We start from the raw sequence: 935,000 nt of genomic DNA, 5'->3' as shown, positions 1-935,000 counted from the left end.
GAGCCCCATGTAAAATTGCCAAGTTTGGAGACCCCTGTTCTAGTCCATCCCCATCAAGGTCAAGGACCTCCAGTATTTGGTTTCTCACATTGGCCAACTTGATGGCTCTGAAGTTTGTCGGAATAGAACTGGAAGGGACCTTGGAGGTCTTGTAGTCCAAACCCCTGCCCAAACATTAGATCCTATTCCAGGAGTGCCCCCCACACATGCCCCCCCCAGCACATGCGCGCACAGCCTCCCTGCACACATCCCGCCCCAATACATATACACATGCCCCCCACACGTGCCCCCCCACGTGTGCGCGGATAGCCCCACGCATGTGCACACAGCCCCTCCACACCCCGTGCATGTGCACGCACCCCCTGCGCATGTGTGACAGAGACCCAAAGACCAGTTGGCCGGTAGGAGGCGCGCACACATGCACGGCGGAGCTGAACTGGGGCAACGGCTCGCGTGCCCAAAGTGAGGGTGCTGCGTGTCACCTCTGGCACGCGTGCCACAGGTACGCCATCACGGGATTCGTCTCTTAAGAAGCCTGCTGTCTAGTCTCTCCTTAAGAACCTCCAGAATCCAACATGGGATTTGTTTTACAAATGGCTGGATAGTAGAGGTAGAAACTAGGAGCGGGAAAAGTATTATTATATAAGCAAAATGATCCAGACAATTACGCTGTTCAGTAAGCACATGTGTATGTAATGTAAAAATGTATAAAAATGAAAATGCATTTTTTTAAAAAAACAGAACCTCCAGTGATGAAGCACCCACAACCCAGAGGTGGGCTTCAGCAGGTTCTGACCAGTTCTGGAGAACCGGTAGTGGAAATTTTGAGTAGTTCAGAGAACTGGTAGTAAAAACTCTGACTGGCCCCGCCCCCATCAATTCTATGCCTCTCAAATCCCAGCTGATTGGGAGGAAATGGGGATTTTGCATTAACCTTCCCCGGGATTGGGGAGGGAATGTAGATTTTACAGTATCCTCCCACTGCCACGCCCACCAAGCCACGCCCACCAAGCCATGTCACGCCCACCAAGCCACGCCCACAAAACCGGTAGTAAAAAAACTTGAAACCCACCACTGCCACAACCTCTGAGGGCAAGCTGTTCCACTGTCATAAATTTGGGTGTGACTTATGTTACAAACCGCCTTGCTTAGCAACATAAATTCTGGCCCCCATTGTGGTCATAATTCAAGGACTACCTGTAATACATTGCTGTTTTTAGGGACTGATGGGCGATGGGACATGGAAAGTTCTAGAAGCTGCTGCTGCTGCAAATTGGTCATTTCATTCCACCATGTATGTTACACTCCTCACACATTTCCAAAGTCTTAGCAAACATTTCCTTTAGTTTATAAAATGCCGTATAAGTGTTTGGCTTTTTTAAAGCAATTGCATTAAGAATAAGCAGAAAGCTTCAAAATTACTTGGTCAGAGGCAGATCATATGGTCAAGGTTTGGAACAATGTGACTGCTTTTAAAAAGTATTATTTCAGCTGGAAAAATGTTTTTCTATGAAATGCTTTCTGCGGATTATAGAGAGGAACATCTTTTGCCAGACATATGAAAGGTCTTTTGTAGAACACATTTGCTTAAAAGTTGTCCATCTTGTTTATTATTATTATTATTATTATTATTATTATTATTATTATTATTATTATTATTATTATTATTATTATTATTTATTGGTTAATCTTTAGTGAGATTCACAGCCTTTGAGGCTGGTTAATAGCTCAGCAGCTCGAGTCCTAACCAAGGACCTAGGAACTGTTAAGGTATCGTCGGAGGATGTAAGCTGTTCCGAGTAAGGTGGTTTTTCGTAGAGTCAAAATGTTCAAGTCCGGCAAATTTAGAATTTCGAAATAGCGGGGTAGCCCTTTGGGTATTGCTCCAAGGGCTCCAATTACAATCGGGACAACACACGATTTCTTTTTCCACAGTCGCTCAACTTCAATTTGCAAGTCCCGGTACTCTGTGATTTTTTCTTGCTGCTTATCTTCAATTCGTGCATCACCAGGTATTGCAATGTCAATGAACCATACTTTTTTCTTTTCAACTATTGTTATGTCAGGTGTGTTGTGGACCAAGTGCCTGTCAGTCTGAATCCTAAAGTCCCACAAGATCTTGAGTTTCTCATTCTCTAAAACTTTCTCAACCTGATGTTCCCAGTGGTTTTTGCTGTACTCAAATCCAAACTTCTGGCACAATTTCCAGTGAATGATCTTAGCAACGCGGTCATGGCGTTGTAGATAGTCAGATTATTATTATTATTATTATTATTATTATTATTATTATTATTATTATTATTATTATTATTATTATTAAACAGTATACACAGCAAACAAGATGACCATGCTGGATTTAGTATCCCAAATCACTAGTCGAACACTTCCCAAGCATTTAGGACTGCCTATATTATAATAATAATAATAATAATAATAATAATAATAATAATAATAATAATAATAATAATAATAATAATAATAATAATAATAATAATAATTTATTATTATTATTATTATTATTATTTAGAAAATTGTCCTTTTTTTGTTGCTGTTGCTAGTTTTTGTGGCAGAAAACTTAGAATAAGTTGCCGAAATAATTTATCTTGGGAAAGTATAGTAGTTGGTGAGGTATTTTTTTTATCCAACATGAAGGCAAGGAAATTTGGGGAGCCTACCTAAGAATAACTGCCCAAGGAACTGAGATCCTTGGTGAAATGAGGTCATACAGCCATAACTGATAAAATAAATTTATATATATATATATTTTCATGTGACATAGCAGGCTTGAAATGAACCAGCAATTGAGGGCAAAGCTGTTAATGATTAAGGAAATATTGTGTTGCAACAGACAGTCTCGAGATAGGAGAGTTGGAAGCAGCGTTTCTCAACTTTAGCAACTCGAAGAAATGTGGACTCCCAAACTTCCCCCGCCAATTATATGGGGAAAGATGTTTCTTCTCATCAAAACAAAGAGACAAAGGTTTCCACCCAATCAAGGGAATGGGGATTTTCCTTCCCCTGGAGTGGGGAGGGAATGCAGATTTTGCAGTATCCTTCCCCTGGAGTGGGGTGGGAATGGAGATTTTGCAGTATCAGTCCCCTGGAGTGGGGTGGGAATGGAGATTTTACAGTATCATTCCCCTGGAGTGGGGAGGGAATGGGGATTTTGCAGTATCCTTCCCCTGGAGTGGGGAGGGAATGGGGATTTTGCAGTACCATTCCCCTGGAGTGGGGAGGGAATGGAAATGTTGCAGTATCCTTCCCCTGCCACACCCACCAAGCCACACAACACCCACCAAACCACGCCCACAGAACCGGTAGTAAAAAAATTTGGATTTCACCACTGGTGTGCGCCCTATACCATTCCAAACAACCGGCTATCCAATCTCTTCTTAAAAACTTCCAGCGATGGTGCACCCACAACCTTGGAGACTCTTTGGTGTTCTCCTACAATCTGGGCCTCTGGAAATATTTTTGAAATCCCATTAATTTTGGTTGCCGGCAGCGTGGGACGAGAACTGTTGGTTAAATCATCTGCAGAGGCCCAGCTCCTGGAGATGAGAATGCCGCTAACCGGCATTCTGGTTAACTTCTTGAGAGAACATTTTGTTTTCATGTAGATTTTGGTTTTGAGTTCCCCCCCCCTTCTCTCTCTCGACTTCAGTTTCAGTTTCTCTCTACTGTTGTTGTTTTTAAGATTAAAAACAGAAAGCAGTTGGTGTTTATTGTGGTGGCTCGGAAGCCTTTCTGAGCGTCTTGTAAGAAAAGTAACCAAGTAAAATTAGAATATCTTCCCTGGTATTAACATTTGAGCTTTTCTACCGTCCGTAGCAAATACTGTGGTTTGTTTGCAAAGCTTCAGCAAAAAATCTGAGCCTCCAGAAGGCTTCTGTAATTCTTAAGGATTATGCATCTACACCCAATTGTGGATTATGCAGAATTGCACACTAAACTGGCAAAAGCCTTGATAGTACAGTGGTCTACGCACCCTGTTATTAACACAGCTGCCTGCAATTTACTGCTGGTTCGAATCTCTCCAAGGCTCAAGGTTGACTCAGCCTTCCATCCTTTCTAAGGTAGGTTAAATGAGGACCCAGTTTGTGGGGGCAATAAGCTGACTTTGTATAAATATACAAAAGTATGAAGGCTATTGCTTAGTGCATTGTAAGCTGCCCTGAGTCTCCGGAGAAAGGCGGCATATAAATCAAAATTTAAAAAAATAAAATAAAAAAAATAAAATAAAAAAAAAGTTGTATGCATTTTTTTTCTGCCACTTCACCGCCTTTGAAGCTACAGTTGCCAACATTTAGTTGGGGATATTCGGGAACTTCAACCTGGCCATTTTGACAAATGGTGTGTTTTGTTTGAAAATCAAGTATATATGATGGAGGTCCATTTCCTCTATTCTTGCCAAAGTTTAACCAGCAACAACAGGATTTTAATCAGGGATGTGGAGCCTTACGGTATCTCCTCTGCATTTGCCAGGTGTTTTTTTTTTTTTAAAGTGTTGTAGCAATATTTTTGTAACACTGATGACACCTCGCTGTAAAGAAAAGGGTGTGTGATTCTTGAAGGATGAGTTACGTGCCGAAATCCATGCATTTCAAAATCAGAAAATTTGGTTCTCAGTTCTCACTTTGTCACTACCTTCTTCTGGAATGCTTTTTTGACTTCTGGGACCTGGGACCTGGGATGTCCTGATGGCCTCCCATCCCAGGACACACATATAAAACAGAGAGATTATCTTTCTGTCTGTCTATCCTTCCATCCGTCCGATAGACTTGTGTATAGATACAGTATATGCGTATATAGAACAGTATGTGTGTATACAGTATAAAGGTAAAGGTTCCCTTCGCATATATGTGCTAGTCGTTCCTGACTCTAGGGGGCGGTGCTCATCTCTGTTTCAAAGCTGAAGAGCCAGCGCTGTCCGAAGACGTCTCCATGGTCATGTGGCCGGCATGACTAAACGCCAAAGGCGCATGGAACGCTGTTACCTTCCCACCAAAGGTGGTCCCTGTTTTCCTACTTGCATTTTTTATGTGCTTTCGAACTGCTAGGTTGGCAGACGCTGGGACAAGGAACGGGAGCTCATCCAGTTATGCGGCACTAGGGATTCAAACTGCTGAACTGCCGACCTTTCGATTGACAAGCTCAGTGTCTTAGCCACTGAGCCACCACTTCACTATCGTATACAGTATATGTGTGTACATATAGAAACACAAACACACAAAATGTATCGATATATGTCTATCAAGAGATATGGAATGTGTTTATCTGATATTTGTGTTATATACAGAGTATGTATATAGGAGAGAGAAATAGAACATATGATACACATGTATATTTGTGGGTATATACACACAAATATCAACAACCTCAGATATGCAAATGATACCACTCTAATGGCAGAAATGAAGAGGAACTAAAGAGCCTCTTGATGCGGGTAAAGAAGGAGAGTGCAAAAGTTGGCTTAAAACTCAACATTAAGAAAACTAAAACTAAGAAAACTAAGATCATGGCCTCCGGCCCTCTCAATTCCTGGCAAATAGATGGGGAAGAAATGGAGATAGTGACAGATTTTATTTTCCTGGGCTCCAAGATCACCGCAGATGGGGACTGCAGCCAAGACAGTAAAAGACGCTTGCTCCTGGGGAGGAAAGCTATGGCAAATCTAGACAGCATACTAAAAAGCAGAGACATCACCCTGCCAACAAAAGTGTGTATAGTCAAGGCTACGATTTTCCCAGTTGCAATTTATGGCTGTGAAAGTTGGACCATAAGGAAGGCTGAGCGCCAAAGAATTGAGGTCTTTGAACTCTGGTGCTGGAGAAGACTCCTGCGAGTCCCTTGGACTGCAAGGCGATCCAACCGGTCAGTCCTAGAGGAGATCAACCCTGGCTGCTCTTTAGAAGGCCAGATCCTGAAGATGAAACTCAAATACTTTGGCCACCTAATGAGAAGGAAGGACTCCCTGGAGAAGAGCCTAATGCTGGGAACGATTGATGTCGAAAGAAGAAGGGGACGGCAGAGATTGAGGTGGCTGGATGGAGTCACTGAAGCAGTCAGCGTGAGCTTAAATGGACTCCAGAGGATGGTAGAGGACAGGAAGGCCTGGAGGAACATTGTCCATGAGGTTGCGATGGGTCGGACACGACTTCGCAACTAACAACAATATATGTGTGCGACGATTATCCTATACCTATCTTATCTGCACTACTATTAATCTCCTCATTGTTCCCATCACCCATGTCCTTCCACTTATGACTGTAACTTTGTTGCTTGTATCCTTACGATTTATATTTCCTCATATGATTCGATTGCTTATTTGTTCCCTATGACGATCATTAAGTGTTGTACCTTATGATTCTCGACGGACGTATCTTTTCTTTTTATGTACACTGAGAGCATATGCACCAAAGACAAATCCATTCACACTTGGCCAATAAAGAATTCTGTTCTGTTCTGTTCTGTTCTGTTCTGTTCTGTTCTGTTCTGTTCTATTCTATTCTATTCTATTCTATTCTATTCTATTCTATTCTATTCTATTCTATTCTATTCTATTCTATTCTATTCTCTCTCCTCTCCTCTCCTCTCTTCTATCCATCCATCCTATCTATCCATCTATCCTACCCATGTATCCATTCTTAAAAAATCTCGCCCATGTTTTAGTTTCTGAGCCTTAAGGGAACCTTCCCCTTTCATTTCCAGCCAGTCGATAACGATGGGCGTCAGCCTTCCTGTATCCGGAGGGCGCTAAAATCTTGGGGAATGCCGCCAGTCCGGAAAAACTGCCGTTGCCTCGTTTCTTGCTTCTTTCGGGGGATAAAAAAGTCTCTTTTCACGCCCCACCGACCTTCGCCTGGCTCCCCTCCTTCGCCGTCTCCCCGAGAGTCAAGCGAGCGCCTTCCCGCACGGGCTTCCTTTTAAGCGGAGTTGGGTGGGGGGGCTTGGAGAGGAGGGAGGAGCGGCGCGCGGGTGGTCCAGCCTGTCCGGCGGGGCAGAGGCGGCTGGGCGGAGGGGGGGGCGTGGCCTAGGGAACGCCCCTTCAGAGGGGAGAGGGCGTGGCTGGCCGGACCCTGCCTATAAATACTCCTCCCGCGGCGCCGGACTGAGGAGAGGCGTGCGGGGTCGCGTGGGTGCAGGTGGTCCGTGGCGCTTCGTGAAGCGTCCGTTGGTCGAGGACGGTTTTTTTCTTTTGAGGAGGCGGTGAGGGGGTCTCGGTCCGTGCTTCAAAGCGCCCCTCTTGTCTTTTTTTTCCTCTCTCCTTCCCGGCTCGGTGAGGGTCTCGGCTCGGGGCAGCGTCTTGAAAGGGCTCCCGCCCGTCCAGGTGAGAGAGTTGGTCGCGCTTTTTTACGCCCGCTCCGTCGGTCGTTGAGCGAGCGGCTGCTCCCGTCGTCCGCGAACGGCTGGTGGGGAAAGCTATGGGGAGAGGGGAAAAAAACAAAACTGGGGGCGGTCGGGCTGGGTAGGGAGGATGGGAAAGGGAGTCGAGCGCTGGGTTTGCCGAGTCGACCTCGCCGGGTTGTTGTGAGTGTGTGTGTGTGGAGGGGGAGAGGACCAAATAGAGTGAGAGGGGGGAGATACGAGGCCAAACAAACCTGATTCGTCCCCCCTCCCTCCCAGTCTGCCCCATTCTTTCAAAAGGAGAAGTTTTGAAAAACTTTGGAAAAGTTTTGCCCCCCACCCAAAAAAACCCCTCATCTACTCCCTCCTCCCCATCGGACTTGAGCTTCTGACCCCCCCTCCAAAAAAAATGATGATTTTCTTTTGCAGTTGGGCATCCTATCTTATTTTCATCTCTCTCTCTCTCTCCCCCCCCCATCATTCTTCTGCCAATGGACACCCCGAGTTGCTTTGCCTGCCTTCCTTGCTTAGTGGTTTATTGGAAATTTGGCCTTATAGGAAGAAATGGACAATTCAGGCTTTCTTTTTAAAAAAGAAAAGAAAAGTAGAGTGGGGGGAGAGCCTTCTCTTGTCAGCTAGGTTTTGAGGACCACAAATTTCCTAGGGTGAATTATGGGGGACCCCAGATGAGCCTCCTTGTTTTGTTAGGTGAGCAGAGTTTATGCCAAGAATGGATTCTCTGTTCCTAATGTCCTGTTCTTGGGTGGCTGGAGAGGCAAAATTGCCTGTGTTGCTTTCAAAAGTTATTCTAAGTCTTGCTTTTTTTTCCCCTTGTCCAGAGTTGCAAAATGTTCAAGCGAATTCACCTGTTTCTGAAGCAATACTGACTCTTTTTATTTTGGATTGCCTGATTTTTGAGATGGTGGGAGTTTAAGATCAGTGTTTCTCAGCCTTTGGGGCAAACTTAAGATGTGGTTAAGACTCCTTAATTCTGGGAGTTGAATCCATACATCCAGGTTGAGAGTCACTGATTTAAGTGAGTCTTGTTTTAACTTTGAAAAGTGCAGCTGGGCTGACTTATATATTGATCTGTTCGCTGTTGAAGGACAGCATAGGAGATGAGTAGCAACAGAAATGAATATTTGTAGCTCAGGATTGAACTGGGGGGTCCTCGGTGCTCTCTGTGCTTGGTTGTTTTCCTGCAGACATTTCATTACCCAACTAAATAACATTCTCAGTGCTAGAAGGGAGTGGAGTTTGCTCTCTTTACATATACATTTAGAGAGCAAACTCCACTTCCCTTCTAGCACTGATGATGTTACTTAGTTGGGAAATGAGATGTTTGCAAGAAAATAACCAAGCCCAGCAGAGCACCAAGAACCCCACAAGTTGATTTTCTTAAAAATCAAAGTAAAAATTCCCTGAACTAGAGTTAAAACGACTTTTAAGTTTTCTTGTATTTGGCCATCTTTATCTGTTTAATAGGGTAGAACACAAGGAGGGAAGGCTGAAAATATTCCCACGACACACTAAACTTGAATTAGTAAAATGTAGTGATAGGTTTACATAGCATTACTATACACCATCTGTTTGCTGCCTTAAAACTGTGGGCCTGTTCACACAAAGCATTAAGTCAATGGCTGAGCCTCAAACCTACCCAGCACTGTTCCAGTTTAGCATCTTGTATAAAAAGAAAATTTAAAAGTCGGTAAGATTCTATTGCCTTCCAAACACCAGCATGCAAATATCAGGTTTCCCTTTAGTTTTATTCATTTTCAGTCTGCAGTTTTCTTGGCAACAAATAGGAAGTGATTTGCTGTTATTTTCTTCCAGTGCTTTTCATCTTCCCCATATAGCCTGTATCTCTGGCATTTCCTGGTGGTGCCCCATCCAACTTACAACTCTCTGGATCCTATTAACTTTTCCAAGATCAGCTAAGACTGTGTGCACTGTGGGGACCGTAATAAGCAGAGTTCTTTAACATGGTAGAATTTTAAAAATGCACATTTGGGAGGAATAAACTGTTAAACTGTTAGGCTTTGCAGAGGTTTTACATGGACTGAAATTCATTGCATCAGCTGAATAAGGTTTGAAGACAAAGAAGAGCAGATACAAGTGTGAATCTCATAGTCTGGAAGATGATTTTAAATAGCCTGGAACGCTTGTAAAAATCGGATCAGAAAGCTTTTCTTTCCAACTGTTTTTTTGTTTTTGTTTTGTCAGAGGACACTGTTTTAATTGCAGCTGAATGATTCCTCTGGGATCTTGCTATAGCTAGAGGGTGTAGTTGGATTTTTCAAACTGGTGTGGTCACAATTTATTTGCTTGAGTTGCCAGGAGGTAGCTGCTGCTTAGATAATACTGGCGAAGGGTCATCAGATGAAAAGATAGTCTTCGACTTACGACCACAATTGAGCCCAAAATTTATTTCTTAAGTAAGAAATTTGGTAAGTAGGTTTTGCCTCATTGGTTAAGGGGAATCACTGTTAAATGAGTAACCTGGTTGTTAAATGAATCTGGTTTTCCCCATTGACTTTGCTGGTCAGAGGGTCACAAATGGTGATCGTGTGACTCAGGGACGCTGCAACTATCATAAATATGAGTCAGTTGTCAAGCATCCAAGTGTAAATCACGTGACTGGGGATCCTGCAATGGTCACATGCCTGAAAAAATGGTCCCGAGTCACTTTTTTTCAGTGCTGTTGAAACTTTAAATGGTTACTAAGTCAACTGTTGTAAGTCAAGGACTACCTGTATAGGGTGACTATGACTGGGAGGGAAGTTAGGCTGTATATCAGCAGGGCTTCTCAAGACTAAGCATGTGAGAACTTTCAACTGCATAAATTTAAGCTGCCTAGAAACCCTCCCACAATGTGTGGTCACCACATTATAAAAATGATGTTGAGGCTCCAGAAAAAGTGCAGAGAAGAGCAACCAAGATGATTAGGGGACTGGAGGCCAAAACATACGATGAACGGTTGCAGGAACTGGGCATGGCTAGTCTAGTGAAGAGAAGGACCAGGGAAGACATGATAGCCGTCTTCCAATACTTGAGTGGCGGCCACAGAGAGGAGGGTGTCAAGCTGTTTTCCAAGGCACCTGAAGGCCAAACAAGGAATAATGGATGGAAACTGATCAAGGAGAGATTCAACCTGGAAATAAAATTTCTGGCAGAGCAATCAATCAATGGAACAGAAGTTGCCTTCGGAAGTTGTGGGAGCTTCATCACTGGAGGCTTTCAAGAAGAGACTGGACTGGCATCTGTCAGAAATGGTGTAGGGTCTCCTGCTTGGGTGGGGGGCAGGATTTGAAGCTCCCTTCCAACTCTGTTAATCTGTTAATGTGGACATGGTGATCATGATGGCTCAGGGATTCTTGGAGTTAAAGGACTTTCTTCTGGAAGGTGCCCAGCTGCATTTGCAGTTCCAGGTGCAGCACTAATCCCTCCTGCCCTTATAGGTGGCACCGGATTCTTTTGGGGTAGCATGCTCTTAATATGTGAAGAAGAGTTTGCTTTCAGGTTTGGTGAATCCTTCAAGGGAGAATTCCTGGAGGTCCATAGATCCGTGTCCCTCAATCTTATAAGAAGAGGGTCCTGCAAAGCTTCTCACTGATTTTCTGACTTGGGAAGGATGGCCAGAAGAGAGTCAAAGTTCACCATTCCCACTTGGACAGCAAAAGCTCTCGATATTCCCTTTGCCCTTCTTGGATAAACAGTGAAACAGCTGGAATCCTCTCGCAAGTTGGGCTGGCCTTGGAAGAGGGCTAGATCTCGGTGGGAGGTTCTTCCTGTGCTTGCAACAAGTTGTGGCAAACGGCTGTTCCTTGGCCCCGTCGTTGCTTTTGTGATGAGCTGCCTTAGGAATTGTGCCCAGATCACTTCTTGTTAAAACAAAAGAAACAAGTGCGCGTTAATTCCATTTCTGGAATTTGTTGAATTATCAGTGTGTGTTGCCCTGCTCTGTAAAAATCAGCGTTGGGAACAAAAATATTCTTCTACCTACCAAATGATAGAAGAAGTCTTTCTATGTGCTTTTCGTATCCTATTACTCTCAGTCCTCAAATCCCATAGATCCTAGTTACTGCACCCTGTGGACTTGAGTGTTGTAGTTCTTACAATTGTTTTTTGCAAGTCAAACGTCTAGACTACCCGTATCTAGAACAGCTCTGAGTAGCTTCCTAAAATTAAAACACAGTAATATACCAAAACTAACACACCAAATAGCACAACACACAACTGGTGTATGGAGAGAGAGACCACAAAAAAGCTCCAAACTATATACTATGCCCACTATAAAAGGGGACCTGGCCCAGGCTCGGGTAAAGAACCAGATTTTCAAAGATCACCAGAAGGTAGATAAGATGGAGCCATCTTGATTTCCAAGGGGGCTGTTGCAAGGCAATCTCCTGGGTCTCATAAGGTGGCTTTGGTTAATTGGTGGGACCCAGAATAAATCCCAGCAAAGTACCTGAAGGCAGGACAAGAAGCCATTGATGGAAACTAATCAAGGAGAGAAGCAACCTAGAACTAAGGAGACATTTCCTGACAGAACAATTAAGCCGTGGAAAGACTTACCTCCAGAAGTTGTGGATGCTTCAACACTGGAAGTTTTTCAGAAGAGATTTGTCTGAAATAGTTCAAGATTTCCTGCCTGACCAGAGGATTGGACTAGAAGACCTCCAAGATCCCTTCCAACTCTGTCGTTCTGTTAAGTGCAGCATGTTGAAGCGAATTGGGCGGGCAGATATTATGGGAGATAGGTAGTCTTCAACTATCTACACCCCCTGCCATGGAGGCCTTCATAAGTGACAGCCAGCATCTTGAATTGCACCCAGAAACCAACATCTGTCTTTGCATAAATGTATCTTCGATGACATTTCATTGGATCAGGCCACTTTTATGTTTTGCTTATCCTTTGTCGAAGGAGAAGAAATTCCAAAAGGGAAATTTTTGGGGGGAGGGCAGAATTCCGTGAGTGATAGATGGCTTGGTCCTCTTGAAAATTATGTCTTTAGGTTGAGGCAATCTAAGATTGAGAAGCAAAGGCTGGCCGGCAAACATACATGGTTTGATAACTTTTCCTTTTGTTCGACTAGCAGACTAATTAAGCATTCTTTTTCCAATTTATTTAAGTTGGGCTGTTCATACCCATAAATGAAAAGAAAGCCAAACTGTGAAGAAGACATTTTAGGTGGAGTAAAATAGAAACAGTTCAATGAGTATTCTTTGGAATAGCGTTGAATTCCTTAGGAGCTTCGTATGAGCAGGGATGACTTCGGGGATGCTTTACATGTAACTCGAACAAACATGAACGTGGCATCGGAGGTGGGGGATGGGGTATTAAGTCAACACAGAGGAACTTTTGATGGGACCTCCTCATCCTCGCCACAAAACGGCCTTTCCAGAGGTGTTACAGATTCAGTTCCCATAAATCTTGGTCAGAAAGGGGAGTCTCAGCATTGTAGCAAAGGATTCTGGGAATTAGGAGAGTGCAGACTGAGAAGGAGTTTGTTTTCCTGAAACAACAACTAAACTTGCCCTTTGTGATTTCAGAAAGTCGCATTTATTCATTTTATTCTACCTATAGGGGGCCCTCATTTCACCAGAGTGACTCTGGAATTGCCACAGCATATAAAAACAAGTTACCAAAACAGCAAAGACAACTTGGTAGTACAATGGTATAAAGCACCCTGTTATTAAGACCAGCTGCCTGCAATTACTGCAGGTTCGAATCCCGCCAGGCTCAAGGTTGACTCAGCCTTCCATCCTTTCTAAGGTAGGTGAAATGAGGACCCAGTTTGTGGCGGCAATAAGCTGACTTTGTATAAATATACAAAAGTATGAAGGCTATCGCTTAACGCATTGTAAGCCGCCCTGAGTCTCCGTAGAAGGGCGGCATATAAATCAAATTTTAAAAAAAAATTTATAAAAATATCCCAGATGAAAAATCAATCTTCAGGAAACTCAGAACCACGACCACAAAATCATTTAACAATGATAGTATAGGCAGATACACAAACATAGTTACACAATAGCCACTCACAGTAGCCTCTTGCATCAACAGACCTCGTGTGGTTTCTTTTATGATTATTGCTTCGTTTCATTTAAAACAAAGGTGTGTTTTCAGAAGAGGTATTAATCTGCGAATATACAGTCATCCAGTTCTAACTATAAATCTGTGCTGTTTTGAGATCAAGGTGATCGATGCTCACTCAGAAGCATCTCCGCAAAGTTTATTGAGTGCTAGAAGCTGGGTTTATTTGCAGGATCAATTGCTCTTCTAAAGCAGGGGTCTCCAACAGGTGGTATTCAGCCGGTTCGAACTGGTTCGCCTGAACCGGTAGCGTAAATCGCTGATGGGCCTGCCCACCTGCCCTGGCTCTATGCTGTCCTATTTAGGCATGTTTTTGAGGCCAGGCGCATGCGTGGAAGGCAGGCGTGCATGTGAACCAGGCACTCGTGTGCATGAAGCAAGCATACATGCGTGGCGAACCGGTAGCAACATAATGTGCAACCCACTGATGGTCTCCAACCATGGCAACTTTAAGACTTGTGGACTTCAACTCCCAGAGTTCCTCAGCCAGCTTTGCTGTCTTGAAGTCCACAGTTTTGCTGGCTGAGGAACTCTGGGAGTTGAAGTTCACAAGTCTTAAAGTTGCCACGGTTGGCAACCCCCTGTTCTAATGCATGACAATTCAGTTCCTTTGTTCTTCATTAGGGCAATGGAGGCAATAGGTTTGTGTTATCTTGGGCATGGAAGTGCCTACTTGGGTGTGGGACTGAGCATTAAAAGGAGCATAGGTGTGAAATCAAGATAAATGCCATTTGGAAAAGGAGTGAAAAAAACCCCGCCAAGACATTTGTGATGAACATGGCTGACTATTGCTCCACACTGTTTATCCTTAACTCCTGCCAGAATAAGAAATAGCCAGCTGATTTGGGCCATTTGGGCAGAGATGAACCGTTGTCACACAAAGAATAAACTGTTATGAAACGTTACGCATTCATTCAAGTCGAAGTTTTCCTGGGTGCTTTGGAAATTCAACAGATAAAAGGACCTCTGTGCATACGAAGGAACAAGGGATGGCAGATTATCTGTGACAACACGGGTATTGTTTTCCCTGAAAAATAACAAAGGAGCATTCTTCCATCTCTGGGCAGATCCTATCAGAGAAAGCTAAGATCTGGGTTGCACAAGGGTGAAAACTCAGGGCCGTGTTTCGATTGGCAGATATCGCCGAGCCTCTGCCCTTATCTGTAGCTGCAGATACTACCAGCTTAATTGTCTTACTAGGGAATTTTTGCTGACATCAGTGTCTTTTTTTTTTTATGTGATGGATGGGAAGAAACATATTCCTGGGAGAATAAAATATATCCCTGGAAATGGATGGCACTGTTTTTTCTTAACTTCTTAGGCAGAATAACATGCCCTGCTTGATTCCCTGCCTACAGTAGTTATGCAAATGTGTCAGGTCCCTTTAGAATCAGAATTGTAAATCTGATTCTACAGATTTACAATTTACAATTGTAAATGTAAATTCTGTAAATTGTAAACGGGGTTTTGTATTGATAAAAGAGAATATTTGTAACTCAGGTTCTTGGTGCTTTCAGAGCTTGGGGATTTTCTTGCAGACGTTTCATTACCCGATTAAGTGCTAGCCTAGCCTAGCCCTGATGACGCTACCTAGTTTGGTAATGAAATGTCTGCAAGTAAACCACCAAGCTCAGCACCAAGGAACCTGCCATACTTCATGTTGGGTTTTAATTTGGTAGCCTGTCACTCTGCATGCTCAATCCTTCTGGGTCAGGATCATGTTGTGATCAACTTTAATAAGGAAGTAATAGCATAAGTTTAATGCCGTAAGGAAGTTCAACAGTACTGAATTGGGCATTTAAAAAGGTCCTATTAGGATGGATCCGTGTGTGTGTGTGTGTGTGTGTGTGTTTGTGCAAGTGTCCCAGCCCATGCAGCCACTTGCTTCTTTTAACAACCTGTTCCCTGATTGGCTACTTTGCCAATTGTAAAGCAGTTTTGTACAACGCTTTGCTTGAGTTATCCTGAATCTGACCCTTTTGAAAATTTTCGGGAATGTTTAGCATCTGCAGTTTATGTTGTCTCAGCATTTCAGCCTCAGGCCTTCCTGGTGCCTTCTTATACCATTCCTTGCGGATGAATGCCAACTGTCCGGAGGGCACCCAAGAGACGTTTGTCATGTGTTCTTGTGTAATTTTTAATCGTGGTTGAAGAGCAACGAATGGTTTTTTAATTACAATTAACCTCATGCTGCAGATCTTACCTAACTCTTGCAACTTCAACTTTGGCCCGCCTGTGAAGAATTTAATCAGGTGGCCTCCTAGGCTGGAACAGGCACAAGCAAGGTTAAAGGATTTTGATTAATTTTGGGTTTGTTGAGTGAGAAAGTTGTGATGAAGTTTGGATGCACGCCATGGCTACACTTGAGGTAATAAAAGAATGCATGAGGTTTATAGAATCAGATGTACAGATGTGGCATCCTATCAGAAAATTCATACTTTGGACATATGTCCAAAGTTGTGTCTTTGCACAACTTCATATTCCATAAATGAAGCTACCTTATTTTGGTAGCTTGAATTTTTTTCATGCAATTTTTTTCTAGTGGTTAGATTCCTGTGTAATATATCAAAAATAGAATTTAAACAAAGCAAAGCAAGAAATTTTCCTGCTGATTTCTGTGCTTTTACTTATCAAAATGGTTCTGCCCCAACTATTTTATCATACCTCACACAGCACAATTACTTGCGCAGTATTCCAATTGTATTGGAATTGAATTCCCAAACTATCTCCATGATGGCTGGGAATTCTGATCCTACTTGTCTAAAAGTTTCCAGTTGGGAAAGGCTTAATTCATGATCATATCCACTATAAAGATAGGAAACAGGTGGCAGTTTAATTTCATGTTGGGAATGTGAAGGATTGTGTCATGGCAGAGATACATATAACAGAATTAAAATCATCCCAGTGTTAACAGCAACAGAGGGAGGTTCTGCTCTGGGTGTTTTGGGCCAGTGTTCATTGAACTAAAATCTGGGTTAATCTGATTTGCAAATCAATGACTGGAAATAACATTCACTGTAGGACTCGGAGCTGGGACCCTTATCTTCCTTTCAGAAGCGTGGAATGCAGGATAAAACTATTTGCAATCTGCAGATTTGTTAATTATGTGGGCACATGGTGGCTTTTGCAGACATTAGATCTCTCCTAGGTTGGATGAGATCAGGTTTCTGACCCCAATCGTTGAGCAAATATCACCAACAGAAAGTCCTGTGCTGTACTTCTGTGGCTGAGATCAAGGACATTTAGTTTCAAACCATGGCTTGATGTATTGCCCTGATTTGAGAGTCTACGTAGAGAAATCTTGCTTCATAACTTCTTAAGAAACCATTTTGTATCTGATTTTTTAGATGGTCCATCTTGACTTCCTCGAAGAAGCGGGGTAGAAAGATAGATTTCACAAGCCTTAACGTCTACTCATCTACGCCAGTTAAATATAATGTAGACTAGTGTTTCTCAACTTTGACAGAATGTTAGCTGGAGAATTCTGGAGGTTGAAGTCCACGCATCTCAAAGTTGCTGAGGTTGGGACACACTGCTTGGTGACCATGGTTTGAGAACTGGAATTTGCCTATTCTAAATTTGATTGTACTCTCTCAAGGCGAAGAGATAACATAGTTTGACAGTGCTTTTAAAGCTGCTGATTTCAATGTCCCAGCTTATTTAGCGGGCCTCAGGAGAGACAATCAACATGATCTGGCTTTATTTCACTCTATCCTGTTTCCCTGAAAATAAGACATCCCCTGATAATAAGCCCAATTGGGCTTTTGAGCACATGTGCTAAAATAAGCCCCCCCCCCGAAATATTTAAACGCATGTGCAGCTGGTCCCCGCTATTTCCTCTGGTTAGGGTTAGGGAGGCAGAGCTGGAAATCAGGTAAGACGGCAAGAGAAGCCCCGTCTTGCTCCACGCACCCCAAAATAATAAGACCTCCCTGAAAATAAGACCAAGCGCTTATTTTGGGGTTCACAAAAATATAAGACAGGGTCCTATTTTCAGGGAAACACGGTAGTTAAAAAGGCCACCTTGCCCAGATGACCATGTGACAAGCAAAGTCCTTAATTTTAACAGGGCTTTTGAACTTTACCCAGAGAAGAAAAATTTGCTGATCAATTTCACCCACAGCCAGAATTGTTTGGTGCAGTGGGTGCGTTCAGGCTCATTAAACGTTTGCAGCCTGCATCTAGGTCATGTTTACAAAGGTTAGAAAGTGATATTTGCTCATGTTGGCCCAAGGAGAGGTTGCACTGAGATACTCCTGCTGCTATGAGAATATTCGCTGCTTTTCAGCAGAGCAATGTGAAGTCTTTTTTAAAGTGGTTGGGTTTTAGAGGAAACGCCGAGAGACTGCTAAAACGAACTCTCCTGGATTAATTCAGAAAGAAAATAGCTTGTAAATATCAATGATCTGACCAAGTGCAGTACTGTAGGAAGTTTTGAAAACTCACGTTTTGAAAAAAAAAGGAGGGATTGTAGGAAGTTAGCACTCATCCCTCTCCTAGAAGAATGAAATATTTTAGGAAATATTAAAAAGGCAGAATATTATATTTCTCTGGATGAGAAATGGAGAAACATGTTTTAAAGACAAAGCAGCTTCCTGCCTCCTCCCCCCACCCTTTGTCAATGGGTCAGAGGCAGAAACTCAATCCCCCCCCTGCCACCTTTGTCAATGGACCATCATCTGCAACACAGTAGGACCCATCTAGCAACAGAAACTCACCACATGGCACCTGGGAAGATTACATCAGCCAGCAAGGCTAGTTAAGACCCCCACCCTCTGGGAGTCTGACAACCAATCAGGATACTCTTCCTATGCCCCAGGAAGTTCAGGGCTCAGAGAGGGCATAAAACCAAGGTACTCTCAGCATCTCGCCCCTTTTCTGTTCAGGAACTTAAACCATCTTTCCAAGCAGTCTCCATGTTTCCAGTGTCTTTTTCCCCACTTGGAGCTGAACCCAGAAGGACATTTCTTCCAACAGTAGTAAAGCCCTTTTGCATGTGGAGAAAGAGGCTGGTTGCTGCAGAATTTGCTGTGCATTGAGGTTGGGAAACGGAAACCAGCTGTAGCTAAATTTGACCAAAGTCTTCAGACTTATTTCTAATCCGGCGTCTTCTGCTCCGCTTCAAATTTATTCCATTTTGTAATGATCGCTAGGTCTGCCTTCTGACAGTCAAGCTGGTCAAGACGATTGGCAAAAATAAAAATAAAATAAAATGGATAAATACAGTATCAGCAGCCCAGAATGTTCAGAGCATGTAACATTTCAAACTCTTTGATTGTTCCCAAAGTCTTAAACTTCTGTTTACTAAATGTTGCTGGTTTTTTTCAGTTCCTTGATAAGACTTTCAATCATTAAACGACTTCCTGAAAGCCAGACGCATAACACACCCCCTGAAAAACCATAAAGCTACCAAATATTTGCCATTATCTTTGGAGGCGAGAGTTTAACCCCCACCTACCCCAAGAGGGTAAACTAAGAAAAATCTTTCAATGCATTTGAAAAAATTATTAAAAGAGTTAAAAACTTTCTGAAAATAGATCCCATCAGAGATGAATGGACAAGTGGAACAGACTTGTTTCAGATGCAGAAATCAACACTGAAAAACAATGGACTTTTGTTTATTTCCCTAGAAGCATCATCAGCACAGAGCTTGATAATTAGCCGTTTTGGGCAATTCCAAAAATTTAGCATGTACAAAGTGTTATTTATTAGGTATATGGGTATAGGTAGGACTGGTTTTTTTGCATTCCTCTGTCTTCCCTCACCCTCATAAAGGGACACAGTCCTAGAGAAATATTATTTAACTGCAGGAAAAATCAATAGATTTGCAATGTGGTGTGTTAATCTGGAGGCAGATTTTTTTTTAAAAAAAGAAGAAATCAGATGTTTGGGAAGATGTTTTATTTAGCATGCTATGGACGGGGTTTTTTTTTTTAGTCCAGTGCTGCCTTGGGCTCCAAAACATTATATTGCAAGCAGCAGTCCTCAGGGAAACTGTAAATTGCACACTTCCTGCTTTCTTTGGTAGCGTTCCTTCCCTCAAACAGTTATGGTGGGTAGCATAAAGGGAACAAGTTAGGGCATTAGTTTTTTTCTTTCTTTTCAACCCTCCGAGTTGATTCAAGGAAACACAAGTTTATTGTTAGAGGTTAGACTTAAACCTCTGAATAGACATGATCCTTGGTTCCATTTGTTGAGAAAGGCATAGTTTTATTAGAAATCAAGTGCATTGCATTGCAGTAGTTCAGGGGTGTCAAACTCAATTTCATTGAGGGTTGCATCAGGGATGTGTTTGACTTTGGGGGGGGGCAGGGTGTGTGTGTGGCCACGGTGGGCTAGGCCAACTCGACGTCACTCATGTCGGGGGCGCCTGTGACGGCCTGGGTGCTCTGCCAGCGAAAGCAGGCTCCCGAGCTCCGTTTTCAGCTGCGACGACCTCCTGCAACCCTGTGCCAGCAAAAATGGAGCTCCATTTTCGCTGGCAGAGGCACCGCAGGCCAGATCTAACCACCCCGCGGGCCAAATCCGGCCCGTGGTCCTTGAGCTTGATACCACTGCAGTAGTGCATAGCCAGAACTGAGAATCATGCGCCAAAAGTTCCAAGTTCAACTTTTTCCTCCCTGAACTGCCTCCCATCGCTGACCACCCCATGACCAATCAGGTTCAAGCAAGATGTTTTCAAAATGGTCACTTCAAGCGTAGGTTGGTATGCAGCTGCCGCCTTCTCCCAGCCAGGTGAGCTTGAAGCAGCATCTCAGGGAGATACAGCAGTTACTTTTGCTTTCCCCCTCCCATCCCCCTCCCCAGAGTCTATGGCAGACTGTCACCACGAAGCACAAGCAAGTGTGAGGTGATAGCCAACGTTTTATTTTATTTTACTTTACAAGTGATCTTCCGTTGCTTTAATCAAAATCAAATCCAAGCAGGTCACAGAAATGATTTCCAATCGTATATGCAACATAGAGAATATTAATAAGCAACATCCTTAGAAAGCATCTTACATAACAACTGTTCCAATAACTAAATTTTGACTGATCTTCTAAACTGACTGAATCAACCGAATCTTATTGTTAGAAGAAATATCCTTCTGGGTTCAGCTCCAAGTGGGGGAAAAGGCACTGGAAACATGGAGACTGCTTGGAAAAATGGTTTAATGGTAGACAGGATCACATGGTTTGAGTTCCTGAACAGAAAAGGGGTGAGATACGGCGAGATCAGGGCATTAAAATCTACTCCCTAAATTTGAGCAAGCTATGAGCCATGGCTTGGGGGGGGGCACGTAACTCCTAATAGTTTATGTATCTTGTGAATCTTGGTTTTTTTAGAGCCAACACAGGGAACTTGATAAATTGGTCTCTTTGATTTTTAACATTTGAAGTTAAGTCTTCTGTCGTCTTTGCTTATTATACAATGCTGACATTTATAAAGCTGGCTGCCCCTCGTGCAGACAATAAACAGGTCTAAAAATGGTGTCTTAGCTTTGCTCTAACGAAAGGGGTGGACACTGTTTAAACTTTCTCGAGCCAGAATTACCCAGGCCTCCCTCTGCTCTTCTGAGTAAATTGATCTGCAACGCCTAGCATCTCCTGTAGCAAAAGGGATAGCAAAGTGTGCTTAATTAGTTTTGGCTCTATCATTGTGAGGAGTATTGAAGGCCAACATAGCTCCACAGTAGACAAGATCTGGATTGTACAGGTAGTCCTCGATTTACGACCTCAATTGAGCCCAAATGTTCTGCCGTTAAGTGAGACACTTCTTAAGTGAATTTCACACCCCCCCCCCAATTTTATGACTTTTCTTGCCTCAGCTGTTAAGTGAATCACTGCAGTTGATAAGTTAGTAACCCGGTTGTTAAGCGAATCTGGCTCCCCCGTTGACTCTGCTTGTCAGAAGGTTGTGAAAGGGGGCTCACATGACCTCGGGACACAGCAACGGTCGTAAGGATGAGTCAGCTGCCAAGCCTCTGAGCCATGGGGATGTTTCAGAGGTCGCGACTGTGAAAAACGGTCGTAAGCAGTGGTGGGGTTCAGCCAGTTCGCACCACTTTGGGAGAACCAATTGTTAACTTTCTGAGCAGTTTGGTGAACGGGTTGTTGGAAGAAATCATTAGGGCAGAGAACTGCTTGTTAAATTATTTGAATCCCACCACTGGTCATAAGTCACTTTTTTCAGTGCCGTCATAACTTGGAACGGTTACTGAATGAACTGCTGCAGGTCGAGCACTACCTGTATTCATCAACTCTGTGACACAAAAATGAGGTAGCCCCTTCTTGACTCAGGTTTTAAGGGGATTTAACAGTAGAAAATGAATGTCTACCTCGGTGTTTCCCAACTTTGACAACTTTTAAGATGTGTGGACTTCAATTCCCAGAATGCTGGCTGGGGAATTCTGGGAGTTGAAGTCCACACATCTTAAAGTTGCCAGATTGGACAAATGCCACTCTACTATTTTGTCCACATTTCTCATTTTGAAAGCAACCAGGAACTAGGCGCATTAAACCAGGGTGGATTTGATTTAAATCGAGTTGATTTAAATCACAATTTAAATCATGATTTAAATCACTAGTAAAACGGCTTGATTTAAAACAACTCGATTTAAATCATAATTTTTAAAGAGCAACTGTCATCTCTGCTACTCCTTTGACCCACTGTTGACTCACCGATAGTCCCAGTGTTGCAGAATATACAGCTTCATGCTACATAACTAAGCTCCATTTCATGCTGAATAAACTAAATTATTTATGTATCCTAAATAGAAAACTATCTTACGATAGATTTTTACCCCAAAAGTTTTTTATTAAAATAAATTCGATTTAAATCAAAAAAATCCGATTTAAATCAAAAAAATCGGATTTAAATTAAAAAAAATCTGATTTTTTTTTTAAAAAAAATATCATTGATTTTTATCCACCCTGCATTAAACACACTTTTTGCCGCTCCCTGCAACCCCTTTGAAGTTGCACAGGAAACCCACACAGAAGGATGCCCTACAGGTCAGGAGGGGGTGACCTCGCTTGCCGAGACCTTTGCTTCAGCCTTGCCGTTCTCCTTGCCCTGCTGGAAAACAATTGCGGCGTAATTAATGTCCATTCTTCCTAACCAGCGTGACAGAGTCAAGCGTTAATCCTTAACGAAACAGGGCAGGAATTGGCACTTAATGAGATTGAAGCCGAGGGAAGCTTGCTAAGGCTGTGGGAACAGGTGATTAGGCTACGAGACATTGTGGCCCCTGTGAGTTGGCTGAAGGGAGAGGAAAATGGGTCTCAAATAAATGTTTTTCACATTGTGATATTTTGGACAAAGGAGAGCTGCTCAGGCTGTATCGACTGATCTTTAAAAAAACAAATTTAACGTTGGATGGGAGACCACCAGGCCATGACAGAGTTGGAAACTTTAAAAAAAAAAAAAATACAGGTAGACCTTGACTTATGACCACAATGGAGCCTCAAATTCCTTCGTGGCTAAGTGAGACAGTTGTTAAGCGAGTTTTGCCCCATTTTACAACCTTTCTTGCCACAGTTGTTAAACAGAACACAGTTGTTTAAGTGAATCTGGCTTCCCTATTGACTTTGCTCGTCAGAAGGTCGCAAAAGGGAATCACATAACTCTGGGACACTGCAACCGTCATAAATATGAGTCAGTTGCCAAGCGTTTGAATTTGAATCGCGTGACCACGGGGATGCTGCTACGGTCGTAAGTGGGGAAAACGGTCGTAAGTCCCCGTTATGTGACTTATTTTTTCAATACAGTTGTAATTTTGAACGATGAAACTGTTGTAACTTGAGGACTCCCTGTATAAAAGGAAAGCATTAACGGGTCACTTCTACACTGTTGACAAAACGTTATCTATTGTTGATCTGTCAAGGGTATTTTTACATCCTATCCCACCCCAGTTAAGTCATGTTTCTACAAATTTGTGTTGGGCACTGTTTACATTTTACACATTAGGGGAGGATGAGTCATTTTGGCCACGGTTCCAATGTGGTTGGCATACATGTGGGAAAAGTCAGGATTTTTTTAATTTTCTTTTTTTATAGCGGGAAGTTTGTTTTGCTTTACAAAACAAAGAACGTTGCGTGTTCTTTACTGGGCCTTTTGTTGTAAAATGGTGGGAAATTGTGCAGCAGTTGTGTTCGGAGGCCAAAGGCTGAAGCTGAAAGCCACGTGTAGCCCTTGGCTACTCCTGAATGCTGTATTGCAAACAACAAGCTTTGCACCTGTGAGGAAAAAAAGATCTGCATGCCAGGGTAATTCAAGTGATTTGTTTCCTGGGGTTAGAAAAGGCGAGATCATCTCCTGATCCCTGGATGGATCCAGAATAGAATGGAATGGGAATAGGAATAAGAATAGAATTTTATTATCGACTCTAGGGGGCGGTGCTCATCTCTGTTTCAAAGCTGAAGAGCCAGCACTGTCCGAAGACGTCTGCGTGGTCATGTGGCCGGCATGATTAAACGCCAAAGGCGCACGGAACGCTGTTACCTTCCCACCAAAGGTGGTCCCTGTTTTCCTACTTGCATTTTTTACATGCTTTCGAACTGCTAGGTTGGCAGAAGCTGGGACAAGGAACGGGAGCTCAATCCCGTTATGCGGCACTAAGGATTCGAACCGCTGAACTGCCAACCTTTCGATCGGCATGCTCAGCATCTTAGCCACTGAGCCACCATGTCCCTAAATTAAATTAAATTAAATTAAATTAAATTAAATTAAATTATCGCTTTAAATGTACACTAATCAACATACATTGAAATGAAATGTTGCATTCAGCTCTCAAAAGATAACCATTATGCATATACACACATATACACACATATATGACATAGAGAGATATCACATATATATGGCGGGGGGGGAGAGTATTGAATTGCTTAAGAAATGGATCACTTTGAGCCTACCCAGCTGGGCCTATTCTCTTGGCCCTCTGCGACGTATCATTTGTTTTGGCCAAAAAATTTAATAATTTTAATGGATTTTTAATGTTTGTATTATCTGTATTTTATCTTGGCTGTTCACCGCCCTGAGTCCTTCGGGAGAAGGGCGGTATAGAAATTTGATAGATAGATATAGATAGATAGATAGATAGATAGATAGATAGATAGATAGATAGATAGATAGATAGATAGATAGATCAATCACCTTTGCTCAGGAATTAAATAAGCAAACCTTACTTGCTTATTTAATTCCATTCCCCAAATGTTTTGGGGTAGTTCTCTCACGATGCAGCTGCAATCTGTAAAGCCACCCTCAAAATATGGGACATTGGTGTGAGCGAAGGTCCATCTGCCTGGGCTGACTAGCCAGATTCATGCAGGATAGCAAATCATCTTTTGCTTAAGCAAGGTTTGTTAATCAAGCCACCACTGATTAGATTCATGCACTGTTGTCAGCAGTCAACATACCACTGGGGCTTGTGCACACAGAACCAGAATCAAGAAGCCACAATTCTCTTCGTGGAAAACCCGAATCCTGTCTTGATGTGCAAAGCGTGTGTTTACGTGATAGCTGTGGGCTATTCATCTTAACATTGAACGTTCGGTGTGGAAAGCTTCTTAAGTGAACAGGTCTGCCACATAATTCTGAGTGTGCACCTACCGGTATTATCCAGCAATGCGCACATCCACTCTGTTAGCTGGGATTCTGGAGGAAGGGAGTGGTGGGGAACCTCCTGCATCCTGCAGATGCTGAGACTTGGATATTCAGCCTCCAAATCTGCAGGTCAGGTTATATGGAGGCCAGAGGGAATGGCCACGAAGGCAGGAAGAAGAGCCATTACTTAAAGCAGATAAGTCAGATAAGAGAGGCTTGAGCCCAATCCAAGAAAGTAACTTGAGAAAACATCTCGGACAAGGCCCTCCCTCATTCACACAAAGATAAAGAAAGGAAGCACATTCGGAATAACAGAGGTGGAAGGGACCTTGGAGGTCTTCTAGTCCAACTCCCTGCTTAGGCAGGGGACCCTAAACCATTTCAGATAATCACTGTACAATCTCTTCTTTAAAACCACCCGTGATGGAGCACCCACAACTTGTGGAGGCAAGCTGTTCCACTGGTTGACTATTGATTGATTGATTGATTGGATTTATATGCTGCCCTTCTCCGGAGACTCAGGGTGGCTTACAATGCGTTAAGCAATAGCCTTCATACTTTTTGTATATACCTGCTTAGTAGGGCTCTCGGCCCCCCCAAGCGGTGTTCCTTTTTATACAGAGTCAGCTTATTGCCCCCACAAACCGGGTCCTCATTTTACCTACCTAAGAAGGATGGAAGGCTGAGTCAACCTTGAGCCTGGGGAGATTCGAACTTGCGGTAATTGCAGGCAGCTGGTGCTACTTAACAGCACTTTAGTCTGCTGCGCCACCAAGGCTCTGTTCTCGCCGGCAGGAAATTTCTCCCTAGTTCTAGGTTGCTTTTCTCCTTGATGAGTTTCCATCCATGGTTTGCAAGCTTCAGCTGCTATATTTGTTTCAGTAAAAGGATTCCTGACATATATGGCATGGATTTGCCCTTCGTAGCTGCCAGATTGGCAGCTATGGTTTTTCATGCTTTCTGGAGAGTCATCCCCAATTGAAAGGGCTGAACTGAGCTAGAGATGCGCCCGTCTCCTTGAGATGCAGAAGGTAGCAAATGACTTTCCCCAAATCGACGCACTCCAAAGGTTGTGTCTGCGTGCACGCACAAACGATGGGTGTGCAGTTTCTCTTTTCAGTCAGAAAGGGGAGCTTAGTGTTAAAATATCTGGCAGCCACCTCATGAGAACAGGCTGCGCATGAAATATTTTCTTTTTTTAAAACAACAACAACACACCTATTTCTTATTTTATGAGGTATTTTGATGTGGGGGTAGGAGTCTTTATCTTGCGTACGTGCTCTCCGTATTAGTCACAAGCTGGATTTACAAGGCATGCATGTGATTTTATATTGCCGGAAACCGCCGTAAGGGAACTCTGTCCTTGGCTCCTTTGAAGGTGCCTGAGCTCTGGATCGTTTCTCGGTGTGCTCTGGACTCCCTCTGGAGGCAAGAGATAAGTCGGCAGACGAGAGAGCGGTCCATGCGGTCAATTCTTCAATTTTTTGGGGGGGGGGGAGTCCTTTATGATGAGACGGAGGTTTTTAAGAAGAGACTGGCTATCCCAGGGGTCCCCAAACTTGGCAGCTTTAAGACTTGTGGACTTCAACTCCCAGAATTCTCCAGCTGGCTGGAGAATTCTGGGAGTTGAAGTCCACAAGTCTTAAAGCTGCCAAGTTTGGGGACCCCTGGGATAACCATTTGTCTGAAATGGTGTCAGGTTTCCTGCTTGAGGCAGAGGGTTGAGCTAGAAGACCTCCAAGGTCCCTTCCAACTCTTGTTATGACCAGGGTTTCATATTTTTTTTTTCCCCTTCAAGAAGGAAGGAAATAATCGATAGAAAGATTAGAGGTTTATAGATGTTAGGCATGTTTTTTCTGCTGTTTAAACAATAATATGAGGATCACCTAAGTTTGGTAATATTGTATTGTAATTTGGATTAATATGAATGGTGCCCAGAATCAACACTGCCCACATACAATATGGATGTATATTTTTTTTAAAAAAAGAAAGGAAGAAAGAAAGAAAAGGAAAAAAAGGAAGGCAGGCAGGCTAGATAGCTTGGCTAAGTTATTTAATTTGTTTTAATTAATTAAATTAATTAATTCAATTAAATTATTTAATTCGTTTTAGTTATTTTAAATTTTGTATCTATATGTTTTATTCTATGGCTGTTCACCGCCATGAGTCCTTCGGGAGTAGGGCGGTATACAAATTCAATAAAAGAAAGAAAGTTTAACAGAGCTTTTTTTTTGTCAAAGAAGAAACCCTTATCAATATTTCTAAGCATGCTTAATTGACGGGATCCTGTTTTGGATGCCTGAATCCAAACCGACCTCCGGATGGAAAGGCCTCCTTGTCTGTTTGAAGGACAGCTAATGAGAGACCTTGTCAGTGACCCCAAGCTGGCTGTGTGGCTGGAACTTTATTATGTGTTTTTGCAAGTCGACAGACTTGTTCTGCGAGGCTTCCGGACCCCCTGCTGTAAAACAGTAGGAGTATAGTCCTCCCCTGGTTTTGTTCGTTAATTTTATGTGATTTACTTGAAAGGAAGGGATTGACACCTTCAGCGCACGGTGTTAGACCAAGGAGTTCTTCTAATACTCGGTCCTCATCCGGTTTCTCTTAATTTGGGGAAGTGAAATCAAAACTCCGGCATGACTTGGCTTTATGGTTTGAGTAATGTCCCTTGATAACGGTAATCTCAATCTTCTGTCCTCTTAGAATAATGTCCACCGGGGAAAACTGTAGATAGCCTGGAGATCATGAGTATAACCTTGGGTGACCACCAAATTCCTTCCTCTCTACCTTTGTTTTATTTTAGATTATTTAAATTCAAACAAATCCAGAGGAGGCCTCTCCTGCTGTGATACAGCCTCACTGATTGTGTTTGTTGACAAGGACGTTTCTAAGGCTTAACAGAAGGCAGCCCTGGCATTTTTAGAAGCCAAAATGTTGGGTTTTCTCTACTCAGGGCCTTGTTCAGAACTGTGTCCCAAGATTTCTAGAGGAGAGGAAGTAAACACCATGATAAAATGGACTGAAATATGCAGGAGGGTGGACAGGCTATCCAGCCATTGGCCTTCTATATGTGTTTTGTGTCTGGTTAAGTCACTTCTGACCATCACACTCTGAAAACACCAGCATATAATCTGAAAATGTCAAATATTCCCATGGATTCCTCAAAGTTACCCACCTAGACCATGCCTTCAATATAACTTCTACAGAAGGTCTGGTTTCCGGTCACTAAGAAGGTCCTGTTACAGTCACTCAATTGCAACTAACTGCTGAGTTGCAGAATTGGTGCAGTTTAATTATCTGTACCTTGAACGTAAATTAGAATTGTTGATTATTTTACCCGTTAGGTTCTCGGCTCAGTTCCATCTACTTTTTGGTCATCCACCAATTATCACAGGCCCTTGGTAGAATAATGAGAGTCAACCCTGTCCTAAGATATATCGCTTAATTTTATCTATAATGCTGCTGTCTAATTCTAACCACAGAGATAAGTGCTGTGATTACGTAAATCTTATGATTTGATTCAGAAGTTAACCAAATTCAACCATTGGGAAAGTCTTTTTCTGCATCACAGAAATCCCTTGTTTAACATAGTGAGGGAAATTCGAACCTATGTGGCTTTTCGAATACAGTCACAGATGATCTATTTATTCTCATTATCTATATTATTATGTTGACTGTGGTTATTTTAAATGCTTTTTGCTGATAGTTCCCCATCCTTTATCTTGCCAGTGACCCTGTCAATTGGTTGCTCTGCCCTGTGACTCTTTTTGGCTGATTTTTGAAACAGAAAAGAAATGCGTGTTGTCTAACCACCCCAGCTTTTATCAGCTTGTACGAAGGGAATATCAGCAAGGCTGGCAGGAAACACACCGAGCCTCCTTCATCTGGTTATTTAGTCTCTCCTGCTTTACTCCATCTAACTAAGTGAATGGATTTGCAGTGTTGAAAAGCCACCCGGCAGTGGGTCATTGTTCCACATCTGAAACCCTGCTGATTTTGCAAAAGTGAGAGAGAGGCAATGGTCAGCTCTGACCGCTGAGTGTTCAGTCAAGAGAATTCTGGAAGGCAGGTCTTCTGCTGCCTGAAACATCTCCTAGCATCATTGGTCCATGTTCTGTGGGGGGGGCCTGTTGGGCACCTCTGCAGAGGTCTATTCAGCTTTACGCTTTTGGCTTGGAAAAATCTCAGTGTTGCAGAAACACAGATATCTGTGAGGTGCTTGGTGGTTTTCTAGCAGAAGTTACCCAGTTGGTTAATGAAATGTGTGCAAGAAAACCACCAAGCTCAGAGAGCACCAAGGACCCCACAGTTCAACCTGGAGCTTCAAATATTCTCTTCTTTTAGGCAATGTGTGTGTAGTACATTCTGGACATAAGGAACATTGAACATTTCTGCATTTTCTTAGGTACCAACTGCTGACAATGTTGTCAGGCGGTCCGGATTGCCGTGTTGCAGAGAAGAAACCTTTAGTAGACAAAGAAGAGGTAAGTTGTGCTCCCTGAGCCTGGTTGTTTTCTTGCAGATGTTTCATTGCCCAACTAGGTAACATCATCAGTGCTAGAAGGCAGCGGGGTTTGCTTGTCAGCTTAAGAGAGAAATTTGCATAACTGCACCAGAAAGACTGCCAAATCTTCCAGACTCTCAAATCACAGATCCTGTTCAGCAGTGCAGTAGTGACAACATTTATGGGATAATCTTCCCCAGTACTCACTCGGCAGTGATTTTCATGTCTGTCTACTACCATGTAAACTTTTTTTTTTAAAAAAAGTTATTCATATCAAAGTACCCAATTTGGGAGTTGTGAAATAGTATGGACAGAGAGAAAGTGGCTAATTTGGAACTACCTGGGGTTTTTGGCACTTTACCATTTATAAGATGCTGCTGGCTCCCCAAAATGTTGCTATTAAGTGAAAAGTATAGATTAACGGTGAGCGAATGGGTCACCAGAACTGTCTGCAGGACTTCCTGTGATGAAAGAGCTGAAAAGCCATGGAACAACTTCCTGCCATTTTGAGAGACATAAAGTGATGTAAATCCTAAAATGAGTTTAACTAAGCCTCTATTTTGGAGATGGGGTAGGGGTGGAGAATTTTATTTATATATATATATAAACCCCACAGCTGTGGACCTCACCAACTTTGCATCATTGCTCTTACCCCTGCGTTACGAATAAATAGGTTTTACCCCCAAGAATTGCTCCTTGTGATTCAGCACACGATCAATTTCTCCAGGGAGATGCCAGCTGCCATTTACGGTGCTTTAAACACACACAGAGTGGTCATTTATGTAAACCAAATTTAGTGACGGTTTGAGTAAAATCAATTTTATTGTGGGGAGGCATCACACGGGCCACCAATAAGCTGGGACGCCATGATTTCTTCCTCCTGCTAGTCCCAGTCAGGGGGATGAATGTCTCTGAGGATCTGCAAATGATAAGAATCGTAAGGTTTCCACTTATGGGAGGAATGATGGAGTTAATAGCATCTGTAGGCCACGGTGGCGCAATGGTTAGAGTGCAGTACTGCAGGCTACTTTTACTGACTGCTGGCAGGCTGCAATTTGGCAGTTCGAATCTCAGCAGGCTCCAGGTTGACTCAGCCTTCCATCCTTCCCAGGTGGGTAAAATGAGGACCCAGATTGTTGGGGGTGATAGGCTGACTCTGTAAACTGCTTAGAGAGGGTTGTAAAGCACTGTAAAGCGGTATATAAGTCTACGTGTTGTTACTAGGCTCTGGCCTTATTTACCAGTGCAGTCCTGATCTTATTTCTGGATTGGATCCAGGCTGTTTTTATTTAGGGTCACTCAGTGGTCTTTCCAATGACCCCTGTAACTTCTGCCCCATTGGTTTGGCGAGATCCTCTCTAAACATGACAACATTGAAGAAGTTCTATTTCATTTAACTTACATAAAGGGGGCAAAGTTAATAAGAAATCTCCACAGCATTTAATTCAGAAATGAAACCTTTGGCACTTTCAAACTTGTAACCCTCTTGTAACTTCTTTTTTCTAGGCCATCACTCGTCTCCTGCCTGACATCGAAGTTGACATTCACGTAAGTATGGTAGAACAGACTTTTTACCTCAATTAAATATTGCCATAGGCATCTAAGGAGATACAGTCGATTCTCTTTAGGTGGTCCATGGAGACAGCCAATCGCTATAATATAAGCTATAACATGAATGTTTCACAGACGCACTTAGAGAAAAAGGGTTCTTGGGAAAGCAAATTTCTGATGAAAGCTGGCAGATGAACAAGTTGCCAAGTTTGACGTATGTAGTTTCAAATCAGTGGTGGGTTTCAAATTTTTTTTACTACCGGTTCTGTGGGTGTGGCTTGGTAGGCGTGGCATGGCTTGGTGGGTGTGGCAGGGGAAGGATATTGTAAAATCTCCATTCCCTCCCCAATCCAGGGGAAGGTTATTGCAAAATCCCCATTTCCTCCCGATCAGCTGGGACTTGGGACTTGAGAGGCAGAGAATAGATGTGGGCGGGGCCAGTCAGAATTTTTGCTACCGGTTCTCCGAACTACTCAAAATTTCCGCTACTGGTTCTCCAGAACTGGTCAGAACCTGCTGAAACCCACCTCTGTTTCAAATGTTTGTGTTTACTCTGCTGTTTTCCGAAGCCTTCAAATCCTCAGGGATAACTGTCCCACGAAAGAGTGATTGATTTATGTTCCGTGTATATCAGCCAGGGGTCTGATCAGAAAGGAATCTTAATGAAATAATCCATGCTGGAAATGTTTGGGGTTTTTTTTTGCTCAGCATGTAAGCATCTCTGGATTAATTTAAACCAGGGGTGGCTGATTGGGGAATTCTGGGAGTTGAAGTCCACAAGTCTTAAAATGGCCAAGGTTGGAGGCCCCCTGATTTAAACCAAAGGTTGAAGAAGGATTTCTGAATCACTATGAAAGGCTGGCTTTGTAATGTCCTCCACTTCACCAATACCACAAGGACAGAGAAGCTGTTTGCCAGGGTGCTTGCAAAATGCAAGATCTCCCTTTGAGCTAGGTTGGGTGTCAGCAACCTGCGGCTCTGCAGCCGCATGTGGCTCTTTGGGCCCTCTGCTGTGGCTTTCTGTCGGATGATCCCACCACTGGCTGGCCTTCCCCTCCCCTCCCAGTCACTCCTCGCCTGACCTGAGAAGGTAAGGGCAACGGTGGGGGATGGAGAAGCGGCCAGGGTAGAGACAGAGATACAGAGAGAGTGGGAGGGAGGGAGGAAGGGAGGGGGAAGAGAGAGATGTCAAAAGGGCTTTGTGGTTCCCAGTGTTTTTTAATAACCGGTTCACTGCCATAATGACCAGCTGGGTAGGCGTGGCTAGGGGGGGGGTCATGTGACTGGTAGAAATGAGTGATGTCATTGGCCACACCCACCCAGGTTTTGTGGCTCCCAGTGTTTTCTTTTCTGTGGAAAATGGATCCAAATGGCTCTTTGAGTGTTCAAGGTTGCAGACCCCTGAGCTAGGTGGAGGGGATGATCTAATGGCAAAGGATGCTAAAGCTATTCTCAGTTAAGCACTGGTTCTGTTAACCAGGTCCTGGGAAAGGAGGAAGCCCAGAAAATGGGATTCAGAGGTAATCCCACTTCCATCAAGGCTAACGAACACTGGTTTCCTATGGCTGTTAACTATTCAACTTGCTTGGATGTCCCATCCAGATCGCAATAGCAATAAGACTGACATACCACCCCGTAGCGTCAAGGTTCCAAGTAATATACCCATAGCAAACAGAACTCTGAGGCAGATAGACTCCTGAAAGAACAGTTTTATTAGATATATATTGGCTTGGACTGGTGAAAACCAACTCTAAAGGTTCCTGTGGATTTCACCTAATTAAAAGTAAAGTTTCCCCCCCTTTCCCAAACAAATCAGTCACAAGGTACTGTCCGGTTGCTTGGAAACTTCCCTCCTCCTCCTCTCTTCAGCTACCTGTGGGAATGTCCTTGGTTCCCAGGGGAAACTATTTCGTTTTGGCTACAAAATCCCAACTATCTCTATTCCCTCCCCCCAGCCCTCATCACCATTGTGGCACCCCTGAAGCCTCCAAGATGGCCTCAGTCAGGACAGCTTCAGAGTTGACACATAGTGTGTCACAGCCCTCTGTGCACGATTAACAGTGTCAGCATTATTTGAATATTGCCCCCAACCATCTGGGTCTTCATTTTACTGACCTCGGAAGGATGGGAAGCTGAGTCGACCTCCAGCCTTATCAGGATCGCACTCCAGGCTGCGGGCAGAGTTAGCCTGCACTACTGCATTCTAACCACTGTGCCACCAGGGCTCCTAGGTTTTTCCAGGTCCAGACGGTAGGAGAAGCACTCATCAACACATTGTGGTGTGGTGAGGGACCCAGTCCCTCTCTTTCTCCAGAATTGTAGCAATTAGGATAACAAACCATGCCCTTCCTGAGCTCCAAGCAGATTATTATTAGTTTTTCTTTGCGCCCCGAGAGAGAAACATCTGCCGCTAACCTGGGTTCGAACTCTCAACCATCCGAGCGGGAGGCGAGCGTCTTCACCACTAGGCCACCACGCCGATCTGAATTTGCAATAAGAACCTCAAAATGTAGCCCAGCTGCCTGGGTGGACACACAGCTTTCACGGAGCCGACATAGAAACGCCTCTCTCTTAAGGCAGAGGATTGACAGCACAGCTGTTCACTGCTGGATTCCAGGAAGGGGTGACCTCTTTTCTTGGACTGTATCTCCCATGGCCACGTGCAGCAGGAGAGCCTACTCTGCAGCGTTCTGCAAGGCGCCAGATGGCAGGTTGATCTTCAGCCTCCTATCGGATTAGCGCGCGTACCTGGGATATTTTTTATTGCCGAGGCGAGGGTTGCAAGGCCAGGGTTGTCAGCAAAGCGCCTCTTAGCGATAAAACTTGATGTTCATTAGGATGAGACGCCATCTGTTTTCTTGGGGGAAGCCTACTGCAATCACAACAGATTTCACCCAGAGATGACCGTTTGGCCAGCGTGGAGACAGCTGACAGGCGGAGTCGTGTGCCGAAGGGCTTAGAGCAAGGATTGAAGGGCACATCAATGTAGACCATGTATTAAATTTGATCCTAATCCTTGTCCAGTAGTGATAATCTCCCAAAGCCCAAACTTCTATGCAGCCTGAAAGTTTACTGGTCGGTCTCGTAGAGAATAACCTGTCTGTTTGGGGAAGGTAGTTTTTTTTTTATGGGCTGTTGGTATTAAAACCTGGAAGGAGAAGGTTATATCTGCGTCCTTTCCCCAAGGGAGCGTCCTCTATCAGGGACCACAGAAAAGGACTTTCTTAGTCGCCATCCCTCCTATGGGAGTTCAGATGAGCCTTTCCTCTCCTGAGTTTCGTCAGGACAGCTAGATCTTTTCCAGCATGCCTTCCGGGCCTTTGAATTCTCCAGCAGTTTTATGGAAGAGGTCCTTAGAAGTACCTTTTAATAGATATTTCAATTTCAAGTCAAACCAGGGCTGGAAGGAACCTTGGAGGTCTTCTAGTCCAACCCCCACTGGTCAAGCAGGAGACTCTGTACCATTTCAGACAAGTGGCTGTCCAGTCTCTTCTTAAAAACCTCCAGTGATGGAGCACCCACAACTTCTGGAGGCAAGACGTTCCATTGGTTAATTGTCCTCACTGTTAGGAAGCTTCTCCTTAATTCCAGGTTGCTTCTCTCCTTGATTGGTTTCCACCCATTGTTTCTTGTCCTGCCGTCTGGTGCTTTGGAAAATAAGTTGATTCTCCTCTTCTTTGTGGCAGCCCCTCAAATATTGGAATACTGCTATCATGTCACCCCTAGTCCTTCTTTTCTCTAGACTAACCATATCTAGTTCCGGCAGCTGTTCTTTATATGTATTAATCTCCAGGCCTTTAATCATCCTAGTTGCTCTTCTCTGCCTTGGTAGTACAGTGGTCTAAGGCACCCTGTTATTAAGCTGGTTATTAAGAGCAGCTGCCTGCAATTACTGCAGGTTCAAATCTCGCCAAGGCTCAAGGTTGACTCAGCCTTCCATCCTTTCTAAGGTAGGTAAATTGAGGATCCAGTTTGTGGGGGCAATAAGCTGACTTTGTATAAATATACAAAAGTATGAAGGCTATTGCTTAACGCACTGTAAGCCGCCCTGAGTCTCCGGAGAAGGGCGGCATATAAATCAAATTAATAATAATAATAATAATAATAATAGTAATAGTAATAGTAATAGTAATAGTAAAAAGTAATGGGTGGAAGCTTGTTAAAAAGAGAAGCAACCTAGAACTAAGGAGAAATTTTCGGACAGTGAGAACAATTAGCCAGTGGAACGGTTTGCCTCCAGAAGTTTTGGGTGTCCCTTCACTGGAGGCTTTGAAGAAGAGCCTGGACAGCCATTTGTCTGGAATGGCATAGGATCTCCTGCTCAAGCAGAGGGTGGACTAGAAGACCTCCAAGGTCCCTTTCAACCCTGGTATTCTACGTAGTCTTCTATTGGTGTCCTTTCCTGAGGAAATAAACAGTATGAAGTTGTTTAAAGCTTTTATCATTGCATTTGTACAGGAGGTACTTCATTATTTTGCTTAAGCTACTATGTGTTTTTAGCGTAAATTTGATTTACTTTCTTATTTATTTAACACGTTTATATGACTGCCCATCTCGCAAGAAGAGATTCTGGCAGCGTATGACAATCAGTAAAACAATAATTATAAAACCGTCGTTGTAAAAATATTAAATCTTCCATCTTAATATTAAATATTAAAATCCTAATAAAAGCACTGCAAAAATATATATAAAGTGCCCTGCTGTACTTGTAAGACAGGGACTTGTCTGGACAGTGATTATTATCCTTTGCAACCTGCAGGTGCACACAATATTTGCTGGATGGCAGGACCCAGATTCCTGGTGCTAAGCCGCCTTTAAATCTGATTTAAGGATGATGTCGCACAATAGTTTCCTCACTTGGGATTCAGGGCTTAGGCAGGGCAGTCGCTTGGCTATAAAAACCAGTTGCTGCCCAGATCCCAAACAAAAGCTGATATTTATTTTTCTCGTTGGACTCGTTGTGATTAACTTCAAACTGTACTTTCTAAAAATGGTGCTCAATGTGGAAGACACTGCCTATTTGTTGCGTAATGCTGTAAGTATTTTGGGAAGGAAAGGGAATATAGGAAAACCAGAAACAACAACCCCCCCAAAAAATATTATTACTATTGTTTTAGATTTTTAAGTTGGGGGTAAATTTTGGAAGCTTAATTTTTTCTTTGATTGCTGATGACAATATACATTTAATGACCGACAGGAAACATTTATGACAGACTTTTGGCATGAAAGAGAGAAAAATGAATGACGTGGCTTTGATGATTAGAAAAAAAAATGACTATTAGGGAAAAAATGAGCTTCTTTGTAATCATGGAGTAAGAGATAACTTTGTAATCATACAATAGTTGTATTTGCTGCAAAAGAAATTAGAAACTGCTTCTTTTTATTTCCTTTTATCCTTTTTTTCTGCACATTTGTTTTTTTCCCAACCTTTCTCTTTTGTTGTCTCCTGAATTAGTTCATGTAAGTTTTTATGTTCTCTTTAAAACTTTTAATTACATACACACGTACACACACACTAAACAATTGTGACCCGTTGTTCCTATATATTCTCTAATTCTATAGTACTGAAGCAACTCTAGCAAGTTTTTTATTATTATTACATTAATTTTAAAAGTTAAACAATGGACGTTGCTCAACGTCTAGCTCTAACAAGTTTAACAGCCAGAGCTCATGTGGCTAATCGTATGAATTCTGCAAGGAATCAAAATAATGGGCAAATATTTCCATTGTTTTTTAACCCTCTGCATTTCTTCAGGGTGTGATACTGATAACATCCCTGCGCTGATCAAATGTACTGAACCCACTTTTGCTGAACCCCAGTTATTGGCTCACATGCCTTCATTCAGACGTCTTAACAATTTCAGCCTGACGATATGACCAAAAGTGAATATTATGGAACACGTAGTCCCTAACATCTGGCAAAGATTGGGTTGTTGTGTCTCCCCGATGTTTTCTAGATGGTGGGAAAGAGAGAATCGGGTGATTTTCTCTGATAGAAGTTGGCAATCGTATGAAGTCATACAGTAGGCTTGCAGAGAATAGTAGTAGTAAAGGAGACTATTTGTAGGAAATGAGGGATCTGTGGTACTCTCTGAGCTTGGTTATTTTCTTGCAGAATCTCAAACTGGGAGTTGAATTGATTATTATTTCTCCAAGGGGTCCTTGGTGCTCTCTGAGCTTGGTTGTTTTCTTGTAGACATTTGATGACCCAAACTAGGTAACATCTTCAGTGCTAGAAGGTACCTACTCCCTTCTAACACTGATGATATTCCCTAGTTGGGTCATGAAATGTCTGCAAGAAAACAACCAAGCTCAGAGAGCACCCAAGGACCCCTTGGAGAAATAATAATCAACTCAACTCCCAGTTTGATCCTCTCTTTAACGTTGACTCCTCTTTGTTCTGATGGGAACTCCAAATAGCTCATTACTAAGGACTTCTTTTGCCCTTGTAGGTACAAATGGATAATTTGTCACTGAGGACTTGAATGATGCACTGGCAGACGTGGTGAATAGAATCCAGCAGAGCTACTTAAAGTAGCTTTGACTGGTGCTGCCAGGTGTTGGATGTTAAATACTTGGTGGGATTCAGAAGCCTTTTTGTTGAGGTGCAGATGGCTAATGCTGCCTTCTCCCCACAGGAACAAGACATTGAGACTGTCCATGGGTCAGTCCATGTCACCATGTGTGGGACACCCCGGGGGAACAGACCTGCTATTCTAACATACCATGATATTGGGTTGAATCGTAAGTATGACTTGCCCATTCTCATAACCATCTGGCAGTGGAGAACTTCTTCTTTCTGGCTTAGTTACTCTGTTTTGTATCTTGTGATCTAATCAGTGGTGGGTTTCAAAAAATTTTTTTTACTACCGGTTCTGTGGGCGTGGCTTGGTGGGCGTGGCAGGGGAAGGATACTGTAAAATCTCCATTCCCTCCCCAATCCAGGGGAAGGATACTGCAAAATCCCCATTTCTTCCCGATCAGCTGGGACTCGGGAGGCAGAGAATAAATGGGGGGCGGGGCCAGTCAGAATTTTTACTACCGGTTCTCTGAACTACTCAGAATTTCCGCTACCGGTTCTCCAGAACTGGTCGGAACCTGCTGAAGCCCACCTCTGCATTGAGGCCACCAAGTCTGGTTTATGCCATAATTCTTCAATTTCGATTGAATGGGTGAAATCTAAAATTTTTCCCTACCGGTTCTGTGGGCGTGGCTTGGTGGGCATGGCAGGGGAAGGATACTGCAAAATCTCCATTCCCACCACGCTCCAGCGGAAGGATATTGCAAAATCTCCATTCCCTCACCACTCTGGGGCCAGCCAGAGGTGGAATTTGCCGGTTCTCTGAACTACTCAAAATTTCTGCTACTGGTTCTCCAGAACCTGTTAGAACCTGCTGAAACCCACCTCTGGATCTAATGTAGTTTTTCCGAATAAGGTATCCATCCTGTGTGATGGGACTGCAATTCCCAGGATTCTCACCCAGCTTCCAAGCTGCCCTGGGAATTCTGGGAGATGCAGTCCTGACATGCCCGAAGAAGAAATATTTAGAACGGCTGGTGTTAATGCAAGTGTTTAATGCAGCGTTGGCTGAGTTCACATACGATGCGCAACTATTTCTTGTTTCAATTGGCTTTTGAAGAAGCTACAGTGGCATGGCAAAAAAAAAAAAAAAAAAGTCCCAGGGTTTGAAAATCAATACACTCACCACATTATGGCTTGGCACAACACAGTAGGCATACCCATTCAACAAATACTTTTATATGTTTGTGAGCTGCTGGATAATTCATGAAGGGGGAAATTCCTTGGTTAAATCAGAACGATTGGGAATTGGTCATGCTAAATGTGTGGGACTTAAATTTTGGGAATCCTTCATCAAATCTTCGGTATAACAAAGTCCACTTTAGCTGCGGCTACGCAATAGCTGAGGACTTAAGTGTTGTCTTTACATACGAAACTGCATTTTTTTAAATAGCAAAATAGGTCTGTCAAAAAGACCACAGGAAAATGGTTTTGAGATTTTTTTTTCTTTCATCCAGCAACGGTCTCTTCAACTAGAAATGAACATTGTGCAAACTGCAGGCCCAAATGGATGAAAAAGTGATGAATTTATTTATTTAATTATTTAATTAATTAATTAATTAGATTTTTATACCGCCCTTCTCCCACAGGACTCAGGGCAGTGAACAGCCAAGAATAAAAACATCACATACAAAATTTAAAATTTTAAAAAGAATTAAACAAAATTTTGGCCCAAAAGTTTAAAACACCCCAACTAAAATCCATTTACAATTAAAAATATCTAAAGGGGGGGGGGGGTTAAGCCAGCCCAGCTTGATGAAATAAGAAAGTTTTAAGGGCACGGCGAAAAGCACGGAGATCTGGGATCCTACGTATGCTTGACTCTGTATACTCCAAGTCAATGCTTGACTTGGAGTAGCCCACATATTCACAAGCTGAAGAAAAGCTCCTTTTCAGATCTGCGTTGCGACAAAATGCAGAGAAATAAAGCAGGCGTCTGTGCGGCTCGCTCTCCTGAGAAACTGCTTTTCTTAAAACGTCCATCAAGCCAGGGCTGACTTTTTCTAGAATTGCAAACATCTCTATTTTCATAATGTGCGTAGATGGTGACAAGCTGACTTACCATGCCTGGCCGTTTCCCCATGCGATAAAGTTGCTAGGGCTCTGTTGTGCCATTAGTCGCTCTTGAGAAAGTCTTTTCCCAAGTTTTGCCTGTTTAATGACGTTGCAACTTCTCCTTTGCTTCCTTCCAAAGACAAGACGTGCTTCAACCCCCTCTTCAATTACGAGGACATGCAGGAAATTACACAACATTTTGCAGTCTGCCACGTGGATGCCCCCGGACAGCAAGACGGAGCGCCTTCCTTCCCGCCTGGGTTAGTGGCTCCTACTAACTCTGTGGATTTTAATATAGAGGTTTTAGCCCAGTGGTGAAATCCATTTTTTTTACTACTGGTTCTGTGGACGTGGCTTGGTGGGTGTGGTGTGGCTTGGTGGGCGTGGCTTGTGGGTGTGGCAGGGGAAGGATATTGCAAAATCTCCATTCCCACCCCACTCCAAGGGAAGGATATTGCAAAATCTCCATTCCCACCCCATTCTGGGGCCAGCCAGAGGTGGTATTTGCTAGTTCTCCGAACTGCTCAAAATTTCCGCTACTGGTTCTCCAGAACCTGCTGGATTTCACCCTTGTTTTAGCCTCAGTTCCAAAGCGATTCATGTGGGAAAGGGGAGAAATTCTGCTGGCCAGGTTTTTTTCTTGTTGTTTCTGAAGCATATTTTTAATTTCCTAATCCAATTTATTTCTTCTTCGGGAAAATAGATATTGATTTACAAATGGTGCAACTAAGCTTGTAGTATAAGTAGTTCTTGATTTACAACCATTTGTTAGGGGACCATTTTAAATTAAAACAGCAGTAAAAAAATAACTTATAACTAGTTTTCACACTTAGGAGCGTTGCAGCATCCCCATGGTCACATAATTTACATTCAGATGCTTGACAACTGACTCCCATGTATGATTGGGAGTAATTCACTTAATAAATGTGGTGAGAAAAGTCTTAAAATTCACTTTACAAATTTCTCACTTAGCAACATAGATTTTGGGCTCAATTGTCATAAATCGAGGGCTACCTGTAGTGTGTGTGTGTGTGTGTGTGTATGTATGTATGTAGGCATGCCATTGTCAGGGTTCCAGGTAACGCCCCCAACGAAAGAAGACTCCGAGGCTAGAAGTTCCTCAAAGTTCCATTTTATTAGCGATGTCATATTGGCGCATCTGGGAAAACCCGAATCTGAAAGCTTCCAGGTTTTCCCCACCCAAAGGAAAGTCCAAGTCCCTTCCCACTGCATCCACATGTCCATCACATGGTGCAATCAATGCACTGTCCCAACTGGAGATGCCTCCCAGCCACACCACTCCAGGTGCAGGGCAAGATGTCCTTGACTCTCTGAGAAAGGAATGTTATTATGACTATATATTACCCATGGTCCATACAATCCCCCCTCCCAGTTTCCCACCGCACTAAATGTGGCAGGCCTGAAGTTCCAATGCAAAGATGGCTTCCAGGCCTGTGGGATTTGTAGTGTGCCATGATTCCCTCACCCCAGTTATCTTTCCTCAAGGCTAAGCAAACCCTAGTTCTTCAAACTCTCTTTATTGATATGAATTTATACTGCTTGGTTTGTTCTTGATGCCCTCCTTTCTCCAAATCCTCCTTAAGTGAGGAGTCAGGTCTGAGGTGATCAACCCAGAATGAAGTAGAACAACTACTTGCCATGTTTTGGAAAACGAGTTACATCTTTCTAACATTTGTTTTATAGGTACATGTATCCTTCCATGGATCAGCTGTCTGACATGCTTCCTGGAGTTCTAAAACAATTTGGGTGAGTAAAATAGAATACCTCAAGTTTTTCCAATCAAGCTTCAGAGAAACCATTTTCCTATTCAGCATCCCCCAAACAGAAAATGGTCACATATCTGTCTTGTTCTCTCTGGTGGTTATTAGAACTGAAGAGGTTTTAGAATCCATTGTACTTTGGAGCAGAAGGGGTTGAAGGACTCCGCATCTCTCTCATTGGGCTGGTTAATTGGAAAAAGAAAACTTTCACATCTGATGGCCGTAGTAGCAGTAGATGGAATAGAATAGAATAGAATAACAGAGTTGGAAGGGACCTTGGAGGTCTTCTAGTCCAACCCCCTGCTTAGGCAGGAAACTCTACACTACTTCAGACAAATGGTTATCCAACATCTTCTTAAAAACTTCCAGTGTTGGAGCATTCACAACTTCTGGAGGCAAGTTGTTCCACTGATTAATTGTTCTAACTGTCAGGAAATTTCTCCTTAGTTCTAAGTTGCTTCTCTCCTTGATTAGTTCCCACCCATTGCTTCTTGTCCTGCCCTCAGGTGCTTTGGAGAATAGCTTGACTCCCTCTTCTTTGTGGCAACCCCTGAGATATTGGAACATTGCTATCATGTCTCCTCTAGTCCATCTTTTCATTAAACTAGACATACCCAGTTCCTGCAACCGTTCTTCATATGTTTTATGTTTAGATGGGTGGAACGTTCTTTTAAAAGCAGATTGCTCTGCCACCATCCCCAAAATATATTTTATTCTGATACAATTCCACTGGCAGAGAAATAGTTAAATTCACTCCCTCTGAATTGTGTGTGGTTGGTTTCTGAATTAAAAGTGTTGACTGGTTATTAAGCAATATGTTTAATTTAAAATTTCAATATAAGGAAAACTCAGTTTTATTTCACTGTTTGCTGTACTGCTCAGCAGCCTTCTCTCTGCATCTAGTTGAATGGTGCAGAATCTGTTCTTTTATGAAGAAGCCTAAAACTCGCAGAGCTAATCTTTAAACTAGTCGATATGATTAGAGCAAATATTTGTGCACGGGAGCTAAGACTAAACTATTTACCCTGACATATCTAGAGCACAAGGTCAAATCTTAAATCTTCATGCCATCTTTAAGGGCTTGTGCTGTGACAATTTTTGTTTGCTTTTTTGTGGAGGGAATGGAAATAGTTGGGATGGAGATACCTTGTCCAAATGACCTCCATTCTGTTCTCAATGGACATGGAACAATATGCTGAATGCATGTTGAATATGAAATAGAATATCCAGAACTGGAAGGCATTAGAAACCAATACATGACTTCACCTTCCTTTTTTTAATATATATATAAAATTTTGTTTCTAACTTGTTGGGTTTTGTTTTTTTGTTTTTTTAGATTGAAAAGTGTGATCGGAATGGGGACTGGAGCTGGGGCCTACATTTTGACCCGATTTGCTGTAAGTTGGGAATAGGGGTCGTTTGCTTCGCTTCTTAGTTGCACATTTTGTAAAACTATTATAAACTTGAGTACTACACTGTTTCCAGCTTCACATCTTCTGATCTGCTTAAACTTAACTTGATAGCAGACATCCAGTATCAAAGAAACAAAAATCAAAATGTGACGTAACTTCTTCCTCACCAAATAATGGCTGAGATTTGAGCAGCCAAAATACAGAGTGGAGATATTTCACAATATTTCTGTAGGAGATGACCAGGGCTAAGCCTGAGGAAGGGGTCAAATGTGTCATTGGTCTCGAGTCCCTTCACGCCCACGAGAGATCTAAACTCAGCCCACCTTGAATTCCATTGACTCTTTCCTTCCTCCAATTTGCTTTGACTGTTAGTAGTTCAGAGCTACTAAGATACAGATCTTTAGCATACAATAAACCAGCATATTCATCTGAACTGCCTAGACTCCTGATTTTCCTGCACTTGACAATTTCTCATATATTCCCAACCGCAACAGAAGAATCCAATTTGTCATCATTCAGGTGACAATACTGCTCTGACATGCATGATTCCTGAAGCAGACCTTCTGCACATGGCATGGTTTTTCCCCTGGAAGACAGTAAAATTAATTTTAATTTAAATAAAATGGTCACTGGGTGTGAGTTGGGCAGCCATATCTATTTAGTAAATAAATGTCTACTTCCAACAGATCTTCAGAATGATGATATGGGAAGGGTTGTTTTTCTTTTCCCAAATGATGGGAAAAGTCCTCAAACCCCCCCCCCCAATTTTTACCTCAGACCCCCCCATCATATCTGGTTGTTTGCTCATAATTGCCTCTTCAATCTGCAGCTTAACTACCCTGATATGGTGGAAGGACTCGTTCTTATCAACGTCAATCCATGCGCCGAAGGGTGGATGGACTGGGCCGCAACCAAGGTAAAGACGTCATTTGTGTAAACTTACCTTAAAACAGATCAAGATGTGCTTAAAACCGCAGGGATTACAGATATAAACTTTGGATTTATTTGGGACTTAGAAGCTAAGCTATTGTTGTTTTTTAATGTTTCTTCATTCTTTGAAGCTATAGAGTGAGGGAACTCATAAAATATAAGAGTTCAGTGTATCCTTTCAGGACTATATACATTTAATGGCAGAAGAAAACACACTTCTTGACTTACGACCACAGTTGAGCCCAAAATTACTGTTGTTAAGTGAGACATTAGTTAAGTGAGCTTTGCCCCATTTTACGACTTTTCTTGACACCGTTGTTAAGTGAATCACTGCAGTGGATAAGTTAAGTTGGATAAAAAAAGATGGCCTCCAAGGGCTGACATTAATAACCTGGTTGTTAAGTGAATCTGGTTTCCCTACTGACTTCGTTTGTCAGAAGGTCGCAAAAGGGGATCACATGACCCTGGAAACCCAGCAACGGTCATAAATATGAACCAATTGCCAAGCATCTGAATTTTGATCCTGGAGATGCTGCATACATCGTTAACTATGAAAAAAACGGTCATAAGTGACATTTTTCAGTACCATTGTAACTAAACGGTCACTAAACGGAACTGTTGTAAGTCAAGGGCTACCTGTATATAATTGAATGTCAGTGCGTTAACATGACTGAGTTAATGGTACATGATCCCTGGAGTATTTGAATTATCCTAAAATGTACTTCTTCGTTTGTTTGTTTTTAAATGTCTAGATTTCTGGATGGGCTCATGCTTTACCAGACATGGTCATTTCACATCTTTTTGGCAAGGTAAGCCTCCTTCTTAAATAATCATATTAAAATGTACAGCTCAACCTTCATCTTACTCGGGATTCGAAGGATTGATTGTAGCCAAGGGATGCCATCTGTACCAGCGGTCACCAACTGGTAGTCCGTGGACCACTGGTGGTCTGCAAGAAAATTTTGGTGGTCCGCAGAAAAATTATTTGCATTTTTTATTTTGCACTAAATCAGGGGTCCTCAAACTACAGCCCCTGGGACAGATACGTGCAATGAACGCTTGTGTTGCTGCAGAGAGTCTCCCCCTCTGGGGTCTTCCTGTGTGGGTTGGAGGGGGGCAGAAATTCTGACTTGGGGTCTGCTTCAGCCTCCTGGTGTGGGGCTTTGGGCAAAGGCTAGAAGGAAGTGCCACTGGTGGCAAAGAGCTGGAGGGCCTTGTTCCAGTGGGACTGCATCATGGCCTGGAACTGACTGACCATCTCAGCCCGCTGAGCCTCCAGGCGCTGGTACCTGGCCTTGCACTCCCACAGGTCTTCCCTCTGCGTGGAAAGCCTATGCTCGTAGTCCTCAGTGAGGTGCTTCTGCTGAGCCTCCTTCTCGGCCAGATCTAATTTGAACTGAGCTGTTTTGCCAACTCTTTCTCGTGGTGGCTGCTTAGCTCCAACAACTGCTTCCTGTTGGGGCCCTAAAGAGCCCGGGCAGGCAGGCGAGGAGTGGCTGGGAGGGGAGGGGCGAGTACAGGCCGGCGAGGCACCCCTCAACGCAAGTGACATTGAGTTGGCCACGCCCACCCAGTCACATGCCCATCTAGCCACACCCACCCAGCTGGTCATTAGGCAGATATTAGTTGTCCGTGGGATTTAAAATTATGAATTTAGTGGTCCCTGAGGTCTGAAAGGTTGGTGACCCCTGATCTATACAATTGAACAACTATTTTACATTTTCCTGTTATTTTTTTTTTTAATCCTGCTTGATTAGGCCCAATCTCTTTAAAAGTTAGGATAGTTACGTGTTGGGATTGTTCTCATGTTTTGAACATTTGTATATTCACAAACGGGCCATCCTAAAGTTACAATTACTGATAGTATAACAGAATAACGGAGTTGGAAGGGTCCTTGGAGACCACCTAGTCCAACCCCCTGCTGAAGCAGGAACCCCATACCATTTCAGACAAATGGTAGATACGATAAATGATAAAAGAGAATATTTGCAGCTCAAATATTCTGTGGGGTCCTGGATGCTCTCTGAACTTAGTTGTTTGCTTCCAGCATTTCATTACCCAACTAGCTAACATCATCAGTGCTAGAAGGGAGCAGAGTTTGCTCTTTGTTTGCCATGCCAGTATTGGTGGGAGTGTGCATTGTAGTTCCTCAATTAGGCTCTTGTTGCAAGTTCATCTCTAACCTTGTACACATGCTTACGTGACCTTGTAATATGACATAGTTCACACTTTCCATTCATGAACAAATCGGCAAGCGCTCTTATTTAAGCTTGCAAAAACATCCTGCTAAGTCATTGTTGCTCTTTCCAGATGTTCTCCCTCTTCCTGGTCTTAACTGATATTTGATGAGAATGTTTCTTAAAATCTAGGATGAGATTCACAGCAGCCACGACTTGATCCATACTTACCGCCAGCACATCATCAATGACATGAACCAAAACAATCTCCATCTGTTTGTCAACTCTTACAACAGGTAATACGCCACTGAACTTTTCAGAACACATAGGAAAATATTCGTTGCTGCTATTCAGGGGGAGAATCAGTAACAGGATCTGAGATTGTTTTGGAGATCTTGCTACCCAGCTCTGATGAGAAGCTTAACTTCTAAGCTTGGGATTCCCGCTGACATTTAAATTTGTCAATGAAAACTCCTTGAAGGAAGGATTCCAGAGAGAGGGACAAAGAGAGAGCATATTCAGACTTAAGAACGATACATCTGATGATATTTGTTCTCTTCTGTTGAGTGGTCTGGGCATTGTGTTTTTAATCTTTTGGAACAACACTGAATTTAGGTAGTACTTGACCTACAACCACAACTGAGCACCAAAGTTTTTGTTGCTAACTGAGACATCTGTTAAGTGAGTTTTGCCACATTTTATGAACTTTCTTGCCACAGTTGTTAAATGAATCAGTTGTTAAGTTAGTAACATGTTTGTTAAGTGAATCTGGTTTCTCCGTTGAGTTTGCTTGTCGGAAGGTCACAATGACCCCGGGACATGGCAACCGTCATAAATACGAAACAGTTGCCAACTATGTGAATTTTTATCATGTGACCACGGGGATGCTGCAACAGTCACAAGTATGAAAAACAGCCATAAGTCCCTTTTTTCAATGCCATTGTAATTTCAAATGGCACTAAACTAACTGATCCTGGGTAGAGGCAGATATTTCTCTCTCTGGGCACACTGAAAATATATCTCTGCTGAACAAAACTCTGCATTGGTGACAGGAAGAGCATCCGGCCATTAAACACTCTGCTAGCTCCTTTCAGTTGCCCAGACTCCACCCCCGCAAGGGATTATGGGGTCGTTAAATAAAGATAATGACTAAAATGAAGTGCTGTAAGTCAAGAACTACCTGTACTCAGAATTTAATTGAAAGCAGGAACGCCAGATTAGCAGTCCCTCTCGACTTGTTTAGTTGGGAGTACACATTAGTCACAATTCTCATATTGATAGCTTCTTCCTACCTTTTATGGGGAAATGGGCTTTAAAAGTTGCATAACTTCTCACAATTGTTTCCTGTTTGTTTTGCAGCCGAAGAGATCTAGACATTGAGCGTCCAGTTCCAGGAGTAAACGTGGTTACTCTACAGTAAGTGTTTGTCACAACCAGCCTTTTAATGTTGGGTTCAAAAAAAGGGGACATAGCATTTTCTTGGCCTTCTTTCTGGAAATGGTAAAAATCCTGGTGATAACAACACATTGCAAAACGCACAAAGGGGATTCTGGCTCACTAAAACATGGTTTAACAACCCTAGCTAATGTAGGCTTGATCAGAAGCTGATGGTTGATCTTCCCAGCTGATAAGGCCAATGATAAGAACATGTACTAGCAATAGCATTTAGACTTATATACCGCTTTACAGTGCTTTACAGCCCTCTCTAAGCGGTTTACAGAGTCAGCATCTTGCCCCCAACAATCTGGGTCCTCCGTTTACCCACCTCAGAAGGATGGAAGGCGGAGTCAACCTTGAGCCTGGTGAGATTCAAACTGCCAAATTGTGGGCAGCCTGCAGTCAGCAGAAGTAGCTTGCAGTACCGCATTCTAACCACTGTGCCACCGTGGCTCATAGTGGAGTCTACAATGTGGAAAGATTGCCTGATTCCTTATTGGGGTCAGCCTGCAGTCTGCATTGTGGCCTTACTGAAGCTTTGATGAAGATTATAACCCTCAGTCTCAGTTTCTACTTTGGAGCGTACAAATTTAAGAAATGAATAGTGGTCTACCTTATCACAAGGTGCTCTTGCGCCAGTCACTGTCTCTCAGCCCTAGGAAGGAAGGTTGGTTTGCAATGGCAAATCATTCCTGAAAAACTTTGCCCAGAAAACTGCAGGGACTGGTCCAAGCAATCACCAGGAATTAACACTGACTCTAATCATCATCATCTTCATCCCTTGCGAGGTGGAGTCTGGGCAACTGAATGGAGCTAGCAGAGTGTTTTAATGGCCGGATGCCCTTCCTGTCGCCAATGCGGAGTTTTGTTCAGCAGATATATTCTCAGTGTGCCCAGGGAGAAAAATCTCTGCCTCTACCTAGGATCGAACTTACAGCCTCCTGATTGTGAGGCGAGAGCTCCACCTCTAGGCCACTGTAAGGCACCCGAAAAAACAAAAACAATAAATGGTAGAAGCCAAGAATGAGTGATAGCAGAAGAAAACTCATTCTTAAATAGAAATGAGAGCAAGGGAGCTCAACCACGCGGTCCCTGAGACTAAATTAGTTTTCCAACCATACATCCAATTTTGCTATGGTGCAAATGAAAAGATTCAGCCTGTCATGGCAGCAACAAAGGAGGAAGGCAATAAGAACTGTTCCAATGATCCAAGCATTCATTTTATATTGTTATTTATTTATATCATTTGAGCGAAAAAGTGCAGGCGTTGAAGCCAGCACAATCATCGCTTTTGCAATCCCCTTTTATGTATTTGGGGGATAGAAAAAAAAAATCGAGCATTACTCATATTATCCTAAACAAACTTTGATCCTACTTATGATGACCATAATAATTTGGCTGTATTTAGGTTTTTACGAAATTACGAAAGGGTTCCTTTTTCTCAACAAGGCAACACCTTGAGTTTGATTTGGCCGAACAACAATATCGATCTTTCTCTGATACGGTTTAAAGAAGTGCAAAGCCACTGACCCTTACTTCAATGGTTTGCTTTCAGGTGCCCTTCACTGTTGGTGGTTGGTGACAGCTCTCCTGCGGTTGACGCTGTGGTAAGTACATAATAGCAAAGGCAGGAAATTACATTCATATGTATGTACGTACCATTTCCCCCCGAAAATAAGACCCTGTTTTTCAGGGATGTCTTATTATTTTGGGGCGCGTGGAGCAAGACGGGGCTCCTCTTGCCGTCTTACCTGATTTCCAGCTCTGTCTCCCTAACCAGAGGAAATGGCGGGAACCGGCTGTGCATGAGTTTAAATATTTTCAGGGAGGGCTTATTTTCGGGGGGGGGCTTATTTTAGCACATGCGCTCAGGAGCCTGAGTGGTGTAGGAGGCTAATGCCTCCTACTAAGGCAGCATTTAACATCCAGCTGCCTGCAATTACTGCGAGTTCAATTCTCACCAGGCTCAAGGTCGACTCAGCCTTCCATCCTTTCTAAGGTGGGTAAAATGAGGACCTGGTTTGTGGGAGCAATAAGCTGACTTTGTATAAAATATACAAAAGTATGACGGCTATTGCTTAATGCATTGTAAGCCGCCCTGAGTCTCCGGAGAAGGGCGGCATATAAAAATAAATAAATTTTAAAAAGCCCGATTGGGCTTATTATCAGGGGATGTCTTATTTTAGGGGAAACAGGTTACCTACATACATACATACCTGTGTTTCCCCGAAAATAAGAACCTGTCTTCTTATTATTTTTTTTGCCACCAAAAAAGGCGCCAGGTCTTATTTTCAGGGGGAGATGTCATCCATCCTTTTCGCTGTCAGAGGCCTTCAGGAACTTCTTCTGCAGCCGGCAAGGCTTTCCTGAAGGTCTCTGCAGTCAATAACAAAGCTCCGGATTTTTCCTGAGCTCTGTTATCAGCTGCAGAGGCCTTCAGGAAAGCCTTTCCATCTGCAGAAGAAATGGGCCGGCAAGGCAAGTGTCGGGATGTGCGAGGCTTGCCTGCAACTGTCCGAAGGTAACTAGTAGAGCAACTCCACCCTCCCATCCCCACCCTAGCTTAATTTTTACCTGTGCACCCTGGGGTGGGTGGAGTCTTAATTAGGGCTTATTTTGGGGATATGGCTTAATATCAGGCGTACATGTAAAAACCAAGCTAGGACTTATTTTTGGTAGGTTGTATTTTCGGGGAAATAGTACATACATACATACATACATACCTCCGGTTTTCTTCTGAGCAGGCAACCTCATTCAGTATTTCTCTTTAAGGATCACGACCTGTTTATTTTAACTTCTGCCCTCCAGGATTTGAAATAATGTCCCTAACAGTCCATTGAAGTTACTTGAAAATTGGAGGGGAAATTAAGTTTGGGAAATGGGAGTTTATCTAGGACTGATAGCCCAAGCCTAATATTGCATCAGTTCCTAAGGCTTACATATAAATTATGAAATAGAGCTCTCCTGGATTCAAGATAGTTCGGTCCTGTGAGTTTATTGCCATTGCATCTTTCTAAGTTTCTGAGATAAGCTGGTACCTTGGAAATAATCCCAACCATTGTATGCCTGACCCGTTTGGGTCAAATCAGATAAGATTGAAGAGTAATGATTTAGTTGAAGTTACTCATTAAGCTTCATAGTTAAGTGAGGGAGTGAACAGGTTTGTCTGTTCCTGGACTAAGTTTGAGCTGTGAGAAGTGAGAACTTCTTACAACACTGTTGGGGATATTGTGATGAAGTAGCCAAAGCATGGGAAGCGGTGGTGAAATTCAAAAATTTTTACTACCGGTTCTGAGAGTGTGGCTTGGTGGGCGTGGCTTACTGGGCATGGCAGAGGAAGGATACTGCAAAATCCCCATTCCCTCCCCATTCCTGCGGGAAGGATATTGCAAAATCTCCATTCCCACTCCACTCCAGGGGAAGGATACTGCAAAATTCCCACCCTACTCCTGGGGGAAGGATATTGCAAAATCCCCATTCCCACCCCACTCTGGGGCCAGCCAGAGGTGGCATTCTCCATACTACTCAAAATTTCCGCTACCGGTTCTCCAGAACCTGTCAGAACCTGCTGGATTTCATCCCTGATTGGAAGGGATATGCAAGAAACAGATCTCAGAGACAAGCTATGTGTGAAGTATTTATGTCGTTTCAAATGGAGGACTCAAAAAAAATAAATAAATAGATCCAGTTCATTACCAGAATCACTAAACACTTAAATCACAGCCTTCTCTTCTTGCATCACATTTTCAGTGAAAAATTACTTACTAGGCAATTTAGTTCTTACAGGAATTAAAAGCAGTACCTATAATCAACAACGAGAGTTTCTCCCGCAATCTAAATAATAGCGTAGGTGTGGAAGCTGGTCATTTGGATATCAATTCCAGCCGTCTGTTCAAGCAGGAATCAAAATGAAAGCATCCTGACAGCTGTTGGGAGACAAGGAGAGGGATTAAATTCCTTCCGTAGTTGACCGTCTTGAAACCTGAGGTAGATAGATAACTTGTGGTCTTCAGGCTACATGGAATTCAAGGCATAATTTCAGGTCCTGTTTTTGAATATCAGCAAAGGGGGAATGAATGGGTGCTGCTGCCAACTTTGAACTTTTGCATCCCCAAGATAGATTTGTGAAAAACAGGAAAACAGGTTTTCCCTTCCTGCCTGTTAAGGAGCAGTGAGGGCATCAGAAAAAAATAATGGAATGTCAAGCGATGCTTTTTAGCACCCAGAATTTCACTAGCGACTTCCTGAAATCCTCCACAGGTAGTTCCTGACTTACGACCATAATAGAGATCGGAAAATTCATTGTTAAGTGGTGCGGTCATTAAGTGAGACCCCACAGGATCGCTCATTGCTACCTCTTTCTGGCTTCCCCATTGATTTTGCTTGTTTGGAAGCTGGCTGAGGCGGCCACAAATGGTTACCACGTGACCTCAGGCCATTGCAACTGTGGTAAATATGTGTTAGTTGCCAAGCACCCAAAATCATAATTGTCACTGTGGGGGCAACTGCAGTAGTCATCGATGTGAGGACTGGTTGTAAGTCACTTTTTCCAACACCGTTGTAACATCAAAAGACCCCAAAAGAATGGCTGTAAGTTGGAGTCTACTTGTAATGGAATCCCTTCATGAGGTGAAGATAAGTATGGGACTTCTCCTTAAAGCAAGTAGGCCTGGACGCTCTAAAAACTGCATAAAATGGGCTTTTCTTGAAAATGTGATGTGAAAGCTCAGCTTTTCTCTCCTTCTGTCTCTTCCCTTTCCTCACAGGTGGACTGCAATGCGAAGCTTGACCCAACAAAGACCACACTTTTAAAGGTAACCACCTCTGGCCCAAAGCAGAGCTCTTGGGATTGATGTAGAGTAGAGGTCTTCAAACTTGGCAGCTTTAAGACTTGTGGACTTCAACTCCAGAATTCTGGGAGTTGAAGTCCACAAGTCTTAAGGCTGCCAAATTTGGGGACCCCTGATATAGAGAGTTCTGATTTTTGTGAAAAGGACTATTTATTTGTTTGTTTGTTTGTTTGTTTATTTATTTATTTATTTATTTATTTATTTATTTATTTATTTAATTGTTTATTTAATTGTTTAATTTGTCGAACATCTACTAGATAACAGGTATTAGTATAAACAGACATGAACTTAGGAATGAGTACAAGTAAATGGGGACAGTAGGACTGGGATGGTAGGCACGATGGTGCGCTTATGCACGCCCCCCCTTACGGACCTCTTAGGAATGGGGTGAGGTCTACGGTAGACAATTTAAGGTTAAAGTTATGGGGGTTCGGGGAAGTAACCACAGAGTCAGGTAGTGCATTCCAGGTTCTGTTACTGAAGTCGTATTTCCTGCAATCGAGTTTGGATCAGTTTACCTTGAGTTTGTATTTATTGTTTGCCCGTGTATTATTGCAGTTGAAGCTGAAGTAGTCATTGACAGGTAGGACGTTGTAGCGGACAATTTTGTGTACTACACTTAGGTCAGACCGTAGGCGGCGTAGTTCTAGGTTTTCCAATCCCAAAATTTCAAGCCTGGTTGCATAAGGTATTCTGTTGTGAACAGAGGAGTGGAGTACTAGAGACTAGAGGAAGGGTGTCCAACCTTGGCCACTTCAAGACCTGTGGATGTCAACTCTCAGAATTCATGGCTGGCTGGAGAATTCTGGGAGTTGAAGTGGCCAAGGTTGGACACCCCTGGACTACAGAGTGTTTTGATACAGGTGTTAGTAGTTAAAGCAGTGCAACTGGCTGAGAGATACACTACACTAAGCAAATAGTAGTGAAATCGAAGAGAGAGGTAGGAAGCTGAAGGCTTAGAAGTGTGGAAGTCACTCTTCCTTCTTGACTGATAAAAATCACCGGCCTATATTTTTGCACAAGCATTAGGGCTCTTAAATGTAATTAGGGGTCAGTAGATAATACTACTATGTTTAGAAATTCATCCCATAATAGATTTTAATCCTGCTCGGAGGGACGTGTGCAGCCTCACGTGGTAAACCTGCATCATTTCATTGACCCAGGTCAAGCTTAATACAGTAAACACTTAAGAAGCTTCTAGGGTTGAGAAGTTTCTTCAGGCATTATGAGCGCTGCCAGATTTTTCTGGAACTCAAAGCCTTTGTTCACATCCCTCGTTCTATATTTAGTCTTTGAGGGGTGTGTGTCATTTCATACTGGTGATGAAGGGGTGCCGTTTGGAGCAGAATTATAATTTTTTCCTATATTCCTGATCTGGCAAGGTGGACAGAACAATGATCAATTGGACGGAAAATTCTTTCAAATTTTTCCCACCCATGCAAATGTCTGTGGAGATTCTCAGTCATCCAGGTCATGGTTGTCCCAAAGGGGCTTTTTCAAGAGGCCACTAGACTTCCTTGGTTTTTCTTTGAAGACAGAGCTGAAGAAGCTTCTTGGATGAGAAGCGAAACGTCTTCAAAGAAAAAAACCAGAAAGTCCAGTGGCCTCTCGAAAAAGCACCTTTGAGACACCCATGCAAATGGTGGAAAGAGAATTCTTTCTGTCTAGTTTGGAAGTTGGGCCATGAGTCAAAACAGGCCGATGGATTCAAAGGATGGTAGAACCTGAGTTTTCAGTTCTGTTTTGGACATTTGATGACAGCCGAGTCAACAATTGGTTGTCCTGAATTTTCCCTCAAACCGTAGAGACACCTCAAAGGTCGTAATTCCGAACAAGAATTGCATTTCGAATCCAGTTATTAATTTAGTTAGTGTATGCCTTTTCAGCTAGTAACTTGCCTTCTCACAAAGAGATGGTGACTAAATCAAAAAGAGAAAAGGGATATTCATTCAGCAAAATTGTGGTAGACAGTAGCCTTCCTAATTTAGTGTCCACCAGTACAGATGTATTTGCTTGTGAATTCCCAAGCAGCTGAGTAGAATTCTGTGAGTTGAACATATCAACATATCTGAAGGACTGATGTGAAGGATCAACTTCTGGACATTATGAGCTAGTGGTCACCATGAAGAAAAAATGGATTTTTTAAGACTTCCTAACTTTCACTACTAATTATTCCATTTAGAAAATAAGCATCTTCTCTACCCTTTTATCAACAGACATTAGGAAATCTGCAGCTGAAATGGAATATTACTTTAAAAACCTCCTTTAAAATCCTTCTGAACACACTTCTAAGTGAGCATTATATCCAGAAATCTTTTTTATTTTTGCTTCTCACAGTCCAGTGATAAAATCCATTCTTCCCGTGTATATGATTGTAGAATCAAGCTTTGAATTGTGAGTCAGGGCAAGTAAGGTGGTATTGTTGAGAGAGTAGGGTTTTTTTTTCTTTTAAATTAAAACATTATTATTTTTTTCTTTTGCAGATGGCTGACTGTGGTGGCCTTCCTCAAGTTTCCCAGGTGAGAATTGATTTTGGGCAACAATAGATAATGAGTACTGAGGAGAATTTCACAAGATTTTGGTTTATTGCAAACCGGATCCATTTATTTATATTTACCATCTATGATGGAAAGCAAAACTCCCTCGGTAGAATTGAGAGCCATTTTGGGGTAGGGGTTACGAGACCTAGTTAGAAAGCAGGAGGCTGAATTCAAGTCCTGCCATAGCCATGAAAGCTGCCTGGGTGACTTTGGGCCAGTCACTTTCTTCTCAGTCCAACTTACCTCACAGAGTTGTTGTGAGGAAAATTAGAAGGCTACGTTGGATATATTTATTGCCTTGAGATATTTGTAAAAATAATAACGGTTGGAAGTAAATAAATAGCCAACTAACTAACCAGACTCAGTAATGTGTAACCGTACCAAGGTGACTTCATCACAGGTTTTAGTGTTGAGTTGCAGCGATATCTAAGATGGCAGTTCTTCCACAGCTCTAAACGTATTCAGTGGATCTGAGATCTTCTGTTTTGACTGCTCTTTGTCCAACCTCCTTTTTTTTTTTGGAAATATTTAATAACAGGTAATTATTACATTCACATGCTATGTTTCCTTTTTACAGCCTGCCAAGCTTGCTGAAGCTTTCAAATACTTCATCCAGGGAATGGGATACAGTAAGTAGTTGTTGTCTTTTAAAAAAAAGAAATTGGCCAAAGTTTCTGTAGCAGGTATGTGTCTGTGTGGCTGAAATTGCATTCAGTTGCTTTTGTTCTAGAAATCCCGATAGATCTGACTGATAGTCTGCTTTGGTCATTGTTGTCTCTGGAGGTTTTGTGAGGGTTTTTTTTCCTCATGTCTTCTTTCTAATTATTTGCTTAATCGCAAAACACTTTTGATAGGTAGATTTTTGTCTTGGGGTTTCTCTTGTGGTTGTTGGGTAGAAAAACTGCATCAGAGGGCACACAAATAAATCCTATTCTTTGGAGCCTTGGCTGTGGTCTCCAGAGCCTCTCCATATATAATTTTTAATGCGATAAACGTTAACCATTATAAACAAGGGAAATAATTCTGTTAACTATATACGTGTAGCTGAAGGAGTGGCAGAACTGGGGGCACAAAGGTGCTTTTTCAGGAGGCAACTGGACTTGTTTTTTCTTTGAAGACATTTCTTTTCTCATTGAAGTAGCTGCTTCAGCTCTGACAGGATAGTGGGGAATGGAATGTTTTCTATTCCTTGCAGACAGCTGGTCATTTGCATCCTTTTAGAGGGTCGTTGAAACCACTTGGAGGTTTATCAGTATCTTCAGGATCACTGAAACCATTAACATTACTCAGGTGACCCTGAGGACACAGATAAACCTCCAGGTGCTTCAGTGACCCTCTAAAAGGATGCAAATGACCAGCTGTCTACAAGGAATAGAAATCCTTCCATTCCCCACTATCCAGTCAGAGCTGAAGAAGCTTCTTTTTTTTTTTTTTTTTTAATTTGATTTATATGCCGCCCTTCTCCGAAGACTCAGGGCGGCTTACAATGTGCTCAGCAATAGCCTTCATCCTTTTGTATATTTATACAAAGTCAGCTTATTGCCCCCACAAACTGGGTCCTCATTTCACCTACCTTAGAAAGGATGGAAGGCTGAGTCAACCTTGAGCCTTGGCGAGATTCGAACCCTGCAGTAATTGGAGGCAGCTGGTCTTAATAAGCTTAATAACAGGGTGCCTTAAACCCCTGTAGTACCAAGGCTCTTGGATGAGAAGCGAAACATCTTCAAAAGAAAAACAAGAAAACAAGAAAAAACAAGAAAGTCCAGTTGCCTCCTGAAAAAAGCACCTTTGGGACAACCATGATCTGAATGACTGAATGACTGAGAATCTCCACAGACTTTTAACTGGGGGTGGAGTTAAAAGAGAGATCAGTCTAGAACTTCTATGTAGCCACAAGCAAACTAAGTCCAATCCCCCCCCTTCAATTTTTTTGATCTCTATCTAATTCCAAGCAAGTACTAACCATTAGCTGAGAAGATTCCTGTCCATGAGTAGTAATAAATCAGATTAATTGGACCTTCACATGTGGACCTGACTTGACCTTTGATGCCTCACAATAAGATCAGTTATTCCGCGGCCTAATTTGGTTCTTGGATCAAAAAACCCCACATACAACGCGTACACACAGACACGTACCCCTTTCTCCATTTTTAAATAATGGTCCTTGCAAATTAGTGTACCTCTCGTAACCGCGAGTTTTCCCTTGACAGTGCCTTCCGCAAGCATGACCAGACTAATGAGGTCCCGCACGGCTTCCGGTTCCAGCGTCACATCCATGGAAGGGAACAGGAGCAGATCCCACACCGGGGAAGGTTCCCGAAGTCGGTCTCACACAGGCGAAGGGAACAGGAGCAGAGCCCAAACTGGGGAGGGTTCCCGGAATCGTGCCGCCGCAGACATCGAGCTGAGTTCTAATTCTGCCAAGACCACTGGACAGTCGAGCCCCAAGTCAATGGAAGTGTCCTGTTAAACGATGCCGCCCTAGTCCAAACCAAGATCAAGCAGCAGCCTGAGGCTGCACATTGCAGTAATTAACCTAAGGGGTTCCCCATAACAAATGGATCTCTCTACCCCTCCCTTCCCCAAATCCATAGGGACCAATAAAACAAACAAATATCTCAGATGCTCTCTTTCCCTAATCAAATGGCTGATCTTTCCAGCTACTCCTAGATGGCTTTAACACTCATCGAGTTATTGATCTAATATATTTCTTTTTTAAGATCCAAGACTGCAACCTATACCAATTGCTTTTTTCGGAAAGCAATTGCCTGAAGCTCGTGGGTTATCTCTGGCTCTCCTTTTACCCAGTTCTAAAAACTAAACAGTATTTTTTTTTTCCTCCCCCAATCTGATTTTAAGGCTTCATTGTGGAAGAGGAGATGGGGAAAAGAAAGAAAAGAAAACAGTGGGAGATTTTTTAAACTCTTCAGGCCTCCACTCTGACCCATACATTCCTCAACTGGCCTCACGGATAGCACCCAAGCTCTCCATTTGCCACACCACAACATTAAAAAGGGGGGTAATTTGATACAACTTGGAGGCAAAACCCCACTGATGAAATCTCTTTCAGGCAGACCTGAGAACTTAGCTGTGGCCCTTTCATGCTGCTTAATCAGACTAGAGTTAAGGGTTCGGGATTCTTAGAAACGCACTACATTTGATCTTAAATTTTGCATTTCGATGGGTGGCCTTTAAGAAGCCGCAGCAATAGATAGTAAAGCTGATCCCTTTACTGTAATGAAACCACCTACCCACTCGCCTCCCCAATATTTTGCTTCCAAAAAATTTTGGGGCAGAAGAAAGAAGCATCTCCTCCTTAGATTGACTCTAGCAGAAAATTAAGACAGTGGAAATCGTGTGTAGTGATTTACCGAGAACTATAAATGTTTGCAAAACGTTGGAGGAAAGAGGCAAGGCTGTAATAGAGATTTAGTTTGATGATTGTAAAAGTAGATTATATTGATTCTACAATTGAAAAGCTACTTTGCCGATATGTCTGCAGCGCTTAACAGGGTGGGAAGCTATGAGCGAGACAGCTCAATAGGTTTCCAGCATAGATGAGAATTCTAGTTTTTATAGGAACATAATTATATCTATTTTTCCACTGGCTTGATCTGTTTGCTACTTCACAAAACTTAATATAGCTAATGAATTTTGGATATTGAGCATATTTGCATCATTTAGCATCTTCAGAGCTGAATATCTGAGGTAGTTCACGAGAACTGATTTCTTTTACCCGAGGTTAATTACCTGGGTTTGCTCTTCTTTTTTTTCTTTTTTCTTTTTTTCTTCTTCAAATGACAACTTCAAAGTTTCCTGGAAAGTTTATAATGAGGAATAGCAGATTGTAATAGAGAAGCTTGACTTGCCTATTTGGGGGGGAAAGTTTATTAATGAATTATTTGTATTTATTTCAAACAAAATAAATTTGTAACTTTGCAGTGTTTGGGTCTTTTTCTGTGTCCAGAAAGGAGGAAGGAGGAGGAAGAATAATTATTTTTATTAAGAATAACTGAATGAGCAGAACTTTTTAAAAAAAAAACTTTAAAAGCCTTTCTTTCTTTCTTTCTTTCTTTCTTTCTTTCTTTCTTTCTTTCTTTCTTTCTTTCTTTCTTTCTTTCTTTCTTTCTTTCTTTCTTTCTTTCTTTCTTTCTTTCTCCTTTCTCCCTCTCTTTCTGTCTGTCTTTCTCCTTTCTCCCTCTCTGTCTGTCTGTCTATCTTTCTCTCTCTCTCTCTCTCTCTCTCCCCCCCCCCCTTAGGTGCTAGGAAAGGTGTGTCACGATTACAACTAAGCTAGTTTCCAACCGATATCCTCGCAAATCTGGAGGATGACAGCTTACTGAAGGGCATCTAATTAGGCCTGTTACGAAAGGATTAAAAAGGAGCTTAGGTACCTATAAATTGGCATTTGAACAACTTGGGAAATGTGAAACTGAAGCATCAATTGGTGACTTGCCAATTCCGAGCACCTGAGGTTAGTGGCGTTGAAGATATGGTCACCCTGTCCACTGATTGGTCTTCGCCACTCGAAAACACGGCCCTTCTGGGGGGAAAACAGAAGGCATTCGTGGTTGACTTTAAAGGCATCTACAACAATCTACAAACTCCTGGGCTGCACATTGGAACTGGTCCATGGCCTGTTGCGAACCAGGCCACACAGCTGCGGGCGACCGAGTGAGCGAAACTTCATCTGCACATCTGATCTAGGTTGCGTGTGAAACTATCCTCTTCCCCCCACCCCCCCACCCTGGTCTGCAGAAAAATTGCCTTCCACGAAACGTCTCTGGTGCAAAAAAAAAAAAGTCGGGGAAACCGGTCTCCCAGAATTCCCAAGCCAGCCTTGCCTTCTTCAAGTGGAAAAAGACCGTTTCTTAGCTATTCAGCAAGGGTGTCAAACTCGATTTCATTGAGGGCTACATCAGGGTTGTGTTTGATCTTGGAGGGGGCATGGCCCGGGCGGGGGGGCCATGGCCAGCTTGATGTCACTCATGTCGGGGGCTCCTGTGGTGGCCTGAGTGCTCTGTAGCAAAAATGGGCTCCCGAGCTCCGTTTTCGGCTGCAACAATCTGAAACCCTCCGCCAAAGAAAACGGAGTCTCGTTTTCACTGGCAGAAGGTTGCAGGAGGCCGTTGCAGCCAAAAACGGAGCTCAGGAGCCCATTTTCGCTGGTGGAGGCACCGCAGGCCAGTCCTTTGCTGTTTCTAGGGTGGCCCCATGAGCCAGATCTAAGCACCCCGTGGGCTGGATCTGGCCACCGGGCCTTGAGTTTAGCACCCCTGCTGTTCAGGGAAGTAATGTCCTAGCTTCGGGTGATATGCTTCAGGATCGAGCTGGATCACCCGGTCTGGTAGCGATCTTGGCCGTTGGTTCGGCGATTTGGTAGCGATGGCGGAGCAAAGCTCCACCCACCTGCCCAGGAAGTAATGTTTTTTTTACCTTATGTGCATGCACGTGATGCGTGCGTGCATGCGCAAATGAAGCAAGCAAGTGCGCTGCGCATGTGCTTCCAAACCGGTAAGGAAGGTAAGTAGATTTCACCCCTGCCTAGCATCGCTCCCTCCTTTATGCACAGCTGAGAAATGCAAATTGCAGTTTTTCAGGGATAGAAAGATCCCTTGTTTTCCTCCTGTCGTTTCTCACATGTCTCAGCCCACAGCTAGTTAGCCCAAACACAACAGGCTGGTAACTTTCCATGAGCTTATTTTACAAATTGAAGTGCCGCTATGAACTAAAGTATCTCAACCAGGTAGGAGAAGGGAAAGGAAAAACGGGTTCAAAAATTTTAAGTATCCCATTAGTTTCTTTGCAAATGCTCAACGGCGGCTTTCTTTATTACAACTTTGCCTGATAGATTGGAAAGCTGATTTTTAAAACTGTGATGTCTCTTTCACGCAGCTGTAGATAACATGCAAAGACAGCCTGCTTTCCAACAATTCTTTCCCAGCGTCACTTCTAAAATCCACAGATTGAGCCAAAGGCAGCTTTAAACTACCATGACGAAATATGTGTGTGTGTGTGTGTGTGTGTGTGTGTAGGTCTTTGGTTATTCAGGTTTTCTCCCGCGTAGAATTGGAAGTGTCTTGGCGACGTTTCAACGAAGTCTCATTCGTCATCTTCAGGCTGGTGTTTTCGGCTTCGTGCTTCTAGGAGCAATGTGTGATCGCAGCTGTTTCTTCCTTTTAACTGCCAGTCTGAAGATAACAAATGAGACTTCGTCGAAACGTCGCCAAGACACTTCCAATTCTATGCGGGAGAAAACCCGAATAACCAAAGACCTATATACAAACACCTGCGAAAACCTCAGAAAACATATATATCTATATATCTGTATCTATATCTATCTATCTATCTATCTATCTATCTATCTGTCTGTCTGTCTGTCTGTCTGTCTGTCTGTCTGTCTGTCTGTCTGTCTGTGTGTGTGTGTGTGTGTGTGTGTGTGTGTGTGTGTTTTTCCTCTAGCCAGGTTTTTCCTACATAACCAAGGTTTTTCTGCAGCCCTAGCTCAGTGGAATCACATCCACTCGATTCTGGGCTTTTTTCTTTCTGGCAGCCAGCAAGTTCTAGCTGCCAGGTGAGAGACTTATATAGATCTATTTCTGGCTTGTTAGCCATCATCAGTAAGCCACACCCACATCTCATGTATCCTCCCTGTAAAGGTACAATATCTATTTTCTTACTTCTTCGTAGGATTTATGTGTGTTTTTCCTCTAGCCAGGTTTTTCCTACGTATGTGTGTGTGTGTATGTGTGTGCATACACACACACACACACACACACACACACACACCCCGTTTCCCTGAAAATAAGACCCAACTGGAAAATAAGGCCTTGCATGATTTTTCAGGATGCTCGTAATATAAGCTTGACCCCCCCAAAATAAGCTCCAGTTAAGATCATCAGCAGATGGTTTAGTACTGTATTTTCCCCCAAAATAAGACATACCCGGGAAATAAGCCATAATGCATCTTTTGGAGCAAAAATTAATATAAGACCTGGTCTTATCTTGGGGAAAACATGGTATGTATATCTTACAACAAGCCTGCTGGGAGCATCCTTACCTGCCCCAGCTGAAACAGTTGCTACGACAGCAAAAAGCCGACCTTTTATTATTAATTTTTAACCCTCTGTAAAATCAGAGTAGTAATACATTGTAGGTCACACCATCTAGTTTTTCCCTCTTGTTGTTCTCCTCTCCCTCCCTCTCTCCCTTCCGTCAACTCCTGTCAAGTTAATTAGCAATTTCGGAGTAATCATGATAATGAGCTAAGTCAGCAAAGATGTCATTGGGGTTATGGCAACTCAGGTTGCAGAAACAGGCATTAATCCACATGATTTTCCTGGAAAAGTCGGTCCCATCCGGACATTGAAAGTTGACTTCGATGGTCTTCGATTTGTAGGGGCTACAGCAACGGTCATCCAGACAAAGGCCGCAGTACTTGGGCCTGTAGCGGACCTTAGTTGCGCATCCAGAGAGCGTATAGTTCATAGGCTCCTCTCCTCTGTACACCGTTAAGCATTTCTTTCCAGGCTGTAAGAAAGGAAGGAAGAGAATTAATCATGGATGGTGCAAATTCAATCAAGTTGATCAAAATGGACGTCCTTTCAAGCTTTTTCTAAAAGGAAAAGACAACATAAAGACAGTCTTTGATTTACGGCCACAATTCAGCCCAAAATTTATGTTGCAGGAACTGGGTATGTCTAGTTTAATGAAAAGAAGGACTAGGGGAGACATGATAGCAGTCTTCCAATATCCCAGGGATTCCCACAAAGAAGAGGGAGTCAAGCTATTCTCCAAAGCACCAGAATTCAAGACAAGGAACAATGGATGGAAACTAGGCAAGGAGAGAAGCAACCTTGAACCAAGGAGAAATTTTCTGACAGTGAGAACAATTAATCAATGGAACAACTTGTCTCCAGAAGCTCCAACACTGGAGGTTTTTAAGAATAGAATAGAATAGAATTTTTTATTGGCCAAGTGTGATTGGACACCCAAGGAATTTGTCTTGGTTCAGACGCTCTCAGTGTACGTAAAAGAAAAGAATCATAAGGTACAACACTTAATGATAGTCATAGGGTACAAATAAGCAATCAGGAAACAATATCAATATAAATCGTAAGGATACAAGCAACAAAGTTACAGTCATACAGTCATAAGTGGGAGGAGATGGGTGATGGGAAGAAATTGATAAGGAGAAATTGAATAACCATTTGAGGTTGACTCAGCCTTCCATCCTTCTGAGGTCCATAAAATGAAGACCCAGATGGTTGGGGGGCAATATGTTGACTCTCTTAAACCACTCAGAGAGCTCTGTAAAGCAGCAGCCCCAAACCTTTTGGGCACCAAGGACCGGTTGTATGGGGAGAGGTTTTTCCGTGGACCGGAGCAGCGAGTGGTTTTGAGTGCTGCCTGCATCCCAGGTGGGACTTTCTTTGCGTGGCCTGGTTTCTGGCAGACCAGAAATGACTGGATCCCTGCTGTTTAATCTCTATGGGGCAGTAATATAAATCTTATTGGGCTGAAATGGTATAGGGCAAGGGTGTCATCACACCCTTGTGTTTGACCTTGGGGTGTGTGGCCAGGGGGCGTGGCCAACTGAATGCCACTCATGGAGCGGCTCCTGTGATGGTCTGAGCATTCTGCTGGTGAAAATGGACTCCTGAGCTCCGTTTTTGGCTGCGACAGCCTCCTGCAACCCTCTGCTGTGCGTGGCCCTCCCGAGCTCTGTTATCACTGGCAGAAGATTGCAGGAGGCCGTCGCAGCCGAAAACGGAACTCAGGAGCCCGTTTTCACTGGCAGAGGCACCGTGGGCCAGATCTAAGCATCCCGCAGGCCAGATCTGGTATAGGGTTTCCTGCTTGAGCAAGGTGTTGGACTAGAAGATCTCCAAGATCCCTTCAGATTCTGTTATTCTGTTATTCCTCCACTTTTCCCATGGGGGGGCGGGGTCCAACCCTGATCAAACTCCCACTGGAGCCCTGACCTCCCCTCTCCAAAAGTTGCATGCGATTCCTCCAACTGACCTAGTCTTACATAGTAGATACCTTAATGTGCTTGGTGAGGTCCACCTCGCATGGACGTAGATCACAGAGACGGCTCTCTTTCATAAACCGGCACTGGGCATTATCGTTTGAGATCCTTGTGGAAATGCCCATTCCACAACTCTTGGAACAAGGGCTCCAGGAAGACGTTTGCAGGATACAGTTCTTCTGCCACGTTTCAATTTCTCCTCCATAAACTGACAAGCAAAGGCACGGATGAAGTTAGTTGAAGTTTTGTTACCAGCCTTATGAAGAGAATGTCTATGGAGATCCTCAGTCATCCAGGGCAGGGGTGGGTTCCACTTATCTTTATTACCGATTCGCAGTGAGATCACGCACGCGCAATCACCAATGATGACATTGTTCCGGATGGGTGGAGCCTCCCGCCAGTTTTACTACCGGTTCTATAGAACCGGACAGAACCGGGAGCAACCCACCACTGATCCAGGGCATGGTTGTCCCCAAGGTGTTTTTTTCAAAAGGCAACTGGATTTTCTTTGTTTGCTTGAAGAACGTTCTGCTTCTCATCGAAGAACTGGAAAAACTTCTTGGATGAGAAGCGAGACATCTTCAAGCAAGGAAAAGCAAAGGAAGTCCAGTTGCCTTTTGAAAAAAAGGACCTTTGGGTCTTATGAAGAGACTTGACACGTGGGAACACCCTTTTTTTCTATAAGCCTTCAAGACACTTCAGACTGGTGGTCTGCTTGGATAGGCCCATGCAGCCATCTTGGCAACCTTTCTCAGAAGGGATTTGCCATAGAGTTCTTCCTGCAGCTGGGAAAGAGCGACTAGGGCAGTGGTGGGTTGCTCCCGGTTCGCACCGGTTCGCAAGAACCAGTAGTAAAAATTTGTAGTAGTTCGGAGAACCGGTAATAACATTGGCTGGCCACGCCCCCGAACCGGTCCCCGGCCCGGTTGCTGCTCGCTTACCCCGCCCACCTCATCAGAGGCTTTTTTTTTTTTACTTTTAAAAGCATTTTTTCTACAACCTCTTCAGCTGAAGAGGTTGTAAGGGGGGGGGAATGCCTTTAAAAGCCTCTGGCGATCCCAGCTGACTTGCCTGATCGTCAGAGGCTTCTAAAAGCATTTTTTTTCTGCAACCTCTTAAGGTTGTAGAAAAAATGCTTTTAAAAGTAAAAAAAAAAAAAAAGTTGGCCATGCCCACCCAGTCACATGGTTTTGTTACTCGCGCCCTGATTAACAACATACAGTTGTGAAATTCACGTGCCAGGCTTTGTCCAAACAAAGAAACCTTACCAAGGCTTAATGCGGTCATCTGGTTCACCAAAGGTGCTACCACAATGGCTGACTTCTCACAACGTGATGAATTACAACCCACCCATTCTCACTTTTTATCTAGCCTAAAATTCAATATTTTGTGACAGTGGTTCTCAACATGAAGAGGGGTGGACTTCACCAGGGGTGGGCTTCAAAAAATTTAGCAAGGGGTTCTCTGCCTGGTTGCTGGGTGGGCATGGCCATGGTGGGCGTGGCCTAGTCGGCCTCCTGCACCTTGGCGAGGAGGGCAGCGTTTTTGCTTTCCTTGAGCCTCCAGGAGGGCGAAAACGGCCTCCCCAGGTTCCGGAGGCCCTCTGGAAGGCAGAAATGGGCCCGTTTCCGGCCTTCCTGAACTTCCGGTAGGCCCATTTTTCACTCTCCCGGAGCCTCTGTGCGCACCCTGCACTTACCTGCATGCAAAACGGGCCACGTGGGGACTCCGGGGAGGGGCAGTGTGGGCGGGGAGGGGCAGTGTGGGCGGGGCCAGCCAGGAGTGGGATTTGGGGATTCTCTGAACTGCATAGAATCTTAGCTAGAGGTTCTCCCAAACCTTGGCAAACCCCCAATAGCCCACCCCTGCTCTTCACGTTGCCATGGTCAAGAAACACAGTTTCATGGAGTTTAATCCAAACATTCAAGCCAGTTTCTTGTCCTTGTTGCTTGGCTTCTCTTACCCCACCTTACCTGCTGAAGAGATATGGCGTGGAGATGTCTTCCTGGTTTTCTTTGAATAGTCACAGGCCCATTCTTCACAGCATTCGCCCTTGACCTTAATCTGCTTCGGGTTTGGGCACCAAACGAGGGGTGGCTTGGAGTCAGTACACAGAGGGATACAACCCACGGCCCCGTTGATGCAGGTGCAGTTATATTTGCAATTCGGCTGGAAGCTTTCCCCATTTCTGTACCTGATTCCATTGAGAAGGCAGCCCACGCCGCCCATTTCTACAAGGACAACAAGGAGCATCGGCAAAAGGTTGGTGAGAAGAATACATTGGCTTCCTTGGAAAGACACTGTCTAATAATGCTTCATGCTTTAGCTATTAATATTAATGTGAATAAAATAGGAATCATACAGAGTCAGATACATGAGCTCTAAAGGACCCTCTCTATTCACATTATTATAAGGGAAAAACGTGCTTAGCTACATGAACTCTTAAGAGACCCTCTCTATTCACATTATTATAAGAGAGAAAAGTGCTTGTTTGGAGATTACATTAAAAGCAGCTATACCCCATTAAGTGGTAATATAGGCCTAGCTGTCACGGAAGGACAGCCATATGGAAAACATTTGAGAGGCATCACTGTCAAAGACAAGGACATATATATTACAAAGAGTTACTTAATCCAATAAATTTAACCAAGCACAGCAATAAATCTCCCATTAGCAACTACAGCACTTAAATAATGGTTTACTAATGGTTTAGTAATTAGGAAGTGTGTCAATTATCATATAACAAGTGTATGTTAACCATATATGGAAAATGCATGATCTCATGTTAACCATATATGGAAAACGGTATGAGCTCACCGAATCCTTTGTCTTAGAAATGTATAAAACCAGAGTTCTTTCCTTGTTCAAAGTTTCAGGTACAAATCTAGCTCTGAACCTTGCGCAATAAAAACTGTCTCTGGCTGACCCAGGAATGTTGTTTGGTCTCATCATTCCATAACAATATATTTCTTTCATAAGAACCATCTTCTTCTTCTTTGTCGTTTAATCACCCCTTAATCCTTTGCGGGCAGTGGTGAAATGTAAAATTTGTTACTACCAGTTCTGTGGGCATGGCTTGGGGGGTGTGTGTTAATGTGACTGGGTGGGCGTGGCCAACTTTTTTTTTTTTTACTTTTAAAAGCATTTTTTCTACAACCTTAAGAGGTTGCAGAAAAAAATGCTTTTAGAAGCCTCTGACGATCAGGCAACTCAGCTGGGATCGCCAGAAGCTTTTAAAGGCATTTTTTTTCCCTACAACTTCTTCGGCCAAAGAGGTTGCAGAAAAAAATGCTTTTAGAAGCCTCTGACAATCCCAGCTGAGCCGCACGATCATCAACGGCTTTTTTTTTACTTTGAAAAGCGTTTTTTTCGGCCGAAGAGGTTGTAGAAAAAATGCTTTTAAAAGTAAAAAAAAAAAAAGCCTCTGATGATTGCACGGCTCAGCTCGGGGGGGGGCATATATATACATATATATATGTATAGGCTGATGAAGGGAGGAGAACCTGGGGCTCAGTGGTTAATACAACTCCCTAACATGCAGGCAGCCCAGGTTCGAATCCAAGTAAGGGTAAGGCTGGCTGATGACAGCTAAGAAGCTTGAAATAGATCTATACCAGTCTCCCTTTATTTCTTTATCAGTAAAATATATTTGGTGTATATATATATATATATATATATATATATGTTCTCATTGTGCTCCACCTCCAGGCCACCGCACCACTCTCATTCATGGTCACCATGATGAAGCATAATGTATTATCGAAGTAAACATAATTCAGATGCAATTTGGGCCTGGCACATAGCATGGGGCACAACACTTGCATGTGAATCTGGGAAAAGCTGCAGCTGGTTTAAAAAGTTGCATTAAAACAGCCCTGCTTTCATGGTTTGGTTCATTAAAGCAGCTGCATCTTTGCGCAGGCTCCTGAAAAAGGCTGAATTAAGATGTGGTCATTTTAATGAATGGCAGTGAGATGCTTTATCCATGGGAGGACTATAATATTATTTATTTAGTAAATTTATAGGCCACCCTAGTCAGCTTACAAAGTGAGCTTCCCAATCCTTTACATCCTCTGTACAGCCCTAATATTATTGGTTCTCTTTAAAGTGGAAGGAGTTTTAGGTATGTTCACCACTTTCAGTTACTTATAACTTTATAATTTATAATACTTAATAAAGGCAAGATAAAAATCAAATAAATAACAAAAATAAAGCTACCTATAGGCTTAAAAATATGAGTTTTTTTTTTTAAAAAAAGATGGCAATGATAGAAAAGCCAATACATAAATTGCGAATAACAAGATAAATAGATAACAACAAAATCCCCTTTGCTAAACTGGGTGTGGGCGTGGCCAGCGCATGATGCATCTGTCCTGTGTGCCGCGAGTTTGACAGCCCTATTCTAGAGTCTCAGCATATTTTTTTGTGTCATGGTGAGCAGAACTGAATAGAATAAAATAACAGAGTTGGAAGGGACCTTGTAGGTCATCTAGTCCACCCCCACTGCTCAAGTAGGAGACCCTATGCCCTTGCTCAATGGTGGGTTTCAAAAAATTTTACTAATGGTTCTGTGGGCGTGGCTTGGTGGGCGTGGCAGGGGAAGGATACTGTAAAATCTCCATTCCCGCCCCACTCCAGGGGAAGGTTACTGTAAAATCCCCATTTCCTCCCGATCAGCTGGGACTCGGGAGGCAGCAAATAGATGGGGGAGGGCCTAGTCGGAGGTGGTATTTACCGGTTCTCCGAACTACTCAAAATTTCCGCTACCGGTTCTCCAGAATTGGTCAGAACCTGCTGAAACCCACCTCTGCCCTTGCTGACAGATGGCTCTCCTGCTTGAGCAGAGGAGTGGACTAGATTAACTATTGATTATTAAATTAATTATTAAATTTAAATAAACTGGACACCCAATTGCACCAGTGTAGTATAAATCGGTGCTAATACTTCGTGTGATCTTGATACTACTCCCTTTGCTGATGTACTGTAGCTTAGGAGTTTGGAAGAACAAAGCCAGAGCAGAAAAGGAGGAGATAGGTGAGCGATTGCACACAGTCATTCCCCAAAAGGAGTAACAGAACTGGATTAGTATGTGAGCCAACACTTTGCCTTTTCAAAACAAAAAGAAAAAAGATATGTACTTCACTTACGTGCACACACTCCTATTTCGTACCTAGGTGCGTCTCTGCTGTAGTCGCAGTACAGCCCCCTGTGAGTATCACAAATGTCCAACTCGGTGCACTTCTCCCCAGTTTGCTTGGCACACATCTTACAACACTCACATCCATCTGTGAGCAAACTGACCCCTGAGGGACACAGAGGTGTCGTCGTCGGACATTCGCATGGCCATTTACAGTACTGTGTCCGTGTGTAGACTTCGGTCACTGAAGAGATGACAGGTGGTGATGTGGTAGTAACAGTGGTGATGGCATTCTGGGGAAAGACCTATGCAACGAAGAGACAAAGACACACATCTTAAAGTTGCCAGGTTGAGAATGATTGAAAAACACTGAACTCTCAGGCCCCAAAAGCCAAGAATGACACATGAGGTTATTTCTGAGGAGTTGTTCACCTTCAAACAGAATCTTGCCAGATTAAAGCATTTATCTATATAACTATTAGATCTATTCTGTGAACTGCCGCCTCTTTGTCCTCTGGGAAAAACGCAGGGGTGAAATCCAGCAGGTTCTGACAGGTTCTGGAGAACCGGTAGCGGAAATTTTGCGTAGTTCGGAGAACCGGCAAATACCACCTCTGGCTGGTCCCAGAGTGGGGTGGGAATGGGGTTTTTGCAGTATCCTTCCCCTGCCATGTCCACCAAGCCACGCCCACAGAACCGGTAGTAAAAAAAATTGGATTTCACCACTGGAAAAATGTCCCTCCGTCCTACACTTCCAGATTATGTTCTACCATATCTTCAGGGTGTAAAAAAAAGATAGCATAAATCCATGAAGGATCAGGTACCTAAATTGCAACATAGGTTAGTTAAAGACCTTCAGTGCTGAAGATGTTACTCTAGTTGGATAATTAAACTTCCTTCCTTCCTTCCTTCCTTCCTTCCTTCCTTCCTTCCTTCCTTCCTTCCTTCCTTCCTTCCTTCCTTCCCAATATTGGTTGGGCAATGAAACAACCAAGGATAGTTATTTCATATATATTTTCATACACAGGTCAGCCCTAGGCTACAAACTTTCTTCTATTACAGTGATGGCTAACCAATGCCCAAACCCCCAAAATGCACACCCCTGCACGCCCCCCACGCATGCCACACCCTGCGCATGTGTGTGCGCCCCACATGCACCCTGCCCCCCGCGCATGCACGGCAGAGACCCCATGACCAGCTGGCTGGCGGGAGGTGTGAGCGCATGCGCGGCGGAGCTGAACTGGGTCAACAGCTCGTGTGCCCACAGAGAGGGCGCTACGCATGCCATAGGTTTGCCATCATGGTTCTAGTAGATCTTTTTTTTTGACAAGCAAAACATCTAAAAAGGGGGCAGGTTTTCCATCATCTAACTGCAACCCAAAAGCTTGAACCGGAGGAGAATAATTCTTCACTGAATTCATTCGAGCCTGTAGTACAGTGGACTAAAGCACTGTTATTAACAGATTAACATCTGCTTGCAATAACTGCAAGTTCGAATCTCGCCAAGGCTCAAGGTTGACTCAGCCTTCCATCCTTTCTAAGGTAGGTGAAATGAGGACCCAGTTTGTGGGGGCAATAAGCTGACTTTGTATATATATACAAAAGTATGAAAGCTATTGCTTAACGCATTGTAAGCCGCCCTGAGTCTCCGGAGAAGGGCGGCATATAAATCAAATTAAAAAAAAAAAAAAACTAAGATGATGAAAGGCCTGGAGACAAAAACAAATAAAGAACAGCTGCAGGAATGGGGTTTGCCTAGTCTAGAGAAAAGAAGGACTGGGGGGAGGCACAATGACAGAATTCCTGTATTTGAGGGGCTGCCACAAAGAAGAGAGAGTCAACTTATTTTCCAAAGCATCAGAAGGCAAGACAAGAAACAACGGATGGAAACCAATCAAGGAGAAAAGCAACTTGGAATTGAGGAGAAACTTCCTAACAGTGAGGACAATTAACCAGTGGAACAGCTTGCCACCAGAAGTTGTGGGTGCTTCACCACTGGAGGTTTTTAAGAAGAGGCTGGATAGCCACTTGTCTGAAATGATACAGGGTTTTCTGCTTCTGGATTAGAAGACCTCCAAGGTCCCTCCCAGCTCCATTCTGGTTGATTGCATGATTGTGGCAATCCAAACAATATCAGGTTTTACAAACAGAACATCCGATTTTCGCCGCAATGATCCAAAAGGTGATTTACAATAATACGCCCATTGAAACATTCATGAAATTTTAGCCCAGCCTTAATATACAAGAACTTTTGCTGCTTTGAGTTAAAATGTTCTTTCTTGAAGGCCCTACAGAAGAGACCTAGAGTCTGTCCCTTTCTCATTTTCTCCTTTTTTGAAAGGGGCGGAAAACTTGCTTTTTCTTCCTCAAAATATCCTGGCTAACAATGCCGTAATTACTTTACCGGTTTCCATTTCAAGCAGGAACGGAAGTTAATTGGTTTGCTTTCAAATGGCATAGAAAAGAAGTTTTCTTCTTCTCTTTTAGGAGGCCAAAGTTCCTATTGCCTGCGCAGGTCAATTCCTTTTGTTCGTGGCATTTAAAACCAATTTGCCATAGTTCTTGGATTTTATCAAAGCTATGAAGGCCCAAAGTGAAGCTAAGGTCAAGCAAAAAAAAAAAAAAAAAATCACCACCGTCCAATTCAATTCCATTTCTTTTGATCAGTCCTCTATTTTGGGCTAATCATTACCTTTTCTTTTGGCTTGAATAAAAGCAAGATGGCTGACCTTTCCTTCAAGAGGATTCGGGTAATTTGAGGATAAAACATTAGATAATATGCTGAAGCGCTGGATTACAAAGAAAGACAGCAATTTGCCCCAAACAGACTCTGTAGTCTTAACATTTCTTCTTTCCGGAGCAGAGACATACAGTAATGGCCAAAATTGTTGAAACCTTTTGGGGAAAGTGTATTTTCTAAAACTAGTTAATAACACTAAGGCAGAACGTAAAGTGAAATTTGGTTATAAGAGTGAAATAATACGGGGTCAGCCTAGAGCAGTGATGGCTAACCTTTTTGCCATCACGTGCCAAAAGTGGGAGGAGTGCAGGGGGGGTCGTGTGCGTGCGTGCCCACACCCATAATTCTATGTGCTCTGGCCCCGGTATGTGACCCCCCGTGCTCCCCCCACTTTTGGCACATGATGGCACAGTGGGCCCGGTAGGCCCATTTTTCGCCTTCCCCAGGCTCCAGAGGCTTTCTAGGAGCCTGGGGAGGGTGAAAACAGCCTTCCCTACCCCAGGGCCCTCCAGAGGCCAGAAACAGACTGTTTCCCAATTTCTGGTGGGCCCAGAAGACCTGAAAATCAGCTGGCAAGCACATGCATGCCCACTGAAGCTGAGCTTGCGTGCCCACCGATATGACTCCGTGTGCCACCTGTGGCACGCGTGCCATAGGTTTGCCATCACGGGCCTAGAGGATCTCTGAAGGACCCCTGTGACTTGAGAAAGTTGCAGAGTTCAAAAAGTTAAACCGCAGAATTAACACGCTTTCTACAGTTGGAGAGTTCAAGAAGTCAAACCACAGAGGTACTATGTTAAAATGCAGAACAAACCCACATGGAGCTTCCTGCCTAAAGCAATAGGGGACGGGGGCTAACTAAAGAGGCAGATCTAAGACACTTCCTATTTTTTGTTCTATAAAGATACGTGTCTTAAAAGAAGGACTTTTGTTCAGTGTTAAGTTGGGTGAATGAGGACGCAGCAAGCCAGGCAGTGAGTGACAACAGCTCTGTTTATTAGGCTGAGAACCCAGCAACTGACCTAGAGAAACAGCTCCCTTTATATACCTTGCAGCTGTGGTGGTCAGCCAATCAGCTGAGGGTCAGTTAATTCAAACTTCCCGCCAAACAAACCTATTTACATAACATTCAGGATGTAAATAGAATGCATGTCTGAACCTTTTGGCCAAAATAAAAAAGCTATTTCTGATCTCGAAATTCATCTCTGTTGTTTTTCTGCAACAACACCACTTTTTTTTTTGCAGTAGTACCATAAAATTAGATATCACTGAAAAGATAATTTAATCAAGAATGTAATGCAATAACTTTTATGAAGGATTTGCTATTAGAACAGCAGTTACAGTATAAAGAAGAAAAGTGAAACACGTAGAAAAAACGAGATATACAAAAATTATCACCATGTCAGTTAATACTTAGTTGGGTAACCTTTAGCATGAATTACGACCTTACAACATCTTCCCGTGGAGTGAACCAAGTCTTTTAGTTCTGCAGCTGTTATAATGTGAAACCAAGATTGAATGATTGCTATTAACTGGGTTTTATTGCTGGGTCGCTTCTGACGAACAAGTTTCTTTAGTCGGCTCCCTAGATTTTCAATTGGGTTAAGGACTGGGCTATTCCCAGACCATTCCAGCAGCGGAATAGGATTATCTTGAAACTCCCCCCCCAAAAAGTGGTGTTATTAGCCATCAAACCTCAAAAATACACTTTTCCCAAAAGTCTTCCCCACTTTTGGCCACTACTGTATGTGGAACAGTTTATTTGTGTGTGTGTGTGTGTGTGTGTGTGTGTGTGTGTGAGAGAGAGAGAGAGAGAGAGAGAGAGAGAGAGAGAGAGAGAGAGAGAGAGAGAGAGAGAAGGCAAAATGGCAGTTTTGGATACACTGTCACGATCGCCATCTTTGACAGAGTGTTGGTGAGCCATAGCTATTTCTGAGATCCAATGTTTCTCTCAAAATCATGAACGCAGTGTCATGCCATCACAATATCAACTCTATCCTGACTTCACATGTCTGTGAAACATCATAAGAGTCAGTCTGGTCTAGTGGTTAAGGCTCCAGGCTAGAAACCAGGAGGTTGTGAGTTCTAGTCCCAGTCCCCCTCTTAGGCACGAAAGCCAGATGGGTGGTTTTGAGCCCATTACTCTCACTAAACCCAATATACCTCACAGGGTATATTCACTCACATATACCTCACATAGGAGAGGGAAGAAGTATTATATGTTCACGACCTTGAATTACTTATAAAGTAATAAAGGTGGAATAAAAATCTAATAAAATAAAAATAATACATGTACAAAAGGAATATAAAAAATTGGTGCAATCTTGCTGTCATTTCCTACTCCTGACCCTTTCACCCTCCTTTCGCCCTTCTTTCCCCTTCCTTCCTCTTCTCCTTCTTTCCTTCCTCTTCTCCTTTTCCTTTTTCTTCTCCTTTCCCCTTCCTTCCTTCCTTTTCTCCTTCTCCTTCTCTTCTCCTTTCCTCCTTTCGCCCTTCCTTCCTTCCCCTTCCCCTTCTCCCTCTTCCCTCCTTCCCCTTCTCCTTCTCTTCTCCTTCTCCTCCTTCTCTTCTCTTTTCCTTTCATCCTTTCATCCTTTCCTCCTTCCCCTTCTCCTCCTTCCCCTTCTCTTCTCCTTTCCTTTCCTCCTTTCCCCCCTTTCCTCCTTTCGTCCTTTCCTCCTTCCCCCCTTCCTTCCTTCCGTCCTTGCAGTTAAGTGTGAACTAAAATTTAAAAAAGAAAGCTAAAAGGAAATATTGTACATGCTTTTCACCTTCCTAAGCCGCCACCTAGTGGGCTAAAAGTTGAGTGCCGTTTTCATTTCAGTTGCAGTCCTCTTTTTGAATACAGGGAATCAAAGTCGTCATAGGAATGGAAAATTACTCTGCATAATTTCCTAATCAAAGTCATAATATCGATGGAAGATTGCTCTGCATAATTTCCAGTTTAATTGGCACCCACCAGAGTCCCTTGCCCAGATTAGAGCACCCAATCGCATCCTTCCGATGATCCTAGAGCAAATGTAGCTTGCTTTTTATTGATTAAACATCAGGAAACCTTTTAAAAAGTTAACTAGCAAAATGAGAACAAAGAAGGCAAAAGGAGAGAGAGAAAGACGGAGACATAGGCAGACAGACAGGAGAGAAAGCAAGGAGAGAAAGCAGAGGGGGGACAGGCAGACAGAGACAGAGAGAAAGGAGAGAGAGAAAGGAAGAGAGAGAAGAGAGAGACAGACAGACAGAGACAGAGAGAGGAGAGAGAGAAAGGAAGAGAGAGAAGAGAGACAGACAAAGACAGAGAAAGAGAGAGGTGAGAGAGAAAGGAAGAGAGAGAGACAAACAGAAAAAGAGAAAGAGGAGAGAGAGAGAAAGGAAGAGAGAGAAGAGAGAGAGACAGACAGAGACAGAGAGAGGAGAGAGAGAAAGGAGAGAGAGGTGGAGAAAGAAAGAGACAGACAGACAGAGAAAGAGAGAGAGGTGAGAGAGAAAGGAGAGAGGGGGAGAAAGAAAGAGACAGATAGAAGAGAGAGAGAGAGGAGAGAGAAAATAGACAGACAGACAAAGACAGAGAGAGGAGAGAGAGGAAGGAGAGAGAGGGGTGGGGGGGCGCAAGGATTTTTGCTGTTGGTTCTTCAAACCATCCACCACTATCGCTATCGATGCGAATCCGGTCCGAACCGGGAGCATTTCACCCCTGGAACAGTGTTTCTCAGTTTAGTGACACTGAGATGTGTGGACTCCAAATCCCAGAATTCCCTAGCCAAAGTGCTGGCTGGGGTATTTTGGGAGTTGACACCCACACTTCTTAAAGCTGCCAAGGTTGAAAAACAATGGAAAGAGTGTTTCCATTGACATAAGTTTCAATGCCATTTGTTCCTGAAATGAGAATTTTGGTGTTGTCTGTTGGATGATCCACAGATTTTCTTCTTGGCTATCCACTGTATTCTCGGGAGTCTTCTCCAACGTCAAAGTTCAAAAGCATCAATACTTTTCCTATCCTGTTTCTTCAAAGTCTAATGTTCACTTCCACAAATTGTTGCACATGATTTGCACCATCGTTGTAGATCTGGTGTTCAATTATCAACATCTGGAAGTTACAGGCTCCTGATTTCTCGGTTAAAGTGGTCATGAGTGCATTTTTGGGATACCAGATTAGGGACAGGTCATAATTAAAGAGAGAATCAACCTAGTGCTAAGGAGAAATTTCCTGACAATTAGAACAATTAATCAGTGGAACAACTTGCCTCCAGAAGTTGTAGATGCTCCAACACTGGAGGTTTTTAAGAAGAAATTGGACAACCATTTGTCTGAAATGATATAGGGTTTCCTGCCTAAGCAGGGGGTTGGACTAGAAGACCTCCAAGGTCCCTTCCAACTCTGTTATTATGTTATCCTAAGAAAATCTATCTTTGTGGTCACTAGAAGTCAAAAACAACTCGAGGTTAGATTAATGTCATGTTTGACATAATCAAATCTAATCAAACTTCTGATGTCAATAAATAAGCAAATCATATTATAATCTGTCGATATCTTCATTGAGAATGTATATAGAGCTTCATTTATTGTCCTCAACATTTGTACATCATTTCATTTTGCTACTTAGACTCAGATAAGGATGCTAACCGTCTCTGAGGAACTTAGAATAGAATGGAATAGAATAACAGAGTTGGAAGGGACCTTGGAGGTCTTCTAGTCCAACCCCCTGCTTAGGCAGGAAACCCTACACCACTTCAGACAAATGGTTATCTAACTTCTTCTTAAAAACTTCCAGTGTTGGAGCATTCAAAACTTCTGGAGGCAAGTTGTTCCACTGATTAATTGTTCTAACTGTCAGGAAGTTTCTCCTTAGTTCTAAATTGCTTCTCTCCTTGATTAGTTCCCATCCATTGCTTCTTGTCCTGCCCTCAGGTGCTTTGGAGAATAGCTTGACTCCCTCTTCTTTGGGGCAGCTCCTGAGATATTGGAAGACTGCTATCATGTCTCCCCTAGTCCTTCTTTTCATTAAACTAGACATACCCAGTTCCTACAACCATTCTTCATATTTTTTAGCCTCCAGTCCCCTAATCATCTTTGTTGCTCTTCTCTGCACTCTTTCTAGAGTCTCTACATCTTTTTTAGCTCATTTAGACTTCTCAGCCAACTTCCTGAATAGTGGATCGTGCCAAAATGAATTAGAATTAAAATCCTGACAGTTAGAACAATTAATCAATGGACCAGTTTTCCTCCGGAAGTTGAGGATGCTCCAATACTGGAGGTTTTTAAGACGTGATTGGACAACCATTTGTCTGAAATGGTTTAGATCTCCTGCTTGAGTAGGGGTTGGACTAGAAGACCTCTAAGGTTCCTTCCAACTCTGTTATTCTGCTAGAATACATTTCAAAGAAGGATGTGTGAGAAGATAGACTAAGGGTTTATCACCAGTTGAATTTCACAATTAAAATCCAGTTACTGGTAACACAGCCTCTCCACTTATTTGTAATCTAACATCAAAACATCAGGGGGCAGCATTGAAACAAGAATCAAACCAAGTTTACTTGTGAGATCCAAGAGGCTCTGATTTAAGTATGTACCCTTGACCTTTTATCTTGAAATCAGAGTGTGCAAAGATCTCAAAAGTACATTTTCGCTGTACACTTTCTCCAGTCCCCACAGTTATAATGCAATAGCTATATTGTAAACATTACAGCGTAGAAAAATATAAAATTGTGAAGGCTTAGTCTATGGAGATTCTCAGTCATCCAGGTCATGGTTGTCCCAAAGGTGCTTTTTCAAGAGGCAATTGGACTTGCTGGTTTTACTTTGAAGAGTGGGGAGGGAATGGAGATTTTTCAGTATCCTTCCCCTGCCATGCCCACCAAGCCACGGCCACCAAGCCATGCCCACCAAGCCACGCCCACAGAACTGGTAGTAAAACAAATTGAATTCCACCACTGGATACTTTCCTAGGGAGCATTTTTCCCCTGGTCCTCCAAGGTTATTCTCACCTATCTCTTACACCCCAGTCTGTAAAAGGAAGCAAAAATCCAAGCCAACACCAGCTGTATCCATTTCCATTTGGCAACATCATCCTGCTTAATGTAACTTCTGTTATCCCCGAAATACTTGCTAGGATGAACATGCTGACTATATCAGTATTACTGTCCTGGAACAGTTCAAAACCACCTAACACCCTAAGCCTTCATATCCCAAAGGAGTTTTTTTTCAAGAGGCAACTGGACTTTTGGATTTTCTTTGAAGACCTTTCGATTCTCATCCAAGAAGCTTCTTCAGCTCTGACTGGATGGTGTGGTATGGAAGGGTTTATAGTCCTTGCAGACAGCTGGTCATTTGCATTCTTTCCATAAACTTCATAACTTCATAAACGCATGGCACAACAAGAGGAAAATGAACCCATCAGGACAAGATTCAGCAATCCGTCTGCATTTAAAAGATACAGGCCACTCTTTTGAAGACAGCCAAGTCCACATTTTGGACAAGGAGGACCACTAGTTTGAAAGAGAGATCAAAGAGGCCATCTATGTCAAAATTGAACAGGCCTCAGCAGAGGGCGAGGGATATGACATCATCTATCTCCAGTCTACAACACAGTCCTTTCAACAGTTCCAAGAAGGCTCCACACCAATTTTCCCCACTCAGGTGACCCTGAGGACACAGATAAACCTCCAGGTAGCCTCAACGGCTCTCTAAAACAGGAGTCAGCAACCTTAAACACTCAAAAGAGCCATTTGGATCCATTTCCCACAGAAAAGAAAACACCGGGAGCCACAAAAACCTTTCGACATCTAAAATGAAGATAACACTGCATATATCGTTTTTTACCTTTATTCTCTGTATAAAAAAAAAACTACAGTGTGTTGCATTTATGAAATCAATGAACTGCTACAGAGATAAACACATTTTTATTTTCTGCAAAAACATTTTGAACTCCGGAAATGGATACAGCTGGCGTTGGCTTGGATTTTTGCTTCCTTTTACAGACTGGGGTGTAAGAGATAGGTGAGAATAACCTTGGAGGACCAGGGGAAAAATGCTCCCTAGGGAAGTGTCCAGTGGTGGAATTCATTTTTTTTTTACTACCAGTTCTGTGGGCGTGGCTTGGTGGGCATGGCTTCGTGGCCGTGGCTTGGTGGGCATGGCAGGGGAAGGATATTGCAAAATCTCCATTCCCTCCCCACTCTGGGGCCAGCCAGAGGTTGTATTTGCCAGTTCTCTGAACTGCTCAAAATTTCCGCTACTGGTTCTCCAGAACCTGTCAGAACCTGAATTTCACCCCTGGAACTGTCAGCTAAGAGGCAGCATATTCCATGGCAGAGCAAGAGACTCAGAAGGGAAACTTATTATTTTTTTAAACAGATTGTTAATCTGTTGGAAGGGACCTTGTAAGTCATCTAGTCCAACCCCCCACCCAAGCAGGAGACCCTACACTATTTCTGACAGATGGCTGTCCGGTCTCTTCTTGAAAGCCTCCAGTGATGAAGCTCCCACAACGTCTGAAGGCAATTTCTGTTCCATGGGTTGATTGTTCTCACTCCTGAACTTCTCAAAAGAAAAAAGAGGGAGTTTTGTCCATCAGACTTGCAAAAATTCTATTAACTTTACTTTACACTAAAGTAAATGTGCTCCTGTGGTGCTCCTTGGCAAATGCTAGATAAACTCAAGAAGAAATTGAACAACTATTTGACATGATATAGGATCTCCTGCCTTGAGCTCGGGGTTGGACTAGAAGACCTCCAAAGTCCCTTCCAACTTTGTTATTCTGATATTTTTTGGGGGGGGAGGGGGAGGGAAACTTTTCTTTTTTTAAGAGTCAGTTTGGTGTAGTAATTAATTACTAAAGTTAGTAATTTCTAACTGTCATGCCTTAATCATGAAAGACAGATGGGTGACTTGGAGCCAATCACAAGGAGACTGTGAGTTTTAGTTTCCCCTTAGGCATAAAAGCTGGCTGGGTGTCTTTGGGCCAATCAACAGGAGATGGTGAGTTCTAATCCTGCTTTAGGCATGAAAGACAACTGGATGACTTTGAGACAATCACTAGGAGACAGTGAGTTCTAATCCTGCTTTAGACACAAAGCCAGTGGGGTGATCTCAGACTAGTCACTCTTTTCCATCCCTAGGAAGCAGGCATGGACAAACCACTTCTGAAAAACCTTGCCATGGGACTTGTCCAGAGAATCTCAGAATTGGTCATGATGGTCTTCTCAGGCTCACAAGGAATGGCACAAAATGGAACATCAGACGTTGACTGTGGTCTGACTCCCTGCCTCATTGGTTTGGTGAGTTCAAACATCTCCCACACCCAGCCTAATTCTCTGTCCCTACAGAGACATGTATTTAATCACAATGTCTTCATTTGCATTGTTCTCATTCCTGATTACTCACCCCACCACAGTCTGAGTCTTAAGATCTGAGGGTGTGTTTTTTTGTTTTTCTTTGAAGTCTCTGTCTGGTGAAGATCGCTGTTTGAAATCCTGTCAGGGTTGAGGATGTGAAACTAGACTTGGTTAAGGCCTTTGTTTGCCCCACAATACTTTAGAAGTGCCTGTCCCAAAGGTTTTGGGAACCTTTTGTCAGGTTCGCCTGATCCGCCAGTTACGGCCCTTTCTTGATCGGGATTCCTTGTGCACAGTCACTCACGCCCTCTTCACCTCTCGCCTGGACTACTGTAACGCTCTCTACATGGGGCTCCCCTTGAAGAGCACCCGGAGGCTCCAACTGGTCCAGAATGCGGCCGCGCGGGTAGTTACGGGAGCTGCATGGCACTCCCACATAACACCTCTCCTGCGTGAGCTGCACTGGCTCCCAGTGGTCTTCCGGGTGCGCTTCAAGGTTTTGGTTACCACCTTTAAAGCGCTCCATGGCACAGGACCTACTTATCTTCAAGACCGCCTGCTGCTACCGACGTCCTCCCATCGACCTGTGCGCTCCCACAGAGAGGGCCTCCTCGGGGTGCCATCAGCCAAACAATGTAGGCTGGTGACCCCCAGGGGGAGGGCCTTCTCTGTGGGGGCACCCACCCTCTGGAATCAGCTGCCCCCAGAGATAAGGAGAATCCAAGAACTCGGTGCCTTCCACTGCGCCCTTAAAACTTTCTTTTTCCAGCAAGCCGGGCTTGTTTTTTTCCTCAAAGATGTTTCACTTCTCATCCAAGAAGTTTCTTCAGTTCTGATGGAATGGTGGAGGATGGAAGAATTCCTCAGAGTCACAGTGGGGACAATTAACTGGTGGAACAGCTTGCCTTCAGAACTTGTGGATGCTCCATTGCTGGAGGTTTTTAAGAGAAGACTGGACTGCTACCTATCTGTAATGGTATAGGGCAGTGATGGCTAACCTTTTTGCCATCGCGTGCCAGGAAGGGGGGCGGGGGAGGTTCGCGTGCGTGTGTGCCCACACCCATAATTCTATGTGCCCTGCCCCGCGCATGCGCACGCGATCCCCGCTCCTGGCAAGTGATGGCCCAGTAGGCTTGTTTTTCTTTCTCACCTGGCTCCAGATCCTCTCTATGCATCTGGGGAGGGCAAAAACAGTCTTCCCCACCCCTTCGGAGGTCCTCCGGAGGCCCGAAAGAGCCCGTTTTCCAACTTTCGGTTAGGCAGGAAGTGACTTTTTTGCTGTCCCCAGCCTCCAGAGTCTTCTAGAGAGGCTGAGAGCTGAGCCGGCGTGCCAGGCGACATGGTTCCGCATGCCACAGGTTCGCCATCATGGGTATAGGGTCTCTTGCTTGAGCAGGGGGTTGGACTAGAAGACCTCCAAGGTCCCTTCCTGCTCTATTCTGGTTGATTGCATCATTGTGGCAATCCAAACAATGTCAAGTTTTACAAACAGAACATCCGATTTTTGCCACAATGATCCAACCAACTTGAATATTTTAACCCCATAAACGCCTGTATGGTGTCATAGAACTTTATAGACTATTTATATAATGTATATATTATATGCTATTTATATAATTAAGTTATAATTAAGAGATTGGATAACCATTTGTCTGAAATGGTATAAGGTTTCCTGTCTGAGCAGAGGGTTCCAACTCCAACTCAGAGGGTTCTCTATTCTCTATTCTGATTGATTGCATTCTGTTCTGATTCTGAATATTAGTGTTTATTATTATAAAATAAACTTTGTTTATTGTTATTATTTCTGATAGTAACAGAAATAAGTGGGCTTTTATTTTTGTAAACAGACTAAAAATTGCTGTAACTTGGAGCCTTACGATTTATATTGATATTGTTTCCTGATTGCTTATTTGTTCCCTATGACTTTCATTAAGTGTTGTACCTTATGATTCTTGATGAATGTATCTTTTCTTTTATGTATCCTGAGAGCGTATGCACCAAGACAAATTCCTTGTGTGTCCAATCACACTTGGCCAATAAAGAATTCTATTCTATTCTATTCTATTCTATTCTATTCTATTCTATTCTATTCTATTCTATTCTATTCTATTCTATTCTATTCTATTCTATTCCATTCCATTCCATTCCATTCCATTCTAAAAGATGATAATTCATGGATTCCATATAGATAAAAGCTAGGCGTGTAACTTTACAAGAGAGTAAAAATTTTGTATATTAGCTCATCATTGCAGTGATGAAAGATAGAAACCCCTTCCTCAGTATTGCCTTGTTGCCCTTTTCTCTTCCCTTCTACTTTTCTCTTTCTGCGCTTTTCTTTTTCCCTTTTTCCCTTTTTAGTTTGTATTCTTTTTTACCAGGCTTATTAAGAACTTTAATATTTTTTTTTTTAAATGGAAGTCTTCTCAATTCTGGCAGAAGAGACAGCTGCAGCTTAATAACAGGGTTTTACATTTACAAGCTCACATGTTCCACCCAACAAATCTCAGAGAACTGTTTTGGGAGGGGAGAAAAAAAGTCTGAATGTTTAACCAAATAACAAAATAATAGAATAACAGAGTTGGAAGGGACCTTAGAGGTCTTCTAGTCCAACCCCCTACTCAGGCAGGAAACATTAGACCATTTCAGACAAATGGTTGTCCATTCTCTTCTTAAAAACTTCCGGTGTTGGAGCATTCATAGCTTCTGGAGGCAAGTTGTTCCAATGATTAATTGTTCTCACTGTCAGAAAATTTCTCCTTAGTTCTAAGTTGCTTCTCTCCTTGATTAGTTTCCACCCATTGCTTCTTGTCCTGCCTTCGGGTGCTTTGGAGAATAGCTTGACTCCCTCTTCTTTGTGGCAGCCCCTGAGATATTGGAACACTGCTATCATGTCACCCCTAGTCCTTCTTTTCATCAGACTAGACATACTCAGTTCCTGCAACCATTCTTCATACGTTTTATCCTCCAGCCCCCTAATCATCTTTCTTGCTCTTCTCTGCACCCTTTCTAGAGCCTCCACATCTTTTTTTATACTAGAGAGAGGGACTTTTTAATGCAAGTTTTTGTTTTGACTCAGCCATGCCATTTCCTCCTTCCTCTTTGCCATCTCCATCATCATCAACAAAACAATTACAACATACCGGCAATCCTCAACTTCCTTATCACAATTGGGAATGGAATTTCCACTATAAATTGTTGCCGTCATAAGTGGAATCATCCTGTGCTCAGACCCAATTTTACCACCATTTTTACAATGGTCCTAAAGTCATCGCAGTCATTAAGCAAATCACACCGTTATTAAATGAATCCAGCTTTCTCAATGGTTACTTTTGGCCACCCCTGCACCGCCAAGAATCGTGGCGGCTCAGTGGTTAGAATGCAGTATTGCAGGCTCAACTCTGCCCACGGATAGCAGTTCGATCCTGACGGGCTCAAGGTTGACTCAGCTTTCCATCCTTCCAAGGTCGATAAAATGAGGATCCAGATTGTTGGAGGCAATATGCTGACTCTTTTGGATGAACTCTGTAAACTGCTTAAAGAGGGTTGTAAAGCACTATGAAGTGGTCAGGAAACAACAACAGTAACAGAGTAGGAAGGGACCTTGGCGGTCATCTAGTCCAACCCCCTGCTCACATAGGAGACCTGTACTAGGGATTCGAACCGCCGAACTGCCAACCTTTCTGATCGACAAGCTCAGTGTCTTAGCCACTGAGCCACCTAGTCAGGCTAATATATGTCTAAGTATATAAGGTATATAAGACTAAGTGCTGGAAAATGGCAAAAAAACCCCTCACAAATCACAATCGTGTGATTGCAGGATGACCCACTGCAACTGGTCATAAGTGTGAGTTGGTGTCAAAGGACCTGAATTGTGAATGTGTAAGCAGGAGGTTGATGCCACAATTTGTGACAGTTGTAGGTGCAAATACGGGTTGGAAGTGACATTTTCTGAGGCATTTATAACTTTGAACTGTCCTTAAGAGCCCTGGTGGAGCAGTGGTCAGAATGCAGTATTGCAGGCTGACTCTGCTCACTGCCAAGAGTTCAATCCTGACCGGTTTAAGGTTGACTCAGCCTTCCATCCTTCGGAAGTCCGTAAAATGAGGACCCAGATTGTCGGGGGCAACAGGCTGACTCTGTAAACCGCTTAGAGAGGGCGGCAAAGCACTGTGAAGCGGTATATAAATCTAAGTGCTATTGCTATTGCTATTAAATGAACGGTTGTGAGTCCGTTCAGGTTGTAAGGACTACCTGTTTAGGCTCATGCACAATTGGGTGTGGGTGCTCAAAACTGCACTTAACCCTTAAAATCTTTAGGTGAAAGATCTGGGGCCTTGGTTCATTTATGTTTCAGCTTGATTTTATTGCATATTTTCGGTTGGAATTGTTTGGTTTGCTTAAATCACTGGGGTCCTGCAGGCTGGGAGCCATTTCATCTGGGAATTTTGTTTTTATTTTTGCAAGAATCAGCTTGCTCGCTGGGTTGACTAAACCGTAAATTGTATCAAATCATAAATCTCGGGTATGAAATCACGTCCCATATTTTAGCCTGGCTGGAATTCTGAACTTGTTTCTCATCCTAGCTTCTTAGAACATATTGCTTTTAATGCTCTTTTTTCCGCTGTTTTGTGGCTGTTCTAATCATTTAACTTGTGTGTGTGTGTGAGAGAGAGAGATTTTTTTAAAAAAAAATATGTTGTAAGCCAAAAAAGCCAACACGGTTCTAGGCTGCATAAACAGAGGGATAGAATCAAGATCATGTGAAGTGTTAATACCACTTTGCAATGCCTTGGTAAGGCCACACTTGAAATACTGCATCCAGTTTTGGTTACCACGATGTAAAAAAAGATGTTGAGACTCTAGAAAGAGTGCAGAGAAGAGCAACCAGGATGATTAGGGGACTGGAGGCTAAAGCATATGAAGAACGGTTGCAGGAATTGGTATATCTAGTTTAAAGAAAAGAAGGACTAGGGGAGACATGATAGCAGTGTTCCAGTATCTCAGGGGTTGCCACAAAGAAGAGGGAGTCAAGCTATTCTCCAAAGCACCCGAAGGCAGGACAAGAAGCAATGGGTGGAAACTAATCAAGGAGAGAAGCAACCTAGAACTAAGGAGAAATTTCCTGACAGTTAGAACAATTCATCAGTAGAACAACTTGCCTCCAGAAGTTGTGAATGCTCCAACACTGGGAGTTTTTAAGAAGAGGTTGGATAACCATTTGCCTGAAGTGGTATAAGGTTTCCTGCCTGAGTAGGGGGTTGGACTAGAAGACCTCCAAGGTCCCTTCCAACTCTGTTATTCTATTCTATCATGTCACCCAGTTAAAGTTACAGAACTGAGAGTTTTAGCACTATGTAGACGTTCAAGTGGCTTTCTCTAGCCCAGAACATGGACTATTCTTTTGTTCAAATTAGATGTGATTTCATTTGGAGAAATGGCTTGCAAAAAATTGAAATGGATATAAATGAGCCTTGATTGGATTCACAGCATCGTGCCATTCTGGAAAGTCAATTTCTCTTGTTTCAAAGCAAAAAAAAAAAATTTTCTGAAATGTTTAGCTTCAAATGCCAGTTCATATTGCTGAATAGAGCTGAGTCAATCTGAATCATCGATTTGATCTGGAAATGGACATTCAACAATCTGAGGATTGAGTGAATGAGTCGATGGAATTTACAGGTTCGATCTATAATCAAATGTATCCCTAAACTGAATTTTTTTTTACAACCGTAGCCCATATAAAAAGAATAGGGCAGATATAAAGGTTTGGGAGAGGGGTTGTTTATTTGTTTTTCCAGATAGGGGCTACTCCTAATAATTTTTTGGGAGGGTTGATTATTGCAAAGTAGGCAGGGCAACATTATATACAGTGGTGGGATTCAAATAATTTAACAACCAGTTCTCTGCCCTAATGATTTCTTCCAACAACCAGTTCACCAAACTGCTCAGAAAGTTAACAACCGGTTCTCCCGAAGTGGTGCGAACCGGCTGAATCCCACCACTGATTATGTATATGAAGAAGTATAACTCCATTTGTCTAAACTCTCATGGCTAAGGCGGGACTAGAAATCAGCGTCTCCTGGTGATTGGCCCAAAGTCAACCAGCCAGATTGCATGCTTAGGGGTTACTAGAACTCATCATCTCCTGGTGATTGGCCCAAAATCATACAACCAGCTTGTATGCTTAAAACGGGACTAGAACTCACCATCTCCTAGCTTCCAGCCTGGTGCCTTAACCACTAAAACGAACTGGCTCCAAAGATCTTCCATGTAATGGTTGGAGACATTAAGCCATCTTAGAAACGTTGCTCAGTGTTGTTTATTTATTTATTTTTATTTTATTTTTCAATTTATATACCGCCCTTCTCCCTAAGGACTCAGGACGGTGCACAGCCAGAATTAAGAACATGAACTACAAATATTAAGAACAATTAATATATATATAAATTTGGCCCAAAAATTTAAAAATCACAAACCAATTAAAACATTTTAAAAAATTTAAAAATTTCTTCTTAAGACAGCCTGGCTTGCTGGAAAAAGTGGGTTTTAAGGGCACGGCGGAAGGCACTGAGGTCTTGGATTCTCCTTATCTCTGGGGGCAACTGATTCCAGAGGGTAGGTGCCCTCACAGAGAAGGCCCTCCCCCTGGGGGTCACCAGCCTACATTGTTTGGTCTGTACAACCAACAGAGTTTACACACCTTTGTGCCTACATCTATACAGATAGGAGCCTGTGTCCTACAGATCTTCAGACTTTATAGGGAGTCTCTAGGAGATGGACACCATCCACTCCACACAACCACAAGAGTAGGATCGGGATCGCATGTTATCATCTATGTAAGATTACTTCTCCATCAGTTCAGGGGAAGTAGGAAAGTCTGTGAGAGAAGAATGTCTCTCCAGCTGGATGTCTGCGGAGCTTCTAGGTCAGAGGTGGGCAACTATGGCCCTTTTATGACTTGTGGACTTCAATTCCCAGAATTCCTGAGCTAACATGGCTGGCTCAGGAATTCTGGGAGTTGAAGTCCACAAGTCATAAAAGGGCCATAGTTGCCCACTCCTGTTCTAGGTCATCCAGGTCACGGTTCTGGCCATCTACATTAAGATTGAACAACCCTCTCTCAACAGAGGGGAAGGGATACGACATTACCTATCTCCTGTTTACAACACAGTCCTTTCAACAGTTCCAACAAGGTTCCATATCCATTTGCACTATTCAGATGATTCTGTGGGCACAGATAAACCTCCAACTGTCCTCAACGACTCTCAGAGAGAGTGCTAACGACCAGATGACTGCAAAGAATACTTAAATCCTTCCATCCTCCACCATTTAGTCAGAACTGAAGAAGCTTCTTGGATGAGAAGTGAAACAGCTTCAAGGAAAAATCAGAAAGTCTGGTTGCCTTTTTGAAAAACCACCTTTGGGATATCCAGCTGGATGAATTCACCCAAAGGCAACTTGAGCTGGGGGCAGGGATACGAGAGCACTTTTCAAGTATTTTGAATGGAGAAAATTGGAGATTTGTTCTTTAACATTCCATAGTGCTGAATATGGAATATAGAGCCAAGTGACTGGAAAGTATGTTTTAGTTAAAAATTAGGAAAAGTTTCCTGAAAGGAAGAACAATTCAATAGTAGAGATAATGTAAAAGGAAAGAGGTAGACATGGTCCCAGCTATCTGTCTGTCTGTCTGTCTGTCTGTCTCTATCTATCTATCTATCTCTATCTATCTATCTATCTATCTATCTATCTATCTATCTATCTATCTATCTATCTATCTATCTATCTCTATATCTATCAATCATCTATCATCTATCATATCTATCATATCTATCTCTATATCTATATCTATCTATCATCTATCATATCTATCTATCTCTATATCTATCTATCATCTATCATCTATCATATCTATCTATCTATCTATCTCTATATCTATCTATAATCTATCTATTTATCATATCTATCTATCTATCTCTATATCTATCATCTATCATCATCTATCATCTATCATCTATCATATCTATCTATTTATCTATCTATCTCTATCTCTATCTATCATCTATCATATCTATCTCTATATCTATCATCTCTCTCTCTCTCTCTCTCTCTCTCTCTCTCTCTCTCTCTCTCTCTCTCTCTCTCTCTCTATATATATATATATATATATATATATATATATATATATATATATATATATATATAATCTATCATCTCTCTCTATCATCTATCATATCTCTCTATCTCTCTATCTATCTATCTCTATCTCTACCTATCTTCTATCATCTACCTATCTCTATATCTATCTATAATCTATCTATCTATCATCTATCATATCTATCTACCTATCTCTCTCTATATATATCATCTATCGTCATCTATCATCTATCATATCTATCTATTTATCTTTCTATCTCTATATCTATCATCTATCATATCTATCTATCTATCTATATCTATATCTATCTATCTTTATATCTATCTGTCATCTCTCTCTCTCTCTCTCTCTCTCTCATTTATATATATATATATATATATATATATATATATATATATATATATATGTTTATGTAAGTTTTCACGGGTATATATGTGTGTACAGTTAATATCTCGGGTTTCTTCCCGTATAATTGTAAACATATACCTAAAAGGGTAGTAGAGACGTTTCGACGAAATCACATTCGTCATCTTCTGGCTGAAGTTCTCGGTTTGGTGCTTATGGGCAAACTGTGTGATCGTAACTGACATTTTTCTAATCATCTATCATCTATCATCTCTCTCTCTCTCTCTATCATCTATCATATCTCTCTCTCTCTCTCTCTCTCTCTATCTATCTATCTATCTATCTATCTATCTCTATCTCTACCTATCTATCATCTATCATCTATCATCTATCTATCTCTATCTATCTATCTATCTATCTATCTATCTATCTATCTATCTATCTATCTATCTATCTATCTATCATCTCTATCATTTATCTCTCAGGGATGCTGTAGTCTAGATTTCTGCAGTGAGCAGAGGATTGGACATGATAATCTCAAAGGCTCTTTCCAGCTTTATAATTCTGTTCATGCAATGAGCTTATCCAGGGTACTGAGTAACTCATTCTCAAGACTTGCAGGAATCTTTGGACTATCATTAATCAAATGGACCGGATTTGTACCACAAGTTAAAGCAGGTGCACCTGCTTTAACTTGTGATGAAGACAATCAAACCCAAAAGACCAGGAGAATCACAGTGTCACATGCATTTGCCGAACATGAGCACAATTGTGCATTTCTCCCTTGATCATGGAAGGTCCACCTTCACCCTTGAGTGGAAGAGGAATTGATCTTCCTAACAGGAGGTGCAAGTCAATTGTGCCACTTTTCTAGAAGCACTTTGCAGAAAGTCCAAAGTGGTCATAAAAATCACAGACCAAGTTATAATCAGAGAGTGCAAACATAGAGAAAGCCCTGTGGAGGCCCATTTTAAACATACAAATCATTGGTTTGCTAAGGAATTCAAAGCAAAACAATTATAGCCATGCAGACAAGAGGCGAAGAGAATTCAGGCATTTTATCTCTCTAATATATGTTTTTCTTATGCCATCAACCCGGTGATTTTACTCTGTGTGAGTGCAAGGATGAGGAGAACAGGCCAATGGTTGAGGCTATAAGCCGGAAAAACAGATCCCAGCCCTTGAAAAAAACATAGAAGCAGGGTGGATAACTTTGAGTAGGTCATTCTCTCTCTCTCTCTCTCTCTCTCTCTCTCAAATGTAAAAAGTGGAAAAGCATCAATATACCAAACTGCACTGGGCCACCACGGTCGTAATAGCATGTGGAAATAACCTCGTGCGACAGGAGAAAGAGTTGCAGAATAGACAACCTTCAGAGAAAAGGTATCTCAGCCCACAGAAGGAAAAGGGGTGAGGGGAGCATCTTAGAATTGACCCTCCCTAATTTTCAGCGGTTTGAATCCCTGGTGCCGCGTAATGGGGTGAGCTCCCATTACTTGTCCCAGCTTCTGCCAACCTAGCAGTTTGAAAGCAAGTAAAAAATGCAAGTAGAAAAACAGGGACCACCTTTAGTGGGAAGGTAACAGTGTTCTGTGCACCGTTGGCATTTAGTCATGCCGGCCACATGACCACGGAGATGTCTTCGGACAGCACTGGCTCTTCGGCTTTGAAACGGAGATGAGCACCACCCCCTAGAGGCAGGAACGACTGGCACATATGTGCAAGGGGAACCTTTACCTTTACCTAATTTTCTGGAAGGGGTGCAATGACTCAGCCATTAAAGACATGGAGCTTATCAGCTGGAAAGCTGACAGCCCGGGGTTTGAGACCAAGCACCACGCAACAGAGTGAACTCCTAGTTCTTGTCCCAGCTCCTGTCCACCTAGCAGTTCGAAAACATGTAAATGAGAGTAGATGAATAGGTACCACTTTGGCAAGAACAGCGTTCCATGAACCTCTGGCATATAGCCATGCTGGCCACATGACCATGGAAGATGTCTCCGGACAATGCTAGCTCCCTTGGCCAAGAAATGGAGATGAGTACCATCCCTAGAGCTGGACACAACTGGACAGGGAAACCTTCACCTTTAATTTTCTGGAAAGTGAAGGTGAGGATGGGGAGAAATGCTTTCAGACTTGCAAGATGCTATTACTGTAACTTTATCATAAAGAGAGAGCTAGCACTCATGCTTGGTACATCTTGTCTGGTCCGACAAGTAGATCAGAATCATGAATTAATCCTGCAGTGAATTAATTCGGACTGATTCTATCTTCTTTCCTTCCTTCCTTCCTTCCTTCCTTCCTTCCTTCCTTCCTTCCTTCCTTCCTTCCTTCCTTCCTTCCTTCCTTCCTTCCTTCCTTCCTTCCTTCCTTCCTTCCTTCCTGATTTTATAATTTGAACCTTCCATGTAGGCTGATCTGTATGAATGGTTGATAGCCATCTAGAAAACTCAAGGTAAACCGCTCCAAACTCGATTGCAGAAAATATGACTTCAGCAACAGAGTGGTCAATGCCTGGAATGCACTACCTGACTCTGTAGTTTCTTCCCCAAACCCCCAAAACTTTAACCTTAGACTGTCTACTGTTGACCTCACCCCATTCCTACAAGGTCTGTAAGGGGCGTGCATAAGTGCACCAGCGTGCCTACCATCCCTGTCTTAATATTCCTTTTTACTCTTACTCTTTTCATGTATTCAAATTATGTTTATACTTTTACCTGTTAACTTATATATGCTTGACAAATAAACTTATGATTATGATATCCAAAGATTCAGGATACTGCAGTTAATAAATCTCATCTCTCTACCTACTCAGCTTCTGAACAAAACAACCTCTGATTTAAAAGCCTCAGCACTGAAACCTCTGCTTAATTTTTCTTAACATTTATCTCCTTTATGCAAGCTTTTCAACCAGTGTTGCGTTCTGGAACTCTGCTGGGATTAGCCTATAGGAAATCAGGAAGTCCATGCATTTTATGGGAAATGCAGTCCTCCTTTGGGGCACTGTCTGGTAAATCCTTTGCCTCAGTCCTGCTATCTTTGCAGCAATCTTATTCTCCCAAGCCTGCATTTTCCAAGGTGCCTCATCCTGAGAATTACTGCCGCCTGTGGCATCTTCTAAGTTACTGATTCATTATTATTATTATTATTATTATTATTATTATTATTATTATTATTATTATTATTATTATTATTTAATCTTTAGTGAGATTCACAGCCTTTGAGGCTGGTTAATAGCTCAGCAGCTCGAGTCCTAACCAAGGACCTAGGAACTGTTAAGGTATCGTCGGAGGATGTAAGCTGTTCCGAGTAAGGTGGTTTTTTGTAGAGTCAAAATGTTCAAGTCCGCCAAATTTAGAATTTCTAAATAGCGGGGTAGCCCTTTGGGTATTGCTCCAAGGGCTCCAATTACAATCGGGACAACACACGATTTCTTTTTCCACAGTCGCTCAACTTCAATTTGTAAGTCCCGGTACTTTGTGATTTTTTCTTGCTCCTATCTTCAATCCGTGCATCACCAGGTATTGCAATGTCAATGAACCACACTTTTTTCTTTTCAACTATTGTTATGTCAGGTGTGTTGTGGACCAAGTGCCTGTCAGTCTGAATCCTAAAGTCCCACAAGATCTTGAGTTTTCATTCTCTAAAACTTTCTCAACCTGATGTTCCCAGTGGTTTTTGCTGTACTCAAATCCAAACTTCTGGCACAATTTCCATTATTATTATTCCAATTATTATTTTTATTTTTATTTTTCTTATTATTATTATTATTATTATTATTATTATTATTATTATTATTATTATTATTATTATTTGAATTTGTATACCGCCCTTCTCCCAAAAGGGACTCAGGGCGGTGGACAGCCAAAATTAAAATACATACAATACAAAAGTTAAGATAGCTAAAATAAATTAAATCAATCGGCCTCCCAATTTAAAACCCCAAGTCTATAAAATTTAAAAATTCCCATTAAAAAACCATATAGGCTAGGCCGACTTGCTGGAATAAATAAATCTTCAGGGCCTTACGGAAAATGCGGAGGTCTGGGATCAGTCGTATTCCAGGAGGTAGCTCATTCCACAGGGCGGGTGCCCCCACAGAGAAGGCTCTCCCCCTGGGGGCCACTAGCCGACATTGCTTGACCGACAGCACCCTAAGGAGGCCCTCTCTGTGAGAGCGTATTGGCCAGAGGGAGGTTATCGGTAGCAGCAGGCGGTCTCGTAGATACCCTGGCCCTAAGCCATGGAGCACTTTAAAGGTGAGAACCAACACCTTAAAGCGCACCCGGAAGACCACAGGGAGCCAGTGCAGCTCGCGCAATCATAGAATACCATTACTTCCCTCTTCTTTGAGATACTGATCTATCTCTCTGTAAATATCTCCTCTTGTCCTTCTCTTCCTTGGTTCCCCCCCTCCCCAGCCAAGTAGTCCCACATTTATTTTCAAGATCAGAAGCTCTACCTAGGGTAATCAAGACGGAGTGGTTCCTTGTGTCTAGACTCATTCTGTTCTCCAGGTTCTTGCCCCCCAACCCATCCAGCCCCTTACTCAAATCTACTGTTGCCCAACTGGGTGAAAGAATCGGATCACTTCCATATGGACATTGTACTTCAAGGTCTCCCTCACTTCTCCAGCCTTCATCTGATCATCTTCTCAGTAGTCAGAATAACAGAGTTGGAAGGGACCTTGGAGGTCTTCTAGTCCAACCTCCTCCTCAAGTGGGAGACCCTGTATCATTTCAGACAAATGGTTGTCCGATCTCTTCTTAAAAATCCTTCCGTGATGAAGCACCCACAACTTCTTGAAGGCAAGTCATTCCACTGGTTCTTTGTTCTCATTCTCATTGTCAGAAAAATTCTCCTTAGTTCTACATTAGTTCTCTTCTTGATTAGTTTCCATCCTGTTTTGCCTCCTGCCTTCAAGTGCTTTGGAGAATAGGTTGAAAAAATAATTACTACCAACCTGCTTTCCATTGAGGACCTGTATACTGCATGAGTCAAAAAGAGGGCTGTGAAAATATTTACAGACCCCTCACATCCTGGACATAAACTGTTTCAACTCCTACCCTCAAAACGACACTATAGAGCACTACACACCAGAACAACTAGACACAAGAACAGTTTTTTCCCAAACGCCATCACTCTGCTAAACAAATAATTCCCTCAACACTGTCAAACTATTCACATTAGGCTGCATTACTATTAATCTTCTCACTGTTCCTATCACCCATCTTCTCCCACTTATGATTGTATGACTGTAACCTTGTTGCTGGTATCCTTAAGATTTATATTGACTGTTTCCTTATGTGATTTGATTGTTTATTTGTTCCCTATGACTATCATTAAGTGTTGTACCTTATGATTCTTGACGAATGCATCTTTTCTTTTATGTACCCTGAGAGCGTATGCACCAAAGACAAATTCCTTGTGTGTCCAATCACACTTGGCCAATAAAGAATTCTATTCTATTCTATTCTATTCTATTCTATTCTATTCTATTCTATTCTATTCTATTCTATTCTATTCTATTCTATTCTATTCTATTCTATTCTATCCCTTCTTCTTTGTGGAAGCCCCTCAAATATTGGAACATTGCTATTATCTCCTCCTAGTCCTTCCTTTCACTAGACAAGACATACCCAATTCCTGCAACCGTTCTTCATACATTTTAGCCTCCAGCGCTGTCATCATCTTTGTTGCTCTTCTCTGCGCTCTTTCCAGAGTCCCCACATCTTTTTTTATACTGTGGTAGTAACCAAAACTGGATGCAATATTCCACTCTGTGTCTTACCAAGGCATTATAAAGCGGTAATGTCTTTCCCTTCTTTGTAACTTCCCTCAGTCTTGCAGTTAGTAGCTAAGTGCCTGGAGAGAGTTCCTTTTTTCTTTTTAACCCTCCCCTCTTCAATCTTTCATAATGAGCTTTCTCCTGAGTTGCCAAGTCAAACCAGGGTGGGGTACTTACCTGCAAAATGCTGCTGGTTACTAGAAGCCAAGGCAGAAGCCACCTCATCACTGGAAGCCAGGGTGAAAGACATGGATTGAACCCAGCTCTTTGACGAAGACAACATCCAACTCCCTTCGCGGAGTCCGCTACCAGCCGCTGAGTTGACAGGAGATGGGAGTCGATTCTCCTTGACTCTGGGGAAGCTTTATTAAAGACAGATCTGACGTCAGGTTGGACGGCTGCATATTTTCTTCGGGAATAACTTTTCCTGCCTCCTTTTTTTCCTTCCCTCCCCCTCTCTCTCTCCCTTTCATTTGGGTGACTCATCCCCACCTCCAGCTTTCTCACTGTGTTGCCTTCTGCCAGGAATTTCTTAAAGGAAAATTCACCACATATCATCAGCACAAGACGCTGTAATTTTAACACCCCACTCCTGCTGCTTAGGGTTCGCCTATAATTATATTTATTTATGACTTTGCTCCTGAAAACTAGGTGGGCTGGGATGGGAGGGAAATGAAAGAATTTTCTCAGGAAGGGGTGAGTGCAAAACTAAAGGGATCATCTTTTCCAAGGTGGGCCCCCAGAGGAACAGATCCCGGTCCTTCTCTTGCCAGAATGTCTAAATATCTGACTTAAAATTGGTTTAAAGGCGAGTCCAGCTTCCCTGTGTCTTCAAGCAATGTTTTTGGCATGATACATGTGGTTTGCCACCGCCTTTTTCTGCAATGTTTTTTTTCAAAGACTTCCGATAAAACTTGTATGTACACATCAAAATACATTAAAAAAACAACAATGGAGTTTTGATTGCATCATCAACCCCCTTCTTGAAATGTTTTATTATATCTTATGGATATCCTTCACTTAGAACAGTGTTTCTCAACCTTGGAAGCTTGAAGATGGGTGGACTTCAACTCCCAGAATCCCCCAGCCAGTGCTGCTGGCTGGGGGATTCTGGGAGTTGAAGTCTACCCATCTTCAAGCTTCCAAGGTTGAGAAACACTGACTTAGAACATAGAATCATAGGGTTAGAATGGACCTTAGAGATCTTCTAGTCCAAGCCTTTGCTCATGGCAGGAGACCTTATACCATCCTGGTCAAATGGTTTTCCTATCTATTTTTGAAAACCTCCAGTGATGGAGCATTCACAACTTCTGAAGGCAAGCTGATTAATTGTTCTCACTGTTAGGAAATTTCTCCTTAGTTCTAGGTAGCTTCTCTCCTTGATTAGTTTTGATCCATTGTTTCTTGTCTTTCCTTCTGGTGCGTTGGAGAATAGGTTGACTCCCTCTTGTATGTTGGATATTGGAACATTGTGATCGTGTCTCCCCTAGTCCTTTCTTTCCCACTAGACTAGACCAACCCAATTCCTGTAACCGTTCTTGATATGTCTTAGCCTCCAGCCCACGAATCATCTTTGTTGCTCTTTGTTGCACTCTTTCCAGAGTCTTTACATCTTTTTTATAATATGGTGACCAAAACTGGATGTGATATTCTAAGTGTGGTCTTACTAAGGCTTTAAAAAAAATTATTTTTATTTTTTAATTTGATTTATATGCCGCCCTTCTCTGGAGACTCAGGGCGGCTTACAATGCGTTAAGCAATAGCCTTCATATTTTTGTATATTTATACAAAGTCATCTTATTGCCCCCACAAACTGGGTCCTCATTTAACCTACCTTAGAAAAGATGGAAGGCTGAGTCAACCTTGAGCCTAGTGAGATTCAAACTTACAGTAATTGCAGACAGCTGGTGTTAATCACAATGCTTAATCACAAAATACTTCACGTGATCTTGATTCTACCCTCTGTTAATGCAGTTTAGGATTGCATTGGCTTTTTTGACTGCTGCCTCACACCGCTGGCTCATACTTAAGTGATTGTCCACTAGGACTCCAAGATCCCTCTCACCGTTACTGCTATCGAGCCAGGTTTCACCTCCTCTGTACCTGTACATTTGATTGGTGTGTAAGTGTAAAATCTTGCTTTCATCCAGACTGAATGTTATTTTGTTAGATCGGGCCCATTGTTCAAGTCTGTCGAGATCCCCCTGAATCTTGAGCCTATCTTCCTTGCATGACAAATCCTGCAATTCTAAGCAAGTACTTTGATCCCTACAATACTTGTTGAGTTTGTGCAGGTGGAAAGTGTCTCTTTGTACTTATGACGTCTCCAATGACACAATCCAGATAGAAGTCATTCTCCCTTGAGAAAAGAAAGCCACAGCCTCAACTTGAAGCTGATGTGCTTCAAGAAACCAGGTATCTGTGAGTTCTAGTCCCATTTTAGGCATGAAAGCCAGCTGGGTGACTTTGGTCCAATCATCAGGAGATTTGTGAGTTCTAGTCCCATCCTAGGTATGAAAACTGGCAGGGTGACTTTGGACCAATCATCAGGAGACTGTGAGTTATAGTCCCACTCTTGCCATGTAAGCAGAGTAGGTGACTTTGGCCTAGTGACATTCCCTCTCTCTCTCTCTCTCTCTCTCTCTCTCTCTCTCTCTCTCTCTCTCTCTCTCTCTCTCTCTCCCTCCCTCCCTCCCTCCCTCCCTCCCTCCCTCCCCCCCCCCTCTCTCTCTCTCTCTCTGTTGTTATTGTTGTGGGGAAAATAGGAAGAGGAAGATATGTTGGAAGTGTTCATTAATTTGAGTTATTTGTAAAAATAATAATAGGAGGATATTACAAGAAAGAAGAAAGAGAGGGCAGGAGAGAGGAGAAAGAAAGAGAAAGAGAGAGAGAGAGAGAGAGAGAGAGAGAGAGAGAAGGAAGGAAGGAAGGAAGGAAGGAAGGAAGGAAGGAAGGAAGGAAGGAAGGAAGGAAGGAAGAAAAAAGAAAGAGAGAGAAAGAAAAAAAGAGAGAGAGAGAAGGAAGGAAAGAAGGAAAGAAGAGAGGGAGAGAGAGAGAGAGAGAGAGAGAGAGAGAAAGAAAAAGAAAGAAAGAAAGAAAGAAAGAAAGAAAGAAAGAAAGAAAGAAAGAAAGAAAAGTATTTCATATCTCAAAATTGCCAAGGTTAGAAGATCTACTGTTTTAAGTAATGAGGCAAATGAGTAAACCTTTTCATACCCAGAAAGCAAATCAGTTAAGGACAAAAAAAATCTCTTTTTATTCATCATCAACTCTGTGGAGAAACGATTTTTAAAAGACAATAAATTGAACCTGCCAATGTAAGCAATGTAATACTCAAACATTGTAAGAAGAAAGCAATTTTAGTCTACGTGGGTGCAAAAAACCCCCCCACAAAAAAACAACAACCAAGAGCTCATGAAAACTAAGGCCTTCTAATAAAACACTGCGTGTCTTTTAGCCAAGTTGTTTGGCTAAAATGACAGGAAGATTACGGAGGTCCCTCCACCCCAAATAATTAACCATTTATCTTTCAAATAGAAGGATTGACATAGATTCACTGAGAATGTAGTAATGAGACAGACAAGATTTTTTCTGTTTATTTTTCTTGGAGTAGAGGGAGCATTTTAAAGTTAGGATCACATTCTTTTTCAGAAAATACCACATATTTTAAGTGTATTTTTATTTTTTTATTATACTTAAGGACAGTGTGTCCTCAATGGGCTGGGATAAACAATTTCTTTCTAGATGCTTATGGAGCTAGGAGAAACTTGCTATAAAGTTTTAATTCTAGAGTTTGATGGCTGTCTGGTGACATTTAAAACGGGGTAGTGTAGCAATTCACATAGCATTGTTTGTTTGTGATAGTGAAGAGATAGTGGAGTGGAATGCCTTGCCTTCAGAAGTTGTAGGCGCTTCATCACTGGGTTTTTTTTTAAAGGAGAGATTAGACCAGAGGTCTTCAAACTTGGCAGCTTTAAGACTTGCGGACTTCAACTCCCAGAATTCTCCAGCCAGCTATGCTGGCTGGAGGATTCTGGGAGTTGAAATCCGCAAGTCTTAAAGCTGCCAAGTTTGAGGACCCCTGGACTAGACAGTCACTTGTCCAAAATGGTATAGGATCTCCTGCTTGAGCAAGGGGCTGGACTAGAAGACCGCCAAGGTCCCTTCCAGCTCTATTCTGATTTTGGATTCTAATAGCTCAGCTTTTTAGTCTCAGCAATGTATTCCCTTGGATAGAATAGACCAGGAATTTATAGACCTTTGTAATGATAGTACTTAGGTGATCTTATCTTAGAAAGGAAGCTAAGCAGTCATAGCCTTGGTTGGTATTTGGATGGGAGACTTCCAATGAGTATCCATACAGTTACAAGGTCTATGGGGCACAATGGCTTAGCGGTTAAAGACTCTCATCTTGTCAGCAGGAGAGCTGACAGTCCAGGTTCGAGACCCAAGCACCATGCGACAGGGTGAGTTCCTGTCCTTGCCCAGCTCCTGCCCACCTAGCAATTCCAAAGCATGCAAATGCGAGTAGATAAATAGGTACCACTTTGGCGGGAAGATAACAACATTCCATGCACCTCGGCATATAGTCGTGCTGGCCACATGACTACGGAAAATTTGTCTTTGGACAACGCTGACTCCCTCAGCTAAGAAACAGAGATGAGCATTGTGCCCTAGTGCTGGACACGATTGACAGGGAAATGTTTACCTTTACCTTTACAAATTTTTACCTTATAGTATTGTGCCTCCTTGTTTTACTGTAAGTGTTGTTTTTCCCAAACTTCTCTCCGTTTACCTACATATTCCTTTCTCTTTCCCTTCCAGCTTATTCTCTATTCTATTCTATTCTATTCTATTCTATTCTATTCTATTCTATTCTATTCTATTCTATTCTATTCTATTCTATTCTATCCTATCCTATCCTATCCTATCCTATCCTATCCTATCCTATCCTATCCTATCCTTCTAGTCAACAGAAGCCATTAACTTCCTTTTCTTTCTTACTGTAGCTACATAAGAAAGAATAGATCTGGACAATCAATTTTAGTTTGATCAATGATCAGAAAATTAAACAAAAACAATTACAAAGAAGAATGTCCAGATTTGCATTGTCTTTTGCTTTGTTTTTATTGTGTTCACACAACATTTAGTCACCATACAGGGGATTGTTTCATTCCTGAGAAAAGGCTGTGCATTTGATAATCTACCCGTCTTCAAATTCAAATTCAAATCTTTATTGTCAGAGTACAACATGTGTACAATGAGATTGGCTGAGCCTCCCTTCGTGAACCCCCCCCCAACACAATACAACTTACAGCGAAAGACAAAAAGAAAATCCCTAGCCCAGTGAATCCTACACATCAGTCCTGATGTGTCCATCTTAATATGCTATTCCTGGTCTACTGTTTTAAATTGGTTTTAAATTGGTTTTAGTCTGTTTTAGTCTGTTTTAATGTGTATTTATTGGGATTGTTTCGCTGATGTGAGCCGCCCTGAGTCCTTTGGAGAGAGGGCAGCATATAAATCCAATAAATAATAATAATAATAATAATAATAATAATAATAATAATAATAATAATAATAATAACAACAACAACAACAACAACAATAATAACAATAATAAATAATGTGATTTTTTGTATACATACAGAGAAAGAAGCACTCTTGTAATCTTTGACTTTTAGGCTTGCTGTCAAACATCAACCATAATACTAATGACTGTTTTGAACAATATGCAGGTTGTATTACACGAATGGCTATTTTATATGTGAAATTATGACTGAAATATTTCTGCACCTATATTGATTCATATTGTCAGGAAGTTTCTCCTTAGTTTTAGGTTGTTTCTCTCTTTGTTCAGTTTCCATCCATTGCTTCTTGTTTTGCCTTCTGGTGCTTTGGAAAATACATTGCCCCCACTTCTTTCTGGCAGCCCCTTAAAAGCCTGTTGCCTATCACACTCTTGGGCAAAGCATGTGAGCCGTTTCCTCCTTTCAGTGGTCCATGAAAGTGCATCTATAGTATGTAGATAATAAAGCTGAAAAAAGGTGAACAACATTTTTGCAGTACTATAGATACATTGAGGCTGGGTGTGACAAGGAATGGCTGGGAGAGGAGGGGCCAGGCGAGGCACCCCTTGACGTGAGTGACATTGAGTTGGCCACGCCTAGCCAGTCACATGACCATCAATCCGTGCCCACAAAATAAGCCACGCCCACAGAACCAGTAGTAAAAAATTTTAGAACCCACCCCTGAATTGCCCCATATGACCTTATTGCATGTCATGCTGTTCCCGCAAGTCAATCGGGCTATGTTGTTGTAGAGTTATTTTTCATTCAGGAGTCAACCCACAGATAAAAACTGTTCTTCAGCCTGTTTGCACGGCTGGCTATGCTTCTATATCGCCTTTCAGATGGTAGGAGAATAAAGAAGGGTTGACCAGGGTGTGAGTTGTCCCTGTTGTGGTTCGCCAGCAGCCTGCGGAGCTGGCAGCGGAGTCAGACAGTGAGGAGGCTGAGGAAGAACAGGGGCCAGTCCTGGAATCAGGGAAAGGCCCAGATGAGGGTTCTGCGTCAGAGGCAGAGATGGGGCCAGGACCGTCTGGGAGTGATGTGCGGACTCTGGAGCCTCCAGAGGCTGACAGTAGAGAGGCAGAGGAACAGGAGAAGCTTGTTCCTAGTGCATATATGAGAAGAGCTGCCAGGAGGCAGGAGCAGCTAAAGCAAAAAGGACGACTCGGGAGTAAGGCCAAGAGATGATTAGCTCCTCCCATAAAGCTTAAAAGACCAGCAACGGCTCTTGGGCTCTTTCTCAGAAAACAACGTTGAAAGATTTGTTTCTTGTCTTGCTGCATTTATTTCTTGTCGGCGTCTTCTGCTTCTGAACTTTTGCCAAGAAAAGCCTTTGGCAGGTTGCCTAATTAGACCAAGGTTGGTGATAAGGCTGAAGAATTTGTGTTATGAAGAATTTGTTTTGAATTAGTTTGGACTACACTGAGAATGAGTTAATTCTCAGCTGTTCTAATAAAGTCTGTTTGTTTTGAACTGATTGTGTCTGATAATACCTACTTGGGCCTGGGTCACAATAGTTCCTGAGGATTTTCCTCACTCTTCTAAGGCAGCAAGCCCTAGCGATGTCGTCTAGTGGTATCAGGGGACAGCCCACAATGTTTCGTGCTGTGCTTATCACCCTCTGTAATATCTTTCTATCAGAGGCTGTCAAACCGGCATACCACACCGTAATGCAATGAGTGAGGACGCTTTCTATTGTGGACCAGTAAAAGGAGGCCATCAGTACCGATGCCGAAAGAATAAAATATAGCTCTTCTGAATATTCCTATAAAAGTCCCAATAATGTGAGGGTTCCCTTTTGGTCTCCCCAAAGAAGTTTGGCTAATAGAATTTTAAAATCATTTGTCTTGCAAAAAAAAAAAAAGCAGAGGGAAGAAGGACACACGCTTAACTCTGAAAAATGCTTCTCTCCGCCTAAGGAGGTTTAAATATTTTGCTACTTCCCCAATATCCTTTCCTAGCAAAGTTCAGTTCCTTTGAGTCAATCGGTTGAATTCAGTCTGATGTTCCATATCATTTAATCCTTCAGAGAATGTTTGTTTGGCCTGTTCTCATCCGAAAGTCATGAGAAAATGTTGCTGATGCTGGGATATTTTTTTTCTCTACTGCAGCATTTTACGTTGAAGAGTAATTGTCAAGAAAAGCTAGAGAGAATCATCCCTCTGGGGAGGACTCGATCTTCAGCCAGTAGCTAACCATCAATCATACCAACCATCACCCATATCTCAGCTGAAATCCATGCCCTAACAGCAAAGCTCCCTAAGACTGTGGAGCTAGCAAATTTTCTCATAGCAAAATTACACTATCCCTTCCATAAGGTAAAGGTAAAGGCTCCCCTCTTTCACATATGTCCTAGTCATTTCTGACTCTAGGGGGCAGTGCTCATCTCCGTTTCAAAGCTGAAGAGCCAGTGCTGTCCGAAGACATCTCTGTGGTCATGTGGCCAGCATGACTCAACACCAAAGGCGCACGGAACGCTATTACCTTCCCACCAAAGGTGGTCCCTATTTTTCTACTTGCATTTTTTACGTGCTTTCAAACTGCTAGGCTGGCAGAAGCCAGGACAAGTAACGGGAACTCACCCCGTTATGCAGCACTAGGGATTCGAACCGCTGAACTGCCAACCTTTCAATCGACAAGCTCAGCATCTTAGCCACTGAGCCACTGCGTCCCTATCCTTCCATAGATATGAGTAAAATATATAAGGAAATGGGAAAATTTTCAGATGGAGGGGTACACTTTGCCAGAAGTGAGTGGGGGGCAATGTGCTTCAAAAAGAAGAAAGAGCCAAGTAGGAAAATGGGGGAGAAGATTTTAAAAAGGGAGAGGGTCAGGGAACAAAAGAAAAACAATGTCAAAAATAAAAAATCCAAACATATAAGCCCACATTTCAATTAAAAATTGCTATATCCAGAGAGAGAGAGAGAGAGAGAGAGAGAGAGAGAGAGAGAGAGAGAGAGAGAGAGAGAGAGAGAGAGAGAGAGAGAGAGAGAGAGAGAGAGAGAGAGAGACAAATAGACAGACAGAAAATAGCATTTGGGTTTAAGGGTTAATAATACATTAATGGAACCCCAGTACAGGAGGCAAAATGTCACTTAATTCCAGTAGCCAAGTACACTCCCCTCCTCAATTTTGTAGATGCAACTACAATTGGCCTCATGGAACTCCATAAAAGCTTGCAATCCAGTACTCATAGATTGTCTTCTCCTTAGATAAATCCATGAGACAATAATTCCTTCCATTTCTGGAGAAGGAAGAGTGAGTTTTGCAGATGATCTAGTACTAGTCTGCTCAAGAATGTCACACAAAAAAGAACCACTTGTTTTGTTTTTTCAGAGAGAGAGAGGGAAGGAGGGGAGAGAGAGAGAGAGAGAGAGAGGAGAAGGAAAAAAAGAAAGAGAAGTAAAGTATGGGGCTGAAGTTTGTCTTCCCTGATGGAAAACCAGTGCATTAAAGGTAAGAGCTTCTGCAACTCAAAACATAATTTTGGTCTTGTCAGTGAGGTTCTCTTGGCAACAGTACGGAAATAGTTTGTTGAAGAAAAAGCAAGCTGCAGAAGTGAATGCTTTGGTTCTTTCCAAATTTCATAGCCACTTTTAAAAAGACTGGAGAAAGAATTGCTTGAAACATGATATGCAAGAAACACATAAAAACTCAATAATCACCAATATTGTGCTTCTGAGACTGCCATCCTCCCTTTTCCTACTACATTTTTGCCACTATTTTCACCATCTTTTTAGGACTTCATTTTCCACCATCTTTCGAGTTCTACATTTTTCACCATCTTTTAAAGACACTAGATTTTCACCATCTTTTGAAGACACTAGATTTTCACCATCTTTTGAAGACTCTACATTTTCTACCATCTTTTGAAGACTCTACATTTTCTACCATCTTTTGAAGTCACTAGATTTTCACCATCTTTTGAAGACTCTACATTTTCTACCATCTTTTAAAGTCATTAGATTTTCACCATCTTTTGAAGACTCTCCATTTTTCACCATCTTTTGAGGACTCTACATTTTCCACCATCTTTTAAAGACACTAGATTTTCACCATCTTTTGAAGACTCTCCATTTTCACCATCTTTTGAGGACTCTCCATTTTTCACCATTTTTTGAGGACTCTCCATTTTTCACCATCTTTTGAAGACACTAGATTTTCACCATCTTTTGAAGACTCTCCATTTTCTACCATCTTGAAGTCACTAGATTTTCACCATCTTTTGAAGACTCTCCATTTTTCACCATCTTTTGAAGTCACTAGATTTTCACCATCTTTTGAAGACTCCATTTTTCACCATCTTTTGAGGACTCTACATTTTCCACCATCTTTTAAAGTCACTAGATTTTCACCATCTTTTGAAGACACTAGATTTTCACCATCTTTTGAAGACTCTCCATTTTTCACCATCTTTTGAAGACACTAGATTTTCACCATCTTTTGAAGACTCTCCATTTTTCACCATCTTTTGAGGACTCTACATTTTCCACCATCTTTTAAAGACACTAGATTTTCACCATCTTTTGAAGACACTAGATTTTCACCATCTTTTGAAGACACTAGATTTTCACCATCTTTTGAAGACTCCATTTTCACCATCTTTTGAAGACACTAGATTTTCACCATCTTTTGAGGACTCTACATTTTCCACCATCTTTTGAAGACTCTCCATTTTTCACCATCTTTTGAGGACTGTACGTTTTCCACCATCTTTTGAGGACTCTAGATTTTCCACCATCTTTTGAGGACTCTAGATTTTCCACCATCTTTTGAGGCCTCTCCATTTTCCACCATCTTTTGAGGACTCTCCATTTTCCAATATCTTTTGAGGACCCTCCATTTTCCAACATCTTTTGAGAACCAACTGTTGGAGAATTCTTGATGAAACTCTAACAAGAGCACTTAAGAAATTTGTATCAGCTGTCTAAACTGTGGGGTTGTCCTGAGGTTGTGTAGGATTATAACAAACTGGATTTCATTTACTCCTTTCCTCAACCTCATCCCTGGATGCTATCCAGGAGTTGCAGCCAATAAATACTTTGCTTACAATCTTACATTGTTCTTCACAAGATATAAACAAGTTGCTTCATTGTTCCTATGTTGTGACACATTTGTGTATCTTTTAGGAATCTGCCTTGAACTCCATTGACCAAGGAAATCTACTGTTCTTATGGTTCCAAAGACTTAGCCTGATAGGTCTATAGAAAAACACTTGATATTTTCCTTTTTTAAAAAATTTGATTTATATGCCGCCCTTCTCCGGAGACTCAGGGCGGCTTACAATGTGTTAAGCAATAGCCTTCATACTTTTGTATATTTTATACAAAGTCAGCTTATTGCCCCCACAAACTGGGTCCTCAATTTACCTACCTTAGAAAGGATGGAAGGCTGAGTCAACCTTGAGCCTGGTGAGATTTGAACTTGCAGTAATTGCAGGCAGCAGATGTAAGTGGATGTTAATAACAGTGCTTTAGTCTGCTGAGTCACCAGAGCTCCTCTCTTAGCCAAGGTGTCTCTTAGTTTCGGGTGAAAATGCATTTTGTTCATGTTACTTCAATCCTTCCAATTTCCAAATCTATCATCAGTAATAGAATAGAATAGAATAGAATAGAATAGAATAGAATAGAATAGAATAGAATAGAATAGAATAGAATAGAATAGAATAGAATAGAATAGAATAGAATATATTTTTTTATTGGCCAAGTGTGACACACAAGGAATTTGTCTTGGTGCATATGCTCTCAGTGTACATGAAAGAAAAGAAACGTTCGTCAAGAATCATAAGGTACAACACTTAATGATAGTCATAGGGTACAAATAAGCAATCAGGAAACAATATCAATATCAATCGTAAGGATACAAGCAAGAAGGTTACAGTCATACAGTCATAAGTGGAAGGAAATGGGTGGTGGGAATGATGAGAAGATTAATAGTAGTGCAGACTTAGTAAATAGTTTGACAGTGTTGAGGGAATTATTTGTTTAGCAGAGTGATGGCATTTGGTAAAAAACTGTTCTTGTGTCCATTTGTTCTGGTGTGCAGTGCTCTATAGTGTCATTTTGAGGGTAGGAGTTGAAACAGTTTATGTCCAGGATGTGAGGGGTCTGTAAATATTTTCACAGCCCTCTTTTTGACTCATGCAGTGTAGAGTAATAGCACAATAGATATATGTTTAGAGTCCTTGATGCTGTTTGTACTTTCTCTCTGTAAAATTTAAAATACGCTTCTATTCCGAAACAGAATAGACAGATTTAACCATAGTTTGAATTGGGAAACTGTGACCCTTTTAGACCAAGCCAAGTCCAAAACTGCTAGAGAATTTTTAGAAGCTTGGGACTTCTGACAAATTAACCAACAATAGACACATAGACATAAACAATATTTATATACTGTGCAAAAGAGACAATTAGCAAGCCAAAAAAGAGGAACCAAAACACCAAAACACCTCCCCACCAGCGATCACCCTCCCCAGATGAACATAGATTGACTCTCAGATTAATATCAGACCAACAACCAAGAAGTAAACAATACCCCAATCAAGGATCTGCCGAAACAAGCTAACAGTAAACAGCCCAACCAAAAAACCCCAAGACCACTCTCACCAACACTGACAGGGAAAGCCACTAGAGTATAACCTGAGAGCAAATCCCACTCCCTCCTAACACTGATAATGTTACCTAGTTGGGTAATGAAACGTCTGCAAGGAAACAACCAAGCACAGAGAGAGCACCAAGTCTGACTAAGTGGCTCAGCAGTCTGACTAGGTGGCTCAGTGGCTAAGACATTGAGCTTCCCGATCAGAAAGGTTGGCAGTTCGGCAGTTCAAATCCCTAGTACAACTCCTGCGTGAGTAGGGGGTTGGACTAGATGACCTCCAAGGTCCCTTCTAACACTGTTACTGTTACTGAGATCCAAGGTCTCCTTGCTTCTGTTTTATTCTTCACATTTTCCATTCGTATATTCCTTGTGAACTCTGTGAATTTTGCAGTTTTGTCTGTGGTGCTCGGATTCAGTCAGATGGAAATCGTTAACATTCTTCTTCTCGCTATTAAATTAACAATTAGCACCAGATGATCTCCCCAATCTTTTGTAACTTAATTGTTTTTCAAAACCATCTTACCAGCTTTGGGGAGGCTTGATCTGTGGTATTATCTCACATATTTACAAGGGGCCACACACAATCTTCAGGACAAATTTTATACATTCAGTGCTTCTGCCCTTCCTTAGACAACAAGGGTGTGCAGGTTCTTTTTTTAAAGCTGAGATGAGGTTTCAATCAGCCTTGGAACTGGGTGTTGATGATCACACTAAAACTGCAGTGGGAGGCAGAGGACAAAAATAAAATTTGATTTCACTCCATTAATCTTTAAACCTTAATTAAAATTAGGATTAAGATGCCATAATTGAATAATACAATAGATTACAATATTCTCCAATAAATGCTCTCCTAACTTCACCAAAAGGGACGTGGTGGCTCAGTGGCTAAGACACTGAGCTTGTCAATCGAAAGGTCGGCAGTTCAGCGGTTTGAATCCCTAATGCCGCGTAACGGGATGAGTTCCTGTTACTTGTCCCGGCTTCTGCCAACCTAGCAGTTCGAAAGCAGGTAAAAAATACAAGTAGAAAAACAGGGACCACCTTTGGTGGGAAGGTAACAGTGTTTTGTGCGCCTTTAGTGTTGAGTCATGCCAGCCACATGACCACGGAGACTTCTTCGGACAGCGCTGGCTCTTCGGCTTGGAAACAGAGATGAGCACCGCCCCCTAGAGTCGGGAACGACTAGCACATATGTGCGAGGGGAACCTTTACCTTTTTAACTTCACCAAACCTTGGATCCATCTCCTTTAAAAGTCCTGACGATCCTGGAAGCCTCCTTCATCAAGATGGAGAGCAGCAACTCTCTGCACCTACCTAACCTCAAACTCTTCTCTAATCTTACTTGAGATTTCTTGCAACTGACTGACCATTTGAGGTTGAAGACAAATATATATGTTCTAGGACGGTGATGGTGAACCTATGGCATGCGTGCCAGAAGTGGTGCACAGAGCCATCTCTCCGGGCAAACGAGCCATCGCCCGTTGCTCGTTTGGGCCCGTTGGGTTCCAGTGCGCAGCCAGCTGGTCTTCACGCACACAGGAGTGCCAGAAATCAGAAGAGTAGCCGCCCAGGGCACATGCGTGTGCTGGGAAGATCATCTTCCAGTTTTTGGTATATGCATGTGCACTGGCTACCTGGTGTTTGTGAGCACATGTGCGCCAAAAACCGGAAGATCAGGTGGCTGGTGCGCATGCACACACCAGAAACTGGAAGATCATCTTCCCGGCACGTGCATGCGCACTGGGCAGCTGCTCTTCCGGTTTCCAGCATGCATGGGCAGACCCCCATTTTGGCACTTGGTGCCAAAAAGAGGTGACTGACTGCCTCTGTGAAAGGAATCTTTTTGGGCAGTGTTATCTATACCCGTGGGATGCCTGAATGCCAGTAGGCAATCGGAGGACGCTCGTTTCTTGTCCCTACACAGTTTATTCGCTCAGGGGAATCGAGCCGCTGAGCTGCCGACCTCAGCGGAGTGCAGGCTCAGCGTCTTACCACGTGAGCCACCGTGGCCCCATGTTCTAGGACTGTGATGGCGAACCTATGGCATGCATGCCACAGGTGGCATGCAGAGCTTTCTCTGCAGGTATGAGAGCTGTCGCCCCAGCTCAGCTCTGCCACGCATGAGTGGGTGCCTCCCGCTGGCCAGGTGGTTTTCAGGTCTCTGATGTGCATGCGGGGCGTGGGGCACATGCGGGAGATCCACACACATGTGGGACATTGGTGCACATGGGAGGCAAGTGCTCGTGTGATGGGGTCGCGCGCACATGGATGGGGGTGGGGAACATGCAGGGGTCACGCTTGCAAAAGCGGAGTGCACGTGGGGGTCACACATGCATGCACAAGGGGAAAGGTGCACATGGGGGGGTCAGGTGCACATTGCATTCCGTGCCAAAAAGCTTAGCCATCATTGTTCTAGGGTAATGTTGCAGGATCCAGGCTAAGTCGGTTACCAGGTCCAAAGATTTATTCTTCCAATCTTTCGGGCTTGCGCTGGAGAGGTTCTTCAGGGAACTTCTCTCTGTCCCCAGAATATGTATTATGACTAAGGTGACCAGACGTCCCGCTTTTGGCGGGACAGTCCCGCTTTTGAGCAATTTGTCCCACGTCCCGCGGCGTTTTAAAAAGTCCCGATTTTTCATTCTGCCTCCTGAGTCCCGGCTGCCTCCTGAATCCCCGCTGATGGCTAGAGGGAAAAAAAACTCTTTAAACTCTTGCCGCGGGGCTTCAAAGGGCCGACCTACAGCTGATCAGTGTTAAAAAAAAATGAATAGACCCATGCCTGCAAAAATAGAAAAAACAGCCCCTGTTAACAGCTTCCACTAGGTTAATTAGCTGCAAAAAGCTGCAAAAAGTTCCTGGAGCAGATTTTTTTCCCCCTAGTTATACTGAAAACAAAGGCGAAAGCGAAAGTAAAGCTGCAACGTGACAAAATGAGGCAGAGAGAGATTTCTTTCTTTTTCTTTTTCTTTTTCCTCACCAAAAAAGGTAGGTACAAAACTGCAAACAATGGGAAATTTTGGGCAAAAGAGGAGAGTTCAAGATTTTAAAACACAAAAGAAAAAAAGCTCTATTTAACTAGGGAATTGTAATAATTGAGATACTATTAATAATTGTATGTTGTGTTGAAAGCAGAAATGGTTAAGTTGTGGTTTGGAGGAATATATGGGGGAAATTATTTGGTTTATTATTATTGGTAAATATAATTAATTGATTTGTAAGAAATTGGATTGCATGGAAATAATTGGAATATTCATGTTCATATTGATTAATATACAAAAAAATAGTTATATAACTAATTGATTTATATTAAAATGTTGAATTTGTATTAAACAACTGTATTACATAATTACATAATTAACCAATGTGAGGATGGATATAAAAATAGATGACAATGGGAAGGGGTATAATATAGAATAGAAGGGAAAAATTGAATTTGATTAAGATTAGAGATGAGGATGAAGGGTAATATTGTTTTTTTAAAAAAATAGATGAGGAATAAATATGGCAAAAAGGAAATATAGAAATTGTAAATTTAATTGAAATGACTAAACGCTGTTTAAATTTGTGAACCAGCCAAATATTCTGTTCAAAGAAAATACATTGTATGTTTGTATGTGTGTTTCTAATTATTGCTATTTATTCATATTTGTTCTCTTTTATTCTTTAAAGTTTAACAATTCATTCTTAATCTTAATATCTTTATATTTGCTTGGGGTTGGCTTTCTTCCCTTTCATCTTTTTTATTGTACAGCAATCTTTCTCCTCAAACCTACCACCACTCTCTTTTCTTTCCTTCTTACTTTCTCTTCCCCCCACCCTCTTTTTCTCCTCCCTACTTCCTCTTCCTTTCTCCTTCTCCTCCTCTCTTCCTCCCTCTCTTACCCTCACTCCTACTTTAATTTCCCTTCCCTTCCTTCATCCCTCTCTATTACTGTATCCTTTTATGCATATGGACTACTCAGAGGGCTGAAAAAGTTATTTTTGACTGGTCCTCACACTTTTGACCAGTCCTCGAATTTATGACTGTCCTCACATTTTACATTTTTGCCCTATCTTGTCATCATGGTGAAGAGAAGCAGTTGTGAAATGAGTGACATGGTTGTTAAGAATGCTGCATGGGCATAAATATGAGGATGGTCATAAGTGTGAGGACCAGTCAAAAGTGCGAGGACCTGTCAGAAATGACTTTTTTCAGCCCTCTGGTTAGTCCTTTTGTGCATATGGACTACTCAGAGGGCTGAAAAAGTTATTTTTGACTGGTCCTCACACTTTTGACCAGTCCTCGAACTTACGACTGTCCTCACATTTTACGTTTTTGCCCTATCTTGTCACCATGGTTAAGAGAAGCAGTTGTGAAATGAGTGACATGGTTGTTAAGAATGCTGCATGGGCATAAATATGAGGATGGTCATAAGTGTGAGGACCAGTCAAAAGTGCGAGGACCTGTCAGAAATGACTTTTTTCAGCCCTCTGGTTAGTCCTTTTGTGCATATGGACTACTCAGAGGGCTGAAAAAGTTATTTTTGACTGGTCCTCACACTTTTGACCAGTCCTCGAACTTACGACTGTCCTCACATTTTACGTTTTTGCCCTATCTTGTCACCATGGTTAAGAGAAGCAGTTGTGAAATGAGTGACATGGTTGTTAAGAATGCTGCATGGGCATAAATATGAGGATGGTCATAAGTGTGAGGACCAGTCAAAAGTGCGAGGACCTGTCAGAAATGACTTTTTTCAGCCCTCTGGTTAGTCCTTTTGTGCATATGGACTACTCAGAGGGCTGAAAAAGTTATTTTTGACTGGTCCTCACACTTTTGACCAGTCCTCGAACTTACGACTGTCCTCACATTTTACGTTTTTGCCCTATCTTGTCACCATGGTTAAGAGAAGCAGTTGTGAAATGAGTGACATGGTTGTTAAGAATGCTGCACAGGCATAAATATGAGGATGGTCATAAGTGTGAGGACCAGTCAAAAGTGCGAGGACCTGTCAGAAATGACTTTTTTCAGCCCTCTGGTTAGTCCTTTTGTGCATATGGACTACTCAGAGGGCTGAAAAAGTTATTTTTGACTGGTCCTCACACTTTTGACCAGTCCTCGAACTTACGACTGTCCTCACATTTTACGTTTTTGCCCTATCTTGTCACCATGGTGAAGAGAAGCAGTTGTGAAATGAGTGACATGGTTGTTAAGAATGCTGCACGGGCATAAATATGAGGATGGTCATAAGTGTGAGGACCAGTCAAAAGTGCGAGGACCTGTCAGAAATGACTTTTTTCAGCCCTCTGGTTAGTCCTTTTGTGCATATGGACTACTCAGAGGGCTGAAAAAGTTATTTTTGACTGGTCCTCACACTTTTGACCAGTCCTCGAACTTACGACTGTCCTCACATTTTACGTTTTTGCCCTATCTTGTCACCATGGTTAAGAGAAGCAGTTGTGAAATGAGTGACATGGTTGTTAAGAATACTGCGCGGGCATAAATGTGAGGATGGTCATAAGTGTGAGGACCAGTCAAAAGTGTGAGGACCTGTCAGAAATGACTTTTCAGCCCTCTGAGTAGTCCCTATACACATAGCCATGGCCACCCGGTCACATGACCAGCTAGCCACGCCCACCCAGTCACATGGCCTCCAAGCCACGCCCACACAATAAGTCACGCCCACAATGGTGTCCTTCTTACCAATGTTAAAATTTGTTCACCTTACCCTATACACATAGCTATGGCCACCCGGTCACATGACCAGCTAGCCACGCCCACAAAATAAGCCACACCCACAATGTCCCTCTTTACCAATGTTAAAATCTGGTCACCTTAATTATGACCAGTGGTGGGATTCAGCTGGTTCGGGCCGGTTCGGGTAAGCCGGTAGTTAAATTGCTGGCTGGCCCCTCCCCTTCCCATCCCACCCCTTCCAGGAGTCCCCATGCACCCCATTTTGGCTCCCAGATAAGTGCAGGGAGGCCTCCTAGGCCCAAAACAGGAGTCGGAGGGGGCAGCACGGGCCCCCTGTGGCCCATTTTCTCTCCCAGGAGGTTGCAGGGAGGCCACCTAGGCCCAAAACGGGGCGTGTGGGTTGGCACTTCCCCACCATGGCCCATTTTTGATCTCGGAAGCTTCAGAGAGGCCTACTAGGCCCAAAACAGGGCACAAGGGTGTGTAGCACGGCCCTACCATGGCCCATTTTTGCTCTCAGGAGGTTGCAGGGAGGCCTACTAGGCCCAAAACAGGGTGCAGGAGATGGCATGTCCTCCCCGCAATCCATTTTTGCTCCCAGAGGGGTGCAGGAGGCCAAGTGCTGCCTGTCACACTCCCTGGCCACGCCCACCATGGCCCCGCCCACCCATCCAGTCATTAGGGCAGAGAACTGGTTGTTAAATTATTTGAATTCCACCACTGATTATGACGTATGAATATAACATATTCTGGAGAGAGAGAAAGTCCCTGAAGAACTTCTCAAGCAGGAACCCCAAAGCTCAGAAGAATCAACCTTTAGTCCCAGGGACTGACTCAGATTGGATCCTGTCCCATCTTCTCGTCAGTTTACTTTTGTCTGGATGACAAACATCTGCTCTCCACTGGCAGGGTTTTTATTTGTGTTTCGGTTGTAGTAGGAGATAGAAGTCTTTAGCTGAATGTGCTATAAACAATAAACTTCGGATTGTTAGAAAAATCATGGAATGGAGTCAATCAATGGTCTTTGATGAGAGATATTCCAGATTTCAGTTCTATACAGGTAGTCCTCAAGATACGATCACAATTGAGCCCAAAATTTCCATTACTAAGGCCGTTGTTAAGTGAGTTATGTCCTAACGTATGACCTTTTGCCACAGTTGTTAAGTGAATCATGCGGTGCTTAAGAACGTCTGGCTTCCCCCATTGTCTTTGCTTGTTGGAAGGTAGATGGGAAAGTTACAAATGGTTGTTAAGGTTGAAAGTTACTGTCATAAGTACATGCCAGTTGCCAAGTGCCCAAATTTTGATCACATGATCATGGGGAATACTTCAATGGTCATAAGTGTGAAAAGTGGTCATAAGTCACTTTTTCCAGTGGCACTGTAACTTCAAATGGTCACTGACAAATGGTTGTAAGTTGAGGCTTATCTGAATTCTCCCAAAGTCAAAATAAATGATGGTTATAAGCCTGGGAAATAAGCATGAAGGTCTCTTCACATGGGATCTGCACACACATACACATTAGAAGCAGCCTTATCCTTGTATGATCAAGTGATGTTGGCTAGGTTTGGGAGGTAGATTTGTTGGAAGAAATGTCCATCCGGGTTCAGTTCCAAGTGGGGGAAAAGATACTGGAAACATGGAGGCTGTTTTTGGAAAGATGGTTTTTAATGGTGGACAGGATCACATGCCTTGATGATCTTGGGTGAAGAAGAAAAAGGGCAGAGATGCCGAGAGTGCCTCAGTTTTATGCCCTCTCCGGGCTTTTGAATTTGAGCTTGTATTCTGATTGGTTGTCAGACTCCCATGGGGCCATGCAGGGACAACTCTGTAGGCTGTCCTGAGTCCCAGGCTTGGTTGGGTCTTGCTGGGTGATGCAATCTCTCCAGGTGAGTGTTGTGACCTAGGCTTCCTGAGTCATTAAAACACACAAGTAGTCCCAAAAACCTCTTTTATTGTAACAGCTGCGAATTACGTTCATTCACAGCTGAGTCCCAATTAGTTGCAAAAAGTCCTTCGGGAGAAGTCCTTTGGGATAATCACCAACCTTTATCTCCCTTGACACTCTGCCAAAGACCTACTTGGCAAAGCCACACAGATTCCAGAATCAAACAGACATGCCCACTGGGAATAGAATTAACAACGTTGCTTTCCTGCAAAGTGCCCACATGCCTTTGCTGCTCTTTTAAGCCCTATGAGAGGGGCCAATCAACTCCAGGCCTTACTCCTGAGTCGTCCCTTTTGTTTTAACTGTTCGTGTCTTCTGGCAGCTCTGCGCATGTGCGCACTAGGAACAGGCTCCTCCTGTTCCTCTGCCTCTCTGCTGGCTAACTCTGGAGGCTCTGGAGTCCACGCATCACTTACAGATGGCCCTGGCTCCATTTCTGCCTCCCACGCAGAGCCCTCGTCCGGGCCTTCCCCAGACTTCAGGACTGGCCCATGTTCCTCCCCAGTCTCCTCACTGTCCGACTCCGCTGCCAGCTCCACAGGCTGCTGGCGGATCACAACAGTGAGTGAGTCTGTTTTTAGATGGGTAGAGTGCTAATCCTAGCATGTCCTGAAGGCCATGTCTTAATCCCATCACCCTGGAGCTGAAGTGGGGGGCAAGGAGCTGCAGGAAGCTGCTTTTTCTTTAAAAACACGTTTCTCCTTTTCTCATCCACATAAACATAGCATTCTGCCTTTTTAATATTTCCTAAAATATTTCATTCTTCTAGGAGAGGGGTCAGTGCTAACTTCCTTCACATTCATCCACTCGTTCCTTCATTCCTGTCTTGGCAGCAGCAGCGTATGTGAAATCTTAAATGAGCTGTTTTTTTAGTTTCACTAGGAGTAGCTCTGCAGAGCTTGTGGGTGGTTCAAAACATTGCCTCTCCTGTCTTCCCTCTCTGTTCAGCTGCCATGAGGTTCTTCTCAGCATCAGGGGTGACAGAGAGAGAACATAAAGGCAGGCCACCATCCAGCTGTGACATTTCGGGTGGACATTCCACAGAACAATCCATGAATCTAGCTCTACAACAGGAAGAGAGTGCAGGCTGGTGACCCTCAGGGGGAGGGCCTTCTCTGTGGGGGCACCTACCCTCTGGAATCAGCTGCCCCCAGAGATAAGGAGAATCTGAGACCTCAGTGCCTTCCGTCGTGCCCTTAAAACCCATTTTTTCAAGCAAGCCAGGCTGGCTTAAGAAGAATTTTTTAAATGTTTTAATTGGTAGTGAGTTTTAATTGGGCCAAATTTATATATCTTTTAATTGTTTTTTTTAAATATTTGTACTGCATGTTTTTTAATTCTGGCTGTACACCGCCCTGAGTCCTCAGGGAGAAGGGCGGTATAGAAATTCAATAATAAATAAATAAATAAATAAATAAATAAATAAATAAATAAATAAATAAATAAATAAATAAATAAATAAATAAATAAGAGAGAAGCTCTTATGGGCCAAGAGCAGGGGTGAAATCCAGCAGGTTCTGACAGGTTCTGGAGAACCGGTAGCAGAAATTTTCAGTAGTTCAGAGAACCGGCAAATACCACCTCTGGCTGGCCCCAGAGTGGGGTGGGAATGGAGATTTTGCAATATCCTTCCCCCAGGAGTAGGGAGGGAATGGGGATTTTGCAATATCCTTCCCCCAGGAGTGGGGAGGGAGTGGGGATTTTGCAGTATCCTTCCCCCAGGAGTGGGGTGGGAATGGAGATTTTGCAATATCCTTCCCCCAGGAGTGAGGAGGGAATGGGGATTTTGCAATATCCTTCCCCCAGGAGTGAGGAGGGAATGGAGATTTTGCAATATCCTTCCCCCGGGAGTGGAGAGGGAATGGAGATTTGCAGTATCCTTCCCCCAGGAGTGGGGAGGGAATGGAGATTTTGCAATATCCTTCCCCCAGGAGTGGGGAGGGAATGGGGATTTTGCAGTATCCTTCCCCTGCCACCCCCACCAAGCCACACCATGCCCACCAAGCAATGCCCAGAGAACCGATAGTAAAAATTTTTGAATTTCACCACTGGCTGAGAGCTTCAGAGGACAACGATAGCAAGGCCACCGTGGAGGTCCCACTGTGTCCCATCTTTGGGTCTTATTCTCCAATGGAACAGAACAGTTTGTTTCGGTGGGAAAGTAAATTAGATGAGCTCAGGAACTTGGAGACAGAATGTACTTATTTTGTTTTCCATTCCTACAGCTAAGTTGAAAAACTGCCCCGTCAAACGCTGGCAGCGGGCTAGGAAGGAGAGGGAAGTGGAAACAGACTGAAAGTTGCATGCCAATGGCAAAGATTCCTCTGTGTGTCTGTGTGTATTTGGGGTGTGTGTGTGCATGTGTGTGTTGCATCTTATCCCCAGTGTTATCAGGGTTCCAAGTAACACCCCCAACGAAAGAAGACTCCAAGGCCAGCAATTCCTCAAAGCTCCACTTTATTAGAGATGTCATATTGGCACATCTGGGAAAACCTGAATCTGAGCGTTCAAAAGAAAGTCAAAGATCCAGCCCTTACACCAGTGGTGAAATCCAATTTTTTTTATTACCGGTTCTGTGGGCGTGGCTTGGTGGGCGTGGTGTGGCTTGGTGGGTGTGGCTTGGTGGGCATGGCAGGGAAAAGATACTGCAAAATCTCCATTCCTTCCCAATTCCTGGGGCCAGCCAGAGGTGGTATTTGCCAGTTGTCCAAACTGCTCAAAATTCCAGCTACCTGTTCGCCAGAACCTGCTGGATTTCACCCCTGCCCTGCACCCACAATCAATTCACCATCCCAACTGGAGGCAGCCCTCAGTTGCTCCCATCCAGATGCAAGCTGGACGTCCTTGACTCCCAGAGAAAAGAATGTTGTTATGGCTATACAGTATATTTCCACCGACTCCTCCTTGTAGTTCCCCCCCTCCCGTTTTCCCAGGCTCTAAATGTGGCAGCTCTGAAGCTCCAAAGAAAAAGATGGCTTCCAGGGCTGATACAGTGAGGAATACAATTCTAGTAACAAGTAGTTCAACAATTGTACCAATATGTACCCAATTGCTTGGACAGCAAAGGTGACTAAGAAGCAAATATTGGAGTGTATAACACCAAACATGTCACTGGAAGGCAAAAAAACCCCAACAAAATCACAAAATTGTATCTCACTTATTTTGGCCATACAGGTAGTCCTCGACTTACGACCCCAATTGAGTCCCAAATTTCTGTTGTTGAGACATTTGTTAAGTGAGTTTTGCCCCCTTTGACGATTTTTCTCACCACATTCATTAATCACTGCAGTTGTTGAATTCGTAACATGGTTGTTAAGTGAATCTGGCTTTCCATTGACTTTGCTTGTCAGAAGGTCGCAAAAAGGGATAATCTGAACCTGGGGACACAACAAAGGTCATAAATAGGAACCAGTTGCCAAGCATCTCAATTTTCACCCCATGATCACGGGGATGTGTAAAGGTCGTAACCATGAAAAATGGTCATAAATCACATTTTTCAGTGGCATTGTAACTTTGGTCATTTAACGAACTGTTGTAAGTCGAGGACTACTTGCATTTTGTGGGGGAATTCACTGGAGAAAACATTGGGAAGAGTTATCAGTAAAAGGGAACTTTAAGACACTTTGACTTCAACTCCCAGAATTTTTCATCCAGGATGAAAAAAAAAGTGAAAAAAGTAATAGAAAAAAGTAACTTCGTTTTTCACACTTACGACCATTCAGATGCTTGGCAACTGACTCAGATTTATGATGGTTGATTGTCCCGGGGTTTAGTGATCATCATTTGCAACCTTCTGACAAACAAAGTCCATAGGGAAGCCCAGATTCACTTAACAACCACGTTACTAACTTAACAATGGCAGGATTCGCTTAACAACCATGGCAACAAAGATGGGACGAAACTCACTGAACAAATGTCTCATTTAGCGACAGAAATTTTGGGCACAGTTGTGGTTGTAAGTCAAGTATTACCTGTACAGTCAAAACTTCATTTGCTGGAGCTTCCAAATCGTCTAGAACTTCCTATCAGCTGAAGTTCCCTATTTGCTTGGGATTTTTAAAAACGCTCTTATTCTTCTGCAAACTTAAATATTGTTCGCACCCTTGTGCTTCTCAGCAGCCCCATTTTGGCCTCCGTTCTGCACGCTTCGCTATCAGAGGAAGTGATAAATGTCTGGAAGACATTAATCTTTTCTGGCCACGGGCTCTGTGCAGATTGTACAAATGAAATCCACAGCCTTCGCAAACAGTGAAATGCTTGACGTTCCCTTGGAATTCCCTCTTGCATCTGTTGGTTCAAGCTTGTTATCCTGGGAACCATAGAAAAGAGGTTTACTCTGTTATTTACATGTCAGCCTTTCGAATCCCAGAAATGGATGTCGTTTTCTTGGACCTTGATTTAGATCGCCTTGAACCTAGTTTTCTTTTCTAAGGTGTTGATTATACCACCTTTTTGATGTCATCTGAAAATCTGAGGACCATCCATTCTGTTTTTTTTCCCCCACCTGAAATGACTTCTGTCTGCTTAAAATAAAATAAGTGTCATTTCAGCTTGTTACAAAAAAAAAACCCCAGTCTCTTGGCTCCATCATTAAAGGTGAAAATAGAACGGAATGGAATGGAATGGAATGGCAGGGAAGAGAAGAGAAGAGAAGAGAAGAGAAGAGAAGAGAAGAGAAGAGAAGAGAAGAGAAGAGAAGAGAAGAGAAGAGAAGAGAAGAGAAGAGAAGAGAGAAGGGAAGGGAAGGGAAGGGAAAGGAGGGCAGGGGAGGGAAGAGGAGAGGAGGGGAGAAAGAAAAGAAAGAGAGAAGGAAAGAAAAAGATGAAAAGAAAGAGAGAGAGGAAGGAAGGAAGGAAGACGGGAGGGAGGGAATGAGGAAAGGAAAAAAGAAAGAAGAAAGAAAGAAAGAGGGAGGGAAGGAAGGAAGGAAGGAAGAAGGGAGGGAGGTAGGGAATGAGGAAAGGAAGGAAGAGAAGGAAGAAGGGAGGGAGGGAATGAATGAAGAAAGAAAGAAAGAAAGAAAGAAAGAAAGAAAGAGGGAGGGAAGGAAGGAAGGAAGGGAAGGAAGAAAAGAAGAAAGGAAGGAAAAGGAAAGGGAAAAGGAAAAGAAAGAAAAAGAAAGAAAAAGAAAAAGAAAAAAAGAAAAAGAATTCAAGTCACTTTTCAACTGCAAACAAAATATTTCCTGGAAATGTACTTATGTAACTTGGATCTCTTTATTTCTGCTGCTATACGAGAATTTCCGTTCATAAACTCCTGAAATCCGCTGCCAAGAGGCAGAACAACAATTTTAGGATAGGCATGAAGGAGACATTTCCAAAATTGGCCGGTGGAAATGGGTCTGCAACATTGGAATCCAAATCTCATATTTTAAACAACTCCAGTTTGCAATCTAGGTATTCACCCTCTTGGTGACACTTTGAAATGCAATATATCAATGCAATGCAAAAAATAAAAATGAAAATGAAAAATCAACGATAAATAAAGCGTTTTTTTTTAAAAAAAAACTCCCTCCCTATCCTTAAAATCTAAAGAGAAAGCACAGTCTTCATGGCTTCAAGGGCAAAGATGGGGAGAAATATTCTTCCAAGAGAAAAGAGAGAAAAATAAAAATCTGACCAGTTCCACTAATGGATAAATATACAATCGAAGCTCATCAAGACCATCAAATAGTATCTTATGAAGGTCACGCTTCATAATGAAATCTAATTATTAAAAGCTTCGCTGCCAGTTCTTGGGGAGCTGAACAGCCTGGACATCAGGGGTGGGTTCTAAATTATTTTACTACCCGTTCTGTGGGCGTGGCTTATTTTGTGGACATGCCTTGATGGTCATGTGACAGTGAGCGTGGCTTGATGGTCATGTGACTGGGTATGTGTGGCCAATTCAATGTCACATCAAGGGGTGCCTCGCCTGGCCCCTCCCCTCCCAGCATTCCTTATCACCCCCAGCCTCAACGTATCTATAGTGCTGTAAAAATGTTGTTCACCTTTTTTCAACTTTATTATCTACATACTATAGATGCACTTTCATGGACCACTGAAAGGAGGAAATGGCTCACATGCTTTGCCCAAGAGTGTGATAGGCAACAGGCTTTTAAGGGGCTGCCAGAAAGAAGGGGGGGCAATGTATTTTCCAAAGCACCAGAAGGCAAAAACAAGAAGCAATGGATGGAAACTGAACAAAGAGAGAAGCAACCTAAAACTAAGGAGAAACTTCCGGAGTGTGAACCAATATAGGTGCAGAATTTTTTTTATTTATTTTTTTTGGTTTTAAAAACAAACTTTATTAGATTTTAAAAAAATAAAATTGTATAAAACATTCACAACCTTAAAATACAGTCAACAATATCAACAAACAACAAATAAAGTATATATAATGTATATAAGTACACATATATAGAAAAACTTATTTTCCCTTTTTTTTCCTTTAATGACGGTGTATAATTATTACTTTTAATTTCTTACTAAATTTTGACTTTACCTTATTTTCCATTGGTTTATCCACTCATACCAACTGTCCCATATCTTAAAATATTGAGAGTCTTCCTTAACTTTCAATTTCAACGTTAGTCTATCCATTTCAGGTGCAGAAATATTTCAGTACTAATTTCACATATAAAATAGCCATTTGTGTAATCCAAGCTGCATATTGTTCAAAACAGTCATTAGTACTATGGCTGATGTTTGACAGCAAGCCTAAAAGTCAAAGATTACAAGAGTGCTTCTTTCTCTGTATGTATACAAAACATCACATCCCAGGAATAGCATATTAAGATGGACTTATGTATATATTTCTGTTTATATTTTACACTCTGATTGCCTAATGGAATTTTTTGCAGCCACTCCAGCAACATGGCAACGAGGTGCCATTATTGTGCATTCACAGTCATGCTGACTTTGTAACCGATTAATTGTGTCTCTCTTACGCAGTGGTGGGATTCTCTGCCCTAATGATTTCTTCCAACAACCAGTTCACCAAACTGCTCAGAAAGTTAACAACCGGTTCTCCCGAAGTGGTGCGAACTGGCTGAATCCCACCACTGCTCTTACGGCTTGTTTGCACAACCCTCTCAATTCCGGGAAGGTGTCGATGCAGCAGGTGAGAATCAATCCTCCATGGTTGGACTTTCACGTTGGATTTGAACCCACACAATATTCTATGAGAAGAATCAAAGAACAACCCTTGTTCATAATCAGTGTCCATTTCTAGGGCATTTGAGGGATTAGATTGTTACATATTATTAACGGTGTGCCAGCACTGCACTTTATAAAATGAAAGTTTGCTCTCCTCACATCCCAGCAGCAATTCATGTTCTGACCTAGGCTTCCCGAGAGCGTGAAGCAGACTCCTTGTCTCGACAAAAAACCCTTTTTATTAAGTTACTGTGAATTCCTCTCATTCACATCTAGCAAAGTCTTTCAAGGGAGAATTTACAGTCACAGACCTTATCTAGCTTGGAGAGCTGCCAGGCCGATATCTTCAAAACTTGGCAAGAAGTCACGAACCAATTAAGCGAACTAATTGTCTCCTGCAAACTCCACTCCCCTTTTGCTCCTCTTTATTCCCTATGGGAGGAGCCATTCACCGTCCACCTGTGGCTTTACTCCTGAGTCGGCCCTTGTTCCTTAGCTGTTCCCGTCTCCTGGCAGCTCTGCACATGCGCACACTGGGAACAGGATCCAGCTGTTGTTCTTTCTCACTGATGTCCGACTCCGAAGGCAGCTGACAACTGTCAGACGGCCCTGGCCCTCTCTCTGCCTCTGACACAGAGCCCTCATCAGAGCCTTCCTCAGACTGCAGGACTGGCCCATGTTCCTCCCCAATCTCCTCATTGTCTGAGTCTGCCATCAGCTCCGCTGGCCGCTGGCGGGCCACAACAATTCAATTCAGATGGGACTCTGTAAGTCTGGTGTAACTGAGTTCATCAATGGTCCTGGAACTCAGTTCAGATGGGTGAATAGATGAACAGAATACAGAATAACACAGCTGGCAGGGACCTTTGGAGGTCTTCTAATCCAGTCCCCTGTTCAATAGCAATAAGCAGTAGCACTTAGATTTATATACTGCTTCATAATGCTATTTGCAGAATATGGCATGTGTAGGCACATGTCATTTGCAATGTTTATTCTGGTGAACATGCAATTCCTCTGGGAGACAATTTTAATTAACTGTGTTTACAGACTTTCTTCTTTGATACGTTGATTAAGTGAGGGTAACTTATTTGGGGGTTCAAGGAAATTTGAGTAAAAGATTTTCACTGGTTTGCCATTTTTACTTGATTAACTTAGTTTTAGCTTAACTGTTAATTATCTAGTGGATAATTAACTCATTCCATTGTGGATTCTGTTAATGTTTAAGGGAAGATAGAAACAGTATAAGGAATAAAATATATTCTGATATAAAACATGAGAAGGAATAGGACATGGCTTTGAGGTTCTTGCAAGCTACATATACGAATTATGTAGATACTTCACTTTGGTGTGTGTGAATGGGGCTCTAATTAATTTATGGATCCATTCTGCTTTCCACTGAAATATGGACATTTGGATTGGACTTAGATGATGTTCTAGCACTTTTTCAGAGGACTTTCTTCATCGGATCTTACTCCATCTAGCAGCCAGATTCTACTACAAAAACCATAGGGGAATTTGAATTGGCAACTTAATTTTGGAGGAGGAGAAGGTTGAGGAGTCCAGTTTTCCAAGTCGCAATACACTTTTTGGAACGTTTACGAAATAGCCTCAATAAAATAGTTTTGGCTTGGAGATGCAATCCTGGATGACTTGTCTACACAATGAATAAAACATGCTAAGTGAAGAAAACTCGTCTCCCGCTCACAAGTTAGCAAAGCAGAAGAGATATTTTTATTAGAAAACCAGGAAGGAAAAACAAGGAGGTTGCAGCCAGACTAAAAGCTACTTAAATTACTTTTTACAAGTAAGTCCTTGACTTATGATACAATTCAGCCCAAAATTTCTGTTGCTAAACTAGATGGTTGTTAAGTGAGTTTTGTCTCATTTTACGACCTTTCTTGCCACAGTGGTTAAGCGAATCACTGGAATTGTTAAATTAGTAGCACGGTTGTTAAGTGAATTTGGCTTTCCCATTGACTTTGCTTGTCAGAAGCTCGCAAAAGGGGATCACTTGAGCCTGGAACACTGAAAAGGTCATAAATATGAGTCAGTTGCCAAGGGGCCGAATTCTGATCATGTGACGCTGCAGTGATTGTAAGTGTGATAAATAATCATAAGTCACTTTTTTCAATGCTGTTGTAATTTCAGAGGGCCACTAAATGATCATATGATCAAAATTTGGACCAGGAGTGAAATCCAGCAGGTTCTGGAGAACTGGTAGCGGAAATTTTGAGTAGTTTGAAGAACTGGCAAATACCATCTCTGGCTGGCCCCAGAGTGGGGTGGGAATGAGGATTTTGCAATATCCTTCCCCTGGAGTGGGGAGGGAATGGGGATTTTGCAGTATCCTTCCCCTGGAGTGGGGTGGGAATCGGGATTTTGCAGTATCCTTCCCCTGGAGTGGGGTGGGAATCGGGATTTTGCAGTATTCTTCCCCTGGAGTGGGGAGGGAATGGAGATTTTGCAGTATCCTTCCCCTGCCATGCCCACCAAGCCACCCCATGCCCACCAAGCCACGCTCGTAGAACCAGTAGTAAAAAAATTTGAACTTCACCACTGATTTGGGCACTTGGTAACTGGCATGTATTATGATGGTTACGGTGTCCTGGGATCATGTGATCGCCTTTTGTGATCTTCTGGCAAGCGAAGTCAACGGGGAAGCCAGATTCACTTAACAACCGGGTTGTTAACTTAACCACTGCAGTGATTCAATGAACAACTCTGGTTGGAAAAGGACGTAAGCTAATTTGGGGCTGCCTGTAATAAGAGATGACACAATTCTGGTTTTTGTATGCAACTGAGAGCAAAAGATATTACAAACATTCTACAGTTTGTTCTTTACTGAAAGACTCTGGCTACTGGACAAGAGTATGGAAAGTTTTAAGCTTTCCTGGAAGTTTTATCATAGAGGGTCAAAGAGTTCCAGAGAGTACCAAAGATTCCACAACAAACAATTTTGGAAAGTCAAAAGACAAGAACTCTACCACACAGCCTTGATGTTATGGGGTCCTTGCTGCTCTCTGAGTTTGGGGGGTTTTTTTGGTAGACATTTCTTTGCCAAACTAGGTAACATCATCAGTGCTAGGAGACAGTGGGGCAAACCACTAGTATATAAAATTAGAGCAAACCCTACATTAAATCAGTGGTGGGATTCAAATAATTTAACAACTGGTTCTCTGCTCTGGCTGGGTGGGCGTGGCCATGATGGGCATAGCCAAGAGGTGTGACAGGCAGCAATCAGCCTCCTGCACCCCCTTGGGAGCAAAAATGGGCCGCGGGGAGGATGTGCCGCACCCCCCCACGCCCCGTTTTGGGCCTAGGAGGCCTCCCTGCAGTTATCTGGGAGCCAAAATGGGGCACGTGGGGACTCCTGGAAGGGCAGGACAGGAATGGGTGGGGCCAGCAGCAATTTAACTACCGGTTCTCCCGAATCGGCCTGAACCAGCTGAATCCCACCACTGCATTAAGTGAAAGTATTCTGAACTCTGATTTCCCTCTTATTTTTAAGGTCATCAAAAGTATATCCACCTCTTCCAAGAAACTCTGGTGGATGATACCACTATTTCCATCTCAATATTGTTAAGCCTACTTTCTTCAACTTGGTCATCTCCAAATGTGATGGAGTGCAGCTGTCGCAATCCCTGGCACGTATAGAATTGGTCGCAATAATTTTAAGGAGAAGGTTTAAACTTCAGCTTGAAGGTTTGGGAATCAGTCTTCTGACTTTCATTCATTTCTCCCAGCATGTGGTGTAGGTCATCTACGGCACTTCTTCTTCATGCCAGAACTATCTAAATGTTGAGCCAGAGATCTTTGAAAGATCTCTGTGGATCAGTGGTGGGTTGCCCCCGGTTCGGACTGGTTCGCAAGAACCGGTAGTAAAATCGGCTGGAGGTCCCACCCACCACCCCAGATGTCATCATCGGTGATCTGCGTATGCACAGAAGCTTCTGCACATGCGTAGAAGCAAGGCGCGCACATGAGTGAAGCAAGGGCGCGCAGTATATTTCCCCTGGAGTAGGTTGGGAATGGAGATTTTGCAGTATCCTTCCCCTGCCACGCCCACCAAGCCATACCACGCCCATCAAGCCATGCCCACAGAACCGGTAGTAAAAAAAAATGGATTTCACCACTGCTTCACGGTGGTAATGTTTGTAGGGCTAAGTAATAAAATATTGGCTCAATTTCTATGCAAGACTCTATTTAACATAGTATCTAAAATCTGTCCTTTGTTTTCCTGGTATTTCTCTTTTTTTGGAGAAAAGGCTTCGGTTTTTCTTCCTCATTTTCAGCATGCTTTTTCTTTCAAATTCCTCAGGATTATTTTTAACACATTTATCACTGCCAAAAGTGGGGGGGGGTTCGTTTTTGCTTCCTCTCTACCAGTTCCTTTAGCTGCTCTATATCAGAACTGGAAAAGTTTCACTGGAAAAGTTCCATCTTAATGTTTTTCATCCCAAGAGGAAATATTAGATGAGGTTTCTCCAATGAAACCTTTTCAGAGATTAAAAGAAAGACAAGCTATCACTGAAGAGACAGTTGTAGAATGAGACAATAGAAGAGAAGAGAAAATATAGAATGGAATGGAATGGAATGGAATGGAATGGAATGGAATTAGGATAGAACAGAACAGAACAGAACAGAACAGAACAGTGGTGGGTTCCTCCCGGTTCGGCCTGGTTCTGCTGAGCCGGTAGTGGTGATGATATGATGTCACCGAACCGGTTCTGCCCCCCGGCCTCCCACCTCCTCCTGCATTATTCTTACCTTTTATTTGGCCCTACCCCCAATCTATTGCTGCCTCCTGAGTCCCAGCTGATGGGCTATAAGGAAAAACTGTTTAAACTCTTGCCGGGGGCTTCAAAGGGCTGCCCTACAGCTGATCAGTGGTAAAAGGCAGTTTGGTGCCTCCAAAAATAAATGAGTAGACCGGTGCCTGCAAAAATAAATGGGTAGACCAGTGCCTGCAACAATACATGAGTAGACCAGTGCCTGCAAAAATAAATGGGTAGATCGGTACAGCTCTGCAAGCAGTTAAAAGCCTGGTAGACCAGTACCTCTGCTAAATCCTAAAGAATTGTCACATGACCATCAAGCCAAGCCCACAAAATAAGCCACACCCACAGAACCAGTAGTAAAACATTTTAGAACCCACCCCCTGGAATAGACGTTGGAAGGAACCTTGGAGGTCTTCTAGTCCAGCCCCCTGGTCAAGCAGGAGAACCTATACCAGTGATGGTGAACCCTTTTGGCACCAAGTGCCGAAAAGGGAGCGCATGCACAAGCCCACTTGTCAGTGCCACAACGAGGAAGAGGAGCTGCCCAGGGGGCATTCCCGCACCGGATAAGGTACTTCCGGTTTCCAGAACTGCTGCACGCCTAAAGGCCAGCTGATTGTCGAGTGTGCACGTGCACCAGAAACCAGGAAGAAGAATGAGCAACATCGCACGTAATATGGCTCTGTGTGCCACTTTGGGCATGCATGCCATGGGTTCTCCATCACAGACCTATACAATTTCAGGCAATTTGTAAGCACAAATGAACTGCTCACCGTGGAAAATTTCAGTTACTTCTCATTTTCCCCCTCTTTTCTTTTAAATCCAGTGGTCTTCCGGGTGCGCTTCAAGGTGTTGGTTACCACCTTTAAAGCGCTCCATGGCATCGGACTTGGGTATTTGCGGAACCGCCTTCTGCCGCCGATAGCCTCCCACCGACCAGTACGCTCCCACAGAGAGGGACTCCTCAGGGTGCCGTCAGCCAGGCAATGTCGGCTGGCGACCCCCAGGGGGAGGGCCTTCTCTGTGGCAGCTCCTGCCCTCTGGAACGATTTGCCCCCGGAGATACGAAGGATATCGGATCTCCAGGTCTTTCGCCGTGCCCTAAAAACGTTTCTTTTTTATCAAGCAGGGCTGGCGTGAAAACCCCCCCCCCCATCTTTTAGTCTTTTTTATTTTTTTAGCTTTTGTCAATGGATTTTAATTCGAATTGTTTTAAATTGGGCCTAAGTATGTAATTCTTTTAATAATTTTAAATTTTGTATTGGTATGTGTTTTAGTTCTGGCTGTGCACCGCCCTGAGTCCACTAGGAGAAGGGCGGTATACAAATTGAATAAAATAAATAAATAAATGGAGTGGGAATGTTTAAAAAAAAGGGGGGGCAGATGAATTTTTCAGCCAGTTTTCTTTATCTACGAAAATATTTCAGTGTTTCCAAAAGCTGGCTTGAGGCCAATACTGAAGTCAGGAAACATGAATTTAATTGGTGCAATGCTTTAAGTAACCTCAATCCCTTCTCAAAACGGGGTGGGGGGAATAAATGTTTGCAACAACAGTTCTTTTCTGGGTTAGCACGATCATAATTTCATTTGGATGAAAAATGTCTCCTCTGTGTTTAAAAAAGAAATAAACAGACTGCTTTTTTCCCCAGATTATTCATAGTACAGACTCTTCTGATCCCTGCAGACGTGGCTTCCCCAAATATTCATTGAGGTTGTTGTGTGCATTGCTGGGAAAATATAAATATTGCAGGGACAACTGGCATCACAAAAAATGTATCTACAGTGTAGTTAAATTGTTCTAGTAAAGAGCCTGTAGTACAGTGGACTAAAGCACTGTTATTAACATCTGTTGCTTACAATTACTGCAAGTTCAAGCCTCACCAGGCTCAAGGTTGACTCAGCCTTCCATCCTTTCAAAGGTAGGTAAAATGAGGACCCAGATTGTGGGGGCAATAAGGTGACTTTGTATAAATATACAAAAGTATGAAGGCTATTGCTTAATGCATTGTAAGCCGCCCTGAGTCTCCAGAGAAGGGCGGCATATAAATTAAAGCAAAAATAAAAAATAAAAAATGGCACTTCTAAAGCAAAAGTTGCCAACTTCACATCGATTTAATAAAAATAGAATAAAACATGTAGCAAACTTTTTTTTTAACTGTACTAACTGCAAAGTTTTCCTGTTTGGGATTTTGCAAATGTAAACCGTTCACTCAAAGCAAATTGTCACATGAAAGAAAACAAACCTGAAACTTATAGCCTTTTATTAATAGGCTAGAGTAGGGGGTCTACTCAAGGTCCAGGGGCTAGATTTGGCCTGCAGGATCCCTAGAAACAGTGAGGGACCAGCCCGCGGTGCCTCTGCCAGTGAAAACAGAGCTCGGGAGGGCCGCCACACGCGGCCCTCCCGAGCTCCGTTTTCACTGGCAGAGGGTTGCAGGAGGCCGTAGGAGTCGAAAACGCAGCCCAGGAGCCCGTTTTCGCTGGCAGAGCGCTTGGGCCACCATAGGTGTCCCCAACATGAGTGACATCAAGCTGGCCACACCCACCCTGGCCACGCCCCCCAGCCCCCCCCCCGAGGTCAAACACAACCCTGTTGTGGCCCTCAATGAAATCGAGTTTCACACCCCTGGTGTGAATTAGAGTGTGAATTCTAATCACACATAGGCACGAAAGCCAATTGGATGACTTTGGGCCAATCACCAGGAAACTGTGAGTTCTAGTTCTGTCTTAAGAATGAAAGGCAGCTGGGTTACTTTGGGCCAATCACCAGGAGGTTGTGAATTCTAGATCCGCTTTAGGCATGAAATCTGACTGGATGACTTTAGACCAATTACCAGGAGAGTGTGAGTTGTAGTCCTGCCTTAACCATGAAAGACGGCTGGATGACTTTAGACTGGTAACTCTCTCTCAGGCCAACTCTCAGGATTGGTATTGTGGAGAAAATAGGAGGAAGAAGGAGCATTAAGTATGCTTTACCACCTTTTACTTATCAAGTATTAAAAGCAGGATAAAAATCAAATCAATAAATAAATAAACTGCCAATGCTATAATTCCCAGCAGTTGGTACAAATCAGTCTTGGGCAATGCTAGCAAGCAGAAAAATTAGATGAGCAATTTTTCTGAGTTTTTTTAAAAGAAACTTGGAATTTTAATAATATCTTCTCGCAGTGATGAAATTCAAATTTTTTTACTACCGGTTCTGTGGGCATGGCTTGGTGGGCATGGTGTGGCTTGGTGGGCGTGGCTTGGTGGGCATGGCAGGGGAAGGATACTGCAAAATCCCCATTCCCTCCTCACTCCTGGGGGAAGGATATTGCAAGATCTCCATTCCCACCGCACTCTGGGACCAGCCAGAGGTGGTATTTGCCGGTTCTCTGAACTACTCAAAATTTCCGCTACCGGTTCTCCAGAACCTGTCAGAACCTGCTGGATTTCACCCCCGTCTTCCGGGTGCTCTCAGAATGCAAGGTAGTCTTCTCTGTATTTCTCTCCTACAAGAAGCTCCATGCCACCCCAATATATTTGTCCTTTCTTCAAACAAGGAACTTGTGGACAGCTTTTTTTTTCTTTTTCTTTTTTCTAAGAAAATCTGGGTTCCGTTGACATTTCTTGGGAAATCAACATGAAGTGAGAAGCTAATGCTCTGCAGTGTGTCAACTTCCTATCTGTCGCAATCAAAATGTTCCTTTCAAACACACAAAAAAAATGTCAAATGGAACAGGAAGCCAGGCAAATATCCAAAGGGACATTTGAAGACCCAAAAAGACTCTCTGGCACTGTGTTGAAGGCTACTGGCGAAAACAAACACCGTTGATTTGAAGACATACCATTTTAATAACTAAAAGGCACCAAGCTGATTTACCAATCTTTTCCAAAATTTATTCGGTAATTTGCATACAAGTCAATGCATCAAAATTCATTGTTTCATCCCCTAAACTGTTTATCCCCTGTTTATAGTACTTTAAGTTTTGCTTGGCTTGCAAGGCAACCTTCGAATCTAGCATACTATTACTAATAATCACCTATTACAGAGATGCCACTGCAACATAGCAAAGCCAGTTCTTCCCTCAGATGCATAGAATATTCTGATTTCATCACTTCAGTGTAAAATAGAGCGAAATGGTCTGCTCTATTTGCTGTAGGCTGCCTTATCTTCCAGCAACTTCATTGTGGTGGTCTTAGAGATGGGCGTCACAGCCAGTCCTTTCGTGGGTCTACTCGGGGCAGGTTGCTCTCTTTGACCTGAAAATGTAACAAAGAAGTTGCATCATCATCATCACAAAGAAAAACTCATGCCAGTGAACCAACAGGATCAATTGTTATAGTTTGTGGCACAGGAAACAGATGTCTAGATTTGATTTGCAATTTTTGTCAACCTCCAAGTCCTTTCCAAACACTTACATACATAAATACATATGAGTATCATTGTTATTTTGTAAGACACCAACTTCTATATTGACTTTGGGCAGCTTACAACTAAAAATCTATCAGACAGACAGACAGACAGACAGACAGACAGACTTGATAGATTGACTGTCTATCTGTCTGTCTATCTACCTATCTAATATCTATCTTCTATTTATCTATCATCCATCTCTATCATCTAGTTGTAACTATTATCTATCTTCTTTCTATATCTATCTAACAATCTATCAATTTATCTATCTATCATCTATATCTATCATCTATCTCTATCTATCTAGTATCTATTATTTATTTATTCATTTATTTATTCATTTATTTATTTATTTATTTATTTCGTCAAGCATGTATTTTATGACAGATACAAGTGTAAGCATAATGATAAATACATGAAAAGGATACAAATAAAAGAAAACATTTTGACAGGGACGGTAGGCATGCTGGTGAGCTTATGCACGCCCCTAACAGACCTCTTAGGAATGGGACGAGGTCAACAGTAGACAGTCTAAGGTTAAAGTTTTGGGGGTTTGGGGAAGAAACCACAGAGTCAGGTAGTGCATTCCAGGCATTGACCACTCTGTTGCTGAAGTCGTATTTTCTGCAGTCTAATTTGGATCGATTTACCATGAGTTTGTATCTATTGTGTGCTCTTGTATTATTTTGGCTGAAGCTGAAGTATTCATTGGCTGGTAGGACATTGTAGCAGATGATTTTATGTACTATGCTTAGGTGAGACCGAAGATGACGAAGTTCTAAGTTGTCTAAGCCCAAAATTTCAAGTCTGGTGGCATAAGGTATTTTGTTGCATAAGGTATTTTGTTGATAGATAGATATTATCTATCTATCATCTACCTATCATCCATCCATCTATCTATCTATCTATCTATCTATCTATCTATCTATCTATCTATCATCTATCTATCTATCATCATTGATCTATTTCTCTTTGTCATCTATCTGTGGCCTTTATAAAAAGATACCAGCATTCAAATTGTACTTGAAAGCCAACTGGTATCCAGTAGAGCTTGCAAAATAGAACAATCACATGTATGTAATACTGCGCCCGATCACTCCCTGTCTTGCTGCATTCTAGACCAGCTGTAGATTCTAAATCAGGGGTGCCTAAAGCATGGCTGGCTGGGGAATTCTGGGAGTTGAAGCTCCCAGAGGTTTAAGCACAGGTCTTAAAGCTGCCAAAGTTGGATATGTCTGCTCTAGATAGTCTTCAAAGACCGCCCAAAGTAGATGCTATGTTGATATTATTTTGTCATTGTACTATAAATATTATTTCTCAAATTGATATGCTGCCCATCTTACAGTACACAGCAACATTGAGTTTACAAATTATTCTTGCATTGTCTTAATCGTTTTGCTTGGAGCGCATGGTGCTTAGAGTCAATTTGCAAACGAAGGAGTGTATAAGCAAGCCCTAAGTACATAAGTGAGGTCAATACGATGGACTTACAACTTGTCACACTTTTTACAGTTTTGATGTAATCCCAAAAGGAGCATTCGGATTTTTTCAGTCCTTTATAATTCGGTAAAGATGCAGTAAACTCTTTATAATTGTCTCCACCCACGTGTGCACGAAACAAAGGCCAAGGCAAGAGTCCTTCTAGCCTCTTTCTTGAAAACTCGTAAGGGCTATTTGGATTTCTGCAGAAAAGAACAAATATAAGTCACCAGATTGCAACACAAACAACTCATGAAAACTACCTGAAATTGCAAGGGTTAAAAGATATATATACATATTTTTTCTTTGTACACAGGTAGTCCTTGTTTGATGACCTTAATGGAGCCTGCCCATTAGGGTCATAAGTCTTGATGGTCATAAAGCAGGTCATCCATGTGACCGACCTGATATGATGAGCTTTCTTTTTTCTGTGGTTGTTAAGTAAATTCCATGGTCATTAAATGAGCCAATGGATTACTTTGCATCTCCATTGACACTTGAAGTGGTAAAAGAGGAAGCGAGGAAGAAAGAAGAAGGAAGAAAGAAGGGAGGAGGAGGAAGGAGAAGGAAGAAGGAAAAAAGAGAAGAAGGACAAGGAGGAGGAGGATTAGGAGGAGGAGGAGGAGGAGGCATGAATGAATTTCCAAGGTCATCTCATTGGCTTTTGTAGAACATGAGATCACATAAATATTAATATGATAAATAAATGCCTATGTGCTTCTGACAAAGGGACTTTACTATCGTTTTTCCATCCTTGCAGTAATGCCTGGAGTTGGGTCATCATGATGTCCTTTTTCCAGTTGGAGAACATAGAAGGACACAGCTAATTGTCATGATGACATTGTCAGCCATGGCTTTGATGTCTCAAAGACCAAGACTCCCAAATTACAGTAGTATAGAGAGATTCAGAGTGCTTCCTGATTGTATCAGCGCGGTCTAAATCACGCACAGCCAAATTATATCACATTAGCTGAACCACCATCAGCTGCTCTCATTCATATATTGCTCATGATGTTTTAGTTCCAGTTAACATGGGCATAGCACTAAGCCAGAAACAGATGTTTGCTTCCTCTTTTCCAGCAAAAACCGTCCCATAGTGGTCAATGGGTTCGTTTAACAACTGTGGTGTTTGCTTAACAAGCATGGCATTTGCTTTACAATCATTCACTTAACAACCATTACAAAGAAGGATACAAAGAAGTTTTACAGCCATCATGATTTACAATCAAAATCTACAATACGGTCATAACTTGAGGACTACCTGCACGTACCATAGAGTTGCATTCAAAAGCAGAGTTCAAACTGCTTTAACAATAGAAAGGTCATCCTTCAACTTTCAGTGATCAAAGCTCTTAGCACTTACCTAGATTTTATAAAGTTGGACATAAACATACTTAACACATACCCAGATTTTATAAAGTTGGACATAAAAACTCTTAGCACCTACCCAGATTTTATAAAGTTGGACTTAAACATGCTTAGCACCTACACAGATTTTATCAAGTTGGACATAAAAGGCTTAGCACCTACACAGATTTTATAAAGTTGGACATAAACATGCTTAGCACCTACCCAGATTTTATAAAGTTGGACATAAACATGCTTAGCACCTACCCAGATTTTATAAAATTGGACATAAACATGCTTAGCACATACCCAGATTTTATAAAGTTGGACATAAAAAAGCTTAGCACCTACCCAGATTTTATAAAATTGGACAGGTACTGCATAATGACTAAGGAGAGAGTCTTCTCTTCCTGCGTATATCGGTTTTTATACTGAGGATAAAAAGGTAGGCCAAATGCAAGCTGTACATCAGGAATGTATTCCAGGCTTGAGCTGAAAAAAGAAAGCAAGAGAGTGAGCAAAAATACTGTAATTTTACTTAATTTACTAAATAGCACTTCCATTAAAAAAAAAAGGGGGGGTGACAGATATCTCACAGATTTTGTTTATTTAGTTATCATATTTATGATATGAGCATTTGTAGTGTCCCATGATACATTTGTTAATCTTCAAAATAAACTACAAGACTCTGAATCAAACAAACATAAATATTTCCCTGGGGATGAACAAACAGATATTGGAGGTGCTAAATGCTCAATCACAAATCATCATGATATAGTTTAGATGTAACACTATGCAATAAACCAAGATTTACAGTTCACCATAGTTACACTTTCACACTGGCTGATGTTTATTATATTTATGTTTGTGAATAGTTGGAACTCTTAACAAAATTCATTATATACTTTTTAATCTCTTACAGACCACGGATCTTAAAACTTTTTCGCCCTGAAAGTTGGCATACAGATGTTTTAAAACAGTGGTTCTCAACCTGTGGGTCGGGACCCCTTTGGGGGTCGAACGACCCTTTCACAGGGGTCGCCTAAGACCATCGAAAAACATATTTTCAATGGTCTTAGGAACAATTTTATGGTTGGGGGGTCACCACAACATGAGGAACTGTATTAAAGGGTCACGGCATTAGGAAGGTTGAGAACCACTGTTTTAAAAAATGATTTTTTTTAGTCAAATGCATCATGGTTGTATAACCCATAAACTTTCCTCCTTTTTCCACAGCACATTTCCAAAACCTCATTGTTTAACATTGAATGATCTCATTAGAAGACATTCATCTTCTGCCTATTTAGCTGCCCTTGTGAATAGTTTGGTTTTAGCTATTCAAAAAAGAAAGAAAAATACATTGGGAAGCAATAGAATTGGATGTAAATTATCTCACGGGTCAAAAGCAGCAAGCCCTAAGTTTTGATTTACAACCATAATTTTGTGTGCGTCTGCATATGTGTTTGAGTCAGGGTGAGGTCTCTTCTGTAGAAATAAAAACAAGAAGCTCCTATAATTCATTTCTAATTCAAGAATGACTAGAAATGCAGTTAAAAATAGAAGCGGGGATCTGGCATACACCTCATCTTTTTTTTGCCTAATTCCTTGAAAATGTCTATTTCTGCCTGTTTTCAAGATCACAGATGTGCTGAGTTAAAATGACGTGTGAATGGCTGAAGAGGATTTAACTTTAAAAACAATGCTCGAAAGTTGAACAGGCCTTGAATCAGAAATGTCCACCGAGTATGGTACAAAAAAATAAAAAAAATCAAAATGGCGTCCACAATGGAGTGAGCAAAGCTCCATCGTCTATGGAGATTCTTAAGTCATCCAGGTCATGGTTGTCCCAAAGGTGCTTTTTCAAGAGGCCACTGGACTTTCTGGTTTTTCTTTGAAGATGTTTCGCTTCTCATCCAAGAACTGAAGAAGCTTCTTGGATGAGAAGTGAAATGTCTTCAAAGAAAAACCAGAAAGTCCAGTGGCCTTTTGAAAAAGCACCTTTAGGACAAAGCTCTATCGGTTTTTATGCTTAAGGTAAAGGTAAAGGTTTCCCTCGCACATATGTGCTAGTTGTTTCCGCCTCTAGGGGGCGGTGCTTATCTCCATTTCAAAGCCAAAGAGCCAGCGCTGTCTGAAGATGTCTCCGTGGTCATGTGGCCGGCATGACTAAACGCCAAAGGTGCACGGAACGCTGTTACCTTCCCACCAAAGGTGGTCCCTATTTTTCTACTTGCATTTTTTACGTGCTTTTGAACTGCTAGATTGGCAGAAGCTGGGACAAGTACGCAGCACTAGGGATTCGAACCGCTGAACTGCCGACCTTTTGATTGACAAGCTCAGCGTCTTAGCCACTGAGCCACACATATAAAAAGACAGTGGAACCTCAACTACACCTCCATGGTTATGTCTTCTTCTTCGGACCATACCATGTGGACATCCCTGAGCCGAATTAATGAAGTACAAACATGTGAAAAGATAAGAAAGTTCTTAGAAGAAATTTCTAAAATGCTTTCAGAGAAAATGGGAAAAATTCAATTCAAAGTCCACTCCCCCACTCCAAAAAACCTATTGTTCTTTTCTTCTTAAAAAAAGAATATACAGGAGAAAAAGCAGGTTTCAGGAGAAAATGGGAGAGCCCTTAGCTTATTTATTTTATTTATTTTGTCATTCATCCATCCACTAATTCAAACATTTATATAGCCGCCCATCTTATAACCAACTCTGGGCAGCTCCCAATTAAACTATACGATTATACTTTCCACCCTTGGAAAGTGGAAAAGGTGCTCTGTCTGCCAAGTATGATGAGAACCAGGTTTATTTCCAAAACCATGCGGATGGCTGACAATAATCCTGGCTAATGTGAGGGAGGCCTTAATCATGAGGAGAACGTCTCTTCGATTTGCAAACATTTCTTTCGTGACCGAAGTTACAATAGCATTGAAAATTGTGATTTATGACTGTTTTTCACACTTATGACCGCTGCAGCGTCCCCAGGGTCATGTGATCAAAATTCAAATGCTGGCAACTGGCATGTACTTATGACGGGGTGGTGTCCTGGGGTGGGGAGGTGTCAAGTGATCGCTTTTTGTGACCTTCTGACAAGCGAAGTCCATGAGGAAGCCAGATTTACTTCACAACCGGGTTACTAACCTAACAATTGTGGTGATTCACTTAACAACTGTGGCAAGAAAGGTCGTAAAGTGGGGCAAAATTGACTTAATAACATCTTTCTTGCTTAGCCACAGAAATTTTGGGGTCAATTGTGGCCGTAAATCGAGAACTACTTTTAAAGACAACACTCTTTATTAGGTGGCAAGCTTCCAACTAAACTAATTTAGCATTAGACTTCCAGAAAAGGGGAAAAAGCACATTGTGAAATAAAATCAACGGTTTGGCATTCAAGATCAAGATGGCGAACTTAGGGATCGTTCTGAGGGACGGTGCTAAAAAGGGAATGGAGACCTATATGAAGCATTCAAATCACAGGCTACCCAATCCTGGTTTTTTATGGCGTTCAGCTCTCTGTATCACCCCTTTTAGTACGGCTGTGAGGAGATTGAATGTAGATTCAGTGAGGTTGGACTAGATGACCGACAAGGTCCCTTCCAACTCTGTTATTCTATTCTATTTAAACGTAGGAGAAACTGTGTCAAAACTATGAAATCCTGCCTCCTTTTCACATTTATTGCATGTGAATGAACAAGGAGTGGTGATTTTGACAGGGATATAGCCCTTTCCATCTTGACTTTTTTAACCGGTCTTGGGTGGCCCTGATTGGATACATCCAATACAGGTAGTCCCCGACTTACAACAGTTCATTTAGTGATCATTCGAAGTTACGACGGCACTGAAAAAAGTGACTTATGAACATTTTTCATATTTATGACATTTGCAGTATCCTGGGGTCATGTGGTCCCTTTCTGTGACTTTCTGACAAGCAAAGTCAATGGGGAAACTAGATTCACTTAATAACCGTGTTACTAATTTAAGAACTGCAATGATTCACTTAACAAATGTGGTTAGAAAAGTTGTAAAATGGGGCAAAACACAGTTAATCAAATTTCTCACTTAACAACACAAATTTTGGGCTCAGTTGTGGTCGTAAGTTGAGGACTACCTGTACTGCAGGCTAACTCACTGCTCACTAACTTTGGACACAGTAAGGGACTGTGGTTACAGGTAGTTCTCGACTTACGATGTGGAATTATGGTTGTAAATCATGCCAGTTGTTAAGCAGGTCACCAAGTGACAGCCCCCAACCTTTTTGCCCCAGTTGTTACACATATCACTTCAGTCATTAAATGAATCGCAGTCGTTAAGTGAATCCAGCTTCCCCCATTGATTTTGCTGGTTGGAAACCATCTGGGAAAGTCATAAATCATATGACTCAGGGAGGCTGCAACTGTCAGAATGCTGGCTGCCAAGAGTCCACATTTTGATCATGTGTCCACAGAGATACCCTGATGGTCATAAGTGTGAGAACCGGTCATAAGTCACTTTTTCCAGTACTGTTGTGACTTTGAATGATTGCCTAACAAAGGGGTGTTAGTCATTTTCCAGATAAATTTGCTTTACCGCTTTATCTGCTGCCGAATCGTGATGCAATGTTAAATCCACCGTTTTGCAATTCTTTGCTACTTCCTTATGAATTTTCACACTGTTGCAACATATCTGCAAATATTAAAATTATATCGGGTAAAGCCTAACGGGATAATTCTGTCTATTATCTTCAAATCACTGGATGCATAATGAGCGAACTGCATCTCAGAAGTCTTAAATTTGAGACTTAAATCATTAAAAAAGAATGTTTGGACAAGAGGTGAGTCAATATTTGTGTTTGTACAAAAATTAACAAAAGGCCACATCAAATAGAAATGTGAAAGGCTCGATGTAAACAGAAATTTGACTAAATCAGACACTGTGCCAGATTCAAAAGGAAGTTAACTGCCTTCAATGTGATTTCCATTTGCTCACCAAGAAACGCTTACAAACCCGAGATTTTTCACATTTGTTGCAAAATCAGCACAGATGTCGCTAAATAAACATTGTACGCGCGCATATTCCTAAATTGAGATTTAAACTTCGCTGGAGCTGTTTCAGTTTTTATTTCGTTACTCCAGATTTTAGTCCCTCACTCTATCCAAAACCTCTTATGAAAATAAAGGAATCCTGGGTTTTTGTACAGTTTTCCTAATGACCATTGGCTAGTTAGACTAGGAACCGAAGTCAAGAAATTGTGGAAACAAAAGCTTAGATTAAGTTCTCACTGCTGTCAAGGCTGGTGGTCCACAGAGATCTAGTTAATTTATTCACGTGCAGCTCAGTTTTAGCAATATAAATGTGATAGCTGGCTAGACAGGGAAGTCAAAAATGCATCTCAAAAGAAAGGTAGTGATGATTTAATTTGATAACGCAGGAAGTCCTAGATCAGTGATGGCTAACCTTTTTGCCGTTGTGTGCCAAAAGCGTGGGGAGCGTGGGGGGGTTTGTGCAAATGCGTGCCAACACCCATAATTCAATGTGCCCTGCCCCCCAGCGCATGCGACCCCACACGCTCCCCCTGCTTTTGGCACATGATAGCACGATGGGCCAGGTAGGCCTGTTTTTTGACCTCCCCAGGCTCCAGAGGCTTTCTAGGATCCTGGGAAGGGCAAAAAGGGCCGACCTCAACCTCCTGGAGGCCCTCCGGAGGCCGGAAACAGCCCGTTTCCCGACTTCTGGTAAACCCGGATGGCCCAAAAATCAGCTGGCTGGCGCACTCTGGTTTCTCTTCAGATCGTATAAATCTTTCGCCTTTTACTTTTTTGGGAGTTTCAAGATAACCATATTCCACTGCTGGAATGGTCTGGGAATAGCCCAGGCCTTAACTCAATTGAAAATCTATGGAGCTGACTAAAGAAACTTGTTCATCAGAAGTGACCCAGCAATAAAACCCAGTTAATAGAAGCAATCATTCAATCTTGGTTTCACATTATAACAGCTGCAGAACTAAAAGACTTGGTTCACTCCATGGGAAGACGTCGTAAGGCTGTAATTCATGCTCATTTTTTTCTATGGTGAGAATTTTTGTATATCTCATTTTTTTCTATGTGTTTCACTAACCTTCTTTATACTATAACTGCTATTCTAATAACAAATCCTTCATAAAAGTTATTGCATTACAATCTTGATTAAATTATCTTTCCATTGATATACAATTTTATGGTACTACTGCAAAAAAGAGTGATGTTATTAGCTAGTTTTAGAAAATACACTTTTCCCAAAAGGTTTCCACAATTTTGGCTACTGCTGTACTTTTACTCTTATCTAAATCATTTTACGAATAAGATAGGTCAAAAGATTATCCTTACCTGCTCAAGGAATTGCTGTCTGGCACGTGATACATGAAAATATTCCCTCTCTCGTTATTAGCCCATTCCTTTGCCATATCTATAGTTGGGCAAATGATGAAGTGGTCTCTAAAAACAGTAAAGAAAGCATCCTTACAATCTGGAAACAATTAACTTTCAAACAAATATTTCTTAAGTCCCTGCTTTTCTGCTATAACTCCATATCCACACACTCAGGATTAATTAAAAATAAGAAGACTCAAATCCTCCAAAATTATCCATTACGTAAGATGGTAATGTAACCAAGAGAAGAGGACAAAAAAGCATAAAAGTCCTTAAATTTGAGTTAAATATTATAGATTTCCAAAATGGAAATTACAGTTTGGATGAGTGACTTAACACAAATAACTTATGTGCACAACTGAGAGTGAAATTTCTATTGTTAAGTCAATGTGGTCATAAGTCAAGTTGGATCCAATTTCATGGCCATTTTTATGATGGTCATTGAGTAAATGCTGAAGTTCTAAGTGTGAAACCATGCTTCTTGCTGAAAAGCAGCAAAAAAATCCCACACCAGGGGTCTCCAACCTTGGCGACTTTAAGACTTGTGGACTTCAACTCTCAGAATTCCACAGCCAGCTTTGCTTGAAGACTTGAAGTCCACAAGTTTTAAAGTCGCCAAGGTTGGAGACCCCTGCCCCACACCACCTTGCAAATTGCAATCATGACTGCAAGACACTGCAACAGGTCATCAATGGTTTCCCAGTTTCCCAGCGTCTAAATTGCAATCATTTGGCCATGGGGGTACCACAACGGTCATTAGTACAAGGACCGGACTATATTCAGCACAATTGTAACCTTTGCTAAATAAATGGTCATATGTCAAGGATCACTTGACAAGGTTTAATGGTCCTGGGATAAATAAGCAATGGTGACTTAGGAAATTTAAATATTCAAAGCTGCATGTCTGGAGAAAGGTTCGAACAGTCTTTCGTGCCATGCTGGCCTAAACGTTTTAAAGTCCCCCAAACTGCTATGATGAAGCAAATCTGTTCTGCCCCAGCTACGGACCCCAAAGAACACAGCGTACACAAAGTCTGTACAAACTTTAGTTTACTAAATTAAGTAAGGTTTTTTTTTTCCAAACCAAGAATCCAAAGAATAAATAATCTTAACCTTACTATGGTTGACAGAAAGCCCAGAAGCAATTTGCAAAGAACGAAGATCAAGGCCCGAAGGAGAGTGAACGAAGTTGTTCCCTGCAAATTGGTTCAGTCAGCATTCTTCCTTAAATAGGCTAGGGGAGTGGCCAATTAGCCCCAAGCCTTACTCTCAAGGAGACCTCCTCCTGAGGAGCCACTCCTGCCTTTTGGCAGCTCTGCACGCCCGTGCATCGAGAAGAGGCTCCTCCTCTTTGTCCTTTTCACTTAAGGGAGCTTCTGAAGGCCCTGGCTGAATCCCCGTCTCTGGCACCACATCTTCTCCAGCCTCCTCATTGTCCGACTCGAGTGCCAGCTGCACAGGCTGCTGGTGCAGCACCACACCAGCCTCCTCGCTGTCCGAATCAGCCACCAGCCGCACAGGCTACGTACGGGCCACAACAAAAACTGATGCAGGTGGGAGATTTTGCAGTAACCTTCTCCTGGAGTGGGGTAGGAATGGAGATTTTACAGTATCTTTACCCAGCCATGCCCACCAAGCCATGCCACACCCACCAAGCCACACCCACAGAACCGGTAGTAAAAATGTTTGAAACCCACCACTGGGCTGGCCCCACCCCTCTATGCCCCGCCCCTTCCAGGAGTCCCCATTTTGGCTCCCAGGTAGGTGTAGGGAGGCCTACTAGGCCCAAAATGGGGCATGGGGAGGCACGGCGGGCCACCCTACGGCCCGTTTTTGCTCCCAGGTCTCTGTAGGGTGGCCTACTAAGCCCAAAACTGGGCGCACAGGGTGTGGTGCAGCCTTGCCCCCCCCCCCGGACCATTTTTACTCCTAGGAGGCTGCAAGAGGCCAAATGATGCCTGCCACACTCCCTGGCCATGCCCACCCAGCCAGTCATTAGGGCAGAGAACCGGTTGTTGAATTATTTGAATCCCACCACTGGTTAAAGGATCTGCACTCCAACTTCTGCTGATGTTCCCCCTTTATAAAGTTGGGAGAAAGTACTCTAAAACACACGTGCACACACCCTGCTTTTCTTAAGAAGTTTTTTTTGACTGCCCCCAAAAAAGAAAATCCTCGTTTGCTGGCGGCCACAAATCCACAGTTGATTGATCCCGCTCTGATATTTAGCGGTGGCACAAAGTAAACGCTCATGTTACAAACAGATGTTCTCTGTGCTTCTGATGGTTCAGTTTGTTAAAGCCGAAGGTGAGTGAAGATGTAAAAAATAGCTTTGAAGTCCTGCTTCTAACGCTTACGAGTTCTGAGCTGTCCTGCATGCCAAGTGCATAAGAGAAAAACAAAGCCGCCATTTTGCTTTAGAAATTGAAATACAGATAAACATTCTCAGTGTAGAAAGTTAGCAGCCATTTCAATATTTTGGGAAATATTAAAAAGGCAGAATATTATATTTTCTATCTTACTTTTTTCTTTTTTAAAATCATTTTCTTATACTGAAAATTTCTGTTTTTTTTAAAAAGCCATATGAGTTATAGATGTTCCATTAGGAATACAATATAAAAGAACACATCAAAATAATTGTATAAACTTTTCTCTTTTCCCAAGTTTTAGCCCTTTTTTAAAGCCTGCAGTTGATTGCTTATAATTCCAGTTTCAGTCATCTTTCTGCCTTTAGCAAACTTAAGGCTCTGTTTAAACATAGCTTGTTTCTAAAATGCTGATCTGTTGGAGGTGGGACAGGAGTTATTTGTAAAAATAATAAAGGCGGAATATAAATAAATAAAACTAATTAATTAAAGTATTGGAATGGCTGAAGGGGAACCCTAAAATAACACATGCAGTATCCTGAGGAACAGATGGAAGTTGGTTTCTTATTTTTAGTCCAATGTGGTAAAGCTGCCAAATTTAAAACTCTTAAGAAATGACATATGAGGAGCCAAAAAACCCCCCCCCGAAAGCAATACCCTTCAACTGCAAAAGACCGTATTTGAGGGTTACAACTTTCCAACTCAAAATTTCTTTCTTGAATGTGCTGGAAAGTCTGCAGCCCGTAATTTAAAACTGAACTCAACTTGATACTCTTTTCTGTCCATGTACACCTCTGCAGGGTGCATCGAAGTTAGCATCTCGTGCTCGATGCGCCACGAAGCTCATGTTTATCCTGACATCCATGTGCGCTAAGCCACAATTTTGATAAACACGTGTGTCAAAGCATTGGGAAGTACAATATGTGTGCCTTGGATGGCTGGGTGCGGGGAGCTGGTGTTTTTTTCCAGCAGAAAAAGTGCATTTATTATGATTTTTTTTTAAAAAAACAACTACTGGAGATGTGATTTAATATTTAGATATTTAAAGGGAACTCATTTTGAGTACTTCCAACCCACACAGTGCCACAACATGCATTAGAATTGACTTTATTTTTATTGATTATTTGACTGATTAATTGATTGGTTGATTGATTGATTGATTGATTACATTTTAACCTGTCTTTATTACTTCATAGATTAACTCAAGGTGATGCATATAAATAATATTCCTTCCTCCTTCTATTTTCCCACAACAACTACTCTGTGAAGGTGGGTTGGACTGAGATAGAGTGACTGGCACAAAGTCACCCAGCCAGCTTTCATGCCTAAGGCAGGATTAGAACTCACAGTCTCTTGGCAATTAGCTCAAAGTCACCCAGCTGGTTTTCATGCCTAAGGTGCAGTGGTGGGTTGCTCCCGGTTCGCACTGGTTCTATAGAACCGGTAGTAAAACCGGCAGGAGGCTCCGCCCACCGATCCCAACATCATCAAAACACTTCTGCGCATGTTGCGAACCGGTAGTAAAGGTAAGTAGAACCCATCCCTGCTAAAGTGGGACTAGAATTCACCATCTCCTAGTTTCTAAGCCAGACCCATACCTAAGGCAGGACTAGAACTCACAGTCTCCTGGTGATTGGCTCAAAGTTGGTTTTCATGACTATGGCGCAACTAGAATTTACCATCTCCTGGTTTCTAAGCCAGCATCTTAACCAGGTATGGGATCCTACTGGTTGAACAACCGGTTCGCTGCACGTGCGCAATTTCCATAACATTGAACTTACACATTGCAAAGGAAAGGAGCAAGGAAAACAGCTGAGGAGGGCCGATTCAATTTGCCGCCCCTGATCAGCTGGGCTTCAGAAGCAGAAAAAAAGGTCAGTATAATCCGGGAGTGGGTGGGCAGGCGGCCCCACTTTCACAGCAACAGAGAACCGGTTTGCTCTTGGTGGGAAGTGGGAACTGACGGTCCGAACTGGTAGAATCCCACCATTGATGTTAACCATTATACTAAAGATATGGGGACTGTATTCTAGAAGTCACAATTGCTAGCCAGAATAGTGAAGCACAATAACCCTTCACAATAACCCTTGTTTAGACAGATAGATATACATCTACATCTACATCTACATCTACATCTACATCTACAAATACATCAGAGGTGGGTTTCAGCAGGTTCTGACCAGTTCTGGAGAACCGGTAGCAGAAATTTTGAGTAGTTCGGAGAACTGGTAGTAAAAATTCTGACTGGCCCCGCCCCCATCTATTCTCTGCTTCCCAAGTCCCAGCTGATTGGGAAGAAATGGGGATTTTGCAGTAATCTTCGCCTGGAGTGGGGTGGGAATGGGAATTTTACAGTATCTTTCCCCTGACACGCCCACTAAGCCACACCCACAGAACCGGTAGTAAAGAAAATTGAAACCCGCAACTGATATACATACATACATACATACATACATACATACATACACACATATCTCTTCTACAGAGCAATGGCTTGTTCTAAGAAATCATCCTTTGCTTGTCCTTCCATTCCTTTTTTTCCCCCATGCCTTCCTTCCATGATTTCTCTCCAACCTTAACGAAAAAAAGGGAGAAACTTACCGAGTGGCATTTTCTAATGCCCTGGAGAAGGAAGCATACTCAGTGGATGAATGTTCTAGGGAATAAAACCAGGTAGCTGCATCCTGAATGAGAAGGTTGGACTCTTCACCACCCAAAGAGTTTTGGAGGGCCTGATAAAAAGCGGTTTTGCTATTGGCCCGGCCTTGTCTTTCTTCAAAACGCTAATTAGAGAGGAAAAGAGCATGCAGAAGAATTCAGAAAGCCACTTCACACTCAAAAATGGTGGTTGGCATTTAACAAAAATGTATACAGTACAGTTAAGCAATTACATGTTCATCATTGGTGCACAACGGGGGGGGGTTCTGCCCTCCCTGGGCTCCAGAGGCTTTCCTCGAGCCTCCGGGAGGGTGAAAACGGCCTCCCCAAGCTCCGGAGGCCCTCTGGAGCCTGGAAACAGCACTTCCCAAACTTTCAGTAGGCCTGTTTTTTGCCCTCCCTCGAGCCTCACCGCACATCCTGCATCCAAAATGGGCTGCATGGGGACTCCTGGGAGGGGAGGGGAGGGGTGGGCGGGGCCAGCCAGGAGTGGAATTTGGCGGTTCTCCGAACTGCACAGAATCTTAGCTAGAGGTTCTCCTGAACTTCTGCGAAGCAACCCAGCAACCCACCCCCTGACTACAGGTGCTCAGAATCCAATAAGATGTCTCAAGGCTGAGATCCTGAAAAGATCCTGATCTAGCACAGAAACTCAGGTCAGACTCTCTAGGAATCACACCTGGTGTGTGAATCATTATCCAGCCAGCAACAAAGAATGTTTCAGTTTACCAATTTTACTCTCAGTGGAAGCCAAAACTATTTTAAGGGGATTTTCCCTGTCCATTTAAGGAAATATTTTTGAAATATATATATATGTATGGATGTATTTGTATGTACACCTACACACACACATCCCACACAGACCCCCCCTTCTCTTTTTAAAGACTATATTGCTTCCAACCTGCAGATTATTTTTCCACCCCTGCATTGGCTACAGAACAATTTCCTGAAAAACTGGGAATCTAAGAATTCCTCATGGACCCTGCTGCTGATGGTTATTGGTTTAAAAACACGGTTTCAATAATCCTTTTTTCCAAATCGTTTCAGAGTTGACATCTAATATATTTTTAAAAATTTCTTAGTGTTGGCCTAACTCAGTTTTTTTTTAAGGTTCTGGTTTTTACACTAAAAATGATTATGGACACGTAAGCCCATAACTGCCAGATCTCTTGAGGTCAATTTGTACTTTGATTGAACTCTATAGGTTTATGATGAACTATTAATACTGGTAGTCCTTGACTTACAACAAAAGCTCCATTTTCACTGGCAGAGGGTTGCAGGCAGCCATCCAAGGCAAAAATGGAGATTCGGAGTCCATTTTCACTGGCAGAGGCACCATGGCAGTGGTGGGTTGCCCCCAGTTTGCACCGGTTCTATAGAACCGATAATAAAACCGATGGGAGGCTCCGCCCACTGACCCCGACGTCATCTGAACGCTTCTGTGCATGTGCAGAAGAGTGTGCACGCGCGCAAGCGAGCCCTGTTGCAAACCGGTAGTAAAGGTAAGTAGAAACCACCCCTGCACCACGGGTCAGTCCTTTGCTGTTTCCAGGACGACCCCGCAGGCCAGATCTAAGCACCCCACTTTGAATTTGACATCCCTGCAAATAAGGCATGAAAAATTTCTCTCTTCTTGTGCCTGTGGATGAAGATAGTCTCTTTGAAAGATGTCCAACTGCTATTGTTCACGGTTCTTTGGGCAAAAGGAGCTGCTGAAAGAAGTTAGAAAGTGACGGTGTACAAAATTGAGATGGTCCTTCTCGTTCGGTTTCCGGAAGTATATAATAGCATGTTAAAAGGAATGATGAAAAGACGGAGATCAGCAGAGAGAGCATTCCAGACAAAGGAAAGGAAAAGATCAAATCAGATCACTTGGGACTTAGAAATGAAAAGACCAGACTAAAAGGAAAATAAGTTTCGATTTATCGGGTGGAGGTAATCTACTTAATACTATTTCACTCTTGGATTCTTTAGTGTATTCACAGACATTTGGATCCTGGTTATCTTAATTTGAAAAACATGGACTCTTTCTAACTGACTGCTGTTGTTGTTTAGTCACTAAGTTGTGTTGACTCTTCGGGTCCACATGGACCATGGCATGCCAGAATTTCCCATCCAGGGTTGATATTCACTTACTTTCCCTACCGGTTCGCAAATGTGAGTGTGCACACGCTCATTTCGATTGCACGCACCCCGACCACGCATGCGCCTGTCCTTCCATGCATGTGCTTTGCTGGCGCGTATGCCTTCCGCGCATGTGCCTGGCCTCAAAAACATGCCTAAATAGGATGGCATAGAGCCCACCCACGATTTCCGCTACCGGTTTTGCCAAACCGATCCAAACCAGCTGAATACCACCTCTGTTCCTGTCCTCCACTGTCTCCTGGAGTTTGCCCAACTTCATGTTCATTGTCTCAATGACACTATCTAACCATCTCATCCTCTGCCGTCCCCTTCTCCTTTTGCCTCCCATCTTTCCCAACACCAGTGTCTTCTCCACTGAGTCCTCTCTTCTCATTTGGTGGCCAAAATATTTGAGCTTCAGCTTCAGCATCTGTCCTTCCAAAGAGCAGGGTTGATTTCCTTTAGGATTTGTGTGACTATATACATGTTGTGATCCGCCAGCAGCCTGCAGAGCTGGCAGCTAAGTTGGACAGCGAGGAGGCTGAGGAAGAACATGGGCCAGCCTTGGAGGCTGGGGAAGGCCCGGATGAGGGCTCTACGTCGGAGGCAGAGATGGGGCCAGGGCCATCGGGGTGTGATGTGCAGACTCCGGAGCCTCCAGAGGCTGACAGCAGAATGGCAGAGGAACAGGAGGAGCCTGTTTCTAGCGCACGCATGAGAATAGCTGCCAAAAGGGAAGAGCAGCTGAGGCAAAGGGGGCGACTCAGGAGTAAGGCCAAGAGATGATTGGCCCTTCCCATAAGGCTTAAAAGACCAGCAACAGCTCTTGGGCTCTTGTCGGAAAACAACATTGATAGATTTGTTTCTTGTCTTGCTGCATTGATTTCTTGTCGGCGTCTTCTGCTTCTGAACTTTTGCCAAGAAAAGCCTTTGGCAGGTTGCCTAATTAGACCAAGGTTGGTGATAAGGCTGAAGAATTGTGTTATGAAGAATTAGTTTTGAATTAGTTTGGACTACGCTGAGAATGAGTTAATTCTCAGCTGTTCTAATAAAGTCTGTTTGTTTTCGAACTGATTGCGTCTGATAATACCTACTTGGGCCTGGGTCACAACAATACAGCAAATCGAAGTTTCTCTGATTTAAGGGTCTGTGTTTCTGCTATTAGTTCTGATGCGTTGATTCGTACCACCACAACTATCTTGTCCCTTCCAGAGATCTTGGAATCATGCAGACTTCTGAGAATTGTGCTGTCAACATATATGTTGCAGAATGGTGCAGCAGGCTGTCCAAATGAAGTCAGAGCTACTGATACGAACTTGTAGTTTTATATAAATAAATATATTTGACATCCATATTTGCGGGAAGACATGATAATCAGGAACACAGGAACATCATGAGGTAAAATTAAACAGCATACAGAACACCCAGAAGGGGAAAAAAAGGCGGGGGAAAGGGGAAACTCCCCCTTTATACTTACAGCAACCAATCAGAGCACAGATTGCCTCATGCATGAGTCAGCACTCTCTCTAAGTAATCAACTACAACTATGTGTTGTGGTCCATTGTATGCTTTACTCTTCCGACTACTCAGTTTAATATCCTAACAATATGGTAGCTTCTACCGATAGTCCTCGACTTTACGACTGCAATTGGTCGTAAACAAAATTATTTGTTTGTTTGTTCAATTTCTATAGCTGCCCATCTCAGTCAATGACTCTGAGTGACTTACAATTCAGAATTTAACAAATGCTTCACTTAGCAACAGAAATTTTGGGCCTGGCATTTCTGCTTACCTTAATCGCCTTTGCACGACTGATCAGCCCATCCTGTTGTGAACTTCCAATGAGTAGGTCCAACTTTGAAAGTCGAGAACGTTGCAAAGCAGCCGGAAAAGGTTCTTGCACGTAAGATCCATCAACAACTGGACCCCAATACTGGAATGGCCCACTTATGGCAAGGAGCTACACAAAGAACCACAAAAAGGTTAGCATAGGAGTGGAAAAAACGTGGAGTAAACCCTATTAATGCCAGAATGGAGTAAGAAGTGGGGCAGAAAGCATCAATGGCCAATGGTAATTGAGAAGAAAGAAAACACCATTATAATCTTACTAGTAACTTTTACTAGAGGCAGACTAGGGAACTGCTTGTGCAAATCAGAATTGTGTATTAATAGTTTATGGCTAGTTGCACCTACAACAGTTCAAAAACAGCTGAACCTACAAGTTCCTTTGTCCTTCAGTGCCTGTGTATAGGCCTGGAAAAATCATTCAGTACCTCCAGAAAGTAGTTTTTGATAAAAAGATTGGCTACCCTTCATTCTCAGTTGCTGTTCATAGGTGTTTCTCACGAGGGAGGGAGGGAGGGAGGGAGGGAGGGAGAGAGAGAGAGAGAGAGAGAGAGAGAGAGAGAGAGAGAGAGAGAGAGAGAGAGAGACTCCTTATCAGCTATTATCATAACATTTTTGATCGTTTGTATCTTTCTGATCCATCTTCAGCGGCATAAATATTATATAATTGGATTCTTCGGACCTGAACTTCTATAACAAACAACAATCCTAAGGACTAAAGAGACATCACAGCTGCTCCTTCCTTCTTTAGAAAAGCACTCCCATCGTCTCTAAACCAATGTTTGCCAATCTTGGCAACTTTAAGATGTATGAACTTCAGTTCCCAGAATTCTCCAGCCAGCCGTGCTCAAGAGATATTTATACCAAAGTACATACGTGGACGAGCTTAATAAATTGCAACCTGAACTGTTTTCTTTTTCAGGAAGGAAGAAGAAAAAGAAGAAAGGAAGGAAGGAAGGAAGGAAGGAAGGAAGGAAGGAAGGAAGAGGAGGAGGGAGGGAGGGAGGAGGGAAGAAGGAGGGGGAGGGAAGGAAGGAAGGAAGGAGGGAGGGAGGGAGGGAGGAAGGAAGGAAGAAAGGAAGGAAGGAAGGAAGGAAGGAAGGAAGGAAGGAAGGAAGGAAGGAAGGAAGGAAGGAAGGAAGGAAGGAAGGAAAAATAATTTCACATTCCTTTCCTTTACCTATTTAGACCTTTCTCTAACATTCAACCAGAAGCTGCTTCCTATAACTCAAGACCCATTATCCGGTGCCCTGCGTCTGTTCCAGTGGCGGGTTGCTTCCGGTTCTGTCCGGTTCTTTAGAACCGGTAATAAAAGCGGCAGGAGGCTCCGCCCACCCACCCAAACGTCATAATTGACGATCTGCACATGCACAGAAGCGCAAGCGCACGAGCGAAGCAAACCAGTAGTAAAGATAAGTAGAACCCACCCTGGTCTGTTCAAAGGGGCTCAAGGGAGCTCTTATGACAACAAGGAGTGACACACGGCCCTTTTGGCATGTGCACAGTGGCGCATATATGAAAGAAATAATTCTATTCCTTTTCTCATTTTCTCCTGGAGGCAGTTGAAATAACTTTGTCAAAAATATGAATTGCTTGCTTGCAGAGGGCCTGTGGACCTACAGGCCTTGCAGGTCTCAGATTCATTTCCCATTTTCATTTGCTGGTGGGGCTGAGGTTGCACATACTTAAAGCAACGGACAGTTCACAACTAATTCATCAAATGTACAGTGCTGGTTTTATTTTTTATTTTTTTTTGTTCTACTTCCTTCCGAGCCAAGAGAGACATTCCTCTTTCGAGAAGACATTCATCCCAATATGATGTGGTAATTTGGTTCAATTATGAAAATAACTGAAATCAGGAGATAAAATTGAAATGTAAAAAAGTGCGATGGGGATTTTGAAATAATATGTTGTAAATGATGAAATAAAATAATTGATTGAGGCTATAATAAGAAATTAGGAATTAAGAGCAGATAGTGATATTGTTTATTATGTATCAAGAAGACATTAAGATAAGATCTGGAAGGTCAATTAAGTTAAAGGGTTTCAATGTATGAATTGAATAAGATGAAGTACATTGTTTATAGCTAAAAAATGTAATGGGGATTTTGAGAAATATGTTTTATAAATGGAGAAATACAATAATGAATTGAAGCAATGTTAAGAAATTGAAGGGCGGGTGGTGATATTGTTTATATGTTATGTATTAAGAAGAGATTAAGATAAAATTAAAAAAGTAGGGAAAAAATATGATAGCAGAAATTGAAATATGTACATTGTATTTGGAAAAAACAAAAAAGAAGATTGGAATAGAATATACAAAATCAATATATGTTATAAATTTTATAAAATGTGACCCGGTCAATACTCTGTTCATAAAATATGTATATAAAAGAAAAAAATAATAAAACTTGCTTTTTTAAAAAAAAAGAGAGAGAAGACATTCATCCCACATACCAGAGGGACTTTTTTTTCCTCCACTGCTAGATTGGCACACCCATGCATTTAAACGGTGCACCCCAAAATAATGAACGCACCTTGGTTTGTGCGTCGTTAAGTGTTTTGGCAGGCAACTGGCGAAGGCACGAGACAATGTCAGGATTGCTGGTGGATAGGCAGCCCACTTCGCGAGCCAAAACGGCAGCTTGGGATTCTGCTTTCTTTTTGCTGAGCGTTATCGCTGGAGAGAAAGCCGATCCGCCCTAAGAAAAGAAAAAGGGAGAATTAAGTTGACAGTGGAGCTGTGTGTATAACCTGAATGCCTGCTTTTAAAAGGGACATCAAAAAACCTAGAAAGGAAGAAAAAAAAACACTCAAAAGGAATCCAGCAATTTCATTTCATTTCAACCACAGGCCAGAAGCATTAAAACATATAGTCAGGTCCAGAAATATTGGGACATCGACACAATTCTAACATCTTTGGCTCTATACACCACCACAATGGAGTTGGAATGAAACAAACACAATGTGCATTAACTGCAGACTGTCAGCTTTAATTTGAGGGTATGTACATCCAGTGAATGGTGTAGGATTTACAGCAGTTTGGATCCACCCAAATCGGATCGCCCGATCTGGTAGCAATAGCGGTGGGCGGTTCGGAGAACTGGTAGCGAAAATCCCTGCCTCCCCCCCTCCAATGCCCAACTGAGCCGCACGATCAGCAGAGGCTTTTTTTTTATTTTTAAAAGCATTTTTTCTACAACCTCTTCGGTCAAAAAAATGCTTTTAAAAGTAAAAAAAAAGCCTCTGATGATTGCGTGGCTCAGCTGGGATCAGAGGCTTTTAAAAGCATTTTTTTACAACCTCTTCGGCTGAAGAGGTTGTAGAAAAAATGCTTTTAAAAGTTAAAAAAAAAAGTTGGCCACGCCCACTCAGTCACATTACCCCCCCCAACCAAGCCACGCCCACAAAACCGGTAGTAACAAATTTTACATTTCACCACTGACTAGGGGAGACATGATAGCAGTGTTTCAATATCTCAGGGGCTGCCACAAAGAAGAGGAAGTCAAGCTATTCTCCAAAGCACCTGAGGGCAGAACAAGAAGAAATGGGTGGAAACCACTGGTGGAATTCAAAAATTTTTACTACCAGTTCTGTGGGCATGGCTTGGTGGGCGTGGCAGGGTAAGGATATTGCAAAAGCTCCATTCCCACCCCACTCCAGGAGAAGGATACTGCAAAATCCCCATTCCCACCCGATTCTGGGGCCAGCCAGAAGTGGTATTTGCCGGTTCTCTAAACTACACAAAATTTCCGCTACCAGTTCTCCAGAACCTATCAGAACCTGCTGGATTTCACCCCTGGTGGAAACTAATCAAGGAAAGAAGCAACTTAGAACTAAGGAGAAATGTCCTGACAGTTAGAACAATTAATCAATGGAACAACTTGCCTCCAGAAGTTGTAAATGCTCCAACACCGGAGGTTTTTAAGAAGATATTGCATAACCATTTGTCTGAAGTGGTGTAGGGTTTCCTGCCTAAGCAGGGGGTTGGACTAGAAGACCTCCAAGGTCCCTTCCAACTCTGTTATTTTGTTAGACATATACCAAAAATGCATTATTTTAGCAATTTCCACGAAGGGGATAACATGCCCTCAGATTGATAGAAGAGAAGCCAGTTGGGAAGGTTACAATTTTTTAAAAAATTGTCAAGAAAGCCAACTGGGTCAACAATTGGAAAGAGTCACTCATTTCATCTGGATTAGTCCTGAGTTAGGTTGTTTCTTTTTTTTCAGATGATAATTAGAACTGCATAAAAAACAATGGCTACCAGTATACAGGACCTGTATACTGCACGAGTCAAAAAGAGGGCTGTGAAAATATTTACAGACCCCTCGCATCCTGGACATAAACTGTTTCAACTCCTACCCTCAAAACGACGCTATAGAGCATTGCACACCAGAACAATTAGACCCAAGAACAGGTTTTTCCCGAACGCCATCACTCTGCTAAACAAATAATTCCCTCAACACTGTCAAACTATTCACTAAGTCTGCATTACTATTAATCTTCTCATCGTTCCCATCACCCATCTCCTTCCACTTATGACCGTATGACTGTAATTTTGTTGCTTGTATCCTTACAATTTATATTGATGTTGTTTCCTGATTGCTTATTTGTACCCTATGACTATCATTAAGTGTTGTACCTTATGATTCTTGACGAATGTATCTTTTATTTTATATACACTGAGAGCATATGCACCAAGACAAATTCCTTGAGTGTCCAATCACACTTGGCCAATAAAGAATTCTATTCTATTCTATTCTATCATGTTTTGATTGCATTGTCCACAATGATAGTATTTGCAAATCAATAGAAGACTCTCCTGTTGTCTTGCATTTTGCTTCTCCTTTTCTTTGTGTTCTTATCTTACTTCCCCATTTCGGCAGCTAGAATCTTCTAAATTTCATAAGAAAGATATATTCGCCTTAAATAAAGAGTGCGTAATTAATTTTAAAGGAACTTCTGTTTGCATGAAAGAAAAGGAAATATAATCAGATATATATGAGCTTTAGAACAGCAAGGCTAAATTAGCAAAAATCTAGTTGCAGAAATGATTAAATCAAAGTTTGGAACAAGGTTACTGAAAACTTGTTTTTTTAAAAAAAAAAATCACTCCCTTTCCATCCATCCCACTCCCACCCACCCTTAATTCATGCACGGAAATATGACTGACTACATGGAAAATATCTTTTTCATTGACACCTGGCATAAATATTTACTGTTCATAACACAGTTATTGTTCCATGCCATCTGGAGACATAAATGTATGTTCAGAAACTGTTTTGTCTCAGGATTTGCTCAACAACTCTTCAATTTAACAAATGCAGCTCTGGAAAAAAAATACTTTGATAAGTACAATTTTGGAAAGCAAATTTGAAGGTTAAACTGAACCTGGTGCAGCTGATTCCTGAGTAGGCATCAACATTTAATACGGGTTGTCCTTGGCTTATAACAGTTCATTTGAAGTTACAACAGCACTGAAAAAAGTGACTTATGACCAGTTTTTACCCTTATGACCATTGCAGCATCCCCATGGTCACATGATCAAAATTCAGATGCTTGGCTAGTACTGACTCATATTTATGACGATTGCATAATAAGTGTCCCTAGATTGTTTGATCACATTTTGCGACCTTCTGGCAAGCAAAGTCAATGGGGAAGTCAGATTCACTTAACAACCATGTTACTATCTTAACAACTGCAGGGATTCACTTAATAGTTGTGGCAAGAAAGTTTGTAAAATGGGGCAAAACTCACTTAACAACTTTCTCGCTTAGTAACAGAAATTGTTATATGTTGAGGACTACCTGCCCAGAATATTGGTCTTCCATCTACTAAAGTAAAGTAGATAGCTCTCCTTGCCCCATAACAAAATCAGAATTTCTGCTTCAGGGCTCCAAGTGCTAAAAGTAGACAGACACACTGATTTTTTTCTAGCAGCAAATTTTTAAGGTCCTTGATATTATAAATATTCTGCTGGTTTCTATATTGCTTCCTCCAACTGGTTGGTTGTTGTGGCCCGCCAGCGGCCAGCGGATCTGGCAGCAGATTCGGACAGTGAGGAGGTTGGGGAGGAACATGGGCCAGTCCTGGAGTCTGGGGAAGGCTCTGATGAGGGCTCTGCTTCGGAGGCAGAGAGGAGGCCAGGGCCGTATACCAGTTACCAGCTGCCTTTGGAGTCAGACATCAGTGGGGCAGACAAACAGCTGGAGCCTGTTCCCAGTGTGTGCATGCACAGAGTTGCCAGATGCAGGGAGCAGCTAAAGAACAAGGGTCGACTTGGGAGTAAGGCCACAGGTGGACGATGAAGGGCCCCTCCCAGAGGGAATAAAAGAGGAGCGAAAGGGGAGTGGAGTTTGCAGGAGACAATTACTTCATTCCTGCATTCTTGCCAAGTATTGCGGCGTCTGAAAGATATCGGCCTGGCCACTGTCCAAGCCTGATAAAGGTCGGTAATTGTGAACTATCTTGAAAGACTGTGGGAGAGAAAAGACTTTTCTGGAGAGGAATTCACTATAGATTAAATAAAAGGGGTTTATCGGGACGAGGACTTGGCTTCATGCTGCTGGGGAAGCCTAGGTCAGAACAAGTCTCACGGTTTGCATTTAAAAGAATGTGATACATAGAGCAAACTTCTGAGTAATAAGAAATCTGGGGACAGGTCTAGTTCCTATACAAAGAGGTTGTGTAGACTAATGTAGTCTGAGATCGGATTGGACCAAACAGACTTGGGCTGACCTGAAGAAGGAAATGTACAGCATTAGCGGTTCAAACAATTTCTGTTCCTCCTATAGAAGAACAGAAGCGAGCTCTTCAAATATTCATTGTGCTACAACATTTCCACCCAGTAAGTTGAGTCGGTTCTTTTCAGATCCAATTCCCAGCCTGAAGAGGTTTTTTGCTTACAGATACCGTAGTCCTCGACTTACAACCATTCCTTTAGTGACTGTTCAGAGTGACAGCAACACTGAAAAAAGGGGTGTCAAGCAGAAAGCGCGCTTATGCTGTTCCAAGTATTATCGCTTCTCTGCTTGCCAACAGACCAGGGGGAGGGAAGGGTGAGATTGGAATGTGAACTCCAGACTTCGAGGAGGAGAGGCGTGAGACCCAAGGTCACATCTGCAGGTGTTAGCCAAACCCAGAGACACTTTCTCATAACAAGACAACAACACTTAATTGGACAATGTCAACTGCACTATGAAGGGGAGGGGGAAAATTCATATTGAACTATTTGGGTTTGTGGGGAATTAGGTAGAGCTGGTTTTGTCTTCAACAGTGCCGAAATGACACACTCAATAAAGTTTTGCACTGAGATGTTGGGAGGTCTCAAGCATGCTTGTTTTGTTTGGGATCGTCAGTCGGGACGTTGACAAGTGACTTACAACTGCTTCTTTCACTTAAGACAATCCCAGCATCCCTACGATCACATGACCAAAATCTGGGCAACTGGAATGTACTTACGATGGTTGCAACATCTCAAGGTCATGTGACCATTTGCAACTTTTCCAATTAGTTTCCAACAAGTTAAATCAAGCTGCATTTGCATTAAAACCGTGTGATTCGCTTAAGAACTGCAGTGATTCGCTTAACAACCAGGACAAAAAAAAGGTTGTAGAAAGCTAGCATCCACTCCTCTCCTAGACGAATGAAACATTTTGAGAAATATTAAAAAGGCAGAATATTATATTTCTCCAGATGATACGTTTTTAGAGGGAGAAAGCAGCTCCCACCTTTTCTTAATAGCCCACAGCAGATGTCAGCATTTAAGAGATAGATAGCTCTATTCTTAAGCAAATACCCTCACCCAAGATACAACAAAGGTAGGATTAGCCCTCAGCCACAATAGGAATTGCCCAACGTCCCTTCATTGCATCAGCAGTCCAAACTTCAACCAAACGTAGCTCAGTCAAACACCTAGGATTTGTACTTTGCCTATAGAGCCAGCTATGACCCCTACATAACCAGTACATGGCCCCATTGGAGTCTGACAATAGCCAATAGAATACATGTTCTTGCACAGGAACAGGAAGCTCAAGTGCAAAGCCCAAGAGAAGGTATAAATACCCCCCACTCTCAACTCCATATGGTCAGCTGCACCAGAATTACAAACATGTGGTTCTGCTTCATCAATAAATGGACCCTCTTTTCAATCACTGAAGAAAGTGACTTATGACCATCTTTCACACTTGTTTGTTTGTTTTGTTTGTTTGTTTTATTAAATTTATATACCGCCCTACTCCCGAAGGACTCAGGGCGGTGAACAGGCACAAAATAAAATACATAGATACAAAAGTTAGAAACATAATTAAAACCAGATTAAATAATTTAGCCCGAGACAATTAAAAATCCCAATAATTTAAAACAGATTAAAATTTCGATTTAAAAGAATTTTAAAACAGGGGAGAAAATTAGGCCAGGCCGGCTTGCTGGAATAGGAGGGTCTTAAGAGCACAGCGGAAAGTGCGCAGATCCGGGATCCTCCGTATCTCTGGGGAGAGCTCGTTCCAGATAGTGAGTGCCCCCACAGAGAAGGCCCTCCTGGGGGCCGCCAGTCGACATTGTTTGGCTGACGGCACCTGGAGGAGCCCCTCTCTATGAGAGCGTACCAGCCGGTAGGAGGCTGTTTGTGGTAGTAGATGGTCCCGTAAATAACCAGATCCTAAGCCATGGAGCGCTCTAAAGGTGGTGACCAAAACCTTGAAGCGCACCCGGAAGACCACCGGGAGCCAATGCAGCTCGCACAGGAGGTGTCACACGGGAGCGCCATGTTGCTCCCATAACCACCCGTGCGGCCGCACTCTGCGCCAGTTGGAGCCTCCGGGTGCTCCTCAAGGGGAGCCCCATGTAGAGAGCGTTACAATAGTCCAGATGAGAGGTGACGAGGGCATGAGTGACTGATTCCAGAAAGGAACGCAACTGGCGAATCAGGCAAACCTGATGAAAAATCCTCCCGGTCATGGCCGTCAAGGGCTCTTCTAAAGACAGCCGTGAATCCAGGAGGACACCCAAGTTGCGAGCCCTCTCCGTGGGGGCCAGCAATTCGCCCCCAATAGTCAGCGATGGCATCAACTGACTATATCGGGACATCGGAAACCACAGCCACTCGGTCTTGGATGGGTTGAGCCTGAGCTTGTTCCTCCCCATCCAGATCCGCATGGCCTCCAGACGCCGGGACATCACTTCAAGGGCATCATTGGGGTGGTCCGGGGTGGAGATGTACACACTTATGACCATTGGAGCATCCCTCGTGGTGACGTGATTTACATCTGGATGCTTGATGGCTGACTCACATTTATGACATCCCGGGATCACGTGATCTCCTTTTGCGACCTTCTGACGAGCAAAATCAATGGGGAAACCAGATTCACTTAACAACTGTGTTGCTAATTTAACAACAGCAGTGACTCCCTTAACAAACGTGGCAAGAACCGTAGTAAAATTAGGGCAAAACTGACATAACAAATTTCTCACTCGCCAACATAAATTTTGGGCTCAGTTGTGGTCATAAGTTGAGGACTAGCTGTATAAGCATGATCAGATGCTTATTATCTTTCTAGAAAGATCTTGAAGAGGTGGGTTTTTGATTTGAGAAATTTGAAAACTAGCAGGAGCTCAATTTTTCTACTGTTTGTTTGTTCATTTGTTTATATCCTGCCTTTGTTGTTTTTATAAAATAAGGCAGCGAAGATATCCAACATAACCTTCCTTCTCCTATTTTATGCTGCTGTAAATCTATTAGGAGTGGAATATTCCAAATTCTCTAGAGACTGAACCCATATTGGGTGCCTACTATATCCCTACTTTCAAGTAAATCTTTTGAACTGAGACAATATCAGCCATCTTCTACAGAATAGGGTAAGGAACCTGATTTCTTCCAAATATTTCAGGATACATCCCTCACGGTTTTTAAAACCTTTTGCCTACATCTTGTTCAGAATACAGAGAGTCCAAAGTGCCTTATTCATACAGGTAGTCCTCGACTTACAACCACAATAGAGCCCAAATTTTCTGTTGCTAAATGAGGCAAGTAAACTGTCCCATTTTATGGCCTTTCTTTCCACAGTTGCTAAGGGAATCCTTGCAGCTGTTAAGTTAGAATAGAATAGAATAGAATAGAGTAGAGTAGAGTAGAGTAGAGTAGAGTAGAGTAGAGTAGAGTAGAATAGAATAGAATAGAATAGAATAGAATAGAATAGAATAGAATAGAATAAATAGAATAGAATAGAATAGAATAGAATAGAATAGAATAGAATAGAATAGAATAACAGAGTTGGAAGGGACCTTGGAGGTCTTCTAGTCCAACCTCCTGCTTAGGTAGGACACCCTATACCACTTCAGACAAATGGTTATCCAACCTCTTCTTAAAAACTTCCAGTGTTGGAGCATTCACAACTTCTGGAGGCAAGTTGTTCCAAGTTAGTAACACTTGGAAGTTAGTAACACTTCCAAGTTAGTAACACCGTTAAGTAAATCTGGCTTCCATATTGGTTTTGCTTGTCAGAAAGTCACAAAAAGTGATCATGTGACCCCGAGACAATGCAACCATCATAAATATGAGTCAGTTGCCAAAGGTCTGAATTTTGATCATGTGACCATGGAGAATGCCGCAACGGTTGTAAGCATGAAAAACGATCATAAGACACTTTTTTTCAGTGCCGTCGTCACTTCAAGCAGTCACTAAATGAATACAGGACTTCCTGTATTTTAAAATTGAGAATAGATTGGGGGAAGATACCTCATCATGACCTTTGAAAAGTTGACGTGCTGTTCTGTGACTTCTTCTTCAACCTAACACATGAAGGAGGATCATTCTTATGTTTCTAAAAATGTATTGTTCAATAGAAAGGAAGTTCTACCAGATGCTGCCCTGATGTTCACCCCTTACTTGTAGACATGATCTCCGCACTCTTGAGTTTTTAAGTTATGCAATTGTAGGCGCAGGTTTAGGAATCAATGTTGAAGGAGTTATGGAAGGGTAGAACTCATACAGCTTCCCTGTCATCTTATCTGCAGTTCCCCTGTCTTACTTGACGTCATGTTTCTTCCATTACATTCACTTCCATCATTTTAATCACTTGCATAACTGAGAAATTTCCTTACAATCTTCCAGAAGAGGTGACAAACCAGACAAAGATTTACGATAAAAAGTCTTAAATGTTGGATGCCATAAGTTAAAAAATATCTACTTCTGAGTTAAATACCAGCTTAGTTAGTCGGTTCTTCTATCACCTGGACAGCCAGATGTTGCAACAATCACCTTTCCTTCTACCCATCCTTACTCCTGCCACACATGGGCAAAATGCCACATCAGCTGGTAGATACATTCTCTACATTCTCCCAGTTCCTACAACCTGGTGGTGGGGTCACTCCATTCCACCCCAAATCCAACCAATTTCGAATGCCAGAAGCACAATACTTTTTCTTCTTGCATGGGTCTGCAATAGGAAAAATGCAGAAGGACAGGAAATGCTTGTTTGTTTATTCATGTCAGAAGCATCTCCATTAAAATAAGGTATCAATAAAAGAGAATATTTGTAGCTCAGGGTTGAATTGAGGGGTTCTTGATGATCTCTGTGCTAGTAAGGAATCCTGTTTGCTTTCAGTATCATATACCTTATTGCAGGGGTGAAATGCTACCAGTTTAGCCCGGTTCGCCCAAACAGGTAGTAAAAAAATGCTTTAAAAAAGTTTTTAAAAGGTTGCGTGGCACAGCTGATTGTCACAGCTGATCGTTGGAACCTTTTAAAAAAAATTTAAAGCATTTTTTTACTCTTGATTCGGGTGAATAAGTAGTAAAAAAATGCTTTAAAAAAGTTTTAAAAAGGTTCTGACGATTGCGGGCACAGCTGATTAATTATATAATTAATTACTTATAAATTAACCAGATCAGCAAAATATAAAGAAAATCAATATAAAATGTTTTACCGTTGGTACTTGGCACTCTCTAGACTGGCAAAAATATATCCAAATTTAAACCCCAATTGTTGGAAAGGTGGACAAAAGCAAGGTACCTTCTTACACACATGGTGGTTATGCTCCGAAACAAAAAAATATTGGATGAAAATACATAGTTGGATACAGGAAGTAACAGGCTTCCAGATAGAATTATACACCAGAATTGTTTCTTCTAGGAATAATGAAAAATAAATATGAAAAAACAACAACATATATTATTCTACATATGACAACGGCGGCAAGATTGGCATTTGAGCAATGTTGGAGAAGTTCAAACATACCCTCCAAATATTTAATAATTAGAAAGATATTAGATTGCGCCGAGACAGCTAAAATGACATTGGAACTGAAAACACTGATGGATTCGAACTTTTACGTAATATGGGAGAAATGGTATAATTGGATTGAAGATAGAAAAAAAGGGAAATAACAGATAGTAGATTTTGTAAAATTATATAGAGTATAGGAGAACATTAGTGTGATGATATGTAAATGGTCACAGTCATGCACAAGAGTTGAATAAGAATTGTTTAATTGTTAAAACCCAATAAAAAAATAAAATTTTTAAAAAATTATTATTATTATTATTTTTGGTCAGCAATTAACTGGGAAGTTTGCAAATTGCAACTGAGTGGCTGCAGGGAGCTGCAACTGGTTGCAAACATCAACTGGTTGCTGAGTGCCCAGATTGCAATCATGTGACTACAAGGGTGTGCAACCATTGTAAATGTGGTCACCAGAGCATCTTCCAGCTGAGTGATTCTTTTTAAAACCGAGATAGGAAGACTGAAGCAAGACACGCTGATATTTTCCAAAGTGCCTTGGAGAAAGTCACACAGAAGCTTAGGAATGTACTCTTACACCAGGCTACAGGACATGGAATAATGGGCTTCTATAACATAAAGACAGATTCTGAATGAATATGAGGAGGGGGAAAAAATCTAATACTGTAATAAGAGCAGTGTAACAGACTCCGGATACCAAGGGAAGTGATGACTTTCTTCATTGTTTATATTCAGATGGCTCCCAGGTCAGTGGTAGAATTCAAATTTTTTTAGTACCGGTTCTGTGGGCATGGTTTGTTGGGCATGTCAGGGGAAGGATACTGCAAAACCTCCATTCCCACCCCAATCCAGGAGAAGAATACTGCAAAATCCCCATTCCCTCCCCATTTCTGGGGGAAGGATATTGCAAAATCTCCATTCCCACCCCACTCTGGGGCCAGCCAGAGGTAGTATTTGTCTGTTCTCCGAACTACTCGAAATTTCTGCTACCGGTTCTCCAGAACCTGTCAGAACCTGCTGAATAGCACCCCTGTCCCAGATGCTTTAATTTAAATCTGGTACTGAGCAAAGAGTTGAACCTGGTGCCCTAAATAGCAAATTCTATCTCTATGAATCGATGGGGAAGGACCCAAACATCAGAATAACAGTCTTGGAAGGGACCTTGGAGGTCTTCTAGTCCAACTCCCTGCTCAAGTAAGAGACCCTATTCCATTTCAAACAAATGGCTGTCCAATGTCTTCCTAAAAACCTCCATTAATGGAGCATCCACAACTTCTGGAGGCAAGTCCTTTCCACTGACTGATCGATTGTTCTAATTGTCAGGAAATTTCTCCTTAGTTCTAGGTTGGTTCTCTCTTTGGTTAGTTTCCATCCATTGCTTCTTGTTCTGCCCTCAGGTGCTTTGGAAAATAGGTTAAGCTCTTCTTCCTTGTGGCAACACCTCAAATATTGAAAGACTGCTTACATGTCACCCACTAGTTCTTTTCACCAGACTAGACATACCCAATTTCTACAACTATTTTTCATATGTTTTAGCCTCCAGATCATTAATCCTCCACGGGGCTCTTTTAGAACAGAGAAATATTAATTCATGAACAGATTAAACACACACACACAAAGACACACACACAAAATTATCCATCCACCCACCCCCTCCAATTTCTTTGAGGAGGGGGTCCTGTAACATGCTTTCCTGTCATATAATTAGGCAACTTCCCATACAGGAACTACAATTCCCATTATTTCCAATCAGCTACCTTCTGATCATGCTGACTGGAAGATGACCCCACTAAATTGAGCAAGTTCTCTAAGATTTCTCATAATTTCTAAACTTCTTGTACAGGATTTCAAAAGAACAGATAATTACCAACCCTGGAACAGCAGAAGAAGACTTTCTACTGAGGAGAGTTCTAGGACAAAGAGTGCATTACAAGCCACCTTGGATCTTCTAAAACGGAAGTTAACCTCTACCATTAAAACCAGTTTTAATCTCAGTTGTCCATGTCTGCTTGACTTCTTCTGCCGAGACTTTTGGGTCCAACTGCTTGTCCCCTATGGCGACTTGAATCTGCTAATCACTCAACAGTCTGATGTTACAGGCCACATGGAGCTACCAAGTGGAAACCAAACAACTTTATAAATACATCAGCAACATAAACAAGAGATGATCATCTGTGGTTCATTCTATAGGAAGTGCAAACTCTGCTTTTCTCACTGCCACATCTGCCATTCACCACACAGTCGCCCATAACTACGTGAAAAGACCTCATCAACAGTTCTGCCCTCCTCTGAAACCAACTCCTCTTTAGCCAATCCTCCTCCGTTGCAAGCAACAGGAACCACATCTTTTGCAAGTATGCTGAAGCCTTCCTTATTTCTAAAAGGAAGTGTGTGGTTTGTTTAACCAGTGCTGTGCTACAAGATAGGCTGAACTTCCCCAAAGTCTTATTTTTGGGGTCAGCGGCTGTCAGCTCTGAAGCTGCAGTTCCTTCTGAGTAGGCTTTTCACACTGTGGGACAGCTGTGTCCCAGTGGTAAAGAGAGACAGAATAAAAAAAAATTGAAAGGAGGACACAATGGTTGATACCTGAAGACAAGGTAAGGATCCATCTCACCCATTTTCAGATAGAAAGATTCCCCCCCCCCTTTGCTCATAACACAAAGATCTCTGACTTAAGTCCAAAGACGTTGGAAAAGATCTATCTCTAAAAAGAGTTCAGGGTTTAAGTAATCGTTTCGCATTTTGCAAATGTTTTTGTATCTGGGGTACTTCGGTAGATGGTACCTATTCATCAAAAGCAACCAGAGATGTGGGAATGTGGGGGTTTTTTCCCCATCCAAACAGGTTTCACAGACAAAGAGAACATAATTCTGTTCCATCTCCATCATTCCTTCAAGTTCTCACTTGTTCCCTGGTTAAAGGAAAAAGGATTGCAACACTTGTTGTTAGTTGCGAAGTCATGTCCGACCCATTGCGACCCCATGGACAACGTTCCTCCAGGCCCTCCTGTCCTCTACCATCCCCTGGAATCCATTTAAGCTCACACCGACTGCTTCAGTGACTCCATCCAGCCACCTCGTTCTCTGTCATCCCCTTCTTTTGCCCTCAATCTTTCCCAGCATTAGGCTCTTCTCCAGTGAGTCCTTCCTTCTCATTAGGTGGCCAAAGTATTTGAGTTTCATCTTCAGGATCTGGCCTTCTAAAGAGCAGTCAGGGTTGATCTCCTCTAGGACTGACTGGTTTGATCACCTTGCAGTCCAAGGGACTCGCAGGAGTCTTCTCCAGCACCATAGTTCAAAGGATTGCAACACTAGAGAGCAGAAAAGATGCAGTCTCCAGATACTTGCCTACATCGACACATCGACTACGGGAAGGCCACAGAAGCTTCTTGGACCCACCTGTTCCTCTTCTGACTGCTAGGATCTGTTTACCCACCCTCCTTGAACAAACAGGCAGTACCCACAGAGGAGAAATCAGGCACAAAATTGTCACCTTGGTTGGTGTTCTCCCATTGGGAGATGATTAGATTGGATGCAGAAGACAAGTGCTCTGTAGTTGTGGAAGATCCTCTGAGAGGAAACTTCTCTTGGGGGCATTGTCTTTTTAGACAAAAGTCAACAAAGAAGTAGTGGTAGAAAGAGTAAAGAGAAAATGGACTTGGTTGGAGGAAGGAAGACTGTGTTGAATAACAGAATAACAGAATTGGAAGGGACCTTGGAGGTCTTCTAGTCTAGCCCCCTGCTCAAGCAGGAAACCCTATAACATTTCAGACAAATGGTTGTCCAATCTCTTCTTAAAAACCTCCAGTATTGGAGTACCCACAACTTCTGAAACCAAGGCAACTTTCAACGGTCGACCCAAATATGCTGTTGATAGTTGACCTCTACGTTGATTGAGAGACATCTTGGTCAAGTGGTCAAGGCATCAGGTTAGAAATCAGGAAATTGTGCCTTCTAGTTCTGCCATAGGCATAAAAGTCGGCTGGGTGACCTTGGGCCAGCCACTTTCCCTCAGCCCTAGGAAAGAGGCAATGGCAAACCACTTCTGAAACTTGGCCAAGAAACTGCAAGGAATTGTTTGGGAAGTCACCAGAGTTCACCAGTGACTTGAAGAAAATCCTCCAAAAGAAATGTTTATTAGGTTTGGACTGGGTGGAAAATCTCATGCATAATTTGTCCCTAACTGAGGGCAGAAAATGTTGGGGGTGGAACGGCAGTATTTTAGAGGCAGAAAGCAAGACAAACACCACCCACACCCACTTCGTATCACCCTTTATCAATTTTTAAAATTCTCGTGGGGAAAAAAAAACCTGCTTCTCAGAAGCAAAATTGGGCTGAAGTTGGCAGACATCCCAAAACCTCCAAATTCTCTTTTTGAATTGCCTTCCACAATTGTCTTCAAAACAATTGTGGGAATTTGCTGACATTGTGGGGGGAACGGAGCTCAAATGAATTACCGATCTGATGTTAGAATTGACTCATATGTAGTTTAACACCTATCGGTGTGAAGGAGCCGGAAAAACACACCCAAATAGAAAAGTGAGTGTGTTCATTTCCGTTTCTGAACTAAATTAAGAAACGCTTCAATACATCTGTTAAACCAAATAAACGCACACCTCTCTTAGCAAAGCTGTATCCATCCAGGATTCCAGACCGAAAGACTATAGAGACAATTTCACTTCACAGTCTTGACTTTTAGAGATTTTCTTTTTTTTCTCTCTCCCTCCTATTTCCCCAAGAAAAGGAGGTCAATATTAAACCTTATTTCTTTCTTTACCGCACCACAATTTGGATTAACTCTGCACTGGGTTTTAAAAGAAATATTAAATTGGGAGAGAAGAAGATGGAGAAGACAAACTAAACAAGTGTATTCCTTCGGAAATACAGCTGTTCTTGGGACCACTTTGTGATTTTTTTAAATATCTGGAATTCGAGAAACAGGTCTAATTTGGGTTGAAAACTCCTGCCGGATTCTACGCACTTGATCTATTTCATGGATTTCTCAGAGATCATAGAATCCTAGAGCTGGAAGAAGGCTGTTCCGGATCGAGAGAACGGAGTAGGGAAACAACAAAGGCCATTTGGATGATCACGTTCAATTCCCTGCTTAGTACAGAACTTCATCTCCAATAAATATTTATCAAGTCCTGGCTCAAAAAACAGCAAAGGTGACTTCACCTATTCCTTAAATGGTTGATTTAACCACCTGCTCTTATTTCGATTTTCCCCTTTATCGTTTCATCAAAATTCTTCCTGTATCAAGACCAATATTTCATCCCCTTCAAACTGGGAAAATAGAGCATAGACGTTGAATTTTTTTTCAGGTATCCCTCAATACATATCTCTTCTGGGTGTATTATGGTTGTGAGAAGTTGGAGGGCTCTTGTTCAAAATAGAATTTTTACAAAAGTTGGCATGTGAGAATGCATTCATCATTATTCAGGTTGTTGTAATATCACAGCTGAGAGCCAGTTGGTTGTAATGATTAAGGCATCAGGCTAGAAATGGAAATAGAAATTGCTTAACACATTGTAAGCCGCCCTGAGTCTCCGGAGAAGGGCGGCATATAAATCAAATTAAAAAAAAAAAAATGGGAGACATTGGGTTCTATTTTCACTTTGGACAGAAGGTTAGGTGGGTGGCCTTGTGCCAGTCAATCTCTCTTAGTCCTAGGAAGAAACCAATGGCAAACTATTTCTGAAAACCCTTGCAAAGAAAACGGCAAACAGCCTCCGACAACTGGATGTGATTGAACAGAAGAAAGAAAGAAAGATTACAATTGTTTTGTAACCTTGAACCCTCCAGTGTATAGAATAGAATAACAGAGTCAGAAGGGACCTTGGAGGTCTTCTAGTCCAACCCCCTGTAGATAAATATTGGACCACAAGTTCTCATCAAGCTTTCTCTCTATCCTGCAAAATAATAAATACCTTATTCATAAGCCAAGTTTGAAAAAAAATCTTTTAAAAAAAACCTGATGTGATTTTATACAACATTTCATTGTTGCCACCATTGTGATAATTTGACAAAAGTCATGAGAATTTCAACATAGGCATCTTTACGCAAAGTGACACATATTGTACATTCTTATATATACTTTTCTCATCCTTCCAGAAGTTGCTATTTTTGTATTGACAAGAGAACATTTGGGCTTGAACTTTTCCTACTTGTGTTCCCTAGTTCTGAAAAACAAAAAAATCACTTGGAAGGAAGAGAAAAACAATGGGGAATGCTATCAAAATACTGAAAACGACACCTGAAGTGAAGAATACACCTTGGCAATCAGGTAGGTGTTGGTTTGTTTGTTTTTAACTATGATTCAGGAGGACATAGGAAAGGAAGAATAAGTACAGAAATGGAATGATAACTAGAAACGTATTCCTGTAGACCACTAGTCCACAACGTCCCATGACATCATAGTTGGCCATCGATGCTTGGTAGCCCACCAAATGTTGGGGTCTCAGTGGCCGAACGTTGGCCTCTGCCCCCGGGTCCCCTTCAGCTGGTGTTTCAGACTCCTGCGTGATAGACAGTTGAAATAGAAAGCTGTTGTTTTAATTCTGCACAATTCCCTTTTGCGCAGTTCTCTTTTTCTACCAAACAAGCCGACGTTTTATGTTGACTTGCTCGGATGAAGGTTCTTCTGAGAAATGGCTTCCTTTTTTTTTAATTGGGGAAGAAGGAGAAAGCACCAAGGCTCTGTCTTCTTCTTCCAGTTTGAACTGGTTTCATGCCATATTCCCCCAGTCTGCCTATCATTCTTTTGACTTGTATCTACCAGGCTTAACTTTTAACCTACAGCCAACCTCGCTTCTGATACAATTTCTCTCTATATCTCTGGCCCACCAGATCCCAACTGTTAACCCAAGTACAGGTTGTTGTTGTTCTTAGTTGCAAAGTCATGTCCAACCCATCAAGACCCCATGGACAACATTCCTCCAGGCCTTCCTTTCCTCTACCATCCTCTAGAGTCCATTTAAGCTCCTGCCTACTGCTTCAATGACTCCATCCAGCCACCTCATTCTCTGTTGTCCCATTCTTCTTTCGCCCTCAATCTTTCCCAGCATTAGGCTCTTCTCCAGTGAGTCCTTCCTTCTCATTAGGTGGCCAAAGTATTTGAGTTTCATCTTCAGGATCTGGCCTTCTAAAGAGCAGTCAGGGTTGATCTCCTCTAGGACTGACCGGTTGGATCGCCTTGCAGTCCAAGGGACTCGCAGGAGTCTTCTCCAGCACCAGAGTTCAAAGGCCTCAATTCTTTGGCGCTCAGCCTTTCTTATGGTCCAACTTCCACAGCCATACTTTGCAACTGGGAAAACCATAGCCTTGATTATATGCACTTTTGTTGACAGGGTGATGTCTCTGCTTTTTAGAATGCTAAGTACAGGTAGACCTCAACTTATAACCATTTGTTTAGTGACCATTTGATGTTACAACAGCACTGAAAAAAAGTGATTTATGACCATTTTTCACACTTACGACCCCACGGTCTCGTGATCAAAATTCGGATGCTTTGCGACTGATTCATATTTATGACCGTTGCAGTGCCTTGGGGTCATGTGATCACCTTTTGCGACCTTCTGACAAGCAAAGTCCATGGGGAAGCCAGATTCACTTAATTAGTAACATAACCGTGTTACTTACTTAACAACTGCAGTCATTCACTTAATAACTGGGACAAGACAGGTTGTAAAAAACTCATTTTACGACTGTCTCAGCAACAAAAATTTATGGCTGAATTGTGGCCATAATTCAAGGACTACCTGTATTTTCTTTTTCACAACTATGCCTAAAAATTTCCCCCTGAATTTGATGCACCCTCTCTTGTTTCAATTCTCTTACTAGAATTCAAGTTTAGTTCAACTGCACCTTGGTGATAACCTATTTAGCAACTTCAGTGGTTCTTTGTTTAAATATCTCATTTTTATACTTCATTTGGTTGTATTTTATTGCTTTCTTTCACCAAAAAGTATTGCTGGTTATGTTAAGCCTTTAGTCGAATGGAAGGGAAGAATATCAAAATGAAAGAACGGAAAGATTAAGGAATAACAAGATGCTGTTTTGGAAGGTTGTTTTTATTTTTTGACTCAAATGATGAGTCAAAAATGAGGTCAAGCTAAAAGATGACCCAATTTAACTTTCCAGTTCTTTTAATTCATATCTCTTTGTGGGAATATTTCCTTGAATGGGCACTCCATTACTGAATGTTTTTAAGAAGAGTCTATACAGTCACTTATCTGAAATAGCATAGGTTCTCCTGCTTGATCAGAGGGCTGGACTAGAAGACCTCCAAGGTCCCTTCCAGCTCATTCATTCTAGTCTATTATAAATGTAAGCATATTTGAAAGCAGTTTTCAAATATAAACTTGTGCACTTTCAACTACAGGTCGTCCTCAACTTTACGACCACAACTGAGCCCAAAATTTAAGTTGCTAAGTGAGAAATTTGTTAAGTGAGTTTTGCCCCATTTGATGACTTTTCTCGCCACATTTGTTAAGTGAATCATTGCCGTTCTTAAATTGGTAATAGGGTTGTTAAGTGAATCTGGTTTCCCCATTCACTTTGCTTGTAAGGAGGTCACAAAAAGGGATCACATGACTCCGGGACACGTCAACCGTCATAAATGTGAGTCAGTTGTCAAGCATCCAAATGTAAATCACATGACCATGGGGATATTGCAATGGTCGTAAGTGTGAAAAAATGGTCATAAGTCATTTTTTTCAGCGCCGTTGTAACTTTGAATGGTCACTAAATGAATTGCTGTAAGTTGAGGACTAGCTGTACTGCACATATTTATGTACAGGTTCTCCCTAAATTAAGGATTTGGTATTCGGTTTTTAAATTGTACTTAAAATGTACAAAAATGCAGTTTTCAGCAAATAACTCTTTCGGTTTGCATGAAGAAGTTGAACATTTCTTGGAATGAATTATGGGGCTTTGTACTTACTTTCCCCTCCTCGCTCATTTTCCACTAGTTAAAACTACATCAACTTTGTATCTTGACTGCAGCTATTTATCAGTCCATCATTTTATGTTCTAACATTAAAGACTTTTTTAAAAAAAAAAAAAAAATCAACACTGAAGTCTGTTGATGCTTGATAAGACTATTACAGATTGTTATTTTAAAATAGGTCTTCAGTCAAAAGAACAAAGGTTTTTTTTAAAAAAATTATAATGAGAGGACGAGATCCAGTTTGTATTAGCTTTCTTGGCTATGCAACTCTTTAAGGCCAGATTGATCCTTCCTGTCCTTCTTCTAACATCTCCATAAACATTTAATCCATCTAACAACCTGTTGTAGCTATTTCAGTTATAGATTGATTTACGAGATTCTACTTGTACAATAGTGAGAGGAAAAAGTGCTGTCTTTTTCCGCAAGTTTTAATTATTCATGGACCTAACTTATTTTTTGTAGGAAAAGGACAGGAAGAGCCTAAGGAGGGAGTCAAGAGAGGAATTACTGTAGTTTTTCGGACTATAAGATGCTCCGGACTATAAGACACACCTAGCTTTTGGGGAGGAAAACAAGAAAAAAAAAATCTGCCTCTGCCTCCTAGCAATTTGCCTCCTTGCAGCAAACAGCAAACAGCCTGGTCAGCTTCAGCACAGCCTGATTTAGCACCAGCAGCTGATTGGCAGTTGGATCTGCCTCCCAGAATACCACCTATCAGCTGTTCCAGGCTGAGGGGATTGCCACCTCCCATCGCCACCATCACTGCCCATCATCATTGCTGCCTATTACCAACTCCATGTACCCCATTTTCAGCCTACACACATCCCATTTTTGGCCTCTGCATGCCCCATTTTCAGCCTCCACGCATCACATTTTTGGCCCTTTCCAGGTGGCGGGTATAGGTGGCAGAGGCGGTGATCTCTGCTTCCTGGAATGGGCCAAAAACGGGGCACACGGAGGTGGTGATAGGTGGCAGCAGTGATGGGCAGCAAAGGGTGGGGGCTGGCAGGTAGGCGGGGCTTCAGCAACATTCACCGTATAAGACGCACAGACATTTCCACCCACTTTTGGGGAGGGGAAGTGCGTCTTATACACCGAAAAATATGGTAGCCCGGAGTCATTATGTTCCCATAAGCTATCTAAGTCCAACCTCTCTTGAATTCAGTAGACTCCTATCTAGTATCAATTTAGTGCTGTCCGTTAGTAGACTAGATTCTTGTGTATAGGCTTCAGCAATAAATCAGTTTAACTGGACCTTAGCCTGTGGCCCCGATTCTTCGTGCCTGACATTTTTCTTGATTAAAATGTCAATGCCAACTTTCTTTCAACGTGTAGCACTGTGGGAAGGCCTCCCTCGCCAGAATAAAATATTCTACAGAATGTTAAAAGAGGCCAAATAGAATATTTCCCCTCAGGGAGAAAAGGAGAAAAAAAATCTCCTTAACAAAGGCAGAAAGCAGCCTCCAATCTTTCTGCTATAGGAAAACAGCCTCAAGCAGAAGTCTGAAGAAGCTAGTCTTTGTGAATGGATATTTTGTAAAGCCGGGCCACTCTTTTCATAAACAAAGGGAATCTGAATAAGCAACAAAATAGGCAAGCAGCCGAAACTGTCAAGATTAACTCAGACAAACAAAACACCCAGGATTTGCATTTGCCCTTTTGCCTGTAGAGCCAGCCATGACCCCTACATGACCCCATAGTAATCTGGCAACAGCCATTGAAAGATTAAAGGACATGAACAAGCATCTCAATCGCAATTGTATAAAAGCCCATCTACTCTCAACCCCAATTTGTCAGCCATCTCAGAAACACGCTGCTGTCCCTGTTATTTCTGGCTACCAAATAAATGAAGACCTCCTTTCCAACTACAGCTGCCTTCAGTTCATTTCTCCTGCATCTTTCTTCCAGCTTGAACTAAGAACTGAACCAGATTTTACTTCCAACAGCACCTTTCAAATTGCTTCTTCTGCCTTTTTAACACTTATCAATTTTCTTGTTTCAATCAAGGACAAAGATGTTAATAGCCAATTCAGTTCTCTGATAAATGACTCCTGTGTATATGCATAACTGATCAATTGGGAGTCTTCAACACATCCTGAAGTTGGGTCACTACAAATACTATTTATGGGGGATACATTAGTGGGTAAGACTGCCTAGAGTTGAACAAAGACAGAGCAATTTTAGCCATTGCAAAGAACCAAACACTTATTCCTTTAGACTATTTCCTGCAATGAGGTGGGAGAAATGAGTGTAACTGTGTTGAACTATAAATTAAGGCAGGTTATATTGGGGTAGGGGCATATTTTTCTAGAACTCCAGGAGACAGTCAAATGTCCCCAAATAATCTACAAGCAGGAGATTTTGCTTGCCAAGATCTATAGAATAGAATAGAGTAGAGTAGAGTAGAGTAGAGTAGAGTAGAGTAGAGTAGAGTAGAGTAGAGTAGAGTAGAGTAGAGTAGAGTAGAGTAGAGTAGAGTAGAGTAGAGTAGAAGAGTTGGAAGGGACCTTGGAGGTCTTCTAGTCCAACCCCCTGCTTAGGCAGGAAACCCTACACCACTTCAGACAAATGGTTATCCAACATCTTCTTAAAAACTTCCAGTGTTGGAGCATCCAAAACTTCTGGAAGCAAGTTGTACCACTGATTAATTGTTCTAACTGTCAGGAAATTTCTCCTTGGTTCTAAGTTGCTTCTCTCCTTGATTAGTTTCCACCCATTGCTTCTTGTCCTGCCCTCAGGTGCTTTGGACAATAGTTTGACTCCCTCTCCTTTGTGGCAGCCCCTGAGATATTAGAACACTGCTATCATGTCTCCCCTAGTCCTTCTTTTCATTAAACTAGACATACCCAGTTCCTGCAACTGTTCTTCATATGTTTTAGCCTCCAGTCCCCTAATCATCTTTGTTGCTCTTCTCTGCACTCTTTCTAGAGTCTCCACATCTTTTTTACATCGTGCTGACCAAAACTAAATGCAGTATTCTAGGTGTGGTCTTACCAAAGCATTATAAAGTGGTATTAACACTTCACGTCTTACATCTTATGATCCTTGTGAGACAGGACAGTGTGCGGAGGACTTGTATCCCCATCTGGTCTGCTACAGGCTAGGCTGAGAGCTCCTTCCAGCCCTTCTCAGATTTTTCAGCAAGGACACCAAGCATGAAATTCAAAGATCTCTTAGCAAAGCAAATCTCAATTCTTTTCTTACCTTATCTTTACAAAGGAAGTCAATTCTATTTATTCCTCTATAAGATTGGTTCTCCCTTTCTCTCTCTCTCTCTCTCTCTCTCTCCTCCCTCCCTCCCTCCCTCCCTTCCTTTTTTCTTTTCTTTTCTTTCTTGTCAAACCAGAGGTCCTTGACTTAGCATTTTCCCATTCAGGATCTTGATTTTTATGCCTTTTTATAAGATTTTCTTATATGCTTTTTTTTTCTTATATAGTTTTCTGCCTTCTACTTTTTAATTTCCCGTGGCACTATTTTTAAATCTAAATTTAATCTTACACCCTTAGCAAGACAACAATATGCTGTTTAAGCAATGTAATAAAATCAGTTTACTATCTCTGATTGTAAACGTACAGCTCAAGACAACATTCTCTACAAACACAGTCTCTTTTAATGCAACTTAATGACATTTACTATTTTAAGTAGCTGCAATGGAATGACACAAATTAACAGAATGAATACTAATTGCCGGGAGATCACAGTACAAGAGGACAATTCCCACCAATCTACCCTTGTGAGGTTTTTGCATGCATCTGGGCGGCCACCACAATTCACAAACTTTAACTAGATGCCTTCTCTAACATCTGGCACCTCAGGGACTTTAGAGTTTTATTTTGTAGAGTGTGTTAATCAGACTCAAGCAACTATACCTTACATTGTATTAACTGATTGACTGATTGATTGATTCTGCAGGTCAGCGAAGTGACTTTCTTGTTGTACTCTATGACTATCCCACGCAGGATGTAAGCCAGCCTGTATTTCAAGTTGGGGAGAAACTACGTGTGATATCAGAGTAAGTATGCAAATTTTTTTAGGTTATAAAAGTTGTGGCTATGGAGATTCTTAGTCATCCAGGTCATGGTAGTCCCAAAGGTACTTTTTCAAGAGGCAATTGGACTTTCTGGTTTTTCTTTGAAGGTATTTCACTTCTCCTCCAAGAAGCTTCTTGGATAAGAAGCGAAATGACTTCAAAGAAAAACCAGAAAATCCTATTGCCTCTTGAAAAAGCACCTTTGGGATTATAAAAGTTGTGTTTTCATTTGTATTTTCTTATATGGTCTGGCTACGTTGTGTTAATGTTATATATATTTTAGAGCAGATGTTATCTTTGGAGAAATAGATTTCTAACTGTTTAAAATTTTCTTCCATCCATTCCCACCAAAAACAGGTGGGAAAAGTCCTCCCTCCCTCAATTGCAATAAAGGTTAAGAATTCTGTAAATTCAATTTTAATATTCTCCCATATCATTTTAATATTGTTAAAAGTAAATTTTACTCCACTTTTGTTATTTGATTAATAATATGAATGGCTGTTTTTCTGAACTCAAGAATTACAGCATCATAATTTCTCCTATAATTTGGTATGAGAGATGGGGGGCAAGCAGTAATTTTTGTTGTGAGAAGTTATTGCAAAAGTATTTCCCTACTTTATCCCTGACTGATTTTATTTATTGGTTTGTTTGTTTTGTCGTGTTTATCTAATGTGTATTGGAGGTGGAGACCCTTTGAGAGTTGTATGCAACAAAAATTTCATTTTAATGGGATCTTGACAGACTTGAACATTGGGCGCTATCTAACAAAATGAAATTCAATGGTGAAAAAAGCAAGGTTCTACATTTAGGCAAGAAAAACAAAATGCACAGGTACGGTATATGTGGTACCTTGCTCAATAGTAGTAACTGTGAGAGGGATCTTGGAGTCCTAGTGGACAACCATTTAAATATGAGCCAGCAGTGTGCAGCAGCTGCCAAAAAAGCCAACACAGTTCTAGGCTGCATAAACAGAGGGATAGAATCAAGATCATGTGAAGTGTTAATACCACTTTATAAGGCCTTGGTAAGGCCACACTTGGAATATTGCATCCAGTTTTGGTTGCCATGATGTAAAAAAGATGTTGAGACTCTAGAAAGAGTGCAGAGAAGAGCAACAAAGAGGATTAGGGGACTGGAGGCTAAAACATATGAAGAACAGTTGCAGGAACTGGGTATGTCTAGTTTAATGAAAAGAAGGACTAGGGGAAACATGATAGCAGTGTTCCAATATCTCAGGGGCTGCCACAAAGGAGAGGGAGTCAAACTATTCTCCAAAGCACTTGAGGGCAGGATAAAGCAATGGGTGGAAACTAGTCAAGGAGAGAAGCAATTTAGGACTAAGGAGAAATTTCCTGACAGTTAGAACAATTAATCAGTGGAGCAACTTGCCTCCAGAAGTTGTGGATGCTCCAACACTGGAAGTTTTTAAGAAGATGTTGGATAACCATTTGTCTGAAGTTTCCTGCCTAAGCAGGGAGTTGGACTAGAAGACCTCCAAGGTCCCTTCCAACTTATGTATGCCGATTGGTGTCTATTTAAAGTGGCAATAAAGTTATTCTAAGTTCTAAGTGATTGGTGAAAGAAATGGACAAATTAGGCAAGCATTCACAACTAATTATAGCTTCTTACAATCACGTGACTATGATCTCCAATGTTTTTTGCCAGTTTATAGCAAAAAAAAAAAAAAAAGCTCATTCAGGAGAATGGATTCAGACTTATGATTGCATGTTTCATTTAACAACCCCTGTAAAAATCGTCATAAAATCCAGTCTGGTCCTGCGGGTGCCTCAATTTATTGTCATGTCTTACAACTAAAATTCCAGCCCAATTGTAGTTTTAATTCGAAGATTACCTGTATGGGCCACAGAACAACCTGAAGAATACACCTGAAGCAAGAAGAAAACAGAAAAGTAGGCCCAAATAATCCCTAGGTGTGTGTGTTTTTTTTAAGGAATTAAATCATACATTGATGGAAAAACCATATAGATTCTCTAGTTTTTAAATTACAGAAGGAAATTTTTGCCTGACATCACAAATGACAGTCAATACGGGTTATATTTCCAACTAATGTTCCTCCACTTTCCTTCTACCTTAAGAAACAAAACAAAACCACAAAGATAAAAGAGTCAGCTTTTTGTGTGTGCAAATAGGAAACAGCCCATCGTCGCCCTTGTGTAAATTGCCAAGAAAGTAGTTATTTGCCTCCACTCGGGTGTTTCAAAACCAGGCGACCGGAGACGTACCGATGGTGGACAGTTTTAAACCGGGCCAAAAATAAACATATATTTTTTTCTTGCAATGTATTTTCATGTACCAGTCAAGCCTTTGAGCTCACAACTGACAAGTGTGACAGTCGAGACTGGATGGAACTTTCCTCTTCCTGTTATGACACTGCTGGGCACACAAACAAATGTCACGAGAGCTTTCAGAATATGCAAAGAGTTGTGGGTCCCGTTAATTGTAGGGCACCTACAAGGCAAATAGTTGTTTCCTATGAGGAAATCATACAGAAATAGGGTCCATTGACTTTTAAGTGCCTGCTCTTAAAATTCCATGATGGCATTACGGGTCAAAACATTCAAACTAATACATACAAAGCCCACGCTTTTGGGATTTGCTAAAATTAGCGTGTTCCTTCCGTGAATACCTTTCTTTAAATCTGAACCTAAACATGATATGTGTCGAGCCTGAATTATGGGTTTCATCACTTGGAAACCTGACAATACGTATACATCCTTTCTGAGGTAAAGTGGATTGCTTTCAGAAAGGCATGGAAATCATATTAAGCACAATTTATTGAATGTTTCCAACTTATCTGACATTTCGGTTTAGACCCTTTCACCAATTTGTGAAAGGGATATTTATAGTCCTGAGATATTTATAGTCCTCTACTTACGACAATTCACTTAGTGACCGTTCGAACTTACCACATCACTGAAAATAAGCGACTTATGACTCTTTTTCACACAACCGTTGTAGCATCCCCAACATGATTGACATTCGGATGCTTGACAAGTGACTCACATTTATGATGGTCTCGGCATCCCGGAGTCATGTGATCTCATTTTGTGACCTTCTGAAGAGCAAAGTCAATGAGGAAACTAGATCCACTTAACAACCATGTTACTAATTTAACAGCTGCAGTGATCCGCTTAACCAACGTGGCAAGTAAAATGGGGCAGAACTCACTGAACAAATTTCTCACTTAATAACATCAATGTTGGGCTCAATTGTGGTCGTAAATTGAGGTCTACCTGTAAAGCATAGAAAAACTAACAAAAGCTCCTTGATTTTATCTCATAAATACTATGAGATAATAGGTCCGTCTTGGTCATTTTAAGGTAACTGGGCAAGTTTTCCAGAAAAAGAAAAAGAAAAAAACAATCAAATTGCAGGATATATTCTACTTCTATCTTCTGGGACTGGAAGTCCTTCAAAATCTTTTCTAATGCTATGAGAGCACGAAGGCCCCCCACACTTCAACCCTGAGCTGCAAATATTCTGTATTATTGAGACCAATTCTAATTCTAGACTGTTTTCACCATGCCTTTGACAGCAGCTTTCTCTTTTCACTTTTGCAGTGAGGGTGTCTGGTGGAAAGCTTGTTCCATGACTACAGGAAAAGAAAATTATATTCCGGAAAATTGTGTTGCCAGAGTTTACCACGGGTAAGGAATTTCCTTGTGCATATCTATGCTTACACGGGCACGCTGTTGAAAATGCCCATTTCTATACTCAGAGTTATGTGACATGTTCATCAATTACATTTTCCACTCTCTAATAACTAGCGATCAGCAACTGGCGGGGAAATCCAGATGTGTACAAATTAGAATATTTCCCGAGACACCTTACTTAGACTTCCTGAGCCCGTTGTGTACTTTGCTGAGCAAAATTGTCTTCTCTTTTCCCCCTGTGACCTATTTCTCTTTCGCTTTTCCTGCAGCTGGTTATTTGAAGGCATCGGCAGAGAAAAAGCTGAAGAACTACTGCTCCTCCCGAATAACAAAATTGGCTCTTTCATGATTAGAAAAAGCGAGACCACAAATGGTAAGCAAAAGCTGGTTAAGTAACCCTGGTCTATTTTCTCATAAACCAAGAGGAGAATGAGTGACTCTTTCTATCCTCTTGGGCTGCTATCCTGGTCACTGGCTAGACTGCTAGAGTAAATAGTGTTGTGGTCTGCCATCAGCCAATGGATCTGGCAACAGATTCGGACAGTGAGGAGGTTGGGGAGGAACATGGGCCGGTCCTGGAGTCTGGGGAAGGCTCTGATGAGGGCTCTGTGTCGGAGGCAGAGAGGGGGCCAGGGTCGTATGCCAGTTATCAGCTGCCTTCAGAGTCAGACATCAGTGGGGCAGAAGAATAGCTGGAGCCTGTTCCCAGTATGTGCATGTGCAGAGTTGCCAGACGAAGGGAACAGCTAAAGAACAAGGGTCGACTTGGAAGTAAGGCCACAGTTGGACGATGAAGGGCCCCTCCCAGAGGGAATAAAAGAGGAGCGAAAGGGGAGTGGAGTTTGCAGGAGACAATTAGTTCATTCCTGCATTCTTGCTAAGTATTGTGATGTCTGAAAGATATCGGCCTGGCCACTCTCCAAGCCTGATAAAGGTCTATCTTGAAAGACTGTGGGAGAGGAAAGACTTTGCTGGAGAGGAATTCACTGTAAATTAAATAAAAGGGGTTTATCGGGACGAGGACTTGGCTTCGTGCTTCTGGGGAAGCCTAGGTCAGAACAGATAGGAACGGAGTTCAGCATCTAAAGGTGTTTCTTTACCTTGGGAAGTTGAAAATGCACGGACTTCAACTCCCAGAATTCCCCAGCCAGCCTTGCTGAAAGTTAAAAGTTCACATATCTTCAAGCTGCCAAGTCTGAGAAATCTTCCCCTAGAGCAGTGGTGAAATCCAAATTTTTTTACTACCGGTTCTGTGGGCGTGGCTTGGTGGGTGTGGCAGGGGAAGGATACTGCAAAATCTCCATTCCCACCTCACTCCAGGGAGAAAGTTATTGCAAAATCTTCATTCTCACCCCATTCTGGGGCCAGCCAGAGGTAGTATTTGCCAGTTCTCCGAACTGCTCAAAATTTCTGCTACCGGTTCTCCAGAACTTGTTAAAACCTGCCAGATTTCACTCCTGCTCTAGAGTATAAATGGTATAGACAAATTCCTGGGACAAGGTCCACAAGATTCAGTGGAATTATCTCCTGTGTAAACCCGTAGAGGATTGCACTGGTCATTTCATTTTAACAAGTACAGCAGTTTGTAAATAATCTCATACAGCAATGTTCTCCAAAGTGATACTCCTTCAGATCTTCAACTTCCAAAAGTTCTAATCAATATTAAAAGTTTAGTGCTGGTCCAGCTGTTCAATCAGAATAGAGATGGAAGGAGCAGCATCGTTCAACTAAATTAAAGCAAATTCCTCCCAACACAAATTCCTCAGTCCTATCGCAAACCTTGATCCAATTAGGCAAACTGACAAAGGCCTTTCTTGGCAAACGTTCAGAAATCCCAGATACAAAAATAAATACAAGACGTAGACGAAGAAGAAGATGAAGCTAACAACGTTGTTTTCCGGCAAAGCCCAAACGCTTTGAAAATGATGTTAAGAAGGATTGAGTCTGGTGAGGAATTCTGGGAGTTGAGAAACACTGATCTAAATGGGGACTCTTATTATAGCAATTTTTCTTTCCCTCCAGGTTTTTATTCGCTGTCAGTCCGGCACGCAAATGTGAAACATTACAGGATATTCCGCTTGCCAAACAATTGGTATTATATCTCCCCTCGGCAAACGTTTCAGTGTCTCGAGGACCTCGTAAACCATTATTCTGGTAAGAGAAAGCCCCAATCGCCTTCTTTTCCAAGATCAGAAATACAACTTGTCAATTTATCCTGGCTAGGATTTATACTTTCTGTCCATGCAATGTTCAGTCATACTTAGGGTGTAGAAATGATTCACCTGTCCCCCTAAAGTCAGTCTAATGTGCTTGTATCAAACAAACAAACAAAAAAATCCAAAAATGTTGCAGACAATATGGGGAAGTGAGATCCTTGGTGCTCTCTGAGCTTGGTTGTTTTCTTGCATTACCCAGCTAGGTAACATCATCAGTGCTAGAAGGGAATGGGGTTTGCTCTCTGTTTAAATACAAGCAAACCCTACTCACTTCTAGCACTGATATTTAAAAATAAAATCTTGCTTTACTTTAATGTCACTTCCATGCTTTGTCCTAAGTCATGGATTAAGAATAAGGCTGATGATTGAAGCTTACAAAACATGTTATGCCTAATATCATGGCTTGAGCAAGAGCCTTGGTAGTACAGTGGTCTAAGGCACACTGTTATTAAGACCAGCTGTCTGCAATTACTGCAGGTTCGAATCTCGCCAAGGCTTAAGGTTGACTCAGCCTTCCATCCTTTCTAAGGTAGGTAAATTGAGGACCCAGTTGTGGGGGCAATAAACTGAGTTTGTATAAATATACAAAAGTATGAAGGCTATTGCTTAGCGCATTGTAAGCCGCCCTGAGTCTCCAGAGAAGGGCGGCATATAAATCAATTTTTTTTTAAAAAAATGGCTTAACTTGTTGGCCCGGTTCATAGAACATTCTAAGGCAGTAACATGATTCCCACATTATGTTCAGCCCCAAACTACCCATCATCTGGTTAGTAAGTCTAGTGTGCTGTGTGAAGCCAACCACTATGTCAAAAGAGCAATAGCCCTTAGACTTATAGACCGCTTCATGGTGCTTTACAGTCCTCTCTAAGTAGTTTACAGAGTCAGCCTATTGTCCCCAACAATCTGGATCCTCATTTTACCAACCTCAGAAGGATAGAAGTCAACCTTGAGCTGGTCAAGATCGAACTTCTGGCAGGGATCAGTGAGTTAGCCTGCAGTACAGGAAAGTTCTCAACTTACAACCACAATTGAGCCTAACATTTATGTTGCCAAGTGAGAAATGGGAGTTTTGTCCCATTTTACAAACTTTTCTTGACATGTTGGTTAAGTGAATCACTGCAGTTGTTAAGTTAGTAGCACGGTTGTTAAGTGAATCTGGTTTCCTCATTGACTTTGCTGGTCAGAAGATTGCAAAACTTGATCGCGTGGAACCCAGGACATTGCAAGTGTTATAACTATGAACCAGTAAATCGCGTGACCATGGGAATGTTGCAACGGTCGTAAGTGTGAAAAATGGTCATAAGTCATTTTTTTTCAATGCCGTTGTAACTTTGAATGGTCACTAAATGAACTGTTGTAAGTCAAGTAGTACCTGTACTGCACTCTAACCATTGTGCTACTATGGCTCGTTGTGGCTTTTAAACTATATTATAGTTTAAGGCAGTGCCTGCGTGTTGTGGCCCGTCAGCGGCCTGTGCAGCTAATAGCTGATTCAGACAGCAAGGAGGCTGGTGTGGTGCTGTGCCAGCATCCTGTGCAGCTGGCACTCGAGTCAGACAATGAGGAGGCTGGAGAAGATGTGGTGCCAGAGGCGGGGATTCAGCCAGGGCCTTCAGAACCTCCAGATGCTCCCATAAGTGAAGAGGAAGAAGAGGAGGAGCCTCTTCTCGATGCACGGGCGCGCAGAGCTGCCAAAAGGCAGGAGTGGCTCCTCAGGAGGAGGTCTTCTCGAGAGTAAGGCTTGGGGCTAATTGGCCACTCCCTTAGCCTATTTAAGGAAGGACGATGACTGAGGCAATTTGCAGGGAACAACTTTGTTTACTCTCCTTTGTGTCTTGATCTTAGTTCTCTTATCAGTTTCCTGCAAATTGCTTCTGGGCTTTCTGCCAACCATAGTAAGATTACGATTATTTATTCTTGTAGGCTATTAAGAAAGTTAATTAACAGCCTTTATTTGAAAAAGACTGATTTAATTTAGTAAACTAAGGTTTGTACAGACTTTGTGTGTGCTGCGTTCTTTGGGGTCCGTAGCTGGAGCAGAACATTGCGTAATATTTGTGCATGGCTACCAGGGGCAACATTTCAATGGAGCAGTGCAGTTTCAGCTCAATACATTGTAGTCCCTGACTTACCACAATTCGTTTAACCACAGTTCAAAGCTACAACAGCCTCGGAAAAAAATTACTTACAAACTGTAAAGCGGAAAAGCATTTCCACTGATATGTTTTCTGAACACATATTAAGACTGTGCTGTGGCAGCCATTTAGTTATTCTTAATCAAATGCATATAGATGTCTATCTCTCCAGAGGCTACTCTGCATGTTGCCCAGCAACATGCCCAGACAAAACAATTGATATAAAAAAAATAGATAAAAAATTTAAAAAGCCACAGTAATAAAAATCACAGAAAGTACGAAGAGGCCATCATTTTGCCTGCATTGTCCTTATGATCTGAGATTATTGATGATAGTTTTAGCCTTCTAACTGCAAGAGGGATCTTGGAGTCCTGTCATCCTGACAGTTAGAACAATTAACCAGTGGAAGAACTTGCCTCCAGAAGTTGCGAATGCTCCAACACTGGAAGTTTTTAAGATGTTGGATAACTATTTGTCTGAAGTAGTGTGGGGTTTCCAGCCTAAGCAGGGGGTTGGACTAGAAGACCTCCAAGGTCCCTTCCAACTCTGTTATTCTATTTCTATTCTAAGTCCTAGTGGACAATCTCTTAAATATCAGCCAGCAGTGTGCAGCAACAGCCAAAAACGCCAACGCAATCCTAGGCTGCATTAATAGTGGGATAGAATCAAGATCACATGAAATTCTAATACAGCTTTACAAAGCCTTAGTAAGACCACATCTGGATCCAGTATACTGCATCCAGTTCTGGTCACCACAACACACACATACACACATGCACAAAAACCCTCTGGAAAGAGTGCAGAGAAGAGCAACAAGAATGATTTAGGGGGCTGGAGGCTAAAATGTACAAAGAACAGTTTACAGGAACAGGACAGAGGTGGGTTTCAGCAGGTTCTGACCAGTTCTGGAGAACCGGTAGTGGAAATTTTGAGTAGTTTGGAGAACCGGTGGTAAAAATTCTGACTGGTCCCACCCCCATCTATTCTCTGCCTTCCAAGTCACAGCTGATCGGGAGGAAATGGGGATTTTGCAATAACCTTCCCCTGGAGTGGGGAGGGAATGGAGATTTTACAGTATCCTTCCCCTGGAGTGGGGTGGGAATGGAGATTTTACAGTATCCTTCCCCTGCCATGCCAACCAAGCCATGCCATGCCATGTCCACCAAGCCACACCCACAGAACTGGTAGTAAAAACTTTTGAAACCTACCACTGGAACAGGGTATGTCTGGTCTAATGAAAAGGAGACTTGGGAGAACATGATAGCAATGTTCCAATATTTGAGGGGCTCCTACAAAGATGAAGGGGGTCAAACTATTTTCCAAAGCACCAAAAAGCAAGACAAGAAACAATGGATGGAAACTAACCAAGGAGAGAAGCAACCTAGGAGAAATTTCCTAACGGTGAGAGCAATCAGCTAATGGAACAGCTTGTCTTCCAACGTTGTGGGTACTCCATCACTTTCAAAAAGAGACTGGACAATCATTTGTCTGAAATGATATAGGCAGTGGTGGGATTCAAATAATTTAACAACCGGTTCTCTGCCCTAATTATTTCTTCCAACAACCAGTTCACCAAACTGCTCAGAAAGTTAACAACCGGTTCTCCCGAAGTGGTGCGAACCGGCTGAATCCCACCACTGTATATAGGGTCTCCTGTTCGAGCATTAGAAGACCTCCGAAGTCCTTTCCAACTGTATTACTCTATGTTCTAATTAATGTGAATATCTCATGCATTTTCAATGGTGTGAAACCACAACTTCCCTAACAACAACCAAGCCACTTCTCACAAACCATGCTAGCTAAAGATTCACATCCAGAAAGAGAAACCATGGTTTTAAAAACCCAGTGATAGATAAATATCGGTACTCCAGGTTTATATTTTAAACCACTTCAGTGGATTAGAAACACTAGTTGTCCAGTGATGTCATGCTAATCTCTTTCTCCATCACACATCTCAAAACGTTTTGGTGGTTTTTTTTTTTAAAAAAAACCATTTAAAATAGAGGATGTGAAAGTGGAAGTCATATGATAACCGACAACTAATTTTAGCCTCAACCTGTTTTGCACAGCTAGCTTTTTTTCCATGCTCACCCTAACAAACTCATTACTTAAACGGAGTTGATTCAAATGTGCACATGAAACTGTCATTTGGAAATTGTTTGAAGCTTTGGGTTTTTTTTTAAAAAAATAAAATAAAAAAACCTCAATGGAAACCATTTCCTCCTATTTGCAAGTGGGCTTAAAATAAAATGACATTAGGGAAAAGGAGGAAAAAAAACAAAAACCAGTCATCCTTTCGCATTGGAGGAGCTGCTAAAACTATAGCAGTTAATATTCAAGGTTGCAGAGAATTTCACTGTGCACTTTAAATAGTCCAGAGGTTTTCCTGCAAACCCATTAGAAAAGAATGCCCAGGTCTAAAGCACATACGTTCCTTTTTTGCATCTGCTTATTGTCTGTTTTATTTCCTACATCTGCTTTTATTTTATAGGCACCTTCTGCTATTTCAGGGGTGGATTTGACTTTAAACACAAAGAGTTTAAAATCTACTCCTTCAATCAGAATAGAGCTGGAAGGGATCTTGGAGGGCTTCTGGTCCAACCCCCTACTCTATAGGGGGAGACCCTATAGCATTTCAGATAGGTGGCTGTCCAGGTTTCTTAAAAACCTCCAGGGATGAATCACCCACAACTTCTGGAGGCAGGTGTTCCACTGGTTAATTATCCTCACTGTTAGGAAGTTTCTCCTTAATTCCAGGTTGCTTCTCTCCTTGATTAGTTTCCATCCATTGCTTCTTGTCCTGCCTTCTGGTGCTTTGGAGAATAGCTTGGCTCCCTCTTCTTTGGGGCAGCCCCTCAAATACTGGAATACTGCTATCATCTCACCCCTGGTCCTTCTTTTCTCTAGACTGGCCAAACGCAGTTCCTTCAACCGTTCTTCATGTGTTTTAGTCTCCAGGCTTTGGATCTTAAGGACTTTTCCTTAAAATATTCAGATGTGTACAGTGGTGCTCCATCTACCCATTAAATAAAAGACGTATGCTCATATTGTTTTGCTTCCGAATTCAACATATAAAAGTCCCAAAGCGTAAGAGACATAGAGGGTTTTTTTTGCTTTAATTCATTCCCTGTCTTTCATAGGACAGATGCTCCTTATTACTTCTAGTTTTAGAATGGACCACTGCTCTGGTCCCAGGAGGTAACAACACACAAGGAGCCAGGGTGGCGCAGTGGTTAGAATGCAGTATCGCCGGCTAATTCAGCTCACTGCCAGGAGTTCGATCCTCACCGGCTCAAAGCTGACTCAGCCTTCCATCCTTCCAAGATCAATAAAATGAGGACCCATTGTTGGGAGCAATATGCTGACTCTGTAAAACCGCTTAGAGCCGTGATGGCGAACCTATGGCATGCGTGCCACAGGTGGCACACGGAGCCATATCGGTGGGCATGTGAGCATTGCCCTAGCTCAGCTGCAGTGTGCATGCACGGGCTGGTCAGCTGATTTTTGGGCCTTCCGGGCCCATCGAAGTTGGGAAATAGGCTGTTTCCGGCCTCTGGAGGGCCTCCGGTGGTGTGTGAGGAAGGCCCATTTTTCGCTCTCCCCAGGCTCCAGAAGCTTTCTAGGAGCCTGGGGAGGGTGAAAACGGCCTTCCCCACCCGCCCGGAGGCCGGAAATGGCCCAAGCCGCATTGAATTATGGGTGTGGGCACGCACGCATATGACTCCTCCCACACTCTCCCCGCTTTTGGCACACAACGACAAAAAGGTTAGCCATCACTGACTTAAAGAGTGCTCTAAAGCACTATGAAGTGGTATATTAGCTTAAGTGCTATTGCTACTGCTAACTGACTTTGGTTAATCTGAAAAAGAAAAAAAAACTAAGCAGGACTGAACCTAGATAATACTTGGTGGAGAGATATTCAGGGAAAGCCAAGGCTGCAGGCTAGATTGGGAAGTTAAAAAAAAAAACCTCACTCCGAAAGAAGGAAGGAAATAATTTCCACAACGCTGACAAGATAACTGCACTGATGCGTTGATGCAATTCCAGGAATTGACTTTAATTTGCAGAATATCCTGCAAGTGCAAGACTAGAACTGCTTGCTAGAGTGCTTGCAGCATTTTTAAAAGACAGTTATATATGTCAGGACGGGGCATGATGGCTCAGTGGTTAAAGACGCTGAGCTTGTCAGCAGGAAAGCTGACAGCCCTTGTTCCAAGACCTGAGCACCGCGCGATGGGGTGAGTTCCTATTACTTGCCTCAGCTCCTCCCCATCTAGCAGTTTGAAAGCATGCAACTGTGAGTAGATAAATAGGTACCACTTCGGTGGGAAGGTAACAGTGTTCCGTGGGCCTCGCTGCCTAGTCACGCTGGAGATATATATATATACACACACATACAGTAGTGGCCAAAATTGTGGAAACCTTTTGGGAAAAGTGTATTTTCTAAAACTAGCTAATAACACCACTTTGTTTTGGAGTAGTACCATAAAATTATATATCAATGGAAAGATAATTTAATCAAGAATGTAATGCAATAACTTTTATGAAGGATTTGCTATTAGAACAGCAGTTACAGTATAAAGAAGGAAAGTGAAACACATAGAAAAAACGTGATATACAAAAATTATCACCATAGAAAAATGAGATATACAGAAATTATCACCATGTCAGTTAATACTTAATTGGGTCACCTTCAGCATGAATTATGGCCTTACAACGTCTTCCCATGGAGTGAACCAAGTCTTTTAGTTCTGCAGCTGTTCTAATGTGAAACCAAGATTGAAGGATTGCTTCTATTAACTGGGTTTTATTGCTGGGTCGCTTCTGACTAACAATAGTTGGCTCCATAGATTTTCAATTGGGTTAAGGTCTGGGCTATTCCCAGGTCATTCCAGCGGTGGAATATGATTATCTTGAAACTCCCAAAAATAAAAAGTGTTATTATTAGCCATCAAAACTCAAAAATACACTTTTCCCAAAAGATTTCCACAATTTTGGCCACTACTGTACATACATACCTACCTACCTACCTACATACATACATACATACATACATACATACATACATACATTTCTGGAATTTATAGTATTGTACAGTCACTTGGAACATCAATGTATCAATGAATAGCCTAAAATTGCATGCATTTTGTCTTTGTTTCAATCTGCAGAGGTGGCCGATGGCCTGTGCTGTGTCCTCACAACTCCTTGCCTCACCCAACACACCGCCATCCACGAAGTAAGGACTCAAGAGCCCCCCGTGGTGATGCGCAACAAAACCTTCAGGTGGAATCATATGCAAAGGTACTCCTTGTTTAAGATAAGACTCTTGAAACAGATTCTATTCCAAACTGGAAGTAAAACAAAAGTCTGAGAAGGAACAGCCCTAAATTCTCAATTTTGCAATGGAAATAAATCATTAAATACAGGTAGACCTTGATTTACAATATCATCTGGCACCGATATTTTTGTCTCTAAGCAGAACAGCTGTTACATTACTTTTGCCCTCCATTTTACGACCTTTCTTGCCACTGTTATTAAGTGAATCACTGCGCTTGTTAAGGTAGTAACACGGCAGGGGTGGGTTCTAAATTTTTTTACTACCGGTTCTGTGGGTGTGGTTTATTTTGTGGGTGTGGCTTGGAGGTCATGTGACTAGGTGGGCGTGGCTAGCTGGTCAGAGTCATTTCTGGAAGGTCCTCACACTTACGACCAGTCCTCACACTTACGACCCGACTCATTTGTTTGCTTTTAACACTGATCAGCTGTAGGGCGGGTTTTAATTTTGGGTTTTAAAATTTGGCCAAAACTATTTAATGATTTTAATTAATTTTAACCATGACCTGTATATTTATGTTTTAATTCTGGCTGTACACCAGTGGTGGGTTCCTCCCAGTTCGGTCCGGTTCGGCCGAGCCGGTAGCGGTGACAATATGATGTCACCGAACTGGTTCTCTCCCCCCCCGCCCTCCCCCCCACCCACGTTATTCTTACCTTTTATTTGGTCCCACCCCCAATCTATTGCTGCCTCCTGAGTCCCAGCTGATGACTAGAGGGAAAAAAAACTGTTTAAACTCTTGTCGCAGGGCTTCAAAGGGCCGTCCTACAGCTGATCAGGGTTAAAAGCAAACAAATGAGTCGGGTCGTAAGTGCGAGGACTGGTCGTAAGTGCGAGGACCTTCCAGAAATGACTCTGACCAGCTAGCCACGCCCACCTAGTCACATGACCTCCAAGCCATACCCACAAAATAAGCCACGCCCACAGAACCGGTAGTAAAAAAATTTAGAACCCACCCCTGCTGTACACCGCCCCGAGTCCTTTGGGAGAAGGACGGTATATAAATAAAATTATTATTATTATTATTAAGAAGCTGGGTTAGCAAACCCGCATTCGAGACCCAAGTGCTGCTCTAGGGCGGGGTTGAGCTCCCTCCTTTGGTCCAGCTCCTGCCGGGGACATGAAGGAAGCCCCTAACTGGGCTTCCCCTCCTCCAGCAACAGTGATACGTGCACTGGATAAGGTACTTCTGGTTTCCGGTGCATGCATGCGCCCCGGCCAGCAAGTCTTCCAGTTACTGCCGCACATGTGCACACGCCAATCAGCTGGCCGGTGTGCATGCTCATGCCAGAAAACGGAAGATCAGCTTTTCCGGTTTCCAGCACTGCTGCACACAAAAAGGCCAGCTGATCGTTGCATGCACATGCGTGCCAGAAACCTGGAAGAGGAACGGGCAACGCCACACGTGCCAAGCAACATGGCTCCATGTGCCACTTTGGGCACACGTGCCATAGGTTCGCCATCACGGGGCTAATCCTTTCAATGTGTGATTCTACCTATAGGCATAGACAGCTTCCCATTCAAAGGATCCTTAAGCAGTGAATATAAAATCCATAATGGGCAGCTGTGGAATTTGCTTCTTCTTCTTCTTCTTCTTTTTTTTTTTTTGACCCATTTATTCCTCTGAGATCATGGAGAGGTAAAAAGGATTGCTCACCCCAAAGCAATGAAAAGAAAATAGGGAATCAATTTGTAAAACAGAGCAAAGTATATTTGGAGGAAACAAGCAGTAGCAGACGACTGTTTTAACTCAAAGGCGTATAAAATCTACCCGCCATTCTCCTACTGTTTTCTACCGATCTAGGGACGCATTATATAAAACAGCTAAACTACTAGTGAAATACTGCTATTCTATACCCAACATGAAAGCATGGGGTTCTTGGTGCTCTCTGAGCATGAATATTTTCTTGCAGACATTTCATTACCCAACTAGGTACCATCATCAGGACTACAAAGGAATGGAATTTGCTCTCTATACAAGTATAGACAAGTGGCTATATACAAGTGGCTTGCCCTGTATAGGGAGCAGAAGTGGGTGTCTCATAATTTTACCACCGGTTCGCCACGCATCGAAAATGTGAGCACGCACGGCTTAAATGCATGCACACAGCTTAGAAAACATGGCTAAATAGGACGGGGCAGGTGGGCAGACCCACAGGATGCCACTACCTGTTCGCTTGAACCAGTCCGAACCGGCTGAATACTGATTGGGAGGGAGTGTTATTGTTCACCCTTTGAGTAAGCTGTTGTTTACTGAGTTGACACTTTGATTGGGGTCTTGTTCATTGTTTAACTACAAGGGCAAGTCGCTTGTATATAAAACAGAGAGCAAACCCCACTTCCTTCTAATACTGATGAAATTACCTCGTTGGGTAATGAAACGTCGGCAAGAAAACAACCGAGTTCAGAGAGTGCAAAGGACCCCACCGTTCAGTCCCGAGCTACAGATATTCTCTTCTATAACCATGGAAGTTTTTCAGCCACTTTCCTTTTCTCCCAAGGTCCAGGGAGTGTGACGGTGACATTGCAGAAATGCTCAGATTGGAAGATTCTGGCCTCAGCTACGGTCTCCGAAACAGCATCGCCTCTTACCTTGCCCTAACTATGGACGACAATTCTTCTTTTGTGAGAAAGAAAGCCAAAAAGACTCAGTCTATGATCTATCAGCGCAACCACCAATCCCAACCTGGTTTCCTGTATCATGAGGATTGAATCTGAGAAAACCCAACTTGGGAGTTACTGAGACGGATGTGAATTAGCACTTTGAGTAGGATGTTGCTGCACTCTGGGAAATCTCATCAACATCATTTCTAGATAACGAAGATCTGATCGCCAATCTCACAGATGCCCTAAATATACCCATATTTATATTTATTTATACAGAGGGGGTCCCTTGTAAAATATTGGACTTTATTCATGTATGATCCTTTGACAGAGCTGAAAACTATGCACATGTGTGTATCTTTATGTATATACATCTCTCGTGATATTAAAATATTTTAAACAATTCAACACCTGCTTTACACTCACCTGGAGTCTTCTTTTTCATGTACGGTTGTTGTTCAGTGGCTAAGTCATGTCCAATCCTCTGTGACCCCATGGACCACCACACTTGAGGCTCCCTTGTCCTCCACTGTCTCCCACAAGTTTGCCCAAATTCATGTTCATTGCATCGGTGACACTATCTAACCATCTCATCCTCTGCTTCCCACTTCTCCTTTTGCCTTCAGTCTTTCCCAACATCAGGGTCTCTTCCAATGAATGATTTTTTTTTCTCATTAGGTGGCCAAAGTTTTTGAGCTTTAGCACCTGTCCTTATGTTGGAATTCATTGTTGGAATGTATTTTTATGCAACAACTACAGTAGTATTCAGCCAGTAAATGGCAGTGTTTACAAGTTTGGAACTTTGGTATATACTCTATGCTCTTTTGTTCTAAGTAGAGTTTCCTGTTACAGAGAAACAGGTGAGGAGTAAAGCACATGGTGACTGTGCTCTTTGTTTGCACTGTGGTGCTACATATAAACAGAATCTCTAACACCTTACTCATCTGAAAATAAATAGGACTTACCATCAGTAGCGCCCTCTTGAAGAGGATTGGATTCGAAGTTTTCTTAAGGAGGTGAATGCTGATAATATCCGCTCCCCTGTCAGGTGCTCCAATTGTTATCTGTCCCGCGTCTCCCCCAAACCTTGCAATGTTCCTCCTTATCCATTGTAGAGCCATGTCTTGATCCAAAAGCCCCCAATTTCCACTTGCAACACTGGAACCTACACAAATAAATAATCAAAGGGAGGGTTGCACATTGGCACAAGGAATCAAAACAACATACAGCATTTCAAACATCTGGAAAGAAAGAATGTCCCTTAGAAGATCAAGACTTTCTAGGAAGATAATTAGTTGAAAGAAGACTCTCTTAGCTCCTGCCCTGTCTTTAGATATTTCTAAGCCTGCATGTTTTGGACAACTAATGATCATAATGTATGATGCATGGAATAATATTTTGAAGTTATGCAAAGGCCAACTGCAACTGAACATTAGAAAATGCTTTTTAAAGGCAGGAAGGAACGGTGTGCCAAATATGGACTTGAATAGCTAACCTAATCTTGAGCAGCAACAGATTTTTTTGCCAACAATGACTAGATAGAACATTTTTTGCTACAGTCATTAGAACAGATGTAGCACAATCATTATCATGCAGTAAAAAGCATTTTTCACTTTCTGAGACGCTGCTAACAGGCAATGTGGATCAAGGATTCCAACAGAAGAAAATGCTCAGGATTGAATTGTGGGGTCCTTGGTGCTCTCTGAGCTTAGTTTTCTTGCAGACATTTCATTACCAAACTAGGTGATATCATCAATGCTAGTAGGGTTTACTCCCATTATCCGCTATCTACTAGCACTGAAGGTGCTACCTAGTTTAGTAATGAAACAACTGCAAGAAACCCAGCAAACTCACAGAGCACTAAGGACCCTATTGAAGTTGGACAATTTATGGTCTGTAGGCCCCATGATCTCCATTACCATGTTTATGACCTCCACGTCTTCTCTCAAATTCATATTATCTCAAGTGGCTGACAAACCATTCATATATCGTAGGTTCATTTTTCATTTGGGGGAGAGAGGATTAAAATGCATTGCATTAAGCCATTGCAAATACTGCCAGGTTGAACCTTCAAAACTTATCAGGGTACAACCTGGTTAATACTGTAATTGAAGACCACCAGAACATCACAGGGTTATAGGCTAAGGCAGGAATTTGGGGGGGAAATCCCAGAAGAAGGGAATTATAATCTACTTCCATAATACTGTCGAGAAGTCAACATGGCCATATTTGTAGCTACCAGGAAATCAAACTTGACTCAACAGGGTCTTTCTTATTATTTAAGGATTAATGACCCATATTTTAATGAAAAGACACTCCACCCATTCTAAAAATAAAGAAGAACCTGGTTATCTTCCACCATTATTGGAGACATCACCGTATAACCTTTGACGTTAATTTCTATATATGTCTATATAGGGTTTGTCTCCAGAAGCTGTAGATCAGTGATGGGATTCAAATCATTTAACAACCGGTTCTCTGCCCTCATGACCGGCTGGGTGGGCGTGGCCATGGTGGGTGTGGCCAAGGGGTGTGACAGGCAGCACTCGGCCTCCTGAACCCCCCTGGGAACAAAAATGGGCTGTGGGGGGGAGACGCGCTGCCCCCCCCCATGTCCCATTTTGGCCTTAGGAGGTCTCCCTGAAGCCTCCTGGGAGCAAAAATTGGCTGCGGGGGGGCACACCATTTTGGGCCTAATAGGCCTTCCTGCACTTACCTGGGAGCCAAAATGGGGCACGTGTTTTCTTTTAACACTGATCAGCTGTAGGGCGGCACTTTGAAGCCCCGCGGCAAGAGTTTAAACAGTTTTTTTCCCCTCTAGCCGATCAGCTGGGACTCAGGAGGCAGCAACAGATTGGGGGTGGGGTCAATTAAAAGGTAAGAATAATGCAGGGGGGAGGGGTTGGGGGGCAGGGGGGCAGAACTGGTTCGGTGACATCATATCGTCACCGCTACCAGCTCAGCGGAACCGGGAGGAACCCACCACTGCTGTAGATGCTCTAACACTGGAGATTTTTAGTAGAAGAGATTGGACAACCATTTGTCTGAAATGGTAATAGGGTCTCCTGCCTGAGCAGGGGGTTGGACTAGAAGACCTCCAAGGTCCCTTCCAACTCCTTTAATCTGCTATCATTCTGTTTCTCCTCACGTTATTCTTATATTGAGTGACCCTACGCACGGTCACTCAAGCGCTCGTCACCTCCCGCCTGGAGTACCGCAATGCTCTCCACATGGGGCTCCCCTTGGGGTGCACCTGGAGGCTCCAACTGGTCCAGAATGCGGCCGCGCGGGGGATTATGGGAGTGACGGGGCACTCCCATGTGACACCTCTCCTGCGCGAGCTACACTGGCTCCCAGTGGTCTTCCAGGCGTGCTTCAAGGTGTTGGTGACCACCTTTAAAGCGCTCCATGGCTTAGGGCCTGGATATTTATGAGGCCGCCTTCTGCCACCAATTGCCTCCCACCGGCCAGTACGCTCGCACAGAGAGGGCCTCCTCAGGGTGCCGTCAGCCAGTCAACGTTGGCTGGCGACCCCCAGGGGGAGAGCCTTCTCTGTGGCGGCACCCGCCCTCTGGAATGACCTACCCCCAGAGATACACACGATACTGGACCTCCGGGCTTTTCGTTGGGCCCTTAAAACTCACTTACTTCATCTAGCTGGGCTGGCTTGACCCCATCCTTTGGTTTTAATTTGAAATTAATTTTAACTGGATTGTTTTAAATTGTGGGCCAACATTATTTAATACCTTTTAAATTGTTTTAATTTTTGTATGCTGTGTTTCTACTTTGGCTGTCCACCGCCCTGTGTCCTGCTGGAGAAGGACGGTATAAAAATCAAATAAATAAATAAATAAATAAATAAATAAATAAATAAATATTAAACTTATTAAACCTATTGGCCCATGTCCTTTAACAAAAGAGTATGGTTAAGAAAGAAGAATTCATAAGAAATTCCTGTGAAAGCCACCAAAAGGAAGAATAAAAAAAAATAATAATGGTGACACCTCATCATCCGAGTAAGTGGATGTATCCTAGCCTATCAAGTTCACAGAGATTAAGATCTGGGTTTACCACTGAACTGAAGTTTTGAAACAGCTCTGAATAAGAATTTAGGGCATTCTATAAAATGAGCACATGTGCTGAACTCAGCAGGGAAGAAAAAGCAGTGAAAGAAGAAAAGGAACGGAAGCACAGTACGTTGCTGCCACATTTTCTTTCCACTGAGGCTAGTGGAAAGACTTGTGAAAATGCAGGCGTGATTTAGCACTTTTTTCTCTTTGAAACAAACAAACAAAAAAATACTGCTTTTCTGATAAGTGGGTCAGAGTCGGGAGCCAACAGGATGGGGGTATTTGCCAGGACCTCAGCAATTGGCTTGATACCATGAAGAGATAACAGATTGATAATCTGTTAGAAGGGACCTGGTAGGTCATCTAGTCCAACTCCCCTCCCAAGCAGGAGACCCTACACCATTTCTGACAAATGGCAGTCCAATGTCTTCTTGAAAGCCTCCAGTGATGAAGCTCCCACAACTTCTGAAGGCAACTCCTGTCCCATGGGTTGATTGTTCTCACTGTCAAAAAATTCTCCTTATTTCCAGGTTGAATCTCTCCTTGTTCAGTTTCCATCCATTATTCCTTGTCTGGCCTTCGGGTGCCTTGGAAAATAGCTTGACCCCTTCCTTTCTGTGGCAGCCCCTCAAATATTGGAACACTGCTATCATCTCTCCCCTGGTCCTTCTCTTCAGTAGACTAGCCATGCTCAGTTCCTACAACCGTTTTTATACGTTTTAGCCTCCAGTCCCCTAATCATCCTGGTTGCTCTTTTCTGAACTTTTTCTAGAGTCTCGACATCTTTTTTATATGGTAATGACCAAAACTGGATGCAGTATTCTAGGTGTGGTCTTACTAAGGCTTTATAGAGTGGTATTAGTACCTCGCGTGATCTTAATTGTATCCCTCTGTTAATGCAATTTAGGTTTGCATTGGCTGTTTTGGTCGTTACAGCATAATGCTGGCTTATATTTAACTGGTTGTCCACTAAGAGTGTTTGGGCACTTGGTGCCAAAAAGGTTTGCCATCACTAAACTAAGCCTTCCCTAGTTCCCAGAAAGATAAAATGAGGGAGAGAGAACATATCCCCAAATCATCCATCTGATACTTGCTTCTTTTTTTTAAACATAACATTTCCAATCTGTCAAAAAATTCTTTTGTCAGTTTTTATCTGACGAAGCTGGTCAGTTTCCCCATTTCTGCAAACTCAATTAACTTTTTAATCCAATCTTCCGCTGGAGCTATGTCATTGCTTTTCCAATTTTATGCAAACAATAATCTCATTGCAGTTTCGAATAAGGTATTGAATTCCATATTTCTTTCCTAATTCCATTTCCATAAGACCCAGCTGGAATAATTCTGGTTTCATCATTAAAAAATAATAATAATAACCTCCTATTTTCAAACTGAGATACAACTTACCAGTGCTTAAAAAGCCAAAAACTCCTACACGGTAATTTGCAGTGATGACAATGAGATTTCCAACTCCAGCTAAGTAGGATCCATCAAGGGCTGCCTTTTCGCCTTGGTCATCAGCATTTATGCTGTTGTGGAAGAAAACCAGCACTGGTAGATTCCCTCCCTGCCACAATAAATGATAGGTTTGTTGTTATTGTTGTTAATTGAAATATATTATAGCTGCTGCCCTCTCCCACACACTCTAAGCTGCCACAAATACAAATTGATAAAAAGCAGTTTAAAACATACAGTCCCATAGACAGCTCAGAGTAAAAACAACTAAATATTAAAATTAATTAACAATTAAAACAATTAAAGAAAGCTGTCAATTGAAAAGTAAGGTCAGCCATAAATAATATTCATTAATGTTGCCCTTATCTTAGCATTGCTAACTTGTCATACTCATTGCTGCCAGAGTTGACCAGGGCCAAAAATATCTACTGTGGGGGAGTTCTAATTTTAACTGAAAATAGCAGAGGTTCCTACTTTTCTAACCGTGATCTAATATACTTTATAAGTCATGAGTAATTAATGATAATTTGGGAAAGTGAAATTTCTAAGACAGTCTTGAACCTCCACACTCATGGAGATCTTTCACCCCAAATGATTGATACCCCCCATATTGTATCATTTCAGTAAAGAGAATGCTGAAATCTTGCAAGAAGTATTATACAAGACATGGGATCCTTCCTTCCTTCCTTCCTTCCTTCCTTCCTTCCTTCCTTCCTTCCTTCCTTCCTTCCTTCCTTCCTTCCTTCCTTTCTTTCTTTCTTTTCCTTCCTTCCTTCCTTTTCTTTCTTTCTTTCTTTCCTTTCTTGTTCCCTCTTTTCTCTTTCCACCCAGAGCATCACATTCAACACTGCATGGTGAATAAAAAAATGGCTGATCCATAGACTTCACTGAATTCTGAAAGGATTACTGGAGAAAGATGCAAGATTTTGGTATGAGATGAATCTCCTAGGGAGGCATACTCATTTGCATTTGTGTGAAATTTAAACATATCCTGGTTGTCTCCACAAATGAAGAATTTCCATTTGCAGTCACGTAATTATGCTCTAGTAAAGTTGGTTCACTTGGGACGCGGTGGCTCAGTGGCTAAGACGCTGAGCTTGTCAATCGAAAGGTCGGCAGTTCAGCGGTTCGAATCCCTAGTGCCGCGTAATGGGGTGAGCTCCTGTTACTTGTCCCAGCTTCTGCCAACCTAGCAGTTCGAAAGCACGTAAAAAAAAAAATGCAAGTAGAAAAATAGGGACCACCTTTAGTGGGAAGGTAACAGCGTTCTGTGCGCTTTTGGCATTGAGTCATGCCGGCCACATGACCATGGAGACGTCTTCGGACAGCGCTGGCTCTTCGGCTTTGAAACAGAGATGAGCACTGCCCCCTAGAGTTGGGAACGACTAGCACATATGTGTGAGGGGAACCTTTACCTTTACTAAAGTTGGTTAAAATCTGAACGTGTTTCCAGAGCTCAATTTGTTGCCATAGACTAACACAGCTCTTCCCCCTCTATCGTTTCAAAACAATGTTTCTCACCAAAACTTCCTCATCTGGTTAAATTGGAGAAAAAGCACAACAGACAGTTAACACTTCCCCTCTTTCTTTTCTCCGCAACCACTTCAGGGTTCAGAATTGAATCCCTTGAACGCCTGATTATGAACAACAGGAAAAGCAGAAAAACTGAGCAGGGCCTTCAGCGCTTTTTGAAGGCGTATGAAGGGACGGTAGAGAGAACAGAGGCATGAATGTAGCACCTGTCTGTGGCTTCTTACACCAAACCTATCTTTTCCTGAGATCATGGGATACCTGACATGGGGCAATCATATAATGCTGGGGAAAGATGCAGCTGCCTTAAAGAGTCACAGATAGGTATAGTACTCCTGTAGGTTCTGAATCTCCTTTCAGTTTTCAAATCAAAAGGGCTACATCCAGTGGCAGAATTGCTCCACTGCGTTGAAAATCTAAAGTGTTTCCAATAAGTCAGGGCCATCTTTCATTCCATCTATGCTGTTGTGGTCTGCCGGTGGCCTGCAGAGCTGGCAGCAGAGTCGGACAGTGAGGAGGCTGGGGAGGACCATGGGCCAGTCCTGGAGTCTGAGGAAAGCTCGGACGAGGGCTCTGCATCGGAGGCAGAGAGTCAGACATCAGCAAGGCAGAGGAACAGGGGGAGCCTGTTCCCAGGACACGCATGCGCAGAGCTGCCAGAAGGCAAGAACAGTTAAAACAAAAGGGACGACTCGGGAGTAGGGCTTGGAGATGATTGGCCCCTCCCATAAGACATAAAGGAGGAGCAAAGGGACATGAGCCTTTGCAGAAAGCAACTTTGTTTGTTCTGGTTGGTGTAAATTCTGAAGCTCCGTGTTGACTCTGTGTTCCGTGTGGCCTTGCAAAGTTAATTATCAATTAGGCCTTGGCAGCGTGTCAAGGGAGATAAAGGTGGGTGTTTATCAGCTTTATCCTGAAGAACTGTGGCAGACTTCTGTTGGACTCTTTACAACTATTTGGAACTCATCTATGAATGAACAGATTGAGAATGAACAGGCTCTGAATGAGCAGAATTCATAGCCGTTGAAATAAAAAGAGGGTTTTTGGGACTCATTGTGTGCTTTTACTGTTTCAGGAGGCCTAGGTCAGAAGATATGCATAGGAATATCCTAATATCAGTTTCCATTCAGCTGAAGTGCCGTTCAAAGTGTTCGAAGTTTGAGGAACATGAGATCATTGAGTCTGAAGCCACTTCATCACCCTCCGATTTTCTTCCTGCTCCCAAATTCTCAGAACTCCTTTGAAAAGAAACTATTCTATTTTCTTATAATGATACATAAGTCATGTATAGTTGCCTCCTTTGATTGTTTGTAGGAGGACAAAATGCAGAGCTGGGAGAGGCAGAGTTAAGTGCATTATCAGCCTAGAGTCATTACATTGCCACAAACATCTAAGTTCAACTCCTCCTGAATTCTGTTGACCCTTATCTGGCACCAATTTAGTTTTGAACTTTAGATGGTTTAGGTTTTTGTGTACAGTGTTGAGCAATAAATTTTTGAACTGCAACTTAACGATGGTCCTGATCCTTTGCAGTGACATTTTTTAACCTCCTGGTGCAATTTACACCTCTTTGTTTTTCTATATTTTTCTGGTGGTCTTCCAACCTAATATTATTTATGTTAAGTTATTGTTTATGATAGCATTTATGTGCAAAGGGAACTTCGATGAAACCATTGTGGTGGCCATCTTGACATTTTGACCACACCGTGTGGAGAACCCCTGTCTCCAAGATATTAACCAGTCTAAAAGAGCTTCATAATGTGACACATAAACTTCTACACAATCAAAATCCCTAATGTTCAAGGCTCCTAATTTCACTAGCTGCTCACCCCAAAACTTCCTTTGTCTAAAAATGACCGTGACATTCCATGAGTATCTAAGCATAGATCCAAAATGATCCCATCGTCAATGGGTTTAGCAACCTCATCTCATGCCTCTTTCCTCAGAGTAGATTCCTGGAATGAGGGAATGGTCAGAGAAGACTAAGGTAGTGCGTTAATTCAGTACTTACATTGTTTTGTGGGACAAAGATGTTCAAAAACAAGCAATCTTCACTGACCAAAGAAAGGCTATCATCTCCTGGTTGCCAGCAGCTAGCTCTAAAGATATAATAAAGTACGTTATGATTTGTTTAAAGTTCTAGTGATCACAAGGACACAAAGGAATAAGATTGTGAATGTCATGCAAGATCAGTTTTACATTTAGAACAACTTTAAGATGTATCATGTAGAACAACTTTAGGAAGTATAGACTTCATACTATAGATAAAGATGTAAGTTTAAGATACAGATATTTAGAAGTAGAATTTGTGTAAAGAGGTTAAATAGGCTAGAGATACCGATGCAGAAAAGTTGTTATTAGTATTGAAATTTTGATATGTTTGTTTTTGGTTGTTTATATTTTTTGGGTTTTTTTGTGCGTGTGTGTGTTTTTCTTGCTTTTTTTGTGTATTATGTTTCTTTTTGTACTGTGTATTTTAATCTTTGGAAATTTAATAAATATTATTAAAAAAAAAAAGAACTGTAGAAGAGAACTCCCAATCAGAGTACCTTCCAAATGCATGACTTTAATTCCCAGAATTCCCTAGTCAGTGTAGTCAATGCTGAGAATTCTGGGAACAGACATCCATTCCTTTGGAGAGCATGCTAATCGGAGATAGTTGAACTCCAATTTTTTTTAACCATACATCCAAACAGGTATATGGTGGGCTGCATTTTCTAGATCTACCAGTACACATCCCAAAAATGTCATAATAACAGAACCAAACCCGTAGACATTTAGACAGCAGATCTGGACTTCGATTGCAGTACTGTAATTGTGGGGACATGTAGAGATTTTGTGTAGATGGATACATTCTAGACAACTCTTCAAATATTTGAAATCTGTGGTCCCAAATCCCAGGCTAGAACATAGCAACTCTACAAAACGAATGTTTTAAATACTTCTGATTAGTATAGATTAATCTAGATTTTTTAGCTTTTAGTAAAGTTTAAAAAAGGATAACAATTACATGCATTATCTGTTTATCTTCATCTCTATCTTCCTTCCCTCTCTTTTGTTATGCTTAATTTCTAAATATCATAAAAAAGGGGGATATTTTCCCCTTTACTGCTACTGTATAAATCAGGGGTCTCCAACCTTGGCAACTTGAAGACTTGTGGTCGTCAACTCTCAGAATTCTGGGAGTTGAAATCCACAAGTCTTCAAGTTGCCAAGGTTGGAGACCCCTGGTATAAATAACAATAATGCGTCTGTCTGTGGACTCTATTGTTTGCCACTCTCAAATTATTTCCTTATCCTGTACTTAATATGTTTATTTTAAATCATAAGTCCACAGGCTGAAGCATTATTAACAAAGCATAATATAATTAAACAGTGAAAGCATTATTAATTTAGTAAAGACATAACAAAGAATTAAGTGCGGCAGATTATAGCAATATTACAAGGAGGTCTTTCAGTATCTTTTTAAAATTTGATTTCTTGCACGAACAACTCCCGAATTAACAGTTTCAAACAGCTTTTCATCAAGAAGGAATGCTTATAATTTATATCTAATCAAGGGCTGATCTCTTAAAACTCCTGCACCATTAAAAAAAAAAGACACCTGTCAGTTCACATCTCACTTCTAAAGACCCTAACGATACACTCTTTTTTTCTGAAGCAAAGAAATGCAATAAAGAACGACAATGTGGCTCAAGACAACATACATCAGTGTTGTGGGTCTTAACTGCATGGCCCTGTGCACCTGGATGAGCAAGATATGGCCTCTCTTGTGGTAAACTGTTAAGCACAATCTGGTTGAGTTAACGCAACCCACACAACTCAGGTGCCCAAGAAATTAGGTCACCCAAAATGAGAGTTCCCTCAACCATCCAATCATACAAGGCAAGACCAAATGGAAAAAAAATAAAATAAAGCTGAATGGAAGCTCCTGGGGTAATATTCACCTCTTGGTTTTTCTCTATTTTTCTGGTAGTCTCCCAACCTAATATTATTTATGTTAGGTTATCGTTTACATTGTTATTTATGTTTGGGTTATATATTTATTTACTCTTTTGTGGTAAAATTGTAAGCAGAATCTGGTTGAGTTAACACAACCCACACAACTCAGGTGCCCAAGAAATTAGGTCACCCAAAATGAGAGTTCCCTCAACCATCCAATCATACAAGGCAAGACCAAATGGAAAGAAAATTATAAAAAAAATATTACTGCTATTTTTGTGAACATTTTAACGTCAAGCTTGAGAATTTGGTACAATTGTTTTCCTCCTATGGAAATTCCAACACAGGCTGAACCATCTATGTAAGCTTTCCTTCTGCATTGGACCAAATAACGATTATAGGTCGTTCTTGACACATGACAACAATTGGAATCAGAATTTCCACTGCTAAGCAAGCGACTGTACTTTTTGGAGTATAAGACACACTCCCCCCCCCAAAAAAAGAGGGTGGAAATGTTGGTACATCTTATACACCGAATGCAGCCATTTTTGGCCTCCCGAAACCCCGCCCCATGTGTCCCATTTTCGCCAAAAACAGGCCCGTTTTTCACAAAAAAGGGGATGTTCAGAGGGTTTGGGTGGCCTGCAGAGTGCTCCTAGGGACTGGGAAGGCCAAAAACGTGATGTGTGTGGGGGTTTCGAAGGCCAAAAACGGACCCGTTTTTCATGAAAACGGGCCCGTCTTTTGCAAAAATGAGCATGCAGAGGGTTTGGGAGGCCTGGAGAGTGCTCCTGGGGGATGGGGAGGGCAAAAGCGTGATGGGGGGGGGTTGGGAGGCCTGCAGAGTGCTCCTGGGGGCTGGGGAGGGCAAAACCCAGACACGCAGAGGGCAAAAACTTTTTTTTTCTTGTTTTCCTCTTCGAAATCTTGGTGCGTCTTATACGCCTGTGCTTCTTATAGTCCGAAAAATACGGTAGTTGTTAAATGAGTCATGCAATTTTGATGATCTTTCTTTGCCATGGCTGTTAAGTAAAACAGTGCAGTCATTAGTTAAATCATGTGGCCATTAAACAAATTCGGCTCTCCCCATTGGCTTTGCTTGTCCAAAGCCAGCTTGGAAAGTCACAAATGACTGACCACATGACCCTGGGATGCTGCAACCATCATAAATACATTCTGGTTACCGAGCACCCAAATTTGGATCATATAACTTAACAACTGCGGCGATTCACTTAATAACTGTGGCAGGAAAAGGTCGTAAAACGGGGCAAAATTCACTTGCCAAATGTCTCGCTTAGCAACAAAAAGTTTGGGCTCAATTGTGGCCAATTACGATATCTAAGAAAGTGAGTCTTGGCTGTTCAGGTGCTCTTGGTGTCAGGCCTGGAAGCCATCTTTTGCATTGGGCCTTTAGGCCTGCCACATTTACTACTGTGGGAAACTGGGAGGGGGGATTGTATGAAGCATGGGTGATATGTAGGCAAAATAACATTCCTTTCTCAGAGAGTCAAGGACATCTTGCCCTGTACCTGGAGAGGTGTGACTGGGAGACATCTCCAGTTGGGACAGTGCTTTGATTGGACCATGTGATGGATTTATGGATGCTGGGCAGGGACTTGGACTTTCCTTTGGTGGGGAAAACCTGGAAGCTTTCAGATTCAGGTTTTCCCAGATGTGCCAATATGACATCTCTAATAAAATGGAACTTTGAGGAACTTCAAGCCTCGGAGTTTTCTTTTGTTGGGGGTGTTACTTGGAACCCTGACACTTGGTCATCTCACCGGGTTGTGGTTGCATTCCAGAAGTCTGTCCAGGTGAAAGGCTGTGGAGGATGGAACCGATTCTCTCCCACCGGAGGTGCTGCATATGGAATCCCAAGGAACCGTCCAATGCTCTTCCATTCAGAGCCAACTTGAATTACTTGAGAACTGCCCAACATGGTCCCTTGTGATGGGATGAATACTGATGGCTCATTGTTTCTTTCAGCAGTGGGTAGGATCATATCTGCACAGAGATGGGGGGAAAAAAACCTCTTTGAGAAGAAGCTTTAAGCCTAATGATGCACATTTCAATCTGGGGACTGTATGTTAGAACTGTTGTGGCCCGCCAGCGGCCAGCAGAGCTGGTGGCAGACTCAGACAGTGAGGAGATTGGGGAGGAACATGGGCCAGTCCTGAAGTCTGGGGAAGGCTCTGATGAGTGCTCTGCACCGGAGGCAGAGATGGGATGAGGACTGTCTGACAGTTGTCAGCTGCCTTTGGAGTCGGACATCGGTGGGGCAAAAGAAGTCAAGAACATCTTGCCTTGCACCTGGATGGCTGGAACTGGGAGGCATCTCCAGTTGGGACGGTGCTTTGATTGGACCATGTGATGGACATGTGGGTGCTGGGCAGGGACTTGGACTTTCTTTTGGGTGGGGAAAACCTGGAAACTTTCAGATTCGGGTTTTCCCAGATGTGCCAATATGACATCTCTAATGTAATGGAACTTTGAGGAACTTCAAGCCTCGGAGTCTTCTTTCATTGGGGGTGTTACTTGGATCCCTGACACACAGCTTCTTTCAGTTGTTGGATGTTCATCTTTTCTACCAGTTTTGATGGGATCAAGACAGTGTGTTCTTTGCTTGCCCTTCTTCTTGATCCACTAACCATTCCTTCTTCAGCTCTGACTGGATGGTGGGGAATGGAAGGATTTATACTCCTTGCAGACAGCTGGTCATTTGCATTCTTTTAGAGAGTCATTGAGGCCACCCAGAGGTTTATCTGTGTCTTCAGGGTCACCTGAGTAGTGGAAATGGGTATGGAGCCTTCTTGGAACTGTTGAAAGGATTGTGTTGTAGACTGAAGATAGATGATGTTGTATCCCACCCCCCTCTGTTGAGAGATGGCTGTTCAGTTTTGACTTGGATGGCCTCTTTGATCTCTCTTTCAAACCAGTGGTCCTCCCTCTCCAAAATGTGGACTTTGCTGCCTTCAAAAGAGTAGCCTCGTCTTTCAAATGCAGATGCTGAATCTTGTCCTGATGGGTTTGTTCTCCTTACTTGCTAAAAGGATGCAAATGACCAGCTGTCTGCAAGGAGTATAAATCCTTCCATTCCCCACCATCCAGTCAGAGCTGAAGAAGCTTCTTGGATGAGAAGTGAAACACCTCCAAAGAAAAGTCAGAAAGTCCAGTTGCCTCTTGATAAAAAAGCACTTTTGGGACAATCATGACCTGGATGACTGAGAACCTCCATAGACTGTCACTTGGCACTGCAACATCTAATCCACGGGTGAAATGCTCCCGGTTCGGACCAGAACTCCTGATCCGGTAGCGATGGAGGCGGGTGGTTCGGAGAACCGGTAGTAAAAATTCCTGCGCCCCCCATGCCCAGCTGAGCCGCACAATTATCAGAGACTTTCTCTTTTAATTTTTAAAAGCATTTTTTCTACTACCTCTTTGGCCGAAAAAATGCTTTTAAAATTTTTTAAAAAAAGCCTCTGATGATCGTGCGGCTCAGCTGGGATCAAAGGCTTTTAAAAGAAAAAAACCCTTTTTTTCTTTTAAATGCCTCTGACGATCCAAGCTGAGTTGCCTGATCGGCAGACACTTTTTTTTTTTAAATGCCTCTAACGATCAGGCAACTCAGCTTGGATCGTCAGAGGCATTTAAAAGAAAAAAAGTCTCTGCCGATCAGGCAACTCAGCTTGGATCGTCAGTGGCATTTACAAGAAAAAAGTCTCTGTTAATCAGGCAACTCAGCTAGGATCGTCAGAGCCTTTTGAAAGCATTTTTTTACAACCTCTTCGCCCAAGAGGTTGAAGAAAAAATGGTTTTAAAAGTTAAAAAAACAATTGGCCACTCCCACCCAGTCACATTAACCCCCCCCACCAAGCCACGCCCACAGAACCGGTAGTAACAAATTTTAGATTTCACCACTGATCTAATCCCAACGGCTGTCTTCTGATCCTTGTCTACTACCTTGATGTCTGATTGCTTGGCCAACACCTGCCTGACTTTCTGCCTGGACCTGGAAATCCCATAGGGTCTTAGCCATCTTATGTTCTGCTACCTTATATGGAATCTCCCATCTGGAGTTGGTTGGGTCTATCCCTATGCAGATGCTCCTGACAGGACATCATCTACTTCAGAGGTGTCAAACTCGATTTCATTGAGAGCCACATCAGGGTTGTGTTTGACCTCAGGGAACCGGGGTGGGTGTGGTCAGGGTGGACAGGGCCAGCTCGACGTCACTTATGTCAGGGGCCCCTGTGGTGGCCTGAGCACTCTGCCAGTGAAAACAGGCTCCCAAGCTCCACCTTTGACTGCAACGGCCTCCTGCAACCCTCTCCAAGCGAAAACGGAGCTTGCGAGGGTCACACATAGATCTTGGAGCTTGCGAGGGTCACTCACTGGCAGAGGCACTCGGACCGATCCTTTGCTGTTTCCAGGGGGGGTCCCGCGGACCAGATCTAAGCACCCTGAAGGACAGATCTGGCCTCTGGGCCTTGAGTTTGACACCCCTGATCTACTTGGTTGCATGCTCAGTTCCTGCCTTCATCTGTGGTTTACATCTATGCCTTTGATTGTGGGCAGCATTATACTGTATTCACTCTTAGTCTTCTACTCTTAACCAAACTTGGCATTGTTCAACGGCTGTAAGATCTATTGCTGTGCTGGTTTATTTTCACTGTGGTCTCCTAGTTTTGTGTTTCAGGGAAAGCAAAGATTAGCACACCAAGTCTCCTTAACCTTTTGCTACGTACGCACCTTGCTTTCGATAGATGTAAGTAGCTGGCTCCTTGAGCAAAATACGACAGCGGTGGCCTTGTAGACTCAGGCTACAACTCTGTGTTTCTGGATAGAACATGCATCGTGCTGCTGATGGCAACATTTCAAGGGTGGCCACTAGGCACAGGTTGTCCTTTGAACAAACTGTAAAGAAAGAAATGACCAACTGTGAATTTCACAGGCAGATAATATCTCAGGGGCTGCCACAGACAAGAGGGAGTCAAGCTATTCTCCAAAGCCCCTGAGGGCAGAACAAGAAGCAATGCGTGGAAATAATCAAGGAGAGAAGCAACTTAGAACTAAGGAGAAATTTCCTGACAGTTAGAACAATTAATCAGTGGAACAACTGGCCTCCAGAAGTTGTGAATGCTCCAACACTGGAAGTTTTAAAGAAGATGTTGGATAATCATTTGTCTGAAGTGGTGTAGGGTTTCCTGTCTAAGCAGGGGGTTGGACTAGAAGACCTCCAAGGTCTCTTCCAACTCTGTTATTATATATTATATATAAAACAAAGAGCAGGTGAAAACTGATATTTTGGAGATCGAAATGGGGAACATAATCCATAATGGACCCAACAAGCTTGGGCAATTCCCAGGCGGCTACAGTGATGATATTTAGAAGGCCACCTCAGGAGGTGGTTTAAGGTTCATCAAAAGAAACAAATAGAATCTATTTACTGTCCAAGAGAGCAGGGGTCTCCAACCTTGGCAACTTTACGACTTGTGGACTTCAACTCCCATGTGCTGGCTGAGGAATTCTGGGAGTTGAAGTCTACAAGTCATAAAGTTGCCAAGGTTGGAGACCCCTGCAGTAGAGTAATGAAAGCCCCAATTTCTTTGCAGTTGCTTTCAGCCGTGTTACACTGGACACTCCGTATCCTAGGACTTCCATAAATATCATATGAAAAGAAGGGACAGTTATTACAAAAGATACAGCTTTGTATATGATAACGTAGGATACATTTTTTTCCAACTTGATGCACTCCAGATATAAAAAGACTGGGAATTCTAAGAGCTGCAGTCTGGACATGCACAGATACAGGAAAAATCGCTGCAGGATATACATCTTAGTACTAATTATTATGAATGGTTAATTGTGAAGTTAAGCCTGTTTCTAAAGGAATCAAGCAGTTTCTCTTTATGTTGTGACCACCTAGCTGAGTGAACGGAGGAGGAGGAGGAGATACAGGTGGAGGAGGAGGAGGAGGAGGAGGAGGGGTGGGCTGCTATGGGTTCACCCGGGTTCGGGAGAACCCATAGCTAACATTATGGCCGTTTTGGAGAACCTCCAAATCCCACCCCTGGCTGCTCCCACCCACCCTACCCCACCCCTCCTACCCCTGCTCCACCCCTCCCAGGAGTCTGCTCATGGCTCATTTTGGATGCGAGGTAAGTGCAGGGCCTACATGGAGGCTCAGGGAGGGGGAAGAACGGGCCTCCCGGAAGTTCCGGAAGGCTGGAAACGGGCCCGTTTCCGGCCTCCAGAGGGCCTCCAGAGCCCAGGGGAAGCAGTTTTCACCCTTCCGGAAGCTCGAGGAAACCCCTTCCCCCTGCCATGGGGCAGGAGGCTGACTAGACCACACCCACCATGGCCACGCCCACCCAGCAACCCAGCAGAGAACCCGTTGCTGAAATTTTTGAAGCCCGCCCATCCCTGAGGAGGAGGAGGATTTTCCAGATGAATTTCATATCATCTGTTTTATAAATGTTACAAGTTACAATATGTACTGTATATGTAATTTTGTCTTCGATTAAGAGAAACTTGTATGTTTTTCTTATATTTCTTTTAAATGTTTTTTTAAGAACGAATAAAGTTTGTTTTAAAATTTTAAAAAAAATAAAAAAAATAAATGTTACAAGTCTTACCCCCACACCAAAAGGCAGGAAATAGGATCAAGCTATGAGCCTGCTTTTGAGTTGTTAACATCTGAGATAAGCTCAAAACAGAAATAGTGCCTTTGGATTAGTCCAGCCCTGAAAAGCTGAATCTAGAAGTTCTAGATGTTCTAATGTCTGCTCTTGGCCATAGAGATGCCATCCTATAGACAGCAGTTTTCATTAGATAGAAAGAATCTATTTCATTCCTGCCCAGAAAATTTCAAAAATAATCAGGGCTTCCAGACACAGCTAAATAATTTTTTTTTGTTTTTTTTTGTTTTCTTTTCTTTTGCTGATTCGCTTTTAAAGTTGGGAAAAACTTCAAAAAGGCATCTAATGTGAAATATAAGCCATGGGATTCAGCCTCCAGTTTCTAATGGCTTTCTTAGAAGTTAGTAATTAAAACGATCTCAGTAACTCCCTTTAAGTCTGTCCTGATTCAACCCTACTTCTATTTCCACATTATTTCCACACTTTGTTTAAAAAAACGGCACACTAATTCCAGTTAGTCAATTAGCAATGTAATTAATACAACTTGCATTTAAGAAGTCTGAGAGGCAGTTTGCTGTAGCAATGAAGATAGCAAAGTAGAAACCAGGGATTCTAGTTCTACCTTTGGCAACTGAGTGACCATGGGCCAGTCATTTTCTCTCAACCCAGCAAAGAAGGCAATGGCAAACCATGTTTGAAATCTGAGGGAAGAAGGAAGGGAAGGAAGGAAGCAAGGAAAAAGGAGGAAGGAAGGAAGGAAGGAAGGAAGGAAGGAAGGAAGGAAGGAAGGAAGGAAGGAAGGAAAAAGGAGGAACGAAAGAAGGAAGGAAGGAAGGAAGGAAGGAAGGAAGGAAGGAAGGAAGGAAGGAAGGAAGGAAGGAAGGAGCATCATTTTTGGAAAACAGGCCATCTTACCTGAGAGACAAAAATCTCGGATGGCAGCAAACTCACTGGAAGGATCTCTGCTGACCTGGATGACATCAAATTTAGAAATGGAAGGATCAATAATAGTGGAGGTCGTGTCCAAACGCTGCCATTTGTCCAAGGTCACTAAAAAAAACAAAATGGGGAAATTCAACAGCAGAAGTCTTTAGAACCATAATTTATATTTGTTGGAATACAAAATGAAATAAAGGATCAGAGGAGCCAAATAATCAGCGTGAGTCACAACAAAGTAAAATCATAGGATTCTGCTGTCAAGAAATATGTGTGAATATTCTACTGAAGGTTACATTTATAGTTATAATTAATTACCATCTCTCTAATGGTCTGTAATCTCCCTGGGTTATCATCCTTTTATTCAATCGTCTGTGTCGAAATGGGGCAAAAATTCACTTAACAACTGTCTTGTTTAGCAACGGAAATGTTGAGCTCTGTTGTGGTCATACGTCAAGGAGCAACTGTCATCTGGTCCCCAAGAAATGAGACTTCTGCCTTTGAGAAATGGTTAGAGACTTTCTCATTCTGCTAGAAATAGTTTAGAACCGTGATGGAGAACCTATGGCAAGCATGCCACAGGTGGCACACGGAGCCATCTCTGCGGGCACGCGAGCTGTTGCCCTAGATTGCCTTCACTGCGCATGTGCGCGTGCTGGCCACCTGATTTTCGGCTGGGCATGCCCACGCCACCCCTCCCCTCCCAGGAATCTCCACATGGCCCGTTTTGGATGCCAGGTAAGTACAGGGCTCATGTGGAGGCTCTGGGAGGGCGAAAAATGGGCCTTCTAGAAGTCCAGAAATGGGCTGTGTTTGCTTTCCCCAGCCTCCAGGAAAGCCTCTGGAGCCTGGGGAGGGTGAAAAACGGGCCTATAGGGCCTACCAGAAGTCCAGAAATGGGCCATTTCTGGCCTCTGGAGGCTTCAGGGAGGCCTGCTAGGCCCAAAACAGGGCACGGGAGAGGGGCACGCGCATGTGCAGGGGGCGGGGCATCACAGGGTGGGGCACGCGGGGGGGGCATTACATTATGGGTGGTGGGCATGCGCACACACGACCCTCCCCCCCATATTCTCCCAGCTTTTGGCACACGATGGCAAAAAGGTTTGCCATCACTGCCCATCCAATCTCTTTGAACTTCAGATTTGGTAGAACATTTTTTTTAAGGCTGCTGCTTCCTGCTATAGGCATGATTTCAAAGAAAGTAAATCATGGCTAACATCAGCTCCAATCTACTGTCTTCTCCGGAATGTACAAAAATTGAACAAACCCCTTGGTTTTATTTCTCATTGCATATTTGTTTTTCAAAAGCCACACTTTTTAATAGTTGGATTTAAAAACAAAAACAGAAGAGGGATTTTACAGACTCTCAGTGGGGGTTTTTGCCATAAAAAAAACAACCACCGAAGTGGAGCCTTTCCAGGGATAGGAATTTAAGAAAAGCAGTTTAAACAATAATTACACATCAATTTTCCGCAGTCTGAGTTGCCAGTTCCAACAGAGTAGAAGCTATTTGTCTAGCTCCAGACCCAAATCTGAAAATGACTACTTATGCTCTTAAAAAGAAAAAGAGAAAAGAAAAGACAGATAACTTTTGTTTTGGATCCAATGTAAGCCGAAGATGTCTGGACTATCTTGCTGATTTTAAAGGATATTTGGTTTGGGATAATAGATCACTCACAGACCCTTGTGCTGACACCATCAGCATACAAGGATTATTTCCTTATTTATTTAAATAAAGGATATTCTTATTCTTATTTATCCTTATTTATTGAAAGAGTTATAAATCCTTCATAATTTAAAGATTTATAAATCCTTAGTAAGGCCACACCTGGAATACTGCATCCAGTTTTGGTCACCACACACTACTACAAAAAGACTTTGGAAATAGTGCAAAGAGCAACTAAGACAGGGGTGAAATCCAGCAGGTTCTGATAGATTCTGGAGAACCGGTAACGGAAATTTTTGAGCAGTTCGGAGAACCAGCAAATACCACCTCTGGCTGGCCCCAGTGGGGTGGGAATGGAGATGTTGCAATATCCTTCTCCCAGGAGTGGGGAGGGAATGGGGATTTTGCAGTATCCTTCCCCTGGAGTGGGGTGGGAATGGAGATTTTGCAGTATCTTTCCCCTGGAGTGGGGTGGGAATGGAGATTTTGCAGTATCCTTCCCCTGCCATGTCCACAAGCCATGCCCACCAAGCCACACCCACAGAACCAGTATAAGGTTCCCTGCTTGAGCAGGGGGTTGGACTAGAAGATCTCCAAGATCCCCAGCTCTATTCTGAGTGATTGATATTTGAGCAAGTTTTGAAACTTTGTCTTCTGTTACATCGCTTCTTCAGTTTAACAATCTCTGTAGTAAAGGTAGTCCTTGACTTACAATCACAATTGAGACCAGAATTCCCATTGCTAAGCAAGCAATTCACAAGTTAAGTGAATTGTGCAGGACCTTATGACAACAACTTTGGTCACAGTTGTTAAGTGAATCTTCTACATTGTAATTAGCAACAAGAAAGCAATAAGAAAAGCACTGTTTTATTGGAGACAGAAACACAAGTTTTAAATTTCCTTCTGTCTGGGCTGCAGTTCAAGGAAACTGCTCTCCTGTGGCTTTCTTTCCACAGAAAAGGTTTTATTTACTTATTTTTAATTAACCATTCATCTCCTGAATTCATTTGTGAATAAAATGTTCCGTTCCGTTTGAAGCCAAAAACATAGTGCAAACTCTTAAGCAAACACAATGCAGTTTAGAAAACTACAGGTAATCCTTGATTTATGACCACAATTGAGCCCCAGTTTTCCATTGTTAAGCAAGGCAGCCATTAAGTGAGTTTTTCGTCCTTTTTGTCACAGTCATTAAACAAACCGCTGCAGCGGTTAAGTGAATCATGTAGTCATTAAGCAAATTTGGCTCCCCTCATGGATTTTGCACGTTGGAAGTTGGCTGGGAAGGTCACAAATGATGATCACATGACCCAGGACAGTGCAACAGTCATAAGTACACGCCAGTTTCCAAACACCTGAATTTTGATCATGTGACCATGGGGATGCTGCAATGGTCATAAGTGTGAAAACCAACCATAAGTACACTTTTTTCAGTGCCACTGTAACATCAAACCATTACTAAACAAGTGGTTGTAAGTCAAGGACCATCTGTATAGAAAATAATCCATCCCCCTCCTCAAATAATCCCATAAAATTCTGACTCTGTCCAAATACATGTCTCAGGATTGCCGAGTTTGCATTGCGCTCCTAAAAGAGGCAAGTGACTTCACCTATAATAATGTTAGCATTTCGTAAAAATGCATAGTTCGTATCTTTTATGCAAAGATGATACAACGTGCATATTGTATGTTGTCGTTGTGGCTTATGGAAGAGACTTACGGCTCCTCCTAGAGCAGGGCTCGGCAACTTTAAACACTTAAAGAGCCACAAAAGTCCTAACCAGAAGCCCCCCAGTTCAATTCTGGAGTCGACTGGAAGTCCAGTTCCCCCACCATAGAGTCTCCTTCTAGTGCAGCATCCTTTTTCCTCTACCTGTCCTAACCAAAAGCCCTATCAATTGTGGAGCCGACCGGAAAACCTTGCCGTAGAGTCTCCTCCTGGCACACCATGCTTCCCCCCCTCCCACCAACCGGAAGCTCCTTTCAAAATTGTGGCGCCAACCGGCAATAGGGAGCCACAGTAGAGGGATGAAAGAGCCACATGCGGCTCCAGAGCCACGAGTTACCAACCCCTGTCCTAGAACAACCTTTAGATTTCCTGGTTCTCAAATCAATGATTCTTCTAGCCACAAAATTGTCGCACACCATGATCTAAAGTTGGTTCTCCACCTTTGTATAAAATGTTGAGTTTTATACAGCAACTAAGCAACTCTTGGATCATTTTCACCTGGTAGAGAAGTTCCCGTCTTCCAGCCAGACCACACTTGGGGTCACCCCAGTGTCACTTGGGTCAATTTTTTTTTCATTGCATAATTATAACCCTCTGCATCCAAATACTCCTGAATCTTTTATTGTTAAATTACAGGATCTCTAGGGGTGAGTTTAGCTTTCCAGATGTTTTTGGTTTTTTTTTTACTAAGGACAGGAAGGAGAGAAGGATGGGTGTTGGGAAAATGAGAAGAACGTCTACTATAGCCATTTGACAAGTGAGATTCACTCGAAATAAGCTAAAACCTAGCCTAATGCAAAGCGAAAGACAACCTGGATTATAGCCCTGACTTCTGTTACTGCCCCTTGATTCTGAAAGAAACACTGTAGGTTTGTGCTCGTGTGCACACACACAACACAGGAAATGCCAAGCTCACCAAAGCTGTCAGGCAGGTAAGCAAATGAAATAAAAATTGGAAGTCTGAGTCAGAATAGTAAGGAATGGATTTACTTCTTTGATGCTGTGGATTATAATCTGCAAAGATCGTACCAGACTGTTTTGCATTGCTGAGTATGGTTTAACTTTTATCTCAATTGCAGAAATAAGATACTATAAACTAAACCACGTATATGCAAAGTGTCCCAGCTCCATTATAACATTCTGTTCTTCTACATAGTTTAAATCAGGAGTGAAATGCTACTGGTTTGGACCGGTTCAGGCGAACCAGTAGTAAAAAAAATGCTACCGGTTCGGGCGAACAGGTATTTCCGACGATCAGCTGGGTGACGATCAGCTGTGACACACAATTTATATTAGCTAGAATCATCAGGTTTCCTGCTTTCTAGCTAATCTAAATCACGTGGCACAGCGGATTCCTCCCCCCTCCCTCACTGTTCTACTTACCTTTGCAGACTCGGAAGGCTTCAACATGTTCCCTTTTTTAGCACAGCATGAACACGCCTCAGGCACACATGTGCGCAAAGCGCGCGCTTGGTAACAGACTCACAGAACCAGTAGCAGACTTCAGAGGATTTCACCGCTGGTTTAAATATTTAATTCTTACACATACTCGTAGTCCTTGACTTACAGCAACAATTGGGACGGGAACTTCCATCAATAAGCAAAGCGGTTTTTCAATGAATCACTTAAATTTTATGACCTTTTTTTTTTTTTTTTTGGTGCAGCCATTAAGTGAATCATAGAGTTGTTAGGCAAATCTGGATTCCCCCATTGACGTTGCTTGTCAGAAGCCAGCTGTGAAAGTCACAACTGGCAATCAGATGACCCTGGGACACTGCAACTGTCATAAGTACATGCCAGTTGCCAAGCTTCTCAATTTTGATCACGTGATCACGGAAACACTGCAATGGTCATAAACACAAGGACGGTTGTAAGCAGTGGTGGGATTCAAATAATTTAATAACCGGTTCTCTGCCCTAATGATTTCTTCCAACAACCAGTTCACCAAACTGCTCAGAAAGTTAACAACCGGTTCTCCCGAAGTGGTGCGAACTGGCTGAATCCCACCACTGGTTGTAAATTACTTTTTATAGCACTGTTGTAACTTTGAATGGTCATTAAACAAGTGGTCATAAGTCAACAATTACCTATACCTAAACTAGACCTCTGGGTAACTAGGTAGATCTTTGTGATCCCACTGTGAACAGTGATATATCTCCCTTGGTGTCTATCGTATTGCCCTAGATTTTCCATTTTAAAAAATGAAAAGCTAACATGCTACAAAATGCATAGTATCTGAAGGACTAACTTCGGACACTATATTTACTCTTTGTAATTCTTCCAAGCCACAGGCATCTTAAACAACCTAAAAGTGCTGGGTAGGTGGCTGGGACTCAGTGCTTTTTTAAAGGTCCATCTGTACGCAAAAAAGACACAGTGAAGTTGGGATGGTGGACAGAATTCTGAGGAATTAAAGGGAAAAGTAGAAAGCAACATCCCGATTTTCCTTCTGGTAAATGAAAACTCGAGAGAGGTTTCCAAATTTCTCAAAGACGTCTACTAAGCCAAAATGATGGGAGGTCCCCAAATAGAATTTTGGGGAACTTAAATGGATCAGAAATCAATGTTCTGGCCCATCGCCTGATGGAGATAGGAATATCAGCCCGGCATCTTCTAGCTGGGCCATCACTAAACTTCTAATGTTGACTAGAATTTTTGGAAGTTGAAGATCTGAAGGACTATAGAGAATCTCAGTCATCCAGGTTGTGGTTGTCCCAAAGGTGCTTTTTCAGGAGGCAACTGGACTTTCTTGTTTTTTCTTTGAAGACGTTTTGCTTCTCATTCAAGAAGCTTCTTCAGCTCTGACTGGATGGTGAGGAATGGAAGGATTTGCAAGGAATATAAAATCCTTCCATTCCCGACCATCCATCCAGAGCTGAAGAAGCTTCTTGAATGAGAAGTGAAACGTCTTCAAAGAAAAAACAAGAAAGCCCAATTGCCTCCTATTTTTTTTTTTTTTTAATTTGATTTATATGCCGCCCTTCTCCGGAGACTCAGGGCGGCTTACAATGTGTTAAGCATTGTAAGCATTGTTAAAGCACCCTTGGGACAAGATCTGAAGGAGTATCACTTTGGAGAATGCTGCTGTGCAAGATGATTTGCAAACAGCTTTACCTGTCAAGATGAGATGTCTGATGCAATGCTCTATGGCCATGATGATGAACCTATGGCACACGGAGCCATATTGGTGGGCATGCAAGCTCAGCTCTGTTTTCAGGCCTTCTGGGCCCACCAGAAGTAGGAAAACAGGCTGTTTCCAGCCTCCGGAGTGCCTTGGGTGGATGGGGAAGGCCGTTTTCGCCCTCCACAGGCTCCTAGAAAGGCTCTGGAGCCTGGGGAGAGCAAAAAACGGGCCTTCCGGTCCCACCAGAAGTTGGCAAACAGGCCGTTTCGGCCTCCCCAGGCTCCTAGAAAGGCTCTGGAGCCTGGGGAGGGTGAAAAACGGGCCCATTGTGCCATCACATGCCAAAAGCAGGGGGAGTGCGGGGGGGTCATGCATGCATGCGTGGGAGGGCGGGGCACATAAAATTATGGGTGTGGGCACACAAGTGCGCAACACCACCACCCCCGCACTACCCCGCTTTTGGCACGCGATGGCAAAAAGGTTAGCCATCACTGCTCTATGGGCTTACACAGAAGATTATTCCACTGAATTTTGTGGACTTTTGATCCAGGAATTCATTTCTGAAATTTACATTCTAGGTCCGTGATGGCGAACCTATGGCACAGGTGCCACAGGTGGCATGCGGAGCCATATTGGTGGGCACGCGAGTGTTGCCCTAGCTCAGCTCCAGCACGCATGCGCGCACCAGCCAACTGATTTTCAGGCCTTCCGGTCCCACCGGAAGTCGGGAAACTGGCTGTTTCTGGCCTCCAGGAAGGCCTCCGGGGGGATGGGGAAGCCTCTGGAGCCTGGGGAGGGGGAAAAACGGGCCTACTGGGCCCACCATGCCATCGCGTGCCAAAAGCAGGGGGAAGTGTGGAGGGGTCACGTGCACATGCGGAGGAGGGCGGGATGCATTGAATTATGGATGTGGGCACACGCACCTGCGACCTCCCACACTCCCCCCGCTTTTGGCACGTGACGGCAAAAAGGTTAGCCATCACTGTTCTAGGTAGTGTTTCTCAACCTTGGCAAGTTGAAGATCATGTGGACCAGAGGTAGTATTCAGCCAGTTTGGACCGGTTCACCCGAACCGGTAGCGGTGATCACGAGTGATCCTGCCCACCCACTCCGGTGCTATGCCTTCCTATTTAGACACGTTTTTGAGGCCGGGTGCATGCACGGAAGGTGCGTGCATGAAGCGAGTATGCACACTGCGAACCGGTGGTAACAATATCTGAAACCCACCACTGATGCGGACTTCAACTCCCAGAACCTTCAAGCTGCCAAGGTTGAGAAACACTGCTACAGGGACAATGAACTGAACCATGGGTGGGTTTCAAAAATTTTAGCAAATGGTTCTCTGCCCAGTTGCTGGGTGGGCATGGCCATGGTAGGCGTGGCCTACCAATACAAAATTTAAAGTCAATTAAAAGAATTATACAGCTTTGGCCCACAATTTAAAACAATCCAATTAAAACCCAATTTACACTTAAAAAGCTAAAAAGCTAAAAAGAGGTAAAAAGGTGGGGGGGGTTCAAGCCAGCCCTGCTTGATGGAAAAGAAAAGTTTTTAGGGCACGGCGAAAGGCCCGGAGATCTGGTATCCTTCGTATCTCCGAGACAAATCGTTCCAGAGGGCAGGTGCTGCCACAGAGAAGGCCCTCCCCCTGGGGGTCGCCAGCCGACATTGCCTGGCTGACGGCACCCTAAGGAGTCCCTCTCTGTGGGAGCGTACTGGTCGGTGGGAGGCTATCGGCGGCAGAAGGCGGTCTTGCAAATACCCAGGTCCGATGCCATGGAGCGCTTTAAAGGTGGTGACCAACACCTTGATGCGCACCCGGAAGACCACTGGAAGCCAATGCAGCTCACGCAGGAGAGGTGTCACATGGGAGCGCCCTCTTGCTCCCATAATCCCCCACGCGGCCGCATTCTGCACCAGTTGGAGCCTCCGGGTGCTCCTCAAGGGGAGCCCCATGTAGAGAGCATTGCAGTAGTCCAGGTGGGAAGTGACGAGCGCCTGAGTGACTGTGCGTAAGGAGTCCCGATCTGGAAAGGGTCGCAACTGGCGAATCAGGCGGACCTGATGAAAATATCAACTGCTTTTCCATTTCATCTGGCATTGCCATGCAGGACAGAGTTGAGATTGCTATTGTTCATCACATTTTCAAAAAAGGAGAAAAAAAAATAAAGAAAAGAAGGCTTTTTTTTTTTTTTTTGTCTATTTCATCCAAAGCAACTAGCTTTCAGAGATCGAACTGCAGGAGCACCATAGCAAAGGATTTTCTCTGAAGAAATCCTAGCAGATCGTATTTATTTTCCTGAACCTGTTACACACAAGTACATCTGCCAGTCTTGCTGGAGACGTGAGACTACTGTACGACAATATGTACCACTTTCCTGAAATCTTTGGCGGGTAATAACTATAATCAGACCGTGGCACTTTCCTCTACCCACCAAGCTATCATTTGAAAGAAAGAAGAAACCAGCCAACGTTGAAAATCAAAGCACACCAGATGTTTATCTGGATGTTAAAATAGGGAGCTTCTAAATAGGGCAAAGCCTTCCCCTTCCAAATCAGCAGTTTCAAACCACAGCAATCCCATAATAAGTTTCCATTGCTCCACATTCCAGGGTCCATTTGAGATTGTAGTCCTGAGTAACTTCCGCTGAATGAGCTTGAAAGATGCAATTGTTGCTCATTGGAAAGTTTTCCCAGTTGACTCAAAGGTGCTTTTTCAAGAGGCAACTGGACTTTCTTGTTTGTTTGGGTTGTTGTTTTTTTTTGAAGCGGTTTCACTTCTCATCCAAGAAGCTTCTTCAACTCTGGCTAGATGGTGGGGAATGGAAGGATTTATACTCCTTGCAGACAGCTGGTCATTTGCATCCTTTTAGAGAGTCATTGAGGCCACCTGGAGGTTTATCTGTGTCCTCAGGGTCACCTGAGTAGTGAAACTAAGTAGTTTCAACAGTTCCAAGAAGGTTCCACACCCATTTGCACTACTCAGGTGACCCTGAGGACACAGATACACCTCCAGGTGGCCTCAATGACTCTCTGAAAGGATGCAAATGACCAGCTGTCTGCAAGGAGTATAAATCCTTTCATTCCCCACCATCCAGTCAGAGCTGAAGAAGCTTCTTGGATGAGAAGAGAAACCTCTTCAAAGAAAAACCAGGAAGTCTAGTTGCTTCTTGAAAAAAAAAACACCTTTGGGACACCCATGGCCTGGATGACTGAGAATCTCCACAGACATTTTCCTAGTTGAATTTCCAAGTTGCAGAGGAGAAGAGCTGTGTTAGATCTACAGGAAGTCCTGGACTTAGGATCATTCATTGAGGACCATTCGAAGTTACATCAGTGCTGATAAAAGTTAGTTATGATCACTCCTTCCACTTACAATCGTCAATTAGAGGATCATGATTCTGGTGCTTAGCAACTGGCATGTATTTATGATGGTGGCATGTGACTACCTGCAATCACCATTTGATCCCCATTTGATCACATGTGATCACCATTTGTGACTTTCCCAGCAGGCTTCCAACAAACAAAGTCAAAGGGGAAGACCAGTTTTCCTTAATGACTGGATGGCTCAGGTTAACAACTGCAGTGATTTGCTTAATGAACAGGCTGAAAGAGGTCATAAAATCTGGTGCGACTCACTTAATGACATTAAATAGCTGTGGACTTTCATACTCATACTACCATATGTGATGGACATACCCCCAAAAATTGGATGAAAATACATACATGGTTAGAGAAAATGATAAAACAACATATAGACCTAAAATATTTTTGTTAGATATACTGCCAGAAAAATATGATAAAGGGTATGTATATTTAATATTACATTTTTGACACCAGCAAAAATTGTATTTGCACAACATTGGAAAAATGAGGAAACTCCTGCAGAGGAAAATATAATTAGAAAAATACCCTGTTTCCCCCAAAATAAGACATCCCCTGATAATAAGACCAATCAGGCTTTTTGAGCACATGGCAATAAGGCCAAGTGCTTATTTCAGGGTTCAAAAAAATATAAGACAGGGTCTTATTTTTGGGGAAACACGGTATTAGACTTTGCGGAAATGGATAGGCTAACATTAAAGATAAAGGACAAAGAAGATACAGAATACTTTAATATTAATAACGTGGGATTTGTTTTACCAATGGTTAGATAACGAAGGTAGAAATTACAAATTGGAAGAATATCATTATGTATAAGTAAAGAATGTTATTACTGTTATTACTATATGCTGTGTTTCCCCGAAAATAAGACCCTGTCTTATATTTTTTTTTGAACCCTGAAATAGTGCTTGGCTTTATTTTCAGGGATGTCTTATTATTTTGGGGCGTGTGGAGCAAGACGGGACTCCTCTTGCCATCTTACCTGATTTCAGCTCTATCTCCCTAACCCTAACCAGAGGAAATGGCGGGGACCAGCTGCGCATGTGTTTAAATATTTTCAGGGAGGGCTTATTTTCGGGGGGGGCTTATTTTAGCGCATGCCCTCAGAAGACCAATTGGGCTTATTATCAGGGGATGTCTTATTTTAGGGGAAACAGGGTATTTGTAAATTGACTCAGACAATACACTGCTTATTAAGCACTTATGTATGTTAAAGAAAAATGTATAAATTAAAAACTAAAAAAAAAAGCTGTGGAAGTTCAAATCCCAATTGCAGTCATAAGTCAAAGACCTTCTCCTAGTTCTCAGGAACCTGAAATTCAATTATCTCCCATTGACTCAAGATCTGTTTTCCTTACCGTTTTCTTGATTTTCTGGTAAAGGAACGGGTGGACACACGCGGGGCACAATCGCTATGAGGAGAAGAAGAAAAAAGAGACCACTTTCATTAACAGAAACAAGGATTCACGGAACACTTAAAAGAACAGAGCATGGTTAGAAAAGCAAAAACAAGATGGCAGCCACGATGGTGTGATGGAACCTCTGCCTATTGTTGTTTTTTTAAAAAATATGTGTAACAAACACACCCTGTGGAGATCTCAAGAAAGCCTTGTTATCTTGCCATAGGATATAAAGAAGGTGTCAAGTGAAGACTATCCGGCCATGAATGGTGTGAATGAGTTTTTAATGTTTTTAATTTTTAAATGTTTTTTATAATGATTTTTTAAAATGTATTGTGAGCCGCCCTGAGTCTTCGGAAAGGGGCGGCATATAAATTGAATTAATTAAATTAAATTAAATTAAATTAAATTAAATTAAATTAAATTAAATTAAATTAAATTAAATTAAATTAAATTAAATTAAATTAAATTAAATTAAATTAAATTAAATTAAATTAAGAAAATTAGGAAAAAGGCAGTTTGTTTAGTGACCGTTCAAAGTTACAACAGCACTGAAAAAAAGTGGCTTATGACCGCTTTTCATGCAACTGTTGCAGCATTCCCATGGTCACGTGATCAAAATTCAGATGCTTAGCCACTGACTCATATTTATGACGGTTCCAGAGTCAGGGTGATTACTTTTTGCCACTTTCGGACAAGCAACGTCAATGAGGAAACCAGATTCACTTAACAACCGTGCTACTAACTTAACAACGGCAGGGATTCACGTAACAAACTGTGGCGAGAAAGGTCGTGAAATGAGGCAAAGCTCGCTTAACAAATGTGTCACTTAGCGACATAAATTTTGGGCTCAGTTGTGGTTGTTAAGTCGAGGACCCCCTGTAGAATGACTTCTCTTGCTTTAGAATAGGGGTCCCCAAACTTGGCAGCTTTAAGACTTGTGGACTTCAACTCCCAGAATTCTCCAGCATAGCATAGCTGGCTGGAGAATTCTGGGAGTTGAAGTCCACAAGCCTTAAAGCTGCCAAGTTTGAAGACCTCTGCTTTAGAAGATACTCTACCCCTTGGTAGTTCAGAAAGATCCTATCCTTTGCAGATAGGATTTGATAATAGCTTGCTACTTAAGCAGAACAAATGGCCAATGGTGGGCTGCTGGCGGTTCGCATGGGTGCAGGAGAACCTCTAGCTAAAATTCTGTGCAGTTCGGAAAACCCCCAAATCCCACTCCTTGCTGGCCCCTCCCATCCCGCCCCTCCCCCCCAGGGGTCCCCACACGGCTCATTTTGGATGCAGGTAAGTGCAGGGTGCACACAGAGGCTCGGAGAGGGTGAAAAATGGGCCTACCAGAAGTTCGGGAAGGCCGGAAATGGGGCCATTCCAGCCTCCAGAGGGCCTCCGGAGCCTGGGGAGGCCATTTTCACTCTCCCGGAGACTTGAGGAATACCTCTGGAGCCAGGGAGGGCAAAAATGCCCCTGCCCCGCCGTGGTGCAGGAGGCCAAATAGGCCACGCCCACCATAGCCACGCCCACCCACCAACCAGCAGAGAACCCCTTGCTAAAAATTTTGAAGCCCATCCCTGCTTATTGCTCAACACAACTTACCAATTCCAAGAAGATGAAGAAACTATAAACATTATTTTGATTAAAATACTGATGCCTGTTGAAAAAAAAAGCCATCTGCAGGCTGAATTCACACTCCCTGGGCAAGAGTTCAGAAGGGTTCAGATGCAAAATGTAAAACTTCTTTCTGTTCCAGATTGGCTGTGCCTTTTGGGACTGTAAGTATTTACTGTCTCTGCTTAAATAATCGGTTGCATATGTACCCAACGCAGTATGGAATACTTTCCCGCAGGCTCAAGCAGCAACTAACCTGCTATTAAGCAGGATTAGATTTTCTAGTACAATTTTTTAAAAAATAAGAAAACCTCGTAGATTTTCTGATACCATTAAAAAGCAAAGTTGGAGCTATGTATACGTGTCTTATTATGCAGCTACATACTATATGTAGGAACGTATGCTATACGGAAGTGTAATTCAGATTTTTTTTGGCTTACATGCCATCAAAAATGGCAATCTGTCTAGGATCACATCTGGCAATCTGTTCAAAACACACATTGCAGGAAAGATGAAACATCTGGAAGGAATTTATCTTACATCTGGACCCTCTACCTATTTTGGCTAGAGTTCTTATTTCTCGTTCTCCTTTTTTTGGGGGGTGGGGGTCCTTAAAGTAAGGAAGCGTGTGGGAAAGATGTGGAGGATTTTCCAAGCAGGATAAATAAGAATATGTGGCTTTCATTACCCTTGAATCCTAAAAACAAGAAAAGCAGAACTCTGGCAAGTGTTTTCTGGCAAATGTCTTAAGGATGGGTGGATTGCAAATTTCTGCCATCTCCTCCATAAAGTTTCCCTATCCAGCAGTGGTGGGAAAATAAAAATAATTTAACAACCGGTTCTCAGCCCTAATGACCAGCTGGGTGGGTGTGGCCACAGTGGGCGTGGCCAGTGGGTGTGACAGGCAGCACTCGGCTTCCTGCACTCCCTTGGGAGTAAAAATGGGCCGCAGGGGGGATGCACCGCTCCCCCCATGCCCCGTTTTGGGCCTAGTAGGCCTCCCTGCAGCCTCCTGGGAACGAAAATGGGCCGTAGGGGGGCCACGCCACCCCCTGCCCCGTTTTGGGCCTAGGAGGCTTCCCTGAAGTCTCCAGGGAGCGAAAATGGACCGGGGGGGGCACCGCCCCCCATACCCCGTATTGGATCTAGAAGTCCTCCCTGAAGCCTCCTGGGAGTGAAAACGGACTGTGGGGGAGGCATGCCACACACACACACACACACACACACACACACACACACACACATACCCTGCCCTGTTTTGGGCCTAGTAGGCCTCCCTGCATTTACCTGAGAGCCAAAATGGGGTGCAAGGGGACTCCTGGAAGGGGTGGGATGGGGAGGGGCCAGCCAGCAATTTAACTACTGGTTCGCCCGAACCGGCCTGAACTGGCTGAATCCCACCACTGCTGTCTAGTCTTATCCAACTCAAGGGCCAGTGTTCATCTCTGTTTCTTAGCTGAGGGAGTTAGCATTGTCTGAAGATACTTCCATGGTCCTCTGACCAGCATGACTACACATCTAGGCACACAGAAGGCTGTTACCTCCCTACTGAAGGGGTACCTATTTTTCTACTCGCATTTGCATGCTTTCAAACTGCTAGGTGACAGGACATGAGGCAAGAATGGGAGCTCACCCCATTGCATTGCGCTCGGGTCTCAAACCCGAGTTGTTAGCTTTCCATGTCTTTAACAGCTGAGCCAACAGCAGCTCCATCTTCTCCGTACTCTTCAGCTAGCAATTGAAAGAGATCTATGCATGGGGAGATCCTGACAGAAGATGATGAATGGACATGAACATGTCTATGTACATGGATAGTCTTCCGGGTATGACATATGGACGTGAATGTGTACATTCTCAGTTTAATCCAACATGGTTATTTACTTTATTTTATTCTATTTACTTGTTAAGTTCATTTGCCCTCTGCATTGCCCTGGGGTTATTGTAGGCGGCTTGCAATAATAAAAAGGAAGAAAAATGGCATGAGTGTAAACAGAAGAGAAGTAAAATAATAGAGCAATCAAATAAACAATAACAAAGGAATGCAGCAAGAATAAATAAAGCCCTGGAGGTGCAGTGGTTAGAATGCAGTATTGCAGGCTAACTCTGCCCACAGTCTGGAGTTCGATCCTGATGGGCTCAAACTTGACCCATCCTTCCATCCTTCTGAGGTTGGTAAAATCAAGAATCAGATTGTTGGGGGAAGTATTCCAGTATTTCAGAGGTTACCATAAAGGGGAGGGGGTCAACCTACTGTATTTACCAAAGCACCAGAGGGCAGAACAAGAAACAATGGATGGAAACCAATCAAGGAGAGATTTGGTACTCACAGGATTTCTGATACCAGCCGAAGGGATGCACCTTGGCCTCAGTTTCCAGAGACGTACAAGGAGAAATCTGCCAATCACTTCTTAATTCGTCACTGCAGGTTTGAATTCCCAAACTGCTCAGAGTCAAACACAAGATCTTGCTGTCTGAAATGGGAAAAATAGTGATGGTTGTCATTATTTTTCTATAAATTTCTATAGATGATTGGCATTTTTAAATAATCCAATATAAACACATTGAAAGAAATAAAAACATTCTAGTTGATAGAGAGATGGCTTGCTGTCGTAAAATTAGCAGCGTAACCTGGCAGTCAGAAAAAAAAATGGCAACACATTTGGAACAACCAACATGTTTTAGCAAAAATGTCATAAAGTCGAATCATGTATTCTTCCTTCTTAATTTTTAAGCCCCTTATTTCCTGATCTTCCCTAATTTTCATTATAAGAGTTTCAAGTGATAAAATAAATAGAAGAGAAAGGGGACACCCTTGCCTAACCCCTTTTGTAATATCAATTTTTTCTGTCAATCCCTCATTTATTAACTGTATCTGGTTGACTTGAAAATGACTTGATGGCACTTGATGGCCATGAACCAATGACTTTGTCAACCTGACCTGCTTTTACTTCCTTATGGCCAGTTTCACAAATGCATACAGGTACTCTTTGACTTGGGCCGCGGTGGCTCAGTGGCTAAGATGCTGAGCTTGTGAGTGTTTAAGGTTGCCGATCCCTGCCCTAGCCCTAACTTCTACTCTCACCACAAGACACCCCCCCACCTAATATTTACAAATAACTGAACTGCTGAGATTCTTTTGGGATTCCAGGATTCCCTGTAGGATGTATTATTCACATTGTCCAGCCAAATACAGGTAGTCCTCAATTTACAATGGTTCATTTAGTGACCGTTCAAAGTTACCATGGCACTGGGAAAAAAGTGACTGATGACCATCTTTCACACAGACCAGAAGCCCCCCATTCAATTCTGGAGCCGACCGGAAGTCCATTTACCCCACCATAGAGTCTCCTCCTAGCGCAACGTCCTTTTTCCTCTACCTGTCCTAACCAAAAGCCCTATAAATTGTGGAGCCAACCGGTGACAGGGATCCCCAGGATGGAAGAGCCACATGCGGCTCCAGAGCCACGGGTTGCTGACTCCTGAGTTAGGGTAACTTTGAATGGCCACTAAATGAACGGTTGTAAATCAAGGACTACTGTATACATTCGTTCTCTCTTCAGGTCCAAAGTGCAGTTCTGATCAGAAAGAAATAGCCTGATCCTCTGTCTTCTACTTGCCTTTTCCAAAAAACTTAAATTAATCAGCAACAGAAGCAGCAAAGTAGGATGTAAGTTGCTGGCTACAGAACCAGCCCTTTCCGTTGAAACTTCTACGGTGCCTGATTTTTGGCTGCAGGTTCTTAGAAAAATAAATCCACTTTCCCCATTTCCTCCCTTATCCAGAATCATTAGAGGGTACATGGCTCAAACCAGCACGCAGGAGTCTGTTTACACACTGAGAACCACAATGAAATAGGTTCCAGATTACCTAGGGGAAAAGACCAGAAAAAAAAAATATCTGCAAGGCTTATAATGAATGAATTTTTTTTTAAAAAAAATACCCGTGTCTTGGGAAGCATTTAGAAGTCCAAAACCCGAGCAGCAAGGATCAGTGTCGCAAAGCCGTTCACAGTCAAAAAATCTGAATGGGGAAAAAAGAAAGAAAGAAAGAAAGACAGAATGTGAAAAACAAAAGAAAATGAACACGTTTCGCATCTTAATTCCTGAGAAATCAACAGGAAGCTTCTATACTTCATCAAGAGAGACAAATCGTTTTTGGAACTCAGCATTCTGAGTGAAACTTGCATTCCAAACCAGAAGCAAATAACAAGAATATCAATTTATCAATCCCACTGGGATTTTTTTAAAAAAAAACAATCTGTAAAGCAGAAGTTAATGATTTTTTAAGATATCGGAGAGAGCAGATGTCTACAGTAAAATTTAAATGAACAACTGGGACCCAGCAATGTCACAGAGGGATTTTATTATCTTGCTCAAAGTGCATTGTATATATGATTATAACGTGGTAAGGTAAGAGGCATGGTGGCTCAATGGCTTAATGATCCTGGAGATGGTCTCTGATCCAGCGGTTCGAGTCCTAGCACTGCATGGTGGGGCAAGTTCCCGTCACTCACTTCAGCTGCTGTCCACCTATCCATTCAAAAGCATATTCTATGCGAGTAGATAAATAGGTACCACTTTGGTGGGGAGACGAGCGGATGCTCTGTGCAGGCTGTCAGGTTCCTGATGGTTCTGAACCTTCCTAACTGCGGCCCCTGTTTGCGAGGTGGCTCCAGGGAGGGAGGAGGCCTTGAATAACACTACAGAAACAACCACTCATCTTTCTTTCTGGTATTAATGAGCTTACCCACCTGTGGTGCACCTTGAGAAGTGTGGGTGCGTTTCCTACAACAGAACTGGTATCTTGGCAGCCAAACTAGTACTCTGCAATAGCACTGTGGTCTCCTGGCTAATGTAACAATGCCATAAGCTAATAATAATAATAATAATACCTGTTCAAGGTGTACCCAAAATGAGAACATCTCACTTTCATGAGCCGCAGTGACACAGTGGTTAGAGTGCATTATTGCAGGGCTACTTCTGCTGCCTGCCGGCTGACTGCAATTTAGTAGTTCAAATCTCACCAGGCTCAAGGTTGACTCATCCTTCCATCCTTCTGAGGTGGGTAAAAGGAGGACCCAGATTGTTGGGGGCAATAGGCTGACTCTGTAAACCACTTAGAGGAGGCTGTGAAGCACTGTGAAGCGGTATATAAGTCTAAGTGCTATTGCTATCTCCTTGGATGATATAGGTAGTAGCAGTGGTGAAATCCAATTTTTTTTTACTACCGGTTCTGTGGGTGTGACTTGGTGAACGTGGCTTGGTGGGCATGGCAGGGGAAGGATACTGCAAAATCTCCATTCCCACCCCACTCCAGGGGAAGGATACTGCAAAATCCCCATTCCCTCCCCACTCCAGGGGAATGATATTGCAAAATCCCCATTCCCTCCCCACTCCTAGGGGAAGGATATTGCAAAAACTCCATTCCCTCCCCACTCTGGGGCCAGCCAGAGGTGGTATTTGCTGGTTTATTTATTTATTTTTATTTTATATTGGATTTCTATACCGCCCTTCTCCCTAAGGACTCAGGGCGGTGTACAGCCAGATTAAAAAACATGCAGAACAAATATTAAAAACAATTAAAAGATATATAAATTTGGCCCAATTAAAACTCATTTACCAATTAAAAACGTTTAAAACATTTAAAAACAGTTAAAAATTTCATCTTAAGCCAGCCCGGCTTGTTTAAATAAATGGGTTTTAAGGGCACGGCGGAAGGCACCGAGGTCTTGGATTCTCCTTATCTCTGGGGGCAGCTGATTCCAGAGGGTGGGTGCCCCCACAGAGAAGGCTCTCCCCCTGGGGGTCACCAGCCTACATTGTCTGGCTGATGGCACCCCGAGGAGGCCCTCTCTGTGGGAGCGCACGGGTCGATGGGAGGTCGTTGGTAGCAGCAGGCGGTCTCGAAGATAGCTAGGCCCTATGCCATGGAGCGCTTTAAAGGTGATAACCAACACCTTGAAGCGCACCCGGAAGACAACTGGGAGCCAGTGCAGCTAGTAGTTCTCCAAACTACTCAAAATTTCCGCTACTGGTTCTCCAGAACCTGTCAGAACCTGCTGGATTTCACCCCTGGATAGTAGGTGGGAAAACAGACAGACAGAAGTGGAAGAGGCAACCTAGCTCAAATTCTATAAAATACCATATGACTGTCTCAAAATCTTAGATTTTCTCAAAATGTTTCAGACTTTGCAAGCAGAACCCAAAATAAAAAAGATTGCTAATCACTGTGATGGAGTACACACATTTCACAATATTTATCCAACAGGCCTTTGAGTCATCTCCTGACAGTTTTGTGGCTAATACTATTTTCAGTATTTATCGCTAAACCATTACGCAACTTTCCCAAAGTCTTTCAGTCCTTCTATTTATTTATTTATTTATTTATTTTAAATGTATTTTATGAAACTGAAATGTCTTCCGTTCAATTCCTGGTTTATCCAGCTGTAGTAAAAATGTGGCTGGGGAATTCTGGGAGTTGAAGTCCGATCATCTTAAAGTTGCAAGGGTTGAGAAACATTGGCGTGTGGACTTGATCGGGGCTCTCCAAACTTGGCAGCTTTAAGACTCGTGGACTTCAGCTCCGAGAATTCCACTGCTGTAAGTCTTACAGTTGCCAAGTTTGGAGACCCCTTGATCAAAGGTTGTAGCCTTTTAAAGTTGTTGAAAAAAGGGGGGAAAGGCCATGCCAGTGGTGGGTTGCTACCAGTTCTCCCCGGTTCTTGCAAACCGGTAATGGAAATTTTGAGTAGTTCGGAGAACCGGTAAATACCACCTCTGCCTGGCCCCGTCCCCAATCTATTCACTGCCTCCCGAGTCCCATCTGATTGGCTACAAGGAAAAAATCAGGGCTCACTTGACAAAGAAGACACTTTAGATTTAAATTGAGAAGCCAAGAAGTCTTCCAATTGATCGGCTAGAACCGATTCGCTCCTTGTAAACCGCTTGGTGGTGGTAGATTGGCAATTTATTTATTATTATTTATTTATTATAGTTCTATACCGCCTTTCTCCCGTAGGACTCAAGGCGGTGTACAGTCAAGAAAAATATAGATACACAAACATCATAAAATTGCTAATTAAAATTATTATTATAACATAGTTTGGCCCAATTAAATAGAACCTAAAATTAGATAACATTTTTAAAACATTCACATGTTCCTGTGAATTGAGGCCAAGCTGCCTGAAAGTGGTTTCCGATGCTCTCGGTGGTGGCAGAGCGGCAAAAAACTGTTTAAACTCTTGCCGCGGTGCTTCAAAGGGCCGCCCTATATCTGATCAGCGGTAAAAGGCAGTGTGGTGGTAGACCAGTATGTTCCAAAAACAAATAGGTAGACCGGTGCGCTCCAAAAACAAATGAGTAGACCTGTTAGCAGTTAAAAGCCTGGTAGACTGGTACCTCTGCTAAATCCTAAAGAATTGTTTGTCACATGACCATCAAATCACACCCACAAAATAAGCCACGCCCACAGAACCGGTAGTAAAAAAAATTTAGAACCCACCCCTGGGCCATACATGCAACACAACGGGAAGAAAACCTACCCCTTTGATACCGTTTTCCTAGACATATCCATCTTGTTTCTTACAGAGATTCCTGATATTTTACGGAACGGTAGACGGGTGTAAAAATTCTTGACGCTCCCTTCAAGAGATGCTGCAAAATCAACCATAAAAAAAAAAAAAAAAAAGAATCAGGAGTTTTCATCCCAAGATTTAATCCCCAAGCAATCCAGTTCTTACAATCAAGAAATCTCTCCCTCATTCCTTCCCTGTTATATAGGGAATAAGAAGGAGTTAGCAGGCCCATTAGCTCACCTCTCTTCTGATATAAAAATTGGGGCTTTTGAGGTAACACAATCTTGCAGTTGTTGGGGACATTGTTAATGGAAGTGTTGCAGACTTGGGCTGCTGGATAGAGGGTGCAAGGAAAGAAGGCTGTGTCTGGGTTATTCGGGATATCGGCCAGTAGACAAAACTCATCCTCTCTACAACCTGGAATAGAGGACAAAAAATTCATGGTTACCATTTTTATAATAGGTAGTCCTCAACTACCTTATGACCCAGTGGTCGGTTTCACTTACTGTTCTGCCCCAGCTACGGACCCCAAAGAACGCAGCACACACAAACTTTATTTAGTTTATTAAATAAACCAGATTTTTACAACGGCTGTTAATTAACTGCATTAACAGCCGCCAAGAATTCAAAGAATAATACTGAAAGCTTACTATGGTTGGCAGAATGCCCAGAAGCAATTTGCAGGAAGCTGATAAGATAAACAAGACAAGACACAAAGCTATGTGAACTAAGTTGTTCCCTACAAATTGCTTCAGTCGCCGTTCCTCCTTAAATAGGCTAAGGGAGTGGCCAATTAGCCCCAAGCCTCCTCCTGAGGAGCTACTCCTGCCTTTTGGCAGCTCTGTGTGCCCGTGCATCGAGAAGAGGCTCCTCCTCTTCATCCTCTTCACTTAAAGGAGCTTCTGGAGGTTCTGAAAGCCCTGGCTGAATCCCCGCCTCTGGCACCACATCTTCTCCAGCCTCCTCATTGTCTGACTCGAGTGCCAGCTGCACAGGCTGCTGGCGCAGCACCACACCAGCCTCCTCACTGTCGGAATCAGTACTAGCTGCACTGGCCGCTGACGGGCCACAACACTTACCTTTGCTACCGGTTCGTGTGTGTGCCACTTCTGCGCATGCGCAGAGTGTATTTGATAATGTCCGGGCGGGTAGGTGGAGCCTCCCGCTGCTGCCGCTACTGGTTCACGTGAACCTGTAGCAACCCACCACTGTTAGGACCACAATTGAGCCCAACATTTATGTTGCTAAGTGAGAAATGTGCCCCGTTGTACGACTTTTCTTGCCACATTTGTTAAGTGAATCTAGTTTCCCCATTGACCCGGTTGTTAAATGAATCTGTCTTCCCCATTGGTTGCAAAAGGTGATCACATGACCCAGGGACACCGCAACCGTCATAAATGTGAGTCAGTTGTCAAGCATCCAAATGTAAATCAGGTGACCAGGGGGATGCTGCAACAGTCAGAAGCCTGAAAAATGGTCATAAATCACTTTTTTCAGTGCCGTTATAACTTCGAACGGTCACTAAGTTGAACTGTTGTCAGTTGAGGGCTACCTGTAATTCCTCCCTTGTTACGAATAAATAATTGCAACCCAGCCATTTTCAAATGGCCTACCTAATTTATATATTTAAATTATATTTATAGACTCTATGTATGGTCCTGATTTTTTTGCAACTGTCCTAGTTTGTTGGATTGAAAAAAATGGAACAAAAATGTTTATTTACACACACACACACACACACACACACACACATATGACCACACATAGAGTTCCAGTTCAAATGATTTATTGTTCACGCCTCTTCACAAGAGTCTAGTCTCCTAACTGTTAGCACTAAATTGGCACCAGACAAGAGTCAACAGAGTTTAAGTGGGGGTTGAACATTTGTGGGAATGTAAGAATTCTAGGCTGATTACTTGCTTAACTCCATCCCCAGCCTCTGCCTGCTCTTCTGCAAGCTTTTGCTGACTGATTAAGCAGTTCCTAAAGTTTTCTTCTAAAACTTGGGATGATGAATTCTTACATTCTAATATGGTAGAACAATGATGGCTAACCTTTTTGCCATCGTGTGCCAAAAGCGGGGGAAATGTGGGGCGGGTCGCACACACATGTGCCCACACCCATAATTCTATGCACCCTGCCCCCCGCACATGGGTGCACGATCCCCCCATGCTCTCCCTGCTTTTGGCACGCGATGGCACGTTGGGCCCAGTAGGCCCGTTTTTTGCTCTCCCCAGGCTCCAGAGCCTCTCTAGAAGCCTGGGGAGGGCGAAAACGGGCTTCCCTACCCCACCCCGGAGGCCCTCCAGAGGCCGAAAACAGCCTGTTTCCCTACTTCTAGTGGGTGGAAAAGGCCCGAAAATCAACTGGCCAGCACACATATGTGCGCCGAAGCTGAGCTCGTGTGCCCACCGATATGGCCCTGCGTGCCACCTGTAGGTTTACCATCACGGTGGTAGAAGAATAGCCTTCTAAAAGATTACCTTCTAAAGGATTTTTTGCCACAATAGCTAAAAATTCTGGGAATTATAAGCCCAACAGATTTAGAAAACTTCAGATTGATGAAAGCTTTTACAGGTAGTTCTCAATTTAACAACCATTCATTTAGCAACGGTTCCAATGACAATGACACTGAAAAAAGTGAATTACAACCAGTCCTTGCGCTTACAATTATTGCAGCATTCCCCTTGGTCACATGATCAAAATTTGGGCTCTCGGAAACCGGCATGCATTTACAATCGTTTGCAACTTCCCCAGCCAGCTTTCAACAAGCAAAGTCAACGGGGGGAAACCAGATTCATTTAACGACCACATGAAACACCTAACAACTGCAGTGGTTCACTTCGTGATCATGGCCAAAAAGGTCGTTCGGATTGGGTGTGACTCGTTTAATGACCGCATCACTTCGCAATGGAAGTTTCAGTCCTAATTGTGGTCATAAGTCAAGGACTACCTATATAGAGGTTTACACCAATCTTCTAAGGAACTTCCTTTATTTCCAGAGTCTCTTGAAAAAAAAACTTACAAGGAATTATTTTGTGTCCTAAAATCCTAAAACAAATATTCTTTTCCCAGGCATTAATCATGGAAGTTTCCTCCTCCAGCTTTGCATGACTAAAACCATGTTGAAAGAAGCAGATGTTACAAAACTCAACCTTTTTAGAAGGTTCCCCAGAAAATTTGGAATTTTTGTTTGTGGTCAGAGATGATGGGAACGACAGAATAAAATATCTGGGAAACATCAAGATAAGAAGGCGGACACTGTTCTCAGTCATGGAATTCCCCATATGTTATCATAATACAGGAATTAATCTATCCTTGTCACACAATGCTATATTTTATCTCTATTCTATATTTCTATAGAAATAGGGAACACCAGGGGTGAAATGTAAAATGTGTTACTACCAGTTCTGTGGGCGTGGCTTGGTGGGGGGGGGTAATGTGACTGGGTGGGCATGGCCAACTTTATTTTTTTAAACTTTTCAAAGCATTTTTTCTAATGCTTTGAAAAGCCTCTGGCGATCAGGCAACTCAGCTGGGATCATCAGAGAGGCATTTTAAAAAATGCTTTGAAAAGTCTCTTTTCAAAGCATTTTTTTACCACCTCTTCGGCCAAGAGGTTGCAGAAAAAAATGCTTTGAAAAGCCTCTGAGGATCCCAGCTGAGCCACGCGATCATCAGAGGCTTTTTTCTTTTTACTTTTAAAAGCATTTTTTCGTCGGAAGAGGTTGTAGAAAAAATGCTTTGAAAAGTAAAAAAAAAAAAAAAGCCTCTGATGATCGTGCGACTCAGCTGAGCATGGTGGGGGGCCACAGAGATTTTTGCTACCAGTTCTCCGAACCACCCGCCGCCATCGCTACCGGATCGGGCGATCCAGTCCGAACCGGGAGCATTCCACCCCTGGGGAAGACCATTTATTCTCAAAGTCTCAGCCAGCTATCAGTTTTTTAGTTTAGTTTAGTTTAGTTTAGTTTAGTTTAGTTTAGTTTAGTTTAGTTTAGTTTAGTTTAGTTTAGTTTAGTTTAGTTTGCTTTGCTTTTTGCTTTGCTTTGCTCTCATTGCACCTCGTACAACAAAATTAAATGCCATCTTCAGTGTACATTATAACTATAAAAATAAAACACAAGAACCCATCCTTCGCATTCTACACAATTGAATTGAAAACACAATATTGCATTAATATTGTGCTATACAGTAGAATTCAATATAGTTACTGCCCTGGGATAGAAGCTGTTTTTCAGCCTATTTGTCCTTGTTTTTATTGTCCTGTACAGTCTGCCAGATGGTAATAGTTTAAAAAAAAAGGGTGCTCAGGATGAGATGGATCTTTAAGAATGTTTTGAACTTTCTTAAGGCAGTGGGAGCTATAAAGCTCTTCCAAGGAACGGGAGAGGGCAACCAGTGATCCTCTGGGCAATGACGTCAACCCTCTGGAGTCCTGTCCTGTCTGCCACTGTGCAATTGGCAAACCATACACAGATGCAGTAAGTTAAAATATTCTCACATCAACTTTAGGGTCAACTTTTTTTAAAATTAGCTTTTGGGTTTTTATTCTCTCTTGATATGCTTGGAGAACATGGTAAACATTCTAAAAAGATTACACCATGTCCAGGACCTTGATTAATTAGTAGTATGACCATTTCCCCAGAACTTAAAGTTTCTTACGTGTGAGACACCAGAGAACAGCCTCTTCAGTTGAGTAGCTCTGTTTGAAAAGCCAGTATTTTTGGGATGGCAGAGAACGATTCGGTTCGGTCAATATTTGGTCGCTTTCCACTATAGAAAAGAGTTCCTTGGTAGAAGCTAATGAACACAAAGCGATGAGAACACACATGAGGTTTTAATACATGGTAGTGAAAACAACCCCGCCCTATTCTAAGTAGCCCCTCCATGTTTCTGTTCCAATAAATAATATACAATAAATCAGAAACTTTCTCAAAAAGACACAACGGTTCACACAAAACCTTGGGAGCCCAACTGTGATAGCTTAGTGGTGCATCAACTAAAAGAGTAATCTTTGTGTAACCAGCTAGAGATAAAAATTGTGTCTTAAGAGTTCTTTCACGTTTATAGGGAAAAGAACAGATTTTAGAATGGGATGGGATGGGATGGGGATGGGGATGGGGATAGGGATAGGGATAGGGATAGGGATAGGATAGGATAGGATAGGATAGGATAGGATAGGATAGGATAGGATAGGATAGGAATAGGAATAGGAATAGGAATAGGAATAGGAATAGAATAGAATAGAATAGAATAGAATAGAATAGAATAGAATAGAATAGAATAGAATAGAATAGAATAGAATAGAATAGAATAGAATAGAACAGAACAGAACAGAACAGAATTCTTTATTGGCCAAGTGTGATTGGACTCTCAATGTACATAAAAGATATAAGTGATAAATCATGATCATAGTCATCATAAACATTTTATGATGGATTTATGATTTATTATGAACTTGGAATATGACAAGGTTCCTTTATGGAGGACAGCCCAATGTTTGACAGTTAAATTTCAACATTTTCTTTAAAAGAAAACATTAAAATGCATCAGAGGAACAGAGAAGAAAACCAAGCCAAACACTACCAATGTTCATCATTGGCTTTCTTCTAAACTGGCATCCTCTACGCGGGTTGCATCTACAAATCCCCACATCCCAAGTTCAGACTTCCCTTGGATAGTATAAACGTTGTAATCTGAACACATTTAGAGAAGAACAGATTGAGGAGAGCAGTTCTTTTATTGTGAAAAGTCTACTTCTACAAATTTAGATGCCTGGCCCATACCTACCTGACAGAAGAGACTTAGACTGTGGTGGAACAAGAATAGCATCACACATGGTAGATCCAATGCGGGTCATCATGTCAGAATCTAGAGGCAATCAAGCAAAAACCAGCTAAAGGTAAAGGTTTTTCTTATCCAGTCATGTCTGACTCTAGTAGGTGTTGCTTGTCTCCATTTCTTAGCTGACGGATCCAGAGTTGTCTGAACAATTTCCATGGTCATGTTGTGGCTCCGTTACCTGAGCCTGTGTTATCGGAGGGAGAAGGCTCCGAACATGAAGGAGAGGAGTTGGCCAGGCCTCCCTCTCCAGGACCCTCCTCTCTGGCAATGCCTCAGGTGTCTCCTGAAGAAGAGATTGGCCAGGAGCCAGGTATCTCCTCGCAGTCGGACAGTGACGGAGATAAGTCTTGGCTGGATCCACGCCAGTGTCAGAAAGACAGGCGCGTGCAGCAGAAAAGGAGGCGTGCCAGAGATTAGGCTGAGTCACTGGACCACACTCCACAGGGGATAAAAGGGGGTGAGGTGGCCATTCAGACTCTGTGACAGACAAAACAAATTACTAGCGAGTCACATTGTATCTTTGAAACAATGTTATCTGCCTTGGATTTAATACGGACTGGACTTGACAATTCTTGAACTGTGTGTATCTTGTTTGGGTTTATCTGTCGGAGGAACACCCCCTTCCTCTGAGTGGCAAGCAGCTACTGGGTTGCTGCCAAGCCTCTTATCGAAAGAATTTGTTGTCTGCCAGTTTTATTTAACCCCTGACTATCTGTTTGTGTGCATGTGTGAGATGGGGACAGAATAGGTCAAGTGGCCAGCATGACTATACACTGAGGCGCATAGAACTCTGTTACTATCCCACCAAAGTGGTACCTATTAATCTACTTGCATTTGCATGCTTGCAAACTGCTAGGTGGGCAGGAGCTGAGGCAAGTAACGGGGGCTCACCCCATCACACTGTGTTTAGGTCTCAAACCCAGCCTGACAAGCTGACAAGCTCAGCATCTTTAACCACTGAGCCTTTGTGTCCCCTAAGCAGAAACTAAGCCATATTTTAATACTGTTATTCTCTTGGACAGGAAGGCAATTAAAAGCCGAGTTACCGTAGACCTGAAATGCTCAGGAGCTACCAATGGAGAGGGGGGGGGAGGGAATTATAATCTGAGAGGAGATTGAAAATGAAACACCCTAACCTGGAATATGACATGTTTCCTATATGGAGGACAGCCCAATCTTTGAAAGCATGACAGCGTAGTCTGATTTTAAGAAGGGTTGCCTTGTCAAGTCCAGTTTAAACTTAAATTAACATTAATTTTAAGTCTTCAAGGTTCTCTTTAATGGGGATATTTTTGAGCCATAGGGATGCCAGGTACAGGTCTTAGTCTACAGTCTTTCATATAAGCAATAACATCAGTTGGATTTCTATTTAAATTAGAAGGATTCTGTCTAACAGCTGTCCATACGTCTACTTCAGCTGAGTGTTGAAGCCGTATGGAGACAGACAAACAGACAGACAGACAGAAAGACAGACAGACAGACAGACAGACATATAGATTAGGGAGGGAGGGAGAGAGAGAGGAGGAGCAGTAGGCAGGCAGGCAAACAAGGCTATGCACCTGACTGCAATTCCAAGCTGAAGGAAGTTTCCAAATCAGATTGGAACATCTAAACAAGGAGATGCCTGCAAAATAATTCAAGTGTTTTACAACTTTTATGCATGCATCAAATAGGCTTATTTGTTTATTAAATGTATCTACCGCCCATCTTGCCATCTGCCAGCTCTAGGCGGATCACAACCAAGTAAAAACAACAGGGTAAAACATTAAGAAGCACAAATATCCACATGAAAAAAATAACAAAGATAACGAGGAAGGGAGAAGGCTACGAATAAAATGGCATCTAAAAAAACCTAAATCAGCAAGCCTCAACTCCTCATGAATACATGAATATGTCCTTACAGTTTTATTGACTTGGACGGTTTAAAGCTGCCACAATAAATGATAGGTTTGTTGTTATTGTTGTTAATTGAAATATATTATAGCTGCTGCCCTCTCCCACACACTCTTAAGTCAGAGGTCTTCAAACTTGGCAGCTTTAAGACTTGTGGACTTCAACTCCCAGAATTTTCCAGCCAGCAAAGCTGTAAGTTTGCAGCTCCAAGTTTAGAGACCCCTGTTTTAAAGTAACAAACGGAAGATTTCCTGGTTTGTTACCCATAAAAATAATAATGAAATCTAGCTCTATCTAGCCTTCTTGGATAAGCCAAATGTAACTAGGTGCTGCCACCTAGCTGGCCATCTGCATATGAATGTGCATTTGTGTGCATGTATACATTTATGCATGCGTACATTTATTTGTACATGTGTGTAATAAAATTATACAATTATATAATAGGCCCATCTGAATATTCCGCCCATAAAAGACATAACTGACCCCCATTCTACTGAGACACATATCTGAACATCTTCCTTCTACCTTTTGACACCTGGCAAATCACCCCCAAATCTCCTACCTTTCCAGAAATAAACGCGCTGGAAGCCGATGAAGAATTTTTCTATGTCTTCTGCAAGCTCAGAAGCTAAAAAAGAAAAAAGAAAGAAAGAAAACACATAATTTGCTTTCCTTTTCCAAGGAGTCGCCATTGGCATCCATTCTGAGCATCAGAGGGCAGAATAAAAAATAAATAACGCAGCAAATCTGCTGATTTTGAAATACGGATTAAAGACTCAAGTTTTGGATCTAGAATGGGGAACCATACTTGCCTACATATTCCTGCCAGCCATGTAGAGTTTTATAGGTCACAACCAACACCTTGAATTGGACCTGGAAGCAAACTGGCACCCAATGCAGCTCCCAGAGCAAAGGTGTTACATGCACCATCCTTGGAGTATCCAAGATTGCTCGCACAGCTGCAGTCTGTATCAACTGAAGCTTCCAGAAACGTTTTAAGGGTAACCCCGCGTAGAGTGTGTTGCAAATCCAAATAGGAGATGATCAGGGCTTGAGTGACATATACTTATTCATGTATAGACTGGGTGAAACCAGGCTTAATAGCAGTGACTGTGAGAGGGATCTTGGAGTCTTACTGGACAACCAGCTAAATATGAGTCAACAGTGTGCAGCAACAGCCAAAAGAGCCAATGCAATCCTAAACTGCATTAACAGAGGGATATAATCAAAATCAAATGAGGTACTAATACCACTCTATAAAGCCTTAGTAAGACCACACCTAGAACACTGCATTTAGTTTTGGTCATCACACTATAAAAAAGATATTGAGACTCTAGAAAGACTACAGAGGAGAGCAACCAAGAGGATTAGGGAAGCTAAAACATATGAAGGACGGTTGCAGGAACTGGGCATGGCTAGTCTAGTGAAGAGAAGGACCAGGGAAAACATGATAGCAGTCTTCCAATATTTGAGGGGTTTCCACAGAGAGGAGGGGGTCAAGCTATTTTCCAAAACACCCAAAGGCCAGACAAGGAGCAATGGATGGAAATTGAACAAGGAGAGATTCAACCTGGAAATAAGGAGAAATTTTCTGACAGTGAGAACAATCAACCAATGGAATAGAAGTTGCCTTCAGAAGTTGTGGGAGCTTCATCACTGGAAGCTTTCAAGAAGAGACTGGACCGCCATTTGTCAGAAATGGTGTAGGACCTCCTGATTGGGTGGGGCATTGGACTAGATGACCTACAAGGTCCCTTCCAACTCTGTTAATCTGTTAATTACACTATCTAGTTAAATGGTTGCCCAATCTATTAATTTACTCACTTACCTCCAGCAAGCACTTGGTCTCCAATTCTGACTGTGTATTGGCTCTTCCCTTCACTGTACTTTGCACGTTGACATATGTCACCTTGCTGACGGGTTGAGCTTCCATCCCAGTCATTAAGGTTGCAGATCAAAGCACCTGGAGAACTCAGCAGGCTACAAGCAATACTGCCTGGATGCAAGGAAGAAAAATTTACAGGGTTCAGTTCTATTTACTTTGTTTCTGAATCTAATAATAGTTTGATCTTGGCAGTGAAAATTTGGAGAAGTGTTCAATTAACCTTCTCAGTAATTCTGCTAAGAAGGGGGAAAGTCTTGCTTTTCCCGTTCATAGGAAGTATAAAAGAACTCATTCCATTCAATTCATCTTGGAAATTCAAGAAGCTCGAGAAGACACGGGGCCACCCTAATTCTTCAGGAATATCCTCTGTATCATGGATTAGATCTACAATTTCAGCATGGTCCAAGGGAAGCCAGAGACTGAAATATTGTGCAGTTACATGGTCATTCCAAGGAGTGTCAAAAAAAAAAAAAAATACCCGAAAGATATGTACCTCACATTCCAGTGATTCTCACTCCCTTTGTACATTTCAGTCCAATTCTGACATAATCATAAATGGTCTGGAAAACTTGTCTATGGGTAAATGGAGCAAAGTATGGTCCATTCATCCCTTATCTGAACTTCTGAATTTGATTCTGAAATTGTGTATCAGTATGTATTTTTAATTAGGGCATTTGAAGGATTCTTGACTGTAAGGGTATTTTATTTTTCAACATTTTCTTGCTTTGTTCAACTTACATCGTGCCTTTTCTATAATGGAATCAAGGCAGCCAGCTTGGTCCTTCTTCCACCACATTTCAACCTCACAACAACACTGAGAAATTCAGATTGACGTAAGATCACCTAGTTGCAGGGCTGGGCTTCAAAAATTTTAGCAAGGGGTTCTCTCCCCAGTTGCTGAGTGGGCGTGGCCATGGTGGGCGTGGCCTTGTCGGCCTCCTGCACCATTGGGGGGGCATTTTTGCCCTCCCTGGGCTCCAGAGGCTTTTCTTGAGCCTCCGGGAGGGCGAAAACAGTATCAAACCTCTTACCTGCATCCAAAACAGGCCGTGTGGGGACTCCTGGGACGGGAGGGGAGGGGCGTGGTGGGCGGGGCCAGCCAGGAGTGGGATTTGGGGGTTCTCCAAACTGCACAGAATCTTTGCTAGAGGTTTTCCCGAACCCCTGCGAATTCCCAGCAACCCACACCAGCCTAATTGGCTTCACAGTTGTGAGGATTTAGATTTGTTTCTCCCCAATCCTAGTTTGGCTAGAACAGTGGTCTGGAGCCCGATGTCGCTCTTTCACCCCTCTGCTGTGGGTCCCTATCACTCAAAATATGCGTCACAACCGCCAATGTGCGCGCACACTTTATTGAGCTTTTCAACCCCTGGTAGGCCAACTATGGATAAATCCAAGAAAAGAAAGTTTCAGAAGAAAACAGAACGTTTAATTCAACTATATATACTAGTTTTGTGGCCACTCAAGAAATAGTCAGGCACGGGAAGGGTTTTGTGGCTCCCGGTGTTTTCTTTTCTGTGGGAAATGAGTCCAAATAGCTCTTTGAGTGTTTAAGGTTGTGGATCCCTGGGCTAGAAAGACATTTTCAAAGTCACTGACATGTTTATAAACATTTAAAAGAACAACAAGAACAAACTCCAATGGAGGAAGAAATGGCAATTCTTCCATTTTCTTTTCAATTGCTCTCACATTCCAGAAAGTTTGCACACTACTTCCTGAATTATAAACTGTAACATCTGCAAGCTTAACCATTATCACTGACTGATAAAATGTCATCACAAGTTACCCTGTCTTGAAATTAATCACATAGAACTTTATCACTTATGTTGTTGTTAAGATAAACAAAACTTGATTTCTACTCCAGTGGCAGAACTCCTAAGCACATAGTGTAAAAGAAATTATGACCTTCTCATCCCCAGCTGTAGCCTAAACAATTACCTCCATCAAGTATGAGCTGGCTTAGGATAAAGCCATCACAGCAAGCATCTTGGTGGCAAGCTTGGCGGCAGAAGAGATTAACATCTGTCAAAGATGTAGCAGATGCTGATACAACCGAAATGCTGTACACGCCAGAAACAACATCCTGGAAATCAGTCTTCTCAAATGTCTTGACTCCCACTGTCGTGAATTCTTGTCCTGGAAACAAAGGGGCAACTGTTTCTAATAGCCTACTCCCTTCGTTGGAACGACTTTGTGAGAATGTCCACAACACACTGTCAAAATTCCAAAAATCCTATCTTTTTTTTTTAAAAAAAGTTACTTGCTCCTGCCTTGAAGTGAGGTAGAACTTTTTAAACTGCTCTCTGTTGTACACGTAGTCCAGAGTTGGGATCATAGAAACACCCAGGAGCATAGAAGAGTTCAGAGGCAGATGCATAAATAAATGTCTTAAACGTATTTATTCATATAATAAATCATATTAACTATGTACAACAGAGATCAAGTCTCATGAGGAACAAACATGAAAAGAGAGAGAGAGAGAGAGAGAGAGCAAGGTGGAAAAGGTTGGAGGGGGTTTTATACTCAGGGTAAGCCCCTCCTTTCCACATAGGGGTGGAGACACTCTCTGCCTCCACTAGTGTCTATATGACACATGTGCTAATGGCTTGCAAATACTTGACAGGGTTTCAACAGGTTCTAACCAGTTCTGGAGAACCGGTAGCGGAAATTTTGAGTAGTTTGGCAAACCGGTAGTAAAAATTCTGACTGGCCCCGCCCCCATCTATTCTCTGCCTCCCAAGTCCCAGCTGATCGGGAGGAAATGGGGATTTTGCAGTATCCTTCCCCCGGAGTGGGGTGGGATACTTCTCCTGCCACGCTCACTAAGCCATGCCCACTAAGCCACGCCCACCAAGCCAGGCCCACAGACCCGGTAGTAAAAAAATTTGAAACCCACCACTGACATAGTCCTCAGATTATGACCGTCATGGAGCCTGCCCATCGTGGTCACAACTTCTGATTATTGTTAAGTGCAAGGACAGGGTTTTTTTTTTTGAGGTCATCGTAACTTTGAATCATTGTCAAATGAATGGTTACAAGCTGAGGACTACTTATACTGATATTGTTACTTGTATTGATCCGTAGGCTTCTGTGCTTCAAGGAATTCATTTTTTAACCATCGATCTGTTTTCACAAACTTACTGACCGGCAGCAAACATAGGGAGGCAGCGAGGCTGGTGGTAACCAGCGACCGGCCAGTTTAGGAAGATCTGTCCTGACCCATCTCCCCAAACACGACAAACCCTCTGAAGTGAACCCAAAGATTCCTTTAATTAGGAGTGCCGACAGTCCCGGCAAAAAGTTTCTCTCTCAATGCAGGCTAACAAGTCTGTCCGGCAGGGAGATAAATAGTTTTCTGCCACATCTATTCATCTCCGTCCTCTGCCTTTTATTCCCAGAGCTAGGGTGGGGCTTCGCTAGCAGCAGTGGCTTTTCTGTCCCAAGGATCGGCCCATAGATTTCCACTGCTCTCCTCTCCTCTGCCTTCTGCGCATCTGCGCGTCAGGCACTGGACCCAGCTGTTCCTCCTCTTCCTCATCAGCCACCTCCAGACCTGGGGGCTGTTGATCAGTGTGAAATCTAATTTTTTTTTAACTACCGGTTCTGTGGGCATGGCTTGGTCGGCATGGTGTGGCTTGGTGGGCATGGCTTGGTAGGCATGGCTTGGTAGGCATGGCAGGGGAAGGATACTGCAAAATCTCCATTCCCACCCCATTCCAGGGAAAGGATACTGCAAAATCCCCATTCCCTCCCCACTCCTGGGGGAAGGATACTGCAGAATCTCCATTCCCACCCCACTCTGGGGCCAGCCAGAGGTGGTATTTGCCGGTTCTCTGAACTAGTCAAAATTTCCGCTACCGGTTCTCCAAACTGCTTAAAATTTCTGCTACCGGTTCTCCAGAACCTGTCAGAACCTGCTGGATTTCACCCTTGCTGTTGACTCTCCATCTGAGGGCTGATGGACGGCCCAGGCTCCACCTCTGTCTCTCTCTCTCTGCCAGCTTCATTCCCTCTTCCCTCTCAGAGCTCTCAGGTTGCCTTGCTGCTGACCCTGACTCCCACACCTCCTCCTCCTCTGATTCGGCTGCTGGAGGGACCAGCGGCTGATGGGCCACAAGAAGATCATTTAACACAGGGTTCCCCAGCCTATGGGCCTCCATCCACTAGTGGACCAGGCCACGGAAACAGCTGGAGAGCAATGCGAGCAAGTGCATCCTCACTTGTACAAGAAGTGAGCGAGCACGTGTGCACATGCTCCCTTTAAGTGAGTGGAAGGGACACGTGCATGCCACTCGTGCAAATGAAGCTGTGCACGCCCGCTTGCTGGCCCCTTGCATGGAACCATCCCCTCTCTCCCCCCCCCCAGTCCGCAAAGCCGAAAATAGTGGGAAACTCCGATCTAGTGGATGTCCAAACCCACACCAACGTCTTCTGAACCTCAACTTGAGCATCACAGCTCTAAAACATTAAATTGTTGGTGGTCAACTCTCTTGCACAGACCCTGAGAGTAATTAAAGCTCTTCTGTACATACCTTTCTTCAGGTACACGCTCAACGAATCTTCCTTCTCTGGGCTTCTCACTTTAATTAGGCAGCTGAGACTGGCAATGCTGGTGGCGAGAGAATTCTCCCAGGCACCTTGAACCTAAGATAAAGAAATATTCAGAGAAAGCTAATTGGTAGTCGATGATATGGGCTGCAGGATTGCAGAGAAGAGCAACAAATATGATCCTTGGGGTTTTAATTTGAAATTGGTTTTAACTGGGTTGTTTTAAATTGAGGGCCAAAATCATTTAATGTCTTTTAAACTGCTTTTAAATTTTATATGTTGTGTTTTACCGTGGCTGTTCACCGCCCTGAGTCCTGCTGGAGAAGGGCGGTATACAAATTAAATAAATAAATGAATAAATAAATTAATAATAATAATAATAATAATAATAATAATAATAATAATAATAATAATAATAATAATAATAATAATAATAATAATCTGTACTCGGAACAGCTTACATCCTCCGACGATACCTTAACAGTTCCTAGGTCCTTGGTTAGGACTCAAGCTGCTGAGCTGTTAACCAGCCTCAAAGGATGTGAATCTCACTAAAGATTAACCAATAATAATAATGATGATGATGATGATGATGATGATGATGATGATGATGATGATGATGATGATAAAGGGTCTGGAGGCTAAATCATGTGATTAATGGTTGAGGGAGTTAGGCAGTGGTGAAAATCCATTTTTTTTTTACTACCGGTTCTGTGGGTGTGGCTTGGTGGGCGTGGTGTGGTGTGGTCTGGCTTAGTGGGTGGGGCTTGGTGGACAGGGCAGGGGAAGGATACTGCAAAATCTCCATTCCCACCTCACTCCAGGGGAAGGATACTGCAAAATCCCCATTCCCACCCCACTCTGGGGCCAGCCAGAGATGGTATTTGCCGGTTCTTCGAACTACTCAAAATTTCCGCTACCGGTTCTCTGAACTGCTCAAAATTTCCGCTACCAGTTCTCCAGAACCTGTCAGAACCTGCTGGATTTCACCCCTGGAGTTAGGTTATGTCTAGCCTATGGAAGAGAAGGAGTAGAAGGGACATGGTAACTGTCTTCCATTACTGGAGGGGCTGTCACAGGGAAGAAGGGATTGACTTCTTCTCCAAAGCATCAGAGGGCAGGACAAGAAGCAATGGGTGAAACCTTGTTAAAGAGACATCCAACCTAGAAGTAAGGAGAAATGTTCTGACAGAACAATTAACCAGTGGAACAGTTTGCCTTCAGAAGCTGTGGTTGCTTCATCACTGGAGGTTTTTAAGAAGAGACTGGACAGCCACCTGTCTGGAATAGTATAGGGCCGCGATGGCGAACCTATGGCACGCGAGCATTGTGGGCACGTGAGCATTGGCCAGCTCCAGTGTGCATGCATGTGCCAGCCAGCTGATTTTTGGGTCTTCTGGACCCACTGAAAGTCGGGAAATGGGCTGTTTCCGGCTTCTGGAGGGCCTCCAGAGGCTCGAAACGGTTCATTTCCCGACTTCCGGTGGGCCCAGAAGGCCCATTTTTCACCCTCCCAAGGCTCTAGAGGCTTTCTAGTAGCCTGGGGAGGGTGAAAAACGGGCCTTCTGGGCCCACTGGAAGTCAGGAAATGGGCTGTTTCTGGCCTCTGGAGGGCCTCTGGGGGGGTGGAGGGTGGCGAAGGCCGTTTTCTCCCTCCCCAGGCTCCTAGAAAGCTTCTGGAGCCCGGGGAGGGAGAAAAAGGGGCCTATCGGGCCCATCGGGCCATCACATGCCAAAAGTGGGGGAGCACGGGGGGGTTGCATGCGCATGCATAGGGCGCATTGAATTATGGGTTTAGGCACGCGCATGCGCAACCCCCCCACACTCCACCCGCTTTTGGCACGCGATGGCAAAAAGGTTAACCATCACTGGTATAGAGGGTTGGACTAGAAGACCCCCAAGGTCCCTTCCAATGTTATTTTCTATGTTTTATACAACCAGGCAAAGTTAACACCCCTCTTGTCTACTTGTCTCAAATTGTGTAGGGTGGGGCGTTGGACTGGAAAACCTCCGAGGTTCCTTCCAGCTCTATTCCGATTGAAGAGCTGGGCCAGAACTAAACTTCTATTAGAATGTTTGGAAGTTGAAGATCTGAAGGAGTCTGACTTTGGAGAACACTGCTGTGTGAGATTATTTACAAACAGCTGTACTTGTCAAGATGAGATGTCCAGTGCAATCCTCTATGGGTTTACACCAGTGGTGGGTTCCTCCCGGTTCGGCCCGGTTTGAATGAGCCGGTAGCGGTGACAATACAATGTCACCGAACCGGTTCTGGGGCCCCCCTGCCCCTCTGTCCCCGCGTTATTCTTACCTTTTATTTGGCCTCACCCCCAATCTATTGCTGCCTCCTGAGTCCCAGCTATCGGCTAGAGGGGAAAAAACTGTTTAAACTCTTGCCGCGGGGCTTCAAAGGGCTGCCCTACAGCTGATCAGTGTTAAAAGAAAACAAATGAGTAGACTGGTGCCTGCAAAAATAAATGGGTAGACCAGTGCCTGCAAAAATACATGAGTGCCTGCAAAAATAAATGGGTAGACCAGTGCCTGCAAAAATACATGAGTAGACCAGTGCCTGCAAAAATAAATGGGTAGACCGGTACAGCTCTGCACCAAGCAGTTAAAAGCCTGGTAGACCAGTACCTCTGCTAAATCCTAAATAATTGTCACATGACCACTAAGCCACACCCACAAAATAAGCCACGCCCACAGAACCGGTAGTAAAAAAAATTAGAACCCACCCCTGGTTTGCACAGAAGATAATTCCACTGAATTGCTCCATCACTGGAGGTTTTCAAAAATAGACTGGACAACCATTTGATCAGGATGATATAAGGTCTCTGCTTTGAGCAGGGGGCTGGCGAAGAAGACCTCCGAGGTCCCGTCCAGCCTTATGATTCTATGTTTTACACAGTGGTGAAATCTGGCTGGATCTATCCGGCTCGCACGAACTGGTAGGGCTGGCGGCGGGAGGCTCCACCCACCCACTGGGATATCATTACATCCATTTTTGACCCTGAACGTTCTGTGCATGCGCAGAAGAGGTGCACACACACTCACATTTCTGAACCGGTAGCGAAGGTAACTGCATTTCACCACTGATTCTACATTACAGTGTCATACTTGTAATGTACATGAGTGGTGCGGTAGCTTAGAGTGGAGCTCTCGTCTCACAATCAGGAGGCTATGAGTTCGATCCTAGGTAGAGGCAGATATTTCTCTGTCTGGGCACACTGGGAATATATCTGCTGAACAAAGCTCCATATTGGTGACAGGAAGGGCCTCCGGCCAGTAAACACTCAGCTCCATTCAATTGCCCAGACTCCACCCCAATGCAAGGGATTATGGGGTCGTTAAAAGAAGATGATACTTGTAATGTACATGGAATAAAATCCACTCCCATGGCAGGGTTAAGATTAAGCCCTTGATCTTAAAACACCTTCTTAATGCTACCATTTTTCAGCTTTCAAGCCCTTAACGGAGCCCCATTTGTTGGATCTCAAAGCACACTTAAAGGGAGAAGGTATCACTTTTAGCTCCCTATCTTATCATCAGAAAACAAATGTACGTAGTTACCAGTCCAGAAGTAGAGCAGTTATAATTGCTCTCCCGAGCACTGTACAGCTCGCACAACGTTTCCGAGCCCACGGTTGATATGGTGAGAAATCCACAGGACTCATCCTCTTCACACTCTGTAAACATCAAAAGATGTGTCACGTGAGCTCTGGAATTAATACCACTTTCTTTGCTTGAGCAACGAATGCAACCAGCAGCAGATACACTGGTCTTATTTTAGATAAGCTCCTCTATCCAATTGGACAGCATTTGACTTTGTATATTGAGCTTCTACAACCTAGGACAAGTATCAATTTATACTCTGAAGGTATATCATAAACATCGAAGGAAATAACATTCTGCTAGAGAGAAGTTTCCTGAGGATGGGCTCCAGCACGATCCGAAAGCTCAGAAGACAAACTTTCTAGTCTCTGTGAACGACCCAGATTTGATCCTTCAACATTATCCAAGGATACCTATATTTCCCTTCATTCATTGAAGGAAATACATAGCTGCCCTGAATAGCAACTGCTGATATCAATAGAAGAGAAGATTTGTAGCTCAGGGCTGAACGGTGAAGTCCTTGTGTCAGATTTGGGTTAATGTCAGGGTTCCAAGTAACACCCCCAACGAAAGAAAACTCCGAGGCTTGAAGTTCCTCAAAGTTCCATTGTATTAGAGATGTCATATTGGCACATCTGGGAAAACCCGAATCTGAAAGCTTCCAGGTTTTTCCCACCCAAAGGAAAATCCAAGTCCCTGCCCGGCACCCACATGTCCATCACATGGTCCAATCAAAGCACCGTCCCAACTGGAGATGCCTCCCAGTTCCAGCCCTCCAGGTGCAGGGCAAGATGTCCTTGACTCTCTGAGAAAGGAATGTTATTTTGCCTACATATCACCCTGGCTCCGTACAAAGCCTCCTCCCAGTTTCCCACAGTAGTAAATGTGGCAGGCCTGAAGATCCAACGAAAAAAATGGCTTCCAGGCCTGACACATTGATGCTCTCTGAGAGCAAACTCCACTTCCTTCTAGAACTGATGATGTTACCTAGCAAGGTAATGAAACGTCTGCAAGAAAACAACCATGCTCACAGAGCCCCAAGGATCTCACAACGACAGATAGCTACAGTATGATTGTATGATTTTTAACTCAAATGACTCTGTTTCCAGTCTACCTTGCTAAGAAGACTTTTAGGTTTGGAAAAGGGAAGCCTTAGAAACATTCTGACCTGCAATGCACTGCTGGAGGGTTTTCATAGGCGTTCCTTGGAGTGTTTTAGTTCCAGTTGGTTCCGATTTTTCTTTGGTAAAGATAAGATTGGAAGCAGGAACTTTCTCAAAACGTCCGAGGACTGAAATGAAACAGAGGGTTGGAATCAGGGGTGAAATGCTCCCGGTTCAGACTGGTTTGGCCGAACCGGTAGGGATGCTGGTGGGTGGTTCAGAGAACTGGTAGCAATGCCGGTCGGTGGTTCGGAGAACCAGTAGCGATGCTGATCGGTGGTTCGGAGAACCGGTAGCGATGCCAGTCGGTGGTTCGGAGAACCGGTAGCGATGCCAGTCGGTGGTTCGGAGAACGGGTAGCGATGCCAGTTGGTGGTTCAGAGAACTAGTAGCGATGGCGGTGTGAGGCTCCGCCCACCCACCCGGTTGTCATTACTTCCTGGTTTTAACCAGGAAATAACCTGTTTTTTACCCTCTGCGCATGCGCTGGCAGAGAACCTAGCTTTCCATTTTTTTTCCTTACCAAGTTTTTCATTCATTTGGATGAATGAGATTGTCTTAGAATTTGATTTCCAAGAAGGAAGAGCCATTTTAATGACATTCCACTGGGAAGAGTGTGGTGGAGCAAATCATTGGGACTATCCTCTCGTGCATCATACAATGCAGGTAAGGTAGTCCTCGACTTACAACCACAATTGAGCCCAAAATGTCTGTTGCTAAGTGAAACATGTGTTAAGTGAATTTTGCCCCGTTTTACGACCTTTCCTGCCACGGTTGTTAAGTGAATCACTGCAGTTGTTAAGTTAGTAACACGGTTGTTAAGTGAATCCGGCTTCCCCATTCACTTTGCTTGTCAGAAGGTCGCAGAAGCAGATCACACGACCTCTCCCAAAGCACTGAAACCATCATAAATATGAGTCAGTTGCCAAGCGTCTGAATTATGATGAGGTGGTCATGGGGATGCTGCAACGGTCATAAGTGGCCGAATGCGGCCACGCGGGTAATTACGGGAGCGACTCGACGCTCCCATGTAACACCGCTCCTGCGCGAGCTGCACTGGCTCCCGGTGGTCTTCCAGGTGCAATTCAAGGTGTTGGTTGCCACCTTTAAAGCGCTCCATGGCTTGGGACCTGGCTATTTACGAGACCGCCTTCTGCCACCGATAACCTCCCATCGACCGGTACGCTCCCACAGAGAGGGGCTCCTCCGGGTGCCGTCGGCTAGGCAATGTCGGCTGACGACCCCCAGGGGGAGAGCATTCTCTGTGGGGGCTCCTACCCTCTGGAATGAGCTGCCCCCGGAGATTTGTAGGATTCACGGCCTTCGTACCTTTCGTCGCGCCCTAAAAACATTATTATTCCAACAAGCAGGGCTGGCCTAAATAATAATAACATTTTACTATTTTAATGGGTTGTTTTATTAGAGTTTTTTGGCCAATTTATTTAATTGTTTTAAATTGCTTTAAATTTTTATATTGTCATAGTTTTATTTTTGGCTGTACACCGCCCTGAGTCCTTCGGGAGAAGGGCGGTATAGAAATTCATTTAAAAAAAAAAAGTGTGAAAAAAGGTTGCAAGTCACTTTTTTCAGGGCTGTTTGTAACTTCAAATGGTCACTAAATGAACTGTTGTAAGTCGAGGTCTACCTGTAATTTATCTAGCAGAATTGTTTGTAAAGGATCCCTGGCTTCTCCCATTTCCATGAAATTGCTTTTTCAGTCTTGCAAGAATGATGTTAGCTCTTCGAGATACAAGGCTACAAATTCCTTTCGCTTGGGGAAAAATAGACAAATAGAAATGCTGCCCTCGTCTCCCTTCCCTTACACTCACATTTACATGCACAAACACACACACATACATCAGTGGTGGAATGTAAAATTTGTTACTACTGGTTCTGTGGGCATGGCTTGGTGGGGGGGGTAATGTGACTGAGTGGGAGTGGCCAACTTTTTTTTTTTTTTAACTTTTAAAACCATTTTTTTTACAACCTCTTCGGCTGAAGAGGTTGTAAAAATTTATTTAATTATTTATTTTATTAAATTTTTATACCGCCCCCTCTCCCGAAGGACTCGGGGTGGTGAACAGCCAAAATTAAAAATACACAATATAAATATTAAAATACATTAAAACGAAATTAAATTATCTTTGGCTTCTCCAATTTAAAACCCCTTGCCCATAAAATTCCCCAATTAAAAGATTTTTAACCCAGCCCGGCTTGCTGAAATAAAAAAGTCTTCAGGGCCCGGCGGAAGGTCCGGAGGTCCGGGATTAGTCGTATCCCTGGGGGTAGCTCATTCCAGAGGGATGAGCTTGTAAAATAATGCTTGTAAATGCCTCTGATGATCCCAGCTGAGTTGCCTGATCGCCAGAGGCTTTTAAAAGCATTTCTTTTTACAACCTCTTCGGCCGAAGAGGTTGTAGAAAAACTGCTTTTAAAAGCCTCTGATGATCCCAGCTGAGCCACACGATCCTCAGAGGCTTTTTTTTTTTCTTTTAAAAGTACTTTTTCAGCCGAAGAGGTTGTAGAAAAAATGCTTTTAAAATGCTTTTTAAAAGCCTCTGAGGATTGCGTGGCTCAGCTGGGCATGTGGGGGGCAGGGATTTTTGCTACCGTTTCTCCGAACCACCCGCAGCCATCGCTACCGGATCGGGAGATCTGGTCCGAACCGGGAGTATTTCACCCCTGACACACATATACAGAATAACATATGGAGGACTTCAAGTGATGCAAACCAGAAGCAAAAGTTTTTACTACTCTAAACCTCAGCACCACTAGAAGGTCAATTAAGAATAAAAACTAGGGATGACGATGCTAATTAGGATTACTATTATTAACAACTGAAGGCTGTTATTATGGTAACCGCTATTATTTTGAAAACAGGTTTATCTTTTCCCTGGGACACATGATATCTTAATGAATAAGGCACCTCAAGTACAGTTGTGTAGCCTGCACACCAGCCAACCCTCCCCACGGAATGTGTCTCCTCTTACAACCTCTCTGAAATGAATGCTTCGGGATCAGATTAAGGGACCACAAGTGCCAATTTCATCCCCAAGGATTATGGAGAGAAGAATGAAACAATGTCCAATTATTTCTTGCTAAAACAATTAAGGCCTGTTACAGCTGGCTGGGCCCAAAAGGAGTATTGAGTTTTCCAAATCTTATAGACCTAATTAGAAAGAAGGGAAGGGAAGAAGGAAAACACATTCATGGATGCATTTTGTTATAGTTGTCTATGGAGATTCTCAATCATCTAGATCAGGGGTCTCCAACCTTGGCAACTTGAAGACTTGTGGACTTCAACTCCCAGAATTCTTCAGCCAGAAAAGTCCACAAGTCTTCAAGTTGTCAAGGTTGGAGACCCCTGATCCAGATCATGGTTGTCCCAAAGGTGCTTCTCCAAAAGGCAACTGGATGTCTAGGTTTTTTTCCTTGAAAACATTTTGCTTCTCATTTTCAAATGAAAAAAAAAACTGGTCAAGAAAGTCTGGTTTATAGGTGGCATCTCCCACCCACAAGACTAGCAAGAATAAGTAAAAAATACTCTCCAATGTGTTGAAAATGTGAGGTGATCCCAGGAACCTTCTACCATATGTGGTGAGAATGCCCAAAGGCCAAAAATTTTTGGCATCAAATAAGGTGTTGTCTAGAAAAGATTCTAATATTAAAAATAGAGGTTAAACCGGAATTCTTCCTATTAGGTATTATAGAAGGCAAATATAACAAGAACACAACCTACCTACATATTAACAGCAGCTATAATAGTCTTTGCCCAAAAACGGAAGAGTAAAGAAATCCCCTCGGAAGAAGAAGTGCTAATCAAAATCCTCAATTGTGCAGAAATGGACAGACTTACCTTGGAGCTCAAGGATAAAAATGAATCAGCGTACTATGAAACCTGGACTAAATTTATGAATGGTTGGACAGGAGGAAGAATGCTAAGATGAAGGTGTAGTGAATGTCTAGAAATGAGTATGTCAATGTATGTTAAACTTGCAGGTGAGATATGATTATATTGAGTATGGACGTAGCTGTTTAGGAGGAATTAATTTATATACTTGTGATCTGTCCCCGTCTCCACACACACACAAACACAGCCAGCCGAGGGTTAAGAAAGTACTTGGCACGCACACAGGTCGTTATCTCAAACTTGGCAACAATATAAGCACCGTCTGCCAAGAGCTTTGCTTCAACAGATAACATAAAATTACATACGCAGTGTAAATAGTCCAGCAAAACAATATCCCTTCGGCAGCTTCAGGCATTGTTCAAGTGACTAGCCAGAGTTAGTTTTTGTTCATCACAGAGTTTTACTAGCCACCACCCTCTCTTATATAGTCTCTGGGGTGTGGTCCAGTGACTCAGTTATAATCCCTCTCACGCCTCCTTAACTGCTGCAACCGTTTATCACGCCTTCGTTGGCGTGCATCCAGGAACGACGGCTCTCCTTCCTCGCTCTCATCAGAGACACCTGGCTCCTGGCTAATCTCCCATTCCTCGGCCGGCACCTGAGACAGTGCCAGAGGGGAGGGGCCTGGAGAGGGAGGCCTGGCCGACTCCTCTCCCTCATGTTCGGAGCCTTCTTCCTCCGATGAGATAGGCTCAGAGGGCGGGGCCACAACAACTTGACATGCAAGAAGTAATGTACATTTGTACAAAGATAAAAGAGTATGTTATGTATTAGCTTAAATTTGACGATAATGGTTAAAACCAGAGACGTTAAACCATGTCCATTATTTTTTTAATTTGAATTACTAATAAAAAAACTTTTTAAAAAAAGAAAGAAAGAAAGAAAGTCCAGTTGCCTTCTGGAGAAGCACCATTGGGTTATGTCGAAGTTCTATGTCCATGGAGAACTTCTATGTCTACTCACCCGAACACTGGGGCTCTGTCAAAGGACCATCTGTCTCTGTCCAGTCTAATCTCTTTCCATTGCTGTCAACACAAAATGACTTTTGGGTGGAAGGATCTTGGTAAGAAGGTCTATACCGGCCATTTTCATCACACCTTTCAGCTTGTTCATTCCTCTGGCAATCAGTCATACCTTGGATGGGCACAGAATCAAAAAAAAAATTAAAAAATTGGTGGGAAAGAATTCCATTTGATAGAAGAGAATATTTGCAGCTCAGGGTTGAACAGTGGACTCATTGGTGCTTGCTGAGCTTGGTTGTTTGCTTGTAGGCATTTCATTACCAAACTAGGTAACATCATCTGTGCTAATGATAATGTTACCTAGTTTGGTAATGAAACGAACGCAAGAAAACAACCATGTTCCGAGACCATTAAGGACTCCAGAATTCCATTTGTTCGTGATTCTCCAGCCAAAGACCTTTCTGAATGAATCAGACCAGTGGTGGGTTGCCCCCCCCCCCGGTTTGCACCGGTTCTATAGAACTGGTAGTAAAACCGGCGGGAGGCTCTACCCACCGACCCCGACATCATCAGAACACTTCTGCACATGCGCAGAAGAGCGCGCATGGGCCCCGTTGCAAACCGGTAGTAAAGGTAAGTAGAACCCACCCCTGAATCAGACCTTAAGTTGGAATTTCTGTCGCCTATTTTTCAATGAATGTTTCCTTCATGGTGTGAATTCTGTACAAAACTATCATGTGGATTTTTAGCTTTGGCTTCGCATAACGTGCAAATATTATGTTGCAACTATTGTATCTTATTCAACAGGCCATGGTTAAGGGAAACAATGCAAACCCAGATACAACCCAGTATTCTACCATCTTGCTCTCCCAGTATTTGTTGACCCAGCCATATCCAAAACAAATGGTATGAACATTGTATAGGATACCATATTCTAACCTATAATGTTGCTTGCTTTGCTTCAGTATGTTGTGTAAGCCCACCCATTCTGCTTCTTAAACCAGGATTTACGACAGTGTTACATAAGAACTCAGATAACTATAGTTCATTTCACCAACCTAGATAATTGTGATTTATCCAATAACCAGTCCTTGGTTTAGGGCTGTGATGGCGAGCCTATGGCACCATATTGGTGGGCACGGAAGCTGAGCTCTGGTGCGCATGTGTGTGCTGCCCAGCTGATTTTCAGGCCTTTTGAACCCACCAGAAGTTGGGAAACACGCTGTTTCTGGCCTCTGGAGGGTCTCCGGGCGGGGGGGATGAGGAAGGCCTGTTTTTCTCTCTCCCCAGGTTCCAGAGGCTTTCTAGGAGCCTGGGGAGGGTGAAAATGGCTCCCCCCACCCCGGAGGCCCTCCAGAGGCCAGAAACGCCATGTTTCCTGACTTCCGGTAGGATCGGAAGGCCTGTTTTTCGCTCTCCCCAGAGAGAAGAAATCCGGAAGTCCGATAGCCCACCATGCCATTGCGTGACAAAAGCAGGGAGAACGCAGGGGGGTCACACGCACATGTGCAGGGAGCAGGGCACATAGAACTATGGGTGTGGGCACACATGCGCATGACACCCCCCCCAGCGCTCCCCCCTCGTTTGGCACTCAATGGCAAAAAGGTTAGCTATCACTAGTTTAGGATAATGTATGAAACTACATGATTGGATAAGGATAATCTTTCTTTACTTTATTAAACTACTGGAAACCAGTATATAGAACATAAAATAATTGTGAAGTTTCCGAAAGATGCCCTAATTAATTCATGAGCCATGAGCCAAACTTCAAAAGAAATACAGTCATTTATTAGGAGCACCATTTCGGCAATATTCGGATGCAGTTAGAACTAATCCCACGTAGATTTACATTTCCCTATGACCCTGTCTCTCCCCTCCTCTCTGGCCATGTCATAAATCACATTCTCCAATTAACCACTTTGGCTGGCTGTGAAATCCAACACCCTCCTTCTGATTGTGGTCAGGAAGAATGTATGGAATGCACTTCAGTTAGGGAAATCAATCAGCTCTATCAGTTCTCCCTCCCTCCTGCTCATGGCAACTTGAAAGCTTTGCAAGTTGACAATAATAGGGTTGGAAGGGACCTTGGAGGTCTTCTAGTCCAACTTCCTGCTCGAGCAGGAGACCCTGTATCATCTGGACAAACAATCATCCAGTCTTTTTTCTGAAAACCTCCAGTTTTGTGGGAGCACCCACAACAACATTTTCAACATCAAACAAAATACATCATGCATTTTTCTAAGACTCTTACAGTGATCGGCTCTGAAAGCTCCAGGAGAAATGGTCAACGTCCCAAGAGGACATTTTACACAGAAGTCACTTCCTGCTTGGTCTTGATAGAATCCAGAAGGGCATGGAATGCACCGCTCGTTCTGAAAAGAGGAACCTGGGGGACAGACAGCTGCAAATGGAGAAAAAGGTTTATTATTCTATGGAATAATAATTCATTCAGAATTCAAATTCATTTTGAATTCTTCCAGGAGAGAGCTCCTTGAGCAGTCAAAAGTCCTCTTTTCAAAGCAGAAAGATATTTATACCATATAACTGTCCCCAGTGTGAGCTTTGGAAGCCATATTAACACCAGAAGCTTCCACGCGGCCACCTTCTTGTGCTTGGGAAAATAGGAGGCGGGATTTAGTGGAGTGATAGTAGTTAGACATAATAGCATTCTCCTCTTCGGTCAAGGTCATGATGCTCCTGCATTTGAAGGAGAAGTGTTTGCAGTGGTGGGTTGCCCCCCGGTTCGCACCGGTTCTATAGAACCGGTAGTAAAACCGGCGGGAGGCTCCGCCCACCAACCCCAACGTCATCAAAACACTTCTGCGCATGCGCAGAAGAGCGCTCGCTCGGCCCCGCTGCGAACCGGTAGTAAAGGTAAGTAGAACCCACCCCTGAGTAGTTGCAGTGGTGGCTCAAGTTGGGACAGATGGTGATTGGGCCATGTGATGGACTGATGGGTGCAGGGGTTGGATTTGGGGTTTTGATTTACTGAGGGAAAACCCGGAATTCTCAGATTCGGGTTTTCCCAGATGTGCCAATGTACCTACTCTAATAAATGGAAGTTTTGAGATAATGCCTGTCTCGGAGTTTTGGAATTTTGTTCTGGAATGTTGACACCCAGACTCCGAAGGGATTAACTATAGCATGCTGCAATGTACTTCCCACAGCAGTCTTGAAGGGCTGATATTAAAAAATTCTATATGAGCTGAGACTATACCTTTGTGAACAAGGGGCTATCAAAACTACAGGCCACATTCTAATATACTGCACCTTCTAAAACAGGGGTGTCAAACTCAATTTCATTGAGGGCTGCATCAGGATTGTCTTTGACTTCGGGGGGCCCTGGGGGCATGGCCAGGGCGGGCGTGGCCAGCTCGATGTCACTTGTGTCAGGGGTGCCTTTTACTTTACTTTACTTTATTTTGAATTTATATACCGCCCTACTCCCGAAGGACTCAGGGCGGTGAACAGCCAAAAGATAAAACACACATAATACAAAATTTAAAAACAATATAAAAGCACATTAAATAATTTGGCCCAAACAATTTAAAACACCCCTATTGTTTTAAAACAAATTTAAAATTAACAATTTAAAAGGAGGTTAGGCCAAGCCCGCCTGATGGAATAAAAAGTTCTTCACAGCACGGCGGAAGGAGCGCAGATCCGGGATCCTCCGTATCTCCGGGGGGAGCTCGTTCCAGATGGCAGGTGCCCCCACAGAGAAGGCTCTCCCCCTGGGGGCTGCCAGTCGACACTGTTTGGCCGACGGCACCCTGAGGAGCCCCTCTCTATGGGAGCGTACTGGCCGGTGAGAGGCTACTGGTGGCAGAAGGCGGTCTCGTAAGTACCCAGGTCCTAAGCCATGGAGCGCTCTAAAGGTGGTAACCAAAACCTTGAAGCGCACCCAGAAGACCACCGGGAGCCAGTGCAGCTCGCGCAGGAGAGGTGTTACATGGGAACGCCACATCGCTCCCATAACCACCTGCGCGGCCGCATTCTGGACCAGTTGGAGCCTCCGGGTGCTCCTCAAGGGGAGCCCCATGTAGAGAGCATTACAGTGGGCCTGTGGTGGCTCGACTGCTCTGCCAGAGAAAACGGACTCCAGAGGTCCGTTTTTGGCTGCGACCGCCTCCTGCAACCCTCTGCCAGTGAAAATGGAGCTTGGGAGGGTTGGTCCTTCACTGTTTCCAGCATGTTTCCCCATGGGCCAGATCTAAGCACCTTGTGAGCCGGATCTGGCCTGTGGACCTTGAGTTTAACACCCATGTTCTAAAAGGACTCATGGACCCATCCCATAACCCCTCACCTAATAAAATATCTGGAAAACGCAGATCTTTTTTTATTGTATAATTGCTGTTATTGGATCAGTCTGATGTAATCTCCTTGAATATAACTACATTTTGTTATACCGCCTGCAAAATTAGGCAGACTTTGACTGCCCAATGACAATCCACCACTAATTGGATCATTAAATATTATCTTGCATTTTATTTTATTTTTTTCTAATGCTTCTTATTTCTAATGCTGGTCTGTGACTGTAATAAAATTACTATTTCCAGAAAAGAGAGAGAAAGAGAAGAGATGTGCACATATATTTATCCAAACGATGGAACTAAGTTGTTACTTCAAATTATCTCTAGGTCAAAATACTGAAAAGTAAGCTTTCCATTTCTGCCAGCTAGCACATTTAACCAGTTTTTTTTTCCATGTCAAAGATTAACTAAATGTGTTATTAATAATAGTAATGTATGTATAGAGTGGGGATAAATCATTTCAACCCATTATATTTTCTTAAATTGTTCCGTGAAGCAAGAATATATTGTGCTTTTCAGCAAAAATCTGAAATAGACTTATCTCTTCACCCAATGAAAATGACTGCATACTATGGTAGACACTTTATATTTGCTTGGCCTTTTACAAATATCTAAATGAAGATTCTTCCTCTATTTATAAGCCATCTGGGGTCACCTATGTGTGAGCTGAGCAGCTATATAAATTTGTTTAATAAAATAAAAACCGATAAAATAATTTATTCTTGTCTTAAGGGAGACTTTCAGTAAGACTAAGCTAAAACCAAACCCTTTCTCTTTCCGAGTAACAAATTAAAAGCAAGCAAGTGTCACTACCCAAATGATAGTTAGGCTCAAAAGACCAGGCCCATAAAGAAAGGTCTAATTAAACTGATTCATTGCTAAACAGCCTATGCACAGGAATCTTCTCAACCAGCTAGGTTAACACCTGCTTAGAATTAGATAAGGCTCAATGGATTTCAAGGGACGTTGAACTAATTACTTGTTCTGCCACTCCTTATCCTACATTGATACATACCACATCCTTGAGAATTTGGTATCTCTTCTCCAGTAGTTAAGACTTTCTGGAAACCATTCTTGCACCCCAAGGAAACTTCAGGAGACATGCCAGAATTTCCTCTTCCAGGAAAACGGATGGAAGTGTCTGCTTGGAATTGCTTGTTGTCCAAGTGGAGGACAAAGCCACCACTCTTGATCAGCTCTTCAAAATGCCCAAGGAGATTCTCACCAACCATGGCTTTCTCTATCAGGAAATGATAGAAATCAGGGAACTAAGTAAAAGAATTTCAGTGGGAAAACGTGTCACAAGTAAATGCCTTATTCTTCAATAGGGAAACTGTATATACTCGGGGTATTAGGGGTTAATTTATTCTTCTTCTCCTAATGTATTCATATGTAACCACTCCCATTCTTCACTCCGCCTTGTGAATATAAAAGGAGTTGTATGCACCTCATCCTTGCTTCTATCTGCGATTACTCAGTGAATATAGAATGCCTACTGTAAATAAACAGTGTTATATTTGAATACTTTATTCTTAAATCATTTATTGAGTCTGATCCTTTAAATTACGCAACAAAACGCTTACAGATACATCCTGTGGGCACCTTCCATTGAAATGAGTGGATAATTCAAAGAGAAGAGACCCCCTTCTAAGGACTTATTACTTTGATGATTAGACTTGGATAGTTCAAAGCGAAGAGACCCACCCTAAGGACTTATTACTTTGATGATTAGACTTATTCAAGGTGGTATAAGACATTCCATTTGGCAGCATACCCAACAGAAAGATCTTCTGGTCATCCATGAATAAACCAAGAAGATTAATATTAGACCAACAACCAAGAAGTCAATAATACCCCAATCAAGGAACCACCAACTCAGACAAACAAACTAGCAGTAAACAAGAGCCCAATCAACAAACCACCAAGACCTCTCCCACCAACACTGACAAGGCAAGCCACCAATATGGAAGCAAACTCCATTCCCATCTAGCACTGATCATGCTATCTAGTTGGGTAATGAAACATCTGCAAGAAAACAGCCAAGCTCAGAGGACACCCAGCACCTCACAAATCAGAAGACCTGGAAGTCGCTGTGCCAAAGTGTCCGGAAGACGGAATTTGGTGGTTCCAGGAAAGTCCTCAGATCAGATGAACCCACCACAGAATCCTACCACAGTTCTTTCTACAGTTATTGAATAGATCTTAATTATTTCTTGGGTGGTCCAGAATTTTCCAAGGCCAAAAAAAAAAAAAAAAAAAAAGTTCATTTAGGCCTAAACTCATCTTATCCTTTGATGGTTACAAGTATTTCAGACATATGAGGAAGCAGAGAGCGTTCCTCCATTTAATCCATCCCAGATGCAAGGGATATAAATACAAATAGCTTTCAGAACTGGTGCCCACATAACCATTCTCCTCACAGACAGCTTCTGGAGGTGGTTACGATTTGGCCTTTCTTAAGGTAATGACAGATCGATACAGTCAGAGTTTAGGAATTCCAAACTGGAAAATGGAAGGGTTCAAGAATGTTGCGGCTGAATTATTAATCCATTAACGGTAACTGCAACCTAACCTAAATTTTACATGGTAACATTAATACCAAGGAAATCCAAGCTTAATATTCATGGTATGTGTTGGGGCTGGGGTGTTATTCATTTTTATTTATTTTTTTGAAGGAGCTTTTAAAAGCTGGGGGAAAATAACCGAATTTGCAGGATTGAAACAGAAAACCAAGCAATAGTTCCTTCCTTCCTTCCTTCCTTCCTTCCTTCCTTCCTTCATTCCTTCCTTCCTTCCTTCCCTCCCTCCCTCCTTCCTTCCTTCCCTCCTTCCTCCCTTCCCTTCCCTTCCCTTCCCTTCCCCTCTCTCTCCCTCTTTCCTTCTCCCCTTCCCTTTCCCTTCCTCTTTCCCTCTCCCTCTCACCTTCCCTTCCTTTCTCTTCTTTTCTCTTCCTTTCCTTTCCCTTCCCTTCCTCTTTTTTCTTCTGTGACAAATATATTTAAGTAGGATTCCAATACAAAGCACAGTTAAAGCACAGTTTCTTGTGGTGATGGTAGAGTTCTGTGAACTTTCAAGGAGTTAAAACAAACTATTTTTTAAAAAAAAAATCAATAATTTATGGCAGGCTTTTTTATTAGATCTCCAATACGCTGACATATTTGAAGAGGATGAGGGCCAATAATATTTTAGTCAAAACAGCCACATTACACTAGAAATAATAAACTAACCAATGTCATATAAATCGGGAAGTGCAATAGCTGGCACATTTTTGAGCATAGCTTGCCATGTGACATTCACTCCCAGACGGTCAGCAGCTGCACACTCAACCAGGACAGCAGAATCTCCACAGACTGGAACAGACACCAAGTTCTCCAAAGTATTGACCTTAAAAAGAAAGATCAGATTCTGTTGTTGGTGGTGGTAATGGTGGTAGTAAGAATTCAGTCAGAACTCTTGTTTAAGGATTTCCTTAAACAAACATTCTATTCTATTCTATTCTATTCTGTTCTGTTCTGTTCTGTTCTGTTCTGTTCTGTTCTGTTCTGTTCTGTTCTGTTCTATTCCATTCCATTCCATTCCATTCCATTCCGTTCTCTACATTCTATTCTATTCTCTACATTCTATTCTATTCTATTCTATTCTTTTTTTAAAAAAAAATATTTTTTATTAAACAGTTTGTCTTTAAAAACAACAGAAAAAACAATCACACACATATAAAAACAAAACATGTCAAAACATAACGTATTGAACATTACATAACATTAATGGTAATTTTACAGCATTTCGTATCAACTTACGTATTTTGCTTTTGTAGTTCTCTATTCTATCATTTCTATTTACTACTCAATAGTATAATCATTGCATTACTCCAACATATATATATATATATATATATATATATATATATATATATATACACACACACACACATTATAATATTCATTTTTCTTATCTACACATTTATATTCGTTTATATTTACCTCTCTTTATTTAACATTGTTCAGTTACTTTAATTTAAGTTTCATCAATATTAAGTTAAACATTTCTTGTTCTGATTTCTATTTTTGAGCCAACTGTACATTTTATTCCATATTTCATAATAGTCCGAATCCTCTCTCTTTCAACTCCATAGTCATTTTAATCCATCTCTGCACATTCTAGAATTTTCCTAATTATAGTTTCGTCTGACGGTATATTTTTTTGTTTCCAATTTTTTGCGAATGTGATTCTTGCTGTGGTAAATATGTGCAATATAATGTATTGAAGGTTTTTATTCATTTTTGGGTCCAGTATTCTATTCTATTCTATTCTATTCTATTCTATTCTATTCTATTCTATTCTATTCTATTCTATTCTATTCTATTCTATTCTATTCTATTCCATTCCATTCCATTCCATTCCATTCCATTCCATTCCATTCCATCCTATCCTCTATTCTATTTTCTATTCTACTCTATCCTTTATATCCTGCCTTCTCCCCATAACAACAACCCTGTGAGGTAGGTTGGGTCGAGAGAGAATAATTGGCCGAAAGTCACCCAGCCAGTTTTCATTCCTAAAGCAGGACTAGAACTCACAGTCTCCTGGTGATTGGCCCAAAGTCAGTCAGCTGGCTTTCATGGCTAAGGTGGGACTAGAACTCACAGTCTCCTGAGGATTGGCCCCAAGTCATCCAGCTGGCTTTCATGGCTAAGGTGGGATTAGAACTCCCAGTCTCCTGGTGATTGGCTCAAAGTCATTCAGCTGGCTTTCACACCTAAGGCGGGACTAGAACTCACAAATTCCTGGTAATTGGTCCAAAGTCACCCAGTCAGCTTTCATCTCAAGGCAGGATGAGAATTCACAGCCTCCTGGTTTCTAGCCTGATATCTTAGCTACCAGACCAAACTAATTTTTAATAATATAATTGTCTTGGATACAGAGGATGAGCTTAGCCCAACTATTAATGAATGATTTCTGAATCAGCTCAGTTTAATACTATGATATAGGGGCCATGGTGGCTCATGAGGTTAGGATGCTGAGTCAGAAGACCATTGAGAGGTTGACAGCTCAGCTATTCTTAATCTATAAGCACCAGCTATGTGATGGAATGAGTTCCCATCAATTTCCTGCCCATCTAGCAGTTCGAAAGCATGAAAATGCAAGTAGATAAATAGGTACCACTTTGGTGGGAAAATACTGAGAACGTGAAGGGAGTCCCTTCAAGCATTCCCTGGGCAACAGTGATACCAGCTAATCCTTTCAATCCAGAAGCACCTTGGTAAGTGCTTCTGACATGGATATAATACACGAAGTTCTTGACTTACAACAGTTCATTTAGTGACCATTCAAAGTTACAACGGCACTGAAAAATGTATCTTATGACCATTTTTCACGCTTACGACCTTTGCAGAATCCCCACAATCACATGATCAAAATCCAGATGCTTGGCAACTGATTCATATTCATGACCTTTGCTGTATCCTGTGTCATGTGATCATCATTTGCGACCTTCACACAAGCAAAGTCAATGGGGAAGCCAGATTCACTTAACAACCATGTTACTAACTTAGCAACTGCAGTGATTCACTTAACAACTGTGGCAAGAAAACAGGGCAAAACTCACTTAATGAACGTCTCACTTAACAAGCTTCTTGTTGGATGAGAAGCGAAACATCTTCAGAGACAAACCAGAAAGTCCAGTTGCCTCTTGAAAAAAGCACCGTGACCTGGATGACTGAGAATCTCCATAGACCAGCAGTTGGTTGCTACCGGTTAACACCGGATCAGGTGAACCAGTAGTAGCGGCAGCGGGAGGCTCTGCCCACCCTCCCGGATGCTTCTGCACATGCGCAGAAGCACTGCCCGCGCATGAACTGGTAGCAACGGGATTTGGAACCCTGTTCTGTCCCCGTACCCCACACGCACTCCCACAGATGGCCTGGAGTTAATAAGCCACACGACAAAACTCTTTGAAGATAAAGCTGGCAGCAACCCAGTGGCTAGCTGCCAATTCAGACTTTACTCACACAAAACAAAGATTAGACTGCAAGCATTCCGATAAAACAGGCAGAGTGTCAACAATACAAGGATTCATCCAAATGCAGTCCGATAAAGCAGGCAAAGTCCAGTAATGCAGAGATCATGGAGTATTTCCAGTTTTTGCTCGTCACAAACTGAACCGGACACCACACCCACATTTATATCCTGTGGGGTGTGGTCCAGTGACTCAGCTAATCTCTGGCACGCCTTCCCCTCTGCTGTGCACGCTTCTCCCTGCACCTCTGTCGAGGGTCCAGCCAGCACTTATCTTCCTCGTCGCTGTCCACCTGTGGCTGCAGGGACGTGCTTGGCTCTGAGCCTATCGTTTGGCCCTCGGTGTCCTCTGGAGGCATTTCCAGAGAGGAGGGTCCTGGAGAGGGAGGCCTTGCCAACTCCTCTCCCTCACTCTCAGAGTCTGCATCTGTCGATAGCCCAGGCTCAGGCAACGGAGCCACAACAAACCCAACCCTCCCATAGGCGCGTCACTCAACAGAAAATTTGGGCTCAATTGCAGTCGTTAGTCAAGGACTACCTATAGCGGTAATACCATGATAGAGTCAGAGATCAGTGTATTCCTATGGGTTGGCCAAATCATACCCATGGATGGCCTTGCACAATCCACAATTGTTCTACCCCAGCTCCGGATTCCCAAGGATTGTGACACACACCAACGGTCCTTATCAAAGTTATAATGTACCAAGAATAAACAAAGTCCGGCAAAGGTTAGCAACTAGCCTAGAAAACAAAATACGATAAGACACTCACTCTCCAAAATGTTCTGTAATGATTACATGTTATTTCCAGCAAGAAATTACTAACCACGTGCGACTTAAATAAGCTAAGGGAGTGGCCAATTATCCTCAAACCTTGCTCTCGAGGAGACCTCCTCCTCCTGAGTAGCCACTCCTGCCTTTTGGTAGCCCTGCGTGCTCAAGCATTGAGGAGAGGCTCCTCCACTTCGCTCTCTCCACTTGAAGGAGCCTCTGGAGGTTCTGAAGGCCCTGGCTGAGTCTCTGCCTCTGGCACCACATCCTCTTCAGCCTCCTTGCTGTCCGACGCGAGCGCTGGCTGTGCAGGCTGCTGGCGCGACCCTACACCAGCCTCCTCGTCGTAGGGATCAGCCACAATCCGCACAGGCCGCTGGCGGGCCACAACAACAATAGAGCTGTTTCATTCACTTTCGCATAGATTCACCATTAAAATACCTGGATATGGCAAAAGCCACGAGACTTCAGCTCATCCAGAATGAAGACCTGGAATGTCTCCAGCAACCCGGAATAGTCAGGGCTGCAGGTCTTCTTGGGAGGCAAGATGAGCTGAAACTGGGTTTGAATCTGGACACTCTGGAATGGCTGCAGTCCTAAACATAAAGCAAACAAAGTCACAGTTAGACCAAGGATCCAACAACATTAAACCCTTTCAGATGCCTTCCTCCTTATTTTCTTCACATACATTTCACATTCATTGCTTTTTGTCCTGCCCTCAGGTGCTTTGGAGAATACTTTGAGTCCCTCTTCTTTGTGGGAACCCCTGAGATATTGGAAGATGCTATCATGTCACCCCTAATCCTTCTTTTTATCAGACTAGACAAATTATTATTTGTCTAGTTTATTTATTATTATTGTTGTTGTTGTTGTTATTGTTGTTGTTGTTGTTGTTGTTGTTGTTATTATTATTATTATTATTATTATTAGAGCCTGGTGGTGCAGTAGACTAATAGCGTGTTATCCAGCTGCCTGCAATTACTGCTAGTTCGAATCTCCCCAGGCTCAAGGTTGACTCAGCCTTCCATCCTTTATAAGGTAGGTAAATTGAGGACCCAGTTTGTGGGGGCAATAAGCTGATTTTGTATAAATATACAAAAGTATGAAGGCTATTGCTTAATGCATTGTAAGCCGCCCTGAGTTTCCGGAGAAGGGCAGCATATAAATCAAATTTTTTTAAAAAATATTATTATTTCCGCTACCGGTTCGAGCGAACTGGTCTGAATTGGCTGAATACCACCTCTGATGTAGTCATATAACCATGCAGGAATGATAGCTGTCAGCACTTTGGAACCAGGCCATAGGTAGCCCTGGAGAGTTCATTGTAACTTTGAAGGGCAACTAAGCCACCAGTTGTAAGTCAAGGACTTCCTGTATTTTGAATCAAAAAGGAGTTTGTACAGTACTACAGGGCTCTGTATACATTCTCCCCTGCTATACTCACTCTGACAAGCAAGAGAATGAGGTGGATTTGTAAGCCAGAGAAGATTTTGGATATCACACTGAAGAAGTTCTCCTTGAGAAAAGACATCCTGATAGCCCGGAGCGCAAATCACTTGACATTGCTGAATCTTCAAGTTTGCAGCGGTGATATTGCAAAAAACTCCACCGTGGGTCAGGTTAGAAGCGTTGTAAGACAGAGGACACCGTGGACCTGAAAGAACATGATGAACAAAGTCATTCCAAGAACACCCTTGGAATGGTGTGGGAATAAGGAATGGATTTCCAGAGGAAAAAATTGCAGGCTACAGGAACCAGGAGCACCACTCAGGTGGCCCTGAGGACACAGATAAACCTCCAAGTGGCCTCAATGACCCTCTAAAAAGGATGCAAATGACCAGCTGTCTGCAAGGAGTATAAATCCTTCCATTCTCCCACTATCCTGTCAGAGCTGAAGAAGCTTCTTGGATGAGAAGCGAAACGTCTTCAAAAGAAAAAAACAAGGAAGCCCAGTTTTTTCCTCCTGAAAAAAGCACCTTTGGGACAACCATGACCTGGGGGACTGAGAATCTCTACTGTTTTGCCCCAGCTATGGATCCCAAAGAACACAATACACACAAAGTTTGTACAAAGCTTAATTTACTAAAATAACTCAGTCTTTTTCAAAACAAAGGCTGTTAATAAACTTTCTTAACAGCCTACAAGAAACCAAAGATAAAGTAATCACAATCTTACTAAGGTTGGCAGAAAGCCCAGAAGCCATGTGCAGAGAATCCAGACGCGAAGTAGAATGAACTAAAGTTGTTCCCTACAACTTGCTTCAGTCGGCATTCCTCCTTAAATAGGCTAAGGGAGTGGCCAATTAGCCCCAAGCCTTACTCTCGAGGAGACCTCCTCCTGAGGAGCCACTTCTGCCTTTTGGCAGCTCTGCACGCCCATGCATTGAGAAGAGGCTCCTCCTCTTCATCCTCTTCACTTAAAGGAGCTTCTGGAGGTTCTGAAGGCCCTGGCTGAATCCCTGCCTCTGGCACCACATCTTCTCCAGCCTCCTCATTGTCTGACTCGGGTGCCAGCTGCACAGGCTGCTGGCGTAACACCACACCAGCCTCCTCACTGTCAGAATCAGCTACAATCCGCACAGGCCGCTGACCGGGCCACAACATCTACAGACAGATTTGTGTTTGTAGAAATCCTCTCCTACCAAACTGCCATCTAAACATTAAGATCCCCCTTGGTTCCCGAAGGGTTGCTTACGTTCACAGGCAGGCCTCTGGCCATTAATTCTTGTCCCTGGAGCCTCTTGTCCATTGTCAAAGACACACCAACAGCTTGCTTGGTCTTCACTGCATTGCGCCGGAGAGAAACCCTGACGGTTCTCGTCACACTCCGGGATGTAGCCTCTACCGATTTCCCGCACCAGAGCCTTTGACTTTACCAAATTGCAGTAGCTGGGGCCTTCCAAAGAAGAATTAGATGATGAAGGACAAGCATGGTATGAAGCAATAGCACTTAGACTTATATACCACTTTACAGTGCTTTTACAGCCCTCTCTAAGTGGTATACAGAGTCAGCCTATTGCCCCCAACAATCTGGCTCCTCATTTTACCCACCTCAGAAGGATGGAAGGCTGAGTCAACCTTGAGCCAGTCAGGATAGAACTGCTGGAAGTCAGCAGAATTAGCCTGCAATACTGCTTTCGAACCACTGCGCCACCACAAATTGCAACCATTTTTTACCGACTGAAGCATGTTATTCATTCAGGCCTTTAGCAAGGAAGAACAAAGACTTTTTGCTTCATTCTTGCCTGATCTGTCCTCCTAGCTGTCTTTTATATTACAGACAGTGGTGAGATTCAAATAATTTAACAACCGGTTCTCTGCCCTAATAACCGGCTGGGTGGGCATGGCCATGGTGGGCATGGCCAGTGGGTATGACAGGCAGCACACAGCCTCCTGCATTCCCCTGGGAGCGTGCTGCCCCCCCATGGCCCGTTTTGGGCCTAGTACGCCTCCCTGCAGCCTCATGGGAGCAAAAATGGGACTGGGGGGGGCGTGCCGCACCCCCCGCAACCTTTTTTGGGCCTAGTAGGCCTCTTTGCATGGGGGGAGGGGCCAGCCAGCAATTTAACAACCTGTTCACCTGAATCGCCCTGAACCGGCTGAATCCCACCACTGATTACAGATAGTCCTCAATTGAGCCCAATATTTCTGTTGTTAAGTAAAACATCTGCTAAGGCAGTTTTGCCCCATTTTATGACCTTTCTTGCCACAGTTATTAAGTGAACCACTGCACTTGATAAGTTAGTAGGCCGGTTGTTAAATGAACCTGACTTCTCCATGGACTTTGCTTGTGAGAAGGTCGCCAAAGGTGATCGATCACATGACTCCGGGACACAGCAACGGTCCTAAATCTGAACCAGTGACCAAGATTGATCACATGACTATGGGGATGGCTGCAAAGATTGCAACTGTGAAAAACGGCCATAAGTCACATGTTTCAGTGCCGTTGTAACTTTGAATGGTCACTAAACAAACTGGTTGTCAGTCAAGGACTGCCTGTATTAGGGCTGATTGCACAGTCTGCCAGATGTTTAGACTGAATTTGACATTTTTATCCATCTATAAGTCCTTCCCAAGAAACTGGGAAAGGCAGATGTTGTTATCTGATGGTATAAAAGCATCATCATGAGTTGAAGGCTGTTCCAAGTAAAACTACCTTTTGCAATTGACTGATGGTGAGTGGTCGGTGGTGCTCTCTGAGCCTGCTAGTTTTCTTGCAGATGTTTCATTATCCAACTAGGTAGCATCATCAGTGCTATCAGTCTAGCCCTGATGGTGTTATCTAATTTGAGTAATGAAATGTCTGCAAGAAAACAAGCAAGCTCCGAGAGGACCAAGGACCCCTCAATCCTCCTCTCTTCCTCCATTCTATAAACCCTACTCCCTTCTAGCACTGATGATGTGACCTAGTCTGGGTAATGAAACATTTGCAAGAAAACAAGCAAGCTCAGGGAGCACCAAGGACCTCTCATGTCAACCCTGAACTACAAATGTTCTCCTTTATTAGTGACTGATGGTGTGTTTGTCAGTGCTGAAGGCGTTGCTCTAGATCCGTGATGGCGAACTTATGGCACGCATGCCACAAGTGGCACATAGCACCCTCTTTCTAGGCATGCGAGGTGTCACCCCAGTTCAGCTCCGCCGCGCATGCACGCGCACCTCCTGCCAACCAGCAAGAGGCGTGCCTCCTCCCTAGACCAGGTGTCTCGATAGGAAAACACTTAATCTCTCCCCTGGCTCAAGCTGATGAAGGGAGGAGAACTTGTGGCTCAGAGGTTAATACAACTGCCTAACATGCAGGCAGCCCAAGTTCGAATCCGAGTAAGGGTATGGCTAGCTGATGAGAGCTAAATGGCTTGAAATAGATCTATACTAGTCTCCCTTTATTTCTTTATCAGGGAAATATAAATTTGGTATAAAATGGTTTGTTGTGAATGCGACTGCTTGAGGGCTCCTGGATTGGAGCTGAAAGGCAAAAGGGATGCAGTACGCTCCCTCCCACATGCCGGGGTAGACCAGGTGTCTCGATAGAAAAACACCTAATATATATGTGTGTGTTTGTGTGTTTGTGTGTGTGTGTGTATGTATGTATGTGTATATTAAGTGTTTTCCTATCAAAAAATATATACACTACTATATATATATACACACACACGACTATAACATATAAAGGTAAAGGTAAAGGTTCCCCTCACACATATGTGTTAGTCGTTCCTGACTCTAGGGAGCGGTGCTCATCTCTGTTTCAAAGCCAAGGAGCCAGCGGTGTCCGAAGACGTCTCTGTGGTCATGTGGCCGGCATGACTAAATGCCAGAGGTGCACGGAATGCTATTACCTTCCCACCAAAGGTGGTCCCTATTTTTCTACTTGCATTTTTTACATGCTTTTGAACTGCTAGATTGGCAGAAACTGGGACAAGTAAAGGGAGCTCACCCCATTACGCAGCACTAGGGATTCGAACCACTAAAGTGCCGACCTTTCGATTGACAAGCTCAGCGTCTTAGCCACTGAGCCACCCCATCCCTCTAAGTATAATATATACATAGGTTTAAAACTTAGGAACATTCAAATGTAATTTTTAATCATATTTTCCTAATGCTGATTACTTGGTATCCAGAAAATGGCATTTTCCTCTCACTAACATTATTGCTGCCATGAGAACACCCTGTCCTTGTCACCAAATAATCTCCTTCACTTTAGGATTAGCTAAAGGAGAACTTCTGCAGATTCCCTAAAGAGAATCAAATTAGAAAGCAATAGGAGACACTTACAAAGAATCTCGTCGTTAGAATCGATTTCGCTCTTTTGCATTATTTCTCCCGATATCGAGTTGACACACCAGGCCTGTGAATCCGATTTCTGAAAATTCACATACTCTCCATTCTAAAATAGAATGGAGATGAGAGAGGCATATAAGATAGATAGATAGATAGATAGATAGATAGATAGATAGATAGATAGATAGATAGATAGATAGATAGATAGATAGAAAATAGATAGATGGATGATAGATAGAAAATAGATAGATAGATAGATAATCAACTGCCCCCAGAGATAAGGAGAATCCAAGACCTTCGTGCCTTCCGCCGTTCCCTTAAAACTTTCCTTTTTCAACAAGCCGGGCTGGCCTAACAAATCCTTTTAAATGATTTTAAATGATTTTAAATTTGTTTGTCTTTTTAAATTGTGGGCCAAATTGAGATATTTTCTTTTAATCTGTTCTTAATCTATGTATTATGTATTTATGTGTTTTTACTTGGCTGTACACTGCCCTGAGTCCCTAGGGAGAAGGGCGGTATATAAATCTGAAGTAAAATAAAATAAAATAAAAAAAATAATGGTTATGTCCACAAGTTCTGTACAAGATTGTTGTTTTTAAAGGACCAGAATTCTAACAAAATTTAAAGGCTGGCTAATTCACACACAACACCTTTCATATTTTCTGCTATTTGATCTCATTATTATACTACTCATTCTAAAATGAGTAGCATAATAATGAGCAGCTGAGTGTGGTTGATCCCAAAGAAGGTAAAACAGCATTCAGTGTGATGACCATTTGTGAAGTAGGTCGGGAAGCCGAACAAAAAACCCATCTTCGAAGAGGGCCGTAGCAAAGTACACCTGTGTTGATGACAATAAATAGCACAATTGTGTCCGTGTAATCACCAAGAGTTGAATTCAGAGGAATCTTCATTTACATACTGCTTAACTGAGACATGGACAGTCTACAGATGGTGATCTACAGATGTTTGGCTCTTGAGCATTCCATTTGTACCTCAAGATCATTTCGTTGACATTTTGGATTCTTTTTCAAAGTCTGGGGAAATTTTAAGATGGGAATGGTTTCCCTATGGGAAGCTTCCTGCTCCCATTCCCACTTTTAAAAACCATCAAAAATCACCACCGCCAACAACAAACAAAGATTCCAGGTTTGCGTGGAGAGGTTGGGAATGAGAGCTATTGGTCCTGAGATTCTCATTACCCTTCCTATCCTTAAAACTCCCCGAAAGGCTAGTGAAAATAAATCCGTGTTGCCCTTTCCAAAATCACCAGAAGGCGATCTGTTGGTCCTGACCTGAATATGTCAGGAGACTGGCCTGGAGTCCTAACTCCTCACAACAGGGGTGAAATCTAAAATTGTTTGCTACCGGTTCTGTGGGCATGGCTTAATTAGTGGGCGGGGCTTGGTGGTAAGGTGACTGGGAGGGCGTGGCTTGTTGGTCAGGTGGGCGTGACCAAGTCAATGTCACTTCTTTGCCCTTTTTTAACCTACAAAACACAACACAACACTACTGGCTCACCCACAATGTAAAAGCAGCTGTGCCAGACCCAAAATGGCCCCTGCAACAAGCAGGAACCTCACACAGCCACAAAAAGCCCAAAAAAACAACTTTCACACTTTACACACACACAACACAACACAACACAACTGGCTCGCCCACAATATAAAAGCAGCTGTGCTAGACCCAAAATGGCCCCTGCAACAAGCAGGAACCTCACACAGCCACAAAAAGCCCAAAAAACCAACTTTCACACTTTACACACACACAATTCCACATACAGCTTTGTGAGATTTCTGTAGTTAGAGTGAAACACTACAGAAACACACTAAATCTCAGAAAGCTGCACAAATATTATTTTATTTTAATTTATTTTTATATAAAAGCAGCTAAATTTAAAACTTCCTAAACTTTAAATGGCTAGGTCTAAAAAAAGAACAACTAAAAAAAAACCCAATTAACTATTTTTTTAAAGCTCCCAAAGGGGGAAAAAACTTACCCAATAGAACAGGGGTCTCTAACCTTGGCAACTTTAAGACTTGTAGACTTCAATTCCCAGAATTTCTCAGCCAGCTTTGCTTTGCTGGCTGAGGAATTCTGGGAATTGAAGTCCACAACTCCCTGCCTGCTTGATTGCAGGCAGGGAGATTCAGTTGCTTGCTGATGCAATGGATTGCAGGGATCACAGCAAGGCATTGCGACCAGCAGCTAAGGTAAGCAGCTGAGGGGGGGGGAGGGAGGGATTTTTGCTACCGATTAGCAGGCAACTGAGCTGGGATCGTCAGAGCTTGGCTGGTCAGAGCCATTTAAAAGGAAAAAAAGGCTCTGATGATCACGCGGCTCAGCTGGGCATGGGGGGCGGGGGCAGGGATTTTTGCTACCGGTTCTCTGAACTGCCCGCCGCCATCGCTACCTACTCGCCCGAGCTGGTCTGAACCGGGAGCATTTCACCCCTGCCTCACAACCTCCCACCCTTGACTTGATAGATCTAAGAAAAGCTCTCAAAGATATCTAAAACCCTAAAAGTCCCTCTAGGCATTATGGAATGCATCAATCATCCTGCTTTCTGTAGATTTAGGAACTACAGAATCTAGCATGTCCTCATGCTAACCAAGTTAATTGGACGGAGAGGGAGACGGAGTCATGGAATTAGCCACATTTCACCCTGAATGGAAAGTTTACCCCTCTGTAGTCATGTTCAACTCTAGGAGGCTGTGCTCATCTCCATTTCCTACTTGAGGGAGCCTGAGGGGGGGAGGGGGAGGGATTCATGGTCATGGTTCAGCATGACTACACCTTGAGGGCACACAGAATGCTGTTACCTTTCCACAAAGTAATACCTATTTATCTACTCGCATTTGCGTGCTTTCAAACTGCTAGATGGGCAAGAGCTGCAGTAAGGGACCGGAGCTCACTCCATCATGCAGTACTCGATCTCGATCTGCCAGCCTTCTGGTCGATAAGCCCATCATCTTAACCGCTAGGCTACCATGGCCCCTTTCTCCCCCAGAAAAAAAAATACAAATATCCCAACCTTCAAAAAGGAAAAGTGTAATAATGTGATAATCAAAATACATTTTTCAGCTTTATACAACTTGCCTCCAGACAGGAAGGAGTAAACAGAGCTGCTGAAGTTGCGTTCTGTGTCAGTCCATTCATTTTCCAACTGGCAATCTGGCCATTCACTTGGGAACGTTGACATGATGTCTGACCTGCATTCAGATAATTTTTTTTCCAGAGTAATATGTATTCCAGCTAGCAAACAAGTCTTCAGACCTACTTATTTCTTCACCCCAATTAATTAAAGACAGTTGCAGAAACTGAGGAAACCAGATTTTTGAAGCCACCAAGTGTTCACTCCAGCCAAAAACATTAGTAGTTAAGACACAGCTGAAGAAATCCATTCCCAAAAGGGAAAACAGGAATAAAATACAAAAGGAATAAACAAGGGATTTAGAAATGCCATGGAAGCTATATTTTTCCAATCTATCACGAATTAATTGCGAAAGTCGTATATATTGTTTTAAAAGATGAAAGTTGTTACTAAGCTCAGCCAAGAAAGAATATTAATAGCCACGATCCAAATATAATAAATCACCAAACTGCAATCAGTTCTATTCATAATGCTAAAAATCTGTTGTGATTTAGACTTCTTGTATTTTCACTCATCTTTACTCTTAAAGAATCCATGTTAGAGATGTTGTATGGGATTATTTAAACAAATAGGGTATTTTTCAATATTACTCCTTTCTGTAAGGACCATATCATTCCAACTGACTGAAGCAACATGCTATCTCCACTTCAAGCAAAGCTGACTTTCGGTACCCTAAAACGATTACTATAATATTTTTATTAAAGAGTTGGACATCTCACCCTGCATTGACACTCCTACAATTTTATAAAGTTATGCTATTCTCCTGCCTATCTGTACTGCTTGTTAAGGGACAACAGCCCAGGGGTGAAATAAAGAATAAAAATAAATAATAAATAAATGCTCCCGGTTCGGACCGGATCGCCCGATCTGGCAGCGATCACAGCGGGTGGTTTGGAGAACCGATAGCAAAAATCCCTGCCCACCCCCCATGTCCAGCTGAGCCGCGCGATCATCAGAGGCTTTTTTTTTTACTTTTAAAGCATTTTAAAAGGTTTTTAAAAGGCTCTGACAATCCCAGCTGAGTTGCCTGATTGTCAGAGGCTTTTTTTTCTTTTAAAAGCAAAAAAAATTGCTTTTAAAGGAAAACAAAAGCCTCTGACGATCAGGCAACTCAGCTGGGATCGTCAGAGCCTTTTAAAAGCATTTTTTTTTCAGCCGAAGAGGTTGTAGAAAATATGCTTTTAAAAGTTTTTTAAAAAAAAGTTGGCCACGCCCACCCAGTCACATTACCTACCCACCCCCACCAAGCCACGCCCACAGAACCGGTAGTAACAAATTTTACATTTCACCCCTGCAACAGCCCAACTTTAAAGAATAAGACTTACACTGGGGCAGTTGTGTTGAACGTGTCACCAAGGAATTTGAAACATAACGTCCCACCTCGTCGACACACCAGCAGTGACCTGAGGCAAAGAAGAAAAATATGCGTTTTGGAACCACTTCGCAAAGAGATGTTCCTTGCAATGAATGCATAGAATTAGACAATAGTTCAGTAAAGAAGAAATCATTGTATTGAACAGGGGTGTCTAACTCGATTTCATTGAGGACCGCATCAGGGTTATGTTTGACCTCGGGGTGGGGGCATGGCCAGCTCACCGTCATTCATTTCAGGAGCTCTTGTGGTGGTCCAAATGCACTGTTAGCAAAAACGGAGCTCGGTTGAGCTCCATTTTCACTGGCAGAGGACTGCAGGAGGCCCTCACAGCTGAAAACGGAGCTGTAGGAGGCCTACCTGAGCTCTGTTTTGGCTGGCAGAGGCACTGCAGGCTGGTCCTTTGCTGTTTCCAAGGTGGCCCTGTGGGCCAGATCTAAGCACCCCGTGGCCCACAGGCCTTGAGTTTGACACCCCTGGAATTGAACATGCCCTGGCAATTTAGTTTGTCTGAACTGGCCACCACAGGACAAAAATCAGAGCAGACATAAATCTCTCTTGATCATTTCATCAAAGAAAGCAAATCCTGTGAAGACCACGTGGCTTTCCCAACTCTTGAAAGACTCACATTTCATGGTTATAGTGGTACTTTCCACCTCTTCAATTGGAAGAATGATCCAAGGATATATTTTATAAAGTCTGTGTGCTTGTGATGAAGTTTATTCACGGTTTTGCAAATTTGAGAGCTAAAATTTGGTGTGATGGATAAAAATGCTGAACTAGAAACTGGGAGATTGGGACTTCCAGTCTTTCCTTCGGCATGAAAGCTGACTGGGTGAGTTTGGGCCATTTTGGATTGTTTACAATAAAGGCAGAATATAAATATAGTATTTATTATTTATATACAAATGCATGCTAGGAAATAAAATAATGCAAGTAATTAGACTCATTTTTGCTATGTAACCTAGGAAGGAAGGGGAAGGAGAAGAAGTGGAGGAGAAGGAGGAGAAGATGGAGAAAGAGGAAGAAGAGGAACAGGAAAAAAAAGAAGAGGAGGAGGAGGAAAATGAGGAGGAGGAAGAAGGAAAAGAAGAGGAGGAAGAGAAGGAGGAAGAAGGAGGAGGGGAGGAGAAGGTAGAGGAAGATAAGGAGGAGGTAGAAGAAAGAGAAAGAGAGGAAGAGGAGGTGGAGGAAGGAGGAGAAGGAGGAGAGGAAGAGGAAAGAAAAAGAAAAGGAGGAGGAGGAAGAGGAAGAGGAAGGAGAGGAAGAAGAAGGAGAAGCAGAAGCAGAAGCAGGAGAAGGAGATTACTGCATGCAATTGCTAGTATCTACAGCCATGAAAGACCATCAATATTTACTGAGGCAAACTTCTTCCTAGATATTTCTCACCTGTGCTCTCATAGCACTGGACGGGCTCCCAGTTCCCTTGTCCATCACACTGGGGGATGTAAGGCTGAAATGCCAAGCGCCGAACCTCCCCAGCAGAGTCCGGGGATGCCAATAGACTCTTCCGATAAAATTGCAAAGCTACAACAAAGCAAATATGGCTTAAGCGATGAAGGCAACCACAGAGATGTAGAGAATAGAAAACATGGAAATCTTTTGCTACTGATTCGTAAGTATCTATTATGTGGATCATTCAAAAGTAAGACCTGATATAAAATAGATGTAAAGGGGCCCCACTTTCTCTTCTCCCTGCTCATCATTACTAACATCTCCAAGCCTCCTTATCCCTCTATTTCTACAATTTATGCAATCCCTGCTTTACCACTAGACTTCATGTGGTTTTCTCCCTACTTATATCATCTTTTCCCCAAGAAGAAAATATGAAAAAAGTACCATACTTGAATCTCTACTCTGTATTTTTGCTGAAGGGGATTGGGTTGAAAATAAACCTGCTAGCATTTGTTTTTGCTACAGCAGATTAAAACAAATGCCTCCTTAGAACATCTCCACTGTAACGGCTTTCTTTTATCCATTCCTGCTAAGAAATGCTCCTTTAGAGCCGGAATATCCAACCATGCAGTGGTGGAATCCAAATTTTTTTACTACCAGTTCTGTGGGCGTGGCTTGGTGGGTGTGGTGTGGCTTGGTGGGCGTGGCAAGGGAAGGATACTGCAAAATCTCGATTCCCACCCCACTCCAGGGGAAGGATACTGCAAAATCTCCATTCCCTCCCCACTCCAGGGGAAGGATATTGGAAAATCTCCATTCCCACCCCACTCCTGAGGGAAGGATGTTGCAAAAACTCCATTCCCACACCACTCTGGGGCCAGCCAGAGATGGTATTTGCCGGTTCTCCGAACTACTCAAAATTTCCGCTACCAGTTCACCAGAACCTGTCAGAACCTGCTGGATTTCACCCCTGCAACCATGGCAACTTAAAGACTTGTAGACTTCAACTCCCAGAATTCCCCAGCCAGCCATGGATGGAACTCCCAGCTTCTGGAAATTGAAGTCCACGAGTCTTGAAGTTGCCAAGGTTGGACAATCCTGCTTTAGAAGTTCACCTTGGAAGGCTGGACAGCCACACATGGAAATGCCACTGAGCTGATCCTGATTTTTGTTCATTATTTTTTTTTCTTTTGGAATAACGAAAGCTGCAGAATCCAAGGTGACTAAACATTTTCCGTCTAACAAATTTTAATACAAGGCTTAAGCTGTCGTCTGAAAGACGCTACCAGACTCCATCTGATCTGGTCGTTCCATCACTAGATTTTTTTAAGAAGAGTCTAGATCAGGGTGTCAAACTTAAGGCCTGGGGGCCGGATCTGACCTGCAGAGTGCTTAGATCTGGTTTACGGGGCCACCCTGGAAACAATGAAGGACCGGCCCATGGTGCCTCTGCCAGCAAAAATGGAGTTCGGAAGGACCACAGGCGGCCCTCCTGAGCTCCGTTTTTGCCTGCAACGGCCTCCTGCAACCCTCTGCCAGACAAAACCGAGCTCGGGAGGGCTGCACGCGGTTCTCCCATGCTCCATTTTCACTGGCAGAGCGCCCGGACCACCCCCAACACGAGTGACATTGAGCTGGCCACGTCAACCTGGCCATGCCCCCCATGCCCCCCCCCAAGGTTAAACACAACCCTGATGTGGCCCTCAATGAAATTGAGTTTGACACCACTGGCCTAGACGGTCACCTATCTGAAATGGTATAGGTTCTCCTGCTTGAGCAGAGGGCTGGACTAGAAGACCTCCAAGGTCCCTTCAAGCTCATTCAGTCTATTCTATCTCTGGTTACTGGAGATGAGGGTTTTTCAAATTTAGCAGCTCTAAGGTGGGTGGACTTCAACTTCCGGAATTATACTTCATCATTAAGTCTACACCTCTTAGAGTTGTTAAGGTTGAGAAACAATGCCATACACTAACATGGTTCTCCTCCCATAATATCTATTAAGAGAACCAAACAAAGCTGTCCACAGCGCAGTCAAGAAAGTTAAGATGGCGGCCGCAACCGTGTGATCGATACCCAGTTCTCCAATCATGTAGTTGTGATCCCCATCATGACTTTTTGATCCTCTTCCTGTAAAGCAGGTATCTCCAACCTTGGCAACTTTAAGACTTGTGGACTTCAACTCCCAGAATTCCTCAGCCAGCAAGGCTGAGGAATTCTGGGAGTTGAAGTCCACAAGTCTTAAAGTTGCCAAGATTGGAGACCCCTGCTGAAGACTCTCTCGCAAATCCTGCAATGCTAATTCTTCCTTCAGTGATTCAAAGTATACTGGATCATCAATGTTTGACGGTCCTCTAAAAAAAAAAAAAAATCATTTTTTAAAAAAAATAACATACTGGATTGTGCAGCCAACTGGATGGCATAATCGCTCCCTGCCAACAGTATTTCTGCAAAAGTGCTCTCCAGCTGAGAAAAATTACTCCAAAGCTCTCGGCCTCTCAACATGGATACTTGGCTCATTAAAAAGCTTTGTCCGAAAGGAAAATGAGAGCTGTTTGACTCCTGAATAAGTTGTTCCACCTTGTTAACGAATTCCGCAGCTTCTCGCTTTGCAGCTTCACAGGTTCCCAGACCTGCAAGAAGACAAAAAGTTTGCTCAGAGTAGGGTGAATCTGTCTAATGGGGGAGGGGGAGGAGGAGGAGGAAAAGGAGGAGGCGAGACAGGGAAGAGGAAGGAGAAAGAGAAGGAGAAGGCAAGGAAGAAGGGGGAAGGGAGGAGGAGGAGGCAAAAAAGGGCAAAACAGGGAACAGGAAAGAGGAAAAGGAGGAAGAGATGAAACAGGGAAGAGGAAAGGGAGAGGGAGGAGGAAGAGGAGACAGGGAAGAGGAAGGAGGAAGAGAAGGCAAGGGAGAAGGGGAAAGGGAAGACGAAGGAGGAGGGACAGGGAAGACGAAGGAAGAAAAGAAGGAAAAGGCAAGGAAGGAGGGGAAAGGGAAGAGGGAGGGGAGGAGGGGGAGGAGGAGAGACAGGGAAGAGGAAGGAGGAAAAGAAGGCAAGGGAGAAGGTAAAAGGGAAGAGAGAGGAGGAGGAGGAGGGAAAAGGGAAGGGGAAGGGGAAGGATTCAGATAAAAGAAGATGAAGATGATTTTTAGTTTGCCTGAGTTAAGCATATTAATTATGGGACATGATTGGAACATATAGAGACATAATTATTGTCTTCCCATCCAATTCTGATTTCCATTTATTTATTTATTTATTCATTCATTCATTCATTTAGCCTAGTACTGCAGCAAGCAAGGAATAAGAAACAGATTAAAACTCTCACTAATTTCAGTTCAGTTCAGCTTCAGTGTGATTATTTCCTAAAATATTTCATTCTTCTAGGAAAGGTGTGGGTGCTAACTTCCTACAATTTAATTTAAACAGAAATCTTGGTTTAGTTTAAACCTGATTTGTTCATTGGGTTACAATGGCCAGGCTCACACACAGAATGCTAAACCACCATCCATGGACTACAAACTGGGATTAGGCCTATACAAAATTGAAAACTAAAACCAAATGCACCAAGACAAATTCCTTCTGTGTCCAATCACACTTGGCCAATAAAGAATTCTAGTCTATTCTATTCTAAATGAATGTATGGCTTAGAGCAATGTTAATCACGTCATAAATGCTTCATTAGGCTCAGATTTTGCTCAATCCCATCAAGAAGAAGTCAAGCTATTCTCCCAGACACCTGGAGGCAGGGCAAGAAGCAACAGATGGAAACTAATCAAGGAGAGAAGCAACCTAGAACTAAGGGGAAATTTCCTGACATTTAGAACAATTAACCAGTGGAACGGCTTGCCTTCAGAAGTTGTGGGTGCTCCATCGTTGGAGGTTTTTAAGAAAGGTTTGGACAGCCATTTGACTGAAATGGTATAGGGCCATGATGGCGAACCTATGGCACTGGTGCCACAGTGGCACACGGAGCCATATCAGTGGGCACGTCAGCTCCGGCATGCATGTGTGCGCTGACCAGCTGATTTTCGAGCCTTCTGGGCCCACTGGAAGTCAGGAAACATGTTGTTTCCAGCCTCCAGAGGGCCTCTGGGGATGAGGAAGGCCATTTTTACCCTCCCCAGGTTCCTAGAAAGGCTCTGGAGCTTGGGGAGAGCAAAAAACGGCTCTACTGGGCCCACTGTGCCATCCTGTGCCAAAAGCAGGGGGAGCGCAGGGGAGGCCCGCATGCGTGGGGGGACGGGGCGCATAGAATTATGGGTGTGGGCACACATGCACATGACCCCCCCCCCCTGCGCTCTCCCCGCTTTTGGCACGTGATGGCAAAAAGGTTAGCCATCACTGGTATAGGGCCTCCTGCTTGGTGGAGGCCCTATTCCCGTGATGGCGAACCTATGGCACGTGTGCCACAGGTGGCACGCAGAGCCATATTAGTGGGCATACCAGCTCAGCTCTGGGGCATATGCGCACGCCGGCCAGCTGATTTTCAGGCCTTCTGGGCCCACCAGAAGTAGGGGAACAGGCTGTTCTCTGGAGGGCCTGGGGGCGGGGTGGGGAAGGCCTGTTTTTCTTTCTTACCTGGCTCCAGATCCTCTTTGTGTATCTGGGAAGGGCGAAAACAGCCTTTCCCACTCCCTTGGAGGCCCTACGGAGGCTGAAAGGGCCCATTTCCCGACTCCCGGTGGGACAGGAAGTGACTTTTTTCCTGTCCCCAGCCTCCAGAGACTCCTAGAGAGGCTCCTAGAGACTCCTAGAGAGGTTCTGGAGGCTGGGGACAGCAAAAAATGTCACTTCCTGTCCCACCGAGAGTAGGGAAATGGGCCCTTTCAGCCTCCGTAGGGCCTCCAAGGGAGTAGGAAAGGCTGTTTTCGCCCTTCCCAGATACACAGAGAGGATCTGAAACCAGGTAAGAAAGAAAAATGGGCCTACCAGGCCATCATGTGCCAGGAGCGGGGGGGGTGCGCACGCATGCACGTGGGCACATGCATGTGCGACCTTCCCCCGCCACCCCCCTCCTGGCATGCGATGGCAAAAAGGTTAGTCATCACTGCCCTATTCTTTCTATGATTCCATCAAGCCCCAAGAAATTCCAGAATGGTATAGGATCTCCTGCCATGGGCAGGGGGTTGATTAGGAGACCTCCATGGACCCTTTCAATTCAACCCTATTATTCTACGTTCTAATCTTTTATCACAGGAAGATCTGGTGAGTGGCCCAAGTTACTTACAAGTTGGAACTTGATTTACGCTGGCTTGGCTTCCTTGCATGCGTCCCTTTTCATCCACACACCAACAGTTGCGAAGATCGAAATGTCCCAAGGGGATACTAAAATCACTGTAGGATCCTGGATAATGATTAAGGAGACCTTGAAGAAGCTGCCAAAAGATGAATGGATCCAGTAAAACATTCTCAGAGGACTGCATTGTATTGCCCTCCAGCAGCTCTCGAGGAACAGCTTCAAAAGATGAGTATTTGGAGAATTCTGGGAAAATATTCTGGTGGCCCGCTGCATAGAGAATGTTGATGAAATCTTCAAAGCTTTGCTGAGATCTTGCCTTGTAGTCTAGGAGTACGTTAGCCAACTCAGCGATAGTAAGCACATTCTTATTATTGTTCTGAGTATTCCATCTTTGGTACCACTCAAAAGCTTGTTCAGGTGGGCCATTGCACTGGATTGGCCTCCATTGACCATCCAGACCGCACTGAGGTACATAAACACTGGACAATTGAGTCAGAGCGGTGGGATTCAAAAGAAACTGCTTAGCAGTTCTTAGAAAAGCTTGACCAGCTGCAAGATGGCAGTCACTTGGACCTAAGGAAGAATCAACTTGATCAATATGAAGTCAGTAGAACAGGTGCTTTAAGATTTTCACGCTACCACAAGAATAACTGAAATGGTTTAAAGCATTTTAATTCATCAAAATCAGGTCCATTACAGTCACAGACCAGAGACCAGGACAAATAAAAACACTCAATGAATATCCAGTTTAAAATCCTAGAATAAAATAATAAATAATGGATAAAATCTATATTAAAATCACAATTTGGCATCCAGTCAGTCAGTTACACACGGCCTACAGTAGTGGCCAAAATTGTGGAAACCTTTTGGGAAAAGTATATTTTTGAGGTTTGATGGCTAATAATTGAGGGTTTTAATTGGTTTTAATTGGGTTTTAATAATTTTTTTTAGATTTTGGTCTTTATTTTATATTGTGGCTTGTGTTTTATTGTTGTGAGCCGCCCTGAGTCCATTGTGAGATAGGGCGGCATATAAGCCGAAATAAATAAATAAATAAATAAATAAATAAATAAATAAATAAATAAATAAATAAATAAATAAATAAATAAATAAATAAATAAATAAATAAATAAATAAATAAAGCCAGTGTTTTTTGGAGTTTCAAGATAATCCTATTCCACTGTTGGAATGGCCTGGGAATAGCCCAGACCTTAAACCCAATTGAAAATCTATGGAGCCGACTAAAGAAACTTGTTAGTCAGAAGCGACCCAGCAATAAAACCCAGTTAATAGAAGCAATCATTCAATCTTGGTTTCACATGATAACAGCTGCAGAACTAAAAGACTTGGTTCACTCCATGGGAAGACGTTGTAAGGCCGTCATTCATGCTAAAGGTTACCCATCTAAGTATTAACTGACATGGTGATCATTTTTGTATATCTCATTTTTTCTATGGTGATCATTTTTGCATATCTCGTATTTTCTATGTGTTTCACTTTTCTTTCTTTATACTGTAACTGCTATTCTAATAGCAAATCCTTCATAAAAGCTATTGCATTACATTCTTGATTAAATTAACTTTCCATTGATATATAATTTTATGGTACTACTACTACAAAAAAGGGGTGTTATTAGCTAATTATAGACAATACACTTTTCCCAAAAGGTTTCCACAATTTTGGCCAATACTGTAATTATACTATAATAGCAATCCATGAACCGTGAGGCCTGTAGTCATTAAATACTAAAATGCAAAACAAAATAGTCATGCAAAAGACTTTGGTACAATAGTTGGGTAAAATAGCTAGGGTGGATTAATCACATGTTTCCAACAATTCCGCAGTGCTGCTGTACGGAATCTAGCTGCCTGTGCTGTAATCACAGTCTCTTTATCTTTAAAAGAGGGCTGCAAAAATATCTACAGACTTCTCATATCCTGAACATAAATTGTTTCAACTTCTACCCTCAAAATGATATTATAGGGCATCGCACACCAGAACAACTAGACACAAGAACAGTTTTTTCTCCCATGCCATCACTCTGTTAAACAACTAATTCACACAACGCTTTCAAACTATTTACTAAGACCGTACTACCATTATTCTTTTCATCCTTCCTATTACCTATCTCCTTTTCTACTTATGACTACAGTATAACTTGTTGCTTGTATCTTTATGATTTATTTTGTTTTATTTAGCTTCCTGGTATAATTTCTCTTGATTGCTTAAATCAACATAAAATAAAATAATAATGCATGTGAACATGTGAGACTTACATTGTATGGGGTCTCCAGAATTGATACTTATTCCTGGAACAGGTATGCCTTCTGAATTGACACAGAAACAGTTTTTTCCATGGCACTGGACTGGGAGGAATTTTCCTTCTTTGGTGCATGAAGGAACAAACATCTGAGATCCTGCAGGCTGGTCTCTTAATAAGAGTTGCAAACTGGCCCTTTGCTTTTCACACGTTGTAGGGCATCGTGGGTTTGTCCCTCGTACTCTGGATCCGGGGATTTCTTTCCCCCTTAAATCTATGCACCAACACTCCCCTCTCTTACACTGGATCTCCTTGTACTTCCCATCTTCTGTACAGTCTGGCACGAAAACATCATTGTCCTCTTCCATGCAGTCTCTTGCTTTCAACAGAATCTTCACTACATTTCCTAAATCTTTGGTGACACTCTCTGGGACAGAAATCACATGTTGCAGAAAAGCAAAAAACTCTGGGGCTTCAAGAAGGGAAGCAAGGAATTTGATGGCATTCTGATTGTCCTCTAAGTTGACCGTACGACCAAAGCTGTCAACAAGAGATTGGCTCAGATTAAACTTCTCCTGGGAGCTTCCCTGCAAAAGTTGACCAGCCAGTTCACTGAATCCACTTCTCATCCCAACCTGCTGGAAATACTTGTCCAAATTAAATTTGCTGTTTGGACCAAGAGCTCCTGTAAAGTTAAACTGGATCAGATTCTTCAAGAACATCCCACCAAAAAGGTTTTCTTGGAATCGCTTGGGGTTGTTGGTGAACCGTAGAGCGACCTGAGCAAGTTCTCGTGAAGGAAACATCCCACCAACCGCTTCGCCGAGGAGAGTTTCAAATGTGAAGAGCTGAGCGGCGCTGTTTTCCCCTGAGAGGGAAGACAGATCCGTGGAACCCACAACAAAGTCTCTGAATAAAAAGGGACAAAATCTTGAGGAGCGAGCTATCTTCCGTGGCTCTTGAGTAGCAGAAAACAAATTGTTATGACTGAAATGTCCAACGGGACCATAGAAAAGCCTGGACAGAGATACAAGTCTCTCAGAGACACAGGTGGGCTCCTTGTCTAGACAAAGGAAAAGATAACAGGAGGTTAATTATTATGAAGAACGCAATAAGAGGCCAAACACCAGGCACATACTATCATCTGTGGTGAACATGTGTGAAAACAAATAATTATTGGATAAAAATACATACATGGTTAGAAAAAATGTTAAAACTGTGTTTAGATTATGCCAAAAAATATTTCTGTTAGACATAGTACCAGAAAAATATAATAAGGGGAATTTGTACTTAATATATTGTATGTATGTTATTTTAATTTTCAGCTGTTCACCGCCCTGAGTCCCTTCGGGGAGAAGGGCGGCATATAAATTCAATAAATAATAATAATAATAATAATAATAATAATAATAATAATGATGATGATGATGATGATGATGCATGTTTTGATGGCAAGACAAATACAAGAATTGTATTTGCACAGTATTGGGAAAATGAGGAAACACCGAGAGAAGACGATGTAACTAAAAAAAATATTAGATTGCGCAGAAATGGATGGATTGACATTAAAGGTAAAAGAGAAGGAAGATACAGAATATTTTCAAATATGGGATTTGTTTTATAAATGGTTGGATAATAGAAGTAGAAATTAGGAGAGGGGAAAACATTATTATAAAAGTAATTGAGCTAGACAATGCACTGTTCACAAGGCACTTATGTATTTTAATTGAAAAATGTATAAATAAACTATATATAAAAAAGAAAACAATCAAAATTAAAGGAAGGTTTCGAAGGATCAAATAAAACATTACTGAGAAGAAAGTACATGGATTTTGGGGAGAAAAAAAAAAGAACGCAAGAAGAGACCTGAGACTGGTTCATGCCAAGGGTTCATCGAGACCGACATTGGTGCCACATAGTGTCCAAGAAGATTCCTCCAAAAAGTTCACTAGCATGAATGTCAGGCACAAAAAATCAGGACCATACAGTATGTTAAATACCAGCATAGAAGATTTATTTCAGCCTATATACAAGAACCTAGTCAACTAAGGCCCAATGTTAAATTGGCACCAGATAAGGGCCAATAGAATCCAAGGGAGGGCGGGGTTGGACTTAGACCATTTGTGGGACTGTAATGACTCTAGGCTGATGACTCGTTTAACTTAGCCCCCGCTCTATCTGCTCTTCTTGTACAATGAAACTTCTTTCAGTTGATGCTGCCCAACACCTGATATTTAAAGTAAATTACATGATAGCAATGTTCTAATATCTCAGGGGCTGCCACAAAGAAAAGGGAGTCAAGCTATTCTCCAAAGCACCTGAGGGCAGGACAAGAAGCAATGGGTGGAAACTAATCAAGGAGAGAAGCAACCTAGAACTAAGGAGAAACTTCCTGACAGTTAGAACAATTAATCGGTGGAACATCTTGCCTCCAGAAGTTGTAAATGCTCCAACACTGGAAGTTTTTAAGAAGATGTTGGATAACCATTTGTCTGAAGTGATGTAGGGTTTCCTGCCTAAGCAGGGGGTTGGACTAGAGGACCTCCAAGGTCCCTTCCAACTCTGTTATTCTATTCTATTCTATTCTATTCTATTCTATTCTATTCTATTCTATTCTATTCTATTCTATTCTATTCTATTCTTGATCAAGGAGCTAATGAGCCATTAAGATTAGCTTCCATTGATAACCTATCCTCCTTGAATATATTTTGTTTTCTTCAAAAACCATCTAAACTGGAGGAGCTCACCCAAAGATGGCTCAAAATTCCATAAATTAAATCTGCCTATTATTACATAGAACAGCTTTCCTTTCTTGGAATTTTGTTTCAATACTTTCATCAACCTAATGAGAAAAAGAGGGGGGGGGGGTTAAACCTTTACCTCCCTATATTTTAAAAACATAAGAATAATGTCAAGGTTCCAAGTAACACCCCCAATGAAAGAAAACTCCGAGGCTTGAGTTTCCTCAAAGTTCCATTTTATTAGAGATGTCATATCAGCACATCTGGGAAAACCCTAATCTGAAAGCTTCCAGGTTTTCCCCACCCAAAGGAAAGTCCAAATCCCTGCCTAGCACCCACAGGCCCATCACACGGGCCAATCAAAACACCATCCCAACTGGAGACACCTCTCAGTTCCAATTGTCCAGGTGCAGGGCAAGATGTCCTTGACTCTCTGAGAAAGGAATGTTATTTTGCCTATATATCACCCTGGCTCCGTACAAACCCCCCTCCCAGTTTCCCACAGTAATAAATGTGGCAGGCCTGAAGGTCCAATGAAAAAAATGGCTTCCAGGCCTGACAAATAATTCTGCTGGATCAGGCCAAGGTCTAGCATTTGTTTATCATTGTGATCGGTTAGATATTTCTGAGGAATTCATAAACGAGAAATTCACCGCTATTCCATTGCAACTGATGTTTGGCCGATTTTTGTCTACAGTCTTGAGATAACATTAAACTAGGAATGAAAATCCTTGATGAGCATGTTTCTGGCTTTACCTACCACAGATTGGTTGCTGTCCTCTCCTTCTTGTTCCAGAGATCTCCCGTCCTCTGCTGTCGACACACCAACATTCTCCATTCAGTTGACATTGTGTTGGCTTGTGGGCTCCATTGTTGTCACACAATGGTTTATAATCCTCCTCAAAACGAGTGGCGGCGAAATACTCTATTTCACACTTGGAGGGGCCTTCAAAAGAAAAGAACCACAAAGTATAACACAACCAGTTTTCATTCACATCAGAGGTGGGTTTCAGCAGGTTTTGACCAGTTCTGGAGAACTGGTAGCGGAAATTTTGGGTAGTTCGGAGAACCGGTAAATACCACCTCTGACTGGCCCCGTCCCCATCTATTCTCTGCCTCCCGAGTCCCAGCTGATCAGGAGGAAATGGGGATTTTGCAGTATCCTTCCCCCAGGAATGGGGAGGGCATGGAGATTTTACAGTATCCTTCCCCTGCCATGCCCACCAAGCCATACCATGCCCACCAAGCCACACCCACAAAACTGGTAGTAAAAATTCTGACTGGCTCCACCCCCATCTATTCTCTGCCTCCCGAGTCCCAGCTGATCAGGAGGAAATGGGGATTTTGCAGTAACCTTCCCCCAGAAGTGGGGAGGGAATGGAGATTTTACAGTATCCTTCCCCTGCCACGCCCACCAGAGCCACAGATCGTCTCTGTCGTGCTCAGTCGGAACCTTGACACGTACATCTGAATCTGCCAGTTGTTGCCAGTTGTACTCCCAGGAAACGTCTCTGTAGGATTCTATACATGCTACTTTCAGCAAAGGTGGGAACCGGTTCCAGCGATGCAAAAACTGTGTCGTACACATTTTCAAGCAACATTTCCAGACCTGGGAAAGAAAAGAACATTTTAGAAGAGCACCATCAACAGAAGCTTCCCCTTCTGCTACTCAAACCTCTTCTTTAAAAGATTTGTTTAGGATAAATGAAATGGGTCCTTGGACAGCGAAGGTGTTGTGGCTCCGTTACCTGAGCCTGTGTCATCGGCAGGAGAGGACTCCGAGAGTGAAGGAGAGGAGTTGGCAAGGCCACCCTCTCCAGGACCCTCCTCTCTGGTAATGCCTTTGGTGTCCGCCGAAGGTCAAGAGATAGGGCTGGGGCCAAGCACGTCCACGCAGCCACAGGTGGACAGTAATGAGGGCGCGCAACAGAAGAAGAGGCGTGCCAGAGATTAAGCTGAGTCACTGGACTACACCCCACAGGGTATAAAAGGGGGTGAGGTGGCCATTCAGACTCTGTGACGGACAAAACTAAGTACTATCGAGTCACATTGCATCTTTGGAAACAGCATTATCTGCCTTGGATTTAATTACGAACTGGACAATTCTTGAACTGTGTGTATCTTGTTTATGAGTAAAGTTCTTGGCAAGCAGCTACTGGGTTGCTGCCAAGCCTCTTATCGGAAGAATTGGTTGTCTGCCAGTTTATTTAACCCCCGGCTGTCTGTTTGTGTGCGTGTGTGAGACGGGGACAGAACAGAAGGTGACCAATCAGCAAGTACTGGAGGGCATAACAGCAGGTAGGACACTAGAAAGCAAAAATCACAGAACTGCATCTCATTTACTTTGGCTATATCAGGCGGGGTGGGTGGGTGGGGAAAGCAATTACCATATTTTTCGGAGTATAAAACGCACTTTACCCCCCCCCCCCAAGAGGGTGAAAATTTGGGTGCGCGTTATACACCGAGTGTAGCCCTGCCCACCCACCGACCCCCCGGGCAATGGGGCGCGCGGAGGCTGCAATAGGCTATGACAATCCCTGCAGCCTGAAACAGGTGATCTTTGGGACACCAATCCAACCGACAATCAGCTGCTTGTACTAATCAGGCTGTGCTGAAGCTGAAGTTGAAACGGGTTGTCTCCACCCCAGACCACCCCAACGATGCCCTTGATGTGATGTCTCACTGCCTGGAGGCCGTGCGGGTCTGGATGAGGAGGAACAGGCTCAGACTCAACCCTTCCAAGACTGAGTGGCTGTGGCTTCCGGCGTCCCGATATAGTCAGCAGGTGCCATCGCTGACTATTGGGGGTGAATCTTTGCCCCCCACAGAGAGGGCTCGCAATCTGGGTGTCCTCCTGGATGCACGGCTGTATTTAGAAGAGCATATGACGGCCGTGGCCAGGGGGACCTTTTATCAGGTTTGCCTGATTCGCCAGTTGCAGCCCTTTCTGGACCGGGACGCCTTGCGCACACCCCCTTGTCACCTCCCGGCTGGACTATTGTAATGCTCTCTACATGGGGATTCCCTTGAAGAGCACTCGGAGGCTCCAACTGGTCCAGAATGCGGTCGCGCGGGTGGTTATGGGCGCAACTCATTGTGCCCACATGACACCCCTCCTGCGTGAGCTGCACTGGCTCCCAGTGGTCTTCCGGGTGTGATTCAAGATGTGGGTCATCACCTTTAAAGCGCTCCATGGCATAGGACCCGGGTACCTTCAAGACTGACTTCTGCCACCAATAGCCTCCACCGGCCAGTCTGCTCCCACAGAGAGGGTCTCCTCAGGGTGCCATCTGCCAAGTTATGTCGGCTGGCGACACCCAGGGGGAGGGCCTTCTCTGTGGGAGCCCCAGCCCTGTGGAATGAACTGCCCCCGGAAGTGCATAAGATCTCCGACCTCCGGGTATTTCGCTGTGCACTCAAGACCCTGCTGTTCCACCAGGCCGGGCTATCAACATAATAATTTTAAATTGGGTGTTTTAAATTTCTGGGGTTTTAAATTGAGCCGAATTATTTAATAATTTTAAATTATTTTAATTGATGTTTGTCTTGTGCTTTTAATAGGCTGTAAACCGCCCTGAGTCCTTCGGGAGAAGGGCGGTATAGAAATAAAATTATTCTTATTCTTATTCTTTGCTGCAAGGAGGCAAATTGCTGGGAGGCAGAGGCAGATTTTTTTTTCTTGTTTTCCTCCCCCAAAAAGGTAGGTGCGTCTTATAGTCCGGAGCGTCTTATACTCCAAAAAATACGGTATGTTGGGAAGATTCCATTTTAAATCCTCACAGGCTTAAAAGATCAACTGGATAGAAGATCTAAACTTTTAAAAAATTAAATGTGACCGTGCTTATATTAAATGCATTTATACAAATTATGTCTTCTGACAGCAAAGGGGATTAACAAGCAAATACTAGAAGAGATCACACCAGTTATGTCACTGGAAGGAAAAAGTCACAAAGCAGGGCCTCATTTATTTTGGCCATGTCGTGCAGAGGAATTCTATGGAGAAAGCAATTATGCTGGGAAGAGTTAGTGGTAAAAGGAAATCGAGCCACCAAAAACATAGTGGCTGGACACCATCAAAGCTGACACAGTCCAGAGCATAGAACAACTCAAAGAATTAGTGCGAAGTTGTCTATGGAGATTCTCAGTCATCCAGTTCATGGTTGTGCCAGAGGTGCTTTTTCAAGAGGCAACTGGACTTCCTTGGTTTTTCTTGGAAGTTGTTTCGCTTCAGCTCTGCTGAAGAAGCTTCTTGGGTGAAAAGTGAAACGTCTTCAAAGAAAAGCCAGAAAGTCCAGGGGCCTCTTGAAAAAGCACCCTTGGGATAGTGCAAGGTTGGAAGATTTGGAGACATCTTGTCCATAGAATTACCGGCTCAAGGTTGACTCAGCCTTCCATCTTTCCGAGGTCGATAAAATGGGGACCAAGGTTGTTGGAGGCAACAGGCTGACTCTGTAAACCACTCAGAGAGTGCTGTAAAACACTATGAAGTGGCATATAAGTCTAAATGCTATTGCTATTAATGTATTGGCTCACAAAAATGCTTTCCTTGGATACACAAGAAAGATACGTATCGGAATGGAGAAGATGGATTGATTATATTCAAAATAAGTATCAGACAAGAAAATATCAAATAGCTTATGAATGAATGTTAAGTATTAGAAGTATTATGTTATCTATAGTGGAGTTAAGGTTTCAGGGTGGGTGTTAGTAGTCTGAGGATAAGTAGTTTAATCTAGTTTATGATTGTTAAATGAAATACCTTGTATTTTGCTCTGGGAAGTCTGGGGGGGAGGGTGGGATGAGGAGAGGGAAAGAGTGGGGGGAATATGGGGGGGGGAGAAAATTCTTTTTTTTTTCTGTAAAACTTTTCAATAAAAAAAATGCTTTCCTTGGCACAATCAACACCTAGAATTCTGTCCTGACCTAGGCTTCCTGAGAAAGCATAAATCACAATTTTAGTCCCAAAAAAACTCTTTTATTGAGACGGCTGTGAATTATGGTCATTCACAGCCCGTAATGATTCACAAACAGTCTGTGAAGATTCTGACAGATGTCTGCTTGAGATGACACAGACTTTCAATAATGTTGATAGGCACCCACCGTTATCTCCCTTGAAACACTGCCAGAGACCTAATTGTCTATTAGTTTTGCAAGGCTAAACGGAGCACAGAGTCAAACGGACTTCTCAGAGCTTGAATTGACTATATGAACTAATTGCTTCCTGCAAAGGCTCACATCCGTTTGCTCCTCTTTTATGTCTTATGTCCAAGCCTTACTTTTTTTTTTCTTAATTGTTCTTGCCTTCTGGCAGTTCTGCTCATGCGCGCACTGGAACAGGCTCACACTGTTCTTCTGCCTCACTGATGTCAGATTCCGGAGGCTCGGGAGGCAGCACATAACTACCAGATTGCCCTGGCCCCCTCTCTGCCTCCGATGCAGAGCCCTCGTCCAAGCCTTCCCCAGACTCCAGGACTGGCCCATGTTCCTCCCCAACCTCCTCACTGTCCGACTCTGCTGCCAGCTCTGCAGGCTGCTGGTGGACCACAACAAATTCAATGACATCAAGATGGAGCTCAACCCAAATGGGTTGTCTATCCTCAAGTCCAATTTCCTACTGATGGAAAGCACCTCCATTTTGTTCAGATTTAAGTTTCGCTTGTCCTGTTTCATCCCATCTTGGAAGAGGGTCATGGCTTGGATGGTCTTGGATCTCTTCTTGTTCCAAGACAGATTTACCTTTTGCTAGGCAAAAGGGGTTCACCTGCTAAGTTGTCACTTTTAGGAGACTCCTGCAGGACAGGTAGACTCACCTGTATCTTCTAGTTCTCTCCCAAGGCTGTCAGCACAGTAACAGTATCCGTTGATTTCAGGGAACAAACTTCTGAAGGAACTAAACGTTAAGAATGCTTTGGGGAACCTGAAAGAGAAATCCAGCTGTTAGAAAATTCAATATAGATTTGAGATGTTCCATGATGTAGCAAGGAACATTATGACCACTCCTTTGATATATGATTAGCATATTATTGTTTATATTCTCATGAACACCCCAGAGAATGATCCTTTCAAGAAACAGCTTTTCATGCTTCAGAAAGTAACCTGTAACTGTAGGTTCTTTGTTTTACTCATAGATTGTCTTCAACTTATTTTTTGAGGGATTGGGAAGTGGAAGGGGTCATAATATGGGCCTTAGATCATTATCCTTTCCTATTAAATATGGGGAAAATATCAGCTTTGAATCAGGGTATTTCACTTGACTTGAAACTACAGTATGTTTCGTGAGCCGCAGTGGCGCAATGGTTAGAGTGCAGTACTGCAGGCTACTTCTGCTGATCACCGGCTGCCAGCAGTTTGGCAGATCGAATCTCACCGGCTCAAGGTTGACTCAGCCTTCCATCCTTCCGAGGTGGGTAAAATGAGGACCCAGATTGTTGGGGGCGATATGCTGACTCTGTAAACCACTTAGGGCTGCAAAGCACTGTGAAGCGGTATACAAGTCTAAGTGCTATAAGTGCTATTGCTATATTCAGCTCTCCATCCAAATGTATCACCATTGATAGTCCAGATTACCTCCACCCATGGTGCTTTTACTAGGGCTATGAATGTCTTCCTATCTTCCTCAATGGCAGGACTAGGCACTAAGCATTGCAAAAAGTTTTTCCCACCTGTTGAAATGATAGATGAGATCAAAGACCATCCTATCGGTTGTGTTGACAAACTTGCATTGGACAGGCAGGAATTCTCCATCCGTTGAACACTGGGGAGGGCTCTTTTCCCCAACGCCATGCAGAATGCGGCGGTCTCGAATCTCACACCGGCCGGGACCTGACAAGCAAAAATAAATGGCATTGATTCTGGCTTTTTTGTTTAAGAATACTAGTTATCGCAACTTCTTCAAAGAACTTTCAGAAGAGATTTTCCCCCATCCCATACTCAGTCTCATCTCCTTACCAAGCAGGTCAATTTTTTCCCATCTATTTCTCCCTCTGCTTCTCTAACTCTGTCCTACTGTCCCCATTGATTTGTACTCATTTCCTGTGTTCATGTCCATATTTATACTTAGACCTCTTATCTCGTACATGTTTGACAAACTAAATAAAGAAAATAAAATATAAATAAATAAAATAAAATAACTTGGAGAAGAGAAAGGATGACTGACAGGTTAAAAAGATAATGATGGGAAGGAAGGAAGGAAGGAAGGAAGGAAGGAAGGAAGGAAGGAAGGAAGGAAGGAAGAAAGGAAGAAAGGAGGGAGAAGGAGAATAAGGGAGGAAAGGAGGAAGGGAAGGGAAGATGAGAGAAGGAAGGAAGGAGGGAGGGAAGGAGAAGGCGAATAAGGGAGGAAAGGAGGAAGGGAAGGGAAGATGAGGGAAGGAAGGAAGGAAGGAAGGAAGGAAGGAAGGAAGGAGGGAGAAGGAAAATAAGGGAGGAAAGGAGGAAGGGAAGGGAAGATGAGGGAAGGAAGGAAGGAGGGAGGGAGGGAGAAGGAGAATAAGGGAGGAAAAGAGGAAAGGAAGGGAAGATGAGGGAAGGAAGGAAGGAAGGAGGGAGGGAAGGAGAAGGAGAATAAGGGAGGAAAGGAGGAAGGGAAGGGAAGATGAGGGAAGGAAGGAAGGAAGGAAGGAAGGAAGGAAGGAAGGAAGGAAGGAAGGAAGGAAGGAAGGAAGGAAAAACAGACACTGGGACTTGAAATAATAAAACTGTATTTTGTATTTTGCTCTTCAGCTCTTCAACTATTTTTGCAGAACATTTAACCAATTTTCTGCATTGTGCAATACTTCAAAGCAAGAATTCCCTGAAATTATTATTATTATTATTATTATTATTATTATTTATTAGATTTCTATACCGCCCTACTCCCGAAGGACTCAGGGCGGTGCACAGCCAAACAATAAAAACACATACAATACAAAATTTAAAAAATAGAATAAAATCAAATTAAATAATTTTGGCCCCGACAAATTTAAAACCCCAAACTTTTAAAACCAATTTAAAATTGAATATATAAATACTAAAAAATATTTAAAATTTTAAAAATCTTTTATAAAAGAGGGGGAAAATTAGGCCAGGCCGGCCTGGTGAAATAGTAAGGTCTTTAAGGCGCGGCGGAAGGTGCGCAGATCCGGGATCCTCCGTATCTCTGGGGGGAGCTCGTTCCAGATAGTAGGTGCCCCCACAGAGAAGGCTCTCCCCCTGGGGGCCGCCAGTCGGCATTGTTTGGCTGACGGCACCCGGAGGAGCCCCTCTCTATGGGAGCGTACCGGCCGACCGACTTGGTTTGAAGATTGTACTAAGCCAGCAAAAGGGAAGCCTGGTTAAAACTAATTAGGTTGATGATGTTTTGCACGTGCAATCTTGGTTTCAGCATGTTGTGAAAATAGACAGCTTCTGAATATTATCCCCCCTTTCGAATGTGCCTCTCAGGCTTTGATTGGAGGAAAGCAACCTGCGTTCTTGATCGGTCAATTACAGAACTCGCTTAGAGATGTCTTCAATTTTTCAGCTCCCTTAAAACAAAGGAAAGAAGGTTTTCTCTCCATTTCTTCTGTTGTGCCAAAGGCCACTTCTCTGAGGCCTGGAGCCACAACAGTGAGATCATTTTCTTAAAATATCTAAGAAACTATCTTCCCATTATTTTTTGTAAACGCATTTTTTGGAAATGGTTGTGCAAAATGTTTCGAGGTAGAACCAAGCTGCTTTCAATTTAACAGTTGGCAAGACTTTTTTGAACTGAAGTCGGAAGAATGTTCCCCTTAGGGGGATGAGCTTGGTTAGGAAAGGAAAGAAATATCTCGTGACTAATCTAGTTTAAATGCTTAATTATGTTCTGACCAATGACTTACATTGCCTTGGTTTCCCTTTCTGTCTGGTCCCGTAAATCTCCATCCCTTCCCCGTCCACGCACCAGCATTGTTCCAGAGCCAAGTCACACTGTACGGGGTCAAAGTCACCCGAATCCAGACACTTTGGGATGTAGGCAGTTTCACTGCTATTGATGTAACGGCTGACCAGAATCCGCTGCTTTTGAAGCTGGCAGAAGGACAAACCTACAGCAGGAAGAAACACGAAGTACTGTCAGCTGCCACCTCACTCTTGCTTCAATGGTGGGTTCCTCCCGGTTTGGCCCGGTCCGCCAAGCCGGTAGCGGTGACGATGTGACGTCACCGAACCGGTTCTCTTTGTCTGGGAGCTGGGCCCTCCCGCCCGCCCCCACGTTATTCCTACCTTTATTTCTTCTTGTTTAGCCCAACTGATAGGTGCGGCAAAGTGGATTGCCGCACCTCAGCTGGGCAGATACCTAACGCGCTTGCTCGGAGCGCAAGTTTGGCGCACATGCGAGCGGAAGCGAGCATGAGCGCGGTGATTGCACACGAAGTGCGTGCACGAAGAGAACCGGTAGTAACACTGGTTGGAACCCACCACTGTCTTGCTTGTCTTTCGCTACCATGCAGTAAGAGTCTGCCATGAACTCTGGGGAGAGGGGAGAGGAGGGGGGATATTTGTGGGAAATGGAAAGTAACTTCTGTATCTCCCTGAGATGCTGCTTCAAAGTCACCCAGCTGGGAGAAGAAAGCAGCTGCATACCAAGTGACCATTCTGAAAATATCTTACTTGAACCTGATTGATCATGGGGAGGTCAGCGATGGGAGGCAGTTAAGGGAGGGAAAAGTTGAACTTGGGAATTTTGGCCCATGATTCTCAGTTCTGGCTATGCACTACTGCAATAATTTAACTTCTAATAAAACTATGTCTTTCTCAACAAATGGAGCCGAGGATCGTTTCTGTTGAGAGGTTTAAGTGGTAGCAGGTCTGACAAGTACAATTTTCAGCTTTGTTATGTCATGGCCAAATTCACCTGATGCTGATAATCTCCAAAGTTCAGTAAATACAACTCCTTGTAAAAAGGGTGTAAGGTCAGAGCAAGGTGTTCTCCGAACATCTGCAAAGCATTTTCACTTTCTGAGGGAGATAGTTTCTTAAAGACCATAGCAAATGCTAAGTCCCTTGGAGTTAGAAGAAGCATTTACAGGTAGACTTTGACTTACGACTGCAATTGGGACCAGAATTTCCATTGCTAAACAAGGAGGTTGTTAAGTGAATTATTCCTTATTTTATGACCTGATCCCTCAGAATCACTGATGGAAATGTAGTCCATCAAGTAAGATTCTTGTAACATAAGTGACTAACAATAAAGTTTCTGCTTCAGTGATGGTTGCTGGTGGTTCTGGGTTGATTGCACCTAATCAAGAATGTTGGTCAAAGGGTGGGATTTCATACATAATATAAGCATAAAATCTGGGAAGTTTAGTTCTCTGGTGGCCACTTCATGCTTCAAATCAGGCTTTCTTGACTCAGGTTTTGTGTGTGTGTGTGTTGTTCAGTTTCCATAATCAGAATTATGGAAGTTTAAATTTCATGATTTCAAGGGATTCAGGCAGAAAAAAGTATGTTTTAAGCACTCAACAGCATTCTAAAAAGCAGAGACATCACCCTGCCAACAAAAGAGTGTATAGTCAAGGCTATGGTTTTCCCAGTTGCAATGTATGGCTGTGAAAGTTGGACCATAAGGAAGGCTGATTGCGAAAGAATTGAGGTCTTTGAACTATGGTGTGGAGAAGACTCCTGCGAGTCCCTTGGACTGCAAGGTGATCAAACCGGTCAGTCCTAGAGGAGGTCAACCCCGACTGCTCTTTAGAAGGCCAGATCCTGAAGATGAAACTCAAATACTTTGGCCACCTAATGAGAAGGAAGGACTCCCTGGAGAAGAGCCTCATGCTGGGAAAGACTGAGGGCGAAAGAAGAAGGGGACGGCAGAGAAGGAGGTGGCTGGATGGAGTCACTGAAGCAGTCAGCGTGAGCTTAAATGGAATCCAGAGGACAGTAGAGGACAGGAAGGCCTGGAGGAATGTTGTCCATGGGGTCGCAATTCAGACAGGACTTCGCAACTAAGAACAAAAATGTTTGTGCATACATCAACTATTATTCTTTTTAACATCTCAAAATATATCTTGAATGCAGGAAACAAATATATCTATGAGGTGGTCTCTCTCTCTCTCATACACAAACACAAATGCAGATGACAATTTTTTGTGTTTTGAAATAAAAGTTCACAACAAGGAGGAACTTACAAGCCAGAGATGATCCAAACTGCTTAGTCCCTGTGACCTCAACGCCCTTTTCATCTACACACCAGCAGGAAATCCCATTTTTATTGCACTGTACGTTCCTGGTGGACAAAATAGTGATTTCCAACATTATTAGGCTTTTTTATACATGTATTAAGATTTACAAACCTTTGTATGTAAGAAGCATCCGTTATTTTTCCAAACATTCACTCATTTGCTATTGCTTTAATCCTGTGGGCCAACGTAAGTAAGGAAGTGAGCCAATGCCTTTTTGAGCTTCCATAAAAATTAAATCAAGTGTTTCTCAACCTCGACAGCTTTGAAATGTGTGGACCAACTCCCAGAATTCTTGACTTGTTTGTTTATGGGCATTTTCCAGATCAGAAGTATCTCAGGTAGCAGTTTAATGCAGGGGTCTCCAAACTTGGCTACTTTAAGACTTATGGACAGTGGTGGGTTTCAAATTTTTTTTACTACCGGTTCTGTGGGTGTGGTTGGGCGTGGCATGGCTTAGTGGGTGTGGTTTGGTGGGCGTGGCAGGGGAAGGATACTATAAAATCTCCATTCCCTCCCCACTCCAGGGGAAGGTTACTGCAAAATCCCCATTTCCTCCCAATCAGTTGGGACTCGGGATGCAGAGAATAGATGGGGGCAGGACCAGTCAGAGGTGGTATTTACCGGTTCTCTGAACTACTCAAAATTTCTGCTACTGGTTCTCCAGAACTGGTCAGAACCTGCTGAAACCCACCTCTGCTTATGGACTTCAACTTGCAGAATTCCCCAGCCAGCATGGCTGGCTGAGGAATTCCGGAAGTTGAAGTCCACAAGTTTTAAAGTTGCCAAGATTGGAGACTCCTGGTTTAATGGATCAACATCACATAAGCTAGCCCTGGTTATATCTGGTTTCTCTTAGGAGGTGATGGGCAAACTATGACACTTCAGATTTGCTGAACCAAAATCCCCATCTTTCTCCCGAGCGGTTAACCATTCTTCCAAGAAATTGGAAATTGGGCCAACATTACCTAAACTGTCCATCTTCTGAGCATTGAGGGATGTAGTCTTCTCCATCACGAAAGGCCTTCTCCCTCTGAAGTTCACATGGACGAAGAGGCTGAGTTTCAGCCTCATATTCTACATTCAGAAGAAGGCAAAGTTATGGTAGCAAATCCCTTCCTCGTATCCTAACCTCTCTTTGCTCTTTTTTAATTTTTTATCCCAAGGACTGAAAAAAGACACACAAATGAAAACGCGTTTTCAGGAGAACTGCTCTCTCTCTCTCTCTCTCTCTCTCTCTCTCTCTCTCTCTCTCTCTCTCTCTCTCTCTCTCTCTCTCTCTCTATATATATATATATATATATATATATATATATATATATATATATATATATATATATATATATATATATATAGTATATATTGGTTGGGTCAGGGTCTTTTTTATACAACATTAACAATAATAATACAAATAGTATGTAGAATTGTAATCTTCCAAGTTTAAACAATACTAGTCTCATTTCATATTCCTTTTACATTTTCCCTTTAATTCATTTAAGCATAAGTAACATTTCTTCGCACATCCCTTAATTTATATTTTTTATCATTCAGTATTTTAAAAATCACTCATTATTCCACCATAACATCAATATTCCAAATGTATAGGATTACAAATAACACCAATTATTAACAATATTCAATCCATCCCGGGAGTATATCTCAAAGTCCCCACCATTTCTAATTCTTAATATTTTAAATTCACAATAACTTTTAACACACTGTTAATATTAGTACTTCAGTTAAATTGTCTAGTCTTAAATTACCATCTACTAACCGAAAACTTATTGGGGTTTTGGGGTTTCCCCATTTTATTATTATATTTTCTCATTATCCATCATCTCTTCGTCTTTCTAAAATTCCATCATGTATTGATTTTTTTGGTCATCTCTCTCTCATGTAATCTTGTATCTCTTTTTAATTTTTTTTAAAATTAAATTTAAAAATTAAATTAAATTAAATTTAAAATTCTTTTAAATTTTTAATTTTTTTCTGTCAACTAAACTTTCCCTTCTGGGCTGATTTCTGTATTCGGAACTGTAAGAATATAACACATATCAAATGTCAAAAGAGGAGAAGCAAGAGCCAGAATTTCTCTTATTCCAACCTCTGGGATGGGTGAGCCAGGTTTTACCTACGTAAACTAAGTTGTTTTGCAGCTCTGGTTGTGTGAAATCTCATTCACAAGCTTCAGAGCTTTTTTTGAGATTTCACACAACCAGAGCTGCAAAACAACTTAGTTTACGTAAGTAAAACCTGGCTAGAAAGAATATGCACATAAAAGCCTACGAAAAAGAAAAAGACACATTGTACCTTTACAGGGGGAATATCTGAGAAGTGGGTGTGGCTCACTGACGAAGCCTTATAAGGCAGAAATAGCTATCTGAGTCTCCCAGAGAGCAACACAGAGTTGCAGTTTGTCAACAGAAAAAAAGCCCTGAAGCCTTCATCCTTTTGTATATATTTATACAGCTTATTGCCCCCACAATCTGGGTCTTCATTTTACCTACCTTAGAAAGGATGGAAGGCTGAGTCAACCTTGAGCCTGGTGAGATTTGAACTTACAGTAATTGCAGACAGCTGGTGTTAATAATAGTGCTTTAGTCTGCTGCGCCACCAGGGCTCTCATTCAGTTGGACAAAGGATAATTGGTACTTTCCTCCCGCCCCACCAAAAAAGAGAATAGAACCTCAATGAAATTCTCAGGTGGGGAGTGTGGTATTCTTATATTTATTTATTTATTTATTTATTTATTAGATTTTTATACTGCCCCCTCTCCCGAAGGACTCGGGGCGGTGAACAGCCAAAATTAAAAACATACAATATAAACATTAAAATACGTTTAAAACAGAATTAAATCCAAAATGGCTCCCCAATTTAAAACGCCTTACCCATAACCCTATAAATAAGACAAATTTAAAATTTAAAATTTCCACATTTAAAATTTCCACATTTAAAAAGGGGGAAGATTTAGGCCAGGCCAGCTTGATAAAATAGAAAAGTCTTAAGCGCGCGGCGGAAGGTGCGCAGATCCGGGATCCTACGCATCTCCGGGGGGAGCTCGTTCCAGATCGTAGGTGCCCCCACAGAGAAGGCTCTCCCCCTAGGGGCCGACAGCCAACATTGTTTGGCCAATGGCACCCAGAGGAGCCCCTCGCTATGGGAGCGTACTGGCCGGTGGGAGGCTATTGGTGGTAGCAGGTGGTCCTGTAAATAACCAGGTCCTAAGCCATGGAGCGCTTTAAAGGTGATCATCAACCAATGCGACCAATTAATTGGCTCCTTGGGTCTTAATCACAAAACACACTTACCAAGATGCTGGACCAGATGATAACTATGGTCCCTTCCGATTCTAGGCTTCTATTAGTTTTATTCTAAAGGTAAAGGTAAATGGTAAAGGTTCCCCTCACAGATATGTGCTAGTAGTTCGCGACTCTAGGGGGCGGTGCTCATCTCTGTTTCAAAGCCAAAGAACCAGTGCTGTCCGAAGACGTCTCCGTGATCATGTGGCTGGCATGACTAAAGGCCAAAGGCACACAGAACACTGTTGCCTTCCCACCAAAGGTGGTCCCTATTTTTCTACTTGCATTTTTCACGTGCTTTCAAACTGCAAGGTTGGCAGAAGCTGGGACAAGTCACGGGAGCTCACCCCGTTATGTGGCCCTAGGGATTCGAACCGCTGAACTGCCGACCTTTCGATCGACAAACTCAGCATCTTAGCCGCTGAGCCACCGCGTCCCTGCAAACAAAGGGATAGCTATTTACTTACCAAAGATGCTGGCGAGTGCTCTATCGGCAAAGCATAGAAGGGCGATGAACAGCAAGGACCTCATTTTGGGATGCAGGAGGATTGTCTCCCTCGTGAGGGAAAGGCCTCCAACCTACACTCTGGGGAAGTTCTCAAGCCAGTATTTTATAGCTGCTGCCCCTCAAATAACTTTTCACTTATGAAATGGAAGACTGGGCTCTCAAGGAGGTTAGTGACGCAGGCCGTTTCAAGAGTCGTTGAGTTGGGTCACGCAATTAGCCCCATTTCAATGTCTTTGCTTTTTCTTTTTCTGTTGCCCTTTTCCATTTATGACAGGCGAGATAGAATTTTTTTTTTTTAAAAAAAGCATATGGTATAAAGGATGTCCTCGATTTACAGCCACAATAGGGTCCAACATTTCCACAGCTAAGCGAGGTCGTTGTGAAGCAGGTTTCTCCCGATTTCACGACCTTTCGTTTACCGCAGTTGTTAAGTGAATTGCTGCAGCTGTTTTGCACCATTTTGTGACTTTTCTTGCCACCGTTGTTAAATGAATCGGTGCAGTTGATAAGTTAGTAACCCGGTTGTTAAGTGAGTCTGGCTTCCCCATTTGACTTTGCTCGTCTCAAGGTTACAAAAGGGGATGACATGACTGTGGGCCACTGTAACCGTCAAAAATACATGACAGTTGTTGAGGTATAAATTTGGATCAAGTGACCATAAAGCTGCAGTGGTCGTTAAGTGTGAAAAATGATCCTAAGTCACTTTTTTTCCAGTGTTATTGTAACTTTGAACAATCACTAAATGAATGGTGTAAATTGAAGGACTACCTGTACATATAAGACCAAGAAATGCATATTTACCTATATAGGAAGAGTGAAAGAACCTGGGGGGGGGGGCGGAGTTAAACAAGGGATTCATCTAGAATCCCTACATAATAACAAGGGATCCAAGTCAATCTCCCTTGAATTCCATGGACCCAAACAGGTGCTGACTGACTATTGGTTGAGAAGATTCCTGTGCATAGACATAACTGGCAATAAATCAGTTTAATTCAGGGGTGTCAAACTTGATTTCAGGGCTGCATCAGGGTTGGGATTGACCTTGGGGGGACGAGTGGGTGTGGCTGAAGTGGGTGTGGCCAGGGTGGGTATGGCCAGCTTGATGTCCTGCAGCTCTCTGCCAGTGAAAATGGAGCCTGGGAAGGCTGTGTGTGGCCCTCCCAGGCCCCGTTTTCACTAACAGAGGGCTGCAGGAGGTTGTTGAAGCTGAAAACGGATCCTGGGAGGGCTGCATGCAGCCCTTGTGAATTCCGTTTTCGCTGGCAGAGGCACTATAGGCCGGTCCTTCACTGTTTCCAGGGTGACCCCGTGGGCCAGATCTAAGCATAGTGTTGGATGCTTATCCTACGGTTGGGTAGGTAATATATAGAAAACTATGTTCTGTAACTTTAACTGCTACAAGATGACTAATTGGCTGTGCTAAGCAGACATAAAAGAAGGCAGGAAGTTCATTCACTTCTGCTCCTGCTATTAGAAGGTTGAACTGCTGAAAGGAACTGTGTCTGTGTTACTGAAGAGAACTGGAATTGTAAGCAAACTATGTTTTTGTGTTGAACCGTGATTATTTGAAGAAGTGTTATCTTTGTTTTGAGAAGCAAAGTTTGTTTTTTTTTACTACAAGTAAAGACTGTTTATTTTTCTTTAAACGTTCAGAGTCTGTGAGTATCTGTGTGTTTTGCTTAGCAACGTATCTATTCGCTGTCTGGTCCGTTGCACCACTTTGCAGAGGGCAGTTTTACCCTCAACACACAGGCCAGATGTGGCCCACGGGCCTCGAGTTTGACACAGGGGTGAAATCTACTTACCTTCCTTATCAGTTCGGAAGTGCACGCACAGACCTTCTGTGCATGAGCAAAACCATCTGCGCATGTGCAAAAGATAAAAAACACATTACTTCCTGGTTAAAACCAGGAAGCATTTCACCCCTGTGCAAGAGGTATTACATGGACAAACCTAGCACCCCCCCATTACTGTGCACCCTGGCGCATTCTGGATCAGTTGAAGTTTCCAGGTCTTTGAGGGCAGCCCCATGTACAGTGCATTGCAGTAATCTAGATGAGAGATGACCAAGGCATGTGTGATGGTGAGCAAGGCCTCCTGTAAATGACGACACTGGACAGCTAAATGATAACAGCAGATCACAAACTTCAGTTAAATTTTGCTCAGTATTCGGAAAAAACTAGTGTCTAACCTACCATGGGAACCTCCCTTTAAACCACAGCATCTATGATCATCTGATTGAGGGGATGATGCTTGTTTTTTTAAAGATCCTAGTCTTGATCTTCTGAAGTCCAACAACCACACTGAAGGTGCAGGTAAAGCTAGTAAGTCGAGTTTCTCTGTATTACATTTGTTTTGGGGCAGCTCTTTACCCTAATGCAATGCACGCAGAGAAATGGAATTATTTTGTGTGTGTGCAAATTTGATCAGGTATGTGTGTGCCTATGAACCATAGCTATTACGAGTTAGAATAGAATAGAATAACAGAGTTGGAAGGGACCTTGGAGGTCTTCTAGTCCAACCCCCTGCTTAGGAAGAAAACCCTACACCACTTCAGACAAATGGTTATCCAACATCTTCTTTAAAACTTCCAGTGTTGGAGCATTCACAACTTCTGGAGGGAAGTTCTTCCACTGATTAATTGTTCTAACTGTCAGGAAATTTCTCCTTAGTTCTAAGTTGCTTCTCTCCTTGATTAGTTTCCATCCATTGCTTCTTCTCCTGCCATCAGGTGCTTTGGAGAATAGCTTGACTCCCTCTTCTTTGTGGGAATCCCTGGGATACTGGAACACTGCTATCATGTCTCCCCTAGTCCGTCTTTTCATTAAACTAGACAGACCCAGTTCCTGCAACTGTTCTTCATATGTTTTATCCTCCAGTCCCCTAATCATCTTTGTTGCTCTTCTCTGCACTCTTTCTAGAGTCTCCACATCTTTTTTACATCATGGCAATCAAAACTGGATGCAGTATTCCAAGTGTGGCCTTAACAAGGCATTATCAAGTGGTATTAACACTTCACGTGATCCCTCTGTTTATGCAGCCTAGAACTGTGCTCTAGGTATGGGTTACAGGTACTCCTTGAATTATGACCTACCCATTGTAAGCCGGCCAGTTACCTTGAGGTAAGATGGGCGGTCAATAAATTTTACAAATAAATAAATAAATATCCTAACGGGATTTACAACCCGGATCTGATTTTCTGGTGGTCAGGCACCTCTCTCGCTGTCATGTGACTACTTTGGGTGCTCAGCGACATAACTTATGGCCGTTTGCAAGCGCCCCACAATCACGTCACCATGTTTTATAATGATTTTGCAAAAAGCTGGAAATTGCTTCAGATTGACAACCCAATGACTTGATGTGGCCGCCTTGACCACCCAAAAAAAATGCTGTAAAATTGGAATTTGATGGGAGTTGGCTGAAATGGCAAAATTGACTTTTGATTAAAGACAAAGAATATAAGTATTTTTGTTTGCACATGGAACTTTGAGCTTGAAGTGGAAAAGAATGAAAGTTTAATTTTGGGTTTTTAACCTAGTAGATTGATAGATCTTTACAGAAATGTCTTGTTCATACTATTATGAAAAAACACAAAAGTTGTGATTTGATGTTAACGCCTTATTTTACTGCAACAGAGAGAGTTGGAAGTCAATGCTTTTTTCTTTTTTTTTTCTTATTCTTCCTTATTTCTCTTCCCCCCTTCTTCCTCCCACTGCTTTTTTATTTACTTTTGTATTTTGTCATTTTACAATATTTTATAAATGTTAAAACTGAAAAAAAAATGCTGTAAAATTGGGTCGGTCAAACAATGGACCCATTTTGGAACAGTAATGGGCAAACTTACATTATAGTCACAAACTGAGGACTTCATTTAATCCTAGTACCTAATTACTGTGGTGTATTCTTGCTTCCCACTGTTCTGACCTAGGCTTTTGTGGCCCGTCAGTGGCCTGTGCAGTTAGTAGCTGATTCCAACAGCGAGGAGGCTGGTGTGGTGCTGTGCCAGCAGCCTGTACAGCTGGCACTTGAGTAGGACAATGAGGAGGCTGGTGAAGATGTGGTGCCAGAGGCGGGGATTCAGCCAGGGCCTTCAGAACCTCCAGAAGCTTCCATAAGTGAAGAGGAAGAAGAGGAGCCTCTTCTCGATGCACGAGCATGTAGAGCTGTTAAAAGGCAGGAGTGGCTCCTCAGGAGATCTCCTCGAGAGTAAGGCTTGGGCTAATTGGCCACTCCCTTAACCTATTTAAGGAAGGATGACAACTGATGCAATTTGCAGGAAACAACTTCGTTCATATTCCTTCGAGTCTTGATTCCAGAAACGTTTGATTCGGCTCTTGTTTCTCCTGTCAGTTTTCCTGCAGATTGCTTCTGGGCATTCTGCCAACCACAGTAAGATTACGGTTATCTGAAATACTGTGCCTCAGAATTGAGTTATTATTCTTTGGATTCTTGTCGGCTGTTAATGAAGTTAAATTAACAGCCCTTGTTCAGAAAAGACTGATTTAAACTGTACTTGCGTTTGTACAACTACTAAGAAAGCTCATTAGTAGTCTTTAATTAGTAAACTAAGGGTTGTACGGACTTTGTGTGTGCTGCGTTCTTTGGGTCCGTAGCTGGGGCAGAACATAGGCTCCCTTAACAAGCAGGAGGCAGGAATTAGGTCCTGGCACAACCTCTTTTATTTACACGACTGTGAATTACATTCATTCACAGTCAGCCAAGGTTTGTCCAAACAGTTTTTCAAAGGAATATTTCTCAACACACCTTATCTCGTTTGGCAAGCTGCCACGTAACTTGTTTCCAACTGCAGTACAAGGCAAAACTTGGCACAGAGTCTCTGAGTCATGGAATGAACGAATTGTTTCCTGCAAAAGCCCCCTCCCCATTCGCTCCTCTTTTGTTTCCAATGGGAGGGGCCAATCACCTCCAAGGTGTGGCTTTACTCCCGAGTCGACCTGCTTCCCTAGTTGTTCTTGTCTTCTGGCAGCTCTGCACATGTGCACACTGGGAACGGGCTCCAGCTGTTCCTCTGCCTCACTGCTGTTTAGCTCCCTCTCTGCCTCCGACGCAGAGCCCTTGTCTGAGCTTTTCCCAGTCCCCAGGACTGGCCCAAGTTCCTCCCAAACCTCCTCACTGTCAGCTCCGCTGGCTGCCGGCGGGCCACAACACCCGCCAAAACCCCAGAGGGTGGTCTTCAAGGCCCCCAGTGGCAGCACATGCCGAAAGCCCGCCTTGAAATGCTCAGGATTTATTCAACCCTCTGAAAAGCAAACTGACGAGACAGAAAGATGATGCGGTATGCAGAATAGTTTAATAAACAGCTTTACATACAGTACCTTACATATAGACAGTGTATTTGCAAATTTAAATACATTTTAATGTACAGTGGCTTGTACTCTATCCCGTCGAGGTTCAAGTTTATTGTCCTTCATGTAGTTCTCACACTTTCATACATATTGCCAGCACTGAAACAGTCTGGGAGGCTTTAAGCTTGATATTCTCTTGCTACCCTCAATAATGCAGCCTCTCTTGAAGAGTTAGTATTTTTTTTAAAAAAGTATTTATTTATTTATTTTTTACAAATTTCTGTACATAGATTGTTTTTTTAAATCTCTCTTCCTCTCTCTCTCTCTCTCCATCTCCCCTTTTTAAGAAACAGCTTGTTAAAAGGTAACATTTTAAATATTTTGTCACCAAGGTTCTTTTTTATTGTAAGAAAAACTAGACTTGTCAATATAAATATGTCTCTAGAATGCAACGTGTGTATGAGCACACCCATTCACATCTGTGTATATGCATACACACATCCGCACGCACACAAAGACATATGGGCATACCTCAAGAGGCATACTAGAGCACTGGGTGCAGCGATAATGCAGATAAAACTAAAAGTAACTGAGCTTGGCCCAGAATTTTATTTAAAAACCCAGCTAACTAAATGGACTTTGGTTTCGTTAATGATTTGCCAAATCATAAGCGAATGCCTTTAACAGGAAATGTATTTTGCATTGTACCCCTTCGAGAAGGGGAGCTCCTAACTTATATTTGGGATTCGCCGAGAGATTATACAGACCATGCCATGTTTTGCAAATTGATCAATTATTTTTGAGATTTTTGGCGCACATAGGTTTATCTCCCTGGAATAAAAACCAACTTTCAACTTTCATATTATTTCATTTCATGTTACAGAGAGTAAAAAGGTAGGGAGTAGACCCATTTCACAGCCAATCCCTGGCGTTTTGGATGTTCTTTTGATTCCTCAAGCCAGCTGAGGAAAGTGGGTATTGCAGCTCAGACCCAGCCATTATAGACACAACATCCCTCAATACTTTTAATTGTAGCTTGCCCAAATATGGATTTGATGCAATCCTGGTTGATGCTGGCAATATGGAGGACAAACTGACACTCCCGTTTCAATGTTGTTGTTTTTTAAAACATTTTTTTTTTGGCACTTCTGACTATGACTTTCCCAGGTTTGGTTTCTAAAAACGGAGCGTAAGATTCAATATGCAAGGAAGGCTCGGCTTAAAAAAATATTCATAGAGAGGCTACCATTAAAAAAAAAAAACAATTTCTCCTGAAAAGGAAAGCTAGAATTTTAATTTTTTTTTTCTTTTCATTTTCCTGGATCTCTACAGTACTATGGAAAACAGGCATTTGTTCAACTTTCAAGTGACCAACTGGGACCAAATCTCCTCCTACTGTCCAGACTCAACCATGTAAAATTTGTTCCTTCTTTTCCAATGCAGATTGCTTTGGCCGGGCTTCTTACTTTTGTGATCACGCTTTGAACAGTTTGTGGGGCTTCTTCCGTGATATTGGCGTGTGAAAAGGTAGGAAAACATGCCTGGGTTGAGGTTTCCGAACCCTCAGAGGTGGGGGGAAAAAAAGACACAACCTTCTTTTATTTCCCTGCTTTTTCAGATCAAACCGGTACGAATCTTTCCTTGATGAGGGAGGTTTCTCCCTTTATACCCTATCATATCATGCGCCGTTTTCAGCCTAATGAGAGAATTGGCAGAGAACAAGGAACAGCGTTCAGGCTTCAGTTTTTTCGTTTTTTTTTAAAAAGTACCCTTTTGTGAGTCTTGTCAAATGGAAGAAAACCCATCGTCGGAGCCCCGGCTGCCTGTGTGCATTCCTTCGTCTTTCCTTTTGTCATACAGAGCAGAGGGTGGCAATTTGTTGGACTTTACTCATGTCCGAGATGAGCTGTTTAATGCGGCGCTTGAGCTGAGGCAGACGGGCGAGAGGGTCGGGCGGCTCCAATTCTCCGGTGAAATCAAGCCAGCTTTCTAAAACTGTACGGGGGGGCAAAAAGAAAAAAGATATGAAAAGCCTATTATGCACAGTGATCTCTTGATCTACTCTAGGACTTAGAACCAGGGGTGTCAAACGCAAGGCCCGCGCGCCAGATCCATCTCGTGGGGTTGCCTAGATCCAGCCCACGGGGCCACCTTGGAAACAGCAAAGGACAGGCCCGCAGTGCCTCTGCCTGCAAAAATGGAGCTTGGGAGGACCGCGTGCATGCAGCCCCCCCACCCCCCAGCCTTCATTTTCATTGGCAGACGGCTATCAAAACAAACTAAAAACAAGAGGAGAAATGTTTCCCCTTTTGCTTTTGAGCATGCACGAAAGGACAGGAAAGGAGAAAGGGAAAGAAGAAAGAGCAAGAAAGACAAAGAAAAAGATGGGAAGATGGGAAGAGAGCAAGGAAGGAAAAATAAGGAAAGAGGGGAAGGAAGAAGAAAGGAGAATGAAGAGGGAGGGAGGGATGGAGGGAGGGAGGGAGGAAGGAAGGAAGATGAGAGGGAGGCTCTGAGGGAAGTCCTGCCTTAGCACTTGGCCCCGACACAAGTGACGTCGAGCTGCCTACACCCACCCTGGCCATGCCCCCCCCCCCCGGCCGCTCCAAGGTCAAAAACAACCCTGATGCGGCCCTCAATGAAATCGAGTTTGACACCCCTGACTTAGAATCATCGAGACAGGGTATAGTCCTTGACTTATGACTGCAATTGAGGCCAGAATTTCTTTCGTTAAGCAAGGCAGTTAAGTGAGTCATGTCCAATTTCTTTTATTATTATTATTATTAATTACATTTATTACTGTGTTTCCCGGAAAATAAGACCCTGTCTTATATTTTTTTGAACCCTGAAATAAGTGCTTGGCCTTATTGCCATGCGCTCAAAAGCCCGATTGGGCTTATTATCAGGGGAGGTCTTATTTTGGGGGAAACAGGGTAGTGCTTAATGAACATCGTGTTGTCTGGGTATTTAGTTTGCTTAACAATACATATCCCCACCCCTTTTTCCCAACCATTTATAAAACAGATTCCATGTTTGATAATATTCCGTCTCTTCTTTTTGTTTAATTTTTAATGTCAATCTGTCCATTTCTGCACACTCTAGTGTTTTTTCAATCCAGTGACAAGAAAGTTCACAAAACAGAGCAAACTTCACTTAATAAATGCCTCGCTTAACAACAGAAATTTTGGGCTCCTTTGTGGTCCTAATTTGAGGACGCCCTGTAATTGTGGGAAGCCAGCCGGAAAGATTATTATCGGTGATTCCAAGAGCCCCGAGACGCAACAACCTTTAGAAATATATGGTTGCCAAGACTCCAAATTTTGATCATGCGACTGTAGGGGATGCTGCAACCGTTGTAATAGTGAGGACTGGTTGCAAAGTTACTTTTTTCAGTGCTGTTGCTACCCTGGATGGTTTTAAGTCGAGGACTATCTGGAATTCTGTGTTTGAAACACACAGAGAGGATCGTAGCTATGTGGCCTCACCTTTTTTACAGACCAATAAGAAGATTTTAACCACCTTATACCAGTGTTCCTCAAGAGGACACTTCTGGGCTCTAGAGACGTTCCTAGGAACGAAGGCAATTCGAGTGCTTTTCTTTGTGCCTTTCCAGCATCAACCACTTTGGTATGACAGTTTGGTGTAGTGGTGAAGGTGCTGGTTTAAAAACCAGGAAACTATGAGTATGAAAATCAGCTGGACGAACTTGGGCCACTCAACACGAGTCAGTGAGTTCTAGTTCCTCTCCAGGTGCGAAAACTGGCTGGGTAACCTTGGGCCAATCACCAGGAGACAGTGAGTTCTAGTCCCTCCTCAAGCATGAAAGCTGGTTGAGTGACCTTGGGCCAATCACCAGGAGACAGTGAGTTCTAGTTCCTCCTCAGGCATGAAAGCCTACTCAAGGACCTTGGGCCAATCACCAGGAGGCAGTGAGTTCTAGTCCTTCCTCAAGCATTAAAGCTGGCTGAGTGACCTTGGGCCAATCACCAGGAGACAGTGAGTTCTAGTTCCTCCTCAGGCATGAAAGCCTACTAAGGGACCTTGGGCCAATCAGCAGGAGATACTGAGTTCTAGTCCCTCCTCAAGCATGAAAGCTGGCTGAGTGACCTTGGGCCAATCACTAGGAGACAGTGAGTTCTAGTTCCTTCTCAGGCATGAAAGTCAGCTAAGGGACTTCGGCCAATCACCAGGAGACTGCAAGTTCTAGTCCCCCCTAAACCATGAAAGCTGCTGGGTGACTTGCTAGTCACTTTCTCAAAGCCCAAACCACCTCACAAGACTGTTGTTTTGGGGCAAATAGGAAAATGAAAGTGTGTTGGATATTTTCGCCACCTTGAGTTACATATGAAAAACAATAAAGATGAGATAACAATCAAATGAGGAATTTTACAGCTAGACTTTTCCAAATGTAAAAGCCAGGTGGGATAGGGAATTTAGCAAACACCAAACACCACCCTCGGGCACATCTGCGTCTTTGGATCTCGAACTAAAAACCCCAAATTTATTTTGTCCGGCACATTTTATACTTGTTATGCTACCCAAATAAAAGAGTTTGGGAAAGACAATGTCAGCATTAAGCTCAGCCTTAAAATAGTTACCATCGACTTCCTTCTCAATCAGGTCCATTCTACTCGTGACTTCGTTCTGCACGTTTTCTATGTGGGTAAGGAGGTTTAGCTGCCACTGAAGACGAGTGTCCACGTGTTCCTCGGCTCCCCTTTTTTCGTTGAATACAAACACGGTGTTCCCTTCGGCTGAATGCTTCTGCGCAGTGACCGCAAAAGAGAATCAGGTTATCAAAACAGTTCTACAACATTGGTGAGCCTCAAGTGGCCTTTGCAGGGAGAATGAAAGAGAATTGCTGCTTCTGAATGACTCAGCAGAAACGGAGGGTCAGCTAAGGCAATTCCTCCCTTGCAAAGAGAAGCAGTTAATGGCATTCATAATAAAAATGATAAAAGCACAGTACAGGAAGTCCTCAATTTACAACCATTCGTTTAGAGAAAGTTTGAAGTTACAATGGCACTGCAAAAACTGGAATGGAATGGAATGGAATGGAATGGAATGGAATGGAATGGAATGGAATAGAATAGAATAGAATAGAATAGAATAGAATAGAATAGAATAGAATAGAAGAGTTGGAAGGGACCTTGGAGGTCCTCTAGTCCAACCTCCTGCTTAGGCAGGAAACCTTATACCATTTCAGACAAATGGTTATCCAATCTCTTCTTAAAAACGTCAAGTGTTGGAGCATTTACAACTTCTGGAGACAAGTTGTTCCACTGAATAATTGTTCGAATAGAATAGAATAGAATAGAATACAACAGAACAGAATACAACAGAACAGAATATAGAATAGAATAGAATAGAAAAAGAACAGAACAGTACTATATAGAATAGAATAGAATAGAATAGAATAGAATAGAATAACAGCTTTATTAGTCAAGTGTGATTAGACACACAAGGAATTTGTCTATTGTGCATAAGCCCTCAGTGTACATACAATAGTGATAGATTATGACCATTTTTCACACTTATGACTGTTGCAGCATCCCCGTGGTCTTGTGATCAAAATTCAGACACTTGGCAACTGGCATGTATTTATGACGGTTTCAGTGTCCTGGGGTCACATGATCACCTTTTGCAGGTCATGGTTGTCCTGCAGGTGTTTTTTCCAAAAGGCAGCTGGACTTTTTTAGTGTCTCCCCCCCACTTTCAAAATGCATCGCTTCTCATCCAAGAAGCTTCTTCAGTTAGAAGAAGCTAGAAGCTTCAGTTAGAACTGAAGAATGAAAGAATCTCCTTGGATGAGAAGCGAAACATTTTCAAAGGAAAAAAAACAGAAAATCCAGTTGTTTTTTTAGAAAAAGGACACACCCTCGGGATGTTTTTCCCACCTTCTGACAAGCAAAGTGAATGGGGAGGCCAGATTCATTTAAGAACTGAGTTACTAACTTAACAATGGCTGTGGTTCACTTAACAACGGTGGGAAGAAAGGCCATACAATGGGGTAAAAAAATCATTTAACTGCTTTTGTAGGAACAGAGATTTTGGGCTCAATTGTGGTCGTAAGCTGAGGACTGCCTATAGTACTTGTTAGAAATCGTAAGATTTCAAGACCCCGGGGATTTCTCAGCAAATGAGGTTGACAACCAAAACTCTCCAATTATATGGTAGAAAAAAAATGAATCCTTTCCCAATTTCAATATTTCCTGAAGTCATGCAGATGCTTAATTGAAGACCAACTGGCTATTTAAAGTTCACCACATATATGGAAAAGGGAGGCGGTGGCTCAGTGGCTAAGACGCTGAGCATGTCGATCAAAAGGTCGGCAGTTCAGCGGTTCGAATCCCTAGTGCTGCGTAACGGGGTGAGCTCCTGTTACTTGTCCCAGCTTCTGCCAACCTAGCAGTTCGAAAGCACGTAAGAAATGCAAGTAGAAAACTAGGGACCACCTTTGGTGGGAAGGGAACAGTGTTCTGTGCACCTTTGGCCTTTAGTCATGCCGGCCACCTGACCACGGAGACATCTTCAGACAGCGCTGGCTCTTCGGCTTTGAAACAGAGATGAGCACCGCCCCCTAGAGTCGGGAAGACTAGCACATATGTGCAAGGGGAACCTTTACTTTATATATATATATATATATACATTTTTTTGTCCTTTTTTAAAGCTGCTACCTATAAGCCCATAGAACGACAGCAGAACAAGATGGTTTTTGCACTGTTTCTGTTATTCAGAAATATTAGCCGCAGGAATTTCTTGCTGACTGTAGTGGCTCTTCACATACCAGTGAACAGTGACAGAAATAAGAAATCTATCCAAGGTTTTGCTAATTCAGATCTCCAACCATGTGGAAACAACACAATGGGAGCAGTTTGATTGTCAAGGTTCATGAAGGGGTCCCTCTCAACATTCTAGTTATATAAAAAATGATGACCCAAATGCCCAGCACTCCTCAAGCTTTCTACTAAATTCTGTAATGCCCAATCAAATGTAAAAAGAGCATCAATCATTCTTTGATTCATATTCATTTTCTCTCTCTCTCTCTCTCTCACACACACACCCATCCCAAGGCCAGATTCATGAATAGAAGAAGGCTTGCTTGTACCAATTCTACAACATAACCTGCTCCCACCAGTTGTCTGGAGGGATTGATACGGAAGAAAAATTTAGGATGTGCGTTTTTGCAATCATAAGTTCGTTTACACAGGCCACACAGATAGGACTACAAGTGCATATCCTTTATGATCAAAAGGAACATGCAAGGAGGACTTTGTAGACCAGAATGAAAGCAAGAGGAACAACAGAAGTATGTGGGCCACAAAGTGAAAAATCTAAAACGGGGTGTCAAACTCAAGTCCCGGGGGCCGGATCTGGCCCGCGGGGCCGCTCTGGAAACAGTGAAGGACCGACCCATGGTGCTTCCGTCAGTGAGAATAGAACTTGGGAGGGCTGCATGCATGGGTCAGAATATTTATGACTGGGAAGACATGGTAACAAGATCAGCCAATGAATAGGCATAGCAACTAAGTCAGCCAATGGGAGCTGAAACAGTTTGGAGTCTGGGCATGGCTTAGCTCATTGTGTTGTGCTGAGAATTGAAACTGAAACTAGTCTGTCTGCTGTACTCTGCTTGTGTTTTGCTTGTAACTCTGCTACCCTGTTGGAAGAACCACTGTTGGTATTGTCTATTTCATATGTTATATTGTATATAAAGAAGTTGCTGAATCCTGCTGTATCAGTTATCTGTGTGTGCTTTCTGGATGTGATTTCTGCAACAAACTCTCTCTCTCTCTCTCTCTGTCACACACACACACACACACACCGAGCTCCTTTTACGCTGACAGAGGGTTGCAGGAGGTGGTTGCAGCCAGAAACAGAGCTTGTGAGGGCCGCACATGTTCCCCTGAGCTCCGTTTTTGCTGCAGAGAGTTGTAGGAGGCCGTCGCACCCAAAAACAAATCTCGGGAGCCCATTTTCACTGGCAGAGCACTCAGGCCACCACCGGCTCCCACACACACAATTGATGTCGAGCTGATCACGCCCCCCCCCTGCCCCCCCAAGGTCAAACACAACCCTGATGCGTCCCTCAATGAAATCGAGTTTGACACCCCTGATCTAGCAAGATCAAAGGTAGCTATGTCAGAATACCATCGTGAATGATAAAAGTCTACTGTAAAACAAAACAAAAGAAGTTCTCCATCTCCTTTACCCTGGGATGGTAACCACCATGGAATAAATGAAGAAAGATACATGCATGGAAATTTTAAAATCATGGCGATAAAAGGAATGGTCCAGCAGAAGACCTTTGAAGTGCACTCCTCTTTTGCTGGTTACTACTTGAAGGAATGAATTCTTAGAAAAGGTTTATGGGTGACTGACCTAAAAATACTGGTGAATCTTATTATGGGGCAGAGCTAAACCTCTCTCTAATAGGCTTCTGCTTCTACCAAAAAAATGTTAAGAACTAAGTTATTGTTGTGGTCCACCAGCAGCCTGCGGAGCTGGCAGCAGAGTCGGACAGTGAGGAGTCTGGGGAGGAACATGGGCCAGTCCTGGAGTCTGGGGAAGGCTCGGACAAGGGCTCTGCGTCAGAGGCAGAGATGGGGCCAGGGCCATCTGGGAGTCATGTGATGCCTCCGGAGCCTCCAGAGTCGGACATCAGAGAGGCAGAGGATCATGGGGAGCCTGTTCCCAGTGCACGCATGCATAGAGCTGCCAGAAGGCAAGAACAGTTAAAACAAAAGGGACGACTCGGGAGGAAGGCTTGGAGACGATTGGCCCCTCCCATAAGACATAAAGGAAGAGCAAAGGCATGTGGCCCTTTGCAGGAAGCAACGTTGTGGATGGTGACAGTCTGTACTTTGAAGCTCCGTTTTTGACTGTGTTTCTTTGTGGCCTTGCCAAGATAATTGCCAATTAGGTCTTTGGCAGTGTGTCAAAGAAGATAAAGGTGAGTGTTTACCAGCCTTATCCCAAGGACTCTGGCAGACTTCTGTTGGACTATTTATAAACTCTTGGTGAATCAGCACGTGCTGTGAATGAAAGGAATTCACAGCTGTCAAAATTTTAAAAAGGGTTTTTGGGAGTAATTGTGTGCTTTTTACTATATCAGGAAGCCTAGGTCAGAACAGTTATCCCAAAGTTCGATCATCTTTTAAATTCAGATCCCTAGGTGGAAGGGATTCTATGGATGAGCCCATTTCTACAGACCACTTTGGAGTAGCCATACCTGGAGCCTAAACGCACTTTTGCCTCTGATCGTCAACTGAACACAGAAACAACAGAAACGAAGCACAAGAATATAAATAGTCCTCGTCTTATAACCACAACTGAACCCAACATTTCTGTTGCTAACCAAGACAAGACCCTAACTTTAAGTGAAATATGCTCCATTCTATGACCTTTCTTGCTACAATTGTTAAGTGAATCACTGCAGTTGTTAAGTTAGTAACACAGTTGTTAAACGAATCTGGCTTCCCCTTTAATTTTTGTTTGTTGGAAGGTCGCAAAAGGTGATAACATGATCTCAGGACACCGCCATAAATACCTGCCGGCCGCCAAACACTTGAATTTTGATCACGTGACTGTGGGTATGCAACGATAAGAATGAAAAACTATCATAAATCATCTTTTTTCAGTGCCGTTGTAACTTCAAATGGTCACTTAAAAGAATGGATTTAAGTCAAGGACTACCTTACAAGCTAAATTGTCCTATTTGGAAAATAGCCCTTTTGCTCAGGAGTGACAAAATCTCTTTTCTTGGATAGTTCTTCCCCGGAGGACAAACCAGAAGCACCCTTAAACTCTTCCTCCAACCTTTCAAGATGAGGAATTTTTAACTTTGTTCATAAATGCTTCCAAAATTAAGGGAGTGATTCCTCACATCTATCTACATGGAACACATTTCTTTGCACAATGAAATTTCTGATTTATATTGTACCCTCGGAAGACAACAGGAAGCATGACTTCAGTTCTTCTTTCCAAGGTCATTATCAGCATATTTCATGCAACTAGTGTGTTACAGTAAAAAAAAACAAAAAAAATTGAAAAAAAATACTGAAGTTTTGTTAAAAAAATAGTACTGGTGATATTATGTAATTTGGATTATGAATCATCTGCAAGAAAATAACCAAACTCAGAGAGCACTAAGAACTTCTCTTCTATCTATCTATCTATCTATCTATCTATCTATCTATCTATCTATCTATCTATCTATCTATCTATCTATCTATCTATGCAGTGGCTCAGTGGCTAAGACGCTGAGCTTGTCGATCAAAAGGTCGGCAGTTCTGCGGTTCAAATTCCTAGTGCTGCATAATAGGGTGAGCTCCCGTTACTTGTCTCAGCTTCTGCTAATCGAGCAGTTCGAAAGCACGTAAAAAATGCAAATAGAAAAATAGGGACCACCTTTGGTGGGAAGGTAACAGTGTTCCGTCTTCTGACAGCGCTGGCTCTTTGGCTTTGAAACGGAGATCAGCACCACCCCCTAGAGTCGGGAACCTTATTTTTATATATATATATATATATATATATATATGAGAGATATCATTTTGTCATGGCATTATAACATAAATGATGCAAATCCCATAATGTGCTTCATTTGGCATGATAATGCCATGGCACACACAATGTGAACGGGGCTTCTCCTGGGTTTCCCTGGCTTAGAAGGCTCTTATTTTTTTTGTCGCTGTAATTCTAAAAGGTGCCACAGATGAACAGGTTGATTTACCTGATGGCCCAAACCATCTTCTGTGGATGAGTGTTGTAAACAGTTTTTCTCTTCTAAGAGACGCTCCTGGTTCTGTTCAAAACTGCTGGCATCATCATCCTCCGAGCTGGTGGGATCAACCACCGGTTTGCAATCCAGACCAAAACTCGGTTTCTGGTAACTGTGTTCACTTCTGATGTACGTTTCTTCCATCTTTGGAGCTAAGCGAGGGGGCTCTTTATGATTTTGACTATGACACGTCCTTCCCGAAGGATTAACGGCTTCGGGCACAGTTACGACCCTTCTTTCTATTCCAACAGTGATTTGGTCGTGATCCTTCCGCACACCTGTGCAAGCCCAGAGATGAAGATCGGGGTGATGCTTATTTCTGAGGTAAAAAATTTTTTTAAAAAAAGATTAATTCAGGTGAAACTAATAAAAGCACCAAGTCATATAAACCAGAGGTCTCCAACCTTGGCAACTTTAAGACTTGTGGACTTCAACTCCCACCAAGCAAAGTTTCTGAGGAATTCTGGGAGTTGAAGTCCACAAGTCTTAAAATTGCCAAGATTGGAGACCCCTGATATAAGCACTGTCTGAAAAGAAAAGAAGCCTGCCCCCCTAAAAAAATGCCTATGATTTTAGTTTAAAAAATGAAATGTTAATTACAATGAGTGGTTTTCCTGATGAAACATCTGAAGTAATGTTTCTCAACCATGGCAACTTAATTCTCCGTGATGGCTGGAGAATCCTGGGAGTTGAAGTCCGCGCGTCTCAAAGCCGCTAAGATTGAGAAACACTGATCTAAAGTGCCCATGTACTGTTCAGATTGAATACTTTCTGTCATTAATAGAAATAATTGATTGAAAGGGAAATCCTCTGTAATATCAACATAGAATCCTCAAAATTACGTAGAAATTACAGAACCACAAGTTACGCTTACTTTAGTATTCCAATCTTCAGCTGTAGTCCGTGTAATATTTCTGTAACACCATAGACGTCGGCCAGAAGGCGATGCGTTGACACAATCTTTTTGGCATTTAAATGGGAATAATTCTCTTTTAAGAATGACAAGCCACACATGTGGCCATTGTTCAACCAGTCTTTGTCACAGAGATATTTGGCACTCCATCTCTGACCTGGAGAAAACATGAGAGTGAGATTTTTATTATATTACCACAATTCCCAGAAAATTATTCCGGACCAATTATAGTTAAAAGAAATCAAATTCCAGTAGGAAAAATGTACAAGTGGGAAGCAAGCGTTTATTTAACGAACTGTCAAAAGCTGTTAAAACAATGGAAAGTTCTCTATTTATCAGGATTTAAAACACCCATAAGTCCATTCACACATTTATGATAACATTCATTCAATGTTTAAAACCCAGAGGAGTTCCTAAATACAAAGACGGGGTAGAGTAGCACAAAGAGCCCAAGAAAAATATTCAAAAAATTATAACCACAAATCTTGGACAAAAGGATGCACTGTCAATAATACATGCATATATACAATGTAAAACACATACACCATTGCAGCATCTCCGCAATCACGTGATCTATGTTGGTTGGCAACCAGCATGCATTTATTATCGCTCAGTGGTGCCCCTTTAACAAAATTGTATGGCTGTAGAGACCACTGACTTCAGATGTTGCCGCCACATTTTTGAAAGTCAAATAATTTCCATCTAGGACTCTAGAGGGTATGGGAAATCAAAGTCAAGCTAAAATAGGAGGTGGGATTTTCCTACTGCACATTTATTCTGTTTCAGTGGCATGGTTACGTTTTAAAACTTAGACCAATCTTCAAATTACATTGCAAATTATAAATATCACAAGAATACAAACACTGTCTTATTCGCACATGGTGGCAGGATACAGTAATTAGAGGCTTATTAGGCTGGTAGATTAGGGCAAAATTGTACATGAGTTGCCAAACTATTTTCAAGGGCACCCGGGAAAACAACAATAAAAGCAGGCTTAATTGTCTAAGCATACTCTAAGTTCTTTTGTAGATGGTGATCTTTATACTAATATTAACGTGAAATGCAAAGCTTGGAAATCAGTTTGAAAAGGACTTGAAAATGGGTCCTTACCAGGTGGATCCCTGCAAATGTAGCAGATATATTGCTCGGGAATGCTGTCTTCCAACAATCCCATACACGCACTGTGTTGCCAACACAAGCACTCTTCACACTGTCAGGATGATAAAAACAAAGAGAAATGAATGCAGGAGACGAAAGGCATAATCAAGCATCAATTAAGATTTATTAAAAGTAGCTTTTATTGAATATAAATATTAAAAAAGACATACGTAACATATACACAATTAAGATTTAACTCCATCATGCGCATTCAAATTGTAGTTCTTCCTGTCAAGTGTCCTTTTAGTACAGATACTCTACAACTTATGACCATTTGTTTTACCATAGTTCAACAACCTTAGGGAACGTTATTTACGACCTGTATTCAAGCTTATGACCGCTGCACAACATTTGTGGTCCCCAGAATGCAATACAGGTGCTTGGCAACTGGCTTACATTTATGCCTGGCTGAATGAAAAGATTTGGCTTCCCTAACCTCATAGTAATAAGCAAACAAGTTCATTCGCATTAAGTCTGTCATCTGCACCTCCATAACTGTCTGGTTTGGTTCTGCAACGCAACAAGACAGACACAGACTTCAGAGGATAATTAGAACTGCAGAAAAAACAATTACTACCAACCTGCCTTCCATTGAGGCAGCCCTCCCAAAAGAGGGCTGTGAAAATGTTTACACACCCCTTGCATTCTGGACATAAATTGTTTCAACTCCTTCCCTCAAAACAACGCTATACAGCACTGCACACCAGAACAACTAGACACAAGGACAGTTTTTTCCCGAACGCCATCACTCTGCTAAACAATAATTCCCTCAACACTGTCAAACTATTCACTTAGTCTGCATTACTATAACTATTACTATTAATCTTCTCATCGTTCCTATCACCCATCTCCTCCCACTTACGACTATATGACTGTAACTTGTTGCTGTATCTTTACGATTTATATTGTTTCCTAGTATGATTCAATTGCTTATTTGTTCCCTATGACTATCAGCAAGTGTTATAACTTATGATTCTTGATGAATGTATCTTCTCTTTTTATGTACACTGAGAGCAAATGCACCAACGACAAATTCCTTATGTGTCCAATCACACTTGGCCAATAGAGAATTCTATTCTATTCTATTCTATTCTATTCTATTCTATTCTATTCTATTCTATTCTATTCTATTCTATTCTATTCTATTCTAATCTTTTTGCAGCCACAGTCTGAACCGTGACTGTTTTAGGAATAACATCTGTGAGCCGACTGGAAATCTGCTGGATCAATCCAGCCTGAAATTCATCTACCAACAAGGACTAAATTACTCTGGCCTAGTGACATGTAGAACTGGGTGAAAATTTTCTGCAACGAAAATTTGACAGTAAACAGCAGAGTTCTTGCCTGAATCATGAAGCCTTTTTCCTCATCCATTTCGCAGATGCACCTGACTATTTCATTCAGAGCGTCCTCTTCGTCTTGGGACTCTTCAAAATTGGTCGAATCAAAATCCTGATTATATTCATCGCCGCTCAACAGCAAGCTCTCGGTGGAAGAGTCATCCAAAAACTCCATATCAGAAAGGTCTGCAAGATGATTTGGAGGGGGTTTGGACGATCAGATATAAAAATATATATATAAATAAGATCTTTACCAAAAAAAATGATATAACATAAAAGAAGAACTAGGACATGAGAGCAATCTTCCAACATTTGAGAGGCTGTCACGAAGAAGAAAGGGAAAACCTGTTCTCCAAAACAGGCAAGATAAGCAGCGGTGGATGGAAACTAACCAAGGAGAGAAGCAACCTGGAACTAAGGAGAAATTTCCTGACAGTTAGAACAATTAATCAGTGGAACAAATTGCCTCCAGAAGTTGTAAATGCTCCATCACTGGAGGTTTTCAAGAAGAGCCTGGACAGCCATTTGTCTGAAATGGTATAGGGTCTGCTCCAGCAGGGGGTTGGACTAGAAGATCTCCAAGGTCCCTTCCAACTCTATTGTTCTATGTTCTGATGTGAGACTGGTTTATGTTTAATACCCAAAATAGATAAGATTGGATACTTCTCTGCATAGCAGATACTGTATTAACAAAAATGCCTAAACTTATTTAGGACACTGTTCTTTCAGAAACCTTTTAGCTGGCGCGTAGAAATAACTAGAAATAGTCAAAAAGAGATTGACAGGAATAAGATGAATTAGTGTTTTAACTTTAAACAGCTGGCGAAAAGTACAGCCACCATTAAAACAATCGTAAAACTCCAGGTGAGCAGTAAACCACCACTATGCTCCAACCAATCAAATTAAAAAGGAAGAAGAAATGTTTTTAAAAAGTTTCACCCATAACTAAACTATCAAACAAAAATAAAAATCCAGCATCTTGTAAACAGCTCTGTCTGGTTGTGCTGCCTTTCTGGACTATATTGTAAGACTAACATAATTAAACCTTGCAAATTCTGATCTATGGTTATGGTGGGACTAGAACTCCCAGTCTCTTGCTTTCTAGCTTGGTGCCTTAACCGCTAGACTGGACCACTAGTTCAGTTTAACTTAAGACTGGGTAGTGGTATTCTGATCAGCAATGTTCTTCTTTTTGTATGTATTTTTTCCTCTTTTATTTCTAAGCCACCTGGAGTTGTTGAGGAATCAGGAAACCTTGAAATGTAAATGAATAAGTAAACTAATTCTATGAAATAGTCCTTCTATAAAGTTGGGGGTGGCAGGAGGGATCCAGAGGATGCTAAGGATTAGTAGTTACTACAGGTAGTCCTTGACTTACAACACTTCATTTAGTGACCATTCAAAGTCACGAACAGATCTTCACACCAATGAAATGAACTAATTGTCTCCTGCAAACTCCGCTCCACTTTCGCTCCTATTTATTTTATTTTATTTTATTTTATTTTATTTTATTTTATTTTATTTTATTTTATTTTATTTATTTATTGGTTCGATGTATATGCCGCCCTTCTCTGGAGACTCAGGGCTGCTTACAATGCGTTAAGCAATAGCCTTCATACTTTTGTATATACCTGCTTAGTAGGGCTTTCGGCCTCCCCTAAGCAGTGTTCTTTTTTATACAAAGTCAGCTTATTGCCCCCACAATCCGGGTCCTCATTTTACCTACCTCGGAAGGATGGAAGGCTGAGTCAACCTTATTCCCTATAGGAGGAGCCATTCACTGACCACCTGTGCCTTTACTCCCGAGTCAGCCCTTGTTCTTTAACTGTTCCCTTCTCCTGGCAGCTCTGCGCACGCACACATCAGGAACAGGCTCCAGCTGTTCTTCAGCCCATCTTATCTCCAACTCCGAAGGTAGCTGATAATTGTCCGATGACCCTGGCACTCATCGGAGCCTTCCCCAGACTCCAGGACTGGCCCGTGTTCCTCCCCAACCTCCTCATTGTCCGAGTCTGCCGCCAGCTGGATGCTGGCAGGCTACAACAGGATGACCGAAGTCTGCATGAAGCACGATGGACCTTGGAAACCATTCTGTGCAAGTGGAATGATTACATTAACAGGAAAAAAGGAAAAGTCAATTCTAAAAACTATCGCAGAGCAAAGCAGACCTACTTTCCCCGCTGAGATCGACCGACAAAATAGCCCTCGGGTACTGATAGGACGTGCTCTTCTCCGTCGTGGTGCTGCGGAGGGTCAGCGAGCTGCCAGAAGACCTAGTGAAGGGGGAGGAGCACCTATCGAAGTAGTCGAGGGAACTATCCTCGAAGTCAGAGTAATCTGCAAAGGAAACCACAGGGGTGCAGCTGTAAGAGGGATGGTATATGGAACAAAAATACAACTTTAAATGTTTTCAACCTGAATGTTCACAAACGCCTGAGATATTGCATCGGTTGGCTTTGAAGTGATTTATCGAGCAAAATATGGGGCAGAAAGTCAAGTAACTTCCCACTAACTGGCAATCAGGGTGGATAAAAATCGATGATTTTTTAAAATAAATAAATAATGTTTTTCTTTTTTATTTAAACTGGATTTTTTTTATTTTTATTAAATTTATTTTAATAAAATGCTTTTGGAGTAAAAATCTATCTAAAGATAGTTTTCTATTTAAGATACATTAATTTAGTTTATTCAGCATGAAATGCAGCTTAGTTATGTAGCATGAGGCTGTATATTCTGCAATATTGGGACTGTCGGTGAGCCAACAGTGGGTCGGGGGGGGAGCTGCTGCGGGACAGAGATGACAGTTGCTCTTTAAAACTTACGATTTAAATCGAGTTGATTTAAATCAACTCATCCTGCTGGCAACCCACATCATTATAGGCTAAACCAAACGTGGCCCAAATCCTGGCCTTATACTGGCACAGCAAACAATTATCAGCCATAGAATGGAGGCGAATATAAGCGTCCCAGGATAATGTTGTAGGATCCAATCTGGGTCAGTCACAGGAATCGGAGGTTCTGAGCTTTTGGATTCATGCTGAAGCCCATCTTTTGTAGGCTAGAGAGAAGTTCCCTGAAGATGGGCTCCAGCACAAGTCCGAAAGCTCGGAAGATAAAACTTCTGGTCCTGGTGACTGACCCAGATTGGATCCTATCAGCCGTAACTTCCCAGTTTTCCTTCCTGGTGGCCAATATCCTGCCATCTTGGCAATGAGTGACTCTTTTTTTCCTTTTCCTTTTCCTTCCTTCCTTCCTGGCCTTATACTGGCCAGCGGGTGGTTATGGGCGCAACTCGTTGTGCCCATGTGACACCCCTCCTGCGCGAGCTGCACTGGCTCCCAGTGGTCTTCCGGGTGCGATTCAAGGTGTTGTTCACCACCTTTAAAGCGCTCCATGGCATAGGACCCGGGTACCTTCGAGACCGACTTCTGCCAATAGCTTCCCACCAGCCAGTTCGCTCCCACAGAGAGGGTCTCCTCAGGGTGCCATCGGCCAAGTTATGTCGGCTGGCGACACCCAGGGGGAGGGCCTTCTCTGTGGGAGCCCCAGCCCTGTGGAATGAACTGCCCCCGGAAATACGTAAGATCTCCGACCTCCGGGTGTTTCGCTGCGCTCTCAAGACCCTGTTGTTCCGCCAGGCCGGGCTATCAATATAATAGTTTTAAATTGGGGTATTTTAAATTTTTGGGGTTTTAAATTGAGCCGAATTTGTTTAATAATTTTTAATTTTTAATTGATGTTTGTCTTGTGTTTTTAAATAGGCTGTACACCGCCCTGAGTCCTTCGGGAGAAGGGCGGTATAGAAATAAAATTATACTTATACTTTACTTATACTTCCTTCCTTCCTTTCTTCCCTCCTTCCCTCAAAATTGTACTGAAAAATAGTGACAAAAACTGCAGTGGTCCACAATCAGAACCGCCATTCATGGAGAAATTTGGGCCTCCTCTTCTCTTGGTGTTCTAATTTCCTGACTGTGCACAACTGCAAGACAACCCTTCTTCAGTTCTGAAGAAGCTTCTTGGATAAGAAGTGAAATGTCTTCGAGCAAAAGCAAAGGAAGTCCAGTCGCCTTTTTAAAAAGCACCTTTGGGACAACCATGACTGGATGACTAAGAATCTCCATAGAGAACCTCAAGGAAAATTAAAAAAAAAAAAGCCAGTGTGGCTTTGTGTTATAGAAGTCTCATTTTGCAGACATGTCTTATCTCCTGTTTCTTGGTCCAGAAACTGTAAAAAGGAAGTTAGTAACAGGGAAATCTCAATCTCCATCATACACAAAGCTTTGGTTAAATACAAAAATGTTCTACAAACATGGGTAACAATTGAAGTTCTGGCTTAAGCACCATTTAAAGCAGTGGTGAAATCGAATTTTTTTTACTACTGGTTCTGGTGTCGTGGCTTGGTGGGCGTGGCAGGGGAAGGATACTGCAAAATCTTCATTCCCACCCCGCTCCTGGGGGAAGGATATTGCAAAATCTCCATTCCCACCCCATTCTGGGGCAAGGATATTGCAAAATCTCCATTCCCACCCCATTCTGGGGCAAGGATATTGCAAAATCTCCATTCCCACCCCATTCTGGTTCCAGCCAGAGGTGGTATTTGCCGGTTATCCGAACTACTCAAAATTTCCACTACCGATTCGCCAGAAACTGCTGGATTTCACCTGATTTAAAGTATGGCTCGCCTGCTAAAGACATGCTAGGTCTCATCAAATCATAGCTTAGCCTGTCTTGTGATTTATATTCAAAGAACTAACAAACGGTGGAAGTTTGAATCGATTCTCACTTCCCTGTTCATGCTTTTCAAATAACAACAGACCTCTGGGACATGCCAACTGCCATCTTGCTGTTCAAAGGTTTACATGTTATAAGCTTCTTACAATCAGAGCAGATGTCAAGAGAACGTCGAATATAATAAATATCTGGATTTCAGGAGAGAAGCACAAGAGGCCCTTTACGTACTGCATAACCAGTCAAGTAAATCATACATTCTTTCGCAGGAGCACTCATTGCTGTTCAGAGAAGAAATGTCAAAGAAAAAGGACAAGGTGCACATTGGAAAACAGGTAAAACTAGTCAGCAGGTTGTACCTGAAGAGAGCCAACAAGCACATTTTAAAGCAACGTTTGGGGGAATTTTATGAGCACCTGCTTTAAAAACTAACGCATCATCATATAGGAGCAACCGCATGGATACGTTTTGCTCATATGTTTATATGTTGGGTATACCATGCTGTTTCGCTTTCTTCTTTTTCTTTTTCTTCTTCTTCTGTTTTGACTTCAGATCTTTTTCCTTCTTCTCTTTCCTCTCCTTCTCCTTTTTTTTACCTGTGTTGCAAATGATGGTTTTAATTGGAAAGAATCTAACTCACTTAAAACAATTGTCATCTAATATCAATATCCTGCCTGGGAAAAAAACAAAACAAAAACTAATTGATCAAGTGAATAAAAGTGGATTTAAGCAGTGGAGGCAGTGGGAAAAGAAGGGAAATGTGAAATTTTAATCTAGGAACTAAGATTTATAGTGCAGTAAAATATAGTGAAGTATAAAAATAGCCCAATTTATACAGAGCACTAAGCTCTAATGTGGTTTGTTCATTTTTTTCTCTTAGCATCATATATGTCTGCACAAAACTGGTGCTTTTTAAGAATGTCATGGTGAATGAATTCAATATAAAAGACATAATTTCAGTGGCATTTTGGCATCAAAAAATACAAGTCTATTAACTAGTAATCATATCTATTTAGCAACTGAACCAATTTTGGAATTATTTCCAAAGGGAATAATTTCCCTTTAATATGATTCAATGCCTCAAAAATAACTTGAGGAAACAAAACTATCAAATCATGCCACCAATAATTATAAACAGGTCATTTTAAGTGATACAGATAATAAAAAAAAAGATAAAAAAGATTACCATGAACGTTCTTAATTTTATGTTCATACCAAGTAAAGATGAGGCTCTTTCTTCCAATTTTGATTTCCTCTCAATTTTCAGTGTTCCTGTAGAGTCAAAGATGGCACAGATGCATCTAAATTTTAGCCATATTATTTCCAAAAATAAAATGTAGTTTCTGTTCAATGATTATTTTTTTTCTGGAAAGATTGGCAATGATTCCTTGCTATCTCATAATAAGAAGCTGACACATTAAGACCTACTTTCATGATTTGAGTTACAACACACCAAACCATAAAATATCGTGTATAATCCAAGTTGTTGTGAAATCATACAGCATGTTAAACCCAAACCAACCTTTATATGTTGAACCTAATCTATATGTTTTGATTAGGTCATTTATACATCTTGGACCTGAAAAGTGCATTATTAACCAATGTGCATTATTAACTCTAGGAAAATCTACATAAAATCAAGGACTAAAATAAATTAAAAACAATCTAAATACTGTTATTTCCACATAGAACTGAATACAGTAGGAAGATGAAGGCTACCTACAACAGTGTTGTCCAATCTCAATTTACAACTGCAAATTAAAATAACTTTCTTACAGAACAATATACAAGGATTTGGGCACCAATATCCCCTCAAACTGTTTGTGTTTCCTGGGAAATGAACTGGACATATACAGAAGTTTGCAAACAAACATACACGCACACACTGCATTTTCTAGATATGCATCGAAGCATATATAGATATCAAAGAGTCCATGAAAATGCACATGCACGTTTAATACATTTGAAAAAGGTTGACAGATTATTTTACCTGGGGCCACCGGAGCTATTCTGCCATCCGTTCCTGTTTTGGAAAGATGGCATCTAATAATCTGGTTCTCTTCCTTCTCCTGACTGGGCTGTTTGCTATAGAGGGCAGCTTCCCCAGGGAACAGGGCTGAAACATCCAAGTTACTGCTTAAGTCAAGAGGAAGACTTAGTCCATGCTTCTCAAGGGTTACATGAGCAAGATTGGGAACTACACAAAAGAAAGAATGCAGTGTTAACAGACAAGCATTGTGTTCTAGGCGTTGTTAAGTTATACCCCTAGTATGGCAAAGGCCTGGCTTACTAGCCAGCTCTTGTTAGGACAGGCAACTTCTTGTGAAGGCATTATTTTAAATGCTTGGTTCCTGTCTGGTTCTGGATTAACAAGGAAATACATTACCCTCCATTAACGAGCGTGGGTTCATTTGGGGCATGGATGGAGAACCTTTACCATGAATGACTGGAGAGAGAGAGAAGGACCTTTTTCTAGAGAATCAGGAAGCAATGAAATCTGTCTCTAAGTGCTGCAAATCTTCGTCTCCCGTGGCTATTTTTGAAGGATCTAAGGATCTTCACTGGCTGTGATCCACCTAAAAAGAGACTTTGCAATGTCGTCGCTGAAGCAGACACAACTAGATGTCTCATGCTATCATCTTTTTTTAAGGGTATTATCATCAGGCCATTGTTTGAAATAGTTCTGATCTGTCTATAATTCACGTCTTTAAAAACAAAAAACAAAAAAAAAAGTGGCAGGAAACTGACTAGAAAGGTTTTTGAGAGTAACAGCACAGGAGCAATCACTAATGTGTGTGTGTGTGTGTGTGTGTGTGTGTGTGTGTGTGTGTGTGTGTGTGTGTGTGTGAAAATAATCACAGGAAAATAAGATTATCTGAAGCCAGGTTGATACAAAAGGCCATGAGTAGTATGAAGATATCTAATCTAGTTGGTTTATAAAATGTCTCTCTTTTTAACTCTTGGATGAAACTGAAGGATGTTGTAAAAACAATGCATATCCTTTTTACCAGCATACCAAATCAAGGACAGAATGATACACATCCAGACCCAAATTTTTTTAAAAAAACTATGTATGCTGAATGCAGGGCTTCTAGAAGCATTGTGTGTGTGTGTTAATCAATCATTTTGCTGACAGACTGTAGACAGTCTAGGATGTTAGCTGTCAATAAGGATATTACTGTTATATTGCTTAAATCTATATTATGGATATTAGATGTTTTAATCGTTGCTTTTCAATTACTGCTGTTGCATTCAGTGTTTATTTTGATGAATTGCCTCCAATCTGCTTCAGCATTTAGCTATATTCAACAAATTAAGTTATTAGCTGTAGCCTGATGCATGATTACCTTCAGCTTTTAAGCAGCTGGCATCTTTTGCAATGACTAAATCACTATCAGCAAAATCAATTATTGGACTGCTGGCTATGATATTTTTCAGTATTTGGTCTTTCGTAGCATAGCTGTGAACTGTTGCAACATTTAATACCTACTAAAATTTTTGATATGAACTTGTACAGGTAGTCCTCGACTTACAGCAGTTCATTTAGTGACCGCTCAAAGTTACGACGCTACTGAAAAAAGTGACTTATGACCTTCTTCAGTTACGACCTTTTCATCATCCCGATAGTCACATGATCAAAATTTAGATGTTTGGCAACTGGTTCAGACTTATGACTGTTGCTGTATCTCAAGGTCATGTTTGCAACCTTTTGATAAACAAAAGTCAATGGGGAAGCCAGATTCACTTAACAACCGGCTTACACTGATTCACTTAACAACTAGGGTAAGAAAGGTCGTAAAATGGGTCAAAACTCACTTAACAGATGTTTCACTTAACAACAGAGATTTTGGGCTTAATTGTGCTTGTAAGTCGAGGACCACCTGTATTTATAAGTAATATTTATTTATTTAAGTTATTCTTAAGTTCTTTCCCCCTAGAGACAGACAACACACTTCTAGAATTTGCCTATGGGGAGAAAGAAATTATGATTGTGGTTAAGAGTTTCATCCAGGCAAAATTAAACATTACAAAATCACATTAATTTTAGGGTTTGCCCCTTCTACTAAATATAATTGGACCTGAAGCTTTTGGAGAGACTCAAAGGGAAGTAGTTACTTTTCATGCATGTGCAGTCATGAAAATCACTTCAGAGTGTACCTTGCAGTCCCTAATTACTGAAGCTAAGATGTTTTATTATTTAAAAGGGCATACAGAGCATCCCATTTCAAATTGTTTGAAGCTTAAAGCACACTTGCAAAGCACTCCAAATAAAAGTGTTTTTTTCCCCTTAATGAAATATGGCCCATAAAGTTTCACGCCAGAAACTATTTAAAAATGATCTTGACTTCAAAACAAAAACAAACAAAGAATCAAAGGAAAGGAGGAAGCAGTGGAAACCATCCAATGCAAAAGAAGTTTTAATTATTAAATGGATTTTTTTTTTTTTTAATCGCTCCCTTTCCCTATTTAAAATAGACTCAAATCATCCTCAGGAAAAGTTACTTACAGATTCATGTGATGTTGTATCTACTGGGGATAGTCAATGAATGTTTTCTCATATTTTTTTGGGATAACTTAAGCCGTTTCTTATTCCCTACCCTATTAAATGAAAATATTCTCTCCAAATCAATCGGATTTGTAGATACTTCTGTTTGGATCATATCCTGAGTTTTCTTTCAGTGTGTGCCAATTAGAAGGCAGCCCAAGGAAACAGCTCTTCTGAGTCTTCATTTTACCATTTTTGGGGGGAGCAAAGTAAAAAGGTTTAGGCTGCTATTTCACAAAACCAAAAAAAAACACCTCCTTTCCCAACATCCTATAATCTATAGGGGAGAAAGGATTAAATAAGGGAAGGTGTTCTGAAGTTGGACACGAGAAAGGGAACCACCCCAAAAAATCCTCCTTTTTTGTTGATGCTGAACATGCTTAAAACATCTTCTAAAATGGTAAAGAGATTTCAAGGGATACATTCCTGGGTCTTTTCTCAGAAAGCAACTTTGGGATCTTTATCTCAAAAGCGGAATACTGCTGCCTGTTAACCAGTAATGGAGAAAACAAAAGAGTTGGCTCGTCGTGCTAGAAGAATATAGGATGGGCTACAAAAAGATAGGAAAAGCCCTCCTTCTTTTCCTCTTTCTTTTATCAGCAGATCACGAAGGTTTTGCTGTTCTGTGCAGTTTGTTGAGGCATTGTGTCACTGCAGAGAAGAATTCTGCCCTGCAATTTCATACTGTGTGCTCAAGAGGAACAAAATCAAAAAACAGTCTTGAAACCAGTCACCTGCTATAATTTGGGAAAAACTGAGGGGGAAAGAGAGGAAAAAGAGGAGGGAGGGGAGGATTCCAGTCCATAGGACAAAGAAATATTTCAAATTGGAGGAGAGATGGGGAGGGGAGGGGAGGAGAGGAGAGGATAGGATTCCAGTCAACAGGACAAGGAAATCTTTCAAATTGGAAGATCAGTTGGTTGCTTTGAATTTTCTTCTGTTCCTCAGATGTTTAAAGGTACAAGAAATCTCTATTTCTTGCATATATATTTTTCTGGTGAATTGAATTACAATACTGTTAAAGACTCCATGACATACCTTCCTTGAAGTCCCGTTTCTTTCTTTCTTTTTCAAAAAAAATCTACTCATGATCAACAAGCCATATTCAAACAAAACACCCACCACCCACCAATGATGACTTCTCAATTACGGTTATGTTTTAAAATGTCTGTGCTCACTAGTTTTATTTATCCCAGAAGAAGGAAGCTGGGAGATCAAGGTCAAATCCTCCACTTGTATTAACTCTGGGGAAAATGGTGTTTTAAGGGGCTTTAGACACCCTGCAGAATCTCCAGATTCTTGTTTGCATTTCTTGCTGCGAGACTTTCCTGAAGACAAGTTGGAGGGCAGCAGTGCCGATTTCTGAATGTTGGCAGAACTGCTAATATCAGCTTCATTTTTTTTCTGACTTTGAGGCTTAGGTGATATCTCCTGAATAAATAATAAGAAATTGATACTTTTATTGCATTTTCTTCACTGCAGCTCTTGCATTCTATTTTTGTTTTGTTTTTTAAATAAAAGCAACTTTAGCATTTAAACATTTTTCAGAAGGAAAGAAAAATTAAAAATTAAGCATTTTAATATTTAAAAAGGGACTCGGCCAAAGACCATCATCCCAATCCAGTGATCTCCTCAGAAGCTGGAGAGATGTGACATGTTGTAGGCTTCTTTTGTCAACATCTCCCCCTTCATTTCACAGAGGAATAATGTTCTTGAACATCAGCAGGTGGAAAAGAAGGGGATTTCTTCCATGTTTGAAGAAAATCCTTCCATCTGCAATTTATTCTTTATGTTGATCTCTGGATCGGGATGTGAAGTCATACACCTCTCTTCATTCTTACTGACTGAGCACCATAATTCTTCCAAACATACTAATTATCTGTTTGACTTGACCAAATTTTGCCATATTTCCATATCAGGAATTTCTACAATATTTCTTAAAAAGCACAATAAAGCGGTTGCGATTATAAATCTCTGATGTGTTATAAAACTTCCTGATTGCTAGATTCAAAATCTTAGCATTACATGAGTGATTATTAAAATCCACAAATTCCCACGTATGTAGGTCAGTCTGAATACAAGACATGAAGAGGCTGGCAGGGTCCCTTTAGTCTGTTCGTTGTTTTTTTTAAACCGTCGACTACATTCTGTATTTTAGCACATAATCTGGATATCACCTACACATGAGCTGTCATAAGCATCACAAAATTTTGTCAATGAAAAGCAATAACAAAACAAGCGTCATCTTATCAAGTCAGAAAAGCAAAGCATATTTTTTTTTCAAAATGTAATGCCCCCACATCTGTTTTGTTCAACACACATCATGAATTGTCACATCAACATGACCTCAATTTACAAATACCAGCATTTGACATACATGTCTAGAGAGCTATCCCACACAGACAGTTCAAAACATTTTCATCTAGCAGAGATAAATATTGTGCCAGGAAGCATTTCATTAAAGCGTTGGGGGAAATTCAGGAAGCATTAAAAACAAAACAAGCACTCTTTCATAATAAGAATCAAATTCATGAGCAAAACCGTGTTCTCCAGTCTGGAACTTTTTACATCAAAAGATGGATGTTAGGCACGGGTGACTAGATAAAGAAGGCAAAACAGCCATAGCCATGTGCATGGATTATGCAAAGAAACTGCCCCAATCACAATAGGATTAGTGTTGTGCTTGATAAAGACAGAATGTGGTTTTGGTTCAATGTCCTTGCTACGTTCAATGTAATGGAAATATGATGTAAAGGACTGGTGGAGCAAACATTCCATTCAATTGTCACCCATGCTATCCCTGGACCAGTTATGCATGTCCACTGAGCATCATTTGTTCATGTGAAACAACTGGAAGACTCTAGAACCATAGCTAAAGCTTGGTAAGAAAATTGCCAGAAATTAATTAGAGCCATAGCTTGTAAATAAATGATTTTATTGTTCATCTTCACGTGTGAAAGACATCACTACAGAAACCATTACTTTCAAAGTTACAAAATTATTTAAAACAAGGTTTTGAAAACTTGTTCTAATAAGGTGCTTAAACCTCTTTTAACAAGGACAAAATTAAACATGAGAAAGAACCTTAATGAAAATTAGTCAATCTAAGCAGATATTGTTCAAAAGTAAACACAAGGCTGGATCCTAACAACACAATTAAGTGACTACTGTATCTGTGACATGTAACCTGAGGGTTTAGGTTTAAGATATTGTAAACCAGAAGGCGGGAAGAGAAATTAACAACCAGAAGAGACAATCTGAATTTCTTTTCATTATGTCTTTTTAACCATCAATGTTTAGCTGCAGGCAGACTGGCATTATGAAGCCACTGATTCCTAAAAAAATTATTTATGCCTTAGAAAACAAATTTTCAACCCAGATTTTGGGTCCTCCCAGAATAAACCATGATTTGGGCTCTACACACACCGGTATTAACCAAATGTATTTTCTTTATAACCATCATTTGAAAACCCACTTAAATTATGGTTACAACTTCAGGTTTAAAAAAAGAACTATAGAGTTTTGTCTAAGCATGTATAACTTAAAAGACCTATAACTGATACTTGGATGGAGCCATGCCATGGTTGGCTAAAAGCTAAAAAAAAAAATGTTATATTTTTCTGACTTCTCATTAATCAACTATTATTTCTTTCATTCAGGCAACAAATTTCTTTCCATTTCAAATTCCAATTTTTTCTGTACCAATTTTCTTTGGTTACATGTTTCCTATCATTTTCTATCATTTCCAATCCGTATTTTTTAAGATGTTAAATCTCTAGTGTTAAGAACAGTCTACAAGTTAGAACCACGTTTAATTTTAAAAATAATTTTTTTACATTATGTGGCTTACAAACAAGATCTGCAAAACTCATATTTCAACATTGGTGTGACTTCCTGGGAACCACTCCAATGTACTGAGGGTAGCAAACTATCCTCTTAGTAGACTCAACTTATCTAGCCCTGTTCTTAGAAGTCATAGTTATGCATTAAATGCAAGGCAGAGAAAATCCAATGGAGCAGAAAAATGAAAGAGAATGCAGGCATCTCTGCTTTAGATGTGAACTAAAACAAAATCCCCAAGAGGTTTTTAATGTGTTTCCTTTTTTTTTTAATATTTATTTAAAAATCTAGAGGTTAACCCAAGGAGGAGAAGGTGGAGGAGGAGGGTTAGTAATATGGCTCATTGAACAGTTCCATAAACACATATACGTTCACAACCACCAATTCTTACAACAGAAAGGAAACTTCTCTATGAAGAAGTTCTGGTAGATGTCAAAACCCCTGTGTGAAAGCACAACTTCAATTTGCATCAAGGGTCTTTTAAGTCACTTGTTGGCACTATTTCAACTATAGTGTAACAGTATTTGGGAAAAGACATCCAGTTTTTTCTTTGTTTTGATTCTCGGAATGTTTTGCTAATGAAAATTAAAAATAAAATCCCAATGGTGCTTTTTTTCAAAAGGCAATTGGACTTTTTGCTTTTTGTTGAAAACGTTTCGTTTCTCATCCGAGAAGCAGCTTCTGTCCTTCATGAACTGAAGATGCTTCTTGGATGAGAAGAGAAACGTCTTCAAGAAGAAAAAAAAACCCAAGATAGTCTAGTTGCCTTTGGGGAAAAAAGCGCCTTTGGGACAACTATGACCTGGATGACTGAGAATCTCCATAGACCAGGGCTGTCAAACTCCCGGCCCAGGGGCCGAATGCATCATGCGCTGGCCATGCCCGGTTCAGCGAACGGGGAAAAAAGTCCCGATACGTCACGTGACACCACCATGACGACGTGAGTTTGACACCCCTGCCATAAACGGTTAAAAAGAAAGGTAACCATAAATTAAGACATCCAACTCTCTGACCTAAAAGGCAAACGGCAGAAGTCCAATCCAGACAGAATCTCAAACTGGCTTCTGGAGTTAGGCACCCTTAGGAGCAACAGATTTACTTTCATGACCTTCATTTATGCAGAGGTATATTATATACATACACAGCGTTCTTTAGTGCCCCTCTCGGATTCTGCCTAGCAAGACAATATTCACATCACAGATCTGGTATTTCCCATAGTACGTTCCAGAATGGCCCTCGGAAAAGAATCAACTCTACAATTTCATACCTGCTCCAAGACTGGAGCTGCTTCTTTGCGGTCTTCTTTCTTTTCAGCACCATCAGCCCAGACAGCTTTGGATGCCAACAATCCTACAAGAAAAAAAAAAGAGCAGAAAAATAAGGACTCTTTTGAAATAACCGCCATGACGTTTGGTCAAGGATGATGATCCTACAGGTAGATCCAAGTACTTATTCTCAGTAAAGGTGGTTCCCCCCCTTACCACCATTCGTTGAGTGACTTATGACCTTTAGTCACACTTATGACTGTTGCAGCATCCCCCAGTCACATGATCAAAATTCATACACTTGGCAACTGGCATGTACTTATGATGGTTTTGGTCTTTTTTTCCCTCTCTTTTGTTTTAATGGAATGCCATGTTTTTACTTTGTTTGCTGCCAAGAGTTTCTAGGATAGGTGGGCAACCATGTAAGTTAGAATAACAACCACAGCAACAAATCTGTCAGATGAGTTGGGCTGAGAATGAGTGGCTCAGAGCCATCCAGCTGGTTTTTCACGCCTAAGTGGGGGACTAGAACTCATGCTCTCCTGATTTCTAGGTTATAGAGATTTAACCACTAAAGATTTAACCTCGGTAAGAGCCGAGGTAGCGCAGTGTTAGGGTGCAGTACTGCAGCTACTTCAGCTGACTGCTAGTTCAGCAGATCAGTGGATCAAATCTCACCGGGTCAAAGTTGACTCAGCCTTCCATCCTTCCGAGGTGGGTAAAATGAGGATCCAGATTGTTAGGGGGCAATATGCTATTTAGTATACTGTCTTTGGTGTAAGCCGCCCAGAGTCCTCGGAGAGTGGGCGGCATAGAAATATGAATAATAAAATAAATAAATAAAATAAATAAATAAATAAACCAAATTGGCTCTTGTTGGTTTTATGATGCAAATAGTTACATTGTTTGTATTTCTTCTTAAGTAGAGAGTTAACAAGCTTTGAGATTCTGTAACCCAGTTTTATTTTTCCTTGCAACAAATCTTGCAAAAATTGCCTGACTAGGTGGCTCAGTGGCTAAGACACTGAGCTTGTCAATCAGAAAGGTCGGCAGTTCGAATCCCTAGTACAGGTCTCCTGTGTGAGCAGGGGGTTAGACTGAACGACCTCCAAGGTCCCTTCCAACTCTGTTATTAGTCAGAAGTTACGTTATTCAGAGCAGAATAACAGAGTCGGAAGGGACCTTGGAGGTCTTCTAGTCCAGGATTGTTAATGGCCCACGGGCCGGATCCGGCTCGCAAGATCCTTAGATCTGGCCCACAGGGCCACCCTGGAAACAGCGAAGGACCATCCCACGGTGCCTCTGCCAGCAAAAATGGAACTCGGGAGGGACATGTGTGCCCCCCCCCCCCGAACTTTGTTTTCGGCTGCGACGGCCTCCTGCAACCCTCTGCCAGCGAAAACAGAGCTGGGGCAACCACAGGTGCTCCTGACACGAGTGACGTCAACCTGGCCACTCCCAACCTGGCCACACCCCATGCTCCCCCCAAGGTCAAACACAACCCTGATGCGTCCCTCAATGAAATCAATTTTGACACCCCTTTTCTAGTCCAATCCCCTGCTCGGGCAGGAGATCCTATACCATTTCAGACAAAGCGTTGTCCAATCTCTTCTTAAAAACTTCCAATGTTGGAGCATCCACAACTTTTGGAGGCAAGTTATTCCACTGATTAATTGTTCTAACTGTCAGGAAATTTCTCTTTATTTCTAGATTGCTTCCCTCCTTGATAAGTTTCCATCCATTGCTTCTTATCCTGCCTTCAGGTGCTTGGGAGAAGACTAGACTAGACATTCTTAGTTCCATGCAACTGTTCAGATGAGAGTCAGATTAAACAACCATCACAGCTGATCTGAAATGAGAACTTACCAGTGATCTTGTTAAGACGAGCCCTCTTTGCTTGAAATGAGTTGCCTAGATTGTTTTTCCTCTTGTGTGCTAATGCGTTCTCCGCCTGTACAAAGGCAATCTTTGGGACATCCACCAGAGGAAATCCTACATAAAAGAAGAAGAAGAAGAAATGATAGATAAATACCGTTTGAAAAGTTCCTCTGGGTGAATACTTAAAATATAGTTACCTCCATATACTATTATGAGATAACATTAGAAATCGTAATTAAATCTCTGGAGATAATTTTTTTTATTAGGGTTGGGCAAAAGATATTGTTCTAAGGACAGTAAATTCTAGAGAGCTCTGGAATGTTCTGTCGTTCTCCTCAGAGCAATTCTGACCCAGCTCTTCCAAGGACTATCTGCAATTTCTGGATGGTGGTCTGTGAGTGCATGAAGACTGAAGAGCATGAGCAGTGTGCCACAATAATCCAACTTTCCAGTGCACGGCAAAGCCAGGGCTCTCTCTTCTAAGTAGGGAACCACCTGGTTTAACAGCCAAAGCTGACAGAAAGTTCCATTTTGATCCAGATGTTCTGTGACTGTTCAATGTCAACTTGGGGACCCTACAGAACTGCCAAGTTGCCAATTTATTCCTTAAACATGGGTTTAAGGAGCGTACAAAAACTGCACAACTCCCAAAGCGAGGACACGACGTGGGTATGTTCTAAAACGATCTGCATGAAGTCAGTGGAAGCCATGAAATCCCGAACTGCACCTTATTAGAATGACCTCAGCAAGAACAACAAATTTCCCAGGAGTAAAGCACTGGGGACCCCCCTCCCCAAACTATCTCATATCAGTCATAGGCTCTGCAGAGCCTCTATCTTCATCTAAGTCTTCTGAAGAGGTTGTTGTTGTTGTTGTTGCTGCTGCTGCTGTGAGTCGCGAAGTCTTGTCCAACCCATTTGGACCCCATGGACAATGTTCCTCCAGGCCTTCCTGACCTCTACCATCCTCTGGAGTCCATTTAAGATCACACCGACTGTGTCAGTGACTCCATCTAGCCACCTCATTCTCTGTTGTCCCCTTCTTCTTTTGCCCTCAATCATTCCCAGCATGAGGCTCTTCTCCAGTGAGTCCTTCCTTCTCATTAGGTGGCCAAAGTAGTTGAGTTTCATCTTCAGGATCTGGCCTTTAAAGAGCAGTCAGGGTTGACCTCCTCTAGGACTGACCGGTTTGATCGCCTTGTAGTCCAAGGAACTCGGAGGAGTCTTCTCTAGCACCAGAGTTCAAAGGCCTCAATTCTTTGGCGCTCAGCCTTCCTTATGCTCCAACTTTCACAGCCATACATTGCAACTGGGAAAACCATAGCCTTGACTATATGCACTTTTGTTGGCAGGGTGATGTCTCTGCTTTTTAGTATGCTGTCTAGATTTGCCATAGCTTTCCTCCCCAGGAGCAAGCGTCTTTTAATTTTTTGGCTGCAGTCCCCATCTGCAGTAATCTTGGAGCCCAGGAAAATAAAATCTGTCACTATTGTCACTCAGATACACAGCTTAATAAGAGGCTTGGGCAGGGAGATGGTCTCTTAAGCTACACAACACATACTCTCTAATTTTTAATCGATCTTGCCTCTTTTGAAATTTTAACTATTTATACTCTTTTTATCTTTTATGGTACACCACCCAGAGTCTTTCTGTGAGGTAAGATGGGCAGTTTTAAAAATTTGATAAATAAATTATACAAAAGCCTTAGAAGAATCACAAGAGCAGCAATGGCAACAGTATAGTATATCTCAAACTGATAGCTCCTGGCACAAATGCAGCAACACTTCCTTTGTTATCCTTGCCACAGTAGCCTTAATTAATGCTCCCCTCCCTGCTCTTTCATAAGACAAGCAGGAGATAAAAATACGAATACAAGAAGCCCACCCAAATTCTTATCTTTGTTCCTACTCATGTATTAGAGAGAGAGTAGTAGTGTTTCACAAAGACAGAATTAAAATCTCCTGATCACATCATGGCTGGGACTTTATATAGATTCATCCAAGCATTTCTCAAAAGCCCAGTTAATATGAGGTGGTATCAGGCAAAGCAGATGTTTTTTTTGTGCAACCCGCAGTTAAACAACTACAAGAAGCATAGAAGCAACCGCCATTATAGGATCACAGACTAATGTCAATGGGTTATTAAAACAAGCAGTCCTCGACTTACAACCACTCATTTAGTGGCTTTGAAGTAACAACGGCACTGAAAAAAAAAGTGATTTATGACCAGTTTTCACCCATATGACCATTGCAGCAGGCCCATGGTCATGTGATTCAAATTTGGATGCTTGGCAACTGGCATATATCGGCAAGAGTTGCCCAATCCTGGGTGTGTGTGTTATGTGATCATCATTTGTAATTGTCCCAGATGGCTTCTGACAAGCAAAATCAATGGGAGAAGCCATTGATTTTCTTACCAACCGAATGATTCAATTAACAAGGCAAGAAAGGATGTAAAATGGAGCAAAACTCATTTAAGTGTCTTGCTGAGCAGCATAAATTTGGGGCTCAATTGTGCTCGTAAGTGAAGGACTACCTGTAATTGATATGCCCACCCAGAGTTGCTTCAACAGTGAGATGGGCAGCTGTGTGGACGACTCCTCAGATTCTTCCTCGGAGGTCGGCTCAAGAGGGGGTGAGCTCGTTCCTGTCATGTCGGAAAAGCTGGCTGAAAGATTTACAAAGGGCTTCAACTGGGGACAGTTTGTAGGGGTGGGTGGTCAGTGAAGAAGAGGAGGAGCTGCCTTCCGTGGGGGATCCGAGAGCACGCAGGCAGAGAAAAGTCAAAAGCAACAGAGATCAGAAGCAAAAGATTACTTGGGCCCCGCCCATCTTGATAGGCTGCACCGGAAAGCTATTTATCACAGCAGGCAGAAGGAGGCATTGCTGGGAATAACGTGTTTGGTTTCTGGCTGTGTCTGTCTGTTTCTCATGCTTCTTGCTGGACTTTGAACTTCTCTTGCCAAGTGAGCTCTTGTGGGTATATTTCAGTTTGGCCTGGTGGATTAAGTTTGTTTGGTGGACTTATTGGTTGGAGCAACTTTCCATTGTTTTATGGATTATTGGCCATTGGCTTGTGGACTCTCCTTGGCCTGCTTGTGGCTGGATTTATTTGGGACAGTTCTGGGTGAAGGGAATTGCTGGGGAACATTAATAAACTCTCTAAACCACACTGACGTGTGTGTGAGTGAGTGGGGCAGCACAGCAGCATATGCCGTATTTTTCGGAGTATAAGACACACTTTTTTCCCCTCCTAAGAGAGGCTGAAAATGTGGTGCATCTTATACTCCAAACCCCGTACGGTGCCCAAAATGCCTACCCAGAACAGCTGCTGCCTTCTCTTACCCCTTCTGCGCTTTGACTGCTTTAGTCACTGGACCTCCCTCCGAGGATCAGCTGTGCTTTTGAAGCTGTTTTTCAGCCCCAACGCAAGCGAAGTGATCTTCCGTGCTTTGTCTGCTTTTCTAATTGCTGCTTCCTCTGACGATCAGCTGTGCTTTAGAAGATGTTTTTTTAGCCCCAACCAGCCCCAACCTCAAAACCAGCAAGCGAAGTAATGTGCTGGGACTAGCCAGATGAATACTTGGTAGGCAGAATTTTTTTCCCCTATTTTCCTCCCAAAAATCTAAGGTGTGTTTTATACTCTGGTGCGTCTTATACTCCGAAAAATATGGGTAAATGTAATCAACAAACAAACAAATCAATAAATATTTTAAAGGGAAAAGCATAGTTTTTCCCTTATAAGTAAAATATAGTTTATATACCAAATGTCTCGCTGGATGTGGGCTGCTCTTCTTTCTTCTGGACTTTCTGGACAATTGCTGAGGTTGAGGTCTCTTCCTTCTTTGAAGGTACTTTAAACCACTTTCTCTCCTCTTTGTCTTTATTACTGTTCGCGCTTGTCCGTGGCTTAACTCCTGCTTTGTTTTTCGCGGCTGCCACTGCAGCGGCTTTGACCAAAGCTATCCAATCCTTTGAAAAAGGGAGAAAACAAAAGGAAACAACCACCTCAAATTAAAATCCAGGTATGAAGAAAACTGTTAAAAAGAAAGGTATCATAAAGGGGAAATTGCTCATGCTGAAGAATATCTCTTTTGAATTTTTAATGTTTCTTGTAAATTGATACTTAAATATATATATGGCACAAAAAAAGAAAGAAACAAGGATTTTGATGACAGGTTAGTTAATCCTGGGTGCCCAAGCTTTCATTCTAGGAATTAAATGCTGTTAAAAAGTCTAGAATGTTCTATGTCTCATTTGGGCCTAGTTGTCATGTTCTAGACTAAACAGCTCTTGCTGACTTGTTTAGATTTGCCAAATTGACTTCTAGAAAACCACCGAGAGACAGTGCGATCTACAGAGAAAACAGAACATTGCAGTTTTCTGGAACTTTCCATATATATGATAGCTTTCCAAACCCCCATTTATTTCTCTTAACAGTTTAAGGTTTGGCAGTGAAAATGTGAGCAATAGCATCAAGAGCTTAGAAGTTACTGTATAAAACTGTCCAGAAAACCTCCCATGTCAGATTTGACTATCTGTGTATCAATCTGAATGGCCTTGTTTTGAATCAGGCGGCATCTAGGTTGCATAAATAAATAAAATTATCTATTTAACCAACCCTTTACTGTCTTGGGCAGAAATCTTTCCCATTTTTTGAAATGGAAATTGTGCCAACTCTGATTCCAAATATTAACGAATATTTTGCTTGCCAAGGTTAACCTTCAGGAAAAAAATAAAATAAAATCCTATTAAGGCAACTGCATCATCCATACACCACTAGTATACCCATTACTAATTTAGCCCAGATTCTTTGGATGTCTTTTAAAGGAAAATGGCCAGAACAAGTAGTTAGCTGTTTTCCATTATCTTCTAAACTTTTATACCCCAAGACGACTTTGAATTGTCTTAACTGCTTTACAATAGCTACAGAAATCTCAGAATATCTATTGTAATTAAAAACCAAGTCAGAATTACCCTAATATGCATCAGGCTAGGCTGTGCCTCAGGTTCTGCTGTTTCTACGTCATTTAAGGACGAACATAATTACAGCGCAGGTGGCTAAATTCTGCACAGCAGCTCCAGGGATTCATCGGAAACACATGTCTAATTCACCATAGCTATTTTATACAACAAATGTGGCAAACCCTTTGCACTGCTTATTCCTTTCCCTTTTAGTATTAAACTGACTACGGGCCACAGTTTATGGATTATAACTTTAGTATAGTTAGACCATGTATAACTGACAGACTGGATTTTATCATAGATTTTAGCTGTTATTTATTATTTTGTACCATAATTTGTAATTGTATATTTACTGAGTGTTTGCATTTGTTCTGGCCTCTGGTCTCTCTCTAGGATTGTAATAAATTGAATTGGGACACCATTCTGACAAAGATATACTTTCTTTAAGGTGATGGAGACAAGTTGTGTTTTTTACCTGTGAATTCTAATGTATCTTTTAGGACGTTGTTTTTGAAATGCTACATAGATAACACCTGCTGGGTGGCTGTGCCTGGCTAGGTGGCTCAGTGGCTAAGACGCTGAGCTTGTCGATCAGGAAGGTTGGCAGTTCGGTGGTTCGAATCCCTAGTATAGGTCTCCTGCGTGAGCAGGGGGTTGGACTAGATGACCTCCAAGGTCCCTTCCAACTCTGTTACTGTTATTGTGCATAAATGTACGTACAACACATAGTTGTCACTCTGACATATATTGGTACATTCTAGGATAAGTCACAAAGTGAACAATAATAATTAGGGACCACGGAAATTCACAGAGATCAACATTGTGGATTTGTCAGATGAACATTTGGTCAGATTTTCTTAAGAATGCATATTTTACAAAGCATTTAAAAAAAAAAAATTCTATTAGCTCTGATCAACGATTACTGTTCAAGTCAGCTTAGTAGGGGATTTTTCTCATTTGAGTATGCTTTCTGAAGTGTTTTTCCTGGTTTGTCCAAAAGCAAGAGTCTTCAAACAATTCATTAGAGTGGGATGAAATGGTAAACGAAGAGAAAGGCCACGTTTGCAGACGACATGAAATTGAGTGGGACCACTAAGAAGGCAAAAAACAAACTTTGCGATGATCTCGATGGGCTAGAAAAAGGGGTGGGGATGTAATGAAATGTAATCAAGGACAAATGGAGAGCTCTACATAGAGGGGGGAAATATGAATCAAATGCACAATTAGAAAGTGGAGGACGCCAGGCTGATGATAACTTTTTGCGGAAAATATTTTGAAAATGTAATTAATCACTAGATGAATAGGAATCCCTATGATCTGGATGCAAAAAATTCATCAGTAATATATTACAGTTTCCAACTCATGTAACACAATCACTACCATATTCAAATATTTGGTCCAATTCTGGACATTTAAGAAAAAGGATTTAGAGAATCTAGAAGAATGATGCCAGGGCAGGGATTTAAGTCTCACATGGAGAGACTCAGAAAATTAAGCATTCTCAGACTTGATCAAAAATGACAGAAGTGAATATGGCAGCAGAACCAGAAGAGGGAACAGAAGATCAAGACCTGTTCTCTATCATCGTAGAATATATAGCACAGAATTACGGTATTGGACAAAACAAAATTAGGTTCTAGTTGGATGTTAGGAAAACTTTCTGTGACAGTGGAATCGATTACCAAAAGAAGTAAGTTGATAGTGGAATCAGTTATAAAGAGGGGAATGACTTCTCTTTCATTAGAGTGGTGTGGTGGCTTAGAGGTGGAGCTCTCGCCTCACAATCAGGAGGCTGTGAGTTTGATCCTAGGTAGAGGCAGATATTTCTCTCTCTGGGCACAAGAAGAATATATCTGCGGAACAAAGCTCTGCATTGGCGACAGGAAAGGCATCCGGTCATTAAAACACTCTGCTACTAGTAACAAGTAGTAATTCAGAAAATAATGAATTGTGCGGAATCAGATCAACTTACTATGTTATTCAAAGGACGGGGGGACACAGATTACTATTTATCTTGGAGTCAATGGTATAATTGGACTTCAAATCGAGCTATAAATAGAGATATTGGATAAGCGTGTCAATTGGTATATGTAATGGACTTTTGTACATTATCCTATATATGTAATGGGACAAGTTTATTTCCTTCTTGCGTTGTGATGTAGACCGCTATAGATTTAATGTTTGTTGGATGTATAAGATAAAATAAAATTAAAAAAAAAAAAACACTCTGCTAGCTCCATTCAGTTGCCCAGACTCCACCGGTCAAGGGATTATGGGGTCGTTAAATGATGATGATGGATGACTTCTCTTTCATTGGATGTTTTCAGATACAGGCAGGGGAGACATCTGTCATGGATGCTTTACTCAGAATTCCTATACCGAGCAAGTTATTGGATTCACTGGCTTAATTGAAAATTTCCAACAATACGATTCTATCATATGTACATTAAAAGCCACACACATGTAAAGATATGACTGCAGGTCTACATTTGCACTCAAAGTCTGACAAATCTGTAGGCATGAATGAAGAAAATGCATTTTGTCTTCTGTGGTAAAAGCAATGTCAGGCCCAAAACAAAAGATGGCTTCCAGGCCTGACAAACAATCTTACACAAAGGTACAGAGGGAAGGAAACTTTTTGATTTCTTCTAAGTTAATATGCAAAGTTGTGCCTTCCTAGAAGAAATATTCATCAAACTTGGATGGTTGGTCTACTGAATTTCATCTTCTACTTTCTACTATTATCCCACCTATTTTAATCATACCTGTAAGGACAGCATCTTCTGTGTGTATATAAAACTGCAGATTTACATACAACAAACTACATGTATTATAGGTTAATTCTCTATTGTTAATGTTAGACTCTGTTAAATATTCTAAGTTATTTTTCACTTTGGAGAACTGATGTCTCAGACGTCAAATGAGCCAACAGTTATCTCATAACTGTCTGAATTATTGCCCAAACCCTCAACATATCTGCAACGTTTGTTTTCACTGGATAGAATTTATTAGAGCCATACCTCATAATTTTACAGCTTTAAACATGAGGAAACAAAACTAAAATATCATACCACCACCTCTTAAGTTCCTAGCTCCACCGATGACTTCTTTAGCAGCAACTACAGGTACTCCTCGACTTACAACTGTCCGTTTAGTGACCATTCAAAGTTACAACAGCTCTGAGAAAAGTGACTTATGACCATTTTTTTCACAGTTGTGATTACCCATGGTCATGTGATCAAAAGTCAGAGGTTTGGCAACTGATTCGGTGGGGCAGTGGTTAGAGTACTGTACACTGCAGGCCACTTCTGCTGACTATCGGCTGCCTGCAATTTGGCAGTTCAAATCCCACCAGGCTCAAGGTTGACTCAGCCTTCCATCCTTCCGAGGTGGGTAAAATGTGGACCCAGATTGTTGGGGGCAATAGGCTGACTCTGTAAAACCGCTTAGTGAGGGCTATAAAAGCACTATAAAGCGGTATATAAGACTAAAGTGCTATTCATATTTTTGATGGTTGCAATGTCCCAGGGTCACATGATCAACTTATGTGACCTTCTGACAAGTCAGAAGGGGAAGCCAGATTCGCTTAGCAAACTGCGTTACTAACTTAACAACTGCAGCGATTCACTTAACAACCGCGGCAAGAAATGTCGTAAAATGGAGCAAAAGCTCACTCAACAGCTGTCTCGCTTAGTGACAAGAAATTTTGGGGCTCAATTGTGGTCGTAAGTCAAGGACTACCTGTATAAACTGCTCATGTTCAGACGAGACCGTTGTCCACTCTACGGACAGCCCACCTGAAGCATTATTCACTCTGACGGGCTGATGCTCTCACCTTCCACGGCTCTACCACAGTTCTGCCCCTCTCTCTCAGAGCTCTTCCACCTATTGTCACACCTCTTCAGCTGGTCTTGGCCACATCAGATTTTCGTGGGTTTTTCTCCTCAGCTTCCGCTTCCTGTGTGCCAAGAACCCTCCCTCTCCTTCCAACAATCCCACAAAACTCACTTCACGTGGCTCGTTATCCGTCACTAATCTCAGCTCCGGTGCTATCTGTTGCCTCTCGCGCGCCTAATCGTATCGAAGATAAAACACAAACATGGAAACAAAAAGACAAGTTATCACCACATGCCGCTCAGTTGGATGACGCCATTCCACCAGCCTTCCGCAATTTCTTGCCCTCCCAAACGCAACCGTTTTAGGGAACAACCACCTGAGAGCTGCAAAACTATTGCGGCCAAAATCACGTTGGTGCCATCTTGTCTCTGCTTACAGTCAAGATTTAGTCAGCCAAGTTTAATAAATAAAGACTACCTCAAGGCTAGAAAGCAGACACATATAAAACAACTGCTCGTCACTACAAATTATGGAACCTGCTATAACGTCTAAGATAAAGGAGATAAGTATTGGTATCTTATTTTTTTACGCTGATTTGTGCGTAATCTGTATTCATTACACAACACTATAAACTGCCTGATATCTCAGGAGCTCAAATAAGAATATCTACAGATTTTTTTTTTTTAAAAAACCTACATTAAATAAGCATGCGTTGTAAAGATTAAACAATCCCATGTGCACATGCACACACATACACTAAGTATGTTTCGAAAATAAATTTCTATACCACTCACCATATTCTGCAGGATAGAAATGTATCTAGTAGTGGCAAAAGTATATTTGACAGTTAATTAGCATATTCCATCTAAATGAAAAAAATATTTATTTCTTCTGAAAAATCTAACTCAACATTATGTTCAGGCTAAAATTCAGAGATAAAAGCAACAAGTAGTTTCTTTGCAGCATTAACAGTTGCTAAATGACAAACTTTGTAGTCTTATTTCTATAATTTTGCAAATATTAAATATTTTGTTATTTTAGAGAGCCTATAAAATGTCCCATATATCCTTTTCAAGTATATGAATAAGCATTTTTACATTCATATTTCACTCTACAGGAAGTCCTCGACCTGTGACCACAATTGAGTCCAAAATTTCCGTTGCTAAGCAAGACAGTTAAGTGAATTTTGTCCCATTTTACGACCTTTCTTGCCACAGTTGTTAAGCGAATCACTGCAGTTATTAAGTTAGCAAAATGGTTGTTAAGTGAATCTGGCTTTCCCATTGGCTTTGCTTGCCAGAAGGTCGCAAAAGGTGATCACATGACCCCGGGACACTGCAACCGTCATAAATATGAGTCGGATGCATTTGAATTTTGATCATGTGACTATGGGGATGCTGCAACTGTCGGTCACTAGCGTAAAAAAAATAGTCTTAAGTCACTTTTTACAGTGCCGCTGTAATTTTGAATGGTCACTAAATGAACTATTGTAATGCAAGGACTGCCTGTATTATATTGTAGAATAGAAAGTCTTATGTGGGATTTTTCAGGTTAAGCGGCCCATTTAATAAATAAATAAATAAATAACTTTATTGTCATTGTACGTGTATACACAGTATACCCATACAACGAAATTCACTTAACACCCAAAGACCAGGTCCAACACACATAACAATCCCCAAACACACTCCCACCCACCACAAATTCCCCACCCCTAAACCACCCAAACATCCACACAACAGACCAAGTAATGCTGTCCAACATCTCACTGATGGTGGCCCTTTAGTTCATTGTTGAGTGCAATTATAGCTCTGGGATAAAAACTATTCAGAAAATGTGTTTCTAGATACTGTTCTAGATACTGTTTCCTGAATCACTATGGTTTTTCCGTACATTATAATGCATTATACGTTTTTTCCCTTACATTGCATTATACATGGTGAGTGGTGAGGTGGCCTAGAGGTGGAGCTCTCGCCTCACAATCAGGAGGCTGTGAGTTTGATCCTAGGTAGAGGCAGATATTTCTCTCTCTGGGCACGCTGAGAATATCTCTGCTGGACAAAACTCCGCCTTGGCGACAGGAAGGGCATCTGGCCATTAAACACTCTGCTAGCTCCATTCAACTGCCCAGACTCCACCCCGCAAGGGATTACGGGGTCGTTAAAACATTATGATGATGATTACATTACACATTATATCAACCTTTTTTAAAATTTGTTTATCAAGTGCGAGTAACCCTTTTTTCACTTTCTTTCCCAGCCGACAACTCAGGCAAGCATGCCATCCTGGTTCATCCTCAATCATCAAAAAAAAAAAAAAAAAGGACTTCACTATCTTACAACTAAGCAACTCATTTCATATTTTAAACGGTGACGTGCTTGGAAGATTGCAAAACTGTGTTATTGTTAACTGCATTATCATCAAGAAAATAGTTTACCTGAGCTTCTAAGCCATTTTTAGAATCGTAAATTCATGCCCTCTGGGCTAACAGAGGATCTTCTCTGAGAACCTCTGGCCAAAATGATGGCTACTAAGGGAGTAAAAATAACTATAATATTCCTCCTAGGGAAGCGATCTTCCTTTATTTCACATCTTAATGGGTTTGAATTTCTTTCAAAAAGTTACTTTTAGATCAGCTTTATTTTGACTATTTTTTGTTGTTGCTGCTCTTCCTTTTATACATCTAACCAGGCTAAGAGCTTACCGGTAGTCCTCGATTTACAACAGTTCGTTTAGTGACTGATCACAGTTACAATGGCACTGAAAAAAGTGACTTATGACCGCTTTTCACACGTAAGACCATTGCCGCACCCCCATGGTCATGTGATCAAAAGTTAGACTTTTGACTCGGCAAAGGGACTCATATTTATGACCGTTGCAGTGTCTGGAGCGGGGATCATGTTGTGACCTTCTGGCCCACGAAGTCAACGGGAAAGCCGGATTCGCTTAACAACCGTGTTACTAACTTAATAACTGCAGTGATTCAACCTAAGCACCGTGGCCAAGAAAGGTCGTAAGATGGGGCAAAACTCACTTAACAAATGTCTCACTTTACAACAGAGCTGAAGCAAATGTGTCTTTGAGGAAAAAAACCAAGGAAGTACAGTTGCCTCTTGAAAAAGCACCTTTGGGACAACCATGACCTGGATGACGGAGGATCTCCACAGACACTTTACAACAGAAATGTTGGGCTCACTTGTGGTCGTAAGTCGAGGACTACCTGTATTTCCAGCTGGACAGTATATCAGTGAAGTCCATCGAATGTTCTCCTGTTATCTCCAAACCAGCAACAGATTTTAAAAGGTCCTCAAGCAATGAAGCCATAAGCCTGGGACGCTGCTTCTCTGACCCCTGACCTGGTCAGTGGCAGCAGCCCCAAAGGTTCCCTCCTCGTGCATCTTTCCTTAAGCAGGCAGCCATGGTTCTTTTGGATCCATGATTTGCGACCACCGCTTTAGACTTCTTTAGGACTTGTTTCCCTGAATCCAAGGCATTTATTATCATCCGCTGGGCATGGATTGAAGAAGGAACGTTGTGCGCCCAGAGAAACCCAAATGCACAGAGCACCGATAGAACTCTTCAGTTCATGAATTTTATCCCAGGAATTCATCCAAAGAACCTAAATAAACCTTACAACATTCTGAAAATCATAGTATCTTGCTAAAAATAAATTTAAAGATTTGGAGGCGGATTCTCAAACAGGAGTAGTTGAACAATATTGTGAGAAACCAAGAAAAATTCTAAAAATTATGTACTGGAGACAAATCCCTTGCATGTCCAATCACACTTGGCTAATAAAGAAAATTCTAATTCCAATTCTAATTCTAATATCTAATTCTAATACTATCCCATCCCATCCCATCCCCTACTCTATTCTACTCTACTCTACTCTATGAATATTTTTCAGGGTAAATAGCTGTACCTTATCTCTCGGCAGAGTTTAAAATAATCTTGTGGAAATTAGAGTTCATTTCAGCATTCATACGACACCATGCCTTAAATCTTAAGAACACAAAAAACTCTGCAAAGAAATACAGCTGGAAGTAACGTGTTTCCCCGAAAATAAGCCGTCCCCTGAAAATAAGCCCTCCCCGAAAATATTTAACCGCATGTGCAGCCGGTCCCCATCATTTGGTTAGGGTTAGAGAGACAGAGCTGGAAATCAGGTAAGACGGCAAGAGAAGCCCCATCTTGCTCCATGCGCCCCATAATAATAAGACCTCCCTGAAAATAAGGCCAAGCGCTTATTTCAGGGTTCAAAAAAATATAAGACAGGGTCTTATTTTTCGGGGAAACATGGTACCAAGCCTTCAGGTGTTTTCTTTTAAAAAGCATGTGCTAAACCTACCAACTCTGAAAGACTCCTGGAGATTTCTTCTCTGCTACATGCAAAGGCTTATCATGGAGTACAGGGATCCCCAACCCCCGGATGGTGGACCAGCACTGGTCCGTGGCATGTCAGAAACCAGGCCCCGCAAACAAGCAAAGCCCCATCCGCAGGATGCAGGCAGCACGCGAAACCACGCCCCCACCGGTCCGCAGAAAAACTTCCCTCCACGGAACCGGTCCCTGGTGTCCAAAAGGTTGGGGGCCGCTGATATAGCAGGAAGACATTTCTCTCTCTGTTTTTTATAGAAGACATGAGTACATTTGAAAAATCAGGAGCCACAAGTAACCTCAAAACCTACGAAGAAGTTTCTCAGAAACGTTTCTAAGAAAATTAGTATCACACACCATGTAAATCAACAATAGCAAGTTTTCCATTTAAAAACGTTATCTGCCGTGTTTCCCCGAAAAGAAGACCCTGTTTTATATTTTTTTTTTTGAACCCTGAAATAAGCGCTTGGCCTTATTGCCATGCGCTCAAAAGCCCGGTTGGGCTTATTATCAGGGGAGGTCTTATTTTGGGGGAAACAGGATATGTAGTCCTCGGCTTACGACCTTGATGGAGCTTGGCCATCACGGTTGTGAAGTTGTGATGGTAGCAAACTGGGTCGCCCAAGTGGCTGACCCGATTTTACGACCGTTTTTATGGCGGTTCTAAATTGAACACCGCGGTGGTTAACCAATGGTTTGCTATGAATCAGGCTTGCTGAAAACCAGAAGTAGATGCTGGTTTTTCAACAAAACTGCCATGTGACAGTGGGACATTCGCCAAGTGCCTGTCATGAGGTCATGTGACACCATAGGGGATGGGGTCAATACTTTGGAACCAGGCTTTACACTTATAGGGAGATCCAACATAACTTCAACAGGTTGCTAAGCGACCAGTCGTAAGTCAAGAACTTATTAAACTCTTAAGACTTCCCATCCCCTTGAACGTAGTTAAGCACGGTCTTGAAAATAAGGAACTACTATTGCTAACATCAGCTACACTACAGGCAGTCCTTGACTTATAACAGTTTGCCTAGTGACCGTTAAAAGTTACAATGGCACTGAAGAAAACAACTTACGAGAAGTTTTCAGACTTACGACCGTTGCAGCATCCCCCATGGTCATGTGATCAAAATTCTGATGCTTGGCAATTGATTCATATTTATGACTCCTGCAGTGTCCCAGGGGTCACGTGATTCCCCTTTTGCGACTTTCTCACAAGCAAAGTCAAAGGGGGGAGGGGGGGAAGCCAGAGTCACGTAACAACAATTTGACTAATTTAACAACTGCAGTGATTTGCTTAACAACTGTGGCAAGAAAGGTCGTAAAATGGAGCAAATGCACTTAACAAATGTTTTGTGCTTAGCCAACAGAAATGTTGGGCTCAATTGTGGTCATAAGTTGAGGACTGCCTTGTATTTACACCTTGCACAATTTAACAAACGAAATGTCTACTTTGTAAGCCAAGTTTCTACAATGGCCAGATAATTGCACATTACGTTAAACCCTGGTTTGTTTTCCTATTTGTCACTTAGATTCACAAATCATTTTAAGCAAAAACTACATAAGCCACGTTAAAGCTAGATATTCGTTTCTTAAGTCTACTTAGAATGGAGTCTCTGAAGGGAGAACCTGAATATGAAAGTACTGCAAAGCCTTGCTTTAATAGAGTTAATGTAATGGACATCAGATGGAAATTCCCATCTGAACATCCTTAGGAAACAGTGGTTAAATCCAGTGCATCCAAAATCATCTGAATGAAGCAGTTAGAAGTTTTGTTAATGTTATGACATCTATGGTGATTTACATTGTTTGCATAATGACCATTAATCAAAGGGTGAAAATTGCCATAAGGATATTATCAATATTATCAATAGCTTAGGATAGCAGGTCCCCCCCCCCCCCGCCTCAAGTGCTCCACTGGAGAGGACTTCTACAGCATCAGACCATTCATAAGAGCTGTGGTGGCGCAGTATTGCAGGCTGACTCTGCAGATTGCCAGCAGTTCGATTCTCACCAGGCTCAAGGTTGACTCATCCTTCCATCCTTCTGAGGTTGGTAAAATGAGGACCCAGATTGTTGGGGACGATATGCTGACTCTGTAAACCGCTTAAGAGAGGGCTGTAAAGCACTGTGAAGCGGTATATAAGTGCTATTGCTATTAAGGGACTGAACTGGTGCCACTTCTGTAGGTGACTCACAGGGAGCAGTCTGGTGCCAGTTGTGTAGCAAAGTCAGTTTATTATGTCTTGGTGGCACCGTGGTTAAAGAGCAAGTGTTGCAGGCAATACTCTTCCCACAGCCTGGAGTACGATCTTGACCATCTCAAGGCTGATTCAGCCTTCCATCCTTCCGAGGTCAGTAAAATGAGGAGCCAGATTGTTGGGGGCGATAGGCTGACTCTGCAAACCGCTTAGAGAGGGCTGTAAAGCACTGTAAAGCGGTATATAAGTCTAAGTGCTATTGCTACTGCTAACTGAACTCACTGCTAGGAGTTCGATCCTCACCATCTCAAAGCTGACTCAGCCTTCCAGCCTTCCGAGGTCTGTAAAATGAGGACCCAGATTATTAGTGGCAATATGCTGACTCTGAAAACTGCTTAAAGAGAGTTGAAAAGCACTGTGAAACGGTCTAAGTGCTATTGCTATCATGTGGCTTAGTGGATTACTGGACTGGCAACAGAGAGCTTCTAAGGACAGCTCTTCCCTAGCCTGACTTTGAACAATCTTTTCATTCAATGGGAACAGCCCGAGAATGTGGGCCTATTAGGCACAAAGAATCAGGACCATCCATTAGATTGCAACATAGAAGAGTTATACTCAAGAATCTGGTCACCTAGAGCAGTATTTCCCAAAAACTTGGGAACTTTAAGAAGTGTGGACTTCAACTCCCAGAATTCCCCATCCAGCATGGCTGGCTGTGGGATTTTGGGAGTTGAAGTCCATACATCTTGAAGTTCCCAAGTTTGGGAAACCCTGACCTAGAGAGCCAGTTTGGTCTAGAAGTTAAGGCTGGAAAACAGGAGACTGTGAGTTCTAGTCCCACTTTAGCCATAAAAGCCAGCTGGGTACCTTGAGCCAGTCACTCTCTCTCAGCCCACGTCAGCTGACAGGGCAGTTGTGGGGAAAATAGAAGAAAAGTGTGTTGGGTATGTTCGCTGCCTTTTTTTGTAAAAATAATAAAGGCAAGATATAAATAATAAATAGTCAGCACAGAACTGGTGCTGGATAAGAGTCAAAGGAATTCAAGGGAGGGCTGGACTTGGATTGTTTGTGGCAATGTAAGGACTCTAAGCTGATGACATGTTTAACTCCACCCCCAGGTCTGCCTACTTGTCTCCTAAAAGGCCACACGTAACTCTGAAATCCCTTTTCTGTGGCCTCAGAAGCTTCTTCCGCAACCGTAATTGCTGAAAAATAGCTGCATATTTTCCCGTCAATCTGAAATCAAACATCCCAAAGTATACTGTAAAGCCAAAAAAGACTCAAAATAATTTCCAAAACCACGGAACTGGAAGGAGTCATCACATGTGCAGAAACCTGAAGAAAAGTATCTGTGCCAGGTAGATGTCCAACACAAACTGGAAAACCTTGATTATTAAGGAGCTCCCCTAATAATATTTTCCACTGTAAAACTACTCTCTCAGTATTTTTTGCCTAATATCCAGCTTTGATCAAGTAGTTTTAAAAAGCAAAGACATTCAATAAATACTTTGCCAAGTCCACAAACATGTCTCGGCAGTATCACATCCACAATGGTTTAAATAAGCTGTAAATGCAGACCTCCTGCGCCCATCCCAGCCGCCAAAAAAAGCTGACTCCTGGACTAAAACTGCATGAAAAGAGTGGCCTGTCCACAGTTACAATCCAGATTTGCCCAACAGTCATTGCCTTTAAATAATGACAACACTTCACCACACTTTGCTTATACAGAGAGCCTTTTAGCAATAATTAAAAATTAAGAGCCTAGATCTAACATGGAAGGCATAGGAAAAGCCAAAGATTAAATAATGAATCCTCCTCCTCCTTCTGCTAGCCCATAATGTCTTGGTTTTGAGTTTTCTATCTTTTTTTCTTCGGGGAAACAAACAAGAGCAGAGAGGAGTGGTGCTGACTACCGTGTACTCTTATTAAAGTGTATCTGATTGAGCCCTCAGTCTTAATGATTGAGTCGGTGGATGTGAATTATGTAACACAAACTGGAATGCAGATGAATTAAATTAACGAGGAATTACGAGATGTAACTTAACATAGAAACTAATTGGAACTTTGCTTACCTGCCCTTTGGCATCCTCTGGCATGGATTTGATATGTATTCTTTTGAGACACCGAATCACTCCATCATAAAACTGTACAGTGAAGGTTCCTAGGATACCACCACCAGAAAGAGAAAGTTATATTTACTTATTTAAATGATGCTTTAGTTCTACAAATGGCATACACACACCTGCATATCAGCTCAGGTATTTCATGTCATTTCATGTCAAATTTCTTCCAAATTTATGCAACATTTTGAGAGGTATAGGGAATATATATTGAGAGCTGCTTTGGACTAGTGGTTAAGCCACCAGGCTAGAAAGCAGGAAACTGTGAATTCTAGTCCCGTGTTAGGTATAAAAGCTGAGAGGGTGACTTTGGGCCAATCACCAGGAGACATTTAATCTTAGTCCCACTTTAGGTATGAAAGTCTGGCTGGTGATTCTGGGTCAGCTATTCTCTCTCAGCCCAACTCATCTCACAGGATGCTTGTTGTGGGGAAAACGGGAGGAAGAAGTATTAGGTATGTTTGTCACCTTGAGTTATTCATAAAAATAATAAAGGCAGGATTTTAAAAAATCTAAATTTAAATAAATATCAATTTTAAAACTGCATTTTTTTCAAAGTAATGTTACACACAGTTTAACATACACAGAATTCATTTTTAAGGGAATAAATGATCAAAAAGCTCAATCAGCGCATTGAAAAACTTCTGCTTGTTTTAAGCTACCTAAATGCTCGAGCGAGGCACTTATGTTAAAGCTTCTAACTTGTTATTTATTTGATTTACTCATATCTTCTGCCTTAGGGACTGACTACTCAAGATACCTAACACATAAAATATAATAGAAACAGAACGGATATAACGGATATAAAAGGAAGGTGATACTAATACCTACAATGATAAACCTGTCATTAAAAATGCATATTGAAGAGGTTTCTAGACTGTGAGCCAAAATTCTTATTCAGGTGTATATTGGGCTTTGCATAAAAATCTTATCAGATGGAGACAGTCATGCTGGGAGAAGCTCAGATCATAAACCATTTAAGGTTTTGCAAATTAATACCAACGCCTTAAATGGCACTTGGTAAGCAGCCGGCAAACCCGTGCAGATCTTAAGCTATACAGTGGTTTTGCACAAATGGCAACTTCAAGGCATTTTTAAGGGTAACCTAATAAAAAGCGGAATGCAGTAATCAAATGATGGCAATATTGCCTTTTAAAAAAAGCTATTTCATACACATTTTTATTGTGTTCCATACTGCAACGAGATTAACCTAAGTTAACTGTTGTTTGACTAATTGAGTCTACACATATAATGTTCGAACTGATGACTTTTGGCTTCAGAGTCTCATCCTGACTAAATTACACTGTCCCTTAGGCTTTGATAGCAGAACTGTGTGTATATTTTTCGAGAGTTAAATTCAGCACTTGACTTTCAATATTTCTAGGATACAGCTTTAAAACCATTTTAAAATGAACTGCACAATGGAGTTCCACATATTACTTGCAGTTTAGTTCATATAAAAACATTTCAAGAGCACCCTTGAAATTGATTTAACAACTGGATTTGGGACTTACGTACAGTACACATTTCACTGCTGTAACTATTTGGGAAGAAGAGTCGGTTTCCTAAAAGTATTAGCTAGAAATGTATTCCACTCTCCAACACACTGGAATACAAGCATGGTCCTTCACTTCCAAAATAAAAGGACTTTTAATTGTATGCCATATCATAGGGATGGAAAGGATTTTTTAGGTCTTCCATTCCTTCCCAAGGCAGAAGTCCTTATATCATCCCAGACAAATGGACATCCAATCTTTTCTTGAAAACCTAAAGCAATGGAACAGCCATAAATCCAGGAGGCAAGCTGTCCCCGATTAATCATTTTTGCTGATGAGAAATCCCTTCTTACTTCCAAGTTGGATCACGCTCTCATGAGCTTCCACCCATTTCTTCTTGTCCTGCCCTCAGGTACTTTGGAGAACAAATTGACACTCTCTTTCCTGTGACAGCCCTTCAAGTATTGGAAAGGACTATCATGTCACCCCCCTAAGTACCAAATTTTTGTTTTTGTACTTAATTTTGTGCTAGGTACAAAATAAGCTCTCGATACCTACATTTTATTTATTAGATTTATATTCCAGCTTTTGTAGTGGTCTCTTCTCCAATCTATTCCTACAACAGCAGTGCTGGACTAGGAAAAATGACCTGCCCAAAGTCATCCATAAATGAAGATGGACTAGAATTTGGGACTTTCTCTCTCTAGCCCAACACCTTAATCACTAAGCTACCATAACCCTCCATTTGTGCAATGAAAAACCTTGAAATGTTGAGTGAATACGACAGTTGCCAAAAAACATCTGAGAATAGGTTTATCTACAACTATCAAGCCATAACAATTTAAGTGAAGTTTTGTTATTTATATACTTCTAAGGAAGGATAGAGAAAAGCTGCTGTCTTTGTATCCAGCTCATCTGCTTCTCTGAGGAGTCTACCTTAATTGCTGTTACAAAAAGCCACTAGACTGAATGGATTCTTGGTGTTTCAGCTGGAAAGGGCTCATCTCCCTGACTATAAAAAAGATGTTGAGACTCTAGAAAGAGTGCAGAGAAGAGCAACCAAGATGATTAGGGGACTGGAGGCTAAAACATATGATGAACGGTTACAGGAACTGGGGCATGGCTAGTCTAGTGAAGAGAAGGACCAGGGAAGACATGATAGTAGTGTTCCAATATTTGAGGGGCTGCCATAGAGAGGAGGGGGTCAAGCTATTTTCCAAGGCACCTGAAAGCCAGGTGCCTTGGAAAATAAGGAATAATGGATGGAAACTGATCAAAGAGAGATTCAACCTAGAAATAAGGAGAAATTTTCTGACAGTGAGAGCAATCAACCAATGGAACAAGTTGCCTTCGGAAGTTGTGGGAGCTTCATCACTGGAGGCTTTCAAGAAGAGACTGGACTGCCATCTGTCAGAAAATGGTGTAGGGTCTCCTGCTTGGGCAGGGGGTTAGACTAGATGACCTACAAGGTCCCTTCTGTTAATCTGTATCTGTTACTTGATACAAACCTTCTTTGTTAATTGCTTCAATTTTTGCAGGGTAGTATCGGCAATCTGTCCAACGAGCCAGAACCTCTTCTCCTGGTTTAAAATCCTGTTGTAAAAAAACAAAGTGAGGGAATATAAGTAACTTCAAGCCTAGCTTTGGAGAAAAAAAAAATCCACTATCCAAATATTACTGGTAGTCCCAAACTTACCACCATTTGTTTAGCGACTGTTTGAAGTTACAATGGCATGGGGGAAAAAGTGACTTACAACTGGTCCTTGCACTTACAACCATCACAGCATCCCTATGGTCACGTGGTGAAAATTCAGTTGCTTGGGAACCAGCATGTATTTACAATGGTTGCAGCATCCCCAGGGTTATGTGATCGCCATTGGTGACTTTCCCAGCCAACCTCCCGACAAGCGAAGTCAATGAGGGAAGCTGGATTCATTAAGTCAGGGGTTTCCAACCTTGGCAACTTTAAGCCTGGCGGACTTCAACTCCCAGAATTTTGCAAAGCTGGCTGGGGAATTCTGGGAGTTGAAGTCCACTAGGCTTAAAGTTGCCAAGGTTGGAGAGCCCTGCATTAAGGCATGCTATGTGATTAACTGGAGTGATTTTGCTTAGCAACTGTGACAAAAAAGATTGTCAAGTCATGGGCACCTGACTTAACAACCTCATTCTTAGCGACAGAAATTCCGATCCCAATTTGTGTATGGGATTAAAGGGTTTCATTTTTCTATGCTCTCGGCGACCGTTTGTGCTTGCGATCATGGCCCGTGACTTCCACTTAAAGCCATTATTCGTAAGGACTGGAGAAACGCTTACAATAAATTCGTCATCTTTTAGGCCCTCTTTCCTCAGCGAAGGCCGCTCGAGCGGGCGCAATCGATTGCTATCCCAGTAAATCCATTCATCGTAACGATGACTCCAGCGTTCAAAATGGACAAGCATCTTTCCTTCCTCATAGTCTATCTTCTCAATGCGTGAAGGATACCTTTGGAAGACAAACAGAAAAACGATAGTTCAACGGCGTCCTCTCTGCAATAGAATAGAACAACAGAGTTGGAAGGGACCTTGGAGGTCTTATAGTCCAACCCCCTGCTTAAGCAGGAAACCCTATACCATTTCAGACAAATGGTTATCCAATCACCGAGAGCGTTTATGCGAATCCTGAAGTACTGTGAATCCGTTTATGTGAATCCTGAAGTACTGTGAATTAAAAGGCTAGGAGGAGGAAGGGATGGTTTCTAAGTAGCTCAGAAATAGCCTGAATTCCTGCACCCTCGTATGATGGGATCATACAGGTAGTCCTCAACTTACGACCACAATTGAGTACCATAATTTCTGTCGCTAAGCAAGGCAGCTGAGAAATGAGTCGTGCCCAGTGTCATGACCTTTTTGGGCCATAGTTATTAAGTGACTCAGTTGTTAAGAGGCTCATATGGTTGTTAAGTGAATCCAGCTTCCCTGTTGACTTGGGTTGTTGGAAGGTTGCAAATGGCAATTATATGACCTTGGGATGCTGCAACCATTATAACACAAACCAGTTTTCCAGGTGCCCAAATCTGACATGATCGCAGGGATACTGAAATGGTGTAAAAGTGAAAGAGCAAGTCGGAAGTCATTTTTTTTCAGTGCAAACTTGGAATAGTTTCTAAGTGAACTGTAAGTGGAGGACTACCTGTATCACGTTTGTGCATATTAGAATTAGAATAGAATAGAGCTGGAAGGGACCTTAGAGGTCTTCTAGTCCAGTCCCCTGCTAAGCAGGAGAACCTATACCATTTCAGATAAGTGACTGCCTAGTCTCTTCTTAAAATTATTTTTTTTAATTATTCATTATATATAATTCAAAAGTTACAAACTTGTAACTTTTCCATAGGACTTTGTTCAAAACACTCGGTCATGTATCCAAAATCCATGAGCAGTTAAAAGCATTTGTAATTTAAATAAACTACTAACTGGAAGCGAAAACAAAGCACGGTGATCTCTCACACACACAGGTCTGGGTAGGTCAAACTGGGGTTTACTTTTGAATGGATCTGTGCAAGATCATAGTGTAATAACAAATAAAACACAGAATATTAGCTATTCCCAACATCTTGTCTTTAAGAATTAAAAATTCATATAATAGCTTTGCTAGCTGGAGAATTCAAATATATCCAAATCCAATCAGAAAACTCAAAGCTGGGAAATGCATCAGTATATAAAACAGGGTATTAGTTGCTGCTCCAAATTAAGACTCCCCCACTTAGTTCTTCTATCAACTGAGAAGATATGGATTAGCTATTTTCCTTGAAGCCACATAGATACAGAAATAGCTCAGGTATTTCTTACTCCAAACACCCCTATCATTAACTGTTTTCAAAATTGAAGAGTTTTTAATCAGTTCCTTGGCTAATAACGTGAACACCAAAGGTAAAAATATTCAACCTCTAAATCTTATTGACACAGCACCTAACAAGAGGTGTTATCATGAATCCTCTGTGGAAGTCACTGATAAGAATGCAAAGGGGGAAAGCTGTGGTTTTTGTGCAAGGATTGATCAACAGAAGGTATTAATTCATAATAAAACTACCGTAGTCTATTTCCTAAACTGTATGCTTAAGTTAATAAATTAGGGGGGGAAATGTCCAGTGTAAATATTTTATATTGCTGATCGAGACCGCCTTCTGCCGCATAGCTCCCAGCAACCGGTAAGATCCCACAGAGTTGGTCTCCTCCGGGTCCCATCAGCTAAACAATGCCGGCTGGTGGGCCCGCGGGGGAGGGCCTTCTCTGTGGCGGCCCCAGCTCTCTGGAACCAGTTACCTCCTGAGGTCCGGACCATCCCCACCCTATTGGCCTTCCGAAAAGCAGTGAAGACCTGGCTTTTCCGGCAGGCCTGGGGCCCTTGATCTCGCTCTTGTGATCTGGCGAGATCCGGCCATGAATGGCGTGAATGAGTTTTTAATGTTTTTAATTTTTCAATGTTTTTTTAATTATTTTTTAAAATGTATTGTGAGCCGCCCTGAGTCTTCGTAGAGGGGCGGCATATAAATTTAATTAATTTAATTAAATTAAATCTCGCCAAAGGTAAATAGTCATATGAACGGTTATTTAGAAGCTCAACTTAATGTTAAGAGACTTGCATAGTGTAGTATAGTTAGTGTAATATAATATAGTACTTTCATTTCAACAACCAGTATATTTAATATTTGATGTTAAACATGTGTGAACCACTTCAGGATCCAATGTTACTATCATGCCACCATAGGGTTGCTTATTATTCTCTGCTCCTTATGTGGCCATCCAGTTTGCTTGATTTGAGTCTTATATTTATATTTATATATATTTATACACACACAGAGAGAGAAAGAGAGAGAGAGGGAGAATACATTCTGATTTTACTTGTTAGCTGATTCAATATTTAGTGAGGTTCTGCTGTTTTCTTTCCAAAATAATCAGAAAAAATAAATGTTCACATCCACATTTTTCCATAAGTGCTGCATTTTATTTTCCCTATCAGTTTATGGCTTGTCAATAACTTAGTCCAATTTCTTATTAGGATTATTATCATGGCACAGCCAATCCAACATTCTCCTATTTCCATTATTTTTAAAGAGCGAGATACGGGCAGAGATTCTATTTATTAAATCTGAAATATTCAATTTAACATAGCTTTTAGCTATACATTCAAGAGCATTGCTATACTGTCTTATCTAGAGCCAGAAAGCTGGAGAAAAACTAATCTGTTCTACTGATTAAGGCCCCAAGCTAAAAATTAGGAGACTGTAAATTCTAGTCCCATCTTAGACACAGATCTAGTTGGGTGACCTTTAGTCCGTCACTCTCTTTCAGCACTCAAGAGAAGAAAATGGCAAACCACTTCTGAAAACCTTGTAAAGCAAGGGTGTCAAACTGGTGGTCCGCAGGCCGGATGCGTCGCATGCAGGCCACGCCCTCCCAGCTCCACGAAGGGGAAAAAATGTCGCAAACATCACATGATGGCAACATGATGTGGCGAGTTTGACACCAGTGTTGTAGAGAAAACTGCAGGGACTAGTCCTGACAGTTGCCAGGAGTCAAGGCTAACTTCAAAGGTGAGTGCACACGCACACACACACACAAGGACTCTGGGAAGATGGAAAAGGATTAAGTTTGGCATAGCGATAGAGCAATGGTTAGTTTTTTAATCATTGTAACATTTCTGCAAATTACTTTTGAGATAATAAGATACATTATCATGAAAGGGATCAGATATTTTTATCAAGGAAGAAAACCAGAGCGTGAGAATTTATAAACTGGCTCTTATCAGACAGCTTTAAGTCGCCCTTTCAGATCATCCATTGCTATGAACTATCACTCTACTCTCTTTATGATCAATCTTACAAATTGAAGATAATAAAAGTATCCAAAAAATTCCAGGGGTAGCTGCTTTCTCCTGCCTAGGTGTTCCATCTCCTTCACAATTACCGTGCTTTTAATTTTTCTAAAATGAAATTTTACTTCTAAACTGTGGAAGGCAAAGACCATAAAAGCCACAGCTATTTGGAGCCACAAACATGCCAAAGAAAGCATTAGGTCGGCATCAAATCTAAGCACTGTTGCCTATTATAAGGTTAAAACGTAAAAAGAAGAACAGTGAAATCGATACAGCAATAGAGAAAGGATATTAATTATATAAGATGCTTTATCTGGAGCTATTAAAAATACTCTTTAAAAACGTACTGGTCAGTTATTTTAAAATAACATATTCAAGATAAGTTTTAACAAAATGAAATACTTTTACCCAAATTATTCACATTCAGCAGGTTGTCCAGACAAGCTATTTAACAAGACAAGCTATTTAACCCCTTCGTTTGCTTTTTTTTCTCCAGCCCTGCCACAGCGGCATATTTTAACTTTACAGTAAAGATGATCAACAATTCTTCCTCATTCCTGGTGTTATCAATACTCAGTCCTAGAAAACATGTTCAAAATGTAGTAAAACACCCTCCAAAGAAGTACTTATCCAAAGGAGAGGAAAAGGTATGGCAGAACTCATAAGTCTGATGAGCCTGACTCATAGCTCCTCTTGTAGTATTGATCATACAGGTATTCCTTAAGTGAGAACCATTCGTTTAGCAACTGTGCAGTTACAATGGCACTGAAAAAAAGTGACCTACAACTGGCCCTTGCCCTTAGAACCGTGGTGGCAGAGTGATTAGAATGCAGTATGGCAGGCTAATTCTGCCGACTGCCAGGAGTTCAATCCTGACTGGCTCAAGGTTAACTCAGCCTTCCATCCTTCCAAAGTTGGTAAAATGAGGACCCAGATCAGAAGTCTGCAACCTTAAACATTCAAAGAGCCATTTGGACCCATTTCCCACAGAAAAAAAACAACAACCAGGAGCCACAAAACCCTTCCCGTGCCTGACTATTTCCTGAGCGGCCACAAAACTAGCATATGTAGTTGAATTAAACATTCTGTTTTCTTCTGAAACTTTTCTTTTCTTGGATTTATCCATGGTTGGCCTACCGGGGGTTGAAAAGCTCAATAAATCACTTCCCGGCAGGTGTCGCACATTGGCGGTTGTGATGCCTATTTTGAGTGACAGGGAGCCGCAGCAGAGGGGTGAAAGAGCCGCATGTGACTCCAGAGCCGCAGGTTGCTGACCCCTGACCCAGACTGTTGCTGACTCTGCAAACGGCTTAGAGAGGGCTGGAAAGCACTACGAAGCAGTATCTAAATCTAAGTGCTATTGCCACTGCTACATGAAGACCATTCAGATAACTTAATCATCTTCAGAAAACTGAATCCAAGACTGATATCAGTAAGGTATGTTTGGGGTTCATTATGCTACTCTGTTTACATTGCTAGAATAAGTGAATCGGAATCAGGAAGGGGATGATAGGTGCTTCAGGCCACAGGTCACCAAAACAAAACAAGGAAAACATGTCAATTCCTATATGATGAGCCCTGGTGGTGCAATGCTTAGAATGCAGACTAATTCTGCTGACTGCCAGCAGTTCGATTTTCACGGGCTCAAGGCTGACTCAGCCTTTTACACAGTGTAAAAGCACTGTGAAGCGGTATAAAAGTCTAAGTGCTATTGCTATTATGAGCATCGCAGCACCCCCAGAATCATGTAATCAAAATTCAGGTGTTTGGAAACCAGCATATATTAATGATGGTTTCAGAGTTCACGGTCCGAAACCATCATTGCGGGGGTGGGGGGGGCAGCATTCACTTAATGACCATGTGATTCACTTAATAATGGCAGAGATTCACTTAACAAGTGAATTGGCAAAATTGTGGTTTAAAAGTTCATAAAATCAGACATGGGTCACTTAACAACTGCCTTGCATAGCAATGAAAATTCTAGTTCCAATTGGGGTCATAAGTCAAGGACTGCCTGTACCGCACAGTTAACAGATGTCTCAAATGTGGCTGGAATGAGAACTGACAAAAGTTTACAATTGCTAAGTTTAGACGGCAACTTTTTTTTTTTTAAAGCCTCTGCAAGGAAGCAGCTACTTTATATGCTTTTGTTTCCAAAATGCAACAATCCCATAAATAAGCACGGAGGCCATGATGTTTCTACATTACCTGCAAAATCCCTGATGGGAGAAATTTTGCAAGGAAAAATGGCATGGAATACTTTGATTTTTTAATTCCAGGGAATACTGCAATCCAAGAATCTGCAACAAAAGTTCCTTGGCAGGGCAACAATTTCCCATGAAAATACCTAGCGGGGAATTCTATGCTAGCAAGCCTATCAAATGTCCTTATCCCATATTTAAAAAGTATTTTCTCCACAATGGGTAAAACAGGTATTTCCTGTATTAATGGAATATCCACGGGGGTGGAGTATATCCACTGCAATAAAATCTGAATTTGCTCAAAGGTAATCAGACAGGTACATCTATAGCTGATTAGGTGTTAAGAGCGAATGACTTCCATTTTGTTACAGCAATATCCTGAATTACAACTTCGGATAACTCCCAAGCTGAACGACAATATTAGCGTTTGCTCTATTAATTAGTGAGCAGAAAAAAGTCTCTTGCGCACTGATGCTGATTGGGGAATATAAAAGCATTCTTTCAAGTGGAAAGAGAGACTTATTATCATTAATTAATTTAAATTCTGAACATCCTTTTTTTTTTAATACAAGAAAATTGTGTATTTTGATAGAAGAATCTCTTAATTTGGGTGTCTATTGGTGACTTTTATATACTTTACAAGAGACTATATTTTTCCTGATCCAAATCAGATTTGGTCTAGAATATGTCCAAGGTGTTGGTGTTTGTGTTTCTTGTTCTGTTCTGTTCTGTTCTGTTCTGTTATTCTATTCTATTTTATTCTATTCTATTCCATTCTCTAAATTGTATTTAAATGTGGCATTATGTAAAGATCCATTTTTACAAAATAAATGATTTTTCCCTCCTTATAAAAAGATATTCTGTGAATCAGTGGATGTCTAGGAATCATAAGATGACCATCTTAGTGTGCAAAGTTCAAGATTTTTTTTAAAAAAGGAAAACTGAGGAAAAAATTTAAAGAGCTTTTAAGTATAAACACAAGACCACCTGCATCAAAATTATATAAAGCTATTACAGTATAAGAGCTTTAAAACTGAAATTTATTCCCACTGTGCCTCTGAAGCAAAATAGTCAACTGAATCATACAAAACACAGCTAATTGGAGCAAGATGAAACACCTGGTATATTACGAGTCTTTCAAGTGAAATACTTGCAACTATTTATTTATTTCAAGCATTTATAAACCCAACACAAGGAATGTGACCCTAGGCAGAATATAACACAAATAAACATTAAGAACACATGCCATACTTCATTAAAATAATACTCAGTCCTTAAAATTGGAAACGAAACAGGATAATTAAAATAGTCACAAGAGGCCTCTCCCTGACTTCTGACACAACCCAAGCACCTAGAGAAAAAGCCAGTTTTTAACTATTTTTTGAAAAGTAAAAAGAATTGGGGCTGGTCCTATATCGGACAGAAGATCCATTCAGAGAACATTGTGTGTTCTGTTAAGGCTACCCACAGTAACATATATGGTTCTGACTCATTAAGTTAGCGATGTTTTTAAATTTCATTCTTGATTATGTAATACAAAATCGACTGTTGTTACAGAATGTGTGTTTGTGTGTGTGATTACTTCTGTCTGCCTGTCTATGTCTACATACAGAAACAGGAAAAGCTTCCACACTAATTGGTTACGTTGAAAGTGGTATATGATGTATGCTGAGTTCTTTATTTCAATACAGCAGTTCTCAATTTATGACTGTAACTGAACTTGGAATTAGGATCATAAGTCATGGCAGTCATTAAGCAGGCCATCACATGACCATGCCCAATTTTACTACCTCTTTAAAGAGGTCATTAAGCAAACAAATTGGTTATAAAGCAAACACAGCAGTCGTTAAGGGAACCCATTGTCCCCAAAGGGCGTTTTTTGCCAGAAACAAGAAATAAATGCCAGTTTCCTGCAAAAAAATAAAAAAGGTTTAAATCAAGACACATGATTATGGGATCCTGCAAATGGCCATAAATGTGAGCCAGTTGCTGAGCAACCAAAATACTATCAGGTGATCGGAAGGGGCTTGGCCAAATCCATCTTATAATTTTTTTGTGTGGTCTGCTGTAACTTCAACCGATTGTAAATTGAGGATTAACTGTACTGCTGGAGATCTACAACGATACCTTTTTAAATAAAATGTTTCAAATCTCTTTCAGTGAGACTTAGACAGTCTCAACCATGAAAGCCATTCACAAGTTACCTGGTTAAATGTTGTTTCAAAAAGAAGTTCAAAAAGAACTGACAGAAGCTATTTGCCAGAACTCTAGAGCAAAGAATTGGATTATCATGTATTAAACAAAGAAAATCCTAAAAATATTAAGTGCACTTTTTATGATTATAAGATAACATATTCAACTAAACATTTTAATATTAACTGGATGCCCTGGAGAATGCTTAAAAAGTGAGGATGTCAGCTCACTATGTTGAAAGCATACAATGGGGAAGGGAATAAATTACTCATTTGATATAGGCTACTCTGTTTATTGCTATATTTTGATTTAAATTTTGTAAATTTGTTCATATAGTATTACAATCACTGGTATCATTTAAAGATGTAAATGTAAAGAATGGGGGCATAGCAATAAATGGTATTTTTCAATGTTATAAAGATTTATAATCTTGTAAATTCATATTCTGTTTATGAATTGACTCATCTCTTGAAGTAAAGGCTTTATTATTACACATAGTCAAAGTTTCACAACATGTTTAAAAATTCAGTTTACTTACATTCTTTATTTTTATTTTATTTCTTTTTAATCCCACCTCTATTATTTTTATAAATAACTCAAGGTTGCAAACATATCTAATACACCTTCCTCTTCCTAGTTTCCCCACAACGAAAATTGAGAGATGAGTTTGGCTGAGAGAGTCAGTGGCCCCAAGTTACCCTGATGGCTTTCACACTTAAGACAGGACTAGAAATCACTGATGCCTGGTTCCTAGCCTCATGCCTTAATCACTACATTCTTTACTTGGAATATATTACTGTTTCTTGTATTTTTCTACTCTCTTTTTGTTCTTTTTATTTTCTTTTCTCTTTTTTGTGTATCAAAGTAATATTTCTTAATTTTAAAAAGTTATTTTTTGGACAAGGTCTTTTAACTGCTAAGCATTTTAAGTATTTTTAGAAACTATTTCAATGTACTGGCGTGGAGCTATCATGCATCCTATAGTCTTCTACTAAGCCAGCAGTATACAGGTAGTCCTTGATTTACAACAGTTCATTTAGTAACCGTTCAAAGTTACAACAGCACTGAAAAAAGTGACTTATGATAGTTTTCCAGACTTACAACCACTGCAGCATCCCTATGGTCACATGATCAAAATTCAGAGGCTTGGCAACTGGCATGTATTTATGTCAGTTGCAGTGTCCTGGGGTCATGTGATCATCTTTTGTGAATCTCTGACAACCAAAGTCAATGAGGAAGCCAGATTCACATAAAAACGGTGTGACTAACTTAACACCTGCAGTGATTCACTTAATAACTGTGGCAAGAGAGGTCATAAAATGGGGCAGAACTCACTTTGCAAATGTCTCTTAACTTAGCAACATAAAATTTGGCCTCAAATGTGGTCATAAACTGAGGATCAGCTGTAATCAGGTTCCATACCATTTTTGTAGATAATCCAGGGCTTCTAGACGAGCACCAATTTCAAATGTGATCCCGGGACGATGTGGAGGCTTTCTGCTCATTTTGATAATCTTCAATTTATCCTTCTTGTTTGCTACACAAAGAAAGAGAAAAAAAATTCCTGGAATTAAAGAAAACTTTCGAATGATTTTTGTTATCAAATCCAATAACTGCATTTTCATAGCATGTTAACATAAAACCAAAAATTGTACTATGGTGCAATATAAGTACCCAAAACATGTAAAAATGAATGGTGGCTCAACTATTACTGCTTGCTAACTTTATGATTGTTCATGTACAACCACAGTGCCATATTCATATGTTTATCTGTTGATTAAAGAAAACAACATTAGTCTAGATATACGAAACAAGGAGGACTGCCTATTTCTGTCAAGTCTTATGAATTCAAACAGGATTTATCCCAGATTAACACATACAGTACAGAGAATTCTCAGATTCTGGCCAATCTAAAAACTAGGCTATTGCTTCGTTTCCCTGTGTTGATTTTCATCTATGGAGTAATTCTGTTGTGTTCATTTCAATTATGAATTGATCACTACACCTATATTGAATATGTCTTATCGAGCCAATAATGAAATTGAAGCAGATGTTGCTATAGTTTAATAGAGCATCAACATACTCCAGGACAAAGAGATTTCCCTATGGGCTGACTACAGGTCGTCCTCAACTTGCAATGGTTCACTTAGTGACCGTTCGAACTTACGATACTGAAAAAAAGTGAGTTATGTCCCTTTTTCACACCTACAACCACTGCAGCTTCCCCGCATGATCACAATGCAGATGCTTGACAACTGACTCCTATTTCTGACGGCTGCAGTGTCCTGAAGTCATGCGATCAACTTTCTGATAAGCAAAGTCAAGGGGGAAGGCAGACTCACTTAACAACCGTGTCGCTAACTTTAAAAACTGCAATGATTCACTCAACAACCATGCCGACTAAAAGTTGTAAAACGGGGCAAAATTCACTTGACACCTGTCTCGCTTAGCAGCAGAAATTTGGGGCTCAATTTGTGGTCGTAAGTCGAGGGATACCTGTAGACTAATCTATTCCATACTGTAAAAAATTGACATAACTAGAGGTTAACAAGCAAGAGGAACCTCGCTTATCTGACAAGATTTTAAGATGCCGTGTTTGAAATTGAGATGTCAATTCTGTATGAAATTACAGTCTATGCACCACGAAACGTGAAGGAGGGTGGTGATTTCTTCCAGGAATATCCCTCCCCCCCCCCCCGCTATTTTGCCTTACCTCTAAGTTTTATTTAAAACAAAAACTCTCACAAAATCCACCCTCCCATCTAAGGGGCTCCGATATCCCCCCCAAACCCCCCCCCATCCTTAAAGTGCTCAGATTTTTGGGGAAATAAAAGGCGCCATCCAAGCAGCTTTCTTGACAGTTGGGAACAGCATTTCTAACTCCCCCCCACATCCAAGCTATCTCCCCGGGATCTTTCCGTGGTCTCCCATCCCAAACCCTCCACCCTACTGAGCTCGTCCCCCTATTCAGGCCTCGACGTCCTTTTTTAAAAGACCCTTCGACGGGGATTCGGCCACCCCGGCGGAGATCGAGGTCCCTCACGCTTCTGCCCCTCAGAAAAAATCACTACCATTTTTAAAGGTGGGGGAATTCTGTTCTGCGCCCCCCCCCACCGTGAGAGGCTCCCAGCCCTTCTCGGCCCCACTTCCGACCTCGAGGCCTTCCACAGCCCGCCTCAGGGGATTTTCGAGACGGGACAAGGGGGCATCCCCGTCTCGGGCCTCTTACACAAGGCGGCCAGGCCCGCCTAGGCAGACGGTCGGCGGAGGAGGCCGCTGAGGGTCGCTTTCTCTCCCCCCCCCCTCACCTCAGCCAGGCCTTGCCCTGGACCCCACTGGGGAAAGAGGCCTGTCACCGCCAAGGCCCGCCCTTACCCGCCGCTGCTCCCAGCCCTTTCGGGACCGCAGGCCTCCCGCCCCCCCCCGCTCGCTCCCCGCGGAGGGTCAGCAGCCGCGAAGCCGCCGCCGCCGTCCGCCCGCTTCTTCCTCCTCAGCGAGCCCCATCGCCGTCGACCCCCGCGGCCCCGCCTCTCGCCCCCAGCGCCCGGACCTGACGTCACCGGGCTGCGACGCGCCAGCGAGGCCGAGCTTGGCGCCGCCATGCCGTTCTCGCCCGTCACGTGACGCGGGAGGAGGGAAAAAAAAACACACAAACCCATACCCCGGCTGCTGCAAGGAGGAGGAAAAGCCGGCGGGCAGCATGGACGCATGCGCTTCTCCAAGGGCGGGGCAAGGAGGGAGACAATGGAGCGAATCCAAGCAGGGCTGAACTGAACGCGCCTGTTGATGCAGGACGTCCTCGACTTACGACCGCAACCGGGGGGGGGCTGCTCCCCCCAAATTCCTGGTGTTAAGTGAGACGTTTGTGAGTTTTGCCCCCCTTTGGCCATCTTTCTTGCCTCGGTTGTTAAGTGAAACACTGCAGTGGATAAGTTAGTAACCCGGTTGTTAAGTGAATCTGGCTTCCCCATTGACTTTGCTTGTCAGAAGGTTGCAAAAGGGCATGACAAGTGACACACAAGGCACCCCAACGGTCATAAGTACAAATCACTTGCTAAGCATTCGGATTTTGCTCACATGTTGGAAGCATTTCTAGCAGGACTACCAGATTCTGGAACAACTTTGTTGCCTAAGCCATCCGTCTCGTAAACTTGCGTTTTTCTCGCCATGTACATGTATACATCCAAACTAGACTGTGTTCTTTCTCTTCTGTCATGTAATATAGGTGGGGTATGTGCATAATTTTGTATTTATTTATTTATTTAGTCATGTTTAGATAGTGTATATTGGAGGTGGAGACCCTTTGAGAGCTGTATGCAATGAAATTTCATTTTAATGCATGCCGATTAGTGTACACACAAAGTGACAGAATAGAATAGCATAGCATAGCATAGCATAGCATAGCATAGCATAGCATAGAATTCTTTATTGGCCAAGTGTGATTGGACACACAAGGAATTTGTCTTGGTGCCTGTGCTCTCAGTGTACATAAAATAAAAGATACATTCATCAAGAATCATAAGGTACAACACTTAATGATAGTCATGGGTTACAAATAAGCAATCAGGAAACAATATCAATATAACTCGTAAGGATACCAGCAACAAGGTTACAGTCATACAGTCATAAGTGGAAGGAGATGGATGATGGGAATGATGAGAAGATAAATAGTAGTGCAGACTAGTTTGACAGTGTTGAGGGAATTATTTGTTTAGAAAAGTGATGGTGTTCGGGGAAAAAGCTGTTCTTGTGTCTAGTTCTGGTGTGCAGTGCCCTATAGCGTCTTTTTGAGGGTAGGAGATTCACTTAACAACCCTGTTAGTAATTTAACAACTGCAGTGGTTCGTTTAACAACTGTAGAAAGTTAGCACCCATTCCTCTCCTAGAAGAATGAAATCTTCTAGGAATTACATCTTTCCAAGCAGCCTCCATGTTTCCAGTGTCTTTTCCCCACTTGGAACTGAACCCAGATGGACATTTTTTCCAACACAACTGTGGAGTAAAGGTCATAAAACGGGCCAAAACTCAGTTAACATCTGTTCTACTTAGCAAGGGGAAATTTTGGGCTCACTTCTTACAAATCTTTCCAATGCTGGGTCTTTTCATCTAGTGCCGTCACCTCAAATACCACATTTCTACAGCAGGCGGACATTATGCAAAGTCCAAGGACATCTCTGTGAGCTTCGTTTTGGATTACAAATTTGGACAGACAGGGGTGCCACACCTGCTGGATGTAGTCAACGGGTAAGCCTGGCGGGGCCTGGATTTCCAATTCTTGCAAGCAGCATGGACAACAGCAGCCATCACAATGGAAAGGTCTCACGAGATGGATGACCTGCTGTCCCACATGGTTCGAGATCACCATGGTAAAAGGCCGTAAGGTCCTCAGGCAATTCCTCACGCACCAGTTGTTCTTTTCTGTGGCAAAATACACCATTTCCCCGAGCACGTTCCTCACTTCGTACTTGTTGGCTGTTTCAAAAGACGTGATCAGCTCCAGAACCTTCATATTTCTGGTGGATTAATAACCAATCAAGTTGGGTTAAATACTCCAGCCCAGGAGGACAGACAGCAAACGAAGGTGTTAATGGCATCCATAAATCATTGCGGTTGAAGCCCTATACTGTAGGACCTTGGTTCATTTTTGCAGGTCCGTACAGTTTTGGTCCAGAAATTCTTCCATGCTCACCTAGTAGCTGTTTGTAGTCACTGGCTTAGCTTGTTTTTCTGCATTGAAGAAGCAACTGTAGCCTTTAGAGTAGGGGTGAAATCCAGCAGGTTCTGACAGGTTCTCAAGAACTGGTAGTGGAAATTTGGAATAGTTGGGAGAACCGGGAAATGCCACCTCTGGCTGGTCCCAGAGTGGGGTGGAAACAGAGATTTTGCAGATCCTTCCCCTGCCACGGTCACCAAGCCATGCCCATGAAGCCACGCCCATGAAGCCATACCACGCCCACCAAGCCACGCCTGGTAGTAAAAATTTTTGGATTTCACTACTGCTTTAAAGGACAATTGGGTCCCATCAGCCCCTCAGGGATGAAATGCTCCTGGATCGGACCGGATCATTCGATCTGGTAGCGATCTTAGCCGGTGGTTCGGCGATCCGGTAGCGCCCATCTGTTTGTCATTACTTCCTGGTTTTAACCAGGAAGTAATGTGGTTTTTACCTTCTGCCCACGTGATGTGCGCGGCGTGTGAGCTTCCGAACCGGTAAGGAAGGTAAGTAGATTTCACCCCTGCTCTGTCTATATCTGAACCTATACAGCCCAACCCTTTGCAAAGGCTAAAGAGGGTGCTACTTGTTGGCCCTATTGTTGTGTCATAATTTTTCTACTTCAGCTTTCTCCCCTGAAGTTTTATGAAAACCCAGCTGGACCTAAAAAAGCAACCCAGACAGGTAAAAGGAAAGTAGGATCCTCCTATATGGCTGCCTTGACTTCCAGTAGAGAAAATTACCACTACTTCAGGTGAGCAGATGTGAGGGTGAGTAACAATCTATGTAGATTTAGTTGTGAATAATGCTTTGGTATGCTTACTACATAGAAATAGTCCTCAATTTACGACCGTTAGTTTGGTGACAGTTCAGAGTTATACAGTGCTGAAAAAAAGTAACTTGCAACCAATCCTCGCACTTAAGACACCCATTGTAACATCCCTGGGGCCATATGATCTAAATTTAGGCAATTGTCAACTGGCATATACTTACAACAAATGCAGTGTCCCAGGGTTTTGCAACCTTCCCAGATAGCTTCAGGCCAATTATAGAGAAGCCAAATTTCCTTTAAAAAAACCATGGTGATCCACTTAGTGGCTGCAGGCAAAAAGCGCGTAAAACCAAATGCAACACACTTAATGACTGCATGTCTCAGCAATGGAAGTTGTAGCCCACTTGTGGTCTTATGTCGAGGACTAGCTATAGAGAGAGAATTAAAACCCTTATTAAGCCAAAGAGGGCAGTGTTATACTTAGCTTAGTTACATCCATCTGTGGAAAGGAGGCAGATGGATGTCACAGTAGCATTGCACAAGACTTTACTCCTTACAGACTTCCATGCAGTGCAACGCAAATATGAAAAGACAACGCATTCACTGTGCTGTCATAATGCAGTTTTGCTTATTTGTCATCCTGATGGCCAGGTGTGAAATACATCTGGTTTTAGGGTTTCTGTCATGACGGTGAAAAATGGGATGTTTCTGTTCTGAATAAGGATTGAATGAAAAGTAATACTTCCTCCTCAGGAGTGCTATTCAGCAGGTTCTGACAGGTTCTGGAGAACCGGTAGTGGAAATTTTGAATAGTTTGGAGAACCAGCAAATACCACCTCTGGCTGTTTCCAGAGTGAGGTGGGAATGGAGAGTTTACAATATCCTTCCCCCAGGAGTGGGGAGGGAATGGGGATTTTGCAGTATCCTTCCCCAGGAGTGGGGTGGGAATGGAAATTTTGCAGTATCCTTCCCCTGCCATGCCCACCAAGCCACATGCACCAAGCCACGCCCACAGAACCGGTAGTAAAAAAAAATTGAATTCCACCACTGTTCCCCCTCCCTTCCCTTCCATTCTAGTTTAAATTCGGATGTGTTAGCCATTGAAACAGAAAAATAACCCTTGAGGTACCACCATTTTGTAACCTAGTATTTCATTCTCTACCTGATCACTATCTCTCGCTACACATTTCTGTGGACAGTGGATATGCTACTTAAAGTCATTGCCATACTTGCACCACACTCTTTCACTAGATCCAGATAGATTGGTGTTGTAAGAAGTTAGCACCCACCCCTTTCCTAGAAGAATGAAATATTTTTGGGGGAAATATTAAAAAGGCAGAATATTATATTTCCCTGATTGAGAAATTGTTGTGGTCCATCAACGGCCGGTGCAGATTGTAGCTGATTCTGACAATGAGGAGGCCGGTGTGGTTGTGCGCCAGCAGCCTATGCAGCTGGTGCTCGAGTCGGACAGTGAGGAGGCTGGAGATGTGGTGCCAGAGGCAGGGATTCAGCCAGGACCTTCAGAACCTCCAGAGACTCCTTTAAGTGAAGAGGACGAAGAAGAGGAGCCTCTTCTCAATGCACGGGCACACAGAGCTGCCAAAAGGCAGGAATGGCTCCTCTGGAGGAAGTCTCCTCGAGAGGAAGGCTTGGGGCTAATTGGCCACTCCCTTAGCCTATTTAAGGAGGAACGCCGACTGAAGCAATTTGTAGGGAACAACTTTAGTTCACTCTCCTTCGCATCTGGATTCTCTGCAAAATTGCTTCTGGGCTTTCTGCCAACCCTAGTAAGACTGTGATTACCTTATTTTAGAATGCTTGTAGGCTGTTAAGGAAGTTTATTAACAGCCTTTGGTTGAAAAAGACTGAGTTATTTGAGTAAAATAAGCTTTGTCTAGTTTTTGTGTGTGCTGCGTTCTTTGGGGTCCATAGCTGGGGCAGAACAGAAATGGAGAAACATGTTTTAGAGACAAAACAGCTCCCACCTTCCTGCCCCCCCCCCTTTGTCACTGGACCATCATCTGCAACGCAATTGGACCCATCTAGTAACAGAAACTAACACAATAGGACCCATCTAGCAACAGAAACTCACCACATGGCACCTGGGAAGATTACATCAGCCAGCCAGGCTAGCTAAGACCCCCACCCCCTGGGAATCTGACAACCAATCAGGATACTCTCTCTGGGCCCCAGGAAGTTCAGGGCTCAGAGAGGACATAAAACCCAGGAACTCGCAGCATCTCGGCCCTTTTCTGTTCAGGAACTCAAACCATGTGATCCTGTCCACCATTAAACCATCTTTCCGAGCAGTCTCCATGTTTCCAGTATCTTTTTCCCCACTTGGAGCTGAACCCAGAAGGATATTTCTTCTAACAGTGTTTTTCAACTTTGACCATTTTAGTTTGTCTGGACTTCAACTCCCAGGGACACTGCAACCGTCAAAGACAGGATTCAATTGCCAGGCTTCTGAATTTTGATCCCATGACCATGAGGATGCTGTGAAGGTCATAAGTGTGAAAAAAAATTGGTCATATTTCATATTTTCATTTTTTGTTGGAACACTAAATGAACGGTTGTAAATTGAGGACTACCAGTATTAATTAAACTTGTAGTCAGCCCATGGTTTGTTCATTTGGTTTTGGCATACTGCTTTATGTGAGCGCAGTGATTCTGGTTTGAAAGCTGTGGTTTTTAATAGAGGATAGAATAACAGGGTTGGGAGGGATCTTGGAGGGGTTTTAGTCCAGCCCCCTGCTCAGCAGCAACTGTGTGATCCCATCCATTCAAAATCCAAATTAACAGGGGAATTTATTTGCAAAAGAATGAATAGCCTGCTGCGTTGCCTTCTCTCTTTTTAACTTGGCTCAGCTCTGTCCCTTTAATATTTGTTATCCCAAAATAATCTTGAGTCAGCAGACCTGGCTCCCCATTTTAGCCAAGAAAGAATAGATCAACACAAGGACTTTCTCTAAAGGTTTTATAATTCAAGGGTGGTCAGCTTTTAAGACCAAACAATATATCATTCTCCACCTGCCCCTTCTCCTTCTTCAAAGAACATGAAATCAAGGAGGAAACCTGCCCCAAGCATCACTGCTTTCATTTTAACATCAAGGTTTCGAGGGAACAAAATTCCAAGGAAATCCACATCCGTGAAGAACTCCTGGAGAACACCTCCCCACTTCTTAGCAATCCTTCCAACGCTGGTCTGTTCATCTAGTGCCATCACCTCAAATACCACCTCGCCAAAGCAGGAAGACGTTATGCAAGGTCCAACGATTTTCAGGACATCTCTGTGGGCTTCGTTTTTGACTACAAATTTGGGCAGACAGGGGTGCCACAGCTGCTGGACGTAGCCAATGGGTAAGCCGGGTGGGGCCTGGATTTCCAATTCTTGCAAGCAGCACGGGCAACAGCAGCCGTCACAACGGAAAGGTCTCACGAGATGGATGACCGGCTCTCCCACGTCGTTCGAGATCACCATGGTGAAAGGCCGCAAGGTCCCGAGGCAATTCCTCACGCACCAGTTGTTCTTTTCTGTGGCAAAATACACCATTTCCCCAAGCACGTTCCTCACTTCGTACTTGTTGGCTGTTTCAAAAGACGTGATCAGCTCCAGAACTTCATATTTCTGGTGGATTAATAACCAATCAAGTTGGTATAAATATTCCAACCCAGGAGGACAGACGGTAAACGAAGGTGGTAATGGCATCCACATGTCATTGCGGCTGTAGCCATATGCCGTTATAGCTGTAGTAGGAAGCTGGATCATTTTTGCAGGTCCGTACAGTTTTGGTCCAGAAATTCTTCCATGCTCACCTGATAAGTCACTGGCTTAGCTTGTTCTTCTGCATTGAAGAAGTGACTGTATCCTGTCAAGGACAATTAGGTCCCATCAGCCTCTGTCTATATCTGAACCTATACAGCCCAACCCTTTGCAAAGGCTAAACAGGGTGCTACTTACCTGTTGGGCCTATTGTTGTGTCATAATTTTTGTACCTCAGCTTTCTCCCCTGAACTTTCATGAAAACCCAGACGGACCTAAAAAAATCAACCCAGACAGGTAAAAGGAAAGTAGGATCCTCCTATATGGCTGCCTTGACTTCCAGTAGAGAAAATTACCAATACATCAAGTGTCATAATTTTTGTACCTCAGCTTTCTCCCCTGAACTTTCATGAAAAGCCAGAGGGACCTAAAAAAAATCAACCCAGACAGGTAAAAGGAAAGTAGGATCCTCCTATATGGCTGCCTTGACTTCCAGTAGAGAAAATTACCAATACGTCAGGTGAGCAGCTGGGTGGGTGAGCAACATCAGACAACCCTCCTGATCAGCTCAGACATTGTGAGAGCTGTTTCGGCTGCTTTGAAGTCTCGAAGGCTCCTATTTATGGCTTTGTGATGATGGTCTATTGGTGGACTTCAGAAACCTTTTTGGTAGCCCATCAAGTCCTACTTAATGGTCTGTCTAGAACAGTGATGGCTACCCTTTTTGCCATTGCGTGCCAGGGGTGGGGGGGCGTGCACGTGCCCACCCATAATTCTATCCGCCCCGCGCATGCGTGCACAACTCTCTTATGCTCCCCACGCTCCTGGCACGCGATGACCCAGTAGGCCCATTTTTCTCTCTCACCTGGCTCCAGAACCTTTCTAGGAGTCTGGAGATGGCGAAAATGGCCTTCCCCACCCCCTCAGAGGCCCTCTGGAGGCCAGAAATGGCCCGTTTGCCAACTACCGGTCCCACCGGTCCCACCACTCCTATAAAGGCTCTGGAGGCTGGTGAGAAAGAAAAACGGGCCTTGCCCACCCCCACCCCCGAGGCCTTCCAGAGGCAGAAAACAGCCTGTTTCCCTACTTCTGGTGGGCCCAGAAGGCCTGAAATCAGCAGGCACGCCGCAGCTGAACTCACGTGCCCACTGATATGGCTATGTGTGCCACCTCTGGCACATGTGCCATAGGTTCGCCATCACGGGTCTAGAATATCCAAAAGGAACACAGGAAAAAAAATCCTCCCCCTTCTCCGTGAGATTCTTTTTAAGAGTTGTACAAAGCTTCCTTTGTACATAATGTTGTTGTGGTTAGTTGCGAAGTCGTGTCCGACCCATCGCGACCCCATGGACAGCATTCCTCCAGGCCTTTCTGTCCTCTACCATCCTCTGGAGTCCATTTAAGCTCACACCTACTGCTTTAGTGGCTCCATCCAGCCACCTCATTCTCTGCCGTCCCCTTCTTCTTTCGACATCAATCGTTCCCAGCATTAGGCTCTTCTCCAGGGAGTCCTTCCTTCTCATTAGGTGGCCAAAGGATTTGAGTTTCATCTTCAGGATCTGGCCTTCTAAAGAGCAGTCAGGGTTGATCTCCTCTAGGACTGACTAGTTTGATTGCCTTGCAGTCCAAGGGACTCGCGGGAGTCTTCTCCAGCACCAGAGTTCAAAGGCCTCCATTCTTTGGCCCTAAGCCTTTCTTATGGTCCAACTTTCACAGCCATCCATTGCAACTGGAAAAACCATAGCCTTGACTATACGCACTTTTGTTGGCAGGGTGAGGTCTCTTGCTTTTTAGAATGCTGCCTAGATTTGCCATCGCTTTGTTCCTTAGGAGCAAGCGTCTTTTAATTTCTTGGCTGCAGTCCCCATGTGTGGTGATCTTGGAGCCCAGGAAAATAAAATCTGTCACTACTTCCATTTCTTCCTCATTTATTTGCCAGGAATTGAGAGGGCCAGATGCCATGATCTTAGTTTTCTTAATGTTGAGTTTCAAGCCAAGTGTTGCACTCTCCTCCTTCACCCGCATCAAGAGGCTCTTTAGTTCCTCTTAACTTTCTGCCATTAGAGTAGTATCATCCGCATAACTGAGGTTGTTGATATTTCTCCCCGCAATCTTAACTCCAACTTTTGATTCATCTAGCCCGCCTTTCTCATGATGTGCTCTGCTTATAAATTAAATAGGCAAGGTGGCAGTATACAGCCTTGCCGGACTCCTTTCCCAATTTTGAACCAATCAGTGGTTCCGTGTCCAGTTCTCACTGTTGCTTCTTGACCCGCATATAGGTTTCTCAAGAGACAAATAAGATGGTCTGGTACTCCCATCTCTTTAAGAACTTGTACATAATAGTTGATGTAAATAATCTGTATGGATTCTCAACCCAATCCTTCCTTCATAGATTACATGGAGATCCAACATAGGTAGGTCGATTGTGAGACACAAGGAACCAGAATAACTCTGTGAATTGGCAGGTTATGTACTGACATAAGTGTTTTAAAAAATGAAAAAGGGGAACTCACAGTGGCATTTGAGACATATCTAACTTAAAAGAATGAATCCCACAGCACTTAGTAAGTCAACTACAGAGACAAAGTAGCTTCAATCCAGCTTTTTATTTTTTAATTTTACTTATATTCCACCTGTATTATTTTTTATAAATAACTCAAAGCGGTGAACATAGTTAATACTCCTTCCTCCTATTTTCCCACGACGACGACGTGTGAGTTGGGTTGGGCGGAGAGAGATTGACTGGCCCAGTCACCCAAGCAGCTTTCATGTCTAGAACTCACCGTCTCCTGGTGATTCGGCCAAAGTCACCAAATTGCCTTCCATGCCTAAAGCAGGACTAGAACTCACATCCCACCTTGTGATTGGCCCAGGAATCACCCAGCCAGCTTTCATGCTTAAAGCAGGACTAGAATTCATCATCATTTAAAATTTAAAATTTTGTATTGGGATGTTTTTTATTCTTGGCTGTGCACCGCCCTGAGTCCAGCAGGAGAAGGGCGGTATAAAAATGTAATAAAAATAAATAAATAAATAAATAAATAAATCTCCTGGTTTCCAGGCCAGCACCTGATACCTTTCTGGCTTGTTGGTGGAGTTATCAGTCAAGAAATTCCATATATATTCTTACTTCAGTCATTTTGCAGGGCAATGCAATTCAAGAGAATAAGCCATTGTTTGTCTGCCATCGCTGTGACCTTTTAATTTTCCTAACGAAATTGTATGGCAAAAAGCAAATGCTGCCAGATGCTGCTTTTCTGAAGCATATATTTCAGAACTAATAAAAAAAAACCCAAGTCCATCCAAAAGGAATGAATATACATAGATTTGAGGGACAGAGCTGAGCCAAGTTAAAAAGAGAGAATACAATGCAGCAGGATACTCGTTCTTTTGCAGATAAACTCCCCAGTTAATTTGGAATGGTTGGGATCAAACAGTTGCTGCTGAGCAGGGGATGGACTAGAACAGTGGTCACCAACTGGTAGTCCATGGACCGCTGGTGGTCTACAAGAAAATTTTGGTGGTCCACAGAAAAATTATTTGGATTTTTTCATATTGCACTAAATCAGGGGTCCTCAAACTACGGCCCCTGGGACAGATACGTGCAATGAATGTTTGTGTTGTTGCAGAGAGTGTCCCCAGTCGAGATCTTTTGGTGTGAGTTGGAGGGGGGCAGAAATTCTGACTTGGGGTCTGCTTCAGCCTCCTGGTGCGGGGCTTTGGGTGAAGGCTAGAGGGAAGTGTCACTGGTGGCGAAGAGCCGGAGGGCATTGTTCCAGTCGGGCTGTATCATGGCCTGGAACTGGCTGACCATCTCAGCCCGCTGAGCCTCCAGGCGCCTGTACCTGGCCTTGCACTCCCGCAGGTCTTCCCTCTGTTTGGAAAGCCTATGTTTGTAGTCCTCAGTGAGGTGCTTTTGCTGAGCCTCCTTCTTGGCCAGATCAATTTGAACTGAGCCAGCTGTTTTGCCAACTCTTTCTCATGGTGGCTGCTTAACTCCAACAACTGCTTCTTGTTGGGGCCCTAAGGAGCCCGAACGGGGAGGCGAGGAGTGGTTGGGAGGCAAGGGGCGAGTAGAGGCCGGCGCGGCGCCCCTCGATGTACATGATGTCGAGTTGGCCACACCCACCCAGTCACATGACCACTCAGCCACTCCGACCCAGCTGGTTGTTAGGCAGATCATATTAGTGGTCTGTGGGATTTAAAATTATGAATTTAGTGGTCCCTGAGGTCTGAAAGGTTGGTGACCCCTGGACTAGAAGACCTCTAGGATCCCTCCCAACCCTGTTATTCTAACTTCTATTAAAGATCATAGATTTCAAACCAGAATACGTCTCTTTCTGAAGATCTAGTATTTCAGTCCTACAACTACACCGGATGCAGTATAATTATAACAGACTGGAATATCTTCTTATTGTTATTTCCATGCACTCTTCCATCAGATCTCAAAAATTACGATGAACTCGAAAGGAACCTAAAAAGAAACATCCAAGATTTCTTAACCAAACCGTAAGACAAAGAAAACTTATTTCCTTTCGGTTTGAAAGGCTGCCTAAAATACAGTTACGTCCTGAAATACCATATTTTTTGGAGTATAAGATGCACCTTTTTCCCCCCAAAAAAGAGGGTGAAAATCTGTGTATGTCTTATACTCCGAATGTAGCCCTATCAAGCTTCTCAAATGGAGGTTTCAGAGGCTGAAAAAAGGATCAGAAATAAAGCTTCAGAAAAAAAGCCCCCAAACAGAGCTTCAGAGGCTTTTTTTCTGAAGCTCTGTTTTGGAGGCTTTCAGAAGCAGGAAAAAAAGTTTTTTTCTGAAACAGTTTCAGAAGTTTCAGAGACAGAAAAAAAAAAAGCAAGGCACAGAGCTCACAACCAAGGAACCTGTTGCTAAAATTCACCTCTGGGAACAGCTGATTTGGGGGTGTTCTGGGAGGCCGATCCACCAATCACCTTTTTTCCTATTTTCCTCCCAAAAAACTAAGGTGTGTCTTATACTCCGAAAAATATGGTAGTTCTTCTCCTACAATTACAGGAAAGGTTTATGGATTAAATATTATCAAAAATAAGCTTTAATATTTGTTATCCCAAAACAATCTCGAGTCACAAATCCTGGCTCCCCCATTTTAGCCAGGGAAGAATAGATCAACACAAGGAGTTTCTCTAGAGGTTTTATAATGCAAGGATGGTCAGTTTTTTAACCCCAAACAGTCCACCTTCCTCCACATGTTCCTTCTTCAAAGAAAATGAAATCAAGGAGAAAACCAGCCCCAAGCATCACTGCTTTCATTTTAACATCCAAATCAAGAGGGAATGAAATTCCGAGGAAATCCACATCCGTGAAGAACTCCTGGAGAACACCTCCCCACTTCTTAGCAATCCTTCCGACGCTGGTCTTTTCATCTAGTGCCATCACCTCAAATACCACATCGCCAAAGCAGGCAGACGTTATGCAAGGTCCAACGATTTTCAGGACATCTTTGTGAGCTTTGTCTTGAATTACAAATTTGGGCAGACAGGGGTGCCACAGCTGCTGGATGTAGCCAATGGGTAAGCCTGGCGGGGCCTGGATTTCCAATTCTTGCAAGCAACACGGGCAGCAGCAGCCGTCACAACGGAAAGGTCTCACGAGATGGATGACCGGCTCTCCCACGTTGTTCGAGATCACCATGGTGAAAGGCCGCAAGGCCGCGAGGCAATTCCTCATAAACCAGTTGCTGTCTTCTCTGGCGAAATACACCATTTCTCCCAGCCTGTTTCTCACTTCGTACTTGTTGGCTGTTTCAAAAGACGTGATAATCTCCAGAACTTCATACTTCTGGTGGATTAATAACCAATCAAGTTGGGATAAATATTCCAGCCCAGGAGGACAGTCGTCAAACGAAGGTGGTAATGGCATCCATGTATAATTGGGGTTGGGGCTATGTGTTGGAGGAGCTTGATTCATTTTTGCAGGTCCGTATAGTTTTGGTCCAGAAATTCTCCCATGCTCACCTGGTAGATCTTTGTAGTCACAGGCTTAGCTTCTTCTTCTGCATTGGTGAAGCGATTGTATCCTTTGAAGGACAGTTGGGTCCCATCAGCCTCTGCCTGCATCTGAACCTACACAACCCAACCCTTTGCAAGGGCTAAACAGGGTGCTACTTACCTGTTGGGCCTATTGTTGTGTCACAATTTTTGTACCTCAGCTTTGTCCCAGTGTCAAGAAAACCCAGCTGGACCTAAAATAGCAACATAGGCAAGTAAAATGAAAGCAGGATCCTCCCGTATGGCTGTCTTGACTTCCAGTAGAGGAAATTATGTACGATCAACAGCAGGCAAGGTCAGTGTTGCTTCAGCTGCTTTGAAGTCTCAAAGGGTCCTATTTAGGTACAAACAGTGCCTCGCGTTGTTCTTGGTGGACTTCAGAAATCTTTTTGGTAGCCCACCAACTCCTACTCAAGGGTCTGTCTAGAATATCGAACAGAACCACGTACAAATTCCTCCCCTTGTCGGTGAGATTCTTTTAAAGAGTTTAAAAGAAGAGTTTAAAGAAAGTTTAAATCTTTCTTTATACGTAATAGTTGATCTAAGTGTGTGGATTCTGAGCCGAAACCCAAGCAGCTTTCATGTGTAGAACTCACCGTCTCCTGGTGATTCAGCCAAAGTCACCAAATTGCCTTCCATGCCTAAAGCAGGACTAGAACTCACATCCCACCTTGTGATTGGCCCAGGAGTCACCCAGCCAGCTTTCATGCTTTAAGCAGGACTAGAATTCATCATCTCCTAGCTTCCAGGCCACTACCTTTACCTCTACACAAACTGGTTGTCGTACTTATATCTTTCTGGTTTGTTGGTGGAGTTATCCGTCAAGAAATTCAGTATGTATTCTTACTTCAGTTGTTTTGCAGGGCAGTGCAATTCTAGAGGATAACCAATTGTTTGTCTGCCATCACATTGACCTATTTATTTATTTGTTTGTTTGTTTGTTTATTTATTTGTTTATTGAATTTGTATACCGCCCTACTCCCGAAGGACTCAGGGCGGTGAACAGCCAAAAGATAAAATACATATAATACAAATGTTAAAAAAACCATTAAAATACAATTAAATAATTTGGCCCAGAAAACAAAATTTAAAACACCCCAAATTTATAAGACAAATTTAAAATTTTAAAAACAGTTTAAAAAAGAGGTTAGGCCAGGCCGGCCTGCTGGAATAGGAATGTTTTGAGGGCACGGCGGAAAGCACGCAGATCTGTGATCGTCCGTATCTCCGGGGGGAGCTCGTTCCAGAGCTTTTAATTCTCCTTTCAAAATTGTATGGCAAAAAGCAAATCCTGCCAGATGCTGCTTTTCTGAAGAATATATTTCAGAGCTGATAAAAAAAACCAAGTCCATCCAAAAGGAATGAATATACATAGATCTGAGGGACAGAGCTGAGCCAAGTTAAAAAGAGAGAATACAATGCAGCAGGATACTCGTTCTTTTGCAAATAAACTCCCCAGTTAATTTGGAAAGGTTGGGATCACACAGTTGCTGCTGACCAGGGGTTGGACTAGAAGACCTCTAAGATCCCTCCCAAACCTGTTATTCTACCTTCTATTAAAGACCACAGCTTTCAAACCAGAATACATCTCTTTCTGAAGATGTAGTATTTCAGTCCTACAACTACACCGGATTCAGTATAATATAACATGCTGGAATATCTTCTTATTGTTATTTCTATGCACTCTTCCATCAGATCTCAAAAATTACGATGCACAAACGAAAGGAACCTAAAAAGAAACACCCAAGATTTCTTAACCAAACCGTAAGACGAAGAAAATTTCTTTCCTTTCGGTTTGAAAGGCTGCCTAAAATACAGTCACGTCCTGAAATAGTTCTTCTCCTACAAGTGCAGGAAAAGTTTATGGACCAAATATTATCAAGAATAAGCTTTAATGTTTGTTATCCCAAAACAATCTCGAGTCACAAATCCTGGATCCCCGTTTTAGCCAAGGAAGAATAGATCAACACAAGGACTTTCTCTAAAGGTTTTATAATGCAAGGATGGTTAGCTTTTTAACACCAAACACTACATCTTCCTCCACCTTCTCCAACTTCTTCAAAGAAAATGAAATCAAGGAGAAAACCAGCCCCGAGCATCACTGCTTTCATTTTAACATCCAGATCAAGAGGAAATGAAATTCCGAGGAAATCCACATCCGTGAAGAACTCCTGGAGAACACCTCCCCACTTCTTAGAAATCCTTCCGACGCTGGTCTTTTCATCTAGTGCCAACACTTCAAATACCACATCGCCAAAGCAGGCAGACGTTATGCAAGGTCCAACGATTTTCAGGACATCTTTGTGAGCTTCGTTTTGGATTACAAATTTGGGCAGAAGGGGGTGCCACACCTGCTGGATGAAGCCAATGGGTAAACCTGGCGGGGCCTGGATTTCCAATTCTTGCAAGCAGCACGGGCAACAGCAGCCGTCACAACGGAAAGGTCTCACGAGATGGATGACCTGCTGTCCCACGTGGTTCGAGATCACCATGGTGAAAGGCCGCAAGGTCCCGAGGCAATTCCTCACGCACCAGTTGTTCTCTTCTGTGGCGAAATACACCATTTCTCCCAGCCTGTTTCTCACTTCGTACTTGTTGGCTGTTTCAAAAGACGTGATCAGCTCCAGAACTTCATACTTCTGGTGGATTAATAACCAATCAAGGTGGGATAAATATTCCAGCCCAGGAGGACAGATGGCAAACGAAGGTGGTAATGGCATCCATGTGTAATTGAAGTGGGGGCTATATGTTGCAGGAGCTCGGTTCATTTTTGCAGGTCCGTACAGTTTTGGTCCAGAAATTCTCCCATGCTCACCTGGTAGATCTTTGTAGTCACTGGTTTAGCTTGTTCTTCTGCATTGGTGAAGCGATTGTATCCTGTGAAGGACAGTTGGGTCCCATCAGCCTCTGTCTGCATTTAAAACTACACAACCCTTTTCCAAGGCTAAACAGGGTACTACTTACCTGTTGGGCCTATTGTTGTGTCACAATTTTTGTACCTCAGCTTTGTCCCAGTGTCAAGAAAACCCAGCTGGACCTAAAATAGCAACATAGGCAAGTAAGATGAAAGCAGGATCCTCCCGTATGGTTGTCTTGACTTCCAGTAGAGGAAATTATCTACGATCAACAGCAGGCAACCCTCCTGGACCAGTTCAGACATGGTCAGTGTTGTTTCAGCTGCTTTGAAGTCTCAAAGGGTCCTATTTAGGTACAAATAGCGCCTCGCGTTGTTCTTGGTGGACTTCAGAAATCTTTTTGGTAGCCCACCAACTCCTACTCAAGGGTCTGTCTAGACCAGTGTTTCTCAACTTTGGTAGCTTGAAGATGGGTGGACTTCAACTCCCAGAATCCCCCAGCCAGTGCTGCTGGCTGGGGGATTCTGGGAGTTGAAGTCCACCCATCTTCAAGTTACCAAGGTTGAGAAACACTGGTCTAGAATATTGAACAGAATAGTATACAAATTTCTCCCCTTGTCGGTGAGATTCTTTTAAAGAGTTGTATAAATCTTTCTTTATACGTAATATAATTAATCTAAGTGTGTGGATTCTGAGCCGAAACCCAAGCAGCTTTCATATCTAGAACTCACCGTCTCCTGGTGATTCAGCCAGTCACCAAAGTGACTCTCATGCTTAAATTGGGACTAGAACTCACATCCACCTGGTGATTGGCCCAAAGTCACCCAGCCAACTTTCGTGCTTAAAGCAGGACTAGAATTCATCATCTCCTAGTTTCTCTGACAGCAATTTTTTTTTTTAATTTGATTTATATGCCGCCCTTCTCCGGAGACTCAGGGTGGCTTACAATGTGCTCAGCAATAGCCTTCATCCTTTTGTATATTTATACAAAGTCAGCTTATTGCCCCCACAACTGAGTTCTCAATTTACCTACCTTAGAAAGGATGGAAGGCTGAGTCAACCTTGAGCCTTGGCGAGATTCTAACCTGCAGTAATTGCAGGCAGCTGGTCTTAATAACCAGCTTAATAACAGGGTGCCTTAGATCACTGTACTACCAAGGCTCTTTGCAATTTGCAAGGTGCATTTTTTCCCTTTCTTTCTTTCTTTCTTTCTTTCTTTCTTTCTTTCTTTCTTTCTTTCTTTCTTTCTTTCCACAGTTCTTTACTACAACCATTTTCCTATCTCATCTAGAGATATTACTGGCAAACATTTATTACTTATTCTTCATATTCCACTAAACTTTTTATTTCTAAATGTATACCCCATTGTTTAATAGCAAATTGCTTTTCCAGGCAGAAAAGCTATTTATATGACTGTATTTTTATTATTCAACTAATAATAAAAATACAATAGCATAAATAACATGATAATACAAGATCTAACAGCAGAGGTAAATTTCCAGGATAGTAAATAGAAATGGCTGGCAGAGGCAGCCATGGACCTTTGATATTTCCAGGCCAGCCCTGTGAGCCAGATGTGGTCCACTGGCTTTGAGTTTGACACCCCTGCCTGCTCTACACCAAGTGGTATCTTCCTGGCTTGTTAGTGGAGATATTAGTCAGGAAATACTGTATATGTTCTTATAGCAGTCACTTTGCAGTGCAGTTCAATTCAGGAGTGTAAAGCACTGTTATATTTGCCCTCGCTGTGAGCATTAAGCTTCATTTAATTTTCCTATGGCAAAAAGCAATTCCTGCTGGATGCTTTTCTGCTGAAGAATATATCTTAGAGCTAATAATAAACCCAAGTTTGTCAAAAATGAATACAGCTAGTCCTTGAGTTAAAACCATTATTTTAGTGACCGTTCCATGTTGCAACACTGAAAAAAGTGACCAGTCATATTTTTCACACTTGTAACCATTGCAGTATCCCCATGCTCACGTGATCAAAATTCAGATTTTGGCAACTGACTCATATTTATGATGGTTGCAATGTCCGGGGAGTCCCGTGGTCCTTTCTTGCGACCTTCTGACAAACAAAGTCAACGGGGAAGCCAGTTTCACTTAACAACCATGTTACTAATTTAACAATTGCAGTGATTCACCTAACTACGGCAAGAAAGGTTGCACAATGGGACAAAACTCACTTAAATGCAGGGGTGAAATGCTCCCAGTTTGGACCGGATCACCCAATCCGGTAGCGATGGAGGCGGGTGGTTCGGAGAACCGGTAGCAAAAATCACTGCCCCCCTCCATGCCCAGCTGAGCCGCACAATTATCAGAGACTTTTTCTTTTAATTTTTAAAAGCATTCTTTCTACTACCTCTTCGGCCGAAAAAATGCTTTTAAAAGTAAAAAAAAAAAAAAGCCTCTGATGATCGCGCGGCTCAGCTGGGATCGTCAAAGGGATTGTCAGCTGATGATCCCAGCTGAGTTGCCTGATCAGAAAAGGCTTTTTTTTCTTTTAAAAGCCTCTGACGATCCAAGCTGAGTTGCCTGATCGGCAGAGGCATTTAAAAGAAAAAAAGCCTCTGCCGATCAGGGAACTCAGCTGGGATCATCAGAGCCTTTTGAAAGCATTTTTTTACAACCACTTCGCTGAAAGTGGCAAGAAAGGTCGTAAAATGGAGCAGAACTCACTTAAACACTGTCTCGCTTAGCCACTGTCTCGCTGAGCCATGGCTCAGTTGCGGTCGTAAGTCAAGGACTATCTGTAATAATAATAATAGTCTATGGCAGAGGTCTTCAAACTTGGCAGCTTTAAGACTTGTGGACTTCAACTCCCAGAATTCGAGTTGAAGTCCACAAGTCTTAAAGCTGCCAAGTTTGAAGACCTCTGATTTATGGACTTTCCCATCAGTTAAAATCTCTCTGCCAAATGCTAAATGGGAAGGCGGGCGCTTCTAATCTGTCCCTATCTCCATAGAAAACACTACCCGCCCAGAATATTTCAACAATTCCGGTATGCGAGCGACTCCTCTTTACGTTCTTTTCCACGCAAATCCGAGAAAGGTCGGAGGAAGAGGGGAGAAAAATAATTCTTCACTTTAATCTGCAAAGTGCCTTTCCCCAAACGGCTGCAACCCATTCATCAAATTCATTGACTGCATTACCCATTCTACAGGCGCCTGGGTGGGTGGATGGGAGAAATAATGGAAGGGCGGGTGGGGGGGTTGGAGTAGATGACCTCTACAAGATCCCTTCCAACTCTGTTTATCTGACTAATCTGATCTGATTAATCTGAAATTGGAATCTTTCCCGACTAGAGGACACCGCGTCGGGGCAGCCACTCGGAGAACGCTGCAGCACCGGAACTGTGGGTAGATTGGCTTCCTTCTCTCATCTCTTGAGTTGCTTTCCTCCGCCCGAAGTGGGCGGGGCCTAGCGTTGTGCGTAACCCCGCCTCGTCTGGTTGCCGTGGCGACCGCAAAGCGGTGTCCCCGCCAGCGGCCTGCAGAAGCGGCCGAGGGAGGCGAGGGCGGCGACCGGCATGGTGCGGAGTGAGTAACCGCTCCTCAGCCGCGGTGGCATGCGGAGAAGCTCCCGAGTTTGCTACGTGGGGCTTCCGGAGACCACCTGCAAAGCCGGCCTCGTCCAGAAAGGGCGGACGACAAGTCCCATCGGCCACGCCGTGATGGGCTTTGTGGTCCCCCGCGCTCCCTCCCCCCCCCCCCACGAGGGTGGAAAGGCAAAGCAGCTTTCGAACCAGGCTCCCTCAGTCCTGGCATCTGCAGGGTTGTAGGGTGTTGGACTACAAAACCCATCAGCCCCATCCCGATTTATTATTAGTCAATAGAAATGTGTGTGTGTGTATTTGCATATAATTTTAATTGTCAAATTAATTTATATAATTGATATTATATAAATACGGATATATGCATAATTATTTATATTATATATATATATATATATATAATATAATATATTTATATAATATATATATAAAATCTTTTTAGAAGATTTTAAGCTGGGATTTTAACCAGGATTTTAAATATTTTAACCAACTTATTTACTATATATATATAGTAAATATATATATATAATTTTTGTGATATAAATATGCATGCATTTCTAAACTGATAATAAAGGCCCGAAGATGACAAGATAGAGAGTTGGTCGAAACGTTGCCTAACCTTAAAGTATTGGTTAGGATTTCAGCCAGAGTTTTTTGAAAGACCTTAAAAAAGTTTTTGTTTGGGAATTTAGAGGAATCTAAGCTGTGATCTTAGCCAGGATTTTAAACATTTTAACTAACAAACTTATAATGACGGGAAAACACCCGAGATTTTAACTTTTTACATACACACACCAGGGGTGGGTTCTAAATTTTTTTACTACGGGTTCTGTGGGCGTGGCTTATTTTGTGGGTGTGGCTTGGAGGTCATGTGGCTAGGTGGGCGTGGCTAGCTGGTAGAGTCATTTCTGGAAGGTCCTCGCACTTACGACCAATCCTCGCACTTATGACCGGACTCATTTGTTTGCTTTTAACACTGATCAGCTGTAGGGCGGCCCTCTGAAGCCCCGCGGCAAGAGTTTAAACAGTTTTTTTCCCTCTAGTCATCAGCTGGGACTCAGGAGGCAGCAATAGATTGGGGGTGGGACCAAATAAAAGGGAAGAATAACGTGGGGGGGGGAGAACCGGTTCGGTGACATCATATCGTCACCGCTACCGGCTCGGCTGAACCGGACCAAACCGGGAGGAACCCACCACTGACACACACCCACGCAAACTTAAGAAGACAGATATGCATGCATTTATATATACGTATATATATATGATATAGCACTTTATATATTTATATAAATATATACTTAAATGTAAAAAAATAATTCACTTAAATATTACTGGCAATTAAATACTTTCTATTACCTCTTAATATAAATTAAATCTATAAGTTAAATGTCAAATATTATAAATTTAATATAAATCAAGTTATAAAGTTTATCTAAAAATAAAATTTGCAAAACAATTCACTTAAATATTAACCATTACTTTCTATTAAATGTAATATAAATTAAATCTATAAGTTAAATATCAAATATAAATTTAATATAAATCAAGTTATAAAGTTTATCTAAAAATAAAATATACAAAATAATTCACTTAAATATTAACTATTACTTTCTATTCAGTGTAAATTAAATTTATGAGTTAAATCTCAAATATCAGTTTAATTTAATTAATTAAATTTATATGCCGCCCCTCTCCGAAGACTCAGTTTAATAATATAAATCAGGTTCTAAAGTTTAATTGGATAAATCATACATATTTTTAAATCTCTCACTCCATTCAATTCCTCTCTCTCTTTTCTCTCCTTGCCAGGCCACATGGCTTCCCCCTGCAGCAACCACAACCCTGCGAGGTGGGCTGGACCGGGTGAGAGGGGCTGACCCCCGAGGGTTGGTCTGTCTCCCTGTGGGGTGAATCTCCTCTCCCAGGTTTTTGCCTGTAAATTCTTTTATCTTTTTGATACCACCATCAAGAAGGATTTATTTCACATACTGATATATCTTATACTAGTATATGCTTCACATTTCAAATACAGGTTTTCTAAAATGCCTCTTACTGATTTTAGGGAGGGATAATCTTTCAAAGAAATGTGGACAATAGAGCAATATGGTTGAAACTTCACATTTTGAGTCACTTAAAATCTCCATATGGGATAGAAGAATGCTATTGTCAGGGTTCCAAGTAACGCCCCCAATGAAAGAAGCCTCTGAGGCTTGAAGTTCCTCAAAGTTCCATTTTATTAGAGATGTCATATTGGCACATCTGGGAAAACCCGAATCTGAAAGCTTCCAGCTTTTCCCCACCCAAAGGAAAGTTCAAGTCCCTTTCCCTGCACCCACATGTCCATCACGTGGTCCAATCAAAGCACCGTCCCAACTGGAGATGCCTCCCAGGTCCACCCTCCAGGTGCAGGGGAAGATGTCCTTGACTTTCTGAGAAAGGAATGTTATTATGACTATATATCACCCTGGCTCCAGGCAACCCCCCCTCCCAGTTTCCCACAGTAGTAAATGTGGCAGGCCTGAAGATCCAATGCAATAGATGGCTTCCAGGCCTGACAACTATTTATTTTGGGTGGGGGAGACTTTACCACTAAACCAGGGGTTCCCGACCCCCAGACTGGTACCGTGGCCAATTAGGAAGTAGGCTACACAGCTGGAAGTGAGCGGCAGGCGAGCGAATGAAACTGAAACCATCTCCCCCCGCCCATCCATGAAAAAATTATCTTCCATGAAAATTGGTCCCTGGTGCCAAAAAGCTTGGGAACTGCTGCTCTAAACTCCTTCTGCCATTTTCTTTTATTGATGCATATAAGGTTGAGCTTTTCTCTGAATAAAAAGCCTTCATTGCAAAATAATGAAGTATTGAAGGTTCATTAGTGCCGCTTCAAACGTGAGTGAGATTATTCCTCTGGGTCATTTATTCTTCATTTGCCAAGGAAAACCTTTGCTCCGATAAGATCCATTTCTCGACCGCATGCTTTTAATGGAACACAATAGACGATGCCAATCAAAACACATCGTTTGTGCCATATGTTACAAGACATTTGCCATTCTTACCATTGTGGGTTTTTTTAAAAAAAAAATCCGTTTGCTTTTATGAAGCTCCTGTATATAAATGAATGAATGAATGATGAATGAATTTAGTTTATTTCCAAGAAACCCTGATTCTCTATTCTGTGATATGTCTTTCAGTCACGGAAGAATTGGTTAGACAACGGGCAGAGCATAACAACTGTGAGCTGTTCTCTTTGGAAGAAGTTTCCCTACATCAACAGGACATAGAGAAAATTGAACATCTGGACAAATGGTGCCGAAATTTAAAAATTCTCTATCTCCAAAACAACTTGATCTCCAAAATTGGTTGGTATATTTGTCTGTGAAGTGAATTGATGTACGTAGTGATCTTTCTCGGCAATGAAAAGGATATACGATAACTTAAGGAAGAAAAATCATTTAAAATGGAGAAAGTAGACCTAACCTTTACTACAAATGTCTCCTTAATACAGACATAGAACATGGAATCGTAGGGCGGGAAGGGAACCTTCGAGTCAATGCTGATATGATCTGTGTGTTTTATTCAAATTAATCCAGTCAACAATCCTTTGGATTTTTCAAAAGTAAAAAACTGGGCAGTTTAACTTAATCCTCCAAATCCTTGCAGTGGAGAGGGATGTCATTTGAATAAGAAGATCCTTAATTCATGCCATGCTTTTCTTTTTCTGACATAAACACTCTGTGTATTTAATTCACAATTAATTCATCATTTTGCCCAAGTAATCTTTTTGGTATTTTAAGACGTCTTTTTTTCCTGTTTCAATTTCTGTTGGGATGCTCTTTTTTTAAGGATTAACTGCTGAACTATTGGCAATGCTAAGTGTATCCTAGCAAAACTGACACATGTAATAATTATGTTTCAGAAAATGTGAACCGACTGAAGAAGCTTGAATATTTAAATCTGGCTTTAAACAACATTGAAAAATTTGAAAATTTGGAAGGTAAAGATATTTGTCTTTCAAAGAATGTTTCTACGGGGAATGCTTGTTAATACATATGCATCTTTTTCTCCAAAAAAGGCACGCACATCTCAACTCTTTGACTCTTTATTTTTCAACTCTTTATTTTTCAAACCGTCACATCCTCATACAGTGGTACCTTCATACTCAGCTGCTTTGAAACTCATCAAATTTGGTACTCAAGGCACAACAATTTTGACCCGATACTTGTTGCTTGCTTGGTACTCGACACTAGAATCTAGAATTTGTCGATGTCAGCTGCCTTATGACTCCCTACATCAGGGGTGTCAAACTCAAGGCCCGCGGGCTGAATCTGGCCTGCGGGGTGTTTAGATCTGGCCCGTGGGGCCATCCTGGAAACAGCGAAAGACTGGCCCATGGTGCCTCTGCCAGTGAAAATAGAGCTCGGGAGGGCCGTGTGCAGTGGCCCTTTTCACTGGCAGAGGGCTTCAGGAGGCCGTCAAGCCAAAATTGGAGCCCGGAGGGGAGGGTGCGCGGGGCTCCCTGAGCTCCATTTTCGCTGTCAGGGTGCTAGCAAAACAAACTACTAGCAAAAGTGGACTCCCCCCAGCCCTGCCCAGGCCACCACAAGTGCCCCCGGCATGAGTGACATTGTGCTGGCTATGCCCACCATGGCCATGCCCATGCCGTACACACACACCTGGCCCCCTGAGGTCAAACACAACCCTGATGCGGCCTTCAATGAAATTGAGTTTGACACCCCTGCCCTTCATTATGTCCTATGGCAGGGGTCTGCAACCTTAAACACTCAAAGAGCCATTTGGACCCGTTTCCCACAGAAAAAAAAACAGCGGGAGCCACAAAACCCTTCCCGTGCCTGACTATTTCCTGAGCGGCCACAAAACTAGCATATGTAGTTGAATTAAATGTTCTGTTTTCTTCTGAAACTTTTCTTTTCTTGGATTTATCCATGGTTGGCCTAACGGGGGTTGAAAAGCTCAATAAGTCACGTGCCAGCGGGTGTCGCACATTGACGGTTGTGATGCATATTTTGAGTGAGAAGGAGCCACAACAGAGGTGTGAAAGAGCCACATACAGCTCCAGAGCCGCAGGTTGCTGACCCGTGTCCTGTGGGAAATGTTTGTTTACCACTCATCCTTTTTGGTACATATTGTGCCTCCCGGAACCAATTAATGATGAGTACTGAGTTATCCCTGTATACAATTTTAGGTGATTTTGAGAGTGAACCCAAAGTTTTAAGAGGCCACTTAAAACAGTCCTGAAGCAGTAAAATAATAATATCCCAAGTCCTTGGGAAGAACTCGATAGCTGGATAAAAATGTCAAATCCAGTTTAAATATCTGGCTGACTGTGCAATCGATGGTAATATATTTATGTTGCCTGACTCCCAGCAATTCTGTGCACTTCTAGTTAACCATCCTACTCTGAATGTGTGCGTCCTGGATGATTATAGTTTAAAATCAGAAAGAAATATTTTTGATGCCATGGACATAAAAAAAACAGGATGGGAAGAAGCTGCTGTTTCTGATCGCATATTATTAATTTATAAAATGCATTGACTAGTATAAAGTAAGATGATAAAATATTTTTTGAAGTTCTAACTCCTGTTTCTTTCATCCAACCATCGATAGAATCCAGATAGAAAATTACAAGACAAATATTAATTTTATTATTAGGGTTGCTTACTGCAACTTATTAATTTTGATTATTAATAATTAATATGTATTAATATTCTGAGGGAAAAGCACTGTTTTTTTTTTTAATTTGATTTATGAGATTGTTATGCGATTACTATTGGAGAATGCTATTCTCCATACTATTGTATACTATTGTATACAATAGTATACTATTGTTACTATGATGAACTTTGCTCAAAAGAATTGTAACCAGACAACACACTGTTTATATGGATTTTGAACATGTTGCTCTTTTATCTATATTAATAATTAAAAAAAGATGATAAAGTAATATGTAAAATATATATTTACATATATATATAAAACCTAATAAAATATAATAATACACTGCAGTACAATAATAATAACAAATATGATTGATGGTTATTGTCTTGAAATCTTAAAGTTATAAATCACTTTCCTGATTTTGCACTTAGAGTATAAATGTTTAAACATTTACATCTCCTGCTTTATGAGAAAATGTTTTATGACTTGAGAAACAAATTTTAATCATTTTTAAAATAATGTTGATTATCCCTTTAGCATCTGATATTTACTTTCATAAAAAGGATGAATGAGGAAGGGGGTCAGTCTGATGACTTAAAATAATAAATAATAGATAGATAAAAATGTTTGTTAATTCAGTGTAGAGTTGATCGTTCTATTTTAAAAGTCCTTTTTCATTTTCAAACAGGTTGTGAAGACCTGCAGAAGTTGGATCTGACAGCAAATTTCATTGGAGAGTTATCTAGTGTCAAAATACTAAAAAATAATATACATCTTGAAGAGCTCTTCCTCGTAGGAAATCCATGCACTGATTTTGAAGGCTATAGGCAGTTCGTGGCTGCTACCCTACAACAACTCAGAGTACATCTATTAGATTAAAATAACATTTAATTAACAATAGCCCCCTTTGGTTCAAGGGGAGAAATCTCTAATTTAACACACTTATGTCTATGGAGATTCTCAGTCATCCAGGTCATGGTTGTCCCAAAGGTACTTTTTCAAGAGGCAACTGGGACTTCCTGGTTTTTCTCTGAAGACATTTCGCTTTTTGTCCAAGAAGCTTCTTCAGCTCTGACTGGATGGTGGGGAATGGAAGGATTTATACTCTTTGCAGACAGCTGGACATTTGCATTCTGTTAGTGGATCCTTAAGGTCACCTGGAGGTTTATCTGTGTCCTCAGGGTCACCTGAGTGTGTGGCAAACTGGTGTGGAGCCTTCTTGGAACTGTTGAAAGGACTGTGTTGTAGACTGGAGATAGATGATGTCGTATCCCCCCCCCTCTGTTGAGAGAGGGCTATTCAATTTTGACCTAGATGGCCTCTTTGACCCCTCTTTCAAACCAGCGGTCCTCTCTGTCCAAAATGTGGACTTTGCTGTCTTGAAAAGAGTGGCCTTTGTCTTTTAAATGGAGATGGACTGCTGAATCTTGTCTTGAGGAGTTTGCTCTCCTGTGTTGTGCCATGTGTTTATGAAGTGGTTGTTTTGCTTCCCCAGTGTACAGATCTGCACAGGGCTCATGCATTGTACTGCCTATATCACATTGCTCAGTTTCTATGTTGTGCCATGAGCTGAAGAAGCTTCTTGGATGAGAAGCGAAACATCTTCAAAGAAAAACCAGGAAGTCCAGTTGCCTCTTGAAAAAGCATCTTTGGGTTAACACACTTATGCAAAAATATAGACAAGTACCTTAGAAAAAGTAGTAAAATCAGGAAGGTAACATCGATTAAGAAAAACGTACTGGGCTGTTGTTAGGGAATTCATTATATATTACTTAAAGCCATGATGGCGAACCTATGGCATGCGTGCCACAGGTGGCACACAGAGCCCTCTCTGCAGGCATGTGAGCCGTCGCCTCAGCTCAGCTCCACTGTACATGCGTGTGCGCCTCCCACTGGCCAGCTGGTTTTCAGGTCTCTGCTGCACACGGGGGGGGGGGGTAGGGCACATGCAGGAGATGCACGTGCATGTGTGTGGGGCGTATGCAGGAGTTGCACATGTATGGGGGTGCATGCGGGAGATGCACATGTATGTGTGTGGGGGTGCATGCGAGAGATGCACATGCATGCATGGGTGGGGGTCACCCATGCATGTGGGAGGGTAAGGCACATGCGGGAGGGTTGCACACTCGTGTGGGGCGGATGGAGCATGGGGGAATTGTGCGTGCATTGCGAGGGGGCGGAGGCACATGGGAGGTGCGCGTGCATGCGCGGGGAGCACATAGGGAGCACATGTGCATGAGTGTGGGGCAGCATGGGGGTCACACACGTATGTGTGGGGGTTGTGGCAGGTGTCATGCGCCGTGCACACGCTTTCGGCACGCCACGACAAAAGGGCACCACTGACTTTAAAGAGATTTATGGCAATAGTGATACATACAGGATTGCATTGTCTGGGGAATTCTGGGAGTTGAAGTCCACGAGTCTTAAAGTTGCCCAGGTAGAACAAGGCAGGAGACCTTGTCATGCCTACAAACCCATCGCTCTTCTCCTGCAGATCTTACCAACCAGAAACGTTCCTAATGATAGAGGCAGTTGGTATATGCAGAAGGTCATGTGGGTCGGACAACTTTTGAATTAAAGGATTAATTGACGGTAGGATTATACACGTAGTCCAGTGGTGGGTTCCTCCCAGTTCGGCCCGGTTCTCCCGAGCCGGTAGCGGTGACGATATGACACCGTCCTTCCCACCATTGGCCCTTTTATCCCATAATATTTCTTTTTAAAAGTCGTCCGTCTACTGCAATACACTTGATTTTATGATAATTGGAACTAGAGGAAATTGGAATTTATTCAATGTAATCATTTAAATTTAATAAAAGGAATAATTTCATAAAAACAAAGAGGGATAGATTTCTTGCTTGGTGCATTGAAATATCATTTTCTCCTCCCCTTCCCCCTCGTTTTGAAAGTTTTTGGATTGCAAAGAGATAACACGGTCAGAAAGGATTCGGGCTTTACAGAACTATCCTGAGCTGGAAAGAAAAATCCACGAGCAGGAGCAAACCTATCTCCTGAAAAGAGAAGAAGAAAAAAGAGAGGCAGAAAGACGGATGCAAGAAAAGCAGAAGGAAAGGAAGGAGAAGAAGAAAAGACAGCATTTGGGGTTTGACCAACAATTATGCACAGATATTAAAACACCCACGTAGGTACTTCTATAGTTCATTTGGGGCAGAGAAAACTGAATATATAGGAATGGGATTTTATTTATTCAATTTTCAGTTAGTTAATTTGTGCAGCCATTCATCTCACCAAGTGACTTTGAGCGGTGAACAAAATTAAAAATAAATAGAAAAATTAAAATACTTAGCAATGGAAAGTAAATCACCTATCACAAACACTAAATTATCCATGAAATAGATCTCTGCACGTGCTCAGGGTGCCAAATATGGGCACAGAATCTGATATTGAAGGACTTAGAAAAAGTCAACAGGGTTGGGACCATTTTAACAGATTTAACAGATTAATAGAGTTGGAAGGGACCTTGTAGGTCATCTAGTCCAACCCCCTGCCCAAGCAAGAGACCCTACACCATTTCTGACAGATGGCAGTCCAGTCTCTTCTTGAAAGCTTCCAGTGATGAACCTCCCACAACTTCTGAAGGCAAGCTGTCCCATTGGTTGATTGTTCTCACTGTCAGAAAATTTCTCTTTTATTTCCAGGTTGAATCTCTCCTTGATCAGTTTCCATCCATTATTCCTTGTCTGGCCTTCAAGTGCTTTGGAAAATAGGTTGACCCCATCCTCTCTTTGATTGTATCCCTCTGTTAATGCAATTTAGGATTGCATTGGCTTTTTTGGCTGCTGCCACACACTTGATCTTCAGAGGGAAAACAATGGATGCTGTGGTAGAATAGACACATCTCCTAGGCATCTCCCAATCAGCATTCCTTAGTTGATGGGAATTCAGACCAAAAGAGATTGATGCATAAATGCTAGCGTATCTGCTATTCTCCTTTAAATCCCAGGAATTCAGCTAGAAATTAGATCTCAGTGTGATGGAACGTAAGAGAAAGATTGCCTGGCTGATGCAAATCCAGAACTTCTAGACTGTGCCTTTAAGATTAGGTTTATTTATTTTATTTTATTATTTTATTTTAATTTTGAACATTATAATAAACTCTTTCTTGTAGATAGCCTGGAGATTCATTGGACAAAAAGATGGGCTAATCCCAACAAACTTAATTATATGGAACTTTGTTACATTTTTATTGCTACCTATCATTATTTATTTCTTTGCACTTGGGAGATAATTTGGAATTTTGGAAGTAGGATGCAACCCCTCTGTCAGAATAGCTGATATGGAGTGATGTGAGCCATCAGAAAAAAGTAATATACCACAGTTGAATGGAAGACAATGCTGTCTTTTGCTTTAGCTCAACTTTGTCTCCCTTCTCCATAGTTTCTGGGCAAGGAGGCACACTTCCAAACGAAGCATTGAGATGCTTTGTTTTATTTTATAAGAACATTCCTTGTAGAGTCCAGAGTCATTCTTACAAATAGAACTTAGAATAACTTTATTAATACTTTGAATGTACATGGATTGGCATACATTTGTTGTGGCCCGCTAGCGGCCAGCAGAGCTGGCAACAGATTCAGACAGTGAGGAGGTTGAGGAGGAACGTGGGCTAGTCCTCGAGTCTGGGGAAGGCTTGGACGAGGGCTCTGAGTTGGAGGCAGAGAGGGGACCAAGGCCATCTGGTAGTTCTTTGCTGCCTCTGGAGTCTGACATCTGTGAGGCAGAAGAACAGCGGGAGCCTGTTCCCAGTGTGTGCATGCACAGAGCTGCCAGGAGACAGGAACAATTAAGGAAACAGGGTCGACTTGGGAGTAAGGCTTAGAGATGATTGGCCCCTCCCATAAGACATTAAAGAGGAGCGAATGGGACATGAGCTTTTGCAGGAAGCAGTTAGTTCATCTGGTCGGTAAAAGCTTTGGGAAAATTCTGTTTGACTCTGTGCTAAGTTTGGGCTTGCCCTGCATGTGGCAATTAGTTCTCTGGCAGCATTCCAAGGGAAATAAGGTGGGTGTTTATAAACACTCCCCTGAAAGACAGTTTGAGAAGCCTTTCGGACTGGGAATGACAATAATTCACAACCGTATGAATTAAAGAGGTTTGCCTGGACTATGATTGTGCTGTATATTTTCTAAGGAAGCCGAGGTCAGAACAGCATTAAAATGAAATGTCGTTGCATACAGCTCTCAAAGGGTCACAAAAGATTCATAAAAGTGATGCTGTGGGAATCAATGCTTTGCTTTGCAACAGATTTAATTCCTCATTCGTTCACATGGAACTGGTAGGGCTGTTCTCCAACCAGTCTAGATACTAGTGGCTGGAGAGCAGGATTTGAAGTGGATAAATCAATCAAATGCCCCAAGATTTTCTTTTGCACATTATATTCCAGCTACTACTCCGTAGAAGGAGCAAAGAACCACCGAAATTGTGAAGAAGGAGATGCAGAATTTCATAAATTAATACTTCAGGATGACGATGAAGACAGAGAGTTTTGGGATGAACCGGTGCCTCATACTCCAGAGGCCAGGTTAGAGATTCACCAGTATCTCGAGGAGAAAAGGAAAGAAAGAGAAAATAGGTATGCATAATTTTTATATATGAGATGGATAGATAGATAGAGCGAGAGCGAGAGATGGCAATAGCACTTAGACATATACAGCTTCACCGTGTTTTATAGCGCTCTCTAAGCAGTTTTACACAGTCAGCATATGGCCCCAACATTCTGGGTCCTCATTTTATCGACCTTGGAAGGAGGGAAGGCTGAGTCACCTTGAGCCGGTCAGGATCGAACTGCTGAACTCTGGGCAGCTGGCAGTCAGCAGAACTAGCTTGCAGTATGGCGTTTAGCCACTGCGCCACTATGGCTCAAAGATAGATTGAGAGATCGAGAGATAATAGAGATATAGAGATAGATAGACAGAGACACACAGATATAGATAGACAAACAGACATACATGATAGATTGTATCCAATGTCTTATTTTAATATTTATTTCATGAGAGGCAGGGCCATTGTGAACTGCTGCAAAGTCACATCACCTGAAGCCTTATCTTTAAAATCTTTTCTGAAATGGCTGCCATTTTCCCCTAAGATGTTAAGGGCTGCATCTGCAGTTTGTGCTAAGTTGTTCAGTTATGGTTTAGTGAATACACTGCAGTTGACTTGATTCACATAAACTACTAAGCCTTATTTTAGCTTCAATTCTGTTATGGACCAGACTTCAATCACATCAGTATTAAACTGATTTTGATTAAAGATCAAAATGGATCCCACATCGCAGAAATTTGTGGAAATCATTTTTTTCCCAGTTGTCCAGTAACATTAGAATCAACCAGGAAGCCTCTGTAACAATAGCATCCTTAAAGCAAGTTTTGTTGATATGTTATTATGTGTATCAGAATAACCCGAATATTGTAAAAACAAGATCCCAAACAGGCTGACTATTTTAGAAATGAATTAAAACTACACCTTTAAAGTAGCAAGCAGTAGAGAGGTGTGGCAAGAGATGAGAAAACATCTCTTTTCAGATAGGAATTTGGTACCCAAGGATCAAACAAGCTGAAGGAGCCATCATCATCGTCTTGATTATACTTGATTTGCTTCCTTCAAATAAGGCATCGCATCAGCATTCTCTCAAGACATTAAACCAAATGGGATGTTTTTTGTGCGTCTTATCAAGAGTTAAATGAAGGCTTTGTCATCTTTTTGCTGCTGTCTTTTTGCTAAGTTGCAGAAAGGATAAGAACTCAAAATATATATTTTTTAAAAACACTTTCATTTTTTGCTTTTTTTTTTTTAAACAGAGAACAAGGAAACAAAGAGAAACCTCTGCGGACTTTGATCACGCCAGAAGGAAGAGTTTTGAATGTAAACGAAGCCAAGTATGTAAAAAAAAAGATATAATTCATGAACCATTTTGAGCATTCAAATTGTTAACATAAAGGCTGGGCAACCCATTTCCTTTCATAGGCTAAATGAGGAACAAAATATAACAGTTTTTCTAGTTCCCTCCCCAAGTTTAGATACTGGACCTTAGTTTCAGAGTCTGCCCCGGGAGAACAGAGGTAAAAAAAAATCAAGATATCTGACCAAAGCCTTAACACTTCTGTATATGTGTGACAAGTATGCACACCGGTTCAAGAGGGAGGACTTTGAGGACCTACCTGTGATGTCCTTGACCACTCCCGTGACTATTTCTCAGCCCTAGGTGCTACTGAACTCCACACATATGCTTCTCTGTTCCCTAAAAAGTAAAATTAGATACCGTATTTTTCAGAGTATAAGATGCACCGGAGTATAAGATGCACCTACCTTTTTTGGTGAAGAAAAGAAGAAAAAGAAATCTCCCTCTGCCTCTGAGCAATTTTGCCTCGTTGCAGCAAACAGCAAACAGCCTGCTTTACTTTCATTTTCGTTTTCAGCATAACTTGATTAGCACAAGGAAAAAAAAATCTGCTCCGGCAATTTACCTCTTTGCAGCAAGCAGCAGAGCCCTGCCCCAAACAGCTGAGAGCAAATCAGCTGAGAGTCGGGAGGCCGATCCAATCAACTTGTGCTAATTAGGCTGTGCTGCAGCTGAAAGGAGTTGTTTTTTCTTGCTGTTTGCTTGCAAGGAGGTAACTGCTGCAAGGCAGAGGCCAAAAGGTGGAGGCCAGTGAGTGGGCGGGGCTACATTCGGTGTATAAGACGCACCTAAATTTTCACCCCCTTTTAGGGGGGAAAAAGGTGCGTCTTATACTCTGAAAAATACAGTATATGCTGTTCCCCTCCATTCTATTCTCCATGTAGTCCAGATTAATTATTAAAAATAAAAAGCCTGCAAAGTAATTGGATTCAAAGGGCAAAAAGTGATCCACATCACATGTAGTTGTATTTATTTTCTTATTTATTATATTTATTTACCAACTCTCTTGAGTGACTCTGTACAATAGTATAAAACCATAGATATTTCCCATTTTACAGCCCTATAAATCCCTTAATTCGGGGTAGAGTTGAGGGGGGATGGAGCTGAGCGTTTACTGGCCGGATGCCTTTCCTGATGCCTATGCGGAGTTCGCAGCAGATATTTTTCTCTTTATACCCTAGGAGAGAAATAACTGCCACTACCTAGGATTGAACTAGGCCATCACACCCTCTATAAACCATAACATTAAAAGCATTAAAATTAAAAACGGTTAAATGAAAGGTTAAAACCGAGAGCGTGGACATTATGGGGATGGACTTTTGCCTCTCACTCAATCAACCACCTCCACCATAGTGCAACCCCATCGAGGACCCCAGGCCAATCTGTGGAGCCAGGTTTTAAGGCTCTTCTGAAAAGCCAGGAATGTGGGAGCCAACCTCATATCCAGAAGGATAATATTCCAGAGTGCAGGGACCACAGCTTAGAAGGCTCTTCTTGATCCCGTTAGCTGAAATCGGGTGGGATTCAAAAATTTTACCAACCAGTTCTTTGCCCGGTTGCTGGGTGGGCGCGTCCATGGTGGGCATGGCCTACTCGGCGTCCTGCACCACTGGGGGGGGGCATTTTCACCCTCCCCCAAGCTCCAGAGGCTTTCCTTGAGTCTCCAGGAGGGTGAAAACGGACCCATTTCCAGACTTCCGGAACTTCTGGAAGGCCCGTGTTTTACCCTCCCAGAGCCTCCACGCGAGTTCTGCACTTAACTGGCATCCAAAATTGGCCACGTGGACACTCCTGGGAGGGGTGGGGGGGGTGGGCGGGACGGTGCCAGCCAGTCCTTGCAACTACCGGTTCGGCAAACCAGATGTAAAATTAGCATCTGATTCACCCGAACCGGTCCGAACCGGCTGAATCCCACCCCTGGCTGAAATTCTTTGACCGACGGCGTCCAGAGAAGGCCTCTTCTGCCGGTGTGAGTGCGGTGGGCCTATCCCACTGCAGCAAGACAGCACCTCAGATAACCTGATAGATGCACCCATAGGGTCAGGCGGGAGGGCCTTAAAGCAGATGTTGCTTTTTCCTGTAGAGACTCTCAGTCATCCAGATCGTGGTTGTCCCAAAGGTGCTTTTTTCAGGAGGCAACTGGACTGTCTTGTTTTTTCTTTTGAAAACATTTCGCTTCTCATCCAAGAAGCTTCTTCAGCTCCGAAAGGACAGTGGGGGGAATGGAAGGATCCATATTCCTTGCAGACAGCTGGACAACCATGACCTGGATGACTTGAGAGCCTCTACAGACTTTTAGCTGTACAGTTTGGGATGAGCGCCCTTTGAGTGATGTGGGAACAGGAATGGATTTCCAGAGAGGAATATTGCGGACTGCAGGGGCCGGGAGCGCTGCTTGGGTGACCCTGGGGACATGGATGGGCTTCCAGGTACTTCGGCGACCCTCTAGGACAGGGTTGTCAAACTCGATTACATTGAGGGACGCATCAGGGTTGGGTTTGACCTCGGGTGGGGTGGGGTGGATGGCGTGGCCAGGATGGGCATGGCCAGCTCAGCATCACTTGTGTTGCGGCCAAAAACAGAGCTCGGGGGGGGGGGGGACGTGCAGCCTCCCTGAACTCCATTTTCGCTGGCAGAGGCACCACATGCCAGTCCTTTGCTGTTTCCAGGGTGGCCCCACGGGCGAGATCTAAGCATCCTGCAGGCCGGATGCGGCCTACAGGCCTTGAGTTTGACACCCCTGCTCTAGGAGGATGCAAATGACCAGCTGTCTGCAAAGAATATGGATCCTTCTGTTCCCCCACTGTCCTGTCGGAGCTGAAGAGGCTTCTTGAATGAGAGGTGAAAGGTCTTCAAAGAAAAAAACAAGAAAAGTCCAGTTGCCTCTTGAAAAAAGGACCTTCGGGACTTTTTCCTGTAGTTATGTGACAGCCAAGGGAAGCTATTGCAAAGGAAGGAAAAAGACACGGTAAGGTGTTTCCGGCAAGTGTCATGTGTACATCCGTGTGCCCTTGGAAACAACACGTCACCTTTTGAATTCGAGTTGCTGCCTGGCATGAAAATCTAACACTTAATTTTACTGCCACTTCAGTCTTGCAAAGGAAAGGATGACAACTTCTCGACATGGGAACGAAGAAGAGCGACAGGAAAGAGACATTGCTGTCTTATCTGCAGGATATCTTGGGGAACTGAGCATTTTATCAACCATTCCTCATTTTGCTGGAGAAAAAAAAAACAATATACTGACAGTTGCACAAAATAGAGCTGTAATGTAATGGCTCAGAACTTGATGTTGACAGATGCGAATTACAGTTGTGAAAACTGAAAACACAGCCGAGGGAAGCTCTGCAGAGCTCCAATAATTGGAGTTGCCAGTAGGGTTATCTTTTGTTAATACAGGGAGGAGCACCTTTTGAGAGGTCCAAGGCCTCAGTTCAGCCTCCTGTACCCTCCAGAGGCTCAAAGAGATACTGGTGAAAATGTCACTGGCAGTGTGAGACTGAATGGAATGAATGTGAGACTGAAACTGCGAATGGATTTGTACCGAGGACAGATTATGGGGTGAAGCACCAAGCTCTCTTTTCATTTCGCTGTTTCCAAGGCTTCCAAGGAGCTGCAAAGACTATCCTGATTTTTTTTTTTTTTTTAATTTGATTTATATGCTGCCCTTCTCCGGAGACTCAGGGCGGCTTACAATGCGTTAAGCAATAGCCTTCATCCTTTTGTATATTTATACAAAGTCAGCTTATTGCCCCCACAAACTGGGTCCTCAATTTACCTACCTTAGAAAGGATGGAAGGCTGAGTCGACCTTGAGCCTGGTAAGATTCAAACCTGCAGAAATTGCAGGCAGCTGTGTTAATAACAGGGTGCTTTAAACCACTGTACTACCAAGGCTCTAATTTGAAACAGGGGCTTCTCCCAACTTACAAATAAACAGATACAGTAAATCAATTTTAAAACATCGTAGCAACAAGAGGAAACCCACCAACCAAATAAGTGAAAAATAAGGGAAAATTGGTGTGAGAGAAAAATGCATTATTCGTTATACCAAAGTATTTTTCTGAGTAATTTATATTTTATACAGTATATATATATATATATATATATATATATATATATATATATATATGTCTCAGATATCTTTGAAATTTACCTAGGTACTGTTGTTTTTTATTCATATTGATGTTTGCCCACCTGAGGGTCATAGTTTAACCACATAAGAAATTAAATGAGTACAGTACATTCTGAAAATTCAAATGGATAACAATAGCTGTCAGACGGGATCAAGTTTTATAAATAGCAACTTTAAATTTCATCCCTTAGTAGTTGGTGATGCAGGACAATAGGGCTCTTATCTAGAACTAGAACAGCTCAGATTTAGTGCAGGGTTGAATAATTAAAAGAAATCTCCCAAAACATTATGTATTATTTGCATAATGAGAGAGACAGAGAATAATAATATGCATGGATAGCAATATATAGATTAGTTCACTTAATTAAGGTTTTTTTTTTTGCCAGTAGATGTCTCTCTTTCAGCACAAATGTGTAGCTTTGAATTATATGGAACGTATGTCACACATCACATCATGTTTCAACTTAAAAACAGCCCTGGATTTTATAACATTAGCAGTTTTTTAGATTTTGCAATTTGGGGAAGGATGTGTAACTTGCTAACTGCTAGATCAGTGCTGACAAACCTTTTTGGCACCGAGTGCCAAAACGGGAGTGTGCACGCATGCACACGTGTGCCGGAAACCGGAAGAGCAGCCACCCGGCACGCATGCATGCACTGCGCGGCTGCTCTTCTGGTTTCTGGCATGTGCATGTGCACCCGCCACCTCGTCTTCTGGTTTCTGCCACTTATGCGCGTATGAAGACCAGCTGGCCGGTGTGCATGTGCACGCCAGAAACCGGAAGAACGGTTGCCCAGTAGGCATGCGCGTGTGAAAACCAGCTGGCCGGCGCGCCAGAACCTGGAAGAGCAATGGGCAATGGCTTGCATGCCCAGAGAGATATGGCTCTGCGTGCCACTCCTGGCACGCATGCCATAGGTTCGTCATCACGGTGCTAGATCATCCCATCTTGCATACAAAACCACAACTAATTGAAGTTTTGACCCTGCCCTTCATCCAGTCTGGTCTGTCATGCCCAGATCTTGCTTCTCTTATTTCTAGGCTTCCTTTCTCCTTGGAAGACGACGAAGAAAACAACCGGTTCATCTTGGATCTTGGTGTTTACAGGTCAGAAGGATTTGTTTTATTGTCTCTTTTTCTGAGACTATTAAAGGGAGGCTGTGGATTTTGATTTGGCTTTTTGTTCACAGCTGGAGAGAAGAAGAAAAAAATAGTAATTTTGCATTAAATAAAAGGTTGTATTGGATGCAGGTTACACACAGTGTTTTGAACTATGTAGCTGTACATCACTGCTTTTGATGGGACCTCAGGGAACAGACATCTATGGAGATTCTTAGTCATCCAGGTCATGATTGTCCCAACGGTTATTTTTTCAAGAGGTCACTGCACTTTCTGGTTTTTCTTTGACGACGTTTTGCTTCTCATCCAAGTAGCTTCTTCAGCTGTGACTGGATAGTGGGGAAGAGCTGAAGAAGCGTCTTGGATGAGAAGCAAAACATCTTCAAAGAAAAAACCAGAAAGTCCAGTTGCCTCTTGAAAAAACACTTTGGGACGTGGGGAACAGAGAACTGCTAAGCTAAACTATCTTCTCCCTTTCTCTTTTAGACATTTGGACATCTCCTTCCTTGATGTTGACGTGCAGCCCACTTATGTCCGGGTAATGGTCAAAGGAAAGGTTCGTATTAATTGTCATTATTCCTTTGAATCTTTCTTTTTTCAAAACCTATTTCATTTGGATTTGTTTTCACTTTGTGATGTTGGCTTCCCCTGTTTGGTTGTAAGAAAGAGGCAGAGAGACGATCATGCCGATGCAATCCTAGGCTGCATTAACAGAGGGATACAATCAAGATCACGTGAAGTATGAGTACCGCTTTATAAAGCCTTAATAAGACCATACCTGGAATACCGCATTCAGTTTTGGTCGCCATGATATTAAAAAAAGATATTGAGACACTAGAAAGAGTGCAGAGAAGATTAGGGAACTGGAGGCTAAAACACACGATTTGGGGAGCCATGTCATCTGCTGGTGTTGGTCCACTGTGCTTCATTAAGTCCAGGGTCAACGCAGCCGTCTACCAGGAGATTTTGGAGAACTTCATGCTTCCTTCCGCAGACAAGCTTTATGGGGATGCTGACTTCATTTTCCAGCAGGACTTGGCACCTGCCCACACTGCCAAAAGTACCAAAACCTGGTTCAATGACCATGGGATTACTGTGCTTGATTGGCCAGCAAACTCGCCTGACCTGAACCCCATAGAGAATCCATGGGGCATTGCCAAGAGAAAGATGAGAGACATGAGACTGAACAATGCAGAAGAGCTGAAGGCCGCTGTTGAAGCATCCTGGTCTTCCATAACACCTCAGCAGTGCCACAGGCTGATATCATCCATGCCACGCCGCATTGAGGCAGTAATTGATGCAAAAGGGGCCCAAACCAAGTACTGAGTACATATGCATGCTTATACTTTTCAGAGGTCCGATATTGTTCTATGTACAATCCTTGTTTTATTGATTTCATGTAATATTCTAATTTTCTGAGATTGTGAATTTGGGGTTTTCATGAGCTGTAAGGCATAATCATCAAAATTATGACAAATCAAGGCTTGAACTATCTCGCTTTGCTTGTAATGAGTCTAGCTCATATATTAGTTTCACCTTTTAAGTTGCATTACTGAAATAAATGGACTTTTGCACGATATTCTAATTTTTCGAGTTTCACCTGTAACATTGTAACATTTAGAATAGAATCATTACACTATTCAGTAACCATACAGAAGAAATACTAGTCAGTGTGGTTGTGAATCTATTTTATTTTACTTATGTAGCTCTTTCTCTTCCCCACAAGCACACATATATTCTAATTAGAATGTAAATTAAAATTCTTTAAGGTGAAAAACACCTGATGAAAATAGCATGAACATATATCACTAGAGAGTAGTAATTCCACAAATACTTTTGGATTAAAATCACGTTATTCATATTATTAATTATTTATCTAGGCCACAAACTTTTTTTTTCTTCATCTGTTGATCGATTGATACATGCCATCAACTTAATATGGAATGTTAGCAACCACTTATGTAGGTTGTCTCTAGAATACTCTGCCTCAGTCTGGTCCTTCAGATCTTCCAAGAATGGCTATGGTTTCCCCAGGAGTATTATATGGCTGTGAGAAGTGGCCATAAGGAAGGCTGAGTGCCGAAGAATTGATCCTTTCAAATTGCAGTGTTGGAGAAAACTCAAGAGTCTTCTCCAACTCCATCATTTGAAAGCATCGATTCTGCAATTCTCCTTGGACTGCAAGGAGATCCAATCAATTCATCCTAAAGGAAATCGACCCTGACTGTTCTTTGGAAAGACAGAAGCTGAAGCTCAAACCCTTTGGCCACTAAATGAGAAGAGAGGACTTATTGGAAAAGACCCTGATGTTGGGAAAGACAGAAGGCAAAAGGAGAAGGGGATGGAAGAGGAGGAGATGGTTAGATAGTGTCATGATTGCAATGGACCTGAATTTGGAGAAACTCCAAGAGACAGCAGAGGACAGGAGGGGCTTGGCGTGCTGTGGTCCATGGAGTTGCGAAGAGTTGGACAAAGAGGTGGAATCCTACTGGTTTAACAACCGGTTCACTGAGCACGTGCTTCACGCTCTCGCTTTGTTCGCATGCGCGCCAGATGCACGCTGCACGCGCGTGCACACTTTGCAGAAAATTGAATTTCCGCATTGCTGAGAGCAAGGAAAACAGCTGAGGTGCGGCAATCCACTCTGCCACCCTGATCAGCTGGACTTCCAAAGCAGAAATATAGGTGAGTTTAATGCAGGGGCGGACAGGCGGGTGGGCCCACTTCACAGAATGAGAAGAACCGGTTCGCTCGTGGCTGAACGTCGGAGCTAATGGTTCTCCCAAACCGGTCCAAACCGGTAGAAACCCACCACTGGTTGGACATAACTCCCTGACTAAACAACAACAACAACTGATTGCTGCTGTAACTGGGTCCATCCAGTGTTGTGGCTCCGTTGCCTGAGCCTGGGCTATCGACAGATACAGACTCTGAGAGTGAGGGAGAGGAGTTGGCAAGGCCTCCCTCTCCAGGACCCTCCTCTCTGGCAATGTCTCCGGAGGACACCGAAGGCCAAACGATAGGCTCAGAGCCAAGCACGTCCCTGCAGCCACAGGTGGACAGCGACGAAGAAGATAAGTGCTGGCTGGACCCTCGGCAGAGGCGCAGGGAGAAGCATGCGCAGCAGAGGGGAAGGCATGCCAGAGATTAGCTGAGTCACTGGACCACACCCCACAGGGTATATATGTGGGTGTGGTGGCCGGTTCAGTTTGTGACGAGCAAAAACTGGAAATACTTCATGATCTCTGCGTTACTGGACTTTGCCTGCTTTATCGGACTGCATTTGGATTAATCCTTGTATTGTTGAAACTCTGCCTGTTTTATCGGAATGCTTGCAGTCTAATCTTTGTTTTGTGTGAGTAAAGTCTGAATTGGCAGCTAGCCACTGGGTTGCTGCCAGCTTTATCTTCAAAGAGTTTTGTCGTGTGGCTTATTAACTCTGGACCGTCTGTGGGGGTGCGTGTGTGGTACGGGGACAGAACATCCATCTGGCCTGGGATCTGTTGCATTGTCATGACCCCACCAAATGAACCTTACAAAGCTAAAAGTTTTTGAATGACTTCTGCATCAAATAGCATAGTTCATCATAATAGTTTGTGGAGCTGACCTCAGGGGACAGGAAGAAGAGCTGAAAGCCTGGTCTGATAAATGAAATCTGAGTTCAAAGGAGGTGGGGGAATGGAGAAAGCATCTCAGAAGGGATTTTCAGGAGAGTAAAAATTTACAAAAATAAAATAAAACAATGGCAGGAGTACTTTCCAACTTGCAAGATTTTATTGACAGAACCTTGTAATAGAGTTAGTGCTCATGGTTGTGCTTTTGGTCTGAGCTACCTCAAATGCTAATGTTTGTTGGGGTGTGTGTGTTTTTTTTAAAGGCATTTCAACTTGTGCTACCTGAAGAAGTAAAACCAGATAGCAGCATTGCTAAAAGATCTCAGACTACTGGACATTTGGTTATCAACATGCCAAAGGTACAACAAAGATTTAACAGATATATTAAGGTGCAGTTTCAACTTCGACCTGTTTGCACGAATACCCTTCTCCTTTGATTTCCCCCCTCCCTCCCTCTCCTTCTTTCCTTCCTTCCTTCCTTCCTCCCTCCCTCCCTCCCTCCCTCCCTTCAGGGGTGGGCTTCAAAAATTTTAGCAAGGGGTGCTCTGTCCGGTTGCTGGGTGGGCGTGACCATGGTGGGCGGGGCCTAGTCGGCCTCCTATACCATGGCTGGTGGGTGTTTTTGCCCTCCCTGGGCTCCGGAGGCTTTCCTTGAGCCTCTAGAGGGTGAAAACAGCCTCCCTAGGCTCCAGAGGCCCTCTAGAGGCTGTAAACGGGCCTGTTTCCTGCCTTCTCGAAGTTCCAGTAGGCCCGTTTTTCACCCTCCCCGAGCCTCCGCGCGCACCTTGCACATACCTGCATCCAAAATGGACCGCATGGGGACTCCTTGGAGGGTGTGGTGGGCGGGGCCAGCCAGGAATGGGATTTGGGGGTTTTCCGAACTGCAGAGAATCTTAGCTAAAGGTTCTCCCGAACCCTTGTGAACCCCCAGCAACCCCTCCCTCCCTCCCTCCCTCCCTCCTTTCCTTTCCTTTCCTTTCCTTCCTTCCCCTTTTCATCTTCCTTCCTTGTTTCCTCACTGCCTCCGTCCCCCTCCCTCCCCCCCTCCCTCCTTCCTTCCTTGCTTCCTCCGTCCCTCTCCCTCCCTCCCTCTTTCTGAATTTCTTCTGAAATGTGATTCCTCATCCAAGAGGCAGGTAGCCAACTTCCTTCAAGTTTTTGCCATCTGCCTTGTCTTCCTCATTAATTCAGGCAGTGCCTCTGCAGTGACAGGTTTGCAGCCTCATCAATGGCTGGAACCCTGCCTGAATTTTCTTCTTTGGAGCAACATCCCGCTCCTCCAAAACAAATTTCATTTAGCATCCATCTCTATTAGTTTCAGAAGGCCCATTTTGATAAATCGGCATGAACTCTTTAAGAATCCTTTGCAAAGATTTTGGAGATTTTATTTATTTTTTTTGACAATTGCATATTAAAATCCCCCATTGATTTATATTCTGGCTTTTCATGTTCTCCCATTTTTCTGCATTATCATGGGGTACGTATATTATTTTCCAGCCGGAAAAATATGTCACAAATCCCACAATGTGATGGAGCAAGTCTCAGGAGGCTTTTTCATTAGCATTTATACCATCAGAACTTCTTCCTTTGGGAAATCTTTGATGAATGACAGTGAAGAAATTGTCAGTACAGGTTTTTTGTTTGTTTGTTTGTTTGTTTTTTGCTTATTCATTTGAAAGAGCATTTTAAAAGCCATATGTGGCCAGCTAGAAATTCTCCTTTAGCATGCTGGAATTTTCTTCTACTTTCTCATGATCCCATTTTTTACTAGAAGCCTGTTGAAGTTACAGTTGAGTTTAGTGTTATCTCATTTATTTATTTATAAAGATTTTTTCCCCATGTTTATTACAAGTAACCGAAGGCGGTGAACATACCGAATACTCCTTCCTCCTCCTGTTTTCCCACAACAACCCCGTGAGGTGGGTTGGGCTGAGAGAGAGCGACTGGCACAAAGTCACCCACCGGCTTCCATTCCTAAGAATAACAGAGTTGGAAGGGACCTCTGAGGTCTTCTAGTCCAACCCCCTGGTCAAGCAGGAAAGCCTATACTGTTTCTGACAAATGGCCGTCCAATCTCTTTTTTAAAACACTGCTTGGAGCACCCACAGCTTCTAGAGGCAAGCCGTTCCTGGCCCAAAGTCATCCAATCAGCTTTCATGCCTAAGGTGGGACTACAACTCACAGTCTCCTAGTGATTGGCCTAATGTCATCCAATCAGCTTTCATGCCAAATGTAGGACTGGATCTCAGGGTCTCCTGGTTTCTAGCCCAGTACCTCAATCATTAGATAAAACTGGCTGTGTTCAAAAGGGAAAATGCTAAAACGGAGAAATGTAGGCAGAGAGGTTGCATGCAAAATCAGCTGATTTTTTTTTAACTGGGATGAGTTTTTGAATCTGGACATCTTTTTCCTTTCCTTTCCTTTCCTTTCCTTTCCTTTCCTTTCCTTTCCCTCTCTCTTTTCCTTTCCTTTCCTTTCCTTTCCTTTCCTTTCCTTTCCTTTCCTTTCCTTTCCTTCCCTTCCCTTCCCTTCCCTTTCCCTTCCCTTCCCTTCCCTTCCCTTCCTTTCCTTTCCCTTCCCTTCCCTTTCTCCTTCTCTTCCCTTCCCTTTCCCTTTCCCTTTTCCCTTCCCTTCTCCACTCAACCAAGCAAATCTACAGGATTTACAATTCTAAATTACGATTTCTAGCCCAGTCTTACTTCTAGAGAAGAAGCCAAGGAACAAGAGAGTTAGTACAGATGCATCAGAAGATCAAAGAATACCACCAATAAATCATGATTGCTTCAGGGATTATAGAAATGCCCTTGATTGTGTCAGCCATGTCCCTTAGGAAATGGGAATCCCAGAATATCTTTTCATCTTTACAGAAAATTTATACTCAGGGCGGCAACATGGCAGGACAACCTTGTTCCATGTTGACAAAAGCGTTGTCAGGCTCTCTCTCCTCTTCTTTATGCAACCTACATGATGAACACATTTTGTGGGAAGCTAGATTGGAAGGAGACAAACACGGCTTTAAAGCTGAAGGGAGAAACATCAATAACTTGCCCTGTAATGATGATAGAAGTAGTCCTTGTTTCACAACTGCTGTAATAGAACAATGTACGGCTTGAAATTCTTGGGGTTTGGATAGCTTAGAATTGCAATGCTTGCCGTCAGACGTAGGTCTTGCATACAAAATTGTACATAGAAATGTTTTACCTGTAAATGACATTTTTAGCTTTAATCGTAATGTAACGCATGTGAACAACCGCTTTAAACTTAATATAAACTTATATAAATTGGACTGTAAAAAAAACTGGTTTTTTGAAACAGAGTTGTCAAAGTCTGGAACATCTTAACCCGATTTAGTTGTCTCAGCCATTAACTTTCACAGTTTTAATTCTAACTTAACTTCTGTGGATCTCACCCCATATTAAGAGGTCCCTAAGGGTGTGCTTTTCATCCCAGTCACATTATTATTATTATTTTCATTTTGCTGGTTTGAATTTGTAATTTTCATTTGACGAATAAACATATTTAGATAGGTAGATAGATAGATAGATAGATAATGATAGATAGATAGATGATAGATAAATGATAGATGATTGATTGATTGATTGATAGATAGATAGATAGATGATAGATAATGATAAATAGATGATAGATAGATAATGATAGATGATATAGATAGATAGATAGATAGATAGATAGATAGATAGATAGATAGATAGAGTTAATAACCATTGATAGTTACAATGATTGTTAATGGGGATGAAAAAGGAACTTTGTGACTAAGCTTCATATTTATGACCTTTGCAGGTCTTTAATGAAAGGAAAGCTGATCAGGAGTACAGTCAGTTTCATTTAGCGACTGCTTCACTTTATGATGTAGGGAATGAAAACCAAGTTTAGCTTTGAAGAAACTGGATACAGTAGCTTACTGATTTTTTTGAACTCTTGTGCTCAAAAAGATTTGTGAGAATACAATATGGATAGCCAAGAAGACAAGTTGAAAATAACATCTTGGTATATAGGTATCTAAATAAAGTTGGACGTTTTGAGTAGGTTATTGATCCAGACTCCTAAAAATTAATACTGGAAACACTGTCCCACATGTGGGATAAATACAAAATACATAATCTTCTCTAAGATGGTGTCTGCTATATTTACAAGTGTTCTATTGTTTAATCTGTCATATTTATCTGGCATTTTCTCTCTCAGAGTTCTTTGATCTCTCACTAGGTCCCATCTTCCATTGTGCAAAATCTGTATTTTCCCCTATTTTCAGTTTCTAGTTTCCATTTCTTGTTTCTTTGGGTTTAAAACTGTATTTTTTTGCCTTTCTGGTGACTTTGTGGTACCAGAGATTATAAAGAGAATAAATTACGATATCAGTTAAATAAAAGCTCTTTATGTTTTCAGACAGACTTCTGTTAAGCCTGAAAATTAATATTCCTTCTTGTCTCAGAGGAAGTGAAAAGGGCAGAAAAGGGTTTTAGATGAATAGAACTAGACACTTTTCATCATTCAGCAAACCAAAAAACCCTCCCAAGATTTTAACATTTGTGCAGGGAGATATGCTTATATAGGTAACCCCAAAGCAAATCTAATATTTGTGCCATTCCTATAAGAGTTTGTTTGACGAGCTGAAAAGCAGTGTTGGAATAGATTCTTATATTGTTTTATTAACACAACTACTGTTGATTGGATAGGTTGTTCAATAAGATCAAAGCAATGATTTTTTTTAGTTGAACCCCTCTTCTTTTTTTTTTTAAAAAAAGCGTATGCTGAGTAGTAATTGGGAACTATTGAACTGTTGATTGGATGAATGTGTTGATTGCCGATTCATTGGAACTTCCTGTTGACTTCAGTAGAAAAAATAAAATTCATACAGTAAAGCTCAACCAAGTGAAAAACTAAACCTAGACCAAATCTGTACCCTGTCATTTTGGGAAAATGCCCATACCACCCTATAGAGCCATGATGGCAAACCTATGGCACATATGCCACAGGTGGCACGCATGCCACAGGTGGCACGCGTAGCCATATCAGTGGGCACGTGAGCTCAGCTTTGCCATGCATGCGTGTGCTGGCCAGCTGATTTTCGGGCCTTCTGGGCCCACCAGAAGTAGGGAAACAGGCTGTTTCCTGCCTCCGGAGGACCTTGGTGGGCGGTGGGGAAGGCCTGTTTTTATCTCTCCCCAGCCTCCAGAGCCTTTCTAGGAGTTTGGGGAGGGCGAAAACAGCCTTCCATACCCCCCCCGGAGGCCCTTCGGAGGCCAGAAACAGCCCGTTTGCCAACTTCTGGTGGGACCGGAAGGCTCGTTTTTTGCTGTCCCCAGCCTCCAGAGCCTTTCCAGGAGTCTGGGGAGGGCAAAAACAGCCTTCCCTCCCCGGAGAGCCTCCAGAGGCCTAAAACAGCCCGTTTGCCAACTTCCGGTCCCATTGTGCCTACCATGCCATTGCGTGCCAGGAGCGGGGGGAACGGGGGGGTCACATGTGTGCGGGGGCAGGGTGCATAGAATTATGGGTGTGGGCACACACGCGCACAACACCCGCTCCTGGCATGCAATGGCAAAAAGGTTAGCCATCACTGCTATAGAGTTTGTTTCCTTCCTTCCTTCCTTCCTTCCTTCCTTCCTTCCCTTCCCTTCCCTTCCCTTCCCTTCCCTTCCCTTCCCTTCCCTTCACTTCACTTCACTTCACTTCACTTCCCTTCCTCCTTCCCTCCCTTCCTGACACAGATATTCTATAACTTCATGAATATTCAGTCCAACTCTTTAGTACTTCCAGAAATGATTACTAAGTTAGTAGTCCAGATCTGGAGAATTTTGTATCAGATAGATCAATTCAGACTGAGTTATTTTTTATTTAAGTCCCCATTATAAAGATTTTTCAACCATTTGGAGGAATTCAAATCTCTATGAAGATTTGAAACAGGAAAGAGTTGAGGATTTTTATGACGGTCTGACTGAAATAGGTACCTCTCGGATGGGTTTAATTCTGGCTGGATAGCATTTTATATACTTTAATATGCAAACAACTTGGAAATAATTCTTTTGGAATCTTTATGTGTTACACGTAATAAATTCAAATGTACCTGCAGGTGGAGATGGAGAATTGTTTTCTGTACTTAGTTCATGCAAATGTTCTTTTGGGTGTTTGTTTTCCTAGTCTTAATGTTTTATTAAAATAATATTACGTAAAATATTTATGCTTCCATCCCCCCCCCCCATTTTTCCTGAAAGCTGCAATAAAACTAAGAAAATCAATTTATTATTCTCCCCCAGGCTAAAGATGTGGTAGTAGCTAGCCAAAAAGCATCCATTTCTGAGAAAACATTTGATCCCAGAAAACTGCAAAGAAATCTAAGAAGGTAATTGTGATTTCCCGCCCCCCTCCTTTGGCACCTCAATGTTACACTGAAAGCTGAAAATAAAGATTTATTGGCAAATACGGACAATATAATGCAATAGTTGTAATACTGGTTTTTGAGAAACGAAGTTTTATCTGAAGGGGGCTGACCAACAGTTTGTCCATAGGGAACCTGTTTAAACTTCTCTGCTTCAGTGGCTGAGTTAAAAAAGTTCCTACAACTGTAGGGAAATTGTATTTTTTTTTATTGTTTGTTCACCTTGTTATTGATTACGAATCCCATTTTCCCCTCTCTTCTAGCCAATGTTGAACTTTCCAGAAAGGGCTGTTTTGCATCATGCTAGATTAGGGTGGGCAACACATTACCCGTGGTGGGGAGGATCAAGATTTCCATCATTGTGAAAACAATAGTCCCCTGCATGAAACAAAGCAAAACAAATATATAACAGTAGAATCCTTTGTAGGTTAGCAAATGCCACACACACCCTTTGCATTTTTTCTAAGTATGTGTCATGCCCCCATCAGAGTCTGAATCTGAGATGGAAGACGAACAGCTGAGAGAGAGCGAGAGAGTGGCTCCGTTGGCTGTGGAGGAAACTGGGGAAGGGCAAAGTCAGGCTGGGCAGAGCAGGGGAGAGGTAGAACAAGGGAGAGGGGGTTCAGATGAAGACCAAGGGCCACCTCCTCCTCATCCTAGGGCACGCAGGGAAGAATGCAGAAGAGAGCAACTTGAGTTGCGTGGCTTACGAGGAAGGAAAGGGCCCCGATTCCCTTCACAAGACACACCTGGGGATGGAGTTTAAAGGAGAGACAGATGGGAGGGGCGTTTGTCGGGAACAAACACTGAATTAATCTGGTGTTGAGAGTTGTGGCCTGCATTCCTGGCATTCCCTCCCGACTGTTTGAATTACTGCAGTTGCTACTGTGTGCCTATCTTGTCTTGCTGGAATTATTCTTCCAGTCTGGGAATTCATTATCTTGCCGTGCTGGAGTGATTGATTGCAGTCATTCTGTTTACAGCGTTTGGGCTGGAGAATCTGCAGGTTTGTGGGAGAGCTTTTCTCCAGGCCGTAAAAGGGATGTTGGGGGCAGAGTTGGGGCCAATAAAGGGATTCCTACCAATTCTCTGGTTGTGTTGCCTTCGTGCCACGCCCCGGGTCATCACAGTATGGGAACCTTGGTGTTCTCTCTGCTTGGTTGTTTTCTTGCTAACATTTCATCACCATACTAGGTGACATCAACAATGCTAGAAGGGTTTGCTCTCTGTTTATGTACGAGTTACTTGCCCTGTCAGTGTTGGGGGTGTTCTTGATGGTTTCTTGATTAGGCTGTGGTTTACTCTTAGCTTGTTTGTCTGACTTGGTAATTCTTTGATTGGGGATATTGTTTACTTCTAGACCAGGGGTGTCAAACCTGATTTCATTGAGGGCCACATCAAGGGTTGTATTTGACCTCAGGGGGTCGGGGGTGGACATGGCTGGGGTGGGCATGGCCAGCTCGATGTCACACATGTTGGGGGCATCTGTGATGGCCAAGTGCTAAGGCAGGACTTCCCTCCCTCACTCTCATTATAATCTCCTTCCTTCCCTTCCTTCCTTCCTTCCTTCCTCCCTCCCTCCCTCTCTCCCTCCCTCCCACCCTCCCTCCCTCCCTCTTCTTATAATCTCCTTCCTTCCTTCCTTTTCTTCCTTTTCCTTCCTTTCTTCCTTTCTTCCTTCTTTCCTTCCTTCCTTCCTTCCTCCCTTCCTTTTCTTCTTTTTCCTTCCTTCCTTCCTTCCTTCCTTCTTTCCTTCCTTCCTTCCTCCCTGCCTGCCTGCCTTTTCTTCTTTTTCCTTGCCTCTTCATTTTCCTTTCTTCTTCCTTCTTTTTTCCTTGCTCTCTTCCCATCTTCCCTTCTTTTTCTTTGCCTTTCACTTTCTCCTTTCCTGTCCCTTCTTGGATGCTCAAATGCAAAAGGGAAAACATTTCTCCTTTTGTTTGGTTTTTAGTTTGTTTTGCTAGCCCTCTGCCAGCAAAAAGTGAAGGACTGGCCCGCGGTGCTTCTGCACACGACCCGCCTGAGCTCCGTTTTCGCTGGCAGAGGCACCGCGGACCAGTCCGCTGTTTCCTGGGCGCCCCCGCAGGCCAGATCTATGCAACCTGCCTTGAGTTTGACATGCCTGTTCTAGACTGTTGGTCTATTATTAATCTTGGCATATATCTCTGCTTATCTAGGTGTTGATTGCTGGTTTGGGTCTTTTTGTTTCTTTTTTGGCTTGTTGATTGTCTCTTTTGAATGGTGTGGAGATGTTGTTTATCTCTATGGGCCTGTTGTTGGCTCTTTTCCAAGCGAGGCACTCATTGATTCCATGCAGTGTCCTAAATGCCAAACTGTGACAACATACTGTGTATTTTTTAAATCATGCAAAGTAGATAGAATCTCACAAAACCTCATGTGAGTAATAACTCTTCCAGTTTTAGCGATCTTGTATAATTTGGGCCATTTTTAATGTTCCACTATTTATAGGAATGAGTGGGAGATAGCCAGGGGCACCACATATGTCACACCACTTGTGGGAGGTGCTTGGCTGACCCCTGTCGTCGAAAGTACTTGCTGTAAGGTGGACTAATTGTTGCAGTCTTGTTGCAGATGCATTTTAATATTGTTGCATTCGATCCTCTGAGTGTTTTCCTTCCTCCCAGCTCTTGTTGCAAAATTGTGAAAAGGAAAGGCAGTCTAAAAAAATATTTAAGAATCTGTACAGGGACGTGGTCTTTGCATGCATAGCTGATTTCTCTTTGCACTAATGTTCAACTCTTCAAAGTTCTTTGGAGAATCTAATTTCATGGAATCAATTTTGTTTGGTTTATGATGAACTGGAGTGGTTGTAATGTACTTGCAGATGTTAGGAACGTTGAATAGGTGAGCGCCAAAGAGCCCAGTCCTAATCAAAGGCATAACATAAATATCCAATTGTAGTTTAGATTGTGTTTTGATGGAATTTCATAGCATCCCATAATCTGCAAATGATGACCCCACAGGGCCCTGATGACGAACCTATGGCATGCGTGCCTGAAGTGGCACATGGAGCTATGTTGCTTGGCATGCGTGGCAGTGCCCGTTCCTCTTCTGGGTTTCTGGCGCACATGCGGGCACGACGATCAGCTGGCCTTTGTGCTTGCATCAGAGCTGGTCTTCCGTTTTCTGGCGTGAGCATGTGTGCTGGCCAGCTGATCAGTGCAGGCGCATGCGTGGCAGTAACCTGAAGACTTGCGGCAGTAAAGAAGAAACCGTGATAAAGAAGAAGAAACCGGAAGTACATTTTCCAGAGCACGCTCACCAGCTGATTGGCATGTGCGCATGCACAGCAGTAACCTGAAAACTCGTCAGCAGTAAAGAAGAAACCGTGGTAAAGAAGAAGAAACCGGAAGAAACCGCAAGTACATTCTCTGGCGCCCGCACGTCCCTGGGCAACTCCTATTCCTGTTCTCGGCCCAGGCAAGCGTGCATAAGCGTGCGCACATGCTCCCTTTTTGGTACTCGGTGCCGAAAAGGTTCGCCATCACCGCCATAGGGGCTTATTAAAAAAATGCTCTAAACATGATGTTGGTCTGCTCTAATATCAAGGATGATATTCAGGGTTTCCTTTTCACATAGGTTGCTCCTAGGTTTAATTGTTTGCATCTTCAGCTAGTGGGGAATTGCCACCATGCAAAATTTGACTATACTGGAACAAACTCAACTTTCTTGGTCTTCCTAATTTTGAATATTGGTCCCTAACTGGGTTTTTTGTTTGTTTGTTTGTTACATAGGCAATAAACTGCTCTCGTCTCCATATTACAGCATAGCATCATTATCTACTGGGCTCCAGAGTAACAAACAAACAAAGGAGGAGCTGGGAATCACTAACGGGGAAGAGTGATTAATAAGCTAATTCAGAGTCATAATACAGGTTTTGCAAATGTGTCAGGGAGAGAGCAGTTAATTACTTTACAGGGATGATAATTTGTACGGCATTTTCTGTAATATTAAATTCACTTTATCAAACAGCTTAATAGCAGACCAGGACCTAGCTACAGAGATAATAATAATGAAAAAAAAAGAATAATCTTCTCCCTGACTCACTAAAAGACGAGCTAGATGCTACTTTAATTGCGTGAATTCGGCATTTTTATTATTATTATTATATAACCCTGAGCAGCTTCCCTAGGAAGACTGAGCAATCTCCAAACCAGAGCAAAGAGAGGGGCAAAAAAAAAAAAGAGAGAGAGAGAGAGAGAGAGAGAGAGAGAGAGAGAGAGATGGAAAGGATTAAAGAGGAGATATTGGAGAGAAACAATTCAAAGGGTGGGAAGATAATTCAACTTTCTTTCTAATTACTATTCCTTCGGAGTCTCAGCATTAAGTGGGGAACGTACTTCTAACAATTCTCACTTTGGGGGAGTGGGGGGGGGAGAGAGAAAAAGAGAAAAGCTAACACCTGTATTTCCTGCAGATAACAGCAGGTAACAAATGAATTCTCTTAAGCTTCAAATATGCTGACGCAATCAGTCGTAAAAAGATTTTCAGTCCATTTCCCCCATAGGATAGAAGTGACCACAATCTATATCTACCGAAAGGTGATTATATTTGTCACAGTTTGGAGGAGACCCACATACTAGGAAAAAGTATTTGCAGGGATGTTGCACAATAAATAGAATTAGTTATCAAAGGAATCTTTTTTTCAAAGAGGCGTAGGAAGTTAGAGCACTCACCAATCTCCTAGGAAAATGAGATATTTTAGGAAATATTAAAAAGGAGGCAGAAACTCAGACCCACACCCCTTTATCAATGGGCCATTAAGGCCTGGGCCAGTCTATTCTACATAACAAAGATCTACCTTCTTCAGGCAGAGCCAGAGTAGGAATTGCCCAAAGCCCTTTCATTACATCATCACCCAGCAAGAGTCAACCAAGCCTGGGACTCAGAACAGACTACAGAATTGCCCCTGCATGGCCCCATGGGAGTCTGACAACCAATCAGAACACAGGCTCAAATTCAAAGCCCAACAGAGGGCATAAAATCCAGGCACTCTCAGCATCTCAGCCCTTTTTCTGCCCAGGATCTCAAGCCACGTGATCCTGTTCATCAATAAACCTTCTTTCCAAGCAACTTCCATGAATCCAGTGTCTTTTTTTCCCCACATGGAACTGAACCCAGATGGACATTTCTTCCAACAGAGATTAAAGGTTGTTTTCCAACAAGGGAAAAAAAACAAGGAATTTCAATGTTCGTTGAAGGAAGAATAAGAACCGGCTTCCTTTGTAAACCTGGAGTCTTAAATGTTCGATTCTCCAATCAATGCTGCCCACCTCCACCCACTCAGAGATGGGATTCAGCAGGTTCTGACCAGTTCTGGAGAACTGGTAGCGGAAATTTTGAGTAGTTCGGAGAACCGGTAAATACCACCTCTAACTGGCCCCACCCCCATCTATTCTCTGCCTCCCAAGTCCCAGCTGATCAGGAGGGAATGGGGATTTTGCAGTAACGTTCCCCAGGAGTGGGGAGGGAATGGGGATTTTGCAGTAACCTTCCCCTGGAGTGGGGAGGGAATAGGGATTTTGTAGTATCCTTCCCCTGGAGTAGGGTGGGAATATAGATTTTACAGTATCCTTCCCCTGCCACACCCACCAAGCCACAGCATGCCCATCAAGCCATGCCCATAGAATTGGTAGTAAAAAAAATAATAATCCCAACACTGCCTCCACTCACGCTTGGCACAAAAAGGAAAGTCATTTGCATTAGTTCCAAGGACTTGAGTTGTGTGTGTGTTTGCAAGCGTGTAAGTGTATGCATAGGTGTATCTCTCACATTTTAGAAGTGCTGATGTAAGAGGACTAGACAGTTGTAGTGGGTTATTAAAAACTGCCAATGAGGCAGAAAATTCAAGCTCGAATGAGAAATGGAGAAGGGATCCAGGTTTGATTGCAGTTTTGCAGCAGGCAACCGTAACCTGGTTTTGTGATCATCCTCTCTTAGCAGAGAGTTGTGTCTTGTGGGCATTTTGCAATCTCATAGCATCTAGACCACTGCGGGAAACTAGACTGCATGATAACCGGGCTGGGAGATTCTGGGGCCAAATAAAAGAGAATATATGTGGCTCAAGGTTGAATTGTTGGTTCTTGGAAATTCGCTGAGCTTGGCTGTTTTCTTGAGGACATTTCAGTACCAAGCTAGGTAACAAAATCAGGGCGATATAGAGTGGGGTTTGCCAGCTATTTATTAATAGCAGCTTGCCCTGCCAGTCTTGGTTGGGGTGCAGTTTTTCCTTGGTGGTGTGTTTATTTATGTAAAATATTTATATAGCTGCCCATTTTCTAACCAGTCTGAATTGGCCCCCAATCAAAAATTCCTGGATTGTGGTATTGTTCCTTCCTGATTGCTTATTTGGGGCTCTTTTTAATTCGGTTGTTTATTTCGTGCTGATATTTATTTGGTGCTGTTTCCCACTTATAGTGCGGGTGCATTCTAGGCTGTTTATTTTCCTTTTTGGGGCTTTTGTTTATCATTTAAATGGTAAGTAAATAAGGTTTTTATCTGCACGCCTCCACTGAGTTGTCTGAATGTCAAGGAATTCCTGAGCACTTTGAGAATCTGGGAGTTATAGTCTCAATACAGATAGTCCTCAATTTACGTCCAGTTTGAGCCCAAAATTTCTACGGCTAAGTGAGACAGTTATTAAGTGAGTTTTTCCATGGCTCAGTAATACAATGGAATACAATGTAACTCAGCAATAATGTAATACAGTAATAGCTTTGTCCCAAAGGTACTTTTTCAGGAGGCAACTGGACTTTCTTGGTTTTTCCTTTGAAGACGTTTCGCTTCTCATCCAAGAAGCTTCTTCAGCTCTGACAGGATAGTAGGGGAATGGAAGGATTTATATTCCTTGCAGACAACTGGTCATCAGCATCCTTTTAGAGGGTTGTTGAAGCACTTGGAGGTTTATCTGTGTCCTCAGGGCCACCTGAGTAGTGCTAAAAGTTCCTGTAGTCTGCAATTTCCACCATACCCTCTAGAAATCCATTCCTGATTCCCACACCATTCCAAGAGCGTTCATCCCAAATTGTATAGCTAAACGTCTGTAGAGATTCTCAGTCATCCAGGTCATAGTTGTCCCAAAGGTGACTCTGAGGACACAGATAAACCTCCAAGTGCTTCAACGACCCTCTAAAAGGATGCAAATGGCCAGCTATCTGCAAGGAATATACATCCTTCCATTCCTCCACTATCCTGTCAGAGCTGAAGAAGCTTCTTGGATGAGAGACGAAATGTCTTCAAAAGAAAAAAAACAAGAAAGTCCAGTTGCCTCCTGAAAAAGCATCTTTGGGACAACCATGACCTGGATGACTAAGCTTTGGGTTCAACAGTGTTGGTGTTCTGGGTTCATTTTTTCTGTTTGCATCTCCTTCTTGCCTCACAATTTTTGCTAGGCAGCCATAATATTATTTATTCCATTCTTAGTTCTTTGCAGACTTAATCAGTGTTTTTCACTTGCCCGGAGCTGGATGCTTAGCCAGCACTCTTGTGTCATCTGCTGAAGAGGATAATCATCATGTTCTGACCACAATGAACCATAGCAGAACCTCATGTAAGCAGTCAGGCAGGTCACCTTGTGAACAAGCGGAAAGTTGGACACAGACATTATACAGACAGTCCTCGAGGTACGACTACGATTGAGCCCCAAATTTCTGTTGCTAAGCGAGACATCTGCTCAGTCAGTTTTGACCCATTTTCCGAGCTCTCTTGCCTCAGATTTGAAGTGAATCACTGCAGTAGATAAATTAGTAATCAGGTTGTTAAGAGAATCTGGCTTCCCCATTGGCTTTGCTCGTCAGAAGGTCGCCAAAGGGATCGTGATCGTGGGACACATTAACGGTCATAAGTATGAGTCAGTTGCCAAGCATCTGGATTTTGATCACATGGTCATGGGGATGCTGGAAAGTTCATAACTGTGAAAAACGATCATAAGTCACTTTTTCCAGTGCCGTTGTAACTTTGAAAGGTCACTAAACGAACGTAAGTCGAGGACTATCTCTACAGTGGAACAGGGGAGCCTGGCGTGCTATGGTTCAGGGACTCGCAAAGAATTGGACACCACTTAGCTACTGAACAAACCACCACAAGCCATTACAACCTGGCTTCTTTAATTGATCCCTGGGGATGAACGGGAATTAATTTAATTGATAATTGGTCATGGGTTCCATGCCATTGAATCCAAGACATCTCCAAGCAGCCTGTTAAACATTTCCTGCGGGCTCCGTCTTTTGATGAACCAGAATGATCCTCCGTGGTGTAGGAAGTTAGTACCCACCCCTTTCCTAGAAGAATGAAATATTTTAGGAAATATTAAAAAGGCAGAATATTATGTTTCCCTGTATGAGAAATGGAGAAGCATGTTTTAAAGACGAAGCAGCTCCCATCTTCCTGCCCCCACCCTTTGTCAATGGGCCAGAGGCAGAAACTCAATCTTTGTCAATGGACCATCATCTGCAACACAATAGGACCCATCTAGCAACAGAAACTCACCACATGGCACCTGGGAAGATTACATCAGCCAGCAAGGCTATCTAAGACCCCCACCCCCTGGGAGTCTGACAACCAATCAGGATACTCTTTCTGGGCCCCAAGAAGTTCAAAGCAAGAGAGAACATAAAACCCGGGGACTCACTGCGTCTCGCCCCTTTTTCTGTTCAGGAACTCAAACCATGTGATCCTGTCCACCATTAAACCATCTTTCCAAGCAGTCTCCATGTTTCCAGTGTCTTTTTCCCCACTTGGAGCTGAACCCAGAAGGATATTTCTTCTAACACTGGGAAATCCAGTTACCATTCCACTGCGGACGGCATCCTTCATGTGGTTGTTTTAAGCGAATCTATTTTTTAGAGAAACTTGTGATCAGGATTATTCTGACTGGTTGAGGAAGAGGCTTCATGTTCTAAGTCAGGGATGTCAAACTCAAGGCCCGTGGGCCAGATCCAGTCTACAGGATGCTTAGATTTGGCCCGTGGGGCAGCCTGGAAAAAGCAAAGGATTGGCCCGTGGTGCCTCTGCCAGCAAAAATGGAGCTGGGGGGGGGGCGTGTGGCCCCCCCCGCACCCCATTTTTGGCCGCAACAGCCACCTGCAGCCCTTGGCTAACAAAACCAAAGCTTGGGCTCTGTTTTCACTGGCAGAGGGCTGCTGGAGGCTGTCGCAGCCAAAAATGGGGTGCAGGGGGACCGTGCGGCGGGCCCCAAGCTCTGATTTCATTGGCAAAGGGCTATCAAAACAAACTAAAAAGAAAACAAAAGGAGAAATGCTTCCCCTTTTGCGCTTGAGCATGCAAGAAGAGACAGGAAAGGAGAAAGGGAAAGAGGAAAGAAAGAAAAAAGAAGGGAAGATGGGAAGAGAGCAAGGAAAGAAAAATAAGGAAAGAGGGGAAGGAAGAAGAAAGGAGTGTTGGAAGAAACATCCTTCTAGGTTCTGCTCTGTAGGAAGTTAGCACCCACCCCTTTCCTGGAAGAGTGAAATATTTTAGGAAATATGAAAAAGGCAGAATATTATATTTCCCTGGATGAGAAATGGATAAGCATATTTTAAAGCAGCTCCCATCTTCCTGCCCCCACCCTTTGTCAATGGGCCATTAAGGCTTGGGCCAGTCTATTCTACATAACAAAGATCTACCTCCTTCAGGCAGAAACCATAGTAGGAATTGCCGAAGATCCAACAAAGATAGCCCTCTACACAATAGCAACAGAAACTAACACAATGGGACCCATCTAGCCGAGGCTCACCACAAGGCACCTGGGAAGATTGCATCAGCCAGCAAGGCCCCCACCCCCTGGGAGTCTGACAACCAATCAGGATACTCTTTTGGGGCCCCAAGAAATGCAGAGCCAGAGAGAGCATAAAAACCTGAGAATTTACTGTATCTGCCCTTTTCTGTTCAGGAACTCAAGCCATGTGATCCTGTCCACCATTAAACCATCTTTCCAAGCAGTCTCCATGTCTCCAGTGTCTGTTTTCCCCACTTGGAGCAGAACCTAGAAGGATGTTTCTTCCAACAGCTCCAAGTGGGGAAATAGACACTGGAAACATGGAGACTGCTTGGAAAGATGGTTTAATGGTGGACAGGATCACATGGCTTGAGCTCCTAAACAGAAAAGGGGCAGATACAGAAAATCCTCAGGTTTTTTATGCTCTCTCTGGCTCTGCATTTCTTGGGGCCCCGAAAGAGTATCCTGATTGGTTGTCAGACTCCCAGGGGGTGGGGGTTTTAGCTAGCCTTGCTGGCTGATGTAATCTTCCCAGGTGCCATGTGGTGAGCCTCTGTCTAGATGGGTCCCATTGTGTTAGTTTCTGTTGCTATTGTGTTGTAAATGTCCTTTGACAAAGGATTGGGTTTCTGCCTCTGTCCCATTAACAAAGAGTGGGGGGCAGGAAGGTGGGAGCTGCTTTGCCTGTAAAACATGCTTCTCCCAGGGAAATATAATATTCTGCCTTTTTCATATTTCCTAAAATATTTCACTCTTCCAGGAAAGGGATGGGTGCTAACTTCCTACCGGAGAATGAAGAGGAAAGGAAAAGGAAGGGAGGAAAGGAAAGAAGGAAGGAAGGAAGGAGATTATGAGAGTGAGGGAGGGTCTCGGGGAAGCCCTGCCTTAGGACTTGGCCCCCGACATGAGTGACGACATGAGTGACGTCAAGCTGGCCACGTCCTTCTGGCCATACACATCCCGGCCCTCCAAGGTCAAACACAACCCTGATACGGCCCTCAATGAAATCTGGTTTGGCACCCTTGCTCTAAGTCAAAGTCATAACACACTTTTTGCAAAGAGTTGGGAAGGCAGCAATTTGATTTGCCTTTCCGGAACGGCCATCTATACTTTCCTGCCATTTCAAAAACCACATTATTAAAAAGAATTTAATAGCATGCAAACTCTAGCTGGGGAGCTTTAAAAATGAATACCTCTCAAACTTTTTGAGCCTGTAACTTCTCACTAAAAGCCAAACTGGTTGTTATGTTAATTGCATGAATTCAGCGAGCATTATGTTAATAGCAACTCTGGGAAAGCCTGAGCAACCCCTGACTAGGTGGGTGGGGATAAAAATAAAATAAAAGGGTTGCTTTTTTACTTCTCGTGGCCCTTTCTCCCTTCCTCCCACCCCCCCAAAATTAAAATGTCTTTCAAAACGCTCCTTGCATTTCAATAGAAACTTCCACCGGTATCGCTGGAGTTTTAAGTTTCATTTTCAAAGTAAGTATAGGTAGTTCTCCACTTACAAACATTCATTCAATGACCGTTCAAAGTTACAATGGCACTGAAAAAATGGACTTATGACCAGTACTCACACTTACAGTATGATTGTTGCAGCATCCCCCCCCAAGTCACGTGATCAAGGTTTGGGTGCTTGGCAACTGGCGTGTTGTTTACGATGGTTGAAGCATCCCCGTGTAGGAAGTTAGCACCCACCCCTCTCCTAGAAGAATGAAATATTTTAGGAAATATTAAAAAGGCAGAATATTATGTTTCCCTGGATGAGAAATGGAGAAACATGTTTTAAAGACGAAGCAGGTCCCACCTTCCTGCCTCCCCCCCCACCCTTGTCAATGGGCCAGAGGCAGAAACCCAATCCCCCCCTCATTGCCAGTGGACCATCATCTGCAATACAATAGGACCCATCTAAACAGAAACTCACCACATGGCATCTGGGAAGATTGCATCAGTCAGCAATTCTAGCCCAGACCCCCACCCCCTGGGAGTCTGACAACCAATCAGGATACTCTTTCGGGGCCCCAAGAAATGCAGAGCCAGAGAGAGCATAAAAACCCAAGGATTTTCTGTATCTGCCCTTTTTTCTGTTCAGGAGCTCAAGCCATGTGATCCCGTCCACCATTAAACCATCTTTCCAAGCAGTCTCCATGTTTCCAGTGTCTTTTTCCCCACTTGGAGCTGAACCCAGAAGGATATTTCTTCCAACACCAGAAAGTCAATGAGGGAGACAGATCACCTAACGACTGCTTGATTCACTTAACCACTGAAGTGACACGCTTGTCACAACCATGGCCAAAGGCCGTCAAATGGGGCACGACTCGCTTAACAACTGCCTTGCTTAGAGGTGACAATTTTGGGATCAGTTATAGTCGTAGGTCAAGGACTACCTGAAACACCTTCCAAAAATACCTTTTGTTGGGAGACAGAAGAAAAGAAAGGTGGTTTTCCTGCTTCTCTCTTGTTCTGATGGTAATTCAGGTTTCCCTTCTTTGAGTCTGTAGAGATTCTCAAGTCATCAGGTCAGTGGTGGGTTTCAGAATTTTTTACTACTGTGGGTGTGGTTGGTGGGCGTGGCTTGGTGGGCGTGGCAGGGGAAGGATACTGTAAAATCTCCATTCCTGTTGTGGCTCCATTGCCTGAGCCTGGGCCATCGACAGATGCAGACTCTGAGAGTGAGGGGGAGGAGTTGGCAAGGCCTCCCTCTCCAGGACCCTCCTCTCTGGCAATGCCTCTGGAGGACACCGAAGGCCAAACGATAGGCTCAGAGCCAAGCACATCCCCGCAGCCACAGGTGGACAGCGACGAGGAAGATAAGTGCTGGCTGGACCCTCGGCAGAGGCGCAGGGAGAAGCGTGCGCAGCAGAGGGGAAGGCATGCCAGAGATTAGCTGAGTCACTGGACCACACCCCACAGGATATAAATGTGGGTGTGGTGGCCGGTTCAGTTTGTGATGAGCAAAAACTGGAATTACTCCATGATCTCTGCGTTACTGGACTTTGCCTGCTTTATCGGACTGCATTTGGACTAATCCTTGTATTATTGACACTCTGCCTGTTTTATCGGAATGCTGCAGTCTAATCTTTGTTTTGTGTGAGTAAAGTCTGAATTGGCAGCTAGCCACTGGGTTGCTGCCAGCTTTATCATCAAAGAGTTTTGTCATGTGGCTTATTAACTCCGGGCTGTCTGTGGGGGTGTGTGCGTGGTACGGGGACAGAACAATTCCCACCCCACTCCAGGGGAAGGTTACTGCAAAATCCCCATTTCCTCCCAATCAGCTTGGGACTTGGGAGGCAGAGAATAGATGGGGGCAGGGCCAGTCAGCATTTTTACTACCAGTTCTCCAAACTACTCAAAATTCTGCTACCGGTTCTCCAGAACTGGTTACCTCTGATGTGAAACCCACCTCTGATCCAGGTTATGGTTGTCCCAAAGGTGCTTTTTCTGGAGGCAACTGGACTTCCAAGAAGTCCCTTGGCTTTGGGACAACCATGCAAACGACCAGCTGTCTGCAAGGAGTATAAATCCTTCCATTCTCCCACTATCCTGTCAGAGCTGAAGAAGCTTCTTGGATGAGAAGAGAAACGTCTTCAGAAGAAAAAAAAACAAGAAAGTCCAGTTGCCTCCTGAAAAAAGCACCTTTTGGCTTCCCTGCTTTGATTTTTCTTTTGGTAATGGAAATAATGTTGATGAACTGTCTTGAGTGCAACTAAAAACAGATCTTGTGTGTCTCTGACTCCACTGGTGAAATCCAATTTTTTTTACTACCGGTTCTGTGGGCATGGCTTGGTGAGCATGGCAGGAGAAGAATACTGCAAAATCTCCATTCCCACCCCACTCCAGGGGAAGGATACTGCAAAATCCCCATTCCCTCCCCACTCCTGGGGGAAGGATATTGCAAAATCCCCATTCCCACCCCACTCTGGGGCCAGCCAGAGGTGGTATTTGCCGGTTCTCCGAACTACTCAACATTTTCGCTACCGGTTCTCCAGAACCTGTCAGAACCTGCTGGATTTCACCCCTGCCTGACTCCCACAGTTGTGCTGTGCCACTGGCAAGGAGAATTGCACCTTGCTGTGATGTGAATCCCGTAGATATATATTACCGGTTTTCATGTTCTTAATCAGGTAATTAGAAAAACTTTTGGCAGATGATTACCTTGCAGAATCTGACATTGGCAATTTAGCGTGATGGGAAAGTGCCAGCTCTCCAATTCTGGGCCAAATGAAAGGTGTTTAGCCAAGGTTCAAATGCAGTAACTGACCCCGAGCAAGCTCCTTGCTGTCTACTTAAGAGGCAGAGCAAGAAATAGGCCCAGAAGAGCAAAGCACTTTGATCCTTTCCTAATTCCTTTTCATTTTGTGGGGGGAAACAGGAGGGAGGTGTGATGGATACGTTCACTGCCTTGAGTTATTGGTAGAGAATCAGTTTGGACTAGTGGTTAAGGAATCAGTCTAGAGCAGTGGTGAAATTCAATTTTTTTTACTGCCGATTCTGTGGGCGTGGCTTGGTAGGCGAGGCAGGGGAAGGATACTGCAAAATCTCCATTCCCTCCCCAATTCAAGGGAAGGACACTGCAAAATCCCCATTCCCTCCCCACTCCTGGGGGAAGGATATTGCAAAATCTCCATTCCCACCCTACTCTGGGGCCAGCCAAAGGTGGCGTTTGCCGGTTCTCCGAACTACTCAAAATTTCCGCTACTGGTTCTCCGAACTCCTCAAAATTTCTGCAGAGATTCACTTAACAACCGTGGCAAGAAAGGTCGTAAAATGGGGCAAGCCTCACTTAACCAATGTCTCGCTTAGCAAAAGAAATTTTGGGCTCAATGGTGGTCGTAAATTGAGGACTATCTGTATTTATAAAAATAATAAAAGTGAGATGCAAAGAAATAAACAATGGGAAAACAAATAGTTGTGTTTCAAAGAGAAATCTGTTTGCTTCCTTCACACAAAATGGGATTTTCTTTCTCATGGAGGTCACCGTCCCTGCTTTTCTGCTTTCAATGGAAGAAACACTTTTGGGGAAATGCATAAAGTTTGGTGTGAACAAAGCAAGGAGAGAAAACCACATAGTTCCTTTCTCTTCCATCTGAATCCCCTTCCCTTTGTTATAGCTTCAGATTTTATGGCGTACAAGTAGTCTGGACCATTTGTTTAGTAACCATTCAAAGTTACAACATTGGAAAAAAAGTGACTTATGACTGTTTTTCACACAACCGTTGCAGCATCTCTATGGTCAGGTGATCAAAATTAGGAGCCTGGATAGCTCAGCAGACTAATGCATTGTAATTTAACTCCAGCTGTCTGCAATTAGTAAGTTCGAATCTCGCCAGGCTCAAGGTTGACTCAGCCTTCCATCCTTTCTAAGGTAGGTAAATTGAGGACCCAGTTTGTGGGGGCAATAAGCTGACTTTGTAAAAATATACAAAAGTATGAAGGCTACTGCTTAGCGCATTGTAAGCCACCCTGAGTCTCCGGAGAAGGGTGGCATATAAATCAAATTTAAAAAAAAAAAATTCAGATGCTTGGCACCCGGCTCGTATTTATGACGGTTGCAGGGTCCCAGAAGCCAGACTCACCTAACAGCTGGGTTATTACTTTTAACAACTGCAGTAATTCACTCAACAACTGTGGCAAGAAAGGTTGGGGGGAAAGGGGGCAAAGCTCACTTTATAACTGTCTCGCTTAGCAACTTTGTAAATTTGGGGCTCAATTGTGGTTGTAAGTCAAGGACTACCTGGATTCAAGTCTGTCTTGGTAGCACTGCCTGAATAGCAGTATGTTGGGGACAAGGCACCCACAGCTAACCTGGATCGTGAAAAGACAGCACACAAACACAAACACACACACACAAACACAGGCTATTGTGGCACAAATCCTGTCCTCAGGTTCTTGGCATTCCAACTTCTGATGCAATATCAAATTACAATAGTGGCCAAAATTGTGGAAACCTTTTCGGAAAAGTGTATTTTTGAGGCTTGATGGCTAATAACACCAGTGTTTTTTGGAGTTTCAAGATAATCCTATTCCACTGCTGGAATGGCCTGGGAATAGCCCAGACCTTCATCCAATGGAAAATCTATGGAGCCAACTAAACTTGTTAGTCAGAAGCAACCCAGCAATAAAACCCAGTTAATAGAAGCAATCCTTCAATCTTGGTTTCACATTAGAACAGCTGCAGAACTCAAAGACTTGGTTCACTCCATGGGAAGACGTTATAAGGCCATAATTCATGCTAAAGGTTACCCAACTAAGGATTAACTGACACGGTGATCATTTTTTTAGATCTCATTTTTTTCTATGGTGATCATTTTTGTATATCTTATTTTTTCTATGTGTTTCACTTTTCTTCTTTGTACTGTAACTGCTATTCTAATGGCAAATCCTTCATAAAAGTTATTGCATTACATTCTTGATTAAATTATCTTTCCATTGATATATCATCTTATGGTACTACTCAAAAAAAAATAAAAGTAGTTTTAGAAAATACACTTTTCCCAAAAGGTTTCCACAATTTTGGCCACTACTGTATACAAGTTGCAGTGTTTTCATCATGAGGCAACATTTTGTAACTCCACACTCTACCAGATGCCCATGAAGACAGTTTCATAGAAATAAATACAGTGCATAGTAATGCGATTTCAGTAGGATGTGTTTGTCTTGTTTACTTGTTTGCCAGGAAACTCTCATACTATCAAGGCTAAAAAATCTTGGACCAAGGTATGATTTCATGGGTGCGAGATAGGAATATAGCAGGTTTAACAGGCATAATGTAATTTTACATAACACAATCTGCCATGGTAACATCTTAAGCAAGCCAATGAGTGGGTACCTGCGTTATATTATAAAGTTATAACTCTCCAGCTTCCAATCTCTGCTTACTCATCTCCCGACTTTCATCAAGCATAGCTTACACTCTGTTGAAAAGTCATTTTAAGCAGCATTAGTAGACACAATTACATACATCTTTCTTCTATCTTGACAGGAAACAAAGTATTGGTTGTAGAATCTATGTTAGCTAATTATATCTGACAATCTCTAAAATTTTTGGAGAGAATGGTGCTTTTTTTCCCCCCCAAGAGGCAACTGGACTTTCTGTTTTTTCTTTGAAGACATTTCACTTCTCATGAAGGAAGCTTCTTCAGCTCTGACAGGATGGTGGGGAATGGAAGGATTTATTACTCCTTGCAGACAGCTGGTCATTTGCTTTGACCCCTTTTAGTGGGTCATTAAGGTCACCTGGAGGTTTATCTGTGTCCTCAGGGTCACCTGAGTGGGGCAAATTGGTATGGAGCCTTCTTGGAACTGTTGAAAGGACTGTGTTGTAGACTGGAGATAGATGATGTCATATCCCTCCCCCTTCTGTTGAGAGAGGGCTGTTCAATTCTGACATAGATGGCCTCTTTGACCCCTCTTTCAAACCAGCGATCCTCTCTGTCCAAAATATGGATGTCGTTGTCTTCAAAAGAGCGGCCTGTGTCTTTTAAATGCAGATGGACTGCAGAATCTTCTCCTGATGGGTTTGTTCTCCTATGTTGTGCCATGCGTTTATGAAGTGGCTGTTTTGTTTCCCCATTGTACTTATCTGCCCATGGCTCACTGCATCGTACTGCCTATATCACGTTGCTCAGTTTCTGTCTGGGTGTTTTGTCTTTGGGGTGGACGAGCTTCTGCCTTAGTGTATTCTTGGGTTTGAAGTTGCCTCTTAAAAAGGTGGGGGGGGGGGAAGCACCTTTGGGACAACCATGACCTGGATGACTGAGAATCTCCATAGACTTTTGGAGTGAATCTTTGTAGAATTCTCTCCTAAAAAAAATTAAAGGGCCCATCCTGTCTTAAACTCTCTCGCTATATTTATTTATCAGGACTAAGCATGAGCTTCCAGTTAGACTTGTGAAGATTGGCCTTACTAGGAAATCAAAGCCAACCAATCTTCTTAATGCTAGTTCTTAAGAACGTGAAAAGAAAATCGAGGGCTGTGAAGGAAAACAGTAGCAGTGTTTGCTCCTCAGGAGAGAGAGAGAGAAAGGTAGAGCAGAGTCTTTAAGAAAATCATATCCAGTTTCCGACAGATCTTGTAGACCTGAAATGAGCAAAGTGATAATTACAGATGAATGTTATCAAGGAATTCACAAGAAGCCACTTAATCACCAGAATATATTTTTAAAGCTCTGGGGAGAAAAGTAGAGAACATCTTGATTAGAGAACATCTCAAATTGTGCTTGGATTCAGGGGTGGGCTTCAAAAATTTTAGCAAGGGATTCTCTGCCCGGTTGCTGGGTGGGCGTGGCCTAGTCAGCTTCCTGCACCATGGTGGGGGGGGGGCGGGTGATGATGGGCATTTTTGCCCTCCCTGGGCTCCGGAGGTTTTCCTCGAGCCTCCGGGAGGGTGAAAATGCCCCCCCCAGGCTCTGGAGGCCTATTTTTCACCCTTCTCGAGTCTCTGCAGAGATTCCTGGGAGGGGAGAGGCCAGGGGGTTCTCTGAACTGCTCAGAATCTTAGCTAGAGGTTCTCCTGAACTTCTGTGAAGCCCCTGCTTGGATTTCTGAAGGAGCTCTTGAGACCTGGAATCGCTCATGTCCTGCTGGATAGCAATACGTATTTGGAAGGCTTTTTCTAAAACTGAATTTGCTCTGTTTTATATGAAGGTAGGTTAACTTTCCCTTTCTTTCTTTTGTTTGTTTGTTTCTTTGCTTACTATTGCAGACACGAGGGCCTGGAGAAGTTGGAAGTGGATCCTACCAAATATTCCTTCCCTGATGTGACAAATATTGTCCATAAAAAGGATCGGGTGGGGCAAGGACCTTTAAGGCTTCAGCAGCCCAAAGTTGTGGACGCCGAGAACTTGAGCTTTGAAGATAACCCAGAAGTTCCACCTTTAATTTAAAGAACTAATGAGGAGTTAGCTTCTTTTGTGGTTAGAAGAACATCATTAAGGTGCATAACTTTTACCTAATATTCTTGTGTATATATACACACACACACACATACCTATTTACTATTCTTTTCTTTGGTGGAAATTGAAATTCTTGCCAAAATTTGTGTCCAGCTCTGTTAAAAGCTATGTCAGGTCAGGATTAGTTGCATTCTGTTTTACAGGGTTCTTTCTTCCAGCCCAGCTTGAGTATGAATTGTTGTTGGGACGAGGGCATCTATTGTAATATTCCTGGCTTCAACAGGGCAAACAACCTGTGATTAAAGCCGTGCTCCTTTTACATACAGGTGTAAAAGTGCAAGTGTATACGATACACATTAAAAAGGAGTGGGAGCTTTGATTATTGATCAATTGTACCCTCCACTATGAACCAATCATTTCCATGAGTGGTTTGGAGACGTGGGGCGTGAAGAATTATTTTGCTTGCCGGTTGCTCAGGAAGCTCAGGGTGAGGTTAAGAATCGTATCATTGCTCTTTGTAGTCAAAGGGCATCATAATAAACAGCAATGAGCATTCCTGAAGATTTCCTAGAACAAAATGGTGGAGAAACCTACAGAAACGCAGCCAAAGGAAGGAAATGCAAATACATTTGGCAGGTGAACGCCATGCTTTTCTTCCTTGTTGCTTCAAACCTTTCTGTTTCCTCACTCCTCCCATTTTTCCTCGTCTCAATTTTAAACAATGTCTATATATGCAGCTTCCTTTCTTTTTTAATTTTAGGCATGCCAACTATAGTAAGAGATGCCCTGCTCCTTTCTGCCAGGGGCGCTCGTTAATTTATCCCCCAACGACATGCATAATTTCTCCCTTCTTTTTAGTCCTACCATCCTATCCAAGTTAACTCTTAATAGCTCAGTAAGATAAGCCCTTGTGAGTTATACTATCAGCACCCCCCCCCCTTCCAATACAGTCTTTCCTGATTTATCTTTCTCGCTTGAAACATTGCGTCTCATTTTCGCTAAAATTGCATGTCTGCAGTCATCTTTAAAACGCCAGGTATAGTTCATGTTATCAGATGTTCCTCTGAGTTACCGAGAAGGGTTGTAATCTGGTATTTGTAGGTATGCACAGAGAAGGAAGCGTTGGCATAGAACTGCATACAATTATATAGGCCAGGAGTGTCAAACTCATGGCCCGCAGGCCAGATGTGTCACGTGCTGGCCATGCTCCCCCCCTCCCCCCCGGTTTAGTGAAGGGGGAAAAGTCATGATGCGTCACATGTTGACGATGTGACGACGCGAGTTTGACACCCCTGATATAGGCCTTCCCCAGCTTGAAATTTGAAATGGTTTGTTTGAGAGACAGATGTTACTACTTCAGTAAAAAAGCAGGAAACCAAAACACAAATACTTGGTGTAAAGTATTCACATACCAAGCAGGTGACTGCAGCATAGGAAAACATTTTTTTTTTCTGTAATAGAGGTGGAAAAATCTATGTACCCGGTATAGCAGAGCCAGGAATAAAGATGATTTTGAGATATTGCAGCGTCATTGTTCTTTTGACATTCGCACATCCGTGGGGATTTGGGAAGAGGGTTTCCAAGAGGCAGGACTTGCCCTTTTATCGCTTTCGCACAAGGGCGATTGCACCACTTCTGAATTGTCTTCGGGCCCATCCTATCATCAGCGTTCAGCAGCTGAGTCTGTCGGTTTTTCTGCTCAGCTGCTGTTCAAACATAAAATTGCGAATCCAGTTTCCAACGGAGGGGCTGGAGCTGTGCGGAGCTTAGATAACAAGCCATTATCTAAGGTTGGAAATGTTGGCTTATCTTTCTACCTGGCTGCTGATTCTGCCTCTGTACGCACACACATACACATACGTTAAATCATCATAGTATTGTAGCATTATTATTATTATGGTTCATCCCATAGTCAGCCAGATGTTCAGATTGGATTTGGCATTTTTGTCTGCCTGTCAGGTCCTTCCCAAAAACCTGGGATAGGCAGATGTGGATGTTTGATGGGGTTATAGATATTACCGCAGGATGGAAGCTGTTCCAAGTAAAGCTGCCTTTTGCGATCGACTTTGAATTTGTCAGTGCCGATGGTGTTCAAGTGGTGCTCCAGTTGTTTTGGGAATGCACCTGGGGTGCCTGTTACTATTGCGACTACCTTTGTTTGCCTTTGCCACAGTCGTTCTATTTCTATTTGCAGGTCTTTGTATTTAGTTATCTTCTCCAGTTCTTTCTCTTCACTTTGGCTCTCTCCAGGTACTGCCACATCCACTATCCAGACTTTTTTTGCCTTTCTTGTTGACAGTTAAGTCTGGAGTGATGTTGTTATTGTTGTTGTTGTTATTTAATCTTCAATTTGACTCACAGTCTAGGACTGGTAATACCTTAACATTTCAGGTCCTAACAAAGGACCTAAGAGCTGTTAAGATAATATCTGAATATATATGTATGTATTTATGCATATATGTATGTATGTACACACACACACACACACACACACACACAGACAGACAGACAGATATATATATATATATATATATATATATATATATGTTTTTCTTCTAGCCAGGTTTTCCCTACGTAGCCAAGATTTTTTTTTGTAGCTCCATCAAAGAAAATTGATACTATGCCTTTACAGGGAAAATATATATATATATATATATATATATATATATATATATAAAATTTATTTTTTGCTGATAAAGAAATAAAGGGAGACTAGTATAGATCTATTTCAAGCTTTTTAGCTTTCATCAGCTAGCCATACCCTTACTCGGATTCGAACTTGGGCTTCCTGCATGTTAGGCAGTTGAATTAACCTTCTGAGCCTCAAGTTCTCCTCCCTTCATCCGAGTAAGGGTATGGCTAGCTGATGAGAGCTAAATAGCTTGAAATAGATCTATACTAGTCTCCCTTTATTTCTTTATCAGCAAAACATAAATTTGGTATAAAATGGTTTGTCATGAATGCGACTGCTTGAGGGCTCCTGGATTGGAGCTGAAAGGTGAAAGGGAGCAGAATGCCCCCTCCCACATGTTGGGGTAGACCAAGTGTCTCGATAGAAAAACACTTTATATATATATATATATGTTTTCTATCGAAGCAACCTGGTCTACCCAAATATGGGAAGCTTCCTTTCGCTTTCACGACAAACTATTTTGTGTTAAATTTATATTTACTGACAAAGAAATAAAGGGAGACTAGAATAGATCTATTTCAAGCTATTTAGCTCTCATCAGCTAGCCATACCCTTCTTCGAACCTGGGCTTGCTTGCATATTAGGCAGATGTATTAACCTCTAATATAAATTAATATAAATTTAATATAAATATATACACATACAGACATACTTGTCCCAGCTTCTGCCAACCTAGAAGTTCGAAAGCATGTAAAAAATGCAAGTAGAAAACTAGGGATCACCTTTGGTGGGAAGGCAGCAGCTTTCCGTGCGCCTTTGGCATTTAGTTATGCCGGCCACATGACCATGGAGACGTCTTCGGACAGCGCTGGCTCTTCGGCTTTGAAACAGAGATGAGCACCACCCCCTAGAGTCGGGAACGACTAGCACATATGTGCATGGGGTCTTGCTGATGTGACCTCTGCGTATTTTGCAGTCCCCTTCAGTTTTCAACATTTAGGTGCTTTAAATAACACACACAAGAGCTGGGGATGGGAGTATGGCGCTGTTTGAATGCTGGTGTTCTTGTTTGTTTCGTTTTGAACTCTGGGATTCTTTCCAACTCCTTAACAACAGCTTTGCTGTAGGTCCTAGGACCAAGGGGGAGGCCTCTCAACATGGAGCAATTACCAATATTCTGAGCAGCTGTTTTTCCCAGAGCGGAGGGAATCTTTTTCTCTGCAGCCTGGGCTGAATGGACTCATTTTTAAAACTTTTTTTTTTTTTTGCCAACATCTCCCTCCACATCAAATTTGGCCCCATTCCTTCATTTTTCAGAGGTTTGCCCTAATGATGAATAGAACTCCGAGGCTCTCTAGATAATTTCTTTTCAAGGGTTGGGAAGAATAAAAGGAGTCCAGAACAATAAATGATTCCTCACAGAGTACAAATGATCCACTGGGCCAAACTCAAAATAGGCTAGGTCCTGAGATCTATAAATTATCTTTGAAGGATGAAAAAAAATGGAAACCATGTTCGTGGGAGAGAGAGATATATACATAGCAAAAATGCTTCCAATTGTGGCTGTTCTCTACTAAAATTTTAGGTTAGACAACGCAAAGATACCCTTCTCTGGTAGCCAGACAAACATTGGCAAGCATCTGAGTTTCCCAAGAAGAAACTAGTAATTTAATCAACGCAGAATTCACAAACATAGTTAACAGCCTCCCTGGGATCTGTGGTTTCCAGTCCTTGCTGCCTTTTAAGATTGGTATTGCTGCCTTCCCTGAAAGTAAACTCAGTGGGGAATTGCGCGCGTGTGTGTGCACACCCATAATTCAATGTGCCCTGTCCTCCCACACATGCATGCGTGACCCCTCACTCTTGGCACGTGATGACACGGTGGGCCCGGTAGGCCCATTTTTTGCCCTCCCCAGGCTCCAGAGGCTTTCTAGGAGCCTGGGGAGGGCGAAAATGGCCTTTCCCATCCCCCCCGGAGGCCGGAAACAGCCTATTTCCCGACTTCCAGTGGGCCCAGAAGGCCTGAAAATCAGCTGACCTGCATGTCACATGCGCTCGCGTGGCCATAGATATGGCTTCGTGTGTCACCTGTGGCACCCGTGCCATAGGTTCGCCATCACGGGTCTAGAGAAACGAAGGACTACGGGACACATGATATTTGAGGGGCTGCCACAAAGAAGAGGAGGGGTCAACCTTTTCTCCAAACACCAGAAGGCAGGACAAGAAGCAACAGATGGAAACTAATCGAGGAGAGAAGCAATCTAGAACTGCTGGCTGGGGGATTCTGGGAGTTGAAGTCCACCCATCTTCAAGCTACCAAGGTTGAGAAACACTGTTCTATAAGATGTAAGACGTTAAATGGGACACCACTTCAACCCTGTCACTGCCCTTAAAAAAGCAGATCTCATAGCAAGATATATGATAACCTCCTTTGAAATTCTGTACCTTTATAGAGAAATGAACCCTCCCCCTCATTAAATAAAGGGTCCTATAAATTTGCATCACCTCAAAACGGGGCATATTTTTCAGCCTGATGTGTTTTCTGTGAATAAAGGTCAACGAGGAATGATTTATAGTGTTTTCTTGGTGGTGTCCTCTACAAGGAGTTCTTCAATGGATCTATATTCTCCCAACACTGGATTTATTACCGCCAGTCTGTGAGGTGACTCAGACCTTCTCCGTTTGCCCTTGAAGGGGTAGTTGGGAAAGTTGGCAGGTCGTTTTGAAAAGGGCATTTAACTCCAGGAAACCTAAATGTGATTTTTTTTTTAATGTTTAAAGGATATTGCAATCCTTGGATGACTTCATTGTCTAAAAATAGCCATCGAGTGGCAGGATTTGATTAACAAAACTAAGGACAAATAAGCTGACAAATTGGTTTGAGGGAGAGGGGTGGGCATTGCTAAGCCTTATCTTGGATTGGGTTTTTAACCTAATGAGAAAATCGCAGACAGTGCATTAAAAATGGAGAAATAGCAGCATAAAACCGAAAAGCACAATAAGAAACCCACAAACATCAATAATTAAAGACAGCCCAATTAAAGGCCAACCAAGAAAAAATAAGGAATGATTTAAAAGCAGCAAGGAATATAAACCAAAAACTAAAATGGCCAGCCAAGCTCACACATCGGTGACTCTGTGGTTTACAGCAGTTAAAAATCTACCAATCATGAACCCATTTAAAAAAAAATCCTCCCGTTGCAGTAACAACGCAATCAAATCAACAACTTGATTGGCTCCATCACTATTCGGTGTCCCTGATGTTTTTAAGGTCTTTCAGAAAAGCAACACTGTGTGTGTGTGTGTGTGTGTGTGAACTGTACCTTGGAGATGATGTTCCATAGAGAAGGGGCCACCCCCAAGAAGGCCCTTTTTTATGGTCCCACCAGATGTACATCCCTAATCGATGGGACGTGTAACATACCCCTGCCTTCCTGTCCTGGTGGGCTTGGTGGAGTGACGTTTCTTCAAATAAGCTGGCCCTAAGTCATGTAAGGCTTTAATAGTGATTTAAAAAAGGAGTCCCTGCAAATGTTACTTCACTAGTCATAACCAATTGCAGTGGCACTCATCTCCGTTTCAAGGTCCTTTGAGCAAAGGTTATTCAAAGACATCATGACCAGCAAGATGTCACGGGGCGTTGTTTCCTCCCTGTTGAAGTGGTACCTATTTATCTACTCACATTGACATGCTTTCAAATTGCTAGGTGGGCAGGAGCTGGAGCAAGAAACGGGAGCTCACTCCATCCCACAACGCTTGGGTCTCAAACCCAGGCTGTCAGCTTTCCAGCCAACAAGCCCAGCATTGTAACCACTGAGCCATCGTGCTTCCCTTAATGGTAATAACCAACAACTTTATTGAATTGATGCACAATTCAAAGCATCTAAGTGGTCTGTATAGGTTTATTGCAGATAGCACTTAGACTTATATACCGCTTCACAGTGCTTTACAGCCCTAAGTGGTTTACAGGGTCAGCACATTGCCTCCAACAATCTGGGTCCTCATTTTATCGACCTTGGAAAGATGGAAGGCTGAGTCAACTTTGAGTCGGTCAGAATCAAACTTCTGGCTCTGGGTAGAGTCAGCCCTCAATATTGCATTCTAACTACTGTGCCACCATGGCTCAGATGACTCAGGGACTGGAGTAGGGAAACGAGATATTCTACAGATTAAATGTGTGTAGAGATTTCAAGAACCAGCAAATTATTTCATCAATGTTTTGTCTTGGAGGTTCAATCCAAGAGGTTGCATATGAGCTTCCTAGCACTCAAGATAGGGGAAGAAGGGCGACATGTTTTCTCAGATACTGTCAGATTAATGCAGCACAGGGGTGAAATCCAACAGGTTCTAACAGGTTCTAGAGAAACAGTAGCGGAAATTTTGAGCAGTTCGGAGAACCGGCAAATACCACCACTGGCTGACTCCAGAGTGGGGAGGGAATGGAGATTTTGCAGTATCCTTCCCCTGGAGTGGGGTGGGAATGGAGATTTTGCAGTATCCTTCCCCTGCCATGCCCACCGAGCCACACCATGCCCACCAAGCCACGCCCACAGAACTGGTAGTAAAAAAAATTTGGATTTCACCACTGATGCAGTACCTCCGATTTGCCAATGAATCCTTTTGTCAATTTAGAACAGAGGTCTTCAAACATGGCAGCTTTAAGACTTGTGGACTTCAACTCCCAGAATTCTGAGAGTTGAAGTCCACAAGTCTTAAAGCTGCCATGTTTGAAGATCTCTGACTTAGAAGGAACAATTCACCACCACCACCACCCTTTCAGGATACTTCGAAATTCCTATAGACAGGGCTAGCTTAGCTCTCTCCGAGGAAAGTGTGGTATTAGCCAAATGAAGGCCCTTTGTGGAAGCATCTGAGAATCATTTCATAACTCTGAGCGATGTTGAAATCAGTCTTGTAATTAGCACTATTTTTCCCCCCAACACTACTTCAAAAAAATACATCTTCTGCAAAAAATGATGCTTCAGTGAAAGAGTATTATACTGTTGCAAAATCTTAAGGCTAATTTGAAGGAGAACTCCATTCCAATCCTCACCCTTTTAGCCATGTGTGATTTTCCTAATTAAACACTTCCAACCTGCACTTAGAATGCATTCTTTTTAAAAAGAAACAAAGATATTAGCCCCCCAAAAAGTGGTTAGGATTTTAATAACATCATGGTACAATGGGCTAGTTTAATTTGAAACAAAAAATGTGGAGGATACATTTTAATTTGATTGGGGTTTTTTCTTCCTTGTAATAATTCTAAGTTATATTTCCAGTTCAAAGCAAATATTGGCAGTGCAATCTTATATATATATTGAAGAAAATTTCACAGAGATCACTTTTTTTTTTTAGTATGGCTATTGTACAGATTGGATTAGGCTACCCTCAGACACCAAGTATGTAAAAATCCAACAGAAGTAAAACCATGAAAGAAGAACGGTACCTTATTATTGTGTCATTGTTCTTATTTTGTTGGTTTTTTAAAAAACAAATTGTGTTTGCCACCAAGAGTTGAAATTGCAGGATGGGATGGATATAGATAGATAGATAGATAGATAGATAGATAGATAGATAGATAGATAGATAGATAGATAGATAGATAGATAGATAGATAGATAGATAGATGGATGGATGGATGGATGGATGGATGGATGGATGGATGGATGGATGGATGGATGGATGGATGGATGGATGGATGGATGTTTGGATGGATGGATGGATGAGTGGGTGGACAATATAGATAGATAGATAGATAGATAGATAGATAGATAGATAGATAGATAGATAGATAGATAGATAGATAGATAGATAGATAGATAGATAGATAGAAAGAATGCAGGGATCATTAAGCAAATCTCTTGTTTGTTATGGCACAGTTCTGCCGAAAATCGGAAGTAACTTCAGGTTTGGGGCAAAAATGTCCTTAAAAACGGTCATGTGCCTAGGAGACCCTGCAAACAGTGGTAAATGCAGCCATGTTGTCAAAAGCCTGAAATACAGAATATTGAAACTTCAGAATTGGGTCATAACTTTTTATCCAGATAAGTTACAAATTCAAATGGTTGCTAAGCGACCAATCATCAGTTAAAAAATACCTGTAACCAGCTACATGGAAAGGGAAAGACAATTACCTACATTACGTAAATCTTTTGCAACTAGGTATGTTTTACTTTAGCACCCAATTTCGTTCTAGGTTTGCTAAGGCCGGAGTGGTTTCAATCCTCTTGCTAATCACCTATTGATGCAGGTAACTATCCTTTTTCTCGAAAAGGACAAACGGGCAGGTGTCCTGCACAGGCAACGTTTTGCGAATTCTCTCTCGCGGGTTTTGCAAAGTTCGTTGCAGAACCTAAACTGTGGCTGTTTATTTTGGCCTTTGTTTAGAGGGGAACCAAAGCCAAGGGAACGGATCCAGTCTTTCCTTAAATTGGTCCACGTTAATTGAAAAGAGAACACCCCTTGCTATCACGGTAGACCAGATCTCAGCAATTAGAGAAGGCCAACTGATTCCCCCTGGTTCTTCTAAAGTGGGCAACCCTGTAACTTTTCCATCTGGCTAAGCTTGAATGTAGAATTAGGTGCTGACGAAAGCAGTCCCTTGTGCTGTTCTCACATGCTAATCGAATCGTTCTGCCTGTTCACAAGTGTCATCACTTCGGAGTATTCTGGTTAATAGCCTTAATATATTCCACTCCATTCTCGGTTGTTATTTCCAACCCTTAAACTCTGTGGGAGCTATCACTGCTATCATCTTATTAAACAAGACCTACTGTTCAGGGTTCCAAGAAACACCCAACGGAATCAAAACTCCAAGGCAGGCATGTTCCTCAAAGTATAGATTTATTAGTAAGGTGACCAATCGTCCTCCTTTAGGGAGGACAGTCCTTCTTTTGTAAGTTCTGTCCTCTCTTGAAAAGTGTCCTCCTACATGTCCTCCTTTTCGATATTTGAAGACTAATCTGTAAATCTCTGTATTCGATTGGTGCCGATCTGATCCGTTGCGTGTGATGTGACGTATTTGTATTTGACATGACGATTCATCAAGACTCGGTACAGTGCGGCGAGACGCAATTATGTGACGCATGCGCTCCGCACAGGAGAATTGTTTTGAGAGAGTGCGCTGCGCGCAAGTGGCTTTGTTTACTTTTTCCGAAACATGACATGGCACACATACACTCATTAGATTCTTTGTTGCAATGAACAAAATGTTTCTTTTATTTACGATATTTTTTTTTCTTCAATTTATTTATTTATTTATTTATTTATTAAATTTTTATACCGCCCTTCTCCTGCTGGACTCATTTAAGGGCGAACTGGCTATCGGGAGGCTATTGGCGGCAGAAGGCGGCCCCATAAGTACCCAGGCCCTATGCCATGGAGCGCTTATTTGTGTCCTTCTCATTGTAAAAAAGTTGGTCACCTTATTATTAGGCATGTCCTATTGGCACGTCTGGGGAAACCCGACTCTAAACCCCCCTCCGGTTTCCCCCGGTTAAAAATAAAATTTTCTTTCTCCTGCTCATGTAGTCCATCACATGGTCCAACCAGGCCACAGTCCAAGGGTCGCTTGGTCTCAGATCCCACCTCCTCGCACCTGGTGGGGAAGTTCTTGGTTCTCAGAAGAAAGAATTTTATTATGGCTACAATCCCCTAGCTATCTCTTCCTCCTCCCTCCCGTTTGCTGTGGCAGCCCTGAAAGTGCCGGGGTGGGGTGGGGTGGGGTGGGGGAATGGCTCCAGGGCTGACGCCTACATTTTCAAATGGAGACCTGCCTGTTCTTCTTTCAGAGGAGATGGACCTTCAAGAGAATCTGCTGACCTCTTGACTTGATGGGCTTAGGTTACGTTCCTGTTACCAAGGGACAGAAGCAGTCTTTTGGACATAAATACAATCGAGAGAGTCCAGAGATATTTCACGAGAAGAGTCCTCCATTCCTCTACCACAGTAAAATACCTTATGCCACCAGACTTCAAATTTTGGGCTTAGACATCTTAGAACTACGCCGACTTCGGTCTGACCTAAGTGTAATACATAAAATTATCTGCCACAATGTCCTACCTGTCAATGACTACTTCAGTTTCAACCACAACAATACACGAGCAAATAATAGATACAAACTCAAGGTAAATCATTCCAAACTCGATTGCAGAAAATACGACTTCAGCAACAGAGTGGTTAATGCCTAGAATGCACTACCTGACTGTGGTTTCTTCCCCAAACCCCCAAAACTTTAACCTTAGACTGTCTACTGTTGACCTCACCCCATTCCTAAGAGGTCTGTAAGGGGTGTGCATAAGTGCACCAGCGTGCTTACCGTCCCTGTCCTAATATTCCTTTTTACTTACTCTTTTCATGTATTCCAATTATGTTTATACTTTTACCTGTTATCTTATACATGCTTGACAAATAAATAAAATAAAATCAATAGGAAAGGGCCATAAACGTCCCCCTGCCGGTTGGAGGCACTAAATTGGCCAAAAGACAGCCAAGCTAAAGGTCTCTTCATAAAAATGAAACAGGGTGTCCCTCGTGTTTTTAATAGGCAGAATCTGCCCCCAGAAAAATGTATTCCTCATTTATATAAAGCATTTTGCATTCTGGTGTTTTAGATAGCAGTGCTTCCTGAACAGCTTGGAGAGCTACAAAACACAGCACAGTTCCTGAATTTGGGCGGCTGTTCTAAAAAAAGGCATGGCACAAAAAGAAAAAAAAAAAGAAACTAAAAGGATTGTGCAGGCATTAAGGATGCTTCCCTTCTCCTTTCACTAGCAGGTAACAGAATAACAAGAGTTGGAAGGGACTTTGGAGGTCTTCTAGTCCAACCCCCTGCTCAAGCAGGAAGCCCTATACCATTTCAGACTAATGGCTGCCCAATCTCTTCTTAAAAACTTCCAGTGTTGGAGCACCCACAACTTCTGGAGGAAAGTCGTTCCATAGATTAATTGTTTTAACTGTCATGAAATGCCTCCTTAGTTCTAGGTAACATGCTAAGCTGGGGGCTGCCTGGCAAATGTTTTGGAAGGGAGATTGGGAAATTTGAACTATGAGAAATTGGAATGAAAAAAAAAATCCCAGAAGAAGCCTTAGGGCCAACCCTTCTGTTTTCTAGAAAATTCTTTGAATGTGCCCATATAGTAAAGAAGATTACTACTTATATGCAGAATGTCAGATCAGGAGCCAGCATCTTCTGTCGAACAGGCTGCTCTTGGGAAGCTAAACAAGATCAGCTCTGGATTAAACTTGGATGGGAGACACCAGGAAATTCCCAATAATTTAGGCTGGCAAGGTAACAAAAACTGGTAGTATTTGACTTACAACCAATTGCTTAGTGACTATTCAAAGTGATGACGGAACCCCACCCCTCCCCAAACTTTTACAACCTGATTTTTGAAGTTCTGACGGCTGCAGTCCCCCAACTCCCCTGATCACATGATCGTATTTTGAATGCTTGAAAACTGGCACGCCTTATTGGCCATCAGCAATGTCCCACGATCACGTGAAAGTGACTTTCTACTACCGGTTCTGTGGGCGTGGCTTGGTGGGCGTGGTGTGGCTTGGTGGGCATGATTGTTGGGCGTGGCAGGGGAAGGATACTGCAAAATCTCCATTCCCACCCCACTCCCGGGGGAACGATACTACAAAATCCCCATTCCCTCCCCACTCCTGGGGGGAAGGATATTGCAAAATCTCCATTCCCACCCCACTCTGGGGCCAGTCAGAGGTAGTATTTGCCGGTTCTCCGAACTACTCAAAATTTCCGCTCCAGAACCTGTCAGAATCTGCTGGATTTCACCCCTGGTCTATATACTGTACATTAACAAGAGAAGCTTCCTTAAAACCTTTCCTTCAACCTCCTACGTGCCCACAGCCACTTCTGCACAAATGATTTACACACCACTGGCCATTGCTAAGGTGAAATCAAGGTTATCCACACGGCTATTATTTGGACCCAACAATGGTCAGATGACCCTGGAAGATGCTTTGTGTGGAAATGACTGATGCTTGCACTTCAATGCATTGTTCTCCAGGGTGTTTTTATTCCATTTTCTGAGTAGTTCCTGTTAGAAAAAGTGTCTATCGTTTTAAAACGCTATAAAAACTCTATTTGTCAAGGAGCAGAAATAGTCATCTGTGCGGCTTCAGGATTCCTACTGTGAAGTGCTACCAAAAACACAACAAAGGGCTTGTAACTTAGCATACAGGTACTCCTCAACCTATGACCATTCAAGAAGAGACTATTCAAAATTAACACAGCACTGGAAAAAAAAGTGACTTATGATATTGCCCAGATCACTTGATTGGGCAACTGGCATGTATTTATGACAATTGCAGCATTCCTGGGTTGCATGATTGAGCCATGGTGGCGCAATAGTTAGAAAGCAGGAATGTAAGCTACTTCTGCTGGCTGCCAGCAGTTCGATTCCCACCGGCTCAAGGTTAACTCAGCCTTCCATCCTTCCGAGGTGGGTAAAGTGAGGACCCAGATTGTTGGGGGCAATATGCTGATTTTGTAAACCACTTAGAGAGGGCTGTAAAGCATTGTGAGTTGGTATATAAGTCTTTTGCTATAGGATATGTGATTGCAAAATACAGGCAGTCCTCCACTTATGACCACAAGAGTTACAGTTTGCAGATTCCTTTTTTCTCCATTTGGGGGCGCTGAATTGTATGTCTACTTTCTAATAACGTTACTTCCATCTTTTGATTATGTATTTCCTAGACTTCTAACCCGATTTTCTTCCAGAGCAGAATCAAAACTTTATCAACAAGCTGGGATGTGAGAGCCGTGGTGACACAGTGGTTAGAATGCAGTATTGCAGGCTAATTCTGCTGATTGCCGGGAGTTCAATTCTGACCAGCTCAAGGTTAACTCAGCCTTCCATCCTTCTGAAGTCGGTAAAATGAGGACCCAGACTGTTGGGGGCAATATGCTGAATCTATAAACCACTATATAGGTCTAAGTGCTATTGCTATTGTAACTTTTCCAGCCAGCTTCTGACAAGGCAAGTCAATGGGAGAAGGTAGATTTGTTGAAGGACTGCATGATTCACTTAAGAACTCATTTAACAACAGCCTTGCTTAGCAATGGAAATTCTATTCCCAACTGCGGTCATAAGCTAAGGATTGCCTGTATGCTCCCAAGGACAGTCTCTGAGGTCTTGGAAAAGTCAGCCTGGCCAACTTCAAGATAGGAGATCTTCAACTTCCAGAATTTCCGAGACAACTCCCAAAATTCTCAGGAATGGTCGTGAGAAATTCTGGAGTTGAAGGCCACACATCCAGACATTGCTCAAGGATGCTTTTCTTTCTCAAAGAAATTTATCTTATAGTCTTTATTCTTATTAAAAGAACTCCAGAGGACTCCTGCAGCTATAAATCGTGCCTTAATTCTGATTTCTCCAGGTTTCAAGTTGTATTTGGAATTGCATTCTTAATTCCCGAGAGGAATGCTGCATATAAACACTTAAGAGGATGCGATTTTTAATCCTCTATCGGGATCAAAGGGAAGCTCTACTTTGATTCAAGAGCTTTTGTTCTATAGTCTAAAAGAGGAAGAAGAATAACACTACATAGTTTTATGGGCTTTCTTTGATATTGGTACATGACTTCCCCTGAAGGTAGTAGGATCACAATCTTGATCCTTTTACTAACAGAACCCCCCAGAGTGAGATTGCTAGTATATACGCTATTCTACTGAATGGATTGCAGTCTATGAATTTTCATTCAGTTCAAATTTGACAAAGGATGTTGTTAACTATTAAGATAATATTTTAAGTATTGATATCAAAAATCCTGACAGTCAGAACAATTGATGAACAGAACGGACTCATCTCCAAATGTTTTGGGTGCTTCAACACTGGAGGTTTTTAAGAAGAGATTTGACAACCATTTGTCTGAAATGGTATAGGATCGTGATGGCAAACCTATGGCACGCGTGCCAAAGGTGGCACGTGGAGCCATATCTGTGGGCACGCGAGCGTTGCCCTAGCTCAGCTCTAGCATGCATGTGTGCGCCAGCCAGCTGATTTTCTAGCCTTGTGGGCTCACCGGAAGTCGGGAAATGGGCCATTTCTGGCCTCCAGGGGAGTGGGGAAGGCTGTTTTCACCCTCCCCAGGCTCCAAGAAAGCCTCTGGAGCCTGGGGAGGGCGAAAAATGGGCCTACCAGGCCCACAGTGCCATTGTGTGCCAAAAGTGGGGGGAGTGCGGGGGGTGTCGCAGGCACATGTACGGGGGGGCGGGGCGCATTGAATTATGGGTGTGGGCACGGGCACGCACGACCCCCTGCACTTCCCCCACTTTTGGCACATGACGGCAAAATGGTTAGCCATCACTGATATAGGATCTCCTGCCTTGAGCAGGGGTTTGGATTAGAAGACCTCCAAGGTCCCTCCCAATTCTGTTGTTCTGTTAACTGTAATCCAAGGTGGACTCTGGTCTATGACAGTCATAAATTGAATTGAATTGCTTGATTATAATCCAAGGATCATTAATGTATAGGTGCCAAGTGCTCAGAATGTATTGATAGAATGCTGACAGTAAAGAAAATATTAATTGAAACATTGGGGTCATCAAAAAGAGAAGTATGGCATTGGAAGAGACCACGAGGATCACCTGATGCTACCATCTACACCACCATCTACACTACATCAAACTCGCCATGTCATGTTGTCGTCACGTGACGTACCATGACTTTTTTCCATTCACGGGGTGGGTGTGGCCTGCACGTGACGCATCTGGCCTGCGGATCGCCAGTTTGATACCCCTGATCCTACATTATGCAAAAAAGCCAACGGAACCATTCAGAAAATAGCAAAAGCAATAGCTCTTAGACTTATATACCGCTTCATGGTGCTTTACAGCCCTGAGTCTGAGCGGTTTACAGAGTCATCCTATTGCAAACAATCTGGGTCCTCATTTTACTGACCTTGGAAGGATGGACGGCTGAGTCAACCTTGAGCCCCACAGGATCGAACTGCTGGCAGTCAGCAGAATAAGCCTGCAATACTGCAGTCTAACCACCGCGCCACCAGAGCTCTAGATGGTTGTCCAGATCTTTCTTACAAACTTCCAAAGACAGAGAACTTACAACCTCCATAAGTGAGGTGTAAATGAAATCTAAATAGCTGTACCTTACTCATTATTTCTGTCCTACTTTCTGTGGCCATGGAAAAGCGTCCATGACTGTCTTCCAGGAGTGAAATTCAGCAGGTTCTGACAGGTTCTTGAGAACTGGTAGCGGAAATTTTGAGTAGTTGGGAGAACTGGCAAATATCTCTGGCTGGCCCCAGTCGGGTGGGAATGGAGATTTTGCAGTATCCTTCCCCTAGAGTGGGGTGGGAATGGAGATTGTGCAATATCCTTCTCCTGCCATGCCCACCAAGCCACGCCCACCAAGCCACACCATGCCCACAGAGCCATGCCCACAGAGCCAGTAGTAAAAAAATTGAATTTCACCACTGCTGTCTTCTCTATTTTAGGTTATCTGAACACTGATAATCATATCTCCTCACAGTCTTACTCTCTCCAAACCAAACTTCCCAACCCACTTGAGCCGTTAACATCTTTCTCAGTCTCCTTTCTAATTTGTCAATATTCTTCTGGAAATAACAGTACTCAGAAGTGTACACAGTACTTCAGATATAATATCACTAGTACTGAGTAGAGAGAAAGAATGATTCTCTCTATGATTTGTTAAAGCCTTCTGACTCCGAAAAGGCTCTGGATGGCTTACAGATGTTCAAATATTTAATTAAAATGCACTTTTGCACAGAAAAGGGACTGCTACGGAGAAGGTACGCTTCCTTGGTCACCAAAAGATGACAACATTTAATTGAAGGAAACTTGAATTCGACTGTCTGCTGAATACACCAGGCAGGCAGGCAGACACAACTGGAGGCAAAGAATTTTGCAGGATCCTGTCTGCCCCTCCTCCACCTGCCCCTCCCCCACCTGCCCCACCCCCGCACCTGTCCCATGGTCGCATGGTTGTAATTTGGGTGCTTGGCATTTAAGGTTGTTTGCCGTGTCCCACAGTCACGTGACTATTTTACTATTTTTTTTGTGGGAAATCAATATATACTTCCAGTTTCTGGGAAAAATAACCCCATAACAAACACTGCAAACTGTGGATTCACAACAACAGGTAATCCTCGACTTACAACAGTTCATTTAGTGACCTTTCAAAATTACAACAGCAGTGAAAAACAAAGTGACCATTTTTTACAGTTACCACCTTTGTAGCATTCCCATGCTCATGTGATCAGAATTCAGATGCTTGGCAACTGGTTCATACTTACGACGATCGCAGCGTCCCAGGGTCACGTGATCTCCTTTTGCGGGTGCAAAAGCAAAGTGTCAACCTTGAAGTTGGCCTAACTGTGGCCATTTTCTTTTCTGTAGCTTTCCTCTTAGAAGGTTTCTCTTCACTTTGCTTCAGGGCTGACACTGCCTAGAGCAGGGATCTGCAACCTTAAACACTCAAAGAGCCATTTGGACCCATTTCCCACAGAAAAGAAAACACCGGGAGCCACAAAACCCTTCCCGTGCCTGACTATTTCTTGAGCGGCCACAAAACTAGCATATGTAGTTGAATTAAACGTTCTGTTTTTCTTCTGAAACTTTTCTTTTCTTGGATTTATCCATGGTTGGCCTACCGGGGATTGAAAAGCTCAATAAATTGCGTACCAGTGGGTGTCGCACATTGGCGATTGTGATGCATATTTTGAGTGACAGGAAGCCGCAGCAGAGGGGTGAAAGAGCCACATGAGGCTCCAGAGCCACAGGTTGCTGATCCCTGGCCTAGAGCTAAGGGGGCAGGGAAATGGGTGTAGAGATAACGGGGGTATTGTAGCCTAAATAAAATTCTTTCCCCTGGGAATCAAGGATGTTTGTGCAGGTGTTTGAAAAGTGGAGACTGAGATCACCTAGCAACTGGACTACACGCTGACTGGACCATGTGACTGGAGACTCTGGGGCAGGGGTGAAATCCAGCAGATTCTGGAGAACCGGTAGCGGAAATTTTGAGTAGTTTGGAGAACTGGCAAATGCCACCTCTGGCTGGTCCCAGAGTGGGGTGAGAATGGAGATTTTGCAGTATCCTTCCCCTGCCACGCCTACCAAGCCATGCCCACCAAGCCACACCACGCTTCCCAAGCCATGCCCACAGAACCAGTAGTAAAAAAAAATTAGATTTCACCACTGCTTTGGGGGGGGGGGGTGACAAAGCTTTTTTAAAAAATTGGGTGTAAAACCGGCGGGAATTTAGAGCCGGTTTTCCACCAAGTCTGTGCCGATTTGATATGTCCCAATAAAATGTTCTTCGAGGAATATGCCTGCCTCGGAGTTCTTATGGAAGGAGATGTATTACTTGGAACCTTGACCCAAAGTCAGTGGGGAAGCCCAATTCACTTAACTACTTTGTTGCTAACTGAACAACTGCAGTGATTCACTTTTACAACCATGGCAAGAAAAGTCGTAAAATGGGGGCCAAACTCACTTAATAAACATCTCACTTAACAACAGAAATGTTGGGCTCCATTTGTGGTCGTAAGTCCAGGGCTATTTGTAGTTTCAAAATTCTTGAAAGCCCGATAATATTTCTCTTCCCTCCCTTCTTCTTTGTACCAAAGTGGAGTCACGTTAAATTTCTTTCTGCTGTCTCTGCATTCCTGCTCCAAGGTCACGTCTGCGCTTCTCTGTGTCACGCTGCTGTGCTATACTCTGTGGTTTGTTCTTATTTTGGTAAGATGATATACAAAGCCAGCTAATGCTATTCCCTCCTCGGCACTGAACACTGAACGTTGATAGAAGTGATACCGCTGGCTGGCGGATGGATGCGAGTTTTATTGTGGCCTCAACCCAGTTCATTATCTTCAACGGTTTTATTTTGTTTGCAGCCCAGAGTTCCTCCTGGGTTGATGGGCAGCAGTATGCATTTGTTTAATAAATAAATCAATAAAGCTGTGTTTTGCAAATTTTGCAGCCGCCTATGAAGGCAAGAGCCTTCTGCAACGGGAGATAGAGCTATCTTTGCCCGTGCCTGAATTTAAACATAAATATCCCCCATCCTTGTTCTGCTATCGGGAATTGTTCTTATCTTAGTAACAGCCGTGAAACCAGAAAAAGCGCAAATCCATCAAGAGAGCAATAGAAACCAGGTAGCCGTCTTAGGCCTCTGAGCTTACACAAAGAAATGGAACCAATAAATTGGCCGATCCATAAAACAGCTGCCAAAGATCAATACTCACCGTAGCTGTAAATTGTTGAGAACAGATTCTTAATCAATGGTGTGTGTAGGGGGGGTGTCTCAGGAGTCTAGGATAATAATCTCTAGCACTGCAATCGGACTTGCTCTTCTTCCTTTTGACGGCCTGAGAAAATAAATTCAGCTGCTTTTTAAGTGTTTCCGATGGTGGTACATTCCCACCCTCACCTACGTTAAGGCCAATCATGCCATGAAACATGGCTTTTAACCAATTTAATAGTGGGCTTCACAGAATGTTATGTCACCCTCGGGCAGAGACGATGAGAATGACCTGGCCTAATGTTTTTATTCAACCTCACAAAGCTGTCATTTCATTTTAATACCAGTTTTCCTTTGGAAGGAGACAAGGCTACCTTGACTTACAACATTTAGTAACCATTAGTAACAGTTTAGTAACCTGTTAGTAACAGTTACTAACCATTTAGTAACCATGGTCATTTAGTGACCATTCAAAGTTATGACGGCACTGAAAAACGGTGACTTATGACCATTTTTTCATAGTTAGGACCATTGCAGCATCCCCATAGTCACACGATCAAAATTCAGATGCTTGGCCACCGACTCATACCTATGACGGTTGCAGTCTCCCGGGGATCACGTGATCCCCTTTTGTGTTCTGCCCCAGCTACAGATCCCAAAGAATGTAGCACACACAAACTCCGAACAAAACTCAGTTTACTTCAAAGCACAGCCTTTGCAAATGTTAATAAAACGTTCTTAACAACCTGCCAGAAATTCCACAGATAAGATAGAGTCTTACAAGAGTTGGCAGAAAGCCCAGAAGCCAGGTTTGCAGAGAAAATCCAAACTCAATGATCAGCGAATGAACGAACGTTGTTTCCTGCAGCTTTTTACAAGCTGTGTGCAAACTTAAATAGGCTAAGGGAGTGGCCAATTAGCCCCAAGCCTTACTCTTGAGGAGACCTCCTCCTGAGTAACCACTCCTGCCTTTTGGCAGCTCTGCGTGCCCGTGCATTGAGAAGAGGCTCCTCCACTTCATCTTCTTCACTTAAAGGAGCTTCTGGAGCTTCTGAAGGCCCAGGTTGAATCCCTGCCTCTGTCACTACATCTTCTTCAGCCTCCTCGCTGTCCGACTCGAGCGCCGGCTGCACAGGCTGCTGGCGCGATGCCACACCAGCCTCCTCATTGTTGAGATCAGCAACAATCCCCGCAAGGCACTGGCGGGCCACAACATTTTGCGACCTTCTGACAAGCAAAGTCAATGGGGAAGCCAGATTCACTTAACAACCATTGCTAGTAACTTAATAACCGCAGTGATTCACTTACCAACTGTGGCCCAAAGGGTTGTAAAATGGGGCAAAACATTTGTTGCCAATGTTTCACTTAGCAACAAAAATTTGGGGTTCAATTGTGGTTGTAAATTGAAGATTACTTGTAGTCGCAAGAACAATAGAATGAATATTGTCAGGCCCCAAGAACCAAGGAAGACATGTAGAGTTATTTCTGAGCAGTCTATCATTCCTGCCCTGTAGCCAAACTAAAGCAACCAATTATTTGCATCACTATATACTCTGAGAATTGTTAAGGAGGAGTTGCCTTAACTCTTTTCCTTCCAAACCAAATCCCCAAAGGTGCTTTTTCAAGAGGCAGCTGGACTTTATGGCTTTTCTTTGAAGACATTTTGCTTCTCATCCAAGACCTGAAGAAGCTTCTTGGATGAGAAGCGAATTGTCCTCAAAGTAAAACCAGAAAGTACAGTTGCCTCTTGAAAAAGCATCTTTGGGAGGACAACTATGACCTGGATGATGGAGGATCTCCATAGACATTCTTCCAACCAAAGCTTTGCTATCTCTTTGTCCTCTGGAACAGAATTCCTTCCTTCTGGGAATCCAGACTACATTCTATCATATCTATTCAATACAACAACTGAGCTCCTGCTCATAAGAACAATAAGCAAGGCCCTCTTGGATTGAACCCCTGACCCATCTAGTCATCATCTTAACGACCCCGTAATCCCTTGCGGGATGGAATCTGGGCAACTGAATGGATCTAGCAGAGTGTTTAATGGTCGGATGTCCTTCCTGTCGCCAATGTGGAGTATTGTTCAGCAGATATATTCTCAGTGTGCCCAGAGAGAGAAATATCTGCCTCTACCTAGGATCGAACTCACAGCCTCCTGATTGTGAGGCGAGAGCTTCACCTCTAGGCCACCTCCCTATTCTCACAGTACAAGGAGACAAGTTTCAATCCCATGGAATTTATAATTTAATATAATTTAATACTTCTAGCAATGGAACCCCCTAATGCAGTTGATGGCTAACCTTTTCCGGACCGAGTGCCCAAAGCATGCCCAAACCCACAAAATGCAATGCACACATGGCGCCCCGCATGCGCCCCGCTCCCTGTGCATGCACATGCAGCCCCCCGTGCATGCACACATCCCACATGTGCCTCACCACCATGCAACCCCCCCGCCCCCCACACATGCACGGCAGAGACCTGAAGACCAGTTGGCTGGTGGGAGTCATGCATGCATGCACAGCGGAGCTCAACTGGGGTGACGGCTCATGTGCCCAGAGAGAGGGCACTGCCTGCCACCTCTGGCATGAGTGCCATAGGTTTGCCATCATGTCCCTAAAGAAAGAAGCAACATTGAGTTGGGGCAGACAGCCTCTGAAGGGAAGAAACTAGAGGTAGTTTTCAACTTACCACAATTGAGCCCAAAATTTCTGTGGCTAAGCGAGACAGTTGTTAAGTCAATTTCCCCATTTAATGACCTGTTTTGTTACCTTTGTTAAGAGCAGCTGTTAAGTAAGTAACATGGCTGCTAAGTAAATCTGGGTTCCCCACTGACTTCGCTTGTTATGGAGTCACAAAAGGAGGTATCACCTGACCCTGGGACACTGCAACCGTCATAAATATGAGTCAGTTGCCAAGTATTTGAATTTTGATCACATGACCATGGGGATGCTTCAAAGGTTGTGTGAAAAATGGTCATAAGTCACCTTTTTCAGTGTCATCGTAACTTCGAATCGTCACTACACTGTTTCCCTGAAAATAAGACATCCCCTGATAATTAGCCCAATTGGGCTTTTGAGCGCATGCGCTAAAATAAGCCCCCCCTGAAAATAAGCCCTCCCTAAAAATATTTAAATGCATGCACAGCCAGTTCCCCGCCATTTCCTCTGGTTTCCTCCATGCACCCCAAAATAATAAGACCTCCCCAAAAATAAGGCCAAGCGCTTATTTCGGGGTTCAAAAAATTATAAGACAGGGTCTTATTTTCGGGGTAACACGGTAAATGAAGTATTGTTAAATCGAGGATAATCTGTATCTTAAGAGTGAAATGGGAAGAAGCATGGATGATAGAAGTAGTGGGTTTCAATTTCAGTTCGCTTGTGGGCGCATGCTTGCACGCGTGATGCTTCTGTGCATGCGCAGAGACGTCCGGGTGGGTGGGCGGAACCTCCCACCACCGCCGCTACCAGTTTGCCCGATCTGGGACGAACCGGTAGCAACCCACCTCTGGATGATAGCGTATCTACCAGCCTGTATTCCCTTGTGGTCTTTATTTGTATGGATTGACCCAGGTGCCAATCAAGTTCTGCTTTGGATAGCTTTGATAGTCATTTCTCTATCCTGCACAATTCTCAGGTTCAGTATTAAAAAAAAGGGGGGGGGGAAATGGAGCGAGTAGGAGAATTTAATAGTGGCAAAGTCTTAATCACCTTGAGACAAATCAACCTTGCACCCTTCATCTCCCCCAACCCAACCTAAGTTCATTATTTTGGCGTGGGATGTCCATCTGTTATTTTGAAACAGGAAAAACCAAAAAGATGAAAGTCAATTAAGACTTGGCTGAGATCATGGGGAAAGCCTACATCATGCTCCAATTCTCTTTGCCATCTGGCAGCCGTGAGAAGTTGGCAGGAGACCATCTATTGATCTTGAGGAGAGCAACAGTTCTTGATCGCTTCTCTTTTCTCATCTCTGCTTCATCCTGTGTGCTATTTGATAGCACCACTTAGACACGAGCATAGAAGCTGCGGTCCAAGGAATTGCGTGATTTCCTGACTGTCCAAGAAATGTATCCAGCTTGCATAATGCGTATCTAGCTTACACAGAATTAAGTATTTTAAGGGAAAGAACTACTGGATCATAGCAGATCTTGATCTCAGTCCTGAGCCCTTGTTAGAGACATCAAATAGAAAACAGTTTGAGATACTTAGGATCCATTGTAGTGCTGCATAGGTGAGCCAGTGATCCAGCTCAGAGACCACTTTCACACACTTGATTGAATCCAGGGTGAAATCCAGCAGGTTCTGACAGGTTCTGGAGAACTGGTAGCGGAAAGTTTGAGCAGTTCGGAGAACCGGCAAATACCACCTCTGGCTGGCCCCAGAGTGGGGTGGGAATGGAGATTTTGCAATATCCTTCCCCTGGAGTGGGGAGGGAATGGAGATTTTGCAGTATCCTTCCCCTGCCATGCCCACCAAGCCACACCATGCCCACCAAGCCATGCCCACAGAACTGGTAGTAAAAAAAATGGATTTCACCACTTGCTGAACCATAATATGGATTATGGCTTAACACAAATCCAGGCTTATCATAGAATTGGAAGTGATCAATTGGAAGGTCAACAAGTCCAAGCCCCTGCACGCTGCGAGATTCACGACACTATTCCTAGTAGATTACTATCCAAGTTCTGTTTGAAGGCCTCCAGTGAAGATGAAATAGCCCCTCTATGAACTAACCTCTTCAACTCACTTGACTGCTCTTCAAAATGTTCTTCCTAACCCGTATCTACATCCCTTACCCCATTAGTTTTAGCCTTGATGTTCATCCACTGTGTTCGAAGAGGACCTTGACATCTACCGTGTTTCCCCGAAAATAAGACCCTGTCTTATATATTTTTTGAACCCTGAAATAAGTGCTTGGCCTTATTGCCATGCACTCAAAAGCCCAATTGGTCTTATTATCAGGCGATGTCTTATTTTGGGGAAAACAGGGTAACAGGTTGTGGCAGTGGTGGGTTGCCCTGGTTCACACAGGTTCTATAGAACCGGTAGTAAAACCAGCGGGAGGCTCCGCCCACTGACCCTGACATCATAAAAACTCTTCTGCGCATGCAGCCCCGTTGCGAACCGGTAGTAAAGGTAAGTAGAACCCAACCCTGGGTTGTGGGCTATCCACAATGTGTCCGCAGGTGGCTGGTAAGGCCTATACAGGCACGAAATGTTCTGCCACATGTCGGGCAGACATGTGTGGGCACCATTGTTGCAGCATTTGCAACTCTGGCTTTATGGAGTGCTTGCTTCTCTTGTGCTATGATCCTTCTGTCCTCTGATGTCTGGCAGCCATCAGCGTGTGCCATGTCGATCGATCTTGTGCCAGGGTTTCCCAGGAGGTGGTGTCGATATCCAGGGACTTGAAGGAGGCCTTCAACATGTCTTTGTATCGCTTCCTTTGTCCCCCCCCTCATGCGATCGCTTTCCTTGAGACAGCTCACCAAAGATGAACTGATTAGAGATGCGATGGTCTGGCATCCTTGCAACATGGCCTACCCAGCGTGTCTGGGTTTTCATCAGCAGGGTGTGAACCGATGGCAGGCCTGCTCTGGAGAGGACTTGTGTGTCTGGCACCTTGTCCTGCCACCATCTGGTTTTAATCTTACCATCTGGAACAAGTCCTATCCCAATGCAACGTGGCATGACAACTCTTCAAATACTTGAAGACAGCTATTAGGTCTCTCTACCTTCATTTCTGGAAGCTTAACCTACCTAGGTTTTTGAATTACTATCCATGCTAACATACCTAGGTCTTTAAAGTTTCACCTTCTCTGAACTTCTGACACCCATTGAGCCGAGGACAATAACAATAACACTTAGACTTATATACCGCTTCATTGTGCTTTACACAGCACTCTCTGAGTGGTTTACAGAATCAGCATATTGCCCCAACAATCTGAGTCCTCATTTTACCAATCTCAGAAGGATGGAAGGCTGAATCAATCTTGAGCTGGTCAGGATCGAACTCCTGGCAGTGAGTTAGCCTGCAATACTGCATTCTAACCACTGTGAGCCACCACGGTGAACATAGTGAAAATTTATATCCATGCAATAATGTAGAATATGATCACTGTGCACAGAGAATTAATCAGGTTCTGAGCAGTTATTCAGGATTTCTACCTGGTCAGATTTCCTATCTGCTTGCTTGCTGTGATATTTTTGAAGAGCAAACTCTGTAACCCTTGTAGAGTTTCTTGGATGGTTCCCTTTTCTGCATTTCCTGGGCTTCTGTTCAGATAAATCCACGAAGGTTTAGGTCACCAAATCTACAAATCAGGATGAGCATCAGATGACAGCAAAGTTACTCAAAGCTCCATATTAATTTCTGCAGCCCGTCTGAATAGTCCTAATCAAATTATACTGTAATTTTCCTGCCATTGAGCCCTGACACATTGTGGTTTGAAAAATATGGTTTAGTACATGGATGTGCAGTTTGTTCTGGGACTTTGTTCTATCTAGGCTTTGGAGTAGACTGCTAGAAGTACATTCCAAATAATAATTGGGTCAGGAAAACAAATGAAAGATGGATGATATGATTACTATCCAGCTATATATTTCATGCATTTCTTCTGTCACAGGCAGGTGAGTTAGATGGCAGTACCTGAGAATCCTGCCTGGCCTCAAAAAACTATCAGAGTTGGGCCTATCTAGTCTTTGAAGGGAGATCATCACAATTGTGGGCTCGACTGGAAAGTTAAAAAAAAAATCCAGAAAACTACCTGTTTCTGATCCACCTTTATCTCGTGCTAAATTACAATTTGGCAGTAATGTTTGAAGATCTCAGGAGGCTGCACACCAGGACCCGAGGAGCCATAAGAGAGGCCTGGATGGGATAATAATAACAACAGTAACAGAGTTGGAAGGGACCTTGGAGGTCATCTAGTCCAGCTCCCTGCTCAAGCAGGAGACTTATACTAGGGATTCGAACCGCCGAACTGCTGACCTTTCTGATTAACAAGCTCAGTGTCTTAGCCACTGAGCCACCTAGCCAGGTATTTTCCATTGCTGGAACAATGTGCTGATGCATCTCAAGCCAATGCTGGTTTATCCGGTAAACCATAGTTGATCAAATTTTATTTTAATGCAGTGTGCAAATGAAGCCAGAGAGAAGTTTTTCTCATTCGTTGAGCTCAAATGGGTTTCCTCTGTGGCTCCTTGGATGACTGGGCAAGAAAGAATATTGTGTACTTGGGTGTTCTGACTTAATGGGTGACAAAGCACATTCTCGTCTTTGTGTATCCTCTCAGGCATGCTTCCCAACTCCATCTCAACCAAGGAAGCTAGGAAGATCACCAGGTGCTCCAGCTGTGCGCCCCAAAAGAATAAATGCCTGTTTTGACAGGCCCTGCACTGAGCATCAGAAATGGGAAGATTGCTGGTTGTAAAACATCTGTTCAAAGAAAGGCAACAGAGCTGAATTCAGAAGAAAGGATGATGCTTAAGCTTTTGAATACCCATCTATGATTCATTTTATTTAGCAGCAACTGTGGCTGGAATGGGTTAAGCATTTTTCTTCTTCTGGGTTCCTGGTATGTTTTTTTTACAGAAAGACCGGAGAGAATCCATCAATTTGGAATTTACTAGACCTCTTTTCTATTTGTTTTTTTGTTTTTTAAATTTGATTTATATGCTGCCCTTCTCCGGAGACTCAGGGCGGCTTACAATGCGTTAAGCAATAGCCTTCATACTTTTGTATATTTATACAAAGTCAGTTTATTGCCCCCATAATCTGGGTCCTCATTTTACCTACCTTAGAAAGGATGGAAGGCTGAGTCAACCTTGAGCCTTGGCGAGATTCGAACCTGCAGTAATTGCAGGCATCTGGTCTTAATAACCAGCTTAATAACAGGGTGTCTTAGACCACTGTACTACCAAGGCTCTTGAACGGTTTAATGAACAAGTCCTCAAGTTTGTTTTTGCAAATATTCGCTGGAGATTACGTGCATATCCATGTATCTCCGCCAGTAGGGGGCAACAGCTGGTTAACCATGGCCCCTTCTGGAATTAGAATAGAATAGAGCTGGAAGGGACCTTGGAGGTCTTCTAGTCCAGCCCTCTACTCAAGCAGGAGAACCTATACTACTTCAGATAAGTGACTGTCTAGTAGTCTCTTCTTAAAAACCTCCAGTAATGGAGCGCCCATGATTTCTGAAGGCAAAGCTGTTCCACTGGTTAATTATCATCGCTGTTAGGAAGTTTCTCCTTAAATATGAATGAGAGACCAAGAGGAAATCACAGGCAGATAAGATACACATGGAAGTTAAAAATAATAATAAATGTCCTAAAGCGAATGGCAGACCATCACCATACTATCCCAAAAGTGCTTTTTCAAGAGGCAACTGGACTTTTTTTTTCCTTTGAAAACTTTTTATTCTTTGAAGACATTTTGCTTCTCATCCAAGAAGCTTCTTCAGGTCTTCTTCAGAGGAAATCCAGTATCCAATGACATAAAGGAGTATTAAAACCCAATAAGCCCAGTTCGTTCACCAAATGCTGAGGAATGATTGTGTTGAATGCCGAACTAAAACTCAAGAAACAGTATTCTCATGTCATGGGATGCAGTGGTTCAGTGGCTAAGATGCTGAGCTTGTCAATCGAAAGGTCGGCAGTTCAGCAGTTCGAATCCCTAGTGCCGCGTAATGGGGTGAACTCCCGTTACTTGTCCTGGCTTCTGTCAACCTAGCAGTTCGAAAGCACGTAAAAAATGCAAGTAGAAAAACAGGGACCACCTTTGGTGGGAAGGTAACAGCGTTCCATGCGCCTTTGGCGTTGAGTCATGCCGGCCACATCACCACGGAGACGCCTTCGGATAGCGCTGGCTCTTCGGCTTTGAAACGGAGAGGAGCACCGCCCCCTAGAGTCGGGAACAACTAGCACATATGTGCGAGGGGAACCTTTACCTTTTTATTCTTCTCCTCCAGGTGTGCCAAGCTAAGATGAAGCCGTTTTGACTTTTCTTGTCAGAAACTGGTTGGGAAGGTTACAAATGGGCGATTACGTGACCTCGTGCAACTGTCATAAATACATGCCAGTTACCAGCACCCAAATTTTGATCATGTGACCATGGAGATGCTGTAATGGTTGCAAGTGAGAAAACCATTCATAAGGCACTTTTTTTCAGTGCTGTTGTAACTTCGACCAGTCACTAAATGAATGGCTGTAAGTCCAGGACTACCTGTACAGCTGATGATGACAGAGACACCCATTTGGCTCAGGAAACAGCAGGATGTGTCCATGGGGTCAGCAGGACCTGATCTCCATCCAAGGAGACTTAATATTTCGACCCCCTAAAAAATCCCACCTGCCAAGAAAGGGGGGAGGAAGCCACCTTTGATCCCAGAAAGGACGGAAAAGCCCAAACAGATCCAGTAGATTGTACATCTAGTCCTCGACTTGCAACAGTTCATTTAGTGACCATCACACTTACTACCGCAGCAGCACCCCCATGGTCAGGTGATCAAAAAAGAGCCTTGGTAGTACAGGGGTTTAAGGCACCCTGTTATTAAGCTGGTTATTAAGACCAGCTGCCTGCAATTACTGCAGGGTTCAAATCTCGCCAAGGCTCAAGGTTGACTCAGCCTTCCATCCTTTCTAAGGTAGGTAAATTGAGGACCCAGTCTGTGGGGGCAATAAGCTGACTTTGTATAAATATACAAAAGTATGAAGGCTATTGCTTAGCGCATTGTAAGCCGCCCTGAGTCTTCGGAGAAGGGCGGCATATAAATCAAATTAAAAAAAAATAAAAAATTCAAACGCTTTGGCAAGCATTTCCTAGTTATGACGGTTGGATTGTCCCAGGTGTGTGTGTGTGTGTGTGTGTGTGATGTCATCAGCTTTTGCGACCTTCCGACAAGCCAAATCAACTGGGAATCCGGCTTCACCACCATGCGACTCCTGTAAAAATGGCAGAGATTCACTTAACGAGAGCGGCAAGAAAAGTCGTACAACGGGGCAAACTGACTCAAGAAATGTTTTTTTCCCCCCCTTAGCAACGACGGTGGTCGTAACTCGAGGACTACCTCCTAACGTGTTTTCCGAGGGCCCCGTTGGCACCACTGGAAAACCTGTCATTTGGGGAGCATTTATCTACAGATTTCCTCCCCCCTCCCTCCCTCCACACAAACACATACAGATAGACCCCAGCAGCCTGAGAAGAGTCTGAGGGACCAACGCCCCATCCGACCCTTTCTGGCTGGAGAAGCCCCGAGCGTCGAAAAAAAAAAACCTCGCTCCCACTTCCCTTGTCTCCATCAGGGTTTCTCCCCCGTCACCTCCCGACAGCCTCCATTCACACGACCTGCTCCCCACACCGCCACCCGTTTTCTCCGCCTGCCCGGTGGTTCCCTCCGCCGGCGGAGGCAGGCAGGCAGGCCGGCCGACCGAATCTCTATCTCTCTCTCCCCCTACACACACACATACACACACACCAGCCTTCCCCGCAACCAGCTGGCCGGCAGAACGTTGACAAGGAATCCCCGGGGCCACCCTCGCCACCAAAGCGCCCGGGGGGAGGGAGGGGGAAGGGTGGGCTTCCCCGGCCAGCCTTAAACCTGAGGGACGCTCCCTTGGAACAAGAAGGGGACGGGGGGAGGGCGTCTCTCTCTCTCTCTCTGTGTGTGTGTGTGTGTGTGTGTGTGTGTGTGTGTGTGGTGGGGAAACCCCTCGCGCCGCCTCAGCGCCCTCGCTCGCCTCCCCCCCCCCAGACCCTGAGGGAAGCTGAGGCAAGCGGCGAAGCAGGGAAAGGGATGGATAGGGTGGGGGGTGGGGGGTGGGGGGTGGGGGGCTGCCGCGCGCAAACAGGAGACCCCCCACGCGGTTCAGACAACGGCCACGCCCGGCGGTGAGGCGGAGCTGAGGGGGACGTCGTCGTCGTCGTCGTTGGCGGTGAAGGGGAGTTGTGGGGGGGGGAGGCTGGTGAGGCAGAAGGGCGGCCGCGGGGTGGTGGTAGTGGGGGAGGGGGGGGGAAAGGACGCCGGCTGGTCCAGAAGCCCGCGATGCTCCCGCCTTCCTCGTCTCCTTCCTCCTCCTCTTCTTCTTCCTCCTCCTCCTCCTCCTCTTCCCTCAGGGCCAGGCCGCTCGTCCAGGTGTGGCCGCAGATGATGATGGTGATGCCGTTGCTGCCGCCGCCGCCGCCCCCCTCCCGCCGGAGCTGATGCTCCCCTCAGGCGAGGCGGGAGCCCTGAGGCAGGGGGAGCGCGGCTTCCCTCTCCCCCCCGGCCCCGCCCTGCCGCCGGGGACCCCCCGCCGCCCCGGCGGAGGAGGGAGGAGGAAAGCTCGGACCATGGCCTGGGGCTCCCCCCCGCGGCCGCTCTTCCTCCTCCTCCTCCTCTTCCTCCTCTCCTTCCCGCTCTCGCTCACCCCGAAGGAGCCGGGCAGAAGCGGGCCGAGCAGGCGAGGGGCAAGATGGGCGTGAAGTCCCGCAAGGCAACTACTCCGGCCGCGGAAACCCCGGCGGTTCCCGGCGGGGTGTTGGAAAGCAAAACGGCCGGAGGGGACCTGGCTTCGGCCGGCGACTTGGAGCAAGGCACGTTGGCTCTGGGCGCCTCCGGGGCTGACCGGGACGGGGCCCTGCTGCTGGAAGGGACGGGCAGGGAAGGAAGCGGGAGGCGTTCGGCTCCCGCCATCGGCTTGCTGGCCAAGACCCCGCTGAGCCGGCCGGTCAAGAGGAACAACGTCAAGTACCGCCGGATCCAGACCTTGATCTACGACGCGCTGGAGCGGCCGCGGGGCTGGGCGCTGCTCTACCACGCCTTCGTGTGAGTCCCGGGGCGGCCCGCGGGGAGTCCGAGCAACCCGAGCTGAACCCGAGAAGCGGGGACGGAGCGCGGAGGGCGGCGTGGGCAGCCTGGTGCACGGGGCTGTTCGCACGTTCCCGGGGAGCGGGGAGGAAAAGGAAACCCGAGTTAAGCCACCGGCGTCCGACGGGGTAGCTGAGAGCTGTGTATTTTGGCTCTTGTAGGATTATAATCCTCCTTCAGGAAAAGCCTGAAGACATGCTTCTGATGGACAAGTGCATTTTCTCTTTCCCTCTTTCTCTTCTTTCTTTCTCTCTCTCCCCTCCCTCCCTCCCTTTCTAGTCTCCTCTGAGTAAGGCTGTGTTGACACCTCTCTAGGTTACAACGTGGTAGCTAGGGAGTCCACTTGTCTTTTGGAGACGGCAATCGTCCCTCAAGAAAAGCCCCATCACATCCTCGGGTGCAGGTCTGCATTCAGACATGCTTTTGATTGACAAGTGCATTCTCCCTCTCTCCCCCCCTTCTTTCTTTCTCTTTTCTCTCCTCTCTCTCTCTTCTTTCTCTTCTCTCTCTCTCTCCCTCCCTCCCTTTCTTGTCTCCTCTGAGTAAGGCTGTGTTGACACCTCTCTAGGTTACAACGTGGTAGCTAGGGAGTCCACTTGTCTTTTGGAGACGGCAATCGTCCCTCAAGAAAAGCCCCATCACATCCTCGGGTGCACGTCTGCATTCAGACATGCTTCTGATTGACAAGTGCATTCTCCCTCTCCCCCCCTCTTCTTTCTTTCTCTTCTCTCTCTTCTCTCTCTCTTCTTTCTCTTCTCTCTCTCTCCTCTCTCCTCTCTCTTTTTTTTCTCCTTTCTCTTCTTTGTCTCTTCTTTCCCTCTTTTTCTCTCCATCTTTCTGAGTTTACACCACTCTAGGTTAAAACATGGTAGTTATGGATTCCCATTTGTCTTCTGAAGACTGCAATCATCCTTCAAGAAAAGCCCCATCGCATCTGCATTCAGACATGGTTCTGATTGACAAGTTCTCTCTCTCTCTCTCTCTCTCTCTCTCTCTCTCTCTCTCTCTCTCTCTCTCTCTCTCTCTCTCTCTCTCTCTCTCTCTCTCTCTCTCTCTCTCTCTCCCCCTGTCTCTTCTGAGTAAGGCTTTACCACCCTTCTAGATTAAAATGTGGTTGAAGACTGCAATCATCCTTCAAGAAAAGCCCCATCACATACTCTGATGCACATCTGCATTCAGACATACTTCTGACTAACAAGTGCATTCCCTTCCTTCCTTCCTCCCCCTCTCTCTCTCCTTTCTCTCCTTTCTCTTTTTCTCTCTCTTCCCCACCTGTCTCCTCTGAGTATGGCTGTGTTTACACTCCTTAAGGTTAAAACGTGGTTGAACACGCTATGGACTCTGTATGTCTTTTGAAAGCTACTAATTTCCTTAATTTTATGGTTCAGTATTTAGGTATTTGGTTAGTTTAGGAAACCATGATGTCCATTTTGAGCGTTTTAGGGTGTTTTCAGAACAGAATCCGGGTAGGGTGAAGATTGCATGCTCTCAAATGTATATGGCAAAATGACATCACTGGATTTTGGCAAAGATTCCTGGAATCTAAACTTGGAATAAGCATTCTACATATTTGGGGGGAAAAATACCCACCCAAACCTCTACCCTTATTAGAAACTGTACTGCATACAGATTGCAAATCATTACGCTGTATCCCAATGGATGAAATGCTAGTTCAAGATGTCTAAGAAATGGCTTTTTCCCCCCTCCCCAAATAATAAATTGCTTCCTTTGGCCACAGGAGCACATGGTTTTTATTTGCTTCTCAAAAGCGGAATGCTTGAAAAATGTGCAGGTGGGAGATGCAAAGGTTATGACAATGCCCTGTTATTGTGGTCGCATGGCAATGAGCATGTTTTCGTGAAAGTCTGAAGCGCATAAGGTGATGGGAGGGATTTGCCATAGAAACCGGGGCATTCAATAACGGAGCCAGTGTTGCTTTATCACTCGGTTTGAGCCCCTGGGCAACTTGTCAGCAAAAAAAAAAACAAAAAACAAAATTACTCAGGGAATTTCCTAAGGAGCCAACCCATACTGCTATGAATAAAAAATAATAATTATAAGGGCTTTCCATCATTTAAATCCAAAGCAATCTGTTCTTTTCTCCTTAGTACCTAACTGTGAAGGTACAAACTGGTGCAAATGTTATCTTGTCAGGTTCCAGAGACAAATTTTATTTTGTTCTAGAGTCAAAAGATCATTGAAGAAGGTACCTATTAGGTTTATATTAAAGGAATTGCCATCCACAGAAATCTACACAGTCTACATATTAATTTACAGGCAAAAAAAAAAAAAAGAGAGAGAGATTTTACTTGTGGTCTGAAGTCTGCAAACAGTTCAGGGAAGCTGTTCTGTTTGCAATTTGATCGTGTCTAGGTGTGTTGCCATTGTATTTGAAGGCTGTCTGCAATATCATGGCTAATTAGAAATTATTTAAGTTGGGGGTCCAGTTTGGGGAATTCCATATTAAAGATTTCTGCATCTTGTATGCTTTAGAACTGGGCACAGTGCAGGATTTGGGAAGACTAAAACTAACTGTGCCAGCTAGGCCAGTGTTTCTCAACCTTTGACAACACAGATTCTTTAGTGCTATAACTTTCTTCATCCCCATAATATATACAAAGATGTTTTGATCCAGCGGTGCCTGGAAATCCATGCCTTCAATTATGTTGTTCCAGATTTTCTTTTTTGCGCATGATAACTTTGTATCGAGTGGTGTTTTTCTTAGGCAAGATATAAAATTAGCAGATTAGAATTTGTTTTTGTTTTATCCCAACCCATTCATGCATGTTGCAGTTTTGGAAAACTGTAGTTCCAACATTACCAGAGGACATAGTTTTTGGAGATTGGTTGGGTTCAGACATTGTGCTAAAGCAAGACTTGTTTTAATTGAGACGCGTGCCACTGAGTAACCTCTGTAGTAACACTGGAGTACTGTAAAACAGATAATCAAGAGAAGCAGAAAGAAGAGAGTGATTATCTCAAGTTTTTTAAAAAAAAAAAATAGTAAAAGAAGTATAGCTCTGCTGCATTTGTCCTATTGAAAGGAATGATTGTTTGATCATGATTATAAATAATCATGGTTTATTATTCGTAAATGACATACGTTGCACAAATTGTAGCAATATATGTGTGATCCTTTATAGATCCAGTTACCCTGGTTCAGCTCAATGCTGCAAACATCCTGAACCAGTACAAGTAGTCCTTGACTTACGACCACAATTGAGCCCAATTTTTCAGTTTTTAAGTGATAGATTTGTTAAGTGAGTTTGGCCCCATTTCACGACTTTCCTTGTCACATTCATTAAGTGAATCACTGAAGTTATTAAATTAGTAACACGGTTGTTAAGTGAATCTGGCTTCCCCATTGACTTTGCTTGTCAGAAGGTTGCAATCATCACCCCAGGATGCTGTAACTGTCATAAATAAGAACCATCTGCCAAGCGTCTGAATTTTGATCACATGACCATGAGGATGCAGCAACGGTCATAAATGTGAAAAATGGTCCTAAGTCTCTTTTTTCAGTGACGACGTAACTTTGAATGGTTGCTAAATGAACTGTTGTAAATTGAGGACTACCTGTAGTATTTGGAAGTTGTTGGACTACAAGTCCCAGAATTCAAATGCTCATGCCCAGGATGGCTACGGATTCTGGGATTTGTTGTCTCAATAATGCTGTATTTTATTTGTTAGATTTATATATCTCCAAGAGATATAAGGTAGTTGTCATACCAAGGTCTCATACATAGCATCGCCTTTTCTCACTCTTCCACAGAACCATCTTAGGGTATAAATCAGGCTGAGAATGCTGGCTTGGCCCAAATTCAGTCTGCAAGTTCCAGAGCAGAAGACGGAATTGAACCTGGGTTTTTCCAGTTCTAGACCCACACTACACTTGCTCTCATTCGTGGGATGCTAATTGAAGAAAGCTACACTACTGTATTCTAGACCAGGAACAGAAAGTCAACGTATTATTAATGGGAAGACTGTAGTATCTAACATCGTTTTCTCGCATAATTTGAATACGTGAAACTCAGTTTAATAGGTCATTAACCTAAGCTTCGATTGTTACTTGAGCTGCATTGGGGTTCGGCGCTGGTTCTCCATTCTGCAGTGATTACTTGCAAAAGAGATAGTGGTCTTGGTAGGATATAGGAGATGTTCCTTTAGAGAGCTTCAGGTGAAGCCGTTGAGAGAGCCCCTGGATCACAATGGCTAAGGGTCTTTTTAAAAGAAAATTGGTTATATCCATCCAGTAAATGTAAGAATACTACTTCCTAACCAGAACTTATCATAAAAGCATCCACATCAGAAATATTGCTCCATAAAATTTCCAAAAGCTCAGTAATACGTAAAGTGGATCAATGAATAGATAATCCAGAAGTCAGATCCTCCTTGGTCTTCTTTGTTAAACCTTGTAGGTTTTCCTGCCTAAGCAGGGGTTGGACTAGAAGACCTCCAAGGTCCCTTCCAACTCTGTTATTCTATTCTATTCTATTCCTTCTTTGACCTCGTGTCCCCTCACTGCCTTAGTATAGTTGCGTTGGCTTAGAATCCTAGTTTGTATAATGGAGGGCATCAAGTATGGAGGGCACCAAATAGGGACAAGTATTCAGAAGATATTAGGATGTTGCTGGTATTTATGATAGCAGATGGGCGTTCTCTGGACCAGGAGCTAAGCAGGATCAACCTGGGTTTATATTTGGGTGAGTGGTCTACAAAATATTAGCAGAGTGGTGGGCTAGGGTGGAACTTGAAAGAATTTCCTGGAAAGTCGCTTCCATGTTTTATGCCAAGGATACTACATGGATCATGTGTCCACGAAGCCACCAGAAGTCTACTTCAACTTGGAGAAGACCTTACCTTTTATGACAGTGAACCAGGGGTGAAATTCAGCAGGTTCTGACAGGTTCTGGAGAACCGGTAGTGGAAATTTTGAGTAGTTTGGAGAACCGGCAAATACCACCTCTGGCTGGCCCCAGAGAGGGGTGGGAATGGGGATTTTGCAGTATCCTTCCCCCAGGAATGGGGAGGGAATGGGGATTTTGCAGTATCCTTCCCCTGCCACGCCCACCAAGCCACACCACGCCCACAGAACCGGTAGTAAAAAAATGTGAATTTCACGAATGCAGTGAACCATATTCAAACAACGATGCTCAGAAACAAGGCAAGACTAGGTATTTTTCCCCCCACTTTCCTTTACACAGCTTTATTCACACTAGCTATTTAAGTGAGAAGACATCTTTGCAAGAAGGTTTGCATTTCTAATAAGAAGCTAAAGGTAACTAAAGGTTGAGCTGCAAGTGAACTTAACTGTGAAACAGTCTTAATGGGTTGTTTTTGGAAATCTTTGTTTTATGATTGAGCTTTTTAACCAGAGAATTAGCATCTTTGTGGGAGAAAAATCTATGCTCTTCCATTTTTTTTAACCACCTGCTGATTAGCAGCACTTTTGCTATGAAAGTAATTAAGTTTGTTAAATAAACGATTATGTAATTGTATAAATGTGTACTCAAAAGTAGGGTGAGTCTACTTCTTCCTTCCCCGTATGCTGCAGTTTCAGTATATGTCTCTGTCATATCCCAAGAAGGGTGAAAGATTATTAAAGAGACATCCAGTCTAGAATTAAGGAGAAATTTCCAGACAGAACAATTAATCAGTGGAACAGCTTGCCATCACAAGCTGTGGGTGCTCCATCACTGGAGGTTTTCAAGAAGAGATTGGATAATCATTTGTCCAGAATAGAACAGGGTCTTTTGCTTGAGCAGGGAGTAGAAGACCTCCAAGGTCCCTTCCAACTCTGTTATTCTAAATCAGATATAAATGGCATGTGGGCATGACCTTGAGAGATGAAGGAAAGAGATGCTGACTAGAGAACAATCAGATAAAAGGAGGAGGAGCCCACAAATACTTAATGGGCAAAGAAAGAAACTGCCCTTATTCATCCTGGGATATTTGTAGTCTCACACTTGCAGGATCCTTTAAATATAGTCTGACAATAAAGTAGAATTAACTCATTTGGTTATGTTTCCTGTCTGGTTTACTTGGGAGGGTGCACATCATATCACCAAGCTCAAAGAAATCTCAAAAGTTGAGGATCTGGATGAAAAATTGGGAGGATGGGGGTTTGCTCAGCCATACAAATCAACCGAAAGACATCTTTTAAGTCAAGATTCTGTGCTTCTTATTAAACCCATATTTTACAAACTATGTTGCAGTTGTGCCTATCAAGAGATTTAGTTTCCCTGAAAACAAACAAAAAGAAAAAATAACACTACAGATAGTCTTTGAGTTACGACCACAATTGAACCCCAAACAGCTGTTGCTAAGTAAAACATTTGTTAAGTGAATTTTGCTCCAGTTTACAACCTTTCCTGTCACAGTTGTTAAGTGAATCACTGCAGTTGTTAAATTGGTAACACGGTTGTTAAGTGAATCTGGTTTCCCCATTGACTTTGCTCGTCAGAAGGTCGCAAAAGGGGGATCACGTGACACCCAGACACTGCATCCATCAGAAATAAGAGTCGTCTGAATAAGCGTCTGAATTTTGATCATGTGACCATGAAGATACCGTAAACGAGTCAAAAGTGTGCAAAATGGGCATAAATCACTTTCTTCAGTACCATCGTAACTTTGAACAGTCACTAAATGAACTGTTGTAATTCGAGGACTATCTGTATCGCATCACTAAAGGTAAAGGTAAAGGTTCCCCTCACCCTTCAAAGGTGGAGTAGCAGCAGCCCATGATGTAGCTTGGCAAATGGGGCAAATAATGGGAAAACTCGTTTTTTCTCCCGGAGGAATGATAAATATGTTGGGGAGTCACGTGCTGTTGCTGGTCAGGCCAGGTGAGTAGAGCCAAAATGCAACCAACATTTAGACCAGTGGTTCTCAACCTGTGGGTCGCGACCCCTTTGGGGGTCGAATGACCCTTTCACAGGGGTCGCCTAAGACCATCAGAAAACACATATTTTCAATGGTTTTAGGAATAATTTTATGGTGGGGGGTCACCACAACATGAGGAACTGTGTTAAAGGGTCGCGGCATTAGGAAGGTTGAGAACCACTGATTTAGACCAAGGGTGATGAACCATGACCCTTTTATGACTTGTGGACTTCAATCCCCAGAATTCCTGAGCTGGCTGGCTCAGGAATTCTGGGGATTGAAGTCCACAAGTTATATAAGGGCCATGGGTCCTCACCTCTGATTTAGATAGTGATTTATATCTCATTTCCCCCCCTCCTGGAGCTCAAGTGGCCTTACATGACACCCCCCCCCATATTTTATTCCCACAACAACTTGGTGAAGGAGAATGAATAATCCATGGTTATCCAAAGAGTTTCTGTAAAAGGTAAAGGTAAAGGTTCCCCTCGCACATGCGTGCTAGTCATTCCCGACTCTAGGGAGTGGTGCTCATCTCCGTTTCAAAGCCGAAGAGCCAGCGCTGTCGGAAGACGTCTCCGTGGTCATGTGGCCGGCATGACTAAACGCCAAAGGCGCACGGAACGCTGTTACCTTCCCACCAAAGGTGGTCCCTATTTTTCTACTTGCATTTTTTTACGTGCTTTCGAACTGCTAGGTTGGAAGAAGCTGGGACAAATAATGGAAGCTCACTCTGTTACGTGGCACTAGGGATTCGAACCGCTGAACTCCCGCCCTTTCTATCGACAAGCTCAGCGTCTTAGCCACTGAGCCACCGTGTCCCTTTTATCGCATCACTACTACTGTGTTAAAAATTGGAATTTCTGCTGTCGGATTCCAAAAATCCCCAAATGAGACAAAAATCCCATTCTCTTGTTTCCCCCGGAACAGACCGCTGATTTATTAACATTACATTTCTTGCTTCCGCTAGCACTTTATCTTATATCTTTTTTGCCTCTTCCACCTAAAACAAAACAACAAAACAAATTAGCGTTCTTCCTCTGCATGATTTATTGGTATCAACATATTCTTGCTGGCACTGTAACTTCTTGTTCTCTGTTTCCTGCAATCCCCAGTACTATATTGTCACTAGAGGAAAAATCTTATGGGTTGAAGACGCTACCTTGGGGATTAAACTCTACAGATCAAAGCCAGAGTTGCAGAGATCCTACTCTTGGTGTAAGTTTAATCATCTTAAAGCAGGATGAGGTCATGTGTGTTTTGCAACCCAAGGAGAGAATCCTCCAGACAGCAGCTACCAATTACATCACACGTAGGAGAGGAACATTAGGCATCCATGTTTGTTTATTTATTTATTGGTGTCAGGAGCATCACAATTAAAATACAACATACAAGAGGACATAACATTTAAAATATAAAATACAAAATTTAAAGAGGGACAAATTAAACAGGTCTTGCCCAGAAACGAGCAACATTAATTGCATTCTGTCATGCCGCCACTTGAGGTCCTCAAGGGTACAGCTGATTGGGACACATATGGCAAGCATACATATATGTTGTTGTCTGCATGTCACCGCAGTTGCAAAGGGGCAGAAGCAAGCAGATAGCCTCATTGTTTCAGAGTGTCTCTGGATCTCATTCCCGTGCACAGTCTATTCAATAGTATAGAGTTGCGGTGGCGCAGTGGTTGGAAAGCAGTATTGCAGGCTAATTCTGCCGACTGCCAGCAGTTCAATTCTTACCGGTTAAAGGTTGACTCAGCCTTCCATCCTTAGGAGGTTGTTAAAATGAGGACCCAGATTGTTGGGGGCAATATGCTGATATTATAAACCCGCCCAGAGAGGGTTTATAAAAGCCCCATGAAGTCTTAAGTGCTATTGCTATAAGTGGGTCGGTGTAAATGGCTTAAAGAGGTCTGTAAAGCACTGTGAAGCAGTATATAAGTCTAAGTGTTATTGCTATTGTTATCACCACTCAATGATTTCCATACACCCCAGCTTTAGTCAGATACAGGTGCCAGCTCCTCCGTTGGTTCCATCCAGTATTGGGTCTTTGTAGCTTTCCATAGGTCCACTCTACTTTCAAATTCTTCAAAGTCTTCCATAGACCTACAGAAGCTTTTCCTGGATTTTAATCTCTGATGTGCTGGTTGTAGACATCTAAGTTATCCTGGACCATAACATTTGGAAATTGAAGGAGCTGATCCCGCCAGCCCCTCACCCCTCTTCTGGACTATAAAATGTTCTATTTTTCTTTATCCAACATATCCAGGTAGTTATACATTTCAAGATTTCATCTTTGCTCAAAAGATACATACAGTATATGTACCTCATTTTTCAGCTGTTAGTAAGTTCAAGGTTGCCCAAGGCTGTTCTCCTGGACAGAGTCCACTGGTTGAACTTCTTCCCTTTGAGGTTTATTTGCATAGTTTCATCATTAGTTGGGCATAATTGACCTGTGGAATTCATTACTGAATGTGAGATGATTATCCTAACTCAGGTGACATAAAGAGGGTTAGGTGAATTTATGGAGAAGGGGTCCCTCAAGGATATTTTGAATAGTCATCCTGCTTTCACAAAGACGTAGCAACCTTTCTTGCCTCTCAGGGTCACACTTGTTGTCAGGGTTCCGATGGATGTCCTAATTAAATCATGAGTCTCGAGTCAAGCTTCAAAAGAAATCCAGTTATTTATTAGCAGCTTCATGTCGGCACATTCCCAAGTGAATGAAGCCAGCTTTGACCCTATGTAATTTACGTCCAATTATGACCCTGTTTCCTCCCTCCCCCCCCCAGGGAGGGAGTGTCATCAATCACATTTCCCAACTGAGCAATTTCGTGGATTGTAGAGGTCACTCCCCTCAGCTGCTGTAGGTAACCCTGGGATACAGCCTTGAGAGAGATAAGCATGGAATGTGCATCTGTCTTTGGCTGCTATGCCATTTCGCTGGTTTCCCATCCCACCTGGCCTATGACAACTCGAGAGCAGGCCAGGGATGCTTTGCGAATTGACATTTGACATTTGCGAGTTGACATCCCTGGGGAGAGATGTTCTTTCATTCCCATGTTCCCTCAACCACTCACCTTTTAAATCGGAGGTCCCCAACCCCAAGGCCGCAGTCCACTACTGGTCTGTAGCCTGTTAGAAACCAGGCTGCAGGAGAAATGGGCAAGCCATGTGTGTGAAGCTCCTCTCGTACGAGCGGAAGGCGTTTGCACTTGTACACGAAGCACAACTACTCTCTGTTCAAGCCGCCTCCGCTTGTGCGAGTGGAGCTTCACACGTGCGTGCAAACACCCTCTGCTTGTGCACAAAACTCCATTTGTGCAAGTGGAGGGAGCATGTGCATGCCACTTAGACAAATGGAGCTGTTTGTGCGTGAACCTGCCACTCTCTCACACACACACCAGTGGTGGAATTCAAATTTTTGTACTACTGGTTCTGTGGGCATGGCTTGGTGGGTATGGTGTGGCTTGGTGGGTGTGGCAGGGAAAGGATACTGCAAAATCTCCATTCCCACCCCACTCCAAGGGAAGGATACTGCAAAATCCCCATTCCCTCCCCACTCCTGGGGGAAGGATATTGCAAAATCTCCATTCCCACCCCACTCGAGGGGAAGGATACTGCAAAATCCCCACTCCCTCCCCACTCCTGGGGGAAGGATATTGCAAAATCTCCATTACCACTCCACTCTGGGGCCAACCAGAGGTGGTATTTGCCGGTTCTCCAAACTACTCAAAATTTCCGCTACTGGTTCTCCAGAACCTGCTGAATAGCACCCCTGCCAAGCTGGAAAAATTGGGGACCACTGTTTAGATGGAGAAAAAGTTTTGGTTTGTTGAAAAGTAAAAAACGAAGTTGGAAACTGAGGCTGAGAAAAAAGTGGAGAATCATTCCGTCTTCCCTATAGCCTCAGAGTTGAACTGATTGATATTCCAAGGCTTCTTAGAGGAAAAATCCGGATATAGCTGAAACAGGAAAAAATATTCCTGTAAAATGACTTGGAAAGGGTAGGTTTAAAAAGGTTTAGGTAAAAATAATGCATAAGATTTGTTTTTTTTAATTTTGTCTTTAGGTATTTAAGCCTAATAATTTATCTTTTATATATGTATGCTGTTTGTGCACTCTCAGAATTGTGTTTGATTCGGCTGAGGATCTTTTTATAGCGGAGGTCCTTCTAAATTAAGCACAGACTAGCATCAAGTTTGGTTCATCTTGAGCCTTATATTTTCCTTTTATATCTTCTTTGGGAGACCCTTTTAAAGTCCTGTGATGTGGAGAACTATAGATTTTATTGACCTTGCTATTGATGTTTTGCTTGTGACTACTTACAGCAATCTAGGGATTTTAACACTCACTCTCTCTCTAAAATAAATTTTTATTTTACTTACTTCCTATGAGATTGTTCAGTTTCCCAAAATAGAGAGGGGGAGTGGGGGTAAGAGGGAGCTGAGTTCCCTAGCCATATGTCTCGATGCTACAGGGTCAAAGGTGGCATTACAGGATCTTTTCCCCCCACTTAATTTACCAGAAAGGGAGAATCTCTTCTGCACTGGGTCTGGTGGAGAGGACATCAAATTATGTGCTCCATTGAAGATAGACAACATAGCAAAAACTCTACAGAGGAATTACTGAGTTCTACAGATAGTTATTGAGTTCTACAGAGGAATTATTGAGTCCATCATTTGTACCTCTATAACTGTCTGGTTTGTCACAACAACCAAACAGGACTAGTACAGACAGTTAGGATCGCAATGGACAATTAGGATTGCAGAAAAAAACAATTACAACCATCCTGCCTTCCATTGAGGATCTGTATACTGCACTAACTAGAAAGAGGGCTGAGAAAATATCTACAGACCCCTCACATCCTGGATATAAACTGTTTCAACTTCTCCCCTCAAGATGCCACAATAGGGCATTGTATACCAAAACAACTAGATACCAAGATAGTTTTTACTCCCCCCTCCCCTCAATGCCATCACTCTACTAAACACCTAACTCCTACAGCAGTCTTCTGCTTAAAGATATTTAGCCATGTAGTAGGGCTGTATTACTATTACCCTTCTCATCTTATCTTTTTGACCTCTCATCTTTCCTACTACCTTCTCCTATTGGTATATTATGGTTTATCAATTGTTGAATCTTATGATTTATGATTGTATCTTATGATTATGATCTATGACTTATCACTTTGTTGTTCGTATGTACATTGAGAGCTTATCCACTGGAGACAAATTCCTTGTGTGTCCAATCACACTTGGCCAATAAAGAATTCTGTTCTGTTCTGTTCTGTTGTCAGGGTTCCAAGTAACACCCCCAACGAAAGAAAACTCAAAGTCTTGAAGTTCCTCAAAGTTCCATTTTATTAGAGATGTCATATTGGCACATCTGGGAAAACCTGAATCTGAAAGCTTCCATGTTTTCCCACCCAAAGGAAAGTCCAAGTCCCTGCCCAGCACCCACATGTCCATCACGTGGTCCAATCAAAGCACCATCCCAACTGAAGATACCTCCCAGTTCCAGCCCTCCAGGTGCAGGGCAAGCTGTCCTTGACTCTTGGAGAAAGGAATGTTATTATGACTATATATCACTCATGGTCCATACAATCCCCCCTCCCAGTTTCCCACAGTAGTAAATGTGGCAGGCCTGAAGGCCCAATGCAAGAGATGGCTTCCAGGCCTGACATCTCTCCTCTCCTCTCCTCTCCTCTCCTCTCCTCTCCTCTCCTCTCCCCTCCTCTCCCCTCCCCTCCCCTCCCCTCCCAATCCTTTTCTAAAGTGCACACTAAGGCAGGAGGTTTAGCTGGGATGGGTAGACCTAGAAGGATTCCATAAAAAGGAGGTTTTGAGATTTCTAACCTTTCATCCGAATGAGTCTTGACACTTGAAGGCGCTTGAGAACTTGGTAACATCACTAGGGTGAACTAGCTTGTGTTCCAAATACCACTTGTAGGTGATGAGAGATGTTATGCCTCCATCTGCTTGTGAGACATCTGATGGGTGATTATGAGAAACAAGAATATTTGAATCAAGCCAGGTTTTGGCCAGGTCCATCAAAGTAGCTCTTTCTTATGTCCCTCAAGAGTTTTCTTTTACCCATTAGACACTTTGCAAAATCTTGCAACGCTCTAGGAATTTTTCTTCTTCCTATTCTGACAAATCCTTGGCACCATCTGTCTCCTGCCTTTGCCTAACAGAGCAGCTGATACATCGGTGGAGACCAGACATCCATCTTCTGAGATGCTTTCATTCGGTTCTCAGAGTGAGCCAGAGGTTAGGCTCCATAGCCCAGACAGCTTCTTCTTGCTCTGTCATTCTTGGAGTCATTTCTGCGAACCATTTATGCTTTCCTGGGTCAGGCTAGCTTTCATGGAAACCGGAGGGTTATTGGCTATTAACTGTCCTTTGCTTCAAGGCACGTTGCCTTAAGCCACCTAAATTGATCTCGCTTCCTACCGAAATACTTAGGAGTTATGAATTGCAGAGCTCTGCTGCCAAGTCATAATTATGTATCTCTGATGGAATTGTGATCGTTGCTGTTGGCTGTGTCTATAAATATAATATTTACCGTTTTGCAAAAATGTATATAGAGAGGTCTGTTGACCGGATAATAAATTAATTCTCTGCAGAAGTATTTTTAGCTTTTTTAATAAACTGGGGCGGTGGATTGCAATAGAGAGAAAAGAGGTAAGTATTTCTAAAATGACAAGGAAGAGTTATTAGTTTGGGCAGATGGTGGCATCTGTCCAAAGGGGAAAAATCGGGGTTCACCTTCTAGTTGTGATAGATATGGGATGGGGCAGTTTGTGGTAGAACCAAAGAAATACTTCAAGACAAAGTGAATTTTTTTCTGCTTTCTCTAGTCTTCAACTTGCAGCCACAGTTGAGCCTAAAATTTCTCTTGCTAAGCAAGACAGTTGTGAAGTGAGTTTTCCTCCATTTTACAACCTTTCTTGCTACAATTATCACGTGAATCACTGCAGTTGTTAAGTTAGTAACCAGGTTGTTAAGTGAATCTAGCTTCCCCATTGACTTCGCTTGTCCGAAGGTCACAAAATGATCTCGTGATCCTGGGACACTACAACTTTCATAGATACATGCCAGTGGTGGGTTTCAATTTTTTTTACTACCGGTTCTGTGGGTGTGGCTTGGTGGGCGTGGCATGGCTTGGTGGGCGTGGCAGGGGAAGGATACTGTAAAATCTCCATTCCCTCCCCACTCCAGGGGAAGGATACTGCAAAATCCCCATTTTCTCCCGATCAGCTGGGACTTGGGAGGCAGAGAATAGATGGGGGTGGGGCCAGTCAGAATTTTTACTACTGGTTCTCCGAACTACTCAAAATTTCTGCTACTGGTTCTCCAGAACTGGTCCGAACCTGCTGAAACCCACCTCTGATACATGCCAGTTGCCAATTGTCCAAATTCTGATCACGTGACCATGAGATGCTGCATTAGTCGTAAGTGTGAAGCCAGCCATAAGTCACTTTCTTCAGTGCCATTCTAACATTGGTCACTAAATGAATGGTTGCAACCTGAGGACTTCCTGTAGTCTCTGAGTCAAAAGCTTAAACATTCAGAGCTATCTGCCTTCCCTGAATGTTTCAGCCTTGCAGAGATATCTGGGTTCTTTGATTGATTGACAGTGACAAGTTGGTGTCAGCTCTTAGCAAACACATCAATAGATCTTCTCCAGATGGTCTGTCTCCAACCTGACCCTTCAGGTCTTCTAGTGCTGTAATTACTGCCATTTACTTTGTTTTTCTTCAACCTCTTCTTTTTCACTCCCTGTCCGAGCATTGTAGACTTACTCCAGAGAACTAGATCTTCACATAATGTGTTCAAGGCCTGTTCATTTGTGCTTCAAGAAAAAAAAAAAAAAACCCTCTGAATTGACTTGTTCTACAATCTATTTATAAGGGACGCGATGGTTCAGTGGCTAAGACGCTGAGCTTGTCGATCAAAAGGACGGCAGTTCAGCGGTTCAAATCCTTAGTGCTGCATAACGGGGTGAGCTAGCAGTTCGAAAGCAGGTAAAAAATGCAAGTAGAAAAACAGGGACCACCTTTGGTGGGAAGGGAACAGCGTTCTGTGCGCCTTTGGCGTTTAGTCATGCCGGCCACATGACCACGGAGACGTCTTCGGACAGCGCTGGCTCTTCGGCTTCGTAATGGAGATGAGCACCGCCCCCTAGAGTCGGGAACGACTAGGACATATGTGCGAGGGGAACATTTACCTTTACCTTACAACAATCTATTTATTGGGTTTTTAAAATTTATTGTTTTGTTCACTTCATTTGTATCCCGCCTCTATTATTTTTTTACAAATGGCTCAAGATGGCGAACGTATACAATACATATTTTTCCTCTTCCTATTTACCTCGCAACAACCCTGTGAGTTTTGCCTCGTTTTACGACCTTTCTTGCCGCGGTTGTTAAGTGAATCATTGCAGATGTTAAGCTAGGAACACGGTTGTGAAGTGAATCTGGCTTCCCCATTGACTTTGCTTGTCAGAAGGTCACAAAAACTGAGTCAGTTGCCAAACATCTGAATTTTGATTGTGTGACCATGGGCATGCTACAAGGGTGGTAAAGTGTGAAAAACGGTCATAAGTCACTTTTTTCAGTGCTGTTGTAACTTTGAACGGTCACTAAATGAACTGTGGTAAGTTGAGGACTACCTGTACCAAGTGCCGTAGCAAAACCATCAATGCCAGGGTAACCTCCTTTTCTGACCCACCGCCTGGCGGAGAAGCCAGTTGAAAAGAACCTTCCAGAAAGCAAGGACAACGGAGGCAATAAAGAGCCAATCAGGAGCAAATTCCCAACGATGCCCTTGAAGTGATGTCCCAGTGCCTGGAGGCCGTACGGATCTGGATGGGGAGAAACGGGCTCAGGCTCAACCCATCCAAGACCGAGTGGCTGTGGTTTCCGACGTCCCGATATAGTCAGCTGGTGCCATCGCTGGCTATTGGGGGCGAATCATTGGCCCCCACGGAAAGGGCTCGTAACTTGGGCGTCCTCCTGGATTCACGGCTGTCTTTAGAAGAGCACTTGACGGCCGTGACCGGGAGGATTTTTCATCAGGTTCGCCTGATTCGCCAGTTACGTCCCTTTCTAGATCGGGACTCGTTACGCACAGTCACTCATGCCCTCGTCACCTCTCGTCTGGACTATTGTAATGCTCTCTACATGGGGCTCCCCTTGAGGTGCACCCGGAGGCTCCAACTGGCGCAGAGTGCCGCCGCGCGGGTGGTTATGGGAGCAACATGGAGCTCCCATGTAACACCTCTCCTGCGCGAGCTGCACTGGCTCCCGGTGGTCTTCCGGGTGCGCTTCAAGGTTCTGGTTACCACCTTTAAAGCACTCCATGGCTTAGGACCTGGTTATCTACGGGACCGCCTACTACCACCAACAGCCTCCCACCGACCAGTACGCTCCCACAGAGAAGGGCTCCTCCAGGTGCCGTCGGCCAAACAATGTCGGCTGTCGGCCCCTAGGGGGAGAGCCTTCTCTGTGGGGGCACCGATGATCTGGAATGAGCTCCCCCCAGAGATATGGAGGATCCCGGATCTGCGCACCTTCCGCCGCGAGTTGAAGACGCTTTTATTTCATCAAGCGGGCCTCGCCTAAATTTTCTCCCTTTTAAATGAAAAATTTAAATTTTTAATTGTATTTTAAAATTATGGGTATTTTAAATTATGGGTATAAATTCAGCCAAATTTATTTAATTTATTTTATTCGATTTTAAATTTTGTATATTTATGTGTTTTATTTCATGGCTGTACACCGCCCTGAGTCCTTCGGGAGTAGGGCGGTATAGAAATTCAATAAATAATAAAATAATAATAATAATAATAATAATAATAATAATAATAATAATAAATTCAGTGGTGGGTTTCAAAATTTTTACACCACGCCCACCAAGCCACGCCCACAGAACCGGTAGTAAAAAAAAAATGAATTTCACCACTGATTAGGAGACTGGACGCTGAAACAAATGGTTGCAGGAATTGAGTATGTCTAGTCTAGTGAAAAGAAGGACTAGGGATGACATGATAGCAGTCTTCCAAAATTTGAGGGCTGCCACAAACAAGAGACGGTCAACCTGTTTTCCAAAGCACCAGAAGGCAAGTAATGGGTGGAAACTAACCACGGAGAGAAACAACCTAGAACTAAGGAGAAATTTCCTAACTATGAGAACAATTAACCAGTGGAAAGACTTTGCCTCCAGAACTTGTAGGTGCTCCAACACTGGAAGTTTTTAAGAGATTGCATGGCCCTTTGTCCAGCATGGCTTGAGTAGGGGGTTGGACTAGAAGACCTCCAAGGTCCCTTCCAACTCTGTTATTCTGAAGTCACTGTGCAAACTTTTATCTTTCTCCTAGCATGCTGACATCAGACACAAGTATATAAATCACTGGGCTTCTATCATGACATCACATTCTCCCCACAGGCACCTATGTTTGTGTGTCCAATTAAGAAAGTCAAGAACCAGACAAAAGAATAAACGCACTAGAATCCTATTCAGTCCAGTCTGAATCCAATCCAACACTGGAAGTTTTTAAGAGATTGCACAGCCATTGGTCCAGAATGGCTTGAGTAGGGGGTTGGACTAGATGACCTCCAAAGTCCCTTCCAACTCTGTTACTGTTACAGTCCCCAATTTCCTAGGTTCTACCAAACATTGTATACTTATAAATATATTTAGAAACAAATATAGATAAATGCATAAATAAATTCATAAATAATAAGCAATCATAAATGAACGAAGGAATTAGGAGACAGATGGTGTTCCAGACACTAGAAAAATTCCATTCCCATCTTCTCCGATCAATGGCGCTCATAAACGCTGGCTTATATCAATATCTAGAGGGCCCAGAGTTTATCTAGTCCTGTTCTGAGACAAGTCACTTCATCTTCGTCATTCCCATCATCGTCAAACTTGGGATGGACGTTTGCATACAAGAATGAGATTACAAAATTTTTGAAGGGGCCAAGCCTCCCATCTTCCAAAAGTATTAGTCTTGCCAGAACACCAAGCAACAAGTAACCAATCATATCCTTTAACTGTAATGCTGCACGGATGAGTCACTTTTGCCATTGAAAATCAATATTTTATTTATTTATAATGCACTTGACTTTTGCTTTCCGGCACAGGACTCCTTCCTTCCTTCTCAACCAGAGGTCTCGCCAACCTCAGATCCCTTCACCTTGAACAGCAGATAATTTGCTCAGAGGTGCTGTTCAGCAGGTTCTGACCAGTTCTGGAGAACCGGTAGCAGAAATTTTGAGTAGTTCGGAGAACCGGTAGTAAAAATTCTGACTGGCCCCACCCCCATCTATTCTCTGCCTCCCAAGTCCCAGCTGATCAGGAGGAAATGGTGATTTTGCAGTATCCTTCTCCTGGAGTGGGGTGGGAATTGAGATTTTACAGTATCCTTCCCCTGCCACGCCCACCAAGCCACGCCCTCAGAACCGATAGTAAAAAAAATTGGATTTCACCACTGCCCTGTATCATAAAGATGCTTTAGCAAAACAAAACAAAACAAAAAAAAACAAAAAAAAAAAACAACTACCTTTGTGCTGGGTTCCTGTAGCTGGTTTTTAATTATTGATGGTGGTACTTCAAGCAGCCTGGATAAATATTCGGCAACGGGCTTTGTAACAATAATGAACTCTCAGCAATGGAAGGCCACACCGCAGTCTTTGTGCTAGGAAAAGTTTTCTGCAAGATTTTGTGTGTGTGCATGTGTGCATGTGCACATGTCTCCAGGGAGTGTCCTGATCGCTGCTGGATGCCAGGTCACATATATAGAAGACTTCTCCAAGTCATGCAGTTGGGATGGATTCTGGAGCCCTGCAGAGCTTGAGAAAGGAGAAGGCCGGGATTTCTTCCTCCAACAGGTTTCCTTGTTTGTTTAGTTCTGCCCCTATCTTCAATTCTTCTCTTTCTCCTTCTCCTTCTCCCCCCCCCTTTTTTAAAAATTTGATTTATATGCCGCCCTTCTCCGGAGACTCAGGGCGGCTTACAATGCGTTAAGCAATAGCCTTCATACTTTTGTAAATTTTATACAAAGTCAGCTTATTTCCCCCACAAACTGGGTCCTCATTTAACCTACCTTAGAAAGGATGGAAGGTTGAGTCAACCTTGAGCCTGTTGAGATTCGAACTTACAGTAATTGCAGACAGCTGGTGTTAATCACAATGCTTTTAGTCTGCTGAGCTACCAGGCCTGTTGTCAGGTCCTTCTCCTCCCCCTTTCTCCTCCTCCTCCTCTTTCTTCTCCTCCTCCTTTTCCCCCTCCTCCCTCTCCCCCTCCCCTCCTCCTCCTCCTCCTCCTCCTCCTCCCCCTCCTCCTCTTCTTCCTCCTCCTTCTGGATATCCTACACCATTTCAGACAAATGGTTATCCAATCTCTTCTTAAAATCTTCCAGTGTTGAAGCGTTTACAACTTCTGGAGGCAAGTTCTTCCACTGATTAATTGTTCTAACTGTCAGGAAATTTCTTTCTCTTAGTTCTAGGTTGCTTCTGTCCTTGATTAGTTTCCACCCATTGCTTCTTGTCTTGTCCTCAGGGGCTTTTGTATCTTCTAAATAGAGAGCTACCTCCCCTTGTCTCAAGAGACAGTTAGAAAGAGGAATCAAAAGCACCATAGAATTCGCAGCTCAACGTGTACTCATTGATAAATCAAATATATACATATCAAGCTTTGAGATTCTGTAACCCAGTTTTATTTTTTCCTTGCAACAAATCTTGCAAAAATTGCCCGACTAGGTGGCTCAGTGGCTAAGACACTGAGCTTGTCAATCAGAAAGGTCGGCAGTTTGGTGGTTCGAATCCCTAGTACAGGTCTCCTGCGTGAGCAGGGGGTTGGACTAGATGACCGCCAAAGTCCCTTCCAACTCTTACTGTTAACTGTTAAATCTAACCAAGGAGGTTTGGGGAATCTGGCTCTCTTGGTCTTGAGCTGCTGTGAGGGTTTGACAATCATACTAAACCCAATTCCAATCACATGATGGATTGTTCCAAGTTATCAATTTTACTATTTATCTACAAGAATTTTGAATGTATTGGATTCATGCTATTTGAATAACAGAGTTGGAAGGGACACTTTGGAGGTCTTCTAGTACCAGGAGCCCTGGTAGCGCAGCAGACTAAAGCACTGTTATTAACATCAGCTGCCTGCAATTACTGCAAGTTCAAATCTCAGCAGGCTCAAGGTTGACGCAGCCTTCCATCCTTTCTAAGGTAGGTAAAATGAGGACCCAGATTGTGGGGGCAATAAACTGACTTTGTATTTTTAATTTTTTTTAATTTTTATTTATATGCCGGAGAAGGGCGGCATTTTATATGCCGCCCTTCTCCGGAGACTCAGGGCTGCTTACAATGCGTTAAGCAATATACTTTTGTATATTTTATACAAAGTCAGCTTATTGCCCCCACAAACCGGGTCCTCATTTTACCCACCTTAAAAAGGATGGAAGGCTGAGTCGACCTTGAGCCTGGTGAGAATTGAACTCGCAGTAATTGCAGGCAGCTGGATGTTAAATGCTGCCTTAGTAGGAGGCATTAGCCTCCTACGCCACTCAGGCTTCTATAAATATACAAAATTATGAAGGCTATTGCTTAATGCATTGTAAGCCGCCCTGAGTCTTCAGAGAAGGGCGGCATATAAATCAAATTAAAAAAAAAACAAAAACCCCTTGCTCAATACCATTCCAGACAAGTAGAGAGGCTGTTCAGTCTCTTCTTAAAAGCCTCCAGTGATGGGAGGTTGTTTTGGCAGCTGCAGTACATGGCTGGCTCATATTTAAGCGATTGTCCACTAGGGCTCCAAGATTTCTCTGGCAGTTCCTGCTATTGAGCCAGGTTTCACCTAAATCTGTATCTGTACATTTGGTTTTTCTTGCCTGAATGTAAAACCTCACATTGAATTTCATTCTGTTAGACAGGGCTCAGTGTTCAAGCCTGCCAAGATCCATCTCGATTTTGAGCCTATATTTTGTGATGTTGGCTATTTGTGTCAGTTTAGTGTTGTCCACAAATTTGATGAATTCCCCTTCTGTTCCCTCATCTAAGCCATTTATGAAGATATTGAAGAGTACTGGGCCTCAAATGGAACATTGGGGTATCCTACTGCATCAGTGGTGGGTTTCAATTTTTTTTACTACTGGTTCTGGTGGGCGTGGCATGGATTGGTGGGTGTGGCTTAGTGGGCATGGCAGGGGAAGGCTACTGTAAAATCTCCATTCCCACCCCACTCCAGGGGAAGGTTACTGCAAAATCCCCATTTCCTCCTGATCAGCTGGAACTCGGGAGGTGGAGAGTAGATGGGGGCAGAGCCAGCCAGAGGTGGTATTTACCGGTTCTCTGAACTACTCAAAATTTCTGCTACTGGTTCTCCAGAACTGGCCAGAACCTGCTGAATACCACCTCTGCATTGCATGTTTCCCTCCATGTAGAGGTAGTTCCATTGAGGACTACACGTTGAGTATAGTTTGTCAGCCAGTTACAAATCCATCTGGTGGTGATTTGTGTTGCACAGACTTCAGATTTATTTTCCTTCCTGGTCTGAGCTAATCCCATAATTCCGAATATCTTTTTCCTCTCTGTGTCAAGCACTGACTGAGCATACCTTATTCTGCACCTGCCTGTATTTAGCTGATATAATGCTTTTGGCTAAAAGTACTGTTCACTGGTGTGAGAAGGAATGATGTATTAAGCTTCTTACTACTAATAGCATCGCATGAAGCTTTCCCAGTTCTCCAGATAGTTGGCCTTTTACTCTAGCTACCGTGAGGATTTGGGAAAGGGACAGGCTTAAAATCCATGATGTGCTGGCCTTGGTATTATCTGCAATCTCCAGAAGAACATTTCTATCTTAAACCGGTTGTTATTATCAGTTTAGCGAACTGTCCAGGTTCAATTCCCTGAAGCAATCTATGCATGGCTGCAAATACCATCTGGAAGAAGCTGGAATTAAAGAAGCACCAAGTGTCAGTAGCAGCATATCTGTTCACCCACCCCAAAAAAGTCTGCTTAGCAAACTTGCTATTTATATTTCTTTCCCCTTCATTGGCTGCTTAGATCCAGTTGCAAGGAAAGATAATTCTGTGACTTTCTCAGTCTGCTTCCTTCCTTTCTGTTCCAAAGATGCAGCATATATATATATATATATATATATAAAGCTATTCTGATTATAGCATGTCAAAGTTCTTTAACCTGGTAACTCCCCAGTAGGCTTAGCTGACAATGTATAGGCAGCATCATCTGCTGGTCAAGAATGATGGCAATTTAACTAGAAGATGCCAGGTCAAGGAAATGTAGACTAATAGAAGAGAATATTGTAGCTCAGGATTGAATTGTAGGGTTCTTGGTGTTCTCTGAGCTTGGTTATCTTTTGCAATTCCAGGTTGCTTCTCTCCTTCATTAGTTTCCACCCATTGTTCCTTGTCTTGCCTTCAACTGCTTTGGAAAATAAGTTGACTCCCTCCTCTTTGTGGTAGCCTCTCAAATACTGGAATACTGCTATCATGCCCCCCCAACCCCAGTCCTTCTTTTCTCTAGATTAGCCAAACCCAAATTCTGCAACTATTCTTCATATGTTTTAGTCTCTCTAGGCCTTTAATCATCTTAGTTGCTCTTCTTTGCACTTTTTCCAAAGTCTTGTTGGAAGTAAAGTCCATCTGGGTTCAGTTCCAAGTGGGGAGAAAGACACTGGAAACATGGAGACTGCTGGAAAAGATGGTTTAATGTGGACAGGACCACATGGGTTTTTGGATCCTGGGCAGAAAAAAAAGCACATGGAGTGGAGAGAGGGATATATTTATACACTCTCTCCTTAGAGTTTCCTGTTCCTGTACAAGAAATGTATCCCATGGCTGTCAGACTCCCATGGGCGAAGATCTTAGCTAACTTTGTAGGCTGTCTGTGTCCCAGGCTTGGTTGAATCTTGCTGGGTGATGATGTAATGAAGGGGCTTTGGGCAATTCCTACTATGGCTTAATGGCTTTGTCTTTTATGTTGTAGATAAGCTGGCCCAGCCTTATGTCTTGCAAATAACCAAAGTATCTGTTGCAGGGAGCTGGGGCTGAGTCTCTATTTTAAGATTCCTATTTCTCTTTTAGGGGAAATATTCTGCCTTTTTTTTTTTATTGAAAAAGTTTTTCAAATACAGATTTTTCCCCATTTCCCCCCCTCCACCCTAACCCCCCCTCCCCCTCCCCTCCCCCCATGGCTTCTCCAAAATAAAATCCAAATTAACATCAAATTATATAATACTTTACCATCCTTTTACACCACCCCTCACATGCTAACCATTTCTTTCTAACATTATTATTATATCCCCCCTATACTATACTGTACATTTCAAAGCATCCTTCAGCTATAAAACTATATAATAAATCCTAATTTGGCATTTATTCAACTCATAATCTACCCATTTCCTCCACCCCCAATGGGGGCAAAAGATTCAAATCTTTTGCATATATTTATATCTAAACTTAACATCCCTTTTCCTAAACTAAACAATCAATAACCTAACCTATCTCCACCCATTTTCCTACAGGTCTAACATACATAATATTTTTAATATCTTTGTTCTTCTGCCCACACCACACCACTAAAAGATATTTCCATATATAAATAAAATCCTCAAATGACTTTAAATTTGTAATATTCTGCCTTTTTAATATTTCCTAGAATATTTCATTTTTCTAGGAGAGGGGTGGGTGTTAACTTCCTACAGTCTCAACATCTTTTTTTGTAATGTGGTGACCAAAACTGGATGCAGTATTCCAGGTGTGGTCTTACTAAGAGGCTTTATAAAGCAGTACTCATACTTCACGTGATTTTGATTCTATGCCTCTGTTTATACAGCCAAGCATTAGTGATCGTCCACTAGGACTCCAAGATCCCTCTCACAGTTGCTGTTTTTGAGCCAGGTTTTGCCTACTCTGTACTTGTGCCTTTGGCTTTTCCTACCTAAGTGTAAAACCTTGCTTTTCTCCACATTAAATTTCATTTTGTTGGATAGGGCAGGTGGTGGGTTGCTACCGGTTCGCCCTGCTTTGGGTGAACTGGTAGCAGCGGTGGTGGGAGGCTCCGTCCACCTACCTGGACATCATAAATAAGCTCTGTGTATGCACATAAGTGGTGTGCGAGCGAACTGGTATCAAAAGTAAGAGAAACCCACCCCTGGATAGGGCCCATTGTTCAAGTTTGTCTAAAATCTTTTTGGATTCTGAGCTTGTCTTCTGGGGTGTTGACTATTCTTGCCAGCTTAGTGTCATCTGCAAATTACAATAATAACATTGTAGTATTTAACAAGGAGCCTCTAAACTGAAAGGTCCATGGTAATAAAAATCAACCTAAATACATTGTCTAATTGAAGAATGGACAATTTCCAGACCTATCCTGAAGAATGCTAGAGGCTTCTGGTCATGCAGTGATTCCATTGGATAGAGTCGGATAAAGTATTTTGGGAGTTTTCCTGTTTTCCCCAAAATAAGACATCCCCTGATAATAAGCCTAATCGGGCTTTTGAACACATGGCAATAAGGCCAAGCACTTATTTCAGGGTTCAAAAAAATATAAGACAGGGTCTTATTTTCGGGGAAACATGGCATTTCATTTTTGAAAGGGGAATTCTTAAAATCTCCCCCCCAAATTATCACTGTGGCCTCAAATCCAAGTGGCAGCATGGCTGAATTTCAGTGATGCAGTATCAGTTTCTGAGATGGAAGGTCTAGTTTAAGAGATTTCTCCAACCTTGTTTGTTTGTTTATTTATTTGGGAAGGGAAGGGAATGTCCTTCAAACCTTTCTGACCAAAATCAGCTGTTTTGCCATTAAGTTTAGGAGACGTGATGTTTGAAGTATGGAGGGTTGAAGTTTGTGTAACCCTGTTTAATTGAAATAATCCAAGTGTTTAACAGGTCTGATCAAATCTTATCTGTTCTTTTTCCCATTGAGTCCTCCCATAAGCAGGCAGGCAGGTCTTGGCAGAGAAAACCTACAGTTCTTTGTGTTTGTGATGTCTGCTGACTTATTAACAACCCAATCATGCAGACAATTTCCATCACCTTCCTGTGAACTGGTCTAGGACAGTGGACTCTGGTGGTTTGTTCGGGGTTTTTTTTGGGGGGGGGAAAGTGCCCTGTTTTCATGCTGGAGTTTGATAACTTCAAAACAGTACAATTGCTTGAACTTTTTTTCTTCATGGGAGTGAATTGAAGTTCAGCTGAGAGCTGTAGGAGAAGAAGAGGCTGAGCTGGAAGGTGGAGCTAAATGTGTCATTAGTTTGGAATCATTGCGTTGGCACAAAAGATTCAAGTGCTGGCCACACACACCCCGAATTGCATGGACGCTTATCTAACACCAACTTAGCTTTGACTGTTCGTTGACTAGTTTCTCGTGAACAGGTAGCAACAATAAATTATTCTGTGCTTAGTTTGAACTCAATGAATGCTCTTGATTATCTGTACCTGATGGGTCCATTACTAGATAGGTAGACCTAGGAAGTTTTGGGACACGTTTGTACTTACAACTCCAGAGAAGGAAACCTACCGGCTTATCCTCATTGTCTTAATGTATGTCTCAATCAGGATTGGCCCTGGGCATCTTCAGAGGATCAGCTCTTGGAGGTTGAAGGAGGTTGAGCAATTGTCTCTTGGCTTCCCTTCTGGCCTGCTGCTACAGAAGTAAACTGGAAGAATTTATAATGTGTTTAGTTTCAAGCTGATGCTGTTCTTCCCATAACTTACAGTGGTTCAGGGCCAGCAGGCAAGCTTGCAAGAAATTATATGGACTGTTAATGCATTGTTGTTGCCTTCGGTTTATTAAATTCTAAAAACATAAATCCTGCAGGAGCTGAACTCTTTGCTACAAGGCAGTATTTTTCCTTCGTGCATTAGAGCCTCTTTTGCTTCGGCTGTCTCCTTTGTTTGGCAACAGAAAGTGTCATACTCTTCATTGTGTAATCCCATTAACAGTGCATTAGTAAGATATTACCGTGGTAACCTCAAGTGGTTGGAAATGAATAAGGCTGCTGTATTTGCAGATTAAGTGTGTCTTGGACATATTATGTAGGGAAAAAAAAAAATTGGTTTACTTTTTAAAAAATTCCCTGGCTAATCTCTGGTCCTGAGATCTCCTAGTAGTCTCCCATCCAGGTTCTCCAGCCTGTGTAGCGTTTTAAGTACAATGACGATGGTGAGATGCTGACATCTGCTTGGATTTTTCATGGCCACCATGCAGACTTCCACCAGATATCACAATCTACTTTCTTTTAAACTCTTGAAATCTACCTGCAAACGACAACTTGCGACAATGTAGTTTAAATTATTGGACTACTGGTTGTTGGTTGTCATAATCCACAGAACTGGCAAAACCAGTGAAATATGAACAGAGATCCCCTGGTCTCTTTAATACCCATTTGGGACATAATCTTGGCAGCTCTAATAGGAATTTCCCAGTTTAAATTATAGTGGGTCAATTAAAGGCAGAATGAAGTGCTTTTCCTGGTTTACTCAACATATGGACTCAGTCACCATTTCGAAGATAATCATTTGACTGGTTCTCTCACCGTCTTTTTTTCTTCCATTCATTTCCATCTTGGAAACCACCAGGACAAGTCCTACAATTTTCTGGGCAAGCTTTTTCAAAAATGTCTTGCCATTATTCTCCTTCCTAGCGCTAAGAGAAAGTGGCTGGCTCAAAAATCACCCAGTGCCTAAGCTTAAACTGGTGTGCCTAAGGCAGGAGTAGAACTCACGTCTGCAGATGTTTTCCTCACTACTCTTGGCTCTCCCTTAACCTTCCTTAAATCTCTAATGATGGGACATGGAAGATCTGTGGTAATTGATTGGGATGGACCCTTACAGAACTGGATCTTACAGAATTGGATCTAAGAGCCCTGATGGCGCAGTGGTTAGAATGCAGTATTGCAGGCTAACTCTGCATTCCACAGCCTGGAGTTCGATCCTGACTGGCTCAAGGTTGACTCAGCCTTCCATCCTTCCGAGGTCAGTAAAATGAGGACCCAAATTGTTGGGGGCAAGATGCTGACTCTGTATACAACTTAGAGAGGGCTGTAAAGCACTGCGAAGGGATATATAAGTCTAAGCGCTATTACTAGAGCTATCTATAGTTAGAATTAACTACATACATGGCTCTCAGTTGCATTTAACTTCAAAACAACCGGGAAAGATCAATTAGATACGATTAAGAAATTGTGATTTTTCTCCCAAACTCTTAGAGAGCTTTCTGCATAAGTCTCCTGCGTGAGCAGGGAGTTGGACTAGATGACCTCCAAGGTCCCTTCCAACTCTGTTACTGTTATTTATTTATTTATTTATTTATTGGTTCGATTTATATGTCGCCCTTCTCCGGAGACTCAGGGCGGCTTACAATGCGTTAAGCAATAGCCTTCATACTTTTGTATATACCTGCTTAGGTATTAAGTGAGGATTTAAAGCTACATCTGGCTCTAATCGTTATATCACAGTGACTTCCAGCTCTTAGCACTCATGGTGCTTAAGAAAAAAAAAAAGCTCTTCACTCTTTTTTATAGAAAGAGATCCTTCAAAATTGGAAATGCATACATTATTTACATACATAGCAGTATTCCAGGATTTGAAGGGCTGCCAGAAAGAGGAGAGGGTCAACTTATTTTCCAAAGCACCAGAAGGCAAGACAAGGAACAATGGATGGAAACTAATCAAGGAGAGAAGCAACCTGGAATTAAGGAGAAAATTCCTGATAGAGAGAACAATTAATCGATGGAACAGCTTGCCTTCAGAAGTTATGGGTGCTTCATCACTGGAGGTTTTAAGAAAAGACTGGTCAGCCACCTATTTGAAATGGTATAGGACAGTGTTGGCGAACCTTTTCGACACCAAGTGCTAAAATGGGAGTCCGCTTGCAAGTGTGGGGCACAGTTCCCTGGCGTGCATGCGCGCTCCGGGAAGCTGAGCTTGCAGTTTCTGGCACACATGCATGCGTGATGACCAGCTGGCGCACTGGAAACCAGAAGCTCAGCTTCCCAGTGCGCACATGCGCACCAGGGAGCTGCTCTTCCAGGTTCTGGAGCTCCCGCGTATGTGAAGACCAGCTGGCCGGAACCTGGAAGAGCAACGGGCAACAGCTGGTATGCCCGGAGAGATGGCTCTGCATGCCATTTCCGGCACGCGTGCCATAGGTTTGCCATCACGGATATAGGATCTCCTACCTGAGCAGGGAGGTGGACTAGAAGACCTCCAAGGTCCCTTCCAGCTCTATTCTGATTGATTTTACCTGTATATCTTGGTAAACTAAGAAACGGATACATAATGATACTGGATCAGAAATTAGGTCAAAATTGATGGGGATATATTTGAGTTTCGATCTTTCTCATTTTATCTGGACATGAGAGTTAGGGAAACGGAATTCTAAAAAAATAAAAAAATCTTCTGAGTCATACCAAACTTTAAAATGTGGAAGACACTACAAGAACACCAAGACTTCGGTTTTTTTAAGAGAAACCAAGTATCGTTTACAAGCCTTGAAATAACCCAGTTTAATTATAAATGTTGTCTTTGTTACCATGTGAACTTTGGTTAATTCTTTAAAAGCTGTAGTTTGCAGATTCAGATTCGGTTTGAATTTATGTTAAAAATGCAGTGCTTTGTGCTTTACATTCTCTGGTCTGTTTGAAAATATTTCCCTTTTAATGTCCAGTATAGCAGAATAGCAGACCCTGTCTATACCATTTCAGATTGGTTTCCATTCATTGCTTCTTGTTCTGCCTTCAGGTGCTTTGGAAAATAGACTGACCTCCTCTCCTTTGTGGTAGTCCCTTAGTTATTGGAAGATTGCTATCATATCACTCCAGTCCTTTTCATTAAACCAGACATATCCAATTCTTGTAACCATCCTTCATAAGCTTTAGCCTCCGGCCCACTAAATTATCTTTGTTGCTCAATAACTCTAAGTCAATATCTCGACTTAGAGAAAATTGTAAGCTTGCTTTGCAGATTTCTTTCCCAAGAATCCCATTGGTTTCATCTTGGGATCTTAGTTAAGCAAACCCTAACTATTTATGGCAGCTGGCTTGTCTGTGTTATGGATAAGCTTCACTTCTTATAGTCTGAAGATGTGAACAAGACATATAAAGTAAACCAAATGTCCCTTACATTCTTAAGTTGCTAATAAAGGATGATAGGTTATTTCCTTATTTAAACCATTTGTATGGCTGCCCACCTCACAAAAATGGTTATCCAACATCTTCTTAGAAATTTCCAGTGTTGGAGCATTCACAACTTCTGCAGGCAAGTTGTTCCACTTATTAATTGTTCTCACTGTCAGGAAACTTCTCCTTAGTTCTAAATCGCTTCTCTCCTTGATTAGTTTCCACCCATTGCTTCTTGTCCTGCCCTCAGGTGCTTTGGAGAATAGCTTGACTCCCTCTTCTTTGTGGCAGCCCCTGAGATATTGGAACACTGCTATCATATTTTCTCTAGTCCTTCTTTTCATTAAGCTAAACATACCCAGTTCCTGCAACCGTTCTTCATATGTTTTAGCCTCCAATCCTGTAATCATCTTTGTTGCTCTTCTCTGCACTCTTTCTAGAGTCTTAAATTGCTGGGTTTTGTCTTTATGTATCTGAAACTTACTATTCAACATCAGGATGTTTGGGGTGTATCATACTCAATTCATGATTGATGTACAGGTTACTTTTCTACAGATGTTGAAAATTAGTAAGTTGATATAATAAGAGATGTTCCTGGAAGCAAGGTAATTCAGAAACAGGATTCAGATCTGACAGTACAGTACTTCCTTTTTGGAGAATCAAGTGTCCAGTCTGAGATGCTGCTGGACCCAGTTTTTCACCTGGAAAATCAGATGGAAGTTGCAGCCAGAAATGCTTCAACCTAGATTAAGTTGGTTTACTGTTTGCATCTTTGTTACCTGATTATGTGTAACAAATCTCAGTTTTAAAGGACCGGTTGCATTGTAATCTACTCCAAGCTGCTTTTGGCAAATCTTCAGAAAATACAACTAGTTCAGAATGCAATGTGAAGTATCCTTCCTTCCTTCTTTCCTTCCTTCCTTCCTTCCTTCCTTCCTTCCTTCCTTCCTTCCTTCCTTCCTTCCTTCCTTCCTTCCTTCCTTTCTGTCTTTCTCTCTTTCTTTCTCTCTCTCTCTTTCTCTCCCCTTCTCTCTCTTTCTCTCTCTCCCTTTCTCTTTCCCTTTCTCTCTCTTTCTCTCTTTCTCCTCCTCTCCCTTTCTTTCTGTCTCTCTCCCTTTCTGTCTCTCTCCCTTTCTCCCCTTCTCTCTCTTTACCTCCCTCCCTTTCAGCCCTTCTTTCTTTTTTTCTTTTTTTCTTCTTTTCTTTCTTTTTCTTTCTTTCCATATTCAAAAAGGATTGTTCTTACAGATCATGTAAGATTTAGAAGATGCAAGTTTGCAACCTCCCTGATTTATAATTTGTATTAGGCATTTTTATAATAGTTTCATAATCATATTTATAAGTTCTTTGCAAGTGTTCCGGCACTGTCTTGTGAGCATGGAACATTTTGTACTGCTCTGAAATACGGTAAGCTCCTTAGAGTGATGCATGTCTTAGAAGAAATCTCTAAATAAATAAATAAAGTACATGCATAAATCACGGTGTTTTATTCCAGCAATCTGAAAAATCTGAATAAACACTTTAAACCCAGCTGCATTAAAAATAATATCCAGCATCTTTCTATATAGCAACAAGAGTTGTCTTGGACTCAAAGTGGTTTATAATGATTTAATTTGCTGTCTCTTTGCCTTCCATTTATATTTCAATTAATGGGCTCTTATGTTCTCTTTTATTGTCTTAATGTTCGTTGCTTGCTGCTTTGTTTACTTTTTAAAAGTAAGATGTTTAATAAATAAAAAAGTTTAGTAAGTAGAAATAAATTTAGGCAACGATCAGAAAGTGTTTCATAAGATTGCAAATTGCGTTGGTGGGATTGTTGTTTTAAACTCAGAGAATACCAAGGACTCCACAGTGGATTAGAAATTCATGAATGTATTCAAGAGCGTATCATTAGCCCTATCGTATTTGGGTTGCAAAACTTCAGATGGTTACTAGATGGCGACTGTGAGATAGTGAAAGCACTTTGCTGACATCTAGTGATCACTTAAATTGTTGTAACCCTACCTATGCAATGAAGCCCAAGTCTCTAAGTCAAAATGAGCCACTTTGGCCTGAATTTCCTGAGAACATGGCTTTGATCAAAGGATAGATAATGAGATTTCATGCTCAGCTAGAAATATTGTATATTGGGGATATTGTAAATAAAGAAGCTGAATTCCTTTTTGACTAAGATATCGGTTTGAATGATAGTTTATGAGGCTTTGAACTTTGTTTCACAAGGCCATTTCTCTTCTGGTTGATGGATAAATGCCAGGAGTGGGACAGGATAGGCAAAAAACAGCTGTTCAGGATAGTGACATTCCTAACTTCTGGAGCATCTGACTAAATAATATTGGAACCCAGAAAAGGCTGTGGAGTTCTTTGTGCTCCCTGAGCTTGGTTCAACAACCAAGTTAAGAAATACCAATGAAAGAGAATATTTGCAGCTCAGGTTGAACTGGGGCTACCCTTGAAAAGTGTTCGGAGACTACAGTTGGTCCAGACAGCCGCGGGAGCTGTCGTGGGTGCACCTAGGTACACCCACATTACACCAATTCTCCGTGAGCTGCACTGGCTCCCTATTGGTCTCCAGTCACAATTCAAGGTGTTGGTTATTACCTTCAAAGCCCTACATGGCTCAGGGCCAGGTTATCTTCGAGACCGCCTTCTGCCGCATAACTCCCAGCGACCGGTAAGATCCCACAGAGTTGGTCTCCTCCGGGTCCTGTCAGCTAAACAATGCCAGCTGGCGAGCCCGCGGGGTGGGAGGGGCTTCTCTGTGGCTGCCCCAGCTCTCTGGAACCAGTTACCTCCTGAGATCCGGACCATCCCCACCCTATTGGCCTTCCGAAAAGCGGTGAAGACCTGGCTTTTCCGGCAGGCCTGGGGCCGTTGATCTCGCTGTTGCGATCTGGTGAGATCCAGCCATGAATGGTGTGAATGAGTTTTTAATGTTTTTAATGTTTTTAATTTTTAAATGTTTTTTTATAATGATTTTTTAAAAATGTATTGTGAGCCACCCTGAGTCTTCGGAGAGGGGCGGCATATAAATTGAATTAATTAAATTAAATTAAATTAAACTGTGGAGTCCTTGATATTCTCTGAGCTTAAAACAACAACCCCATCAACACTGACAGAGCAAGCCACTTGTATATAAACAAAGAGCAAATGCCACTTCCTTGTAACAATGATAATGTTACGTAGTTTGGTAATGAAACGTCTGCATGAAAACAAATAAGGTCAGAGAGCACCAAGGACTCCAGAGTTCAACTCTGACCTACAGGTCCTCTCTTCTATTGGATAGAAAAGAATTTATGATATGGTCCTTCAAAGAGTAATGATTCTTCCTGTCATTGGTCTATAATTGTTTCTAACAAAGTCAGAGGCCAATCATGCGTACAATTCACTTCTAATGTGTGGAAAAATAAAAGGGAAAATTGAAATATGAATAGCTTTAAGACTCATCACATAATGTATCACCTGCAATTTCATTGTCAAACTATGTCTATGTCCCATTTCTGTAGTAGAAGGGTGTGTGTTGGTAGAAATTTTTAGAGAATGTCTGCTTACAGTAGTGGCCAAAATTGTGGAAACCTTTTGGAAAAAGTGTATTTTTGAGGTTTGATGGCTAATAACACCATTTTTTGGGGGGGGGGGCGTTTCAGGATAATCCTATTCCACTGTTGGAATGGCCTGGGAATAGCCCAGACCTTCACCCAATTGAAAATCTATGGAGCTGACTAAAGAAACATGTTAGTCAGAAGCGACCCAGCAATAAAACCCAGTTAATAGAAGCCATCATTCAATCTTTGTTTCACATTAGAACAGCTGCAGAACTAAAAGACTTGGTTCACTCCATGGGAAGACCTTGTAAGGCCGTAATTCATGCTAAAGGTTACCCAACTAAGTATTAACTGACATGGGGATCATTTTTGTATATCTCGTTTTTTCTATGGTGATAATTTTTGTGTATCTCATTTTTTTATGTGTTTCACTTTCCTTCTTTATACTGTAACTGCTATTCTAATAGCAAATCCTTCATAAAAGTTATTGCATTACATTCTTGATTAAATTATCTTTCCATTGATATATAATTTTATGGTACTATTCCAAAAAATAAAGTGGTGTTATTATCTAGTTTTAGAAAAACTACTTTTCCCAAAAGGTTTCCACAATTTTGGCCACTACTGTATAATATACTCTCTTTGCTTAGCAATGTCTTATCACTACTTACAACTTTGTCTTTCATTTTGGTAGCTTCAGGCTAGATTTTCAGGGTTTTTTTCTCCTGTCATGGCAACAGTACTTACAAGTATTATGCCATTTGCAAATTTGATAAGAATGCCTATTGTTCATCATTCTGACCAGAACAGAACCTCTCACAGGTTTGATAAAGGACCACTGAACCTTTTTCAGTCAACTGTGAATCCACCTGAAATTGCAAGTGAAGTTACTCTGATGCAGCCTGTTTAACCAGTTTGTTAAACAAAATATTTTAGAATCTGAATCTTTACAAAACCTTAGATACATCAGAGCATGGCAGTGCTAACTGAATAACAAGGAAGGAAGGAAGGAAAGAAGGGAGAAAGAAAGAAAAGAAAGAAAGAAAGAGAAGGAGGAAGGAAGGGAAGGAAGGAAGGAAGGAGAAAGGAAGGAAGGAGAGAAGAGGAGAAAGGAAAGAAGGAAGGAAGAAGAAAGGAAAGGAAATAAGGAAGGAAGGAAGGGAGAAAGAAAGAAAGGAAAGAAAGAAAGAAAGAAAAGGAGGAAGGAAGGAAAGGAAGGAAGGAAGGAGAAAAGAAAGAAGGAAGAAAGGAGAAAGGAAAGGAAAGGAAAGAAGGAAGTTATCATGGTACAGCTTTTTCATGATTGCTGTAATAATTCAGGTTCTTGATTGCTTCATAATCTAATTACAGTTCTTTCTCTGGTTTCAAAAAAAGCTACATATCTTTCTTTTCCCAGATGTTCCCTTCTCCTCTTTGTTCCTAGATCATCTACAATCATAACAAGGGGAACATAGTCCTGGTAAGAAGACAGTTGATCAGTCAAAGTGCAGGACCATATATATTTATTTTTCTTAAAGCTTTTTTTCCTCCAAACTGCTCTCAGCCTGGTTGGGCCATCCAATGGAAACATCTGGGCAGAGAGAGGCAGTGCTGCATTCATCCGATGCCTTGGCATGTGACACAACAGTTTGGCTTTACCGAACCTTTCCTGCTCCCTAACTATATTACGCTGTCACATTGCATTAGGCAACTGCCTTTGCTTTGTCCTGATACTTGCTAACTTTTGAGTGGGTTGCTTCTCTGTTGATTTTGTTTCCTGCTGTTGCAGTTTTCAAGGTCAAGACTTCTTCGTTTCACGTGTGTGTGTGTGTGTGTGTGTGTGTGTGTGTGTGTGTGTAGGGGGGGAACTCTTCGTGACTAGATCCCAGTGAGTTGCCTTATTTAGTGCTGCCTTAAGAGACATCGTAGCACAGGAGAAAGACAATAAAATCCTCTTGTGGTCAAAGCTGCCACAACACATTCAGACAAGTCCAGGGGTGAAATCCAGCAGGTTCTGACAGGTTCTGGAGAACCGGTAGAGGAAATTTTGAGCAGTTCAGAGAACTGGCAAATACCACCTCTGGTTAGTCCCAGAGTGGGGTGGGAATGGAAATTTTGCAGTATCTTTCCCCTGCGACGTCCACCAAGCCCTGCCCATCAAGTCACACCATGCCCACCAAGCCATGCTCACAGAACCAGTAGTAAAAAAAATAGTATTTTACCACTGGACAAGTTGGCACATTTTTTTCCCCGGATACTGCAAAAATGTATTTTAAGTTGGCCCTTCAAAGGTGGAGTAGCAGTAGCCCATGATGTAGTTTGGCATGGGGCAAATAATGGGGAAACTCGTTTTTTCTCCCGGAGGAATGATAAATATGTTGGGGAGTCACGTGCTGCTGCTGGTCAGGCCAGGTGAGTAGAGCCAAAATGCAACCAACATTTAGACCAGGGGTGATGAACCATGATCCTTTTATGACTTGTGGACTTCAATCCCCAGAATTCCTGAGCTGCCTGGCTCAGGAATTCTGGGGATTGAAGCCGACAAGTTATATAAGGGCCATGGGTCCTCACCTCTGATTTAGATAGAGGTTTATATCTCATTTTTCCCCCTCCTGGAGCTCAAGTGGCCTTACATGACACCCCCCACCCCATATTTTATCCCCACAACAACTTGGTGAGGGAGAACGAATAATCCATGGTTATCCAAAGAGTTTCTGTAAAAGGTAAAGGTTCCCCTCGCACTTGCGTGCTAGTCATTCCCGACTGTAGGGGGCAGTGCTCATCTCCATTTCAAAGCCGAAGAGCCAGCGCTGTCGGAAGACGTCTCTGTGGTCATGTGGCCGGCATGACTAAACGCTAAAGGCGCACAGAACACTGTTACCTTCCCACCAAAGGTGGTCCCTATTTTTCTACTTGCATTTTTTACGTGCTTTCGAACTGCTAGGTTGGCAGAAGCTGGGACAAGTCACGGGAGCTCACCCTGTTACGCGGCACTAGGGATCCGAACTGCTGAACTGTTGACCTTTCGATCGACAAGCTCAGTTTCTTAGCCACTGAGCCACCGCGTCCCCTGAGTTTCTGTAGCTGAAGGTGGAACTTTAATTAGGGGCTGGACTAGAAGACCTCCAAGGCCCTTTCAAACCCTATGTGGTGCCCCGCACTGGAGGTTTTTAAAGAAGAGATTGGATAGCCATTTGTCTGAAATGGTACAGAATTTCCTCCTTGAGGAAGGGGTTGGACTTGATAGACTTAGAATAATTTTGTCACTTTAAATGTACACTAATTGGCATACATTGAAATGAAATTTCATTGCATAAAGCTCTCAAAGGGTCACCACCTCTAATATAACTACATAAACATAACAAATAAATAAAAAAGTATGCATATACCCACATATATTATATGACATAGAGAAACAACACAGTCTAGTTCGGATGCACAGTATACATGTACATGGCAAGAGAGCTTTGAGCTTTGAGTATCCTGAATAACGGGAAGTGAGCTTCCCATAATCATCTCCGCTGTCCTCACCACTCTCTGTATGGACTTTCTATCTGAGGCACTGCTGCCATCAAACCAAACAGTGACCTTCAAGGTCCCTTATTCTATGTTCTACCTCTTCAATCTTAGTCCTTCACCACTGTCCCACAAGTGCCTCTTTTTCTCTTCCTTTCCACTTCCTTCCAGACTGCTTCTTGGCAAGGGAGCTTCCAGCTTCTCCTGAAGTTCTGCATTTTGTTCTATCTCCTTCCTCCCAATTTTTTTTTCATAGCAGTGCCAAGTTGGGATGAGCTTTGCTGGCAGTGTTATGATGTTAGCATAGCATTTCCAAGGGCTCAAATAACTTCCTGTATATTATCATGGTATAAATATAATGATAAGATGGTCAAAAAGAGCCATGGTGGCGCAGTGTTTAGAGTGCAGTACTGCAGGCTACTTCTGCTATCACCAGCTGCCAGCAGTTTGGCAGATCGAATCTCACCAGGCCCAAGGTTGACTCAGCCTTCCATCCTTCTGAGGTGGGTAAAATGAGGACCCAGATTGTTGGGGGCAATAGCCTGACTCTGTAAACTGCTTAGAGAGGATTGTAAAAGCACCGTGAAGTTGTATATAAGTCTAAGTGCTTGTGCTATTGCTAATTAAGAATGAAATGATAAGCATGGGGTGTCTACAATCCTTCCTCCCTCCCCCTCACATCGCAGATGAAAGATTGAAGCTAAGACACGCCAGCTTCTCATGGAGTGGGAGTGTGACATCATCTAGATCAGGGGTCACCAACCTTTTAGACCTCAGGAACCACTAAATTCATAATTTTAAATCCTGTGGACCACTAATGACTGGCTGGGTGAGCGTGGCTAGGTGGTCATGTGACTGGGTGGGCATGGCCAACTCCTCACCTCCCCGCCCAGGCTCCTTAGGTCCCCAACAGGAAGCAGTTGTTGGAGCTAAGCAGCCACCATGAGAAAGAGTTGGCAAAACAGCTGGCTCAGTTCAAATTGGATCTGACCAAGGAGGCTCAGCAGAAGCACCTCACTGAGGACTACGAGCATAGGCTTTCTACGCAGAGGGAAGACCTGCGGGAGTACAAGGCCAGGTACCGGCGCCTGGAGGCTCAGTGGGCTGAGATGGTCAGCCAGTTCCAGGCCATGATGCAGTCCCACTGGAACAAAGTCCTCCGGCTCTTCACCACCAGTGGCACTTCCTTCTAGCCTTTGCCCCAAGCCCCACACCAGGAGACTGAAGCAGACCCCAAGTCAGAATTTCTGCCCCCCTCCAACCCACACAGGAAGACCCCAGAGGGGGAGACTCTCTGCAGCAACACAAACGTTCATTGCACGTATCTAGCCCAGGGGCCTTAGTTTGAGGACCCCGATTTAGTGCAATATAAAAAATGTAAATAATTTTTCTGCGGACCACCAACATTTTCTCGCGGACCACCAGTGGTCCACGGACCACCACTTGGTGACTGCTGGTGTAGATGACCCATCTTGTGTGAATTAAGCCTAGAGCTACCAGTTAAGTGGGCTTCCATTGTGTAGGTATCAGCAATCGCTTGAGGCCCTGAAGCAGACATCAAAGATCCTTACATGAAGAAAAGGCAGCGAGCTTCAGCTGCTGGAGGTGTGAGAGTGAGAGGGAATTTGCACTTCGGTGCAGACAGAAGGCAATCAACTATGACTTCATGCCTCCGTGCAATAAAAGATTCTCATCGAGCCATATCTTATAAATATGTCAGAAAGCTTATCTTACCAACTGAAGCTGGACATTTCTGCCAGTGAGATGCCTGACACAGCTCCACCACGTCCCAATTGTAGTGATATCTGCCTTTCATAGACTGAAGTGAGGTCATTAATCACAAACATCTATAAATCCTGTCCTCGTGATGATTCAATCCATTTGCGTGCTGACATCAGTGTACAAATTATATGAACCGTTAGTGGAAATTCGGGGTGTTGCATGGAAAACACGTTGCATCAAAAACTGGTAACCTCAAGTTTCACTGTCTATCTGCTTTTTCAAATCTTAATTTCCAAGTGGCTTTAGGCTTGTTATTCTCCTTTATGCAGGAAGGGGAGCATTGTGTGTGTCTATCTGCACAAAGATACACAGAGCAAAATTGGCAGGAGGGCAGGTCTACGGATGTCCACTGTGGAGCAGTGGCTGATTGGGGCTTTTTTTAAGGATAGGATAGGATAGGATAGGATAGGATAGAATAGAATAGAATAGAATAGAATAGAATAGAATAGAATAGAATAGAATAGAATAGAATAGAATTCTTTATTGGCCAAGTGTGATTGGACACACAAGGAATTTGTCTTGGTGCATATGCTCTCAATGTACATAAAAGAAAAGATACATTCGTCAAGAATCATAATCTACAACACTTAATGATGGTTATAGGGTACAAATAAGCAATCAAATCATATTAGGAAACAGTCAATATAAATCGTAAGGATACAACCAACAAGGTTACAGTCGTACAGTCCAGTGGTGGAATTCAGCCGGTTCGCACCTATTCGGGAGAACCGGTTGTTAACTTTCTAAGCAGTTTGGAGAACCGGTTGTTGGAAGAAATCTTATTTTGTTTTTCTCCCACTTTACAGGGCTAATCCTGTAAGGAAGGCAGAAAAGAAACATTCTGGTGTTATTTCTAGCCCAATTTTTATTGCCCTGCTTACAGAAACTGCCTCTCTGGTTAACCCTTATTACATTGTAACAGCTAAGGCGAAGCACCCATCAACGTGAGTGATGTTGAGTTGGCCATGCCCACACGGTCACATGACCACCAAGCCATGCCTACCCAGCTGGTCATTAGGGCAGAGAACCGGTTGTTAAATTATTTGAATCCCACCACTGATACAGTCATAAGTGGGAGGAGATGGGTGGTGGGAACGATGAGAAGATTAATAGTAGTGCAGACTTAGTAAATAGTTTGACAGTGTTGAGGGAATTATTTTGAAGAGGCAGTGAAGACTTGGAGGATGGAAATTAATGCAGTCCACTGTTTTCTCCACACAGTACAGGTAGTCCTCGACTTAAGAACCCAAAATTTCTGTTGCTAGATGAGACATTTGCTAAGTGAGTTTTGCTCAATTTTACAACTTTTTTTTGCCACAGTAGTTAACTGAAACAACTGCAGTTGTTAAATTAGTAACACAGTTGCTAAGTGAATCTGGCTTCCCTCATTGACTTTCTTTGTCAGAGGGTCTCAAAAGGTGGGACATTACAACCGTCATAAATGCAAGTCAGTTGCCAAGCGTCTGAATTTTGATCACATGACCGTGGGGAGGCTGCAAGGGTCTGAACTGAAAAATGGTCTTAAGTAACTTTTTCAGTGATGTAACTTGGAACGGTCACTAAACGAAATGTTGTAAGTCTAGAACTTCCTGAATATCTCACTACAGCATAAAGGTAAAGGTTTCCCTCGCACATACGTGTTAGTCGTTCCTGACTCTAGGGGGCAGTGCTCATTTCTGTTTCAAAGCCGAAGAGCCAGCGCTGTCCGAAGACGTCTCCGTGGTCATGTGGCTGGCCAAAGGCGCACGGAATGCTGTTACCTTCTACCTGTTCCAGAATGTGCCTTTTGGCATTTGGCTATGTACTTATTGGTGGAAAAAATGATTTTGGTCACTTCTATTGTACACAGGCATAATTAAGAGGAATAGAGAAACTCCCTTATCACAGTTGAATTCACTAAGCTATAATGACGTGACCTTGTAAATCTTGGATTATACTATAATGTCTCATATGAACAAAGCCAATCGTGGCTTCAGTAACAATGATGAAAAACATCATGAGACAATGGGATAATCCAGTCACATTATTTCACTTCACCCAAAGTTCATAACTTTCACTGGCTTTTGAGTCACATCAGATTTTCCAAAGCATGTTGAAGGCTCCATTTCAGCCAGGAGAAGGGATTTAAGGGGATAGAAGGCATTCATGTTACTTTTCAATCCCTCTCCCAATCCCAAAATAGAAAACTGAAGTGGATAAAGATTCTGGAAACCCTGAAATAATTTCTGGTGGACCATATGGTTTGCATCTGTTCCCTAATTCAATATTTTTTTCCCAACTTAACACCCTGCAGATATCTTGATCTTAAACCTTTCTAACTGGATATTTTAAACTGATGCTTGGGTTTCCCAACCGTGAAAATTTCCAGAAGTATGGACTTCAACTCCCAGAATTCCAGCATGACTGTTGATGGAGAATTCCGGGAATTAAAAGTCCATGCTCCTGGAAATTACCAAGGTTGGGAAACACTGGGCAAGATTGACTTGTGAGTAGGGTTTCACAATGGGGGACCTTCTCAATCCTTCCTGGAGAATTCAAGGCATAAGTATGAAAGCCTTACTTGCAAATTTGAGGCTACAATTAAACTTCAGCCTCTGTGTGTTTCTATGGAGATTCTCAGTCATCGAGGTCATGGTTGTCCCAAAACTGCTTTTTTTTTTTTTCCCAAAAGACAACTGGACTTTCTGGTTTTTCTTTGAAGACATTTCGCTTCTCATCCAAGAAGCTTCTTCAGTTTTAACTGAACTGAAGTCAGAACTGAAGAAGCTCCTTGGATGAGAAGTGAAATGTCTTCAAGGGAAAATCAAAGAAAGTCCAGTTGCTTCTTGAAAAAGTACCTTTGGGACAATTGTGACTGAGAATCTGCATAGAGAGTGAGCTGGTAGAAGTACCAAGACGGAAGCCATAAGGAATACTAAGGGTGGAAACTAGACTGGGGACACAATCAAATATAATGGAAGAAGACTGCTTTTTAACTGCTTTTTTTTGGGGGGGGGGTTGTTTTTTTTTTATTTGATTTATATCAAATTGAGTCTCTCCGGAGACTCAGGGTGGCTTATAATGCGTTAAGCAATAGCCTTCATCCTTTTGTATATTTATACAAAGTCAGGTTATTGCCCCCACAAACTGCGTCCTCAATTTACCTACCTTAGAAAGGATGGAAGGCTGAGTCAACCTTGAGCCTGGTGAGATTCGAACTTACAGTAATTGCAGACAGCTGGTGTTAATCACAATGCTATCAGTCTGCTGAGCCACCAGGCCCTTTGTTCCTTAAAATTCAGTACACGGGCTGCTCAACTGGGTGAGAGAATTTCTAGTTGACCTTGACTGATCTTGAAAACAGGATCACTTTTAATTAGTATTTGGAGGGTAGACCATCAGGAAACCTGAGACCTTAGTCAAGATTTGGAAGCTGAAACTGACCTGGAATAAAGTGATGGCAACAGCTCTGAAGCTGAGCTGCTTTCAAATGAGAGTTTATCTTTTATTTTTCACTATCATAAACTTGATAGATGCCTTTGGCAGAACCTGCTCTGTTTTTATGCCCGTACTTGTTATTCCCAGATCCCAAAAATGCTTTTGCAAGCACATCTGTTCTCTCACCTGCTGTTATTTTCCCATCTCCACTCCGGTCCTTTGCTAATCCAGTTAGTCAATTTCTCTTTCAGTCCTCTTACCGGTATCCTTCAAGTCATTTCTTTCCTGTTTAATTTTTAAATTAATATAGATATCCTCTGTTTCCCCTTGTCCACCTCTGACATCAGAAGCCCAAGCTCTGACATAAAGAAGATCCAATTTCTTCTTGACTTATATACCCTCAATCTAATGATGCAGCTAACTGCATTTGCTGCAGATTAATCCAATTTGTAGAGACGTGTTTTATATGGCATAATATGCAGTTTCATCTTAAGCTTGCTTAAATGAAGTCCTTTTAAGTGTAGTGGGCTATACTGGCAATAAGCAGGAATGGAGAGGAATATGGTATTAGGAGAAACAGCAAACCCCTTTGAGGTGCTGCAGTTGACTGTCTTGCTTAGCAAATAACAGCATTGGAAGGGACCTTGGAGTAGGTTGGACCTTCTAGTCCAACCCCCTGCTCAGGGAGGAAACCTATATAATTTCAGACAAATTGTTGTCAAATCTCCTCTTAAAAACTTACAGGGTTGGTGCATCCACAACTTCTGGAAGAAGTTGTTCCACTGATTAATTGTTCTACATGTCAGGAAATTTCTCCTTAGTTCTAGGTTGCTTCTCTCTGTGATTAGTTTCCATTCATTGCTTCTTATCCTGACTAGTCCAGGTGCTTTGGAGAATAGGTTGACTCCCTGACTTCTAAAACCGAAAGAAAGACCCATGGTGTATTGTCCCAGTCATTTTGGGACACTCTCTCAGCCTTTTCCCACTGAGCTTGCTGTATAGAAGAAGACTGAGAGAAACCTTCTCCCATTTTCTTGGCCAAGAGTTCTCCCAGGCTAGGTAGGTCTCCATGCAGACCATGGAGAGTCTTACAGCTCTTCAGGCATACCATCAAAATGACTTCACATTGGGATCTCACAAGGGGGGGGTGTCTCCCAAATGAGCTCCTGCAGTTTGGATTGTGGGCAACTTAATAATTGGTGCACCAAAGGATATTTCATGTTCCCTGAACAACCTCTTAGGCTGGACAGCTCCTTCTCAAGTTGCATGAGTCACCTGGCTGAGAAAGGCAGTGATTTGGAAAACCTCCCTTCTTTCTGTTGGGCCCTCCTGACCATTTCCAAGCTGATAAGAGGCTCACAAAAGCCAGGCATGGGAAAACATGTATACTGCTTTACCGTGTTTCCCTGAAAATAAGACCCTGTCTTATATTTTTTTGAACCCTGAAATAAGCGCTTGGCCTTATTGCCATGCACTCAAAAGCCCAATTGGGTTTATTATCAAGAGATGTCTTATTTTGGGGAAAACAGGGTATATACTGCGCTAGTGAGGCTGCACGTGGAATACTGCATCTAGTTTTGGTCACCACAATACATAAAAAGATATTGAGACCCTAGAAAGAGTGCAGAGAAGAGCAACAAAGATATTTAGGGGACTGGAGGCTAAACCAATTGAGAGAACTAGGTATGTCTGGTTTAACAAAGATAAGAACTAGACATGACATGATAGCTGTCTTCCAGTACTTGAGAGGCTACAAGAGACAAGAGGGGTCAACCTATTCTCCAAAAGACATGAGGGCACGACAAGAAGTAACAGGTGGAAGGTCATTAAAGAGATTCAACCCAGATTTAAGGATAAATTTCCTGTCAATGAGGACAATTAATCAATGGAACGGCTTCCCTCTGAAAAACCATCACTGGAGGTTACCAAGAAGACAGCTATTTTCTCAGAATGGTATAAGTTCTCCTCCTTCAGCAGAGGCCTCCAAGGTCCCTTCTAACTCTGTTATTCTATGTTCTTCGTTCCTGTGCCTTGCCTTCTTCCCACCACTTCTGAGTGACAAGAAATGGTGCAGTGGTTAGAATGCAATATTGCAGGCAAACTCTGCCCACAGCCTGGAATGTGATCCTGATGGGGCACAAAGTTGATTCGGTCTTCCATCCTTCTGAGGTTGGTAAAATGAGGACCCAGCTTGTTGGGGGGGAGGGGGGGCAATATGCTGATATTATAAATCCTGTAAAGCCCCATGAAGTGGTATTGTGTGTCCAATCACACTTGGCCAATAAAAATTCTATTCTATTCTATTCTATTCTATTCTATTCTATTCTATTCTAGTCTAGTCTAGTCTAGTCTAGTCTAGTCTAGTCTAGTCTAGTCTAGTCTAGTCTAGTCTAAGTGCCATTGCTATAAGTGGGTCGGTGGCATGGGAAAAAACATCCTCTATGGCACAGACTTTCCTCTGGATCTCCAGTTGGCCAACAGTTGAGAGAGACCAACAGGTAGAAAGCACATACCCTTTCCTGCCCCGTCTGCCTTTTAGCAGGAAGTGTGCTTTAGAAGCTGTAATAGACTATTGTGGTATAAAAACTTTGGCCCTGAAGGCCATATCAAATGCTTCACCAGGCCTTCCATGTCATTATGTTTGGAGAATGCACTGATTTCTGAGTAGAAAAGATTATACATGAAGCTTTTTCCCTCCAGTGAACAAAAATTACAGTGCATTGTAGCGAGAGACTGGGAACCAGGGATGAGGGGAAGAGGAAGAATTCAGTGGGTGTAAGAAGGGACAGTTTAGTCCAAGATGGGGGCTATTGTGGGAGGAAATATTTGAGAGATTCAGCCTTAATTGGCTTGTTATGAGCCGTCCTGGGAACTTCTACAGTTTTGAAGTTTCTACAGATTATGTTTTTACCCCTGACTAGGATTAAAGATGTACTTCAAAATCTGTGCAGGCCCCTCTTCTTGAGTTTGCCAGCTAAATGAGCCATAATAGGCATAAAGGAAATTTGTTTTTAGGATGTTAGGGAAATTAGTTCACTTAAAACAAAGCAGTTCTTCAAAAGGACTTCAGTCAAGACACCATGATCTTCTTGCTTCTAAAACTGAAAGGAAGATTTGTGATGTTTTGTCCCAGTCTGCTTTTTAAGTCTTTTCCCACCTTATGGAAATGGGGTTCTATTGGCCAAAAATTTCTCCCAGGCTAGGTATATCCAAGCAAGCCATGGGAAGTCCTGTAGTTCTTCAGGCACATCATCAAAAAAACATCATGTTGCTTACCAAGGATTCTCCTAAATACTTTTGAAATCTGTAGAGGTTCTCAATCATCCAGGTCATGGTTGTCCCAAAGGTGCATTTTTCAGGAGGCAACTGGACTTTCTTGTTTTTTTTCTTTTGAAGACGTTTCGCTCCTCATCCAAGAAGCTTCTTCAGCTCTGACAGGACAGTGGGGGAATGGAAGGATTTATATAGCACCACTCAGGTGACCCTGAAGACACAGATAAACCTCTTAAGTGCTTCAATGACCCTCTAAAAGGATGCAACTGACCAGCTGTCTGCAAGGAATATAAATCCTTCCATTCCCCACTGTCCTGATAGAGCTGAAGAAGCTCAAACTGGACGAGAAAGTCCAGTTGCCTCCTGAAAAAAAGCACCTTTGGGACATTTTGGAAATCTGTGAAATCTTGTTTCTTGAGTTTGCCAGCTAGGTGAGGCTAAATAGGCACAAGGAGAAACTTGGTTTTAGGATTAGGAAATTGGTTCACTTAATATTGTTTCGTTCTTTTAGCTCAGGGGTCTCCAAACATGGCAACTTTCAGATTCCTGGACTTCAACTCCCAGAATTTCCCGGGCCATGGCTGGCTGAGGAATTCTGGGAGTTGAAGTCCATAAGTCTTAAAGTTGCCCATTTTGGAGACCCCTGAGCTAAAAGAACCCAGGGAAATGACAGATCTCCTTTTTTCCAATAAAAGGGGTCCCTTGCAGCTTTCAAAAAAAGTGAACATTGGGGACCCCTGGAAGTTAAAAGTGAGTAGAGATTCATGATGGTGATGCAACATTCTTGGAACCTAAGATGGCCTGTGGCTTCTCTGGTCCTGCCCTAGATTGTGAATTATAGCAGTGGATGGAAGCTGCTCTTGATCACATTTGGTGCAAACCTGTGTATGATATGATATGGAGAGCCATATTGGTCTAGTGGCTAAGGCACCAGGCTAGAAACTAGTCTCACTGTAGGCATGAAAGCTGGCTTGATAACTTTGGGCCAATCACCAGGAGATGGTGAGTTCTAGTCCCACCTTAGACATGAAAGACATTTAGGTGACTTTGGGCCAATCACCAGGAGATGGAGAGTTCTGGTCCTGCCTTAGGCATGAAAGACGGTTAGGTGACTTTAGGCCAATCACCAGGGGATGGAGAGTTCTAGTCCCGCCTTAGGCATGAAAGACGGTTAGGTGACTTTGGGCCAATCACCAGGAGATGGAGAGTTCTAGTCCTGCCTTAGGCATGAAAGACGGTTAGGTGACTTTAGGCCAATCACCAGGGGATGGAGAGTTCTAGTCCCGCCTTAGGCATGAAAGACGGTTAGGTGACTTTGGGCCAATCACCAGGAGATGGAGAGTTCTAGTCCTGCCTTAGGCATGAAAGAAGGTTAGGTGACTTTGGGCCAATCACCAGCAGATGGAGAGTTGTAGTCCCGCCTTAGGCATGAAAGGCGGTTAGGTGACTTTGGGCCAATCACCAGGAGATGGAGAGTTCTAGTCCCGCCTTAGGCATGAAAGAAGGTTAGGTGACTTTGGGCCAATCACCAGGAGATGGAGAGTTCTAGTCCTGCCTTAGGCATGAAAGAAGGTTAGGTGACTTTGGGCCAATCACCAGCAGATGGAGAGTTCTAGTCCCGCCTTAGGCATGAAAGAGGGTTAGGTGACTTTGGGCCAATCACCAGCAGATGGAGAGTTGTAGTCCCGCCTTAGGCATGAAAGGCGGTTAGGTGACTTTGGGCCAATCACCAGGAGATGGAGAGTTCTAGTCCCGCCTTAGGCATGAAAGATGGTTAGGTGACTTTGGGCCAATCACCAGAAGATGGTGAGTTCTAGTCCCACCTTAGGCATGAAAGACATTTAACTGACTTTGGGCCAATTGGAGAGTTCTAGTCCCGCCTTAGGCATGAAAACTAACCAGCTGACTTTGTGCCAGCCACTCTCTTTCAGACCATCTCACCTCACAGCGATTGTTGTTGTGAGGAAAATAAGAGGAGGAAGAAGTATTTATGCTTGCCACCTTGTTTATAAAGATAATAAAGGGGGTTGGGGGTTTAAATTAAATAAATAATAAAAAAGAGTACACCCTACACTGGGCAGCTGAACATTGGCACATTGTCAGTGTTTAGACAATAATTCAGTTTATCTCACTTATTCATACAGTCTAATTCGGGTAGTCCTCAACTTACAACTGTTTATTTAGTGACTGTTCAAAGTGACAAGGGCACTGAAAAAAGTGACTTATGACCATCTTTCACAGTTACGACCTTTGCAGCATCCCCATGATCACATAATCAGATGCTTGGCAACTGGTTCATACTTACGACCATGGCGGTGTCCCAAGGCCATATGATCCCGTTTTGCGACCATCTGGCAAGCAAAAGTCGATGAGGGAAGTGAGATTCACTTAACAAAACAGGTCGCTAACTTACCAGCTGCAGTGATTCACTTCACAATCGCGGCGAGGAAGGTCGCAAAAATGGGTCAGAGTTCCACTTAACCAACGCCTCTCTCAACAACAGACATTTGGGGGCTCAATTGTGGTCGTAAATCGAGGACTCCCTGCACTGAAATAGTCATTCCTGAGCTAGCGCTGAACCTAGCCCTATGATCTGGCTCTGCGGGTTCCAAAATAACACCATCTTTTTCATTCTGCCCTTTCCACAAAGAGCGCTAAGCATCCATCTTGTGGGAATGCAGGCTATAATTGAGCTGTCATTTCTGTCACTGGCCTAAATCAGGTTCTTGCATGGTTCCTGTTCACAATTCAAGGCCATTTTTTAACAGCGGCTGTCAGCCGGTGACCTTTCTGCTTAAACTCCCTCCTTTTGATGGAGTGTCCACTTCTCAACACTTCCCTTTCCGTTACAGGAACGGTCCCTCCAGTAGACATCGGTGGCATGTCTTCCACCCTCACCCCCCAAATCTTATTTTTGCCCCAGTTGCAAACGCAACTGAAAATTACAACCACCTGCGGCTTCTGAAGAATGAGAACAGGGACATTTCCCGCTGGAAGCGTGGAGAAACTCAATTAACGCCATGCATGATTAGCAACGGTTCAAGTAAACACCGATTTAAAGAGTGATGTGGCAGCTGACCCTTTCCCCCCCTGTGGGGCCCATCAAGAAAATCCATGGCATTTTCTCTACGGGTGTCAACCTATACTTTTGAGCCGAGGCAGCTAAATATATCTGAATGGATCTAATACCACTCCGCCTCCAGAAACGAAAAATAGGAAAACTTGTATCATCTGATTTCGAACGGGCATAATGACACCTTTGTTTTATCAAAAAAGAGATGGGGCGGGCCCAGCTAATTTGTTGCTTGAAAGAAGAACAAGAGTTGGAAGGGAACTTGGAGGTCTTCTAGTCCAACCTCGAGAGGGACAACCCAGGGGTGAAATCCAGCAGGTTTTGACAGGTTCTGGAGAACCGATAGCGGAAATTTTGAGTAGTTCAGAGAACCGGCAAATACCACCTCTGGCTGGCCCCAGAGTGGGGTGGGAATGGAGATTTTTCAATATCACTTCCCCCAGGAGAGGAGGGAAGGAGATTTTGCAGTATCCTTCCCCTGGAGTGGGGTGGGGATGGAGATTTTGCAATATCCTTCTCCTGCCTTGCCCACCAAGTGACGCCCACAGAACCAGTAGGAAAATAATTTGGATTTCACCCCTGGGACAACCTGTAACATTTCAGACAAATGGCTGCCCAGTCTATTCTTAAAAACCTCCAGTGTTGGAGCACCCATAACTGCTGAAAGCAAGCTGTTCCTCTGGTTGATTGTTCTCATTATTAGGAAATTTCTTCTTAGTTCTAGGTTGCTTCTCTCCTTGATTAGTTTCCATCAGTTACTACTTGTCCTGCCTTCAGGTGCTTTGGAGAATAGATTGACGCACTCTTCTTTGTGACAGCCTCTTAGATATTGGAACTCTGCTATCATGTCACCCCGAGTCCATCTCTTTGCTGGAGATATATTCAATTCCTGCAATTGTTTTTCATACGTTTTAGCCTCCGGTCCCTTAATTATCTTTGTTGCTCTTCTCTGCAGTCTTTTTTCAAGAGTTGGATCGCTTTCTAGATGGCAGTTTCTCTCATCCTTTGAACAAAAAGCTGAGTACAGTTTTAGTCGAAGGCTACACTGAGAAATAGAATAGAGACGACATTAATATAAAATTGAAACCTGAAGTTTTCCCTTTTACAATTACTGGATAAGGAGTTGGAAACAAAAGATTTGAAACCTGGTTATTGTATTGGTTGCCTGCAGGGAAAATTCTAAATGCACAGAGATGGAAAGATACGTCAATCCTCACAAGGGAAGGAATAGATGGAAAGAGCAATGGAGCCCGTAGAGATGGCAAAATTGACTGTTAGGGAAAAAAATATATCCAATTTTGTCTATGGAGAGTCTCAATTATCCAGGTCGTGATTGTCCCAAAGGTGCTTTTTCTAAAAGGCAACTGGATTTTATTTATTTTTTTCCTTTGAGAATGGATGAGAAGCAAAACATTTTCAAAGAAAAAAACAACAAGAAAGTCAAGTTGCCTTTTGAAGAAAACACCTTCGAGATATTTATTTTATGTATTTATTTATTTGTCAAGAACGTATTTGTTAATTTATATAAGTATAAGTATGAATTGAATACATAAAATAGATATAAATAGAGGAAACATTTTGACAGGGACAGTAGGCATGTTGGTGCTTATGCACGCCCTTTACAGACCTCTTAGGAATGGGGTGAGGTCAACAGTAGACAGTCTTAGGTTAAAATTTTGGGGGTTTTGGGATGAAACCACAGAGTCAGGTAGCGCATTCCAGGCATTGACCACTCTGTTGCTGAAGTCGTATTTTCTGCAATTGAGTTTGGAGCGGTTCATTTTAAGCTTGTATCTATTATGTGCTCGTGTATTGTTGTGGTTGAAGCTGAAGTAGTCATCGACAGGTAAGACATTGTAGCAGATGATTTTATAAGCTACGCTTAGGTCATACCGAAGACGGTGTAATTCTAAATTTTCTAGGCCCAGAATTTCAAGACTGGTGGCATAAGGTATTCTGTTGCGAGCAGAGGAGTGGAGGACTCCTCTTGTGAAATATTTCTGGACACGTTCGATTGTATTAATGTCCGATATGCAGTGCGGGTTCCAGACAGATGATCTGTATTCGAGAATTGGTCTAGCCAATGTTTTGCATGCTCTGGTTAGTCGTGTGATATTACCAGAGAAGAAGCTACACAAGATTAGGTTTAAAACCCTTAATGCCTTTTTGACGATCCTGTTACAGTGAGCCTTGGCACTTAGATCATTAGATATGAGTACTCCAAGGACTTTGCCAGAGTGAGGGTCATCTACAAGGTATATCCAATTTTGTTTCTACTTGGAAACCCCTTCTGGACTTTGTGCTCAAGACAAAAAAAAAAAGAACTCTTGACTTTGGGTTTTGCTGTAGTTTGTTGTCATAGAAATGGCTAGTACTTGTTAAATGAGTAAAATAAAAAGTTGAAGCTGTAATTTGATTTTATATTCTACTGCAGTGAAAAATATTGGAAATCAATGTTTTTCCCCCTTTCTTTCACCCTATGCCTCTCCTCTCCTTTCCTTTCCTTTCCCCACTTCCTTACTCTCTTTATTTTCATTTGTATCATGACAATCTTAATAAAATTCTGGGGGGGGAAAAAAAAGAAAAAGAAAAGACTGCAATAGCACGCAGCTTTCTCTTCCAAATCCTCGCTGCAACTGCATCATGAGTTGATCATCTACTGTGTCTAATGGAAGCAGGCTAATCCCAGAATCCCAGAGTTATACCACTGGAAGATACTGTGGGGTCCTTGTTGCTCTCCGAGCTTGGTAATTTTCATGCAGACATTTCATTACCAGTATATAAAATGAGAGCAAACCCCGTTGCCTAGTAGCACTGATGATGTTACCTAGTTTGGCTAATGAAACGTCTGCAAGAGAACAACCAAGCTCAGAGAGTGTCACTGCGTTCTTTTATTTACCAGCTGAGCTCATTATTTCTGGACTATGAGACTTTCCGTAGCTTGCCAAGAATTGTTATCAGTAAACTGATACTACGCATGTCCACATTCTTTCACTTGCTTCACACACTCCTTTCCTTTGCTCTCTTGCCAAAAAGGTCCGGCTGAGAAATAGCCGGCACGAACTTTTGCAAAAATGTAACAATTACTTTTCTTAGTTAGTGAGATGTTTTATTTTCTTTATAACAAATAAATGAGTTTTCTTAGAAGATATGTTCTTCGGGTTTTGTTTTCTTAAAGTATACTGCAAGGAAAGGCCACGATCCATCTCCTCTAATCAGGGTGATTATCTCATAGCCAGGATGGGATTAATCAACGCCCTGACAGAGAGCACCAAGGGCCCCACAGTTTAACCCTGAGTTGCAAAGATTATCTTCTGTTGGAAGGCACTTCAGAAATCCTCTGCTCCAACGTCTTTCGCAATATAGGTTCTTCTACATGGTCTCAGACAGTTGGCCATCCAGTTGCTGTCTGAAGACTGCTAGTGTAGTATTCTGCGAACAATAGGAAGCTAATGAAACCATCACCTCGGTCTCTGTATGAGGGATTGAATGTTTCCTTTCCCAACACTTCCAATAAAATTTGTCCCAAGTAGAACACCAGGAATAATACAATAATTTAAAATGATACTGCTGCCCAATTCCCACTAATGCTGGACAGTTTATAAATTGTTTTTAAAAACATTAAAACAAGGAACAATATAAACATTCCCAAAACAATGTAAAACAAAGAGACAAAGACAACAGACAAAACAAAGAGATAAGAAGAAAGAAAAAGGAGATTTTTTTTTTCAATCATCCTCCACTTCAGAGGTTTTCAAAACATTAATAAGGTGGGTGCTGTTTGAATCTTATTTATTTATAGTATAGTCCTCGACTTATGACCACAATTTAACCCAAAATTCCTGCTGCTGAGACAGTCGTTAAGTGAATTTTGCCTCATTTTACAACCTTTCTTGCCACGGTTGTTAAGTGAATCAGTGCAGTTGTTAAGTTGGTAGCAGGTTGTTAAGTGAGTCTGGCTTCCCCATTGACTTTGCTTGTCAGAAGGTCCCAAAAATTGATCACATGACCCCAGGATACTGCAACTGTCATAAATATGAGCCAATTGCCAAGCCTCATGATCACATGACCATGGAGATGCTGTAATGGTCATAAGTGTGAAAAATGGTCATAAATCACTTTTTCTGTACCATTGTAAGTTCGAACGGTCACTAAACAAATTGTTGTAAGTCGAGGACTAACTGTGCTCTCATCCCCATGTTGAAGACAGTGATTTAAGAAGTTGCTTATTATTCTGGATATGGATGGTATAAAAAATATTCTACCGTCACCGAAAAAAGGGTATCTTTGCATCCAGTTTGCCTCTCCCACGGGGTGGCCATGAGTCACAACCCCATCAATAGCAACATTATTTTTTGTGTACGTTGCTTGCTATATTTTAAAATCAGGGGCTGAACTGAAAACACAAATTTGAAGTTCAAACACAATTCTAAGCAAAATTACTTCATCTGCATGCGTTTCCCTGAAGGGAGCAGAATTTTCATTCCCCCCAGATTCTCTGGAAGCTTCTAAAGAAATATTCCGGCTTTGCAAAGAATCTTGTAACGTCTTGCTGAGTGTGGAGCTAGACAAACATTTTTCGAACACATGGCTTGAAAGTTGCTTCCAGATGGACATTTCTCGGTTCATTTGACATATTCAAATCTTCCCCCCACCCGCTTCCCTTTAAAAAAAAAAATCATATATAATCATATCTTGGAGGTTGCCTGAGGAAGAAAAGCTAAACATTTCTTTTCTCATTTTCTAATCCTTCTGCCCTAAATGTTCTCATTCATCCATGCAGCATCCATGACATTTTGTCCTCCACATTTTTTTGAGGTGTGTGTGTGTGTGTGTGTGTGTGTGTTTTACCTCCTGGAATCAAGATATATAAAGTGGAACTCAAGTAATGTTTTTGGTGAACATTCTGTCTGAATTTAATTATATTAACAGAGGATATGACAAGTTTGAGAAGAGATGGGCACAGCAGATGCCGAAAGATTTGTCTATGCAAAAAAGGGTATTCTTAATCCGACTTTGTCATTAATTAGAGCTGCATCTCCAAAGTACATACTGATTGTAGAGATTTTCTTCTGGCACCAGGAAAGAGCCATGGCCATCTGAATTTCGACGAGAAAAAACTTTGCTTATAAACTTGATAGCTTCCTGCATTCAGCTAGATTATTATTTATATTTCTTTATTCATTCCTCAATAGAGGTAGTCCTTGTCTTATGACCACATTTGAGCCCAAATTTTCTGTTGGTAAGTAAGATGTTTGTTAAGTGAGTTTTGCCCAAAGGGCCATGGTGGCACAGTGGTTAGAATGCAGTATTTCAGGCTAACTCATTGCTCATGCCAGGAGTTCGATTCCCACGGGCTCAAGGTTGACTCAGCCTTCCATCCTTCCGAGGTCGGTAAAATGAGGACCCAGATTGTTGGGGGCAATAGGCTGACTCTGAAACTGCTTAGAGAGGGCTGTCAAAGAACTATGGAGCGGTATGTAACTCTAAGTGCTATTGCTATTTTACGAGCTTTCTTGTCACATTTGTTAAGTGAATCACTGCTATTGTTAAGTTAGTAACCCGGTTGTTAAGTGAATCTGGCTTCCCCATTGACTTTGCTTGTCAGGAGGTCGCAAAAGGGGGATTGCGTGACCCCAGGACCAGGGGTGGATTCTAAATTTTTTTACTACTGGTTCTGTGGGCGTGGCTTATTTTGTGGACGTGGCTTGGTGGGGGGGGGTAATGTGACTGGGTGGGCATGGCCAACTTTTTTTTGTTTTACTTTTAAAAACATTTTTTTCTACAACCTTAAGAGGTTGCAGAAAACAATGCTTTGAAAAGCCTCTGCCGATCAGGCAACTCAGCTGAGATCGTCAGAGGCTTTTCAAAGCATTTTTTTAACCACCTCTTTGGCTGAAGAGGTTGTAGACAAAATGCCGAAGAGGTTGTAGAAAAAATGCTTTTAAAAGTAAAAAAAAAAGCCTCTGATGAGGTGGGCAGGGTAAGCAAGTGGCGACCAGGCCGGGGACCGGTTTGGGGGCGTGGCCAGCCAATGTTATTACCGGTTCTCCGAACTACTATAAATTTTTACTACCGGTTCTTGTGAACTGGGAGCAACCCACCACTGCCCAGGACGCTGCAGCCGTCATAAATAGGAATCCGTTGCCAAGCATCCAAATTTTGATCTCATGACTATGGTGATGCAGTCATTGTCGTAAGTGTGAAAAATGGTCATAAGTGGCTTTTTTCAGTGCCGTTGTAACTTTGAACAGTCACTAAATGAATTGTTGTAAGTTGAGGGCTACCTGAATGTGTCTACTCCATCTAGGTATCTATCTGACTGTCTACTGATCCATCATAGGAGTGGAACGAAAGGCATGGCCTACGCTCAGGTAATCTGCCAACTGAGCTCTTTGTGGTACTTGGATGAGGTGGGAACAAATATTGTTGCATTTTGTTGACATTTAGGAAGATTTCAAAGGTAGAAATGGAAGTTTTAAACCTTTTAGAAGCTTAAGACACCTATGTTTTTCCTTAGAAAGTCTGAAACTACCTTCCCTAAAATGCTTCTCAACTTGCTTAAGATGTAGCCTCATTTGGGTTGAACTTGTGCATCACCCTGGTCTATAGGTCCATCTATGCACACACTCCAGGGGTGAAATCCAGCAGGTTCTGACAGGTTCTGGAGAACCGGTAGCGGAAATTTTGAGTAGTTCAGAGAACCAGCCAATACCACCTCTGGCTGGCCCCAGAGTGGGGTGAGAATGGAGATTTTGCAATATCCTTCCCCCAGGAGTGGGCTGGGAATGAAGATTTTGCAATATCCTTCCCCCAGGAGTGGGGAGGGAATGGGGATTTTGCATGCCCACCAAGCTGTACCACACCTACCAAGCCACGCCCACAGAAACGCTAGTAAAAAAAATTGGATTTCACCACTGACACACTCACATATCTGTGCAAGAAAGCTGGGTTTTTGTGCAATTTGGGGCATCTGTACATTATAAAAACCAAGATAAACCCAAACTTAGATGAGGGGTCTTTGGTGTTTTCTGAGGTTGGTTGTTTTCTTGCAGATGTTTCATTACTCAAACTGGGTATCATCATTAGTCACTGATGATGTTATCTACCATAGTTTGGTCTGCAAGAAAACAACGAAGCTCAGAGAGCACCAAGGTCTCCTCATTTCAATCCTGAGCTGCAATTAGTCTCCTTTATTAAAAAACCTAGATTTTGGCCACAGTGATATAATCTTCTTTAAATTGTTGTGTGTGTTGGGATTAAAATATCTTGTTTTATCTTTGCAACAGCATGATTCACGATCCAGATATTATATTTATGGAATGGAAAGACCTCGAAATAAGGGGAGTTGCTTGCAAGTGGCAGTGAGTGTGTTTTTACTCATGATGCACGTAGAAAGGGATGAATCAAGAATTATATAAAGTACAAAGCCACTGTGTACTCCCTAGCTTCTCACGTCTCGCAAACGGGGGGGAAAAATGGCTTCTTTGATACATGGCTTGTACAATAAACCAGTTTTTTTTAAAACAAAACGAAACAAAAACTGTGGCTTATTTTTGAATCAGATTGTAAACCAGACCCTAACCAGTTAAAAACTTTCTATGTTTATGCACAGATCAATGCCTCCCCAGAGTAGAATGGGGAATATATAGCTCAGTCAATTCCCAATAAAAGGAGAAAAAACATGGGGCAGAAATGATAGAGATGTTGATGTGTCTCTTATCATTTCTGCTCCAAGTTATTTTTCTCCTTTTATTGGAATTCCTGGGAATTGAACCTACAGCTTTTTGTGCACAGAGCAAGTAGTCTTTGACTGAGCTACATATCAGGGGTGGGTTCTAATTTTTTTTACTACTAGTTCTGTGGGCGTGGCTTATTTTGTGGGCGTGGCTTGGTGGGGGGATAATGTGACTGGGTGGGTGTGGCCACCTTTTTTTTTTTACTTTTAAAAGCATTTTTTCTACAACCTGAAGAGGTTGCAGAAAAAAATGCTTTTAACAGCCTCTGACGATCAGGCAACTCTGCTGGGATTGCCAGAGGCTTTTAAAGACATTTTTTTCCCTACAACCTCTTTGGCCAAAATGGTTGTAGAAAAAATGCTTTTAAAAGCCTCTGACGATCCCAGTTGAGCCGCACAATCATCAGAGGCTTTTTTTTTTACTTTTAAAAGCATTTTTTCAGCCGAAGAGTTTGTAGAAAAAATGCTTTTTAAAAAAAAAAAAAGCCTGTGATGAGGTGGGTGGGGTAAGTGAGCGGCGACCGGGCCGGGGACCGGTTCAGGGGCGTGGCCAGCCAATGTTATTACCGGTTCTCCGAACTACTACAAATTTTTATTACCGGTTCTTGCGAACCGGTGCGAACCGGGAGCAACCCACCACTGCTACATATGCCACATTGTCTTCGAGGAGAGGGGGGTTTATGATCTGTGCATAAAGGCCTACATAGACCTGTTGACAATTTAATGCAGTGTTTTTCAAGCATGGCTGAGGAATTCTGGGGGTTGATGCCGCCACCTCTTAAAGTGGCCAAATTTGAAAAAAACTAATTTAATGTAACGGGAGTCTAGGTGCACTTCCTAAATATGGTTAACGTATGTTACGTCTTGCACAAACTGTCCCCAACAGTTTCAACACAGAATAACAGAGTTGGAAGGAATCTTGGAGGTCTTCTAGACTAACCCCCTGCCCATGGCAGGAGACCCTATACCAGTGATGGCTAACCTTTCCCGGACCGAGTGCCCAAAGCGCACGCGTGCACACGCAAATGCATGTGTGTGAATGCTCATGCGTGTGCCCGAACCCCGAAAATGCAATGTGTGCACGGGAGTAGTCGGATTCAAATCTCGGTGCTACCGGTTCGCTATTATGAGCGTGCGGGTGCGCTCGTTTGGTTTGCGAGCGCGCGGTGCTTTTGCACATGTGCAGAAGGTTCTGCACATGTGCAGAGCATTTTTGATGACGTCTTTTTTTTTTTTAATTTGATTTATATGCCGCCCTTCTCCGGAGACTCAGGGCGGCTTACAATGCGTCTGAGTGGGTGGGCGGAGCCTCCCGCCGCCACTGCTACCGGTTCGCCCGAACCAGGGCGAACCGGTAGCAACCCACCCTTACACATGCATGTGCACCCCCCTCATAGGTGCGTGCCCCCACGCATGCACCCCACCCCCCGCACATGCAACCCAACCCCCATGCATACGCGGCAGAGACCCAAAGACCAGCTGGCAAGTGGGAGGCGTGCGCCATGTGCAGCAGAGCTGAACTGGGGCAGTGGCTCACATGCCATCAGAGAGGGTGCTGTGTGCCACCTCTGGCATGTGTGCCATAAGTTCACCATCACAGCCCTATACCGTTCTTGACAAATGGTTGTCCAGTCTCTTCTTAAAAACCTCCAGTGATGAAGTGTCCACAACTTCTGGAGTCAAACCAATTCACTGGTTCATTGTTCTCAGTGTCAGGAAATTTCTCCCTAATTTTAGGTTGGATTCTTACTCCTCAATAAGCAGCAGTTTATTTTTAGCAGGGGAAATACTTCCCCATAAAATAGCTAAAGGATGTCACATCTCAATCTAGCTTGGAACTTGCTCGCCCTGATACGAATCTTATTTTTTGGAATGATTGCTCACTGCTACCAAAATACAACTTTCCGCCTACACCCCTATCACCGGCTTCCTTTTGTGCGGTTTAAGTGTGTTTGTTTTCCTCTGTTGTGTTTTTTTTTTTTTTGTTTGCTATTGACTCATGCCTAGGTTCCACCTCTGACTCATCCGTGGTCCTCTTGCACTTGTCTCCTGAACAAACCCTGCCAAAATTTAGAACAAAACGAAGTGTGTTACATCGGGCTGCAAAACACAACCCCAATCTCAGTTGCATAACCTACGGAGGAAATGGTGTTGTGAGCTATTGTAGCTGTGGAAAAATGTTTTCACAACTTCCTCCCTGGAACAAAATGCAGCTGGATGAGAAGAGAGCAGAAAGATATTAAAAGGAAAAAAAACAGCCAGACAAACCACTCAGCTTGAGAAATTATGCCATGGTTGCTGCATGGCATAATCTATGTAATATTATGACATGTTTCCAAAGTGGTTAGAATTATTCTAACTCCCCCCTTGACATAAAGAACAATAATGAACCCTATATGACAGTTTTTGTACATTTGAATTTAACCTGGCTAGTTTTTTTCAACAACAGAAAATATTATTTCTAATTGTGTACTACAATGTTGAGGAAGAAAGTGCACATCATTCAGGGATTCTATTGAATGGAATGAGAACAGAACACAACAGAACACAACAGAACAGAATAGCTTTATTGGCCAAGTGTGATTAGACGTACAGTTCAGGGGTGGGTTCTAAACTTTTTTACTACCGGTTCTGTGGGCGTGGCTTATTTTGTGGGTGTGGCTTGGAGGTCATGTGACTAGGTGGGCGTGGCTAGCTGGTCAGAGTCATTTCTGGAAGGTCCTCGCACTTATGACCAGTCCTCGCACTTACGACCCGACTCATTTGTTTGCTTTTAACACTGATCAGCTGTAGGACAGCCCTTTGAAGTTTAAACAGTTTTTTTCCCTCTAGTCATCAGCTGGGACTCAGGAGGCAGCAATAGATTGGGGGTGGGACCAAATAAAAGGTAAGAATAACGTGGGGGGGAGGGCGGGGGGGGAGAACCGGTTCGGTGACGTCATATCGTCACCACTACCGGCTCGGCCGAACCGGACCAAACCGGGAGGAACCCACCACTGGTACAGTTGTGTCCGATGGAGAAGTTCTCAGAATAGGAAGCACTCCTATAGAGATAAGAAATAAATAAATACGGAAATATATTCATATAATATATTATTTAAAATAAATATATAAATAATATATTGATGTAAAATAAAGAAATATAGTTGCAGCCCTCAGCTTACAACCACAATTGGGACCAAAATTGCCATTGGTAAACAATGTAATTGTTAAATGAGTTGTTGTCAGTTGTAAACTCTGCAATCATGTTTGCAGAGCTCAAGCTAGCTACTTTATTATGTTCTGCCTGTAATACAGGAATCTCCCCCAGGCTGGCCGCCTTCACTTGGGAATAAATAGATAAGGCTTCTAGGAACTTAGGAGGGGTCGGTCCTTCCCCTTTTGTGGTTGTGCAGTGACGCCGGGGTAACGTTGCGCTTTTGAGCCCGTCTCCCTACTAGGTTGGGTGCTTCCCAACATTTGCGGCCTGATTTTATGACCTGTTTCATTAAGTGAGTCACTGCAATTGTTAAGTGCATCACACAGTTGTTAAGCAAATCCGGCTTCCCCCATTGACTTTGCTTGATGGAAGTCATCTGGGGAAGGTCACACATGATGATCACATGATACTGGATACTTCATTCCTTTGCTCCAGTTGCCAAGCACCTGAATTTGGATCATGTAATTAACCATGGGGATGCTGTGATGATCACAACTGCAAGGACCGGTCATATGGCACATCTTCCAAGGCTACTGTTAACTTTGAATGGTCAGTAAATGAACGATTGTAGGTCAAGGACTATCTGTACTTATTGCATTTTATTAACTCAAATATTAAATATTATGCTAACATCACAAATGTCAGGATTCCAAGTAGCACCCCCAATGAAAGAAGACTCCGAGGCTTGAAGTTCCTAAAAGTTCCATTATATTAGAGATGTCATATTGGCACATCTGGGAAAACCCGAATCTGAAAGCTTCCAGGTTTTCCCCACCCAAAGGAAAGTCCAAGTCCCTGCCCAGCACCCACATGTCCATCACATGGTCCAATCAAAGCACCCTCCCAACTGAAGATGCCTCCCAGTTCCAGCCCTCCAGGTGCAGGGCAAGATTCTCGGAGAAAGGAATGTTATTATGACTATACTGTATATCACCCCTGCTCCATACAATCCCCCCTCCCAGTTTCCCACAGTAGTAAATATGGCAGGCCTGAAGGTCCAATGCAATAGATGGCTTCCAGGCCTGACAACAGAATTGGAAGGAACTACAGAAATGGGTGAATTCATTTTCCTGCTCAGGGCCGGCATCTAAATTAAGGCATCTCAACTAGTTATCTCTCCAGGGTCATTTGAACACTTCCGGTGTCTCCTTTGGGAATTGATTCCAATGTTGAAGCAGTCTCTTATAGTCCCAGTGGAACATTCTGAGCAGAACTGCTCCATCCCTGCATTGGGAATAAAGAAATTAGGAGTCACTTTAATGCGCACCTCTGTTCGGAACCTATAATCACTGAGTTGTTTTCAACGTACGGAACTCAGGAGCTGCTTTCGTGGTAACTTAGTTACTTGAATTAGCGAATTTCTTAAGCCAGAGTTCCTCAACTTTTCCAGATTGGTGGAAAGGGAGAAACGGGATGGTTTTGTGGGAATGGCAGGCACATGCGTGTGTGAGAGCTGTTGATTGAGCAAGTCGAGCCAACAGCACCTGTGACGTGTGGGGCCAGAGCACCTGAGAGGCTTGTATGAGTGGGGCCGTGAGCCCCCATGACGCTCACGCAAGTAGTATCAGAGTTTCTTGCAAAAATCAAATCCAGAAGCACACACAGATAACTGATTCAGCTGGCTTCATTAACTTCTTTATATACATAATAACAGATGAAGTATTTACAATACCAATAGTAGAGTTCTTTCAATGTGATAACAAGTAGAGAAAGCAGTTTCCAGTTTCATTTCAGCAGACAAGTTCACACTCTAGTTTCGTTTTAGATCTGAGCACAGAGCAGGCAAGCAAGTCCATACTTATTTAGTTTCTGTTTCAGAGCTTTCGCACAGACTCAGTTGCCTAAGCCACGCCCGGACTTCTTCCTTAAGTTTATATTTCCAAAATAAGCCCCATTGGCTGACCTTGTTACCATGTCTCCGTTCAGACCCCATTGGCTGATCTATATCAGTCCATGAATATTCATACTCTGACAAGTAGGGCTGTGTGGGCACACACATGAATGCACAACGCGGCCCAGTTGCGAATAGGCCGTGGACCGGGTAGTAGGCCGTGCCGGCAGTTTGGGGACCCCTGTGCTAGGCCACAAAGCAACCACACAGGTTGGGCTTGAGTAATATATTGTTGTGACCCTGACTCCTGAGCCTGTCCTAACAGAGGAAGAGGACTCAGAAGGTGATGGGGAGGAACTGACAAGGCCTCCCTCTCCAGGACCCTCCTCTCTGGCAATACCTCAAGTTCCATCCGAAGGCCAAGAGGAACAGCCTGGGATATGCCAGGAGGAAAGCATATTGGAACAACAACAGATAGGGAGCGAGGATGATGAATCCTGGCCTGATCCCAGGCAGCGTCGGAGGGAGAAGCGTGCGTAGCAATGAAAGAGGCGTGGGAGGGCCAGAGATTGAGCTGAGTCACTGAGCCACACCCCACAAGGAATAAAAGTGGGTGTGATTGTTCTTCAGGCTTTGTGACAGACAAAGTTAAAAACCTGAGAGTCACATCGCGTTACCTGAAATCTGGATTGGACCTTGGCCAGTTCTGGCTTCGTGGATTACTTTTTGCTACTGAATCGGACTGAGGAGAAACTCTCTCTTGCTGACTGTGAGTGAAAACTGACTTGGCAGGCATTTCGCAATTTACTGCCAAAACTCTTATCTGCAAGGGTTTCTAGTCTGATTGCTTAATAAAATCTTGGCAGGCGTGCCTGGTTGTGTGTTTGCCTGTGTGGGGAAGGGGGACAGAACATATATTAAGCCACCACCCCCCACACACAAAATCTGAGATTCCCGTTAACCAAACTCAGCATTCTTGGACAGGTACAGTAGATCTCAAGGGATGTCAGCTGTCTGTCAGTGTGTGTTGTATGAATACAGGCAACAGGTAACGTTATGAGGAAAAGGTCATCATCATCTCAAGCCAATCTCATTTTAGAAATAGGGAGCAGAAGGTTTGAGGGAGCAGGGTGGCAGTAGCGGCTATTTATATTCCAATTTTAATATCCCTAGTCTATGCCAAAGCCTTTTCTGGTGGTCATAACTGAAGGTAGGAAGTATGTGAAGCTTTTTCTGAAATTTCATAATGTTCCTGATCTATGCAGGGACATGCCAGCTCTGATTGCATTTAACGAGAGTGTGGTTTTATGATAATTTGCCTAGGCTTTAATGTTGACTTGGGTTCTACGGACACGTAAATGTAACCCAGTGGGCATATTGATTTCAAGGTATGGAAAGTTTTGTTTCCCTCATTCTGCCTCCCAAACCTTATAGGAATCATCTAGCATAAATGAAGCAAGTCACATAACTTTGCAAAGAGAGGGAGGGAAGGAGAGAGAGAAAGAGAGGGAAAGAGAGATTTTCACATATACAGAATCTGTTCATACAGTACTCTGCATGCTTCTATGCAAGCATAAAATCTCATTTGCCATTTTAGGCATGCCTATTACATTTATTTTACACATGCATAAAATGTATAAAATGCAAATCTTTAACAAGATTATCCAAAAGATGCGCCCTCCGCTAACCAACTCCTCTACATTTCACTGCTATGTCCTCATTCAAATATACACACAGTGTTTGTGCATAGGCAAGATGTAATTAAAAATGCATTATGCTAAAGAGAGACTAGAACAAATTTTCCTCCTCCTCCTCCTCCTCCTCCTCCTCCTCCTCCTCCTCCTCCTCCTCCTCCTCCTCCTCCTCCTCCTCCTCCTCCTCCCCCTCCCCCTCCCCCTCCCCCTCCTCCCCAAAGCTGATATGGATTCCTTGGAAAGAAACATGACGTGTATACCTTAATTAAGGTGGTTAAGAAAGGACAATTGAATTCACATCATAAGTTGTACCCAAATCATATGATAGCTTAGCATTGTCAGTATGCGAATGGTTAATTCCTACAACACAACTAAACCCAATCTCGTTTTATCCCTAAAGACATTACATACATACATCACCATTTAATGACCCATAATAACTTGTGGGGTGGAGTCTGGGCAACTGAATGGAGCTAGCAGAGCGTTTTAATGGCCGGATGCCCTTCCTGTCACCGATGCGGAGCTTTGTTCAGTGGATATATTCTTATTGTGCCCAGAGAGAGAAATATCTGCCTCTACCTAGGATCGAACTCACAAAAAAGATTCTACATACATGCCTTCAATATTTTATCATGGCTAGAATCACAATTGTCCACCACTGCATCCTAAGGGTTCTACTGTTTTTGAATTCTGAATTCTGAATTGAATATTTGATACAGACACATATACACACGAAAGACAGAAGTAATTTCTAAGCGTTTTGTTACTCTCTTAAAAGATACGCAGGTAGTCCTCAACTTACAACCAACAATGGAGCCCAATGTTGCTAAGCAAGACAGTGAAGTGTATTTTACCACCTTTTTACCACCTTTTTTGCCACACTTAATTAAGTGAATCACTGCAGTTGATTAAGTTAGGAATATGGTTGCTAAGTGAATCTGTCTTCCCCACTGACTTTGCTTGTCAGAAGGTCGCAAAAGGTGATCACATGACCCGGGAACACCGCAACCGTCATAAATACATATCAGTTGCCAAGCATCTGAACTTCGATCACATGACCACGGAGATGCTGCAACGGTCATAAGTGTGAAAAATGGTCGTAATTTAGTAACTCTGAACTGTCACCAAATAAATGGTTGAGGACTACCTGTACTGCAGATTCAGAGCTTCGGGATAGCATTAATTATTTCTAAATTATGTTTTTTCTAAAACAATCTCCCTCCCTGTACTTACAAATACCCCCCTCCCCTGTTTTCCATAACAGGAGCAGCTGGTGTTTTATTGCAGGTGTCTTTTTCTTGTGAGCTTGTTTTCCAGTGGAGAAATTTTTGTGCCTCCTGAAAACGTCAGGATTAGATATGTCCACATTCATCTAAAAGTATTTCCCGTATAATTTTTTTTCTGCTATATATTTTGAAGGGGGGGGGAATCTCCCTTCCTTGTGAAGGAACGGATTCAGGCTTCTTCTGAGATAATCCATACGGAAGGCGAGAACGTTGCAGATCCCTCCCCATGTGCTGAGTCTCCCCGCTGATGAGTCACGTTTAATTACATAACCATACTGTAAGTGAATCAAATTAGGGAAGAAAAAAAAAAAAAGAAATCTTCAGAACAAAACAACCAGTTTGCTGAACTGACAAGTTTAATGGGTGCTTTTAATAATGTAGTTTGGACTTTCTTTAAGCATTAATAGCAATAGCACTTAGATGTATATACCGCTTTACAGTGCTTTACCGCCCTCTCTAAGCGGTTTACAGAGTCAGCATATTGCCCCCAACAATCTGGGTCCTCATTTTACCCCAGGGGTGAAATCCATCAGGTTCTAACAGGTTCTGGCTGGCCCCAGAGTTGGGTGGGAATAGAGGTTTTGCAATATCCTTCCCCTGGAGTGGGGTGGGGATGGAGATTTTGCAATATGAGCCTTGGTAGTACAGTGGCCTAAAGCACCCTGTTATTATGACCTGCTGCCTGCAATTACTGCAGGTTCGAATCTCGCCAGGCTCAAGGTTGACTCAGCCTTCCATCCTTTCTAAGGTAGGTAAATTGAGGAGCCAGTTTGTGGGGGCAATAAGCTGACTTTGTATAAATATACAAAAGGATGAAGGCTATTGCTTAATGCATTGTAAGCCGCCCTGAGTCTCCGGAGAAGGGCGGCGTATAAATCAAAATAAAATAAAAAAATCCTTCCCTTGCCACGCCCACCAAGCCACGCCCACAGAACCGGTAGCGAAAAAAATTGGATTTCACCCCTGTTTTACCCACCTTGGAAGGATGGAAGGCTGAGATTCAAACTGCCAAATCGCAGGCAGCCGGCAGTCAGCAGAAGTAGCCTGCAGTACTGCACTCTAACCACTGTGCCATCATGGCTCATTAATTCACATATGTTGCAGCTAAAGTGGCAAGCAGGTTTGGGGACAGTGTTGTTTTATCCTGTAGATCAGGGGTCCGTGGACTGGCACCGGGCTGCGGCATGCCAGAAACCGGGTCGCGCAAACAAGTGAAGTCCCATCCATGGGATGCAGGCAGCATGGAAAACTACACCTCTCTCTGGTCCGTGGAAAAACCTCTCTCCATGGAAGTGGACCCTGATGCCCAAAAGGTTGGGGGCCCACTGCTGTAGGTCATATGGTTGTCATGTCTCTTCCCAGCTCACAGGGGAAGTAAGGGCGATAAAGAAACCTTGGAAGGGAATAGTCATATTAAGGCTGAAAGTTTCAGGACCCTGGACAGAACTCGTGATAGGGAGGAACTGCATGCTTCCTTCGATGACTTGAAGAGGATTTGAGCAAATTTCTTTTTTTTTAAAAAAAACTTTTATTTATACATTTTTTCTTTAATATGCATAAGCGCTTAGTCAACAGTGTATTGTCTGAGTCCATTTACATATACAAATATATGAGCAAATTTCTGAATAAGGCTGAGTTTCTGAACCTAGTATTCATGTCAAACCACCAAATTAAATCCGATAGTAGCAATTTGGTTCCCTTCAGAAAAGTTTCTTTGCTTTCTATAGGTCAACATTTGTAGCTTAGGTGTCCAAACTCGTCTTGAAAGTTTCCCAAATGAAATCATTCATTGACCCAAAGATGCTTTTGAAAAGCCAACTGGACTTTCTTGGTTTTTTACCCTTGAAAACATTTCACTTCTCATCCAGGAAGCTTCTTCTGTTCTGACTTTTTCCATGGGGGAAAAAACCTCCCAAGAAAGTCCAGTTGCCTTTTTGAAAGCACTTTTGGGAAAACTATGACTTGGATAATTGAGAATCGCCATAGACAATCCCTCTTTTGAGTTGAATACAGCTGACTGTTCATGTCAGATCAGCCCCATTTGCAGAAGCCTACAGTTGCTGTAGCAAAATATAGAGGACTTAGCTGGTTGACTGATGCTACTCCTGTTATCTACTGAGAATGGTCTGCATTTTTCAAAGATTATTTAGGCAGTATGAAGTAGGGGTGTAGGACTAGGTTGTGGAGCCTCAGGTTCAAGTCCACAGTCAGTGAAATAACTCAAAGAGTGTCTTTGGGGGTAGTTACTCTTTCTTCTCAGTCTACCTTATCCTACAGGGTGGCAGTGGAAAGACTGCAGAAAAGAGCAACAAGGATGATTAGGGGGCTGGAGGCTAAAACAAAGAACAGTTGCAGGAATTGGGTTTGCCTAGTCTAGAAAAAAAAAAGGCGCCAGGGGTGACATGATAGCAGTGTTGCAATATTTGAGGGGCTTCTAGAAAGAGAAGGGGGTCAAACTATTTTCCATAGCACCTCAAGACAAGACAAGAAACAATGGATGGAAACTAACCAAGGAGAGAAGCAACCTGGAACTAAGGACAAATTTCCTAACAGTGAGAACAGTGAATTATGGAATGGCCTTTACAGGTTGTGGGTACTCCAATACTGGAGGCTTTTAAGAAGAGACTGGACAGCCACTTGTCAGGAATGGTATCCTGCTTGAGCAGGGGGTTGGACTAGAAGACCTCCAAGGTCCCTTCCAACACTGTTATTATGTTATGTGGGTTTAAAATGGAGACATCTTTGTATCCTTGCATCTCTGGAAGAAAGGTGAAATATAAATCCTTTAAATAAAATAAACCACTGATCTTGCAATGGTGGTCAATACAGAATGTACTAAGAGCATCTCTAAAAAGGGCATATGTTATTAGCTTCTCCCTTCCCATCCATTTTTTTTTTGTTTAGCCATAATGTTTATAAATATTTATTGTGCCAAATTCTACTTGTCGCGCTGCCTTATGGTTGTAGAAGCTTCCTCCATTGATTGGCAAGAAGATCAGATCATCCTCAGAAATGGATGCTTCAATTGTCATGATGGAGTTCAGTGCAGGAAAGACTTGTAGTTCGATTGTGAGGACAGCACAAATGTTACTTCACTTGAGCAAAAGGAAGGAGTTACGTGTCAGTCTAGGACAGGCGTGTCAAATTTGATTTCATTGAGGGCCACATCAGGGTTGTGTTTGACCTTGGTGGGCCAGGGTGGGCATGGACAGCATGATGTCACTCATGTTAGGGAGCACTTGAGCCTGTGGTGGCCCAAGTGCTCTCCAGCAAAAACGGGCTCCTGAGCTTCGTTTTCAGCTGACATGGCCTCCTGCAACCCTCTGCCAGTGAAAACGGAGCTCGGGAGTCAGGGGTGAAATCCAGCAGGTTCTAACAGGTTCTAGAGAACTGGTAGTGGAAATTTTGAGTAGTTCTGAGAACTGGCAAATACCACCTGTGGCTGGCCCCAGAGTGGGGAGGGAATGGGGATTTTGCAATATCCTTCCCCCAGGGAATGGAGATTTTGCAGTATTCTTCCCTTGCCATGCCCACCAAGCCATGCCCATAGAACCGGTAGGGAAAAATTTTGGATTTTATCCCTGTCGGGAGCTCTGTTTTCACCGGAAGAAGCACCATGGGCCAGTCCTTCACTATTTCTAGGGCAGCCCTGCGGCCAGATGTAAGCACCCGATGGGCCGGATCCAGCCCCTGGGTCTTGAGTTTGACACCCCTGATTTCTTAACTGTAGTTCCCAGGATAGTTTGAAAAATTATTTTAATCGCATGTCCAAAAAGAAGACTCCCAAACTCCCAAATTCTACAGGTAGTCTTTGACTTACAACCAGTCATTTAGTGACTGTTCCAAGTCACAACGGCCTTGAAAATAAAAGTGACTTATGACTGTTTCTCACACTTACGCTCTCTGCAGCATCCCCATTGTCACATGATCAAAATTTGGATCCTTGGTCACATCGTGAGACTTTGTGATGAATATCTACCTTTACGTGCTTACAAGGAACACCAAGACTTGCAACCTGATAGAAAGAGATCCGTGCATGAAACATTTCTAAACTTTACAAGGCAGGCCATAGTGACTAGGTCAGTGGTGAAATCCAATTTTTTTTTTACTACTGGTTCTGTGGGCGTAGCTTGGTGGGGGTGGCAGGGGAAGGATACTACAAAATCCCCATTCCTTACCCACTCCTGGGGGAAGGATATTGGAAAATCTCCATTCCCTCCCCACTCCTGGGGGAAGGATATTGCAAAATCTACATTCCCTCTCCACTCCTGGGGGAAGGATATTGCAAAATCTCCATTCCCTCTCCACTCCTGGGGGAAGGATATTGCAAAATCTCCATTCCCTCCCCACTCCTGGGGGAAGGATATTGCAAAATCTCCATTCCCTCCCCACTCCTGGGGGAAGGATATTGCAAAATCCCCATTCCCTCCCCACTCCTGGGGGAAGGATATTGCAAAATCTCCATTCCCACCCCACTCTGGGGCCAGCCAGAGGTGGCATTTGCCGGTCCTCCAAACTGCTCAAAATTTCCGCTACCGGTTCTCCAGAACCTGTCAGAAATCTGCTGGATTTCACCCCCTGGACTAGATCCAAAGTTCCCCTTTCCCACAAGGTTCCAGGGATGGGATCTTAAGTGATGAAATCTGCTATGTAAGTTGCAGGGCGAAGTTGCTACAGAAACAAGGACAGCCGAATGAAGCTCTTCAAAAGTGGAGAAGAAGTCATTTCTTGCAGTAATTACATCTCCCTGGGACTGCTCTAAATCAGGACTGGGTTAGGAGGCTCTTGGGAATAATTTCCAGTCAGCGTTCTCTAAATAATTGGAGCCATGATAGCTGAAAGCCTTATACCCAAATGAAATGCACAACTAGGCTTCTGACTTGCCTGTTCTTGATAGGGGTGGCATGCCCACGAAAGAGAACAGAAAGCAATAAGATGCAAAATCAGATTACTCCCCTGGGCCCCGGATAAGGAAAATGTATTATCACTGAAATATGGTTGTTTTACAAAGAATTTATCTTAGCCAGGAAAAGCCGGCTACGTCCAACGCTTCATTGGCTGAGATTAGAATTGCTGATAGGGATGACCTGATTTGCTGAATCTTGATCACTGGCAGGAGAATTTGTAAAGGGTGTTTTGTTCAGGGAATTTTCGGAAGAATGCTTTGGTGAGAAGATGGAACCTCCGTAGGGTATCTCTTCTGTCCTTTGGTGAATAGAACTTCCGCCCCCTCTTTCCAATTAAAAATAAAGAACATTTGCTGTGTTCTCTATGTGATTAAAAAGTATTGCTTTCAATTGGCCTTCTGGGCTATGCTGCTCCTTTGGCTCTACTCAGTAGGAATGCTGACAAATGCATCTCAACAAACCTGCAAATTGCCTGCTATAAATAAATCAATAATCAGTAAAGTAAAACAGAGAGTGAGATACTACTGAGAGGTGGCAGCATCCTGCTGCTGGCCTGGGACAAACAACAGAATTGAATTCTGCTGAGAGAAATCTTTCAAGTCCTTGATGACTGGCCACCCATAGGGCTTCATGAAACTATAAATAGAAGCAGGAATCTGGGGATCAAGGACTGGAGATTTGACCGTGACACTTAATCTGGTTGGTCAGTTGTATCTGGTGCTCCTAGCAATGCAAGCTTCCAAAGATTTCTATCAAGCCTGAATGCATCTGTGATTGACCATAGATTAATCCTTTCTATATCTAGAAAGGTCGGTCTATGGAGGCCAAATCCCAGAACAAGAGTTGCTCCCTCCCCTTGTGATTTGCGTCAGAAGCACTGGGGTGAAAGGCTTAGCCAGTGATATCACAGTCGCCCAGGGGACACTCAGTTGGGGGATCCTTTCACATCCCCATTAATGAGCTCACCGAAGTGGTACCTATTTATCTACTTGCATTTGCACATTGTCAAACTGCTAGGCGGGCAGGAATTAGCATGAATGACGGGAGCTCACTCCATCACACAGCAGCATTCGGGTCTCAAACACAATCTTGCTGATGGTCAACCCAGAGTTTTAACCACATGAGCCATCATACTGCTGGGGGTAAATAGCAATGGGAGAGCTTTATGGAAGTCCATTATCTCATTTGAAGGTCTTTCCTAAGCAGCAATCAAGCGAAGGGGAAGAAGGAAAGGTATCTAAATCTATGGGGGTCCTTGGTGTTCTCTGAACTTGATTGTTTGTTTGTAGACGTTTCATTACCAAACTAGGTACCATCATCAGTGCAAAACCACCAAGCTCAGATCGCACTGTTCAACCCTGAGCTACAAATATTCTCTTCTCTCCATACCTAAACCTTCTTGAAGGGTGTGAGGTCAGATTTTCTAGGGTGCAGGAAGATGTCTTATCCACCCAGTTTTTAGGGACAATAACTAGATAAACTGGCCAGTTTCTTTCAAAGCTATTCTTTCTTGGAGGCCTAAATTGCCTTCTTGATTCCATTGATCACTCTTCCTCTTTTGTGGAAGAGCGTGTGTCTTATGGGTCTGTTTTCTTCCTTTAAGCCTAACACCCAGCTGCATTTTCCTTTGCTGTGTTGTGTGATAAACTCATAAATAACATTTTAAACATTTACATTTGGTGCCAATTTGTGTCGGCGTGCGTATTGCAATCTGATTACGGCCTCACAGAAGGCACAGAGCTCTGTAAATTGGCTATCAACTGCTGGGTTTAAAATGCACTCTTGTCCCTCGGAGAGTAAGAAGATAGAAAGAAGCTTTGTTTCTCTAAACTGAACTGAGATAGTGAAAAGAAAGTAGTGGTAGATATTCTACCTCTAGTTTTTTAACATTAGTTTGTTATGCTAGTGGTGGTGTAACAAAAACAGTCTCGTTTTAAAGGTAGGAAATACTAAAGAGAACATTGTTTTTTCTCCTCTCCTCTCCTCTCCTCTCCTCTCCTCTGCTCTCCTCTCTTCTCCTCTGCTCTCCCCTCCCTCCCCTCTCTTCTCCTCTCCCCTCCCCTCTTCCTTCCTCTCCTCTCCTCTCCCCTCCTCCTCCCCCCTCCCCTCCCCACCTCTCCCCTCCCCTCTTCCTTCCTCTCCTCTCCTCTCCCCTCTCCTCCCCTCCCCTCCCCTCTTCCTTCCTCTCCTCTCCCCCCCTCCCCTCTTCCTTCCTCTCCTCTCCTCTCCTCTCCCCTCCTCTCCCCTTCCCTCCCCTCCCCTCTTCCTTCCTCTCCCCTCCCCTCCCCTTTCCCCTCCCTTCCCCTGCCCCCCTCCCCTCTCCTTTCTCTCCTCTCCTCTCCCCTCCGCTCCAAGGTGGGTTCTACTCACCTTTACTACCGGTTCACAATGGGGCCGCCCGCGCACTTCTGCGCATGCACAGATTGTCATTTATTACATCCGGGTGGGTGGGTGGAGCTTTCCACCGATTTTACTACCGGTTCTATAGAACCGGACAGAACCGGGAGCAACCCACCACTGCTCCCCTCCACTCCTCTCCTCACCTATCTTCATGGTGCCTATGACTGCAGTAGCAACTTGGCTGATCTGATTGAATGGGAAGTTTCAGTGGTAGAAACTCATCTTTTCATGTGGACTGTACAGATGACATTCAATAGGCCCGAATCCTTCCTCTTTTATACTCATGTGGAATTTTGTGTTCCTTTGGAATCCATAGAAAATCTAGATTCCACAGTAGATAAGTCAAGTGTGAAAGACTTGCAGACTTCAAGCTAATCGGTTCAAACATTTATGGTTCCAATGAAGGAGAATATTTGCAGCTCGGTGGAAATAATGAGGGATCCTTGGTGCACTCTGAGCTTGGTTGCTTTCTTGCAGACATTTCACTGCCCAAACTTGGTAACATCATGAGTGCAGCATGGCCATCATGGATCTCTATGATTAAAGCATCTTCTCCCAACTTTTCCTGATGCTTTGGAGTTAACATCTGACAAACCTCTCTCCATCAACAAAGCCAAGAAAACCTTCTTGGTTAAAAAAAGGGGAAAGGTGGAACAGTGGTTAAAGACGCTGAATTTGTCAGCTGGAAAGTCAACAGCTTGGGTTTGAGACCCAAGTGCCACATGATGGGATGAGCTCAGTGCTGGGATTCAGCTGGTTTGCACCGGTTCAGGCGAACTGGTTGTTAAAGTACCCCCCCACCCCCCCATATCAAAGTGGATCCTGGGTGCTGTGCTATGCTGCAATGGAGAAATGGGCAACGGAGCGGCCTGTGTGAGAGAAGGAGAAGGCCTCTTTCCCTCTTTCTTCTCCCTGCTCCTCCTCCTTCCCTTGTGCCGGCTGCTCCATTGCCCATTTCTCCATTGCAGTGCAGCACAACACCCAGGATCCAGCAGAGGAGTAATTTGCCCAGGGTCAGGTTGGCCGTCACGGGACGCTTGTCTTACATGCGTACCTCCCACGACCACCAACCTGACCCTGGGCGAACTGGTTGTTAAATTATTTGAATCCCACCACTGGATGAGCTCCTGTCCCTTGCTGCAGCTCCTGTCCACCTAGCAGTTCTAAAGCATGCAAATGCGAGTAGATAAATGGGTACCATTGTGGTTGGAAGGTAACAGTGTTCCATGCACTTTGGCATATTAGTCATGCCGGCCACATGACCACAGAAAATGTCTTTAGACAACACTGGCTCCCTTGGCTAAGAAACGGAGATGAGCATCGTCCCCTAGAATCGGAACTTTAGATAACAATGTAGTTATCTTTCTACAACTTATATCTTTTCAGTACTTTGTTTCTGTTGATTTCCAGGAGATCTTGCAAGGTATTTTGGCTTTTACAAATTAGGAGGCAAACTAAAGCCAAAATTAAATTGTATCAGCAGATGCCATGTAGGTCTCATCTCAGGGCACGGAGAAGGCACAACCTAATCCAATTAGCCTGCCTGCTATTTTATAACTGATTATCATCTTTGATTTGGTTGAATGTAAAAATCCATTTCTGTGTTTTGAGTAGGAGATAAATGGAAATGCATCAGTAATGTCACGAAGCTTCGGCATAATTGGAGTATTTTCCATTAAGGTCAAGAGTGAGTTTATTCTAAAAAAGCAGAGAGCAGGCATGCCATAATTCAGAACCCACATTCTTCTTCCAGAAACCAGTTGAATTCGAGATGCAGCTTGTCGCGTGAAGGATATGTGTGGTTCTTGAGGATGTCATTGGGGTGATTAGCTGCGACGAACATTTTCTGGATCCTATTCATCAGCCAGCCTCACAGTTACCAAAAGTGGGCTAGAACAGAGTTCCCCAAACTTTCCGGTTTGACGGCCTGGAGTGGAGGGTGGGAAGGGGGAAAGAGGGGATGGTTTTGTGGGAGTGGCAGGCACGTGCGCCTGCACACGTGTGAACCAGTGGTGGGATTCAAAATTTTTTTACTACCGGTTCTGTGGGCGTGGCATGGCTTGGTGGTGTGGCTTGGTAGGCGTGGCAGGGGAAGGATAAATTCCCCATTCCCATCCCACTCTAGGGGATGGTTACTGCAAAATCCCCATTTCCTCCCGATCAGCTGCGACTTGGGAGGCAGAGAATAGATGGGGGCGGGGCCAGTCAGAGGTGGTATTTGCCGATTCTCCAAACTACTCAAAATTTCCGCTACCGGTTCTTCAGAACTGGTCAGAACCTGTTGAATAGCACCTGTGGTGTGAACACCCATTGCCTGCGCGAGTGGGGCCACAAGCACCCGCGACACTCTTGCAAATGGGGCTATGTATGCGCACACAGGTCCACACACCGGCCAGCTACTCACATGGCTCGATGGCCACTAGGCCACACAGAGACCCCTGGACTAGAACACTTTGGAATAAATTACAAAACATCAGCATCATAAAACTGGGCCTTGAGAATTCAAAGTACCCCATTTCTGGCTTTCTTTGATGAAAACCCCTAATCTCTTCTTTCTTTCCTTTTGCTCCACAGTAAGAGGATGCCATGAGATTTGAGGAACCATGCAGAATCCATGTTCTCATTCAAAATGTTTACAATAGAAGGGAATACATGTAGCTCAGGATCTTTGAACTCTGGAGCCTTTGATGCTCTCTGGGTTTGGTTGTTTGCTTGCAGATATTTCATTACCCTGTAATGAAATAAAGAGCCTGTAGTACAGTGGACTAATGCACTGTTACTAACATCTGCTGCTTGCAATTACTGCAAGTTCAAATCTCACCAGGCTCAAGGTTGACTCAGCCTTCCATCCTTTCAAAGGTAGGTGAAATGAGGACCCAGATTGTGGGGGCAATAAGCTGACTTTGTATAAATATACAAAAGGATGAAGGCTATTGCTTAACGCATTGTAAGCCGCCCTGAGTCTCCAGAGAAGGGCGGCATATAAATTAAAGCAAAAAAATAAAAATAAAAAAAAATTACCCAACAAGGTTACATCAAGATCACGTGAAGGGTTAATTCCACTATATAACACCTTGGTAAGGCCACACTTACCAAGAAACACTCAGTTTTGGTTGCCACGATGTAAAAAAAGATGTTGAGACTCTAGAAAGAGTGCAGAGAAGAGCAACAAAGAGGATTAGGGGACTGGAGGCAAAAACATATGAAGAACGGTTGCAGGAACTGGGCATGACTAGTCTAATGAAGGGAAGGACTAGGGGGTGACATAATAGCAGTCTTCCAAAATCTCAGGGGCTGCCACAAAGAAAAGGAAGTCAAGCTATTGTCCAAAGCACCTGAGGGCAGGACAAGAAGCAATGGGTGGGAACTAATCAAGGAGAGAAGCAATTTAGAGCTAAGGAGGAATTTCCTGACAGTTAGAACAATTAATGAGTGGAACAACTTGCCTCCAGAAGTTGTGAATGCTCCAACACTGGAAGTTTTTAAGATGTTGGATAACCATTTGTCTGAAGTGGTGTAGGGTTTCCTGCCTAAGCAGGGGATTGGACTAGAAGACCTCCAAGGTCCCTTCCAACAAGTGGTGGGTTTCCAATATTCTTACTACCAGTTCGCCATGCGCGCATCTTGCACACATGCGCCCAGTCTCAGAAACGTGCTTAAATAGGACGGCAAAGAGCCGGGGTGGGTGGGCGAGGCCCACTCGCAATCTCTGCTACCAGTTCACCCAAACCAGTACGAACCGGCTGAATACCACCTCTGCTTCCAACTCTGTTATTCTATTCTATAATCAGTGCACAATGCACAGCATCTGGATCTTCCTACTTTGATACAAGTCAGCTTCTTACATTCTTCAATAAAATTCTGGAGCAGATAGTCTTCAATCTGACCTGAAAAGACATTTTTTTACAACAGCATTTTTCAACCTTGAAAGCTTTAAGATGTGCAGACTTCAATTCCTAGAATTCCCCAGGCAAAATGTTGTCTTGTGTGTGTATTTTTGCACTTTAAACATTAAGGCACCTATTTTACACTGTCCTGTATATGATTGTCCCTCGCCATTTGGTGAATGTACTCTCCAAATGGTGTGTCAAACTTCATATTTGCCTTTGAGCTGAGGGTACATTTCTCGCACATCTCTGTGATGTAACTATACTTACGAAATCCTTTGGGGAAAATTTTCTCCGGGGTTAAAATGCTAACAAGGAACAAGAAATGAACCAAGTCCCTGTTGCATCTTTAAGGCACCGGAGCACCAGCTTTTCCAGAGCAGGGACAGTTTCATCAGGTGCGTTAATATGTTTTGCTAAAAATGTGAGAACTTCTTTCAGCGTGAGAGATTTATTCGATGCGGTGAATGTGGAGCCACAGATTTGCATGGCGCAAATGAAATGCGCTATATTTGGGGATTCTACGTCAGAAACGGAACTATCGGTAATGAAATGAAATGAAAAGGAGAGAGGCAAAAATCAAAAATTCCTCCCCTCCTCTCTCCGCTCCCCTCTTTCTTTCTCACCTCCCCTTCCATCTCCTCTCCCTTAGGCTCCCCTCTACTATCTTCTCTCCCCTTCCCCCTCTCTCTCCCCCTCCCTCCCTCCCTTTCTTCCTCCCTCTCTCCCTTCCTTCCTCTCCCTCCCTTCCTTTCTCTCTCTCTCTCCCTCCCTCCCTTTCTTCTCTCTCTCCCTCCCTTCCTCTCTCCCCTCCTTCCTCTCTCTCCCTTCCTTTTGTCCTCTTCCTCCTTCCCTCCCTTCCTCTCTCTCTCCCTCTCTCCCCTCCTTCCTTTCATCCTCTTCCTCCTTCCCTCTCTTCCTCTCTTTCTCCCTCCATCCCTCTCTCCCTCCCTCCCTCTCTCCCTTCCCTCCTCCCTCCCTCCCTTCCCTCTTTCTATTTAATGTCTACCTTGTCTATCTCTCTTTGATTTAGCCTTGGCTGATGGACTAGTCCCTGCAGTTTTCTTGTCCTGATTTCAGAAGTGGTTTGCCATTTCCTTCCTCCAAGGACTGAAAGAGATTTTTTTTTTGGCACAAGGTCTCCCAGCTGCTTTCATGCCTAGGGTGTGGGAGTAGAACTCTCCCAGTTCTAGCCTGGTGCCTTCACCCATTACACCAAACTTCCTCTCAATTAATTAATTAGAATAATTAATATAGTCACTCATCTCACATCAGTGACTCCAAGCCACAAGCCGAGTGCTCACACCCGAAACAGCAACTCAGCAGTATAAAAATATCTCTCGAGAAACAAAATTACATAACATATGGACAATATCTAAAAATCATCCCACTTCTAATCCAAGAACACAAATCAATCCACAGGGCTTGCTCCTGCCCAAAACACCTGGGGGAACTGACAGGTCATTGAGGCCTTTGGAAAATTAAACAAAGCCAGAGTCATCTGCCTCAGAATCGGAATAGAACCGGAAGGGACCTTGGAGGTCTTCTAGTCCAGCCCCCTGCTTGAGGAGGAGATCCTATACCAGGGGTCTGCAACCTTAAACACTCAAAGAGCCATTTGGACCCGTTTCCCACAGAAAAGAAAACATCAGGAGCCACAAAACCTGGGTGGGCGTGGCCAACTCAACATCACTCACTTCCACCAGTCACATGATCCCTCCTAGCCACGCCTACCCAGCCGGTCATTTAGCAGAGCACTGGTTGTAAAAAAATACTGGGAACCACAAAACCCTTTTGACATCTCCCTCTCTCTCTCTCTCTCTCTCTCTCTCTCTCTCTCTCTCTCTCTCCCTCTCTCCCTCTCTCCCTCTCTCTCTGTATCTCTCTGCTTCTGCCCTGGCACAATTATAAACAGGAGAAACATTTATTTATCCCTGGGTTTTGGCCCATCCATTGCAGTAAGATTAAGCTGCTGACATTCAAGAGGAAACTTTCAATTACACAATTGTGTAATACAATTACACAATTGTGTTAATTGAAACACAATTAATTGAGTTTCAATTAACACAAACCTGTTGTGTTTTTAACCCACTTTGTGGCTTTAAAGCAGGGCTGAAATCCAGCAGGTTCTGACAGGTTCTGAAGAACCGGTAGCAGAAATTTTGAGTAGCGGAGAACCAGCAAATACCACCTCTGGCTGGTCCCAGAGTGGGGTGGGAATGGAGATTTTGGAATATCCTTCCCCCAGGAGTGGGGAGGGAATGGAGATTTTGCAATATCCTTCCCCCAGGAGTGGGGAGGGAATGGGGATTTTGCAGTATCCTTCCCCTGGAGTGGGGTGGGAATGGAGATTTTGCAATATCCTTCCCCCAGGAGTGGGGAGGGAATGGGGATTTTGCAGTATCCTTCCTCAGGAGTGGGGAGGGAATGGAGATTTTGCAATATCCTCCCCCAGGAGTGGGGAGGGAATGGGGATTTTGCAATATCCTTCCCCTGCCACGCCCACCAAGCCACACTCACCAAGCTACACCACACCCCCCAAGCCACGCCCACAGAACCAGTAGTAAAAAAATGTGGATTTCATCACTGCTTTAAAGATGGCATTTATTGTTACCAATGGCAGAGTGTCTTTTTTGTTTGTTTGTTTGAAAGTCAAATGCAGAAAAAAGGAGATATAGCATTAAATAGGATAGAAGCTTCCTCTCCTGCACATACACTGAACAAGAATGACTATTGGCGTGTGGCCTGAAATTGGTTGTTGAATAAAATGCTGTTGCTCCTGTTTGCATTTTTACCACACACACACACACACACACACAAACACCTACTGTGTATTTTTTTTTCATAGCTGAGCATCAACATAATCAGTGCTGAGGAAACAGCAGATTAGGGTAGTAACAAGGTGACTGATTAAGCTGGGCAGAGTCTGTAAACAGGATGAATGTATCGGAGAATGACAAAAAGTTTTGAGAGATGGAAGGACATGGACTCTCACTTCTGTTTCTGACCTGCGCAGAAATCCAAATAACAGATTAACAAAGAGTTAGAAGCAGTGGTGGGATTTAAATAATTTAACAACTGGTTTTCTGCCCTAATGACCGGCTGGGTGGGTGTGGCCATGGTGGGCGTGGCCATGGGGTGTGACAGAAAGCATTCGGCTTCTTGCACCCCCCTGGGAGCAAAAAATGGGCCACGGAGGGGGGACGCACCCCCTCGCGTGCCATTTTAGGCCTGGGATACCTCCCTGCACTTACCTGGGAGCCAAAATGGGACACGTGGGGATTCCTGGAAGGGGCGGGGAGGGGAGGGTCGAGGCCAGATAGCAATTTAACTACCGGTCAGGGGTGAAATCTAAAATTTGTTACCACTGGTTCTGTGGGCGTGGTTTGGTGGTGGGGTAATGTGACTGGGTGGGCATGGCCAACGTTTTTTGTTTTTGTTTTTTTTACTTTTAAAACCATTTTTTCGGTGAAGAGGTTGTGGAAAAAATGCTTTTAAAAGCCTCTGACGATCCCAGCCATGCGATCATCAGAGGCTTTTTTTTTTACTTTTAAAAGCATTTTTTCTGCCGAAGAGCTTGTAGAAAAAATGCTTTTAAAAATAAACAAAAAAAGCCTCTGATGATCGTGCGGCTCAGCTGGGCATGTGGGGAGCGGCAGGGATTTTTGCTACTGGTTCTCTGGACCACCTGCCGCCATTGCTACTGGATCGGGTGATCCGGTCCGAACCGGGAGCAATTCATCCCTAAAATGCTTCTCCCGAACCGGCCCGAACTGGCTGAATCCCACTACTGGTTAGAAGAGACCTTGGAGTTCTTCACGACTCTTAATTATCAAGTTTATTTTGAATCTTGTTTTTGTCTTATAGGATATTTGCAGTGTAGCCAAGTTTTCATCTGCACAATACACTCTTCATTCAAATGATAGTTTTGCGGTTTGGGGCCGATGAAATCACAGGTACCCCACATGTGAACATCATGTTTTTTTTCTGTTACAGAAAAGGAAAAAATTTCAAATATGTAATGGGTTTGTTGCTTTTGTTGTTTATTTTATTTTATTATTTATTTTATTTTATTTTATTTTATTTCTATACCACCCTACTACCGAAGGACTCATGGCGGCTTTCATGCCTAAGGCGGGACTAGAACTCTAAATCTCTTGGTGATTGGCCCAAAGTCACCCAGCTGGCTTTCATGCCTAAGGCAGGACTAGAACTCTAAATCTCCTGGTGATTGGCCAAAGTCACCCAGCTGGCTTTCATGCCTAAGGCAGGACTAGAACTCACAGTCTCCTGGTGATTGGCCCAAAGTCACCCAGCTGGCTTTCATGCATAAGGCGGGACTAGCACTCACAATCGCTTGTTTTTTAGCCTGATGCCTTAACCACTAAACCAAACTGATTTAACTGCTTATACTCTTAACTGGGAAATACATTAATGTGTCTTGTTGTAAACATGCATGCATATTTACAACAAGATATACTGTGATTTACATCTCATTGTAAAATCCTGGTGGGATTCAGCCGGTTCAGATAAACCAGAAATTAAATTGCTGGCTGGCTTTGCTCCTCCCCTCCCCGCCTCTTCCAGGAGTGCCCACATATCCCATTTTGGCTTCCAGGTAAGTGCAGGGAGGCCTCCTAGGCCAAAAATGGGGCATGGGGTATGTGCGGCGCACCCCAGTGGCCCGTTTTCCCTCCCAGGAGGCTGCAGGGAAGCCTACTAGCCCAAAACGGGGTGCTGGGAGGGGAGGTGCATCCCCCCCTTTGGCCCGTTTTTGCTCCCAGGGAGGCGCAGGAGGCCGAGTGCTGCCTGTCGCACCCCTGGCCACGCCCACCATGGCCACGCCCACCCAGCCGGTCATTAGGGCAGAGAACCGATTGTTAAATTATTTGAATCCCACCACTGGTAAAATCCACATCTCGAATAAGCATTTCCAATGAATAATTCCAGGCTGCGAAAAGATGAAAACATCTTCAAATATCACCTTGTCCTCTTGCTTAATTGCTGTGACATTAGAGCCGGTCCAACAACCTGCTCTTCCAGTTCATTTGCATGCCAGGAGCATTCCCGTTTGATGAGCTGCCATTAGGCAAATTGGAGAACTGCTGTCAATTAATTATCTGTAGACTCAACACTGTGGCTTGCTTTATGATTAGGTTGATTGTATGCTTAGCATTTTTATTAAAGAAGTCCCAGTTTTTTTAATAATCTCTGCTAGACTTACCACTAGAAATTTTAATACCCAAAAATATTTTTGTTAAAAAAAAAAAAACAACCCTACAAACTTTTAAAATGTAAAATGCCTCTACACCGTAAAACAGAAGAACTGAGAATAAGTTTTCCATTATCTTCTTCTGAAATATAGGTACTTCTGATTTGAATGCAGGTTGAGCCTTTTTTTTTAAACGATGCATTGGATATGTTAATGGAGATAAATAATTCAAGGTGGCGAACATACCTAATACTCCTCCTTCCTCCTATTTCCTCCATAATGCCAACATTGTGCGGGGAGTTGGGCTGAGTTATTGGGCCAAAGTCACCCAGTTCATGCCTAAGGCGGGGCTAGAATTCATAGTCTCCTGATGATTGGCCTAAAGTCACCCAGTTGGCTTTCATGCTAAGGTGGGACTAAAACTGACAGTCTCCTGCAGAGGTGGGTTGTAGATATTGTTACTACCGGTTCGCCCTATGCGCCTACCTTCCGTGCATGCACTTCATACGCGCACCTTCTGTTCATGTGCCTGGAGTTCTGTGCATTCGCTTTGCTTGCACATATGCCTCCCACGCATGCACCCGGCCTTGAAAATGTGTGTGTGTGGGGGTGAGCTACTGGTTCAGGAGAACTGGTCCGAACCAGCTGAATGCTAACTGTGATCTCCTGGCGATTGTCCCAAAGTCACCCAAACGGCTTTCGTGTCTAAGGCAAGACTAGAATTCATAGTCTCCTGATGATTGACCTAAAGTCACCCAGCTGTCCTTCATGCCTAAAATGGGACTAGAACTCACAGTCTCCATGGGAATCTGTTTGGAGAGAAAGTCAGGAACCCCATAAGCCCCACAATGTCATCACACAAATAATGCACATTACACAATTGGTATCATGTGTATGTCACGATGGGTAAGATATCTTCATGGCTCATACCTCATTCTCTCTGGATAGATTTTGAAATTGTGCTGAACAAAGTAGTTTCTTCACCAGCCTCCTCCACCTTCTGGTGGATGGTTGTGATCTGTCCCCGTCCACACACACACACAAACACAGCCAGCCGAGGGTTAAGGAAACACTTTGGCACACACCCAGGTCTTTATCTCCAACTTGGCAGCGATTTACACACCGTCTGCCAAGTGCGTTTATTTCCACAAAACAGAAAGATAAGATACTTAGCGTACAAAAAGTCCAATCAGAATAATATTTCTCTCAGCAGTTCCGGACGAGGCTTTAGTGACTATCCAAGGTTTACTTTTGTTCGTCACAAGGATCACTGGCCACCACCCTCTATTATATAGTCTCTGGGGTGTGGTCCAGTGACTCAGTTCTAATCCCTAGCACGCCTCCTGAGCTGCTGCAATCATTTATCACGCCTTCGGAGGCGTGCGTCCAGGAATGATGTTTCTCCTTCGCTCTCATCCGAGCCACCTGTCTCCCTGATAATCTCCTCTCCCTTGGCCGGCACCTGAGACAGTGCCAGAGGGGAGGGGCCTGGAGAGGGAGGCCTGGCTGACTCCTCTTCCTCATGCTCGGAGCTTTCTTCCTCCGATGGGACAGGCTCAGAGGGTGGGGCCACAACAGGTTGAGCTACAGTGGCCACGCCGCTGGGGATAATGAAAGATGCTATCCGTCACATCAGGAGGATATTCAGTTGGAAAAAGCTACACTGCAGACAACCATAGTTTTCCCAGCTTGTTTTTAATGTTGGTGAAACAATTATTGTATCTGTAGGAAGCTCCAATATTTCAAATCAGATCATTAATCCATTTAATGGACTGTAGCTTGCAAATCTAGTTCCAGCTTTTGTGGATATTCAGAAGGGATTCCCCCAGGAACTGAAGCAAAAGAAAATATGGGCTGTAGCACAGAAAAGTAAGCTTTTGCAAATAAGTATAGGAACTTAGAAATATTTTTTTCCCTGCATTATTGTATCTAGATTGATTTGGTTCAGGGGTGAAATGTAAAATGTGTTACTACTGGTTCTGTGGGCGTGGCTTGGTGGTGGTGGTGGGGTAATGTGACTGGGTGGGCGTGGCCAACTTTTTTTTTTTAACTTTTCAAAGCATTTTTTCTAATGCTTTGAAAAGCCTCTCTGGCGATCAGGCAACTCAGCTGGGATCGTCAGAGACTTTTCAAAGCATTTTTTTTACCACCTCTTTGGCCAAGAGGTTTCAGAAAAAAATGCTTTGAAAAGCCTCTGATGATCGCGCGGCTCAGCTTTTTTTTTTTTAACTTTTAAAAGCATTTTTCCGCCAGAAGAGGTTGTAGAAAAAATGCTTTTAAAAGTAAAAAAAAAAAAAGCCTCTGATGATTGTGCGGCTCAGCTGAGCATGGGGGGGGCACAGGGATTTTTGCTATCGGTTCTCCGAACCACCCACCGCCATCGCTACCGGATCAGGCGATCCGGTCCGAACCGGGAGCATTTCACCCCTGGTTTGGTTCCAGTAGATGATTCTCCATATTTGCTACTTGCAATGTCTATTGGGCCAAGCGAATGGGTTGCAATTCACGAACATCTGGAGGTGTTCACTTGCCATCAACTGAGAAAAATTTCTCAAAGTTTTCAGACAGAAATCTTTTTTCAGTTTCAATATTGAGTGTTCATGAGAATTTTTCTCACTAGAAGCGAGGGATCTTTTCCAAACAGCAACTGGACTTCCTTGGGTTTTTCTTTTCCTTGAAAATGTTTTGCTTCTCATCTAAGAAGCTTCTTTAGTTCTGAATGAGAAGTAAAATATTTTCAAAGGGGAAAAAAAAAACCAAGGTAAGTCCAGTTGCTTTTTGGAAAACCACCTTTGGGACAACTATGACCTGGAGCAGGGGTGAAATCCAGCAGGTTCTGACAGGTTCTAGCGAACTGGTAGTGGAAATTTTGAGTAGTTTGGAGAACCGGCAAATACCACCTCCGGGGCAGGAATGGAGATTTTGCAACATCCTTCCTCTGGAGTGGGAAGGGAATGGAGATTTTACAGTATCCTTCCCCCAGGAGCAGGGAGGGAATGGCGATTTTGCAATATCCTTCCCCTGCCACGTCCACCAAGCCACACCACACCTACCAAGCCACGCCCACAGAATGGGCAGTAAAAAATTTTGAATTCCACCACTGACCTGGAGGATTGAGAATCTCCATGGACAAATCTATTATTGAACCATCGTCCTTTTTCACAATCTGTCTTACTTTTTGATATGGCCGGAAAGCTGCCTTTGGAATGTCTACAAATAATTTCTGGTTGTTTGTCCTCCTCCATCTGCTACTCGGAATTACACTTTCCTAGAACTTGAAGTTTCCAATTAGCTATTTTTGGGCTAAATAGCTGTTGGCAGAGCTCTTTCTCATGAGTCAATCTAAGTCTTTATTTAAAAGATAATCCAATCTGGTGGTCCTCGCTGATAGAGCAGTAACTTTCTAGAAGACTTTGTGCAGTGAAGAAATTCCCAACCATTCTTGAAGCCGTCAATCAAAGAAACCTAGTGCAATCCTAGACTTGCCTTAACAAAGGGATAGAATCAAGATCATCTGAAGTGTTAAATACCACTCGGTAAGACCAAATGTGGAATATTGCATCCAGTTTTGTTGCCACAATATAAAAAAGATGTTGAGACTCTAGAAAGAGTGCCGAGAAGAGCAACAAAAATGATTAGGGGATCTGGAGGCTAAAGCATATGAAGAATGGCTGCAGGAACTGGGTATGTCTATTTTAATGAAAGAAGGAGTGGAGTGACATGATAGCAGTGTTCCAATATCTAAGAGGCTGCCGTAAAGAAAAGGGAGTTAATCTATTCTTCAAAGCGCCTGGACTAGGCAGAACAAGAAGCAAAGAATGGAAATTAATCAAGGAGACAACTGACCTAGAACTAAGGAGAAATTAATTAATTAATTAATTAATTAATTAATTAATTAATTAATTAATTAATTTAATTTTTATACCGCCCCCTCTCCCGAAGGACTCAGGGTGGTGAACAGCCAAAATTAAAAACACACAATACAAACATTAAAATACTATAAAACGAAATTAAATTTATCTTTGGCTTCCCCAATTTAAAACCCCTTCCCCATAAAATTCCCCAATTAAAAGATTTTTAACCCCGCCCGGCTTGCTGAAATAAAAAAGTCTTCAGGGCCCGGCGGAAGGTACGGAGAACTGGGATAAGTCGTATCCCTGGGGGTAGATTATTCCAGAGGGCAGGTTCCCCCACAGAGAAGGCTCTTCTCTAGGGGATCGCCAGCCAACATTGCCTGACCGACAGCACCCTGGCATTTAGAACAATTAATCAGTGGAACAACTTGCCTCCAGAAGTTCTGGGTGCTCCAAACTGGAGGTTTTCAAAAAGAGTTTGGACAACCATATGTCTGAAATGGTATTGGGTTTCTTGTTTGAGCAAAGTGTTGAACTAGAAGACCTCCAAGGTCTCTTCCAACTCTGTTATTCTGTTAAAATGACCTATTTTATACTTCTACTTCTTGAAAATTAGGGCTAACTTTGCTGTTTGACAAGGCCTATGGAACCTCTTCATCCCAATCCTCAGGAATACAATACTGTTTTGTCCCCCCAAAAAGGAGAAGTGTGGCTGTGTAATTAAACAGGTCAGAATATGAAAACTAGTAAGAGAGAGAAGATGGATGTCATTCTTGGCCAAAGACTTGTCCCATCCAGCCAGTACTGGACACCACAACAGTTGTGAACAGTGGAAGGTAAAGTGACTTCATCAAGGTAAATCATGAAGTGATTTATCTGATATTGGTTTAAGGTGTTACGCTTTGTAAATCACACTTCACACTTAATGTCATGTGTGAACCCAGCCAGTTCGGCTTAGTTACTCAACCAATGAAAACAAAGCTCAACTAATTTAGATAATGATAGATGAAGATGCAGGTAAGCCCAGCCCTTTGGATATCAGTTAGTATGTTGGCATTTTTATGTGACTCGTAACACTTGTGAGTTGGATTGCACTGATAATAGCTAACTAAATCAAGTGTCTGTTGCGTTCTTAATGAGTTTGGTTGCGTTTCTTGATGTTTAACTGGCATGTGGATGTGATCAAGGAAAGAAGAGCCTTGATAGTACAGTGGTCTAAGCACCCTGTTATTAACACAGCTGCCTGCAATTACTGCTGGTTCGAATCTCTCCAAGGCTCAAGGTTGACTCAGCCTTCCATCCTTTCTAAGGTAGGTGAAATGAGGACCCAGTTTGTGGGGGCAATAAGCTGACTTTGTATAAATATACAAAAGTATGAAGGCTATTGCTTAATGCATTGTAAGCCGCCCTGAGTCTCCGGAGAAGGGCGGCATATAAATCAAATTAAAAAAAAAAGAAAAAGAAAGAAACCAACAGCCCAGAATATCTCCTCCCTTCCAGCCAATACCTAGATAAACAGAAAAGAGCACCAGATAAATAATCAGCTCCATCCATCTCGGGATATATCTAGTAAGTTAGGCGGTTATACAGGAGTGGGCTGCTGGGGGGTCCGCAGGGGTTCAGGAGAACCTCTAGCTAAGATTTTGTGCAGTTCAGAGAACTCCCAAATCCCACTCCTGGCTGGCTCCTCCCACCCTGCCCTGCCCCGCCCCTTCCAGGAGTCCCCACACGGTCCGTTTTGGATGCAGGTAAGTGCAGGGCGCGCGCTGAGACTCGGTGAGGGTGAAAAACAGGCCCACTGGAAGTTCAAGAAGGCTGGAAACATGCCCTTTTCCAGCCTCCAGAGGGCCTCTGGAGCCTGGGGAGGTCATTTTCGCCCTCCCAGAGGCTTGATGAAAGCCTCCGGAGCCCAGGGAGGGAAAAAACGCCTGCCCTCCTGCCGTGATGGAGGAGGTCAACTAGGCTACACCCACCATGGCCACCAGCCCATCCAGCAACCAGGCAGAGAACCCCTTGCTAAAATTTTTGAAGCTCACCCCTGAGATTATAGCTTTAGTTTGGCAAGATTCTGTCCATTAGATATAAGCAAATAAAGGATTGATCCTGGTTGGATTTTCACTGGGTCTGACAGCGAATGAAATTGTTCTCTGACAATTCACCCCACTCATTGTCTATCTAATTTAGATTGTTGGGATTCCCCCTTCCAGCTAGGACCGAGGAAGTCAACAGAGGAAGTCAATTAATCTTTCTCCCAGGGGAAAATCATTCGAAATTCTCTACAGTTGTGTTCTCCTGTCCTACCAAAGTTCATTCTTGGTTTCCAGCTGCATTGCATCAAAAGGCTAATGACCTTTTAGTTGTCATAACTTGTAGTAACTACTTTCTTTTGGCTGGATTTGTTTGACTTCCCAAGGAATTTAATAATCCCACAGCAGCAACTCGGGGCGGGGCAAGCGAGGGAAGACACATAACCAAATCTGATAAAGAGCCGTACGCTCACTATGGCTTCTCTTGTACATTAATGGATTATTGAATGAAATAAATCAGCTTTGGCTGCAATGATACATTTTGCTGTGCTTGTGAAAACAGAACTGCTTGTGTGACTGTCAGTCTCCATAATAAATGGTTTTCCAAAAGGCATTCAAAGTCAGTTTTTTGCCCAGCTTGGCTGTCTTTTTCCTGTACGTTTATTTTTAAAAAATCGGGCCATGTAGGCTGAGCCAGGGGGAGGTGTCAAACAGAATCCCTATGTTGAAAGAAAAATCCAGGTCCAGTTCCAAGCTGGGAGAAAGACGCTAGAATTAAAATGGAGGCTGATTGGAAAGGAGGATTCCGTTTATCGTTGAGCAGAACCAGCCTGTGGTTCTGGGGCAGGTGACAAAATGGAGTTGAGGGTAGATGGGTTTTTATACCTTCTTTGGGCTTTGTATTTGAGCTTCCTGTTCCTGTGCAAGAACATGTCCTTTAATATTCTAATGGTGGTTGTCAGATTCCTATGGGGTCGTGGCTGGCTCTATAGGCAAAAGGGGAAATGCAAATCCTAGGTGTTTGTCTGAGCTAATCTTGTCAACTGTTGGCTTGGTTAATTGTATTGCTTATCTGGAGTCTCTGTTTACTCCTTGCTTATGAATCAAGTGGCCCAGGGGTGAAATCTATTTACCTTCCCTTCTGGTTTGGAAATGCACGTGCTGTGCGTGTGGGGACCCTCTGAGATGCGCAAACCCTTCTGTGCATGCGCAGAGGGTAAAAAACAGGTTACTTCCTGGTTAAAACTAGGAAGTAACGACGACCGGGTGGGTGGGCAGAGCCTCGCACTGCTGTCACTACCGGTTCTCCGAACCACCTGCCACCGTCGCTACCAGTTTGGGTGAACTGGTCCGAACCGGTAGCGTTTCACCCGTGAAGTGGCCCAATCTTTCTGAATGGATACAAAATCTTCTAAAGCAGGGGTGTCAAACTGGTGGCCCATGGGCCAGATAAGTCACCCACAGGCCACACCCACCCCAGCACCGTGAAGGGAAAAACATCGCAATACATCATGTGATGGCAACATGATGTCCCAAAGAGATCCGTGTCGTAAAGGACGGCCTCTTCATGTAAATTTTGCTTGAGGTTGGGGCTGCTTTCTGCCTTTAAGATTTTTGTCCATTTCTCCTTTAGGGGAAATATTCTATCCTGCCTCTTTTAATATTCCCCAAAATATTTCATTCTCTGGGAGTGGGGTGTGTGTGCTGTCTTCCTACACCTATATGGGCACAAAAGGGAGAAGTCTGATCCCCCTTGAATGCTGTTGATCCTTACCTAGTTTTACCCAGTTGCAAAATCATCAGTGTGATAAGATACTTGTGTATAGGCTTGAGCAGGGGTATCTAACTCGATTTCATTGAGGGCCACATCAGAGTTGTGTTTGACCTTGAGGGCCGGGGTGGGAATGGCCAACTCGATGTCACTCGTGTCGGGGGCATCTGTGGTGGCCCAAGTGCTCTGCCAGCGAAAATGGGCTCCTGAGCTAGATTGAAAACATGACTAGATGAGCTAATTCTACTTCTTTACAACTTTAATAGAATCTTGCAAGTTTAAAGGTACAAACTTCCCACCATCATTTTAACCACCTGATCTTCAGAGTGCAATTTTTGCTTCCATAGGGTGCCCATTGCCTGTACAATTCCAATTTTTTTGCAGGTGAAGGCACATTGTGGCATCTTTCCAAAGCCTTCGTTGCCATCCTGCCAAGTGCTAATCTGTGCTATATCTCCTAATGGTTCCTTAACTGTTGACAGTCAGTCTTAAAAGGGCAGAAGCTATTTCCTATTTCAGCTCTAAGGCTGACTGCTGTACCGGTTATGTTTAATCTTAGTCCTGTTTTTCACAGTGGCCTTTAACTTTCATTAGTAAAGCTTGCAGATTATTGGCAAGGTCAGAATATTGATCACTGGATGCTGCAAGCTGCCATAAAGATAGCTGAGGGGTCCTTGGTGCTCTCTGAGCTTGCGAGGGAGTCAAGATGTTCTCCAAAGCACCTGAGGGTAGGACAAGAAGCAATGGGTGGAAACTAATCAAGGAGAGAAGCAACTTAAAACGAAGGAGAAATTTCCTGACAGTGAGAACAATTAATCAGTGGGACAACTTGCCTCCAGAAGTTGTGAATGCTCCAACACTGGAAGTTTTTAAGATGATGTTGGATAACCATTTGTCTGAAGTGGTGTAGGGTTTCCTGCCTAAGCAGGGGGTTGGACTAGAAGACCTCCAAGCAGGGGTGAAATCCAGCAGATTCTAACAGGTTCTGGGGAACCGGTAGCGGAAATTTTGAGTACTTCGGAGAACCAGCAAATACTACCTCTGGCTGGCCCCAGAGTGGGGTGGGAATAGAGATTTTGCAATTTATTTTATTTTATTAGTCATATTTCTATGCCGCCCACTCTCCTAGGACTCTGGGCGGCTTACATCAAAGACAGTATACTAAATAGCATATTGCCCCCAACAATCTGGGTCCTCATTTTACCCACCTCGGAAGGATGGAAGGCTGAGTCAACCTTGAGCCGGTGAGATTTGATCCGCTGATCTGCTGAACTAGCAGTCAGCTGAAGTAGCTGCAGTACTACTGCACTCTAACCACTGCGCCACCTCGGCTCTTCTCGGCAATATCCTTCCCCCAGCAGTGGGGAGGGATGGGGATTTTGCACTATCCTTCCCCTGAAGTGGGATGGGAATGGAGATTTTGCAATATCCTTCCCCTGCCATGCCCACAGAACTGGTAGGGAAAAATGTTGGATTTCACCCCTGCGTCCAAGGTCCCTTCCAACTCTGTTATTCTGTTCTGTTCTGTTCTGTTCTGTTCTGTTCTTCTTGCAGATGTTTCATTACCCTAACTAGGTAACATCGTCAGTAGGACCAGCATGAAGGAAAGACAGAAGGAATATGTTTGGCAAACTCTCTAAGGATAAGGAAGACATCTCATCTTTGCTAATAGCAACTACTTGATAGGAGCCTAATACAGCAAAAAAAAACCAAAAAAACCAAAAAACAAAAAACCAACCGTTCCATTTTCATGGTTGCTCGACATCCATTTCTCAGATAAAAATAGTTTTGAGTCCAACAGAGGAATAGCAGCTCAAACTGATTTATGGACTAAGTATCAGCAGCATTTCTCTGGCAGCTCTATTACCTGTCAGAGATTGACGATTCCCCTGAATTATAAGTTAGCTGGGAAGCCAGGGCTGCTTGTAAAATTGTAAAACTGAGGCTGCAGAGCTTCCTTTGGCTTCGGGTCCACATTAGGCATTGAGTAGCACCTGGCCCTGATGAGGGCTGAGAAGGATTGATTGATCAAGAGCCCACCTCAATAGGATTCTGTGGTCGACAGTGGACTCCAATGTGGCTCTTGAATGTCCTAGCCCACAACTAACTCATTGCTACTTCATGCTGCAGTAAACGCCCAGCAATACAGGTCGTCCTCAAACTTCCAACCACAATTGTTTATGTTGTTAAGTGAGTTTTGCCCCATTTTTTAACTTTTCTTGCCACATTTGCTAAGTGAATCACTGCAGTTGTTAAATTAGTAACATGGTTGTTAAGTGAATCTGGTTTCCCCATTGACTTTGCTTGTCAGAAGGTGTTGTGGTCCACCAGCAGCCTGCAGAGCTGGCAGCAGAGTTGGACAGTGAGGAGGCTGGGGAGAACAATAGGCCAGTCTGGAGTCAGGGGAAGGCCCGGACGAGGGCTCTGTGTTGGAGGGAGAGATGGGGCCAGGGCCATCTGGGAGCGATGCGCGGACTCCGGAGCCTCCAGAGGCAGACAGCAGAGAGGCAGAGGAACAGGAGGAGCCTTTCCTAGTGCATGCATATGAAGAGCTTTCAGAAGGCAAGAGCAGCTAAAGCAAAAAGGACAACTCAGAAGTAAGGTCAGGAGATGATTGGCCCCTCCCATAAGGCTTAAAAGAGCAGCAAAGGCTCTTGGAATCTTTGTAGGAAAGCAACGTTGCTACATTTGTTTCTTGTTGGCATCTCTTGTTTCTGAACTTTGTGGGGCTTTGCCAAGAAAAGCCTTTGGCCAGGTGCCAAAGAAGACAAAGGTTTGTGATAAGGCCGAAGGACTTTTTCTGAAGGACTTGTTTTGGAATTAATTTGGTCTAAGCTGAGAATGAAGTAATTCTCAGCTGTTCTAATAAAATATGTTTGTTTAGGACTGATTGTTTCTGGTAATAACTACTTGGGCCTAGGTCACAACAGAAGGTTGCAAAAATGACTCTGGGACACTGCAACCGTCATAAATATGAGTCAGGTGTCAAGCGTCCGAATGTAAACCAGGTGACCATGGGGGATGCTGCAATGGTCATAAGTGTGAAAAATGGTCATAAGTCTCTCTTTTTCAGTGCCGTTGTAACTTCGAACGGAACTGTTGTAAGTTTGAGGACTATCTTTCATGGGCAATTAAGGCCTCTTGTGTTCCAAAAGGGTTCCAAGATGCTTTTTGGCAGACTCAAAACTTGCACCTTTGTGAACATGCCAATGAATTTTACTTTAGGGAATAATAGCAACAATTCCGAATTGTGCTTCTCCACAAGTTTCAACACACAGGCAAGAGGGAACGCTAGAAATGTGCAGGTAATGAACTATTAATGAGACCAGTTATCTAATCTTCTCCTGGGGATTTGACAGATGAATTTACTGCAGGCTGGTGTTGTGCTGTCGCTGGAGTTTTATAGCTCCCAGATGAACAGCTGGATTCATTTATTGGGCTCAGCTGAAATGTGGTTGGTTTGCTTTCGGCTTAGCCAAATGTATGAGCCTAGCCAAGGGAATAATGGGAAAAGGTTCTTGTGTCAATGTAATAATTTCATATTGGTTAGAGTGCTGGGCTTGAATTGGAAGGTTGAATATTCTCATTAGCTGTACACAGCAGGGGTGTTAAACTCAAGGACCAGGGGCTGGATCTGGCCCACGAAGTAGATAGAATAGAATAGAATAGAATAGAATAGAATAGAATAGAATAGAATAGAATAGAATAGAATAGAATAGAATAGAATAGAACAGAACAGAACAGAACAGAACAGAACAGAACAGAACAGAATTCTTTATTGGTCAAGTGTGATTGGACCCAAAAGGAATTTGTCTTTGGTGCATACGCTCTCAGTGTACATAAAAAGACAAGATTCCGCAAGAATCATAAGGTACAACACTTAATGATAGTCATAGGGTACAAATAAGCAATCGAATCGTACTAGAATAGCATAGCATAGCATAGCATAGCATAGCATAGCATAGCATAGCATAGCATAGCATAGCATAGCATAGCATAGCATAGCATAGAATAGAATTCTTTATTGGCCAAGTGTGATTGGACCCAAAAGGAGTTTGTCTTTGGTGCATACTCAGTGTATATAAAAAGACAAGATACATTCTGCAAGAATCATAAGGTACAACACTTAATGATAGTCATAGGGTACAAATAAGCAATCGAATCATACTAGAATAGAAGAATAGAATAGAATAGAATAGAATAGAATAGAATAGAATAGAATAGAATAGAATAGAATAGAATAGAATAGAATAGAATAGAATTCTTTATTGGCCAAGTGTGATTGGACACACAAGGAATTTGTCTTGGTGCATATGCTCTCAGGGTACATAAAAGAAAAGATACGTTCATCAAGAATCATAAGGTACAACACTTAATGATAGTCATAGGGTACAAATAAGCAATCGAATCATACTAGAATAGAATAGAATAGAATAGAATAGAATAGAATAGAATAGAATAGAATAGAATAGAATAGAATAGAATAGAATAGAATAGAATTCTTTATTGGCTAAGTGTGATTGGCCACACAAGGAATTTGTCTTGGTGCATACGCTCTCAGGGTACATAAAAGAAAAGATACATTCGTCAAGAATCATAAGGTACAACACTTAATGATGGTCATAGGGTACAAATAAGCAATCAAATCATATTAGGAAACAGTCAGTATAAATCTTAAGGATACCAGCAACAAGGTTACAGTCATACAGTCGTAAGTGGGAGGAGATGGGTGATAGGAATGATGAGAAGATTGATAGTAACAGTAATGCAGACTTAGTGAATAGTTTAACAGTGTTGAGGGAATTATTTGTTTAGCAGAGTGATGGCGTTTGAGAAAAAGTACTTAGATCTGGCTCGCGGGGCTGCCCTGGAAACAGTGAAGGACCAGCCCGTGGTGCCTCTGCCAATGAAAACGGAGCTCAAGAGACATTGAGCTGGCCACGCCCATCCTGGCCATGCCCCCCAGGCCCCCCGAGGTCAAACACAATCCTGATGAGGCCCTCAATGAAATCGAGTTTGTCATCCCTTGGTATGCAGTATCTCACTGGGTGACTCTGTTTCATATATTGTTGAAGACCATTTTATAGGCATATAATGGAGAATTAGTCATCTTCACTGTGCAACGAGGCTAGAGAAGAGAGCAACAAAAGAACTGGGTCCGCTTATCCTAAAGAAGAGAAGACTAAGAGGAGACGGGCTAGAAGTCTTCCAACACCTGAAGGGATATTACTGTTGGGAAACTGGCAGCCAGGCTGAAAGTGGTGGTGGGGGTGTCAAGTGAGGACCTAGCTTGGAATCCTTCTGCAGTTGCAAGCAGCATAAGCTTGACTTTCCCCCGAGATCCATGAACCCTTATGTGGTTATTACAAGGGGAAGACAAGTAATCTAGTGGGATTTTTGTAATGTAGGTGGTAGATATAGTTACTGAGTTTCATTATTCATGAGTGGCTCTGGTTACTTGCTTCTGACAGAGAAAACGGTGTGGATTTATTCCAGGGGTGAAATGCTCCCGGTTTGGACTGGATCGCTCGATCCGGTAGCGATGGCGGCGGGTCGTTCGGAGAACCGGTAGCAAAAATCCCTGCACACACCCCCCCCATGCCCAGCTGAGCTGCACAATCATCAGAGGCTTTTTTTTTTTACTTTTAAAAGCATTTTTTCTACAATCTCTTCCGACGAAAAAATGCTTTTAAAAGTAAAAAAAAAAAAAAGCATCTGATGATCACGCGGCTCAGCTGGGATCATCAGAGGCTTTTCAAAGCATTCTTTTCTGCAACCTCTTGGCCAAAGAGGTGGTAAAAAATGCTTTGAAAAGTTTCTCTTTTTTTCTATTGAAAAGTTTTATAGGAAATACAAACATTTTCTCCCCCCCTTCCCCCCTCACCCCCTCCCTCCCCCCTTACCCTCCCACCCATCCCCCCCCGACTTCCCAGAACAAGCACAGGGTATAGCATTCACAAACATAAAACTAAGTTATGCTAACAAATTATTGACTTCAAATTCTCTCTAGGTCTTTAACTCCTTATAGCTCAAAACCCTATAAACATAAACTAAAGATTGAAAATGTTTCATTCATAAGCTAAATGAATCTTCTTAGTCTGATACTTGTTTTGAATATAGTCGATCCATCTTCTCCATTCCGATATATATCTTTTGTTTGAATGGTCTTTAAGATATGATGAAATTTTTGCCATCTCTGCCAAATGCATGACTTTTAGTGCCCATTCCTCAATAGTAAGTGGATCTTCCTTCTTCCAATACTGTGCCACCAGTAACCTGGCAGCTGTTATTAAATTCAAAACCAACTTAGTCTCTATTACAGTACAATCCGTAACTATTCCCAACAAAAAAAAACTGTGGTGTAAATTTAATCTTGCTTTGAAAAGTTTCTGACAATCCCAGCTGAGTTGCCTGATGCAGAGGCTTTTCAAAGCATTAGAAAAAATGCTTTGAAAAGTTAAAAAAAAAAAAAGTTGGCCACGCCCATCCAGTCACATTACACCCCCCCACCCACCCACCACCAAGCCACGGCCACAGAACCGGTAGTAACAAATTTTACATTTCACCCCTGGTTTATTCTCTGTAGTACCTAAAACTAAGGGAAGAGCCAACAGATAGAAATTGTATAGAGACTTAGAAGGAATTTCCTAACAGATGTTAAGTGGTGGAACAGCCTGGAGTAGTGGGAGTGGAGGGGGGATCTACCACTGAATCAATTTAATTGGACCTTCCTTCATGTATGGACCTGGTTTTTCACACCTAACAGCAGGGATGAAATCCATCAGGTTCTGTCAGGTTCTGGAGAACCGGTAGCGGAAATTTTGAGCAGTTCCGAGAACTGGCAAATGCCATCTCTGGCTGGTCCCAGAGTGGGGTGGGAATGGAGATTTTGCAGTATCCTTCCCCCAGGAGTGGGGAGGGAATGGGGATTTTGCAGTATCCTTCCCCTGCCATGCCCACCAAACCACGCTCACCAAGCCACACCACGCCCACAGAACCGGTAGTAAAAAAAAAATTGGATTTCACCACTGGCTAACAGGTGTCCCTCTTTCATTAAGACCATGACATGGCTGCAAAAATCGAAATAACCACAAGAGGGGCAGCAATCAGACGCTCCACCCCACCCCCAGGAAGTCTTGTGGATCTTGTAGTGACTATTTGGATATATGCAGCCCAGATCTTGCAGCCTTAGTTACAACTGCTAAGAAAGCTTGCAAAGATGTAACCACAGGAGCTGAGCTTTAGTTCCAGACATTTTCTCTTCTCTTCTCTTCTCTTCTCTTCTCTTCTCTCCTCTCCTCTCCTCTCCTCTCCTCTCCTCTCCTCTCCTCTCCTCTTCTCTCTCTCCTTTCCTTTCCTTTCCTTTCCTTTTCTTCCCTTCTCTTTACTTCCCTTCCCTTCCCTTCTCTTCCACTCTCTCCTTTCCTTTCCTTTCCTTTCCTTTCCTTTCCTTTCCTTTCCTTTCCTTTCCTTTCCTTTCCTTTCCTTCCCTTCCCTTCCCTTCCCTTCCTTTCCTTTCCCTTCCTCTCTCTCTTTTCCTTCCCTTCCCTTCTCTCTTTTCCTTTCCTTTCCTTTCCTTTCCTTTCCTTTCCTTTCCTTTTCTTTCTTCCTTTCCTTTCCTTCCCTTCCCCTCTCTCCTTTCCTTTCCTTTCCTTTCCTTTCCTTTCCTTTCCTTTCCTTTCCTTTCCTTTCCTTTCCTTTCCTTTCCTTCCCTTCCCTTCCTTTCCTTTCCCTTCCTCTCTCTCTTTTCCTTCCCTTCCCTTCTCTCTTTTCCTTTCCTTTCCTTTCCTTTCCTTTCCTTTCCTTTCCTTTCCTTTCCTTTCCTTTTCTTTCTTCCTTTCCTTTCCTTCCCTTCCCCTCTCTCCTTTCCTTTCCTTTCCTTTCCTTTCCTTTCCTTTCCTTTCCTTTCCTTTCCTTCCCTTCCCTTCCCTTTCCTTCCCTTCCCTTCCCTTTCCTTTCCTTCTTTCCTTTCCTCCCCTCCCCTTCCCTTCTCTTCCCCTCTCTCCTTTCCTTTCCTTTCCTTTCCTTTCCTTTCCTTTCCTTTCCTTTCCTTTCTTTTCCTTTCCTTTCCTTTCCTTTCCTTTCCTTTCCTTTCCTTTCCTTTCCTTTCCTTCCCAATCTCTTTTGTTTGATATTCACTCATTTTGGTGGCACTGCTTTCATGCTGCAGAAAACAACATGAAGTCATAGAAGGGCGGTGTCTTGCCCTTCCATCTGCTAGTAGTAGCTTGTAGGACACGCCAGGTTCACAGCTTCATGGAAGAACATAAAAACAGGAATGACATCATTCGTGAACAGCGTCAGTATTTTAGTAATGAATGGCCCTTAATCACCACCTGCCTGTAGTACTTGATGCGTTCTGCTTGTCCTTCCTTCTGGAAGACAGTCTAACTTAATTTCTTTTTTTTACCAAATCTAATGTCAGAGGTATGATCTCTCCAGCTCACGAAGCCTGCAATTTCCAGCTGTTAATCTTGCCTCAAGGTTCTTGTGTGTGAGCCACTTGTAACAAGCACGACAAGTTTACATCGAGAATGTCTGGGTTTGTTTTTTTTTTCCATCCCGGATCAAACATAATATTTAATTACCTAGTTTATCTTAAGGAGCATAGTCTCTAGATCTTTTGTGAGTACAAGTGGGGCAGGAACGGGGGGGGGGGGGGTTCAGACTACACATTATCTTAAAGCTATTTCTGGCAGATGCATCTTGTTCTTTGGTTTGACAAGAAATGTAGGGGATCCTGAAACAGACAAAATTAGCCTTGTTGTGATTCTCACACTTAAAACTGCTTTCTATCTATACTTTGGTTCTTGCATGTAGGGTAGGGTAGGGTAGGGTAGGGTAGAGATGAGTTGAGATGAGATAGAACATAATATAACATCATAACATAACATAACATAACATAACATAACATAACATAACATAACATAACATAACATAACATAACATAACATAACATAACATAACATAACGACAGGACAGGACAGGACAGGACAGGACAGGATTAGTGTAGACTAATCGAGATTAGACTAGACTAGACTAGACTAGCAATGCCAGCTATACTTTTCTTATGTTGTCTTGAATTTCTCTTGAAGAGCACCCGGAGGCTCCAACTGGTCCAGAATGCGGCCGCGCGGGTGATTATGGGAGCGACATGGCGCTCCCATGTAATACCTCTCCTGCGCGAGCTGCACTGGCTTCCGGTGGTCTTCCGGGTGCGATTCAAGGTGTTGGTTACTATCTTCAGAGCGCTCCATGGCCTAGGACCTGGGTACTTACGAGATCGCCTTCTGCTACCGATAGCCTCCCACCGGCCAGTACGTTCCCACAGAGAGGGACTCCTCAGGGTGCTGTCGGTCAAACTATGTCGACTGGCGACTCCCAGGGGGAGAGCCTTCTCTGTGGGGGCACCTGCCCTCTGGAACGAATTGCCCCCGAAGGTACAGAGGATCCCTGACCTACGCACCTTTCGTCGTGCCCTCAAGACGCTGTTGTTTCAACAAGCTGGGCTGGCCTGAATACCAAGATCAATTTTAAGTTATATGGGTTGTCTTTGTCTTAATTGAAATGGGCCAAATTATTTAATTTCTTTTAAACTGTTTTAAATTTTATATGTGTTCGTTTTTATTTTGGCTGTGCACCGCCCTGAGTCCTTCAGGAGAAGGGCGGTATAAAAATTAAATAAATAAAATAAATAAATAAATAAACCCATCTAGAGTAGATTAATACGGCATTGGGTGGTTTGTAGTTGTGTATGTTGCGGGAATCCATATTCCCACAACACACTCAAGTTATATGAATCTGCCAATCCTTTTAACAACCATGTGACTAACTGAACAACTGCAGTGATTCATTTAACAACCGTGGCAAAAAAAAAAAAGTCGTAAAATGGGATAAAACTCACGTAACAAATTTCTCACTTAGCAACATAAATTTTGGGTTAAGTTGTGGTTGTAAGTTGAGGACTTCCTGTAATTGCTTTCTCATTTTATCAGTTAATGCATCAAGCACCCCTTTTGGACGTGTACAGCATGAGGTGGAGGGAGGAAATTAGGTAAACTGATCATGTACAATGTGATCACATTTTGGCTCTGAAAACATTAGTGATCCATTTTCCCCCAGTTCCATTATTTCAGCATAATTTATTTTAATTTCATTTAATTTTCTGTAGCCTGTTTGGTGAGTCAAAACAGAAGGAAACAGATTAACACAGCTCGGGTACCACAAAATGAAGAAGAATGCAACTGTTTTAAACACTTTTAAATGATCCACCTACTATTGAGGAATGGACATTAAAAGTTGTGCATTTGGCAGAGATGGCAAAAATTTCATCATCTCTTAAAGACCATTCAAACGAAAGATACATATCGGAATGGAGAAGATGGATTGATTATATTCAAAATAAGTATCAGACTAAGAAGATTCATATAGCTTATGAGTGAAATATTTTTAATTTTTAGCTTATGTTTATAGTGTTTTGAGTTATCAGGAGTTAAAGACCTAGAAAGAATTTGAAGTCAATAATTTGTTAGCATATTTTAGTTTTAAGTTTGTGAGTGCTATACCCTGTGCTTGTTCTGGGAAGTCAGGGAGGGGGGTGGGGGGATGGGTGGGAGGGCAAGGGGGGAGGGATGGGGTGAGGGGGGAAGGGTGGGGGAGGGAGAAAATGTTTGTATTTCCTATAAAACTTTTCAATTAAAAAAAATGTTTTAAAACTTACCTGTGCATCAGGGGTGGGTTCTACTTACCTTTTTGCAACGGGCTCGTGCGCACGCCTTGCTTCTGCGCATGTGCAGATCACTGATGACAACATCTGGGGCAATGGGCGGGGCCTCCTGCCAGTTTTACTACCAGTTCTTGCGAACCGGTCCGAACCAGGGGCAATCCATCACTGCTGTGCATGTATCAAAGCCAAACACCGACTGGGCTCACATACTCTTTTGCAGTAGACTGTAATAGTTATTCCTGGACTGGTAACGATTCAGGGGATATTATGGCTCATTGCACAGTCAGACAGATGTTGAAATTGGATTTGGCATTTTTATCCACCTCCTGAGTCCTTCCCAAAGATCTGGGATAGGCAAGTGTTGTTAAAAGTATTGTCATAATATCTAAGCTGTCCCAAGTAAAGCAGCCCTTTGCAATTGACTGATGGTGATTTTGTCAATGCCGATGGTGTTGAAGTGGTGCTCCAGATGTTTTGGGATTGCATGCAAGGCACAAGTCAAACTCATGCCCTAGTTACCTCCCGTATGGACTACTGTAATGCTCTCTACATGGGGCTCCCCTTGAAAAGCACTCGGAGGCTCCAACTGGTCCAGAATGTAGCCGTGCGGGTGATTATGGGCGCAGCTCGTTGCGCCCATGTAACACCTCTCCTACGCGAGCTGCACTGGCTCCCGGTGGTCTTCCAGGTGCGATTCAAGGTGTTAGTTATCACCTTTAAAGCGCTCCATGGCTTAGGACCTGGGTACCTACGAGTCCGTCTTTTGCCACCAATAACCTCCCACCGACCAGTTCGTTCTCACAGGGAGGGACTACTCAGGGTACCGTCAGTCAAATTATGCCGACTGGCGACTCCCAGGGGGAGGGCCTTCTCTGTGGGGGCTCCAACCCTTTGGAATGAACTGCCCCCGGAGGTACGAAATATCCCTGACCTCCGTGCTTTCCGCCGTGCCCTCAAAACCCTGATGTTCCAACAGGTGGGGCTAAACATATGAACATGTGAATGTTTTTAAAATGTTATCTAATTTTAGGTTCTATTTAATTGGGCCAAACTATGTTATAATAATAATTTTAATTAGCAATTTTATGATGTTTGTGTATCTATATTTTCTTGACTGTACACCGCCTTGAGTCCTACGGGAGAAAGGCCGTATAGCAATTTAATAAATAAATAAATAAATAAATAAATAAATAAACAAACAAACAAACAAACAAACAAACAAACAAACAAACAAACAAACATCCTTTATCCTGAGTAATATTTACTGGTAATGGTTTAACAGATTAACAGAGTTGGAAGGGACCTTGTAGGTCATCTAGTCCAACTCCCCCACCCAAGAAGCAGACCCTACACCATTTCTGACAAATGGCAGTCCAATCTCTTCTTGAAAGTCTCAAGTGATGAAGCTCCCACAACTTCCGAAGGCAACTTCTGTTCCACTGGTTGATTGTTCTCACTGTCAGAAAGTTCCTCCTCATTTGTAGGTTGAATCTCTCCTTGTTCAGTTTCCATCCATTATTCTTTATCTGGCCTTCGGGTGCTTTGGAAAATAGCTTGACCTTCTCCTCTCTGTGGCAGCCCCTCAAATATTGGAAGACTGCTATCATGTCTCCCCTGGTCCTTCTCTTCACTAGACTAGCCATGCCCAGTTCCTGCAACCGTTCATCGTATGTTTTAGCCTCCAGTCCCCTAATAATCCTGGTTGCTCTTCTCTGCACTCTTTCTAGAGTCTCTTTTTTATAATGTGGTGACCAAAACTGAATGCAGTACTCTAGTTGGGGTCTTACTAGGGCTTTATAGAGTGGTATTACTACCTCACTTGATCTTGATTGTATCCCTCTGTTAATGCAATTTAGGATTGCATTGGTTACTGGTTCTGTGTAAATACCACTGCTTCAAAAACAAGAAAAACATGTTTTAAAATGACCCAACATCAGGATATTTAAATTGTACTGTTTGTAATTATTCTCTTGTTAATTAGAAATTGGGAAGCTTTGAATTGGGGAGTAGTCACAGATTTGCATAGTATTTTATGTTGCCGACTCCTTTATTTTCAAGGTGCTGTTTCAAGATATTTCTAACAGTTATATGCCAGATTTCACAGCAGTCGTCTCTTTAATTTTTATTTTTTTTATAGAAGCAAACATTTTGCTTTATTTAAATAATTCATAAAGCCCTCCATCAATATGGGAGCGTTGGAAGAAAAATACGGTCTGGTTTCAAACTGGGAGAAAGGCGCTGGAAATAGAATGGAGGCTGATTGGAAAGAAGGGCTCTCGTTATTGATGAGCACAACCAAGCACAGAAGGCAGTTCTGGGACAGCTGACAAATTAGCTTGAGGAGTGCAAGGAATTTTATCCAGTTTCTGAAATGCTGCAGGGCAGGGGTGAAATCCAGCAGGTTCTGACAGGTTCTAGAGAACTGGTAGCGGAAATTTTGAGTAGTTCGGAGAACCGGCAAATACCACCTCTGGCTGGCTCCAGAGTGGGGTGGGAATGGGGATTTTACAGTATCCTTCCCATGGAGTGGGGAGAGAATGGGAATTTTGCAGTATCCTTCCCATGGAGTGGGGAGGGAATGGGGATTTTGCAGTATCCTTCCCATGGAATGGGGAGGGAATGGGGATTTTGCAGTATCCTTCCCATGAAGTGGGGAGAGAATGGGGATTTTGCAGTATCCTTCCAATGGAGTGGGGAGGGAATGGGGATTTTGCAGTATCCTTCCCATGAAGTGGGGAGAGAATGGGAATTTTGCAGTATCCTTCCCATGGAGTGGGGAGGGAATGGGGATTTTACAGTATCCTTCCCATGGAGTGGGGAGAGAATGGGGATTTTACAGTATCCTTCCCATGGAGTGGGGAGAGAATGGGAATTTTGCAGTATCCTTCCCATGGAGTGGGGAGGGAATGGGGATTTTGCAGTATCCTTCCCATGGAGTGGGGTGGAAAGGGAGATTTTGCAGTATACTTCCCATGGAGTGGGGAGGGAATGGGGATTTTACAGTATCTTTCCCATGGAGTGGGGAAAGAATGGGGATTTTGCAGTATCCTTCCCATGGAGTGGGTTGGAAAGGGAGGTTTTGCAGTATCCTTCCCCTGCCATGCCCACCAAGCTATGCCCACCAAGCCACGCCCACAGAACCGGTATTAAAAAAATTTGCATTTCACCACTGCTGCCGGGGATTGTGCAATGTAGCGAGTCTGGTGTCTTTTGCTACTCTAATGGTGGTGGGTTAATCCTATTATATCAGGGGTGTCAAACGGGCCACGGGGTGCTTAGATCTGGCCTGCAGAACAGCCATGAAAATGGAGACTGACTGGCCCGCGGTGCGTCTGGCAGTGAAAATGGAGCTTGGGAGGGTCGTGCTTGGGGGGGGGGTTTCACTGGCAGAGGGCTAGCAAAACAAACTGAAAGTAAAACAAAAGGAGAAATGTTTTGCATTTGAGCATCCAAGAAGGGACAGGAAAGGAAAAAGGGAAAGAGGAAAGACAAATTAAAAGTAGGAAAGAGGGGAAGGAAGAGGAAAGGAGAATGAAGAGGGAAGGAAAAAGAAGAAAAGGAAGGGAGGAAGGGAGGGAGGGAAGTCCTGCCTTAGCATTTAACCACCAGCAGACGGCAAATCTCCTCTGGAGGACAAGGGTTTGGCGCAGTGGTGAAATCCACATTTTTTTACTACCGGTTCTGTGGGCATGGCTTGGTAGGCATGGTGTGGCTTGGTGGGCATGGCAGGGGAAGGATACTGCAAAATCTCCATTCCTACCCCATTCCAGGGGAAGGATACTGCAAAATCCCCATTCCCATCCTACTCTAGGGCCAGCCAGAGGTGGTATTTGCCGGTTCTCCAAACTACTCAAAATTTCTATTGCCGGTTCTCCGAACTGCTCAAAATTTCCACTACCAGTTCTCCAGAACCTGTCAGAACCTGCTGGATTTCACCCCTGGTTTGGCACTCTCCCTGATCTAGCCTTCCTCCACTGGAGACAATGGATCCCCCCGGCCCTGCCAGGGCTACCACAGGTGCCCCCGACACGAGTGATGTTGGGCTGGCCAAGTCCCCCCCACAGCTGTGCCCCTCCCCAGGTCAAACACAACCCTGATGCAGCCCTCAATGAAATCGAGTTTGACACCCCTGTATTATGTCCTAAAGGTCATGTCATGTTTTTAGAATTTGGGTGGAGGGGGATGTAAACTTTAATCCCATCTCTGGAGCTGAAGTTGTCTTGTTTGTGAATAGGCTGGCCTAGTTTTTCTTAACGGGCACAAAATATCCATCTCTAAAGACTTCAGGCATCTGCTGGAGGCTATTAAGCAAGACTGGGGCTGCTTTCTGCCTTTAAGAACATGTTTCTCCATTTCTCCTTTGGGAAAATATACCGTAATATTCTGCCTCTTTTAATATTCCCCAAAATATTTCATTCTCTAGGACGGGGGTGGGGGAAGTGCGTGATTACTTCTTAAAGGAACATGAACTGAGCATGTTCCAATTGCACAGCTAATAAAAACAACAGGTTTGGGTCTAGAAATCATATCGGGATCTGTAAAGTTACAAGTCTAGAATTTAAATTGCTTCCTTTTTTTTTATTTAAAAAGTTTTAAAATATTTTTATAAACAAATTTTCCCCCCCTTTCCTCCCCCCACCCATTCCCTTCTCCCTCCCCCCCCCGACTTCCCAGAGCAAAATACAGGGTATAACATTTAACAAACATAAGCAAACTAACTATAAGTTCTTAACTCCCCCTCACACTTTAACTCCCCCATATATACCAAAATATAATAATATAAGAATTCACCTAAATATTTCATTCATAAGCTATTTGCAACTTTTTAATCCCGTATTTGTTTTGAATATAATCAATCCATCTTCTCCATTCCAATATGTATCTTTCGTTCGAGCGATCCTTCAAATATGCAGAGATTTTAGCCATTTCCGCCAAATTAGCTACTTTTAATGTCTGTAAAGTTACAAGTCTAGAATTTAAATTGCTTCCTTGTCCCCCGCAGCTTTGCAGAAATAAGTGATGGAGATCAATATTATTTTATTGGGCCCAAGGAGGACATTATTTCTGGAAATTGACTAGCAAAGTTTGTAATTAGCTTCCGTTTTCCAAGATTATGATTTGCTACCTGTAAAAAACATTACAGTAGAGATTGAAGTACAGCCTTTGTCTTCCTTTCTGGATATGGCGGTTATTTTTAGTAGCTTCTTCGGTGTTTTTCACAGTCACCCAAAACTTGTATTGATTTCAAAGTGTAAAAAGTGAAAAATGTGAATTGCTTTTTAAGAGATTCTTTGGGGAACCAGCAAAAAAGGCAGTCCTTTGAACTAGCTCTTCATAGCCTGAAGCAACCTATTCTTCTCTAAGCCAAAGGAGACCTGAATCACCATTGAACTAAGCCATAATTTGCTTAATCATGATCCATTGTATAAACCACACAGCTGGTTGGATTCACATCAGATAAAACACTTCACTGCCTGTCACATCTTCCTAACCCAGAGAATGTTTTGTTTGATTTTGGCTTCACGGATTGAGTGAAAGCCACCCATTTCAATGTGGAAAAATCCTGATTTATGACTAAGCAACCAGAGGTGAAATCCAGCAGGTTCTGACAGGTTCTGGAGAACCGGTAGCAGAAATTTTGAGTAGTTTGGAGAACCGGCAAATATCACCTCTGGCTGTCCCCAGAGTGGGGTGGGAATGGAGATTTTGCAATATCCTTCCCCCAGGAGTGGGGCGGGAATGGGGATTTTGTAGTATCCTTCCCCTGGTGTGGGGTGGGAATGGAGATTTTACAGTATCCTTCCCCTGCCACGCCCACCAAGCCACACCCACCACACCACACCACGCCCACCAAGCCACGCCCACAGAACTGGTATTAAAAAGTTTGGATTTCACCACTGTAAACAACTCATACGTTCTGGATTGCAAACATCTGAAGAACCACTAGTTGGCAGCAAAGAGATAAACAACCTTGCTAATTCTAAGATGCCATCTATTGTTTGTCTGGAATTTTGCAGCCCAGATCGAAGAGCCCTTAACTAATTCTGCTTCGTATAAAGAGGCCCGAGATTTATTTATTTATTTATTTATTTATTTGGGGGTGACATGCGACACCAGTAGCAAAGCTGTAAATTAAGTGGCAACTAACAGAACAGGGTTGAATTTGCTGGGATTTGCAATACGAGACATTAACTGAACATTAAGAGACTGCTGACTTTCTAGAAATTTGGCTTGCTCAGCTTCCTCCATAGAGGGATGGAAGTTGCAAAGTATGAACTGAATGAAATACTCTGCTTCGCAGGAGCCTGGATACAGTTCTGCAGGAACCTCCAATAAGTGAGTTTAGTGAAGCTTTGCAGGGTGCACCTTCTCGCCCTCTGCTTGATCAAGAAATTAATATTTTCCCTCTGTCTCCCCATTTTCACATCTGCATTCAGATCTTTATCTTACATCGCTTCGGAGGATGTCAGCAGGGAGTTAATGGAAGCCTCATACAGAAAGAGGCTCCGTTAATTAAAGAGAATAATAAAAAGAAATACCAACACACGAGAAGTCAAAGTCAAACCAGCCTCTTTACATCCCTTTATGATTCTCCTCATTAGTTTCTCATTCCTGCTGTTCTCTCCAGATGCTAATTCTGAGAAAACAATCCGATGGGGAATTTGTACAGGTGGCCCTTGACTTAACAACCACAACCGAGTCCAAAATTTCTGTTGTTAAATGAGACGTTTGTTAAGAAGTTACTTCTGATCATTTTTCACACTTATGACCATTGCAGCATCCCGATGATAGCCTGTGCAGCTAGTAGCTGATTCCGACAGCGAGGAGGCTGGTGTGGTGCTGCGCCAACAGCCTGTGCAGCTGGCACTCGAGTCAGACAATGAGGAGGCTGGAGAAGATGTGGTGCCAGAGGCAGGGATTCAGCCAAGGCCTTCAGAACCTCCAGAGGCTCCTTTAAGTGAAGAGGATGAAGAGGAGGAGCCTCTTGTCAATGCACGGGTGCACAGAGCTGCCAAAGGACAGGAGTGGCTCCTCAGGAGGAAGTCTCCTCGAGAGTAAGGCTTTGGGCTAATTGGCCACTCCCTTAGCCTATTTAAGGAGGAACGCCGACTGAAGCAATTTGTAGGGAACAACTTTAGTTCACTCTCCTTCGCATCTGGATTCTCTGCAACCTTCTGACAAGCAAAGTCAGTGGGGAAGCCAGATTTTTTTTTTTTTAATTTGATTTATATGCCGCCCTTCTCCGGAAACTCAGGGCAGCTTACAATGTGCTCAGCAATAGATTCACTTAACAGCTATGTTACTGATTTAACAAATGCAGTGATTCACTGAACAACTGTGGCAAGAAAAGTCGTAAAATGGGGCAAAAATCACTTAAACAAATGTCTCAGTTAACCACATAAATCTTGGGCTCAGCCGTGGTCATAAGTTGAGGACCACCTGTATAACCATTGCAAAAAAAGGTCATAACATTGGGCTGGATCACATGGTGAGCTGCCATGAATTATGATTTTAATTCTGGCCTCAACCATCATAAGTTGAGGACTTCCTGTATGTCGCACTTAGTAACATAAATCTTTTGCTCAATTGTGGTCGTAAGTTGAGGACTACCTATATAACCACTGCAAAAAAAAAAAAGGGTGGGAGCAAAACATTGGGCTGGATCACATGGTGTCCTGCATGAATTATGATTGTAATTCTGGGCTCAACGGTCATAAGTTGAGGACTTCCTGTATCTCTACTTGCAGAGGAGCAAAACTAGCCCAGAGCAGCTTCTGGTTTTGGATAAGGAATGAACAAACTGCAGCATCAGGAGGCAATAATACTCAGCAGACTAATGCATTGTAATTTAACTCCAGCTGTCTGCAATTAGTAAGTTTGAATCTCGCCAGACTCAAGGTTGACTCAGCCTTCCATCCTTTCTAAGGTAGATAAATTGAGGACCCAGTTTGTGTGGGCAATAAGCTGACTTTGTAAAAATATACAAAAGTATGAAGGCTATTGCTTAGCGCATTGTAAGCTGCCCTGAGTCTCCAGAGAAGGGCGGCATATAAATCAAATTTTAAAAAAACCAAAACTTTTTTTTGCCTCTGATGAAGGGTAGAATACAATAGAATTCTTTATTGGCCAAGTGTGAGTGGACACACAAGGAATTTGTCTTTGGTGCATACGCTCTCAGTGTACATAAAAAGACAAGATACGTTCGTCAACAATCATAATGTACAACACCCAGTGACAGTCATACGGTACAATAAGCAATCGACTCATACTAGGAAACAATCAATATCAATATAAATCGCAAGGATACAAGCAACAAAGTCATAGTCATGCAATCACAAGTGGGAGGAGATGAGTAATAGGAACGATGAGAAGACAAATAGAGATAGTAATGCAGCCTAATGTGAATAGTTTGACAGTGTTGAGGGAATTATTTGTTTAGCAGAGTGATGGCGTTCGGGAAAAAACGGTTTTTGTGTCTAGTTGTTCTGGTGTGCAGTGCTCTATAGCGTCGTTTTGAGGGTAGGAGTTGAAACAGTTTATGTCCAGGATGCGAGGAGTCTGTAGATATTTTCACAGCCTTCTGTTTGACTCCTGCAGTATACAGGTCCTCAAAGGAAGGCAGGTTGGTAGCAATTGTTTTTTCTGCAGTTCTAATGATCCTCTGAAGTCTGTGTCTGTCTTGTTGGGTTGCAGAAGGATGTAGTCCAGGTCATCATCTTTATTTCTCCGAAAGGCCTTAGGAGGCGAAAGAACCGAAGAGAAATTTTGCTCTGCATCTGTTTCACTAGGTAATGCTGCATTTCGTGGCCCTCTGAGCTATGGGATCCTTGGAACATTGCCCTGATAAGTCCAACCTTACCAGCAAGCCATGCTAGCTATAAGTTATATTTATGAATGGGCTTTTCACGGATATAATGTCCTGGAAAGAACCACAGTATTATTCTGCACATCGCTTTCCTGCAGATTTGATTCATTTCACACTCGGGGTGCCAGTCACCAAGCAAATTAAGTAGTGTGGTATGTAAATTAGTGAATCAGCCCTTAGCAATAAAGAACAGTAATAAATTGTTAGTTTTGCAAAGCTCACCTTCATTAGAGACCTTGTACTGAGAGCAATCTGGAGACGGTTCCCTGAGTTTAGCCTTAATTAGTTCTTTAGCCTTGTTTTTTCTAGTCTTGTCTTTTATTTTTTTTGAAAGCCCGTGAGTTTCCCCTCCCCTCAAACTCTTGCCAGTTTGTTTGCTTAGGCATTTGTTGTTAGTTGCGAAGTCGTGTCCAACCCACCGCGACCCCATGGACAACGTTCCTCCAGGCCCTCCTGTCCTCTACCATCCTCTGGAGTCCATTTAAGCTCACACCTACTGCTTTAGTGGCTCCATCCAGCCACCTCGTTCTCTGTCGTCCCCTTCTTCTTTTGCCCTCAGTCTTTCCCAGCATGAGGCTCTTCTCCAATGAGTCCTTCCTTCTCATTAGGTGGCCAAAGTATCTGAGTTTCATCTTCAGGATCTGGCCTTCTAAAGAGGAGTCAGGGTTGATCTCCTCTAGGGCTGACTGGTTTGATGGCCTTGCAGTCCAAGGGACTCGCAGGAGTCTTCTCCAGCACCAGAGTTCAAAGGCCTCAATTCTTTGGCGCTCAGCCTTCCTTATGGTCCAACTTTCACAGCCATCCATTGCAACTGGGAAAACCGTAGCCTTGACTATACACACTTTTGTTGGCAGGGTGATGTCTTTGCTTTTTAGTATGCTCTCTAGATAGCTTGCCATAGCTATCCTCCCCAGGAGCAAGCGTCTTTTAATGTCTTGGCTACAGTCCCCATCTGCAGTGATATTCCTGTCAATACAGGTACAAGTTAAAGTGGTTGACAATGAAAAGCAATAGCAATAGCACTTAGACTTATAAACAGCTTCACAGTGTTTTACAGCCCTCTCTAAGGGGTTTACAAAGTCAACATATTGCCCCCAACAATCTGGGTCCTCATTTTATCCACCTCGGAAGGATGGCAGGCTGAGTCAACTTGGTGAGATTTGAACTGCCAAATTGCAGGCAGCTGGCAGTCAACAGAAGCAGCCTGCAGTGCTGCATTCTAACCACTGCGCTACCCCACCTCTGTGTTAAAATACAATAATAAAGACAATATACATACATCCAACTCAGGGGTGGGTTCTAAATTTTTTTACTACCGGTTCTGTGGGCGTGGCTTATTTTGTGGGCGTGGCTTGATGGTCATGTGACAATTATTTAGGATTTAGCAGAGATACTGGTCTACCAGACTTTTAACTGCTTGCAGAGCTGTACCGATCTACCCATTTATTTTTTGCAGGCACCGGTCTACTCATCTGTTTTCTTTTAACACTGATCAGCTGTAGGGCAGCCCTTGAAGCGCCACAGCAAGAGTTTAAACAGTTTTTTTCCCTCTAGTCATCAGCTGGGACTCAGGAGGCAGCAATAGATTGGGGGTGGGACCAAATAAAAGGTAAGAATAATGCGGGGGGTGGGTGGGAGGCCACGGAGGGTGGGGAGTGCGGGGGTGCAGGGGGTGGGGGGGCAGAACCGGTTCGGTGACATCATATCATCACCGCTACCGGCTCGGGAGAACCGGGCCGAACCGGGAGGAACCCACCACTGATCCAACTGACCTTCCCTTGGGTTTCTAGAGAAAGGAAAGGAGAACATAACCCAAAGAGAAACATTCACAACTATACAGGGAAGACCTTAAAAATGACAATTGTAGGAATTTTCCATAACAGGTAGTGCTCAAATTATGACCATAACGGAGCCTGCTCATCACGCTCCTAAGTCACAATGGCTTAGTAAAATGAGTAAAAGGGCTCGGTCACATGATTTTAGGATGCTTTTTTTTGCACTGGTCATTAAGTGAATGCCATGGTTGTTAAATGAACCAGTGGCTCTTTATGGAAGCGGTTTTGCTGGAAACTAGAAGCATCAATTGTCAGCAAAACCGTCATAAAACATGGTCATGTGATTACGGGACACTGCAAATGGCCATAAATGCGACTGTGTTGCCAAGTGTGTAAAGTTTGGTCACGTAATTGTGGTGGGGGAACCTTCAGAACTTTGAATATGGGTCATAAGTAGCCCCAAGGTAGATCCATCATAACTTTGAATGATCATAAGCAACCAGTTGTAAATCAAGGATTACCTACATTTCAAAGTGGGTGAGCATTCTAGAAAGAGGAGCTTCCTGCAAGTAATCACCAGGGGGCAGTATTCATCCGATGATTCAGCTGTTCTTGGCCAACAGAGCAGATGTTAACCTGACTTAGCATGGCACAGGCATTCTGTGAATGATGTTGATCCAAAATTGTTTGTGGCTTTTTAGGTCAAGTGAAAAACTCAAAGGAAGCTCAGTAGCTATGTGGAAGCTTGCACAGTTGCTTCAAGTGGAAGCATGAGCTGTACATGGCCGTGATGTTCTGTTAAGTTATGGGGTTGCACAATGAGCGCAAATAAAACTGCACAGAAGGGAAGACTGGGCACGAGGTGACCACTGAATGAACAATAATAGTTTAGCTGTAACTGTCCAGGAAATGGTATAATTGTTAGACCAGTTAAAATAGTTATAGGTATAGGTCAGTGATGGCTAACCTTTTTGCCGTCACGTGCCAAAAGTGGGGGGAGTGTGGGGGGTCGCGGGTGAAGGTGCCCACATCCATAATTCAATGTGCCCCGCCCTCCCACGCATGTGCACGTGACCCCCCCCACACACTTCCCCCTGCTTTTGGCACGTGATGGCACGGTGGGCCCGGTAGGCCCGTTTTCTCCCCTCCCCAGGCTCCAGAGGCTTTCTAGGAGCCTGGGGAGGGCAAAAAGAGCCTTCCCTATCCCCCCGGAGGCCTTCCAGAAGCTGGAAACAGCCAGTTTCCTGACTTCCGGTGGGACCGGAAGGCCTGAAAATCAGTTGGCCAGTGTGCGCATGCGTGCTGGAGCTGAGCTAGGGCAACACTTGTGTGCCCACCAATATGGCTCCGCGTGCCACCTGTGGCACCTGTGCCATAGGTTCGCCATCCCGGGTATAGGTGGTCCTCACCCTAATTGTGACCGGCAACTCTGCCCCTAAGCAAAGTGATTGCTAAGTGGGAAATCATGTGACCGTGACTGTATTTTCCTGGCTGGAAAAGAGAAGATTAGTCTGTTTCATACCTTCATCTGCCTAGTGTCTTGTACACATCAAAAACACTGTTATTGCTCCACAATCTGGGGCTGGGAATTGGGGACACACCAGTAGTGGGTTTCACTTACCTTTGCTACCAGTTCGCTATTGGGAGCGTGTGTGTGCGCGCGCTCACTTCATGAGCACGCAGCACTTCTGTGCATACCCAGAGCATCCGTGATGATGTCCGGGTGGGTGGCGGAGCCTCCTGCTGCTGCCGCTACTGGTTTGCCCAAACCTGGGCGAACCATTAGCAACCCACCACTGGGACATACCATACAAACAGATTACTCCCTTGAAAACCCTTTCTCTCCAATCTCTCTGCTCTACAACTGGGGCAAAGGATCGGATAAAGGAGAGCTTGCTTTTATTCTATCCAACCTTACAAAGCAGAGAGATTGGAGAGAAAGAGATTTCAGGAGAATACTGTTAGTTAATTTGATTAGTCTTCGACTGATCAAGCTGGCTGATTGGGTTGCCAGCACAACTATATTGTTTGTAATGCATACAAAAGCAAACAGCTTATTCTCCTGAAATCACTTTCTCTTCAATCAAACTGCTGTGCAAAAGTTTAAAAAAACAAACAAACCACTAGTCAGGCACAGGATAATATGTACTAACTCAGTAGTGAAATTCATTTTTTTTTTACTACCGGTTCCGTGGGCGTGGCTTGGAGGGTGTGGTGTGGCTTAGTGGGCGTGACTTGATGGGTGTGGCAGGAGAAGGATACTGCAAAATCTCCATTCCCACCCACTCTGGGACCAGCTGGAGGTAGTATTTGCCGGTTCTCTGAACTACTCAAAATTTCCGCTACCGGTTCTCCGAACTATTCAAAGTTTCCGCTACCGGTTCTCCAGAACCTGTCAGAATGTGCTGGATTTCACCCCTGTACTGACTGTAATGACGATCCTGAGACTGAGGAACGTTGCAAAATCTGTATAATTTTGGGCTAGAAAGTTAATTTTTTCAGCGCTGTTGTAACGTCAAACGGTTGGTAAGCAAGAATTACTTGTGAACTAGTTGCAGAGGTTATTTATTGAGTTACTCTTTTGACAAGTGTGATGAGTTTTGGAGCATCCACAAATTGCACACCTGAACTTTCAGGGGAAATGCAATCTCACGAAATCAGATACACTCTCAAATCCTCACAGTTTGGAATGACCTGTACCAAGTGAGATACTGTCAGCGCTTTTGCGCAGTGCTCCCCACCACCGTTTTAAAGGCTCCTGTGCTCCACCCGTAACTCCACCCCTTGGCCCCGCCCCCATCTCACTTTTCTTCTACAGTTAACACATATCTGACCAAGCAAGCCAACCTACATCAAACTTAGCCTGCTTTAACTCCGCCTTTTCTCTCGGCTCATCAGACCAGCCGAGGCTTGGCTTGGCTCTGCGCAGGCGAGGCTCCGAACGTCAGCTGTTTCCTGGGCCCACCTCTCAGCTGTGCAGCGGCGGCTCAGGCTTCGGCGGTGGTCACAGCGGTGGCAGCAGGCTTCTAACGCCTAAACTGGGTGATCGGACATACTTCTCAGCATCGCCAGGTCAGCTCCCCGGCCCTGCCTGAATGACAGCCACGAGCCACGAGGCGTGGCACAGCAGGGCTGACACACTATCTCTGTTATGCCAGGATCCTCTTTGCTTATCTGCAAGCAGAACACACTTTCTTTTTGACCTTGCTATCCCCTAAAATAACACGTGTGAATTTATGTCTATTTCATAGCATGCATATATTGTCGCGGCTTTTAAAAATTGCACGCTATGGTGCAACATTCTGAGTTTTTGCTGTTTAAACAAGTTCCAGTTTGTGGACAAGTAATTTGATGCTCAAGTGATTTTTTTAATGGTCAAGTGAGGCGATTTTATTTTTAAATGCTCAAATGAATTCCAGTTAAGTTTTTGATGCTCAGATGATTTCCAGTTTGGGGACAAGCACGAAAGGTACAAATTAATTGAGAGGCAGGGCACTGTTGTCACTGAGATGATAGACTGAAGCTCAAAACAAACTCACAACTTTTTTTTTTAAATTTTGGCCTTTGGTTTGAATAAGGAATCATGGAAAAAGAGCAATACGTCTTTCCAAGTCAGGGTTATGTTTGACCTGGGCATGGCCAGCTCAATGTCACTCCTGTCAGGGGCTCCTGTGGTGGCCTGAGCGTATTGCCAGCGAAAACAGGCTCCCGAGCTCCGTTTTCGGCTATCACGGCCTCCTGCAATTCTCTGCCAGTGAAAACAGAGCTCGGGAGCCCATTTTCTCTGGCAGAAGCACCATTTCCAGGGTAGCCCCATGGGCCAGATCTACCTTATTTTTTGGAGTATAAGACGCACCAGAGTATAAGATGCACCTTAGTTTTTGGGGAGGAAAATGGGGTGGGAAAATTCTGCCTACCAGGTATTCATCTGCCTAGTCCCAGCACATTAGTTCGCTCGCTGGTTTTGAGGTTGGGGGCTGGTTGGAGCGTCAGATTCAGCACATTAGTTCGCTCGCTGGTTTTGTGATTGGGGCTGGTTGAGGGTGTGCTTCTAAGGCATAGCTGATTGTCGGAGGGAGCAGCAATTAGAAAAGCAGGCAAAGCACGGAAGATCGCTTCGCTCGCGTTGAGGCTGAAAAACAGCTGCAAAAGCACAGCTGATCCTCGGAGGGAGCTCTAGTGGCTAAAGCAGGCAAAGCACGGAAGGGGTAAGAGAAGGCAGCAGCTGTTCTGGGTAGCCATTTTGGGCACCGCGCGAGGTTACATTTGGAGTATAAGACGCACCCAAATTTTCAGCCTCTTTTAGGAGGGAAAAAAGTGTATGTTATACTCCAAAAAATACGGTAAGTACCCCACAGGTCGGATCCGGTCCCTGGGCCTTGAGTTTGACACCCCTGTTCTAAGCTCTTGGATAAGAGGCAGAATATAAATCTAAGTAGTGAATAAATAAGGTAATAGAAAAAAAAATGGGCCATTAAAATGTGTCTTTTTTCCTACTAAATGTAAGGTGTGGGTTCCTTGGTAGCTATGAAGTTCTCTGAGGGAGGGAGACAAGAACAGGCGTAGGGTTCCTGATGCCCTCTGAGCTTCCTTTGTTTTCTTATAGATATTTCATTACCAAACTTCAAAATACAGTCTCTTCTAGCACTGATGATGTTACCTACTTGGGTAATGAAACATCTGCAAGAAACCATCCAAGCTCAGAGAGCATCAAGGACCTCACAGTTCAACTCTAAGCGACCGATATTCTCTTCTATCAGTAAGAACTGGTTGATTTTATTTTATTTTATTTTATTTTATTTTATTTTATTTTATTTTATTTTATTTTATTTTATTTTATTTTATTTTATTTTATTTTATTTTATTTTATTTTATTTCTATACCGCCTTTCTCCCGAAGGACTCAGGGCGGTGTACAGCCTGATTAAAAGCACAAAGACAGACAAAATTTAAAAATAATTAAAATTATTAAATGATAGGCTCAATTTAAAACCCCAAATTTAAAATCCCATTTTTAAAAACCAATTAAAATCTTTACCTTGATAGGCCAGATTATACGTACAATGTAATGTAATTGCTACAAGTCTTGAAAGAACAGGTTAGGGACAGATCATCACGGCGAACATCTATCTAAGCGGTTCCTAAGAATGGACAACGATTTGATGGCACATAATCAATTGTTGCCATGCAGCCTTTCCTGACATGTTTTCTTCAGACAGACAAGACCAATTTACTCATGTTAGAACTCTAGTTGAGACGATATCTACTACAATAATAAACAAATAGTCCAAGATGGGGAAAGAAGAGCTGTAAAGGAGAATAATTGTAGCTCAGGGTTGAATTGCTCTCTGTGTCAACCCTGAAGCTGGCCTGACCAGGGCCATTTTGAGGCTTCAGTGGAGCTGAGGGTTAGGAAGGGGGGAGTAGAGATAGCTGGGGTTTTGTAGCCAAAACAAAATACTTTCTCCTGGGAACCAAGGTCATTCTCACAGGTGGTCGGAGAGAGGCGGAGTGAAATCACCTAGCAACCAGACAGAACCTTGATTGGACCATGTGACTGATTGTTTGGGAAAGGGAAGAGCCTTGGTAGTACAGTGGTCTAAGGCACCCTGTTATTAAGCTGGTTATTAAGACCAGCTGCCTGCAATTAAAGTAAGATCGAATCTCGCCAAGGCTCAAGGTTGACTCAGTCTTCCATCCTTTCTAAGGTAGGTAAATTGAGGACCCAGTTTGTGGGGGCAATAAGCTGACTTTGTAGAAATATACAAAAGAATGAAGGCTCTCTCCGGAGAAGGGTGGCATATAAATCAAATTTTAAAAAAAAAAAAGGGAAAAAAACCCTTTCTCTTTTAATTAGGTGAAAACTGCGGGAATATTTAGAATCGGTTTTCACCAGCCTGTGCCAATATGATATATCCAATAAAACTATTCTTTGAGGAATCTACCTGCCTCGGAGTTCTGTTTGGTGTATTACTTAGAACCCTGACATTCTGAGCTTGGTTGTTTTCTTGCAGAGCATCTCATTACCAAACCAGGTAACGTCATCAATGCTAGACGGAACTGGGATTTGCCCTCCGTTTATACTGTAGTGACTTATCCTGTGAGTGTTGGTGGGAGTAGTAGTTTTGGAGGTTCTTTGCTTGGATTGTTTACTGTTTGTTTGGCACTTCCTTGATCGGGATGTTGTTTTAACTCTTGATTGTTGGTCTGAAGTTAATCTATGCTCATCTGGGTATTGATTGCTGGTGGGGAGGTGTTTTGGTCTTTTTGTTCCCTTGTTGGCTTGTTGATTGTCTCTTTTGCATTGTATGTAGATATTGTTTATGTCTGTGTGTCTGTTGATGGCTAATTTGTCAGAGTGCCAGGCTTCTGGAAATTCTCTAGCTTTTTGGACTTGGCTTGGTCTAGGATGGTCCAAGTTTCCCAACTGAAACCATGGTTAAGTCTGTCCAAATGTTATGAAATTAAAGTCGTCATGACTTCTGACTGCTAGTTGGTGTTCCTGGATGCGTTCTGCCAGTCTTCTGCCTGTTTGTCCTACGTAGTGGCTGTTGCCATCATTACACTGTGTGCCATGTAGATGACTCCTGTTTTTTTCTTCTGAGGCTGCAGGATATTTTGGTTTAGTTAGGATGTTAGGAATTTGGAAGTCCAAATTTTTTTACTACTGGTTCTGTGGGTATGGCTTGGTGGGTGTGGTGTGACTTGGTGGGCGTGACTTGGTAGGCATGGCAGGGGAAGGATACTGCAAAATCTCCATTCCCACTTCACTCCAGGGGAAAGATACTGCAAAATCTCCATTCCCACCCCACTCCAGGATACTGCAAAATCCCCATTCCCTCTCCACTCCTGGGGGAAGGATATTGCAAAATCTCCATTCCCACCTCACTCTGGGGCCAGCCAGAGGTGGTATTTGCCAGTTCTCCAAACTACTCAAAATTTCCGCTACCGGTTCTCCGAACTGCTCAAAATTTCCGCTAACGGTTCTCCGAACTGCTCAAAATTTCCGCTACCGGTTCTCTGAACTGCTCAAAATTTCTGCTACGGGTTCTCCAAATTGCTCAAAATTTCCGCTACCGGTTCTCCAGAACGTGTCAGAACCTGCTGGATTTCAACCCTGGTTTTAATCGGCTTTCTGGATGGTTAAAAAAAATGGATCAAATGAGCTTAGTTCACCTACTGAACTTGTAAGATTTTGTCAAACAGTTCCAGTTCCTCAGCTTCCCTATGAAAAGAAATAATTTTGGAAGATTTTCTGCAGCTTTGAACATACTGTGATGGCCACGGTACTCTCACCTCACCTGCCACCAGTGAATTGTTCCTTGCAATGCGGGAAGGAGTTAAGGCAGCTATTAATGTGTCTGAGCAGGTCACAAAATTGCTGGGACTGAAGATTTCATTTTTTGGAGGCAAATTATTTTCTCTGATATTGCTCCAGGCTGGGGACTATCTGTGTTCTATTTTCACATGCTTTCTCGATTATCCATGGTACATTTCTCCACTAAATGTCCATTGTTTCTTCCTCCTGGGCAGTATTAGAAGCAGGAACAAAAACGACAACACTTTCCTCCTTCTGTTTCCTCCCTTTTGGTCAATAAACATTGATTTATTGATTTATTGAATGGATACGCTGTGTACAGGTAGTCCTCGACTTACGACCACAATGGAGCCCAACATTTCTGTTGTTAAGTGAGACATTTGTTCAGTGAGTTTTGCCCCATTTTACAACTTTTCTTGCTGCAATTGTTAAGCGAATCACTGAAGTTGTTAAGTTAGTCACGTGGTTGTTAAGTGAATCAGGCTCCTCCATTGTCTTTGCTTGTCAAAAGGTCCAAAAATGGGGATCACATGACCCCAGGACGCTGCAACGGTCATCAATATGAGTCAGTTGCCAAGCATCTGAAGCATTTGATCATGTGACTGTGGAGATGCTGCAACAGTCATAAGTGTGAAAAACGGTCATAAACAACTTTTTATGGTCCCGTTGCAACTTCGAACGGACACTAAATGAACTGTTGTAAGTCGAGGATTACTGTATCTCACTGCCAGGTGACTCTGGGCAGCTTACAAACATCGTAAGGTAGAGGTAGAAATGTTAAAACATTAAATATAAAGTAGACCAAAATACTAAGATGCTGAGCTTGTCAATCGAAAGGTACCGGAGGTACTGGTCTACCAGGTTTTTAACTGCTTGCAGAGCTGTACCGGTCTACTCATTTGTTTTTGGAGACACCAGTCTACCCATTTGTTTTTCGAGCATACTGGTCTACCACCACCCTGCCTTTTAACACTGATCAGCTGTAGGGTGGCCCTTTGAAGCCCCGTGGCAAGAGTTTAAACAGTTTTTTTCCTTCTAGCCGATATGCTGGGATTCGGGAGGCAGCGAATAGATTGGGGGCGGGGCCAAATAAAAGGTAGGAATAACGTGGCGGGGTAGGGGGGTGGCAGGGCCCAGCTCCCAAACAAAGAGAACCGGTTCGGTGACGTCATATCGTCACCGCTACCGGCTTGGCTGAACCAGGCCGAACCGGGAGGAACCCATCACTGGTGTGGTAGTAGGAACGGATTTCCGGAGAAAAAATTGCAGACTACAAGAACCATTTGCATTACTCAGGTGTCCCTGAGGACACAGGTAAACCTCCAAGCAATGGTGAAATCCAATTTTTTTTTACTACTGGTTCTGTGGGTGTGGCTTGGTGGGCATGGCTTGGTGGGTGTGGCAGGGGAAGGATACTGCAAAATCCCCATTCCCTCCCCACTCCTGGGGGAAGGATATTACAAAATCTCCATTCCCATCCCACTCTGGGATCAGCCAGAGGTGGTATGTGCCAGTTCGCCGAACTACTCAAAATTTCTGCTACCAGTTCTCCAGAACCTATCAGAACCTGCTGGATTTCACCCCTGCCTCCAAGTGCTTCAATGACCTTCTAAAAGGATGCAGATATCCAGCTGTTTGCAAGGAATAGAAATCCTTCCATTCCCCCACTATCCTGTCAGAACTGATGAAGCTTCCTGGATGAGAAGCGAAACGTCTTCAAAGGAAAAAACCAAGAAAGTCCAGTTGCTTCCTGAAAAAGCACTTTTAAAACTCATCAAATTCAGTAGAAGAGATCAACGTTTTTCAGAGGTTGGTTTCACACGACCAGCAAAGTCATTCTGTAATTGGGTTTGTTATATTTTGGATTAGCCCATCCACCATGGTTTGTAAATGACGGTTTATGACTTGGCATATCATGCAAACCTAATCCGTTGTATATTTAGGAAACTGCCATTCACAGTGAGATTTTGCAATTCCTTTCCTGGAACACTAGCCTGTTTGCTCATGTATATATTACTGCTTTTCACCAATTATTTGGAAGTGATTCACAGTAGTTCTATGCTAAAAACAGGTTAATGGCTGGGGAAAGTCAACAGAAGGCATGAATTGTTAAAACTGCCTGAAACATAGCAGACCAGAAATGATTATATAGGAGAGGTGGCATAATTGATTTCCTGCTTGGTTATTCTTTAAAACCACTTAAAAATACTTATTTTTAAATTCCTATCTGCTTTCAAAACTCGGTGCCGGTCTAGAATTTTATAGTTCATGCTTCCCGCTGACAAAAAATGAGATTTTTTTTCTTCAGCTGTCTTGGTTTGCTGCATTTTAGTTAATTTTGTGAGGCTGGTCCATTCTCTTTTTTTTAAAGTGTAGTCTTGTTACACCACCGTGGTAGATTAATTAACTGATTAATTAACCGATTGCTTAATGCAGGGGTGGGCAACTGTGGCCCTTTTACAATCTGTGGACTTCAACTCCCAGAATTCCTGAGCCAGCTTGGCTGTCTCAGGAATTCTGGGAGTTGAAGTCCACAGGTCATAAGGGGGCCATATTGCCCACCCCTGACTTAATGCATGCCTATGCTACTTTCCAGCCCAAATAGTATAGCTTGTCCTTGAGTTATAACCGTAACAGTCGTAAAGTGGGTCAGTCACATGATGAAGCCAATTTTACCTTTTGTTGTTGTGGTGGTGATTAAGTGAACTCATTGTTCACTGTGGAATTGTTGTGGTGGGGGATAGAAGTAAATGGCTATCTGGGGAATTCTGGAAGTTGAAGTCCTCCGGTCTTAAAGTTGCCAAGGTTGGACACTCCTGCTTTAAGTGGACACTTCTGCTTTTAATAGGGTTTATGCAGGGGTGGGCTTCAAAAATTTTAGCAAGAGCTTCTCTGCCTGGTTGCTAGGTAGGCGTGGCCAGGGTGGGCGTGGCCTAGTCATCCTCCTGCACCATGGTGAGGGGGCGTTTTGCCCTCCCCAGGCTCTGGAGGCTTTTTTTGAGCCTCCGGGAGGGTGAAAACGGAGGCCCTCTTCCCAAACTTTGGGTAGGCCTGTTTTTCGCCCTCCCTGAGCCTCCGCGCATGCCCTGCACTTACCTGCATCCAAAATGGGCCGCGTGTGGACTCCTGGGGTGGGGTGGGGTGGGAGGGGCCAACCAGGAGTGCGATTTGGGGGTTCTCTGAACTGCACAGAATCTTAGCTAGAGGTTTTCCCGAACCCCTACGAACCACCAGCAGCCCATCCCTGGGTTTATCTCTAGGTGCCTTTTGATGGTTGATTCATTATAATGCCAGCCTTCCCAGAAACAAACTGGCACTTTTTAAAAAAAAAAAATTGACTTGATCCAAAATGTCAGTAGTTTGCTAATTGAAACCGTGATTGAATTTGTCTCGCCTGTTTTTTTTTTTTTCCAGTTTTTATTTATAAGTATAAACTAAAAAGAACAATGAAACATACAAAACATAAAAACATATAAACATCCATTTCAATACATGTCCAGTTTGTCGCAACTGTAATATACATTTCTCTTTGTATTTTGACTCTTCCTTATTTGGTCATTCCCTTTTGTCTATCTACTATTGATCTTTGTTGACCTATGTCTGTTCTTTGTTTCCATCATATTATATTTGGTCATTTTGTTTACTTCCTATTGCTTCATCTCTTTCCTATCTTTCAACCAACTATACCAGTTTTCCCATACTAAGTAAAAGTCATGTTCTTCCCTATTTTGTAATTCCTTTGTGAGTCTATCTAATTCCGCACATTTCATAATTTTATTGATTACTTTATCTGGTGTTGGTATATCACTACTCTTCCAGTGTTGCACGTATAGTATTCGTGCTGCTGTTATCATATGTATAATTAAATAGGTTGTTTCTTTTTCGTAGTATCCATTCACTATGCCTAGTAAGAAGCTTTCTGGTCTTAGTTCTATCTTTTGGTGTGTTATTTCCTCTATTTGTATTTTGATCTTTTGCCAATATTGTTTTGCCATTGGGCAGGTCCACCACATATGGTAATAGGTGCCTTTGTGGTGGTTGCATTTCCAACATGTTGATGGCGTGCCGGGGAACATTCTTGCCAATCTGGCTGGTGGCAAGTGCCACCTATAAAACATTTTATAGAGATTTGTCTCGCCTGTTTTTAACCCTCCGGATCCTATAGAATCTGCTTTTTAGATATTCAGAATATCTGTATTAGAAGGATTCCCTAACCCAGTGTTTCTCAACGGTGATAATTTGAAGATGGGTGGACTTCATTTCCCAGAATTCCCCAGCCAGCTGGCTGGGGAATTCTGGGAATTGAAGTCCACCCATCTTCCATCGCCCAAGGTTGAGAAACACTGCCTCAGTGGACTTTCCACTCATTTCACTGAAGGGCCTGTCTTGCTTGTCTCTTTTATTTAAGCAAAAAAATAAATAAAATAAAATGGTAATTTATCTTGATTGAGCTTGATTTCTTGACTAGCGCTTCTGTCAAGATGAGGAAACATTGCCCTCTGTCCATCTCCCGACATAACGCCAGTTCTGATATGAAAATGAGGAAAGCTGTTCCATCAAATGAACAAAATGAAATGGCTTTTTTTTTCATCCCGTGGCAAATATTGAAATGAAGGGAACAGCCCCTGAAGGGCCTGCTTAGCGGAGAGACCAAATGCCCACATCGAGAGACAGCTGGCCTCTATTTAAACAGTTGTCAGAGGGCATCGTCTTTGAAAGAAAAAAAAAAGTCATTTAAAAGCAATGTGCTCTAAGGGAAAGCAGGGAAGTCTGTTGCCCATCAAGGCAGGAAAGCAGATGAAATACAGAAGACATAAAAGTCACCACTATAATGATATGTGTCACATTATCCTCCCATCCCATCTCCACCCCTTCCCTTTTTCTCTCCTTCCCCTTCCTCCCCTCTCCCTCCCTTCCATTTCCTTCCCGTCTCCTCTCCTCTCCTCTCCTCTCCTCTCCTCTCCTCTCCTCTCCTCTCCTCTCCTCTTCCCTCCACTCCTTTCCTCCCTCTCCTCCCCTCCTCCCCCTTTATCTTCTCCTGTCTCCTCCCCTTCCTTCTTTCTCTCTCTCCCCTTCTCCCCTCCCCTCCAGTGGTGGGTTGCCCTCGGTTCAGTCTGGTTCTATAGAACCGGTAGTAAAACCGGCGGGAGGCTCCGCCCACCCGCCACGACGTCATCACGGGTGATCTGCGCATGCACAGAAGCTTCCCGTTGCGAACCGGTAGTAAAGGTAAGTAGAACCCACCCCTGCTCCCCTCCCTTCCCCACTCCTTCCCCTCTTTCTCCCCACCCCTTCTTCCATTCCCTCCCCATCTCCACTCTTCTTTCTCCTTCCCTTCTCCCCTCCCCACTCTTCCCCTTCCCTTATTCCCCTCCTCTTCCTCTCTCTCCTTCTCCTCCCTCCCCACCCCACCCCATCCCTTCCCTTCTTCGTTCCCCTCCTCTCCTCTCCTCTCTCTCCCTTTCCCCCATTTCATAGGGTTACCAGATCCAGCCTACAGGAATCCAGATAACAGTAGGCGGAAGCAAAGAGATAGAATATGCTGGTATCTCATTACCGCTATCTAGATTTATAACCCTAAAATGTTTATCTACACAAGTATGAGAACTTTATTCAACTTCGCTCTTTTTAAAGTGCTGTTCTGCTTTGGGGAGTGGGGTGTTTTGGCAGCTAATAATTGGATATAGTCTGGCCGCGCTTACATAACACCTTAATGAGATCAGAGGAGTTAAATTTTTAAATTTGGTTAGAGTTTGATAGTTGGTGCAGTGTGTTGTGTGAACCATTTGTTTCATTCGTTTAATTTTTTGCAGCTCTCTAAAATAGGTCAGTTCAGTTACATCAAGCTACAGGTCACAGCAAGATGGGCAGCAAACACATTTTAAAAAGAAAAGAAGAAGGAAATAAGAGCAGGGGGTTGGACTAGAAGACCTCTAAGGTCCCTTCCAACTCTGTTATTCTATTCTATAAATAAACAAACATCAAAATACCAGGTCCGCTGGAGATGAAATCTTTATTGCTCCTTGGTCGAAAGGCTTGCATATAAAATACGTTGTGTTTTCAGCCTATGAGGTCCCCGCAGTCCAGGGATGAAATGTTCCCGGTTCGGACCGGATCGCCTGATCCGGTAGCGATGGCGATGGATGGTTCGGAGAAACAGTAGCAAAAATCCCTGCCCTCCCCCCCATGCCCAGCTGAGCCGCGGGATCATCAGAAGCTTTTTTTAAAAAAAATTTTAAAGCATTTTTTCTACAACCTCTTCGGCTGAAAAAATGCTTTTAAAAGTAAAAAAAAAAGCCTCTGATGATCGCGCGGCTCAGCTGGGATCGTCAGAGGCTTTTAAAAGAAAAAAAAAGCCTCTGACGATCAGGCAACTCAGCTGGGATCATCCGAGGCTTTTAAAAGCATTTTTTTTACAACCTCTTCGGCTGAAGAGGTTGTAGAAAAAATGCTTTTAAAAGTAAAAAAAAAAGCCTCTGATGATCGCGCGGCTCAGCTGGGATCGTCAGAGGCTTTTAAAAGAAAAAAAAAGCCTCTGACGATCAGGCAACTCAGCTGGGATCATCCGAGGCTTTTAAAAGCATTTTTTTTACAACCTCTTCGGCTGAAGAGGTTGTAGAAAAAATGGTTTTAAAAGTTAAAAAAAAAATGCCCACTCAGTCACATTACCCCCCACCAAGCCACGTCCACAGAACCGATAGTAACAAATTTTACATTTCACCACTGCTGCAGTCCCATTCAGTGATATACGAGCCTTGGTAGTACAGTGGTTTAATGCACCCTGTAATTAACACAGCTGCCTGCAATTTCTGCAGGTTCGACTCTCACCAGGCTCAAGGTTGACTCAGCCTTCCATCCTTTCTAAGGTAGGTGAAATGAGGACCCAGTTTGTGGGGGCAATAAGCTGACTTTGTATAAAATATACAAAAGAATGAAGGCTATTGCTTAACGCACTGTAAGCTGCCCTGAGTCTCCGGAGAAGGGCGGCATATAAATCAAATAAAAATAAAAATAAAATAAATAAATAAAATATAAAGGCAGAGGTGAAAAACTGATAGAGCTCCAGTTGTTTTGAACTCCCATTCTTCTCTGCCCATCAGCCATGGTGGAGAACAGCCCTTCGGAGTGGTAGCTCAGCCCATTGAAAGGGCCATAGCTTCCAATCCCTGTATGCCCTCTTCTAGAGTAAACACAATTTCAGTTCTTGATTGCCTGGCTGGTGGGTGCATCATCTGTTAATCACGCATGCTGGGATTTTTGTTTTTGCACAAGAGAAGAAACAGATGTTCTTTGACGCAAATGAGGAAAAATGGGTTTTCTCGGGTTCTCAAGTGTTGCTAGTGGATCCGTTTATATCTCTGGGAAACACTGCATTTCATCAAATGCAGAAATAATTGGCAATTTATAAACGAGGTCTAAATATAATATAATAACAACAACTATGTCCTGGTCTTACATTACCTTTACTGGAGAGAACAGGTCTGGTAGTATAACACCAATGTTTTGGTTCCTGAGTTGACTTCCAACTCAGTTCAAAGAAAACTCCTTCCAGATGCCTGCAACCTTATTTTTCTTGGCCCACCTTGATCTATCTGGGGAGAGGATAACCAGGATGTTGTAGAAGTTGGGGATCCAACTACAAAACTACTACTACTTCCTCTATAGTTCTCCAACCTTGACAAGAGTTGTGGATTTCAACTCCCAGAGTTCCTCAGCCAGCTTTGCTGAGTGTACACAGAATATATAGGTGTTAATGGATGGTAGGATTATTTAATGGATTGATTTTATTATTTGATTCATATTTCCTTCCTTCCTTCCTTCCCTCCCTCCCTCCCCCCTTTCCTCTTTCCCTTACACTTTCCCCCTTTCCCCTCTCCCCTTCCTTTCCCCTTCCTTCCCCTTCTCCTTCCCCCAGAGGTGGGCTTCTGTGGGTTCGGCAGGGTTTGGACAATCCTCTAGCCAAGGATCGCCAGGGTTCGGTGAACCCCCAAATGCCACTCCTGGCTGTCCACGCCCCTCCCGTCCCTTCCCTCCCAAGAGTCACCACGCGGCCCGTTCATCATTCAAGGTAAGTGTAGGGCCGCATTGAGGGTCTGGGAGGACAAAAAACGGGCCTACTAGAGGTTCTGGAAGTCCAGAAATGGGCCTGTTTCCAACCTCTGGAGGGCCTCCGAACCCCGGGAGAAGCTGTTTTCGCCCTCCTGGAGGCTCAAGGAAAGCCTCTGGAGCCTGGGGAGGGTGAAAAATGCCCCCCCCTGCCATGGTACAGGCGGCCAACTAGGCCATGTCCACCATGGCCACGCCCACCCAGCAACAGGGCAGTGAACCCATTGCTAAAGGATCTGAAGCCCACCCCTGCCTTCTCCCTTTCCTTTCTCTTAACGCTTTTCCCTCCTTTCTCCTCTCTTCCCCCTTCCCTCCCCTCCCCTCCCCTGCCATTACAACTCTACGTGTTTATGCTACATACTGCAGTGCTGTATGCTACAAACAATACATATCACTTAAAACCAGATCAATAAAATTACAGCATCTTAGGCTATCTACCACCTTTAAGCCAAAATTGATAAAGTGTCGATGTCACAATAGGGCAGTATCCTATCCATCAGGGCATTTCCCATTCATTCTGCGAGCATTCGTTATAGGGTAACACACAGGTCCTCATTTCTACCATCCCAAACAATCTTCGGAGCGACCACGTTTCAACAGCTTCTGAAAGGTCAGCAGGGAAGGTGCCACTTACCTCTGAGGGAATCTATTCTCTAGGTGTAGGCCGTTGCGGCAGAAAATTGTATAGAATTGTAAATTGACCTGAGTGGTATGAGCAATTTTGGATAAATAATAATCTTAGGAATCAAACTAGACTTGAAAAAGACTGCCTTTTAAAGCCAAAGCAACACAAAATAAAGGCTAGATTGTCTCACCTAATTGAGCAGCCAACATACCAAATTTTAACAAACAATTCCCTCCTCCCCAAAAGCAGTTAATCTTCTTCCATTATATTTGATTGTGTCCCCAGTCTAGTTTCCACCCATAATATTTCTTATGGCTTCAATCTTGGTACTTCTACCAGCTCACTGTCTATGGCAGGGGTGTCAAACTCAATTTCATTGAGGGCCGCATCAGGGTTGTGTTTGACTTCGGGGAGGGGGGGGAGGACGTGGCCGGCTCGACGTCACTCATGTCGGGGGCGACTGTGGTGGCCCGAGTGGTCTGCCATCGAAAATGGGCTCCCGAGCAGTGGTAAAATCCTCTGCGAATTGCCACCAGTTTGCTGTCTGCGCATGCACAGTGCACACCAAAAGCACACTGTGTGTGAATGCACAGTGCGCACCAAACACGTGTTTTGCCACGGAAAAAGGAGGCTTAACAAGGTAAGTAGAACAGCGAGTGGGGGGGAACAGCTGTGCCGCGCAATTTAGATTTGCTAGAAAGCAGGAAATCCTGCTTTCTAGCTAATATAAATCATGCGGAACAGCTGATTGTCAGAAATACCGGTTCGGACGAACTGGTAGATTTTTTAAAACTACCGGTTTGCCCGAACTGGTAGCTTTAATCACTACCGGTTCCCCCAAACCGGTGCAAACCGGTAGCATTTCACCCCCTGCTCCCGAGCTCTGTTTTTGGCTGTGATGACTGCCTGTAGCCCTCCCTAGTTCTGTTTTCGCTGGTAGAGGCACTGCAGGCCGGTCCTTCACTGTTTCCAGGGTGGCCCCATGGCCCAGATCTAAGCACCCCATGGGCCGGGGCCAGCCCCCGGGCCTTGATTTGACACCCCTGGTCTATGGAGATTCTCAATCACAATTGTTCCAAAGGTGCTTTTTCAAAAGACAACTGGACTTTCTTTGTTTTTCCTTGAAGACTGTTGCTTCTCATCCAAGAAGCTTCTTCCGTTCCGAACTTGAAAAGCTTCTTGGATGAAAAGCAAAACGTCTTCATGAAAAAACATAAGTCCAGTTGCCTTTTGGAAAAGCGCCTTTGGGACAACCATGACTGAGAATCTCCATAGACGCTAGATTGCATTGCTTTAAAACATTTGAGCGGTTCTTTTTTTTTTTATTGAAAAATAAATATACTCAATAACAGTACAGATACTGTATGCTCAGTTGGAAGTGATATAGTCCAATTCAGGGGCGAAATCCAGCAGGTTCTGACAGGTTCTGGAGAACCGGTAGAAGAAATTTTGAGCAGTTCGGAGAACCGGTAGCGGAAATTTTGAGTAGTTCAGAGAACCGGCAAATTCCACCTCTGGCTGGCCCCAGAGTGGGGTGAGAATAGAGATTTTGCAATATCCTTCCCCCAGGAGTGGGGAAGGAATGGGGATTTTGCAATATCTTTCCCCTGGAGTGGGGGGAGAATGGAGATTTTGCAGTATCCTTCCCCTGCCACGCCTATCAAGCCACGCCCACCAAACCACACCATGCCCACCAAGCCACGCCCACAGTAAAAAAAAATTGAATTTCACCACTGGTTCAATTCTCTGATATTCTATGAAGACGACAGGCTATTGCATGGTTCTAATTGCACCTAATTTTTGGCTGTATTAATTAGAGAAATTTAAAAGAAATATTCCAGATCTGAAACCCCAAAAAGAACACAGATAAATAAAAAAATTCTAAAATCCCCAAATAAAATTTCAGGAAACTCTGCTCTTGGTCAGTTTGATTGTGTGAGATTGAATATAAAAACAGGATCACATCATTGAGACTGAAAAGCTGTATTAAACTAGAGAGCCATCCAAATCAGCACCTCCCACCCTTAAACGCCTGTCAAATCTAGATTTTTTTTAAAAAAAAAGCCACCTAAAATTACAGAGAAATCACAACAATTATCCAGACCACCATTTCAGTTGCCTGACATATGTCACTTCTGTGGTTAAGTCTTAATGCTTAACACTGATTGCTTAACATGAGTCAGCAAGATGCATTTCCTTTAAAGTCGTGGCTTAAAAGCTGCATAATAAATTAACAGTTTCAAAATTTTCAAACCAGTTTTTTTTTTGTTTTTTTTTTTAAAAACTAGGTAGTTTCAGATGTAGGCAAAATATTGTTTCCCATTGAAGTTGCAATTCCCTTGGGAAGAATGAATGTGAAAGAAAAGAGGCAGGAAATCTTTGGTGAATATCCATCTTGTGATTGATTCAGTCATAGCTAGACATGGTTGTTTTTTCCTGTCTCTCCCACAGATATAAAGGTAGTCCTTGACTTACGACTGCAATTGAGCCCAAAATTTCTGTGCCATGGTGGCGCAGTGGTTAGAGTGCAGTATTGCAGGCTACTGTACTGCTGACTGCCAGCTGCCTGGAATTTGGCAGTTTGAATCTCAAGGTTGACTCAGCCTTCCATCCTTCTGATGGAAGGTAAAATAAGGACCCAGATTGTTGGGGGGACAATAGACTGACTCTGTAAACTGCTTAGAGAGGGCTGTAAAAGCAGTGTCAAGCGGTATATAAGTCTAAATGCTATTGCTAAGTGAGACATTTGTTAAGCGATCCCGTTGCGAACCGGTAGTAAAGGGAAGTAGAACCCACCTCTGGGCCAAAGTATTTGAGTTTCATCTTCAGCATCTGGCTTTCTAAAGAGCAGTCAGGATTGATCTCTAGGACTGACCGGTTGGATAGCCTTGCAGTCCAAGGGACTCGCAGGAGTCTTCTCCAGCACCAGAGTTCAAAGGCCTCCATTCTTTGGCGCTCAGCCTTCCTTATGGTCCAACTTTCACAACCATACATTGCAATAGGAAAATCACAGCCTTGACTATACGCACTTTATATTATGGTTTAGAGTACCAGAAATTCTGTAGGATCACCCTCCTAATTCCTTATAGTCTTCCTTTGGTGGGAGGGCTGATTTACTAAATTAATACTGATAACAACTGTCTTTAGCTTTGAATACTTAACCACAGGGAAAATTCTCAGCAGAACTGAGTTCTGGCTTGCTTTGTTATCCTAATTTAACCCCTAAAGCAAAGGACCCCAACCAGCATCTGCTGTATTTAAACAATGGAGAATGTGTTTAGCCTCAATTGGCCTATTGCAATGACCCTTCAGATTCTCTGCTCACTAGATCTTTGGGGCTTTAGCCACAACTGTTTACATTCTTGGCTGTTCCAGGGCCGGAGGACAAGATGTTTGTTCTCCTGCTCTTGCCAACAAGAGCTCTTCAGTTGTGTTAGACCACAACTTGCTTCTTTAGTTGATTGCAGGAGCTGCAATCCCAAGATCTCTGTAGGGTACCAGTTTGGAGAACGTAGGGAAATCTGAAAAAGTAAGCTATTGCACATGGAGAGTAGCGACGTTCTTGGTACTTCTGACCATCTTTGACCATGCATAGTTCATTTGAATTTCTATACCGCCCTACTCCCGAAGGACTCAGGGCGGTGCACAGCCATGAAATAAAACACATAGATATACAAAATTTAAAATCGAATAAAATGAATTAAATACATTTGGCTGAATTAATACCCGTAATTTAAAAAACCCATAATTTTAAAATACATTAAAAATTTAAAATTTACACTTATAGCATAGGACCGAAGTATCAATTCTTTTCTGAACTTTCTGCTAAGCTGCACGATGAAATCAAAACAGACATCGCTGCCCCCAGTGAATCCTCTGGGGCCTGGAGAAGCTCAGCATTTGGCCAAAACAAATAACCTCTAGAACTGTTGTCCTTAAATCTTTTCCATAGCTGTAGGGAAAGATCACGAGTTCGCATAGTCCTTTGCAGTTCATGAGAATTAATTGGTATGAATAGAACATTTGGCAACTGAATGCTGAGAAAATGTCTTAAGGTCAGTTGTCCCCTGGCAGCTGTGGCCTATTCAGCACCAAGGGAAGGTTCTGTAAGATGATGGGACCTAAGGCCCCAATTACAGCTCTACATTGTGGCCTCCCAAACGGCGGATTGACTTGGTGCTAATAGAAAGGGCAAATAAGACGGCTAAATGAACATCAGGGGAGACAATCGGCTTCTAATGAAAAGAAGGAATTACCGCAGGCGAAAGGCTATTAGTTCAGGGCATAGGATGCTCTGCCGGCAGTTCTCCTGCCTGCATAAAATTGATTCATTAATCACTCTTGGCTGAAGGAAATCTCTGTGCAATTGTGCCCATTTGCTAGTAGAACTTCTCCAGATCCAGGCCAGCTTGTTCCTTTTCATCTGTAATGGAAGGGTCAAACTTAAGAGTTGGAAAATGTTTCTATCATCAACTTGCAAAAAGGAAGGAAGGAAGGTAATAAGGAAGGAAGGAAAGAAGGAAGGAAGGAAAGAAAGTGATGGTTCAAGGTAATAACCAACACAATTCAAGGTGTTGGTTATTACCTTTAAAGCCCTACATGGTTCAGGGCCAGGCTATCTTCGAGACCGCCTTCTACCGCATAGCTCCCAGCGACCGGTAAGATCCCACAGTGTTGGTCTCCTCCGGGTCCCATCAACTAAACAATGCCGGCTAGCGAGCCCGCGGGGGAGGGCCTTCTCTGTGGCTGCCCCAGCTCTTTGGAACCAGTTACCTCCTGAGATCCGGACTACCCTCATTGGCCTTCTGGAAAGCCGTGAAGACCTGGCTTTTCCGGCAGGCCTGGGGCCGTAGATCTCGCTGTTGCAATCTTGCGAGATCCGGCCATGAATGGTGTGCATGGGTTTTTAATGTTTTAAAAATGTTTTTATAATGTTTTTAAATAATTTTTCTATGTTCATTGTTCGCATTATTTTTGCTGTAAGACGCCCAGAGTCCCTTAGGATAAATTAAATTAAATTAAATGGGAATGAGCAGGAAGGAAGGTGGAAGGTGATGGGAATGAGAAGGAAGGAAGGTGGAAGGAAGGTGATGGGAATGAGAAGGAAGGAAGGAAGAAAGGAAGGAAAGTGATGGGAATAAGGAAGGAAGGAAAGTGATGGGAATGAGGAGGAAGGAAGGTGGAAGGAAGGAAGGTGATGGGAATGAGAAGGGAGGAAGGAAGAAAGGAAGGAAAGTGATGGGAATGAGGAGGAAGGAAGGTGGAAGGAAGGAAGGTGATGGGAATGAGAAGGAAGGAAGGAAGCAAGGAAGGAAGGTGATGGGAATGAGAAGGAAGGAAGGAAGAAAGGAAGGAAAGTGATGGGAATGAGGAGGAAGGAAGGTGGAAGGAAGGAAGGTGATGGGAATGAGAAGGAAGGAAGGAAGCAAGGAAGGAAAGTGATGGGAATGAGAAGGAAGGAAAGTGATGGGAATAAGGAAGGAAGGAAAGTGATGGGAATGAGAAGGAAGGAAAGTGATGGGAATAAGGAAGGAAGGAAGGTGATGGGAATGAGAAGGAAGGAAGGAAGAAAGGAAGGAAAGTGATGGGAATGAGAAGGAAGGAAAGTGATGGGAATAAGGAAGGAAGGAAGGTGATGGGAATGAGAAGGAAGGAAGGAAGAAAGGAAGGAAAGTGATGGGAATAAGGAGGAAGGAAGGTGGAAGGAAGGAAGGTGATGGGAATGAGAAGGAAGGAAGGAAGCAAGGAAGGAAAGTGATGGGAATAAGGAAGGAAGGAAGGTGATGGGAATGAGAAGGAAGGAAGGAAGAAAGGAAGGAAAGTGATGGGAATGAGGAGGAAGGAAGGAAGCAAGGAAGGAAAGTGATGGGAATGAGAAGGAAGGAAAGTGATGGGAATAAGGAAGGAAGGAAAGTGATGGGAATAAGGAAGGAAGGAAAGTGATGGGAATAAGGAAGGAAGGAAGGAAGGAAGGAAGGAAGGAAGGAAGGAAGGAAGGAAGGAAGGAAGGAAGGAAGGAAGGTGATGGGAATGAGAAGGGAGGGAGGGAGGCGTCACAGCTTCTCATATAGAGAGGAACCATCCCAGGAAGCCTGATGAAAACCAAGGAGCCAACTGATGCTGAAGCCCGAGCCTTGACATGACTAAGAAAAGCAAACCAACATGATTCAATCTGGTCCCCTTCAGATGTGTTGAACTACTTATTCTACTCTGCCTCTTTAGGGCCAGTGGTAACCAGACAATCTGGGGATTACAGTTCTTTGCATCTAAAGCTTAACAAGTTTGAATAGGCTGGGTCTAGCTTAATTTCACCCTAGCTGTTTGTTCCAAAAACACTTCAATAATACATTTGATCCTCTCCCATCTGTTTCACCCATTTAGTTCACTTCCCCTCAACCTTGCCAATTGTAATTATTTTGTCCTTCAGACAATCATGTTATTCCACAGGCCCAAAGTATATGATCATTGCTGATCATTGCTTTAGAGCAAGGGTCTCCAAACCTGGCAATTTTAAGATTTGTGGACTTGCCTTCCCCTCTGCTGCGCACGCTTCTCCCTGCGCCGCTGTCAAGGATCCAGCCAGCACTTATCTCCTTCATTGCTGTCCACCTGTGGCTGCGGGGACGTGTTTGGCTCTGGGCCTATCTCTTGGCCTTCGGTGTCCTCCGGAGGCATTGCCAGAGAGGAGGGTCCTGGAGAGGGAGGCCTTGCCAACTCCTCTCCCTCACTCTCAAAGTCTGCATCTGTCGATAGCCCAGGCTCAGGCAACGGAGCCACAACACCCTTTCTCATACTTGTAATGGGCTTCTTGAGGTACCTTGAGATGTCTTTTAAGTGGAGATGCTTTAGAACAGAGCTGGGGAATTCTGGGAGTTGAAGTCCAGACATCAGAAACACTGGAATAAAAGAGCCATTGCCTAGCAGCCATTTTAGGTGGAGAATCATTCATTTTGCAACCGGTTCCGGTGGCACTATCCCTGTTTCACAAGTTCATAGGATGCTGTTACATTTTCTTCATAAGATCGTCTTGTTCCAATTTCCATGAAAAGTACTGTACATTTTTGAAAGCTGCTTCACGGTTTCCTTTAATGAGATAGGGCTGAATGTTAAGTTTTTAAAGATGAAGCAACCTATTGGAATAGGGATCACTTAGAAAGTGTTTGCAAAATGGAAACAAGAACTGACTTCCTGTATTTCAGTATACAGCTACTAATATGATTAATTCATACATTGACTCTCGGTTAATGTATTGCATTTCAGTTGTAAAACTGGAAAAAAACCTCAATTTTAATGAATATTGGGGCACAATAATGTGCTTTTCCCTGTTAAATTGATCCAGCTATTAGTTAGAGGCTTTAAAAACACAATTCTCCACCCTGAACCTCCATTTTGCATGCAATAAATTTCCCGATCTTTCTCGAAGTTTGAAAATGCATTTCAGCTTGGCGGAGGAGCAAACAAATCTGACCCATTTAAGAACTGCTAAGTGATGGAGAAATGAACTCTTCTTTGTATAGTTCAACTTTGCCTCAATGGATGCAGATTTTAAAAAGCTGAAATGCATATATTACATTTTGTGAGTGTGTGTGTGAATCTGGAAATCTCTTCAGTCTTCCACCTGCTGTGGAAAGGAAGCAGTATCATCTCCAAAAAGATCTTTAATTTTGCTCATCCATCATATATTTATTTGGCATTGATTGAATCACAAAGACATTGTGCTGAACTAAAATAGCCACAGGAAACTAGAACAATTTGGCTTCCCTCTTTCTCTCTTTCAGACTTTAAGAAGCTTCCACTTGTTTTCATAGAAAATAGAACAATGGAGTTGGAAGGGACCTTGGAGGTCTTCTAGTCCACCCCTCCTGCTTGAGCAGGAGACCCTATATATTATTTCAGACAAATGGTCCAGTCTCTTTTTGAAAACCTTCAGTGATGGAGCACCCACAATTTCAGAAGGCAAGCTGTTCCACTGGTTGATCGCTCTCACTTAGGAAATTTCTCCTGAGTTCTAAGTTGCTTCTCTCCTTGATTAGTTTCCACCCATTGCTTCTTGTCCTGCCTTCAGGTGCTTTGGAGAATAGCTTGACTCCCTCTTCTTTGTGGCACCTCCTCAAATAATGGAACACTGCTATCAATAATCTGCACATCCACGTTGCATCCACATACCTCTAGGACAGCATTTCTCAAAATTGACAACTTCTAGACAGGTGGGCTTCAACTCCCGGAATTGAAGGCAGCATGATGTGATTGGTATGATTTTGTAATGTTCTGCATACATATGCATAGTGTTTCTCTAATTTGAAAGCTTTAATAAATGTAGACCAAATGACACAAATCCCCACCCAGCCATTCTGGGAAATACACGTTTTAAAATTTGCCAAGATTGAAAGAAATACTGCAAACTATCTAAGTTCCTTTCCTTCCTTTTCCTTTTCCTTTTCCTTTTCCCTCCCCTCTCTCCTTTCCCCTTTTCCTCTTTCCTCATCCCGTTCCTTCCGTTCTTCCCATTTCCTCTTCCCCCTTTCCTCTCCTCTTTCAACTCAACTCCCCTCCCCTCTCTTCTTTCATACTAGAAGGGACTTGTGTCTTCCTGGAAGCTACTAACAGCAGGGCAAGAGAGCTCTAAAGCTAAACACACTTACCCTACAATGAAGTGTCCCAGCAAGGACAAATCTGGGCATGTGGTCAGTGGTGGAATTCAATTTTTTTTACTACCGGTTCTGTGGGTGTGGCTTGGTGGCCGTGGCTTGGTGGGCGTGGCAGGAGAAGGATACTGCAAAATCTCCATTTCCACCCCACTCTAGGGGACGGATACTGCAAAATCTCCATCCCCACCCCACTCTGGGGCCAGCCAAAGGTGGTATTTGCCAGTTCACTACTCAAAATTTCCGCTACCGGTTCTCCAGAACCTGTCAGAACCTGCTGAATTTCACCCCTGGATGTGATGCTCCTACTGGTTGGTAGCTAAGATAACATCACACTGACCTCTAAGTGAACGGTTTCACATACCTATTCCTGACCCCTTTGGGGACTGTTAAAAAGTGTTAGTCACTCCATAGCTTTAGAGCCAATCTCCCTGAAGAGAAGGCAAGTCATATTCTACCCACAGCATACATTGTCACACCATGCTGTATTGTTATAGGTTGATAATTAACCTAGCATTACGTCCTGTAAATCAAGGTTAATGGTTTGGTGTATTGCATGAATGGGGATTATTTATCAGGTTAGTAAAAATGTAACTTAATGTAATGTGGAACAAATTAGATAGTCTCTGGCCACCAGTAGAAGCAAATATTTCTGTGTTTTGTTTATTTTTATGCTTCGTATTTCTTAACAGCTCATCTCTCTTGGAGCTCAATGTAAGATTGCACTAAACTGGGGGTTTGTTTGTTTCACCTCAGCTTATTAAATAAATAGGAACTGAATAAAGTGACCTAACAAGTTAAGCCAAAATCAAGAAATCCATGTATGTAGCATAATACACATATCCAGCCTAATTCTTTCCTTCTTACAACCATTGAGTCTTTCTAAAAGGTAAAGTTATGCAGTTCAGTGCTCTCCAGATATTTTCAGTGGTGGGCTGCTGGGGGTTCGCAGGGGTTCGGGAGAACCTCTAGCTAAGATTCTGTGCAGTTTGGACAACCCCCAAATCCCACTCCTGGCTGGTCCCACCCACCCCACCCCGCCCCTCCCAGGAGTCCCTGGGAGTCCCATTTTGGATGCAGGTAAGTGCAGGGCATGCACGGAGGCTCGGGGCGGGTGAAAAATTGCCTACCGGAAGTTTGTGAAGGGTGGAAGCAGGCCCGTTTCTGTCCTCCAGAGGGCCTCTGGAGCCTGGGAAGGCCATTTTTGCCCTCCCAGAGGCTCAAGGAAAGCCTCCGGAGCCCAGGGAGGGGAAAAACGCCCCCCCACCCATGGTGCAGGAGGCTGACTAGGCCACACCCACCATGGCCACGCCCACCCAGCAACTGAGCAGAGAACCCCTTGCTAAAATTTTTGAAGCCCACCCCTGGATATTTTGAACCATATTTGCCCAATATATGTCAGCTGGAGCTGATGAGAATGACATCTGGAAGATACTAAATTGACCAAAACCTCCACATTTAGTAGCCTCCTTTGATATTCCTTTCCGTTATGGAAGGGGTGGGTAACGATGGCCCTTTGATGACTTGTGGACTTCAACTGCCAGAATTCCTAGGCCAGCCTGGCTCAGGAATTCTGGGAGTTGAAGTCCACAAGTCATCGAAGGGCCATCGTTACCCACCTCTGCCTTATGGGATGAATTCAGCAAAAGATCCGGTACCTGTCGAAACTCATTTATTTCTCTAGCGGACTTAATTCTGAGATAAGCACACTTTGGCAAATCGAGCAGAACCTCACGAAGTACAGAGGGGATTGTCTTGCCTCAGTGGATGGATGCAAGATGATTGACATGTCATGCCAGCATGGAACATATGCAGGCTGGCTGAGTAACTGGCATGAATCATATGCTCGGTGTTGTTGTTTCGCCCCAGTTGTGCATTTGGGAAAAGAAGAGCAATTGTTTTAGGAATCAAGCTATGACAGGGAAAAAAACAAACAAAATGTATGGCCTTGTTTATTCATCCACTAAAAATTTCAGGGTGAGCTTAATTGGACAAGTTCTGCAGGCCAATTTCTTAATGATGTACCAGAAGTGCTTTGGCTTCCTTGTGAGTTATCTATGCAGTCTGAAATAATGAGGTAAATGAAACGCTCAAATGGCAAAACATACAGGTAATTGAGAGATGGGGAGAAAGCCACAAATCTCCTTTTAAGGCTCTAAATGCAACTGGAGAAAAGATCCATTTTTCAGAGCAGTTTTGACCAGTGGAATTTCACATGTAAAGCTGAGATCTCTAGCTAAATTGGTCCATTATTGAAGTTCTCCAGGAATGCTCCTTTGACTCTCTGTCCAGAAATGGTTCAGCAAGGGTTGTTGTTGTTGTTGTTGTTGTTAGTTGCGAAGTCATGTCCGACCCATCACGACCCCATGGACAGCGTTCCTTCAGGCCTTCCTGTCCTCTACCATCCTCTGGAGTCCATTTAAGCTCACGCTGATTGCTTCAGTGACTCCATCCAGCCACCTCGTTCTCTGTCGTCCCCTTCTTCTTTTGCCCTCAATATTTCCCAGCATTAGGCTCTTCTCCAGTGAGTCCTTCCTTCTCATTAGGTGGCTAAAGTATTTGAGTTTCCTCTTCAGGATCTGGCCTTCTAAAGAGCAGTCAGGGTTGATCTCCTCTAGGACTGACCGGTTGGATCGCTTGCAGTCCAAGGGACTCGCAGGAGTCTTCTCCAGCACCAGAGTTCAAAGGCCTCAATTCTTCGGCGCTCAGCCTTCCTTATGGTCCAACTTTCACAGCCATCCATTGCAACTGGGAAAATCATAGCCTTGACTATACGCACTTTTGTTGACAGGGTGATGTCTCTGCTTTTTAGTATGCTGTCTAGATTTGCCATAGCTTTCCTCCCCAGGAGCAAGCGTCCCCAGAAGCAAGACACTCAGCAAGGGACTGGAGGCTAAAACATATGAAGAACAGTTGCAGGAATTGGGTATGTCTCGTCTAGACCTTGGAGGACTTCTAGTCTAACCCCCTGCTCAAGCAGGAGACCCCATAGCATTGGTTAATTGTTCTAACAATGATCCTGATCCCCTTCCTCATCTGTCTGTTTGCAACCGCTGTGCAGGATTGAAAGGTTGACCAGTTTGATTCGGTAATTTGAAACTTAGAACTTTACCCTCTCTTGTTCCAAGGAGCTAGGAAGATGCTATGTGGTATGTATCCTGAAAATAAAAAAACAATACAATATTTAAACTTTTAAAACAGTCCTGACATGTTGGGATGCTCAGCGTGACGTCTTCAGCTTAGCACATCCTGTTCTGGAAGAGCTGTCACCCATTTCCTAAGAGCTCATAGTCTGTGACTGATTTCCAGCAAGCAGAGGCTGCTGAACTGTCCCATCCTCTACATAAACAGTCAGAGCAAGGATGAATGCTTTGGATGCTGTTAAAATAACAACACAGGTAGTCCTCGACTTACGACCAAAATTGAGCCTGGCAATTATAATCGTAAGTCATGATGGTTGTAAAGCAGATCATTATGTGACCTTTATCGTGCCGGTCATTAAGTGAAAGCCACACTCATAAAGCAAATACCACGGATGTTAAGCAGATCCATTGTTTGTTAAGGGCTGGTCTTTTCCAGGAAATGCTGGTTTCTGACAAGAAGTCATCAATTATGGTCATGTGACCGTGGGGGAGGGCTAAAAATAACCATTCCCATTTTCATTGGCTTCTCATGAGAATGGGGAAGAGCTGATGTTACTAATCTTGAATGACCAAGTGGGTCATTCAAGAAATTTACAACTCCCATCCTTATGGCCAGTGGCCAGAAAGTCTCAAATTCAATCTCTAGCCATATCTAGAAAGGATGGGGTGGAAATTCTTCCTATCGGGCTACTTGGCTAATAAACCAATGGTCAGCTGTGGTGTAAGATGGCTTCCTAGACACAGAGAAAGCCGTGGTGGCGCAGTGGTTGGAATGCAGTATTGCAGGCCAACTCTGCCCACAGTTAGGAGTTCGATCCTCACCGGCTCAAGGTTGACTCAGCCTTCCATCTTTCCGAAGCCGGTAAAATGAGAAACTGAGATTGTTGGGGGCAGTATGTTGATGTTGTAAACCACCTACAGTGTGCTATTATGCACTATGGAGTGGTACATAAGTCTAGGTGCTATTGCTATATAGCAGTGATGGCTAACCTTTTTGCCGTTGTGTGCCAAAAGCATGGGGGAGCGCAGGGGGGGTTGCATGCACACGTGCCCACATGCATAATTCAATGCCCCCCTGCCCCGTACATGCGCATGTGACTCCCTGCACCCCGTTTTGGGCCTAGGAGGCCTACCTGAAGCCTCTGGAGGGTGAAAACGGCCTCCCCACCCCCCCCAGAGGCCCTCCAGAGGCTGGAAACGGTACGTTTCCCAACTTCCGGTGGGCCCAGTGCCAGTCCCCGGGTGCCAGAAGCTTTCCTTGATGCTGGGAAGGGTGAAATGGCCTCCCTCCTCCCCCCGAGGCCCTCTGGAGGCTGGAGATGACCCGTTTCCCAATTTCCGGTGGACCCGGTAGGCCCATTTTTTGCCCTTCCCAGGTGCCAGAAGCTTTCCTGGAGGCTGGGGAGGGTGAAAACAGCCTCCCCCACCCCCGGAGACCCTCCAGGGGCTGAAAACGCCCTCCCAGAGCCTCTGCATGAGCCCTGCACTTACCTGGCATCCAAAATGGGCAGCATGGAGAATCCTGGGAGGGGAGGGGCGGCGTGGGCAGGGCCAGCCAAAAATCAGCTGGCTGGTGCACACATGCACGCTGGAGCTGAGCTAGGGCAACAGCTCGCATGCCCGCAGATATGGCTCCACATGCGACCTGTGTCACGCGTGTCACAGGTTCGCCATCATGGCTATATAGGATTCAAGAAGAGATGTTTTGTTTCTAGACGATTCTTTCCACCAAATAAATAATTTTTTGGAGCTTTATTTTGAAAGTTCCTGGGAAATCTTTAATTTCATTTCCTGAGGAATTGTCTCAAACCTAAGAACGTATCCTTCACACCCATCAAATGTTTAACAGACAATTAGGAGGAAGATGTGAGATATCTAAGGCCGATGTGGAGTCTACAGCCAATATATCACAGAATTAGAGCGTTGCTCTCTTTTCATCTCTGAAACATTGTGTGAGCTTACTTTTGACTCATAGGAATGACAAATGCATCCCAGAGCATTCCTTGACCAATGGAGCAAAATGAAGCATTGTTTGCACCATGTATCTGACTGAGTCATCTCCTCCCTAGACAATCAACTCCATCTCCCTCAATGATCATTCATTTTTACGTCCTTCCATCCGTTCTAAGGGAGGCTGCAAGAAGTCACTTCCTGTTCTTTTCCCGTTGCTGCTCTTCTGGTTATGAATGGGAATAAGAATCTATGATGCCACATGGGTATGACAGCATGGCAGAAGAATTAAGGTAGTTGAGCTATTCTGTCTCTTTCCAACTTCTTCCACGTAGTTGTGGAAATCGATTATATGCTGTCAAGTCATGGTCAACTACCCTGTTTCCCCCAAAATCCCCTGATAATAAGCCCAATGTTGTGACCCAGGCCCAAGTAGGTAGTAATCGACACAAACAGTTCCAAAACAAACAGACTTTATTAGAACAGCTGAGAATTAACTCATTCTCAGTGTAGTCCAAACTAAATGAAAACAAACTCTTCATAACACAAATTCTTCAGTCTAATCACCAACCTTGGTATAATTAGGCAAACTGCTAAAGGCTTCTCTTGGCAAAAGTTCAGAAGCAGAAGACGCCAACAAGAGAGAAGTGCAGCAAGACTATCAACGTTATTTTCCGACAAAAAGCCCAAGAGCCGTTGCTGGTCTTTTAAGCCTTATGGGAGGGGCCAATCATCTCTTGGGCCTACTCCCGAGTCGTCCTCTTTGCTTTAGCTGCTCCTGCCTTCTGGCAGCTCTTCTCATACATGCACTAGGAACAGGCTCCTCCTGTTCCTCTGCCTCTCTACTGTCAGTCTCTGGAGGCTCTGGAGTCCGCACATCACTCCCCGATGGCCCTGGCCCCATCTCTGCCTCTGATGCAGAGCCCTCATCCGGGCCTTCCCCAGCCTCCAGGACTGGCCCATGTTCTTCCTCAGCCTCATCGCTGTCCAACTCTGCAGACTCTCTAGGCTGCTGGCCAACCACAACACCCAATGGGTTTTTGAGCGCATGCGCTAAAATAAGCCTCCCCCCAAATAACCCTCCCCAAAAATATTTAAACACAGAGCTGGAAATCAAGTAAGATGGCAAGAGGAGCCCCATCTTGCTCCAAGCGCCCCAAAATAATAAGACCTCCCCAAAAATAACGCCAAGCGCTTATTTTGGGGTTCAAAAACATATAAGACAGGGTCTTATTTTTGGGGAAACACGGTAATTAATGATCACATATGTGATTCATGACAATCTGTCCCTCACTTGGTCTTTCAAGTCTTTTAACTGTGCATTCTGACTGAATCCGTCCACCTTGCTATTGGTTGTTCTTTTCTTCTCTTTCCTTTCATCTTTACTAGAATTGGAGCCTTCTCCAGAAACTTATGTCTTTGCATGTGTCTGAGATAGGATAAAGGAGCTGGAAGGGACCTTGGAGGTCTTCTAGTCTAGACCCCTGCTCAAGCAGGAGACCCTGCACCATGCCAGAGAAACGGCTGTCCAAACTCTTCTTAAAAGCCTCCAGTGATGGAGCACTCACAACTTCTGAAGACAATTTGTTCCACTGATTAATTGTTCTCACTGCTAGGAATGTTCTCCTTAGTTCTAGGTTGCTTCTCTCTTTGATTAGTTTCCACCCATGGCTTCTTGTCTTGCCTTCAGGTGCTTTGGAAAATAGGTTGACCCCCTCTTCTTTGTGGCTCAAATATTGGAACGTTGCTATCATGTCATGAAATTTGAGACTAGTCTCTGGTGCCTTGCATGAGAACTGATTTGTTCAATGTCCCACTTGTTTGATTCCTTGGCTGTCCAATGGCATTCTCAGGCTTCTTCTCCAACATCCCGGATCTGCGCACTTTCCGCCGTGCTCTTAAGACCCTCCTATTCCAGCAAGCCGGCCTGGCCTAATTTTCTCCCCTTTCTTTTAAATTTTTAAATTGAAATTTTAATTTGTTTTAAATTATTGGGATTTTTAATTGTCTTGGGCTAAATTATTTAATTTGGTTTTAATTATGTTTTTAACTTTTGTATTTATGTATTTTATTCTGTGCCTGTTCACCACCCTGAGTCCTTCGGGAGTAGGGCGGTATATAAATTTAATAAAAGTAAAGTAAAAGTAAAAGGAACAACATATTTAAAAAGTGTAAAGCTGTGGAAAGAGACATGGATGTGCAGCTAGTTTGCTTGTCTTAAGAATATGAAAAACCATTGGCAAGCACTTTGGCACTTACCTAAAACTGAAAGCGATTATTTTTGAAGCACAGTTCTCTGTAGCAAGATTTATTGAGAAGAAATAAATCTTTAGCAAGATTTATTGAGAAGAAATGGCCGGGGTTACAAGAATTCTGGCAACTCAACTATTTTTTTTTCTCTAGGACCAATATATCCCAAAGTATGCTGAAACAGTCATGTCCTTCCTTCCTTCCTTCATTCCTTCCTTCCTTCCTTCCTTCCTTCCTTCCTTCCTTCCTTCCTTCCTTCCTTCCTTCCTCCTTCCTTCCTTCCTTCCTTCCTTTCTTCCTTCCTTCCTTCCTTCCTCCTTCCTTCCTTCTTTCGTCCTTCCTTCCTTCCTTCCTTCCTTCCTTCCTTCCTTCCTTCCTCCTTCTTCCTTCCTTCCTTCCTTCCTTCCTTCCTTCCTTCCTTCCTCCTTCTTCCTTCCTTCCTTCCTTCCTTCCTTCCTTCCTTCCTTCCTTCCTTCCTTCCTTCCTCCTTCCTTCCTTCCTTCTTTCGTCCTTCCTTCCTTCCTTCCTTCCTTCCTTCCTTCCTTCCTTCCTTCCTTCCTTCCTTCCTCCTCCTCCTTCCTTCCTTCCTTCCTTCCTTCCTTCCTTCCTTCCTTCCTTCCTTCCTTCCTTTTTACTACCGGTTCTCCGAACTACTCAAAATTTCCACTACTGGCTCTCTAGAACTGGTCAGAACCTGCTGAAACCCACCTCTGCTTCCAACCCTGTTAATCTATGTCCCTTTAACATATTTGTAAAGATCTGGATGCACTCACCAGCATAAACATTGTGATGTGGGCCACATAGGCAGGCCATTTGTATCTTCATTTCTACTGCCCAAACTACATGTTCCATCAAGGACAACCAGCTTGATTTTATGGCTCATTTGGACCATATCATAAATAAAAGCAGCCCAGCTTGTTATAATAATGCTCTCTGCTGGAAGTTTGATAAAACGGTCTGCATTAACAAACGTCAAGGCATGAGGAGGAGAAGGAGGAGGAATACCGTGTTTCCCCAAAAATAAGACCCTGTCTTATATTTTTTGGAACCCCGAAATAAGTGCTTGGCCTTATTTATGGGGAGGTCTTATTATTTGGGGGCATGTGGGGCAAGATGGGGCTCCACATACCATCTTACCGGATTTCCAGTTCTGCGGTTAAATATTTTTGGGGGGGCTTATTTTCGGGGGGGGGAGGCTTATTTTAGCGGAGGCACTCAAAAGCCCAATTGGGCTTATTATTAGGAGATGTCTTATTTTCAGGGAAACAGGGTAGTTTGAAATATTAGCCTATCATCTGAAAGAATGGGAAGTGTGGTTATATTTTGTTGAAAATCACTTGCTCAGGCCAGCTAAATGTTTCAAGAAACTAAGCAGAGCTTTATTTTCTGGAGAATGCTGATAGCTTCTGCTAAAGTCTTCAATTGTAGCTTTCTTTAAAATACTGGTTTTTGTACAAATGGCTGTCCTGCTATCTGGGTTGCTGATGGATTGATTATGGAAACACTTACTGAACACTAGAATAAAATACCTTTTTTTTTGTCTAATAAATCCATTGTTACAATGTGAAAGGATAAATAAGAGTTCAATCACCATATATATTTCTGATAATGATACACAATTATAATAAGTTGCAATCTGTCATTATTCAATTATTCCATGTTTTCTCTTATTGTTACTTTTTTATTATATAAAAGTTTATACACTAACATTCCCCATTCTCTTATTTCTATCACTTATTCTAACTTTTAATTGTATCACCTTTTACTAAAAACATTTTCTTTCTATCCTACCTAACTTCTAGTCATGTCACCTACCTAAAAAAAATAAAAAATAAAGAGAGAGAGAAGGAAAAGCAAATCAAAGCAACAACAGAAAAGAAAAATCATCTATCCATCGTCTCTTGCCCGTTTCAATACTTTCATTGCTATGCTTTTTTTTAACTTGCCTCCCAAATAAGAGTTCTGATGACATGAAGACCAATGTATTGTTGATGCAAATTCACCTTCAATAGCAACATAACTTAGACTTATATACCACTTCATAGTGCTTTTATAGCCCTCTCTGAACGGTTTACAGAGTCAGCATGTTGTCCCCAACAATCTGGGCCCTCATTTTAACAACCTTGGAAGGATGGAAGGCTGAGTCAACTTTGAGCCACTGAGAGTTGAACTGCTGGCAGCTGGCAGACAGTAGAAATAGCCTGCAATACTGCATTCTAACCACTGCGCCACCATGGCTCTTCAAAGTGTGAGTCAGCTGCTATTCCTCAACTGCTCATAATTCCCATTAAAAAAAGCAAAGAATCATGTGTGAACTTACAATAAAAGGTGTCCTTGCGGATTTTACTTCACTCCCCATTGCCAACTCTAGGGGCTTGTGCTCATCTTCATTTCAAGGCCATTTAGCCAGTGCTGTCTGAAGACATTTCTGTGGTCCTGTGGCCAGTGTGACATCACGGAATGCTGTTACCTTCCCACTGAAGTGGTACCTATTTATCTACTCGCATTTGCATGCTCTCGAACTGCTAGGTTGGCAGGAGCTGAGGTGAGGACAGGAGCTCACCCCATCAAATGGTGTTCGGGTCTCGAACCTGGGCTGCTGGCTTTCCCGCCAACAAGCCCAGCATCTTAATCTCTGAGCCACAATGCCATCCATGAACATACACGTAATCCTTGATTTACAACAGTCACATTTTTCAGTGCCATTGTAACTTTGAACGGTCACTAAATGAACTGCTGTAAGACGAGGACTACCTGTAGTTCATGGTTCATCATGTTGTGAGACTCCAGTCATAGTATTAGCAGGTTTTATGAACCAGGCAGCCATGTAGAAATGTTATATAACTTACTTGCTTGGACATAATCATGTATGGTATATGCACACAAGAATTACATTATATTAACCTTGGTTTCAGTATGTTAGATGAATTCTGCAATTAAATGAAATATAGTACATTTTTACAAACACTGATTATTTATGAGCAATATAGGGTGGTTTTTTCCGTTTATTTATTTGCATGTGATCTGTTGAATAAGCTAAGATATCATGGGCGAAGCAGAACCCTTAAGTGGGTAGATTCTTTTATGCATGATAATTGTAGCAGTATTGTTAAGACACCCAAAGATGGAGAAATATTGAAATGCCCACAACCGGGGAGTGGATTGGGAAGATGGCTGAATTAGCATAGATGGCAGAACTGACCTACTGTACTTGGTCAAGGACAAAATAATAAGTACCTTGAGTAAAAGACTGGAAACCTTTTATAGATTTTTGCTGAAAATGGAAAGAAGTGAAATGGTGATTTCTGGATTTGATGACTGAAAAAGGATTAAATAAAGGGATGAAGGGATTATCGTACAGTTAAAGAGGGAGGAGGAATAATGAGTTTGTAACTACTGTAAAGAAAGGCAGAGATTGCTTCTTTAATTATCTTTTCCCCCCTTTCTTGAATTGTATTATTTTCTGCAATTTTTCTTTTTCCTTTCTCTCTCTTTCCTTTATATATTTTGAACTTGTCTTTCATCTGTGCAATCTCTTTCCCTTCCTCCCTCCGCCCCCTCTCACACACACACAATAACAGAGTCGGGAGAGAGCTTGGAAGGCTTCTAGTCTAATACATACATACAGTGCTGGGATTCAGTCAATTCGGGCCGGTTCGAACAAACCGGTAGTTAAATTGCTGGCTGGACCGTCCCCTCCCCGCCCCTCCCAGGAGTCCCCACATGCCCCATTTTAGCTCCCAGGTAAGTGCAGGGAGGCCTCCTAGGCCCAAAACAGAGCACAGAGGGGGGTGCGTCTCCCCCCTGCGGCCCATTTTCACTCCCTGGAGGCTTCAGGGAGGCCTACTAGGCCCAAAACGGGGGGCGGGGGGGCAGCACCTCCCCACGGCCCATTCTGCTCCCAGGGGGATGCAGGACGCTAAGTGCTGCCTGTCACACCTCCTGGCCATGGCCATGCCTGTCCAGCCAGTCATTAGGGCAGAGAACCAGTTGTTAAATTATTTGAATCCCACCACTACATACATACACACACATACATACATAATACCACACATTTAGACAACTAAGTAGAGGTTAGTTCAGGGGTGAAATGCTCCCGGCTCGGACCGGATCGCCTGATCCAGTAGCGATGGCGGCGGATGGTTCGCAGAATCGGTAGCAAAAATCCCTGCACACACACACACACACCCATGACCAGCTGAGCCATGCGATCATCAGAGGCTTTTTTTTTTTACTTTTAAAAGCATTTTTCTACTACCTCTTCGGCCGAAAAAAATGCTTTTAAAAGTTAAAAAAAAAAAAGCCTCTGATGATCGCACGGCTCAGCTGGGATCGTCAGAGCCTTTTAAAACCATTTTTTCTACAACCTCTTTGGCCAAAGAGGTTGTAAAAAATGCTTTTAAAAGCCTCTGACGATCCCAGCTGAGTTGCCTGATCGTCAGAGGCTTTTAAAAGCATTTTTTTCCTGCAACCTCTTAAGCTTGTAGAAAAAATGCTTTTAAAAGTAAAAAAAAAAAAAGTTGGCCATGCCCACCCAGTTATATTAACCCCCCCCCCACACACACACCAAGCCACGCCCACAGAACTGGTAGTAACAAATTTTACATTTCACCACTGGGTTAGTTGTTAAGGTTCAAGCATTTAGCCAAGAAAAAAAAAACCCAAACATTTTGTAACTTAGTGCAGAGAGCGAACCTACCCACTAAAATGTAGCACTACATTGGACTAGAAATCCAGATATTGTGAACTCTAATCTCACTTGAAACCTGCTGGGTGACTTTGGGCCAATCCTTCGCTCTCAGCCAGAAGGAGGCAAGGGCAAAACCCTTTTGAAATCATTGCAAGAAAACTGGAGGGACTTGTCCATACGGTCCCAACAACTGACTCAGAAAGGACCCCCCCCCCACAATCCCCTCTCAACAATAGTTTATTTGCTCATTTACGGTATGCATGCTACCCAAAGCTCCATCCACCAGCTGAAAAGTTCTAGCATTCGCATAATGAAGACATTTCTGGAAATGGCACATGAATCAAACATGATCTTTGTCTTGGTCATTAGTCAACGAAGCAATTTCATCAAGCCATAAAGCATAATTTTTGATGGCTTGTATCATGGTTGGGAGACAAAGTGTCACCTTGATGTTTGGAAAGGAGGAGTATAATTCAGAATGTCCTCTTCCTTGTGTACATTTCAGGAAACAGGTGACAGATCCACCGCCCCCGAGAGAGAGAGAGAGAGAGGGAGGGAGGGAGGGAGGGAGGGAGGGAGGGAGGGAGGGAGAGAGAGAGAGAGAGAGAGAGAGAGAGAGAGAGAGAGAGAGAGAGAGAGAGATGCAAGCTTTGAGTATGGCTCTCTGAAAGATGGATTTATTTGTGATAAAATAAGTCTGGGTATCAATAGTGAAAGCACACACCGCCACCTTTTGAGGAAACATAATTTAAGTTTACAAGTAGCAATTGAGATATATCCTACCACAGAACTTACTGACAAAATGGATGAAAGCTTTAGGGCAGGATAAACAGATTGACAGTGTCAATGCAGCCTCCAAACAACCGCTAAGCATGAAGAACCATAAGTGCCAGCACAAAATTCATCTACACAACTCTCTCTCTCTCTCTCTCTCTCCCTCTCTCTCTCTCTCTCTCTCTCTCTCTCTCTCTCTCCCTCTCTCTGCAGTTATCATGTATAAAAACAAGATTCCATAACTTTTTTGCAACTGTGTGTCCATCATTGTTGTGAGAAGGGGGGTTTTCAATCTACATTTATCTTTTGTAAAGTGTGGAATAGTTTAGGCCGCAGGGGTGGGCAACTATGGCCCTTTTATGACTTGTGGACTTCAACTCCCAGAATTCCTGAGCCAGCCATGTTAGCTCAGGAATTCTGGGAATTGAAGTCCACAAGTCATAAAAAGGCCATAGTTGCCCACCCCTGGTTTAGGGATGCTAACCTATCCTCAAGAGGTCATTTGATTTCCCTTCCCCTTTGAATGCATATCACCCTCTCCCCACTCTCTCTCATCTCTCTCTTTCTCATCTCCCTCTCTCTTTCTTTCTTTCTTTCTCTCTTTCTCATCTCTCTCTCTCTCTCTCTCTCTTTCTTTCTCTCTCATATCTGTCTCTCTTTCTCTCATCTCTCTCTCTCTCTCTCTCTCTTTCTTTCTCTCTCATCTCTCTCTCTCTCTCTCTCTCTTTCTATGCAGTTATCCTGTATAAAAACAAGATTCCATAACTTTTTTGCAACTGTGTGTCCATCATTGTTGTGGGAAAGGGGGTGAGGTGTCAATCTACGTTTATCTTTTGTAAAGTGTGGAATGGTTTAGGGTTGCTAACCTATCCTCAAGAGGTCGTTTGATTTCCCCTTTGAATGCATATCTCCCTCCCTCTCTCTCACCCTCCCTCCCTCCTTCTCTCTCTCTCTCTCATCTCTCTCTCTCTCTGAGAAAAAATAGGAATTCTTTCTGAAATCCACTTTTGTTCTCTCTAAGAGATGGAAGTTCCAAGTTTATATAACAGTCATTGCTTTATTAAAGTCAGTTAATCTTCTGCCAAGGGCTACTTTGCTTTCTCTGCATGTCATTTTGGGTTCCATAACAGATAGAAGGCATTATATAGATATACTGCAAAAAAGAAATAGAAAATAAATAATCCTGACCCATAAGCAAAAGTTTAATAGACTTTGGATTTTCCCTAACAGCATGCCATAACAGCTAAAATTTTAGCTTATCAGACTATTTTTCCTCACTGGTAAAAGCAAAATTATTAGGTTCATTTTTATATATTTACTGTTATGCCAAAAGAGATTTGTCAATGTTTTTTGTAACTATTCCTAGAGGGAGGGAATGTATGAAACAGTTTCCTCACCCTTTTAGAAGAAAAACAATATAAAATTTCTCCTTTGCTGTTCTTTAAAAGCAGCTTCAAAAGATTATTTGAAATATTATCCGGTACAGTGTTGACTTTTAGAAAATTTTATTTGGCTGAGACCAGACTCAATTTAATTTCATTTAAATGTGAAATTAAATATGATAAATAAGGCTACTCTTATCACATTAAATTAAATTAAATGTGATAAATAGGGGTACTTTTATCACATTAAAAATAAATAACTTTCCGAGGTCTTGGACAGAACCCAACAGCTAATGAGTCTGTTCTGAACGTGGATATTTGCTGCCTCCCTGTGGTTAAAGTGAATTATTTCGTTTTTTTTTTGAAATGAATCTGTATGAAATGAGAAAAATAAAGCATAAAAATGCTTCGGTCTTTTGGTTTTGTATTGTGTTCCTCTCTTCCATGCATGAAAACCTTAATACCCTGTTTCCCCCAAAATAAGACACCTCCTGATAATAAGCCCAATTGGGCTTTTGCGCGTATGCGCTAAAATACCCCCCCCCGAAAATAAGCCCTCCCCAAAAATATTTAAACCCATGCGCAGCAGGTCCCCTCCATTTCCTCTGGTTAGGGTTAGGGAGATAGAGCTGGAAATCAGGTAAGACGGCAAGAGGAGCCCCATCTTGCTCCATGCTCCCCAAAATAATAAGACCTCCCCGAAAATAAGGCCAAGCGCTTATTTCGGGGTTCAAAAAGAATATAAGACAGGGTCTTATTTTTGGGGAAACATGGTAGTTCTTTTTAATTAATTAAATCCTGCCTGCCCTTGTCTGAAATGGTATAGGGTCTGTGAGCTGGACTAGAAGACCTCCAAGGCCCCTTCCAGTTCCCGAAAATAAGACCCTGTCTGATATTTTTTTGAACCCTGAAATAAGCGCTTGGCCTTATTTTCTGGAAGGTCTTATTATTTTGGGGCACATGGAGCAAGATGGGGCTCCTCTTGCCGTCTTACCTGATTTCCAGCTCTGTGTTTAAATATATTCAGGGAGGGCTTATTTTCAGGGGGGAGGTTTATTTTAGCACATGCGCTCAAAAGCCCGATTGGGCTTATTAACAGGGGATGTCTTATTTTCGGTGAAACAGGGCACAAGTAGCCCTCAATTTACAACCACAGTTGGGATTGGACACTTCATCCTTACCTGGCATAATCGTTAAGTGAGGCCTCATATGATTTTGTGACCTTTTTTGCAGCGGTTGTTAAGCAAGACATCACATGATTGTGATTTGCCACCATCCCTGCAAGTTCCCTCATTGGCTTTGCTTGTTAGAAAGTGGCAAATGACGATCATGTGACTCCAGGATGCTGCAGCTGTCATAAATGCGAACCAGTTGCCAAGTGCCTAGGTCAGGGGTCAGCAACCTGCGGCTCCGGAGCCGCATGCGGGTCTTTGGGCCCTCTGCTGTGGCTCCCTGTCAGGTGATCCCACCACTGGCTGGCCCCACCCCTAGTCCTCCCCTCCCATTCACTCCTCGCCTGGCCTGAGAAGGTAAGGGCGACGATGGAGGATGGAGAAGTGGCTAGGGCAGAGACAGAGAGATACAGACAGAGGGGGAGACAGAGAGACATAGAGACACAGAGAGAGGGAGAGGGGAAGAGAGGGAGGGAGGGGAGAGAGAGAGATGTCAAAAGAATTTTGTGGTTCCCAGTGTTTTTTAACAACTGGTTCTCGGCCCTAATGACCGGCTGGGTAGACGTGGCTAGGGGGGTGGTGGTCATGTGATTGGTGGAAGTGAGTGACATCGAGTTGGCCACGCCCACCCAGGTTTTGTGGCTCCCGATGTTTTCTTTTCTGTGGGAAACGAGACCAAATGGCTCTTTGAGTATTTAAGGTTGCAGACCCCTGGCCTAGGTCACGTGACTGGGAAGATGCTATGAGGGTCATGTTTTTCAACACCTGTTTCCCTGAAAATAAGTCCCAACCGGAAAATAAGCCCTAGCATGATTTTTTCAGAATGTTCTTAATATAAGCCCTACCCCAAAAATAAACCCCAGTATCAGTATTTCCCAAAAAATAAGACATCACCTGAAAATAAGCCCTAATGCGTCTTTTGGGGCAAAAATTAATACAAGACTCGGTCTTATTTTCGGGGAAACATGGTTGTCATTTCAAACGGACATTAAACGAATGGTTGTAAATTGAGGACTATGCATACAGATAGTCCTTGACTTACAACAGTTCATTTAGTGACCATTTGAAGTTACAACGGCACTGAAAAAAGTGACTTATGGCCATTTTTCACACAACCATTGCAGCATCTCCATGGCCACATGATCAAAATTTGGATGCTTGGCAACTGACTCGTGTTTATGACGACCGCAGTGTCCAGGAGTCACACAATCCCCTTTTGCAACCTTCTGACAAGCAAAGTCAACGGGGAAGCCAAGATTCATTTAACAGCCAGGTTACTAGCATAACAACTGCAGTGATTCACTTAACAACGGTGACCAAAGAAGTCGTAAAATAGGGCAAAACTTTTTAAACAACTGTCTCGCTTAGCGACAAAAGTTTTGGGCTCAATTGTAGTCATAAGTCGAGGACTACCCATATTTTTTTTGGGACACTGTAGGAATCTTTGGCTTAACAACAACCTTGCAGTCAGGATAAAAGCTCTCTCTTTATCTCCCCAACCCTTTTAGAGAATTGCCGATAGAAAGAACCCCTGACAATATTTCAGTTTCCCTTCTTCTCTTTTCCTCCAGATTTCTGATCGTGCTGGGATGCCTGATTTTAGCAGTGCTGACCACTTTTGGAGAATACGAAAAAGCTTCTGGATATTGGCTCTTGCTTTTGGTAAGCAAAAATGGGCTTATGGCAAAGTTGTTGATATACCTGTTCTGCCAAGGTGACTTGAACAGGATTCCTTCCAGAGGTGGTATTCATCCGGTTCGGACCGATTCGGGCGAGCCCGTAGCGGTGACCTGCGGGTGGGCCTGCCCACCCACTCAGATGCAATCCCGTCGTTTTTTTTAAAATTTAATTTCTATTCAACATTTACATTTTTAACATCCTTGTCACGTTTTTACAGCTTTCCGATACCGGCATCTTTGATAATATCTATTTTATCTTTTAACCAACTATATACACATACATTTTATATATTACTTACTCATTTCTATATTCACTACAATTTATACCTATCTATTACACAATAACTATTTTGCTCCTCTCTAATATCTTCTCTTACGTTTATACATTTATATTTTGGATTCTTTCTCCAACCAATTACACCATCTATTCCATGCCTCGTAATAAATTGTTTCCTCTCGGTCTTTTAACTTATATCCTGTCTTATATTGCTGTGTTTTTGACGTTGTACACATGCGCGGATGGCATGCACAAGCAAATTGCCATGTTTTGTGATGCCGCATGCATATGCACACACATGCATATTTTGTGATGCCACACGCATGCCACACACTCACATTTCTGGTGCTGAGCAATCTGGTAGTAACAGTAAGTGAATCCCACCTCTGGTTTCTTCCCTTGAAGGAGTTTAATTTTTTTAAAATTTATCCAATTTATTTGTCCAATTTATACGGCCACTCATCTCGCTCAAAATGGCTCTGTGAGTGGCATGCAAAAAAAGCAAGTTTGTAGAGATTCTCAGTCACCCAGATCATGGTTGTCCCAAAGGTGCTTTTTTCAGGAGGCAACTGGACTTACTCATTTTTTTTTTCTTTTGAAGACGTTTCGCTTCTCATCCAAGAAGCTTCTTCAACTCTGGCAGGATAGTAGGGGTAATGGAAGGATTTATACAGGGGTGAAATGTAAAATTTGTTACTACCGGTTCTGTGGGCGTGGCTTGGTGGTGGTGGGGTAATGTGACAGGGTGGGCGTGGCCAACTTTTTTTTTTTAAACTTTTCAAAACATTTTTTCTAATGCTTTGAAAAGCCTCTGCCGATCAGGCAACTCAGCTGGGATCGTCAGAGAGACTTTTTAAAAAATGCCTCTCTGCCGATCAGGCAACTCAGCTGGGATCGTCAGAGAGGCTTTTTAAAAAATGCTTTGAAAAGCCTCTCTACCATTTAGACAATTCAGCTGGGATCGTCAGAGACTTTTCAAAGCATTTTTTTTACCACCTCTTCGGCCAAGAGGTTGCAGAAAAAAATGCTTTGAAAAGCCTCTGACAATCTCAGCTGAGCCGCGCGATCATCAGAGGCTTTTTTTTTAACTTTTAAAAGCATTTTTCTACTACCTCTTCGGCCGAAAAAAATGCTTTTAAAAGTAAAAAAAAAAAAAGAAAGCCTCTGATGATCGTGTGGCTCAGCTGGGCATGGTGAGGAGGGCGCAGGGATTTTTGCTACCGGTTCTCCGAACCACCCGCCACCATCGCTACCGGATCAGGCGATCTGGTCTGAACCGGGAGCATTTCACCCCTGGATTTATATTATTTTAGAAAAAACAAGGATGTCCAGTTGCCTCCTGAAAAAAAAAACACCTTTGGGACAGTAAAACCAAGTTTTAAAACTTTTTGCAAACCCATTAAAATAATCAACCTGGATAAAAACAAGACTATGATAGGGAAGATATTTACATGAAGTATAACCAGACTTCAAGCTCCCTATTTGATCCCTAAGCTTGCTGGGGAAAAAAACCCCCAAATTTTGAGAGCTTTAGAGAAGATTATTGGGGTGATCTAGCTTCATTTGGGAGGGATAATGGTCCAGAGGACAGATGCAATGGCAAAATTGACTCGCTTCCTGGATCCCATCAGGTAGAACTCTTCGGTGGGTGAGACCAGGGGTGGGTTGCTACGGGTTTGCACGGGTTCGGGCGAACCCATAGCTAACATTATAGTTGTTTCAGCGAACTGTTAAATCCCACCCCTGGCTGGAGAATTCTGGGAGTTGAAGTCCACAAGTCTTAAAGCTGCCAAGTTTGAAGATCTCTGGAATAGACAGTCCCAGGTTTAGCACGCTTCCTTGATGTAAGGGACTTGCATGGTTTCCAGTAGATGTGGACAAAATATATCAGAATCAAAATGTCCTGACTCTGAAAATCTTGTTCCTGGCTTGTTGGAAATGCTCTGTCAGAGTGTTTATAGCGTGACTACTATTTTGAGACCACTCAGGAGCAAAATACAGGACACAGAGGTTTGTCTTACCAGCAGTGGTTTATATACAAGACTTCTATATACATACATACACGTGGTAGGCACATACCAGGCAATCAATCAATCAATCTTCATCTCTACATGGAGAACTACAATGCAGATAGAACACAAGCAGGATACACGAGGAGAGAGAAAGAGAGAGAGAGAGACCCTCTAATGGCCTTCCTTATATAGACAGCTTCTTAAAGTGGCAGTAACCCTGCTGACTCATCCTCAGTTCATCATCTTGATTTACAGCCTTATAATGGCTAGTCAGCTTTAAATCTTCATTACCCTGACATGCTCCATTACTGGAACAAGCTTCCCAACCTTACTAGAAATGCTGTGAGGTCAGAATCCGTCAATTCAACCTTACGGGAAGTCTTCTATGATTGGAAATTTACTGGAAGGATTCCATTGTAAATGGAATGGGCCACCCCGGTTTTTCTGGGAGAGTTTCAGTCTCTTGAGACAGGACCACTTCTGGTGGGGTCAGTGACTCTTCCAGTGACCTTCAAACTATTTACTAAGTTTGCACTACTATTAATCTTCTCATCTTCTCTTCGTTCCCATCACCCATCTCCTTCCACTAACGACTGTATGACTGTAACTTTGTTGCTTGTATCCTTACGATTTATATTGATATTGATTGTTTCCTGATTGCTTATTTGTACTTTATGACTATCATTAAGTGCTGTACCTTATGATTCTTGATGAACGTATCTTTTCTTTTATGTACTCCGAGAGCGTATGCACCAACAAATTCCTTGTGTGTCCAATCACACTTGGCCAATAAATAATTCTATTCTATTCTATTCTATTCTATTCTATTCTATTCTATTCTATTCTATTCTATTCTATTCTATTCTATTCTTGTCAGACCTTGGAATAGAATAGACGAGCGCTGGAACGTTTCAACCTTTCCCATAATTTTAGTTTCCAAAGCAAACTGGATTTTATTTTTTTCATGGTAGGCTTGTGGGCTCCAGCAAAGTCTGGAAATGAGTCATCTTACCATAAGTCTCTACCGGAGAAGGCAAGAAGGAGCAAGGGACCAAAAAACACATCACTGAGCCTTAAGTAGTAGCATGTGATGTTACTCAACACATGCAAAAAGGTGGAGCTTGCATCCTATCATCACGAATCATGTCTTGCTCCTATGGTGTTATTATGGCTAGGAACAGATGCAGAGATGGGCTGCTGGGGGTTTGCAGGGTTCGGGAGAACCTCTAGCTAAGATTCTGTGCAGTTTAAAAGAACCCCCAAATTCCACTCCTGGCTGGCCCCACCCACCCCACCCCTCCCAGGAGTCCTCACGTGTCCTGTTTTGGATGCAGGTAAGTGCACAGCGTGCACGGAGGCTCGGGGAGAGTGAAAAACGGGCCTACTGGAAGTTTGGGAAGGCTGGAAACAGGCCTGTTTCCAGCCTCCAGAGGGCCTCTGGAGCCTGGGGAGGCTGTTTTTGCCCTCCCAGAGGCTCAAGGAAAGCCTCCGGAGCCCGGGGAGGGCAAAAATGTCCCTTGCTAAAATTTTTGAAGCCCATCCCTGAACAGATGTCTAAGCATAGAGTAGTGGTCTGGGATAGATAATGGATGGGACCATGGGACAACCATGCTTTATGTCTTCTGGAATTGTTGGGAATCCTCAACATGGTTGAATTGGCTTTAAAAAGGGCTTCCTCAATTTGGGATCTTTTAGAGCAGGGGTCCTCAACCCTCGGGCCATGAACCAGCACTGGTCTATGGCCCATCAGGAACCAGGACACACAAGCAAGCGAAGCCCCATCTGTGCAGAAGTGGGATTCAGGCAGTGGGCGAAATCCTGCCCCTTCCCCAGTCTGCAGAAAAAGTGCCCTGAATGGAACCGGTCCTTAGTGCCTGAAAGATTGGGGGCCACTGTTCTAGAGCCAGTTTGGCCTAATGGTAAAGGTGCTGGCTTAGGAGCTAAGAAACCATGAGTTCTAGTCTCACCTTAGGCATGAAAGCCAGCTAATGTGACTTTGGGCCAATCACCAGGAGACAGTGAGTTCTAGTCTCTCCTTAGGCATGAAAGCTGGATGGGTGGCTTTGGGTCAATCACCAGGAAATGGTGAGTTCTAGTTCCACCTTAGGCATGAAAGCCAGCTATGTGACTTTGGGCCAATCACCATGAAATGGTGAGTTCTAGTCTCACCTTAGGCATGAAAGATTGGCTTTGGGCCAATCACCAGGAGACTGTGAGTTCTAGTCCCATTTTAGGGATGAAAGGCAGCTGGATCATTTTGGGCCAGTCACTCTTTCTCAACCTATCTCACCTCACAGGGTTGTTGTTGTGAAGACTGTAGGAGCAGGAAGGAATAGTAGATATGCCCATTGCCTTCTCATATGTACATACAAGCAGTAATAAAAGTGAGCCAGGCTAAGATTCGATATTGGGATAAAACTCAATTATTAGAAATCCAAATCTTTGGTCAAGACAGAAGTGCCTCTTCCGTGCCAAGGTGCTGAGATGACAAACGGTATTTGACGTAGGTACAGAATTGTAAAAGGGCAAACTGACCCTAAACAGATACATCCTGTTGTTTAATGTTTATTGCACCCCAAATGTCATGTAGATTCTAGAGAGGAAATACTGTTTTCCTTACTGTCCTCTTTACTGCTTGTGAGGCGCCTTTGAGCCCCTTATCTCCTTTTATTATGTCTTGAGCTCCGGAGCTGAAAACCTGAGCCTGTGGGAACAAGGCTGTTATGTCTTTCCTAGAGATAGATTAAAGGGTAGCTTCTGCGTGTGAAATGCATCACTCTCTGTAATAATTTTGCCTTTATACTGTATAAATATCTGGTCAAAATCGGCCATCTTTGTTCAGACCCTTCGCTGTCTTTGGACTGTTTGAACCTTGCGCAATAAACTCTTTCCTGCACTGAAGAGCTTGCTCTAGTCCGTCATTTTTCCTATAACAAAAGCAGGATGAAAAACCAAATAAATAAATTCTTCTATTAGGCTACTGCCTCCACCAAACCCTAGCCAGCGGGTTTGTGAAACATTCTGCTTCCAGCAAGATTCTCCTTATCCAAATTCATTTCTTTTGAGCACCTAAGAATTGTTTTATCGAGCGATATACTCCTCTCAAAATTTTGTTATTGCAAGTTTTTCTCTCTCTCCCCCCCCTCCCCCATGTTCTTTCTGATAGGAAACTTTTGCCATTTTCATCTTCGGAGCAGAATTTGCCTTAAGGATCTGGGCAGCTGGCTGCTGTTGTCGATACAAGGGCTGGCGTGGAAGGCTGAAATTTGCCAGAAAGCCTCTCTGTATGTTGGGTAAGCATGTGACGCTTTTACATCACGGCTTCTTTTCCGAGCAGGAGTGGAAAATAAATCAGTCACAGGTTCCTTTCTTTCTTTCTTTCTTTCTTTCTTTCCTTCCTTCCTTCCTTCCTTCCTTCCTTCCTTCCTTCCTTCCTTCCTTCCTTCCTTCCTTCCTTCCTTCCTTCCTTCCTTCTTTCTTTCTTTCTTCCTTCCTTCCTTCCTTCCTTTCTTTCTTTCTTTCCTTCCTTCCTTCCTTCCTTCCTTCCTTCCTTCCTTCCTTCCTTCCTTCCTTCCTTCCTTCCTTCCTTCCTTCCTTCCTTCTTTCTTTCTTTCTTTCTTTCTTTCTTTCTTTCTTTCTTTCTTTTTTTTTTGCTCAGAAACACCAAAATAGACTCTGCCATTGTAATGAACCCCTCCATCCATCACTCTTAACTAAGCGTTAACTTGTGGCTTGGGTGCTTGATGGCCGCGTGGCCACTAGATGGCACTCAAGGACCACCCAAAATAAAGGAATTCTATTTTTCTTTTTTTAAGGAAAAAAATAAATAGCCCAGGTCTAATGAGATAAGTGTTTATTTCTTCCCTTTGATTTGTATTCGAACTTTTCTCCAACGGAAGACGACCGATACGTAGCATTCTAAACCATCAGGGCTTCTCTAGCACGATTACAACAACCCCGTTTCGTAGTGCGGAAGGACAGACTACCCAAACTGATGATAAACACATTGTTCTCGTTTCTGCCCTTCCCTTCTCGGCCCTCCCCCATCATCAGGATGACCCATCTGCCAATCCAACCGGAGCTGTCAATCAAGCACCCACAGACTTGACTAGGTGGCTCAGTGGCTAAGACACTGAGCTTGTCGATCAGAAAGGTCGGCAGTTCAGAGGTTCGAATCCCTAGTACAGGTCTCCTGCGTGAGCAGGGGGTTGGACTAGATGACCTCCAAGGTCCCTTCCAACTCTGTTACTGTATTTAAATGAACCATCATAAATCGAGGACTACCTGTATTGATAATGTCTTGGAGATGTGTAAGTCAGGGGTCCCCAACCCCTGGTCCGTGGACAGCCACTAGTCCACTGTATGCCACCAACCTGTCCGCGCAAACAAGCGAAGTCCCATCCGCAGGATGCAGGCAGCATGCAAAACCACGCCCCTTCCGGTCCACGGAAAAAACTTTTCTCCGGTCCCTGGTGCCCAAAAGGTTGGGGGCCACTGGTGTAGGTGATATTCTCATCATCCTAAAACAACTTAAGTAGATAAAGCTGCAAACAAGGAAATTAGATGAACTTGAAACAGATGTTTGTTTGTTTTTAATTCCCCAAGAGTGTTGTGGCCTGTTGGCCGCTGGTCCCTCCGGCAGCTGAATCAGATGAGGAGCAGGAGGTGTGGGAGTCAGGGCCAGCATGAAGGCAATCAGAGAGCTCCGAGGGGGAAGAGAAAATGGAGCTGGCAGAGAGAGAGACAGAGGCAGAGCCTGGGCCGTCCGTCAGCCCTCAGATGGAGAGTCAACAGCCCCCAGGTCTGGAGGTGGCTGATGAGGAAGAGGAGGAACAGCTGGGTCCAGTGCCTAACTCGCGGATGCGCAGAAGGCAGAGGAGAGGAGAGCAGTGGAAATCTATGGGCTGGTCCTTAGGATGGAACAGCCACTGGTGCTAGTGAAGTCCCACCCTAGCTGTGGGGATAAAAGGCAGGGGGCGGAGATTATAGATGTGCAGACAACTATTCCTCTCCCTGCCAGACAGACTTGTAGGCCTGCTGTGAGACTTTTTGCTGGGGCTGCTGGTGTTCCTACTAAAGGAAACATTTAGTTAACTACAGAGGGCTTGTCGTGTTTGGGCCAGAACATCTAGATTTTCATGCCATCTAGATTTTCAAATGAATCCCGGATCCTTTCTTTGGGCAAGATTTGTTCTCTATCTCTCTGCGCAGATATCTTCGTACTGATCGCCTCTGTCCCAGTGGTAGCTGTTGGCAACCAAGGCAATGTCCTAGCTACATCTCTGAGAAGTCTCCGTTTCCTCCAGATCCTAAGGATGCTGCGTATGGACCGGAGAGGTGGCACCTGGAAGCTTCTGGGATCAGCTATTTGTGCACACAGCAAAGTAAGAAGGGAAGCGATTGGAGAGAATGCTGGTAGTTCAGGGTTGAACTGTGGGGTCCTCGGTGCTCTCTGAGCTTGCTTGTTTTCTTGCAGAGGTTTCATTACCCAACTAGGTAACATCTTCCCGTCTGGACTACTGCAATGCTCTCTACATGGGGCTCCCCTTGGGGTGCACCCGGAGGCTCCAGTTGGTCCAGAATGCGGCTGCGCGGGGGATTATGGGAGCGACGGGGCGCTCCCATGTGACACCTCTCCTGCGCAAGCTGCACTGGCTTCCTGTGGTCTTCAGGGTGCGCTTCAAGCTGTTGGTGACCACCTTTAAAGCACTCCATGGCTTAGGGCCGGGGTATCTACGAGACCGCCTTCTGCCGCCGATAGCCTCCCACTGGCCAGTTCGCTCCCACAGAGAGGGCCTCCTCAGGGTGCCGTCGGCCAGACAATGTCAGCTGGTGACCCCCAGGAGGAGAGCCTTCTCTGTGGCGGCACCTGCCCTCTGGAACAATCTACCCCCAGAGATACGTACGGTACCAGACCTCCGGACTTTTCGTCGGGCCCTGAAAACACATCTTTTTCACCTAGCCGGGCTGGCTTGACCCTATCCCTTCGGTTTTAATTTGAAATTGGTTTTAATCCAGGTTGTTTTAAATGGATAGCCAAAATTATTTAATGTTTTTTAAATTGCTTTTAAATTTTATATGTTATGTTTTACCATGGCTGTTCACCGTCCTGAGTCCTGTTGCAGAAGGGTGGTATACAAAATAAATAAATAAATAAACAAACAAACAAACAAACAAACAAATAAATAAATAAATAAATAAATAAATAAATAAATAAATAAATAAGTGCTAGAAGGAAATGGGGAAGATGTGGGGAAAAGAATAGAATGAAAGCAATGTAGCCATGAGGGATAAATTATCCACAAAAGCACCTCCGCTGGGCCAGATTGAGTATTCATAGTAGTTTGGGGATTATTATTTTTTTGGGTAATTTTATTCATGGTGTGTCGTTCCCCCCCGCCCCCCTTCAACATATTATTGTCTGGGTCAATTTGCTCTACACAAAATACTGGTAACAATAATAGTATTATTTAAATATACATAGTAATAGTCTTTTTCTTTTCTTTTTTTGCTTCTAAGATTTACATAGACCTTGTAATTATAATGTATTATATTTTGTAGCAGTATATATGGTAGTGTTTTCCCAATTTCTGCTTTCTGTCCCTTATTTCTAACCTCTACTACAGCAATTCCCATATTAAAAATATTATGTATCTATCCATCATCTCTCTCTTTTTTTTAAACTTTTTAAGCATACATAAAAGTAGTCTTAACTTCTAACATTTACTTGTACATAGCCTGTTTCCCCCAAAATAAGACATCCCCTGATAATAGGCCCAATCGGGCTTTTGAGCGCATGGCAGTGGTGAAATCTAAAATTTGTTACTACCAGTTCTGTGGGCGTGGCTTGGTGGGGTGGGTAATGTGAGTGGGTGGGCGTGGCCAATTTTTATTTTACTTTTAAAACCATTTTTTACAGGTAAAACCATGTAAAAAAATGCTTTCAAAAGGCTCGGACAATCCCAGCTGAGTTGCCTGATCGCCAGAGGGTTTTTAAAAAACCCTCTGCCAATCAGGCAACTCAGCTGGGATCGTCAGAGCTTGGATCATCAGAGCCATTTAAAAGAAAAAACTTTTTTTCTTTTAAATGGCTCTGACGATCCCAGCTGAGTTGCCTGATTGACAGGCAACTCAGCTGGGATCGTCAAAGCTTGGATCGTCAGAGCCATTTAAAAGAAAAAAAGCCTCTGATGATCGCGCGGCTCAGCTGGGCATGGGGTGGGGGCAGGGATTTTTGCTACCGGTTCTCTGAACTGCCCGCCGCCATCGCTACCTACTTGCCCAAGTCAGTCCGAACCAGGAGCATTTCACCCCTGGCGCATGGCAATAAGGCCAAGCAGTTATTTCAGGGTTCAAAAAAATATAAGACAGGGTCTTATTTTCGGGGAAGCACAGTAGTAACGATAGTAACTTCTATCATAGTTGGGGGTCATTTCTAAGGGTTGGTGTAAGAATGGATCCATTACCCACCTCAAGGGAAGGTCTACTGACAATAAACCTTTGGATCTACTCCATGTTGATCTTTACACAACAGCCTGCTCATTTGCTAACCTTTCATGCCAGTTTAGATAGCAGGAACATATCTGAGCAGGAACAGTAGATGCTTCTATTTCTTGTCCGTGGTAATCACTGAAGATAATCTCTTGTCATGCCAAAGAAAATGAGAAGCAGCTAGTAATGATGTGGGTGAGAAGATTGATTTGTGAAGAAAGAGCGGACTTTCTGAGGTTCTTCCCCAAAGCAGCCCAAACTCTTGGGACAATCCTGAGGGGTACAGTCAGGATAAATTAATTTAATTAGGTTGAATGTTTCCTTGCTTATCCAAGTAGCTTCTTCGGACCGACTGAAGAAGCTACTTGGATAAACAGCATAACACTTCAAACCAAAAAAAGGAAAAGAATTCCAGTTGCTATGACACCACTTCCAGACAACTCTACCTGGATGGCTGAGAATCTTCATCAACTTAATTTAATTAGCTTAAATTAGGACTCTCATGATCCGGTTGAATGTTTTCCTTTTGCTTATGGTAACCTGTTCGGTCTTAGGAGCTCATCACTGCCTGGTACATTGGATTCTTAACCCTCATCCTCTCCTCGTTCTTGGTTTACCTGGTGGAGAAGGACGTGCTTGAAAAAGACGAGGATGGAAAAGAGACCAAAGAGTTTGGGACCTATGCTGACGCCCTCTGGTGGGGACTGGTCAGTATTAACGGCGATCCAGCTCATTTGTTTTAGATCTTTTGTCTGAACATGGCAGAATTTTTCTACTTTATGGGACTTGCATGGGCTGTGTGTTCATACCTCATTGCTGACCCAGGGCAGTTAGTCCTAGTTGTACAGTCTGCTAGGCCTGGGTAGTGTTAGTACTGATGAGTGTGGTGGGTCTGCGTGTTTTACGATTTGACTTAGAGTGGATACCCAGGTAAATAGGTGAAATATGCAACCAAAATTCCTGATTCTTGTAAACACAGCTGCTGGGTGGTATTGATTATAGGTTGAGGAAGGAAGGAAGGAAGGAAGGAAGGAAGGAAGGAAGGAAGGAAGGAAGGAAGGAAGGAAGGAAGGAGTAAGTGAGGGAGGGAGGGAGATGGATGGGGAGCGTTAGAGGGAGGGGTAAGAGAAGAGAGATGGGTGGGGGAAGGAAGAAAGAAAAAAGGAAATTAAGGAGATGGATGGAAGGTAGGGATGAGTAAGAGAAGGAAGGGAAACAGGTGCAGGGAGGGAGGGAAGGAGGCAGGCAGACAGGCAGGCAGGCAGGCAAGAAGGAAGGAAGGAAGGAAGGAAGGAAGGAAGGAAGAAAGGAAGGAAAAGAAGGAAGGACGGACGGATGAAAAAAGAGATGGATGGCAGGGGAGATAAGAGAAAGAAGATAGGTGGGCGAAGAAAGGTAGGAAGGAAGGAAAGAAAGAAGGAGTAGGGGATGGATGGATGAGGGAGGGAGGGATGGGGAAGAGTAGGAGAAGGAAAGGAAGGAAGGAAGGAAGGAAGGAAGGAAGGAAGGAAGGAAGGAAAGAAAAAGGAGATAGATGGGAGAGAGGGAGGGATAAGAGAAGGAAGACGAAGGAAGGGAAGGGAAGGGAAGGAAGGAAGGAAGGAAGGAAGGAAGGAAGGAAGGAAGGAAGGAAGGAGAAAACATTTTACAGTTCTGCACCGTATTCCAACAGACTGAAAATCTTACAGAGAGTAGTAGATGTCCAGGGCCCTCCAGGACGTAGCAACTCAGGCTTACCAGTCAGATGAGATGCAGAGATCTGGGTGTGGAAGGGGGCATCTGGAAGTGCCAAGGAATCATTCTTCTTGCCCGTTTGCTTTGTCTTTCTTACAGACTGTCCCAAACCTTCTCCCCACAGATTACGCTGGCAACAATCGGCTACGGGGACAAGACACCCAAAACGTGGGAAGGGCGCTTGATCGCAGCTGCGTTTTCGTTAATCGGAGTTTCATTTTTTGCCCTTCCTGCTGTAAGTTTCATCAAGGACTTCCTGAGACATGAGGGTGCCCCGCCCTGAAATCTTTCTTGCAATTCCACAAAGTTTCTTCCTCCGAAAATAAAAAGGCATCAGTTTCTTTAATATTGCTTGAGAATTTCTTCCTAATTTCTCCTTTAATTTTGGAGGTAGTGAAGGTGTTGCTAGCTTCTGTGCTGCATCTTTCCATCTCTCTGGAGCCCTCCTGGCTGCTCAAAACGTTTCAATACAGGTAGTCCTCGACTTACGGCCACAATTGACACACACATACATGGGGCAAATCTCTGTTGTTAAGTGAGGCATTTGTTAACTGAGGTTTGCTCTGTTTTACGACCTTTCTTGCCACGGTTGTTAAGTGAATCTGGCTTCCCCGTTGACTTTGTTTGTCAGAAGGTCGCAAAAGGGAACCTTGGGACACAGCAACGGTCATAAGTATGAAGCAGTTGCCAAACATCTGAATTTTGATCATGGGGGAAATGCTTCAAAAGTTGTAACTTTGAAAAAGGTCTTACGTCACTTTTTTTTTAGTGCGTTGTAACTTTGAACAGTTACTAAATGAATTATTGTAACTTGAGGACTACCTGTATAACAGAACTGGAGGTTTTTAAGAAGAGACTGGACAGCCACTTGTCTGAAATGGTATAGGGCAGGGGTCCCTTTAAGGCAGCTTTAAGACTTGTGGACTTCAACTCCCAGAATTTTGAGCAGTTCGGAGAACCGGCAAATACCATCTCTGGCTGGCCCCAGAGTGGGGTGGGAATGGAGATTTTGCAGTATCCTTCCCCTGGAGTGGGTGGGATTGGGGGTTTTGCAGTATCCTTCCATGGCCACCAAGCCACACCCACCAAGCCACACCATGCCCACCAAGCCATGCCCACAGAACCGGTAGTAAAAAAATTTGGATTTCACCACTGTACCATTATAACGTACTACTGTAATATGCAAGCTCCATTACAGTCATAATATGAGTACAACCTGTATATCTTTACACAGGATATGGGTAATAAACAGGAGGAACTAGAAATCCTAACACAGGAAAGTAATGATAAATATCTGTTAAATATCACCCAAACTTGGTGAGTGGGAGGCAGTGGGTTTCAAATTTTTTTACTACTGGTTCTGTAGGTACGGCTTGGTGGGCGTGGCTTGGTGGGCGTGGCAGGGGAAGGATACTGTAAAATCTCCATTCCCTCCCCACTCCAGGGGAAGGATACTGTAAAACTCCCATTTCCTCCCGATCAGCTGGGACTTGGGAGGCAGAGAATAGATGGAGGCGGGGCCAGTCAGAATTTTTACTATCGGTTCTCTGAACTACTCAAAATATCTGCTACCGGTTCTCCAGAACCGTTCAGAACCTGCTGAAACCCATTTCTGGTGGGAGGCATGCTTGGAATATTGAATCCAAGAAAGTTAGTTCCAAGAAAAGGGAAGACAGAACAGAGGGAAGAAATTGGCATTCTTGACTGTGGAAGCACCAACAACAGCAGATGGTGATAAAGTTGTATTCTTTATCTTATACTCTTCTCGCTATAATTTTTATGAGCATTTGTATCCTGTTTCCCCGAAAATAAGACCCAACCGGGAAATAAGCCCTAAAATGTTTTTTTCAGGATGCTCGTAATATAAGCCCTACCCCCAAAATAAGACCCAGTTAAGATCGGCAGCCAGATGGAAGCATTTAATATTTAATATAAGTATTTTCCCCAAAATAAGACCTAACCAGAAAACAAGCCCTAATGCATCTTTTGGAGCAAAAAATTCATATAAGACCTGGTTTTATTTTCGGGGAAATACAATAGTCTCATATCTCACTTTCTCCAGGCTTCCTTGGACCATATTCAGCTTCTGCTGTCCTGAAGAAAAAAAAATAGGAGAAAGAACAGATCCCCGACTCCTTATTATGTGGTCACCCCGAGGGAGAGTTTTTTTTCTTCTTCATCCTACGCTTTTCACGAAGAAATATCTCAAGCATTGATTTGTTCGTCTTGCCTTACAGGGCATTTTGGGTTCAGGACTGGCTCTAAAAGTCCAGGAACAACATCGCCAAAAGCACTTTGAAAAAAGAAGGAAACCGGCAGCTGAACTCATACAGGTTTGCGCGTCCTGCTTTTCCATAACATGCAGAGGTGGGCTGCTGGGGGTTCGCACAGGTTCGGGAGAAACTCTAGCTAAGATTCTGTGCAGTTCGGAGAACCCCCATAACCCACTCCTGGCTGGCCCCTCCCACCCTAGTGCCTTAGTGCCCTAGTGCCCTGTAACGGGGTGAGCTCCTGTTACTTGTCCCAGCTTCTGCCAACCTTGCAGTTCGAAAGCACGTAAAAAATGCAAGTAGAAAAATAGGGACCACCTTTGGTGGGAAGGTAACAGCGTTCCGTGCGCCTTTGGCGTTTAATCATGCTGGCCACATGACCATGGAGATGTCTTCTGACAGCGCTGGCTCTCGGCTTTGAAACGGAGATGAGCACTGCCCTCTAGAGTCGGGAACGACTAGCACTTATGTTTAAGGGGAACCTTTACCTTTAACACCCTTCAAATGCAGGATGAAGACTCAATTGCTCAATATATTTAGTTGATTAATACTCAATACTTGGATAATCTATAAAAATTTCTCCCATAACATTTGTTTATTAGACATACATATACAAGGACCTACATTTCTCATACTTCTCTTGTGATCTCTAGGCTGCCTGGAGGTACTATGCTACTAATCCTAATAGGATAGATCTTGTTGCCACATGGAGGTTTTACGAGACTGTGGTATCATTCCCATATTTCAGGTAAGTTCTGTACATTGGGACATTTTTGGTTCAGTGTCTCAACTTAAGTTCATTTGAAGGATCGTCTAAGCCAAACTGGAGGGGAAGACATATGAAAGGACCAGTTTTGTAATGGAAAAGTAGGAGAAGGGGTGTTGTTATCCCTAGAAGACTCCCTTTTTCAGTGTCTTCTTGCTACCTGAGGATTATGGGAGTTCAGGTCTAGCATGTCAAAAGGAGCTCAATTGGGAAGATATTTGATATTCTAGCAGAGAACGGATTCTTTGTACGAGGATCCTTATGTCTATGAAGATTCTCAGTCATTCAGGTCATTCAGTCATTCACGGCCGCGCGGGTGGTTATGGGAACGACATGGCGTTCCCATGTAACACCTCTCCTGCGCGAGCTGCACTGGCTCCCGGTGGTTTTCCGGGTGCGCTTCAAGGTTTTGGTTACCACCTTTAGAGCGCTCCATGGCTCAGGACCTAGGTACTTGCGGGACCGCCTGCTACCACCAATAGCCTCCCACCGGTCGGTACGCTCCCATAGAGAGGGGCTCCTCCGGGTGCCGTCGGCCAAACAATGTCGACTGGCGGCCCCCACTGGGAGAGCGTTCTCTGTGGGGGCACCTACTATCTGGAATGAGCTCCCCCCGGAGATACGGACGATCCCGGATCTGTGAACCTTCCGTCGCGCTCTCAAGACTTTTTTATTCCATCAAGCCGGCCTGGCCTAAATCTTTCCCCTTTAAAATGTAAATTTTAATTTGTTTTTAAAATTATTGGGTGTTTTAAATTTGTCTCGGCCAAATTGTTTAATTCGGTTTTATTCTGTTTTTAAATTTTGTATTTATGTGTTTTATTCTGTGGCTGTTCACCACCCTGAGTCCTTCGGGAGTAGGGCGGTATACAAATCCAATAAATGAAATGAATGAATGAAGAAACGTCTTCAGCTCTGACTGGATGGTGGGGAATGAAAGGATTTGTACCCCTTGCAGACAGCTGGTCATTTGCATTCTTTTAGAGAGTCTTTGAGGCCACCTGGAGGTTTATCTGTGTCATCAGGGTCACCTAGGTAGTTCAAATAGGTGTGGAGCCTTCTTGGAACTGTTGAAAGGACTGTGTTGTAGACTGGAGATAGATGATGTCATATCCCTCCCCCTCTGTTGAGAGAGGGATGTTCGGTTTTGACATAGATGGCCTCTTTGACCCCTCTTTCAAACCAGCGGTCCTCTCTGTCCAAAATGTGGACTTGGCTGTCTTCAAAAGAGTGGCCTGTGTCTTTTAAATGCAGACGGATTGCTGAATCTTCTCCTAATGGGTTTGTTCTCCTATGTTGTACCATGCATTTATGAAGTTATGAAATTTACAACAGTGACAAGGAAAGCCGTAAAATGTGGCAAAACTCACTTAACAAATTTCTCACTTAGCCATATAAATATTGGGCTCAATTGTGGATAGAATAGAGCAGGAAAAAAAATGTATGAGCAGAGTCCCTATTGGCAGACTTTGCACAACAGGCTTAATGAAAACCAGGTGTCGTTTGTACAGCATGCAAAGCTTGGTTAGTTTTAACCTGATTTTGCTTTATTGTATCTCTTTGCCTGTGCAAAGTGAAACCATTGGATTTACACAAACATATCATTCAAACGCATCTGATTCTTAATCCTGTAACTGGGTTAAATATGATATGCAAATGTAGCCTCTAGGTGTCAAAACCGATTACGCTAATTTCCTTTGAAGTTTAATATCCTATGTTTTCCCCATTGTTTTGTTCTCACTTTTTTCTCTCTGTTTCAATTTTCCCAAAGGAAAGAACAAGTGGATGGAACCAGGTATGTCCTTCGGATCTCCAGTGTGGTTCCTTTTAATAGAGCATCCTTTTCTAAGGTGGCTTCCTTCAGAGGAGTTATGGAGGTTGGGGGAAGTGACGTTTGAAAGGCAGCATTCAAAAAATTTAAGGCAGACATATCGGTAGAACACAATACAGTCAGTCCTTGTCTTACAACCATTCGCTTAGTGACCAAGTTACAGCAACACTGAAAACAGTGACTATTTATGACTATTTTTTCTCACTTATAACCATCGTAGCATCTCCTTAGTGGAGTGGTGCGGTGGCCTAGAGGTGGAGCTCTCGGCTCAAAATCAGGAGGCTGTGAGTTTGATCCTAGGTAGAGGCAGATATTTCTCTCTCTGGGCACAATGAGAATGTATCTGCTGAACAAAACTCGGCATTGGCAACAGGAAGGGCATCCGGCCAGTAAACACTCAGCTCCATTCAGTTGCCCTGACTCCACCCCGCAAGGGATGATGGGGTCGTTAAAAGGTGATGATGATGATGTAGCATCTCCTTGGTCATGCGATCAAAATTCAGATGCTTGGCAATGAGCTCATATTTATGGTGGTTGCATGGTCCCAAGGTCCCTGAACCCCTTTTGCGACCTTCTGATGAGCAAAGGTCAATGGGGAAGTCAGATCCACTAAACAACCATGTTAGTAATTTAACAAGTGCAGTGATTCACTTCAAAACTGTGGCAAGAAAGCTGGGGCAAAATTCACTTAACAAATGTCTCGCTTAGTAACAGAAATATTGGGCTGAATTGTGGTCGTAAGTCGAGGACTAACTGTGGTCTACGGTGATCTTAGAAGAACTAAGAAGATAGTGGGATAAAGGAAGGTTAAAAGCAAGGGTGAAATCCAGCAGGTTCTGGAGAACCGGTAGCGGAAATTTTGAGCAGTTCAAAGAACCGGCAAATACCACCTCTGGCTAGCCCCAGAGTGGGATGGGAATGGAGATTTTGCAATATCCTTTCCCCAGGAATGGGGAGGGAATGGGGATTTTGCAGTACTCCTTCCCCTGCCCCGCCCACCAAGCCACGCCCACAGACCCGGTAGTAAAAAAAAAATTGGATTTCACCACTGGTTAAAAGGGAGAGAAAGGTGAAGGATCTGGCAAAAACCGAATCCACGAGGAAAGAAAGAGAAAGACACAGGAGATTTGTCTCAGCTGAGGGAGCATTTTCCTCCCACTGTCGGCCTCAGATGAGGGCTATTTTTATCCTTTCCTTGGAGAATTTAGCAAATTAGAACAACCAAATTCTCACTTCAAGGTTTGAGAAATCACCAAGAAGCTGTCAGAAGAAATGGGTGGAGAGGAGAGAAATTAACATAGCCTGTCTCCTCCTTGGTTTGAAGAGACAGAGAGAAGAAACAGGAGGCATTTTAGCATAGCCCTCAGCGGAAGGCAGGCTGTCTAAATTGTAATGCAAACCCAAAATGTCTTCCTTAACTGATCGGATTTGGCCACATTACCAAAGTTTGGTGAACCTGGATGTTGGAATTGCGGATTATCCCAGTGTCTCAGAAATAGACTATTCCTTTTTCATCTTACATCAAATTCTTATTCTGAAAAAAAATAAAGCCTAAACTAATATTTGGCAAGAAGAAAGAGAAGTATAAGTTTGGTGTAGTGTGGTGATGGCTAATCTTTTTGCCACTGCGTGCCAAAAGCGGGGGGAGCATGGGGGTGTGTGTGTCACGCGCATGCGTGTCTACACCCATAATTCTATGCACCCCGCCCCCGCGCATGTGCACGAGACACCCCCCCTTACGCTCCCCACACTTTTGGCATGTGATGGCATGGTGGGCCCAGTAGGCCCGTTTTTTGTCCTTCCCAGGCTCCAGAGGCTTTCTAGGAGTCTGGGGTGGGTGAAAACGGGTCTTTCTCACCCCGCCAGGCCTTCCGGAGGCAGGAAACAGCCTGTTTCCCTACTTCCGGTGGGCCCAGAAGGCCCGAAAATCAACTGGCTGGCATGTGCATGCGCGCCGGAGCTGAGCTCGGGTGCTCACCAATATGGCTACACGTGCCACCAGTGGCACGTGTGCCATAGGTTCGCCATCACGGATCTAGTGGTTAAAGTGCTGGCCTAGGAGCCAGGAGACGGTGAGTTCTAATCCCACTTTAGGCATGAACACTAGTTTGGTGATTTTGGGTCTCTATCACCAGGTGACTGTGAGTTCTAGTCCCACTTTAGGCATGAAAGCCAGCTGGGGGACTTTGGGCCAATCACCAGCAGATGGCGAGTTCTAGTACAGCCTTAGGCACGAAAGCTGGTTGGATGACTTTGGGCCACCATCAATGCAAGGTGGTAATCATACTGAATATTCCTTCCCACTCCTACCGTATTTTTTGGAGTATAAGACGCACCTTTCCGCCCCCTAAAAGAGGCTGAAAATTTGGGTGCGTCTTATACTCCGAATATAACTTTTTTGAAGCTTTTTTTCAGCCCTAACGAGGCACTAGCAAGGCACTAGCGAGAGATCTTCCCAGCTTTAATGAGGCGCTAGCGAGTGAAGCGATCTCCATGTTTTGCTCCGACTCTCAGCTGTTCTTTAGAAGCTTTTTTCCAGCCCTAACTAGGCGCTAGCCGAGTGAAGCGATCTCCCCGTGCTTTGCCTGCTTTTCTCATTGCTGCTTCCTCTCAGCTGTGCCTTAGAAGCTGTTTTTTATCCCCAAGCAGGGGATAAAAAACCAGCAAACGAATGTGCTGAAGCTGACCAGACTAAGGACGCTAGCCAGGTGAATACCTGGTAGGCAGATTTTTTCCCCCTATTTTCCTCCCCAAAAACTAAGCTGCGTCTTATACTCCGGTGTGTCTTATACTCCGAAAAATACGGTATTTTTCCCATAACCACAATCCTGTGAAGCGAGTTGGCCGCTGGAAGCAAGAGTGACTGACCCGAAGTCACTAAGCTGGTGGCTTTCATGCCTAAGGCAACACTGGAACTCACAGTCACCTGGTGATTGGCTGAAAGTCACCCAGCCGATTTTCACGCCTAAGGCGAGACTAGAACTCATGGTCCCCTGGTGATTGGTTCTACTTAAAACCCCTCACTTTTAAAGAAAAAAGAACAGAAAAACAGTTGTGCATACACACACACACACACACACACGAACACACAAACACAGCCATTTTTTTCCATCAGATTTCAGTGGCCCTTTTAAAGGAGCAACGAAGAAGGCTGTTTATCTCACTGGCTGTTACCCACCTAATGTACAAACTAGATTTAAAATAAGGGATTTAAAAAAAAAAAGTTGATCCTTTTCCTTATCTTTTTTAGCCAAAAGCTGGGTCTCTTGGATCGGGTTCGTGGTAGCAATCCTAAAGGAAAGCTGTTTACTCCTCTGAATGTAGAAGCAATTGAAGAAAGTCCTTCCAAAGAGTCCAAGAACGTTGTCCTGATTAACCGAGATCGATTGCGCACTGCCTTCCGAATGAAAGCTTATGCATTCTGGCAAAGCTCCGAAGGTAAACTTCCTTTCCTTTCCTTTCCTTTCCTTTCCTTTCCTTTCCTTTCCTTTCCTTTCCTTTCCTTTCCTTTCCTTTCCTTTCCTTCTTTCTTTCTTTCTTTCTTTCTTTCTTTCTTTCTTTCTTTCTTTCTTTCTTTCTTTCTCTCTCTCCTCCCTTCTTCCTTCCTTCCTCTCTCTCCCCTCCGTCCCTCCCTCCCTCCCATCTTTCTTTCTTTCCTTCTTTCTTTCTCTCCCGTCTTTCTTTTTCTTTCTTTCTTTCTTTCTCTCTCTCCTCCCTCCCTCCCTCCCTCCCACCTTCCTTCCTTCTTTCCTTCCTTCCTTCCTTCCTTCCTTCCTTCCTTCCTTCCTTCCTTCCTTCCTTCCTTCCTTCCTTCCTTCCTTCCTTCCTTTCTCTCCCGTCCCTCCCGTCCCTCTTTCTCTCTCTTTCTCTTTCTCTTTCTCTCTCTCTTCCTTCCTTCCTTCCTTCCTTTCTCTCCCATCCCTCCCGTCTCTCTTTCTCTCTCTTTCTCTCTCTTTCTCTCTCTCTCTCTTTCTTCCTTCCTTCCTTTCTCTCCCGTCACTCCCGTCTCTATTTCTCTCTCTCTTCCTTCCTTCCTTCCTTCCTTCCTTCCTTCCTTCCTTCCTTCCTTCCTTCCTTCCTTTCTCTGTCTCCTCCCTCCCTCCTGCCTGCCTGCCTTCTTTCCTTCCTTCTCTTCCTTCCTTCCCTTCCCTTCCCTTCCCTTCCCTCCCTTCCTTCCTTCCTTCCTTCCTTCCTTCCTTCCTTCCTTCCTTCCTTCCTTCCTTCCTTCCTTCCTTCCTTCCTTCCTCTCTCTCTCTTTTTATCTGTCCCTCCCTCTCTCTCTCCTCCCCAAAATGCAATGCGCGTGCAGCCCCCGTGCATGTGCCTCCCCCCGCATGCACGCGCCCCCTGTGCCTGCACAGCAGAGATGCAAAGGCCAGCGGGCCGGCAGGAGGAACGCACAAATGCACGGCAGAGCTGAGCTGGGGCGATGGCTCGCGTGCCCACAGAGAGGGTGCTGCCTGCCACCTCTGGCAGGCGTGCCATAGGTTCGCCATCACTGCAATAAATCATGTAAGAAATTTACAGTCTCTTGTCCCTCCCTCCCATGTCACTGACTCCAACGAGCATGATGCAAGGTAATAGATGCTGGGCTTTGTAGTACAGCAATATCTGGAGGGGTATTTGTTCTGCACTCCTTAATTAGATAGATGACTGTGTTTCCAACTTTAGGAAATCTTAAACCATCTTCCAGATAAGATGCAAATAATACATTTCAACATCTAGCCTTAAGACATATACAGATAATCCTCAACTTAGAACCACAGTCGAGTCCAACGTTTCTGCTGTTAAGTGAATTTCGCACCATTTTATGACTTTTCTCGCCCCCGTTGTTAAACGGACCATTGCAGTTGATAAGTTAGTAACCCGGTTGTTAAGGGAATCTGGCTTCCCCATTGACTTCGCTTGTCAGAAGGTTGCAAAAGGGGAATCCCATGGGACATTGCGACCGTCATAAATATGAACCAGCTGCCAACCATCAGTTGAATTTTGAACACATGATCGCGGGGTGCTACAATGGTTGTAACTGTGAAAAACGGTCATAAGTCACATTTTTCAGTGCCATTGTAACTTTGAACGGTCACTAAACAAACTGTTGTAAGTCTAGGATTAACTGTACTGGTTCTTTGAACTGGAGACTGTTCAGGATCCATGATTTTAAATGATTCCAGCCTTAATTAAACATCTGAATATTGTACGAACTTATTCACATTGTTCTAATCTTCTTCTGCATCTGGATTATCTTATCTGTATTCATCTGGTCCTTAATTTAGATGCTGGAACAGGGGATCCCCTGGCAGAAGATAGGGGATACAGCAATGAGCTCCTCATGGAAGACCTGATCCCCACATTGAAGATGGTCATCCGAGCTGTTAGGTAAACGTTGAGCTGCTTACCAATACTGCATTGAATGTGTGTGTGTTTAAAAATCAGTTTACAATTTTGAAAAAAAAAAAAATAGTTCAGCAATGTAAATCACGTATCTTTCAAGCAATTGCAATCCAGGCAGTTTTGCCAATTTGCAGCTTTCCAGATGTGTTGGTTGGTCTTCAGTTCTCATCTTCCCCACAGTTGGGGTGAGAGTGCAAAAGTGGATATAGAGTAAAGGTAAAGGTTCCCCTCGCACATATGTGCTAGTCGTTCCTGACTCTAGGGAGTGGTGCTCATCTCCGTTTCAAAGCCGAAGAGCCAGCGCTGTCCGAAGACGTCTCCGTGGTCATGTGGCCAGCATGACTAAATGCCAAAGGCACACGGAACGCTGTTACCTTCCCACCAAAGGTGGTCCCTATTTTCCTACTTGCATTTTTTACGTGCTTTTGAACTGCTAGGTTGGCAGAAGCTGGGACAAGGAACGGGAGCTCACTCAGTTACACGGCACTAGAGATTCGAACTGCTGAACTGCCAACCTTTCAATCGACAAACTCAGTGTCTTAGCCGCTGAGCTACATTTACATGACTGTAAGTCCAGCAACATTTGATTCCTTCTTTATTGAGGGTCAAACACCAAGAGGGAGTGTTATGGAGTAAGTAATGAGCAAGTGAGGGTGCGTTGGCCTACTGGTTAGAATGTTGGGCTTGTCAACTGGAAGATTGGTGATTTGAGACCCAACTACTGTGCGACAGGATGAGTTCCCATCCCATCCCTTGCTGCAGCTCCTGCCCACCTAGCAGTTTGAAAACATGCAAATGCGAGTAGATAAATAGGTACCACTTTAATGAGAAGGTAACAGTGTTCCATGCACCTTGGTGTATAATTATGCTGGCCATATGATTGCAGAAGCATTTTTGGACAATGCTGGCTCCAGGGATGGGATCCTACCAGTTTAACAACTGGTTCGCTGCGCACCCGTGCGCAATTTGGAGAAAACTCACCTTCCGCATTGCTGCCAGCAAGGAAAACAGCTGAGGTGCGGCAATCCACTTTGCCGCGCTCATCAGCTGGGCTTCAGAAATGAAAATATAGGTGAGTACAACGCAAGGGCAGATGGGCGGGCCCACTTCGAAATCAGAGTGAAGTGGTTCGCTCAGTACTGAACCAAAGTACAGAAAAATTGCTGCAGGCTGTGAAAACGGAGAACATTATAAAAACAACAGAAACAAAGGCAGAATATAAGGAAAAACAGCTGGATGACAGATGAAATAGATGGAAAACCGAAGCTTTGCATGGACAGCAGTTGAAAAACATTGAAGGAAAATGTGATGACAACTTTACATGGGCATGGCTTAAAATGGGAACATCAAGAAATAAATGGAAGGTTTAATACTCACTGCTCAAGAACAAGCACTACAAACTAATGCCATGAAAGCAAAGATGCAAAAATCCACCGACAATTCAAACTGCCGACTTTGCAACAACAAAGTCGAAACTGTTTCACATTTAATATGTGAATGCAGCAAAATCGCACAAACTGATTACAAAGCTAGACACAACCAGTTGCTAAATTAATCCACTGGTCATTATGTAAAAAATACGACTTACCTGTATCCAAAAAGTCATGGGAACATAAAGTGGAAAAAGTTATAGAAAATGAGAAGGTGAAGATCTTGTGGGACTTTCGAATACAGACAGATCATCATTTGGAACACAACACGCCAGGTATCACAGTTGTCAAAAACCAAAACGTACAATTTATTGACATTGCAATACCAGGAGATGCCAGAGTCGAAGAAAAAGAACTAAAAAAATCATGAAATATCACGACCTGGCCATCAAAACTACATGGCTATGGATTAAACATATGCGATGATGGATGAAACATGTAACAGTGATATCCATTGTCATCGGGGCACTTGGTACCATGTCCAAGAATTTTATAAGATACATCAACAAATTGCAGCTTCCTGCAATAACACCAGCGGAACAGCAAAAAACTGCTCTGTTCAGAACATCGTACATCTTAAGAAGGTACTTGGTTGATACCCAGGACGCTGGCAGCAACCTGTATCAACCATTAGCACCAGTCAATGGTATTTGTGATGCAGGTAAAGGTAAATAATAATAATAATAATAATAATAATAATAATAATAATAATAATAATAATAACAACAACAACAACAACAACAACAACAACAACTGAACATTAAAAAAAATGGTATTTGAGATGCATTTTTGAATGTTCAGTTGACTGAGTTTCATGTTTGATGAATAAAGTAAATAATAATAATAATAATAACAACAACAACAACAACAACAACAACAACAACAGTTCCTAGGTCCTTGGTTAGGACTCGAGCTGCTGAGCTATTAACCAGCCTCAAAGGCTGTGAATCTCACCAAAGATTAAATAATAATAATAATAATAATAATAATAATAATAATAATAATAATATCTTAAAGTAATCTATGTTAGCCTCCAAACCCTGCTTGCACCATAACACAATTGTCTCAAATGGCTTGGGATATAATCTAAATCAGGGTTGTCATACTGTCAGCCCATGGGCAGTATGCGTCACACACAGGCCATGCCCATCCCAGCTCCGCGAAGGGAATAAATGTCGCGATACGTCACGTGACAACAATGTGACATGGTGAGTTTGACACCCGTGATCTAAATGCTTCCAGCAAGGTTAGAAGTATGTTTTAAATAGAAACATATCTGTTTGTGGGGGAGGGGAGGGCATTTCAAGCTCCAACCAATTTAAGTTCAAAATGCCATTCACCGCTTTTGTGATATTAACTGCTAATTTAATTGCTTTCAATAATTAGATTTTACTTTAAATGGCTAAAGTGACTCGATCTGCTGATGTCCTATTTACCTGCTTCCTGCTAAGAGTAGCTAATTTGGAAAGTGTAAAGGGAAATTTTTTTTAACCGTAATCCGTTATAAATGGAACTAATCAAGACTTGGGCTAGATTTGATGTCTTTCCATTAAATTAAATCCCATTTATTCTTGGTGGCTTGTAACAAACTACTTAAAAAGGCTACATTAAGCTTGTATTGAAGGTTTGACTTGAAGAGGACTTAATCAAATCCACCTCTTTGAATCAGATCCATTCCATGCATCAGATCAGATGTTTTTAGACCAATTTGACAGTTGATAAATATTTCTGACCTTTCTGAGCCTTTTGAAAGCATTTTTTTAAAGCATTTTTTTACAACTTCTTCGCGGTGACTTTGAGCCAATCAGCAGGAGACTGTGAGTTCTAGGCCTGCCTTAGGCATGAAAGCCAGTGATTCCAAGTTCACATCTAAACATTCCTGGAGTTCTAGCATGCATGGATTTTCCATGAGCTTCAAGTCGTCTCCGGCCTGGGCTCAGCTGAGGTCAAGATGGACCATCAGGGACTGTTTGTATCTGAGTAGCTCACACGGAACCCCTTTTTCTGCTGTTTCTTCTGGGACCAGGATTCTACAGTTCCGCCTCTATAAGAAGAGATTCAAGGAGACTTTGAGGCCTTACGATGTAAAGGATGTGATAGAGCAATATTCAGCTGGACATCTCGACATGCTTTCCAGAATCAAATACCTTCAAGCAAGGTAAGAGGGCGTGGCCCCATTCGTAGACTAATTGTGGAGATTATACTGGGAGGAAAAGACTGAGAGTTTGGCCTAGATCAGGTGACGGCATTGTCACTGCAACCCATGGCTCAAAGTACTTTTCTTACTTTTGTAAGAAAATGATGGCTGTGCAACAGACTCCATCAAGAGTCTGAATTTTTTATCTCAGGCTAGGCTACACTTTGTCTTCGCATGACCTATGCAATCATACGAATTAGGAATCTTAGTTTTATTCCATGTGGGTTTTGTGTATTTGTGTGTGTAGTTTAGTATTTCATGTACACCTAATTAGGTTGCTTAGTTTACCATTCAGTGTGTTATGCAGACCCAGACATGGGTTAATGCAGGAATCAAGTTAAGAGTTCCATGGAGATGGGAACCTTATAATATCCAGTGATTCAGACACATAATAGATGATTATGTGTTGCGTTATTATCTATCTATTCACTTGCCAAGGCCACCCAGTGAACTCAGGGCAGAGTAGGTAAGTAGGTAGGTACGTAGGTAGGTAGGTAGGTAGGTGGATGGATGGATGGATGGTGGGTGGGTGGGTGGTGGGTGGATGGATGGATGGATGGAGATAGATTATAGGTAGGTAGGATAGATAGATAGATAGATAGATAGATAGATAGATAGATAGATAGATAGATAGATAGATAGATAGATAGATGGAGATAATAGATAGATAGATAGATGGAGATAATAGATAGATAGATATGATAGATAGATAGATATGATAGATAAATAGATAGATAGATAGATAGATATAGAGGGAAGGAAGGAAAGGAAGGAGGGAAGGAAGGAAAGAAAGGAAGGAAGAAAGAAAAAAGAAAGAAAGAAAGAAAGAAAGAAAGAAAGAAAGAAAGAAAGAAAGAAAGGAGATGGATGGGAGAGAGGGGTAAGAGAAGGGAGACAGGTGAGGGAGGGAAGGAAGGAAGGAAGGAAGGAAGATTTTTGCTAATGGCAATTTCCTTCTTGTAAATCATCTTTCTTTAAACTGGTGCCTCCATTTGCTCTAAGACTTGAGCTCTTAGACATACCTGGACAGCCACTTGTCTGGATTGGTATAAGGCCTCCTGCTTGTGCATTGGGTTAGACTAGAAGACCTCCAAGGTCCCTTCCGTTTGTTATTCCGTTATATTTTAACTCACCAGCCCACAACAGGTAGTCCTAATGCCGGCTGGGGAATTCTAGGGAGTTGAAGTCCACAAGCCTTAAAGTCGCCAAGACCCCTGAGTGATGACACTATATAACACGACTACATCTAGGAGTCCTTATGTTCTGTTTTTATCTCTTTTCAGAATAGATATGGTTTTTGCACCTGGGCCTCCATCTACTCCCAGACACAGGAAATCTCAGAAAGGAGGCACATTCTCCTACCCTTCGCAGCAGTCTCCAAGGTGACATTTTTGGGGGGATGCCCAGGGGTGGGGATGGGGGGTTTGCAGTGATTCGGGAGAACCTCTAGCTAAGATTCTGTGCCGTTTGGAGAACCCCTAAATCTCACTTGCCCTGCCGACCCCCTCCCCTCCCCTCCTAGGAGTCCCCACGCGGCCTGTTTTGGATGCAGGTAAGCGCAGGACGGGCATGGAGGCTCAGGGAGGGCGAAAAACGGGCCTACCAGAAGTTCAGGAAGGCCGGAAATACTCCAGAGGGCCTCCAGAGCCTGGGGAGGCTGTTTTCGCCCTCCTGGAGGCTCGAGGAAAGCCTCCAGAGCCTGGGGAGGGCAAAAACACTCCCCCGCCATGGTGCAGGAGGCTGACTAGGCCACACCCACCATGGCCATGCCTACTCAGCAACCGGGCAGAGAACCCCTTGCTAAATTTTTGAAGGCCACCCTTGGGGGTGCCCCTCAGTGAAAGCCACATTTCCATCATTTTCTCCCTGGTGTCATCATTTCCCCCCCACTGTTTCCAATAAGCGCCAACGTAGTATGGACCAAAGATATATTGTTTTAAGCAGTTAAAAACTGAAAAATGTACATTCTTATATCTAAAAAAAAAAATCAAAAACACCCCATCAATTCTTCATTCGAGGCTCTGCTGCAGGCTGATCTATCAAGACTGGTTTGCTATCAGATATTAAAAGCAGCATTTGGGATATTTTATTTTTATTTATATTTATTTATTCATTAAATCTGTTTGCTGCCCATCTTGCTGCAAGGCCATTCTGTACACTTAGTCCTCGACTTACAACAGTTTGTTTGCTGACTCTTCAAAGTTACAACAGCACTGAAAATAGTGACTTATGACCATTTTTCACACTTAATGACCATTGCAGCATCCCCATGGCCACATGATCAACATTCAGGACTCTTGGCCATTGACTCATATTTATGACGGTTGCAGTGTCCCGGGGTCACATTTGTGACCTTCTGACAAACAAAGTCAATGGGGAACCCAGATTCACGTAATGACCGTCTTAATAACTTAACAACCGCAATGATTCATTTAACAACCGTGACAAGAAAGGTCATAAAACAGGGTAAAATTCACTTAAATGTTTCATTTAGCAACAGAAATGCTGGGCTCAATTTGGTTGTAAGTTGAGTACTACCTGTAATATGTAACACTGAAGTTTCATGCTTGTAGAACAACTAACCAACTTACAAATTCCCAAGAAAATAACACTAAATATAAGAATCAGACAGGTATGCAGAAGTTAGGCCCCATTCTCCAACTGTTGATAAAAGGTAAAGGTTCCCCTGGCACACATGTCCTAGTCATTCCCGACTCTAGGGGGCAGTGCTCATCTCCGTTTCAAAGCCGAAGAGCCAGCGCTGTCCAAAGACGTCTCTGTGGTCATGTGGCCGGCATGACTAAACGCCAAAGGCGCACGGAACTCTGTTCCCTTCCCACCAAAGGTGGTCCCTATTTTTCTACTTGCATTTTTTACCTGCTTTTGAACTGCTAGGTTGGCAGAAGCTGGGACAAGGAACGGGAGCTCACCCCGTTACGTGGCACTAGGGATTTGAACCTTTACCTTTTATGGAGTGCAAAAGTGTATTCACTTTTCTTTGGCTTTTGCAGACGAAAAGAATGCACAGTAATTCTCCAGAATAATAAGACTTCAACATGACACAGTGGCAATTGTTATATCTTAAGTAACAAGGTTGACCATCATTTCCGAAATTCCTCCTTTGAAATGCACTGCTGTGTAAATGCATTGTGAACTAGAAATATTTGTAGGAAGAATTTGAATGTGTTTTTTTTTTCCCCGCCTTTGTGTAAAATGGAACCTTATTTCCTTTTAGGAATGAGCCATTCATAAGTAAAGCATCTGCAGATGATCCTGAAGATCAAAGCATGATGGGCAAATTTGTCAGAGTTGAAAGACAGGTAATGAAATGCTCAGCAGTTTGTGTCCGTGTTTTTCTCAAATTCAAATTCAGAATATAGCTAAAGGGACCTGGGAGGTCTTCTAGTCCAACCTCCTGCTCAAGAGGAGATCCTATACGATTTAGAATAGAAGAATAGAACAACAGTGTTGGAAGGGACCTTAGAGGTCTTCTAATCCAACCCCCTGCTTAGGCAAGAAACTCCATACCACTTCAGACAAATCGTCTTTTCTTAAAAACCTCCAGTGATGAAGCACCCAACAACTTCTGAAGGCAAACTGTTCCACTGGTTAATTGTTCTCACAGTTAGGAAGTTTCTCCTCAGTTCCAGTTTGCTTCTCTCCTTGATTCGTTCCCATTCATTATTTCTTGTCCTGCCTTCAGGTGCTTTGGAAAAGAAGTTGGCCCCCTCCTCTTTGTGGCAGCCCCTCAAATATTGGAATACTGCTATCATGTCACCCCTAGTCCTTCTTTTCTCTAGACCAGGGGTCTGCAAACTTCAACACTCAAAGAGCCATTTGGACCCGATTCCCACAGAAAAGAAAACACCGGGAGCCACAAAACCCTTCTCGTGCCTGACTATTTCTTAAGCGGCCACAAAACTAGCATATGTAGTTGAATTAAACGTTCTGTTTTCTTCTGAAACTTTTCTTTTCTTGGATTTATCCATGGTTGGCCTACCGGGGGTTGAAAAGCTCAATAAATTGCATGCCTTAGGGTGTCACACACTGGCAGTTGTGACACGTATTTTGAGTGACAGGGAGCTGCAGCAGAGGGGTGAAAGAGCCACATGCGACTCCAGAGCTGCAGGTTGCTGACCCCTGCTCTAGACAAGCGATGGCTAACCTTTTTGCCATCACGTACCAGGAGGGGACGCGGGGGGCAGGTCGCCCGTGCCCACATCCAGAATTTTATGCACCCTGCCCCCATGCATGCACACGCGATCCCCCCTCCCAGCATGTGATGGCTCGGTAGGCCCGTTTTTCTTTCTCACCTGGTTCCAGGGCCTCTCTAGGAGTCTGGGGAGGGCGAAAATGGCTTTCACACCCCCCCCCTGGAGGCCAAAAACGGGCCATTTGACAACTTCTGGTGGGACTGTTCGCCCTCCCCAGACTCCTAGAGAGGCCCTGGAACCAGATGAGAAAGAAAAACAGGCCTTTCCCAGGCCCTCCAGAGGCAGGAAACAGCCTGTTTCCCTACTTCTGGTGGGCCCAGAAGACCCGAAAATCAGCTGGCTGGCATGTGCATGTGTGCCGGAGCTGAGCTCGCGTGCCCACTGATATGGCTACCCGTGCCATCTGTTGCACGCTTTCCATAGGTTCACCATCACGGCTCTAGACTAACCATATCCAGTTCCTGGAACTGTTCTTCCTATGTTTTAGTCTCCAGGCCTTTAATCATCCCAGTTGCTCTGCCCTTTTTCCAAAGTCTCAACCTCTTCTGCCCCTTTTTCCAAAATCTCCTTCGAAACCGTTCTAAAGTGTTGTGCTGCTTCATTTTGTTTGTGATGACCTTTGATCTTTGGGATGATCTCGAACCGAGAGGTCAATTTTCAGTTGGGGAATAGTTTGCTCTTAATCGAGATAATAACCAATCATTTATGCCAGCTGAGTTCTGACAGCTGCTGTCTTTTAGGTCCACGACATGGGGAAGAAGCTGGATTTTTTAGTAGACATGCACAAGCAACATCTGGGCCAGCTGCAGGTCCAGGTCACCGACACGTGTCCTTTGAAAGAAGCCACGTCCCCAGCTGAGGACAACCGCTTTTCTGAACTGAAATCCATCATTTACAAGTACTCCAAGCCTTCCATTCACGAGCTGTCTCCAAGCTTCCACCACGTTCCCGTGAACAAAGTCCCTCCTTTTGGGTACTCAAGCCAGGACTGTGGTCACAACCCACTTTCACTGCCCTTCAGTGACCAGAACTCAGGCCGATGGCAAGCCATGCCCTTCTCCACTGCCTACACAGAAAGGCCCACAGTCCTGCCAATAGTGACTTTCATGGACTCTCAGGTTTCCTTCCAGTCCCCGCCGAGAGAGCTCTGGAGCCCCCATTCGGACAGATTCTCCTCAAGACAAAGGCAAAGAGACAGCGACACCCCGTTATCCCTGCTCTCGGTCAATCACGAGGAACTCGAACGCTCCCCGAGCGGGTTCAGCATCTCTCAAGACAGAGATGATTTCCTGTTCGGCCCGAATGGCGGCTCCAGTTGGATGAAGGAAAAACGCTATTTGGCCGAGGGGGAAACGGACACGGACACCGACCCTTTCACTCCCAGTGGGTCTATGCCTCTGTCCTCCACAGGGGACGGTATTTCTGACTCAATATGGACTCCTTCAAGCAAGCCAATTTAATCTTCTCTACAGGGGGTGGGGTGGGGTGGGATGTGGGAGGGTGGTGATCCGGGCTGGCTTTTTCTTGTCCTGTAAACTTAAACTTTGTATATCTTAACGATACCTGCCCAAAGCTTCCTCCCTCAAAAGCAAAAAAAAGCAAGCCACCACACCCGTCCCTTCACCACCAATGGCTGTTCTGCATGCAGGTGTTCGTGGACGTCTTTCTCCACCATTTCACACAGTTGGGCGATGCAGTTCTCCTCATTGCTGCCAAAACGTTAAGCGGCTGAGTTTTGCGCAGGGTGGGGCAGTTAGTTTATTTTATTTTTATATATTTGTTTGCATGACTTTATGCTCTAAAGGGTACAGGGAATTTCCTCCATGATTAAAACCATGAAGAAAAAAATAATAATAATAGCACTATTCGCTTGGTAAGTCAAAGGGTCAGATCGATGTCAGAGTTAAAAAAAAAAACACCGCAGCAAATGTGGAGAGTTATAGGCTGCATCGTGGTGAGCAAAAACAACCCTCATTTCTAGAATGATGCCCTTGGCGAGGTGTGCATGCATTTGCATCATTCCTCTTTGCAATTTTAGCTGTTTCCCTCTTGGCCGTCCATTTTGTTCTCTCCCATGTCGCCATAGTAGGCCGATTTAATTCCGTTCCTTTGACCTCTCTGCTCCTGCACCTATGTAAGAAACCCGAGAATATAACACATTCCAGTACCCCAGAGGATTGAAGTGTTTTTTTCTGCACAACTTTGCATGTTGTTGATTTCCGTGGAGCTCTGGCACGCTTAATCTGCTCTGAATACTGTCTTCACTCATCGTCTCCATGATGTCCACAGGTCAAAGTCCACGGGTCAGATGAGCGAAGGATCATTTCTGCTCTCTTTTAAGTTTCCTTGAGTTGGACAAGTTTTGAAGTCAACATTTGAACCGTTCGTCCCAAAGGTACTTTTTCAAAAGGCAACTGGACTTTCTGGTTTTCTTTTGAAGACGTTTCGCTTCTCATCCAAGAAGTTTCTTCAGCTCTGGCTGGATGGTGGGGTCAGAGCTGAAGAAGCTTCTTGGATGAGAAGCGAAACGTCTTCAAAGAAAAACCAGAAAGTCCAGTTGCTTCTGAAAAAACACCTTCGGGACAACCATGACCTGGATGACTGAGAATCGCCATAGACATTTTAACCAATGTTTGTTGGCCTTCACACAGCACTTCTGTCGCCAATAGTAAGGGCCAAGTCATGCTTGTCCCTTTATGATGGTAGTCATATCTTACAACATTAATCTCTTCCCTGATGAGAGATAAGTCACTAAGACATTTGGCCATTTCTCAGCTGCTTACGTGCCCCTTCTTTTATTCCATAAAGCAGTGTTCCTCAGCCTCCACAACTTCAAAATGTGTCGACTTTTGGGGAATTCTGAGAGTCGAAATCCACACGTCTTGAATGTCTATGCAGATTCTCGTTCCTCCAAGTCGTGGTTGTCATATAAATCCTTCCATTCTCCACCATGCAATCAGAAGTAAAAGAAGCTTCTTGGATGAGAGGTGAAACGTCTTCAAACGAAACAAGAAACTCCGGTTGCCTTTGGAAAGAAAAGCACCTTTGCGACACACGTCTGGAAGTCGCCAGAACCGAGAAACAACACTGCTTTTGAGGCTTTCCATGTACAATGTACTAGACTTAATCATGGCTGGGGAATTCTGGGAGTTGAAGTCCACACTCTTTAAGTTGCCACGGTTGAGATATACTGCCCTAGAGGCTTTCAGTATACAATTTGATGATGATGATGATGATGATGATGATGATGATGATGATGATGATGATGGTGTCAACCATTCAGTTGTGTCTGACGTTTGGTGATTCTATGGGCCACATCTTCCAATCTTGCACTACCTTTTTTTGAGTTTTTCTATGCTCTGGATCAGGGGTCTCTAACCTTGGCCACTTTAAGACTTGTGGACTTCAACTCCCAGAGTTCCTCAGCCAGCAAAGATGTCTGAGGAATTCTGGGAGTTGAAGTCCACAAGTCTTAAAGTGGCCAAGGTTGGAGACCTCTGCTCTGGATGGTGTCTGTTTGATGGTGTCCAGACACCTTGTTCTTGGATGGCCTGGTTTCCTTTGACCGCTAATTCTTCTAAACATAATGGTTTTCTTTAATGAATTCTTCTGCATGACATGGCCAAAATAAGTGAAACGTTATTTTATGATTTTTTTCCCTTCTAGTGACATGTCTGGTTTTTATGTGCTCCACTTGTTATTCACCTTTGCTGTCCAAGGAATACGAAGGAGCCTTCTCCAGCACCACAGCTGAAATGAGTCAATTTTTTTTCTGGTCTTAGTTTAGTTTAGTTTATTTGATTTATATACCGCCCTACTCCCGAAGGACTCAGGGCGGTGAACAGCCACAAGATAAAAACACATAAATATAAAATTTAAAAACAGAATAAAACCGAATTAAACCGAATTAAACAATTTGGCCAAAGACAAATTTAAAACACCCCAATAAATTAAAAACGAATTAAAATTTGCATGTTAAAAAGGGAAAAAAGGGAAAAATTAGGCCAGGCCAGCCTGAGGGAATAAAAAAGTCTTGCTTTTTTAAGTTCTAACTTTCATGACCATCGTGGGATATACAATTTACTCAGCGGTGGGTTTCAAAAATTTTCGCTACCGGTTCGGTGGGCATGGCTAGGTGGGGGGGCATGTGACTGAGTGGGCGTGGCCAACTTGATGTCACTCACGCCCACTCAGTCACATGACCCGCCCACCTAGCCACACCCACAGGAACATTTTTGGAATTTCCACCTATCTACCCCCGCCCTCCCTTTGCCAGTCGCCCCTGTTTCCCCTCCTTTAGTGGCCCTGGCCCTAGCCCTGCTTCCTTCCCCCCCCCACCATTATGTTCAGGCTGCTTACCTTCCACAGCAGCTGGTCCAGAGTCTGGAAGGCAAGCTGACCGAGTTTTCAGCAGCCCCCAGCCAGCCGCCACTGCTGAAAAGCGGCTGGCAAAGAAGCCTCCCAGCCGCTGCCTCTTTGAGAGCTGCTTTGCAGCAGTGGCAGCTTGCCACAGGCTGCTGTAAAGTACCGGAGGTCGCGGAAAATGCTGCCATCGCTGCCATGTTCTTCACTCATACACATCTCATTGGACTTGCAAGGCAATGTGATGTGTGTGCGCAAAGAACATGGCGGCGATGAACATGGCGGGTGGGGTGAGCAAGCGGCGACCAGGGGACTGGTTCAGGGGCGTGGCCAGCCAGCCATCGCTACCGGTTCGGCGACCTTGACCAAATGTCTGCCAACGGTTCGTGAAAACCGGTGCGAACCGTCTGAATACCACCTCTGAATTTACTAGATATAATAACGGCTGGGGAATTCTGGGAGTTGAAGTTCATACATCTTGGAGTGGACGTGTGTTTGAGAAGATGGAGACACACTATCTTAGAGGTTTTCAATGTACAATTAACTAGACATGATCATGACTGGGAAATTCTGGGAGTTTATTTATTTATTTAAATTTATATTCCGCCCTTCTCCCGAAGGACTCAAGGAGGTGAACAGCCAAAGGTAAACACACAGACTACAAAAATTTAAGAACAGTTTAAAAAACATATTAAACAATTTTGGCCCAAACAATTAAAATACCCCTTTTAAAATTAAAATTAAAATTAAGCTATTGGAAAAGTTAGGCCAGCCCGGCTTGTTGAAATAAAAAAGTCTTGAGAGCCTGGCGGAAAGTACGCAAATCCAGAATCCTCCGTATCTCCGGGGGGAGCTCATTCCAGACGGCAGGTGCCCCCACAGAGAAGGCTCTCCCCCTGGGGGCTGCCAGTCGACATTGTTTGACCGACGGCACCCTGAGGAGCCCCTCTCTGGGAGCATACTGGCCGGTGGGAGGCTCTCAGTGGCAGAAGGCGGTCTCGTAGGTACCCAGGTCCTAAGCCATGGAGCGCTCTAAAGGTGGTCACCAACACCTTGAATCATTGAAGTTGAAGTTGAAGTTCACACATTTTAAAGTTGCCAAGGTTGAGAAACACTGCCACAAAGAGTCCCCATTTGAACATCGCAGGGAGCATTTTAACAGAATAACAGAGTTGGAAGGGACCTTGGAAGTCTTCTAGTCCAACCCCCTGCTCAAGCAGGAAACCCTATTCCATTTCAGACAACGAGTCCTCCAATCTCTTCTTAAAAATCTTTAGTCCCCCCCCTCTAATTTTCCTCTAATCCAGGATGCTTCCAAAATCAAAAAGCAGGCCAGATGTTTGCAGGGTTCCACTTTAAGTAGTTTTCTAAAACGTTGCATTCATAAAAGAAGAGGTAGAATTTCTCTGGGCTTCACTTTCCCTTCCTGGATGAGGCCTGTTTGTGCATATAAACCATGCACTTCGAATTCAGGTTTACAGATTAACAGAGTTGGAAGAGACTTTGTAGGTCATCTAGTCTAACCTCACTCCCAAGCAGAAGACCTACACCATCTCTAACAAATGGCTGTCCAGTCTCTTCTTGAAAGCTTCCAGTGATGAAGCTCCCACAACTTCCGAAGGCAACTTCTGTTCCATTGGCTGATTGCTCTCATTGTCAGAAAATTTCTCCTTATTTCCAGGTTGAATCTCTCCTTGTTCAGTTTCCATCCATTCTTCCTTGTCTGGCCTACAGGTGCCTTGGAAAATAGCTTGACCCCTTCCTCTCTGTGGCAGCCCCTCAAATATTAGAACAGTGCTATCATGTCTCCCCGGTCCTTCACCAGAGTAGCAGTCAAGTATTTCCCATTTTATTAATTGTTGCCTACACATTGTGGGATTTCTTTCTTGATCACTGGCCAGGAAACAAGGCAAGTCCCACCCCCGGTTAATGCCTCTCCATCAACTGACTGAAGTATATGTTCCAATCCTAGCTGTTGACAGTTGTGCTCTTCTTTGACCCAACTTCTCACTTGAAGGACTTACCCAATTCTTGTCACACGTTATGAAAGATTTAGAGGAAATGAAGAAGGGCAGACAAGGTCCAGGAGACTAATCCAGGACAAAAATTGAAATCCAATGAGCAGAGATGGACAGGTTTGTACATGGTGGCTACAAAAATCTCCTAGAGAAGGTCAAAACCTGGTGTCCCTCATTGAAGAACAGAGAAAAAGAAATAATGCATCTAAGTTATAGGAAGCGGGTGAAATCCAGCATGTTCTGACAGGTGGATAAGATTTTATATTTTATTCTTCACAGTATCCAGCTTAAGGAACATAGATCCTACTAAGTTCTCCACACGATACTGCTACTGCCTAAACAACAGGACTAACGACTTAACAGGCAAGTTGTGAAATAGAAGTTCAAAAGAGATGTAATTTTTCAGTCTTTATAGTTTCATGCAGGCAATATATTGCCACTAAGAGGTGGAAAAGTAAACAAGAAAAAGAACATTCTTCCTAATTGTTTCTTTTTTCTTATACCCTCAGTAAATGTTAGCATTTTTTCTTGTTAAGAATAGAATTGATTTTTGTAAACAACATATATGAACATTAAGGTTACTAGCAGGGGTGAAGTCCAGCAGGTTCCTACAGGTCCTGGAGAACCAGTAGCGGAAATTTTGAGTAGTTCGGAGAACTGGCAAATACCACTTCTGGCTGGCCTCAGAGTGGGGTAGGAATGGAGATTTTGCAGTATCCTTCCCCTGCCATGCCCACCAAACCATGCCCACCAAGCCACACCACACCCACCAAGCCACGCCCACCGAACCGGTAGTAAAAAAAAAATTGAATTTCACCACTGATAGGAACGCTACTCTTGACTGAATATGGGAACAAAATTTCCTACCTATGAGGGAGTCTGAAGTCAATGCCAATGACCCAGAATGTTGCGGGGCAATTCCTTCTCTAAATATCCTAGGAAAAGTACATCTGCTTTGTGGCTTTGCAGGGAGGCACAACATTCACACTCCCACATGCTCCAAGATGCTTTTCTGAGCCTGAATTTGAAGTACTGCACAGCCCAAATGGATAAAAACTGTGAATCAGCCGTGTGTGTCACAGCTGCTAAAAGGAGAAATGTGTTTTTAGGTTGCATCAAGACAAGGAAGTTTACCAAAGGAAAGAACTAATTTCATCGGTTGTGATTCTCTCCAGGAGAGATTGAAGGACAGAAGTAGGTTTAGCCTTGTGAGTAGCAGATTGAGGGGATGGCAATCATAATAGCACTTAGACTTATATACCGCTTCACAGTGCTTTACAGCCTGCTCTAAGCGGTTTAAAGAGTCAACAAGTTGCTCACAACAATCTGGATCCTCATTTTACTGACCTCGGAAGGATGGAAGGCTGAATCAACCTTGAGCCGGTCAGGATCGAACTTCTGGCTGTGAGCAGAGTTGCCTGCAATACTGCATTCTAACCACTGTGCTACCCGGGCTATTGATACACAATACTACTTCTGAGTATTTGATGGGGTTGTCTGACACAAAATGTTCTTTTTCTCTCAAAGTTCCTACAAGTCAAGACAAAATCATGAACATCTCACTGTACGTGACCCAGAAATATAACAACCCTCTCTTTATTGGAAGTGGAGATGTTTTCATTTGGATTACTATACCGAGCAGATTCCATCCGTACCTTCTTCTAAATGATTTCTATGATGTACTGCACAGAGAGGTATGTGGATGTCTCCCTCTCTGCATCTAAAGTTCTCTTTTTAATGGTGGAAGCCATTACACATGAGTGCCATACAGGAGGCATCTTATGTCAGCCGCAAGAAATCGGGAAACCGGGTTAGATCCAAAACGAGTACAAGTGTATTCCATGAAGGGGACCTGATGGCTCAGTGGTTAAAAACATTGAGCCGGTCATCTGGAAAGCTGACAGTCCAGGTTCGAGACCCGAGACCCGCACAATGGGGGTGAGCTCCTGTTACTTACCCCAACTTTTGCCAACTTAGCAGTTCGAAAGCATGCAAATGTGAATAGATAAATAGGTATAACTTTGGTGGAAGATAACAGCATTCTCCATGCCTTGGCATATAGCCATGCTGGTTACATGACCACAGAAGCTTCTTTGGACAATGCTGGCTCCTTTGGCTAAGAAACAGAGATGTGCACCATCCCCAAGAGTCATACACAACTGGACAAGGGAAACCTTTATTTTTAATTTTTGCTCCATGGAATTTTTGTTCCATGCGAGCTTGAGGAGGTAGTAGATGCCATTGTCCATTCTACCCAAACAGCTGCCCAAGCAGTGGTGAAATCCAATTATTTTACTACTGATTCTGTGGGCATGACTTGGTGGGCATGATGTGGCTTGGTGGGCATGGCAGGGGAAGGATACTGCAAAATCTCCATTCCCACCCCACTCCAGGGGAAGGATACTGCAAAATCCCCATTCCCTCCCTACTCCTGGGGGAAGGATATTGCAACATCTCCATTCCCACCACACTGTGGGGCCAGCCAGAGGTGGTATTTGCCAGTTCTCTGAACTCAAAATTTCCACTACCAGTTCTCCAGAACCTGTCAGAACCTGCTGGATTTCACCCCTGCACCCAAGTGACTACCAGACGACAATGCCACCACCGGCAAGACCAATCCACAGGCGATCTAACCACGAAACTCAAAACTGAACTGCTAGCAGACCTCTGGTTCTGAGACAACCAACACATCTTGACAAAAAGAGATGACCTAGCGTGGAACGGAACGAAACTTTACGTCCCAGAATCCCTACGCACCCTAATCCTCCAGAGGAGCCACAACGTCAAACCGGGAGGCTACTTCGGGTTCCTAAAGACTTTACACTTAACACAGAGGCAATCTGTCAGAACCCTGATTACATCCTCTAAACAAGAATCTGATGACCTACTGTTGGTTAAGGCAAACTGGCGGTAGATAAGAATCAGCGGAATTCAAGGAGGGTTGGACTTTGATCTCTAGTGGGCATGAAGAAACTCGAAACTGATGATGCACTTGACTCCTCCCTCAAGCCTTTGATACACCTTCTTCTCTAGAGACGTAGGCAGTTCCACCTAGGTCTACATGGATTCATCTATCACCTGCTACTATGAGCATTTGGGCCAAATTGACATCTCCCATACCTTGGCATCATTGTGCAAATAATGGGACTAAGTATCTTTTTCTTTTTCTTTTTTTTTTAAAAAAATAGTCTTTATTCAACCTTTTTAAGTTTTAAAAGCACATTTCCATTTTTATAATTTTCAACTATCAGTAACAATTCAAATTTCATAATTCCAATCTATGGCCTATTATTTCATACATTATGTACATCTTTAAATATATAGTATCTTTTACTATATTCTATTTTTGTTCTTCATTAACATTGATTTAATCTATTCTTCATATATGAAATATATGTATTTGCATATTCCTTTTATCCTTTAACAGGTTTTATCATATTTATAAATATATATAATTTTCAATTTAACGTACTTTCTATATCATCTTTAGGCATCAATTTTACATTTTGTTTCAAGCCATTGATACCACATTGTAATACTCTGATTCCTCTCTGTCTTTAAGCTCCATGGTTAATTTATCCATTTCCACACAATCGAGGACTTTTTTTTTTATTATCATTGCCTTTGTTGGCATGTTTTCTTGTTTCCAATTTTGGGCAAATAAGATTCTTGCTGCTGTTGTAATATGACGTATAATATATCAAGTCCTTTTGCTTACATTTCCTTTTATATAATACCCAATAAGAACAACTCTGGCTTCATCTCAATTTTTTGTCTTTTAAAATTTATCTTTTTCTTTAGCTGAACATGCATACAGGAAGTCGAAGAACTTCAACTTCCTGTATGCAAAACAGATGCTCTATTATTCAACCAGCTGGATAACTGATGGATGGATGGATGGATGGATGGATGGATGGAAAGAAGGAAGGAAGGAAGGAAGGAAGGAAGGAAGGAAGGAAGGAAAGGAGAAAGGGAGGGAGTGAGGAGAGATTGGAGTTATAGAAAATCATGGTTTCAATGATTTTAAAAATATCAGAAAGAATGGGAGGTAATTTTTTTCAGCATCCCCTTCACTCCTCTCCTTTGTTTTTCACATCAAGCTGTCCTCCCAATCCTTTCAAACTGGACTCCCAAGACATCAAATGGCTTCAGAGTCTGATGTTATGAAATGCGAACTGTCTCTCTCATTCTCTCTCTCTCATACACACACACATACACACAAACACACATCCCACACACAACAGAATGGGGCCACCCACCACAGTCAATTCCCACCACAGCCAACTCGCCATGGTCAATTCGCTGCGGCCAACTTGCCTCAGGACAACTCGCCACAGGATAATTCGGCAAATACAAAAATTACAATTATTTCAATGTAACCATGGCCAGACATAATAAAATAAAGAAAGTCAAAAATGTAAGAGTTACAATAATTTTGATGAAAATATGGTGGTCACCAATAATAAAAGTCACCAAATGAAGCGATTAATACAGCGCTGAATTGTCCTGCGGCAAATTGCCTGTAGCAAGATGGTCACAGCAAACTGGCTGTGAGGAGTTGGTCATGGGGAGTTGTCCTAGACACCCCCCACACATACACACTATCCCTTCCTTTATAGGGATGAGCCGCGGTGGTGCAGTGGTTAGAGTGCAGTACTGCAGGCTACTCCTGCTGACTGCCAGCTGCCTGCAATTTGGCAGTTCAAATCTCACCAGGCTCAAGGTTGACTCAGCCTTCCATCCTTCCATGGTGGGTCGAATGAGGACCCAGATTGTTGAGGGCAATAGGCTGACTCTGTAAACCGCTTAGAGAGGGCTGTAAAGCATTGTGAAGCGGTATATAAGTCTAAGTGCTATAGCAGCTTTTCCAATTGGAAGCTTTCTAGGCTGGAAGCTCAACTCCTGTTGTGGCCTGCCAGCGGCCTGCGTGGGATCGTGGCTGATCCCAACGACGAGGAGGCTGGTATGGTGTCGCGCCAGCAGCCTGCGCAGCCGGCGCTCGCGTCGGACAGCGAGGAGGCTGAAGAGGATGTGGTGCCAGAGGCAGAGACTCAGCCAGGGCCTTCAGAACCTCCAGAGGCTCCTTCAAGTGAAGAGAGCAAAGTGGAGGAGCCTCTTCTCAATTCTCGAGCACGCAGGGCTGCCAAAAGGCAGGAGTGGCTACTCAGGAGGAGGAGGTCTCCTCAAGAGTAAGGCTTGAGGATAATTGGCCACTCCCTTAGCCTATTATGTCACACACCATTAGTAAGTTTCTTGCTAGAAACAACTCACATTTATTATCAGAGTATTTTGGTTTATCATATCTTGTTTTCTGGGCTGGTTGTCAACCTTTGCCAGTCTTGTTTATTCTTGCTACTTAATAAATTTGATAAGGACCCTTGGTGTGTGTCAATATCCTCGGAAATCTGGAGCTGGGGCAGAACAACTCCTGAATTTCCAGCCAATCTGGTCTTTGGTAGTTCCATATTCAGGGATAGATTCACAGAAGTCTCCTTCAGAGACAGACTGCATATGCAGAAAGATTGCAGAACATAAAAGTACAGCAATTGGATTTTTTTAAAAAATAAAATAAAACAAATGATTGAACAATACATTTATTTATTCAAGAGATGTGTAGCGCTGCCCATTTTACACAACATGACTCTGAATGGATTCAAAAGTTCCAAAAAACACACAAAAAGATTAATGTATTGTGAAAACCTTGCAATATATCAACAAAGAAATGGATCTTTTACCTTCAGATTAAGATGAAAATTAACCACCTAGAAATATCCTTAAAGCTCTCCAGCTTCTTTTTAATTTTTGCATACCCGAACAAAGCTGAGGAATGTGATGCTGTAATTTGGTTTATTTTTAAAGTATATCCAGACGATGGAAAGTAAAGCAGATCCTTTGTCATTGGGAGCTTCAAATCACTGAGAAGACAAACGGAAGCACATTGCTAAACTTTCACTCAAATGTGAATCCCAAAATGCAACATTTCCTTAAAAAATAATAATGATAGGATAGAATATTCTTTATTGACCAAGTGTGATTGACACGCAAGGATTTTGTCTCTGATACCTAAGCTCTCAGTGTACATACAAACAACAAAGTAATATAAGACACCGAAAGGAGAAGATAATAGGAAAGATGAGAAGGATAATAGTAATATAGCCCTACTACATGGGTAAATGTCCTTAGACATAAGACAGTGCTGTGGGAATTAAGTGTTCAGCAGAAGGATGGCATGAGGGAAAAAACTGTCTGTCTAAATTGTTTTGGCATGCAGGGTCCTAAAGTGGTGTCCTGAGGGGAGAAGTTAAAACCATTTATTATGTCCAGGATGTGAGGGGTCCTTATGGTAAATTCAAGTTCTAAATTTCTAAATTCTTCTGTAAATTCTTCCTGTCTATTGCAGTTGCAGTTCCTTGGGTTTTAAAAGCCAGTGTTATTTCTGAATTCCCTGCTTAAGAGCAATTAGAACTCGTATTTTTGTGCCTTGCTCACTCAAAAAAATAAAATAAAAAATTCTTCATGCTACAGAGATGCTTTTTCAGACAAGCGAACATAATTTGTGTACAAGTGGCCTTTAGTACCTGATATTATTCCATGAAATTTTTTAAACGCTATGTCTCATTTATATTGCAGCTCCATTCGACATTTTAACAACTTTTAAATCAGTTTGTTTCAATATATCGATATAGACAGCTACATTGCGCGAATAACTCTTCTTACCTGTTTTTTTAAAAATATATATGTTCTGCTTTTAAACAAACCTGTAACAATGATTAATAAAACAATGGACATTTCAGTTACTTGCAATTTAGAGTGATTTTGTAAATAGTATTCAAGCCATGGAGACTGTGAAGAACTGAGCATCTGGAATGCTTTCCAACCAAGTTACTAGTGCTGTGATATCTTGGTACTCAACAGCTTTGATACTCATCAGATTTGTTACACAACGCATTTTGAGATGAAAATTTTGTCCCAGTACTCATTGTTTGTTTGGTTCTCAATGCACAAGCTAGAACTTGTAGGTCTCGGCTGCCTTGTGACTCATTACATTCCCATTCCTTATGGGAAAAAATTGATACTCATCGCTTTTGGTACTCATCACATCGCCTTGAATCAGTTAAACGATGAGTATTGAGGTACCATTGTAGTAACTTTCAGAGGCATCTACATTTTCTTCTGCATTTTCTTTCCAGGAAATATTCAAGTCATGCATATTGCCTCTGTGTATTTTTGTGTGTATATGTGCCAGAGGTGGGTTTCAGCAGGTTCTGACCAGTTCTGGAGAACTGGTAGCGGAAATTTTGAGTAGTTTGGAGAACCAATAAATATCACCTCTGACTGGCCCTGCCCCCATCTATTCTCTGCCTCCCGGGTCCCAGCTAATCGGGAGGAAATGGGGATTTTGCAGTAACCTTTCCCTGGAGTGGGGAGCAGTGGTGGGTTGCCCCTGGTTCTATAGAACCGGTAGTAAAACTGGCAGGAGGCTCTGCCCACCGACCCTGACGTCATCAAAATGCTTCTGTGCATGCGCAGAAGAGCACGTGCGCGGCCCTGTTGCAAACCGGTAGTAAAGGTAAGTAGAACCCACCCCTGGTGGGGAGGGAATGGAGATTTTACAGTATACTTCCCCTGCCATGTCCACCAAGACACGCCCACCAAGACACGCCCACAGAACAGGTAGTAAAATTTTTTGAATCCCACCACTGATATGAGCACATGTGAGTGAGTTAGTGAGAAAGAGAGGGAGAGAGAGAGAGAGAGAGAGAGAGAAAATCTTATTAGAATGGATGTATACAGGTAATCCTTATTTTACAAGTGTAATTGAGCCCAGAATTATGGTTGTAAGAGGGTCACCACACGACACAGCTGATTTTATGTCCTTTCTTGCAGCAATTATTAACAATGGGTGCTTTTTTGCTAGAAACTGAAAGTAAATGCTGGTTTTTTTTTCCCCAGCAGGAAAAAAAACCCCAAAACATAAATTGTAGTTATAGGACTGTGGGTTTCTTGGTGCTTTCTGAGCTTAGTTGTTTTTTTGCAGATGTTTCATAAGCCATAGTAGATAACACTATCAGTGCTAGAAGGCAGAGGAACAAGCCAGAGCAAACCCTACTCCTTTCTAGCACTGATAATGTTACCTAACTGGGGTGGGTTCTAAAAACTTTTACTACCAGTTCTGTGGGCGTGGCTTATTTTGTGGGCGTGGCTTGATGGTCATGTGACAATTCTTTAGGATTTAGCAGAGATACTGGTCTACCAGGCTTTTAACTGCTTGCAGAGCTGTACTGGTCTACCCATTTATTTTTGCAGGCACCAGTCTACTCATTTGTTTTTGGAGGCACTGGTCTACTCATTTGTTTTCTTTTACCACTGATCAGCTGTAGGGCGGCCCTTTGAAGCCCCGCGGCAAGAGTTTAAACAGTTTTTCCTTATAGCCCATCAGCTGGGACTCAGGAGGTAGCAATAGATTGGGGGTGGGGCCAAATAAAAGGTAAGAATAATGCGGGAGGGGGGCAGAACCGGTTCTGTGATGTCATATCGTCACCGCTACCAGTTCAGCGGAACCGGGAGGAACCGGGAGGAACTCACCACTGTAGCTGGGTAATGAAAGGTCTGCAAGAAACCAACCACGCTCAGAGAAAATCAAGGACCTCACAGATCAACCATGAGCTTCAAATATTCTCTTCTATCGGTTACATGATTGTGGGGTACTGCAAACCTCTTTAAATGCAGGCCAGTTGCCAAGTGCCCAAAATGATATCATGTGACCATGTTGGGGTAAGTTCTGCTGTTGGAAGTTTGAATCTGGGTTGTAAGTAGCCCTCGGGAGATCGGTCTTAAAGTCAAATGGTCACTAAGCAACTGGTTGTAAGTCAAGGACTATCTGTATATATTGTGTGGAATTTATTTATTTATTTATTTATTTATTTATTTATTTATTTATTTATTTATTTATTTATTTATTTATTTATTTATTTATTTATTTATTGGTTTGATTTATATGCTGCCCTTCTCCAGAGACTCAGGGCGGCTTACAATGCGTTAAGCAATAGCCTTCATACTTTTGTATATACCTGCTTAGTAGGGCTTTTGGGTCCCCCCTAAGCGGTGTTCTTTTTTATACAAAGTCAGCTTATTGCCCCCACAATCCGGGTCCTCATTTTATCTACCTCAGAAGGATGGAAGGCTGAGTCAACCTTGAGCCTGGTGAGATTTGAACTCGCAGTAATTGCAGGCAGCTGATGCTACTTAAGAACAGTTTAGTCTGCTGCACTACCAAGGCTCTTATCTCATCATCTCAGACGTTTTCTCTCTGGAGAAGGCTTTAATCTTGGGAAAATCTTGGAAGCAGAAAAAAAGAAAGGATAACCAGAAGTAAAGATGGGTGCTATGTGAGGAAGAGGTGAAAAATCAGCTTGGAGACAAATTGCCCTGGAGAAAATATTTGTGTTCATTAAGGGCTGACATCAACTTGATGGCACCTAATCAAACAAATAATCAAATCTATCAGGAACAACATTTCATAAACACACAATGTTCACATTTTGATATTTTCATCTATTCCAGATTCTTTTCACAGTTCTTGTTGTGCTCATTTCTTTACTTTCGGCAATCCTCCCCACCCAACCCACATTTGAAAACCGCCAATTCAATGAAAAACGTGTTGTAGTTTTGCAGTGTGTTGTGATAATAAACGTTAGCAGCGAGCGGTAAAACCACACTCAGTTTCCTTTGTTACATTGAGTTATATGCATTAAGGAACTTTGACAAGGAACCAAAGGCAATATTTATTATAACAATAGTTGGGTGATCTTCTCAATTCCTTCAAAACTGTCAGTCAAAACCACTAAATAAATGGGCACTGCCACCATAGTCTGTAATCTGTATAATTCTGTTTACACACCATCCTTCTACCTCAACCATTGAAACTTGAGAATACAGAATCTTTCTATAAGTATATAAAAATGGCTCTATGTGTGTATGTTCCAGCATAACTCTGGATCACCTTGAGCAATTTCAAACCAAACTTGGTACACAGATGATTTACTCTCTGGAAAGAAATACTGTGGGGGTAAGACACCCCTAACACCTCTCAGGGTGTGTGTTCTGTTAAGATACAGCCTGTTGTGCCTTAAAATGGCTTCTACTGAACTGCTTTAAAATGGCTTCTACTGTACAGCACAATGGAGTTGCTATGGTAATGGCTTCACAGTACTCCACAAGGGGGCTCCCTCTGGTAAGGGGGAAAATCCACCATTAGAAATTATGTTTGGTCCGGACATTTTCAACAAGGTTTTGATCATTCTTGAGGACAAATGTATGGCCATGATCAATAAAACGTTACTGCAACTCAACCAGCCTGCACCACTACGAGAGTGACGTGACGTACTTCATGCAGATTACATACGAGAAAAGAACTAAAATGTCAAGCAGCATGGTGCACATATCGCGGACAAGAAGCCACTTCTATATGAAGATCAGAAAAAAGCATACCAAATCTATTTTTAATCGTACTTATGTATAAATGTTTTTTTATTTTGGCTGTTCACCGCCCTGAGTCCGAAAGGAGAAGGGCGGTATAGAAATTCGAATAATAAATAAATAAATAAATAAATAAATAAATAAATGATCATGGATCAGCTAGCAAAACAAGGTGATATCAGTTTACTTGATGCTTCTGGGGGCATAGGGAAAACATTTTTAACTAATTTAATTCTCGCCAAAATCAGGGCTCAGGGTGAAGTTGTTCATCCTGTCTAATGCAGGACTGGGATAAACAAATACCCAGGCAACGCCAGGTTATCAGTTAGTATAGAATATATATAGAGAGACTTATAAACAGAAAAGTTTCAGATGCAAACTGAAGATTGTTCTCCCCAATTAAAAAAAAATCTTCTGTTTTATTTCCGACAAACACCCAACTCTATGCAGTTCAAAAGCAAACTCAGTTAAATTCTCTTTGCTGTTTCACAGAGTATTTTAATTTCTAACCAGCGCACTTCATTTCCTTCCTTAATAGAAGAACAGTTGGGATCACTTCCTTGATTCCTCCATTCTTCCTCTGTCGCATTTGACTGAATCATCCCTTGTCTCTTGAATTCAAAAACAGGCAAGCTAAAATTATAGCCCTGAGAAAGTGCTCGGCGCCCATTCATTTGAGCTGGGCTGTCATAGAAAGCGAACTGTTCATCTCATAATGCTTTGTGGTCCCTGGATGGACCCAAACAATACTGCAATTTAGCAAAAGCATTGTTGAGGGCAAGAGGGAAGCTATCAGGACAAAGGTGGGAATCCTGCTGAATGTCAGATGATCTCCTCATCCAGACATCAAACAGTTTGGACCAGGGTCCAGAAACTGTCTTTATTTCTCAGTTATAAGGATTCATAATTATCCTGCTTCGCTCCACCGGGAGATGACAAACAAGCCGTCAATGATAACTGAAACCTTCAAGGGGGGTAGCTTAACATTTGACAGATTTGGCTTCCAAGGTATATTTGAGACAGCTAAAAGTGCTCGATCAAAGAATATTGTTTGGTCTGGGATGGCACCCACCACACCAACAAGAGGAAATGGTGTAAGGAGTACAGAGTAAAGAATAACAAGAGTTAGAAGAGACTTTGGAGATCTTCTATTCCAACCCTCTGTTCAATCAAGAGGCCCTCTACTGTTCCGGACAAATGTCTGTAAGGTAAAGGTAAAGATTCCCCTCGCACATATGTGCTAGTCGTTCCCAACTCTAGGGGGCGGTGCTCATCTCTGTTTCAAAGCCGAAGAGCCAGCGCTGTCCGAAGACGTCTCTGTGGTCATGTAACCGGCATGACTAAATCAGGGATGAAATCTAAAATTTGTTACTATCGGTTCTGTGGGCATGGCTTGGTGGGGGAGGGGGGGTAATGTGACTGGGTGGGCGTGGCCAATTTTTTTTTTTACTTTTAAAATTATTTTTTACATGTAAAACCATGTAAAAAAATGCTTTTAAAAGGCTCTGACGATCCCAACTGAGTTGCCTGATCGGTAGGCAACTCAGCTGGGATCGTCAGAACTTGGATCGTCAGAGCCCATTTAAAAGAAAAAACTTTTTTTCTTTTAAATGGCTCAGGTGATCCAAGCTGAGTTGCCTGATTGACCTTTCAATCGACAAGCTCAGTGTTTTAGCCACTGAGCCACCGCGTCCAAATTGGCTGTACAATTTCTTAAAAACCTCCAGTGTTGGAGCATTCACAACTTCTGGAGGCAAGTTGTTCCACTGATTCATTGCTCTAACTGTCAGGAATTTTCTCCTTAGTTCTAAGTTGCTTCTCTCCTTGATTAGTTTCCACCCATTGCTTCTTGTCCTACTGTTCCTATCCGTTGTGTTTTGGAGAATAGCTTGACCCCCTCTTCTCTTTGACAGCCCTCTAATATTAGAAGACTGCTCTCATGTCATTCCCCAGTTCTGAATACTACAATTGAGGAAATTATTTAAGCCACTAAATGGAACAATGGCCTAGACTGGATTTCATATTTAACAGAATAAAAGGGTTGGGAGGGACCTTGGAGGTATTCTAGTCCAACCCCCTGCTCAGGCAGGAAACTCTATACCAATTCAGGCAAATGATTGTCCAATCTCTTTTTAAAAACTTCCAGTGTTGGATCATTCCCAACTTCTGGAGGCAAATCCCTCCACTGATTCATTGTTCTCATGGTCAGGAAATTTCTCCTTAGTTCTAGGTTGCTTCTCTCCTTGATTAGTTTCCATCCATTGCTTCTTGTCCTGCCTTCAGGTGCTTTGGAGAATAGCTTGACCCCCTCTTCTTTGTTGCAGTCCCTGAATATTTTACCAGTCTGTCTTCCCTTCTAAGCTCTGGAATAATTCTTAATTATATTGCAGATGGTTCCGTCCTCCCTTCCAAACCCCCTTGGAAGGTAGACCTACTGCTATGCCCCATTTTACAGCCAGAGACACCTGTAAAAAAAGATGTTGAGACTCTAGAAAGAGTGCAGAGAAGAGCAACAAAGATGATTAGGGGTCTGGAGGCTAATATATACAAAGAATGATTGAAGGAACTGGGTATGTCTAATTTGATGAAAAGAAGGATTAAGGGAGACAGGATAGCAGTGTTCCAATATCTCAGGGGCTACCACAAAGAAGAGGGAATCAAGCTATTCTCCAAAGCCCCTGAGGACAGGACAAGAATCAATGGGTGGAAACCAGGGGTGGGTTCTACTTACCTTTACTACCGGTTTGCAACGGGGCCGCGCGCATGCGCTTGCTTTGCGTGCCCACGCACGCTCTTCTGCACAAGCGCAGAAGCGTTTTGATGACATCAGGGTCAGTGGGCAGAGCCTCCCACCGGTTTTACTACTGGTTCTATAGAATCAGTGCGAACCGGGGGCAACCCACCACTGGTGGGAACTAATCAAGGAGAGAAGTAACCTAGAACTAAGGAAAACATTCCTGACAGTTAGAACAATTAATCAGTGGAACAACTTGCCTCCAGAAGTTGTGAATGCTCCAACACTGGAAGTTTTTAAGATGTTGGATAACCATTTGTCTGAACTGGTGCAGGGCTTCCTGTCTGGGCAGGGGGTTGGACTAGAAGACCTCCAAGGTCCCTTCCAACTCTGTTCTATTCTATTCTATTCTATTCTATTCTATTCTATTCTATTCTATTCTATTCTATTCTATTCTATTCTATTCTATTCTATTCTCTGTTCCTTTATCAGTGTTTCGAGCTGTTTAAAGGAAGCAAGGAGAAATGTAGAAGTTTCATTCTTCTTGAGCCGAGTATGTCAAGCTCGGGCGTTCGGCGGTTTGAATCCCTAGTACAGGTCTCCTGCATGAGCACGGGGTTGGACTAGATGACCTCCAAGGTCCCTTCCAACTCTGTTACTGTTAATCTGTTAAAAATTACTCCTTTCCTTGGGGGGGCTAAAGCAGCCAGGATGGACCCTCCTCCCGATGTGATCAGGAAACCCCAGTTAAGAGTTTGCCATCTTGGCTCAAGCCTTAATTCAATCAGAGTTAAAGTGGCACCAGAAAGAATTCGTAATACTTTGAAGACTGGTTGTCCTCGACTTATAACCATTTTGTTTGGTGACTATTCAAAGTTACACCATCATAGAAAAAAGTGACTTAGGTACCCCTGATCCTCACAATTATGACTGTTGCAGCATCCCCATAGTCACAGGGTAGAACTCAGGCCCTTGGCAACCGGCATGTGTGACCTTCCCAGCCAGCTTCCAACAAACAAAGTCAAGGGAAGAAGCCCGATTTGCTTAATGGCCATGTGATCCAATGTTACGACTGCATCAATTCGCTTAACCAACGTGGCAAAAAAAGATCGTGAAATCAGGCGCAACTCGGCTATCATCCATCTTGCCTAGCAATGGAAATTCTGGGCCCAATTGTAGTCATAGGTCAAGGTTGCAAAAATTGGCCCCGGGGACATTGCAACTGTCCTAAAGGAGTCCGTTGCCAAGTGTCTGAATTTTGCTCACGTGACCATGGGGGGGGGCCTGCGACAGTTGTAAGTGTGACAAAAATGGTCATGTCACTTTTTTCAGCGCTGTTGTAACTTTGAATGGTCACTAAAGAATGGTTGTTAAGTCGAGGACTTCCTGTCTTCTGTTCTTCTAAAAAATGCTGCAATTTCTTCCAAGCGGCTCATGACCTACAGAGGATCCAAACTACCTCCCTGAGATTGATGGTCTGTCCTCAAGTCATTTTTAACTCCTGGAACCTACAGAGATAGACTTTGTTTGTGAGCACCTGTCCCTAACCTTTTTCTTTCACATCTACCAACAGTCTCCACTATAACTGGGTCTATCTTCCTTGTTGCTGGTCATCTTCCTCTTTTCTTTCTTTCTTTCTTTCTTTCTTTCTTTCTTTCTTTCTTTCTTTCTTTCTTTCTTTCTTTCTTTCTTTCTTTCTTTCTTCCTTCCTTCCTTCCTTCCTTTCTTTCTTTCTTTCTTCCTTCCTTCTTTCCTTCCTTCCTTCTCCTTCTTTCTTTCTTGCTCCTTTTCTTTCTTTCTCTTTTCTCCCTCACTCCTTCTTTCCTTTCTCCTCCCTCCCTCTTTCTTTCTTTCTTTTTCTTTCTCCTGCCTTCCTTCCTTCTTTCTTTCTTTTTCTTTCTCCTGCCTTCCTTCCTTCTTTCTTTCTTTTTCTTTCTCCTTCCTTCCTTCCTTCCTTCTTTCTTTTTCTTTCTCCTTCCTTTCTTCCTTCTCCTTCTTTCCTTCTTTCTTTCTCTTTCTTTCCTCCCTCCCTCCTTCTTTCCTTTCTCTTCTTTCTTTCTTTCTTCCTTCCTTCCTTCCTTCCTTCCTTCCTTCCTTCCTTCCTTCCTTCCTTCCTTCCTTCTTGCTCCTTTTCTTTCTTTCTCTTTTCTCCCTCACTCCTTCTTTCCTTTCTCCTCCCTCCCTCTTTCTTTCTTTCTTTCTTTCTTTTTCTTTCTCCTGCCTTCCTTCCTTCTTTCTTTCTTTTTCTTTCTCCTGCCTTCCTTCCTTCTTTCTTTCTTTTTCTTTCTCCTTCCTTCCTTCCTTCCTTCTTTCTTTTTCTTTCTCCTTCCTTTCTTCCTTCTCCTTCTTTCCTTCTTTCTTTCTCTTTCTTTCCTCCCTCCCTCCTTCCTTCTTTCCTTTCTCCTCCCTCCCTCCCTCTTTCTTTCTTTCTTTCTTTCTTTCTTTCTTTCTTTCTTTCTTTCTTTCTTTCTTTCTTTTTCTTTCTCTCTCCTTCCTTCCTTCCTTCCTTCCTTCCTTCCTTCCTTCCTTCCTTCCTTCCTTCCTTCCTTCCACCAGACTGGTTTTCCTTTCTTGTGGAAGCCAAAGAGGGTGGTAGATTGTTGGATTAAGTCTACTTGGAATCATGACCGTAGAAGGATATGAAGGATGTTTTGGATGTAAAATGAAGCCATGGCATTGCAAAACCCTTTTTCCCAAGGTCACCCTCTGGCTCTCCAAAGTGATGACACGCAGGGACACTGTCTCTTTAACCAGTGGGGAAAAGAAGCTGCACAATTCTATTTTTCAGGGAAGGGAATAGCTGCCAAAACCTGCTTTCAGGTCCCGTTAAGAGAGTCACTCAAGTTGGTGCCACAAGCATTTTGCTCGCTGGCAGATACCTTTCCAAACTTCTGCATCCTTCTGGGTGACATCCTTTGCACAGAGACATCCTCGTTTTTTCTTTTAGAAGATTATCAAACTCACTGGTTTTCAGCCTGGTTCTCGTTTATCCTCTGGTTGTCCTGCTGATAGACGACGTGTGCAAGAATTTGTCAACAGCAGCTCACAACTGCAAAGCCAGGTAAGCTGAAACTGAAAAGATTTGGAGATAGGATAGAAGAAGAGGGAAGGGAGAAAGAAAAAAGCTCTCGCTCCCTTGGAGAGGAGCTCTGGGTGGCATACAATTTAAACAAATATATCCAAAGTGGTCAATTTTAACACTACATCCTTAAATTCTAGGATCTGTTGAGCTGAAATAAAATAGAATCATGTTCTAAAAATGTGATGCTTCTTTCCATCTTCCTTTTTTGAAACGGACCTGAAATGGGGGCTGGTGGCCTTTCTTTCTTTGCAGCTTAATATCAAAATAGGACAGATCAAAATAAGGCAGGAACGTTGGCAGGGAAGATCCTTCTCAGTACGTCCTCTAATTTTACTATAATTTTGTGGCTTGTTATGAGAGTTTGTTACCGCCGCTGCTTCTAACATGAAGATACCACTGAACCAGTTCATATGTTTGTTACACTGACCAGTTTGCTGAGTCACAACCATGGAAAAGCAATAAATCCCAATTGAAATTAATCTCTTTATCTTAATTCAACCAGCTGGAGAGGTTGCCAAAGGAAACAGAATCAATTTAAAGCAGATCCATTCCTCGAAGAAGTTAACGGGCAAAACTGTTGATGCTTAAAAGTATTGAAATTTCTTTATAACTGGATTAAAGCAGATTCATTCCTTGAAGAAGTTAACAGGCAAAACGGTTGATGCTTAAAAAGTCTTGGGATTTTTTAAAAATACTGGATGAAAGTGGATTCTTTCCTTCATGAAATTCAGGGCAAAATTATTAATGCGAAAACTATTGGAATTTATCTTAAACTGGATTAAAGCAGATTCATTCCTTGAAGAAGTTAACTGTTGATTCTTAAAAGTATTGAATAGAATAGAATTTTTTATTGGCCAAGTGTGATTGGACACACAAGGAATTTGTCTTGGTGCCTATGCTTTCAGTGTACATAAAAGAAAAGATACATTCATCAAGAATAATAAGGTACAACACTTAATGATAGTCATAGAGAACAAATAAGCAATCGAATCATATTAGGAAACAGTCAATGTAAATTTCTCCTTAGTTCTAAGTTGCTTCTCTCCTTGATTAGTTTCCACCCATAGCTTCTTGTCCTGCCCTCAGTTGCCTTTGGTAATTTCTTTTTATTGATTTATAATATAAAATACAAAAATAGAAAAGAAAATAGTAGGAAAAATAGGAGAGGGAACTTGTATGTATAAAGAACAGTATAAATCTTGATATATTTACTTTCTTTCTGCTTCCACTATGGAGCTCAGCTTGTTAAAGGTGTTAAGGTGACTATTTAAAGAGAGAAGCATTGGTGGCCAGGAAAAATTTTAAAATATCACACATACTTCTAAGTCAGTGTTAAAGGTTGATTTAACAAAAACCAACAAACAAAAATGAAAAAGCAAAGCTTCTGCATCTTGAAATACTTCTCTCAAAATAAATAATTTCAGCAACTGAACTGAAAAATAATTTCAAGAAATAATTCTCTTGAAATAAACAATGTTCTTGCTTCCTGAAATAATTTCAAACCGACAGTAACTTTTATAGAAAAGTTTTGGGTGGAAAACGTTTGAAGTCTTGCAAAAGCGCCAAGCTGAAATATATTAAAGAATGTTAAAGTGCATAAAATCCAATCTTACTAATTTATGATAGCTAATTTTTATATCTAGAAGTTTGGGAAGTATAAAATGACTGCCGCCTGCATTATACAGGATTAGCTAGCTGAAGAACCAACTGTGCTCATTTCTGAACAAAGAGTGGGTTTAAATAAAACAATTTCTGTTAGATACCCTGTAGTAAAATATGGACTGAAAATATGGTGTCTTAAAACATTCCTCATTTAACAATAACATAAAAAGAGATGATTTGTATATCCATCTCTTAAATTTAATTATGTTTACTGGAGGAGCAAAACATGCCGCGCTCAATAAGGATGCAAAAGTACCCATTAAAATACCAAATGGGGTTTGTACTTGACACTTTAAATATATTTCTGGGTAAAAAAAACTGGCTGAGGTATTCTGGGAATTGAAGTCCGTTGCCAAGGTTGAAAAACACTAGTCTAACTTCATAAGAAATCTGTATTGCAGTGGCTTCCCACCTTTTTCCCTCATTCTCCAAAACTGCTTATCAGAAAGTCTAACTCAACTTTTAGAACCAGTCATGAATCCCTATCTTCTAACTCTCAACCGTCGCTGAATGAATGGTCATAATTCGAGGACTGTATCATAAAAATAATATTTTTGAATGATGTTTATGTCATTTCAAGAATAGAATAGAATAGAATAGAATAGAATAGAATAGAATAGAATAGAATAGAATAGAATAACAGAGTTGGAAGGGACCTTGGAGGTCTTCTAGTCCAACCCCCTGTTTAGACAGGAAACCCTACACCACTTCAGGCAAATTATCCAACATCTTCTTAAAAACTTCCAGTATTGGAGCATTTACAACTTCTGGAGGCCAGTTGTTCCACTGATTCATTGTTCTAACTGTCAGGAAATTTCTCCTTAGTTCTAAGTTGCTTCTCTCCTTGATTAGTTTCCACCCATTGCTTCTTCTTCTGCCCTCAATTGCCTTTGGTAATTTCTTTTTATTGATTTATAATATAAAATAGAAAAATAGAAAAGAAAATAGTAGGAAAAATAGGAGGGGGAAAAGAGAAGAGAAAAGTGTAGGAAAAAAAGGGGGAAAAAGAAAGAAAAGGTGTTAACTTTTGACTCCCTCTGGTACAGTAGAATAAGATAATAAGATCAAACCTCAACTTTTTACTTTTACATCATAATATAAACTAGCCATTGCTATAACAACAAACCTATCTAATCGATAAAACCCAAAAACAAAGTTTCATTTTTTTAAACCACCTCAAGCAGAAAGTCCAGAAGACTTGATAATTTCTTGAAATGACATAAAAATTACCCTTGGTAATTTCCACAAGTTTTGTCTTAATAGAAATACTATTGGGAGTACTATTAATAGGAATACTATTATTGGGAGATTCTAAAATATATTTTAGTACACGTGGCAAGCTTTAAGTCAATGTCCCTGTTCGTGAGGGAAAATGGGATTCTGTGTCTTGACTCTTGACCCAAAGTAAAACCAATTTTACTCAGCGTGAGGTAATTTACTCAGAATTTTGAAGAAATAATAACAGAAAAGAATAACAAGAACTGGAAGGTACCTCAGAGGTCTTCTAGTCCAACCCCTTGCTCAAGCAGGAGACCCTGTGCCATTCCAGACAAATGGCTGTCCAATCTCTTACTAACACCCCCCCCCCTTGATGATGCACCAATAACTTCTGAAGGCAAGCCGTTCCACTGGTCAATTGTTCTCACTGTTGTGAAATTTCTCCTTATTTCTAGATTGGATCTATATTGCTCTACAGTTCATATTACATCCACATCTCTCTTTATAGCTTAATAATATGCCAGTTCAGGATAGAAAAGAAAGCAGGTATACGTTGCCTGGCTAGGTGGCTCAGTGGCTAAGTTTGTCAATCAGAAAGGTTGGCAGTTCGGCGGTTCGAATCCCTAGTATGGGTCTCCTGAGTGAGCAAGGGGTTGGACTAAATGACCTCCAAGGTCCCTCCCAACTCCGTTACTGTTACTGACCCTGCTGATGAGCAATGGAGGTTATGGAGATGCTGATTTAATGAAGGAGTGTTGGATAGCCTGACTATCAAAGTTGCAATATCACAAATAAGTCTTCATCTAGCTATCATTGCAAAATGTAAGAGTGCATATATAACATGTTGGCTTGCTTCTCGCCAGATTGTGGGTATTGTCACTAAAATCTATTTTTCTGCAACGTTATTGCTCTTCATGTGAATTTGCGCTCAAAGCTATGTAATTCAGTGCTAATTCATTCCTATCTTTGGCCTGTCGGTTTTTTGGAGTAGGGATTTGCCATGCTGCTCAAAAACTCAGGGGATATTTCTGTGTGAAAAAGAAAAAAAAGAAAGGACTTATGCACCCTATTTGTATTATTGAAGTTATTTATATATAATATATAATATTATTTATTTAGTCTTCTTATGATTATAACTTTGTTGCTTGCATCTTACAATTTATATTGTTGACATAGTATCCTAGTATGATTTATGTTGATTGCTTATTTAGTATCCATGACTATCACTAAATGTTGCATCTAATGTTTTATGATTATTGTATTTTTACAATGGCTATGATAATGATCTATCATTATTTTTGTACGTACATGGAGAGCTTATGCACTGGAGACAAATTCCTAGGTGTGTCTAATCACACATGGCCAAGAAACAATTCTAAAATTCTAAATATCCATCTTCCTTATGGTTTGGTGTATAGGTAATCCTTGACTTGCAACCATAATGGAGCTTGCCCATTACAGTTGTAAGTTATGATGTTTTAAAGTGGGTTATCATCAGTGGTGGGTTTCAAAATTTCTTACTACCGGTTCTGTGGGTGTGGCTTGGTGGGCATGGCTTGGTGGACATGGCAGGGGGAGGATACTGTAAAATCCCCATTTCATCCCAATCAGCTGGGACTTGGGGGGCAGAGAATAGATGGGGGCAGGACCAGTCAGAATTTTTCCTACCGGTTCTCCGAACTACTCAAAATTTCCGCTACCAGTTCTCCAGAACTGGTCAGAACCTGCTGAAACCCACCTCTGGTTATCACGTGACTGGATCCGAATTGGTGACTTTTTTTGGAGTCATCATTAAGCAAACACGGTTGTTGTAATGCAAATGCTGCAGCTGTTAAACAAATGTTCCACTGTTCCACTGTTTGCTACGGGGCATTTTTTTGCCAAAAAAATGGAGATGAATGCTGGTCTTTGGCCAAAATGTTCTAAATTGTGGTCATGTGGACATAGAGCACTGCAAACGACTGTAAATATGGGTTGGTTGTTGAGTATGGTCTAAGTATGGTCATGTGACAATAGCAATAGCACTTAGACTTATATTCTAAGTCTTATGGAATATAAAGTGGACTTATATTCCACTTTACAGTGCAGTTGCAGTACAGTTGCAGCCTTCTCTAAGCAATTTACAGAATCAGCTTCTTGCCCCCAACAATCTGGTCCTTCATTTTACGCACCTCGGAAGAATGGAAGGCTGAGTCAACCTTGAGTCTGGTGGGATTTGAACTGCCAAATTGCAGGTAGCCAGTGATCAGCAGAAGTAGCCTGCAGTACTGCACTCTAACCATTGCGCCACTGCGGCTCACAATGGGGGGGGGAATTTGGGGTGGCTGTCAGAACTGGATCATAAGTATCTTTCGGGGAGCCCATTATAACATCAAACAGTCAAGGTCTAGCTGTAATGCAAATGACCTTGGGAGACAGAGGAAGAACTGCAACCCAGACAATTGTCTGATAAATGAAATTTGAGGCCGAAAGAAAAAGAATGGAGAAAGTGACTCAGAAAAGACCCTCCCAAGTTTTGGGGAGAGTAAAAGGTAGAGGGCCTGGAGGAGCACTTTCAGATTTGAAACATTCCTTTAATGTAGCCGTACAATAAAGATAGAGCTAGCACTCCTGATATACACTTCTTGTATGGATTCCCTTGAAAGGCCAATGCTTGTGTGAGCATCTGTTGCTTTGGCATATACAAAAAAGAGGAGAAGGTCAAAGAACATGAGGCAGACCAAGAAATAGGTGGAGACACCACATCAAGACAACAATTAAAAATGGCTGAGGCCACCAGAAGAGCAAGAGCCAGAACTTTGTGTCTTCCTTGACACCCAAAGGAGATGGAGGAGAAGGAGAAGGAAGAGAAGCTAGAAGAAGCAGAAGAAGAAGCAGAAGCAGAAGAAGCAGAAGAAGCAGAAGAAGCAGAAGAAGCAGAAGCAGAAGCAGAAGCAGAAGAAGAAGAAGAAGAAGAAGAAGAAGAAGAAGAAGAAGAAGAAGAAGAAGAAGAAGAAGAAGAAGAAGAAGAAGAAGAAGAAGAAGAAGAAGAAGATCATCATCTGCTGGTTCTATTGATCAAAGGGCCCCCTGATCACCTCACCCTAAAGCTCTGCTTTGCAAAAATATCTTGCAAGGTTAATTGCTTTTGTTTAACATGTCACTCAGTTAGCCCTCGCCTCCCCACAATGCCCCATGCTATCCTCCCTTCTCCTTAGTTTCCTATTTTATTCCCATAAGAGATTCACAGAGTCCAGGAGCATTTTCAGTCCTCATTTCAAAGGGGCATCTATGGGATGCAGGTGTGTCAAAACAGCCAAAAGGGCAATTGCGATTGTGATTGCTTAATCAAAGCCCTGTCATTTTTGATGTGTGATATATATATAAAAAAATAGGTCGGGTTTCATAAATAGCTTCTGGGCTCTTTTGACCCTTCTCCACAGGTACTTCTACTCTTTGGCCTTTTAAGAGTTCTCTCCATCTCTTTCCTTCCTTCCTTCCTTCCTTCCTTCCTTCCTTCCTTCCTTCCTTCCTTCCTTCCTTCCTTCCTTCCTTCTTCCTCCCTCTCCTCCCTCCCTCTCTCCCCATCCTTCTTCCCTCCCTCTCCTTCCTCCCTCCCTCCCTCCCTCCCCCTCCTTCTTCCCTCCTTCTCCTTCCTTCCTCCCTCCCTCCCTGTTGTATATTTATTTCTCATTTTCTCATTTTGATTTATACACTAGCTTTTGGTCCATGGAATATTTCGGTTGGTGAATGAAATAAAATAATGGATTTTTTTGAAAACCCAATAAAAGCAGTTGAAAGGCCTGGTTTTAAGTCCTTTCCTGAAAATAAAAAAAAAGTGCAGATTAACTCTACTTCCCCAGAAAATGAGATCCTTCTTAAAAAAAATTGCTTGCAGCCTGTTTTCATGAACAATTCATAATATTTCAAACTGGGGAAAACATTCAGTCAGATCAAAATGCTCAGAACATACTTGAACAGACGAGAAACATCTTCTGACAGACGGATTCATTTTTCCTGGTGATAGAACTTCAAAGACATTTTCCTTGCCCTTTATCTTTCCTTCATTCATTCCCCCAAATACCCCAATAATTCAGAGACTTGGATAATTGTCCCGCCAAACAGAGAGGCTATTTTATAGCAGCTGACCAGGGATTTTATTTTAATCATGCTTTTTGATCTGTGGATCTGTTTTGCCCTGATGATAACTTAAGAGCATTTTAGCTGCCTTTAAATGTCCAGGGATGGAGATGATTGCTTCAGATCTGAAATTGATTCATGCAGAATATCCCTAAAGTGATTATCTTCTTTTTTTAATGTGCTATTTCCAGTCTGTCTTCAACAATCTTTAGCTGTAAAAGGATTATCTTTGGTGTATAATGTAATTAGCAGTACCATAGTGGATATAAAAGGGACACAGTGGCTCAGTGGCTAAGACGCTGAGCTTGTCGATCGAAAGGTCGGCAGTTCAGCAGTTCGAATCCCTAGTGCCACGTAACGGGGTGAGCTCCCGTTACTTGTCCCAGCTTCTGCCAACCTAGCAGTTCGAAAGCGCATAAAAAAATGCAAGTAGAAAAATAGGGACCACCTTTGGTGGGAAGGTAACAGCGTTCCGTGCACCTTTGGCATTTAGTCATGCCGGCCACATGACCACGGAGACGTGTTCGGACAGTGTTGGCTCTCCGGCTTTGAAACGGAGATGAGCACCGCCCCCTAGAGTCGGGATCGACTAGCACATATGTGCGAGGGGGAACTTTTACCTTTACCTTTATAGTGGATATCTTCGCTCTGTTGTGGTATGTGCGATGCTGTGCTCAGGATAGCAACTGGTGAAGAGATCCAGCAGAAGATCTTCTGGGATTTCTGGACTGGAAAAGAAGGAATGTCCAACTAACGTAACATTAACTTATTTCTGTTTATACAGATGATCCTCATCTTACAAAAGTGACTTATAACCAGTGGTGGGATTCAAATAATTTAACAATCAGTTCACCCAGGCTGTCGTGGGAGGCGTGGCCCAACCTGACCCTGAGAAAACTGGTTGTTTGATTACGCCCCCCCCCACTCCTATCAAAGTGGATCCTGGGCACTGCGCTGCAATGGAGAAATGAGCAATGGAGCGGCCGGCACGAGGGAAGGAGGAGGAGCAGGGAGAAGAAAGAGCAAAATCAGTCTTCTCCTTCCTTCATGCTGGCTGCTCTGTTGCCTGTTTCTCCATTGCAGCGCAGTGCCCAGAATCCACTTTGATAGCAGGGGGCGGGGTAAGTTAACAATCAGTTCACCCAAACCGGTGTGAACCGGCTGAAGTCCACCATTACTTATAACCATTTTTTCACATTTATGACTGTTGCAGCATTCCCATGGTCACGTGATCCAAATTCAGATGCTTGGCAACTGGCATGTACTTAAGACGGTTGCAGTGTCCCGGGGTCATGTGATCCCTTTTTGCAACCTTTTGATAAGCAAAGTCAAGGGGGAAGCCAATTTAGGAACTACAGTGAGTCGCTTAACAAATGTGGTAAGAAAAATCATAAAATGGGGCAAAACTCACTTAACGACATAAATTTTGGGCTCAATTGTGGTCGTAAGTCAAGGACTACCTGTATATGTTTGTTTGTGTGTGTAGGAGTGTCTGTGTGTAGGAGTGGCATCATAGCCTAATGGCCAAGACTTCTAATGGTCAAGACGCTCAAATGTTGAGATTTCAATCCTAAGTAATGGCATGTATTTCTTTCTCAAGAAGCTGAAGAAGCTTCTTGGAGGAGAAGTGAAACGTCTTCAAAGAAAAACCAGAAAGTCTTGAAAAAACTTTGCCTCTTGAAAAAACACCTTTGGCACTATACCTTATTGCATATAACTGTACTGTAAACTATTTTGAATCCAATTGGATTGAGGATAGGGCATAGGTTTCAATCCATCCATCCATCCATCCATCCATCCATCCATCCATCCATCCAAGCTGTTTCCAGAAAGGCTATTATTGGTATGGTGAAGTTTTAGCCTTGAGGACCTCCACTGTTTATACAAACATACATGCATGCATGCATACATGCATACATACTAAACTTCAGGTCTCTTCTCTCAACACCTAGACCTGTTATACCAAAACTGAAGAACTGCAGTTTATCACAGTGAATTTTGACACCTATGATCAGTAAAGGGTTTACGGTGTTCCTAACAATATTATTGTAAACCAGAACTGCTGGTTAGGGAATTCTGGCTGCTGAAATCCACACATCTTAAACGTCAGCAAGTTTGAAAAAAAAACACACGCTAGTGGTATCTCTCTTTTATTGCAGTGGTATTTTTGTTAACCGAATAATAAACAGCGGCCATTTTGCTTAAGCCATTTCTGTCAGATTCACCGTGTTTCCTTTTGTCTCTCTTCTCTTTCTCCAGATAATTTCTCAGAAAAGCAGATTCCAAAATGCGTGGTGGTGTGAATTTATCCATCATCTTTTTATACTTCTGCTTTGTATCAAGCTTGGGTAAGTAACAAGCTATGGCTGTGTTTTCATAATAGAATTATGTTCAGGAGTGGGCCTCAAAAATTTTAGCAAGGGGTTCTCTGCCCAGTTGCTGGGTAGGTGTAGCCATGGTGGGCGTGGCCTAGTCGGCTTCCTGCACCACGGCGGGGGAGAGAGGATTTCTGCCCTCCCCTGGCTCCGGAGGCTTTCCTCGAGCCTCCGGAAGGACAAAAACGGCCTCCCCAGGCTCCGGAGGCCCTTCCCAAACTTCTGGTAGGCCTGTTTTTCGTCCTCCCTGAGCCTCCTTGTGCACCCTCCACTTACCTGCATCCAAAACAGGCCACATGGGGACTCCTGGGAGGGGAGGGGCAGGATGGCTGAGGCCAGCCAGGAGTGGAATTTGGGGGGTTTTCCTGACTGCACAGAATCTTAGCTAGAGATTATCCCAAACCCTTGCGAACCCCCAACAGCCCACCCCTGGTTATGTGGTGGGCTGTTGTGGCTCCGTTGCCTGAGCCTGGGCTCAGATGCAGACTCTGAGAGTGAGGGAGAGGAGTTGGCAAGGCCTCCCTCTCCAGGACCCTCCTCTCTGGCAATGCCTCCGGAGGACACCGAAGGCCAAACGATAGGCAGCCACAGGTGGACAGCGACAAAGAAGATAAGTGCTGGCTAGACCCTCGGCAGAGGCGCAGGGAGAAGTGTGCGCAGCAGAGGGGAAGGCATGCCAGAGATTAGATGAGTCACTGGACCACACCCCACAGGGTATAAATGTGGGTGTGGTGGCCGGTTCAGTTTGTGACGAGCAAAAACTGGAAATAATCCATGATCTCTGCGTTACTGGACTTTGCCTGCTTTATCGGACTGCATTTGGATTCATCCTTGTATTGTTGAAACTCTGCCTGTTTTATCGGAATGCTTGCAGTCTAATCTTTGTTTTGTGTGAGTAAAGTCTGAATTGGCAGCTAGCCACTGGGTTGCTGCCAGCTTTATCTTCAAAGAGTTTTGTCGTGTGGCTTATTAACTCCGGGCCGTCTGTGGGGGTGCGTGTGAGGTACGGAGACAGAACATGGGCTCACACAATTTTTTTTTTCTTTTAATGACCCTGCAATCCTTTGCTTCACAAAATATTGAATAATAAACCAGCCAAAAGGGATGGGCTAAACCAGCATGATACATCAGGGAAAAAAAAAACCTAACCAAGATTAATATTAATTAAATTTGAATGTTGACAATGTAATTGCTGAATCTTTCATTTACTTGGTGTAGTAGTCATCCTCCCCACCCCCAGAAAATGATATTATTAATGCCATAATTTTGATTCCGCATCTAATAAATGACTGTTTTTGGACAAGATATTTTATACATTAATATTATTATTTTTTCAAAACAGAGGGACAGGGGGGATATATTTTCTTCAGAAATTGATATTATGGTTTCTTTCTTTCTTTCTTTCTTTTTTTTTTTTTTTGCAGCTGGAAGCACAAAGAGAGAAAATAAGAAAGAAGAGCGAGTTGTTGTAATGGCAACCGCAGGTAAATTCTTGTCAAAGAACTAATTTCCTCCCCGTCTTTCTGCAGACGTGTTCTGAATTAGAAAAGGCAGAATTGTTGCAACGGTGGCAGAATTAGACAATAATCAGCAACGGCATTGTAAGAAAATTATGATTATTCTCTGACATAGCAAGCAGACCGTAATATTTTTCCACAGCTGCTTATCACTCTTTTTAATTCTTGTCTGGTAGTCATTCAAGGCGATTTAGGGATCGGGATGTGTTTCCCACGAGCAGAAACCAAATTTATGCATTACATATTAAGTAGCCAATAAGAAATATGCAGCCGGATTTATAAAATCTTTTCCTTTGCTAACCTACCTTAATGGTCTCATTCATTTTTGCTTTTCTGCACAAACATTCATACCTGCATGCACACATATGTCACTTTTGGGTGTATGAACTTGATAGATAGGCACTTGTGTGTGTGTGTTTGTGTATATGGGAAGAAGAAGAAGAAGAAAACACCATGTTACCCTTCCTGGATATTCTCATCATGAGAGATGGTGATGTCAAACTAGAAACACAAGGAAGAAGAAGAAGAAGAAGAAGAAGAAGAAGAAGAAGAAGAAGAAGAAGAAGAAGAAGAAGAAGAAGAAGAAGAGGAGGAGGAGGAGGAGGAGGAGGAGGAGGAGGAGGAGGAGGAGGAGGAGGAGGAGGAGGAGGAGGAGGGGGGAAGAAGAGGAAGAGGAAGAGGAAGAGGAAGGGGAAGAGGAAGGGAAAAAAGAGGAAAAAGAAAAGAGTTCATTTGTCTGAAATGGTATAGGGTTTCCTGCCTGAGCAGGGAGTTGGACTAGATTAGAAGACCTCCAAGGTCCCTTCCCACTCTGTTATTTTGTTAAGAAAAGGAGGAGGAGGAAGGAGGAGGAGGAAGAGGAGGAAGAAGAAGAGGAAGAGGAGGAAGAGGAAGAGGAAGGTGAATGGGAGGAAGAGGAAGGGGAAGAAGAAAAAGAAACTCTGTTATTCTGTTAAGAAGAGGGAGGAGGAGGAAGAGGAAGAAGAAAAAGAAGAGGAGGAGGAAGAGGAAGAGGAAGAGGAAGAGAAGAGGAGGAAGAGGAAGAGGAAGGGGAATGGGAAGAAGAGGAAGGGGAAAAAGAGGAAAAAGAAGAAGAAAAGAGTTCATTTGTCTGAAATGGTATAGGGTTTCCTGCCTCAGCAGGGAGTTGGACTAGATTAGAAGACCTCCAAGGTCCCTTCCAACTCTGTTATTCCATTAACAAAAAGAGGAGGAGGAAGGAGGAGGAGGAAGAGGAGGAAGAAGAAGAGGAGGAGAAGAGGAGGAAGAGGAAGAGGAAGGAGAAGAAGAAAAAGAAACTCTGTTATTCTGTTAAAAAGAGGAGGAGGAGGAGGAAGAAGAAGAGGAAGAGGAAGGAGGAGGAAGGGGAAGGGGAAAGGGAAGAAGAGGAAAAAGAAAAGAGTTCATTTGTCTGAAATGGTATAGGGTTTCCTGCCTGAGCAGGGAGTTGGACTAGATTAGAAGACCTCCAAGGTCCCTTCCAACTCTGTTATTCCATTAACAAAAAGAGGAGGAGGAAGGAGGAGGAGGAAGAGGAGGAAGAAGAAGAGGAGGAGAAGAGGAGGAAGAGGAAGAGGAAGGGGAAGAAGAAAAAGAAACTCTGTTATTCCGTTAAGAAAAAGAGGAGGAGGAAGGAGGAGGAGGGGTGTGTGTGTCAGAGTAAAGCAAACAATGTTTCATGGCCATAGTGCAAACCCTTTTCTATGTGCATTCTGACATTGCATGCATGCCCCAAATGGTGCAAACTGGTGATCAGGCAGTGACTGCTGCCTATAGCCCAATATTGCCAAAAGAGGATCCTAGCAGATCTCCAGGGCTTTAGCCAGCACATATGGGGCCGTGGTGGCTCATGTGGTTAGGACGCTGAGAAATAAAGACCATTGAGAGGTCAACAGCTCAGCAGTTCAAAACCCCAGAGTGAGCCGCGTGACGGAATGAGCTCCCATTCATTTGTCCCAGCTCTTGCCCACCTAGCAGTTTGAAAGCATGCACGTGCAAGTAGATAAATAAGTACCACTTCAGAGGGAGAATAACAGGGACACAAATGGAGCCCCCTCGGGCCTCCCCTGGGCAATGGTGATATTATTGGGTAGTCCTTTCAACCTGGAAGGGCCTTGGTAGGTGCTTCCAACACAAATGTAGTAGTAGCCAGGACATTTCCCATCTCTCATTGGAGCACCTGGAATTTTTTCCCACACTCATCAGGAGCCAGAACATCAACAGTCCATATTCATCCTACGTTGTATGGCCTGTTGAGCTGAGACTTTAAATCGAAACTGAGAATTCTGGCCATTTTTTGACAAAACTTCTCAATTCATGATGCCTCTGGGGCAGTGGTGGGATTCAAATAATTTAAGAACTGGTTCTCTGCCCTAATGATTGGCTGGGTGGGCGTGGCCATGGTGGGTGTGGCCAGGGGGTGTGACAGGCAGCACTTGGCCTCCTACACCCCCCTGGGAGCAAAAATGGGTCGCGGGGGGACGTACCCCCGGTGCCCCATTTTGGGCCTAGGAGGCCTCCCTGCACTTACCTTAAGGTGACCAGACGTCCCGCTTTTGGCGGGACAGTCCCGCTTTTGAGCAATTTGTCCCGCGTCCCGCGGCGTTTTAAAAAAGTCCCGATTTTTCATTCTGTCTCCTGAGTCCCCGCTGATGGCTAGAGGGAAAAAACCTGTTTAAACTCTTGCTGCGGGGCTTCAAAGGGCCGCCCTACCTTGATTAGCTCGGCTTCCCCCTCTCAGCTGATTTGCGCAGGGCTCTGCTCTTGCTAAATTGCTCCAGCAGGTTTTTTTTTCTCTTTGTGCAAACCAAGCTCAAAACGAAAGTGAAACTGGCTGTTGGCTTTGCTGTTTGCTTGCAACGTTGGAAAATTAGGCAGCAGATTTATTTTCCTTTTCCTCACCAAAAAAGGTAGGTGTAAACAATGGGAAATTATTTAGGGCAAAAGAGGAGAGTTCAAGATTTTAAAACACAAAAGAAAAAAAAGCTCTTTTTAACTAGGGAATTGTAATAATTGAGATACTATTAATTGTATACTGTGTTGAAAGCAGAAATGGTTAAGTTGTGGTTTGGAGGAATATATGGGGGAAATTATTTGGTTTATTATTATTGGTAAGTATAATTAATTGATTTGTAAGAAATTGGATTGCATGGAAATAATTGGAATATTCATGTTCATATTGATTAATATACAAAAAAGATAGTTATATAACTAATTGATTTATATTAAAATGTTGAATTTGTATTAAACAACTGTATTACATAATTACATAATTAAACAATGTGAGGATGGATATAAAAATAGATGACAATGGGAAGGGGTATAAAATAGAATAGAAGGGAAAAATTGAATTTGATTAAGATTAGAGATGAGGATGAAGGGTAATATTGTTTTTTTTAAAAAATAGATGAGGAATAAATATAAATATAAATGTAAATTTAATTGAAATGACTAAACACTGTTTAAATTTGTGAACCAGCCAAATATTCTGTTCAAAGAAAATACATTGTATGTATGTGTGTTTCTAATTATTGCTATTTATTCATATTTGTTTTCTTTTATTCTTTAAAGTTTAACAATTCATTCTTTATCTTAATATCTTTATATTTGTTTGGGGTTGGCTTTCTTCCCTTTCATCTTTTTTATTGTACAGCAATCTTTCTCCTCAAACCTACCACCTCTCTTTTCTTTCCTTCTTACTTTCTCTTCCCCCCACCCTCTTTTTCTCCTCCCTACTTCCTCTTCCTTTCTCCTTCTCCTCCTCTCTTCCTCCCTCTCTTAACCGTCACTCCTACTCTAATTTCCCTTCCCTTCCTTCATCCCTCTCTATTACTGTATCCTTTTATGCATATGGACTACTCAGAGGGCTGAAAAAGTTATTTTTGACTGGTCCTCGCACTTTTGACCAGTCCTCGAACTTACGACTGTCCTCACATTTTACGTTTTTTGCCCTATCTTGTCACCATGGTGAAGAGAAGCAGTTGTGAAATGAGTGACATGGTTGTTAAGAATGCTGCACGGGCATAAATGTGAGGATGGTCATAAGTGTGAGGACCAGTCAAAAGTGTGAGGACCTGTCAGAAATGACTTTCCAGCCCTCTGAGTAGTCCCTATACACATAGCCATGGCCACCCGGTCACATGACCAGGTAGCCACGCCCACCCAGTCACATGGCCTCCAAGCCACGCCCACACAATAAGCCACGCCCACAATGGTGTCCCTCTTACCAATGTTAAAATCTGTTCACCTTACCCTATACACATAGCCATGGCCACCCGGTCACATGACCGGCTAGCCACGCCCACCCAGTCACATGACCAGCTAGCCACGCCCACAAAATAAGCCACGCCCACAATGTCCCTCTTTACCAATGTTAAAATCTGGTCACCTTAACTTACCTGGGAGCCAAAATGGGGCGTGTGGGGACACCTGGAAGGGGCGGGGTGGGAAAGGGTGGGGCCAGTCAGCAATTTAACTACCGGTTCGCCTGAACTGGCCCAAACCGGCTGAATCCGACCACTGCTCTGGTGTGTAGTTCAGTGAGGTAGAAATCTGATAAATAGGTCTTTATCCTTGCCTTTCTCCTATCCAGAAACAGTGCATAATGGGACATGGCCCAGTGCATGATGGGGCAGTCAGTGCATGATGGGACATGGGTACAATTTAGGAGGTGATATTATAAATCATGTGGTTAACACTGAATGTCAGCATTGTGTACAGGTTGTCCTCCACTTATGATCACAAAGGAGCCCAAAACTTTTGTTGTTGAGCAAGACAGTTGTTAAGTGAGTTTTGCCCAGTAAAATTTTACAACGTTTCTTGTCATGGTTGTTAAGCGAATCACTAGCATTGCTGAATTAGTAACATGGTTGTTAAGTGAATCTGGCTTCCCCGTTGACTTTGCTTGTCAGAAGGTCACAACTGTAACCGTCATAAATATGAGCTAGTTGCCGAGCATCTCTTGACCCATGGGGATGCTTCAGTGGTGGTATTCAGCCGGTTCTATCCGGTTCGGGCAAACTGGTAGCGGTGGCTGTGGGTGGCTCCGCCCACCCGCCTGAATGTAATCACGTCCCATTTATCCACATTTTTGATGCTCTGCGCATGCGTGGAAGGCCCTGCCCATGCATGGAGGTGGCATGTGCGAGCAAATCGAGCACGCACATGCGTGCGCTCACATTTGCGAACCGGTAGTGAAGGTAAGTGACTTCCACCCCTGGGATGCTACAATGGTGGTAAGTGTGAAAAATGGTAATAAGTCAATTTTTTCAATGCCGTTGTAACTTGGAACGGTCACTAAAGGAATGGTTGCAAATCAAGGACTATCTGTACTTGTCCTTTTCAGAGCTCCCTGCAAAATTGGTTGATCTGGCAGCGATGAACCTGACGGGGATGGTGAATGGCATGCTAAACACCGCTCTCAGAGGTAGCTTCTCATTTGATGACTTTTTTCTCTTTGGTGAACCACATTCAACCGGCAGACAGAGAAATAGGAAAAGAGAAATGCATATGAAGTGAAGCCACTGGCCAAAACCCTGCTCTAACCTCTTGTCCTTACCAAGAAAATATAGCAATCGCAATAGCCGTTAGACTTACTGTATTTTTAGGACTATAAGACGCACCGGAGTATAAGACGCACCAAAATTTCAAAGAGGAAAACAAGAAAAAAAAAGTTTTTGGCCTCCGTGCCTCCGGTTTTTGCCCTCCCCAGCCCCCAGGAGCACTCTATAGGCCTCCCAAACCCTCTGCGCACCCCATTTTTGTGAAAAAGAGGGCAGTTTTCACAAAAATGGGATGCACGGGGTGGGGTTTCAGGAGGCCAAAAATGGCTGTATTTGGTGTATAAGATGCACCAACATTTCCACCCTCATTTTTTGTGGGGTGGGGAAGTGTGTCTTATACTCTGAAAACTATGCTATATATTGCCTCATAATGCTTTACAGTCCTCTCTAAGTGGTTTACAGAGCCAGCCTTTTGCCCTCAACAATCTGGGTTACCAAATTTTACCAACCTTGGAAGGATGGAAGTCTGAGTTAAACTTGAGCTGGTTGTTGTGGCCCGTCGGCTGCCAGCAGAGCTAGCAGCAAAGTCTGACCAGGAGGACATCGAGGGAGAACCTGGGCCAGCTTTGCAACCTTTGGAAGGCTCTGATAAGGAAACAGCATCAGAGACAGAGGCAGAGCTGGGGCTTTCCGTCCTCCTCCAGGTGGAGAGGCAGATGTCTTTGGGTCCTGAGCTGAGTGAGGGGGAGGAAAAGATGAGGCCCATCCCAGATGCACGTATGCACAGAGAGGAAAGGAAAGCAGTAAGCTGGCTCTCAGGGGGAGGGAGACGCAGATAGCCAGCCTCTCCCTGGCTGGGAAATAAATAGGAGGGGTTTGGGAATGGCTAGTTGTTGTAGACAATCATTGGTTTCTAGTATACAGCAAGCAATTTGGATTTCTTGCCTAAACCCAGGTTTGTTGGGACTAATTACGTTTGATTTTTTTTTTGCTTTAATTTATATGCCGCCCTTCTCCGGAGACTCAAGGCGGCTTACAATGCATTAAGCAATAGCCTTCATACTTTTGTATATTTATACAAAGTCAGCTTATTGCCCCCACAATCTGGGTCCTCATTTCACCTACCTTTGAAAGGATGGAAGGCTGAGTCAACCTTGAGCCTGGTGAGATTTGAAGTTGCAGTAATTGCAAGCAGCAGATGTTAATAACAGTGCTTAGTCCACTCTACTACAGGCTCTTGCGATTTTTTGTTTATCAAGTGTGATAATGTGATATTATTATATGAATAAACGACTGTTATTGCCCTGTTATAAAAGGGGGCTTGTTTTACTTGTGAGTAGACATGTTATCACTACTTGGAAACCAGTCAGAACATGGATCAGAATCAAACTCCTATCAGTGGGCAGAGTTAGCCTCCAATACTGCATTCTAACCACAGCGCCACCATGGCTTCTATATAATGTGGACCGACTCCCAAATGAATGTAAAAGAGCTCTGTTATGTCTTGACGTTTCAAAGTCAGCGTTGTGACCTAGGCTTACTGAGTAATTACAATATACAATTAGTCCCAAACAAACTTATTGTAACAGAATTACGTTCATTCCCAGCTGAGTCCCAATTAGTTGCAAAACAAGTCCTTCAGAAGAAGTCCTTCGGGATTATCACCAAACTTTATCTTCTTTGACACCCTGCCAAAGGCCTTACTTGGCAAAGCCCCACGAAGTTCAGAAAAAAGCAAGAGATGCTGACTGGAAACAGAGTTAGCAACGTTACTTTCCTGCAAAAGGCCCAAGTATCTGTGTTTCTCTTTTAAGCCTTATGGGAGGGGCCAATCATATCCTGGCCTTACTCCTGAGTTGTCCCTTTTGCTTTAGCTGCTCTTGCTTTCTGGCAGCTCTGCGCATGCGTGCACTAGGAACAGGCTCCTCCTGTTCCTCTGCCTCTCTGCTGTCCAACTCTGGGGGCTCCGGAGTCCGCGCATCACTCCCAGATGGCCCTGGCCCCATCTCTGCTTCTGATACAGAGCCCTCATCCAGGCCTTCCCCAGACTCCAGAACTGGCCCATGTTCGTCCCCAGCCCCCTCACTGTCCAACTCCACTGCCAGCTCTGCAGGCTGCTGGCGGATCACAACAGTCAGAAATCTGATGGCATCACCTGGAACACGACAATATTTAAAGACTGCACCTGCTCCGCCTGCAAACTCCATAAATATTTATTTGCAAGCATCCTTGTACTCAATGCATTTCCCCCAAATCTACCCAACTCTGAGTCCTACCTGCCAATTCTCCATCTCTTGCTGGGTTGCTGACACAGCAGCATCTTTCTTCTCTAGTCACCAGGGGATTCCAGAGAATAAATTTGATCAGAACCTCAGGGAGTGAAATGTATTATGGATTCCTGTGGTGCTAAAGTATTCACGAGGCATTTTAGCAGCCCTACATAAGAGGGATAGAAAATTAGTTTCCATGCAGCTCTTTTAATTATGAGTAGGGTGATTGTTTTTAAATCGTATTTCCACAGGAACTAAAGAGTTCTTCTCTTTGCTGAGCATCGTATCTTATAGTTCGTATGCCTTCCACAAAGTTTCCATTGTCCTCTACAACAGTAAGTTAATGATAATTGGGACCACCTAATAGAGTTTTTGTTTGTTTGTATCCTGCCTTTATTCTTTTTATAAGTAATTCAAAGTGGTAAAATACCTAATACTCCTTCCTCTTCCTATTTTCCCTATGACAACAATACTGTGAAGTGAGTTGGGCTGGCCCAAAGTCACCCAGTCAGCTTTCATGCCTGAGGTGGGACTAGAACTCTCCATCTCCTGGTGATTGGCCCAAAGCCACCCAGCTGGCTTTCATGCCTAAAGTGGGACTAGAACTCACAATCTCCTGGTGACTGCCCAAAGTCATCCAGTCAGCTTTCATGCCTGAGGTGGGACTAGAACTCTCCACCTCCTGGTGATTGACCCAAAGTCACCCAGCCAGCTTTCATGCCTAAAGTGGGACTAGAACTCTCCATCTCCTGGTGATTGGCCCAAAGTCACTCAGCCGGCTTTCATGCCTGAGGTGGGACTAGAACTCTCCATTTCCTGGTGATTGGCCCAAAGTCACTCAGCCAGCTTTCAGGCCTGAGGTGGGACTAGAACTCTCCACCTCCTGGTGATTGACCCAAAGTCACCCAGCCAGCTTTCATGCCTAAAGTGGGACTAGAACTCTCCATCTCCTGGTGATTGGCCCAAAGTCACTCAGCCAGCTTTCAGGCCTGAGGCGGGACTAGAACTCTCCATCTCCTGGTGATTGGCCCAAAGTCATCCAGCCGGCTTTCATGCCTAAAGTGGGACTAGAACTCTCCATCTCCTGGTGATTGGCCCAAAGTCACTCAGCCAGCTTTCATGCCTAAAGTGGGACTAGAACTCTCCATCTCCTGGTGATTGGCCCAAAGTCACTCAGCCGGCTTTCATGCCTGAGGTGGGACTAGAACTCTCCATTTCCTGGTGATTGGCCCAAAGTCACTCAGCCAGCTTTCAGGCCTGAGGCGGGATTAGAACTCTCCATCTCCTGGTGATTGGCCCAAAGTCATCCAGCCGGCTTTCATGCCTAAAGTGGGACTAGAACTCTCCATCTCCTGGTGATTGGCCCAAAGTCACTCAGCCGGCTTTCATGCCTGAGGTGGGACTAGAACTCTCCATTTCCTGGTGATTGGCCCAAAGTCACTCAGCCAGCTTTCAGGCCTGAGGCGGGACTAGAACTCTCCATCTCCTGGTGATTGGCCCAAAGTCACCCAGCCGGCTTTCATGCCTAAAGTGGGACTAGAACTCTCCATCTCCTGGTGATTGGCCCAAAGTCACTCAGCCAGCTTTCATGCCTGAGGCGGGACTAGAACTCTCCATCTCCTGGTGATTGGCCCAAAGTCACCCAGACAGCTTTCATGACTAAGGTAGGACTAGAACTCACAGTCTCCTGGTTTCTAGTTCAGCCCCTTAACCAAACTGGCTCCCTTATTCTTTTGGTGGATAAGATTTTATGTTCCATAATATTTTTTCTTCGCAGTATCCAGCTTAAGGAACATAGATCCTACCAAGTTCTCCACACGATACTGCTACTGCCTAAACAACAAGACTAACGACTTAACAGGCAAGTTGTGAAATAGGAGAAGTTCAAAAGAGATGTAATTTTTCAGTGATTATAGTTTCATGCAGGCAATATATTGCCACTAAGAGGTGGAAAAGTAAAAAAGAAAAAGAACATTCTTCCTAATTGTTTCTTTTTTCTTATACCCTCAGTAAATGTTAGCATTTTTTCTTGTTAAGAATAGAATAGATTTTTGTAAACAACATATATGAACATTAAGGTTACTAGCAGGGGTGAAGTCCAGCAGGTTCCTACAGATTCTGGAGAACTGGTAGCGGAAATTTTGAGTAGATCGGAGAACCGGCAAATACCACCTCTGGCTGGCCCCAGAGTGGGGTAGGAATGCAGATTTTGCAATATCCTTCCCCTGCCACACCCACCAAGCCACGCCCACCAAGCCACACCACACCCACCAAGCCACACCCACAGAACCGGTAGTAGAAAAATTTGGATTTCATCACTGATTATTAGTATTTGATTAACTAAATCAAATACTCACTCCTCCCCATATCTTCTCCGTACAATATAGATTTTCAAATGATCTATATTAAAACTAAATATTGTTGTTGTTATTTTGAAGTCATATCTGATCCATCGCGACCCCATGGACAATGTTCCTCCAGGCCTTCCTGTCCTCTACCATCCCCCGGAGTCCATTTAAGCTCATGCCGACTGCTTCAGTGGCTCCATCCAGCCACCTCATTCTCTGCCGTCCCCTTCTTCTTTTGCCCCCAGTCTTTCCCAGCATGAGGCTCTTCTCCAGTGAGTCCTTCCTTCTCATTAGGTGGCCAAAGTATTTGAGTTTCACCTTCGGGATCTGGCCTTCTAAAGAGCAGTCAGGGTTGATCTCCTCTAGGACTGACCGGTTGGATCGCCTTGCAGTCCAAGGGACTCGCAGGAGTCTTCTCCAGCACCAGAGTTCAAAGAAAATCAAATTAAACTATATTAAAACTAAAAAAAAAAATAGTTTTTTTGGGGGGGAGAACTAAGCAATAGTTTATGCAAAGACCTTATATGTCAGCATAGTTCTACCTTGGATTTACCAATTTAAAGCCTGCTATCAAAGAAATTAAAAAGAGAAAAAAGTACGATGCAGCTGGAATTTACTTCCAACAAAGGAATACCGCATGTTTAAACAGCCTTGAAAACTTGAAAACAGATTGAAGTTTCTGAACCATGTAAACTAATCTTTGTGTTCAGTGATCCCACAACAGTCTATTTTCCAAGGTGAAGGTAGCAGGCTTCGTCCATAGGTTCTATGCAAATTCATTTATCGCAACTTGTCTTTTAGGTTTTTGAATCCACGCTTTCTCTGCTTCCACAGTAGTAAGAAAACCGTGGAATTCTTGGAGATTTCTGAGCTTGGCTGTTTGTTTGCAGATGTTTCATTCATTACCTAACTTGGTAACAACATCAACACTGATGATATTACCGAGTTGGGTAATGAAATGTCTGCAAGCAAACATCCAAGTTCAGAGACCCTCAAGGATTCCACAGTTCAATCCTGACCTTTAGATATTGTCTTCTATGGGAAGAAAGGACAATATGGGAATGTCAAAATGCGTCTCTTTACTTTTCTAGATTTTACAGCATTGCTGGTGGACATTGTGGGAAACTCCACCAGTTATCTTACTGAGATTTTCAAGTCGACTTCCATTGTGTCAGGTAAAAAAAAAAATGTTGCTGTTTCTTTGGCTGATCAATCCAATACTCATTTTATTCCACATAGATTAACCAAATGAGGAAGAAGGGAATGTAATTTAGGAAAGAATATTTGGCTGACAGGGTAAGGAGACACATCCATCTCTTTGCTCCCTTGGTTTCAGTTTTAGTACAGTTTTAATAAAATTTAAATCTGTGCAGTTTTAATGTAAGCCTGTTCTGACCCAGCTGTCCAAACACGACAAACCCTCTGAAGTTAACTCAAAGATTCCTTTATTACGAGCGCCAGGAGCCCCGGCAAAAAGTTTCTCTCTCAATGCAGTCTGTCTGGCAGGGAATAGTTGTCTGCCACACCTATTCATCTCTGCCCCCTGCCTTTTATCCCCAGAGCTAGGGTGGGGCTTCGCTAGCAGTGGTGGCTCTTCCGTCCCAAGGACCAGCCCATAGATTTCCACTGCTCTCCTCTCCTCTGCCTTCTGCACATCTGCATGTCAGGCACTGGACCCAGCTGTTCCTCCTCTTCCCCATCAGCCACCTCCAGACCTGGGGGCTGTTGACTCTCCATCTGAGGGCTGACAGACGGCCCAGGCTCCGCCTCTGTCTCTCTCTCTGAAGCTCCATTCCCCCTTCCTCCTCAGAGCTCTCAGGTTGCCTTGATGCTGATCCTGACTCCCACGCCACCTCTTCCTCTGATTCGGCTGCTGGAGGGTCCGGTGGCTGACAGGCCACAAAAAAGCCCCCTTGGATTCCACGGAGGATGGCTTTCCACAATAGAATCAAGCCAGCATTCTTTCCAGTCCATATCTCAATCCTTTAACTGTAGAACCAAGCAAAGAAAGCAATTTCAGGGGGGAAAAAAATCAGGCTAAAACTCTAACCCTGCCCCAAATCATTTCCTTTTGCATTTAAGAAATTATAGGTAAGTATTAGTTTCTTGTTATCCGTTGGCATTTGAGGCATTTTGATTTTAGAACCTTAGAGAGTTAATGGTTTGAGGGTTTTTTTTTTTTTTTAGTTTTTCTTATTTCCTTCCGTATGCGAATTGAAAATTAGCTTCTGTTTAGGTTTTAGTTCCAGTTTAAGGAACCTTAAATAAGTTAATGAAAACAATGAAACTGGCTCCCTATTGGTCTCTGGGCACAATTCAAGGTGTTGGTTATTACCTTTAAAGCCCTACATGGCTCAGGGCCAGGTTATCTTCGAGACCGCCTTCTACCACATAACTCCCAGCGACCAGTAACATCCCACAGAGTTGGTCTCCTCTGGGTCCTGTCAGCTAAACAATGCCAGCTGGCGGGCCCGTGGTGGAGGGCCTTCTCTGTGGCTGCCCCAGCACTCTGGAACCAGTTACCTCATGAGATCCGGACTACCCTCACCCTATTGGCCTTCCGAAAAGCGGTGAAGACCTGGCTTTTCCGGCAGGCCTGGGGCCGTTGATCTCCCTGTTGCGATCTTGTGAGATCCGGCCATGAATGGTGCGAATGGATTTTAATGTTTTAATTTTTAAATGTTTTTATAATGGTTTTTTTTTAATGCATTGTAAGCCACCCTGAGTCTCCTGAGAAAGGTGGCATATAATTTGAATTAATAATAAATAATAAAAACTGTCTTCTTTCAGTGAGCCAGAGCAATGATACAGACTGCATCTACATTTGCGTCATGTCAGGACGAATAGGTAAACCTAAGACTCTTCTTTGTTCAGAAATTTACTGCTTAGAGTTGAACCCCATATATGTGTGTAGGTCTCTATCTCTCTTCCCTGTCCCAGTTATGGACTATACCATGTTCCCTAAGCACAGGAACTGGGTATGTCTAGTTTAATGAAAAGAAGGACCAGGGGAGACATGATAGCAGTGTTCCAATATCTCAGGGGCTGCCACAAAGAAGAGGGAGTCAAGCTATTCTCCAAAGCACCTGAGGGTAGGACAGGAAGCAATGGGTGGAAACTAATCAAGGAGAGAAGCAACCTAGAACTAAGGAGAAATTTCTTGACAGTTAGAACAATTAATCAGTGGAACAGTTTGCCTCCAGAAGTTGTGAATGCTCCAACACTGGAAATTTTTAAGAAGATGTTGGATTACCATTTGTCTGAAGTGGTGTAGGGTTTCCTGCCTAAGCAGAGGGTTGGACTAGAAGACCTCCAAGGTCCCTTCCAACTCTGTTATTCTATTCCATTTTCCAAAGCACTATAAGGCAAGACAAGAAACAATGGATGGAAATTAATAAAAAAGAGACGCAATTGGATAAGCATTAAGTTCCAAAGTCCCATTTCTTCAAATGAAAACCAAGAGTTTCGTTCAAGAGTCATGCTTTGCGAAAGGATGACAATGTTCATGCCATCCCTAACTTTGCAAACTTTAGCATGTGTGATAAAATCACAATACAATATTGATCATCTCCCATTGTTCTTCCAACTCTGTCATCCTGTTAGCTCAAGGTAAATACGTTTTTGAGGATAATGGCCTATTTTGCTCAACTTTGTGTTGTGCATCCTTCCTGGATAGAGAGGCCCTTTGCTCAGTTACCCACCCACCCATGGATTGTTTCCCATTTGGACTATTGCAAAGGGGCTCCCTTTGAAAAATATCCGGAAGCTTCAGGGGCTACAGGATGCAGCTGCATGAGCTATCTTGGGTGCTCAAAGGATGGGGCATGGAACACCTCTGCCGCATAAGCTGCATTAGGTACCAGTTTGCTTCCAGGTCCAATTTAAGGTATTGGCAATGACCTTTTAAGCCCTACCTGGCACGGGCCAGGTGACCTGCAAAGTTTCTTTGCCCCATTACATCAGCCTGTCCCACCCAGTCAGGGAGGAAATGTATGCTATGCATTCCATCAATGGAAGAACTCCAACTGGTAGGGTTCAGGAAGAGGCCCTTCTCTGTCATATGCTCCTGTCCTGATGAATATGCTCAGCCCAAAGATGAGGTGGGCCCCCACCAGGGGTGGGTTCTACTTACCTTTACTACAGGTTTGCAACGGGACCACGCACACTCACTTCGCATATGCAGAAACTTCCTGATGACGTCTGGGTCGGTAGGTGGAGTCTTCCGCCAGTTTTACTACCTGTTCTTGCAAACCAGTCTGAACTGGGGGCAACCCACCACTGGCCCCCACTGTCCTGGTCTCTCAGAAATGCTTGAAGACCTGGTTCTGCTGACTCCCTTGGGGCCCACAGAGGAGCACATCATTTATCATCTATCCTTCACCTAGATATAGATATAGATATAGATATAGATATAGATATAGATGATATAGATATAGATATAGATGATAGATATAGATGATATAGATATAGATATAGATGATAGATATAGATGATATAGATATAGATAGATATAGATTATAGATATAGATGATATATAGATATAGATATAGATGATAGATATAGATGATAGATATAGATGATATAGATATATTGATATAGATATAGATATAGATATAGATATAGATGATATAGATATAGATTATAGATATAGATGATATAGATATATAGATGATAGATATAGATATAGATATAGATATAGATAGATATAGATATAGATATAGATATAGATATAGATATGGAGTGGTGTGGTGTGGTGTGGTGGCAAAGAAGTGGAATTCTTGCCTCACAATCAGGAGGCTGTGAGTTCGATCCTAGATAGAGGCAGATATTTCTCTCTCTGGGCACACTGAGAATATATCTGCTGAACAAAACTCCACATTGGCGACTGGAAGGGCATCTGGCCATTAAAACATTCTGCTAGCTCCATTCAGTTGCCCAGACTCCACCCTGCAAGGGGTTATGGGGTTGTTAAAAGATGACGATGATAGATATAGATTATAGATATAGATATACTGTGTTAAATTCTTGCAAAGATAGTGATATTTTTTGCTCTGGATTATGGGAGTCAAAGTTTTTCAACCCTGTCAATACTCAGGTTCCTGCTGTAGACGACCTCAGTGCAGTGATCTGATCACTAGTTATAGTAGCCACTGAACCAAAAGCAATGATACCTTCATCTCCCCACACTTTTTTTTTCTCCATAGGCAGAAATCTTACAGATCTATGGGAAGCAATAGAGAAGTCTCCTATAGTTAACTACACTTTTTCCGGCAACATATCAGATTTCTTGGGTAAGTATATGTGATAGAAGGTAGTCTGGAGTTACAGGAGGGCCTTTTTTCCCAGATAGCAAAGGGACAACAGAGTTTGGAATGTCTGGTGGGCAGGAAAAGAGCAAGATCAGACCCTCCCTAGCAATTCACAAGCATATCAATAGTTATGTTGGATAATTGCTTTAGTCTGGCAAGATTCTGTCTGTAAGCAAACAACCAACTATGAAGCACGAACGAAGGTGGATATATGTGTCCCAGGATAATGTTGCAGGATCAAATCTGGATCGGTCACTGGTCACTGGTACCAGAGCAGGGGTGAAATGCTCCCGGTTTGAATCAGTTCAGCTGAACCGATAGCGATGGCAGCTGGTGGTTCGGAGAACCGGTAGCGATGGTGGCACGAGGCTCCGCCCACCTGCCCGGTCATCGTTACTTCCTGGTTTTAACTTGTTTTTTACCCTCTGCGCATGTGCAGAAGGGTTTGCGCATCCGCAGAGGGTCCGTGCGCGCACCTGATGAACAGTTTCGGAAGGTAAGTAGATTTCACCCTTGTACCAGAGGTTTTGTCTTCTGAGCTTTCAGACTTGTGCTGGAGCCCATCCTCAAGAGGACTTCTCTCTAGCTCTAGCACAAGTCTAGCCTAGAGAGAAATTCTTGGGAAGATGGGCTCCAGCACGAGTCTGAAAGCTCGCCAGACAAAACCTCTGGTCCTAGCGACTGATCCAGATTGAATCCTGCAACTATAAAGCAGCTACTCAGAAGAATCTCCATGTGTCACTCTTAGTTCTTTGGGTCTAACATTATGTCCTGAATATGTCCATTTAGAAGAGAGAGATACTGAGCAATAAAAAGAGGGTTTAGAGTAGACCTCAGCTGCATGTTCATTGGAGCCAGTTCTGACATTAGACAGAGTGTGAAACAGCAGTCTCACGTCACAGTTGTTGCATGCCAAGAAAGATGATTACAACTCTCTCTCTCTTTTTTTTAAACTACCAGGGATATACAAAAGAATCTTTTCTTTCTCAAAAGTTGAATAATTTGATCTCTGTATTTTTTAAAGCCTTTATATTAAATTTTATTATAAGATATTGATAGGCTGTATGCTAAAATAAAGCCAGGTCATTTTTTTTTTTAATTTGATTTATATGCCGCCCTTCTCCGAAGACTCAGGGCGGCTTACAATGTGCTCAGCAATAGCCTTCATCCTTTTGTATATTTATACAAAGTCAGCTTATTGCCCCCACAAACTGGGTCCTCATTTCACCTACCTTAGAAAGGATGGAAGGCTGAGTCAACCTTGAGCCTTGGCGAGATTCGAACCCTGCAGTAATTGCAGGCAGCTGGTCTTAATAAGCTTAATAACAGGGTGCCTTAAACCCCTGTAGTACCAAGGTCATGACACACACTTGAAAGTAAATCAGGAAGCCTGTAATTGGGGAGTGTGTCTGGCAAGAACAAAGAATGCTTATCTACAGGAAATATGCATGTGTAAATTTTGTAACAATTCTGGATAGATAGAAAGCTGAGAAAAGTAACAAGAGTTAGACAACTTGCAGGCCTCAGCTAACAATTAGGAATAACAGATGGCCTACAGCCAATAAAATGTGTATTAGATAACTCCTGGGGCATTCATTAGCCAAGGCTTAGGAATAGGGACAGCTAGAGACCAACAGAACAAATTGTAGAATTATTACTAAAATGTTTATTAGATGATATTTCTTATTATCCCGCCTTCTTCTTTAGTGAAAATGTATAAAGCTTTCTTAATCCTTTGTTCTTGGTTCTTGGCATTTTGGCCAGGAGCCCCTTTTCCTTGGGGTACTCCAGTAAAAAGCAATCAGAAAACCTGCACCTTGTGTCTGTCGTCCATCAGGCTTGGACCCGAACAATAAAAATACAAAAAGAAACAAAAGAAAACTAAGAGAAGAAAAAACAAGGGTCTGGAAAGAAAGAAAGAAAGAAAGAAAGAAAGAGAAAGAAAGAGAAAGAAAGAAAGAAAGAGAAAGAAAGAAAGAAAAAGAAAGAAAGAAAAAGAAAGAAAGAATAGCGACTTCTGACTTTTTTCAATGCAGTAGATTACAAAAAGAACTAAAACCTCAGTTTTACATTAAAGCTTTACATTTCTTCACATTTCAAGCCATTTCTAGAACAATAAAAACATTCTAGTTATCAAAACCTAAAATCAAAATTTCACTTTTTCCCCAGTTTGAGCAACAAGTTCAGAAGCTGAGGTTTTTTTCACTGTGACCTCACTTTTTCACAGTTGGACTTGGGTGAAATAAAGTCAGAATTTTACACCAAATTTTGTATTATTTCTCTTAGAGAGAGAGAATTAAGAAAATGGAATAAGGAACAAGGACAATGAATAAGAACAAAAAACAATAAAGCTGGTGCCACACCAAAAATGAATATTCAGGGTTAGACATACCTAACTTTACAAAGATGATTTTTCTGCAGCAGGTTCCTCTATTTTCTCCCCGATTTCTAGAAAGTCCAAGCTTTAATCAGAAACTCTTTGCGACTGTCAATCTTTTTCCCCCGTCCCACTCTAGGTCAATATTTTGTTCCTTGGTTTCCTCTTGAAGATCTGTTACGATTTTAAAAGAACTTAGGTCCAATAGGAGGAGCTGAAAGAATTTGATCGTTGTACACATAACAGATTGTTATACACATGACAGACATTTTCTCGCTCCTCAGAAAATGTATATCCACATTGACAAGCTGGCTGGCATGTAAGCTGATTTGAACTGGCTAGCTGTAAATACTAGGGCAGGGATGGTTAACCTTTCTCTTGTCATGTGCTGAAAGCACGCGCCAGCTCCCATAATGCAATGCGCCCCCCGTGCATGTGCCCCCTCATGTTCCCCAACCCCACCCATGCGCACGCAACCCCCCAGCTCCCCATTGCTCCTCCGCGCATCCGTGTGTGACCCCCCTGCCCCTGTTTTAGGCCTAGTAGGCTTCCCTGAAGCCTCCTGGGCCCAAAAACGGGCCATGGAGGGAGCACTGCACCCTCCCACACCCCATTTTCGACCTAGTAGGCCTCCCTGCAGTCTCCTGGGCCCAAAAATGGGCCAGCAGGGGGCGCCGCACCCCCACGCTCCCCCTGCCCCCCATATATGGGTGTGCAACCCCCACCCCCTGCGCATGTGTTCATGACCCCTCACACATGTGCTCATGTCTCCCGCATGTGCCCCACCTCTTGTGCATCCCGAAAACCAGCTGGCTGGCAGGAGGTGTGCTCGCATGCGCGGTGAAGCTGAGCTGGGCGACAGCTCACATGCCCGCAGAAAGGGCTCTGTGTGCCAGCTGTGGCACCAGAGGTGGGTTTCAGCAGGTTCTGACCAGTTCTGGAGAACCGGTAGTGGAAATTTTGAGTAGTTTGGAGAACCGGTAGTAAAAATTCTGACTGGCCCCGCCCCCATCTATTCTCTGCCTCCCAAGTCCCAGCTGATCGGGAGGAAATGGGGATTTTGCAGTAACCTTCTCCTGGATTGGGGAGGGAATGGAGATTTTGCAGTATCCTTCCCTTGCCACGCCCACCAAGCCACACCCACCAAGCCACACCCACAGAACTAGTAGTAAAAAAATTTGAAACCCACCACTGTGTGGCACACTAGCCATAGGTTCACCATCACGGTACTAGGGTTTGTAGCCCCCATACTCACAACATGTCAACACTCCTCACATGCAGCCACTGTTTTTCCATACTCCATTTGGTAATAGCCATAACATTTTATCTCTCCCTCCCTCCCTGCCTCCATCCATCCATCCATCCATCCATCCATCTATCATCCCTCACTCATGGGCTATGAATGTTCACAAGATTGCTGATCTAATGGTGGTGAAAGAATAGGAAGATACCTCCTGGACACAAGCTAGTGAAACAACAGGCTAATCAATATTACATTTATTAGCAATATTACATTTTTTTGGGGGGGGGACTGAATTGTCTGCTTTTTTGTATTTTATCCTACCAACTTTTAGCCTATTGGGCACATCCAGTGGTATCCCTAGAGATCTAATATCCCTGTACACTTGCAGTGTTTCTCAACCTTGGTAGCTTGAAGATGGGTGGACTTCAACTCCCAGAATCCCCCAGCCAGCAGCGCTGGCTGGGGGATTCTGGGAGTTGAAGTCCACCCATCTTCAAGCTACCAAGGTTGAGAAACACTGCTGTACAGCCTTTATATACAATGATGGGGGAATGTATGAGTGTGAAGCTGAAACGTATTCCACGAACAATAACTATGTTTAACATCTTTCAGCTGCAAAGTTGCCTACCTGGACACAAACTGGCACCTTGAAGGAAGACCTGTTGTTGACAAAACAGCCAAATTGGCTGAAGCCTGGAAAAGCAGAAGGACCAGAAGTTCCATTGGTACAAGCTTCCTGGTGGCTGAAGACCAATGCTTCCAAAGAATCTGGTCTTCCCTCTGCTGAAGCAACCTTAACAAGGTCTTCTCCTGCTTCTATAGACATCTCCAGCACTTCGTCAAGATTTCTGCCAGCTCATAGTGAGTCTGTATAGGCTATATAGTTCATCTTCTTTTAACGACCCCATAGGGCCTTGCAGGGTGGAGTCTGGGCAACTGAATGGAGCTAGCAGACTGTTATAATAGCCGGATGCCCTTCCAGTTGCCAATTTGGAGTTTTGTCCAGCAGATATATTCTCAGTTTGCCCAGAGAGAGAAAAATATTTGCCTCTACCTAGGATCAAACTCACAGCCTCCTGATTGTGAGGCGAGAGCTCCACCTCTAGGCCACCGCACCATTCTTGTAAAGGCCATGGAGTTGTGTGGTATGAATTTGATAATTTCAACCAATCAGTCATAGACTACTCAAACCATCGCTGACTTCATGCGGTATAACCTTCTTTTATTTTAAGGGATTTTACTTGCTTAAGAGAATATTTATTCCAGTCTTCCATTTATCTAAAATACATTCAAAATGGCGTATCAGTATATTGTATGTGAGAACCAGTTTGGTGAAGGTATCAGCCTAGAAATCAGAAGGCTCTGAGTTTTAGTCCTGCCCTCTTTGACTTAGGAAGGAGGCAATGGCAAACCCCTTCTGAGAAACTTTGCCAAGAAAACTGCAGGGACTTGTCTGAGTCCAAGAATCAGATATACAGTAGTGGCCAAAATTGTGGAAAGCTTGTGGGAAAAGTGTATTTTTGAGGTTTGATGGCTAAGAACACCACTTTTTTTTTGGAGTTTCAAGACAATCATATCTCACTGCTAGAATGGCCTGGGAATAGCCCAGACCTTAACCCAATTGAAAATCTATGGAGCCGACTAAAGAAACTTGTTAGTCCCCGCAATAAAATCCAGTTAATAGAAGCAATCCTTCAATCTTGCTTTCACATTACAACAGCTGCAGAACTAAAAGACTTGGTTCACTCCATGGGAAGACTTTGTAAGGCTGTAATTTATGCTAAAGGTGACCCAACTAAGTATTAACTGACCTGGTGATCATTTTTGTATATCTCGTTTTTTCTATAGTGATCATTTTTGTATATCTCATTTTTTTCTATGTGTTTCACTTTTCTTCTTTATACTGTAATTGCTCTTCTAATAGCAAATCCTTCATAAAAGTTATTGCATTGCATTCTTGATTAAATTATCTTTCCACTGATATACAATTTTATGGTACTACTCCTCCCCCCAAAAAAGTGGTGTTATTAGCTAGTTTTAGAAAATACATTTTTCCACAATTTTGGCCACTACTGTAGTTGAACAGAAGACCAAAAAAAAATTGCATGTATCTCCAAACTGGCATGCAAGACCATCTCAAGTTTAGAGTTTGTGGCTTGCAGCTAAGACCCAGCTAAGAGCGTGGGTTAAAAGTGGGTTTGGTTGTATGTGTAGTTTACTGGCCAAAATGTGCCAGAACTAACAACAGTTTATACCTTCTCTACCTTAATAAAAAAAATAATATGAGAATTAACAAATGTCATGATGGATATCAGAGGTCAATAGCTGTGGGCCCCTCTGATAAAGCCCATGGTTTGCAGAATGTTGCAACTTGGAATGTTAAAGCGGTACATGATAAAGAGTATATATTGAACTGAAAGAAAAAGAATTATCTTTCTGTGAGACTAAAAAAAAAAAAGTGGGGAGAGATATAATAAACCTGAATCAAGGTGATGTCGTCCTATGGCAGTGATGGCGAACCTTTTCGGCACCTAGTACCCAAACTGGAACATGTGTGCATGTGCATGCGCTGGAGTGCTGGAAACCCAGAGACCAGCTGGCTGGCGCACTTGCACGTGCCAGCCAGCTGGTCTTTGGGTTTCTGGCATACGCATGCACGCCAGCCAGCTGATCTTCGTGCATGCTGGGGCACTGGAAACCTGAAGATCAGCTGGCTGGCGCACGCATGCCTGGTTTTTGGCCGGGTTTTTTGACCGTTTTCAGGCCATTTTTGGGGGCTGTTTTCAGGCCATTTTTTTGTGCTCTGGCACCTGCAAAGACCAGCTGGTGATAGTGCACATGCCCACAGAGAGGGCTCTGTGTCCCACCTCTGGCACACGTGCCATACGTTCACCATCACGGTCCTATAGAGCTGAGTTAAAGAATATTGGCAGGGAAGTGAAAGTCTCTGTTTGATTGCCATGGGACCATGCGTTCAATCCAATGAAACCTCTTCCTTCTCAAGAAAGTTATCAAACACGAAAGCATCACATTTTACTCCAGGAGTTGCAGATTTCTTAAAGTGGATGGTAAATATAGGATTAAGATGGTAAATAAAGGAGTCCTCCACTCCTCTGCTCGCAACAAAATACCTTATGCCACCAGACTCGAAATTTTGTGCTTAGACAACTTAGAACTTCGCCGTCTTCAGTCTGACCTAAGCATAGTACATAACATCATCTGCTACAATGTCCTACCAGCCAATGAATACTTCAGCTTCAACCAAAACAATACAAGAGCACACAATAGATACAAACTCATGGTAAACTGATCCAAACTAGACTGCAGAAAATACGACTTCAGTAACAGATTGGTCAATGCCTGGAATGCGCTACCTGACTAACCCTAACCCTAAAAGGTCAGTAAGGGGCATGCATAAGCACACCAGGGTGCCCACCATCTCTGTCCTAATCCTTTTCATGTATTTATAATTATGTTTACACTTGTATCTGTCATAAAATACATGCTTGATGAAAATAAAAATAAATAAAAATGTTCCATTAGAGCAGTGTTTCTCAACCTTGGAAGCTTGAAGATGGGTGGACTTCAACTCCCAGAATCCCCCAGCCAGCAGCGCTGGGATTCTGGGAGTTGAAGTCCACTCATCTTCAAACTTCCAAGGTTGAGAAACACTGCATTAGAGGCTCTGTTGATTTACATACTTTTCTTTCTTTCTTTTTTTTCTCCAGCCCCAAGGATACCTTTACAAGCTAAGACCATTGTTGTGAAAGAGGATGAAACCGTCCCCCAGCAGTTGTCAATATGGCAAAACTCTGCTACTTTGAAAAGTTTTCCAGGTCCTTCTCCCCAGATCTCATCTTGGTTGCAGACAAACGCTTCAAACGGATGGGGCATTTCTCCGACCCAACCATCTATACCTTCAGCTCCTTTGATCCAATCAGACTTTCTGTCTATGACCCGGCCAGCACCAAGTGAGTGTTCAAAGTCTGGAAATATTCAGCATTTCAGCTCTCTTGTTTATTGCCAAGTTTCCCAAGCTTTTTTCCTTTTTCCTTTTCCTTTTCTTTTTCCGTCTTGTCTTGTCTTGTCTTGTCTTGTCTTGTCTTGTCTTGTCTTGTCTTGTCTTGTCTTGTCTTGTCTTGTCTTGTCCTGTCCTGTCCTCTCCTCTCCTGTCCTGTCCTGTCCTCTCCTGTCCTGTCCTGTCCTATCTTTGAGTAATTGTTGACCCATGGCAACTGGCTGGACAAGTCCCTGAAATTTTTTTTAGCAGTATTTTTGGAAATGGTTTTTCATTGCTTGCTTCCTAGTGTTAAGAGAAAGGGACTGACCCGAAGTCACTGAGCTGGCTTTCATGCCTGAGGCGGGATTAGAGCTCATGGTCTCCTGGTGATTAGCCCAAAGTCACCCAGCTGACTTTCATGTTTAAGGTGGGACTAGAACTCACAGTCTCCTAGTGATTGGCCCAAGGTCATCCAGTTGGCTTTCATGCCTAAGGCAAGACTAGAACTCACAGTCTCCTAGTGATTGGCCAAAGTCATCCAGCTGGCTTTCATGCCTAAGGGAAGACTAGAATTCACAGTCTCCTAGTGATCGGCCCAAGGTCACCCAGCTGGCTTTCATGCCTAAGGCAAGACTAGAACTCACAGTCTCCTAGTGATCAGCCCAAGGTCATTCAGCTGGCTTTCATGCCTAAGGCAAGACTAGAACTCACAGTCTCCTAGTGATCGGCCCAAAGTCATCCAGCTGGCTTTCATGCCTAAGGCAAGACTAGAACTCAGTCTCCTAGTGATCGGCCCAAAGTCACCCAACTGGCTTCATGCCTAAGAGGAACTATAACACCTGGCCACCCGGTTTCTAGCCTGATGCTTTAACCACGATACCAAACTGGCATTCTTTGAATTGATTTAATGTCATCCATTCACTTTCCTTCCCAGCCACTGCTGCTTTCTTTTTCCTGAGTATTCATATTTGCGATCCTCAGCTCTTAGGGAATCACACAATAAACGGGACCTGGTTGTCACCTGCAGGGACAACCAGGTTTAGTTATGTGATGACATCTCTCAATTGAAATGGCCCAACTGATGTCGATAAAACTGGAGGAATTTCATTCCTTGAAAAAGTTGGATATCAAATTAATTTCTTGATAGTATTTATTTTAACAGCAAGCGAAGCATGAAGTAATGAATCCCAGACTGTGCAAATAAATTCTCCATTCAGCCAACTAATGTTATTTTTTAAATAAAGCTTTTAAGCCTTTAAGAATATGACCAGAAAGTTTTTTTTTTAAAAGAGAGACTGTATTTCATGCAAGCAGAAAATCCTTTTAGGGTATCCACGCTTAAGAGCCACACATTCTTTTTAATCCAGATCTCCCCTTTATTGTAACTCGTTTTCTAGAATTTAAATTTCATTTTGATTAATTGAGATCGGCTGGGAGCAGACTAATGATTTTATTATTCAATATTTACAGCAATGGGTGTTCCTTCTCCATTGGCTTCTCCATCTACAGAGGAAAAACCAGTTGCCTTGAAGACCCATCCTCCTTCTAGTAAGTTGCAACTATTATGTATCGTACGGTGCAGTGTTCTGTTTGTCACAAGAAAATATATTTTAACCAGGGGTGAAATCCAGCAGGTTCTGACAGCTTCTGGAGAACCAGTAGCAGAAATTTTGAGCAGTTCGGAGAACCGGCAAATACCACCTCTGGCTGGCCCCAGGTGTGGGGAGGGAATGTGGATTTTGCAATATCCTTCACCTGGAGTGGGGTGGGAATGGGGATTTTGCAGTATCCTTCCCCTGCCACGCCCACCAAGCCACACCCACAGAACCGGTAGTAAAAAAAATTGGATTTCACCACTGATTTCAACGCTTGAGAAGGTACAGAAAAGGACTACATAAAGGATCTTGGGAAACTCATTTATGATCTTACTGCACTAGTGAGACCACACCTGGAATACTGTGCCCAATTCCAGTCATCACGGCACAAAAAAGAGGGTCCAGTCTAGGGCAACTCGCCATGGCCAACTCACCACGGCCAACTCACAGTGGGAAAACTGACCATGCAGTGGTGGAATTCAATTTTTTTTACTACTGGTTCTGTGGGTGTGGCTTGGTGGGCATGGCAGGGAAAGGATACTGCAAAATCTCCATTCCCACCCCACTCTAAGGGAAGGATACTGCAAAATCCCCATTCCCTCCCCACTCTAAGGGAAGGATACTGCAAAACCCACATTCCCTCCCCACTCCTGGGGGAAGGATACTGCAAAATCTCCATTCCCTCCCCACTCTAAGGGAAGGATACTGCAAAATCCCCATTCCCTCCCCACTCCTGGGGGAAGGATACTGCAAAATCCCCATTCCCACCCCACTCCAGGGAAAGGATATTGCAAAATCCCCATTCCCACCCCACTCCAGGGGAAGGATATTGCAAAATCTCCATTCCCAACCCACTCCTGGGGAAGGATATTGCAAAATCCCCATTCCCACCCCATTCCTGGGGGAAGGATATTGCAAAATCCCCATTCTCACCCCACTCCAGGGAAAGGATATTGCAAAATCCCCATTCCCACCCCACTCCAGGGGAAGGATACCGCAAAATCTCCATTCCCACCCAACTCCAGGGGAAGGATATTGCAAAATCCCCATTCTCACCCCACTCCAGGGGAAGGATATTGCAAAATCCCCATTCCCATCCCACTCCAGGGAAAGGATATTGCAAAATCCCCATTCCCACCCCACTCCAGGGGAAGGATACTGCAAAATCTCCATTCCCACCCCACTCCAGGGGAAGGATATTGCAAAATCTCCATTCCCACCCCACTCTGAGGCCAGCCAGAGGTGATATTTGCCGGTTCTCCGAACTACTCAAAATTTCTGCTACCGGTTCTCCCAAACCTGTCAAAACCTGCTGAATAGCACCTCTGTTACCATGGCCAACTTGCTGTGGGACAAGAATTACACTAATCTTGAAGAAATGGTGGAAGAGAATCATTACAGAAAGGAGGGACAAAATGAAATATGAATGACACAAATTAAAACAACATTTTAATTCTTTTAAATCATTAAATCGAACTGTGGTGAATTATCCTGCGGTGAGTTGGCCATGGTGTGACAAATGGATCATGACAAAATGGCTGTGGTGCGGGGTCCCATTCCGAGATGCTAAGAACCTAAGAAAGAGTGCAGAGAAGAACAACAAAGATGACGAAGGGTCTGGGGACTAAATCGTATGATGAACAGTTGAGGGAGGAGGTAGCTACGTCTAACTTATTGAAGAGAAGGATTGGGGAGTGGGGACATGATAACTGTCTTCCAATACTTGAGGGGATATCACAAAGAAGAGTGGATTGACTTATTCTCCAAAGCATCTGAGGCAGTGGTGAAATCCAAATATTTTACTACCGGTTCTGTGGGTGTGGCTTGGTGGGCATGACAGGGGAAGGATACTGCAAAATCCCCACTCTGGGATCAGCCAGAGGTGGTATTTGCCAGTTCTCCGAACTACTCAAAATTTCCGCTACCGGTTCTCCAGAACCTGCTGGATTTCACCCCTGATCTGAGGATAGGATAAGAAGTAAGGGGTGGAAGCTTCTTAAAGAGAGATCCACCTAGAAGTAAGGAGAAATTTTCTGACAGTGAGAACAATTAATCAATGGAATAGCTTGCCTCCTGGAGGTGTGGGTGCTCCATCACTGGAGTTTTCAAAAATAGAATGCATAATCATTTGACCAGGATGATATAAGGATGCCTATCTTGTTCTGGGATGGCCAACTTCATACATCTGGTTCATTTGTTCCAGAAATGAGCCAAAGGTGGAGATGAGATTAAAGGAGACATATGCACTAGTAGCCAAAATTGTGGAAACCTTTTGGGAAAAGTGTATTTTTGAGGTTTGATGGCTAAGAACACCACTTTTTTTTCACTTCAAGACAATCCTATTCCACTGCTGGAATGGGCTGGGAATAGCCCAGACCTTCACCCAATTGAAAAATCTATTGAGCCGACTAAAGAAACTTGTTAGTCAGAAGCGACCCAGCAATAAAACCCAGTTAATAGAAGCCATCATTCAATCTTGATTTCACATTATAACAGCTGCAGAACTAAAAGACTTGGTTCACTCCATGGGAAGACATTGTAAGGCCATAATTCATGCTGAAGGTTACCCAACTAAGTATTAACTGACATGGGGATCATTTTTGTATATCTCATTTTTTCTATGATGATCATTTTTGTATATCTCGTTTATTTTCTACGTGTTTCACTTTCCTTCTTTATACTGTAACTGCTATTCTAATAGCAAATCCTTCATAAAAGTTATTGCATTACCTTCTTGATTAAATTATCTTTCCATTGATATATAATTTTATGGTACTACTCCAAAAACAAAAACAAAAACAAAAAAAAAAGTGGTGTTATCAGCTAGTTTTAGAAAATATACTTTTCCCAAAAGGTTTCCACAATTTTGGCCATTACTGTGTAGAGAACATGTCTCCCTGTGCATGAAGGACAAGATTGTGCTAACCCATAACTGCATTTCTAGTGGGAACCTCCGCTAAAGCAGTGCAATTCACTGCTTGCTAATATGTTCTCTTCTGATTCTCCTTTCCTTGACAGGAAACACACCCTTACCTGCCCTCGTGACATTGCCACAGAGGCCTAACAGTGACAGCTTACCAAAGGTGAATTCCAGTAAGTACTTTTCTTTCGAGCGACCAAACATGGCATACATTTTGCAGGACTGTTCTCACAGATTCCACGCACGAAAAAAATACATCTTGATGCAGAAAAAAATTGCTACAAGACACCCCACCTCCTATTTTCACCTCTCAGTTTCCACATTTCCTATTCATCCCTTTTGTTCTGAGCTTCGCCTTCATTCCTGCCTCTTCTCCTTTTGTTCTGAGTCACCATGTGTGGGACTACTAAAAACATTTCAAGCTTCTAGTCCTTAAGCTTATTATCTGCGCCTGTGATATTACTTTAAATTGAAGAGCTCTGCTTGTTTGAGATACGGCCTGGCTTTACTACTTTTCGGCTGCAAAAGAAAAAAGGAAATTTTGTTCTGTCTGAATTTGGGCCTGGAAATAGCTTTTAGTTCCATCCGGCATTTCTACTTCTTCTGCTAACCTGATCAACAGGACTGGAAGAAAACAGATGATTTTTTTTTAAAAAAAGTTTAAAATCCCTTCCTTTAAAGGGCAAAGGGTCCATATTACAGGTAGTCCTCAACTTATGACCACAATTTTGAGCCCAAAATTCCAGTTGTTAAGTGAGATGTTTGTTAAGTGAATTTTGCCCCATTTTACAACCTTCAGCCCAAAATTTCTGTTGTTAAGCAAAACATTTGTTAAATGAATTTGGACCCATTTTACAATCTTTCTTTCCTCCGTCGTTAAGTGAATCATTGTAGTTGTCACATTACTAACACAGCTGTTAAGTGAATCCGGCTTCCCCATTGACTTTGCTTGTCAGAAGGTCACAAAAGGGTATCTCCATGACCCCGGGACACTGCAATGGTCATAAATATGAGTCGGATGCCGAGCATCTGAATTTTGATCATATGGCCATGGGGTCATACATGTGAAAAACAGTCATAAGTCCAGTGATGGGATCCTTCCAGTTTAACAACTGGTTTGGTGATTGCGCTGTCAGGGTTCCAAGTAACACCGCCAATGAAATCAAACTCCGAGGCTTGAAGTTCCTCAAAGTTAACTTTTATTAGAGATGTCATATTGGCATATCTGGGAAAACCTGAATCTGAAAGCTTCCGGGTTTTTTTCACCCACAAGAAAGTTCAAGAACTTGCCCACATCTCCCACATGTCCACCACAGCTCCAATCAATTCTGTTGAGGAATTCGCAGAGCAACCCCTGAGTGCACATGAAAAGCGATTGAGAGTAGTTAGGAAATAACATAGCCAACACACAGATACACTGAGTTGTGTTTACTTTCAGGAAATAGTAATAAGTCACAGTCCAATAAACAGTTCAGGTCATACACAGATAAAGGTCATACACAGATAAAGCAGTAGATGGTTAAACAATAGTCCAGGGATAATCCAGTAACAAAATCTTCTTACCAGTCGTTGTAGTCATACATGATAATCAGTTCTTCTACATTTGCAAACAGTAGCAAAAACACAGCAAAGAATCAGTAAAAGGAAGCAAAGAGAAACAAACCAGGTTTCTAGCTCCCTTTTGAGGACATTGGCTACAGAGCTAACCAATCAGGACACAGTATGATGCAATACAGCAGTCTTAAAGCAACATTGATGGTTTATTTATTGCCAACCCAACAAGTTAGGTAAAATCATTTCCTAACAAGTTCTTTCCCGAATATCCTCCAATTTCTTCTTTGCACAGCTGCCGGACACCATGGCCTTGAACCTCTCTTAGAGAAGTTTGTTATGACTATCTCTACTTCACTTATGCAATCCCCCCTCCCAACTTCCCACGGTATGATTGTGGCAGGCCTGGATCAGGTAATATGGTAATATGGTAATATCAGGTAATATGGCTTCCAGGCATGACATGCCCGCTTCACTGCATGCACACACGCAGTTCAATGAAAAATCACCTTCTGCGTTAGTGCTAGGGAATTAAAACTGCTGAAGTGTGGCAATCCGCTCTGCCACGCTAATCAGTTGTGAAGATAAAGGTAAGTAAAGTGCAGGGACGGGCCCAGCTGATACCGGTTCGCTCCCAGCTGATCGTTGGACTACCAGTTCACCCAAACCGGTCCAAACCAGTAGAATCCCACCCCTGCATAAGTCACATCTTTCAGTGCCATTGTAACAATCACTAAACAAATTGTTGTAAATCGAGGACTACCTATATATTTCTGAAACAGGACCATTGGTGAAGGAAACAGACGAAAGAAGATAAGATGCTAATAATATTGTAGGAGATTCAGGGCACAAATTCACACTTACACATAAGATACTCCTGTTCCAGTGTGTATCTGCATTGCAGGACACCTCTAGAAAAAACAGACAGGAGAAACTGCACAAATTTCAAGAAAATGTCTTCCCTGCATCTGTCTATGGAGCTTCTCAGTCATCCAGGTCATGGTTGTCCCAAAGGTGCCTTTTTTCCAAGAGGCAACTGGACTTTCTGGTTTTTCTTTGAAGACCTTTCACTCCTCATCCAAGAAGCTTCTTCAGCTCTGCTTAGGTTGAATTTAGTGGAATCGGCTGAATTCTCTGGACCGAAGAGGGGAGGTCAAAAGATCGGGTATCCAATTCCTTGTATAATTGCATTCTTCAGTCCGCTGACCCTATTAGCTCATATTCCTTTGAGGTTGTCTCGGCAAAGTTGGGCCCTTGAAAATGGCCCCTTTGAGTAGTGTTTACTCCCGTCCATTTCTTGGTCACTAAGTCAACAAGTGTCGCCAACAAATTTACAGTCTTAACATGGAAGATTCTATTTCAAGCAACTAATTGACCTGAAAGCTGAGCCTTCAGCTGCCCGTTTTCCTTGTTTTTGCTTTTCTTGGAATGGGCAACATTTATATTCAGTAATTACTTAACAAAGAGAGAGTCAGGGGGTGCAGCTATCCTGGCACAAAGCTGGCAGAACAGCAACAATATTTTTTTTTTTAAAAAAATATTTATTTATTAATTTTTATTTTTATTTTTTATTTTATTTTTTATTTATTTTTATATGCCGCCCTTCTCCGGAGACTCAGGGCGGCTTACAATGCATTAAGCAATAGCCTTCATACTTTTGTATATTTTATACAAAGTCAGCTCCCACAAACTGGTTCCTCATTTTACCCACCTTAGAAAGGATGGAAGGCTGAGTCGACCTTGAGCCTGGTGAGAATTGAACTCGCAGTAATTGCAGGCAACTGGATGTTAAATGCTACCTTAGGATGCATTAGCCTCCTACTCCACTCAGGCTCCTTTATATCCCACCTTTATTGTTTTTAGAAATAGCTCAGGGAACAGACATACCTAATACTCATTTCTCCTCCTATTTTCCCCATAACGCTACAACCCTGTGAGGTGGGTTCGGCTGGGACGGACGGGCCCAAAATCACAGAACTCACAGTCTCCTGGTGATTCGCCCAAATTCACCCAACAGGTTTTCATGGCTAAGGTGGGACTAGAATTCATAGTCACCTAGTGTACCTAGGTACACCCACATTGCACCAATTCTCCACGAGCTGCACTGGCTCCCTATTGGTCTCTGGTCACAATTCAAGGTGTTGGTTCTTACCTTTAAAGCTCTACATGGCTCAGGGGCAGGTTATCTTCGAGACCGCCTTCTACCGCATAGCTCCCAGCGACCGGTAAGATCCCACAGAGTTGGTCTCCTCCAGGTCCCGTCAGCTAAACAGTGCCGGCTGGCGGGCCCATGGTGGAGGGCCTTCTCTGTGGCTGCCCCAGCTCTCTGGAACCAATTACCTCCTGAGATCCATCCCCACCCTATTGGCCTTCCGAAAAGCGGTGAAGACTTGGCTTTTCCGGCAGGCCTGGGGCCGTTGATCTCGCTGTTGCGATCTGGCGAGATCCGGCCATGAATGGTGTGAATGGGTTTTAATTGTTTTTAATGTTTTTATATATGGTTTTTAAATGCATTGAGTCTTCGGAGAAAGGCCGCATACAAGTTGAACAAATAAATAAATAATTTTTCCATGGATCGTAGGAGATGTTTATCCCATAAATATTAGGTTCCTAAATATTAGGAACCAACCAACATATCAGCAAGAGTTAGCCTTTAAAGTGATCTCAAATTCATTCAGAGCTGAATTTCTAACGTGAAATTTGAACAGTCTTGGGTTGATTAAAAAAATCCATTTTTTCTCCCATTACGATATAGGGAGGTTGTCTTTGGAAAACATGGGGTGGGCTGAATTAGTACTATTAACATTGTAGTAATGTTCCAATTCTCTAAAAATTAGCTCTGCCAACCTTAAAGGGCTTGAACAGAAGATTCTACTATATTGCAAGGTTTAATTTGACTGGATTGTACCTCTTATCCATGACTGGATTGCTGTGTGATTTATAGAGTCAATGTTGTGTGGATAACTAACTTGTGGAATAGAATGTATGGTCCGCCTTGATAGGAGTAGAAACAACAACTGGAGCAGTTAGATTAAGTCTGCCATATTATCTTACTATTTGCTTTCAAGCTCAATAAGTACTGTATTTTTCGGAGTATAAGATGCTCTGGAGTATAAACGTACATTAGTTTTTGGGGAGGAAAACAAGAAAAAAAAATTCTGCCTCTGCCAACCAGCATCCATTGGTATTCATCTGGCTAGCGTCCTTGCAGCAAACAGCAAACAGCCTGGTAAGCTTCAGCATGTTATCGCAGCCTGATTCAGCACGAGCAGCTGATTGGCAATTGGATCAGCCTCCCAGAATACCACCAATCAGCTGTTCCAGGCTGCGGGGATTGCCACAGCCCATTGCCGCCTCTGTGTGTCATGTTTTCAGCCTCCGTGCTTCGCATTTTCGGCCTCCGCATGCCCCGTTTTTGGCCTCCGCACATCACATTTTCGGCTGGTTTCAGGTGGCAGGGATTACTGCCACTGCTGCTGCCGATCCCCGCTGCCTGGAACTGGCCAAAAATGTGACAGAGACCAAAAACGGGGCATGCAGAGGCCGAGAACACAATGCACGGAGGCCAAAAATGGCTAAAGGGTAGGGGCCAGCGAGTGGGTGGGGCTTCAGCAACATTCAATGCAGGGGTGGGTTCTACTTACCTTTACTACTGGTTTGCAATGGGGCCGCGTGCACATGCTCACTTCGCTCATGTGCGCGAACACGCTTCTGCGCATGCACAGAAGCTTTCTGATGACGTCGGGGTCGGTGGGAGGAGCCTCCCACCGGTTTTACTACCGGTTCTATAGAACCGGTCCGAACCGGGGGCAACCCACCACTGATTCGGTGTATAAGATGCACCACAATTTTCACCCACTTTTAGAGGGGGGAAAGTGCGTCTTATATTGCGAAAAGTACAGTAAGCATCTTGCAGTCCTTGGGTTTCATCCTGCCCCCAGCTCCTTTCTTGTGACCCCTGGAGCTCCTCAGAATTTCAGGTGAACAACCAACATGCCAATCCTGTCTTGTTTATTGATGACCAGTCCATGCCTGTTGTGGGTCTGAGACCACCGTTCTGGAACTCCAACCTTTGATAGAAGTAAGGACACCCATCACTGCAGTAAAATTCAACAGTGAAAAAAGCAAAGTTCTACATTTAGGGAAGAAAAACAAAATGCACAGGTACCGTATATGTGGTACCTTGATCAATAGTAGTAACTGCGAGAGGGATCTTGGAGTCCTAGTGGACAACCATTTAGATATGAGCCAACAGTGTGCAGCAGCTGCCAAAAAAGCCAACACAGTTCTGGGCTGCATAAACAGAGGGATAGAATCAACATCACGTGAAATGTTAATACCACTTTATAATGCCTTGGTAAGGCCACACTTGGAATATTGCATTCAGTTTTGGTTGCCATGATGTAAAAAAAGATGTGGAGACTCTAGAAAGAGTGCAGAGAAGAGCAACAAAGATGATTAGGGGACTGGAGGCTAAAACATATGAAGAACGGTTGAAGGAACTGGGTATGTCTAGTTTAATGAAAAGAAGGACTAGGGGAGACATGATAGCAGTGTTCCAATATCTCAGGGGCTGCCCTAAAGAAGAGGGAGTCAAGCTATTCTCCAAAGCACCTGAGGGCAGGACAAGAAGCAATGGGTGGAAACTAATCAAGGAGAGAAGCAACTTAGAACTAAGGATAAATTTCCTGACAGTGAGAACAATTAATCAATGGAACAACTTGCCTCCAGAAGCTGTGAATGCTCCAACACCTGACGTTTTTAAGAAGAGGTTGGATAACCATTTGTCTGAAGTGGTGTAGGGTTTCCTGCCTAAGCAGGGGGTTGGACTAGAAGACCTCCAAGGTCCCTTCCAACTCTGTTATTCTATTCTATTCTATTCTATTCTATTCTATTCTATTCTATTCTATTCTATTCTATTCTATTCTATTCTATTCTATTCTAAAATAAAAGTCTGAAGATTGGAGATAAAGATCAATTGTTGCCCTCCTTTTGCCAAATTTCAAATTTTACAGAATGCTACAGTCCCAGAGTTGGAGACACCATTGAGGTCATTGAATCCAACTCTTCGTTCACTGCAAGGATCCAAATGAAAGCATCTCTGAGTGATGTCAACACATCTGTTGAATGAAGTCTACCACCTCTTTGGGTCACTGGTTTCATTGTTGAACTGCTGTTAAAGCTAGGAAACTTTTCAAACCATCTATCAAAACTGTTTCCTGTAATTTAAATCTGATATGCAGTGTCTTGATCTCTGAAATTGTCAGCTGATGTCAGCAAAGAATTGTGGGAGTTGTAGTCCAAGCCATATAGAAAGCATCAAGTTGCCTGCTCTTGACTTTGAAAATTAAGTAGATCCTGATTAGCGGGGGACGCTTGCTTAACATAATAGCAAGTTCTCTTCCACATATATTGTTTCAAAGTAAGAATGAAGAGATGCATGCAGGAATGAAAAGCACTGTAGAAAAAGTAGCCTTAACCCCAAAGGCCAACCAACTACAAGGAAGTGGCCTTCGTGGGTTGACCATATGGAGATGGTCAGGGGATAACAGAAAACCAGAGGGAGTTTCCACTTCTGGCTTTTGAAGGTGTTTCTCTGAGACATTCACCGGGACCAAAAGACTGGTCAAATCTTGGAGATGAAAGCAAGAATTGAGAAGTCTTCTTTTGGTGCTTGGACTTGATGGCAGGTATACATTTTCTTCTCAACAATTTCCTTGTTCGTTTTGGCTTTCTTCCACCGAAGCATATAACTTGCTCATTGCTGGCACATGACTTTTTAATTTTAAACAGGCGTTGAGGGATGGAGAGCTGGAAAAAGAATAAGGCCATTGTCTCTGGAAGAGGCACAGCTACACCTGACCATCTCACCCCTGAAGTATGGGGAAATGATATATTTTTTTTCTACCTGGCTTCGGTTCAAGAATGTGTCAGAAAATGGAGTGGTTTTGGGAGCCGGACATCTCCTCACCTTCAAGATAAAGCTGTCTGTTTTTTTCTTTTGCCAGGAGAGATTCTTCTACAGGGTTGAAGAGATGTTGAAGGTCGCACAAGATATTTCTTCCTTTTCCCCCAAAAGACCCTGTAGGCTTCAGTTCTTTTACTGTGACCGAACCCAAACCCCATCTTGAAAAGATAACAGTCCAATACAAAGGATTTTACATTCATAATATTACACTCAACATATTAAAACCTGTTGCAGGAACTGGGTATGTCAAGTTTAATGAAAAGAAGGACTAGGACATGATAGCAGTGTTCCAATATCTCAGGGGCTGCCACAAAGAAGACGGAGTCAAGCACCTGAAGGCAAGACAATCGCATGACCCCGCATGACTGCAACTGTCATAAGTATGAACCTGAATTTTGATCACCTGACCATTAGCATGCTGCAACAGGCATAAGTGTGAAAAATGGTCATAAGTCGCTTTTTTCAGTGCCGTTCTAACTTCAAACGGTCACTGAACAAAGGGCTGTACGTTGACAACTACCTGCAAAGGCAAATTGTATTTAGGAGAGAAAAAAAATAGCAATAAACTTCTTGGGTTACTGACTGTTTTCCATAGGACATTTGCAAGAGGAGAAAGTAGATAGTTGTAAATAGATATCCGTTTGCTTCAAGAAAGACAAGAAGTGATTAAAATCTAAATGTTGGTTTTGGCTTCCTGCCTGTAGAGTTTGGATTCAAAAAAATGATTTCCAATGCTCACTTTGATACATTGCTCAGTTAAAATTAAAGCAAGGAAAAGTTTCTGTTTCTGGTTTGCTCCTCAGAGCTCAGTTCGCTCCCTGTTTAAATTTCGCAACAACTCTGAGGTAAATTCATCCAAGGAGTGACGGCCCAACCAAGGTCACACCGTTGGTTCTGTGGCAGACCTGAAATCCTTCCAGCCCCTTCCCTTGATAGCTCGTCAAGTATTGTATGTGATTCTTTGTCTTGAATCTAGTTTTCCTCTTCTGCTGTAATTAGATGCCATTTTCTATTAATTTCATGGCTGCTTCTGACAGCTCAGGCACATGTCGTCAGCCCTTCATTACTTGAGGGACACTTCCCCACCTCTCTCTGATCATGTAACCGGTTCAAAGTCATGAAGAATGCTAAGCATGATTCCTGAGGGAATCCAATCTCCCGGCCCAAGAGAAAAAAAGTTGACTTTTGATAAGGCTCAACTTCCAAGAGCAGAGAGGGAGAAGATTTGAGATTGGATGAAGGTTCAGGTTCCTTCTAAATTTAAGGAAACATTATTTGGGTTACCGAAGGGAATCAATCATCAGGAAATGATTCTCTTTGAGAAAGATCAGTTAGCTTACCAAGCTGATGAGAATTTGGGCTGTCATCTGTTGTACGTTAATTTGGGTGTTCCATACGTGCTAATTCAAAAGGCAACTGGATTTTCTTTTGTTTTTCCTTGAAAACATTTTGCTTCTCATCGAAAAAGCTTCCTCAGTTCTGACCGAATGGTGGAGAATGGAAGGATTTATATTCCTTGCAGTCATCTGGTCATTAGTCCTTTTTCTGAGAGTCGTTGAGGCCACTTGGAGGTTTATCTGTGCCCTCAGATAATGCAACTGGGAACTGGAAATATCCATAGGTGTTAAATTGGGAGGAAACCCCAGGTTGTTTAAGGGGACTTATTAATTTATGAAATTTAAGAGGAAACGGTGTTGAACTAAATATATGAGGAAAGTGCTTCTAAAGAACAATTGCTGCCATAAATGACTATTTTAAAAATATTTAAAATTGTTTGGAATTAATGAAGAAATGATATTTCTTTACCGAGATCTCATAGAGGCCATAATGGAACATTTTCACAACCTTCACCTAGATGTTATATAAAACTTTGACCTCCCAGAATGGCTGTGTGATATAGTGTTGGCTACTTAAAACAAAACTCTAGTGTCAGGGTTCTTACAGATGCTGTAATTAAATCATGAGCCTTGAGCCAAGCTTCAAAAGAAATCCAGTTATTTATTGGGAGCTTCATGTCGGCAGGTTCCCAAGTGAAGCCAGCTCTGACCCTACATAATTTATGCCCCAATTAAAACCCTGTTTCCCCCCCTCCACCCAGGGTGTGTCATTAATCACATTTGCCAATGGAGCAATTTTGTGGATTGTAAAGGTAACTCCCCTCTGGTTGCTGTGGGTAACCTTGGGATACAGCCTTGAGAGAGATAAGCATGGAATGTGAATCTGTCTTTGGCTGCCGTGCTGTTTCGCCGGTTTCCGATCCCCCTGGCCTATGGCAACTCAAGAGCAGGCCAGGGATGCTTTGCGAGTTGACATTGATTTTCTCTATGCAAAAACACGTTCTTTCTTTAAATAAAAGTACTCAGATGTGCCAACAAATGTCTTATTACACAGTCGTAAAATGTCAATCCCGTGGACTACTTTGGGATTACGTACTTCTTTTTCTCTAGAATGCACACAGGTCATCAAAAAAGGCAATTTTGTAACTGTGCCACCCCTCATGGTTCAAAAGCTGAATCCTTGTGTGATGGAGCTGTGCAAGTTTTATCAACGGTGCTTCTGTACCAGAGACCGGAGTTACTCAAGGGATCACGCTATGAGGTAAATCTAAAAATGGTCTCATCGAAGTTCTTAGTCAGGAATCTAGATATTACAAGTTGTGCAGATTCTCACAAGGGCGTTTTGTTTTGGTGAAGAGTTGAGTGATACACTCCTTCTAGGTTGATGCTTGAAGCAAGAGAGGTCCATGCTTTTCAGAAGAAAGCCAATTCCCCCATGTTGGTTTCTGGATCTTTATAGTCTCTCCTAAGCTTCCCCATCTTTTCTTATCAAACTTTGGTGAGATTGCCACAAAGCATGTCCTTTACCAGCTTTGGCTATCCCCATTGGACAATACCTTCTCTTGCATGTTCTCACCCTCAAGCATCAGGAAACTTCTAACATCTTCTAGAGTTCCCCAACCATAGTGTTCCAAACTAGACCAATGAGTAATGAGTAATGAGTGGATGATATATGAAGATACCAGACGTCACTGATGGAGAAATGGATCCAAAAATGGTTCTTCAGGGGAAAATCCATCCTTCTGGATTATCCAATTATCTCAACCGTCCTTCTGGATTACCCAATTATCTCAACCAGGCTCAGGGCATATGAGGGAAGTGAGTTAAGAATGTTTCCTTGCGTTTACATCAAAAAAATTCTAGACAAATCATTAGATATTTCTGCACCTGAAACTCTGGGTTTCAGAAACGTGAGGAAGAAGAGAACATCAGCTGATTTTTTATTTATTTTTTTTGCTTTAATTTATATGCCGCCCTTCTCCGGAGACTCAGGGCGGCTTACAATGCATTAAGCAATAGCCTTCATACTTTTGTATATTTATACAAAGTCAACTTATTGCCCCCACAAACTGGGTCCTCATTTCACCTACCTTTGAAAGGATGGAAGGCTGAGTCAACCTTGAGCCTGGCGAGATTCAAACTTGCAGTAATTGCAGGCAGCAGATGTTAATAACAGTGCATTAGTCCACCGTGCTACCAATTTGGCTACTTTAGATTTGATTTGATGGACTTAATACGATGACCTCCTTAAAAGGGATCTCATCAGATTTAATGAATGGGCAGTCATAGAACAAATGTGGTTCATATTTAATAAGTAGAAATCAAGCTTCCTCAGCTTGAGAGAACCAGGAAGACCAGGCAATTTCTTCGATCTATTTATTCATTCATTTACTTAGCTTTGCAGATGTTAATATGCCACCCCATTTCAGGGAGTGTGGTTTGCAATGCAGCACAAGCAAAACCAATAAGAATTAGTAACAAAACCATAAAATATATGAAGATAGCCCAGTCTACCCCGTATACTATAAACTAGTGATAATGAACCCAAACTGGACCGCACACGTGCATATGCGCGCTGGAGCACTGGAGCATGTGCACCGGCTAGCTGGTTTTTGGGTTTCCGGCGCTCCGGCACGTGCGAAGACCAGCTGGCCAGTGCACATGGACATACTGGAAACCCGAAGAGCATCTGCGATGTGTGCCACCTCTGGCACGCGTGCCATAGGTTCGCCATCCCAGCTATAAGCCAATAGGAACAAAATGTTATGACCATGCAAAGAAGTAAATAGGATGTCTCAAAGGTGCTGTTTTTCAAGAGGCAACTGGACTTCCTTGTTTTTCTTTGAAGACGTTTCACTTCTCATCCACGAATCTTCTTCAGCTCTGACTGGATTTTGGGGAATGGAAGGATTTATATTCCTTGCAGACAGCTGGTCATTGGCATCCTTTTATAGAGTCGTTGAGGCCACTTGGAGGTTTATCTCAGTGGTGAAATGTAAAATTTGTTACTACCGGTTCTGTGGGCGTGGCTTGGTGGGGGTTAATGTGACTGGGTGGGCATGGCCAACTTTTTTTTTTTTTTACTTTTAAAAGCATTTTTTCTACAACCTCTTCGGCTGAAGAGGTTGTAGAAAAAATGCTTTTAAAAGCCTCTGATGATCCCAGCTGAGTTTCCTGATCGTCAGAAGCTTTTTTTTTCTTTTAAAAGCATTTTTTCTACAACCTCTTCACCGAAGAAGTTATAAAAAAATGCTTTTAAAACGCTCTGATGATCAGGCAACTCAGCCGGGATCGTCAGAGCCTTTTAAAAGCATTTTTTAAATAACCTCTTTGGCCGAAGAGGTTGTAGAAAAAATGCTTTTAAAAGCCTCTGATGATCCCAGCTGAGCCGCACGATCATCAGAGGCTTTTTTTAAAAAAAACTTTTAAAAGCATTGTTTTGGCCAAAGAGGTTGTGATGATGATCGCACAGCTCTGATGATCGCATGGCTCAGCTGGGCATGGGGTGTGGGGCAGGGATTTTTGCTACCAGTTCTCTGAACCACCTGCCTCCATCGCTACCGGATCGGGCGATCCGGTCTGAACCGGGACCATTTCATCCCTGGTTTATCTGTGTCCTCAGGATCACCTGAGTGGTGGTAATGGGTATGGCGCATTCTTGGAACTGCTGAAAGGACTGTGTTGTGGAGCTGTGCTTTATGCAGGATGTTTCTCTGTCCTGTGTCCCTTCGCTGTTGAAGGATGAGTCTGTGTTGTCTACATCTCAAACTGAAGTGCAAATGGTTCCTGTAGCCTGCAATTTTTTTGTTCACGCTCCCGCACCATTTGAAGGATGTTCATCCCAAAGAGCAAAGCTAAAGGTCTATGGAGAATCTCAGTGTTATGACCTGGACAGTCCTTTCAGCAGTTCCATTTGCACCACTCAGTTGACCCCGAGGACAGAGACAAACCTCCAAGTGACCTCAACGACTCTCTAAAAGAATGCAAATGACCAGCTGTCTTGCAAGGAGTATGAATCCTTCCATTCCCCACCATCCAGTCAGATTTGAAGAAGCATCTTGGATGAGAAGTGAAACGTCTTCAAAGAAAAAACAAGAAAGTCCAGTTGCCTCTTGAAAAAGCACCTTTGGGACAACCAGAGCCTTGGTACTACAGTGGTTTAAAGCACCCTGTTATTAACACAGCTGCCTGCAATTTACTGCTGGTTCGAATCTCTCCAAGGCTCAAGGTTGACTCAGCCTTCCATCCTTTCTAAGGTAGGTTAAATGAGGACCCAGTTTGTGGGGGCAATAAGCTGACTTTGTATAAATATACAAAAGTATGAAGGCTATTGCTTAACGCACTGTAACCCGCCCTGAGTCTCCGGAGAAGGGCGGCATATAAATCAAATTAAAAAAAAAAAAACAAAAAACCATGACCTGGATGATTGAGAGTCTCCATAGATAATAGGATATCAGGATATAAATATGTGGGAATTCACAACAAGCTTCCCATATATTCCAAAGACGCGATAATACAGTAGTGGCCAAAATTGTGGAAACCTTTTGGGAAAAGTGTATTTTTGAGGTTTGATGGCTAATAACATCACTTTTTTTGGAGTTTCAAGGTAATCCTATTCTGCTGCTGGAATGGCCTGGGAATAGCCCAGACCTTCACCCAATTGAAAATCTAGGGAGCTGACTAAAGAAACTTGTTAGTCAGAAGCGACCCAGCAATAAAACCCAGTTAATAGAAGCCATCATTCAATCTTGGTTTCACATTATAACAGCTGCAGAACTAAAAGGCTTGGTTCACTCCATGGGAAGACATTGTAAGGACGTAATTCATGGTAAAGGTTACCCAACTAAGGATTAACTGACATGGTGATAATTTTGGTATATCTCGTTTTTTCTATGGTGATCATTTTTGTATATCACGTTTTTTCTACGTGTTTCACTTTTCTTCTTTATACTGTAACTGTTGAGGACCCAGTTTGTGGGGGCAATAAGCTGACTTTGTATAAATATACAAAAGAATGAAGGCTATTGCTTAACGCATTGTAAGCCGCCCTGAGTCTCCGGAGAAGGGCGGCATATAAATCAAATTTAAAAAAAAAATTAAATAAAAAAAATTAAAAAAAACTTGCTAGTCGAATAGCAAATCCTTCAGAAAAGTTATTGCATTATGTTCTTGATTAAATTATCTTTCCATTGATATATAATTTTATGGCACTACTCCAAAAAAAGAAAAGAAAAGAAAGAAGTGGTGTTATTAGCTAGTTTTAGAAAATACACTTTTCCCAAAAGGTTTCGACAATTTTGGCTACTGCTGAAGATACTATGTTCTCCCCTATCTAATATGTGTTTTGTCAGCCACATTCTATGTGCAACAATCAGACACTTTGGTTGTTGTGTGTGAGAGATTTGTATTATTGTCTACTCTCCATATTTCCCATCTGAGTAACACAGCTGAATTTTAGCCTGATGGAAATATAACTAAATTTTGTTGCAGGGATCTGTAAGATTAACCAATTAAGATTGGTTATTTTCTTCCTGAATTTTTTTTCTTTTTTTTCTTTTTGTCTTTTCGGAAAGTGCAAAACAGCTAGGTCTCTAAATCCAGCGTTCCTAGGTACTGAATTTATCACCCAATAATTTTATCGTGAGCTTAGCAAGGAAATTACCATACGGGTTTTCATCTCAGAAGCAATAGAATAGGAGAAATAACAAGGCCTCAGAGAGAATGCAGGAAAAAAACTAAAATGAACTTACGTTCCAATAAAATGCATCGGGGAACTAAAAGGAAAGGAAGCATTGAAGCTTGTGGTTTCAGTAGCCCTGGAATAAGAATTGATTTGGAAAAGCCCTTAAGATTTTGTATTACTTATTGCTCAGTATTGAAAACAATGTTTTGGAAGTCATTTTTGGAAGTCAAGGATGCTTGTTACTTGGCACACGTGCCGGAAGCAGCATGTGGAGCCATCTCTCCAGGCATGTGAGCCATCACTCGTTGCTTTTTGGGGTTTCAGCGCTCCAGCCAGCTGGTCTTCGTGTGCGTGGGAGCACCGGAAGCTGGAAAAGCAGCAGCCCGGTGCACATGCGTGCGCCGAGTGGCTGCTCTTCTGGTTTCTGACACGCGCATGCACACTGACCACATGGTCTTCCGGGTTCTGGTGCTGGCAAGCTGGTCTTCACGCATGTGGGAGCGCTGGAAACCGGAAGAGCAGCAGCCCGGTGCACATGCGTGTGCCGGACGGCTGCTCCAGGGGTGGAATCCAGCAGGTTTTGACAGGTTCTGGAGAACCGATAGCAGAAATTTTGAGTAGTCTGGAGAACTGGCACATACCACCTCTGGCTGGCCCCAGAGAGGAGTGGGAATGGAGATTTTGCAATATCCTTCCCCCAGGAGGGGAGGGAATGGGGATTTTGCAATATCCTTCCCCCATAAGTGGGGTGGGAATGGGGATTTTGCAGTATCCTTCCCCTGGAGTGGGATGGGAATGGAGATTTTGCAATATTCTTCCCCCAGGATTGGGGAGGGAATGGGGATTTTGCAGTATCCTTCCCCTGGAGTGGGGTGGGAATGGAGATTTTGCAATATCCTTCCCCCAGGAGTGGGGAGGGAATGGAGATTTTGCAATATCCTTCGCCCTGGGGTGGGGAGGGACTGGAGATTTTGCAGTATCCTTCCCCTGCCATGCCCACCAAGCCACCCCCACCAAGCCACACCACACTCACCAAGCCACACCCACAGAACCGGTAGTAAAAATATTTGGATTTCACCACTGGGCTGCTCTTTCGGTTTCCGGCACATGCATGCACACCAGTCACTTGGTCTTCCGATTTCTGGTGCACATGCGCACGTGAAGACCAGCTAGCCGATGCACATGCATGTGCCGGAAACCGCAAGATCCTATTCCCGGCACATGCATGTGCACCGGCCTGCTGGTCTTCGCACGCACATGTGCACCAAAACCCGGAAGACCAGGTAGCCGGAGCGCATGTGTGCGCCAGAAACTGGAAGAGCAGCCACCTGGCACACGCATGTGCATCAGGTAGCTGATATTCCGGTTTCTGGCACATATGCGCACACTCCTATTTTGGCATTCGGTGTTGAAAAGGTTCTCCAACACTGATTTAGTTACAGACATCAGCTAAGGATTTCAATCCATGAATACACAATTCAAAATATATCCGATTCATCTTTTGATATTGGTTTCCGTTTTAGGTACTGTATTGAAAACTATCCATGGTTCTTTAAAAATGCAGCATTTATCTGTGAGAAGGTCAAGAGATCAACTTATTCTAAGAGTAAGTAGACTTCCCATCTGGTCTATTTCTATGGGATTTATGCCCAATGAGTTCAATGTGCCTTGGGTAGGATTGCAACCATAATAGTGTATCCTCCTAAGAAATCCACAACTTAATCAACTAGCCCAAACTTTTCTTTAGTTTTCCAACTTTCCCCCACCAAGTTTTGGCAGAAGAATGGGAAAATGGGACGATGGGGGGAACCAAACTTAGTTTCTCTGATGATTGTTTATGATTGACTTGACCTCTTGACTGCACTTTTGACATGTTCAAGTCATTGAAGTCATTTTGTAGAGGGATACCCACAATAGAAACCCAGGAATGATGGGTATCATAATGTATTCATGAAGTTTCATTTGGGGAAGTATGAAGATTGACTAAATCTGTGGGATCCTTGGTGCTCTTTCAGCTTGTTTTCTTGTAGACGTCACATCACCCAACTAAGTAACATCACCAGTATTAGAAAGGAGTGGAATTCGATCTCTGTTTACATACCAGTGACTTGCTCTGTCAGTGTTGGTGGGAGTGTTCTTGGTGGATTCCTTAATTAGGTTGTTATTTATTGTTTGATTGTCAGAGTTGGTACTTCCTTGTTTGGGGTATTGTTTACTGCTTGATTATTTTTCTGGAATTAATCCTGGTGTTAATCTCTACCTAGCTGGGTGTTGATTGCTGTTGTTTTGGTCTTTTGTTTCTTTTTTAGTTGTTTTATTGTCTTTTTTGAATGGTATGTAGATGTTATTTATCTCCATGTGACTGTTGATCACTGATTTGTCTGAGTGTCAGACTTCCAGAAATTCTCTAGCATTTTAGAATAGATAGAATAGAATTTTTTTATTGGCCAAGTGTGATTGGACACACAAGGAATTTGTCTTGGTGCATATGCTCTCAGTGTACATAAAAGAAAAGATACGTTCATCAAGAATCATAAGGTACAACTGTTAATGATAGTCATAGGGTACAAATAAACAATCGGGAAACAATATCAATATAAATCATAAGGATACAAGCAACAAAGTTACAGTCATAAGTGGGAGGAGACGGGTGATAAGAACGATGAGAAGATTAATAGTAATAGTAATGCAGACTTAGTGAATAGTTTGACAGTGTTGAGGAAATTATTTGTTTAGCAGAGTTATGGAGTTCGGGGAAAAACTGTTCTTGTGTCTAGTTGTTCTGGTGTGCATTGCCCTATAGCGTCGTTTTGAAGGTAGGAGTTGAAACAGTTTATGTCCAGGATGCGAGGGGTCTGTAAATATTTTCACAGCCCTCTTTTTGACTCGTGCAGTATATAAGTCCTCAGCGGAAGGCAGGTTGGTAGCAATTATTTTTTCTGCAGTTCTAATTATTTTTGCACCTAGCTTGGTCAAAGATGCTCAGGGTTTCCCTTTTGAAATTATGATTAAATCTATCCATGTCTGGTGCAATTAAGGAGTTTTCAACAAACAAACAATCCAACAGTAAACAGCATCCTAATCAAGAACACTCCCACCAATGTTGATAGGGCAAACTATATATAAACAGAGCAACCCCCACTCCCTTCTAACACTGATGAGGTTACCTACTTGGGTAATGAAACGCCTACAAGAAAACAGCCAAGCTCAGTCAGCACCAAGGAAACTGGTTCAACACTGAGCAACAAATATTCTCTTCTGTCTAAGTATGAATTTCTTTGTCTGCATTGAATTGCCCTTTCTTTTTTTTTTTCCTAGCGTTGAAACAGAAGTGCCTTAAATATATTTGTAGATCCATCTGATTCTCCAAGAGGAATTGTTGAGAACAAGGCAACATGGAAGAAGTCCATAGGTTTATTCCATCGTCCAGTGCAAGAAACCACACACACACACACACACACACACTACTAACAGAAGAGGAAAAATAGGATTTTTCTTGGATGGCAGGATCTCCTTGCTTGCACGCTGATTAAACAAAGTTATTAATGAATAGAAGCTGACATTCACAAGAAGAAACTCACCTGGAAATGAAAAGTTATAATAATTATTGTTGTGTTTCCTAAAGAATGTTCCCTAGTTTGTTAGTGAATGTAAATCACTGGACTCTTTTAATTGTTTGAAACCACAGTGAAACCACCTTTGAAATTAAAATGTAAAAATGACATCGCAGTTCTGTCTTCACTTAAACAAGAAACATGTGATAAGATAACTGCTGTTTATTTGTTTGTATTTTGTGTTACTTTTGGATGTCGCAGCTCAATTTAAGGTTCATTCTTATTGACGAATAAACCAGTTTGACCTTCCATCTTTATAAGATCTACAGCACAGGTTGGTTTTCTAAGCTTGGCATGGTCGACTCGCCAGAAGGATTTTCACGCTAAAAAATGGGATGTTTGGATGAGCCTTTTCGCCTTTTCATAACCAAAGGGAGAGGGAAATCCTGCACTTTATAGGGTTTCAGAGATAATCTTCAATTTAGGACTGGTCACTCAGCAATAAAATAAAAAGGGACTTATGATTCTGATCCAAAGTTGATGACTGCACTTCAAGCACTTGGTAACAAGACCACATGAAAGCTCTTTGCAGCATCCTGTGGCCCTGTGACTGTATTTTGCAATATTTTTTATAGAGTAGAATAGAGTAGAGTAGAGTAGAGTAGAGTAGAGTAGAGTAGAGTAGAGTAGAGTAGAGTAGAGTAGAGTAGAGAGTGGAGTGGAGAGTGGAGAGTGGAGAGTGGAGAGTGGAGTGGAGTGGAGTGGAGTGGAGTGGAGTGGAGTGGAGTAGAGTAGAGTAGAGTAGAGTAGAGTAGAGTAGAGTAGAGAGTGGAGTGGAGAGTGGAGAGTGGAGTGGAGTGGAGTGGAGTGGAGTAGAGTAGAGTAGAGTAGAGTAGAGTAGAGTAGAGTAGAGTAGAGTAGAGTAGAGTAGAGTAGAGTAGAGTAGAGTAATAGAGTTGGAAGGGACTTTGGAGGTCTTCTAGTCCAGCTCAAGCAGGAGAACCTATACCATCTCAGACAAGTGACTGTCCAGTCTCTTCTTAAAAACCTCCAGTGATGGAGCGCCCACTATTTCAGGAGGCAAGCCATTCCACCAGTTAATTGTCCTCACTGTCAGGAAGTTTCTCCTTAATTCCAGGTTGCTTCTCTCTTTGATTAGTTTCCAACCATTACCATCTTGTCCTGCCCTCTGGTACTTTGGAGAATAATTTGACCCCTTCTTCTTTGTGGCAGCCCCTCAAATACTGAAATACTGCGATCATGTCACCCCCTAATTCTTCCTTTCCTTAGAGTAGCCAGACCCAAAACCTGCAACCGTTCTTCATATGATTTAGCCTCCAGTCTTTTTGATCATCTTAGTTGCTCTTCTCTGAACTTTTTCCAAAGTCTCAACATCTTTTTTGCAGTGTGGTGACCAAAATTGGTTGCAGTATTCCAGGTGTGGTCTTACTAGAGTTGCTTCCAGTTTTTAGCAAAACATGTCATAGCAAACAACAGGCTTGCTTAAACAATCATTGACGTGTTTGCTGAATGGCTGCCACCCAAAAAAAATGACATAAAATCAGGTCAGTCACGTAACTGACCCATTTAACATCCATTATGACTTACCATTTTAAATGGACAGGCTCCATTAAGGTCATAATTTGAGGACTACCTGGCTACAACTTGTGGGTTCCCATCACTCTCTTGCTTGCCTTTCCAGAAAAATCTTCCCAATAGTAAGACCCGCTACCAATCGATCTATGGATGTTATGGGTCCTCCACAGGGGTGGGCTTCAAAAATTTCAGCAACTGGTCCTCTGCCTAGTTGCTGGGTGGGTGTGGCCATGGTGGGTGTGGCCTAGTTGGCCTCATCACCACAGCGGAGCGGGGGGGGGCATTTTCGCCTTCCCCAGGCCCTGGACACTTTCCTTGAGCCTCTGGAAGGGCGAAAACTGCCTCGCCCGGGCTCCGGAGGCCCTTTGGAGCTTCCAGGAGGCCCATTTTTTCCCCTCTCCAAGCCTCTGTGTAGGCCTTGCACTTACTTCACATCCAAAACAGACTACATGGAGACTTCTGGGAGGGGAGGGGAGGAGTGGGCGTGGCAGGGCAGTGTGGACAGAACCCGCCAGGGGTTGGATTTGGAGGTTCTCCAAACCGGCCATAACATTAGCTACAGGTTCTCTCGAACCCGGCCGAACCAGTAGCAGCCCACCCTTGGTCCTCCATCTCTGGAAAAAAGAAACTGGACAGTGACCTCTCGAGAATAGTTTCTGCAAAGAGTTGGTCTAAATGATCTTTGTGGCCCCTTCCAAAACTTCTCAGGTCTGTGATTCCATAATTCTATGGAATCTTTCAGTGTTTTTTTTCAAGTCCACCCCCCGAGCGTTTCAGCACTCAGAGATTTTGGGGGGGTTTACCCTATCATCTAACTTTTCATCTGTCCCTCAACCATGAATGAAGCTGTTTATTAAGTTCTTGCTCACCGCCATCATCTGACTTAGCAGGACAGGGATAACAACGATACCATTGTTTCATAACAACAAGGCCTGTATTAGGGTAGCTTTCAGGAACCTGGGGAGGGGAGGGAAGAACTCCCCCCCGACTGAATATAACCTTAAGTACATAAATGATCTATAATGTTCACCCTTGCTGCTCTAGGAATTGCGACCTGCCGAAATTTTAATGAAAGGGACGATTGAGAAAGGTTGAGTTTGAGTTGATGAACAAAGTTCAGTAGTCACGTGACCAAGGGAGGGCAGAGTCAAAAAAAAAGGTATAAATCACTAAAGCCTAACCTCCTTAAGGCCAAATTCTTCCTTTTACCTTCCTTTGAGAAGTATCCTTCAAGGTAAGCAATTGTTTCCCGTGTTCTAGGGTTTGGAAAGACTGCTGAATCGACAGCGAGTGAATTATTATAGATCAGACATCCAAGCCCTTGCTTATCAATGGAGACCGAGTGGAGCAAGTGGCCAGTTTTAAGTTTCTAGGTGTTATCATAAAAGAGGACCTGACATTGCAGCACTGGTCAAAAGGGCCCAGCAGAGATTATGCTACCTGAGACTTCTCAGGAAACAACAACTGAATGAAAAACTGCTGGTGGCCTTGTACTGCTGCACCATAGAGAGTATTTTAATTTAGTGCACCTGTGTATGGTTTGCCAATTTCACAGTGGCAGATAGGACAGCGCTTCAGAGGGTTAACGTCATTGCCCAGAGGATCACTGGTTGCCCTCTCCCCTCCTTGGAAGAGTTTTATAGCTCCCGCTGCCTTAAGAAAGTTCAAAACATTCTTAAAGATCCATCTCATCCTGGGCATCCTTTTTTTTTTTTGAACTATTACCATCTGGCAGACGGTACAGGACAATAAAAACAAGGACAAATAGGCTGAAAAAACAGCTTCTACCCCAGGGCAATAACCATATTGAATTCTACTGTATAGTGTAATATCGGGTTTTCAATTTCAATTATATGGAATGTAAAGGATGTATGTTTGTGTTTTTATTTTTATAGTTATAATACACACTGAAGACGGCATTTAATTTCATTGTACCATGTGCAATGACAATAAAGTAAACTAAACTAAACTAAATTAGCCGGTTCTCTGAGCTGAGACCTGTGAACCTGGAAGTCAATTTCAGGAGAAATGGAAGCCCAAGGAAATAGTCACCAGCATACTGGCCTGGGCTGGCAAAATCTCCATGGCGACTGCATGCTGGCAAAGAGGTTTTTTTAATCTCTTTGTTGCCACCTTGTGATGGGTTAGACTTTTGCAGATCTGGCAGTATTCTATAATACCAGAATAAGTCCAGTTATCCAAAGAGTTTTGTTTCTCAGATAAGCACACGTTGACCATCGGTTTGCAAATTCAGAGATTGAGTTAGGATTCTAAGCATCCGCCTGGCACCCCCTCATGCTCAGCTGTAAGCATGTCATCCTGTAGATACTTAACAATCTAAGTCAGAAATTGAACTTATAATTAGTGCATACCAGTATAAAGATACAGAGATACGATCTGTGCAGTGTGTACAAAATAGGAGTACCTTAACTATAGCTAAAAAGTAGTCCAACGTTTCTGTAGAATGTTTTCAGTTCATCGATTTACGTATTGGGTTACAGCTCATCTACAAAAGGGTGCAGAACTTCCCTTGGTGTCAGTGGGGTAGACTACTAACCGTGGCGACGAGATCAAAGTTGCAGAGAGGATAGGTTCAGATTTGATCCAGAATGGTGGCTCAGAGACTTATTTAGAAAATAAGGGACTTTCCCTCCTTCTATAGTTGATCATAGGTAAGGTTTGCCCACGTCTCAGGTCTGTCTTGCAATCTCTACATAGTAACAGTACTGACCAGCCTTAAACAGCTGCTCCACATCTTGGTTAGAGGGACGCAAAATCCATTGGGTATCCAAAATGTGTAGAAATCTGTACAAGGATACTCGTACAAAAGTATTTTACGTGGCATGAACTTCGGCTGAAGTTCCTTTTGAACTTTGAAAAGTTCCTTTTGAACTTTGGGATTTTTTTTTTTTTTTACTTTTAACTTGTAAATTTTAACCTTGTTTTTAGACTGTTTTAACTTTGGTTTTTAGTCGCGTTTCATATTATTTTATGATGATGATTGTAAACTGCCCAAAGTTACTTAAGTAAAATGGACAGTGTAGAAATCTGATATATAAGCAACTTAAAAAAAACACTTTGGGAGTTAATTTTTTTTTATATAGCAGACAGAATGTGGCTATTCGAAATGTGCATTGCCCCAAATGTGACACTTTTTGCAACTCTACTACACAATTCTACTTTTTGCAACCACCTGAATATGTGAGCTCTCATCTCAACTCAACTGAGCAATTGTCCTTTCCCTTCCTTCCAAAAGCTAAATGCTAAATGAGCGCAAAGAACACAACAAATGAATTTTACATGATGCAAAAATATTCTTTCCCTCACTCTCCCTCAGTTTGCGTTCCTTGAAGTTACTCATTGGTTCACTGAACAATCTGAAATTCTATCGTGAGAAAGGGAGAAGCATCTGTTCTCTCTTTCTTGGCACAGCTGTCTAGTTCCAAAACTCCACCTAGCTTCCCTCTTGAATTATCTTGTCCTCTTCTAAATTGGGACACCGCCAAATGTTTTAGTCCTTCTTGGTGTGAGCTGGCACTAGCAATAAGCAGCTCAAACATTCAACCCAGCCTAAATGTGTTAGAATTCAATTCGCATAACCTGGTACGACCAGTTTTGTTGCTTTGGGATTATAGGATGTAAAATCTAGATCTACATCCGGACAGAATCTGATTCTGGAAGATGTTTTAGAATAACATCTACTTTGGTACTCATTTCGAAGGTGCATTTTGAAAGGCAACTGGACTTTCTTGAAGGCGTTTCACTTCTCCTCCAAGAAGCTTCTTCAGATCTGAGACAGAAACTGAAGAAGCTTCTTAGAGGAGAAGTGAAACGTCTTCAAGAAAAAAAACCACAAGAAAGTCCAGTTGCATTCTGGAAAAGAACTTTTGGGACAACCATGACTTGGATGATTTGAGAATCTGCTTTGGTAATTATCATGTGGTTATACACGAAGCACAAGTAAATTGATGCTATACCATGGGCAAATCATATTTTATTGTCTCAAAGGACATTTATATAAACATTTTATTTAATTCACCAGGCAAGCTTCCTGAAAAATAATGCTGATAATTCTGTTGATGACTATATTGATGATTTTACATAATGGTGGTAAGTGAAAAATTATGTCACTGTTTTGCTTCCTTCCTCTTCTCTAGATTATTTGATATAGGCAGGTTGTTCAAATAACTCCTTGAGGTGAATTTCTGCAGGCAGAATAGTTGCTGTTATTGCTATTAATACTACTGGGTAAAAACATAATAAAAGTAGATCTACACATTAAATCCCATTGATTTAATTTGATAAGAAAGTTGATCGCTATTGATTTTGTGATAATTGGGAGTTAGGTGGCATGTACATTTAAATGATGAGAATTATAATATAATAATGATGACACTAGCAGATTTCTAGAAGGAAATGCTGCAGATATGGCTGGATAAGCTGTTTTTATTCAGTGTGACTATTAAGTAATAAAATGGTCAGATTAACAGTAAAATACACAATTGTTTTTGAATGTTACACATAATGACTTCCTTGTGGTGGTCCCTGTATGCCTTGATTGACAAGTTAGGATTCCTCTGTGGATAAGAATAATTCTTCTCTTATTGAAGAATTATTATCTAATAATCTGTATAAATAACAAAGAAGATTAGGGGCCTAGAATCTATAACATATGAAGAACGATTGCATCAGGGGTGGGTTCTACTTACTTTTACTACTGGTTGGCATCGCGCCCGTGCGCGCGCTCTTCGGTGCATGCACAGATCACCTATGATGATGTCCCGGTCAGTGGGTGGAGCCTCCTGCCGGTTTTACTATCGGTTCTTGCGAACCGGTCCGAACCGGGGGCAATCCACCACTAGATTGCAGGAATTGGGTAGATCTAGTCTAGTGAAAAGAATTTATTTTATTTTATTTATTTTATTTTATATCAAATTTATATACCGCCCTTCTCCCTGAGGACTCAGGGCGGTGTACAGCCAAATAAAAACATAGACTACAAACATTAAAATACTATTAAAAAGTTATATATAAATTTGGCCCCGTAATTAAAAAACAATGACAAACCAATTAAAAACATTTAAAAGTGTTAAGCCAGCCTGGCTTGCTGAAAAAAGAAAGTTTTAAGGGCACGGCGGAAGGCACCGAGGTCTTGGATTCTCCTTATCTCTGGGGGCTGTTGGTTCAAGAGGGTAGGTGCCCCACAGAGAAGGCCCTCCCCCTGGGGGTCACCAGCCTACATTGTTTGGCTGATGGCACCCCGAGGAGGCCCTCTCTGTGGGAGCGCACAGGTCGATGGGAGGCTGTCAGTAACAGCAGGCGGTCTCGAAGATATCTAGGTCCTATGCCATGGAGCGCTTTAAAGGTGATAACCAACACCTTGAAGCGCACCTGGAAGACCACTGGGAGCCAGTGCAGCTCACGCAGGAGACGTGTTGTATGGGAGCGCCATGCAGCTCCCGTAACTATCCGCGTGGCCGCATTCTGGACCAGTTGGAGCCTCCGGGTGCCAGAAGGATAAGGAGTGACATGATAGTAGTCTTCCAACACTTGGAGGGCTACCACAAGGAAGAGGGGGCCAACCTAGTTTCCAAAGCACTTGAAAGCAAGACAAGAAACAATGGATGGAAACTAATCAAGGAGAGAAGCAGCCTAGAACTAAGGAGAAAATTCCCAACAGTGTGAACAATCAACCAGTGGAACAGCTTGCCTTCAGAAGTTGTGGGTGCTCCATCACTGGAGGTTTTCAAAAAAGAGACTGGACAGCCATTTATCTGGAATAGTTTAGGATCTCTGCTTGAACAGAGGGTTGTACTAGATGACCTCCAAGATCCCTTCCAACTCTATTATTGGTACTACTTGTGTTAACTAATTACTTTAATCCTAGGCAAAAAGGACTGATGATTTTAGGAGATTTCTAAACTAGTAGATGTAGAATTAAAAACTGAAATCTGGTTCTGACTCTTTAGCAAGGATATTCCTAGGTGTACATAGATGTAGATGTAGATGTAAATGAAGTAGATGTTAAAACGGAAGATAAAAATGAATACAAACTAATACAAACTAATACAAACTAAGAAAGAGAAATCAAAACAAAAGCTAAAAGTGCAAGAGAAGGAAAAAAAATAATAGAAAAATAGAAAAGAAAGAAAAATAAATCAAAGAAATAGCTTCTGATCTTTACAACTCTTATAAGTACAATTGTAAATTGCCTCTTACTCTATGGTTATAGCATGACTCCTTTCTTTCTATAATCTGTCTAATCATCAAAAACCATCAAAACCATAAATTCATTTTTTTCTGCTTCATGAACAAAGTCCATAAGGGTTTTCAAGCCAGTAATAAGGATAGATTTTATCCTTTCTCTGATCAAAGAAGACAATTCAGCCATTTCCGAAAGTTCCATCACCTTCACCGCCCATTCTTCTGTTGTGGATAATGCCAAATCGTCCCCATCTTTGTACATACAATAATCCTGCTTCAGTTATCATGTATAAGAAACATGATTCCATAACTTTTTTTTTGCAACTTTATGTCCATCATTCTTGTGGGAAGTGGGGAGGGGTTCAATCTACGTTTATCTTTTGTCAAGTGTGGAATGGTTTAGGGATGCTAACCTATCCTCAAGTGCTAATTTGATTTCCCCTCTGAATGCATCTCTCTCTCTCTCTCTCTCTCTTTCTCTCTCTCTCTCTCTCCCCCTCCCTCCCTCCCTCCCTCCCCCCTCTCCCCTCTCTCTTGGTTGATGCAGGTACTCAGGGATCAGAGACAGGAGCTAGAGGTATTTTGCTGGATCTCCCACATGCAGCAGAAAGAAATCTAAGTAAGATATACTTTTTAAGATAGTCATTTGCTTGTCTGTCTGTCTGTCTGTCTGTCTGTCTGTCTGTCTGTCTGTCTGTCTGTCTGTCTATCTATCTATCTATCTATCTATCTATCTATCTATCTATCTATCTATCTATCTATCTATCTATCTAGTTGTTTGTTTGTTTGTTTGTTTGTTTGTTTATTGGCAAACAAGGAGTTACAAAGCCCTGGCATCTCAACTCTCTGCCTCTTCTCCTAAATTTCCAGCTAATAACTGGAAGCGGCTAGATGAAAGGCAGGTGTAGAGAAAACCATGGAGAAGATCTGTTGAGACCATTAGTGAAACATGGACTTAGCTTGGAAAAACAGAAACGTGTGAGGAAGAAACTCAAGACTGCATCATCATGTCTCACTTGGGTATAAGAGGAAGGGCAGAGAAATGCTGATAGCTGTCAATAAAGTCGGCTTCTGGCATTTTTGGTGATCCCTGTTTCCTGATCTGGTCCACCTCAAAAGGCTGACATAAGTCTTTTGTACCAAAGTTTACACCAAAGAGACATAGTTGGACAATTGTAAATTTCTTTTTCTTCACTCTCCAGGATGAATTCATGGTTTGCTAATAGTGTCTGCAGTTCTTCTCCAAGATCATCCTTATTATTTTCTACCAGAGCTGAGCAATGTAAACCAGAAGATTTCAGCTATATGTTAGGCAGTTCCAAACACTGTCCATCTTTTTAGACAGCATCTCCCCAGAGCTTCATACAACCTTCACCCTACGGTCTTTACATAAAACTCAGTTCTTCCCTTTGGTCTTAGATCTCTGTAGGGTTGGGCCTCTTTAAAACATAAAATGGAGTGAGCATTTTTTTTTTTTTTGGATTTGCTCCCTCTGAGTGATTGCTCTTTTTTTTATACAATACTAGTTGATAACCTGGCATTGCCCGGGTATTTATTTATCCCAATCCTGTATTAGACAGGAAGAGCAACTTCACCCTGAGCCCTGATTTCGGCAAGAATTAAATTAGTTAAAAATGTTTTCCCTGTGCCTCCAGAAGCATCAAGTAAACTGATACCACCTTATTGTTTTGCTAGCTGATCCATGATTATTTGGTTTGCTTTTTTCTGATCTTGGTTTAGAAGTGGCTTCTTGTCCGCGATATATGCACTATGCTGTTTAACATTGCAGTTCTTTTCTCTTATGTAATCTGCATGAAGTATGTCGTGTCGGTCTTGTAGTGGTGCAGGCAGGCCAAGTTGCAATAATGTTTTATTGATCATGGCCATACATTTGTCCTCAAGAATAATCAAAGCTTTGTTGAAAATGTCTGGACCAAACGTAATTTCTAATGTTGGATTTTCCCCCTTACCAGAGGGAGCCCCCTTGTGGAGTACTGTGAAGCCATTACCATGGCAACTCCACTGTGTTGTACAGTGGAAGCCATTTTAAGACAATCCAGTAGAAGCCATTTTAAGGCACAACAGGCTGTATCTTAACAGAACACACACCCTGAGAGGTGTTACGGGTGTCTTATCCCCACAGTATTTTTTTCCAGAGAGTAAGTCATCTGTGTACCAAGTTTGGTTGAAATTGCACAAGGCATTCCAGAGTTATGCTGGAACATACACACACCCCCATTTATATATATATATATATATATTAATTGCAAAGCCATCCATAGTTGGTTTTGGAGTGAGGTAACCTAGACATTGGACAAATTAAAAAACTTAAATAAATAACGTTATCCTCCAGGTTGGCTCTCTACTGAGATGTTCAGAACTGGAAATAACAAGAAAGGACATTTCAGAGTCCTTCTGTATTCAAAGCCTGACCTCTTGTTTCTGAGAGGTTTTAAGGCATTAATAGATAATGAAAACATTAAATTATAATCTTTCCTTGAAGGCGGCAAAAGGATTGAATTACTCCCTTCAACAAATCAGAGGTAGGATTCGAAGCAGTCTTAAAGTGCATTAATGTTGGCCTTCACCAAAAAGGAAGGAGAAAAAGCAATTAAATTAGTAGCAGAAGTATGAGATTGTGCGGAATGGTACCAATTCACATCAAATGGAGAGGAAACTGCCATATGTTTGACTTCTCTATATTAAATAACTTTTTTGCCAAATTTTGCAAAACCGGTCCACAGAATAAAGGAATTTCCCAATAGTTCTTGCATTTACTTATGCTATATTGGTGAAATAGCACAATAATTTGAGCAACACCAGTAACAAAACTGGAGCCTTGGTGGCGCAGCAGACTAAAGTGATGTTAAGTAGCACCAGCTGCCTGCAGTTACTGCAAGTTCAAATCTCACCAGGCTCAAGGTTGACTCAGCCTTCCATCCTTTCCAGGTAGGTAAAATGAGGGCCCGGATTGTGGGGGCAATAAGGTGACTTTGTATAAAAAATAACACCGCTTAGGGGGGCCGAAAGCCCTACTAAGCAGGTATATACAAAAGTATGAAGGCTGTTGCTTAACGCATTGTAAGCTGCCCTGAGTCTCCGGAGAAGGGCGGCATATAAATCGAACCAATAAATAAATAAATAAAACAGTCTCCCATCCTAAATTACACTACCAAAATAAAACTAGCAAAAATGGAGACACCAAATGTATGTTTGCGTATGTTTGTATGGACACGGTGTGAACTCCATTCTATTCTGCTTCTAAAACATATTCGTTTTTTAAAAACAGTTTGTGTTTGGGACTAAGAGATTAAGAAACAGATGGTGGATCTTGGATTTTTATCTTGCAAAGGTGAAATTTGCCTCCTGTTGCTATGAGATGTGATATAATTGCTGTGATTTTCTAATGTTCTTCAGATACACAGTCGTGGCAAAAATTGTGGAAACCTTTTGGGAAAAGTGTATTTTCTAAAACTAGTTAATAACACCACTTTTTTTTTAGTAGTACCATAAATTTATATATCAATGGAAAGATAATTTAATCAAGAATGTAATGCAATAACTTTTATGAAGGATTTGCTATTAGAACACCATGTTTCCCTGAAAATAAGACCCCGTTTTATATTAAATATGTAGAAAAAACGACTAAAGCCGACTAAAGAAACTTGTTAGACAGAAGCGACCCAGCAATAAAACCCAGTTAATAGAAGCAATCCTTCAATCTTGGTTTCACATTATAACAGCTGCAGAACTAAAAGACTTGGTTCACTCCATGGGAAGACGTTGTAAGGCCATAATTCATGCTAAAGGTTACCCACTAAATATTAAATGACATGGTGATCATTTTTGTATATCCCAATTTTTGTGTATCTCATTTTTTCTATGTGTTTCACTTTTCTTCTTTATACTGTAACTGCTATTCTAATAGCAAGTCCTTCATAAAAGTTATTGCATTACATTCTTGATTAAATTATCTTTCCATTGATATATAAATTTATGGTACTACTAAAAAAAAAAGTGATGTTATTAACTTGTTTTAGAAAATACACTTTTCCCAAAAGGTTTCCACAATTTTGGCCACTACTGTATTTGTGTTTTAATAGTTTGTGTTTCCCCTCAGACAATATCACCTTCTTCAACGGAGTCTTTGAGAATGTGGAAAGTGTTGCTTTGTTCTTTGGTAAGTGGGCTTTTATTTGCTTGTTGGTTTCCATTGGATTAAAGGATCCCTTTGTCTGTATTGGTATTTAACAGAATAACAGAGTTGGAAGGGACCTTGGAGATCTTCTAGTCCAACCCCCTGCTCAAGCAGGAAATCCCATACCATTTCAGACAAATGGTTGTCCAATCTCTTCTTAAAAACCTCCAGTGTTAGAGCACCCACAACTTCTGGATTCTTGTTCCACTGATTAATTGTTCTAACTTTCCCCACAAATGGTGAAGAAATGTGGATGCATCTGAATGCAGATAGGTGCAAACTTAGGAAGAGCTAGTCGGCTGCATATAGTGAATGGAAGGTGTGACAAAGCACAACTTATCAGAACTCTTCTGGTCTTTGTTTTGAAATAGAAAAGTAAACTTGATAGAGCACATGGCTAAGCAGGTACAGGTGATAGATTGGCCCATTCATCTGTCTGTACAAGAGCCACATCATTTTTCAGTAGTAGTCTTCTACAGGGGTGGGTTGTTCACAGGGGTTCAGGAGATCCTCTAGCTAAGATTCTTTGCAGTTCAGAGAACCCCCAAATCCCACTCCTGGCTGGGCCCCTACACCCCGCCCCTCCCAGGAGCCCCTACATGGCCTGTTTTGGATGCAGATAAATGCAGGGCGTGTGTGGAGGCTCAGGGAGAGCAAAAAACAGGTCTACTGGAAGTTCAGAAGGCTAGAAACAAGCCCGTTTCTGGCCTCCAGAGGGCCTCTGGAGCCTGGGGAGGCTGTTTTCGCCCTCCTGGAAGCTCGAGGAAAGCCTCCGGAGCCCGGGGAGGGCAAAAATGCCCTCCCTGCTGTGGTACATGAGGCCGACTAGGCCACGCCCACCATGGCCACACCCACCCAGCAACCGGGCAGAGAACCCCTTGCTAAAATTTTTGAAGCCCACCCCTGGTCTTCTACAACATGCTCACCCAAAACTCTTAACCAGCTTAAAGGAAAACAAGGCAGATGCATTTTTTCAACCAGCTCGATTTCATTAGTGATAACTTTAGTTTTTTTTTTTGTTGCTTTAAATATAGTTCAGGGTGTTGCTTAAGAAGATTAATACAGAAACTAGATTACATTTGAGCCGTAATTGAGAAATTAGCCATAATGAGCCGTGGTGGTGCAATGGTTAGAGTGCAGTGCTTCAGGCTACTTCTGCTGACTGCCAGATGACTGCAGTTCAGCAGTTCGATTCTCACAGGCTCAAGGTTGACTCAGCCTTCCATCCTTCCGAGGTCGGTAAAATGAGGACCCAGATTGTTGGGGGCAATATGCTAAATGTCAGGGTTCCAAGAAACACCGCCCAATGAAAGAAAACTCCAAGGCTTGAGTTTCCTCAAAGTTCCATTGTGTTAGAGATGTCATATTGGCACATCTGGGAAAACCCGAATCTGAAAGCTTCCAGTTTTTCCCCACCCAAAGGAAAGTCCAAACCCAACACCCTGCCCAAGTCCCTGGGAAGTCCCTGCCCAACACCATACATCCATCACATGATCCAATCAAAGCACCATGCCTCCCAGTTCCAGCCCTCCAGGTGCAGGGCAAGATGTCCTTGACTCTCTGAGAAAGGAATGTTATTATGACTATGTATCTCACACATGCTCCATACAATCCCCCCTCCCAGTTTCCCACAGTAGTAAATGTGGCAGGCCTGAAGGCCTAATGCAAAAGATGGCTTCCAGGCCTGACACTGACTCTGTAAAACCACTTAGAGAGGGCTGTAAAAGCAATGTGAAGCATTAAATAAGTCTATATTTGTTGTACGAAGCTTCCTAGAAACCAGAGGAAAAAGGAAATAACTTTACCAAACCTTTGGGTGGCCACCAGCTGATATTTTGAAGCTTTGCATTAGAGGAGATGAATAACATTGTGATACTAACATTAATGAGGCATTAATTTGCTGTCTTTGAGGCAGCAAATTTGGCATTCACAGTGCAGTTTCAGCCTTTTGAATTAGACTCAAAGGTCCAACAACTTTCAGATGAAATTTAATATAGACCTCAATCAGATCACAAGTGGCTTATCAGTTAAGGTAAATTTTTAAAGCAAATCTAGTGAAAAATCTTGAAGTCATTTATTGGAGTCACCTCATTTACATCATGGTATGAATTGAATCAAGCCATGTAGTAAAGAAACTAAAAGGACAAGTCAAATATAAGTCATATTTTTTAATTAAACATTCTGATTGTTTAATAAACAGAAACTTCTGTATATCATGGTAGAGAAAAGAAGGAAGGACGGAGAAGAAAGGAGGGAGGGAGGAAAGGCAGGTGGGAGGGCAGGAGGGAGGGAGGGAGGAAGAAGGAAGGTAGGAAGAAAAAGGAGGGAGAGAAGGAGGGAGGGATGAAGGAGGGAGAGGGGTTGGGAGGGAGGGGGGAAGGAGAAGGAAGGAGGGAGGGAGGCAGGAAAGAAGGAAGGAAGAAAAAGGAGGGAGGGAAGGAGGGAGGCAGGAAGGAAGGAAGGAGGGAGGGAGGATGGAAGGAAGGAAGGAGAAGGAAGGAAGGAAGGAGGGAAGGAGAGAATGAGGGAGGGAGGGAGGGAGGAAGGCAGGAAGCTAAAGTGAAGACCTTTAGGTCTGCTGATCAGGCAAAAAGCATATTAGAGATAATGAGAGGATCAAAGAAGAAATCCCTTCCCCATTATTTTGATCACTGATCTCCTACTAAAAGGTGCCATAGGTGAACGATACAAAAAGTGGATTCTTCTGGGATTTTATTTATCACAAAAGAAAAGGAAATGCATTAGGAATTATACAGGGAACACAGTTTTATAAAACTTCTATGAGCTAATTAATGTAGATGGAAGCATAGATAGAATGCCCATTAACATCGATAGACACATGACTCTATTTTAAATAGAAGCGCAGCACATTTTACCAGAGTAGAAAGACTATGACCGAGTGACTTCTGTGCTCACTTCCTTGTGGGATGTGCAACTGCCGATTTCTCCAGATAATTATAAATGTGGACATAATTACTTGGTTTGATAGCCACGTTTGTGCTGTAAATAGGTCTTTCTTTCTTTCTTTCTTTCTTTCTTTCTTTCTTTCTTTCTTTCTTTCTTTCTTTCTTTCTTTCTTTCTTTCTTTCTCTCTCTCTCTCTTTCTCCCTTCCTTCTCTCCTTCTTTCCTTCCTTCCTTCCATTCTCTTTCCCTCCCTCCCTCCCTCCGTCTTTCTTTCTTTCTTTCTTTCTTTCTTTCTTTCTCTCTCTCTCTTTCTTTCTCTTTCTTTCTTTCTCCCTTCCTTCTCTCCTTCATTCCTTCCTAACTTCCTTCCTTCCTTCCTCTCTCTTTCCCTCCCTCCCTCCCTCCTCCCTTTCTTTCTTTCTTTCTTTCTTTCTTTTTCTTTTTCTCCCTCCCTCCCTTCTCTCCTTTCTTCCTTCCACTCTCTTTCCCTCCCTCCCTCCCCCTTTCTTTCTTTCCTTCTTTCTTTCTTTCTTTCTCCCTCCCTTCTCTCCTTCCTTCCTCTCTCTTTCCCTCCCTCCCCCTTTCTTTCTTTCTTTCTTTCTTTCTTTCTTTCTTTCTTTCTTTCTTTCTTTCTTTCTTTCTTTTTCCCTCCCTTCTCTCCTTCCTTCCTTCCTTCCTCTCTCTTTCCCTCCCTCCCTCCCCCTTTCTTTCTTTCTTTCTTTCTTCTTTTTTTCTTTCTCCCTCCCTTCTCTCCTTCCTTCCTTCCACTCTCTTTCCCTCCCTCCCTCCCTCCCTCCCTCCCTTTCTTTCTTTCTTTCTTTCTTTCTTTCTTTCTTTCTTTCTTTCTTTCTTTCTTTCTTTCTTTCTTTCTTCTTTCTTTCTTCTTTTTCTCTCCCTCCCTCCCTTCTCCCCCCTCCCTTCTCTCCTTCCTTCCTTCCTTCCTTCCTTCCTTCCTTCCTTCCTTCCTTCCTTCCTTCCTTCCTTCCTTCCATTCTCTTTCCCTCCCTCCTTCCCTCCCTCCCTCCTTCCCTCCCTCCCTCCCTCCCTTCCTTCCTTCTCAAGAAAATTTACATGGCCGCCCAACTCACAGTAAATCGGGACAGCTTACAGAAATAAAACCCCAAGCCATAGCCCCTCCCCCCCGGGACAATAATCAAACCAACCACTCGATAGACACCCTATCACACTGAGGTCCCCAGGCTTTTCTGCAAAACCATGACTTCAAGGCCTTTGGAAGGAGCATTGAAGTGGGGCCAAAATTATTTCCAAAGGGATATTTCCAAAGGTTGGCCCCCACCAAAGAGAAGGCCCTTCTTAATTCCACCAGATGGATCTCTTTAAGAGAGGGGTCCTGTCGCCTACCCTGCTCTGGTGGGTCAGGTAGATGGGAAAAAAATGGTCATTCAAATAATCTGACCCCTGGCAATGTAAGACTTTAAAGGTAACCATTAGCAGTTTGAATTAAACCTGGAAGCAAATCAACAACCAATTCAGCTTTCTCAAGAAAGGTGAAACATAGAAAACCACCAGTGAAGGGTTTCAAATTTTTTTACTACCGGTTCTGTGGGTGTGGCTTGGTGGGCATGGCGGGGGAAGGAAATCTCCATTCCCTCCCCACTCCAGGGGAAGGTTACTGCAAAACCCCCATTTCCTCCCGATCAGCTGGGACTCGGGAGGCAGAGAAGAGATGGGGATGGGGCCAGTTAGAGGTGGTATTTACTGGTTCTTCGAACGACTCAAAATTTCCACTATTGGTTCTCCAGAACTGGTCAGAACTTGCTGAATACCACCTCTGAAAACCACTCATGGGTCACTACATGTTGAACACATTTGGATGCTTTTCAAGGGCAACCCCATGTAGAGATTATTGCAGTAGTCAAGTTGGGAGGTAACTAGGGCAGGGGTGACAGTGAGCAGGGATTTTCCAGCTAGGCGTTATGTTGCCCAAAGACATTCACAATAAGCAGTGGTGGGATTCAAATAATTTAACAACCGGTTCTCTGCCCTAATGACCAGCTGGGTAGGCGTGGCTCGGTGGTCATGTGACCATGTGGGCGTGGCCAACTCAACATTGCTCACATCGATGGGTGCTTCGCCTTAGCTGTTACAATGTAATAAGGGTTAACCAGAGAGGCAGTTTCTATAAGCAGGGCAATAAAGATTAGGCTAGAAACACCACCAGAATGTTTCCTTCCTGCCTTCCTTACAGGATTAGCCCTGTAAAGTGGGAAAAAAACAAAATAAGATTTCTTCCAATAACCGGTTCTCCGAACTGCTTAGAAAGTTAATAACCGGTTCTCCCGAATAGGTGCGAACTGGCTGAATCCCACCACTGACAATAAGGTCTACAAGGTTTACTTAAACTTGCATTTCCTACTTCTACTCACTAGTTTCTCCTTCCTTTGCTTGCTTGGAAATTAAGAGATTTGCAAGGCAGCCCTCCACGGATAGTCCCGCTCAGGGCCGGATTTAGATGAAAAGAGGCCCTAGGCTATTCCACTTATGAGGCCCTTTCACCTATAGTGAAAGTGTAATTTTAATTTTGCTAACAATTTGAATGTAGGCACCTCTTGATCTTGAGGCCCTAGGCTTAAGCCTAGTTAGCCTATAGGAAAATCCGGCCCTGGTCCCGCTCTATTTTTTTTTTTTTAAGTGAAGGATGAGCAGAACCTGAGATGCTGCAGATGCCAAACTTATCCTTGACTTTGCTTGGATGTCAGTTTGACCATTAGCTTCTTCCCATCTTTGCAGATTGCTTGGGCTCTCACTTCACTTGGCTTCAGTCTGTATTCACCAGCTTTCCTCCGTTGCTCAACTTTGTGAGCAGAATGAAGTGTGTGACTGGCGTTTGTCCAAGAGACTTTGAAGACTACGGCTGTGCCTGCCGATTCGAGATGGAGGGCTTCCCGGTGGATGAAGTAGATGGGTGAGATTTGGGCCAAAGACAAATTCCTTCTGTGTCCAATCACACATGGCCAATAAAGAATTGTAGTCCTCTTCTCTTCTTCTCTTCTCTTCTCTTCTCTTCTCTTCTCTTCTCTTCTCTTCTCTTCTCTTCTCTTCTCTTCTCTTCTCTTCTCTTCTCTTCTCTTCTCTTCTCTTCTCTTCTTCTCTTCTCTTCTTTCTCTTCTCTTCTATTCTAGATACAAGAACAGTTTTTCCCCGAACGCCATCACTCTGCTAAACAAATAATTCCCTCAACACTGTCAAACTAGTTACTAAGTCTGCATTAGTATTAATCTTCTCATCGTTCCCACCACCCATCTCCTCCCACTTATGATTGTATGACTGTAACCTTGTTGCTGGTATCCTTAAGATTTATATTGACTGTTTCCTAATATGATTTGATTGCTTATTTGTTCCCTATGACTATCATTAAGTGTTGTACCTTATGATTCTTGATGAACGTATCTTTTCTTTTATGTACACTGAGAGCGTATGCACCAAGACAAATTCCTTGTGTTTCCAATCACACTTGGCCAATAAAGTTTTCTTTTCTTTTCTTTTCTTTTCTATTCTATTCTATTCTATTCTATTCTATTCTATTCTATTCTATTCTATTCTATTCTATTCTATTCTATTCTATTCTATTCTATTCTATTCTATTCTATTCTAAGATAAGATAAGTTTGAAAAACAAATGCTAATCCTTGAAGCGATTGGTGGTGAGATTGAAATCAGATCAGTTCGATTCTTGATAAGTCTTTCCATTCTTTTAGTGTTGTGGCTGTTCAGAAATACTCCAAAGCGAACGTGCTTAAAGCAATAGAATCAGCTGAGACTGAACCTTGAAGTTGCCAATATGTTCACAAACCATCTCTCCTAATGATATTTTGATTTCTTCTTCTTTTCTGGAACCAGCTGCTGTTTTCAACATCGGAAATGCTACGAAGAGGCAACGGAAGAAGAATGCACCTGGGATCCTACCAAAATCATCATGAACGTCAGCTGTCTAACCAAAAACATCACTTGTGGTGAGTTTGAAGTAGCAAAGCACTACAAAATGGTCAGAGTATATTCACAGACTGGAATAGGGCATAGCAACAAGCCAGCCAATGGGGGACTGTTTGGTAACTGAAATATAGTATTTATTATATGGGACCATAAGAGACAGCAAGGAGCCTGGGCGTGGCTTAACTGTTCTGTATATAAGCTTAAGGGCACTAGCTTCTCTCTTCTCCTCCATTTTGTCTTCCCCATTTTGTGCTTCCATTTTGTGCTGTGTTTGCACTTGCTATTTCTCTTCTCTACAACGTGGTAAAACCTATATACAAGGGTATATTGTATGCCTTGTGTGTTGTTATGTATATAAAGACGTTTTGAATCCTGCTTAATAGGCTGCTTGTGTGTGCTGCAACCAACCCTGACAAAAACAACTTTTTATTCTGCTATTTTCTTTGGTTAGTGAAAGAAGTCATTTCCTGACCTGTATAAGTAGTCCTAAGCTTAGAACCATTCATTTAGTTCGAAGTTTTGAAACAAGTGTAACAGTAACAGAGTTGGAAGGGACCTTGAAGGTCATCTAGTCCAACCCCCTGCTCACACAGGAGACCTACACTAGGGATTCGAACCGCCGAACTGCCTCTGGCACCACATCCTCTTCAGCCTCCTCGCTGCCCGACTCGAGCGCCAGCTGCACAGGCTGCTGGTGTGACACCAGCCTCCTTGTCGTCGGGATCAACCACAATCCGTGCAGGCCGCTGGTGGGCCACAACACCTCTTGAGTTATTTCAACTTCTTGTTGAGGACACACCTGATTGTAATTCAAATACTTATTGTTCTGAAATGGAGGGGTCAATAAAATCGGCACCCATGATGATGTGACTGAAGCGATATCTTTTTTTTTTTTTTTTGGATGTGTGTCGAGAGATTCAATCACATCCTTGTGGTTCTTTTTTTTTACTATACCCTGTGGACAGCTTTGCGGTGAAGAAGGAGTTCAAAGTCTTTTTATTCATTTCAGGGAAGACACACAGCAGCTCATGCAGAAAACCGAGTTATAGGCTCACAGCGTATCCTCCTATGGATAGCCTGGATTTCTTTGATGCAATCTTAACCATATCATGTTGCCCAGATTCCAAACATTTGGAAACTTTAGAAATTGGATAAGCTTTAAATCCCAATGACTGGGATGCGGTGGCTCAGTGGCTATGACGCTGAGCTTGTCGATCGAAAGGTCGGCAGTTCAGCGGTTCGAATCCCTAGTGCCGCGTAACGGGGTGAGCTCCTGTGACTTGTCCCAGCTTCTGCCAACCTAGCAGTTTGAAAACATGTAAAAAATGCAAGTAGAAAAATAGGGACCACCTTTGGTGGGAAGGTAACAGTGTTCTGTGCGCCTTTGGCATTGAGTCATGCCGACCACATGACCATGAAGATGTCTTCGGACAGCGCTGGCTCTTCGGCTTTGAAACAGAGATGAGCACCACCCCCTAGAGTCGGGAACGACTAGCACATATGTGCAAGGGAAACCTTTACCTAAGTCCCAAAGTCCCTTTTATTAAAACTAAGAGTTTAGTTCAAGAGTCAGGTACTATGAAAAGGATGACACTGTTTGTGCCATCCCTTACTTTACAAACTTAAGCATGTGAGATAAAATCAGGATACAATATTTATCATCTCACATTGTTCTTTTCTCGTTCTCTTACTGTTGACATCCCCGTTTCTGACTTTATTGCAAAATCACGAAACCTAGAATGAAAAAGAAATTTCCTAACAGTGAGAACAATTAATCAGAGAGAACAGCTTGCCTTCAGAAGCTGTGGGTGCTCCATCACTGGAGGTTTTGAAGAAGAGATTAGACAATCATTTGTCTGAAATGGTATAGGGATTCCTGCTTGAGCAGGGGGTTGGACTAGAAGACCTCCAAGGTGCCTTCCAACTCTGTTGTGGAGAGAAAGACCAGGGGAGACAGATAGCGGTCTTCCAATATTTGAGGGACTGCCGTAGAGAGGAGGGGGTCAAGCCATTTTCCAAGGCACCCAAAGGCCAGAAAAGGAAGAATGGATGGAAACTGATCAAGGAGAGATTCAACCTGGAAATAAGGAGAAAATTTCTGACAGTGAGAACAATCAATCAATGGAACAGAAGGAAGTTCCACTTGGGAAATTGTGGGAGCTTCATCACTTGAGACTTTCAAGAAGAGATTGGACTGCCATTTGTCAGAAATGGTGTAGGGTATCTTGCCTGTGGGGGGATGTACTATTTATTTATTTATTTATTTATTTATTTTATTCAATTTGTATACCGCCCTTCTCCTAGTGGACTCAGGGTGATGCACAGCCAGAACTAAAACACATACTAATACAAAATTTAAAATTTTTAAAAGAGTTACATGACTTTGGCCCAAAATTTAAAACATTCAAACTAAAACCCATTGACAATTTAAAAAGCTAAAAATGACCTACTAGATGATCTACAAGGTCCCTTCCAACTCTGTTAATCTGTAATCATCTGTAATTCTATTATTATTCAGAGAAGCTTCTGAATTTTATTACTACCATTCTAGAATTTATTTATTTATTTATTTATTTTTAAAATTTTTATACCGCCCCCTTTCCCGAAGGACTCGGGGCAGTGAACAGCCAAAATTAAAAACACACAATACAAACATTAAAATACTATATAACGAAATTAAATTTATCTTTGGCTTCCCCAATTTAAAACCCCTTACCCATAAAATTCCCCAATTAAAAGATTTTGAACATTCTTCCCAACAGTTCAAGTCTTGGAGGGGAGGAAAAAGCATTTTACAAAAAAGATGAATTTTCTATTGTGTTCAAATGACTTCTTGCTGTGAAATGGAACTCAATCCTGCTTTCCTCCTGCGGTGATGAACTGTGTCTGTGCCCAGGATATAAATAAAATGTAACTCTCTGGGTCAAAACCTTACAGAGAGTCAGCAGATTATAGCAAAAAACATCTCAAGCCAACTTTGTAAACAGGCTTTTCACTCTCTCTCTTTTTTTACATGCTGTTTTTTTCTTTTTCCTTTTTCCCCAGGATCTGAGGATTCTTGCGAGCATTTGCTCTGCAACTGTGACAGAGAAGCTATTGAATGTTTCTTGCATTCTCCCATTAACTCTTCCTTGAATAATTTTGATGCTTCCCTCTGCTCCTCTCTGGAGACAGGTGAGAAAATTGGGGGAAATCTCTCAGTTCTTCGTTCCTCTTCTGATCCTTCATTTCCTTGCTCGGTAAATTCGTCTTATTCCTTTGAAGGTGCCACATGTTGAAGAAACAAATGAATGTCGTCTGATTTTACCTCATGCAAGAGTTATCCTAAGGCAGGGCTTGCCAATCTTGGCAACTTCAAGATGTGTGAACTTCAACTCCCAGAATTCCCCAGCCATGTTGACTGGAGAATTCTGGGAGTTGAAGTCCATACGTCTTCTCGAGATCGGCAAACCCTTGCCTAAAGGGAGTTTTGACACTCTTTTCTGGAGAGTTTATATAGTACATCGTGCTTGGTTACAATAAATCCTGGTTTCCAAAGTACTAAAAAATTTGGCTTAATGTTGAGTAGAGGCCAGGGGTGGGCTGCTGGGGGTTCGCACGGGTTTGGGCAATCCTCTAGCTAGTATTCTGCCCAGTTCGGCGAACCCTCAAATCCCACACCTAACTGGCCCCGCCCCTCCCCACTCACCCCTCCCCGCCCCTCCCTGCCCGACCCCTTCCACTGCTCCCTGCCCCTCCCAGGAGTGTCCATGCAGCCTGTTTTGGATGCCATGTAAATACAGGGCTCGCGCAGAGGCCCTCCCTTGGAAGTTCCAGAAGGCCGGAAACGGACCTCCGGAAGGCCAGGGAGGCCGTTTTTGCCCTCCTGGAGACTCCAGGAAAGCCTCCAGAGCCTGGGGAGGGCGAACCCCCCCCACCATGGTGCAGGAGGCTGAGTAGGCCAGGCCCACCATGGCCATGCCCACCCAGCAACGGGGCAGCGAACCCGTTGCTGAGATTTTTGAAGCCCACGCCTGGTATAGGCCCCATACCACAAAGAGTACCAACCCTTGCCTCCATGGCATAATGACACTTCTCTTTGCTCCTTTTATTTTTATTTTATTATTTTTATTTTTCAAATTTATATGCCGCCCTTCTCCCATAGGACTCAGGGCGGTTCACAAAATAAAAACAACACAACAATCCAAATACTAAAAATTAGTCAATTTAAAATCCCCAATTAAAAACCCCGCAGCAGATCAGAGAATTTGCTGAAAAGCCATGTCTTCAGCTCAGCGCAGAAAGTGCGGAGTTCAGGGGCCATCCGGAGCCCGGTGGGTAACCCATTCCAGAGGGTCAGTGCAGCCACAGAGAACGCCCTCATCCTGGGGGCAGTTAGCCGACATTGTCTGGCACTCTCTGGCGACCCTCCTCCCCCTCCTCCTCTCAGGATGCCCGGGACAGGTGTGGCTGAGCCGGGAGCTGCGCAAGGGCTGGGAGACCCTTCTCAAATGAGCGCCAAAACTCAGGAAAGGCGCCCGCGGGTCAGGCAGTGGCTTGCTTAAGGAGGGTCTCTCCATGCATGCTCACACTCAGCCACAGCCGGCCAGGGGCTTATGACAGGAGGAGGGGGGAAGAGTGCAGGAGCGAAGCTGCCCTGGACCTGCCTTAGCACCACATTTGCCCGTAAGGCAGCCTTTGCTTCCTGCCGCTTTGGGCTGGAGTCCAAAACAGAAATATGAGGGGCGGGGCGGGGCAAACCAGTGATGGGACAGGGAGCCACGACAGAGGGCCCAAAGAGCTGCTTGTGGCTCCTGAGCCGCGGGTTGCCGACCCTGTGCTAGGCTTTTAAAGGCATGAATCAGGAAAGGAATCTGATACGTGTTGTAATCACAGTATGCTCGGTGGTGTAGTGGTTAGAGCGCAGTACTGCAGGCTACTTCTGCTGCCTGCCTGCTGCCTGCAGTTCCGCAGTTCGAATATGACCGGCTCAAGGTTGACTCAGCCTTCCATCCTTCCGAGGTGGGTAAAACGAGGACCCATATTGTTGGGGGCAATAGGCTGACTCTATAAACCGCTTCGAGAGGGGTGTAAAAGCACTGTGAAGCAGTATATAAGTCTAAGTGCTATTGCTATTGCTATGCTACACGTGCTCTATATACATGCGATAATTTCCTGTGATATGATATATGCACAATCATATGATGCATTTATATTACTAGCCACCTGTTCCCTGTCAGCGTTTCAATGCTGGCATAGAGAGCAGAGGAGAGCGAGAGATAAACTCTGAAACTTTTGCCTGCTAAATCCCTTTGAAGTCTGGTTGTCGTGGAAATGAGGGGAGGGGGCACATTCCTGGGAAATGACGAGAAAAAGAAGTCTGAAGAATGACTTGGAAGATAGCCAATGAGAAGCAGAGATTTGGGGATCGGAAAGGGAGGGATTGGGGGGCAAAAGGTCAGTCTTGTCCGCGCGGAGTCATGATCCGGTGGCTGTGCTCAATTAAAGAAAGATTTCCTTAAAGATTGGCAGTTTGGAAATTCATTTAATTTTGAGATAGCATCGTAGTCTGACATTCCGTCTCTTTTCAGAAACGTCAAGTGTGAAAGCTCTCACCACAGTTCCTGCTTCAGGTATGCGTCATACCTACAGAATATTCATTTATTAAACCTATTTGGTTTTTCCCCCTCCAATTTATAGGGCTACTTGATTCAAAATGACACTGGGCGGTTTGGGACAAATTTAAAGTCTGGTAAAAACCACAAAAACAAAGCAATTGGTAGTTGTGCACCATCACACCAAAAAACTCTTGAAACCTCTCTTAGCGGGGCCTAGTGCCCATAGGAAGAGACTGGTCTTCAGTCTCTTTTAAAGGACCACCATGATGGAAAATGTTTTCTTTTTGGTTCCCATCAGGTGACATTGACAACTTTCCTGAAACATAGTTTACTTGTCAGTACACAGATTTGCATCCTTTAGATCAGGGGTGTCAAACTCAAGGCCCATGGGCAGGATCCGGCCTGTGGGTAATTAGATCTGGCCCGTGGGGCCACCGTGGAAACAGCGAAAGGCTGGCCACGTGCTCTCCTGAGTTCTGTGGCAGAGGGTTACAGGAGGCCGTCGCAGCTGAAAACGGAGCTCAGGAGCCCGTTTTCACTGGGATAGCATTCGGGCCGCCACAGGCACCCCTGATATGAGTGACATCGAGCTGGCCACACCCATCTTGGCCACACCCATCCCAGCCCCTGAGGCAGGTGGGAAATGCTCCTGGTTCGGACTGGATTGCCCAATCCGGTAGCGATGATGGCGGCAGTTCGGAGAACCGGTAGCAAAAATCCCTGCCCCCACCCGCCCATGCCCAGCTGAGCCATGCGATCATCAGAGGCTTTTTTTTAACTTTTAAAAGCATTTTTTTCTACAACCTCTTCAGCTGAAGAGGTTGTAAAAAAATGCTTTTAAAAGAAAAAAAAAGCCTCTGACGATCAGGCAACTCAGCTGGAATCGTCAGAGCCTTTTAAAAGCATTTTGTTTACAACCTCTTTGGCCGAAGAGGTTGTAGAAAAAATGCTTTTAAAAGGTAAAAAAAAAGCTTCTGACGATCACAGCTGAGCAGCGCGATCGTCAGATGCTATTTTAAAAAAACTTTTAAAAGCAGTGCTTTTAAAAGTAAAAAAAAAGATTACGCGCCACAGCTGATCTTCCCCCCCACACACTGTTCTACTTACTGCACGCCTCATTTTGGCATGCACTGCGTGCACACCTCGATTTGGTGCATGGTGCACACTGCAAATGTGCAGCCAACGAATCGGAGTAAACCGGTTCAGATTTCACCACTGCCCTGAGGTCAAACATAGCCCTGATGAGGCCCTTAATGAAATCGAGTTTGACACCACTGCCTTAGATGTTTAGAGATTGGCTGATATGGTTAAGATTTTTAAAGGCCTATTGTTGTTTTTTAAAAAAGAAAGAATAAAGTGTCTCTTTGCCAAGTCTGTTTTAGCAGAGCAGTATTGATTTCTGGGCTGCAAGGAAAAAAAACAAACAAAATCCCAAACTTAAATGTTGCAATATTTTCAGGATCAGACTCAATAATAATAATAAGAGTTAGAGGTTTAAATATATTTCTCTTTAATTATAATAGGCATTCTATATTCACTGAATATTCACAGATAGAAGCAAAGAAAATGGTGAAGGTGGCTCCTTATATATACAAAGGGTGGAGCCAAGAGTGGGAGTGGTGAATTATGAATACATTAAGAGTCAAAGAATAAGTTAACCCCTGATATCCCATATATACATTATTTACACATTAGGGAATAAGGCATTTACATCTGACAAATCCCCCTCTAAATGCCGGTTCGCTATACAACACCAATTACATTCAGATTCAGGACAATATAAGACATACAATTTGGAAGTTAAGTATTTGTGCTGTTTAGAAGGTAAAGGCTTCGTCAATATGTCAGCTAATTGTTCAGAGGTATCACAATGCACTGCTTTGATAAATCCATCTTGAGACAATTGTCTCACATGCTTAAATTTTATATCTATATGCCTGGATCTTTGTCCAATGGCATCGGATCTAGATATTTCAATGGCTGCTTTATTGTCTTCATGCATAACAAAAGGCAAAGCAGGTTTTTTCCAAACATCTGAAATTAAATCATTAAACCATACAAGGTTATTTGCAGCTTTGGATAAACAAACATATTCCGCTTCTGTGGTTGAAGTGGCTACCAGTTCTTGTTTACCAGTGTACCAGTAAACTGGACAGTCATTTAACAGAAAAATATAACCAGAAGTACTTTTTCTGCATGATATATCACCAGCCCAATCCGCATCTGCGTAACATGTAAGTTTTGGTTCTTTATTATCACTAGGTTCTAATACTAGGCAAAAGTCTAATGTACTTTTCAGATATCTTAAAATTCTTTTGACAGCTTCCCAGTGATACATTGTTGGTTTGCTAACGTGCCTTGATAATAAATTGAGTGGTAATGCAATATCTGGCCTAGTCCAATTAGATATATAAAGAAGTGAACCTATGACTGATCTATAAAATGTATTATCCTTGAATTCAGGAGAAGATTCATCAGTATTTCTAAGGAAATCAGTTTGCATAGGAGTGTCACAGGGTTTGGCATTGTTTAAATTGCATTTGTTTAGAAGTTCAATAATCTTATCTTTCTGAGTAAGTTTGAATCCCCTTCTAGTTTTGTTAATTTGTACACCAAGGTATTTGTTTACTTTACCTAGAGATTTCAACGAGAAATGTTCATTTAGCTTGTTTACAAAGATTTCTCTTCTCTCTTTGTGTTTTCCTATATATAAAATATCATCTACATAAATCAATACAAATTCAATGTAATCATCACTCTTTTTGACAAAGAAACAGTTATCAGCAGTGGTAGCGTTGAAATCCATGGTCTTAAGTACTTTTACCAAGCAATCGTACCATCTTTTGCCAGATTGCTTTAATCCGTATAAACTCTTGTTCAATAGCCAAATTTCATTTTTATTAGTGTATTGACTGTGAGGTGCTCTTACATATATTTCCTTATCTAGTTTTGCGTGTAGATACGCAGTCTGTATGTCATATTGAAATACATCAAGATTGAGTGCGGATGCTACTACTAGAGCTGTTTTAACACTCTCTGTTCTTACTGTGGGGGAGTACGTGTCAGTATAGTCCTCCTGATATTTTTGTGCATAACCTTGTGCAACCAATCTAGCTTTGTATAGGGTATTGCCTCCTTCTAGGTTCTTAATTTTATAAATCCACCTGGTACCAATAATTGTTTTATCTTTAGGTGCAATCGCAGGTGTGAATACATTTAATCCTTGCAAACTTTCCATCTCTTTTTTCATAGCTAGTTCCCATTTTTCCTTTTCTTCACGAGGGAGTTTTAATACTTCCTCATATGTATTAGGTGTTATTTGTTCACCATCCATATGCATTATGTAATCTCTGTATTTATTTGGTATTTGATTTCTGTTGTTCCTAATAGCTCTTTCAGGTTTGCTATGGTAGTCATGCAAATATCTTGCTTCCTTTTTTGTTAATGTGTCTGTCTTTATTTTGTGTTGACTATTTGTCCATGTTTTGGTTTTGCTTTTATTTTTGTTGATATTTTGATTTTCTATTGTCCCTTCCTCACGAGATTTTGTATCTTTGCATTTATTTGGAAATATTTCATTAAGATGTAATTTAGACCAGTTGGCCTGTTCATGGAATACAGCTGTTCTGGAAACTATAAATTTGTTATTATTATCAATGAATCTGTACCCTTTGGTGCCAGTTTCATATCCCATAAATCTTAGTCTTCTGGATACGTTTTCTCCTTTTCTTCTCAACTGTTTAGGTATGTGTACGTCTGCAGTGACCCCAAATATGTGCATGTGTGCTAATTTTGGTTTCCTATTATACATCACCTCATATGGTGTCTTATTCACAATACTGGACCAGGTTCTATTTTGAGTGTAATTTGAATAATGTAAGGCTTCTGACCAAAATTGTTTGCCTAAACCAGCATCCTCTAATGTGCACCTAATCATGGTTTGTAATGTGGAATTCTTTCTCTCTGCAATCCCGTTCTGGAACGCAGAAAATGGACTAGACGTGTAATGTAGCATTCCTCTATCCTTTAACCATTGGGAGAATTCTTTAGACATGAATTCACATCCCCTATCTGTCATAATTTGTTTTATTCTGATATTATGTTGTGTTTCTATGCGTTTGTAAAATTCCTTAAATTTTTGAAAGGTTTCATCCTTGTGTTTTAATGTGTAAACAAAACCATAGCGACTGTAATCGTCTACTATTGTTAGGAAGTAACGTTTTCTATAAGTGATTGATGGAGTTAATGGGCCAACTAAGTCCATGTGTACTAAGTCAAAAATTTTGTTAGTTGATCTGGTGGATTTTTTTGGCCTGGGACTAGTTTTTAGTTTAGTAGATTTACATACTGAGCATTCCAAATAATTTTCACAATTTTTTATTTTGACACCTTCTGCGTGTTCAGTCATTTTTTGTACTACAGGAAAACTTGCATGTCCTAACTTCCTATGTAAGATGTGAGCACACTCGTCATGAATTGGTTTACCTATTTTTGGTTTCTTCTCATTGTGTGTATCTGTGTGATCATGAGATATTTTACATTCATCATTGTCACTGTTACTAATATTTTCATCATCTGCCTCAATACAATCTTCCATATTTGAATCAATGTTATGTAACCATCTTTCTTTTGTTATCAGATAGGGTAGGCCTCCTTTAATCATCACAGTGCCTACATTTGTTTTATTCTTCTCTAAAGTTGCTTTCCCCTTTGAGAAAACTATATTGATGTCAGAATCTCTGCTTAGTTTTATGGCACTTAGTATGTTATGAGGTATTTCTGGTATTAACAATACCCCCTCTATTTTTCCTAGACCAGGCAAGGTCACATTCCCTCTGCCTAATACTTGAACTTTTTCTTGATTAGCTACCTTTATTACAAACTTATCTTCTGTAAATGAAGACAATATATTTTTGTTATTAGTGGTGTGATTAGTTGCCCCAGAATCAATAAGCCAATTATTGTTCTCATTTTGTTGCGTTTTAGTGCTGTCTTGTTTATTTAGTCCATTCAGTGAACCAGATTTTCTCTCTTTTGAATTTTCTCTGCCCCCTCTACTTTCTCTGTAATTTGGTGGGCTTCTATATTTATGTCTATCTGTGGAAGACTGTCTATAATTGTATTTATTCCTATATTCTGACCTATGTCTTTCCTTTGAAATTTTGGGACAATCTCTTCTATTGTGTTCCCTGGACCCACAATTGTGGCATTTAAAAGTTTCATTATATTTTTCTTGGAAAGCTACCTTCCTAAAAGATTTGTGTTCTGTGTGATTGCTATAACGATTTTTTCTTGAATTGTCTTCTGCTATCAATTTGTTAGACAGACTTTCTATTGATAAATATCCTAGATTGATGGTGTCTAAGTGTGACATAAAACTATCCCATGATGAATCAAGTGAGTTGATAATAACACTTTTCATTGTTTGATCTGAAATCACTTCCCCCCTCAAATGCAGTTCAGCTCTTATTTTGTTTAAAGATATTAAATGCTCACTTATGGAAACCCCTGGTTTTACTCTGGAAGAAAAGAAGTCCTTAGACATTCTTGTGGTGGTAGCTACACTATCGCTGTGAAACAAATTAAACATGCATTGAATTATTTCTGAAACAGTTAGATTTGGTTTGATGCTATGATACATTGCAGGAGACACGCTAGATATTATTAAGAAAAATGCCTTATGGTGTAAACAATCTATTTTTAAAGTCCAAGGTCTTCTTGGGGGACTAGTGATAAAAAATAGTAAATTTTCTTTCATAAAGACAACCTGGAGCTGTTGGTACCATTCTTGCAAATTAATGCCATCAACCCTAAGTTTTGGGAAGTCACTGGGTAAGTTTCCCACATTATTTTGTCCATTACTTACAACCTGAGGTAGTCCGTGGTCTCGCAAGTGTAGGAAATTGCAAAACGGCATGGGGATGCTCGCAACGAGTCTGCGCGGTTCTCTGGCCAGTTCAAGTCTTTCCGGACCGTCTACGTAGTTTCGCACATGCGCGTTGTTCATTTCTTCTTTGGCGTCGTCGTGGAAGGTTCTCTCCATTGTAGCTCGCTCGCTCCGCTCCTCTTCAGACGAGTCGGTCTCTGGCTCGGTCTTAGGAGTTCTGATGGCGGCGACTGTTCTTCTCTTTCTTTTGGGTGCGTTGGCACTTGTTTCGGTCTGCGGTGTAGGGCGGAATCGACATGGCTCTCTGGGCTCGGGCGTCGTCGCTCTCGAAGTCAGGATGGGAGCGTGCAGGTCTTGAAGTATCGGCTTGTTCGCTTGCTTCTTCGTTGGCGCTTTGGAAATTTTTAATTTTGGCCCAAATGCAGCAAAAAGTGTCTTCATTGCTGACTTTACTTGGGATTTCGTTAAGTCGTCTTCACTTTCTGATTCTGGCTCTTCCGAAGAGTTTGAATCCTCCTTTTCACTTTCGTTGTCTGATAACGTTTTTCGCGCTAGAAATTTTGAACTGAGCATTTTGATTGGCTCTGCTTCGCTCACTTTGGAGGCTTGTTGAAACCAAGATGGCTGCCATTCAAAATTTTGCGCGGGATCACATTTTTTCTTTTTCATAACGACTTTCTCTGTAGTCATATCACTCACAGTTTTTTGGTCTTTGGGTTTCTCTTTAGCGATGTTTTTCTCTCTCGCTGCTCCGCTGTTCTTCAGCATTTCTTGGAGGTTCGCGATGAGGCTTTCATCATTCTTCTGGCTTTTTAATAACTTCAATATCTCTGACCTGAGTTCGTTATTTTCTATTTCGATTTCCTCCTGGCCATCATTTTCATTTATTAATTCTTCTTCTTCAGTGGTGTATTCTCCGGATTCTCTCGAAATCGCGTTTGTGGATTCGTTGATTATTTCTTGTTCAGTTTCTATTTCTTTGCTGTAGGCCCTGGTGTTGGGCCTATCTTTCTTAGACATTTTTAGGTATTTATTGAGTCAATTAACCATCCTCTGCTACCAGCTTGTTGCAATATTTTCAGGATCAGACTCAATAATAATAATAAGAGTTAGAGGTTTAAATATATTTCTCTTTAATTATAATAGGCATTCTATATTCACTGAATATTCACAGATAGAAGCAAAGAAAATGGTGAAGGTGGCTCCTTATATATACAAAGGGTGGAGCCAAGAGTGGGAGTGGTGAATTATGAATACATTAAGAGTCAAAGAATAAGTTAACCCCTGATATCCCATATATACATTATTTACACATTAGGGAATAAGGCATTTACATCTGACATTAAAGAATACTGTTCTTTTAATTTTTTTTTCCTGCAGAGCTTCAACACCTGAGGACCAAAGAGACTCAGTTAACAGACAGGATCCTGGCAGATGGTTAGTGCCTGTCCTTCTCCTCGCCTTGTTTCATGTTCCCCTCGTGAGAATGGATGCTTTTTTCTCAAGTTAAGAGATTGTTCAGCCAGGAAACAAAAGGGGGTCTATAATACTATCAATTAAGGAAATACACATAGATTTTTATATCCTTCCTTTTTTCAAAAGACTTGGCAGAATTCCTCTTTTGTAGAAGCGATGAAGCTCCTAAAATTGAAGTTCCAGGTTGATCAGGTTTACAAATGGCTGCCAAGCTGGGCGAGATAGACAAAACCTTATAAACAGATGTAAAATTCTATTCTAAATGGACAGGTGATCCTGGCAGCTTAACATTTTGACTCAGTCAAAAAGAACAGGATGAAAACAGTGGTGAAATCCAATTTTTTTTACTACTGGTGCTGTGGGCGTGGCTTGGTGGGCGTGGCAGGGGAAGGATACTGCAAAATCCCCATTCCCTCCACACTCTTGGAGGAAGGATATTGTAAAATCTCCATTTCAATCCCACTCTGGGGCCAGCCAGAGGTGGTATTTGCTGGTTCTCCAAACTACTCAAAATTTCCACTACCGGTTCTCCAGAACCTATCAGAACCTGCTAGATTTCACCCCTGGATGAAACCTAACAGGCACTAATACAAAATTCTTTATTTACCAACAAATAAGGAATTATGCATTAATGGTAGATAGATTTTAATATATTATATTTCTTTATCATTCCCTATCTACCTTAATGGCAACAATTTAAGGTACATGGATTATTTCAAAGTTGTTTTATTGCTCTCCCGCCTCCCAAAACCTGATTGTCAACTCCTTTGAATATTTTACAGAGACAAATAAATGTGTAGAGAAGTCAAATAGGTGTAGTGTGGGGAATACTGCGTATGGGTTATTCAAAATACATGTGAAAAAAAATTGGATCACAAGGTGACATGAATCCACAGGGGCATATATTGTGACCCAGTTTAGGGGTGAAGGTGTTGACCTAGAAACCAGGAGACTGTGAATTCTAGCCCACCTTAAGCATGAAAGCCGGTGGGTGACTTTGGGCCAATCACCAGGAGACTGCGAGTTCTAGTCCCACTTTAGGCATGAAAGCCAGCTGGATGATTTTGGGCAGTCACCAGGAGATTGTGAGTTCTAGTCCCACTTTAGGCATGAAAGCCAGCTGGATGATTTTGGGCAGTCACCAGGAGACGGTGAATTCTAGTCCCATATAAGGCATGAAAGGGATTGACCAAGTACAGCCAGCATTTGTTAATGCAACAGGGTTACAAATTAGAAAGACAATTGTTTGTTTTTGGACTGACACATTGCATGAAGTTTCAGAACAATCAGATCATTTATTCCCTCAAACAATTGTATTCGGTTCCCTTTTGGGCTTCTGATACACATGCTGGACAGTGATGGAGAGAGTTGAGTAGAAATGTGCTGCAAAATTTCAGACAGCACACAGCTTTTCATCTAGCTTCAGAGCAAAAATAGCTCGCTGCCTGGAGAAAAACCTTTTTTGTTCTCTTTTTTAAATGGGATTATAGTTGGTGAGGATTCAGGCAGAGAGAGTACTGAGGTTAAAGTTTTGAAATGTTTCTGTAGGTGGCTAATCTGATTATACTGGAAACTCAGATGCTTCTATCTAGTGAAAAGCTATAATTGTCATAGCTGACATTTTCATTAAAATGTCGTTAAGAATAAGGCTTGCATGATCTCACAAGGATATCCTGTTTTATTACCTATCTATCTTCTAGTTATTCCCCAAATCCAGCTGGCCCAGCTGTAATGATTTCGGGAGCTGAGCGTAAATCCATCAGTACTGCAATTATTATTATTGTTTAATCTGACTTGTTTAATAACGCCAATTCATTTGAAACGTTATTTGGGATAAACAGAATTATGGATTGTTTTGTGATCAAGTCTATACCCCTGTATTGATAGTCTTTTATTCCGAATAGTTACTGTAGAAGTGGAAAGCAATGGAAATACCGATTTCCAGAGAGGAAGAGAAGGAGGCGGAGGAGGTACAATATTTGTAAAAGTTCTGACGATTGCATTCTCATGAAAGTATGAGCTTGGTAATATATCCTGTAACTTTACTTAAAGGAAGGCTTTCAATACCCAAAAATCTATTATGATAATTCAGGGGCATCCATTGCTAGTTTGGTGTAGTACTAGCCTAGAAACCAGGTGACTGTGAGTTCTAGTCCCGACTTCGACATGAAATCTGTCTGAGTGACTTTGGGCCAATCATCAGGAAATTGAGAGTTCCACTCCCATTTTAGGCAAAAAAGTCACCCAGGTGACTTTGAGCCAAATGCCAGGTAACAGTGAGTTCTAGTCCCATCTTAGGTATGAAAGCCTGCTTGGTGACTTGGGAGCAATTACCAGGAGATGATGAGTTCTAGTCTGGCCTTAGACATGAAAAGCTGATTAGGTGACTCTGAACCAGTCACTTTTTCTCAGCCCAGCCCATTTCACAAAGTTGTTGTTGTGGGAAAAATAGAAGGGGAAAGGAGCATTATTATACGGGTAACTGCCTTGAATTATCTATATAATAATAAAGGTAAAATAAAAATCTAAAAAATATTTATTATAATTGCCATATTGATTTTTTTGACCCTTACCCAAAAAATAATCCCCCATATCTATTATTTTTGCCATCCTAAACCATAACTTATCGAGGAAAAAATATGTGGGTTTTTTCTTCTACCTTCAAAATGATGCTATAGGGCACTGCATGCCAGAACAACTAGACACAAAGACAATTTCCCCCCATGTCTCTGCTAAACAACTAATTCCCACAACACTGTCAAACTATCTAGTAAGGCTGTAATCTATTATTCTTCTCATCTTTCCTATCTCATGATCTTCTTTTGACTATAATTTTGTTGCTTATAGCTTATGATTTATATTGTTTACTTAGTATCCTAGTATGATTTATATTGATTGCTTATTTAGTATCATGTGACAATCACTGTGTTGTATCTTATGATTTGTGATGAATGTATTTTTACAATGACTATGATTGTGATTTATCTCTCGTCCTCCTCCTCCTCCTCCTCCTCCTCCTCCTCCTCCTCCTCCTTCTCCTCCTCCTCCTCCTCCTCCTCCTCCTCTTCTTCTTCTTCTTCTTCTTCTTCTTCTTCTTCTTCCTCCTCCTCCTCCTCCTCCTCCTCCTCCTCCTCCTCCTCCTCCTCCTCCTCCTCCTCCTCCTCCTCCTCCTCAATTCTTTATTCAAAAAATAACTTCTGTTAATTCTTGGAGTAAGTTACAAAACAGGATTTGTCACAGAATCTATTTTTTGTTCCTTGACAGATGTTCCTCAAGAGTTCAGTGACCTGACTCTGAACAACCATGAAAGATGTAAGTTAATACATTCTTCTGGACAGGTGCAACTGTTGTCTCCTTGAAATTCTTAGATTTCCAGAATAACCAAAGACATGATGGATAATGAACCCTTTGATTAACTTTTTCTTTTTTACACTGGCACAGTGAGATGCAGATGGCTGAGCAGCATTTGAATGTAGATTTTTTCCACACTTAGTCCCTCCTTCAATAGACCAGGACATCTCAATGAACCTTAGCTAATACAGGTTGTCCTCAACTTACAACAGTTCACTTAGTGACTGTACAAAGTTACAACAGCACTGAAAAAAGTGACTTAGGACCATTTTTCACATTTATGACCTTTGTAGCATACCCATGATCACATGAACAAAACTCAGATACTTGGAAACTGGTTCATACTCATGACCATTGCTGTGTCTCATGGTCATGGGATAATCTTTTGCAACCTTCTGACAAGCAAAGTCAACAGGAAACCAGATTCACTTAGCAACCGGGTTATTCACTTGACAACGGAGGCAAGATCTATCATATAGATCAGGGATGGCTAACCTTTTTGCCGTTGTGTGCCAAATGCGTGGGGAGCATGGGGGAATCACACATGTGCGTGCCCATACTCATAATTCAATGCCCCCCATGCCCCTCTCCCCATGCATGTGTGCATGACCCCCCCACCCACCATGCTCCCTGCACTCTAGGAGCCTGGGGAGAGTGAAAACGGCCTTCCCCAAAGGCCCTCCGGAGGCCAAAAACGGCCCATTTCCTGACGGCCAGAAGGTCTGTTTTTCTCTCTCTCCAGGCTCCAGCGGCTTTCTAGGAGCCTGGGGAGGGCGAAAACGGCCTTCCTCACCCTCCTGGAGGCCTGAAACAGACCATTTCCTGACTTCCAGTGGGCCCAGAAGGCCCTTTTTTCACTCTCCCCAGGCTCCAGAGGTTTTCTAGGAGCCTGAGTAGGGCAAAAACAGACTTCTGCACCCCCAGAGGCCCTCCGGATGCTGGAAACAGCCCATTTCCTGACTTCTGGTGGGCCCGGAAGGCCCGAAAATCAGCTGGCATGCACTGGAGCTGAGCTAGGGCAATGCTCGCATGCCCACAAATATGTCTCACCATATTACGTGCCATAGGTTCACCATCATGGATATAGATCAAATATGTAGATACTCAGGAGAAGAAAGTGGAAAGGCTGGTGAGGAATCCTGTTCGAGGTAGATCTCTTTGGTCCATAGCTAAAAACTGATGCACCTTGATCCATGATTGAGATTCATACTGAAGCAACATTTTCATCACTTGATCCCTGAGAGGCCTGTGATGGCCTTTGGTCTACGTTAGAAGTACACAGAAGTTCCAATCTTTCACCATCTGGTCTTAAACAAAAATTCTCTTAAGACAGTGGTTCTCCATCTGTCATCTGCAGGCCCCCAATGTCCTCACAGGGGGTCAATGAAGGGCTTGAAGAAATGTTATGATTTAAATCTTGAGTTAAGTCTTGGTGATCCGTGGCCACACAAGGTATTTAAAGGGGGTCTATGGTGAAGAAAAGGTTGAGAATCATTGCTCTAAGAAATTTCATCTTGAGATAGACTTCACTCCTCATATGGCTTCCTTCAAATCCATAGATATTTGTTATAAATTATTTGATGATTTGATGTTTGTTTACTAGGAGGAATCCATGGACATTTTTAATGCCCAACGTATCTATTTTTCTTTCAGTTTCTTCAGACGTTGAAAGCAGTGGAGTCATTGAAACCTTCAGAGGAGGGGGTACTGTATAAGTCTTCATATTTCATTATGAAAACACGTAGAAAATGTACTTTAACATACTGTAACAGCATTGCCAAAAAGGCATTAAGAGTTGTTAACCTAATCTTGCAAAGCTTCTTCTCCGGTAATATTGTATTGCAAACTAGGGCAAACAAAACCTTTGCTAGACCAATTCTCGAATACAACTCATCTGTCTGGAACCCACACTGCATATCAGACATAAATACAATTGAGAGAGTCCAGAGATATTTCACAAGAAGTGTCCTCTACTCCTCTACCCGCAATAGAATACCTTATGCCACAGGCTTGAAATTTTGGGATTAGACAATTTAGAACTACGCCACCTTCAGTCTGACCTAAGCATAGTACATAAAATTATCTGCTATAACATCCTATCTATCAATGACTACTTCAGCTTCAACCACAACAACACAGGAGCACACAATAGATACAAACTTAAGATAAACCACTCCAAACTCGATTGCAGAAAATACGACTTCAGCATCAGTGATCAATGCCTGGAATGCATTACCTGACTCTGTAGTTTCTTCTCCAAACCCCCATAACTTTAACCTTAGACTGTCTACTGTTGACCTCACTCCATTCCTAAGAGGTCTGTAAGGGGCGTGCATTAGTGCACCAGCGTGCCTACCGTCCCTGTCCTACTGTCCCCATTTATTTGTATCCATTTCCTGTATTCATAATTGTGTTTATACTTATATCTGTTATCTTATACATGCCTGACAAATAAAATAAATGAATAAATAAATAAAACTTCAACATGGGGTGAACCATAAGCCATTTCAGGAAGCACCAATTTTTTTTCAACACCCAAATGGTCTTAGCCTTGCCTAAGGGACAATGTGGTTCAAAACAAATATCTTATTCAAATATAAGAAATTCTTGTATTTAGTAAAAGCTCATGGGGGACTTCCTTCCTTCCTTCCTTCCTTCCTTCCTTCCTTCCTTCCTTCCTTCCTTCCTTCTTTCCTTCCTCCTTCCTTCCTTCCTTCTTTCCTTCCTCCTTCCTTCCTTCCTTTTCCTTTCTTTTTCCCCTGTAGTTTTCTTGGCCATTTCTGGAAGTGATAGAAGTTTGCTTCAGCTCATTCTGTTAAGCATCAAATTTCTGTTTTCATCATCTGTAAAAAGGAAGTAATAGAAAAGGTATTTGATTGCTTAGAGAGGCACGTTTTGAAATTTTCCTGATCAAGGAAATTACAAAAACCATAAACATTATCTGATATGGTAACACAAACTTTTCTTGTGTATGTTGCTTTATAGCTGTAACCCAGAAAGATGCAACTGTTGCTTTTGATAATTCAGAACTAAGAGGTAAGGTGGTACTTGCTGTTTGTTCCCAGGGTGAACAAGTCTTCAATCCTGCTGTGGAAAGTGTTTGCTTAATTTACATTTATTGGAAACACATGTCTTCCTTTTATCCTGGCCTTTAAAAAGGGTGTAGCTGAAAGTAACCTGGCTTGCAAAGACTTTTATGCCATGAGTGACCTTGCTAGGAGTATATACATATCTTACATCCAACATTTCCTCCTAACAGTTGTATCTCCCCCCCAAACCTCCCACCCAGTGGTGAAATTCAAAAATTTTCCCTACGGGTTCTGTGGGCGTGGCTTGATGGGCATGGCTTGGTGGTCATGTGACTGGGTGGGCATGGCTTGATGGTCATGAGACTGGGAAAACCAACTATCACACTGTACACAAAAATAACACAAAAGCTACACAACTGACTCACACACAATGCAAAAGCATCTGGACTTCACACAAAATGGGCCCTGCAACAAGCAGGAACCTCACAGAGAGCTCAAAAACAAACTATCACACTTTACACAAAAATACCGGTTCGGGCAATAGATGGTAAAAAATGCTTTAAAAAGTAAAAACAAAAAGTTCTGACCATTGCGTGGCACAGCTTATTGTCACAGCTGATTGTCACAACCTATTGCCCGAACCGGTAGTAAAAAAATGCTAAAAAAATTAACAAAAAGTTCAGACGATCAGCTGTGCTGTGCTATCGTGGGAGCTTTTTAAAACTTTTTAAAGCATTATTTTATTACTGGTTCCCGTGAACCAGTAGCATTTTCACTACCGGTTCGGGCGAACTGCCCCGAACCGGTAGTATTTCACCTCTGCTCCCACCTGATAAGGCAATATAGCAAGACTTGGGAGATTGAGTGGGGGAAAAACATATTTATACTTGTCTTAAATTAATACAGATTCTAATGTCCTATTAAGAAGTAAAGGAACCTGAGATATTCCTCCTGGGCATGCTACCAGAAAAGTATAATAAGGGTAATACATATTTAATTTTACATATTTTAACAGCAGCCAGGATTGTATACGCACAATATTTGAAAAATGAATAAATCCCCCCAGATGAAAATATAATCAAAAAAATAATGGAATGTGCAGAAATGGATAGGTTAATGTTAAAAATTAAAGATAAAGAACATTCTGAATATTTTATGACATGGGAACTTTTTTTAACAAACGGTTAGTCAATAGATACAGAGATCAGATGGATGGGTTTATATGAAATATGGATTATACGAGAAAGAAAAATTGATTAGTAAACGTTTTGATGCTTATATGATTGATGTTAATATGGAAGATAGTGTACTTTATAACAATGATTGATAGTATCTACTATATGTTTGTATGTTGATATGATTATAATGATTATGAAGATGTTTAAATTTTAACCCTTTTGTTACCTAGAAATGAATTTAGAAATGGAATTTGTGATATAAAAACAATAATTTAAAAAAAGGGAAAAAAGAAGAAGTAAAGGAGTTAATTCTGCATCTTTCCCCAGGATTGTCAGAGAGCTATTTCACTACCATAAGAACTAGATCCACTTCACCTGGGATTAGCAAACCAGAAGCAGAATTCATGCCAACTTCAGAATTTCCAAGACCAGCAAACAGCGGCAAGTAAAATTCCTGTTGCCACAGGATTCATTAGAAAAAAAGTAAAATTAGAATATTTTTAGAAGAGATAACCAGACAACGTATAGAGATGAAGCCAGAAGTATTTTGTTTAGGAATATTTCCAGGGATATATGACAACAACAACAACAAAAAAAATTACAATACTTAATTATACATATTACAACAGCGGAAAGAATAATATATGCACAAAACTGGAAAAATAATAATATACCTACACCAACAGAAGAACATTTGATTAGAAAGGTTTTGGAGAGTGCAGAGGTGGACAAGCTCACAAAGAAATACAAGAAAAGGAGGAAACAGAATACTATATGGCAGTGGTGAAATCCAATTTTTTTTGCTACCGATTCTGTGGGCGTGGCTTGGTGGGCGTGGCAGGGGAAGGATACTGCAAAATCTCCATTCCCAACCCACTCTAGGGGAAAGATACTGCAAAATCCCCATTCCCTCCCCACTCTGGGGCCAGCCAGAGGTGGTATTTGCCGGTTCTCTGAACTACTCAAAATTTTCACTACCGGTTCTCCAGAACCTGTCAGAACCTGCTGGATTTCACCTCTGCTATATGGTATGGGAGAAATAGTATGGATGGTTAGAGGAGAGGAATAAAGGGCAAGGAAAGAGTAAATGAGGAAGATATAGGAGCTGAAATGTAGTTACAAACAAGTGGAAATGGAACGGACACAGAATGTATGATTGAAATTGAGTACGTTGTTATCTTTATGTATATAAACCAATATTAGAATCGTATGTAGAAATGATAAATTGAAGTAAGGGAGAAAAATGGATACGTAAGAAATGTTGACTGATGCGAAAATGTTGAAAAGAAGAAAATTGCAAAAATTTCTTTTTTTGTTTTCAAAAAAACCTGTTTAATAAAAATTATATACATATAAACAAAGAGAAAAATAGGCAGTGCAAGACATCTGTGTCTGTATGTTTAAAGTGCGCCTCTACTTTTTATTTATCATCATTATCATTCTAGCTTTTGTCTATTCACGGCAGGATGGAGAAGGCCTTTTCTGCACCAATACTTTTTATATATAAGACACTTATTTAAAGTGAGATTCATGGAAGGATGGCACAGGGTTTTGATTATTTTTTTTTCATTCAAGAACGCTACAGGATTCTGCTCTGTTTTTGTTTTCTTTAATAGATGTTAGGTCCACTGCAGAGGTGGTATTCAGCCGGTTCACTGGAACCGGTAGGAGAAATCGTGGATGGGTCTGCCTACCTGCTCCAGCTCTATGCCATCCCATTTAGTTACATTTGTGAGGTTGGGCGAATGCGTGGAAGGCACGCGCACCAGCAAAGCACATGTGCGGCAGGCCGGATGCATGCGTGCATGGGGTGCATGTGACCAAAGCATGCATACTCACATTTGCAAACCGGTAGGGAAGGTAAGTGAATACTACCCCTGGTCCACTGAATCTAAAAAGGCATCTTTGTATCCCAAAATCCAGGCCATCTCTTCAAGATCACTGGGGAGGAAACTGTGACATTTTCTACGATGATTCCAGAAGCGTCACCACCTCCTGAAGACTCTTTTAGAGAAGGTACGAAATGCTTTCACTCAACCCAATAATTTCACTGGAAGAAAAGAGAGGAGACCTACAAAACAGTTAGTTTGAGAGTTAGTTGAGTGTTGTACATGAAAGAAAAAATGTAAATAGAAAAGAAGTGTATTAATTCTTCAAGAGGTGTAAAAAAAACCTCCCTTTCATGACTCTGGAATCCCTTAATTCGGGGTAGAGTTGTGGCGATTGGTTGCAGCTGAGCATTTATTAGCTGGATGCCCTCCCTGACACCACGCGGAGTTCACAGCAGATATTTTCTCGTTGTGCCCTAACAGAGAAACCTCTGCCACGATCTAGGATTGAACTCTCAACTTTCTGAGTGGGAGGCAAGCGCCTTCACCACTAGGCCACCACGCTGCTCCTTTAGGAGATACCTTGGGTTTAATTGTTATTTTTTTAATAGCACACAGAAGTTATATCAACAACTGCCATTTGCTAGTGGAATGGACAGTTCCAGAAAAATGGGTCCTTTATCCCAATTCAGCCTTATCTTTCTGATGCCCAGATCTTCTCTAGATGGTTGGAAGATAAAGGGGAGAAAATCTGAGGAATATGAGAGATGCAGCAGAAAAGGGAATTCTGTAGTCATCTGTATATATACTCAACCGAATAAAACTGTGAAACGCGTATCTCCTTTCCTCAGTCTGTGATCGTTTCTCCTTCCTGCAACGGGGCGAGAACGGAAAACTCAAACAAGAGTTTCCACAGTTGGGTGAGATGCTCTACTGCTTGACTGACCACTGTCCAGAGGAGTTCGAATTATATGGCTGCTTTTGTGGACAAGAGGGAAGAGGACATCCGACGGATGAACTTGACAGGTGGGTAACATTAAAAGCAAAACAAAGGAATCGCCTATGCTCCTAGAGCAGCATGCATTTGGTTAACTTAATTCTTCTATCCAGGCATGTGGGCCCTAAATCAATATTTGCGGTTAACAATAAAATAAAATGAACCAGAGGGGAAAAAAAATCTTCCCCCGTTTCTGCTCAGCAAGAGGTAGGATTGCTGCCTACTTCTTGCTGAGGATATTAGGGTAGGATATTAGATATTATGTACCACATGTGCCAATACTGATGTATTCAATTTAATCATTATGTAGCATGTATTCAATATGTTACATTGATGTATTTCCATTGTGTTTATTGTTTATTTTCTTCTATTATTATTATACTACTCTTCCTCTCTCCCTCCCTCCCTCCTTCCTCCCTCCCTCCTCTCTTTCTCTCCCTCCGTTCTTCTTCCCTCCCTTCTCTCTCCCTCCCTTCTCTCTTTCTCTCCTCCCTCCCTTCTCTCCCTCTCCCTTCTCTCTTTCTCTCCTTCCTTGTTTCCTTCCTTCCTCCCTCCCCCCTCCATCCCTTCTCTCTTTCTCTCCTCCCTCCCTTCTCTCCCTGTCCCTTCTCTCTTTCTCTCCTTCCTTCTTTCCTTCCTTCCTCCCTCCTCCCTCCATCCCTTCTCTCTTTCTCTCCTCCCTCCCTTCTCTCTCCCTCCCTTCTCTTTTTCTCTCCTTATTTCCTTCCTTATTTCCTTCCTTCCTCCCTCCCTCCCTCCCTTCTCTTTCTCCTTCCTTCTTTCCTTCCTTCCTTCCTCCTCCCTCCCTCCCTCCTATAAATAGATAAATAGATAGATAAATAAGATAAATAGATAAACAGATAAACAGATAAATAGATAAATAGATACTGCTTTCTGGGTTCTACTAGTTGCGTTGCTGAAGCAACAGGATCCAGATGGTACCAACTCTGTCAGATCTCAAACGATGGGCAGTAATCATAGAGAGAGAGAGGGAGATGGTCCTCTTTGCCCCTCACCTCCTCTTGTGGCTGGCTCTGCTTCCAGCCCATGTCCCATTGTTGACCTGAACCAGATGATATGATAAAGCAAGAGAGAAAATAGTTTTCAAAATATGATACCAGCAAGGTTTATACCAATGTAAGGAACGCTGCAGTCCATGTAGGTAGAAAATGGTGTCGAAGCGTTAATTCTCTTATCCTTTCCATCTAACAGATGCTGTTTCTCCCATCAATGCTGCCTGGAACAAGTTAAAAGACTGGGATGTCAACCAGAAAAAAAATCAAGATCTGAAGTTGTGTGTTTTGATCACACACCAACATGTAAGTTTTGAGAGAGCAGTGTCCAAGATACACCTCTTTCTTAAGTGAAATATTTTTAAAAGAAAAAAAAAACATTTTTCTCTGGTAAATATAGGAAATTATTTGGAAATATACTTTCCTATATTTCCAAATCATGGAAAGGATTTTAACAGAGTTAGAATTGAATCAGATCTTTAGAAATTCATCTCCCCAATCCATAACGAACGTATATTTTGGAGGGGTGCGAGTATCAAATTTGTCAAAACCAAATACTGTAATCAGTTGGAATCCTTGGTGCTTTGAGTTTAGTTGTTTGATTACAGACGTTTCATTACCCAATTAGGTAACATCTAGTTGGTGAAATCCAACATTTTTTACTACTGGTTCTGTGGGCATGGTTTGGTGGGCATGGCAGGGGAAGGATACTGCAAAATCTCCATTCCCACCCCACTCCAGGGGAAGGATACTGCAAAATCCCCATTCCCTCCTCACTCCTGGGGGAAGGATATTGCAAAATCTCCATTCCCACCCCAGTCTGGGGCCAGCCAGAGGTGGCATTTGCCGGTTCTCTGAACTACTCAAAATTTCCTCTGCCGGTTCTCCAGAACCTGTCAGAACCTGCTGGATTTCACCCCTGATCTTCGTGCTCCCTTCTAGAACTCAGAGGTTAGTTGGGGATTGCCTGATGTTTATTATACAGCTGGCTTGCCTTGTTAGTGTTTGTGGAAATCTGCTTTTTCTTCATTCCTTCATTCTTAGTAGTTCTTTGAATGATCGCGTCTTGTCTCTATAACATGCACTGCATACTCTTAAAAAGAGGTGGGGCTTTGATTGCCAATAGCCAATAGCAGAGATTATTTGTAGGTCAGGGCAGAAATGAGGGGGTCCTTGGTGCTCTCTGAGCTTGGTGGGCTTTTTTTGCAGATGCTCCATTACCCCATTAGATACAGTAGTGGCCAAAATTGTGGAAACCTTTTGGGGAAAGTGTATTTTTGAGGTTTGATGGCTAATAACACCACTTTTTTTTGGAGTTTCAAGATAGTCCTATTCCACTGCTGGAATGGCCTGGGAATAGCCCAGACTTTAACCCAATTGAAAATCTACGGAGCCGACTAAAGAAACTTGTTAATCAGAAGCGACCCAGCAATAAAATCCAGTTAACAGAAGCAATCATTCAATCTTGGTTTCACATTAGAACAGCTGCAGAACTAAAAGACTTGGTTCACTCCATGGGAAGACGTTGTAAGGTCATAATTCACGCTAAAGGTTACCCAACTAAGTATTAACTGACATAGTGATAATTTTTATATACAGTATCTCATTTTTTCTACATGTTTCACTTTTCTTCTTTGTACTGTAACTGCTAATCCTGTAATAGCAAATCCTTCATAAAAGTTATTGCATTACATTCTTGATTAAATTGTGGGGGCAATAAGCTGACTTTGTATAAAATATACAAAAGTATGAAGGCTATTGCTTAACGCATTTTAAGCCGCCCTGAATCTCTGGAGAAGGGCGGCATATAAAAAATAAATAAAAATAAAAAAATAAATTATCTTTCCATTGATATATAATTTTATGGTACTACTCAGTGGTGGGATTCAGCCAGTTCGCACCACTTTGGGAGAACCGATTGTTAACTTTCTGAGCAGTTTGGCAAACTGGTTGTTGGAAGAAATCATTAGGGCAGAGAACCGGTTGTTAAATTACTTGAATCCCATCACTGGTACTACTCCAAAAAAAAAAAAGTGGTGCTATTAGCTACTTTTAGTAAATACACTTTTCCCAAAAGGTTTCCACAATTTTGGCCACTACTGTAGTGAAATGTTAGTGATGCTAGTACTGATAACATTACCTAGTTGGGTAATGAAACATCTGCAAGAAAACAATGAAGCTTGGAGAGCATCAAAGATCTTGTCAAGGTTCCACTAACATAACCCGAAACCAAAGAACTCCGAGGCACGAGATCTCCCCAAAGAACATTTTATTTGGGCATGTCACATTGGCACAATGCTGGTGAAAACCAGATCTATGTTCCCACCAGTTCTTCCCCCCTCAATTAAAAGTAAAAGTTTGTCACTTCCCCAGAGGTGTCAATCACACAGTCTAATCAGCATACAGTCCAGACGTGGGATGGTCTCAGTCTCCACCTTCAACCACCTGCACATACGACCTTGGTTCCCAGGGGAAACAATGTTGTTTTGGTTATAGCACCCCAGTGATCTCTACACCCCCCTCCCTATCCCTCATAACCAGTCTGTGTCAGCACTGAAGCTTTGAAGCAAAGAAAACCCCCCAGTAGAACAGGAAAATGGCCACCAGCCAGCCAGCTTCAGGGTTGACAGATCTCTTATTTGATTGCTTGGTTTGTACCTCCTGTTTGACATCATTGGCTCTCTACCCCATGGACTCTGTTGCTATGATGGTAAACACTTCCCACAATCATTTATTTATTTATTTTTAAAATTTTTATACCGCCCCCTCTCCCGAAGGACTTGAGGCGGTGAACAGCCAAAATTAAAAAAACATGCAATATAAACATTAAAATATACTATAAAACAAAATTAAATTTATCTTAGGCTTCCCCCAATTTAAAAACCCCTTACCCATAAAATTCACCAATTAAAAATTTTTTAAACCAGCCCGGCTTGCTGAAATAAAAATGTCTTCAGGGCCCGGCGGAAGGTCCGGAGGTCCGGGATCAGTCGTATTCGTAGGGGTAGCTCATTCCAGAGGGCAGGTGCCCCCACAGAGAAGGCTCTTCCCCAGGGGGGGGGGTCGCCAGCCAGCATTGCCTGACCGATGGCACCCTGAGGAGGCCCTCTCTGTGGGAGCGTACTGGCCGGTGGGAGGTTATCGGTGGCAGAAGGTGGTCTCGTAAATAACCGGGCCCTAAGCCATGGAGCGCTTTGAAGATGAGAACCAATACCTTGAAGCGCACCCGGAAGACCACTGGAAGCCAACGCAGCTCACGCAGGAGAGGGGTCACATGGGAGCGCCATGTCGCCCCCCTAAGTACCTGTGTGGCCGCATTCTGCACCAGTTGGAGCCTCCGAGTGCTCCTCAAGGGGAGCCCCATGTAGAGAGCGTTGCAGTAGTCATGACCTTATTGTAGCCCCTGTGAGATTTGATGCAGAAGCTACTCTCCACCATCTTCTTTTCTCTCAGGTGTTGGATGGACCCTGTGTGAAAACCTCCTGTGTTCCTGCGATAAAGCTGCGGCCGAATGCATGGCTTCAGCCCCATTCAACGAAAGCTGGAGGTTGCCCAGCAGACAGGCTTGCCAAGAGGACACACTGGCTTGCCGTGGGGCGGGGCGTGAGAGGCCTCCGAGCAGCCCTCCCAGAGATGCCAGAACGTCTAGTGAAGAAGAAGAAAGTAGCAGCGAGGAGGCAGATCCAGCTCAGCCCCTCCTGAGACGCGGGAAAAGAGCAATACGGAATGGCAGGCGAAGATCCAGAATGGTCCCATTGCAAACAAGATAATCTCCACTTCTCTGTCCAGCTACAGATCTACTGGCAATGTTGTTCAAGAAGCAGCCAGTAGTGTATCTATCCTATATGGCTGTCCGGTCTTTTCTTAAAAGCCTCCAATGATGAAGCACCCACAACTTGTGAAGGCAAGTTATTCTAGTGATTAATTTTGTTCTCAGAGTTAGGAAATTTCTCCTCAGTGCCAGCAACTTTGTGGGTCATCCATCCATTGAGGCTTTTAAGAAGAGACTGGACAGCCACTAGTCTGGAATGGTATAGGGTGTCCTGCTTGAGCAAGGGGTTTGATTAGAGTAGGGGTCTCCAACCTTGGCAACTTTAAGCCTGGAGGACTTCAACTCCCAGAATTCCTCATGGTGGAAGTTGAAGTCCTCCAGGCTTAAAGTTGCCAAGGTTGGAGACCCCTGGACTAGAGAACCTCCAAGGTCCCTTCCAACTCTGTTCTATCTTAGAAGAACAACCGGTTGTAAATGTGGGAGATCTTCTACTTATAGGATGATATATATATATATATATATATATATATATATATATATATATATATATATATATATATATATATATATATATATATATATATATATATATATATATATATATATATATATATATATATATATATATATATATATATATATATATATATATATATATATATATATATATAAATATATATATAAATGGTGAGGAACCACAACACACCTTCTGGTTATACAGCCATAATACCTATTTCATTTTTAATCTCTTATGAGTAGGATGGAGGTTGTACAAAGATCAGGAGGAGCAGAGATGAAAAGTTCTAAGTGGTTTTCAATTCCATCACAGGTTTTCTAAATCTCTGTTTCTGGAACAAGCCACCATGAACAAGTTCATTGTTCCTAATCCTAATAAATAACTCTGCGCACAACGCTTAAACCAAAACGAACGTCTAATTGATATTATGGCTTATCATACCATGTAAATGAAAGTTCCTATTAAAAGCTTGACACTGCTTCTTCCTTTGTCCTTATTTTTAGGAACAAATTTACATTATGAAACAAGTGACGTATGCTAACAATTCTTCTTCAGGGTTTGCTTTAATATTGGAGGGGCTGAGCCCATGGATATGAAACCTATTTTTTAAGAGAATGGCAAAGTAATCACGCCTGAATTTTCCTTGACTTAATTTCTGGCGTGGCCAATCATGCATTTGTAGCTTTAGATGTTTGGATTGCTTCAGAATCCTTACGATAAACTTCAATGGAGACATAATGGCCAAGAGTACAAACCAGTGGTGGGTTTCAATTTTTTTTACTACCAGTTCTGTGGGTGTGGCTTATTTTGTGGGTGTGGCTTGGATGTCATGTGACTAGGTGGGCGTGGCTAGTTGGTCAGAGTCATTTCTGGAAGGTCCTCACACTTACAACCAGTCCTCGCACTTACGACCCGACTCATTTGTTTGCTTTTAACAGTGATCAGCTGTAGGACGGCCCTTTGAAGCCCCGCGGCAAGAGTTTAAACAGGTTTTTTCCCTCTAGTCATCAGCTGGGACTCAGGAGGCAGCAATAGATTGGGGGTGGGACCAAATAAAAGGTAAGAATAATGTGGGGGGGGAGGGCGGGGGGGGAGAACTGGTTCGGTGACGTCATATTGTCACCGCTACTGGCTCGGCCGAACTGGACCGAACCGGGAGGAACCCACCACTGCTTGGTGGGCATGGCAGGGGAAGGGATACTGTAAAATCTTCATTCTGTCCCCACTCCAGGGGAAGCTTACAGCAAAATCCCCATTTCCTCCCGATCAGATGGGACTCAGGAGGCAGAGAATAGATGGGGGCGGGGCAAGTCAGAGGTGGTATTTACCGGTTCTCCGAACTACTCAAAATTTCCACTACCAGTTCTCCAGAACTGGTCAGAACCTGCTGAAACCCACCTCTGGTACAAACTGATGTTCTGCCTGAGCAGGGGGTTGGACTAAAAGACGTCCAAGGCCTTTTCCAACTATTATTCTGTTAATTACTGCTAATACAAGAAAGAACAGTTAATATACTGTTTGCTTCCTAAGTTGCATTAACAGTGGGATACAATGAAGATCAAGTGAGGTACTAATACCACTCTATAAAGCCTTAGTAAGTCCACATCTAGAGTACTGCATCCAGTTTTGGTCACCACACTATAAAAAAAGATGTTGAGGCTCTAGAAAGAGTGCAGAGAAGAGCAACCAGGATGATTAGGGGACTGGAGACTAAAACATATGAAGAACGATTGCAGGAACTGGACATGGCTAGTTAGTGAAGAGAAGGACCAGGGAAGACATGATAGCAGTCTTCCAATATTTGAGGGGCTGCCACAGAGAGGAAGGGGCCAAGCTATTTTCTAAAGCACCTGAAGGCCAGACAAGGAATAATGGATGGAAACTGAACAAGGAGAGATTTAACCTGGAAATAAGGAGAAACTTTCTGACAGTGAGAAGTTGAACAATCAACCAATGGAACAGAAGTTGCCTTTGGAAATTGTGGGAGCTTCATCACTTGAGACTTTCAAGAAGAAATTGGACTGCCATTTCTCAGAAATGGTGTAGGGTCTTGTGCTTTGGTAGAGGGTTGGACTACCTACAAGTTCCCTTCCAACTCTGTTAATCTCTTAATCTGCGTAATGTTCTTGTATACTCAGTGGAATTTGAGATAGCACAGATCTGGATGTGAACTGGGCTAATTTTATTTTTCTGGGGGAGAGAATAGAAGTCTGCTTCTCTGGGGCTATTTACAATACGTAGAAAAAACGGCTATGATCCCCACGGATCCTAATCCTAGTTGAGAATTGTGTTTTAGGAAGTTTCTACCCATTCTGTGCTTCTTCAAAATGCACACTGCCCCTTTGGGTTCCCAGGTTCTCATCGGAGGGTTGAACAGATTTACTCTCCAAAGGAGAATTAATGCAAATCTTTTTTTTTTTTGAAACTCTAAAGCTTTAGGAAGCTTATGGTTTTAGTGATTTCCATTTGGCAGAAACTCTCACATCGTTCAACCTCCAGGCTCCTGGGATCCATTCAGTTACTTTCCACTCACCCGAGATCCGTGATGGCGAACCTGTGTCATGTGTGCCACAGGTGGCATGCATAGCCATATCGGTGGGCATGTGAGCTCAGCTCTGGGCCTTCTGGGCCCACCAGAAGTCGGGAAACAGGCTGTTTCCTACCTCCAGAGGGCCTCGGGGGGTGGTCGGGAAGGCCCATTTTTTTCTCTCCCCAGGCTCCAGAGCCTTTCTAGGAGTCTGGGGAGGGCAAAAACAGCCTTCCCCACCCCCACTGGAGGCCCTCCAGAGGCTGAAAACGGCCCGTTTGCCAACTTCCGGTCCCACCTCACATTTTCAGTGCTGGGGTGAACTGGTTGTTCCTTCATTTGCTGCCCACCTCTGGGCAAAACTCACTTAACGTCTGGTTTAGCAATGGAAATTTTGGCCTCAGTTGTGGTCCGAAGTCAAGGATTACCTGCAATTTATTGGTTAAATTTATACTGTATGCTGCTCATCCCCTCATGGGGTGACTCTAGGTGGCCAGTTCCTGCCATTCCTAAAATACTAAATTTGGCCCACCCTGCTTTAGCTTCCCAAAATCAGCCAAGATAACACAGGTTACTTATTTTGTTGTTGTTGTTAGTTGCAAAGTCATGTCCGACCCATCGCGACCCCATGGACAACTTTCCTCCAGGCCTTCCTGTCCTCTACCATCCCCCGGAGACCATTTAAGCTCAGGTTATTTATTACCATTTGGCTAAGTTTAGGATTATGCATCAGCTAGCAATTAAAAAAGAAAAAAGAAAGGAAAGAAAGGAAAGCAGACAGAGCAGGAAACTCTTCAGTTTTCCATGTCAGATGTAAATGCCTTATTCTCCAATGTGTAAATAATGTATATATGGAACATCAGAGGTTAACTTATTCTTTGGACTTTAATGTATTCATAACTTACCACTCCCATTCCTAGCTCCACCCCTTGTATATATAAGGAGCCACCCTCACCATTCTAACTGCTTCTACCTTGAATATTCGGTGAATATAGAATGCCTATCATAATTAAAAAGAAATATATTTAAAGCTCTAACTTCTATTATCTTTATTGAGTCTGATCCTGAAAATATTGCAACAAGCTGGTAGCAGAGGATGGTTAATTGACTCAATAAGTAATTAAAAATGTCCAAGAAAGATAGGCCCAACACCAGGGCCTACAGCAAAGAAATAGAAACTGATCAAGAGATGATCAACGAATCCACCAATGCGATTTCGAGAGAATCCGAAGAATACACCACTGAAGAAGAAGAACTAATGAGTGAAAATAATGACCAGAAAGAAATCGAAATAGAAAATAACGAACTCAGGTCAGAGATATTAAAGATACTAAAAAGCCAAAAGAATGATAAAAGTCTCATCGCGGACCTCCAGGAGATGCTGAAGAACAGCGGAGCAGCGAGAGAGAAAAACGTCATTAAAGAAAAACCCAAAGATCAAAAAACCGTAAGTGAGATGACTACTGAGAAAATAGTTGTTAAAAAGAAAAGATGTGATCCCGCGCGAAATTTTGAATGGCAGCCATCTTGGTTTCAACGAACTTCAAAAGAGAATGGAGCAGAGCCAATCAAAACGCTCAGTTCAAAATTTCTGGCGCGAAAAACACTATCAGACGAAGAAAGTGAGAAAGAAGTCTCAAACTCTTCAGATGATCCAAAATCAGAAAGTGAAGACGATTTAACAAAATCTCAAGTAAAATCAGCAATGAAAACGCTTTTTGCTGCTTTTGGGCCAAGACTGAAAATTACCAAGACATCTACGAAGAAGCAAGAAATCAAACCGGCGACTCAAGACCTGCACGCTCCCATCCTGATTTCGAAAGCGACAACGCCCGAGCCCAGAGAGCCATGCCGATTTCGCCCTACACTACAGACAAGATCGAATACCAACGCACACAAAAAGAAGAAAAGAACCGTCGCCACCACCAGAAACCCAAAAACCGAGCCAGAGACCGACTCATCTGAGGAGGAGCGGATCGAGAGAGCTGAAAGGGAGAGAACCTTCCACGACGCCACCAAAGAAGAAATGAGCAACGCGCATGTGCGAAACTACGTAGACGACCCAGAAGGACTTGAACTGGCCAGAGAACCGCGCAGACTCATTGCAAGCATCCCAATGCCGTTCTGTAATTTCCTGCACTTGAGAGATCACGGACTGCCCCAGGTTGTAAGTAATGGACAGAATAACGTAGGTAACTTACCCAGTGACTTCCCAAAACTTAGAATTGATGGCATTAATTTACAAGAGTGGTATCAACAGCTTCAGGTTATTTTCATGAAAGAAAATTTACTATTCTTTATAACTAGCCCTCCAAGAAGACCTTGGACTTTAAAAATAGATTGTTTACATCATAGAGCATTTTTCATAATAATATCTAGCGTGTCTCCTGCAATGTATCATAGCATCAAACCAAACCTAACTGTATCAGAAATAATTCAATGCATGTTTAATCTATTTCACAGCGATAGCGTAGCTACAACCACAAGAATGTCTAAGGATTTCTTTTCCTCTAGAGTAAAACCAGGGGTTTCTATAAGTGAGCATTTGATAAATCTAAACAAAATAAGAGCTGAGCTACAATTGAGGGGGGAAGTGATTTCAGATCAAACAATGAAAAGTGTTATTATCAATTCACTTGATCCATCATGGGATAGCTTTATGTCACACTTAGATACCATTAATTTGGGATATTTATCCATAGAAAGTCTATCTAACAAATTGATAGCAGAAGACAATTCAAGAAAAAATCGATCCAGTAACCAAACAGACCACAAACCTTTTAGGAAAGTAGTCTTTCAAGATAAACATAATGAGGCCTTTAGATGCTACAATTGTGGATCCAGGGAACATAGTAGAAGAGACTGCCCCAAAGTCTCAAGAGAGAGACATAGGCCAGAATATAGGAGCAAATATAATTACAGACAATCTTCCACAGATAGACACAAATATAGAAGTCCACCAAATTACAAAGAAGGTAGAGGGGGTAGAGAAAATTCAAAAGAGAGGAAATCTGGGTCACTGAATGGGCTAAATAAACAAGACAGCACCAGAACACAGCAGGATGAGAATAACAATTGGCTTATTGATTCTGGTGCAACAAATCACACCACCAACAACAAAAGTATATTATCTTCATTTATAGAAGATAAGTTTGTGATAAAGGTAGCTAATCAAGAAAAGGTTCAAGTACTAGGCAAAGGAAATGTGACCTTGCCTGGTCTAGGGAAAATAGAGGGGGTATTATTAATCCCAGAAATACCTCACAACATACTAAGTGCCATAAAATTAAGCAGAGAATCTGATATCAATATAGTTTTCTCAAAGGGGAAAGCAACTATAGAAAAGAACAAAACAAATGTAGGTACTGTAATGATAAAAGGAGGTCTACCCTATCTGATAACTAAAGAAAGATGTTTACATAACATTGATTCAAATATGGAAGATTGTATTGAAGCAGATGATGAAAATGTCAGTAACAGTGACAATGATGAGTGTAGAATAACTCATGATCACAAAAATACATACAAAGAAAAGAAACCAAAAATAGGTAAACCAATTCATGATGAGTGTGCTCACATCTTACACAGGAAGTTAGGACATGCAAGCTTTCCTGTAGTACAAAAAATGACTGAACACGCAGAAGGTGTCAAAATAAAAAATTGTGAAAATTATTTGGAATGCTCAGTATGTAAATCCACCAAACTAAAAACCAGTCCCAGACCAAAAAATCTAACAGATCAACTAACAATATTTTTGATTTGGTACATATGGACTTAGTTGGTCCATTAAGTCCCTCAATTACCTATAGAAAACGTTACTTCCTAACAATAGTGGATGACTACAGCCGATATGGTTTTGTTTACACATTAAAGCACAAGGATGAAACATTTCAGAAATTTAAGGAATTCTACAAACGTATAGAAACACAACATAATATCAGAATAAAGCAAATTATGACAGATAGGGGATGTGAGTTCATGTCTAAAGAATTCTCCCAATGGTTAAAGGATAGAGGAATGTTACATTTCACGTCCAATCCTTTTTCTGCATTTCAAAATGGAGTTGCAGAGAGGAAAAATTCCACACTACAAACCATGATTAGGTGCACATTAGAGGATGCTGGTTTAGGCAAACAATTTTGGTCAGAGGCATTACATTATTCAAATTACACTCAAAATAGAACCTGGTCCAGTATTGTGAATAAGACACCATATGAGGTGATGTACAATAGAAAACCCAAATTATCACACATGCACATATTTGGAGTCACTGCAGACGTACACATACCTAAACAATTGAGGAGAAAGGGAGAAAACGTATCCAGGAGATTAAGATTCATGGGATACGAAACTGGAACCAAAGGGTACAGATTTATTGATAGTAATAACAAATTTATAGTATCCAGAACAGCTGTGTTCCATGAACAGGCCAATTGGTCAAAATTGCACCTTAATGAAATATTTCCTAATAAATGTAAAGATACGATATCTTGCGAGGAAGGAACAACAGAAAATCAAAATATTAACAAAAGTAAGAACAAAACCAAAACTTGGACTAATAGTCAGCATAAAATAAAGACAGACACATTAACAAAAAAGGAAGCTAGATATTTGCATGATAACCATAGCAAGCCTGAAAGAACTATTAGAAACAATAGAAACCAAATACCAAATAAATACAAAGATTACATAATGCATATGAATGGAGAACAAATAACACCTAATACATATGAAGAAGTATTGAAACTTCCACATGAAGAAAGAGAAAAATGGGAACTAGCTATGGAAAAAGAGATGGAAAGTTTACAAGGATTAAATGTATTCACACCTGCGATCGCACCTAAGGATAAAACAATTATAGGTACCAGGTGGATTTATAAAATTAAGAACTTAGAAGGAGGCAATACCTTATACAAGGCTAGACTAGTTGCACAAGGCTATGCACAAAAATACCCAGAAGACTATACTGATACATATTCACCCACAGTGAGAACAGAGAGTGTCAAAACAGCCCTTGTAGTAGCATCTGCACTCAATCTGGACGTATTCCAATATGACATACAGACCGCATACTTACATGCAAAATTAGATAAGGAAATATATGTAAGAGCACCACACAGTCAATACACTAATAAGAACGAAATTTGGTTATTAAATAAGAGTCTGTACGGATTAAAGCAATCCGGCAAAAGATGGTACGATTGCTTGGTAAAAGTACTTAAGACCATGGATTTCAACGCCACCACTGCTGATAACTGTTTCTTTGTAAAAAAGAGTAATGATCATATTGAATTTGTATTAATTTACGTGGACGATATTTTATACATTGGAAAGCATAAAGAGAGCAGGGAAATCTTTGTAAATAAGTTAAATGAACACTTCTCACTGAAATCTCTGGGTAAAGTGAATAAATACCTTGGTGTGCAAATCAACAAAACTAAAAGGGGATTCAAACTTACACAGAAAGATAAAATCATCGAACTCCTAAACAAATGTAACTTAAATAATGCCAAAACCTGTGACACCCCTATGCAAACTGATTTTCTTAGAAACACTGATGAATCTTCCCCTGAGTTTAAAGACAACACATTTTACAGATCAGTTATAGGTTCACTCCTTTATATATCTAATTGGACTAGGCCAGATATTGCATTACCTCTCAATCTACTGTCAAGATATGTTAGTAAACCAACCTTGTATCATTGGGAAGCTGTCAAGAGAATTCTAAGATATCTGAAGGGTACATTAGATTTTTGTTTAATGTTGGAACCCAATAATGACAGAGAACCAAAAATTACTTGTTATGCTGATGCAGATTGGGCTGGTGATACATCATGCAGAAAGAGTACTTCTGGTTATGTTTTTCTATTGAATGATTGTCCAGTTTACTGGTATACTGGTAAACAAGAACTAGTAGCCACTTCTACTACAGAAGCGGAATATGTTTGTTTGTCCAAGGCTGCAAATAACCTTGTATGGTTCAATGATCTGATCACTGATGTTTGGAAGAAACCCACTTTACCATTTATTATGCATGAAGACAATAAAGCGGCCATTGAAATATCCAGATCCGATGCAATTGGACAAAGGTCCAGGCATATTGATATAAAGTTTAAGCATGTGAGACAACTGTCTCAAGACGGATTCATTAAAGCAATACATTGCGATACTTCTGAACAATTAGCTGACATATTAACAAAACCCTTACCTTCTAAACAACACAAATATTTAACTTCTAAATTATATGTATTATATTGTCCTGAATCAGAATGTAATTGGTGTTGTGTAACGAACCGGCATTTAGAGGGGGATTTGTCAGATGTAAATGCCTTATTCTCCAATGTGTAAATAATGTATATATGGAACATCAGAGGTTAACTTATTCTTTGGACTTTAATGTATTCATAACTTACCACTCCCATTCCTAGCTCCACCCCTTGTATATATAAGGAGCCACCCTCACCATTCTAACTGCTTCTACCTTGAATATTCGGTGAATATAGAATGCCTATCATAATTAAAAAGAAATATATTTAAAGCTCTAACTTCTATTATCTTTATTGAGTCTGATCCTGAAAATATTGCAACATTCCACCCCCCTCAGCATCAATATTTTTCTGAGGATGAAAAGTTCTGGGAGAAACTTTGGACTTTAGCTTATTTTGCTCTGATCTGGCATACATTTGAAATGCTGGATGTCTTGTGAAAAGGGGGCAAGGGTGGAGGATGAAAGGAAGGAAAGATTTCGGAAAGTAAAAAAAAAAAATCAAAGTACCAAAGGCGAAAATCTCAGGCCGCTGGGAGCCTTTGCAATTGAAAGCAATTGAAATCCTTCCCTGCCCCACAGGCCTTCCTTCGTTCCATGGGGCCTCCAGGATCAATGGAAACCGATTCAATCAAAACGGGCAACGGAGCTAAAATAAAAGGCTTCTGAAAGAAGCAGGAGAAACACCGTGGGAGACATAACTGCTGTTTTTATTATTACTATTATGAACATAGGATAGTGTCCTACCACAAGATAAATAATTGCTTTCCTTGCTACCAAGGCTAATTGGAGCAGTTTTCTTCATGGCCTCAGTTTTAATAGTTGGATCCAGCACGCCAACACTTTGGAGTGTTACAGTGTCTGTGTGATGGCTCAGCTGTTAAAGACTAACAGCCTGGGTTCGAGACCCAAGCGCTGGGCAGAAGGAGAGAAGGTCCCTCCAAGACTGAGTGGCTGTGGCTGCCGGCGTCCCGATATAGTCAGCTGGTGCCATCGCTGACTATTGGGGGCGAGACATTGGCCCCCACGGAGAGGGCACATAACTTGGGTGTCCTCCTGGACGCACGGCTGTCTTTAGAAGAGCATATGATGGCCGTGGCCAGGGGGGCTTTCTATCAGGTTCGCCTGATACGCCAGTTGCGCCCCTTTCTGGATCGGGACTCCCTATGCACGGTCACTCATGCCCTCGTCACTTCCCGCCTCGACTACTGCAACACTCTCTACATGGGGCTCCCCTTGAGGAGCACTCGGAGGCTCCAACTGGTGCAGAATGCGGCCGCGCGGGTACTTAAGGGGGCGACATGGCGCTCCCACGTGACACCTCTCCTGCGCAAGCTGCATTGGCTTACAGTGGTCTTCCGAGTGCACTTCAAGGTGTTGGTTCTCATCTTCAAAGCGCTCCATGGCTTAGGACCCGGTTATTTGCGAGACCACATTCTGCCTCCGATAACCTCCCACCGGCCAACACGCTCCCACAGAGAGGGTCTCCTCAGGGTGCCGTCTGTCAGGCAATGTCGGCTGGTGACCCCCCGGGGAAGAGCCTTCTCTGTGGGGACACCCACCCTCTGGAATGAGCTACCCCCAGGGATATGACTAATCCTGGACCTCCGGACCTTCCGCCGGGCCCTGAAGACTTTTTTATGTCAGCAAGCCAGGCTGGGTTAAAATTTTTAATTGGGTGGATTTTATGGGCAAGGGGTTTTAAATTGGAGAAGCCAAAGATAATTTAATTTTGTTTTAATGTATTTTAATATTTGTATTGTGTGTTTTTAATTCTGGCTGTTCAATTCTCTCTCCTTCGGGAGAGGGGGCGGTATAAAAATTTAATAAATACTAAATACTAAATACTTCTAGAGCAGGTATGTCAAAGTCAAGACCCAGGGGCCGGATTCGGCCCACGAAATATTTAGATCTGGCCCACGGGGCCAACCTGAAAACAGAAGTGCTTCTGCCAGCGAAAACAGGCTCCTGAGCTCCATTTCTGGCTGCCACACTCTCCTGCAACCTTCTGCCAGTGAAAACAGAGCTCCGTTTTCACTGGCAGATGGTTGCAGGAGGCCATTGCAGCCGAAAATGGAGCTCAGGAGCCTGTTTTCATTGGCAGAGCGCTCAGGCCGCCACAGGCACCCCCGACAAGAGTGATGTCGAGTTGGCCATGCACACCCTGGCCCCTCCATCTCATCGCCCCCAAGGTCAAACACAACCCTAATGCGGCCCTCAATGAAATCGAGTTTTGACACCCCTGCTCTAGAGGAAGCAAAGAGACATTCCAGTTTAGAGTCCATTCTGGGGAGGTCAAATTCCTAAGTCTATATCAGTGGTGGGTTGCTACACACTGGTCTGGGGCGAACCGGTAGTGGTGGCACTGGGAGGCTCTGCCCACTCGCCCGGAGGCTTCTGCACATGTGCACAAGTGTTATGCATGTGTGCGAGCCAGTGGTGAAATCTAAAATTTGTTACTACCGGTTCTGTGAGCGTGGCTTGGGGGGGGGTAATATGACTGGGTGGTGTGGCCAATTGTGTTTTTTTTTTACTTTTAAAACCATTTTTTCTACAACCTCTTCGGCGAAGAGGTTGTAAAAAAAATGCTTTCAAAAGGCTCTGACGATCCCAGCTGAGTTGCCTGATCGGCAGAGGCTTTTTAAAAAAGCCTCTGCTGATCAGGCAACTCAGCTGGGATCGTCAAAGGCTTTTAAAAGAAAAAAACCCTTTTTTTCTTTTAAATGCCTCTGACGATCCCAGCTGAGCTGCGCGATCATCAGAGGCTATTTTTTTTTACTTTTAAAAGCATTTTTTCGGCCGAAGAGGTTGTAGAAAAAATGCTTTTAAAAGTAAAAAAAAAGCCTCTGATGATTGTGCGGCTCAGGTGGGCATGGGGGAGGGGCAGGGATTTTTGCTACCGGTTCTCTGAACCACCTGCCTCCATCGCTACTGGATCAGGCGATCGGTCCGAACCGGGAGCATTTCACCCCTGGTGTGAGCGTGTGAGCACCCATGAGCGAAACAGTAGCGATGGGATTTGCAACCCACTACTGGTCTATATCTGCCCTTTCTCAAGGGAAGGCAGTCAATTTGAAGACATTCTTGCAATATAAGTGATCAACAATATAATATCTATTTCAGGCCATCCACTAATGCTTCAGTGGCTTGGCTGCTTTCTATTCAACATTTTTTATTGAATTTCTGGCTTCTTTGCTACAATCTTTGCTATTTTGCTTGTGTACTGCATATAATTTTCAGCTGTTGCCTTAAATTTGAATAGAATAGAATGAGAGAGTTGGAAGGGATCTTGGAGGTCTTCTAGTCCAACCCCCTGCTTAGGCAGGAAACCCTACACCACTTCAGACAAATTGCTGTCCAATCTCTTCTTAAAAACTTCCAGAGTTGGAGCATTCACAACTTCTGGAGGCCAGTTGTTCTACTGATTAATTGTCAGGAAATTTCTCCTAAGTTGCTTCTCTCTTTGATTAGTTTCCACCCATTGCTTCTTGTCCTGCCTTCAGGAGCTTTGGAGAATAGTTTGACTCCCTCTTCTTTGTGGCAGCCCCTGAGATATTGGAACACTGCTATCGTGTCTCCCCTAGTCCTTCTTTTCATTAAACTAGACATACCCAGTTCCTGCAACCGTTCTTTATATGTTTTAGCTTCCAGTCCCCTGATCATCTTCGTTGCTTTTCTCTGCACTCTTCATAGACATCTACAGAGCCATTTCCATTTTAATTGCATTCACGTTTAACAATGCTAATCAATTTTCTGGAGGAAATCAAATGTAATTATGAGTTAGGAATAGGAATATTCCATTTTATGTTTTTCATAAACCTTTTTGTACAAAACAAAAATATAATTATAAGTGCAATTAAGCTGGGAGTGATTTGAAAGAACTATTTAACATCCAGGGCAATTGAGATGGAAAACAAATCCATGCAGCATTTTCAAATGGTCACATTCTTGTAACTTTTTTCTTCACTCACAAATTTTAAAAGAGCTTAAAAAGAATAGTGGGAACAGTGAAACAGATAGATTGTGGCCAAGTTTCCAGGTTAGACTCAGACTCTGAATCATGGCTTGTAACACTGTAGACCGTAGCACCTGTTTTAGAAAAGTATTAAATAAAATATTCAGATCAATCATTCAAATATAAAGGAATCAGCAATCAGACAGGGAGATCCAGACTCATTGGCAGCCTCACATTGCAATGAACAAGGACATGCATTCAATTTTGCAGCTATTAAGATTGTTGGTCGAGCAGGGACAAAAATAGCCAGGGAAATTATCAAAGTCTGGGAAATGGGCCCCTTGTCAGTCAACAGGAGACCTGATTTACCATCAGCTTATCAAGTACTTAGGACTGAGGGTTGGACAGTACAAGGAAACATCAACCTAACAATTTAATACCCTGTTTTCCCCAAAATAAGACATCCCCTGATAATAAGCCCAATCGGGCTTTTGAGCGCATGGCAATAAGCCCAAGCGCTTATTTCAGGGTTCAAAAATATATAAGACAGGGTCTTATTTTTGGGGAAACACGGTAGCAGGTCATCAACACTCCAATCAACCACTAAAAAAATTACACCCAACCAGGCACTACATAAATACTACACATAGAATAGCTCAAAGCACACATCCTGCTAGGCAGAAGTTCCCTCAGAATGGGCTCCAGCAGTCAGAAGACTAAACTTCTGATACCAGTGAAGGACCCAGACTGGATCCTGCAACATTATACTGGGACATGTATATATGCCTTCATTTGTGAGAACCTTTACACACACACACCGTAAGTTTGCCTGGCTGACTTAGTTTTAAACAAAGTCACACCCGTGGAGGTTTGCTGTAATCTTCCTTTATCGCTTGATCTGAAAATTGATTTTCTCAGCCCAAAGCTAACCAGTTCTGAATTATTCATTTGCTTGATCAGAAGCGTCTAACATACTCTTCTGACCCAGTTCCCCAAATACAACAAGTTAACTCAAAGATTCCTTTATTAGGAGCACCAGCAGCCCCGGCAAAAAGTTTCTCTCACCACAGGCTAACAAGTCTGTCTGGCAGGGAGATAAATAGTTGTCTGCCACATCTATTCATCTCCGCCCCCTACCTTTTATCCCCAGAGCTTGGGTGGGGCTTCGCTAGCAGTGGTGGCTCTTCTGTCCCAAGGATCGGCCCACAGATTTCCACTGCTCTCCTCTCCTCTGCCTTCTGCGCATCCGCACGTCAGGCACTGGACCCAGCTGTTCCTCCTCTTCCTCATCAGCCACCTCCAGATCTGGGGGCTGTTGATTCTCCATCTGAGGGCTGACGGACAGCCCAGGCTCCGCCTTTATCTCTCTTTCTGCCAGCTCCATTTCCTCTTCCCCCTCGGAGCTCTCTGATTGCCTTCATGCTGGCCCTGACTCCCACGCCTCCTCCTCATCTGATTCGGCTGCTGGAGGGGCCAATAAGACAGAGCACAAACATTTGTGTGGTTCTTTTTGAGGAATGATGCATTTTACCAGGGTCGAGACCAAAACAGTTCGTTATCTGCTGAGGCAGCTGGAGGGTTAATTTTTTTACAGAAAAGTTGAGGCTTTTCCAGTCAACCAGAAAAGGTTGCACAATCTCGTTCTACATTTCTTCACAAACGGCAGTAGCGACAAATTAATTAAGCTGTTGCTAAGGCCAAACCTAAAAATGGCTAAAAGAGCCCTAATAAATCACCCAGTTCGCCCATAAAAATAATGTTTTTACCCTGATGTAAAAATAGGCTATTATTCTATAATTAAAACATCCTCTATGGATATACTCGAACATTTATTTCCAGCTGAATGAAAAGGCTGGTTAGACAGGTTAGATGTCAAGTGACATTCTTGGAAAAATAACTGTTTGTGCTTGCTGTCTTTCAAATAAGTTTGCAAAAGTTAATAGGCTGTGATTTCCTTTAATTGCCTGCCTACTCTAATTTAAAATCACTTTTTAATAGCCTTTCGGTCTGTATCTGAAATGGCCCTCACGCAAGAAGAGAACTGCCTTTCTCTGGGAGGTTGATACAAAAAAAAAAAATAGTAAAATGATATAAAAGCTAGAGATGAAAACAAGTCAAAAACCAGATTAAAACACAGTTTTAAAAGGGACAATGAGAAAGTTAAAAAGGCAGAGAGAGCATCTTCAACCCACCAACCACCATCAGGGTCTTGGGCCAATGGTGAAATGCAGCCGGATCTATCCGATTTGCACGAACTGGTAGCGCAGGCGATGGGAGGCGCATGCACAGAAGAGGTGCGCTCACTCACATTCCCAAACCAGTAACGAAGGTAAGTGGATTTCACCACTGTCTTGGACTCTCAGGCTTAATGCTCTACCTGAAGGCCATGAGAGTATGGGGTCTTCCTTACCTCTGAGGCAGGGATCCCCAAAGTCAGCAACTTTAAGAGTTGTGGCTGGCTGAGGAATTCTGGGAGTTGAAGTCCACAAATCTTTTTTTTTTAATTAATTTGATTTATATGCCGCCCTTCTCCGGAGACTCAGGGTGGCTTACAATGCGTTAAGCAAGAGCCTTCATACTTTTGTATATTTATACAAAGTCAGCTTATTGCCCCCATAATCTGGGTCCTCATTTTACCTACCTTAGAAAGGATGGAAGGCTGAGTCAACCTTGAGCCTGGTGAGATTTGAACTTGCAGTAATTGCAGGCAGCAGATGTAAGTGGATGTTAATAACAGTGCTTTAGTCTGCTGAGCCACCAGAGCTCCCTGTCTTAAAGTTGCCGAGTCTTAAAGTTGCCGAGTTTGAAGACTCCTGCTCTGGGGTACGCCATTCCATTGGGCCAGATGGCTTTCACAGTAGAGAACCCTCTTTGATGATCATCAGATGATTAGGGGACTGGAGGCTAAAACATATGAAGAACGGTTGCAGGAACTGAGAATGTCTAGTTTAATGAAAAGAAGGACTAGGGGAGACATGATAGCAATGTTCCGATATCTCAGGGGCTGCCACAAAGAAGAGGGAGTCAAACTATTCTCCAAAGCACCTGAGGGTAGAACAAGATGCAATGGGTGGAAACTAATCAAGGAGAGAAGCAACCTAAACTGGACACAAAAGGGTTCTCAAAATTCTCTACTAAATCTGATGGATGGAGGACCAGATGGTTGATTCTCTGGAGGTGTCCAGAGGGAGGAGAAATTCTTCAATGATTTCTTGAGGACAAGATTCCATGTTGGTGGTACCAGCATGATTGAAGAGAACCCATGGGGAAACCTTTCCTGATGTCTTCCCTTGGGATTGAATAGAAGCATTGGGAGTGTTTGTTTGTTTGTTTATTTGTTTGTTAAATTTAGAATAGAATAACAGAGTTGGAAGGGACCTTGGAGGTCTTCTAGTCCAACCCCCTGCTTAGGCAGGAAACCCTACATCACTTCAGACAAATGGTTATCCAACATCTTCTTAAAAACTCCCAGTGTTGGAGCATCCACAATTTCTGGAGGGCAGTTGTTCCACTCATTAATTGTTCTAACTGTCAGGAAATTTCTCCTTAGTTCTAGGTTGCTTCTCTCCTTGATTAGTTTCCACCCATTGCTTCTTGTCCTGCCTTCGGGTGCTTTGGAGAATAGCTTGACTCCCTCTTCTTTGTGGCAGCCCCTGTGATATTGGAACACTGCTATCCTGTCTCCCCTACTCCTTCTTTTCATTAAATTAGACATACCCAGTTCCTGCAACCGTTCTTCATATGTTTTAGCCTCCAGCCCCCTAATCATCTTTGTTGCTCTTCTCTGCACTCTTTCTAGAGTCTCCACATCTTATTTACATTGTGGCAAAACTGGATGCAGTATTCCAAGTGTGGCCTCACCAAGGCATTATAAAGCGGTATTAACACTTCACATGATCTTGATTCTATCCCTCTGTTTATGCAGCCAAGAACTGTGTTGGCTTTTTTGGCAGCTGCTGCACATTGCTCGCTCATATTTAAATGGTTTTCCACTAGGACTCCAAGATCCCTCTCACAGTTGCTACTATTGTCCAAGGTATTTATTTGCCCTCTTTCTTGTATCCAATGAATCCGGGCAGTATAGAAGGTGTTCTCCATAGAAGATCAACTAATCACTAATCCAGGAGAGATCCAACCGAGAACTAAGGAAAAATTTCCTGACCGTGAGAACAATGAATCAGTGGAACAGCTTGCCTCTAGAAGTTGTGAATGCTCCAACACTGGAAGTTTTTAAGAAGAGATTGGACAGCCATTTGTCTGAACTGGTATTTGTCTCCTGCTTGAACAGTGGTTTGGACTAGAAGTCGTCCAACGTCCCTTGCCATCTCTATTATTCTGTACATATCCCACTGAATTCAGTGACTATCCAGTCTGATTTATTCCCAAGGAAATGTATTTAGCACTACAGTCAAAAACTTGCTGTTGTTGTGTGGCCCACATACGTTCAATAAAGGAAAGTTCATGCTTTTGCAACCAAAAAAAATTCAATTTCTGGTAGGGTGGAAGGAACAATCAAAACATCATCTGCTTTTCACTTTCTCCCATACTCTAAAAATATTGATTTACATTTTCATTTTGCCACAATTGAGGTCAGAATGCCGAACACATTTCTGAGCCTTAAGACTGTTTTTGAACAAACAATAATTATAATGTCAAATGTCAAAAAAATGAAATGGAATGAAATAAAATGACAACGTCGTGCCTTCCCAGTGGTTAGGAGAAGCTTTTAACAGCTAGCTATTTCCCAAAATTACAATATTGAATCTATGCGTCTTCATGCCAAGGACACATCATTTAAAAAAACTATGCAGGCGGTCCATCCTGTAGCAATTCCATTTTATTTAAAAAGAGAGCACATTAACCATTTTGTCCTCATATGCGATTTAAAAAGGTTGGTAGGAACTATGGGTTTTGTTGGAACTATGGGTTTTGTTGGAATTATGCCAACAAAAGCACATAGAGTCAAGGCCATGGTTTTCCCAGTTGCAATGGATGGCTGTGAAAGTTGGACCATAAGGAAGGCTGAGTGTCAAAGAATGGAGGCCTTTGAACTCTGGTGCTGGAGAAGACTCCCGCGAGTCCCTTGGACTGCAAGGCGATCCAACCGGTCAGTCCTAGAGGAGATCAACCCTGACTGCTCTTTAGAAGGCCAGATCCTGAAGATGAAACTCAAATACTTTGGCCACCTAATGAGAAGGAAGGACTCACTGGAGAAGAGCCTCATGCTGGGAAAGACTGAGGGCAAAAGAAGAAGGGGACAACAGAGAAGGAGGTGGCTGGATGGAGTCACTGAAGCAGTAGGAGTGAGCTTAAATGGACTCCAGAGGTTGGTAGAGGACAGGAAGGCCTGGAGGAATGCTGTCCATGGGGTTGCGATGGGTTGGATACCAATTGGCAACTAACAACAATAACATGGGTTTTAGCCTTTAGTTCATAGCTAAGACATGTCCGACTCTTTGCAACCCTATGGACTATAGCACGCCAGGCCCTCCTATCCTTCACTCTCTCCTAGAAAATGCCCAAATTTATGATCATTGCAATGATAACACTACCTACCCATCTCATCCTCTGCTGTCTCCTTCTCCTTTTGCCTTCCATCTTTCCCAACATCAGTGGGGTTTTTTTGCCCGAAGAGTTCTATCTTCTCATTTGGTGACCAAAATATTTGAGCTTCAGGTTCAATATCCGTCCTTCCAAAGGACAGTCAGGGTTGATTTCCTTTAGGATTGACTGATTCGATCTCCTTGCAGTCCCAGTGACTCTCAAGAGTGTTCTCTAATACCACAGTTTGAAAGCATTCATTTTTGGCGCTCAGCTTTCCTTATGGTCCAAATTTTAGAATCATATATTACTACTGGTAAAACTATAGCTGTCTTCCTTCCTTCCTTCCTTCCTTCCTTCCTTCCTTCCTTCCTTCCTTCCTTCCTTCCTTCCTTCCTTCCTTCCTTCCTTCCTTCCTTCCTTTTTCTTTCCTCTCTCTCTCTCTCTCTCTCTTTCTTTATTTCTCTTTCACTTTCTCTCTCTCTGTCTCTCTTTCTTCTTTTTCCCTTGGTTTGTTTGTTTGTTTGTTTGTTTGTTTGTTTGTTTATTTAATTAATGTATGGCTCTCACCTAGACTAGATATTTACAGTGGATCCATGCAATGTTTTCTTGTGAGCCTTTTCTTTTAATGCAAAATAGCCTCAAAAATCTGAATTAAAAACCCTTATTCTTCATCCAGTGATTTGTTAGGCGTGAAGAATCAGGACCACACATTAAATTCCAATTAAGCTGCTGTATTGGTCATGCCTCTACAGAATAATCTAGTCAGCAGTCAGTCAGTAAATTGGTATTAGATAAAAGTTAACAGAATTCAAGAGCATTTGTGGGAACGTAATGACTCAAGGCTGATTCCTCTCTTGATGCCACCCCCAGTCTCAGCCTCCCCTCCTATGGTGATGAAGTCCATGGATTGACACCCTCAAGTTTCAATCTAGGTGAGACTCATAAAATCCTAAAGATGTCTGAAATCCTAGAGAATGTCAAATTTCCATAATTTCCCACCCTGCCTCCCTATGCTTTGTGGCCCATTGCAGAAGATTATTAGATACTTAGGATGCTTTCCTACTAAACTGGACACAAAGGGCTTCTCAGATAAATCTGATGGACAGAGGACAGATGGTTGATTCTCTGGAGGTGTCCAGAGGGAGGAGAAATTCTTCAATGATTTCTTGAGGACAAGATTCCATGTTGGTGGTACCAGCATGATTGAAGAGGACCCATAGGGAAACCTTTCCTGATGTCTTCCCTTGGGATTGAATAGAAGCATTGGGAGTATTTATTTGTTTGTTTGTTTATTTGTTAAATTGATTTGTCCCCACCCCGATCTTTTATCTAATGACTGTGATGGTATAGAAGCTGCGCTCCATAGAAGATCAATTAATCATTAATCCAGGAGAGATCCAACCTAGAAATAAGGGAAATTTTCCTGACATTAAGAACAATTAATCAGTGGAACGTCTTGCCTCCAGAAGTTGTGGGTGCTCCAAGACTGGAGGTTTTTCAGAAGAGTTTGGACAGCCATTTGTCTGAACTGGTGAAGGATCTCCTCAGGGGTGGGCTTCAAAAATTTTAGCAAGGGGTTGTCTGCCCGGTTGCTGGGTGGGCGTGGCCATGGTGGGTGTGGTCTAGTTGGCCTCCTGCACCATGGTGGGGGGGCATTTTTGCCCTCCCTGAGCTCTGGAGGCTTTCCTCGAGCCTCTGGGAGGGCGAAAATGGCCTCCCCAGGCTCTGGAGGCCCTCTGGAGGCTTCTCCTACCTCCGGTAGGCCCGTTTTTCACCCTCCCCAAGCCTCTGCGCATGCCCTGCACTTATCTGCATCCAAAACAGGCTGTGTGGGGACTCCTGGGAGGGGCGGGGTGGGGTGGGAGGGGCCAGCCAGGAGTGGGATTTGTGGGTTCTCTGAACTGCAAGAATCTTAGCTAGAGGTTCTCCTGAACCCCCAGCAGCCCACCCCTCGGTCTCCTGCTTGAGCCGGGATTGGACTAGAAGTCCTCCCAAGTCCCTTCCAACTCTGTTCTTCTGTCAAGAGTGAAAGACAAGGATTTCACGCACAGCGAATGGCTGCTTTTTTAAGCAAATAAATTCAGGAACAGCATGAGCATTTCACTGAAATTATCGTTGCCTCTGAAAGAAGGTCGAAAGTCAATTCTTTTTCAACAAATCGAAGGAGAAGTGGTAGAAAAAAGCAATTGCGGCATTTCTCTCCACGGCCCTAATTATGACTAAGGCATTGACTCAAAACAGGCTTCTCAGAACTGTAAGTGGTTAAGAAGACACAGAGCAACTTATTGCTATTGGCAGAGAAACAGTGTCCTTCTCACTTCAGTTGGGCGGGTTCCTCTCTATCTTCAATGCTTTCTCCTACGCGCAGCCATCTGTCTGAACCATATGTGTCTGCCACCCACTCCTCAGCACTAAGTCCATATGAGAAGAGTCACAATATCCACAAGGAAAATAAGACGAGAAACTTATTGCTTGAACTCCGTGAAACCGACAGAGCAACAACTCATAAATCACGTCTCCAAGCTCAACTTCATCTGTGTATCCAGAGGGTAGAAATGTGAGTCTCGGGGAGTAAGTGTTCTCCTCTTTTAATCGGAATTTTATTTGAAAGCAATTTCTAGTATCTCCCAGATGCTTAATTGTAATGGGACTGGTACTCAGATAAAAAAAGAATTAGCTGCCTGTATTTGTTTAATATAGAATCATCATTTCACCAGAAGCTTTAGGTGGATTTCCATGGGACTAAAATAACAGTTCTAAAGAAACAAGAAGCATGCCTCTTTTCATATTTAGATCAGTTATGGGGCAAATTTGGGTTGCAGAAGTTACTGATTTATAACACCTGGCACTTTAAACCAATAATAAAGAAAAAACAAAGACTTCTGGGAGTCGTAGTTCAATGACCATCAAAGAACCACAAATTCCCCGAACCAGATTTAGATGACTTCTAGCTGGCATTACCTTAATGAAAGAGAAAAACTTTAGTTGACATTTATGAATATTTTACCCCAGTTGAATGCAACTAGGTAAAGGTAAAGCTTCCCCTCGCACATATATGCTAGTTGTTCCCAACTCTAGGGGGCGGTGCTCATCTCCGTTTAAAAGTCAAAGAGCCAGTGCTGTCTGAAGACATCTCCGTGGTCATGTGGCTGGCATGACTCAATGCCAAAGGCACACGGAACGCTGTTACCTTCCCACCAAAGGTGGTCCCTATTTTTCTACTTGCATTTTTACCTGCTATCGAACTGCTAGGTTGGCAGAAGCTGGGACAAGTCACGGGAGCTCACCCCGTTACATGGCACTAGGAATTCAAACCGCCGAAGTGCCAGCCTTCTGATCAACAAGCTCAGTTTCTTAGCCACTGAGCCACCGCGTCCCACGAATGCAGCTAGTGCCTATTTAATTTCCTACATCTTAGGAGACTTCTATCACCAAAACCAGCAACCCATGATGAGAACAAGCTCTAATTTCTTCCATTTTGAGGATTATTTAATGTATACCCATGTAGCCTTGCATACAATCAATTTATGGAGCCTACCAAAGCAGAGAGGTCGTCAGCTGAACTTCTTTTGGGGAAGGGTCCCTCTCATATAAAGAGTCACAAGCGAGGATTACGACTATGACTATTGCTCAAGTCACGATATCTGTAGAGCACGGGTGTCAAACTGGCAGCCCACGGGCCAGATGCGTCACACGCAGGCCACGCCCACCCCAGCTCCGCGAAGGGGGAAAACATTGCAAAGGTCACATGATGGCAACATGTTGCTGTGAGTTTGACACCTGCAGAGCATTTGTGTGGTCACAGAGTCCTTAAGACCCCCCCCCTTTTTTTAATCTTAGATAAAACCATGAGATTTCTGGTCTTGTGGGATCCTTCTCAGCTACAATAATGTGGACTTCTTTTAACAGAGCAATTTCATTTTATCCGCCATATTTTGCTGTTGTTATTATTATTACTCACCCATTCTTACCTAGCAACTTATCATGTATTATATAATTTGCCTATGGCATAAAAATACCACAATGTAGAAAAAATAAACCCACAACGTATCAATAAAAGCAGAGCCTTCGTGGCGCAGCAGACTAAAGCATTGTTAAGTAACACCAGCTGCCTGCAATTACTGCAAGTTCAAATCTCACCAGGCTCAAGGTTGACTCAGCCTTCCATCCTTCCGAGGTAGGTAAAATGAGGACCCGGATTGTGGGGGCAATAAGCTGACTTTGTATAAAAAAGAACACCGCTTAGGAGGGGCCAAAAGCCCTACTAAGCAGGTATATACAAAAGTATGAAGGCTATTGCTTAACGCATTGTAAGCCGCCCTGTGTCTCCGGAAAAGGGCTGCATATAAATCGAACCAATAAATAAATAAATAAATAAATAAATAAATAAATAAATAAATAAATAAATAAATAAATAAAAATAAAATAAAGAACAATATTATGACAATACGAAAGCAATCAACCCATATGCAGAGAGGAAGAGAGGTGACCTGGATAGGAATACACAAATTGCAGAAGCAAAGAGGAGTGAAAAATTCTTCAGCCCAGATATTTATAAGTGACTCTGGCAGGTTCCTTTGTAACAGAATAACAGAGTTGGAAGGAACCTTGGAGGTCTTCTAGTCCAAGCCCCTGATCAAGCAGGAGAACCTATACCACTCCAGACAAATGGCTGTCCAATCTCTTCTTGAAAACCTCCAGTGATGGAGCACCCAGAACTTCATGAGGCAAACTGTTCCACTGATTCATGGTTCTCAATGTCAGGAAATTTTCTCCTTAGTTCTAGGTCAGTTCTCTTCTTGATTAGTTTCCATCCATAGTTTCTTGTCCTGCTCTCTGGTACTTTGAAGAATCAGCTGGCCCTCTCTTCTTTGTGGCAACCCTCAAATGTTGGACCACTGCTGGTTGCCAAGCCCAAAATGTGATCATGTGACTGGAGGGAGGGACATCCACTGGAACTTTGAACCTGGGTTGTAATTAAATACCTTTTTGGGGGGTCCATCATAACTTCAAACATTTGCTAAGTGGCCAATTGTAAGTTGAGGACTATCTGTATTATATTTCTGGATTCCATTCTAAAATGGAAATTTATCTTTTTTATCTTGCTGTTAGGGCTGAGGGACGGCGGTGGCTCAGTGGCTAAGATGCTGAGCTTGTCGATCGAAAGGTCGGCAGTTCCGGGGTTCGAATCCCTAGTGCCATGTTAACGGGGTGAGCTCCCATTACTTGTCCCAGCTTCTGCCAACCTAGCAGTTCGAAAGCACATAAAAATTGCAAGTAGAAAAATAGGGACCACCTTTGGTGGGAAGGTAACAGCGTTCCGTGTGCCTTTGGCATTTAGTCATGCCGGCCACATGACCACAGAGACGTCTTCGGACAGCTCTGGCTCTTCGGCTTTGAAACGGAGATGAGCACCGCCCCCTAGAGTTGGGAACAACTAGCACATATGTGCGAGGGGAACCTTTACCTTTTACCTAGGGTTGATGAGTACAAGATACCAATTTATTAACAAGTATTGTTTTCTAACATTTATTAACAAATACTGTATTGTATATCCTCTTTTAGCGTTTACAAAAACAACTGAATTAAGACAAATGCATATTAATACATGCAAATACATATGAAGAACGGTTGCAGGATTTGGGTTTGGCTAGTCTAGAGAAAAGAAGGACTTGGGGGGCGGCGGCATGATAGCAGTATTGCAGTATTTGAGAGGTTACCACAAGGAAGAGGGGGTCGATTTATTTTCCAAAGCACCAGAAGGCAGGACAAGAAACAATGGATGGAAACTAATCAAGGAGAGAAGCAACCTGGAATTCAGGAGAAACATCCTAACAGTAAGACCAATTAACTTTGGAAGGACTTGCCTTCAGAAGATACGGTTGCTTCATCACTGGGATTTTTTAAGAAGAGACTGGACAATCACTTGTCTGAAATGGTATAGGATCTCCTGCTTGAGCAGAGGGCTGGACTACAAGACCTCCAAGATCCCTTCCAACTTTATTCTGATTGAAATGGGCCTCAGTGCAACCATTCTTCTGAATTCTCCGTAGGGTTTTATATAAGTTTATCTGTTCACTAGAGGGTGCTAAAGACCAGAATACATATTATTAGACCCAGATGCATATAAAAATAGTCTGTATTCCCCCCTCCCAATCAAATATTTGTTTGCAGCTATTTAATTTCAGATTAGTGCATCATGCAGGATTTGTTTCATGGGCTTAAAGAAAAGGTTTATCTATGACCAATCAACTTGTAAAACAAAAATAATTCATTGAAATATATCCGAAATGGAAAGAGAGATGGTCCGATAAAATATTTAGATATTTGTGATTGCGGTGATTTTGTCTTGAAACACCCATGTACTTTTATGAGGCTGCTTTCATACTTAAGACTTTCCAGAATAAAATATACATAGTTAATACTACCTTATTTGGGAATTGTTTTACGCAGAAAACCAACCAGCACAGCAATTGGTGATAGTTAACATTTTTGCTTTTATTGTTAGCACTGTCTGCATTCTGGAGGCAGACTCATGATTCAGGCCCCAGAGATTAAAACAGGGATTTTGACCTTCAAGGATTTATTTTAGGAGAAAAAAAAATTGGTCATAATTTGAAACAATTAGGAATAAAACAGTTTAGAAGCAAAACAAGCTTTATTAGTAACCATTGCTATGCCATCTGTGAAATTATGACTGAAGAGTCAGGAGTGCTGAGCACCCCTCATCTGCCTTTCTAGAACTTTCTAGAAGATTCCAGATACACTTCTTTTAATACAGGATCACGAATACAGCATGGCTCCCTGGTCCCATATGATGAGTTTAATAATCATCTCCTTTTGAAACATTTCTGCATTATATCTGTAGCTCAAAGGTGTTTTTTTCAGCTGGGTTCAAAAATATTTTCACTCAGTTTGAAAGGGAATCAATTGATGGTTGATTGATTAAAAGCTGGATTAAGCTTGAATCTAATGTCGTCCAGCCTCCCTCGATTGGGTGTCCTTTTAATGATTCCCCCCACTTCCATATAATCATATCCAATTCCCAGATCCTTGCAGTTTCTTGGCAAGGAGGGGTTTGCCATTGCCTCCTTTCTAGGGCTGAGAGTGAGTGACTGGCCCAAGGCCACCCAGATGGCTTCACCACTACACCAAACTGGCTCTCTTCAAAGATGCTGGGTTTAAAATGTTGTCTTCCCTACCAAAAAGCCTTCGGAGAGGGTAGCTGGAGTTCTGGACAATTGAATGTAAGACATCTCTGGAGCACACCAGTTTGAGGACTGACATATATAGAGAAATATGTCTATGGGACTCAGCCATACACAAACAGACATCCTCCTAACATTTAAAGTATGGCTTACCTCTGCTGCAGAATTAACTGGTTAAAAAAAATCAAAGGAGGCAGGAAAGTGAAAAATACGATTTTAGATATTGTGGGTAGCCAACACTTATAAAGCTGGAGGCCACACATATGGAAAATAAATCCCTCCCAGACATTACTATTACTCTCTCACCACTAAGATAGATGGATGGATGGATGGATGGATAAATAGAATCTTGTATTTTCACTTAGATCACCTCCTCTTCTCCCTCTCCTCTTCTCCCTCTCCTCCTCTTCTTCTTCTTCTTCCCTCCCTCCTTCTTCCCTCCCTCCTCCCCCCTTTTAAAAGTAGCAATGTCTTGCCAGCAGACCAAGTCTCATTGTTCTGTCTTCCAATATTGTTTTTTCTTTACTTCTGGGAACTCTGTGAAGTCAATGACAAAAATAGTCAGGTCCAGCCTCATCTGCAGGCTGCTGGAAATCCAATGGTGGTAGGTCCAGCAGATGCCTCCAGCCATAGTAGTCACAACTCATTGGATAAATGAGTTACCTCTCCTTCAGAAACTTGATTCTATTTCAGCTGTCCACAATTACCTGGTGAGATGCAACCCAATTCACAGCAGCCTAAACCCTGTTTCCCTGAAAATAAGATCTATCCCAAAAATAAGCCCTAGCATGTTTTAGGCATATGCCTGATATAAGCCCTACTCCCAAAATAAGCCCTACTTAAGAGCCTGCGCAGTCGCCTGGCCGCCCATTCCATCTGGTTGCTCATGGTGCCATCCATGGCCACAAGATGAGGCAGGAGGTGGAGCTGCCCCACACACCCCGCCACAGCTTACCTCAAGGCCTCTGCAGCCAGGCCACCCATGCCCGACACCTGCCTCACCTTGTGGCAGGAGCACCGGCACATCACTCAGCTCCTGCTCTGTTGTGGCTGCAAGCAAGCAGAAGAAGTGGGTTGGCAGCTATGCGGGTTCCTGGAACTGGAACCGCTGCCCCGAGGCAAGGAAGGTATCAGAGCATGGGTGGCCTGGCTGGAGGGCCCTGAGGTAAGGCGATGTGGGGTCCATGGGGTAGCTCCACTCCTTGGCCTCATGGTGGCAGCACTGGCACACTGCGTGGCCTCCTGCCCAGCCACAAGCAAGCAGAAGAAGTGGACCTCCCATACATGGACAAAAATAAGACACCCCCTAGAATATAAGCCCTAGTGCTTATTTTGCGGCCCAAAAGAAAATAAAACCTGGTTTTATTTTCGGGAAAACATAGGTATCAATCTAGACCACTTTTTCCATTCTCCACTCTCTCCTAGTTTCTCTGACTCTGACCTCACTTTTAATCACCATCTACTCCTAGTACACATTTGGCCAAAAGTGTACTAGGAAAAGGACCTGCAGCATCCTACTTTGGCCGTAATTGAAGTGTGCTCTAAGGGGCGCTGGTGGGATCCTTGAGGCATCATGGAGGCCACAGACTGCCAACTCTTGACGCAAATTTAATGGGCTGCAAATAATCCACCCACTTGCTGACAGAATGTCCCCAAAAGAGTTGATGACAAAATAAAGCACTGGCACAGCACAGGAATGAAAAGAGAGAGGAAAAAAAAATCTGTTCACCCATAATTCCTTGCGACTAGTAGTAGAAAGCTCAAGGGCAGCTTTACAGACTTGTTCAAATGCCAGTTTTCTTGAAGAAATCCTCCACATGGCTTAATAATGAATTTTCTGTGACCTTCTAGCAAGTGCTGTTTGAACCCAAATCTCCGTGGATCAATTTATTACAGAGTGAATAGACACACAAGATGCTCTGCTGTGTATTAAGGTAGGTTGTGGCATGCAATCAAACTATTTCTAAAAACTTCTCTTGATCCGTGAATAATACTCGATTTGGGTTGATTTCTTGTCTTTGGTTTATTTTATTGCTCCTTTTTCTTTCTCACAAGATGACAAATCGAACATTTAAATTGAGTGTAACTGAAAGACATCTGCTCTAATTGAAAGCAGTTTGCCTTTTGCCATGGTGACCCACCGGGTACTTGACCTCAACGGTACATTCTTGTGGTCATTTCCCTGACCAAGCAGGGAACTGCTTGGACTGTTATCTTCTGCCAGGAATTGACAGCTGGTGAAAAAGTTGTCTTTGCCATTCCAATTTCTTGTAGCCATATGCCATTCTTGCCATCAACATCCTTGGCCTCAAAGGGACATTTTGCCAAGTAACATCATGACCTCATATGAATCAATAGGGTTAAATATTACAACTTCGGCTTGGATGGGGTGGGGACAGTTAAGAGTGGTCTTAAGTGATCCAGAAGCTTCATGTTGTGGCTCCGTTACCGGAGCCTGTGTCATCATCAGGAGAGGACTCCGAGAGTGAAGGGGAGGACTTGGCAAGGCCTCCCTCTCCAGGATCCTCCTCTCTGGCAATGCCTTCGGTGTCCGCCGAAGGGCAAGAGATAGGGCCAGGGCCTAGCATGTCCACGCAGCCACAGATGGACAGTGATGAGGGTAATGAGTCTTGGCTGGACCCACGCCAGCGTCGCAGAGATAAGTGCGCACAACAGAAGAAAGGGCGTGCCCGAGATTAGGCTGAGTCACTGGACCACACCCCACAGGATATAAAAGGGAGCGTGGTGGCCAGTCAAACCTTGTGACGAACAAAGCTGAAAGCTTCCACGCCATTCTGTATTGCCAGACTTTTGCTTTAAGACTGGATTATCTCTGGACTTGATTGTAATTATTGAGCTGCTTTCCTTTGATGTATCAGAAGTGGGGAGAAGTTATCTCTCCTCTTTGTAAATAATAAACTCTTGGCAGGCAGCCACTAGGTTGTTGCCAAGTTCCGTTATCATAAGGAAAAGGATTTTGCCGGCTGGTTTGGTCTAACTCCTGAACGTCTGTTGGTGTGTGTGTGTGGGGTTGGAGACAGAACACTTCAGGCAGTCCATTCTCTCCAAATGAAAATCAGTAAGTCCAGAGTTGTGTATGTTTGTGTGGAAGAGGGGTCCATAAAATTCAGAGGGCATTGCCCAAAGTCACCCAGCTGGCTTCAGGCCTAAGGCAGGACTAGAACTCATCATCTCCTGGTGATTGGCCAGTCACCCAGCCAGCTTTCCTGCCTAAGGTAGATCTAGAATTCACAGTCTTGTGATTTCTAGGCCAGCACCTTAACCACCACACCAAACTGTCTCTTTCTTTAGTCATTTACCTCAGGGATGTAAAATTAAGTGAGCCCTTCAAAATTCATTCCCAAATCAAGTCCCAATGTGACATGATCCCACTTATTTGTGGGTCTCTCTTTGCCCCGAAGAACACTAACTTTGTCCATCTCTGATTTAGATTTTCAGACAAGTTAGGGAATATTCAATTTTATATAGTTTGCGAGTTTTGAAACTCAATGGATTTTTTTTGATATAGCTGATATCAAACAGGGCTTTTTTTGGGTAGGAAACTATACGCATACCATACGCCATCTTGATCTACTTGCAGAAAAGGCAGATATAAATAATTTTTGAGTATTTTTCTATAAAATACATTATTATGGAGAAATGAAATACATTTGCTGTACTGTGTGTTGAAGATTTCTGATTGAATTAAACATTCTAGTCCAAGGAAGTTTTAATTAAAACCACAAAAACAATCAAAACTGTTCCCAGAGGGCCACATTAAATTGTGAAAAGACGTATGAATATTATCACAACTGAAAACCACCTTTAGGTGGAATTTTTCTGAAAACCTGAATGAGTCATTAGGAAGGCAAGAAAAAAAAACCACACACACAAGAATTTCAGCATCTCCCTGGGCCAACAGAAAATATATGCATATTTATAAGGAGTGTGACCTTCTCTTAAAAAAATATTTACCACAGCTTACTAAGAAATATCCTGACCTACAGCTACAGTCAAAAACAACTAGGGCACATAACCAAAAATGTCTAATTAAAGGAGAAGACAGAATGAATGATGAACTTATGAATTAGATTTGGAAATGCCACTTTCAAAAGTGTTCAGTCAACCTTCCTTCCTTCCTTCCTTCCTTCCTTCCTTCCTTCCTTCCTTCCTTCCTTCCTTCCTTCCTTCCTTCCTTCCTTCCTCCCTCCCTCCCTCCCTCCCTCCCTCCCTTCCTCTCCTCCCTATCTTTTTTCCTTCCCTCCCCTTCTCTCTTCTCCCTCCCTTCTTCCCTCCCTCCCTTCTTCCCTTCCTCTTTCCCTTTTTTCCTTTCCCTCCCTCCCTCCTGTACTATACATTTAAACATCTCCGAAACACTGACATTTTCAAAGAGTGCTGTTCTTTCATCCCAAGGACTTCTTAAAAATAATCTGTCACAGCCTGGGGCAATAGAGCTTGTAGAAATCAAGATTGGGGGCTTCGGTTCTTGAAAGGTTTTTCGAACGAACATTTTCCTGTGTGACATTTTCCATCTGGGCTGCAATCAAAGACACTTGGCAGGAGCTCCCGTGGTTCGAGCTCCTGGAAGCTGCTACACACGGTGATGGGCGTATTCAGACATCAAGGCAGGCAAAATAACTCCAGAAATGCATCTACGGACAATTGCTTCCACTTCCTTAAGTACTGTTGGAAGAAATTTCCATCTAGGTTCAGTTCCAAGTGGGGAGAACGACACTGGAAACATGGTGGCTGATTGGAAAGATGGTTTTTAATGGTGGACAGGACCACGTGGTTTGAGGTCCTGGGCAAAAAAGCACATGGGGGAGAGAGAGAGAGAGAGAGAGGGAGGGAGGGAGGGAGGGAGGGAGAGAGAGAGAGAGAGATTTATACCCTCTGTTGGGCTTTTGAATTTGAGCTTGTATTCTGATTGGTTGTCAGACTCCCATGGGGTCATGCAGAGGTAACTTTGTAGGTTGTCTTTTGAGTCCCAGGCTTGGTTGACTTTTGCTGGGTGATGATGTAATGAAAGGGCTTTGGGCAATTCCTACTATGGCTCTGCCTGAAGGAGGTAGATCCTTGTTATGTAGAATAGACTGGCCCAGGCCTTAATGGCCCATTGACAAAGATGGGAGGGTAGGGGCTGAGTTTCTGCCTCCCTTTTAGGGGAAATATTCTGTCCTTTTAATATTTTCTAAAATATCTCATTTTCCTAGGAGGGGTGGGTACTACAGTACATTTAGCAATAGGAAGAGACACAAAGAGAGCAGAGCCATGTCTCAGCTTGGAGGGGAAAATACTCTTCAGCTCATTCTCTTTTTAAATCTATTTCCCATTTGAAACATCCTGAAAAGAAGACCACGGACTTCAATCTGTATCAGAAGAACTTTAGAAGTTTAGCTTGCTTCTTTTCCTTTTCCTTCTTTGTCCCTTTTCCTTCGTTGTGGTCAGCCTGAAGATAGGGAATATTTTTAGAGAGGAATATAAGCTACTTTCAGAGCTCTTCCATCTGAAAATTAAGGTTCCATCTCTATGACAGAAATACAAAATATGTTTTTGCAGTCCTTGCGCTCTCAAAGAAACCCTTTCATTACTTAAAAGTCTGTAGAGACTCTCAGTTATTCAGGTCATTGTTGTCCCAAAGATGAGGCAACTGGACTTCCTTGTTTTTTCTTTGAAGACGTTTTCGCTTCTCATCCAAGAAGCTTCTTCATCAGCTCTGACAAGATAGGGTCAGAATCCTTCCATTCCCTACCATCCTGTCAGAGCTGAAGAAGCTTCTTGGATCAGAAGCAAAACGTCTTCAAAGAAAAAAACAAGAAAGTTCAGTTGCCTCCTGAAAAAGCACCTTTGGCTCTCTCATTACTTGTTGAGGGCTCTGTCAAATGGGCTGTGTGAGAAATCTATTTGAGAATAAAATAGTTGCATGTGTGTGTACACAGGTAGTCCTTGACTTACAACCATTTGTTTAGTGACCATTTGAAGTTACAAACCGAAAAATGGGACTTATGACTGATTTTCATACTTTATGCCCATTGTAGCATCCCCAATTGTCATGTGATCAAAATTTGGATGCTTGGCAACTGGCATGTATTTATGACAGTTGCAGCATTCTGGGGTAATGTGATCATGTATTTATGACAGTTGCAGCCTTCTGGGGTAATGTGATCATGTATTTATGACAGTTGCAGCCTTCTGGGGTAACATCGTCACCATTTGTAAACTTCTCAACTGGCTTCTTGAAAGTAAATTTGGTGGGAAGGCCAGATTCACTTAACGACTACATGATTCACTTAACAACTTCAGTGATTTGCTTATGTAGGAAGTTAGCACCCACCCTTTTCTTGGAAGAGTAAAATATTTTAGGAAATATGAAAAAGGCAGAATATTATATTTCCCTGGATGAGAAATGGATAAGCATATTTTAAAGCAGCTCCCATCTTCCTGCCCCCACCCTTTGTCAATGGGCCATTAAGGCCTGGGCCAGTCTATTCTACATAACAAAGATCTACCTCCTTCAGGCAGAGCCATAGTAGGAATTGCCAAAGACCCAACAAAATTAGGATTAGCCCTCTACACAATAGCAGCAGAAACTCACCACATGTGACCTGGGAAGCACATGTGACCATCAGCCAGCAAGGCTAGCTAAGACCCCCACCCCCTGGGAGTCTGACAACCAATCAGGATACTCTTTCGGGGCCCCAGGAAATGCAGAGCCAGAGAGAGCATAAAAACCAGAGGATTTACTGTATCTGCCCTTTTCTGTTCAGGAACTCAAGCCATGTGATCCTGTCCACCATTAAACCATCTTTCCAAGCAGTCTCCATGTCTCCAGTGTCTTTTTCCCCACTTGGAGCAGAACCTAGAAGGATATTTCTTCCAACACTTACCAACCATTTATTCATTATTATTTATTTATTATTGCGATTTATATGCCGCCTTTCTCCCTGGGGGCTCAAGGCGGCTTACAAAATGACAATTTCCAATACAAATCACAATGAAATAAAAATTAAAATCAGCAACCCTATTAAAACAATTTAAAATTATAACAGTGTACCCCCAAACGGATCAGTTAAATTGACCATGGCGAAAAGGATTGCAAAATGGATGCAACTCGCTTAACAACTGTCTTGCTGAGCAGAGGAAATTTTGGGCTCAATTGGGATCGTAAGTTAAAGTCTGTATATGTGTATGCAGGTAGTCTTCGACTTATGACAGTTCATTTAGTGACTGTTCAAAGTTACAATGGCACTGAAAAAAAAGTAACTTATGGCCGTTTTTCACACTTAAAACCATTGCAGCTAAAGCAATAATGTCCTGTGTTGTCAATGGACTATCTCAATCCTCCAGCCGTTCCAAAAGTGCTTTTCCAAAAATGGCAACTGGACTTTCTTGGTAATTTTCTTTGAAAATTTTTTGCTTCTCCTCCAAGAAGCTCCTTCAGAGAACTTCTGAGCCTCTTCGGAGAACTGTAGAAGCATCTTGGCTGAGAAATGAAACATTTTCAAAGAGGGCTTCCGGTTGGCTCCGTGGATGTCAAATTTACACAAGCACAAAACTTAAGGGAAAATTTTTATAAAATGTTTTACAGATGGCATTTAGATCCTAAAAAGTTGTCATGTATGTATCCTAATGTGAAAGCTAAATGTTGGAGATGTGACTGTGATGATGCAACCTATTATCACATGTGGTGGACTTGTAAGAAAATCAAAGCATTTTGGATAAAGATTTGGTGGGTGATGCGGGATATCCTGAAAAGAAGATTGAAATTTACTCCGCAATTGTTTTTATTGGGTATAACAATGGATTGTACAGTACCAGAGACTAAATTGATTTTGAATCTAATAACAGCAACAAGACTGTTGATAGTGCAACATTAGAAGAAAGACTTCTTGCCTACTATTTATTTATTTGTTTGTTTGTTTATTTATTTATTTATTTATTTATTTATTTATTTATTTATTTATTTATTTATTTATTTATTTATTTATTTATTTATTTATTTATTTATTTATTTATTTATTTATTTATTTATTTATTTATTTATTTATTTATTTATTTATTTATTTATTTATTTATTATATTTCTATACCGCCTTTCTCCCGTAGGACTCAAGGCGGTGTACAGTCAAGAAAAATATAGACACACAAACATCATAAAATTGCTAATTAAAATTATTACTTAGTTTGGTCAATTAAATAAAACCCAGAATTAGATCACATTTAAAAAATCATTCACATGTTCATATGTTTAGCTACTATTGAGGAGTGGATATTGAAAGTTGCTAATTTAGCTGAAATGGCAAAAATTTCAGCATATTTGAAGGATTATACTCAAGAAAGATATATGTTGGAATGGAGCAGATGGATTGATTATATTCAAAATAAGTATCAAATAGAAAATATCAAATAGCTTATGAGTGAATGTTAAATCTTAAAGTTATGTTACTTATGGTGGAGTTAAGGTGTTAAGGGGGGGGTTGTTAGTTTAATTGTTAATTGAAATACCTTGTATTTTGCTCTGGGAAGTCGGGGGGGGACAGGGGTTGGTGGGGGCGGGCGGGTGGGAAAAGGGGTTGGGGAAAATTGTTGTTTTTCTTTAAAAAACTTTTCAATAATAATAAAAAAAGAGAAACATTTTCAAAGGAAAAAAAAAAGCCCAGAAAATCCAGCTGCCTGTTGGAAAAAGCACTTTTGGGATTGTCCTGTGTTAAATCATCCTGTACGGCAGATGATATGATCAGAGCAGTCCTGGGGCATGGCAGATGTTCTCGGCCTTCTACCGACTTCTGCATCTTTTTTTATTAAGTAATATATATTTAACAAGAATTCAGTCTTTCCTCTAGAGAGCTATAAAATCTGGGTTGTCAGATGTAAATGCCTTATTCTCTAATGTGTAAATAGTATATGAACGGGGTATCAGGGGTTAACTTATTCTCCACTTCTTAATGTATTCATAATTCACCACTCCCACATATAGCTCCACCCATTGTATATATAAGGAGCTACATGCACCCTTTTCCTTGCTTCTATCTGTGAATATTCAGTGAATATAGAATGCCTATTGTAAATAAAAGGAAATATATTTAAACCTTTAACTCTTACTAATCTTATTGAGTCTGATCCTGAAAATATTGCAACAAGCTGGTAGCAGAGGATGGTTAATTGACTCAATAAAAACTTAAAAATGTCTAAGAAAGATAGGCCCAACACCAGGGCCTACAGCAAAGAAATGGAAACAGAACAAGAAATAATCAACGAATCCACAAACGCAATTTCGAGAGAATCCGAAGAATACACCACTGAAGACGAAGAAATAATAGATGAAAATGATGACCAGGAGGAAATCGAGATAGAGAATAACGAACTCAGGTCAGAGATATTAAAATTATTAAAGAGCCAGAAGAATGATGAAAGCCTCATCGCGAACCTCCAAGATATGCTGAAGAACAGCGGAGCAGCGAGAGAGAAAAACATCACTAATGAAAAGTCTAAAGACCCAAAAATAGTGAGTGATATGACTGCAGAGAAAATCATTGTGAAGAAGAAAAACGGTGATCCCGCGTGAAATTTTGAATGGCAGCCATCTTGGTTTCAACAGGCCTCCAAGATGAGCGAAGCAGAGCCAATCAAAAAGCTCAATTCAAAATTTCTGGCGCGAAAAACATTACCAGACAACGAAAATGAAAAAGAAGATTCAAACACCTCAGAAGAATCAGAATCAGAAAGTGAAGGTGATTCAACAAACTACCAAATAAAATCAGCAATGAAAACGCTTTTTGCCGCATTTGGGCCAAAACTAAAAATTACTAAAAAGCTAACGAAGAAGCGAGCGAGCAAGCCAATGCCTCAAGACCTGCCCGCTCCCATCCTGACTACGAGAGCGCTGACGCCCGAACCCAGAGAGCCCTGCCGATACCGCCCTACGCCACAGACCGAAGCAAGCACCAACGCCCTCAAAAGAAGAGGAAGAACAGCCGCCGTCGTCAGGACTCCCAAAATCGAACCAGAGACCGATTCGTCCGAGGAGGAGCAGAACGAGCGAGCCGCAATGGGGAGAACCTTCCACGACGACTCCAAAGAAGAAATGGACAACGCGCATGCGCAAGACTACGCAGACGGCCCGGGAAGACATGAACTGACGAGAAGACTGCGCAGACTCGTTGCGAGCATCCCCACGCCGTTTTGCAATTTTCTACATTTACGAGACCACGGACTACCTCAGGTTGTAAGTAATGGACCCAATAATGTCGGAAATTTACCCAGTGACTTCCCGAAGCTAAGGGTTGATGGCATTAACTTGCAAGAATGGTATCAACAGCTCCAGGTTGTCTTTATGAAGGAAAGCTTACTATTTTTTATCACTAGTCCCCCAAAAAGACCTTGGACTCTAAAAATAGATTGTTTACATCATAGAGCATTTTTCTTAATAATATCTAGTGTGTCTCCTGCAATGTATCACAGCATTAAGCCAAATCTGACTGTTTCAGAAATTATTCAATGCATGTTTAATTTGTTTCACAGTGATAGTGTAGCTACCACCACAAGGATGTCTAAAGATTTCTTTTCATCTAGGATAAAACCAGGGGTTTCCATAAGTGAGCATTTAATATCTTTAAACAAAATAAGAGCTGAGCTGCATTTGAGGGGGGAGGTGATTTCAGACCAAACAATGAAAAGTGTTATTATCAACTCACTTGATCCATCATGGGACAATTTTATGTCACATTTAGACACAATCAATCTAGGATACTTATCCATAGAAAGTCTATCCAATAAATTGATAGCAGAAGACAATTCAAGAAGAAATCGTTCTAACAATCACACAGAACACAAACCATATAGGAAAGTAGCTTTCCAAGAAAAATATAATGAAACATTTAAATGTCACAATTGTGGATCCAGGGAACACAATAGAAGAGATTGCCCCAAGATTTCAAAGGAAAGACATAGGTCAGAATATAGGAACAAATACAATTATAGACAGTCTTCCATAGATAGACATAGATATAGAAGCCCACCAAATTACAAAGAGAATAGAGGGGGCAGAGATAATTCAAAGGATAGAAAATCTGGCTCAATGAATGGGTTAAATAAACAAGACAACACTAACATACAGCAAAATGAGAACAATAATTGGCTTATTGATTCTGGAGCAACTAATCACACCACTAATAACAAAAATATATTGTCTTCATTTACAGAAGATAAATTTGTAATAAAGGTAGCTAACCAAGAAAAGGTTCAAGTATTAGGTAGAGGGAATGTAACCCTGCCTGGTCTAGGAAAAATAGAGGGGGTATTGCTAATACCTGAAATACCTCATAACATACTAAGTGCCATAAAACTAAGTAGAGATTCTGACATTAACATTGTTTTTTCAAAAGGAAAAGTGACTTTAGAGAAGTATAAAATAAATATAGGCACTGTGATGATTAAAGGAGGCCTACCTTATCTGATAACAAAGGAAAAATGGCTACATAACATTGATTCAAATATGGGAGATTGTATTGAAGTAGATGATGAAAATATTAGCAACAGTGATAATGATGAATGTAAAATATCTCATGATCACATAGATGCACACAATGAAAAAAAAACCAAAAATAGGTAAGCCAATTCATGATGAGTGTGCTCACATCTTACATAGGAAGTTAGGACATGCCAGTTTTCCTGTAGTACAAAAAATGACTGAACACGCAGAAGGTGTTAAAATAAAAAATTGTGAAAACTATTTGGAATGCTCAGTATGTAAATCTACAAAACTAAAAACTAGTCCCAGGCCAAGAAAATCTACTAGATCAACTAACAAAATTTTTGATTTAGTACACATGGACTTAGTTGGTCCATTAACTCCATCAATCACTTATAGAAAACGTTACTTCTTGACAATAGTAGACGATTATAGCCGCTATGGATTTGTTTATACATTAAAACACAAAGATGAAACCTTTCAAAAATTTAAAGAATTTTACAAACGCATAGAAACACAACACAATATCAAAATAAAACAAATCATGACAGATAGGGGATGTGAATTCATGTCTAAAGAATTCTCCCAATGGTTAAAAGACAAAGGAATGTTACATTACACATCTAGTCCATTTTCTGCGTTCCAGAACGGGATTGCAGAGAGGAAAAATTCAACATTACAAACCATGATTAGATGCACATTGGAAGATGCTGGCTTAAGCAAACAATTCTGGTCAGAAGCCTTACATTATTCAAATTACACACAAAATAGAACCTGGTCCAGCATTGTAAATAAGACACCATATGAAGTGATGTATAATAGGAAACCAAAATTAGCACACATGCACATATTCGGAGTCACTGCAGACGTACACATACCTAAGCAATTAAGAAGAAAGGGAGAAAACTTATCCAGAAGACTCAGATTTATGGGATATGAGACTGGCACTAAAGGGTAAAGGGTACTATAATAACAAATTTATAGTCTCCAGAACAGCTGTGTTCCATGAACAGGCCAACTGGTCTAAATTACATCTTAATGAAATATTTCCAAATAAATACAAAGATACAAAATCTCATGAGAAAGGGACCATAGAAAAGCAAAATATCAACAAATATAAAAACAAAACCAAAACTTGGACAAATAGCCAACACAAAATAAAGACAGACACACTAACAAAAAAGGAAGCAAGATATTTGCATGATAACGATAGTAAACCTGAAAAAACTATTAGAAACACCAGAAATCAAATGCCAAATAAATACAAGGATTATATAATGCACATGGATGGTGAGCCAACAACACCTAATACATATGAGGAAGTGTTAAAACTCCCTCGTGAAGAAAAGGAAAAATGGGAATTAGCGATGAAAAAGGAGATGGAAAGTTTACAAGGATTAAATGTATTTACACCTGCAATTGCACCTAAAGATAAAACAATTATTGGTACCAGGTGGATATATAAAATTAAGAACTTAGAGGGAGGCAATACTCTATACAAAGCCAGACTAGTTGCACAAGGTTATGCACAGAAATATCCAGAGGACTATACTGACACGTATTCCCCCACAGTAAGAACAGAGAGTGTCAAAACAGCTCTAGTGGTAGCATCAGCACTCAATCTTGATGTATTTCAATATGACATACAGACTGCGTATCTACACGCAAAACTAGATAAGGAAATATACGTAAGAGCACCTCACAGTCAATACACAAACAAAAATGAGATTTGGTTGTTAAACAAGAGTTTATACAGGTTAAAACAATCTGGTAAACGATGGTATGATTGTTTAGTAAAAGTACTTAAAACCATGGACTTCAACGCTACCACTACTGATAACTGTTTCTTTGTCAAAAAGGGTGATGATTACATTGAATTTGTATTGATTTATGTGGATGACATTTTATACATAGGAAAACATAAAGAGAGAAGAGAAACTTTTGTAACTAAGCTAAATGAACATTTCTCGTTAAAATCCCTAGGCAAAGTAAACAAATATCTTGGTGTTCAAATTAATAAGACTAGAAGGGGATTCAAACTTACTCAGAGAGATAAGATCATAGAACTTTTAAATAAATGCAATTTAAACAATGCCAAACCTTGTGATACTCCTATGCAAACTGATTTTCTAAGAAATACTGATGAATCTTCCCCCGAATTCAAGGATAACACATTTTATAGATCAATCATAGGTTCACTTCTTTATATATCTAATTGGACAAGACCAGATATCGCCTTACCACTCAATTTATTATCCAGACATGTCAGCAAACCAACAATGTATCACTGGGAAGCTGTTAAAAGAATTTTAAGATATCTGAAAAGTACACTAGACTTTTGTTTAATGTTAGAACCTAATGACAATAAAGAACCAAAGCTTACATGTTACGCAGATGCGGACTGGGCTGGAGACACCTCATGTAGAAAAGGTACATCTGGTTATATATTCCTCTTAAATGACTGTCCAGTTTACTGGTACACTGGTAAACAGGAACTAGTGGCCACTTCAACGACAGAAGCGGAATATGTTTGTTTATCCAAAGCTGCAAATAACCTTGTATGGTTTAATGATTTAATTTCAGATGTTTGGAAAAAACCTGCTTTGCCTTTTGTTATGCATGAAGACAATAAAGCAGCCATTGAAATATCTAGATCTGATGCTATTGGACAAAGGTCCAGACACATAGATATAAAATTTAAACATGTGAGACAATTATCTCAGGATGGATTTATCAAAGCAGTGCATTGTGATACTTCAGAACAATTAGCTGACATATTGACAAAGCCTTTACCTTCTAAGCAACATAAATATTTAACTTCTAAGTTGTATGTTGTGTATTGTCCTGAATCTGAATGTAATTGGTGTTGCATAACGAATCGGCATTTAGAGGGGGATTTGTCAGATGTAAATGCCTTATTCTCTAATGTGTAAATAGTATATGAACGGGGTATCAGGGGTTAATTTATTCTCCACTTCTTAATGTATTCATAATTCACCACTCCCACATATAGCTCCACCCATTGTATATATAAGGAGCTACATGCACCCTTTTCCTTGCTTCTATCTGTGAATATTCAGTGAATATAGAATGCCTATTGTAAATAAAAGGAAATATATTTAAACCTTTAACTCTTACTAATCTTATTGAGTCTGATCCTGAAAATATTGCAACAAGCGTCATGTTTTGCGAAGTCCATCCTGTTCTCTGTGAGCCCTTCTCTGAAACAAGAGCAAGCTGCAGCTGAAACAGAGTTGGGACCTCCTGTTGAAGTTTTTCCAGAGGCCAAAGACAGAATCTTCCCTGGAAGTTCTGAGCTTGGGTTCACATCTACCTTTCTTAATTTTTTTTTTAAAAAAACAATAGGCTCCAAATTGACTTAAAAACATATATGTCAAAAAACTGTAGAAAGTTAGCACCCACCCTTCTCCTGTTATGGAATGATGAGACCAAACAACATTCCTGGTCAGCCAGAGACAGTTTATTGCACAGTTTCAGAATCAGATTTGTATCTGCAATTCTGAACCAAGAAGAGCTCTGATACAACTGCTTTTATTCATATCCAAGATAAAGGATTTTGTGAGCACAGCAATTTTCCATATATGGTTAACATACATTTGTTACATGATAATTGATACTTTCTAAATTACTAAATTCCTACATTATTTTCTAGTTCATAAGATTATCTTAGCTAAACAACCTTCCTTAGTTCTGTGATTGCTGATGCGTAGATTCATGGCTGCTTTGGATAATAAGTAACTTTTGTTTCATATGGATGTCCTTGCATTTTTGACAACTAGGCCCCTCAGAAGATATATATTACCAAGAATGGAATTTAGCTGATTTAGTGTAATCTCTAAACAAGCACATTTCTTTCTTATAATAAAGTGAATAAAGAGGGTCCTTCAGTGTTCATATAGCTGACCCTGTACTATTCCTACATCATTCACATTACTCCTAGAAGAATGAAATACTTTGAGAAATATTTAAAAAGGCAGAATATTATATTTCCCCTAACAGAGAAATAAAAATCCTAAAGGGAGACAGAAACTCAGAGCCACAGTTCCCTGCCCCCAAGCAGATACTAAATTGAGGTCAGCTTTTAGAAATGCAGATTTGATAATCCATTCAAGACAGGATATTTTGAACAAAGGCAGAATTAGGTAGAAGGGTAGGATCAGCCCTCACTCAAGATCCAAACCAGGAAAGCCATTAAGACTCAATAGGAATGGCCCAACACCCTTTCAGGACACAAGCTTCCTCATTACATCATCTCAGGGAGTCCAGGCTTCAATCAAACTTAACTCAGACAACCTAAAAAGTTAGCTATGACCCCTGCATAGCTCCCTGGGAGTCCGACAAACAATAAAATACATTTCTTGCACAGGAACAGGAAGTTCAAGTGCAAAGCCCAAGAAAGGGTATAAATGCCTCTCTCTCTCTCGCTCTCTCTTTCTCTCTCTCTCTCTCAACTCCATGTGGTCTGCTGCCCAGGACCTCAAACCCATGTGGTCCTGTCCATCAACAAACCATCTTTCCAATCAGCCTCCATGTTTCCAGTGTCTTTCTCCCCACTCGGAACTAAACCAGATAGATATTTCTTTCAACAAAGCCAAGATGGCATCAGCAATTGTGTGATAGTATGAATTGTATACAACCTACTGCTTTTATTATGTGGTGCCTCACACTGAGGTTGCATACAGTGGTAGCTGCCATCTTGACTTTTTTGACCTCCCCTTGCAGACTCCTCAATGCCAAAATATACCCATTTCTTAATGAAGTCATGAAAAGAAATCAGACTTGCTTTTTATGTAAGTTAAAAGGGGGGAAAGCGAAGTCCCTTAATAGAACGAAAGGTTAAAGTTCAGCACTACTAATTTAAGCTTGAACTTTAAAGGCAATTGATTCTTCTGGTAGCCTGGAGTAATTTAAAACAAGTAAGTATATAGAGCAACGAACTACAAGAGGTAAAATATAGGGCACCTGATGAAAGTTAGATGAGTCAGTAGTTACTGGAACTAATAGTAAATGCATCAAAATCAGAGAAAGAGAGAGAGAGAAAAGGAGAGGAAGGAGAAAGGAGGAATGAATGAATGAATGAATGAATGAATGAATGAAGGAAGGAAGGAAGGAAGGAAGGAAGGAAGGAAGGAAGGAAGGATGAAGGAAGGAAAGAAGGAAAGTTTTACCTACCTTTCATTTAAAGGTAGGTAAGATTGATGAGGCTATGAGCAATTCTCTAACTGGAATTAATAATATAGTTTTATAGAGATCTAAATAAGTCATGAAAAGCATATTTCTAGTTGTCATTGATCAGCTGGAATTGATCGTTGGCCATCATATTTAGCTATGTTGAGTCTCATAATCTTCATTTTTATTATTATTCTTTAAATGAAGTATCTAAAAACTGATGCAGTCCTCAGCCAGGAAGCCAAACAGAGATAGTTAGATGATAGAGATAGACAGACAGACAGACAGACAGACAGACAGACAGAACCAGTCCACTTTTCCTCAATCTACCATTTTATTAAGCTAATAGCCTGCTAATTACTGCTAATGACTCAGGCTAAACCTGTGTGTCTTCTGGACAACCAAATGCAAATATGAAATATTAGGCTCATGAATTTTAATTGATTTAATCATGGTATGGTACAATTAAACAAACTAGAAGCAACTATTTTATTTTTAAAAAAGAAATGTATTTGGGACTGAAGGCAAATGAGGAAACATTTTTCGGTTTCAAAGATTGTTTGGTCTCCGAAGTTTGCAATGCATGGCTGCACTTGAAAATGAGATGAAATATTAATGGCAGGTTGAAAAAAGAAAAGAGAGCTGGCTTTTCTGGCTTGAGCTGTAGTTTTACGCTACTTTCAGTAGCTCAAAACAGGCACCAACACTGTGATTGAAATAATATTCATGCTATGTACGAACAGCCAATTAATCTCTTAATTGCCAGGAAGTGGGTGCTTAATCAACCAAAAATACTTCCATCCACTGAAGGCCCTACAAATATGCAGATTTTTTTTTTTAATATAATAGGCTTATTTTTAACATTCTCCATGAAGTGCATCAAATCCTTAATACTCACCTTTCTAATATCCTGAAATAGCTGCAAAACCTGTACACTATTTAACAGTCTGTGCAAATGGAAGATACTCCTGAATAATAAAATAAAATAAAATAAAATAAAATAAAATAAAATAAAATCCAGATTCTGAGTATAGGTTATTTTTTATTTTTTTTAATTTGATTTATATGCCGCCCTTCTCCGGAGACTCAGGGCAGCTTACAATATGCTAAGCAATAGCCTTCATCCTTTTTGTATATTTATACAAAGTCAGCTTATTGCCCCCACAACTGGGTCCTCAATTTACCTACCTTAGAAAGGATGGAAGGCTGAGTCAACCTTGAGCCTGGCGAGATTCGAACCTGCAGTAATTGCAGGCAGCTGGTCTTAATAACAAGGTGCTTTAGACCACTGTACTACCAAGGCTATTTATTGTGCCTCTGGGGAACAAAATAATAATAACCAAAATATATCAAACAAAAAGTTGCAAAAATATTACACTGGTGTGTGGCAGAGTGGGAATGCTGACATGGGTATGGCACACAAGAAATAAGGACTCTGCCAATAAGATCCCAGCTAGAGCAGAAAGGAAGATCTGCAGAACATCTGGCTGGTGGAATCCCATGGCTCATATGAGTCTGGTTTTTGTAGGTAACTATAGACACACCACATTTGAACATCTTTTCCAAGGTCTTTGTGGCTGCTCTACTAAGTCCAAGTCTGTGGTTCTATTTTTTGGTTGCTTGTTCAACTACTATTGATGGTTGATCTTAAAAGGTAGAAGTTATTCTCCACTTTAATATCTTCATTGTCAATGAAGGGCTGTGATGGCGAACCTATGGCATGCGTACCAAGGTGGCATGCAGAGCCATATCGGTGGGCACGCGAGCGTTGCCCTAGCTCAGCTCCAGTGTGCATGCGCATGCTGGCCAGCTGGTTTTCGGGCCTTCCGGGCCCACCGGAAGTCGGGAAATGGCCCGTTTTTCTGGCCTCAGGAAGGCCTCCAGGGGGTAGGGAACAGGGGTGGGTTCTAAAATTTTTTACTACTGGTTCTGTGGGCATGGCTTATTTTGTGGGTGTGGCTTGATGGTCATGTGATAATTATTTAGGATTTAGCAGAGATACTGGTCTACCAGGCTTTTAACTACTTGCAGAGCTGTACCGATCTACCCATCTATTTTTGCAGGCATTGATCTACTCATGTATTTTTGCAGGCACTGATCTACTCATGTATTTTTGCAGGCATTGATCTACTCATGTATTTTTGCAGGCACTGATCTACTCATGTATTTTTGCAGGAACTAGTCTACCCATTTATTTTTGCAGGCACTGGTCTACTCATCTGTTTTCTTTTAACAGTGATCAGCTGTAGGGCAGCCCTTTGAAGCCCTGTGGCAAGAGTTTAAACAGTTTTTTTCCCTCTAGCCATCATCTGGGACTCAGGAGGCATCAATAGATTGGGGGTGGGGCCAAATAAAAGGTAAGAATAACGCGGGTGGGTGGGTGGGGGCACGGGGGGCACAGGAGGGAGTGGGGGGGCAGAACCGGTTCGGTGACATCATATCGTCACCACTACCGGCTCAGGAGAACCGGGACGAACCAGGAGGAACCCACCACTGGTAGGGAAGGCCGTTTTCGCCCTCCCCAGGTTCCTAGAAAGCCTCTGGAGCCTGGGGAAGGTGAAAAACAGGCCTTCCGGGCCCACCGTGCCATCATGTGGGAAAAGTGGGAGCATGGGGGTCATGCGTATGCGCGAGGCACGCATTGAATTATGGGTGTGGGCGCGCGTGTGCGTGCACCCTCCCCCTGCCCTCCCCCGCTTTTGGCATGCAATGGCAAAAAGGCTAGCCGTCACTGGTCTAGGGGCTAAGGTCTTAGTCTAGAAACTGGGCAGGAAATTGTGAGTTCTAGTATAACCATAGGCGTAAAAACCCAGCTGTGTGACTTTGGGCCAATCACCAAAAGACCATGAGTTCTAGTTTTGCCTTAGGCATGAAAGCTGGTTTGGATGACTTTGGGCCAATCATCAGAGACTGTGAGTTCTAGTGAAGCCCCAGGCATGAAAGCTGATTGGATGACTTTCAGCCAGCTAACCCAACCTACCTCACAGGGTTGTTGTTGTAAGAAAAATAGGAAGAGGGAGGTGTGTTGAATATGTTTGCTCCCATGAGTTATTTGTAAAAAAGAATAATAAAGGCAGGATGTCTTTATATAAGTCTGAATGTTCTACCTGGTATTTGTCATAAATTATTCTCAAGATTTTAATTGTCTTCTTTGCTCTCTCCAAAATTTATACCGACTGTCTTTATCTATCACTTGATAGGCTGTCTCTGTTAGGCCGCTTAACAACGTTTTCACTTCCTTGGCATGTGTTAGCCTAAAGAAAGGAGGAGGAGAGAAAGGAGAAAGTTCATCTTATTACTGAGCCTTTTGGAATTCCAGCACATCAAGCATAGAATCAAGATCACGTGGGAGTATTGGTACCACTTTATAAAATCCTAGTGAGGCCACACCTGGAATACTGCAACCGATTTTGGTCACCACACTACAAAAAAAGATCTTGAGGCTTTGGAAAAAGTTCAGAGAAGAGCGACTAAGATGATCAAAAAGCCTGAAGGCCAAAACATATGAAGAACGGCTGCAGGATTTGGGTCTGGCTGGTCTAAAGAAAAGAAGAATTAGGGGTGATGCGATAGCAGTATTCCAGTATTTGAAGGGCTGCCACAAAGAAGAAGGGGGTCAAATTATTCTACAAAGCACCGGAGGGCAGGACAAGGAACAATGGTTGGAAACTAATCAAAGACAGAAAAAGCAACCTGGAATTAAGGAGAAACGTCCTAACAGTGAGGACAATTAACCAGTGGAACAGCTTGTCTTTAGAAGTTGTAGGTGCTTCATCACTGGAGGTTTTTAAGAAGAGACTAGACAGTCACTTATGTGAAATAGTATAGCTTCTCCGGCTTGAGCAGGGGGCTGGACCAGGGGTGAAATCTAAAATTTTTCCCTACTGGTTGTCAGCGTCCCAGCACTGACATATATTAGCAGAAGAGAAGCTTGAACTTTTGCCTACTTAATCCCTTTGAAGATTCTGTCTCCTCGGAGATGGGAGGAGGGGAACATTCCTGTCATCTGACGGAGGAGGGATGAGGAAAGCGGCTTGGAAGATAGCCAATGAGACGCAGAGAATTGGGGATCGGAAAGGGAGGGATTGGGGGGGCAAAGGTCAGTACTGACCGCGCAAGAGCCAGGGTCGGATCACTATGCTCAATAAAGAGAAAATTTCCTTAAAGATCGGCAGTTTGGAAATTCCTTTATTTTGAGATAGTATCGAAACCTGACACCGGTTCTGTGGGCGTGGCTTGGTGGGGGGGAGTGTTCTGTGACTGAGTGGGCGTGGCCAACTCGATGTCACTCACAGCCACGCCCACTCAGTCACAAAAGTCCCTCCCATCAAGCCACGCCCACAGAATCCGGTAGGAAAACTTTTTAAATTTCTATTCTGCCGGCATGTCCTTATCTTTCTCCCACAGCTCTGCCCACCCGCCCCATTCCCCGACTCCTACTGCTCACCTTTCTCCCGCGGCTGACTGTCAGGGAAGGCAAGCACTGAAAAGATACCAGAGTCCAGTGGTGGGTTCCTCCCGGTTGGGTCCGGTTCGGCCGAGCCGGTAGCGGTGACGATATGACCGCGGGGCTTCAAAGGGCTGTCCTACAGCTGATCACTGTTAAAAGCAAACAAATGAGTCGAGTCATAAGTGCGAGGACTGGTCGTAAGTGCGAGGACTGGTCATAAGTGCGAGGACCTTCTAGAAATGACTCTGACCAGCTAGCCACGCCCACCTAGTCGCATGACCTCCAAGCCACACCCACAAAATAAGCCACGCCCACAGAACCGGTAGTAAAAAAAATTAGAACCCACCCCTGCCGGAGTCACTTACTCTCCTTCTTGAATGAGTCGCTCTGGTCCACGCGCCGGCTGCACAAGTGCACACCCAACCTGCTGCTGAATTAAATAAATGGTGTGCACTTGCATAGTCGGCGCGTGGACCAGAGCGGCTCATTCAAGAAGGAGACTGAGGAACTCCGGTAACTTTCGGGCGCTTACCTTCCCTGACAGCCAGCCGCGGGAGAAAGGTGAGCAGTAGGATATACTGCGTGGCAAAGGGCGAGCAGGCAGCGGCTCCGTGGCAAGGCCGGAGTCAGGGAATGGTGTATCCCCCGACTCCAGGGAATGGGGCAGGTGGGCAGAGTCTCCAGCTGCCATTGCTACCGGTTCTCCGAACCACCGGCCATCATCGCTAGCTACTCGCCCGAGCTGGTCCGAACCGGGAGCATTTCACCCTTGGGCTGGACTAGAAGCCCTCCAAGACCCTTTCCAGCTCATTCATTCTATTCTATTCTCCTTGGTGAATCCATTTTGTCCTTTCCAAACAGAAAGACTGTAATAAGGAGAATATTTGTACATCAGGGTTGACATGAAGGGGTCCTTGGCGCCCTCTGAGCTTGGCAGGGCCGGATTTTCGTATAGGCTAACTAGGCTTCAGCCTAGGGCCTCAAGATCAAGAGGGGCCTACATTCAAATTGTTAGCAAAATTAAAATTATACTATTCTAAAAACAGTGAACATTAAAACACTGAACCGAAAATAAGGAGAAATTCTACGCATATGACTAATAAACAAACATAAAAACTTAAAAATGGGAGGTGAAAGGGCCTCATAAGTGGAATAGCCTAGGGCCTCTTTTCATCTAAATCCGGCCCTGGAGCTTGGTTGTTTTCTTGTAGACCTTTCATTACCAAACTAGGTAACATCATCAGGGCTAGCACTAACATTGATGATGTCACCTAGTTTGGGTAATGAAATGTCTGCAAGAAAACCAGCAAGCTCAGAGAGCACCAAGGACCCCTCAGAGAAGACTCTGATATTGGGAAAAGTGGAGGAAAAGAGAGAAAGAGGACAACCAGCAGCAAGGTGGATGGAAGTTTGGTGCCTTTTTTCCCCCCAGATTGTAATTGTGGATCAGGGAACGTCAAATGCTAAAGGACTTTATTATATGTGTAACTGCAATGGGCAGTGAGAATGGAATGAAGGAGCACATTCGTTCCAAATGGAGCTCATTGATAGGCCTACTCTTCATCTTAAGGACCAGCCTCATGAAATGCTGCAAAGTATTTTGAACCAATCTGAGTTCAGCACGTTCCCTTTCTTTGCAGCGTCCAATGATCCTAGTATGCTAGAGATCCCAAGAGGGAAAGAAAAACAGAGCACCAGAAAATGGAAAACATTTTGGATCCTGGTATAGGTCATACTTGAGGAATTAAAGTTTCCCTTCAATTGTGATAAAGCTTTCCTTCCTTCCTTCCTTCCTTCCTTCCTTCCTTCCTTCCTTCCTTCCTTCCTTCCTTCCTTCCTTCCTTCCTTCCTTCCTTCCTTCCTCTCTCCCTCCCTCCCTCCCTCCCTCCCTCCTCTCCCCCTCCCTTCCTTCCTTTTGCCCCTTCTCCTCCCAGCCTCCCTCCCTCCCTCCCTCTCCCTCCCTTCCTTTTGCCCCTTCTCCTTCCTTCCTCCCTCCCTCCTCCTTTCTTCCCTTCCTTTTGCTCCTTCTCCTCCCTCCCTCCCTCCTTCCCTTCCTTTTGCCCCTTCTCCTCCCTCCCTTCCTTCCTCCCTCCCCCTCCTCCCCTTCCTTTTGCCCCTTCTCCTTCCTCTTCCCTCCCTCTGTCCCCCCTTCTTCCCTTCCTTTTGCCCCTTCTCCCTCCCTCCCTCCCTCCTTCCTTCCTTCCTTCCTTCCTTCCTTCCTTCCTTCCTTTCCCCCCTCCCCTTCCCCTTCCCTTCCTTCTCGCCCTCCCACCCTTCCTCCCCAGAAAACCTCTCTAGACATGATCAGAAATGCTTGGCTTAAAGCATCTCATGACGGTTTGAACCTATTAAATGGATTAAGAGCTGGGCGTTTTTCCATGGATAGGCATTACTGGAAAAACCTAGGGACAGCAGACAAACTGTCTTTTATGAAATCTTGTCTGCCCAAATTGATGATCTCATAGACACGTGAGAAGGCTTCTCATCAATCCCCATTATCCCCATCCAGCCTGTTTCTGAGAGGCCTTTCTCCCTTTTTCTGAGAAGATTTTTATCATGGAAAAATAATTTCTCCCAGAGACAAGAGAACTTTTATAAGTGTTGTAATTAACAGCCTGACAATGAATAATGTGACATCTAGAAAAAGAAGAAGTAGTAATGATACTGTGAGTCTGATCAAAGTCATGGTAACAAGATGGCCATTTTGCACTATTTCCAAGAACTTCTGGAATTTCTACAAAGTGCTTCAGCATCCCTTATCCTTATCACTCCCCATGAGTTCCTTCCCTCATGCATTTACCTTCTAACTACATACACTACTATGAACACATCTTTAGAGCAATCACTCAAGTTGGCCACCATGACTGATAGCTACAGTGGTCACCCAACAATTCATTTTTATTTATTTTTCATTATTTATTTATTTTAAAAAGCTTTATGGCCACCCAACTCACACACAGCAGATTCCGGGCAGCTTACCACATTAAAAACCCACAACACAAAACCCCAATAAAACCTCACTTCACCATGATGGCAGAGACAACACAATCAAATTAACCACTTGGTCAGCTCCATCTCTATCCATGGTCCCCAGGCCTGCTGCCATAACCATGTCTTCAGGGCCTTTTGGAAAAGCAACAAGGTGGGACCCAATCATTCATCGGAGGGAATAATGTTTTATAGAGAAGAGGCCACCATCAAGAAAACAATTTTCTTTGCACAATCTAATAGATTGACTCGCGGGGAAGCTTTGAGGAAATAAGCTAGTGCTGTAGCCTTCCAAGAGAAGGTAGGATGCTATGGGTGAGCATATAATCTGAGGTTGGTCAGTGGTCCATCCACGGACCACTGTGGGATTCAGCTGGTTCGGGCCGGTTCAGGAAAACTGGTAGTTAAATTTCTGGCTGGCGGTGCCCCTTTCTGCCCCGCCCCTTCCAGGAGTCCCCACATGCCCCATTTTGGCTCCCAGGTAAGTGCAGGGAGGCCTACTAGACCCAAAATGGGCTGCGGGGGTGCGGCGCATGCCCCCCCAGCCTATTTTCACTTCCAGGAGGCTGCAGGAAGGCCTACTAGGCCTAAAACGGGGCACAGGGGGGCAGTGCCCTCCCACGGCCGGTTTTTGCTCCCAGGGGGTGCAGGAGGCCAAGTGCTGGCCTCACACCTGTCACACGCCCTGGCCTTGCCCACCATGGCCACACCCACCCAGCCGGTCATTAGGGTAGAGAACTGGTTGTTAAACTATTTGAATCCCACCACTGGGTCCATCCCTTGAAGAAGCAGCTTCATTTCACCCAATGTTAAGGCTGACTTTGGTTCCTTTGCTGTGCTCCTTCTTTTTCTTCTCACCTGAAGGGGGCAGAGAAGGAGGAAGGGACTACAAAGACAGACATGGGCAAGGAGATCCAGAGGTCACTGGTTGTCCCATGGTGCTGTGGAGTGGTGATAGACCTTACTAGATAAACCTCATTAGATGTTCAAGACTACCAAGCCTTCAACCCTGGCCCTAACTGTATGATGATCTTTTGGCTATCCTACTGCCTTGTGTACCTCCTGCCTCCATCCAGCCAATAATTACCAGGAAAACTATTTTCTCATTTTCATTCTTCCCCGCCCAACAACTGTTTGTCATACATCAGCATAAACTGACAATAAACAGGCATCAGCAAAGGCCAGCATAAAAGAAACCAAAATCAATTGCCTGCAACACCGACAGATTGTCAATAGGCCGGACTCAATATTTTCCTCAGTTACATAAAAATGACATAAGCTTTGGGGAAGGAAACACAAAGATTTTTTCCCTCTCCCTTTTTCTATTTCTTCTCCCAAAATGTATTATTGGACTTGTGGAAGACTGCATTCAACAGCTGTCACCCACCAGCTTTTACAACCTACACTGAATTCAAATTCAACGATTAAAATACAATATAGTTTTTAAAGCAATCTGTCAAAACATTTGAATTCGTTCAAGGATGGGTTTTATGCAATCTAAGCACCCAGCAGAGGAGGAGAAATTCTTGGGAGTCTGTATTGTTTTCCAGCCTCAGACAATGAAAACATGACGACAAAAAGAAGCTGATCTGAGGGGCAATGGAGACCAAATATGTAGCTGAAACTCTGCATTCCAGCAATTTTATCCCTGAGGGGGGAAAAACAAATAGAGGCAGGAGAATGGATCAGCCATGACTTTCCCTCAAAACACCAGGCTCTCTGGCTTTTTAGATGTGGAAAAACCTGAGTTGCAGCCCTCAGCTCTTTGCTTAAGCCATGAGGACTAGCAGTTTTTTAAGATATGAGAATTGAAATTGTTTCAAGATCTGTGGTGAAATGTAGTTTGAATTCCCAGGAGCAAAAGATTGTGAAGTTTAGAGAGTTAAGACAATTCCTCCATAGGAGTTCCCAGAGTATAGAGATCCAAATTGGTTCTGTGGTGAAGGAACTGGCCGAGAAACCAGGAGACTGTGAGTTCTAGTTGAGTTCACCTTAAGCATGAAAGCTGGCTGGATGTCTTTGGAACATTCACCAGGAGACTGTAAGTTCTAGTCCCACTTTAGGCATGAGAGTTGGCTAGGTATCTTTGGACCAACTACCAGGAAACTGTGAATTCTAGTCCTGCCTTTGGCATGAAACCTGGCCAGGTATCTTTGGCGATTCACTAGGAAACTATGAGTTATAGATTTGCCTCAGGCATGAAGCCAGGTGGGTGACTTTGCAGTAGTTCAGGGGTCTGCAACCTAAAACACTCAAAGAGCCATTTGGACCTGTTTCCCACAGAAAAGAAAACACCGGGAGCCACAAAACCTTCCCATGCCTGACTATTTCTTGAGCGGCCACAAAGCTAGCATATGTAGTTTAATTAAATGTTCTGTTTTCTTCTGAAACTTTTCTTTTCTTGGACTTATCCATGGTTGGCCTACTGGAGATTGAAAAGCTCAATAAATCACTTGCCGGCAGGTGTTGCACATTGGCGGTTGTGGCGCATATTGTGAGTGACAGGGAGCCACAGCAGAGAGGTGAAAGAGCCACATGCGGCTCCAGAGCTGCAGGTTGCTGACCCCTGGGCTTGTTACTCTCTCTCAGCCAAACCTACCTCACAGGGTTGTTGTTATAGGGAAAATAGGAAGAGGGAAGAATGTTATGTACTGTGTGTTCACTGGCTAGAGTTACCAATAAAGTCATAAAGACAGGATAAAAATCTCATCAGAAATAAATACAAACAAAATACGTTTAACGGTACAAGCAATCTGCTTTAGAGCAGGGGTCTCAAGGCCACAACCGGCCCATGGGGTGTGTGGGGCCACCTGGAAACAGCGAAGGATCGCCTCTGCCAGCTAAAATGGAGGTCATCGCAGCTGAAAATGGAGCTGCGTGTGGCCTTCCCGTGCTCCATTTTCTCTGGCAGAGGATTTGCAGGAGGCCGTTGCAGCTGGAAACGGAGCTAGGGAGCCCGTTTTCACTGGCAGAGCACTCGGGACACCAAATGCGACCCTCAAACATGAGTGACATTGAGCTGACCATCCTGGCCACGCCCACCCCGGCCCCTTGAGGCCAAACACAACCCTGATGCGGCCCTCAATGAAGTCGAGTTTGACACCCCTGCTCTAGAGGAACCATGAAGGAACATGCTTAGAAGAACCTCAACATGTCTCCTGTGTTTCTTGGAGTCAGACAAGGCATAGCAAAGGCCTTCAACTTCCTCCTCTTTATCATGGTTGTGCGATAGTTACACAATCAGTCTGATGTGGCCATTGTGGAAGCCGTGCCAGTTCGGTAATAGAAAATAAAAAGATGGATGTCTCCAGAGACCCAAGTAAACTTTTCCATCTCTTACTGCGATGAAACTCAGCCTGATCTTCTGCACTTTTTACATTTTACACCCGTTATCGAGTGAGACTAGAGGGACACGTGGAGATACAGAAGCCTTGGCCACATCCCTTGGGCCAAGAGCTTGTAAAATCAACCGCTCACTTCTGCGTACTTCACCGACAAATGCAACTATTTATATCTGCTTTCATAACGGAGAGAAAGAGGGAAAGAGTGCCTGTTTATTTTATGCTCTGATATTTATACCCATATAGAAAATGTCAAGTTCAAAACCACCCACAGCATTCAGCAAACAGCAACTGCTTCATTTGGGCACGATCATTAGCGAAATGTCTCTGTGTGGGCACGGGATTAATGAATTTGGACCTGCCAGATTCAACCAAATTTACAGCAGGTGGCAGCACCGCTTCACTTCGGCAGAGCTCAAAAGACAAAAGCGGCATCCAGCCCTGGTTACTATCTTAGCGGAGGGGAGACCACCAAGAAAGCCCAGGGATGTAGGTTAGACTGAGAAGCTGAGCAAAATCCCAGCAGATAATGTCATTTTTGCACTATTAAGGAAATTCAGAAGAGATCATCGGGGAAAAACAGTTTTGCCTAGATTAAAAGCATTCAAACCAGTGATGGGTTGCTCCCAGTTCTGTCTGGTTCTTTAGAACTGGTAGTAAAAGCTACCAGTGTACCCGGAGGCTCCAGCTGGTCCAGAATGCGGCCGCGCAGGTTGTTACGGGAGCTTCCCGTTACTCCCGTGTTACACCTCTCCTGCGCAAGCTGCACTGGTTACCGGTGGTCCTTCGGATCTGCTTCAAGGTACTGGTAATTACCTATAAAGCCTTACATGGCATGGGCCTGGGGTACTTGCAGGACCACCTTCTGCCTGCCTCCCACCACCCTGTGCGCTCACATAGGACTGCCCTCCTCCGGGTGCCATCGGCCAGACAATGTCGGCTGGTGGCGCCCAGGATGAGGGCGTTCTCTGTGGGCGCACCGACCCTCTGGAATGGGTTACCCACGGGGCTCCGGACGGCCCCCGACCTCCACACTTTCCACCGTGACCTAAAGACATGGCTTTTCCAACAGATTTGCTGATCTGATGGGTGATTTTTAATTGGGAGATTTTAATTGATTATTTTAGTAGCTATTTTTATTGTATTTTTAAAATAATCTTTATTTACATTTTCCATTAAAAACAAACCAAAAATAACAACACACCATATAAATAACATACAACACAAAAAACATCACAACTAACAAACAAGTAATAGGTGCAGCTAGCACCTTAGCAACTAACTATTCAATATAGTATTACAATCTAGGGGAGATAGAACAACTTATATCTCTTTATATATCAATTAGGTCTAACCGACCTCACTTTCCTTGTATAATATAGTTTTCTCCATAACTACCTTTCCTCTTCTAGATTGGGTTACGATTTGCTCTTCTCTAGCCAAGTATATAATTTTTCCCAGGATAAACATGTTTGATAAACATATTTTTATTGTTTTCATTGTTTTAATTTCTGTGAGCTGCCCCGAGTCCTTTGGGAGAAGGGCGGCATATAAGTATAATAAATAAATAAATAAATAAATAAATAAATAAATAAATAAATAAATAAATAAATAAATGCGGTGGGAGGCTCCACCCACCCGCCCGGACGTCATAATTGACGATTTGCACATGCGCAGAAACGCACACGCTCCCATTGCTAACTGGTAGTAAAGGTAAGTAGAACCCACCCCTGATTCAAGCCTCACAGATTACCGCTTATCAGATGTTCACACTAGTGTCAAGCAGACAAATTCTCCTATATTTAACAAGAACTGCATATATTTAAGAATAAGATATGAATTTTTAGGAGCCAAAGTGCACCCCCAAAATTGGGTTTGGCTTGTAGGAAAACAGAATAATGGAGTTGGAAGGGACCTTGGAGGTCTTCTAGTCCAACCTCTTGCTAAGGCTTGAGCAGGGGGTTGTGCTAGAAGACTTCCAAGTTCCCTTCCAACTCTATTATTCTGTTATCCTGTTATTTACAGACGAGTTTATCCACAAGTATATATGGTAATCGTTTTTCCCCCCCGAATTCATGAATACTGCATAATACAGATGCAGAAGCTCACCCTCAAATTTAAACCAAAATGCCGTGAAAAATAGATAATCTGAAGGAATAGCCCACAGACAAGACAAACATGGAAATTTTGAGGGTTGGCTTATCGGCAGGTGGCACATTTTTCTTTTGAAAATTTGAAAAACGCTGCTGTGGAGAGACATGGATCCTCTGCTGTCATACTGTAGCTTAGATGTGTGGACTTCAATTTAACAGAATAAGAGAGTTTGAAGGAACTTTGGAAGTCTTCTGGTCCAATGCTTTGCTCAAACAGGAAACTATACCGTTTCAGACAAATGATTGACCAATCTCTTTTTGTTATTTATTTATTTATTATTTATTTATTATTCATATTTCTATGCCGCCCACTCTCCGAGGACTCTGGGCGGCTTACACCAAAGACAGTATACTCAATAGCATATTGCCCCCTAACAATCTGGGTCCTCATTTTACCCACCTCGGAAGGATGGAAGGCTGAGTCAACCTTGAGCCGATGAGATCCAGGAGCCTGGATAGCTCTGCAGACTAAAGCACTGTAATTTAACACCAGCTGTCTGCAATTAAAGTAAGTTCGAATCTCGCCAGGCTCAAGGTTGACTCAGCCTTCCATCCTTTCTAAGGTAGGTAAATTGAGGCCCCAGTTTGTGGGGGCAATAAGCTGACTTTGTATAAAATATACAAAAGTATGAAGGCTATTGCTTAACGCATTGTAAGCCGCCCTGAGTCTCCGGAGAAGGGCGGCATATAAATCAAATTAAAAAAAAAAATAATGATCTGCTGATCTGCTGAACTAGCAGTCAGCTGAAGTAGCTGCAGTACTGCACTCTAACCACTGCGCCACCTCGGCTCTTATAAAAGCCGAGGTGGAGATTTTAAAAAATCTCCAGTGTTGGAGCACCTACACAGTTTCTGGAGGCAAGTCAACAATTGTTCTAAGTCTCAGGGAATTTTTCCTTAGTTCTAAATTGGTTCTCTCCTTGATTAGTTTCCATTCATGCTTTTTGTCTTGCCTTCTGGTGTTTTGGAGAATAGGTTGACACCAGGGGTGGGTTTTAAATTTTTTTACTACCGGTTCTGTGGGTGTGGCTTATTTTGTGGGCGTGGTTTGATGGTCATGTGACAAACAATTCTTTAGGATTTAGCAGAGATAATGGTCGACTAGGCTTTTAAACTGCTTGCAGAGCTATACCAGTCTACCCAATTGTCCTTGGAGCGCTCCGATCTACCTATTTGTTTTTGGAGCATTCCGGTCTACCCATTTGTTTTTTGAGCGCACTGATCTACCACCACACTGCCTTTTACCACTGATCAGCTGTAGGGCGGCCCTTTGAAGCGCCGCGGCAAGAGTTTAAACAGTTTTTTGCCGCTCTGCCACCACCGAGAGCATCGGAAACCGCTTTCAGGCAGCTTAGCCTCCATTGCCAATCTACCACCACTGAGCGGTTTACAAGGAGTGGATCGGTTCTAGCCGATCAGTTGGGAGGCTTCTTGGCTTCTCAATTTAAAGCTAAGGTGTCTTGTTTTTTTATATATATATATTCTTTGTCAAGTGAGCTGATCATCAGAACACCACACAAAAGTGGATGGAGGCGTGGAATAGCTGTTCCCCCCAAGATGTCTCCGAGCATATCAGTCCTAGAAGTATACCTCCAGGATTTAGCCTACCCCGACACATATGGGTGACATATAATAGAATTAGAACAACTCATGGGGTGCATTCTGACTCCCTGCATAAATGGGGAAAGACACCTTCAGCACAATGTGATTGCGGGGCCCCTCGACAGACTATCCAGCATATAGTGAGGGAATGCCCTAACAGAAGGTATCCAGGAGATTCTAGGGACTTCGTCTGCATAACAACGGCAGCTACTGACTGGATTTCCAAACTCGACATTAAACTTTGAAATATTATTTCTGTTTTCCTTTTAGGTTTTCTTACTGATTTTTTATTGTTTTAATTGTTTTTAACCTGTAAAAATGAAGTGTTTTAATACTGTGTGTGACCAACCATACGCTAAATAAATAAATAAATGTCAAGTGAGCCCTGATTTTTTCCTTCTAGCCGATCAGCTGGGACTCGGGAGGCAGTGAATAGATTGGGGGCGTGGCCAGTCAGAGGTGGTATTTACCGGTTCTCCGAACTACTCAAAATTTCCACTACCGGTTCGCAAGAACCGGGGAGAACCGGTAGCAACCTACCACTGGTTGACCCCTTCTTCTTTGTGGCAGCCCCTCAAATATTGGAACACTGTTATCATGTCTCCTCTAGTCCTTCTTTTCATAACTTCCAGCATTCTGGCTCGGGAATTCTGGGGAATGAAGTCCGCACGTCTTAAAATTGCCAACTGGGAAAAACACTGCTGTAGAGAATCACAGACCTCCCTCTCACTCACTCTCTGCTTTGAAATCTAAATGTAGAACGTCATACTGTAGGCTGAATATTCTACCTTGTCAGTGAGAGCTCTTCCAGACTCTATGATCAGCACGGAAATTTTCCTTTAATCCCTAACTACCTTATAATCAATAAATTTATTCCCCAGGAGCAATTTCACAATAATGGTTTCTACAAACTGCAGCATTGCGGCTAAATTCGTAGGCCTGGAATGGCTTGGTATTTCACACCCCCCACCCCGGAGCAATTAGATAGCTCTATATTATTATATTTAATATCTCAAACATGCTGTGGTATTACCGTTTCCTCTCACAGAGATTGCCTTTCATGACATTTTTTTAAAAAGTTGCTGCTCAAAACCAGAACCAGCTCTCTCTGAAATTAGGCCAGATTAGTTTCATCGCTAGGGATGGTTCTCCTGCTCAAATGGATATTTTAATGATTAATAAAAGCAACTGTCACAACACTTGGGCTGATGATTACTTGATGCTTTATTGAAATGCCACGCAAACTCAGAAAATGTCAGGCAGGGCCGGGCTGGATCATTAAAAAGATTTTCTCCCATGTTTAACTTCCTGTTAACATTTATATTAAAGTTAAGAGTTGTCAAAACAATCTAGCTTAGATTAGAAAGCCGTGGGCAAGCTGCAGCCCCCTTGGTGTGTGTTTGCAGCTTTGAATCTTCCCGAATCAGTTCCCGCAAAGACCCCCAAACCCAATGAAAACAAGTTATAAAATCCTGACTCTGCCCACAGATGGGTAGTCCTCAGTGGTGAAATCTAAAAAAAATTTCTTACCGGTTCTGTGGGCATGGCTTGGTGGGCGTGACTTGGTGGTGGAGGATCATGTGACTGGGTGGGCATGGCTATGTAGTCATGTGACTGGGGGAGTCAAAAGACAGAAACTCACTTTGACAATGTCCTGCTGGAACAGGGGGTTGGACTAGATGACCTCCAGGTCCCTTCCAGCCCTGGATTGATTGCTGTGCTCTTTCAAGGTATCCTGTGAAGCTGCGTCTAGTGCCAGGTTTGTGGTCCTTCCTTCCTCTCCTTTTTCCCTCCCTCCCTCCCTCTCTCCCTTTCTTTCTTTTTCTTTCTTTCATTCTCTTTTTTTCTTTCTTTCTCTTTCTTTCTTTCTTTCTTTCTTTCTTTCTTTCTTTCTCTCTCTCTCTCTTTCTTGCTCTCTTTCTTTCTACCTCTCTCTCTCTCTCTCTCTCTCTCTTTCTCTTTCTTTCTCTCTCTCTCTCTCTCTCTCTCTCTCCCTTCCTTCCTTCCTTCCTTCCTTCCTTCCTTCCTTCCTTCCTTCCTTCCTTCCTTCCTTCCTTTCTTTCTTTCTTTCTTTCTTTCTTTCTTTCTTTCTTTCTTTCTTTCTTTCTTTCTTTCTTTCTTTCTTTTTCTTTCTTTCGTAGCATCCCCCCACCCCCTGTTTTTGACCTAGCAGGCTTCAGGGAAGCCTCCTGGGAGCAAAAACGGACCTCCCCAACCCCCTGTTTTTGGCCTCCTGGGAGCAAAAACCAGTCACTTTTGTTACTACTGGTTTGGGTAAACCAGCCTGAACCAGTAGCATTTCACCCCAGGTAGTCCTCCTCTTACAGCAGTTCCTTCAGTGAATGAAGGCGACTATACGAATATGTCCCAGGATAATGTTGCAGGATCCAATCTGGGTCGGTCACACTGGGACCAGAGGTTTTGTCTTCTGAGCTTTTGGACTCGTGCTGGAGCCCATCTTCAGGGAGCTTCTCTGTAGACCATTTGAAGTAACAACGGCATCAAAAAACGTGATTTATGACTGTCTACAGACGTTCTCAGTCATCCAGGTCATGGTTGTCCCAAAGATGCTTTTTTCAAGAGGCCACTGGACTTTCTGGTTTTCCTTTGAACACGTTCTGCTTCTCATCCAAGAAGCTTCTTCACCTCTTGGATGAGAAGTGAAATGCCTTCAAAGAAAAATCAGAAAGTCCAGTGGCCTCTTGAAAAAAGCACCTTTGTGATTTATGACTCTTTTTCACACTTACGACCATTGCCACATCCTTGTGGTCATGTGATCAAAATTCAGATCCTTGGCTAACTGAGTCACATTTATGATGACTCATGTGATCGTCTTTTGTGATCTTCTGATAAGCAAAGTCCATGGGGAAGGCAGATTCTCCAGCAGAGAATCACAAAAGGGATACAGTGCAGTACAGTTCAGTAATTAGAGCAGTTTTCTCTGACTGGCACTGTCCAATAGGAAGCTAAATTCTGGCCGCACAATGAGAGTAACATATGAGTGGTGTGGTGGCCTAGAGGTGGAGCTCTCGCCCCACAATCAGGAGGCTGTGAGTTTGATCCTAGGTAGAGGCAGATATTTCTCTCTCTGGGCACACGGAGAATATATCTGCTGAACAAAACTCCGCATTGGTGATGGGAAGGGCATCTGGCCATTAAAACACTCTGCTAGCTCCATTCAGTTGCCCAGACTCCACCCTGCAAGTTATTATGGGTCATTAAATGATGATGATGATGATGAGAGTAACACATGGAGAGGTCTGGAGCAAGCAAGGAGCCCACACCTGAAGCTCATGAATAATTAGGAATTGGCTTGTCCATAGGGCAGACTTCACGGAAAGAAGGCAAGCCCCCCCCCCAAAAAAGGTAGCTTTCCAGGCCAGTCTTCACACCCAGCCACCAAAGTGCCAATGGAGAGTTTTGCACAGCTCTTTCCTTCTATGATTGACCCCATTATTCTTCTTCACAGTCCACGATCAGTGGACTGATCAGTGGTGGCCCCTTTATGGAACATCATTTCCTTCCTTGAAGGTACGCTTGGCCCCCACCTTGTTGCCTTTCAGAAAGGCCCTGAAGACATGGTTGTGTCAGCAGGCGAGGGGACCCAGAATGGAGATGGAGATGAAAAAGTGGTTGATTTGATTGTGTTGTCTCTGCCATCATGGTGAAGCAACTTTTTATGTTGCTTTTATGGGTTTTATGGGTTTTTATGTTGCGGGGCTGCTGGGAGTCGCCCAGTGGAGAGGCGAGAGCAGGGTGGGAGTTTGCAAGGGATCGCTTCCCCTTTGCCTTCTCTCCCAAAAGTGCTTCTTGGGCGCAGCCACTTCTGCAGCAAGAGACTCACGCCTCGCGGCCTTCCAAAGGATACTATAGCAGCAGCTATCCACAATTTGTTAACCCTTATTTCATCCTGACCCACATGGCCCAGTACTGTCGGGACGAAATAAGGGTAAAAAAATTGTGGATAGCTGCTGCTACAGTACTCTTCAGAAGGCCGCCACGAGGAACATGGGGCGCATCGCTTGGCCTCCTGCTGCAGAAGTGGCCGCAATCCATGGCAAAAATGGCCGTGCTTGCTGGAGGGCTTATTTTGGGGGGAGGGCGTATATTTACGCCCACCCCAAAAATCAGGCTTGGCCTTATTTTCGGGACATATCCTATTTTCAGGGAAACATGGTACCTTCCCTACTGGTTCGCAAAAGTGCGCACACTGCAAGGCCTTCTGCATATACACAAAGCCTTCTGCTCGTGCGCAGAGGCTTAAAATTGTCGCAAGAAAGTGACATCATGACGTCTGCATGGGTGGGCAGATCCTCCCATAGCCGCTGCTACCGGTTTGCCCGAGCTGGATAGAACCGGCTAAATTTCACCCCTATAGATAGATATTTAGAAAGATAGATGATAGATGATAGATAGATGATAGATAGATAGATAGATAGATAGATAGATAGATAGATAGATAGATAGATAGATAGATAGATAGATAGACAAGAGAGAGAGAGAGAGAGAGAGAGAGAGAGAGAGAGAGAGAGAGAGAGAGAGAGAGAGAGAGAGAGAGAGAGAGAGAGAGAAATATGTCCATTGTTAGCCTCCCTTCAGGAGCTTGCCTTCTGCAATGTGAAAATTGAGAATGTAGATCCAGTTACTTTCTCCTGTCTTGGTGTGATATTAAACATTTTAACACCACTGGTCTTTGACTGTTTTGAGTGTTAAACATGGAAATGTACTGTACATAACTGCTTTTTAACAAATTCTTCAGGTGAAAATATTATGGAAATTGGTGAAACACTTTCCTCAGATTCTGAGCTACTTTGTACTAAATGGCTATAAGAATCTGAAAATAGCTTTTTGGCCTTTTTTATCACCTAAATTCCAAGTGGGACACATTACTGCTTAGCTATCTAGTTTACAAAGAAATGGGAAACAATATCATAATTGAGATTTTTCTATTAAATTTCACCAAACCATACATTCTTTCAAAGTTCACAGAAGTAGTATTGTGTATGCTCAGGGCTGCAAGGCATATGCGCCATATTGGAAAAGATCTTTGATTCTTTTTTTTTTTTTTGAAGAAGAGCTAATTAAATTAAATTGTGAGAATATACTTTGATGTCAAGATCAGCTTCTTATATAAAAAGTAAATCAGATGCTGAATTTAATTTAATTCTACTTGGAAACTCTGCCGTAAAACCATGTTAAATACAATTTTGTATCACACTGAGATTAGGGTTCTCTTCTTCATAGAATCTTATTTTAACGATCTAAATTTTAAATACTGATTTAATATATTGTTTCCTGTTTATATACCTGTTAGGGATTTTTCACTAGAGATTTGTGATAATTGAACAGATTTGTTCCATTTAAAGTTCAGTAGAGATAATTATCGGAACTTTAAATATGTGTATATGTCTATGTCAGTGGTGGGTTTCAAAATTTTTTACTACCGGTTCTATGGGTGTGACTTGGTGGGTGTGGATTGGTGGGCATGGCAGGGGAAGGATACTGTAAAATCTCCATTCCCTCCCCACTCCAGGGGAAGGTTACTGCAAAATCCCCATTTCCTCCTGATCAGGTGGGACTTGGGAGGCAGAGAATAGATGGGGGTGGGCCCTGTCAGAATTTTTACTACCAGTTCTATGGGTGTGGCTTTGTGGGCGTGGCAAGGCTTGGTGGACATGGCTTGGTGGGCGTGGCAGGGGAAGGATACTGTAAAATTTCTATTCCCTCCCCACTCCACAGGAAGGTTACTGCAAAATCCCCATTTCCTCCTAATCAGCTGGAACTTGGGAGGCAGAGAATAGATGGGAGTGGGGCCAGTCAGAATTTTTACTACCGGTTCTCCAGAACTGGTCAGAACCTGCTGAAACCCACCTCTGGTCTATGTGGGTATGTATGTGTGTATATGTATGTGTGTATATATACATAAATATGTATGTATTTCTCTTTAGCCAGGTTCTACCTACGTAAACCGAGATATTATGCAGCCCTAGTTCAGTGAAATCACAATTCACTAGTTTCACTAATAACTAGATTCACTAGAACTAGGGCTGCATAATATCTTGGTTTACACAGGTAGAACCTGGCTAAAGAGAAATACACATTAAACCTACGAAAAAGAAAGAAAAAATAAATATGTATGTGTATATATGTGTCTACATAAACACACACACACATGCATACACATGCACATATGCATATACTACATTTAACTACTGGTTCACCCAAACCTACCCAAACTGGCTGAATCCCACCACTAAGGTTAATCCACCTGATTGTGTTCTCCGTAGCTGACCATGATTGTAAAAGTTGGACCTTAAAAGCAGTGGTGAAATCTGAACCGGGTTTCCACTGGTTCGCTGGCTGCACATGTGTGGTGCGTGCCAAACGCATGCTGCATGCACATGCTGAATGCACACCAAATGCACGCTGCACGCATACGCATGTGCACTATGTGCCAAACATGCGGTATGCACCAAACACAAATTTCGCACAGAAAAAGGAGGCTTGGGAAGGTAAGTAGACCAGCAAGGGGGGGAACAGCTGTGCCGCATGATTTCGATTCACTAGAAAGCAGGATTTCCTTCTTTCTAGGAATTTTAAATCGCGTGGCACAGCTGTTTGTCGGAAATACCGGTTCAAAGGAACCGGTAATTTTTATCACTACCGGTTCGCCCGAACCGGTGTGAACCGGTAGCATTTTACAACTGCTTAAAAGAGCAAGACAGGAAGAAAATTGACTAATTTGAGCGGTGGCACTGGAGAAGGCTCCTGAATATTCCTTGGACAGCAAAGGGAACCAACAGGCAAGCGCTGGAGAGCATAAGGCCAGATACGTCACTGGAAGGCAAGAATCACAAAACTCCATCTCAATTACTATGGCTATGACCTGTGGGGGAATTCACTGGAGAAAGCAATTATGTTTGGAAGAGTTAATGGTAAAAGGAAACCAGGCTGCCAATGAACAAAGTGGCTGCACAGCATCAAAGCTGACACCAGTCAGACCATAGAAAAAGAGGAAGTGCAAGATTGGAAGATGTGGAGAGATCTGGCCCATAGAATCACCAAGAGTTTGACACAACTGAATGAACAACATCATCAGCATCAGTCCCAGTCAGATTAACAGAGTTGGCAGGGATCTTGTAGGTCATCTAGTCCAACCCCCTGCCCAAGCGGGAGACCCTACACCATTTCTGACAGATGGCAATCCAGAAAGCTTCCGGTGATGAAGCTCCCACAACTTCCAAAGGCAACTTCTGTTTCATTGGTTGATTGTTCTCACTGTCAGCAAATTTCTCCTTCTTTCCAGGTTGAATCTCTCCTTGCTCAGTTTCCATCCATTATTTCTTGTCTGGCCTTCAGGTGCCTTGGAAAACAGCTTGACCCCCTCCTCTCTGTGGCAGCCCCTCAAATATTGGAAGACTGCTATCATGTCTCCCCTGGTCCTTCTCTTCACTAGACTAGCCATGCCCAGTTCTTGTAACCATTCATCGTATGTTTTAGCCTCCAATCCCCTAATCATCTTGGTTGCTCTTCTCTGCACTCTTTCTAGAGTCTCAACATCTTTTTTTAATAGTGTGGTGACCAAAACTGCATGCAGTGTTCTAGGTGTGGTCTTACTAAGGCTTTATAGAGTGGTATTAGTACCTCACATGATCTTGATTGTATCCCTCTGTTAATGCAATTTAGGATTGCATTGGCTTTTTTGGCTGCTGTCCTATATATTTGGGCACAGGTTAGGTGTTAAGATATGTTCGTTGGACCTACAATTCCCTTTTGTTGAAACACAGCCCCAAGAACCAACCTCCTTCCTTTCTCACTGCTCAGTTGCGCAGTTCATCATGATTTATGTTCTAAATTACTTCCCTATTTTGGAGTGTAGTTCAGTATGCACTCTGAACTCAGAAGAATGTGTTGTTTAATGGGGATCTTTTTGGCATGCTATTAAAGCATTGCAGCAGCTAATTTGCCTTTAAAATCTGGAGTTTGTTATACATTACATCCAGGGCTCCGGAGCAATTTTGTTAACAAGGTTTAGAACCAGTACTAAAAATGCGGGTTTCGTAACCTCCAGTTTATGCATTGCTAATGTCAACCATGCATAATTCATAGCGGAAGGGAAGAGATGTAAAAAAAAAAAAAAAAAAAAAGTCACGCATATCAGCATTTTAGTATGCGCAGAGTGGCAGGAATCATTGGCTTTGTTTGCATAGCAGATTTAACAAGGTTAGTTAAAGATGCTGGGCTGAATTTATACAAAACATAGTTAGTTTTTGACAGCTTTGTATATTATGCAGTTCTGGCTTTGGAAAGCTTATGGTACAGTGTTTTGTGCCGACACAGAAAATGGGTGAATCCAATAACCACATTGAGTGCTCAAATGCAGTTATATACTTGTTGTGGCCCACCAGCAGCCAGTGGATCTGGCAGCAAATTTGGACAGTGAGGAGGTTGGGGAGGAACATGGGCCAGTCCTGGAGTCTGGGGAAGGCTCTGATGAGGGCTCTGTGTCGGAGGCAGAGAGGGGGCCAGGATCGTATGCCAATTATCAGCTGCCTGATACTCAATACTCAAGGCTGCTGCACGGAATAAAAATTTGAGCTGCTCCATTGATGAGCAGCCTGAGGTCTCTCGAGTGTTGCCCTACAAAATCTGCCACCCAATTCTCGTTTAATAAATAAGCAGTGCAGAGCCATCGCACAAATGGTCTTATCTGAATGAGCATTAAATCAAATTTCTTTCCCCCACCCTTCCTGGCCCTACTCGTGATTTTGATTTTCAGAGTCTGACCTTTCATTCGGAGCATAGCACGACCTTGAAAAAAAAGTTTTGTGTCCTTGCATTGCACTATTTGCAAGGCTTCCTCTAATGTTGCAATTCTCTGCGCGTGGATATAAAAATCATCCAACCGTCTACCTTCGCCTTCACTCATCTGGCACAAAGCACTGAACAATAAACGCGGAAGACCGAAATCACTTTATTTGGGATATTGTCTGAATTGAAAAGCAGCCCGAGTGCAAACCAAAATATCCAGTGTATCTGAAGAGTCGTAAAGAAGATGGAGCAGCCGGTGGAAGATGCTCCACAAGGCTCCAACTGAAATGGCATTTAAATTGCCATGCTGCAAACTAGCGAAAGAAGAAATGGTGAGAGTCATTGGCAGGGCAGAGAGGAAAATGACGCCTGTAAAGTAAATTCCCAAAGCAAAATAGAGTCATTTCAACCCATTAAGAGAGACAGAACATTCCTCTTCTAAATTTCCAAACAGATGGTCCGACACAGTTGGTGATGTTGGAAGGTGCACATTTTATCTTGCTGTGATTTCACCATGAGCAGAGAATAACAAAACAAGACATTTGCTGGCACGGAGAGAGAGGACGACCAGAAGAACCCAACCACACAGGTGTGGGAGAAGTAAGGGAGGAGGAGGAGGAGGATGACAATTGATAGAAGGAGGAGGAAGAGGAAGAGGAAGAGGAGGAGGAGGAGGAGGAGGAGGAGGAAGGGGAAGGAGAGGAGGAGAATTGATAGAAGGAGGAGGAGGAGGAGGAGAAGAGGAAGAGGAAGGGGAAGGGGGGAGGAGAAGAGGAGGAGGAGGAGGAGAAGAGGAGGAGGAGGAGGAGGAGGAAGGGGAAGGGGAAGGGGAAGGGGAGGAGGAGGAGGAGGAGAAGGAGAAGGAGAGGAGGAGAATTGATAGAAGGAGGAGGAGGAGGAGAAGAAGAGGAAGAGGAAGGGGAAGGGGAAGGGGAGGAGGAGGAAGAGGAGGAGGAGAAGGAGAAGGAGAAGGAGAGGAGGAGAATTGATAGAAGGAGGAGGAGGAGAAGGAGAAGAAAAAGAAGAAGAAGAAGGGGAAGGGGAAGGGGAGGAGGAGGAGGAGGAGGAGAAGGAGAAGGAGCAGGAGATGAGGAGGAGAAGGAGAAGGAGAAGGAGAAGGAGAAGGAGAAGGAGAAGGAGAAGGAGAAGGAGAAGGAGAAGGAGAAGGAGGAGAGTAGGCTCTATGGAGAATTTCACTCTAAGGAGTGAAATTGCTTCAGACATTCTGACAGGTCTGATGATGGAGACGAACTGAGGAAGGAAGGAGAATACATTAAAACTGAATCCTGAAAGAAACAAATAAATACTCTGGTGAGAAGTCAATCTTCTAGGTCTGTGATGGAGCTATTTATATGGGGGCGGGGGTCACTTCCTCCCATGGAAAGTGGGACCACAATTTGAGAGTAGCTCTCCCTCCCTCCCTCATTCTTCCTGTAGAATGTTGGTCAAATAATTTTCTCAGATTTGAGCGATCGGTTAATTCCACCCACTGCCAGATAAAAATGCCCGCAACATTATAGTATATATCTACTAACCTCTAAGACTTGCCTTTTGGAATTCTCTTTGAGCTGACTATGTGAAGAAAAAAAAAACTTGGAAATCTCCATTGTAGGAAATGCTGTGACTGGGTTGGTTTCTGCAGTATCTACAGAGACCACATGACACCAATTTTGGAAACTCTGTATTGGTTGTCTATTTGGTTTCAGGTATTGGATGTGATCCGTTTGTCTTTTTTTTCCTTTTTCAACTTTTTAATTTTTTTATTCTCAGTTTATAATATAAAATACAAAAACACAAGAGCAAAGAGTTGGACACAGAGGGGCGGGGAAGGGGAAAAGAGAAGTGTGAAAGAGAGGGGGGGAAAGGAAAAAAGGTATTGACTTCCAATGAGGGGTGGGCTGCTGGGGGTTCACAGGGGTTCGGGAGAACCTCTAGCTAAGATTCTGGGCAGTTCGGAGAACCCCCAAATCCCACTCCTGGCTGACTCCGCCCATCCCATCCCACCCCAGTGGTGGGTTGCCCCCGGTTCGGACCAGTTCTATAGAACTGGTAGTAAAACCAGAGGGAGGCTCCACCCACTGACCCTGATGTCATCAGAATACTTCTGCGCATGCGCGCGTGGCCCCGTTGCGAACCAGTAGTAAAGGTAAGTAGAACCCACCCCTGCCCCGCCCCTCCGAGGAGTCCCCACGTGGCCCATTTTGGATGCAGGTAAGTGCAGGGTGCGCATGGAGGCTCGGGGAGGGTGAAAAACAGGCCTACCGGAAGTTCGGGAAGGCCAGACATGGGCCCGTTTCTGGCCTCCAGAGGGCCTCTGGAGCCTGGGGAGGCTGTTTTCACCCTCCTGGATGCTTGAAGAAAGCCTCCGGAACCCGGGGAGGGCAAAAATGCCTCCCCCCCACTGTGGTGAAGGAGGCCGACTAGGCCATGCCCATCATGGCCATGCCTACCCAGCAATTGGGCAGAGAACCCCTTGCTAAAAGTTTTGAAGCCCACCCCTGCTTCCGTCTCTCTCTTTGCTGTAGAATAAGGCATTAACATCAAACCTCAACTTTTTACTTTTCTATAAACTAGCCATTTCTATAACAACAAATCAAACTAATTGGTAAAACCCAAAATCAAAGTTTTATTATTTTTTTCCACCTCAGGCATAAAGTCCAGAAGCGGTTTCCAAGTAGAAACAAAAGTACTTATATTCTTTTCTTTGATCATAAGGGTTAATTTATTCATCTCTGCTGACTCCATCAACTTTTGTAGCCCTTTCAGAGTTTGTTGCAGCAATCAAATCCAGAAAGCACAGACAGGTAACTGATTCAGCAGGATTCATTAACTTCTCTTTGCATATAGAATCGAACACATGAAATAAATATACAATGCCAATGGCGGATTCTCCAACGTGGTAGTAGTTACAAGCAAACACAGGCAGAGGAGAGAACAGTTTCAATTCAGCAGACAGATTTTCAGTTTTTGCTCAGAGCAGCAGACTCTGTGCTACAGAGCCATGCCCAGGCTCCTTCCAGTTTCAGTTTCCAAACAGTCCTCATTGGCTGACTTAGTTACTATGCCTATTCATTGGCTGACCTTGTTGCCATGTCTCTACCAGTCATGAATTCTCTGACAAGCCCTTCATCCATGGTATGAATCAAAATGTCCTTCCATTTTTGTGCGTACAGTAATCTTACTGCCATCAACATACATAAAACCACAGTTCCAAATTTCTTTCCCAAGTCTTTTTCCATTAAGACCAAAAGAAAAGTTTCTGGTTTTGTCTTTATCTTTACTTCAAGAATTTTCTGTATTAGAATATGAATCATCATCATCATTTAATGACCCCATAATCCCTTGCGGAGTGGAGTCTGGGCAACTGAATGGAGCTAGCAGAGTGTTTTAATGGCCGGATGCCCTTCCTGTCACCAATGCGGAGTTTTGTTCAGCAGATATATTCTCCATGTGCCCAGAGAGAGAAATATCTGCCTCTACCTAGGATCGAACTCACAGCCTCCTGATTGTGAGGCGAGAGCACCACCTCCAGGCCACCGCACCACCCTTCTGTATTAGAATATGGATCCTACTCCAATATTTCTTTGCTTTATCACATATCCACCTTAAATGGTAAGACGGACATCTTTACATTTACATTTCCAATATTCATTTGAAATACCTTTATACATTCTAGACAACTTGTTTGGTGTTAAATACCAGCGATACATCAGGGTGTGATCTGCTTGTTTGTTTTAAATCTCTGGGTTGCTTGGACTGGGTCACCTAATGGAACCCTTCAACTTGCAAGCTATCTATTGTTGATTTTGAAACAGATTGGTCTAATAGTTAAGGGGATGATTTAGTAATCCGGAGACTGTAAATTTTAGTCCAATTTTAGGCATGAAAGCCAACTGGGTGATTTTGGGCCTGTCACCAGAAGACTGTGAGTTCTACTCAGGGGTGGAATCCAACAGGTTTTGACAGGTTCTGCAGAACCAGTAGCGGAAATTTTGAGTAGTTCAGAGAACTGGCAAATACCTCCTCTGCAGAGGTGGGTTTCAGCAGGTTCTGACCAGTTCTGGAGAACCGGTAGGGGAAATTTTGAGTAGTTTGGAGAACGGTAGTAAAAATGGTGACTGGCCCCCATCTATTCTCTGCCTCCCAAGTCCCAGCTGATCGGGAGGAAATGGGGATTTTGAAGTATCCTTCCCGTGGAGTGGGGTGGGAATGGAGTTTTTACAGTAGCCTTTCCCTGCCACGTCCACCAAGCCATGCCATGCCCACAGAACTGGTAGTAAAATTTTTTGAAACCCACCACTGCACCTCTGACTAGCTCCAGAGTGGGATGGGAATGGAGATTTTGCAATATCTTTCCCCCAAGAGTGGGGAGGGAATGGGGATTTTGTAGTATCCTTCCCCCGGAGTGGGGCGGGAATGGAGAGTTTGTAGTATCTTTCCCCTGCCACGCCCACCAAGCCACACCATACCCACCAAGCCACGCCCACAGAACCAGTAGTAAAAAAAATGGATTTCACCACTGGTTCTACTCCCATCTCAGGCATGAAAGTTGGTTGAGTGACTTGGGCCAATTACCAGGAAACAGTGAATTCTAGTCCTGCCATAGGCTGGAAAACCAGTTGGATGACTTTGGGCCATTCACTTTCTCTCGACTAATCTACCTCATAGGATTGTTGTTGTGGGGAAAATAGGAGGAGGAAGGAGTATTAGCTGTTCTGTCCCCGTCTCACACATGCACCCCCACAGACAGGCAACAGTTAAAGAACTCAGCCGACAACAGTTTATCCGGTATCAGAATTGGCAGCAACCCAGTGGCTGGCTGCCAGGTATTCTTTACTCATGAGGGGGGAGTTTCTCCCTTCGTCCGGGAACAAAGCCAATACATAATAATCAACAAAGTCCAGTAAATACAAAGAAAGTCGTCCGCTATCCGTTTTTTGCTTGTCACAGAGCTGAACCGGCCACCACATCCTCTTTTATAACCTGTGGGGTGTGGTCCAGTGACTCAGCCTAATCCCTGGCACGCCTCTTCTTCTGTTGCGCGCGCTTATTTCTGCGACACTGCCGAGGGTCCAGCCAAGACTCATCTTCCTCATTACTGTCCACCTGTGGCTGCGTGGACGTGCTTGGCCCCAGGCCTATCTCTTGACCTTCGGCGGACACCGAAGGCATTGCCAGAGAGGAGGGTCCTGGAGAAGGAGGCCTTGCCAATTCCTCTCCTTCACTCTTGGAGTCCTCTCCTGCCAATGACACAGGCTCAGGTAACGGAGCCACAACATTAGCTATGTTTCACCACCCTGAGTTACTTTTAAAGTAACAAGAGTGGAATAAAAAAAAAATCTAACAAATAAATAAATTTAGCTGATGTGAGAAGATTTGTTTCTGCTGGTAGGACTGCACACAACATGTGAGACTCCATTATCATTTGGGCACTCTCATTCATAAAAAGCCTTTAAAACCCCTTCTTCTTCTTTTTAAATTCGGCCTCTAGCGTACGCTTAGTTCTGAGCGAAAACCTTAATACGATTTTTTTTTTTTGAGTCTGAAATAGCAATTCCATAATGTAATTTTACCGTCGGATCTGCTATTTTGGTGCGTTTAAATTTTTTATGCTGCCCAGAGACTTTGAGAATACACAGTCTAGAAATCAAATCATACACAAACAAGTTTATAATAAAGAAAAATCTTAGCAACCAACGAAGCACAAACTGTTACCGTGTAAACTTCGGGCCTGACTTCATCATCAGATGCATGTATATCATCTTGAGAGTAGACAGCATTTACTTGAGGCTGCTGGCTGAGGCCATTTGAAGTATGCGGATGATAACCAGCTTTAGACCTTCACTCCAGGGATGCCATAGATGTCATGGGGCTGGGGTGAAATCCAGCAGGTTCTGACAGGTTCTGGAGAACCGGTAGCAGATATTTTGAGTAGTTCGGAGAACCGGCAAATACCACCTCTGGCTAGTTTCAGAGTGGGGTGGGAATGGGGATTTTGCAGTATCCTTCCCCTGGAGTCAGGTGGAAATGGAGATTTTGAAGCATCCTTCCCCTACCACGCCCACCAAGCCACGCCCACCAAGCCATACCACGTCCACCAAGACAGGCCCACCGAACCGGTAGTAAAAAAAAATTGAATTTCAACACTGCTCTGGGGGATGGGGAGACAAGAAACTTTGGCTCAACCCAATTAATATTGAGTGGGCTTTTGGTGTTTGGAACTCCTAGGGCCCTGGTGGTGCAGTGGTTAGAATGCAATATTGCAGGCTAACTTTGCCCACAGCCTGGAGTTTGATCAGCGGTGGGTTTCGCATTTTGTTACTACTGGTTCACTGTGTGCATGCACTCTCGCTTCGCACGTTCCTTCCATGCATGCGCCCGGTCTCAAAAACGTGCCTAAATAGGACGGCATAGAGCTGGGGCGGGTGTGCAGCCTCCCCCGTGATTTCCACTACCGGTTCGCCTGAACTGGTCCAAACCGGCTGAATACCACCTCTGAGTTTGATCCTGATGAGGCTCAAGGTTGACTCGGCCTTCCATTCTTCCCAGGTTGGCAAAATGAAGACCCAGATTGTTGGAGGCAATATGCAAATAATGCTTCTACATTGTAAGCTGCCCAGAGAGTGCTGCAAAATGCTATTGCTATTGGAATTAGAATCAGCAAATCAATCAATCAATCAATCAATCAATCAGAATAGAGCTGGGAGCAGGGATGGGTTCTACTTACCTTTACTACCAGTTCGCAATGGGGCCACGTGCGCACGCTCGCTTCGCTTGCGCAGAAGCATTTTGATGACGTCGGGGTCGGTGGGCTGAGCCTCCCGCTGGTTTTACTACCGGTTCTGTGAACCGGAGGCAACCCACCACTGGCTGGGAGGGATCTTGGAGGTCTTCTACTCCAACCCCCTACTCAAATAGGAGACCCTATACAATTTCAGACAAGTGGCTGTCCAGTCTCTTCTTCAAAACCTCCAGTGATGAAGCACCCACAACTTCTGAAGGCAACTTCTGTTCCACTGATTGATTGTTCTCACTGTTAGGAAGTTTTTCCTCAATTCCAGGTTGCTTCTCTCCTTGATTAGTTTCCATCCATTGTTTCTTGTCCTGCCTTCTGGTGCTTTGGAAAATAAGCTGATCCCCCTCTTCTTTGTGGCAGCCCCTCAAAGACTGGAATACTGCTGTCATGCCCCCATCCCCAGTCCTTCTTTTCTCTAGACTAGCTATACCTAATTTCTGCAACCGTTCTTCATGTGTTTTAGTCTCCAAGCCTTTAATCAGCTTAGTTGCTCTTCTATGCACTTTTTCCAAAGTCTCAACATCTTTTTTCTTTTAATGTGTTAATAATGGCTGTTCCTTTTTAGATTCAATCCACGTACATTCAGCATCCATTCATTCATTCCTGACTGTTCGTTTTGACTTTGTGTTAATGGCGAGCCCTCGTAAGCACTCCAACCCCATTACGGTCAGCATAGATATTATTCAGCTCTGACTTCTATGTATCAAAGTGGGTAGAAGCTCTTCATATGCAGCCGTTTTCAGTTCATTCAAAAAAAACATTAACTCCTGACCACAAATCCTATCTTATTCACTTATGTTTCAACAGCATTTGCATGTTTTACAATTCTCCATTGATTCCCCCCTCCCCCCCCCCGATCTTTAGTAAGCTTTCTACCGGGATACACATCTTCCATTCCTTGCTCTAGTTTTTCACCATTAACATAAGAATTGCATATTGGGTCATTGCATTTCTCCTGTTAAATATAACCAGCCTGGTTTTGCATACATCTCATAACCATATTCCTTGTTTAATTACCTAACATTCTCTGCAAATCACTCATGTCCCCAGCCAGTAACAGTATATTACCTGCATAAAAGATGACCTACGCATTCCTTCTCCAGCCAGTATACTTCTACTATTACATTGCGTAAATTTCTTTTGGAATTTTGATTAGTTCTATTTTAGCAGTCCTTTTTCTAGCCAAGCACTCTCTCTTACTTCTCTTTGAATACACAGTTTAGCCTCTTCCCACTGGCTTTCATCAATTCTTCATAAGCGACAGGGACTTTAGCCTCAGAAAATACTGTACTTTCAGAAGAGAGCTGGCAGGGACCTTGGAGGTCTTCTAGTCCAACCCCCTGCTCAAGCAGGAGACTCCATGCCATTGTAGACAAGTGACTGTCCAGTCTCTCCTTAAAAGCTTCCAGTAATGGAGCAAGAAGGCAAGCTATTCCACTGGTTAATTGGCGGCTCCCTAGGTGGCTCAGGCGGCTCCCTAGGTGGCTCAGTGGCTAAGACGCTGAGCTTGTCGATCAGAAAGGTCGGCGGTTCGAATCCCTAGTATAGGTTCCCTGTGTGAGCACGGGGTTGGACTAGATGACCTCCAAGGTCCCTTCCAACTCTGTTGCAGTTACTTCTCACTGTTAGGAAATTTCTTCTTAGTTCTAGGTTGGTCTTGTCATTGCTAGGTTGGGATAAGAAACATGATTTCGCAATGAAGTCAGAAACGGGGATGTCAACAGTAAGAGAAAGAGAAAAGAAAAACGGGAGATGATAAATATTGTATCGTGATTTTATCACACATGCTAAAGTTTGCAAAGTTAGGGACGGCATGAACGTTGTCGTCCTTTCGCAATGCATGACTCTTGAATTAAACTCTTGGTTTTCATTTGAAGAAATGGGACTTTGGGACTTAAAGCTTATCCAATCGCTTCTCTCCTTTAATAATTTCCATCCATTGTGTCTTGTCTTGCCTTATAGTGCTTTGGAAAATAGAATAGAATAGCAGAGTTGGAAGGGACCTTCGAGGTCTTCTAGTCCAACCCCTGCTTAGGCAGGAAACCCTACACCACTTCAGACAAATGGTTATCCAACATCTTCTTAAAAACTTCCAGAGTTGGAGCATTCACAACTTCTGGAGGCAAGTTGTTCCACTGATTAATTGTTCTAACTGTCAGGAAATTTCTCCTTAGTTTTAAGTTGCTTCTCTCCTTGATTAGTTTCCACCCATTGCTTCTTGTTCTGCCTTCAGGTGCTTTGGAGAACAGCTTGGCTCCCTCTTCTTTGTGGCAGCCCCTGAGATATTGGAACACTGCTATCATGTCCCCCCTAGTCCTTCTAGACATACCCAGTTCCTGCAACCGTTCTTCATATGTTTTAGCCTCCAGTCCCCTAATCATCTTTGTTGCTCTTCTCTGCACTCTTTTTAGAGTCTCCACATCTTTTTTACATTGTGGCCACCAAAACTGGATGCAGTATTCCAAGTGTGGCCTTACCAAGGCATTATAAAGTGGTATTAACACTTCAGGTGATCTTGATTCTATCCCTCTGTTTATTCATCCTAGAACTGTGTTGGCTTTTTTGGCAGCTGCTGCATACTGCTGGCTCATATTTAAGTCATTGTCCACTAGGATGCCAAGATCCCTCTCACAGTTACTACTACTGAGCAAGGTCCCACATATACTGTACCTGTGCATTTGGTTTTTCTTGCCTAAATGTAGAACCTTGCTTTACAATAGGTTGATCCCTCTTCTTTGTGGCAGCCCCTCAAATATCGGAAGACTGCTATCCTGTCACCCCTACTTTTCACTAGACCAGACATACCCAATTCCTGCAACCATTCTTCGTATGTTTCAGCCTCCAGCTCCCTAATCATTTTTGTTCTTCTTCTCTGCACTCTTCCAGAGTTGGTAAGACTCAGCACTGATTTGACGGCATGCAGTTAATCAATTAAACACTTTACATGAAAGGAACTTCACACACGTCCCTTTCTCTTATTAGCATCCTCCAGAATCTTCAGAATCTTCCAGAACCTATTTTTCTAATCCCAGGAACTGGGCTTTTCCTGTTCTCAGGAAATTTGGTATGCTAAGTATCTGATGAGAGATGAATGTGCACCTTTCGCTCCAGATTATGGCATTCTGAATCCTCTTTCATTGACGCTGGTTTCCTTTTGTAGCTGTCTTTTAACATTTGTCACACGGTGCATTTCTTACATGTGCATCCGTAATCTCTGTAAGTAAATATTAATGTAAGCACCACATCTAGTCTCATGCATGTTTCATTTCCATCACATACTCCTCACGCTGCTTTAAGCAATCCATCTAATCTTGGTCCATACATATGAATGTTCCCGAGACTGGAAGTAATTACTGAGGCAAGTTTCATAACTATTTCAGAAAAGAGATTTATTTAAAAAAAAAATACAGGGTGGGAAACGATGAAGTCTAGTACACGGTGAACTGTATCCTCTCTGGAGAGTCAAAAATGTAGCAGGAAGTTACAGCAAGGTTAAAAATTTCACAGACAGGGAGAGTGATAGGCAAAGTAAGGACACAAACTAAACCTTAATTCTCCATCTGGAGTTTGCTGTTTCTTGTGATTGGCAGGTTGTGAGATACTGAAGAATCAGCGACACCGAAATTGCATTTCCAATATCTTTAACCCCATATTATCTGGGTATTGATTGCTGCTGAGGAGGTCTTTTTGATCTTTTTGTTTCCTTTATGTATATTTTTATTGCTTCTTTGAAATGGTATGTAGATGTTGTTTATCGCTATGTGCCTGTTGATGGCTGATTTATTCAATGTAATTCTTTAGCATATTTGGACTTGGCTGGGCCTAGAACCAGTTTCCTGGTTGAAATTATGGCTAAGTCTGTCCAAATGTTGTAAAATTAAGGAGTTTCCATCTTGTTTTCATATTTGTGCAAAACTGTACATATTATCTACAGTATAGTTCAAGCCTATTCCCTTCATCAAATGCCAAGTATACCATAAACCATATTTCTCATGCTGAAACATTTCTTAATGATCTGTTGAAGAACAAAAAATAAGTTCTTATTCATATTCTACTGCATAGGAATATCAACTAGCAGTTAAAAGACATGATGAAAACTCCACTGATCAAGTTTAACACCATCATGAGTGAATTCCTTAGGACAGAACCTCTGGGTGTCATTCAAAAGTTCTTTAGATGTTCATTAAAGGTAATTAAAGACTACAATGTCCATCCTCTCTTCCTTATTCATTACCATAATTCCATATCCTTCTCTGGTACTCTGGAATACAATTCTATGCCCTCTTTTCAAGTAGCTTCCAATGGTTATTCAATACTAAGAGCCATTGAGATGGCCACAAAGAAAATATTCAAAAGCCATTGCAGAAACAAAAAAGATTGAAGTTACCATGCCCAAGAATGACATTTGGTGATTCTCCAAGCTGAGCTCTTTCTCGTTCTTTATAATCTTGCCAGACTCAGCACTTAACTCTCTGCATCTACCATATAGTCTTGGGACTATTAGGAAGGGACTGGCTTCACCCTTTTCCTCTCACACATCGTATCCGGACTGAGTTAGCCCTCAATGAAATCGAGTTTGACACCCCTGGGTCTAGGGTCTCCTGCTTGAGTAGGGGGCTGGATCAGAAGACCTCCAAAGTTCCTTCAAACTCTATTATTCTGGGTTGGTTTTTTTTGGTCATTCTGTTCTGTTCTATTACAGTAGTGGCCAAAATTGTGGAAACCTTTTGGGAAAAGTGTATTTTCTAAAACTAGCTAATAACACCATTTTTTTTGGAAGTAGTACCAGGGGTGAAATTTACTTACCTTTGCTACTGGTTTGCAAATGTGAGTGTGCGCACATGTGTGCTCATGCACACCTCCTCCATGCATGCACTCTTCTGGGCGGAGCCTCCCACTGCCGGCGCTACCAGTTTGCCTGAGCTGGATAGAACAGGCTGAATTTCACCACTGAGTAGTACCATAAAATTATATATCATTGGAAAGATAATTTAATCAAGAATGTAATGCAATCACTTTTATGAAGGATTTGCTATTAGAATAAAGAAGAAAAGTGAAACATGTAGAAAAAACGAGATATACAAAAATTATCACCATGTCAGTTAATACTCCATTGGGTAACCTTTAGCATGAATTACAGCCTTACAATGTCTTCCCATGGAGTGAACCAAGCCTTTTAGTTCTGCAACTGTTCTAATGCGAAACCAAGATTGAATGATGGCTTCTATTAACTGGGTTTTATTGCTGGGTCGCTTCTGACTAACAAGTTTCTTTAGTCGGCTGCATAGATTTTCAATTGGGTTAAGGTCTGGGCTATTCCCAGGCCATTCCAGCAGTGGAATATGGTTATCTTGAAACTAAAAAAAAAGGGGGGGTGTTATTAGCCATCAACCTCAAAAATACACTTTCCCCAAAAGGTTTCCACTATTTTGGCCACTACTGCATTTCTAAAACCGCTCTTTTAAATCTCTGATTATGGAGATTTCTCGGGAAATGAACAATGCTTGTTATTTCCCCAATGAAGCCCCAACCTGCAGAGAATACTCACCCAACCCTGACAGAAATTTGAGTCATGAAGCTTGACTCATAATTCTAGATCATTGGTGATATTCTCTACAGTGAGAGCTAAAATGCCATGTGGGCATATCACTAGTAAGAGGTTGACAAACTGATATTAACATGACTTTTTAAAAAACAAATTCATTTACACTGCCATTTTTGCTGGAAGTATCTTGAAATATTCTCCAAGGTGTGATTCCCCCCCCCCAGGTCGGAAGAAGTAAAGTCAGGAAACAACTTCAAATTAAAAATAATAATCCCAAATTTTGATATATGTTATGAGGGATTTCCCCTCCCCCCACCAAAGAATGCCCACATAAATGGTATGAAATGCCCCAATGGATGGAAGCAGAAAATGGTTATTTGGTACAAAATACTACTATATTAATACTGCTTTACCGTATGATGGTGTCAGCTCCCACTACTTGTCCTAGCTTCTGCCAACCTAGCAGTTCGAAAGCACGTGAAAAATGCAAGTAGAAAAATAGGGACCACCTTTGGTGGGAAGGCAACAGTGTTCTGTGGGCCTTTGGCCTTTAGTCATGCTGGCCACATGATCACGGAGACGTCTTTGGACAGCGCTGGCTCTTCGGCTTTGAAACGGAGATGAGCACTGCCCTCTAGAGTCAGGAACGACTAGCACATATGTGTTGTGGCCCGTAAGTGACCTGTGCAGCTAGTAGCTGATTCTGACAGCGAGGAGGCTGGTGTGATGCTGCGCCAGCAGCCTGTGCAGCTGGCACTCGAGTCAGACAATGAGGAGGCTGGAGAAGATGTGGTGCCAGAGGCAGGGATTCAGCCAGGGCCTTCAGAACCTCCAGAAGCTCCCATAAGTGAAGAAGAAGAAGAGGAGGAGCCTCTTCTCGAGGCACGAACGTGCAAAGCTGTTAAAAGGCAGGAGTGGCTCCTCCGGAGAAGGGCGGCATATAAATCAAAATTTAAAAAAAAAAAAATTAAAAAAACTTTGCCAAGATCCGTGGATCAGAGAACCATTAACATCATGCCTGCCTCTCAAAGATAATCAGAGTTGCTTCGACAGAGACGTTTGCCATCTTAATCAGAAGCAAGCGTTCAAGCTTAGCTCGATGCTGCTACAATGACAACCCAAAATAGAAGACTGTAAATGCAGCTCAATTTCACTGCTCTCTTTGCTTGTGCATTTGGCATCTTCTTTAGTGTTGGAAGCAGAGCACCGAGTCCAATTTCCTGCTTGGAGCTGGAATTGAAATTCAAGCATCCACACCATATGTCTACCTATCTTCTTCTCCAGCGTAGCCTTCAAAAGGGGACTGTCTCTTTCCCTAAGGAGCTAATTCTATTTTCAATCTGAAGGTTTTTTTTCCTATCGACAGCAACCAAATTTAATCGGGAAGTAGAGAAATATCCATATCTTCTTTTTTTGTGGATAAGCCATACGCTTAGTGGCCTTCAAGAAGCAAACAAATAAGGTGTTTCTGTGGAGAGTTAATACGGAATACAAAATAACAGAGTTGGAAGGGACCTTGTAGGTTTTCCAGTCCAATCTTCCTGGTCAAGCAGGAGACTCTACCATTCCAGACAAAGAGCTGTCCAATTTCTACTTAATATAAAATCTACTTAAAATAAAATCCACCAGTGATGGAGCACCCAAAACTTTCAGAGGCAGGTCAACCCATTGATTGTTTTCACAGTCAGGAAATTTCTCCTTAGTTCTAGACTGGATGTCTCTTTGATAAGTTTCCATCCGTTACTTCTTGTCCTGCCCTTAGGTGCTTTGGAGAATAGGCCGACCTCCTCTCTGTGACAACCCCTCAAATATTAGAAGACTGCTGTCATATCACCCCTAATCCTTCTCTTTGTTAGACTACCTAGTTTCCTCAATCATTCATCATATGTTTTAGGCTCCAGACCCCTTATTATCTTTGTTGCTTTTCTCTGCTGTCTTTCTAGAGTCTTGACATTTCTTTCTTTTTTCTTTTTTTAAATTTTTAAACTTTTATTAATTTAAGAACCCACATAATACATTTATAAATGCAAATAAAACAATTTACAACAAGCATCATCTTAATGACATCTACCTATAATCTCTGAATTGTTACAATATCAATATCCTATATTCTTCAGTATACATTATTTCTCTCACCTTATATAATGAAATTATTTTATTGATATCTGGTGTCTCTTTCTTAAATTTCATTTGATGTAAAATTTTATTTTACTCTATTGATACCTTTTCTTTTATTTAATTTTTCTTTCTTTCTTCTTCTCTTTTTTTTTCACTTCCCTCTAACCATTTATATCACTTTTGCCAGACTAGATAATATTCAGATTCTTTCTTTTGACATTTCTTTTGTGTCATAGTGACCAGAACTGGATGCACTATTCCAAGATTGGTCAACACCAGTGCAGCATAAAGTAGTATTAACACTTCATGGGATATTATCCCTCTATTAACCTTGCCCTTGGAAAGAGGAGCCCTTCAGATCATATTTATTTGGTTGCCAAAAGCTGATGCTTTTGCGCTCTGTATAGAGCAGAGGTCTGCAACCTTAAACACTCAAAGAGCCATTTGGACCCATTTCCCACAGAAAAGAAAACACTGGGAGCCACAAAACCCTTCCCGTGCCTGACTATTTCTTGAGCGGTGACAAAACTAGCATATGTAGTTGAATTAAATGTTCTGTTTTCATCTGAAACTTTTCTTTTCTTGGATTTATCCATGGTTGGCCTACCGGGAGTTGAAAAGCTCAATAAATCGTGTGCCGGCGGGTGTCGCACATTAGCGGTTGTGATGCATATTTTGAGTGACAGGGAGCCGCAGCAGAGGGGTGAAAGAGCCACATGCGGCTCCAGAGCCCCAGGTTGCTGACCTCTGGTATAGAGTGAAACTCCCAAGACTATTAGTCTATAGAGATTCTCAGTCATCCAGATCATGGATACTACTGGACTTTCTGGTTTTTTCTTTTGAATTTACATCTAAAAGGATGCAAAGGACCAGCTGTCTGCAAGGAATATAAATCCTTCCATTCCCCACCATCCTGTCAGAGCAGAAGGAGCTTCTTGGATGAGAAGCAAAACATCTTCAAAAAAAAAAAAATAAGAAAGTCCAGTTGCCTCCTAAAAAAGCTCCTTTGGGACTCCCAAGATTATTACTCTTCTTAGATGTTCCTTGAGTGTCGTAGATTCAACATAGCAGGCTGCCTAGCTCGACTTACACAGTAAAAAAGAAACCACAGTAAAGACCAGCTGCCTGCAATTACTGCAGGTTCGAATCTCGCCAAGGCTCAAGGTTGACTCAGCCTTCCATCCTTTCTAAGGTAGGTAAATTGAGGACCCAGTTTGTGGGGGCAATAAGCTGACTTTGTATAAATATACAAAAGTATGAAGGCTATTACTTAACGCATTGTAAGCCGCCCTGAGTCTCCGGAGAAGGGTGGCATATAAATCAAATTAAAAAAAAAAAAACCAGATGTGTGAACAGGAGTACTAAACGCTTCCTCCCAAATAAATGTAGAAATGGGCAGGACATAAATTTAATAAATAAATAAATAAGGAGTGAGGAAAGATGATTTCCCCTGATTGGTTCAAGACCAGGAAGCAAAGAAGATAAAATCAGTGCCAAACCAAAACATTCAGCAAATATGTACATTCCATACGTGCTCCACGTATGACTATAATTAGGACTGGAAGGATGGTTGTAAGTTGTGGCGGTCATTAAGCAGGTCACCATGTGACCAGTACCGATTTCATGACCCCCCCCTTTTTTTTTCCAACAGTTGCTAAATGAAATTCATGGTTGTTAAGTGAACCTATTTTCTTAAACGGGTAGGGTTGTTTTTGCTGGAAAACAGTAGTAAATGCCAAACACCCCCAAAAATCATGGTCACGTGCCAGGAAAGTTGCAAATGGAAGTTAAGGAGGGCCGGTTGCCAAGCACCCAAATCATGTGACCGTGGGGGCAGCAGGCATTGCAACTTCAGAACTGCGGAATAAGTAGCTCTGAGGTGGTCCATCGTAACTTTGAATAATCGCTAAGTAACTGGTCATTAAGTGAGGACTAACTATAAAAAATGGAAATCCCCCTTAAGTGACACTCAACTGCTGGGGAGTTCATGGATGCATCCCTCCGTCCAGGAGTGGGTTCTAACATTTTTTACTACTGGTTCTGTGGGCATGGCTTATTTTGTGGGCGTTGTTTGATGGTCATGTGACAATTCTTTAGGATTTAGCAGAGGTACTGGTCTACCAGGCTTTTAACTGCTTGCAGAGCTGTACCGGTCTACTCATTTGTTTTTGGAGGCATCGGTCTACTGATTTGTTTTTGGAAGCACCAGTCTACTCATTTGTTTTTAGAGGCACCGGTCTACTCATTTGGTTTTGGAGGCACCGGTCTACTCATTTGTTTTTGGAGACACCGGTCTACTCATTTGTTTTTGGAGGCACCAGTCTACTCATTTGTTTTTGGAGGCACCGGTCTACTCATTTGTTTTTGGAGGCACCGGTCTACTCATTTGTTTTTGGAGGCACCGGTCTACTCATTTGTTTTTGGAGGCACCAGTCTACTCATTTGTTTTTGGAGGCACCGGTCTACCTATTTGTTTTTGGAGGCACCGGTCTACTCATTTGTTTTTGGAGGCACCGGTCTACTCATTTGGTTTTGGAGGCACCGGTCTACCCATTTGTTTTTCGAGCACACCGGTCTACCACCACACTGCCTTTTAACACTGATCAGCTGTAGGGCGGCCCTTTGAAGCCCCGTGGCAAGAGTTTAAACAGTTTTTCCTTCTAGGTAATCAGCTGGGACTCGGGAGGCAGCAATAGATTGGGGGTGGGGTCAAATAAAAGGTAAGAATAATGCGGGGGGGGGCAGAGGAGGGCGGGAGGGCCCAGCTCCCGAACAAAGAGAACCGGTTCGGTGACGTCATATCATCACCACTACCGGCTTGGCCGAACCGGGAGGAACCCACCACTGCCTCCACCTTTCTTGAAATAGTACAGAAGTGTTTTGCCATTTCAGCTAGTCCTCGATTTACAACAGTTTGTTTAGTGACCGTTCAATGTTACAACAGCACCGAAAAAATGTGACTTATGACCATTTTTCACAGCATTTTCACCCCATGGTCATGTGATCATCATTTGGACGCTTGGCAACTGGTTCACATTTATGACCTTTGCTGTGTCCCGGGGTCACATGACCCCAATGGGGAAGCCAGATTCACTTAACAATCGGGTGATTAACTTATCAACTGCAGTGTTTCACATAACAACCTTGGCAAGAAAAGTCATAAAAGGAGGCAAAATTCACTTAACAAATGTCACACTTAACAACAGAAATTTGGGGCCCAATTGCAGTAGTAAGTTGAAGACTACCTGTATTACTATTACTATTACTATTACTATTACTTTAATTCCCAGTGTCAAGTGCCAGGGAAATCCGGAGATCCAGGCAGTTCAAATGAGTATAAAGATTTATTGTAAACTTAAGCTCTCTACAAGAATCTGAACTACGAACGGTCCAAGCAAATTGGCAGTAGCAATAGCAATAGCACTTAAACTTATATACCGCTTCACAGTATCTTTACCACCTCTCTAACCACCTCTCTAAGTGGTTTACAGAGTCAGCCTATTGCCCCCAACAATCTGGGTCCACATTTTACCCACCTCGGAAGGATGGAAGGCTGAGTCAACCTTGAGCCTGGTGAGATTCAAATTGCCAAATTGCAGGCAGCCAGCAGTCAGCAGAAGTAGCCTGCAGTACCGCATTCTAACCACTGCGCCACCTCGGTAGAAAAGAGTCACAGGAATTCACAGTGGGCTGGACTTAGATATCTTTTGGGCATGAAAGGATGCATGACTAATGACACATTTGATTCCTCCCTCAGTCCCAGCCTGGTCATCTCCTACACCAGTGTCCTATCCAAGGACTTAACACATTCTGGCCCTGCTAAGAAATGCAGGCCACGGTGCCTAGAGTCTGCCCCCTTGTTAAGACCCATTTCCCACATCTAGTTCAACGAAACCTTTCTCTCTCTCTCCTTTCCCTCTGTGCCGTATATTTTCAGAGGGCTTACAATTTATACCAACGATTCTCCCCGAGATAAGCAGCCAGGAATTAAGCAGAGAACATCTGATTTCAGATCACACCACCGTCTAAAAATAGACCCAGCCAAAATTGCTGCAAAAAAAAAAAGAAGAAGAAGAAGAAGAAGAAGGCTTGAGAGACAGAAGTCGATTGGCTGTCTGTCGGATGCTGAAACAGATTCACCAATTGGCAGATTGCTGAGCTGCATCTCTGGTCCTCTGTGCAGACGGGCAGCTGTGTCTAAGACGATCTGGCTGCCACATGTTGACACAAGATAAACTGGGGGGGCCTCCCGAGCCAAAGCGATGCAAAGATTTTCATTAAAAAAAAAATCAGGTGTTTAAAAAAAAGATTGCAACACAACCGATCGAGGAAAAACTCAAATGGCTCCGAAAGAGCATTCCATAAGCGAAGAAAACAGACGGAGAGGGGAAAAAAAGGACCAAAATTGTACAATAGCTTTCATTGCACAAGGAGACAATTAAGGGCAATAAAATTGTATCGCTTAAGCCTCACAGAAGACAAGCCTGATAAAATATAGAGGAACAGCATTTTGACTCTAGCATCTTTATTCATGGCCACCCTAGCTCAGCACACATAACCAAGCTGTAAAAAGATAATTAAACCCAATGCATCATCTAAAAAATAATAATAATAACAAAATAATAAATTAACAGAGTTGGAATTTCTGGTTTTTCATTGAAGACGTTTTGCTTCTCATCCAAGAAGCTTCTTCAGCTCTGACTGGATGGTGGGGAATGGAAGGATCCCATCATCCAGTCAGAGCTGAAGAAGCTTCTTGGATGAGAAGCAAAACGTCTTCAAAGAAAAACCAGAAAGTCCAGTTGCCTCTTGAAAAAAAACACCTTTGGGACAACTATGACCTGGATGACATAGACAAATAGAGTTGGAAGGGACCTTGGAGGTCTTCTAGTCCAACCCCCTGCTCAGGCAGGAAACCATTTCAGACAAATGGTTGTCCAGTCTCTCCTTAAGTGTTGGAGCGTTCACAACTTCTGAAGGCAAGCTGTTCCACTGGTTAATTGTTATCACTATCACTGTTAGGAAATTTCTCCTTAGTTCTAGGTTGCTTCTCTCCTGGGTTAGTTTCCATCCATTGCTTCTTGTCCTGCCTACAGGTGCCTTGGAAAACAGTTTCACTCTCTTTGTGGAAGTCCCTCAAAGATTGATTGATTGATTGATTGATTGATTGATTGATTCGATTTATATGCCGCCCTTCTTTGGAGACTCAGGGCAGCTTACAATGCGTTAAGCAATAGCCGTCCTACTTTTGTATATACCTGCTTAGTAGGGCTTTTGCCCACCCACCCCCCAAGTGGTGTTCTTTTTTATACAAAGTCAGCTTATTGCCCCCACAATCCAGGTCCTCATTTTACCTACCTCGGAAGGATGAAAGGCTGAGTCAACCTTGAGCCTGGTGACATTTGAACTCGTAGTAATTGTAGGCAGCTGGCAGCTAAGTGCTACTTAACAGCACTTTAGTCCGCTGCACCACCAAGGCCCTCAAAATAAAGGAACATTGTTATCAAATCTCCTCTAGTCCTTAAAGGAGGACTAGTTTCCATTAAAATAGAAGCAAGCAAAACTTACCACTAAGCTTCAAATCCAATATACAGATGTTTAGAAGAAGGGAGCGAATATAATACTTGGATCCCTCGTGTACGTAATTCTCCTAAATGAACTATTTTTTGGAAATTGTACAGATAGTCCTTGACTTATGACCGCAACTGGGACCAGATTTTTTGTGGCTGAGCAAGGTGGTTATTAGGTGAGTTGTGTCCGATTTTATGAACTTTTTACCCCCCCGCCCATGGTTGTTAAGTGAAATACTGCAGTTGTTGAGTGAATCATGCAGTTGTTCAGCCAATCTGGCTTCTCATTGACTTTTGCTTGTTGGAGGCCAGCTGGGAAGGTCATAAGTGATGATTTTATGAGTTGGGACACTGCAACTGTGATCAATACATGCCAGTTTCCTGAGCACCCAAATTTTGATCACCTGTCCGTGGGGATTCTGCAACAGTTCTAAATTGTGGTGGGATCTTGCTGGTTTAACAACCGGTTCGATGATCACGTGTTTCATGTGCACCCGTGCCTGGTGAGCACTGTGTGTATATGTGCAGTTTTAACAAAACTAACCTTCCACCAGTGGTGGGTTTCAAAAAATTTTACTACCGGTTCTGTGAACGTGTTTGGTGGGTGTGGCATGGCTTGATTGGCGTGGCTTGGTGGGTGTGGCAGAGGAAGGATACTGTAAAATCTCCATTCCCTCCCCAATCCAGGGGAAGGTTACTGCAAAATCCCCATTTCCTCCTGATCAGCTGGAACTTGGGAGAAAGAGAATAGATGGCGGTAGGCCCAGTCAGAATTTTTACTACCAGTTCTATGGGTGTGGCTTTGTGGGCGTGGCATGGCTTGGTGGACATGGCTTGGTGGGTGTGGCAGAGGAAGGATACTGTAAAATCTCCATTCCCTCCCCAATCCAGGGGAAGGTTACTGCAAAATCCCCATTTCCTCCTGATCAGCTGGAACTTGGGAGGCAGAGAATAGATGGGGGCAGTGCCAGTCAGCATTTTTACTACCGGTTCTCCAAACTACTCAAAATTTCCACTACCGGTTCTCCAGAACTGGTCAGAACCTGCTGAAACCCACCTCTGCCTTTCATGTTACTTTTGGGGAGTTGTTGTGGTCCGCCCACAGCCTGTGGAGCTGGAAGCAGAGTCGGACAGCAATGAGGCTGAGGAAGAACATGGGCCAGTCCTGGAGGCTGGGGAAGGCCCGGATGAGGGCTCTGTGTCAGAGGCAGAGATGGGTCCAGAGCTATCGGGGATGAGAACGGACTCCAGAGACTCCAGAGACTGTTAGGAGTGAGGCAGAGGAACAGGAAGAGTTGGGAAAGAAAGTGTGTGTGGGGGGTCACAGAGCATGAGACCTTCTGAGGAACGCAAGGAAAAACCGAGCAGCTGATGAAGTGAAAGGTGGTTAATAAAAGGAAAAATGAAAGGAACTCCAGTTCCTGGAAGTTCCAGAGCAAACGCCAGGATTTTAAGGTAATTGTGAAGTTAGTTAGATAGTTAGGTAATTGTGAAGTTGTGAGGTTGTAGGAGGGGCTTGTAGTCATCTGCGTTGGGGCCAGCAAGTCCTCCCAGATTCCCGTTTTTTTAGAGGTGTCTGAAAACCAGTGGTGGAAAATTCCCTAATAGAAAAGGTACGCATACTCCGTAAGGGAACCGGGGTCCTTTTCCAGACTTTTTTTCTGAAAACTGACGTGTCTCCATGTTTCCAGTGTCTTTTTCCCCACTTGGAACTGAATGCAGAAGGATATTTCTTCCAACAGTGACCATAGGGTGGGGGTGGGGGGTGACCATGGGGTGTGTGCTGCAACAGTTGTACATGTGAAAAATAGTTGTACATCGCTTTTTTCAATGCCATTGTCACTTCGAATGATCACTGAATGAACGGTTGTAAGTTGAGGAATACCAACATTAACTTTTAGTCTGAGCTTCTAAAAGTACCATTCTTGGTCCTGGCATCTGCCTATGACTTTACTCTTAGTGGCTCTTCTGCATAGTAGAATATAGAATAACAGAGTTGGAAGGGACCTTGGAGGTCTTCTAGTCCAACCCCCTGCTTAGGCAGGAAACCCTACACTACTTCAGACGAATGGTTATCCAACATCTTCTTTAAAACTTCCAATGTTGGAGCATTCACAACTTCTGGAGGAAAGTTGTTCCACTGATTAATTGTTCTAACTGTCAGGAAATTTCTCCTTAGTTCTAAGTTGCTTCTCTCCTTGATTAATTTCCACCCATTGCTTCTTGTCCCACCCACAGGTGCTTTGGAGAATAGCTTGACTCCCTCTTCTTTGTGGCAGCCCCTGAGATATTGGAACACTGCTATCCTGTCTCCCTTAGTCCTTCTTTTCATTAAACTAGACATACCCAGTTCCTGCAACCGTTCTTCATATGTTTTAGCCTCCAATCTCCTAATCATCTTTGTTGCTCTTCTCTGCACTCTTTCTAGAGTCTCAACATCTTTTTTACATTGTGGTGACCATTGTGGCATTATAAAGTGGTATTAACACTTCACTTGATCTTGATTCTATCCCTCTATTTATGCAGCCTAGAACTGTGTTGGCTTTTTTGGCAGCTGCTGCATACTGCTGGCTCATATTTAGATGATTGTCCACTAGGACTCCATAGTAGAAACTCATCTACCTACTTTGGAGTCCAGAAGAATCCCATCTCTTCTCCCAGGGTCTTTAATTCTCACCATTTTTTTAAAAAAACATTTTTTGTTAGATTATAGAATAAAATCTAAGAGACTGGTGGCGCAGCAGACTAATAGCCTGTTATTAACATTCAGCTACCTGCAATTACTGCAAGTTCGAATCTCCCCAGGCTCAAGGTTGACTCAGCCTTCCATCCTTTCTAAGGTAGGTAAATTGAAGACCCAGTTTGTGGGGGCAATAAACTGACTTTGTATAAATATACAAAAGTATGAAGGCTATTGCTTAATGCATTGTAAGCCGCCCTGAGTCTCCGGAGAAGGGCGGCATATAAATCAAATTAAAAATAAAAAAAAATACAAAAATATGAAATGAAATAATAGGACACAGTGGGAAGGAAAAGGGAAGGAAATGTGATGAGGGGAGGGAGAAAAGAAAAGGAAAGAAAAGGAAAGGGTTGACTTCCAACTCTGTTGCAGTAGAAAAAGGCATTAACGTCGAACCTCAACTTTTTGCTTTTCCAAAATAGTATAAACTACCCTTTTCTATAACAACAAATTCATCTAATCAGTAAAACTCAAAATCAAAGTTTCATTTTTCCCCACCTCAAGCACAAAGACCAGAAGCGGTTTCCATGTAGCAACAAAAGTACTTATATTCTTTTTTTAAAAAAAAATCAAAATGGTCAATTTAGCCATCTCTGCCATCAACTTTTGTAGCCATTCAGCCATGGTGGGAATTGAAATGACCTTCCATTTTTGTGCATGCAGCAGTCTTTATCAGGGGTGGTATTCAAAAATTTTAGCAACCACTTCTCTGCCCGGTTGCTGGGTTGGCATGGCCATGGTGGGCGTGGCCTACTTGGCCTCCAGCATGAGCCTCTGGGAGGGTGAAAGAGGCCTCCCCTGAGCTCCAGAGGCCCTCCGGAGGCCGGAAACAGGTCCATTTCCGGACTTCCGGTAGGCCCATTTTTTGTCTTCCCCAGGCTCCAGGGGCTTTCCTTGAGCCTCCAGAAGGGCAAAAATGGCCTCCTCCAGGCTCTAGAGACCCTCCAGAGGCCAGAAACGGGCCCATTTCCAGACTCCCAGAACTTCCAAGAGGCCCATTTCTTGCCCTCCCAGAGCCTCTGCACAGGCCCTGCACTTACCTGGCATCCAAAATGGGCCGCATGGAGACTCCTGGGAGGGGCAGGGTGGGGTGGGTGGGCCAGACAGTCCTTGCAACTACTGGTTTGGTGAACCAGATGTAAAATTAGCATCCGGTTTACCTGAACCAGTCTGACCTGATTGAATCCCACCTCTGGTCTTTGTTGCCGTCAACATATATAAGATCAGAGTACCAAATATTTTTTTTCCAAGTGTTTTTCCATTAAACCCAGAAGCAAAATTTCTGGTTTTGTCTTTCTCTTCAGTTTTAAGAATTTTCTGCATTAAAATAGGAATCTTACCCCAAAATTTCTTTGCTTTATCACATCTCCACCCTAAATGACAAAAATTCCCTTCTTTACTTTTACATTTCCAACATTCTCATCAGTTTTGATTCCATGCGATGGTTCTATTTTTACCCTCTGCTGCAGATAGCAGTTGTTTTGATGCATTATTGTTTTATGACGTCTTTGTGTTTATTTTTAGATGTGTTCAGTGTGGAGTAGAACTACTGTCTGGAGTTTTATGTCAGGACCAGAGATGAACTCTTAGCAAACAGTCCGGAGACAACCAGAGCTTTAAGAAGACTGCCGAATCCTGATTTAAGCTTCTGGGTGCTGACTATAATTCCTAAAGACCTCATAAATGGCTTTTTATTCTTAAGTTTCTCGACAAATAGAGATGAAAAACAAATTTGAGAGGAATTTTTGGTATCTCAGAAGGCCAGAAACAGGAGTGACATCTGTTTCATGAGGCTATTTTTCATAGAATAGAATAGAATAGAATAGAATAGAATAGAATAGAATAGAATAGAATAGAATAGAATAGAATAGAATAACAGAATTGGAAGGGACCTTGGAGGTCTTCTAGTCCAACCCCTTCTTAGGCAGGAAACCCTACACCACTTCAGACAAATGGTTAGTTCTAAATTGCTTCTCTCCTTGATTTGTTTCCACCCATTGCTTCTTCTCCTGCCCTCAGGTGCTTTGGAGATTAGCTTGACTCCCTCTTCTTTGTGGCAGCCTCTGAGATATTGGAACACTGCTATCATGTCGCCGCTAGTCCTTCTTTTCATTAATCAGACCAGGGGGCAGCAACCTGTGGCTCTGGAGCTGCATGTGGCTCTTTCATCCCTCTGCTGCGGCTCCTTGTCACCAGTCAGCTCCACAATTGATAGGGCTTTCGGTTAGGACAGGTAGAGGAAAAAGTACATCGCACTAGGAGGACACTCTATGGTCGGGGGAACCAGACTTCTGGTCGGCATAGGAAAAAGGATGCCTCTCTAGGAAGAGACTCTATGGTGGGGGAACCAGACTTCTGGTCGGCTCCAGAATTGAATGGGGGTCTTCCAGTTAGGACCTTTGTGGCTCTTTGAGTGTTTAAGGTTGCTGACCCCTGAACTAGACATACCCAATTCCAGCAACCGTTCTTTATATGTTTTAGCCTCCAATCCCTAATCATCTTTGTTGTTCTTCTCTGCACTCTTTCTAGAGCATCTTTTTTACATCGTGGCGACCAAAACTGGATGCAATATTCCAAGTGTGGCCTTACCAAGGCATTATAAAGTGGTATTAACACTTCACGTGATCTTGATTCTGTCCCTCTGTTTATGCAGCCTAGAACTGTGTTGGCTTTTTTGGCAGCTGCTGCACACTGCTGGCTCATATTTAAGTCATTGTTCACTAGGACTCCAAGTTCCCTCTCACAGTTACTACTATTGAGCAAGGTACCACATATACGGTACCTGTGCATTTTGTTTTTCTTCCCTAAATGTAGAACCTTGCTTTTTTTCACTGTTGAATTTCATATTGTTAGATAGCATCCAATGTTCAAGTCTGTCAAGATCCTTCTGTATCTTGAGCCTATCTTCTGGAGTGTTGGCTATTCCTGCCAGCTTGGTGTCATCTGCAAATTTGATGAGTTCCCCATCTATCCCCTCGTCATCAAGTCATTGATGAAGATGTTGAAGAGCACTGGGCCTAAAACAGAGCCCTGGGGTACTCCACTGCATACTTCCCTCCGTGTAGATGCAGTTCCATTGAGGACTACACGTGGAGTGCGGTTGGTCAGCCAGTTACGAATCCATCTTGTGGTGATGCTGACTAACCCACATTTTTCTACTTTATCCAGTAGTAGGTTATGATCTACTTTATCAAATGCTTTACTGAAGTCCAAGTAAATTATATCAACAGCATTCCTCTGGTCCACTAATTTTGTCACTTTGTCGAAGATGGTGTAATCCATCTGGTCCTGGTGAGTTGAACTCATCTAGGGTAGACAGGTGTTCACTTGCCATTTTCTTCCCTATTTTAACTTGTGTTCCTAATCTGTTTTTTGTGATGCTGTTTTTGATAGGTTGGACTGTTTTTTCCTTTTGTGTAAAGACAGATGTAAAAAAATAAGTTAAGTAGTTCTGCTTTCTCCCTGTTGCTTGTCACCTTCTTGCCACTTTCTCCCAGCAATGGGCCAATTGACTTTTTTTTTCTTGTTTTTAATATGTTGGAAGAAGCTTTTTTTCTTCCAACATATTATGATCATAAGTCAAGGAGTACCTGTATGATGCTGTGCTTCCTAATTTAAGGTGATACCAGGTTTTTTTTTTTTAATTGATTGATACCACTCAAGGCAGATGGGAACCTATTCAGAATTATGGAAGTGCCTCCTTTATGGGTGACAAGATGATCCAAAACAATAGGGTTAGGACAGCCAACAATTTTAGAGGGCTTTTATTATCATCTTTGATAAATTATGCATGTAAAAAGAGACATGTTAGAATGGAGTATTGCAGGCTAATTCTGCCGACTGCCAGCAGTTCGATTCTCACTGACTCAAGGTTGACTCAACCTTCCAACCTTCCGAGGTTGGCAAAATGAGGACCCAGATTGTTGGGGGCAATAGGCTGACTCTGTAAACCGCTTAGAGAGGGTTCTAATGCACTGTGAAGTGGTATATACATCTAAGTGCTATTGCTACATAGCCAGAGGTGGGTTTCAGCAGGTTCTGACAGTTCTGGAGAACCGGTAGCAGAAATTTTGAGTAGTTTGGAGAACCGGTAAATACCACCTCTGGTGGCCCCACCCCCATCTATTCTCTGCCTCCAGAATCCCAGCTGATCAGGAGGAAATGGGGATTTTGCAGTAACCTTCCCCTGGAGTGGGGAGAGAATGGAGATTTTACAGTATCCTTCCCCTGCCACGCACACCAAGCCATGCCACGGCCACCAAGCCACACCCACAGAACTGGTAGTAAAAAAAAATTGAAACCCACCACTGTACATAGCCTCTAATTCAGATGTAAACTTTATATAAGTCTAAGTGCTATTACTAAGGACTGATTCTCTTTCATCTCAGCCACAGTTGATAATCCGGCAATTCAGTGGGATTCGTTTTACAAGCATCAAGGACAGAATTACAGAGTTGGAAGGTACCCTGGAGGTCTTCTAGTCCAACCCCTCTGGGCATAAAGAGGTAGAAATGTAAGTAGAAAAGCTGGAATTTCAGAGTGTCTTGATCACTATCAAAACTAAGCCACTTGCCCGATGACTGCTTAGCATATTTTGTGCCGATGGTGTCTTCCAGTCTTTGAAACGTAACAGAACATGGAAATCTTTAGTGAGTGATTGAGGGCAAAAAGCTGCACCTTGAAGTTAGCTTGATGAGAAGTTCAGCTTTGTCATGGGTTGAAACACAATGCGGAGATCCACAATTCTGCCTGAGGGTTTGTGTCTGCAGTGAGAAGATGAACAAAGTCTTCTGTGACTTGAAAAGCTGATGGATTGTGGAAGGAAACAGCTCCAGCCAATAGACTCACAAGTATGAAACGCTTCGGTGCTAAATCATCCTGCCGAAGAGGACCCTGCAGGTTTTCCATTCGAATGGATTTCTCTTTCTCTTTTATGCATGGAAGTGGCTGTTGTTTTGTAAGATATAAGGGAATTCAAAAATAAAATAGTAATGAAGGGAATAGTAATAATTGAATAGAAACTTGTTATTCTATTGTACAATATACAGTATGTTATGCTGCTATGAAAGTATTTTCCTTTTAAGTATTTATTTGTTAAAGCATTTATAATACATGTACCTATGTACAATATATGTATGAAATCAATTATATCCTTCCTGCATTAAGATCTAAATCCTTCATAAATCCTTTTTCTTTCTTAAATAGAGGAATAGGAAATAGGAGCTCTGGTGGCTCAGCAGACCAATTAACATCCACTTACATCTGCTGCCTGCAATTACTGCAAGTTCAAATCTCACCAGGCTCAAGGTTGACTCAGCCTTCCATCCTTTCTAAGGTAGGTGAAATGAGGACCCAGATTGTGGGGGCAATAAGCTGACTTTGTATAAATATACAAAAGTATGAAGGCTATTGCTTAACGCATTGTAAGCCGCCCTGAGTCTCCGGAGAAAGGCAGCATATAAATCAAATTAAAAAAAAAAAAAAAGCCACCCCATTTCCCTAGGAATTGGTACATAACTATTAGTGGCCAATTAGGAAGACAAAATCTTAGGATTTTGCAACAAATCTTTTGCAAGAAGAAATCTGTCTGTTGCAGGGGGATGTAGATCTAGATTAAGGTATATGACTGAGTTTTACAATGTAGTTAGATTATATGCTTTATGGAAATTTCTTTCCATGCCTATGGTGCATATGCTTGGAGAAGAACATGTGGTTATTATCCAGTGGTGAAATCTAAAATTTGTTACTACCGGTTCTGTGGGCATGGCTTGGTAGTGGTGGGAGTAATGTGACTGGGTGGGCGTGGCCAATTTTTTTTTTTACTTTTAAAAGCATTTTTTCGGCGGAAGAGATTGTAGAAAAAATGCTTTTAAAAATTAAAAGAAAAAGCCTCTGATGATTGTCCGGCTCAGCTGAGCAAGGGGGGGCAGGGATTTTTGCTACCGGTTCTCCGAACTACCCATCTCCATCGCTACCGGATTGGGCGATCTGGTCCGAACCGGGAGCATTTCACCCCTGGTATTATCCTGTTTTTTGGCATAGGAGAGGGGCCTGCTGAGAGTGCACGGAGACATTCCTTAAAACTGAGAAATGCTATGTAGATGTGTAATGGACAGGTACGGAGAGGTACAAGAGGTGCTGAAGAGAAAGGAATCTGAGAAAACAAAGAGAGAGATAATGTATTTATCTTTATCTCTTTGAGGCATCTTGGATTAGCTGAAACCCCGGAGGGCCTGTCCAATAAGTCCAAAGGAGGAGGGAAATGGGCCGTCAGGACAGGGAACTATAAAATGTAATGCTTTTGAAACTTTAGGTGTGGATTCCTGGCTAAAACTCCTCTGTTGAGATCTGCTGGGGTATACCCACCCTATTTTGCAAAATAGCTTTTATTATTTTCTTTTAATAAAGTCTCTGTTTTCATCGCCCCATGCTTGTTGGTTGAATTCATTTCCAACAGTTTTGACATGCGCGGAAGCTGTTAGCACCGCTGAACAATTCTCAGTCTAGACTTGCAAAATTATGATGAGAGTTGGACAAGACGCTATGCTGGGCTTGACCACAGCAATGGCGTGAGTGGTTTATTGTTTCTCTTCCTCTCAGCTGTCTCCTCATGCTTGTAGCTGGAAGAGATTTTGTGTTGTGTTTTAAAAGTGAGGTAGTTAGGCAGAAATCAGGTCTGGCCCAGCACAAACAAAGAGGCAGAGAACAATTCTTGCTGAGTCACACACACTTTTATTCGGATATGGACAAAGGTGGGTCCTCTCATAAAGCTACAAGAACCTCAAACGATTTATTCAGGTGGGGGAGAGGGCCCAACTAACGTTCAGAGCAACCGGTTCGCTCTCCTATCAATTGTCAGCATCTCAGAACTGACATAGAAAAGGGAGGAGAAGCCTGAACTTTTGCCTGCTAAATCCCTTTGAAGATTCCGTCTCCTCGGAGATGGGGAGGGGGGAGACATTCCTGTGACCTGATGAAAAAGGAATCAGGAAAGTGACTTGGAAGATAGCCAATGAGAAGCAGAGAATTGGGGATCGGAAAGGGAGGGATTGGGGGGCAAAGGTCAGTACTGACTGTGAAAAGAGTCAGGATCAGATTGCTGTGCTCGAATAAAGAGAAAATTTCCTTAAAGACTGGCAGTTTGGAAATTCATTTATTTTGAGATAGCATCGAAACCTGACATCAATATTTCCCCTACCGGCTCTACCAAACCGGGGAGAACCAGTAGCAACCCACCACTGATCAGAGGTGATCAGGTTCTGACAGGTTCCTTTGCTCCTGCCGCATTTCTCCTCCCCCCTACCCCCCAGGTATGGCAAGCTCCAGGCTGGGGTTTGACAGTCAATGCTATTCTCTTGAGAGTCAAAGTGCAGAGAGAAAAGTAATGCTTGGCTGCTTGAAAAGGCATCTGAAGAGATACAGTCTACTTGGAGCAGTGGTCACCAACTGGTGGACCGTGGACCACTGGTGGTCCGTGAGAAAATTTTGGTGGTCTGCAGAAACATTATTTGCATTTTTTATATTGCACCAAATCAGGGGTCCTCAAACTACAGCCCCTGGGATGGATACGTGCAATGAACGTTTGTGTTACTGCAGAGAGTCTCCCCCTTTGGGGTCTTTTTGTGCAGCTTGGAGGGGGCCAGAAATTCCAACTTGGGGTCTGTTTCAGTCTCCTGGTGCAGGGCTTTGGGCAAAGGCTGGAGGGAAGTGCCACTGGTGGCAAAGAGCCAGAGGGCCTTGTTCCAGTAGGACTGTATCAGTGGTGGGTTCTATAGAACCAGTAGTAAAACCGGAGGGAGGCTCCGCCCACCGCCCACGATGTCATCAGAACGCTGCACAGAAGAGTGCGCATGCAGCCCCGTTGCAAACCGGTAGTAAAAGTAAGTAGAACCCACCCCTGGACTGTATCATGGTCTGGAACTGGCTGACCATCTCAGCCCGCTGAGCCTCCAGGCGCCGGTACCTGGCCTTGCACTCCCACAGGTCTTTCTTTCTTGGAAAGTCTATGTTCGTAGTCCTCAGTGAGGTGCTTCTGCTGAGCCTCCTTCTCGGTCAGATCCAATTTGAAATGAGCCAGCTGTTTTGCCAACTCTTTCTAGTGGTGGCTCCTTACCTCCAACCACTGCTTCCTGTTGGGGCCCTAAGGAGCCCGGGTGGGCAGGTGATGACTGTCTGGGAGGGGAGGGGCGAGTAGAGGCCGACAAGGCACCCCTCGGTGTGAGTGACATCAAGTTGGCCCTGCCCACCCAGTCACATGTCCACCTAGCCACGCCCACCCAGCCGGTCGTTAAGCAGATCATATTGGTGGTCCACGGGATTTAAAATTATGAATTTAGTGGTCCCTGAGGTCCGAAATGTTGGCGACCCCTGACTTGGAGTAACAGCCATTACTACTGGCGAGCAACCCATTGATCTCAGAGTTAGTTTTGTTCAGTGCCAGCTGTATTTGGATGGAAACCAGAAGCTTTCAGTTCCTTGGCCTCTACCCAAAATCAATGAAACATTGAGACAATGTCCTTGATAGCCTTCAATTGTCCCTAAATTTTAAACTACATACAGTTTCCTGGAAATGCAGACTTTTGGTTGGATTGGGCAATAGGATTGGGTGATTGTTAGCAGGATTCACTAGGGATTTTTTTTTGTCTTTCACTGTGAGTTGTGTGTGTGTGTGTGTGTATGTGTGTGCACGAAGAGAGGCTCAGCCAATCTCATAGTACACATGTTGTACTCTGACAATAAAGGTTTGAATTTGTATTTTTGGACTTGTTTATTTTTTTTGCTGCCAATTTGAGATCACTGACATGAAAACTGGACGAGATCTTTGCTCTGTTATAATCTCCTGCTAATCCCAAACTTTTAAAAGATGTCCGTTTCACATTCAGAGTACTTAGCCTGAGGACCGCACAATCCAGAAGATTGTCTCCAGAATGAGCAAAGTTGAATATATATACCCTGTTTCCCCCAAAACAAGACATCCCCTATAATAAGCCCGATTGGGCTTTTGAGTGCATGGCAATAAGGCCAAGCGCTTATTTCAGGGTTCAAAAAAAATATAAAACAGGGTCTTATTTTCGGGGAAACACAGCAACATACAGGATCAAACACATCTTACCAATAAAATTCGAGACGAACAATTTAAAATGAGAGCAGGGTAAGATACAATGGTTATAGGATAAAATACAATAATTTAATACGTAAACATGTAAAATAGAATTAAAATGACATAAAATTATATTTCTGCATCACCCTTGCAATCTATCCCAATCAGACCCACATATGCCGAATCTCAGTCGTACCATTTTAGTCAGAAATTGTGCTGTATTAAATGTCATTTTCAAATTCTGGACACGCATGAGGTATGTCTCGGCTTTTCTAATCCGCGTAATCTGCATGAATACGCTGAATCACCAAACGAAGTCAGGTCTGGATATATCACCAATGTTTAATCTATATATATTATATATTAGTTCAATTTATATGCCACCTTTCTCCGAAGACTCAGGGCGGCTGCAACAAAAACCGAGGAAGAACTTCGCAAAGTCAGTGCTGAGAGCTATTTTAAACAGTTTGCACTGGCCAGGCCCCGCCCTCCGGTAGTGCGTCTCAGCTGATCCTGGTTTCGGCGGGTTGCAGCGCTTCCTGGATCCCGCTACCACCCTCTAACATGGCCGATGCTAGCCGCCCCCCTGAGAGCTCAGGTTTGAGGGACGTATGTTCAAGACTTTCCCCCTCCAGAATGTGTTTTGAGCCGTGGCTGGGCTCGACAGTATGTTCTTTTAACATGGGCCCCCCACTGGGCCATACATTTAATATATGAATCAAGGTTGTACCATTTTTATTACTTTATATATATTTTTTCCCCAAACCACCAAAATAGCTCACAAACTTTGGACTCAACCATACTCCAAACAGTAAGATAGGAAGCCGCCCAGAGCTACCCTGGGGTAAGATGGAAGGCCAAAGAAACAACCAGATCCTACAATTTCTTGTCAGCAGAAAGTTGAGGAAAAAAATCTATGGGGCATTCGCAGAGGACGATGGACTCTGCTTCCTCAGCAGGCATTCCATGTTGGCTTTTCCATTTATCCTCTTATTAAATCAGGATACCACCCATTAAGTAGGGGCTGACAATAAATGCTGTGATCATTTCCCTGGCGTTTGGATCTGAGTTTGGTCTCTGCCAATCCTGCTCTCTGCTCGCAAGTTCATCATCCAGTGATTTTGTGGGCTTCCTGGGCTCATCTGCCAGGCGAGTCACTAACCCTCGGCTTCTCGTTTGACACAAATCCGAGCTTTCAACAGCCGGCTATTGGAACCCATCCGTGGCGACTGTCTCTGCGAGACGCAACAAAATAAATCACGCATGCTTTATCAGACAAAGCACCTCAGCTGAAACATCTGAATCTGCTAATGGAACCCTTGATGGGAGGCTAAATATTTTATCAGGCTTATAGCACTCTCTCTTCTGACAGAGACGGTTTAATGGTTCACTTGGGCTCGGGGAGTTAAGACCTTCCCACACGCTGTTCCTTACGGGAGCATTATAAACAGGGCAATTTCGGGTTTTTAACTCTTGGTTTCCTTTCTAAGACAACCTTCATTCCAGTAGTGGTATTCACTTGCCTTCGTGACCGGTTCGCAAATGTGAGTGCGTGTGCCACTTCTGCGCGTGCGCATGTGCAGAGCGTCCATGATGATGTCTGGACGAGTGGGCGGAGCCTCCCGCCGCTGCCGCTACCAGTTCGCCCAAACTGGGTAGAACCGGTAGAATCCCACCACTGCTTCATTCCCTATGTCAGGGGTGTCAAACTCGATTTCATTGAGGGTCGCATTAGGGTTGTGTTTGACTTTGGGGGACGGCAGGGGGGCACGGCCAGCTCAACGTCACTCGTGTTGGGGGTGCCTGTGATGGCCTGAGTGCTTTGGCAGTGAAAGTGGGCTTCCGAGCTCCATTTTCAGCTGCAACGGCTTCCTGCAACCCTCCGCCAGCAAAAACAGAGCTCAGGGAGGCTGCATGTGGCTCTCCCAGGCTCCATTTATGGCTGCGATGGCCTCCTGCAGCAATCTGCAAGCGAAAATGGAGCTCCCCAAGCTCCATTTTTGCTGGCAGAGGCACAGTGGGCTGGTCCTTTGCTGTTTCCAGGGTGGCCTCGTGGGCCAGATGTAAGCACCCCATGGACCAGATCCGGCCCCATGGCCTTCAGTTGGACACCCCTGCCCCAGTGGTGAAATCCAATTTTTTTTACTACCGGTTCTGTGGGCATGGCTTGGTGGGTGTGGCAGGGGAAGGATACTGCAAAATCCCCATTCCCTCCCCACTCCTGGGGGAAGGATATTGCAAAATCTCCATTCCCACCCACTCTGGGGCCAGCCAGAGGTGGTATTTGCCGGTTCTCCGAACTGCTCAAAATTTCCGCTACCGGTTCTCCAGAACCTGTCAGAACCTGCTGGATTTCACCCCTGGTCCCTAGGTAAACTGTCATTGCCTGTTTTGGGAATGAATTACTGGTATTTGATCAATTGAGATGTAATATTCTTGGGATTCATAGAGTAGGCACCTATATTCCCATTGCGGAATAAGCGTGATTTTGTTTCAGAAAGCAATACCGGTGGTCCTTGACTTACAACCGTTTGTATAATGATGATCCAACGTTAGAATGGCACTGAAAAAAGCTACTTATGACCATTGCGGAATCCCTGGGGTCACATGATCAACATTAGGATGTTTGGCCACTGGCATGTATTTATGTCCCAGGATCATGGGATCACCTTTTGCAATCTTCTGGCAAGCAAAGTCAGAAGGGAAGCCAGATTCACTTAATGATAGTCTCGCTTAGCAACAGAAATGTTGGGCTCAATTGTTGTCATAAGTCGAGGACTGCTTGCAGTGAGGAACGATGTTCCCATCAACCTAGCATTTCCTGGTGTGGCAGAGCCCAAGGCCTTCAGGGAAAAACAGAACAAAGGGCTCCTTTGTCCAGAGAATCTTTTGCAAACATCAGACATGCTTTTACGACAAGATTGGTCCATCTTGGAGATGGACCATCTCCATCTTCTCCATCTTCTCCTAGAGATGAAAAGACCACAGTCCAGATGCTTACAAGGCTTTGCTTCTTATCCTGACTCTAAATTGGATATGTCTAGTCTAGAGAAAAGAAGGACTAGGGGAGACATGATAGCAGTGTTCCAATATTTGAGGGGCTCCTACAAAGACGAGGGGTGGTGGTGGTCATCTTATTTTCCAAAGCACCAGAAGGCAAGACAAGAAACAATGGATGGAAACTAACCAAGGAGAGAAGCAACCTAGAACTAAGGAAAAAATTCCTAATGGTGAGAGCAACCAACCAATGGAACAACTTGCCTTCAGAGGTTGTGGGTGCTCCATCACTAGAGGGTTTCAAAAAGAAACTGACAACCATTTGTCTTAATTGGTATAGGGCAGGGGTCAGCAATCTGTGGCTCTGGAGCCACATGTGGTTCCTTCATTCCTCTGCTGCGGCTCCCTGTCACCTAAAATATGTGTTACAACCGCCAATGTGCGACACCCGTTGGCACACAATTTATTTTTATTTATTTATTTATTTATTTATTTCAGATTTCTATACCGCCCTTCTCCTTCCGGACTCAGGATGGTGAACAGCCAAATATAAAACATTCATACACAAAAGTTAAAATAGATTTAAAATAATTAAATAAAATCTGGCCCATAATTTAAAACATTTCAATTAAAATCAATATCAAATTTTAAAACCAACCATAAAATCAGGACAGCCCGGCTAACTGAAAGAAGTAGGTTTTAAGGGCCCGACGAAAAGTCCGGAGGTCTGGGATCACTCGTATCTCTGGGGGTAGATCGTTCCAGAGGGTAGGTGCCACCACAGAGAAGGCTCTCCCCCTGGAGGTCGCCAGCCGACATTGTCTGGCCGACGGCACCCTGAGGAGGCCCTCTCTGTGGGAGTGAACTGGCCGGTGGGAGGCAATTGGTGGCAGAAGGCGGTCCCGTAAGTACCCCGGCCCTAAGCCATGGAGCGCTTTAAAGGTGATCACCAACACCTTGAAGTGCACCCGGAAGTCCACCGGAAGCCAATGCAGCTCGCGCAGGAGAGGAGTCACATGGGAGCGCCCCGTCGCTCCCATAATCCCCTGCGCGGCCGCATTCTGCACCAGTTGGAGCCTCCGGGTGCACCCCAAGGGGAGCCCCATGTAGAGAGCGTTACAATAGTCCAGACGAGCTTTTCGACCCCCAGTAGGCCAACCATGAATAAATAAGGTTTTTTTAATACATAGCATAAAGGTAAAAAACGATATGGGCAGTGTTATCTTCATTTTAGATGTCAAAAGGGTTTTGTGGCTCCCGGTGTTTTCTTTTCTGTGGGAAACGGGTCCAAATGGCTCTTTGAGTGTTTAAAGTTGCCAACCCCTGGTATAGGATCTCTTGCTTGAGCTGGGAGGTTGGACTAGAAGACCTCCAAGATCCCTTCCAACTCTATTATTCTACATTCCATGCTCTAAATTCTCTCAGCCCTGCACGGCCTCCGATTATCAGAGCTGAATTGCTATGATTTACTCCTCTCTTTGTCTCTTTTCCAACTGAATTCTTTTCCCCACTTCACCCCTGTAAGGCTAGTAAATACCTCTTTTTCTAAATTGCAGCTGAATCAAATATTTGCCGAGAAGCTTATGGCTTGGGAATAATAATAATAGTAATAAAAAACAAAGACATGAGCCGAAGCCAAAACAGAGACACCAAACTGTGGCTGGTGGAGGCTTCTGACCTTCTCTTGCAGCAAAGATTTCTCACCACGATGGTTGTTGTTTCAGAAACCCAGATTTCCATTTTAAAAAACCCCAGTGAGATCACAGCTGTGGGAGAAAAAAACAAGCAGAGGGAGAGATCGATTTAACAGTTAACAGCTTGGAAACAAATGTTTTAGATTGAACTTTCGGCTGCTTCTAAAAGAATTTGCCAGTATCGGATAGTGTCATGTTTCTTATCCAGGAGAAGTTAAAATACAGGTAAATCTTCGATTTATAACCGCAGTGGAGAATAAGTTTAGGTTGCTAAGCTAGACAATCGTTATGTGAATTTTGCCCCATTTTACGACCTTTCTTGCCACCGTTGTTAAGTGAATCACAGCAATGATTTTTTTTTTTAATTTTGATTTATATGCCGCCCTTCTCCGGAGACACAGGGCGGCTTACAATGCGTTAAGCAATAGCCTTCATCCTTTTGTATATTTATACAAAGTCAGTTTATTGCTCCCACAATCCGGGTCCTCATTTTACCTACCTTAGAAAGGATGGAAGGCTGAGTCAACCTTGAGCCTGGCGAGATTCGAACCTGTAGTAATTGCAGGCAGCTGGTCTTAATAACAGGGTGCTTTAGACCACTGTACTACCAAGGATTAAGTTTCTAACACGGTCGTGCAGAGAATCTGGCTTCCCCTTTGACTTCGCTGGTCACAAAAGGTGATGACATGACCCCAGGACAAATTGAATGTCATGAATATCAATGTCATGAAGCATCCAAATTTTTGATTGTGTGACCATGGGGATGTTGCAACGGACTTAAGTGTGAAAAATGGTAATATGTTGTGGCCTGTCAGCGGCCTGTGCAGATTGTAGCTGATTCTGACAGCGAGGAGGCTGGTGTGGTGTTATGTCAGCAGCCTGTGCAGCTGGCACCTGAGTCAGACAATGAGGAGGCTGGAGAAGATGTAGTGCCAGAGGCAGGGATTCAGCCAGGGCCTTCAGAACCTCCAGAAGCTCCTTTAAGTGAAGAGGACGAAGAGGAGGAGCCTCTTCTTGATGCACGGGTGCACAGAGCTGCCAAAACGCAGGAATGGCTCCTCTGGAGGAGGTCTCCTCGAGAGGAAGGCTTGGGGCTAATTGGCCACTCCCTTAGCCTATTTAAGGAGGAACACCGACTGAAGCAATTTGTAGGGAACAACTTTAGTTCACTCTCCTTCGCGTCTGGATTCTCTGCAAAATTGCTTCTGGGCTTTCTGCCAACCTTCGTAAGATTGTGATTACTTTATCTTTGGTTTCTTGTAGGCTGTTAAGAAAGTTTAACAGCCTTTGTTTTGAACAAGACTGAATTATTTTAGTAAATTAAGTTTTGTACAAACTTTGTGTGTGCTGTGTTCTTTGGGATCCGTAGCTGGGGCAGAACATCATAAGTTGCTTTTTTCGATGCTCTTGTTACTTCAAATGGTCATTAAATGAATGCCATTCATTTAGTGACCATTCAAAGTTGTAATGTTAATTCTTGGACTACCTGTAGTTAACAGCATCAACCAGAATACCTTCACCAGAGCTGGAGATGTGAACATAACTGGTTTGACCAAAACTTCATGGTTTGATGATTTTAACTAGTAAAATGTGTCCCATTAAAAAAAGTAATTACCTCACAATGGATCAGGGGACTGACTTTATTGTAACTGCCTTCTGGAGAGTATTGAAAAGGATAGCAATAGCACTTGGATTTATATACTGCTTCACAGTGTTTTACAACCGTCTCTAAGCATTTTACAGAGTCAGCCTATTGCCCTCAACAATCTAGGTCCTCATTTTACCACTTCGGATGGATGGAAGGCTGAGTCAGTGAGAATTGAACTGTTGGCGGTCAGCAGAATTAGCCTGCAATACTGCATTCTAACCACTACTCCATCATGGCTCTTACCATGGCCATCTAAGCAGTTTACAGAGTCAGCATCTTGCCCCCAGCAATCTGGGTCCTCATTTTACCGATCTTGGAAGGATGGAAGGCTGAGTCAGTGAGAATCGAACTGTTGGCGGTCAGCAGAATTAGCCTGCAATACTGCATTCTAACCACTACTCCATCATGGCTCTTACCATGGCCATCTAAGCAGTTTACAGAGTCAGCATCTTGCCCCCAGCAATCTGGGTCCTCATTTTACCAATCTTGGAAGGATGGAAGGCTGAGTCAACCGTGAGCTGGGGGAGAATCAAACTATCAAACCACTGGCAGTCGGCAGTCAGCAGAATTAGCCTGCAGTACTGCATTCTAACCACTGCGCCATTGGGGCTCTTGATCTGTAGATCCTGGCAATTTCTTATTTTTCATTACCTTAAGGTATCCTGAGTGTGTGGGTGTCAGTCTCTGTGTGCAGCTCTGAGCTGATGGATGCAGGCAGCAATATGTTGTGTGGCAAGGTAATCTCTGGATTACAGATTTGAGCTGTCAGAATGAGGAAGCTTGGAAGCAGAGATTAGAGGACAGAGGTCTTCATAATTTTATTATAGGCACGAAGAAAGCCTACGTAGGAAAAAAAGAAACACATAACAGGAGAGAGTGAATATGTGTGTGTGTGTGTGTTTGTGTGTACAGGTTGTCCTTGATTTACGACCACAATTGAGACCAGAATTTCCATTGCTAAACAAAGACGGTTGTTAAGTGAGTTTCACCCTGTTCTAAAATCTATTTTGCTGTGGTGTTAAGTAAATCACTGCAATTGTTAAGGGAATCACGCAATCGTTAAGCCAATCCTGAGTCTGAGTGGCATAGGAGGCTAATGCCTTCTACTAAGGCAGCATTTAACATCCAGCTGCCTGCAATTACTGCGAGTTCAATTCTCACCAGGCTCAAGGTCGACTCAGCCTTCCATCCTTTCTAAGGTGGGTAAAATGAGGACCCGGTTTGTGGGGGCAATAAGCTGACTTTGTATAAAATATACAAAAGTATGAAGGCTATTGCTTAACGCATTGTAAGCTGCCTTGAGTCTCCGGAGAAGGGCGGCATATAAAAATAAAAATTAAAAAAAAAATCCATCTCCCACCCCCCCAACCAAGTTGTCAGAAGTTGGTTTGGGAAGATTGCAAATTATGACCCAGGGACCTTGCAGTTGTTGTAAATGCATGTCAATTGCCAATCATGTGAATTTTGATCATGTGTCTGTGGAGATGTTTGCGACGGTTCAAAGCCCAAAGTTGTAACTGACATTTTTTTTCCATTGCCATTGTAACTTTGAATACTGTTAAATGAATCGCTTTAAGTCGAGGACTATCTGTACAATGGGTTTCTTGAAAGTCAATTGTTATGAATCGGACTGGTTCCACAGACTCTGTTTCTGGACTCACCAGATCTAGTCTAGTTATTAGAAAGCACGCTTGGCAGGGGTGAAATTCAGCAAGTTCTGACAGGTTCTGGCGAACCGGTAGCGGAAATTTTGAGCAGTTCGGAGAACTGGTAGCAGAATTTTTGAGTAGTTTGGAGAACCGGCAAATACCTCCTCTGGCTGGCTCCAGAGTGGGGTGGGAATGGAGATTTTGCAATATCCTTCCCCCAGGAGTGGGGAGGGAATGGGGATTTTGCAGTATCCTTCCCCTGGAGTGGGGAGGGAATGGGGATTTTGCAGTAACCTTCCCCTGGAGTGGGGAGGGAATGGGGATTTTGCAGTAACCTTCCCCTGGAGTGGGGTGGGAATGGGAATTTTGCAGTAACCTTCCCCTGGAGTGAGGTGGGAATGGAGATTTTGCAGTATCCTTCTCCTGCCATGCCCACCAAGCCACGCCCACCAAGCCACGCCCACAGAACCGGTAGTAAAAAGATTTGGATTTCACCACTGATGCTTGGGATCTAAACCACACTTCGGTTGTGCTTGCAGCTGTGCTAGCTCATATCTGCACAATCTGAATGGAATTGTTGTGGCGGAGGTATGACTAAGGCTGGTAATCTAAGCTACGCCATCTGCATCTTTCTAAAAAGCAGTATATATGAATGCCTTGTTTATGGGTAGAGGTAAAATACCTGCAGGCCCATCTGTCAATGATCATGTTAGATGGAAAACTGTGACTTGGAATGTCAGAAGAGTACATTGTAAAGAGCATGGATTTGTGAATGAAAAAAAAAAAGAAATGAAATAAATTGTGAGTGAAATTATTTCTTGAGGGTAACAGTTGGAAGGGACCTTGGAGGTCTTCTAGTCCAACCCACTGCTCAAGCAGGAGACCCTCTATAATTCCAGACAAGTGGCTGTTAAAAATCTCCAGTGTTGGAGCTCCCACAACCTCTGGTGGCAAGCTGGTTAATTGTTTCTCACTGTCAGGAAATTTCTCCTTAGTTCTAGGTTGCTTCTCTCCTTGATGAGTTTCCATTCAATGCTTCTTCTTCTGCCTTCAGGTACTTTGGTGAATAGCTTGATTCCTTCTTCTTTGTGGCAACCACTTAGATATTGGAAGACTGCTATCCGTGTTCCTGCTAAGGGATTGCAATGCTATGAATGCTCAATAGTTTGGGTCTTCTGTCCCACAATGACAAGTGATGACCATGTTGGGCAGAATCCCTAAAGCCATCTCCAGAGCTACTTCCAGCAGAATACAAATTGCAGTCTTTCTATGTGCCCAGATCTCATAAAAAATAGGTACATTGTGTTCCTGATGGATTGTGCACCTGGAGAAGCAATGGAGGGAGTTTTGGCAGCCCAGACATTTCCCAGAGTGCAGGCAGCACATTCCAGAGAGAGTGTTGTGACTCCGACCCCCGAGTCTGTCCTAATAGAGGGAGAGGACTCAGGAGGTGAAGGAGAGGATTTGGCAAGGCCTCCCTTTCCAGGACCCTCCTCTCTGGCAATGCCTCAGGTTTCCTCCGAAGGCCAAGAGATATGCCAGGATCAAGGCACTTCGGAGCAGCCGCAGATAGAGAGCGAGGGGGATGAGTTTTGGCTGGATCCCAGACAGCGTCGGAAGGATAAGCGCGCACAGCAGAGAAAGAGGCGTGGGCGGGCCAGAGATTGAGCTGAGTCACTGGACCACACCCCACAAGGAATAAAAGGGTGTGTGTTGGATATTCAGCCCTTGTGACAGACAAATTGAAAAGCTCGGAAGTCATATCGTGTTTCTAGAACCCTGTTAGAATCTCCTTCTGGATTTCTTTGGACTGGACTTTGACAATTCTTTGCTTTGTGGAATTAATTTGGTATATCGGACTGAGGAGAAAAAAACTCCCTTAGTGAGTAAAATCTCTTGGCAGGCAGTTCATGGTTCGCTGCCAATACTGTTATCTTAAAGGAATTCCTGACTGTTTGATTCATTAACTCCTGGCTGTCTGTTTGTGTGTGTGCGTGTGACGGGGACAGAACATCGGGACCTAAACAAGAGAGTGTATTGTCCCAAGCTGAATGGGGGAAGTGGGAAGAGTTCAGGATAGTTCAGGACACTCAAATATCTCAGGATCACTGGTGGGTTTCTACTAGTTCCTCCCGGTTTGAGCAACCGGTAGTGGTGGCGGCGGGACGCTCCACCCACATGCCCGGCTGTCATCATGGATGCTCTGTGCATAAACAGAAGGTTCTGCGCATGCACAGAAGTGCCGTGCATGAGCAAAGCAAGCATGCACATGCACACACTCCCGATTCTGAACTAGTGGCGAAGGTAAGTGGAACCCACTACTGCTCAGGATGTATCTAGCAGGGTAGAAGATTATTGCCTTAGTTTGGCAGGATTCATTCTGTTGGGTGTAAGTCAGACGTGGGAACTTTATGGACTGCTGGTCACATCTGGCTATTGGGTTGCCCCAGTCTGGTTCAGGTCAGTGGGTGGGCGGGGTATCATTGGTGGTGGTGGTTGGGGTGGAGGTGGTGATGACCCTCCACAAGTCTCAGTTTCTCATGTGGCTTTTTGGGAAAATAACAGAATAATATATTTGGGACATCTAGTCCTGTGATGGGGAACCTATGGCACACATGCTGGAAGTGGCACACAGAGCCATCTCTCCAGGCACGTGAGCCATTGCCCATTGCTCTTCCGGAGTCTGGCTTCCCAGCGTGCACCTGGTTTGAGAGTGGAGGCTACTACCACCAATAGCCTCCCATGGCCAGTACGCTCTCATAGAGAGGGACTCCTCCGGGTGCCGTCAGCCAAACAGTGTCGACTGGCGGCCCCTAGGGGGAGAGCCTTCTCTGTGGGGGCACCTACCATCTGGAATGAGCTCCCCCCGGAGATACGGAGGATCCCGGATCTGCGCTCCTTCCGCCGTGCTGTGAAGACCTTTTTATTCCATCAAGCGGGCTTGGCCTGATCTCTTCCCTTTTTAAAATATGTAAATTTTAATCTGTTTTTAAATTATTGGGGTATTTTAATTTGTCTGGGCCAAAAAGTTTAATTTGATTTTATCGGGTTTTTAAATTTTGTGTATTTATGTATTTTATTGTTGGCTGTTCACCGCCCTGAGTCCTTCGGGAGTAGGGCGGTATACAAATCAAATAAATTCAAATTCAAAATTCAAATGGGTACTGGGGTGAGGTCAGCTTCAAACAATATACTTTGTAGTTGTCTCTCCAGCCATTAAATGGGGCTAGAGAGCAACAACAGTATATAAAGATTGTGTGTTGGGGCATATTTGTCTCTCTTGTCACTAGATGGAGCTAGAGAGAAGCAACAATATATAAAAGTGATATGCTGGGGCATGACACCTTCAGAGACTCAAGAATATATGAGAATGGTGACCAGTGACCATCTACTTTGAAGAAAATCTGTATTTTGAACTTATTATTGAAGCCCATTCATATATACACAGAGCAAAGGAATTATTGGTTGCCACAATATAAAAAAAGATGTTGAGACTCTAGAAAGAGTGCAGAGAAGGCAAGACAAGAAACAATGGTTGGAAACAAATCAAGGAGAGAACCAACCTAGAACTAAGGAGACATTTCCCAACAGTGAGAACATTCAACCAGTGGAATGCCTTGCTTTCAGAAGTTGTGGTTGCACTATCACTGAAGCCTTTCAAGAAGAGAGTGAACAAGGACTTGTCTGAAATGATATAGAATTTCCTGCTCATGCAGGGAGTTGGACTAGATGACCTCCAAGGTCCCTTCCAACTTGGTTATTCTATGTTCACTCTCATTTCTTTTATTTCATCGTGTTGCCTCAGTTCCTTGACAAGAACAGAGGGGGAAAATATCATTGTATTTTTTGTGGGCGGGGGGAATCAGACTTAAGTTCCCTTTGAAGTTAGTGACTGTAACTTTTAACATTTGCTTTCCTTATTTTGCATTTCCAAAAATGTTGTTCTTCTGTTCTTTCTATAATGGAATAAACCCTGGTGCTTTAATCTGAGTGCAATTAGTTGACTCAATGAATCTGACACTCATTTTTGTCTTGATTAGGTTGAAAACATATATATATATTCTTCTGAAAGCAGTTATTCCTAAGTGCAGTTTTGTACTCAAATGAGAAGGAGTTAGTGTCGCAATCTGTTTTGCTATTCAACATAGTAGCATGTGTTCTCCGCACATTATCAAATACTAAGAACTCTGAAGAATGAACTAGTGGTTAAAGACCTGGAGTTTGATCGATCCAATTTTTGATTTCTTATCTCTCTCTCCCACTCCCATCAGTTAAAATTGTAACTATAATGGAAAGGGGAAAAGATGTATTTATTCAAGAATGTGGGGATGTAGGTGCGTTTCTATTGAAAAGAATTTGAGGTGGTTAGTGAACTAAAATATTTAAGACGGTGAGTGAACTGAGAAGATTTCCACCTCCACCCTACTTATAAACTGGTCCCTAATTTTTGTTAATTTTTTAATCTTTTGTATTTTTGCTTTGATGTTGTTTTTGTAAGTCGCCCAGAATCACTAGACTAGTGATAGCAAACCTTTTCGGCACTGAGTGCTGAAAAGGTCACGCAGAAATGTCGCTCGTACATGTGCTCATCATCCTGATGAGCACTCTGGAAAAGCCAAACTTCCGGGTTCTAGTGTGCATGCTAGATCAGCTATGATCAGCTAGCTGGCTGGCATGCATGCACACATTGGTTTTCGGCACTGCCACGCACAAGAAGGACAGCTGATTGTCAGAAACCCAAAAGACAAACAGGCAAGGCTGCACATGCCGGGCAACAAGGTTTCATGTGCCACTTTGGGCATGCATGCCATAGGTTCACCATCACGGCACTAGACAGTGAGATGATTGGTTTCCAATTATTTTTTTTCCTCTGCCTTGCTGTCAGCTGTTCAAGGCAGAGAAAGGCAAGAAAAAGGCATGGCAGGGATTCTTCAAAATCTAATAAGCCTGTCTGTCTCTTTGCCCCATCTTATACTAAACAAAGAGCCAATTTGGTGTAGAAACTAAGGCTTACCAAGGTTGTAGAGTTACCAAGGTTGAGAAGCACTGAGCTAAACAGAGGAAGCAATATATATATAGATAGCAAAGGAGCTGTCTGTGGTGCTGAAACTTCACCTTGGGAGCTTTGACATTTAGAGCCGATAAATTGTTCTCACATAGGATTTGTTATCTACATGACTGTGCTATTAGACTGTGCTTGAGTTTATATTTTTCCGCTGCTTTCCATCTTGATCTTCCCCCAAGTCTGTGTCTCCCCTCCTATCTGTTATAGAAAAATGATTTTAGCTTCTCCTGTAGAGACAGTACTAAAGGACAGGACAAGATTACATCTGAATTGTGTATGGCCAGAATGCACATACATGAGAGATACATATTGGTCAGCTTAAGGTCTTGGAATACTGAATCCAGAAGGTTATTGCTGTGTTGAAAGTGGAAAGAGAAGAATATTGAATCTGTATATTTTCACCTGTTGTTGGGTGCAAAACATCAAGTCCACAAGTGAAGGTCCAATTAAAGTGATTTATTGCTACTCATGCTTATGCACAGAGTTAACACCTGCTAGGAGTTAGATATGGGTTAATGGAATTCAAGGGGTACTGGAATTAGTTTGATTGTGTCTACATAGGGATTCTAGGCTGATCCCTCTTTTAACTCCACCCCAGCTTCTGCTACTCTTTCCCATACACCTGTTACTCTGAAGGCTAATTATTTCAAGATGAGGTTTGCCTTCTAGCATTGGAAAAGGAAATTTTGTCTTGAGTCCATAATTGGTCTCATAGCACATCCATCCATCCATGATTTTTGACATTTAACAACTAGGGTTTTTTTGACGACAGTCTGAAAGTTAAAAATTTTCAGAGTAAAACACATCCCTCTAACTACAAGAGATATCTGCTGATCATCCATCCAATATATGACTTGGATTGACATGATATATAAGTGTTCCAATATGTGAGGGGCTGATACAAAGAAGAGGAGGAGGGTCAACCTATTCTCCAAAGCACCTGAAGGCAGAACAAGAAGCAATAGATGGAAACACATCAAGGAGAGAAGCAACCTGGAATTAAGAAGAAATTACCTGACAGAACAATTAATCAATGGAACGGCTTGCCTTCAGAAGTTGTGGGTGCTTCAACACTGGAGGTTTTTAAGAAGAGATTGGACAACTGTATGTCCAGAATGGTAGAGGGGCTCCTGATTGAGCAGGTGGTTGGACTAGAAGACCTCCACAGTCCCTTCCAACTCTGTTATTCTGTGATATAGTTTTGGGTAATAAGGCTACAGTTTGCTTTTGTGTTTGCAGGTGAGTATGTACAGCTGGCAAATCTAGACAGCACACTAAAAAGCAGAGACATCACCCTGTCAACAAAAGTGTGTATAGTCAAGGCTATGGTTTTCCCAGTTGCAAAGTATGGCTGTGAAAGTTGGACCATAAGGATGGTTGACCGCCAAAGAATTGAGGCCTTTGAACTCTGGTGCTGGAGAAGACTCCTGCGAGTCCTTTGGACTGCAAGGTGATCCAACCGGTCAGTCCTAGAGGAGATCAACCCTGACTGCTCTTTAGAAGGCCAGATCCTGAAGATGAAACTTGTTCTGTCCCCCTAGCAGCAGAATCTTCACCACGAATATGGACTAGCTGCTGGTCACTCAGGGAACGATTGAGGGCAAAAGAAGAAGGGGACGGCAGAGAACGAGGTGGCTGGATGGAGTCACTGAAGCAATAGGCGGGAGCTTAAATGGACTCCAGAGGATGGTAGAGGACAGGAAGACCTGGAGGAACATTGTCCATGGAGTCGCAATGGGTCAGACACGACTTCGCAACTAACAACAACATGTACAGCTGTGTAGCCTTGTTTTCCAAGACTGTGCATTCCTTCATTCTAATGAGAAAATTCCTGTCTGCAGCCTCCCCTTCTTTCTAACTGCAATATCAGATTCCCCTACACCCTGCCCAAAGTATTGGGAATCAAATGAACCCACAGTAACAAGGTGTGTGTATGGGGAGTTCTTAGCACCTGCAGAAGGAAGCCAAAATTGATAGACGTACAAAAACCCATAGTTGAAGAAACAAGTAGAAAAATTAGAAGAGAAAAAAAACATTTCTCCTCTCACTAAAGTCCACTGAGAACTGAGCATGTTATTTCTCAAAAAAAAATGTTGTATATCAGTTGGAAAAGAAACCTGCAAGAGGAGAGAGATGGAATATCTTCAGGGAAATCATGAATGCCTGGCTAGAATTCAGAAAAGAACCACACAGAGATAGCAACATTTTGTTTCAAGTTCCATTTGTCACTCTAAATCACCTTCCTCCCATGGGTGTACTTTGATCTCACCAAGTTTGTGTTGTTTTCCTATGGCAGATAGATTTTAATCTCTTCAGGAAATTCTCCAAATGATTGGTATGAGTGGGTGGGTGGCTCTGTGCGATGGTCTGATCTACCAAGATCAAGATAGACAAACCTACAACTCTGTTGTTGATTTATTCCTATTCAGAGCTGTAATATTCAGAAATTCTGATCAATAGAGGGATAGAATCAAGATCACGGGAAGTATTTATAAAGCCTTAGTAAGACCACACCTGGAATGCTGCATCCAGTTCTGGTCACCACAATATAATATAGATGTTGAGACTCTGGAAAGAGTGCAGAGAAGAGCAACAAGAATGACCAGGGGACTGGAAGCTAAAACACATGAAGAAGTGTTCCAATATTTGATGGGCTGCCACAGAGAGGAAGGGGGTCAAGCTATTTTCCAAAGCACCTGAAGGCCAGACAAGGAATAATGGGTGGAAACTGAACAAGCAGAGATTCAACCTGGAAATAAGGAGAAAATTTCTGACAGTGAGAACAATCACCCAATGGAACAGCTTGCCTTCGAAAATTGTGGGAGCTTTTGCCTACTATTGAAGAGTGGACATTGAAAGTAACGAACCTAGCGGAAATGGCAAAAATTTCAGTGTTTGAAGGACTATACACAAGAAAGATACATATCGGAATGGGGAAGATGGATTGATTATATTCAAAATAAGTATCAGACAAGAAAATAGCTAATGAATGAATATTAAATTTTAGAAGTATTATGTTATCTATAGTGGAGTTAAGGTTTCAGGGGGGGGGATTTGGTAGTTTAAGGATAGATAGGTTAATTTAGCTTATGATTGTTAACTGAAATACCCTGTATTTTGCTCTGGGAAGTCTAGGGGAGGGATGGGGGGAAGGGGTGGGGGGGTGGGGGGGGGAGGGAAAAAGGGTGGGGGGAATATTGGGGGAAAATGTTTTTTTCTGTAAAACTTTTCAATAAAAAAAAAAGAAAGTTGTGGGAGCTTCATTACTTGAGACTTTCAAGAAAAGATTGGACTGCCATTTGTCAGATATGGTGAATGATCTCCTGCTTGGGCAGGGGGTTGGACTAGATGACCTACCAGGTCCCTTCCAATTCTGTTAATCTAATTTTTTTTAAAAAAAAGAACGGTTACAAGAATTGGGTTGATGTAGTCTAGTGAAAAGAAGGACTAGGGGAGACATGATAACAGTGTTCCAATATATGAGGGGCTCTTACAAGGATGAGGGGGTCAAACTATTTTCCAAAGCACCTGAGGGCAGGACAAGAAACGATGGGTGGAAACTAACCAAGGAGAGAAGCAAACTAGAACTAAAGAGAAATTTCCGAACAGTGAGGACCATCAACCAATGGAACAGCTTGCCTTTAGAAATTGTGAGGGCACACTAGAGGCTTTTAAAAGGTGACTGACAACCATTTGTCTGAATGGTACAGGGTCTCCTGCTTGAACAGCGGGATGGACTAGAAGACCTCCAAGGTCCCTTCCAACTCCGTCATTCTATGTTCTATGATAACGACTCCTGGAATACCGTAAAATAATTTTTCCAATGCAGTTGATAAGTAAAGATCACAAGCGGATGCATCTCGTTTATTATCAACACTTAGAAAATTTACGAACAGCCATCTTGGGATATTGGAAGCTAAAGTGTGAAGAAAGAACTATTAATAGTGGGACGTGTAAGGAGTGTTGCTTAGCATTCTGAAAGATGTGAACGATGAGGAAAGTGCTGGTCTCACTCCAATCAAAACAGGCTGAATTGTTATCCTAACATAGAAAGTCATTAATTCTTTGTCCAGGTTATTCAGCATTTAAAAAAAAAAAAAAGTCCTTCCATTTTTCTCTCTCAAACACACCCACTGTTAAGAGAATAAAGATGAATCAGTCAAGACAGTGGGGACTGATTTGTTCATGTTTAAATTTAGAGAAAGAGGGGGTTTTAATTTTATTTTTATCTCAAGGGCTGCCACAAAGAAGAGGGAGTCAAGCAGGGGTGAAATGCTACCTCTTCGCACTAGTTCGGGCGAATTGGTAGTGATAAAAACTAGCTAGATAAAAAAAACAGCTACCGGCTCATCCGAACTGGTATTTCCGATGATCAGCTGTGCCGCACAGTGCAGTACTGCAGCTACTTTAGCTGACTGCTAGTTCAGCAGATCAGCGGATCAAATCTCACTGGCTCAAGGTTGACTCAGCCTTCCATCCTTCCGAGGTGGGTAAAATGAGGACCCAGATTGTTGGGGGCAATATGCTATTTAGTATACTGTCTTTGGTGTAAGCCGCCCAGAGTCCTCAGAGAGTGAGCGGCATAGAAATACAAACAAACAAACAAACAAACAAACAAACAAACAAACAAACAAACAAACATTTTCTAGAAAGCAGGGAATCCTGCTTTCCAGCAAAGCTAAATTGCACGGCACAGCTGTTTCCCCCTCTCCCCCCTATGCTGTTCTGCTTACCTTCCCATGCCTCTTTTTTCCACACAAAACATGCATTTGGCTTGCACTGTGAATGGGCAGGCAGAAAACCGGTGGCAATCTGCGGAAGATTTCACCACTGGAGTCAACCTATTTTTCCAAGCACCTGAGGGCAGGACAAGAAGCAATGGGTGGAAACTAATCAAGGAGAGAAGCAACCTAGAGCTAAGGAGGAATTTCCTGACAGTTAGAACAATTAATCAGTGGAACAACTGGCCTCCAGAAGTTGTGAATGCTCCAATACTGAAAGTTTTTAAGAAGATGTTGGATAACCATTTGTCTGAAGTGGTGTAGGGTTTCCTGCCTAAGCAGGGGGTTGGACTAGAAGACCTCCAAGGTCCCTTGCAACTCTCTCATTCTATTCTATTCTATAATTTTACAGTTATTTTGACTGTTTAATCTGTTTAATATTTTTAAATGATTTTTTTTTGGTCTTTTTGTTTTAACCTAAACGGTTAGTTTTAATCAATGTAATTTAACCCAATCTTCATTGAATCCAGCAAATAAAATACAAAGTCAGAGTTAATTAAGAGAAAAGGTAAAATATAATTTAATATATATTTGCACTTGTACTGAAGACAGTTGGAAGTCAGTTCTGCCCTCCTTTTTTGTCACTTCCCCCCCCTTTTGTTATTTTGTGTTTTTTCTGAACTTGGAACCCACTACTGGATAGAGAGAGAGAGAGAGAGAGAGAGAGGGAAAGATAGATAGATAGAGATAGAGATAGATAGAGAGATAGAGAGATAGATAGAGATAGATAAAGATAGATAGATAGAGAGCGAGAGGGAGGGAGATAAAGATAGAGAGAGATAGAGATAGATAGAGAGAGAGAGAGATAAAGATAGATAGAGATAAATAGATAGATAGAGATAGATAGAGATAGAGATAGATAGAGAGAGAGAGAAATAGATAGATAGATAGAGATAGATAAAGAGAGAGAGAGAAAGAAAGATAGATAGAGATAGAGATAGATAAATAGATAGATAGAGATAGATAAAGAGAGAGAGAGAGAGATAAAGATAGATAGAGATGATAGAGATAGAGATAGATAGAGATAGATAGATAGAGAGAGAGAGAGAGAGAGAGAGAGGGAGAGAGAGAGGGAGAGAAACTTCTCTGCAGCCAAAGGCATGTTTAGAAACCCTGATCTACTGTGATCAAGCATGAAATGTAAATGAGTTGCTATGGCAGAGATTTCCATCTTTGGAGAAAAGCTTCTGGCCAACATACAGAACAGCTCAGCAGGCTGTTGTCTGATGCTAAAGCTTCAGATTATGTCCCCACTGAGAGCGATTTTGCGCTTAAATAAAGGAAAGAAAGTGGAGTTTAACTGTTAAAACACCTGCCTGGGAGGCTACAGCAAGGAAAACAGCTCATCCGAGCATTCTTCAAATTCACCTCCTGACACCATGCCAGCAACAGCCTTGTGTGGCTCTCTTCCCGGGAATTGGAAAGATCAGCCCTGCCTTCGTCAAAAGAAGTTCTCATTCATTTATTCTTTGGAGGAAAAAAGGTGTAATTTCCCTGGGAAATTGCACAGTCGCTTTGCACTTCTGCCCTCCGCATAAATATACACTAGATCAGTTTCTGAAAGCTTCCTGCGGCCTTTTCAGTTGTTTGTGAGCAGAAAACGCTTCAATCCTCCGCCAAGAAGCTTGCCATCTTTTGTGATGCTAATGATGCATATTTATACAAATTAAGGCAAAATTATGCAACGGTCAGTGCCCATTTTCTAATTGTACATTTTGTTTTGGCAGGAGCGTACACATTGCTTAGCTAATTATGCAGCTTTTGCTTGGTTTGATAAGCCTTGGTTAAACTGTGAATGGTGTTACAAAGTTAAAGGAGACCAAAATCTAAGACTTTCCTTATTTAGAACATTTTTATTGTCCTGATTTTTTTTATTTTGGGCCTCCCAGAAATGTTCTATCATTGTACAAAGTCGATAAAGGAGTTCTGGGGGGAAAAAAAGGGTGTGTGTGTGATTGGTTCAGGATTATCCAGATTTAAAGAGAGATTAAATCTTGAAATCTGATTCAGTGCTCTCCCTCTGTGGAAAGAGATATTCTCTCAAATTTACCTGTATTTTTCGGAGTATAAGATGCTCCAGACTATAAGATGCACCTACCTTTTTTGGTGAGGAAAACAAGAAGAAGAAATTTGTCTCTGCCTCCCAGCAATTTTACCTCATTGCAGCAAACAGCAAACAGCCTGCTTTACTTTCATTTTTGTTTTCAGCATAGTTTGATTAGCACAAGAAAAAAAAAATCTACCGTAAAAGACAAGAATTGGATAAGATCTTATTAGAAGGAGGGAAAGGGATACTATCTAAATGTTATGCATATTTATTGTCTCTGCAGATAGGACAGGATGTAGTGAAGGATTGTATGATAGCATGGGGGCAAAATTTTGGATATCCCCTTGACTTCCAGCAATGGGAACAGATTTGGTTGAAAAATATGAAATTAACTATGGCTTCTTCATACAAAGAAAACGTATATAAAATGGTCTACCGGTGGCATCTCCCCTCGGCGAGATTAGCTAAAATGTTTCCCGGGACATCTGCCTGCTGTTGGAAGTGCGGTTACAGTAATGGAACTTATTTTCACCAATGGTGGACTTGCCCGCAGGCGATTAAATATTGGAAAAAAATACGGCAATGGATTTTGGAAATTACACAGATTAATTTGGAATTAAGGCCCAAGATTTTCCTATTGGGGGCAAAACCTTTGAATGTTAAATCAGATATATGGTTCTTGTTGATTCCCATTATTACTGCAGCAAGATTAGCGTATGCGCAGGAGTGGAAAAATCAATACTTATCGATGGATTTGAAAATAATATATAAAATTAATGAGTGTGCGGAATGAGATAGATTAACTAGATTGATCAATGGTAAAAAAGATTCAGAATTTTATAACAGTTGGAAATTATGGTACGATTGGGTCCAGAAAAGGTGGGATAGAATAGATATATGATGATGTATATATATGATGGCAAATATGTATGTATAAAGGAATGACTTTATATTCATGGTCAATGTAATCACATTATACCATCGTGGCAGGATTGTATATTTTATTTGTGTATTGGTGTATAGAATATATTAATAAAAATTATTAAAAAAAGAATCTGCTCCCAACAATTTACCTCCTTCTAGCAAGCAGCAGAGGCCCGTGCAGCAATAGGCAATGGCAATCCCTGCAGCCTGAAACAGCTGAGAGTCGGAGGCCGATCCAAGGGACAATCAACTTGTGCTAATTAGGCTGTGCTGAAGCTGAAATGGGCTGTTTCTTCTTGCTGCTTGCTGCAAGGAGGTAAATTGCTGGGGGGCAGAGGCCAAAGGGTTGGGGCCAGTGGATGGGCAGGGCTACATTCGGTGTATAAGATGCACCCAAATTTTCACCCCCTTTTAGGAAGGAAAAAGGTGCGTCTTATACTCCGAAAAATACGGTAATCTGTCAACAATGACATGCCAGCTATCTTAGTCAGTTGGAGTCAGCAAAGCACCGGAAAGCATTTACACTCACACGGTGCCATGCGCTTCCATCGGCAGTCCTGTATCGCAGGTATAAAAGGATACCATTCACGGAAAGACTCTGTCCCTGCGGCTCAGGAGAGGTGGAGACTGTGGGTCACATGTTCCTTAGATGTTCCTTTTATATGGAGATTAGGAAAAAAACATATTCTGCCAATAACTGCTAGGTATCCTGGCTGTTCCGTCACTACCTATCTTCAGTGGCTGCCACACAGTTTTAGGGATTGCAACTATCGTATAGTCAGACCATGTATAATTGACACTGGATTTTATTATACCCTGTTTCCCCCAAAATAAGACATCCCCTGATAATAAGCCCAATTGGGCTTTTGAGCACATGGCAATAAGGCCAAGCACTTTTTCTGGGTTCAAAAGACTGTAAGACAGGGTCTTATTTTTGGGGAAACACGGTACATTTTAGTTGTTATTTATGATTTTATACTAGAATTTTTAAGTATATATACTGAGTGCTTTTATTTGTTCTCGTCTCTGGTCTTAGACTGTAATAATAAATTGTATACTTAGCTAGCGAAGAGAAAATCATAACCCAATTGAAAAGAGGAAAGGTATTTATTGAGAAACCTATAATATACAAATAAAGTGAGGTCGGATAGACCTAACTGATATATAAAGAGATATAAGTTGTTCTATCTCCCTCGGAATATAATGTAGATATAGCATATTGAATATTTAGTTGTTAAGATATTACTTGCAGATATGTTTGTTATTGTTATGCTGTCTTGTATGTTATTTTTATGGTGTGTTGTCATTTTCTGTTTTTTAATGAAAAATGTAAATAAAGATTATTTAAAAAAAATAAAAATAAATTGTTGTTGTTATTGACATGCCATTGCATGGCAGAACCAACAAAATAAAACCCGGTCTAAATTAGGAAAAATGGCAACGATAGGAAAAAAAAATCTGGAATTAAGTACAGGTAGTTCTCGATTTACAACAGATTCTTTAGCGACTGTTCAAAGTTATGATGACACTGAAAAAAGGGACTTAAGGCCATTTGTCACACTTAGGCTCTTAGTGCATAACAGCACCCTATGTGAATATGGAGAGACACAGAGCCCGGTATGCTGGCTTCTACCAGAAACATGTAACAATAATGGCTTATTTTTGGTCAATGACAAAGCCAAGAAGATGGTTTCATTCTGCTAATTTAAATTTTGATCTAGATATGGGAAGAAGAACAACTTTTTGCTTGGCCCAGATGGGGTGGCCCCAAATATAGGCTTTTAGGCAGTGGTGAAATCTAAAATTTGTTACTACCGGTTCTGTGGGCGTGGCTTGGTGGGGGTGGGTGGGTAATGTGACTGGGTGGGCGTGGCCAATTTTTTTTTCTTTTAAAACCATTTTTTCTACAACCTCTTCAGCGAAGAGGTTGTAAAAAAAATGCTTTCAAAAGGCTCTGACGATCCCAGCTGAGTGGCCTGATCGGCAGAGGCTTTTTTTTTTCTTTTAAAAGCCTCTGCCGATCAGGCAACTCAGCTTGGATCGTCAGAGGCTTTTTTAAAAAAAAAAAACCTCTGCCAATCAGCTGGGATGATCAGCAGATGATCCCTTTGACGATCCCAGCTGAGTCGCAGGATCAGCAGAGGCTTTTTTTTTTACTTTTAAAAGCATTTTTTCGGCCGAAGAGGTTGTAGAAAAAATGCTTTTAAAAATTAAAAGAAAAAGCCTCTGATGATTGTGCGGCTCAGCTGGACATGGGGGGTGGGGGGTGGGCAGGGATTTTTGCTACCGGTTCTCCGAACCACCTGGTTCTGACTGGGCAATCCAGTCCGAACCGGGAGCATTTCACCCCTGCTTTTAGGTTTCTGCTACCTTATATTTGAATCTCTCATATTTCATCTCCTAATGGACACATTAATCTTGTTTTCTTGGCAACGTATTTAGTCTTTCATGCCTTCTTTTTTTTTTTTTTGAAATTTTTTAAAAAAATTATTTCTCATAAACATGTCTTAAATGTACACTCTTATCCATTGTTAATCATACATATTTTCTTTTAACTTTCATATTAGTTCATTCTTCATCCTAAAAAAATTGAGTATACTCGGGGTTGATCTTCTACCATTCCATCTCCCTTATTTTACAACAATCCTTCTTCTCATTCTCCTCTCTTTCCCTTCCCTCCCTTCTTCTATCCTCTTCTACTTTCTTCTTTCCTCCTCTCCTTCCCCTTCTCTCCTTCCTCTTCCTTTCCCCCACTCCTCCCTTCTTCCTCCCTTTTTAACCTTCTCTCCTACTCTTATTTTCCCTCCCTTTCTTTCATACTTTCTTCATGCTTCTTTCAATTTCCCAGCATACTGTAGAACCCTAAATTTTTTAATGGTATTGGTAGTTCTTGACTTACAACCATTCGTTTATGACTGTTCAGAGTTACAATGGCAGTGAAAAAAGTGACTTACAACTGGCCCTTGCACATATGATTGTTGCAGCATCCCCGTGGTCACGTGATAAAAATTCACAGGCTTGGCAATTGGCATAGAGTTACAATGGTTGTAGTGTTCCATAGTCATGTGATTATCACTTACTAGCTGGACGCCCGTGCTTGACTGTGAAACTATGTGATCGGGCGTGATAAATTGACACTTAAAGCCTGAAACTTAATGTAGAATGTGTAACTCCATAGCATCAGAGCATGTTAATATAAGGAAACTGGCAATTGGAACAGAGAGGGAGGGGGAGTTGAATGTCCCAGCCTACAGGCCGGATGAGTCACACACTGGCCATGCCCATGCCCGGTTTAGTGAAGGGGTAGCATCAGAGTGTGTTAATATTAGGCAACTGGCAGTTGGGACAGAGTTTCTTTCAGGTGGGGAGGGGGAGTAGAATGTCTAGCTCCTTAGCATCAGAGTGTATTAATATAAGGCAATTGGCAGTTGGAACAGAGTTCTTTTCAGGTAGGGAGGGGGAGTAGAATGTCTAGCTCCTTAGCATCAGAGCATGTGAATATAATAATACTGTATATGAAATACTAATGATCTGATGGTCATTTTGAAAAAACCTTTCTTAGAGAGCACCTAGAAGCCAAGAGGAACATAAGTGCCAAATTTCAAGTTTGTAAGCTTTACCATTCTGGAGATTTCGTGATGAGTGAGTGGTATTTGGCTTTTATATAGATAGATAAGCTTCCCAGCTGGCTTCCAAAAAACAAAATCAATGGGGGAAGTCAGATTAACTGAATGACCCTATGATTCTCTTAACAACTGCAGTGATTTAATTAACAACCATGACTTAAAAGGTCGTAAAATTGCACACAAATCACAAGACAACCATCTCGCTTAGTAATGGAAATTCTGGTCCAACTGTAGTCATAAGTTGAGGACTATTTACGGTCTATTTTCCAAGTGCTTCAAGTACCACTTGTGGTTTCTCCTCCAAGGCTTTTCCTGCTGAATCAGTTTTGAAATCATCTAAGCAATCCATCCAAAATCCACATAAAGATGGAATAGTATTAATCATATAAGTCAAGGTAAAACTGTGTTAAATCATACAAGAACAACACTTTAATTTTATTTTACCTGTTAATTTAAATTTAATTAACAGGTAATCCTCCATATGCTACCTGACTCCCAGCAACTCTGTGTGCTTTGCAAATTGTGATAAACATTTAAAAACAAGGAACCAATATAGAAATACCCAACGAAGACAAGGGATAAAGATAGCTGAGAAAACAAACTCGGATGGAAATGAGGGAAAGAGTGAAAAGGATGTCACCAATCATCCTTGAAAAAAATCTGGACAAAAAATCCCACCTTTGGAGCCCTTTGAAATATGATTTTTTTCTTCTTCTTCTTACAATCCTATAGTTCTTTAATTTGGGGTGGGGTCAGGGCAGCTGTGTGGAACTGAGCATTTATTGGCCGGATGCCCTTCCTGACCCCTACAAGGAGTTCACAGCAGATATTTTCTCTTTGTGACCCAAGAGAGAAACATCTGCCTCTACCTAGGATCGAACTCTCAACCTTCCGAGTGGGAGGCAAGCATCTTTGCCACTAGACCACCACGCTGCTCGCCCTTCGAAATATCAATATCAACCGATAATCTGTAAACCACCCAGAATGATCTTGTTGGGGATATGGGTGGCATAGAAATGAAATAAATAAATAAATAAATAAATAGGGGAGGGGCCCATAAAGAAAAGCAATACAACTATTTTATAATCAAGTGAAGTTTAAAAGCTCGGCTGAAGAGACAGTTCTTGACATGGCACTGTAAGAAAACAACTTTAAGTAGCCAACCCTAGCATTAACATTTCATGACTACTCTCTTCTAAACTTTAAAACTGCAATCTTGATGGGCTCCATGAAAGCCTGACACATTTTTATTTTTATTTTTGCGAATTTGGTGGCACTTAATTCATTTTTCTCTTTTTAATGTTTCTCAGCACGGCTCATTCCTTGAACTGCTCCCATCTATTCTACACCTGCTGGTCTATTCTACTCTGTCCTTTCTCATCTTAGAAGCACGGGGAAAGGGAAATAAAAAAAAAAAAAAACCCTCCACCGCAGGTATTCCCAGGTGAGAGGCATATTTATGGAGACAAATACTCTGCTGTCTTCTATTGTCTCCTACTTTATAATTCATGCCACTCTATCCTCAAGCAAAACATTCCTGATGTCTGTTTATAGGACAGAGTTGTGGTTTTTTTTGCAAGTCTCTGGAGGCATCCATGCCCCGTTCACAGAAAGATGCAGAATTGAAACAGGATGTTATCAATGTCATTGAAAGTAGCAGGAGTGTATAGTTGGAATGAGGCACAAGAATAATTAAGAGATAGTCTCAGAAGGCCAGGCACAGGAGTGACCTCTGGTTCATGAGGCTATTTTTCTTAGTACAGGTAGTCAGTGATGGGATTCAGCCGGTTCGGGCCAGTTCGGGCAAAATGGTAGTTAAATTGCTGGCTGGACCCACCCTGCTGCACCCATTCTAGGAGTCCCCACGTGCCCCATTTTGGCTCCCAGGTAAGTGCAGGGAGGCCTAGGCCCAAAATGGGGCACCGGGGGGGGGGCGATACCAGGGGTGGGTTCTACCTAGCTTTACTACCGGTTCGCAATGGGGCCACGTGCATGCAGAAACGTTCTGATGATGTCGGGGTCGGTGGGCGGAGCCTCCCACCGGTTTTACTATCGGTTCTATAGAACCAGTCGAACCGGGAGCAACCCACCACTGGGCGGTACACACACCCTTGGACCATTTTCACTCCCAGGAGGCTTCAAGGAGGCCTCCTAGGCCCAAAATGGGGCATGGGTGTGTGTGCAGTGGGCTCCCTCGTATTTTTCTACTTTGCCCCAAAATTTCAGCAATAGAATCCCACAGAAAGGGCAGCTTGGTTTGCTACATCTAGGTTAAATGTTTAAATGCTAAAATATTAGATGAATGCAGAAGGAATTCTTCCTGTCAACCATTTTGCTCTGAAAATATTCCTCTCTTGTATATTTTGGTTAATAATCTCCTGATCAAGCATTATTGGCACATTATTCCCATGAGTGAGCAGAAGCCAATGCTATTACAGTTTCATCACTCTTATTATTCTGGAAGAAGGCCCAGCAATATTCGTAACATCAAACCATTTAAGTTCCTGGTCTATAACTTGGCAGATCGTTCCATCTCTTGATATAAATCAGTTGGAGATTGCCAAACTCATGCATACCTTAGTAGAACTGGAATAAAACTTTCTTTCTCTGGGGAGGAGTGTGTATTGTTGAATGGGCAAATGGCTGGGAGATAGAATATTAGAATAGAATAACAGAGTTGGAAGGGATCTTAGAGGTTTTATTTTTTTTATTTTCATTTATTTATTTATATTTTGTCAAGCATGTATTTTATGACAAGATACAAGTGTAAACATAATTATAAATACATGAAATGGATATGAATAAAAGGAATATTAGGACAGGGATGGTAGGCACACTGGTGTGCTTAAGCACGTCCCTAACAGACCTTTTAGGAATGGGATGAGGTCTACAGTAGACAGTCTAAGGTTAAAGTTTTGGGGGTTTGGGGAAAAAACCACAGAATCAGGTAGTGCATTCCAGGCATTGACCACTCTGTTACTGAAGCTGTATTTTCTGCAGTCTAGTTTGGATCGGTTTACCATGAGTTTGTATCTATTGTGTGCTCTTGTATTGTTTTGGTTGAAGCTGAAGTATTCATTGGCTGGTAGGACATTGAAGCAGATGATTTTATGTACTACGCTTAGGTCAGACCGAAGATGGAGAAGTTCTAAGTTGTCTAAGCCCAAAATTTCGAGTCTGGTGGCATAAGGTATTTTGTTGCGAGCAGAGGAGTGGAGGACTCTTCTTGTGAAATATCTCTGGACTCGTTCGATTGTATTAATGTCCGATATGCAGTGTGGGTTCCAGACAGATGAGCTGTATTCAAGAATTGGTCTGGCAAAAGTTTTGTATGCCCTAGTTTGCAGTTCAATATTACTTGTCCAATCCCCTGCTTAGGCAGGACACCCTACACCACTTCAGACAAACGGTTATCCAACAACGTCTTAAAAACTTTAACAATCCTTCTTGCTAGTCTTCCACACAATTGAATAACAGAATAACAGAGTCGGAAGGGACCTTGGAAGTCTTCTAGTTGAACCCCGTGCTCAAGCAAGAGATACTATACCAGTGATGGAGAACCTTTTAGGTACTGAGTACCCAAACTGCATGTGTGCACATGGCCAAACTGAAAGATGCGTTGTTGTGGCCCGTCAGCGGCCTGTGCAGATTGTAGCTGATTCCAACAACGAGGAGGCTGGTGTGGTGCTGCGCCAGCAGCCTGTGCAGCTGACGCTCGAGTCGGACAGTGAGGAGGCTAGAGAAGATGTGGTGCCAGAGGCAGGGATTCAGTCAGGGCCTTCAGAACCTCCAGAAGCTCCTTTAAGTGAAGAGGATGAAGAGGAGGAGCCTCTTCTCAATACACGGGCGTGCAGAGCTGCCAAAAGGTAGGAGTGGCTCCTCAGGAAGAGGTCTCCTCGAGAGTAAGGCTTGGGGCTAATTGGCCACTCCCTTAGCCTATTTAAGAAGGAACGCCGCTTGCAAAAAGCTGTAGAGAACAACTTTAGTTCCATCTCCTTCGTGTTTGGATTCTCTGCAAAATTGCTTCTGGGCTTTCTGCCAACTCTCGTAAGACTGTGATTACCTTATCGTAGAATTCCGGTAGGCTGTTAAGACAGTTTATTATCAGCCTTTGGTTGATAAAGACTGAGTTATTTGAGTAAAATAAGCTTTGTATAGAGTTTGTGTGTGCTGCGTTCTTTGGGGTCCGTAGCTGGGGCAGAACATGCGTGCACACACGCAAATCTGAGCATGCATGAACTTATGCGAATGTGCACATGTGTGGACATGCGTGCATGCACAGCAGAGACCAGAAAACCAGCTGGCCAGCGGGAGGTATGGCATCCTAACACTGGCAGCATGGCAAGAGGTAAGATCTTTTTCTTTCGTGAGCTTCTGTTTCGTCGTTTGCAGGGAAACAGAAGCTCATGACAGAAACGCCATGGAAATCTGACCTGGGGCGATGGCACGCGTGCCAGCAGTGAGGGCTCTGTGTGCCACCTCTGGCACGCATGCCATAGGTTCGCCATCATGGGCATAGTGTCTCCTGCTTGAGCAGGGGGTTGGTCTGGATGACCTCCAAGGTGCCTTCCAACTCTATTCTGATTCATTCATTTACAATGCAATTCACTCGATTTTTTTCACAAATATTGAGCGAAAGGAAATCTAGCCAAGGGCTCTGCACTGGAGACGGTAGCTTATAAAATGCAGGTGGATTGAACAACATTACAACCCAAACAAAACATTTTAGTGCAAACTTTAAAAACCAAAATCCCAGCTGCAACACAACAGGCTTGACAGATCTGTAAAACTCAGGATCTGAGGGAAGAGATGAAGCTGCGTGTGCTTTCAATGAGAGCTGGGGATGCTATTCAGAATCCAGCATTATATGTTCTAATTGATAGTTATAGCTGCCAGAAATAATCAGTAGAACTTATTTGAAACAGAAGTACAATAAAGCTCAGCATGATAGAGAAGACTTATTAGCTGGCTTGTGTTTTTATGACATCTTCTGTCCAAGTTGAAGGGTAATTTCAAAGCCGCCGTTTTCTCTTCTTACAGTCCTTCATCTTTAAACTATCCAGAGCAGAAAATGCTTTCAGGCAAAAAGTTCCTTTGGGCAGTCTTTGAAGCCAATCTTTCCTTTCTCTAAAAAGATTTTTTTCTAACCCCAAGGATTTCTGACAGATGACAGCCCAGTCTCTTCTTAAAATTTCCAGTGATGAAGCTCCCACAACTTCCGAAGGCAACGTCTGTTCCATTGGTTGATTGTTCTCATGGTCAGAAAATTTCTCCTTATTTCTAGGTTGAATCTTTCCTTGTTCAGTTTCTATCCACCATTCCTTTTCTAGCCTTCAGGTGCTTTGGAAAATATCTTAACCCTCCTCCTCTCTGTGACAGCTCCTCAAATATTGGAACACTGCTATCATGTCTCCCCTGGTCCTTTTCTTACTCTTCACTAGCAAAGATCTCCTATCTTAGAGATTCCTTGCAAACCAACATATTGTTGCCTACAGCCCATCAACAGCTGATGCACTTTGCAGAACATCAAAGGGGGGGGGGAACTAGACCAATAAAAAAAGAAGGCAAAACATTAACATGAACATCTCTACTTTTTGAGAATCTCCTGAATGCATTCCAACCATGATTTTCTCAGTTACTGTCTTCCTCTTGTCTCAGTCACTTTTCCTTCTTATACTTTGCTTTGCAATTCAGTCTGTATTCATTCATTCAAGCCATCAGACTGTTCTTCATAACCCTAAGTAAAGGGTTAACATATTTAATATTGCATATCATAACAGCGGTGAGAATAGTTTATACCCAACAGTGAAAGAGTGAAAATATACCTAAAGAAAGGGAAATAATAAAGAAAATACCTGAGTGTGCAGAATGTGATAGACTGATGCTAGAACTGAAAAATAAAGGAGAGACAGAATAGTACGAGATTTGGAATAGATTTTATCAATGGTTAGACTTAAGGAATAGAAGTCAGAACCGATAAGAACAAGGATGCGTAGATTGAAACAAGAGGTAATATATGTAATATAGTATGTAAGTCTAACTGTGTATAGGAGGTTAAGTATGTGTATATAATTAGTAAGTAGTAATGTATATTGAATACATAAGAGACTTGTAAGTTGGCAAATGGGCTGTTTCTGGCCTCCAGGGGAGTGGGGAAGGCTATTGTTGCCCTCCCCAGACTCCTAGAAAGGCTCTGGAGCCTGGTGAGAGAGAAAAATGGGCCTACTGAGCCGTCATGTGCCAGGAGTGGGGGGAGTGTGGGGGAGGGGTTCGCATGTGCATGCACAGGGGTGGGTACGTATAGCATTATGAATGTGGGCATGCACGCACACAACCCCAACCCCCACTCCTGGCAAACGATGGCAAAAAGTTTAGCCATCCGTGAACTAGACCAATAAAAAAAAGGACAAAAACATTAAACATTGAAATGGAGTAAAAACAGTTTCAAAGCGTTAATACTATCTCATATCCTTAGAAACACACTTCTAAACTTCTGTAGGTAAGGATGGGTCCAGAAAGGCATTTGTACTGATGAACACAATCAGTTAGGAAGTGTTTATTGCTACAAATATTAATTGAAAGCGAAGCTGAGTAAAACAGTCCTTCATTTAAGGATTTGTTAAGGCTCTTTGCTTTGTTAATTCCTAAGCTGATGTTATTTCCTACACTTTTAATTAAATAGCTTTGATTAAAAAAGAATAATATGAACTTTAGTTTGCCGGTATTTTGCAACAGACGATGTGGCCCCTAATATAAAAATTAATTTTATGTCTTCTGTCACAATGTTTTTTAGAAACATGGCCAATAAAGCTAAGGTCAGCTAAACAAGTCTGGTTATTTGGCTTTTGCATGTCATTTATTTTTTAATTTAAGGCAGATGGAATTGAAGCGAGATTGAGCCAAGGCACTGTTATTTGAGTTGAACATCTAAAAATGTTGGGTGCTGAAGACCATTTGCCTCAAGAAGGTGAGACTCATCAGGGAAAATTGCTGTAGCAGAAGATGTGGGAAAACCTGGGGGTGGAGTTAAAAGAGGGATCAACCTAGAATCCTTACATAGTCACAAGTGGACATAGTTCAACTTTCCTTGAATTCTATGGACCCTTATCTAAGTCCAAGCAGTTGATAGACAAAAATCCTGTGCATGAGCATAAATAGCAATAAATTAGTTTAACTGAACCTTCATACCTGACATTTGCTACATGACACGCAGGTGATAGAGAGGGGAGCATCACTGCACAATTTTAGTAAGCTGTGCTGATGGAAACATTTCTTAATGAAGGAGGATTTGATTACAATTATGCATAGCTTGATCAGATTTACAGTAGTAATTTGTTTTAGATTTTATTTGTTTGTTTGTTTGTTTGTTTGTTTGTTTAGGAAATTTCTATGGCTGCCCAAATTACTCATAGTGACTCTGGGTGGTTTACAGAAATAAACCTCCAATGCAACAGCCAATAAACCCCCACTGCCCTTGTAATATCAGTCAGTCATTTGATGGGCTCTATATCATCCTGGGCTCCCCAAGCTCATTGGTAAAACCAGGACCTTGTGAAAGAGCATCAAGTGGGGGCCAATCTTATTTTCACAAGGATGGGAGCCACCACAGTTGAAGGCTCTTCATCTTCCATTAGATGTTGTTGTTGGTTGTGAAGTTGTGTCCAACTCATCACGACCCCATGGACAACGTTCCTCCAGGCCTTCCTGTCCTCTACCATCCTCTGGAGTCCATTTAAACTCACGCCAACTTCTTCAGTGACTCCATCCAGGCACCTCGTTCTCTGTCGTCCCTTTCTTCTTTTGCTCTCAATCTTTCCCAGCATTAGGCTCTTCTCCAATGAGTCTTTCCTTCTCATTAGGTGGCCAACGTATTTGAATTTCATCCATTAGATAGGCCTCCCTAAGAGATGGGAACCATAACATGCCTTGCCTCCCTGCTTTGGTGGGTCAGGTAGATATGACTAGGAAAGGACAGTTCTTCAAATAACCTGGCCCTAGGTCATGTAGGGCTTTAGTGATGATAACCAACACTTTGAATTGTACCCAGAAGCAAATCAGCAGCCAATGCAGCTCCTACAAGAGAGACAACATGTGTGAAAATTGAGACTTGACAAAACCGTAAGGGCAATCTCATTGTGAACCAATTGAAGCTTCCAGATATTTTTCCAAAGCAGCCCTATTTGATAAACACTCAGCAATTCCAGTTGGCATAAAGTTGGACAAGTTTTATCCAAACCTTGATTTTTCTACAGTTGATCTTTCATTGATCTAGTTGATTAATTTGTTCCCCATAGCTCTTGCTGCTGTATGGTTGCTCATTCCTTCTCACCATGAATTCATAAGTTCTACTAAAAGACATCTTCCATGGCTTTGCGTTCTTTTGCGTCAGATTCCTTGTTAAAAAAAAAAAAGTTTCTCTTAGCTAAGAAAAACTTTATCCAAAAATGTCTCTAAATTTAAATTTAGCCAAGTCACAAGCTGCTTGGAAGAAAGAGGAGAACCATATGAAAGGAATCAGTAAAAGTTGAGAAAAAGATTTCATCCGGATCATTCAATTCCACTTGAAAGCAAAAAGAGATTCCATTAAATGGTGTTTCTACTGGGATTTTACCTCTGATGTCTCTTTTTACCTTCATCCTGCAAAATATAGGTGGGACTCTGTTACTTCAATGAAGTGTGGTGGACTCAGAGGTGCCTTCACATAATTTAACAACCGGTTCACCCAGAATCAAAAATGTGAACGTGCGCGCGTGTGCCTTGCGCACTTGCGTGCTGTGTTAAAAACACAGCGATTGTATAGGACAGGATAGCATCGCTCATGTGCTGCCTTGTGTACATGTGCGTTGCATCAAAAACACAGTGATTGTATAGGATGGGATAGCTTTGCTCACATGCGTGCCTTGCACACATGCGTGCTGTGTCAAAAACACGACAATTGTATAAGATGGGATAGCACCGGGGCAGGTGGGTGGGCCCAGTCACTGGCCGTAACTACCGATTCACCCAAACCGGTCTGAACTGGCTGAATCTCACTCTGAGTGGACTCCTAAGGCCTAGAACTTAACAAGACTTTGAAGCAGTGGTGAAATCCAAATTTTTTTTACTACCGGTTCTGTGGGCGTGGCTTTGTGGGCGTGGTGTGACTTGGTGGGTGTGCCTTTGTGGGCATGGCAGGGGAAGGATACTGCAAAATCTCCATTCCCACCCCACTCCAGGGGAAAGATACTGCAAAATCTCCATTCCCACCCCACTCCAGAAGAAGGATATTGCAAAATCTCCATTCCCTCCCCACTCTGGGGCCAGCCAGAGGTGGTATTTGCCAGTTCTCCAAACTGCTCAAAATTTCCGCTACCGGTTCTCCAGAACCTGTCAGAACCTGCTGGATTTCAGCCCTGCTTTGAAGGCATTCGTGTGTGATTCTATAACTGATGTAGAAAATCTAGAATTATAGCAACCACGGCAGATGCTTTGTGGAATCTCTCTGAAGGCTTTCAGTGAGGGAAACTGACTAGCTCTTTGTTCCATTGTAAAGTGCTCTTTCAAGTAAGATTTCATCAGATCATCAGGCTAAATCTACTTTATTTTACTTTGTACCTTAAGCTGATTAAATCTAGTAGTGATTTGGAACTTCGGAGACCCAATACTTGCCTTCATCTATGGGACAATCCCTTGGATATTATGTTCAACTGCCTTTTAAAAACAAAATATAGTGTGAAACCTGAGCCACTTCTAGGCATGGTTTCATTAATGCATAATTAGAATAACTTCTCCAACTTTAAAGATATAACGGCAGAACATTTTTGAAAAAATAGGGTTGTTCCATTAAAGCATGGGACACATCGGCCACTGCAGAAAGAACAATCCCAGAAGAAAAGTCTCCTGTAGTTATTAGGGATTAAGAGCATTAAGGACTGCATCCTTTCATATTGCATATACTGATAGAAAGGAATATTTGTAGCTCAGGGTTGAACTCAGGGGTGGGTTCTAATTTTTTTTACTACCAGTTCTGTGGGCGTGGCTTATTTTGTGGGTGTGGCTTGGAGGTCATGTGACTAGGTGAGCGTGGCTAGCTGGTCAGAGTCATTTCTGGAAGGTCCTCGCACTTACGACCAGTCCTCGCACTTACGACCCGACTCATTTGTTTGCTTTTAACACTGATCAGCTGTAGGGCGGCCCTTTGAAGCCCCGCAGCAAGAGTTTAAACAGTTTTTTTTTCCCTCTAGTCATCAGCTGGGACTCAGGAGGCAGCAATAGATTGGGGGTGGGACCAAATAAAAGGTAAGAATAACGTGGGGGGGTGGGAGGGCGGGGGGGGGGAGAACTGGTTCGGTGATGTCATATCGTCACCGCTACCGGCTCGGCCGAACCGGACCGAACCGGGAGGAACCCACCACTGGTTCAACTGTGGGGCTTGGTGGTTTTCTTGCAGATGTTTCCTTACTAAACTAGGTATCATCATTAGCACTTTTGCTTAGATTGGTGATGGAATGGCTACAAGAAAACAACCAAGCTCAGGGAGCATTAAGGATCCCACATATTGTCTATAGCAGAAATGGGTATCACATAATGTAACAGCCGGTTTGCCCAGCACCAAAAATATGAGCGAGTGTGCATGCGCATGGCTCAGTGGTGGGATTCAAACAAATTTACTACCGGTTCTGTGGGCATGGCTTGGTGGGCGTGGCAGGGAAAGGATATTGCAAAATCCCCATTTCCTCCCGATCAGCTGGGACTCGGGAGGCAGAGAATAGGTGGGGGCGGGGCCAGTCAGAGTTGGTATTTACCGGTTCTCCAAACTACTCAAACTTTCCGCTACCGGTTCTCCAGAACTGGTCAGAACCTGCTGAATAGCACCTCTGGTGTGCGCTGCAAAAACATGGTGATATAGGATAGGATAGCGCTGGGGTTGGTCAGAACTACCGGTTTGCTTGAACCGGTCCAAACTGGCAGCTGCCCACCTCTGATCAATAGGTGGGAGGGAGCTCTGGTAGTGCAGCAGGCTAAAGCACTGTTATTAACATCAGCTGCCTGCAATTACTGCAAGTTCAAATCTCACGAGGCTCAAGGTTGACTCAGCCTTCCATCCTTTCAAAGGTAGGTAAAATGAAGACCCAGATTGTGGGGGCAATAAACTGACTTTGTATAAATATACAAAAGTATGAAGGCTATTGCTTAACGCATTGTAAGCCGCCCTGAGTCTTCGGAGAAGGGCGGCATATAAATGAAATTAAAAAAATAATAATAGCATAACAGCAACCCAAAACCCATAGTTCCAGAATGATGAATTTATCTCTCCATGGGAACAGTGGAGGTGCATTAAATTAGTTTTCTCCCAAATTGTTGCCAGCTGTAAATCTGTTTTCTTACTTTGGAGATTTAAAAAAAAAAAAATAGTCTCACCAGAAGTTGTCGCTGAGACTGAAGAAGTGGCAGTTCCCAAATTACAGTCTTTTAAAAATAGAAGTGAGGCTCAAAAGGAATTAAATGCACTCAGACAAGTTTAATTAATCATTGCACATCCACAAAGAATGTAATTCATCATATTCTTCTGTGGCATAAGAGATGCTACAGTACCAACCTCAGATCAACGATGGGATGGGCTACTAAGGATTTGTGCTGAAATGCCTGTCTAATAATCAGAGGTTTAAAGAAAATAAGTTACTTCATGCAGTTTCTGAAGTCTATCTATATGCCGGTATGCACATAGCCAGATAGACATATAGCCAAAATTATATATTTGATGCACCTTTGCAAATGTATCAGACAGGTGATCATAGCTCTCCTGAGTATCTCCAGAAGTTTGGGCTTGTTACTACGGTAGCCAACTTTGTAATGATAGTTCAGCTGTTGCTAATTATATTATCTTTTGCCTATTAAATATCTGCCAGCTACTCTCTACTAAATCTACTATCTAGAATGATATGATAGTATTGGGCTACGTTCATTTGAGCTTGGAAGCTAAGCAGGGTGATTAGTTTCCATCCGTTGCTTCTTGTCCTGCCTTCAGGTGCTTTGAAGAATAGGTTGACCCCCCTCTTCCTTGGGGCAGCCCCTCAAATATTGGAAGACTGTTATCCTATCAACCCTAGTCCTTCTTTTCCTTAAACGAGACATACCCAATTTCTACAACAGTTCTTAGTCCCCTAATCCTCTTTGTTGCTCTTCTCTGCCTTAGAACTAGCACTGCTAGTGAAATCCATCTAATAGGCCAGTCAATTCATGGATGTGGAAGCTTTCATAACTTGGGCTCCTTTTCAAATGAATGAATGAATGAATGAATGAATGAATGAATGAATTTATTTATTTATTTATTTATTTATTTATTTATTTATTTATTTAATTTTATTTTATTTTATATCAAATTTATATACCGCCCTTCTCCCTGAGGACTCAGGGCGGTGTACAGCCAAATAAAAATATAGACTACAAACATTAAAATACTATTAAAAAGATATATATAAGTTTGGCCCCATAATTAAAAAAACAATGACAAACCAATTAAAAACATTTAAAAGTGTTAAGCCAGCCCGGCTTGCTGAAAAAAGAAAGTTTTAAGGGCACGGCGGAAGGCACCGAGGTCTTGGATTCTCCTTATCTCTGGGGGCAGTTGGTTCCAGAGGGTAGGTGCCCCCACAGAGAAGGCCCTCCCCCTGGGGGTCACCAGCCTACATTGTTTGGCTGATGGCACCCCGAGGAAGCCTTCTCTGTGGGAGCGCACAGGTCGATGGGAGGCCATCGGTAGCAGCAGGCGGTCTCGAAGATATCTAGGTCCTATGCCATGGAGCGCTTTAAAGGCGATAACCAACACCTTGAAGCGCACCCGGAAGACCACTGGGAGCCAGTGCAGCTCACGCAGGAGAGGTGTTGTATGGGAGCGCCATGCAGCTCCCGTAACTACCTGCGCGGCCGCATTCTGGACCAGTTAGAGCCTCCGGGTGCCCCTCAAGGGGAGCCCCATGTAGAGAGCGTTGCAGTAGTCCAGGCGAGAGGTGACGAGGGCATGAGTGACTGTGCGCAGGGAATCCTGATCAAGAAAGGGCCTCAACTGGCGTATCAGGCAAACCTACAAAAAGACCCCCTGACCACAGCCGAATGAATGAATGAATGAATGAATGAATGAATGAATGAATGAATGAATGAATGAATGAATGAATGAATCCCATTAGTGTCAGCATTCCAAGTAATGCACCCATTGAAAGCAGAACTCCGAGGCAGGTAGATTCCTCAAAGAACAATTTATTGGAAACATCATATTGGCACAACTGATGAAAACCAACTGTGAAAGTTCCCGCGGTTTTCATCTAATTAAAAAGTGAAAGTTCCCCTTCCCCGCAAGTGATCGGTCACATTGTCCAATAGTGGTGCTGGCAGGTTGCCTGGTTACTCCACTCCTCCTCTTCTCAGCCACCTGTTGGAATGATCTTGGTTCCCACAAGAAAACTTTTTATTCTGACGGCAAAGCCGAGCTATCTAAATTTCCCCACTTCCTTTCTCCCCCTCCACTTTGTGGCGACCATGAAGCCTCAAAGATGGCCTCAGCCAGGATTGCTTCAGGGTTGACAATTAGAACAGTAGGGTCATCACAGGAGTTGATTTGTCTTGCATGGATGTTGAAGTTAATCTTCTAGATCAGGGTGGGCAAATTAATTTTCCTACGGTGACACATGAGAAATTAGGACTGTGGTAGAGGGAGAGTGGTGGCGGCGCAGTGGTTAGAATGCAGTATTGCAGGGTAATGCTGCTCACTGCCAGGAGTTCGATCCTAACTGGATCAAGGTTGACTCAGCCTTACGTCCTTCCGAGGTCGGTAAAATGATTCCTGGGGACAGTATGCTGATTCTGTAAACCGCTTAGAGAGGGCAGTAAAGCACTGTGAAGCAGTATATACCATGTTTTCTTGAAAATAAGACCCTGTCTTATATTTTTTTGAACCCTGAAATAAACGCTTGGCCTTAGAGCCATGCGCTCAAAAGCCCGATTGGGCTTATTATCAGGGGATGTCTTATTTTGGGGGAAACAGGGTAAGTCTAAGTGCTATTGTTATTGCTATTGAAAACTAGGCAGAACAAAAGCAGTAAATTCAAAGTTCACGTTGCAAGGAAAATCAGATGGAAGATGGTACAGACCCAGGGGTGAAATCCAGCAGGTTCTGACAGGTTCTGGAGAACCGGTAGCGGAAATTTTGAGTAGTTCGGAGAACCAGCAAATACCACCTCTGGCTGGCCCCAGAGTGGGTGGGAATGGGGATTTTGCAGTATCCTTCCCCAGGAGTGGGGTGGGAATGGAGATTTATTCAGTATTCTTCTCCAGGAGTGAGGTGGGAATGCAGACTTTGCCATATCCTTCCCCAGGAGTGGGGTGGGAATGGAGATTTTGCAGTATCCTTCTCCAGGAGTGGGGTGGGAATGCAGACTTTACAGTATCCTTCTCCAGGAGTGGGGTGGGAATGGAGACTTTACAGTATCCTTCCCCAGAAGTGGGGTGGGAATGGAGATTTTGCAGTATCCTTCCCAGGAGTGGGGTGGGAATGGAGATTTTGCAGTATCCTACCCCAGGAATGGGGTGGGAATGGAGACTTTGCAGTATCCTTCCCCAGGAGTGGGGAGGGAATGGGGATTGTACAGTATCCTTCCCCTGCCACACCCACCAAGCCACACCCACCAAGCCACACCACGCCCACCAAGCCACGCCCACAGAACCCGTAGTAAAAAAAATTGAATTTTACCACTTGCAGACCTGTCTATTTTCTTGTTTTGGCTGATAAACCTACAGCACTACTGTGCTGAAAAGAAACACATTCTCATCCCAGCAGAAATTCAGATTACTGCTGAAACGGGAAACAGTTCATCAACCCCAGTAGCACATCTCCAGTAAGGGAGAACATTTCAAATGTTCAGAGAAGGTAGAATAAAGGCAGATTTATAACAAAGGGGCTAATTTAATAGAGAGGAGAGCAGAGCTAATACGACTGGAGAAACAAAGGCCCGACTGATTGATGAGCCCATTTATAACCCCAACATCGAATTACGTCTCTCAGGAACTGATCAACCATCTCCTGTATCATCTATTTTATGATATTGGAAAGAGATTTACAAGTTCTGCTTTGTTTTCCTTCCTCGGCCTGCTAAGGTGTGAATGGATGAGCATGACGGCTAGCCTTTAAAAAAAATCAACCTTCTTCATCTTTTCTTCCATGTGCTGTTTTATAAAACAAGCTTTGAAACATGCAGGATTATTGTTACTATTATTATTTTAGTTTGGAATGATTGAACATGCAGATTATAGCAGAATTTACTCGTTTACTGATCCAAACTTTTGTGTCTTCTGTATATGAACAGACAATTCCAAATCAATTAGATTATTGATGAATGTACCATGTTCTTTAATTGAAACGAAATTGAAAAATGGTGTTCCTCTCCATGAACACCAATTTTCAATCAGAAGCAGTGCTGAAATCTGAATTAGTTTACTACCGGTTCGCTGGCTGCATATGCGCAGTGCACACCATGTACCAAATGCGAGATGCGCGTGCGCAGTGCACACCAAAAGGAGGCATGCAGTAAGTAGAACAGTGCGTGAGGGGGGGTGATCAGCTGTGGCGGGCAATCTTTTTTTTACTTTTAAAAGCATTTTTAAAAGTAAAAAAAAAAAGCCTTTGATGATCAAGCAACTCAGCTGGGATCATCAGAGCCTTTTAAAAGCATTTTTTTTTACAACCTCTGAAGAGGTTGTAGAAAAAATGCTTTTAAAAGTAAAAAAAAAAAAGCCTCTGATGATTGCGCGGCTCAGCTGGGCATGGGGGGGGGATTTTTGCTACCGGTTCTCCGGACCACCTGCTGCCATAGCTACTGGATGGATCTGGTCCGAACCGGGAGCATTTCACCCCTGATCAGAAGGCATGATGAAAACTCCTTAAATTCAAAACACATGGACAGATTTCACCATAATTTCAAACGAGCATCCTAAACAAAGCCAAGTCCAAAAAAGTGTGAGAGAATTCCTGGAAGCCTGGCACTCAGACAAATCGGCCATCAACAGGCACACAGAGATAAAGAACATCTACATATCATTCAAAAGGAACAATCAAGAAACAAAAATGGAAACAAAAAGATCTAAACCCACTCTTTACCAGCTATCAACACCATATTAGTAGAGATTAATATCAAGATAAACACAGATCAACAATTGAGAAGCAAACAATACCCCAGTCAAGAAACTACCAACTCAGGCAAACAAGCTAACAGTAAAAGACAGCCCAGTCAAGGAACCATGAAATCCACCCACCAATACTGATAGGGAAAACTTCTAGTATATAAAATGAGAGCAAACCCTGCTCCCTTACTAGCACTGATAATGTTACCTAGCTTGGTAATGAAATGTTTGCAAGAAAACAACCAAGCGCAGAGAGTGCCCTCACAGTTCAATCCTGAGCTACAAATATTCTCTTCTATAAGAAACAAAATAGTACTTCATTGAAACATTTATTCTATGTCTTCCAGAATGGGTACAATTTGTAATAAGACTAACTGAATTAGGAATTCAGAAATCCAATCAAACAGACGCTTTTTAGGTTTTTCTAAGTTTTAAATTTTACTGATAGATAGAAAGTCCATACAGAGAGTGGTAAGGACAGCAGAGAAGATTATAGGAAGCTCGCTTCCTGTGATTCAGGATACTGCTTATACTGTAAGCGCTATGTGCTTAGAGCTCAAAGCATTGCTAGAGACCCCACACACCCACTTTACGGTCCGTTTCTGTTGCTTCCCTCTGGGAGGGAGTTTCGAAGTATTTCTAGCAGGACTACCAGGTTCTGTAACAGCTTTCTCCATCCACCTACTAAACTCACAAGATTCATTTTTCTTGCCATGTACATGTATACATCTGAACTAGATTGTTTTTTCTCTGTGTCATATCATATATGACACAACTATGTATGTATGTATTTATTTATTTTGTCATGTTTATGTAGTGTATATTGGAAGTGGTGACCCTTTGAGAGCTGTATGCAATGAAATTTCATTTTCATGTATGCTGATTAGTGTACATTCAAAGTGACAATAAAGTTATTCTAAGTTCTAAATGTAGTCTTATGTCCCACTGATCATGATTAGGGAACCAAATCCCTAATGTTCTTGATATGACTTTCCACCAGTCCTTAATTTGATAAGGAGGAGGTGTATGCTTACTTTATTATTAACATGAAGTTCTAAATCCTTATTTTATTATATAGCTTCATCCACAACCGAATAAAACAGTATTTGCATTTCAGTTGGATTTATCTCTCTGAATCACTGGGATCAGTCCACCCAAATTCAATTATCTGCAATCAAATAGTCCTGGCTGTAGAACTGGCTTTAATCCTTATACATTTATCTCACTTAGCTTCTATAAAGTATAATTGTATCAATATAAAGTGGACTGTTTATCGTGGCTGAAATTATAGCTGTAAACCTGTTCATAAAAACATAAAATCTAGGTTCATTTTAGACACTGGTCACTTCTAACTTCAATTGGCATCATAATTCACTTAAAAAAAAAAATCTTAAGATCTCTGTTGCTTAGCATCTTGGTCTGACACTGAACATGAGATCACATAAAATATAATGACAAACATATATAGATTAACATATATGGGTTAGGCTTCTTCGGGTCTTTCAACAGTTCACCCACCGTACCTATAAATACCAATTTGTGAATTAATCCAGAAAAGAAACACAACTAGGAGTGCTAGCTCTATTTTTATCATATGTCCCAAAGGTGCTTTTTTCAGGAGGCAACTGGACTTCCTTGATTTTTCTTTTGAAGACGTTTCACTTCTCATCCAAGAAGCTTCTTCAGCTCTGATAGGAGAGTGGGGGAACGGAAGGATTTATATTCCTTGCAGACAGCTGGTCATTTGCATCCTTTTAGAGGGTCATTGAAGCCCTTGGAGCAGGGGTGAAATGCTCCCGGTTCGGACCAGATCACCCGATCCAGTAGCGATAGAGGCGGGTGGTTCAGAGAACCGGTAGCAAAAATCCCTGCCCCCCACTCCATGCTCAGCTGAGCCGCACAATCATCAGAGGCTTTTTTTTAACTTTTAAAAGCATTTTTTCTACAACCTCTTCGGCCGAAAAAATGCTTTTAAAAGTAAAAAAAAAAAAAAGCCTCTGATGATCGCGTAGCTCAGCTGGGATCATCAAAGGCTTTTAAAAGAAAAAAAACCTTTTTTTCTTTTAAATGCCTCTGACGATCCAAGCTGAGTTGCCTGATTGGCAGAGGCTTTTTAAAAACTCAGCTTGGATCATCAGAGGCATTTAAAAGAAAAAAAACCCTTTTTTTCTTTTAAATGCCTCTGACAATCCCAGCTGAGTTGCCTGACTGGCAGAGGCTTTTTAAAAAAGCCTCTGCCGATCAGGCAACTCAGCTGGGATCGTCAGAGCTTTTTGAAAGCATTTTTTTTTACAACCTCTTCGCCGAAGAGGTTGTAGAAAAAATGGTTTTAAAAGTTTTTTTTAAAAAGTTGGCCACGCCCACCCAGTCACATTACCCCCCCAAGCCACGCCCACAGAACCGATAGTAACAAATTTTAGATTTCACCAAAGCCTTGGAGGTTTATCTGTGTCCTCAGGGCTACCTGAGTGGTGCTCCTGGTTCCTGTAGTCTGCAAGCACATTTTTATCATATGTTTGACATCAACAGAATCTTGCAAGTCTGAAGGCACATTTCACCCTCCCCCTTTACAGTTCAAGAGGCTAGGGAGGGTGCCATGGCCCCATTATTTCTGTGGGCTCAACTATCTCTTATTTGACAGTTGCCTAGTCTGTGGCTCTTCCTCCTGTCTCTCAAGGTCATTCTCACATACCATTACAGTAATTGAGTCTATCCATCTTGCTGTGAAAGTCCAACTTTTACTTCCAAGGGAACTCTACTCTATGGAAACCATTGCCTTCATTAGTTTGTAGGTATCCCCGATATCAGAATATCTTTCCCAAGGCATTCACAATTAGTTAACCAACGCTACAGTGCATTTTTTTGGACTGCTGCCTTCTTTACAATTAATGATCAGTCATGAAAGGCTAAACCTACCCACTACTTCAATATCATTATCCATTTTAAAGCTATCTGCTATATTGTTGATGTAGGGATGCGGTGGCACAGTGGCTAAGACGCTGAGCTTGTCGATCGAAAGGTTGGCAGTTCAGCAGTTTGAATCCCTAGTGTCGCGTAATGGGGTGAGCTCCCATTCCTTGTCCCAGCTTCTGCCAACCTAGCAGTTCGAAAGCACGTAAAAAATGTCAGTAGAAAAATAGGGACCACCTTTGGTGGGAAGGTAACAGTGTTCTGGGCACCTTTGGCATTGAGTCATGCCAGCCACATGACCACGGAGACATCTTCAGACAGTGCTGGCTCTTCGAACCGGAGATGAGCTCCGCCTCCTAGAGTCAGGAATGACTAGCACATATGTGCGAGGGGAACCTTTACCTTTACTATATTGTGATGTAATGAAATGTGTACCAGCAGGGAGAGGGAGTTTTGGCAATGCAGAGTTTCCCAGAAGGACGCCCAGATTAAGAAACTCAACAGTCCCAGGTTGGATGTGGAAGGGGCAAACTGCACCCCAAAATTTCTCAGGATATTTCTTGCAGGCTAGAAGGGTTATAGATTTATTTTGGCAAGATTCTGTCCATTACATGTGAGCAAATAAAGGACTGGACTCAGTTGGATTTCACTGTGTTGACTCTGGACTTGGGCCTGACAGATGCCATTAGTTTGGTCTTCTTTATAGTCCATTTTTTGTTAAATTATGCTCCTTGAGTTTCATTTCTAGAGCTTACAGTTCATTTGCATTTTCAGCTATCCGAGTAGTATTATCAGGATAACACAGGTTATGGAAGTTTCTTCCACCAGTTTTAAAACCTCATTTATCTTACCCAATCCATTTTCCTTTCTTATATATTCAGCACATTGATTGACTACCGTATTTTTCAGAGTATTATTTATTTATTTATTTATTTATTTATTTATTTATTTATTTATTTATTTATTTATTTATTTATTTATTTATTTATTTAAATTTCTATACCGCCTTACTCCCGAAGGACTCAGGGCGGTGAACAGCCACAGGATAAAACACATAAACACAAAACTTTAAAAATAAAATAAAAATGAATTAAATAATTTGGCTGAACAAATTTAAAATATCCCATAATTTAAAAACAAATTAAAATTTACATTTAAAAAGGGGAGAAGATTTAGGCCAGGCTGGCTTGATGAAATAAAAAAGTCTTCAGCGCGCGACGGAAAGTGCACAGATCCGGGATCCTCCGTATCTCCGGGGGGAGCTCATTTCAGATCGTAGGTGCCCCCACAGAGAAGGCTCTCCCCCTAGGGGCCGCCAGTCGACATTGTTTGGCCAACGGCACCCGGAGGAGCCCTTCTCTATGGGAGCATACTGGCTGATGGGAGGCTATTGGTGGTAGCAGGCGGTCACGTAGATAACCAGGGCCATAAGACGCACCTTTTTCCTCCAAAAAAGAGGGTGCCTCACAAACGGAGATTTCAGAGGTTGAAAGAAGCCTCTGAAAGAAGCTTCAGAAAAAAAGCCTCAGAAACGAAGCTTCAGAAAAGAAGCCTCAGAAAGGCTTTTATCTAAAATAATATGGCAAGCAACAAAAGAGGAATCAGTAAAGGTTCTAACCAAACTATGTTAACAAATCTGGACAATGACACAATTTGACTTAGTGACTGTTGAAAGTTACCACAGATCCTTGCAAAAGGTACTTACAACCTGATTCTAAAGTTCCAATGGTTACCTCCACCCGTGGTCACATGATCACATTTTGAGTGTTTGGCAACTGGCCAAAATGCCCCCTAGTGAACAATAGATTCCCTTAATGACTGTGGTGTATACTTAACAACTGCAGAGTCATTTAATAACCATTGCGACCCACTTAACGGCCGTCACAAAAAAGTTTGTAAAATTAGGACAATCGCATGACGACCTACTTCACAGCCATCAGAATTTACCTCCACAAATGGGCAGGTTTCATTATGGTTGTAAGCCGAGGACAGCCTGTACTTCAATGCAAAAAAAGGAACCCTCTACCTTCACCATGTTCCTATATTGCTTCTGCACAACAAAGATCCATACCTGTTTAGCTGGACAGCTGGGATGACCTTTGCATCTTTGGTGACCCTGCTAGGATTATAAATTCTTGAGGGGTCTTTGGTATTCTCTGAGCTTGTTGATTTCTTGCAGACATTTCATTACCCAACTAGGTGTTGTGGCCCGTCAGCAGCCTGTGTGGATTGTAGCTGATTCTGACAGCGAGGAGGCTGGTGTGGTGCTGCGCCAGCAGCCTGTGCAGCTGGCACCCGAGTCAGACAATGAGGAGGCTGGAGAAGATGTGGTGCCAGAGGCAGGGATTCAGCCAGGGCCTTCAGAACCTCCAGAAGCTCCCTTAAGTGAAGAGGACGAAGAGGAGGAGCCTCTCCTAGATGCACGGGCGCGCAGAGCTGCCAAAAGGCAGGAGTGGCTCCTCAGGAGGAGGTCTCCTCGAGAGTAAGGCTTGGGGCTAATTGGCCACTCCCTTAGCCTATTTAAGGAGGAATGCCGACTGAAGCAATTTGTAGGGAACAACTTTAGTTCACTCTACTTTGTGTCTGGATTCTCTGCAAAATTGCTTCTGGGCTTTCTGCCAACTCTAGTAAGACTGTGATTACCTTATCTTAGAATTCTGGTAGGCTGTTAAGACAGTTTATTAACAGCCTTTGGTTGATAAAGACTAAGTTATTTGAGTAAAATAAGCTTTGTATAGAGTTTGTGTGTGTTGCATTCTTTGGGGTCCGTAGCTGGGGCAGAACACTAGGTAACGTCCTCAGTATAAACTCTTGGCATACATTCTTGGCGTTCTTTGCTCATCCTTCCCAAGAGCCCCTCCTGCCACAATGAAACAGCGTAGCAAGTGTTAAGGGTGTACTTATATTACACACTAGAAATACTGAACCTGCAATAGCAATAGCACTTAGACCAGGGGTGGGTTCTACTTACCTTTACTACCGATTTGCAACGGGATCACTCGTGCACGCGTATTGCTTCTGCACATGTGCAGAAAGCTTCTGCGCCTACGCAGATCGCCGATGACGACATCTGGGGTAGTGGCAGGGCCTCCCGCCGGTTTTACTACCGGTTTTTGCGAACTGATCTGAACCGGGGGGCAACCCACCACTGACTTAGACTTATATACCGCTTCACAGTGCTTTTACAGCCCTCTCTAAGCGGTTTACAGAGTCAACCTATTGCCCCCAACAATCTGGGTCCTCATTTTACCCACCTCGGAAGGACGGAAGGCTGAATCCAACCTTGAGCCTGGTGAGATTTGAACTGCCAAATTGCAGTCAGCCGGCAGTCAGCAGGAGTAGCCTAACCACTGCGCCACCAAGGTACAATGCGAAGAGCAGAATTGTAGAATCGAACAATAGATTTTGTCCTTGCGGCATTTCAAAGCCGTGTTTTCGGGCCCATCCTGTAATTTGTTTGCACATTTGTGTCTTTTTATCCAGCGTATTTCTGTTTCCCTGATACCTGTGGCTAATTGGTATTGAATTATCGCAAGCGTGCTTCACTTTCTTTTTAATGTGTTAATTGATTTTATTGTTCTGGTGTCAGATGCTTTCCGAGGTCTTTGCAAACCACGGTGAAAGCCATTTCAGACTATACGCTGGGCGAGAAAAAAAAAAAGGATTCCTGGATTGTAATGCACGCTTGGTTTTTCAAACTGGTCCTTTTCCTGTCGGCATTCCCAGCTGCAGGACAGGTAGTCCTCGACTTACAACAGTTCATTTAGTGACCGTTTGAAGTTACAACGGCACTGAAAAAAGTGACTTATGACCATTTTTTGCCCCTTATGACCATCAGTCACATGAGTTATATTTGGAAGCTTGACAACTGAGCTTGTTGATCAGAAAGTTCGGCAGTTCGGCGGTTCGAATCCTAGTACAGGACTCCTGTGTGAGCAGGGGGTTGGACTAGATGACCTCCAAGGTCCCTTCCAACTCTGTTACTGTTAACTGACTCACATTTATGATGGTTGCAGTATCCTGGGGGTCACGTGATCCCCTTTTGTGACTTTCTGACAAGCAAAGTCAATGGGGAAGCCAGATTCACTTAACAACTAGTCGTGGTGGCGCAGTGGTGAGAGTGCAGTACTGCAGGCTACTCCTGCTGACTGCCGGCTGACTGCAATTTGGCAGTTCAAATCTCACCAGGCTCAAGGTTGACTCAGCCTTCCATCCTTCTGCGTTTGGTAAAATGAGGACCCAGATTGTTTGGGGGCAATAGGTTGACTCTGTAAACCGCTTAGAGAGGGCTATAAAGCACTGTGAAGCGGTATATAAGTCTAAATGCTATTGTTATTGCTACTAATTTAACAATGGCAACAGGGGTGGGTTCTACTTATCTTTACTACCGGTTCGCAACAGGATCGCCCGCGCTCACTTGCTTCGCTTGTGCTTACGCACATGCCTTGCTTCTGCGCATGAGTGGAAGCTTCTGCGCATATGCAGATTGCTTATGAAGACATCCGGGGCGGTGGGCGGGGCCTCTCGCCAGTTTTACTCCCGGTTCTTATGAACCGCTCCGAACCGGGGGCAACCCACCACTGAATGGCAGTGATTCACTTAAGAAATGTGGCAAAACTCAGTTAACAAATGTTTCATTTCACAACAACAATTCGGGGCTCAGTTGTGGATGTAAATCAAGGACTATCTAAGCCAGGTAGCCGTCCTCATGCAGAGCAAGTGCTTAGAGCAAACCACACCGGAATACATTGGCTCTGTACACATTTCATTTTTGTAGAGCTATCAAGTATGTGTCAAGTAGTTAGAGAGTCCTTGAGACAAATAGCTAACCGTTATTATTTGTTCTTACCTGATCTGTGCAAAGGAAAATAGAAGAATAGAAGTAGAAACAAACAGGTTGAAATCCAAAAAACATACTGCGGTTTGAACAAGTTGTAAACATTACCAAACCTAACTTCTATTATTTATATATTTACCAAACGTCTACAGGTTGAGTCCTCAACTGATGGCCACAACTGAGCTCCAAATTCTGTGGCTAAACAAAACATCCTTAACCACGTCCAGTTTTGGTCACCATATTACAAAAAAGATGGATGGGGAGAAACAGGCTCTGACTCAACCCTTCCAAGACTGAGTGGCTGTAGCTTCCGGCATCCCGATATAGCCAGCTGGTGCCATCACTGGTTATTGGGGGCGAATCACTGGCCCCCACAGAGAGGGCTCGCAACTTGGGTGTCCTCCTGGATGCATGGCTGTCTTTAGAAGAGCATATGACGGCCATAGCCAGGGGGGCTTTTTATCAGGTTCGCCTGATACGCCAGTTGTGTCCCTTTCTGGATCGGGACTCCCTATGCACGGTCATTCAGGCGCTCGTCACCTCCCGCCTGAACTACTGCAATGCTCTCTACATGGGGCTCCCCCTGGGGTGCACCCAGAGGCTCCAGCTGGTGCAGAATGCGGCCGCGCGGGGAATTATGGGAGTGACGGGGCGCTCCCATGTGACACCTCTCCTGCGCGAGCTGCACTGGCTCCCGGTGGTCTTCCGGGTGTGCTTCAAGGTGTTGGTGACCACCTTTAAAGCGCTCCATGGCTTAGGGTCGGGGTATCTATGAGACCGCCTTCTGCCACCAATAGCCTCCCACCGGCCAGTACGCTCGCACAGAGTGGGCCTCCTCAGGGTGCCGTCCGCCAGACAATGTCGGCGGGCGACCCCCAGGGGGAGAGCCTTCTCTGTGGCGGTGCCCGCCCTCTGGAACAACCTCCCCCCAGAGATACGCACGATACCAGACCTCCGGACTTTTCGTCGGGCCCTGAAAACTTATTTATTTCACCTAGCCCGGCTGGCTTGATCCCACTGTTTTTGGTTAATTGATTTTAATTGGGTTTGATTTGATTTTAATTGAGTTGTTTTAAATTGTGGCCAAAAATATTTAATTATTTTTAAACTGTTTTTAAATTTTATGTGTTCTGTTTTATTCTGGCTGTTCACCACCCTGAGTCCTGCTGGAGAAGGGCGGTATACAAATTAAAACAAACAAACAAACAAACAAATAAATAAATAAATAAATAAATAAATAAATGTAGAGACTCTGGAAAGAGTGCAGAAAAGAGCAACAGAAAACATATGAAGAATGATGACAGGAACTGGGTATGTTTAGTCTAGGGAAAAGAAGGATTAGGGATGACATGTTAGCAGTGTTCCAGTATTTGAGGGGCTGCCACAAAGAAGAAGGGGTCAACCTATTTTCCAAAACACCAGAAGGGAAGAAGCAATAGATCAAGGAGAGACCAACCTAGGCCTAAGGAGAGATTTCCTAACAGTGAGAACAATTAACCAGTGGAACGATTTGCCTCCAGAAGTTGTGAATGCTCCAACACTGGATTTTTTTTTTCTCTTTTAAACAAATTTTATTGTTTTTTTTTCTTTTCTCCTCTCCCACCTTTTTTTTTTTTAATTTGATTTATATGCTGCCCTTCTCTGGAGTCTCAGGGCGGCTTACAGTGCGTTAAGCAATAGCCTTCATACTTTTGTATATTTATACAAAGTCAGCTTATTGCCCCCAAAAACTAGATCCTCAATTTACCCACCTTAGAAAGGATGGAAGGCTGAGTCGACCTTGAGCCTGGTAAGAATTGAACTCGCGGTCATTGCAGGCAGTTGATGTTAATAACAGTGCTTTAGTCTGCTGTGCCACCAGGGCTCTTCACCCACATCTTTCTTTTCTTTTCTTTTTTTTTTTTTTTGAACAGAGTGTTGGTCGTATCTTATCTTATACAATTAGTCAAATTCATATACATTTTACTCAATTTCAATTTTTGTCAGTATCGTCTTCCCCCCTTTCTTTTTTTTGAATATACCTCAGTATTTCTATACTTGCATACATGTTTACCTTCTTCATTTATCCCTAAATTCTAACTTTACTATTTGTACATGTTTGTCCTCTTTTATTCTTAAACAATTCGTTCTTTTTCTTAATATATTTATATTTGTTTGTTCAGAGTTGCCTTTCTTCCACTTCATCTTTTTTTTTTTTATTGTACAGCAATCTTTCTCCTCAAACCTAGCCTCTCCCTCTTCTCCTTCCAACTTTCTTTCCCCACCTTCCCAACACTGGATGTTTTGAAGAAGAGATTGGACAACCATTTGTCTGAAATGTAGCTGATTCCGACAACGAGGAGGCTGGTGTGGTGCTGCGCCAACAGCCTGTGCAGCTGGCACTCGAGTCGGACAGTGAGGAGGCTGGAGAAGATGTGGTGCCAGAGGCAGGGATTCAGCCAGGGCCTTCAGAACCTCCAGAAGCTCCTTTAAGTGAAGAGGATGAAAGGAGGAGCCTCTTCTCAATGCTCCTCCTGAGTGGCTCCTCAGGAGGAGGTCTCCTCGAGAGTAAGGCTTGGGGCTAATTGGCCACTCCCTTAGCCTATTTAAGGAGGAACGCCGACTGAAGTAAGTTGTAGGGAACAACTTAAGTTCATTCTCCTTTGCGTCTGGATCTCTGTGAATTGCTTCTGGGCTTTCTGCCAACTCTAGTAAGACTGTGATTACATTATCTTAGAATTCTGGTAGGCTGTTAAGACAGTTTATTAACAGCTTTTGATTGATAAAGACTAAGTTATTTGAGTAAAATAAGCTTTGTATAGAGTTTGTGTGTGCTGCGTTGGGGTCCGAAGCTGGGGCAGAACAAGCAAGGGGTTGGGCTAGAAGACATCCAAGGTCCAACTCTCTTATTCTATTATTTATTAAGTGTATTTTACACTATTTTATGACCTTTCTTGCCACAGATGTTAACAACCAAATTTGTTAAGTTAGTAACACGGTTGTTAAGTGAATCTGGCTTTCCCATTGATTTCGTCAGAAAGGCCACAAAAGATGATCACATGACCTCAGGACACTGCAATTGTCATAAATATGAACCAGTTGCCATGCATCCGAATTTTGATGATGTGGGATGCTGAAACGGTTCATAAGCGTGAAAAATGATCGTAAGTCACTTTTTTTCAGGGCCAACCTAACTTTGAATGGTCACTAAAAAAACTGTTGTAAGTTGAGGACTGCTTGTATGCTTGCCCATCTCTGATCCAGATTTATTGTCTTAAAGTTGTCTGAGATGTTACCACTTTAAAGACAATACTCGAATACAGTGGTGGGATTCAAATAATTTAACAACTGGTTCTCTGCCCTAATGATTTCTTCCAACAACCAGTTCACCAAACTGCTCAGAAAGTTAACAATCGGTTCTCCCGAAGTGGTGCGAACTGGCTGAATCCCACCACTGCTCAAATACCACTTTAGATTGAACTGAAAAGGGAAACAACAGGAGAGAGGGGAAGGAGTAGAGAGAGAGAGGAAGGGAGAAGAGAGGAGAGGAGAAAGAAGAAAGGGAAAAGGAGAGGAAGAAAAGGGAGGGGAAAGAAGAGTAGAAGAGAAGGTTAGAAGGGGGGAAAGAAGAGAGGAGTGGGGGAAGGGAAGGGGAAGTAGGAAAGAGAAGGAGAAGAAGGAAGTAGGAGGAGAAGGAGGAAGGAAGAGAAGGGGAGGAGAAGAAGAAAGGTTGGAGTAAAGGTAAATGGTAAAAGAGCAGCCCCGAAAAAGTAAAAAAAAAATGAAAGTTAAAAGATAAGGTGAATGAAAAATAGTGGATAAATGACTATACATGTAAATGTGTTTATGAGAAATAAAAACAAAAAACTTTTTAAAAAAAGACAATACATTTGGATCAGCGGTGAAATCCTCTGAAGTCTGCTACCGGTTCTGTAAGTCTGCTACTGAGCGCATGGTTCAGGCCTGCGCGGCCGCGCAGCGCTAAAAAAGGAACATTTTGAAGCCTTCGGAGTCTGCAAAGGTAAGTAGAACAGCGAGGGGGGGGGAAATCTGCTGTGCCACATTAATTTAGATTCGCTAGAAAGCAGGAAATCCTATGATTCTAGCTAATATAAATCGTGCATCACAGCTGATCATCACCCAGCTGATCATCGGAAATACCAGTTCACTTGAACCGGTAGTATTTTTTATTACTGGTTCAGGAGAACCGGTCTGAACCGGTAGCATTTCATCCCTGATTTGGATTTATTTCTACATGTGCTACATCAAAAGATATACTTGCAACATCGATATGAAGGGCTGGGCTTAATCTAATTCCACATTTATATTAGAAATTGAATAAATAAATATAAATAAATGAATACTCTCTGAAGTATGGCAAGTTTGAGCCATTTTTCCATCTGTAATCTCATTATACAGCAAGCTCCTTGAAATGAGATTGGAATGAAGTTTCCGCGATTGTAACGATTTAAGGTAGCTAAAACTAATAGAGAATACTTTTAAAATTTGGGGTTAAACCACTTTGCTCTCAATCTCCCAAAACAATGCAACCTTTGTCTAAAGATCATACTTTTAAACGCAGTTAATAAATCAGTTATGCTCCTTTGAATTCCATAGAATGCAGATGGCACAATTCGAGAGGACAAAACAATAATAACTAGAAATTCATATTTTCGGCTTGAAATAGCTGCCGCGTAAATAAGAACAATGCAATGAATATAGAAATCCATTCCCCGTTTTCTTCCAGTTCCGTCATGCATATTTATAAATCCATTTTACCTTCCTTAAGGTGAAACAGCCCATAATTATGATATAGCTTCTCCTACTAATATTTTATCTCCCAGCTTCTTTTAAATTGCTTTTGTACAGCTAAAGCAATTCCAGGGAGTCATACATTGAAAAATCTATATCCCAATTTTAAAAACTGCATTAAAATATAAAGGCTACTTAAATTGTCATTTTATCTTTTCAACAGGTAGATAGATAGGTTGGTAGAAAGGTGTATGCATGTTTATATGTGTGTGAAAAAGAGAGAAAGAGAGAGAGAATGAGGGAGTTAGAACTTAGTTAAATATTTGGAGATACAGAATTTGAATGTTTGTGAATAAAGAATGTGGAGAGCCAGTCTGGTCTAGTGGTTAAGGCACCAGGCTAGAAACCAGGAGACTGTGAGTTCTAGTCCTGCCTTAGGCATGAAAACTGGCTGGATAACTTTGGGCCAATCCCCAGGAGACTGTGAGTTTTAGTCCCACTTTAGGCATGAAAGCCAGCTGGGTGACTATGGGCCAATTACTAGGTGAGTGTGAGTTCTAGTTCTGCCATAGGATGGAATCTGAGTCGATCACTTTGGGTTAATCACTAGGAGACTGTGAATTCTAGTTCTGCCTTAGGCATGGAAGCTGGCTGGATCACTTTGGGCCAATCACTTTGGGCCCAGCCTACCTCACAAGGTTATTATTGTGGGGAAAATAGAAGGAAAAGGAAGGAGCATTTGCTGTATTCGCCACCTTGAGTAAAAACAATAAAGGTTAGATATACACAGACAAACAAAGAAACAAATAATGTAGGATCTAAAGAAAGCAGGTAGGTCAATTATAATCTTCCATTATCAAAGAAATGCAGCTCAGTGTTGGAATCTGCTAACAGTATATTTATATTATAACTGATATCCTATGGACAGCTCACATACACATCACTGGTGGGTTGCTTCCAGTTTGGTCCGGTTCTATAGAACCGGTAGTAAAACTGGCGGGAGGCTCCGCCCACCTGCCCCGACATCATCAAGAGTGATCTGCGCATGCACAGAAGCACACAAAGCGAGAGTACATATGCACTCCCGTTATGAACCGGTAGTAAAGGTAAGTAGAACCCACCCCGATACACATCCAAAATCAACAGCAGATGAATGCTGTTTAGATTAATAAAACCAACCTCCTCTCACCAAATTAAAATGCCGTACAATTAAAATTACAGTAGGAGGAGTTTAAAATCAAAGCTGTAATCAGCTAGCAAAACAACCGTTAAGCTCCAAATGTGTGATGGAAAAGTAGACTCTTCACTGTTCTTCTAAATCAGGGGCCACATGGAGTTGGAGCAGGTGGGGTGAGCTATGCCAAAGAGCAGAGTCAGAGGCCTCTTGCCTAATTCTCACCCCTCTTGACATCCTGAGCGGGAAGGATCTAAAGCACCCTTTCCCAGGTTCATTGCACAGGGTGATAGAACCTTCTTAGTCCTGGCTAGAAACCCGGGGTGGGGTTCAGAAATTTTATCAACTGGTTCTCTGCCCAGTTGCTGGGTGGGCGTAGCCATGGTGGCCGTGGTCTTCTTGGCCTCCTGCACCGTGTGTGTTCACCCTCTCAAGACTCCAGAGGCTTTCCTCAAGCCTCCAGGCGGGCGAAAACAGCCTGCCCTCAGCTCCAGAGGCCCTCTGAAGGCCAGAAACGGGCTCATTTTCAGACTTCAGGTACATTCCTGAGGCCTGTTTTTTGCCCTCCCCAAGCTCTGGAGGCTTTCCTCGAGCCTCTGGGAGGGTGAAAATGGCCTCCCCCAGGCTCTGGAGACCCTCTAGAGGCTGGAAACAGGCCCGTTTCTGGACTTCCGGAACTTCCGGTAGGCCCATTTTTCGCCCTCCCAGAGCCTCTGTGCGGGCCCTGCACTTACCTGGCACCCAAAATGGGCTGTGTGGAGACTCCTGGGAGGGGCGGGAGGGGCAGGTAGGGTCAGCCAATCCATTCAAGGCAGGATATTTTGAAATTCCCTGCAGCAAGGTCTGAACACAAGTAGAATTAGCCCTCAGCCACAATAGGAATTGGCCAACGCCCCTTCATTGCATCACCCTCACAAACTTCAACCAAGCCTAGCTCAGACAAACACCTAGGATTTGTACTTTGCCTATAGAGCCAGCTATGACCCCTACATAACCCCTACATGGCCCTATGGGAGTCTGACAACAGGCAATTATTTATTTATTTATTTTATTAAATTTCTATACCGCCCTTCTCCCGAAGGACTCAGGGTGGTGAACAGCCACAAGATAAAACACATAAATACAAAAATTTAAAATGAATTAAAAATGAATTAAATAATTTGGCTGAATTTAAAATACCCCATAATTTAAAGACAAATTAAAATCTTCATTTAAAAAGGGGAGAAGATTTAGGCCAGGCCAGCTTGATGAAATAAAAAAGTTGGAAGGTGCGCAGATCCGGGATCCTCCGTATCTACGGGGGGAGCTCGTTCCAGATCGTAGGTGCCCCCACAGAGAAGGCTCTCTCCCTAGGGGCTGCCAGTCAACATTGTTTGGCCGACGGCACCCGGAGGAGCCCCTCTCTATGGGAGCGTACTGGCCAGTGGGAGGCTATTGGTGGTAGCAGGCGGTCCCGTAGATAACCAGGTCCTAAGCCATGGAGCTGGTACAGGAACAGGAAGCTCAAGTGCAAAGCCCAAGATAAGGTATAACCCCTCCCCCACTCTCAACTCCATTTTGGTCAGCTGCCCAGAACCACAAACCCATGTGGTTCTGCTTCATCATTAAACCTTCTTTCTGATCAACCTCCATGTTTCCAGTATCTTTCTCCCGGCTTAGAACTGAACCAGATGGATATTTCTTCCCACAATTCTAATAAAATAAACTGAAAACACAATTCCTCCTGTCTGGTGGTCTTTATTGGCTTTAGTGTCAGGATAAGACCCATTTTGGGAACAGTATTAGGAAAAGGCTTCCTTGGGCTTGCTGATCTAGAAGACGCTGCCATTTGTCAGAAATGGTGTGGGATCTCCTGCTTGGGCGGGGGTGGTGGTGTTGGGTGGTGTTGGAACAGTGGTGAAATGTAAAATTAGTTACTACTGGTTCTGTGGGCATGGCTTGGTGGTGGTGGGGGTAATGTGACTGGGTGGGCATGGCCATTTTTTTTTTTTTACTTTTAAAACCATTTTTTCTACAACCTCTTTGGCCGAAGAGATTGTAAAAAAATGCTTTTAAAAGGCTCTGCTGATCAGGCAGCTCAGCTGGGATCGTCAGAGACTTTTAAAAGCATTTTTTCTACAACCTCTTCAAAATGCTTTTAAAAGCCTCTGACGATTTTTTTTCTTTTAAAAGCCTCTGACGATCCCAGCTGAGTTGCCTGATCGTCTGAGGCTTTTTTTTCTTTTAAAAACATTTTTTCTACAACCTCTTCGGCCGAAGAGGTTTTTTAAAAAAAAAAAGCTTTTAAAAGCCTCTGACAATCAGGCAACTCAGCTGGGATCGTCAGAGGCTTTTCAAAGCGTTTTTTAGCCTCTGACGATCCCAGCTGAGCTGCACGATCATCAGAGGCTTTTTTTTTTTTTTTACTGTTAAAAGCATTTTTTCGGCCGAAGAGGTTGTAGAAAAAATGCTTTAAAAAATAATTTAAAAAAGCCTCTGATGATTGCGCTGCTCAGCTGGGCATGGGGTGGGGGGGGAGGGCAAGGGATTTTTGCTACCGGTTCTCCGAACCACCTGCTGCCATCGCTACCAGATCTGGCGATCCGGTCCAAACCGGGAGCATTTCACACCTGGGTTGGACTAGATGACCTACAAGGTCCCTTCAAACTCTGTTAATCTGTTAAACTGTGACTCCAAAAGACCTCCAAATTCCTGATGTGTGTTCTTTAAAATCTTCTGGCATCCATATTCATTTTGAGTCCTTCCTGGAAAACAAAACAAAACACGAGACATTGTCATTTCTGCTCAGTGCTGCATCATTTTCTATCAGTTAAACATCCCGCAGACTAAATGTCCCTTCAGCCCTGTTTTTAAATTAAGGATAATTGCTTAATGTTAATTGTAGCCTTTTTGTTCGAAAGCTCTTAAGTTTGTATAATGGCTGGTAATCTAGTTTACCGGCATTGTATCTCAGGCTGCAAAGACAATGTGATATTGCAATGCAGGATGAAGTGAAAAACACCTCTTTTCTCTCCCATTTCTGAGTTATTTATAAACAGTGGCATTTTAACCATTTCTCATTCTGCCTGTCATTTTAAAAGCTCCATAGTGTAATGGCTGGGTATCCGCCTAGAATGCAGTCCCCTTGAGATGGTATTGTAGTTCCCAGAAAAGATCTTGCAAAGCTGTAAAAAAAATGGAGAAAGGGATCAATTTTGGTCACTACATTACAAAAAAAGATGTGGAGACTTTTGGAAAAAGTTCAGAGAAGAGCAACTAAGATGATCAAAGGAGACTAAAACATATGAAGAATAGTTGCAGGAACTGAGTATGGCTAATCTAGAGAAAGGAAGAACTAGGGGTGACATAATAGCAGTATTCCAGTGAAGGAAGTTAGCACCCACCCGCTCCTAGAAGAATGAAATGTTTTAGGAAATATTAAAAAGGCAGAATATTATATTTCCCTGGATGAGAAAAGGAGAAACATGTTTTTAAAGAGAAAACAGCTTCCTGCAGCTCCCTGTTCCCCCCTTTAGCTTCAGGGTGATGGGATTAAGACCTGGCCCTTAGGACATGATAGGATTAGCCCTCTACCCATCTCACCACATGGCACATGGGAAGATTACATCACCCAGCAAGACTCAACCAAGCCTGGGACACAGACAGCCTACGTTAGCTAAGACCCCTGCCCCCTGGGAGTCTGACAGCCAATGGGATACATTTCTTGTACAGGAACAGGAAACTCTAAGGCAGGGCCCAAGAGAGTGTATAAATATCTCTCTCTCTCTCTCTCTCTCTCTCTCTCTCTCTCTCTCTCTCTCTCTCTCTCTCTCTCTCTCTCTTTGCAATATCCTTCCCCCAGGAGTGGGGAGGGAATGGTTTGTTTGTTTGTTTGTTTGTTTGTTTGTTTGTTTGTTTGACGAACATTTATTTTATTTATTTATTTGTCACATTTCTATGCCGCCCAACTCCCTGGGGCCTCTGGGCGGCTAAACATGTACAAGATAGCAGGTATAAGTATGAACATGGACATGAATGAGGGAAATGAATACAAATAAATGATAACAGTAACAGAGTTGGAAGGGACCTTGGAGGTCATCTAGTCCAACACCCTGCTCACGCAGGAGACCTTTACTAGGGATTCAAACTGCCGAACTGCCAACCTTTCTGATCGACAAATTCAGTGGGGTATAAAATAAATGGGTAGACCAGTGCCTCCAAAAACAAATGAGTAGATCAGTGCCTGCAAAAATAAATGGGTAGACCAGTGCCTCCAAAAACAAATGAGTAGACCGATGCCTGCAAAAATAAATGGGTAGACCAGTGCCTCCAAAAACAAATGAGTAGACCGGTACAGCTCTGCAAGCAGTTAAAAGCCTGGTAGACCAGTACCTCTGCTAAATACTAAAGAATTGTCACATGACCATCAAGCCACGCCCACAAAATAAGCCATGCCCACAGAACCGGTAGTAAAAAATTTTAGAATCCACCCCTGGAGTGAGGTCCACGGTAGACAGTTTGAGGTTGAAGCTGTGAGGGTTTGAGGCTGTAACAACGGAGTCAGGTTCCAGGCACTGACCACTCTGTTGCTGAAGTCTTATTTTCTGCAATCGAGTTTGGAGCGGTTTACCTTGAATTTGTAATGATTGTTTGCCCGTGTACTATTGTGGTTAAAACTGAAGAAGTCGTTGACAGGTAAGACATTGTAGCAGACAATTTTGTGTACTATGACCGCAGGCAGCGCAGTTCCAGATTGTCCAAGCCCAAAATTTCAAGCCTGGTGGCATACGGGATTCTATTGTGAGTAGAGGAGTGGAGTACTCTTCTCATGAAATACCTCTGGACCCGCTCAATCGTATTAATGTCCGATATACAGTGGGGATTCCAGGCAGATGAGCTGTATTCAAGAATTGGTCTGGCAAAGGTGTTGTATGCCCTAGTTAGCAATACAATGTTACCGGAGAAGAAGCTTTACAAAACTTGGTTAACAATCCTTAATGCCTTTTTGGTAATGCTGTTACAGTGAGCTGTTATATTATAACATTTTATATTAGTATATTCTGTTATACTCTGCCCCATTCAAACAGAAAGTCTTGGCAGATGCCATGAAAGTATGGATCCTATTCAGAGCTTTCCAGGACTAGTCGGTGGCATCAAAACCCACTAATGTTTGTGTTGGGTCAGGCATATTTTTTTCCAGAATCTGAATGTTCAATAGTCCAATTTTCATTTTGGGATTTTACATCAAAGTTAGCATTATGCAGATGTTGTACATAGCCTAATCCAAATAATATATTGGGAATTCAGGACACATAGACAAGAGGAGCAATTTCTCCATATAGGGCTTAGCTGGACAATTACTTTTGTCACTACAAGGTATGGGAACAATTGAGTTAGAATGACACATCATGCTGAAATCAATTAACTAGTTGGCAGCAGAGCAAATTCTTTAAAAGACAGAAACAATTTTTAAAATGACCTTGATAGGCTCAAAAACTGGACTGGCCATAACAGCAGGAAATAGGAATGCAAAATTCTCATTCTATTCAAAATAAATCAGATGCAGAGGTACAAAATCAGGGAGGTGTGACTTCGTAACAGCATTAAGAATCTTTGAGCTGGCATTGGTTACCAGCCAAATAAATAGTGTATGAGTGAATAATATGGCAAAATGAAATTTTAACGTGCCGGGTGCTTTGTGCTTTTTGAGCTTGGGCCACCCTGCAGGCTGGATCCGGCCCCTGGGCCTTGAGTTCGACACCCCTGGTATAAGCTATCCTGCGTGAGTAGGGGGTTGGACTAGAAGACCTCCAAGGTCCCTGCCAACTGTTATTCTGTTATTTTAAAGAAAGGCATAAGAAATAGGACCTAGTTATCTTCGAGACCGCCTTCTGCCACTGACAACCTCCCATCGACCCGTGCGCTCCCACAGAGAGGGCCTCCTCGGGGTGCCATCAGCCAAGCAATGCAGGCTGGTGACCCCCAGGGGGAGGGCCTTCTCTGTGGGGGCTCCCACCCTCTGGAATCAGCTGCCCCCAGAGATAAGGAGAATCCAAGACCTCCGTGCCTTCCGCCGTGCCCTTAAAACTTACCTTTTCCAACAAGCCAGGCTGGCCTAACAAATCCTTTAAATGATTTTAAATTTGTTTGTCTTTTTAAATTTTGGGCCAAATTGAGATATTTCCTTTTAATCTGTTCTTAATGTATTTATTATGTGTTTTTATTTGGCTGTACACCGCCCTGAGTCCCTAGGGAAAAGGGCGGTATATAAATTTGAAGTAAAATAAATAAATAAAATAGAATGGGACTGAATGGCTTGCCTGTATGTTACGACATCTTCAGTGGTATTCAGCGGCGTCTTACATCTCTCTAATTTGCTTTCAATAAATCTTTGTCCCAGCGAGGTTCCGGAACCAGAAGAGCTTCTGCTATAGGATTTGGAGTAGATAGACCTTCTATCAACCTTGAAGCTGGCCTTACTGAGGCTATTTTGAGACTTCAGTGCTGACACACTGGAGCCGAGGGACAGGGAGGAGGGAATAGAGAATTGGGGTAGTATAATCAAAATCAAATACTTTCTCGTGGGAACAAGGACATTCCTGCAGGTATTCAAAAGGAAGGGACTGATGTCGCCTAGCAACTGGACTGTATCCTGATTCGGCCATGCAACTGGTTGTTTCAGGAAAGTGACAAACGTCAACTTTTAATTAGGTGAAAACCGCGGGAATATTCACAGTCGGTTTTCACCAGCCTGTGCCAATATGACATATCCAATAAACTTATTCTTTGAGGAACCGATCTGCCTTGGAGTTTTGTTTGCTGTGGGTATGTTGCTTGGAACTCTGACACCTTCGCATTCTCTTCTAACACTGTAGTGTTAAATGGATCACAGTTTAGTTATAATGTAGAGGTGTTTTAAGGCTATGTGCTTTATCTCATCCAAAAGTTGTGGGTGCAGCATTTATAGCCTTTCAGGATTCTGATCAGTTGTGTGATATGAGGGTGAGAATGATTAAATACTGATGGCATAATTATCTTCCTTTTTTAAAAAAAATCCTGACCCTACCCTCTTTTTGAAGCTCAGTCCTTGAATTAAAAAAAAAAAAGTAATTTGAAAATATTGAGGTTGAGGTCAGGGGTGGGTTCTAAAAGTTTTTACTACCGGTTCTGTGGGCGTGGCTTATTTTGTGGGTGTGGCTTGATGGCCATGTGACAATTCTTTAGGATTTAGCAGAGGTACTGGTCTACCAGGCTTTTAACTGCTTGCAGAGCTGTACCGATCTACCCATTTATTTTTGCAGGCACTGGTCTACTCACGTATTTTTGCAGGCACCAGTCTACTCATCTGTTTTCTTTTAACAGTGATCAGCTGTAGGGCAGCCCTTTGAAGCCCCGCAGCAAGAGTTTAAACAGTTCTTTTTCCTCTAGCCATCAGCTGGGACTCAGGAGGCAGCAATAGATTGGGGGTGGGGCCAAATAAAAGGTAAGAATAACTCGGGGGTGGGTGGGTGGGGTGGGAGGACAGGGGGGGCAGAACCAGTTCGGTGACATCATATCGTCACCGCTACCGGCTTAGGGTAACCGGGCCGAACCGGGTGGTACCCACCACTGGTTGAGGTGCATTATGGATACTGCAATAAAGATTGCTGGGTGTAATAAAATGTTTTCGCAGCATTGTAAATTGTTGAAAACATGGGAACGAGCTATGCTGGTAGCTGAAGACTTTGCTAAACTCCAGTATTTATTTCATTGAGAGGAGATCTCCCAAACATTATTTCTGTGATTTGGGAACAAAATTCCTAGGGGCTTGCTTCATCGTCTCTAACTAGAACTGACTGAAACAAGAATTACAATAGCAAGTGACTTTTTAAAAACCCAGCTCCCTTTTTAATACATGCAAATGATCTGGCGTTTGCCAGCTTGCATTTCTGTCACTTTCAACATTCATCTTTGTGCAAAGAAAACAAATTACATGAAGGCAAACTGAATTAAGGCAGACAATATGAGACCCAGGCAAGGACTGTCAAATCAAGCTGAGCCCATTTAAAGTTGTCTAAATGAGTGGGAATCTTCTCCCTAGATGATAAATCGATATGAAATGGGAGGTGGGTGGGTATGTGTTGGTACTCCTGGTAGGGACTCCTGCCAAAAAAAAAAAAACCAGCACAGTCAGTCCTAGACTGCATTAATAGAGGGATAGAATCAAAATCACGTGAAGTGTTTATAGCACTTTATAATGCTTTGGTAAGGCCACACTTGGAATATTGCACCCAATTTTTGATTTATTTCACATTGTAATGCCAATCAACTTCATTCACACTTCCTGAACCAAACAACAACAATTTAATTATTAGGCTGAATTATTATTAGTAGTAGTAGTTGTGACAACCCCAATGTACAGATTATACAAAGTGGAAAACGACATTCTTGTAGCAAAACTGCAAAACTGATGCTCTTCCTGTAAGCATTCAGAGCTGTCCCCTCCCTAAAGATACTTAATCTCATCTTTCTATGTTAATCATTTTTTTTTAATAGAAAAAGTAATAAATTGTTTCATTAGTTCAAACTTCTTTTGTGGGGGTTAAGGAACACTCCTCTTTCTTCTATCATTTTTCGTCTGTTTTATGGCCCACATTGCCAGCTTTCTACTTCATTAACTGAGTAAATTTCTGGAGCTTGGAAGCTTGATAGTTCTCATGAGCAGTTCATTTCCAGGATTTTTAAGGGAGAAACTGCTAGCTATTCTGAATGGAGTGAGGGAGAGAGAGAGACCAGGTGGATATCTGTGGTCTTAATAGGGTCCTTGGCTTGTCCTCCAGTATCTAGACAGCCAACAATATTCAGTGAACACCTGAGGACCTCATGGCAGTGTGACATAATGCAATCAATATTGCTAGTTTCTGGCCAAGATCTGTTTAATTTGTACACATTTTAATCTTTTATTTTATATTTTAAATTCTATGCCATATAGCCAGTGGTGGAATGCAAATTTTTTTACTGCCGGTTCTGTGGGCGTGGCTTATTTTGTGGGTGTGGCTTGGAGGTCATGTGACTGGGTGTGGCTAGCTGGTCAGAGTCATTTCTGGAAGGTCCTCGCACTTACGACCAGTCCTCACACTTACCACCCGACTCATTTGTTTGCTTTTAACACTGATCAGCTGTAGGGCGGCCCTTTGAAGCCCCGCGGCAAGAGTTTAAACAGTTTTTTTCCCTCTAGTCATCAGCTGGGATGCAGGAGGCAGCAATAGATTGGGGTGGGGCCAAATAAAAGGTAAGAGTAATGTGGGTGGGGGGTGGGAGGGCGGGGTAGGTGGATGGGAGAACCAGTTTGGTGATGTCATATCCTCACCGCTACCGGCTCTGCCGAACCGGACCGAACCAGGAGGAACCCACCACTGATTCCCACCCTACTCCAGGGGAAGGATACTGCGAAATCTCCAGTCCCACCCCACTCCAGGGGAAGAATACTGCAAAATCCCCACTCCCACTCCACTCCAGCGGAAGGATACTGCAAAATCTCCATTCCCACCCCACTTCTAAATGCAATAACTCTGTTATTCTATTATTTCTGACAGATGGCAGTCCAGTCTCTTCTTGAAAGCTTCCAGTGGTGAAGCGCCCACAACTTCTGAAGGCAAAGGATACTATCTTTGTTGTTGATGATGTTAAGGTTTGTTGCACAGTCAGCCAGATGTTTACACTAGATCTGGCATTTTTGTCCACCTATCAAGTCCTTCCCATGGACCTGGAAAAGGCAGATGGTTTTTGTTGGTGTTGGTGTTATTGTCACAGGATGTATGCTGCTCCAACTAAAGCTTTGTGGTTTCTCCATAAAGCTTCAGGTTGTCCATATAAAGGTCATAAAATAGCCTCCTAAAAAAAATTCCATTAACTATTTTTTTAAAGCTCCCAGTTACTTACCAAATTGAAGACACAAGGCAGGCAGGCAGGCAGGCAGGCAGGCAGGCAGGCAGATTAAGTTGCTAGCAGATGCAATGGATTGCAGCAGCTGAAGCAAGGCAGGAAAAGCGAGTGAGCCTGAAAGAAGCAGAAAGCTGCCAAGTAGGCAAGTGGGGACCGGGTGATTGGGTGGGCATGGGCAGGGGGCAGGGGTGGGTTCTAAAATTTTTTACTACCGGTTCTGTGGGCGTGGCTTATTTTGTGGGTGTGGCTTGATGGTCATGTGACAATTCTTTAGGATTTAGCAGAGGTACTGGTCTACCAGGCTTTTAACTGCTTGCAGAGCTGTACCGATCTACCCATTTATTTTTTACAGGCACTGGTCTACCCATTTATTTTTGCAGGCACTGATCTACTCATGTATTTTTGCAGGCACTGGTCTACTCATTTGTTTTCTTTTAACATTGATCAGCTGTAGCGCAGCCCTTTGAAGCCCCATGGCAAGAGTTTAAACAGGTTTTTTCCCTCTAGCCATCAGCTGGGACTCAGGAGGCAGATTTAGATTAGGGGTGGGGCCAAATAAAAGGTAAGAATAACGCAGTGGGTGGGTGGGGGGTGGGGGGGGGCCGGGGGGCAGAACCGGTTTGGTGACATCATATCGTCACCGTTACTGGCTCAGGAGAACTGGGCCAAACTGGGAGGAACCCACCAGTGGCAGGGGGCTCAGGGATTTTTGCTACCGGTTCTCCGAACTACCCACCGCCATCGCTAACGGATCACCCGATCCGGTCCGAACTGGGAGCATTTCACCCCTGATTAAGAGGCATACACCCTGTGAGGTAGAATATAAATATATATCTGCCATGGTGAATCAGCATTATTATTATTACGCTTATTCCATCACTTTAATCCCTTTGATGAAGCGTATCCTTTGACCGCATGGGCAAAGGATTGCGGGATCGCTATTGAAAGAGTCCGACTCCT

At 42.8% G+C, this 935,000-nt stretch overlaps 9 protein-coding genes, 1 long non-coding RNA gene and 3 pseudogenes across 28 annotated transcripts; 6 read left to right on the top strand and 7 right to left on the bottom strand.

The window, feature by feature from the left end:
* The first annotated feature begins 6,860 nt into the window (after positions 1-6,860).
* NDRG1 (N-myc downstream regulated 1) lies at positions 6,861-58,785 on the top strand. The gene is made up of 16 exons (XM_034434822.3): positions 6,861-7,330; positions 29,433-29,511; positions 31,038-31,079; positions 37,721-37,826; positions 39,857-39,977; positions 41,422-41,484; positions 42,835-42,895; positions 43,740-43,826; positions 44,593-44,649; positions 46,210-46,313; positions 47,377-47,433; positions 49,010-49,061; positions 52,221-52,268; positions 54,788-54,823; positions 55,422-55,473; positions 57,055-58,785. Exons 2-16 carry the CDS (start codon positions 29,449-29,451, stop codon positions 57,312-57,314), a joined length of 1,209 nt encoding a protein of 402 aa, XP_034290713.1. The 5' UTR covers positions 6,861-7,330; positions 29,433-29,448; the 3' UTR covers positions 57,315-58,785.
* A 1,857-nt stretch (positions 58,786-60,642) lies between these two features.
* CCN4 (cellular communication network factor 4) lies at positions 60,643-94,669 on the bottom strand. The gene is made up of 5 exons (XM_034434821.3): positions 94,548-94,669; positions 69,023-69,317; positions 65,849-66,106; positions 63,890-64,083; positions 60,643-62,374 (listed from the first exon to the last, which is right to left on the bottom strand). The coding sequence occupies exons 1-5, from the start codon at positions 94,593-94,595 to the stop codon at positions 62,075-62,077; spliced, it is 1,095 nt and encodes a 364-aa protein (XP_034290712.2). The 5' UTR covers positions 94,596-94,669; the 3' UTR covers positions 60,643-62,074.
* A 35,264-nt stretch (positions 94,670-129,933) lies between these two features.
* TG (thyroglobulin) lies at positions 129,934-292,595 on the bottom strand. The gene is made up of 44 exons (XM_087890908.1): positions 292,442-292,595; positions 291,590-291,696; positions 287,245-287,388; positions 286,540-286,725; positions 283,055-284,101; positions 280,767-281,351; positions 277,935-278,171; positions 275,536-275,673; positions 274,100-274,177; positions 272,720-272,832; positions 269,612-269,723; positions 266,535-266,735; positions 265,285-265,494; positions 264,282-264,436; positions 260,283-260,439; positions 258,071-258,295; positions 254,994-255,143; positions 252,744-252,914; positions 247,876-247,998; positions 246,666-246,781; positions 243,080-243,191; positions 240,486-240,683; positions 238,491-238,658; positions 237,225-237,290; positions 234,716-234,796; positions 233,588-233,725; positions 229,163-229,339; positions 228,890-229,001; positions 225,290-225,369; positions 223,677-223,820; positions 219,694-219,747; positions 208,416-208,550; positions 205,612-205,776; positions 202,644-202,866; positions 198,932-199,019; positions 195,343-195,502; positions 190,834-191,033; positions 151,221-151,385; positions 148,631-148,798; positions 144,658-144,839; positions 139,649-139,756; positions 133,650-133,790; positions 131,964-132,154; positions 129,934-130,318 (listed from the first exon to the last, which is right to left on the bottom strand). Exons 1-44 carry the CDS (start codon positions 292,471-292,473, stop codon positions 130,206-130,208), a joined length of 7,656 nt encoding a protein of 2,551 aa, XP_087747034.1. The 5' UTR covers positions 292,474-292,595; the 3' UTR covers positions 129,934-130,205.
* Positions 163,389-190,276, top strand: SLA (Src like adaptor). The gene is made up of 8 exons (XM_060681825.2): positions 163,389-163,522; positions 167,105-167,210; positions 173,787-173,886; positions 177,486-177,572; positions 177,848-177,951; positions 179,601-179,732; positions 187,098-187,230; positions 189,766-190,276. Exons 2-8 carry the CDS (start codon positions 167,147-167,149, stop codon positions 189,974-189,976), a joined length of 831 nt encoding a protein of 276 aa, XP_060537808.2. The 5' UTR covers positions 163,389-163,522; positions 167,105-167,146; the 3' UTR covers positions 189,977-190,276.
* A 13,460-nt stretch (positions 292,596-306,055) lies between the features above and the next one.
* Positions 306,056-369,327, bottom strand: PHF20L1 (PHD finger protein 20 like 1). 11 transcript variants are annotated; one of them, XM_034434814.3, is made up of 20 exons: positions 369,135-369,327; positions 367,182-367,296; positions 357,828-357,996; positions 357,023-357,107; positions 353,971-354,059; positions 345,492-345,554; positions 340,283-340,490; positions 336,509-336,634; positions 334,645-334,727; positions 330,716-330,968; positions 326,982-327,188; positions 326,207-326,263; positions 325,489-325,587; positions 322,433-322,597; positions 320,265-320,446; positions 318,873-318,972; positions 317,724-317,919; positions 316,802-317,168; positions 310,668-310,833; positions 306,056-308,064 (listed from the first exon to the last, which is right to left on the bottom strand). In XM_034434814.3, exons 2-20 carry the CDS (start codon positions 367,262-367,264, stop codon positions 307,922-307,924), a joined length of 2,841 nt encoding a protein of 946 aa, XP_034290705.1. In that variant the 5' UTR covers positions 367,265-367,296; positions 369,135-369,327; the 3' UTR covers positions 306,056-307,921. The 11 variants fall into 11 exon arrangements, with proteins under 11 accessions (XP_034290705.1, XP_034290708.1, XP_087747026.1 ...); XM_034434817.3 differs by having other exon boundaries at positions 326,982-327,107; positions 369,135-369,320; XM_087890900.1 differs by having other exon boundaries at positions 369,068-369,270.
* A 1,506-nt stretch (positions 369,328-370,833) lies between these two features.
* On the bottom strand, positions 370,834-371,353 carry LOC117675823 (phospholipid scramblase 2 pseudogene; annotated as a pseudogene).
* Positions 371,354-375,210: 3,857 nt separating this feature from the next.
* On the bottom strand, positions 375,211-376,179 carry LOC117675811 (phospholipid scramblase 2-like). Its single transcript, XM_034434813.3, has one exon. The coding sequence runs from the start codon at positions 376,014-376,016 to the stop codon at positions 375,267-375,269; it is 750 nt and encodes a 249-aa protein (XP_034290704.2). The 5' UTR covers positions 376,017-376,179; the 3' UTR covers positions 375,211-375,266.
* Positions 376,180-381,171: 4,992 nt separating this feature from the next.
* LOC117675810 (phospholipid scramblase 1 pseudogene) lies at positions 381,172-382,043 on the bottom strand (annotated as a pseudogene).
* Positions 382,044-384,016: 1,973 nt separating this feature from the next.
* LOC117675809 (phospholipid scramblase 1 pseudogene) lies at positions 384,017-384,976 on the bottom strand (annotated as a pseudogene). The gene has a single exon (XR_015733447.1). The product of XR_015733447.1 is annotated as a phospholipid scramblase 1 pseudogene (transcript).
* Positions 384,977-388,337: 3,361 nt separating this feature from the next.
* On the top strand, positions 388,338-445,621 carry DNAAF11 (dynein axonemal assembly factor 11). 8 transcript variants are annotated; one of them, XR_015733446.1, is made up of 13 exons: positions 388,338-388,434; positions 391,640-391,807; positions 392,365-392,442; positions 394,813-394,985; positions 397,034-397,266; positions 399,526-399,714; positions 400,940-401,017; positions 406,217-406,282; positions 406,781-406,850; positions 410,172-410,267; positions 416,181-416,266; positions 434,743-434,973; positions 445,355-445,621. XR_015733446.1 is itself a non-coding variant. In XM_087890898.1 (12 exons), the coding sequence occupies exons 1-12, from the start codon at positions 388,425-388,427 to the stop codon at positions 434,921-434,923; spliced, it is 1,428 nt and encodes a 475-aa protein (XP_087747024.1). In that variant the 5' UTR covers positions 388,338-388,424; the 3' UTR covers positions 434,924-436,452. The 8 variants fall into 8 exon arrangements, 5 of the variants coding, with proteins under 5 accessions (XP_087747024.1, XP_087747025.1, XP_087747023.1 ...); XR_015733445.1 differs by lacking the exon at positions 388,338-388,434 and adding an exon at positions 390,220-390,311; XM_087890898.1 differs by lacking the exon at positions 445,355-445,621 and having other exon boundaries at positions 434,743-436,452.
* A 19,090-nt stretch (positions 445,622-464,711) lies between these two features.
* KCNQ3 (potassium voltage-gated channel subfamily Q member 3) lies at positions 464,712-647,973 on the top strand. The gene is made up of 15 exons (XM_060681826.2): positions 464,712-465,617; positions 616,086-616,176; positions 621,649-621,775; positions 623,694-623,866; positions 626,528-626,680; positions 627,832-627,942; positions 629,945-630,040; positions 630,631-630,725; positions 632,515-632,538; positions 635,825-636,012; positions 637,848-637,950; positions 641,422-641,553; positions 642,876-642,974; positions 644,828-644,912; positions 646,547-647,973. Exons 1-15 carry the CDS (start codon positions 465,265-465,267, stop codon positions 647,264-647,266), a joined length of 2,550 nt encoding a protein of 849 aa, XP_060537809.2. The 5' UTR covers positions 464,712-465,264; the 3' UTR covers positions 647,267-647,973.
* A 36,775-nt stretch (positions 647,974-684,748) lies between these two features.
* Positions 684,749-772,292, top strand: LOC117675807 (otoconin-90). The gene is made up of 23 exons (XM_087890762.1): positions 684,749-684,797; positions 687,395-687,478; positions 688,921-689,004; positions 690,583-690,666; positions 692,282-692,338; positions 694,696-694,782; positions 699,033-699,281; positions 702,149-702,391; positions 703,891-703,968; positions 707,034-707,108; positions 733,376-733,447; positions 736,949-737,008; positions 742,683-742,857; positions 743,792-743,904; positions 746,930-747,058; positions 749,455-749,496; positions 756,749-756,805; positions 758,749-758,814; positions 760,109-760,156; positions 766,326-766,418; positions 767,083-767,257; positions 768,441-768,547; positions 771,695-772,292. The coding sequence occupies exons 1-23, from the start codon at positions 684,749-684,751 to the stop codon at positions 772,009-772,011; spliced, it is 2,544 nt and encodes an 847-aa protein (XP_087746888.1). The 3' UTR covers positions 772,012-772,292.
* On the top strand, positions 761,862-764,842 carry LOC148114962 (uncharacterized). The gene is made up of 3 exons (XR_015733443.1): positions 761,862-761,899; positions 763,181-763,231; positions 764,730-764,842. It is a non-coding gene; the product is annotated as an uncharacterized LOC148114962 (long non-coding RNA).
* Positions 772,293-935,000: the final 162,708 nt, after the last annotated feature.

The sequence above is a fragment of the Pantherophis guttatus genome, chromosome 3, assembly GCF_059756535.1.
Source record: "Pantherophis guttatus breed Tessera chromosome 3, ASM5975653v1, whole genome shotgun sequence".
Taxonomy (NCBI): Eukaryota; Metazoa; Chordata; class Lepidosauria; order Squamata; family Colubridae; genus Pantherophis; species Pantherophis guttatus.
This window is presented reverse-complemented; position numbering and strand designations above follow the sequence as displayed.

Excerpts from the sequence above, each read along its gene's own strand:
- NDRG1 (XM_034434822.3), top strand. The coding sequence starts at position 29,449 with ATGTTGTCAGGCGGTCCGGATTGCCGTGTTGCAGAGAAGAAACCTTTA. Across the intron at positions 41,485-42,834 it reads GGAGTTCTAAAACAATTTGG|ATTGAAAAGTGTGATCGGAA; the intron begins GTGAGTAAAATA and ends TTGTTTTTTTAG. Across the intron at positions 54,824-55,421 it reads GCCTTCCTCAAGTTTCCCAG|CCTGCCAAGCTTGCTGAAGC; the intron begins GTGAGAATTGAT and ends TCCTTTTTACAG.
- CCN4 (XM_034434821.3), bottom strand. The coding sequence starts at position 94,595 with ATGAGGTGGCTTCTGCCTTGGCTTCTAGTAACCAGCAGCATTTTGCAG. Across the intron at positions 64,084-65,848 it reads ACGCCATATCTCTTCAGCAG|TTTATGGAGGAGAAATTGAA; the intron begins GTAAGGTGGGGT and ends TTTGCTTGTCAG. Across the intron at positions 62,375-63,889 it reads ACCTCACCAAGCACATTAAG|CCTGGAAAGAAATGCTTAAC; the intron begins GTATCTACTATG and ends CCTTTCTTACAG.
- SLA (XM_060681825.2), top strand. The coding sequence starts at position 167,147 with ATGGGGAATGCTATCAAAATACTGAAAACGACACCTGAAGTGAAGAAT. Across the intron at positions 177,952-179,600 it reads AAAAAGCGAGACCACAAATG|GTTTTTATTCGCTGTCAGTC; the intron begins GTAAGCAAAAGC and ends CTTTCCCTCCAG. Across the intron at positions 179,733-187,097 it reads CCTCGTAAACCATTATTCTG|AGGTGGCCGATGGCCTGTGC; the intron begins GTAAGAGAAAGC and ends TTCAATCTGCAG.
- TG (XM_087890908.1), bottom strand. The coding sequence starts at position 292,473 with ATGGTCTTTGATCTCATCTATCATTTCAACAG. Across the intron at positions 260,440-264,281 it reads GTGGCTTTTGCCATATCCAG|GTCAATACTTTGGAGAACTT; the intron begins GTATTTTAATGG and ends TTTCTTTTTAAG. Across the intron at positions 130,319-131,963 it reads TGTAAAAAGTGTGACAAGTT|GTCAAAGAGAGCAACCTGCC; the intron begins GTAAGTCCATCG and ends TTACATTTTCAG.
- PHF20L1 (XM_034434814.3), bottom strand. The coding sequence starts at position 367,264 with ATGAGCAGAAAGCCTCCACATCGTCCCGGGATCACATTTGAAATTGGT. Across the intron at positions 345,555-353,970 it reads CAGAGGATGCCAAAGGGCAG|GCGCGCGAGAGGCAACAGAT; the intron begins GTAAGCAAAGTT and ends CGATACGATTAG. Across the intron at positions 317,169-317,723 it reads CTGAAGATTGGAATACTAAA|AAATAAGCATCACCCCGATC; the intron begins GTAAGCGTAACT and ends TTTTTACCTCAG.
- LOC117675811 (XM_034434813.3), bottom strand. The coding sequence starts at position 376,016 with ATGATCCAGCTTCCTACTACAGCTATAACGGCATATGGCTACAGCCGC.
- DNAAF11 (XM_087890897.1), top strand. The coding sequence starts at position 390,263 with ATGGCTTCCCCCTGCAGCAACCACAACCCTGCGAGGTGGGCTGGACCG. Across the intron at positions 401,018-406,216 it reads TTGAATGTAAACGAAGCCAA|GCTTCCTTTCTCCTTGGAAG; the intron begins GTATGTAAAAAA and ends TCTTATTTCTAG. Across the intron at positions 416,267-434,742 it reads CTGCAAAGAAATCTAAGAAG|ACACGAGGGCCTGGAGAAGT; the intron begins GTAATTGTGATT and ends TTACTATTGCAG.
- KCNQ3 (XM_060681826.2), top strand. The coding sequence starts at position 465,265 with ATGGGCGTGAAGTCCCGCAAGGCAACTACTCCGGCCGCGGAAACCCCG. Across the intron at positions 636,013-637,847 it reads ATTCTGGCAAAGCTCCGAAG|ATGCTGGAACAGGGGATCCC; the intron begins GTAAACTTCCTT and ends TCCTTAATTTAG. Across the intron at positions 642,975-644,827 it reads CCTTCGCAGCAGTCTCCAAG|GAATGAGCCATTCATAAGTA; the intron begins GTGACATTTTTG and ends ATTTCCTTTTAG.
- LOC117675807 (XM_087890762.1), top strand. The coding sequence starts at position 684,749 with ATGAACCTGACGGGGATGGTGAATGGCATGCTAAACACCGCTCTCAGA. Across the intron at positions 742,858-743,791 it reads CCGGTGGATGAAGTAGATGG|CTGCTGTTTTCAACATCGGA; the intron begins GTGAGATTTGGG and ends TTCTGGAACCAG. Across the intron at positions 767,258-768,440 it reads CCGACGGATGAACTTGACAG|ATGCTGTTTCTCCCATCAAT; the intron begins GTGGGTAACATT and ends TCCATCTAACAG.